This window comes from Carcharodon carcharias, chromosome 12, assembly GCF_017639515.1.
Source record: "Carcharodon carcharias isolate sCarCar2 chromosome 12, sCarCar2.pri, whole genome shotgun sequence".
Classification (NCBI taxonomy): domain Eukaryota; kingdom Metazoa; phylum Chordata; class Chondrichthyes; order Lamniformes; family Lamnidae; genus Carcharodon; species Carcharodon carcharias.
In genome coordinates, this window is record NC_054478.1 from 108,589,667 (window position 1) to 109,701,977 (window position 1,112,311).

Below are 1,112,311 nucleotides of genomic sequence, written 5' to 3' on the forward strand. Positions count from 1 at the left end.
CGATCCAGAGTTGTCAACAATTGTAACAGCGGACGCCTCATCTGCAGGCTTCGGCACAGTGCTGTTTCAAGTCCAAAAAGATGGACAAAGAAAATTAGTTTATAATGCCTCAAGGTATGGACACACAAAAGAGTTATGCAACCATTGAGCATTAGCTCAATTAGCAAGCATTAGCAGCTATGTGGACCTGCGAGAAGTTATCTGATTATGTCATGGGATTAAGGCTTAACATTGAAACCGACCACAAACCTTTAGATTCTCTTCTTAATCTAAAGAAAATTGAAAAAATGCCACCTAGAACGCAAAGCTTTAGATTGAGACTCGTGACATACAATTCAGTTACTGAGTACATTCAAGGGAATGACCCAATGACAGCAGATGCATTATCAAAAATACCAATAGAAGGAGTTAAGCTAGAAGATTTAAATTTTATTGAGAAAGTGAAAGCATATATAGCTCAATACAAACACATAACAACTACTGAGAAGAAATTACAAGAAATTAAGCAAGCAGAACAACAGATGACAAGTACATCAGAGTTAAAGGGTATTGCTAGAATGGATGGCTGGATTACACTCCTAAAGGCCCAGTACTTCGCCAATACTACGAACAAGAAAAAAATCTCTCAATCATCAATGGTTTAATTTTCAACGACAGGCTAGTTATCCCTAAATCACTTTGCCTTGGCTTTCTACAGAAAATCCGTCATGGTCACTTGGGAAAAGCAAAGTGCCAAGCAAGAGCCTGCAGTTAGTCTGGTGGCCAGGCATCAGCCACTTTACTGAAGAGTTAATCATGGAGTTGCCTTATGTGTGCAGTGAATAGCCAACAGTAGAGTGAGCAACTGGAACCCTTCGCTTTTCCTTTTGAGGCCATGGCAGTGCCTGGGGATAGATTTATTCGAGTTCAAGACAAAGTTTTTATCATTGTCATTGATTATTACTCCAGATGATTTGAAGGGAGTGGACTGCATGGTGGAGGCAGTCATTACATCAATGAGAAGAATCTCCATGAAGCATGCCATCCTGGACACTACGATGTCAGACAACTGACCTCAGTTTCTTAGAGAGCTGTTCTACAACTTTGTGCTAGAATATGGTTTCATGCATGTGACTAGTTCACCCAGATATTCTCAGTTGAACAGAGGAGCTGAAAGAGGAGTTCGCACAATCAAGGATTGATGAAAAGAAAAAAGATATTAACTTAGCCCTTCTCAACTACAGAACCTCACTGCTAAAACCCGGGCCCTCACCATCAGAACTATTGATGGGAAGATAACTGTGAACACAACTTCCAGCTCTACAATAAACACTACAACCTAACATTACATCAGATGATTGTGAGAAAGATAGGAAGTGTGAGGAGCAACAAAGAGACAATCAAGCTCATACTTTCAACTTCAGGCACAGAGCACAAGACTTGAAAGTGCTGCAGGCCGGGGAGAGAATGTGGATATGAGATTAACTGAGAGGAGGCATTGTAATAGAAAGAACTCCACAGCCCAGATCTTATAGAATTGAAAAGGACCAGAGAAGTATCAGGAGGAACCAAAGATCCTTGCTCTCATTGGGAAGGAAACCAATGGAACCTTAGACATACTATTTAAATCCGGATGGAGACAAGGAACCAGAAACAAGTAGAAACTCTGCAACCACCCAGGTAGAAGACACTCCTATTGAACAGCAAAAGAGTGCAGTTCATCCTCAACTTTGAAATTAAATCAGGACCAGATCAGGGAAGTTGATCAAGGTTTCACAGAAACTAACCCTGTGAAGTCTGACATGTTGGGGGAGATGTAGGAGTATCTATATAGTTGAGATAAAGACTGGGGCATGGGGATGTAGAATAAAGGGTTAACATCAAGAGCAACTGGTACTAATGTAACTGATGATGTAACGATGATGCAATGTCACATGACTAATTGAAATCTGGTGGGAAACAGAAGTACAGCCTTGTGTAGGGTACTGAGATGTATGGTGTAAGTAAACAAGAATGGATTTTACAATTAATAGTCCATGGTAGCACTCTTAGGGTAACAGGCAAAGAAACCCCATCTAGGCCCCGAACTCAAGACGAAACAAGAGGTTATGTCAAAGTCATTCTCCTTACCGCTTATAATACTTTTGCACATGCTCATTCTTCCTAGCTCATCCCAGGTAACAGCAGAGGTCCAATAAAATGTAAAGAAATGTAAAATTAAAGGTTTAAAGCTTTTTCATTCACTTAAAACCTTATTTAGGGCATTAGAAATTTCAATCACCGAGAAGAAAAAAGGCAGATGAGAAGGTTTCTGAAAATATTTCATGGGATTTGCAGGAACTTGGCGACCAGATTATAGGTTATGCTGTCAACTGCACAAATGTAGCTATTGTGAGCATGAAATTCAGATCTATAGTGCTGCTGGATATGGTGCTACTGCCTCACCAGCTGTTTCTGGCATGATTGAAGAACCCTGAATGCGCTGGAAGCAACTGAACTGGTCCTATCGTGACGTCATATGATCTTACTGGCTGATATGATGCTCACTTTCTAAATTTGGACCACTTGTTCATTGAATGAATTCACATTTCATTCACCAAAGAGCAAGTGTTTATCTGCAAGAGGAGCCTCACACTAGTGTTATTTAAAGGTCAAGCACCTAACTTGCAGGTAAGGAAAATTTGAACACTTCTCTTATTGCTAAGTTTCTGGAAGTGCTGCAGAGTGTTTTTGGAGTGTTATGAATTTGGAGACTCAAGACCACAATAATAGCATATCCAGAACAGGTATTACATTTCATCGACTATGTGCCTGCCTATTCCACCAATCTGTCTATGTCCTTCTGAAGTCTTCTGCTATACTTGCCATTTTTTAACTACTCTTTATAGACGTCTTTTTGATATGAAAAATTCAAAGTTAAATCAAAGCTTATATCTCAGACCATCTTGTCAGCATAATGAGGAAGAAAGTTTGCTCTACGAGAAAATAGAAGTGTGAAAATAATTATTAGTAATGGGTGAAATCAATCAACCAAATATTAAGAGGTAGAGGAACAGTCTGTTAGGGCACACAAAATGTTATTGGTTAAAAATATCCTCAGTAACGTTAAGTGTTAGTGATTGTAAATATAAGACAAATAAAGTGGAATTTCTATTACCTGCATTCCAGTTATTAATCTCCTGATTATTCATTGGAATGCTTGTGGGACAAAGCCTTCTGCCACTTTCTATTGCCCATCCATGGAGAGAGTGTCCATTTTTATGAGAAAATGGATGTTTTCTCTGTATGTAGCAAACACAGCTTTAAGACAGTATTGGTAAGGAGGATGACTATGCAGATGTCTTTCTTCTCCCATATTCCTCCCCATCTAAGCACTGGATACTTATATTTATAAGGTCTATCGAAAGATCAGTAGGTAAATATGCATGAGAAATATCAGTCAGTCTATCCAAATGCCAGAATTTTGCTTCCAATTTCCACCCCTCCATCATTTTCACATGGTCCATCTCTGACACTTCCCTTCCCTTTCTTGACCTCTCTGTCTCAATTTCTGGTGATAGACTGTCCACCAATATCCATTACAAGCCTACTGACTCCCACAGCTACCTCGACTACAGCTCCTCATACCCTGCTTCCTATAAGGACTCCATCCCATTCTCTCAGTTCCTTCACCTCCGTCGCATCTGTTCTGATGATGCCACTTTCAAAAACAGTTCCTCTGACATGTCCTCCTTCTTCCTTAACCGAGGTTTTCCACCCACGATGGTTGACAGGGCCCTTAACCAAGTCCGGCTAATCTCCCGTGCATCCGCCCTCACACCTTCTTCTCCCTCCCAGAAACATGATAGGGTCCCCCTTGTCTTCACTTATCACCCCACCAGCCTCCGCATTCAAAGGATCATCCTCCGCCATTTCCGCCAACTAAGGCATGATGCCACCACCAAACGCATCTTCCCTTCACCTCCCCGGTGGCATTCTACAGGGATCGTTCCCTCCTGGACACTCTGGTTCACTCCTCCATCACCCCCTCCACCTCAATCCCCTCCCACGGTACCTTCCCATGCAACTGCAGAAGGTGCAACACCTGCCCCTTTACTTCCTCTCTCCTCACCATCCAAGGGCCCAAACACTCCTTTCAAGTGAAGCAGCATTTCACTTGCACTTCCCTCAACTTAGTCTACAGCATTCGATGCTCCCAATGCAGTTTCCTTTACATTGGAGAGACCAAACGCAGATTGGGTGACCGCTTTACAGAACACCTTCGGTCTGTCTGCAAGCATTACCCAGATCTCCCTGTCGCTTGCCATTTCAACACTCCACCCTGCTCTCATGCCCACATGTCTGTCCTTGGCTTGTTACATTGTTCCAGTGAAGCTCAACACAAACTGGAGGAACAGCAACTCATCTTCCAACTAGGCACTTTACAGTCTTTCGGACTGAATATTGAGTTCAACAATTTTAGATCATGAACTCTCTCCTCCATCCCCTCCCCTTTCTGATTTCCCCCCTCCTTTATGTTTTTTCCAATAATTTATATAGATTTTTCTTTTCCCACCGATTTCCATTATTTTTAAATGTATTTCCATCCATTGTTTTATCTCTACCTTTTAGCCTTTTTAATTCCTTCACCCCCACCCCACCCCCACTAGGGCTATCTGTACCTTGCTCATCCTGCTTTGTACTCTTAATTAGCACATTCCTTTAGATAATATCAACACCTTCAACACCTCTTTGTCCTTTTGTCTATGACATCTTTTCGTTATCTCCACCTATCACTGGCCCTCTATCCAGCTCTTCTTGTCCCACCCCACCCCCACCAAACCAGCTTATATTTCATCTCTTTTATATTTTTCCTTAGTTCTGTTGAAGAGTCATTCAGACTCGAAACGTTAACTGTGTTCCTCTCCGCAGCTGCTGCCAGTCCTGCTGAGCTTTTCCAGGTATTTTTGTTTTTGTTTTGGATTTCCAGCATCCGCGGTTTTTTGCTTTCAACTTTCCTTCATACTCTCCACATCCCTTGATTTCCTGGTAGATCAAAAATAGCTCCATCTCAGCCTTAGATATACTCAACGATGGAGCGTCCAGAGCCCTCTGGTACAGACAATTCCAAATATTCAAGACCTTCTGAGTGAAGTAATTTCTCCTAATCACAGCCCTGAATGATTGACCCTTATTCTGAGACTGTGCCTCTAGGTGTTCTAGAATTCCAAAGCAGGAGATCAACCTCTCAGGTTCTGAAATAAGATCACTGCTCATTCTTCTAAACTCCAGAGGGTATAGCCCAGTTTACTCAGCCTCCTATCATAGGACAACTGTCTTATCCCGGAACTAATCTGATGTACCTGTCTCTATCTCTTTGCAGCCTCCATTGCAAGTAAACCTTTCCTTAAATATGGAGGTCAAAACTGTGCACAAGGCTTCCTTATTCTTGTACTTCAATCCCGTTGCAATAAAGGGCAACAGCCATTTGTCTTCCTAGTTGCTTGTTTTGCCTCCATGTTAACTTTCTGTGTCCAGTGTACAAGTACATCCAAATCTACCAGAGCATCAACATTTAAAAGATTCACACGTTTAAAATACTGCTTTTCTATTCTTACTACTGAGCGAATAACCTCACAATTCCCCACTTTATACTCCATCTGCTATCATATTGCCCACTCACTTAACAGCCGGGATTTTCTGGTCCGACCTGCAGCAGGACCCATCATGGGCGGGAACGGAAAATTTGGAGAGCCAGCCAAAGGTCCATTGACTTTCGGCGACACTAGAAAATCCCAGCCGCGGACGGGGCCACAAAATCCAGGCCAACCTGTCTATATCTCTTTGCAGCCTCCTTGTGGCCTCCTCACATCCTGCCTATCTTTGTATCATCAGCAAACATGGATACATTACTCTCGGTCTCTTCATCTAAGTCATTAATGTAGACTGGAAACAGCTGAAGCCCCAGCACTGATTTTTGTGGCACTACATTAGTTACAGCTTGCCAACTTAATGCCCAGTTTATCCCGACTTACGGCTTCCTGCCCATTAAGAAGTCCTCCATCTATGCTAATATGTTATTTCCAACTCCATGACCAAAATTTTTCCCTCATCGGGCAGGCTCGGTGGGAGTGGGTGGGGGCGGTCGGGAAGCTAACCATTGTCCGTGAGCAACTCCGCACCGCGATTTTACACAAACAGGCCAATTAAGGCCCACTCAGCGTAACTCTTGGCGGTGGAATAAGTGAGCAGGGATGGGCGGGGGCCAGTGCTCAATGTCCGCCAGGTCCAATGGCGTCCCGGCGGCCAATTGAAAAGCGGCCGCTGCAGCCTTTCAAAGCGGGTGGACATGGCAGGTGGGAGGGCAGATCGATGGGGCAGTTGGCCCCACGTTTCTCTGATGAATGTCTTGCGGTCCTCCTGGAGGAGGTGGCAGCACGGAGATCCTTGTCCCCAGGAATGGGACGAGGAGGCCCCTCTCTCCCCTCCGCACCTCACCAAAAATGCCTGGGAGGAGGTGACATCCAGGGTGAGCTCCCATGATGTGGTGAGGAGCACATGAGTGCAGTGCTGTAAGCGCTTCAATGATCTCCTGCGATCAGGAAGGGTGAGTACTGTGTTGGCTTCGGTCACTTAGCACAGTAGTTAAGAGCTGTCCACTGTCCCTTGGACCTCAGTGGTGTTAGAATGTGAGTGGCAAATGTCAATGAGGCAGCATCTGGGCAAGTGGGTGAGATCTGGCTGCTTGGACTGAGTGTCTTGTGGTTCCAGGGTCACAAATCAGTTGAGCCCTGCGAGATGTTCCTCAGGTGGGGTTGGCCAGGCTGCAATGGCACTGCAGGTACAAGGTGGACTAATGAATGCTCCTCTCTCCTGTCAGGAGAAGACATCCCATAATAATGCTGAAAGGTTGAAGACTGGCAGAGGATCGCCCCACCTACTCATCCTCACCCGATATGAGCAGTGGGCCCTGGAGCTGGAGAGGCACCACGTGCCTAAGTCAACCAGCCGCGGTGAGGTTGGGATGCCACAGGGAGGTAAGAGTGCAGTACATTGAGGTCAGAATGTCTGTAGGAGCAGACATTCCAGTGTAGTCTCTATACTGATGTGAGCCTCGAACATGGAATCCCCATGGAGAATGGAGAGACGAGGACACCCTGATGCGGGTGCCAAGCCTGCACGTTAACAGTGTAACGACTTCAACTAAAGACATTTCCTTGTTCTTCCTTTCAGGATCACCGGAAGCCCATCGAGGTGAGGAGCCTGAAGGCCCGTTGCTCACGCCAGAGGACAGCAATCATCACAACGCACCTGGGTCTTACCCTCTCAGTCAGGCAGCCGCCAGTGAAGATACCAGCACCTCGGTGGGCATTAGATCAGCGGCTAGTGTCTCAGTGCACAATAGAGAGGGCACTTCACATTCACTTGAGGTGCAGATGGAGGCACAGGGCACCGGCAGTCGGAGGACTGCTAGGGACCAGGAATGTGATCAGTTGGTGGTTGATGATGAGCCTCTGGAGTTGTCCCTGAGGCAGCAGGGTGTGTGGGAGGATCTGGCGGAGATACATGAGAGAATGCGTGCCATGGTCTCCGTTGTGGAGGAGTCCTTGTAGAGCATGAGCAATTCAATGACCCTCATGGCCGAACGCAATGCCTCCTCCATGGAGAGAGTGGTGATTCTCATGGAGAGGCTCCTCCAGGAGCAGAATCAGGGGTTCCTGGGGATGTGCTCGGACCTGCAAGCCCTCACACTGGCAATGTCTTCAGGTGGGCACTGTCAGTGTGGGAGATAGATTGGGCACCCAGTATCCCAGCTAGGTGCCCATCCATCAATGGTGTTTAGGGAGGTCCAAAATGATCTCACGTTGCTGCCTGTCATCTTTAGGAACTCCTCTCAGGACACTCTGGATGATGGTAGCAGCTCCTCTGCCCCTCTGCAAGCGACCGTGGCATCTGATGAGGCTGCAGCAACTGGGGAGATGCCAGCCATGGCACTAGCCGCTCCTTCCCAGGCGGGGCCAGCACAGGCTCCACGGGCCAGAAGACGCCCACTAAGGTCATCAAGGCCAACAGGACAGCAGAGTAAGCAGGCTGTCTCCAATGCCAGTCCCAGCAAGGAGGGAGCACCTAGACGTAGCACCCGCAAGCGAAAACGTAAAGCAACTTAAGCACAACACAGGCTTATCACTAGTGATATTTGTTTCCCCAACTTTTATGTTAAATGTTCATTGGTGTGATGGATAACACCTCTCAATTTCATTTGTATTATGTATGTCTGGCACCATATCATTAAATGTGATTTTGTACAACAAGCTTCTGGGTGCTTCATTAGTTCTGCAGGTGAAGGGTAATAACCCATGATGTTATGAGTGACTTGTTTCTCATTGAACTTTATTGAAATGGCACATAGTGCATGTTGTTCACCAAGCAAATGTTCCTGTCAGGTATCGAGTAAGGAGCCTGCAGCCCTGGCATGTGGTGGTGGTTGTTATTTGGTAGGCTAGCTGAAGGCACGTTGGATCAAAGCATCCCGGATGTCCCTGCCTCCCTGGAGATTGCCCAGGTCAGCGTCTATCCTCTTAGCGTTCTCCTGACCGTGCTCGCCCTCGGACTCAACAGATGACAAGTCCACTAGTCCAGAGCAGCTACATCGAACTCTTCTTTCTCTACTTTCCAGCGCCAGATTGTGGAGAGTACAACATGCATCCACTATCAGTGACACATGATCTGGGGGATATTGGAGTGCGCCTCCTGAACGGTCCAGGCATACATCCAGCCAGGCTAGAGCACTGAAGAGCCCCGGCACCTTGGGAGTGTCTGAGGATGTAGGCTTCATGGGAGCTGCCTGGGCACCTTGCACAGACTTGTAGAATCAGCATCCTGTGGTCTCACACTATCTGCACGTTCATGGAGTGGAAGCCCTTCCTGTTGGTGAATGCACCCGGCTCATCCGCTGGCGCCTTGATGGCCACAAGTGTGCAGTCTATAGCACCCTGGATAGGGGGGAACCCAGCAATTGCTGCAAAGCCTCTGGCTCGCTCTGCCTGGCTGGCCTCATCCGTACGGTAATGAATGAAAGTCAATGCACGCCTGAACAGAGCATCTGTCACCTGCTTGACACAAGTGTGGACAGCTGATTGGAGACTCCACAAAGATCACCCACTGAGCCCTGGAAAGAGCCAGAGGCATAGAAGTTGAGGACCACTGTGACATTCAGAGCCACTGCCGTGGGGTGTCCACTCAAACAGTCGGAGCTGATTTCAGAGCCGATCCTCTGACAGGTGGAGGTCGCTGTCTCCCTTGAGAGATGGAGCCTCCTTCTGCATTGCACCTCAGACATATTGAAGTAGCTGTACCGCTGCCTGTAAACTCTGGCAGCAGGATAATGGCATCTTCTGTGGCCCCTTCTACCTTGGACTTCCAGTTGGCCCTGCACCTCTTGTGACTGTGCCTGTCCTCCCATAGGTGGCTCCACTGGAGGCTGAATAGGGACACCTGGCCTCCTTTCCCTTTTGGCCCTCTCTTTGTTCACTGAGAAGCTGCCTCCAGCAGAAAGCACAATCCCCATTTCCAGTCCAAAGGAAGGCTGCCTGATACCTGGAAGGACCCAAGTGGTATGAATCCTCCAGAGTCCTGAACTGAAGTCTCTTATTTCTGTCAAAGCAGCTCTGAAGCAAAATGAAGATGTTCACACAAGCAAGCAGCAGCAAATTATAAGCTAAAGTACAAACTACTCGCATTAGCAAACCTGCTCACGCTTCTTATCCCACCCGTGGATGAGGTTTTTGAAAATGTGGCCTACCTGCCTGCCCATTACGCCCCTGCGATAGCCTAAAAATCACACGGGCTGCATTAAGTCACAGACAATTGGTGTCTCAAGGGCCTTAACTGGCCCGTTAATTAATGGCGGGCGTGCCTCCATTCTCATAGCGTGCCCGCCTAGTGAAATATCGCAAGGGTGCATGCTAATGTCGGCACACTTGGCCGACGTCAATACGCTTTATTTCTCGGTCAGATGCACACCTGCATGCTGACCTAAAAATTCTGCCCTATGAGCCCTTATCGTGCATATTAATCTTTGATGTGGCACTTTATCAAGTGCTTTTTGGAAATCTTGGTATACTACATCTGGCTTCCCTTGGTCTACCCTACTAGTTATATCCTCAAAAAAACTCTAATAAATTTGTCAAACAGACTCCTATTTCGTAAAAACATGTTGACTCTGTCCGATCCTGCTATGATTTTCTCAGCACATTATTATGACTTCATTAAGAGTAGATTCCAGCATTTTCCTGGCGACTGATGTCAAACTAACTGGCCCGTAGTTCCCTGTTTTCTCTCACCCTCCTTCCTTGAATAGTGGAGTTACATTTGCTAACTTCCAATCCATGGGACCATTATAGAATGTAGGGAATTTTGGAAAATAATAATCGATGCACCCACTATCTCTGCAGTTACCTCTTTTAAGAAGAGCCATCGGGTCTTGGGGATTTGTCATATTTTAGTCCCCTAAGTTTCTCCAATACCTTTTCTTTGCTGATATGACCTACCTTAAGTTTCTCTCTATTAGTCCCTTAGTTACCCTAAGTTACCCTCTATTTCTGGTATGTAATTTGTGTTTTCAACAGTGAAGATAGACACAAAATATTTGTTCAACATCTCTGCCATTTCCTCGTTCTCTATGATAATTTCTCCTGTCTCTGCTTCTAAGAGACCAATGTTTACTCTCCTTTTGCATACCTGTAAAAGCTCCTGCAATCTGTTTTATATTCCTTGCTAGTTTCTTCTCATGTTCTGTTTTTTTCCCCTTTATACTAATTATTGTTTCCCTTTGCTGGTTTCTAAAACCTTTCCAATACTTAGACTTACTACTATTCTTTGTAACATGATAAGTCTCTTCTTTTAAACTAATACTATTCTTAACTTCCCTAGTAAGCCACGGATGGATTTTTCTTGCTGAGTTTTTTTAATAGCTAATATATTTAATAATATTTTTGTTAAATATTTTGAATTGTTTCTTTAAATGCTTCCCATTGATTATTTACTGCCACACCTTTTACTCTATTTGCCCAATCAGCCTTAACCAATTCTCCCTACATACGAATGTAATTGACATTTTTTATGTTTAAGATTCGGACTGGAATATGTTGCCCTCAAACTTAAAATGGAATTCAATTTTATGAACACTTTCTCCCAAAGGGCCTTTTATTATACAATTACTAATTAAACCTACTTCAGTGCACAATTCTAGATTTGAAATAGCTTTATCCTTAGCTGGTTCATCAATGTATTGTTCCATGGAACTCACCAAAGCATTCTTTAAACTCATCTTCCAGACCATTTTTGCTAATCTAATTGGTCCAGTCCATATGAAAATTAAAGCCCCTAAGTTTTTTTTTACATTGCCTTTGTTACAAGCTCCAATTATTTTTTGCTTAATGCTTTGCCCAATGGTATAACTACTGTTGGAGGCCTATAAACCACTCCCACCAGCATTTTCTGACCTTTGTTGTTCCTAATCTCCATCCATACTGATCCGACTTCCTGATTTTCTGAGAAAAGATCTTTTCTTATGACTATCCTCATGCCATCCTTTACTCTCCATTCTGTCTGTCTCTTCAAAATGTTGTGTACCCTATAATATTTATTTCCCAACCTTGGTTACCTGGGCCTGATTTTCCTTCCAGATCAGGAAACCAACAATGGGACAGTTCCCGGTCTAGATCCCACCCCAGGGTGAAGCAGTTATAGCCCCTGCTTTTCATAAAGGTGGTCTGCAATTTGGCTAGAATGTAGACTGGCTGGCCAATTAGTAGTGGTGGAGTGAGAATGGAGGTGGGACTGAATGAGTGCAGCCATAAAGTTGACTGTTGTTTTACTGTGGGAATTGAGGCAGCATGATGTGAGATGCTGACCTTGAGGTCCTCCATGAGGTAATGTGGAAGAGGAACAAATGGTCCTCTTTCCAGAGGGTAGCAGGAGTAGGCCATGCTCCCGAAGCAAGGTGGCAGAGCTCAAGATTACTGAGAACGTTAGCAGACTAAATATGGTGAGGCAGACTGGGTCCGGGCTCAATGATTTATTTTCTCTGGCAAGGTAAGTTCAAACTAGACCTTCACAACAGGCCTCTGGGTATTCAACCTCCAGCAGACAAAACATCTGGAAGAGCCAGAGGCTGCATGCTGCTCGTGAAAATGGGAGGAATGTGTGCCCTGGCTACCTCTTAACCCCTCCTCAAGGCTCAGAGGTCTAGCACTATTGAAGACTTGCCAGCACTGGTTCATGCAGCTTCTTATGTCAGTGAGCTGATGGCATTGGCCGTAGATGCCAGTACAACAAGGGCTTCCTGCACCCACTTTCCTGGCAGCAGCCACGACTCCATCATTCTCCTTATGTCTCTCTCTATAGTCCTTACAGGAGAAAAAGGCTCATAACATCTGAGAAAGGGCATACACAGGAGGAGGAATGCCCACCTGCACATTGTTCCCGTCATGGAGGAGGAAGTTATGGAGGTTACCTGGGTGCCCCACCCCCCCACCCTCCACCACCAGAGCAAGTAGGGGAAGGCAAGATCAGCAACCCTGATGGAGGAGGTGAATAGAAACTGGAATGCATGGATTAAGGGGATGCATTCTAACCCATGAAACAGCATACCAAAGACTCAGCTGCAGAGGCTTCTGCTCTCAAAAGCTAGAGGGCCATGTTGTGCAGAGTGCAGGAGACCACCACAACACACGAGACCCTTGCAGGACTGCATTATAGGGCACCAATGGCCTGCTCAATGGTGGTCTTTGTGAGCAGATGACTTTGCTTGTAGCAACTCTGTGGCTCTATCTCGTACTCACGTAAAGGAATGAGTAGCCATTCCGTCAAGGGATATCCCGTGTTCCCTGGAATTCAACCATGTAATTTTGGTGGGTGGAATGAAGAGTTATAGCACCCTGGACTACCGGAAAATGAAAGAGCCATGGCAGCTGCTGAGAAAACAATTGCATGCTTGCAGGAAGCCCTTGTTGTGCTCACAAAACAGTTGAACGTTGAGGGAGTGGAACCACTTCCTTTTGATGAATCCAGTTGATGATGGCCAGTCACTTGGTGCCTTGATGGCCACATGGATCTAATCAATGATGGCCTGCAACAGGAGTCCACTGATGGAGGTGAAACTAGAGGTCTCTGTGCCTGTGAGTTGCCATCTGTCTGCAATTCAGCATACTGCCTAGCTTTCGCAAAGAGGGCATCAGTGACCTGCGAGATGCAGTGTTATGCACTCATTTGTACCACCAACATCTGTTGCTGATCCTTGGAAGGATGCAGAGGCGAAGAAGTTCAAAACCACAGTGATTTTAACAGCTACTGCCAGGGTAAGTTAAACAGTGCTGCCAAGTGTGAGCTCTTATGCCATGAGAGCACAAATCTCACTGGAGATGCACAATCTTCAGTGACACTGGTTTTCTGACAGCCCAAGGTAGCTCCGCTTTGCCTGTAGAGCCTAAGCTGGGGCGATGACCTCCATTGCCTTCCTGACATTTATCCCTCTCCAGTGCCCTCCTTATACCTGGCCCGTTGCCTCTCCCGTAGAGAATGCGGCTCCTCATCACCACTAGACCAAAAATCTGAAAGCCATGCTCCCATTATCAGCTGTTGCCTTCCTTGCATTCAACTAAATGCCCAATAACGCTTGGAAGCCTTATGCCCCCCGTGCTATGCCTCTGTGATGCAAGGAGAATGACAACCTCCTGCACTGCCCGAGTATGTAGTGACCACCCTCCCCACAACCTGTGCACATCTGATGGCATCTGTGTCCCAATGGCTGAATGCCCCTCAACTGTTCTCCCTTTTATCGGCCCACCTAATTTCAGGGGGCAGCCATGATTGGCTGCCCATATATTTCTGTCTCTATGCACCTGGTCTGCCCCAGACACAGCCTGCCCCCCTCCCCCACCAAAATCTCAATCTGGCCACCTACGAGCTTTCAAAGTGCAAAGTTGGCCTTCTTGCCAAATTGGGCAGGTTTTCTATGCCGGCCTTTCCCTGTCCTGATGAAACTTGGTGGCAGCAGAATGGTGACTGGAAACTGGGACACCTGTGGGCAGCATTATTTTCAGTGCCCACTGGCCTCTGTTCTTGTTCCTGGTGGGAACTGAAAATCATACCCATGTCTCCAATGATGATTAGGCCTAAACCATATCTCTCTATTTATGCATGTAGTTCATCTATCTTTTTATGAACACTTCACAGAGTAAAATAAAGAGCCTTCAGTTTTATTTCTACTACTATTCTTTGCATAGACCTTATTTGATGATGCACTATTCCTTCCATCTGTCTGTTCCTGTCCCACTCTACTTGGCTTCACCCAAATTGCTATGACTTTTCTCTTTAGATGTCTAAATCCTCTTCACCTGATTCACACTCACTTTTAGTTTAAAATCCTAGTTATACAATTTGCCAGGACATTGATTCCAGCCCAGTTTAAGTGAAGCCCATTCCACTTAGCAGCTCCCTCTTTCACCAGTACTGCTGTCAGTGGCCCATGAATTGAAATCCCTTCTGCCCGCCCCATTCTGAGCCACACATTTAATTCTCTAATCTGCTTAACTTGGCATAGGCTTAAATATATTTTATGCACATAACCTATCATCCTTTTACAATCTATCTCTTTTTACCTTGCAAAAAAGCCATATGTTTTCTTGTGAGTATTTCTGATCACATTTATGAAAAGATCCAGGCATGCACTTCATCTGCATTCTGAGCTTTTGTTAGTTGCGAGTCTCAATGGTTGACATCAGCAGCAGTACAATTATCTATAAGAATTATAACATGAATTATCTATAAACTATTGCATCAGCAACCAGCAATTACACAGCAAAATCAATGTAAAACTTTTAAAAGAGAAGGGCTTGGAGCAACCTAATGTCAAATCATTCTATTCAGGTATTTTAAGGTATCAAAAACTGTCCTTGCAATAAATTATCACTGAAAAGTCTAACCACCTGAGAGAATCTGTTTTATAACAATTGCTATATTTACTTCACTTTTGAGAATATTCATGCCGTTTACTGTATCCATGATCCAAGCATTGAATTCCAATGTATCAGAATACTTCCCATTCAATTCCATAACAAAATGGTTAACATTTTAGAGAAATAATAAGAATGCTCTTTATAATCAGCAAGGGTGGCACAGACTGCCTGTACAAGTTCAAAACATGAAGCTGATGTTTGCCTCTTGAGTGCAAAAATGAAACTAGGTCACGTTTTTGAACTAAAATGAATGCCTGTCAGTCCTAATGGAAAAGACTTGGTAAGTCTGCAGTGATGAAGAATGTCTGGAACATCTATAATATTTCAATACCGTATCCTCACTCACAAATAAGATGTTCCACTGTTTTATTAATGTACAGCAGGCCTAACTGCACCATGAATCTGATGAATCTGTCCATTTGAAGCAAAAAAGTGTGACTACTGGGCTTTTATGGTTTGCTAAATGATTAAAGTTGTAATAACCGGATTTGGTCAAAGATTGATCATTTTTATCTGCACTTTATGGATGGCTTGATCCAAGTGTTTCATTACTAGGTGACTCAGTTATGCCTTCATTGGGACTTGACTATATAATTCTAGGTGGAAGCCCATTTATGTATGGCCTTGACTAAACTGACAAGATAACAGCAGGAGAATAAAAGAGCAACTCAAAATGAGTAACTTTTAAAATATAAAATGTACGCAATTATGTGTTGTTTCGATCTGCCACTATGTGCTAGCAACACTTATTGCACCTTTCTTAAACATTTGCACATTTGGCGATTCCACCTGTGTATTGAGTAGCAAAATTGTAAACCAGCTTACAAAGGACAGAATTTAGCTCATCTAGCGTGCAATGCACAGGTGGAAATTAATGCCTACCCTGTGGGGGTGTTTGGTGGCAGGAGTCATTTAATGCCAACTTAAGGGGCTTATCCCAACACCACTGGTAATAACCCAATGGTGGGCGGGGTTTGCCATGCTAGGACGGTGACAAACCGATTCATGTGGGCTTGCTTGCGGCCTCAAAACGAGAGCTCCCCCGTTCATGGACAATCAGCGCCTGGCCGAGGGAGCCAGCATTGGGAAGCAGGGGCCTGCTGAGAGCCAACTCCTTGCCCTTACTGCTGACCCCACTCCCCCGCATCCCCAATCCTGCCACCACCCCTGCCACCACCACTCACCTGTAGCCTAGCGATGATACTAGGCTTCAGGTTGGTGTCGTAGCCACCACCTCCCCAGGGGCATTGCTGTTCAATACAGCTGCAGGTGGTTCTCGGCTAGCAGGGCTTCCGCCCCGAGGTCCTTGATCCCAGGGTAGGGCCGCCACTGTCCAGTTGAGTGCTGAAGTAGGACTTGATTCAATGAGCCTTCCCTAAAAGAGGTGGCGTGGGTTTCCCGTCAGCTCTCCAGCTGGTGGGCAAGACCCCCGTCGCCTCCATTAGATCCAGCACGATATCATTCCCTCTCTTCTCCTACACCCAGCTAGAATTAGGTAAATAACCAGGGGTGGGGGGAGAATAAATAGTTTTGCAGAACTCATTTAACAGGAGGAAGCAGAGTGAATGTGCTGCAAAATAGCTTTCAACATTGTGATGCTGATAAAAAGCAGTGCTCGCTGAGAGATAATTAATTATGAAGAGTTTTGAAAAGCTTTTGTACACTACATTCTGCCATTGATAATCATGCACTTCTGTGAGGTTTTATGTAAATATTCGGAAAAGCATTGCAAAGCCTTCAAGGTTGTATGATCAATTTTTGATCATATGAGAAAAGATTCAGTATGAGAGGCAAAATGGGTGGAATTAAATAAGGCACCCCTACCTCAGGAGTGGCTGGGAGGAGGGGTGGGGGTGCCTTATAATCTGGGGCTGGTAGGCTCTGGGTGCCTTCCCAACTCTCTCCAATAAAGTTGGGGGCAGGGTCCATTGATGATAGCCTTCCTGCCCAGAAGCCAATTGAGGCCCTTATGTTGCCCCTTAATGGTATTCTACCAGGGTGGGTGGGTCAAGCCTCCAGGAATAGCCTGACGGGTATGCCTGTGGCTTTGTGTGGTGGTCCCTCTTGCTCAGGCACCCTGTGTCCAATGGAGGGACCTGTTGGTGGAAAAGGCCCCACCCCAACCGCCACAGGAATACCTCCCATGCCCTTTAAACCGACCTTCTTTTCCCCTTCGCTGAGGCCCACATGACTGGCCTCAGTCTGCCCGCCCCGCTTACCTGTGTTCCAGGACTCCAATGATCCTTCTCCTGGGGCCTACTGTAGTATTGGCAGTGGCCACCACTCCTTGTGATGCTACTGGTATGCCTCTGATTGGTTGGCAGCTCTCTGAGGTGGGACATCAGCCCGACAGAATTTTCTGCCTGTCAGGTGGGCGGTATGGGAGCAGGAACGGGCGCAGGTGGTCGCGGACCTGATCACCGCCCACGATCGGGTCCACGCCGCCATTTTATGCGGGCGGGCCAATTAAAGCCCACCCAGCGTGAATCGCGGCTTCTGAGACAGCGGGAGTGGGTGGGTGGCGGCAGGACTGCAATGACTGACAGGTCCAATGGTGACCTGGTGGCCTGTTTTAAAAATTTGCTGCAGCCTTTCAAAGGCTGTGAATCATGGCCAGTTGAAGGTTCCCCAGAGCGCTGCTGGTGAGCAGGCCAGGCGGGAAGGTAGGGCAGGGGGGCACTGTACCCCTCATTTTTCTGATATTTGCCTTGCTGCCCTCCTCGAGGAGGTGGCAGCACCGTGGGAGGTCCTCGTACCCCAGGACAGGAGGAGGAGGCCCCCCCACATGACCAAACTTTCCTGGGAGGAGGTGGCGGAGGCGGTGAGCTCCCTCGATGTGGTGCGGCGCACCTGGGTCCATTCTCACAAGCGCTTCAACAACCTGTTGCGCTCAGGAAGATGAGTACCATGTTGGCGTTGGTCACTTAACCCAGCAGGTAGGCTTTCCACCCGGCCCCTCCCCCCACCAAGTCTGAGTGTAGTGACTGCACTGACTCATTGACAGCATGTGTACTTCGCTGGGTGGGCCAGAAGATATTACCCATGCCAAGGTCACCCTGAGAGGGTGGTGAAGGGATGGGTTCTGCCCTCTCAGCACGTAGTACACTGAGACCCACATTACTCTTCTGGGGGCAACCTGGAGGGGCTGCACTTAGGCGCAGTGCTGGAACTCCAGGACATGTCAAAGTCAGGGTGATGACATACTGGGAGGGGAGCTTCAAGGTCGCGTGGCACCGATCGATCTGCTGTCCTCGGTGCTCCACACGCTTGCGCCTTCTTGCAGTGGTGGTTAAGCTGTGTGGTGCCTAATGTGATGTAGGCAGCATTTGGCCAAGGGCAGGGTGGGGGGTGCGAACAGGCCTAACATCTTTGTGTGTGTTCGGCAGCAGCGGGGTGAAAAGACATTGGAGCCCTGCAATGTTCCACTCTGGTTGGGGTGGGCTGTCTGTGAAGAGAGTCCAGGTACAATTAGCACCAATCAATGCTCTTCTCTCCTTTTCAGGAGAAGAATGCACATAATGCAGCCGAGTGGGTGAGGACTGGCGGCGGGCCAGCACAATTAGCGATTCTCAGACGCTTTGAGCAGGGGGCCCTAGATTTGGAGAGGCACCATGTGCCCAGGTCCATCAGTGTCAGTGAGGCTGGGGTGCCACAGGCAGGTATGTTTGCCCAGCAGTGAGGTCCCCATTGTTCTCCCAACAGTCATGACAGCGCTGAATGTTCAGTGCTTGAAGTTTGCAACATGGCTTGACCATGGTTTATGGAAGGATATGCGCATAATGATCCACGGCACAGGGATGCACATTGACATTGTCTCCACGTTAACTAATCAAATGTCCTTGTTCTTCCTTTCAGCATCAGCGGAACAGGGCCGGCAGGAGGAGGCACAGGGGGCCTCTGTCACACCTGAGGTCCCTAAAGTCACGGACTCACCAGTGTCACACCATCTCTGCCAGGCAGGCAGCAGCGCAGATGCTAGCACCTCGGTGTCCCAGGGCACAGCGATGAGGGCACTTCACAGTCACTGGAGGAGTTAGCAGAGACAGAGTGCCCATTGTGTCAGCAGTTGGAGGACTGCAGGGGACCAGGCACATGCTGATTCGGTGCATGATGATGTGCCTCTGCAGTCGTCAGTCACGCAGCAGCTGCAGGAAATGCGGCAGGATGTGCGGAAGCATCTGGGAGTGATACATGAGGCTTTGCTTGGCTTGATGGTGGAGTCTACGTGGACTATCGTCGAAGCAATGAGCCTCATGTCTGAGTGCCATGGGACTTCCATGGAAAGAGTGGCGACTCTCGTGGAGAGATTCTGCCAGGAGACCCATCAGGGCTTCCTGGGGATGCGCCCGGACCAGCAAGCCCTCACATTGGCATTGACCTCAGCTGGTCAGTGCCAGTGTGGGAGATGGTCTGGGCACCAAGTTTCCCAGCTGGTGAGCAGGGAGGTCAGAAGTGACCTCATGTTGGCGCAGCAGCTGCCTGTCTTCTCTGCAGGCTTCTCACAGGGTGAGGGTGGCAGCTCTTCCACCCGTCTGCCAGTGACCGTTGCATCCAGCGAGGCTGCAACAACTGGGGAGATGCCAGCTGTGGAACTGGCAGCTCCCTTCCAGGCGGGCCCAGCACAGGCTCCACGGGCCAGAGGACGACCGCCAAGGTCATCAAGAGAAACAGGACAGCAGAGTCAGCAGGCTGTCTCAGATGGCATTCTGAGTGATGGGGCAGCACCAAGACTTAGCAACGTAAGGTAAACATAAGGCACCTTAGGCACACCACAGGTTTATCACTGGTTCTTTTGTGTTGGCCCGCAATGAGGTCTTTATGAGTTAGTATGATTTTTACCACCCTTGTCATTTTGTTTTCTTAAGTTCCTTTGGTTGTAATATTAAATTCAGATACGCCACCGTGGCTGAGGGTGCCTCTTTTCTTCTGCAGATGGATGGTTTCCAAAAATGTTCTAAGTGATTTGTTGGACATTCAGCTTTATTAACAAGGCCCTTAGTTAATGTTCCTATCCAGGCAGATTTTACACTTAGGTATCGAGTATGGAGCCTGCAGCCCAGGCTTGTGCTGGAGGTCTACATGTGGTGTTCTAGCTGAAGGTTCACTGGATTAAAGCCTCCCGGGTGTCTCTGCCTCCCTGGAGTATGCCCGGGTCAACATCTACCCTGTCAGCGATTCCCTGTACGTGCTCACCCTCAAACTCACTGCTGGGCTCATCATGTGCAGCCTCAGCCACTGCGTCGACGTCTTCATCGTCCACTGCGTCTCCCCTTTCCAGCACAAGATTATGGAGAGTGCAGCATGCAACCACTATCAGCAACACACAATCTGGAGGGCACTGGAGTGCGCCGCCTGAGCAGTCCAGGCATCGGAAGCGCGTCATGAGAAGGCCGATGGCTCTCTCCACCACAGCCCTTGTGGTGCCCTGGCTCCTATTGTTTTGCTGCTCAGCCTCTGTTCTTGGATGGCGGAGAGGTGACATGAGCCACCTTCTGAGGGGATAGCCCTTGTCACCCAGCAGCCATCCATCCAGCCGGGCTGGAGCACTGAAGAGCCCCGGCACCTGGGAGTGTCAGAGGATGTAGGTGTCATGGGAGCTGCCTGGGTACCTTGCACAGACTTGTAGAATCAGCATCCTGTAGTCACACACTATCTGCATGTTCATGGAGTGGAAGCCCTTCCTGTTGACGAAGGCATCGGGCTCACCTGCTGGCACTTGATGGCCACATGTGTGCAGTCTAATGCACCCTGGACTTGGGGGAAGCCAGCAATGGCTGCGAAGCCTCTGGCTCGCTGTGTCTGGCTTGCCTGGTCTCAATAGTGGTGGATAAAGGTCAATGCATGCCTGAATAGGGTGCTTGTGACCTGCTTGACACAAGTGTGGACAGCTGATTGGGAGACACTGCAAAGATCACCCACCAAGCCCTGGAAGGCATAGAAGTTGAGGACAACTGTGATCTTCAGAGCTGCTGGATTGGGGTGGCCATCCACCCACACAGTTAGGGGCGATCTCTGGCCCAATCATCTGACAGATATAGTTGACTGTCTCCCTTGAGAGGCGGAGCCTCCTTCAGCACTGCACCTCAGACATATTGAGGTAGCTGCTTCACAACAGGATGGTGGCATCTTCTGCGGCCCCTTCCACCTTGGACTACTTTTTGGCCCTGCACCCCTTGTGCCTGCGCCTGTCCTTCCAAAGGTGGCTCCCCTGGAGGCTGAATGTGCACTCCTGGCAAAGTGCCTGATTGGGATTTAATCCCATTGGGGCTCCCAGAAATGTCCATGGTGGGGTTGCCACTGGCTTTCCACCTCAACCATTAAATTCCGCCCAATAAAACTGTTTCCATTTGTAACACTGACTTGAGGAGTCTATTGTTATCTCATTTATTTAAATGAACATTACTTAGAAATTTTCCAAGAAAGATAAAACTGTGTTCGGAATTGTTAACTACAGCTTCTGGAATTCTCAGAAACGTAACAAGTTAGTGCACCATCCATTGTATGGTGGACTGGAAGTAACTGGTCTCACACCATGACTTGTGTGTTTATGTCCAAAATATGTTAAGCAATGTTAATTCGCCATGCAGACAGGAGTGGACAAGTCACTGAAGGACATCCTTGTGACCTACTTGAAGCTGCCATCTACATTTTTGTTAGGCAAAATGATCTTGAGGTTAATCGTACTGCTTTTAATTGATTTACATTTAAGATGGATGCTGATATATTTAATGATATTTAATAATATTTACATAATTCTTTAAATATTTAAAAGTGTTAAATGGTGAGAGGATGACTCTAATGACAGTGATGCTAAAATTGATCAGTTTTAAAGGGTTTAATTTTTCTAATGTTTCCCTTTTATTGTACTGCATTTGATTTATTTTGCAGAATCTCAGGACACAATATAAAACATTTTGACCAGGAATTTCCTCTGAACTCTTCGCCCTGCACTACCTGTGCCATTCCACTTTATTGCAACAGAGCAGGAGCGGCTCAGAGGGAATTCCCAGCCATTACAAAATTTTTCATATAAACCAAATGTATCCATCCCACTGACACCAAAATAGAGTAAGATTCCCTCCCTCCACATGTTGGAGTTAGTGTGGTGAAATCACTTTGATAATGCAGCTTTTCCTCAACAAGCTTTAAATGTTGAGTTTCTATTGTGAATACTGCATCAACAACAGCCTACTTTTTATAAGTGCCATTGATATGGCAAGACCTCCAAAGGCACTTCAGAGGAGCATTATTAAACTAAATTCGACACAGAGCCAGTTAAGGAGATATTCGGCTTGGTGACCAAAAGCTTTGTAAAAGAGGTAGGTTTTGTGAGCATCTCAGGGGAGAAGAGAAAGAAAAAGAGGTGGAGAGATTTAGAGTGGGAATTCCAAAACTCAGGATCGAGGTGGCTGAAGACATAGCTACCAGTGGTGGGGCGATGAAAATTGGGGATGCATATGAGGCCAGAATTCGAAGAGCACAGAGAACTCAGAGGGTCATAGAACAAGTGGAGCTTAGTGATAGAGAGGGACAAGACCATCAAGGAGCTCGAAAACAAGAATGAGAATTTTAAAATCGATACATTACCAGACTGGGAGCTAACGTAGTTTAGTATCATCCTTCCTAGGCCTGTCCCATCATCACCTTCCCAACTGGGAAATCTACCTGTTCTTCGATATTCCATGTTTCCCCACTTCTGGCCTGGGATGTTTTATGGCCAATGTTCATCTATTGGGTTCACAAATCAATCTCATGAAATTAAGTTCATACATTTAATTAAATCCATTAGTGTTTTTGAAATTCTTATATTTCATAGCAAGTGGAATAAAAAAGAAATGCTCAATATAGCAATTGAAGACCAGTGACAAAACAAGGAGTCTTTGAGCTAGAGATTGTAGCACTTCCCCCTCTCCCATTCACTACTTTGCTTGTTTTGGACATTCATAATATGATGTAGGCAACAAATAAAAGAATGGGCAATCACATTAGGGACCGGTAATACAAAAATGAAAGATTTAGCTGGAGAGGATGCCCAAAGAGAATGAGCCAGAAACAAAGGAGGAGGATTCCAAGAATGAACAGAGAGACTCTAGCTATCCTTTTGGGATTAAAATGCAATTGTAAAAAAGCTAGGAGGCATTCTGAGGGAAACAAATATGCAAGAAAGAGAAATTAATTTTAATTTTGCCCAACTGGAATTAATATTGTCCACTTTCTTTCTACCATCCAGACTGAGAAAAGTAAATGGATGCCATTGCTAACTTTTCAGTGCACTATAGTCACAATTTCACCAAAAGCATTAAAAAAATCCAATTCTGATCATGTTTATTTTGGATATTATGCCATAGGTACACATATGTGCAGGATAGATTGCATCCTCCCCGTTCTGCTGTTAGCACAGTAAAAGGTGAGTATTGAATATAATTATATAGCATACAGAGATTTTAAGTCTCCTACCTGAAATGCAAATAAAGTGCCAAGAGACTAAACAGACATACAAAGATAGCCATTTTCAAATCTCCTCAGAAGTAGAAACAGATACGAGAGATTATTTGTTCTGAATGAATGTAGCAAGGAATGCCATTGGGTATTTTATTTCCCTTTGCTAATTCTCTCAGATGACACAATAGATTAGGGAACAATCTCCCGCCTATTTCAGACAATGGTACTTTACTGCTTAATATACAAGGGTTCTGGAAATAGATGAGACTAAACAGTATATGTATGAATAATATGGAAAGGTATTACTCCTGGTGAAGCTCTCATGTTTCATATTCCATATATTGAATTGTCACCTGCTGCTGCTATAGTGCATAAACTAGCATTTCCTCTGACAAGATTCCTCTTTCACTGCTAATGTACACAATGAATATGCAGTTAAGCGCTTTATTTGTAGTCAGCTTCTGGATTCATAGGCCAGGAACTGGCCTAGATTGGATCTTAGCATCAGCAACTATTCATCCATTAGTGACCAGGCCATTAAATAAAGCCCCTCATAGTAGCACTACATTTCGTCTCTGAGGATATCATACAATGACAGAAGGCCAAGATGGTACATTGACAATTGATGCACAACCCAGGATAATTGGGAGTTAAGTAATGACAGAATTATGTGAAGTAGGTTTTTTTAAATGCAACTCAAATATTTCATGATGGGCGCTGAAATAGCTAATGATGAACTAGAAGGAGAACTAGGTGCTTTAGTAGATTTGACACTCAAAATGCTAAATCAGTTGACAGAACAGGTAAAGTACTGAATTGCATAAGCAAAACAGTAGCAAAAGTTCAAAGCTGGCTTAAATGTTATAATGCTTTGGCCAAATCATTGCCTTGAGTAATGTGTCTAGTACTAGTCACTATGTCACAAAGGAAACATTCAAACATTGAAGACAGTACAGGGAAGAGTGTAGGATCAAAATCCCCTCAAACTGGGAAATTTATGGAATATAATTTCAAACCCACAGACATGTTTTGACTTCATGATTGGAAATATAAATTTCAAAAAGGTAGGCTGCAATCAGCAGTACAGGGCAGGGCAGCAAGGGGTTAATTTGGACATTTAGTGAAAACACAGTGACTCATCAAAAGGGTTTGGACATTGACTAGCATGATCAAGAAGTCTGATTACCCAATACAATGACACAAATGACATATCATCAATACAATATATTCAAGGAATTATTCAACCACCACAGACAATAGTACTGGAATTGGGGCATTCAAACCCTCATTAACTTTGGAGCCAGGTGCTGTTACTGTTCCACCTCAAACAGCAGGAGAATTGCTCTTAGATGACAGCTGATAATATTCGTCTGGATACGTCTTCTATGGAAAACCTTGTATTGTTTCAACCAGCAGGAGCTGATGACATTTATCTGGACTTTGCATGGAATCAACTAAATGGACACTGGAACAGCAGGAAATATGTTTTGACATGTCTGAGTTAAATTATCATAAAAGTAGAGCAAATCTGAGTATCTGGGCTGCAGTCGGAAGAAGGGTCGAGTTTGATCACCTTGACTCAGGCCTACAGTCAACACTGAACAGACCAGCCTTGTTGGGGATTGTAAGTTTCAGCCAAATTGTAGTGATACTGGTCTGAGGGTTTTGTGAAGGTTTGGTGAAAACTTGGTGTTTTTTGCCAGTTCCTTGTAACTTGTTTCAGCCATGTCTTGGTGATATTGGTCTAAGGGGTTTTTTTTCTTTAAGGCTTCAGGACAGAACGTGGTATTTTACCTATGTTTTTGTAAGTTTTAACTGAGTTGTGGTGACTTTGTGTCAGGAGCTGGGAATAGGTTGTTCTAAATTTTGGGGTTTTGTACTGTGGGGTTGTGGTTATTCAATAAAGCAATTTTAAATTATCAGAAGAAACTTGTCTCACTGGTCATTCTGTTCAAGCCATGCACTTGTGAATCTGTTGTCACAAACTTGAGTGTGGAGAGGGTCTCTGAGGGAAAAGAGGAACCCCAACAAGAGTCACAAGACTAATTGTTGATTTTAGAGATCTGAATAATGGGAAATAATTATAGAAATTTGAGTTTTGTAGCCATGAAAGAAAATGAGATGTTCTTACACAGTATATGATAGTAAACGGTATGGAAATTCTAAAGAGTTCTTACAAGAGTCACACTTTCAAATCAATAAAAAGCAAATTTAGGTCTGATAGCAGGAAGTTGTTCTTCAAGTAGGTGATTAATTATTGGAATTGACCTCTGGATAAAGCAGTCCTAGAGGCACTTAATAAAACAATTAGATGCCACAGTTGGGGGGACCAAAGGCTCTTTTTGGTGAGTAAATAAAGATGAACACAAAGGCCTTCCTCATCTTCTGATCATCTTCTCTACTTCTACCCTATCAAAATCCTACATAATTTTAAAGATCTCTATCAAGTTGCTTCTCAGTCTTCTCTTTTCTTGAGAAAAGAGTCCTGGCATGTTCCATCTTTCCTGATGACTGTACTTTCTCAATCCTCCTAAAAAGAAATTGTACTTTCTCCAGTGCTTAATTATCCTATTTGTAATATGAGCATAATACACTAAATGTGATCCAAGCAAAGTTATTTCATAAATTTAACATAACCTCTCTGCTTTTGAATTCTATTCCCCTACAAATGAACCTTGGTGCTTTGTTTGGACTTTCTATGGTTATATTAGAAGTGCAGTAGCATTTATATCGCTAGAACCTTAAGCGTCATTAAGTTTTAAATGTATGTTTATAGAAACTTTAATTCATATAAGCACATCCAGTGGATATTGTTTAAAGAAAATTAGCTGCAAAATTCTATATTATCCTATTGTTTTTACTTATGAAGATGTGACTGAACAGTTACATTTCAATTATATTATTAGTGCAGTCACTATTAAAAGGCATGAGAGAACATTATAACATAATACAAGGAAGCAAAGAAAACCAATTAATGCAATGGTGGCAATAATTTCATAATTCTGAATATATAACCTCTTCCAAATGCTTCTTCAATGAGAAGAAAGCTTTTTATGAGCCAGAATTATGCAAAGTTTACTAGCAAGTTACAGAAGCTAGTCTTAATGTAGTTTTACCCAGATTATGCTGCTAAATGAGGAACCTTTCTCATTACCAATATTTCATGTCTGTGGCTTAGTTAGTGCAAGGTTCTTGGAGTTCAACCTCCAATTACTAGCTTGTAGGATTGCCCTGTGTGCTATGTACATCAATTAATTGAAATACAAATAGTTTTGTTCCATTTTACAAATATGCTGTTGGAAATCATTCAGGAATGATCATTTGCACATATTTAGAACTGAATGATAGAGATATTTTCTTAGGAATGAAATATTTTATAAAAAGTGTAGAAGTTTACTAATATACAGAGATGGTGATGGGGTTGAAAAGGGAATGAGACCAGTTGTCTATCACACAACAAAGCAAGGTGATCTTGGAAAATTAGTTTTAGTTGACCATATATGGTGCCAGATTGTCAGATCTGCCTACAGACACTGAGACATTTATTATCATTAAACCTGGTGCTGGGGGTGAATCTAATAAAATATCTGCATTACTTCTTAACAAAATATGCTTGAAATATATTTGATATAGCTAAATGCAGCAAGTATATTTAATATCACAGTCCAGAGTTCAGCAGTTTTGAGATCTGTGGTTTGAATTTTTAGTATGATGTAATGATCATAAATAATATAATACTATTAATGTCTGAGCTCAGATCTCTAAAGTCAGTGATACCTCATGGCTAAATTTATATGCTAACCCCACATAATGAAATGATAATACAAATGCATAAATAAGGTTTACTCAAGACAGTCAAACACACAAAAAAAAAATCAGGGACAAATCTTAGAATCGTATCAGTTGTGTCATTCAAATTAATCGTCCACATTTTCCGTGGAGCAGAATGATCCAGTTAAAAAGATTAAAAGACTTACCCCGTCATTTACCCAGCACTGCTGTCATTTCAAATATATCTACACAATACATTATACCTTCACAATGGCTGGCTGGTTTTATTGCTTTGCTTACTAAGCAAACAGAACAAAAAGACATTGGAAGAGGGAGCAACTGATTAATTATTTAATATAAAAGGACCCTGCCCTTTGTGTGCAATGAGGGTGAGGATAGGATTGGGTTATATAGATTTCCATGAAATCTTCCAGCCCTGAAACTGCAGCAGGGATTACAGTAAAAGTAATGTTTACAGTCAGAGAATCAATTCTATTCAAAGATACGGTGTGCTCAGTCTGGGTTGCCTTCAGAATGTCACACTGAGGCTTTCTATTAGTATATCCTTTGCACTCATAATGGTAAAAAGCTACATTTTTGTGCTGATTGCTGCCAATTATGGTTGTCCTTCTGTAGACACCAATGCTAGAATTTTTACCAGGTATTTTGAATGCTTTTTTGTTTGCATTTTTATGCTAAGGTACTAATTTTTCTTTGTAACTTTGGTATAGATACTTTTTACACCAACTTTAATCATATCAAAGCTTTCTATTCTTGCGCAAATCATTTGTTTAAAAAGGACCAACAAGAGTCCAGTTTTTGAGATAAGGGGAGGCCAAGTTTAATTTTAGTTCTTCCATCGCATTGAAGGGATAAAATACTGAGGAGAGGACAGCGGTGTTGCTGGATGCTCTCCTCTAAGGTCAGGTATCACTCAGATGGTAAACCCAGCAGGTCTGGCAGCATCGGCGGAGAAGAAAAGAGTTGACGTTTCGAGTCCTCATGACCCTTCAACAGAACTAGGTGAATCCAAGGAAGGGGTGAAATATAAACTGGTTTAAGGTGTGTGTGGGTGGTGGGGGGGGTTTGGGTGGGGGGAGAGAAGTGGAGGGGGGTGGTGTGGTTGTAGGGACACATCTCTCACTTCTCTCATCCCTCCACTTCTCTCCCCCCACCCAAACCACCCCACACACACACACACACACACACACACACCTTAAACCAGCTTATATTTCACCCCTTCCTTGGATTCACCTAGTTCTGTTGAAGGGTCATGAGGACTCGAAACATCAACTCTTTTCTTCTCCGCCGATGCTGCCAGACCTGCTGAGTTTTTCCAGGTAACTCTGTTTTTGTTTTGGATTTCCAGCATCCGCAGTTTTTTTGTTTTTATCACTCAGGTGGTACCCGCAACATCAGACAATTTTAAAAGTATTCTATTATCCAGTAAGGTGCATTGCTAATATGCTTACATTTATGAAGAGAGTAATACAGAGCAAAATAACTCATACACCACAGTTTGTGATTGAGCTCCTCACTGTGTTCTCTTAAATTACATTCTTGCATTGACTTTTACAACTCTTCCAAGGTACTTAATGTTAGACTAGTCTGATTGTGTGTATCCAGTACTTTACCAGTCTGTATCTGTATACTTGAAGTTTTACCAGCCTACGCATGTGTATTCAATTCGTACTAGTCTGCTTGTGTGTACCCACTCTTATACCCATCTTCCAACGTGAATTGCATGTTATACCAGTCTACTTGTATGTACTTCATAGAGTTATAGCACTATACAGCACAGAAACAGGCTCTCCGGCCATCAAGCACCTATCATTTCTAATCCAATTTTCCAGCACTTGACCCGTAGCCCTCTAAACTATCGCGTTTCAAGTGCTCATCTAAATACTTCATAAATGTTGTGAGGGTTCCTGCCTCTACCACCCCCTCAGGCAGTGTGTTCCAGATTCCAACCACCCTCTGGGTGAAAAAGGTTTTCCTCAAATCCCCTCTCAACCTCCTGCCCCTTACCTTAAATTTATGTCCCCTGGTTATTGACACCTACACTAAGGGGAAATGTTTCTTCCTATCTACCCTATCTATGCCCCTCATAATTTTGTATACCTCTATCAGGTCCCCTCTCAGCCTTCTCTGCTCTAAGGAAAACAACCCTATCCTATCCAGTCTCTCTTCATAGCTGAAACGCTCCAACCCAGGCAACATCCTGGTGAATCTCCTCTACACCCTCTCCAGTGCAATCTCATCCTTCCTATAGTGTGGCGACCAGAACTGCACACAGTACTCCAGCTGTGGCCTAACTAGCATTTTATACAGCTCCAACATAACCTCCCTACTCTTATATTCTATGTCTCGGCGAATAAAGGCAAGTTTCCCATATGCCTTCTTAACCACCTTATCTACCTGTGCTGCTGCCTTCAGGGATCTATGGACATGTACACCAAGGTCCCTCTAATTCATCTGTACTTCCTAGGCTCCTACCATTCATTGTGCATTCCCTTGCCATGTTAGTCCTCCCAAAATGCATCACCTCACACTTCTCGGGATTAAATTCCATTTGCCACTGCCCTGCCCATCTTACCAGCCCATCTATATTGTCATGTAATTTAAGGCTTTCCTCCTCACTATTTGTGACACTACCAGTTTTCATGTCATCTACAAACTTATTGATCATACCTCCTATATTCACGTCTAAATCATTAATGTACATTACAAACAGCAGGGGTCCCAGCACCGATGTCTGCAGTACACCACAGGCTTCCAACCACAAAAACAACCTTTGACCATCACCCTCTGCCTCCTGCCACTAAGCCAATTTTGGATGCAATTTGCCAAATTGCCCTGGATCCCATGGTCTCTTACCTTCTTGACCATTTTCCCATGTGGGACCTTGTCAAAAGCCTTATTCAAGTCCATGTAGACCACATCAACTGCACTCCTCTCATCTGCACAACTAGTCACCACCTTGAAAAATTAAATCAAATTTGTTAGACATGATCCCCCCTGACAAAGCCACGCTGACTATCCCTGATTAATCCCTTCCTCTCCAAGTAGAGATTAATCCTGTTCCTCAGAATTTTTTCCAATAGTTTCCCTACCTCTGACATTTGACTCACTGGCCTGTAATTACCTGATTTATCCCTACTACCCTTCTTGAATAATGGTACCACATTCACTGTCCTCCAGTCCTCTGGCACCTCTCCTGTGGCCAGAGAGGATTTGAAAATTAGTGTCAGAGCTCCTGCAATCTCTTCCCATCCCTCACATAGCAGCCTGGGATACATCTCACCTGGGCCTGGGGATTTATCCACTGTTAAGCCACAAAAACCTCTTCCTTTGCAATGCTAATTTGTTCAAGTATATCACATTCCCCCTCCCTGATTTCTACACCTAGGTTGTCCTTCTCCACAATGAACACAGATGAAAAGTTATCATTTAAAACCTCACCTATGTCCTCTAGCTCCACACACAGATTGCCACTTTGGTCCCTAATGGGTCCTACTCTTTCCTTGGTTATCTTCTTGCCCTTAATATATTTACAAAATGCCTTGGTATTTTCCTTTATCTTGCCCACCAGTGTTGTTTCATGTTGCCTCTTCACTCTCCTAATTACTTTTTAAAGTACCCCCTACACTTTCTATACTCCTATAGGGCTTCCGCTGTTATCAGCCCTCTGTATCTGCCATAAGCCTCCTTTTTTTTTTCCTTATCTAATCTTCTATATCCCCTGACATCCAAGGTTTCCTGGGCTTGTTAGTCCCACCCTTCACCTTTTACTGCAACATGTTGGCCCTGAACTCTCACTGTTTCCTTTTTGAATGACTCCCACTGGTTTGATGTGGACTTCTCTACAAGTAGCTGCTCCCAGTCCACTTTGGCCAGATCCTGTCTTATCATATTGAAATTGGCCTTCCCCCAGTTCAGGACCTTTATTTCCAGTCCATCTTTGTCCTTTTCCATAACTCCTTAAATCTTACAGAGTTATGGTCACCAACCCCGAAATATTCCCCCACTGATGCTTCCTGCCTGGCTTCATTCCCTAAGATTAGGTCCAATACCACTGCTTTTCTATGTGCTAGCTCAAAAAGCCCTCCTGTATGTACTTTAAGAATCCTGCCCCCCTTTAAGCCTTTCATACTAAGATTGTCCCAGTTAATATTGGGGATGTTGAAATCGCCTAATTACCCCATTATTTTACACTTCACTGAGATTTGCCTGCATATCTGCCCTTCTATCTCCTCCTTACTGTTTGGAGGCTGATAGTACACTCCAGAAGAGTGATTGCCCCCTTTTTGTTTTTAAGTTCTATCCATACAGCCTTATTTGAGGGACCTTCTAAAATACCATCCTTCCTTACTGCAGTAATTGACTCTTTGATCAATGGTTCAATGCCACTTCCTCTCTTATACCCCCCTCCCCCATCATGCCTTAAGATTCCAAACCCTGGAATATTGAGCTGCCAGTCCTGCCCTGTCTCTGTGATAGCAACAATATCATATTCCCATGTGTTAATCTATGCCCTCAGTTCATCTGCCTTACTTGTAAGATTCTTTGCATTAAAATAGATGCAATTCAGCCTTGCATTATTCCCTTGTACCTTAACAAGTCTATATTTGCTCTGCCTTCCAGACTGATTTAGTTTATCTTCTATATTTGGCTGTGCATCACCCCCTACTGTACCTCCACTCTGTTTCCTACCCCCCTGCAAAATGAGTTTAACCCGCCCCCCACCCCCCACCCAACAGCACTAGCAAGACACCCCACAAGGATGTTGGCCCCGTTCCGGTTCAGCTGCAACCCGTCTGACTTGTACAGGTCCCACCTTCAGTGGTGGGACCAGTGATCCAGGAAACTAAAGCCCTCCCTCATGCACCATCTCTTCAATCACGCATTCACCCTCTCTATCCTCCTATTCCTATACTCACTAGCACATGGCACAAGGAGTACATCCAGAGATTACAACCCTTGAGGTCCCGCTTTTTAGTCAGCTACCTAGCTCACTAATTCTTTTTGTAGGACTTCATCCCTCTTTCTACCTATGTCATTGGTACCAATGCAAACCACAATCTTTGACAACTCGCTCTCCTTAATATTAGAATAGTCTGCCTGTGTGTGTGTGTATTGCATCCTATACCGGTCTGCCTGTGCTTGTGTGCACTACATTTATACTAGTCTGTCTGTGTACACTCAACGTAATGCCAGTTTGCCTCTGTGCACTCAATGTTGTACAAGTTTGCTTGTGTGCACTCAATATAACCAGTTTACCAGTACTTAATGCTAAACCAGTTTCCATGCGTGAATTACATGTTGTATCAGTCTCCCTGCCTGTGTGTGTCTGAGTAAATACTGGGATATATAAAATTGTGTTTTGGGAAATACCCAAATATTTTTGATTGCTTCCCTTTTTACCAATGAACGATATAATATGCAATTATAATTGCAATGAGGGCCCATGCGGTTGGCGCCGAGAAGGATGCCAAGTGGTGTTGCCTTGTATGCTATAAACAAAAAGAAAATAAAGTGAGATTACTAACAAAGAAAGTACATCAATAACTGAAAACAGCCTTAGAAAATCAATTCAATGACCATTCGCTTTGCATCTGTGCTTAAACGCTTTCACTTCGTACCCAACCCTTCCCGGTGAACAAAGTGAGCGAGTTTGGATGTGTTTTTGATGAATTCTTTGTGTGCTCTGTGCAGGTGCTGCGATGCAGTATGTTCCTGTGAAGAGGGCGCTGCTGCATTTTCATAAAACGCCTTTACTATTTCTAGATTTTACTTTGAATTTCAAGCTTTACATCTGCTCTTTCAACAATCGGTAATAAATGGCCCGGCGCGACTGGTCGGGTGAAACTACTGAACTGTGAACGCATGTGTGCTTCGGGGATTGTCACAAGGGACAAGTTCCGATCGGCGCATGATTTCCGTTCTTTGTTCCAGGGATGTTGAATTCTTTGCAAGTACACGCTCGGCAACTACAAAGAAGTCAACGAGATGAAGGGGAATGACTGGATCTCGACCCCTGTCTCAGCGCAGGCTCCTGGGAAATTCAAAATTGTAATCGTCCATGGTTATATATATTTGCATGAAATCATTGCATGAAATCCGGGGTACCTTTCTTGATGGTTCGTTTATTAAGTAACAAGTGCAAAAAAAAAGTTTAAAACTACGGTCACTAGCCAGAAATGCAGAACATCAGGGGTCTGTCGGCGTAGTCTGTCGATAAATTAATACTTAACAAGACGAAAGATATATTTGTTCGGATGTAAGTGATGTCACTAATGCAATAATGGCACAAAGCTGAACTTCAAGTCGTTCTCACTCCGTCAGAGGAAAGTTTTATTTGCATTCACTGGGGGAAGGTGCTGTCGATTGGGATTGGACTAGGCGCCAGTGGCTGCATCAGGCAATCCTTCACTTCTAGTTTTTGTAAATCAGTAAGACGGAAGATGGAAATAAGCATCTGAAATTGGCACGTTATTCTTTCTCAAATAAGGCGATGAAGTGTTAACCTTTGACATTTCGAAGCGGGACCATACAAGCATTAGCGAGACATTGCCCTCCTACTCAGCTTTGCGTAGTTATATAGAATCTGCAGCACAGAAACAAGCTAGATCTAGTCTCTCCTGCATATGGAAACAGGCTGGGAGTTTAATCAGCTTCCTTTAATTTCACCCTCTGTAAATATATGTGCAAAATTAGGCTGGGAAATGACATTTTTAAGATACACCATCTTCATGAAAAATGCTCGTCACGTGATTGTCGCTGGCCGAGGCTGAGGGGACGGAAGATGTGATGCTATTGCCTGGGACGCAGAGAAGTAACTAGAGAGGAGAAGATCTTTTTACCTTTTTCAGAGTTACATTATTGTAGATTTTTACATGCTGTATTTGCTATAATTACTATCAGTGCGAATGTGTTTTGTTAGCGGATGGTTCGTCAGCACAAGTTCAACTCTTCATTCTTTAGATGTTCCTAGGCCTGACGTAGGTCATGCTTCAATGTATATGGCATTAGTTTGTGATCCTGGAGGCAGGAACTACCTAGAATTATGTATGGGCACATGGATAGAAAGTAAATGTTATATCTCCACCCTGACAGTCCCTTGCTGGTTAACATGAACAGTGGAACACAACCTGTAAGATCGACCTTGGAACTTAATATTATGCACAATTTCAATAGAAAAATACAAGCCGATGGCCAATACTAGTCTCCTAACAATCTATTGTGCGTGGAGTATGTGCATGCTGGTCACTGGGGAATCATCTCACAATGTGTGAATCTAGTTAACGCCACTGAAGTGATAGAATGGAAAGTATAGATTAATTTGAAGTCGGCAAGCTGTTTAATTTGGAACTGGAGAACAGAGATGAAAGTTCACGAAAGAGCAAATTTAGAAATGGGAAGTAAGTATTTTTCTGTAGGACAGTGAAAATGTGAGGAAAAATGCCAGAGGAGGTCATTAATTCATTGACACTTTTCAAAATAGACCTTCGGCATATCTGTTGAGAAGAGGTCATTAAAATGATGTTCCTTTATTTAAGATATTATCATGATCTGAGAAACGCTCAAAACTTCACATCCAATGAATTACTTTTTGATGTGCCACACCCAATTGCTCCCATCAAGATCCCACAAACAACAAGCGAGACGAGTAGCCAGTCAATCTGTTTTTCTTTGTGCGGTAGGGTACTTCGAACTTTGGACAGAGTTGGCTTGATGGCTGGTATTCTCTTATCGGCCACGAAGCCAAGGATCGTACATTTGATTGAACCTCTCCTCCGTTCTCACTCTCACAAATAACTTTTTATAGCAGCGAAGGAGGCCGTTCGGCGTTTAACGACAATCATCAGAGCCCTCACATAAAACCATTTCGGAAATAATGGGTTGCCCCAAACCTCGAATTATTAGAATGTTAATGCGAAAAGTACACCCACTGATATATTAAAGTTATCTTTAGTGGCGCTGTATTGGATTCAAAAGTGAAGTGGTAGTTATTTTTGTAAGCCATTATTTCACTTATAACTGCACAATGTCATAATACTGGATGACGCTGTTGTCCACTATGAAGCAGCTTAGCCTGTATTGCTACATTTAAAGTGCTTTGCTTTGACTGATCTCTTCCCGTCAACAACGCTAGAGCTTGAAAACGGCGACAGTGGAAAAATAATTTCAGTCCACGATGTGTGTATAACTACCCCATGATGGAAGGGCAGATGTGGGAGGGTGGGTGGATATTCTGGTAGTATTGGGAGAGATGGAAAGCGGTCAATAGCACAGCAATGAAACGACTCCGTTCACACCCAAGTGGTACGGGTTTAGACCCTAAATGTGCCTACATTTAAACTAAGAGAATAAGAGGTTTGTGTGGGTGTCCTGTGCCACTTACAATAAAGGTTGACGCAGGCCGCAAATTGACATGAGGTGCTTCCTCCCAAAGGTAATAGCGCGAGGAACCACGCCCATGTCTAATATTCCTTTATTCATCCGGGATTAGAAATGCTAAGAATGTATTATTTGTTGAACACGAGTGGAACAAATAAAAGATTTAGTTCCAGAATAGCCGCTTCTTAATAGTGGCGCTAGTTATCATTACGTGTGACCACGAACATCTGAGGAGCCAGATCGGGCTAATGCATTTCAAGTGCTTTAATAAAAAGCTGTGGACAACTTGACTTGGCTTCCTTATTTTACAGGCTCAATTACATTACTAATGCCTACGAGTGGCAGTGGAGCCACAATAAAAAAAAAGAAACCTTTATAAGGAAAATTATTTCCTTTTTTTGGTGTGGTGTAAATGATCATGGATACCAACAGCATTGATGGTAATAGTGGAATTGCAGAACTTCAGCACTTACCGTAATACAATTTGTATTAAATAAGTTTGAGATGAATTGCATGTCAATGAATACTAGCTACTTTGCTGTTCTTTCATTTCATATTTATGATGGATGTTGGTCTCTTTTAGGCAAGATCGCCCGGAGGAAGCTTCCAAATATTTAATAAGAGACTTCTGCTTGTTAGTGAGATATTTGCCAAAGCGCCCGCCTTTAGTTAAGACATTATGAACGAACCTATTTTTCACATTCATTTACTTATGACAATGTTTTATTTTAAAACTGGTCTGAGTTAATATACAGGAACATAACTTCTGAAGCTAATGACACGTAGCATAAAGATATTAAAACCATATTAACGCGTAGTCATTTTGAGATGAAACAGGATCCTCACTCTTATTTCAAGTACGTTGTTATTGACTATTATTTCACAATCGTCCCTCTACTTATTTAGCAACTCTGTGTATTGAGTGCTTACACAATCATTTCGTGAGAATGAAGTAACAGGGAAAAGTGGAAGTAGAAATATAATTGAATAGAATATAAATCAGACACTGCTTTCCGATAGAGGTGCTCATTTGTCTCGCATTTCATTGGCTTCCAATGTCAAAACATCCACACAATCCAGCCAATAAATGGGTTTATAAATATTTAGTACATTCGAAAAATGAAATGTGTAATCTACACGTAAGACAAAGAAGCATAATGACAAATATTAAATGGTTAGCACTGATAACAGCATTTTAAAATGACATCTAGGGCTGGTACTGGTTGCCGTGAGATAAGGTACATTTGCAGCTTTAAGGTTCGTCCTGCTGGAGTGGCTGTCCCTGTGTATTGATGTTACCTGGGAACGGCTGCTGACCCGAGGATCCTCCCCATCATCCTGAACCCCTGCTACTCATGTGACACGGCATCTGCTTGGACAAAGCAGGCGCGTTGGAAGCAGTTTCTCTCTGCTCGGGCTAGCAGAAGAGAAGCGAAACAAGGCACGGACTGTAGCATCACACGGTCACACCTCGAATCCTCGACTCAACCGGCATTACAAAGAAGCTTGAGTGAGCCGCTGGCTTAACTTGTGTTCAACTTTTCGGCTTTGGTGGGTAAATTCGACCAAAGAAGCAATGATTACTTCTGCTTGGCCAAAGTGTGCAAGTCAACATAAGTGCTCGGGTGCCTGGGGCTGAATCCTTGATATAAAGGTTTATGTACTTACATATACATTATATTTCCCTACTGTTTAATCCCTTTTAATGGCTACGGCTGTTATTGTCAGCACAAGAAAAGATGCCTGTCATGAAAGGGTTGCTTGCGCCTCAGAACACCTTTTTGGATACAATTGCAACACGATTCGACGGAACTCGTAAGTGTTTGAACTGCATTGATGTGTGTCATGAGTAATGTTTTGTGCAGAAATTGGGGTGGTTTTTGGTGTGGGAGAAAGGAAGGGATGTTTCCAGTCTCAGTTTTAGAAGCTTAATATTTAATAGAGGACGTCTTGGGATTTTTATGTTAAAAGTAGAAACTTTGTCAACCCTGCGGCTTCTATATAAACAGACGGAGCAGACTCTAAAAGCACAAACAGTGTCTAGTTGTAGTAGCACACTTTCACTCCAACTTACTGAAAGCGTAGCCCGAATATAGACCTTCCCTGCAGCCAAAAGACACAGGGGGTGTCTGGCATCGTAATTACAATGTTCAGCCTATTACACCGCCTGCTACTGAAAAAGAAAATGTGTTGGTAACGGCTTTTTGTTATGTGGTAATTGACCAGCTGTGACATGACATCGTACAGTGCTGTAATACGACCCGTTTACAATTAAGGCAGGATTGGTACGTTGGAGTCTGCAGATCTCCAGAATCTCCCAGAGCGACGGAACCCGATTCCCTCCGACAGGCAACAATGCGTTGCTTGGCTGAGAACTGGGAACCGTTAGAAATCTCCCAGCCCATTTCCCTATCTCAGTCTGTTTAATAATGTAACAGTTACAACCGGAATGGTAGATTTTCTTTTGGGATCGCTGTTCCTCGTCCCCTGGTTTCAGCACCATGGTCAGAGACAATAGGGTGATTCCGAAACAAACAGCAGGAAAGCTGCTTTACTCTTAACGACCACGACAGAAGGAAAGGCAAATTTCCCCACTAATGCTGGTCCTTTCGTCCACTTCAGTTCTGAGAATAATTCAGCCGGATAAGTTCAAATAGTTTCAAAAAGAATAACTGCAGTTTAAATATTCCTTATGTTTATGTTCACCATACGTGAAACAGCTGTCCAATTATTTGAATTCTCTTTTAAGAGTAAAACATGCTCTCTCTTTTGGATTACTCTATTTGAATGTTATAAGAACTGGTACTTTAAACGTCGCTGCTCTGTGATTCTAACGATCAGAGTACCTGATACGGACTTCACATAGTTGTGAATATGTTAAATGACTAAAAGTCCCAAAATCAACAATCCTTAATGAAATATTTGCTAATCGCTCGTTCTTTGGCATCGTCTCTTTTAGACATTTGGTGCGCATTTCATTAATGAACCGGAGTAGTTGTAAATATGAGACACCATGCTTTTCTTAAGTGTACAGGAAGTCTGGCAGGGTCTACTCTCTCAGAGAGATAACTCGCATCTGCTACAATATAGTCAAAGACAGTAGGAAGTGAGTGCTCTCGGGTTGCTTGTATTACACTGTCTGCTGCAACAATTGCCGTGAATGATGGCTGCTTAATGTGGGAGAACGCTGGATATTACTGACATACAACACAGAAAGTCAATAGCACAGGACAACACCTGGAGTGGCTGATAGTAAATTGAAGGGGGGAGCACGGAGACCAATTGGGCTCGTTAGCACCAACAATATCTTGGATGGGATGCGTGGCCTTATGGCTCTAAAATGGCATCCATGGTGCACGTGCACACACATATACACACACACATACAGAGTTGGAGGCTAATCGTGTCTCAGGTTTTATGAGTTGAGGGTGTTAACACGCACGCGATGAATGCCCACTGGAACAAATATAAAAATACCTGGAAAAACTCAGCAGGTCTGACAGCATCTGCGGAGAGGAACACAGTTAACGTATCGAGTCCGTATGACTCTTCAACAGAACTGAAGAGTCATACGGACTCCAAACGTTAACTGTGTTCCTCTACGCAGATGCTGTCAGACCTGCTGAGTTTTTCCAGGTATTTTTATTTTTGTTTTGGATTTCCAGCAACCGCAGTTTTTTGCTTTTATCTTAATGCCCACTGGAAATGTGCAGAGCAGGCAGATCATGACACGGTTCAGTGTGCAACGCTGGTTTAACACCAGCAGTGCCACTTTGGAGCTGAGCACGCCAGGTAACGCCCTCTTATAGACTCGCACAGCTGAGTATATGAGAATATGCATACAATAGCAGGAAGGACCTCCCTCCCCCACCAGCGCTACATAAAATGATTATCAACTACTTGCAGATTAGTTGTTGATTGATTTCTTTTGGCTACTGTTACGATACTACACGCGTTTGCTGCTTTCTGTAATTGTTTAAAATTGCAGAAGTCTACACGGAGTGGTGCAGCAGGTGCTGAAGCCTCAGGTGACTTCAAGGTTCTGTACAAACCAGTTGGCCTCAAATACTAGTAGACATTACCCTTGAAATACAATGACTTGGAGAATGAACAGAGACCACAAAATGCAGAGCAGGCTGCTAGAAGAGGGAGAAGAAGATAGTTCTCAGCAGGAAGCCAAATGCTCCCAGGGTGTTCAGGGAGCAATTCTCCTTTCTGAACCTCAGTGAGGAACAACGTGTGTGACATCTGCACTTCAGTAAGGATATCCTCTCTGAAGTTGGCCACCTGCTACAGTTACAATTGCAAGTGTAGCCTCAGAGCAGGGCAAGGACTACATTGCCAATGGCTGTGAAGGTAACCGTGACAATGAATGTTTATGCTACCTGACACTGACCACAGGCTTTCAGGCATGCTTCGCTATGCACCAAATATTTTGGTGTGCATACCCATTAGCATTCTTCTACAGGCTGTCCCATTGAATTCCTCATCTGAGTTCTCTGAAGCAGAACCAGTGTGTAACCTTATTCTCAGTGAGCTGGCATCTGCTCAATCCTTATTCCTTGCCCTGATTGCAACCCACTTGTACTGTGTGCCTCACCACAAGCAGATCCCATTTCAATTCTATCCTCTAAGATACACGAAATGTCAATATCTGAGCTAGGAGGTGCAAGTGTGAAATCAATTGACAGTGCTGTGTCATTATCAATCTTCTCTTTCCTGCACTGCCTGACTAGATTACACATCTTGTGTATCTGAAAGGGAAAAAACACTGGGTAAGGTTCTGGTGCATGAAGCAGGGGAAATAACAGATGCTTGCTTACACCATTTTTGGATTCTAAATCAGAAGAGAGCGTATGATGAGGAGGTAGTATGGGGAGAAGGAGGATTAAGTATAAGGATATCATTCTTCGAATGTTTAGCCTCACTGTTGGCTATGGCCTCTGCAGTGGCCTTCCCACTAATGGCCAGCACCGTGTCCTCCATCAGGGTTAGAATATATATACAGTATGGGTGCACCTGTCCTCCTTTGGTTAGCTCCTGCTGCCTCTGGTTTTGCACCACCTTGATCTGAAAGTGAGAAGAAAGTGTGTCAACATGCATTGTATAGTCTGTTTGGGTGATGTGACTGTCATGGTAGAATAGCTGTCAGGGTCTGCAACCTGTGAGATGTGTGATATGAGTTTTGCAGCAGTGCTATGTGTGTGAGAGTAATGTGAAGCATATGAATGTCAGGTATGAGGCTTGATTGACAGATTTTTGATAGATAAATGATAGGGACATGGCAATGTGAACAGCACCTGAGGCTAGAATATGGCATGTGAAGATGCAGTCATTAACCTTGACCACTCATGTAAGCATACATACATATGAACATTTGAATTAGGAGGAGTAGGCCATTCGGTCCTTCAAGCCTGCACCGCTATTCAATAAAATCGTGGCTGATCTGACTGCGGTGTCAATCTCACATTCCTTCTACCACCCGATAACCTTTGACTCCCTTCTTAGTCAAGAATCTACCTCTGCCTTCAAAATATTCATTGACCTTGCCTCCACCACTCTCTGAGTGAGGTCACTGAATTTCTTGTTTCACTGCATCCAGGTTCTCAGGGCTTGGTTCCTGTCATTGACCTTCTTTGCGATCTGCTCCCACTACCTTTTGTCCATGTCTCACGAGGGCCTCCTTCTGCCCCCACCCCCCTTCAAGATACAAGACACCTTTTCTTTTCAACTCCTCCATGAAGCCCTCATGCATTTCTGAAAGCTGAAGAGCTTGCTCTCTCCCCAGTTGTCCCATTCTTCACTGTTTCCCAGTTCACATGGTCTTCAACCACCACTCCCAGCACTTGATCCAGCCACAATGCACCTTCCCTTTAAGAGGCTTGGTTGAAGTGGTGCTGTTGGCCCCCTGCTGATGTGTTCAGCCAATGAACAGCTCAGTTAGCACTTGCTGGATGCAGAGATCATTCAAATGTGCAGGCAGCAGGAAGTTGACATACTGCTTGCATTGCAATCAAAGGGCAGGGGTTAATCACATAAAGCGATCCTTGTGTCTGTTATTGGTGGCTATTCAACTTAGCCCCCACCTCACCATTAGCTTTATTGAGCATGGCAATGGAGATACTCAAGAACTTTTACCACATGTTAAAGGCTTCAGTGTCAACAGTTATTAATTTTATACCCCACTTACTCAATGACTTGATGCTTTCTTGCCTTCCCTTTAAGATTGTAAAGCAATGAAATCCAAAAAACTCAGACTGATTTAATAGATGTGTAGGATAAAAAGAATCAACACATTTGCTTTGCCTTTGTGTTGTAAATGAATGACTTTTCATTTGGGATCACAGGCAATGTCAAATTCAGTATCAGCAGAAAGCAAAATGAAATTTGAAATTTGAAATATTATGATGTGATACTTGGTCAAACCAATTTAAAATATGTTCAGAATAGCAGCAGGATTCTTGATATTGAATCAACAAGCACTTGCGTGAGCACAACTGGTGTCTGAAATTTTTTGTTAATCAAGTGAGAAAATAGATGGACTAAACATCTGTCAGTTTGTTGACAGAAATATAACTGCAGTGTGTGGCAATTGCCAAGTAATTAACATGTGGGAGTTGGCATCTTTTAGGTTGAGTGTGAATGGCAAAATGTAGATATGTTTTTGGTGGGATGTTAGGTTTCTCAGAAACATGAATATGAGGACTCCTGAAATATGGCTAAAAATTTCATTGTAGATCACATTAGATTCCATTAATTTTGAAGCTAACGCTGAATATAAAAGTCAATTCTAAATCCTAACCTGGGCTCATATCATTTTCATGGATGAGCATTTGCCACGGGGAGCCTGACATAATAACTGCGGATCATTCATCTCAGTCAGGAGCAGCTTAAGAACTAACAGCCACATGTCAAAGTATGAACCGGACAGTTGACATTGGGCCAGATTTTGTTGAAAAATAAAAGCATCAAAATGATGCATGCTTTTATTAATTCACAACTTGACCAGAAAATTGTGAAAAGGATGAGATATCCCACGAGTTGCAAATCGTCACAAGGTGCTAGCTGATTTTCACGACTCAGCCATTGGCTTTATGAAGAAGGTACCTCGTGCTTATTCAACTGATTATTTTCATAAATTCCTGCATTTTTACGAGTAACCCATTTAACACGCTACAGAAATAAGCTTTCTGTAGCGTGTTAAATGGGCTACTCGTGAAAAGCACTTGGCCATTAACAAAGAACAACAAAGAAAAGAACAAAGAAAAATACAGCACAGGAAAAACCCCTTCGACCCACCTAGCCTGCGCCGAACATATTGCCCGTCAACTAAAACATTTTGCACTTCCAGGGTCTGTATCCCTCTATTCCCATCCTATTCATGTATTTGTCAAGCTGCCTCTTAAACACCACTATTGTACCTGCTTCCACCACCTCCTCTGGCAGCGAATTCCAGACACTCACTACACTCTGTGTTAAAAACTTGTCCCGCACATCTCCTCTATAGTTTTCTCCTCTCACATTAAATCTATGTCCCCTGGTAATTGACTCTTCCACCCTAGGAAAAAGCTTCTGACTATCTACGCTGTCCATGCCACTCATAATTTTGTAAACTTCTATCAAGTCGCCCCTCAATCTCCGTCGCTCTAGTGAGAACAATCCGAGTTTCTCCAACCTTTCCTCATAGCTAATAACCTCCAGACCAGGCACGGTTCTGCCATTTACAGTACAATTCCTGCCTGTATTAGATCTTCCAAAATGCATTACCTCATATTTGTCCGGATTAAACTCCATCTGCCATTTCTCCGCCCAAGTCTCCAACCGATCTATATCCCGTTGTATCCTTTGACAATTCTCTTCACTATCTGCAACTCCTCCAACCTTAGTGTCATCTGCAAAGTTACTAATTAGCCCAGTTACATTTTACTCCAAATCATTTATGTATACTACAAACAGCAAAGGTCCCAGTACTGATCCCTGCGGAACTCCACTAGTCACAGCTCTCCATTCAGAAAAGCACCCTTCCACTGCTACCCTCTCTTCTATGACCAAACCAATTCTGTATCCATCTTGCCAGCTCACCTGTGATCCCATGCGACTTTACCTTCTGTACCAGCCTGCCATGAGAGACCTTGTCAAAGGCTTTACTGAAATCCATGTATATAACATCCACAGCCCTTCCATTGTCAATCATCTTTGTCATTTCCTCGAAAAACCCGATCAAGTTAGTGAGACACAACCTTCCCTTCACAAATCCATGCTGCCTCTCACTAAAACGCCCATTTGCTTCCAAATGGTAGTAAATCCTGTCACGAAGAACCTTCTCCAATAATTTCCCTACCACTGATGTAAGGCTCATTGGCCTGTAATTTCCTGGATTATCCCTACTACCCTTCTTAAACAATGGAACAACATTGGCCATTCTCCAGTCCTCTGGGACCTCACCCATAGCCAGTGAGGATACAAAGATTTCTGTCAAGGCCCCAGCAATCTCCTCCCTTGCCTCCCTCAGTACTCTGGGGTAGATCCCATCTGGCCCTGGGGACTTACCCACCTTAATATTCTTCAAGGCGCCTAACATTTCCTCTTTTTTGATCTCAACATGATCCAGGCAATCTACGCACTCTTCCCTAGACAAATCGACCGCTAAGTCCTTCTCTTTGGTGAATACTGATGAGAAGTATTCATTTAGTATCTCTCCCATTTCTTCTGGCTCCACACACAGATTCCCACCTCTGTCCCTGAGTGGGCCTATTCTTTCCCTGGCTACCCTCTTGCTTTTTACATATGTATAAAAGGCCTTGGGATTTTCCTTAATCCTGGTTGCCAGTGACTTTTCATGACCCCTTTTAGCCCTGCTGACTCCTTGATTAAGTTTCTTCCTACTTTCTTTATATTCTCCACGAGCTTCATCTGTTCCCAGCCTTCTAGCCCTTACGAATGCTTCCCTTTTCTTTTTGACTAATCTCACAATATCCTTCGTTATCCAAGGTTCCTGAAACTTGCCATGCTTATCCTTCATCCTAGCAGGAACATGCCGGCCTGAATTCTTAAAAACTGACGTTTGAAAGCCCCCCCCATGTCAGTTGCTGATTTGCCCTCAAACATCCACTTCCAGTCTAGGTTCCTCAGTTCCTGCCTAATATTGTTATAATTAGCCTTCCCCCAATTAAGCACCTTAACCCGAGGACTCCTGTTATCCTTATCCACCAGTACCTTGAAACTTACTGAATTATGGTCACTTTTCCCAAAATGCTCCCCTACTGAAACTTTGACCACCTGGCCGGGTTCATTCCCTAATATCAGGTCCAGTATTGCCCCTTCCCTAGTTGGACTATCTACATTTTGTCTCAGGAAGCTCTCCTGGATGCACCTTACAAATTCTGCACCATCCAAACCCTTAGCACTAAGTGATTCCCAGTCAATATAAGGAAAGTTAAAATCACCCAATACAACAACCCTATTGCTTTTACCTCTTTCCAAAATCTGCCTACATAACTGTTCCTCAATCTCCCGCCAGCAATTGGGAGGCCTATAGTAAACCCCCAACATTGTGACTGCACCCTTCCTATTCCGGAGCTCTACCATATTGCCTCGCTGCATGAACCCAATGAGGTGTCCTCCTGTAGTACAGCTGTGATATTCCCCTTAACCAGCAGTGCAAATCCCCCACCTCTTCTACATCCCTCTCTATCGTGCCTGAAACATCAAAATCCTGGAACGTTTATCTGCCAATCCTGTCCATCCTTCAACCAAGTCTCTGTAATAGCAATAACATCATAGTCCCAAGTGCTAATCCAAGCTCTAAACTCATCTGCCTTGCCTGTTATACTTCTCTCGCATTGAAACAAATGCATTTCAGACCCCCAGTCCCACTATATTTAGTAATTTCTCCCTGCCTGCCCTTCCTCTTAGTCCTACTTGCCATATTCACTGGTTCCCTTCCAAGTGACACCAGCAAATCTCGCAGCCAGGATGTTGGTACCCCTCCAGTTTAGATGCAACCCATCCTTGTACAGGTCCCACCTGCCCAGGAAGAGATCCCACTGATCCAGATATCGGAAACCCACCCTCCTACACCATCTGTTCAGTCGCGTATTCAGCTGCACTATCTTCCTATTTCTAGGCCTCACTGGCACGTGGAACAGGGAGTAATCCTGAGATTACCTAGAAGTCCTGTTTTTTAACTTTTTGCCTAACTCCCTGAACTCCCGCTGCAGGACTTCATCACTCTTCCTGCCTATGTCATTAATACCAATGTGTACCACGACCTCTGGCTGTTCTCCCTCCCCCTTCAGAATGTCCCATACCCGATCAGAGACATCCTGGACCCTGGCACCAGGGAGGCAACATACCATCCTGGTACCACCCAATAAATATAATTACCCTTTTAGACCATAAAACCATAAGACATAGGAGCAGAAGTTAGGCCATTTGGTCCATCGAGTATGCGCCGCCATTCAATCATGGCTGATAAGTTTCTCAGCCCCATTCTCCCACCTTCTCCCGGTAACCTTTTAATGATGAGACAACTGTAAATGACTGTCAATCAATCTCTCCTGTCTAAAAAGTGAGTAATTATAATTGTGGAGTGTCATTCCTTCAGGTTATGAATTATTTTAGATTTAAATGTCAATTTTTAAATTTTCTGTACTGTACCTTTCTGTTTCTTGTTTTTCTCTCTCCCTCATAATCCAATCTTTCCTCCCTCACTTTGGCCTGGATTTTTACTTACCTGACCCGTTGGGTGAGAGTGGGTCAGAAAGTCCCGGAGAATTCAAAAGGCAGAATTCCCACACACACAGTGGAGTAATAAGGACATATTAAGGCTATAATTAAGAATTAATCAAAAAATCAATTGCACCTTATAGTTTGTACATGACATCACGGATCAGTTCATGTCCAGGAGCCAGCTTGATTTGTTGGACTTGAGACTCCAGTAAGGTAGGGTGCCAGTTGATAAAGCCCAAGGACAAGGTAAGCCCATACCGGGTGGAGGAGGTCGGTTGATCCTGGGGGAGAGTATGGAGAGGGAGTCAACCTTGGAGAGGTGGGGTGGGGGTCAATCATGGGGAGAGGGATGAGGGATCAATCCCCAGGGAAAGGGGAGCCTGAGGTCCTGGAGAGGGGATTGGAGGCCTCGTGGGAAAGATCAGTTGGGTGCTTGATTGTGTAGGCTCCTCATGATCCAGGAGTTGTGTGTAAAGGCATTTACATTCTGCATCCGCAAGTTCCCACCTAGTTGTAGCTCCTGGGCCTCCAGGAAACCTGGCCAACAAAATTAAAGTTGAAAAACTGAATAATGGTGAGACTCACAGTTTCATCATCATATTTAAAGTACCAGCCTTCCTCTTTGGAGTGGATTGGTTAGCTGCCCACTGCCCGGCCACAATTAAAGCTGTAAGTGGATGGATTGGAGCCAGCTTTGGGTTGGGAATCTGATTTTTAAGATTTTAACCCCTGACCAAAACCTGCCTATTTCTTTTTTCCTTCTGTACATGATTAACCTCTAATCCACCCTTTTCTCAGTTCTTCCTATGTTTACTTATCAATAAATTTCATTGGTTAACTGTTTGCCCTGTTGTTTACCAAGATCCCAGATGTCCTGATGTCTTTGCTGTGTCATTATCAGCCATTTGGTCGGCAAGATATTTTTCAAACCTAAACATGCAGTTGTAAACCTAACTAATAGGGCATATTTTGAGCTCCCTCAGACCAGCAAAATCTGACCCAATGAAATTGTACTGTGGCTTACTTCCTGACAATACCACAAGTCTGTCACTCCAATAAGATGAATGATGGGACAGTATTAATACTTTTGCTACTAGGAACATGTATTAAAACTAAGATAATTAACATGAACTAGTTTCCCAACTGAATAGCACAGCTTTCTCACAACATAATAGCTAAGATTCGCACTTTTGTTTAAGCAGCCACTTGTTGTTGGTGAAATAAGATATTGGCATTTTAGTTAAAATAAATGGAGCATACACTTGGAATTTCAATGTTTTAAACTAGATTCCCAACAGAATTACTTGAACACTAGGATGTAGCACAGGAAGTGGTTTGGTTAGAAGGTAATGGGAAACCTGCAATTTGGGGTTCCCCCGTGTGCTATGCATTTTTATCTCCACAGCATGTCGCTGCTGTGAATGATCAGTTCCCCAGCCTGATTGACAGCTGGGCCTCCAGTCGGCCAGGGAGCCAGTCAGTGATGGCTACAGCAACAGATAAGGTATAACGGTGGAGTAGGGGGAGTGACTGTCCAGGGGTGTGTGGGGGTGGGGAGGGGGGGGGGTGGGGGGAGGGTGCGTGGTTTGATCAGAGGTTGGGAGGACGGTTTGATTGGAGGTCAGGTTGATTAGAGGAGTGGGCAGGTTGCGATTCCACAGGGGATGTTGGCAGCCTGATGGGTAGGTGGGGCGATTGCAGATGTTGGATAAATTGGAGGCCTTGTGGGGGCCTCATGATGGCTCGGGGCCTCAAAAGAGAAGGAATAGGGTGAGGGTGGTCATCCGATCACAGAGGCTCCTCGGGCAAGCACCTTGATTCAGGAGGTAGGTGTGAAGGAACTGACCTGGTGAGCCCACAAAGTCCCCAACTTGATGAAGCTACTGGGTTACCTGACACTCGAGTGAAATGGACAATTTAGAGGCTGGTTTGTGTTGGGAAACAGATTCTTGAGACTTCAATAACTCCCAACCCCCGCCCCAGCCCATCTCTTTTAGGTTTAAATTCATATGTGGAATTGCAAAGCAAATTTATTTTGGAGAAAGCCACTCTGAGGAATATTACTGAATTAATATAAAGCATATAAACTCATTTACAAAAGCAAAATACTGCTGATTTTGGAAATATGAAATAATAACAGAAAATGCTGGAAATACTCAGCAGAACTGACAGCATCTGCGAAGAGGGAAGCTACAAATGTTTCAGATAAATTGCCTTTCATCAGAATTCACACTTACCGAATGTTGTGCTTTCACATAACCTTGCACAAGTGACTGCAAGTAACCTCTGAAAGCGATAAGCCTGTAGTGACTCCTGGAAAGGAAAACCTTGATTTTAGTTCATTAGTTGCCGATAATTAGCTGGCCTTCTGAGTCCCACAGTTCATCATGTGGCTGAGTAACCAACCATCATTGTTACGTTTAACTGGCTATAGAGGTGCTTAGCAGTTGGGCTCATAACCCAAGGTTTAAACAGAAGTTCACAGTTCATAAAAAATAACAAATCACATTGAACATATATATAGTGACAGCAGGTATGGCTTAAACATTGAATAGAATTAATTCACTTTTACTATGCCTTGCAGTTTGTCTTTTTTATTCTGCAGAACGACAAAGTCAGCCAAGGCTCTGTGGGTAGCACTCTTGCTTCTGAATTAGAAGGTCATGGGTTCAAGTCCCAATCCAAAGAGCTGATTTATAATCTAGGCTGATGCTGTGGGTGCTGTCTTCTGTATGAGATGTTAAACTGAGGTTCCATCTGCCATTTCAGGTGATGTAAACAATCCAATGGCACTATTTTGAAGAAAAACAGTGGAGTTATCCCTGGTGTCTTGGCCAATATTTATCCCTCAAACAAGATGAATAAAAACAGATTATCTCGTCATCACATTTCTGTTTGGTGGACTCTGCTATAGGAAAATTATGGCATTTCTTTCATTGCAACAATGACTACACTTCATTAGCTGTAAAGCCTTTTGGGATGTTTTAGGGTCATGATATTTGCTTCAGATGTTCAGCACCCTTTTCTTTTAAAGCTAACAATGTGTGCTTTTTTTAAAGAGAAGACAACCTAAACCTAAAACAATAACAGCTCCGCAAGCATTTAGGCATGTCCTAGAATTGCTAGTAGGTGTATGAGTGCTACATGTGTAGTATGAACATCTTGGGGAAGGTACTGATCCGGGGAAAAAATACCTCCCTCTGCAGCTGATGAAGTGCACATAGACAAATTCAGAAAAATCTTTAATGATGCAGTGCATGGAAAAACAGCTTTCTATCTTGTGATAGCCCTGGTAGGTGGCTGAAGACACTGGTGGCGTGAAAATTGAGGGCAATGGTAACCTTCATCACTTCGATGAGCAGAACCCTTACTATGTACTGCTCTTCCAGTATGTCTTGCCAGCAGATGCTGTTGGGTTGAATCAGTGTATGGGTTATTAGCTCCATGGACAGCCAATTACATTCTTTTCCAGTCTTTTCCAGCTCTGAAGAAGGGTCCATGCCGACTCGAAACATTAACTCTGTTTCCCCCTCCACAGATGCTGCCACAACTGCTGAGTTTTTCCAGCATTTTCTATTTTTGATACGTTCTTCCCCTTTTTAAGAAATATAATTTGTGCTGCAACTTAATTCTGAAATCAGTCTTTCTGATTTTAGGTTCTAACATAAAACATTCGCTCCGCCCCCACCTGCTTCCTTGCGGTTAGTGAGTTCAATTATAAATAGCAAACAGGCTATGAAAAATGGTGTTACTGATTATGGGTAAATATCAGGCAATTAATACACAGTAGAAAAGGCATGATATTGGTGACTAGCGTGGGCCACTGTTTGATAATTCTGCCACCCTCCCTCTTATACAGAACTTGTTATTATTACTTTAGCTCTCCTCACTTTGAAAATCAAGAATTAGCAGAGGTTTTCTCTGCAGTTAACCAATCAATAGCTATGGCAGTTCACGAATATTTTACGTCAACGCTGGTGTGTGTTTGTATGGCCCTTGGTATGACCTTTCCTCCCATGGTTTATAACTAATTTTTAAAAATAAATTTAGAGCATTTCTGACCTCTTGGAGATGTTTCATTTCGCCCTGGTGTAGAACAGCTTTTTCCACGTAATTCAGCCGAAAATTGTCTGAATTACATTTAAGGACAAAAAAAATTGAAGATGAGCTCGAGCAGGCTGGGATCTTCCAGACTTAACAAAAAAAGTCAGGGGCGTGTGAGATTCGCTCCCGCCACGGGTTTATATCAGATGGGAGGCGGGCCAGCTCCGGGAGCCCTGTTCAATTAGGGATGGTGGCTGGGTCCCACCGTCAGGAGGTGCCTTCAGTGTGGTCTGCGGGTGCAGCTACAGACTGCCTTCGTGGCTTGGCCTAAATGGCCAAGTGGTTATGGTACTGGGCTTGTAACCCTAAGATCAAGAGTTCAAATTTCACAATGGCAAACTATGAAACAATGTAACTCCATCTGAAAACAGATGGAAACGTGTTTGTACTCAAAAGAGTTACAGACTGCCTTCGTGTGGATGCTGATGAGGGAACAGCAGCAGCGCAATGGAGGTGCTTTCAGTAGGAAGGCATTGGCGCCTGTTATTGTTTCAGGTAGAGCAATAACAGAGACAACAGTCTCCGTCAACTGGCTGCAGTGACATGCCTTCTGCTTGGGGGGACATGAACATGGAGAATTACTGCCCGCAAAAGATTGAAAAGTCTCAATTGTTACACAGCTTGGACATTTCTCCCCGTACATGTCCGGGCTCCTGACACAGTGGTGGCCCTTGCGACTCTGAGACACCTGACTCCCTCAATAAAGATGCCCATTAATTGAAGCCGATTCTACTCGGAGCCCACTTCGGGGAAAATCTCCCGGAGGCGGGAACAGGTTGGGGAGGAGACTTGCGTCTCTGCGTCTGATTTTCGACACCCGCCCACCTCCAAAACCGCCTTCATGGGGCTGGGAAAATTCTGCCCTATAACTGCAATTGGTGTGTAATGAAGTTTAAAAGCTAGGAGTTCATTATCATATTTAACTTCTAATATTTTTGGTATTAAGAGAATCTGCTAATGCTTTGGATTCTGGTTAGTGGAGCTCTGCAATATGCAGGCTAAACTTTATCTATCAGGGCAGAGAGTGAAGTGGAGAAGGCAGATAACTTGAGACAGTTGTTTCTGGCAATGATCTCGAGCCAACTCTAACTATGCTAATAGATGTTACTTGAAACAGAAGTACAAGAGCAGTATGCGTCATTTAACTGCATGGTTTTGAGACTCAAGGACATTAATGTAATTGACAGGTAATTTGATAAGAGAAGGGTTAATGAAACAAATATTAGGTGAGTTTAACTGTAGCAGACTGACATTACATTGGAGAAATATGCCCTTAAACAGGGGCTATGGAAATTAGGCATGAGTTGGCTTGGAGAGAGTTGGCTTGATGGGGCCATGGGGAATGTTTGGGTACAGTGGGACATGAGTAAGATCTTTTGAACTTATCCTTCAAAAGTTTCCCAATCCAAACTGTGGGAAAAATTTCACCCCATGGCGGGGGGTGGGAGTGCAGGAGCAGGCGCGCTGCCATTTTACGTTGGGGGGGCAATTAAGGGCCACCCAGCATGACGTCAGCCAGGACGCTATGCGCTTCCTGTGCAGGGAGGGGGGATTCCCTCAGATGAGAGTGCGCTCTTTCAGACATGTGCACGAAAGAGTGCACTCATCTCCCTGAGGCTAAGGGCTGCCTCAGGGAGATCACCTCCGATTTAAAATTTTTAATAAACATGTTTAAAATTTTTCCCTGCCATGTCCCCTCATGTGACACTGTTACATAAGTTGGGACATGTCCATAAGTTTTATTGAAACCTTTCTAAAAAATTTAAATACCCTCATGAAACCTCATCTCGCCCATGGATGAGGTTTCATGCTTTTTCTGATGCCCGCCAGGGCTCCCGGCCTGCCCGCCAACCTTAAGGTCCATTAATTAGTTTAATTACTCTGTCAATGGCCTCAGTTGGCTGTTGACAGGTCAGCGGCTGCACAGCTGATTTTGCTGAGCCCCCGCCTACCTGAAAATTTAAATGGGGCGCGGTAATGTTGGGAGTTCTGCCCGAAGTCACTGCGCATCATTTTATGCGTTGGTGAGCGGGCCCCGCCCCCAGCTCGCCAACAGGAAAATCCTGCCCGTAGTTTCTATTTTCCCAGCCAGAGTCTCTTACCCTTCAGGCTGTCTGCATTCAAACTTCCTGCCAGTCCGAGACACTAAAACACTAATGGTGGGCAAGGAGGCATCTGTGGCCTATGTTCCTCAATTTGGGGTGACATTCACCTCTTAATTTTCAGTGTGTTTGGACACTCAAACACAAGGCATGATATTCCATTTTTATGCACTGCCTCCTGGCCCTGTTCATCCTGCATATTAGGAGGTTTATTCCTTGAAATATTTTAACAGGTTACAATATTTTTCTGCTTTAGTATAATATAGAGGAGCATTATGACCTCAAAATAAAGTGTTAGTGAAAGATTATATACTAGACATACTTTGTGAGAAACAAAACAAACACAGGGATAAAGGCCAGAAGATTGCCTTTTGACCAAATCTTCTGTTTGGAGTCGCAACCCTTATTTCTGACCCTGATCAAATAACAAAATTACACACTTAGCTTCCTCAGATTTTTCTGGGAAATCTTCCAACAGAGGATCCTACAGAACTCACATTTAGCACAGGAAACCTTGGAGGGAGCAGTGGAGAGAATCCGCTCAGAAGCTACGGGCCCTTTTTTGTGGCACTAGCTACCGTGTTCTGGTATGTAAAAAGTTAAATGTCCCAAAGCTATGGAGAGAATGTAAGGTGATAGAGTGGGGAAGGTAAATAGGTATGGTGGGGGTAGGGTGAGTCAGGGGTAGGGTAGACAAGACAAATGGGTGAAGGGGTAGGGTGGGTAATGGGGTAGGATGGGGAAGGTAAATGGGTACAGGGTAGGATGGGTAAGGTAAGTGGGTGAGGGGGTAGGGTGGCAGCTGGTTAGGGTGCTGAGATCAGGTCGGAGGGCAATTGGATGGGTCAGATGGAGTCGGGTGGTGGAGGCCAGTCGGAATGGAGTATGCGGGTGGGTCAGGGGTGGGTTGGGTGGTGGGGGATGGTTGGGCTGGGGATGGGGACGAGCCCAAGGGTTTAGAGGGTAGTCGGTGGGGTGTTGCGAGTCAGATAGTGGGGCTAGTCAGTTCAGGTTGCAGGGGTGGTGGGGGGCGGAGGGTAAATGGGTGAGCCAGTGAATTGAGGGGGTAGTTGGATGGTGGAGGTGAGTCAGGTTGGGCTGGGAAGGTCAAGGGGGAGCTGGGGGTTCAGTGCGAGTGTGTGGGGGTTCAGTTGTATATTTACCCACGTAGTAGACCAGGTTTGAATTTGTCTAACATTTCCTGGGTGACTAGATCAGTAAGTCAGAACCATCCAAAGTCTCTGCCTCTAACTCCAAATTGGAGATCTTTGTGGAGAATCCTGGGGAGCAGAGGAATCACCCATTCGAAGTTCAAACTTCCTAGGCAATTCCCACAGCATCATTGCATTGGGAATTTCGAAGGGCCCTATAGCGCACCTTGGGGTGGGTGAGGTACGTCCAGTCTCCAACTATCTGGAGAGTGGAAGATCTGGGCCAAGGTGTTCATTTTCCCTCAGTTATCCTCCAGTCACTAAATGTGTACCTTTAGGATGAGTTGAAGGGATAGCCTAGGATTGTAAGTGATTTTACCGCTTTCTTATGTTCAGAGACCAGGAATTACGATTGACACAATTCCACACTAAGTCCAATATCTTTTATTGAGAATTTCATATAGAATAGTTTCAATTGAATAATACAGTTAGCCCTCAGTTGATCGACCTTAGAAGAATCATTTAGGAGTGATTTTGGACCAAGATCTTCCTGCTTAGTTTGCTGGGACTCTCCCTGTCGATACGGCTCTTCTTCCTTCTTGAGTGCTCCTGTCTGGGACTTTTTCAGGGGCTTACACTTTGTGAAAGGGCTCATGTATAATCCTTCTCTGGATGCAGATTGTTAGTTGGGTGCATGATCGGCTGTTGGTTGGTTACCGTATTCCCAAATTGTATAAAGACTTCTCCCTGTCCCGATGTGATTACCTGTCTGGTTTCAGTCATTCTCCCTGATTTCAACCAGTTTGCTGTGATTAACAGTGCGATTCAATTCAGCAGTGTCACTGCAATTAATAAGTATCGATGTAATTAACAAGTATTGCACCTAGCCGGATTCCACATAACAAACACTGCTCTGAACTTGTAGCCAGTTTGTTAACCTTTCCCTTACCGGATTGAATAAATAACTGTTCCATTGTCAGTGTAATTGATGCTGCCTGATTATCTATCAGGTAGTTGGCACAGTTCTGCAAGGTGAGTCAGTCAATTGCAGTTTTTCTTTCTAACCCAAAGGGCATAATTTTTACCCAATATGGGGAAGAGAATGGGAGCAGGTGGGTGCATAATATTGTGCTGCTGGCCAACATGTTGTTTTGCCAGCACCATCCAGTCCCAAGCCATTTTGCTGGAGGCCAGTTTGGGGTGGAACAGCTACATGCCCACAGGTGGTGTTGGGACTTGCAAATCCCAGTTGCATGCTTGTTCTGGGATAGCCGTGTTGTTATTATAGATAGAGTTGATCAGCAGACACATCTTAGGTGGAAAACATTATGTTTATTTAAAAAGGTACTCAGCAGCTACTCATGTGTGCTTTCACATCAAACCCTATCTCCATACTACTGGCTACTATCTACAGACTACTGAGCACAGAGGTAGACTGTGCTACACTTCTATTGGTTACACAAGCTCATGTGATCTTTCTTTATAACTTTCTTCTTAAAGGTATACTACACATTTAGATAGAACTATAATTACCACATTCCTCCCCCTTTAATCGGGAATACATTTTATATTTACAATTACAATTTCCTTAAAATAGCAAATTATTTATACAGATAAGTAATTTACAAATTCAGTCTTCCTGGGGGTTTCCTCAAACGTAGAACGTCTCAGCTCTACAACATCAGATACTTTGTCAGGAACCTCCTCTGGAGCTGTCTGAACATCAGGTTCTTCGGCAGGTATCTACAAATCTGTTTCCTCCACTCTTGCAGGTACACCAGACACATCAGACATGTCTGTACTAGGTTGAGTTCTCTCAACAGGAAACGCTGACCTGGTCATGAACACTGGTGGAATCATTTCTAGGTGATTTGTTTCTCTCTTCCTTAGATGATCCACATGTCTCCATATGACTCGGCCCTCCAGCTCCATGTGGTAAGATAGAGGTCCAGCCACTGCACTTATTTCACCTGGTAACCACTTTGGCTCATCTCCAAAGTTCTTCACATATACTGTCTCTCCCATGGTAAATTTCCTCTCATGACTATGCCAGTCATGCCTAGTTTTCTGACTTCCCTGTCTCCTTTCCACCTTCCCCCTGAATTTGGCATTATTAAGCTGAATCTCATCCTGAGACGGCGTTTCATCAAAAACTTCACAGGTGTGACACATGTTGCTGTGTGAGGGGTGATCCTATAATGAAAAAGAAAGTGTGCTAGCTTGGCTGCTAAGGAATCTCCAGTTAATTTTGTCACGACTCACTGGGGATAGTGCGCTGAAGTATCAAGCCCTATTGATCCCCGATCCATGACAAGTATGAAAAGTTAGACCAAACCACCAGATTTCCCCAATTCTACCTAACTGTTTAATTTAGGTTAACAGAATATGAGAACCAGGTTTGTAAACTTAATAAATAAATAACTGTTTGTTGAACAAACTGGTGTTAACCAGTGGCAAAAGAAAGAAATATGGACTGCTAATTTCTAACTCCATAATCTAAACTCTACCCCTTCTTAAATCCCTATACACACACACACAAGACATGTAAGACACCCAAAAACATGGATTTTTAGGGGTGGGATAAAACAGTTCAGTAGCACTATTTCCAGAGTACAGAATTCGATGGGTTGATTTTGATCGAAGTCTTCCAAATTCTTGTAGTTCTTGTTGATGACACGAGGTCGTCTTCCAGCACTCTCAGTATTTAGTTCAGTGGTTGAGTCCTTGTCTTTCAATGTCTCTGACAGTGGTTTTCCCCTTTGCCTCTTGATGGGGGTTTTCAGAAAGAGAGCAGGCTATAGAGATATGAGAAGAAAAAGCTAGCTAGCTATTATTGTGGAATTACTGGAATCCTCCACATACAGGACAAAGAGGTTTTAGGTCTTTTCCCTTTCAAGCTAGGAGCTATTCTGCTGCACTGCTCTCACACAAAACCTGGTCACCTGGTCAGGAGCAAATTAAAATGCTGTTGTCAGGCAGCTATCTTGGTCCAGGAGTCCTTTCTGGCACCATCCTGTCTTTCATGGCACATTCTGTTCCAGGACTGCAACATCTCTCATTCTGTCCCAGTCGACGTGTCTTTCAAACTGCAACCATTGTAGTTTTAAATCCATGGTCCAACAGAAATAAAAAGATATGTTCTTTACAACAATCCAACAGAAATAGAAAAATATGTCCCTTACAACTTTTTAATGCCTGGCTTGAACATTTGACCTGCCCAATCGGCCAGCCCATTTGAGGAAGGGTGGTACAGTGAAGCTTTTACATGCGTGATACCATTAAGGCTGATAAACCATTGAAACTCTGTACTTGTAAATGCCATGCCATTATCAGAAATGACCACTTCTGGCAGCGCATTAATGGAAAAACTTTGATGTAGCTTCTCAATTGGAGCAGAAGACGTTGTTGACTTCACCTCATATATGTCCATCCATTTTGAATGGGCATCAACAATGAGCAGAAACATTGTTCCATGAAAGGTCCCACATAGTCAATGTGTAATCGTACCCGAGGGTGTAAGGCTGTTGAAGGCCACTTTTGCAATTGTTGATATTGCACACCATTCTTCACTAAACTCTCTATTTCACCATCCATTCCAGGCCACCATAGGTAGTTGCATGCTATGGTCTTCATTCGGGATATTCCTGGATGTGCACTGTCTAGTTCAATTAATAATGGCTTTCTTCCATATGGAGGAACTATCACTCTTGCACCCCACAATATGATACCCTCCTAGCTGGTTACTTCATGAATTCTGTTGAAATATGGTTTCATTTTGTCAGATACAGGCTCTTGTGACCAACGATGAAGCACTTGTTCTCATACTTGTGATAGGACTAGGTCCTGACTTGTCCAGTCTCTGATCTGTCGAGCACAAACCAGCAAGGAATCTTAAGAAATTTAACAATAAAACAAGTTCTTGTGGAACTGGAACATCCTCATCATTTTCTTGTAAAGGCAAACGACTAAGTGCATTGGCACTTGCTATTTGATTGCCAGGCCTACGTACAAAAATTTACTCGTTTGCTGCCAGGATTGAAGCCTTATTTGTGCTTCTATGTCTTCTTTCTACTTGTCTTCTTCTTTCTAGCACTTACTTTAATCTCGGCCCTCTTTTCAACTTCAATATTTGCCAAACTAACCTGAGATGCAAATTCCATTCGAGTGAACTCAGTGGTTGAGTCTCCCAGAATTCCATCATCTGTCTGCTTCTTAGAAAACTCAGCGACTTTTGCCTCCAAAGCCTCTTTGGCTTCATGCAGCTGATTCTTCAGATCTTCCATCTCTTTTTTGTATTTGTTTGCTGCCTCTTGGAAAATTGAGTACTGTTGTGTCCTGTCTGCCAATTCATCCTTCAGTTTATTCAGAGAGGTGTTGAATTCTTTCTGTTTCTTTTCATATTTTTCCAGAGGTACAAACTTTGTCCTGAAGGAATCTTGTAGTGTGTGAAGGTCTTTCAGCAGGCTTTCTTCTTCCTTTTGAAGGTTGCTCGCTTCGTCTGGAACTCTGTCGTCAAGCTGGGTGCCTTCGAGTTCCTTCTGCTGTTCTGCCAGGTTTTGATTTAAGACAGCCTGCGGTTCTTCAGGTTGTTGAGTCCTTACACACTCCTTTTCCAAAACAGGAATGCTTCCAGCTTCCTTTTGGAATCTCAGTGGCCACTCTAGGCTGATTTCCCTTAGCCAGTTTCACCCAAGGAGGCTTGATGATCTGCCTCTCAATACCAACACTGGTAGCTTTGTTGATTGGCTTCCGTAATGGACAGTAACTCTGCTTATGCCTTTGACTTGGATGTCTTCACCTGTATATGTTTTTAATTTGCCATCAGTTTCTTCCAAATTTAAATAATGTTCACCATAATTCAGATATATTGAAGGTGTGTTCACCAATTACTGTTATGGAAGTTCCTGTGTCCACTTGCATTCTAACAGATTTACCATTCACTTTAACTGTTACATATATTGGTTCTGTCTTTCCAACCTTCAAATTAAATAATGAATAAATATCTGAATTTGCAGCTTCAGGGTCTTCTACATTGTAGACATCACAGGGTTTTTTTCTTTTGTTTGAAAGCCTGCCTGATTCTCTCCTTACTCTGTCCATTTCGATGACAATAAAAATATTCCATTTTTTTAAACTGTCAATCCTTATAAGATTGCTTGTTTCTGGACTCAGCATTGAAGTTAACAATTTCCTTTTCATTGCATGTTTTGGTCTCAGCCTTGTTTTTCTTTTGTTATGCTTTTGGATGGCAGATGTTCATCATTCTGCCGTTCACACTGGCTCCCGCATACCTTTTTTTCTCTCTGTTTCTTTTCTTGCCCCATCACCATCCCTTTGGCCCTGCACAAGTGATTCTTTTGTCACTTAATCTCTCCTGTCTTCCACCCTTTCAGATCTTCTCATCTTTTTTCCCTGCCCTGCCCATTTCACCTGCTTAAAACCTATTAAATTTCTAATTTCTCTAACTTTTTGATGAAACTGAAACAGGCCAGAACCTTAGTTGTGTTGGGTGGGAGCGGGAGGGGGCGGGCGTGGAGCCAATTGCTGCCCACGATCAGCTGCGCACCACCATTTAACGTGGGTGGGCCAATTAAGACGAGTCGGTATGTTGGGCCCACCCCCGCATACTGACGGCAATATTCTGGCCATTACCACTGTTCCTCTCTCCACAGATGCTGCCAGATGTGCTACTTATTTCCAGCATTTTCTGTCTTTATTTCAGATTTCCAGCATTTGCAGTGTTTTGCTACTGTAACTTCTGAACCCTCTTCTATTTTCTGGATGTTCACATTCATTCAGTGGCACCTTGTCTTTTTGTGTTCCTAAGATGTGGGCAATGTTGGCATGGTTGTATTTATTTCCTACCTTTTGTTGCCCAGAAAGGTGGAAGCACGCCATCTCCCTGAATTGCTGTGCTTCCAGTCTGAGAAAATTCCAGAATATTGTTGCAGCAATAATGAAGAAACACTGTTATATGTTTCAATTTGGAGGGGAATTTGGAGGTGATGATGATTCCCATGTCATTGCTGTGTAGTCCTTACAATCAAGAAAGTAGTTATCAGGTTTCACAAATTGAAGGAGCATATACAATGATAGATGAGCCTATCCTATGTGTTTGGTATTGGACAAGACCATTCATCATGTGGCTGGGTTGTGTTGCAGCTCTTTGAACATATGAGTGTGTCAAGACTTTCGTTTGTAAGTTATGGATTTACTGTGTGCTAGATTGCTAGCAATGAAAAATCTGCAGGGTTGCATAAGCACTCGATGCAGACCAACGGTAAATGGACAAGAAGTTGCCTGACAGTACTTTCTATTGTCTGGGACTCTTACCTGGTAAATAATACTGTTTGGTATCTGACATTGGCAGCATTACTAAGGGTTTTCCACCATCTATTGCATCAGTCCACGTGCTGTGCTGAACCTGCCCATCATTCCCTGTCAGATATATTGCATTGCTTTCCGCTAGGGTGAGTTTCTCAGCATACTAAAGACAGCAACTCTCCTCACACCGATCTCCTGCACAGTTCTTCCACTCCTCCATCTATCAGGGGAGGGGCTCGGGTACCATACAGTTCAATCAATTGCCAACAATCCCCATTTCCTCCCTTCGTTTTTATTTTCACCATCACTTTTTTTTGTCGATAACTTTATTTGCCCGACACAACCTTTGGAACAGTTGCAAAATATATTGAAATATTTTTATCTTTATATAGACCGTGACTGTTTGTTTTTCTGACATATATGCGGGCAGTTATTTCTAATTGCCTTTGCCTCTTTGAGATTTTAATGTCCTTCAAAAACAGCTGATGAACAATTTCATAATTCTTCTCCTTTGATGGGTCTGGAGCTCACCAAGCATAATGAAATAGAGCTGATCATGAACTCGGCCTGGCAGGAGCATTAACCTTGCTACACTCTAGTCCCTTCAGAAAATATACACTGTTAATAGTGATAAACAGGCATATCATCTTTCTGACCTGATGGTCAAGCTGTAGCTCTGTTGTGGGCAGGTGAGTGACACCCATATTATAACCACCTTTAGACAAAAGGTAAGAGAGAATTAAACCACAGCCTGACTGAAGGTCGTTACCATAGTAAACATCACAAAATAAAGGTTCTTGTTATTAATGCATCATATAGATTTTAAAAAAACTAAACATCCTTTTGTTTTATCATGAGAGCAAAGATATCACTGACTGTGGAACAAGGCAGTTCCTTCATTTACCTTAAGTGCAGTTACAGTACTTGAAAACAACATAATAAGAAATTGTTAATAATCTTAGTGTGCTTAGTTTTAACTCAGAGCCAGGCTATTACAAATAGCAACAGTGGCAGCTGGTAGCAGATCTGATTCACAGTATTGTGACACACTGAGTATCTGTAAGGTCCCGAGGTGGTATAGCCGTCAACCGGTACAGTGGTTACTGTCTTATTAGTCTGCTGGTGTCATCCGCAAGCTTTTGATTGAAGTGGTATGTGTTGCCAGCAATAAATGGGCAAAACAAAGCTGTTTGTCAATTCTGTGAGAATAAGCAACATTTCTGTAGTTCACTGGAAAACACTATAGGTTAAAAGATCTTTATGCCGAGGACAATTAATCTCACTGCTCTGCTGCCCAGGAATTCGTTCTTCAACCCGACACTAACTCCCCCCATTCTGCTATCTCAGTCCTTCATAAACTCATCAGATTGTATCGCCCCTAACTCTTCTCTTTCTATTTGTTAGCATAGTTATTTTCACCTCTTTGAAATGCGTAGGGCATTTTAATGTAAAAATGTGCCACATAAAAGCAAGTTGGTCTTCGTGCATTGGTGGTAAATTTGGATTAAATGAAGATACAGCTGATTAGTTAATATTTAAAGTTCTTTTTATTTGCATTAAGAAGCAACAAAAGAAGCTTCACACCTCAAAATATCTCAAGGTGCTCACAGAAGGATCAGTGGGCACCACATAAAAAAAAAGGGATACATGAGAAAAATGACCAAAGTGTGATCAGATAGATAGGTTTGGAGAAGTGTTGGGAGATGGGAGTTAGGAAGGGAATTGCTGAAGGGTGAGAACTGAAAGCGCTGCTTCTGCTGACTGTTCAGAGGGGGAAGGGCATGTGGGAAAGGGCAGAGCTGGAAGTGAAGCATGCAAATTGGAACCAGAGCTGAATAAAATTGCAGAGGTGGTTTGAATCAAGATCATGAAAGAATTTGAGAATGTGGATTTTGAAATTGATACACTGGGAGCCAGGAGTCACTGGAGGTAGGTGAGGATAGAAGCAGTGGGGTTGCAAATCTTCATTCAATGTAAACTATGGCCTGCATATCTCACAATCAAAGCCACTAAAAATCTAATTACTTATCACTTTTCTCATTGCCATTTGTGAGTCCATGTGGTGCACAAATTAGTTCCCTTATTTCTCTGCATTGTAACAGTATCCAGACTTCAGAAATGCTTTGTTGGCTGTGAAATGCTTTAAGGAGTATTAAGATCATGAAAAGTATGCTATAAATGTAAATTCTCTCATTCTTTTGTGAAGTTTTTAAGCTGTAAGATAACTGTGTACAGAGGGAGGGTTTGCTCTCCGTGGAGCATCTTAGCCACCAAATATCTTTAGGAAGTATCTCGCCTACCTCCATCTCAGCCAGGAGCAACATCTGAGAGCACCTGCATTTCAGAAAGAAGCAGTCACTGAATCGTACCTCCTACAACCCACCTGGAGTTTCTCAACAGGGTGAAAATGGTACTGCCAGTGGTCATCAAAGTCACCATCATCCTCAATTTCTATACCAGCAGCTCCTTCCCGATGGGATCAGGTGGCAGCATTGTCCATCATTTCATTAGGGAGGTGATAGAGGCCCCGAATAGAAGGAGTGGGAATTTCATCATCATCCCACTGACCGAAGAGAAGCAGGGGGATAGAATGTGTGGATTTGCCAAGCTGGTAGGATTGCCAATGGTGCTGGATGCCATTGACTGCACACACATGGCGCAGCAGACCCCACAGGCTTAATGGGGAGATGTACCAGAACCAAAAGTGCTACCACTCTGTTAGTTGGTGAACAACCATGCCCAGATGATCCCCTCAATGAATTCCTGCTATCCTCGCGGCAGCCATAGCACATTCATCCTGCACCAGTCAGGGGTACCCACCATCTATCGCCTATCACAATAAACCAAAGGCTGATTGCTGGGTGACAAGGTTACCCGCTCTACACCTGGCTCTTGACTCCCCTCTGGCACCCTACTCTGTGAGAACAGCACGTCTATAATAGGGATAAGCATCCACCTGGAATATCTTGGAGCAATCCATCAGCACGCTGAAGCAATGGTTCTGCTGTCTGGACAGCTCAAGTGGAGTCTTCCAGCACTCTCAGGAGTGTTTCTCCAATTTCATGTTGGTCTGCTGCCTCCTCCATGGCCTTGCTATCATGACTCCTTACCAATTGGAGGACGGAGGCCATCTCAGGAGGCAGAGGAGCAAGGGCAAAGGGTCCCTTCACTTAGGTCGAGCTGTGCCTGGACCGATACTCAGATTCTGGTTCTCCTGCGATGTCATCCCAACGTCAGAGCTGATCCACAATTGCCAACCTTTCAATCCATCTGCTTCGGATCATCAACCAAACTTCAGAAATAAAAACCACCAACATAAAACCATTCCATAAGAACTTTATCCAAAAACACTTCTAATAATACATTTAAAATTGAACTATTCATCCTAGTACTTTCGCTTAGTTTTTTTTTATTCATTCAAGGGATGTGGGCTTCATTGGCTGGGCCAACGTTCATTGCACATTCCTAATTGCCCTTGAGAAGGTGGTGGTGAGCTGTCTTCTTGAACCACTGCAGTCCATGTGGTGTTGGTACACCCACAGTGCTGTTAGGGAGGGAGTTCCAGGATTTTGTCCTAGCAACAGTGAAGGAACGGCGATATATTTCCAAGTCAGGATAGTGTGTGGCTTGGAGGGGAACTTCCAGATGGTGGTGTTCCCATCTACCTGCTGCTCTTGTTCTTCAAAATGGTAGTGGTCATGGGTTTGGAAGGAGCTGTCTAAGGAGGCTTGGTAAGTTTCTGTAGTGCATCTTGTAGATGGTGCACACTGCTGCCACTGTGCATCGGTGGTGGAGGGAGTGAATGTTTGTGGATAGGGTGCCAATCAAGCAGGTTGTTTTGTTCTGGGTGGTGTCAAGCTTCTTGAGTGGTGTTGGAAAGGCACTTATCCAGGCAAGTGGGGAGTATCCCATCACACTCTTGACTTGTGTCTAGTAGATTCAGTACAGGCTTTGGGGAGACAGTAGGTGAGTTACTGGCTGCAGGATTCCTAGACTCTGACCTGCTCTTATAGCCACAGTATTTATATGGCTGGTCCAGTTCAGTTTCTGGTCAATGGTAACCCCAGGATGTTAATAGTGGGAGATTCAGTGATGGTAATGCCATTGAATTTCAAGGGGCGATGGTTAGATTCTCTCTTGTTGGAGATGGTCATTGCCTGGCACTTGTGTGGCGCAAATGTTACTTGCCACTTGTCAGCCCAAGTCTGGATGTTGTCCAGGTCTTGCTGCATTTGCACATGGACTGCTTCAGTATCTGAGGAGTCGCAAAGGTGCTGAACATTGTGCAATCATCAGCGAACATCTCCACTTCTGACCTTATGAAGGAAGGAAGGTCATTGATGAAGCAGCTGAAGATGGTTGGGCCAAGGACACTACCCTGAGGAACTTCTGCAGTGATGTCCTGGAGCTGGGATGACTGACCTCCAACAACCACAACCATCTTCCTTTGTGCTAGGTATGACTCCAACCAGTAGCGATTTTCTCCCATTTTTCCCATTGACTGCAGTTTTGCTAGAGCTCCTTGATGCCACACTCGGTCAAATGCTATCTTGATGTCACTTCACCTCATTTAGTACCTGTCTTATGGGTGCCTTTGCCTTGTGCTCTTACCCAGTGGTATCCCAATGGTTGTAGTATGGTGGAAGGCTCATGACTTCCACTGGCAGAGCACTGCAAATGGCATTGCAGGATTACCTCAACCAACTCTGGACCTAGAGAACCCGAATTCAGCATGCACCACCTTGGCATGGGAGGCAGGAGCCCGAGCTGGCTAGGTGACAACAGCAAGTGCACTGGAAGTGGTGGAATCATGAATGCTGCCATCCTAAGAGTGGACAGCAAGCTTGTGCTCCACGGAGTCACTTGCTGATCCCTGGTGGGCCCTCAGCAATCCTAGCAATCTGCTGGAGTACAAATTGCATGACTGCTGTGGGAGCCTGCATGTTCCTTTGAGCACTGGTATCAGCAGTCATGATGGCAACAGTCTGAGCCGGATGGAACCAAGCTGGACCTCACAGCCTCACTCTGAGTTTCCACTGTAGCACTGAGATGTTGGGTGTCTTCTGCTTGTGCTGCAGTGGAAGCTGAGATTTCGGCCACTGGATGTTGCATCATGGGTGGGTTTGCAAATGCTGTAACTATTTCCACGCAGGAAGGGATGGGCTCTGAACTCTGGATGAAGCCATGTGCCAAGTTGCAGCCAAATTCCTTCAAACTTCTTGACTGTGACAAGCGGCTCTGTGGCTCAGGGTGTGCCTTGTGGGCCTCCTGGTCCCCTTTGGGATCATTGCATCTTTCCTCCCTTCCACCTCTGTTATTAATACCTTGAGCACTCCATTATCAGAAAACCTGGGAGCCCTCTTGCTTCTGTATTATGCCATCTGCTTTCTTTACCTTCCAGCTAAGCATTACCGGAGTTCCTGTTGCATGAGTGGTGCTTGCCTTTAAGCAGGGCAGGCAGTCTTTAAGAGCTCTAGGCTAGTTGCGCTTCTGGAGTGTGCAGCCAGTCAGCAGTGCATACTGTGTTGGTCTACACACTGAAATCATTTAGCTGAGGAGGCAGCATGAAGTTTGAATGCTGTCTGCCTCCTCAGTGAGACTGAACACAGGGATGGTGAAGCACAAAAATGGGCCTTGCCCAATTTTTCCCCTTTGTATTTTTCAAGGTAGGGAATGTTAACCCTGTGAACTGCAGCACTTTCCCAATCGATACCTTCAGCACTAACATCAGCAGCAATGGATATTATGTGCACTTTATGCATGTTTCATGTGAAGGAGCATGCCCAGATTGTCTATAACATAATTTATCCTATGCCATGTTTTAAATCCAGATTAATGGCATGAATAACTTCAAGAAAGCTTAAAGAATCATAGAACAGAACAGCACAGAAGGAGGCCATTTGGCCCATCGAGTTTGCGACGGCTGTATCATAGACCAATCTCAGTTAGTCCCACTCTCCTGCTTGTTCCCTATATTCCTGCAATTTTTTACTCCTATTTGTTCATTCCCTTTTGAAGGTTACTATTCAATCTGTATCCATCGCCCTATCAGACAGTGTATTCTAAATCCTAACCATTAGTTACATAAAACAATTTTTCCTCATGTTGCCTCTGGTTCCAATTACCAATCACGTTTACCATGTGCCCTCTCTCATTTTTGACCTTATAGATAGAGTAAGTTAGAAGAAACTGTTTCAGTTTTTGGAAACAGTTTCATTTTATTTACTCTAAACCTTTCATCAGTTTAAATGTCTCTATCAAATTTCTTGTTGGCCTTCCCCGCTCTAAGGTAAACAACACTGGCTTTCCCATTCTGTCCACGTAACTCTCCCTTATTCCTGGAACTATATTAATAAAATGTCTTTTCCACCCTCTCCAAGTCTTTACTGCAGTGCTCAGAATTGGACACTGGACTCCAGCTGGGTCCGAGCTAGTATTTTACACAGATTTACTGTAACTTTCTTGGTTTTGTACAATGTGCCTCTATTTATTAAGCCCAGGATCACATTTGCTTTATTAACTGCTTTGTAACTTGTCCTGCCACATGCAAAGATTTGTGCACACACATCCTCAGGACTCCCTCTTTTTGTATCCCTTTTAATATTATATCAAATAGCTGGTATTGTCTCTCCTCATTCTTCAATCTAAAAATGTCTCACCCTCACTTTTCTGCATTGAATCTCATCTACTATATGTCTGTCTATTCATGGAGTGATGCAATAAATTATTTGTGTCATCAGCTGATTTCAAAATTGTGACCTGTTATCCCAAGTCCAAGTCTTGAATATATATCAAAAACAGCAGTGGTCCTGATACTGAACTCTGGGGAACAGCACCATATGTCTTCCGCCAATTAAAAAAAAACATTCACCACAGCTCTGTTTTCTATCCATTAAACAATTTTGTATCCATGCAGCTTGGATGGATCCATCCATTAACTAATGTTGTATCCATCCATCCATCCAATTCACAAAGTGAATAAGTCACCCAGTCTGGATGGGGGAATATCCTAAGTTGCTGAGTAAAGAGGTAGAAATTGCAAAAGGTGCTGTCTACAATCTTCCAATCTGCCTTAGATATGGATGTGCTGCCAGAGGACTAGAGGATTGCATATGTTACACCCCTGTAAAAAATAGGGGAGAAGGTTAGACCTGGCAATTACAAGCCAGTCAGTTTAACACTGGTGGGGAAGCTTTTAGAAACCAAATGGCAGCCACTTGGATGGATCCATGCCCCTTTTGTCCTATGGGCTCCAATTTTGCTAGCAAGCCTGATATGGTGCTTTGTCAAATAAGTTTTTACAAAGCCCATATACACAACATCAACTGCACTGCCCTCATCCACCCTCTTTGATACCTCTTCATAAAACTGAATCAAGTTAATCAAATACAATTTTCCCTTAAAAATCCAGGCTGTGTCTCCTTTAGAAGTCCATGCTTGTCCAAGTGGCTGCCATTTGGTTTCTAAAAGCTTCCCCACCAGTGTTAAACTGACTGGCTTGTAATTGTCAGGTCTAGCCTTCTCCCCTATTTTAAACAGGGGTGTAACATCTGCAATCCTCTAGTCCTCTGACAGCACATCCATATCTAAGGCAGATTGGAAGATTGTGGACAGCAGCTTTTGCAATTTCTACCCCCTTTCTTAGCAACTTAGGATATTCCCCCACCCAGACTGGGTGACTTATCCACTTTGTGTTCTGCCAGCCTCTCTAGTATCTATTTTATCTGTTTTTATCTCATTCAGTATCCTGTTAACCTCCTCACTTGCTGTAACATTTGCAACATCTTCTCCCTTGGGAAAAACAATAAAACTACTCACAAAAGAATCCCAATATTTACGGACAGACAGGGAGGGAGCAGTGGCACTTCTAAAACCCAGAAAACTCAAGGATATGGAAGTACTGCCAATACTCACGGCTGAATCTCATTATTGTTTTCTTCTTTACAGAGTGGCTGGTTATCGGGAGGGAAAGCTAATGGCAGGAGGCTATAGCGAGATTCCTTCGGAATGATTCCTGGCAATTGGGAGAGATCAGGGTTAGGGATTAGGTCTTGGTGGGGTAAATTTAGAGCCCAGAAGGATGCTTGAGATAAAAACCTGTTAGGGGCTGGGGGAAATCAGAGCTTGCAGGAGGCATGAGATTGGTGCTTAGTGGAGGGATGGGATGGAAGTGGTAGGTCAGTGCCAGCAGGAGGCTCAGATCTAGTTCTGTTGAAGGGTCATGAGGACTCGAAACGTCAACTCTTTTCTTCTCCGCCGATGCTGCCAGACCTGTTGAGTTTTTCCAGGTAATTCTGTTTTTGTTTTGGATTTCCAGCATCCGCAGTTTTTTGTTTTTATCAGATTGAAGCTTGTTGGGGTTTGTTGGCGGGCGGAGGGGGGGATTGGTTGGGGGGGGGGGTGCGGAATGGGGGTCACTGATCGTGGCACTAAGGAGAGGCTGTAATTGGAAGAAGGGAGGATGCATGCTTCCTTGAGGGATCAGGGATGGATCGGGTGGGTAGAGTGCAGGCACTACTGCTCCTCCTGGGCTCTAAAAAAGGCATTAGTCTGCTGGAGCTGGCAGCTCCTGCCTCCATTTTGCTGCTGGATTTCCTGAGCTCTAAGAAACCTGTCCAGCAGCTGATAAATTTAAATCAGGCTCCAAATTGCTGTGGGGAGTTTCATTTAAATATGATCATAAAGTGTCCCACCTTTCAGAGAGAATATGTGCATGGTATGCAACTCACGCCATACAACGGTGGCAGGCTGAGGACACATTCCCCAGTTTTAATCTGTCTCCCAACCATCTCCCACCAGCCGTGAGGACTGATGGAGGCCCAAGGTATTATTTTGCCATTGGGATTAATTGCACGAGTTCTGCTATGTGATAAGGGTAATAAGCACCTTGTAATCATTCCTGGATGTCCATTATTCTCTTTGTTATTTCAAGTGGAATAATATTCCGTCCACCCAGTTATAATTGTGCAGCGTGTCACTATATCCTAGCAGTTTGAATCGGCTCTGACTAGAGGTCGATAGCAGCGGAACATTCCTGCCTGCTGACAAACTGTCAGCTTGTGGTATGCTAGCAGTCTCCTTAGTATATCTGTTCGGCCAGCCATTCGAGATAAAAAAAGGCAAGATAGCCAAGGTGATGACCATGATCAATAAATAGTACAGAAGTTAGTGGAAGGGAATTCCTCCATAAATGAGTTTACATTCGACTCTCATTTACAAAATACTAAAATCAAATTCTAAAGAGCATCATTTAGTAGTATTTTTTATACTTGTTCTTGTGATGTGAACATCACTGGCAAAGCCAGCATTTATTGTCCATCCCTAATCCCCCCTGAGAAGGTGATAGTGAGCCACCTTTTTGAACCGTTACTGTCCATGTGGTGTCGGTACACCCACAGTACTGTTGGGGAAGGAGTTCCATGATTTTAACCAGTGACTGCAAAGGAACAGCAATATAGTTCCAAGTCAGGATGGTGTGAGGCGTGGAGGGGGCAGTATTCCTAAGTACCTGCTGCCTGTGTCCTTCTAAATGGTAAAGGTCACAGGTTTGGAAGGTGCTGTCGAAGGAACATTGGTGAGTTGCTGCATTGCATCTTGTAGGCGCTACACACTGCGGCCATGGTATTACTGTGGTGGAGGGAGTGGATATTTAAGGTGGTGGATCAAGTGAGTTGCTTTGTTCTAGACCATGTTGAACTTTTTGACTGTTGTTGAGGCTGCACTCATTCAGGCAAGTGGGGAGTATTCCAACACATTGCTGACTTGTGCCCTGTGGATGATGGATAAGTTTTGGTGAGTCAGGGGTTGAGCTATTCACTGAAGAATGCCCAGCCTCTGACCTCTTCTCAGAGTCATAGTATTTATATGGCTTCTCAAATTAAGGGTCTGGTTAATGGTGACCCCCCAGGATGTTGATGATAAAGGAATTAGTGATGGTAATGCTGTTGGATGACAAGGGAGTATGGTTAAACTCTACCAGGTTGGAGATGGTCATTGCCTGGCACTTGTGTGGTGCCTATTTTACAAGCTATTATCATCCCAAATCTAAATGTTGTCCTGGTCTTGCTGCATGTGAGCACAGACTGCCTCGGAATCTGAGGTGTTGTGAATGAAACTGAACAATTATACAATCATCAGCAAACAGCCCCACTTCTGGAGCTAAATTCTGTCAAGGCAGCAGTGTCCTGTTGACTGGTTGGAAAGCCACCAGCAACCTTGCGTCAGTTGTTTGGGGACCCATGGCCACATTGTGCAGTTAATGGGCTTCCTTCAGGGCTTCCATCCCTTTAGGAGCCTGCCTCCAACAGCTGTTGACCAATTGGATTACCACTGGGACAAGGTGAGTGGGGTCGAGGGTTGCTAGGGCCAATTGGGCAGGCCCAGGCAAATGTGTGGCTTGTTTGGTGATGGCAGGAGTTGTGTTGCCATGGTGGCAGCCAATGCTGCTACGGGCCTCCCTGTGGGACAGAGTGCCAGATTAGGAGGCCCCACTCCCTCGCTGAACCCACAGGGAGGCCACCAAGGTTTACCAGGCAGACTCCTCACTTAAATGGCTCAATTGGTCTCTGGGTGAATGGGTCGTCTTCCGCTTTCGCTGCTGTTGACAGAATACATTGGGGGTGGGACAGCAATGGTCACTCCACTCCCCCCCCCACCACCACCACCATCTTCGCCATTTATTGTGCCCTGAACCTCCCAAGCCCATCCCTAGAGAGAGCTGGTAAAATTCAACCCCTGATGTAATGCTGGAGGGAAGATTATCAATGAAGCAGCTGAAGATGGTTAGGCTAGGACAGCTCCCTGAGGAACTCTTGTAACAGTCTCCTGGGGCTGAGATGATTGGCTTCTGACAACAACAACCAACTTCCTTTGTGTCAGGAGATTGTCTCCATGATTCCCATTGACGTCAATTTTACTAGGGGTCCTTAATGCCACAATTGATCAAATGCTCTCTTAGTCCTTAGCTCCTGCAGTCACTCGCCTTACCCCTGGAATTCAGCTCTTTTGGTCATGTTCAGATCAAGTTGGTAATGAGGTCAGGAGCCAAGTGTTCCTGGCAGAATCCAAACTGAGCATTGCTGAGCAGATTATTGCTGAGTAAGTGCCACTTGACAGCTCTGATGACACCTTCTTTCACTTGCCGATGATCAAGAGCAGACTGATAGGATGGTAATTGGCTGGATCGGATTTGTCATGCTTTATGCAGACAAAACTTATCTTTTTTATTCTTTTCAAGGGATGTGGGCATTGCTGGCTAGGTCAGCACTTATTGCCCATCCCTAATTGACCTTGAGAACATGGTGGTGAGCTGCCTTCTTGAACTGCTGCAGTTCATGTGGTGTAGGTGCATCTATAGTTAAGAAGGGAGTTCCAGGATTTTGACCCAGTGGCTGTGGAGGAATGGTGATATAGTTCCAAGTCAGTGTGGTTTGGAGGGGAAATTGCAGTTTTCCACTTTGGGTAGATGCCTGTGTTTTATCTGTATCGGAACATCTTGGTCATAGGCAGAACTAATTCTGGAGCACAAGATCTTCAGTGCTAAAGCTGGTATTTTGGCAGGGCACATAGCCTTTCCTGTATCCATTCTGCTTAGGCTTTTCATGGTATCATGAGGAGTGAACTAAATTGACTGAAGACTGGCATGTGTGATGGTGGATGTGGTAGTACTGCCCATTCCTTCATTGTGTGAATAATGGAGCTCTAATTACAAACTCTTTGCCAGAAAATTTCAAGGATGAACCCTGCAACTATGGTTTCTTTGTAGCTCAGACCAGGAACTGATCAGAGTGTGGCTCATCTTCTGCTATGTAGCTTGAGTGCTAGTGTTTGGTGCTGCTGTTGAAAAAATTCCAGTTGTACAGGAAGGATTAATAATGCACCATACTTTTATGGGATAAGTTGTAAATGTAATCATTCAAGTTTAAAAGGTTATTTGCTTTGGTATTAATCGCATAAAACAGTCAGGCAGACAAGACAAGAACATTTTAAAGGTTAATTATGAAACACTTCGCCATTGCATAAATTGCACTTTTTCTTTGCTAACAGTGATGCATTCCTCAATCCTTAGTACACGCAGTGACATTAAATGGGTTTATGTAAGAAGATGATCCATTTAACAGAACTACAATTATAATCTCGTGCATCCATTCACAGTCATTTCTTGTTATCAGCACATCCATTCCTTCACAAAATCAGCTGTATTCATAAATCAGACAAAGAAAGGACATGCTGTTTATAGTTCCTTTCATGACCTTAAGATGTTCCAAAGTGCTTTACTGCCAGTGAGGTACTTTTTGAAGTGTAATCATTTGTAATATAGGAAACTTAACAGCTAATTTGCAAACAGTAAACTCCCACGTACAGCAAATTTAAAATGTCCAGATAACCTGTTTTAGTGATGTTGGTTGAGGGATAAATATTGATGTTCTTCAAAATAATGCTATGGAATCTTTTACGTACACCTGTGAGGGTGAATGTCACATCTGAAAGATAGCACCTCACAATGCAGCACCAAAGCACTATCTCAGATTACTTTACATTATATGGTCAAGTTTCTGGAGGGAGACTCCAACCCACAACCTTCTGACTCGGAGGTGAGAGCAATACTGAGCCATGGCTGGCAGGGTTAAATTTAAAAAATGCTTTGGGTAACTCTTCCAAGTAGTCAGTGGCTGAATGCACTACCCAGTGTGATACTGAACCATACAGATTTGGAAGCCCTAAATTTCAATCTCTGCTCCGCACTGAGTTGGTGATTCTCAGACAGAGCTGAAACAGGAGCACCATAAGTGGCCTCATTGTCTACGGGGCAAGATTTGCTCATGTTTTTTTGACTACTCACTATCCAGTGATATATTGCAAAGTATGTTGAGTGCAGGTGTATGTGCATGCGCATGAGAATTTCAGTGAATTAGTTGCTTGGCTGAGGAACTTGAAAGCTGTTGATGCCAAATGAACAGTACCTTTGCCTGATACCTTGAGAAGAAAAAGGGAGAGAATGAAACAAGCCTTTGCCTACGATTTATGCAGTATAATATGGAATTTGACATTTAAGTTGATATTTAAAATTGCGGTTCACTATTTGTAGGTTGATCATTTCAGAATAATATTTTCAATCAATTAACATACAAGGATAAAGTTTGTGAGGAACCAAATCTATAACAAGGCAAAACTCACAGGCAAGCTCCAGCGGCATCATGAGTCCTCACAATATTTGCCCTACAAGCCCAAAGTACTGGCCCATGCATTGTATAATTTCAAAACTGTTGAAGTGTCCATAGTTTATTAAATTTCTCATCTTTCTGTAAACCCCTTTCCAGCTTGAGAGATGGGGTCCTATCAGTCAGGCTCATGAGCTGATCATTAGCAAAGAGTTTGTGCACCTTGGTGTTTCACCTGCCTTTCTGATTTTCTAGGGGCAGAATCTTCGGCTAGGCGAGCGGAGGCAGGACCCGCTTGTTGAGGCGTAAAATGACATGGGGCGATGTCGGGCATGCATCCCAACGTCATCGTGTGTCACTTAGATTTTCAGTTCGGCGGGCAACTCAGCTGCGTGCCCACTGAACTGTCAAAGGCCTATTAAGGCCTGTTAAAAAGCAATTAAGGCAATCAGCTGGGCTGCCCGTCCAACCTTAAGCAGCCTTCGCATTTTGCATGGAACCTCATCCACGGGCGGGATGAGGTTTCAAGAATGATTTAAAACTTTGAGAAAAATGTTTGTTACAGTTAATGCACATGTCCCAGCTCATGTGACAGTTTCACACTTTATAAAACTGTTTAAACTTAAAACTAATCTCCCTGAGGTACCTCTGTGCCTCAGGCAGATTTCTGTGCTCCTTTCCGCACACACAAGGCAACCGCCACCCCCCACCCCACCCCTGTCTGCACAGGCAGCGCTCAGCGATTTCGGGCGCACGTCACACTAGGTGGGCCTTAATTGGCCCACCCACGTAAACTAGCAGTGCCCAACCGATCGCCTGCGCCCACCCCCGCACAGCCCCACCCCCGACAGGGAGAAAATTCTCCCCTAGGTTTCAAGATCTGGCCCCTGCTCTTTGTTGGCCTCAATAAATTGTCAGATAGGAAATGAGAAGTTGCAAATCTACATACCAATACTCAGTGGTGCAAGATGTCTATACATATAGAAACTTAGAAAATAGGAGCAGGAGTAGGCCATTCGGCCCTTCAAGCCTGCTCTGCCATTCATTATGATCATGGCTGATCATCCAACTCAATAGCCTGCTCCCGCTTTCTCCCCATATCCTTTGATCCCTTTCAGCCCAAGTGCTATATCTAACTCCTTCTTGAAAATATACAATGTTTTAGCTTCAACTATTTTCTGTGGTATCGAATTCTACAGGCTCACCACTCTCTGGGTGAAGAAATTTCTCCTCATCTCAGTCCTAAATGGTCTACCCTGCATCCTCAAACTGTGACCCCTGGTTCTGGACTCCCCCGCCACCGGGAGCATCCTTCTCGCATCCACCCTGTCTAGTCCTGTTAGAATTTTATAGATTTCTACAAAATTCCCCCTCATTCTTATGTACTCCAGCCAATATAATCCTAACCGATTCAATCTCTCCTCATATGTCAGTCCCACCATCCCAGGAATCAGTCTGGTAAACCTTCACTGCACTCCCTCTATAGCAAGAACATCCTTCCTCAGATAAGGAAACCAAAACTGCACACAATATTCCAGATGTGGTCTCACCAAGGCCCTGTACAATTGCAGTAAGGCATCCCTGCTCTTGTACTCGAATTGTCTGGCTGTGAAGGCCAACATACCATTTGCCTTCTTTGCCGCCTGCTGCTTCTGCATGCTTACCTTCAGCGACTGGTGTACGAGGACACCCAGGTCTCATGGCACATTCCCCTCTCTCAATTTATAGCCATTCAGATGATAATCTACCTTCCTGTTTTTGCTACCAAAGTGGATAACCTCACATTTATTCACATTATACTGCATCTGCCATGCATTTGCCCACTCGCTCAGCTTGTCCAAATCACACTGAAGCATCTCTGCATCCTCCTCACAGCTCACCCTCCCACCCAGCTTTGTGTCATCTGCAAATTTGGAGATATTACATTTAGTTCCCTCATCTAAATCATTAATATATATTGTGAATAGCTGGGGTCCCAGCACCAATCCCTGCAGTACCCCACTAGTCACTGCCTGCCATTCGGAAAAAGACCCGTTTATTCCTATTCTTTGTTTCCTTGTCTGCCAACCAGTTTTCTATCCATCTCAATACACTACCCCCAATCCCATGTGCTTTAATTTTACACGCTAATCTCTTATTGTGATTTTGTCGAAAGCCTTCTGAAAGTCCAAATAAACCACATCCACCAGATCCCCCTCATCAACTCTACTAGTTACATCCTCAAAAAATTCCAGTAGATTTGTCAAGCATGATTTCCCTTTCGTAATTCATGCTGACTCTGTCTGATTCTGCCACTGTTTTCCAAGTGCTCAGCTATTAAATCTTTTATAATGGATCCTAGAATTTTCCCCACTACTGACGTCAGGCTGACTGGTCTATAATTCCCTGTTTTCTCTCTACCTCCCTTTTTAAATAGTGGGGTTACATTAGCTACCCTCCAATCTGTAGGAACTGTTCCAGAATCTATAGAATCTTGGAAGATGACTACCAATGCATCCACTATTTCTAGGGCTACTTCCTTGAGTACTCTGGGATGTAGATTATCAGGCCCTGGGGATTTATCGGCCTTTAATCCCATCAATTTCTCCAACACCATTTCCCTACTAATACTGATTTCTTCCAGTTCCTCCATCCTACTAACTCCTGTGTTCCCCAACATTTCTAGTGTGTTATTTGTGCCCTCCTTTGTGAAGACAGAACCAAAGTATGTATTTACTTGGTCAGCCATTTCTTTGCTCCCCATTATAAATTCCCCTGTTTCTGACTGTAAGGGACTTACATTTGTCTTCACCAATCTTTTTCTCTTCACATACACCATCTTGTTCAACTGTGCGTCCTGAATCCTATGTAACTTTAGAATATGTAAATAGAATATGTTAACAGAATAGCGGGAAACCATTTTTTAAATAAATGTTGAAAATTGAGTTTGTAGAAGGGATAGATTTTACCTCTTGGAAAGCAGCAGCAGGGAGTATAAGCTGATTTATAACAGCCTTGTTAGAATGCCACTAACCAAGGTCCTGACCAAAAGGTATTCATAATTTGGCCATGATTTTAATAGTGGAGTTTAGCCATGCGAATATCTGACATCTCAAGATACAAAATGGAAAAAGTTCAAACATGTGCCTGAAAAATCAGGAAACCTGCAGTAATATCAACTAATGAAAATAACAGATACGAAAGTGGAGCAAGAGGACCATGGGTGGAATTTTACAGTCTCTTGCCAGCTGGTTTACAGGTGGGGAGCGTGGAGAAGTGGGGAAGCCATGCAGGTTATCCTTCTCGAGTGTTGGAGGGGAAGGGATGGGCTGGCTCCCTAAGTGGCTCCTTTTCCAGATTGGGTGCCCAACCACCTACCCCGTCCTTCCCCCCGCCCCTACTGTCAAGAATTCCCTGCCCACCAGGCCTTGCTATCACCACCCCCACCCCACTCTTCCCACCACCCCCGGGCCTAGCCTCCCATCCCCATTGCAAGACCCCACAGTTGACTGGTCCTGCGATCTCCAGCACTTACACTGGTCAACTGCTTGTAGTCCTAACAGTAGCCAGTGCCCCTGCTGGTGCTGCTGGGACTAGAGAGAGGCGGGGCTTCCACCCAAGTGAGGGAGGAAGCCCTGCCTCCAGACAATTAATGTTGCATGGGGTGATACATGGCTACAGTGGGGTTGAGTTCCTCGCTGACTCTTTAGATGGCATGGCAAGAAACCCCGCCACCTGCCCTATGTTTCAGTGGGAGAGATCTTGGAGAACAGTGATCATTGTATCATCAGGTTTAGGGTAGTTTTAGAAAGAACAAGGAACAATCGAACATAAAAAATACTTAACTAGAGAAGGGCTAACTTTGTTGAGTTAAATAGGAATCTGGCCCGGTTGATTGGAATCAAAAATTAGAAGGCGAAACAGAAATTGAACAATTGGGAGCATTCAAAGATAATATTATTCAAGTAGAGAATATATACATTTCTCTGAGGGGAAAAGGAAGGTCATCCAAAGCTAGAGCTTCCTGGATGATCAAAGATATAGAGATTAAAATGAGGCAGTAGATAGGCTTATGATAATTGTAAGGTGCATAATGTAGTAGGAAACCAAGCTAAATATACAAGTATAGAGGAGATCTAAGAAAAGGGAATAAAAGAGGCAAAGAGAGTGTTGGAGAATAGATTACTGGCTGGGATTAAAGGGAACCCAAAAGTCTGTTATAAAGATATAAGTAGTAAAAGAATAGTCAAAGGAAGGGTGGAACTGATTAGTGACCAATAAACAGTTCTTGTTGTGAAGGCAGAGGGCAGTCTCCACTGGAGAAGAGGAAGCCACCAGTATAGTACTTAAAGTGAGGCAATAGCAATAAAATAGATAGGACGTACTTTAAATGTTGGTTGTCCTCAAAGTAGAAGAGTCACCCAGTCCAGATGGGTGTCCATTCTACGCTACTGACCAAAGTAAAGGATGAAGTTATAGAGGCTATGGCCATAATCTTTCAAACCTTCTTAGATATGTTGGTTGGGAGGAGGGGCTAGTTAGGGGTGAAAGAAGACTGGAGGATTGCAAATATTACAAGCTGCTGTTTAAAAAAGGGGAGAGGAATAAACCAGGCAACCACAGGCAAGTCAGCTTAATATTGATGGAGAAACTTTGAGACAATAACTTGGGACAAAGTAATTGACATTTGGAAAAATATGGGCTAATAAGTGAAAGCTGGTAGTAATTTGTTAAAGGCAAATTATGAATGGAACTTTAAGCCCTCTCCCACCGGCAGCATTTTCCATTTCCGCTGAAATCAATTTTCCAGCCCTGCCTGGTAAAATTCCGCCCTATATTTTACTAACTTAATTGAGTTCTTTGACGTAACAGAGAGGGTTGATGGGGGTAATGTGGTTGATGTTATGTATATGGACTTTCAAAAGGCATTTGACGAAGTACTACACAATGGACTTGTTAGCAAAACTGAAATCCATAGGATTAAAGGGACAGCGATAGCATTGACCGAAGATTGACAAAGAAAGAAAGCAGATAATAATGGTGAACCTTTGCTTTTCGGATAAGGGAAGTAAACGGTGGGGTTCTCGGGTTGGAACTAAGACCACTGTTCTTGTACATTAATAATCTGGACTTGGGTATTCAGGGCAAAATTTCAAAGATTGCAGATAATACAAAATTTGGAAATGTGGTAAACATTCAGGAGGATACAGACAGACTGGTGGAATCGCCAGATGCATGGCAGGTGAAATTTAATGCAGTTATGCATCAAAAAATGCATTTTTAAGGAAAATTGGGAGAGGCAATATCAAATGAATGCTATAGTTTTAAAGGGGGTGCAGGAACAGCAGGCCCTTGGGTGTATGCACACAATTCTTTAAAGGTCAAAGGACAAGTTGACAAGGCTGTGACCTAAGAACATAGAACTTAGGAGCAGGAGTAGGCCATTTTGGGCCTGCTCTCTCATTCAATAAGATCATGGCTGATCTGATTGTAGCCTCAACTCCACTTTCCTGTCAGCCCCCATAGCCCTTGACTCCCTTGCCTATTAAGAACCTACTTAACTTAGCCTTGAATAAATTCAATTTTCCCCCACTGCTTTCTGGGAAAGAGAATGCCATATACTAACAATCCTAAAAGAAAAAATTATCTTTATTTCCATCTTAAATGGGAGACCTCTTATTTTTAAGCTGTGTCCTCTAGCTCTAGTTCCATAAACTATCCCACCGACATCCACCCTAAAAATTCCCCCAGGATTTAATGTTTCAATAAGATCACCTCTCATTCTTCCAATGGGTATAGGACGAATCTGTTGAACCTTTCTTCATAAGCTAAGCCCTTCATCACAGGGAATGAGTCAGCTGAATCTTCTCTGAACTGTTTCTAATGTAGTTATATCCTTTTTCAAATAAGGAGACCACATCTGTACACAGTCTTCCAGATGTGGTCTCACCAAGGCCCATACAGCTGCAGCAAAACTTTGCTACTTTTATATTCCATTCCCTTTGCAATAAATGCCAACATTCTATTTGCCATCCTAATCACGTGCTATACCTGCATGATGACCTCCCATGATTCATGCACTAGGACACCCAGATCCCTATGAACCACAGAGTTCTGCAATCTCTCTCCATTTAAGTAGCATATTGCTTTTCTATTCTTCCTGCCAAAGTGGACAAGTTCACACTTTCCCATATTATACTCCATCTGCCAAATTTTTGCCCACTCACTTAACCTGTCTTTATCCCTTTGCAGACTCTCTACTTCCTTGACAACTTACTTTCCTACCTAAAATAAAAACAAAAAAACTGCGGATGCTGGAAATCCAAAACAAAAACAGAATTACCTGGAAAAACTCAGCAGGTCATTAGGATGGCAAATAGAATGTTGGCATTTATTGCAAAGGGAATGGAATATAAAAGTAGCAAAGTTTTGCTGCAGCTGTATGGGCCTTGGTGAGACCACATCTGGAAGACTGTGTACAGATGTGGTCTCCTTATTTGAAAAAGGATACAACTACATTAGAAACAGTTCAGAGAAGATTCAGCTGACTCATTCCCTGTGATGAAGGGCTTAGCTTATGAAGAAAGGTTCAACAGATTCGTCCTATACCCATTGGAAGAACGAGAGGTGATCTTATTGAAACATATTTTTTTTACTTTCCTACCTATCTTGGTGTCATCGGAAAATTTAGCTACCATACATTCAGTCCCTTCACTTAAGTCAATGATATAGATTGTTAATAGTTGAGGCCTCAGCACTGATCCCTTTGGCACTAGTTACAGCTTGCCAACCAAAGAATGACCCATTTATCCCTACTCTCTACTTCCTGTTAGCTAACCATTCCTCTATCCATGCTAATATGTTACCTCCTACACTATGAGCTCTTATTTTGTATATCTCCTAGTTTCCCTTCATCCAGCTTGCTTGCTATTTCCTCAAAGAATTCTTATAAATTAGTTAAATATGATTTTTCTATCACAAACTCATACTGAGTCTGCCTGATTGCATTATGATTTTCTAAGTATCCTGCTATAACCTCCTTAATAATCAGTTCCAGCAATTTCCCTATGACAGATGTTAGGCTAACTGGCCTATAGTTTCCTGCTTTCTGTCTCCATCCTTTCTTGAATAAAGGTATTACATTTGCTATTTTCCAGTCTGCTGGGACCCTTTTAGAATCTTAATGAATTTTGGAAGATTAAACCAATGCATCTACTTTCTCAGCAGCCACTTATTTTAACAGCCGAGGATGCAGGCCATCAGGTCTTGGGGACTTGTCATCCTTTAGTTCTAATAGTTTTCCTAGTACCTCTTCCTTGGTAATGGTGATTGTTTTAAGTTCCTCCCTTTCATCTCTTGGTTTGCAAGTACTTTGTGAAGTTTTCTAAATTTTCTACAGTGAATCACATATAAAATACCCATTCAACACTTCTGCCATTTCCTTGTTTCCTATTATTAGTTTCCCAGACTCTCACTCTGGAGGACCAACACTCACTTTAGTTACTCTTTTCCTTTTTAAATACTCATTGAAACACTTATTATTTATTTTTATATTTCTAGCTTGCTTTCTCTCATATCTAATTTTTCCCTTTTTTTAAGTCATTCTTTGCTGGTGCTTAAAATCTGTCTGATCTGATCTACCACTAATCTTTGCAGATTTGTATAGTGTTTCTTTCAGTTTGATACTATCCTTAACTTCCTTATTCAGGCATGGACAATGCATCCTTCTCATAGATTCTTTCTTTTTCACTGGGATATATCTTTGCTGAGAATGGTTAAATATCCCCTTAAAAGTCTGCTACTGCTTCTCTACTGTCCTACATTTTAACATAGTTTCCCAGTTCACTTTAACCAACTCTGCCTTGATGCCTTATCATTACCTTTAACTACATTAGAACACTAATCTTAGACTCACATTTCTTACCTTCAAACTGTATGTCAAATTTTATAATGTTATGATTGTTGTCACATAGAGGCTCCTTTATTATGAGGCTATTGATTATTGTCTCATTGCACGTTACTAGCTCTAGAATAGCCTGCCCTCTGATTGTTGCTAGAATGTTCTGCTCTAAGAAATTGTCCTGAATGCATTCTGAACTCATTTTTCAGGCCATGCTTGCCAATCTAATTCTCCCAATCTATACATGCTGGAGATTAAAATTACTGTTGATTATTGCAGTACCTTTCTCATACAACCCATTTATTTCTTCCTGTATACTCTGTCCTGCCGTGTAGCTACTGTTGGGGGCCTATAAACTACTCCCACAAGTAACCTCTTACCTTTCCTATTTCTCATCTCTATCCAAAGTAATTCTACATCTTGATCTTTCAAGCTAAGTTCATCTCTCACTAATGTACTAATTTCATCCTTAATTAACAGAGCTACCCCACCTAGCTTTTCCAAGCTTCTTGTCTTTCTGAAATGTCAAATAGCCCTGAATGTTCAGGTCCCAGCCTTGATCAATCATATCTCCGTAATGGATGTCGGGTCATACATATTTATTTCTGTTGCGCTAACAATTCATCCATTTTGTTACACATGGTGTGTGCATTCGGATCCAGAGCCTTCAATTCTGACTGTTTATCAATCTTGCAGTCTCTGGCCTTATCTGCTGGTGAAGTCATAAATTTGAAAGCTCTGCCACACTCTGGTTATCATTACTCAAATTGTTACCTTGCTCTATTGCCTTGTCATTTCCCTTTAACTTACCACATCTCCCCTCACCATTTAGTTTAAAGTCCTCTCTACCACTCTATTTATATGACTTGCCAGAACACTGGCACCAGCATGGTTAGGTGAAAATTGTCTCAACAGTACAGCTTCCACTTTCCCTACTATTGGTGCCAGTGCCCCATGAGTCAAAACTCATTTCTCCTATCCTAGTCCTTGAGTCATACATTTATCTCTATAGTCTTATTTACCCTATGCTAATTTACTTGTGCTCAGGTAGTAATCCACAGATTAATACCTTTGTGGTTCTGCTTTTTAATTTAACTCCCTAGCTGCTCATAATCCCTAAGCAGAACCTCTTTCCTAATTCTATCTATCTTGTTGTTACCCACATGGCCCACGACAACTAGATCCTCTCCCACCCATTCCAGGTTCCTCTTCAGCCCTGAATAGATATCCCAAACCTTGGCCCCAGGCAGGCAACACAACCTTGTGGACTCTCATTCTCAGTTGCAGAGAACTATCCTTCTGAATATTATCTGACTGTCCCCTATCACCACAACATTCCTAATTACTCCCTGCCTCCACCCCCACCGAATGGTTTCCTGTAGTATGGTGACATGGTCAGTTTGCTCATCCACCCTGTAGCCCCACTCTCATCCATACAAGCTGCAAGAACCTCAAACCTGTTGCACAATTGCAAGCGCAGAAGCTCCTCCATACTCGGTCAAACGCTGCCCTGATGTCAAGGGCAGTCACTCTCACCTCAGCTTGGGAGTTCAGCTCTTTTGTCCATATTTGAACCAAGGCGGTAATGAGGTCAGGAGCTGAGGGGCCCTGGCAGAACCCAAACTGGGCATCAGTGAGCAGGTTATTGCTTAGCAAGTGCCACTTGATAGCACTGTTGTTGACCCCTTCCATTGCTTTACTGATGATCGAGAGTAGACTGATGGGGTGGTAATTGGTCGGGTTGGATTTGTCCTGTTTTTGTGTACAGGACAAACTTGGGCAATTTCCCACGTAGCTGGATAGATGCCAATGTTGTAGCTGTACTGGTGTCAAGCTTCTTGAGTGTTTTGGGAGCTGCACTCATCCAGGCAAGTGGGGAGTATTCCATCACACTCCTGACTTGTGCCTTGTATATGGTGGACAGGCTTTGGGGAGTCAGGAGGTGAGTTACTCATCATATGATTCCTAGCCTCTGAACTGCTTTTGTAGACACAGTATTTATATGGTCCAGTCCATTTCAGTTTCTGTTGAATAGTAACCCCCAGGATGTTGATAGTAGGGGATTCAGTAACGCTAATGCCATTGACCATCAAGGGGTGATGGTTGAATTCTCTCTTGTTGGAGATGGTCATTGCCTGGCAATTGTGTGGCATGAATGTTACTTGCCACTTGTTAGCCCAAGCTAGGATATAGCCCAGGTTTTGCTGCTTTCGGACATGGACTGCTTCAGTGTTTGAGGAGTCATGAATGTGCTGAACATTGTGCAATCATCAGCGAACATCCCCACTTCTGACCTTATGATGGAAGGAAGGTCATGGATGAAGCAGCTGAAGATGGTTGGACGTGGCAAGTTCTGGAGCACAAGTCTTCAGTACTATTGCCGGAATATTTTCAGGGCCCATAGCCTTTGCAGTATCCAGTGCCTTTAGCCATTTCTTGATATCATGTGGAGTGAATCAAATTGGCTGAAGACTGGCATCTGTGATGCTGGGGACCTCCGGAGGAGGCCGAGATGGATCATACACTCAGCACTTCTCCCTGAAGATTGTAGCAAATGCTTCAGCCTTATCCTTTGTACTGATATGCTGGGCTCCTTCATCTTTGGGGATGGGGATATTTGTGCAGCCTCCTCCTCCAGTGAGTTGTTCAATTGTCCACCACCATTCACAACTCGATGTGGCAGGACTGCAGAGCTTAGATCTAGTCCATTGGTTGTGGGATCGCTTAGCTCTGTCTATCACTTGCTGCTTATGTTATTTGGCATGTGAGTGGTCCTCTGTTATAGCTTCACCAGATTGGCACCTCATTTTTAGGTATGTCTGGTGTTGCTCCTGGCATGCTTTCCTGCACCCTTCATTGAACCAGGGTTGATCCCCTGGCTTGGTGGTAATGGTAGAATTGGGGATATGCTGGGCCATGAGGTTACAGATTGTGTTTAAGTACAATTCTGCTCCTGCTGATGGCCCACAGACCCTCAGCTGGAGTGATATGGTCAATCTGGGTACAGCACTTTAGGAACAATGTTAAGTTCTTACAGAGGGTTTGGAATTTACTAGAATGGTACCAGGAATGAGGGATTTCAATGTGGAGAGACTGGAGAAGCTGCGATTGTCTCCTGCTTAAAGCAAAGGAAGTTAAGAGAAGATTTGATAGAGGTCATGAATGGTATGGCTAGAATATATAAGGCAAAACTGTTTCCAATGACAGAAGGGCCCAGAGCCAGAGTACACAGGTTTAAGGTGATTGATAAAAGAACCAGAGGCAAAGTAAGGAAACATAATGTCCACAAGTTGGTATGATCTGGAGTGTACTGGCTGAAAGTGTGGCGAAAACATATTGAATTATAACCTTTATAAAGGAATTGGATAAATACTCATGGCGGAAAAATCGCAGGGCAGTGGATTGGGACTAACTAGATAGTTAAACCAAAGAACTATCATAGGTACAATGGGCTGAATGGCCTCCTGAGCTGTATCGTTCTATAATTCTATAATTGAATGCGATGCCAGTTCTGCTTGATTCTGTCTGCACGGAGTTGCAACTAAATTAAATGCAAAAATGTTGCCACGATGCCCCTGTGAGTGAAATAAAAAATGATTCTAATGTTAGTGGGGAGCAAAATGTCAGGTTGTAAGTGAGCATCAGCAGAAAGCCTGAGTAATTGGGTTTCAATATAATTACCAGAAAATAATTTGCATCCTTGTAGCATCTTTACTTCAAGGGATAATAAAGTGCTTCACAGCCAATGAATTACTTTTGAAATGTAGTCACATTTTTGTGGCCAATTTGCACATGATAAGATCCCATGAACATCAATAGATAAATAACCAGATAATTTTTTTTGGTGCTGTTGGTTGAGGGATAAATGCCAGCCAGGACACTGAGAGAACTCACTTGTTGTTCCTCAAGTACACCAAGGAATCTTTTATGTCTAGCTAACAGAGCAGCTGCAATGCAACAGTCCCTCAGTTTGCCACTACAGTGTCAGCCTGGATTTTTGGGGGTGATTTTGGCCAAATACATTTGGCACTAAAGAAGTGGTCAAGCTGGGTCTTAAACTGCAATGCCAGATTAGCTCTCATTTAATGCATGGTGCCATCTTGATAAAGATTTTGAAGCCAGCGCTAATAATGACCATTCAGAGGCTTGTTAAGGGGTTGATTGACAATGAAATTACCTGTTAGCTCTCATTAAAGAGGCTAGACGCCATCTCGTGAGTAATGCTTTATTTAACAACCTCTATAACAATGACCAGCTGAACAGGAGTAAACAAGTCATTGCTGACAATTAATCACTCTTTAAGATTTATCACCTTTTACTGTCCACTTACTGCTGTAGCTTTGAAGAGGACTTCTGAAACACATCGGTAGACTTTCTGGCTCACTTTGTCAAGACTTCAACACTCTATTGACGTTTATTCTGGAAATTCTCCAAGGACTTCAAACTAAAAAGAATTAATGCTTGGCACTTTACCTTATGGAAGTCACCAGGAGAAAGAGAATACGTAGTCACTTTGTCAGGGATCTCCCTTTGTCTGCAGGAGGAATGAGGGGAAGAAATAAAGCCAAGGAGAACAGCACTGCTTGCTGCAGGATAGAGGAGGGTGAGGTGGACTCCTTCCTCGCATTGGGTATAAGACATCCCTCCTCCTCTGGACTCCCTGCATCCAAGTACTGTCCCATAGACTCTAGGATATCCTGAAACTAGTTGCTGAGGCACATCTTTAGTGGAAGTGTGTGCGCGGAATTCAAATTGACTACTCCACAAAAATTGTGCCTAATTGCATCTTGATTGCTAAATCTGAATGTGTCTGATTTAGTGTCTCCAGGAAAGTTCATATTATGGTAATAAGCAATTAGGGCCAAAATTACACATTAAGATCAGTCTTTCAAGCCTTATTAGCACAGCACACATTTAGCATCTGTTTTCACCTTTTTGTCAAAAATAATCCCAAGTCTTGGACTATTGCTTAAACCCATGACTTTCTGATTTAGATGCAAGAGCCAAGGAAATAAAAGCTGACCATCAATGCCACATAAGAAGTAACAGACCTCATTCAGATGCAGCATGATTGCTTCATTAGCATTGTGGATAGGGAAATGGGAGGCTGCCACTCTGAGAAACAGGAATAGTGTAAATTATGGCACAGCACTGTGGGTGATTTATATTGTTATTATAAACACAAGATAGTGTGACCTAAGAATATCTTGAATACCGATATGTAAAATACTGTTCTTTGTTGACCCTACTAAAAATTTCAGAAATCTGTAAAAATCAATTTGGGGCTACCTTTGTTAATTGTAGTAAAGATGTAAATATGAGTAAGAGGTTGCCACTTTTTATTCATGTGACTTTCACCAAAGTTATTGGTGAATGTAGATGCAAACCAGTTGACTCGAGTAACCCTATGTGGAAAACAGCAGCGAACATGGACCTCTTGTCTCACCTCAATGATGTGCGGATAAGCAGATTTTGAAGATAACAGCTGGCAGTGGAGGCGGTGCCAGGTTTGTATGGAAATAGTCCAGAGGTTTGAAAATGTCATTTGCAATGCTGAAACTGCATACCTTTGAAAGTCTATTACAAATGCAAGTATATTACACCTTAGAGAAGTATCAGAAATGTACTGGCAAAACTTGTGCCTTTCTTTTGTTACTTTTCCTTAGCCCAATTTTAAGAAATACTAGAAAAGGTTGACTGGATTGCCTTACCACCCAAAAGGTACTTCATCCTAAAACTGGCATCTCTGCAAATTACATTGTCGTAAATCAGATGTGCAGGTATTTTTGTATTGAAATCTGATAGGTATTGTTCTCTTGTGACACTTTTGGCTGCTTTTTTTGAGCTTCATTCTGAAATCCTAACGACCTGCACATTTCCTTCTGACTTCATTTCTCATTATTGAAAATAAGGACATTGTTTGCTACCTCAGTAATCTTCAGTTTGCCCCAAACCAACTGAGGTCCATATTCACTGCTGTTAGTCAGTCTGAATCAACATAAAGCAGGTGAAGCCATACAAATCACAATTGTTGAGATATTTTCTGCTTGGTGTGAAGCCAAGTTTTAGAAGTCTGCAAGTAGTCCATTGGACTGACTTAAGGAATTTTTAAACCAGTTAAAATTTTGTTACTGACTGGACCAATACTTCTCTGCTTGCATTATAATTTAATGGGATTTCAGATTCTGGCAGAATTGCTTTTCTTGACTGTTATTAAACAGTTATGAAGAAGTAATTTAGTGAATTTATATCTTGACTTTCATGACCTCAGGATGCCCAAAATGCCTTGCCTCCAAGCGTAGTCACTGTTGAAATGCTTTTATAACCACCTGAGAAGGAAGACTTTTCGTCCATAGGATAGTGCATCTGACAATGCAGCACTCCCTAAGTACTGCACTGCAGTGTTAGTGCAGATTGTGTGCTCAAGTTTCTGGAGTAGGACTTGAACTCTCAAAATTCTAACTGAGAGGTGAGACTGTCACCAAGGAACCACTCTCAGGCCTCCGACCTTCTCGACATTCCATCCAAATCCTTCAATTCCCCCACCCTCTCCTCAGGCCTCTGACCTCTATCCCAGATCTCTCTTCTCCTGGGATCATCAGCTTCCTGGGGATAGCCCCCTCTCCCAAATCAAATCCCCTCCCCCTCCACAATCAATCTGATCCAAAATCACTCCCAACCTCTAGCCCCCAACGTGAACCTACTTTGGCCTCCAGCCTTCACAAACTGGCTTCCTGCCCAATTGGAAGCCAAGCTTATCTGTTAGGCTGACGTCCGAGCAGAGAATCAACTAGTGATGTCACAGCACATGGTGGAATCCTGACTTCTTGGTTCCCTGTGCTTTTCTGACCCCTCCTCAAACAATGTGATACTGGTTAATGGCTGCCAAACAACCTCCCAGGCCCAGAAAATGAATAATTAAAAGTGTGGAATCTCATTCTTTCTGGTTCTGAATTGTTGTTGGAGACTTTAAAAATGTCAAATCATAATTTTAAAAAATGCTTTCTTACCATTCTATCTCTTTATTTCCCTCTTTCTTGGTCCAATTTTTATTTATTCCTCTGATTTCTAATTACGTATATAACAATTCTCTAATTCACTCTTCTTCTCCATCCTTCATCTTTTTCTTTCTCAACCCTTAAATCCCATTAAGTAGATACATTGTTGGTCCCATTATGCATTAAAGTCCCAGATGCCCCACTGCCCTCATTGCCTTAGCAGCTTGCACTTGGAATAATTTTCTATGTTAAAGCCACAATATAAATGTAAGCTGTTGGTATTTGGGGAATATTAATCTTTGATTCTATTGATCTTTCCATGAAAACTGAAATCTTGTAGTGTTGCCTGGGATATGTGAAAATAAGCTGTAGAAGTGCAATGAGAATTTTAACTAGTGGTGCCCAACATTTCATCATTTGTATTATGGGAAACAGTCTTAACATGGACCAAAATACCCCCGAATGTAACATGAGGTTAAATGTAACAAATATAGGGCAAGTGGTAAGGAGACACTTTTCTACATAGGGGATTGTGTGGCTGAGGATTACACTACTAGAGTTGGTGATTCAGGCAACATTTAGGCTAGAAAGAAGGTGGAAAGAAAATGGGATGAGGAGATATGAGAGCAGAATGTGTGTATGAATTTAGTCATACTGCTTGTGAGGAGGATAAAAATCAAAATGGCCTGGTTGGGCTGAATGGCCTGTTTCTACGTGGCAATTGTTGTATAATGCTAATTAGAATGTGGACCATATCAGAATCTTGGAATGAACAACCAAGTTCCCATCTTTCTAGTGTGTACCCTTTATCAAAACTCAGTTTTTGTTTCAGATTTTCAGCATTTGCACTGTTCCATTCAATATCTAGGGGGCGACATGAGGAAGAACTTTTTTATGCTGCAAGTGGCAATGACCTGGAACTCGCTGCCTAAGAGGGTGGTGGAGGTGGAGGCAATCAATGATTTTTTTTAAATTAAAAGGACTAAGTAATAAAAGCAATTGAGTACAAACGTATTTTGAAGCTGGGCCACAGTCCCACATTGCTGTAAAAGAACCACATTGCTTTGACTTTTCCTGATGCTAAAGTTTAGTTGGAAAATCTAGTTTAAGGTGCAGTTATGTCTCATTGATTTGTCATGATCTCTTTGTAGAGAGAAAGATCTAAGAACACAACAACAGAAGGAAGCCATTTGAACCTGTTCTGCCATTCAATGAGATCGTGGCTGAGCTGTGATCTAACTACCTGTTTTTGGCCCTTACCCCTCAAGACATTTGTCTAACAAAAATCTATTGATCTCCGTTTTAAAATTAACAATTGATCAGGCATCAATTGCTGTTTGCAGAAGAGAGTTCCAAACTTGGTGTGAGGAAGTATTTCCTAGCTTCACCCCTAAAGGGTATGGCTCTAATTTTTAGACTATCTGAAAAATAAACCAAATAAAAACATTGCATCATTTATTAAAGAACAATTATTGCTCACTATGTCAAGGAGTGATTCCAAAAATGAAACCAGAAAGCTTTCAAAATCAATTTATATTTTATTATACCTGCACATTATAGCCATCATAAGTCATTTTCCCTCTGTATTAGACAATGGGCATTTATTTTACATTTGTTTCTGAATGTGATTTAAGGTTGACAATTGGTCTTTAATTTCAGATTTTATATATCCTTATGTTTACTCAACAGCCCTGTGTACTGTCATTTATAATGTGCTGTGTAAATGTATTAGCTGTGATAAGTTTTTTTTTGTTTAACATCTGTCAGTTTAGACCGTGCAATTAACTTTTGACTATTTATTTTGCCATGGTTGTGGCAATAGAAAATTAATGTGAGTAAAGTTTTTGACTGGACTCTGCATGGGCGATGATGGTGATTTTGGCTGAGGTCCTGTTTAATTGTGCCACTGCATGTCCAAGGAGCGGGGTGGTTGCCTCGCAGGTGAGAGTCTTTTAACTCTCACTTGAGATTTGGGGGATTTTTAATTTGACGACACGCCAGGAGTGGATTGGTGGGGTTGGTGATGTTGTGGGGGAGCACACACTAGTGTGCAGGAAACCCAGAAGCTGTTGCAGCCACTGTGTTTGCATCAGATTTCTGGGTTTCCTAACGAATTGGTTGAGCAAGTGTGATGACAACCATCCGTGAATTAATTTGAACTCCAGTACGAGAGCACAGCAAAGATGATAGTTGATGGATTCTGGAGGTGGGAGAACAAAAGAAGGAATTAATCAGAATGGAGCCCAACATTCTAATTCTGTGCCTTGCTCTATTGATGCCTCCTTGGATAAGAGGCTGAGGACTATAAGGGCTCATTGGGAAGTACTATTCCCACCTGATGGGAAGAAGAAAAATACCCGTGAATGTAGGGAAATGTGACTGCTCTGGAGCTGAGCAGCAGGTGTGTGGTATCATGCTCCAAGATTCAGTCCTTAAAGCAGTTTAATAACCTAATCAAGGTAGGAAAGGTGACTACAATGGCACACTTAACTACATTCTGATCAAGCCAACTCATACACCATATCTTCTGAAGCCTACAACTCCAACAAATCACTCCCCACACAAAACGCCTTGCAGATACACCCATTATCCTCTGTCAATGCACATCCCCATCTGTCTGACCATCATTACTCATTGTCATCTTAATCTGCTGCTATACTTCTCTTTCAATAAATGTTGCCCATTCATCCATTCAGCATATTCTGTTACGCTAACTCTTAGACCTCTTCTTTCTCTCCTTGCTGGAGAAAATAACAGAACATCAATGAGAGACAGAACTGGACGTGATCCTCCATTAATCACAATTAACATCTGCAGAGGAGGAGATGCTGGAGGTCAGTGGAGTGTTGGTATCCCTGGCCACATGAGCTGGAGAGGCAGGAGCTGCCTCCCAGCTACATGACAGAATTAAGTATCAGGCAGCCACATGGCATCCAATACCACTCTTGTTGGCTTGATGTCAGCAGACAGTGAAATATGGTCATGTGCATAATGTTCATTCGTACAGTGACAGTTCTAATTCATGTCTTTAATCTCTGATAGGCCTTCAGGCATCCTGTAGGAGGTAATCCAAGGTGATTCCTCAGAGGAGGTCATTCACTTTAAGGGTGCGCCATCACAGGTTTCATGCAGGCCTGGCAATGGCTAAGAAACTCACACTTTAGTGAGAGGAGTAAGGAAGATGGTTGGATTATCATCTAGTGATTCTCACTTTACAAGTGAGAGCTGATATTGGAGACAGGGACAGAGTGCAGAGTCCATGTCAGAGGCTACAGGACACACCATGCCCTGCACAGCTGCATACAGATATGAACCCTGCAGGCCGTTGATGAAGTGGATACTTTTGGAGTCGCAGGTAAGAACGATTGATGTACCGGCAGGCTTTCAGGCTGCACTGTGCAAACTTGTAGAGAGATTGGAAGAGTTTTTCCCAAGCACAAGTACCTTGATCACAGGCATTTGTGATAATATCTTGGCCTGTGGAGGGTGGCTACTTGCATGATGTACCAAGCACAGCAATCAAACAAGCGAGTACAGGCCTGCACCAATGACTTGCTACCTTAAGTGGCTTTACCGAAACCCTAGTCTTGGCCACTCATTGCCATACTGATCTGCAGAAAAATGTTACGTTGTTCAGAGCACAACACACCACAGCCATACTGGAGACTTTGGCTGATGTGTATTGAAGTATGCCTCCAGGTCTGTCATGGTACTTGCTCTCTGAAATACCTGGTTGTCGTATGGCTTCACTGTAGTGCTTCTGGGCCTCATTGGTCATGTTCCTCATGGGTGTCAGGAGCCATGTTTTAAGTGGGGATCCCTTGTCCCTGAGCAGCCAATGGGTAATTCTGCTTCAAGGACAAAAATCAAGGAGGGTGGACTGCCACTGGGCATAAGTGTCACTACAAATGCCTGAGAACCATGTACATGTATGCATTAAGACCTGTTTGTGGTTGCATGCCAGCTACACACTGATGGCGTGGAAGCCCTTATGTTTCGCAAATGCTCCAGCGTGATCTGAGGGTGCCCTAATTGCCACAAGTGCGGCTGATTTCTCCTTGGATCTGTGGCAAGTCAGCCAGAGTCGCAAACCCAAGCACTCACTCAATCCGACGGGTCTCATAAGTGGCAATGTGTCTATAATTGCCTACCCTGGACAGCATGACATAAGTCACGTGTGTAATGCATTAGTGGATAGCTGCAAATACGGAAGGAGGCAGAGCAAAGAAATTGAGGGCAGTGGTGACCTTGACAGCCACTGGTAAAGCGCGGTCACCACATCCACTTGGCAACAGGAGGTTTTCCAGCTGGCTGCAAATGTCCACCACCACCTGACACACATCCTGGAGCCCCCTGAGATGCTGTGTTCTGACAGATCCTCTACCTATACATAACAAAAACAAAAACAGAATTACCCGGAAAAACTCAGCAGGTCTGGCAGCATCGGTGGAGAAGAAAAGAATTGACGTTTCGAGTCCTCATGACCCTTCGACAGAACTTGAGTTCGAGTCCAAGAAAGAGTTGAAATATAAGCTGGTTTAAGGTGTGTGTGTGGGGGGCGGAGAGAGAGAGAGAGAGAGAGAGGTGGAGTGGGGGTGTGGTTGTAGGGACAAACAAGCAGTGATAAAAGCAGATCATCAAAAGATGTCAACAACAATAGTACAAAAGAACACATAGGTGTTAGAGTTGAAGTTGGTGATATTATCTAAACGAATGTGCTAATTAAGAATGGATGGTAGGGCACTCAAGGTATAGCTCTAGTGGGGGTGGGGAGAGCATAAAAGATGTTTTTTTTTATATAATGGAAATAGGTGGGAAAAGGAAAATCTATATAATTTATTGGAAAAAAAAGAAAAGGAAGGGGGAAACAGAAAGGGGGTGGGGATGGGGGAGGGAGCTCACGACCCCCTTCCTTTTTATTTCCAATAAATTATATAGATTTTCCTTTTCCCACCTATTTCCATTATATAAAAAAAACATCTTTTATGCTCTCCCCACCCCCACTAGAGCTATACCTTGTGTGCCCTACCATCCATTCTTAATTAGCACATTCGTTTAGATAATATCACCAACTTTAACTCTAACACCTATGTGTTCTTTTGTACTATTGTTGTTGACATCTTTTGATGATCTGCTTCTATCACTGCTTGTTTGTCCCTACAACCACACCCCCACTCCACCTCTCTCTCTCTCTCTCTCTCTCCGCCCCCCACACACACACCTTAAACCAGCTTATATTTCAACTCTTTCTTGGACTCGAACTCAAGTTCTGTCGAAGGGTCATGAGGACTCGAAACGTCAACTCTTTTCTTCTCCGCCGATGCTGCCAGAACTGCTGAGTTTTTCCAGGTAATTCTGTTTTTGTTTTTGTTTTGGATTTCCAGCATCTGCAGTTTTTTTGTTTTTACCTCTACCTATACATCCTGTGTTGTGGCTATCCACTCCTGTGAGCTGCAGCTCTCTGGATATCCCCTCCCTCTCATGTAGAGCAGTAGGGATTGTGAGGAGGTTGGTGATGCTCCTGCTGGTATGCTGCCTGCTGCTGCTGCTGATCGTCATCTTGGGCCACATTTGAAATCCAAACTAATGCAGCATAAACACCACCCATGCTGACCTGATAGATCATAACTGCAAAGTGCAGGTCAGACATGAAAACCTCCAAGTTAGTGAAAGTAACCTCCATAGTGAAATTCATCCCCTAAGTAATGATATTTGTTTGGATTAGACTTAGCTGGACTCATGTGGCATCACTGTTCATAACTTTGAGGATCCACTATTCAAACAAGAGTACAGGCCCGGATTTTTCATTGGTCAGGCGGGTTTGGTGGGGGTGATCATGGAGCCAACTGCCACCCGCAATCGGCTCCGCAACATGATTTAACGCAGGCGGGCCAATTAAGGCCCACCCAATGTGGAACGTGAGTGGTAGCGCTGAGCGCTACATGTGCGGGGGGCGGGGGGGGGAGGGGATGAGGGAGAGTCGAGTCCAGCATAAAAGAGCGCTTCAACCTCCCTGAGGCATGGAGCTGCCTCGGGGAGATTGAAGCGATTGTTAAAAAATATAAATAAATACAGTAAAAATTTAATGAAACATGTCCCCTCATGTGCCTGCCTCACATGAGATGGGATATGTTTTCATTTTTCAAAGAAAGTTTTCATTCAAGTTGTATTAGCTTTAGGAAACCTCATCCCGCTTGTGGATGAGGTTTCCTAAAAAAAACGTAAAGGCCGCTTGGCCTTTTGGCCTGCCCACCAAACGTTTGGTTGGACGGGCTGTGTAAACTTGAAACTAATTAGTTCATAAAGACCTTAATAGGCCTTTGAATTACCGGCAGGTGCGCAGCCGACTCCAGCGCGCACCTGCCAAACGAAATATCGCGAGTCAGCGCAATGACATCGGGATGCACGCTCGACATCATCATTCATCATTTTACGTTCCGGCATGTCGGGCCCACCCCCGCACACCGAATGTAAAATTCTGCCCATAATGCTGTGTATCACTCACTACAACTTATTTTGCAACTGGGGTGTGTACATGGATCTGTCTCTTTAAAGTCACAACAGAGATGTATTTTTGTGGGGATTCTCTTGTGTAGTGTGTCAATTATGGCTCAGTTCTTGGAACTCTGTCCTCTGAGTCAGAAGCTTATGGGTTCAACTCTCACTCCAGGACAAAAATCAAAGCTCATACTTCAGTGTATTGCTGAGGGTGAGTGCTGCAATGTTGGAGGTGCCAACTTTTGGATGAAACAGTAAACAGAGGCCTTCATCTTCCCTCTCAGGTGGATGTAAAAGATCCCATGGCACTATTTCAAAGAAGAGTTGGTTTCCTGGCCAATATTTATCCCTCAATCAGTATCACAAAAAATGTATTATCTGGCCATTATCACAGTGCTGTATGTGAAAGCATGCTGTGCACAAACATGTCTCATATGTTACAACAGTGACAGGTATTTCGTTGGCTGTAATATGCTTTGGGGTGTCCAGTTGTGAAAGTTGATGTATAAATGTTAGTATTTTCTTACACATCTTCCATTTATGGTTTCTCTGACTGTACTGTTGATGTCAGTTTAACATTTGACACAATTCTATTCATAAAAATTCTTGAAAAATTGTGATAGTGTGTCTGATAGAAACCTTTTCCCATATTTGTCTTTGTATTCTGGGATGCATACCTACTGCTTTTAGTAGAGTGTCCTTTTGAATACTTAGCTGCAGTGATGTTTCTTCCATAAGGTCTTTGGGTAGCCATGCAGTCATACTTATAGCTTACTCTGTATAAACTTATATTGATTATCTACATTTTTTCACTCTCAAATCAAAGATTTGCTACGAACATACAAACCAGGAGCAGGAGTAGGCCACTTAGTCCTTCAAGCCTGCTCTGCCACTCAGTAAGTTCATGGCTGATCTGACTGTAACTCCCACCTAAACCCGATAACTCTTCACCCCTTTTTTATCAAGAACCTATCTACCTCTGCCTTGAAAACATTCAAAGACTCTGTTTCCACTGTCTTTTGAGGAAGGGAGTTCCAAAGACACTCTACCTCTTGAGAGAAAAAAAATTCTTCTCATTTCCGTTTTAAATGAGTGACTCCTAGTTCTAGATTCTCCCACAAGAGGAAACATCCCTCCATGCTGACCCTGTCAAGACCCCTCAGGATCTTGTATGTTTTGGTAAATTTGCCTCTTACTCTTCTAAACTCCAGCAGATAAAAGCTTAGCCGGTCCCATCTTTTCTCATAAGGCAACCTGCCGATTCCTGGTATTAGTCTAGTAAACCTTCTCTGAACTGTTTCTGATGCTGTTACATCCTTCCTTAAAAAGGAGACCGATACTGTACACAATACTCTAGATGTGGTCTCACCAGTGTCCTGTACAACCGAAGTATAACCTCCCTACTTATGTATTAAATTTCCCTCACAATAAGTGATACCATTCTATTAGCTTTCCTAATTACTTGCTGTACTGCATACTAGCCTTTTGTGATTCATGCATTGGGACACCCAGATCCCACTGCATCTCAGCTCTGCAATTTCTCACCATTTAGGTAATAAGCTTCTTTATTCTCCTGCCAAAATGGGTAATTTCACATTGGCCCACACTATACTCCATTTGCCAGATCTTTCCATATTCACTTAACCTATCTATGTCACTTTATAGCCTCCTTATATCCTCTTCACAACTTACCTTCCTACCAATCTTTGTGTCATCTGCAAATTTAGCAACCATACCTAAAATCCCTTCATCCAAGTCATTTATATAAATTGTAAAAAGTTGAAGGCCCAGCGCTGATCCCTGTGGCACACCACTTGTTACATCCCACCAACCAGAAAAAGACCCATTTATGGCTACCCTCTGTTTCCTGTTAGCTAGCCAATCTTCTTTTCCATGCCAATATGTTATCCCCTACCCTATGAGCTTTTATTTTCCACAATAACCTTTGATGTGACACCTCATCAAATGCCTTCTGGAAATTTAAGTACGGTACTGGTTTAAGTACTGGTTCCCCTTTATCCACAGCACATGTGACTCCTTCAAAGAACTCCAAATAAATTGGTTAGACATGATTTCCTTTTCACAAAAATAAATTGGCTCTGCCTGATTGCCTTGAATTTTTCTCGGTGCTCTGCCCTAACATCTCTTAAAGTGGTCCCACCTTTTTTTTTAAATCAATCCCTTTATTTATAAACTTAAAAAGCACTTGCTATTTTTCATACTGTTAGCCATCAGTCTCCTTTCAAGATAACATAAAAGCAAAACATTGCAGATTCTGGAAATCCGAAACAAAAACATAAAATGTTGGAAAACTCTGCAGGTCTGCAGCATCTGTGGAGAGAGAAACAGTTAACGTTTCTAGTCTTTATAGCCTTCCAATAGGGCTCTGAAGAAGAGTCATATGGACTCACAATATTGGCAAAAACTAATATCTTTCAACACTTCTAAATTCCTAAATTTCAACACAGATTCCCAACTTGTAGAAGCTGTAATGCAGAGGGAACACATCCATGTTACATTTTCTGCACACAGTCACTCCAGTTGTCCTAAAAAATTTAGCGGAATGGTATTGGAAAACTCTAACCATTATTTCTAAAAATTAAATGCTCATGACACTAAAGAAACTGGCTTCCTGGAGTGGGTTTGGCAAGATGAGGCAGCTCAACTGATACTGACAAAAATACTATCATTGATTCAGATTGCTTCAGTGAGCCCTATTTCAGATGCATGTTATCTCATGCTCCTCAGACTGTCAGGCTTTATGTTTAATTCCAGTCCATCCTGCAGTGATGTTTACAACGTGTTGCTTAACACTCAACAAGGACGCCGAAAAGGAAAGGTTGGTAAAGGCTAGCATCATTCTTTGAAGAAACAGCAAATGCGACAGTGCACTGGAGTTTGGGTAATAGTGTAAAATGGGTGATATATGATTCGATAGAAAAGAAAATGGGAGAGAGTTAGAGCAAACAGCTGATCTGATGTTGCCAGTGAAGAAGGGTTAACATTTTCACTGGAAACTCTTCAACTAAACTTACAAAGGGTCTTAGCCTGAAACATGAACCAATTTTTTTCTTTTTACAGATACTGACGGACCTGTTATCTATTTCCAGAACCTTGGGACTTTTCTAATTTCACAATTTCCAGTAGTCTCAGGCTTTCTCTTTGCCTCCAGCGTTCTTCTGGGCTGGCTTTGAAACACAGTCTCACTCTAAATATTCTAATCCCTGTGTAATTCAATTCTGATTGTATTTTTTAAAGGGTTAATTTAATTATTGGTTAAACAGCATCTGTATTAATTCCAGTCATTCATTTTAAAAGGGTTAATTTTATTAAATAGTCAATAGTATTTATAAAATCTGCAATAATTGCATAGTAATTATTTAGGAAAACAGGATTATTAATATTTTAGCATTTTTATAATTTAAAAATGTGAATCTTGTACATTTTTCATATTAAAAATTGCTAAAGGATAGGGAAGGAAAAAGAACAAAAATATTGTTGAATGAAGCCTGATGCCCCATTGCAATCTTGACATAGTAATGTACCATGTGAGCTGTCACACACAGCAGTTCAAGTGCTATCATTAGCTATGACATGCTGTTGGCTGACTTCAAACCCAAAGATCAAGCCTTGCATTAATTTCCATAATCCCTAATCCCTGAGGGATTTAAAATTAAAGACATTACAACAACAACCATCTTGTAACATTCCCTTGGGCATCATATGTACTTGTGTCTAATTTAATAAATGTTTAACTGTAAAGTAGTGCCTTTGAAAGCAATATTAACAAGGAATGTGGAGAAGCTCCAAAGACAGCTTGTGAGAGGTGCGGTCTTGCTTCTCTTTTCCCACCTCCACAGTTTTGGATTTCGACAGTTAAGCGTAGACTTTATTTTTATTTTGTTTTCAATAACTTGTTCTGCTGCTCCAGTGGGTCCATTTAATATTTCACATGACTAAATTGGTGCCCAATTCGCTTCATCATCAGGCTGATATAGGACTACTTTACAATCATCACCATTTCTGTGGTCTGTTGCAGAGGTCACATGGCAACACGCTTATAATGATAATTAAGATGCAGATCACAATACTAAAGACATTTTTATTTAAGAGTTTCAGAATGCAGGAGACAGTTCCCTTAAGTTGTACCTGACAGGTAATCTTCCTGTTGTACTTTAAATGCTTTATTGTTTTCAAGAAAGCTTTTCTAGGTTCAGTATTGTATTCACTGAAATGAAAAGGTAAGATAGATGGCCACCGGAGAAGTACAGCTTGAAAGCTTTCTGTTTTAGCCAATCCTTATGAGATCTTCTTTGTATGTCACCATTCTGTACCACATTCAAGCACATCCAAGGGCTATGGGGAGAAGGTGGAGGAGTGGCACTAGGTAAACTGCACCTTAGGGGAGCTGGCACAGGAACAACGGGATAAATGGCCTTTTTCTGTGCTTTAACGATTCTGTGATTCGTCCATTTTTCTATTGTATTTTTGCCATTGGATTGATGGGCAAAGGACACAACACTAATGCTAAAATTGCAGCAGAAAAAGGAAGAAGTGCACCTCTCTTTACTCCTGTTCCTATTTCTTTTCTTATGCTCTTAATAACATTTTGAATTAGATAATAATTAAGAAAAATACACTTTCATTGCAAAATTGAGCTCTATAACGCCCATAATTTTGTTGCTACAGGTGCCATTTTGGTAACAAAATGGCATCCACATTTTGCACGCACACCTCCAGTTCACCAGGCATTGGGTGGAATCTTGGAGTTGACATGGGTCTTGACCATCGGCTGGAGAACCATCCAGACTCCCGTGTCAACTCTTTTCAAGAAGACCACCCATGCACATATTGTGTCACTTAGGCACTTAACAGGTTAGCAGTGGGTCTTCCCAGGGTAAAATACGCCTTTTGAGAGCTGCCAACCAATCAGAGGCCAGCAGCTCTTTTGTACTCATCAATGTTGCCAGAGAGGTGGGGGCTACTATGAGTACTACACCTAGCCAAGCCTCAGATTGAGGAAGGACTCAGGCTCAGATGAATGATGGCGCAAGGGTTGCCATGGAATGGGGGTCACGGGAGGTGGGAATGCGGTGGTCAGCAACAAAGCAGGAGGATGGCTTTCAACAGCACCTCCCTCCCCCTAACCTTCCTGATGCCAGTTCCCTCGGTCAGGTATTGGGTGCCTTTGAGCGAAGGAACCCTCTGGAAGCCCGCAAGCAAACACGCTAGAATTTTGCTTGTCATACTCCCTACATGGTGAGCCAATGCCAGCAGCGGTGGGATGAGGCCCTTAGTTGGCATTAATTGCCCACTTAAGGGCTTGAATTGGCGGTGGGGTGGGAAGGCTGTCCGTGGGCCTTTCTACCATGGAGTTAATTGAGGTGGAGGCAGGACGATGGCATGGTCCCTCCCACCACCACCAACCCAATTTGGGTAGGGCACAAGATTCACCCCCTCATTTTGGTGAGGGTGCTGGCCTGGGCATTCAGATCACGCACAGAAAAGATGCAGAGCAAGCAGATCGTAAATTTGCAGCACAGATTTGATGTCACTGTCTTTTTTGACCTTGACAATCCAGCTAATGCCCTCTTAAACATGTGCAACCGAACATGTGGTCAGCAGCAGAAAAGACTTCTTGCAGCACTATTAAAGGAATCATCGCCTACTCTCTAGTTAGTTGCTAAGTAATTTCCAATGGCTCTACCTGAATTTGTAGCAGTGCTGTAAGTATTCTTCCACTTTTTAAAGTTGAAGCCAGTGAGTGGTGCTGCACCTGCCGAAGGCCTTGATCCTCAGTTCAAGGGTCTGCTCAGGCTAATAACACAAAAGCAAAATACTGCAGATGCTGAAAATCTGAAATTAGAGCAAAAAGTGCTGGAAATACTCAGCAGGTCAGGCAGCATCTGTGGAGAGAAACCGAGTTAACCGCTTGAATCTTCTGGGCCCACCAGCAGTGGGAGGCTTGGCAAGTGGGGGAAATTAATTTAGCAGGAGGCCAAAAATCAATTTTCCAGACGGCGGGATAAATTTTGCAATTGAATTCTTGGGACTTGAAAGGTGGTTTGAGATTGCCAATTAACAGTGTTAGGAAGCCCTTTTGTATGCATTTGCATGTCATGAATGCTCATTAAAAGACCAGCTTCCCAGAATTAAGTGTCCTTTCCAAATTAAGTTCTCTGTCAGCAAGAAATTCAAATATTCACATTTAGGACTACATATAATGGCTTGCACCTAGACCTCTTCCTGGACTTTGGATTGAGTAGCTGCAGCTTTGTCCTTCTTGGGGGCTGCTTGTAAATATCAGCCTCTTGATTGACATTGGGTGCCAGTAGTCCAAGCTACATGGAGGCTAGCCAAGGGAGGTAGGGTCAGTGGGGAAGGGTGGAGCAAAGGCTGAGCAAAGGAGGCAGGCTTGGTGGGGAAGTGGGGGAACAGTTTCCAGGGAAAGAAACCAGACTGGCTTAGTCTCAGACATTTGCCTGGTAGAGAAGATGGAATCGATAGCTAAGGAATGGAGTTCGGTGCAGGAATTGAAAACAATGCTTTCTTTCATCCCAGTATTTAATTGGAGGAAATTTTTGATCATCAAGCATTGGATGGCAGATGAGCAATCTGATAATTTAGCAACAGTGGAGAGTCAAGAGAGTTAGAGGTGAGATGGAACTGGGTGTCATCAGTGTACATGTAAAAATTAATACTGTGCTTTTAGATGATGTCACCGAGGGGCACTGTGTAAGATTTGAAATAGGAAGGGGCCAAAGATAGATCCTTTAGGGATATGACGATAAGTATTGGTGTGGGAGCAGGAAGAGAAACCATTGCATGTGATTCTCTGGTTACGATTAGATGGATAAAAATGGAATCAAAAGTGTGTAGTCCCATCTTGTTGGACTACAATGGAGAGAGTCTGGTGGAAAATGATGTGGTCAATCATGTCAAAGACTGCAGTTAGGTTGGGAAGGACAAGAAGGGGTAACTTACCTTTCCCACAGTCACATAGGATGTCGTTTGTGACTTGGATAAGAGCCGTTTCGGTACTGTGGTGGGGTGAAAACCTGATTGGAGGAATTCACATATTGAGTTTGAAGAACCCAGATTTGGGAGACAACATCAAATTTAACATATTTGAACATGTGTTGGCACAACTGTGGATATTCGAAGCAAACTTCAGCAATAAAACCAAACATCTTGCAAGAAAATAATGAGAAACATGAGATACATGTCCCAATTTTATTCAGAGGAATGATCAAATACTAAAAATGGGTGGTGGTAATATTGCATAGAGGACTTAGTATAGGAACTTTTGTTACTGTTGAACCATCTATCCTTAATTCCTTGGTGAATCCTACTCCAGTGCTCTCCCCGCCCATCAGTTTAACCTTAGTGGTATCAAAAGCTTTTAGAAATGATAATTGAGACAAAATTAACAGTCACTTGGACAAAGAACTATTAATTAAGGAAATCCAGTATAGGCTTATTAAAGGCCAATTGTGTTTCACTAGCTTCATTGATTTATTTGATAAGATGATAGAGAAGGTTGATGAGGGCAATGTAGTTGATGTGATATACATGACTTCAAAAGGCATTTAATAAAGTGCCACAATTATTATTAACAAATTTGTTAATAAGCAAAATTGAGGCCCATGAGATAAAAAGGACAGTGGCAGCATGAATGCGAAGTTGGCTTAGTGACAGCAAACAGAAAATAGCAGTGAACGATTGTTTTTCGTCCGAGGGAAGTTTACAGTGGTGTTCTCCAGGGGGCAACACTAAGGGGGCTTTCCTGATCTATATTAATGATTTAGATTTGCGTGTAGAAGGCAGAATTTCAAAATTTGCAGATGACACTGAACATGGAAATATTTTGGACTATAATGATAGATAATAACAGGACACAGGTTGTTGGATTGGGCAGACATGTGACAATAAAATATAATGCTGAGAAATGTGAAATGATAGATTATGATAGGAAGAACAAGGAGAGGCAATTTAAACTAAAGGGCACAATTCTTAAAGACGGTGTAGGACAGAGAACCTGGGGGTATATCTGCAAAAATTGTTGAAGTTGGCAGGGGAGGTTGAGAAAGTGGTTAAAATGACATATGAGATCCTGGACTTCATAAATCGAAGCATAATGTACAAAAGCAAGGAAATTATGGTGAATTTTTATTAAAACACTTGTTCATCCTCAACTATAGTACTGTGTCAAATTCTGGACACTGCAATTTAGGGAGAGGGTGCAGAAAAGATTTATGAGAACGGTTCCAGAGGGACTTCAGTTACATGGGCAGATTGAAGAAGCTGTGTTGTCCTACCTAGAGAAGAGAATATTGAGACGAAATTTGATAGAGATGTTCAAAATCATGAGGGGTCTAGACAGAGTAAAAAGGCAGAAACTGTTGCCATTAACAGAAGGGTTGAAAATACAGATTTAGGTGAATGACAAAAGAACCAAAGGCGAAATGAAGAAAAATATTTTTATGCAACAAATGTTTATTATCTGGATGCGGTACCTGGGAGGGTGGTGGAGACAATTCAGTCATTGCTTTCAAAAGGGAATTGAATATGCGATTGAAAGGAAAAGAGATTTCACAGTTATGGGGAAAAGATGGTGTTCTGGGACTAACTAAATTGCTCTTGTAGACAATTAGCACTGAGTTGATGAACCAAATAGCCTCTGTGGTGTAACCATTTTATGAATATATGATTCTATGTTTGGTAAATCGATTCAGCAGTAGTTGTCATTATTTTTTTCTTTTTGCAGAGTAATCTTCCTACAGTGTCCTATTCAGGACTTGGCACAATGAGCTGGCATCATTCCACTCTGTTGTGATGCAGCTGCATTTTCATATTATGCTTGGTATTGTTTGAAACCATGAAGCGGGCTTTTCTAACCCACTTAGTAATGTCATCACTTGTGAGTCACATTGCTTCTCTTACTTATGAATAAATTCCAGATTCCATTTTTGGACACTGCCAGCAGGGTTTCCCATTATAATGAAGAAACATTTGCAACGTTGAAACTATCCTTGAAAGGAATGATGTCATTGACATTGCCTGAGTAAGTTCATAAGAATAGCTGAAATATTTACTCCATTTTCTAGCAGCTTGAGCCTGTGTTTTGAAACAATTTTTGTAACTTTGTGAATAAAATGTGGGTTACTGTAATACTTACCAAAAAGGCAATGGTATAACTCAGCTGTTTGGAGTGCTGGAGCTAGATTTTCATTGCTAGAAGCAAACTGGAATGAACGCTGCCTTCTTTCTGGACACTGGTGATATTTGTGAGGGTGGGGAGAACACAAGCCAATGAATTTGCCTGCATCAATAAGCAGGCCAATTAAAATAGTTAAGGAACTCATTAGGAGCACATCTCCTGTACTGTTATAATATTCACAGAGGCTAGCGGCTTTCAACAGTTGTCTGTTTCAGACCACCTCAACAAAGGTAAGGACAGGGTTGGCTGCAAGCTTACGTGAGAGAATACAGTTTGGAGAGGCTGAGCAGGGCATAGAGGTCATACCCCATTATATAAAAATCAATAATTTAAAAGGACACATCAGCAGCTTTCTCTGTCCCACGTTCCAGGCCTTCCATTGTCCTCCAAAATTTTAACATTGTCAACTTTTGTCCTAAAACCTTAAAGTACAAACAGAAGCCACAGCAATGGCTACCAAATGAGTCACAATATGGCCTGTTTTTTGACAGACCCACCTCCGTTTCCATTCCACCTACCACAATTGGCGGTGTGTCCATCCCAAGCCCAACTGACAAGCTGCCCCCACAAAAATTATAAGAAGCTTGAGTTTCCTGTCGGAGGCAAGCTCATGACCTGGAACTGAACCCGCCTCCCAATTCCCATCTCCTCCGGAAAAACTTGGTCTCTGGCAGCACTACGAAAGGGTAGGTCCAGTAAAATAACTTGATAATAGAACTATATCCAAAAATAAACAAATTGCGGCCTTCTCTGAGCAATGTTCAAAAAGATTTGCAGGTGGAATTTAATGCTCAGGACAGTAGGCCCATCTGCTGTCTTGATAGCCAATGACATCTTCACTGCAACCATTTATTGCCAGTCAGGCACTACCTGGTTGGCAATGGGGTCCTCAGGAGCTTCATGGTGGATGTCCCACCTCTGAGTGTTATTTACCAATCAGAGGCCGGCAGATTTCTGCTACCAGAAGCACCACTGGGTAGTTGTCACTGCATTACTGCAGGAGGTCCAGGCTACAGGATCATCATGGAGCCTGGAGGGAAGGTAGTTAAGGTGGGATGCCCTGCCGAAGACAGGATGGAAGGGGTGCTGATGAGGTTTAGTTCTAAGGGCAAGCGGGAGCCCTCATCTGTGGGCAGCCCCTTACCTCCGGCCGGTCTCTCCATTGGGAATATTCTACCCAAGTAGAAAGGCCCTGCCTCCCCACTCCTTACCCCCCAACCCCCCACCCCCTTCCACCCTGCCCCCCAACCAAGCTACAACAATAATTGCCAGGGTTTACCTGGTCAGCTGCCCACATGGTGTGGTTCCCGACTGCTGCTGGATGAATACCTGTGGCGGCAGGATAAGGCCCTTGTGGCCTTTCAGTGCAGTACTGAGGGAATGCTGCATTTTTAAAGGTGCTTACTTTTGGATGAGATGTTAAACGAAGGCCTTGTGCGCACTCTCAGGTGGACATAATAGATCACACGGCATTTATTTGAAGATGAACAAGGGAGTTACTCCTGGTGGCCTGTCCAACATTTTGCCTTAATCTGTTTTTATGATGATGATTATCTGGTTATTATAGTTTGTAGGATCTTGCTGTACTCAAATTGGCTGCTGCAATTCCACATTAACAGTGAACACACTTCAAAAGTACTTTGCTGACTGTAAATTGCTTTGGGACATTCTGTGGTCATGAAAGGTGCTAAATAAATGAAAGACTTTCTTTCAAATTTGCACAAGCTGACAAAAGTGAAAGAAACAAACCTTAGTGTTCAGTTGATGATCTCACAGATTCCTCACCTTCACACTGTCGTGGGCTGGTTGTTGAAGGGGGAGAAGCTTAAGTAAACTACCTTTGAATTTTTTATGCAGATTGAGCCTAAATTTAAAGCCTGTTTGAAATGCACTAAATTGATGAAAAACTCCGAATTAAGGGTTACACTTAGTGCTGGGATTCCATCTCTGATTCTTCACACAGTAAGCTTTTGATCTCAACTGGGGTTCCTGAGGGGAACACAATGCAGAGATTAGGCCCTTTGCCTCATAGAGGGAAGACCTGGCACTAGGTAAGGTTCCCAAGCCCCCAGTTTTCCTTGGAGCCTCTAGGAATTAATGGCTAGCTACCAGAACACTGCTGTAAGCACCGTAGGAGAAGAATCATAGTGGCATTCAAAACTTTGTTATCAAATTAATTATTTGAACCCTTCAGTTTACTCAATATAAAAATATTGAAAATAGGACTGGCAGTCCAGAACCATCCAATCGGGCTATGAAGAGTCTATTTTACTTTTGATTAATGCAGGAAGGCTGTGAACCATGAGGAGGGATTTGTCCAGGGAACAATGACTGGAATCTCGGGAGTGGGACTGTTGGTGGCAGGAAATCATATGTTGAAATCTTCAGCAATATGTACAACCAGCATTGGCAGCCCTTGCAGGAGGGAATGTACTACCTAGCAGCTGGCAGAGCCCTGAAAACAAAATACCTATTCTTTCTCTTACCTAGAGAATGGAAGGGATAGAAGGTAAAACAAAACAAAAGAAGGGATTTTAATTTGAGATTGAGTTCATTTTGGCTGAGCAAGCTTAACCTCTGAGTAGCTGCATTATACAGACCAGGAGAGCCCCAGGTTCAATCCTCCAACTATGACTAAGAACATGATCTCAAATAGGGCAGTGATACTGGTGTTGCAATTGGTCTCAGCATTCCTAGACTAGGCAGGGGGAAATTGGCCATGGTTCATTCTCTTAAGTTGCTATTCAGTGATCCTTTCTGGAAATGTATATGGAATTTATTGGGATCAGCTCATGGGTGATTAACCTGCCAACATTCAATGGGTGGAATCTTCTCATGCTGAGGGTCCCGAATGCGGAACTGGAAGTGCGTGGCATAACTGCTAAGAGGCAGAGCAGCAGGCCACACAAAATCACATGGTGGCCAGCCAATTAAATCTGCAGAAGTGACCTCACGAGGTCAAAGGTCTTACATCCATATCTAAACAGCACCCGGACAGACATCCACTCTTAGCCATATAGTAGCAACAGTTTGGCCTTTGCGAAAGTTTGTAATTGCTAGATCTGCTGGCATCTACATAGTGATATTCATGAAGAGATCAAGAGATCTTGCAGACACCTTATTCTGGCTGGAATCTGGATGCAATAAGATGATGCGGGCCCGTCTCGTGCATCACTCCATCACCCTGGCATCTGCAGCTGGAGCTGGATCATCCATTCCCCTGTGAACATCTGTTTCTTCCCCTCCTTCCTCATCTGAGGAGACATCCAGCTCCTCCATCTCCCTGTATGCAAAGTTATCACGACTTTGCTGTGCCAGGTTGTGTAGAGCACACCAGGCCACAGTGATCCTGGAGACACTCTGTGGCAAGTACTGAAGTACTCCACCTGAGTGTGCAGGCAGCGGGATGGCACCCTCAGCAGTCTAATGGTCTGTTCTGTTGTTGCCCTTTTTGGTGCATGGGTGATATTATACTTCACATTTGCTCAGCTTTGTGGGTTCCGCATAGGCATCATGAGCCAGGGCTTCCGTGGATACCCCCTGGCCCACACAAGTCTTTGTAGGGCTGCCACCTCCCTCCTTGAGTCAGCCATGCCCCTTTTCCCTTTCACAGGCACTGCCTGACCTTAATCCATCAATACCTCCTCTCCCAGATTCAACAAAACTTCCCAAACAAGGAAAGCAGCTCCTACTCAGTCCACATCCACCAGGAAGATTACCTCCCCTGCTGCACTCCACTTTTAACCATTCGTTAATCTGAAGGCAAGTGTTTCACGTTTGCTGGATACTTAATTCTAAAGGTACAATTTAATCTGGCAAAATTGTGTTCTAATGAGCATGCATGACATGCCAATCTATGAAAAATAGGTTATCACTGCTTGCATGATCTGTCCTCAATTAGCCGCCAATTTAAAAACCAACTTCCATCCCGCCATTGGGAAGCTGGCATTTTGCCTCCCACTCAGCCAAGTCCGTCCGCCTTGTTTCCTGCTCCTGGGGGCTTCGCAAGAAGCCCAACTTGTTTTTTTTTAAAAAAGGTGTCTGGCATCTAATCCACATACTTATAAGGATCAGTGCTTTCAGAAGGAAAAGGGAAAAAAAAATAAAATTGAAATAAAATTGGGAGGATAAAATAAACTGGAAAGAAAACTGTTGTCAGGAGATTCAAATTGAGAATAAACATCATTGAGCCATGCAAAATGGCCAGTTATGATACAAACCAGCACACTGTTATTCTGTTAATCATGCTTCTGTTAATTGAGTTGGTCTTGATGATTTCCTAATTTTTGTTTAAATGTCATCTGTAATTCTATTGAAAATACAGCTTGTTTATCTAGCAGCACTTGCATATTATACAGTTAAACTGGAAGCATTAGGTAATGATTACCCTTTACTGTAAGCCATGAGCATGAGTCAGAGCACTTTCATCTAACAATGAAGAAAGTATTTGATGAGAAATGATCTCCAAGTTACTTTAGGTCACCAGAATTGAATTCTGGATTTGCTCTGTGTGGCAAGCAGACATGCAGTAGTATTAACTAGGTGACAGTTGTTTATGCAAACACTGTCCAATTGTTAATTGCTGGATGTTTGTGTCTTGAATATTTTAATTGGTTTCTCACAAATGGTACCCAGAGAATTAATAACTTCTGCTGCTGATGTAGCTGAAAACTCTGAGGACCACAGGAACATTTCTGTACCAGAAGACAACAATTTTTCTGCATGAGCCTGTTGGAGTAACAGTCTATAGTACCACAAGGTGTTGGTTATTCGCCCTCAGAGACTTGGCACCAGCTCAGCTTACAAAGGCAGGTAACCAAACAAAATCTATACAGGGAGAAAATGAAGCATTTCCATACCCTTGTTTATATACTGTATCAAACATAAACTTTAAACAAATGTTCTATACAGTGTGTCTCAATTTTTAAATTTTACGTTATACATTGTTTTGCATCTGCTTTATGATACCCAGCGAGATAGATTCCGACCTTGTGTGATAGCATGACGTTGTGGGTGGTGAGTTGGCGGCCTGTTTTGCTTCTCTCCCAGTTTTTATTTCCCTTGAAGTGAATGTTTTGTGTTATCACACAAAGCCAACGCCTATCCCAGTGTACAGGTATTGTTAACGCAGTACTAGATCTCAGTTCTCACAGTGATTCACATGTATCTCACCCTGCCATACTGCTGCTTATTCCAATACTGCCTGAGAACCGGTCACTACTGTGCATAATTAAACCTAAGATGATCAGCTTAAAAATCATTTGATGAAAATACATAGCGATCAGATTACAGCAATAATAGTGGACTGAATGGGGGCAGGGAATGCTCTTTGAATCAGAAAATAAGTCACACTTTATTTGTGCGTTTCGGTTGCTGAAATCCCCTGTATCTTTCTTTTCAACCTGAAAGTAAAGAAAGAACTTGTATTTATACAGCAAATAACCTTACGATGTTCCAAAGTACATTGCAGCTAGCCAATGTGCACACAGCAAGCTCCCACAAACAACAATGAGATAATGACCAGGTAATTTGTTTTAGTGATGTTGGTTGAAGGATAAATATTAGGATACCTTGAGAATAGGTTCAATTATACACAGTAATGACCAGTTCTCATACATACTGGGATAAACAGGGATAAGGAAGGGTGAGAAACATATGATTCATTGTGAGTACAGTGATCTAGTACTGCATTAACAATATGTGTACACAGGGATAAACATATTACCCCCACTTTACAGGTCCTATGATGTAATTGTCAGAGCATAGTTCTTGATGCTTTCATAAAACTCAACGTTGCAACTACAACTAAATTTCAATTTGCATTGTCATGAGGCTATGCCCCTTTATTTTTGAAAATATGACTTTTCAACTTTTAACTGACTGGAATGTCTGCAATTTGAAATGAGAAAGGACAAACTATTTAAAAATCCAAGGCCACCTTCCAAGGTGAAGGTGAAAAAACAAAGTCACCCTCCAGGCGATTATGAAGAGAGGGACATTTCCTATAATTCAGATACCCATCGAAACCGGTCACTGTCTAAGGAAGAGACATTAAAATGCAAAGTGCTGGATATTGAAACAATGGCTGCCACAGAGTGACCCACCAAAAACCCTTTGGAAATACACAATGGGTGAAGCATAACAGACCAAGCTGCAGCCACTGTAGAGAAATTGCAAGAAAGACTTCAGCAGAAGAGAGATGAAAGCGCTTTCTCTCTCTCTCTGTTTGTCTCTCTCTCTCTGTTTCTCTGTCTCTGTCTGTCTCTCTGTCTGTCTCTCTCTCTCTATCTTTCTTTGAAACAAGCATATTAACTGATTCGGAAGTCAACATTACTAGAAATCCACTGGAGAACTGAGATTGCATAATAATTGCAATCCAAATAAGCTGCAATGTTTAAAAACCTATGCCTCAGGGAGAATTGAAGGACAATTAACCATACATTCTTTTAACTTTTTATTGGATTCTAACTTCCCTTAGCTCTGATATCTGTGTGGGCCTGAATGACTGCATGAGCGCTGAATGCCTGACCTTGTGCTTTGATTATTTTTCCTTTGGTTTAGTGGTTCATAAATTTGCTCATTATTTAACTCAAAACCTTGTTTGATTGGCTCCTTATTGCTCACTGCATAAATAGTTAAATACATTCTGATTTGGAAAAGGAAAATCCTCCTGAAAAAGAAACTTAAACTTTTGCTGTGACCAACCAAAGAGGTTGAATAAAGGGGAGCTAGTTTACCCCTTCTCACCTGGTTATAACAGCGTGTTTGTGTGGCAAATATATTGCCTTGACTTTTAAATTCATTATGTTTTGTGGGCCAGACCAGGCGATTGTAAATCTAAGCATGCAAGTCTGCACCCATCCCATTATTCTACTTAGCATTTGCAGAAATTACTGAAGCTATTATGAATTGATGTTGCAAGGAAAAAAATTATATCTGAAAAACTGTCCATTTGCACAGTTTAACGGACAGTTTTATGATTATGCAAATAAGTTTGAATGAAAACTTGAACTATAAAATCAAATTGAAAAACTAGAGCAATTTACACTTGGATTGCTGATTATTTCCAAAGAGGAAACTCTACCTCATAACCTTTGAAAATAGAATTTCTGCTCCCTAGTTATTTGCATGGAGATCTTGTTAATAAGTGAACAATAATTCTGGATCATTTTTAGTTGAGTCCACAACTTTGTTGTTTTTATATAACACATTCAATGCAAACTTTAGCCGCAGGTTAATGAGTTCACTTATCTTTATTTATTTCTCTAAATGTGTTATTTTAATGCCTCATTAGCAGATAGTATCGACTCTTTAGACCAGAGTTAATAGCATTAAAGAACAGAGTAGAAGGGCACTTTCTAGAAACAGGGTCAAAATTGTCAGTTCAGTGGTCGCAATCTATTGGAAGTTGCTGAAACACATTTTGGAAGGGAGTAAGGTAATTGCAGTTAAAGAAGCCCAATTATGCTTTCTGCTTATCTGCTCTGTCTCCTCGCCCAGCATAAGATTTAATTACACTGCCAATTTTGATTTGAGTTTAAGCAGTTTCAGCTATTAATATAAAAAAAGTAGCAATGTAACTCAAATACATGAGGTTTTGAGCTGACACGCAAAAGCATGATAGCTAAGTATCTTGTAAAATCTCTTTCAAAGGCCATCTCACATTACTTTGTGTTAATACAGGCTGCAGTCTAACTTTAGCCTGGTTAAAGCTGCATCTCCACAGTGCTCAGAATGATTGTTCAGGAACTTTTAATGGAATCTTTTTAATAGTAAAGAAAAAGATGCTCCCTCCTGTTCTCTACTAACAGTTAGCTGGAGATGGGGGAGTTAGCAGGAAGAAGGGGTATAGGGTTGTTTTAAAGCACAGAGTTCTGCGGTGGTCACAGTTCAGGTGATTATGCATTTTAACAAGGGTAGGCTGATAGCCCATGTACCAACAGTTACCAGTTTCAGATCATTAGCTGCAATGTAGCTGTGGACAATTGTTAACTAGTAGAGTTTAATAGGCAATGAGCCAAATAGGCAGGATTCAAATTTATTCAAATTTAGATACCTGAACCTTGGAATAACCAGATTCATATAAAACAGCATTGCAAAATTGAATGGGTTTGGTCAGGGGGTGGGTAGGGAAGTGGAGGGGAGGGGTAGAGAAGTGGAGGGGAGGGGTAGGGAAGTGGAGGGGAGGGATAGGGAAGTGGGGACAGGGGGGAATAATGTGAAGCTACTGTAAAGGAGCCTAAAAGCATATTACTCAGATTTCCTGAAATATCTGCTAACTTATGTAAAATAAAACTGCCGCCAATCTAGTAAGAAAGAAACTTTCCCCATCTTCTCTGACTCTAGAGTAGAGAAAATAAATTTAGTCCCCAGACAATTCACTGCTAAAAATATGCGTATTCCAAATGTTGCATTGGCTGACATAAGTAATTGTTTGAAAAAATGAAGATTGAAATAGCATTATGAGCTTAAAATCAGACCGTGCAGGAGCAGATTGGAGGAATCCAATTCCATCTGAATTAAGGTTCTGGATTATTCTGAATCAGCCAGGTTTAGCTAGGCCTGGTTTTTTTGTACATGGAGCTATTAGTATTCAGTTACATATTGTCTCTGAGCCAGAATTCAGCAAACTACCCTTAGATGTTCTATCAGTCTGATAAATTGACATAACATTCTAAAAGTGTTTATTTTTAATTAAGAATAGAAGGGACATGATCTGTAGTGAATAACACCATTGAGGTTAGAAAGACAGAAAGATGTATGAAGTTGATGATCTCATGCCTTGGTTTTAGCAGTTTGAAGACTGTATAAGAAAGCAGGTAAGGAGCTCTGCAATTTTGAAGTCCCGGGGCTAGAATGATTTTGAGGAACAGTGAAATTAGTCTTGGATTTATTCAACATAACAAGGCTGAATTGAGGAGAAAAAGTGCCTACTAAGGTAGGAACAAGAGAGAGCTAATCAGAGGAGCACTAAATGTTATTGAAAAAACATGGAATAGAGAGAAAAGACACAGGGTGAGGGACGAATTAATGATCAGATGGCAGGTGTTTCCTTGTGTCCTGTGCAAGCCAGGTACTAACTGAGCTTCCTTTGAACGGAAACAGCCTTCAAGATTTGAACAGTTTGGGGCGTTACAGAGCGGAAATGAAGTATTTGGTGCAAAAGTGAAAAACATGGTTTTTAGGAGACAGCTGTTTTATTAATTGATATCTGAGTGATACTCAAAGCGTATACTTTGAGTAAAAGCACACTTAGCAGAAGTGCACTCCACTGCTACAATAATTTATTTTGGTTCTGGCAATTGGCTTCTATCAGGGAACCATTTCAAATGCTATGCAACCTCTAATGCCATCTCTGCCTCCTGAATGCAAAATAATAATCACTTTCTATTTAATGCCCTGAAGCACATTTAATGGAAATGTTAAAAATGTATTCAGATAAAATGTCTTTAAATATGAGACTTCTGACCTGTCTGCATACCGTTTTTTACTTTGATTGGAAGCATTCAAACAATTTGTTAAATCATGGTAGTGTTATTCACCTTTGATTTAAAGGGGCTGAGGAGACTGAAAATCCACTTTCAGGTGTCATCATGGGGTGTTCCCGAATGAACACAAGTTATTTTGTGCTTTAGAAATAGATTGGGTAAGTGGAGTACTAGATCTGAAATTGACTCTGGTTCATTTCCTTAAGGAAACAACAATTATGTATGGCAGGATTGATCAGCCTCTTTTTTAGACACATGTAGGCCAGAGTTTTAATAAAAACAGTCATGCTTTCCCTTCCAGCCATGTGATGTTCTCCCATATTGGAGAAAACAAACGGGCACAGCAGAACAGGGAGAGTGTTTACTTCAAAAGAATCAATTGATCACTGGTTTAGATGGTACAGTGCCTGCAATGACTGGGATCCACCATAATTTGGATAATAGCGCAGGCTGCAAGAAATAGGTTCAAGTGCCAAAAGCACCCAACGCTACATTTTTCTTTTATCAGATATGTAGCTTCTGTTCTCTGGCTTCTCATTTAGAAAGTAATTTTAACTCCAAAATTGGGCGAGTTGGGGTCAGGTGGGAAGTTAAAATGTTAAAAATCTGAAACAGGAACCTAACCTGCCTCAGGCCAATCGATTCCTGTATTGGAGTGAGGGGAGCAGGAAACTAATCCACTCTCAGGAAGTGGATCAGCCATTGAAACCTTTTAAATAAACTACATGATTCCATTTTACCAGTGAGTCTATTATTAACTACAGTCAGGCAGCTTCAAGGCCTCAGGAAACCTGTCAGGTAAAAGGAAATGAGGAGTGTTGGATACATTCATTAAAAGCCTTTGCAGTACTGCTTTTGGGGCAGGAGGAAGTGGTATGTTTCCTTGAGGCCCAACAAGCTAACCTGTAAAACCACTTCCACTTCTGCAATCTCCCCCTGAACTCCCAGATCATCGACCTCAGTCAGTAGTCACTGATCCTCTCCCGTGTGACCACTTACTCTCCCCCAACTCTCTGTTTCTCCCTCCTATATATCACCAGACTCCCTATCTCTGCTCCTGATCTCTCCCCAATAGCCCCACTCACAATCACCCACAATTCTCCAAATTACAATCTATCCACCCTCCTCTCATCACCCCATCCTATAGTGATCTCAACCCTGAACAGCACAAAGCCTACCTTTTTCTGGGTTGTGGCATTTTCTGAAGCATTCCCCACCTGACTCCACCAAACAGTTTACTGTTAGATATGATTCTGTAATTGGGCAGCACTTATTGATCAAACCTGGATGTGCTAATACCTACACTAACAATGATATTAAGATAATCAGCCAAGCTTGTAACGTGGCTTATTTACGCTCAGTAGAATCAACATAGATTGATACACAGGGACCTGTTCTCTGTAAACAAAAGGAATATGTTCAAGCCTTGAGAGTTTTTTGAATTACTTAGTAGCTTATGGAGCCTATTGCTCCCAGTTTCCATCTCCATGACAATGCCTCAGCCAATCAGAGTCGACTTTGCAACCAATCAGTACCCTTTCTCCTTTGTATAATTTATTGTGATTGTTTGAAATTTGGCATTCTTGCATTTGTCCTGATGAGTGCAAGATGAAAAGCTTCAGCAACATGTCGCTCTTTTCAGCAACATTCAAACTAGAACCCGTTTGATCAAAAATCAAGAAACTACAATCCAAGCCTTCGTGCAAGTGTGTAAACCACTTCCTTTCTTGATGCTATGAATTACATACTTCTTTATTTTTTTATTGTTAACATTCCTGAATATATTTTCATATACTGTATATTATATACTCATTGGGGTTTAGAAGATTGAGAGGTGCTCTTAGAATCTTAAATGGTTCAGTGAGGGAGCTTGACAGGATAACTGTTTCCCCTCACGGAGGAATCTAGAACAAGGGGGCATAGTTTCAGAATAGGTGGTTAACCATTTAAGATGGAAATGAGAAGGAATTTCTTCTCTCAGTGGGTTGTGAATCTTTGGAATTCTCTACCCAGAGAGTGGTGGAGGCTGAGTCAATAAATATATTCAAGGTGGAGTTAGTCAGATTTTTGAAATAGAGGGGAGTCAAGGGTTGTGGGGAACAGATGGGAAAGTGGAGCTGAAGCCATGATCAGGTCAGCTGTAACCTTATTGAATGGTGGAGCAGGCTCAGGACCATATGGCCTACTCCTGTTCCTATTTCTTATGTTCTTGCGTGTCCTTTTCTCTGTAACCTTTATTGGGCTTTTGCTGTCCAACCTATCTGGGGAATTGTCTGTCACTACTGTCAGTATGTCATATTCAGCACAAGACCTTGAACTTAAATCATCTGAGAAAAAATAGTTGTCAAAGGAAAATGCAATTTTAAAGGGTGTATTTATTTTTAATCAACAGGGCTATTGCCTGTATCTGCTTCCTCAACAACCAGACTCAACAGAATACAAGAAAAATCTCTAGGTCACGCATGGAACATATTACTTATCAGAGAGGGTTGTCCAACCTTTTCATGTGTTATAAGAGCATAAGAAATAGGAGAATAGGCCTTTCAATATGGCCTTGACTGATCTTCTTCATCAGAGTTGTCCAACCTTTCCGCATGAGAGGCCACATTTCTATTTTTTGGAAAGATAAGGTTTGGCAAACATTAACCATGAATTAAAAAAAAGAGTTGCAGTATTAAGAAAAAAAAAACAACTTGCTGTGCGAGAAACAATGTCAAAAGCAATATATTGATAATTTTTAAAAATGAGTAATTAATAAAGATGACTCTTAGAGTGAGAGTGTATGTGCCCAGCTCACTGAGTCACAGGGTGCTCGCTGTTTTGGTGTATGGGGTGGGGGTGAGTGAGAATCCAGAGACTGAGCCCAGGATTTTCCAGCCCTGATATGGCAGCATTGTCGCAGGCAGGACAGGAAAATTTGGAGAGCTGTTGACTCCCGCCCTGGAATACACATACCCACTCTCACACACTCTCACACAGGCACGCTCTCACACACACATACACTCTGGTCTGAATTTTTCCCACGTCGGGCAGGCTCGGCAGGAGTGGACGGGGTGGTCGTGGAGCTGACCGCCGCCCACGATCGGTTCCGTACCACCATTTTATGTGGGCAGCATTTTAAGGCCCGCCCAGCGTAAAACGCGAGCGGAAGCACTGAGCGCTACCTGCGCAGGTAGGGGGGGTTGCGGGGCTGGTGGAGGGAGAGTTGGGTCCAGTGCTAAAAAAATGTAAAGGCCACTTGGCCTTTATGCATATTTTTTTTATAGTTGGCCCCTAGTTTAGAGGGCATTTAAGAGTCAACCATATTCCTGTGAGTCTGGAGTCACATGTAAGGACCAGATTTCCTTTCCAAAAGGACATTAGTAAACTGGATGGGTTTTTACAACAATGGTTTCATGGCCATTAGACTTTTAATTCCAGATTTTTATTGAATCCAGGTCCCCAGAGCATTACCTTGGGTCTCCAGAGCATTACCTTGGGTCTCTGGATTACTAGTCTAGCGACAATACCTCTACGCCATCACCTCCCGCTATTGAGTCAAATTTAAAATCATTTAAGTATCTTTGCTGATATGGTACCATATTTTGATGCCAAGTTGCTCCAGCCTTCCAGAAACTGAAATTGCCAATTCATCTAAGCTGCCCCTCTACCCTCCAACCAGCACAGTATCTTCCACATCAGGTCAGAAATCATCGGATCACTCACAATCGTTGTTCTAAAAGCCGCTCCTATCTATTTTGGTTCCAGTATTATGTTTCCTTAGTGGAGTTGGGTTGATTTGTTCAGTAAAAATGAAAATTATGCCCTTCAGTGTTATTTACAGATGCAAAGCTTTATGAAAAATTATCTGAAAATAATTACTACGGATGTTTAGTGATCACCTATTATGGATTGCAGAGACTTTTTTGTGCAGAGTAGATAAAAGTATACAGGATTTACCAATAAATAGACCACAATAATAAGAGTGTGGAACTTAAAGGAATTAATATCAGTAAAGAAAAATTATTGGAGAAACTTAAGGGACTAAAATCTGACAAATTCCCAGGGCCTGATGGTCTATGCCCCAGGGATCTAAAAGAGGTAACTGCACTGATAGTGGATGCACTGGTTATGATTTTCCAAAATTCTCTAGATTCTAGAACAGACTGGAAGTTGGCAAAGGTAACACCGCTATTCAAGAAAGGAGGGCAAGACAAAACGGAACTACGGAACAGTTAGCAAGACAGCCATCATCAGAAAATTGCTTGAATCTATTATTAAGGAAGTCTTAACAACGTACTTAAAAAATAATAGTATAATCAGACAAAGTCAATGTGGTTTTACAAAAGGAAAGTTGTGTTTGACAAATTTATTAGTGTTTTTTGAGAATGTAATGAAAAGTGTAGATAAAGGGGAGCCTGTAGAATACTTGGATTTCTAAAAGGCATTTGATAAGGTGCCACAAAAGGTGAATACATGGATAAGGACTCATGGGGCTGGGGTAATATATTAGCATGGCTAAAAGACTTCCTAATGGACAGGAAGCAGACAGAAGGGATAAGCGGGGCATTTTCAAGGTGGCAGGCTGTCACTAGTGGACTGCCACAAGGATCATTGCTGGGGCCTTAGCCATTTACAGTCTCTATTAATGACTTAGACAAAGAGACCAAGGATATGCATCTAAGTTGCTGACAGTATAAAGCTAAGTGGGAATGTAAGCTATAAGAAGGACACAAAGAGACTGCAATGAAATGTAGACAGGTTAATTAAGTGAGCAACAAAGTGACAGATAGAGTACGATGTGGGGAAGTGTGTTGTTATTCACATTGGTAGAAAGAACAGAAAAGCAGAATATTTTTTAAAAGACGTGAAACTTGTAAATATTGATGTCCACAAGGACTCAGTGTACAAGGAACATCGAGAGTCAGTATGCAGTTACAGCAAACAATTCAGAAGGCAAATGACATGTTGGCCTTTATTGCAAGGGGAATGGAATATATGAATAAGGAAATCTCACTACAGTTGTACAGGGCTATGGTGAGACCACACCTGGGGCTGCATTTTATGACCAATGAACAGTTGGTATGGGCAGAAGCGGCGTAACATCCAGTCCAGCCCAGTCCTGTTGCCATGCAGCAATTTAATATTAAGCAGGGGCATTAATTGCCTCATGCTGAGACTTCTACCCCCATCCGGGAGGAAGTCCCACTTCTGAGAGCTGCCAGCCAATCAGATAGTCAACAGCACTCTGGTCCCTCAGTACCAGTGGGAGCGATGGCCAGGGCTGCAACAGTCTTCAACGAAGATTGTTGCTGGAACCACATGGAATGGTAAGCCTGGGTGGGGATCATTGGCACCAGGCTGGCAGGCCCTCGTGAGGGGGCTCCAGGGTCAGTTGGACAGGGGAAGGTGGAGGGCAGGGGAAACCTGACGGAGATAAAAGAATGGAGGGGGCCTTCTGCTGAAAGCAGGAGGCCATAAAGGAGGCATTGCCTCCCTTTCCCATCACATGACCGAGCAGTGTCACAGGTTTCCTCCCGTCACTAGCCTCAGTGCGCCATCCATGAAATAGCACCAGGGGCAGGAAATGCCTTAAGTAGCTATCAACTGGCCACTTAAGGGTCTCAACTGGCACAAGGGCAGGCTATCCGATGCCTCCCCCACTGCTTGTAAAATTGTGGGAGCAGGGGTGGGCAGGTAGGTGCCGGGAAAGACACCGATGACCTTCTACAGGCCTGCTTGCCTAGGGATTCCCACAGGGGATTGTAAAATTCTGCCATGGAGCATTGTGCACAGTTTTGGCCTCCATATCTAAGTTTGAATGTGACCATATAGCGAATGATCACCAGATTGGTGACTGAGGTGCGAAGCTTGTCCCATGATGAGAGGCTGGGTAAATTGGGCCTATATTCTCAGGGGTTTAGAAGAATGAGATGATTTCATTGAAAGATACAACGTTCTGAAGGGGCTTGATAGAATAGACTTAGAGCAGTTTTTTTTCCCTGGCTGCGGAACCAGAACATGAGGGCACAGCTTCAGAATAAGGGGCCAAACATTTAGAACTGAGATAAGAAGAAACTCTTATTTATTCACTCGCAGGGTTATGATTCTTTGGAATTCTGTGCACCAAAGGGTTGTGGATGCTCCATCATTGAATATATTTAAGGTTGAAATAGATATTTAGCCTCAGTGAATCAAGGGATGTGGGGAGTGAGTGGGAAAGTCGAGTTGGGGCAGAAGATCAGTCATGATTATATTAAATAGCAAAGCAGGCTCGAGGGGGCGTATGGTCCTCTCCTGCTCCTGCTTCTTATGTTCTGATGTTCATAGTACAATTAGTCTTGTTTGTTAACGAGCAATTAACAAGAGAAAATACAAAATCACTGATGTTTACTTAAAAGTGGACTCTAAGCAACAGAGAGGGTGGCAGAGGACAGGTGGTTGAGAGGGACTGAACTGTTTCAGCACATGTTGCAGCACCCATTGGAATAGGTAGGAAGAATGATCAAAAGGTCAGAAGGTTGCAGGATTGGTGCAGATAAGGAAGCTATCTTAATTCATGCATCTACAGATATCCTAAAGTTTCACCAATGCAACAAAAAAGAAGATGACCAGTTCCTGCTTGTAATTCTGCAGGCATTGAAGATTCCGATTACGCAGTAAATCAGAAATAGGTATCTTATTGTAGATTATTTACTTTCTGCCGATTCTTGAGAAATAGTTGCTGGCAAGAGACTTTTTTATTCGTTCACAGGGTGTGAGTGTTGCTGGCCAGGCCAGCATTTATTGCCCATTCCTAATTGCCCTTGAGAAGTTGATGGTGAGCTGCCTTCTTGAACTACTGCAGTCCATCTGATGTAGGTACACCCACAGTGCTGTTAGGGAGGGAGTTCCAAGATTTTGACCCAGCAACAGTGAAGGAATGGTGATAAAGTTCCATCACAGACTGCTGCTATTTTGAAAGCCTGTTTTTATACTCTGCATTCGTTCCATTTTTGAGGGTTGGATCCTGATGACAGAGATTATTGTGGTTTAATAAGCACATCAAAACCAAGCTTTCTCATGTCTTGGGCTGTATCCCTCAAAGGTTTTGCATCAGGAGTAGGGGTATACCTACAAGACACTCCAAGTGCCTGTGTGCTTGGGATCTTCCATGTTGTTGCAGTTGATGTTGCATGCAGCTCAGTGACAGTCAACAAAGTGGACAACTCTTGCTGCATGACATTGCATACTTAATGATTAGTTTGCAACATTTTCTGCAACAGAACAAGTGGCTAATATTTTTATTCATGTTTACAAGGTATCCTCCATTTAAAGGTTGGAATCATGAAGCAGCCCAATAGGAACTTTCTTTAGCAGCCAGCTCTGTCCATGCCACTTGGTAAGAAGCAGTGGACTCAATATATGGTTTTCTAATTCATTGCAAGTCTCCAGTGTCTATGTAAATCTGGATGGCAGCCAGTCTCAAGTTGTGATGATGTTGTTGAATATTGCCATGAAGTTCGTTTATCAGGAAGGCCTACTTGTTACTCTGGGGTTCAAACAGCTTTCTAAAAAGAAAAATATACATATAAGTACATGCACAAACTTAGCAAATTGTTTTTGTCTTTATATTTGAAGGCATATCACAGTCACTGTTTTACGCCTGTTCAAAAACATATGTGGTTAGGTTATGCATCTTTCAACTAAGAGCATACTCATATCCATCTTTTGTAATACCTGCATCATGGATGGTTTGCCACTGTATGTGCACTTTAACAGAGCTGCTCCCCCATTTGCAATAAAGCCATTAAGCAGTCAGATGTTGGGTTTTACTTTGAAGGGGCACTGTGGTAGATTTGGGCAGAGCAGATCTCCCAAATTGCAAAACACACCTAAGTGCTGAAGGTAGAAATGATTCACACTATTTTAAAAACATTCTTACTTGACTTCCTATCTGTGTCTGCAAAGATGGCCATTACTTACCCTACCTTACAACGTGCACTGCAATTCAGAAGTATTCATTGGCTGTAAAGCACTTGTGACGTCTGAGATTGTGAAGGGGAGTACAAAATGCAAGTACTTCTTTTGAAGTGCATCAATGGGCTGTAAAATAAAACACACATTTGCACTTGCACCATCATTTGGCGAGGAAGATTAGCTATCCCACATTGATGTGAAGAGAAGGGGGAATGATTTCTTCCATCTTCCAGCTTTTGCAAAATCATTGATGCATTCTTCATAAATATGTTGACAACTTTGGTACATTTAGTAAAGAATGGAAATTTCTGTCATCCCATACATCTTTAACAAAAGCTAAAGGAAACTCCTGATTAAAAAACATACAAACAGCTGCTAATTATGCAGTGAGGCCCTATCAGTTAATGAGTATTCACTGAGAAGGTTTTCTTCCCAGAACTCATACAGTAAACTTGCTCATCTGATGTTGGAACCGCTTTCTAAATGTTGTGTAACACAAACCATTAATATGGAACAGATTCTGGTCCATGGTACAATGAAACACACTCTGCCATGGCATGGGGCCCCCAAGCGACAGGGGAACCCCAAAATGATGAACGAGTGCTGAACCGTTCAAAAGTGCCGTCTTTCAGCTGAGATGTTAAATTGTCCGCTTGGCTGTATACAATAAAATCCCCTGGCAGTAGCCCCCCCACCTCCCCTGTGTTCACAGGAGACATGCGGGGGGAGGCTCCCTTCTCTCGCGATCTCAACACGTCCACAGCCCCACAGATTCACAGCAGCAGCAGCATCAGCACTGAACCAGCACTGGGAAAAGGCAGCACTCGGCAGATTGTGAGCGGCTGGGCAGCCCTTACACTCAGTGTTAATGCTGAGTCGGGAAAGTTTTGCACGCGTGCACACACACGCACACAGACACACACACAAACAAACTGTCTGTAGGGGCAGGAAGCTGTGATGCAGATAGTTTGTAGAACTGGAACCTGGAATAAATGAGCAGCCCCTCACTCACCTCCACTGTCTTCACTGTCATTGGAAGTCTCCTTCCTCAGGCTGGATCCCCTCAGTGTTACAGGGGAATGAGTGAGGGGTAGAGTCCTTGGTGTGGGAGCAAGGGAGGCAGCAATGGCATTTCCACCCACATACCCGTGTGTTTGTAAAAGGATAGGCACATACATGTCTTTGTGCAGGCACATTCTACTCTCGATATACATTGACCTTTTATATACACAAATTTACATTTCTAACCCTCTGCCTCTGCTTATTAAGCCCAGGAGACAGTAAGCTTTCTAACTGCTTTATACACTGGTTGGAGACAGAACTGGTTCCAGCTGTGATCCCTCCCCCCTACCTCCAAGATCAAATATCCAGCTTGGCCAATGAATAATGTTCAGTTGGGGATGCGATTCTATGGCAGAGGGAGCAGGGAGCAAAGCTGGTGTAACCCAGGACAATAAGGAGCCACTGGGAAGGAGAGGGAAGAGGAATAAATCCAATAGATGCAGGACCAAGAAACTGGGCTGAATGCAGAGTGAATGCTGAGACCCGGAGTGAGAGGAATTCCCGGAACCACTACATACTGAGGCTGGAATCGCGCCATATGATATTCTTCCCAATCCTTGAAATCCCAGCTCTGCTCATTTCCCTAGATTGACCCTCTGATGATGCAGCACTCCCTCAGTATTGAGCCTCTGACAGTGCAGCACTCCCTCAGTACTGTATCTCTGGCAGTGCAACATTCCTTCAGTACTGCCCTTCTGACAGCGCAGCACTCACTGTTCCTCTGACAGCACAGTACTCCCTGAGTACTGTATCTCTGACAGTGTAACACTCCCTCAGTACTGCCCTTCTGATAGTGCAGCACTGGCTGTCCCTCTGACAGTGCAGTACTCTCTCAGTGCTGTCCATCTGACAGTGCAGTACTCCCTCAGTGCTGCCCCTCTGACAGTGCAGTTCTTCCTCTCTGACAGTGCAGTACTCTCTCAGTGCTGTCCATCTGACAGTGCAGTACTCTCTCAGTGCTGTCCCTCTGACAGTGCAGTACTCCCTCAGTACTTCCTCTCTGCCAGTGCAGCACTCCCTCAGTGCTGTCCCTCTGGCAGTGCAGTACTCCCTCAGTATTTCCTCTCTGACAGTGCAGTAGTCCTCAGTATTTCCTCTCTGACAGTTCAGTACTCCCTCAGTACTTCCTCTCTGTCGGTGCAGCAGTCCCTCAGTGTTGTCCCTCTGACAGTGCAGTACTCCCTCAGTGCTGTCCCTCTGACAGTGCAGTACTCCCTCAGTATTTCCTCTCTGACAGTGCAGTACTCCCTCAGTGTTGTCCATCTGACAGTGTAGTACTCCCTCAGTGCTGTCCCTCTGACAGTGCAGTACTCCCTCAGTGCTGTCCCTCTGACAGTGCAGTACTCACTCAGTATTTCCTCTCTGACAGTGCAGTACTCCCTCTTTGGCAGTGCAGCACTCTCTCAGTGCTGTCCCTCTAACAGTGCAGTACTCCCTCAGTACTGTATCTTTGGCAGTGCAACATTCCTTCAGTACTGCCCTTCTGACAGTGCAGTACTCCCTGAGTACTGTATCTCTGACAGTGTAACACTCGCTCAGTACTGCCCTTCTGATAGTGCAGCACTGGCTGTCCCTCTGACAGTGCAGTACTCTTTCAGTGCTGTCCATCTGACAGTGCAGTACTCCCTCAGTGCTGCCCCTCTGACAGTGTAGTACTCCCTCAGTGTTATTCCTCTGACAGTGCAGTACTCCCTCAGTACTGCCTCTCTGCCAGTGCAGCACTCCCTCAGTGCTGTCCCTCTGGCAGTGCAGTACTCCCTCAGTATTTCCTCTCTGACAGTGCAGTACTCCCTCAGTGTTGTCCCTCTGGCAGTGTAGTACTCCCTCAGTACTGCCTCTTTGACAGTGCAGTACTCCCTCTCTGGCAGTGCAGCACTCTCTCAGTGCTGTCCCTCTAACAGTGCAGTACTCCCTCAGCACTTCCTCTCTGTCAGTGCAGCACTCCCTCAGTGCTGTCCCTCTGACAGTGCAGTACTCCCTCAGTGCTGTCCCTCTGGCAGTGCAGTACTCCCTCAGTGCTGTCCCTCTGACAGAGTAGGACTCCCTCAGTACTGTCCCTCTGACAGTGCAGTACTCCCTCAGTGCTGTCCCTCTGGCAGTGCAGTACTCCCTCAGTGCTGTCCCTCTGACAGTGCAGTACTCCCTCAGTACTTCCTCTCTGATAGTGCAGTACTCCCTCAGTACTTCCTCTCTGATAGTGCAGTACTCCCTCAGTACTTCCTCTCTGATAGTGCAGTACTCCCTCAGTACTTCCTCTCTGATAGTGCAGTACTCCCTCAGTGCTGTCCCTCTGACAGTGCAGCATTAATGTATCACGTGATAACCGATTGTGCCAGGAGAGCAAAGCAGCACTCATTTGCATACACATTTTAAATTGTATCATCTCATTACAGGCACTAAGTTTTATTGATTGGAGAGAAGTGAGGTTATATAATAGTGTGCAGAGTAGTTCTGTGGCTGTGAAAGAGCTGGTGAAATAACCAATGGCCTATAGTTTTGGATTGTGTCCGGGGATGAGCTGGGAGGGCCGCCAAAAATGAAGTTGAGCACAGGGCCCCACTAGCTGTAAATCCGCCACTGTTCTGGTCTCAAATATTTACAGGTACTCTATTACACTCGGCGCAATCATATTGGCCGGGATTTCCCCATCCCAACACCGGTGGCTGCAGTGGCCGAGTTGGGGGTGGGGGGACAATGCAGCTGGAGCTGAAAAATTGGTTTTCTGCCGGCCTGAAATGATGGTGGGAACATTTGCTCCTGCCTGTAATGGCAGGTTCCATTCCCGCTGGGCGCCGATGTGAAACCATTTTGCATCCTGTTAACAGGATGCAGTTGAAGCCCCGACAAGAATTGTCCCTCCCGTCCAATTATCCATGCTGCCAGGAGCTTCTGGGATGTGGATCATCAGCCGCCAGGAGCTTCCGGGATGTGGATCATCGGCTGCTGGAGGTTCCGGGATGTGGATCATCGGCTGCTGGAGCTTCCGGGATGTGGATCATCAGCTACTGGAGCTTCTGGGATGTGGATCATCGGCTGCTGCATCTTCCCAGATGTCGATGCTGGCACTGTAGGTGGCCGGCTGCATGAGGTACTGTTGGGCAGCAATGTGCTGGGGTGGTTGGGGCTGACAATTAGATGGGGAGGAGAGGAATGAAGAGGTGGGGTGGATGTGGAGGCCTAGGGAGGAGTTGTTGGAGATTGGGGGTGGTAGTACAAAGAGAGTATGATGCTGTAGGGGTCGTGGAATTGGTGAGGTGGTTTATGGGGAGGGAGAGTGGAAGGGAGGGAGAGGGTGGACTGTGCAGATGTGAATGGGCATGGGGGTGGGTGTGCAGGTGTGAACGGACATGGGGTGTGTGTGCAGGTTTAATGGGCTTGGGGATGGGTGTGCAGGTGTGAACGGGCAAGGAGGTGGGTGTGCAGGTGTGAATGGGCATGGGGTGTGTGTGCAGGTGTGAATGGGCATGGGGTGGGTGTGCAGGTGTGAATGGGCATTGGGTGGGTGTGCAGGTGTGAATGGGCATGGGGGTGGGTGTGCAGGTGTGAATGGGCATGGGGTGGGTGTGCAGGTGTGAATGGGCATGAGGATGGGTGTGCAGGTGTGAACGGGCATGGGGTGTGCAGGTGTGAATGTGCAAGGGTAGAGAAGGGAAAGGGGTTCTGAGGGAACGGAAGAGTCCTGGGGGCATACTGAGGGAACTGTTGGTAGGAAGGGATGGTGAGGGTTAAAGGAGGCAGTGGGAGTAGGCAGGCTAGGAGGATGGGGGTGCTGCGATGACAGGTGAAGGGACGCTGAGGGTTGTTGGAAGGAACATTGAAGTAAAACCGGATTCTGGGTGTTGGCAGGATGAGGGGAGGCCTATTGTCAAGGGGGTGGGCTCCTTGGGATGGTAAGGGATGTGGAGATTCACCTGCGGGTGATGGGGAGGGCTATAGGGTGATCTTGGGAAGGTCAAATGTCACACCAGGAAGGTCAGTGGTTATGGAAGGGGGGAGGATGTGAGTCACTGGGGTGGGGGCAGGGAAGGGTGGTGGGGGGGTTGGCGGGAGGGGTTGGCATTGGAAGATGTTGGACTGTACTTGAAAAGTCACTTGCAGCATGGCCGCTTGCAAATATCGAGAGCCACAAAGTGGAGGTCTCGAGATGCTGCCTGGGAGTTGAGTCATCAGGGGTCAGCGGAGCAGCAGATCATCTCAACTGGAGAACTGAAGGGGAGCCCCAACACATACCGACAATGTTAAGGTGTTTCAACAGATGAGCATGTGAAGGGAAAAGGCTCAGTGTGCACGGAAGGTTCCTTACACATGGCTCGCAAGGGCCCTGGCGAAGATCCTTGCCTCCCTGCGCATGTATGAATCCGGGGACATAGATCCAGCCTGGGGTGTCCCTTAAAGGTGGGGGTGAGGGGGCACGCACAGGCTTAACAACTATGAATCACAATTAAACCACATCAGTCCTTATTAAAGTGCAAGTGTAGTCTAGTTACAAAAGTGTAGGAACATTAGCATTTATTATGCACCTGTGCAATCACATGTGTGAAATCATAACTTCTTAATCTTTCGTTCCCTATCACTTCTTCTAGATGCTTCCCCAACATCTGCAGCAGGGGTGGAGGCAGCCTGCTGACCAGTTTTCCCTGTTGTCTTGGTTGACTTTGGAGATGACTTTGGAGACTTGAGGCCTGGAGGGCCCTGGCTTCCTTTGGCTGTCCTGCTGTGGGACTGCTGCTCCCTCTGCGGTCACATAGGATGAAGCAAAAGGGTCACAGCCAAGGGCAATTTTGAAGGACCGGAGACCCTCAGATACCTGAGTAGAGACCCTGGGGTGCCAAACTCCACTCCCCCTCACTTTGCATGCTGGAGGGCCCCTGCCTGACTCCTTGAGGGGAAGGGGCATCTGGAGAGAGGTCGAGGTGCCCCATCCCCTTCTTGCATAGCCACAACAAGATCTCACCATGGCTACAGCGATGGAATGCAGGTCTGCACGCATCTCCAACAGAAACTTGGCATTCTGCTGGACATGGCGTCCGCCCCCTCCCCATGGAGACCGCCATGCATGCACAGGTCGGAACCACTTCATCAGAGAGCAGGCGGACAGACTCCTCTGCCACATGTGCCAATCTGTTGAGGGGCTCCACCACCTCTGCCTGCATCTCGCTGCATTTCCAGCATCTCATGCAGGGCCAATCCCAGAGGCTTGTCATTCAACTTGGAAGTTGCAGATGCCTTTCCCCAGCAATCCTCCAAGTGCCGGTGAACTTTGCTGACCCTGCCTCCTCCTGCTGTGTGCACACCACCATGCAGTGCCCACCAGAATGTGAGACCCTGCCTGAACTAGATCAGTATCCACTGAGGTGTGTGTCTCTGGGCTGATGGAGGGTAAAGATGAGTGCTGTGATAGCTCCACAGGTGCACTGTGTACCTTCTCCCCAACGTCCTTGGTCCTCTGTGGGCTGGAGGTCCTGGTGGACAGGGCTGCTTCTTCTGGCCTTCTGCTCTTCCTGCTGGCACCTGTAAGTGAGAGGAGAGTGCCAATGATTGCATAAGCTGCCTCTAACATGGAGGAACGCCTGACCCTTAGTTTCTATGTGACTATATTATGCATGGGTTCTTATTGTCTGGAGGCCACCTGCAGACCTCTGCATTTGCAGAGGTTCAGTCCAGTTCAACCCTTGCCAGCTCAGCTGCCCGCCCCTCAAACTCTGTAATGTTCCTCAGTTGAGGCCGGCCCCCTCCCGCCTTCTCTCTGTCTCTCTCTTTCCTGTTGTGCTGTAACTTTTCCTGCACAAAGAGAGAAGATGGGGTTGAAAGCAATTCAGTTTCATGTATCTGGCTCATGCTTCCACTCTTACAAATAACCCACTGGATTGTGTGCCATCTGATTGATGCACTGTGGGTTTCCCACAGGGTTCTGGGGCAGCGCTCTCCAGAGTGGTGAGCCCATGCAGATAGAAGGATAAGGCTCATAGAGGCATGTCATTAGCAGTGCTTGCTGGTGCCCTTAACACCTAACCCCCTTCCACCCATGCCCCAGACAGCATCTGAGCTCTCTGTGTGGAAAGGTCAGGGATCCACAGTGGCTTCTCCACATTAGATTAGATGGCTAGCTAACAGGAAACAGAGTAGGCATAAGTGGGTCTTTTTCTGATTGGCAGGATGTAATGAGTGGAGTGCCACAGGGATCACTGCTGGGACCTCAACCTTTTACATTTTATATAAATGACTGGGATGAAGGGATTGAAGGAATGGTTGCTGAATTTGCAGATGACACAAAGATGGGTAGGAAAGTAAGTTGTGAAGAGGACATAAGCAGGCTACAAAGTGACATAGGTTAAGTGAGTGGGCAAATATCTCAATACAGTACCACACAACAAACTTTTGAGCAAAGTTATAGGTCATGGAATAAAAGGGACAATAGCAACATGGATACAAAATTTGCTGGGGGATAGGAAACATAGAGTAATGGTTAATGGGTATTTTTTGGGCTGGAAGAAAGTTTGTAGTGGAGTTTCCGTTGGGTCAGAATTGGGACCCTTGCTCTTCCTGATATATATATAAATGATCTAGATCTTGGTGTGCAAGGGACGATTTTAAAGTTTGCAGATGACATAAAACTTGGGAGAATTGTAAACTGTGAGGAGGACAGTTTAAACTTCAAAAGGACATTGATACATTTGTGGAGTGGGCAGATGGGTGGCAGATGAATATCAATGCAGAGAACTGTGAGGTGATACACTGTGGTACAAAGAATGTGGTGAGACAGTATAAAATAAAGGATACTATTCTAAAGGGTGTGCAGGAGCAGAGAGACCTGCCTGTATATGTACATAAGTCATTAGAACAGTTAGAGAGATCTGTTTCTAAAGCATATAGTTTTCTAGGCTTCATTAATGGGGGCATAGAGTACAAGAGCAGGGAGGTTATGATGAACTTATATAAGACACTGGTTAGACCTCAACTGGAGTATTGTGTACAGTTCTGGGTGCCACATTATGGGAAGGATGTGAACGCATTGGAAAGAGTGCAGAAGAGATTTACGAGAATGGTTCCAGGAATGAGACACTTCAGTTATGAGGAAATATTGGAGAAGTTGGGACTGTTTTCCTTGGAGAGGAGAAGGCTGAGAGGAGACTTGATAGAAGATTTCAAAATAATGAGGGGTTTGGACAGAGTAGATAGGGAGAAACTGTTCCTGCTCATAAATGGATCAAGAACCAGAGGGCATAGTTTTAAAGTGTTTTGAAAAATAAGCAAATACAAGGTGAGAAAAATCTTTTTCACATGAGTATTTAGGGTTTGGAATGCACTGGAAGTATGGTGGAGGCAGGTTTGATTGAGGCACTCAAGAGGGCATTGGATGATTACCTAAATAGAAACAATGTGCAGGGTTACAGGGAGAAGGCAGGAGATTGGCACTAAGTTAAAATGCTCAGAGAGCCGGTGCAGACATGATGGGCCAAGTGGCCTCCTCCTACACCATAAAAATTCCATAATTCTGTGATTCTGAGTATAATGTGGAAAAATTTGAAATTGTCCATTTTGGCAGGGAGAATAAAAAAGAAGCTTATTATCTAAATGGTGAGAGATTGCAGAGCTTTGAGATCCAGAGGGACCTGAGTGTCCTGGTGCATAGTGGTAATGTTGCTGGATTAGTAGTCCAGAGACTCAGGCTAATGCTCTGAGGACATGGGTTTAAATCCTACCATGGCAGCTGGTGGAATTTGAATTCAGTTAATATATCTGGAATGTAAAGCTAATCTCAGTAATGGTGACCTTGAAATTATCATCAATTGTTGTAAAAACCCATCTAGTTCACAATTGTCCTTTTGGGAAGGAAATCTGCCATCCTTACCCAGTCTGGCCTGCATGTGACTCCAGACACACGTCAATGTGGTTGACTCTTAACGGCCCTCTGAAATGACCAAGCAAGGTCAGTTCAAGGGCAATTAGGGATGGGCAACAAATGCTGGCCTTGCCAGTGACACCCACATCCTGTGAAACAATAAAGAAGAAAAAAAGAATCACAAAGGGTTAGTATGCGGGTACAGCAAGTAATTAGGAAAGTTAATAGAATGTTATCGTTTATTGTGAGGAGAATTGAATGCAAAAGTAGGGAGGTTATGTTTCAGTTCTTCACTGGTGAGACCACATCCGGAGTATTGTGTACAGTATTGGTCACCTTATTTAAGGAAGGATGTAAATGCATTAGAAGCAGTTCAGAGAAGGTTTACTAGACCAAAAACAGGAATAGGCAGGTTGTCTTTTGAGGAAAGGTTGGACAGGCTAGGCTTGTATCTACTGGAGTTTAGAAGAGTAAGAGGCTACTTGATCGAAACCTTTAAGATTCTGCGGATCTTGACAGGGTCGATGCAGAGAGGATGTTTCTTCTTGTGGAGAATCTAGAACTAGGAGTCTCTGTTTAAAAATAAGAGGTCACTCATTTAACACAGAAATGAGGAGAAATCTTTTCTCTCAGAGGATCATGAATCTTTGGAACTCTTTTTGTCAAAAGGCAGTGGAAGCAGAATCTTTGAATATTTTAAAGGCAGAGCTAGATAAGTTCTTGGTAAACAAGAGGGTGAAAGGTTATCAGAAGTAAACAGGAGATTACGACCAGATCAGCCATGATCTTACTGAATAGCAGAGCAGGCTTGAAGGGCCGAGTGGCCTACTTCTGCTCCTAATTCATATGTTCATATGACTGCAGTGGGGCTATGAGGCATCACCTTATCACATTGAGTAGCTCTCTTATGCATGGACCGCACAGATGGTGCCCTTGCCAATGAGGCCAGGTCCCCTCTACCATTCAGTGAGGTGAGTGTGAGCAGTTGAGGGTTTACTTACTCTGGTGGTGCAGAGGAAGTCATTCATCCATTTCCAGCACTGCAGGGCAGTCCTCTAGTGGAGGCCTTGGGCACTGACCACCCTGCCAACTTCCTTCCATGCAGGGTTGGTCACACAGCAAGGTGGTCCCCTTCCATCTTTAGGGTACAGGACACCCATCCTGATTTCCACTGCATTGAGCAGCACATCAAGGGAAGCGTTGTTGAATCTGGGGGACAGAGCTCCTTGGGATCACCGGGTCATCTCCTCCTTCCATGGTGGGTTTGCGACAAAGAAATTCATGCCCAGGCATCTTTTAAATATGGCACCTGGATATGACAGCGGGGCGCCATCATTCAGCCTGCTCCACTGCACAATATGTCAGGAAGCCCCTGACTGTATAATTAGTGAGCCCAGCATCATGTGATTCAGTAGGAATTCCCATTAAGCTCCACGACAGGAAACACTCACAGCACAGGACTTAGGCCTAAAATGGAAAATCCCAACCATTGTGTTTTTCCATTATTAGAAGTAATTTCTTAGATACTTTATATAGGTAGCTATATAGAACAGAGGTCTGTTGGCACAGTAGGTCGCATCCCTGCCTCTGAGCCAGAAGTTCCGGGTTCAAGTCACACTCCAGGACTTGATGGCCAAGGAAGGTGCGTTCATAATGTGACCAAACAGGTTGAGTATCGACATGTAAATCCTTCCAACAAACAGCAATGGTAAGAGTGGGGAAGATTCCTGGTCAGCCATGTGATGGAAAGAAAATTGGAGCCTCTGCCATCACTATCCATGGTGTCAGGAAGATAGAATAATTCTCATAATATTATTGGAATTTGTTATAAAATAGAGTTATAGTGGGATGTGTGTGTGTTTGAATTTGAATTAGTCTGGGTGTTTTGATGTAAGAAGATGTTTGGTTTAGGTTTGGAATGTTAATTAGGGAAACATGGGGAAGTTTAGAAACATTGGTTTCAAGGGAACATTTGCATTTTTAAATGAGCCAGACTAGATTGTTCTCAAAGGAGGGGTGAAATGTGTCACCTAGTCAGGTGAAGTTTAGAAACAGTGTGTTTATTTTTCTCAAAGATTACTGCTAAAACTTAGTACTATGAGAGATTTTTATTATCAGGAAGATAAAGTCCAAAGATATAGTGGGCAGAATCTTCGGCTCAGCGAGTGGGGTCGGGACCTGCTTGTTGAGGTGTAAAATGACACATGGTGACATCGGGCGTGTGTCCCGATGTCACAGCGTGTTATTTAGATTTTCAGGTTGGTGAGTGCGCAGCCGAGTCGGCTGTGCACCCGCCGAACTGTCAAAGGCCTATTAAGGCCATTTAAAAAGCAAATAAAGCAATTAGCTGAGCTGCCCATCCAACCTTAAGGTTGGTGGGCAGGCGAAGAGCCAAGGCGGCCTTCACATTTTTCATGGAACCTCATCCACAGGCGGGATGAGGTTTCATGAATGTTTTTAAAGTGTTCGAAAACTTTTTAATAAAATTAATGGACATGTCCCAGCTCATGTGACAGTTTCACATGAGTGGACATGTCCTTAATTTTTTTTTACCTTTATTCAATGTTTTATAAGTGAAAGTAATCTCCCTGAGGCACCTCTGTAAAATGGTGGCTCCCAGCCGATCGGCTGCGTGCCCACCCTTACTCAACCCGCCCCCTGATGGGGAGAAAATTCTCCCCCCCGGTGAAACAATAGATATTTACAATTAAAGGGGAAAATATATATAAAAGAGCAAAAGCTGTGTGTAAGGGAAGGCATTTTAAGATCCTACAAGTGTAAAAAAGCCATCAGCATCTATACCTCAAGTTGCCGTCTTCAAAAGATTGAAGTTAAGAAAACTCACTTTGAATTCGATTTGTTCAGGGTGTGATGTCTCTTTGCCTGATTCTTTTAAAATCTATGTGTCTTACTGTTGCCTCAACAAAAGTGTAACTGGGAGTTAGATTGATTAGGGGATTTCGAAGTTATCAGAGTAGTAATTTGTAGATCTATGTATATATTTAAAATCATTTCTCTTATTAATAAATGTTTAACCTAGTTTTGTAAAGTCCTATAAGACTTGGTGGTTTTATTACTACTGAATTCAAGGCACACATCTCAAAATTTATACAAATTGGAAATTAATTGTGAGAGTTGTTTCAAGTTTCCCTCAGGGATTTGAACAGCACAGCATTTACCATCTGCTGTGTCATAACAATATCTCTGGGCTACAACATGCATGTAAAAGTGCATGTTGCCACAGTAACTTAGATCCCTTGGGGGTCTCAATTGTCTGAATGACTGGTGTAGATCAGATTGCTGTCAACAGCACAGGGTTTGACCTCTGCTCTGGCTGGGGTGGATTTGGGACCTGTCTCCTTGCCCTCCCCATGGTGGAGGTCGCAGCATTATGGGTCAGACCTACCTTTGGCCAGAGAACTGAAGAGGAAGCTATATATGCTATTGATCATAGTAAATAGATCAGCAATTCAGTTGACTTGTAATCTAATCGATCCACTTGTTATTCAGAATAATAACCAAACTAAGCACTGTGCATAAGCAAAATACTGCGGGGATGTGAGAAATCTGAAAAAAAGACAGAAAACATTAGAAATGTTCTGCAAGTCTGGCTGCCTTTCTGGAGAAACAGAGTTAACTTTTCAGGCCTATGGCCTTTCATCAGGACTCTTTTAGAGTTGGGTTTGTAAAGGGTAAGTCATGCCGAATAAGACTAGTTGATTTTTTTTTGAGGAGTTAGCTAGCATGGTAGATAAAATAATGTCTACAGCTGTTATTTATATGGACTTCCAGAAGACATTTGATAAGGTGCCATGAATACGACCACAAGATATTGGAGACAACCTATTGACACGTGCTGGGAATTAGTTAGGAGCAGGAGATGGAGAGTAGAAATAATGGATATGTTCTTAAATTGGCAGAATTTGACTAGTGGTGTCCCCCAGGCATCTGTAATGGGGCTTCAGCTTTTCACTATATTTATAAATGATAACTAAAATCTAACAAATCCCCAGGACATGATGGCCTACATCCTAGGATTCTAAAAGAGGTAGCTATATCCTAGCTGCAGTGCTTACAATTTGTGCTCCAGAACTAGCTGCACATGTAACCAAGCTGTTCCAAGTACAGCTACAACACTGGCATCTACTCGACAATATGAAAAATTGTCCAGGTATACCTGGTCTACAAAAAATAGAAAAAACCCGAATTTGGTCAGTTTCCACTTCATCAGTCTCTTCTTGATCACCAACAAATTGATGGGAGGTGTTGTTGACAGTGCTATCTAGCAACATTTACCAATGATCTATTTACTGTTGCTCAGTTTGGGTTCCAGCAGGACCATTCAGCTCCAGGCCTCATTGTAGACTCGGTTTAAACATGGACAAAAGAGCTGAAATCAAGAGGAGAGTTGAAAGTGACTGCCCTCGACATCAAGGCAGTATTTGATTGAGTTCAGCACGAAGGAGTCCAAACAAAACTGAAGTCAGTGGGATTTTGGGTGAAAGGTTTCCATTGGCTGGAGTAATACCGAGCACAAAGAAAGTTTGTGGTTTTTGGAAGCCAGTCATAGCCCCAGGACATCACTGCAGGAGGTTGTCAGGGTGGTGTCCTTGGCCCAACCATCCTCAGCTGTTTCATCAATTACCTTTTTCCATCATAAAGTCAGAAATGCAAATATTTGCTGATGATTGCACAGTGTTTAGTGCCATTCACAATTCTTTAGATAATGAAGTAGTCTGTATGCACAAGCAGCAACATCTGGATAACATTCATATGTGGGCTGATAAGTGCCAAATAATATTCACACTTTGCAAGTGCCAGCCAATGATCATCTCCAATGTCACCTCCCCTGGGGTTACCATTGACCAGAAACTCCAGCCATATAAATACTGTGGCTACATGAGCAGGTCAGAGGTTAGGAATTCTGTGGCGAGTAACTCACCTCCTGACTCCCCAAAGCCTGTCCAGCATCTACAAGGCACAATTGAGGAGTGATGGAATAATCTCCAGTTGCCTGGATGAATGCGGCTCCAAAAACAGCCCAGAAGCTCAATACCACCTAAGACAAAGCAGCCCTCTCGATTAGGACCCCATCCACCACCTTAAAAAAATCCTTTCACGACCACTGCACTACCTCTGTTGTGTGTATCATCTGAAAGGTGCACTGAGCAACTCGCGAAGGCTTCTTCGACAGTACCTTACAAACCGGTGATCTCAAGTGCCTAGAAAGACCAGGGCAGTAGGCGTATGGGAACATCACCGACTGAAATTTCCTCTCCAAGTAATACAACATTCTGACCTGGACATATTCATCATCAATGAGCTAAAATCCTAGAACTTCCTAACATGAACATTGTAGTACCTTTACCACATAGAGTGCAGCAGTTCAAGAAAGTGGTTCACTGCCATCTTTTCAAGGGCAATTAGGGCAATAAATGTTGGCATTGCCAATGTCACTCACATCCCATATATGAATAAAAAAGTGACTCTACTTACAGATGGGCTATCCCATTTTATTGCTATTTTCTATTTTTAGCAACACTAATGGTGTAACGTCAAAAAGGTTAGCTTGTGAATACTTAGATGATATTTTGATTGCATAAATAACCACATTTCTATGCTGCCTAGTACTCCATCAACCCCAAGGGATGCTATGTCTGCAGGAGTTGCAGATCTCACAATCTGTGACATTTTTGCGAATATAATGCTTGTTAATATTTTGTGCCTCTATATGGCATCCAATCTATCAACTGCACAAAGTGATCCCTGGACAGGCATAAAGGAGTCCTAGCATATGGCAGGGTTATTCCAAACAGAAGGCATTTTGGCATCACTTTGTTGCATGATTGTAATGCATTTTTAGTCATTCTTTAGGAAAATGCTGCAACTCTGTTGGAAGTGGAGAATGTCCTGCCATGTAGATTTAGTTCATAATTTGTGACCATGTCTGCAAAGTGCACAAATAACATAGAACATTATGTTGCATAGGCTATGAATCCCAGGTAATACTGGTGGCTAAATTACAAGACATAGCTAGAATTTAATGGAAGCAATCAACTGGAAATAGAAAGAGTTGTTTGAACTATGGCAATCTGCTCTGAAGTGTTGCTAAGGCTACGACTGGTCAATGGCTTCAGTTAACCTCATGAGTACTGAATTTCCCTTCTAGCAATCAAATTTGTCTCTAAATATATAACCATGATGAATTGAAGAGACACTGTTGTATAAAAACAGTGGTGTTAAACTAACAAAGTGAAATAGGAAAATGCTACGAACAAGACTTTTAAGTTATTACAGATATTTATTAAAAAGACCCTTGATGGAAAACATGAGAAAGCAAAGTTGAAGAGATGACATTCTCTTAATAATCAGATCTAAATATTGTTTTCTATATTCACACATATTGATGAATAAACACACTAATTATAATTGGTGGATGATTTTGAGGTTGGTTTCAACTGTGTTGGAGTCCCTATTGAAATATAATTTTAGTCTGAATATCTACAATTGAAATCTATATTGTTTACTTTTCCTCCTATGTCTAGAGTATTCATCTCTTGCTACCTGTCTCCATTCTTCCTAAAGCCTTTTAAATATCTCGAACCACCTGCTATTATTATTAATATACCAGCTACAATCAGTATTAATTTCTCATTATTATCAGCTCTTGTAGTTACTAATGAAACATATATTCACAGTCAAAAGTTAATGTTCAATGCTTAACATGCATGTATGCTAATCTCTTGTGTGCTATTTTGTTGTTAACACAGCTCTTTAAAAAACAAACTAAGGAATTGTATATGAACATGTTAAGCATTTGTACATTGATATTTGCAGAGAGTGAGTTCAAGATCAAAGGGAATAAACCCTATTTTTTTTAACAGGCATGCAGAATTTGCCCAAAACTATCTTAGCTGTTTTTCCCTCGCATTAAGGTAATTGAGTAAAAGTCCAAAATATATATCCATTTACCTATCCATCCTTATTTATTCAACGTAGTTCCAAAGGAAAAAAACAACAAATACTCTAAATCTGAAATCAACCCCAAAATTGTAATTGATGTACCAGTACATAGAAAGTGGAAAAACATCTTAATATTTCCATTCTCGAAACTGAGAAAGGCAGAAACATAAAACTAACCCTTCCAGTGCAGATGGAAATGCTATTTATAGAGCACAGTGTGGCAAGCCATAGTTAAAATTTCCACTTGTGAAGTGATCTTAACCCACTTGTGGCTCCTTCATTCGTGATTAGCTAGTTTGCCTTATTTGTGGAGCTAGTTACTGAACATGGTGGGTTTCTGACTAGTTGTGACATGTCATGATATGTGATGTGTGAAGGCAGAATCATTAAAGCGGTAAGTACCTGTGAGAGCAGACACAAAAAGTTATAAATCCACCTTAAAATGTTTTAAAGTGCCACTGGAGAATAGTCTGTGGTTAATGATGCATTTTCCTAGCATTTGATCATCCTTTTAGAGTATCTCTTAAGGCTTAAAACAGTACCTCTCAATTTGTCCCAATTTATAATTTGCATTAATTGTATAGATTGAGCATCGCATTACTTGGTAATTCTACTTTAATACCCGGAAAGTGCAAGAGGAGGACCCTGGGTACAGGCAGTCAACTGCACCTAGAGGAGATTGTGAGAGGAGGACGTGGGACAGGTAGTCAGCAGTACCTAGAGGAGAGTGTGAGAGGAGGACGTGGGACAGGTAGTCAGTAATACCTAGAGGAGAGTGTGAGAGGAGGACCTGGGACAGGTAGTCAGCAGTACCTAGAGGAGAGTGTGAGAGGAGGACGTGGGACAGGTAGTCAGCAGCACCTAAAGGAGAGTGTGAGAGGAGGACGTGGGACTGGCAGTCAACAGTACCTAGAGGAGAATGTGAGAGGTGGACCTGGGACAGGTAGTAAGTAGTACCTAGAGGAGAGTGTGAGAGGAGGACCCTGGGACAGGCAGTCAGCAGCACCTAGATGAGAGTGCAGAAGGAGGACCTGTTTCTACCTGTCAGAGCCAAAGTGTAACGTCAAAGGAAAACAGGTAGGTGATTGGTGGGTATCTCTTCCATGTCTATTTTGATTGCCAAGCGTTTTAAAGCAAGGGAAGCTATTACAGCTGAAGAGTGCAGTTAAGAAATTCACTTTTAAGATATTTAACATCCAAATTAATTAATTAAATAGAATAGAGATGGCTGGGCAGGCGCTCTGTTGCAGCTGTAGCATGTGGGAGCTCGTGGACTCCGGTGCAATCCACGGTGACCACATCTACAGCACGTGTTGGCTACTCGAGGAACCTCAGCTCAGAGTTGATGAGCTGGAGTCCGAGCTGCAGACACTGGGACACATCAAGGAGGGGGAGAGTTACCTGGACAGTGTATTTCAGGAGACAGTCACACCCCTTAGATTAATTACATCAAATTTGGACCATGTTAGGGGACAGGAGGGTGTGACTGTGAGTGAGGCAGGTAAGGGAATTCAAAATTTAGCTTTGGAAGAGCCTCAGCCAGTGCTCTTGTCTAATAGGTATGAGGTTCTTTCTCCCAGTGTGTACGAGGGCACAGACTGCAGGGAGGATGTGTGAACTGACCACAGCACCGTGGTACAGAGCGCCATTCAAGTGGGGGGAGAAAAGAGAAATGTCGTAGTAATAGGGGATAGCATAGTTAGGAAAATATATACTGTTCTCTGCAGCAAAGACAGAGAATCCCAAAGGCTATGTTGCCTACCTGGAGCCAAAGTTAAGGACATCTCTTCTGGGCTGGAGAGTAACTTGGAATGGGATGGGAAGGATCCAATTGTCATGGTCTACATAGGTACTGACGACATACGCAGGACTAGGAAAGAGGTTCCACTGAGGGACTATGAGCAGCTCAGGGCTAAATTAAAAAGCAGAAGCACAAAGGTAATAATCTCCGAATTACTATCAAAGCCATGTGCAAATTGACACAGGATCAATAAGATTAGAGAGATAAATGCGACTGGTTGTGGGAGAAATGGGATCCAATTCATGGGACACTGGCACCAGTACTGTGGAAGGAGAGAGCTGCTCTGTTGGGACGGGCTTCATTTGAATCATATTTAGACCAGTGTCCTGGCAAATTATATAACTAGGGTTGTAGATAGGACTTTAAAATAATTAGTGGGGGAGAGGATTCAATTGAAGGGAAGTTTAAAAAATCAAAAAGAAATGAGAGAGCAGAGGTGCTGGGTAGTGAATAAGCGAACCGATAATCAAAGTGTGACAGCAAGGGGCAGAAAATATAAGCAGAAGAGTGCAGCAGAACAGAACCAGAATGAGCAATAATGGTAAAAAGACAAAGTATAAGGCTCTTTTTCTGAATACACACAACATTTGTAACAAGATAGAAGAGTTGATGACACAAATGATAGCTATTACAGGGACATGGTTGTGGGGTGACCAAGACTGGGACCTCAATATTCAAGGGTATTCGACATCCTGGAAAAATAGGCAAAAGGGAAAAGGAGGTGGGGTTGCTTTGTTAATAAAGGAAGGTATCAGTGCAATGGTGAGTAGAGATATGTGTGCAATAGATCATAATGTGGAATAGGTTTGGGTGGAAATAAGGAATAGTAAGGGGAATAAGTCATGGGTGGGAGTCACCTATAGGCCGAAGAGTTGCCTCGCTTTAAGATAAAGTATAAATTTGGAAATAATGGAGGAGTATAAGGAGGGCACTGCAATTGTCATGGGTGATTTTAATCTGCATATTGAGTGGACAGCTCATATTGGCAGGGGTAACGTGGAAGACAATTTTGTAGAGTGCATTAGGGATTGTTTCTTAGAGCAATACATTGCAGAACCTACCCGGGGACAGGCTAATTTAGATCTAGTAACGTGTAATGAGGTGGGATTAATAAGAAATATCATATTTAAGGATCCTCTAGGAGTAACGATCACAACATGGTAGAATTTCAAATTCAGTTTGAGGGTGAGCAACTCGGGCCTCAATCCACTGTCCTCAACATAAATAAGGGCAATTACAGAGGTATGAAGAAAGAGTTGTCTAAATTGGGCTGGGAAAATAGAATAAGGGAAGGTCAGTGGATGAGCAGTGGCAGACATTTATGCTGATATTTCATAATGCTCAGCAAAAGTTTATCCCAGTCAAAAAGAAGGATTCAATGAGAACGATGAACCACCCGTGGTTAACAAAGGTGGTCAAGGAGAGTATCCAATCAAAAACTAAGGCACACAAAGCAGCGAAAACTAATGATAGGCCAGAGGATTTGAATTTTTTAAGAACGAGCAGCAGATGACTGCTAAAGAAAGAGATAATTGATTATGAAAGTAGATTGGTAATAAATATAAAAACAAACAGCAAGCACTTCTATGGGTATATAAAAAGAGAGTGGCTGAGGTGAGCGTGGGACCCTGGGAGGATGCGACTGGAGAATTGATAACAGGGAACAGGGAAATGGCAGATAATTTAAGCCAATATTTTGCATCTGTCTTCATGGTGGAGGACACTATAAACATCCCAAAGATATCAGATAAGCAAGGGGCTAATGGGAGGAATGATCTTGTAACAGTCTCTATCACGAGGAACAAGGTATTTGACAAACTAATGGGACTAAAGGCAGACAAGTCACCAGGACCTGATGGCCTGCATCCAAGGGCTTTAAAGGAGGTGGCTGCAGAATAATGGAGGCATTGGTTGAAATATTCCAGAGTTCACTGTATTCCGGGAGGGTCCCAGTGGATTGGAAAACTGCTAATGTGACGCTCCTGTTCAAGAAGGGATGGAGACAAAAAGCAGGAAACTATAGGCCAGTCAGCCTAACATCTGTCGTTGAGAAAATGCTAGAGTCCATTAGTAAGGAAGAAAAAGCAGGACTTTTAGAAAAGCTTAATGCAATCAAACAGAGTCAACGTGGATTTGGGAAAGAGAATTCATGTTTGACAAATTTGTTATTTCTTTGAGGATATAAGAAGCAGAGTTGATAAAGGGGAACTGGTAGATGTAGTGTATTTGGATTTCCAGAAGGCATTCCGTGAGGTGCCACATAAAAGGTTACTGCATAAGATAGGAGCTCAGGGTATTGGGATAATGTATTAGCATGGATTGAGGATTGGTTAACACACAGAAGATAGAGAGTCAGGATTAATGGGTCTTTTTCAAGTTGGAAAGATGTAACTATTGGAGTGCGACAAGGGTCAGTCCTAGGGTCTCAATTATTTACTATCTATATTAATGACTTGGAGGAGGGGGCAGAATTTAATGTACCCAAATTTGCTGACAATACAAAAATAGGTGGGAGGGCATGTTGTGATGAGGACATAAAGAATCTGCAAGGGATATAGATAGGTTGAGTGGGCAAAAACTTGGCAGATGGAGTTTAATGTAGGCAAGTGTGAGGACATGAACTTTGATAGGAAGAATCAAAAGGCAGACTATTATTTAAATGGAGAGAGACTCCAAAAAAGTGCAGCACAGAGGGATCTGGGTGTTCTTGTGCATGAAACACAAAAAGTTAGCATAAAGGTGCAGCAAGTAATTGAGAAAGCAAATGGAATTTTGGCCTGTATTGCTAAGGGGTTGGAGTTTAAAAATACAACTGTACAGGGTGTTGGTGAGGCCGCACCTGGAGTACTGTGTACAGTTTTGGTCCCTGTATTTAAGAAAGGATATACTGGCATTGGAGGCAGTTCAAAAGAGATTCACTAGGCTGATTCCTGGGATGAAAGGGTTGACTTATCAAGAATGGCTAAACAGGTTAGGCCTTTATTCATTAGAGTTTAGAAGAATGAGGAATGATCTTATTGAAGCATACAAGATTCTAAGGGAGCTTGACAGAGTAGATGTTGAGAAGCTGTTTCCACTAGTGGGGGAATCTCAAACTGGGGACGTAGTTACAGAATAAAGGGGCTCTCATTTAAAACTGAAATATGAAGGAATTTCTTCTCTCAGAGGGTAGCGAATGTGTGGAATTCTCTACTCCAGAGAGTTGCGGCAGCTAGATTGCTGAAAATATTTAAAGGGGAGGTAGATAGATTTTCGAAATACCGGGGAGCTGAGGGCTATGAGAAGCTGGCACGAAAGAGGAGTTGAGGCCTGGGGCAGATCAGCCATGATCTTATTGAATGGTGGAGCAGGCTTGAGGGGCTGAATGGCCCACTATTGATCAATAGTTGGAGTTATTGTTTGGCAATGTGTATTGTGTGATTGTAATTCGCTGTTCATACTATCAGCAAGATCCCAATAATAGAGAGCCTGTCTGGTGCATTGGGCAAGCTGAAGGAACCTAAGAGAAAGAAAGACCAGTATTTATATAGCACCTTCCATGACCACAGGATATCACATAGCACTTTACAGCCAATGAAGTACTTTTGAAGTATGATCATTGTTGTAATGTAGGAAATGCATCAGCCAATTTGCACACAGCATGCTCCCACAAACATCATCTGTTTTTGTAATTTGCTTAAAAGATAAATATTGGCCAGGACAACCGGTTTAACTCACCCATTCTTCAAAATAATGCCACAAGATCTTTTAGGTTCATGTGAGATGGCAGACAGGGCTTTGGTTTAAAATCTTATGTGTAAGTGAGTACCTCCAACAGTGCACCACTGAACTGTCACCCTTGATTTATGGGTTCAGGTCCTGGAGTATGAGTTAAACCCATAACTTTCTGACTGAGACCAGCGTGCTAGCAACTGAGCCACAGACCAGTACAGTGAATCCCTGATAACAGCAATGCAGCCTTACTGGATCTGTCATCTGAGGTAGTTAGATGGGGATGAAGCAACTATGGATATTAGACATCAGGAGATGAAAATAGTTGACTGTACAGGTAAACAGATTAGCATATTGTACTCTCTGTGTGGTATTTTATCTGTGTCAGGATATCCTTGTGTCAGGAGCTGATTCCCATGCAATTTTAATTAAAATTTAGTGTCGGCAGCGTGCACAGGTGACACGTGCAATCACACGGAGGAGGTGGGTGTTTATTGGCGAATCCCACCATCAACCTGGACTGGGGCCTAAAAAAGCTCTGGCAGCTGCAAGATATGCAAATATATGTCATGAGAGCTCCCTAGGAAACAAGCACAGACATGCATGATTCATGCATTGTGTTTGGTCGCAGACCATTGCATGCTCAAAGAGTGAAAGCCCTTGTGATTCACAAATGTTGCTGGCTGGTCCCAGGGAATTCTAATGGCCACATGAGTACAGTCAATCAACCTTTACACACTAGTGAAATGAATGGTGGCCACAAAGCCCAATGGCCTGTCGTCATCTGTGGAGTAATTGATGAATTTATATGCACAATGGAAGAGGGCATTTGTCACCTCCTTTATGCACCTGCGTATGGCAGCCTGTGCTATGCATAGTCACCCGTGGAACCCAGGAAAGCACTGGTGGAGAAAAGATTTTGCGTCACAGTCACCTTGTAGGCCACTGGCGTGGAGTTCACACCAAACCCATGTGCCTGCAGGTCTTACAGCACAGTCCCACATATTTCAGTGACCACTTCCCAGGACAGCCCAGTCATCTCTGGCGTTGTCTCTTCAATATCTTCAGGTAGTTCTTGACCAGAGGATGCAATGAAACACCAGGGCCTGTCTTCTCCAATGTCTTCCCTGGATGGCTGCATCCTGACCAGTTTATCTGCTGCTGGCTTTGTGGCCTCTGTTTCTGACTGACAAGAGCGCTCCTTTGTTGCATCCTCCACTCCTGTTCCTGATTCAACCCCCTCCTTCCCTTGTATACCTCTTCTACTCCTCCATGGGCCCATCCCCACTCCAACCCTGCTCACCCCTAACTTGCTTTTGTCAGTCCTCAGCCTCTATGCAAGCTGCCATTCTCCTGCTCTCCTTCCATGTACCGCAGAGTTCAACAAAGAAAACCGCTGGCCTCAGACACAACAGCATAAAGCCGACTATTGCGTGTCACCTTTAAATGAACATGAACCAGGTGCAACCAGATTCCCATGCGCCCCGGATCTTGACGGCAGGACATAATACAAAATGCTTTAAGGTAATGAGTACTCATGGCATGCAAATGTATTACTAGTGGGAATCTGCCACAGAAAGGCGTGAGGCCCGGCCCGGCATTGCCATGCCACTGACTTAATCTCTGCATCTTAACCAGAGAAACTGAAATTTTGGCTTCCGCCAAATTAATCGCCACATTCATTACATTTCCAGCTCTTACAAGCCACATAAAATACAGCCCTTTATTTCAGGAGTCCAACTCCAAACGCTTGAGCACAAAATCCAGGCTGACACTCCAATGTAGTACTGAAGGAATCCTGCTCCGTAAGAGTTGCTGACTTTTGAATTATACTTTAAACTGAGCACTGGATGCACTCTCAAGTGAATGTAAAAGATCTGATGGCACTATTCCAAAAAGAGTACCCTGTCCAATATTTGTTTGTCATCCAACATCACTGGGAGAGATTACCTGATCGTGAACTTATCTCTGTTTGTGGGATCTTGCTGTGTCAAAATGGCTGACACATTTCCTACATTACAACTGTGATACATTTCAAAGGTGCTTCACTGATTATAAAGCACTTCGGAATATTCTGAGGATGTGAAAGGCACAACATAAATACAGTTTCCTTTCTTTCTCTCAAAACAGTATGGATCCTCTGGGTCTATCACAGCTCCTCAGAGATAATTTCATAATGAGTTCTGTTTAAAAGGGGTTTGCACCACTATTAGTCATCATTTTAGTAACATCAACATTAATCAAATGAAATTAAGGTCACTGGCTGCCTGCAGCTATGTTGTAATCTGCAGGAAGCTGCTCCATGTATCATTTTAATTGTCCTAATTCTTTAAGTCCTCCTTCAGTAAAAGAAGTTCCACACTGAGGTCACTATAAGTAAAACATACAGATATTTACATGTATTTATGACAGCAGTTGCTTGTCATTTATTTCTGTACTTGGAAAATGTTGTGAAAAAGGAACAGTCTTGCTGGGGATGAGTGTGAAATTTCCACCTATCAAGATGAAACATTCACTTGATTTAAGGGGACCCATCATCTGTTTGAAAGAAAAAAAGTTTGGAAGAGATAAGTATAATTTTGAGTCATGAATTAGCTTGATGGATTCATTGGATTAACGGGCACTATGTCACATTTAGCAGAAGAAAAGTCTTTCTCTAATAGACTGAACTAACAGTGCTCTTTTTACAACTAAGCAGTGTTCCATTCTCAAGCAGTGTTACTAGAGCTATAAATTAGTTTTTCTTGATGCATCATATCAAAGAAGTTCTATACAATTCATTATATTTCACCCATTTCTTCACTCTTGGGTGGCTGAAGCCTGGCAGGTTACAAAGGCTTCAGATGACAAGGTAAAGCAAGTGAACAAAGATCATGAGCCATTTTTACTTCCAAGAATAAATGATCAAGAATAAGGGATTGCCTGGTTCAAAAACAGAAGTCAGACATGAATGAAGAGCTTATGGAAACGACACAAAAGGAAGAACTTGAAGTAGACTTTGGAGGAGCGGAAGAGATGAGATGTTTAAATAAGAAAAGAAGCAAGATGAATAGGGGGAAAATTGGAGTGAGATTTTATTATGAGCATCACACTATCAGCGCAATGGGAAGACATAGTCTAACAGGTGAGGTAGCTTTAAGAGGTGAAGGTGTCATCAGTGGTGAGCTAACTTTTGGTTCAGGTCAGATTGTTAATATATTCTATCAGAAGAAAGATTACAGATAGAAATGTATTTTTTATCCATGAACAGAAATATTGCAGGTTGAGGTGGAACAGGGCGGGTGGGGGGGTGGGAGGTGGTGGCCAGAGAATCAGTGGACAGGAGGTTGACTGGAGACATTAAGGGAATCAGAAGAGTGTAGCAAAAAATAAGACAGGGAAGAGGTTGTTAGGATGCTTACTGGGATTGAACTAGTATCCAGTGCTGCAGCTAGCTTGGCAGAGGATGCCCAACTTGAGGAGTCTGAGTATTAATCCAAGAGGGGCAAGAACCTAAAATAAGGAAAAAGAGAAGCAAAAGGGAGCTAAGGACAGGTGGCAAGTAGTTGCCGAGAGTTGCAGTTGTGCAGGAAGTGATGAAGATAGTGAGGAAATGAAAGGTGATGAATTGGAGAAGGATGGAGCGAGAAAGAGTTGGCAGGGAAGCAAGAAGGATCAATTCTTATGTACACACAGTGGAGCAGGAGCATAATAATGCAGTAGCATTAGCTCAACTAGAGACAAGCTGAGGAGAAAGGGTCAGTACACTAAGGAGAAGCCTAGAGAGTAAGGCTGCATTGTTGTTGTCCCGAAAGTCTGGACCCACTTGCTGAAAAACCTTGCCATAATGCTTTGTTGAGATGGCTGCAGAAATAGGCCTTGGAATGCTGTAGGACTCTCGGCCATTAATATGACCATTAGAATGCAGGAAGATCTACATTTAAAGCTACATTTCTTCACAAATTACAGTCGAGGACAATTATCACAATCACTGCATACAGACAAGTTCATTAAACAAGAGAAATATTCTGTACTCATTCCAAGCTCAATAAAAACAGAATATTACGTTCAATCGACAACATCTTGCCCAGCTTCTATACTATATAGTCAAGATCATCTGCCACTGCTTAAGTGAGGTTTGCCAACAGTTTCTACTTCATTAAAAAGAAAGTCCCTGAGGTGATGAAGTTTGATCTTTATCTAGATATATTTCTCTGTTACTTTGAATTTCTCGTTTATAACAGTTTTATTTTCAGCCACAGTGCAACTCTGTTACATTAATCGTTGCTTGTAGTTATAGTTGTTTTGTTTTAAAAAGGTGAGAATAAACTGATGGGTCACCTTAAACAGTCATTATCTTGTTCTTTTACTGACCAGTGTAGGTGTGAATTGGCTAATGCAACTTACAATGTGTTTTATCGCAGTGATGTCTTCAAAAGGATGCTCTGCTGAAAATGGAAGCATTTTCTGTGTTTATAGTCCATCTCTATCTGTGGCATACCAAGAGTGTAAATATCTCTCTATGTAGTTTCAAACATCCCCTGCCTCCACATCACCAATGGCAAACAGATGCCAATAGTGTTGCTGGACACCGCCTGACACCAGTGTTTCTAGACTGCCTGACTGCTGAGCCCACCTTTGTTTATAGGAAAATGGTGCATGCCCAGAAAATAATCTGGAATTTGAAAAAAGGCACTATTTTGGTGGTGCTGCTGGATTTTTGCAAACAGAACTGCACTGAAAACAAAGCAGACTCAGAACTGAGAGCCAACATGCATCCACTTTGTATGCTCCTGGACAATATAAACCAATCATCAGGGGAATTGTTCACAGTCGACTGAAGTGTCTCACCAACTTTAATTCTTTTGTTATGTGGGTGATGTCATTGGTGCATAATGACACACAAATCATCAATCACAGACACAAAATTAATCACAGAACACATCCTCAATCAAAAACACACGTCATCAATCACAGACACACATCATCAATCAGACATACATCACCAATCATAGGCATACATCATTAATCACAGACACACTTCACCAATCACAGACGCACATCACCAATTACAGATACACATCACCAATCACAGACACACTTCACCAATCACAGACACACTTCACCAATCACAGACAGACATCAATCACAGACACACTTCACCAATCACAGACACACTTCACCAATCACAGACACCCAATCACAGGCACCCATCACCAATCACAGACAGACATCAATCACAGACACACTTCACCAATCACAGACACACTTCACCAATCACAGACACACTTCACCAATCACAGACACACTTCACCAATCACAGACACCCAATCACAGGCACCCATCACCAATCACAGACAGACATCAATCACAGACACACTTCACCAATCACAGACACACTTCACCAATCACAGACACACTTCACCAATCACAGACACAATTCACCAATCACAGACACAATTCACCAATCACACACACATCCTCAATCACAGACATACATCATCAATCACAGACACACATCAATCAGACATACATCATCAATCAGAGACACACTTCACCAATCACAGATAAATATCACCAATCACAGACACACATTACCAATCACAGACACACATCACCAATCACAGACACCCATCACCAATCACAGACAGACATTAATCACAGACACACATCACCAATCACAGACACACTTCACCAATCACAGACACTATTCACCAATCACAGACATAATTCACCAATCACACACACATCCTCAATCACAGACATACATCATCAATCACAGACACACATCATCAATCAGACATACATCATCAATCAGAGACACACTTCACCAATCACGGATATATATCACCAATCACAGACACACAATACCAATCACAGACACACATCACCAATCACAGACACACATCATCAATCAGACATACATCATTAATCACAGACACATCATCAATCACAGACACACTTCACCAATTACAGACACACATCACCAATCACAGACACACTTCACCAATCACAGACACACTTCACCAATCACAGACACACATCACCAATCACAGACACACATCACCAATCACAGACACAATTCACCAATCACACAGACATAATTCACCAATCACACACACATCCTCAATCAGAGACATACATCATCAATCACAGACACACTTCACCAATCACAGATATATATCACCAATCACAGACACACATTACCAATCACAGACATCGTCAATCACAGACACACCACCAATCACATACACACATCACCAATCACAGACACAGATCACCAATCACAGACATCACCAATCACAGACACAGATCATCAATCACAGAAACAGATCATCAATCACTTTCATCATCAATCACAGACACACAGCACCAATCACAGACACACAGCCCCAGTAAATATTTACATAGTAATGAGCTTGACTAATAATGACCTTGAGTAGTAATGAGATCTTGACTAACAATGTGGTCTACTGCAATCATTTGAATTGTAAAAGATACTGTCCTAGCTCCAGTTCAGTTCATTCTGTCATTTGCTTCAACCATGGTCTAATCAATGTATTACGGTGAGTGACAATGGTAGATACTGGAAACGTTTCTCATACTACATGCTGGGCAACTTGTTGATCAAGATAGGTCAAGGCTTTGCAGGAGAGAAATCTGATTTAAAAAATACTTCCTCAAATAACAACAATTTACTGGTAAAAGTAATGTGGAGTGGGAAGAGAAATTCCTTGACCAGTGCAGAATTAGAATATGATCAATCCTTGTCACCAGTATCAGTAAATGAAAAGGATACTAATTACTATTAGGTCAATAGAAGCACTTGATGACCGAGCTAAAAACTGATGCCAACTGAATACCCTGCTTAGCTATAATACCAGGTTTACACATTTATCAGTGATGATTTAAGTAATGAATTGCATGTGGCGGAGCAGGTAGCCTGTTTGGACTGCAGTCTGTGGGAGTTTGGACAGAGAGGCTGTGTCAAGTGAACAGACCTCAAGCAGACATCTATGTCTTGAATCTCTCTGACTTAGTCATTGAACTGGAGTGGGCATTGGAGACACTTCAACAGATAAGTGTGGGTGAAGCGTATCTGTATAGTTTGCTCCATGCTTTAGTCACACAACTTAGAGAGGTTGGTGTGAACGATAGTGTGTCCAACAGGTTGATGTGATGCATCTAGTGTGTGGGTAAAGAAAGTTAGCATGCTTCCCACTTTGCATGAGCTAGTTTGCTTCTCCTTTTCAATCTACATCACTGGGGAACAGCAATCTGAAGTGGAGAGCCAACTGCATAAGACTCTCCCTCTCAGTATACAGCCTCTCCATCCCCAAGTGCTCTGCTGTGCCATCTTGTGGCAACAGCCAAAAACTGGGTATCTCCTGACCCCAGGCTAAAGCTTCAGAAAAACTGGGAGGCAGTTTGTCCCCCAGACATGCAGTCTGCAGACCCACCAGCATATGAACATGCCCTGCCGCTCACAAACCAAGCTCCCAGCTATGGATGAATAGCTCCATGGCCTTGAGGATACCTCAGGAGAGTTGAACCCTAAGTAAGTAACCTTGAGAAAAAGCCTGGAGTGGAGCTCAATGGTGAACTGTTGTCTTCTTTCTGGCAACTGCTGCAACCAAGTCAGTGCCAAACATAATGTTTTGCATTCCTTTGGACTCAACTGAGGAATTCAAAAGAACTCCCTTACATTTGGGTAGCCCAATATCACCATACATTTTGCCAAGTGTTGCGTGCTGCAGGGAACACTCCAATTTTGCTGCAGAATGTTAACCTGAGAAACAGCAGTTACCGGTGGTGTGCCCAATTTGATTGGTTTAGAGAATGGGTGCTATGGGCTGTTGCTGATGGTGAGACGGGTCATTGTGTTCCACTGGTCAGCTACCACCGACCTCAAGTCAGGCTGAATATTGGCATTGCTTCCCTAGAAGAGACAAGGCTTGCTGAGAGCAGCTCAGTGAAAGAAAAACATTACAAGTTCATTTGCTACCTTCATTGAACTTCCTTTTTATCTCCTTAAAAAATCCATTCAAGTTAGGCAGAAACAACGTTGCTGTAACAAATTCATGCTGACTGTCCCTGATTAATCCGTGCCTTTTGATCCTTGAGGATGAATACTGTCACTCTGCATTTTTCCAATAATTTGCCCACCACTGAGGTTAGGTTGGCTGATCCATGGTTACTGAATCTATCCTTTTCTTCTTTCTTGATATTCAGAGGCCCCACTATTTGCATCTCTTAACAGACTGGCATGCATTTCATCCAGGTTTGGCAATTTATCTACTTCCAAAATTGCTAAACCTCTTAATATTAGTCATCCCCTTGCTCTTTATGGGGAGGATTTTTCATCGTCGGGCAGGCGGGGGGCAGTAGGTAAGCCGACCTCCGCCCGCGATCGGCGCTGGACCGTAATTTCACACTGGTGGGCCAATTAAGGACTACCCAGTGTGAAATGTGAGCGGCAGTGCGAATGCGAACTTTGCACAGGTGCACAGGTGCACACTGGAAAAGCTCCCTGAGGCACAGAGCTGCCTCAGGGAAATGAACATTTTTAAAAATAAAAACTAAGTGACTCTGTCACTTGACCATGGACATATTATAAATGAAATCTTTAAATTATTGTTTTATTTTTATTTGCTGTTGGAAGCCTCATCCCGTCTGTGGATCAGGTTTCCTAAAAACTGCAAAGGCCACTTAAACTTTTTGCCTGCCCACCAACCATAAGGTTGGACGGGCAGCAACAAAATTCATTCAATTACCTTTTTAATGGCTAGGCCTTTTAATTGTTGGCGGGTGCACTGCTGACTCTGGCGCACACCCGCCAACCAAAATATCGCGTGAGTGCGCGATGATGTTGGGTTACTCACCCAATGTCATCGCGCGTCATTTTACCCTCGGTCGGGTTGGGCGCATGCTTGCCCGTTGAGCTAAAAATTCTCCCCGATGTCTTTTTTAAAACACCTTTGGTTTTACTTACTGATATGTTTTCATGCCCTCTCTTTGATTTCCTAATTTCCTTCTTAATTTCACCCATCCTCTTTCTATATCAGAAGGCTGAATGTTCAAGGCCCCCTTTAAATACATAATCTTAGCTGACTCTCCAGTTCAGTAATGGCGTATTGAGCTAGATGTTCCTGTGGGCTTCGGGACACTAATGCCAAGGCCAAATAGGGGGCCCGAGCTCACACTTGACAGGAATGAGACTGGCGGAGCAATATTCCTGGAAGCAGCCTCTTGATTGGCCACCTCCAAGCTCGCTGACCTATTAAGGATAATGGGCAGGCTCCCAATGCTGCCAGCCCAATCAGAGGGCCAGCAGTTCTGGAGCTCCACAGATTCACCGGGAGAGGTGAGCACTGCTGAGACATGTCAATGACCCCAAGGGTGCCTCAACATAGAGGTGCTTTGAGAGATAAAAATTTAAAGGTAAGATATCAGAGGGGCTAAGCAGGCTGGGCCAAAGAGAAATCAGAGTGGAAGCATTTGAACAGCGAATGCAGCCTTTCCTGCCAGCAGCTACCTCTTTGGTGGACAGAGCCTCCAGCCTCGAAGGTTCCCCAGCCTGCCAGAGGGAGGCCACCTCCATGAAACTGGTAATCTCTGCATGCCAAGTGATGGCCCATTCTCAGCAAATTGCCTGCGAGACACAAAATTGCCCCACAAGGAAACTTTATGTAAGTTGATTGCCCAACACCAGTTAGCGAGCAGCTGATCTGTTTTGCAGGCTGCACCAGGAAACTTCCCTGCTGGCAGGAATGTGTCTTTCAGCCATCCTGATGCCGCTACCTAATATATTCCAGGCCAAGCCACTGGGCCAAGAAAATTCAGCCCATTGCCTATCAGATGAGGTGTTGAACCGAGGCCCTTGAGATGGATGTAAAAGATCCCTGGGCCCTTTCAAGATGAGCAGGGAATTTTCTTGGCATCCTAGTCAACATTCATCCTTCAACCAATACCACCAAAGCAAACCTCCAGTCATCAATTGCTATGCTGTTTCCTGTGCCGTGCTGTGTGAAAATTGTCTGCTCTTTACCTACATAACAATGGCTACATATCCAAATTCATAAACAAAATTTGGAAAGAAAAAAATTCAGCTCCTTGGGGAGAAGAAGCCAACAAAGAGCCTTTTGGAAGCTATTCAGAGGAAGGGCTGGTTTCACCAAGTTTCAATTCTGTTTCTTCCATCCCTGGAACTAGGGGTTCAAAGATAGCCCAGACACCCATAATCATGCTTATCTTCTTCCTTTTCATTCTATCAGGGATCTCAGATGTAGTTCCGCAAGTGTGGAAGTCAGGACATCAGGGTGAACCATTACCAGAAGGAGAGGATAAATTTGGGATTTTTTTTTTAAAGTAGAGAATCATCTAAAACATGCATCCAAAGATTTACACATCCAGGAATGTCCATTACAGATCCTGACAGTTTCTCTAGGATCAGGGAAAGTTCTTCCATTTCCCTCTCGGTGGTGAGCAATGGGCATGTCTGGTATGATGAACTTCCTGGGAAGTAGAGTGCAGCAGCATTCTTAGCAGTGTTGCTGAAGGGAGCATCAGAAGGTCCATGCATTTTTGATCCCAACATTTCTTGTAAATGATAGCAGGCATGCTAACAGAATAATTGGTATTCATTTCCCTAAGAACATACAGTGGAGAAGGGTTAATAGACTAGTTCAAGAGTATGTACTCTGACTATCACGACCTGAAGTATTGGCTGTAGCTGCCCTGTTTACTATAGCAACCAAAGTGAGCTAGTATAGGTGACCTTGCTGCACCATGACAACAAACTCCAAAAAATCTTTGACCTTATACACTAACAATAGATTTCAACGTGAGTGAGCAGACAGCATTAATTAATACCAGCTAACACAGACACTAATTACCATAAAGAAATCAATATAAATGACATTAACTGTACACCTTTAAAATACAGCAAAGTGGTTTCATCAGTCTGCTAAACCTTTTAAAATACAAATAGAAAATATTAGATAACTGTAAAGTAATGGGATCAGCAGTTCATTACATGTCTAGCAATATTTATTAAGATTATTTTTCCCTACAGGCTAGAAATTACTGTTGCCAATATTAGCAAATGAACAGTTAGCACATTCATACAGCATTCATCTGTTCTCTGTGGAGGCATTAATCCAGTGGGCAGAGGAATGTGCATTAAACATCTATCCACTTATGTCACCAACTAATTACTTCTACCCATATATGTGATTCATCTATCACTGTCCTAGTTTCTTTTTATGAATTGTGTTCTCTAGCTAAACTTGCATTGATAGAATCTGGTGCAATAGTAGAATTTTTAGAAGTGACTCTTGCTGCTAATGGGGAATCATGCATATACAACCCAGTTTTTTGTATATTTGTAATCTTCACCCTGTGGTTGTTAAATACTTTGTACAATTTTACCTAAATTGCCTTTGCACAAGTGAGGATACTTATTCAGTATAAATGAACTAATACGATCCAAAATCACAGATTGCCTTAGCTAATAGTTCAATTTTATTCTGTTTCTTGACTTAGGTTTTTACAGTTTAAACAAGTGTTTCCTTTTGGTAGTTGAGATATTCCACCCTATTGACGGTATCATTGGTACTTACATGGATTACGTAGACTCAAAAGCAGGAGCCCATCATTACATTGTCTGAAGATAATCTAAACTTCCCCTCCTTCTATCTCCTTGATTGATGCTCAATGAGCTCTACTTTCTTGTAACTCTAGGCTGTGGCATGTTTTTACCCAGAATAGTTAGTGAAATTATCATTACCACTTCCACAAGCCCTGCCTTTGTCTAATGGAAGAGAAACAGCTGTCAGAACCCTTTGGTGCTATTTGATTTATCTTTTTAACCCTACAGCAAGATTAACAATTAAAAAGAACTCAATGGATAGCTAGCTTGCCTTAGTGAATACAATCTAAATAACTCTGCAATCAGTCTGTCAACATATTTACTTAATATTCCTTCTTTTCTCATATTACAGTTCAGTTACAACTTTGTTAAAATCTGGTAGGTCAAGTTTCACATCTCTATTTTTTCTAATTAAGTTAGAACTGTTAATACAACAATTGTTGAATACTTCAAGCAGTCATTGTAGCTGCTGTTAGTTCCTCCTTTCTATTTTCTCCTATTTACAACCAGCTAAATAGTAAAATAATATTGTAAAGTGTTTCCTTGATGTCAATTAGTGAAGAGAGGCGCAATTTAACACTGGCAGAGAAGAAATTGATATGCACGATACAGCTGCACTTTAACTCATTTTTCCTCCTTTGCTTTTTAAAGATGTGCTATGGATACCAGCAGCCATCTGGGATCTTACCCTAATGACCATTCCTCATTTATGAGTTACATAGTGAGTGTTGGCAGATATTCAACACTGGAAGAGAATTACAATTAAAACACAAGCCTATCCTCATCTGGATAGGTGGACACTTTCCAACAGATGTTATTAGCTGTCCAGGAGCAGGGAACCTGACTGATGTGCCCCCTCCTGAGCAAGGGAGCAGAGAAGAAAATTGTGATGTTCCAATTGGCATCCTCCCTCAGGCCAGTTAACTAAGAAGACTGAAGATATAAAACAAAAAACTGCGGATGCTGGAAATCCAAAACAAAAACAGAATTACCTGGAAAAACTCAGCAGGTCTGGCAGCATCGGCAGAGAAGAAAAAAGTTGACGTTTCAAGTCCTCATGACCCTTCAACAGAACTGAGTGAAATTAGGAGAGGGGTGAAATATAAGCTGGTTTAAGGTGGGGGGTGTGGGGGGAGAGAAGTTGGGGGGGAGGGTGTGGTTGTAGGGACAAGCAAGCAGTGATAGGAGCAGATAATCAAAAGATGTCACAGACAAAAGAACAAAGAGGTGTTGAAGGTGGTGATATTATCTAAACGAATGTGCTAATTAAGAACGGATGGCAGGACACACAAGGTACAGCTCTAGTGGGGGTGGGGTGGAAAGACTAAAAGGGCATAAAAGGTTTAGATTTAAAAATAATGGAAATAGGTGGGAAAAGAAAAATCTATATAAATTATTGGAAAAAACAAAAGGAAAGGGGAAGAAACGGAAAGGGGCTGGGATGGAGGAGGGAGTTCAAGATCTAAAGTTGTTGCATTTAATATTCAGTCCAGAAGGCTGTAAAGTGCCTAGTTGGAAGATGAGGTGCTGTTCTTCCAGTTTGCGTTGGACTTCACTGGAGCAATGCAGCAAGCCAAGGGACAGACATGTGGGCAAAAGAGCAGGGTGGAGTGTTAAAATGGCAAGTGACAGGGAGGTTTGCGTCTTCCTTGTGGACAGACCGCAGGAGTTCTGCAAAGCGGTCGCCCAGTTTGCGTTTGGTCTCTCCAATGTAGAGGAGACCGCATTGGGAGCAACGAATGCAGTAGACTAAGTTGGGGGAAATGCAAGTGAAAGGCTGCTTCACTTGAAAGGAATGTTTGGGCCCTTGGACGGTGAGGAGAGAGGAAGTGAAGGGGCAGGTGTTGCATCTTTTGCGTTTGCATGGGGAGGTGCCACAGGTGGGGGTTGAGGAATGGACCGGGTGTCCCGGAGGGAATGATCCCTACAGAATGTCGCTGGGAAGGGTGAAAGGAAGATGTGTTTGGTGGTGGCATCATGCTGGAGTTGGCGGAAATGGTGGAGGATGATCCTGTGAATGCGGAGACTGGTGGGGTGATAAGTGAGGACAAGGGGGACCCTATCATGTTTCTGGGAGGGAGGAGAAGGCATGAGGGTGGATGCGCGGGAGATAGGCCGGACACGGTTGAGGACCCTGGGTGGAAAACCTCGGTTAAGGAAGAAGGAGGACATGTCAGAGGAACTGTTTTTGAAGGTAGCATCATCAGAACAGATGCAATGGAGGCGAAGGAACTGAGAGAATGGGATGGAGTCCTTACAGGAAGCGGGGTTTGAGGAGCTGTAGTCATGGTAGCTGTGGGAGTCGGTAGGCTTGTAATGGATATTGGTGGACAGTCTATCACCAGAAATTGAGACAGAGAGGTCAAGGAAGGGAAGGGAAGTGTCAGAGATGGACCATGTGAAAATGATGGAGGGGTGGAGATTGGAAGCAAAATTAATAAATTTTTCCAAGTCCCAACGAGAGCATGAAGCAACACTGAAGTAATCATCGATGTACTGGAGAAAGAGTTGTGGAAGGGGGCCGGAGTAGGACTGGAATAAAGAATGTTCCACATACCCCATAAAGAGACAGGCATAGCTGGGGTCCATGTGGGTACCCATAGCCACACCTTTTATTTGGAGGAAGTGAGAGGAGTTAAAGGAGAAATTGTTCAGTGTGAGAACAAGTTCAGCCAGACGGAGGAGAGTAGTGGTGGATGGGGATTGTTCGGCCCTCTGTTTGAGGAAGAATCTAAGGGCCCTCAGACCATCCTGGTGGGGGATGGAGGTGTAGAGGGATTGGACGTCCGTGATGAAGAGGAGGCGGTTGGGGCCAGGGAACTGGAAATTGTTGACGTGACAAACGGTGTCAGAGGAATCACGGATGTAGGTGGGAAGGGACTGGACAAGAGGAGAGAGAAGGGAGTCAAGATAACGAGAAATGAGTTCCGTGGGGCAGGAGCAAGCTGACACGATCAGTCTGCCGGGACAGTCCTGTTTGTGGATTTTGGGTAGGAGGTAGAAGCGGGCTGTCCGCGGTTGGGCAACTATTAGGTTGGAAGCTGTGGGAGGAAGATCTCCAGAGGAGGTGAGGTCAGTGACAATCCTGGAAACAATGGCTTGATGTTCAGTGGTGGAGTCAAGGTCCAGGGAGAGGTAGGAGGAAGTGTCTGTGAGTTGACGCTCAGCCTCCGCGAGGTAGAGGTCAGCGCGCCAGACATCAACAGCACCACCCTTGTCAGCGGGTTTGATGACAATATTGGGGTTGGACCTGAGAGAACGGAGTGCATTAAGTTCAGAGAGAGACAAATTAGAATGGGTACAAGGAGCAGAGAAATTGAGATGACTAATGTCACTACCTCGACTACAGCTCCTCAAACCCCGCTTCCTGTAAGGACTCCATCCCATTCTCTCAGTTCCTTAGCCTCCGTCGCATCTGTTCTGATGATGCTACCTTCAAAAACAATTCCTCTGACATGTCCTCCTTTTTCCTTAACCGAGGTTCTCCACCCACAGTCGTTGACAGGGCCCTCAACCGTGTCCGGCCCATCTCCCGCGCATCCACCCTCACGTCTTCTCCTCCCTCCCAGAAACATGATAGGGTCCCCCTTGTCCTCACTTATCACCCCATCAGCCTCTGCATTCAAAGGATCATCCTCCGCCACTTCTGCCAACTCCAGCATGATGCTACCACCAAACATATCTTCCCTTCACCCCCCGGCAGCATTCCATAAGGATCATTCCCTCCGGGACACCCTGATCCACTCCTCCATCACCCCCTACTCCTCAACCCCAACCTATGGCACCTCCCCATGTAAACGCAGAAGATGCAACACCTGCCCCTTCACTTCCTCTCTCCTCACCGTCCAAGGGCCCAAACATTTCTTTCAAGTGAAGCAGCCTTTCACTTGTATTTCCCCCAACTTAGTCTACTGCATTCGTTGCTCCCAATGCAGTCTCCTCTACATTGGAGAGACCAAACGCAAACTGGGCGACCACTTTGCAGAACACCTGCGCTCTGTCCGCAAGAAAGACGCAAACCTCCCTGTCGCTTGCCATTTTAACACTCCACCCTGCTCTCTTGCCCACATGTCTGTCCTTGGCTTGCTGTATTGCTCCAGTGAAGCCCAACGCAAGCTGGAGGAATAGTACCTCATCTTTTGACTAGGCACTTTACAGCCTTCCAGACTGAATATTGAATTCAACAACTTTCGATCTTGAACTCCCCGCCCCCATCCCCACCCCCTTTCTGTTTCTTCCCCCTTCCTTTTGTTTTTTCCAATAATTTATATAGATTTTTCTTTTCCCACCTATTTCCATTATTTTTAAATCTAAACCTTTTATGCCCTGTTCATCTTTCCACCCCACCCCCACTAGAGCTGTACCTTGTGTGTCCTGCCATCCGTTCTTAATTAGCACATTCGTTTAGATAATATCACCAACTTCAACACCTCTTTGTTCTTTTGTCTGTGACATCTTTTGATTATCTGCTCCTATCACTGCTTGCTTGTCCGAACAACCACACCCCCCTCCCCCCACTTCTCTCCTCACACCCCCCACCTTAAACCAGCTTATATTTCACCCCTCTCCTAATTTCACTCAGTTCTGTTGAAGGGTCATGAAGACTTGAAACGTCAACTTTTTTCTTCTCTGCCGATGCTGCCAGACCTGCTGAGTTTTTCCAAGATGAAGATATGCCTGGAACCTTTCTGGACGGAATGGCTCAAGTATACAGCACCCAAGCAAAAGCTGATCAGCGGCTTCAAAGATGCTGATGCAGACTGAGAAAGCCTGACATTAAAAATGGCCTTGAATACAGGGCTATGACAAATAATTACACTAAAACGTAGTGGCTAGTTGATTGTCAAAATTTACCCAGAATTCCATCATGTGTGTAATGGATGCAACTTCTTCCTTTCCTTCAGCTCTCATTTGGTGCTGGCGCTCCCCTTCACCCACCCACATCCCTGCCCCCTCCACATCTGATCTATTGCGCTCCAACAACAAAAGTGGAATTTCAGACAGTGAAGTACCACTGTCCTACTTGATCTAATACTCCAATCCATAACTTTTAGTACGTCCAATTATATTTTTATCTTTTATATTTTATATATTTTAAGATGAACATACTTAGAACAGTTATAGTGCAGAAGAGGCCACTTGGCCCCTCGAGACTGTGCCGGCTCTTTGCAAGAACAACTCAGCTAGTTCCACCCATGCCCTTTCTGCATAGCCCTGTAATTTTTTTCTCTTCAGGTGTTTATCCAAATCCCTTTTGAAAGCCACAATTAAATCTATCTTCACCCCACTTTCAGGCATCCCAGATCATAACTACTTGCTGCATAAGAAGGTTTTCCTCATGTTGCTTTTGATTATTTTGCCAATCACCTTAAGTTGGTGTCCTTCTGCCAAAGGGAACAGTTTCTCCCTATCTTCTCTGTCTAGACCTCTCATGAATTCGAACTCCTCTATCAAAACTCCTCTCAGCCTTCTCTTTTCGAACAAGAATAACCCCAGCTTCTCTAATCTAGTGTCTCATCCCTGGAACAATTCTCATAAATCTTTCATGCACCCTCTCTAAAGCCTTCATATCTTTCCTAAAAAGTGATGCCAAGAATTGGGCTCAATACTATGGTTGAGACCAAATTAGTGTTTTATAAATGTTCATCATAATTTTCTTTCTTTTGTACTCTATGTCCCTCCAAGGATTGTAGCCTTGTCATGGGTGGGGTGGGGGGAGCTTGTTGTGATCCATTGAACCTTGGAGCTATGTTGTCTGGAGGCTAGAACTCCTGGTAGGGTCTCCCTCAGCGAAAGGTCCAAGGTGAGGTTCCAGACAAAGAGCCATCCACCAAAGATCCCTGTGATGGTTCTAGAAATAACACAGAGAACTTCGCCTGGAATAGGGATACCGGGACCCACCCCTGGAGCCAGGCCTGGAGGTGGCGTTCGCTGGCAAGTGCCTGGTGACCAGACCACCCATGTAATCCGGCCTGGCTCAGTCCGAAATGGCTTCGTGGAGCCGCCTTGTGGGCCCACCAGCCTCAAGGTGAAGGGTGTGGGTCGGGTGCAATGGCAGTTTGGCAGTAAGCGAGAGCCGAACAGATCAAGACAATCTAGACCTCGGCAATGGAAACTGGCTTTTGGGATGTGGATTGTCACTTCACTGGTGGGGAAGTAGCCTGAGCTTGTGGAGTAGGTGGAGAGGTACCGACTAGATATAGTTGGTCTCATCTTCACACATAGCATTGGCTCTGGAACCAAGCTTCTTGATCGAGGGTGGTCTCTCTCCGACTCCAGAGTGGCCCCCCTGTGAGAGGCCCCAGGCTGGTGTGGAGATACCCACAAGCCCCCAGTGGGGTGCCACACAATAGGAGTTTGTCCCAGTGGACGAGAGAGTTGCCTCAATGAGGCTTCGGGTGTCAGAGAGGAAAACTTTGACTTTTGTTTGTGTTTATGCACCAAACAGCAGCACGGAATACTCGGCCTTCTTAGAGGCTGTGGGATTGGTACCCAATAGGTTGCCACTTATCGACTCTGTAGTCTTACTGGGGGATTTCAACGCTCACATGAGGAACGATGGGGATACCTGGAGAGCCTCCCCGATCTGTGCCCGAGTGGTGAGTTGTTATGGACTTCTGTGCAAGTCATGGATTGTCCATAATGAACAGCATGTTCCAACACAAGGATGCTCAAAGTGTACCTTGTACCACAGCACCTTGGGCCGAAGGCCGATGATCGACTTTACAGTTGTGTCACTGGACCTAAGACCGTATATTCTGAACACTCCAGTGAAGAGAATGGTGGAGCTGTCAACTGATCACCACTTGGCAGTGAGTTGGATTTACACGTGGGATGTGGGCTGGACAGTCACGGGAGCCCAAACGTGCTGTGAGAGTCACCTGGGAATGTCTGGCGGATGTTTCTGTGTGAAATGATTTCAACTCTCACCTGCGGAAGAATTTCTCTTGTAGCCCGGGTGAGATCAAGGACATTGAGTCTGAATGGACCATGTTCAAGGCCCCAATTGTTAAGACGGCTGTGAAAAGCTGTGGCTTGAAGGTCGTGGCAGCAACCCTAGGACCCACTGGTGGACACCAGAGGTGAGGGAGGCTGTCAAATCGAAGAAGGGCAATGCTCGCGGATAGGTCTCCTGATTCAGCTGAAAGGTACCAGCAGGCCAGGAGGGCTATATAAGCAGCAGGATGTCGTCCAAGCTGTCACTCAGCAAGGGTGGGGAAACACTGACCACAACTGTGGAGATCACCGAGAGGTGGAAGGAGTACTTTGAGGGCCTCCTCAACCTGGTGGACTTGTCCTCCTTACAGGAGGAAGCACCAGAACTCTCCAGTGTGATTGGATCTATCGTTACTGAGGTCGCTATGGTGATCAAGGGCCTCCATAGAGGTAAGACAGCAGTGGTGGATGACATTTGTTCGGAGATGTTGAAGACACTGGACAATGTTGGGATGCCATGGTTATACACTCCTTCAATGTTGTGTGGAAGGGGGGGACAGTACCGCTGGATTGGCAAACTGGGATGCTGGTCCCCATCTTTAAGAAAGGGGTCCAGAGGGTGTATTCCAGTTATAGAGGGATCACACTCCTTGACCTTCCCGGGAAAGCCTATGCCAGAGTGCTGGAGAGGAAACTTCGTCCAATAGTCAAACCTCAAATTCACTGAGTCAGGGGTTTGAGGGTGGCATTTCTGCTGTTTGCAGATGATGTTGCGCTTCTCGCCTCAGCCAGCTGTGATCTCCAGCCGGAACTTGAAAGTTTCACTGCCGAGTGTGATACGGCTGGGATGCAGATCAGCACCTCCAAATCTGAGGTCATGGTTCTCTCCCGGAACAGAGTGGGTTACTCTCCTGGTGAGGAGGGAACAGTTTCCTTTAGTGGAGGAGTTCAAGTAACTCAGGATCTTGTTCGCGAGTGATGGCGGAGGGAGTGTGAGATTGACCAGCGGAGCAGTGCAGCAGCTGCAGTTCTGTGGGCACTCTACAAACCGGCCCATGTTGGTGAAGTGGGAGCTGAGCTTTAGATCAAAGCTCTCGGTTTACTGGTCGATCAACGCCTCCATCCTCACCTGTGGTCATGAACTGTGGGTAATGACCAAAAGGATAAGATTGCAGGTACAAGCGGTGGAAATGAGCTTTCTCCACAGGGTTGCTGGGCGTACTCTCTGGGACAGGGTGAGGAGCTCAGCAATCTGGGAGAGCCTTGGAGTAGAGTCGCTGCTCCTCCGGATCGAGAGGGGCCAGTTGAGGTGGCTTGAGCATTTGAAAAGGATGCCCCCTGGGAGGCTCTCGCTGGAGCTGTACCAGGCACCACCCACTGGCTGGAGATCTCAAGTACCAGTACCTGCTGGAAGGATTATATCTCTCAGCTGGACTGAGAACACCTGGGAATCCCCCAGGGGGAGCTGGAATCTGTGGCTGTGGAAAGGGAAGACTGGTTGGCCCTGCTCATACAGAAGGAAAAAAACAGTTTGGACCAGTACTCTTATTTCCCAGTTTTTACTGTTTTTTCCTTCTGGGCAGCTTACTGCCATTGCCACCCTCACCAGGAGAAGCGGTGTGAAAATGGATGGATGGATGTATTCTATGCCTCTCTTTATAAAGTCCAGGATCATCTATGCCTTTTTAGTCACTTTCTCGATCTGCCCTTACACCTTCGATGATTTGTGCACATATACTCTGGGTATAAGCTACGCAGGGTGACCTATTGCCCCGGAACTATCTTGTAATTTGGCCTTTCATCCTGCATCCCGGATCAGGCTTTCCTGGGGTACATTTTGTCCCAGATCTCTTCCTTTGCAGGAGATTTTGTTTCTGTGCATGTGTTGGGCCTGGCATGTTCTGGTTGACCAGCTCTTGCAGTCCCAACAGTGCCAGAAGTAAGTAGTGGCCGCTGATGGGACCACAACCAGAAGCATTATCAAACTTTGCTCATTTAAGTGAGAGAAAAGTTGCACTGTTCCTATTCATTGTTGAATATTGTCTTTACTCGTTCAGTTTCAAAATTTGACCACGTTCCTTTGGGATGAATCATGCCTTACACAGAATGATATCCCACACCTACAAGCAACAGTTCCAAGAAGAAGAGAGGATATCTTGCAGACTAAGGTGAATCTAGACTTTTTGAGCAGGGAGGAATCAGGGAACCTAGGAAGGAGAGGGAGAGGGTGGAGAGTCAGGTTCTGTAGGCCCAAAGGGAGGCCCAAAGGAAGGGTACTCTCTATGAGGGAGGAGGGTGCCCCCGATGTGCACAGGGCACATCGACAAGGAGGTACATCCCCTTGCTTCCTGTTTTCCACCAGGGTTGGTGAAAAAGCGGCCTTCCTGCTATCGTCTGCCTTTCACCGCCCAGTGTATTATGGTGGTGGAGACGGCCTTTAATTGGCAACATAAAGGTGTCAGTGGGCTTAAGAACAGGTGGGCTAGAGCTTGCCTTACCCCCCCCCACCCCGTATTATGGAAACAGGTCAGGGGTGGGAAGGTGATGGGTGAGCCACCAGTCACATTTTACATGCTCCCATCCCCCCACCAAAAACATGCTCAGCAGGGGATGCCGTAAAATCCAGCCCAAGTTTTCAGTTCTTTCTTTATTTATAGCACCATCCCTGTCTATAAATCAGTATAAAACAAGAATTATGTGTACATGAGTTTTCACCAACAGGCACTATCTATACATCAGTAATGTCTACATAATTCTGCTGTGTTTGCAAGTTGATATTTTTCACTTGGACATGGATTCTATGATATTATATAGCCTAAGGTCCATAGCAAAAAGCTACAATTCTTTCACTAACAGGTCAGAAGCATTGAAGGCTGTCTTACTTTAGTACTTACCTTGCAGTAACATGGAATTATTGTTTAATTGGTAATAAACAAATTGTTATATCAGGAAATAATGAACTGCTTCTTTGAATTTATGGTTATCTCCTGGTCCCTTTGCTTTTAGGTGCTATAATTCAGTGTTTTCCATGCCACAATCTGTACACTTCATTTTACATCAGCAGGCCAGAAAAAATTGAGCTACATGCTTTTGGCCATTATCTGCATCGATGCAAAGCCATTCTACATCTTACATTGGAGAGTCATTCTTAAGAGTCTAGTCAAAGTGAGATCAATAAAATTTTGTACAGCATAAGTATGTAATTCAGTCAATGTATTATATTGTCTATATTTCAATTCTCTAGAGAGCCACCAGAGGCCATAGGCACTAAAAGAGTGAACTTAATTACAGACATGCATTACATTGGACTTTAGTTTTTGGGTTTATATCAATTTGCTTTGTGGCTCTGTTTCTTGCATTTGTTGCCTGTTAAAAGATTCAGACTGTTGCTACATTTTTAATATTTTCAACAGATTTGAGAGCCTGCCAGTTAGTTATGTTTTTAGAGAACATATAAAGCAATACATAATAACTTGGATTTTCCACTGTGCAGTTTTACCTTCAGAAGTGATCTGGAACTGAACCCCTCTCCAACAGTGAAACTGTGTGGTATTTTCCTGATTGAGCTTCATCATGATGCTTGAACAGATTTGTCCCCACTATTTAGAACTTGCCTTGGAAGGCTGTGGAACAGGGGTGCTGGAAGTTACATTACTCCAGCTTTGCACTGACTACCGCAGCACATGGCAGCCAAGAAACTTGTCTGAAAGTTGTCAGGGCACTGAACCCCCCCCCCCACCCCAGGTTTGCAGATTTCTGAATAGATGTTTTATTGCACTGTACAAATATGGGGAAGAAATTATTTGGCACCAAAGCATGAGGATCAACCTAAAATGTGATCTAAATATAGTGAAGGAAATAGCCTTTGCAATCAGTGCAAAGCCCATCTAGCCACTGACATGGTTACTCAGTGACCTCACCAGGGCAGCCAAGGTCAGAGGCAAATACAAATTGAACGAATGCATGTTTCTATATTTTTATCCATCTTGCCCTCATGTTGAACATTGCCTACTACTTGCCTGAAATGTACCCAAGATGCCATGATATATTTCATGCCCCATTCCTGTTTAACAACATACTTTGTAAACCTCATTCTCACTCCCATTAAAGAAAGATTACTTCTACCAAATGTTTGTTGTGCTTGGTGGTAAGGCCAGGGAATACCCTCTAGAAGGTTTTCTTTAATTACTTGTATATTGTGAAGGAGAGTGACAAATGTCTGAACCGGAATGAATTGCTATTTCTGTCATGGATAAACAAGCAGTGGGCACAGGTAGGAATAAAAAAGTCTTCCAGGACAGCTGGAAGATGTCTTAAAGTTGGCAAAAAGTTTTCCTCAGCTGCATTGGGCCCTTTTCTGCACAAACACCCTTCTAGGTTTGTAAACATTTATCTTCCTCCTCTGAGGAGTCGCCTTCTAAGTGCTCTTCAAAGTACAAAATTGTGAGAGGATAGTACCAGAGCTCCCCATTCATCATTTGTCGAGACACCTGAAATGTGGATTTATGATCCCAATTATCTGTTCTATAAAAGTTTTGGTGGCAGTATGAGCATCATCAAATTGGTGCTCTCTTCGAGCATGAGGGAAGCCAAAGTCGTCTGCCACAGCTCCAAATGACAACCTCTACCTCAAAGAAGCCATTGAGACACCTGCCTTTCAGCAGTGAAGTGTGGTGACACATTGGATTGCCTAATGAATGAAGGAATAGCTGCCTTTACACCAAATATTCATACAAGATGATCGTTAACCCGCCCAATATTTATTGACTGAAACACTTTCCTGTTCGGGTAGCTGTTAGCATTTTGAAAGTGATATTCAGTGACCTTTGCACCTATGGAAATCATATCACTCAATAAAATACAATTCTTCTTCTTCCTCGAACAAAGGCCCGAACAATCCCCATCCACCACTACTCTCCTCCGTCTGGCTGAACTTGTTCTCACACTGAACAATTTCTCCTTCAAATCCTCTCACTTCCTCCAAATAAAAGGTGTGGCTATGGGTACCCGCATGGGCCCCAGCTATGCCTGTCTGTTTATGGGGTATGTGGAACATTCCTTGCTCCAGTCCTACTCCGGCCCCCTTCCACAACTCTTTCTCTGGTACATCGATGATTACTTCGGTGCTGCTTCATGCTCTCGTCGGGACTTGGAAAAATTTATTAATTTTGCTTCCAAACTCCACCCCTCCATCATTTTTATGTGGTCCATCTCTGACACTTCCCTTCCCTTCCTTGACCTTTCTGTCTCAATCTCTGGTGATAGACTGTCCACCAAGATCCATTACAAGCCTTCCGACTCCCACAGCTACCTTGACTACAGCTCCTCACACCCCGCTTCCTATAAGGACTCCATCCCATTCTCTCAGTTCCTTTGCCTCCGTCGCATCTGTTCCGATGATGCTACCTTCAAAAACAGTTCCTCTGACATGTCCTCCTTCTTCCTTAACCGAGGTTTTCCACCCATGGTCGTTGACAGGGCCCTCAACCGTGTCCGGCCCATCTCCCGCGCATTTGCCCTCACGCCTTCTCCTCCCTCTCAGAAACATGATAGGGTCCCCCTTGTCCTCACTTATCACCCCACCAGCCTCCGCATTCAAAGGATCATCTTCTGCCATTTCCGCCAACTCCAGCATGATGCCACCACCAAACACATCTTCCCTTCAGCCCCCTGTCGGCATTCCGTAGAGATCGTTCCCCCCGGGACACCCTGGTCCACTCGTCCATCACCCCCTACTCCTCAACCCCTACCTATGGCACCACCCCATGCCCACGCAAAAGATGTAACACCTGCCCCTTCACTTCCTCTCTCCTCACCGTCCAAGGGCCCAAACACTCCTTTCAAGTGAAACAGCATTTCACTTGCATTTCCTCCAACTTAGTCTACTGCATTCGTTGCTCCCAATGTGGTCTCCTCTACATTGGAGAGACCAAACGCAAACTGGGCGACCGCTTTGCAGAACACCTGCGGTCTGTCTGCAAGAATGACCCAAACCTCCCTGTCGCTTGCCATTTTAACACTCCACCCTGCTCCCTTGCCCACATGTCTGTCCTTGGCTTGCTGCATTGTTCCAGTGAAGCCCAACGCAAACTGGAGGAACAACACCTCATCTTCCGACTAGGCACTTTACAGCCTTCCGGACTGAATATTGAATTCAACAACTTTAGGTCCTGAACTCCCTCCTCCATCCTCACCCCCTTTCTGTTTCTTCCCCCTTCCTTTTGTTTTTTCCAATAAATTATATAGATTTTTCTTTTCCTACCTATTTCCATTATTTTTAAATATTTTTAAATCTTTTATGCTCCCCCACCCCCACTAGAGTTATACCTTAATTCCCCAACCATCCATTCTTAATTAGCACATTCGTTTAGATATATATCACCAACTTCAACACCTCTGTGTTCTTTTGTCTGTGACATCTTTTGATGATCTGCTCCTATTACTGCTTGCTTGTCCCTACAACCACACCACCCCCTCCACTTCTCTCCACTGCCTCCCCCCACCCCACCAACACCCCCCCCCACCCCGCCCCCCCCCCCCCCCCCCCCACCACCACCACCACCACCACCACCACCCAACACACACCTTAAACCAGCTTATATTTCACTCCTTCCTTGGTTTCACCTAGTTCTGTTGAAGGGTCATGAGGACTCGAAACGTCAACTCTCTTCTTCTACGCCGATGCTGCCAGACCCGCTGAGTTTTTCCAGGTAATTCTGTTTTTGTTTTGGATTTCCAGCATCCGCAGTTTTTTGTTTTTATATTTTTAAAATACAATTCTATCTCACTGATGTTCAGTACCCATAGTGAATGTGATGAATTGGATGGGTTGAGAAAATGATGCCGCAGTAACTTGTTTGGAGTGATTTATAGTTGATCTACCAATATGAAAATAGCCCCTGATATGACCTGAATGACCCTTAGGTGTAAACGTTAAGCTAATTTTCTCATTATGCTCAGTGTGTGGATGTGGGCTCTGTATCTTGAGCAAACGTATGGGTTCACTCAGTCACCATTTCCTGAAGGAGGCAGAACCATCTCACACATCACTCATTGTTGGGGTTCAGATAGGAATACAATTGGGTGGGTAGATGTGGTGCATGAGATTTGTGGATTGACAGTGTGTATCCTCAGATGCCTGATAAGCCCCTATGCTTACAGAGTTCATCCTCCACCACTTCCTCATTGCAGGAGAGATAATAGTAAATGCCCAGGGGAACACTGAATATTAGTAGTATTTAAATTCCAAATAAGGAAACACAGCACCAGCTGTAATGCTGAGATAAGCCTCAAGCTGAACTTTGAAAAAGTGACAAGACCTCAGCAGGTAACCTTTAACAGTACTTCTGCCTGTCTGATGATCTGGCCATGATCCCAATGCTGTTTGTGGGAGTTTGCTGAGCACAAATTGGTTGCCGCATTTCCTGCACTACAGCAGTAAATGCACTTCGAAAAGGATTTCATTGGCTGTAAAGCACTTCGTGATGTCCAGTGGCCATGGAAAATGCCCTTTGTTAATTCTTTTGATGTCGGCTCTTTCATACAGGCTTGTTTTGAGGTGGGCAATAAGTGATCATGGTGGCAAATCCCAACAGGCTTCACCAAAATGTCATTTAAATCCAATTTTCATGCAAGGGCAGAATTATGGCAGGAGCTGTGCGCATTGGAGGAAAATTGAAACTTTGTTTATAACTGGGGATTCAGCAACAATACACCCATCCCATTTTCCTTCATCATCAACTCCAAATCTATCACAAAACAGGTGGCATTCAAAAGGAAAATCTAGGCCAATCTATTAATTGGATACAGATTAGGGTGGTATTGTGGTACAATGGGTTATTACAAAGCCCTGAACCAATGAATTCCCACTCTCCTCCACACCGCTGTGAGCAGGTGCTAAGCACAGGCCAGGTGGCAAGTTTGACAGGGAGTCAATTCGGACTATTATCACATTGCTCTTACCAGATGGTTGCATAGCTGCTTTGGCAGAGAGCCAGGATTAGGTTATCATTTGTGTAGGGTGACTTGAAGAACAAAATACAAAAAGGAAAAGGGGAAAAAATATCTTTTTCAACTCCTGGCAGGGTCATCCTTTGCACCCTGGTTCCTCTAAGTGCTTAGATTAGGAAAATATTTGTCAGCCATTCTTCTATTTAATTTAGATATGAAAGCTTGAATCAAGTTGCAGAATTGTCCTTTCTTTGCTAAATTTCTTTGAGAGTGCAAATGCCAGAAATGTACATACCAGAAATCAGCTTTTTGTCACATCATGCAAATACTTTCCACCCACATATTATTTGTCTATCCTAGCAACATACTATTTAAACAAGGCACCACTAGGTTTAACAGGAGTTGCTTGATGATGAGGGATAGCGAAACCTTCTTTAAATAATAGGGTGAATAAGAATGGGATGTAGAGTTAGGCAATATGGGAGGACTGATTATTTTTTAAAATTTCCATCTCCTTTCATTTCTTAAAAGATTTGCAGATCTGTGTAGTCATGAAAGAAGCGAAAAAAATGAACACACATTGGATTGCCTGTGGAATCGTAATTCTTACTAATGAGGCATATAGTCAGTCCACGATGCATTATTTGTAAGGAAACCCCAATCCATACAAATTTACTTAGGTTTTATTTTGATATCCATTGTAGCCCTTCCTGAAAGCCATCCTGTTGCATAGGTGGCCATTTTGTGCCACAGGAGAAGCTTAAATGAACAATAATCTAAGTTTCATGTTAATTCCAAAGATGCAAGTGTAAAAAAAAATTCTGCTTCTGTAGCAGCTTATCACTCAGAACACAAACAATTATTTTTGAAGTGCTTGACTGTTGTCATGTATGCAAAGATAACACAGCCAACCTGCATCAGCAACATCACACAAACAACAATTGGTTGAATGGTCAATTAATCTCTACACATCTCTCACAGCGAGAAGGAGAATGCAGATACTGTATGTTTGGACTTTAGATTCAATATTGAAAGCAAGCCAGAAAAAATGGGAAACCATCTTCCCAGCATACTAAAACCTATGTGAATATTAGAAGCATAGAGTCATGGAGTGATATACGAGACCATTTGTCCTATTGTGCTTGTGCCGGTTCTTTGGAAGGGCTATCTAATTATTCCCACTCCCATGCTCTTTTCCAATATGCAAACGTTCCACTTCAGATATCAATCCAAATCATTTTTAAAGGTTATTACTGAATCTGCTTCCACCACCCATTCATGTGACACATTGCAAATCGGAACTACTCACTGCTTAAAGAAAAGTTTCCTCATATTGCCACTAGTTCTTTCACCTTATATCTGTGTCTCTGGTTAACAACCTTTCTTCTGCTGGAAACTGCTTCTCCTTACTTACTGTGTGAAAACTCTCCATGGGTTTGAAAACCAATATCAATTCTCCACTTCTCCTCTGCTCAGGGGGGAACAATTCCAACTTCTCTAGTCTCTACAGATAAGTAAAGTCTTTCATCACTGGTACCAGTGAGAGTAAAGCTCCTCTGAACCCTCTCTACATTCTTGACATTTTTCATGAAATGTGTTGCCCAGAATTGGGCATAATACTTCAGTTGGGGCCTAGCCAATATTTTGCATAGATTTAGCAAAGCTTCCTTGCTTTTGAACTCCATGCTTCTATGTATAAGATCAAGTATTCCATATACTTTTTTAACTTGTTTACCAAGTTCAAACATTTGTTCATATACACCCTCAGGTCTCTCTGGTTCTGCACCTTTTTAAGATTGTACGCTTTACTTTATATTGCCTCTTATTCTTTCTCCTAAAATAAATTACTCCATACTTTTCTATGTTTAATTTCATCTGCCATGTGTCTGCCTATTTTGCCACTCTTTCTGTGTTCTTCTGAAGTCTATTACTATCTTCTTCACTGTTGCTACATTTCCAAGTTTTGTATCATCTGCAAACTTAGAAGCTTTGCCATGTCTACCCAAACCATTAATATTTTTAGAAAAAGCAGTGGTCCCAAAACTGACCCTTGGAGGACACCAGTGCATGCTTCCCTGCAGTCTGAAAACCAACTGCACACTGCTACTAATGGCTTTCTGTCCCTTAACTAATTTTGCACCCTTAAAACTATTACCCCTTTATTCCCATGGATTTTAATTTTGCTAAGAAGTCTATTATGTGGTACATTATCAAGGCCTTTTGAAAGTCCAAATACAGAATATCACCTGTACTCATTAATGCTCTCCTTTACTTCATCAAAGAACTCAGTCAAATACTTTACAAATTCATAATGGCTTTCATTTATTAATCCATATTTTTCCAAGTACAATTAATTTTGTCCCAGATTGATGTCTCTAAATTTCCTTTTCAACAACATTAGGCTAACTGGCCTGCATTTGCCAGGTTTATCACTTTTCCTTTTTTGGAACAGAGGTGTGACATCTGCAGTCCTCCAGTCCTCTTACATACCTAAGGAGGATTGAAAGACTGGCTAGAGCCACTGCAATTTCCATCCTCACTTTCCTCAGCAACTCTTGGGTGACTTTTGTACTTTCAGGACAGCTAACCTTTTCACTATTTCCTCTTTCTCTATTATTCTCCAAATTGTATTCTATGCTTCATCCTCCTTTACTGTGATTTTGACAGAATTCTCTTCTTACGTGAAGATAGATGCAAAGTGCATACTTAGTACCTCAGCCATGCCCTCTGCCTCTGCCGAAGATCTCCTTTTGGTCATTTATTGGCACTACCAATACTTTGTCTACCCTTTTGCTATTAATATGTTTATAAAAGACTTTTTGAGTACTCATTTATGCAACTCACTAATCTATTCTCATAAACTCCTTTTCCCCATTTTAGTTTCTTTTTCAGTTTTCCCCTATAGCTTTTGTATTCAATTTGGTTCGTGACTCAATTTATGAGCCCAAAGGTAATCAGAAGTCTCATTTATTTGTTTCATATTAATCTCTATATCTTTTGTCATCTGGGGAACACTAGCTTTGGAAGCCTTTCCTTTTCCCTTTGCTTTACTGGGCAGAATTTAGCCCTTGTCAGGCAGGCTCAGCGGGGGCAGGCGGGGGCTGCCAGGAAGCTGCTGCCCACAATTGGGGCCGGACCGCGATTTTACACTGGCTGAACAAGTAAGACCCACCCAGCATGAAACTGGAGTGGCGGCACTCAGTGCTGCCTGTGCAAGCGGGGGGAGGAGTGCGAGCGGGACAAGCACGAACTTTGCACATGCACCTGAGTGCGCACTTGAGAATCTCCCTGAGGCACACATCTGCCTCAGGGAGATGAAGAATTTTCCAAAAAAAAAATAAAGATATGAAAATTGTAATAAAACATGTCCCCTCATGTGACCCTGTCACACCAGCAGGGACATGTTATTAATTAAATTTTAATTTTCTAATTTTACTTTTATTTGGTTTAGGAAACCTCATCCTGCTCGTGGATGAGGTTCCTTAAAAAGTGCAAAGGCCGCTTGACCTTTTCACCTGCCTGCCAACCGTAAGGTTGGATGGGCAGTGAAAAATTTAATTCAATTAGCTTTTTAATGGCCTTAACAGGCCTCTTAATTGTCAGCGGGTGTGCTACCGACTCCGGCGCGTGACCGCCAAGCGAAATGTCGAGCGACTGCGCGTTGACGTTGGGACGCTTACTCGACATCAATGCACATCATTTTATGCTTGAGCAGGTCGGCGCGCACCCCCTGCTGAGGTAAAGATTCTGCCCATTATGTCTAGGTTATATCTGAACTACCTCTTCTTTGAATTGCTCATTTGTATTGCTCATTTAATGTTTTACTTCTCAATTGTTTATTCTAGCCCATCTGGCCCAATTTCCTTTTCAACTCACTGAAATTAGTCCTCCTCCAGTTGGGTATTTTCACATTTGATTTTTCCTTATTCTTTTGTAAAATTGCTCTAAAGCTAATAATATTGTGATCACTATTTCTTAACTGCTCTCCACCTGCCCACTTCATTTCCCAGAATGATAAAGATCCAGCACTGCTTCCTTCCTCGTTGGCTGCAAATATACTATTCAAGAAAGCTCTCTTGTGCACATTTCAGGAATTCCTCCCCATTCTTTGCCCTTTATACTTTAATTTTCCCAGTCTATATCTGAATAATTGAAGTCCCCTATTATCATTATGTTAAATTTCTTGCATCTTTCTGGAATTTGCCTACAAATATGCTCCTAAGTCTCTTTTCCACAATTTGGTGACTTATAGTATACACCCAGCAGTGAAGTAGATCCTCTACTGTTCCTTAATTTAAACCAAATAGATTGTATCTTGGACCCCTCATGTTCATCATCCCTTGATCAAACTGACCTCCCACCTTCCTACCCTTTATTTCCTTTTCTTTCGTTTCTGAATGCATTGTAACAAGGAATATTAAGTGACTATTCCTCTCCTTATTAGAGCCAGTTTATTGCCACTATATGAAAATCCCATCGTTTAGTGTCAAATTTTGCTTTACGACTCTCCTGTGAAGCACTTTGAGGCATATTATTACATTAAAGGTGCTATATAAGTACAGGTTGTTGTTGCCTGCAGTTCACCAACCTTATTTACTATGCTCTCTGCATTACATACATGTCCTCTAAACACATCTTAGTGCCTTGTGTTTCCAACCTATTTAATCATTGCTATTCCTGAACTACTCTTTGTTCACATGCTGTTTTCTTTCCCAGTCCTCTATGCATCTTGTATCTTCACTCTAATGCTTCATCATGGTGTTAGTCCTCATCCAAATTAGCTAAAACGTCTCCCACAGCACTAGTTAACCTACCAGTGAGGATTTTTGGTCATAATCATCGAGGTGTGACCTGCCCATTTTGTATAGGCCTCTTTTGCTCCGGAACTAGTCCAATGCCCCAGGAATCCAAAGCACTCCCTACTGCATCCTTTCTCCAGCCACACATTAATCCATCTTATTTTACTACTCAATAACATGTAACTCTTAGAGCAATCTAAATATTGCTACCTTTAAAGCCCTGCTCTTTGATATTCCCCCTAGCTCCTGAAATACTGTCTGTAGTGCTTCAGTCTCTCTGCTTCTTATGTTATTGGTTCCAACATGGGCCACAACTTCTGGCTGTTCATCTTCCTTATGTGCAAAATGTTCAGCTCCCATTTGCTGATATCCTATGCATCTCCTGCAAGTTACCATGCTAGCACTTGTCTTGTCAAGGGTGATTTTGTGTTTTATTAAATTGAGAAACTTAAGTAGGGTTGTCAATCCTCCAGCATTGCCCTCGAGTCTCCAGGAATTAAATATTAATCATCAAGACACTACTGCAAGCAACCAAAACAAAAAATAGGAACATTAAAAATTATGGATTTTTCCTTATAAATTTTTTTGTTTCATCAGTTATAAAAATATCAGAATGTGAGAAAAGACTGCTGACTGGCAGTGAAGAATCATCCAATTGGATAATAAAGAGTGTATTCCCTTTCCGCATGGTGCGGGAAGGCAGTATGGGAAGTGTGGGGAGACTGGCTCTTTCTAGCAGTTTATGCTGGCGATTCCACCAGTCTCCTTTGGAACTTATGGTGGGAGATCAGTAGCCCCCTTGCAAAATTTCAGAGCCACTTATTTTATGGCTGGTATTTTACCAGCATGACATGGGTCCCACCAATGGGACCAAATGTGCCATTGCCACTTGTAAGACATGGAGCCTCCAAAAAAGAAGGTCCACCCGCCCCCCGCCCCCAACCCCCCCCCCCCCGACCCTGCTCCCATCTCCTCCCCCGGGAAGCTGCTGGGAGGTAGACTTGCCATGCGGTGGGGGCCTTTTCAATGCTGGTAAAGTACCGACAACATGCTAAAATGGCTGTCGGTAGGAGAATTAATGATCTGAATTGAGCTACTGTTGTTCCAGCTGATGAAAACATCCCATGGTGGTGGGACCATATCAGGCTACCCTCCCAAATCCTTCCACACCCATTTCACCACATCTCCCATCACCAAAGGGCTGATAAAATTCCGGCTTATGTCTAGGAAGGGAGCAGTGAGGCAGCCATGTAACATTTTTCACAAGCAACAGGATGTGACATTCCCATGCAATTTGTCCCCTCACACTGCATTGTTTCTCAAAAGCATAAAATAGGTTGCAGAAGCCTTTCTTATAAAAAAAATAGTGCTCCTTTAAGCTATTTCTTCTTTTAATTGTGTTTCTTCCCCTCTCTTCTTCCTTGTTGGAATCACCTGACCCTTACTATTCCTTCGCTAATCAGTCTTGTTCTGTGGTCTTGCTGTAACTGTGACTGATTGCTCTCTTTCCTTCATATTTTTTGCTAACAATGACACTCATATTGTGATTGTCCTCTCTTTTCGCAGCTACCCCTAACCAGTGATTCTTAGATAATTTTGATATTGCAGCGATTGCTCCTGCCACATGATTTTTTGCAGTTGGTTTTGTCATCTTCCTGCAGTTTTTTCCTGTTAACCTATCATTTCTGCTCAACACTGATTCACTGATAATTTTCATCACTTAGATTCATTGTTAATAAGAAGCCATAGGCAAGAGCGAGAGCCTTTGTTGAGGAGCTCCAGGACAATCCTGAACCTTTAACTATAATTTGGAAATGACTACAGGAAGGCAGCACCCAGAAAAGTGGGGTTAGTGCAAAACTATGGAATAAAAAATGAGACCAATTGCAGAAATTGTGCAGTAAGAACAATGAGATAACCTGTTGTGATGGTTAAAGCGTAATTTTACAATCCCGTATGACTCTCTGATTTGGTATCAAACAGGTTGTTGAATAGAGTAAGATCTTGTTGCAGTCTTTTTTACATTGAAGGTAAAATTGTAAGGGTTGCTTGGTCAAAATATGTTGTTAAACATTGATAAGCCACTTTGTTACCTTTAAACCCTAACTTGAAGAACCTTCGTCTTTCTTTATCATGCTGACCACTGATATTTCACTAGCAACCATGGGAATTCTTTTTTAAATTCTTTTTTAGATCATCAGTCAAGCTCGTAACATGGTTCATTTACACTTGCTAGAAGCAACAACATCCATGTCTGCCGAGCATGCCGACATCAACATGCAGTCACATGATAGTTGGGTCGGCAGGCGCACACTGGAGCCGGCAGCATGCTCGCTGACAATTTAAAGGCCTATTAAGGCCATCAAGTTATCAATTGAGTTTAATTTTACATTGCCCTGGCGGGCAGCTGAAAAGGCCAAGCGGCCCTTACGTTTTTTTGGAAACCTCATCTATGGGCGGGATGAGGTTTCCTAAAGCAAATACAAATAAAATAAAAAAATTATTTTTTAATTAAAAACATGCTCGTGCTCATGTTACAGAGTCACATGAGGGGACATATTTTATTAAATTTTTCTGATGTTCAATAATTTGTTCAATATATTTTTCATCTCCCTGAGGCAGCTCCATGCCTCAGGGAGATTATGCAATGCTCTTTCGCGCACATGCGCGAGGTTCACGCTGGGCCTGCTTGCGCTCCCCCCCACTCGCACAGTCAGTGCTCAGCGCTGCCACTCATGTATCACGCTGGGTGGGCTTTAATTGCCTGCCGTGTAAAATTGTGGTGCGCTGCCGATCGCGGGCGGCGAGCAGCTTCCCGATCTACCCCGCCCACCCCCGCCGTTCCTGCACGCCAAGGGCAATACTCTGCCCATGGGGCTAAATTTTACATCCCACAGGTGTGCCCCCAATCTGATTGGGCGTAAAATTGGATAAGCAAGCATCAGGTGAGTGTCCCAATGTCATCGTGCACTCACAGGATATTTCGCTTAGCGAGTATGCTTCCGATTTTTGCACGCACCCGTCGACAATTAAGAGGGTAATTAAACCCATTAATGGCGCAATTTTCTCTGATTTTTCGTGGCCTGTCCAACCTTACAGTTGGTGGACAGGCGAATCAGCGAGACGGCCTTTGCATTTTTCATCAAACCTCATGCGAGGGCGGGATGAAATTTTCACTATGAGATAAAATAAAAGTAAATACCTGCATATTTATCAGCTATATTGTCAGTTAATTGATTTTGATGCATGAGCATTTTTTGCAGCTTTTTAAACCATTATTTTAGCATTTCCAGCTATTTGCCATCAGGGAGCTCTCTTACAAGGTTCACTCGTGCCCACGGAAATGTCTTCCCCCGCCCCCACCCCTGCAGTGCTAAGCTTTTCAGCGCATGTTTCACACTGGCTGGCCGTTAATTGGCATGAAATCGTGATTGGGGGCCGGTTTCCCGACTGCTCCCAGGCCTACCGATCTCGCACGCCCACCAAAGGTAAAATTCCAGCTAGGATACCACAGTGTCTCTCCGAAATGGCTGATCACAGAGTTCAAGCACTAATACATTTGGCTGCCATGCTGCTATAATGCAAAATATTTCTAGGTTGTAGTGAATGAACGAGTTTGATAGAACATAAGTAAAAGTGGATTCTTGTTGAGTTGGCTAAATTCTGCCTAGCTCACACCCTAAACTGACTCAGTATCAGTAATTTGTTTGTCTGTTTCCTCTTTGATTGAGGCCCTTCATTTACTGTTTTTGAGTGGAGCTGACATGGTGCCTGCAGATTGAAACAAATAGTCATTTTCAGTTTTTCTTTCCCTCAAAATGATTGTGCTCTTGTAGACAAGTCTAGAGGCAGCAAAGACATGAACAAGGGTTTCATGCAGCAGATACACTGAGGCAGGGACGCAGCCAGGTGAAGTTACAGAGGCAGAATTAGACAGTCTTATTGATAGGGTGGATATACGGTTGGGGGCTATCCTCAGAGTCAAATATGCCAAAGTTTCAAACAGTCTGGTTCAATTGCACAGGTTTGCCAGGAAGAGGTATAGAGTCAGTGTCTAGGAAATGGAGTTTGTGGCAGGGACCAAAGACAATGGCTTTGGTCTTCCCAATATTTAATTGGAGGAAATGTCTGCTCATAGAATACTGGATGTTGGAGAAAAAGTCTGACACTTGAGCATGAGCCAGTGCTTTGGTAGAGAGAGGTGGTTGAGATCAGGGATTCAAGGATAAGGCTGGCGACTACAGACCAGTCAGTTTGACTTCAGTGGTAGGGAAACTTCTGGAAACTATAGTACAGGATAAAATCAATAGTCACTTAGACAAATGCAGGATAATTAAGGAAAGCCAGCATGGATTCATTAAGGGAGAATCATGTTTACTAACTTGACGGAATTTTTTTGAGGAGTTAACAGAGAAGGTTGATAAGGGAAACTCTGTTGATGTGGTGTATATGGATTTTCAAAAGGCATTTAATACAGTGCCATACAACAGACTTGTGAGCAAAATTCGAGGTCATGAAATAAAAGGGAAAATAAGCCCTTGGATAAGCAATTGGCTGAGTGACAGGAAACACAGAGTAGCGATGAACCGTTGTTTTTCAGATTGGAGGAACCCTGTAGTGGAGTTCCCCAGGGGTCAGTGTTGGGACCCTTGATCTTCCTGATATACATTAATGACCTAGACTGTGGTGTGCAGGCCATGGTTTCAAAATTTGCAGGTGATATGAAGATTGGAAATGTTGTCAACTGTGATGGGGATAGTCTTAACCTTCAAAAAGACATAGATATGTTGGTGGATTGGGCAGACAAGTGGCAGATGAAGTTCAATGCAGAGAAGTGTGAAGTGATTCATTTTGGCAGGAAAAATATGGAGAGATAGTATAAAATAAAGGGAGAGCCTCTAAAGGAGGTGAAGGAACAGAGAGATCTCTGTGTATGTACACAGGTCATCGAAGATGGCAGGGCAGATTGAGAGAGTAGTTAATAAAGCATATGGTATCTGAGGCTTTATTAAAATGGACATTGAATAGAAGAGTAAGGAGGTCTTTTTGAACTTGTATAAGACACTAGTTAGGCCTCATCTGGAGTACTGTGTCCAGTTTTGGGTGCCATGAGGAACTATGTGAAGGCATTGGAGAGAGTACAGAGGCGATTCACAAAAATGATTCCTCGGATGAAGAACTGTAGCTATGAGGATAGATTGGAGAGTTTGGGACTCTTTTCCTTGAGAGGAGACTTGATAGAGTTATTCAAGATCCTGCGGGGTAGGGGCAGGGTAAATAGTGAGAAACTGTTTCCATTCAAGAGAACATCAAGAACAAAAGGGCACAGATTCAAAATAATTGGCAAAAGGAGTAAATGTGGATGTGAGGAAAAATTTTTTCACCCAGAGAATGGTTCGAATCTGGAACAAACTTCCTGAAAGGGTAGTGGAGGCAGGTTCAATCGATATATTCAAAAGGTAGTTGGATTGCTACCTGAAAAGAGAGAATGTGCAAGGTTACAGGGATAAGGCAGTGGAGTGGGACTAGGTGGGATGGTCTTTCAGAGAGTCAGTGCAGACTCGATGGACCAAATGACCTCCTTCTGCACTGTAAAGATACTGTGATATAAATTGGGTGTCATCAGTGAACATCTTAATGCTGGTTCAGTGTTTTTGGATGATATCGCTGGGGAACAACATGTAGGTGTGAAGGAGGCCAAGGATATATCCTTGAGGACACCAAAGGTAATGGTACAGTAGTAGGAAGAGAAGCCAATTCAGGCGATTCCCTGGCTATGATTAGATATTGTTACGACCACATGAAAGGCATTTCCTCAAAGTGACCTGTGAACTAAGAATTTGTGTTTGTGTGAGGGAGCCCCCTTTTAATTTGCAATGATGCAATTTAAAATAACCAGCACAAAGCTTTAGTCTTAAAACAGGATAAAGGTTAGTTTATTACAAAACAACTGCTGATAATTACTTAAGTCAAAGTGATAAAGTTATGAACTAGAATACAGATACAAAGATTAAAATACAGATAAAGGAAAAAAATATAATTAAGAATGAGATTTCTAATCAGTCTGTGTGAGGTACTGTTGTGGTCCCTTTGCTTGAATTCTTTCTTTCCAAACTGAAGACATTGAAACTTGAGGTTCAGTTTAACAGCTGTGATGGCTTCTGTAGTTGAGTGTTCAAAGGTTTGCCTTTTCAGGTGGACTCAGCAGGTCAGCAGGTTATTGAGAGAGAGAAAATGTTTCCTATTCCTCACTAATTCTGCGGTTACAGCACTTGCAGTTTGCCTGCAATATTTTGGTAGAACAGCAGTTGATTTCTTAATACCTTCCTTTTTGTCCTCCCTTGGCCAAGAACCCTCTCTGATGCTGTCTCTAAGAGTTCTTCCTGGGGTTCTGCAAGCATCCTCCCAAGGTGACGTTGTACATCCCTTTGTATGGTTCAAAAACACAAAAATGGATGTTGTGTTAATTTTCAAAGAGTCATTGTTTCACCAGACCAATAAGTTAATTATGCTGTGCTCCTTTGAGGTATCTTCCTGTCTCCTGTTCCCTCAGAAGTAAAAGGGTTTTCACACTTTTCAGAAGCTTCAGTGGACATCCCTGGAGGAATCTTTGCCTTTTAATGACTCTTAATGTCAGCCGTAGAGATATGAGTCTGACAAAGTTTGAGTAAATACAGAAAGGTGCCATATTGTCTGTCCATGCTTCCCTTTTGAAAAAGGCTTTTAAACTCAAAGTAAGTGCTTGAAAACAGAAACGTGGCCTTCAAACAGTTGCTCTTAAAATCTGTCAAACATAATTACACATTTGTGACATACCTTTCCCCTCACAAGAAAAAATAGAAATATATACATATATATTTTCTTATAGAATTACATTGAGGAAGCAAGAGATAAGAACAATTTTTTTAAAACACACAGACAACTGATGCAATACAGCTTCCCTCTTACATTTTCCAGTTAGGTTTTACCTGGGGATTCTTTTCCTTCTCTTTTCCTGGTTTTTTCCAACAGCTTGGACTGATTTTAAGTTTGGAGCTTCTCCAGATTTGCTATCTGTGGCCTTTTCATCATTGATCTCTACAAAGAATGTGCCAGAAAAATCTAAAGCTAAATCAATTGCTGCTTCTTCATCTGGATGTGATTCATGTTCAGTCCCCAGACTTAAACCTTTTAAATCCTCCCTTTGAGTGAGCATGGTAGCAATGGCCTCTTTCTGTGCCAGTAACCTTTGATCAGAGTCCCTTTTTGCTGCTACAAGAATGTCATTGGCTGTTTTTTATGTTCTAGCAAGAATGTTTGATATTCTTGTTTGGTTTGTTCTTTAAACATTTTTAAATTTTTCAGTTTTTCCTGAATTCAATCATATCAGACTTTATTTAATAAGATGAAAGGAAGTCGAGCAAGAAAGTCTTTGACTTACCTTCTAACACTTTAAGCCTGCTGCTCAATTCACAAGTCAGTTTATGCCAATCATGTTTTGAACTGAGCCCAGTGGCCTCCATGTCTCTATCTGAATTCTGAGATTCACCACTGACAAGTGTGGTCAGTTTCTGTGCTGTTTCAGCACAGGCAGGACCTTTTAATTCAGTATTAGCTGCCATTAATTGGAAATGTGGTAGATCTATTTTCTGCCTCTTCTAACTCATTTGGCGTGCTTCAGCCCTTTTGATACCTTCAAGGGTGACTTCTTTCAAGCTCTTCGACTAAGCGGAGCATCTCTCCCACTTGACCTATTTGATTATTTCCTAGGTTCCTGTTCCCTAGGTCCCTGAGCTCTGGCTCAGCCATTTCAACCTTCAGGGGCTGAATCACCCCCTGTAGGGCTTCTGAAATTTCTCGGCTGCCTGAAACTTTACAGATTCTGGCTGCTAAAATTGTTCAGTTTGCTCAGCCTCTCTGGACCATTTTTGTGTTTCATGGGGGTAACACCTTCCAGCCTGTAAGGTCATTTCCTAGCTGAAGGTCCACCCCTTGCATGGGCAAGCTAATGATTAGCCACCATTACCAACCTGGTAATAAGTCCACTCTTTAAGTGAATTTTCATCAATAGTATCTCAACACCTTCTCAAGTTAGGCCTGCTTCTCCAGTTCGAATTTTGACTATCACTTTGGAATATTTCCTGCTTCTTCAATTGTCCCTGCCAGCCGTGTCTCTAAACAACTAGTATCCCGGAGAATGTTAATCTCCTTTCCAGGTTCTCTGGAACCACTAGGGGCCATTTCCCCTTTACACATAAAATCCTGATAGGTTTCTGTGCCTTCCTTTGCATTTGCACAAAGGGTTAAGGTTTTAGAGACTACGGAAATGGGCTGCATTGCAATACCTCCTGTGGCTTTCTTTTTCCTCTTCTTTCAGCAGTATCCTTTTTACATGGGCTTGTTGTGTCACAATTAAAACAGACAGGGCATGGTCCCACAGCTCCATCCTCCTATATTTCTTCTTTTGAAGGCTGGGGAGGGGGTTTCCCATTTTCCCCCATTCCCTTTCCTCTTTGGATCTATTCCCTTTCCTTCTGTCTCCCCCGTCTCTTTTCCCTGCTGGTACGAACTATTTGACCCATGCCTGCTGTGATTCAGGGGTCCTCAAATCAAGTCATGACCCTTAACCTTCACGTCAGCTGCCCTTGGTGAGGTAACCTTTTGTTTCTCAAGGTGCATTTTAACATTGTAAGGGAGACACTTTATGAACTCCTCTAACAACACCAATTCTCTTATTTCAGCATAAGCATGCCCTATCTTTAAAGCACGCACCCATTGGTCAAAGGCAACCTGTTTGACTCTTCCAAATTCCAGAAACATTTGCAAGGCCTTTGATGGGAATTTCAGAATTGCTGACAATATGCCTCAGGCACAAGTTCATAGGCACTCAGTATTGCACACTTAGTCTGTGTACAATCAGCAGTCACTTCAGGGGCCAATGTGGAGAAGATCTCTTGGGCTTTTCCTCTTAACTGACCCTGAATCATCAGTATCCACACTTCCTGGGGTAGGTGTAGCTAATCTGCTACCTTTTTGAAACCAGTAAAGAAGGATTCTACATCTCCCTCTTCAAATTTGGGAATAAATTTGGAGAATTCTAGGGCTTCAAGACCTGTTTCAGGTTTGCAAGGAATTTGGCTGTCATTAGGCAGAGTGAGATTTCTCCTAGCAGATTCAAGCTGCCTTTGGTCATGATCTCTCTGCACTTGCAGCTCCAATTCCAACTTCTGTAGATGGAAATTACGTTCTTCCCTTTCTCTCTCTTTTTGAGCTCTCAACCCACCAACCCCTCCCCAACCATACCCCACCCTTGACACCCCCCGATCACCCAACCTCCAACTAGCTGACACCCTACCTCAACCACCCTGACCGCCCCTAGTGCTTACAGCTAGTGCTGAAAAAGAAAGGTACAGCTTCACTTCTCCTGACCCTGCTGCCCTGCACCGAAAGGACTCCGGAGATGCTGCTCTGCACATTTCTCACCAGGCGAGAAATGTACAGCTGTGCAAAGCTGGGGGGAGTGAAACGTCCAGGTGTTTGAAGTGGAGAGGTATGTCCGGGTGTGTGAAGTGGGGAGGTATGTCCAGGTGTGTGAATGAGGGAGTAATGTCCAGGGGAAGGGGTTCATAGGGAGGGGTTGGTGGAGTTAACCATTGATTCCTGGGGAGTGAACTCAGCATGAGCACGGTAGGAGGGAATGGTCAAGGTTACAGGGGCAGAGGAACCAGTAGGGTGGGAGGGTGAGGATCCATGAAGGGATGGTGAGGGTTGTTTGTGGGGACTCAGTGTTAGACAGAGACATGGAGGGGGGCAGTGGGCAGAAGGAGGTCGGGCAGGTCAGTGTGTAGGGGGATGGAATTTCCATGTAGGTAGGGAACATAAACATTTATCTGAACGTTCTCAAAGGAAAAGTGTTCGTGTTGGAGGGTAACAGTGGGGAGGGCAAAGGTAATGCCAGGTGTTGGAGGGGGGGCGGTGGGGGGGGGTGGGCAATGGGAATGGGCGAAAGGGCTTGGGTGACTGGGGGATGGGAAACAGTGTCGGAGCAAAGAGAAAAGCTAACAACCACTATGTTAGTCAAATGAAAAGTAAGCAGAGCCTCATGTTGGATGGGGCCAGATGCTGTTTGGGAGTTGGGTTAACGGGAGATGCAGATCATCTCAGCTGGACAATTGAAAGGGAACCCAGCAGGTAGTATTGAGCTTGACGGATGAAGTCTCATCAGGTGTGGGAGGCTGCTTGGACATGGCTCGCATAAGCCCTGCCACGTACCCTTCTCCCTGCAGACTTACTTGGGGGTCAAGTGCGCACAGGAGAGGTGGCGGGGGGGTGTGGCAGGAGTGGAGGTGTTCGCTAAGCCTTAAGGAGCACACTGAAAAAATACAGTGGACCTTATAGCAGTGGAAGTGATTATATTTACAGGGGTTAGAATTATGAGAATGATTTATTCACCTGTAAAACCAGTGTGATCAAAGTTCCTTTATTTTTCATGGCCTTCTAGTTCTTCTAGGTGCTCCCCCAACATCCGGAGCAGGGGTGAAGGCAGCCCGCTGACTCGTTTGCCCTGTTGCTTTTGATGACTTTGGCAGCCGTCCTTTGGAGGGCTGAAGCCTAGAAGGCCTTGTTACCTTTGGTTGTCCTCCTGTGGACCAACTGTTTCCTCTGTGGTCACAGAAGAGGAGGCTGAAGCGGTCACAGACAAAGGGGGTTCGGAAGGTCCAAACAACCGCTGAGATTCCTGAGTAGATGACCCAAGGGTGTCCAGCTGCTGCTCCTATCCCTTAGGGTGCCCGAGGGCCCCGGCCTGGCTCCTTGAGGGGAAGGGGCACCTGGAGGGAATTCAAGGTGCCCGTCCCCCACTTGCGTGCCAACTGCAACAGCCCCCCTCATGCTACAACAGTGGAGTGCAGGTCTGCGCGTATCTCCAGAAGGATCTGCTGGACTTGGAACTCCATGGAGTCTGCCAACCTCCCCTTGGAGACCTCGATGTGTGCATGGGTCGGCGCTACTTCATCAGAGAGCAGACAGTCAAACTTCTCCAACTTGCAAGCTACCCTGTTGAGGGCCTCCAGCACCTCTGAGTGATGTTTCTCTGCCTTTTGCTGGCTCGCCATCATTAGTTGAAAGCCAGATTCCAGAGGCCCATCATCAGACTTGGATCTTGCTATGCCGCTTCCCCAGCAGTCCTCTAACTGCTGTGAGTGTGGCTGATCCTGCCTCCTCTTGTCAGTATCCGTGTGGTGACCACCAGAGTGTGACCCCTTTCTAAGCTTGAACCGATACCCACCGAGGTGTGTGTTCCTGGGCTGGTGGAGGGTGCAGGTGTATGCTGTGATGCCTCTACAGGTGCACATCTCTCCTATTCCCCTCTCTCTCCTGGCTCCTCTCTGGGCTAAAGCTCCTGCTGAGGCCTAGCAGGGATTCTTCATCCTTAGCCCTTGGCCTTTTCCTGGGTGGCACCTGTAAGTGAGAGAGGAGACAGTAAATGATAGCATAAGCTGCCACCAACATGGGGGCACATTTGGCCCTCGCATTTCTGTACCATGATGGATTCTTACTGGGTCAACACCCAAGTCCAAGCTCCACAGCACCAACTGCCTGGTCCTGTTCCACGCCTGCCAGTTGACCTGCCCTCTCCTCGAACTCCATGAGGTGCCTTCGATGTGGGTGCCACCCCCCCCATCTCCTCCCATTCCCTACGGTTGTGCCTCATCCTGTCCTGCTCAAAGACAACAGAAAAGGTGTTTGAGAGGAGGTTGTATGTTACCTCCATTCGTACATTATATTTTGACATTCAGTTCTCATTCTTGCACTCCTAAGATAGGCCACTGTTGTGTGGCATGGCATTAGTGCACTGCAAATTGTCCTGAAGGGTTGTGGGCCAGCTCTCTCCAGACCAATGAGCCCATCCACATGCATGGAGAAGGGACATACAGGCATCTGATTTGCAGAGGTTGCTGGTGCTCTCTGCGCCGAAGCCCATTCCACCCCACCCCCTGCTTTTCCATACAGTGATCCCTGTGTGTGGAAGGGTAAAGGAGGCACAGTGTCACTTCACCGCAGAGTGGATGCACTGCAGTGGGGCTGTGAGGCACGACTATGCCATTGGCACTGAGACCCATGTACCTTACATATTGATCACATATTGGTCTCATTGTGGTTGGTGTGAGCAGCTGAAGCTTTAATTACCCTGGCGGAGTGAAAGAAACCATTGATCCTTTTGCAGCATTGTATTGCCGACCTCCTCTTGACATCCCAGGCACTGACAGCATCGGCGGCCTGCACCCATGTGAGGTTGGATTCCCTACTTGACCTCTTCCTCCCATCAGTGGGTACAGTATACTCCTCCAGACCTTGACATGGTCCAGGATGACGCACAGGGAGTCATTGCTGAACTTCAGCACTCGACCTTCATCTCCCCTTCCACACGTCTCCATGGTTTCTTTTGACAGTGAGGATGTCCGGGCACCTTTTAAATACGGTGCCCTGATATGATGACAGGGCATGCGCCATCCAGCCCAACCCGCTGCACAAAATGTCAGGAAACCCTCGGGTGCATAATTAATGATGCCAGGGCCGGAAGGTACCACGGGATTTCCCACCATCCTTCACAGCAAGAAACCCTCCCTGTCCCTGTCCTCGCTATGGGACTGAGTCCCCGATGGGAGAATTTTTCCCTTAGCTCTTATCAGTGGATATTTTCCTTATCCTCTTTGTTATCCTGTTATAATGGCCATTGTAATTTGCATACAGCAAATCATGTTTGTATGAATGCACTGAAAATGTTCAAGAAGGCCCACCCACCTAAACATAGTTAGGGATAGGTAATAAATTTGACCTTGTCAGAATACCCCCACATCATAAATTCATATAAAAAGAATGAGTGAAATCACCTTGTTAACTTCAGAACCATTATTGAGTTATGCATTTTAAACTTGGGTTGATGACCTCTGAGACTGCTGTTTTGTTCAGTGTAGAATTGTGGGTTGACCAATCCATGGACATGGCTAATAATTAGCAACTGCTAATCTAATTCAGTCTATACATCTGATGATACATAGACCACAAAGTGGAAATGGGATGAATTATTGTTGTACTGTTGGCAACCTTGTCATCATTAACAGGGGAATATGTTTTATACTCAAATTGGACTGGTTCCTCTTTTTTGAAAAAGAGCAAATCAATAAACATAACTTTACAAAAAAACTAATGTTCTTCACAATTCATCTTTTTTTTAGGAAAGAATATTGGTAATTTTTTTGTGCATTTCAACATGAGAGTTTTTGGCTCTGGGGAAAATGTTATGCTTTGGGCCAATGCCCATCACCTCAAATCATTTCATACTGGACTTTTATAGCTGTCAGGGAGAGAAGATTTTCATTCCACAAGTCTGGCCGGATTTGAATTCTTTGCGAGTAAATAAAAAAGAAATAAAAAGGGCCCGAAGCTTAATACTTCTCATAATTCAATGCCAACTATCTAATTCTTACTCGAAGGCCTCCAGCTCAAAGGCAGCTCCAACAACACTCAAGAAACTTGACACCATCCAGGACAAAGCAGCTCGCTTGATTGGCACCCCAACCACAAACATTCACTCCCTCCACCACTGATGCACAGTAGTTGCAGTGTGTACCATCAACAAGATGCACTGCAGTAACTCACCAAGGCTCCATAGACAGCACATGGAGTCATAGAGGTCTACAGCACAGAAAAAGGCCCTTCGGCCCATTGAGTCTGTGCTGGTCAAACAAGTACCTAACTATTCTAATCCCAATTTCCAACAATAAGTCCATAGCCTTGTATGCCATGGCATCGCAAGTGCACCTTCAAATATTTCTTAAATGTTATGAGGATTTCTGCCTCTATCACCCTTTCAGGCAGTGAGTTCCAGATTCCCACCACCCTCTGGGTAAAAAAATTCTTCCTCACATCCCCTCTAAACCTCTTGCCCCTTACTTTAAATCTATGCCCCGTGGTTACTGATCCCTCCACCAAGGGGAAGAGTTTCTTCCTGCCTACCTTATCTATGCCCCTCATAATTTTTATACACCTCAATCATGTACCCCCTCAATCTCCTCTGCTCCGGGAAGAATAACCCCAGTCTATCCAATCTCTCCTCATAACTAAAACTCTCCAGCCCAGGCAACACCCTGGTAAATCTCCTCTGCACTCTCTGTAGTGTAATCACATCCTTCCTATAATGCGGATTCCAGAACTGCACGCAATACTCTAGCTGTGACCTAACCAGCATTTTATACAGTTCCAGCATAACCTCCCTGCTCTTATATTCTATGCCTTGGTTAATAAAGGCAAGTATGCCTTCTTAACAACCGTATCTACCTGTCTTGCTACTTTAAGGGACCGGTGGTCATGCATACCAAGGTCCCTCTGACCCTCGGTACTACCCAGGGTCCTACCATTCATTATGTATTCCCGTGCCTTGTTTGTCTTGCCCAAGTGCATCACCTGACATTTATCTGGATTAAATTCCATTTGCCACTGATAGCCCATCTGACCAGTCCGTCTATATTCTCCTGTGATCTAAGACTATCGTCCTCACTATTTACCACCCCACCAATTTTCGTGTCATCTGCGAACTTACTGATCAATCCTCTTACATTCAAGTCTAAATCATTTATATATGCCACAAACAGCAAGGGACCCAACACCAATCCCTGTGGAACCCCACTGGACACAGACATCCATTCACAAAAACACCTCTCGGCCATCACCCTCTGCTTCCTGCCACTCAGCCAATTCTGGATCCAATTTGTCAAATTGCCTTGGATCCCATGGGCTCATCTTCATTATCAGCAGCCTCCCATGTGAGACTTTATCAAAAGCCTTGCATATGTCATATGCATTGTCCTCAATCGACACACCTGGTCACCTCTTCAAAAAATTCAATCAAATTGGTCAGGCATGACCTCCCCTTAAAAAAACCATGCTGACTGTCTGACTGCCCTTGATTAATCCCCGCCTCTCCAAGTGTAGATTAATTCTGTCCCTCAGAATTGTGTCCAATAGTTCCCCCACCACTGAGGTTAGACAGACTGTCGTGTAGTTCCCTGGTTTATCCCTTCCTCCCTTCTTGAATAACGGTACCACATTGGCTGTCCTTCAGTCCTCTAGCACCTCCCCTGTGGCCACAGAGGTATTGAAAATTATTGCCAGCACCCCTGCTATCTCCTCCCTTGCCTCACTCAACAAACTGGGATACAATTCATCCGGGCCTGGAGATTTATCTACTTTTAAGCCCACCAGACCACTTAGAACCTCCTCCCTTTCTATGCTAATTTCTTAATTTTATCACAGTCTTTCTGCCTGATTTCCATATCCACGTCATCCCTCTCACTTGTGAACACTGAAACAAAGCATTCATGTAGAACCCTACCTATGTCTTCCAGCTCCATACACAAATTACCACTTTGGTCCTTAATGGGCTCTACTCTTTCCCTAGTTATCCTTTTACTTTTAATGTACTATAAAATAACTTAGGCCTTTCCTTTATTTTACCTGCCAATGTTTTTTCATGCCCCTTTTTTGCTCTCCGAATTTCCTTTTTAAGTTCCCCCCTACACATTCTATATTCCTCCAGGACTTCTGTTGTTTTGAGCCCTCTGTATATGCCATAAGCCTCCATTTTTCTCTTTATCCAATCCTGTGTATCCCTCGACATCCAGGGTTCCATGTATTTGTTGGTCCTGCCCTTTGTCTTTACTGGAATATGTTGGCCCTGTACTCTCTCTATTTTCTTCTTGAATGAGTCCCACTGCTCTGACGCAGATTTACCTAAAAGTAGCTGCTCCCAGTCCACTCTGGCCAAATCATTCCTGGTCTTATTAAAATCAGCCTTGCCCCAATTTAGAACTCTGATTTCTGGCCCATCCTTGTCCTTTTCCATAACACTTTGAATCTAGCGGAGTTATGATCACTATCTGCAAAATGCTCCCCCACTGATACCTCTACCACTTGCCTGGCTTAATTCCCTAAAATTAATTCCAGGACCACCCCCTCTCTTGTAGGACCTTCTATGTAAAAAGCTCTCCTGGATGCATTTTAAGAATTCTGTTCCCTCTAAGCCTATCACATTACAAATAACCCAGTTAATTTTGGGGAAATTGAAATTCCCCACTATTACTACCCTATTATTTTAATGCCTCTCTGAACTTTGCCTACATATCTGCTCTTCTATTTCTTTCTGACTGTTTGGGGACCTATAGTACACTTCCAGCAATGTTATTGCTCCTTTTTTGTTTCTAAGTTCTACCCATATGGCTTCATTTGAGGAGCCTTCTAAGATGTCATCCCTCCTTACTGCTGTAATTGATTCCTTGATCAATATTACGATACCTCCTTCTCTTTTACCTCCTTCCATGTCTCGCCTGAAGACCCTATACCCTAGAATATTGAGCTACCAATCCTGCCCCTCTCTCAACCATGCCTCTGTGACAGCAATGACATCATACTTCCATGTGTTAATTTGTGCTCTCAACTCATCTGCCATATTCGTCAGACTCCTTGTATTAAAATAAGTACCATCCAACTTTGCCAAGCTCCCTTGTGCCTTAACTGGCCTATAATTTTTATGCCTTCCAGACTCACTTGTTCTCTTTTCTAATTTTGACTGTGCATCTCCCCCTGCTGAACCTCCTCTCAGGATCCCATCCCCCTGCTAAGTTAGTTTAAACCCTCCCCAACAGCACAAGCAAACCTCCCCGCAACAATGTTGGTCCCATTCCGGTTCAGGTCCAACCCATACGCCTAGTAGAGGTCCAACAGCCCCCAGAAATGGTCCCAATGTCCCAGAAATCACAAGTCCTCCCTCCTGCACCATCTCTCCAGCCACTCATTCATCTGGACTCGCCTCTTATTTCTATACTCGCTAGCACGTGGCACCGGAAGTAATCCAGAGATTACTATCTTTGAGGTCCTGTTTTTTAATTTGCTTCCTAGCTCCCTAAATTTTTCTTGCAGGACTTCATCCCTCTTTCTACCTATGTCATTGTTACCAATATGTACCACGATCTTTGTCTGTTTGCCCTCCCCCTTTAGAATGCCCTGTTCAGTGACTTCCTTGACCCTGGCACCAGGGAGGCAACATACCATCCTGGAATCATGTCTATGGCCGCAGGAATGCCTGCCTGTTTCCATTACTATTGAGCCTCCTACCACTATTGCTGTTCCCCTCTTTTCCCTTCTCCACTCTCAGTGTCATGAGCGTAGCTGCATTCCCCAGAGGAACTGTCACTCTCAACGGTTTCCAACACAGAAAAATTATTCTCAAGTGAGATGGCCCCTGGGGATTTCCTGACTACCTGCCTGACACCTTTCTTCTCACTGATTGTCACCCATTCCCTCTTTGTCTGCACTTCTGTAAACTGTGGGGTGACCACATCTAAACATGTGCTTTCCATGAAACTCAGCCTCGCGGAGGCACCTCAGTGCCTCCTGCTACCACTCAATCTCCAAAACTCGGAGCTCAAGTAGCTGCAGCTGGTGGCACTTCCTGCACACATGGTCAGTCTGAGTGCAAGGACTTCCCACATGTTGCAGGTAGTACATCATGGGACTGAGCTGCCCTGTCATGCTTCTAGTTGAAAAAAAACCCTTACTTTAAGTTAAATGCAGTAAGAAAAATGTTAAATTATTTATGTACTTTAAATAAAAACTAGAACTCTTACCTTTCCTTAGCTTAATCTATTTTAAACTGGAGAAAAACCTGAAGAAAAACACTTCCCCACTACTCACCAATCAGCTGTCACCTTTGTGCTGATGTCACTTCTTGAAGCTTCCCCACACTCATGCTGGTTCTGATCTCTCTACCACTCTCTTGCGCTGTCTTGTGATGTCACTCTTGTTATTTTGAACAAGAACTGACTGCAGGACACTTTTCCCAGACTGCTTCACTGCAATGCTGACTGCAGGACACTCTTCTCAGACTGCTTCACTGCGATGCTGACTGTTGGACACTCTTCCCAGACCACCCGTTCCAGCAACTTTCAAACCCATGACCGCTACCATCTAGAAGGGCAAGGCTAGCAGGCAGATGGGGACACCACCACCTGGACGTTCGCCTCCAAGCCACACACCATTCTGAGTTGAAAATATATCACCGTTCCTTCACTGTCGCTGGGCCAAAATCCTGGAACTCACTTCCTAACAGCACTGTAGGTGTACCTACAACACATGGACTAAAGTGGTTCAAGAAGGAAGCTCACCACCACCTTCTCAAGGGCAATTAGGGATGGCCAATAAATGCTGGCCCAGCCAGTGACACCCACATACCGCGAATGAATTAAAAAAAGGACCCAAACACTTTTCATAATTCAATACCAATTACCTAATTCTTATTCAAAGGCTCAATTCATGATTTGGAAAAATTACATTTTAAAATTAATGTTGTAACACCTGCTTTTCTTGAGGTTTGAGATGAAGGCACATTAATTGGCAAAGTAGAGGGAGCTATACTCAGCAATTATTGTTCTATGTCTGATCTTGGAGTAATTGGCACTGATTCTGGTACCCGGATGTAGAGTTGAATGGGTAGTGTTCCAGTTCACACTGCCACACAGTGTATAAATTAGCTGATCTCTACTGAAGCTGGAGTAGAGTACTGCAATAGCTTTGGCTATAGAGACAAAAAAAGCACTGCTTCTCCTTGAAATGCTTACCCATTAACTCCTGCTGGGATTGTGCTTGAGATGTCTGGTCAGGGCTTGACTGTAAGATCTTTTAAGGTTAAATAGCTAGCCCATGTTCGCTTGCCAAAGGTTCATGAGTGAAGAATTTATTTTATTCATTCAACCCTAATTGTCCTTGAGAACGTGATGGTGAGCTGCCTTCTTGAACCACTGCAGGCCATGAGGTGTAGGCAAACCCACAGGGAGGGAGTTCCAAGATTTTGACACAGCGATAGTGAAGGAATGGTGATATATTTCCAAGTCAGGATGGTGAGTGGCTTGGAGGGGAACTTCCAGGTGGTGGTGTTCCCATGTGTCTGCTGGCCTTGCATTCTAGATGGTAGCGGTCGTGGGCTTGGAAGGTGCTGTCCAAGGAGGCTTGGTGAGTTCCTGCAATGCATCTTATGGATGGGACATACTGCTGCCACTGCGCATCAGTGGTGGAGGGAGTGAATGTTTGTGGATGGGGTGCCAATCAAGCGGGCTGCTTTGTCCTGGATGGTGTCAAGTTTCTTGGGTGTTGTTGGAGCTGCACTCATCCAGGCAGGTGGTGAGTATTCCATCACATTCCTGACTTGTGCCTTGTAAATGGTGGACAGGCTTTGGGGAGCCAGGAGGTGAGTTATTCACCACAGGATTCCTAGCCTTGGATCGGCTTATGTAGCCACTGTATTTATATGGCTGGTCCAGTTTAGTTTCTGGTCAATGGTAACCCCCAGGATGTTGATAGTGTGCACTTCAGCGATGGTAAAGCCATTGAATGTCAAGGGCGATGGTTAGATTCTCACTTGTTGGAGATGGTCATTGCCTGGCACTTGTGTGGCACAAATATTACTTGTCACTTGTTGGTCCAAGCCTGGATATTCCAGGTCTTGCTGCATTTGGACATGGACTTCTTCAGTATCTGAGGAGTCTTGAATGGGTGCTGAATATTGTGCTTTCATCAGTGAACATCCTCACTTCTGACCATATGATGGAAGGAAGGCTATTGAATAAGCAGCTGAAGATGGTTGGGCCGAGGACACGACCCTGAGGAACTCCTGCAATGATGTCATGGAACTGAGATGACTGACCTCCAACAACCACAATCATCTTTCTTTGTACTAGCTATGATTCCAACCAGTGGAGAGCTTTCCCCCTGACTCCTATTGACTCCAGTTTTTCTAGGGCTCCTTGATGCCACAATTGGTCAAATGCTGCCTTGATGTCAAGGGCAGTCACTTTCACCTCACTTCTGGAGTTCAGCCCTTTTGTCCATGTTTGAACCAAGACTGTACTGAGGTCAGAAGCTGAGTGGCGCTGGTGGAACCCAAATTGTGTGTCAGTGAGAAGGTTATTGCTAATCCAGTGCCGCTTGATAGCACTGTTGATGACCGATCCATCACTTTGCTGACCATCGAGAGTAGACTGATGGGATGAGATAATTGGCTGAGCTGGTCTTGTCTTGTTTTTTTGTGTACAGGTCATACCTGGGCAATTTTCCACATAGCCAGGTAGATGCCAGTGTTGTAGCTGTACTGGAACAACTTGGCTAGGGGCGTGACAAGTTCTGGAGCACAAGTCTTCAGTACTATTGCTGGAATATTGTCAGGGCCAATAGCTTTTGCAATATCCAGTACTCTCAGCCATTTCTTGATATCATGTGGAGTGAATTGAATTGGCTGAAGACTGGCATCTGTGATTCTAGAGAGCCATGGAGGAGGCTGAGATGAATCATCCACTCAGCACTTCAGGCTGAAGATTGCTGCAAATGCTTCAGCCTTATCTTTTGCACTGATGTGCTGAGCTCCTCTATCATTGAGGATGGGGATATTTGTGGAGCCTCCTCCTCCAGTGAATTGCTTAATTGTCCACCACCATTCACAACTGGATGTGGCAGGTTAGCAGAGCTTAGATCTGATCCATTGGTTGTGGGATCGCTTAGCTCTGTCTATCACTTGCTGCTTATGCTGTTTGGTATGCAGGTAGTCCTGTGTTATAGCTTCACCAGGTTCGCACCTCATTTTTAGATATGCCTGCTGCTGCTCCTGGCCCACCCTCCTGTACTCTACATTGAACCAGGGTTCATCCCCTAGCTTGGTGGTAATCGTAGAGTGGGGGCTATGCTGGACCATGAGGCTACAGATTGTGGTTGAGTACAATTCGGCTGCTGCAGATGGCCCACAGTGCCTCATGGTTTCCCAGTCTTGAGTTGCTAGATCTATTTGAAATCTATCCCATTTAGTACAGTGGTAGTGCCACACAACACAATGGAGGGTATCCTCAATGTGAGGACAGGACTTCATGTCCACAAGGACACTCCAAGAACATATGGTCACTCCTCGATACTGTCATGGACAGATGCATCTGCGGCAGGCAGGTTGGTGAGGATGAGGTCAAGCATGTTTTTCCCTCTTGTTGGTTCACTCAGCACCTGCCACAGACCCAATCTAGCAGCTATGTCCTTTAGGACTCGGCCAGCTTGATCTGTACTGGTGCTACTGAGCCACTCTTTGAGATGGATATTGAAGTCCCCCACCCAGAGTACATTCTGTGCCCTAGCCACCCAAGGTATGTTCAACATGGAAGAGTACTGATCCATCAGCTGAAGGGGGGTCGGGGCGGTGGGACATATGTGGTAATCAGCAGGAGGTTTCCTTGCCCATGTTTGACCTGATGCCATGAGATGTCATGGGGTCCGGAGTCGATGTTGAGGACTCCCAGGGCAACTCCCTCCCAACTGTATACTACTGTGCCGCCACTTATGCTGGTGTCTGGGATATTTTCTGTAAGATGTGATTCCGTGAATGTGACAATGTCAGGCTGTTGCTTGACTAGTCGGTGAGACAGCTCTCCCAATTTAGGCACTAACCCCCAAATGTTAGTGAGGAAGACAGGGTCGGCAAGACTGTGTTTGCCATTGTTATTTCTGGTGCCTGGGTCGATGCCGGGTGGTCTGTCCAGTTTCATTCCTTTACTGAGTGGCTTGTTAGGCCATTTCAGAGGACATTTAAGAGTCAACCACATTGCTATGGGTCTGGAGTCACATGTAGGCCAGACCAGGTAAGAATGGAAGATTTCCTTCACTAAAGGACATTAGTGAACCAGATGGATTTTTACGACAATCGACAATGGTTTCATGGTCATCATTCTGGTCATTCATTTTTATCGAATTCAAATTGACCCTGTGTCCTCAGAGCATTACTCTAAGTCTTTGGATTTCTAGTCCAGTGACAATACCAATACACCACCTGGTATTAGAGCCAGGAAATGGCAGGATACTATTGCCTGGAACAGCATTGCAGCTTGAGCCCACTCCTTCAGGAGAGGTGGAAGAAAATTTAATCTAGTTAAAGCTAAATAAAATAATCAATTTGGCAAGCAACACAACTGAGGTAACAGACGGCAGTTATCATGATCCTCTAGGTTCCCATTCATGAAATGGTAATTCATGCAAACAATTCTTTTCCAAATGGAACCAGAGCCGTGAGATATAAGAGTATATTTTTAATTGCAAAAGGATTGAGAGTGTTAGGAGCTGAAGAAGAGAAAATAATATGATGAAAATAACTGTTGTTAAACTTGTTTTGCATACAGTTACTGTAGGGGAATCCAGGAATATGACTGATGTGTTGATCAGTAATATGAAAATTTCAAACATACGCCAGGAATTTGGGATATGAACAATGGTGAGGCCATCAGCATTCACCATTATTAAGGAGTAAATTGGCTGGTATCTTCTAGAGTGCAGATAGATGCAGAAATCAGGAAGTTGCCGTCTGACTTTCTCTGCTCCTCTACTTTCCGACATCATCAGTGCCTCATCAAGAGACTCAGCATTGACATGTATAAAAAACATGAAGCTGCAGTCCCCATTCACTAAATGTGGCAGAAAAGGTTGGGCATATCAATTCAAATGTGATAAATCTGGCCCCTGAGGACTACCATGCTCAACATGCACCTGCATCACACCCTCTCAGCCAGGCAGGCACCAGCACAGACACCAGCACCTCGGTGGGCAAAACATCAATGTCTAGAATCTTGATGCACATTGGTGAGGGCACTTCACACTCACTTGAGGTGCAGGCAGAGGCAGAGAGTGCCCAGGGCGCCGGCAGTCGGAGTACTGCTGGGGACCAGGAACATGCTCAGTCGATGGCTGATGATGGGCCTCTGGAGTCGTCCATGAGGCAGCAGATGCTGGATGTCCAGCAGGGTGTGCGGGAAGGTCTGGCGGAGATACAAGAGAGAGTGCGTGCCATGGTGTCCATTGTGGAGGAGTCCCTGTGGAGTAGAAGCACTGCAATGACACTCATGGCTGAGCGCACTGCATCCTCCGCGGAGAGAGTGGCGACTCTCATGGAGAGGGTCCTCCAGGGACTCAATCAGGGGTTCCTGGTGATGCACTTGGACCTGCAAGCCCTCACACCAGCAATGACCTCAGCTGGTCATTGCCAGTGTGGGAGACGAATTGGGCACCCAGTATCCCAGCTAGGTGCCCATCCATCAGTGGTAAGCAGGGAGGTCCAGGGCGACCTGACGTTGGCGCACAAGCTGCCTGTTGTCTCTGTGGGCTCCTCTCAGGGCACTCTGGATAAGGGCAGTAGCTCCTCTACCCTTCTGCCAGTAACCATGGTATCTGATGAGCTGCGGCGACTGGAGAGATGCCAGCCATGGCACTGGCCGCTCTCTCCCAGTCGGGGCCAGCACAGGCTCCACGGGCCAGAGGACGCTCACCAAGGTCATCAAAATCAACAGGATAACAGAGCCATCAGGCTGTCTCCAATGCTGGTGTCAGTGAGGGGGGAGCACCTAGACGTAGCACCCGCAAGTGAAAACTTAAAGCACCTTAAGCACAAGGGGGCCTTACCATGGGTGATATTTTGGTCCCCCGTTTTTCTTTACACCAGTTAATGTTAATTTCAGCTATGTTTCACATTCATAAATAAATGAGATGTTATTTTGTGCCTTTGGCCCCTACAAAACTTCATTTGCTCTGTAAGTGCTGGGTAGGCTATGATGTAATGATGGACGTGTGTCTCCTGAAACTTCATTGCAAAGGCACAGAGTGTATGTTGTTAACCAAGGAACTGGTCCTGTCAGGGATCGAGTAAGGTAGGCTATCTGAAGGAGCGTTGGATCAAAGCATCTGGGTGTCCCCACCTCCCTTGAGGTTACTCAGGTCAGTGTCCATGCCTTCAGTGTTCTCCTCACTGTGCTCCTCTTCGGACTCACTACTGGACTCATCATCTGTGACCTGTGCAGCTGCGTCAAGATCCTCTTCCTCCAGTGGGTCCCCCCTTGTCAGTGCCAGATTGTGGAGAGCACAGCATGCAACCACTATCAGTGACACTTGCTCTGGGGGGTATTGGGGTGTACCCCCTGAATGGTCCAGGCATTGGACGGGCATCTTGAGAAGACCTATGGCTCTCTCTATCACCGCCTCTGTGGAGGCGTGACTCGTATTGTAACACTGCTCTGCTCCTGTCCTTGGATAGTGGAGAGGCTTAATGAGCCACCTTGTGAGAGGATAGCCCTTGTCACCCAGCAGCCATCCATCCAGTCCAGCTGGAGCACTAAAGAGCCTCGGCACCTGGGAATGTCTCAGGATGTAAGCGTCATGGGAGCTGCCAGGATACCTTGCACACACTTGCAGGATCTGCAACTTGTGTCACACACTATCTGCAAATTCATGGAGTGGAAGCCCTTCCTGTTGACAAAGGCTCCCGGCTCACCCGCTGGTGTCTTGATGGCCACGTGTGTGCAGTCAAGAGCACCCTGGATATGGGGGAACCCAGCAATCGCTGCGAAGCCTCTGGCTCGCTCAGCCTGGCTGGCCTCATCCATACGGTAATGAATGAAAGCCAATACCCACCTGATCAGAGCTTCTGTCACTAGCTAGGCGCAACTATGGACAGCTGATTGGGAGACTCCACACAGATCCCCCATTGACTCCTGGAAAGAACAAGAGGCATAGAAGCTTAGGGCCACCGTGACCTTCAGAGCCACTGGCATAGGGTGTCCACCCACACAGTCAGAGCTGATCTCAGGGCCGATCCTCTGACAGATGGAGGTCATTGTCTCCCTTGAGAGACAGAGCATCCTTCGGCACTGTACCCCAGACATATTGAGGTAGCTGCATCACCGCCTGTAAACCCTGGCAGCAGGTGTCTTATGTGGCCCCTTCCGCCTTGGATTTCCTCTTTGCTATGTGCCCCTTGTGCCTGCACTTCTCCTCTCACAGGTCCCTGCCCTGGAGGCTGAATAGGGACACCTGGCCTCCTCCCCCTTCTGGCCTTCTCTTCCCCCTCAGAGCAGGCGTCTTTAGCGGAGAGCACAATCCCCATTCCCAGAGTAAAGAAAGGCTGTCTGATATCTGGAAGGCCCCATGTGGTGTGGATCCTCCGGGGGCCTGGAAAACAACACTGAGTCCTGAAGTGAAGCCTTGAAATTCTCTGAATACAGCTCTGAAGTGAAATGAAGCTGCCCTGTTCACACTTGCAAAGCAGCAAGTGATATCCTGTAGTCCTCACTAATCGCTTTGTCAAGGCCACTGACCTCTCTTTTCCCGCCTGTGGATGAGGTTTGGATAATTGTGGCCTGGTTGCCTGCCTGTTTTGCCCATGCGACGGCCTAATAATCGCACGGAATATGAAAAGTCTGAGACAATTGGTCTCAAGAGCCTTAACATCAGATTATATTTTGCCTTTGTATTACAATTAATCTCCATGAAACACAATTTTAAGTGTCTACAAGATGCCTTATTCTGGCTGGATATTCACTCCAGCAAAAAGCACCGACAGCTCTGAAGATTCATTATACTTAAAGAAGTTACAAGAAAAGGCATCATTTTCAGGGAGGTGCTAATCTATTTGAGAGTAAATAATGGCACATGAACATGGTCGCAGTTCAAAGTAGTTGTTTAACGTTGTTACATTAAGTTTTTCAATTGTTTCTTTGCCAATTTCTTGTGCTAAGGCACTCTTTTGAAGTTCATTCTGTGAGTGGTGATTCCCAAGTGATAATTGTTCATTTGTAAGGCTGAAATATTCAGAAGTATTACTGGGTGATCAGCAATGAGGGCTACCATGACCAAATATAATCTTGTTGTCTTTTGCAATCCACACACAAGATGCCACTTAAATCTCATTTGGGAGCAGCAGTTCTACCCAATTTCCCCTCCCTTGCCTGCGGTTGAACGAAGTGTTGCATGATAATGCTGTGAAGCTAACACTGTGTTAGTGATGCCAGCTCATGGAGCTTCTAGCAGACAGCAGCAGCTAGAAGATGATCAGCTTTTATAATTTGTGAGTGCCGTTGGCTCTTGATTAGTTGTCACACGGCTAGGGGCCAGCTATAAACATGCCAAATTCACCATGGCAATGGGCATGAAGATCTGTTCTTCACTGTTGGCCTCCAGCATCTCTAGCAAGTTTATTTGCGACATTGTTGCTGGCTGCAGGACTCCTGCAGCTCACAGTCTCTGTGGCACTAATACAATAGCTATTGGGAAAAGAAACCGCCAGCCTTTTGAGCTTGGCTAACTGTTCTCTACATGTGCTGAATTGGCTTCAGGATGCCTTCGGCTTGATGTCATGAAGTAATGACCTACAAATGCACAAAGCTGACTTGACATGCATGCCTTTTCACCCATGCCAGGTGGGCTATTGTTGATGTCATTGTGCCAGAACTTCACTCTTAAGCACTGGCCAAAGAGTCAAGTATGCACAGATTATTGGGATTATGATGAGAGCTAGTCTACTTGGAAACCTGCTGCACTCTTTACAAAAACGCAGGAGGGCAGCACAGTTGGGCTGCTCTTCCATTACCCAGACAATGGAGACCAAATTAAAAGCTGCTTGAGGTAGTTTAGTTAAGCACAAATTAGGAATTGTATCATGTACTTTTAGTATGTATAATCAAATTTAAACAGGTGCTTGTTCAGTTTGCATTGTGGGAGATGGGCGTTTACAGCTCTGTCAACAGACCAGGAGTTAGTTGTGTAAACACAAGGATTTGGTTCATAGATATTGTTTTCCAGAATCCAAAACCAGTACAAAAGTTGCTTATGCCTCAATGGCACATCATGTGGGAAATTTACTCTTTGAGCCATTGAAGGAACTAGATGTAAAGTCTGTTTGTGCTTATTGAAGTGTCATTTCTCCCATCCAAACACGGTACTATACAGTCCTAGCTATATATATCGCAGTTGTCAGCACCTTCAATCCTTAATGGATAGATGAGAAAAGAAGTACTGTAAAGTGAAAAAGTAAATATATTAATAGAACAAAATATAGTTGATCAAGTATATTTGACCATCCTTTGCTTACCAAAATGAAGAACATGCATCTCACAGTAAAACATCTCTCATTTGCTTAAAAATAGATCATTGTGCACATGGTTGATGACAGGTGCCTATTAATTGCCCTGGCCTGTAAAAATTGCTGGCAACACACAGCTTCTGAGAGCAAAAGAGAGGTTATCTTTGTGGGTCAATCTTCATAAAAAGCCCTACCTGAAATGTTAACCTCACTTTCTCTTTAAAATACTCATCAACCTGTTGTATATTCCCTGCATTCTTTTGCTTTTATTTCAAATTCCTAGCATTTATGTTTTTCCTTTTTTATGATGTAAAGGGCTCTTTGAAAGTGAAATGGGTGCATTAGAATCAGTGAAGTAATTTTATTTTGAACATTTTCAATCTCAAGTTCAGATAGTTGTTGACTATCCCACTTATTTTATGAAGCATTTCTTATAGAAGTTAAATAACATATTTGTGATGGTAGTATTATGATTGAGCTCAGATACACAAGGCAGAATTTTAAACATGGCGGGCCGTTCCCCACGGCGGCGGAAGAAGTGGGTGCCACTTCCACTCTCATGCATTTGCCTGGCTCCACGCGATTACAATTATAATTTAAAGTGCCAGTGTTGTGCACAGGAGACACATGCAATCACCTGCCATCAGCCAACAATGCAGGAAATACAGGCGGGCAATAAAAGAACGCCCTGGACAAACAGGGAAGCTCTTCATCTCGGCCACAAATTTCCTGCCCGACTCAATTAGCATTGATGTAAGACTTATTGAGAGCACAAAGGGGTGTTTTTCAAATTTAAATTTCACTTGTAAATACTTCACAATATATTGATTTCGCTTTATTCATGTGCATCATGGTTATTTGTTGAGACTAGCTTGGAGCGCTAAATGCACTGGCACTCGTCGTGGTTGTCATGCATTAATGGTTACAAGGGAGTTAGGGGCATTTCTTTATTGTGGAGAAAACAATGTTGTGTTTTTGGGTTCACTCTTTATCGAATTATCGTGTTAGTGCCCAGTGTTGTACTCGCCACTCTGTGGGACATGGACTTGGCTGAACTTGCAGACTCAGCTGGCCCTCCCTTCTATGCATTGTAAAGGACATTGTCAGAGTTCACTCTCAGTGGGGGAATTGAAATGTTGTAGGTTAAATCAAGGCCCTATAGGAACTCTACCAGCCAACACCCTGAGATGGACCCACATTTGGACAGTACTGACACCGCCCTTTACGTTCCTCATTTACTTACCTTGACTGACTGTTCCCACCACCCCCCCACTATATCCAGGACATCAGGCCTTTCCCATTCCATGCTCCATCCTCACCACTGACTCACCCGTGCCACGCAGTCCCGAGCATCCATGTAACTTGCCATTCCATGCTCCCCTCCAGAGTTTAACAAGGGAAACTGCTGACTTCAGAAATGGTGCACAACGCCAACTGTTGCACACTACCTTTAAACAAACGTGAACCAGGTGCCATGAGATTCTCATGTGACGCTGATTTTAGCATGAAGGTAGAATGTAATTACAAAAAGTTTTAATATAATGATATTTATGGTATGCAGAAGTATTACAAGTAGGAACCAGTCATGGGACAGTGTAAGGCCTGGCCTGCCACAAACACACCACTGAGGTCATCTCTAAAGTTGAACCCGCTATCGGGAAAGCAACATTTCTGCTGCCACTTAATTAAGTCACTTTGCCTGCCATGTGTCAGGTGGGAGGTTAAAGTGTTAAAAATCTGAACCCCAATCCCTAACTCACCTCTAATCCATCCTTTTCCAGTTTTAGTGGAGGCAATGCAGGAGTTGGGCTTCCAAACTAATCCCAGGAGTCTGATTGGCAATTGAAATATTATAATGAATTTTCATGTCTCATCTTTATCCACCAATTCATATTTAACTCTGGCTGGCTGTAAAAGGGCGGCTAAAGCAAGACAAGGGTTGCTGGATCCAGAAGGCAAAGGCCTTCCCACTTAACTACAAGATCCAGTCTGTCTGCCTCACCAACCACTCATGTTTGGACACTGCTACCCACCTTTCTAATCCCCTTCCAATTCCCACCCCACCAACCCACCTCCCTGAGGCCTCCGATCCCTCAGACCTCTAATCCCACAGCTTCTTCTCCATGACCTCCAATCCACTGGGCCTTTGATACTTGATTCCTGTCATACATACATATGAATTAGGAGCAGGAATAGACCATTTGGTCCCTTGAGCCTGCTCCGCCATTCAATAAGATCATGGCTGATCTGAATGTAACCTCAGCCCCAAATTCCTGCCTACCCCCAATAACCTTTCACCCTCTTGTTAATCAAGAATCTATCTCGCTCTGCCTTAAAAATACTCAAAGGCTCTGCTTCCGTCACATTTTGAGGAAGAGAGTTCCAAAGACTCACAACATTCAGAGAAAAAAAAAATTCTCCTCCTCTCTGTCTTAAATGAGTGGCCCCTTATTTTTAAACAGTGACCCCCTAGTTCTAGATTCTCCCACAAGAGGAAACATCCTCTCCACATCCACCCTGTCAAGACCCCTCAGGATCTCAAAGGTTTCAATTAAGTCACCTCTTACTCTTCTAAATTCCAATGGATACAAGCTTAACCTGTCCAGCATTTCCTCAGAAGACAACCCAGCCATTCCTGATATTAGTGTAGTAAACCTTCTCTGAACTGCTTCTAACGCATTTACATCTTTCTTTAAATGAGAAGACCAGTACCGTACTCAATAGTCCAGATGTGATCTCACCAATGCCCTGTACAATTGAAGTATAACCTCCCTACTTTTGTAGTCAGTTCCCCTCTTGTTTAATCCCAGTCACCGGTTTGTCGGATCCTGTTCGCATGCTTGTTGGGTGGCTGATTTGGTGCTAATGATAGAGTTGAGTAGGAGACATTTCATAGGTTGAAACTCTGTGTTTATTTACAAAGGTATTCAGCAGCTGCTAAACATGTGCTTACACTTCAAACTCTAGCTCTATACGATTGCTGCTACTAACTACAGACTATTAACTGCTGAGGTAGACCATGCTACTCTGCTTTTGGATACTAAAATCATGTGATCTTCCATTATAACATTCTTCTTAAAGGTATATTACATATCAGTTGACCACACCTCACAATAAAGATAACATTCCATTAGCTTTCCTAATTACCTGCTGTACCTGCATACTAACCTTTTGTGATTCATGCAATAGCACACACAGATCCCTCTAAATCTCAGAGCCCCCACCAGCCTCTGACTGCTCAAACCTCTCCCACAGGTCAGGGCGTGAGCCTGCGTGGTCCTGCAGCCAGTGTTCTCCACCCAACCAGAAGTCAAAGGCTGTTAATCAGGCTGATATTTGGATGGGCAACCTGTCAATAATGTCACACATATACAGTGGAATTAAAACTCCACAGCATGCGATGAAACTGTGACTTCCGATAAGATAAGTCAAAACGTTAAAGATCCCCCCTCCCCCTCACAGTGTATCTTCTGAGCAGCTCCTATGTCTGCTCTTTGCCAGGAATGGTATTTGATACAAGAAGAAATCATAAATAAATGACTGTGTACCAAGAACAGTGCTGTTTATTCTTTTCCAAGTTTAATGTTCTGCCAGTTGTTGTATCATTCCATTTCTAAAACGCCTATTAATGACATAGATATCAGTTGTCATTCATCCTGTTGGAGTTTGTTCGTTATATTATTAAGTAACTCAGAATGTATTAGTTTGAGTAGATAAGCAGAGAAGCATTAATTTGCACATATTACATGGGGCAGAATTTTTCGCTGAGCGGGCGGGTGCGCACCTGACCTGCTCAAGTGTAAAATGATGCGCGATGACGTTGGGCGAGCTAATGCCCTTCAGGGAAGGAAATCTGCTGCCCTTACCTCACCTGGCTCACATGTGTCTCCAGGCCCACAGCAATGTGGTTGACTCTTTAAAGTCTGAACTTACTGAACTTACAGAAGATCTGAACAAGGGCAATTAGGGATGGGTAATAAATGCTGCCCTAGCCAGTGATGCCCACACCCCATGAATGAATCTTAAAAAACAAACGTAGGAGCAGAAGTGGGCCATTCAGCCCATCGAGTCTACTCTGTAATTCCATGAGATCATGGCTGATCTGATAATCCTCAACTGCACTTTCTTGCCTTTTCCCCAAAACCCTTGATTCCCTTACTGATTAAAAATCTATCTCAGCCTTTACGACCCAGCCTCTACAGCCCTCTGTGGTAAAGAATTCCACAGATTGATTACCCCCTGAGAGAAGAAATTCCTCCTCATCTCTGTTTTAAATGGGCACCTCCTTAATCTGAGATTCTGCCCTCTGGTCCTAGACTCTCCTACAAGTGGAAACAACCTCTAAGCATTTACCCTCAAGCTCCCTACGTATCTTATATGTTTCAAAAAGGCACCTATCATTCTTCTAAACTCCAAAGAGTGCAGGGTCTACCTACACAACCTCTCCTCATAAGAAAATCCCTCCATATCCGGGATCAACCTGGTGAACCTTCTCTGGACTGCCTCCAATGCCAGTATACCGTTCCTTAGATAAGGGGACCAAAATTGTTCTAGGTGTGGTCTAACCAGTGCCTTGTATAGTTTTAGCAAGACTTCCCTATTTTTATACTCCATTCCCTTTGAAATAAAGGCCAACATTTCATTTGCCTTCCCTGTTACCTATTGAACTTGTATGTTAGCTTCTTGGGATTCATGATCCCAAATCCCTCTGTGCTGCAGCCTTCTGCAGTCTTTCTCCATTTAAATAATATTTAGCTCTTCTATTCTTCCTGCCAAAGTGCATAACCTCACATTTTCCAATATTATATTCCATCTGCCAAGTTTTTGCCCACTCACTTATCTGTCTTCATCCCTCTGTAGACTCTTTGTGTCATCCTCAACACTTGCCATCCCAGCTATTTTTGTGTCATCTGCAATCTTGGTAATAGTACATTTGCTTCCCTCATTGAAGTCATTAATATATAGTAAATAATTGAGGTCCCAGCACTGATCCCTGTGGCACTCCACAGTTTGCCATCCCGAAAATGCCCCCCTTATCCCAACTCTCTGTCTTCTATAAGTTTGCCAATCCTCTATTCATGCCAATATACTACCCCTAACACCATGGGCTCTTATCTTATTAAGCAGCCTTAAGTATGGTACCTTATCAAATGCCTTTTGGAAATCCAAATATATTACATCTACTGGTTCCCCTTTATCGATCCTGCTTGTTAGCTCCTCAAAGAATTATAATAAATGTGTTAGGCGTAATTTTCCCTTCATGAAGCCATACTGATTCTGCTTGATTAGATAATGTATTTCTAAATGCTCTGCTATTACATCCTTTATAATAGACTCCAACATTTTCCCAATGACAGATGTTAAGCTAACTGGCTTATAGTTACCTGTTTTTTGTCTCCCTCCCTTTTGAATAAGGGTGTTACATTGGCCGTTCTCCAATCCTCTGAGACTTTTCCAGAATCTAAGGATTCTTGGAAGATTACTACCAGTGCATCCATTATCTCTGTAGCTACTTCCTTTAATATCCTAGGATGCAACCCATCAGGTCCAGGGGACTTATCAGCCATTAGCCCCATTAGTTTCCCTAGAATTTATTCTCCAGTGATAGTTATTTTATTTATTTCCTCCCCCTCTTTTGCCCCTTGATTAGTTAGCATTTTGGAATGCTATTAGTGTATTTCACCGTGAAGACTGAAGCAAAGTATTTATTCAACTTCTCTGCCATTTCCTGGTTCCCCATTATTATTTCCCCAGCTTCATTCTCTAAGGAGCCTATGTTCACTTTGGCCTCTCTCTTCCTTTTCATATATTTAAAGAAGCTCTTACTGTCCATTTTTACATTATTGGCTAGTTTACCCTCAAAGTTTATTTTCTCCCTCTTTATTATTTTTTTGGTCACCTTTTGTTGGTTTTTAAAACTTTCCCAATCCTCTAGCTTACCAATAATCTTTGCCACATTGTATGTTTTTTCTTTCAATTTGATACTGTCCTTAACTTCCTTGGTTAACCATGGTTGGTTTATCCCCTTCCTTGAATCCTTCTTCCTCGCTGGTTATATCTTTGTTGAGAGTCATGAACTATTTCCTTAAATGTCTCCCATTATTCATCAACTGTCTTTTCTGCTAAACTGCTTTCCCAGTCCACTCCAGCCAACTTTGCTCTCATTCCATTGTAATTACCCTTATTTAAGTTTAGCACAGTTGTTTCCGACCCAAGTTTCTCACTCTCAAATTGAATACTAAATTCTACCATATTTATGTTCACTGTTTCCTAGAGGATCCTTTACTCTGAGATCATTTATTAAACTGAGATCATTCATTACACATTACCAGATACAAAATAGCCTGATCCCTGGTTGGATTCACAACATATTGTTCCAAGAAACTGTCCCAAGTACACTCTATGAATTTTTGCTTGTGTCTACCTCTGCTAGTTTTATTTTCCCAATCTCAATGAAGATTAAAATCACCCATGATTAATGTACTGCCTTTTATACACGCCCTCATTATCTTCTGATTTATTCTCTGTCCTAGAGTATAGTTAAGGTCAAGGGGGCCTATAGATTACTCCCACCTGTGTCTTCTTCCCCTTGTTATTTCTTACCTCTACCCATATGGATTCTATATCTTCCAATCCAAGATCCTTTCTTGCTATCGCATTTATTCCATCCTGTACTGACCAAGCTACCCCACCACCCTTTCCTTCCTTCCTGTCCTTTGAAAAGTCACAAATCCCTGAATATTTAGTTCCCAACTTTGATCTATTTGTAACCACGTCTCCGTAATGGCTATAAGTTCACACCCATTAACCTCCAATTTTGCCATTAATTCATTTATTTGTTTCCGAATACTACACACATTTTAGTAAAGAGACATTATTTTTGCCTTTTTACTGTTTTTCCCCTTTTGACCTTATTTGCTGCTGTTTTATTATGCTTGTACACTCTGTTCCTTCCTGTCACACTCTAGATATCATTAGCTAAATATCTGCCCTGCAAGGCTGCCATATCCTTTTGCTTTGTAAGCCTACATATCCCCTTTCCAGAACCCTCCCCCTCTCTATTTAATTTAAAGTCCTCTCTACAGCCCTAGTTATTTGGTTCACCAGGACACTGGTTCAAGTGAAAGTCGCCGCTGCCTCATCAGATGCCACGATCACTGGCAGAGAGGTGTAGGAGCTGTTGTCGTCATCCAGAGCACCCTGAGAGGAGCCCGCAGAGACGACAGGCAGTTTGTGCACCAATGTGATGTCGCTGGTGCCCAATCCATCTCACACTCGGAAACTGACCAGCTGAGGTCAGTGCCTGTGTGAGGGCTTGCAGGTCTGAATGTAACCCCAGGAACTCCTGATTCTTTTTCAGGAACAGCCTCTCCATGAGAGTCACCACTCTCTCCATGGAGGAGGCATTGTGCTTGGACATGAGGGTCAACGCAGTGCTCACGCTCCACAGGGACCCCTCCACAACAGAGACAATGGCATGCAGAACTTCATGGGTCTCCGCCAGATCCTCCCACACATCCCACTGGATGTCTAGCATCTGTCAACTAAAGGATGACTCCAGAGGCTCATCATCAGCCTGGTCCCCAGCAGTTCTCCAACCTCCGGCACCCTGGGCACTCTCTGCCTCCGCCTGCACCTCAAGCAAGTGTGAAGTGCCCTCACCAATGTGCATCGAGATATTGGCTGCCAAACTAATGTCCATTGAGGTGCTGGTATCTGGTTCAGACAGTGCGTGTGACACAGGTGTTTGGGGAGCATGGTGGTCCTCCAGTGTCAGGGGTTGCCCCTCCAGAGAGTGAATGCCTGCTGGCAAACCTAAAATGGAGAAGAAGGACATTTCATTGGTAAAGTCATCACACTGTCATTGTGCGTGCCAGGCACCCTAGTGAGGTGATCTGCATCATAGAAATCTGCATCATGCTGCCCTTGTCTTTCAATGATCAATGGGGACTCCAGGTTCGAGTCTCACATCAAGACTACACCGGGAATAGTTGCACAAGCTGAAATTCTCACCTCAGTGCACTCTACTCTTACCTTCGTCTGGCACCCCTGCCTCATCACGACCACTTGACCGAGGTGCATGGTGCCTCTCGAGCTCCAAGGCCTCCTGCTCGTATCTGGAGAGGTGTGGGGGTCCTCCACCAGTCCGCAACCTCTCAACATTGTTATGGGATGTCTTCTCCTGAAGGGACAGAGGGTCTTTGAGTAGTCCACTGTGTACCTGTTGCGCCATTGCAGCCTGGCCAACCCCAGCTGAGGAGCACTCTGCACGGCAGATCCCGGTCGTAGCCCTCGAGCCGCAAGGCACTCAGTCAAAGCAACCAGGGCTCAGTCCCTTGGCCAGCTCTGGTGTGATTGACAATTGGCACTCAGACTCTAACACCCCTGAGCTCCATGGCAGGAGGGGGTGGGGGGGTGGTGGTGGGGTGGGGGGATGGCCAGCCCAAAACATTTGAACACACTGACCCATGTCACCACGGTACTCACCCTTTTTTTTGCCAATTACCTTAAATCTGTGCCCTCTCGTTCTCGATTCTTCCAGCAATGGGAACAGTTTTTCCCTATCTACTCTGTCCAGATCTCTTATGATTTTGAATACCCCTATCAAATCTCCTCTCAACCCTAAAAATAAAGACGTCAAACCTGCTTAAATTAGTAGAGAACTAAATTTCACTGAAGCATATTGATAGTCCCGACATCATTGCACACTCGCATGATATTTCGGTCAGCAGGCACACGCCGAAGTCGGCAGAGTGCCCACTGACAATTAAAAAGCCTAATAAGGCTATTAAAAAGGTAATTAAATGAAATTTTTCGCTGCCCGTCCAACCCAGTGGCCCACCCAGTGTGACTCACGCCTGGAAGCGCTGAGCGCTCCCTGTTCGGGTGGGGGCGACTTCCCTGATTTGGGGCCGGCGATCTATATCACACATGTGTGCGAAAGAGCGCAGAAATCACCCTGAGGCACAGAGGTGCCTTAGGGAGATTAGTTTAAGTTTAAAAAATCTAAATAAAGGAAAGAAAAAATTTTAAGATATGTCCCCTCATGTGACAGTGTCACTGAGCTGGGACATATCAATGAATTTTTATAAAAATTTTTATTCAATTTTTAAACACTTCATGAAGCCTCATCCCGCCTGTGGATGAGGTTCCATGAAAAATGCGAAGGCCGCCTGGGCTCTTCGCCTGCCCACCAACCTTAAGTTTGGACGGGCCCTTCAGTTTGTTAGCTTAATTAGTTTTTAAACGGTTTAATCGGCCTTTGACAGTCCAGTGGGCGCACAGCCGACGTCACCGCGCATCATTCAGATCTTGAGTTCGGCAGGTGCGCATCAGAGTCGGCTGCGTGCCCACCAAACTGTCAAAGGCCTATTAAACCATTTAAATATCAATTCAAATAATTAACAGAGCTGCCCTTCTAAGCTTAAGGTTGGCAGGCAGGCAAAGAGCCCAAGAGGCCTTCGCATTTATCATGAAACCTCATCCATGGGTAGGATGAGGTTTCGTGAAGGTTTTTAAACTTTAATAAAATTTTTCAAAATAATTAATTGACATGTCCCAGCTCATGTGACACTGTCACATGAGGGGACATGTCTTAAATGTTTTTTCTTCCTTTATTTAAATTTTTACATATCAAACTGATCTCCGTGAGGCAGCTCTGTGCCTTAGGGAGATTTCTGTGCTCTTTCGCACGCATGCACAAAAGAGTGCAGGCCCCAACTCAGGGAATCCCCCCGCCCGCACAGGGAGGGCTCAGCGCTTCTGGGTGCACATCACTCTGGGCAGGCCTTAATTGGCCTGCCCATGAAAAATGGCAATGCGCAGCCCATCGAGGGTGACCCACATCCGTTCCTGCCCAATCCCCCCTCCCCACCCCGCCTCCACCGACAGGGAGAATGTTCTCCCCATAGAATCAATCAGAAAGTTAAAAGCACTTAATCTTTCACTTTTAATTTAAATTTACAGATAAAGCAAATAAATGATTATGATGGATCAAGATACAAACTCAAATAAAGATAAACAAAATTTTAAGTTCTTTATTTTAAGAATGTATGAATTTTTTTTATCATAATGGAGAAATTTAATATTCCATAGGTCTAAAATTAACTTTTCAAGGCCAGTCAGGCGTTTAGCTGTAATTACAAAGTTAGTACATTGTTAAAAGCCCAGTTAAATCTCATTCAACAAAGTGTAACTTTTTCAAAGGTTTTAACAACAGGACTAATAGTGTAAGAGTGAAAGTTCTTGTCCATTCATAGATTTTCCATGCATTGCAGTCTGGCAGGGCTGGAGGGTATGTGTCCTTACTCTGCACCCTCTGGAGAAATGTAGCTTCACTGACAGCAACTTCTTCATTTCTACATGTAACTGCGCATGTGAGGGCACCAAAGGCTTCTGTCGCTTTCTGTGTAGTAATGACAGCAAAAACTGACAGTTCTGTCCTCATATACATGTGCAAAATCCAGGCCATTGCCCATGACCTGGCAAGCAGGAGGGTCAATTAGCTACCCTCTAGAGTAACACTGTGATAGAAAACCACTGAGTCTATTTAGATGACGTTATGACTGGGATTTTCTGACCACTAATTAGGGCACATCTCTGGGAGGGCTACAGAGGCGAGACTTTGGCTGAGACTTTCTGGTCCTGTTGTGGTGGGACTTGCCATGAGAGATTCCATTGATTTTTGGCAGGACTGGCCAATCCCGGTGGCGGGCAGTGCTGGAAAATCCCGCCCATGGTCTGTCACAGAGACATGCCCTGATCCTGGCCAAACTAAGGGCCTCATGGCTATTAGCATTTAGGAGGCATGTCCCCTGGTCCCTATTTTTGAGTTGTGTGGTGGCCTCTTTCTATGCTGTACTAATCCATGATTCTGTGAAAGTCAATGGAAGTAGTATACTGGTTAATAAAAAGATAGTGCCTTACTGCTCAGCTTTTGTGTGAGGTTAATTTAGATGAATGTTTACATAGGCTCAAGTACAACAAAAAAAATGGGTCCTCATTGCTGTCTAGAGAGCTCAGACACCAGGCAACTTATATGAAATAAATTTTCTTATTTTTCTGATTTTTCTCTAATTTATTTGAAATGCCTCCTCACACCCTATCTCTTACACCATTTTGGCCACCTCCCTATGCCTCAACCTGCTTCTTTGCTGCTGAGTGTCTGACCCGTGAAGCTCCTTGAATTGTTTTACTAAATTAGAGGGACTACGTAAGTGTTGCTGTTCTTTCACTCCTTCATAAATTGTTATTGATAAATCATTATGAGTCACAAATATACTTTGAATACAAGGCTCAACAAAATGACTGTTTTGGTAAGAGTTAAGGTAGGGTATCTGCGCTTGCTTCAATTTTCTTATTTTTGTTCACGAATAAAGACAAAAACCTACTTTAGTAGATCTGAATTTGTCTATTTTATCATTTGGGTTATGCTATGCATTGGCACACTCTCCTTTCACTTGTGACAGTTGAGTTTCAACCAGCCAAAATTTATGGAGTCAACGTCCCTCTGCCAGTTGCATAGGTTGGACGGGGCAGGTCAATGGGATGGTAAGGGCGGGAAGCTCACCCAATGCCTCCCCCACCACCCCCTGTAAAATTTCAAACAAGGTCAGGGCAGGCGGGTAGGCAGTGGGAATTCTACTCGCTGGACCTTACCTGTCACCCAGCCTTGAAATCCACTGACGAGGGAGCATAAAATCCAGCCCATTATAAGCCAAAGGAATAATACTTCAGAGACTGGTTAAGGAGTCTTAAATTAAACTCATACTTGTTTTGATTAGAACAAGTATTTTCTTCCAAAGGTGATTTTTGCAAGCAGTTGCTACAAAATTCCTTCAAAGTTCTAGATTCTAAACTTCCAATTTTCTGTTTGAGATACAGTTGTTTAGCTCTTGCCTATTATTCTATTATTATTATTATTATTCTAGCTTGAGATCCAATTAAGTAGCTTGTCAATTTGCACAGAGGAAAGTGATGATACCACTGGATATAACAGCTATATCAATGAGACTCAGCATCTTATCATATTCCAAGTACCAAGTTTGTCACCCACCCATGTTCACACCTCAGTTAAAGCCTGAAGTGGGCAGGTTGGAGTGGGTTTGGGTTGCAATTCTGATCTTTAATCCCTCACCCAGCTCAAACTTGCATGTGTTTTGGTTAAAACTCCCCCCAGTGATTCAGGTAGTTGACCCTTTGTTAGTTCTGATGAAAGGTCATTGACATTGGGCAGGATTTTCTCCTCCTGTTGAAATTCCCGCCCAAAGTCAGTGGACCTTTTTCTGGTTCATCAAATCCTCCGTCCTGCCCACATCGATTCCCATGGTAGGCGGGAGGGGAAAATCCTGGCTATTCATTCTGTTTCTTTCTCCACAGCTGCTACCCGACTTGTATGTTTCCAGCATTTTCTGTTCTTTGTAAGTAGCACGTATAATGCCGGTGCTCAGTCACCATCTGGCACAATGAGATAAGCAGATCTAACACTGAGCAGTAAAATTATTCTCTGTTCTTTTAGCACAGATGATACATATTGATGGTGAAACCTAAGATGTGCATTACCTAGCTTTAGTCAGAATCACTGTACTTGGAACTGTAGCCATCAGTATCCAATAGCTCCACAATTGCTCAATTTTGCATAAATAGTCATTTATTTAATGCTGCTTGCTGTTAACTTTCATAGGGTTAGTAAAGTGAATCAAGGTTGGAGCCATAGTAGCTGCCAGCTTTATTTCTAAAATGAGCTGTGTGAACACTTTGTCAGTATTTGATTGCAGTACATTAATATGAGAAATCTACATCTCCCTGCAGTAATTTTAAGTTGCCCCATTTTAAGTGATTTGGCTTTTACGTTGGTTAGTTCATAGGGCCCGTCTTCATGTTTAGCATCAGCAGTTTCGTTTTAAAATCACTTCGTGCTATGTTTGATGTCGGGTTGCGTGACCCAATTGGCACCATTTTGGAGTGCCCTCTCCCATTCCCTGACCCTCTCGGTCACCTCTGACCTTCCCTCTTGCTGACCATCCCAATCGCTCTCGGTCACTGCCGACCTTCCCTCTCGCTGACTGTCTCAGTCGCTACTGACCTTCCCGGTTGCTGCTGACCTTCTCTCTCGTTGACCATCTAAGTCACTACTGACCCTCCCAGTCGCTGCCGACTCTACCGGTCATTGCTGACTTACCCTCTTTCTGATCTTCCATCTAGCCAATCTTCCCTCTCCCTGATTCTCCCTCACACCAACCATCCCTCACATGAACCATCCCTCTCACTGACCTTCTTGGTTGCTGCTGACCCTGTCTCTTGCCAAACCATCCTCTCGCCAACCTGCCCTTTCACTGTCCCTCCTGGTCGCTGCTGATCTTTCCTCTCAATGACGCTCATGCTTGCCAGCTCTCCAGCTTGTGGCTTACCTCTGCAACCCTGCAACTCGAAGCTGCCCTTCCTGTTTCTCACTGCTCATTTCATGAGCCCTCAATCATAACAAGGAAGAGGGAAGCAGCGAGCGGGAGGTTTAACAAGAGGGAGGTTTTTGAGCACAGTTGCTGGTGACCAGGAAGATCAGGCAGCAGGAGAGACAGTGAGCCAGAGGGTCAGGGAATGAATGGGTGAGGCAGCGAGCCAGAGGGTCAGGGAGAGGCAGCGAGCCGGAGGGCAGGGAACAGGGGAGGCAGCAAACCCGAAGGTCAGGGAATGGGAGAGGTGGTGAGCTGGAGGATCAAAGAATGGGGGGGGGTGCAGTGAGCTGGAGGGCCAAGGAACAGGAGAGGCAGCAAGCTGGAGGGTCAAGGAACTGGGAGGCAGTGAGCCAGAGGGCCGAGGAACAGGAGAGGCAGCGAGCTGGAGGGTCAAGGAACTGGGAGGCAGTGAGCCAGAGGGCCGAGGAATGGGAGAGGCAGTGAGCTTGAGGGTTGAGGAACGGGAGAGGCAGTGAGTCGGAAGGCCGAGGAACAGGAGAGGCAGTGAGCTGGAGGGTCGAGGAATGGGAGAGGTAGCGAGCTGGAGTGTCAGGGAACAGGTGAGGCAGTGAGCCTGAGGGTCAGGGAGAGGCAGTGAGCAGCAGCGTCAGGGAACAGGAAGGCAGTGAGCTGGAGGGTCAGGGAATGGGACAGGTAGCGAGCTGGAGGTAAGCAGAAAGAGTCAGCATACTTCTTTTATATTTTTTAATTTATTTTATTTTTAAAGTTATTTTGTTTTACAAGTATAGGAATTTAGCAATGTAAAATATTTCAACTTACAAGGTAGAATTTTTTAATGTTTTTTTTCCCAATGCGAAAGTTCTTACAGAACTTAACCACAGCTTGTACATTGCTTATAATGAGCAAATCTGATTTGCTTAATGTTGTTTCATTTCAAGCTGCGCTTTTCAGGAAGTGGTAAGCAAGGACTCACTAACTTTGGATGAGTTATTGACACTGTCAGTCATAATTCTTCAGCCATTGCCAGTTAGACTTTTAAAGACAAAGGGAGTATCTTTTTTTAATTCATTAACGTGATGTGGGTGTCACTGGCAAGGCCAGCATTTATTGCCCGTCCCTAGTTGCCGTTGAGAAGGTGGTGGTAAGCTGCCTTCTTGAACCACTGCAGTCCATACGGGCGGGATGAGGTTTCATGGAGGTTTCATTAATTAAATAAAAATTTTAATGAAAATTCATAAACATGTCCCAACTCATGTGACACTCAGGGAGATTTCTGTGCCCTTGCATGCGCGAAAAGCGCAGGTCCCGACTGTCCCTCCTAACCCCATCCACATAGGTAGCGCTGAGCGCTTCCGGGCATGTGTCATGCTGGGCGGGCCTTAACTGACCCACCCATGTAAAATAGCGGCGCACAGCCGATTGCGGGCAGTGATTGGCTCCGCGCCTGCTCCCAACTGGCCTGTCCAACAGGGAGAAAATTCTCCCCTATATTTCTGGCTTCTGAACTTGAAACAAATGAGTAGAGCTTGCTGACTAACTTTGTTTCCTCATTAATGATTCAGAAGGACAAATTCTTCTCCCATAAACATTGATACACACAATACAAAAGTAAAATACTGTGCACCTGGAAATTTGAAATAAAAGAAATGCTGGAAATACTCAATAGGTCAGGCAGCACCTGTGGAGACAGAAACAGAGTTAACATTTCAGGTAAATAACTTTTCATTAGAAGTGACATAAATACTTCCTTGATCACTATGTCCCATCCACAAACAACACACAAATCCAATCCGGCCATTGCTGCCCCATCAGTCTATATTCAGCACAGTGATGGAAGGGGGCATTGACCATACTACCAAGTAACACTTACAAATATCTTCCTCACTGATGCTCAGTTTGGGTTCTGCCACTTGGCTCCAAATCTTGGTCAAAACATGGATAAAAGAGCTGAATTCCATAATTGAGGTTACGGTGATTGCCCTTAACATCAAGGCAGTATTTGACTGCGCGTGGCATCAATGAGCCCTTGCAAAATTGATGACAATGGGAGTCAATGGGAAAACTCTCCAGTGGTTGTTGGAGTTAAAGCCTGCACAAAGCAAGGTTGTTGTGTTTAATGGGAGGACAATCCATGATAAGTGGCAAGTAATATTTGCACCACACAAGTGACAGAGAGTGACCACCTCCAACAAGAAGGGATCTAAAATCTCCCCCTGACATTTAACGGCATTACCATTGCTGAATCTGCCACTATCAACATCCTGGGGGTTACCATTGACCAGAAATAAAACTGGAACAGCTATATAAATACTGTGGCTACAAGCACAAGTCAGAGGCTGGGAATTCTGCAGTGAACCTGTCTACTAGCTACAAGGTACAAGTCAGGAGTATGATGGGATACTCTCCAGTTGCCTGGATGAGAGGGGCTCCAACAACACTCCAGAAGCTTAACACTATCCAGGATAAAGCAGTCCGCTTGATCGATATCCTATCCACCAACTTAAACATGCACTCCCTCCACCACCAATGCACAGTTGCAGCAGTGTGTACCATCTACAAGGTGCACTGCAGCAACTCACCAAGGCTCCTGCAACAACACCTTCCAAACCCGTGACTTCCACCACCTAGAAGGACAAGAGCAACAGATTCATGGGAACACTACAATGTGCAAGCTTCCCTCCAAGCCACACATCATCCTGACTTGGAACCATATTGCCATTCCTTCACTGTAACTGTATCAAAATCATGGAATTCCCTTCCTAACAGCACTATAGGTGTACCTTGTTATGACAAGGTCAGGAGGAGTGAACTGGCTCCCCTCTGTTCAACCTCCTCAGCTGGTCGTTACAAAAGGTTAGGTTTCTTTTTCAGAAGGATATGACTTTTCCAAATCCAAACATACTTAGATAAAAGCAAAATACTGCGGATGCTGGAAATCTGAAACAAAACTATAGAGACTAGGAAGATCCCAAGTGTAATTCTTGATCTGTACTGATTTTGCTCATGTCATCCAATATGATAGTCAACCAGTAAAACTGCCCTCGATGCCCACAAACAGAAATATCAACTGGGATTTCTACTTCTGATTAAGATCTAGTCACTCTTCCTAAAAAGAGCATGTTTATTAATGTCAGCTGAGGATAAGATCAAGCACTGGTAGGTGATATATCTTGGCGGAATAGCCTATAAATTTACAAAGACAGAGCCTACGATTGGTAACCTTTGTAATGCTTGTTATTTGTGTTTGCTGTACATTCCTTTATGTGCTATAAATAGGTTAACTCCTGTGTAAAAACACTGCACATTGGAAATGTAGGTCATCTGCATAAAAATATAATGGGCTGGGAGTGGGGCATCTTGTGGCATGCCCTGTTAGCTATTTTTTGCATCTTACATGGTTTTGCACCGTAACTTTCTGGATGTGTGAGCTGTGAAATGATGGGACCAAAAGCCTATCTCCTCCTTAACCAATTAGATTTAAGGGTTGACAAAGAAACAGGAATGATGAAGAAATTAGGACAGGTGAATTTAATGTCAAACCACCAAAAGAGGTGGAAGAAAGATTTGGTTGGGGTAGAAAGAAAAAGTACTTTTGACGTTTTTAAATCTCAAAATAATTTATCACCTGAAGAAATGGAACTCACTTTGAATTGTCCAATTTCTGGACCAGAATGTTGCACCAGCATTGTACTAACAACTGTAACAATCCTGAAAAGTAATTTTCACTGTTAATTACCAGACTTGACTTTCTATGGGTGAGTTTAAGAGGCAATCAGTGTACCAATTCCACAAATTGTTAAATATAATGGAGAGGCTAAGGGAAAGGTGCAGCATGTGTGAAGCAAATGAAGCATAAATCAGCCAGATTTTCAACTCATGGAGCAGAATTTTACGTCCCGCAGACAGGCGAGCACCCAACCCGATTGAGCATAAAATCACGCGAGCTGACGTCGGACGAGGGTCCCAAACTCATCATGAACTTGCGCGATATTTCACTCGGCGGGCACGCACAAAAGTCGGAAGCGCGCCCGCCGACAATTAAAAGGGCAATTAAGCCCATTAATGGCGCAATTGTCTGCGATTTTTTGTGGCCCATCCAATCTTACAGTTGGTGGATGGGCGATTCGGCCAGGCGGCCTTTAGATTTTTCATGACACCTCATCCAAGGGCGGGATGAAATCTCCATTAAGAAATAAAATAAAAAGAAATATTTGGGGACAGCATTTTTTTGTGGTATGCTTTCAGGTGCTTGATTGTGGCGCATGGACATTTTGTTGCAGCCTTTTCGGGCTTTATTTCATTATTTGCAGGTCTGCAGCTCCCTGAGGCAGCTGTCTGCCTTCAGGAAGCTCTCTCGAAGCTCTTACCCACACCCATGATGACGTCGTCACCCGCCATCTTCCCGCCCCACCTAGCAGGGCTGAGCTTTTTAGCACACGTTTCACGCTGGCTGCCCGCTAATTGGCCAGCCAGCATGAAATCGCAGTCAAGGGCCGATCGCGGTCAGAGGCCCGTTTCCTGGCCAATCCTGGGCCCGCTGATCATGCGCGGCTGACGAGGGAGAAATTCAGGCCATGGATAATCTCTTAATTCCCTGAGCTTCCTGGCCAATCAGCACATTAAGTGTCTGCATCACTAACACACTATAATTTTTCCAGCAAGATTGAGTCCAAAGTATTTGTACATATCTGAAAAAAATTTCTGCCCTCCACTGTTAAGCCTGATGATTGGTCTTTTTGGAAAGGTAACTTGGGGGACAGGGAGGTGCTTGGCAGCCTTTAGTACCATACCCAATACATCTCAAAAAATGTAGCCTCTCTTATATTTAACAATTTGTGGGATTGGTACACTAATTGCCCCTTAAACTCACCCATCGGAAGTCATGTCTGGTTTTGTAGCTTGGAATCCAAATACAGATCGGACAGCTGACTGGTCCTTCATTCCTTTGCTTGATTTTGGACCTTACTATGTGCAAATTGACTGGCCTGCTTGCCTATATAAGAGTGACTACACTTTAGATATAATTCTTTGATTTCCTCCTTCCCTCCTTTTATTAAAAAAGCTCCAGCAAGGTTTGTTGTCAATTGTACATTGAAGCCAATAACAGTCTGTTGTGTTGATACAAAAAAGAGCACAAATGAAAAAAAAATTGGAAAATATTTCTTATTTCCTATTATTTTCACAAACGAGTTAATACTGAGCGGTTCTTGGCAACCTTGCTAAGTGTATTCTTGTGCACATCAATACTCTTGAAATAATAGACTTATGTATTGAATTCTGTATATTCCTTCTGATGATGGAGGAATCTGTCAGAATCTGGAGAGTTATCCTGCAATGGGGTGTCATTTTCCAACAGTCTAGTTGAAAGAGGCTTGATATCTCTACTTCCTGACTGTTCTTCCTGCAGATGTTAGGGGAAAGAATGTGGTCAGTATTAATGTTGTGCTACTTATTCTATTTGTGGACATGTAACGGGGCAGATACATTTTCTAGTAATCTGATTTCCCACAAGATCACAAAGTTCAGTGAATACTGATTTGAAAGGAATGGGCTAATGAAATGGCAGGTAGAATTCACTGTTAGTAAGTCTGAAAGGACGCAATTTCATTAAAAAGAACAGCAGTAATTATACTCAATGGATGTAGGCTTGGTGCTGAGGGATTTGGGAATAGCAGTTCACAGCACTTCAGGTTGGTAATGCTATAAAAAGGTAATGGAATTCTATCACAAGGTATACAATATAAAAGCCAAGAGATGGTAATGAACCTATATAAGACTTTAATAAGGCATCCGTTTGAATACAACATGCAGTAATTGGCTAAACTCTATAGGGAGGATATTGAGGTAAATGAGGGTGGGAAATGTAGATTGACGGGTCATTGCTACCTGATATGAAGAAATTTAAACATGAAAATACTTGAAAAATTGTCTTTTTTTAAAAGAACAGTGTATATTATGGGGCAAAATGATGGAAGTATTTAAAATTATGAAAGGATAAGACTTGGTTGATACAGGCAGATTGTTTAAGGTTTTTGAGGGATCTAGATCAAAGCCAATGGAAATTATTAAATGTGAGAGATTTGGTACAGAGGGCAGGAGAACCTTACTCACACAGATTCACTTCAAGGGGTAGTGTTTGAGGCATAAACTAGGTTAACATTCAAGATTGCTCGGATGTAGGGCTTTGTCATACTGCACCCCCAATGCATTTTCATCTTCCCATTCCAAAATCTTTAAAGGGATTCAGGGATTTGGGAATAGGGCATGTAACGTGATCAGGACCATTTGCTCGCTGGATTTTAGCAGACTCAGGATGACTTAGGAGCCCTTTAAAAATGGCGGGAAGTTCCTGATTTCCAGACTCCCAACCCCATTCCTGGGTTTTGTGATTTTCAACAGGGCCTTTTGAGGGTGCAGACTAGTTAGGGTCATGGGCCCCCACCCTGCATTCCTGACCTGGTAGGCCCCATTGCGGGGATAGGAATGTCATAGTCCTCTGCAATTTTCATGGAGTCAAGCCAGTTTTTCAGAGTTGTGGTTCATGTCACCTCAAAGGTGTCGTAAACCAAAGTCTGCATAAGGGAAACTTTTGAAAGGTAAGCTCAAAAAGTCCTCCTCATGCCCCCCATGCCAAATTATGCCCACCACCTACCCTCATGACCCATTATGCCCCATGCCAAGGTATGCCCCCAGCCAACCCCTATGACCCCTCATGCCAAGGTATGCCCCCAGTCAACCCCTATGACCCCTCATGCCAAGGTATGCCACCTGCCTACCCCATAACCTCTCATGCCCCCATGCCAAGATATGCTCCTCAACCAACCCCTATATCCCTGGATATCCCCCTTGCCAAGCTATGGTACTTCCATGCCATTCACCCAGTATACACTGTATGGAACTAATGAATCCTATAGTGACAATAGGCTGTGTAAAAAAGTTTTTTTAAAATTCATTGATAACTTTATACTTTCTTAAAAAAACCTTTTACTACAGCCTAATTAGTGTGTCAATCATTCAGACCCTTTAAAGTATCATTAGCAGAAACTGTAAGTCCTTGAAACCTTTTCATCTTATGTATAAATATTGTGAAATTGACAGAATTGATCAGAAAGCCAGAAGTGTCAATCAAGCAAGGTTTTCCCTAAGGCTCAGGTGGTTAAACAGTATAATGGATTTCTGGGCTCAAGCCTCATTTTGCATTCTTGGCTAAGAACCCGGACATCCATTAGATTACTAAAACACCTGAGCCTCAGGAAAAACAATGCTTGATTGATAGCTCTGGATCTCAGTCCTGCCACTTTCAAGAATTTGTATACATATAATTCAAAGTCCATTTGATCCTGCAGCCCCTTTAAAATTGCACTATTTAGTTTATATTGCCTTTTCTCATTCTTTCTACCAAAATGGACCACATCACACAAGATTGCTTTAATCATCAGCCACGTCTATTTCACCTGTCTATCGTTGTACCCCTTAAGTCTGCTGCTATACACCTCATTATTTGCTCCATTTCCAAGCTGTGTCATATGCAAACTTTGAAATTATGGCCTGTATCACTAAGTCCAATATCTCTAAGCAATATACAGCTGCTTGCATTGATTGAACCTTGGCATCTGTGTCAAAGAAACAAATAGCATATATCTTGTAGCACAGTTTCTTTGACATAATGACTTAGTACAATATAAGTTGAAAAATCTAGTTAACTGAACTCCTAGGTTATTGCTACCCATGTTTTTATGGTTAGTTCTTACTGGAATCAGACAGATAGGTAGATGCACCTGGAACTTCCAATCAACTTGTTATATAGCTTGTTCTGAAAGTTTGCATCATTGATCAGTTGCCTTTGTGTTTGCTGACCTTTCTACTGAGTAGAGTTGTTCAGATATGTATCTTTGTAATCTAAAATTTCCCAACAATTCCATATGTGGCTTGTTGACATAATTCACATTAATCTTAATCGTCTGCTTTTACAAGTTCAGACAGATTTTATTGCAGCTCTTGCCACAGCCAGGAAATGTGTAACACCTTTGTTTTGTGTTTGGAACATCTGATGGTCATTTTCAATATTCACATCCACCCTGCGGATATTATTACATTCACTCCATAGCGTTGTCCACTGGAGCTTGTAAGGCCTTGCCACTGAAGCGTGCCTTCCTCGCTTGCTTTCTGTGCTCCAGTACGAAATGCCTGATGTATCTCATTAACAAATATTATTGTGCACTCCACAGCTGGAGTCACAAAATATTCCCATTTTAAACTATTTAAAAGGTGCATTTGATGCCTAATGAATGGCCTACTAGCTTTAATTAGTATGTCCTAATTGGCTCATCAGTGTTGTGTGCTTTCTAGCAGCACTGATCTCTCAAGAATTGTCCTGCTGAACATAGTTTACACCAATGATTTTATTACAAAGGTCTATGGGGGATAAAGGCTGTAACACTTGAGTGAACAATTCCACCTTGGGTATCAGTATTGTCAGAAGTTAAAAGGGAATTGTTAGTGGGATTTTGACCACTGTAAAATTACTAGTTCTTTTCAATTGTTCAGTTAAGACGATGTCGGCTGATTTATTTCGCTCTGCTCCAGTTACAGGGTTCTGTTAAAAACAAAAAAACTGCGGATGCTGGAAATCCAAAACAAAAACAGAATTACCTGGAAAAACTCAGCAGGTCTGGCAGCATCGGCGGAGAAGAAAAGAGTCATGAGGACTCGAAACGTCAACTCTTTTCTTCTCCGCCGATGCTGCCAGACCTGCTGAGTTTTTCCAGGTAATTCTGTTTTTGTACAGGGTTCTGTTGTTTTGTTCATTGTTGCTCTGATGTTTACTGAATGTGATGGTTCAAGCAACCTGGCCTCTTTTACATGATTTTCATGCACAGTAGAGATCGAATAAATAATAAAGCAAAATACTGCGGATGCTGGAAATCTGAAACAAAAACAAAAATTGCTGGAAAAACACAGCAGGTCTGACAGCAACTGTGCAGAGAAGAAAAAAGAGTTAATGTTTCGAGTCTGTATGACTCTTCTTCAGAACTAAAGAGAAGTAAAAATAGGGCTTAAGGGGGTTGGGAAAGGTGAAGCTGGATAGAGGGCCAGTGATAGGTGGAGGCAAAGGAGCGATTGCAAAAGATGTCATAAATAAAAAGTCGAAGGTGTGTTGATGATGGTGAAACTGGCTAAAGGAGGTACTAATGGTAACATTAAGAGTAGAAAGCAGGATGAACAAGTGACAGATGGCCCTAGTGGGGGTGGGGTGGGGGGAGGGGGGGCGTGGGAAGAAAGATTGAAATAGGCTAAAAGGTGGGAATAAAACAATAAATGGAAATAAATTTTAAAATTAATAATAAAAATAGGTGGGAAAAATATATATATAAAAATGTAAAAATAAATATTTGAAAAAGGGGATCACAAAGGGGTGAGGATGGGGGAGAGAGTTCATGGTCTGAAGTTGTTGAACTCAATATTCAGTCCGGAAGGCTGTAACGTACCTAGTCGGAAGATGAGGTGCTGTTCCTCCAGTTTGCGTTGAGTTTCACTGGAACATTGCAGCAGGCCAAGGACGGACATGTGGGCATGAAAGCAGGGTGGAGTGTTGAAATGGCAAGCGACAGGGAGGTGTGGGTAATGCTTGCAGACAGACCGAAGGTGTTCTGCAAAGCGGTCACCCAGTCTGCGTTTGGTCTCTCCAATGTAGAGGAAACCGCATTGGGAGCAACGAATGCAGTAGACCAAATTGAGGGAAGTGCAAGTGAAATGCTGCTTCACTTGAAAGGAATGTTTGGGCCCTTGGACTGTGCGGAGAAGGGAAGTAAAGGGGCAGATGTTGCACCTTCTACAGTTGCATGGGAAGGTGCCGTGGGTGGGGGTTGAGGTGTAGGTGGTGATGGAGGAGTGGACTAGGGTGTCCCGGAGGGAACGGTCCCTGCGGAATGCTAACAGGGGGGGTGAAAGGAAGATGTGTTTGGAGGTGGCATCATGCTGGCGTTGGCGGAAATGGCGGAGGATGATCCTTTGAATGCGGAGGCTGGTGGGGTGAAAAGTGAGGACAAGGACAAGGGGGACCCTATCATGGTTCTGGGAGGGAGAGGAAGTTGTGAGAGCCGAGGTGCGGGAGATGGGTTGGACATGGTTGAGGACCCTGTCAATCACCTGTCAAATAATATACATTGTTGTTTTCAAGCATTTCCTATCTTTTAATATCACTTAGCACACAATAGATACTTTGCTGAATGGAAATGATAGTATTCTGCAGTTTGTTTAAACACTTGAGCTATTGTTGAAGAAAAGTGGAAAAGTGTAGACTTTAGGATATGATTTTAATAGAGGGAAATCATATTTGGACTCTCCCTAACTGCCTGTCACTACTATCAGTTTCAAATATGCGAAATCTACTTCTGTGTAGTGGAGAAGAATGTGAACCTATCAAATGAATTCATTAAAAAGTAATTAAGTTAATTCACTGTTTTACTGGTAAATAGTCTAACCTAAATTATCACAGAATAAAGAATGATTCATTGGCTCTTCTGAGGGTAATTCCAAAGTCTGGAATTTGTACAATTATTTCACACTGCACTATTTTTCACAACAGGTTTGCATAATTTAGTATGTTATATGTAAGGTGCCATGGATTCAAGATTAAGGGAAACTAAAAATTTGCTTCCCTGCCCGGAAACCTGCACCATCTTGAGGCCAATTGCACAAGTCAACTTATGTCCCCACACACACAACCTGGGATACCCCCTTCCCCTGTACAGCCCTCGCCCTGCAGCCTCTTCACTTGCCTGAGGCCACTTCTCTCTCTTCCCTAAGCAAGCCCGAGCCCTGCAGCTGTTGAAAAGCCACCCCTGCCTTACACCTGGTCTGGTAGGTGGAGGCCTGCCCATGAGTCCCCCTAAAAGTGATGCCCACATGTCTGTCCTTGGCCTGCTGCAATGTTCCAGTGAAACTCAATGCAAACTGGAGGCCTGTGAAGCCTGGTGTTGATGACCACAAGTGCTGCCTGAAGCGAGGTAGACAAAACCTCCAAGACCCGAGTAAAGAGCAGCTCGCCAGGTGCACGTCGCTTATGTACAGTTATGACACATGGAATCACGCCGACATGCACGGATGATCCAGCTTTGGGGGGATGATTCCAGCAAACTGGGCTCATGTGTTAAAATCGTGTTCCCGACGTGCGGTGGTAGGAAACACGGCCCACCATTGACGGGTGGAGCGGACGATCGCAAACTGGTTTCACAATGGCGCAAAATGACTTTTGGCTTTCTTGCCACACTGTCCCCCTCCCTGCCCACCATGATGCCCGATGCTAACGAGGCCGGAAAATTCCCTCCTTGAACTGAGTTCATTAAACGCTTTGAGGTAGAAATTAGTATGTGGTCAGGTCCAATTTCTCGATACTCAAATCAGGATTAGGAGCACCAGTTTTGGGCAGCCAAATCTTTTTGGACAATTGCTCTTGGAAGTGCATAGACTGCCATATTGGCAGCCAGCAAATTAATAATGATGGGGCACCCACCGAAAACAGGCATCATTTTGTTATATTACCTTTTGTTATATTAGTCCATGTCAGGATACCTGTTTTGGGAACTCCAATGCCAATTTGGGTCTCTCTCTAGCAATCGCTTGTGAAGCGAGGTGGATGCTTGCCACAGAGCCCGTGGCAAGAGCTTGTGCGTGGTGTTTTTAAACATGGGGAGACGGTTGCGTTGCAACTACCGCATGATTCTGCCTGACCAGTAAACTGTCCCGCTCTTACTGCCTGCCACTGGCGTGTCAGAAAGAATTATAGGTTGACAGTCAACCTACTTGGTCACGCCACAAACACACCTTCTGCAGCCATCAAGTTCTGGGGTGGGTACCCAAACCCAGAGCTTCTGGCCAAGAGATAGGGACACTACTCACTGCGCCGCAAAACCTCCCTGCCAAAATGGTTACAAACTGGATGTATTATTTGTTGCACCATACTTACCTAAACATCGATCTCTCCTGCTGCTTCTCATTATTGCTGCTGGTCTGCGATCACCCCTAGCACTTCTCCCCAAAATCCCCTACACCCACTGACCTAATTTGAGGGACACTGCTGACTTCATAGCGAGCCTAAATTGGTGCCCTCCTAACTAGCAATCTATGTTGGGACACCTGATTGTTGGTTAAATGCAGACACCACAGCTTGTCGGTTAAATACAAATACCACCCAGTGTTGAATTTGCCACAGGCAAGGAGCAAACTCACTGCTGCCTTACCATCTGTTTCGGGCATGTGTCCAATTCCTAGCCATTTGTTTTTGGATGACATTACACTCTGCAGTACTAAACCTGTCTGCCAGCAGGGTTTTGAGCACCATTACATCAGATTTACATTGTAACCTGCGATGATGCTCTGTTTTGACAACTTAGATCTGCTCCTGGTCTGCCTCAGTTTCAAAAACACAATGGCACCATATCACTGTTGTGAGTTTTGGACCCTTTAAGTTATTTTTGAACGGATAAGCTGAGATGGGCTGAATGGCCATGCTCATCCATATCTGTCTTATGATCCTATATAAAAGAAATCATTCAATATCAGAGTCCAAACTTGTTTTGCCATTTTCAAATTGCGCTGGAATACCAATGGATTATATGTGCTCTTAAAGTGCCACCCCACACTTAACCCATTGCCCAGTGATATAAACCTGTATATTCACTGCTGCCAAACTAAAAATAAAAGTCTACTGGAATTTAACTGTGAAACTACATTATGTTGAAAATTTGTTTTAAAGTAAGGTCTTATCCCTTAAGGTTTATATTTGAAATAAAATATTTTAAGGAGATCGAAGTTGAGTTCATTAACTGAACACTTTGAGGTTGAAATTACTATCTTGGCGTTAAAAGGACCAATTTTGGACAGCTGGATAGCAGTTATAATTGATTAATGAACTCATCATACTGTGGTGTCCATATTTTTGGTGTTACAGATAAGCTTTTGGTTCCAAAACTGCATCCACACCATCCTTGTTCCATGCCACTTTGGTAAGGGTGTTAGCATGGATATGAAGAGCATGGTTTGCTGAATTGGCAGGTCAGGGTGGCAGTCAGTGTGTAATGGTGATTTGACGCCAATGCTGCCATTTTTGACCTCACCATTCCAGCTAATGTCCTCTCTGAAACTTTCACAGCTGAACATGCGCTCACCACCGGTGCTATTTGAAGGGTTCATCAATCACCTTCAGGTTAGTTGCTGATTGATTCCTATTGGCTCTGAGTTTGTGGAAATGCTGTGGCTTTTCTAGTGCTGTTTAAAGTCAGTGAAGTCAGTTGGGAGACGGGCTGTCAGCAGTAAGGCTTATCCGGGGTCTCCAGTGAGCATTTCTCTTTCTTCAGTCTTACTCAGGCACAGTGTGTGCGCGTGTCCATTTTATGAAGGAGATGCTCACTGAAATCTGCCACCTCTTGCAGGCAGACCTACAGCTTCAGAGTAGGACATACTTCCAGTGGCTGTAAAGATGTCATGACCATGACCATGAACTACTTTGCGTCGATATTCTTCCAGACTGGAGCAAGTGACGTCTCTAACATCTATTAGTTTTCCCACCACTGTTCTGTAAAGAGGGTGACCAATATTTTATATATCAGGAGAGGGGACTACATAGCTTTCTGTCTGACTGGAGAGAGGCAGATGGAGTATGTGCATGGCTTCATCAGGAAAACACACACATGGCTTTTCATGCTCTGCATCTAAATTTAAAGATGTACCTCAACCACAAAGGCCTCACTCACTGAATGTGCAGTTGGGGAGCAACCACGCACAGCACATCAAGCAGATGAATTCCCAGTGCTAGTCCACTGTACTATCAATATTTGAGCCACCAAGTCAAACAAGAGGCTGGCTGCTAGGCCACAAGAGCTATCTATTGACCACCTGGCTCATGACTGTAAGACCCTGAAATCCCCTTTGTGCAGTGGTATCCACAGTCTTGATGCCAGCAGTCTGAGCTTGTGTGGCAGTAAACTAAGGTTGCATGACTTCAGTCAGAGCTTCCAATGCAGCACATTGGGTGGCTTCTGCTTGTACTGCAATGGAATCTTAAACATCAGTTATCAGACGCTGCATCGTGGTTGTGTTTGCATTTGGCCGCCACTTCTACACCGGAAAGGATGGACCCTAAGCTCTGCAAAAAACCTTGTGCCCAATTGGAGCCAGTCTCCCCCGTGAGCATTGGCAGTGACAGCGGGCCTGCTAATGCACCAAGCATTTCTGTGTTAATAAAAACAGAAAATGCTGGAAAAACTCAGCATGTCTGGCAGCATCTGTTAAGAGTGAAACAGAGTTAGCATTTCCAGCCAGTATGGCTCTTCCTCAGAGCTGAAGAGAGGTGGAAACCTGATGGATTTTATACTGTTTAATACTTTCTACCCATCACATTTCCACCTCTTCAGCTCTGATGAAGAGTCATACAGACTCAGAATGTTAACTCTGTTTCTCTCTCCACAGATGCTGCCAGGCCTGCTGAGTTTTCTGGCTTTTTCTGGTTTTATTTCAGATTTCCAGCATCCACACTATTTCATTTTTATTTAAGCATTCCTGTGTGCATGCCCGTCAGCCTTTTTCTGTGTCATTAAAGTCCTCATGCTGCACTGTTGAAATCATGTTTGACATCACCTTCCAGGGTGATGACACCTGAGCTATGCTTTCCTCTTGTTCTGGCTGCAACCCACTTCTGCTCCATACCTTGCCATGTGCAGATTCCACCTCCATGCTACCCTATAAAGTACACACACTGTCAGTTGGTTGAGTTGGTTGCTGCGAGTTATGGTGTTTCTTCATCATCAATCTCTTGTTCCACTTGTACTTCATGCTCCTCCACTAATGCCTGGCTAGTTGGTATGTTTTTGGATATGTGATAGGAGAAAGGGGCAAGGGTAGGATTACAATGAGAGGAGGGGAGAAAACAAGAAGTACATGCCTACATCATCTGCAACTTGTGAATCAGAAGAGGTTGTGGGAGTGATGGGGAAGTGGGATGTGAGAAGGAGAATTAAGTAGGAACGTACTGTCATCCACAATGTTTCCAGCCCTGCCACTGGCCACGGCCTTAATAATGGTCGCCACAAGGAAGAACACAACCATACCCATTGAGGTGAGGACATGCAGCCATGCCTGACCCTCGTCAGTTTAATGCTGCTGCCGCGGTTGAGATTACGCACCACCTCACTAACCTTTTCTCATTGTCAGTGAGTGTGGTGCGATGTGTTTGGGTAGTGTGCCTGCCATTGTTGAAAATCTGACAATGTTGCAGGGTGTGAGATGTTGACGTGAGGCTTACAGCAGTGCTAAGTGTGTGAAGGTGAGGTGAAATTATTAATGAGTCATGGTATGACAGAGATTGTTGGTTTAGTTTTATCTACTTGTACATTCCTAATAATAATTGCTCCACAATTGGTGGGTATGCTTGCAAATGCTCTTGAATTCCCTCTCTACAGCTCTCCACCTCTATACCTTGCTTTCCTCCTTTAAGACACTTTGTAAAACCTAGCTCTTTGACCAAGCATTTTGTTATTTGACCTAATGTCTCCTTATATGTCTCTGTGGTAATCTGAGGAGCAATACACCTTTAACAGAATGTGAGCAGATTGACCATGTGACTATATTACCCAACTGCTGTGTAGCGCAGGCTACAATATTAATCAATACTTTAGAATAGGGTCTGGTTGGAGAAGCTCACATTGTGTTAGTTCTTTGTTACTCGTGTAAATAAACAGCATGTGCTTCATCTGACATTGATCTCTGTGTCTGCAGTATATAGTTTACCAACTCACCCACTGATAGATAGGCGTGTTCATGAGCAAAGCGACTCGACAGAGAAGGAACATAACAGTCTCGGAGTCATATTTTGTTTTATAATGCTTCTGTGAAGCGATGTGTGACATTTCATTCTGTTGTGGGTGACTGAAATGGGGTGGTGAATTAACTAGTGTCTGAAGCTAATGGTATGGCTGGTAGGTAACTGTACTTGAAAAGGCATTCACTGACTTTGATCACTTGTGTGAGGTCACTGGACAGCTTGCAGCAGTGCATCCAGGTCCTCATTGCTGGCAAAGACTGCACCCACTGCTATCTCAGTGCCTTTCTGGAGTGTCTCCTGGCCGTCTATGGATGGAGGACCTCTCTTTTCCTGTTCAACTCCTCCGCACTAAGTTTTTGTGATTTCTCCATCAGAAGGAACAGGTGTGTGTTAATTGTGCATTGTGACCTCACCCATTGGGAGGAGGATCAGCAGGTGCACACCTCAGGACCATTCACCCAGGTGACTCCAGGAGTGTCTGACACATCCGAATCCCCTCTTCCAATGACCTCAGCATCTCCAGCTCTGCAGGCCAAGGAGGGGGCCACTACTACACAGCAGGACCCCGAAAGCAGGCCGGGGCCTCCAGATCTTGGCCCTCCAGAGGACGCCCACCAAGGTCATCACAGACTGGGCATAGCAGTCAGCAGGCGGCCTTCACCTGCGCTGTGCAGCTCCAGGGAGCACCAAGATATAGTGGCAGGGTTGGGAGGTTAAGAAGATGTAGTTGCACAGCCTGGGCATGGGTGTTCATCACTTGTACATATTACCATTTGCTATTGTAAATAAATTCCCATGAACATCTCCCTGCATATGGCTCCTTGTTCCTGTCACTCAGATGTGAAACCTTTCTGCACAAGGTAAAGGCAGGTCTCCCAGTCCCTGTGCTTTATGCAGCCTTCAGACCAAAGTGATGGTCTGGCCTCACTCACTGAACACGTTACTGATACCTGCACCTCGATGGTGCTGGTCATTGCTGCCAGAATGTCTTGGGCAGGCGACACAGAGTTCTGTCATTCTCTCTGTGTATTCTCAGCTTTAAGGTGGGGCTGGGCCCCATCTCTTCAGCATCTGTGACCAGTGATGCTGTGTTGCTGAAGGGGTCAGGTGCTGAAAGCGGACATAGGCTATGATATGACCCTGATCACAGAGTGCAAGCGAGCTGCCCTCAGCCAGACAGGAGTCAGACATTCTCAGAGACTATGTGAAGATCTATAGAGTGTCCTCACTGCATGTCGTCATCATCCTCCTGGAATCAAGCAACTATTAGGGCCTCCACTGCATCTCCATGACCGGAGCTTTCTTACAGAGGGGACATACATTGCAATAAGCCAAACTGGAGTCAAATGCTCACAAATGCAATGTGAGGATCTATGGTGTCTCCTCACTGCATGTCATCATCATCCTCCACAAATCTAGCAGCTGTGAGGGCCTCCCAAGCGCACCTGCCTCATCTGGCCAGTGCAAGGACCTCATCCCCAACATCATCGCCTTTGATGATCTCCTCATCCTCAACCCGTCAACATCCTCCTCATCGGAGGAGACCTCCAGCTCCTCTAACTGCTCCTCAGCCAGCTCCTCTCTCCGTTGCAGGGCTAGGTTGTAAAGGGTGCATCAGGTGACGACGATGAGTGACACCCTCTGTGGACTATACTGCAGGGCTCCACCAGACTGATCCAGGCACCGGAACCTCATTTTCAGCATCCCAATGGTTTGCTCCACCAAGGTGCAAGTTGCAGCACGAGCCCCATTATAACTTCTCTCTGCTGCAGTCTGAGGCCCCCACACGAGTGTCATCAGCCATGGCCCTTATCCCCAAGGAGCCAATCCTGCAGCCCTGTGGACCATGGAAGACGTCAGGTATCTGTGACTGACTGAGGATGTAGGAGTTGTGCATAGTCCCTGGAAACCATGCGCTGATCTGCAGGATGTGTTTGTGGTGGTCGCACACCAGCTGCATATTCAGTGAATGGAATCCCTTGTCGTTGACATAGTTGACACCTTGTTGTGACAGAGATCTGAGCACCATGTGAGTGCAGTCGATGGCACCCTGCACCTGTGGGAAAGCCGGGATCTGGGAAAATCCAATCGGTCTTGCATTCAGGCTGTCCTGGTCCCGGGCGAAATGCACAAAGTTGTGTACCCTTGAGGTGATGATATCCATGATATCATGGATGCATTTGAGGGTGGAGGCTTCTGAGATCCCACAGAGGTCACCTGTGGATCCCTGAAAAGAGCCAATGGTGTAAAAATTGAGCGCCGCAGTCATTTTCACAGCCATTGGCAGTGGATGCCCTCCACGTCTCCATGGCACCAAATCCTGCAGTAAGTGGCAGGTGTGACCGACTAGTTCCTCAGACATGTGCAGTCTTCGGTGACACTGGGTCTTGGTCATCTGCAGGAATGAAAGGCAGAGCCTATAGACCCTGGGTCTAGCTGGTGCTGAACGGCAACGGCTCCCTGTGGGTCTAAGGCGTTGTGTGCGGGAGCCCCAGCTGCCCCTTCTTCCAGAGGGTGCTGCTCCTCCCTCTGCACAGCCAGGCACCTCAGTCACTCCGTTCTCCATATTCTTCATTCTCTGTAAACCACGAGGCATACAGCTAGTTCACTAGTCACCATGATCCTGATATACACCTTCTGCACAATGAAAGAGAGAGACGCGTGGGGTCTACTAAGAACCTGTCTTGGTTAAGTCTGAAGGCCCCTTAACTCATCCCAGAAAGTGTTGGCAACCATTTGGATGGCCAGAGTTTAGTGTGCTGCATGGCTGCCTGAAACTCCACCCTCCTCTGCCCCACTCCGCCTGGACAATTGGCGGCAGCTTTGCCCACTGCACTGCATGCTGTGCTCTCAGTTCAGGCGCAGGCATCCTCCTAACCCGTGCTGCAAACTGCACTGTTAGCTTGAACCATGGGAGAGACTGGTCCAAACCAGGATGCTGACATTGCAAGGGGCTGTGAGCGCCTCCAGCAGTGACTGCTCCATGGCCAGCTTTAGTAAGGAAATTGTATAACGTGCCCAGTCGTCCAACTGTTCTGCCGTCCACTAAAATGCTCTGTAATTTGTAGTCTGTGCCTGAGGGGTGTAAAACTTGGAATACTTGGTGGCACTTTGATGCCTCTGCATTACTTGAGTGGACAGATACGCTAGAGGCTTGACTCCACGCATGTCAATGTGGCTGCGCCTGAACTGTCTCAGCTGCAAAGAAATAGTCACTTTATACAAGGTTTCCCTAATATGTGGCAGATAGGATTTGGGGAGTGGGTGCATCGGAGTTTGGAGATGGTGATCAGAGGTCAGGGGAGGGTCAGACTGAGAGGTGGTTGGGGGGGGGTGGGGCCTCAAGGGAGGTCTGACTTTGGGGGGGATTTGCAGGTGGTCGGACCTTGCGGGGGGTGGGAATTGGTGTTGGACCACTGCAGGGAGGTGGAGGGAGTTGGAACTCGGGGTGGGATCAGAGCTTGCGAGGGGATCAGAGGTTGGGGGGCATTCGGGCCTCGAGGGGCATGGTCTCAGGGCGGTTTAAGGGTGGAGCAGGTCAGAGTTCGATGGGGCGAGACCTTGGTGGGGGGGGGGGGCAAATCGGACCTCAGGAGTAGGGGTGGGAGTGGGTTGGAACTCGGATGGGGTCAGACCTGCGGGAGCTGAGACTCCCATGGGGTGGGGGGGGGGAGGGATCAGGGTTTGGGAAATACCATGTGGGTATGTTTAGTTGGGGTGTGGGGTAGTGGGGAGTCCCTTGAGAGAAGAGTTGGGCGGGGGGTGGGTGGTGAGGGGAGCTCCCTGGGGTTGAATGTAACTTTTTTTTAAATTTACTCAAACTGATTACTATATGCCAGTGTAATTAGCAAATGACTTGGTCTATTTTTTTACAAGTCATTTTCAGTAATTTAAAATCAGCCTGCACCAAGTTACTACTAAATATAGAAAAAATATTTCTTAAATCAAATTTTCATTTAATAACTACAATGCTGCCAGATTGTGCTGGTTCATGTAGATTTTGCATTTGGCAGCATGTAAATGAGTTTGAGCCAAAATGTCGGTGAAAAAAACACTTCTGCAAAACGGGCAAGAAAATTACTGCTTGTTTCCAAAGTGGAAACTGACCTAAAGAGAGAAAAAAATGTGAATAGCCGAGGCAATGGGACACAAGTGATGCCAGTCTTGATTTGACAAATCAAGAGATGTCTGAGCACATTGGATGCTACAAAGCCTATGGACCCTGACAACACGCCATTTGCAATGCTGAAGACTTGTGCTCCAGAACTAGCCAGGCCCTTAGCCAAGCTGTTCCAGTACAGCTGCAACACTGGCATCTACCTGACAATTTGGAAACTTGCCCAGGTATGCTCTGTCCACAAAAAGCTGTACAAATCCAATCAGCCAATTGCCGTCCCATCAGCCTATTCTCAATCATCAGCAAAGTGATGGAAGGTGCCGTCAACAGTATTACCAAGCAGCATTTAAAGAATAATAACCTGCTCACTGATGCTCAGTTTGGGTTCTGCCAGGACCTCTTGGCTCCAGACCTCATTACAGCCTTGGTCAAAAGATAGACAAAAAAGGTGAACTCAAAAGGTGAGGTGAAAGTGACTGCCCTCGACATGAAGGCAGCATTTGACTGAATGTGGCACTAAGGAGCTGTTGTAAAATTGAAGTAAGTGGGAATCAGTGGAAAACTCTTCACTAACTGAAGTCATATAAACCAGGACCGTAAAATTCCACCCCATGGTGTGTGGTTTCATATCATAATAGAGGTGATCGATCAACATATTAATGTCTAAAACTAATCTAATCTACCTGCCTCTGAACCTTTTGAGTAATCCTTTATTCCATATGGTTCCATAACTGAACAACCCTTGGGTGGAATCATCCCAGATTTGCGCAAGGTGCTGTAGAGGGCAGGATAAAGAACATTTTACCCACAGTCCACAATGGCGGCTTTTTGCGCCATATCGTCCTGTTCCCATTAATAATGCATTCATGGGAAACATGCTTGGTTGCTAGCGGAGCAGCTGGTGATTCACTTGCCCCACCGTACCCTCAGGCCTTCAGTAATCCAGCACCATGTTTAAAGGGTGACTTTGCACAGAGTCAGCACTGTCTAAGGCATCGGAAGCCGCTGCAAAGTCATGGCTGCCAAAGGGAGGAAACATGCTACCCCCAAATTTAGTGACACCTGCCTTGGCATCTATTGGACCCAGTGGAGGCCTGCCAAGAAGTCCTGTATGCCCGCTCTGGACAAAGACCAGCAAGTAAGGTTGCCAATCCAGCATAGGAGGCAGTGGCAGCAGTGGTCAGCGCCAATGCCCTGCAAAAAAGGACAGCCTCCCCGTGCTGAAAGAGGATGAATGATCTCTTCTGTTCCATCACACTAAGTCACTCTTTCCATCACTCTCAACTCACATACTCACAAACCCACCACACATCCACATCCACTCACTGCCAGTTGAAGGGACATCACCATTCACACTCTCATACATAACTTGATCTGGCCTGCGGATGATAGCCTCACCTTATCCATGGCACCACTCAGCACCCACTCATGCCAGGCATCCTTCTCATCTGGCCAGGAAGGTGTCCTGCTTACACTCTCTCCATCTGTATTCATGCAGGACAAGTTGACACACAACAAGAGGGAGAGGTCACAGACTGGTGGAGGAATGCCTGACATCAAGGTCCTCAAAGACTTTGAAAACAGAGCCATCCAGCACGCCTGAGATTATCTGGACCGTTCCTGTGCTGACGGTGAGGTCAGCATTGCTCAAGCAAGGTGAGGATCCAGCAGTGCAACATCCATCAGACGACCATGCTGTGGGTCATTCCCCTCTTCCGCCGTCCCCTGCCATACACTAACTATCTCTCTTTGCTTTCTCAGGCACATCTGGGAAGCAGCCGAGGGGGTCCACGAGCTGAGTCCTCAACTCAAGCCCCAAAGAAACCTCAGAAGAAGAATCTGATGACACCTTAACTGAAGATCTGTCACAGCGCTCACCAATGCAGAGTCACACACCTCAATGGGACAGTTCTAGAGTAGCATCAGGGTCACAATCGGGTGAGCACATCGCACTGTCTGATCCACAGGAGACAGCAGCAGGGACCTCTCAGGTTTCTGGCACTTGGAGGCCTGCTGGAGGCCACGAATCTGCTGAGTCCAAGTCAGATGACGAGCCTCTGGGCTCGATCACACTTCAGTTGCTGGAGTTGCAAAGATAAGCTCAGGACATTGTGAAGGGATGTCTGCTGCGCTCCTCAGATTGCAAGGCACGATGGAGGAGTCTGTCTGCTTTCAGGCTGCGGTGATAGTGCCAGCATGCCAACGCACTGAGATCAACACTGGTAGGATGGCGGCTGCCATGGATGCCTTGGTCCAGTACATCGGTCCTGCACTGCTGCGTGGGCTGAACTCCATCATAGTTCACCTCCAAGGGTGTCACTGTGAGAGGGGTGCGAGGCAGCTCAACCTCACTCCAACTTCCCATTTTCCTTAAGGAGTCTGCCATGGGCCCTCGGGCACCCATAGGGAGGTCATCAGCAGGTGCACACCTCAGGGCCATCCACCCAGCAACTTCAGCTCCACAGGAGGGTGCCACTGCCACACAGCAGGACCCCAAAAGCAGGCAGGGGCCCTCCAGGTCTCGGCCCTCCAGAGGATGCCCGTCAAGGTCATCACAAACAGGGCGTAGCAGTCAGCAGGCTGCCTCCACATCTGCTGTGGATGTTGGGGGGCCACCAAGACATAACAGCAGGCTTAGGAAGGTTAAGAAGATGTATCAGCACAGCCTGGGGCACAGGTGTTAATCACTTGTCCTTAATGTTCATTATTGTCAATAAACTCCCAAGAATGTCTCCCTGCCCTATGGCTCCTTGTTCTGATGAGCAGTATTTGTGTCACTCAGATGTGAAACCTTGGTTTCTGCACAAGATGAAGGCAGGGGTCTCAGTCCAGGGGGTCTTCCCTGTGCTTTGTGCAGCCTTCAGACCAAAGTGATAATCCAGCTTCACACTCACTGGACACATTACTGGTGCCTGCACCTCGATGGTGCTTGTCATTGCTGCCAGAATGTCGTGGGCAGGTGTCACAGAGTTCCATCATTCTCTCTGTGTGCTCTCAGCATCTCTCTGGTGGAGTTCGCCCCCCATCTGTTCAGCATCTGTGACCAGTGGATGCTGTGCTCCTGAAGGGGACAGGTGATGAAGGCTGACAAAGGATCAGGTGCATTTAAAATTTCATGGCTGCGTCTGTGTGATGTGACTCTGATCACAGAGCGCAAACGAGCTGCCCTCAGCCAGACAGGAGTCAGACATTCCCAGAGGCTATGTGAAGATCTATGGGGTGTCCTCACTGCATGTCATCATCATCCTCCTGGAATCAAGCGATTATTAGGGCTCCCGCTGTGTCTCCATGACAGAAGCCTGAGCACTGAGGGTATGTGCCCTGCCATCAGTCACACAGGAGTCAAACGTTCACAGGTGCAAGGTGAAGATGTCGGGATTGTCCTTGGTGCATCTTGACATCATCCACCATGAATCTTGTGACAATGAGGGCCTCCCGAGCGCTCCTGCCTTATCTGGCCAGTGCATTAGCCTCATCGCCAGCATCCTCGCCTTCAAGGACCTCATCACCCTCATCCCCTTTGACATTCTCCTCATCAGAGGGTATGTGCAGTTCCTCCATCTCCTCCTCAGCCAGGTCCTTCAACTGTTGCAGCCCCAGGTTGTAGAGCATGAGGGGACATGTTTAAATACATTTTTAAACATTTTATTAATTATTTACAATAGCGATCCAATCTCCCTGAGGCAGCTCCATGCATGCACAAAAGAGCGCTGGCCCTGACTCTCTCTCCTCTCCCCACCCTCACAGATGGCACTGAGCGCTATGGCTCACATCTTACGCTCGGTGGGCCTAATTGGCACGCCCGCATAAAATGGCGCCATAGACCCGATTGTGGGCGGTGATTGGCTCTGCAACCGCCCCTGCCTGCTCCCACTGAGCCAGCCCACTGCCTGAAAAATTCAGGCCCTGGTCTCTGTAAGTCATAAGGCATACCGTTAAATCACCAGGCTTCATGATCCTGATGTTCTCCTCCTGCAGGATCAAGGAGAGAGATGCGTGGGTTAGTATGGGTGTACTAGCTTGAATCATGATGGAAACTGGTCCACATCTGAATAAAGACATTGCAAGGGGCTGTGAGTGCTTCCACCAGTGACTGCGCTATAGTCACCTTTCACAAGGGGATTCTACAACTTGCCCAGTCGGTCAATTGTTCTGTTGCCCCCTAAAACGCACATTAATTTGCAGTCTGCGCCCAAGGGGTGAAAAACTCTGGAGCGTTTGGTGGCACTTTCATGCTTTTGCGCTGCTTGAGTGGGCAGAAAAATTTCAGAGACCCAAATCCAAGCATCTCAATGGAGCTGCAGCTGGATGGTCTCAGCTGCGGAAGAATGCTGACTTTTGACAAGCTTTTCCAAGTGTGTGGCTGCTTCCTTCAACCCCACCTCTCCCCCACCCCCCAGCATATGCTTGAGTATTTCCTCCAGACAGTACCGCAATGAAAGCCAGCAGGGAAAAAGCGACTTGCCTGTGCACCCACGAATGCACAACACCTCTTCCTTGATGTCCTACAGCAATGCCCATGAGCGCTGTGCAAGGTGGTGTGCACGCACCTCCGAGTTCCCCTCGAAGTTCATGTCGCCAGGTGCACACCTTTTAAAGGCAATCGTGAAGCACACCGCTCTGAAGGCACACTGAATTGGGCAGTAAATTTAACATGGGGGGATGATTTGTCAAGCAGGGCTTCTATATAGATGCAAATGTATAAAAATGATGTTCCAGACCTGCAGCGGTGGGAAAAGCGACCTGTCATTGAAGGATGGAGCAGATAATTGCAAACTGGTTTCACAAGGCAAAAAACCGATTTTTGGCCTTCTTGTCATATTGTCCCCCCTCCCACCCACCATAAGTCTAACATCAATGGGGTTGGAACATTCTGGCCTTTGTCAGTGTCACTGTTATAGAAATGCAGAAGAGATGTATGGCACTGAACCATGGCCATTGTGCCTGTGCCAGCCAAAAAAAAATTAGGCATCCAGCCTAATACTACCTTCATTGGGCAATTGATCTGTAGCCCTTTATGACAGGGCACCTCAAGTGCATGTCTAAGTGTTTTATAAATGCAGTGAGGGTTTCCGCTTCTACCAGTTTATGGGGAGGCGATGGCATAGTGGTATTTTTGCTGGACTAGTATTCCAGAGACCCAGGGTAATGCTCTGGGGACCTGGGATCGAATCCCACCACAGCAGATGGTGAAATTTGAATTGAATAAAAATCTGGAATTTAAAGTCATGTTGAACACCACTTGGAGAAAGCACTGAGGGTGGCAAGGGTGCAGAATGTACTCTGGGTAGGGGGCATCAACGTCCATCACCAAGAATGGCTCAGTAGAACTGCTGACTGAGCTGGCCGAGCGCTAAATGACAGCTGCGGCAGGTGGTGAGGGAACCAACAAGAGGGAAAAACAGACTTGACCTCACCAACCTACCTGCCGCAGATGCATCTGTCCATGACAGTGACCACCACACAGTCATTGTGAAGGCGAAGTCCCTTCACATTGAGGATACCCTCCATCGTGTTGTGTGGCACTACCACCGTGCTAAATGGGATAGATTTCAAACAGATTTAGCAACTCAAGACTGGGCATCTATGAGGTGCTATTGGCCATCAGCAGCAGCAGAACTGTACTCAAATACAATCTGTAACCTCATGGCCTGGCATATCCCCCACTCTACCATTACCATCAAGCCAGGGGATCAACCGTGGTTCAATGAAGAGTGCAGAAAGGCATGCCAGGAGCATACCTAAAAATGAGGTTTCAACCTGGTGAAGCTATAATGCAGGACTACTTGCATGCTAAACAGCATAAATAGCAAGTGATAGAAAGAGCTAAGCGAGCCCACAACCAATGGATCAGGTATAAGGTCTGCAGTCTCATCACATCCAGTTGTAAATGGTGGTGGACAATTTAACAACTCACTGGAGGAGAGTCCACAAATATCCCCATCCTCAATGATGGAGGAGCCCAGCACATCAGTGCTACAGTCTTCAGCCAGAAGTGCCGAGTGGATGATCCATCTCAGCCTCCTCCAGAGGTCCCCAGCATCACAGATGCCAGTCTTCAACCATTTCAATTCACCCCATGTGATATCAAGAAATGGCTGAAGGCACTAGCCTGCAAAGTCTATGGGGCCTGACAATATTCCAGCAAAAGTACTGAAGACTCGTGCTCCAGAACTTGCCGCACCCCTAACCAAGCTGTTCCAGTACAGCTACAACATTGGCATCTACCCAGCTATGTGGAAAATTGCCCAGGTATGTGCTGTACTGCTGTACACAAAAAGCAGAACAAATCCAACCCGGCCAATTACTGCCCCATCAGTCTACTCTCCATCATCAGTAAAGTATTGGAAGGGGTCATTAACAGTGCTATCAAGCGGCACTTGCTTAGTAAAAACCTGCTCACTGATGCCCAGTTTGGGTTCCGCCAGGGCCACTCAGCTCCTGACCTCATTACAGCTTTGGTTCAAACATGGATAAAAGAGCTGAACTCCTGAGGTGAAGTGAGAGTGAGTGCCCCTGACATCAAGGCAGCATTTGACAGAGTGTAGCATCAAGGAGCCCTTGCAAAACTGGAGTCAAAGGGAATCAGGGGAAAACTCTCCACTAGTTAGAGACATACCTAGCACAAAGGAAGATGGTTGTGGTTGTCGGAGGTCAGTCATCTCAGCACCGGGACATCACCACAGGAGTTCCTCAGGGTAGTGTCCTCGGCCCAATCATGCTTCATCAATAGCCTTCTTTCCATCAGAAGGTCAGAAGTGGGGATGTTCGCTGATGATTGCATAATGTTCAGCACCATTCATTAAGCATGTTCAACAGCTGCTCTCAGTTTACATTCTAAGGGACTGTGCCCTCTAGGCTGGCTGTCAGCCTAGTGAGCAGTTTCACAAACTGCTTATTTTGAATTAAACCTTCATAATAATTAAACATGTTTATATTCAGTTATTTCTTGGAGTACAAAAGTCTCTTTTTTTCTAAGCACACAAATAATCTTTGAGATATCAAGGCCGCCTATGATTATGTCAAGGTTGACAAAGCCATGATAGTGGTTCAGCGCGATCATATTGATGAGGCAGATGATCAACATCGCAATCACTAATCAGTAAAGGAACTGTATCTTTATTTTCATGATTGTCAAAACCTCCAGGTCTGCTCATGATCAGCTTGGTGATGTCATCCAAGGGATAAGCATTGGTACCAATCATCCACTTGATCTGTTTGACTTGTGATAGAGACAATGTGAACAAGTAGTTGCAAGTTGGAAGACTGATACGAATCCAATCTCGAACTGCGAATCATGGTTTCCTTCAGCATGTTCTCTTATCAAATTACACTTTTGCTCTTCCTTGACACTTCTTGTTTTCTTCTGCGTTCATTCTGACATTCATGTTGGATGGCGATGCTGGCTGAAGAATGGTCAGTAGTGTGCGACTGTTATGACCAATCTTATGGTCACCCGGTAACTTTCCAGTCGGAGTGTATGGAATGGATTGATATGTGCAAAGTAGAATAGGAATGGATTGTTCAAATGTTTTCCCCTCCAATGTGCTATCTGTCAGGCTATCCTGAATCACCCTGTTGAATTGTTCAACATCCCCATTCAATTGCAGGTCATAACTTCATTGGATCACTGTTTCATCTTAATGACACCTGGAGGACTTCATGGCAAGATGCAATATGCATTGCTACAGCACTTTCGGGATAGATGCCAGAGTTCTGCATGTGATATAGCTGTCATCAAACATTACGAGCTCATTGTGTACTCTACAGTACAATTCTTTCTCTATTTCGCAAAGCCAGTCAGTTTTTAGGTACTGGCTTACTTTCTGAAATATGTTGTCTGCCGCTGACTCTACCTTCAACTCCTCTCATGCCATAAGATTTGTGGACATGTGTGAAATCACTGCGGTCACATAGCATTAACGATTGCAACATTGAATACTAAGCATGAACTTACCAAAATGCTCAATCTCAAAGTTGTCATGATGAAGATGATCAGACCATCTTTGGATGTGTAGAGGTCAATGACCGGATCCTGGCGTGGCCAACAATGTCATCAGACAATTGGTGCAGAAAGTGAAATTCCTACCACAAAGATACATTAGTCAATGTTCACACGTGTAGATGTGGGCTCCCGTTCTCCAGTGGAGTATTAGTTAATTTAGTTTCTGATTACACGTATGATGTGTTTAATTTCCTGACAAGTCTGTTTAGTGTACATTTCCATCATGGGTTGAAATGTGCATGGACTGGCAGAGATACTATTTTTGCCTCTAACTTGCCAAATGCTGTTTGCTATGTGATTGTCTCTTCCCAAGAGCTTCCAAAGAGGCACCATGATTTCTGTTGTAAAACTTTATATTTAGCACTCACAGCCAAAAAGGGGGTCAAGCTCATAAGTGATTTTAGAGTTGTTTATTAAAAAGCAACAGTTTAAATAGGATGCAAAAGCTGGAGACAGGAAAAATATACAACCTATGACAGGTGAGTTCTGGTTTACTGGTCCTGGAGAGTGACAAGCAGACAAAGCATATTCCTGCAGCTGGGGGCAGCAGTCCCTTACTGTTCTGTTTACAGCTTCTTCTCAAACTAACCAAGGTGCTTGGAAGATCTCTCTACTAGTCTTCATCCATTTGAAGAAGTCGGCCAGCATGGATCACTTCAAAAAAACTCCTTCCTGCCAAAAGTGATTTGTTTTCCTCTCTAGAGGCTGTTTTTAGCTATTTTCTCAGATGGTTGGTATACGTATGGGTCATGAGATTCAGCCTCATCAGGAATGCCTGTGCTAGAGACATGTCCTTGGCAGAAATAACAGGCCAGCCCTGTGTCTTTCAAACAGTAAGCTGCTTAAGAAGCTTTCTTTATGTGATTTCTATATTATTCAGTAAATTTCTTAAGATTTTATAAGGTACAGCAATATCTTATACTGCGTACTGAGGTACAAATTTGTGATAAGGGTTGGTAGTACTGAGGAACGATGCCAACTTTTTCACATTAGACACGGTCAGAAGCACATGAATGGCTTTTACCTTGTCATGCATAAGCTTTACTGCAGCTGCTGTCACTTTGTACCTGATGAAGTCAATCTTGAATGCCACAAATATGAATCTATTCTTATTAAGCATCAAATTGTCTTGTGCAGTTGAGTGAGCACTGTGGATAGCCACTTATTGTGTTCTGCTTGATCCTTTCCATGGACGACCACATTGTTGAGAAGGCTGAGCATCCCTTCAATGTCTGACAAGACTGAAGAAACAATCTTCTGGAGTGCACGAAGTACTCCACTTGGTTCATAGGGCATTCTGTAGTACTGAAACATGCTTTCATGTGTAACAAAGGCCATAAGAAGTCAGCTTCACTCCGCTGGCATTTGAAAATAGCTCCTTCGGATGTCAAGCTTCGTGAAGACTGTGGAGCCTTAAATGATGCTGATTGTCGTTAGATTATAGGGAGCAGATACTTGTCCAAAATGGTTGCTTTGTTAACCACTGAAGATCGACACATAGTCTTAGGTTCTCTATTTTTGCATTGTACAAGACTAGGTTCAATATCCATGGGGTTGAGTTGATTCACTCAATGATTATGGCTGATTCAAGCTCCTGTGACATTTCAGTGTAGATTACAAATGGCAAACATCTCAAATTTTGAAAAACTGGCGGCAATTGACGTGCCTACGTGAGGAGCATGACAGTACCCCTTAATGTACCAAACCCGGTGAATAAGGAAGTCATCGATCACATTAATGTGTACTCCAGTTGAGCCTGCAAGTTTGAAGCCAAGCTTATTGACAGATTTACCCCCAGGTTTACCTTTGGTCAAGTAGAATATGAACTTGTCTTGGTTGATATTTTTGTAGCTTTCTGGAGCTGTGATCATTCCCAAAACTGGAATAATTGAGTCATCATGAGCTTGAAGAATGTCTGTAGTAGGAATGAGATCAAGTTGTGAAAAATAATGAAGGTAAAATTTATTCCTTAATATGGATACTTTCACACCCATGTCAATGAGGGGAAACACTGAAATGTCTGTGATCTCATGCATGGGACTGGGCACTTTACTGTCCACAATAGTATATACATACCGTATTTTGTTATCAGGAATAGGTTCCTCCATTTATCAGTCTGGTGAGGTCCTCTTCTTTAACAATCCAGCATACCTTTACAAAGTGATTCATCTTTAAGCATGAGTTTGCACCTTTCTCCCACGCTGGGACATGGTGCTGTGAATCCATGGGTACCAGCGCAAGTTAGGCATATTTTTGAAGGTGCCTGACTGTGATGGGGCAAGAGTTAATGAGCCTGCTGCTGAGGTCTCTTTGTCCGTAACTCTCGCACTTGAGCTGATTGGACAAGTTGTGCCTGCAAGCCTGAGCCTAAGGGTGCATTTTTACGTAACATCTTTGAGTCTAACATGGAGGATTTGATTTGGATGGCAAAGATCATGCCTTTTCAAAAATCAAACCATCATTCTCCATGAGTAGACACTCCCTAATTCATGGGATTGAAGTTACTTCAATTAGTTGGTCATGGATTAATTCATTAGTTAGTGTGTCAAATTTGCATGTAGAAGTGAACTGACACATTGTTTGAAGGGCTCCCGGGCATCCCTGGCGTGTATTGTTGAGTCATCAGACTATTTTCGGACCAAAGTATTTATTGAAATCACTTACCGCCTTATCGAACATAATCGTGTCATGTGTTAGCTGTTTGAATATTCACTGGCTGTCTGCTCCGAGTTAGTGCCCGAGTATCGCCATCTTGCAGGTTGCTGCTACAATGTCCAGTCCATAATCGTAGTGAGCAGATAGGTTTCAAACTCAGAAATCCATCTGTCTCACAGAATGGGAGGATCCCTTGGCGAATACAAGAATGGCTCTGGGGCCACTAGATTTAAATTACTTTCCATCCTGGTCACCAGATGTTATGTTTCATACCTCAAAACTTGATGAAACCAGACTGCCAACTATGCTAGCCTTCATTCAAGATGGCTGTATGCAGACTGAGCAGGGGAAAAGTTCTCTCTATTTACATACTAGGGCACTGTGCCCTCTAGATTGTCTGTGAGCAGTTTCACAAACACAACACTGTCACCATCCTCTGGTTGAAAAGACTTACTCCTCAATTCCCCTCTAATCCTTCTACCAATCACTTTAAATCTATTTGCCCCGTGGTTATTGATGTCTCTCCTAACAGAAGTAGGGCCTTCTTCTCCACTCTGTCTAGACTCCTCACAATTCTGTACACCTCAATTAAGTCTCCTTTCAGCCTCCCCTGCTCCAAGGAAAACAATTCCTATCCAATCTTTCCTTATAACTAAAATTCTCCATTCCTATCAATATCTTTAGAGGTCAATTAGTTCAGTTGGCTAAATGGCTAGAGTGTGGTACAGAATAATGCCAATGGCATGGTTCAATCCTTGTACCAGCTGTGATGGTTCACAAATGCCTGACTTCTTGCCTTGCCTCACACATGATGTGGAGTATTGACCCTCAAGTTATATGACCAATTGTCTCTATCTAATGGGGAGAGATTTCTATGGTCCTTCATGGACTATGGCTAATTGTCCTCATAAATTTGCTCTGTACTCTCTCTGGTGTGATACCACCCTTCCTGTAATGCAGTTACCAGAAATGTACATATACTCTAGTTACAGTCTAATTAATGTTTTAAACAACTCTAGCATAACCTCCCCACTCTTATGCTCTCGGCTTTAGCCAATTAATGAAGTGGCTTTTTAACCACCTTCTCTATTGTTTCTGCTATTTTCAGGAATCCATGGACATACACTCCAAGGTGCGCCTCTGTTCTAACACTAGTGGGATAATTTTAACCTAACTCAGCTAAGGGAAAGCGCCAGGATCAGTTGGGTGCCCTTTTTATTGCTTGCCTGGTTTTTACTTGCCATTGACTTCAAAAGGAGTGCTTGATCCAATTTTTTTCAATTACCTGCCGGATGTGTTAGTTTAACATGAATTCTTAAATATCTGTTTAAGTATCTACTGTTCCTTGCACCTGTGAATCCTCTCTTGCTCCTAGCACATGGTCATCCGTTTCTCACTTACATTATCCTCCTGTCATGAAGTGCCCAGCATTACCCACAGTCTGGCTTGTACAATCCAGAAACCTCTCATCCCATCTAATTGTGTGGGATAAGGCCAGTTACTGCTCAATTTTCCAAGACTTTATGTATTTGGGGGGCCATTTTGATTTACTGAGGATTCCTGATATTTTCCACTCCAAGCACATCAAAACTGTTGCTCTGTCTTCCTGTTCTGTGGTTGTGATTTAACTTGAAAGAACGTTTGCTTTTCTATTCCATTTACTATCTTGCACATCTTTATAAAGTCCTCTTCCTCAGCAATTGTAATGACTGTATAAAATTGTTGTTTTTCTCCTTATGAGATTGTCCCCATGTAGCTTCAGCACCTTGATCAATCTAAATTCAGACAACCTGCAAACGGGACAGCCAAGGGTTTAAGTATAAAGTTGTTGAGTTTTTCTGATTGATTTAAACTGCTTTATTCATAGTTATAAGTATGTTCCCACCTCCAAAAAAAAGCCGAAAAGGTGAATGAAGCCGGAAGATTTAAGACATATGCTGTTCAGTAACCCTTCACTTTTCATAATGCTCTCAGTGTTCCTAACAAACCTATTAGCTTTAATGCTAATTGATTTTTAACTGATTTGAAAATTGACATCCATTTGTCAGAATAATATATTATCTGGTTAGAGATGTGATGACCTTAACTTGTTCAAACTCTGCCTGGATACTAATGCATCTCTGGCATGTTGCTAATTTGTTGATTTAAAAAGAAGAAAGACTTGCATTTTGTGGCACCTTTCACAACCACCAAGCATCACAAAGCACTTTACGGCCAATAAAGTTCTTCTGAAGTGTAGTCACTGTTGCAGGAAACACGGCAGCTAATTTGCACAATGCAAGCTCCCACAAACAGCGTGTGATAATAAAAGCAAACTACTGCGGATGCTGGAAATCTGAAATAAAAACAGAAAACACTGGAAAAACTCAGCAGGTCTGGCAGCATCTGAGGAGAGAGAAACAAAGCTAATGTTTTGAGTCCATATGAATCTTTTCTTAAGCAATGTGGTAATGACTAGATGATCTGTTGATTAAGGGATAAATATTGACCAGGACGCCAGCAATAACTCCGCTGCTCTTGTTTGAAATAGTGCCATGAGATCTTTTACGTTAAACTGAGAGTACTGACAGGATCTTGGTTGAGCATTTCATCTGAAAGACAGCAGCTCTGAGGGTGCAGTGCACTCAGTGCTGTACAGGGGTGTCAGCCTTGATTTTTGCACTCAAGGTCTTGAACCAGAACCTTCTGACTCAGAGGCAAGAGCACTCCCAATTGAACAACTGCTGACAGACAACTTATTGAACAATGATGACATTTACTGAAAAATATCTCTCAGTCCTAAATGAAATCCAAAAAAAAGGAAGCAGAGGAATCTGCGCATCCCTGATTTAGAAATGGTTTCAACCCCTCCCCTGCACCCAAGTGTTTACCTGATTTACAAGACATTTGGTCTGGATTTGGACTGTGTAATAAACTTGATGTATTGGACAGGTTTCTTAATTGAAACAGATGACTTCATTTACAGAGCTCATGTAGAAGCTACATGCTTGAGCCAGGTCCATGACTAGAAAAGCTCCACTCCTATGATTACCTGCGCATAGGGCTGACTTGTCAGTGCGATCACGTGATCCCTAAAAGCAGTAGGAAAGGTTTTACCCACAATCACTACATTCCTCCCCCTTTAGTGTTTTTACATTTCTTATTTACAAAAATATCTTAATCCACAATATATATATATATATATACACAGGTCATGCAATTATAGATTAAGGGAATTTAAGTCCCGCGGGTGGGCATGCGTCTGATCTGATCGGGTGTAAAATAGCACGTGATGATGTTGGCAAGCTTCCCAATGTCATGGTGCACTCGCGCGATATTTCGGTCGGCATGCGTGCGCAAGAGTTGGCAGCGTGCCCGCTGATAATTAAGAGGCCTGTAAAGGCCATTAATCAATTAATTTAAAGCTATTTTTCACTGCCCGGCCAACTTTACAGTTGGTGGGCAGGTGAATCGGCCAGGCAGTCTTTGAATTTTTTAGGAAACCTCATCCATGGGCGGGATGAGGTTTTCAACAGTAATTTAAAGAAAAATGTTTTGACAGAATTTTTACTTGTTCATGTGAGTGAGTCCTACGTGGGGATATGTTTTTCACATTTGCAAAAGCTTTATTTCTGATTTTAAAATTCTTTGGCTCCCTGAGGCAGCCCTTTGCCTTCAGGGAGTTTCAATGCGTGCTCCCCTGCGTGTGCACAAATTTTTGCGTTCACACACCTCCCACCCCCACCCCAGCAGTGCTGAGCTTCTCGGCCTCCCTTTCATGCTGACTGTCCATTAAGTGGCCAGCCAGCGTGAAATCACGGTTGGGGGCCGATAGCAGGCAGTGGACCGTTTCCCGGCCATTCCCAGGCCCGCCCACCGCGGCTGCCCGATGACCTGAAAATCCTGCCCTAAGTCTCTGAGGTGGTTTTCTAATTCAGTTAGAGTGACATAGCTCTATGATTTGACATTCTCCCACTGGATTGACATGATCAGGAACTGCAGCGTCAGGGACGTCCTTAGATAATGGCAGTTCAGAATTAGGTAATTCCACAGAGACATCAGGTATGTCTATTCGAGGTTGATCTGTCACCTCAGGGACTACAGGTTCGGCGTCAATTACAGGTGGAATAACTGGTTGTTGGAGTGTCTGTCTACTCCTTAGATGAGCCACATGTTTTCGAACAATCCAGTCTTGCACTTCCATTTGGTATGACAAAGGTCCAATTTCAGAGACACTTATACCAGGAACCCAACTAGGTCCATTTCCAAAATTTTGCACAAGAACTGTACCTCCCACAGTAAATCTTTGAGCTATGCTATGATTATCATGATTCACTTTCTGACTACTCTGGTTCTTCTCTACCTTCCCCTCTAATTTTGGAAACACCAGACTCAACCTTGCACGACTGTGATGTTTCATCAGTAATTCAGATGATGTTGAACCCATACTTGCATGAGGAATCATATGATAATTGAGAAGAAAATGTGAAATTCAGGTTTCTAAAGCTCCTTCAGATAACTTCTTCATTCCTGATTTGAACATTTGTACTGCTCTTTCTGCTAACCCATTGGATGAGGGGTGATGTGGTGCTGCTTTAATATTTTAATTCCATTTAAATTCAAGAATCTCTGGAATTCCATAAGTGAAGGCAGTACCATTATCCAAAACAATAACTTCTGGTAGGCCACGTACACTAAAACATTGGTGCAGCTTTTCAATAGTCACACACGCAGTTGGTGATCTAACTTCAAACACATCCATCCACTTAGAATATGCGCTGATGATCAGTAAAAACATGGTGCCTAAAAATGGGCCTACATAGTCTATATGCAGCCTAACCTAGAGTTGACCAGGCCATTCCCACGGATGCAGTGGAGCTGAAATGGGCAATTTCTGTTGTCGCTGACACTGGAGACAGTGTTTAACCATTTTTTCTATATCACTGTCAATGCCTGGCCACCAGACATAGCTTCATGCAAGAATCTTCATCTTCAAAATGCCTGGATGTGCACTGTGAAGCTCTGTCAAGAATGGTTCTCTTGTTTACGAAAGGATGATGACTCTTGATCCCCAGAACAAGATTCCACCTTGACAACTTAACTCAGTTTTACAGGCCTGAAATGGTCTCATCTCTCCAGACACTGGTGAATGTGACCATCCTTGCAATACCTGGTCCCAGACTTGTGACAAAATTGGATCCCGGTTTGTCCAATTCTTTATTTGCTTCGCACAGATTGGTGAACAGTCCAAGAAATTGAACACAAGCACAACTTCTTGTGACACTGGAGCATATACGATGCTATCTGGTAATGGAAGCTGACGGCGAGTGTGTCTACATTTGCAATATGCGCACCTGGATGGTGTATAAAGGTGTACTCATATGCTGATAAAATCAAAGCTCAACATTGAATTCTGGCTGAGGCTATTGGTGGAATTGCTTTATCTTCACTAAATAAACCCATTAGTGAGGTTTGTGATCTGACACAATGGTGAAATGTCGACCATACAGATATTGATTGAACCTTTGAACCTCTTTACTCCAAATATTATGGATAAACCTTCTTCTTTCAAGTTGTGAATAATCCTTCTCGGCTGCAGAGAGGGTTATGGAGACAAATTCTATTGGCCTTTTGGAACCATCTTCCATCTTGTGTGACAACAGGTTAATATTAATTCTTTTGATGGGTCATAATGTACTAGTAGACATGATGATTTTTATGAAGGCTTCTTCTTGTTGTGCATTCCATGACCAACAATGGCTTTTTTTCAATAACAAGTGTAAAGGTGCTAACTCTGTTGACAAGTTGGCAAGAAGCGACAGTAATAATTTATCATGCCCAAAAAAGACTTGAGCTCAGTGACACTTGTGGGAGAGGATGCGCCAAAGCGTTGACATGTGTATTGATACAGGCTATTGTGCGTGTTGATGGTTTCAAACCCTACAGATGTGCTGTCCAGCTCTAGCTGTTGGTATGCATGGCTCATGTCCAGTTTGGTGTAGGATTTTCCTCCAGCTAGCTTAGCATACAAATCTTCAATCCTTGGGATAAAATATTTATCTAATTTAACAGCCTTGTTCACAGTTAATTTGTAGTCTCCACAAATGCGAATAGTTTGATCTGGTTTCATCACTGAGACTATGGGCGCTGCCCTTTCTGAAAATTGAACAGGCTGGATTATGCCTGGTTTCTCTAAGCAGCACAATTCTGAATCCACTTTCTCCTTTAGGGCATAAGACACAGGCCAGGCCTTAAAGAACCGGGGTGTTGCATCTTAATCTACATATATTTTTGCTTGTAAGCCTTTTATCTTTCCAATTCATTATGAAGTACGCTGTTGTACTTCCTTAACAGCTCAGGAATTCCCCCTGTCCTCGCTAGAAATATTTCAGACTAGTTGAGCTTAATTTCTTTTAATCAATCGTAGCCCAGAAGACTAGGCCCTTCATCTGTTACAATGATCACTGGGAGCTGGGTTGTCTGTTGCCTACAGGACACAGGAACAGTGGCGATGCCTTTTACCTGTATTGACTCTCCAGTGTATGCCTTTAGCTGAGCCGTGGTTTGCTCCAGATTCAGTGGCTGGTTACCTTCACTTAGGTATTTAAACATGAGTTCTCCCACCACTGTGGTTGAGGCTCCCATGTCTACCTCTATGACTAGAAGCTTCCCATTCACTTGAAGGGTGACAGTTATTGGTTCAGTTTTTACTGTTTTGACATTGTAAGAGGAATGGATATCAGTATCAGCAGCTTCTGGTTCAGTTATATTGTGCACTTCAATCGTCTTGGTCTGCTGCCTGATTGGCTGTCTCGATTTCACCTTGCATTGCTTTATTACACACCCTTTTTGTGACAGTAATGGCATTCTGCATCCCTAAATCTGCAGGTTTCCGGTGCACGGTTATCCCCACTTGGTAAGAAATTAATTTCTGAATCGCTGGTGAGATGCTTCCACTAGGCCTTTTCATTTTTCGAGCAGCAGGGACTGTCTCCTGCTTCACGGCTGTCTCTGGTTTTTGTGCCCCACCCGGCTGTAGATTCCGGCCCCTACTGAAGAACAGCGCCATGTTGCACACTCTGTAAAGCCTGCAAGTCCCTCTCAGCACTCTCCATTGCTAGTGTTATTTCCTTGACGCCCTTCAAATCAAGATTCACTTCTGCAAGTAAACGGTACTGAATAGAATCGTCGTGTACGCCACAAACAAACCGGTCTTGCAACATGTCACTGAGTTTATCTCCAAAGTTGCAGTGCTCAGTCAACTATTTTAACTTTGCGTATAAATTGCGATTGACTCACCCGGGCCCTCACTCTGGAGTTGAACTGAAATCTCTTCAATAATTACCTATGGCTTCGGCTGAAAATGTGTCTTCACGAGATCTACCAGCTTGTTAAAAGATTTAGAATTGGGCACTTTCAGGGCCCTCAGGCTATGGATAAGGTTATATGTCTTGTTACCACAGACACTTAAAAGAATTGCTTTCTGCTTCTTCTCTGCTGTTATTTCATTCGCGACAAAACAAAAACCTAGGTGCTTTTTGTACTGGCTCCAGTCTTCCATGGACAAGTCATAAGGGTTGATTCTGCCGAAGAGTGGCATGACTGGTGAGTATACTTTTCTTTCTTCATTAAAAATCGATATACTCACATTCATGAGGGCGAGGTGCAGCGTCTGAGCTACTTATCCTCGTTGCCAATTGTAACAAACTTGATGTACCAGACAGGTTTCTTACTTGAAACATATAACTTTATTTACAGAGCTCATGTAGAAGTTACATGCTTGAACCAGGTCCGCAACTAGAAAAGCTCTGCCCCTAAGATTACCTGCGCTTAAGGCTGATTTATCAGTATGGTCACATGACCCCTAAAAGCAGCAAGAAATGTTTTACCCGTTAACCACTACAGAATAACAGTAAATGGTGGCACCCATGACTTCAAATGTCAGGTAATCACTAATGTCACACTCAGGTGAAAGGTAAATATGCCAAATATATACCTGAGCTATTGACTAAACATGTCATTAGTAATTATCTGCTGATGGACATCAAAGCCCTGGCACAAATCAGCACTGGGGTAGGCATTTGTGTATTAAAGTCAGTGCTTTATAAGCTTGTGTTAAGATTTGTTTTTGTGAAAACCAGATTGCTCAGGAAATGATTTCTAACCAAGGGCAACATTATTAGGACATTAGATTTTGCTTCTGGGATAAGTTTTTATTTATCCTTGAAATCCATAGATATGTCACATAATATGAAATATTGCCATTTCTTATTTAAACTGATTGTCATTGAAATGTGCAGGCTTCAAAGCTCAGTTCCATTTACTCATTGGGCCTTAAATTCCCTTAGGATCATGTTCATCAGTGCTAACCCTTTGTTTTGGGGGTCCATTGGGGGCCCCTTATTTACATGGGATGGGCAGGTACAAACATCAAAATGGGCCTGTTTCTTGGCCCCACCTGTCCACAGCTGCCCGAAACTCTGGAATCTGTCTACCCTGGGGAAGGTGGGGGCGTTTGCCCAGGCCTGTCACCCCCACCCCCAACTCCACCTCCCCTCCAAAAAGATACTGACCATGTCCTTCTTGTTCACCTGAGCAAGTGGGTCAATTCCGCATAAATTAAAAAAAAACATTTGCCCCTTTCTTCAGAGATAAAGGCCAGTCCCCTAGCCTGTTCCCCACAGGGATGGGATACACATATGCCCAAGTGGAGGCTGGGTCGATTAGCTTCCACTGATGTGTTGGGTCCTGAATGTGCAGGGAGTCCCTATTCTTGGATCCACCAACTTGTCATCATTTTCATTGTAAGGGGTAGATGGAGATTTCACTTCCTACAAGGCAAAAGAGGCGCTACCAACTCTCCATCCTCTTCTGAAGGGTTTTGCCCCCTCTCCTTCAGGACTCATGACTGGAGACAGTTGAAAAATTTCAGAACCCTCTTGCTTTACACTTTTTAAAACCCTGAATGGGTTCCTGTATACAAAAATGATTTAATAGTGCAGCTTCAGTTCTGACAGCTCTAATGGAGGTTTGTCGTCTCTCAGTTGGAAACAATAACTGGTGACAAACATAAATGGCCAGCATTTTGTCTGAGATATGGATTTTGTTCAATGCATTGCTGGCCTGTACATATATTCTCCTTACCTTGGGAAAGGATGATAGCAGTCAATGGGGGACATCTAAAACAGAGGTGTCAAAGCTTTACTTGTTTGTGAGCCATAAAGCTGCAAACTATGAATCCCCGGAAGCTACATATGCCTGAAGGTTCTGCAGGGTTCTCTGATGAGAAATCCCCAGAAAAGTGGTGCAAACAGCTGAGGTTTACAGCAAGAGATTAATGCAATCCTTCAGATCTTCAATATTACAAAGTTAAATGTATATTCCCATTCATCTGCACATCTTTCAAATTGCCAGTGCAAACTAGTCTTGAAGTTCTGATTTAGGATTAATCAAACAATGGGGCAACAGTGCTAAGAATAGCTTTTTCAAACTTCCAGGCCCATAAAATCCTAACAGACCAAGCCAGATAATAGGATTCAGTTGCCTTAGCTTCAGTGACTGGATTGCCAGGGCTTGAGGGCTGTGTCCATCGCTGGCACTAAATGAAGTTAGGGCAAGAGAAATAGAATGCTAAAGGCATAAGTTTCAGGCAACTAAATTGCCTTTTTGGACCTTGGCTTTTCTTTTGTTCTTGAATGTAAAGTTGTGATTGTGAATTTGAACACGTGCAAGGTCTTGCATTCTGCAATTCATTGTGTTGTTTGCTAATGCTCTGAAGTGCACCCTGACAAATGGGAGAGACTGGGAAGAAAGCAACAGCTTTGCACAGTGTGAAGCTCAGCACAGCACGTACAAACACCAGATAAAACACCGTCTTTTGACAATGAAGCGATGAAGGTGAGAGGTCCCACTGTCTATTGATAAAGCTCTATGTGATTTCCCAATATCACTATGTGATTTTCAATGTGACATTGGCTCAGTGAAACAGGATATCTAAAGCATGCCAGCATTGCCTGTAATATAAAGTAAACTCCATTCTGTGAAGGTCAAATATTCAGATAGTTTAGATATAAATGAATCGAGAGCTATGTTCAAATGTTGAAAGTAAAATTACAAATTGCAAAGGCTGAACTTGAGCTCTGCCTTATAGTCTGGTAGTCCTAAGCTACTATCACACTATGGAATATCTATGCCATTTAACATCCTACTGCTGCTTACATTTCAAAGCGCTCCAAGTACAATTTCAGTAACATTTGCTATTTTGCTCCAGATATTGTGCATCATGTAAAAATATTTATTTAGTGCCTGTCACATCTCACGACATCTCAACCTGCTTTACAACCAATGAAGGACTTTTAAAGTGTGACTACTTTTGTAATGTAGAAAATGTAGTTGTGACTTTACGCACAGAAAGTTCCTACCAACAGCAATGAAATAATGACCATATAACCTGTCTTAGTGATATAGGAGAGATAACTTCTGGTTAGGGCACCAGGGAGAAGTGGGATCTTTTATAGCCAGCTGAAAGGACAGATAGGGTCTTGGTTTAACATGTCATCTGAAAGACAGCACCTCTGACAATGCAGCACTCCTTGCGTACTGCACTGGAGTGTCAGCCTAGATTTTGTTCTTAAGTCTCTGAGTCCCAAATATCTAAGCATAAGTCTGATGGCCAGTGTTCTGCAAAAGCTTGACTTCTTAGTTACTTTATTTAGGGAATAGGAATTGGCCACTGATTACTTCACAAAACCATACCTACTGATTAATCTGTCCAAGATTCCCTCAGTCAAGTGTAAAAATCTTAACAATATTCATTGTAACCATTAGTAGATAGAATAAAATTATTGTGTGACATTAAGGGCAGGATTTTGTGTTTAAGTCAGGATACTGATGTCGGGGTTAAATGGGGGGCCCAATGGGTCCTCCTTCATTATGTTTATCCCACCTAGTATTTCACACTTTGCCTCCTTAACTACAATGCATGCTTTGTCCCCCTCTTTAGTGAAAACAGACACAAAGTATTCATTGAGAACCATGCTCACATCCTTCATCTCCACATAAGTTATCTTTTTAGTCTCTAATTAGCGCTACTCTTTCCTTAGTTATCCTGTTATTCTTTACATATTTGTAAACATCATTGGGTTTTTCTTGGTTTTACTTGCCAATACTTTTTCATGCCCTCTTGTTTTCATAATTTCCTTTTTTAATTTCTCCTCTAGGCTTTCTGCAGTATTTCTTACATTTGATAAGTGCTTTCTTTTTCGGTTTTTTCTACTCTGTAGGGCAAACCCTACACAATGACTCTTGCTGGAAAATGAACTTGTGTGAGTTAAGATAAGAGGAGGTCTGTTGTGGCTTAATAACTAGTTCATAGGAGCATAGAGTTATTAAATGGTTACAGCACAGGAGGAAGCCACCTAGCCCATTCAGTCTGCATCGGTTCTCTGCAAGAGGAATTCAGCTAGTCCTGTTCACTGCGCTTTCTCCACAGCTCTGTAAATCCTCTATCTCCAAGTACTTTTCGAATTTCCTTTTGAAAGCCACGGTTGAATCTGTCTCCACCACACTCTCAGGCAATGCATTCCTGATCCTAACCACTAGTTGTGTAAAAAGATTTTTCTTCATGTTGTCCTTATTCTCAATTTGCCAATTATTTTCAGTCTGTGTCCTCTGGTTATTGACCCCACCACTAAAAGGAATAGTTTCTCCCTACCTACTCTGCCTAGAGCCCTCATGATTTTGAACAACTCTATCAAATCTCCTCTCAACTTTCTCTTTTTTAATAAGATTCTTAGGTTTCACAATCTATTCATGTAGTTTAAGTCCCTCATCCCTGGACTCATTCTCACAAATCATTTCTGACCCTCTTAAAGTGCAATGCCAAACCTGGATACAATACTCCAGTTGAGGCTGAACGGGTGTTTTATAAAGCTTTATTGAAACATCCTTGCTTTTGTACTCTGTGCTTCTATTTATAGATACTGCATGCCCTTTTAACCATTCGCTCAACCTGCCCTGTCACCTTCAGCGATTTGTGTACATATAGGCCAAGGTTTCTCTGTTCCCCCATGCACTTTAGAATTGTATCCTTTATTTTATATTGCCTCTCCTTCTTCTTCCAAAAGAAAGACTTGCATTTATATAGCACTTTTCATGACCACCAGACATCTCAAAGCATTTTACAGCCATCTCGACCAAAAAACAGCATCTCCGACAATGCCAGCCTTGGTTTTTATGCTCAAGACCAGATCTTGAACACAGAAACTTGTCATTCGGAAACAAGTTGCTGCTAAGTTTGTATCCATGCTACCTCTGCCCCTTATGTTCCATGGGACTCAACTTTGCTGGGAAGCCCACTATCTAGCATTTTATCAAACACCTGAAGTCCATGTATACCACAGCAACTGCATTATCCTCATCAACCGTCTCTGATCCTCATCAACCATCTCTGTTTTTCATCAAAAAACTTAATCAAGTTGGTTAACCACAATTTGCCTTAAACATATCCATGCTGGCTTTCTTAATTAATCCAACCTTGTCCAAATGAATCTTGTCCCAGATTATCATTTCTAAAAGCTTTCCAGTCATTAAGGTTAACCTGAATGGCCTGTAGTTTCTGGCTCTGCAGCTCATTTGCAGTCCTCTGTCACCATCTATATCTAAGGAAGGTTGGAAGACTATAGTCCAAATTTTTCCGCCCTTACTTCCCTCAGTATCTTCTGGTCCTGGTGATTCATCAGTTTTAAGTACAGCCAGCCTTTCCAATGCCTTATCTTTATCAATTATTAACGTTTCCAGTGTCCCAAATGGACCCTCACAAGGGTCCAGTTGACATATGTAAATGATTTGGATGTTAGAATACAAAGTAAAATTTTGGAATTTGCCGTTGATACCAAACTTGAAAGTATTGCAAACACTAAGCACATTACTGATTGGCTGCAACAGGGCATAGACCGCAGAATGAGCTGGCAAGTGACTGATGGAATTTAGTACAGAGAAATGTGAGATGATGCATGTTGGCAGGAGGAATACAGAAAGGCAATATATACTTAATTACACAGTTCTAAAGAGTGGGCAGGGACCGAGGGACCTGGGATTTTTTTAATTCATTCATAGGATGTGGGTGTCACTGGCTAGGTCGGCATTTATTGCCCATCCCTAATTGCCCTTGAGTACCTGGTGCTGAGCTGCCTTCTTGAACCACTGCAGTCCGTGTGGTGTAGGTACATGTGCATAGAACTTGGAAGAAAGCAGAACATATTGAGAGAACAGTTAGCAAAGCATACAGGTTCTTGAGCTTCATAAATAGAGGATTTTAGTAAAAAAACAAAGCAGAGAAGTTATGCTAAACCATTAGAAAGCTCTAGCTGGGCCACAAATAGAGTATTTCATTCAGTTTTGGTCACTACGCTTTAAGAAGGATGTGGCAGCCCTTGAGAGAGTGCAGAGGATATTCATCAGATTGGTTCCAGGGATAAGAAAGTTTAGCTACAAGGTCAGGTTGGAGAAGCTGAGATTGTTTTCCTTGGAGCAAAGGAGGTTGAGGGAAGATGTGATGGAGAAGCACAAAATTATGACAGGCCCAGATAAGATAGACAAAGAAAAATTGTTCCCATTAGCTGATGGTACAAGGCTAGTGGAGTCCAGTATATTATTTGGATGGAGAGAGACTGCAGAACTCTACAGTAAAAATGTGGGTGTACTGATACATGAATCACAAAAAGTTAGTACGCAAATGACTAGGAAGGCAAATGGAAGCAGTTGGAGGCTGTGTCATTGAATATATTCAAGACTGAGTTGGGTAGATTTTTGGTCAACAAGGAAGTCAAGGGTTTTGTGGGATGGACAGGAAAGTGGAATTGAGGCCACAATCAGATCAGCGATGATCTTATTGAATGGCGGAGTTAAGCTCTGTTAATCCGGTGAACATCCATCTGACAAACGAAGAAGCTGGAGTCAGTCTGTCTTCAACACAAAACCCAGTACAACCTAAATGCAGACTATTTTTCCCATCTGCACAGTTTCCCTGCACTGATGGCAACTTGATTATACTCTTAATTGAACAAACAATGAACTAATTAACAAATTAATATCCCCTTAAAGGGGCACTGTAACAAATATAAAACTTTCAAAAGAAAACTTATCTAATTAAATTAACATAAGACTCCCCAGGGCTGATGATGCACTCCAGGCCCTGTGTAACTTGTTTCTATGTATGTGTTCTAACCTTTTCCCAATCAGTATCGACTGCTCTTAATCACAACTAGAGTATATACTCAACTGTCACTGTATTTACAACATTATCAGATTCTTGGGAATGAAGCCTTACTCCTGCTCCTGATTCTTGACCGTGTGGACAGATTTAAGGTTTTCGGCAAGAGATATGGGGAGGATGTGAGGAAGAACTTTTTTTACACAGTGAATGGTAATGAAACCCATTGCTTACAAGTGTAATGGAAGACAAGATAATCAATAATTTCAAAAGGAATTGGATGTGTGCTTGAGGGAAATAAACTTGTATGGCTATGGGGATAGAGCAGAGGAATGGGAGTGACTGGATTTCTCTACAAAGGCGTCATGGATTCGATGAGCCAGCTGGTCTCCTTCTGTGCCGTAATGGCTATAAATGTTCCCCAGCTGACACTTAATCCACTTGAATCACCTAATTCCCAGAACCAGATCAGCAGTGCCTCCTTCCTTGTTGGATAAGAAACTACCGATCAAGAATCAGCGACCATTTCCACTTCTGACTTTATGTTGGAGGGAAGGTCATTGATGAAGTAGCTGAAGATGTTTGAACTAGTTCTGGAGCACAAGTCTTCAGTATTGGAGCTGCAAGGTTTCAGGACATATAGCCTTTGGTGTATCTATTGCAGTGCCTTCAGCCATTTCTTGATATCATGTGGAATGAATCGAATTGTCTGAAGACTGCCATCCAAGATGGTGGGGACCTCGGAAGAGGTTGAGACAGACCCTCCATTTGGCACATCCGGCTAAAAATGGTTGCAAATGCTTCAAACTTGTTTTTTTGTACTTACTTGCTACATCATTGAGGATGGGATTTTTTGGACTCTCCTCCATGGAGGACTGAATGTCTTCAGTGTGAAGAAGGACTTTGTTTCTACAAGGACTGTCCGGTGGTCATTCCTACCAAAACTGTCATGGACGGATGCATCTGCAACATGTAGATTGGTGAGGATGATTTCAAATTAGTTTTTCCCTTTTGTTAATTCTCTCACTGCCTGTCCCCGGCCTATTGTGCTGAAAATGTCCTTCAGAACTCAGCCAGCTCAGTCAGTAGTGGTGCTACTGAGCAACTCTTAGCGATGGACGTTGAAGGCCTCTACCCAGGGTATATTCTGTGCCCTTGCCACCCTCAGTGCTTCTTTCAAGCGGTTCCAAATGGAGGAGCACTGATTCTTGAGCCGAGGTAAGGCGGCAGGTGGTAATTAGCATGAAGTTTCCTTGCCCATGTTTGAGCTGATCCAATAAGACTTCTTCCTCTCTCCCCATATCTAGGTGACGCATGAAGCAGACAAAGCACACAGGTTTATGTCTGTTTCCATAGCTAGATTTTCCTGGAACAGGTCGCTAGCCTGTCACTAAAGGCTACAGCTTGAGGGGCACCATGACTATGTTAGCCAGGCTGTTGCTTGACTAATCTGTGGGACATCTCTCTCAATTTTGCCACAGGTGTTAGTGGGAAAGACTTTGCAGGTTTTACTGGAGAAGGTTCCATTATTATTTCCAGTGCCTGGTGCAATGGAAGGTAGTCCATCTGCTTTTATTATTATTTAACTTTCCTGTAGCGGTTTGATACAACTGAGTGGCTTGCTAGGCCTTTAAGCAGTTAAGAGTCAATGATGTTGCTGTGGATCTGGAGTCACCTGTAGGCCAGACCAGGTAAAGACAGCAGATTTCTTCCCCTGAAGGACATGAGTGAACAATGTGCAGTTCTATAACAACTAGTTTCATGATCCTCATTAGCAAGCAGTAACTAAAATTTTATTCCAGATTTATTAATTAATTGTATTTAAATTCCTCAGCTAACCAACTCCCTAAAATCTGCCTGCAAGACCTGATCCCTCCTTCTACCATTGACATTGGTACGGATATGGACCTCCATTCTCCCCCTCAGAGTGCTCTGTAGCTGCTCACTGACATCCTTGATCATCCTTGAATCATATCTGCAGCTGCAGAAATACCTCTTTGTTCCTCCAACTATAGAATCCCCTCTATCAGTATTGTTTTCCCAATCTCCCTCCTGCAACAACCCCCCCACCTGCCCCATTTCTACAGCTGAGCTAACCATGATGCTCTGGCTGTCCTCCCCAGATGAACTATGAACTATTACACTCCCTGGTGTTCAGAGCTGAATACCAGTTGAAGAGCAAGATACACTCAGGGGACTCCTGCACTGCCTGGTCCTCCTTGACTGTCTGGTGGTCACCAATTCTTTCTCTGCTTGCATACTCCTAATCTGTGAGGTGACCACATCCAGAAACGTGCTATCCACATAGCTTTCAACCTCACGGATGCACTGCAGTGATGCTAATTGTTGTTCAAGCTCCAAAGCCAGGAACCTAAGCTCCTCCAGCTGATGAAACTCCCTGCATATGTTGGTGGTCCAGGAAATGAGAAGTATCCTGGAGTTTCCACATGGCTTAGGACGTGTCCCTTGCTTAAAGAGCAAAAATAAAATTGCATTACACATCAGCCAGTCGCCTACCTGTTATATCACCTCTTGATTTTTTTTGTTGATTTTGAAGTTCCAGCTCAACCTGTTTGGCCATACCTATAGGTCATGGGATCCTTTATCTCCTGCTGCTCCTCTCAGTCTCCCGCAGGTCTGCTCCAGGGCCTGGCTATATCTCCCGCAGGTCTGCTCCAGGGCCTGGCTATATCTCCCGCAGGTCTGCTCCAGGGCCTGGCTATATCTCCCGCAGGTCTGCTCCAGGGCCTGGCTATATCTCCCGCAGGTCTGCTCCAGGGCCTGGCCATATCTCCCACCACTCCTTTCGCTCTCCTGTAGGTCCGCTCCAATCACTTCCTCCCTGGGCTCATAATGGAAGAATTACCAGTTTAGCAAGATATTGGGGCAGTTTTGGCCAATGAAACTGTGCCTAACATCGGTCAATGTCTTCATAAGGAGGGAGAATTATTGAATGTAAAAACCACCAGCTTTTTTTTGAGCACGTTGCTCAAATTTGGATTGTTAAAAATAAGCCAGTTCATGTAAAAATTCAGGACAAATCAAATAAATTAATGTTGTTTATTTGGGAAAAGAAAATGTAACAGTATGTCAGTAAGGAGTATTACAATTAGTTCAATACAGTTAATCAAGTTCCTTCTCAGAAATTTATTTAATTAATCTCAATTCATCACAAATTCACTGGAGTACAAGGAGATTGATCTAATTGCCACTTTAACATTCTGGTGCATGCCAATCCAAAAAACTACAAACACTGCTAGTTTCAAAGAAAGGGCATCTCAAAAAACAGCCCTGAATTTAGACCTGAAGCCATGATTTCACAAGATGATTACGAATAAGAAAGGTTTTTTTTGATTCTTCTCAGTTCATCCATCCAGCAAGGTAATCCCTTCCTATTTAGAGCTTCTACTCATTTATTAACTAGTTGCAGGGGTTTGACTTCAGCTCTGAATTTTTAAAAATTAATTCATGGGATGTGGACTTTGCTGGCTGGGCCAGCATTTATTGCCCATCACTAGTTGCCCTTGAGAAGGTGGTGGTGAGCTGTCTTCTTGAACCACTGCAGTCCACGTGGTGTAGGTACACGAGTGCTGTTAGGAAGGAAGTCCCAGGATTTTGAACCAGCGATGGTGAATGAACAGTGGTATATTTCCAAATCAGGACGGTGAGTGACTTGGAGGGGAACTTCCAGGTGGTGGTGTCCCCATCTATCTGCTGCCCTTATCCTTCTAGATGGCAGTGGACATGGGTTTGGAAGGTGCTGTCGAAAGACCCTTGGTGAGTTCCTGCAGTGTGTTTTGTAGATGGTACACACTGCTGCTAATGTGGGTAGGTGGTGGAGGGAGTGAATGTTTGTAGATGTCGTGCCTATCAACCAGGCTGCTTTGTCCTGGACAGTGTCTTGCGTGTTGTGGGAGCTGCACTCATCCAGGCAAGTGGGGAGTATTCCATCACACTCCTGACTTGAGCCTTGTAGATAATGGACAGACTTTGGGGAGTCAGGAGGTGAGTTACTTGTCGCACAATTTCTAGCCTCTGACCTGCTCTTGTAGCCACAGTATTTATATGGCTCGTCCAGTTCAGTTTATGGTCAATGGTAACCCCCCAGGATGTTGATAGAGGGGAATTCAGTGACAGTAATGCCATTGAAGAGGCGATGGTTAGATTCTCTCTTGTTGGAGATGGCCATTGCCTGACACTTGTGACGTGAATGGTACTTGCCACTTGTCAGCCCAGGCCTGGATATTGTCCAGGTTTTGCTGCATTTGGACATGGACTGCTTCAGTATCTGAGGAGTCATGGTTGGTGTTGAACATTGTGCAATAATCAGTGAACATCCCCACATCTGATTTTATGATGGAAGGAAGGTCATTGATGAAGCAGCTGGGGATGGTTGGTCCAAGGACACTGCCCTGAGGAACTCCTCTGGTGATGTTCTGGAGCTGAGATAACTGACCTCCAACAACCACAACCATCTTCCTTTGTGCTAGGTATGACTCCAACCATTGGAGAGTTTTCCCCCGATTCTCATTGACTCCAATTTTGCTAGGGCTTCTTGATGCCACACTTGGTCAAATGCTACCTTGATGTCAGGGGCAGTCATACTCACCTCACCTCAGGAGTTCAGCTCTTTTGTCCATGTTTGAACCAAAGCTGTAACGAGGTCAGGAAATAAGTGACCCTGGCGGAACCCAAACTAGGCATCAGTGAACAGGTTATTGCTAAGCAAGTGCTGCTTGATAGCACTGTTGATGATCCCTTCCATTACTTTACTGATGATGGAGAGTAGACTGATGGGGCGATAATTGGGTGAGTTAATTTTGTCCTGCTTTTTATGTACAGGAAATATCTGGGCAATTTTCCCCACACAGCTGAGTAGCATTGTAGCTGTATGGGAACAGCTTGACTAGGGGTGCAGCAAGTAATGGAGCACGAAGTTTTCAGTACGATTGCTGGAATATTATCAGGGCCTATAGATTTGTGAAGAATTTACTGGTATCAGTCCAAAATGAATTTTCTAATACCTTTTTATATTATCACAAGTTAACTTAAAATACTATTCCAGATTTACTTTTTCCATACCCTTAACAATCTTGTATAGCTCCACAAAATCACCTCAGACATAAACCTTTCTACCTTCTAAGCCCACTCTGATTCCAAACTGTAGGAGCAGCCTGCAACTTCTCTGCACTACCTCCCACACTTGAGCTGAATGCAATTTTAAAGGTGTAATCTGTTCAGAGCACTGAACTGTTTGGTTACTATCACTTCTGATTTATATTCTATTGTTTTAAATGTAAATGAGGGCCCTAGTTCTTTTTTGCCCAATGTATTTTCTCTACTCATCTTCTGAAGACAATGAGCAACATTATGATAGAAGGATTGAATTATGCAATTGCCTTTTTTGTTCATTCATGAGATATGGGTGTCACTGGCTGGGCCAGCATTTATTGCCCATCTCCAATTGCCATTAAGAAGGTGGTGATGAGCTGCCTTCTTGAACCACTGCAGTCCATGTGGTGTAGGTACACCCACAGTGCTGTTAGGAAGGGATTTCCAAGATTTTGACCGAGTGACAGTGAGGGAACGGTGATATATTTCCACGTCAGGATGGTGTGTGGCTTGGAGGGGATCTTCCAGTTGGTGGCATTCTAATATGTCTGCTGTCCTTGTCCTTCTAGATGGTAGTGGTCATGGGTTTGGGAGGTGCTGTCTAAGGAGGTTTGGTGAGTTCCTGCAGTGCATGTTGTTGGTGCACACTGCTGCCACTGTGTGTCAGTGGTGGAGGGAGTGAATGTTTGTGGATCGGGTGCCAATCAAGCGGGTTGGCCCGGCCATGCTGCATGCAGGAATGGTCTGTTTCAATATGTGAGGAATTGTAAAATCATCAACAAACAGGCCCTCATGATAGAAACAATGTATCTAGTGTACATCTATATATACAAAGCAGATAATGTAAATGTGAATATATTTTGCAAACTATCATCATAAGGAAATGCAGTTATTACTCTTGAGTTTATTTTCTTTTAGTAAATTATTGGCATTGACTATAGAGGATGATGAATGGGGCTAGACTTATGCAGTGTATAATGCTGCCAATGTAGGGAAAATGTTGGGAGCAAACTTTAGATGAGTTATTATTGGCAGAATGATGCATGTATGATTTTACTGATGAGGTTTAACACAAGATGCTGCTAAATTTAATTGTGGCTTATTGATATATTTTAACACACTAGTCAGTGCCAATTTGTCGTAAAATGGTTTGTCTGTGTGCTTTGTTTGTTGCTGAAATCTGTTTATGGCGCAGTGAATGGTAAATGCTGAGCTGCTCAAATCCCAGAGGGAAACTTGAAACAGCTGCCACAACTGTTTTGCAATTTGTATTTTTATTTTGAGATGCATGCCTTGAATTCAGTAGTAATAAGACCACTGAGTCTTAGAGGTTTTTTACAAAACTAAATTAAACATTTCTTAATAAAAGAAATAGTTTTAAGCACACACATAGGCTATAGATTACTACTATGATAACTACCAGCTCCCCTAATTAATCTAGCTCCCAGTTACAGTTCCATTAAGGCAACAGTAAAACAGCATAGATTTCAATAGACCCTGGCAAAGCACACAATACCCTGGACAGTGATGTTTAAAATGAATTCTCTTAGTTTCGGTTCCTAGAGACAGCAGCTTGGTACTTAGAGGCTGGAGGCTTTTCGAACTTGTTGGATCTTAGCATGTCTTCTTCCTTACACATAATCCTATCTCCTTTATACATGTTTTTCCATTTTTAATGTGAATCCCATTGTTCCAATTTGTCTTTGCAACTTTACTTTTTCATAATATAAATCTTTCATAGTACTCATATTATCAGTAATCTTTGGGAAAAATAAACACTGTTTAGCTTAGCCTCTCTATGGCTAGGTGTAACACCTTACCATATCTTGGAAATTCACAACTCTGGTTTATCTAACCTCACATTCTAAAACTTAAGCCATATTTAAGTATTTAGCCTTTCAAACCTAGTTTCCCTAAAGCACCCAGACCAGCTGTCTGTAATTCAATTAAAACCCACACACAAGTACCTACACACAGAGAAACTAATCCCAGCCCCACTATTAACCTACCTTTACAATAAATTACAATAATATTATGAAAATTATTATATTTTCATGATAAATCATAGTATGGTGTAATTCATTATACACACTTGTATTCTCCTCTATTGCTGCCAAAATAGCTAATTATTTAATTTCTTTATATTTGAATCTATAATTGTATTTGTTAACATAGCGTATGATTCCAATACTTGAAGTTAATTGGAACCAGTTACACAATTGTTTAAGCAAGGAGAGTGATATGAAAGCTGAATGAGATTTGCTGAATGTGTTAAAGATGGTCTTTTCAGTGGCATATTAGTTACCACAGAACGATAGTAATGCCTTTCCTTGAGATGTACAGAATGTCCCAAGTTCCCTATACAATGATAATGAGTGAATGTGATTCTACTGTACATGCAGCGCCCAAATCAGTGAATTACAGCTTCAGAAAGGAACTTGCGCTGTTCGTTATATTAATGGGTTTCTCCCATAGTAAACCAGGTTTGAAGCAAGAATGAAAGAGAATATCAGAGGGTGTAATCAAAGTCAGTTTACCACCTGATGCTAATATTATCATACATACTGTAGCTGTTCCAAAACTATCAATAGGATATTTGAAAGAAAAAATGTTGTTTACAGCCAAATTTTAATATTGTTGCCACTCTCCAGAGATTTTCCTCGGTGAATAGCCTGTTCCCTGGTTGGTTCTAGAACATATTTTTCTAAGAAACTGTCAAAAGTACACTGAGTTCATTCTCCAGCCTACCTTTGCCAATTTGATTCAAAAAATCTAAAAGGTTATTGCAGTACCTTTCTTCTAAGCCCCGTTATTTCTTGATTTATACTCTGTCCTACAGGGCAGCATAAACTACTCCCACCAGTGATTTCTCTTCACTATTTTGCATCTCCACCCATTCACCTTGATCCTCCAAACCAAGATCATTTCTCACTAGTGTACTGATCTCATCCATTATTAACAGAACTAACTCACCTTTTCCTTTCTTCCTGTCCTTCCAAAATAACAAATATCCTTGAATATTCAGGTCCCAGCCATGATCACTTTGCAACCATGGGCTGAATTTTATGTGCCCCTGGCAGACATGTTTCCCGTGGGAGGTGGGAAGGGGCATGTAAAATGGGGTGGGCACCCATCCCAGCACCTTGCGCCCACCCCAAAGCTCACAAGAATAATATTCTTGAAGGGTGGGAGCTGAAATCTGCAGCCTGCCCACCACATTTAAATGAGCAAGTAAGGGTCAATTAGGCTTGTTAAAAAGTCAATTGACCCTGATAGTATGCTGCCCATGTTATAAAACCTTTGGTGTGGGCAGCAGAGTGGGAGCAGGAAGCCTGATTTTTGAACTTAAATGTTTAAAGGGCAGGAAGGAAAGGGAGGTGTTGCTCTTCGGGGGCTGCTCTTTGCCGATCGCAAGGTGGCCCCCCTTAGGTTGAACACCCTCTCTCCTTCCTACACCATCCCTCTCTTAAACCCACCATTCCCCTACCACAGCCCTCTCCCTAACCTACCCAAACCCTCCAGGCCCATGCCCTTGGACTCACCTGCTCTGGAGATCCAAGGCTTTGGGTTCCGCTCTTCCCCAGCAGTCCCGGCAGTGGCCACTGATGCCTTCCTGGTGCTCGGATTGGCCAGCAGCTCCAGAGGACAGGACTTCTACCTCAGTGAGGGGCAGAAGTCCCACCCAGCACTCGTTAATAAGCCCTGCAGCGCTTTATTACTGCAGGGCGGGTCAGCGTGGAGTGTGTCGGCTCCACACCAACGTGATTTCCGGGCAGGGGAGCATGCCATCCGAACCCCTGTATTATTCGGCCCCATGGGCAGAATTTTCAGGTTGGCGGACGGGCACGATCAGCGGGCCTGGGAGTGGCCAGGGAACAGACCACCGACTGTGATAGGCCCCTGACCGCAATTTCACACTGGCTGGCCATTAATTGGAATGCTCACGCTGTCGTGTTGGGGGTGAGAGGAGGGCAGGCGCTGGCATAAGCACAGGCACAGGGGAGCACGGAATGAAAGCTCCCTGAAGGCAAAGAGCTGCCTCGAGGAGCTGAAGACTTCAAAAGTATTAAATAAAGAATCTAAAACCAAAACAAAAGTGTCACCTGAACATATGCATGATAAAAATTCTGTCCAGAGGTTTTTATTTTTTCAATTTAATAACAGAAACCTCATCCCACTCTTGGATGAAGTTTCATGAAAAATGCAAAGGCTGCCTGGCTGATTCGCTATCCGTGAGGTTGCACCGACCACGGAAAGTTGTGGGCAATTACAACTTTAATGGGCATAATTGCCCTCTTAATTGTTCGGCAGGCGTGCTTCTGACTTCTGCACTTGGCCGCAAACCGAAATATCGCACGAGCGCGAGGTGACATCCAGACATTCGCTGGACGTCATCTCACACTATTTTATGCTTGAGCGAGTTGGGCGCACACCCGCATGCCGACCTGAAAATTCTATCCCATGGCCTGAATTTTTCAGTCGGTGTGCGGGGGCAGGCCCGACATGCCGGTGCGTAAAATGACGTGCGATGACGTTGGGTCTGGGTCCTGACATCATCACTCTGTCTTGCCATGTTTCGTTTGGCAGACACACGCCAGAGTCAGCTGCGCACACACCAATATTTAAACGGCCTATTAAGGCCATTAAGGAAGTAATTAAGGTCATTGTTTACGCTGCCCGTCCAACCTTACGTCCATAAGCGGGATGAGGTTTCCTAAAGCTTTTATGAATTAGATTAAAATTTGCTGAAATATAAAAACAAGCCCCATCTCATGTGACACAGTCACACGAGGGGACATGTTTCATTAAATTTTTGATCCATTTATTGATTTATTTCAAAAGCGCTTCAATCTCCCTGTGGCAGCTCCGTGGAGATTGAAGCACTCTTTCGCGCACAAGAGTGCTGGCCCCAACTCTCCCTCCTTCCCCCTGCCTGTACAGGTAGCACTGAGCGCTAACGCTTACATCTGACTTTAACTGACCCACCCGTGTAAAATGATGGCACGGAGCTGATTGTGGGCGGCAGTCGGCTCCGTGACCACCCCCACTCGCTCCTGCTGAGCCTGCCCGCTGACTGAAAAATTCAGGCCCATGTTTCCCCCTCCCTCTACAACTACTTAATTTAAAGCCCTCTCTGCAGCCCTAGTTATACAATTTGCCAGCGTTTGAAGGCCGTCTGAATGGTACAGCTCCCTCCTTCCCCAGTACTGGTGCCAGTATCCTATGAATCAAAATCCATTTCTCAACACCATCTTTGAGCTATGCATTCAACTCTCTCATGTAATTTACCCTAAACCAATTTTCACGGCTCATGCAGTAATCCAGAGATCTTAGTGGTTCTGCTTTTTATTTTAATCCCTAGATGTTCATGCTCCCATAGCAGGATCTCTTTCCTAGTTCTACCTATGTCATTGCTAGCCAGGTGAACCACAATTGAAGTGCTCTTTTGTGCACAAGAATGCTAGACCCAACTCTCCCTCCTTCCCCCCGCCCGCACAGGTAGCGGCTACAGAGCACTCTGAGGGAAAGGGTGGAGGTCCATATCAGTGCCAATGTCAATGGTAGAAGGAGGGATGAGGTCTTGCAGGCAGATTTTAAGGAGCTGGTTAGCTGAGGAATTTAAATACAATTAATTAATAAATCTGGAATAAAATGCTAGTTACTGCTTGCTAATAAGAACCTTTGATACTGTCTTTTTACCATTCTCACATAATTTACCCGATACCAATTGTCATTGGTAGCCAGGTGAACCACAACAACTGGATTCTTACACTCCCACTCCAAGTCCCTCTCCAATCCTGTAAAGATGTTCTTAATCCTGGTACCAGACAGGCAACACAGCATTCAGGACTCATGGTCTCAGCTATAGAGAACAGTGTCTATCCCCCTAATCGTACTGTCCCCTACTACAACTACATTCCTTTTTGTTACCCCGACTTGAATGGCCCTCTGCACCATGGTGGCCTGGTCAGTTTGGTCATTGTCTCTGCAGTCCCTGCTCTCCTCCACAAGCTACAAGAACTCTGAACCTGTTGGAGACAAATGCATGGGCTGAGACTCCTCCATTTTTACTTTCCAGATACCCATACCTGCCTTACTCACAGTTACACCCTCCTCTCTTTGATCACAAATCAAATCAGAAGGGCCTAGCCTAAGGGGTGTACCTGCCTCCTGGAACAAGGTGCCGAGATAACTTTCTGACTCCCTGATGCATTGCAGAATCCGAAGCTTGGACTCCAGCTCATCACTCTGAGCCGAAGTTCCTCGAGCTGCAGACACCTGCTGCCAACATGGTTGCCGTGGATGACACAGGTGTCCACCAGCTCCAATATGCTACAGTTGCAACACCGCACCTGTCCTACCATCATTATTTTGTTTTATTTAATGAATTAGGTTTCAAGTTTAGAAATATTACTCAATGGCCAGAAATTTCCCCCCGTTGGCGGGGGTTGTGCGGGGGCGTGCGGAGGCATGGGGGGGCAGGTCCACGCTGCCACTTTACGCAGGCAGGCCAATTAAGGCCGGCCCATCGTGACACGTGCCCAGAAGACTGTGCGCGCGGGGGAGGATTCCCTGAGTGGTTCCCTATGCTCTTTTGGGCATGCGTGTGAAACAGTGCAGAGATCTCCCTGAAGCACGGAGGAGCCTTAAGGAGATTTGTTTAAGTTATGGAAATTTGAATGAAGGTGGGAAAAAATTTTAAGGACATGTCCCCTCATGTGAAACTGTCACTTGAGCTGGGACATTTCCATTATTTATTTCAAAAATTTTTATTTGATTTATAAATCCTTCATGAAACCTCATCCTGCTTGTGAATGATGTTTCATGAAAAATGCAAAGGGTGCCTGGGCTCTTCGCCTGCCCACCAACCTTAAGTTTGGACGAGCAGCTCAGTTAATTAATTTAATTATTTTTTAACAGGCCTTAAGACAGTTTGGCTTGTGCGCAGCCGAGTCGGCTGTGCGCCTGCCGAACTGAATATATGAATGACGCACCATGACATCGGGACACCCGCCCGATGTCACCGCACATCATTTTACGTGTTGGCGAGCGGGCCCCGCCCCCTGCTTGCCAACGGGAAAATGCTGCCCAATGGTTTTCCATGGAGTTTAATCCAATTTAATGAACTACTTATATCTTCCTGGTAACAGTTAAAACTACTGCCCTAGGTTAGAGAGAGAAATAAAAACTTAAAACGCATCAATCACCTACCTGCTCACCTATTTAATGCTTCTGGGCTTCAGCTATCAGATCTCACTGGCCTCAGCTTCCTCTCTCAGACCATTCCTTTTTTGTAAAAGACCAAATTCTTTTATCTGCACCAAATTCCCAAAGTTAAACACTTGACCTCGCTTCGCTCAGACAAAGATGCATCTTCAAATTAATTGCGTTGTGAATCTGCTAAAGGTCCTGTATTTACACTGGCTCAGTTTCCAGTGACCTGAAACAGCTACTGCTGGCTAGGGAACCAGTTCTAACTAGCTACCTAATTAACTATGCAGCTGCCTCTCAGGAGGGGGGTTTGTTTTTCACTGACAAACACAGAAAGAAACTATAAGTTCTTATTACAGTTTAGTTAAATGCTAAATGCAAAGAAAAGCTGAACCTTTGTGCTACTTCGCCCTGCCAACATGTTGTTCCATTTAATAAATCTTCTGCCAGTGAATTTGGGTGACACTCCCTTTTCTTTTTCCGGAATTTTGCCTTTTCTAGTCCAATCATTTCCCTGTCTGTTTCCTCTTATCAGTTATTTGTCTCATTCATTTCCGATCACTAAATCAAGCAATACTTCTTCCTTTAATAAAAATGAAAATTTCTGGAAATATTCAGCAAATCAGGTGACATCTGTTTAGAGAGAAACAGAGTTAATATCTCAGATTGATGACCTTTCATCAATGACAATGACGGGCTTCCATTCAGCATAGTATATGATTTTGCTGGGAACTTGGAGGTGTTGGTGTTCCTGTGCACCTGTTGTCTTTGTCCTTCCAGGTGCCAGATATCTCAAGTTTGGAAGGTGCTGGCAAAGATGTAATGGCAGCTTGTTGCAGTGCATCTTGTCGATGGTACAGATTGCTGCTGCTTTGCGCCAGTGGTGGAGGGTGTGAATGTTGAACATGTTGTATGGGGTGTCAATCAAATGGGCGATTTGTCCTGGCTGATATTGAGATTCTTGAGTGTTGTTGAAGCTGAACACGTCAAGAGTATTCATCACACTTGAGAGGTGAGTTACACCTTGCAGAATAGACAGTCTCTGACAGTGTTCATGTGGCTGGTAAATTAAGTATGTGGTGAATGGTGATACCCAGGCGATAGATGGTAGAGGACTTGATAATGGTAATGCTGTTGAATATCAGAAGGAGATGGTTAGACTCTCCCTCTTGTTGGAGATGGTCACGGCCTAACACTTGTGTGGTACGAATACTCTGTCACATAGCAGCCCAAACCTGAACATTGTTCAGGTCTTGCTGTATTTGGGTGCGACTGATTCAGTATTTGAGAAATTGCAAATGGAACTGAACACTATGCAATCACCAATAAACTTCCCCGCATCTAACCTTATGATGGAAGGAAGGTCATTGTTGAAACAGCTGAAGATGGTTGGGCCTAGGACACTACCCTGAGGAATGCCTGCAGCAATGTCCTGGGGGTGATATGATTGGTCTCCAACAACCACAACCATCTCCCTTTGTGCTTGATATGGCTATCTAGTGGAGAGTTTTCTCCCTGATTCCCATTGACTTCAGTTATAATTGGGTTTCTTGATGCCACATGTGGTCAAATGCTGTCTTGATGTCAAGGGTAGTCACTCTCACCTCACTGTTGGAATTCAGCCCTTCGGCCATGTTTGGACCAGGGCTGTAATGAGCTTAAGAGCCAAGTGGCCTTGGCAGAACCCAAACTGATCATTGGTGAGCAGGCTGATGAGTAAGTGCACTTGATTGCACTGTTGATGACACCTTCCATCACTTTGCTGATGATCAAGTGTAGACTGAAGGAGCAGTAATTGACCGGGTTGGATTTGTCCTTTTTGTGACAGGACGTACCTTGGCAGTTGCATACTTTGTTGGGTACAACTTGGCTAGAGCTGTGGCCACTTCCGGTGGACAAGTCTGCGGCCTTTGCCACCACAGCTGGGATGTTGTCAAGACCCATTGCCTTTACTTAATCCAGTGCCCTCAGCCGTTCCATGATATCACATGGAATTGGAATTGGCTGAAAACTGGCTTCTGTGATGATGGGGACTGCAGGAGTGTGCCACAAGGTTACAGATTGTGATGAAGTAAATTCTGCTGCTATTGATGTCCCACAGTGCCTTGTGGATCACCAGTTTTGAACTACTGTATCTGTCCTGAATTATCATTCTCAATTATTTGGCACAGTGGTAGTGGAGGGCATCTTCAGTGTTAAGATGAGACTTTGTCTCCCCAAGGACTTGTGTGGTGATTACCCTTACCAATACTGTCATGGACAGGTGTGTCTGCGACATGTAGATTGGTAAGGATGATGTTAAGTATGTTCTTCCTTTATGTTGGTTCTCTCACCACCTGACGTGGGCCCAGCCTGGCACAAACTGGAGCCCTCTTGGTGATTAATACTGAAATACCCCAACTAGAGTACATTCTCAGTGGTTCTATTAAGTGGTGTTTGATATGGAGGAGTACCGAATCATCAGCGGAGGGAGGGCAGTAAGTGAAGTTCCCTTACCCATGTTTGACCTGATGCTTTGATACTTTATTGGATATGGAGACAATGTTGCAGATTCCCAGGGCCACTCTCTCCTGACTGATGGCAGGACAGGACATACACAGGCCTGGTGATGGAGGCATTTTGAAGATTGGCTGTAAAGTATGGTTCTTTGAATATGCCTATGTCAGATTGCTGCTTGACTAATCCTTGGGACAGCCCTCCCAATTTTGGCACAGCTGCCCAAATGTTAATGAAGAGGGTTTTGCAGGGTTGACTGGGCTGGGGGTGCCTTTGTTATATCCAAATCCAATGTTTAGGTCAATGTCAACAATCTATCTGGTTTTAATTTTATACATTTTTATAGCAGTCTAGTACAACTGAATGGCCTGCTAGGCCATTTCATCAGGCAGCTCAGAGTCAACCACAATGCTGGGTTCTGTTTTTATGATATTCTTCACATTTAATATTTCTGTGAGTTATTTTCCTTGAACATTTTAATTATCTTGAAAAAACAAGTCAAATCAATATATCTTTTTCAATTCAACAGACAGCAACTTTGTTCTGGGAAATGCTCAGGTATTGAACGTGTATCCAATAGTGTACTGCTCGGATGGATTCTGCGAACTGACTGGCTATGCCCGAGCTGAACTCATGCAGAAGAGCTGTGCTTGTAAGTTTCTCTATGGAGTAGAAACAAATGAAGCCATGAAACTCCAGATCCAAAAAGCACTGGATGAGAAGCGCGAGTTCAAGACTGAACTGATCTTCTATAAGAAGAGTGGTGAGTCAACTAAATTAAGTTCTTTTTCACAAAGCTTACTACTTTGTATTTTAAAATATACTTCTTTTCTTTCTCCCAGTTGCCTTTTTGCTCTTTACCCCTTCTCCACCCAGTTGTCACCTGTGCTACACGTCATTCCTCACTGACATAATGGCCCTGACATTAACAGGGGGATGCAGGGGAGACTGAAACTTCATAAAGAATTGACAAGGCCTGGGCATGGAGGCTCTGGTGATTTTAATATCAGGGCATTGTTAACCTATTTAACTTCACAATCCCCTGCTCCATCTGCCCTGATCCTCCATCGCCATTACAACCTGGAAGGAAAATAACAGTTTGGACCAGTGCTCTTATTCCCAATTTTTACAGGCATTCCATTTTAAGGTAAACAAGACCAGTTTGGACCACTATTCTTATTTCCCAACTTTTACTGTTGTTTTCCTTCTGGGAATGACCCTATTCTGGTTTCAATGCCTTTGTGGAATATCTAAAACCTGCCATATCCGACCCTCCTGCATTTTATCTGGAAACGTTAAGAATGAAATATTTAGCTCTTTGGATGAAAAATCCCAATAGGAAGTCAGAGTTCCCATTGGGTTATGCCAAAGCCTTCAAGCTGATTGTTCCGGTTTCATTTTTCTTAAGCTGTGCATTAATTCACTGATTTTTTTTGTTGTTGTTGTTGGTATCATATGTATCAACTGTCCAGAATTTCAACCAACGTGTCATCAACTTACATTTCTTTGGGGCAGTTTGTGTAACAGAATGGCTTCCCAGAGTGCTTTGCAATGGATTGGGAAAAAAGGATAAAAAAGAGAGAAAGGTTAGGTTATTGACAGCACTGTGGAAAGAGGTATCTTTAAGATGATTTTGAAAGTAGAAGAAGAGATGACAAAGCAGATGTGTTAAGGGAGGGAGTTGCAGAAGGTGGGGGTCATGGTATCTGAACAAACAGCTGCCAATGGTGGAGGGGGTAACTATAAACAAGGAGTCAACCAATACAGGAGAAGCAGGTCACAGAGGGAATATGGTTGCAGAAGACGGCTGAGATTGGGTAAGACAACACGAGGATGGATTTAAAGAAGCTTATTAGCTAGAGCCAGCTGAGTACAGAGGTGCTGAATGTACAGCTCAGAATGTAGGCTGCAGCATCCTTATATGAATCGAAGTCAAATCAAGAAAGCTGGCAAGAAGAGTGTGCAGAGAAATAGAATCTGGAGGGGACAACAGCATTGAACTGCAATGTAGCAATACAGAGCAAGAGATAAGGACAGGGTTGGAAAGTATTTGAGAGCTGGAAGAGGGTGATTTTGATACAGATCATATTGTGGGCTGAGGAGTGTGATGAGAAAGTGGAGCTCGGATAGAGCAGCATATCAGGGATTTGTACTTCTTTGGCTCAGCCTGAAGCGGCAGCCAGTGGGTGCACTAACCTGATTGGAGAGATGACAGTTGACAGCAGCAAAAGTCTGCGCTTCATACTTGTTCCTGCGTGCCATGTTTTAGTCAGCCGCCAGACAGAAAATTGTGCGTTTATTTCAAGGTGATATATTCAATCAGATGATTATTATTGATATGGTTACTTAATGGTAAAGAGGCCTGGTGTATTTGAAGGCTGTAAGTTGGTCACTGGCTTGAAGGATTAATCCTTTGGAGGTGGAAAAATCAAGAGGAGTGGTGACTGTTTTAAACAGAAGAGAAAGCTTCAATCATTAGTTATGCCCCCATGTCCCTTTGAACAGTTACTGAACAATCTCTGAGTAACTGTTATTTTGACAATCTCTGCCTTGTAGCCCTGTTTCAAAAGCACTCGAGCCACCTTCTCAGCAATGTCCACACCCATGTCTTCCGGAATGGGGAAGTGCAGGACACAGCGGGCTACAGTCAGCTGGATGGAGCATATTGCAGGGCAGTACACAAGACAGCAAAAATATCCCTTATATGATCTCAATTATCCTTTTGATTGATGGTCTGTTAAAGAGATTTTCCCTGGAGCAAACCTCTGCTGCTATTTGTCCATGGGAATAGGGGATGCATGTCGCCACCCACAAATCAACCATTGCTGTGACTTACTTCCTTGAGGAACTCTGCGAGCGAAGAATTCTGATGGATGAATGCATCATTTGTAATTCCAGCAAATCTCACCTAATGTATGTTGGCATTGATTTGTGTGTTTAGGGAGTGGAAGAAGCTCTTTCTACTGAGTGGGACAACTGGATGAGATCTGAAAACAACATAGGTGCTACCTATTGCATCTTGAATCTTGGGGAAAGTTTTCAAGATCGGAAACTGCTCACTTGGTCTGCAGTACCACTGGCTGTCATTTTCTGATATGAGACTATACACTTAGGGATCATTTCTATAGTTTTTTTCTTGAGAAGTGTGTTTCTAGAGTGTTTGGTCTCACAAACCATGAGGAGGATTTATAGTGTTCTCTTCTGAGCAGGAAGCAGACATTGGGTGTTGCTTTTAGCAGCTGCTCTTTGTCATTGATGAGTGTTCCTTCTCTCTCTTGCAGAGAGCTGGAGGAAGAGAACACAGTCTGTTAATTACCTAGATGGGAACACAGTAAATAAATGCAGAAACAGCTAAATTTATTAGAGGATTCCAGGGGTGGGGGAGATGATTTGTGGTGAAAACAATGACAGAAATGGCTTTTGCCACAATTAGCTATTTGGGAAAATTACTTGCTATACAAAAGGAAATGCTGAAACTAGCCTGGAATTTCAGGGTTGGCGAACTAGCTTGTGTTTATTTTAAAAGAAAATGCCTCTCATACTGATCCCAGATCAAATATGTGCCCATCAGTTAACCCCACTGAACACTGTGTTCTAATCCATTTTCCAGAAGGATTATGTTAACTATATCCAACTAACATGAGCTATCACTAAAATACCAGTTGAACATAGTGCTAACTACAGGCTACCAAATATACACAGGTAACTAACATTAAGCAAGCATATTAGCCCTCTCCAGAATATAGATCCCAGTATATGCTTCAAGCCAGGTGCCTTTCTTTTATACATTGATATATGAAAAGCTGTCAGGTAATGATTAGATCCATCTAAATGAACAATAATGTCAGTGTGACTCAATTCTTTTGTTGTGAGGTCCTTTAATTTTTTTTGTGTATCCTGTCTAATGGAAATACCAATTAAATAAGTTTCAAAGCATTGCATATTTTATTAGCCTTTGAACAGATTCCTTTACCTGGAGCTGAGTGACCTGTGATTTATTTCACTTTTGGTCGTAATCTGTGAGGCTCTTAGCTGCCACTCTTGCGTTGAAGTGTTGGAATTTCCAGTGAATTGAGGTCATGTGATCAAAGTGATTGGCTCCACATCAGAGTGACATAAACTCCTGTACCTTAGGTGGATATCTTAGGTTGCAACTCGATGGAACACTCTGTAAAAAATGAGGCTTCCATTTTGGATGGCAAAGGAAGAATCTTAAACTGCAGGTCCAGACAACTCTTGTACATCACCCACTTCCTCCAACATGGCACATGGGCAGCTTAACTTGATCCCATTTGACCAAACTTTTGGTCATCTGTCTGAGTGCTTCTTCTTTGACACAGTATCAAATTTTGTTTCACTAAGCCTTTATGAAGCATTTTGGGATATTTTACTTGCTTAAAACCATACAAATTTTTGCTGATGCTTGTGAGGATGGGAATTTCATGGTCTGGACTCATAAATTGTCTGTAAACGGAAAAACACCATTAGCACAAATACTTCAGCTCATTGTCACTGATCCATATTTGTACAGCACTTAAGCCTTTAATTCCTTAATATGACAGGGCTGAACATTTAGAAATTCATTCGCAGTCACAACAAATGACTGACCAAGGAGGCCGGGAGACGGCCTGAAATTTGGTCTCATCTAAATAATCTGGACAAGTTGCCTCCACAGACAGCTTATCATTCTGCAGCACCAAATTTCAGGTGCCCACTTTGCCAGCAGAAGCTTCAGGTAAATGCCAATGGGATGAAATAGCCAAAACTGCAAACAGTAGGAGTCCACATAAAAAGTTGTTTATTATGATTTTTTTAGCCACTTGAATGTACAAAACTTGAGTATTGCTGTAAAAAGGGACACTATATGTGGAAGCTTTTTGTCTTGCACTTACCAGGACAATTCGCAAGAATACCAAATGTAAGGGGAACAACAATTTATACTATATGTGAAGAGAACTCATTGGTTGGCAAGTGGATTGGTAGAGGCATTGCTATGGGGAATACACCAGTTGATGGTGACTGTCAGTTAACTGCCAAGCATTGTTTGACATTTAAACAGGCAGCTTAACTCTGATTGGTTAAGGCATTGTCCTGAGGAATGAACCAGCAAATGGCTGTCACTTATTTTGTTTAGCTGAAATAGGTACAATGTGTGTACATGTTCTTTCTGTCTGCAAAGGACAGGGCCCTATGTATTAATATATGTAGCATCTAATACACAAATGCACCACACTGCAAGCCCTACTAACAATCTTAAATTGATTGTCATCATAATTCTTCACACACTGAGAGTTATTTAGCAAATGTTGTCCAGTCGTGGAATCACATCTAATGTTGGACACTGGTTTTTGGGTTTTTCAAACACATGCTGGTTGGGTATGGTCTGTATATTGCCAGTTGCGAACACTGGAAGGGATGTGCAGTTTGGTACAATCTGCCCACCAGTCTTTGGGACATACACACCTAGCATCACACTGGCACTGAAATTCATATTCCACATTACTCATCTGTGTGATAGGTAGAACGTCTTTTAGGCTTGACAGCAGCATCCTGTTAGTGGCGAATACCACATGTGTTGCTACTGCATAGTGGCAGCGTGAAAAAGCTAGCTTCACTTGTTTCTCAAATTTTTTAGATACCTTTCCCTTCCAGGGTAATCTGAGGTAGAATGGGCACTTTTCAGGGCCAGAAGTGATGGCCTTAGGCCCATTCATGAATTTACGTGATATACAGCACAAAATGATCTGATCAGGGTAGACACAGGGTGTCTTTGATGCACACTATTTCAGCATCGAGTTTGCATGGTGAGCAAATGGCTTGGGTCCTACTTACCAGGTTGCCGATAAGACCAATCTTATAGTGCATGGAACTGTAAGAATCCCAATGCATATATTGACCACTGCAGGTTGGCTTGTAGCGAACCCCCCGGCAGATCATTTTGCACTCTGTGTCATAATATACAGATAATTAGTATTGCTAATTAGCAATTCTAATTCTAATTCTAGAAGCTACATATATTAATACACAGGGCCATGTCATTTGCAGACAGCAGGAACAGGTACACACATTGTTTCAGCTAAACAAAATAAGTGACAGCTATTTGCTGGTTCATTCCTCAGGGCAGTACCTTGACCAATCAAAATTAAGCTGCCTGGTTTAAATTTCAAGCAATGTTTGTCAGTTAATTGTCAGTCACCATCAACTGGTGTATTCTGCATAGCAATGCCTCTACCGGTCAAAGTCCACTTGCCAACCAATCAGCACTATCTCCACATATAGTATAAATTGTTGGTTCCCTTTACATTTGGTATTCTTGGGAATTGTCCTGAAGAGTGCAAAACAAAAAATCTCTTTTTTTCAGCAATATGATTTTTTACTGACCTTTTTGATGATGACCTCTTACTCAGACATATTCCTACTAGCAAGATCCTACCAACTTGCTTTTCTTGGCCAGTCTAATTTCCCAGAGGGTTCCCTAAAACAGGTGAAAGACCCCCTCACTAGCACATTTGAGAGCTATTTTAGATGGCCTGAGAAATGGTTCAACACAATTTCAGGTTTAAGTGTCCTTAGGGGACACTGTGCATTACTTGTGCTGGTACAATTTCTAAGCCTTACTGTTGCTGTAAAATCTGGTCAAGTTCAGCAGGAATATACAAATGTATAGTTTTCTATGCTTTTGAAATTAAACCAAAGACACTAGGCGTGGAATCGTCCCAGATTTGCACAAAGCGCAATAGTGGGTGGGAAAGATGTAATTTTACCCACTGGCCGCAATGGCGACTTTTCGCACCATATCATCCAGTTCCCACCTCATTAATTGTGCAGCCACAGGAAATACGCTGTTTTGCTGGCAGATGGCCTCCGATTTGCCCATCATGCAGTTACCTTGCCATTTCCTCACGCAGGGCACCACATTTCAACTGCAGCCACACGCACACCTCTCAATGCTTGCAGCCCAGGACTGCTCCAGTGAAGACATGGCCCCAAAAGGTAAGAAGGGTGCAGCCCCCCCAGTTCAGGGACACATTCCTGGGAAGCCTTCTGGATGCCGTGGAGGCCTGCCATGATATCCTCTACACCCGTCCTGACTGCAGAAGGCCCATCAATTTCACCACTCTGGCTTGGGAGGCGTTTGCAGAGGTGGTCAGTGCCAATGCTACACAGAATAGGTCAGTCATCCAGTGCAGAAAATGAATGGATGAGCTCATCCTTGGTGCCAGGGTAAGGCAACCATCTCATCACTCTAAATTCAGACACTCACAAGCGCATCACATATTCACCTGCATCTCACTCACTGCCAGCTCAAAGGACATCACCGCTCACTCTCACACATGCCCTCACATATTCATCTGACCTCATCTTCTCTGGAGACTGCCTCCTCAGCCCTCACCATCTTGAGGCCACTTGCACAGATTTACATGTGCCCCACACACACACACTCTGGGATACCCCCGTTCCCAGTACAGCCCTCGCCCTGCAGCCTCTTGCCTTGCCTGAGGCCACTTCTCCCCCTTCCCCAAGCATGTCCTAGCCCTGCAGCCACTGAAAAGCCCCATGGCTGATCTGGTAAGTAGAGACCTGCCCATGAGCCCCCTCTAAAAGTGATGTGATGCTGCCTGCAAAGCCTGGTGCTGATGACCACGAGTGCTGCCCAAAGCAAGATGGGCAAACAAACCTCGAAGTCCCGAGCGAATTGCAGCCTGCCAGGTGCACATTGTTTACGTAGTTCTGAAACAAATCAGTGTGATTGCATGCCGACATACCCTGATGATCCAGCATGGGGAATGATTCTGGCGAATGGGCTTATAATGACATGCTAAAGTATTGAAATTAGATTGCCAACATGTGGTGCAGGAAACACAGCACGCCATTGACGGGTGGAGCAGACGATCAAAGACTGGTTTCACAAGGGTGTGGAACTGATTTTTGGCCTTCGCACCATATTGTCCCTCTCCCCCCTGCCATGACGCCCGTGTTCAATGGGGCCGGGTAATTCTGGCCTTAGGTGTTGACTATTAGCAGAGAAAAAAAGACTTTTATCTCGTATGACCACATCGCTCGAGATGTTTTAAAGTTCTTCTCACCCAATTAATTGCCTTTTGAAGTATATTTGTTGCAATTTTATTACAGCCAACAAGGAATCTGTGCACTGTATTGGAAAATATTGTATTTTCCTGTGAGCTGCCATTATTGTCAACACTTCCAAGTGATTTATAGAAATATAGAGCTAGAAATGTACTTTAGCTTGTCTGTATCATGTGGAATTAAGCAGTAGTGAAAAAAATGCATTTAACGGTTGCTTGGTAGCTCAGGCCTTGAATAATGCTGAAAAGAGAGACATGTTGCTGAAGCTTTTTTTTTGCACTTAGCAGGACAAATGCAAGAATACCAAATTTCAAACAATCACAACAATTGATATAACAGGAGAAAAGGGTGTTGGTTGGTTGGAGTGTAACAAGTGTATGTATTTATTTATTTATTACACAACATATATTTACTTATTTATTACACAACTTATATTTATTTATTAAAGGATTGTTTAGTTAAATGAAATGACCAAGTTTACATTCCTCCAATTACACAAAATGCACCCAGCCCACCCCACCATAAGAAAATATTAGAAATGATTGTCCTGAAATTTTTTCTATATTGAGACCTTTTTTTAAATTCCACCCTGGGAGAACTCTGGAAGATGCTGGGCATAGATCCTGTAGTGTCACCTTTAATGTGACATTCTGAGGTTGAGGCCTATAGAGGAATACAAAAAGTACAATGCTGCTGATCTAATTATATGACTCTGCATCCAGCTGTACTGCATGGTGCTCACTCATTTGTCCTTCCTTCTTTATCAGCAATCTGGAGAAGCCTTCCGCTATTGCAAAGAGGCAGGGATGAATTGCTGTGTTTCTTTTTAATGTTAAGTAGCTCTGCACCTTTGTAAGAGCCCATCCAGGAGATCCCACCTACCACACTAATTTCATGAAATGTTCAGTGTTCCATTAAGTCCACACAAGATCCCCCAATTAAGGGCTACTCAATGGGAACACAGTTTCACCCAGCAGTTAGCCTGAGGCTTGGTTCAAATACGGGAACCACCAGTACCCACCCAGAAGAAAAAAACAATTTGGACCAGTCTTATTTCCCAGTTTTTACCGATGTTCCATCTCAAGATATACAAGACCAGTTTGGACCCATGTTCTTATTTCCCAGTTTTTACTGGTTTCTTCCTTCTGGGTGGTTGTGACATCACATACCCTATGTGCATAATACATGACACCAGATAATCTTCTAGTGTTAGACTGACAGGGGGGTGACACAAGCCCAGCAGCTTCCTTTCTATACTTCACATTACACATTTTCTGTTATTACTATCAGGTAAGCCATTGCATCAGGAATCTGGCTGAAAATATAGCCTAGCTTTCTTGGGTCAGGTTCACTTGTTCATTCTGAAGAATCTGTATTAAGGTAGCACATTTAAAAACGCAATATCCTCATGAGTAAAAATGTTTCCAATGAAAACACCTTTTTAAATTCTTTTCCCAAACAAATATGAAGGTGGGAATCACATCAATTCATCATGTGATTTGCATGTAAAGTTATGATACTTGTGCTGAAAATGGCATGTGGAATTTCTCTCTTCCTCCACAAAAAGCATTTGCTAAATATTTTTTCTCATTAAGCAGTGCTGCTTGGAGACCTGTTCACTTATTCTTTCAATCACTTTTTATTTAGTCATTCCACAAGCACAAATTCGGTTAACCTTGGTTACCCAGAGTGACTGAATGCTGTGTTTGTTTTTGAACACTCCCTAATATGCAGTGAGGAGTATTAATTATTGATGGTGTCCAGTTGTGACTAGACAACCATGCTGTGACTTACTATGATATGCCGATTAATGGGAAGCATTCCCTCTTCAAATCTTGCTTCTTTCTAAGAATAAGTATTGTCAATTGCCTCGACTAAAGAATGGCGCCCCAAGCATTAAAATCCAAATGACAAGTAGATTTAAGGACATTAAAGATGGCACTTATTTTGAAACTATTTATCTGGAAGTCAAGTGGTGACCTTTCTTAAATATTTTAATAACTCAACACGCTAGAGCAGAAGCAGGATCAAATACAGGATGATGTAATTGAGAAGTCCCTTGAAATCTAAAAGATTAGCCAGAACAATTTAGACCTTAAAATGCTTTCATAATTTACTCTGCACAATCTGTGCCTTCAGAGTACACTACAGAGCTCTGTCAATGAGCTAAAAGGGCTGCTGTTGCCACTACCGTGAAATTGTACTGCAAAAGCTCCAATTCGGATTGGAGGCTCGCAGTGGATTGTTAACATTGTTATGAGACAATAGCTCCTTCCCCAGCCATTCAGATAAAAAAAATGGGGCTCACTGAGAAATTTTGTCTGATAACACTATTGTAAAGCACCTTGAGAAATATCATTACATTGAAAGTGCTATATAATTGCAAATTGTTGTTTCTTTTACTCGTTCATAGGATATGGGCATTGCTGTCATGGCATATTTATGGCCCACCCCTAATTGCCTTTGAGAATTAGCCAGAGTGGATTTGTCCTGCTTTTTGTGGCAGGACATATCTGTGCAATTTCCCACATTTTTGGTTAGATGCTAGTGTTGCAGCTGCACTAGAACAGCTTCGTTAGGAATATAGTTAATCCTGGAGCACAAATCTTCAGTACTACAGGCGAGATGTTGTCAGGCCCTGACAACAAAGACTTTTCTGTATCCAGTGTGCTCAGCCATTTCTTGATATTATGTGGAGTGACTTAAATTGGCTGAACACTGGGATCTGTGATGAAAGGCACCTCGGGAGGAGGCCGTTATGGACCATCCACTCTGCACTTCTGATTGAAAATGGTTGTAAACACTTCAGCCTTATCTTTTGCACTGATGTTCTGGTGTTCCCCCATTATTGAGGATAACATTGCTATATTAATCTTGGAAGCCATGTACTTTATGACATCCACCCGCAATGCAGTCTCTTACTATAGGTAAATCAGACATGATTCCATTTCTAACTGAAATTGTTCTATGGATCATAAGTGATAACAGTACTGCTGGAATCCACGACAGGTTCAACCTTGTGCTGATCACTATAAACCCAATTAAATTGTAATCTCACAAAGGAGGAATTAGATTCAAGTCCCTGAACTCATTACAACACTTTTGTGCTATATGGCTTATTGTTTAATTTATCAAGGTTGGTACAATGAACCAACACATAGACAATCAACCAACAATATCATTCTATGAATTAATCGCGTACTCAGATGAAACATTCAGCTGAGGCCCTCTCTGTTCTGTCAGATGGATAAAAAGATTCCACGGCAATGTGCGAGGCAGAACAGGGGGGTTCTCCCCAGTGCCCTGACTAAAATTCATCCCTCAGTCAACACCTAAAATTAGATGATCTAGCCATTCATTTAATTCACTGCTGTTTGAGACCTTGTTCAGTTTACAACAGTCACTACAATTCAAAGGTACTTTATTGGCTTTAACTGCTTTGTAACATCCTGCAATCATGAATTACTATATAAATGCAAGTTCTTTCTTTTTCACCCAACCTTATTACAAAAAAATGAACTTTCTTCTGTATAATACCTGCAAAAATGCTCCCTCCTTCCAATATTTCTGGTGTTGACTGGTATAAAGCAGAATTAGGCGGGAAAAAGGGTGTAAGGATAAGCTATCAACTACAGGTCAGTTAGTTTAACCACGGTCATGGGAAAGCTTTTAGATAATCTGGGACAAAATTAACTGTTACTTGGAGATATATGGATTAATTAAGGAAATCCAGCATGGCATTGTTAAGGACAAATTGTGCTTAACTAACTTGATTGAGTTTTTAGATGAAGTAGCAGAGAGGGCTGATGAGGGTAATGTAGTTATTGTGATGCGCATAGGGCTTCCAAAAAGTGTTTGATAAGGTGCCACATAACAGGCTTGTCAGCAAAGTTAAAGCCCATGGAATAAAAGAGACAGAAACAGCAGTGTTATGAAGCTGGCCAAGTGATGGGCAACAGAGAATCATGATGAACTAAAAAGGAGAAAATGCTGGAAATATTCTGCAGATCAGGCAGCATCTATGGATAAAGAAACAGAGTTAGCATTTTAGGTCAATAACCAATCATCAGAACTGGGAAAATGTTAAAAATATCATAGATTTTTAAGTGGGTGAAATGGGAGAGGGTGGAAAAGAATTAAAAGAAGGTCTGTGATAGGGTGGAAGACAGGAGAAATTAAATGACAAAAAAGTAGGTGGTGCAAGACCAAAGGAAATGGTAATGGGACAAGTAAAGAAACAAAGATATGTCTCGAAAAGGTGTGAATCACAGGATGATGAACAGCTGACGTCTTAAAAACAAAAACAAGAGAAAAAGCAGGAGTAACACACAAAGCAATGGAAATGAAATGGAGCAAATTGGTGAATTCAATGTTGAGTCCGGAATGCTGTAAAGTATCTAATCGAAATGTGAGGTGCTGTCCCTCAACCTTCCATTTAGCTTCATTGGAACACTGCAGTAAGATGAGGAGAGAGAAGTCAGTGTGAGAGTAAGGTGAGGAATTAAAATGACAGTGCAACTTGCAAAATCTTGGTGAATGATTGTTTTTCAGGCCTGAGGAAGATATAGGGCAGAACCTTGCCCTTGTCAGGCGGGCTTGGTGGGGGCAGTCGGGAAGCCGACCACCGCCCACAATCGGAGCCTGAAGGAGATTTCACGTTGGTGGGCTCATTAAGGCCCACCCAATGTGAAATGAGAGTGGTCGTGCTCAGCTTTGCAGGTGGGGGGAGGAGGGCAAGTGGGGCGAGTGTGAACCTTGTGCATGCTTCAGAACCTCTGTGAAGCACAGAGCTGCCTCAGAGGGATGAAGAGTTATAAAATAGAAACAAAGAACTTAAAAATGTAATAAAACATGTCCCCTCATGTGACACTGTCACGTGAGCAGGGACATGTTATAAATTAAGTTTTAAAATTTTTAGTTTATTTATTATTTGCTTCAGGAAACCTCATCCCGCCCGTGGATGAGGTTTTCTAAGAAGTGCCAGACCACTTGGCCTTTTTGCCTGCCGCCAACCTTAAGGTTGACTGCACATTAAGATAAACTGAAACCCCCAATTCATTTACTTTACTATCTGTAATCCATGTAATTTTCTCTTGGAAAGGTAGATGTGTGTGTGTTTCCAATGCCCTATAGTGTGTGGTCAATTAAAAACCCAGCAGCAGACTTTCATGGGTTTAAATAAAGAAGATTACTTATTCATGCATTTTCCCTGAAAGTTTAATTGCTCCATCACTCACTCATACACATAATCGAAAAAGATAACATTAAAGAGAATGATGCACTTTTACATTGAGCCACGCACCTGAACTATTATTTTCTTTAACATTTGTAAGAGAACCATTATTATGGGTCTGGTAGAGAAAGGAGCCTTTTCCACTTTTGACTTATAGTTTAGCTGTGTTCAAATAGTTGGATCAGGATTATTGCAGGATTCCCTCAAAGAGATAAATGTTCAGCAGGTCATGAATCTAGACACTTGTGGTTTTCATACCAGGAGGTCAAATTTCTTTACAGCTAGACTAGGAGTTTTGGAATCAGGCTGAGAAACTGTTTTAAGATGTATGGCCTCTGGGTTCTTAAGGCAAAGATGACATAACATTTTGCAGCAGCTGCTGTCTCTTTTGGTGTTTTCTGCAGACTGCCCAGATATTTTTTGTTTTAGATAAAAGTTGTTATCTCAAGGCAGTTTTGGTCATATGACCAATACTGATATTGTCCAACTAGGATGGTTTGGAAGCCCAAGGTCGTCACTACACAATTGGAGATAGTTATCTACGATTAATTTGTGGATAACTGGTCTCATCAGCTCTCTTTTGTTACACATTCACTTGGAGACAGGGAATCTAGAGGTCTATTGATTTTGAGTTTGGGGTACTTATAAGTGACCAGCAGATGCAAATTCCACTTATGGGTTCCACCCGGGTGTTTCCATTCAAAGGGAAGGCCCAACCCATGGTTATTCAAGCAGGAACTTTCCAAAGGTTTTAAGGCAGAAACTGTAAAAGTCAGCTGACCTCAGCAGCCACTTTAAACAAAAACAGAATTACCTGGAAAAACTCAGCAGGTCTGGCAGCATCGGCGGAGAAGAAAAGAGTTGACGTTTCGAGTCCTCATGACCCTTCGACAGAACTTGAGTTCGAGTCCAAGAAAGAGTTGAAATATAAGCTGGTTTAAGGTGTGTGGGGGGGGCGGCGGGGGGGTGCGGAGACAGAGAGAGAGAGAGAGAGAAGTGGAGGGGGTTGGTGTGGTTGTAGGGACAAACAAGCAGTGATAGAAGCAGATCATCAAAAGATGTCACCAACAATAGAACAAAAGAACACATAGGTGTTAAAGTTGGTGATATTATCCAAACGAATGTACTAATTAAGAATGGATGGTAGGGCACTCAAGGTATAGCTCTAGTGGGGGTGGGGAGAGCATAAAAGATTTTAAAATATTTAAAAATAATGGAAATAGGTGGGAAAAGAAAAATCTATATAATTTATTGGAAAAAAACAAAAGGAAGGGGGAAGCAGAAAGGGGGTGGGGATGGGGGAGGGAGCTCAAGACCTAAAGTTGTTGAATTCAATATTCAGTCCGGAAGGCTGTAAAGTGCCTAGTCGGAAGATGAGGTGTTGTTCCTCCAGTTTGCGTTGGGCTTCACTGGAACAATGCAGCAAGCCAAAGACAGACATGTGGACAAGAGAGCAGGGTGGAGCGTTAAAATGGCAAGCGACAAGGAGGTTTGGGTCATTCTTGCGGGCAGACTGCAGGTGTTCTGCAAAGCGGTCGCCCGGTTTACGTTTGGTCTCTCCAATGTAGAGGAGACCACATTGGGAGCAACGAATGCAGTAGACTAAGTTGGGGGAAATGCAAGTGAAATGCTGCTTCACTTGAAAGGAGTGTTTGGGCTCTTGGACGGTGAGGAGAGAGGAAGTGAAGGGGCAGGTGTTGCATCTTTTGCGTGGGCATGGGGTGGTACCATAGGAGGGGGTTGAGGAGAAGGGGGTGATGGAGGAGTGGACCAGGGTGTCCCGGAGGGAGGGATCCTTACGGAATGCCGATGGGGGGGGTGAAGGGAAGATGTGTTTGGTGGTGGCATCATGCTGGAGTTGGCGGAAATGGCGGAGGATGATCCTTTGAATGCGGATGCTGGTGGGGTGATAAGTGAGGACAAGGGGGACCCTAACATGTTTCTGGGAGGGAGGAGAAGGCGTGAAGGCGGATGCGCGGGAGATGGGCCGGACACGGTTGAGGGCCCTGTCAACGACCGTGGGTGGAAAACCTCGGTTAAGGAAGAAGGAGGACATGTCAGAGGAACTGTTTTTGAAGGTAGCATCATCGGAACAGATGCGACAGTGGTGAAGGAACTGAGAGAATGGGATGGAGTCCTTACAGGAAGTGGGGTGTGAGGAGCTGTAGTCGAGGTAGCTGTGGGAGTCAGTGGGTTTGTAATGGATATTGGTGGACAGTCTATCACCAGAAATTGAGACAGACAGGTAAAGGAAGGGAAGGGAAGTGTCAAAGATGGACCATGTGAAAATGATGGAGGGGTGGAGATTGGAAGCAAAATTAATAAATTTTTCCAAGTCCCGACGAGAGCATGAAGCAACACCGAAGTAATCATCGATGTACCGGAGAAAGAGTTGTGGAAGGGGGTCGGAGTAGGACTGGAACAAGGAATGTTCCACATACCCCATAAAGAGACAGGCATAGCTGGGGCCCATGCGGGTACCCATAGCCACACCTTTTATTTGGAGGAAGTGAGAGGAGTTGAAGGAGAAATTGTTCAGCGTGAGAACAAGTTCAGCCAGATGGAGGAGAGTAGTGGTGGATGGGGATTGTTCGGGCCTCTGTTCGAGGAAGAAGCTAAGGGCCCTCAACTCGCAGACACTTCCTCCTACCTCTCCCTGGACCATGACCCCACCACTGAACATCAAGCCATTGTTTCCAGGACTGTCACTGACCTCATCTACTCTGGGGATCTTCCTCCCACAGCTTCCAACCTGATAATCGCCCAACCTCGGACGGCCTGCTTCTATCTCCTACCCAAAATCAACAAACAGAACTGCCCCGGTAGACCGATCGTCTCAGCTTGGTCCTGCCCCACAGAACTCATTTCTCATTATCTTGACTCCCTTCTCTCTCCCCTTGTCCAGTCCCTTCCCACCTACATCCGTGATTCCTCTGACACCTTACGTCACATCAACAATTTCCAGTTCCCTGGCCCCAACCGCTTCCTCTCCACCATGGATGTCCAATCCCTCTACACCTCCATCCCCCACCAGGATTGTCTGAGGGCCCTTAGCTTCTTCCTCGAACAGAGGCCCGAACAATCCCCATCCACCACTACTCTCCTCCGTCTGGCTGAACTTGTTCTCACGCTGAACAATTTCTCCTTCAACTCCTCTCACTTCCTCCAAATAAAAGGTATGGCTATGGGTACCCGCATGGGCCCCAGCTATGCCTGTCTCTTTATGGGGTATGTGGAACATTCCTTGTTCCAGTCCTACTCCGACCCCCTTCCACAACTCTTTCTCCGGTACATCGATGATTACTTCGGTGCTGCTTCATGCTCTCATCGGGACGTGGAAAAATTTATTAATTTTGCTTCCAATCTCCACCCCTCCATCATTTTCACATGGTCCATCTCTGACACTTCCCTTCCCTTCCTTGACCTGTCTGTCTCAATCTCTGGTGATAGACTGTCCACCAATATCCATTACAAACCCACTGACTCCCACAGCTACCTCGACTACAGCTCCTCACACCCCGCTTCCTGTAAGGACTCCATCTCATTCTCTCAGTTCCTTCGTCTCCGTCGCATCTGTTCCGATGATGCTACCTTCAAAAACAGTTCCTCTGACATGTCCTCCTTCTTCCTTAACCGAGGTTTTCCACCCACGGTCGTTGACAGGGCCCTCAACCGTGTCCGGCCCATCTCCCGCGCATCCGCCTTCACGCCTTCTCCTCCCTCCCAGAAACATGTTAGGGTCCCCCTTGTCCTCACTTATCACCCCACCAGCCTCCGCATTCAAAGGATCATCCTCCGCCATTTCCGCCAACTCCAGCATGATGCCACCACCAAACACATCTTCCCTTCACCCCCCCTATCGGCATTCCGTAGGGATCCCTCCCTCCGGGACACCCTGGTCCACTCCTCCATCACCCCCTTCTCCTCAACCCCCTCCTATGGCACCACCCCATGCCCACGCAAAAGATGCAACACCTGCCCCTTCACTTCCTCTCTCCTCACCATCCAAGGGCCCAAACACTCCTTTCAAGTGAAGCAGCATTTCACTTGCATTTCCCCCAACTTAGTCTACTGCATTCGTTGCTCCCAATGTGGTCTCCTCTACATTGGAGAGACCAAACGTAAACCGGGCGACCGCTTTGCAGAACACCTGCAGTCTGTCCGCAAGAATGACCCAAACCTCCCTGTCGCTTGCCATTTTAACACTCCACCCTGCTCTCTTGTCCACATGTCTGTCCTTGGCTTGCTGCATTGTTCCAGTGAAGCCCAACTCAAACTGGAGGAACCACACCTCATCTTCCGACTAGGCACTTTACAGCCTTCCGGACTGAATATTGAATTCAACAACTTTAGGTCTTGAGCTCCCTCCCCCATCCCCACCCCCTTTCTGCTTCCCCCTTCCTTTTGTTTTTTTCCAATAAATTATATAGATTTTTCTTTTCCCACCTATTTCCATTATTTTTAAATATTTTAAAATCTTTTATGCTCTCCCCACCCCCGCTAGAGCTATACCTTGAGTGCCCTACCATCCATTCTTAATTAGTACATTCGTTTAGATAATATCACCAACTTTAACACCTATGTGTTCTTTTGTTCTATTGTTGGTGACATCTTTTGATGATCTGCTTCTATCACTGCTTGTTTGTCCCTACAACCACACCAACCCCCTCCACTTCTCTCTCTCTCTCTCTCTGTCTCTGTCTCTGTCTCCGCCGCCCCCCCCCCCCCCCCCCCCACCCACACACACACACCTTAAACCAGCTTATATTTCAACTCTTTCTTGGACTCGAACTCAAGTTCTGTCGAAGGGTCATGAGGACTCGAAACGTCAACTCTTTTCTTCTCCGCCGATGCTGCCAGACCTGCTGAGTTTTTCCAGGTAATTCTGTTTTGTTTTGGATTTCCAGCATCCGCAGTTTTTTTGTTTTTAGCCACCTTAAACAGCCTTGTTAGTATCCATTTTTAAATGAAAGACAGTTCTGAGAAATTATGTATGAACTTAGTCCATGTTTGAAGTTATGAGTATAGGACATGCCTTCATTGGGCATCACAATACATTGGGCTTCACTTACATAAACAGCTAGGTGCTCTGAGTAAATATTAGAATTGAAATTCATGAACAAAGGTTGAGAATAATCACAAATCAATTTAAATACTTGGTGATTTAATCTTCTCTGGTAGGGCACCAGTTAAATACTTCACATAAAATTAAATTATGTTAAAATATGGTAGAAAATGAAGTAATTAAACACTATGCAAAAGTGTTTTTTTATTCATGCACAGGGTATGGGCTTCGCTGGCTGGGCCAGTATTTGGTGCCCATCGCTAGTTGCCCTTGTTTTTCAAATTAAGTAACATTAAAATAGGTTACACTTTTATACTAAAATAAATGAGTCTCCAGATGCAGTTTGAGGAAGAATTCTTTCAATCATATGCACACTACAGACTGAAAAGAATCTTGAACTTGATGCAGCCGATAGCCTAATTTCACCATTCTAACAACTTTTTGTATGAGTTTAGGCACAAGCTCATTTCAAGTTGTGACATCCTTCAAAAAATATTTTCTTGAGTTTATTTTTTGAATCATTGTTTTAATCAACTTGATTCTCCTCAGGGAATAGCTTCAATTATAATATTTCTCCCATTCCAGAAAATGATATCCTTGTATGCGCTAAAGGCTAGCCAGTGTAAATAGTGAGCTCAAGTATAAGTGGTAATGAAAACCTATTTCAGAGGAGTAAACTAATATCATTTTGTTTAGCTAATGTCTAGGATTCAAGATGGGGACATGATCTCCACCTTAGTGGTGACAGATTCTGGCCCTGATATTAACATTCCTCAAGATGGGCAGGAGAGTGTCAGGGGGTTAAAAAGTGAAATGCATGAAACTTAACCCCAACCACTGTACACACTGCTGCATAAGTTTCCCCAGGGGTTAGAAAGCTAGACTTCCCAAAGTAAGTGGCTGTATCAGTACTCCTTGTAGGCCAGGGGGAGCAGGAGCGCTCTCCTCTAGGCCCCTCAAGGAAGTCATCGGCTTCCCCAGCTACAATTTCCTGTCAACCTCTCCCATTAGCTAAACGAATTTCCCTCACCCATCCCTGGGCTATCCAGCTCAGGTTTTCCCCCTGAATTCCTGCAGCTGTGATCTCCTGCCACAGGCTTCTTCCCATCAACCAGGCTGTCCATTTAGCTGGCTACTGGGCAGGAGATGGTGCTACAAAATTTTAAAGGCAGGACCTCCACACTCCCTGCCTGGTCAGATTCTTCAGCAATTTTTGGCTTAATTTGCAAACTCCCCAGCTCCCCACAAACACCAGAGTCTCCATCTTTGGCTTTAATGTCTAACTTTTCAATTGTAATTATGAAATAGTCTTTACAACAATGTGAGGATTTAGGTGTGTTCAGCATGAACGAATTAAGAAGGACCCAAATGGCCTTCCTTATCCAGAAGTATCTTGTGAATAGATATTGCATTTTGGTCACTTAAATGAAAAATATTGGGGCCACCCTTTGTCAAAACATATGAAATAACATGTTGCCAATTGTGCTGACATAACACACATGTAATAATGTTAAGTCACCCAGGAGAATGGCTTGACAATTTTTTTCATCTAGTTGTGCCCCTTTTACAAGGGTACATGTTCTGTCTTTGGAGGAACAATTAAAATACCCCTACCCACAGGTTCAGGCTCCAGATATATTATAACCACTGGATGGAAAGGGATAGATACAAAATTGACTCAGTTGTAGTCCCGATTTATAACAGCTGGTTATGAATTCACCTCTCAAATTGGGAGAGATCTGTTATCAAGTGCTTATGTGTATGCTCAGACATTCTCCTTTGATCAGGAACTTTTACAAGCTTTGAAAGTATGGGTAAGGGCTTCCACTTTGACAAAACTTTGTAAACTTCGTCAATGGTTTTTATGCACCCAGGAACAGGGATCATGTGTGGGTGGGGATGGCAAGGTGATTCTTCAGCATGTTTAAAGCTCAATTTGATCCCCATTGGAGTTAAATTTCATGCGGTACCCAAGGCCAAGTAGTGTGAGGTGGCCTTCCCAGGAAGTCTAGTAACATTTCCCCATTGTCAGATCAAGACCTTCATTTGGAATCATACTATCTCATTTGGGTGCATTCCTAAACCACAGCATCACTATTGCATTTACTACACTCCTTATTAACTATGTGTTTTCAATATGAGCTGGTGGTAGTCTTCCACCTCCTAAGATGATGGTTTGTGCCTTGATGGTTAACTCTATGTTAAGCATTTGCCTGATATGGCTCAAGTGCCCTGCTCTGGCATGGCAGTCTCTGCTCCATTTGTTGCAGAGGAAGACACTTGTTGGGAAGGTGCAGGATACACTGGTCTCTCATTTCTCTGGTACCTTTTCTTGGCTAGCTGAGCTTTTTATTCCTGCTTGCCTCTTCCAGTGCTCTTCCAGTCAGCCTCCAGAGGTCATGGCCATCAGTGACTGTCTCCCTTGTCAGTGTCAATATCCACCATTTTCATATCTTGCTTGCAGGTGTCCTTGTGGTGAAGGTATTGAGACCCAACAAGTCATGACCCAGTGGCCAGTTCACCATATAGAAGGTCTTGGGCATACGGTTGTCATTCATCTGATGAATGTGGCTGAACCAGTGCAGACATCATTGGATTAGCAATGAATGTCAGCTGACTAGAGATGGGTAGGTACACTATTTTGAGTGTACTCTAGGGAGAACATTGTCATCGAGGAAGCTGTGGGCACCATAGAAAGCCTGCCTGTCATGGCAGAGCTGGGTGTTGAACACACAGAGGAGGAATTTAGCAAAGCTATTGACTCACATACAGTGGGCAAAGTTCCAGGTGCTGATGCTATACCACCTGAACTCCTCAAGCATAAGAGTGGCACTCCTGAAGCATCAGCATGAACAATTGCAGACATAGAGCAGGATGAAAATACTGTGGAGGACAACAAGCACAGGGAAAGAAGATTGTCCAGCATGGGCAAAGCAGTGTTTTAATTGCAAGCAGAATCATTTCGCACACAAATGTTTGACTAGAAAGTAGCAAAATAAGCCTATACACATGGCTATGGGAGAGATTATCAGTAGGTGAAGAACTATATGCCGTACAACAGGTTGGTTCAGTCAAGTCTATGGGTGACAAATATGACTGTTACCATGATGACCTCAAAGGGAGTATCAGGTGAATAAAAAGTGCCAAATAGACACTGGTGTTTCATGCAACATAATGACCTTCACAGATCTATGTGAAGCGGCTCAACGTGGCAATCCAAAAATTAAGCCCTCGAAAGTAAGATTGAGGCTATATGATGGCACGATATTCATACCGAGAGGACGTATTAGTCTGACAACCCAATGCAATGGCAAGAAGGAAGGTCTGGAATTCCAGATAATAGATGGGATGCAACGGCCACTCATCTCAGCTGAAGCAAGTCTATAGTTTGGACTGATAACCCTAAATGTGCCAACAGAGAAAAGAAACAAAAGATTCCAGAGTGATGGAGACAATATGTAAGACCACATCAGTGCAAGGAAACGTATTAGCAGAAGGTAAATGAAGCAGTTCTACAGAAAAATGTACACATCAAAGCTGAACTGGAAAATTTGAAGGGCAAGATTCAAGATGAGTATATACTCACAATAAACTGAAGTCTTCAATGAACCAAGCTGTGCGAGATCTGAACAAACATATTTCAGAGACAACACTAAGGCACCAGGAGGAAAGAATGACCCACAATTCCACAGTCAGCAACTCAAAGCAGGAGTTGAAAAAACTCAACCAGATGAACAGCCAGGCAAAACGGCAGGCAGAAAAAGGTACACAAAGAAATTGCGACCTTGAAAGACTCCTTGAAGAATCAGTATGTAGCCATGGAAAAACATGAGGGGCCAGTCAGGGTACAAATCCTCAATGCTCTCAACAGGAGTCAGTCCACATGTACACTTGGGAGTGAAGCTATTCCTTCACTGCAATTGGCTGGTCAGGAAGCAGGGATCTCATCGGATGTACTGAGTACAGAGCTACCATAAATACCAGAGGTCCACGTGTTCCCAACAACCCCAATGGAACAACAACAGTCACCAAGGCTACAAGGGCCACAGGAGCAACACTCTCTGGACAAAGAACATCACCCAGACAAACAGCCAATGTCAATGCACACCATTAAGAAACCTGCATAATTTGCAGACTATGGTGGGACTTTCTGGACCCACCCACTGCTGGGATCATCCTGTCCCGCCAAAAGCCAGTGGACGTTTGGCTGGCCCACTGCATCACCTGGAAAATCCTGGCCTATGTGTGCAATGCATGGGCAGTAACTGACTAATAGAACAAACAGTGATTAATTCATGAGAACAATGAGTGTATAGTAGGTAACTTGGGTAACTCACAGTCACACAGGATCGTGCATGCAAAGGTGCCTTTTGTTCACTAGGAAAGGAGAAGTGTTTGTATCTTTTGTTCAATATGAAAAGGAAGGTGTTTGTGTTTTGAAATGTAACCAGACTGATTGTCACATCTGGCTTTCCGTAGTCCTGCGACTATGCCAAGAGGCTGCCTCTGGAGGCAGACAACTTAAGTAAGTTCAATAAAGCCTCTCACAGAGACAGACACTGATGAAGACTGCTATCTGTATACATGAAATACTGGCTACCTAACCCTTTAAGCATCATTTGCCCTGCATGTGGCAGAGTCTGCAGATTTCACATTGTACTTATCAGCCATTTCAAAACTCATCAAACCGGAGTGGAAGCAAGTCATCCTCAATCCCAAGGGACTGCCTAAAAGAACAACAGTCACTCTCTCCACCAGCACACTGGTCCCTCCCACCATCAGAGACAACTTGTAATACCCGCTTTCTAAGTGTTGGGCTTACCACTCGTAACTGCTATCTCCCATGTTACTTTAATGCTCTCTGATCTTAACCACTGATGGGAGTGTGTTGGTTACAGAATGTATCTCTTAAAGAAGTCTTCATAATCTTCTATTGGGTTAACTGTAAGTCTTTAGTAACAAGTAGAACTTTTTACATGTGGACAGTAAAGGGTACAAGCTAGCAGCTATCTCAATGCTTAGGTCTTAATCCGTTTCCGCTCACCACCACTCTGACCCCTGTTGTTACATTATTGCTATTACTGTATTAGCATTATTAAAACATTCTCACTACCCCATCTCCCCAGTTCAAGTCCTTGATTTTACAGGTTCAGGTGGTCTGAAGGCCTTATATCCCATCCAAATCTTGTTCACTGTTTTGTTGGAGGAGTAGACTCTGTTGTTTCTGGTTCTTCCTGTTGGTTTGGAGGATGGACTGGCATTTGTTTATGCTTTCATTCTTTTCTTCCATTCCTTCGCATTGAACTGCACTTTTTCGGTTTGGCAGTTGCATTGACCAGTGGTTGCTGCTACTCTAAATTGTTCCTTGTGGGCTGGATAAACATTGTATTCATCTCCATGGTGCTCCTTTCTCTTCTTTCATCACGTGGGCTATCTTGATGTATATGCAGCTTCACATTTCAACAATGGAACCTTTATTCTCAACTGTTTCACAATTTTAGCCAAATTTTTGATTACTTTCTTCTTTTCCAGTTGTTTATCGAGCTTGTGAGTGATTTCATTCGGCTTAGCAATACTCTGGTAAGTTGAGTTGTCTTCATCTCCGAGCTATCTGAAGAATTCTTATAAATTTGACAACTTCACCTGGGCACTCAGTTCTGTTCAGAATGTATTTTGCCTGGTCACTGACTTCTGTTTAGACTCCTTCAGTTAATTCATTAGATCCTCACTGTGTTTCTTAGAATTCTCCTTATGTGCCTTTAAAGTCTGTATTTGCTGTTTGCCATTCTATGTATCTTGTACATCCTGTTGTTCAGTTTGGATTGGAGTTCACCATTTTCGTCAGTTTTGGTTATTAATTCTGCATTCAAGCAACTGCTTTGATTCTTCAGTAATTCCTTCTCCTGTTCCAGGCATTTTTTGCAACGAGAAATATCTGATGCTTGAAGTTCATCAAGGGCAGAATTTTATGTCCTGCGGGTGGGCGTGTGCCTGATCCAATCGGGAATAAAATAGTGCACAATGACGGTGGGCGAACATCCCCACATCATTGCGCACTCACACGATATTTCGGTCGGCAGGCGCAAGAGTTGGCAGTACACCCGTTGATAATTAAGAGGACTATTAAGGCCAATAAACTAGCAATTAGTTTGTAACTTTTGCTGCCTGTCCAATCTTACGGTTGGCGGGCAAGCAAATAGGCCAGGTGGCCTTTGCATTTTTTAGGAAACCTCATCCACGGGTGGGATGAGGTTTCCAACAATAATTTTTAAAGCAAATTAAAATTTTTAAACATAATTTTTTAAAATGTCCCGGTTTATGTGATTGAGTCCCATGTGGGGACATGATTATGTCATATGTAAAAAGTTTATTTTTCATTTTAAAATGTTTCAGCTCCCTGAGGCAGCTCTGTGCCTTCAGGGAGTTTTCAGTGCATGCTCCATAGTGCATGCACACATTTCAGTGCTCACAATACTCCTGCCCCCGCCCTGGTAGCTGAGGTTCTCAGTGCACATTTCACGTTGGCTGGCCATTTATTCACCATTTTAAGCATATCAAGTCCTCTTTCAACTGTTCTATTTCTTGTGAGTGACACTCCAGTGTTCTCACGGGTTTTCATTTTTCCTTAACAAACTCATAATTCATAAGGGAAAGTTGATCCTCGACACTGATCAGTTTTTCCTTAGCAGAGTATAATTCCTATGTGCTATCCTTCAAGCTCACGTTCTGTAATTGTACTTCTGCCAATTGTTTTGAGACCCTCTTTTGTGCAAACTTCTTTCTTCGCTTGCCATTCCTTGTCCTTGATTTTTGTCTCTTTGTATATCTCTTTGGTACATGTAGCTTTTCCAAGGTTTCTTCCAAATATGCAACTGTTTCCTTCAATGCTGCAGTCTCTTTCTTGGGTGTTTGGCTCCCTCTTGGAATATTGAACAATCCTGAGTCTTGCATGAAAGCTGGTTATCAGTTATTTCAAAGTAACATTAATTAATTTTTTTTCACTTCATAATGTTCCAGAGGAACAAACTCTGACCTGAGGGATCCTTGTAGCATGTGAAGATCTTTCAAGGGTCCTTTTCATTGCAAAGCTCAATTACTGTGCCTTGAGTAATTGAGAGTAACTTACTGAGTTTGTTCTGCTGTCCTGCCATTCTGCTGCTCAAGGTAGTGTTTATTCCATCAAGTTGCTGAAGGCTTAATGTTGTTTTTGGATCTGATCTTGAAGAACAATTAGCTGTACTTTCAAATGTTTATTTTGTTGTTCAGCTCTTGTCTTGCCACTCTAATTTTCAGTGTTTTGCCTTGTCATTACTGATAGCTCCAATACAGCTTTTCCTGAAATAGCATTCAACATCTTTTTTAGCTCCTCATGTTTTTCCAGAGGCACATATTGGTTCTTCAGAATCTTTCAAGGCCACAACTTCTTTGAGTACCTTTTCTGCCTGCTATTGTGTCTGGCTGTACAGCTAGTTAAGTTTTCCCAACTTGCCAACTGTGGAATTGAGGGTCTCTATTTCCTTCTGGTCCCCTCGTGACGGTTCTGAAACTTGTTTGTTCAGATCTCAGTTTGGTTCATTGAAGACTTTAGTTTATCAATCGTTTTCAAAGGTATATACTCAGCTTGTATCTTGCACTTTAAATCTTTCAGTTCAGCTTTGATATGAACATTTTCTGATTTTTCTTGCTCTGGCTGCCACCGGGCTGTTACCTTGTTGTTCACCATCAACTGCTGCTACAGTTCTGGAACCATGTTGGGGTCTTCAAAAAGATATTCCTTTGGGACTTCTGGAAAGTTTCCTGCCTCTCTAGCACCCTTGTGTCTTTCATCATGTTGATGTGGGTTTTCTATGACTCTCCCCAGCTTGAAGATTAAAATATTTGTCAAAGGCTGTTAATAGTTCCCTGAGACTGGTTGCAGATTCATCAATGCCTTGCATTAGGATAATGGATTCACACGATCACCAAACCAATATAAAAAGGCAGTAATCTGGGCTTCTACTGACTTTATTTTACTGAGGCCTGAGGTACTTCAGTAATGTGAAAAGTCGTTTCTCAAGGTAGTGACTTTTCCCATTGGGTTTGGCCCTTGGGTAAGTCCAAACTGATTTGGTAAATTGGATTTTTGAACTATGGTCATTTAATATATTTATGTAGTTACAGCTTTAAATGTCATTGCCCTTTTAAGAATGGTTGTGCAGTGGCCTTTTTTTTAAAACTTTTAACTCTGCATGAAAGCTTCAAAACAATAAGTTTGGGCCAGCTAGGAGGTTTTTAAATTGAAGAAGTGTGCTGGAAGGTGATCTTTCTTTCTCTGCCTTCAATTTTTTAAACATTTTCTCTGGAGCTTTTCTTGGGGCAGGATATTGAGGTTGGCGAGTGGGGGTGGGGGGTGGTGTGGGGGGCCGCTGGGCCCACTTGCTAGCACATAAAATGACACAGGATGACCTCGGGCGAAACTCCTGACATCATCCCAGGTCATTTCAATTTTCAGGTTGGCGGGGGCTCAGCCAAATCAGCTGTGCACCCACCGACCTGTCAACGGCCAATTGAGGCCATTTAAAAAGTAATTAGAATAGTTAATGGACCTGCCCATCCAACCTTAAGGTTGGCAGGCAGGCCAGGAGCCCTGGCGAGCTTTAGAAAAAGCATGAAACCTCATCCACGGGCGGGATGAGGTTTCAGGTAGGTTTTTAAAAATTGAATAAAAGTTTACTTAAAAGTGATGTCCCAACTCATATGACGGTGTCACATGAGGGGACATGTCAGGGAAATTTCATTTTTAAATTTGGCGCCGATCTTCCTGAGGCAGCACTTAGCCTCAGGGAGATGAGTGCGCTCTTTCATGCACGTGCATGATAGAGCACACTCCCGGCTGAGGGAATCCCCCCACCTGCCCGCACAGTGAGTTCATAGCATTGCCTGGCAGACATCACGCTGGATGGGCCTTAATTGGCCCACCCACATAAAATAGTGGAGCACCCCCAATTGGGGGCACCAATCGGAGGCACGCTCGCATGTGCCTGTTCCTGAGCTTCCCCCCCAACAGGGGGAAAATTCTTCCCTTGGATTTCAAGATAGCATTGCCATTAATTCCAGGACAAAGGGATTTCCTGCGCTTATCGGTTTTGGCAGATTCTGCAAAATGGCACTGGCACGTGCTTCTTGAAGACAACTCTTAATAATGGCTGCTTGGATCAGCTGTTTCATGGTTTGTTATTCAGACTAATGAGGCATTTGAATTTAAAGTTACGCTTGCTGTTTTCTGAGCTGTTTAGTCATGATGTACCTGAGAGCTTTAAGTAAATCATTCTTTTTTTTTTACCTTATGAACTTGGAGGCCACATGTTGGGGCTCTGACTGGAGAAATAGGGTTTTAGCAACAGGCTTTCCTTGAACTGAATTAGGGAAAGGGTTCTCAGGACTAGCAGTAGTCTAAAACTTTAAAAGATTTCGTTCACCCTTGCGGACTCTGTTGACTCTGCACTCTGAAGCTGCTGCAGTAAAAATCACTGCCTTCAGCTTCCAGGTTTTTTCTCTATAGCATTTTCTGGTGAATTTTCTCTGCACCTTTTGCTTCCATTGGGAGCTTCTCTCAGATCAGAATTTTCATTGACATTTTTTCTTAGTCAACCTTCCTCTATGAGGCCTAGAAAATTTAGCCCTTACTGTCAGTTGAAAAAGATAGTCATCTTTTTCAGATTATTAGCATGGCTCAGTCACACCTTTAATGGTTACATGCCCTCTCCTTGCATTAGGAAATGGGCAGGCGCAGGAGCACAGTTTCACAGGACTGGCCACCCACCTCTGTTCTACAGTTTGCCAAGAAACCCTGAAGGATTCCAGATCCAGAGCTGGAGATATATTGGGATGCTGCAAATGAAAGGGAGTGCTTACCTTTGCTGTCTCCCCTCATCTTGATGCTTATCCTTCCCCCAGTCCTCCAAATTCAGGGGGTCCCAGGCTGACATCCCATTGCCATTTTTTTAAGTCACTTCTATTCCACAGAGCTAGTTATTCAAGGAAGCTCCCAAAATCTCACAGGAACATAAAGGGGGCAAGTTCCAATGCAAAGAGGTCTGCCTCCTCTTCCTGTCAACAGAGTTGGAGAATTGATCATTCCTCAGGTGCTAAGAAGGTGTCTGTCTACATTTCTGTTATTCAAAAGAATTTAGTCCCAAACAACAAACTCTTCCACTTATCCTGTGATTTTAACAACATTGAACATTTTTCAATAAATTATTGCTTAAACCCCACCCCAAGGCTGATTTTAACTTTTATAAATACTCTCACTTTATAGCCACCCTATAGTATTGACTTTGGGCAACAGTCTAAAAAGAACTGATACTGAATTAGCTACCCATTATTCATTAATATATGAGAATCTGGAAAGATAGAATGTGTGACTGTGTTGCTACTGATTGTTTTACACTAGTGCCCAAAGACAAAATTACCCCAAAGAGTGGAAAGAGCATTAGAGAGCTTGCCTATGTAATGTATGCATTAGAATCTAAGGATTTAAAATGGACAATTTCATTGCTATATTCTAATACATCATCAAAAATAAAACAGATGATTGGTGCATGAGCTATTTGCATTGTCTGGGCCCTGCCAAAAATGTCCTAGGTCCTTTGCACAGAAAAATCTATCAAAAGCATTAAATAATGTGACTTCTAAAATCACCCCTTTAACTACATGAAGTGTAGTGGACTGTGCATGCAGGTTTCCTAAGGTTACAGCTGTACCCGGCAGATACAAAATATTCAGACTGCATTTTGCCTGAAGTAATACTCTTGGCTCCAATCACAGGAGACAGAGGATTTGAAAAACTATATGAGAGATATTTTGCCACTGTCACAGGACCAAGGTTATTAGACTTTTGCAGTCAAATTGTCTTCCACATAGTCCTCAGGCAGCCATTTAGAAGATCTCAATGACCTTTTAAATAATATGGTGGATATGTCACAAGACATATTCTCCCCAAGTGAACAGCTTTGCATTGAAACGATGAGGTGCATCTTCATAATATTTCTGAATTTTACTAAAACCTAAAAACACTCAGTTTTTCTGCCGTAGCAAATGTATTATCTGTCAATCTCCACCAACATGCTGATGCAGCAGCTCAGCTTTTAGCTGTGTCAGGAATTGAGGCTGCCTGAAATCTCCTCGTTGTGCAAAAACATTGATTTTAGTTCTGTTTCTTGTACTTTTAAGACCTTTCTTGCAAAAATCCTGGGCAATCCCTAGTTTGACTTTTCTTGCTAATTAACAAAAACTAACAAATATTTTGATTTCCTGTACACATCTTTAATTTCACTGTTATACTGAACAACAACACCCTGGGGCAGCTGACATAATGGGAAACTGCGGTTTGGGCCTTCATTGACCAAATGTTTATTGGCTCAAAAGGCATAAAAGAAGGCAATTGGTAAAAGAGCAAGCTCCAACAGTTATCCAGTAAAAACAGGCAGCTTGCTATGTAGGGACAAACACCTCAGATGCTGCTAGACCAAGACAAAATAACCTGAGTGCCAAGGCCACTATTTGGCCAGGCACTAACATTGGAATGTTTATGGTATAGGTCGTGGAGCATGGGAAGCCAAAAATCTTGAGAGTCTGACCTAACATGGGCAGGTACACGTGGTTCCATGACATCTTTTGGAATTGGACTGTTCAAAGGGCAGTGATTGGGTTTAAACAGTCTCCATGGGCTCTGCTGTGAAAAGAAAGTATAAAAAGGGATCTGCTGGGCAGGGAGAGAGAGATATTCGGCCAGAGGAGATTTGAGACCATCCGCAGATGGACCCTCACAGGAGAACTGGAATGGTGGAAGGACCATACGTGTACATGCAGCATTGACTGGTGCAACCAGAGAGTGATTACGTGGCGATTGCTCTTCGACCCAGTTCAGACATCAGCATATAACAAGTCTTACTTAAACTGAATAAAATATAACCACTGTCACCAATTATCATTCGAATAATTTTTTCATTCATTTCAGAGTTTGGGAAAGGGAGGTAAAGGGTTAATTGACATTCTATAAACTGAATTCCAACATTCTGTGTAGGCATTATTTTTGTGCCGAAAGATACATTTGGAGATCAGCTGGGTCATTTTCACCATCAATTCTTTGGTAAGCAGGTGGAGTGTACCACTGCTGTCCCATTGTATAACTTACTACTTATCAAAGCCAAAGTGGAGATGTGGGAGTCATGTGACATGACCCCCTAGCTGGAGGAACCTGTAATATTGACATGTAGGGCTGCAAAGCAGTCTGTCATTTTCCATCTAGCAGGCAGCAGCTCAGAAAAGGGGCTCTGTCCAGCTTTGAGTACCCCCCAACCTACACTGCCTTTACTGGAACTTGTGAATTCCTGTACCAGTGCCTAATTCTAATTCATCTCTACATACCTACCCCATCGTGGAAGTAATCACTACTGGAAAAGTGAATTATCCAGCATCAGTCTTCAACCTGCCAACTTCTGCGAAAGAGTACACCATTGGACTTTGATTCTAGACTCTGGACTCATGGGAAATTATAGTTCTTATTGGCTTTTGTAAATCTTTCTCTTTCTATCCCTCTTTTATTGTACGAATGAAAAGGAGACTATGTTTGAATGCATGCAAATAAACTACCCCTCTGAATTTGCCCTATCTTGAGTTTGCTGAGGGGTTATTAATAGAAATTAGATCACACCAAAACTGAGGAGTTGGGAAATATGCCACCGTTTATAAAGGGGGAAATCAAAATCAAAATACCTTTCTGTTTGTGGAGTAGTGAGAGGAAAAATCAGGGCTGTTTAAATTGAACCTCCTTCTGTCCATAACAATTGGAAAATTTTTATTTTGACACAGCACAATGACTGCAGTCATCGAGGTGTTAAGCAATTTTCTTTATCCTCTTTGAAACCAAATAATTAGTAACTGGACAAAAGGTTAAAATAATTAATTCTTAATTAACACAAAAGAAAAATGCTGTGGATACTGAAATAAAAACAGAAAATGCTGGAAATCTCAACGGGTATGGTAGTAGCTGTCAGAGAGAAACAGGGTTAACGTTTCAGGTCTGTGACCTTTCACCAGTTCCGTAACCACTGTTGTATGTTTAATGTAACAGACATTGAGTGTGTGGAGGGGTGGAGGTGGTTCTCTATTTGTGTTATATAGCATTAAAATGGGACATTATGCTACCACTGGGGGGGAAAGGAGGTCTGTGGCACTAGCCTGCCACTTGCGATTCCAACTGACTCATTCCTTAAAGCTTTTTATCAAAGAGAAACAAAAGTTCAAATAGTTTGTATTGGGACATAGATCCTACAATAATGGCAACCCCCTATATATTGACAAAAACACAAAATATTGCAAATGCTGGGAATCTGAAATAAAAAAAGTTGTTAAAGATGCACAACAGCCCACGTGGCATCAGGTGGCGAGAGGAAGGTGAGAGTATGGCCCTACATCAAATCTCATAGTGACACTTGAATGTCATTGCTGCCGACATGAGGTTAAACCATCTCCAGCAGCGAGGGGAAAATTTGAGGGGCAGCCAACCTTGGAATGTTTTTATGCAGCAAGAGCTTTAATTTGCTGCAATCATTGAGAATGATTAAATAGTCCTTTTCATGCATTGAATGTTGTTGCTAATACAAGTGTGAACACTTTTTTGGAGGTGTTCTTAATTTCAGCCCTACCTTAGATATTCTCTCAGGTTACTTGGTGGTGGCTGCTACCATAAACAGACTTTGCATCCTTGCATTCAGGGACTTTCCTGTACTAGATAATAACTGAAACTGTGTTACCTGGCGGGAATACAATAGTGGCCCAAACTGGGTGCCCTGTCCTTTACTCACACCCTTGTGCACTTCTCCAATTTTTCGGCAAGTGGACTGATCTCACTTTAGTGAAATGAGGCCAAATATAAATCATTAATCAACTTCACTTCACAGACAGTTAGTGAACATAGAGAGCAACAGTTGTAAGAAATCTCATTTATTCCAATTAACTTTCTCAATGGAAGGTTGACAACATGAAACATTAACTCTATTTTTTAATCGATAAGGAACATTAACTCTGTTTCTCTCTACAAAGATGCTGCTTGACCTGCTGAGTGTTTTGCAGTACTTTATGTTTATATTTCAGTTTTCTTTTGTCTTGGTTAGTGGGTTAAATTTACCTGCTTGTAATCATTCTTAATATTAAATCAGACCAAGATGTATGTTGGGCCTGGTAGCTCTACCTTATGCTTGTACCTCACTCTCTCTCAACAGACTTTATGGGCAGAATCTTCGGGAATCGACATGTAAAATGACACACGGTGATGTCGGGCATGTGTCCCGCTGTCAGCGCGCGTCATTCAGATATTCAGTTCAGTGGGCGCCCAGCGCAGTCGGCTGCATGCCCGCCGAACTGTCAAAGGCCCATTAAGGCCATTTAAATATCAATTAAAAGTACTTAACTGAGCTGCCTGTCCACTTAACTGTCACATGAGGGGACAACAGTGCTTCAGGGTGCCCGACACACTGGGCGGGCCTTAATTGGCCCGCCCATGCAAAATAGCAGTGCGCAGTCAATCGCGGGCGGCGATTGGCTGCATGCCTGCCCATGCCCGCTCCCGCCCAACACCCCTGACGGGGAGAAAATTCTCCCCAATAAAATGGCACTGAGCATATGGCAAACAAGAGGCATAGGAGAGAATTGTCTGCCCCTGTTTGCAGTTGGCGTCATAGTGGGTGGGAGCAGAAAATATCAGGAGATCGCAAAAAACGGTCTCAGGTCATTGTACAACCAGTTTGTGATCATCCGCTCCACCCGTCAATGGGGGGCCTAATTTCATTACTTTAACATCTCATTATAGGCCCTGCTCGCTGAAATCATCCTCCACACACTGGAACATCTGGGCATGTCGGTGTGATTGCACACAAATGTGTTTCACAGCTGTACATAAGTGATAAGCATCTGGCAAGCTGCACTTCGCTCGGGACTTCGAGGTTTGTTTGCCTAACTTGCTTCGGGTAGCACTTGCAGTCCTCAGCGCCAGGCTTCACAGGCAGCACCACATCACTTTTAGTGGGGCTCACGGGCAGGTCTCTACTGACCAGACCAACTGTGAGGCAGGAGTGGCTTCTCAATGGCCGTAGGGCTAGCTTGCTTGGGGAAGGGGGAGAAGTGACATCAGGCAAGGGAAGAGGCTGTAGGGCGAGGGCCGTACTGGGGAACGAGGGTATCCCAGGGTGTGTGTGGGGGCACATGTTGATCTGTGCAAGTGGTCTCAAGATGGTGAGGGCTGAGGAGGAGTTTCCAGAGGAGATGAGGCCAGATGGAGATGTGAGGGTGTGTGTCAGAGAGTGAGTGGCGATGTCCCTTGAGCTGGCAGTGAGTGAGATGCCAGTGAATGTGTGATGGATTTGTGAGTTTGAGAGTTTAGAGTGACGAGGTGGTTGCCACATGTTGGCATATGGATGAGATCATTCATCCTTTTTCTGCACTGGATAACCAACCAAGTGGTGAGATTGCTGGACCTCCTGCGGCCAGAGCGGGGTTAGAGGACATCCTGGAGGGCCTCCGAAAGGCATTCCAGTGACTGGTCACTGAATTCTTCTAGGCCTTCAGGGCCATGTCTTCACTGGAGCAGTCCTGGGCTGCAAGCACTGAGAACTATGTGAGCAGCTACAGTTTAGATAAGGCACTAAGGCACCCGGAGTGAGGAAACAGTGAGGTAATGGTGTGGCAGGCGATTCAGAGGCCTCCCGCCAGCGACACGGCTTGTTTCCTGTGACTGGATAATTAATGAGGTGGGAACCGGACGATACGGTGCGAAAATCCACCATTGCAGCTGGCAGGTAAAATGTTTTTCACACCCGCTACCGCACTTCATGCAATTCTGAGATGATTCTGCCCACGGAGTGCATCCAGTGTTGCTTTGGTACAAATGACAATGTTACATTACACAACATTTTTCTGTATCTGTATACTATCTGGGCACATGTATTTTATGCTTCCCCCTCAGTGACTACTGGCAGTTGTGAAAACATGCAGAGCTTCTGAAATGAGGAATTTTTTTGCTGTGTTCCACAATTTAAATCTATGGGGCTGCTCTGTTTAATCTTCATTCACAGTGGGACAAAAGGAAGAATTGCTAGGTTAATGAGCAATCATTAGAACTGTTGCTTATGATGCTCAAGGACAACTGTGGAGACATTACCTCATCTCAGACACTACCAGTAAACGTTCTCATCTTAGGGGCTGAAATGTTTTTTCCTGTTGAGCTATGTAATAAAACTAAAATAGATAATGCTGGAAATACTCAACAATTCAGGCTGTTCTGATATAGACAATGTCTGAAACATCATTACTATTCTTTACAATTACTGCCTGACTTGCTGAGTGTTTCCAGTGGTTTTTGGTTTTGTCAGTTTTCCAGCATCTGGAGTATTTAATGTTATTTTAAGCTTTGAAACCAGTTAGTTTAGTGGGGTGGAGGAGTGGTACTTAGCTTGATTGGTAGCTCTGCTGGCTAGCCCCAGGTCTGGGAGATGGACCCAGAGTTAAACTCCCAATCTCCTATGAGACAATCAGTTTTGAGGTTTCTTGACCATCGAAGGAGGAGATATTCCCAGCTCAAGGCATACATTGAGAGGATCTTCTTTCTTGGCATGATGGGGCAGCAGTGCTTCAGGAAGCTCAGGCTTTCATGGAAGATCATCATGCTGACATCTGCAGCCTCCTGGAACAAGATTTCCTTCCAAGAGGCCCAGGTGAGCATGACCATTAGGGTCACTACAACCCTGAATATTTCACCTCCTGCTTCTTCCAGGAATCTGCTGGTGATAGCTGCAGGATTTCACAATATGCTGCCCATAAGTGTATCTCCCACGTCATCAATGCCATGTCCACCAAAGCCACAACTTATATTTGCTTTGATACTGATGGGGCCAGTTGGACACTGAGGACTTTTGGATTTGGTGCAGTGGCTGCATTCCCACGGGCAGATGACTGCATACATGTGGTAATCAAGGCACCCTCAGAGCAGACTAGGGTATTTATCAATCGGAAGGGATTCCACTCCCTCAATGTTAAGCTGGTATGGAACGACTGAAAGTTATCTTGCATGTCTGTGCAAGATATCCTGGAAGCTGCCATGATTCCTTTATTCTGCAACGGTCACATCAGCCATAGATCAAAGCAGTGTCAGTGGGTGGTTCCTTGGAGACAAGGACTACCTTCTGAGAATGTGGCTGATGACAGCTATGAAGAACCCTATCACTGATGCAGAGGAAAAGTCCAGAGAGACGTACATAAACACAAGGGACAATCATTGAGCAAATTGTTGGGTTGCTGAAAATGAGATTCAAGTGCCTGGACAGTTCAGTATGTACCAGCTAGGGTTCCAGAATGATCGTGATCTGCTGTGCCTTACACAACATCAAGCTTCAGAGAGGAATGGAGCTACAGGAGAATGAAGGTGCAGACTACTCGACATCTGAGGAGGAGGATGAGGAAGAAGAGCAGGAGGTGGCGGCAGATGAGGAGAAGGAAGAGGATGAGGATGAGGAAGAGGGGGAGCCTGATGTGGGCAGGGTGCCACAGACACTCAACTCACTGTCAGAGAAACCCTTGACAGATTCATCCGCTTCTCAATTCCAGTCTTTTCCTTCCTGAAGCCAAAGAACAAATGCAGGATGCAAGAACAACAAAGGGTAAAATTTTACATTCAGCATGCAAGGGTGGGCCTGACACTCCGAAACGTAAAATGATGAATGATGATGTCGAGCGTGCATCCCGATGTCATCATGCTGTCTCGCAATATTTCATTCGGCAGGCGCGTGCTGGAGTTGGCTGTGTGCCTGTCGATTATTGAAAGGCCTATTAAGCCCATTAACATACTAATTAACTCTAAATTTATGCTGCATGTCCAACCTAATGGTTGGCGGGCAGGCGGAAAGGCCAAGCAGCCTTTACATATTTTAGGAAACCTCATCCAGGAACAGGATGAGGTTTCCTAAAGCTAATATTAATTATATAAAAACTTTTTTTTGAAAATAAAAACATGTCCCATCTCATGTGACACAGTCATATAAGGAGACATGTTTCATTAAATTAATAATGTTTTTAATAATGTCTTTAAAAAGCATGCACAAAAGAGCGCTGGACCTGACACACCCTCCTCTCCCCTCCTGCACAGGTACCACTTAGCGCTACCGCTCGCGATCCATACTGGGCAGGCCTTAATTGGCCCGCCTGCATGAAATCGCGGTATTGAGCCAATCACAGGCGGCAGTAGGCCCCATGATCGCCCACGCCCGTTCCCACCGAGCCCACCCAACCAATGCAAAATCCTGGCCAACTGTTATAAGAAGAATCTTAAAGGAGCAAAGCAAGGTAGAGAGGCAGAGAGGTTTAAGGAGGGAATTCCAGAGTTTAGGACCTTGTCAACTGAAAGCATTGCTGCCAATGGTGGAGCAAATATGATTAGGAATGCACAAGAGGCCAGAGTTAGAAGAGCACATACATCACGGAGCATTTTGGGGTAGGAAGAGTTTACAGAGATAGGATGGGGACGGCCATGGAGGGATTTGAAAACAAGGATGGGAATTTATTTAAAATAAAGACTTTGTCTGACAGGGAACCAATGTAGGTCAGCAAGCACAGGGATAATAGAGGTACAGGACTTCCTGTAGGTTAAGACACTGGCAACGGCATTTTGGATGACCTCAAGTTTACAGAGGGTAGTATGTGGGAGACCAGCCAGAAATACATTGGAATAGTCAAGTCTAAAGGTTACGAAGATATGGATGAGCTGAGACTGAGGCAAAGTCAAGTGATGTTACAAGATGGAAATAGATTCTCCTGGTGATGGCACGAATATGAGCAGCCCTTTAACTAGAAACCCTTCCATTGACTGGTCCTCATCCTGCCTCTGTGGTTGATCGGGAAACCTGGAAATGGAATACTCATCTCATAGTTGAGTTAAACAGCCACGCTAAAACCAACTCCGCAAAAAAAGTTTCACAACTCGCTGCCAGGGGCCCTGCTGCAAGCGAGTCTGTTTCTTTAAAATGCTACCCATCATTTCTGCTTCAACAGTAACTTAAGCATTCCATATTTAAATAACCGTCTACTTTCTAACTTCCCCTTTTATTGATAACCTTCCCCTTAGTGATAACCTTGAGTTTATGCCTTGGTTATAAATCCACTATTTATCCCTTCATAACTTTTCCAAATTTTGAAAGGGTATTTGTCCACCTTTAAGTTTCTCCATTTCAGTGAAAAAAAACTGGAATGTCGGTAAACAGGAATGGCTCACTTTAGAAAGAAAGGACACAGTTCAATAAAGCAGAAGGATGAAAAAAGAACTTAGTACTCAGAATATTCTTCAAAGTTGAAAAGAAACAGAAACAAATTCAAGGCACATATGAAAAAAACTTAAGGGACATTCTACAAGAATCTCAACAAAAGATTTATTGTCACCCAAATAATATGACAATAAACTACTAAGATTGAAAACAGACACACTTCCTTTCTGCTATATAACAATAAAATATACAAAGGACAAGTACTACATAGAACTAAACCCTTAGGACTGAGTATCTTAAATAATTTATTCTCATAGATTTAGTTCTGTACCATTATCTTCCCTTTCCTACTCTATGTCAGATCATAGCACACAAGTAACTTGAAGTATCCTGCTAAAACACATGTAATACACCCTACTCAAACATTGGACATGTTTCTGTTCGCGTACGTCATGCATGAAACTTAATATACAATCTTACTAAGCCATATGTGTTCTTGAACCACACATTTCCTGCTGCCTCTAAAGTTATATTGCAGGCCATAGTTTTATAATAGGTGTTGATTCCCTTGCTGATGAAACTGTCCCATTTATAGTGTATGGTAGATTTAGTAAATGTATCGTAATGAGTTAGTTCAGTGAACATTTGAGCATAACAAACCATGAAGAAGCCAGATGCAACTCCTGCTCTTGTGTTGAATTAGTTGATCACGGGGGTGGCAATAGGTTTGCTAAAATTAGTTTTATTAACCCTGATTTAGGGAGTAAAAATTTCCCTTTCCTGATTGCTCTCCAGTGTTTGTCACAGGAAATGTACCTTGGGGTGGTGGTGATGTGTTAGAACAAGATAAACCATAGCTGTCATAGCACGGGTGGATAAAAAACCTGCTGACACTTATTGACGAGGTTGCATAATAACGGTGGCTAGCTGTACGAGAGTATGACCGATAGATTACCGCATATAAAACTCTACTCTAGCAAGAGTTCATTCCAATGAGGCGGATGAGGGAATGTCAAAGATGTGTTAATACATTCAAATTCATCAGCCTTGTTTAAGACGACCTTTGTTTAGTTCAAATATCTTCTAGTATTGTTTTACTTTTCTTATGGCCTCTTCAGGTTACTGTAAAAGAGGCAGTTAAACTAGAAAGAAAGGCACAGCAGCTTCAATTAGAGGTCTTAACTTTCACCTTTCCTTCCCCATGAAAAGAGAACTGATTGGCACACAGGGGTCTTGTCCATATTTGAATGCTGACCACTTCTTAATGTCTCTCAATGTTGATTGATGCTGTTTTCTGTTTGGTATGATTACATCTTCACTGGCCTCTTACCTGCAATGGGATTATGAGCCCAGATCTTCCACTTTTATGGCTTTGGGGCACTTCTTTTGCATGGAGAGCCTTGTGTCCAGTACAAAGGTATGCTGGTTGTTCTTATTAGCCTGTGGGGTTACTTAAATATTTCTGGTGGACTACCAGTAGTAGAGGCCTTCAGTAGTGTGTCTTTTCCAGTGGTGTCCGAGCTGCTGGTAAACCTGCCACTTTTCTCATAACCTGGCACCAAAAGCACTTGCTTTAAAATTTAAACTTCCTTCGCCACCATAGTAACACTGGATACATGGGACAGAATTTTATGCCTTGCGGGCGGGCGCAGACCCGACCCGATTGGGCATAAAATCATGCAAGAAGACGTTGGACGAGTGTCCTGATGTCATTGCGCACTCATGCAATATTTCGCACGGCAGGCACATGTAAAAAGTCAGAAGCACACCCGCCGACAATTAAGAGAGCAATTAAGGCCATTAACAGCACAATTGACTCTGATGTTTCATTGCCCGTCCAACCTTATGGTTGGCAGACAGGGCAAATCAGCCAGGCAGCCTTTGCATTTTTCATCAAACCTCATCCAAGGACGGGATGAAATTTCCGTGAAGAAATAAAATAAAAATAAATTTTTTGAACAGCATCTTTAGCAGCTACATTTTAGGGTGATTGATTATGATGCATAAACACTTATTTTCAGCTTTTAACACCTTTATTTTAGCATTTTCAGACCACCAGCTCCCAGAGGCAGCTGTCTGCCTTCAGGGAGCTTTCCCTCAGTGCTCACCCCCACCCCCCTGAAATGCCATCGCCTGCCGTCTTCCTGTTCCCACCCCAGCACCGTTGAGCATTTCAGTGAGCGTTTCACATTAGTTAGCTCTTAATTGGCCAGCCAATGTGAAATCGCCATCAGGGGCCAATTGCGGGTGGCGGCCCATTTCCCAACCAGGCGCACACACCCCTGCCAAGGGTAAAATTCAGGCCATGGAATATACAGTATAGAGATAGGCTTTTTGACCCAACTGGTATTTATGCGCCATATGATTCTCCTCCTATTCTATCTAACAGTTGGCAGCATATTCTTTTATTCCTTTGTTCCTCATTTGTTTATATAGCTTCCCCCAAAATGTGTCTGCCCTATTAAGCTCAAGCAGTCCATGTGGTAAATAGAAGTAGTTGAGGCATGCATCGGGATACTAACAGGCATCCCTTGCATTCATTACTGTTATGGGCCAACTGACAGAAAACATGTGGCCATCACTTGTGCCAGTAAATCTGATGGATACAAAAATAGGCATGTCCCTATCAACATTTTCCCTACCCCAATCGGTTCTGGTCAAAAATTGGCAGGAAGAGGACATAATGTCCTGACCAATGAATCCCCTTAGTTATAATATTGGGATTATTTCAGCTGCAAAGTTTGCTGCTCTGCAGCACCGCAGGAGAAACATAGCAGAACAGGAACAAACGCTCCAGTGAAAACTTGTGATCACTTACTCTACCCCAGGCTTTAATGGCTATATGCTCTTATTGGAGCAACTGTGCTAGGATTGTCCAGGGTGATGACTATCATTGACCTGTTCTAAGGCAGAAATTGGAGTTGCACAGGTGGCTTATTCATTTATATATGTTGACATCAGTGATCTACACTTGCAATTCTGTTTCCCTCCCTTCCCTCCATCGCACTGTGCACACATGTGCACAATACTATTAAAGTCTTCACACCTAGTTTGAAATGGTGTTTCTCTATCAACATAAAATTGTGAGAAGTGACCTAACAGGCGCTGGGTGGGTTAAATATGCAACTGACAGAGCAGTTCCCCTATCCAGTGGTTACAAATAGGCTCTTCAAAGTATGCACAGCTACAAGGATATCTGTTCCAAAAGACCATTGCTTTTCACAATCACACAGGTTTCTTGATAAATGCATTGGAAGCAGCTGTTACATTGATAACTGTCTCTTAATCTTAATTTTCATATTACTCTTGGTGACAAATAAAAGGGTCCATAGGTGCACCCTTTTCTCATCACAGTGACATTCAAATATTTACTTTAGATTCCCACTGTGGGGAAATAAATTTGCACATGCATAAAAATCCTTTCCCCAATCTTGGTGTCATTGTGTGCCTATTTGAAGAAAGAGCTTGGTGCATAAAGTATTTATCGGGTAAATGATGAGCTGCAGGAACAGCCTTCAGTCAACACTGCTCTCAAGATAGTCAAGTTAGCAACAGTTTCTATGCCACTGATCATTTCCAAGTTGCAGCTAGGGACTTCATAACGATGGGTCAGAATTCAGTCCATAGGGTCATAGAATTGTTGACTGCCACTCTCTTTGGCTCTGCCCATTAGTACATCAAGTTTGGTATGGAGCAACATTGTTTTTATTATTCTTTCATGGGTTGTGAGCATCTCTGGCAAGGCCAGCATTTTGTTGCTGATCCCTAATTGCCCTGGTTGCATCTGCAATTCCAAAGGCAGTAAGGCTAACAGTGTTTTTCATGGTTCTTTAGGGTTTGGGAAGTGATTGATTACACTTCCACAAACACTCACGCCCTCCACCACCAACAAACAGTGGCAGCAGTGTGTACCATCTACAAGATGCACTGCAGATATTCACCAAGGCTCCTTAGGCAACACCTTCCAAAACCACGACCACTATACCTAGAAGGACAAGGGCAACAGATACACGGAAACACCACCACCTGGAAGTTCCCTTCCAAGCCATTCATCATCCTGACTTGGAAATATATCGCTGTTCCTTCACTGTCGCTGGGTCAAAATCCTGTAACTCCCTCCCTAACAGCACAGTGGATGTACCTGCACCACAGGGACTGCAGCAGTTCAAGTAGGCAGCTCACCACCACCTTCTCAAGGGCAGTTAGGGATGGGCAATAAATGCTGGTCTAGCCAGCGATGCCCACACCCCATAAATGAATAAAAAAAAACCCGTGTTGGTAGTCACACACCATTCGTAATACCATGATGTTCATGAATTGAAGAGCCTCCACTCTCTTAATATGCAAGTTCCTGCCTTCGGCTCCTACACACTCATGGGCAATACCCTGAAGTATCCATGAAACTTATATCCGGTGCTAATCTAACAATTGCCGAATGTTTTCAAAGTGACAGAGGCTAGATGCCTGTCTGAAATGAAATTTTGGCAATGCATTGTAACCATGGCCAGACACAGAGAGCCAGAGGCTTCGCACCATTGCTGGCTTCCCCCATGTCCAGGGTGCAATAGGCTGCACACGTGTGACCATCAAGGTGCCAGCAGGTGAGCTCGGTGCCTTCGTCAACAGGAAGGGCTTCCACAGCATGAACGTGCAGATAGTGTGTGATCACAGGATGCTGATTCTACAAGTCTGTGCAAGGTACCCAGGCAGCTCCCATGACACCTACATCCTCAGACACTCCCAGGTGCTGGGGCTCCATGAGTGACATAACCAGGGAGTGCCTAAGGTGCCTTATGATTTTGTTTCTGGGTGCTACATCTAGGTGCCACCCCATCGCTCAGAGTAGCTTGAGAGATAGCCTGCTGACTCTGCTGTCCTATTGGCCTAGATGAGCTTGGCAGGCGTTCTCTGGCCCGTGGAGCCTGTGATGGCCCCGCCTGGGAGGAGTGGCCAGTTCCAGAACTGGCACCTCTCCAGTTGTCGCAACCTCAACGGAAGCAATGTTGACTGGCAGAGAGGCGGAAGAGCTGCTGCCCTCATCTGGAACACCCTGAGAGGAGCTCACAGCAACGGCAGGCAGCTGCTGCGCCAACGTGAGGTCCAAATCTACCTCCCTGCTCACCGCAGATGCATGGGCACCGAGTGCCGGCACTTAGGGTCCACAACATCTCCCACAATAGAAAACACCACCTGTGGCCAGAACCGCTGTGAGAGCTTGCAGGTCAGAGTGTAACCCAATCATATTTTGATCCATTTGGTGGAAGCCCCTCTCTATGAGAGTCACCAAACTCTCATTGAAGGAATCCTGATGCTCTGCCCTGAGGACAGATTCTTCACGTTCACTCTGCCTGGACTCCTCCGTCACAGAGAGCAATTGAACCATTCCCTCATACAACCCTGCCAGATGCAAACACACTTCCTGCCGCCTGTTTGACCCAGATGTTAGAATGCCTCAGTAAGTGAATGAGCATTGTTGTAGCATTAACGATTACAGCAACCATCAGTGGTTTGGATGGTGGGCAGACAGAGTGGATAGGACTGTGGACCTCAAATACCCCAGCCTCGCCGTCCCCAGCCACCCTGGCCTTCTGTCTCCAGCCCAGCTCCATGGCCTGCTCCTCGAATGGGGTGAGGCTCTTGAGGAGGGCGCGCCCACCACCAGTCCTCTGGCGCTCCCGGACATTGTGGTTACTTTTTGTCTGCAAAACACATAAGAGGATTTATTGGGGCAGGTCACTCATGTACTCTGCACGCACATGCCACACCCCAACCACAGTGGCCCATCTGAGGCCTCCAGTGACTCCTGTCCGCACCACTTGTGATGAGTCCCTAGAAGATAGTATAGTGGGTCCCAGCCCCCTCCCCCAACTGTCCCCTTGGACACTTTCAGCATCCATCTCTTTGAATAGCACATGGGTCTTAGCGCCCATGGAAAGGAGGATCAAATAGATGTGGCGCCGATGCCAGCAGATGGGACTTGCCCAAAAGACCTTGAGGCACCCCTTGGACCATGTCATTACCATCAATATGACATGTGTTGGAGTTCTGAGTACCAGTCTCCCCTGCAGCTTGCCCCCAAACTACTCAAATGCCACAGGAACTAACATATGCTGCGCAGAAAGCCCTTCTTCCCCTCTACCACTAAGGTTGATGTAAGCATTGTCAGTACCCATTTGCCCACCCAGCATGCGACAGATGCCCTATGCAGTAACGGCAGCCATACATGGTGGGGGAGGGCAAAGGCTAAGGCTGCCTTCTGCCTCAAATAGCCCAGACAGACATGGTACTCACCCGTCCAGAGCGCAGCAAAATTCATTGAAGCGTTTTCTGCACTGTGCATCTGCCGTCATCATGGACACTTCCAGCCTCACCCACCTCCTCCCATGCCTGGCTGGTAACATGGGGGGCCCCTCCTCCTCCCATCCTCAGGATACAGAACATCACGTCGCTGGCCCACCTCTTCCAGGAGGACAGCAAGGCATGCGTCCGAGAATCTGGGTGCACAGTGGCCCCCTGCTGGCCTCTCCTGCAGCCTGCCCCCCTCCTCCTCCTCCTCCACCTCTTCCTCCTCGGAGCATTACTACCTCTCTGAGTGGCCACGGTGCACTGCTTCAAGCAGGCTGCCTGGCCACTCTTTAAACAGGCTGCCAGCTCCCCATTGAAACCAGCAGTCTGAGACTGCCCGTCCCTATGACTATTTTCCCGTTCTCCACGGGAGTTGCAAAGGCCGTGTTGCGGGCCTTAATTGGCCCGCCCGCGGAAAATGGTGGCACGGCCTGTTTCGCCAGTGGCAATCGGCCGCCCGCCTGCCACCAAGTCGGTCAGGCCCACCCGACCAACGAACGTAAAATTCTGCCCCATGACTAATGAAATCTCTGCAGGACTCAAGCACTGCGATTGAGCTGGAATACAACAAGGTTTATGATAAGGCCGTAATGCTGACTGAGAAGGCCTATAGTGGATTCAAACAGTTTGAATCATTCAAATGGATGCCTCAGGTATGCTACTGAAAAGATGGCCTGTGTTGTGTTTGCTAGCTGCAGGATACAAAATATTGCATCAATAGAGATATCAGCGTACAGTTCACTAATGGTTAACAGGCACCAAACAAGGAGACAGGCTGCAACATAAATATCTAATGGCTTGAGGACACTGGAGACAATTAATTCTTTAAATGGAATAATCTGAGAATTTGAACAAAGTGAAACGATAATTCAGAAAAAGGTTTTCCACAGGAAAAAATGGGACAGATTAAATTTGAATATTTAAAAGGGTGATACTTACTTGGTAAATAAGGGACATGAAGAAAAGGCAGGGAATTCAGATTAAAATGATAGAAATGATGGGAATCAATATGATGGATCAAATGGTCAACTTAGGTTTCTGCGTTCTTCCTTGACCTGTTTTACTGGAGCTTTGTGATGTCCATCTTATCTGCTTGGGTCACAGAAAAAACACTTTTTCTGATGTCTTTTTCTGAATTTCCTTTTAACTGACTTAATTTAAATTCTAAGATTATACCCTCCTAAAGAAACCATCATTTGTTCCCACACACATTCATGCCACCAATCCCTAAGGCCAGGATTTCCAAGTTGGCAAGCGGGGGAGTTGGGCCCGCTCACCAACACGTAAAATGAAGCAGGATGATGTCGGGCGGAACTCCCAACGTCACCACGTCCCATTTAAATTTTCAGGAAGGCAGGGACTCAGCAGAATCAGCTGTGCGTCCGCTAACCTGTCAATGGCCAATTGAGGCCATTGACAAAGTCATTAAAGTAATTAGTGGACCTGCCCGTCCAACCTTAAGGTTGGCCGGCAGGCCAGGAGCCCTGGCGGGCATTAGAAGAAGCATGAAACCTCATCCATGGGCAGGATGAGGTTTCATGTAGGTTTTTAAAAATGTAAAGAAGTGTATTTGAAAGTGATGGACATGTCCCAACTCATGTGACACTGTCACATGAGGGGACATGTCAGGGAATTTTTTATTTCTATTTTTAAGATTTTTTATTGTGGAGCCAATCTCCCTGAGGCAGCACTTAGCCTCAGGGAGATGAGTGTGTTCTTTCATACGCATGCGCGAAAGAGCACACTCTCGGCTTAGGGAATCACCTCCACCTGCACAGGGAGCACATAGCGTTTCCTGGCAGACATCACGTTGGGTGGGCCTTAATTGGTCTGCCCATGTAAAATGGTGGTGCGCCCCTGATCAGGGGAACTAATTGGAGGCATGCCTCCATGCACCCGCTCCTAAAATTCCCCGCCCCCCTCCCCCCCAAGGGGGGGGGGGGTGAAATTCTGCCCTAATAGTTCCTTAAAATCCTTATTCCCCAAGTAATTATCTCTCTTGCTCCTTTGGACATCTTAGTTCACCCTATCAGTACCATTAACTTAGCAACATAAGCATAAACTGGCATAATTTGGATTTACAGATGTGAGAAATTGATGTTTTTCACTAAATAGTTTTGGGAAATGTTGTGTTATTCTGTGAAGGTCTGTGTGTGTGTGTGTGTGTGTGTGTGTGTATGATTTAATTAAGCTGGGCAGAGATTAATAGGAGACAGGTTGTCTGTGGGGTTTAAAACATGAAAAAGATAGTGGTGTTAGGGTTGAGGTACAAGTAAATAGGCTGGATCTAATATTTTCATTTTTAGATAAGTTGAGAGTTTGTTTGAATGTCAAAGGGAAGTCAGAGGTAACAAGAAAAATGTTTGCATCTTGCAGGAGTTTCATAGGTAAATAGAACAGGGATATTATATTTTATTGACCTGAAAGCAAAGACAAAATACAGACATGAAAGATTTTATATTTGGAAGGATTTGAGTTTCAATGAGGTGTGAGAACAATGGAACCTGAGATAAAAGGGGAAAAATTATATCCTAGAATTACTGGAGCTGAGTTGTGGAGCTGCACTTGAGCTAGAGCTGTGAGGTATACCTATTGGCTCTGGGATGGGAGAAGATGCAGGTTTGAATCAGCCATTTAGCCAAGCCAGAAAAGTCTTGGGCTGCAAAAAAGCAGTTTTATTCTGAAGTTTGGATTTCCACAGCAGAGTGGAAGAGAGTTACAGGTCATGTGGTATGCCTTTAATAAAGTGTAAAGGAATTATCATTTTCCCCCTAATATTACTGTGGGATACTGAAGCAAGTTTATGGATGCTTGTATTTGTATGTTTGTGTGGGCGTGACTAATTTCATTAAATTAAAGATGGCCAGACTGCAATGTTTGAATTATCAAAGAGGTTAAGTATAATGCAGGCATTTTGAAATTGAAATGGACGAGCTAGCATTTGCATTTTTAGATAAGTTGAGAGGTTGTTTTAAATTGAAAGAAGTAGAAGGTAACAAGGAAAATGGTTGTATCTTGCAGGAGTTCATAGGCAAACAGGCAGTGGGAATATCATGTTTTATTGACCCAAAAGCAAATACAGGATGGAAACATGAAAGATCTTATATATGGAAGAGTTTAAGTTTCAAAGAAAGTTTGAAATAATGGATTTAAAGAATCAAAAAGGAGAAAATATATTTAAGGAAAGATTGAAAGCTATATGAGATGTGGCCATGTGAGATCTTGAAGAATGTACCATGAAGTAGCAGCTCCTAGCCACTCCAGGGAAGTGTTTGCCAGAGAGCAAGGTTTTGTTAAATGCCTTGGAATTCCACTGTCAGGTGAGAGGGAGAGAGAAGCTGTGAAACATCTTCCTTAAAGCTTGTGCTAATATTGCTGGATGTTTTATAGATTATGAATCTATTTGGACTGTTGTCTAAAAGGGGTGTTATAAGACTAAGTTTAACTGTGTAACTGTAAGTTTGCGTGTGTTTAATTTTTTCTTTTCTTTTATTAATAAATGCTTTAATTTAATCTTTAAAATCTCCAAAGGTGGTAGTGGACTCTTTACTTTTGACTTCAGTGTACATACCTTCTCATAATAGATACAAATTACAAAATCATTGTGATAGCTTGACCAAGTTTCCCTTTGGGATTTAGCCACCCTGACAATTACCGCCTGCCATATAATAGCAAAATGTACAGCAGTTTGCCTTGGGTAATATTATTGGATTTGTATAGTTAAACATCTGTAAGGGAGAGTTGCCTGGAACGTGTTTATATGTGGATTTTCCCAATGGGCAGAATTTTATGCCTATCGAGCTGGCGGGAGGGCCCGACCCAATCTCCGGTGGGCGGGGAGCCGATTCCCATCGAAGAAGCGGGCCCTGCCGCCATTTTAAGTGGGCGAGATGATTAAGGCTATGCGCTCCTTGTGCGGGCAGCGGGGGATTCCCCAAATGCGAGAATGTGCTCTGTCACGCATGCGCACAAAAGAGTGCACATCTCCCTGAGGCTAGGTGCTGCCTCAGGGCGATCGCTGACAGCTGTATAAACATTAGAAATAGAGAAAAAAAAGTCCTTACCATGTCCCCCTCATGTGACAATGTCACATGAGATGGGACATGTTAATACATTTCACTAAAACATTATTAAACTTTTTTAAACCCTACATGAAACTTCAACCCACCAGTGGATGAGGTTTCATGTTTTCTCTATTTGCCGCCAGGGTTCCTGGCCTGCCCGCCAACCTTAAGGTTGGACGGGCAGGACTTTTAATTGTTTTAATGATCCTGTCAATGGCCTCAATTGGCCATTGACAGGTGGGCAGGCCCACAGCTGATCTGGCTGTGCCCCCGCCTTCCTGAAAATTTAACTGGGGCGGGGTGGCGTCAGGGGTCCCCCCAACGTCATCCCGCGTCATTTGTGCGTCGGCAAGCAGGCCCCGCCCCCTGCTCACCGACGGCAAAATTCAGCCCATAGAGTCTTTTTGTGGGAATGTTTTGTAAGAATGAGTTTAACTATATAATTGTAATCTTGGGTGCTTAAGTTTTCTTTTATTCTTGTTAATAAAACTTTTACTTTTAATTCATGTTACTGGACTTCCTTGTTGCTGAGATCAGTATGTCATCTTCTCATTTTCAGAATACAAAAAATAAAGGTATGGCCCATAAGCCAAGGTTTCCCCTGGGATTTGATTTGCACAGCAATTAACATAGGCTGTGGTCATAACACAGAGCAAGTTTAAACAGCATTATGTTTTCATTTCAGTGTAATGTGCATGACTGTGCAGTATCATGTGTGTTAAAAGTGCCTTGGTGGTTTTAACTAATGTTGATAGAGAACTCTATTCAAGTGTCAAGATTTTTTTTTTATTTGTTCATGGGATGTGGGTGTCGCTGGCTAGGCCAGCAATTATTGCCCATTGCTAATTGCCTTTGAGAAGGTGGTATTGAACCACTGCAGTCTGAGTGGTGTAGGTACACCCACAGTGCTGTTAGGGAGGGAGTTCCAGGATTTTGACCCAGCGACAGTGAAAGAATGGTGATATATTTTCAAATCAGGATATATGTGACTTGGAGTGGAATTTGCAGGAGCTGGTAGGCCATCAACAGCTGCAGAATTTTAAACAGCCAAAATCAGTAACCTTATGGCCCAGCACATAATTTATTAGAATCATAAAATCATTTTTTTTATCTGTTCATAGGATGTGGCATCGCTGACAAGGCCATCAATTTTTGCTCCTCTAATTGCCCTTGAGTAGGTGGTAGCGAGCTTCAACAACAGCAGCTTGTATTAGGTAGTCCCTTTTATGTACCAAAACGTTCCAAGGCACTTCAAGGTGCGTTATCAAACAAAATTTGACCCCAAGATGTATAAGGAGGTCATACGACAGATACCTAAAAGCTTGGTCAAACAGGTAGGAGGAGGAGAGAAAAGTAGATAAACAAAGAGGTTAAAGAGAGGATTCAGAGCTAGGGCTTAGACAGCTAAAGGCACAGCTACCAATGGTGAAGTGATTAAAATCAGGGATGCACAAAAGCCTAGGTTTGGAGGAGCACAAAGACCTTAAAGGGTTGTAAGGCTAGAGGCTGGATGAGATGGAAAGGGCATGGAGAAGCACAGAAGGTGGCCATTCAGCCCTATACCAGCTTTTTGAAAAAGCTACCTAATTAGTCCAGCTCACCTGCTCTTTCCCTATAGCCCTCCAAATTTCTTCTTTTCAAGTATTTTTCCATTCCTTTTTGAAAGTTATTATTGAATCTGCTTCCACTACCTTTCCAGGCTGTGCACTCCAGACCATAACCAAGTGATGCATTAAGAAAAAGTATCCTAATTTTTGCTCTGACTTCTAGCCAATTACTTTAAATCTTTAACAAAAACAGAATTACCTGGAAAAACTCAGCAGGTCTGGCAGCATCGGCAGAGAAGAAAAGAGTTGACGTTTCAAGTCGTCATGACCCTTCGACCGAACAGTTCGGCCGATGCTGCCAGACCTGCTGAGTTTTTCCAGGTAATTCTGTTTTTGTTTTGGATTTCCAGCATCCGCAGTTTTTTTGTTTTTATTTTAAATCTTTGTCCTCTGGTGAACAGCCATCCAGACAATTGAAGCAGTTTCTCTCTACTTTATCCCATATAATTTCTTAATCACCATCAAGTTATGAACACTGATTCAGAATGAGAAAAGCTTGCCAGGTGCAGCACCAAGCGTGATTAGAAAGAGGCATCAACCAATTAAGCTACTAAACTGGGCTATTTCCATACTAAATACAAAAATAACAGGTTATTTACAAAATTAAACATTGCTAGACCCTTGGAAAACAGAAAAGCTCTGTAGCCCTACCACATTGAGTAGAAAATAATGAAAAATTAGGCAACTAACAGGAAGTGGAGATCATGAACATCCCATCACTAACCACAGTGAAGCCCAGTGGATGAATGCACTAAACAAGGATAGAGTTTCAGCAAACATCTCTAGCAAAACATGTATATGGATGATCCCACTCTGCCTATTATTGCGATTGTTGAAGTCCTTACCATCATAGACACTAGTGACCAACAAACTCCACATAACATTAAGAAAGAGCTGAGTGTGCTGGAGACAACAAAGGCTGTAGGTCCTAACAGTATCCCAGTTGTAATGCTGAAGATCTGTGCACCAGAGCTAACTGCTCCCCTAACTCAATTGTTCCATTAGTTAGGATGCTGGTACCTGCCTGACAGTGTGCAATATTTCCTTATCCAGGAAAACAGAATTAACCTTGCATGATTAATTCCTGCTTTATCAGTCAAAAGTAGAGATGGCAGGGGTTAATGACAGTTTATGAGGCAACACCTAGTCGACAATAGCCTGCTCACCGATACTCAGGATCACTCAACTTCAGACTTCAGAATATATTCAAGGCTGAGTTAGACAGATTATAGACAGAGATGGACACAGGAACTGAGTGCAAGTAACAGGTAAGAGCATTTGACCTCGTCAACAAGCCCGCATTTGATTAAGTGTGGTACCTCAGAGCCTGAGATAAACAAAGGTTATTAAGAATCAAAGGAGAATAACCTCCGGTGGCCATGCGCCATAGCTGACATGATGAAAGATGGTTGCCGTTGTAAGAAGTCAGGTGTCATAGCTCCAGGGCATCACTGCAGGAGGTCCTTGGAGAACCATCCTTGGTATAACTATATTCAGCTGCTTCATCAATGATATTCACTCTATTGTGAGCAGAGAATGGCCTTGTTTAGCTGCGTGATGTTCAGTTCTAGTCACAGCTTCTCTGATGAGGAGGCCCATGTCATGCCCAACATCCTGAATGACAAGTGGCAGGTAACCTTTATGCCATATAATTCCCCAGTAATGACTATCAAGAAAAAGGAAAAAAAAAAAACAATCAAAATTGTCCTCAAATCCTCCACAATGAACATCTTAAATAATAATATTATAAGAAATAGGAGCAGGAGTAGGCCATTCTGCCCAACAAGCCTGCTCCGCCATTCAATAAGATCATGGCTGAACTGATTGTAGCCTTAACTCCTCTTTCCTGCCTGTCCCCATAATCCCTGACTTCCTCGTAGATCAAAACTCTGTCTAACACAGCCTTGAATATATTCAATGACACAAATCTGTGAGCCGTGCATTCAGCTCTGATCTTATTTATCCTATGCCAATTTTCTCCCGGCTCAGGTAGTGATCCAGAGATTATTACCTTTGTTGATCTGCTTTTTAATTTAGCCCCTGGCTGCTTAAGCTCCCTCAGCAGAACTTGTTTCTTAGTCCTACCTATGTCCTTGGTACCCACATGGACCACAGCAAATGCATCCTTCCCCTCCCATTCCAAGTTCCTTTTCAGCACCCTGGCACAGGGCAGGCAATACAGCCTTCAAGACTCACGCTCTTGGTTTCAGAGAACAGTGCCTACCCCCAATCATACAGTGTTCTACTACAACTACATTCCCCATTTGACTGGCTACCGGCACATGTGGCTGTGGTCAGTTTGCTTATCCTCCTCGCAGTCCAAGCTCTCAACCACACAAGTTGCAAGAACATTGAACCTGTTGGACAATTGCAGGGGCTGAGACTCCTCCAAAGATACTTTCTGGGTCCCCATACTGTCTCACTGGCAGTCACAGCCTCCTGTCACTGACCATGGACCAAATCTGAAGTACTTAGCCTAAAGGTGTGACTACCTCCTGGAACGATGGGCAGGATTTTCCCTTCATCAGGCAGGTGCAGTGGGCAGGCCCGGGAGTGGCTGCAAAACAGACTGCCGCCCGCAATCGGGCCCTGACTGCGAATTAATGCTGGCTGGCCAATTAGCAGCCAGACAGTGTGAAAGGCGCGCTGAAACGCTCAGCGCTGCCAGGTGGGGGCGGGAGGAGGGCGAGTGCTGAGGTCTTGCGCAAGCATGAGGGAGCGCGCGCAGACAGATCCCTGAGGGCACCAAGCTGCCTCAGGAAGCTGAAGAATTGAACACTGACCAATGAAGACCTTAAGGATGAAATAAACATGTGACTCAGTGGTTGCCGTGGAGCACACAGGTGTCCACTAGACTCCACATGCTACAGCTGCAGCACATCCCCTGGCCTGCCTCTTTTAGGGATTGTGTCATTGGCCAGAACCTTAGTTGGTTCAGCAGTATGGTTAAAAAGCAGAAATGAGACTGAGGTATTTCCTGGGACCTCAAAAACTCCCTGCCATTTTTAAGGTTCAAGCTAGGAGTGTGATGGAAGGCTCACTTCGAGCATGCATGGACTCCCACAACATTTAAAAAGTTCAACACTAACAAGGACAGAACAGTTTGTCCCTCTTATTGTCCTCAATATCCATTCCGTCCATCATCAGTGCTCTGGGGCTACAGGCTGCATTGCGTTGCAGAAATTCATCAAGGTTACTTTGGCAGCACCTACAAGTCTGTAACCTCAATCATCGAGAAGGACAAGAGCATCAACATTACACATCACCACAAGATCCCCACCAAGTCACACATCATCCCCTCAATGTTCTTTCATTGTTGCAGTTTCAGTATCTTGGGATTTCCTACCTAACATCATTATAAGGGAACGATCACATCAGAGACTTCACCGATTTAAGCAGAAAGCCCACATTGGTCACCAGGGATGGACAATAATTGCAGACTAACCAGTGTTATCTACATTCCAAAGATAACTATTAAAGTATATGAACTTATAATAGCAAGCATGAATGAGAGTCTGCACTATATGTAACCCAAATGCTCTTTTATTTCAACTGTCCCCCCATTTTTTTTTTGATTCATTCATGGGATGTGGGCTTTGCTGGCTAGGCCAGCATTTACTGCCCACCCCTAATTGCCCTTGAGAAGGTGGCAGTGAGTCACCTTCTTGAACTGCTGAAGTCCATGTGGTTTAGGTGCCCCCACAGTGCTGTGAGGGAGGGAGTTCCAAGATTTTGACCCGGCGACAGAAAAGGAATGGTAATATATTTCCAAGTCAGGATGGTGTGTGTGGCTTGGAGGGGAACTTCCAGGTGGTGATGTTTACATGCGTCTGCTGCCCTTGTCCTTCTAGATGGTAGTGGTCATGGGTTTGGAAGATGCTGCCTAAGGAACCTTGGTGAGTTTCCGCAGTGCATCTTGTAGATGGTACACACTGCAGCCGTTGTGCACTGATGGTGGAGGGAGTGCATATTTGTGGATGGGTGCCGATCAACAGGGCTGATTTGTGCTGCATGGTGTCAAGTTTCTTGAGTGTTGTTGGAGCTGCACTCATCCAGGCATGTGGAGAGTATTCCATCACATTCCTGACTTGTGCTTTGTAGATGGTGGACAGGCTTTGGGGAGTCAGGAGGTGAATTACTCACCAAAGGATTCCTAGCCTCTGACCTGCTCTTGTAACCACAGTATTTATATGACTAGTCCAGTTCAGTTTCGGGTCCATGGTAACTCCCAGGATGTGGATAGTGGGGATTTAGCGATGGTAATGCCATTGAATGTCAAGGGGTGATGGTTACATTCTCTCTTGTTGGAGATGGTCATTGCCTGGCACTTATGTGGTGCAAATGTTACTTGCCACTTGTCACCCCAAGCCTGGATATTGTCTAGGTGTTGCTGTATTTGGACATGGACTGCTTCAGTAACTGAGGAGTTGCAAATATTGCTGAACATTGGGCAATCCCCAGTGGACATCCCCGCTTCTGACCTTATAATGGGAGGAAGGTCATTGATGAAGTAGCTGAAGATGGTTGGGCTGAAGAAACTACCCTGACGAACTCCTGCAGTGATGTCCTGGAAATGAGATGATTGACCTCCAACAGCCACAACCATCTTCCTCCAACCAGTGGAGAGTTTTCCCCCTGATCCCCATTGACTCCAGTTTTGCTAATGCTCCTTGATGCCACATTTGGTCAAATGCTGCCTTGATGTCAAGGGCAGTCACTCTCACCTTACCCATTGTGGGTAAAAGGACACTTTTGCTATGAATAGATGGCCATTGGTGACCTCACAAAACTTATCTGTCTTTAAAGTCTGTGTTTGCATACTAATATTAACTTACCTTATTCTTTTCCATCAATCATTGATCTTCCTGACCTCATTGATAATCTGGAGGATTCATGCATCCTGTGAGCAACATCCTGCTGGCACATTGCTTTCTTGTTTCCCTTGAGTCAAAAAGAGGTTTGCTTCTTTTCAGTATTATCTTCAAGTTTAGGCAGTGACCTGTTTGCAAACCTGGCTTTTTGTGTGCATTGCTGTGAAATAGCTGCCCCAGAGCTGCATTCATTGCCACTTAACATCACATCTTCTAGTTAGGTGGCTGTCATATATCTGAAATGGCTTTATTTCAAATTGGTTAGATTTCTGATATTAACACCAATGTCATGATATATTGCTCTCAGTGGGAATTCACATCAGCATTATTAAACCTGTAAAAAAGGAATTTTCAACACAAGCAGGTGAAATACTGGTGATTAGTAGAAATTGAGCCTGAGATAAGATGTCATCTGGCACATATTGGTTTCTATGCACACACTCCCCTAAATATTAACATGCACTTTTCTACAATCTCACCTGGGAATTACAAAAGGCAAGGAATTGAACATAATCAACGGGAACATAGAAAAGATGATGGCTGGTGGTTTAGGAAGGAAGGGAGTAAATAAATTGCTGGGGAGCTGCACACAAGGGTTCCCGATGCCTCGGGGCCATTTTTCCAACTGTGGGGTGGGCAGCGATTCGGCCACCGGTGAATGGTGACCAATTAAGCTAACTAAAAGGCCCAATTGAGGGCCATCTTCCTGGGTGATTCGCATTTTGCTGGCTCCTCCGCTTTGTGGGGAGGCGTTCAGCTGCATGGAGATGGATTCCCAGCATCTTCCTGGAGAGACTCATATCACATACAGAGACTCCATAGCTCAAGGAGGGAGCCTCCACCCTCGGCTGCAAAGGTGGCCTCTGTGGCCCTGATACCACTGCTGGAGGTGTTTTCTCTCCGATCGCCATAGCCTGCCTGCCTGGCCCTAGCGCAGTAACACATCCCTTGCAACGGCACCTCAAAATGGATGCATCCTCTCATTCTCCTTGCAGTCTCAGCAGCGGCCACCACTCTCTGTGGTATTGCCAAGGCTGCGGAGCTACTGGCCCTCTGATAATTTGATAAGGGGGCCCGGTGACAGCCTCCTAATTGGCTGTTGCTGGGAAGATTGTGGCCGCAGTCCTACTACCAGTCCAGATGGTTTAGGGCCCACATTTGGTCTCAATGTCAGGACTTATTGCGTGCAGGGCAAATCCCAGCCGTTGTCAATGAAGTAAGCAAGATGCTCTGCTTTTCTCATCAATCAAGATAGAAAGTAACTTTGCCAGGTCAGGTTGATGTTTCCTTTCCCAGTTATGACTGGATAACATAGGGCAGGATCTTTAGGTCGGTGAGCAGGGGGCGGGGCCCGCTCACTGACATGTAAAATGACGCAGGATGATGTCGGGTGGAACTTCCAACGTCACCCCACTCATTTCCATTTTCAGGCCAGTGGGGGTGTAGCCGAATCAGCTGTGTGCCCACCGACCTGTCAATGGCCAACTGAGGCTATTGACAAAGTGCTTAACGTAATTAATGGACCTGGCCGTGCAACCTTAAGGTTGGCGGGCAGGCTGGGAGCCCTGGCGGGCTTAAGAAAAAGCATGAAACCTCATCCACAGGTAGGATGAGGTTTCATGAGGGCTTTTAAATATTTAATAAAGGTTTCACTGAAAGTGATGGACATGTTCTAACTCATGTGACAGTGTCACATGAGGGGACATGTCAGGAAAATTTTGTGTTTGTTTCTTTAACACTTTTAAATTTAGAACCGATCTCCCTGAGGTAGCACTTAGCTTCAGGTAGATGAGTGCAGCACGCGAAAGAGCGCACTCTTGGATGAGGGAATCCACCCCCACCGTCTGCACATGGAGCGCATAGTGCTTCTTGGCGCACGTCACGGTGGGTGGGCCTTAATTGGCCCGCACACACAAAATGGCGGCGTGCCCCCAATTGAGGGCGCCGATTGGCGGCACGCCTGCTCGCGCCCGCTCCTGCACTTCTCCCCAGACGGGGGAGAAAATTCTTCCCATAAAACAGAATTTCTAGTTAAAATTAAAACCAGTAAAACATTGGTTCCAACTCATCTTCACAATCCAAGCCAGAACCTTGTGGAAGAAGAAAGACCACAAGGAGTATTTGTATAGATATCACGTGCCCTTTCCCAAGAGCTTTAAAGAGAAATGTAATTTTATTTTGATTTCAAAGTTAAATTCTCCCTGAAATATGTTCGTGAAAGATTAAGTATTGGCTATGTAATGAAAGCAGGTTAAATATATTAAATATGCAGGGGGTGAAATTGGTCTTTTCCAATAAGGCAAAAGATATGAGAATGAATTAGTAACTCATTTTCACTCCACCCTCTGATGTCAGTGGATAAGAAAATTGGACAGGACATAAAAAGACTGCCAATTCATTATCACCCATTTTGTGTTATCATCAAAGACTAACTTCACTCCAGTAATGTTTAATGTCCCGACTCTGTGTCTGTGTGAGGTCAGACCTTCCAGCCAAATAATTTTTTATCTCCTTTACGTTATTCATAATCAGTCACTAATTGAGTTCCATTATAAGTCACTTGAAGAGATAAAATTTGTCAGCACGCAGCCGCTACTTAGTTTCAGCACTCCGGGATCACACTGTTAACTCTCAGCTATGCTTTTGACAGAGAATTGTATTTTATTTTGTGCCTACCACGTTACAGATGAAGAAGGAAATAAATCAATATTTATTTTACATTTCTGTACCTGATGACTCTTGGGTGAAAAGCTCTAGTGCTGATGAATAGTTATTTAAAATCATCAGTGGTTGACATGCAGACTCCCATCCTCTATCAGCGAAGCTAGTTGTTCCAACATTAGTTCTATCAGCACTGGTAGTAATTGGACTTTCCTTGGGATATGGATTTAGAGGCCCAATCATTTGTAAAGACCAGATCCCAGCAGCTCCAGAATGGGACCTCCAGTTGAATTGGCACCAACTGATCCAGTTCTCAACTGGAAGATGAAGTCAGGTTCATCTTGGGTCACTCGGAAATATGGATAACCTCTCCCCTACATTATTGAGAACATGGATTTTTCTTTGCTATTACATTGCCAAGAACCAAATTTAGATTCTCTCCTATAATAAAACTAAAATACTGTGGATGCTGGAAATCTAAAATAAAAACAGAAAATGCTGGGAAAACTCAGCAGGTCTGGCAGCATCTGTGGAGAGAGAACAGAGCAAGATGGTGTGTTGAAATGGCAAGCGATAGGAAGGTCTGGCTCATGCTTGCAGACTGAGTCAAGGTGTTCTGCAAAGCGGTCACCTCTCTCCACAGATGCTGCCAGACCTGCTGAGTTTTTCCAGCATTTTCTGTCGATTCTCTCTTTCTGGCTTTTCATCTCACCAATGCCAGAACCTTTTGTTTGATAACACTCCTGTGAATCCTTGGGATGTTTTACTATGTTAAGAGCACTTTATAAATAAAAGTTGTTGTTGTACTTTTTGTGCAATTCCAGTCTGCCGCTCTGCTCACAGTTGGGAAAGGGCACGAATGAGTTTGGCTACAGATCAAGGTGACTCTTCTGATTCAATTATTAATACTCAGGTAAGCAGTTGGATCAGTGAAAGTTGTCATGCTCAAGGGAGAAGTAACTATGTACAATCTGTGATGGGACTGCATCCATTTACCACAGGAATGAAGATGCATTAGGCCATTAAGAGAAGTAGAGATCTTTGTGCTGCTCCAGCACAAACAGGCATCTATCAGCTCTCTGACAATCAGGAACTTCTAACTCAACTTTCTGATAGGTTTAATTATATGTTGAAACTTTTAATCTTCAGATGTCTTTATAGATTGTCCTCTGTAGTTCAGTCATTCATGGTCATCACTAATCCTTCATCTGCTGTGATGAGGAAACTCATCAGGGTCAAAAAATGGCAGATGTTTTATTTTTTTCCTTCCCAGAAGGAAAGAATAGTTCAAATTTTTCAAATTCCTGTAAAAATCAGTAATACTGGAGTTCCATTTTAAGCTTTACAAGATCAGTTCAGACAAGTTTTTTCTGTTACCCTTCATTTCCAAGTTTTACTGGTGTTTCTTTTTGGGAATTGGCATACACTTTATATTGGCATACATTTTATATTTTTAAGTGGGTGGAACTATGATTTTATCTCTATTTTATATCATTTAACATAGTTTGCTGTTTTCTCTTCAATAAATTAAGAAGTGGAAGACAGGCCCTGTGGAAAGCAGATGAAAGAATAATTTGTGTTGAAGGCTGGGAAACAGGTTTTGCAGTGCTAATGCAGTTTGGAGCTATTTCTATGGCACTGCAGAAGTTACGGAGTAACTGCTGGTGCAAATAGTTATTGCAATTGTCAATCTTTTTGTTCCTGTATATAAATTTGCCTGTGAGTAAATCAGGGCGAATAGATTTAGCCTACACACAGTGGCCTGTAAGCAGTACATTATTTTAGACTTTTGAGATGATAGGTGAGTCTCATTGATACCCTACATGGTTTTCTGTTGTCGGTGTTAATTGTTAAACCTGGATTATAGTAATCAATGCATAGCAGGGAGTTAAGATAAAGGTCTCAGTTCATAAAATGTTACAACAGGGGCAGTTTTTACATTGAGTTATGCTTTTGAAACAATTATGCCAAGTATCTTGTTAGTTATGCTGAAGTTGCAATTTAGGAAAATAGTCCATCCCCTTTTATTGAATCCATCTTATTACATAAATCATAGTACAAGAAATCAGGAATTGTATATGTGCAACAAAATAACACAGCATCAACGTATATATAATTTTACTGTCTGCACGTACACAAGATGCATCAATTTTAGATGTTGCATGTTACTTGTATACTCATTTCTTTCACACCCTGATGTAGCTGTTTAACTGCAGTCCCATCACAGATTGTACATAGTTACTTCTCCCTTGAGCATGACAACTTTCACTGATCCAACTGCTTACCTGAGTATTAATAATTGAATCAGAAGAATCACCTTGATCTGTAGCCAATCTCATTTGTGCCCTTTCCCAACTGTGAGCAGAGCGGCAGACTGGAATTGCTCAAAAAGTACAACAACAACTTTTATTTATGAAGTGCTCTTAACATAGTAAAACATCCCAAGGATTCACAGGAGTGTTATCAAACAAAATTCAACAATGAGCCACATAAAGAGATATTGGGGCCAACGACCTGAAGCTTGGTCAAAGAAATAGGTTTTAAGGAGGAAGGAGAGGGAGACAGGGGTAGAGTCTTAGGTTGGGAATTTCAGAGCTTAGAGTTTTGGCAGCTGAAGGTATGGTTATCAATGGTAGAGTGATTCAAATAAAAGTAGTAAGCTCAAAGACTATTTGATCCAGACTGTTTGATCTTCATACTTTATTATATTCAGACCTGCAACCTGCATGATACTGTTGAGAAGCCTGAAATCAACTCTTCATTCTTACTCTCAATTTCTAATCCTATACAATACTTAACTTCCTTTGTTAGCCATGGTTGACTGACTTTTCTTTTTGACATTTTGGCCTTGAAGGAATGTAAAATTGCTATAAACTGTGTAATAATTCATTAAAGACTATCCATTGCCTACATAACATCAGACCTCTTCATGTATTTTCCCAATCCATCTCAGCCAATTTGCTCCTCACATCTTCATAATTTCCTTTGTCCAAATTTAACACCCTGGCTTCAGATTGAACTATCTCACTTTCAAACATAACCATATTATGGTCACTCATCCCTAAAGGTTCTTTTACAAGATTATTTATTAGCCCTTTCTCATCACATAATTCTAGATCAAAAATAGCCTGTTCCCTAGTCAGCTTCTCAACATACTGTTCTAGAAAACCATCCCTAACACAATCCAGAAACTCATCTTCCACAACCTTAGCATTCATTAGGTTTATCCAGTCCATATACAGATTGAAGTCACCCATGACTACTATACTACCCATGCTACATGCTTCTCTAATCTCCTGATTAATACCATACACCACCCTAAAACTAGTGTGTGGTGGCCTATAAGTAACTCTTACTAATATTTGCAGTCCATTGTTGTTTCTTAGCTCCACCCAAACAGATTCTACATTTTGTTCTTTTCCAATCTTAGATCCTCCCTTACTAACGTACTCATCCCATTCCTTATTATCAGTGTAACACCATGTCCTTTTCCTTTTTGCAGGTCCTTTCTAAATGTTGAATATCCTTGAATGTTCAGTGCCCAGTCTTGGTTACCCTGTAGTCACATTTCCGTAATGGCACTTAGATCATACCCATTTACACCTATTTATGATTTTAAATCATCAACCTTCCTGTAAATACTGTGTGCATTCAGGTAGAGTGCCCTTAATTTTGTCTTTTTGACATTATTTCGCATTCTAAGCCTAGTTGATGCTAGCCTTTGTTTCACCTGCCTTTTAATTTCATTTGCAACTTTTCTACTCGCTGTTACCAGCTTTACTTCCTTACAATTTGAGCTATCCCTCAGGTTCCCATCCCCTGAAAAGCTAGTTTAAACCTTCCCCAACAGCACTAGCAAATCTCCTCTCGAGGATATTAGTCCCAGTCCTGTTAAGGTGGATACCATCCAGATTGTACAGGTCCCATCTGCCCCAGAACTGGTCCCGATGGCTCAAAAATCTAATGCCATCCATCCTCCATCAATTCTCCAGTCACATGTTTAATTGATCAATCCTCCTATTCATATGCTCACTAGCACGTGGCACAGGGAGCAATCCCAAGGTTACCGCTTTTGAGGCCTTGCTTTCTAATTTCCTTCCTAATTCCCTAAAATCTGCTTTCAGAACCTCATCCCTCTTCCTACCTATGTCATTGATACCAATGTGGACCATGACCTCTGGCTGTTCACCCTCTCCCAGAAGGATGTTCTGTAGCCGCACGTTGACATCCTTGACCCTGGCACCAGGAAGGCAACACACCATCATGGAATCATGTTTATTGCTGCAGAAATGCCTGCCTGATCCCCTGATTACCAAATCCCCTAACACTATTGCTCCTCCACCCTTCTTACTCACCTCCTGTGCAACTGAGCCATCCATGGTGCCATGGAATTGGTGCACTCCTCTGAGGAACCATCACCCTCACTAGTATACAAAATGGTGAACGGATTAGCAAGCAAGGCAGACTCGGGGCACTCCTGCACTACCTGCTTGGTGTTCTCAGATTGCCTGACAGTCACCCATTCCCTCTCTGCCTGTACGCTCCTAAGCTGCGGTGCAACTACATCCCTAATCGTGCTAACGAAAACATAGTTCTCAGCCTCACAGGTGCACAACAGTGACTCCAGCCGCTACTCAAGCTTCTGCAGCAATTGGGCCATGTATAAGGAGTGAAGATCTGATACAGAAGGCCTGCAAATCCTTTGTCTCTCCACAGTGCCTGAGAAGTAAGCATTCCCCAGATGCTGCCAGGAAGAACTTTAGAATCCTACATCTCCCGCATTGCTAAATTTGTGCCTAAGCAGCTATATTTCCCCATTCACATGAAACACTTCCACTCTCTTCAACATCTCTAAAAAGCCCAATAAGATCCAATACCTGAATACTGCGCTCATAGCTGGTGATGCTCCTCAAATATATCTTGTGCACTTCTGGATAGGAGACAAGAAAATGTTATTCTGATTGACAATCCACCTCTCTGCTCTAGTCTCCAATTTCACTCAATGAAACACTGCTGTGGTCAGTGATCTCCTAGATCTTTCTTTCTTGTTCCTCCAAATACACCATCCTCCAGGTCACCGTCCGCAATCTTACTATGTTGAATCTGAGACTCATCACACAGACTTCTGCTCTGATATACTTTCCCAGGATTTCAGAAATGCATAAATCCTTACCTTCCTTGGCATCTGTTTTATCCCACAATCTTTAGGTTTCTAAAACCCATACTTGGCAGCACCAAGTGACCATTTTCTGATTTAACTCACCTCCTTATACTCTTTTCAGCCTCGGTGGTAACTTTAGCCTTTTACCCTTTCCCTTGCATTCTCAATTTTTTTAAAAAGAGGATTGTGAAGAACAAGTAAGTTTTCACCATTAATGGGATTATTTCATTGTTAACCTAGTTCTTAAAGGCTACGTGCTACGTGCTTATCAATTGTTCATTAAGTATTCCCAGTATTAAGAGTGCACTCTCCCTTCTTAATAACAATCAGCATCTTGACTATTTCCTGACACTGAGAAACTTTCCTGCAGTCGAGCAACACTATATAAATGCAAGTTGTTCTCATATTATTAGTGTTCAACTCCTGTTAAGATATTGGGTTATACAGAAATAATGTCTGAAAGACGAATTGCAGACATAAGAATTTATCAACCTGCTTTGTCTTTCTGTTTGACTGTTGTCAGCTGTGACTGTTCTGCTACAATATTGGAATGACTTCCACAATGACTGACTGCTGAATCAAAGAAAATCAACCTACTGATGTAGACTGATAAGCACTTTGTAAAACATTTGTCAGTGTCAGCTTAGAGGATTCAGCTTTATTCTTTCCTCTTTCATAATGACAGGACAAATCCACTTTCTTGCTATGTTATTGACTCTAAAGAGCTGTTAGTAACCCAGAAGTTTTCCAACATTAGTCATGACTCAGTTAGGATCAACATCACCATGAAGCTGAGACTGTGTCTGTCTTCTCAAGTGGGATCAAAGCATCCCATGTCACAAATCAAAGAAGTTCTCCCTAATATTTATCTCTCAGACAAGATCACTGAAACAGATTGTCGTCATGAGCACATTGCTGCTTGTGGGAGCTTGCTGTGCACACATTGGCTGCCACATGTCTTACATTTGCACTGTGACTATAACTTCAAAAGAAATTTGTTGGCTGTAAACTGCTTTGAGAGACCCTAAGGTCATGAAAGGCATTATTTTATTTCCAATGTGACTGTCCAGATCCCAGAATTTGCAATGAACTTGGAGCATTACTTCAACCACTGTAATATCAGACATATTGAATAGTCCTGCTTTGAGCTTTGATGCATCAAAACACATCAGAAGTTAATATGGTCACATCTACAATACAATTGTGTCAATCCTTATAAACCTGAGTTCTCATTTGCTGAACAAAACAGCCTTTTGAGGTGGCTTCCTGGCATTGGAAACAAAATGTCTTAAAGTTTTCTTTTAAGAAAATACATTATTGAAAAGCTATTTTATTGTACCCCATTGTATTAACTTGTCAGTTGAGACAGTAGAATTTTTACACCTAATGTTTCTTAAAATTAAATGAATATAACTAGAGATCCAGTCTTAGCCTAACCTGTCTCATGGGGTGGGTTTGGGTCAGATGAGTCATTGAAGTCATCTTATGGTATGTAAGTAAGGCTGCAACTCAAATCGACTCCATTCTCATGAAGCGAGGTTAAAGTTGGAACTCTCTGGGAATAGGGGTAAGGAAAAAGTGATGGTGAGATAAGTAGAAGCCATTTTAATTTTCTGGGCCTCATTTAAATGATACAATTCTGACTTCTTCCCCCTACAAAGCTGGCAGAAATGATGAGGAGACCTGCAGGTGTGAGCAGGTTCTGTAACAATGGTCCTCAGCATAAGATAATTTGTAAGGAGGAATAGTGTTCCAGAGGTGTTTGGGATCAGCGGAGATCATGGGAAGGCTCAACTTTTGCTTGAGAGTCCTCAGAAGTACTCCTGTATCTCCAGGCCCACAAGTGAACCTAAGATAAATTCAGTACTGTTTTTCACTGAATTTCATTGGAGCCTGTACTGAAAGTCACAACCATCAGTGGCAGTTACAAATTGAGTCAGGTCCAAATTATTGATTCTGATATTTAAATATTAACGAGGCCCATGCCTGTTGCGGCCAGAAGCCTACAGGGTTAAATGACAGCAGGCTCAAACATCTGCTCGATTCTCACAAAGTTAAAATTGGGCCCAAATTGTGTTAATTACCAAATTCTGAATAAAACCTTCTGACCCAGAAGGAACATAGAGCTGCGGGTGGTCAATTAATTAAATAGGACAATTAAAAAGATCATTTGTTTAGTCCCAGAAATCTTTAAACCATTATCGACTGAATATAAAAATGCTTTATCTATTTTTTACATGGTTTTGTGCAACATGACTTAAATAGTGCATGGAATCTTTAGCAAGTAGCTCTCACAGTTTAGTAACCAATGTTCAATGCTTCACCAAGTCACCAAAAGACCAATTGAATTGTTATTCATCATATTAATGTCTGTAGACTGTTTTAGATGCAGAATGGGAGTTCAGTAGTTTACATGACAACTATCACTGCTGTCAAAAAAAATTCACTAGCTTTAACATTTTGAGACATTTTGACATGAAAAGTCGTATGTAAATCTAACTTTGATAGTGATTTTGCAATGGCTTTGAAATAAGGATGCATTTAGTCACTTAATCGATTTGAAGTAGAAAATGAGCCATGATCATATTGAATGGTGGAACAGCCTACTCCTGTTCCTATTTTTTATGTTCTTACATGCCAAGATGTGACTGTCCCTGGCTTCTAGCTGTAGACAGAAAGGTAATTTCTATTTTACAGCTTAATGTGATCACAGAAAATTCCTTCATATACTGTGTTACATAATCAGCAGGCGAGAGAGACTGGAAATGATCTGAGTGCATGTCTATGGAGGAAACTGTCAACAGAATTAACAAAGACAGTGGAGCACATCTTAACAGTATTTTATGCTGGCTGCAGTTATTTTCTTTACAGATTGGAGTTCTTTGTGCAAAATGACATATAATGAAGATAAATGTAATAATCACAGCTCTGCAGTAAGATACATAGAGAAGTTGCTGCTTTCTTGCCAGGCCCAAAAGATTTTAGAATATCTAAACTGAATTAGTACAAATTAATTTGAAGGAGGATTGAAACCATCAATCATGTTTCCAAATGTGCCTGTGCTTTCAATCATGCTTTGAGAAGGTTTATTTTTGGCTTGTATGACACCACTTTGGGGATCGCTGCAGTAAAGTTGTTTGTTGAGGTTTGTTTGCCTGGAATTTTTTACTCCATAGCAAATCCAGATTGAAGTAGCATAAATAGCAATTCATTGTTGTTGAAACTTCCCCATAAGCTTGTCTCTCCTGAAGGATTTGGAAAGTCCCTGAAACCTTTTGGAGCTATTCTTGGATTTCTTATCAGAGTGTGACATAGCTAATGAGTGATTAGGATTTGGAATGCATCCAAAAGGGCCAGGGATGATGGAATTGGACTCATTTCTATGGTTGCTATGGATTGGGAATTTTATAAATTTTTATGTACCTATCTATAATAATCAATCCATAAATCACATTCAGTAGTGGAAGTTTAGATATTTCCCTCTTTATTTACAAAATTATTTTCTGAAGAAATATTTAATCAAATTCAAATGAAGTAGAAACAGGCTGGCTCAAACTGTGGAAAATCTCAGGTCACAAAGGTAAATGCATGTGAAGGAGGCCATTTAGCCCAGCTAACCTTTCCTTTCATAGGAACCCAAGAAACCCACCCATCACAGCATCCAGTCTTTTGAATGAGTCCAGAAATTTGCTCCCCACTGTCACATTGGAACACCATTCCAGGTATTGATCACTCTGACATCTGTCCTGAACTTGTCGTTTAGTTGCTATCTATGCTGCTTTGTCTTGCAATTGTGATTTAACTTGAATTAGTCTTGTGGATTAATCTTTTATATTCCACTGAGCATCATACACCAAGTGCTGCAGTTATTTTGTAGCTTAACGTACTGGTTGCCCAACAGAATGAATGTCACTGTGACTCTGTGATACACGAGAGGTTAACTTTCAGGAGTGCCCATGGGCAGGTTGCAGGAAAGATTTGGTAAGGCCTGCATTTAGGTGTGGGGATCATGGTGCTTGATTACCCTGCACTCAGTCTAGGTAAGGCAAGCACCAAATTTCACAGCTAGCCTGAATCTCAAAAGGGGTGCTACATCCATGCAACAAGATTGGCTGGAACTGTCTCTGGAAGGCTTAAGTTTAAGGAAAAGCATAGCAAATGGAGCAATAGACAAGGGAGAGGGCTGCCAGGTTTTGTGCACTGGAAGCATTATCATGTAGGTGGAAAGGAGGAGAGATGCCACGTTTCTGCAGGTGACTAGGAGCCCCTCAAGGAACATCCTAAGAAGCAAATGGGAGCAGGTGACCACGGAGGTCAATTTCCAGAGTCTGGCCTTGAGTACCTGGTTACATTGTTGCAAAAAAGCTCAATGACCTCACATGGGTGGTCAAGGTCAATGAATCCATCTTCAAAGGACATCACATCACCGTACAACGAATCTTTCATGTTGCTCAATATACCAGAGACCCATCACTTAGTCATCAGAAATCAGGAATAATGCCCAAAATTATAGTGCCCAAAATTCAGTTGCTCCACCTCACTCTCACATACATATCAGTGCTGTCGGCCTCACACCCACTTCTTCCAGCTACCACATACCTCCCAAACACATTGCTACTCAATCACTGGCATTGTCCCCCCTCGCTTGCAGGAAAAAGTGCCCCATAACCACAGAGAACAGCAAAGGACTAGTGAAGGACTTACACACCTGTATTGACCAAGTCCACCAGAGGAGGCAGTACACCATATCATAGGCCAACAGTGACTGAAGCCATTGCATCTGGCATTGTTGAGAACATTAAGGATGATATGTCCCTTCTCAAATCTGACAAGTCCCCTAGACCTGATGGCCTGCAGCCTGGAGTCTTATAGGAAGTGGCTGAAGAGAAGTGGTTGTAACCTTCCAAAATTCTTTAGATTCTGGAAAGGTCCCAGTGGATTAGAAAGCCGCAAACATAACTCCATTATTCAAGGTGGCAGAGAAACAGAAAACAGGAAACGATAGACCAGTTAGTCTAATATCTGTCATTGGGAAAATGCTAGAATCAATTATTAAGGAGGTAGGAGCAGGATATTTACAAAATCATAATATAATCAGGCAGAATCAACATGGCTTTGTGAAAGGGAAATTGTGTTTGACAAATTGATTAGAGTTCTTTGAGGATGTAACTAGCAGGGTGGATACAGGGCAACTAGTAGATGTAGTGTATTTGGATTTCTAAAAGACATTTCATAAGGTGTTGCATAAAATGTTACTGCCCAAGAAAAGAGCTCATGGTATTGGGGGTGACATATTAGCATGGATAGAAAACAGAGTCGGGATAAATGGGTCATTTTCAAGTTAGCAAAATGTATAGTGGAGTGCCACAGGGATCAGTGCTGGGGCCTCAGCTATATTAATACCTTGGATGAAGGGACCAACTATAAAGTAATCAAATTTGTTGATGATGCAAAGATAAGTAGGAAAGCAAGTTGTGAAGAGGGTACAAAGTGCCTGCAGAGTAATATAGGTAGGTTGAGTGAGTGGGGAAAAAAGTTGGTAGATGGAGTATAATGTGGGGAAATATGAGGTTCTCCACTTTGGCAGGAAGAATAGAAAAGTAAAATATTATTTAAATGAGAGAGACTGCCGAATGCTGCAATACAGAGAGATTTGGTGTCCTTGTACATGAATTCCAAAAAGCTAGTATCAGGTACAGCAAGTAATTGGGAGGGCAAATGTAATGCTGGCCTTTATTGCAAGGGCAATGGAGTATAAAAGTAGGGAAGTCTTGTTCCAACTGTACATGGCGTGAGACCATGCTTAGCATGCTCTGTACAGTTTTGGTTTCCTTACTTAAGGAAGGATATTCTTACATTAGAAGCATTTCAGAGAAGATTCACTCAACTGATTCCTGGGATGAAAGGATTATCTTAAGGGGAAAGGTTAAACAGGTTGTACCTATATTCATTGGAGTTTAGAAGAGTGAGAGATGATCTTATTGAAACACATAAGATTCTGAGGGGGCTTAACAGGGTAGATGCTGAGAAGACGTTTCCTCTCATGGGGTAATCTAGAACTAGGGGGTTTAAAAATAAGAAGTCTCTCATTTAAGATGGAGCTGAGAACGAATTTCTTCCCTCAGAGGGTCATTAATCTTTGGAATTCCATTTGACGGGGAGCAGTGGAGGCTGCATCAGTGAATATATTCAAGACTGAGTTAGATAAATCTTTGAACCACAGTGAGTCAAGGTTTATGGGGGACAAACAGGAAAGTAGAGTTAAGCCCACAACCAGATCAGCCGTGATCTTATTGAATGGCAGAACAGGTTTGATGGACTAAATGGCCTACACCCACTCTTATTTCTTACATCCTTACGATCTTTGGGCTGCAGATGGCAGGTCCCTGCAGGGTAAGGTTGCAGACGACTCTGATGAGGATTTTGGTGGTGAAGGCAGGTTGTGCTGGAGAACACTTGGTGTATTAGTGGGCCTGTCAGAGAGTCCCTTGTCAATGTCACAGAGCAGGGAGGACTCGAACTATAACTTGGTATAAGGCTTCACGCAGAGTTTGAAGCCCATCCTTTCCAGTGTGAAACTGGTGGCCAATTCCATGATAGCACTTGTGAACCTAGTTATGATGCAATGAATGGTAGCTGCTGTCTCAGCTTTCATTACAGTATAGACAGAAGTCACACAACGTCTCACTGCTGCAGTGGAAGCTTAGATTGATAGCATAAGAACCATGTTTGCTGCCATGCAAGCCCAGTTTGGTGCCATGCAGGTTAAACTGCAGCCATTATGGCTGCGGGTACCAGAGTCAAAGGAGCTTGCAGGCTCTCACAGATGTTGAGCAACTGTCCTCTAAAAGATTACTAGGATTGCTGGTGTGTCACCCTGGGGAGGAGGTAGCGGCTCCATGTTGTACAAACCTACTGCCCTTTCTCAGGGTGGCAGTATTCATGCTTCCACCACTGCCACTCTTCCAACATCCTTGCTGTTGCTCTCAACCAGCCAGCCCATACTGCTGCCATCTATTCTGAAGTGGTACACTCCAAAGCTGGGTCCACAAGGCCAAGGGCTGCTCGAGGCTGCCTGCAGTCTTCCTCAGTGAAAGTCGGCAGCCTTCCACAGGTTTGCAGACAAAGGCACCTAAGACAGGCAAGGGAAAGCACAAAGCTGAACAGCTCAGCTTGGTGTGTATTATTGAAAGTGTTGGAAAGTGACTTTTTTGAGTTCAGGGCTTCTGGAGCGATGGCACCAGCAACACTATGGAACTAGAGTTTGCGGCTGACCTTTTGGTTTAATTAACTCAAAGTCTACACAGCATTGATCACTTGTCAATGGCAACCTCCAACCTATAGTGTTGTCAGATAGGCCCCAGCTGCCCAGTGCTGTCCACCTTCCTGTCTCAGATGGTTTTCAGATCATCAGTGGCAGGGTTCACTGCCGGGATTACTGGGCCAACATAACTAATGAACAAACGCAATCAACGTAATGCATAACAGCGAGTTAACAATTGACAAATAATCCAAATTCCCCTTTTTTAATGCTGCAGTCATGGTCATTTACTGCCCCTTGTATTATTTGTTAAATGCATTGGATTGATGCTCTTTTTGACCTTGTGTTACGTTATTAGAAAAATCTGCCAGCATTGTGCAGCTTTCCTCATCTTTCCACCTAGCATCTTGTTCTCTGGGAGGCAGAGGGGTTATGGGTTAACTACTGGCCTTGTGTCTTTTGCAGTGTGGAGTCGGGATGATTGTTGCTGTCGTCGCTGTAACCAATACACGGTCTCTTTGTTTGGTGAAGACTGGGTAGTTTTGTTCAGAAAGCCACCAGATGTTTCTATACATATAATTAAAGTTGACTGCACCTGTACACCCACCAATGGCTGGTGTTACTTTGATACTGTGTAGTGAATATGTGGTTCAGCATTCAGCAGTAACAACAACAACAACCAGTTAAAGCAAATCAAGACTAATTTATAGTTTTCTTTCGAGACACAATCACAAAATCAATTTTTTAAAAAGCAGCAAAATCTGGCCACGTACAGCCAGAGTAATTTAGACATTTAGAATGAAATTTTTTACAGCAGTTTTCCCTTTTCTTAAAGAAAATGAAGTATTGCAGTAGTTTATCTTATCATTAAGGTTTTCAATTCACCTAATTGAAGACATTAGTGGTCAGATTACCGCTCCACCTCTGCAGAAATACATCCCTTGTTTAATATGGTCTTGGTTGGACAACTGCACACATAGGCATAGGCCATTGAGCCCCTCGAGTCTGTTTGTTATTCAGTGAGTATTATGATACAGCATGTGGTATTTGCCAGGCTGACCAAATTCAGAAGGGAAACTTGGCCATGTTATCACAACAGTTTTACAATTGTATTTCTTATGAGTAGTTTTGTGCATTGAATTCAGGAGTAATGGGCAGGATCTTTAGGTCAGCGAGCAGGAGGGGACGGGGCCTGCTCACTAATGCGTAAAATGACACGGGATGATATCAGGCAGAACTCCCGACGTCACCCCGCGACATTTCCGTTTTCAGGTCAACGGGGTTGCAGCCGAATCAGCTGTGCGCCTGCCGACCTGTCAACGGCCTATTAAAGCCATTGAAAAAGTCATTAACCTCATTAATGGACCTGCCCACCCAACCTTAGGGTTGGCAGGCAAGCCGGGAGCCCAGGCGGGCTTCAGAAAAAGCATGAAACCTCATCCATGGGCAAGATGAGGTTTCATTATGTTTTTAAAATATTTAATAAAGGTTTAAGTTAAAGTGATGGACATGTCCCAACTCATGTGACAGTGTCACATGAAGGGATAAATCAGGAAAATTTTTTCAAGATTTACCTTCAAAGTTTTAATTCTGAGCTGATCTCACTGAGGCTGCACTCAGCCTCAGGGAGATCAGTGTGCTCTTTCGCGCACATGCAAATTCCATCCCCCACCACCCCCACTCCCCACCCCACCACCTGCACAGGGAATGCGTAGCGCTTCCTGGCAGACGTCACATTGGGTGGGCCTTCATTGGCCCGCCCACTTAAAATGGCGGCATGCCCCCAATCGGGGGCATCAATCAGAGGCGTGCCTGCCTGCACCTGCTCCTGCACTTCCCTCCCGGGGGAAAATTCTTCCGAATGAGTCCACTAACACATTTAGAGATTTTTAAAATTAAATTAAGACATTTACTAGCAAAAGAAAAGAATTAAAACATATACACAAGATTACAATCACACTGTTACTTAATATTATAACATCCCAAAATTCCCAATTAACCTAACTCCCAACTACAATTCCCTTTAAAGCAGCAGTCTAAAATAGATTTTAAATGTAGAGGGGTAATCCAGCAAGGTTACCACAACACCCACTCGACAGTGGAATTCCAAAGACTTTTTAACACAACTTTGGTTACTGGAACAGCAAACTTCTGCAAAGTGACTAGAGCCTTTTTCCCCCATTTCTGTTTCATACAGTGTATCCTTTAGATGTTACATTTACTCCATCACAGCCTTCCAACCTTCTTTAAATATATTCTCTCTCTCTTTAATCTGTAAATTCCATTATTTCCATATGTCTTTGGAATTTACTTTTCCTTTACTATAAAAATATTTCATGTTGTCAATATGGCCTTTTCCTTTTGGAAAAAATAAATGGAATAACTTTTTTAACTCCCCAAGCCGAGTAGTGCTGACTGATTCAAAAGAGGAGAACTGTCCGGGCACATGATCTCTGCTATAACTAATGTTTGGCTGTGAAACCCAGTTACAGAACAAGCACAAAAACCGCACTAGAAGCCAGAATCAAAGAGCAGGTTTGCTTTGTTATTTGCTATTAGGCATTAACAATGAGAGCATTTGCTTGCTCCATCATGTTTTGATACAAATAACAAATAGAAACCATTGCTACCATTCACACAGAATAAAAGGTATTGGATGACAGTTTATAGTTTGCAAGCATATGAACAGCAGGAGACCATTCAGCCCCTCAAGCTTCTTCTGCCATTTAATTAGATTATGGCTATTTTTATCTTAACTTCCTCAAATTGGTTCCATAGCCCTTAATACCCATGCTTCACTTTTGTCCAGCTGTGTGTGGATTGCTTTCACTTAGTTCCATTCTTACCTATCTAACCGTTGCCAGAGGACCACTAACAATGGCTTCTCTTGCTGCTCCCACACTGTTACCTCGAGGAGCTATCATTGGCTGTCTCCTAGCTCTCATCTACTTGCTGCCCGTCAGCATGCTAACAACACCCAAGTTGACCTCATTACCACCTGTCCCGACTTCTCCACTTCTGCTAAATTATCAGATGATCAAACAGCTTATCCAACATCCAGTGCTGGAAAACTAAATATTGGGAAGACTGAAGCCATTTTCATCAGTCTCCGCTCCAAATTCTATTCCCTAGCTACTGACTGTATCCCTCTCCATGACATTAAGTCAATCTGTTCGTAACCTTGATATAACTTTTGGTCTCAATATTAGTTTCTGACCTTATATTTGTTCCAATACTAAGACCGATTATTTTCATCTCAACGGACTTTGTCCCTGTCACAGCTCACCTGCTGCTGAAACCCTCATTCATGTTTCTGTTAGTTCAGGACTTGACTATTCCAACACACTCCTGGCTGGTCTGCGACATTCTACCCTCCATAAACTTGAGGTCATCCAAAACTCTGCTGCCTGTGTCTCAACCCACATCAAATCCCGTTCCTCTATCTATCTATATTGGTCAAGCAACGCCTTGATATTAGAATTCTCATTCTTGTTTCCAAATCTTTCTAAGGCCCTGACCCTATATATCTAAATCCTGCAGTCCCAGAACCCTCCAATGTGTCTGTGTTCTCTAATTCTCACCTATTCGGCATTCCTAATTTTAGTGGCTCCACCGTTGGCCATTGTGGCTTCAGTTGCCTTGGCCCAGAGCTCTGGAATACCCTTCCTACACTTCTCCACCTCTCTAACTCGCTTTCCTCCTTTAAAGCACTTACTAAAACCTATCCCTTTGACCAACCTTTTGGTCATCTGACCTGATATCCCCTTACCTGGCTCAGTGTCATATTTTGTTTTCTAATGCTCCTGTAAAGCACCTTGGAATTTATTACATTAAAGGCACTGTATAAATATGAGTTCTTGTTCTTTTAGGCTGTTGCTGTTGTCTAGCAAAAAAGTTTCATTCTCAGTTTTGAGATTTTCAATTGATCTAGCCTTAACAGTCTTTTGGGGCACAGAGATTTCCAGACAATGATTTTGACCTCTGCCCTTGCTCAGTGTCTACAAAAGGCTGAAACTAATCAGCATTAAACTTAGGAAGGAAGTTCTCACCAACTGGGCTGTGTTCTTCTTCAGGCTTGTTTGGGTGGGCATAGCACCTGCCATTTCTCTTTTCTTCTTAGTCAGTCCCTCAGGGTCGAGGGTGACCGCTGACCCCGCCCCCCACCTACCACACCATGGGCGGAATTTACTGGAACCTGCTGGAGTGGGCATGATGGCAAGGGGCCAGGAGAATCGGGTGGGCATATCCACATCGGACTTCTGGCATCAGATAAACTGTCCCCAGTTAAGCTGAGGATAGGAAAGGCCAACTCAGGATTCCCATCTAATGGCAGCAGGATGTCAATTAGGCTAATTAATGAGCCAATTGAGAGCAATTATCCCTGGGCTCACAGGAATTTACTGATGGCTCAGCAATTTAATGGGACTTGCACGAATTTCCTATGCCTCCTGAAGGCTGCCCAGCACACCCTATCAGGTTTGGCTGTGGCCTCTTGCGGGGTGTGTGGGGGAGAGGGAGGGGGGTGGGGCCATGGTGGTGCCCCATGTGGTCAGGCACTCAGTGCCTGATCAAGGAGCACAGCATCAGGAAGGAAGAGGTGAGCCGTGCCCTTGCCTCCGACTCCCCGGCCCTCCTCTTCGATGACTGGACGCCCATCCCACCAGTGTCTATGGACCCAACAAGGATCTTCGGGCAGCAGCCACCAGACCCAGTGACACATCAGGCAGTTGAGAGCTGTCGGCCTCTGATCCTGTCGGAGGCAGGATTTCCGCCTTTATATTTGTTTTATATGGTCAACTTTTAGGGACAACGATTACAAAAACACCTGCAATTTGTCTAGGATATCATTTTAAATAGCAAGCATGAAAATTCTCAATGTTTGTTTGAAATATTTGATCATTTCTTGAAATTGTCAAAAACAGTAACCTTTTTGGCAAAGATTGGAATGCAGAGCTCTTAAGACAAGTAGCTTTCAAACCATGTTCCCAGTGACTGGGCTATCCCAGCAGTGATGAAATGGACCTTCCATTTTTACCTTGACCAACTACATAAAACCATAGAATGGTTACAGCACTAAAGGAGGCCATGCAGCTGTTGTGTCCATGCTGGGTCTCTGAATAAGCAACTCAACTAGTCCTACCAGGCCATCCTTTCCCCATATCCCTGCAAATCTTCTCCCTTCGGCTGCTTGTCCATTCCTTTCTGAAAGTCACAAGTGAATCTGCCTCCACCACAATCTCAGGCACTGTATTCCAGATCCTAACCACTCACTGCATAAAAAATGTTTTTCCTCACATTGCCATTGGTGCTTTTGCCAATCACCTTAAATCGATATCCTCTGGTTGTCGGCCCTTATGCCAATGGGAACGATTTCTCTCACGATTTGGAACATCACCATCAAATGTCCTGTCCACCTTTTCTTGTCTAAGGAGAAGAACCTCTCCCATCTATCCCCGTAACTGAAGTCCCTCATCCTGGAACTATCTTTTCTGCACCCTTTATGCCCTTCCTAAATGACAATGCCCAGAATTGGACACAAAATTCCAATAGAGGCCGAACCAGTGTTTTATAGAGGTTCATCATAACTTCCAGGCTTTTGTACTCTATGCTTCTGTTCATAAAGCCCAGAATCCATATGCCTTTTTAACTACTTTCTCAACTTGCTCTGCCACCTTCAACAATTTCACAGAATCACAGAATTTTATCGGCACAGAAGGAGACCATTTGGCCTATTGTGTCTGTACCAGCTCTACAAATGAGCATTATGACCTAGTGCCAGTGCCCTGCCTTTTCCCCATACCCTTGCACATTGTCTCTACTCAAATAATCATCTAATGCCCTCTTGAATGCCTCGATTGAACTTGCCTCCACCACTCTTCCAGGCAGTGCATTCCAGACCCGAACACTTGCTGTGTGCAAATCACTTTAAATCTGTGCCCTTTTATTCTTGATCCTTTTACAAGTAGGAACAGTTTCTCCCTATCTACTCTATCAGGTCCTCTCGTGATTTTGAACATCTCTATCAAATCTCCTCTTAGCCTTCTTCTCTCCAAGGAGAACAGTCCCAACCTCTCCAATCTATCCTCATAGCTGCAGTTTCTTATCCCTGGAACCATTCTTGCAAACCTCTTCTGCACCCTCTCCATTGTGTTTACATCTTTCCTATAATGTGGCACCCAGAACTGTACACAATATTCCAGCTGAGGTCTAATGAGTGTCTTAAATAAATTCAGCATAACCTCCCTGTTCTTGTATTGTATGCCCCATTAATAAAGCCCAGGGCACTGTATGCTTTCTTACCTGCTCTTTCCATCTGTCCTTCCACCTTCAATGATCTATGCACATACACACCCAAGTCTTTCTGCTCCTGCACCCCCTTCAGAATTTCTCCCCTTATTTTATATTGTCTGTCCATGTTCTTCCTACCAAAATGCATCACCTCACACTTCTCCAAATTGAACTTTGTCTGCCAACTATCTGCCAACTCCACCAACTTGTCTATGTCCTCTTGAAGTTCCACACCATCCTCCTTGCAGTTCACAACACTCCTAAGCTTTGTATCATCTGCAAACTTTGAAATTGTCCCTTGCACACCAAGAGCTGGATCATTAATACATTTCAGTAAAAGCAAGGGTCCCAATACCAACCCCTGGGGAACTCCACTACAAACCTTCCTCCAGCCCAAGAAATATCCATTGACCATTACTTTCTGCTTCCTGTTTTTTAGCCAATTTTGTATCCACATCGCTGGCCCAGCTTCATTCTTGTCCCATCGAAGTAGGTCTCATCCAGTTAATTATTCTTTCTCTGGATTGCCTATCATCCTTTTCTATCATCATCCTAAAACATACAATACAATGTTCACTGTGTCCTAAATGTTCCCTCACTGACTCTTGATCTACTTGACCCACCTCATTTCTAAGAATCAGGTCGAACAATGCATCCTTTCTTGTGGATTAGACATATGCTGCTGTAGAAAATTTTCCTGAACACTACCTAGGAACTTTTCGCCTCTCCACCCCTTACACTACCCCCATTATAACTACTCTATAATGCTTGCATCTCTCTGTAATTTACCTGCAGATTTGCTCTTCTACGTCCTTCTCACTAGTTGGCAGACTATAGACTACACCGAGCAATGTAATTGCACCCTTTTTTTCCTTAGTTCTAGCCAAGTTGATTCTGTCCTTCAACCCTCTGAGACAGGCTCTTTCTCCAGCACTACAATGCTCTCCTTAACCAATCCCCCTACTCCTCCTCCTTTCCTATCTCTTCTGAACACCTTGTACCTGGGAATATTTAACATCCAGTTTTGCCCTTCCTTGAGCCAGATTTGTCCACATATGCACTCAATTCTCTCTGTTCCTGCACCCACTTTAGAATTGTACCCTTTATATTATATTGCCTCTCCTTGTTCTTCCTACCAAGAGGTATCACTTCACACTTCTTTACATTAAATTTCATCTGCCATGCATCTGCCTATTTCATCAGCCTGTTCATGTCCTCCTGAAGTTTATCACTAACATCCAAGTTTTATGTTATCTGTAAATTTCAAAATTATGCCCTGCATACCCAGGTCATTAATATATATTAAGAAAAGCAGTGATCATAGTATCAACCTCTGGGGTGTTTAACCCACTATTCATCTGTTGAGGAAAGAATGAGTCTGACGCCAACTTAAAACATAAGATAGATTAATTTCCAAACACCAACTCTTCCAATTCCCTCCAATACCTATTGTGTGAACATCTTTTTATACTCTTGTAATGAAGCCCAAATACTTCCCCAATTGAGGACAGCTGCTCTTGGATTAGCAACTTAAAGCATGTACTCGTTTGCAACACAATTCCAACATTGAAATGGGGAACACCACTACTTACCATCCTCCAGCTTGGCCTAAATAGCCAAGTGGTTATGGTACTGGGTTTGTAACCCCAAGATCTAGAGTTCAAATCTCACAATGGCAAACTATGAAACAATGTAACTTCATCTGAAACAGATGGAAGCAGGTTTACTCAAAAGAGTATCAAGAGTTCAAATCTCACAATGGCAAACTATGAAACAATGTAACTTCATCTGAAACAGATGGAAACAGGTTTACTCAAAAGAGTATCAAGAGTTCAAATCTTTAGCTTGGCCTAAATAGCCAAGTGGTTATGGTCCTGGGTTTGTAACCCCAAGGTCAAGTGTTCAAATCTCACAATGGCAAACTATGAAATAATGTAACCTCATCTGAATACAGATGGAAACGTGTTAACTCGAAAGAGTAGCAGGCATTGCCCGTCTGGGGCTTGGCCTAAATAGCCAAGTGGTTATGGTACTGGGTTTGTAATCCCAAAATCAAGAGTTCAAATCTCACACTGGCAAACAATGTAATTTCATCTGAAAAACAGATAGAAATGTGTTTGTACTCAAAAGAGTTACACAACATCTGTTACATCATCAAAATATCAATCAAGAGTTCAAATCTCACAATGGCAAACTATGAAACAATGTTACTTCATCATACAGCTGCCTAAATAGCCAAGTGGTTATGGTACTGGGTTTGTAACCCCAAAATCAAGAGTTCAAATCTCCCAATGGCAAACTATGAAACAATGTAACTTCATCTGAATAGGAACAGATGGAAATGGGTTTGTACTCGAAAGAGTTACATCTTTTATGTGGGCTTGGCCTAAATAGCCAAGTGGTTATGGTACTGGGTTTGTAACCCCAAGATTAAGAGTTCAAATCTCACAATGGCAAACTATGAAACAATGTAACTTCATCTGAAACAGATGGAAATGTGTTTACATCTTCTAGCTTGGCCTAAATAGCCAAGTGGTTATGGTACTGGGTTTGTAACCCCCAGATCAAGAGTTCAAATCTCACAATGGCAAACTATGAAACAATGTAACTTCATCTGAAACAGATGGAAACAGGTTTACTCAAAAGAGTATCAAGAGTTCATTTTTGCTTGGCCTAAATAGCCAAGTGGTTATGGTACTGGGTTTGTAATCCCAAGATCAAGAGTTCAAATCTCACAATGGCAAACTATGAAACAATGTAACTTCATATGGAAACGGGTTTGTACTCAAAAGAGTTACCCCACTTTTTCAAGCCTATTATTTTTTGTCTCGGATCCGGAGGGCATCAGGGCCATTGCCCGAGATTACTACACTGCCCTGTTCTCTCCGGATCCGTCCAGTGAGGAAGCTTGCAGAGTTTTGTGGGAGGACCTGCTGCAGGTCGGCCCGGAGTGCGCCGGAAAGCTCGACTCCCCTATAAGTCTGGGGGAGCTGACCGGCGCACTCGACGGTCTTTCTAGGGGCAAAACCCCGGGACTAGACGGGCTGACCGTGGAGTTCTTCAGGGCGTTCTGGGACGTCTTGGGGAGCGACTTCGCGGGGGTCCTGGGGGAGAGCATTGCTACCGGGGAGATGCCCCTTTCGTGGCGCAGGGCCGTGATTGCCCTGCTGCCGAAGAAGGGGGATCTCCGCCTTCTTAAAAACTGGCGCCCGGTCTCCCTCCTCAGCACGGACTACAAAATCTTCGCCCGAGCCATGTCTTCTCGGCTCGGCACCGTGCTGGACCACATGATCCACCCTGACCAGTCCTACACCGTCCCGGACCGAACCATTTATGATAACATCCATCTGGTCCGGGACATCATCCACCATTCCCAGAGGGCTGGTCTGTCGAGCGCCTTCCTGTCTCTCGATCAGGAGAAGGCGTTCGACAGGGTGGATCACGAATACTTACTCGGAACTCTGCGAGCTTTCGGGTTCGGGACGCATTTTGTCGCCCGGATCCGACTTCTGTACACCGCCGCGGAGTGTCTAGTGAAGGTTAACGGGTCCCTGACGGCGCCCCTTCGCTTTGGGAGAGGGGTACGTCAGGGCTGCCCCCTGTCTGGCCAGTTGTATTCTATCTGCGTGGAGCCTTTCCTGCGCCTCTTGCGGAGGAGGTTGTCGGGATTGGTTCTGCGCGGGCCGGGCATCGGGGTGGTCCTTTCGGCTTACGCCGATGACGTGCTCCTTATGTTTAGTGACCCGGCTGACCTGCGGAGGATGCGCGAGTGCCAGGAGGTCTACTCTGCCGCTTCTTCTGCCAGGATCAACTGGGGTAAATGTTCTGGACTCCTGGTCGGTCAGTGGCAGATGGATCCCCTACCCGAGGAGCTCAGGCCTTTCACCTGGAGCAGGACCAGCCTCCTCTACCTGGGGGTCCATCTCTGCCCCGCTGAGGAATCCTGGCCGGCAAACTGGCAGGAACTGGAGACGAAAGTCACCGCTCGCCTGCAGCGCTGGACAGGACTGCTCCGAGTGCTATCTTACCGAGGTCGAGTTCTGGTCATAAACCAGCTGATCGCCGCCATGTTGTGGTATCGGCTGGTCACTTTGACCCCTCCCCCGGACTTTGTCACAAGAATCCAGAGATTGTTAGTCGACTTCTTCTGGGACAAAAGATTGCACTGGGTCGCTGCCGAGGTTCTGAGTCTCCCGCTTAGGGAGGGTGGTCAGGCGCTAGTGTGCCTACGCACACAGGTGGCGACTTTCCGCCTTCAGACCCTGCAGCGATACCTCTACGTCGAGCCTCCTCCTAGATGGTGTGCCCTGATGACGTATTTCCTCCGTCAGGTGCACGGCCTGAATTATGACGTGCAGCTCCTGTTTATAGAACAGCTGGGCCTCGGTGGCTCCTTGCAGGCGTTGCCCGTCTTTTACCAGGACCTGATCAAAGTCTGGAAAGTGGTCGCCTCGCAACGCAGCTCTCCCCCGTCAGGAGTAGCGGCTATCGTCAGAGAGCCGCTGCTCAGGAATCCGCCCCTCCGTCCTTTTCAGTGGTTGGCGGAGAGGAGGGCTGTGGCCGCAGGGGTGACCAGAATCGGGGACGTGCTGGGTGGCGGAGGACTGGGCTGGATGCTCCCACAGGAGTTGGCGCGACGCGCGTCTGTGAGTGTCCAGGTCGCAGCCGATGCCATCCAAGACCTGAGAACGGTCGTGCTCGGACCCGACGTTATTTTGGGTCTTGAGGCGGCCCAGGTGCGCGGTGGTCTTCCGTCTGAGCGTTCCCCTGTTCGGACGGAATTCCACATTGGCCCCAAGCCCCGAACCCTCCCTCGGGTGCTGGTGCCCCGCAATATGAGCCGCCTCGGGGACATGCCCTCTGTGCCTTTTGGCACGGCAAAGAGGAGCTTTTTGTACGGACTGCTGCTGCACACCTTCCATTTTCTCGCCCTTGTCCGTCGACCGGACACGCCCTGGCGTGCCTTGTTGCCGTCCGGCGGCGGAAGCCCCCGATGGGAGGCCCTCTACGGAGGTGTCCTCCCCCTTTCTATCGGAGACCTGGGTTGGAGGGTGTTGCATGCAGCAGTCCCTTATAATAAGAGGATGCATTGGTTCGCGGACTCTCAGGACACGTGCCCTTTTTGCGGTCTTGTGGAGTCCGTGGACCATGTATACATAGGGTGTTGTAGGCTGCACTCCCTTTTTAGTTATTTGAAAAACCTTTTATTGATGTTTTGTTTGCACTTCAGCCCCACGCTCCTGATCTATGGGCACCCGGTGCGGAAGGGGGTCGGGAAGGAGGAGGACCTCCTCGTGAACCTGCTCCTGGGCCTGGCCAAGTTGGCCATTAACAGGTCCAGGCAGCGGGCGATCGACGGGGGAGTCCCGCCCGATTGTTTGTCCCTCTTCCGCGGCTACGTTCGCTGCCGGATGTCCCTGGAGAAGGAGCACGCGGTGTCTGCTGGCACTCTCGAGGCCTTCCGTGCTCGGTGGGCACCGCGGGGACTGGGGTGTTTTGTTGACCCCTTTAATCACATTTTGATTTAAAGTTTGTAAGTTTCCTTTAAAACTTTGTTCTTGGTTTTACAGCTGACCTGAATTAGGGGCTGTGCCTGATTTATCCCAATTTTGTTGATTTGGTTTTCATTTAAAAGATTATCAAGAGTTCAAATCTCACAATGGCAAACTATGGAACAATGTGACTTCATCTGAAACAGATGGAAACAGGTTTGTACTTGAAAGAGTATCAAGAGTTCAAATCTCACAATGGCAAACTATGAAACAATGTAACTTCATCTGAAACAGATGGAAACAGGTTTACTCAAAAAGAGTATCAACAATTCAAATCTCACAATGGCAAACTATGAAACAATGTAACTTCATCTGAAACAGATGGAAACGGGTTTGTACTCAAAAGAGTTACTTACCATCCTCTAGCCCAAAAAACAACTGTTCACCACAGTTCTCTGTTTCCTGTCGCTCAGCCAACTTGGTGTCATGTTGCTACTTTCCCTTTCATTCTATGGGCTTCAACTTTGCTGGTAAGCCTGTTATATAGTACTGTATCAAATGCCTTTTGGAAGTCCATGTATAAACTGCATTACCCTCTTCAACCAGCTCTGTCATCGCATCAAGAAACTCAATCAAGTTAATTAATCATGATTGGCCTTTAACAAATCAGTGCTGCTTTTCCTTAATTAATCCACACTTTTCCAATTGATTACTGGATTACTGTTTCTAAAAGCTTTCCCACCACTAAGGTGAAACTGACTGACCTATACTTGCTGGATTTAAGCTTACACACTTTTTTGAACAGAGTGTAACATTTGCAATTCTCCAGTCCTCTGCCACCATCCCCATATCTAAGGAGGTTTGAAAGATTATGAGCAGTGCCTCCACAATTCCCAAGCCTGCTTCCCTCAGTATCCTTGGATGCAACCCATCTGGTCCTGGTGACTTATTTATTTTAAGTACAGCCAGCTTTTCTATTACCTCCTCTTAATTATTTTTAGCCCATCCAGAATCTCAACTACCTCCTCTTTCACCAATACTTTGCTAGCATCTTCTTTTCTTCATTAGAACACATGAGAAATACTCATTTAAGTACCTCAGCCATACCCTCTGCCTCCAATCATAGATCCCTTTTTTGGCCCCTAGTCAGCGACACCCCTCATGTTACTACCCTTTGACTAGTTATATGCTGACAGAACAGTTTGGATTCCCTTTCCTGTTAGCTGCCATTCTCTTCTCTTACTGTTTCTTTGCCTCTCCTATTTCCTTTTTCACTTCCCCTATGAACTTTTTATATTCATCCTGGTTCTCACTTGTATTATCAATCTGACATCTGTCATATGCCTTCCCCATTTCTACTTCATCTAATTCTCTACCTCTTTTGTCACCCAGAGTGCTCTGGCTCAGTTGTCCTACCTTTCACCACTGTATCTGAACTATCTCCTCTTCAAAAGGCATCCATTTAATCTGTTATGCTTTTGCATGCCAATCTTTGATTCCAATTTACCTAGGTCAAATTTGTTCTCACCTCACTGAAATTGGACCTCCTCCACATCGGTATTTTTACTCTAAAGCAATAATTGCAATTTATACTCTGCACTGCAGTTGCTGCTTTGATCTTTTCAGCTTCATATTTATCCACTTCATTATTTGAAAGATTCACTGACTGAATAAAAAGTTCTGAAAACTGGATTGTGAAAGTGGGTCTGATCGGTCAACCACATTGCCATTTGTTTTGCACCTTTAGTGTTAAAAAGAAGTTCCAAAACATGTCACAGAATCGTAATCAGATAAAACAAATGCCAAAGAAAGAGACATCAGAAGCAGCACTCAAGAACTTGACAAGTCCCAGGCTCAAGAATTTTGCTCTGGTTTTGGACATTTTATTATATTATGATGCTTTATAAGTATAAGGGGACAGTTAGCTCAGTCAGCTACATACCTCACAGGGAACAACTGAATGCCAACAGCATGGGGTTTGATCCCTGTTCCACCTGAGATAGAATCAGGGCCAGCCTCTATGTCTGCTCATGGCAAAAAACCCAAGAACACAAGAAATAGGAGCAGGAGTAGACCATATGGCCCATCGAACTGCTCTGCAATTCAATATGATCATGGATAATCTTGGGCTTCAACACCACTTTTTTGCCCACTCCCCATATTCCTCGATTCCAAGAGACCAAAAACCTGTCTATCCCAGCCTTAAATGTATTCAACGATGGAGCATCCCCAGTCCTCTGGGATAGATAATTCAAAAGATTCACAAACCTTTGAGTGAAATAATTTCTCCTCATCTCGGTCCTAAGTGATCGCCCTCTTATCCTGAGACTGTGCCCCACTGTTTTAGATTCCCTGACCAGTGGAAACAATCTCCCACCCTGTCAAGCACCTTCAGAATCCCGTACGTTTTAATGAGAGCTCATTCTTCTAAACTCTGGAGAATATAGACCAATTTACTCAGCCTCTCATCATAGAACAACCCTCTCATCTTAGGGACCAGTTTAGTGAACCTTTGCTGTACCACCTCCAATGCATTTATCTATGGAGATAGATGAAGAATAAACATTTCTTCACCATTTAAATTCTATTAAGCTGTCTTATTTTTTCAATCCTATGAGCAAACTGCATTCAGGCTGACCAATTTTGGAGAGCTTGTAATGTAATAGCTGAAGTTTGCTGAAAAGTCAGACATATTGCAGAAGCTTTCAAATTGCACTCATCAGGACAAACATATGAATGCCAAATATCAAATGATCACAATTTATACTATTGGTGAAAAGGGTGGTGATTGGCAAGTCAACTTTGATTGGCAAAGGTGTTGCAGTGGAGACAGCAAACAGGAAGCTATAGTAAAAGCAAAATACTGCGGATGCTAGGAATCTGAAATAAAAACAGAAAACGCTGGAAAAACTCAGCAGGCCTGGCAGCGTCGGTAGAGAGGGAAACAGAATGTTTCAAGTCTGTATGACTCTTCTTCAGGCTCCCAAGCTCCTAAGTAAACCAAAAAAGGCACAAGGCTTGAACATCTTCCTTTTGTTTGCAGAGAATGGGTCCCTGCGTATGAGTGTATGTTATTTCTAGCAAGAGTAAATGAGTCATATTACAACCTTGACTGATTAACTTAAATTGGTTTGTGTAGCTAATATCACACTCAGGACGGTTGAGCAAGTGCTGTCCCTGCATTCATGCAACCACATTTAATAATAGGTGTTTTGTCTTGGGTTTTGCCTCAGCCAATCAGAGTTGACTTGCCAACCAATCATCACCCTTTTCTCCTGTAGTATAAATTGTTGTGATTGTTTGAAATTTGGCATTTTTGTGCTTTTCCTGGTGAGTGCAATTCAAAATGTTTCAGCAATATATCTCTCTTTTAAGCAATATTTAAGTTCTGCATTACCAAGTGACTATTTATATCTGAAGTTGTTCTTGAGGTGTTTGAAAGCAGTGTTGGGGAGTACTGTCTATAACATGTATAGAACTCTATCTAGTCGTTGCAAGTCACCACATCACTATTGTAATTTGGGCCAATTCATTTAATTACAGAGAGTTTTGGCAAGTTTAAATCATGGGATGGAAGCTTACTGCCTTTGGAGATTATCTGAGGTCAGGAAGAAAAGCTGGACTCGATCCCACCGATCATGCTTGGCTATTTGCCTGTGTGATCTTGCTGGAGGTAGCCAGTTAAGAGGCTATCTGCAGAAGTGCTCCCAATTAAGGACAGCGGGTCGGACATGCAACCAGCTAGGCCAGTGGCAGGGCCTGCAGAGCTGTTCTGCCATTAGCCCCACCAGGAGATGTGGGTGCTGCTGTGGCAAGCAGGAGAACACAAGGGTGTCTCAAGATGGAGGTACCCTCTGAAGACATAGAAAAAATTTTAAATTGTTTGTAACCACAGCTGCCAAGCCATCATTGTGGAGGAGGATAGCCTCCACAGGATGGCCTGTGGCACCATGACAAAAGCAACTCTGGGGTAAGTGGAATAAACAAAGGAAGCTTCCTTGACGCCAGACCTGCTGCCAGGACACTACCAGCAGGGCCACCAGGCCTCGCCTGCAGCATGGGGCACATCCATTGCTGGTAAGATCCTGGCGGCATCCCCAATCTGGTCCCACGTGGACAGTTAATTGGCACCACTCAGATACCCACTACTGCCAGCTAGGTAGCCACTAAGATTGGCCAGAAGCGGGAACACGTCAACCCCCAATTTAACCCTCCATTTTCCAAATTTCTGCCACTCTGCCCACCACCAAAGCCACCTCCAGGTGGCTGGTAGGATTCCGCCCATGGACTCACGAGGATGGAACACGACAAAGAGCTGATCATGTCTGGTGTTAGTTCTGTTTATTATCCTCTAACTCCCATCCCTAGAAGCCCAGCAGCTGTTGCCCTCTGGACCTTTATTTTTATTGGGATAAATTTCATTGTTTTGTCATTTTGAAGGTTGGCACCTCTAGGTTGGGGTTAAGATTTATCACTAGAATTCAATTTGAATTGGAATGAAGTTGCATTTTTATTTTTATGCTTTCACCAGGGGCAGAATCTTAATTTTGATTGCATAAATTTGAGCGCGTGGGTGTTCAAACCAGTGAAATTGATTGGGAAGCTGGCTCCAACATTTTGACTTCCACAACTGACTCCAGCACATTAGGCTGTGTGTGCATAACCCTTTGAGAGATGCAGTTGTCAATTTTCATATGCTAATTGTTCAATTAGAGTCATTTTTAAAATATATTTTCATGGGATGTGGGCGTCACTGGCTAGGCCAGCATTTAGTGCCCAAGCCTAATTGTCCTTGAGAAGGTGGTGAGCTACCTTCTTGAACAGCTGCAGTCCCTGTGGTACAGGCACACCCACAGTGCGTTAGAAACGGAGTTTCAAAATTTTGATCTGACAACAGTGAAGGAACGATGATATAGTTCCAGGACAAGATGGTGAGTGACTTGGAGGGGAACTGGCACGTGCTGGTGTTCCCATGCATCTTCTGCCCTTGTCCTTCTAGGTGCTAAAGATTGAGGGTTTAGAAGGTGTTGTCGAAGGAGCCTTGGTGAGTGTGTTATGTATGTAGTTCAGTAGGTCTCATGAAGAAGTTCAGAGACATGTATAGTTTAACAGTAAGTGTTTATTAACTAATTGTAACTATATAAATATATACAGTATACAATCTAAGTTAGGAGCTGTCTCCATGCTTGCCTCTACACACATCTCTGTCCAGTACAAGACTGCCCTCTGGACTCGGGTCATGTGTTCCTTTACATCACACTGTGGGCGGTACTGTACCAGTCCCACATTAACCCTTTCTATGCCAGACTGTTATACTACACCTCCTCCCAAGCCTTTATCCAATGTATTTAAAATGCATTCCTGTTTACCAAACATAGTTACTTTACTTGTACTACCCCTTCCCCCCACCTCAAGTCTCTGTGTTTACAGGTTCAGGCAGTCTGAATACTTCATAATTCTTCCAGATCTTGTCTTTATAACAGTTGAAAGTGTGGTAGACTCTGATGTACTGGGTAACCTAGATGAATAGGAAGTTGTTTTGGATATGACCCGTTCTGGCATTTGGTCGCATTCTTCAATTTCACTCCAATGTATAGTAGGAGGATCACCTCGAGGGATGACGGGAAGGCTCCTCCTGACCATACATTCCGGAGCACTGATAAGAACATAAGAAATAGGAACAGGATTAGACCATTTGCCCCCTCGAGCCTGCTCCACCATTCCATAAGATCATGGCTGATCTTCTTGTGTTTTGATTTCCACATTCCCATCTAACCCCGATAATCTTTGATTCCCTTGCCTAACAAGAATCTAATAAGAACATAAGACAAGGAGTGACTGTGGTTGGAAATCATCTCTCAGAACAATAATGGCCTGTCTATCGAGGTTTTTAATCCAGACTCTGTTTTACTTGTGTAGATGTGGCAGGTGTCTGGTGTTGTACCTTTTGTTGTAGCTGGAAGCCTGCTTCTGCCTATACGACTGCTCTCTGCCCTAGATGTTTTGGTAATCTTTAGCTGCCAACCCTGGTATTAGATTCTTTGGCAGGATTGGAATTGTGTGCAGAATTTTCTGCCCTTCAGGAGTTCAGATGGGGCTAAGTCACATTGTAATGGGGTGGACCTGTAGGTTAACCGTGCTGTCGAGAACTTATATGGTGCGTCCCTCTCTTTTTGCCCCTCCATTCAATTGTGGGTATCTTGGGCAGCAGGTACAGTGCTGGAAGCCGTAAGTGATGGCAAATTGGGTGAAGAATTAATTTGCAAAATTTGCAAAAATTGTGGATCATTATCTGACACTGTCTGGTCCAGGATGCCATGGCTCATGAACATCTCCTACAAAGCTCTCACCATTGCCTCTGTAGCTGTTATGTACAATTGCTTCATTTCAATCCATCAGGAGACTTAGTCCACTACAATGAGGAAGGATCTACTATTAAAGAGAATAAATCAATACCCAACTGCTCCCAAGGCCTGGCTGAGAACTGTATGGGGATAAGGGGCTCCATCTGGTCCTGTTTGTGTAGCACACACACCTGGCAGGTCACTACCATATCCTCAATTTCCCTTGAAATGCCTGGCTACCACACTACGGATTGGGCCCATTCCCTGTATTTCGTAAAGCCCAGGTGTCCCTGGTATTTTTTTTGGAGGATCTCCCAGCTGAAGGGAGGCTGGAATATTTCGCCACTTGTTGTACACCAGCAGATCGCCGATGATGACTGACATCGTGAGTTGAAAGATTTCTGGTGTGGAGGTGACTCTGAAGCAGTTGAAGCAGAATCTGCCAAAGCAGGTGATAATGTGGGCAGCAATCTGGACTTTTTGTCTATTGGGAGTTGCCAAAAGCCTTTGTTAGCATCAAGTTTTGAAAACATTGTGCACTTAGAGAGTTTAGTCAGGCCGTCGTCCACTGAGGACATCAGGTGGACTTCTCTCACCAGAGCTTTATTGAGCTGTCAAGTCATGCAGATACGGATGGACCCATTTGGATTTGGGACTGGAATCATTTAGGAACGCCATTCAGTTGGATAAGTGATGGGGGGAGATGGTACCCATTTTTGCCATCTCATCCAGCTCTTGCTGCATTTGCTTTAAGAGTGGATGGGGTATTTTTTGTTGGGTGAGCAGGCACAGCACTGCTTAGGGAGGCTTGGCATCTTCCCTCAGTGTGATCCTATATGCGGTCTCAGTTGCATCAATCCAGTAAAGAGTTTCAGGAACTCCTTTTTAAACTTGGAAGCAGGCCCCTGCTGGTTGACCTCGTGAATTTTATGTTGGAGGTTGAGGTCGACACAGGCTTTTCAGCTTAAAAAGGAATATTCGTGGTTGTAGACGATGAACAGGGACTCTCGTAGTCTTCTGTCTTTGTACCTGAGTTTTTTTTTATTCATTCATGGGATGTGGGCTTCTCTGGCTGGGCCAGCATTTATTGCCCATCCCTAGTTGCCCTTGAGAAGGTGTGATGAACTGCCTTCTTGAACTGTTGCAGTTCATTTGCAGTACACCCACAGTGCTGGTAGGAAGGGAGTTCCAGGATCTTGACCCAGCGATAGTGAAGGAATGGTGATATATTTCCAATTCAGGATGGTGAATGACTTGGAGGGGAACTTCCAGATGGCGGTGTTCCCATCTATCTGCTGTCCTTGTCCTTCTAGGTGGTAGCAGTCATGGGTTTGGAAGGTGCTGTCTAAGGAGCCTTTGTGAATTCCTGTAGTGCAAGTTGTAGATGGTAAACACTGTTGCCACTGTGTGTCAGTGCTGGAGGGAGTGAATGTTTGTGGATGTGGTGCCAATCAAGTGGGCTGCTTTGTCCTGGACAGTGTCAAGCTTCTTGAGTGTTGTGGGAGTTGCACTCATCCAGGCAAGTGGGGAGTATCCCATCACACTCCTGACTTGTGCCTTGTCAATGGTGGACAGGCTTTGGGGAGGCAGGAGGTGGGTCACTCGCCACTCAGTTCTTAGCCTCTGAGGTGCTCCTGTAGCCACAGTATTTATATGGCTAGTCCACTTCAGTTTCTGGTCAATGGTAACCTCCAGGATGTTGATAGTGGAGGATTCAGCGATGGTAATGCCATTGAATATCAAGGGGTGATAGTTGGATTCTCTCTTGTTGCAGATGGTCATTGCCTAACACTTGTGTGGCATGAATGTTACTTGCCACTTGTCAGCTCAAGCCTGGATATTGTCCAGGTCTTGCTGCATTTGGACATGGACTGCTTAAGTACCTCAGGAGTTGTGAATAGTGCTGAACATTGAACAATCATCAGCGAACATCCCCGCTTCTGACCTTATGATGGAAGGAAGGTCATTGATGAAGCAGTTAAAGATGGCTGGGCCGAGGACATTACCCTGAGGAACTCCTACGGTGATGTCCTGGAGCTGAGATGACTGACCTCCAACAATTACAACCATCTCCCTTTGTGCTGGGTATGGAGAGTTTTCCCCCGATTCCAGTGACTCCAGTTTTGCTAGGGCTCCTTGCTGCCACACTCACTCAAATTGCGGCCTTGATGTCAAGGGCAGTCACTTTCACCTCATCTCAAGTATTCAGCTCTTCTGTCCATGTTTGAACCAAGGCTGTAATGAGGTCAGGAGTTGAGTGTCCCTGGCGGAGCCCAAACTGGGCATCAATGAGCATGCTATTGCTAAGCAAATGCTGTTTGATAGCACTGTTGATGACCCCTTCCATTACTTTACTGATGATCGAGAGTAGACTGATGGGCAGTAATTGGTTGGATTGGATTTGTCCTGCTTTTTCGTGACAGGACATACCTGGGCAATTTTCCACACAGCCGGGTAGATGCCAGTGTTGTAGTTATACTGGAACAGCTTGGCTAGGGGCGCAGCAAGCTCTGGAGCACATGTCTTCAGTATTATTGCTGGAACATTGTCAAGGCCCATAGCCTTTGCACTATCCAGTGCCTTTAGCCATTTCTTGATATCACATGGAGTGAAGCGAATTCGTTGAAGACTGGTATCAGTGATGCTGGGGACCTCCGGAGGAGGCCGAGATGGATCATCCACACGATACTTCTGGCTGAAGATCGTAGCAAATGCTTCAGCCTGATCTTTTGCACTGCTGTGCTGGGCTCCTCCATCATTGAGGATGGGGATATTTGTGGAGTCTCCTCCTCCAGTGAGTTGTTTAACTGTCCACCACCATTCACGACTGGCTGTGACAGGACTGCAGAGTTTAGATCTAATCCGTTGGTTGTGAGATCGCTTAGCTCTTTCTATCATTTGCTGCTTATGCTGTTTGGCAGGCAAGTAGTATTATAGCTTCACCAGGTTGACACCTCATTTTTAGGTATGCCTGGTGCATGCCCTCCTGCACTATTCATTGAACCAGGGTTGATCCCCTGGCTTGATGGTAATGGTTGAGTGGGGGATGTGCTGGGTCATGAGGCTACAGATTGTGGTTGTATACAATTCTGCTGCTGCTGATGGCCCACAGCACCTCATGGATGCCCAGTCTTGAGTTGCTAGATGTGTTCGAAATCTATCTCATTTAGCCATGGAGGTAGTGCCACACAACATGATGGAGGGTATCCTCAATGTGAAGACAAGACTTTGTCTCCACAATGACTGTGCGGTGGTCACTCCTACCAATACTGTCATGGACAGTTGCATCTACGGCAGGCAGGTTGGTGAGGATGAGGTTAAGTATGTTTTTCCCTCTTGTTGGTTCCCTTAGCACCTGTAGCAGACCCGGTCTAGCAGCTATGCCATTTAGGACTCAGCCAGCTGGGTCAGTACTGGTGCTACTGAGCCGCTCAGTGATGGACATTGAAGTCCCCCACCCAGAGTACATTCTGCGCGCTTGCCACCCTCAGTGCTTCCTCCAAGTGGTGTTCAACATGGAGGAGCACTGATTCATCAGCTGAGGGAAAGCAGTACATGGTAATCAGCAGGAGGTCTCCTTGCCCATGTTTGACCCGATGCCATGAGACTTCATGGGATCCAGAGTTTGATGCTGCCTGCTCTGTACAGCTGTGTTGTGAGTGGCATCAGCTATTGTGTCACCAGCCATGGTTCCTTGTCCAAGATGACTGTAACCCATGTCCAATTTAAAGTGTGTGAGATGACCATTAACTGAGATGTCCATGTTCCAGAACTAAAATCCCTGATCTTTGATCACACCTAAGAAGCATGGTTGTTTTTCCTCTTAGTGTGGCATCTCAGCCTCATGAATCGTCTGTGCATCTGGTTACATTAGCCTTGATTAGCTTTCTGGTGTCCTTTGCAGTTGCAATAAAATCACTGTGCTGAGACTGCCAGACATTGATCACACCCGTGGGGTCGCATGGCTCCACAGCACTGGCATGTTCGCCTTCCCTCTAGTGGTCAGCTAGGATAATGCTCCCCTTGGCCTAGAGCATCCCTGCTTCTCTGCTGTTTTACTCGCTGGACAATGACGGGTTGCTCTATACCATGGATTGCTTTCACTTCTGAAGTTGGATCTGTGCTGTGAATGGATTTTGGATTACCTGACAATCTGAATCACTTTTTCAAGAGGTAAATTTTCCTTAGCTTGAACCATGTCTAAGAGTGCACCGTCCGCCACTCTTGACCACAATTCTGTCCCTGATCAACTTTGATTTCAGGTCACCATAGTCACAGCCTTCAGCCATTCTGTACAGCTCATTAATGAAGGAATCAGTAGGATCTCCTAGCTGTTTGACATATTTGTTAAACTTTGTTCTCTCAAGGATCTTGTTACTGATCAAATTATAAGATGTGTCAAATGATTTTAAAACTTGATCAATTTTTGCTGATGATTCATTGATTCCTTGTCTAGCTATTGTATCGTTGGCCAGTTGACCTGCCAAGTAAATCAGTGTGTTAACCTGTTCAGCTTCTGCCTTCTTGTCTAGACCTGAAGTTATCACATATCTAAGGAATCTTTTTCCCCAGTGTCCCCAATTTTGTGACTGGTCTGGGCCTTGGATGACTCCAAACTGGCCTGGTCAGGTAGATTATTGATCCATGGTCATTTAAAATTAAATGTGTGTATGGCTTTAAATGCTGTTAGGGGATCCAAGATGACACCGCAGTATGCTCCTTCTGAACATGGTTTCCCACAGTTATCGGTTTGGGTGGCTCCTGCAGTAATGGCGGTTACAATTTTTGTGTTTTAAATTTTCCTCTTTGAATTGACCTTTTTGAGTCTTCTCCGCAGTATCTCAGTATTTTTGGGTCGTGAAACGGTCAATTCTGGACTTATGCTGAATTTTTTAATTGCAGATTTTTTTTAAGTTATATATTTTTTCTTGAACAGAGCGAGCTCAGTGGAGTGTTCAGGTGCTGACTCAGGTCTTGGGCTGTTTGCGGTGCGTTTTAAAACAGCAATTCTGATTGCTGCTGGCTTAAACTCTTTTTAAACTGATTTTGGCCATGAAATTAAGTTTTTTAGTTCACCCCTGCTAGGTCTTCTGATTCTGCAGTCTTTGGGTATTGAAGCTGGACTTCCACAGGATTCAGTGGAGTCTTCTGTTGTAGTGTGGAGTTTCATTTCTGCCTTCTGCTTCCAATCCTGCTTTGGAGCTTTTATCTGGCGATCTCTTTCTGCAGCTTCGCTTCTGGTGATTTTCATCAGGTCAGAATGCTGCTTTTCCAATTTCTTCATCAGTCTCTATGAGGTTCTGGGTTGTTCCAATAACTGCCACAATGTTGTAAGATGTGTGTAGTTCGATAGGTCTCATGACGAGATTCAGAGTCTTATATAGTTTAACAGCTAGTGTTTATTAACTACTAGCAACTATATACATGTATACAGTAGAAGTCTAAGCTACGATCTGTCTCCTTGCCTCTCTCGACACACATCTCTGTTTGGTACAAGACTGCCCTCCAGACTCAGGTCATGCATTCCTTTACATCACACTGTGAGCGGTACTGTATCCTGTCCTACGTTAACCCTTTCTATGCCAGACACTTATACTGCAAGTTGCTGCAGCGCATCTTATATATAGTACACACTGCTGCCACTGTACTTCAATGCTGGAGGGAGTAAATGTTTAACTTGGTGAATGGGGCATTGATCAAGCAGGCTGCTTTGTCCTGGATGATGCTGAGCTTCTTGAGTGTTGTTGGAGCTGCACTTATCCAGGCAAGTGGAGAGTGTTCCATCACACTCCTGACTTGTGCCTTGTGGATGGTGTACAGACTGTGGGAAGCCATGAGATGAGTTACTCATCTCAGAATTCCTAGCCTCTGACCTGCTCTTGTAGCCACAGTATTTATATGGCTGGCCCAGTTCAGTTTCTGGTCAATGGTACCCCTCAGGATGTTGATAGCGGGGGATTCAGTGATGGCAATGTCATTGAACGTCATGGGGCAATGGTTAGATTCTCTCTTGTTGGAGATGGTCATTGTCTGGGACTTGAGTGGCACGAATATTGCTTGTCACTTACCAGCCCAAGCCTGAATGTTGTCCAGATCTTACTGCAAATGGACACAGACTGCTTCATATGTGAGGAATTGCGAATACTACTGAATATTATACAGTCATCAGCGAACATCCCCACTTCTGACTTTATGATGGAGGGAAAGTCATTGATGAAGCAGCTGAAGATAGTTGGGCCTAGGACACTACCCTGGGGACCCCCTGCAACAATGTCCTGGGACTGAGATGATTGACCTCCAACAACCACAACCATCTTCCTTCATGGCTAGCTATGATTCCAACCAGTAGATAATTTTTCCCCTAATTCCCATTGGCTTCGATTTTTTCAGACCTCTTTGATGCCATGCTCGGTCAAATGCTGCCTTGATGTCAGTGGTAATAAGTCTCATCTCATCTCTTGATTTCAGCCCTGTTGTCCAGGTTTGGGCCAAGGCTGTAATGAGGTCAGGAGCTGAGTTTCCCTGGCAGGACCCAAACTGAGTATCCTTGAGCAGGTTATTGCTGTGAAGTGCCACTTGATAGCACTCTCGATGACCCCTTCCATCATTTTGGTAGGGGCACAGTTAGTTCTGGAGCATAATACTTTAGTACTACTGCAGGATGTTGTCAGGGCCCATAGTCTTTGCATACCAGTGCCTTCAGCCATTTCTTGATATCACAAGGAGTGAATCGAATTGGCTAAAGACTGCCATTCATGATGCTGGGAACCTCAGGAGGAGACCGAGATGGATCATCCACTCCACACTTTTGGCTGAAGATGGCTTCAAATGCTTCAGCTCTGTCTTTTGCATACTCTTTTACGTTTAACCTTGAGTCCATTGCTTTCCTGGGCTTCCTGAGATGCACTAATGAAACCAAGATGAGTGTGTTATTTGTATATTAATTGTGTTTAATTATTTGCAGCTGGTATGCATTAATTGGGGATTCATTTGTGCTCCTACAACTAGGAAAATACTGAAATTGTGGTTGTTGGATTAGAAAGTGCATGCTTGTAGTGTGTACCTCTGTAAATAAATGCTTATTAAACTGTGTAAATATTGGCTCCAGTTCTATCCTTCACCAACAAGTTTTCTAGTGTATAGCATGGTAACAGAGGAAAGTTGCCTAAAGGTGTAGGTTGGAAATTAAAAACAAAATTCAGACAGAAAATTACAAAACTGAAGAAATCAAGTGTAAATTGCCAGGGTATGATTACCCTCTGATGTTCTTAAAGTTGGAATAATATGACCAGTGGAAGAATGAAGTGGATATGTAGATATAGGTAATTTCCATATCAAACAAAAAACAAGGTGTGGCCTTGGAGTTATTGCTTCCTATGAGAAGTAGAATCAGAAGTATTTTGTGAGATGGCTGCCCATTAATTTCTCTTATAGCCATATTATTTACATGTACTTTAATAGTATATGGGACAGATTAGTTAAGATACAGTCTTGACACAGTAATTGGTGAAGATCGACATAAGGTTAAGGAATATAAGAGTACAATTTGCTTTAGGTTTGGAGATGAAATGCTCCAATAAAGAGAGTTGTATTTTCATGTAAAGTAGCTAGAGTAAACCATCGTATAAGTGTTGATATAGCCACTTATGAGATACCAATGCTGTTGAGCAAACTTTCAATGATAAAGGTACAAATGAAACTTGACATGGAGCATGACAAGGCAATTATTTTCCTCCTGTTCCAATGCCTCTCCACTGTCATCTAGTTGGATGGGACTTCCCTCTCCTGGTTCCATCATTATCCAGCTAATTGTAGCCAAAGATTCATTTGTCATGGCTTTTCTTCCTGCTTCCATGTCAATATCTTTGGTGTTCTCCAAGGATCTATTCTTATATCCCATCTACATGCTGTCCCGCTGCGACATCATCCAAAGAATGGAAGTAGTTTTTACATGTAAGTTGATGACACCCAACTGTACCCCACCACCAGCTCTTGACTCCATCACTGTTGCTTATCCGGCATCCAGTACTGGATGAGCAGAAATTTTCTGTAAGTTAATATTGGGGAGACTGAAGACATTGTTTTCAGTCCCCACACCAAGCTCAGTTAGCTACCAACTCCATCCTTCTCACTGGCAACAGTCTGAGATTAAGCCAGTCTATTCACAACCTTGGCGTCACATTTGATCCCAAGATTATCTTTCAACCTCATAATTGGTGCCATCACTAAGACTCTGTAACGTTCCCCCATCTCAGCATATCTGCAGCTGAAACCTCGATTCATGCCTTTGTTTCCTCTAGACTTGATTATTTCAATGCGCTCTTACCTGGTTTCTAACATTGTACCCTCTGTAAACTTGAGGTCATCGAAAACTCATGTCTTAACTCACGGCGAGTCCTGTTCCCCTATCACTCCTGTGCTTTCTGATCTAGATTGGCTCCAGGTCAAGCAACACCTTTGTTTTAAAATTCTCATCCTTGTTTTTAATTCCCTCCATGGCCTCGCCCCTCCCTATCTCTGAAATCTCCTCCCGTCCCACAACACTTCTCAAATTCTGACCTTTTGAGCATCCTCAATTTTAATTGTTCCTTTGGTACTCGTGCCTTCAGTTGCCTAAGCCCTAAGTTCTGGAATACCCTCCCTACACCTCTCCACCTCTCTTCCTTGTTTTCCTCCTTTAGGACACTCCTTAAAATTGACCTTTTTGATCAAAGGTTTGGTCATTTGACCTAATATCTCTTTTTGTGGCTCAGTGTCATATTTTGTTTCATAGTGCTCCAGTAAAGTGCCTTGGGATGTTTTATTACATTAAAGGTGCTTTGTAAATATAAGGTATTGGTACTGGATTGAGAATTTGCTTACCTCACTTGTCAAAGTATATGAGGTTAAGAGAAGAGATTAGTGAGAATTGTGAAATCTTTAAAAAAAATACTTGAACATGCTGCCATTTTTTAAATTTATTCATTCATGGATTGAGGGCATCACTGGCTAGGCCAGCATTTATTTCCCTTGTTCAGAGGCATTTAAGAGCCAATCACATTGCTGTGAGTCTGGAGTCACATGTAGGCCAGACCAGACCAGGTAAGGACAGAAGATTTCCTTCCCTAAAGGGCATTAGTGAACCAGATGGGTTTTTATAACAATCGGCAATGGTTTCATGGTCATCATCAGACTTTTAACTCCAGATTTTTATTGAATTCAAATTTCACCATCTGTCATGTTGGGATTCAAACCCCAAGTCCCCAGAATATTACCCTGGGTCTCTGGATTACTAGTCCAGAGATAATACCACTATGTCACCACCACCTCTATTATGTCCTATTGTGACTTCAATGATGTAGTTTCCATTGATCTAAAGATATGGGATAAAGACAGAAATATATTCATTCTACATTTTATAGCCCAGGCAATCAGATTTAGGGGTGAACTTTACCTGTGGCGGGTGGGCTGTTCGGGAGTGGGCGCAGGCGGAAGCAGAGCCGATCACCGCCCACGATCAGCTGCATGCCGCCATTTTACACAGACGGGCCAATTAAGGCCCGCCCAGTGTAAAGTGCAGCTGGTAGCACTCAGCGCTACCTGTGCGGGCGGGGGAGGAGGGAGAGTCGGCACCTACGTTCTTTCACGCATGCGCGCAAAGAGCACAGCAATCTCCCTGAGGCATGGAGCTGTTGATAATAAAACTTTTTTGTAAATAAAGTAAAAAATTATTTAAACGTGTCCCCTCATGTGATAGTGTCACATGAGCTGGGACATGTTTGTAAATTTAGCAAATTCTATTTAATTATTTTATTAAACCTTTAGGAAACCTCATCCAGTCCGTGGATGAGGTTTTCTGAAAAATGCGAAGGCCGCTTGGGCTCTTTGCCTGCCCGCCAAACTTAAGGTTGGTTGGGCAGCGTTGTTAATAAGGTAAATTACTTTTTTAATGGCCTTCCAGTTCGGAAGGCTCGCAGCCGGCTCCAGGACACGCCCGCCGAACAAAATACTGAAATGATGCGTGATGATGTCGGGATGCACACCCGATGTCATCTTGCATCATTTTATGCTGAGACTTGGGACAACAGCAAAGTTTCTGATTGTTAATGGAGAGGAACTTGTCAATGTCGAGTTCCGCGATATGTGTAACTTGCAAGGCTACCGACCAGGTGCTGGAAAGTGGGAATTAAATGAGCAGCTAGTTTTTTTTTCTATTGTTTGGCTGGCACAGACACCGGTGGCTTAATGGCCCCTTTCTGTGCCATACCTTTTCTACGATTCTGTGGTTCCAAAATATGAGCATCATATTCATGAATACTGCAACTGAAAGTCCTTTCAGCAATGAACTCTGCAAAAGGAATTATGTGATGATCAGTGAAATGCTGCACAAAACATTATCTAATAACCAAAATGCAAGCTGACAACCATTCTGGAATGAGCAGTTCATGCAAAGAATTCACTCCAGATGGTTGGCGAATTTAGTCCTTGTCAATTAGTGCATGGGCAGAATCTCACATTGACGTATGTTCTGCTCTAGATATTTGTCCTCAAGAAGAAACTACAATTAGTTCCATTTTGTCTGCACATCTGAATGCCTTAAATGCAGGGAGACAAGCTTTCATCAATGTTGAAGTCTTGTAGAACATTCTCGGAGTGGATGCTCGGGTGACATAATTCCAGAAGGGTCCAGTGAATAGAGGGATGCAACAATTGAAGGAAAAGCTACTGCAAGTTTAAGTATTGATTTAATCTTCAGGAAAATGGCCAAGAAGCGAGGCCCGTGGACCAGCAAAATGGGCTGAAAGAATGGACAGTAGTAAGGGATAGTGCAAATACTGATAGTGAGTCCATAAGTGACTCTTGCATCAGAAAGTAATCACACCCTCCAATAGTGGAGATACACCCTCCAATAGTGCAAGAAGGTGATCATGCAGAAATAGTCCTTTCAGCGCAACTAGAGGCCATGTCTTGAATCAGTTAGACAATGAAGTAAAGGCAACAGAACAGTCTCATAACAGAAATAGAAGCAGAAGTCCTCATGACTGAAAAGTTTTGGTAGCTGCCAATAAACTTAACCAAACAAGAGAGGCAAAACAAAGGGAGTTAGATAGTTGGAGAGAATTTGGACTTTATTCTGTGGTACGAAATAGGGGGCAACCAGCTTTTTCACATACATGGATTTGTACTGGAAAAGTCCTTCTGATGGGACTTGCAAGGCTAAAGCAAGGCTTGTCACTAGGGATTTTGAAGAGTGACTGGGGAACACAAACGTTTGAGTGGACTATCCCTTAGCTGGAAAAATAGTCTTAAAAATCTTCTTTAGCTCTTTTGGTCACACATTCAAGGGAGTGTAAGTCAGTCAACATAGTACTGACAGCTTGTGCACCAGAACTTGCAGCATCCCTAGCCAAGTTGTTCCTGTACAACAATAACACTGGCATCTACCCAGCAATGTGGAAAGTTGCTCAGGTATGTTCCATCCACAAACAGAAGGACCAATTCAACCCAGCCAATAACCGCCCCATCAGTCTATTCACGATCATCAGTAAAGTAATGGAAGGGATCATCAACAGTGCTATCAAGCTGCACTTGCTTAGAAATAACCTGCTCACTGAAATTCAGTTTGGGTTCTGCCGGGGTCACTCAGCTCCTGACGTCATTACAGCCTTGGTTCAAACATGGACAAAAGCGCTGAACTCCAGAAGTGAGAGTGACTTCCCTTGAGGTCAAGGTAGCATTTGACCGAGTGTGGCATCAAAGAGCCCTAGCAAAACTGGAGTCAATGGGAATCGGGAAAAACTTTCTGCTAGTTGAAGTGATACCTAGCACAAAGGAAGATGGTTGTGGTTGTTGAAGGTCAATCATCTCACTTCCAGGACATCACTGCAGGAGTTCCTCAGGGTAGTGTCCTAATCCCAGCCATCTTTAGCTCCTTCATCAATGACCTTCCTTCCATCATAAGGTCAGAAGTGGGGATGTTCACTGATGATTGCACAATGTTCAGCACCATTCGTGACTCCTCAGATACTGAAACAATCCATGTCCAAATGCAGCAACACCTGGACAATATCCAGGCTTGGGCTGACAAGTGGCAAGTGATATTCACGCCAAATAAGTGCCAGGCAATGAACATCTCTGACAAAAGAGAATCTAACCATCACCCTTTGACATTCAGTAACATTACCATCACTGAATCCCACACTGTCAACATTCTGGGTGTTACCATTGACCAGAAACTGAACTGGACTAGTCATATAAATACTGTGACTACAAGAGCAGGTCAGAGGCCAGGAATCCGGTGGCCAGTAACTCACCTCCTGCCTCCCAAAGCCTGTCAATAATCTACAAAGTACAAGTCAGGAGTGTGATGTTATACTCCCCACTTGCCTGGATGAGTGCAGCTCCATAACACTGAAGAAGCTTGACACCATCCAGGATAAAGCAGCCCACCTGATTGGCACTTCATCCATAAACATTCACTCCCTCCACCACTGCATCGTGGCAGCAGTGTGTACCATCTACAAAATGCACTGCAGGGACTTACCACGGCTCCTTTAACAACACCTTCCAAATCCACAACCACTACCATCTAGAAAGACAAGGACACAAGCAGACACGTGGGAACACCACCACCTGGAAGTTCCCCTCAAAGCCACATACCACGCTGACTTGGAAATATATCACCGTTCCTTCACTGTCACTGCGTCAAAATCCTGGAACTCCCTTCTACTCCATATGGACTGCAGCGGTTCAAGAAGGCAGCTCACCACCGCCTTCTCAAGGGCAATTAGGAATGGGCAATAAATGCTGGCCTAGCCAGCGGCGCCCTCATTCCATGAATGAATTTTTTTAAAAGCCGCATTTCTGCAGGGCAATACTTTTCGGTGGGAAGTGTTTCTGAAGCTGCCTAAAGAGGCAGTAGATGCAGAAGAAAACCTATACAATGGCTGGAAGATGCTTCCATGGGGTATTTTTTGGTGAAATCTGTTTTTCTGAAAATAGGTGTTCTTGAAATAAAAGCAGATCCTGCAATGTTTTATTGGTACAATGAGGGAAAACTTTCAGGCATCTTCATAATGCACGTTGATGATTTTTTTATGGGGTGGTGCTGCAGAATTTGAGAAATGTGTTATTAATAAGATTAGAGTACAGGATAAAATTGAGAGTCAGTCTTGTGGGGCTTTTAAATATATTGGCTTAGATAATAAAGTAGGTTTGGAATAACTTTCAATCAGCAATCCTATTTAGAGAGCGTTATGCCCATCCTGTCTAATCATACTAGATTGTCACAGAAACGTTATGTCATATCTAGAAACATAAGCTGAGTCTGTGCATTCAGACTAGATCAGATGCTAGTTTTGCTTTGTTGAAGTTAAGTACTATGATGTAACACCCTAAAGTCGCAAATGTTTTAAGGACAGATATGAAACATTGAAAGAAAATAAATCCGGATAAATGTGTTTTAGAGAACATGAAACTTATTATTAGTGATGCTTCACATGATAATCTCTCTGTGAGTATTGTAGTGCAACTGATTTTATAGTATTTCTAATGGGTGAGAATGTGAAATGTTGTCCTTTAGTTTGGGAAGTTAAGTAAATAAGATGTTTGTTAAAGTATTTTGGCTGCAGAAATACTGGGACTCCAAAACTGGAGGCCAACACGATTTGTAAACACTTTGAGTGAGATTCTGTACAATGGACATACTGAAGATAGTGTACCTATTGAATGATATGTAGGTAATCATTCATTGTGGGATAATACACTATATGTAAAGTTTGCATGAGGAAAGGTTATGGATTGATCTTGCAACCTTGAAATAAATGCTGAAGTAAAAGGAAACCTTGAAATTACATGGGTGAATGCAAATCATCCACTGTTTGAGTGTTTTACAAATTGTTAGGGGTCCGAGAGGAGGATTGCCTCACAATGCAAAACTTTGTACAGAATATCAAGGCTATAATTTAATTTGTTTTGCCATTTTAGTTGTACTTATAAGCTTTAATTCACTTGTGCTAGTATACTAGGAAAATACTGAAATTGTGGTTGTTTGATTAGGAGGTGCATGCTTTATTATGTATCTCTGTAAATAAATGCTTATACAAGTGTATAAAGATTGGCTCCAGTTAAATCCTTCACCCCATAACTTTCTGGTGTGTACTAGAGTACAGAGCAGCAATTGAGAGGGTTGAAACAATCACACACAAAGATGTTAATAACTGCTTAATACTCACAGCTGCATTCTTAGTTGCTACAGTGTCAACTGTAGCTCAGTTGGTAGCATTCTCACCTGAGTCCAAAGTCCCACTCCAGAGACTTGAGCACAAAAGTCTAGGCTAATTCTCCAGTGCAGTACTGAGGGAGTGTTGGAGGTAATGTCTTTTGAATGAGAGGTTAAACCAAATTTCCATCTTGTCTCTCAGGTGGAGTTAAAGATCCCATAGCACTATTTCAAGGAAGAAAAGGAGCGTTATCCCCAGTGTCCTGGCCATTATTTATCCTGAATCAACATCACAAAAAACAGATTACCTGGTCATTCTCACACTGCTGTTTATTTGAGCCTGCAATGTTACCTTCATTAGAACAGTGAAAACATGTCAAATGTACTTCATTGACTGAAAAGCGCTGTGGAGCCTCCTGAGGTCATGAAAGGTGCCATATAAATACAAGTCTTTCATTTTTGCTAGAGGGTGAGGGTTTTAAACAGAACTTTTACTGAAAGGTTACTTTATGTAATTTAGAGCTACTTTCTACATTTTGGAGGTTTGCTCTATCATATCAGGATGGGTGCTGCTTAGACTGCCACAGATTGGACCTCAGATGAAGCCCAAGATGACTAGCAATAGTACATGCAGCAGCCTGCTTCTCACAGATCTGTAGTTGCACAGGAGAAATGGGATCAGCAGAGAGGTGCAGCTCACAGGAGGCACTATCTATGAAACATGGTCTATAGGCAGAGGCTTAGTTTCTTTGACATGTCTAAACACTAATATCTCAGGAGGTTCAGCATGTCACAGCAGGTGGAATCAGACATCTTCATCCTTCAAGAAGACCTGCTGCCTGAGGGACCTAGTGGCCCCACATTGCCAAAGTCACCAATGCCATCCACTTTTTTGCCTCTTGATCTTTTCAGTTCTCTACCACACTCACATGCAGGATTGCCTATACAAAGCAGCCTGCTTGATTGCTACCCGCACCCCCCCCACCCCGCCCCCCACCACCCCACCACATTCATAAACATTCACTCCCTCCACCACCAACCTGCAGTGGCAGCAGTGTGTACCATCTACAAGTTGCACTGCAGGAACTCACCAAGGCTCCCTACACAGCACCTTCCAAACCCATGACTGCTACCATCTAGTAAGACAAGGGCAGCAGATGCATGGAAGCACCACCACCTGGAAGTTCCTCAATAAATCACACACCATCCTGACTTGGAAATATGTTCCTTCACTGTCGCTGGGTCAAAATCCTGGAACTCCCTCCCCAACAGCACTGTGCATGTACCTAAACCAAATGGATTTCAGCAGTTCAAGAAGGCAGCTCATCACCATCTTCTCAAGGGTAATTAGGGATGGCCAATAAATGCTGGTCTATCCAGCGACGTCCACATCCCATGAATGAATAAAAAAATCTTACAGTTGCCCGTCCAGAAGTGCATGATACAGATGACTGATATGTTGTTTGCCAAGGCTGGCAATTATGCACATTTTGACAGTCAGAATGAGCAGGTGCTTGGCTTTACGGCTCTGGCTGGCTTCTCACACTGCAGGGCACCATTAACTGCACACATGACAATCTAGGCACCACCAAAACAATGAGAAGTGCCCGTCAATGCAAAGGCTTCTACTTTACAGGAACATAGGAACAGAAATTGGCCATTTAACCTATTGAGCCTGTTACGCCATTCAGTGAGATCACAGCTGATCTGCGATCCACCTCCATATATCTGCCTTTACCCCATTTGCCTTTGTTTAACACTCTCTTTGGTGAGAGTGACTATGAGGGCAAAGCATGACATTGCATGAGGATGAAGGTGAGTGCAATTGGTAGATGGATTGATGAGGAAGTGAGGAAGTGCATATAAAGACTTCATCCACGAGTTAAGTGGATATGAGGAATGATGTGCTGGAGTGAGCTATAGAAAGCAGAGTAATGGGGTTGGGGCAATGTGCAAAGCACGGTGTAGGTGAATGGGCCACTGCACTCACCTTTCCTGCCCTGCTTAAAATGATTGGCACTAAATCCAGAAGTGGATGGTGGACACCACTATCTTATTACTGATCTCCACTACTTGCAACCCTGCCTGCTTGGCGTCAGCTGCAGGCTTCTTCCACATGTTGCTAGGAAAAAATCTCTCTCTCTGGCTCTTCACAGTCTCGTAGCACTTCCGGGAAGGTGATACTGAATGAGATGCAGCCTTGGGTCCATGTGGAATCCAGATGGACCCTTGCTCCTCTTTTCTTCCCAAGCCCAAACTCTTCCAACTTGCATGTTTGGAATGTGCCTTTAAATACTGGAGTTGAAATTGTATCATGCAGGTCTACATCACACCCGTTGCCACTATTCGTAGGGGAAACCCAGAAGTAAAATGAGGCGGCTGAACTCAAAAGGCACTAACAGGTGTATTGAACTTACTAAAACAAAAACAGAATTACCTGGAAAAACTCAGCAGGTCTGGCAGCATCGGCGGAGAAGAAAAGAGTTGACGTTTCGAGTCCTCATGACCCTTCGACAGAACTTACTTCCTGGTTTCCCACGTGCTGTTGGCTCACCCCTCCCCTCAATTCCAACATGCCATGAAATCAAAATTGGGGCCTGCCTAGGTTTTTAAATTGGAAAATCTGTTTTTTTCCGACATCAACATCCCTTATCCAATGAATGGAATAATCCAAAGAAAAGTACAAATACAAACTGAGGATTTACTTTGAGAGAATAACATTTATTATTCAGAACTGTGGAATTTATTGACAAATAACTCGATTCATCACAAGATGGCAAACCACTTCTACCAATGGATCAAGTTACCAAGCCAGGATCTCGATTAATTGTGTCAGAGTATAAATTACGTGACTCCCTATGGGACAGTGTAGATATCTTAATCGTTTCTGCTTACTTTCTCAGAGAAGTGGAGCAAGATGACTTCATTTGAGGACATTAATGTTCCCCTCAAGCCCTTTTAATCAGCTAAATATTCTTTTAATTTTCTCAAATTGGTTTACCTTCCACTGTAGCTATAGTGCATTTCTACTGCTAGATTCATAATGGGTGCTAAATTTTTCTAACATGCTTTCTTACAACTTTCTCTATGCTCTGAAAGGCCATGCAGCCAGTGAAATGAAATACTGTTTTTTTAAAAAAAGGTTATGGCAGTTGCAGTTTTTGAGTTCTAAAATCCCCTTGGCAGTTCTGCATGATTACTGTCTTCCTCAATCTGCATTTTCACAAGGGTGAGCTACAGAAAATATGTCAAAGGGTATTCATGAGACAGTGTACCATGGAAACACATTTGGACTCTTTGGCCACTTAGGAGCAAAGGGTTGCACTTTGAGTACATAAAATCAGACACTGGGCTATATGTATATGGGAGCAGACACTGGACAATATATACAGAGCAGATACTGGACAGCCTACACTATATATAACCTGCCTGATTCACCTTTTTATTTAAGCTAAAATGGTCATGGGGTATAATGGCAGCCCATCTGCCACCACTCATTTTGCACCCTTACAGTATTGAAATATTACTCTCAGGACTGATTCTACAACCATTGTCACTGTGGACAGGTACTAGGAGCAAATTATTTGCATTGTGGAAGACAGAAACCTGATACTCATTTAGTGCCCTGGGCACATGGCACCGTGTAATTCATTCAACAGTTTCCTGTGGTGCTCAGAGCCAGCACACATGTTATGCAATGAGCTTGTTAAAGTCACAAGAAATTTACAATTGAGAACTAGGCCAATAATGTGTTCCGAGTGCCTGAACAGTGCTTGTAACAATTAGCATTCACTTAAAATAAGTGTCCTGCAGAGCAGTACTTCATTTTAGCTGGCTCCTTGTTGTTTAAGGTGTATTTCTGTTTTACTGATTTTTTTGTAGCTGTTTGGTGACAGGTAGGATCTGTGCAGCTGAGATTTAGTGCTCATATACACAAATCACTGTGCACTGATAAAATAAATAATCAAAAAGCTAATAGACCATTCAAAAGTGGAATCAGGGAGCATTTTTTTACACAAAGAGCAGTGGAAATCTGGAACATGCTCTGGTCTGTCAATGTTAGGACAATTGGAGACTGAGAGGTTTTGGAAGCCCATCAATGCATAAGCAGAAAATGTAAGTAAATGAAGTTGGGGCAGAGATCAGCCATTATCTGATTAAATAATTGACTGAATAGCCTACTCCTATTCCTGTATTTGTTAATCATTGTTTCTGCGCTATATTTTGATAATAGATGAAAGGAGGTTAGTGAAACTTGTTGGAGCTGTACTAAATGCTGCACTGCGTCACAGTGTGTCAGTTTGAAGTACTAAATGTTTAAAATTGTGCATCCAGTTCCCATGGTCTGCTCATTGTGTACTGCTTTAAGAAGACCGATAGTTACCTCTATCCACACCTGTCTATTTGCAGGTTTTGGGGGGGAATCACAAATCAGAAAGGTACCTTAGCTACTCAGTCCATTGTAATTGAGAATGCACAACATTTACACATATATACTGTATAGTGAAGCATGACTGTGTTGATATTACTGTATCTTCTATTTTTTGTGCATATTATACAATTACTCACCATGTTATATCAATTTGTTTTATCCTTTCATGGGATGTGAGTTTTGCTGGTGAGTGCAGCATTTGTTGCCCTTCCCTAATTGCCCATGAGAAGCTGGTGGTGAGTCACCTTCTTGAACCGTCAGCTGTAGGTACACCCTCACCAGCAGTGCTGTTTGGAAGGGAGTCCCAGGATTTTGACCCAGCGCCAGTGTTGGAACGGCAGTATAGTTCCAAGTCAGGATGTTACATGGTTTAGACGGTAACTTGCAGGTGGTGTTCTCATGTGTCTGCTGCCCTTGCCCTTCTTGATGGTAGAGGTCATAGGTTTGGAAGATGCTGTCAAAAGAACGTTAGTGAGTTGCTGCAGTGTATCTTATGGATCGTACACATTGCTTCCATTGCGTGTTAGTGGTGGAGGTAGTGAATGTTTAAGGTGGTGGATGGGATACTGATCAAGCGGATTGCTTTGTCCTGGATGGTGTTGAGTTTACTGAGTGTTGATGGCGCTGCACTCATCCAGGCATATTCCATCATACTCATGACTTGTACCTTGTACATAGTTGATAGATTTTGGGGAATCAGGAGGCAAGTTACTCGTCACGGAATTCCCAGCGTCCGACTTGCTTTTGTAGCCACGGATTTATATAACTAGACCAATTAAGTTCCTGGCAGTGGTAAACCCCAGGATGTTGGTGATTTTGTTGTTTAATCTGGACAATATTTAGCGATAGTGATTGTTAACCATTTTGGTCAGGAGTGCAGGTTATGACAAGTTAATTGCTGACAGGAGACAGATATGGTTGTTGAAAGCTATTAAACTTCATAGTCTGGTTAGACTAATGACAGTGTGTCAGTTTGAAGCACTAAATGTTTAAAATTGTGAAATCATTGCAGGCTGGCTAGGAATTGATGAACAAGAAGTTGCCTATTCAGCATACAGCAGAGCTTTAAACATTACATAATGTAATAATTGCTCTTTATTGCTGTATAATTGTAAAATATATCAACATTATTAAAAAATCTTTTTTCTCTCATGTTGTATGTCAGTGTGTCTAGTGCTGTGGCAAGCCTTTAACATCACTTATTGGTCCATACCGACCCTGCAATACCAGAGTCCAATCGGATTCACTCAAGCATATATAAGAAATGTTTTTTTAAAAACTTTCTGCTTATACTTATAGTGTTCTCTTTTGTCATTAATTGACTTCCCTCTGTGTATCCTTTACTTTCTTTGGAAAAATCTCTTCTTCATTTTATCCATGAGCAAAAATCGCAGGAAATCAGCTTCCTAATTAAATATAAAATAAAAAACCAGGAAATGCTGGAAAAACTCAGCAGGCCAGGCAGCATCTCTGTCGAGTGAAACAGAGTTCACAGGTGGAATATCCCCTTCCGGGGATTAAGTGTGGTGGCAGGCAGGTTTCGCGGCCCATTTCCCACTGAGTGGTGGGGTGGGAAATTGTGCCCGATCTCAGGCTCAGAAGCTCATTAATTATGTATCAGTGAGTAGCTCTCCGAATCACATGGTGGGGCGAGCAGTGAATCATCCAACCTGCCGTCATCTAATGCATCGAAGGACCTGGTGCCATATTTAAACCCTACTTGAACTCACACGTTACTCTCAGCAAGCCAGCTGTGGATAGAAAACGTCATGAAATGGCTCTGCCAAAGAAAAAGATCGCTCCCAGGTTCAGCAATGACTCCCTTGATGACCTCATCTGCAAAAAAGGTCAGTTCATCGGGCACCAACCCGAGAAATGCCATCCAGTGCAGGAAGAGGATGAACAATCTGATCCACTCCGCCAAGATAATTTAAGCTTCAGCTCACTCCAATCTCACACTCTTACAATGGCATCATGCACTCAAAGGGTTACAATGCTCAGGGATCTCACACAATATTAACAGGGAAACATCAGCACTGATTGACTCATGGACACTTTAACATCACCAGCATTTCATCTATCATGCTGCACAAACTCCATCCTTAGCCCTTCCTGGGGAGGGCTCAGCACACACAGCAGGCATGCATATTTCCCAACCTCTCCTCCATCTCCTCTCATCATACTCCATTCCATTTATCTTCATGCAGGCCTAGCTCGCCCACAACTGGAGGGTCATATCCCGGATGGGAAGAGGGACGGCAGACTTTAGGAGCTGCCCCACTTTGAGGAGGATGCCATCAAGCTGGCATTCGAAGACAAAGATTGTTCCTGTGGAGAAGGCGAGATTGGTCTCTCCCAGCAAGTCAGTATAGATGAGCCTGTATGAGCTGATCACATCCTGACAATCACAGTGAGTGACATGCAATGTTACATTCTGCCGGCTTATGACTTAAATCTATCTTCTCTCTCTTAAAGGCACCAGCAGACCCAGACAGACAACCAGTGCTACCATAAGCTCCAGCCCCCAGGCCACCTCATAGGAGGATAATGAGGATGCATCAGAGGAAGAACCATCACTGCTTTCACCTGTATCAGCACAAGGACACACACCACAGTGGGTCATGGATCTAGATTAGGCTTGGGGTCACATTCTGGAGAGTACCTCATTGACAGGTCTCCGCAACAGTCAGAGGCAGTGACAGCCCAGGTCTCTGGCACTCAATGGACTGCTGGAGATCAGATCGCTGAGTCTGAGTCAGATGATGAGCCTCTGGAAGTGACCTTAAAAGCATTATGCATATGCATCGATGTGCCCTCTTCTTGTGAGGGTGAGCCATGCTCCCTCTCAGTGATCACTTCCCTTTGTGAGTCTCACATTCATAATGTAATGGACATTCCGACCCTCCCCACTGAACCCATCACGTTTGAGGTCCCCATGCCCCACCTAGACCTCACGCCTCCCCATCTTGAGGCTATGTGTACAGTCACGTAGAGGAGAACCCTGCCGCACCACCTCCCCCCACCCCGCCCCCCCCCCCCCCCCCCCCCCCTCCGCCCCCAGGAAAGCATCAGTTCCCCCCTCTTTACTATGCTTTTGCCATTTACAGGCTGCAGATGCTTCCCCCTCCAAACATGACCATCCCATTTGCAGCCCAGTACCGAGCCAGACAATCCCATCATCACCGACTGTAAAACCATAACCACACCCTGCACACCAAGCTGTGCCTTATCCCAATTGTGCATACAGGCCTTGCCCCTCCTCGGAGCGAGACTATGACATGCGTACCATGCATAGTACTGTAGCATGGCCTGCAAAGCCCTAGGACTGCCTTTAATCTCTCACCCTGACTTCTTGGCCCCAGACCAGGGACTATGACTGGACAGAATTTTACACTTCGTGGGTGGGCACACGCCTGATCCGATCGGGTGCAAAATCGCGCGAGATCACGTTGGGCGAGCGTCCCGACATCATCCTGCACGTGAGCAATCTTCAAGTCGGCGGACATGCACATGTATTGGAGCTGTGCCCGCCATCAATTAAGACGCCACTTAAGGCCATTAAAAAGGCAATTGTTCCTGATTTTACATTGCCCATGTGATTTCCCGATCTTTGCACAGGCAAAACGGGCAGGCGGGCAGGTGGGCAGCCCACTTTTTGCAAAACTTCATCCAAGGGCAGGATAAAAAGGGTCAGCAGCATTGCCATTGTGAGTGGTGAGGAGTTTAGGAGATAGTTTGCTGCTGGTTGCTTATTTGAACTTGACAGCTTCATCTCTGTTCTGAGTTTCATTCTTAGCATTTCCAGGGTTCGTTTCAGGACTCATTGGTGTCTCCAAGGCCCCTGGAGAATTTTGACCATGTGGACCCTTCCAGGTATCAGACAATCTTCCATTACCCTAGTAATGGGGATTGTGGTCTCTGCTGGTGGCAGCTCCTCGTAGGGGGAAGAAAGGAGCAGAAGGGGGAGGAGGCCAGGTGTCCCAATGCAGCTTCCAGGGGAGAGACCTGTGGGAGGAGAGGTGCTGACACAAGGTGCACAGGGCCAGCAGGTAGTCCAAGGTGGAAGGGGCCGCAGTAGATGCCACTATCCTGCTCTAGGGTTTACAAGGCGACATAACTATCTCAATATGTCGGAGGTGCAATGCTGAAGGAGGCTCTGCCTCTCCAGGAAGACCATGACCTCTATTTGTCAGATGATTGGGCCTCAGATCAGCTCTGACTGTGCGGGTGGACACCCCATGCCAGTGGCTCTGAAGGTCACAGTAGCTCTGAACTTCTATGCATCCGGCTCTTTCCAGGGATCAGCGTGGGATCTGTGTGGAGTCTCCCAATCAGCTGGCCACAATTGCGTCAAGCTGGTGACAGAAGCTCTGTTCATGTGGGTAATGGCATTTATTTATTTCCATACATATGAGGCCAGCCAGACTGAGTGAGCCAGAGGGTTTGCAGTGATTGTTGGGTTCCCCCATGTCCAGGGTGCCATCAACTGCACACATGTGGCCATCAAGGCGCCAGCAGGTCAGCCGGGTTCCTTTGTTAACAGGAAGGGCTTCCACTCCATGAACGTGCAGATAGTGCGTGACCACAAGACGCAGGTTCTGCAAGTCTGTGCAAGGTACCCAGGCAGCTCCTATGACGTATATATCCTGAGATACTCCCAGGTGCCGATGCTTCAGTGCTCCAGCCCAACTGGATGGATGGCTGCTGGGTGACAAGGGCTACCTGTTGAAAATGTGGCTTCTGACGCCTCTCCACCACCCAAGAACAGAGGCAGAGCAGTGTTATAATAGGAGTCATACCTCCACAAGGGTGGTGATAGAGAGGACTATAGATCTTCTGAAGATGCGCTTCTGATGCCTGGACCATTCAGGGGGTGCATTACAACACCCCCCAGAGCTGGTGTCACTGATAGTGATTGCATGCTGCACTCTCCACAATCTGGTACTGGCAAGGGGGAACCCGCTGGAGGAAGAGGATCTTGAGGCAGCTCCACAGGCCACAGGGGATGAATCTAGTGGTGAGTGAGAAGAGGAGCACAGTGAGGAGAACACTGAGGGCATGGAGGGAGACCTCTGTATCCTTCAGGAGGTCAGGGACACCAGGGACACCTTGATCCAACGCTACTTCAGCTAGGCTGCCAAAGATCTGCTTCCACCCAGGTTTTGAAATGATCCTTTCATTTGAACCCAAAGTCCACTCAGTGCCTATGCAATAAAGTTTAGAACCTGTCACATCCAGCATTACATACTGATGTACCCTGCACCAAATAAAAAGGTAAAACATACTCAGGCCATTAGGACAAAAGCAAAATTTATATAATTTTAACACTCACAGCAAATGAACATTACCATCTCTGGTGTTAATAGACACACCAGTAAACTTATAAACAAAACATGACAGAGCAGAAGATCACCTGTGACCAGTCCCACTTGTGCTCAGGTGCCTTAAACCTACGGTTGTGAGTGCTGCGTCTCGGTGCCTCTCCCCCCGCCTCACTGGCACTGGCATTGGAGACAGCTGCTGACTCTGCTGTCCTGTTGGCCTTGATGACCTTGGTTGTCGTCCTCTAGCCCGTGGAGTCTGTGCTGGCCCCGCCTGGGAGGGAGCAGGTAGTGCCACAGCTGGCATCTCCCCAGATATCACAGCGTCATCAGATGTCATGGTCACTGGGAGAGGGTTGGAGGAGCTGCTGCCCTCATTCAGAGTGTCCTGAGAGGAGCCCGCAGAGATGACAAGTAGCTTGTGCACCAACGTGATGTCACTATGGACCTCCTTGCTCGTCATTGATGGACGGGTACCTAGCTGGGATACTGGGTGCCTCATCCATCTCCCACACTGAGGTTGATCACCTGAGGTCATTGCCTGTGCAATGGTTTGCAGGTCTGAGCACAACCCCAGGAACCCTTGATTCTGCCCCTGGAGCTACCTCTCCGTGCCATCCTCTCAATGGGGGAGGCAGTGCAGTCGGCCATGACGGTCAATGCAGTGCTCATGCTCTGCATGGATTCCTCCACAACAGAGACCATGGCATGCAGACCCTCATGGATCTCTGCCAGATCCTCCCGCACTCCCTGCTGGACATCCAGCATCTGCCACCTAATGGACAACTCCAGAAGCTTATCATCTGCCTTTGACTCAGCATGGTCATGGTCTCCAGCAGTCCTCCGACTGCCGGCACCCTGGGCGCTCTCTGCCTCCATCTATTCCTCAAATGAGTGTGAAGTGCCCTCACCAATATGCACTGCGATACCAGCCAATGACTTAACACCCACCGAGGTGCTGGTATCTGCAGTGGTGCCTGGTTCAGGGAGGGGGTGTGATCCTCTGGTGTCAAGGGTGGCTCTTCAGGGTCCTGCATCCCAGTGTGAGCTGGTGAATCGAAGGGAGAACAACAACGTGTCATTAGTTTAAGTTAACACACGGTCTCTGCGCATGCCACCCTGGTGACACAATGGAGATCTGCATCGTGGCGCCATCGTCTTTCAATGATCAGTGGGGACTCCAGGTTTGAGGCTCCCATTAATGAGATTACAGAAGAATGTTTGCACAATCTGGAGCTCTCCCTTCTGTGCACCGCACTCTTAGTCAGAGACCCCTGGCTCTCCAGGGCTGGCTGACTGAGGTGGGTGGCAGCTCTCCAGCCGTAATGAATCTATTTTGTACCTCGTCAAGATTAGGAGGTTTGGGGGGCCTCCGCCTCTCCTTAACCTCTCAATGTTGTTATGGGTCCTCTTCTCCTGAAAGGAGAGCGGAGCATTGATTAGTCCACTCTCCACCTGTAGCGCCATTGCAGCCTGGACAACCCCACCTGAGGGACACTTTGCAGGGCACATCTGAGTCGTGGCCCTCGAGCTGCAAGGCACTCAGTCCGAACAGCCAGGGCTTAGCCAGCTCCGGCATTATTGACAGTTGGCACTCAGACTCTAACATCCCTGAGCTCCATGGGGAGACGGCCAGACCTTAACATTTCAACACACTGATCCATGCCAACTCGGTACTCAATGTTGCTGAGCGCAGGTCATTGAACCTTTTGCAGCACTGCACCCATGTGCGCCTCACGACATTGTGGCTGCTGACCTCAACTGCCACCTTCTCCCAAGCTTTTTTGGTCTGATGCGGTGGCCTCCTCCTGCCATCCCTGGGAACCAGGGCATCCTGCCTGACACCCATGTCCTCCACAAGGACTGTGAGGCACTCGTCCAAAAAACAGGGGGCGAGTGCCCACCCAACCTGCCTTCTCGCATGATGTTTTCTGCCACTGATGAGGCCACTGCTCCAGTCTCCAGACCGAAGAAATATTCTCCCCTGGCAGACTTCAGGGAGCGGCCTCTGCCGATTTTAAACCACCTGCCAGTCACCATTGGACCAGGCGCCAGACAGTCCCCCGCCCCCGCCTGACCCTTCCCGATCATTGGGAAGACACATTTCATACTGGATGGGCCTTAATTGGGCAGCCAGAGTGAAATCGCGGGCGTGGTCCGATCGCTGTCGGGGGCCTGTTTCCCAACTGCTCCCCGGCCCATGATCGCTCGTGCCCAGCAAGGTAAAAATTCAGGCCACTGTCTTTTAGTGAGCTCTCCCGCACCTTCATGACTGATCACAACGTAGTCTCCCTTCCTCCCCCACCCCCCATGAGTCTCTGTGCAACCCACCCCTCTTGTGCCACACTAACACAACCACCTCCCCCCCAACCCACCCCATATTCTGGAGTATGGACCATCCTCTCTTATTCATACTGTTCTATTCCCATCCACCCCCCTATGTGTCTGGGTTCTAGCCTTCCATGTCAAGCTCCAGCTTCCCCACCCTCACTCTCCCATCAATCCTCCCCCTCCCCAACCCCACCATAGCCCTTTGTCCCCATGACTCCATCATCCCATCCCCCCAGCCACCACCACCATCCCCAGTTGCAATCCTGGTCTCTGATTTGTGTGCAGCCCTGCCTGAGACCCACAGAACACATCCTCCCAGAGTATGGAGGAACCCAGTGAACAGACTAACCCTACAGCCTCACCAGTGTGATGCCTCATAGGTATTGGTGAGTAACCGGAGCAGCACTGTTGCCAGTAGGCTTTGAATATTGCACTCACCTCAAAGTCACAAGCAAAGTGAGGGTGGACAGCTGCATGCCACATATATCTGGTTGTGATTTTAACCAGTCTAATTTCCTGCTACCATGGCATATAATTTGGAGGGGGAATGTGATTCCGGCGAGTAGCATTTTTATTGAGCATTCATGACATGGTAATGCATGCAACTGGTGTTCCCGGCATGGATCAGCAGGAAACCTGACTCAACCATCAGCCAACCATGAAAGTGGTGAGGAGAAAGTTTGGAACTGATTCCCTGTCTTCGGAATTCTGATTTTTGGCCTCTCTGAATTTTCCACTCCTGCCCACTGCAAAACCCATCACCAGCAGTACTGGAAAATTCCCCCAACATTCCTGATGAAAGGTCACATGTAAAGTTAACTCTATTTCTCTCTCCACAGATGCTGTCTGTCCTGCTCAGTATTTCCAGCATTTCCTGTTTTTATTTCAGATTTCCAGCATCTGCAGTATTTTGCTTTTGTATCAGAATCTGATTAAATACTTTAGTAGTAATAGGGGAAGATGAAAGAAGTAGGACCTTTAGGATTAATGTTTCTCATTGTATGTCTTGTCTTTCATCTGTCCTCAGTCCAAGGGTTGGCTGTGCTGTAAACAATCTTTCTTCACTGATTTCTATTCTCCCCTGCCCCCTATGCCTGTCCCATAGAGAGCCAGTTAATGATTTGATATTATTCATCCATGCCATCTTGGGTCTTCCTTGTTCATGTTTTCCATGTGTTTTGCTTTGCATTACCTCTTTTTCCAAACTCCCCTCCTGCTTGCATCTCATGTCCAAAATATATGAGTTTCTTTGATATCACTGCCTCAAACAAGTTCCTCGTAACGTCAGCTTTCTTGAGCACCCACTCATTTGTCCACTTGGCTGTCCATGACGCAAGTAATATCCGTCAGAGTCCCTTCATTTCAAATGCTTTTGTTTGAGCCTCGTCAGATTTCGTGATGGCCCAGCTTTCACAACCATACAAGGGCTTTCAGAAGACAAATGTTCGTTATAATCGAGATGCTGTGGCTACTCCTCTTTTTATTGAGTTCACAATGTCATGACCTTTGTTAAGTCTAGTCTGAATTTCTTTGGTAGACTCTGCATTTTCCATGATGAGTAACCCAAGATAGCAGAAGGTATCAACCTGAACTCCATTAATCAGAATCTTGCAGGTCTTTCCACCCATCCCCATCATTTTTGTCTTGTTGACATTGATCAGGAGGCTATTTCTGGTTAACATGATCAAGATGATCCACCAACTCCTGTAGTTCCTCCACTGAGTTAACAATAATATCATCAGCATATCGAAGATTCGAAATTTGCTGCCTGCCAATTCTATCTTTGTATCCATCAAGTGTCTTTTACATAACCATTTCTGCTAGGACGTTGAATAAATATGATAAGAGGACCATTACATAGGATGAAGCAATTTTGGTAATTGACACTCAATAATTTGTCACATTTAATTACAAAATATACGTTATGAATTAATGATTTAGAAATTACAAGTAAGAAAGCTTTGGATGCCCACAGTTATCTTTGAATTATGTACAAAGGTACCATGGTACTTTGGCAGCTGCTGGAACCTGACAGATTGAATGTAATTCTATGATGATTAGATACATATCCTTGACTTTTCTCATGGTGAGATGAATCTTACAAAGGTTTAATATTAACAATATTAAAGCTCCTTTCATGAAAAAGAATAGTGAGAGGCAATATATGAAAGGCAATATATGAAAGGCAATATAGACTCAATTGCATAGTTCTAAAGAGAGTACAGGGATAGAGGAACTTGGGGGTTCATGTATACAGAGCTTTGAATGTGACAGGACAGATTGAGAAAGTAGTTAGGAGTATACGAAGTCTTGGGGTTCACAATTAGAGGTCTTGAGTAAAAAAGCAAAGATGTTATGCTGAACCTTAATAAAGCTCTTGGTAGGCCACAGCTGGGGTATTGCATCCACTTCTGCTCACCATGATTTAGGAAGAATGTGAAGGGCTTTGATTGGGTGCAGAGGTGATTTAATAGAATGATTCCAAGGACGATGGAGTTTAGTTTCAAGGTTAAATTGGAGGACCTGGGATTCTTTGGAGCAAAGACAATTGAGAGGAGATTTGATAAGGGTATATGAGATTATGGCAGGTTTAGATAAGGTAGACAAAGATTTAAGAGGACACAGATTTAAGTCATTGGGCAAGAGGAGCAGGGGGGAATGTGAGGAAAATCTTTTTTTACACAAGTTGTAATGACCTGTAACTTGCTGCCTATGAGGATGGTGGAAGCAGAGACAATGAATGATTTCAAAAGGAAATTTGGTGGGCACTTGAGGGAAATAAACTTGCAGGACTATGGGAATAAAGCTGGGGAATGGGGCTGATTGGATTGTTCTGTAGAGAGCCAACATGGACTCAATCACCTCCTGTGTCAAAGAGGAGGAGGGGGTTTGTGAGGAAAATCTTTTTTACACAACAAATTGTAATGACCTGTAACTTGCTGCCTATGAGGATGATGGAAGCAGAGACGATGAATGATTTGAAAAGGAAATTGGGTGGGCACTTGAGGGAAATAAACTTGCAGGACTATGAGAATAAAGTTGGGGAATGGGGCTGATTGGATTGCTCCATAGAGAGCCAACATGGACTCAGTGACCTCCTGTGTCATTATGACTCTATGGCTCTAAGAGCAAAGACAGATGACTGCAGATTTTTTTGGTACTTTAATCATTGGGTTGCAGTGGGAGGATGGAATATTATTCTTTTGTTGAGTCTGACAACATCTGAAGTTTCTGATGCAATGGAAAAATGTGGGCTAGGATTGGATATCCAGAAACTGCACTTACCCAGATTGTGATTTTCCAACTATTCATATTAATCAACATAAAATCATAGGCTGGGCATATAGAGTTCCCCAACATATGTTCCTGGCATCACTAAACCAGAAAACCCTAGCTGTGGTACAGAACCAAAATAATTTGTACAGCTATTCATCTTTGACAGCACCTCGGGTGATTTGCTGTACAGCTACATGTGATTCTTTTAAATTATTCACTTCTTTAACATTGAGCTATCTTTTTATTAATCAGAAAACCTAAGTGAAGGATCATTATAAACCATTGAATACTGGAAATAATATGTCAAGTCCTTTGAGTGCACCTGTTTATCTAATAAAATGTTCAAAGCTTCAGTCTCGGGTATTAACACTAATATTCCAATACCACTTGGAAAAGTTTGAAAAGATTAAGAGAGAATAGATTAAATGAATGAATAAGTATTGGGTTAGGTGGTGCCAAGCTTGGCTTTTAAGGTAATGGAAAAGAATAAAGAGAGCAGCTAGTTTCACATAATCAAACATACACCGTTCCAACGTCAAGGAGATAAATGCATTCCAAACCCTCAGTCCCAGCCCCTGTAAAATGAAATGTGTGAGACGACTTGCAGTTGATTTTGGAATGAGATTTATTTGACATTTCTTCTTCCTCTATAGATAACACTGTGGCACATAGTAAGAGGAAGTCCCATTTACAGCTGACAGCTGTCAACTGTTAATCCTACACACACCCCCTTTAGAATCACCAGAAACATCAAGATTTGGCACATTGTTGTCCATAAGTATAATGATTTAAATGTACAACATCAAAGCAAAACAAGTAGACAAAAAACTGACAAGATACTGAGACTAATTTCATGCTGCTTGTGGATTTATATTAGGCACTAAGAAAGATACCTGAACTGGATGCATTTCTACAATATTACACCTGAGTGGGATTTACCCCACCAACCTTTCAAAACCTTCCAAGCAATATTGTTGATGAGGAAATTAATACATTACAGTGTTTATGAAAAATTTCTGGACAGCTTGCCTAAAAGTCTGAGGCCCAGGAACTAATTGTTACTGGTATTTGGAATGGGTAACTTGGTAAGGTAACTCTGCAGTGAAAATTCTGCTCTCCATCCTACATATATCATTATTAGCACAATGTCAATTGGTGCTTGATCTGTTCAGACACCAGAGGGAGCCTTTGATCACCACCAGATTACCAGTCCGTTGCTTCAACTATATGTCAATGTTGTTTTCCATACTTGCATGATTGTATTTAAAAAGGTTTCTTTGAAAGAGTACCTAAGTGTGCCTGTCATGATAAAGAACTCTTCGTTTTGTGATTTATTGCTGATTGCTTTATTACATGGGACAACCTACTCCCTCCCTACAGCTAGTCACTTTCTTCTTCTTAGGCAGTCTTCTGGGGTCGAGGATGACTTGCTTCTACTCTGGTTCAATGGGTTCTGAAATGGCTGATAAGACCAATGTGTGGTCTACAGACTGTGCCACATCTGAGGCAGGTGGTGCTTGGAGGGTTGAGGAGATGAGTTGCTGCGCAGTTTGTGGGCTCTCTCCGACGCCTTGACTTCACCTCTACGTGTTCTATAAGAAATCTCTCGATGTGTTCGGTGCCTTCCAAGTGAGCCTTCTCCATTTTGGTCAATCACATGCCAGGAACTCCCATGAGTTGGTGGGTATGTTTGATCTCTTCAGGGATGTTTTGAGAACATCCCTAAAGCATTTCTGTTGTCCTCCTGAGAATCTCCTGCCATGACCAAGTTCCATGTCGAGCAAGAATAGAGCCAAGTAGTCAATTCAGCACACACAATAGGTGCATTACTATTTAATTTATAATGTACTTCGAGACTATTAGTGTCTAGTTTGGAACCACTGTTTCCTAAAATTTGACCAGTGGATATGCTGCAGGTTATTAAGCAAACCAATTACAAGTGCAATTGCTCATGTTACAGTTACATGGTATGATGCTTGGCCTAAATAGCCAAGTGGTTATGGTACTGGGCTTGTAACCCCAAGATCAAGAGTTCAAATCTCATAATGGCAAACTATGAAACAATGTAACTTCATCTGAAACAGATGGAAACGGGTTTGTACTCGAAAGAATTACATGGTATGATGCTTGGCCTAAATAGCCAAGTGGTTATGGTAAAAACAAAAAAAGTGCGGATGCTGGAAATCCAAAACAAAAACAGAATTACCTGGAAAAACTCAGCAGGTCTGGCAGCATCGGCGGAGAAGAAAAGAGTTGATGTTTCGAGTCCTCATGACCCTTCGACAGAACTTGAGTTCGAGTCCAAGAAAGAGTTGAAATATAAGCTGGTTTAAGGTGTGTGGGGGTGGGGGGGGGGGGGCGGAGAAAGAGAGAGAGAAGTGGGGGGGGTGTGGTTGTAGGGACAAACAAGCAGTGATAGAAGCAGATCATCAAAAGATGTCAACAACAATAGAACAAAAGAACACATAGGTGTTAAAGTTGGTGATATTATCTAAACGAATGTGCTAATTAAGAATGGATGGTAGGGCACTCAAGGTATAGCTCTAGTGGGGGTGGAGGGAGCATAAAAGATCTTAAGATATTTAAAAATAATGGAACTAGGTGGATAAGTGGTTATGGTACTGGGCTTGTAACCCCAAGATCAAGAGTTCAAATTTCACAATGGCAAACTAGGAAACAATGTAATTTCATCTGAAAAACAGATGGAAACATGTTTGTACTCGAAAGAGTTACATGGTATGATAATCATTAGCAATGTAAAGCAGACCTGTCATCAATGTGCTAATGACCATTCACTCCATCACAGCATTACTGCAACTTTTCTCTGTTAATGACTTTAATGGTTTGCAGTGGTGTTCTTGTTACCTGTGATGAACAAGCGGGTAGTAATCAATCTACTCCTTCACTCCAGTTTCAATTAATAACTAAAGAACCTTATTCCTGCTCATTCGGAGTTGGATACATCCATGGAGATTTCACAAAATCATATCTTCCAAAGTCAAACCCAACATTATAACATGAATGCTAATAGAGAGAATGGATATGAATTACTATGACTTGGGGAAAAAAACTTTCTAACTTTTCCCCTCCTCTGACACTGGCCTGAAAATTCTCTCTACTGTTCTTTATTTAATATGGGCAAGTAATTATAATACTGCATCCTGCAATGTAATATTGAAATAATAGTGTTAATACACTATTCTACAGCTTTGAACATTGCATTTTTTAATTAGATAAATAGGTGTGCTTTAGGGCTGGACTTTACTTTTAGATATAAAGTGAGCTTTCATTAACTGCAACCCATTTATTTCTGAAAATATAGTCAAAGGTAATTTGGCTCATTGGAAGAATTCCTGGCCCTCAGTCTTTTAGCAAGCTGTCTAGACATTTCCGAATTATCAGCAATGGGATCGAGTTCAATGAGACAGCCTGCGTGAATTCTTTAATTGCTGCACTTTGTACTGAGTCACTGTAACTGTTCTTTTGACTTACTTTGGCTGATGAATTGGTTGTAAGTTTTCCTGATCTTTCAAGATTATATAAGGAGACAAACTCAAAGCAGTATCCTAAGTATAATGGTTGGAAAGACCCCTACAGTATACAGATTTAATGACCGGGATTTTCCGTGCTTGCTGGTGTTGGCTGTGCTTGGTGGCGTGAGCAGACAATATGGCGAGAAGGAAATCTGCTATCCTTACCTGGTCTGGCCTACATGTGATTCCAGACCCACAAGCAATGTGGTTGTCTTTTAAATGCCCTAGCAAGCCACTAAGTTCTCAAGGGCAATTAGGGAAGGACAATAAATGCTGGCCCAGCCAGCGATGCCCCCATCCAATGAACAAATAAAAAAAAACTCCATAAACATAATTCCTTTTCAAACATTTTGCCTGCTTTGTCTGAAGGCAGGTCCTTGGTTCATTGTTTGCTGATGCTTCATTCTGAGCCATTTTTTTGTTGTTTTTGTCAGTGGTGGCATTTCACAACTAATTACTTTTGAAGCATAGTCACTGTTGATGTGTGGCAAACTTTGCAGCCATTTACATGTAGGAAGATCCCACAAGCAGCAATGAAACAAACAAGCAATTCATCTGTTTTCTTGGACAATTGACTGATGCAGGGTTTTGTCCAAAGAATTCTCTTCTCTTTCTATACTACCAAGGGATCTTTTATGTCTTCCTAAGTAGCTGTAATTTAGCATTTCATTCAAAGGGCGGCACCTCCATTAATGCAACACTATCTCAGCTCTGTACTGAAGTGTCATTCTGGATGGTGTGCGCTAGTCCTGGCCTGGGGCTTACGCCCAGAACCTTCTAACTCAGAGGCAAGAGTGCTATCACTGATCAAAACGACTCTTAGACTGAACAATTGATACCCCTTATTCTAATATAGTAGAGGACAGAACAATTGGAGAAAGTATTTCTGTACCAGAAACATAAGAAACCCACTTTTTTAATTTGCAGTTAGTGTGCAAACATGTGCAAAGCATCAAGTCAGCGAATGGCTGCTATCCTTTGCAGCTCCCTCAATGATTTTATCCTGTGCAAGTCAACTGATGCTGCCATATTCAAGAAGCCAAGATGATCCAAAGGCTGGCTGCTTGCTCTACAGGTGGCTCAAGACTGCCCTTCATCACCTGACCACACTTGGATAGCACTCGTACAACAAGAGGTACAATGCCACCAGAAACATTGTGCAGCAAACCATTCTAAAACAACAATTCTGCCGCCAGGACAGCTTGGGACTATGAGACTAATTGGAGCATGTCTCTAAACTTGTGGTGGTTTTCTGCATTCTAACCCGGCTCTCATGAGGATGCAGCCCTTGCCAACAGGTCTTCAGCAAGAACTGAGAAAGGGGAGCAGGCATCCTGGGACATCATCGTTCCTGATAGCCTATCTGTGAGCGGATAATCAGACTCAGGTTAACCATAAAAATGCCCATACATTACTGTTGGTCCATAAGTCCCCACCTTTCCATTCCTCTGCTATGGACCATCACAGCACCTTCTTGTCCAAAGCCCTGAAACTACTGATACTGCAAAAAATATTCCATAAAAACTTTATCCAACAAGACTCCCAACAATAAATAATAATAATAATAATAGTAATAATTCTACATACATACAAAACTGAACTATTCACCTTGTGCTTTCCCTTAGTTCCTGTTTTATAAGTAGGTTTAACTAGCCTATTGCTACCCATAGTGGCCGTGGCTGGTTGAAGGCTGCTGACTTTCGCTGAGAGAGATTGGAGATGGCTTTACAGGATGATCTTGAGCAACTCTGGACCTTGAAGATCCGGTTTCCGACTGCAACACCTTGGCATGAGTGGCAGCACCCTGAACTAGCTGGCAACAGCAAGGGCAGTGGTGGAACAGGAGTGGTGGTAGCATGAAAGCTGTCATCCTGAGAGAGGATACCAGATTTGTGTCCCATAGAGCCACTGGCACTCTCCAGGACAGCACCTCAGCAGTTCTAATAATCTGTTGGTGCACAGGTTACTGGACTGCCATGAGAATCTTCATTGCCCTTTTGAGCACCGCAGCTTCAATAGCAGTACTGAATCTGCATGGCACCAAGTTGGGCTTGCACGGCAACAGGTATGGATCTCAAGACCTTAGTCTGAGCTCCCTCTGCTTGCTGCAATGGACGCTAATTCAGAGGCCATCAGACATTGCATCATAGTTGGGTCCACAATTGTTCTCATGAAGTTGGCAGCCACATCAATGCTGGAGAGGATGGTATCCAAGTTCTGCATGAAGCCCTGTGTCATGTTGGAACTGGACTCTTCCATGCTCCTTGACACTGACAACAGGCTCTGTTGGCAGGCCTGTCAATGCACCAAGCATCTCCGTGTGGATGTGCATCAGCCTTCTCCTGTATGCTGTCCCATTAAAGTCCTCATCTGAGCTCCCTGCAGAAGAACTCATTTGCAACCTTGCTCTCCAGGAAGCTTGCGCATTTGCTATACTTCCCCTCGACCTGGGTACAGCCCACTTGTGCCAGCAGCACATTTAGTGCTGGGCTGCACCCTATCATTATTGACACCAGTCCCAAAACCAGCACTATCCAAATTTTAGTCCTGTGTGTCTGAGTGGGGATTGTTAATTCAGCTTAATTAGTTGTGGAGCCTCGCTCTTACTTTCCTTGCTCACACATGCTACAGGACCACCGTAGAAGATGCTGCACTGAATTGGAAGCCTAATGACACTTGAAAGCCTGCAAAAAGTGTTTGGGTAGCTGTTAGTGTGATAAATGGTGCAAGTGGATATCTTAGTTGTTACCGTCACAACAAAAGCCTAGGATAGAATTTTCTGTCTGTCAGGAGGGCGGCCCGACCCAATGTTCAGTGGGCGGGGAGCCGATTCCCGCTGGAGAAATGGGCCCCACCACCATTTTACGAGGGCGGGCCAATTAAGGCCCGCCCGACATGATGTCCGGCGGGAAGTGCTATGCACTTCCTGTGTGGGTGCGGGGATTCCCTAAAAGCAAGAGTGTGCTCTTTCATGCATGGGCATGAAAAAGCACATATCTCCCTGAGGCTAAGTGCAGCCTCAGGGAGATCGCTTCCACTTTGAACAATATTAAAAATAGGAAAAAAATATTTCCCTAACATGTCCCTTTCATGTGACAATGTCATATGAGATGGGACATGTTCATAATTTACACAATAACTTGATTAAAATTTTTAAAACCCTGCATGAAACCTCATCCCATCACTGGATAAGCTTTCATGTTTTCTCTATTTGCCGCTGGGGCTCCTGGCCTGCCCTCCAACCTTAAAGTTGGACGGCAGATCCTTTAATTGTTCTGCCCGACATCATCCCGTGTCATTTTACGTGTCGGCGAGCAGGCCCCACCCCCTGCTCTCCGACGGCAAAATTCTGCCCCTGGTGACAATAACTCCAATTGTGATTCATGCCCAAGTTTTTTTTAAATAATAACAAACTTTATTTCTATCACTGATTTCATCTTCCATTTGTGTTAAATGACATGCAAATAACACAGCCTCTTACCCAGGCTCCAACTACATCCAAGAATACTCTCTGATGTGAGAGAACAGTTCATGGAGTGACCAGTTCTAGCCCTCTAGGCCCTCTGCACGGCTACATTGCTCCTGACCCTTGAAAGTGCTCTGAAGTTAAAGGGAGTCTGGCTCCATTTTTATGCTATCGTATAACCTTGATCTGCTCTTAAGTAAGACGTTAATACGCAAAACCAAGATTGCTGAGACCACATTTCTAGCTGTTTCTCACCTTATAATCTTTTATCAACATTGAAGTTTCAAATCAAGGTAGTGTTAAATCTTTAATCAGACTTATGTACCAGCTCTATGTGTATTGATGTATAATGGAATGAGTGTGCATATTTTGCATATAGAAAGGGAGATTCAATGTTAAAAGGACAAAACAAGAGAGTCATCAGCAATTCTGAGTACCACAATCCCTACAGTTAATGTTTTCACGAACCATTGCCTTATTTTTAGCGCTGCGCAGATATTACTAATTGCTGGGCATCTAATAGAAGAAAGAATTTGCATTCATGCTATGTAACATTTTTGAAATGTCTTCTTCTTGAAAAATATACACCTTATTTTCCACAAAGGTAAAGAGCAAGTTTCCCTCCAAGTTACACACCAACTTGACAGAACTATATCACCACTCCTTCACTGTCGCGGGATCAAAATCCTGGAATTCCTTTCCTAACAGCACAGGTGGACTGCAGCAGTTCAAGAAGGTGGCTCAGCACTACCTTCTCAAGGGCAATTAGGGATAGGCAATAAATACTGACCTTGCCAATGACGCACACATCACATGCAAGAATCTTGCCTTCCTGATACCACATATAGGTTTTTTTCATTCACACTCTTTATGTAGCAATGATCTACCTAAGGGCAGGTTATTTGTTTATTTCTCCACGCCTCACGCTCCTGCGCTTTCTTCTTGAGTTGCTTGTAAGAGCATCCCATTTTCAATTTCAATGAACAATGAATAATATGACAAGCGAAAAGAATACGAGGTGGTTTCCCTTGCCTCCCTTCATGTGTACTCAAAGGAAACACAAGTCCTCTGAAGGATCCTCTACCCATAATCATCCATCATCCCTTTTACTGCTACTGTGTAATTTCAGTTGTCACGCGTTGTAGTGAGTGCATGAATTCTCGCTGTACATTGCTGTTCATAATAAAATTCAACTGACTCACGATTTATTTGTCTGAATGTTTCTGGCTTTTCATCATGTTGACTCCCCAGGAATTCGGGAATGATGACCAGGCACATAGGGCAGAATTTTTCATCCGGCGGGCGAGCGCGCTCTTGACCCGAACGGGAGTGAAATAGTGTGTGATGAAGTCAGCCGAGCATTCCAATGTCATCACGCACTATCACAATCTTTCGGTCAGCAGGTGCGGGCGAGAGGTGCGTGCCCAGTGACAATTAAGAGGCTTATTAAGGCCCTTAAGTAATTAGTTAAGCTGCATTTTTCGCTGCCCGCTCAACTGTTTGGTTGGCAGGCAGGTGAATGGGCCAGGGGGCCTTTGTAGTTTTAACAAACCCTCATCCGCGGGTGGGGTGAGGTTTCCAACAGTAACCAGAAAAACAATAAAACATTTTTATCATCCTTTTTTACATGTCCCTCTTCATGTGACTGAGTCACATATGGGGATACGTTTATATGATATGTAAAAGTTTAATTTTTCATTTTTAAATCCTTTTAATCCTTTTAAGTTTAATTTTTCATTTTTAAATCCTTCAGCTCCCTGAGGCAGCTCTGTGCCTCCTGCCCTAACCCTGTCAGCGCTGAGGGTCTTTGCACGCCTTTCACGCTAGTTGGCCAGCCAGCGTGAAATCGTGGCCTGAACCTGATCACGGGCAGCAGTTCCTGGGCCCGCCTGCCCAACAAGGTGAAAATCCTACCCATAGGGTGGAATTTTCCATTCCGGGACTAAGTCCCATGGTGGGGTTGGGAACTAGGAATGTTTCTTGCCCTGGAGGCTGGCAGGAATTCGCACCATAGCACACGATGACGGCCTCATTAACTATGCAGTCGGATGTTCCCCGACATTTTTCGTGGCAGGGCGGGCTGGATGGCACGGTGCCTGGACATCAACTCACTCACCATTGAAGGCTAAGATGGGCCTGTCGATCACAGAGAGCTCCAGCCCCCAGATTCACTGACGCATCCTCAAAAGTCCTTCTCAATGCAATGGAGGCCAGGAGGGGCATCCTCTACCCAGAGGATGGAAGAGGGAGGTCGAGCCATCACACCAAGCACGCATTAGAGGAAGTCTCCAGGGAGGTCAGTGCCCAGGGCCTCCATCAGAGGGCTGCCCTGTAATTCCACAAATGGATGAATGACCTCATCTGCTCCACTAGAGTAAACGAAGCTTCAACTGCTCACACTAACCTCACTAAATGATACAGGGGACATGGGCCTCAATGGCAAGGAAACCCATCTGTGTGGCCCATGCATAAAGAGGTACTCAACTTGATAAAGTGATGCCTCATAGCCCATAGATGGCCTCTCCACCTACAGTCCATCTACTCTGCAGGTGGAGAGGCCACTGTGGGTCCCTGACCCTTCCACATAGATGCCTTCTGGGAATGGGGGAAGGACATTAGGCATTGAGGGCACCAGCAAGCACCACCAACGACATGCCTCTGTCAGCCTTGTCCTTCTATCTGCATGGGTTCACCGCTCTGGAGGATGCTGTCCCAGAACCCTTGTGGGAAACCCGCAGTGCATCAATCACATGGCATAAAATCCAGTGGACTATTTGTAAGAGTGGAAGCATGAGCCAGATACATGAAACCCAATTGCTCTCAACCCCATCTTCTCTCTTTGTGCAGGAAAAGTTACAGCACAACAGAAGAGACAGAGACAGAAGGCGGGATGGTGCCAGCCTGGCTATAAGAACCTCACTGAGTTTGAGGAACGGGCAGCCCAGCTGGCTGGAGAGGAACATGACCCAGCCTGTGGAGATGGAGAGGTCGGCGGGCGGCAAGTCACATAAAAACCTAAGGGTCATGCATTCCTCCATGTTGGAAGCAGGTCATGCTGTAACTCACTCTCTTCTCTCTCACTTATAGGTGCTAGCACTAAAAGGGCAAGGGGACAAGAGGAGATCCTGTCCAGCAGTTCATCCGGCCCACAGAGGACCAAGGACATTGGGGAGGAGGAAGAAAGTTCACCTGTAGAGGTATCACAGCAGTCCCCTGCACCCTCCACCATCCCTGAGACACACACCTTGATGGGTACTAGATGTAGTTCAGGCCGGGTATCAGGTTCTGGTGGTCACAGCACGGACACATGTCCGCAGCAGAAGGAGGCAGGGTCAGCCAAGCTCACTGGCACTCAGATGACTGCTGGGGAAAGACATCTGCAACGTCCGAGTTGGGTGAGAAGCCTTTGGAATGGGCCCTGCACTAGATGCTGGAGAAGCTGAAAGAGGCGGGGGACCCTCAGGCAGAGGCCTCGGAGGATGTCAGCAGAATGGCACATGAGACGGAGGAGTGTGTCCGCCTGCCCTCTGATGAAGTGGTGCCGACGTGCTCACATGGAGGTCTCCATGGGGAGAACCATGCAGAACACTCAGTTGCTGCCGGAGATGGGCACCATGGTTGAGCTTTTTTGTGGCCAAGCGAGGGTGAATGGGGCACCTCGTCCTCCCTCCAGGTGCCTCTTCCCCTCAAGGCATCAGGCTAGGGCCCTTTGGCATCCAAAGGGAGGAAGAGTGGTTGCCCCGGGACCTCCACTCAGGATCTCTCTAAGGGTGTCCGAGCCTTCGGAATCCCCCTTCCTTTTGACCCCTTTAGCTTTGTCCTCTGTGACTGCACAGGGAGCAGCTCCCCCACAGAAGGGCAGCCAAAGTAAGCCGGGGCCCTCCAGGCCTTAGGTCTCCAGAGGATGGCCGCCAAGGTCATCCAAGACTATACGGCTAACTGTTCGCAGGCTGCCTCCACCCCTGCTGCAGATGTCGGGGGTAGACCAAGAAGTTTTGATTTCACATGTGGTTGCACAGGTGCATTATGATTGTTAATCTTATGACACTTCTGTAAATTTAGTACACTTGCACTTTAATGATGTCTGATGTGATTTATTTGCAACATAGCCTTTAAGCCTGTGCACTGCCAGCCCCCCATCTCCACCACCATCTTCACAGGGATACCTGAGGCTGGGTCTATATCCCCCGAAATCAAGCGTATGCAGAGAGGAAAAGGTCTTTGCCAGGGCCCTTGTGAGCCATGTGCAAGAAACCTCCCGCGTATACACTGAGCCCTTGTCCTTCACACTCTCATCTGTCCCAACACACTAGCATGCTAAGTATTACATTCTGGGGTTCCCCTTCAGTCATCCAGTTAATCTGACCTGCATCTCCACCCACCCCCGATGACCCAACTCACATGTAACACCTTAACATCTCCACCATGAGGGTCTGCACAGTTGCTAGCAGCCATGGTTGTTGTGACCTTTGAAATGCAGTCCTTTACCGCTCCCCCCATGACCCACACCCCCTACAACCACCGACCCCCAGGTGTAACATGTGACAGTCTCACAATTACCCTTCAACTCTTGCCCCATCACCCCCTGTCCGGTGCAGGTGAATGTCGACGTTCCCTACCTTCCTGAGGAGCTCACCCCCGTGACAGTAGATCTGCCCCCCCCCACCCCCACCTCAACCTGCCTACCCCTAGAATCCACTTCTCCTTCTCCAACCCTCCAACTACCCTTAGCGCCACTTTACCAGTCATCGCCGAACCCTCACCCTCACCCCCACTCACCCACCCTACTGGCTCCCACTGCCCCCTTTCACCTTCACCATCCCTTATCACAATTCCCTAAGTACGCCCCCAAAATTCATCAGTTGACACCACAGATCCCTCCCTCTGAACCCCTTTCCCCTCTTCACCCCCATCCCCGTTCATACCTGCACAACTACCCCACTCCATTGCCTGCAATCCAGCATGGCCCTTCCCATCCACCCACTCCATGCCACCTCACCCATTCCACGACATCTCTTCAACCTCCCCCACCCCCCTGTAGACCTCCACACCCACCCCACCTCTTCATTCCTCTGCACCCCATCTAATTCCACCCGTCTGCCCACCAGCACAGGCCATCACCACCCAACAGTACCCCAAAGTGTGTCTGTCCTTGTAAAGACAATCTCCCGCTCCACTCCATTGTTTTACCACATAATATGCAAACATTTATAGCATCATTAGATAGAATATAAATTTAAATAGTGTCGCTGGTGTTACAGATTTTGGGTCTAGTCCAGGTATTATAAAAGGAAAGAAAGACTAACATTTATATAGTGCCTTTCATGACCACCTGGTATTTCAGCCAGTGAGGTACTTTTGATGTGTAGTCACTGCAGTTTCAACGTAGGAGACATGCAGCCAATGTGCACAGAGCAAACTCCCATGAGGTTGAGGATGACCAGATAATTTGTTTTTTGTGATGTTGGTTGAGGGATAAATATCGACCAAGACACCATTGACAACTCCCCAGCAAGATGGCGCCATGGGATTTTTTATATCCATGCAAGAGGGCAGACAGGGCCTTGGTTCAACATCTCATCTGAAAGATGATGCCTCTAACACTGCAGCACACCCTTAGTACTGAGGTGGAGTGCCTTGATTTTGTGCTCAAATCCTGGAATAAGATTTGAATCAAAAAACTTCTGACTCCAAGGCAACAGTGGTAGCAACTGAACCACAGCTTAATATCTGAAACTTAGCATCAGCAATCATGCTTCTAAGCAGATCCATAGCTCTTATGATCAGGATTTGCCTAGTAACTGGTTATATGATAGCGTACTAATGAGACTCCTCCTGTGTTATATGAACTGGATGTTCTGATCCTCATGTGTACCCTTGTGTACTTCTCAAACTTTCTGAAAGGTGGACTGTAAGATTAATCAATTTTATAGTCATATGAGGCAATTAAACTGATTTATTTTTCAGTCAGCAAGTGAATCTCTAAGGTTACCAGCACAACTAATTTAATCTTAAAACTTAATTCAGTCCTTCCTTATTATAAAGAAAAGAATAAATGTGCTGCATTATCCCTGTTCGTGGGCTGTACTGTTTTACTTTGGTCAACTCTTCCTCTGTACAGGGCTTGTTTTGAACCTAGCCAGCTTGCTTGTTAAGGTAAGCGTGCCATTTTCACCAGAGCTTATGATCTCAAACATTTACTTCTTTCTTTTCGCCTTGTAGCACAAGGCCAGGCCAGTCAGACCTCTGACACTCCAGTTGTCTGAGGGAATGTCCAACAAGTTGCTAATTAAACTGCCGACATCTTCTTCTCCATCCCACCGCTGCAACACAAGGATGAAGCCTCCTAGAAACTAACGGCTTTTTTAATAAAATGCTTAGGATTACACGACTTTCCACATCCAATGAGCCTGGATGGTGGACTATTTTCTAATCTGAAGACGGAAGAGTCCTCAGGCTGGTTTGCCTGCTTGGCGCAAATATACAACTTCCTTCCTTCTCCCGATCTCTGGCTCCAGAGGCACTTCTCATGTCCTGACTTTTAAGTTAAAACTTCAATATTAATTCTGCAGCACTACGCAATCAGGAGGCAGCTCTGCTTAGACAGCTTCCAAAAATCGAAATCTATTCTTTATTTGGTTCACAGAAGCCTGTAGTATAACAAAAGTAACATTTTCAAAATGTATAAAACCTCTGAACGCATTATTGCATGCATTAATTTGTTAGGAATTCAACTCTTTGCCGGAACGTAAACAGTATAGATCTACTATTTCAAGCAGGCCATTGTCTTAAATTCTTCCAGTAAAGTAAATAGAAACCCATTTTTAACATATTTTGTCAATCCTCTTAGGGAGAAACTTAAACAATAGAGCCTCTTTCCACTAAGTGACCACAAGGCCTTGATCAACAGGGAAGTCAAAAGTCATGGCAGGCAGGCAGGAACTTGGGGGAGAATTTTCATGTCGGCATGTGTGGGCAGGCCCAGGACACTGACACATCAAATGGCGTACAATGAAGTCGAGCGTGCGTCCCGACGTCACCACGTGTCATTCAGATCTTTCATTCAGCGGCTGAGCACCCGCCGAACTGTCAAAGGCCTGTTAAAGCCATTAAGAAACCAATTACGGTAATTATCAACGCTGCCAGTCCAACCTTAAGGTTGGCGGGCAGGCGAAGAGCCCAAGCCGCTTGCCGCACACCTAGCTAAGCTGTTCCAGTACGCTACAAGTCTGGCATCTACCCGGCTATGTGGAAAATTGCCCAAGTATGTCCAGTATGCAAAAAGCTGGACAAATCTAACCAGGCCAATTACTACCCCATAAGTCTACTCTCCATCATCAGTAAAATAATGGAAGGGGTCATCAACCGTGCTATCAAGTGGCATTTGCTTAACAATAATCTGCTCGCTGATGCCAAGCTTGGGTTCCGCCAGGGCCACTCAGCTCCTGCCCTCATTACAGCTTTGGCACAAATACAGACTAAAGAGCTGAACTCCCAAGGTGAAGTGAGAGTGACTGCCCTTGACATCAAGGCAGCATTTGACCGAGTGTGGCATCAAGGACCCTTAGCAAAACTGGAGTCAATGGGAATCGGGAAAACTCTCCGCTGGTTGGAGTCATACCTAGCTCAAAAGAAGATGGTTGTGGTTGTTGGAGGTCAGTCATCTCAGCTCCAGGACATCACTGCAGGTGTTCCTCAGGGTAGTGTCCTAGGCACAACCATCTTCGGCTGCTTCATCAATGACCTTCCTTCCATCATAAGGTCAGAAATGGGGACGCTCCCTGATGATTGTAACATCTACAAGATGCACTGCAGGAATTCACCAAGCCTCCTTAAACAGCACCTTCCAAATCCATGACCACTACCACCTAGAAGGACAAAGGCAGCAGATAAATGGGAATACCACCACCTGGAAGTTCCCCTCCAAGTCACTCACCATCCTGACTTGGAAATATATTGCCTTCACTTTCGCTGGGTCAATATCCAGGAACACCCTTCCTAACAGAACTTTGGGTGTACCTACACCACATAGACGGCAGTGGTTCAAGAAGGCAGCTCACCACCATCTTCTCAAGGACAATTAGGGATGGGCAATAAATGCTGGCCCAGCCAGCAAAGCCCACATCCCGTGAATGAATTAAAAAAAAAGGAAACCTCATCCACAGGCGGGATGAGGTTTCCTGAAGGCTTTACTAAATAAATAAATATTCTTTCCACAATTCATAAACATATCCCAGCTCATGTGACACTGTCACATGAGGGGACATGTCTAAATAATTTTACCTTTATTTGAAACCTTCAACTGGAACTTAACCAACCAGAGGCAGGTCTGTGCCTCAGGTAGATTTCTGCGCTCTTTCACACATAGCGTAGGCCCTGCAGACTCCCCCCCCCCCCCCCCCCCACCCCCCCCCCCCCCCCACCTCCCCCCACCACCCCCCGGCCTGCACATGTAGTGCTGAGCGCTACCAGCCATGCATCACACTGGGCGGGCCTTAATTGGCCCTGTCACGTAAAATGGCGGCCTGCAGCCGATCGTGGCCAGCGATCAGTTCCATGCCCACCTGCGCCCACTCCCAACCGGCCCACCCGACAGGGAGAAAATTTTGCCCATGGAGTTGAGACTATAATCAGATCAGCCATGATCTTATTGAATGACAGAACATGCTTGAGCGGCCAAATGGCCCACTCCTGCCCCTATTTCTTATGACCTTATCGTATGACCTGAGGCAGATATTAACATGGATATTGGTCTGATGGCTGGTTAGAGAGATTTGTTCAAATATTGAAATTCACTGCCAACAGGCAGGAGTTTTTGACTACAGGATCTCCCACCCTGTCATCAGAGATATCGGCGGAATGCACATTCTCACCGATCAGGCTTGCCCCACAGCTATTTAACGCTCCAAGGAGTGGTACTTTGTTGGAGGCGGGCTTTCTGCCCCTCACTTGTGTGGAAGTCCTGTCGCAGAGGGATGCTGGACAATTTGATTAGCCGGAGGCGCTGTAGTCCCAGCAGTGCCACTGGGAGAGGTGGCCATGCTGAACTACAAGCAGTCCTGAGAGTCCAAGTGCCAGGACATAGGGAAGTCTGGGATCTCGCATCAAGGATGGGTGGGGAGGCCTGAGCAGGAGAGGTGGGGGTGGTTCGGTTGAAGGAGAGGCCCGGGGGGGCTGGAGTTGAGAGGGTGGTTGTCATGATTGAAGGGCAGGAATGGAGGGACCACAGGGAGCCCTGCTTTGGGGAGGGGTACCTGGTCTCGAAAGGGGACCATTAATGAAAGTGCCTTGCCCCACCCACCCCACTCCAGTTCCCACCCCCGCCCCCGCCCCTGCCCCTGCCCCAGCCCCAGCTCCACACTCCCTCCCCCAAGGCTCAAGCAGGATAACCTAATTGGCTCCCCTTCCCCACATCTCTGGATCTTTATTGCCAGCCTCAAAGTTGAAGCCAGGGCAGGAAGCGGCCCTCACGTGGCCATTAATTGGCCACTTAAGGGCATCAATTGGAGCGAGGCCTTGGGCCTCACCCATCCCCTGTAAAACCAAACAGGTCAGAGGTGGGTGTGAGGGTGGAAATTTTACAGGCCCCTCCACCTGCAGGGGCTGGTAAAATTCTGCCCATGTGTTTCATGCCAGAAATGACACTTTCTCTGTTGGTGAAATTTAAACCACAGTCATCTCATCCAAGGTGGCAAGTAAACCATGGACCAGTTTGCAAAATCCATGATTGTAAGAAAAACAAAGTCTTGGATCTAGTTAGTTGAAAAACAAAATCCAGTTCTTTCTTTTTTAAAAACTTTATAATTTAAATTGTTTGCAGCATTGATAAGGGCTGATTCAATTTCTGTCAACACGGTTCACAAACTACATATAGAAAATTGTGATTGAGTGATCATTACTCTTGCTCTTTCCTGGATTTAAGTAAAATGGCTATTAACTATCATGGGCACCTGGAGCAAAAATAGGATCCAACAAGTGACTGCTGATTACCTGGTAATAATGAAAAGGGGATGGTAAGCTCAGCAATAACCTAAAGGTACACCCAAGTGAGCATTTATCAGATAAAGAACCCCTGTGAGACATTGCTTAAAAAGTAAAAGTATATTTTTTGTAATCAAAAAATATTCAAATATATGAACAACGAGAAGAATGGTTCATTGCTAAAACCAGAAGTGAAATCAATAATAATTGAGACATTTGAAATCTATTTTACATGTGTAAAATGGACATATAACATACCTATTTATCAGCGGAACAGTCTGTGCCCCATCGACACAAGCATTACTCCCACAGCTAATTTTTAGGCATCCAAGTGGATACCTAAATTAATTGGGTTTCTTGAATATGTAAATTGGAGGCCTAACTTCTGTTCAAGGATCCCTCTGACAACTTTGAGGCTGATGAGCGGAACGATCATTCCCTTCCTAGGTTTCTGCGTGGCCCTTTTGGTCACCAAGCGAAGCTATGTATTTAAAGTTAAGTTTCTAAAGAAACATCTTGCTGTGGAGACAGGAGATGCTGTAATTGCCCCCAGTGTAGTCAACTCCCAGTCCTCTCACCTGTGACTCACCTTAAGGCAGCAGCTTACACAATTATTCAACCTAGGCCAAAGGAACGGTTCCTATTGATCCTCATGCTTTTTGTTTCGGGTGTGCACCTTCTTTGCAACAGTTGAGCAGAGATGAATGCTTAGCCATTTCAGCGTTCCCCTGCAGTGCCTCTGGATGTTCCCGTTTTGTTGGAATTTCCATTATGTAAAGAGAGATGAAATTAAGATTAGACAAAATTTAGCAAAATAGTTTTATCTTTTAACAGACACAAACAGGGCACATCATGAAACTTAACCATTTAAAAAGCAACAGTTTTATTTTGTTGCAGTCTGACAAAGCTGAAGATGGGAATTTTTGGTCAATTCCAGCGTGTGGGGGTTTGTGGGGGTGTGGGGGGGGGGTGCGGTGGGGCGGCTGTAGGGGGAGAGGGAATGAGTTTTTAAAGGCTAAGAGAAAAATGTAATGGGATGCAACTTTAAAATTGGTGACCTGTGCATTTACCAATGATGTAGATGGTGCCATTAGCTAACATACAGAGCAACTGCAAAGTACAATCAATGTCGTTTAGAGGCAGTCAGCTATTAACTATCAGTAGAATAAAATGTCCCACTGTGGTTTAATATTTTCCAATGTAAATGTCATCTCATGTAAATTAGCGCAGAAAGACTGAAGTCGGACATGTTTATGATAATAGCAGTTTGTAGTCATTTGTGGCTGAGTGAAAATAACACAGGAAAGGTTTGAAAATGAAATGAAAGCAGTTTTACCTTGTTTAGAAAGTTTTCAGAGTTTTCTTAAATGCTATGCTCTTCTCTTAAATGCTTCATTTTTACGGTCCTTTTTATAGCCTCTTCTTCAGTACATACAAAGAGCACCTTCCGAAGCAAACAAAGATGTAATTTTAAGCTTCAAGGATTCACATGCATTATGTACCAGTACATCGTAGAGTTGTTTCTTCAAATAACTGTGTTCAATTGGTGCATTTGTTGACCCACAGATTGTTGCACGCTATTGCATATCTTAATGCAAAGGTAGCTTGTTGCTGGTGTCGCTGTTGGTTGTCCCTCGATTCGAGAATGACATTTACTCAGGGTTGGACAAACTACTTACAGACTTACAAATTCCACATTCCAGAGACTATGGGGGGCAGCTTGTTCACTTAGTCCCTGCTGGAATGACGGGACCATTTTTGGGTCGCGAAACCAATTTCCTCGTGGGCGGCCTTTGCTGGGGCTGTTTCCCAGTCACTGGGCTCCCAAACCAATCAGGGAGGGCGGATAGTTGCACATCCATCCTGCCAAAGGGAGGGTTTCGAAACAAATGGACAAGGGCATGGATTATAAAGGCTCATCAGCACCTGGATTTTTACATGCAGCAGCCACAGGAATGGAGAGGAGACCTAGGAAGACTGTTCCTGGGGACTCTGTCTCTGACCTGGAGGTCTCTGCAGTGAGCAGAGCTATCCCAAGGATGGAAAGAAGATGACAACATCTTCAATCAAGCAGGCATGAATGGAAGTGACAGTAGGATGAAAGTCAGCAACAGGAGTCCCTCTGAACTGGAGACAGTGTACCAAGAGGATCCACGACCTCAACATGGCATGACAGGTAAATGGCACAACACTTTGAGGTGCCAAGCTCGACATTCTCCTGCACAGCATTCCTCAAGTCAACACCATGCAGCTCCACTTATAACTCTCTGTGCAGGTGCCTCACATCCCCATCTGAGCAGCTGACACTCATCCTCAGCCTATTGCCCTCTCACACCCATGCCTCACAGTCACCTTGTACAAATGTTATCCTTCTCTCCTCTCCACACAAGCCATTACGAACACTCATACCTCTGTACTTTCTCTCCTTACAGGAGGAGAGAGCATACTTCTTGGCCGGAGGCTGAGAACCAAGGCAGGGGAGATAGTGGAGGGATGGCCTTCCAGAGATGGGTACCTCTCAAGCCATTGGCGATGTGTGCCCACCTGCTCCGCTAGGAAGGAGTTCTTGTTCCAGGAGGCTGCAGATGTCAGCAAGAACCTGCATATGAGCCTGAGCCTCTTGAGAGTTGATCCTTTGCCTGTAGACTCTGTGTTGGGGGCTTCTCAGCTCCCTCCAGCTGGAACTCTGTGTCTATCCCATCTGCCTTGTGGGGGGGCATGTGGCGAAGAAGAAGACACATCATGTTGCCGCTGCTGTTGCTCCTGCTACTGCTGGTGGTGTCAATGGTGGTGTAGTTTCTGTTCCTGCCCCTCAGCAGAGCTGGAAGTTGGAGCTGCATAAGTTGCTGCAATACTGTGCTGACAGCTGGCAGTAGGGAAGTGCAACTGAAGGTAAGTGAAGTACTGGACAGGTGAAGAGCCTTACAAAAAGTTGGCAATAACTTGTCAAACAGTGATCGCACTCTGAGAGAAGTAGTGCTTTGAACAGCAGCTTCTCAGTGACCAAGGCTGCAGCTCTTCATTGCAATCAAGTAAAGACTCCACAGCTTGTCAATTTCACTGGTGAAGCTCTTCCCACAGTACACTCGCCTTGGTGACTCTGGCGAGATGCAGACACAGTGCGTAACTCCTGCACTGTAGGTAAAGAAGGAAGCTATGGTTAGAAAGGCTCTTGATTCTCTTTGTAATCACATCAGTTAGTCTCCCAACAAACCCACAAGGCTTACTTGTAAGACTCAGACTCCGTCCCGGAAAAAGCTGGAAGATCCTGACCAGATGTCATTTTCTGGGACTTTCCCACCTCACATCCAGAATCTGCCTCCACCTAGAAGGGAAAATTCTGTCGAACACAACTTCAAATGCTATAGTCTTTATACTGAAGCCACCTCTCAGATAAAACATTATATTGAGTCCCTGTCTGTAGTTCAGAGGGCTATAAAAGATTTGAAGGTTATGTAAGATCTGTGATGAAGGGACCTGTCGTAATTATGGTTTTATTTAGTATGTAATGTACCTTTAAGAATGATATCTGTTGAGATCACATGATCTGCTGTAACCAATAGGAGAGTAGCACAGGCTAGCTCAGGCAGTCAGTGTAGAGATGCAGTTGAAGTTGAAAGCACACCTGTAGTTGCTGCTGAGTATTTTGTAAATAAACTTAATGTTTCCACCCAAGAAGTGTCAATAGATCAACTCTATCATTAATAGTAGCAACTTGGCCACCCTTTCAACAGGACCCCACCTGAAATATCAACTTGCCTGCTCTCTTCACAGATAGCAACATGGTAACGGGTTCGCCATTCACCTGACCTGTTTACTGGTTCCAGCAGTTTCAGGTATCCAAGACCTGCAGACTTTTTTCCCCTTTGTTTTATAATTGGATGCAGCACTAATCAGAGAAATGCAGAAAATTTGCCAGGTCCCATGGCCAACGTTCTTCCCTCTACCAACACTACATTTAGTCATGGATCCTTCTGTGCACTTACTTTGTGCAGATCTCAACCCGTTGGTTTCTGAGCGGAGGCTGTTGTTTCCTCTGCTTTCTTCAAACTTGCCAATCTCCTGCGCAGTATCTCTTGGTCCTTCACCTGGTTTCTTAAGCTAAAAACAGTGTAAAAAAATTGTGGGAAAATTGAAATTATAAAAAAAATACAAACTTGCTTTCAGATAGTGCCTTCCATGTCCTCAGGATGACCCAAAAGCGTTTATAGTCAATTAAATACTCATCACACCAATCTAACCCTACTACTTCCCACCAGCTAAAAAAAAAGAAATCATATGCTGATGAAGACATGGGGACTTACAGGATATCATAGCACCAATCCTAAAACCTGCTATTTTCAGAGTGGAAACTTCAGATCGTGAATTCTTAGCTAAATGTATAAACAAGTGCATTGTGCCAAACCTAACAATGCAAAAGAATTTCCTCTTCTGTTCTTTCAGTTTACACCAGTCTTTTCTTTGGAAGAAACAGACTGACATCTACTCCAAACATATCATGCTCTTTTAACTGCAAAATGCCAGCTTTTTTTGTACTCCGAAATATGGCTCCATTATTGGGAAAAAAAATCGGTTCCCATGCAGAAGGTATAATCACCAAGACTTCAAGGATTAATAATGACCATCCACCAAAACAAAAATCAATTAAGTATCACTTTATTATCTACTTCAATAATCAGTCAGTGACTGAAACATGCACAGCTCATTTTATCCAAATAATCAATTCCGTTTACTCTTCAACAATATCTGTTTATAGTGGCTCAGTCAGCCATAAGTATTACAGAGAAAAAAGGAAAATTGTGGACACTACAGATTCAAATAAAAAGCTGGAGATTCTGGAAGTGTGCTGTATCTGGAAGTGTGCTGTATTTGGAAGGGAAATAAAAATTACGCCTAAAAATTATTGTTGCTAAAATTAGCATACAAATGCATAGCACAATACTCTAAAATTACTCTATCCTTTCAACAGAGACCTTTATAAGAGAGATTAAAGCCTCTTTTGAAATACAGTCAAATGCATTCACAAAACACTATCACCGGTGGGCATGTTCAGACTGTAATGTTTCTGGTGGTATGTTTTATCAGAACAATTCATTAAAGGGTCCTACCTAACATATTAACTCAATTTTCCCTTTCAAATACTGACTGACTAGTGAATATCTAAGCATTTTCTATTTTTGTTTCAAAGCAATTATTCTGATCCTTGCCCACAGTAATCCTAGTATAACAATATCTGCCTATTGCTTCACTGCTTTGTGTATTTTCAGTGCACTGTGTGCTGACGTCAGCTTTTAAATTATTCCAAGCTGCATTATGAAGACAAGCCCACCCATACTTACAATTAACCTAAATGGTTGCTTACCACTCAACCACAATGAAGATTTTTAATGCCTAGACTTTAGATGTGGGGTCAGAACAAAAACTGAACACATTACATCTTGGACAGATTTACACATCCGAAATTAATGTTGCTGTAACTGAGATTCTACCCCAGCCTCATTGAGAAGTTTCATGTCTAAAATCTCAAGTCATCTGCCATAAAAATACATTTATTCACTTGGTTCTGGGAAATGAAATGAAGCAAATAATCGATATAAAAGTAAGAGAACAGTGACCAGAATGTAGTTGGGTTCAATGTAAGAGTAGAAAAGGATAATGCAGAATCAAAAATAAAGCAAAAGGTAAGGTTCATAAGATAAATGATTTGTGCCAAACTGACTGAGTAGAAAGGTTAGTAACTAGTATGTAGATCAGCAGTGAGGAGATGAAAAGACAGTTAGCTGAATAAATGGAACATGATCAAACAGCAAGCAAATCTTTAGCATATAAAAATAAAAGAATAAAGAGGAATGGACTGCTCAAGGAAGAGGGGGCAATCCAATTGTGGAGTATGAAGGTCTGTCAGGAATATTAAGTAAATATTTTATTTTTACAAATGATGGTGAAAGTGAGAATTTGGATAAACTAGAGGAGGATGCAAATCTTCCATGGGATGGAAATAACATAATGTATCTGTTAAAAAGGTACAGAAGGAATCGGGTAACTACAGCTCAGTTAGTCGAAGGTCTTTCAACAAAAATTTAGATTCCATATTGTTATGATCTCGGTCAAGACCAGTAACTTGTCTTTTAAAGAAGAAATCCAAAATCCCAGTTACTGATTGAAAGAATGAAGCCACAAGATTCCATGGTTTAAACCAAAAGAATTTTTACCATACAAGAGTCAAGCAAGGCATACAATATATACTATCTTGACTAACCATCTATACTCTCAAACTCAGAATTGACATAATTTAAATATGAATTAACAGGCATTTTGCGGTTGATTATAAACCATAAATCACACATTAAATAGCAGATACAACTAAGATAGATCTTGTGAATTGGTGCGACAGTCCACTCAGCATATATGTCATTAATCTCACTCACAAAGTCCTCACGATGAATTTCAGCTCCTCTTTTTCTACGAGTTAGCTTGATCCGCAGCCACAGCAGCACACAGCCGACCCGAGTTCCACAGGCACGGTTTTCTCCAAAAAATGGCACACGTTTGCAGAATCTCCTCAACTCTGCTTACAGCTGTCTGGATGACATGGATCCACCAATGTTATCTTCAAAGAACAGAAACAGGTTTTTTTAAAAATCATCTACCGGTTGTGGGCATCGTTGTCTAATCCAGCATTTATTACCCATCCCTAATTGCCCTTGAGAAGGTGGTGGTGAGCTGCTTTTTTGAACCACTGTAGTCCATGTGGTGTAGGTACACTGACAGTGTTGTTAGGAAGGGAGTTCCAGAATTTTGACCCAGTGACAGTGAAGGAACGGTGATATATTTCTGACTCAGGATGGTGAGTGACTTGGAGGGGAACATCCAGGGGGTGGTGTTCCTATGTGTCTGCTGTCCTTGCCCTTCTAGATGGTAGTGGTCATGGGTTTGGAAGGTGCTGCCTATGGAGCCTTGGTGAGTTTCTGCAGTGCATATTGTAGATGGTACACGCTGCTGTTCCTGTGCATCGGTGGTGGAGGGAGTGAATGTTTGTGGATGTGGTGCCAATCAAGCAGGTTGTTTTGTCATGAATGGTGCCAAGCTTCTTGCGTGTTGTGGAAGCTGCACTCATCCAGGCAAGTGGAGAGTATTCCATCACCCTCCTAACTTGTGACTGTGCACAGGCTTTGGGGAGTCAGGATGCGAGTTACTCATCGCATGATTCCTAGGCTCTGATCTGCTCTTGTAACCACTGTATTTATATGGCTGCATTTTTGCCTATTCTCAACTTCTGGACATAGCCTCTGTCTTCTTCAACCTGCCTGTACGGCACCACCAAGATCATCATCATCATCTGAGCTCTGATAGCTCTGTTTCCTTTTCACCCTGCCATCCTCAATGACCTATGTACATATAAATCGAGGTCCCTCTGCTCCTGCAACTCCTTTAGAGGCTCTCCCTTTATTTTATGCTGTCTCACCATAACTTTCCAGCCGAAATGAATCACTTCACACTTCTCTGCATTGAACTTCATCTGCCACTTGTCTGCCCAATCCACCAACATGTTTATGTCCTTTTGAAGTTTAAGACTATCCTCATCACAGCTGACAGCATTTCCAATCTTCATATCACCTGCAAATTTTGAACTCATGCCCTGCACACCACAGTCTAGCTCATTAATATATATCAGGAAAAGCAAGGGTCCCAACACTGACCCCTGAGGAATTCCACTACAAACCTTCCTCTAATCTGAAGAACAACCATTTATCACTATCCTCTGTTTCCTATCACTCAGCCAATTTCTTACCCAAGTGCCTACTTTCCCTTTTATTCCATGAGCTAGAATTTTGCTCACAAGTCTGTTGTGTGGCACTGAATCAAATGCCTTTTGAAAATCCACATACGCCACATCAACAGCATTTCACTTATCAACCTTCTCTGTTAACTTCTCAAAAAAACTCCAGCAAGTTAGTTAAACATAATTTTCCCTTGAGGAATCATGTGGCTATCCTTAATTATTCTGCACTTGTCTAAGTAATTATTGATTTTATCCCGTACTGTAGTTTCCAGAAGTTTCCCTACCACTGAGGTCAAACTGATAGGCCTGTATTGGAAGAAAAATAAAACATGGATTAGAAATGGCACTTAATGGAAATATATTAGGACGAAAGATCGAGGTGTTCAAGTATTTGCTGGAAGTGTGTGCAGCAAGATAAAGTTACAAAAGAGCTAGGAGAATTTGGGCTTTATAAATAAATGTAGAGCACTAGGGAAAAGAAGGAATGATAAGTTTATATAAGGCTTTGATTAGGCCACCATTGGAGTGTAGTGTGCTGTTTTGGGTCTTCCCATTATAGAAAGAATATGAAAACCAAAGAGAACATACAGAGGATATCTTCGACCTATTTCCATGTCAAAGGTGGAAAGGGAAGAATTGAGATACTCGAATGATTTCCACTAGAGCAGCAAAAGTGAAAAGGAGATTGAATAGAAGTGTTTAAGACAATCAAGGGTTTTATAGGCTGAAAAAAGAGAGACTATTTTCTCTATTTAGGGGCTAGAATTTTCCACCCCCTTTGGCATCGGGCATCATGGCGGATGTGAGGAAACAATATGGCAAGAAGGCCAAAAATCAGTTTTATGCCATCGTGAAACCAGTTTGCAATCGTCTGCTCTGCCCGTCAGTGGCCTTCCCCACCGCCACATGTCAGGAACCTAATTTCAATGCATTTGCATCTCATCACCTTGCCTGCTGGCTGGAATCATCCCTGACACTGGATCATCCAAGCACATTGGCATGATTGCACACTGATATGTTTCGCAACTGAACATAAACAGCGTGCACCTGGTGAGCTGCACTGGGTTTGGAAATTTGAGGTTTGTTTGCCTACCTTGCTTTGGGCAGCACTCGCAGTCATCAGCGCCAGTCTTTTCAGGCAGCACCACATCACTTTTAGGGGGACTCATGGGCAGATCTCTACCTACCAGATCAGCCGTAAGGCGGGGTTACATTTCAACAGCTGCAGGGCTAGGGCTTACTTGGGAAAGGGGGAGAAGTGGCCTCAGGCATGGGAAAAGGTCGCAGAGTGAGGGATGTACTGGGGAAGGGAGGTATCCCATGTGTGTGGGAGCACATGGTGATCTGTGCAAGTGGCCTCATGAGGGTGAACGCTGAGGAGGCGGTCTCCAGGGGAGATAAGGCCAGAAGGAGATATGATGGCATGTGTGAGAGAGTGAGTGGTGATGTCCCTTGAGCTGGCAGTGAGTGAGATGCCAGTGAATGTGTGATGGGCTTGAGTGTGTGAGTTTAGAGTGATGAAATGGTTGCCTTACCCTGGTGGCACGAATGAGATCATTCATCCTCTTTCTGCACTGAGTGGCTGACCTCTTCTGTGCAGCATTGGCACTGACAACCAGTGCCACCGCCTCCCAAGCCGGAGTGGTGACATTGATGGGCCTCCTGCAGCCAGAGCAGGGGTAGAGGACATTGTGACGGCCTTCCATGGCATCCAAAGGTGTTCCAAGGACGTGTTAGAAAAATGGTGGGCTGCATCTTCTTGCCTTTCAGGGCCATGTCTTCTGTGCAGCAGCCCTGGGCTGGAAGCAGTACTAAGAGCTGTGTGTGCGGCTGCAGTTCAAATACAGTGCCCAGCATGAGGAAGTGGTGAGGTGACAGCATGGTGGGCAAATTGGAGGGAGGCTGCCAATGAAATAGCGTGTTTCCTGTAACTGCATAAATAATGAGGTGGGAAGGGGATGATATGGCACAAAAACCCGCCATTGCAGCCAGCAGGTAAAACATTGTTTTACATGCCTGCTACCACACACACTGCAATTCTGGGACGATTCTGCTCAGGGAGTCAATAAGAAGAGGGTCATCAATTTAAAATTGGGAGAGGGAGCAGAGAGGTTTGAAATTTCTTCACTGAAAAGGTTGTTGGCATATGGAATGCTTTGTGTCAAAAATTATTTGCGACTATAGCTAAAACTACAGAATATTTAAAGGTGAAAATTGGATAAATGTGCGAAGCAGAGGATGATATAGGCCTATGGGAAGAGTACTCCAGGTCTCCTGTGCTGTGAGCATAATGATTTTACGTAAGGGTCACAATTATATTTCAGCGCTCCATCCAATCCATTTTCTTAACTTTGTTCATTTCAGTCTTCTAGTTCTGTCTCTGTGATCTTCCTGTTTTCTCCATCCCAGTCTTGCAGTTTTATAACAATGATCTTCCACTCTATCTATTGCAATCTCCAAACTCCAATCCCTTAATCCTCTAGTTTCTTCTTCTTCACTCCTCATTTCATGTCTGCAGTCTTCCTCTCTCTTCTTCTCTACCTCCTATTTCTATCCCTTTGTTCTGTTTTTCCCCATTTCTGGTTCTATTCCAGTTCTTCTATCACTGTCTCCCAATTTAATCCCTGTGCTTTTTTGTTCTGTCCTTCTCAATTTTCAGTTCTATACCTGTCCCCTTTTATTACATTGTTTTCCAGCTATGTCCTGTGACTCTGCTGTGATGTCCTTTCCCAGCTCAATTTCTCTGAGTTCACTGTGTTGTCCTCTGTTCTGAGCTGCATGCACACAATGTTGCAGATCTATCCTTTTCCATCTTACAAAAGGCACTCACAGAGATTGAACTCACTGTGGATGGGCACTGGAGTATTTTGATTTATATGACAATCCCACCAAACTTTACACATCTGAGCAGCAAAATAAGTTTATAATTGCTAGATATCTTTCTAGACCTCAGCTATACAATTAGTGTATTTGTTTTTTTTTATTCATTTATGGGATGCGGGCGTTACTGGCCAGGCCAGCATTTATTGCTTGTCCCTAATTGCCCTTGACAAGGTGATGGTGAGCTGCGCAGCAGTCCCTGTCGTGTAGGTACACCCACAGTGCTGTTGGGGAGGGAGTTCCAGGATTTTGCCCTAGCAGCAGTGAAAGAACGGTGATTATTTCCAAGTCAGAGTGGTGAGTGACTTGGAGGGGAACTTCCAGGTGGTGGTGTTCCCATGTGTCTGCTGTCCTTGTCCTTCTAGACAGTAACGGTTGTGGGTTTGGAAGGAGCAACCTAAGCAACCTTGTTGAGTTTCTGCAGTGCATCTTGTAGATGGTACAGACTGCTGCTACTGTGCTTCAGTGCTGGAGGGAGTGAATGTTTGTGGAAGGGTTGTCAATCAAGTGGGCTGCTTTGTCCTGGATGGTGTCAAGCTTTTTGAATGTTGGTGGAGCTACACTCATCCAAGCAAGTGGAGAATATTCCATCACACTTCTGGCTTGACATGTGCCTTGTAGATGGTGGACAGGCTTTGGGGAGTCAGGAAGTGAGTTATTCACCACAGGATTCCTAGCCTCTGACCTGCTCTTGTATCCACAGTACGTATATGGCTTGTCTAGTTCAGTTTCTGTTCAATGCTAACCCCAGAATGTTGATAGTGGGGGATTCAGGGATGTTAATGCCATTGAATGTTAAGGGACGATGGTTAGATTCTCCCTTGTTGGAGATGGTCATTGCCTGGCACTTGTGTAGCATGAATGTTACTTACTATTAGTTAGCCCAAGCCTGGATATTGTCCAGATTTTGCTGCATTTGGAATTGGACACGAGATCCACCGTTCAGTTAGGGAGAGGAAAGAGAAAATATGTAATAAATACATGTTATTAGTATTTTCCTAAATTGGGAGGAGGAAGTGAGGAATTTATTAGAATTGATTCACAAAGCTATCAAATTCAAATCGTATTTAATAATCTCCCCTATCTAGTTAGAAAGTCAATAAAAAACATTAAACAAAGCCTGCCCTACTTGTACGGAAGATCAAATAGGAACAAGGGATTCAATTGTTCATTCCTAAATATTAGCACCATTAGTGCATTCAGGACTTTTATTATCCACCTAATTTGCTTTTGTTCGTATCCCATGGAGCATAAAGATACTGTGTCATAAACTGTTGGAGGAGGAAATGAAAGCTAGTATAATTCCTTGGAAATATGAAACCCTGTTATTAAAGTGATTTTACAATTTTACATCTCAATTATTTAAATTATAAATATTTATCAATTTGTTTTCATGAACTGTCAAGTTTTCTGTTTACATCTTATTTTGGGCGAATAACATTATTTAAGAGAAACTAATACCTTTAGTGTATTATTGTTCGGAAACATAAGTAGATTGCTTGGTTCAACGACTAAGAGATTGAAATATTTTTATTGAAACAAAGTTCAGTAGGATAAGTAAATTAGAGCAGATCAGTGACTATGGTTGGATTTTTTATTAGGGACTCATAGTTTCAATCAAGTAGGAATTCCAGGTAGATGGCTAGTTAAATTCACCCAATTTACCTAACCTGAAGGCCACTAGGAATTCACTGTTCTGAATTTGACCCGACTCACCCAAGCAACCAGCAAGGATACCCACCCAAAGCTGCCAGGGTCCTCCATTGCACATGAATGTTGGATCCTGACAGCATCATGGGGACTTGACTGCGATTTTAACCAGTGCCTTGAACAGAGGAGTCACTAGAGCTTTCAGCCAGGGAAAGACAGCAAGAGGTGGAGCCAGGCCAGAAGAAGCCCAAACAGGTAAGCTTTTATTTATTTGCAGTGTGAGCTCAGGAGGGACAGGAGTGTTCCATGAAAGTAGCTTAGGCATCCTTTGCAACAGATTCCCCAATTTTTGAATCTCAGACCCAACAAAATGGCCCCCTAAACCAATCCTTTCACCTACTTGTTGTCTGGAGGTGGCCTCTAGGCCACCCAGTTTTCCAAAGCTTCCCTGACATTTGGTGCCTGGTCAGGTCCAAAATTGACTAGCAGACTCGAAAATTCAGAACCGGCCTCATTCTGCAATGGACACCCAGGAATTTAACTCATCTACATGGTTAAAATCTAAGTCATAGTTTCAACTGAGTCAGGAGGGCAACTTTGCTATAGAGCAGGAATATTAGAATCATATAGTATTATAGCACAGAAGAAGGCATTTTGACCCATCACACCTGTGCTACTTCTCACAGAACTTTTCATTTAGTTCCATTCCTCTTCCTATATTTCATACCTTTTAAAATTTTTCTTAGAAACTTACAGCACAGAAAGAGGCCATTCTGCTGGCTTTTTGAAAGAGGAATTCTCCATAGTCCAACATCCCCAAGTTTTATCCTGTAAATTCTTCACTCTAGGGCCCCTGTCACATAAGGAGGGACATGTTAGAAATTAGGATAAAATTTTTAATTTTTTCTAAATTGCTGTTGGAAACCTTATCCCGCCTGTGGATGAGGTTTCCTAAAAAGTGCAAAGGCCAATTTGCCTTTTCGCCTGCCCGCCAACCGTAAAGCAAAAAATAACATTTAATTGGGACTTTAATGGCCTTAATAGGCCTTTTAATTGTCGGCGGGCGCGCTGCCCACTCCAGCACATGGCCACTGACCGAAATATCGCGTGGCAACGTTTGCCCAACATCATCACGTGTCCTTTTATGCTCGTTCGGGTCGGGTACACGCCCATCCAACGAGCATAGTATTCTGGCCCATATCCTAATCACTTCCCAATGGAACAAGGTACCTCCCATCAACAATATTTTAAGGACTAGCCACCCAACATGCAGGTGAGGTGCTTTTGACTTACTGTTGCTCCATCAACATTTGTAGAAGTACTCTGGTGTGTTGTTGGAGTAGTTTTGGTGATGGTGCTGGTTTTGGAAGGGAGTGTTGCTGCGTCTTAAAAGGGAGGTCAAAAGGTTTTATGACCTGTCCACAGAAAGGTTGCTCCAGTTAAGGAGGCTGTATTTATACTCCTTCTGGATTTGCAACCATAACAGAGAAAAAGAGCTGAGATTACAATGAGGGCAGCTGAGTATATCAGGAGGTGAAGACTCTTCAGAGAAGATCCTACCCGCCTCAGGTTTTTAGAAAGCACTTCTACCACCATCTCTGCCAGGAACAATAGCTAAGGAATCTGCGATTAACCAAGATAGAGGTCACAGAACTGTATCACCATCTTCAGCTGGACTTTCAGCTTCACAGCAGGATAAGGGCAGAGCTGCCAGTGGCTCTCAAGGTCACAGTTCCTCTCAATTTCTGTGCCAGTGGATCCTTCCAGGCAGTAGCAGGTGACTTGCCAACATTTCCCAGCTCACCATCCAACACTGCACCCAAGAAATAGCCCTGTGCGACAGGAGAGCAGACTTCATCGTCTTGTCTCTAACCAGAGCAAAGCAGGAGGGGCAGGTATCTAGCTTTCCCAGGGTGTCGAGATTCCCAATGGTAATGGAGGCTACTGACTACGCGCATGAGGCTCAAGGGAGCAGGAACCACAAAGGCGTTCCACTCCATTAATATGTAGTTGGCATGCGACCATGCCCAGAGCACATTGGTGAATGTCCACTATCCTGGAGGCCTTCATCCTAACACATTAATTCTAATGAAATCTGCCATTCCTGAAATCTTGGGGCTACAGTGAAGTGCCAGAGGCAGGTTGCTTATAAACAAGAGATACCCAAGAGATGCATGGCTCATGTCTCGCCTCCACCACTCTGCCATTCAATCCCAACATGCCAACAAGAGCCATGCTGTCACAGATACATCATGGAGCAAACCATCAATGTTCTCAAGCAACAGATCCTCTACTGGATCACTCAGGGGAGCTCTGCAATACTTGTCAGAGCTTGCCTCCAAGTTTGTGGTCGTCTGCTATGGCATCTGCAACCATGCTATTAAGAGGGCACAGCCCTTGTCACCAGGCAGATGGATGGAGACCACCTTGAATAGAGGGGAAGGGGAAGAGGAGGAGGAAGATGAAGCACGAAGAAGGCATGCATGACCTTTTTGCTCCAAACTGGCTGTCTGTTGGGGCCTACTGAAAATCTAGCTCCCTTATGATGTAATCATATCACCACCATGGCCACACTTTTCAATCCATCCGGTTTGTCCCATCACAGCTCCCTCTTGGCCAAAACCATGAATAACCTTAACAGTACAACAAGTCATTCATACAAAAATGGAACTATTCCCTGAGGTGCAAACTCTTAGTGCCTGACTTGCAGAAACCTTTGCCTGGCCTAGTGCTTTTATGCAGTGTAATCCCAGTGGCCGCAGTGTGGCTGGTGGAAGGCTGCTGACTCGTACTGTGAGGAGACTGGAAGTTTTTGCAGGATGACCTTGAGCAGCTCCTGGCCTAGAGGGCCCAGATTCTGACTGCATCACCTCAGCATGGACGGTAGCAATCTGGGCTGGTTGGCTGAAAGGTAACAGCAAGGACCTGGTGGGAGCACGAATGCTGTCTTTCTGAGAGAGCATAGTGAATTTGTGCTCAAGGGAGCCACTGCCACTCCTTGGGGAAGTGCCTGAGGAATTCTAGTGTTTGCATGATGACAGATTACTGGACTGCTGTGAGGCTGTGCATGCCACTTTGAGCCCTGAGATATAATGGTAAGAGTTTGACCCTGCTTTGTACCAAGCATGAATTTCATGACCTTTGTCTGAGCTTCTGCCACAGCACTGTGATGTTGGATGGCTTTCGCTTCAAGAGAAGCTGAGATAGCGGCCACTAGATGTTGCAGCACATTTGGGTCTGCAAGTACTGCCATGGGAGTGGCCACCTCTACCATGCTATAAAGGGTGAACTCCAAGTTCTACACAATGCCCTGGGCTGACTTCTTCTGGCTTGACAGTGAAAAGACCAAGAAGCAGTTCTTGGGTATCTGAAAGCAGAAAATCAGAAGGTTGACATAAGGAAAGGGTTGAAGGAGAAAACAAATGGTCCATTGTTCACACGTTCTGCTGCTTGTACTTCATGCCAGATAGCAGGATGATGGCGAGGTGGGATTTGAGAAGGGGCATAAGCAGGATTACACCACTATCCTGAATGTTCTTAATAGTGCTGAATGCAATGCTCTCTGTCACAGCTGGCACCATGATGCTCAGCACAATCTCCTTCACCAGGCATAGATGATGCAAATGTGCCTTGTCCCTCTCAGTTCTGCTCTGTTCCTTATCATTATGGACCACCTCCTCCTGCAAGAAGAAAGGAAGAAGGTCAGTGTGTCTATTGCAATGTGTCTGTGGGATGCGCCTGCCATTGTGAATAGCAGAAATGTTTTGCAACCGCAAAAAGTGGAAGCACAGAATGGAGACAACGAGGACTGAATGTAGTGAGGAATGAGTGCTAATTTGGGAATTTGGTGTAGGTGGGAAATCTCTGGTAAATTGTTCTCAAGTTAGATTATAGTCTGACTTTGACTTAGAGCTTTAAAACTGCAAGCTAGTTAAAAAACCTAGTTTAACAGAAACTGGCCGGCAGTGGCAATTATCTGTCAATCAGTTGAAAGTGGTTGCCTGAATAGGTGTTAATTACTGTAGTAGGTTAGCAGTGGCAACTTGGGAGTGAGTCACCAGCCCTCTATAAAAGCAGACAGGTTTTGTGATCGAACAGAATGAAAGCACAGATTGGAAATGATGGGGAACTTGGGAATTTGGTGCAGAGGGGTAGGGGTGTGCAGCTTTTTCTACCTTTTTTCAGCGTCCAGTGTTCAAAGGCATTAATTAGGTGAGCAAGAAGGTGATTGGTTGGTAAGTTTTACGATTTTATCCATCTAAAAGGAGGCAATACCCTTGAATGGGTGGGCAATGAGATGGTAGGTGGAGTATTGGTGGGGAAGTGTGAGGTTATTCATTTTGGTAAAAAGAATAGAAAAGCTGAATATATTATAAAATGTATGAAATGTGTAAATGTTGATGTCAGAGAATCTTGGATATACTCATACAAGGGACATAAAACATTAGTTTGGGGGAGGTTGTGGTGTAGTGGTAATATCACTGGGCTAACAATCTAGAGGCTCAGGGGACATGGGTTTGAATCTCAGCTGGTGAAATTTAAATTCAATGAATAAATCTGGAATTCAAAGCTAGTCTTAGTAATGGTGACCATAAAACCATTGTCAATTTTTGTAAAATCACATCTGGTTCACTAAACCCCATTAGGGACGGAAATGTGCTGTCTTACATGCGACTTCAGGCCTTGACTGCCCTCTGAATTGGCCTAGTAAGCTATTCAGTTGTATCAAACAGTTACAGAAAATTCAAAAATTGAATTAAACCAGAGGGACCACTTAGCATTGACCTAGGCATTAACGATACCCAGCCCTGTCAACCCTGAAATGTCTTCCTTACTAACATCTGTGGGCTTATGCCAAAATTTGGAGAGACTAGTGAAGCAACAGCCTGACATAGGCATACACACCAAATCATACCTTACAGACAATGTCCACCAGGCACCACCATTACCATTTCAGGGAATGTCCTGCCCCACAGGCTGGAAGACCCCCAGAGACGGTGACACAGTGGTATACAGGTGGGATGCAGTTGCCCTGAGAGTTGTCAACATTAACACTGGACCGCAAGAAGTGGCACGCCATCAGATCAAACATAGGCAAGGAAACCTCCTGCTGATATCATCTACTGCTACCACCACCCTGCCGCCACCCTCAGCTGATGAATCAGTACTCCTCCATACTGAACACCACTTGGAAGAAGCTCAAAGGCACGGAATGTACTCTGGGCAGAAGACTTCAATGTTCATCACCAGCTCGGTACTGACCAAGGTGGCTGTGTCCTCATGGACATAGCTGGTAGATGGGGTCTACTGCAGCTGGTGAGGGACCCAACAAGAGGGAAAAACCTACTTGGCCTCACCAATCTATCTGTCACAGATGCATCTGTCCATGACAATACAGTAGGTCAGTAGGAGATGAAGTCCTGTCCTCACATTGAGGATACCCTCCATCATGTTGTGTGCACTATCACCGTGGTAAATTAGATAGATTTTGGACAGATCTAGCAGCTCAAAACTGGGCATCCATGAGGTGCTGTGGGCCATCAGCAGCAGTAGAACTGTGGTATTCAACCATAGTTTGTAATTCCTGGCCTGGCATATTCCCCACTGTACCATTGTTATCAAGCTTGGGATCAACCCTGGTTCAATGAAGGGTGCAGGAGGGAATGTTAGGAGCAGTAGCACATAAAAAAAAGTGGCAACCTGGTGAAACTGCTAGACAGGATGACATGCATGTCAAACAGCATAAGCAACATGTGCTAGGCAGAGGTAAGTGATTTTTATATTTGGAGAAGTTGCGTTTCATAAAGGCATTTGAGGACAATGGAACCTGAGGTGAAAGGGGAAAAAGATATTTAAGGAGAGGGTTGCTATGGGGAAGGGATGCCCAGCTTTGGTGAGCTGGAGTGCTGAAAAGCTGTGAAAGATTTAAATTGAAGAAAGCAACTCAGTGCTAAGCCAGGAAAATCTTTGTTTTAGGGAACAGTTTGTTTCTGAACCTCTTTTTGGAATTCCACGTCAGAGTGGAGGTGTCTTGAGAAGTCATGAGGTGTACTTTTATTAGAGTGACAACAATTCCTTGACTTGGGAAATAGTTACTGGATTTTTATGGTTAAAAAAATCTATAAGGGGTTATCAGAAAGATAGTTTAATTGTGTACTTTTAGCCAGGCATGTTTTTCAAATATTGTTCTGTAAGATTGTTTTAACTGTGTAACTTTTATCTTTTGTGCTTCAGTTTTTTTCTTTTTAATAAATCTTTTAATTTTTAAAATTCTAAAGATGTTACTGGAATTCTATGCTTTTGAGGTCAGTAGCTCTTCCTCCTCATTTTCACAATAAAAAAAAAGGCTTATGATCAACGAAACATCTTTACTGTGGGGCTGGCTTGTTCAGCAATAACATCAGCTGTGGTCATAACAGTAAAATTAGATTTAAATATTGTACAGAAATTAAAGTAAAGTTTGGGAAAGTCAGATGGGATTAAAAGAGACAGAGATAGAGACAGACAGAAAAAGTTTTTAAAAATCATTGTTCTTAATATCTCCAATACTAATTAATTGCTGAAAGAATGAGACTTCACACTTGTAAAATTAAATTTTCAGGGCAAGAGAGGTTATTTGACAGAAATTATTATTTCTTATGTCATTAAAAATTCACCAATCTGATTGCACCAGTTGTAACTCTGGCATCCTTAGGGGATAACTAGCAAGTACTATCCCAACTTCATGTCATTGCATTAATCTATCAATGAGGTTCTGTTATAATGCAGCCTGTGGAGGAGCAGGGTATCTCTGCCAGCAATATCTGAATTTCCATGTTTAATTGTGCTTGTACGTACTCATGAAGTTGCTGAGTGATTTACCTCATAATAATAACGGTGAGCACTGACAGCCTCATCATTATTAAAATAAAATCCAGGTCCTTGATGCTGAATATTAGCGGGTATCGTTGCACTTGCATTGTTAGGCCCCTCAGACACTTCTTTGCTTTAATTATTCAGCAAACTCAGAATCACCAAAGATATGCCCATCTTCACCTCTCTATTCAAAGCCACATTAAAGAAGCAATCAGAAACCAAAAATAATGCAGTTAAGAACTGGGATGTAGATAAGAAAAAATGGAGGCCTTCCCAACAAAACTAATAGATGGGGACAAATGCAAGCAAGGGCTCTTAAAAGACCAAGGCCAGAATTTTTAGTTTGTTGGGTGGGCACCCACCTGACCCAACCGAGCATAAAATAATACGCGATGATGTCAGGTAAGCGTCCCGACCTCATCACGCACTCGTGCAATATTTTAGTGGGCACCGCGCCCGCCAACAATTAAAAGGCCTATTGAGCCCATTAAAGTTGGTGGGCAGGCAAAATGGCCAAGCGGCTTTTGCTTCTTTTAGGAAACCTCATCCACGGGCAGGATGAAGTTTCCAACAGCAAGTAAAAAGAAAATAAAAAGTTTATCATTTCATTTATAACATGTCCCTACTCATGTGACAGAGTCATTTTTAAAATCTTTATTTTTAATGTTTTAAACTGCTCATCTCCCTCAGTCAGCTCTGTGCCTCAGAGAGTTTTTGCATCGCACACCCATGCGCATGTGTGAAGTTCACACTCGCCCTCCTCCCCCACCCCACACTGAGTACTGCCGCTCACGTTTCATGCTGGGTGGGCCTTAATTGGCCCACCAGTGTGAAATTGCAGTCTGGCCCCGATTGCGGGCGGCAGTCAGTTTCCCAACTGGCCCCGCCTGTCCCCACTGAGCCTACCCGACGAGGGAAAAATTCTCCCCCAAAACATCCTGAAGGAAACTTACCTTCTCCCTGTAAGAAGGCCGAGTAATCAGGTCTCGCCTGTGCACCTAAGGTCAGAGTTTGCACTGTAGTTGGAGTCTCAGCCAATGGTGAAAATACATTGTGAACTCATTATGTCCTCATTTAAATGAAAGACAGAGAATAAGAGCACAGTCACTTACAAGAACAGGACCCGAGGTCCTGTGCCCATTTTACAATGGTGAACGTAACATTTGAAGTTTTGTATATTCTCCCCTTACTCTCCCCCCCAAAAATGTGTCACCTCGCATTTCTCCATATTAAATTTCATCCAATATTTGTCCACCCAGTCATTTTATTTGTCTGTCCTCCTTGAAGTCACCACACTCCCTGTGTTGTGATGTTTGCATACTTTGATATTGTGTGCCCTATACCCAATTTTGGTTGGCTATTTATAACAAGGAGAATAATACTTCTAACACCGATCCCCATGGAATCCTAGTGTTTACTTCCCAGCACTGCAAAAAGCATCCATGAGTTATCAGCTGCTGTTTTTTCTCCTTCAGCCAACTTCCTAAACATGCTGCCACATACACATGAGTCCATGTGCCTTAACAAATCTCCTTTAGAGCACCTTTTCTAACACCTCTCAAAAATCCATATAAATAAATTCACTGCAGTTCCTTTGTTAATGCATTCTATTATTTTCTCCAAGTACTCAATTAAATTTGACAGATGTGAATTGCCTTTCCAAATCAGTGCTGACATTTTCAATTGGCCCATGTCTTTCTCTGTATTAATTTTACCCCATAATATAGTCCCAAGAAGCTTAGCCAATGTTAACATGACTGGTCAATATTTACCTGAACCCAAAATCCCATCATAAGAAAACAACATGGGCAGGATTTTATGTCCTGAGGGCAGGCGCACGCCTGACCCGATTGGGTGTAAAATCACGCACAATAACATCGGGCGAGCGTCCCGGCGTCATCGTGCACTCGCGCGATCTTTCAGTCGGTGGGGGTGTGTGAGAATCAGCAGTGTGCCCACCGACAATTAAGAGGCCTATTAAGGCCCTTATGCAGCTAATTAATTTGTATTTTTCACTGCCCATACAACCATTCGGTTGGCGGGTGGGTAAATTAGCCAAGCGGCCTTTGGATTTTTTATGAAACCTCATCCATGGGCAGGATGAGGTTTGCAGAGACCATTTAAAAAAAATAAAACTTTTTAAACATCATTTTAAACATGTCCCTCTTCAAATGATTGAGTCACATGGAGGGACATGTTTCTCTCATTTTTAAAAGGTTTATTTTTGTGTCTACAATTCTTCAGCTCCCTGAGGCAGCTCTGTGCCCTCAGGGAGAATTCAGCGCACGCTCCCCTGTGCATGCACAGACTTCAGCACTCGCACTCCTCCCGCCCCCAACCTGGCAGCGCTCAGCTCCTCAGCGCACGTTTCACACTGGCTGTTAATTGGCCAGCCGGCATGAAATTGCAGTCAGGGCCCGATCACGCGTGGCAGACCATTTCGCGGCCGCTCTCAGGCCCGTCCGCCAAACCCACCCAACAACCGGAAAATCCTGCCCCATAAGTGCATTTCCTCCTTTATGCTTTCATGTAAATTATTGAAGACATAAAATTGATGGTCTATTGAGAGAGGAAGGGTTGGAGCTCTGAGGTAAGCTTCCTTGGAAAGTGCCAAGCATTTGTATTAAAAGTGATTAAATTCAAACACTTATTTACTTCATAAGAGATTGTATTTTTTTATTTTTCAAATTAAACATCTAAGTAATATTGAGCTTTTCAGCAAGTTAGCCAGAAAGTCACCTCAGTAACCATTTTCCCAAATGCACCACTCTGTTCCTCTGCATTTTATTCTGTACCCAATCCACCTTCCCACTCTCTCACAGGTAGACACTCTCCTCCTCCAACTCTCCTAGTTCATGACACTCTTGGCTTTCTCTTTTCACTTCAATCTGCGACTCTTCTCCCCCTTCAGCTGGTGTTAGTACTTTCCTTCCACTCATCTTCCCAGTAAAGCTACCATTAGTCTTCCCTCCCATTTAAGTTTGTTGTCTTCTTAACCACCTAGCAATCCTCTCTTCCCCTTACAACTCCCTCAATTCATTTTGGAAATCCTCCCTCTGCTCCCTTCCTCTTTCCAATACCCCCGTACCAACCCCCACACCCCTGGCAGATGTGGAAATTCATTCCATCGCCGGCAGTGCTCCAAGAATGACTCAGAGGAGCCATGTCCAGTTAACAGATGCTGCCCGTAAACACCAAATGATTTCAGTAGCTGAAAACTAAGCATCTTCTCTTCTAAATTAAAAATGGATTGATGTATGTCTTGTAGAATTAGCAACCCTCTGGGGCTATCCTGGAGACTGCAGGAATTAAACTCCTGGACACTATTGCAAATAACTTGGGAGGAAAATCAGAGGAAGTAAAAGCAAGCTGAGAGTTCTGACTATAATCTTGGTTCTGTAGTTCAGTGGTTGTAAATGTGACCACAGATCTCTAATTCTCACACCTTTCATCGAGAAAACTTCACCAGCTTTCTGGTGGAAATCACTTACAAAAGCCAACCTTTTGACATCTGATCACAGAATAGCATTAATCAGACTCCTGAAGGGACCTGTGTGCAGACAGCTGGCACACCCCTCACCCCTCCCCATACTGGGGGCTTTTAAAGGAGTAAATTTTACATATAATAAATGTCATTTGAAAGCTTTCATCTACCTTGATTCACTAAATGCCCAATTGCAGTAAAAATTAAAAGAATGTTTATTAATTAGTAGAAGATCCCCCTTTTCCCATTGCATGTGAATTATTGACATCAAAACAGTTCAGCCCCTTGCAGCATTTTCCCCAAATTCTGCTGATTTCCACATTCTACAGGATTCTGTCTTATCTCTTGACGTGAACTGAAAACTGCTGCATGATCTACACTTTACCCAAAAGGATTCTCTAAGGGGTAAAATCAAGGGTACTTGTTGATATTTGTACTTGACAGGATATTGTGTTTGCCAAAAAGAAATGTCCATTACCTTTAATATGCATGCTGAATTCTTTGTTTGAAAAGTAAAAATGTCTCCCCTAGAAGCTTGCACTTTTAAGTGGGTTAACAATGATTGTTTCATTTTGGCGTAAATTTTGTCCTTCTATATCCTCATTTTTACTTAACGCATGTTTATCAGATATTTATCTGAACAGGTTAATTTTACACCTCATTAGTAACTATTAGTTTGTAGCCAACATTGTCATACGTCCCTAAAGCATCATGTCAATGTATACATGGGCAGGATTTTTCTGTCAGTGTGCGGGCGTCAGGCCCGACATGCTGGCACATAAAATGACGTGCAATGACTTCGGGCATGTGTCCCAACATTATCGTGCGCCATTGTGATATTTCGTTCAGCGGGCGCACGCCAGAATCGGCTGCGCACCTGCTGAAATATAAATGACCTATTAAGGCCATTAAGAAGTTAATTGCAACACTTGCGAACACTGCCCGTCCAACCTTAAGGTTGGCGGGCAAGCGAAAAGCCCAAGCGGCCTTCGCCCCAGGCAGGATGAGGTTTCCTGAAGCTTTTATCAAATAAATAAATAAAATTTCATAAATTTAAAAACATGTCCCAACTCATGTGACACAGTCACATAATGGGACATGTTTAAATAAATTTTCAAATAATTTATTTAATTGTTTTAATATCCATTCAACCTCCCTAAGGCAGCTCCGTGCCTCAGGGAGATTGCTGTGATGCACGCGAAAGAGCGGTGGCCACGGCTCTCCCTCCACCTGTGCGCTACTGGCCACATATTACGCTGGGTGGGCCTTAATTGGCCCGCCCGCGTAAAATGGCGGCACAGAGCCAATCGCTCCCACCTGCTCCCGCCCAGCCCGCCTACCGTAGGAAAAATCCTGGCCCATATAAACAGTACCTCATTGATTTTTGTATTTTAGCTTATCTTGCATACCTGTTTTAATAATTTGTGAGAAATTAATGGCATACATCAGAGATATTGATAAAGTTAGACTAATTTATCTTAGCCAGAAAACAGGAACATGGGCATTCACTACTTCAATCAAATACTGAATTATCTCTTCAAAGTAATACTTCTTATATTTCATTCTTTGAGATGATGTTATGACACAGCAGTTTTTAAAGGCTGTTATTTAAAATCCCAGAGGGAAACCTTAAACAACTGTCATAACCTATATTTTCAACTGGTGTGTTTGAGATGCAACTCTAAATTCAGGAAGACTACCAGTTCTCTAGAGGTTTTTATATCAAACTAAATGAGACATTTGTCAATTTACAACAAATTAAACATATACACGTGGCTACAAATTACTACTGTCATAACTTTTTAACGAATTCCCAAATTAATCTCCACTAAGGCAACAATAGACTTAACCAAACATCAGGCAAAGCATTTTCATCCTACAAACACAAAACGAGTTTCCTTTCAATTTGGTTCCTTTGCAGACAGTTGTGGGCTTACAGCTGCTTTGATGTAACACACCTCTGCTTTGCACACACACATACTCCTTTCTGTTATACCCAGCACTCCCCTTTGAATGTAAATTCTCATTGTATCACCAGGCCCTTTGAGCTCTTTCATAGTACCAGTTTTATTAGTAATATAAACATTGCTTGGTGTCTCCTAGCCAGGTGCAAGATTTCACTCCTTCTCTTGAATGCTTTATTCAACAAAATACAAATGTATCTCTACCTCTGTTTACATCTCAAAACTGCTATACATCAAAGCACCCAGACTAGCTGGCTTTAATCCAGTTAAGACAGACACAGATACATCCACAGACTAAACTTCTATTTAAAAAAAAATTCCAATAACATTATATACATTAATAGCTTCATGAAAATGTTGAAGCTCTTTGTTACGTTAAAAGTGTTGAATTTTGTATGGACACGCCCCATGAGACTCATCAAAATACTGCAGTATCATGCCCCCTAGGCTCATCTTTTATAATGTGTTCTGGAATTTTGTGCAAATGCTTAAATTGCACAGTTATCATACCTAGAAAAATTCAGAAAGATACATGGGGTGGAATATTATGGCCCCTCCCACCGGCAGGATTTTCTGGTCCCACCAAAGTCAATGGGCTTTTTAATTGCTGGTCGCATTTTATGGCCCTGCCCCCACCACAACTGGGCTGTAAAATTCTGCCCATAAGTGCTGATGCAGACACGTTACTTGCCTTCAGTGATCTGAATTTTAATTTTATAATGTACTGTTATATTTCTGTTTCTAATGCTCCTTAAATGAAGAGCCAGGAATGCAATTGAAGTCACTGCACAATATTAATACTAGATACATATAAACTTGCAATACAATGTGGTTGCTGCAAATCAGGAATAAAATCAAAAATTCCTGGAAATACTCAGCAGGTGAGACAGCATCTGTGGAGAGAGAAACAGAATTAATGAGCTGGATTTTACTCTCATCCCCCAGTGGGTTTGAAGGCGGGGCATGTAAAATCCAGCAGGTGGCTGGGTGAGAAGGCAAGCTTGGGGCAAGGTGACAGTGCTGGTGGGGGGATCGTGGTAGCATCAGCTGAAGTTTGAGCACAAACACATGCCAGGAGGTGGGGGGAAGTAAACAGCCAGGCTAATGGCAAAACATGTCAAAGGTGGGTCCTCCACCGCAGCTGAGAGCATTTAGCCTGAGCTCAATTGACATGCTTAGAGTCAGCCTAATAAATGTGACTACTCAAGCAGCACTAATTCCTCATAGCGCCAATGATTGCTCCTCTACTGTTAACCCCTCGTGAGCACGCTTCAAACTCGAATGAGTGCTATGGTGCTGCAGAACCATTGCGCGACTGGCCAAGCCTGAGGATCCTCTAGGGAAAGGTGGCTATCCAATATTGGTGGAGGGATGCACTCCTAGTCCCTTGCAGTTGACATTGAAAAGTCATCCTCATGGTACAAGCAAACTGTGAAGCCTGTAAGGGGCGTGAGAGTCCCTTATGGAATCTCACTTAGGTTCGGAGCCCTACTCTGGAAGTAACAGGAATGAGTGACAATGCCAAGCAATGTGTTCAAACAACAATTTTATTGAATAATAATAATTATAATAATTATATGCAATTAGAATTGATAATATAGAAAGAAATAAGTAAGAAGAAAGAAAGATAATTTTATTGAAAGGAGAAAGCACTTTATATAGTAAAAGAAAGGAAGAAAGACAACTCTACTTACATCCGATACTAGATTACAGATATGTACTGTATTACAAATGTTAACCCCAAATTGATCTGTTCACAACAGATCCCCAAAATGGATAACCCCAAATTAGGCTGTTCCATGACAGGAACCTAATTTGGTAAAATTCCCCTTGGTACATACGTTACCAAGTCTCTGAATAACCTCACAATGGGTGGACACTACAGTCAGTCACTTACATTCCTGGCCCTTCCACCCATAGTCTTCATATCTGACTATTCCAGTCAATAAGCTAGGAGACTGTGGGCAGAATCATCCCAGAGATTTGCACGAAGTGTGGTATCGGCCATCGAAAAAAATACATTTTAGCCCGCTGCCCGGAAATGGTGGGTTTTTATGCCATATCATCCCCTTCCCACCTCATAAGTTATGCAGTAATGGGGAACACAGAGGATCGCAGGCAGCCAGCCTACAATTGGCCCACCATGGCGTTACCTCGCCGCTTCCTCACACTAGGCGCCATATTTAAAATGCAGCTGTGTGCACTGTTCTCAATGCTTGCAACCCAGGACAGCCCCAGTGAAGACATGGTCCGGAAAGCCAAGAAGAGTACAGTTGCCTGATTCAGTGACACATTCCTGGGTTGCCTCCAGATGCTGTGGAGACCCGCCGCGATATCCTCTACCCTCCACTGGCCACTGGAGGTCCACACCTTGGAGGGAGCTAGACATAAAGTAACCTCAGAATTACAATCTGGTGAGCACAACACACAACCTGTTCCACAGCAGTCAGAGGCAGGACAATCCTTGGGTGCTGGCTCAGAGGACTGCTGGGAGCAAGAAATCTGCTGAATCTGAGTAAGATGATGAACCTCTGGACTTGGTCATACCTTAGCTGCTAGAGTTGCAAAGGCAAGCTCAGGAACATCAGGAAGGGATGTCCGCTGCACTCCTCACAATGTAAGCCACAATGGAGGAATCCGTCCACCTTCAGTCTGAGGTGATAGCACCGGCATGCCAACGCAACGAGGCCAACACTGGTAGGATGGCGGCCGCCATGGAAATGTTGGTGCAGGGCTTTGATCCTATATTGCTGTGCGGGCTGAACTCCATCACTGACGTCATAGTTGGCCTCCAACAGTGTCAACGCAATAGGGGTGAGCGGCAGCTCGATCTCACTCCAGCTTCCCCTTCTCCTCAAGGAGTCAGTCAGGGGCCATTGGACACCCATAGGGAGGACAAGCAACTTGACACTCCGGGGCCATCCACCCAAGTGATTTGGGAATGTCCGACTGATCCAAATACCCTATTCATGTGACCCCTGCAGCTCCAGCTCAACAGGCTGAGGAGGCTGCAGCTGGCCCACAGCAAGACGTCCAAATCAGGCTGGGGCCCTCCAGGTCTTGGCCCTCCAAAGGATGCCTGCCAAGGTCATTACAGACAGGGTGTAGCAGATAGCAAGCTGCCTCCACCTCCGCTGTGGATGTCGGGGGAGCACCAAGATGTAGCAGCAGGGTTAGGAAGGTTAGGCAGATATATTTGCATAGCCTGGACACAGGTGTTAATCACTTGTGCATAATGTTCACTATTGTTAATAAACTCCCAAGAATGTCTCTCTGCCTATGGCTCCTTGTTATGATAAGTAGTGTTTGTGTCACTCAGAATTGAAACCTTGGTTCCTGCACAAGATAAAGGCAGGTGTCTCAATTCAGGGCCTCTTCCCTGTGCAGTGTGTAACCTTCAGAACAAAATGATGGTCCGGCTTCACATTCACTCAACTCCAGAAGTGAGATGAGAGTGACTGCCCTTGAAATCAAGGCAGCATTTGACCGAATGTGGCATTAAGTGGCCCTAGCAAAACTGGAGTCAATGGGAATCAGGGGGGACGCTCTCTGCTGGTTGGAATGATGCCTAGCACAAAGGAAGATTGTTGTGTTTGTTGGCGATCAGTCATCTCAGCTCCAGGACATCACTGTAGGAGTTCCTCAGGGTAGTGTCCTAGGCCCAACCATCTTCAGCTGCTTCATCAATGACCTTCCATCCCTCATAAGGTCAGAAGTGGGGATGTTCATTGATGATTGCACAATGTTCAGCACCATGCACGACTCCTCAAAAACTGAAGCAGTTTGTGTCCAAATGCAGCAAGACCTAGACAACATCCAGACTTGGGCTGACAAGTGGCAAGTAACATTTGTGCCACACAAATGCCAGGCAATGACCATCTCCAACAAGAGAGAATCTAACCATTGCCCCTTGACATTCAATGATGTTACTATCACTGAATCCCCCAATATCAACATCCTGGGTTTGTCCATCGACCAGAAACTGAACTGTACTAGCCATATAAATACTGTGGCTACAAGAGCAGGACAGAGGCTAGGAATCGTGCAGTGAGTAATTCACCTCCTGACTCCCCAAAGCCTGTCCACCATCTACAAGGCACAAGTCAGGAGTGTGATAGAATACTCTCCACTTGCCTGGATGAGTTCAGCTCCAACAACATTCAAGAAGCTCGATACCTTCCAGGACAAAGCAGCCCGCTTGATTGGCACCCCATGCATAAACATTCACTCCCTCAACCACCGACGCACAGTGGCAGCAGTGTGTACCATCTACAAAATGCACTGCAGCTTCCAAACCCATGACCACGACCAACTAGAAGGACAAGTACAGCAGATACATGGGAACACCACCACCTGCAAGTTCCCCTCCAAGCCACTCACCTGACTTCACTGCTGCTGGGTCATCACCATCCCCTTTGACGTCCTCCACATCGGAGGAGACGTGCAGCTCTTCCATCTCCTCCTCAGCCAGGTCTTCCTCAGGTTGTGTAGCACGTAGCAAGCCACAATGATGCGCGACACCATCTGGGGACTCTATTGCAGTGCTCCACTGGACCTGTCGAGGCAGCAGAAACTTATTTTCAAAATGCTTATAGTTCACTCCACCAGAGTCCGGGTTGCACCACGGGTCTCGTTATACCATTGCTCTGCTGCAGCCTGAGGCCACCGCATGGGTGTCATCAACCACGCCATTTGTGGGTAGCACTTGTCCCCAAGGAGCCAAACCGGCAGCCCCTCTGGACCCTGGAAGATGTCAGGGATCTGAGACCTGCTTAGGATGTAGGAGTCATGGATGGTCCCTGGGAATCGTGCGCAGACCCATAGGATGCATTTGTGGTGGTCACAGACCAGCTGAACATTCAGTAAGTTGAAGCTTTCACGGTTTACAGAGTTGACTGTTTGTTGCCATGGAGACCTAAGTGCCACGTGAGTGCAATCGATGGCATTCTGCACCTGTGGAAAACCAGAGATCTGCACAAATCCCAGCGCTCTTACTTCCTGGTTTTCCTGATCCTGGGCAAAATGCACAAATTCCTGTGCCTTTGCGAAGATGGCGTCCGTGATAAGTGGATACACTGGAGGCTTGCGAGACCCTGCACACATCACCTGTGTAGTGCTGGAAGGAGCACTTAAATAAAAATTGAGCCAAGCAGTCACTTTCATGGCCACTGGTAGTGGATGCCTTCCATGGCACCAAATCCTGCAGCAGGTGGCATATGTGACCAACCAGTTCCCTAGACATGCTCAGTCTTGTTGACACTGGCTCTCAGTCATCTGCAGAAATGACAAGCGGTGTCTATAGACCTGGGTCTAGCAAGGCGCTTACGAGTGACGGCTCTCTGTAGATCTTCAGCTGTGTGCACAGCAGGCCCTGCAGAACCTTCATCCTGAGGGGCGTGCTCCTCCCTTTGCCGAGCCAAGTACCTCTGCTGCTTTCTTCTTCTTCTTCTCTGCTCCCTGTAAGCCACGAAGCAAACCATGAATCCCCATTGGCTACTACTGAAGGCTTCTTCATGCATGCCGGAGAGTGCTAGCTACCACCTGGAATGCCAAGGTGGAGTGCGCTTCATGGTGGCCCAAATCCCCACCCACCTCCTCCCCCCTCCACTTGAACGATTAGCAGCAGCTTCGGCCATTGGACTGCATGCTGTGCTCTCAGCTCAGGCATTCTCCTAACCCGCACTGCAAGGCTGCGCTGGTAGCTTGAACTGTAATGGGTACAGGTCCAAATCTGAATAATGACATGGCAAACTGGTTTCATGATGGTGTAAGGCCAATTTTTGGCCTTCTCGCCGTATTGCCCGCTCACACCCGCCATGACGCCCGCCACTAACGGGACCAGACGATTCCGCCCTGTAACTTTCTGCAAGTGCCAAAGTGGCAGCAGATACAGAAGATAAATGATGGAAATTAAACAATGTATTTATGGCCTGAATGGTGCTTCCAAGGCTGTAGTGTTCGTCAGTGAGGTTCTTTGTAATGAAAATAGATTGCGTTCAACTAAGAGCAGGTCCCACAATGATTTATTTGTATTAGGAAATAGAGATAGTTTAAGTACCTTATGTTGGTATTTGTGTGTATTTGTCGGAAGGAGAGTTGAAATCCTGGAAGGTAACCCTTGAGGAAGGCGTCTAAGAGAAAGCGTCGGTTTGGGAGAAGATTCCAAGACGAGTTCTTGGAGAGTGGAGATTGGAAACCCTCGTGTGGCGGAGTGCAGTGAGGCCAGTTGGCTCACAGTGTGACAAGCGTTTGCAGGGAGTTGAGGAGAGATCCATAGCATTTGTTTGAGGTGGCATCTTTCACTTGGTTTCAGAGTGTGGTGTGTCTGACCACAGGTCACCATAGGTTTACATGGACTGTGTACTTACTCTGAAGTACAAGATAGCTTTTGTAGCTCGTGTTATCTTGTAAATCTGTATACATCTGTAAAGGTATAGTTGTGGGTGAAGAAGTATTGTAATATAGTATATTAATATTATATTCATCTTTTCTTGTTTAATAAATGTTTTATTCTTTTGTTAAAAGTTCATTAGCTGATTCCGATGACTCTGTTCAGTAGTCCCTCTCCAGGTATCTAAACAAACAAAATAAAAGTTAGGATCTTCCACCCTGGGATCAGGCTTGTCCAGGGGTAATCTCAGCTGGGATCATAACAATTGGTATCATGAAGGAAAACTTTTAGGCATCTTTATTATTCAGGTTAATGATTTCTTATGGATGGTTCTGTGGAATTTGAGAAATGTGTTATTAAAAATATTAAATTTCAATTTAAAATTGGGAGTCAGGATTGTGGGGATTTTAAATATATTAGTCTGGACATTAAGCAGAATAGGTTTGGAATAACTGTAAATCAACAATCCTATTTACAGAATATTACCCCATCCCAATTAATCCTACTATGTGGTCAGAGAAAAATGATGGGCCTGAACTTCCACAGAGTGGCAATCAGAGTTGGAATGCCTCTCTGCTCCTACTTTTTTACTTTCAAATCTTTTTGACCCTGTCTCATTTGCCCTTCCAATTCAGGCCGGACAAGAATTATCAGGGCAGTGCGCTTCCAGGGTCTACTTTCGAAGATGGGTTTAATCGTCCAGCCACATCCAAATAAAAAAAAAGAAAATGCTGGGAAAACTCAGCAGGTCTGGCAGCATCTGTGGAGTAAGACACAGAGTTAACGTTTCGAGTCCATGGGCTGAATTTTACCTCCGACGGGGGAGATGTTGAATATCAGGTGCGCAACAGGTGCACTTCCGATCGGCACCCCCAATTGGGGACACGGCGCCATTTTACATGGGCGGGCCAATTAAGGCATGACGTCCGCATAGAAGCGCTATGGTCTCCCTGTGTGGGCAGAGGGGGAATCCCAAAATCGAGAGTGCACTTTTTTGCGCATGCGCAAGAAAGAGCGCACTCGTCTCCCTGAGGCTTAGTGCAGCCTCAGGGAGATTGGCTCTAAATGTCAAAAAGATAAAAATAGAAAAATAAAATTTCCCTAACATGTCCCCTCATGTGACAATGTCACATGAGTTGGGACATGTCCATAATTTTCACAAAAACTTTATTTAAATTTTTTAAAAGCTACATGACACCTCATCCTGCCCGTGGATGAGGTTTCATGTGTTTTTTCAATTCGCGTCAGGGCTCCTGGCCTGCCCGCCAACTTTAAGGTTGAACAGGCAGGTCCTTTAATTATTTAATTGCCTCTGTCAATGGTCACCGCGTGTCGTTTGGCTTGTCGGCGAGCAGGCCCGGCCCCCGCTCGCTGACGCATAAAATCCTGCCCCATGACTTGTTCAGAGCAGCTTTCAGGCCAGGGAGAAAGTAGGTTTTTCAGGTATGTGGTTAGAATTTGGGGTAGGTGGGTTTGGAGGTGGAGTTGGACAGTCAGGATGGGGGGGGCATTTGGACAGTCAGATGGGATTTATACAGTCGGGAGGGGATTTGGAGAGTCAGAGGGAGGAGGGTCGGGCAGTCGGTGGCGGGGATGTTGGGTTGAGCTAGGCCTGAGGACATAGTCAGGGGCTGGGGGGAGTCCTGATGAGAGTAGAGAGTTCTGGGGTGTGGGGGTGTCCCGTGGGTGGGGGGAGGCACATGGGGGGTCACATGGTGGGGAGTCCCATGGAGGGCATAGTTGGGGGTGGGGGGATTCCCCTGGGGTTTTGGGGTTTTGGGGGGAGTCCCATAGTCCCATGGGGGTCGGTGTGGATCTGTATACTAGTTACCCAGAAGCTAGAACTGATTTTAATTCTTCTAACTTTTTCTGGATAGCACTGTAAGACAGTTGGAACCATCTGAAGTTTGCGATTTTAATCGATTTTTCGGATGGTTCTCAGTGCAGGGCATGCCAATCGGAAGTTTGCCCTACCAGGCAATTGCTGTGCAAACCTTACCTGGGAACTCCAGAGAGGGTTCTCCAGTGAACCTTTGTGGTAGCCCCACAGTTACACTGCACTGGAGTTTAGAGGCTACGGCCCGATGTTATCGCTAAAGAAGATACAGAGCAATTGCGAAGCTTGATGGGTGAGTTGAACTGGCTAGGCACTCAGACTAGACCAGATGCTGGTTTTGATATATTGGAATTAAGTACTACGATGAAAGACCCTAAAGTAGAGAATGTTTCAAGGGCAAATAAAATATTAAAATTAAATCTGGAGAAATGCGCACTTAAGATCCCATCCTCAGGTGACTCTAAATACATGAAACTGGTTATTTTTAGTGATGCTTCATATGCTAATCTTCCTGATGGATATTCTAATACAGCTGGATTCATAGGGGAGAATTTTCTCCCCATTGGGCGGGACGGTCCAGAGCAGGCATGGGCAGGCACAGAGCCGATCGCCGCCTGCAATCGACTGCGCGCTGCCATTTTATGTGGGTGGGCCAATTAAGAAGTGCTCAGCGCTCCCTGTGCGGGCGGGGGGAGGAGGGAGGGTCGTGGCCTGCACTCTTTCGCGCATACGTATGAAAGAGCGCAGAAATCTGCCCTAGGCACGGAGCTGCCTCAGGGAGATTAATTTACCTATGAAACATTGAAAAAAAGAAAAAGGAAATTTATTCAGACATGTCCCCTAATGTGACAGTGTCACATGAGATGAGGCATGTTTATGAATTTTGATAAAACTTTTTATTTCATTAATAAATCCTTCATGAAACCTTATCCCACCCGTGGATGAGGTTTCATGAAAAATGCAAAGGCCGCCTGGACCCTTCGCCTGCCCACCAACCTTAAGGTTGGACAGGCAGCCCTGACAAGTAATTTAATTAGTTTATTAATGGCCTTAACCGTCTTTGACAGTTCGGCAGGCACGCAGCCGACTTCAATGCATGACTGTCAAGCTAAAGATAGGAATGATGCACGGTGACATCGGGACACACACCCGACATTACCGCACTTCATTTTCAGGCCCTGCACGCCGAACAGAAGATTCTGCCCATAATATTTCTTATGGGTAAAAATTGAAAACACTGTCCTTTAGCTTAGAAAAGTAAGGAAAAAAAAGGGTTATTAAATGTATTTTAGCTGCTAAAACATGGGCTCTTTTGGAGGCGGTGGTTATGGGATTCTATTTGGCAAATATTTTAAATGAGATTCTGTATTGTGAGCATACCAATGATAGTAAACCCATTGAATGTTATGTAGATAATCATTTATTGTTGGATAATGTTCATCCCACGAAGAGTGTGAGTAAGGATTGGCCTTGCTGGCTTAAATAAATGCTGGAGAGAAAGGACATTTCTAAAGTTAAATGGGTGGGTGCAAGTTATCAAGTATCTGATTGTTTTACAAATAGAAATGTAAGTACAAAGGAATTTGTTAGGGATCCTAGAGGAAGGGCATCTCCCTTTGTACAAAATATGGAGGTTTTTATTTTAACTTGTTTAGGAAGTGTAGTTGTACATATTAGCTCAAATTTTTATTTAAAGAGAGAGAAGGGAATTTGCTAATTTAATATTAATTATGTTTAATTGTATTCAGGTGGTGGGCAATTCATCAGAGTCCTATAAATAGATTGGTTGTTGGGTTAGGAGTTGTATTCTTGTAATATACTTTTCTGTAAATAAATGTAAAAGTATATAAAGATTGGCTCCAGTTCGATCCTTCAACAACTGGCTTTATGGAATGCTCTTCATGGGAAGGTTGCACTGCCTGGCCAGGCAGCAATTCTTTGACCAAGCTCTTGGTCACTTACCTAAAGTCCCTTTAAGCAGCTCAGTGTCATATTTTGTCTGATGATTCACTTGTGAAGCGCAGTGCGGTGTTCTACTACATTAAATTTGCTATATAAATGCAAGTTGTTGTTGTTTTTTCAATCAGGATCTTCCCCTTACAAATGCATTCTAGATTTTTTTTCATGTTTTTAATTAATTTTGCAAACAGCTACTAGACTAACTACTGGAGAAATCCATATCAATAGGAGAGGAAAGGCAAAAGGTTTAACTACTGCAACCATCCATAACCTGCATTCCAGCTAGAAAAATAAAAATCACTCATCCATGTGGCTAGTCGCTGGTGGAATGGAACACCAACCTCAGCTATAGCTCCTCCTTTGTCATTTGGGTTAATCTTGATTTGGACAAACTTGCCAATATCAGTTAGCTATCTAGGAAGAGAGGTGGCATTATTTAAGCACACCACTCAGAGATGAGTGCAGAGGCTAAGGTTATATGGATGACTATGTGATGTATTAAATAGGGTGCATAATATATGTCAAATATTTTGAACAGAAACAGCTCTTGGTCATAGATCAATGTGTACACATTAAAGATGGATCACAGGCCTGTTCTTTCTAAATGTTTCCACGGTTTTGTTACTATCAGCACTCAGAAGTATAAGCCTACTAATATCCTTTATTCATTATAGAGAGAAGAGGAATTAGGAACTTTTGGCACAGATTTTCTGATTGGTGTTATTTAATGTGTTACACCCAGTATTACAATAACTTAGGTGTATCATACTTCTCAATTAATGATACACTTCTCTCTTTCTTCATTTTCAGGTGCATCCTTTTGGTGTCTGCTAGATATTGTCCCGATTAAGAATGAAAAAGGAGAGGTTGTGCTGTTCCTGGCTTCACATAAGGACATCACTGATAGCAAGAACAAGCTGTCACCAGACAGCACAAAAGATCCAGGTAAATAATGATTTTGCTAAGGACGTATTTGCAAAGTACCAAATCTGTAATACAGTAAATACTTTACTGTCCCTGTGTACCAATTTAATATGCTTAAAGGATCTCTAGACTCTAACTATGGTAAGCACAGAATAATGAATACCAGTAAGAGTTTTAATGGAGGTTAAGTTATTACCATCTAAAGAATCAGGAAGTTAAATTGTCTGTACACCAATGCACACAGTGTCAACAATAAAACAGGGGAACTTAAGACAGTAATACATTGCAAGGAACCAGATAAAGTAGGGATTGCTGAGACATGGCCACAGAAAAATCAGGGCTAGAAATTAAACATTACAGAGTTTAGCATATCTAGAAAAGATAAAAAAGGGAGGTGGAGTAGCTGTACTTAGTAGAGATAACGTAATATCAGTGTAAAAAAGGGATGTAGTTATCAGTCAGACTGCAATAGAATGCATGAAGTAAAAGGTAACAGACAATAAAGACTCAGTCATGCTAATAGCGGCAATCTACATAAGAATGTAGGAGCAGGAGTAGGCCATTTAGCCCCAAGCCTGCTCCACCATTCAATAAGTTCATAGCTGATCTGATTGTGGTTTTAATTTCACTTTCCTGTCTGCTTCCATAATCCTTGATGCCCTTGTAGAGCAAAAATCTGTCTAACTCAGCCTTTAATATAATCAATGACCCACCCTCCAAAGACCCCTGGAGTAGAGAATTCCAAAAATTAATTACCCTCTGACAGAAGGAATTTGTCCTCACCCATGTCTTAAGTTGGACGCCTTTTATTTTGAAACTGTGGCCCCGAGTTCTGGATTCCTTCATAAGTGGAAACATTCTCCCAGCATCTTTCCTGTAAAGCCCCCTTAGAATCTGATATGTTTCAATAAGATCAGGTCTCATTTTTCTAAACTCCACTGAGTATAGGCGCGAACATCCCAGGAATTAACCGTGTGAATCTTCTCTGAACTACCTTCAATGCAAGTATATCTCTTCTTAAACAAGGAGATCAAAATGATATACAGAACTCTAGATGTGGTCTCACCAGTGCCCTGTATAGTTGTAACAAGACTTCCCCACTTTCACACTCCATCCCCATTGAAATAAAGGCCACCATTCCATGTGCCTTCCTAATCGTTTGCTGTACCTGCATGTTAACTTTTTGTAATTCATGTGCAAGGACACCCAGATCCCTCTATCCCACAGCATTCTGCAGTCTCTCTCCATTTAAATAATATTCTGCTTTTCTATTTTTCCCAGAAAAGTTGACAACCTCACATCTTCCCACATTACATTCCATCTGTCAAATTTTTTCCCACTCACTTAACCTATCTATATCCCTTTTCAAACTATTTGTATCCTCCTCACAACTTTTCTTTCAATTTGATACCATCCTTCATTTCCTTCGTTAGCCACAGATGGCACATCCCTCTTATAGAGTCTTTCCTTCTCAATGGAATATATTTTTGTTCAGAGTTATGTAATATCTCTTTAAATGTCTACCACTACTTACCTACTGTCTTACCTTTGAACCTATTTTCCCACCCCATGTAGCTATCTATGTCTTCATACCTTTGTAATTGTCTTTATTTCAGTTTAAGACATTAGTTTCAAACCCAAGCTTCTCACCCACAAACTGATCCTGCTTTGATCATTCTTACTTGGAGGATGCTTTACTATGTGGGTATTAATTAATCGTATCTCATTATACATTAACAGGTCTAAAATAGCCTATAATAAAAGCAAAATACTGCAGATGCAAATCTGAAACAAAAATAGAAAATGCTAGAAAAACTCAACAACTCTGACAGCATCTGTGGAGAGAGAGAAAAACAAGGTTAATGCTTTGAGTCTGTATGACCAGACTACAGAAGGGTCATACGGACACAAAATATTAACTTTGTTTTTCTCTCTCCACAGATGCTGTCAGACCTGCTGCGTTTTTCCAGCATTTTCTGTTTTGTGTCTAAAATAGCCTATTCCTTGGTTAGCTCCAGAACATATTGTTCTAAGAAACTATACTAATTACACTCTATGAACTCATCCTGAAGGCTATCTTTACCACTGTAATATGCTCACTCTATATGGAAATTAATATCACCCACAATAATTGTAGTTCCTTTCTTACAAGCCCCCATTATTCCTTGATTTCTATGCTGTCCAACAGTGTAGCTAGTGTCAGGGGGGCCTATAAACAACATTTACCAGTAGCTTCTATCCATTGTTATTTCTTATCTCCACCCAAACTGATTCTACATCTTGATCTTCAAAGTCAAGATCATTTTGCGCTCTCATCCTTTATTAACAGAACGAACCCATTTTCTTCTCCTTCCTCCCTATCCTTTCTAAATGTTAAATACCCTTGAATATTCTACAGAACACCTAATAGAGGATAGGAGGTGGGAAAGAAATATGCAGACATATTAGGGAAGTGAGTAACAATCATACAATAATAATCCCGGGGGATTTCCTAAAATTATTTGGCCACAAGAGGTAGGTAAAGGGGATAAAGGAAGAGAGTTCGTACTCTGAGTACAGGATTCCTTTCTAACTCAATACGTAAGAACCCTATCAAGGGAGAATTCACTACTCGGACTAGTAATAGGGAATGAAGCAGATCAGACAAGAGAAGTAAAAGTAGGGGAACATTTAGGCAATAGTGACCAAAACACAATACACTTTAAGATAATAATTGAGAAGGATGTAAGTCTGATGAGGACTAGGGTACCAGATTGGAGAAAAGCCAATTTGAGGGGCTGAGAATAGACTTGGGAAAATAAAATGGAAAAGTGTACTGCAAGACAATGACGTAGAACAGCTATAGGAAACATTTAAAATTGTGTTCAATAAAGTCTAGGAAAAATATATTATGCTAAAAAATCAAGAACAAACTAAATACTAATGAAACACCCTGGATAAATAAGGACATTAGGGGAAAAATTAGGATAAAGGAAGAAGAATACACTAAGTGCATGGACAGCGGAGGAGACAAGGGAGGATAAGAGACCAGCAGAGAAGAAAAAATAGGAAGGCAAAGAGGAACTATAGAATTAAATTATCAAGGAACATGAAATAAAACAGTAAAATATTCTACAGGCACATAAATGTTTGAAAAAAGTCAGGGTGGGAATAGTCCCATTAATAGATGGACAGGATGAAATCAGAGGCAGTGATAGTATAGTGACAGAAATATTAAATAACTACTTTGCTTCAGTGTTTGCCAAGACATGATATCAGAAGATAAGATTAGAAATAGTATAACAACATTTGAAATAAAAAAGGAGAATTGTTAAATAAGTTAATCAAACTCAAAGAGAATAAAATCCCTAGGTCTGGACAGATTACATTTTAAAGTGAATGGAGCATGATTACACGTATTTGATAATTCATTAGAAAAATGTATAGTGGCAGTGGACTGTACATGGACTCATGGACTCATAGACATCTACAGCACAGAAGGAGACCATTCAGCCCAACATATTCACGCCAGCCAACAAAGATCTGACTACACTAATCCCATTTTCCAGTGTTTGGCCCATAGCCCTGGAGACTATGGCAATGCAAGTGAATATCTAAATACTTCTTAAATGTTACGAGAGTTTTTGACTCAACCACCCTTTCAGGCAGTTCCAGACTCCCACCACCCTCTGGGTGAAAAAATTTCTCCTCAACTCCCCGCTTAGCCTTCTACCTCTTACCTTAAATCTATGTTATTGACCCCTCTACTAGTGGAAAAAGTGTCTTCCTATCTACCCTATTTATGCCCCTCATTATCTTATACACCTCTATCAGCCCCCTCTCAACATTTGTTGCTCCAAGGAAAACAATCCCAGCTTATCCAATCTTTCCTTATAGCTCAGACCCTCCAGCTCAGGCAGCATCCTGGTAAATCTCCTCTGCACCCTCTCCAGTGCAATCACTTCCTTCCTATAATGTGGTGACCAGAACTCCATGCAGTAATCCAGTTGTGGCCTAACCAGCGTTTTATATAGTTCCAGCATAACCTCCCTGCCCTTGTATTCTACGCCTTGGCTAATATAGGCAAGTATCCCATATGCCTTATTAACCACCTTATCCACCTGCCCTGCTACCTTCAGGGATCTATGGATATGCACACCAAGATCCTTCTGATCTTCAGTACTTTCCAGGGTCCTACCATTCATAGTGTAATCCCTTGCCTTGTTAACCCTCCCCAAGTGCATTACTTCACACTTCTCCTGGTTGAATTCCATTTGCCATTGCTCTGCCCACCTGACCAGTCCATTGATATCCTCCTGCAGTTTAAGGCTATCCTCTTCAATATTTGCCACGCTAGCAATTTTTGTGTCATCTGCAAACTTCTGGATCATACCCCCTACATTTAAGTCCAAATCATTTATGTACACCACAAACAGCAAGGGCCCATCACCGAGCCGTGTGGAACCCCAATGGAATCAGACTTCCAGTCACAGAAACATCCCTCTACCTTCGCCCTCTGCTTCCTGCCTCTCAGCCAATTTTGGATCCAATGTGCCACTTTGCCATGATCCCATGGGCTCTTACTTTCTTGACTAGTCTGCGATGAGGGACCTTATCAAAAGCCTTGCTAAAGTCCATGTAGGCCACATCAAATGCATTACCCTCATCAACACTCCTGGTTACCTCCTCAAAAAATTCAATCAAATTTGTCAAACACGACTTAATAAATCCATGCTGATTATCCCTGATTAATCTGTGCCTCTCCAAGTGCAGATATATTCGGTCTCTCAGAATTCCTTCTAGTAACTTCCACACCACCGATGTTAGACTGACTGGCCTGTAATTTCCTGGTCTATCCCTTCCTCCCTTTTTTAATAATGGGGCAACATTAGCAGTCGTTGAGTCGTCTGGCATCTCACCTGTGGCCAGAGAGGATTTGAAAATTACTGCCAGGGCCCCTGAAATCTCTTCCCTTGCCTCCTTCAACAGCCTTGAATACATCTCATCTGGCCTGTGGATCTATCCACTTTTAAGGCCACTAAACCTAATTGTGCCTCCTCTCTCGCTATGTTAATTTCCTCTAATATTTCACAGTCCTCCACCCTGACGCCTATACCTGCGTCGTCCTTTTCCATTGTGAAGAGCGATGCAAAGTATTCATTGAGGACTGTACCCACATCTTCCAGGTCCACACACACATTACCTCTATGGGGTAATGCTTTCTCATGCACTCTCTTGGCTTTCCTAATTTCCTTGTTAAGTTCCACTTTTCACTTTTTATATCCCTCTAGGGACTCTGCCATAAGCTTCTCTTTTTATCTTAATCCTAACCTTTATGCCCCTTGACATCCAGGATTCTCTGGACTTGGTCTTCCCACTCTGTCTTTACGGGAACATATTTGCCCTGTACTTTCGCTATTTCCTCCTTGAATGTCTCCCACTGCTCTGACATAGTTTTATCTGCAAGTAGCTGCTCCCAGTCCACTTGGGCCAAAACATATCTCATCTTTGTAAAATTAGCCTTTCCGCAGTTTAGAACTTTTATTCCCAGCCCAACCTTATCCTTTTCCATAACTATCCTAAATCTAACTGAGTTATGGCCTCTAGCTTAAGAATTTTGCTCCCTCCCTACCTTACCCATTAAAACTATCCCAGTTAATATTTGGGTGGTTAAAATCCCTTACTATTACTGCCTTATTATTCTTACACTTCTCTGAAACTTGATTGCACATTTGATCTTCTATCCCTCCCTCACTGCTTGGGGGTCTATAGTACACAGCCAACAGCATGTTTGCCCCTTTTGTGTTTACCTCTACCCATCTGGCTTCATTTGACAATCCTTCCAAGAGATCATCCCTCCTCACTGCTATAATTGATTCTTTGATTAATATTGCAACGACCCCCCCTCTCCTCTTCTATCCCCCTCTCTATCTCGTCTGAACACTCTATAACCAGGAATGTTGAGCTGCCAATCCTGCCTTCTTTTAGCCAAGTCTCGGTCATAGCTATGATATCATACTCCCACATGCCTATCTGTGCCCTCAGCTCGTCTGTCTTATTCCTCAGGCTCCTTGCATTAAAGTATATTCCATTTAGCCTTACTAAATGCACTTCTTTCTTAGCTAGCCTATATTTCCTCTGCCTTCCAGACTCACTTACTTTAGTTTTAACTTCTAATTCCATCTCAGTTTCTCTCCCCTCTGAACTACTTTTCAGGATCCCATCCCCCTGCCAAATTTAGTTTAAATCCACCCCAACAGCATTGGCAAACCTCCCTGCGAGGATGTTGGTCCCATTCCTGTCCAAATGTAATCCATCCAACTTGTACAGGTCCCACCTCCCCCAGAAATAGCCCCAATGCCCCAGGAATCTAAAGCCCTCCCTCCTGCATCATCTCTCCAGCCACTCATTAATCTGCTCTACCCTTCTATTCCTATACTCACCACTGCGTGGCAGTAGTAGATGTGACTCCAGGATGGTATTACTACCTTTGAAATCCTGCTTTTCAATTTCCTATCTAACTCCGTAAAGTCTGCTTGCAGGACTTCATTTCCCTTTCTTCCTATGTCATTGGTCCCAACATGGATCACAACCACTGCCTGTTTATCCTCCCCCTTCAGAATGCCCTGCAGCTGTTCCGTAACATCTTTGACCCTGGCACCCGGGAGGCAATACACCATCCTGGAGTCACGTCTACGGCTGCAGAAGCACCTGTTTGCTCCCCTCACTAAAGAATCCCCTACCACTATTGCCCTTCCATATGTCTTCCTTCCCCCCTGAGCAGCTGGACCACCCACAGTGACATGGGCTTGCCTCTGGTTGGCCTTCACAGAGGAACCGTCACTCTTACCATTTTCCAAGGCTGAAAAACGATTTGCGAGCGAGATGCACTAATGAGTGGTGGATAACTAACATAATACCTATATTTAAGAAGGGACGTTGAACTTGTCTGAAGAACCATAGACTGGTCAGCATAACACTGGTGAAAGGAAAAATAATGGAATCCCTACTAAAGAAGATAACAGGAAAATATCTAGAAACCAAAAATTCAATATTGAATAATCAAACTGGATTTCAAAAGGGAATGTCTTGTTTGACCAACTTCATTGAATTATTTGACAAGGTAACAAAGAGATTAAATAAGGATCATGGAGTAGATTTAATTCATCTAGATTGCCAATAGGTCGATGATAAAGTGCCACATAATGGACTAGTGAATAAGGTAAGGAGAATGATGGAAGAATGGATAGCTAGCTGATTGCAAGACAGAAAGTGGAGAGTAGAGGTAAAAGATAGCTGTTCAGAGTGGCAGAAGGTGAAAAGTGGGGTCACAGCTGGGTCTGCTATTGATCACAATTTACATTAATGACCTACACTTTGGAATCAAAACCAGAATTTCTGAATTTGCAAATGGCACCAAATTGGGTGGATAGTCAATACTGATGAGGATTGGAATGAAGTAAAATGAAACATTAATAAACTTGCAGATTGGGCATATGAATTTTAAGTGGGAGATATTACATTTTAGTAGGAAAAATGAGGAGATGACTTATTACTTGAGAAATAAGAATCTAACTGTTGCAGTGGCTAAAGAAGTGCAAACACACAAATCACAAAATGTAGCAACACAGGTTAATAAGGTGATTTAAAAAAAGCAAAGCATACACGAGGGTTTATTTCTGGAGGGTTAGTATTGAAAAGTAGAGAAATTATGCTAAACGTATATCGAACCTTGGTTAGAGAGCACCTGGAATACAATTCTGGTCACCATGTCATTAAAAGGATAGAGGAACATTGGAGAGAGTAAAATAAAGATTTACAAGGATGGCTTAAGAAATACGAGGTTGTACCTACCAGGATAGGATGAACAGGCTGGATCTCTTTTCCCTTGAAAAGCAAAAACTGAGGGGTGACCTAATAGAGGTTTAAATTTATGAAAGGTTTTGAATAGAATAAACACTGAGAGAGCGTTTACACATTTGAGAAACAACAAAACAATAAACTAGTCACCAAGGCCAGAATCTTCGGGTCAGCGTGTGGGGACAGGCCCCGCTCGCCGATGCGTAAAATGATGCACGATAACGTTGAGCATGCATCCCGACATCACCGCGCGTCATTCTGATCTTCAGTTAGGCGGGCGCGCATCAGAATCAGCTGTGTGCCCACCGAATTGTCAAAGGCCTATTAAGGCCATTTAAATATCAATTAAAATAACTAATAGAGCTGTCCGTCTAACCTTAAGGTTGGCGGGCAGGCAAACAGCCCAGGCGGCCTTCGCATTTATCATGAAACCTCATCCACGGGTGGGATGAGGTTTCATGAAGGTTTTTAAGCTTTAATAAAAATTTTTTTATAAAATTCATAGACATGTCCCAGCTCATGTGACACTGTCACATGAGGGGACATCTTAAAAATTGTTTTTTACTTTATTAAAATTTTTCAATATTAAACTAATCACCCTGAGGCAGCTCAGTGCCTCAAGGAGATTTCTGCAATCTTTCGCGCGCAAGCCCAGATTCAGCCTCCTCCCCCAACCCGCACAGGGAGCGCTCAGCACTTCCAGATGCAGGTCGCACTAGGTAGGCCTTAACTGGTCCATCCACATAAAATGGCGGCGTGCAGCCGATTGCGGGCGGCGATTGGCTGTGAGCCTGCCCACGCCCACGCCTGTGCCCACTCCTGATCAGCACCCCCCCTCCGAAAGGGAGAAAATTCTCCCTCAAGAAACCAAATAGGGAATTCAGAGGAAACCTCTTCATCAGAAAGTGGTGAGAATGTGGAACTCAATACCACAGGGAATAGTTGAGGTGATAAGTACAGATACATTTAAGGGAACACTACATTAGTATATGAGAAGGGAATAGAGGGTAATGCTGATGGAGTAAGATAACAAAAGATGTAAGGAGGTTTGAATAGAGCATAAATGCCAGCATGGACTGGTTGGACTGATTGGCCTCTTTCTATTCTGTACATTCAATGCAATCCTTCGTATTCTTACCCCGGCCTCATTTCCTAGGCTTTGCAAGGTGTCTCTGATAGCAACATGTTGGTCAAGGTTGTGGGTTTTCCAAAAGTTTCGAAAGTAACTTAATTTCAGATTGGCATGCACCCCAGAGAGTCAGTATCTTTGCTTTGAAAAGTTAGCTTAGATTCATTAAATAAAATAAGGTAACAGTCGTGTTCTCTTTCATTTCAACAAGAAAAGACAGCGTGAAATAATTGATAAGAGACTTTGTAAATCAGAGAAATTTACTTAAGTATAATTATTTATTGAAGTTGGGTCTACTGAAGACCAAGTCAACATTTTTAAGATCACTATATCTGGTGGACTTCTGTGTATCATAGACCTGCTGGTGGCATGTGTTTGGAACTCATTCTGTAATTTAACCTGGTTCTGCATCTGTACTGTTTATACAGAAAGTTCATACACAATGGATGTAGACAAATATGCAAAAATGTCAAAAAAGGAGTCCCGAGGACCATCAATCTCGCAGCATCTAGAAAGAGGGCATTCACGCATCCTTTTGACCCATCTTCAACCACATAATGGGAAAGGGAAAAAACACTGAAATATTTTTTCCTCTCTCCACAGATGCATAAGATCAATGGGAGCAGAAGACAGCCATTTGGCCCCTCATGCCTGCTCCACCATTCAATTAGATCATGCCTGATCCGATTGTGGCTTTAACTCCACTTTCTTGTTTGACCCCTGTAACCTTTGACTCCCTTATAGATCAAAAATCTGTCTAATTCAGCCTTGAACCTATTCAATGACCCAACCTTCACTACTCTTTGAGGAAGAGAATTCCAAATATTAACAACTCATGGTGAGAAGAAATTCCTCCTCTTCTCCATCTCAAATGGGAGACCCCTTATTTTGAAACTGTGGCCTCTCATTCTAGACTCCCCCATGAGGGGAAGCATCCCTTGTCAAGCCCCCTCAGAATCTTACAAGTTTCAATAAGGTCACCTCTCATTCTTCTAAACTTTAATGAATACTCATTCATTAGCTCAAGCTGTTCAACCTTTCCTCAGAAGACAACCCCTTCTTCCCAGGTATCATCCTAGTGACTATCTCTTAACTGCTCCCAATGTAAGTATATCCCTTCTTAAGTAAGGGTACCAAAACTGTGTACAGTACACTGCGTGCAAACTCACCTGTATAGCTATGACAAGTCTTCCTTCCTTTTATATTCCATCCCCCTTGTGCTGCCTCACCTTTTGAGTGTTTCCAGTATTTCTTTCTTCGTGTGTCAGATTTCCAGCAGTTGGAGCATTTTTTCCATTTTTCAGGAAATTTCTTCACAAGTTCCTAAAGCAGAATGAAGGCAAGTGGAGTGTCTCAAAATTCATGTTACTTGCAAAAACTAGCAACTTAAACAGCTTTTGGATGAGACGTTAAACCAAGGTCCAGTCTTCTCTCTTGAGTGAGGATAAAAGATCCGAGTAGCACTGTTTTTTGGAAGAGGAGCAGGGGTTCTCCCCAGTGTTCTGGGCTATGTTTGTCTCTCAATCAACATTACAAAAAAGTAGAAAATGCTGGAAATACTCAGCAGGTTTGGCAGCATCTGTGGAGAGACAAACAGAGTTAATAGGCCAGATTTTTGCCATGGAGGTGGCAATCTCAAGCCAGGAAATCTCCCGACTCAGCAGACCCGTCTCGATGGAAATACCCCCGCACGCATGATTTTCACTCTGGAGGGAGCGCGATGGAGTTCGGCATGCTGCCTCTAGAGGTAGTTCAGAGGTGGTCACAGAGGCAGACTGATTAGAAGGCCCACCTTGATTCTCTGAGACTTCAGCCCAGTTTTATAGGCCCTCTAGCCCTCACCCTTCACCGCTCCCGTGCCATGTCCATGATCCCCCCTCCTTTTGTTTCTTCTCTTCTTAGGCAGTTCCTTGGGATTGAGGGTGATTTGCTTCCACTCCAGTTTTATGGGTTCTGAAGTGATTGAAAATCCAATGCATGATCTGTAGATGCTGCCAATGGTGGGGGAGGTGATGCTTCAAAGACTGTGTTGTTTGGAGGCTTGTGCTCTCCCTCCAATGCCTTGATTTTGCCTCTACAAGTTCCTGACAAAGTCTCTCAATGTGTTCAGTGCCTTCCTGAATGAGCCTTTCCCATTTTGGCCATTCACAAGCCAGGGTTGCCCATGAATTGGCAAGTATTTTTGATCTTTTCAGGGATGCTTTACGGACATCCCTAAAGCATTTTTGCTATCCTCCTGAGCGTCTACTGCTGTGGCCGAGCTCTAAGTAGTGCAATTGCTTCAAGAGTCTGGTGTCAGAGAGATGAATGACATGTCCCGCCCATCAAAGCTGGTTTTGAGTGATCAGCTCCTCGATGCTGGGCAAGTTGGCTTGGAAATGATGATGCTGTTGGACTTCCTTTCTTGCCACTAGATTTGGAGGATCTTGTGAAGACATGGCTGGGTCCAGAAGGAAAAAATAGGAAAACTTGAAAATAGCTGGTACTGGTCTGAACTGGACTTGTATATGTTAAAATGGAACTACAGGTCAGACCAGTACCAATCATTTCCAAATTTTACTGCTATTTCTTTCTGGGGTGGTATTTCTCCAGTGTTTTGAGGTGCCTGCCTCGGGTTGTCCAATTCCCAATAACATACAGGAGCGCGGGGATCAAAGTCTCACGTTTGTTGTCCTGGTCCTCAAATATTCCTTTCCTGAGTCAGCTGAAGGCTGAGCTGGTACGTTGGGAGAGCAGATTAATTTTGTTGTCTTTGTCTGCCTTCGTCGAGAGGAGGCTGCAAAGATGTGGAAAATGATCTGCATTTTCCAGGATCTCACCATTGATCTTAATGGACAGGGGGAGGTGTTTTGCTGTGGGAGCAGGTTGGAAAAGGACCTTAGTTTTCTGGGTATTTAGTGAAAGCTCATTTTCTCTTATGCTTCAGAGAAGCACGCATACACACACACACACATATGCGTGCGCGCACACACATACACACAAACAAAAGCACCATACCCCCATGCCACCTCCATGCCACCTCATACCTTTCATGCCACTTCCCTAGCCAGTCACCCATTATCTATTATGGACAGACCTTGGATGTAATGATGAAAATAAATTAAACTTATAACAAGATAAGGGAGCTCTCACTCAAACACACTTGATACTGAAAAAAAAACTCTCATTCATGAAACCCATTCAAAGATTTCAAATCCCATCAAGTGGTCAATCTGTTATAAAAACAAACAAACTTCTATTCAGAAAACACATCAAAGACAGCTAATTCTTTATTAGCCTCTTAAAACTTTCAATGAAAACATGAGGTGTTGGTGTTGTCGTAATACCACTAGACTAATAATCCAGTGACTCAGACTAATGCTCTGGGGACATGGGTTCAAATGACTGCAATGGCAGCTGGTGGAATTATTTTTCAGTTGATAAAGCTAGTTTCAGCAATGGTGACCAAGAAACTATCATCAATTGTTGTATAAACTCTTCTGGTTCACTAATATTCTTTAGGGAAGGAAATCTGCTGTTCATGCGGCTTACATGTGACTCCTGACACACAGTAATGTGGCTGATCCTGAAACGCTCTGAAATGGCCTAGCAAGCCATTCAGTTCAAGGGTAATTAGGGATGGGCAATAAATGCTGGCCTTGCCACTGACACCCACATTCCATGGAAGAATATATATAATAAAATTATAATGTAATAACAGTCCTTGGGAAATGTCAACAATAAAATCCATTGAAACAACAGGAACAGATGATAATATTTTTTTCTAAGCTACACCAGATGGCCTGTCATCAATGTGCCCCAGCAGCCCATGTTTTTTTTTACTCTAACTAACAGCTGGAGCCTGTTTTTTTATTAGGTCATTTTCATATTGCTGTTTAGGGAGTTTTGCTGTAAGTAAATTATCTACTGTGTTTCCTACTTTACAAGAGTATGGGAGTAGCATTTAATTCACTGCAATTTTTAATGAAAGAAGCTATATAAATGCAAGTTATTTCTTCTTTAACTAAAAATATCTTCATCTTACCAAGCATCTTCAAAATTGTTCATACAAATTTTCCCCAGAGCTGTGAGTGTAACTTTAAGGCAATAGCCCATGTACATCGGATATTTACTGCATGGTTGTGTTTATACTTTATAGTATAATTTAGGAAGGATCTTCAGTGGGCGGTTGGGGGCCGGGTGATGCTGGGTGGGTCCTTGCAGACCAACCAAGCTCATAGCCGATTGCTAGGCTGTAGAGATTTAGCCAGTGGTAGTTAATTACATTTTAATTTGTTTACAAGCCATAGTTGGCACTGAAACTGTTTGGTACGCATTCAGAAAGCTCTGTCCTTCCCCGCGGAAAAAAACAGTTCTCCCAAATTTCCTGGGCTGGCATTGGTTTCCCTGTGGCCGTAGATTTAGGACAAGAAGTCCAGCCACAAAACAATGCCAAGGTCACCTAGAAACTGTGTAATTTATGACATTTGGGCAAGAAGAAACTGCCAGACTGTCCTGCTCCATCTCTGAAACACAATTCCTTCTCCATGACTTGGATGGTTTTTCCTGCTGGCATCTTCAATTTTTCACAGCAGAGTTGAATGAGTCTCTGAGGCCCCTATACCTAACAATATGTTCAGAAAGACAAGAGAACTGAAAATGCACCTCCCAATGCACCTCTTTTTAATGGAGGGACAAGTGGAGGATCAGAGGTATAGTAAATCAGGCACCTTGGTAGGAGACTGCACTTGCTTTATGAACAGTAAAGCTTTCCAATAAAAGTCTAGATTGTCAGCAAAGGATCCTTCGCACAACATCCAACATCAGGGAAGCTTTTGCCACCTCTGATTTGTCTAACGGGCAGGGCCAGAACAAGGGTGGATTCTGAGGAGCAAAGCACACCCGTGAAATCATGGCTTTTGATGACTTTTCACATCACCCACAACACAGCAGAGGAACCCTTCAACTAAGCAGATTCAATAATGTGGCCATTGTTGAAAAGGACCTACAATCATCAAAGACCACTTCAAGAGTCTGCACATGTTAGCAAGCCTCCTGGACCATGTGCTAGAGTGTGTGGTGAGAATTGTTGCAGTCTGCCATGAGCAGGAAGAAATTTGTTTTGCAGGAAGGGGTCACATTGGATGAGAAGTCCACAGAGGCAGGGGTTCCCAACTAGGACATCTCGGAAACAAGAGATGAAGGCCAGTCAAAGGAGTCAATCGTTCAAGCTGTCTAGGAAATTAGAGGCCAACTCATAGCACAACTTTTCAGCAACTGATTAGCCCTAACTTCAGAAATTATTCCCTCTCTTGCCACCACCACCACTGCCCCCCACCCCGTTCCCCCCCCAAGGGAAAGTAAGATGAGAGGACAATCAAAGTTAGAAATAATGGAGCTTTCATTGAAGTGACAAGTTCGATCACATGGTTTTCAATTTAACAAACCTCAAAAATGGGAACATTCAAACAAGAGAACGCGGATGGTGAGGTTCTGATCCTCCTACATCATCGAGCAGCAGTTGAACTGCCAGAGCTCTGACATTCAGGCAAGTTGTAATCATTTTCCAATTTAATTCTTTGTAATGCTTTTCAAAGATGGGGCCATTGAAAAAAGGCCAGCATCTGTCATGCAGCTGAAACATAATATTGTTCAAACTATTCAATGTATTGTTGCACTAGGAAGCAGTCCATGTCCATACGCAGCAAGAACTGGACAACATTCAGGTTTGGGCTGCAAATAACATTTGCACCACACAAATGCCAGGCAGTGGCCATCTCCAATAAGAGGGAATCTAACCACCTCTCCCCTTGACATTCGATGGCATAACCATCAATGAATCAACATCCAGTAGGTTACCTTGGACCAGAAGCTTAACAGGACCAGCCATATAAATACTGCAGTTACAAGAGCAGGTCAGAAGCTGGGAATTCTGAGGCTCGTAATTCATCTCCTGATTCCTCAAGGCCTGTCCACCATCTACAAGGCACAAGTCAATAGTGTATTAGAATACTCTCTACTTGCCTAGATGAATGTGGCTCCAACAATACTCAAGATGCTCGACACCATCCAGGACAGAGCAGCCCACTTAATCAGTACCTATCCACCAACTTAAATATTCACTTCCTCCACCACAGATGCACAGTGGCAGCAGTGTGTACCATCTACAAGATGCACTGCAACAACTCAGCAAGGCTGTGTCGACAGCAACTTCCAAACCTGCAACCTCTATCACCTAAAAGGACAAGGGCAGCAGACGCAAGGGAGCACCCCAACCTGCAAGTTCCCTTCCAAGCCATTCACCAACCTGACTCAGAAATATATCGCCATTCCTTCACTGTCGCTGGGTCATAACCCTGAAACTCCCTTCCTAACAGCACTGTGGGTGTACCTAGGCCAGATCAATTCAGCAGTTCAAGAAGGCGGCTCTCCATCACTTCTCATGGGCAATTAGGGATAGGCAACAAATGCTGTCCTTTGCCAGCGAAGCCCCCTGTGAAGGAATAAAAAAACTTTTTCCGCTCTAAAACTTTTTAATTTATGTGCTTAATTAATAAATGGTGGCCCAAGTTTTGTGAGCATGGTGGTGATGGCAAACTGCCAGTGTTCGTCATCATTGACCTCCTGAAGCTGACTGCAACTTAAGGATGTCAGGTCTGTGCAGCTTAGAGCAGAAACCCTGAACTTCCTGTTACTCACAGCTCTGACACAGACTGTGCTGTGGCCAACTTCACCCTTCGCCTGAGCCAGCAATCATGACAGCAAGGAGAAATTCAAATTTCCCACTCACTCATCACTGTTCAAAATCCCAGAAAAAGCTACACCACATTCAATCAGATATAATTGGGTTTTTGATGGCGATGTAATTAATAATATTTGATGACGTTTTTCAGAATATTTTAGCTATCACCCCATGGGTCTTTCTTTAATTTGCTCTATGTGAGAAAAATTAAAAGTGTTTTTATTTTAGTGCTTTTTGTTTCCTGTTTGGGTGTCTGCAAAAATCCTTTAATGTGATTGGTTGCTTGGATAGCCTGCTGACATCATTGCAGCTCCATGCAGTGAAGATTGCTGCAGTTAGTTACAGGACCACTGCAGGGTGAAATTCTCAGCGGAGAGATTGCTAAATCTCTCAGTGTGACTTAGTTCATGCTTAGCAGTGAGTGTCCTTGCTTTGCCAATGACTGCAAACACCAGGCCAACTCCCCTTAGACAAACTGAGCTGCCTTAATGACTCACAACAGACTAATCATCAATGGTTGGCAGTAATTGCAGGTTTCAGGTGCATAGTGCAACTATATTGAAGAAATATACAAAATTCAAAGAGTAAATGGAACCAACCTATAGCAATGGCCAAGAAGAAATGGACCAGAGGCAACTCACCAAAAAAAGAGTTAATAGCAATCTGGTCACTCAGTTACAGCACAGAGCAGACCCTCAGGGTCAAAATGAGTAGAAGGAGGTGAATTCAGTGAGCAGGCACTCACTCTAATCCTTTAAGACACCACACTTCCCCACGGGGCAAAGGCCAAATAACCATCTGACAGTCTGGTTAAAATCAGGGACTTGGGAGGGATGGGACACTGATGCTGCACTGAATGGTCATGTGCACTGGGGCAGCTGGATTTTGGCCTAAAGGCTGCCTGATCATATCTCTAGAGGGAGCCCATTAGAAACTCAGTGTCACCTGCCATGTGCCTCTGACACAGAACCCTGAATGGGGGGGGGGTCACGGAATAATCACATCCCTATAAAATTCTGCCATCTTGAGAGTGAATAGTATCTACCACTTGAACACAACCAACACCAGTCCATTCTATACTGAATCTGTGACCACTGATATCAGCTGAATAGCAGGTCCCACGGCTCTAGCCACATCCCATAGGCCCTGAGTGACCACAGGTTCGGCACTGGAAGGTCCCTTCCAATCTGTTGTCCCTCCACCCTCTGCCCTGATCCCGCCACCCCCAACTTTCCCTAATTCTATCATAAATTTCAGAAATCTCCTGCATGGTGACATCATCTGCCACAATTGATTAGCAATGGTTTTCCCAATGCACATGGGTCCCAGTGAAGTACTCCAATGCAAGTTATGCTCAGCATTACAGGTGTGGAGACTGGTGCAATTATCAGTATTTTATGCTGATCCAGGAAATGCATTTTTTTAAATACTTATCTCTACCTACAGTTGCAGCTTTCTTGTTTGAAGTGCTCTAGGTAATTCTGCATTTGAATTGGAATCACATAATTGTCAGAAGCACACCATACTAACATATATCTTCATATTTCCCAGCAGAGTAGTTCTCTGATTTTCCTTCCTCGCTACAGCATAAATCCACCTCCAGATACACAATGAATAATTCAGACTATTTTCCTTCAGGAAATAGAAATTTAAGAATCATAGTATGTCTCAGATATCCCAGTTAACACTAGTGGAAGCTCACCATGTTCAAGTGTGATATCAGTTCTTAAAAAATGCAATTCTGTTCAATCCTATCAATTCTTTTTCCATTTTACTCATATTTACCATTCTAGAAATGCCACCACAAGGCTGATGGGCACCTTTTGTCCAAGTGGAAATTATACACATGTAAATCCTCAGACATGGAGAGCAAGGCTCAGCTGAGGCATGTTAGATAGACTCAAATGTGAATTGAAGGATTTGGTCAATTTAACTCATGGTGCGCATTCTTGTGAGAATCCATTACGGCTTGGGGCCAAATGTAGCTTGGATTTTAATGACCATTTATCCCTCTCATAGGAAGGCGTAAAGGTCAAAAGAATCCAACTATAAAGAGGCCATGGCTAAAGTACATAAGCAAAATGCTCCAAAGACCTCTACACATTACAGCTGAGAGTTTCAGGCTATACACGGCTTAATGGAATCCAAACTGATACTTCAGTACAGTACCAAGGGAACGCTACAATTCTGGGAATGTCATCTTTCAGATGAGACATTGGGCGCAAATGAAAGATCCCATAAATATTTTCAAATAGAGAAGGGGTGTTCTCCTGGTGTCCTGGACTACATTTATTTCTCAACCAACATCACTAAAACAGATTATCTAATTGCTCCTTGTGGGGCTTTGCTATCGACAAATTGTCTAATGAGTTTCCTTACAATACAACATTGGCTACATGTCAAAAGCATTTGCTGCAAAGAGCTTGGGGAGCCCTGAGAGCTGGAAAGGCACTATATAAATGCATCTTCTTTTTCTTTTTTATTCATTCATGGGAATTCGTTTTTCTCCTGTTGGCTTGTCCCTGATTTTGCTTTCTTTTCTCCTTCTGTTGAAATGTTTCAATTTTGCATTTCCTTGCCAATGAGTCCTCCGCATCCTCTTCATCTGATTCAGAGATTTCAGGGTCTTCAGGGAGCAAGGCAAGGGGGGACAATATGGTGAGAAAGCCAAAAAGTTTCACGCTGTTTGGTGAGCTGCCTTCTTGAACCACTGCAGTCCCTATGGTATAGGTACACCTACAGTGCTGTCAGGGAGGGAGTTCCAGGATTTTGACCCAGCGACAGTGAAGGAACAGCAATAAATTTCCCAGTCAGGATGGTGAGTGGTTTGGAGGGGAACTTCTAGGTGATGGTGTTTCCATGTGTCTGCTGTTCTTGTCCTTCTAGATGGTAGTGGTTGTGGATTTGGAAGGTGCTGACTAAGGAGCCTTGGTGAGTACCTGCAGTGTATCTTGTAGATGGTACACACTGCTGCCACTGTGCGTCGATGGTGGAGTGAGTGAATGTTTGTGGAAGGGTTGCTCTGTCTGGGTAGGTGTCAACTCCTTGAGTGTTGCTGGAGCAACACATCCCAGCAAGTGGAGAGTATTCGTCACACTCCTGACTTGTGCCTTGTAGACGGTGGACAGGCTTTAGGATGTCAGGAGGTGAGTTACTAGGATTCCTAGCCTCTGACCTGCTCTTGCAGTCACAGTATTTATATGGCTAGTCCAGTTCATTTTCTGGTCAATGGTAACCACCAGGATGTTGTTAGCGGGAGATTCAGCAATGGTAATGCCATTGAATGTCAAGGAGAGGTGGTTAGATTCTCTTTTGTTGTAAATGGTCATTGCCTGGTACTTGTGTGGTGCGAATGTTACTTGCCACTTGTCAGCCCAAGCCTGGATATTATCCAGGTCTTTCTGCATTTGGATATGGACTGCTTCAGTATCTGAGGAGTCGCAAATGGTGCTGAACATTGTGCAATCATCAGCAAATATCCCCACTTCTGACTTTACTTTTTTTCCATACTAAAAAGTCAGCACCAGCAGACAGAATCCTCATGCCTTTCTTCTGGTATCCTGCAAAATGGTTTGACTCTTGTTTATTTGAAAGGAACGAGTAAACAATATACACAGCTTTATTTTTTACAGCCTCCAGCTACACGTTCCGCACAGCATTCACAAGCAGTTTTGTCTCTGCCACTGTGACTGAGAGTGTGATTTGAGTTCCTGAAGCTGTGGGAAACATGCCGCTCATCTTTCAATGGAGCAGGGCAAACCCAGCGAGGAAAGGGGTTATCCAGTTAACATTGTCTTCAATCTTTTAAGCAAAACTCCTATCTGAAAATTCGTTTTTCTCCTGTTGGCTTGTCCCTGATTTTGCTTTCTTTTCTCCTTCTGTTGAAACATTTCAATTTTGCGTTTCCTTGCCAATGAGTCCTCCGCATCCTCTTCATCTGATTCGGAGATTTCAGGGTCTTCAGGGAGCAAGGCAAGGGGGGACAATATGGTGAGAAGGCCAAAAAGTTTCACGCTGTTTTGTGATCGTTTGCTCCACCCGTCAATGCCAGGCCACATCTGCTACCACCGCACATCAGGGACTTAATTTCAAAGCTTTAGCATCTCATTATAAGCCCTGCTCGCCGGATTCATCCCCCCATATCAAACTTACCACCCGTGTCAGCGTGACTTCAGAACAGCATGCTTCACAACTGCCTTTAAAAGACATGTCCCCAGCGACTACTGCTTTGAGGGGAACTCGGAGGTGAGTGCATTCAACCTTGCGCAGCACTCAGGCGCATCGCCAGTAGGATATCAAGGAAGAGGCAGCATGCATTTGCGGGCAGCACAAGCAAGTCACTTTTTCCAGCTGGCTTTCAGTGCAGCGCCAGGGCAAGGACTCCTGTGTGTGTCAGGCTGGGGCAAGGCAGCACAGGCTGAAGGAAATACACAAGCACATGCCGGTGGTGTGGGAGTTGGGGGGAGGGGGTGTGAGGGAAGAGGCCAGGCGCTTGGAAGAGCTTGTTAAAAGTGAGCAGTTTTCCCCAATTGAGACTATTCAGCTGCAGATCCATTGACATGCTTGGAGTTGGGCCCCAAAAGCTTTTCTGCCCACTCATGCAACGCAAAAGCATGAGTGCCACTAAATGCTCCAGAACTTTTCACCCCTTGGGTGCAGACTGCAAATTAACGTATGCTTGAGGAGGCAGCAGAGCAACTGACCAACTGGACAAGTTGTGAAAGGTGGCCATGGTGCAGTCACTGGTGGAAGCGCACACAGGCCCTTGCAATGTCTTTATTAAGTTTTGGAGCAGTATCCATATGGTTCAAGCTAACAGCGCAGCCTTGTGGTGCAGGTTAGGAGAATGCCTGCGCTAGAGCTGACAGCACAGCATGCAGTCCAGTGGGCAAAGCTGCCATCAATCGGTCAAGTGCAGTGGGGCAGAGGTGGATGGAGCTTCAGACAGCCAAGAAGCGCACTACACACTGGCCACCCAGAAGGTAAAAACAGTTCAGACCAGTACTTTTATTTTCCAGTTTTTACCGGTGGTCCATTTTAAGATATACAAGACCTGTTCAGATCAGTATTTTTACTTCCCAGTTTTTACTGTTTTTTTCATTCTGGCCTTCCAAGTCTCTCTCTTTGGTTTACAGGAAGAGAACATCAGGATTTTGGAGCCTGGTGATTTAGCGATATACCTCACGGCTTTCAGGGAACTGAGAAGAAGAAGAAGAGAGCGACAGAGGCGTCTGGCTCGATAAAGGGAGGAGCTAGACCCAGCGTCAATATACGGCACTTGTGATTCTTGCAGATGACTGAGAACCAGTGTCACTGAAGACTACACATGTCTTGGAAACTGGTCAGTCACACATGCCACCTGCTGCAGGATTTGGCACCATGGAAGGCATCTATGGCCAGTGGCAGTGAAAGTGACCGCGGCACTCAATTTTTATGTCAGTGGCTCCTTCCAAGCCTCCATGCACAAGCGTATCCACGAGGTCATGGGCCCCATCTTCGCGAAGGCACAGAACTTTGTGCATTTCAGCCAGGATCAGGAAAACCAGGAAGCAAGAACACTGGGATTTGCACAGATCTCTGGTTTCCCACAGGCGCAGAGTGCCATTGACTGTACTCACGTGGCACTTAGATCTCAGTGGCAACAAGCAGTCCAGTATACATCAATCACAAGAGCTTCCACTTGCTGAATGTTCAGCTGGTGTGCAATCACCACAAACACATCCTGCAGCTTTCCGCATGATTCCCAGGGAACGTCCACAACTCCTACATTCTCAGCAGGTCTCAGATCCCTGGCATCTTCCAGGGTCCACAGAGGCTGCAGGGTTGGCTCCTCAGGGACAAGAGCTACCGCAGAGAACGTGGCTGATGTCACTCGTACGGCAGCCTCAGACTGCAGCAGAACAACGGTATAACAAGGCTCATCCTGCGACCCAGACTTTGGTGGAGCAAATGATAGACGTTTTGAAAATGAGGTTCCGGGGCCTCGACAGGTCCGGTGGAGCACTGCAATACAGACTCCAGAGGGTGTCGTGTATCATTGTTACTTGTTGCATGCTCCACAACCTGGCGCTACAACAGGGGGAGGAGATGGGAGAGCTGCATGTAACCTCCAATAGGAGGACATTGAAGGGGATGACAGTAATGACTTCCTCGAAGGTGAGGATGCCAGCGATGGGGGCATCGCACAGGCCAAGTGAGGCAGGCACACTCGGGAGGCCCTCATTACTACATGATTCATGGAGGATGATGACGAGATGCAGTGAGGACAGTCCTGACATCCTCACATTGTACCTATGAATGTTTGACTCCTGTGTGGCTGATGGCAGCGCAAATACCCTCAATGCTCAGGCTCATGTCATGGAGACGCAGCAGAGGCCTCAATAGGCACTTGATTCCAGGAGCGTGATGACAACATGCAATGAGGACACTCCATAGATCTTCACATAGCCTCTGAGAATGTCTGAATCCTGCCTGGCTGAGGGCAGCTCACTTGTGCTCTGTGATCAGGGTCATATCACAGACACGCGGCCATGAAACTTTAAATGCACCTGACCCTTTGTCTGCCTTCAGCACCTGACCTCTTCAGGAGCACAGTGTCACTGGACAAAGATGCTGAAGAGATGGAGCCCAGCCCCACCTTTAAAGGTGGTGAGAGCACACAAACAGAATGATGGAACTCTGTGATGCCTGCCCACGACATTCTGGCAGCAATGACAAATACCATCGAGGTACAGGCATCATTGTGTCCAGAGATTGTGAAGCAGGACCATCAGTTTGGCCTGAAGGTTACACACTGCACAGGGGAGAGGCCCTGGACTGAGATACCTGCCTTTATCTTGCGCAGAAAAGCTTCATATCTGAGTGACATAACACTGCTCATCAGAACAAGGAGCTATAGGCAGGGAGACATTCTTGGAAGTTTATTTATAATAGTGAAAATTATGTACGAGCAATTAACGCCCATGCCCAGGCTGAGCAACCAAATCTTCTTGACCTTCCTAACCCTGCCACTACATCTTGGTGCTCCCCCGACATCCACAGCGGAGGTGGAGGCAGCCTGCTGACTGCTACACCCTGTCTGTGATGACGTTGACAGGCATTCTCCAGAGGACCGAGACCTGGAGGGCCCCAGCCTGCTTGCAGGGTCATGCTGTGTGCCAGCTGCAACTTCCTCGGCCTGTTGAGCTGGAGCTGAGGGGGTCACAGGAAGAGGTTATTTGGATCGGCCGGACATTCCTGGAGTCACTTGCGTGGATGGCCCTGGGGTGTTGAGGTGCTGGTCCTCCTCCCTATGGGCGATCGATGACCCCTGACTGACTCCTTGAGGAGAAGGGGAAGCTACAGTGATATCAAACTGCCCTGCACCCCTCTTGCATTGAACTGGTTGAGGCCAATTACGGTGTCAGCGATGGAGTTCAGCCTGCACAGCAATGCAGGTCCGATGTCCTGGACCAAGGTGTACATGGCTGCTGCACATCCTACCTTGGTGTGTTGGCATGCTGGCACTATCACCTAGGACTGAAGGCGGATGGACTCCTCCATCGTGCCTTGCAATCTGATGAGGGTAGCGGACATCCCTTCCTTATGTTCCCGAGCTTGCCTTTGCTGCTGCAGCAACTGAGGTATGACCAAGTCCAAAGGCTCCTCACCTAACTTGGACTCAGCAGATTTCTGGCCTCCAGCAGTCCGCTGAGTGCCAGAGACCTGGGAAGTGCCTGCCACTGCCTGCTGTGTTTGAGACAGTGTGATGTGCTCACCAGATTGTGATCCCGAGGCTACTCAAGAACTAGGTCCCACTGAGGTTTGTATCTCTGCGCTGGTGGGGGTTGTGGGTGAACACTATGATGGATCTTCAATAAGGGTGTCATCAGATTCTTCTCTTGAGGTGTCTTTGGGGCTTGAGTCAAGGATCTGGCTAGTGGACCCACTCGGATATGCCTGGGAATGCAAGGAGAGATAATTAGAGCATTGTACGGGACAGCGGAACAGAGGAACTCCCTCACACCATGGTTGTCTGATGGATGTTGAACTGCTGTATCCTCACTTGGTTGAGCACTGCTGATTTCACTGTCAGCACAGGGACAGTCCAGATTGTCACCAGCCATCTGGATAACTCTATTTTCAAAGTCTGTGAGGACCTGGATGACAGGCATTTCTCCACCAGTCTGTGACTTCTCCCTTCTGTTGTGTGCCAGCTTGTCCTGCATGAAGGCAGATGGAAGAGTGTAAATGGGATGCCTGGAGGCCGGATGAGAAGAATGTCTGGCATGTGTGGATGGTGAGTGGTGCCATGGATGGAATGAGGACACGATCCTCAGGGCGGATGAACGTGTGCATGAGACAGTGAATGGTGATGTCCCTCGAACCGGCAGCGAGTGAGGATCCTGTGGATGTGTGATGGGTTTGTGAGTGTGTGAGTTGAGAGTGATGAGAAGAGTGACTTACCCTGGCGGAAGGGAGAAGTTCACTCATCCTCTTCAGCACCAGGTGGCTCTCCTCTTTTGCAGGGTGTTGGCACTGACCACTGGATTGGTGACCTTGTTTGCTGGTCTTCATCCAGAGCCAGGGTAGAGGACTTCATGGCAGGCCTCCACTGTGCCCAGTAGGTGCCTGAGGGAGGCTTCCCTAAATTCAGGGATGACATCTTTTCTTCCTTCGGCAGCCATGACTTTGCAGCAGATTCTGATCCCTTAGGGAGTGCAAGAGTATTAAGTATGGTGCCCGGATTATTGAAGGCCTGAGGTGACAGCAGGGCAGGCAAAGTAGAGGTTGCCCCGCCAGCGATTGGAGTGTTTCCCGTGGATGCATTATTAATGAGGCAGAATATGCCGGGAATGGGACGATGTGGCATGAAAACTCACCATTACAGCCTGCAGGTAAAACAACTTTCTTCATGCCCACTGCCACACTTTGTGCAAATCTGGGATGATTCCGCTGTAGGGAATTTTGGAAAATTAAAACCAACGCATCAACAATTTCATTAGCCACTTCTTTCAAGACCATAGGATGAAACCCATCAAGACCTGAGGATTTGTCAGCCCGCAGCTCCAACAATTTGCTCAATACCACTTTTCTGGTGATTGTAATTTTCCTGAGTTCCTCCCTCCCTTCCATTTCCTGTTTTACAGTTATTTCTGGGATGTTACTCGTATCCTCTATAGTGAAAACCGATGCAAAATGCCTGTTCAATTCATCTGCCATCTCCTTACTTTCCATTATTAATTACGATAAAACCAATGCTCACTTTATTAACTCTTTTCTTATTTAAATATCTAGAGAAACTCTTATATCCACCTTTATATTTTTAGCTAGCTTTCTCTCATACTCTAACTTTTCCCTCCTTATTAATCTTTTTGTCATTCTTTGCTGTTCTTTAAATCTACCCAATCTTCTGACTTGCCACCCATCTTTGCGCAATTAAATGCTTTTTCTTTAAGTTTGGTACTGGCTTCCACTTTTTTTGATTAACAACAGATGGTGGGTTCTCCCCTCGGAAGTTTTCTTTCTCATTGGAATGTATCTATTCTGTTTATTCTGAAATATCCCTTTAAAAGTCTGCCACTGCATCTCTATGGACCTATCCCTTAACCTCATTTGCTAATTCATTCTAGCTAGCTTTGCTTTCATGCCCTCATAATTGCCCCTATTTAAGTTTAAAATACTAGACCTGGAACCACTCTTCTCTCCCTCAAACTGAATGTAAAATTCAAGCATATTATGATCGCTGCTACCTGGGGTGCTTTTACTATGAGGCTATCAATTAATCCCATCTCATTGCATAGTACCAGGTCTAGTATAGCCTGCCCTGTGGTTGGCTCCTGAACATGCTATTCTAAGAAACTATCCTAAAAACATTCTAGTTACAACCAAGGGGCCAGTACACCACTCCCACAAGTGGCTTTTTGCCATTATTATTTGTCACCTCAACCAAATTGGTCTTTGCCTCCTGAGCAACATTGGTCACTAGGAATGCAATAGCAATGCTGAAGCTCAACATTATTAAGGTGTAAATGATGGAAAGTATGGTAAATGGCATATTCCCATATTTACCCTAAAATTAACATGCACCTGCCCAAATATGGTCATGCATGTTTGCGGCCACCACTCATCACCTCCCCCAACCCCGCCCAGAAACCAACCCTGTTGCTTTTAGTGGAAAATCCCAGAAGTGGCAATCGAGGTCAGAGAGTTTATGACTTCCTAACGCTTCACTCACAATCGTGTACCCAGAAAACAACGTAAAACAAATGCTAATTTAGTGGAAAATCCTGCCCTCTATTTCTAACTTGTGAATATTTGTAAAAGACTCTCATAAGAAAGTTGGTTTTACAAAAACGTAGAGACAGCAAACTGGAAAAGATCCTACTATGCAAGCTGTGAATCAAAGACATCGTTACAGGGAGATAATTTTCATTCATGCAAAACATTCCTATGCACTACAGCTGCAATTAGAACATAACAGAAAGGAAGAATCAAACCTGTAATCAGCTGTGCCCTTTGTCAGCTCTAACTGACAATGAAGAAGCAAGAAGTAGAGTTGGCTGTGGTTACTGTGGTTAGAGCACACAAACAGGCCATTCGGCCCATCTTGTCTATGCAAGTATTTATGCTCCAGTCGAGCCTCCTCCACCTCATGTAACCCTCTCAACATGCCCTTCCTTCCTTCCTCCCTTATGTACTTATCTAGCTTCCCATTAAACACATCTATTTGTCTCAACTACTCCCTCTGGTAACATTCCATACACTCATCACTCTTTCAGTAAAGAAGATTTTTCCTGAATTCTTCACAGATTTATCAGGAACTATTTTACATTTATGGCCCCTAATTTTGGGCTTCCTTGCATGTTCAAGGTGATGTTTGGATATCTTTAAATGTTCAGACTCACTACTGATTCTATTCTTAGCATGCCATGTACTACAATCAAGTTGCATTTATTGGAAATGAAATGGTCTTTACCTGATGATCAGCTAAACAGAAAAATTAATATATAAGGAACAAAGCTAACTGAGAGATGTGGGTGACAGCAAAGCCACAACAGTGAAGCTCAATCAGTTTGAGCACTCATGCCTAGCCAAGATATGATTGAAGTCACTCTAAGGTATATCTCCTCTTATAAAGTATATATACATCATGACATTTATAGGAGAGATGTTTCTGTTTCTCCTGCCATAATGGCAGACTTGGTCAGCTGATGGTGTCCACATCAAACTTAATAGATATAACTTTATTAATGTAAGTGTGTCAACAAATAATTACTATTGCTAATTAGCAGGTTCTAGAAGCTACATATATTAATACACAGGGCCCTGTCCTTTGCAGACAGAGAGAACAGGTGCACACATTGTGCCTTTTTCAACTAAACAGAACAGGCGACAGCCATTCTCTGGTTCATTCCCCTTGGCAATGCCTCTACTTGCCAACCAATCATCCCAATCAGCACGCTCTTCTCATGCAGCACAAATTGTTGTTACCTTTACATTTGGTATTCTTGTGAACTGTCCTGATGAGTCAAGGTGCAAAGCTTCGACAACGTGTATATTGTTTCTAAGTATTCATGTTCTGTACTGTTAAGATGATTATTAAATAAATAGTACTTGGCTAGAATATTTCTAGTATCAACTTTTCCACTTTACCAGGTCTAAATTATTGTGGCAGGCGCTGGTTAACGTGCTAAGACATAAGCTTCCTAAATGTGCTATCATAACACAGTCAGCAACTGTTCAAAATATCAAGTCAATGACAGTTAAAATATCACCTAAAAGACATTTGCACAAACGTATTAACAAGTGCTCTACCCGAGCAAGTCAAACCAGCTGTATGTATAAAACCTCCCTGTTGAAATAGTGAAATTGACTAACTGACAGAAAATGGCATGCCTATTTCCCAATATACTATACACTCCCATTACACAGAGGTCAGCACTGGCAGCGCAAATTCAAAAACATCGCCTAATAACTTGTAACATGTCTGGGATTGTGTCATTCATACTTGTGCTAAGTGGAAAATAAAATGTTTCTGGCTCATTAATTCTGCATTTGGCTTAACGAGCCTTGCTGCAAGTGAAATATAGTCTAATAAAACATGTCAATAATTTGTTAGCTAACTGCAGTAAAATAACTGCATCAAACAGTTGTAATTAAGGGATAGGCACTGATGTACAACTTCATATTAGAAAGCTGCAACTGTGATGACTCAGTGCTTTAGCTGCATCTCATCCAATCTTGTGAACATTTGCCAGCTTAAGTGATATTGTGGTGACTTAGGGAATTTGTAAACAAACGCAGTTCCTGGGACAGTTTTCCCACACCAGTCCTGTTCCAACAACACCACCCCCACAACCTACATATGGCTGAACATCATTTTGTCCATAAACATACAAACTATTAAGAGAAAATTGAATTGTTTTCCTTGTGCCATTCATTACAATACTTTTCCAGTTTTCACAGAGGCCAATTTGTAGTCTATGGTCTAGTACCATTAACCCCCACTATTAGATTCCAAGTAGCATAAAGCCAAAGCACTGTCATGCAAAGAGCAGAGTGCAGTGGTGTGTGTACCCAAAATTGATTTTGGCTACAGTCATATATCTTTATAATAAATGATCTTGGGGAGTAAATTAATCAATGTGTTGACTTCTAGTTATTGACCCTACAGTCAGACTACAATTGATCTGTAACTTTAATTACACAAAATGTATTAGTTTCAGTAACATGGGGAGGATTTTTCCCTGGTCGGGCAGGCTTGTCGGGGGTGGATGGGGGCAGTCAGGAAACCGATTACCACCCACGGTTGGGGCCAGACCGGAATTTCACACTAGCGGGCCAATTAAATCCCGCCTAGCATGAAACGTGAGTGGCCTGCATCGGGAGGGGACGAGGGTGAGTGCGAACTTCGCACATGCGTCACAGAGCTGCCTCAGGGAGAGGAACAGTTTAAAACATCAAAACTAAAAACTTTTAAATGTCACATGAGCAGGGACATGTTATTAATTTTGGTTGCTCACCCACCCGACGAGCTAAAAATTCTCCCCATAGACATTTTGTCTTGTATTTAACTCATTGGCCTGTGACATAAAATATGCTGCTTGGAATTATTTGTGATTTAATTCAAGCTGTGATCACAGTTATTGCTTGAAACTGGGAAGATCGTTCACTGCTGGTGAGGTCAATATAGAACTGAGAAAAATTAATGAAATGTAAATCTTAAGATGTATTTCCATTCTATTTTGTTGGGTCTTTTCCTTGTTGCTTCTCTGAGGGTAAGAGGTGCTATACTTTATTCACCAGTGCCATGGAGTACCTGCAGCCAAGGTGGAGGGGAGACAGAATGAAAGGGGAAGGCTTTGGAGGAGGAGGTTTGTATGACTGGAAGAAGCTACAGAAATACAGTCAAGGTCATAAAGAGACTTAAACACAAGAATGTGAATTTTAATTTGAAGACATTGTAGGACCTAGAGCCAATGTAGATTAGCAAGGACAGGAAAGATGGATAAGCAGGACAATGTCAGGATTTGAGCAGTGGAGTTTTGGATGAGCTGAAGTTTAGGGAGAGTGGAGAATGAGATAATAATAATACTGAGTCTGAAGATAACAAAGACATGCCTGAGGGTTTCAACAGAGGATGAGTTGAGGTGGATGATGTTGCAGAGATGGAAATAGGAGGGACCAGGTATGGAGGCCATTAGTTAACTTGAGGTCAAATAGAATGACAAGTTGTTTTTATTCACTCATGGGGTGTGAGTGTTGCTGGGTAGGCCAGCATTAACTGCCCATCCCTAATTGCCCTTGAGAAGATGGTGGTGAGCTGCTTTCTTGAACCACTGCAGTCCATGTGATGTAGGAACATGCACAGTGCTGAAAAGGAGGGAGTTCCAGGAATTTGACCCAGCGACAGTAAAGGAACAGCGATATATTTCCAAGTCAGGATGATGAGTGGCTTAGAGGGGAACTTGAGGGTGGTGGTGTTCTCATGTATCTGCTGCCCTTGTCCTTCTAGATGGTAGCGGTACTGGGTTTGGAAGGTGCTGTCTAAGGAGCTTTGGTGAATTCCTACAGTGCTTCTGTGAATGTTTGTGGATGGGGTGCCAGTCAAGTGGGCTGGATGGTGTTGAGATTCTTGAGTATTGTTGGAGCTGCACTCATCCAGGCAGTAGAGAGTATCCCATCACACTCCTGATTTTTCCTTGTAGATAGTGGACAGGCTTTGGGGAGTCAGGAATTGAGTTACTCACAGCAGGATTCCCAGCCTCTGACCTGCTCTTCTAGCCACAGTATTTATATGGCTAGTGCAGTTCAGTTTCTGGTCAATGGTAACCCCCAGAATGTTGCTAGTGGGGGATTTGCAATGGTAATGCAATTGAATGTCATGGTGCGATGGATAGATTTGTAGGAGTTCCCCTTTTCCCTCAGAGACCATCCCCACACTCAAGTTTGTGACACCAGATTCACAAGTGCATGGCTTGAACAGAATGACTAGTGAGACAAGTATCTTCTGATAATTCACAATTGCTTTATTGAATAACCCACAACCTCACAGTACAAAACCCAAAATTTAAAACAACCTATTCCCAGCACCTGACACAAAGTCACCACAACTCAGTTAAAACTTACAGAAACACAGGCAAAACACCACGTCTTGTCCTGAAACCTTAAGAAAAAGCCTTCAGACCAATATCACCAAGATATGGCTGAAAGAAGTTACAAGGTACCAGCAAAAAACACCAAGTTTTCACCCCAAACCTTCACAAAACCTTCAGACCTATGATTTCAGCATTATGATTTGGCTGAATCTTACAATCCCAACATGGCTGATCTGTCTGGTGTAGAATATAGGCCTGAGTCAAGGTGACCAGCCCTGACCCTCCTTCCAACTGCAGCCCAGATACTCAGATCTGTTCTTCTTTTATTATAACTTAACTCAGACATGTCAAAACATATTTCCTTTTGTTTCAATGTCCACTTAGTTGATTCCAGACAAAGCTCAGATAAATGTCATCAGCTCCTGCTGGCTGAAGCAATATGGGATTTTCCATAGAGGATGTATCCAGACGTATATTATCACTTCTCATTGTATGAGCAATTCTCCTGCTGTTTGAGGTGGCACAGTAACAGAACAGTAACAGCACCTGGCTCCAAAGTTAACGAGGGTTTCAATGACCCTATTCCAGCACTATTGTCTGTGGTGCAGACTTTAGATCCATAACTCCTTGAGTGTATTATATTGATGATATATCCTTTGTGCCATTGTATTGGGTAATCAGACTTCTTGATTGCATTAGTTGAAGGCAGGTAATGGCATTTCCCTGGTACCATTGTTCCCTGATATCAATCAGTCAATGTCCAAACCCTTTTGATGAGTCAGTTTTATTATTAATGTCCGAATTAACCCCTTTCTGCCCAGCCCTGTACTGCTGACTGTTCAGCTTATCTTTTTTGTAATTTATAGTTCCATCATGAGGTCAAGTACATGCCAGGCAAAACCATCTTCAGCTGTTTCATCAATGACCTTCCTTCCATCATAAGGTCAGAAGTGGGGATGTATGCTAATGGTTGCATAATGTTCAGCATCATTCATGACTCCTCACTCCTCAGATATTGAAGCACTCCGTGTCCAAATGCAGCAAGTCTTCTATGATATCTAGGCTTGGGCTGACATGTGGTAAGTAACATATGCGCCACACAAGTGCCAGGCAATGACCATCTCCAACAAGAGAGAATCTGTAGGATTGGAATCACCTCCAGCTGGGAAATTTATGGAACATAATTTCAATCCCATGGACAGAGTACATTCTGCATCCTTGCCATCCTCAGTGCTTCCTCCTAGTGGTTTTCAACATTGAGGAGCACTGATTCATCAGCTGAGGGAGGGCAGTATGTGGTAATCAGCAGGAGGTTTCCTTGCTCATGTTTGAGCTGATGCCATGAGGCCTCATGGGGTCTGGTGTCAATATTGAGGACTTCCAGGGCAACTCCCACCTGACTATATACCACTGTGCTGCCACCCCTACTGGGTCTGTCCTGCCGATGAGATGGTGATGGTGGTGTCAAGGGCATTGTCTGTAAGGTATGATTCTCTGAGTATGACTATGTCAGGCTGTTGCTTGACTAGTCTGTGAGACTGCTCTCCCAATTTTGGCAAAGGCCCCAAATGCTAGTGAGGAGGACTTTGCAGATCAACAGAGCTAAGTTTTCTGTTGTCGTTTCCAGTGCCTTGTCGACGCCAAGTGGTCCTTCCAGTTACATTCCTATTAGACTTTTTAATGGTTTGATACAACTGAGTGGCTTGCTAGGCCATTTAGGAGGGCAGTTAAGAGTCAACCACATTGCTGTGGGTCTGGAGTTACATGTAGGCCAGACCAGGTGAGGATGACAGATTTTCTTCCCTAAAGGACATTAGTGAACCAGATGGGTTTTTACGACAATTGACAATAGCTTCATGGTCATCATTAGACTTTTAATTCCAGATTGTTACTGAAGTCCAATTTCACCATCTGTCCTGGGTCTCTGGGTTACAAGTCCAGTGGCAATACCACTATACCACCACATCCCCCTATGTTTGCAAGAAGTCAAATTCAATCTGAGACACTGGCTGAGGTTGGGGTTGGTACTGGTGGTATTATGACACAGCCAATGGTAAAGGCTGAGGTGTTCAAATCCCAGAAGGAAACTTGAAACAACTTTCATAACCCATTTTTGCAATTTGTATGTTTCAAGATGCAAGCTTTGATTTCAATAGTAATAAGATCATCAAGTCTCAAAAGGGTTTTATAAAACTAAATTAAACACTTAGTAATACAAGAAAGATTGTAAACACATACATACATCTACAAAATTACTATAATAACAACAAAGATCCTTTAATTAATCTGAATGTCAGTTACATCCCCATTAAGGCAACAGTAAAACTCATAGATTTAACGACACCTGGCAAAGCACAACCTGGATAGTTTCTTGCAGCTCTGGATCCTTGCAGACATACTTGAGGCTTAAAGGCTGGAGGCTTCTCACACTTGTTGGACCTTAAAATTCCTCTACCTTACACACAATCTCCTTTCTCCTTGATACACATCTTTCTCGTTGAATGCAAATTTTTCATTGTATCACTAGGCTTTTAATTTTACCTCTTCTAACAATAACATCCTTTCATCCCACCAATTTTATTAGTAAGCTGGAAAAAGATAAATACATTGCTTGCCATCTTCTAGCTAGGTGCAAGGTTTCACCCAGTCTTGAATGGTTTCTTTTAACAAATGCAAATTTACACTTTACCTACTACTGTCCTTATGTTTACCTAATTAACATCTCAAAACTACTATACATCAAAGCACCCAATTAATTTTAATCCAATTAAGATACACACATGGACACAGACCCGCTAGAACTCTAATGTGAAAAATAATTTCCAATAACATTATAGACATTAATATCTCTTCTTGACAGTGGCAAGAGTACAGAGTTTGTGATGGGATCCAAAGACAATGGATTTAATCTTTCCAATATTAAACTGGAGAAAACTGCAACTGATCTAAGACTGGTGGCCATGTTTTCAACCTCTCGTGAGGATGAGATCAAGTGCAGGCGTGCTTTAAAAATACACTCCCAAATAGTGTGTCCATCTTCTAACACCTTCAGAAGGCACAATTTTCAAAGCGACAGAAGGGAGGTGGGAGCAGGTCCAACTTTGAAGAGCTTATTAATGGCCTTGGGAAAGTCACAATGAGATTTCCAAAGCAGCGAGTGTGAAGAGCAAATGGTCTGGTGCATGTTACTGAAACCCTATTGGGTACACTGCGGGAGCTATGATATGATGATGCTGCTAATGTTGAAATAAAAGGCTTATTGAAACTGAGGTGCTCAAGTGATGGTACCAAGTTGCTTTTGCTTGAGCAGAGTGTGTCAAGTACCATGTGATTGATAGTTTGGCCACTTGTGTGTACTGTGATGTTATTGGCCTTCTAGTCTCCTGCTTGCTCCTTAGCAGGCCCCGTCATGGCAACCGTCTACCTTTGAGCATTGCACTCCAGAGCCAGTTGCCATCTCAGGCAGTGCCCGATGCCTTTAATTGGGTGCTAAGTTTGCCTCTGACCCAAATATGGGCTTTGCACATTAAAATAGCATCACATCACCAATGCTAACATTGAACAGGGTCAAGACCTGGAAATGATCTGGCTGTCAGGCTCTCAACCATGAATAGAAAATCCAGCCCTGGGAGTTAGATGAGCAGTCTGATAGGTAGTGCACAATAATGTTCATTGTGAAAGCAGTGGAGGACCCATTGCAACTCAAAGCTGGATCATTTTGATGCTCAGGCTTTAATTTGTGCTCAACAAATTAAGGGCAGCATGACATTCAATCAGCAAAATAATTCAAGGGCATGACATTCTTATTATTCCAATTTGTTTGCATCCGAGTGATGGACATGTCAGAAATATGAAGGAAGCCAGCAGAGTTAGGTTGCTCAGCTGCAGGCGGGATTCCACAGCACTAAAGTATAACTTATTTTTATTCAAGAGTGATCTGCTGTAGTTTAAACTTTGGGGGTGCAAGAATGAAATCAATGATACAATAAGATCATCACATCACCAATCACATGATTGCAACTGTGCCCTCAAACCTGATTAAAATATCATACACAAATTGGCAGTTTACCATATTTCTTTAATAGGAAACTGAAGTCACTCCCAGTCCCTTGATGCAATATTTTCAGTTAACTTTCAAGGGTTTGTGGCAGAGCTAGACTTCCTTTGTTTCTGTTTAATAAAAATCATAAGAACATAGAAAATAGGAGCAGGTCCAGGCCAAACAACCTCTCAATGCTGCTCTGCCATTCAATATGATCTTGACTGATGCTCTGCCTCAACATTTTCCTGCCTGCTCCCCATCTTCCTTGATTCCCTGAGAGACCAAAAATCTGTCTATCTCAGCCTTGCACAACGATGAAGCATCCACAACCCTCTGGGGACAGAGAATTCCAAAGATTCATAAGCCTCTGAGAGGAAAAATCTCAGTCCTAAACAATCAACTCCTTATCCTGAGGTTGTGCCCATGTTGCAATGAGATCACCTCTCATTCTTCTAAAGTCTAGAGACTATAGACCCAATTTTCTCAGCCTCTCATTATGGGAAAATCCTCTCATCCCACAGACCAATTTAGTGAACCTTCACTGTTGGCCTTCAGTACAAGTATATCCTTCCTTAAATATGGAGACCAAAACTACACACACTATTCTGGGTGTGGTCTCTCCAAAGCCCTGTACAACTGTAGCAAGACTTCCTTGTTCTTGCACACCATCCCCCTTGCAATAAGCTCTTCCAGAGTCAATCAAATAAATTAAATTAACAACCCCTTACAATAAAGGCGAACATGTCATTTGCCTTCCTAATTACTTGCTATTATCTGCATGCTAACTTTTTGTGTTCCTTGTACAAGTACATCTAAGTGTCTCTGAACATCAACGTTTAAAAGTTTCATGCCGTTTAAAAATATTCTGCTTTTCTATTCTTATTACCAAAATGAATAACCTCACACTTCTGCACATTGTATTCCAGCTGCCACCTTGTTGCCCACTTAGATTGTAAATAGCTGAGGCCCCAGCACTGTTCCTTGTGGAACTCCACTAATTACAGACTGCCAACTTGAAAATGCCTGCTTTACTCCTATTCTCTGCTTCCTGTCCATTACTCAATCCTCCAACCATGCAAATATATTTCCCCCAACTCCGTGAACCCCTATCTCACATGGTAACTTTTTTATGTGGCACCTTACTGATTTTTGGAAATCCAAAATGAACTATATCGGCTGGATCCCCTTTATCTACGTTAATACCTTAATGGATACATCCTCAAAAAAGCCCCACTCACTTTATAATACAGATCTTGGATATTGCTGTAAAGAGATACATGTTGCCAAAGTGTTTCATCTTGCACTCATCAGGATAAAAGCAAGAATGCCAAGTTTCGACTGATTGGCCAAGGCGTTGCCATGGAGAAAGCAATGGGGAACAATATGTTCCCCAAGCTCCAAGATAATTCAAAAAAGACACAAGGCTTGACACAGGCACAAGGTCTTTTTGTTTGCAGAAAACAGGTCCCTTTGTATGAATGTATGTCACTTCTAGCAAGTGTGAATGAGCCACATTATGAGCTCAACTGATTAGCTTAAGTTGGTTGTTAGTGTAGCTATTAGCACACTCAGGATTGTTCAGTCTGTGCTACCTAATTGTGGAATCACTTCTAACAGCAAGTATTTTGTCAAACATTCATATTTTTTTGAATGATGAAAAGCTGGGATATGTGTGTTCAGGGGGACCTGGTTGTCTTTTTACATGAATCACAGAAACTTAACATGCAAGTACAGCAAGCAATGAGGAGGGCAAATGTTATGTTAGCTTGTGTTACAAAGGGATTAGAATATAAATGTGAATAATTACTATAATTGTACAGGGCATTAATGAGGCCAAATCTGGAGTATTGTGTGCAATTTTGGTTTCCTTATCTAAGGAAGGACATAATTGCCCTAGAGGGAGTGCAACAATTTCACTCAGCTGGTTCCTTGGATGAGAAAATTGTCCAATGAGGAGAAATTGAGTGGACTAGGCCTATATTCCCTGGAGTTTAGAAGAATGAGGTGATTTAATTGAAACATTTAAATAATCTTAAGGGTTTTGACAGAGTAGATGTGAAAAAAATATTTCTTCTGGCTGAGGAATCTAGAAAATGGGGGTCACAGTCACAGAATATGGGGTTAACTATTTAGGACTAAGATGAAGACACATTTCTTCACTCATAGGGTTCTGAATCTTTAGAATTCTCTACCGCAGAGAGCTGTGGATGCTCAGCTGTTGAGTATATTCGAGACAGCTCGATAGGTTTTTGGACACTAAGGGAGTTAAGGGACATGGGGATATCGAGAAGGGAGAGTTGAGTTAGAAGATCAGCCATGATCTACAGTATAGACTTGCAAGGGCAAATGGCCTTCTTCAACTCCTATTTGTGTTGTTATTTTTTAAGGACCCATTATAATGCAATTCTCTCAATAGGAAACCATTAAAGTAATTTGTTGTGTTTAAGAAATGCTTTTCAAAATTGGTGATTTCCAATTTGTTGCCATGTAAATGTCCTCAGGAGGGCTAAGGAAAAGTAATTCTTTATATGTGATCTTTTTCATTTGATTAACATATCTCTTTATGGCAGGATTGTTGTTATCACTGAATTTTTATATAGTAGCCCAAGATGACCACTTGAAGGTGTAATTAAGATTGAGTTGAATGACAAGCCTATCCCTCTGAAAAAAACACATGGGGCAGAATTTTACACATCGTAGGCGGGCATGTGCCCAACCCAATGGGGCATAAAATAGCACGTGAAGACGACAGGCAAGCGCCCTGACATCATCTTCAGGTCAGCGGGCATGCGCAGGTGTCAGAGCCACGCCCACCATTAATTAAGAGGCCAATTAAAGCCATTAAAAACCCAGTTAAATCCGATTTTACGTTTCCCATGTGTTATGACCCAGCAGTAGGTAAAGCTGAGTTATTTAAAAATGCCAGGGGGAAACTTTAAACAACTGTCATAACCTATATTTTATTTTTGTATGTTTGAGGAATCAGGAATCAGACCATCAGTTCTCAAGAGGTTTTATATTAAAATACATGAGACATTTATTAATTTACACAAGTTAAACATATACACATTGTTACAAATTACTACTATCATAACTTTCAACAAATTCCCAAACTAATCTCCATTAAGACAACAGCAATCCATAGACTTAACCAGACACCAGGCAAAGCATTTTCACCTTACAAATTCAAACTGAGATTCCTCTCACTTTGGTTCCTGTGGAGACAGTTGTAGGCTTACAGCTACTTTGATCTTACATTGCCTCTGCCCTGCACACATGAAACTGCCATCGGTTATACCCAGCACAACTCATTGAATGTAAATTCTTATTGTACCACCAGCCCCTTTGAACTCCACCTCTTCTAACAATAAAACCCCTTTCATAGTACCAATTTTATTAGTAATATAAACATATTGCTTCGTCTCTGCTAGATAGGTGCTGGGTTTCACCCCACTTCTTGAATGCTCTATTCAAAAAATGCGAATGCACTCTACCTCTCCTACATCTTAAAACTAGTATACATCAAACTACTCAGACTAGCTGGCTTTAATCCAATTAAGACACACCCAAAGACTAACCCTCTATTTAAAAAGAAATAGTTTTCAATAACGTTATATACATTAATAGCTTCATGACACTCATCGCATGTGCAAAATGGGCAGGCTGGCAGCCCACATTTTGCAAAACCTCATCTAAGGGCGGGATAAAAAGGGTCAGCATTGCCAGTGTGAGTAGTGAAGAGTTTAGGAGATAGTTTGCTGCTGGTTGCTTATTTGAACATGCCAGCTTCATCTCTGTTCTGAGCTGACTGGACGGATGGCTGTTGGGGGACAAGGACTATCGTTGAAAAGGTGGCTTATGATGCCTCTCTGCCACCCAAGAACAGAGGCCAAGCAGTGTTATTATAGGAGTCTTGCTTCCACAAGAGCAGTGACAGAGAGGACCAGATGTCTTCTGAAGATGTACTTCCGATGCCTGGACCATTCAATACCTCCCAGCACTATAATACCACCCAGGGCCTGTGTCACTGATAGTGGCTGCATGCTGCGCTTTCCATAATCTGGAACTGGCAAGGGGTCACACTGGAGGAAGAGGATCTTGAGGCATCTCCACAGGCCACAGATGATGAATCTGGTAGTGAGTCAGAAAGGGAGCATGGTGAGGAGAACGCTGAGGGCATGAGGGAGACCTTTGGATCCTTCAGGGAGGCAGGGACACCAGGGATGCCTTGATCTAATGCTCCTTCAGCTAGGCTGCCAAAGATCAGCTTCTACCTCATGCTAGGGCTGCCACCTCCTTCCCGGGTGTCTGAAATAAAACTTTCATTTGAACACAAAGTCTACTCAGTGCCTGTGCAAAAAGGTTTAGAGCCACTCACGTCCAGCATTACATACTGATGTACCATGCACCAAAAAAATAAAAAAGTGAAGCATACTCAGGCCATTACGACAAAAACAAAATGTATCTCATTTTGACAATCCAAACAAATTAACATAACATTCTCCAGTCTTCATTTTCAGACTAGTAAACATAAACAAAACATTACACAACAGAAGATCACCCGTGAACAGTCCCACTTGTGCTCATGGTGACTTAAACTTACGTTTGCAAGTGTTACATCTTGGTGCCTGCCCTTTGCTGGCAGCGGCATTGGAGACAGCCTGCTGACTCTGCTGTCTTGTTGATCTTGATGACCTTGGTGGTCGGACCCCAACCAGTGGAGCCTGTGCTGGCCCCGTCTGGGAGGGAGCAACCAGTGCCATGGCTGGCATCTCCCCAGTGGCCCCAGCCTCCTCAGATGCCACAGTCACTGGCAAATGGGCGGAGGAGTTGCTGCCATCATCCAGAGTGCTCTGAGAGGAGCTGCAGAGACAACAAGCAGCTCATGAGGTCATACTGGACCTCCCTGCTCGCTATAGATGGTCGGGCATCTAGCTGGGATACTGGGTGTGTCATCCATCTCCCACACTGGCATTAATCACCTGAGGTCATTGCTTGTGTGAGGGCTTGCAGGTCCGAGTACAACCTCAAGAGCCCCTGATTCTATACCTGGAGCTGCCTCTCTGTGAGAGATGTCACTCTCTCAATAGAGAGACAGAGCACTTGGCCATGAGGGTCCACGCAGTGCTGATGATCTGCATGAACTCCTCCACAGCAGAGACCATGGACGCAGATCCTCATGGATCTCCGCCAGATCCTCTCGCACCTTACGCATGACATCCAGCATCTTCCGCATAATGGACAACACCAGGGGTTTATCACCTGCCTTTGACTCAGCATCGTCCTGGTCCCCGGCAGTCCTCCGACTGCCGGCATCCTGGGCACTCTCCGCCTCCACCTGCCCCTCAAGCAATTGTTAAGTGCCCTCACCATTGTGCTCCAACATTCTTGCCAAAAATCTAACACCCACCAAGGTGCTGGTATCTGCACTGGTGTCTGGTTCAGAGAGCAGGTGTGATGCAGGTGCATGTGAAGCCTGGCGGTCCTCTGGTGGCACAGTTGGATCTTTGGGATCCTGCAATTGAGTGTGTGCTGGTGAATCTAAGGGAGAACAGCAACATGTCATTAGTTTAAGTCATCACACTGTAACTGTGCATGGCAGACACCCTGGTGAGACAATGGAGATCTGCATCATGGTGCCCACGTCCTTCAACAATCAATGGGGACTCCAGGTTTGAGGCTCCCATCAATGGCAATACTACATAAAAACATTTGCACCATCCAAAACTCTCACCTCTGTGCACTGACACCCCACCCTGGCCAACCCCAGCTGAAGAATACCTCACAGGGCACATCCGAGTCATGACCCTCGAACTGCAAGGCACTCAGTCCAAACAGTCAGGGCTCACCCCATTGGCCAGCTCCGGCATCATTGACAGTTGGCACTCAGACTCTAACATCCCTGAGCTCCATGGGGGGACAGCCACACCTTAACATTTCAACACACTGATCCATGCCAACACATTACTCATCCTTCCCAAGCACAGCAGGTCATTAAACCTTTTGCAGCACTGCACCCATGTGGACCGCACAATCTCGTGCCTGCTGACCTGCGCTGCCACCTCCTCCCAAGATCTTTTTGTCAGGTGCGGTGGCCTCCTACTTCCATCTCTGGGGACAAGGGTGTCCCTCCTGGCAACCACCTCCTCCAGGAGGACCATGAGGCACTTGTCTGAAAACCGGGGGGCTGAGTGTCCACACGACTTGCCCTCCCACCTGGTGCCTCCAGCCACACTTGGCACCAAACTTCAATCTTCAGAATGCTGCAAATATGTTCTTCTCTGGCAGCCTTCAAGGAGCTGCCTGTGCTGTTTTTAAATCGCCTGCCGGGTTGCCATTGGACCTGACGGCCAACAGGCTCTCACCCCTGCCTGGCCCCTCCCAACCATTGGGAAGACACGTTTCACGCTAGCCAGGTGTTAATTGGCTAGCCAGCCTGAAATCGGAGTCAGGGGCCAATCACAGGAGGTGGCTCATTTCCCAACCAGTCGCGGGCCTGCCGATCGCGTGTGCCCCTGCCAAGAGTAAAATTCAGGCCATGGAAAACCTTTCTTCAATTTCTTGCAAACACATAACACATTTACAACTTCCATTGAAATGTATAGTTGTGTCACTTCAACAAAATTAGAATTGACTTCTTGAAATTATTTTTTACAATAGTGGTCAACAGCCACACTGGGCTGCTCAGGGAATGTGAAGGAATACAGGAGTCATTTAAGAAATAGCTGAAATCCAAATAAAGGAATGGTGATGTTTAAGATAGAGACCTTCCAATAGAATTGGATCTCCATCTGAAACAGTAATCTGTTTACTTCATTTTCATGTGCTGACAAACCTGTTGTGTATTTGCAGGAGCTTCTGTTTTTTTCTCAGAATAAATGTCCCTTTCATGTTTTAATTGCTCCCCTTCCCTTGATGTGTCAACAATAATGAATGTAATAGTGCACAGTGGATTTCAATTCTATTTTTCAGAGCACAGGCACTTCAATTCCACTTTCCACCTATTAGTCACAGATGTTGAGCGATTTCTCATTTATTGGCTCCAAAGGAACTTGTATTCGATTAACCTGGGATTCGGCTTCTTAATACAAGTTACTAATTACTATACTAGTGTGGATGCTGCCATTGCCCCAATCAGGTTTCCTAATTCAGTTGTGTGTTAATTTAGTAAACAACCACAGCATTAGGTGGGAGCCATTAAGGGAAGTGGCAGCTGATACTTGGTAAACTGTTCAATCATTTAAAATGTTCAGATGCATATACTTAATGAGAATTTTAATATTTATTAACTCAAATCTTCTATGTGGGAAAAATGGAATAATTTCTTCAATGCAAAAGAATGTGAAATGATTACTAATGATCAAACCATTCTTTTTGAGATTTTAGTGTAACACTGTGATTGCAATTAATAATTTAAAGCAACTGAGTGGGTTAAATGCAATGCCAGTGTGACATAGACTGCTTACTACAGTCAGTCCAGAATTCAAAGCTTAGCTTCCTTTTTGGCTGGTAATTGAAAAGAGACTTTTCAGACTAGCTCAGCAAATACTTTCATCTCGGTCAAAGCATTTGCACAGTTTGCATTGCTGAATTTTTTAAAAATGCTTAACTGTAAAGAACCTGATCAGGTTTTACTGAAGCTTCATGTAGTGACCAGCACCTTAATGCCTGGTGTTTCAAAGCTATGAGTGGCTTTTGGCTCCACGTACGTCTTTAAAGTGCCAGCCAATGCTGACACCTTTTTGGTGGGGGTATGTGAGCAATAAGCATCCCTATAGAGCTGTAGACCAAGAGGGATGCAAACTTCAGCATCTGCCAGAAATATGCAGAGTATGCGATTTGTGGCTTCAACCAGCATCTAGAGCTGATTTGATGGCAACATTGCCATTTGGTCACATATGATCCTGATATCAGCTTCCAAACCTTATATTTGTGCCATCACCAAGACCGCCTATTTCCATTTCTGTAACATTGCTCGGCTTTGCCCATCTCAGCCAGCCCTGCCTCCGGCAAGTCAATCCCACCTACCCGGGCTCAGCAGCCTCCATGGCTGCTCCTCCTCTGGGGGATTACTGCAGTACTGGCAGTGACCACTGCACCTAGTGGCATTGCTGGTACTGATGAGCTGCCAGTCTCTGGCCCACAACTCTCAGATGCAAGATACCGGCTATGCAGGACTCGGGAGCCCCAAAGCTGACTAGGTATGTGCCTGATTGGCTTGTAATCGCGTTGGGTCACCCAGGATAGCTGTGGCTGGGTTGCCATCGTGTCTTCAGCCAGAGGACAGACCCACTGCTGCGAACATTAAATCCAACCCATGGTTTACCCCGGGGTAGAAACCAACAGATCTTACTGAAAGTAGCCTAGAATTGAAGGATATAGATACAAAAGCAAAATAGAGAGGATGCTGAGAATCTGAATTAAAAACAGAAAATGCTGCAAATGCCCATTACAGCTGGTAGCATCTGTGGAGACGGAAACAGAATTAATGTTTCAAGTTTGTGATCTTTCATCTGATGAAAGGTCACAGACCTGAAACTAAACATTCTCTCTGTGTTCACAAATGCTGCCAGAACTGCTGAGCAATTCTAGCATTTTCTGTCTTTATTTGCAGGACATGGTCCTGATTTAGAGGCAACTGTATAGTTATTATTTGAATAAGGCTGGCTTAGACCTTGGTCATATTTTTGTAGTTAAGGAATCCTCAGCTGAAATTTGAGTGAATAATTATTGGAAAAATTGAGAAAGGAGCATACATTGTGGTGTTAGCTGTGGTTCAGTTGGTAGCTCCCTTGCCTTTCTGTTAGAAGGTTCTGGTTCAATCCCCACTCTAGCATTTAAGCACAAAAAAATAGGCTGACACTGCAGTGCGGTATTGCATGAGTGCTGCACTGTCATATTTAACATCTTTCAGATGAGATATTAAACTGACACCCTGTCAGGTGGATGTAAAAGATCCCCGGGCACTATCTTGAAGAATTCTCCACTTGCCTGGATGAGTGCAGCTCCAACAACACTCAAGAAGCTTGACACCATCTTGGACAAAGCAGCCTGTTTGATTGGCACCCACCCCCCACCTTCAACATTCACTCCCTCCACCACCGAAACACAGTGGCAGCAGTGTGTTACCATCTAGAAGATGCACTGCAGCAACTTACCAATGTTTCTTTGACAACACCTTCCAAACCCACGACCTCTACCATCTAGAAGGACAAAGGCAGCCGATGCATGTGACCTGCAAGTTCGCCTCCAAGTCACACACCATCCTGACTTGGCACTGTATCGCCATTCCTTCACTGTTGCTGGATCAAAATCCTGGAACTCCCTTCCGAACAGCACTATGGATGTTTCTGCAACACATGGACTGCAACGGTTTAAGGCGGCAGCTCACCACCACCTTCTCGTCAGCAATTACGGATGAGCAATAATTGCTGGACTAGCCAGTGACACCCACATCCCATGAACAAATAAATTAAAAAAAGAGTTATTCCTGGTTTCCTGACCAATATTTATCCCTCAATCAACATCACAAAAACAGATTATCTGGTCATTACTGCATTGCATTTTTGAGATCCTGCTTTATGCAGATTCCTACATTACAACAGTGAGTGCACTTCAACACCATGTAGATATCAGAAGGATATCTATCTATAAATCTCCACATGTATGGTAGGGAACTAAAAACGGTTTGTGTACCAACTCTGACTAAAGCACAACAACGTGTGCTTTCAAGCCCCATTCCCAATCCTGAGTGTATAAATCAAAGTCGATTCTCCACTACAGTAAAGGGGAAATGCTACATTGTACTTGTCTCAGTAATAATAATTGTCACTCCCGTTCATCATCCCTGTTTCCATGCATTTCTGTAGGTATATCTCTGTATATTTCTACAATTCTCAACTAATGCAAATATGTGTATCTTGTTACTTGCAGATGATGTGGAAATCTACCAAAACACCAGGCCACCAGGGTTCAATGCTAACAGAAGGAGGAGCAGGGCTGTCTTGTACCACCTGTCAGGGCACTTACAGAAACAGGACAAGAGCAAGCTCAAGCTAAACAATGTATGTATAAGAACCCAGAGATTACTGGATATGCTGGTTCAGAGCCTTTTCTATTATATAGGTTGATTGTCTTTTTAATTTTGGTCTTTGGTGATCGGTATGTGAGGTAAGAGAGTAACACCAATTCATGCCCTGTAGTGGGTAAAACAAAAATAACAAGCAAAAATATCCTGCTGGGTAAAAAACACATTTGTCATTCTTGATGTTGATCAGCTGTTTGTGAGTCCTGACATGAGCTAATATTAAACATGGGATATATCTTTTCTGGTGCTGAAGCTGAAAGATTTCAATGCTGGAACATATTTCCCCATTATTGCCCTCTGCCATCATTGAGCATCATCACGTAAGAAACAACATTGGTCAAAGCTCCTCTGCTTTTCCCTTTTAACATTATTTAACCTCAGCTTCAGAAGCTTGCCTCACGCTGCGCTAATGTGTAATCCCATTCCATTTCCCGACCATCCTTGTATCCTTCCTGAGTTACATTGCCAATTTAGCACTGATTTATCATAAGAAAAATCAATTGAGTTAAAAAATCAATTGTATCCCAGGGTGCTTCACATAAGTGTACTCAAAAAACAAAATGAACAGTGAGCTACAGGAGATATTGGGGTAGAGGATGACCGCAAGGTTGGTCAAAGAGGTTGATTTTAAGGGGACGTGGGGAGATGGAGAGATAGACGGGTCAGAAGCATGGTAGTGTTTTCAGTGCATGCTCATTGGGAACTAGGTTCAGACTGCCCTAGCTCATTTCTCACTGTATTCAGTAAGGACTCTGACACTCAACAGAAAGAAATGTTCACACTTTCCGTCTGCCTTTGTTTCTATCCTAGGGCATGAAGTGTGCTAATCTACAGATACCCTCTTCCACAGGTCACATAAAACAGCAGTGCCTTTGACTAAACATACCACCATATCCTCATGAGAGGAATATTCCTAATTGCTTGATACCTATAATCAGAAGAAGTTAGACGAGGTCAGAACTTTATCAAAATAGGAGGGATAAAGAGTCTGGTTTGAGTCTCCTTTTGGTTTAAAATTGTGTTTTATAGTATATTGTAGTTCAGGAGGGTTAATATTACATTAATAAAAGTATTCCTTATTTTGGATGGGTTTTATTTATGTAACTTTTTTCAGTGTCAGTTGATGACCTGAAAACCGGTCAACCTGTCACCAGTCCCTGGGTTATTTTAAAGTTAATTTTTCACTTGCTAAGCAAAGAATGCATCCAATAAACTGTCAGAATTAATTAAAACTTCTACTCCTATTCCCGGTCAAACATTGTAAAAAAGATAGGGAGTAGAATTTTCAGGTCGGAGGGCAGCCGAGATTGGCGGGCCAGGGAGTGGCCAGGGAATGGGTCACTTCCCTGCAACTGCGATTTCACATTGGCTGAACAATTAATGGCTAATCAGCGTGAAGAGCGCACTGAAAGGCTCAGCGCTGCTGGGGTAGAGGCGGGAAGAGGGAAAGTGCTGAAGTCAGTGCAGGCATTGGGGGAGTACGGATGGAAAGCTCCCTGAAGGCAGACAGCTGCCTCAGGGAGCTGATAAATTTAAAATTAATAAAAACAGAATTTAAAATCCAGAAAAAACATCCACGCATCAGAAATGAGTCACCTGTGTGTGGACATTATAAAAATTTTGTGCATAGAGTCTTATTTTTTTATTTTAATTATAGAAACCTCAGCCTGCCCTTGGATGAGATTTGCTGAGAAATGCAAATGCCGCCTGGCCGATTCGCCCAACCGTAAGGTTGGACAAGCAATGAAAAATCCGTGTTAGTTGATACTTTAATGGCTTTAATTGGCCTCTTAATTGTCAACGAGCACACTGCCAACTTTTGTGTGCGCCCACCGACCGAAATATCGCGTGAGTGCACAATGACTCTAGGACGCTGGCCCGACATCATCGTGCGCTATTTCACGCTCGAGCGTGTCAGGTGCACGCCCACCGCTGAGCAGAAAATTGAGCCCAAGGTCATTGGCACAGAATTGTTGGCCTTCAGCAGCTTATACTTAGCAGCAGAGAGAAAGCAGCGGTGTATATGAGGACCTATTCTTGTCCTTGAGAAACCGCTGAATATCCGGATCTGGCCTGCAGAGAATTAGCTGCAATCACCAACTCCATCAATAAAATCAATGCAGTCTGTGAATGCTGCACAAATCTCGAAATTCATCCCAGCTTGTAACAATCTTGTTTGAATATTATGGGTAAATGTTTCCACTCGGCGGGCAGGCGCATGCCCAACCCAATCAAGTGTAAAATGACGCGCGATGACGTTGGGCAAGCGTCCCAACCTCATCATGCACTCACGCATTAGTTCAGTCGGCAGGCGCATGCCAGAGTTGGCAGTGCGCCACGGACAATTAAAAAGCCTATTAAGGCCGTGGAAAAGTTAATTTAAATAAATTTTTTACTGCCCATCCAGCCTCACGGTTAGTGGGCATGCAAAGACGCCAAGCGGCCTTTGCACTTTTTTGGAAACCTCATCCACAGGCGGGCTGAGGTTTCCAAAAGCAAATAAAAATAAAATAAAAGTTTAATTTTTCATTAATAACATGTCCCTGCTCATGTGACAGCGTCACATGAGCGGGGACATGTTTCATTACATTTTTATTTTTTAAATTATTTTTTTCATCTCCAAGCTCATCTCCCTGAGACAGAGAGCTGGCACGGGGAGATTATGGAGTGCACACTCGCCCGCATGCACGGAAGTCACACTCACCTAGCCAGCACTCCTCCCCCCGTCCGCACAGGCAGTGCTGAGCACTACCGTTCACATTTCACACTGAAATCACCTTCCGGGCCCGATCGCGGGCGGTGGACAGCTTCCCAACCACCCCCGCTTGCCCCCACTGAGCCCGCATGCCAAGGGAAAAGTTCTGCCCTATCTTTCATAAATAACTAGAGGAGATTCCAGTTGACTCAGGCACACATTTCATTAGTTTGTTTTAAAGTCTAGCGCTGTGATGCAGTCATGGAGGTAGGCAACACAGTAATTAAATAAAATATGATATTTTGGGAGCTGTACCTGCATTTGATTTGATTTTGTACTGAACGGTGATCCATAAGATGCACTGGTTGAAAAGAGAAGAGTTGAGTCCATAAAAATCCAGGTTTAAATCGTTAAATGTAAACGTCGCATCCTTGACTTTTACAACAACCAAATGAGTAGCAAATGTTCCATTCCACTGTTGCAGAAGCAATTGTCAGGTTCATGGCTCATAAAAACCTAGCTGAAGGTACATGTTATTCTTGCAGGCAATGGTCATTGCCTAAGTGGCCATTAGTCAAGTGTGATCCTGGACCATAAATGTCAGCAAGCTAGCTGATTGTGGAAGAAATCACAGCTAAACTTGATTGTGCCCTTATTCAGCATCCATACACGTAATGTCCAGTAGGATTTATTATACATCAAACCAGAGGTGAAAATCTGGACTATTTCCCCCTACCTCCCTCTCCCCATGAGTTGTCCTGGCTCAGATTGTTTAACTCAAAAGATCAGGAATCAAAGCTGGGATATGCCTGATCTGTATGGCTCATTAGTGGATATTTTGCCAGTGTTTCCTGCCTGTGCACTTGGCAATCCCCACAATCTTCCAACTGTTTGTATATTAATGGGTTAGAACTGTGGGCTAGTGATATGGTTGTCAAACCTTTCAGGCTGAATGACACTTTTTCAAATAGATATCTCACCTAAATTATAACACTATATAATACTCATAACATGAAAGTGCTGCATTGAAAAGTGGTTTAACAATGCTTATAAGAAAACAGGCATTCCTTTTCAAATATCAGTGAGATGGTCACTTCTCACTGCAAAGTTCCCATATTCTTGTAATGTTTGATAGTGTCAATCATAAATCATTCTGCATAAACGTCAATGTTCCTTGTTTCTCATGGAGAAGTGGATGGAATTGCAGAATGTGGTCCCCATGTATTTAAATAGAATTTGATTTACTGAGTCTGGTAGGCCAGTAGGCCTGCACAATGCTGGGAGACTGGTTGAAGGACAGTCTCAGACTAATTTTCCAGCTTTGTGCGTCATCTCCTTGAAGGACTGCACCAATACAAGAGGCTGCAGACTTGCTTAACATTTACCATATCATTTCATGCAGGGCTTTTAACTAAAATGCTCAGTGTCTTATGCCCTGACCATGGCACTCTGGGTATTTGCTTATCCCTGGCTGTCCCTGCTCAGTAAGCACTTTCACATTAATGCACAGACCCTCTGGAAAGTATCTATGCAACACCCCACCCCACCCCCCCCAACCCCACTGAGTCATCCTTAGGCCTCAGTTTGAGAACCACTGCGCTAGTAATCTTAAAAATAGAAAGCGTCAACCTTTGATTCTGAGTAACATCAAGGTAGCTGGCGGCAGAATTGTATTTCCCCTATACTATCCAGAGTTTAAGAATATAGATTCAAGGGTGCAATACATACCCATGTAATATTTATCATATTCAAAATCATAGATAATGGCCCGAGCTCTCCAGCTCGGAGGGTATTCCAAAGATGCACTGGGGAATCCCTCTGGGAAGTTCCCAGGTAAGGGTTTGCACAGCAATTGCCCAGAAGTGCACACTTCCTCTGGACAATTGCGCTGCATTGGGAACCATCCGAAAATGCAGTTTAAATCACAAAATTCAGAAAGTTCTGCCCGGATTATACTAATAGTTACTTAGAAAATGTTAGAACAATTAAAACCTCTTCAGAGTAGTTATTGTAAAAATCCAGACCGACCCCACAGGACTCCTCAGCATGCCTGAGCCCCCCCACCCCCCCGCCACAGGACTCCCACACACCCCACACCTCCGACCTCTGACACCCCCCCTTCCCCCAACCTCCAAACCCCAAACCCCAACCCCGGCAACCCCTACCCCTGATCTCCCACCACCGACCTCCAGTCCCCCACCCCTGACCTCCCATTCCCCAATCCCCTGACCTCCAACAACCCCACCCCCCCAATGGACTTCCAGTCCCCCATCACCCCTACACTCCCAGACCTTCGCATGACCTCCGCCCCCAACCTTGGACACCCCTACTCTCCACGGACATCCGACCTCCCCCATCCACTTCGGCCTCAGATCCCCCACGAACCCTGCCTCCCCACCAGACCTCACACCACCACCCCCCACCACCCCACAGACCTCCGACTCCCACCAACCCCCCCGAACCTTGGACCCTATCCCCCCCATACCTCGGAACCCCCCTACATGGACTTCCGCCCCTACCCCCCCCAACCAGGCCTCCGACCGCCCCAACCCACCCCCCCCTCGGACACCCCCACTCCCCAAATCCTATCCACTTACCTTAGTACCTTCCCCTGGCCCGTAAATTTCCCTGACTTTTTAAACTTACCTGCTTTTCGGCAGCAAGTGCCGTAAAAAAGGGAGCGTGGCCTCCTTGAACCCACTGGAGCTAGAGTTTGCTGGGGTCTGCGTGGAGCCTTTCGATGCAGGCCCCAAGCAGCTCTGGCAAACAGAAGTGTCAATATAATTTTCAAGACCAGGTAAGTAAGGATTTATTTCTTCTAATTCCTGCAGGCTCGCACTTTCCGACACTGGTCGGAAGTTACGGCTCAATAACTCTCATATAAATTGCATTATTACTCATGGCATTGAGCGCAGTTTTGATCTATTTCAATGAAGTTGCCAACTTTGTGTTAATAAATTCTAGTAGGAAGGGCTGGTACTGCACTGATAAGAATGATACACTGTTATAATGCTGCTTACAGTGTTACTGGTACATTTTTCAACACCGTAAATTGTTCTTTGAACATTTCTGATATCTGTCATTCCTCAGCATTCCAATCTAGTCTTGTAGAGTTTATCCTGAATATGTTTGTGATTCATTTGAAGATAAAATAGGATAGAATAAGCTGCATTCTTTGTGACTTCTTGTGACCACAGATTATCCTTCATTATATTATTGGGCACAATAACAAGCAGCAGACAACTAGCAGGAGAGTCATTGTTACGTCAACATGCTCTGAGATAGCCCTAGGTTTAAATTTGAATGTTATGCTTCCAAGGAATAGGAGTAGCCTATTTATTACCCTGAGCCTGTTTCACTATTCAGTAGATCACGGCTGATCTGTACCTGAGCACCATCGGTGCAAAAAGTGAAAACTTAAAAAATTACTTTGGTTTCCAACAATGTCAAGAAGCTTGGAAATTTATAACGTCATTGGATATCCACATTTTACACTAAGTATTTTAAATTTAACTGCATGATTTTCTTTTTAATTTCTCTTTAGTGATGCATGCTTTCAAAGTAAGGAAAAGGAACACAAAATCTGGCAAGAGATCCAGGCAAGAACAATCTCACAATTCCCAGTTTGTGAGCAAATATATTTGGTAATGTTACAATGCAAAGCTGTAGCCTGCCCAATATCATAATCCCATGAAAAATATAAGGAAATCCCTCATGTGGTATCATGTAGAAGTCCCCACACCAATCATCAGCTGACTTTCTTGTTTTCCAGAGGATTTTTTTTCTAATCTGCTGCACTATGGAGCTGCAGAAGGGATTAAGGTTTTCTTTAAATTGAAACAAGTGTTAGCTAACTTTGACAGAAATGGCAAGGCATATGTATAGTCCAGCTATCCTGCTAGCTTCTTTGAAAGCACTCAAAAAATCTCAATAACCTTCATAAATGGTAGTCTTTTTATTATTAATTTTACTATTTATGCAATTTTTTACTGCTTGTTTCACCTTTAAAATACAATATTCATATCAGATAAAGAGGTTTGCAATTAACACATAAGTTGGTTACAGAATTCAGCAGAAACAACATACATAGGTTTCAGGGTGGAAGATCATCAGTACAGCACTCATGTTTTTCCAAAATGCACTGGTAGCAAGATTTCTAATATTAACATTTTTTAAAATATATTCGTTCATGGGATGTGGGTGTCGCTGGCTAGGCCAACATTTATTACCCATTCCTAATTGTCCTTGAGAAGGTGGTGGTGAGCTGCTTTCTTGAACTGCTGCGGTCCACATGTTGTAGGTACATCCACAGTGCTGTTAGGGAAGGAGTTCCAGGGTTTTGACCCAGCGACAGTGAAGGAACGGCGATATATTTCCAAGTCAAGATGATTTGTGACTTGAAGGGGAACTTGCAGGTGGTGGTGTTCCCATATTTACGTATTCATAAATCTCTGTGACTCCAGCACAATGGGAAATGTTGACGGGCAGATGCTACACATAGCAATTTGTTTGTGGGGTTGGTTTAGAACATAGAATCTTTTATAATTATTTCTTAAATATTCAACAACAGCAAGATTGCGTTTAATGCCCATCACTAATTGCCCTTGAATTGCTGTTGTAGTTATGCTGATGGTTCTCCCACAAATTGTTAATTAGCAAATTCCAAGATTTTGACCCTGTGACAATGAAGAAATGACAATATATATCTAGTCAGAAGTGTGTGACTTGTAGGTGAGTTTGGAGATGATCGTGTTCCCATGATAGGCTTTTGTCCTTCTTCGTCATAGAGCTTGAGGGCTATGAGGTGCTGTTGAAAATTGTTACCAATCCACCAACCAGTTAGATCATGCGGATTTAATAAACTTTTTCTTTATTCATTCACAGGATGGGGGTGTCGTTGGCTAGGCCAGTATTTATTGCCCATCCCTAATTGCCCTTGAGAAGATGGCAATTAGGGATGGGCAATAAATGCTGGCCTAGTTAGCAATGCCCTCTTCCCATGAATGAATTTTTTAAAAGTTTATTAAATCAACTTGATCTAATCTGCCTAAAAATATATTTCTTTTTTAATATTTGACCTGTCTTCCTCTTGAGTTCACTGCCTGAAGGCAGGTCCTTAGTGATTCTTTGCTGAATCATGACTAAGTGGCTCATTACATAAGGAGAGGAGGCCTGAGAAAAGGGGTTGAACCCTGTGCTGCTGAGTTAATCTGATCCATGTTAGCCATCTAACCAACTGAGTTAACAGCCCCCCATTTGACCTGTGTTGAAAGAAATTAATTCGTTCTAATGCTAAATCTAACTTGCAAATTTCAAAATACATACATTGTAACAATGGCAAATTAATGAACAGAATTTGTGTGTGGTTTCACCAGGAAGATTTTCTGCATGTACTTTTGTAGTAGAATTATAAATTTATACAGAAAAGTGTTCTGATTTGGTGCAAAGAGCAAATAAAGGAAATATTCCCTATCAGTATCTTGCACTGTAAGTCAAATGGGAGAAAATGCATAGAACCTCAATGTTGAATTTCTTGTGCGCTGACGTGAAATCTTTTCCCATTTTCCAACAAGTCAAAAAAAATTTCTTCAGTAATTATGCCATCAAAAATATCTGGCTATGAAACAAAAAGTGATAGTATGTTGATCAATGGAACAGGAACAAACTGCTTACGCCAGTTTTACAAATCCCAATGCTAACTGCCTTTAATGTTCATAGCTTAAATGGCTGTAATTATTCTGATATACAAATAGTAACATTCTTGTAAACCTTAGTGCATATTTTCCAATTGGTGCCATTTTAATGTCAGTGTTAACTACTTATTTAAAGAGGCCAATGGCAACGCTAACATATCACCAATCAAAAAAAACCAAGACCACTGCCAGGATTTTCTGGCCCCAACGCCGGCGGGATCGTCGCAGCAGGCCAGGAAAATTTGGAGAGCCATTAGAAGTCCCGCCCACCAGTGTGGGGCTGGAAAATCTTGACCTACATTTTTGTAAAGAATATCTTTACACACTGTATGGGGAAGGCACATGGACTTTTTATGATGCACTCGAATGAGATTTTCTTATGTATAAGTAATGGATTTGGATGGTATGAGACGATTATATTTATAGTCATTTGGTAGCACAGAACTTGGGTATTGCTGAAAAAAGAGACATGTCAAAACTTTTTGCTTTGCATTCATCAGGACACTTCGCAAGAATATCAATGTAAAGGGAAACAATAATTTGTACAGTATATGAAGACAGTGATGATTGGTTGGCAAGTGGATTCTCACTAGTAGAAGTGTTGCCATGGAGCATTTAAAGCAGGCAGCTTGACCCTGATTGGTCAAGGTGTTGCCCTGAGGAATGAGTCAGCAAATGGCTGTCACTTATTTTGTTTAGCTGAAACAGGTGCAATGTGTGTATATTTTCTTTCTGTCTGCAAAGAACAGGGCCCTGTGTATTAATATATGTAGCAAATGTTGTGCAATCATGGAATCACATTGAATGTTGGACACTGTGTTTGAGTTTTGCAAGCATGGATAGTTTGGTACAGTCTGTATCTTGCCCATTGCAAACAGCGGCTGGGACATGCTGTTTGATGCAATCCACCCACCAGTCTTTGGGACATATGGCCTATGTACCCAGCATCACACTGGCACTGAAATTCATATGCCACATTACTCATTTGTGTGATAGGCAGAATGTCTTTTTGGCTTGACGGCAGCATCCTGTTAGTGGTGAACACCATGTGTGTTGCTATTGCCTAGTAGCAGTGTGAAATAGCTAGCTTCACCTGTTGCTCAAATTTTTGAGTTACCTTGCCCTTTCAGAATAATCTGAGGTTGAACGGGCACTTTTCAGGGCCAAAAGTGACAGCCCTAGGCTGTTCATGAATTAGCGTGATATACAACGCCAAATGATCTGATCAGGGTAGCCATTATCCTGCAGGATGACTTTGATGCAGCCTATTTCAGCATCAAGCTTGCATGGTGAGCAAATGGCTTGGGCCTGGTTTACAAGGTTGCCGATAAGACCAATCTTATAGCGTGTGGAACTGTAAGAGTCCCAATGCATGCATTGACCAGTGAGGGTAGGCTTGTGGTAGACCATGGTAGAGAACCCACAGGCAGATTTCTCAATTAGTATGTCAAGGAAAGGGAGTTAATTTAACTGCTCCATTTCAGAGGTGAATTTGAGCACAGGATGAAGCCCATTAAGACATGTAAGGAAATTGTTACATGTAGCTACAGATTTAAATATAGCAAACGTATCATCCACATATTCGAAATGTGCGAGGGGTAAAAGGTTAGATGTCATTCCATCGAAACATGTTTCTCATGGAACCCACCAAAGATGTTTGCGAGAGCTACGCCTAGAGGGATCTCATGGCAACACCATCTAAATGGGCATAAAGTCTCTTTTCTCAGTAATACTATTGTATATGTGGAAAAAAAGATTGCAATGTGCCTAACACTACTATGGAAGCACCATCACCACAAGGATTGCAGCAATTCTGGCAGCAGCCCAAAAGCATCTTTTCAGGGTAAATTGTAATGGTGTTGCAAATTTCATTCTGCCATAGATACCTACTCAAGCTCAGTGGCGCCATTTTCTTCAATAATGAATCAGAGCATCTTTCTTTCTTACTTTGGGGGATGACTGGCATTGCTTATCTACTTGTATAATAGTAGACTGGAGGGGGTGTAATGATAAGCAGAATCCACTTATTTACAACTATACCTGAAAGAGAGCTGAGTTAACACTAAACGTAATGAGGCTTGCTTCAAGATGTTAAGTTACATTATTCCATATAAAGACATGTGCACATAAGCATAGTTATGATCAGATTCATTTAAGTCTATTGTTACAACTTATCTCCTTCTACCAACTAAAAATAATGAATGCACCACATTATCCCATTTCAGTGTGTCATCTCACTTTACTTAAACAGATCAACTCGCCTGCAGTCTGACCTACAGCCCAAGGAGGAGCCTTTTTTTCCCTAAAGACTCCTGTCTTTCACTATCTGAGCAGCTTTCTCTTTCTAAAAGCCAGACTGCCTTTTCAGTCTGTCTTTCTTAACTCCCACTTCACAGACAGAGAGAAATCAATTGGGTTTCCAACAAGATGGTATGAGGCGTATTTACAAGTATACAGACAAACTAATGAATGATTTATCATTTACTTTACAGGAAAAAGAACTTCTGTTTAGCTTACCTACCACTTGGGTGCCTTTTTTAAACTTGCGAGAATAGACGCTGCTTTTAAAGGCCTGACATCAAAGTAACTCTTTTTACAAATTATTTATATAAAAAATGGTCAAAAGACTCCTGAACATGACAGGCAATTAATGTAGCCTTGATAGCATCGCTCACACCTCATTAGCGAAGAATAAAAATAATTATTCTATGATCCAGTTCAGATCTCTCCTGAATCCTTTTAACTGAAGAGTGATGTCCCTTTACTTTTGAATGCTATGCTGATTAAAAAAAATTTCAATTGCTGTTTGGAAAGATATAACTCCAATTGCCCCTTCCCCATTTGTACCTCTTCTGATTCCATCTGGTTGTGGTCCCCTGGGCTATGAATCGCGTATCATGATTGACTGACAGGAGGCGCATATATGCTGGGATCTCTAACACATGGTAGTAAGGGATGGGGGAGCAGGGAAAAGGATTCATGTAATCCCTAGCAGCAGCAATAGATTAGTTGGAGAGATACAATCATAGGAATATAGGAAGAAGAGTAGACCATGTAGCTCCTCAAGCCTGTTTTGCCATTCAGTGAGATCATGGCTGACCTGCAACCTATCTTCATATACCCATCTTTGCCTCATATGATAGAATGGGTACAGCACAGAAGGAAGACATTCAACCCATCATGTCCATTATATTCCTTAGTACCTTTGACTAACAAAAACCTATCAATCTGAGTTTTAAAATTAAGAATTGATTTAACATCAATTGACTTTTATGAAAGAGAACTCCAAACTTCTAGCACCTTGATAAATAGAGGCAGTAATGAATTATGCAATCGATGATGATGATAGTAGGTTGCTTTGTCATGGTCTATCTGTGAGGATTGAGGTAAGAGAGCTAGACACTGAAAAAGCTGTCTGGCTTTTGGATAAAGTATTAGTCTGTTTAAGTAAAATTATATGACACACTATAATGGGATAGTGTGGTATGTTCATTATTTTTATGCTGTTTAATGCCCAAAAAATAAATCTAGCACAACGTAAAGTGAGTAGATAAAAGCAAAATGCTGCGAATGCTGGAAATCTGGAATTAAAACAGAAAATGCTGGAAAAACTCAGCAGGTCTCACAGCATCTGTGGAGAGAGTTATACAGACTTGAGGCGTTGGCTCTGTTTCTGTCTCCACAGAGACATTTGGATCAATCAAAATCTAACACCTCAACCAGGCTGCATAACATCAGGAGATGGAGAATGAATCTGATTATTAGAATGAAATTAGCAAGTTATTAGCTGCTTCAATAAGAAGGGACAGATTTTTTACTATTCATTTATGAATTTGTAGTTTCTTTAAAAGGCAAAAATAAAGTTTTATTATATTTAAATATGTTTTAATCCAATAAATAATGTATGTGCACCTCAGGTCACATGATGCTTTCAACTCAAAATCTGAATAAGCAAACATAAGGGAAATCTATGATTTCTTATCACCTGCCATTCTAAAAGAGGAATTGAAAAATATGAGGTAAGACCAAGACTTTCTAGGACCACTTTCATAAATAAGAAACTTATGTTGTGTGATGGAATACTCTCTACTTGCCCAGATGAGTGCAGCTCCAACAACAATCAAGAAGTTCAACACCATCAAGGACAAAGCAGCCCACGTGATTGGCACCCCATCCACAAACATTCACTCCCTCCACCACCGAAACACAGTGGCAGCAGTGTGTACCCTCCACAAGGTGGCGCTGCAAGGACTCACCAAAGCTACTCAGATAGCATCTTCCAAATCCACAACTGCTACCATCTAGAAGGACGAGGGCAGCAGATACATGGGGACACCACCACCTGGAAGTTCCCCTCCAAGCCACATACCATCCTGACCGGGAAATACATTGCCGTTCTTTCACTGTCGCTGGGTCAAAATTCTGGAACTCCCTCCCTATATGGTGTACCTACGCCATATGGACTGCAGCAGTTCAATAAAACAGCTCACCATCACCTTCTCAAGGGAATTTAGGGATGGGCAATAAGTGCTGGCCTAGCCAGCAATGCCCACACCCCAAGAATGAATAATAAATAAATAAATGCCACAAATAATGTATTCATTTGTCATAACGTATCCATTATGTATACATAGCATTGTCATTGTAAAAACTGTATAGCTGTTCAACCTTCATATGTACTATGTTAACTTGCTTTCAGAGAGAATGTAGAAGCCAAAGAACAAGAGGGAGGAAATATTTACATAAATGTGTATTAAGTAGTCTTGGAGAAAAAACATTTGTTGTACATCCATGAAATTTGCATGTTTATTTATGCAAAATTGAGTTGCCTTTCTCTTGACAGAAAGTTCAGTTTAATGTTCCTTCCACTAAATCCCTAGGGTAGTTGTCAGTAGATTACCAGTGAGTATGCACATATTCTTAGGATTAGAATGTTGGAAAAAAGATAGATCATTCTTAAATAGATGAACACGATTCAAAAGAGTGCCTACCAATTTCCCTTTGACTGTGGGAAGAATAATTGCACAGTCCCTGAGCCTGTGAAATAAGAAAAGTTGCATTCAACCCATCAACCTCCTTCTGATTAAATAAACCGCAGCACTCACTAGACTCACTTGTAAGGGATAGTCCTATCATCCCAGTACCATAGAGCTGCTAGCAGCTATATGTATCTAAGTGTAGGTAACAACCTACAAGAAAAGAGACAAAGAACATTGTGCAAAGGTAAAGTGAATGTGAAGATCATAGAATATAAGGCCATCATTTCCTACAGCTTTATTATTGTCAATCAGATTTGCCTGGGGTTGTGTGGGGCTTTTAGGGCCACTATCTTTTTAAGATGGTCATCCTAATGGGTATGGTTTCACAGGAACAGCAAAACTCTGCAATCACCCTGAAGTGCTATTCTTCATGTGTCAGCCACATTGAACATCTGAGCAATTCAAGCATAGAAAGTATCTCACGCTTCATTCATATTCACTCATACACTCTTTTTCCAACAGCATAGGAACAGTAGACCATTCAGATCTACAAGCCTATTCCAATAATCTATTAGACCATGTCTGATTTGTACCTCAACTCAATTTATTTGCCCTTGTTCCATATCCTTTGATACCCTACCCTAACAAAAATATCTATCAATATCAGTCTTGAAAATTTCAATTTATTTTGTGTCCACAGGCTTTTAAAAATGGGAACTTCCGGTGCCTTCCACCTTTACTTCAAAAAGTGTTTTCTGATTACACTCCTAAACTGCTGCGTTAACACAGTGCTACTGTCATTGGGCTAGTAATCTAGAGACCCAGGGTAATGCATTGGGGATGGGTTTGAATCCCACCATGGCAGTATTTGAATTCAAGAAAAGTCTAATGAATACCATGAAACCATTGTCGATTGTTGTAAAATCCCATCTGGTTTCACCAGCTGGTGCACTAATGTCCTTTAGGGAAGGAAATCTACTGTCCTCACCTGCTCTGGCCTACATGTCACTCCAAACCCACAGCGATGTGGTTGACCCTTAAATGCCCTCTGACATGGCCTAGACAGCCACTCAGTTGCATCAAACTGCTACAAAGCCTCAAAAAAGGAACGGAATGGAATGGACCACCCGACATCAACCTAGGCACCGGAAACGACAATAGTAAGCTCAGCCCTGTTAACCCTGCCAAGTCCTCCATACTAACATCCGGGGGTTAGTGCCAAAATTGGGAGAGCTATCTCACAGATTAGTCAAGCAACAGCCTGACATAGTCACCTTCACGGAATCATATCTTACAGATAAGGTCCCAGGTTCTACCATCACCATCTCCGGGTATTGTCCTCACCCACCGGCAGAAAGGACCCAGCAGAGGTGGCAGAATTGTGATCTACAGTCAGGAGGGAGTTGCCCTGGGAGTCCTCAACTTCGACTCCAGACCTCATGAAGTCTCGTGGCATCAGGTTAAACATGGGCAAGGAAACCTCCTGCTGATTACCACGTACCACCCTGCCTTAGCTGATGAATGACTGCTCCTCCATGTTGAACACCATTTAGAGGAAGCACTGAGGGCGGCAAGGGCACAGAATGTACTCTGGGTAGGGGACTTCAAAGTCCATCACCAAGATGGCTCAGTAGCTCCACAGCTGGCCGAGTCCTAAAGGCCAGAGCTGCTAGAATGGGTCTGCAGCAGGTGGTGAGGGAACCAACAAGAGGGAAAAACAAACTTGACCTCATCCTCACCAACCTGCCTGCCACAGATGCATCTGTCCATGACAGTATCGGTAGGAGTAATCGCAGCACAGTTGTTGTGGAGACAAAGTCCTGCCTTCACATTGAGGATACACTCCATCGTGTTGTGTGGCACTACCACTGTGCGAAATGGGATAGATTTCGAACAAATCTAGCAACTCAAGACTGGGTATCCATGAGGCACTGTGGGCCATCAGCAGCAGCAGAATTGTACTTGAACACAACCTGTAACCTCATGGCCCAGCATATCCCCCACTCTACCATTACCATCAAGCCCGGGGATCAACCCTGATGCAATGAAGAGTACAGGAGGGTATGCCAGGAGCAGCTCTAGGCATGCCTAAAACTGAGGTGTCAACCCTGGTGAAGCTATAACACAGGACTACTTACGTGCCAAACAGCATTAGCAGCAAGTGATAGACAGAGCTAAGCGATCCCACAACCAACAGATCAGATCTACGCTCTTCAGTCCTACATTCATGAATGATGGTAGGCATCTAAATAACTCACTGGAGGAGGCAGTTCCACAAATGATGGGGGTGCCCAGCACATCAGTGCAAAAGATAAGGCTGAAACATTTGCTATAATCTTCAGCCAGAAATGCCGAGTGGATGATCCATCTTAGCAACCTCCGGAGGTCCCCAGCATCACAGATGCCAGTCTTCAGCCAATTTGAGTCACTCCAAGTGATATCATGAAACAGCTGAAGGCACTGGATAGTGCAAAGGCTATGGGCCCTGACAATATTCCAGCAACAGGACTAAAGACTTGTGCTCCAGAGCTTGCCATGCCCCTAGCCTAACTGTTATAGTGCAGCTACAACACTGGCATCTACCTGTCAATGTGGAAAATTGCCCAGGTATGTCCTGTACACAAAAAGCTGGACATATCCAACCCACCAATTATCTCTCCATCAGTCTACTCTCCATCATCAGTAAAGTAATGGAAGGGGTCATCAACAGTGCTATCAAGCAACACTTGCTTAGTGATAACCTGCTCACTGATGCCCAGTTTAGGTTCCGCCAGAGCCACTCAGCTCCTGACCTCATTACAGCCTTGGTTCAAACATGGACAAAACAGCTGAACTCCTGAGGTGAGGTTTGAGTGACTGCCCTTGACATTAAGGCCGCATTTGACCGAGTGTGGCATCAAGGAGCCCTAGCAAAACTGGAGTCAATGGGAATCAAGCGAAAACTCTCCACTGGTTAGAGTCATACCTAGCATAAAGGAAGATGGTTGTGGTTGTTGGAGGTCAGTCATCTCAGCTCCAGGACATCACTGCGGGAGTTCCTCAGGGTAGTGTCCTCTGCCCAACCATCTTTAGCTGCTTTGTCAATGACCTTCCTTCCATCATAAGGTCAGAAGTGGGGGTGTTTGCTGATGATTGCACAATGTTCAGCACCATTCCTAACCCCTCAGGTACTGAAGCAGTCCATGTCCAAATGCAACAAGGCCTGGGCAATATCCAGGTTTGGGCTGACAAGTGGCAAGCAACATTCGCATCACACAAGTACCAGGCAATGACCATCTCCAACAAGAGAGAATCTAACCATCGGCCCTTGATGTTCGATGGCATTACCATCACTGATTCCCCCACTATCAACATCCTGGGGGTTACTATTGACCAGAAACTGAACTGGACTAGCCATATAAACACTGTGGCTACAAAAGCAGGTCAGAGCTCAGGAGTCCTGTGACAAGTAACTCACCTCCTGACTCCCCAAAGCCTGTCCACCATCTACAAGGCCCAAGTCAGGAGTGTGATGGAATACTCCCCATTGTCTGAATGAGTGAACAACATTTCTGTAAGTCTGCAGTCACATGTAGGCTAGATCAGGTAATTGCTGTGGGTCTGGTGTCAGGCAAGGACAGCAGACTTCTTCTCTAAAGGAGATTAATAAACCAGATAGATTTTTACTACAATCCGATAGTTTCATGGTCACCATTATGATACTGGCCTTTTTTTAAAAACACTTCCAGAATTAACTGCATTTAAAAATTATGCAGCTGCTGTGATGGGATTTGAACTTACATCTCCTGATCATTCATCCAGCCCTCTGGTGCAGTGAGATAACCACTATGTTACCATATCCCTAATTCAGCTAAGTCCCTTGGTAACTTTCTGCTGCCACCTACACAACAAAAATCTATCATTCTGAGATTTAAAATTTACAATTGATCTAGCATCAACGAGCATTTATGGGAAAGTGTTCCAAATTTGTATCACCATTTGTGTATCGAAATGTTTCCAAATTTCACTCTTGAAAGGTCTGACTCTTATACCATGTGCCCTCATCCTAGGGTCTCCAACTACCGAAAATTGTTCTTCTCTATCCATTCCACAGCAAGCATGCTCACGCTGTGGAAATTACCAAGGTGTTTCCCTTTTGTCCATTGCCGGGAAAATCCTGACATGCATTCTGCTGAACAGCCTAATTCCTTTGGCTGAGGAAATCCCCCCAGAGACACAGCCTGGCTTTAGACCTTCCAGAAGAACCTCTGACATGGTCTTTGTTGCCAGACAAATCCAAGAAAAATGTGAAGAATGTGACCAGGAACTCTGCATTTCATTCATCGATTTGACCAAAGCATTTCAGAGCAAGGCTCTGTGGATTCTGCTCCAGGGAGTTGGGTGTCCTAAAACTTCATCAACCCTGCAATTGCTTCACGATGGCATGACTGTAACTGTCTCGAGTGGAAGATCGGAAACAGAAACTTTCAAAGTCCAAACCTGGTCAAGCAAGGCTGTATGATAGCCCCCATAATATTTACAATTTATCTGACAGTGGCTATTCATCTCATCAAAGATCAGTTGCCCTCTGATGTGAGTATTAACTACAACCTAGATGGAAAACTCTTTAACCTCAGTCGCTTCCGTGCCAAAGCTAAATTCACCACCATATGCATGGATGATCTACAGTTTGCGGATGACTGCAGAGTCATTGCCCATTCTGCACTAGACTTGGAAGCCATTCTTAGGACAGAATTTTGCCCTTGGCGTGTGGGCTCGGCATAGGGCAGGCAGGGGTGGTCAGATGGCCGCTGCCCGCAATTGGTCCCGGAAGGCAATTTCACGCTGGTGGGCCAATTAAGGCCCGCCCAGCGTGAAACACGAGTGGCAGTGCTTAGCGCTTCCTGTGCAGGAGGGTGGAGAAGGGCAAGCCGGGCGAGAGCTGCCTCAGGGAGTGAACTGATTTTTTAAAATATCAAAGATTTTATAAATGTTATGAAACGTGTCCTCTCGTGTGGCTCTGTCACATGAACAGGGACATGTTATTAATGAAAAAATAAAGTTTTACCTGATTCTCATTTGCTTTTGGAAACTCATCCCGCCCGTGGATGCAGTTTCCAAAAAAGTGCAAAGGCCACTTGGCCTTTCTTCTGCCCGCTAACCATAAGGTCGGATGGGCAGCAAAAAATTTACATTAATTACCTTTTTAATGGCCTTAATAGTCCTTTTAATTGTGGGTGGGTGCAATGCCGACTCCAGCACACACCCGCCGACTGAAATATCTAACGTCATTTTACACTAGCTCGGGTTGGGCCCATGCCCACCCACCGAGCTAAAAATTTTACCCTTGATTTCTTCAATTCTGCATACAAGATGCTTGATCTATCCTTTGATTTTGCCAAACAAAACTAATATAACCAACCATATCTAGTCAGCCAAATATTCCACCTCCCACATATGTTGAAGGAGAAACTCTGAAATATGTTGTGCACTTCCCATACCTCAGTAGCCATCTCTCTCAAAAGGCCACCATTGACAAGGAGATGCAACACCAGTTGCACCAGCTCAGCTTTCTACAAAATATGGCAGTGAGTATTTGGCAACAAAGACATCTGCAAGTAAACAAAAGTCGTAGCGTACAGAGCAGTTGTCATCGCCGCACTCATGTATTAAAGTGAGACATAGTTTGTGTATCAGTGACACATTAGAGAAATGCCACTGCCACATCCTCTGGATTCAATAGGAAGACTGTCAAATAAATGCTTGTGCCTTTCTTGAAGCCAGCTCCATAAATACTTGGACAAAATTTCTGCAACATCAACTTCAATGGACTGGACATTTTCCAGATGGATGGAAAGCATCTCCCTCGCCAACGTCCCAAGAGCTGACAAAGAAAATACCTCAAAGACACTTTGGAGCTCTCCCTGAAGTGCAGCAGCATTGACATTAGTGACTGGGAGGAGCTTGTTACCAATCATTCAAAATAGCATCAATTTGTCCTCATGTGCCCATAGGTCTACGGGTCAAGAATTGGCCTGTTCAGTCACATGAAGATCCATGGCAGAAATTCATGACCTTGAGTGGACATCATCCTCAAATCGACAGACAGCCAACAATGACGATTTCTCTTCATATCCTGAAAAACTTTGATCAGGCTTTGTGTAATCTCTCCTCATAATCTAACCCTCGGAGTCCTGGAGTCCAGGTATTATTCTGCACTATCTCCAAGGCTAGTATATCCTTCCTATGTATGGTGCCCAAAGCTGCTCATAGAATTCCAGGCGGGGTTTAACCAAGGTTTTGTATGGCCAAAGCATGAATTCTACCCCTTTGTATTCCAGTCCTCTAGATATAAAGGCCAACATTCCATTAGCCTTTTTGATTATTTTCAGTACTCTTTCATGACATTTTAATGAACTGTGTACCCGAATGCCCACGTTTCTTTGGACTGCCATTATTTCTAGCTTTCCACCATTTAGGAAGTTCCTTGTTCTTTCTATTTTAGGTCCAAAGTGGACGATCTCATATTCTCCTACACTGAAATCCATTTCTCACAGATTTGCTTATTCACTTAATCTATTAATATTTATTTGAAATGTATACTTCCATCTCCACTGCATACAGTGCCACCTATCTTTGTGACATCACTAAATTTGGACATGTGGCTTTCCATCATCATCTAAATCGATAATAAATATGGTGAATAATTGAACTCTCAACACAGACATTTGTGAAACATTGCTATTCACATTATCCCAATTAAAGTTCCGGCACATTATCCCTACTCTCTATCTTCTGCTGTTCAGCCAATTTCCTCACCATGTCAATAATTGCCTTTACTTCCACGAGCTTCAATGTCTCTGTGCCGAAAAGATTCAAGACAAGCACATCTACTGCAGACACATTCACTTCACTCTGGGCAGTCTCACTGTCCAAAACATTCTACATTCTGCAGTCCAGACACACAACCTTCTCTGCCGTATCTTAGTCCATATTATTTATATCTACTTTTTAGTTTGTTCTAATTTTTTTTGTTTTTCTACACACTAACTTTCAATGAAACAAAAGACAAAAATTTTAAATACTTAGGCCTCAATCTTAAAAAGAACCACTAAAAGTATTAGAGACAAAAAGCAACCCCTGTGCACTGAATTCCTATGCACACCAAATTTCCAACTTTTGTACTCTGCTTATGCTGAACTCTGTTCTGTGATCATTCTGTGCTGGCTATTATAGCTTTAAAACAATGTTTACAGGGCAAGAATTTGCTATTTCACTATTGAAGAAAATGCTTCTATAAAAGATACCTTTATTTATCAATAGTTAACACATGATTGGGATTACCCTTCATCTCAGTTCACTTTGAGGCAAAATTACTGCATTCTGAATGTTTGTTTTGTAAAGCGTTTTGGAGACAGTTCCAACAGTACACAGAAAATTATTTTTTTTACTTGTTTTAAACAGAATGTCTTTGGAGAGAAACCAGCACTTCCAGAATATAAAGTTGCAGCTATTCAGAAATCCAGGTTCATTCTGCTTCATTATGGCACTTTCAAAGCCGGATGGGATTGGTTGATCCTTTTGGCAACATTTTATGTTGCGGTCACTGTTCCATACAACGTCTGCTTCAGCATCAGCAGAGATGACCATTCTGCTGCTTCAAGAAACCCTCCTAGTGTGAGTGACATCTTTGTGGAGATCCTCTTCATGCTCGGTAAGACTTTAATCTCCTCAAATTAAAATGTAACCCAAAATGAGCAACCATGGATACAAGAAAAATAGTGGCCCTGATTTTCCTGGGGACTTGCAACATTGCACCATTGCTATGGACCCTCTATAGCACAGGCAAGGGGCACAAGGAAAAGGAAATTATGCAGTAAGGAACTCCATTAGTAGTAATATTACTCCATATTTTCCTGGGACTTATGTTCCACCATTGCCCTCACCGAAACTAATTAGAAAGATCATTATCATAGCTCTGGCCCCATTATGTTCATGATTTTCATACTTTTAAGCCAATTTTCAATTCACTTCCACTTAAACTGAAAAATAATGGCCCAGCTGACCAGACAGCAGCATGATTTGGTGCTCCAAAATTGGTTTCCTTTAAGCATGTCTGCATAGCTTACTGTATTTGTCACTTTTTCTTCCATCTGCGGGGCTTTAAAATACATCATAAAATTGTCCCAAAACCTCTTAGCTGGCTCAGGGAATCTCTAAATATTTTAATTGTAGAAAAACATAAACTGACACACCAGCTTCAAACCGAGTTCATACACATGGGGAAGAAATACTGATAGTGGTGGCAAAGGCTAGGGTAAAGAACAATTCATGTTTAAAACAAGAGGAATGAACTGAATAGGTTAAATGCACTGGACATGGGAATTATTCTCTATCTGTTCCTTTAAACATTGTTTAATTAATTCCGATACATGTATAGCAACCATGCGGAGTTTATGGTCAGCAGAGAAGGGACAGCACTCTCTGCTGATCTCGAAGAAAGCTGCATTTAAAGATCTAGCTATTCCCATGGTGTGGATTTCCCCTTTCCCAACGTTAATTTAAATCTGGTGCCAAGTCAAAGGGATTTCCAGGTGTCCAGCAAAAATTATGTCATCATACAGGGTAAGCAGCCAATCAGATTGAAGAATTCTCATAAACAGCAAACCACAAAGATTATCCCCCGCTTTTTAAATTATTTTTACAAAGAATGAATAAATGATTGGGACATATGCATGGAATTAAGATAGAAACTGAAATATTATTTTAAAGTGTTTTAAAAATTCATTAATTTAAAAAGTGATCATTGTTATCATACTGGGGTAATTGGCTAACAGGCAGAAAACAGACAGTAGGAATAAACAGGCCATTCTTGAGAAACTCCACAAATATAAAATTAGTTTTCAGAGCTAGAGAAGTTGTTCGACAATAATTATGAACTTGGTGTGCCATTAAAAACCCAGTTATATCATATTCAACAGAGTGTAACTTTTTCAAGGCTTTTCATAGTGAGATTAACAGCATAAAAGGGCATGTTCTTATAAGCTCAGTCACTGTCAAGGCAGCCACTCTCACCTCACCTCTAGAATTCAGCTCTTTTGCCCATGTTTGGACCAAGGTCGTAATGAGGTCTGGTGCGGAGTGGTCCTAGCAGAAACCAAACTGAACATCAGTGAGCAGGGTATTGCTGAGTAACTAAGAGAAGTGTCAATAGCTCCTTTCATTACTTTTCTGATGACTGAGAGTAGATCGATGGGGCAGTAACTGACCAGATTTGATTGGTCTTGCTTTTTGTGGCTAGGATACAGCTGGCAATTTTCCTATTTGTTGAATAGAATGTCAGTGTTGTAACTGCATTGGAATAGCTTGTCTACTGGGGCAGCTAGTTTTGGGCCACATATCTTAAGTATTGCAGCCAGGATGTTGTTGGGACCCATCGTCGCAGATTTGAACTAAGTGCGATAACAATCATGAGAAAAGGGGTTTTACCCGCTGGCTGCAATGGCAGGTTCTTACGCCGTATCATCTGCTTCCCACCTTGTTAATTATGCAGCCACAGAAAAGATGCTGTCTCACTGGCATCTTAGCACCTTACCATTTCCTCACACCGCATGCCAAATCTAAACTGCAGCCTTGTTTACAGTTCTCACTGCTTGCAGCCCAGAACGGCTCCAGTGAAGACATGGCCCTGAAAGCTAGGAAGAGTTCAGTAACCCGTCACTATAATGCCTTTCGGAGGCCCGCCAGGATGTCCTCTATCCCCGGTCTGGCCGCAGGAGGTCCAGCAATCTCACCATTCCAGCTTGGGAGGCGGTGGCATTGTTGAGATTGCTGGACCTCCTGCAGCTTGATATGAGGTGAAAGTACATGGTCCCAGAAGAGGTCGGCCATCCAGTGCAGAAATAGAATGAGTAATTTCATCCGTGCCACCAGGGTAAGGCAACCATTTCATCACTCTAATCTCACACACTCAAACCCATTACACATTCACTGGCATCTCACTCACTGCCAGCTCAAGGGACATCACCATTCACTCTCTCACACACACCCTCATATGTCCATCTGGCCTCATCTCCTCTGGAGACTGCCTCCTCAGCCCTCACCATGTTGAGGCCACTTGCACAGATCCACATGTGCCCCCACACACACCCTGGGATACCCTCGTTCCCCAGTACAGCTCTTGACTGCAGCCACATCCCTTGCTTGAGGCCACTTCTCCTTCCCTAAGCAAGCCCTAATCCTGCAGCCATTGCAAAGCCACCCCCACTTTACAATAGGTAGAGACCTGCCCTAAAAGTGATGTGGTGCTGTTTGCGAAGCCTGGCTCTGATGACCAAAGGTGTTGCCCAAAGCAAGGTAGGCAAACAAACTTTGAAGTCCCAAGTGAAGTGCAGTTTGCCAGATGCACGTCGCTTATGAACAGTTGTGAAACACACCGACGTGCCCAGATGATCTAGTGTAGGGGATGATTCCAGCAAGTAGGGCTTATAATGAGATGTTAAAATATTTAAATTAGGTTCCCGATATGCAGTGGCGTGAAACATGGCCTGGCCATTGATGGGCGGAGCAGACAATCACAAACTGGTTTCACAACGGCGTAAAACCAATTTTTGGCCTTCTCACCATATTGTCCGCTCACACTCGCCATGACACCCACCGCCAGCAGGAACAGAAAATTCCAGCCATAGTCTTTTCTATATCCAGTGCACTCAGTCATCCCTTGATATGAGGTGAAGTAAATCAAATTTACTGAATAACTTCTGTAATGCTAGAGACCACAGGAGGAGTCTAAGATGGATCATTATATTAGTGATGTCAGCATCTAAAAGTACATGGTTGTAAGTTGACTGAAAGTGGCTAGGTGGACAAGGGTACACAGTTACATTGTGGCCAGTAGCACCTGGCTAAGAGAATGTATTTGGGTCTCACGATCCTTCTACATGTTGGAAACTGCTAAGGTTTTTCAAACTCAATGCAGTGACTCGGCACTTCTGGCAGAAGATGGTTGTAAGTGCTTCAGCTTTGTTTTTTGCACTCAGTTGTTTCATTTCAATATCATTGAGGATGTGAATGTTCATGAAGCCACCTCCTCCTGTTAGTTGTTTAATTGTCCATTGCCATTCACAAGTGGATATGAAAGGGCTGCACAGCTTTGATCTGATCCGTTGGTTGTGGGATTGCTTAGCTCTGTCTGTAGCATGCCCCTTCAGCTGTTTAGCACCAAAGAAGTCCTTCTTGTAGCTCCTCCAAGGGTTGCCACCTCATTTTTTGGTATGCTTGGTGCTGCTCTTGGCACGCTCTTCTATACTCTTCATTGGAATAGAGTTAATCCCTGGCTCAATGGTAATGGTACAGCAAGAGATATGCTAGGTTACGTGATTACATATTGTGATTAAGTACAACTGTGCTATAGCACCTTTTGGAAAAGAGTCCATTAAAATAGCAACTAGATAGGGTATGTGGAAGAGATAGGATTGTTGGCCTTTTCTTATGCTTTGCTTAATTCTACCAAAATATGGTCTCCTGATACATTACTAAAGGCTCCAAAGTTTTCAGTTAAATTAAAATGTTTAATTTCGTGCTTTCTGTTTATTTGAACATTCTGTTAGCTACATTGAGTTATTCCAAAACTGTAATTCTATTGAATTACACTGTATTGTAATGTATATGAGTCATGGCATTGAGCCTGAAAAACCTTTGCCTCTCAGCAGCTTCCAACATGTGAGACCCAGATGTATTCTCTTAGCCAGGTGCCACTGGCCACAATGTAACTGTGTACCCTGGCCATTTTCAGTCAAACTACAACCATGTACTTTCAGATGCTGACATCACTAATATAATTAGCCCAACTAGTGATTTTGACTCACCGCTCAGTCACTATAGTGAAGTTTTCACTATTGAATTGGTATGATGAAAATAATTGGTCTTATCAGACTTTTTAAAAACGGACTTGCATGAAATAAAATGCATTTTAGATTCAATTGCAGCTGAGTGATTAAATAGGTTGAAGTAAGAAAAAAGTACAAATTTGCTTTTCCGGCATGTCTGTGCATCAATGATTGTCAGGTAAAAGTCATAATGTCTCATCTACATGAATTAAACTCAGTGATGTGTAATATTAATTGATTACTAGTCAATAAACTAACTTGAGTAAAGGACTTAACAACAACACGCAGTCCACCAAAAAGGTGAAATTCATGATGCGACCTGAAGTGTAAGATTAGTAGCTACAGAAAGCGGACCTTGCTGTGCCCATTTTATGGACATACAGTAGGTAAAATGAGACCCAACATCCTGTGTCCCAGTGATACCCAAAAAACATCCAATATGAATATGGACATCCCAAGTGGCCACCTCAAATAGACATTAAACTTTCATATGTAAATGCAGGGCTTAGTAGCTGTTTTAGGTCCCCTTGCAGAAATCTGAGATCATAATGGAGCAGCACCAGGTCTACTCCTCCCCAGGTCTTCAGATGCCAGCAAAAGGTAAGTTTAATTAAAAATCTAAAACCATTGCTGTGAAGCCAGATGGAGTCATATCCTGATCATTCCCCGTTTTGTTACTACTCTATCACCCACAACTCCCCAGGATGTGCCTTTGCTGACAAGGTTAAGTGGATCGATGTTCATTTCCTAAAATAGGAAAACTGCTTGTGGAGGCAGGACAGGCTCCAACAGGTTGCCTCAAATTATTGAACTGAGGCCCATAGTCCAATTGCATCCCTGTTGATGCACATCATCAGCGAGGTTGGTGATTAAAAAACAAATTTAAAAGTGCAAAAATCATCTTTAAACTGTGTACAGCAGCTTGAATGTTGTTTTTTCAGTCCAATTTCTCATTCATCAGCCTACCCTGAGCACACCATAGAGTTTATAGCAATGGAAAGCGCAATATTAAAAGTGTTTAAACATCAGGAGCTTCAAAACCTTTCCAGGTATTTCCATGATACAACCATCTAGTTCAAGTTTCAGATAATTTCAAGAACAATAAAATCACTGTTAGATTGTAGGAAACACAGCAGCCAATTTGCACACAACAACTTCCCAGAAACTGCAAGGACACAAATGACCAGATAATCTGTTTTCGAAGTTGGTTGAGGGCTAGCTGTTGACAGGTCACCAGGATAACTTCCCTGCTTTTGTCTGAATATTGCAATGGGCTCTTTCATGTCCACCTGAAGGGCAGACAGAGCCATTGTTTAATATCTTAACTGAAAGATGACACCGACAACAGTGCAGCTACCACACATGCTACCACAATGAAGTTTCAGCCCAGTTTTGTGCTTGAGTGACTCTGAAGTCTTCTGACTGAAATGTGTGAGTGCTACCCCTGAGCAAGGGCTGACACTTGGCATTCAATATTTGAGAGAATGTTACTGCTAAAGTTGCTTTGGCATCTGAGTTGGGCAATATTATTTATATTTCAAGCTGAATATAATGGCAATTACTGATCTAAATACTGCATCAGTTTTTTAAAATTCATTCATGGGATGTGGCACATCGCAGGCATTTATTACCCATCCTTAATTGCCCTTGAGATGGTGATGGTGAGCTGCCTTCTTGAACCACTACAGTCCATGTACTCTAGGGAGGGAGATCCAGGATTTTGTCCCAGCCAGTGAAGGAGCGGCAATATATTTCCAAATCAGGATGGTGAGTGGCTTGGAGGGGAGCTTCCAGGTGGTGGTATTCCCTGTGTCAGCTGCCCTTGTCCTTCTAGGTGGTAGTGGTTGTGGGTTTGGAAGGTGCTGTCTAAGGAGCCTTGTTGATTTCTTGCAGTGCATCTTGTAGATGGTACACACTGCTGCTACTGTGCATCAGTGGTGGGAAGAGTGAACGTTTGTGGATGGGGTTCCAGTCAAGCTTTATCCTGGAAGGTGCAGAGCTCCTTGAATGTTGTTGGACCTGCAGGTAAGTCCAGGCAAGTAGAGAGTATTCCATCACACTCCTGACTTGCACTTTGTAGATGGTGGACAGGCTTTGGGGAGTCAGGAGGTGAGTTACTCACCGCACGATTCCTAGCCTCTGACCTGCTCTTCTAGCCATACTATTCATACAGCTGGTCTAGTTCAGTTTATGGTCAATGGTAACCTCACAGGATGTTGGTAGTGGGGGATTCAGCAATGGTAATGCCATTGAATGTCAAGGGGAGATGGTTAGATTCTGTCTTGGAGATGGTCATTGCCTGGCACTTGTGTGGCATGAATGTTGCTTGCAATTTGTCAGCTTAAGCCTCAAGGATATTGTCAGGTCTTGCTGCATTTGGATATGGACTGATTCAGTATCTGAAGAGTGCTGAATATTGTTCAATCATCAGCGACCATCCTCACTTCTGACCTTCTGGTGGAAGGAAGGTCATTGATGAAGCAGCTGAAGATGGTTGGGCCTAGGACACAACCCTGAGGAACACCTGCGGTGATGTCCTGGTACTGAGATGACTAACCTCCAACAACCACAACCATCTTCCTTTGTGCTAGGTATGCCTCCAACCAACGGAGAGTTTTCCCCTGATTCCCATTGACTCCAGTTTGCTAGGGCTCCTTGATGCCACACTCATCAAATGCTGCCTTGATGTCGAGGGCAGTCAATCTCACCGTGCCTCTAGAGTTCAGCTCTTTTGTCCATGCTTGAACCTAGACTATAGTGAGGTCAGGAGCTCAGTGACTCTGCCAGAGCCCAAACTGTGAACAGGTTATTGCTAAGCAAGTGCTGCTTGATCACACTGTTGATGACTCCTTCCATCATTATATTGATGATGGAGAGTAGACTGATGGGGTGGTAATTGGCCTGGTTGGATTTGTCCTGCTTTTTTGTGTACAGGACATACCTGGGCAATTTTCCACATTGCCAGATAAATGCCAGTGTTGGAACTCTACTGGAACAACTTGGCTAGAGGCACGGCAAGTTCTAGAGCACAAGTCTTTAGTACTATTGCCGGAATATTGTCAGGGCCAATAGCCTTTGCACTATCCAGTGCCTTCAGCCATTTCTTGCTATCATGTGGAGTGAATCGAATTGGCTGAATTCTGGCATCTGTAATGTTGGAGACCTCTGGAGGAGGCTGAGACAGATCGTCCACTCAGCACATCTGGCTGAAGATTGTAGCAAATGCTTCAGACTTATCTTTTGCACTGATATGCTGAGCTCCCCATCATTGAGAAGGGGGATATTTGTGGAGCCTCCTCCTCCAGTGAGTTGTTTAATTGTCTGCCACCATTCATGACTGGATGTGGCAGGATTGCAGAGCTTAGACCTGATCTTTTGTTTGTGGGATCGCTTAGCTCTGTCTACCACTTGCAGCCTATGGCATGCAAGTAGTCCTGTGTTGTAGCTTGACCAGGTTGACACCTCACTTTTACATAAGCCTGGTGCTGCTTCTGGCATGCTCTCCTGCACTCTTCATGAACCAGGGTTGATCCCCTGGCTTGGTGATAATGGTAGAGTGGTGGATATGCCAGTCCATGAGGTTACAGATTGAGGTTGAGTACAATTCTGCCGCAGCTGATGTTACAGTAAAGCAAATGATTAGATCCAAAATGGAGAAGTCGGGCATTTTGTAAGATGAAATTCATAAAATGGCTGAATGTACCATTGCTTTCAACTATAGCCATTACTAGAAATTTTTTTTTTTAAATTAATTCATGGGATCTGGGTGTCACTGGCTAGGCCAGCATTTATTGCCCATCCCTAATTGCTCAGAGGGCATTTTAGAGTTAACCACATTGCTGCAGGTCTGGAGTGCACACATAGGCCAGACAAGGACATCAGATTTCCTTCCCTAAAGGGAATTAGTGAACCAAATGGGTTTTTACTGGCCATTGTTAGACTTTTAATTCTAGATTTTTATTGAATTGATGGTGGAATTTAAATTCCATCATCTGCTGTGGTGGGATTTGAACCTGTGTCCCCACAGCATTATCCTGGATTGCTGGATGATTAATCCAGAGGCAATACCACTACACCACCACCATCTCCTATCTTGGGCTGTTAGTAACAACACTTAGGAACAGGCCTTAAGCATTGTGTCCTGTTCTTCAAAGTACCATGTCAATAAAAGATAAGAGCAGCCGGAATTTTTTTTTCTTGGAGAAATTGGTCTCATGACAAAGTTATTTGTTTGTATTTTTCTTATAGATGAGCTCAGGAAACATATTTTCCAAACATATTCCAGAATTTGGCTCTTATTTTGCTGTTGTAACAATGGTTTCAGCATTGTAACTGTTTCTGATTTATATCATTGAGTTTCTTTACTTTTTCCAAAGTTCCAGTTGAAATGTTAATTTCATTTTCAAAGGGCAAATGGTTGTCGTGATTCTTGGCAGATTTGGTATGACTGTGGACCATTTAGAGGGAAGCAAGAAACTAAGGAAGTGCCTGGTGAACTGTATTTAACTGTGGGTAATTTTCAAACAGTCTATGTGAGGCCAACAAAAAGAGAAAGTGTCTGCAACTTCAAAGAGGATTGTTTTAACAGCTGTGCACAAATAAGATAAGATACTATGTTTCATTTATTTAAACTAAAATATCTTATTTCTTTCCCTTGCAATTGTTACAATTCACTAAATTGCTGTCATACCTCAAAGCTTTAATTTATCATGCTTTTGATTTCCCCTTCCAGACAATTTGTCCAGGGACCTAGAGACAAAGAAAAATATTAATTATTTTAAAAATATACCTTTCTTCTAATGTTTCAATTATGCCTTTTCCCCACAATTTACCCAATCTGTCTGCTGCGGGGCCTCGCTGCATTCTCTGTACATCCCCCTTCCTCACTGTTAACTAGCAGGGGCTACACAGCATGCTATGTTGGGTCTTTCCCTAAGGAGAGTGCCCAATACAGCTCAAATCAATACTGGGGACTCTCAATCTGCTGTCATCTTCACTGCCAGTTCAAAGGGACGGGAAGCTGAGAAAATAAACACTGGCAACGTCAGTTGGTGGTTTTCAATCTATTTTAAATTCTCCACTCTGACAAGATGGTTGATTAGCAATTAAAAACCTAAGGGCAGAATTTTGCCTTCATTGGGTGGGCTCGGCAGGGGGCAAGCAGGGGCGGTTGGGAAGCCAACCACCGCCCCCGATTAAGACTCGACTGTGATTTCACGCTGGCAGGCCTATTAAGGATCACCCAGCGTGAAACGTGCACTGCAGCGCTCAGCACTACCTGTGTGGGAGGGGAGGGGGAGGGTGTGTGTGGAAGTTCACGCATGCGCACGCAGGAAAAGCTCCCTGAGGCACAGAGTCGCCTCAGGGAGATGAAGATATTTGAAAATAAAAAAATAAAGATTCTAAAAATGTTAATAACATGTCCCCTCATATTACTCTGTCACATGAGCGGGGACATCGCGCATCATTTTACGCTCATTTGGGTCAAGTGTGCGCCCGCCCCATGAGCGGAAAATTCTGCCCCTAGTATTATTTTAATGCCCACAGCTTTTTCATGCCAATGAAGAGCTTGTTGATGGTTCTTAATATTAAGTTCTGTGCTCTACTATTGGGCACAAGTGCTCCAGTGGTATCCCACCTGCTTCAGATTTTTTGTGGTCCATTTTCATTTCCACAGCCTCAGCCTTGTTCCTTATTCTTGTGCTTATCACAAATATTCAACATGACTTCCACCAAACCCAGCCAATTATCCAGGTTAAGCTAACTTAAATGATCTAAAGGAATGCTGGGCAGGGCTAATGCTTCAGATTTGGGATTCACTCCAAGGGGTAAGAAGTTGTATGCCACTGCAGGCTTAACAAAATGCAGCAGCATAAATGGAAGCCCAAGTTTATGCCAAAAGAGCAGTAGAATCTGCCCCACTTACACAGTGCAGCCAAACTGAATTCTCACCAAACTACCTCAAAGTACTGCTGCCTTTCTGAAGATCCTCTGATTATGAGATAAATGTCTAATGTCAGGTTTCCGATGGTATTCTTCATTACAGATGCCCACCTAGCAGAATCGCCAGAAAATGACATGCATGGAACCTGAATGTTTCTGCACCCATCCATTCAGCTGCAGGAAGAGCATGTCATTCCCAAATGGGATTAGACCTGGCTCCTACTTTTTGTCCTTAATGTTTAGTGAACTGACACACATGAAATTTAAAAAGATAGGAAAATTGGCCCCATTATATCTCTGGGATAAGTAATGCTGGTGGGTGTGACAGCCTGTATTAGGTACCACCCTGCATTGTTGGAATAGACAGAGTCAGAGAAAGGACTTAATAAATCTTTCATGCACCAACTGCCCTGGGACCATGTGTATAAGGCAAAAAGAAGCTACCTGTAGACTAGGATGCTAAACTTCAGGGATAAATTTCAGGGAGAATTATGGAAGTTAATGTAATTATTCTACTTAATACCTATATTGTTGATTGCCCACAGGCTCTAACTAAGGACCTCACAGGTATGATCCACTATTTAGCCTACAGGCTATAAATCAGGAGATTGATGTTATGTTTGACAATGTTCATCGATACATCATCTTTTGTACAGAGATAGAATGTGAAATCCCACTGGTGGTATGAGTGACACCAATGTGTTGTTTCCTCAAGTTGAGGGAATACTTGATTGCAACTCCTTGACTAAGGACTTGAAAAGGCTTCTACTCCTTAAGGTGTGGGATGGATCCCCACTATACTGGGGATGGAGTTCAGCCTCAACCAGCCCCACTCCCCAATTCAGGGTTAGACACATTAATACCTATTCTCGTACATACCCATGAAGCATACATTATAGAGTAATCAATTACTGGCCTTTTCCAAAGGCAGAAAAGACTTGGAGGAGGGTATGCCTTCAGGATTACAGAGACACAAAACAATGCACTGTATGAGCTACTGCAGTCCCCTCCTGCAATGTGGCTGTCTCTTGCTATTATGAGTAAAGGCTGAACATCACCAATTTCTACACTCTATCACCCAATTTGAAAATCTATAGGATTCATTGCTTGTGGTTTTTCTTCAGGAGCCTGCTACAATACTTTCACAGCAACTGACCCTTGCTGCAATTCAGAACTAGTTTGGAGAAGCCTTCCTTGATCACCTTACCACTGTCATTCAGATTGCTCAAGATCTTTGTCACCAATTCTTTCAAAGCATCCAGACCTTGCCACAAAGTACTCTTCTTGGCACCAAATGAAAAAAATGCAGCACAAAATGATTCAATATCCTGTGCTTAAAGGTGCCCCCAGAGAAGTTGACTTTAGATGTGGCTGCAGTAAATTTGTAATGGCTGGGCCTCTACTCCTAACCTTTGAACCTCTGAAGATTGCCCTGGCAACACCATATCACTGATGGCTCTATCATAACTGAACAGTGATATACAGCCTTATCTTAGGTAACTTGTGCTGTTCAAATGAATGGAGGAGGAATTCTGCAGCTGCTGTTACTTTATTGCTTGTTCCAGGGAGTGTAAATGAATGGCTGTCTGGACTTTTCATCTGTGAGCAGCACACATGGGACAAAATTAAGTATTGTGCAGTCATGAATGTCTGCCTTTCCTGCTTGGATGCTGAGATATTTGCCCCAGACATATTATGCTCCAGCTATGACACACACATCAACTAATCTCTGTGAGTTTGTGAATTCCCGCACTTCAAATGATTATAATGGTCTCATGGCTGGTAAACTCAACCATGTATATCTCCCAGGAATCCTCCAGCTTCAGTTATTTCTCTAGCATTGTTGCTGTTATAATGACAACACTGTTGAGAATTGAGGTAAAGTCCCACCACTGTCAGGTGAAAGAAGAGTGTTAGATCCCAGCAGCCCCAGGAAAAGAGAGTGGCGATGTCCCAATATATCACCCTCTATAAAAGGACCACCTTCTTCTCCTACCCTTCTGTAAAAGTGCTATTTGTTTGGTTTGACCAGATTTAGTTCTTAGGAAAATAACCCGGTTTTTATGACATTATATTCCAAGGCAAACAGCATTATCTCGCAGGTAAATATTTTGAAATTTTGAAAGGTCACAAAAACACCTGGTGTTCAGTAATTAGCATAAATCAATATCTAAGCATGTGTTAACAAGTTATAATGTAAGCACAATTGATGTACCGGAGCTTTTTTTTATTCATTCATGGGATGTAGGTGTTGCTGGCTAGGCCAGCATTTATTGTCCATCCTTAACTGCCCTTGAGAAGGTGGTGGTGAGCTGCCTTCTTGAACCGCTGCAGTCCATGTGGTGTAGGTACACCCACAGTGCAGTTAAGGAGGGAGTTCCAGGATTTCAACCCAACAACAGTGAAGGAACGGTGACATATTTCCAAGTCAGGATGGTAATTAGCTTGGAGGGGAACTTGCAGGTGGTGGTATTCCCATGCATCTGCTGCCCTTGTCCTTCTATGTGGTAGAAGGCACGGGTTTGGAAGGTGATGGTCGAAGGCACTTGTTGAGCCTGCGGACTTTAGCTAACAATTCCTTTTTCATTGTATTACTGGAGCTTCTGTCTGCTGGCTCTCTGTTTGCATTACATCAATTTCAAGTAAGCAGTAAAGCAGAACTTCCAAAATTAGTTGAAATTCCATGCAAAAGAAAATCAGAAAGAAACAAACTAAAGTGACTAGATCAAAACTGATCTACAGAGCCCAATAAATATATTGCAATCCCAACTCTCATCTCATTTAACATGGCGTGAAATACAGGACATCAACAACAACTTCCATTTGTACTGTGTTGTTTACCCTACAAAATGGCACACAAGATGACTCACAAGAAACAAGGAAAGTCAGAAACTAAGCAATAATAAGGAGGAGAGCTATGGGAGGACACCAAGAGCGAAGTTGAAAAGATGAGCTTTGAGGAATCTTTTGAAGGGTGGAATGAGGTGAAACACAGAGTTTCAGGCTATGGTGTTGGAAGACTGTATCACCTTGAGTGGAGCAGAAGGAGGTGGGTTTGGGAGATGAGTCATTAGAAGAAGAAAGGTAGAAAAGAGTAATATTGAAAGAGGAGATATTTGAAGAGAGAAAGTGGACAAAATAAATATGAATTAACTTTGTGCCCAAGGCCAATATCCAAGGCTCTGCCTATGACCTGACCTTGTCTGCTTATGCAGCAGGCAAACTGTTGCAACTTTGATTTTCATACAGATTCTAGAGTTCTTGTTATCTTTCCAGGAAGCAAGAGGGAACTTTCTATTTTCCGGCCTGCAAATAAGTAATAACATTGTTGAAAATAAACTAGCTGACATGTAAGAGTGATTTGTAACGTTAGCTAGCACAAAAAGAGGCAGTCTGCCACACCTTGTGCTCACTGGAGTTCTTCCAGTCTGGTTCCCATTGATACTTTGTAGAACATGTTCCTCCTTAACAATTATATGGATAACAGTTAATGAATACAAGTAATCTCCAGAATCAGCGAAAAGCATAAACATTTACATGAATTTACTTCTCAGGTTTCTGGCCTGGGAACTGGCCTGGGAATTGTTTTCAGAGGGATGAAAACACCAAGAGCCCAACCTCTAGTTCATATTTCATCATAATTTACACCCTCTGCAAGCAAAAGAAATTAAATGAGCTAGAAGATCGGACTGATTAATTTTATCTAGATTATAGGTAAATAATTCAAGGCAGAATTTTCTACATTAGAGCTTCGGCTAAAAGATCTCCTCTATGGAGCATATATTTTGATTTGTGTGATTGTTACTTCAGCAAGTCCATGCACAAATATACAAAATAACTCTCACACAATAATAATACAGTAACTACACCTATGTCTCAGCGTGTTCTGTAATCTCTTGGTGAGAAAGGAGAATGATTAACTGCACCAAGAAACATCACACACCTTACTTAGCATCACCTAGCTCCATCCCCATTTGAATCAAGCACCAACACAAATACACGTGCTGCATGCAATGTTGTTACAGATGAGGATAATGAGGCACAGGGTAAGGCACTGAGTATTGATGTGGAAGGTTTCATGTGCTGATGCCTGACAATAGACCAGCTAATAGAAAACAAAAATTCATTTTGCTAAGTGCCTATCTTCATTTGTTATGGAGATGCAGGATGAAACATTGGATTTCTCCTCTTTCCAGGCATGCAGGCTCACCATTAAACTTTGTGCTGCCTCCTCATTTGAATGCAACCTGCACTGCTGGCTGTCTGAATGCTCAATAGTGAATCCATTAGCATGTGTGGCTAACAGATGTTCCAGCTAACCTTCATCTCTTAAAGGCAGCCTGCTCTTTCTAAAGGGGAGCTGCAGCTGCTGCTAACTACCTGTAATGCAAATGGCTGCAAGAAGGAGGAAACCAATGGAGCAAGAGCCAAGAAAGAAGAAACCCATATTCACAGATGGATGTCAACAGGAAGAGAGAGAGGCCCTCAAGAACACCATCAGAAGGGAACAGGAAAAAGTGATCAGGGAGGTCAATTCGCAGAGTTCAAGGACCTGGCAGCATTGCCACAAGAAGTTCAGTGACTTCACAATCGTAGGCAAGGTCAGTGAATACATCTCAGATGGAATTCATGAGATCCATGCTTGCTTTCATGCAGGCTTAGACTGCCGCCATCATGGCTGTGGATGTCAGTGGTCAAAGGGGCTTGCAGGCTTTCACAGCTATCCAGCATTCTGTCCTCCAATAAATTGCTAGGATTTCTGAGTCACCGCCCCAGGGGAGTGACAATGCCTCCGCGGAGCATGCATCTGCTGTTTTGTCTCAGGATGAAACATTTGTACTCCTACACTGTAACTCTACTAGCACTCTTGCTGTTGACTCTCAATGAGCCAGCCATCCCTGACTGTTACCAGCCATTCTGAGCTGGTAGTGCAGTCTGAATCGGACCCCAAGGCCCAGAGCTGCTCAATTGTGCCATGCAAGGTCATCTTCAGTCTCTCCCAGTCAAAGTCAGCAACCTTCCACCAGCTATGCTGCAGCCATTGGAGCAGCACTACTTAGGAGCACAAGGACTGGCAAAGACGCCTACAAGGGAGGCACTAAGGGGATGCACAAGGGTGAATAGTTCCAATTTGTGTGTATTATTGGAAGTATTGATGGATAAAGTTGTTTTGAAAAGGTTTTTTTGTTAGTGGATTTTGATGCAGGATTTTGGCCAAGTGGACACCTTGATTGGGCATCCCAGGTGGATTCAAAATTCAGAATTATGGAGCTGATAGGATGATATCCTAAGAAACCAGAGTCTGAATAGGTGCTCATGGACAGCCCATCCAGGTTCAGCAGGCTCTGGATGCCTCCCATCTCCCTCCTCTCTTTCCTCCTCTTCCTCCAGTTCCCGAGGTGGGCTCTTGTCTTGTCTTGTGACAAGGACTCACAATAGCGATGTTATGGTGGACACAGCAGACCACCACACATTTTGGTGAGTATTGCAACCAATTTATCCAAGCAGTGGGACCATTACTTGAGAATGCTATTGGTTAGTTGGCAGAGTGGAGTAATGAATCTTGTGTATTGGGGGACTCCATTGTTAGAAAGCAGCCAGTCTTTGGTTCTTTGTGGTAACCCAAAGATGGCAGGATCAGCAGTCTGGCTCAGGTTGAAGGTGCTGTGGCTGCTGCCAGGGTAGTGGGCATTCACTGACATGATGTCCAACACCAACTGTATATTTACATACTTGCCCAGCAGAGCCATGTGTGTGCAGTCAGTGGCTCCCTACGCCATTGGAAATCCCAGAAAAAGCCATAATGCCTGCCTGTATCTCATGCATCACTCTGGTTCAAGAGAAGATGAACACACCGCAATACTTCCTCAAACTTTGCAAGAGCAAAAATAAGTCAAAAGCATCTCACCTGCAATTTGGATGGCTGACCCTTCAGATAGCATGAGTGGGTGGCCCCTTGTGCCACTGAATACGTGTTCAGTTGGGAGTGTTTAGGACACGGTGTTCACTGGACTTGCCCATGTTGCAGAATGTGCAGTCAGCCTGAGAGACAGTTTTAGAGCACAATCTGCCCACAGTCAAAGCTTCCAAGTACACATGTGGCTCGCCCACACCAGTGCCCTCACCATCATAGGGGGACATGGAAGAGCTATGCCCACAATATTGAGTGCCTCCAGCTTTTGTAGCACTGGCTGTGGAGCCAAATTTTGTGGCCATCGACCTTGGTGGCCTAACTGAAAGCAGGAGCATAAATGGGACATAAAATTGTGGAAATTAGGCTGACACTGGAAAACTGACCACAATCAGTACCACAGCAGTCAGGTGGTGGCAAAGCTCATAAACCTGACCAAGGTCGTTTCTGCCCAAGTTGGAAATTCCAGCCACAGTGATCTCCCTTGCCCCTTCCCTATTTCAACACCCTCCCAAACACGCCCCCCTCCCCACCGTCACACCCTACCCCCAACTCTGGAATCAGGCATGCTTCGCAGATGTTCACTCTCAATTTAAAGTTAAGAAAACCAAATCCTAGAGGTACTGAATGAGTCTGAAGGTCTGGTCTAACTCTCCCCAAAGGAAAGGAACAAACCAAGAATATTACTGCTCTTCAGACAGCATTTTTAGCAAGTTCCAGCCCCAGATATTGTAAGGGTCTGCTGGTCTCTCCTCAGTGATGTACATCTTCACCAAAGAGGTGTGGAGATGTGGTTCATGAGTTAGTGTTATAGAAGACTATGAGAGACAAGATAAGTTCTAAATTATATAGAAGTTTATTAACAAACCACACGCACAATTTGAATGCAAATATTGTTACAGTAGAGTAGTCCTAAAAAAACTTAAGTAGAATATCCATGAATTATTAACGTAGCATTTACCAATAAATTGCCAAAAAGACTGCAGAGTTAGCGAGATGCCTCTTACCCAGTGAAAGGGCTTGCCCTGATAGTTAGACCTTTACTGAGAGATGCTCAAGTGAATCAAGGTTTTTCCCCTTAATTCCAAGTATGTTTGGTTTACCTTAATTCCAAGTGTGGTTGGTCTAACTTAATTCCAAGTATGCAAGCACTCTTGTTGGTCAGTTAGTCATAATTCAGCTGCCTGTGGTTTCAAGATATGTAAAGAATAGACTAGAAACTTTTGGGCTTTCAGCAGAAAACCACCCTATCAAGAGTTACCCTGTGGTCAGCACTTGTTTCTTTAGGAGGATATAGTTTTCATGCAATATCCCTGGGAAGACGAGATAAGCCATAGGTAATCCTTTATGTAGCAACATTTTATTTAGGAAGATGAGGTAAGCAGTATGAATCCTTTACTTCGGAAGATGGCTTCTTTTAACACTTTAAGCTCTTTGGACCAGATTCCTTTGCACCCAAACTACCTCCTACATCACTGTGAGGCAAAGGAGTATATTTTCCTCTTTTTTGGGCATCACATAATCTTAGGACAAAGCACAGAGATCTAATGGGCAGAGAAACTTTTATATCCAGTTAAATTAATGAACGGCAGATCTCTTGGACTTCATTACAGGCACTTGATTTTCCTGAGTGTGTTGCACCCAGATGATTATTTAACACTTCAGCAAAAAAAAAATGAAGAAACCTGCCACAAATTATTTTTCATTTTGGAAGTTCTTGGCTCCACAGAAATCTATAGTATTTAGAAAAGAACTTTAAAAATCAGCACGTTTATATCTGTGGTATTGCTTGCGATCCCAGGAATAGAACCCAAGCACCCCTCCCCACCCCCACCCCCAACAACTGGCCCAGAGGCTCAGTGAGTCAATACACAAAAGAGTAGCAGAGTCTTTCAGAGAGGGCTGAGATTCAGTCACTGGTTTGCACTGATATAACAGGCCTCAACTGGCACTAAAGTGGGTGCACTGCATTTAATCTCAGTGTTCCTTCATTTGGATGAGAAAGCCCATTCCTGACCACCTTCCAGTGACTCCTGCTTTGAAAATGTGTGAAGTGCATTTGCACTTAGCACCGATGTCTGGCCACGTAAAAGAAGGAAAGATTTGCATCTCTCTAGGCAAGATGCATAAGGCCTGCCAGTGCTCAGGTAACTGTAACACAACATGAGTCAGCCCATTTAGGGCAAGAAGGGAAAAAAATAACATGCGCACTTGCAAATAATCTCTGTGGTAAAACTCAAGAATGTGATATATTAACCGCAACATGTACTGCCAACCTTGTGGGAAACTGCATAATAAAAATACGCTTGCAAGGTTTTCCTTTCTTTGTAGAATAATTCAGCAGTTTGGGCATTGGAGGTTGGAGTTTGTTTTTTTTATATTTGACAGTTCTTGTAGAATTACAATGATTGCAGTCTTTCATGAAAACTAAGTTTTTCTTGGCTCTAATGTTAAGATATCTTTCTGAAGAACATGGCCACCTGAAAGTCATGTTCTCAGTTCAGCTGGCACTGAAACAATGCTGAGCGATAGTGTTCACAGTGTTCCAACCAATGAGGCAGGACACAGGATGGCATAAGAGAGACAAATATCTGCTTGACTCATTTGGCAGCACATTCACCTCTGAACCATAAATTGTTCAAGAGTTCAAGTCCCAATTCAGCATTTAAGTGCAAAATCTATGCTTACCTTCCAGATTAGTACAGGACTGAGATTACAGCATTGTTGAGAGAGTCATCTTTGCTAATCTGTCTATTTCAGTGGTTCAAAGTGATATTAAAGATCCAATTATTTTACTCAAAGTAAACCAGGAAGATGCCTGGTCAAAATGCCTCTGTCAATTAAATCAAAAGTAGATTTTAGGAAGCCTCACAGTCCTGTTTTGCTGATCCCACTGACACCCCAAGAATATAATTTGCTAGTTCCACAGAGGAGTAACGATAAAATTAAAAAGATTCTTTACAATTAACATGACAATAGAACTAGAAATGAGATTGGGGAATAATTAAATCATGCCTTGTTGGTATCAGTTATTTGGTTTGTAGCCATTCTTTTTATAGGGAACCTTTCCTTTGATAACAAGTTGTTTCCCACGGTAACCACGAAATATCAATGAGATTTTTCACAGTGGAAATTACATGGTCCATATCAAGAAGTCCCGCTTCATTACTCTTAGGTCTACATTTCTGATTCCTCTCGATCGTCTGAACAAGTACAGCTCGAGAGGCTCAACTCAATGCCATCCAAGTCAAAGCAGGCCATTTTATCAGTACACCATCCACCATCTTAAACGTATGCTCCCTCCACCATTAGTGCACAGTAGCAGCAAAGTGTACCATCAACAGCACCTTCCAACCCTATGACCTAGAAGGACAATGGCAGCAGACACCACCTCCTGCAAGTTCCTCTCCAAGCCATTCTACTTAAAACTTCATAGTTCTTTCACGTCATTGGGTCAAAGTCCTGGAACTCCCTCTCTCACAGCATTGTGGGTGAACCTACAGCACGGATTGCAGCAAATCAAGACGGGAGCATACCATCACCTTCTCAAGGGCAATTCGGGATAAACAACAAATACTGGCATTGCCAGTGATGAACAGATTAAAAAATACAAGACATGTAAGGTGGAATGCTCCAATGCCCCCGCCGGCGGGTGGGGTGGTGGGGGGGTGGGGGGGTGGGGGGGGGTGGTTCGGCGGGATGCCCAAAAATTGGTTTCATGCTGGTGTGAATTTTTAGCGGGATCTTCCAGTGTGCCCACCAGATCGGCAATCCCACTAGAGGCCACCGTGAAGCCAGTTTGCTTCCTGCTAATGGGATGCAAATTAAGGCTAACCAAAATCGCCACCCTTGCCCAATTCTCCGTTACATCGGCAGAAAACATGCCAGTCCAGAACACATCAGGACAGGTGTGACATGCAGAAGTCAGAGCTTACCTTTTGGGCCTTGTTTAGATCGTGGACATCCGAGAAGGCCTTACAGCTACCGGACCCTGAAGGAACACGTGGTATTGCATGGTGGGTGGATCCTCATGTATTTGGCTCCACCGCAAAGCAGCTCTCGGAAGGTAGGAGGTCTCCACGCAGCAGCTTTGACTTCGCTGATGCTTCAGATTTTCATGGACTTTGCTGATGCTTCGGACATGCTTTGGAAATTCACAGACAGCGCCACAGGCTCGCACCATCTTCCATGGTCTTGGTTGATGGCCTGGCCCTTCTTTGATACTTTATTGACTTCACCATGGGCTGGTAAGGATGGGGCAGAGGTGGGGAGTCGGGCAGGGCGACAGTGGAAGAGGAGGGTTTAGGTGTGATTGGGAAAGGACATTCTTAGGGACAAAGGGGTGAAGGTGTCAGGGGGGTGAAGCTGGGAGGGGAGGCGAAGGTGTCGGGGGTTTGAAGATGGTAAGCGGAGGGAGTTTGGAGGAGGAAAGAAGGGAGTATGGGGTAGGAGGGAGTTCAGAGGGGGGAAGGCGTAATGGGGGAGAATGGTGCAAGTGGGGAGGCAGATGTAAGGGGAGGTGAAAATGTAAGGGGGGAGTTTGGAAGGGGGAAGATGTCTGGTGGAGGAGGGAGTTTGGAGAAGGAAAGTTGTCTGGGGGTGGAAGGAACATGGGGAGAGGAGAGAGTTCAGAGGGGGTAAGGTGCCTAGGAGAAGGAGGGAGTACGGAGGTGAGGAGGGAGTTCGGAGTGGGGAGGGCATCCAGGGAGAGGAAGGAATATGGGGGGGCGAGGAAGGAGTGAGGATGGAGAAAGGAGTGAGGGTGTAGGAAGGAGTAAAGGGGGGAGGGAAGTGTAAGGGGGGGGTGGGGGCAGAATGTTTAGGTGAACATGTAAGAGAGGGATTTGTGGAGTCAAAGACTTGCGTCCTGGAGAGCGAACTCAGGGTGGGCATGGTAGGAGGGGATGGTTAGACTATCAGGGGCAGAGGGAACTGGTAGGGCGGGAGGGTAAGGATATTCTGTAGTGGTTGACGGGGCAGCGAGGGTGGTTGGTGGGGAGGTGAAGGCAAACATAGAACCTGTGGTGGGAAGGAAGAGGTCGAGGAGTTCAATGTCATTGAGAGTAGGGTTCGCCGGAAGGTAGGGAACTTGCATGTTCGCTTGCACATCCCAGAATGAGAAGGATTCGGGCTGGAAGGTGATGGTGGAGAAGTTGAAGATTATGCTGGGGAAAGGACATTGGTGACCTGAGGGGGTGGGGGGGGTGGGGTGGAATGGTCAGGGAGCTCATCAGAAATGTGACTACTGCTATTTTTGCAGTATCGAAAGTGAGCAGAGCCTAGTGATGGATGGGCACGGGTGCTGGTGGGAGTGTGGTCAGTGGGTGGGCAGAGATGCAGGTCAGCTCAGATGGACAACTAAAAGAGAACCCCAGCAGGACAGCATTGAAAATGCTCGGGCCTATGAGGTGAGTGTGGTGGTTGAAGACTCCGCATTTGCAGGAGAGTGTTTGCACGAGGTTCTGAAAGGCCCTGCTGCACACACACTTCTCACTCCAGAATCACTCATGGTCCAGCTGTGTGCAGCTGAACTGCTGGTGCTGGGGAGGAAATCAGTGGGGTGGGGTGGAGTGGGGTGGCGTGGCAGATCTTGCAAAGCCTATATAATGACGCTGAAAGACAACAGTAAATATTATTTAGTGAGAGTGAACATATTTGCAGCTAACACTGTAGCACTGTTCACCTGTGAAACCACTTGAGATCAAATTTTCTTTATTTTACATTGCCTACCCTTTCTTCTTGGTGCTGCCCTGACATCCGCAGCAGGGGTAGAAGCAACTTGTGGAGTTGTTTGCTCTGTTGCCTTTGATGACTTCGGCAAACATCCTCTGGAGAACTGAGGCCTGGAGGGCCCCAGTTTACTTTGGCTATCCCCCTGTGGGCCAGCTGCTCCAACTGCGGTAACAGAGAATGAGGTTGAAGAGGTCACAGGATTCGGAGGGAATGGGCAACTTCTGAGAGTCCTGAGTGGATGTCCCAGGGCTGTTCAGCTACCGCTCCTCCTTCCTTTGGTTGACCAAGGGCCTGGCCTGACTTCTTGAGTGGAAGGGGCACCTGGAGGGACATCAAGGTGCCCCGTTCCCCTCTCACATTGCTATTGCATGAACTCACCCATGGCAACGGTGATGGAGCGCAGGTCTGCGTGCACTTCCGGCAGAAACTGGGCACTCTGCTGGATGAGGGTCTCCATGGCATCCACCATCCTCCCAATGGAGACCTCCATGTGTGCACACTTCATCACAGAGCAGGCAGACAGACTCCTCCAACTCACATGCCACTCTGTTGAAGGCTTTCAACAGCTCTACCTGATGTTCACACACATCTTGCTGATTCTCCACAATGAGTTGGAAAGCCGAATCCAGAGCTCGTCATCTGACTCAGACCTCATAGATGCCTCTTCCCCAGCAGTCCTCTGAGAACTGGGGAGCCTAGCTGAAGCTGTCTCCTCCTGCTGTGGACACATTGTCCATGCTCTGACCACCATAATGTTGGACACTTCCTAAACTAGCATTAAAACCCATCAAGGTGTGTGTTCCTGAGATGGTGGAGGGTGCCAGTGACTGCTGTGATGCCTTTATAGGTATGGAGCTGTCCTCCTCCATTCCCTCCTGGCTCGGCTCTGGGATGGACGGGGGCTGATGCTTGATAGGAAATCCTCCCCCTCCTCCTCATCAGGCCTTGGTCTCTTCCTGGAGGCACTTGTAAGTGAGATAGAAGAGTGCAAATGACAGCATCAGCATGGAGGCACATTTGATCCTCAGGTTTGCATTGAATGGATGAATCCTGGTGAGGTGGCTCACCATCGCCAATGGCTGTGTCCTGTTCCACTCCTGGAGCTCAGATGCCCTCTTCTCAAATTCCATCAGAGAACTGAAAAATGGACCTTATCCTCACCAACCCTGCCTGTCACAGATGCAACTGTCCATAACAGTATTTGTAGGAATGGGTATGCCAGGAGCAACACAGTCCTTGTGGAGACAAAGTTCTGTCTTCACTTTGAGGATACCCTCCACCATCTTTTGTGGCACTGCAACCATGCTAATTGGAATAGATTTCAATCAAATCTAGCAACTAAAGGCTGAGCATCCATGAGTTGCTGTGGGCCATCAGCACCAGCAGAATCGTACTCAAACACAATCTGTAACCTCATGGCCCAGCATATCCCCCACTCTACCAATACCATCAAGCCAGGGGATCAACCCTGATTCAATGAAGAGTGCAGGAGGGTATGCCAGGAATTGCCAGGCATACGTAAAAATGAGGTGTCAACCTGGTCAAGCTACAAAACGGGACTACTTGCATGCCCAACAGCATAAGCAGCAAGTGATTGACAGAGCTAAGTGATTCCATAACGAACTGATCAGATCTAAGCTCTGCAATCCTGCCACATCCAGTTGTGAATGGTGGTGGACAATTTATCAACTCACTGGAGAAAGAGGCTTCACAAATTCCCATCCTCAATGATGGAGGAGCCCAGCACATCAGTGCAAAAGATAAGACTGAAACATTCCCAACAATTTTCAGCCAGAAGTGTGGACTGGATGATCCATCTCGGTCTCCTCTGGGATTCCCAGCATCACAGATGCCAGTCTTCAGCCAATTCGATTTACTCCAGGTGATATCAAGGAATGGCTGAAGGCACTGGATACTGCAAAGGCTATGGCCCTGACAATGTTCCGGCAATAGTACTGAAGATTTGTGTTCCGGAACTTGTCGTGCCCCTAGCCAAGCTGTTCCAGTACAGCTACAACGCTGGCATCTATACAGCTATGTGAAAATTGCCCAGAGATGTCCTGTACACAAAAAGCAGGACAAATCCAACCCAGCCAATTACCACCCCATCGGTCTACTCTCCATCATCAGTATAGTGATGGAAGGAGCCATCAACAGTGCCATCAAAGCAGCACTTGCTTAGCAATAACCTGCTCGCTGACGCTCAATTTAGGTTCAGCCAGGGTCACTCAGCTTTGACCTCATTACAGCCTTGGTTCAGACATGGACAAAAGAGCTGAAATTCCAGGGTGAAGTGGGAGTGACTGCCTTTGACATCAAGGCAGCATTTGACTAAGTGCAGCAAAGAGAAGCCCTAGCAAAACTGGAGTCAATGGGAATTCAGGGGGAAAATTCTCCGCTGGTTGGGGTCATACCTAGCACAAAGGAAGGCGGTTGTGATTGTTGGTCTGTCATCTCAGTTCCAGGACATCACTGCGGGAGTTCCTCAGCGTAGTGTCCTCAGCCCAACCATCATCAGCTGCTTCATCAATGACCTTTCTTCCACCAGAAGGTCAGGGAATGTTTGCTGATGATTGCACAATATTCAACACCATTCTCAACTCCATTCGCAGTCCATGTCCAAATGCAGCAAGACCTGGACAATATCCAGGCTTGGGCTGACAAGTGGCAAGTAACATTCATGCCACACAAGTGCCAGGCAATGACCATCTCCAACAAGAGAGAATCTAATTATCACCCTTGACATTCAATGGCATTACCAGCGCTGAATCCCCCACTACAAACATCCTGGAGGTTACCATTGACCAGAAACTGAACTAGACAGAGCCTTATAAATACTGTGGCTACAAGAGCAAGTCAGAGGCTAGGGATCCTCCAGCAAGTAACTAACCTCCTGACTCCCCAAAGCCTGTCCACCATCTACAAGGCACATGTTAGGAGTGTGATGGAATACTCTCCACTTGCCTGGATGAGTGCAGCTCCAACAACACTCAAGAAGTTTGCCACCATCCAGGACAAAGCAGTCCGCTTGACTGGCACCCCATCCACAAACATTCACTCCCTCCACCATTGACGAACAGTAGCAGCAGTGTGTACAATCTACAAGATGCATTGCAGAGACTCACTAAGGCTCCTTCGAAAGCACCTTCCAAGCCCACAACCACTACCATCTAGAAGAACAAGGAGAGCAGATAGATGGAAATACCACAACCTGGAGGTTCCCCTCCAAGCCACTCATCATCCTGACTTGGAAATATATCGCTGTTCCTTCACTGTTGCTGGGTCAAAATCCTGAAACTACCTTCCTAATAGCATTGTGGGCATACCTACACCACATGGAATGCAGCGATTCAAGAAGGCAGCTCACTACCACCTTCTCAAGGGCAATTAGGGATGGGCAATAGATGCTGGCCTAGACAGCGAAGCCCACATCCCGTAAGTTACTTTTTTTAGAAATTGTAACGTTGCTTCTCCTGCTCCAAGTAGAGAACATGTTTACGAAGAGTTGCATGTTGCATGGATTGGAGCAGTGGAAATTGTTTCATTTATCATACCTCCCCTCGTAAGATAGCCCACTTTTGTGGCACTTGTCTGAATTGGGCAGAAGGGTTGTGGACCAGCTCCCTCCAGAGCACTGAGCAAATCCGCATGCAAGGGGAAGACTCAGAAAGGCATATGATTTGCAGAGGTTGCTGGTTCCCTCTGTGCCTAAGCTGGTTCCCCCCATTCCCCCTTCCATGCAGTGTTCCATGTCAGCTGAAGCATGAGGGAGGCACAGTGGACACTTCACCGCAGCATGGATGCACTGAAGTGGGGCTGTGATGTCGGACATGCCGTTTTCACTGGGCCCTAGACCCTGACATATTGGAGTTCTTGTGTTTATGCAACCATCTCATGGCAGAGCAAATAAGGTCATTCATCCTCTTCCTTCACAATGTTGCCGACCTCTTGTGCACCCCCGGGCACTGACAACATCGGCCACCTGCACCTATGCTTGGCCTCCTCCTCCAATCAGGCAGGTACAGCACATTCCTGCACATCTTGACATGGTCCAGGATAACGGGCGGGGAGGCATCACTAAATCTCAGAGCTGGGCCGGCAGATGGCCTTGCAGACACTTCTCGGTTTTTGGTCTGACACTGAGTGTTTGGACGCCTTTTAAGTATGGTGCCCAGATATGACAGCAGGGCGTGAGCCTCAAGCCCACCCCACAACAGAAGAAGCTCGAGACCCCAGATGCATAATTAATTACGTCAGGGCCAAAAGACATGGTGTGGTTTCTGTCGGCCTCTGCAGTGGGAGACACTCCCTGCCCCTGCCACAGGACTTAGCCCCGGATGGGAGAATTCCACCTGTAGGATTCACTCCTGCAGCACGTTATGTTTAGCAGAAACACTGGACCAGATCTTGCTGGAGTTGGTCATTCCATGGTGTATGCTGTTAGCCCTTTTCCTGCACCTTTCAACTCAATTTGTTGTGCCTCATCTTGCTGGAACTGCAAGCTGATAGCAATATGTCGAGGTCAAAGGGGCATCTTGTGAACAATGGGACCAAAGTGTATCTCCTTAACCAGTAAGATTTAAGGATTGAGAAAGAAGCAGAGGAATAGCAAAGAACAGAACAGATTGATGAAAGTGGGCATATTCGAGTCAGATCAGGGGCAAAGAGAAATAAAATGGGATAAAGAAAGAGAACAATGACAAATAAGAAAAATAAGTCCTTTTTAAAGATTTGACTTCTCATCACAACTGGAAGAAATTAGAGATTTAATATTCTACAAATAAGTACAGAGCAGGGGGAAAAGAAGGGGTGGGATGTGGGGAAGTTGGTAGATGTTTCAGTTTTGATAAGAAGATCATCGACCTGAATCAATAACTCTTTCCCCAGATGTTGCCTCACCTGCTGAGTTTTCATATTCCATATTTATATTTCATATTTTCAGCATATGCAATATTTTGATAGTGTTTTCATAGATTGATGGGAGTTTGTTGATATAATCAATACAAATTACAAAAATAAAGAACATACAAGCACTAGCTCACTCCAGATCATTAAATGTAATTAGAAGTACAAACTCTCCATATCCTATCCTACCATCCAGGGACAGAAGTTCATTCCTTTCTGTTCCTCGACCCACTTCTTGGTATCTGTGTTCTCATTTTTTAAGAGATCCTCTCATTCTGAGATCAAAAAAGGATTTCTAACACCAAGGGTAGGATTTTCCAACCCCGCTGGCCACTGGGATCATTCAGTCCTGCCTGCTGGGCCGTCACATCTCCCTGGGCGGGTCCCTCCACGGCAGGGCCAGGCCGGAGAATCCCAGCCCAAAGTGCAGTGTCCTTCAGAATAACCAGGTGTGATCAATGAATTGTCCATTGTTTGGACCTACTTTTTGTTCTGTCATGGGATGTGGACATTATTGGCTGGGCCAGCATTTGTTGCCGATCCCTAATTGCCCTTGAGAAGGTGGCGGTGAACCACCTTCTTGAACCGCTGCAGTCCATGTGGTGTAGGTACACCCAGAGTGCTGTTAGGAAGGGATTTCCAGGATCTTACCCAGAGACAATGAAGGAACGGCGATATAGTTCCAGTCAGGATGGTGTGTGACTTGGAGAGGAACTTGCAGGTGGTGGTGTTCCTATACGTTGTCCTTGTTCTTCTAGGTGGTGGTGGGTTTGGAAGGTGCTGTTGATGGAGCCTTGGTGAGTTTCTGCAGTGCATCTTGTATATTATACACACTGCTGCTACTGTGTGTCGGTGGTAGAGGGAGTGAATGTTCCATCACACTCCTGATTTGTGCCTTGTAGATGGTGGACAGTCCTTGGGGAGTCAGGAGGTGAGTTAATCTCCACAGAATTACCAGCCTCTGACCTGCTCTTGTAGCCACAGTATTCATATGGCTAGTCCAGTTCAGTTTCTGATCAATAGTAATCCCCAGGATGTTGATAGAGGGGTTTCAGTAGTGCCATTGAATGTCAAGGGCGATGGTTAAATTCTCTCTTGTTGGAGATGGTCATTGCCTGGTACTTGTGTGGTGCGAATGTTATTTGCCACTTATCAGCCCAAGCCTGAACGTTGTCCAGGTCGTGCTGCATATGGACTTGGACTGCTTCCGTATCTGAGGAGTCATGAACGGTACTGAACATTGTGCAATCATCAGCGAGCATCCCCACTTCTGACCTTATGATGGAAGGAAGGTTATTAATGAAGCTGCTGAAGGTGGTTGGGCCTAGGACACTACCCTGAGGAACTCCTGCAGTGATGTCCTGAGACTGAGACGATTGACTTCCAACGACCACAACCATCTTCCTTTGTGCTAGGTATGACTCCAACCAGTGGAGAGTTTTCCCCATGATTCCCATTGATTTCAGGTTTGCTAGGGCTCCTTGATGCCACATTTGGTCAAATGCTATCTTGATGTCAAGGGCAGTCACTCTCACCTTACCTCTTGAGTTCAGCTCTTTTGCCCAAGCCTGTAATGAGGTCAGGAGCTGAGTAGCCCTGGTGGAACCCAAACTGAGTGTCAGTGAGCAGGTTATTGCTGAGTAAATGCCACTTGATAGCCCTTTGCAGCATCCAGTACGTTCACCAGTGGTACTTCAAAAGTCCTTGATTGGCTGTAAAGCATTTTGGAACCTGCTCTCATCGTGAGAGACTATATAAATGAAAATCTTACTTTTTCATAGCTCATATCAAAATATTTTCTGTGAATAAAATGGCTATAGAATCCTGAACCACCAGATTACTGTTAACCAATCATTTGTATATGCCTACCAAAGTCTGCCTAGATTCTCACATACATGGACAATATATACATGGACAAGGTAATGGGGACACAAAACACCCATGGAACTGCACACTAGCATAAGTCCTTGCTTTCAAAAGAGAAGTGATTAAAGTTTGATGTCATAGAAATTTATGATGTTTTTCAGGTTTCAAAACTGTTTAAGCAGGTTCAACAAGTGTACAAGTAGTTGAAGCACTTAGTATCAAACAACTTAAATCGTCAGTTCTTTTGCATATTTGGATTTTTTTCTGATTCTTTTCTGCTGCTCTTAGCAGAATGCATTGCAGAGAATGACATTACTATTCCACATTCAAGCATCACATGAGAAGTTCTTGTCCTCCTTACTAGGCTTTAGTGAATACATTGCTCAGAGAGGATTGGACTTTCTGCTTTTTCAGTCAATGGTAATTTATCATTCATCTAAACTTTCTAGGCAGTCCCAAAGTAAATGCGATGCTATGTTTCAGTAAGTTGGCAGGTTAAGTGGTGCCGCTTCTCACTAATCTATCACGCAGTGAACCATGATGTCAATAACCCTTTCATATCACCAGCTAATTTTTCTTATATAATCCCAAGGAAAGATAATTACAAACATTGCAATTTCTGCTTAATTGAACATTTGATAAATGAGTATTTAAAAATGAACAGAAATTTAAGAAATAAAATGTTCATTAGTTTTACTGTTATTAACTGAAGAAAGTCTCAGCCATGACCTCTGAGTCTTTGCAAACTACCAGACATCTCCACTCTCCCTTTCCGCGCCAAAGTCCTTGAACATGGTGCCACCTTCCAAAACCGTCCCCATCTTTCTCACACCTCCATGTTTGAATTTCTCCAGTCAAGTTTCCACTGCCGCCAAAGTGCTAAAACTCCCCTTATAAAAGTTATAAGTGACATCCTTTGTGCCTGCAACCCTGGTAAACTATCCGTCTTCATCCTTCTTGACCTTGTTCCAACCTTTGGCACACTTGACCACACCCATCTTTTGCCTGGTTATATTTCTGTCTTTTCTGTCATGACTAGAGAATCACTTGCAGCAGTTTTTTTTCCCACTCCCAAACTGTTATCTCCGGTGTCCCCCAGGAATCTATCCTTAGCCCTTCCTATTTCTTATCTACATGCTCACCCTCAGTGTCATTATTCGAGAACACGTCGTAAGGTTCCACATGTATGCTGAGAACACCCAGCGATACCTCACTACCACCTCTCTCAACCCCTCCATTACCTCTGATTTGCACATTGCTTATCTGATATTCAGTACTGGGTGAGCAGAAATTTTCTCCAACCAAATATTGGAAAGCCCAAAGCCATTGTCTTTGGTTCCCATCACAAATTTCGTTCCCTAGCCACTGACTCTGTTTCTCTCACCAGCTACTATCTCAGCCTGATTCTGAAAGTTCACAACCTTGGTGTCCTATTTGATCCTGAGTTGAACTTTCAGCCCCGTCCACATCATCACCAAGGTCTACTTCCATCTCCGTAACATAGCTCATCTCAGCTAATATGCTGCTGTAAACCTCATTCATGCTTTTATTACCTCTGATTCCACTATTCCAGTGCTCTTGTGGCCAGCCTCCCATCTTCACACAACTGTTTTTATTCGTTTATGGGATGTGGGCATTGCTGGCTAGGCCAGTATTCATCCCCATCCTTAATTGCCCTTGAGAAGGGCAATTAGAGATGTGTTCTTGAACTGCTGCAGTCCACCCACTGTGTTGTTAGGGAGGGAGTTCCAGGATTTTGACTCAGCAACAATGAGGAATTTCCAAGTCAGGATGGTGAGTGGCTTCGAGGGGAACTTCCAGGTGGTGATGCACCCAAGTGTCTGCTGCCCCCACCCTTCAAGATGGTAGTGATTGTGGTTATGGAAGGTGCTGTCTAAGGAGGCTTGGTGAGTTCCTGCAGTGCATCTTGTAGATGATACACACTGCTGTCACTGAGCGTCAGCAGTGGAAGGAGTGAATGCTTGTGGATGGGGTAGCAATCAAGGGGGCTGCTTTGCCCTGGATGGTGTTAAACTTCTTGAGTGTTGTTTGAGCTGCACTCATCCAGGGAAATGGAGAGTATTCTATCACACTCCTGACTTGTGCTTGTTAGATGGTGGACAGGATTTGGGGAGTCAGGAATCGAGTTACTCGCCCCAGGATTCTTAGACTCTGACCTGCTTTGGTACCCATAGCATTTATATGGCTAGTCCAGTTCAGTTTCTGGTCAACAGAAACCCCCAGGGTGTCGATAGTGGGGGATTCAACGATGGTAAAGCCACTGAATGTCAAGGGGTGATAATTAGATTCTCTCTTGTTGGAGATGGTAAATGATTGGTACCTGTGTGGTGGGAATGTTACTTGCCAGTTGTCAGCCCAACTGTGAATATTGTCCAGCTCCTGCTTCATTTGGACATGGACAGCTTCAGTATCTGATGGGTCGTGAATGGTGCTGAACATTGTGCAATGATCAGCGAACACCCCCACTTCTGACCTTACGATGGAAGGAAGGTCATTGATGAAGCAGCTGAAGATGGTTGGGCCTAGGTAGTACCCTGAGGAACTCCTGCAGTGATGTTTTGGAACTGAAATGATTGACCTCCAACAAACACAACCATCTTTCTTTGTACTAGGTATGACTCCAACCAGTGGAGAGTTTTCCCCGATTCCCTTTGATGCCAGTTTTGCTAGGGCGCGTAATGTCACATTCAGTCAAATGCTGCCTTGATGTCAAGGGCAGTCATTCTCACCTCACCTCTGGAGTTCAGTTCTTTTGTCCATGTTTGAACCAAGTCTGTAATGAGGTCAGGAACTGAGCAACCCAAGCGGAACCCAAACTGAGCATCAGCAAGCAAGTTATTGCTAAGCAAGTGCTGCTTGATAGCACTGTTGACCCCTTCCATCGCTTTAGTGATGATGCAGAGTATACTGACAGGGCAGTAATTGGTCAGGTTGGGTTTGTCCTGCTTTTTGTGTACAGCACGTACCTGGGCAATTTTCCACATTACAGGGGAGATGCCAGTGTTGTAGCTGTACTGAAACAGCTTGGATAGAGGGGGAGAATTGTTCTGGAGCACAGGTCTTCAGCACTATTACCGGAACATTGTCAGAGCCCATAGCCTTTGCAGTATCCAGTGCCTTCAGCCATTCCTTGATATCACGTGGAGTGAATCAAATTGGCTGAAGGCTGGCATCTGTGATGTTGGGGACCTCTGGAGGAGGCCGAGATGGATCATCCACTCGGAACTCCTAGCTGAAAGTTGTTGCGAATGCTTCAGCCATATCATTTGCGCTGATATGCTGGGCTCCCCCAACATTGAGGATGGGAATATTTGTGGCACCTCCTCCTCCAGTGAGTTGTTTAATTGTCCACCGCCATTCACGACTGATGTAGCAGGACTGCAGAGCTTAGGTCAGATCCGTTGGTTGTGGAATCATTTAGCTCTGTCTATCACTTGCTACTTATGCTGTTTCGCATGCAAGTAGTCCTGTGTTGTAGCTTCACCGAGTTGACACTTCATTTTTTTTAGGTATGCCTGGTGCTGCTCCTGGCATGCTCTCCTGCACTCTTCATTTAACCAGATCTGATTCCCTGGCTTGGCGGTGATGGTAGAGTAAGTGTCAGGAAAATATAGTAATCTTCATAATGTTATTGGGCTTTGTTGTAAAGTAGAAATAGTGCATGTGTGTGTGGGAGGGTGTGGGGCGATGGGAAGGGGGACTTAACTGAATTAGAGACAGCTGGTCTGAAGGCTTTGATGTATCAAGACGAAAAGTTAGGTTTGAAATATTAAATAGGTAAACATGGCTGGAATTTTAGAATGTGAGATTAAAAGAACATTTGCGTTTTTAGATAAATTAAAGTAGGGAATTTCAAAAAAGGTGGTAAGGTGATAAGGTATTACACATAGCCAACAAAGGCTAAGCCAAATAGTGTGTTTATTTTTCCCAAAGCCTTCTGATAAAATTGGTATGATAAAAGGTTTTTATTATTAGAAAAGTAGAGTTGAAAAGACATATCGAAACAATGGGATTTACATTGAAAAGGGAGAAATCAGAATACAGGAGATGAGGTTATGTGTAAGGGAAAAAGGCATTTTACAATCTAACACAAGTGGAAAAGCCTTCAGCATCTAAGCCTCAAGCTGCTGTCTACAAGGAACTGAAGCCGAGAACAACTCACTTTGAATTCGACTGTCCAGGGTGGGTTCTTTGCCCAGGTCTGTTTAAACCTATGTGTTTTACTGTTGCCTTAATGGAGGTGCAAGTGGGAGTCAGATTAACTAGGGATTTAGAGGTTATTAAAGTAGTAATTTATAAACCTTAAAACCATGTTTTTTTTATTTAATAAATGTTTAATTTAGTTTTGTAAGAAGCCTGTAAGACTTGGTGGTCTTGTTACTACTGAATTCAAGGCACGCATCTCGAGATAAATACAAATTGTAAAATAGTTGTGGCAGTTGTTTCAAGTTTCCCTCTGGGATTTGAACAGCTCAGCCTACCATCTGCTGTGCCATAACAAAACTGGGGGCTCTTTGCGGCATATATTTGATATTCCTGGAATGGTTTGGAGTTGGTGAATCTTAAGGTTACGAGTACGAGAAGCACTTTGACTTCAGGAGTTGGTGTCAGGTTCCTTTTTAAAAGTGATGAGACTGCAATATGGCTTGGCTGTTGCTAAGACTTGTTTGGGAGTTGAAGCTATAACTTTGCTTGGTTTACAAAAGGCAAATAAAGTTAAGTTAATGGAATTGGTAGGTCAGTTACAATTAGGGTTAACTGAAGGGTAAGGAAACCAGATATAATTGAAGGTATAGCACAGTATTTGAAATTGGAAGGAATACCTGAGAGACCAAGTTCTCCAAAGGGTGGTTCATTGGAATGGGCTCAAATTCAGTTGCAAACGAAAAAACTTGAACTAGAGGCAGCAGAAAAAGAAAAGGTAAGAGAAAGGGAATTTCAAAGGGAACAGGCAGAAAGGCAGGAAAGAGAAAAAGAGAGGGACAGGGAATTCCAGCTTAAAATGCTGGTAGTTAAAAAAGAGACACCAGGAGGTGAGGAAGGAATTATTTCCAAATCAGAGCCCAGTGGGGAGATGTTTAAATTTGTACAAGCTCTTCCAAAGTTTGAGGAAAGAGATGTGGAAGCATTCTTTATTTCATTTGAGAAGGTAGCTAAACTAGGCCCCAGGAAAACTGGACATTGTTGTTACAATCCAGGTTGGTGGGTACAGCACATGAATTTTTTGCTTCATTGTGAGAAGAGGCATCGGTGAACTAAGATGTGGTAAAATAAAAGGCTATTTTGAGTGCATATGAGTTGGTTCCTGAGGCATATAGGCAGAAATTTAGGAATATAAGAAAACAGCCTGGGCAAACTTATACTGAGTTTGAAAGAATAAAACAAATTAATTTTGACCAATGGATACAGGCGTTAAAGATGTGGACAACATATGCAGCTGTTAGAGAAGTAAATTTAAAGATTCAATTCCTTTGGTAGTGAGAACTCATGTGGAGAAATAGAGGGTTCAAATGGTAAGACAAGCAGCAGAGATTGCTGATGGTTATCAGTTAGTTCACAGAGCTAAACCTTTTTCTCGTCACCCTTTTAAATCAGAGAAGGATAGAAAGTGGGAAGGTGGAAGGAAGGTGGGTAGTCAGGGAAGAGAAGAAATAGGTGAAAACTTGCAGGAAGTGTTTTTCAGAATAAAAAGGAAGATGCTGAGGGTAGAGGCGACATTTGAAAATTGAGGTGTTCTCATTGTATAAAAGTTGGACGCACACAATCAGTGTGTTGGAAATTACAGGGAAAATCTGTTGGTGTGCAGAAAAGTTCTAAAAGTAAAAGTACTGTGGGTTCTGAGGTTCAGGCACAGGAAAAACCAGTGGCTTGAGTACAGGTAAAACAGGAAGAACCAGTAAAAAAGATATGCTGGACCATGAGGTTACAGATTGTGGTTGAGTACAATTCTACTGCTGCTGCTGGCCCACAGTGCCTCATGCTTGCCCAGTCTTGAGTTGCTAGATATGTTCGAAATTTATCCTATTTCGCAAAGTGGTAATGCCACACAACACAATGGAGGATATCCCCAGTGTGAAGATGTGACATTGCCTCCATAAGGACTGAGTAGTGGTCACTCCTACCAATCCTGTCATGGACAGGTGCATCTGTGGCAGGCAAGTTGGTGAGGATGAGGTCAAGTATGTTTTTCCTTCTTGTTGGTTCCCTCACCATCTGCCACAGACCCAGTCTAGCAGTTATGTCCTTTAGGACTTAACCAGCTCGGTCAGTAGTGGTGCTACTGAGCCACTCTTGGTGATGGACATTGAAAACCCCCACCCAGAGTGGCCCTTGTCACCCTTAGTGCTTCCTCCAAGTGGTGTTCAACATGGAGGGGGGTGCAATACGTGATAATTAGCAGGAGGTTTCCTTGCCTTTGCTTGACCTGATGCCTGAGGCTTCATGGAGTCTGCCGTCGATGTTGAGATTTCCCAGGGTAGCTCCCTCCTGACTGTATACCACCCTGCCACAATCTCTGCTGGGTCTGTCCAGCTGGTGGGGCAGGACATAGCCAGGGATGGTGATGGTGGTGTCTTGGACATGGTTTGTAAGGTATGATTCTGTGAGTATGACTATTCCAGGCTGTTGCTTGACTAGCCTGTGAGAGAACTCTCCCAATTTTGACACCAGCCCTATATGTTAGTATGGAGGTCGTTGCAGGGTTGACAGGGCTGAGATTGCAGTTGTCATTTCCGGTGCCTAGGTCAATGCCATGTGGTCCATTCAGTTCCATTCCTTTTAGACTTTTTAGCAATTTGATACAACTGAGTGGCTTACTAGACAATTTCAGAGGGCAGTTAAGAGTTAACCACATTGCTGGGCTCATTCAAAAACTCTTAATGCCTTTACCTTAATTCGCATCAAGTCCTGTTCGCTCATCACCCCTGTGCTCACTGATTATCATGGTCACAGTCTGGCAACACCTCAATTTTAAAATCCTTATCCCTGTTTTTAAAATCTCTTCATAGCCTCCTCCCATCCCTGTCTCTATACCCTCCTCTAGCTCCACAACCTCCAAGATCTCTGCCATCATCCAAGTGTAACCTTTTGTGCATCCCCAGTTTTAAATGCTCCTTAACAAAAACAGAAATACCTGGAAAAACTCAGCAGGTCTGGCAGCATCGGCGGAGAAGAACAAAGTTGACGTTTCGAGTCCTCATGACCCTTCAACAGAACTAAGTAAAAATAGGAGAGGGGTGAAATATAAGCTGGTTTAAGGTGGGGGGGCGGGGGTGGGGGGAGAGAAGTGTGTGGGGGTGGTTGTTGGGACAAGCAAGCAGTGATAGGAGCAGATAATCAAAAGATGTCACAGACAAAAGAACAAAGCGGTGTTGAAGGTGGTGAAATAATTTATATAGATTTTTCTTTTCCCACCTATTTCCATTATTTTTAAATCTACACCTTTTATGCCCTTTTAGTCTTATTTCACCCCACCCCCACTAGAGCTATCTGTACCATGCTATCTATTCTTAATTAGCACATTCTTTTAGATAATATCACGACCTTCAACAACTCTTTGTTCTTTTGTCTGTGACATCTTTTGATTATCTGCTCCTATCACTGCTTGCTTGTCCCAACAACAACCACCCCCAACTTCTCTCCCCCCCCCCACCCCCCACCTTATACCAGCTTATATTTTACCCCTCTCCTATTTTTACTTAGTTCTGTTGAAGGGTCATGAGAACTCAAAATGTCAACTTTGTTCTTCTCCACTGATGCTGCCAGACCTGCTGAGTTTTTCCAGGTATTTCTGTTTTTGTTTTGGATTTCCAGCATCCACAGTTTTTTTTGTTTTTAACTGCTCCTTCATTGACAGCTGTGCCTTCAGTAGCCTAGGACTTGAGCTCTAGACTTTCTTCCTGAAATGTTCCATCTTTCTTAAAACCTATCTCTTTGACCAAGCTTTTTGACAACCTGTCCTAACATCTTTTTATGTGCCTCAGTGTCGAAGGTTGTTAAGATAGTGCTTCTGTGAAGTACATTGGGATGCCTTTACCTTATTAAAGGTGCTATATAATTGCAAGTTGTTGCTGCAGTTGAACTGCAAATTCCGAAGAAACTAACACACCAGGAGTAATTTTCCAACTTGTGCTGCTTCACACGCTTGCTGCATGCCATTTTCTAACTATTTTAGGGTCAGGAAATAATGTAAAGCCCATGCTGAAATTAACAACATACTGCGCCAGTGGGGAAGGCTCATCTACCAATTTGAAGTTGGAAAATCACCCCTTCTGACTTCACAGTTCACATTAAACTCTTGTTATAAATTGAACCATTTCAATCCCTATTCTGTAAAGTTCAAAATTACCATTCCTGAACCACCCACACCAATTGCCTATAGTTCCAGTGTATCACACTACTCTCATTTGCACCTATCATATATAATTCCAATGAATCTCATTCACTCAAACATCAGTTAAGAACTGGATGTTAAACAAGGTATCTATCAACACAGAGGCAGTGAAGGTGTCAATAGAGGTAGTGGCAGGTGAGCTGGGTGTCATCTTTGTACAAAAGATGATCTAATGTCTCCTGATGAAGAAGCTGCATGAAGATGAGGAAAATCAGGGAGCCAAGAATAGGAAACTGTTGCTAGAGAATTCAATGAGAGATGAAACAGTCGGAAACAGAATAAAACATGTTTTGCACCAAATGATCACACTTCTCATGTAAAATTCTCTTTTGAAGGGAGTTACTAGTGGATACTTATTATGCTGTGTTTATAAACTGCACAATAAAAGAGGCAGCGCTGGTGCCTCTAGAGACAAAATCCTCATACATTAGGTTTTCAGCGAATTACTGGAGACAATTCACTGCCAGGGCAAAACATAAGTGGCTGCCTTTGATAGCCCTGGCTGTTACTGGTTACTACTCTTCCTGAATGTAGGAGGACTGAGCACTCAGTGCAACAAATGGGAGCTTCTGATCATTCTGTGGAGTAGATTATCTTAACCCTTGCTAATGGCAAAGTGCTTGACATACTACATATTGGAAAATTATGTTCAGGGACCTGGGATTTTTGGATACACTAGAGGCATCTGAGATACCTCACTAAGGGCAAGTACCCTGAAAATCTACTCTTGTGTTCACTGCTGACTGACTAAAGTGAAAAGATGACACAACCAGGACTCCATGTTGGTGCATTTTCTTTGGATATGTGCTCTCAGTCATACATGCAGGCTAAAGAATTTCTCATACCGCTGACTTTGGCTAAATGGATAGCTGATCCAAGCATTGAATTCCAATGTACCAAAACATTTCCCATTAAATCCAAAGTGTACAGTTACTGGTCCAAGAATAATATTTAAATACAGAGCCTAATCCCCACACACAAAGTATTTATTTCCCATTTCTTTGCCCTTTAAAATGATTTGTGTTCTGTCCTCTTCTACATAAAGAATGCTGTTTCCTTTTAAGTTATTATTTTGAAATTAATGCTTTCAATATTATTTCTATTTTCTAGACATCATGCTGAATTTTCGGACAACATATGTCAGTAAGTCTGGACAGGTTGTCTATGATCCTCGCTCAATCTGTGTGCACTATGCAACTACCTGGTTCTTCGTGGATCTTATAGCTGCACTTCCTTTTGACCTCCTCTACGCATTCAATATCAATGTGGTGAGTGTATCTGCTTAGGAAATATTGAAATGCAGAAAGTGACAAATCACAGCATATGCACATTAAGTAATAACACTGCCTGACGCTCCTGAACTGGCTGTACCTTATCTCTGTTTAAGGTTGTGAGGCCAATTTTAGGAGTCCAGAATGAGACAGGCTCTGCAATCAGCCTAAATTTTATTTCTAATTCTGACACATAAACAATTGGAATGTTTTAGTTAATGCATTTTTAAATTATTTATTTTTCCCATTTCTTTTCCCTTCCCCATGTTGGTACTGCCGCCTACTTGGGTGACTTCTCACATGACAACACAACTAAACATGCAGAAATGATTGGCAAGAAAAAACCAGTTGGCCTTGCAAGTCTAGCCCTCACTCATAGTGCCTGGAACATTGTAACAAGACACTTCCTACTGCTGTCACACCCACAAGACTTTACGGAGTGTCTGTCTAATACCAGCACAGCAATGCATAGATGCCAGAATAGAGCTAGAAACAGCCAATAAGAAAGCATTATCAGAAAGCCGTGAGCATGTAAATAAATTACCAGGAATAACAACTGGCATTCACTTGCTTTCCGTGAACCAGTTAAGACCGTACAGGGGGGACAGGAGGGACAGTCAAACATAAAGACAGAACATAAACACATTTTTTTAAATGTAAATAATAGTAAAATGCATCTTCATACCTTTAGAGTCTAGTGTTTAAATATATTTTATTTTCAATTAAGAGGCAACCTAGCTTGGTCTCATCTCTCTCTCGGCATTCTTAGATGACAAATGTGACATTTCATCCTGGAAAATTTGCCTTGGAGCAGAATTAGGCTACAATTGCAACTGCAGTCTGCTCATCCTCCCCTTTTCTTATTGTCTCGGGGTGTGAGGTGTTGATGGGGGTGGTGAGAAATTAAGTTGAATATTCAACAGATGAAGGAATTTGGAATTCAACCATCTCTAACCCAGGGCTGAGTTATCTATTGTTGCATCACTTTCCTTCCGTCTTGTGTTAAAATCAGCAGTCACTGCAGGTCATGTGTCCTGATTTGTCTGTCTCACTAACATACCACTCAGCCATTGGGGAGCTTGTGATGAATTTATATTATGATGGATCCTAGTGAGGAGGAACTAAGAAGAAGTTTCATTCTCAGGAGTTTCTTTTGTAATCTAGCAACAGACTAGTTACCAATTAATAGGTGAACAAGGATTCTTGGAGATTTGAATTGACATTAGCAATACCTCAGCTTCTTGATCAAATCTACTCTCAAGTTAGGCTTCACAAACTTGGATTTCATAGAATCACAGAATGGTTACAGCACAGAAGGAAACCATTTGGCCCATTGTGTTTGTGCTGGCTCTCTGCAAACGCAAATCCCCTAGTGCCACTCCCCCTCCTTTTTTCCTGTAGCCCTGCAAATTTTTCCTTTTCAGATAATGGTCCAACTCCCTTTTTGAATTTGATTCTGCCTCCACCACACTCTCAGGCAGTGCACTCCAGATCCTCACCACTTACTTCATAAAAAAATGATAATCCTCATGTCTATGTCTAAAACACATTGGCTCTGTTGCTAATTATCTTAAATCTGTGCCCTCAATTCTCTCAATGGGAACATTGTCGACAGTGTCCAGTTCCCTCACGATTTTGAATGTCTCTATCAGACTTGGATGAATCAATATATTCATGCTACAAAAAATGCCTGAATTTCCGGATGAATCTGGGCCATTGTTTTATTACTGTAAGTGTGGTGTTTAATAGTTTTTAAAATAATCTGCTCTAACACTATCTTCAAATCACACCTTGCAACTCCTGTTGATCCTTTCAAACTTCTTCTCAAGACGTTGCAGATTACTCTTCACTACAAATTATTTTTGTAGTTGCAAGCTTTTGTTTTAGTAGCACGCTGTCAGAAAGCTTCTTGCTCTGACTCATGTTTTGGAACCCATCCCTATCACCCACACCTATCCTTTATACACACAACTTTAATAAACACAATTTATTGTTTAATATTTGAATGTATATATATGCTTAAATAAAGTCTCCTCATTAAATACATGCCAACTAGGTCCAATTTAATGTTCCTTTTCAATACCAAAAATTTGTGATGCTACTTCATAGACTTATAAGAACCCACTAATTTTTCTTGAAAATACAGTATGCTACTGAAACTGTATTTATTTGCAAAATGACTTCACAATCGAGTGAGGCTGCTGGTGCCTTCAATTCAGCTGTCCATCAGGTGGATTTCAAACCAGTGAAGCAACTCCACATGCGAGATGGGAAGAAGTCACTTCTATGATGGGACTTCTGTTGTCTCAGGCATCAGCAGCATCTCACTGAAATTACAATAGTGTTCCCAGAAAAGAAATTATAATAATGCTCCCAGACCAGAAATTGCCTTTGTCTGTGCTGCAGTAATATAATTACAAAACCAACTTCCCTTGTCATTAATTCGTTGGCTAATCGACTTTAGATCAGGCTAATTTTCAAATTTAATTAATTATATAATTTGTGCAAGAGGATGAATCCAGCTCCAGGTCTTTTACTGAACTGTTCAAATATGTACAGATTTAATGTTCCAGACCAATCAAAGGGATGACAACAAATTTCATCACTTTGGTTCAAAGGGCATGATTTTACTGGTCCCAGGGAAAGGTGGGACCTGTAAAGTAGCAGGGAGCCAGTTTAGGACAACTCCCGATGCAGTCCTGCTGTCGTGTCAAGTTTCCCGGCAGCGGGACTGGACGCAGATGAGCTGCGTGTGGAAACCAGGCGGGAGACCAGTTTAAATGATTGAAGTCCCGAGTAGGAGCAATTTTCCCGGATGGCCGACTGCTTGGGGAGGCCTTTAGCGTCCGTGCCGCAGCCTGGAGGCTCCAGGGAAAGCCACCTGTGGCTCCATTAGGGTTTGATTGCTTGGTACCTCTGGATTTTACTTTAAAATGTACCGTTTTTGAGGGCAGCACCATGTTGAGGTGCCCTCCCGGTCTCTGATCTGCCTCAGCAGTGCCTACCTTTCAGAGAGCTGCTGGCCCTCTAATGAGGCCGACAGTATCACCGCCCTTAATTGGACAGTGATCCCGGAGGCAAATGCAGGCTTGGCTTCCCACCCCCAAAACATCGGTGTCCTAAAGTCTATGGTAGAATTCTGCCCACATATTGCTGTATCATAAAATGAAGTTTTTGACTGAAATAAATAGTTCAAAGTCATAAAGATCAAGTGACAAGATTATGGCACTACTTACTAAAGACAATGAGATGAGAAGAAGATAAGTTCAAAAGAAATAGTTAAATGGGTACTTTTTAAATTCTTTTCGTGGGCTGAGTACCGCTGACAAAGCCAGCATTTGCTGCTTATCCCTCATTGCTCTTGATGATTATTTTTTTAAAGCAAAGATTTACAAAGTCACAGCAGATTATTGGCAAGTAATGGAACAGCGTATTCTCGGTGCTTCTTACAATAAAAACATTTTACTTCGGAATTCTCTTGTTGTTGTTTGAATAGTTGCATGAGTTTTGAACAGGCAGTTAGGGTGGGTCTGACTTTAATGCCTGATTTCTAAATTGCACTTCCACAGTACAGCACCCGGTCAGTTCTGCACTGAAGCACGAGCCCAGATTTGTGCTCAAATGCAGTTCTTAAACAATGCTGCCCCATTTTCTCTTTTCTACAACAATAAGGCTTTAATTAGTATAAATCCTTCCATAAAAATTTGGTTGATAAAACTGAGCAAATTTCTATTATTTATAGGTGATGGTTTTCTGTAATATCCTACAGCAGCTTTATATCATTGGTTTTCAAACTGGGATCTCTGGATCCTGAGTCCACAAGGGATCCCAGAGGCCCTGTGAGGGATTCTTATCTCTGCCATTCTGTATAGGTTGATTTTCTGTGATAGTTTTTTTGTTGTTGGGCTACTTAAATAGAAGTGAAAGCCCGATTTTCTTTGGACAGCTGACAGTGTCTTCAGGATAGGGACCCATGAGAATGTGCGAGGATTTTCTCACAAAACAGTTGAAATCCACTGCTGTGATCTGCCTGGGATTCAATGACATTGGAGTATAATTGCTTGCAATCTTATGAGTCTAGATTTATTGGTGGCTAGTCTATGATTGATTGTCAGCAATTAATTGGAACTAGCCTTTCACTCTCAGCAGAAAAATAAACTTTCTCTAAGGCAAAATGACATTTTTGTGAATCTGATTGTTTAATTTCCACAGTATTTTGGTGTTCATCTGCTGAAAACTGTGCGCTTACTGCGCCTGCTACGGCTGCTTCAGAAACTGGACCGTTACTCTCAGTACAGTGCTGTGGTCCTTACATTGCTCATGTCCATGTTTGCCCTGATAGCACACTGGATGGCCTGTATTTGGTACTTCATTGGACAGAAGGAAATTGAAGCCAATGACCTTTCTACCTGGGAAATCGGTAAGTGATGCCACTTATACTGGTCAGCTCAGATTGCATTTGGCCAGTGACTTATCAAAGTGCAGTAAGTTGTCTGGATCTCCAGTAAAGAAAGGGTTGGTTTTTCATCTATAAAGTATCCTCTGGCAGGGATTGGGTGGGGGGGGTGGGGGAGGTGGTGGGTGCAGGGGTTGTGTTGATTTCCTCTTGTTCATTTGATTTGTATTTTATATTTGCTTATCCAGGTTTATTCAAGAAAAGTGAAAGAGAGCACTTAATTTCCACTCCATAAAAATTGTGCAATAATCCATCAACACACCATATGGCATTGTACTGCATATTTATTGGTATTACAAACATTTACAATATTCCTTCTTTAATGTCACTTGGCAGTGCACACAAGAAGCAATAAGTTCATGGGCTCTGAATTTAATTGACATAAAAACATTTGCTTGATGAAAATTCTGTAAAGACTCTGGTAGATGGGAAGGACAGTAATGATCCAGAAACTCCCGAGATGTTGCAGTTGTTCTAGATTTTTAAGAACCCCTTAGATGTGAATTGTTCTGTAGTAAAAACCTTAAAATAATTTTCCTCTAAATTAATGTCTGTTCTGTGAGTAAATAGCAGTATTTTTTCTCAGTTTTGCATCAAATTTGAAAGTTACAGAATCCTTTTTTTATTTCTGTGCTTTCTCGGGAATTTCTATTGCCACATGTCACCAAAATAACACGGACCATCTTTAAATTTCTATTTCCTTTCAACTGTGATTGTGAGTTTTAAGCACTAATGTCATTGGATTCTGTGTTCAATACATTTTGTGTTCACAATTTAAGATTGGACAGCTAAAAAGAAAAATAACATGCATTTATATTATGCCTTTCATAGCCTCAGGACACCCAAGGGGCTTGAATGTTTTAAAGTTTTAAAGCTTTTATAGTATTGGATAAACAGCAAGGTGTCTCAAACAGCAATGTTATAGTGATCAGATTTTTTTTTTAATGATGGTGGTTGAGAGATAAATGTTGGCCAGGACACTGGGGACAACTCTCCTGCTCTTTTTTTGGTACAATGCCATGGGATCTTTTACTTCCTTCCAAGAGGGAGGACATTTTAATGTCTGTTTAACATCTCAATCAAAAGATGGCACCCAACAGTGCAGTACTCCCTTAGTACTGCACTGGGAGTGCCAGTCTAGATTTTTGTGCTCAAGTCTCCGGAATGGCAAAGCCTTAACACTCAGCCTTCTGACTCAGGCAAGAATGCTACCAACTGAGCCATGGCTTTAACCTTGTCAATGCCAACTAGTCTCATGGTTTCAGGAAAACATGGCAATGTTTAATGACCTCTAAATGTTGAAAAACTATTTGGCAAAGCTTTCAGTTTGGGAAGGGGAAGGAGAAAGTCAGCAGGGTATCTTTTTCAACATAATGACATCACAGCATAGCAGTGCCATATTTCTTTTTTATTTATTTGTAAACTAATAAAACAGCTTTAAAAAATTTTGATAAGAAACAAGAGTTGTATTGGAGTGATTCTGGGTGAAGGTAATAATTTACTTGAAGTGACAGGCAAGGGTTTGTACATGTTGCAATGTTGCTGTAAAATGGGTGCAATTATTAATATGGGTGCAAAATTAGATGCAGAATGGCAGAAGGAAGAACAACTGTGTCATAGCTAGAAAAGTCCAACCAGTCTCATGGACCAGCCCAGAAGGAATACAAGCAACACCTCCCTGCTGCTGTGATGTCAGAGGACATAGGAAAGTGCATGTCTAGTCTCACATATCGGCCGGCACAGAAACAATGGACCAGGTAGTCTCTTTCTGTGCTGTAAACCTTCTATGATTCTATCACAAATGAGTAAGAGCAAGTGGTGGAGATGGGTACAGTAGTGGAGATTCTTGTCGGAGGGCATAGGATGCTGAGCCTTGCGGGCTGTTGACAAAGAGGGTACTCCTGAAGTTGTGGCAGAAAATCTGTGATGTTCTGGCAGTCTTTCTATCTGCACTGTGCACAGTTGAGAGTTTGGAAGAGTCTGTCTCTAACATGAATGCCTTCTGATGATGTCTACATTCATATAAAAGTGACCACCCACATAGAGCATAAGATGCTGAAGAATACAAATAAATGCTGGTACTTGGAATGCCACATTATAAAGGACTGATAAAAACTTTGCCTTGGTACATCAGCACCACACTGAAATGTAGAAAAGTTCTCTCCAGCTCAGTACAGCCAGGAAATACCAATGGGCCATGAGAGGGAAGATGAAGAAAGGAGACATGGAAGTGGATACCCTGTTCAAGGTGCTTCCACTTCTCACCTGTTGCTTCCCCTAACTCAGTGGCCTCCATCCCCTTCGAATGATGAGGATTCCAGCATGGTTTGGGGGCCCTGATTGCCGCAAGTATGCAGTCGATGATTCCCTGGACATGTGGGAAGCCAGCCAGAGCCACAGAACTAAAAGACTTCTTATTCTGAGTATCACCATCAGTTGCAAAGTGCAGATAATTCCTGCCCTGGTCATCATGGTATCAGACATGTGTGTAATACGTTTGTGGACAGCAGATTGCAAGATTCTAGAAAGACCTCCTCGAGATCCCTGGAGGAAGCCAGAGGCAAAAAAATTAGACTTTGACAACCAATGACAATATGTGCCCACTTGATCCACAAGGCAGGAAGTCTTCTCCAAAAGACTGCAGACGTCAGCCAACACTTGGCGCGATTCTCTGAGCCTCCTGAGACACTGTTCTTGGTTATATCCAGGAAGCTTATCCTCTACCTGAAAACCCTATGTTGACTCATAGGGAGGAATCATCAAGTCCTGTTGACAGTGGGCGTCATGGCAGGCGGAGGGGGGTGCATTTTGGCATGAGGGGCAGAAACCGGTTTCACACAGGCGTGAAATCACAGCGGGGTCATCTGATCGTATCCGTTTGAGACCTGCATGAACCCAAATTGCATCCCAGCTGGCCCAGAACACATCTGGACAAGTGTGACGTGCTGAAGTCAGGACTTAGCGTTAGGACCTTGCTCAGATCAGGGACATCCGAGGAGATGATGATGCTGGACCCCTACAGCTAGCAGACCCTGGAGGAAGGAATGTGTGGCACATGCTGGGTGGAAAGTCATGCAATTGCTCCACTGTAAAGCAGCTGTTAAAAGGTGGGAGGTCTCCGTCGTGCTTCAGGACTGATTTGAAACATCACGATCTTGGCCATGGGCTGCTACAGATGATCGGCAAAGTGGGAGGAGAGGAAGGCCTTGATGTGAATTGGAGATGAAGGTGTATCAGGAGGTGAGGCTGGGGAGGACGGCGGGAAACGAAGGTGTCGGAGCTGAGGTTTTGGGGGGGAACAAAGGTGTTGGGAGGGTGAAGGTGTCAGGGGAAGGGAAGGTTGGAAGGAGAATGCCTGGGGGGTAAGAGGGAGTATGGGGGGAGGAGGCTGCAATGGAGGAGAATGCTGTAAGGGTGGAGGTAGGTGTAAGGGAGGGAGTTCGGAGGGGGGAAGGCTTCCTGGGGGAGTTCAAAGAGGGTAAGGTGTCCAGGGGCAAGTGGGAGTTCAGAGAGGGGAAGGTGTCCGGAGGAGGGAGGGGACAGGGGTTGAGTCAGAGCAAAATTGGGAGGGGTAATAATGTCCAGGTGAACGTTCAAGGGAAGGTCTATGGCGTCGATGATGGCTTCCTTGGGAGCGAACAGAGGGTGGGCGAGTTAAGAGGGAATGGTGAGTGTGAGAGGGGGCAAACGGAGCTGGTAGGGTGCGGGTGTGTCAGTAATGGTAGAAAGGCGAGGATGGTTGGTGGAGGCTTGGAGGCAGACATGGACCCTGGAGCTAGGAGGGAGGAGGTCAGGGTGGTCAGTGTAGATGTAGGTTGGATTTTCAGGAAGGTAGAGAACATGCATGTTCACCTGGACAGCCTGGAATGACAAGGGTTCAGGTTGGTAGGTGACGGGGTGGTGGAAGGGGATGCCAGGGTGGTCCACAGTGATGGGGGAAAGGACATGGGTGATTGGGTGGGGGGAAAGGATGGGGGAGCTAACGATAAACTTGACAACTACCATTTCGCAGAAATTGAAAGCGAGTGAAGCCTCATGTTGGACAGGCACAGGTGCTGATGGGAGTGTGGTCAGTGGGTGGTCAGTGGGTGGTCAGTGGGTGGGCGGAGTTGCAGATCAGCTCAGATGGACAACTGAGAAAGAACCCCAGCAGGCAGTATTGAAAATGGTCAGTACTGTAAGATGAGTTTGATGGGTGAAGGGTCCATGTGCATGGGAAAGTGCTTGCACGAGGCTCCAAAAGGCCCTGTCACACACACACTTCTCCCTCCAGAATCACTCATGGTTCAGTTGCTTGCAGCTGAACTGCTAGTGATGGGGGGGGGCTTCATTTGTGAAGTCTGTCAATGAAGGTGCAAGACAACATTACACTTTATTCAGTGAAAATGAATATATTTTAAAGTGACAAAATATGTTCACTTGTGCAACCACTTGTTATCAGAATTTATCAAATAAGCTTCTCTCCAACTTCCCTGTGGTCCAAATATGATCATGGTTAATGCATTCCAGTTACCTTGATTAGATCATGGCTGGGAATTGCTCTCTCAGCATCGGTCCCATTATCCAAGTGATTATGTATAATACTTTGTCTCCACCCAGTTGAGTACCAAGGTGATTTTCTGGACGTTCTGCTAATGGGATAGGAGATGGCCCCCATACATCATCTTTTAAGGCCATTGCTCCTGGTGCAGCTTTGCAGACAAGATGTCTCTATTTCAATAATTTTGGAGTGCGTAAGGCACAGTAAAAATATGCAGCCATCTTTGACTGATCTCAAGTCACTGGAATGTGGTTCTAGTCTTTTTTATTAAAATCAATTAGGGGTTTCCAAACAATAAATTCAAAAATCATTTTGATATAAAGCATGGTTTCACAACAACACTAATAATAGGGTTTTTGTGCCTGTGCTACCCAAGGGCAAGTAGGTCAGTGCTTTTGCAATGATGGGAAAAAGCCAATCAAATGTGAGGATATACTGAAATAATGTCAGCTGAGGAATCCTCTGCTGTGCACCTGCTCCCAGCATTTTGCATCGCATTCTCCCCTATGAAAAAAAATTAAAATGATTAACTCTGATGGTTTACATTCATAAACTATGATAAATTGGTTTAAATCCCAATAATATACAAATGGCGATGTAATTACTCAAACCTACAATTTGAATATTATTGAGATTTAAATCAACGTATTACAGTTTGTGTATTATTGAGCATTATCTTTGTACTACTCTAGGCCACAAATAAACAGGATTGAAAACTGCTTTATTTTTATGATCCTTCTAATTATAAATATCATCTGTGTTTTGAGGTTGTTTTTAATTCTCTTTGCCATTGATAAACATTAACTTATAAAATATGGGCAAAACAAATTGTGGAACTTGAGCAAGAATTACATTATGTGTGAAGGAGTAAAATAAAAGGAGTGGTGTAGGGTTACTCTTAAGAGGTTGTTTGTCCTCCATTTGTGTGACAGAAATGAGTACTGTAAGTGTACTACATACAGTTTCACTGGAACCCAGAAGGTAATTCACCATGATTGAAGTGGATGATGAATTCTAGTTTGATAATTGGTTATTGAATTTACCAGTGTCGTCAGTTCAAAGCTCAATTGACACTGCTTAATCAGACTATTGGCATAGTCGTTCAGAGCAACAAGAGGCTATCAACAAAATGCCATGAAAAAGATTTTTGTCTTTCCAGCCTGGGTGATAACATCACCTGGGCAGACGGTAGAGAGGAAATTTGGGGAAGGTCGGGGGATCACATGCTGGCGATAGAGTCTGGTTGGTGTCTTTCCACTGATGGAAGGGAAATAAGGCAACTGCTGTCACCTAGCTGCCTTTTACCCTGCCCCACTCAGGCAGTAAGATGGCAATCTACTATCATTTTGTTTTCTCATTAAATTCTTAACCTTATGCCAGAGTATGGTTTTCTGGTTTGTCAGATTTAGTCACTAGCCAGACCAATTTGTTTGGTAACTGATGCTTGGTAGAACTGGAACTTCAACAAAAAAGAGAATGTTCTCAATCATAGAGTATTCATTGTTAGAATATATTGCATTTGCCCAACATCCAGCGTTGGATGAGCAGAATTTTCCACCAATTAAATATTAAATAAATCATTGCCTTTGGTCCCCACCATTAACTCTATCGGCTTCATATTGTGAAACCGCTATTTCTGGCCAGAATCAAGATGATTGGGTATTTCCCAAGTTTATCACACCTGCAGTCCACATTGCTGTAAAAGAGTGTGTTTTGCTTTATCCACATATATCTTTAGGTAAATATCCTCCACTTCATTTTTCTGTCACCTTTCATTGGGAGATATTACTGTTGTTTCGGTCATGAATTCTGTTTACTGTATTTCGTAAGTACCCTATTTAGATGAACTCTGTAGGCTGCTGGAGTGCATTGTTTATATAAGACTCCATTTGACAAGTAAGTAGACTTTGCTTGCTGTAAAATAGACTTTTTCCTGTTAGTCTCCATTTCCTTGCCACTGACTCCATCGCTATCCTTGGCCATTGTTTGAGGCTGAACCAGACCATTCACAACCTTGGTGTCATATTTAAACTGAACTTCTGTCCCTGGACCCTCTTGATTACTATGACCACCTACATGCACCTCTGTAGCATCACCCAGTTCCACCCCTGCCTCAACTCGCATGCTGATGAAACCTTCATTCTTTGTTACCTCTAGACTCAAATATTCCAATGTTCTCAAGGCCACCTTGCTCCCTCTGTAAACTTGAGGTCATCCAAAATGTTGCTGCCCATATCCTAACTTAGCCCCATTCACCCATCACTCCTGTGCTTGATGACCTACATTGGCTCCCAAGCCAGCAATGCCTTGATTTAAAATTCTTCATCTTTGCTTGAAATCTCTCCATGACTTTGCTTTCCATATTTCTAACATTGTCCAGCATAACAACCCCAAAACATCTGTGTTCCTCCGATTCTGGCCCCTTGTGAGTCCCCAATTTTAATCACTGCACCATTGGTGGCCATGCCTTTGTTTTGGCTCTCAGCACTGGAATTTCCTCCTTGAACCTCTTATCTCTCTACTTCTCTCTCCCCTTTAAGATGCTTCTTAAAGCCAACCTCTTGGACCAAGATTTTGGTTATGTGTTCTATTATCTCCAATGAGGCTTTGTGTCAAATTGTGTTTGATACTGCTTCTTGTGATATGTCTTGGGATGTTTTACTATGTTAGTGGTGCTGGTGATGCCTTTTTTCAAAGGAAACAAGCTTTATAAATACAGAGCAGATTTTCCTCGTTAGAGGATATAAAACAACACCTGGATGTAGTAGAGAGAACAATCAAGCCTCTGATTTCCATGTACAGGCAATATTATGAAATTTTACATTCCCTTGGCCCTCTGACATTCCCTTGGAAGTTCAATTTTTAGCACGGTCATACTAACCTACTTTGAGAACTCGAGTATTTTTGCTGAATTGGCTACTTGGATTGCTTGCACTACAGCAAGTGCAATATCTGTCCCAGAGTGAAATTTCAGAATGCAGTTCAAGGCAGTCATCCTAATTTTGTTTTGTTCTTTCAAGAGTTACTTTTTCCTTGTGGTGTGATTCCACAAGTGCTAGCCAGTCTCTTGAACATCTGTTATGTACGTGGCCATTCTTAAAATGTGACCCTTGAGAAGGCACGTCAACAGGTTATCCAATTGTGATTGTGTCGCAAAATAAGTCCAGTCCACCCCTCACTCAATACCTACAAATGTAGAATATCATGAGGCAGGGTGGGGGTACTGTGATTTTGTTTCTAGCTTAGTCATTTTCAATTGTGGTGCCCCAACAGCCACCCCAGCTAAGATTAGAAGGCCCAAAGATTGAATCAGGGACCTATGATGCTCTGCATTGCTCAGTGAAGCATCACTCACCCATAAAACCATCCCTCACTTGGTTTAATTAGATAATTTAGATTCTTTACTTTAAAAGCATTATTTCAATTTTAAAGACACCAGTGTAAAACTAGAAATTATAAGAGACATTATTATTTGCATTTCCTTTTAAACAAGTGAAAAGGATAAAGGGAAAGAGAGCATGAATTTCCAACACATGCTTGTAATTAATTTTCTCAATTGAATGTCAGTGAAAAGATTAAACTTGTTGAATTATTTGATGATATTGCGATTTTTAATTTGGAAAGAGGCCTGACTGATGCTTCAATATCTGTGGGTTTACTGTTGCTGTTTTATTTTTAAATTCGCTTGACTAAGTATTTATGCCCACAAGGCATTAGAATGATCAATGAAACCTCAAAGCATGTGTACTGTATTAGCTTCTTAGCTGATGTAACTTGGTTCATCACAAAGAGTAAGAATTTCTCTGGTTACTATGTGCAATAATATCATAAATATATTTGTGAAGATTTCAGGGGAAGATTGGATCTAGGCCAGATCAAAGTGCGGGCTAACTTTGAGCCTTATCTGCAGACTGAGAATGAGCTGCTGCTACTGGCCACATCTCCACAGACCATCCACCCAATAGGTTAAGCCAATTTAGGGCTGGGCTGCTTGCCTCACCAGCAGCGGCCCTCAAGTAAGTTCCAGGTTGGCAAAAGTGGCACCTGTGGAAATGTAGATTACATTTTAGTGAGACGAGGCCAGATACAAATTGTTTTATTTTACAGACACCAAGGGAATATGCAGGATAGTGATTATAATCAAATCTCACCTTCTTCCAATGACTTCTAATCCTTATGAATGAGAAAAATAATAAAAATGCATCACAGTGGTCTTTACAGCACATTAAAGAAAATTCAGTTTTCCAGGACAGCCTTTTTTTCTGGCACCTGGCTAGCCATTCACCAAAGCAGCTTTCTTCTTAAAGAATAACATGTTATAGCTTACTGGCCTCCTTCCCAACAAAACTCACCAACAGCTGTTGGGTCCTTTTTCTCTTGGTTCTTGACCCAGACGAAGGTAGGGCTGGGTTCCTGATCCCCTCCCTCTATCTGGGGTTAGCCAGTGAAGTGATCAGTCAAACCTTCTACCATCCCCTCTCCCAACTGTGGGTCCCTACAAATGATGCCCTATTCTTAAAATGAATGGAATACCTTGGAAAATTAATCTAGGATGAGTCCATTTTCCCAGTTCAAAGTTGTACACTAGTCGCAGCATTGCACAAGCAGGTCTGCCTAGCTTTAATATGCATAACCCCATCGATCCCCTTGCTGTGACAGTTTTAATCGTTTGAGAATTTAGAAGTAATATTTTTAACATTTACCACATAAAGATGTTTTTCTTTAAAAAGAAATAGATCAAAATCTTTTACGTAATGACAGACTTAACAGTTTGAACTAAAGACAAAATATGCTTATGAAGAAACACAATATATGGAAACAAGATGTAGCGGGGAAATCGTGTTGGGCTCCAGCTCCCGCCGTCCAACTTCAGCGGCTTTTGGTGGGGCACTCTTTGCCGTGGCTACTGGGAAATTCTGTCAGCTGGGCCTCTACCAGCAGGTGGTGATGGTTGTGGAGAGTGGCAGGCAGGGGAATTGGTTGGTCTCTGTGGGCTCCTCTCTTGCAGAGAGTGGTGTCTGTGGCAGGCTGGGTGGAGGTGTTGGTGCGGAGCCAGGGGCCATGAGGAACGGGCTAATGGTAGAGCTGGAGCAGGAGCCAGAGAAATCAACCTGAGGCCTGTTTGGGGCCTGGAGACCAGGTGAGAAGAACTGGAGTGGGCATTGAGCTGATAGGGATCCAGGAGGACAGCAAAGAATCCCCCTGAGTCTAAGGAGTCCCAAGAAGCTGAAGATATCATTTTTGGCCTGGATGGTAAGCTAATGTGGCTCACATGGTTGAGGGGAACTCGTGAAAGGATGGCTATGAACGCATTGGCTCTCAACTTTGTTTCCCTGCTGTGCTCCAAGCCTAGTTTACGAAGATTGGGGATAAGGAATAACAGAAAAAGCTTCGGGACCACAACCCGGAATTCCTGCTGAACTCAAGGCACATTGGTTCCCATTGTTTGACAGGCAAGTCTGCAACACTACTGATTTGAGACAAGAATTGAGCTCCCAATGATTTTTTTGTGTTTTGTAATGTCAAGCAATGGTTATCCATTATTTAAAAAAACAAGCTCATTTATTTAGGATAAGCTTTTACATAAATGTATTTATAGGTTTGATGCCAGTGGAATATAAGATCACTGTGCTGGAACTTCATGCATTCTGTGTGCTCAAATCTTGTGTTACATTTTGGCCTCGTTAGCAGAATTCCACAACGCAGGCATCAAACCCAAGAAATTTTCTTTGTGTGGCCGACAAGGGCCAGGGTGATGTCGGCATTGCTCCACCTCTTATGTAACACTCAGTGTTTTGAATCATGGCAGACGAGATGGAAAGGCACATGGCAAAGATTGTGGAAGAGCTGATACTGGCTATGTCCATGAGGGAGGCCAAAGCAGTCTCATCAGGAGTCTCACAGGCTTCGGAGGAGAATGTTGAGCATTTAAGCCAAGACCAGGAGGAGACTTCCAATGTGTCTTCCCTTAAACCAGCAGAGGAAGGAATGGGTATCCCTTCACGGATATTCTACCTACTCAACTGGATAGGTTTGGAGGGAGACTGAAAACTTCAAACCACACTTCTGCCGAAGACTGGATCAAGATGGTCTTGGCATCCAGGGGCCTCAATGAGATGAAGCAGACAGTGTTCTTAATGGAGTATCTGTTCGGAAAAGCCCACAGGGAAATACTGGGGTGAGGTGTTGATGTTGAAAGGAGCTGACAACTAAACTTTGTAGTCCTGATGGGGGCATTTTGGGAGAGCAATAGTCTGCCGCAGCTGCAGCAGAAATTCTACAGGTATAAACAGTCCAAAGGTGAGAATATTGTCTGTGTCCCTTGAGTTGGTGGGCTTGTTCAGTTGAATCATCCTCCTGGATCCCTCCTTCATATCAGCAAGGGACACGCAGTTCAAAAATCACCTAGCTGAAGGAGTGAGAGAAGAAAACATCCAGATAGAGTTGAAGAGACTTAACGGTGACAAGCCCCAACTGTCCTCCTTTGATAGGCGTGATCACATCGTCAGGATCATGGGGAAAGACAAGACTACGACAACCGAAGGGAGGCCACCAACAGGGAGGTGATTGTCGGTGCTGAGGGGAATGCAAGCACCATGCTGAAGAGGTAAACAAGCAGAGCAGGTCACTACGCAGCAAGCACAGATCCAGTCTTTGCTGTCCTACCTGTGAAGCAAACTGATTATGTCCAAGGGATACTTCCAAGAGGTGCTGGAATTGCCACGGTGTTGGACACTTTAAGCAAGATTACCCCCAGCAATCACAGATCCTACAACCAGCAGGAATGAGAACTGATCTAGCAGAGCTGCATTCCCCCTCCAACACCTAGACAACTAAACTAGGCAAGCCCACTACCGAGAGCCAGGCCAGGGGTGGAAGACACAAGATCAGCCCTACGGAAAGCAATAACAACTTGTCCAACAGTTGATGTGAGATTTGGTGTGATCATGGCACGTTTCTAATTGACACAAGGGCAAAAGTGTTGACCATAATAAGCAATTCTTGAGAGAAACCTAGCTAGTCTGAGTGTGAGCTGGTAGATGTCTCTTCATTTGTCTGAATCTCCACTCCAGAAGGGTCAGACATCACATCACAGTTATGTCAAACTCTCCATATCTGTCCTCAGCCACCCTTCCCAGAACCTTGGAATTCTGGTGCTTTGTGACGCAATAGATACTCCTGCAGAGGCAAGGCCGAATGTGCTAAGGGACATTCGGGCGTCTCTGGAAAGCATGTATGCTGACAAATACATGCAGCACATTCGGAGCTTGGCTGGAGGAGGCCAAGCATTCTCAACGTCACTTCATGTACTCAATGTATTGGCAATACCTGATCTGAGAACTGTCCAAGTAGCCAGGAATTGAGCTATTCCTTATCTGGCTGCACCATTACCAGCCCTAAAGATGTCGCCAACTGGGTAACATCATACCCTGTTATACTGTCACACTTTTCACTGGTGTACTCTTGGAGCAGCTCAAGTCACCATGACAGAGAATGGTAGAATACCCAGACAGAACGCCAGTGTTAGTGATAAAGGTGGCCACATCCAACCAAAAACTCCCCTAGGTGTCCTTAAGCCTGCAAATGGTGTTGAGAATGAGCCTAACTGGGGCACACAGCTCCAACCTGATCATAAATGAGGATCTCAAGTAGCTTCCACTCATGGATGAATACATCAGTAGATTTCACTTCTACTGGGAGACTAAACATCTGTTGTCCTACTGCTACCTCATGAAAAACTCAAAATGGGCGCATAACCTGTTGAGTTGCTGGAAGAGAATCAGAGAGGAAGATAGTGTTTTCTTTCAACTTGTCCATGACAAGGGAGGGGGTGAAGCACTCATCCTTCCCAGCCTTCTCAAGCTTCAACTGTAAAAATCAGTTCATGATTAGGCAGAGCACCAAGCATCAGGAAAGACAACTCTGCTGACAAAAGTGGTGTTACTGGCCAGGGATAGCTGCCAATATTGCCAACTACCATCAGAATTAATAATCACTTGGAAACTACTGGTTAATTAAGGAAAGCCAGCATGGATTTGTTTGGGGAAAATTGTGTTTAACTAACTTGCTGGAGTTTTTTGATGAGGTAAGAGAGAGGATTGATGACAGTAATGCTGTTGATGATGTGTATATGGGCTTCCAAAAGGCCTTTGATACAGTGCCACACAACCGACTTGTGAGCAAAGTTATAGCTCATGGAATAAAAGGGACAGTAGCAACATGGATACAAAATGGGCTGAGTGATAGGAAACAGTTGTAGTTAATGAATGTTTTTTGAACAGGAGGAAAGCTTGTAGTGGAGTTCACCAGGGGTCAGTGTTGGAACCCTGCCTCTTCCTGATATGTATTAATGACCTAGACCTTGGTGTACAGGGCATAGTTTCAAAATCATGGATGATATGAAACGTAGAATTTCAAAAGGACATAGAAAGTTTGGTGGAATGGGTGGACAAGTGGCTGGTGAAGTTCAATGCCAAGAAGTGTGAAATGATTCATTTTGGTAGGATGAAGACAGAGAGATAAAATATAATAAAGGATACGACTCTAGTGGGGGTGCAGGAGCAGATGGACCTTAGGCTACATTTTGCGGCTCCCCCCGCCCCAGAAGGAAAGTTGGCCGGAAGCTGACTTGCTCCATGCAAGCCGGCCCCTCGGGCATAATGCACTGCAGGCGGGCTTAACTAGCTAACAGAAGGACTCCCACCTCTCAATCTGATTGGCCAGCAGCTCCAGCAGTCCTGGCAACACTAAGAGCTCAGTAGTGGGTACTGCTAGGACTGCAACCAGTCCCAAGAAGAAGGCCCAATGAATCCCAGAGTGACTTCAGGATATTGGGCAGGGAGGGTTTGGCCAGCTTAGGGAGTGCGGTGGCGTGGGTTTTGGGGAGCAGGTGGGTGGAAAGGAATGGACAGAGGTTTACTATCTTTGGGGAGGTGACTCCAGCGCACAAAGGGTAACCCCCCTTCCTTGCTTTTTTAAAAAAGCTTTTTTTAAAAATACAGCCTGCCCATTCCCACCCGCCTGCCCATGCCAATTGTATTTTAGCATGGGCCTCATATTATTGGAGTCAATTGGTTGGTTAACAAGCTCAGTTGAACCTTTTTGAACATAGCAGGCTGCTGATTTCGGTGTCTGCCCGCCTACCGTGTAATGGGGGTGAGCTCGGGGGTAGGTGGGAAGGTGGTAGACTAGGCACCCACCTTATTTTACGGGCCCTCCCACCAAAAACACGCTTGGAGGGGCATGTAAAATTCAAACCTTGTGTGTATATGTGCATAAGTCATTGAAAGTGACAGGACAGGTTGAAAGCGTGGTTAATAAAACATACATTAGCTCAGGCTTTATTAATAGGGGCATGAAATACAAGGACAAGGAGACTATGTTAAACATATATAAGACACGGGTTTGGCCTCAGCTCGAGTATTGTGTCCAGTTCTAGATGCTACGCGTATGGAAGGATGTGAAGACAAGCGAGTGCAGAAAAGATTTATGAGAATGGTTCCTGAAATGAGGAACTTTAGTTTCAGAGATAAATTGGAGAAATTGTGGCTGCTGTCCTTGGAAAAAAGAAAGCTGAGAGGAGATTTGATAGAGGTATTTAAAATCATCAGGGGTCTGCGGGGTAAACAGGGAAAAGCTATTCCCACTTTTGAAAGGATCAAGAACAAGGTACAGGTTTAAAATAATTGGCAAAAGAAGCAAAGGTGACACTGCTGATCTGAGACAAGAGCTGAGCTGCTGAGCTCTTAGTGGTTTTTCTGTGTTTTGTAGTGTCGAGCAACAACTGTCTGTTGTAAAAAAAAATCATTTAAGATAAACTTTTGCATGAATGTATTTATAGGTTTGATGTCGGTGAAATAAGATACCACTGTATTGGAATTTTTATGCATTCCAAAGGACCATAGGAGCAGAAGTAGGCCATTCGGCCCATCGAGTTTGCTCTGCCATTCAATGAGGTCATGGCTGATCTGATAATCCTCAACTCCACTTTTCTGCCTTTTAGCCATAACCCTCAATTCCCGTAATGATTAACAATCTATCTCAGCCTTGAATATACTTAACTCAGGGAGGCGGTGGTATAGTGGTTTTGTCAGTGGACGAGTGTTCCAGAGACCCAGCGTAATGCTATGGGGACCTGGGTTCAAATCCCACCACAGCAGATGGTGGAATTTAAGTTCAATGAATATCTGGAATTAAAAGTCTAATGAATGACCATGATTGTTGTAAAAACCCATCTGGTTCACGGAGGGGAAGGAAGGAAATTTGCCATCCTTGCCTGGTCTGGCCTACATGTGACTCCAGACCCACTGCAATTAGGGATGGGCAACAAATGCTGGGCTAGCCAGCAACGGCTACATCCCATGAACGAATTAAAAAAAACCTCAGCCCCTACAACCCTCTGCAGTAAAAAATTTCACAGATTCACTACCCTCTGAGAAAAGAAATACCTCCTCATCTCTGTCTTAAATGGGCACCTGAGATCATGCCCTCTGGTCTTAGACTGTCCCACAACTTCTCAGCGTCTGCCCTGTCAAGCCCCCTAAGAATCTTATATGTTTCAATAAGATCTCTCATTTTTCTAAACTCCAATGAGTACAGGCCCAACCTACTCAACCTCTCCTCATATGAAAATCCCTCCTTATCCAGGATTAACCTAATTAACTTTCTCTGGGCTATGTCCAATGCTAGTATCTCTTTCCTTAGATAAGGAGGCCAAAACTGTTCACAGTATTCTAGGTATGGTCTAACTAGTGCCTTGTATAGTTTTAGCAAGACTTCCTTATTTTTGAAATAAAGAGATAGTGGATGCATTGGTAGTAATCTTCCAAGAATCTTCAGACTCTGGAAAAGTACCAGAGGATTGGAAAACTATCATTGTAACACCCTTATTCAAAAAGGGAGGGACAAAAAGCAGCTAACAATAGGCCAGTCATTGGGAAAATGTTGGAGTCTATTATAAAGGATGTAATAGCCTTCCCTGTTACCTACTGAACTTGTATGTTAGCTTTTTGTGATTCATGCACGAGGACCTCCAAATACCTCTGTGCTGCAGCTTTCTGCAGTCTTTCTCTGTTTAAATAATATTCCCCTCCTCTATTCTTCTTGCCAAACTGCATAACCTTTCCCACATTATATTCCATCTGCCAAGTTCTTGCCCACTCACTTAACTTGCCTATGTCCCTCTGCAGACCCTGTGTCATCCTCACCACTTGCCTTCCCACCTATTTTTTGTCATCTGCAAACTTGGCATTAGTACATACACTTTCTTCATCTAAGTCATTAATATATATTGTAAATAATCGTGGCCCCAGCACTGATCCCTATGGCACTCCACTAGTAACAGGTTGCCATCCTGAAAATGCCCCCCTTATCTCAACTCTCTGTCTTCTGTTAGTTATCCAATCCTCTGCCCATGCTAATATACTACCCCTAACACCAAGGGCTCTTATTAAGTAGCCTTATGTTCAGTACCTAATCAAATGCCTTTTGGAAATCCAAATATATTATATCTACCAGTTTCCCTTTATCTATCCTCCTCAAAGAATTCTAATTTTTTTTCAGGCATGATTTCCCCTTCATGAAACCATTCTGACTCTGCTTGATTATATTATGTATTTCTAAATGCTCTGCTTTTACATCCTTTATAATAGACTCCAACATTTTCCCAATGACTGGCCTATTGTTACCTGTTTTTTGTCCCTCCCTTTTTAAATAAGGGTGTTTCATTGGTAGTTTTCCAATCCTGCGGGACTTTTCCAAAGTCTAAGGATTCTTGGAAGATTACTACCAGTGCATCCACTTTCTCTGTAGCTACTTTCTTTAATATCCTAGGATGCAACTTATCAGGTCCAGGGGACTTATTGATCTTTAGCTCCATTAGTTTCCCTAGTACTTTATCTTTAGTGATTCCATACGCTTGAATCCTGTGTTACAAAGAGCAAAAAAAAGCTGAAAATAATAAAAGAAGCGAACTAACTTACACCGCACTCTCAAGGTATTTTAGGTTCCTTGGCTTCCTGTTCAAAAATAGATGTTAAGCATAGGCAATAGATTTGATTGCCATTGGCTGAAATAGAAAACAGAGAATACCGCATTCTTGATTGGTTGTAAAGTGATTTGGGATGTCCTGAGGTCATGAAGGGTGCTATAAAAATGCAAGTCTTTTTTTTCCTTTGTTAGCAAAACCTTGTTCAGATAAATTGCTTTACAGCCAATAAAGTATTTTTGAAGTGTCGGCATGGTTTTAATGGAAGCACAGCAAGCTCCCACAAACAGCAATATGGCAATGAGCAGATAATTTTTTTCGTGATGTTGATTAAGGGATAAATATTGACCAGGATACCTGTGATAACTCCTCTGACAGTATTGCCCTTCCTCAGTACTATACTAGAGTGTCAACCTAAATATTTGAATTCAGTGTCTGGTGTGGCACTTGAACCCACAACCTTCTGACTCAGAGGTTTTTTTTATTCTTTCAAGGAATGTGAATGTTGCTGGCAAGGTCAGCATTTGTTGCCTATCCATAACTGTCCTTGAGAAGGTGACGGTGAACCATCTTCTTGAACTGCTGCTGTTCATCTAGTGTATAAGTACACCCACAGTGCCTTTATGAAGAGAGTTCCAGGATTTTGATCCAGCAACAGTGAAGGAATGGCGATACAGCTCCAAGTCAGGATGGTGCGTGACTTGGTGGGGAACTACCAACTGAGCCAAGGTCGACCCATAGCATCTGCCTGAGTGCTTGTTGGTCTGTGTGCTGCAAAGGGTGTTAATTCAGCGGTACAATGTAGATTAATGGATCCATAAATTATGGGCTGATCTTTCTGATCTTTGACCTGAGGGATTCCCTGTTGCAGTTCTTCACATCTTGACGACCATAGAGCGCTTGGATATGTTGCTGCTGTCTGTCATCAGAGGCAGGGAAATGGACCTCATTTATTCCTACATACTACCACATTGCATTGTATATCCCACATAATTAAAGGAACTGCAAATTAAGCGTATCCAGTTAGCAAACAGTAAAATAAACATTCTGCCTAAAGGTCTGTTCTGGGTCTTTTCCAAGCTAGGAACAGGATATAATATTATAATATTTGCATGATGTTCATGGGAGAATATTCAAATTTCTTTTTGAAATAAATTTACCATCCCTCTATTGCCACAGTAATACCAATTATCTGCAAAGAAATCTTCTCCAGTATGTGCAACACCTGTTACCAATAGCAATATACTACATACAAGCTAATGTAGAAATCATAAATACCCTGGAGGCAATGAGTCCTCAATCACATGGGCTGGGCTCATTAGAAAAAGCGAGAATGCTGAAACTTTAATCAATAGGGTATTATTTTAATAATCAGGTAAAAATTGCTGAACTAAACATATTTTTGTTCAATTGGATACCCTTTGAGCGCAAAAAGCAGTTTTTTTCACCAATTAAGTTCAACCTTTACAATTTGCTGCGGTTGTGTTCTGCAGAATGAACACAGTGTTAAATCAATCCAGAATGTACTGTTTCTTTAATTACGTTGTTTGCTGCAGGCACTTAGCAGATTTTAAGTCAAAGTAGAAAGCTCTAGCAGATGTAGCAATACCCATTTAGGTTTTTGACATCCTCTGGGTATCCTAATTACATGTTGTTTGCATGTAATACTCTGCTGGTCCATAGAGTTTCACAATACTCCTTTAATTTCCAGTAATGTCTTGCGTCATGCCCAGTGAAGTCATGCCCTATTCATAACTTTAAACATGGACTGCATTCTGGAACTGCCCCTTCTTTAAAAATGGACACTAACAAGGCGGTTAAGGTGGCTCTCAAGGGTCAGGTGACTTCTGTAATTTCTACACAGACTAGTACAAGTTTCCAGAAAGCTCCACTTGAATGCCAATGGGTAGAGTGCTCCCCCTTGAATGGACATACCGAGACAAAAACTATCTGGAATTTACACTTGCTATTTTTTGTGGACTTAATGAAAACACAAGTCCAGACTCCATGCCTCAGAATTTGAACTTTAACAATAAGAGTTGGGCAGAAACCAATTCATCCTAAATAAGCATGTAGAACCCATCCATTACACCATTGTGCAGCCATAGTTTCAGACTTCCAAATCATTCTAGATGGACAAAAGAAGTTCATCATGTGATTGAAACTAGCTTCTGATACCAATTCCTTTTGATTATTCTAAGAACAAGAGAGAAACTAATCAGTCTACACAGCACCAGCTGCAAGACATGAGCAGCAGAAATAGCAGACCCATTCCTTTTAAACCTGAAGACTATGCATATAAAATGTCTCCCAGCCTGATTCCTATTCCAAGCCCACCTGTAAAGAAACTTGATCTCCTGGTGAGAAGAAACTACAAGTGACTAACTTTGCAACCTGCAGAACATTGTCTCTATGAAGGAATCCTACAATATTCCCAGATATACGACTCCAGCTGTTGAACCCACTTAAACCACACTTTTAGAGTGAAAATGCCACCTTTGGTGTGCTTGCAATGACTGTTTTTCCGACAATGAGCCAAACGTATGAACTATTGTAAAAGTGCACTATTCTCACAAACGGTTTCATTCCTGTGTGTGCATGAATGACAGCATTTAGACTTTGAGGATGAATGCATGAATAAATAATCATCTTTATTTAAACACACAGATGCTTGCTGTTAAATTGACCATAGGGCAAAGAAATGCACACATCTTCCTCTCTAAAACCACACTGATTAATGACAGTAAGGTATAGGGTACAAGGGTTTCAGTTTTCTCCCAACTCTGCATCTGTAACTCTTGTTAAAAGTGGTGGCACTGGCATTTTTCTGCTTACCCATCTGTCATACAGTCTCTCAAATGACTCCAATTATATGCTTCAGTTATTTTCCTTCAAGTTCTGTGCAAGTTGTGTTGCTGGAATTTGACATGAAATAAGAACAGAAAAAGCTGAAATTGTGCATCAGCATCTGAAAAGGCAAGTTTATAGCTGATCACTTCAAACCAGCAGCTGAATGGCCAGTGACTATTAGCTATATGTGAATGACACTTCATGCAGATTTAAAAAGGCTTACTGCTATTTCAGCAATACCAATGGGGATATACTTTTATCGCCACCACCTAGCCCCAATCTGGAAGAGTGGACTGTAACCAATGGAAGGAAAACCCCACTGGTCCTACAAAGTGGAAAAACTACTCGATGGTGGCATCAGACATGGACATGCACAGTACAATTTCTGTTATTACAGTGGTATCAGCAGCAATACCCGATGCATGTACAATCAGATTTCAGCAAAGCAAGTTATATTTGTAAAGATTAAGAACCCACCCTGGTATCTTCCTGGTTTGTATGATTCATTGCAGATAGACATAATTGAGAATGCCCGTGACACCTCTGCAGTCAAATATGCCGCTAACATTCACCATTTCGGTTCACACATGAAGTCCATCTTCACAAGGCTCCTTGCTAGATTGGGAAGCTGACTTGCCAGATGCAAAATAATCATCTGAGAATTGTGAGAGAAACTGATCCCTGTGTCCTAGCCTCTGATTCTTACTCCCACAACCTAAGCTGTTTGGCAAGGCACAAGCAAGTTGTCAATGTGAATGGAAGTTTGCAGGAATGAGAGATCTGGGTAACAAAGAGGAAGAATTAAATAAGCTGTTACTGCTAATGAATTGTTATTAATGGTGGTTTGGTAATTCATCAGTGAAATGTTTGCCTAACATCTCTATATATTAGTTAGGATTTACATAATGAGAGGAGAATTATGATAAGCACATTTGTACAACACCTTGTATTTTTATAACTCCTGAAATAAGAGAAAAATGTCAGTACAGATCTGCTATCTGCATGATACCTCTGACCTACTTTCCCAGGGCTTAGTTTGGGACAGTGTAAAACATCAAGTAAATTGATGTTTCTGGAGAATCATACTGGGCCAGCATGGATGGATCTATTCCTATTCCCTAAGTGCTTTATAAAGATCTTTGTGCAGACTTACTTACAAAGACTAGAAATTATGGAGTATTTTCCAGGTTTCCACAGGTACTTTGTCACAGTATCTTAGCAATACTTTCTGATGGACATTATTTTGTTTAAAAGTAAAAATAGAAAATGCTGGAACTGCTCAGCAGATCTGGCAGCATCTGTGGCGAGAGCAACAGAGTTAATATCCAGGTCAAAGATCACTTATTAGAACTTATTAGTACTTACTGTACTTATGGAGGCATATAGCATTAAGCCTGGATGTAAGGAAGCAGCAAGTAGTTTGAGGAACACTGAATATCATGGCGATATCTGTGGTCATGGATGGATTTAAAATATGAATTGTGGGACTTAAGCTGGAACCCATGTCAGATCCAAAGACAGTTGCTGAGAAAAGAGATGCAGCTGGGATAATGGGTTTTAGCAAACATGCTCAAAAATGAGAAGGTAAACAGATAGCAATGAAGATGAAGAAGATTGGCTTTGTAGGTCACATAGTTGTGGCATTCTGCATTGGAGACCGGTGTGATCTATACCTTGTTCAACTTTCAAGAATCCAGTCACTCGAGAAAATTGCACAGCCTTATTATCCTGCTGTCATTTGTCCAATGGGAAGGAGGTGAAATTACTTGCTTAAGCAGAAACGGTATCCATCACTTTTATTATATAACATTATAAGTACAGGTTAACCAATAAGGGTGAAGTCAGGAATGATCCAAAGGCATGGACAGCTAAGAGGTATTGTGGCTTTTATAGCCACTGGCAGTGCTGTGTCTCTAGATGAATTGGCTGCAGGTCACCTTGCAGCATGCAACAGAACTCAGTCAGCCTCCAAAACCCCATCCTGGTCAACTAGTGCGCCCCTGGAAGTTACAGGCCATTGCACCTCAGTCTATAGTTGTGGATGCAAGGGTACAGGTGAGTGGGGCTAGAGTGTTTAAAGTGCAGCTGGACCAGACTTGCATACCTCCCTTGGTTATGCTCTTCTGCATCCAAAGGCATGAAAACCAGAAGAAACAAAGCAAAAAGACAAACGTAAGTTCTGCTTGCAGTCTCCAGGCAATGACTTTATTTTTAAGAATTCCTGGCAAAACTTTAGGTCCTAGCAACTATGGACAAACATTTTATACAGGTGGGAAGATGAAACAGGAATATTCTGAGGACAGAGTTGAGAAATTGCATGAAGCAATGTCATTAGAGCTGCAGTAACATATAAAAACAATCAAAGTGATGGGTAACAATAGTAGCAGATAAACATACTGCTGGAAACTTACATGAGGTAGTGAATTGGTTCTCCATCCTGATTTCCAGTTTATTCTTCCCAATTTTTTCCCCTTTGTTTGGCAAAACTTCTGACAATCGAGGCTTTGGTGACAAAAATAGAAGAATTATGCCACTTGTGAGCAATGAGATTGTTCACTTTGATAACTGTTTCATCAGCCTTTCTTGCCATTTCTATTCTTACAGTTATTTTCCTTTCTCTCTTTAACCCTTCCCCCTCACCATGCGAGACATCAGTCACCAGGCAGGTGACCTATTGGGCCAAATGCTGTAACTATCAGTCAAGAATCATGCGGCTTGCCAGTGATATTTTAGGCCGAGTTTTCCAGGCATTCTCTGCCAATGGGGGACCTTGCCCACCAGCTGTCCCCATGCTAAGAACTCAAGGGTATGTTGCCTACTTTTGCCAAACACATGGCTGGCAGGAAAAGCTGTCTGACAGTTGCTGTGTGCTCGGAAAATTGACTCCTCTCTCTGGGTATGTACTTGCACACAATGCCTGTTCATGATGGCATGGCTTAGATCATGAGTTCATTGTTAGTGATGAATCACAGGTTCAAACCCCAATTCATTGCTAGGAAGCCATTCTTGACTTATTATTCCACGATGTTGATATGTTTAGATAGACTGATGTATGATTACGGTACCTTCCCATTGAGAATGATTACAAGTAACGTTCCCTCTTAGCTGTGTGGATGCGCACTCATACGGTCATTGGAAATGTGCTACTGCACAGGGAATAAACAGGCCACTCATAAGCCAAAGTCCCTTTCAGAACATTAATTTTTTTTTATTCGTTCATGGGATATGTTTGTTGCTAGCTAGGCCAGTATTTACTGCCCACCCCTAATTACCCTTGAGAAAGTGGTGGTGTCCTGCCTTCTTGAACTGCTGCAGTCCATGTGTTGTAGGAACACCCACAGAGCTGAAATTCCTTTCCACAACCCTCCATCTGCCCCTGCAATGCACTTGCTAAGCTGTACTTGAATTTGATGGACTAGGCCATACTCCACCACAGGCCCTCTCTGCAGTACTTTGGCTCTATGAAAACAGTGGCAAACCAAAGTAAGCATTCTTGCCAGCCTCATAAATTTGTGGGGAACAGGATCTATAAGGTTACTAGGCACAATAATCGACCCAAAACATCAAAGCAAAATGGGTACCTATCTTTGGGCCTGACTTCAGGTTACTGCAAAGCCCCTTTATACCCTCCAATCTGAGCAGGACCTCTTTTCCCCACCATCTTTATGGGGCATCCCTGCATCTGGTTGCTCCTGGGCCACTTAAGACATCCCCTCAATCCCTCCCTCGCCTTTATTGCAGCTGCAAATGTTTCCTGGGACAAAGGGCAAGAAAATATTTATAAATCACTGGCTAGGCCTTAGCTGGAGAACTGTGTCCAATTCAGGACACTATACTTCAAATTGTATGTCAAGGCTTTGGAAAGGGTACGAGAAGGATTTCCAGAATTTGGTACCAGGGATGAGGGTATTCAGTTATGTGGAAAGACTGGAAAAGATGGGATTGTTCGCCTTGGAGCAAAGAAAATTAAGGCATGATTTAATAGAGGTGATCGAATATTATAAAAAGTTATACACATAGAGAGAAAAGGGGAGAAACAGTTTCTGCTGGTAGAGGACGGCAGATTTAAGTTAATTGGCAAAAGAATGAGGGGGCAGGGGAAGGTGACATTTTTTTTCCCATGATCTGGAATGTTGGCAGAAGCAAATTCAATAGTAACCTTCAAAAGGGAATTGGATAAATATTTGAAAAAAAAACACATGGTTGTGGGGAAATTGGAAAGCGCTTTCAAAGATCTGACATAGGCTCAATGAACCACATATCCTCCTCCTGTGCTCCATGATTCTATGAAACTCAAATCATTTTTAAAAACATTACTTAAAATCATCTGGCTGCATCTGAACTTCTTCTGTAAACTCATTGAATTACTCCGAAAAGCTGACCTAGTGTTAGATGGAAATCTTAGACTATTTCTACACAGAACATTGTGTTTCAGCCGATGGATTTGATCTGGCTACAAAGAAAGCAATCAGTACAGTTATCTAGTTTCTCCGAAATTTAGTTACAGAAGGAGACATCAACTAAAGCAATTCAGGGCTGACAATACCATAAGTTTGGTTGTTATCTGACACCGTATCAAAGACTTATTGTAGTCAGACTGATTTCTTCAAAATATGGCTCCCGCACCACTGTAACAGTGCCAGAAGTAGATTTGGTCTCTAGATCATTTTCAAAGACCAACTGCTGTCAAGACTTCAATTTCAAATCATGTTACTTTAATATGTCGATCAGGCTCTTTCATGCTGTTTTTGGCAGAGATGTGTAAAACCCATATTAAGGTAACACCTGCTTGTTCAAATTAGATAATTCAACATTGTCTCAAAAGGGGTAATTTCACCAGCCAGCACTTCCAACAGAGAGCTTTTCTCATGGAAAGGTTCTCGCAGGAAATCATGGTCATGCGGCCTGTAATATTTGCAACTATTAAAATCAATGGACAAAAAATGGAGCATGCCAGTGCTTTCCCACAATTTGCTTCCTCTGCAAGCCCTGCTCCCCAGTGAGGGTATTATTACGTGGGATTCCCTCTCGCATGTAAACATATGTTTTTTCATGATAAGAGCATATGTTAATTGTTAAAATCCCCATGGAGACAGATAACTTTTAGTAAAAAATGATTAATTTCCCAGTGAGCAAAGCAAGTAAATCAAAGGACAATATTTCATGTTTAAGTTTTTACTGCAACAAGCAAACTAAAATCAGCATAAATCAAACATTACTTAACAGGCAATTAACACTTTGAACTAAAGAAAACGTGGTTTTGCATTAGCTAAGTAACACAATAGAGTTAAGTCTTAGAACTCCTTTCACTGTACACCACATGTCTGGCAGATACATAACATTACAGGAATGAGTACCATGTTACTCCCAGCTTTCCAGCAGACTCACTTCTTTCTCCCATGCCATGTTTCAATTCCCAGGGTCTAAATTGTCCGACTCAGCCTGAGTATTCCAGAACCGACCTACACCAGCAATGCCTACCTTGCTGATTCCTTGGTCTTTCAATAGTCCCATCTGTTCTATCTTCGTTTTGAACAGAGAACCAATTCTCACCAGCGTCCTGCTTGTGTGTTAATATTGTGTGTTTGTGCTTTTCACAGCAGCAACAGTGTCTTTCTCAGTCTTTGTCTCTCCAAAATGCAGTCCCTTTTCTGTGTCAAGGTGTGGAAACTGTCACTTAATTTTCAAAAAGTTTCTGTATGGGTTTCTTTTCCATGACAACCAGATCACTTGGGCCTGTCTCCGGGCAGAGGTTTAGTACAACCATTATTCCCCCCATCCAGAACATTCTGTTTCACCATAATTTAAAGGAGACACTTTAAACATAGCTGTCTTGTAAAGTCCTGCATTCATAACATAATGCATCATCACGTTGTATCGCAGTATATCAATAAGGGTTATTCTATAAAATAGTCACATAACATGCTGCGTCTCTCGTTCCTCTCTTTTTCCAATGTTTCATGTTCTTAAAACTGTTAGTTATAAATAGCCTGATAGCAATGCTTTTCAGTGGACGTTCCTCGAGCAACAAAAATTCTAATAGAGGGCTGTGTGCAGCACACCTAATTCATTATCTCACTGAAATTCTACACAAAGTATCCGTTTCAGCATAATTTAATTGTTGTTCAGTCATTGTGTTGTATTATAACATTGTTGTATTCAATTAACAGCAGAAAGTGAGAGTTTCTATTAATACTACAAAAATGTGGTTAATGTATGAATAATGCTTTGGCGCTTAGTGCACAATGGACAGTAGTAACATTGTCCTGGGCAATGTAGCTCCACCCATAGATACCAAATTTTTTCTGTTTGGGAAATGCTCAGTTTTTCATCTGGCGCTAACTTTTGTCTCCAGAGCAGAGTATAATCTTTGTGATCATGTCTTTTAACTAAGTGTCAACGAGCACTGGGAATAACATCATTACCAAATCGAGAAAAATTCAAGACATGATTTTAAGCAATAGAGTAAAAGAAGCAACATCAGATCAGCTGCCACTTTTGCAGGTCTCCCTATTTTCATTTCTGTTAATATGGATAAAAGTTGGGACAGTTGAACAGTGTTTAATTTTCAGAGGTTTTTGGCAGCTTTTGTGATATTTGAAACAAACTCATAAGCCTGGATTTTCTGCTCCCTCCTGCGGCAGGTGGCATGGTGAGCAGGAGCGTGGAATATTGCAAGACGGCAAAAATCGGTTTTACGTCATTGTAAAACCAGTTTGCGATGGTGTGCTGCAGCCTTCAATGGTGAGCCACGTTTCCCACCACAGCACATCAGGAATGTCATTTTAATGTTTGCTCCTCATTATAAGGACTGCTCATTGGGATCATCAGGACACATCGACTTGCAATTAGACCGACGTGTTTCTCAACAGCGATGGTTCACATGGGACCTGCACTTCACTCATAACTTAGGGGTACGTTCACCTACCTTGCATCACACAGTGCTTGCAGTAATCAGTGCCTGTCTTCACAGGCAGCACCACATCGCTTTCAAGGAGGTGACACAGGCAAGTCTCTACCTACCAGACCAGCGGTAAAGCGGGGTGGCTTTTATTGTACTGCAAGGTGAGGGCTCCACTGGGGAAGGGGGGAAACTGGTCTGAGGCATGGCAAGGGGCTGCAGGGCTAGGGTTCCACTGTGGTTATAGGAGTGGGGAAGTTTGCACTCAGGCACATATTTGGAGGGGGGGTGGTGTTTGTGGTGGATTAGCATCCTCAGTGCCAGGATGGGGAGAGAATATGTTACAGAATGACATAAGCCACTTTGGGCCAGAATGGGAAAGAGTGCTGTGTGTGTTTCAGTTTACACTGCTGACCTGGAAAAGATTGTCCTTGTTCTAGTCCAGGGAGAGGGAGGGGGAGGGTATGTCAGTCCAGTCTCAGTCATACCCAGCATGTTGTGCACAGGGCGTCGTTGTAACATCATGCGTCTCGGTCCATAGGGTTTCTGGCATCATACTGGGCTGCAGATGGCACACTTGGTCAGGGGAGGCATCTGCAACCTACAGATGGGGAAACAGTTTTGTAGGGACATCTGAAGGCATTGAGGGGTGTGGTATATGTTTAACTGTGCAAGTGGCTTCAAGATGGGGAGAGGTGAGTTCCATAGGCACATCCAGATCAAAATATTTGGATCAAAGGATTGTCCACCACAATTACGATGGGATCAGGGAATGCAGGGGGAGGATTGAAAGGTTCTTGAAGGGAAGGAAACCTGAACATTAAGCTCCTGGGATATAGGGAGGGTCCTTGGATGGAAGGAAACCTGAACGTCAAGTTCCTGGGACATAGGGAGGGTCCAAGCTGATCTTGCAGTGAGGCCTCAGCACCACCATCTTCTAAACTGCAACGATGGCACAGTACAAAATTAAAATAAGGAGAGACTTTGCTGGTGAGATCTCTGAGGGCCAATTAGAGGGAAGGTGCATGCATTGGGGGGCTGATTAAAGGGGCACCCAACTGAACCTTGCATTCGCAAATGAGGAGACCGGCATGTCTGAGGGATGTTAGGATCATTTCAATGACAATGCAGGGGATCAGGGAAAGTAAAGCAATAATGCACATTCATGTGAGACTAATCCCGCAAAGTGGCACTAATCGATCTCTTTGTTTTAACCCCTTGTTTCCAGCCTGGAAATTTCCCAGAGCTTTAACGAACTCCAGAGCAATTGGGCAACTGGACAAGCTTCAGATGTGTGTTAGAATTGGGGCCCTGGTAGGTTCACAGAAGAGAAGGCAGAGGCCCCCCTCAAATAATCGAATTTCCCGACTAAACATTTTTCCTCATGCTTATTCCAAAGAACATAGTGTTAGAGTGTAGTGAAAGAGGATCCTAGTGCCTTGGCCAAAAGAAGCACATCCAAGCGCCTGGTCAAAGCAATCTCAATTAGTCAGTCATGTAAAGGGCAGGGGGTGTGGGGTGATGGTGGAAGGAGCACCTTGAAACACTAACTGCGCTAGTCAGGATTTCAGTGACAAATAGTTGCCAACACTGGAACTAAGCCCTTGAACTCACAATTACTGATGAGACTGACAAAAATAGGACCTTTGGAGGCTAATGCTGACACATGTCTATTTCTCATTGAAACTGCAAAGAGGAGACCACCAGGAAGGCGAAGCCTGGATTTATTGCTGCCTGCATAATTCCGTACAGGCAGGAGAGAAGGAGAAGATTGCGACAGAGGAACCTGGCTCGCCAAAGGGAGTAGAGAAATCCTCAAGACCAACAGGCAGCAGGGACCCCTCCAGATGCAGAGGATGAAGCTCACAGAGGCGTGTGTAGGCACCTTGCAAGACCAAGGTGTACAAGTCTCATATCTACGGATGAGCGAGAGACAGTGTTGCTGATCCCTTTGCATGTCCGGGGATCTGGTGACTCACATTCTTCAGGAATTGGCACCACGAGACTGGGAGGGCATCTATTGCCAGTGACTCTGAAAGTAACAGCTGCACACAACTTCTACACCACTGGCTCCTTCCAGGTCTCCACTGGGGACCTCTGTGGGATCTCTCAGGCATTCATGCACAAATGCATTCATGAGGTAACAGATATCTTTTTTGCAAGGCCCAAAATTACGTCAACTTCGACAGAGATCAAGCAGCCAGGACACCAGAGCAGTGAGCTTTGCAGCAATTTACGGATTCCCACAGGTGCAGGGTGTCATCGACTGCATTCATGGCTATAAAAGCTCCCTATCAACAGGCACTCCTATACTTAAACAGGAAAGGCTACCACACGCTCAATGTACATCTGGTCTGCGATCATAAGAAACTTATGCAGGTCTGTGCCAGATACCCAGGAAGCATCCATAATTCATACATCTTGAGTAGATCACAGATTCCAGACAACTTCACGAGACCACACAGGATTCAGGGCTGGCTCTTCCATGACAAAGGGTAGCCACAAAGGATGTGCCTGATGACGCTCGTGCAGCAGCCACAGAATACTGCAGCGAGAAGGTACAACAAATCCGCTAGCCAAACATAGGTGGAGCACAGCATAGGCATTTTAAAGATGCTATTCCGATGCCTGGACAGAGCTGGTGGAGCACTTCAGTAGTCCCCAGAGGGTCCAATGGATCATCGTGTCTTGCTGCGCGCTGCACAATTGAGTAGTGCAAAGGAGGGAAGACTTACCAGATGCCGACATAGATGAGCTGCACGTCTCCTACGATGAAGAGGGGATGATGGCGTTGGGTTCGAGGAAGCCAAGGCTGCAGGGAAAGAGGCAGTGAAACTGATAGGTGGCACATGGGCCAAGACAGCCAAGGATGCTCCACAGGTGTGCATCTATTCTGAGATGACTCAATCCTCTGTGTCATCATCTTCTCTGTCACACTGACATCTGACACTCTCAGGAATGCTGGCCTGCTTTAATCCTCATCTTACCATGCAAGTGGACTACCTGAGGATGAGGACATCAACCACTTGCGTGCCAGACATTACAATGCCTCCTCATTAAGGCACACATTGTAACCTCATGGCCAGCCTGGTCCTTGTGAACTCCAAAATTCTCAAACCCTATGAAGCCCTCAAGGAGATGAGTTGTTGCTAATTAAGAGCATCCTTGAGCTTTAGTACATCCTCACTCCTATCCCCTTGCTCCCCTCAACATTGTCTAAAGCTTCGATGTGTGCTTCAAGAGCACGCACAAAGGCTCTACTGACTGCCAAATATCACCATTTGCCTTTAGTATCACTGACCTCAGCAAGTGTTCAGGTGAGGGGACGCACAGTGCTGCATCCCAACAATGTGACAAGAGCCCTGTGGCCACAATACAGAGAATTACATGGTGAGAAGCGCTCAAGATTGTAGATTTCAGCGCCAGGGCAATAATGTGGCTGAGAGGGGCAGAGCTTTGGCACCTTGAGGTAGCAAGGTGCTCCCACTTATTGGTGAGCTTAGCAGATGTACACTCAAAGTTGGAAATGTGGTTGGCAGACAGGAGCTCACATGAGCTCTGAGTCTGGGCTCATAGCATGAAAATTCTGCTGGATGACAGAGATGGATTTTCAGGATATATGACCCTTCTCCATGCAGAAACTCACATCTCCTTCTACGCTCCACCTTCACCTTTCAAGAATCCAGATGAGATAGAAGGACACCTCTGCCGCAATCTTACACAGCCAAGAATAAACATGACATGACTCTGCAAAGCATGTGAACAAGATTCCTTCCACACGCACACTTCACATTAAGATCGAGGCATCACTGATGTCGGAAATGATCAGAAAACGGGACGCACACTCTGGTGATATGGAAGCACACTACATAGACGAGAAGTCCAACATAGTGACATCTGTGATAAGTGGGGGACGGACCATGGCGTCAAACCTGATTGACGAGCTGTGTTGCTGTCATAAAAAGATGTGATTTGGGTGTGATTCTATTTACATTTGTGAACATTATATATATGTTGTGAACACCTGTGCCACAGTTGTGCTCCTATTTTTTTTTAAACTTTCCTAACCCTATTGCTATAGCTGGGTGCATCCTTGACATCCACAGCAGAGATGGAGAGAGCCTGCTGACTGCTACACCCTGTTGTCTGGAATAACTTTGGAGGTGTCCTCTGGAGGACTCAGACCTGGAGGGCCCTAGCCTGCTTTGGGTGTTCTGCTGTTGGGCAGGTGGGCCTTCCTTGGCCTGTGGAGCTGGAAGTAATGGGGCCATAGGAAGAAAGGATTGGCTGGGTAGTCCAGAAGTCACCTGGGTGGATGGCCCCGGGCTGTCCAGTTGCTGGTCCTCCTCCCTACGGATGCTGGCAGGCCCCTGGCTGCCTCCTTGAGCAGAAGGGGCAGCTAGAGTGAGATCTAGGTGCCCCTCTCCCTCTCATATGAACACTGATGGATTGCACCAATGGTTGCAGCAACAGAGTGCTGCCCCTGCAGAATGCAGGACCGATGTCCTGGACCAAGATCTCCACGGTGGCCGCCATCCAGTGTTGACCTCGGTGCGTTGGCTTACTGGCGCTATCATCTCAGACTGAAGGCAGACGGAATCCTCCATCATACGTTTTAGTCTGAGGAATGCAGCTGACCCCCTTTTCCTGATTTTCCCGTGATTATAGCTGTAGCTTCACCAACTGAGTTAGGGCTGAGTCCGGACACTCATCATCTGACTCGGACTCCACAAATTCCTGGCCTCCTGCAGTCCTCCAAGTGCTGGCAACCACGGATGTCCCTGCCTCTGCCTGCTGTGGACCAGATTGTGTGCTGTGCTCACCAGATTGTGACCCCGAGGCTGCTCTAGAACTAGAGGTGTGTATCTCTGCGCTGGTGGAGGGTGTGGGTGAGCACTGTGACAGGTCTTCTATGGTGCTCTGTTTTCATTCCTCATCAGAGGTGTTGCTGGGGCTAGAGCTGAGGTCCTGGCTTGTGGATGCCCTCGGGTGCTTTCCAAAGATACCTTTGAAAGAAAGGAGGGATAATTGGTGCATGGCAGACAACTCTAAAACAGGACAATGCACTACAATATGGTTATTGTAGGGAGTGAGGACCTTGATTTCCGCCACCCAGCCCTAGTCTGAGACCTCTCCCCGTGATGTGTGCAAGCTTGTCCAGCATAAAGACAGATGGAGGCTGTGAGCAGGACGCATGCCAGGGCTGATGATAAGGATGCCTGCCATGTGTGGGTGTTGGGTGGGGCCATGGATGGGATGAAGACGCAAACTGAAGAAGATATGCGCCCAGATGGAGATATGCAGCTGTGTGTGAGACAGTGAGTGATGATGTCCCTTGAGCTGGCATCGTGTGAGGTCCCAGTGAATGTGTGATGGGCTGGTGAGTGTGAGAGTTCAGAGTGATGAGATAGTTGACTTATCCTGGTGGCACGGTTGAGATTATTCATCCTCTTTCTGCATTGGATGACTGACCTCTTCTGTGCTACAGGTGCACTGACCACCCCTGCCAAATCAGAGGGGTGAGGTTGCTGGACCTCCTCCAGCCATCATGGGGGTATAAGACATCGTGACGGGCCCCCAGCAGGTGTTCCCGGGAGACATCACTGAATTAGGGCGCAGCTGTCTTCTCCCCTTTTGGGGCCATCTCTCTCATCTGTGGCAGTCCTGAGCTACAGACATTGACAAAGCTCTGCACGGGTGCCCAGAGTGAGGAAGCAGTGAGCTCATGGTGGGGCGGGCAAATCAGAGGCCGCCTACCCACAATCCGGCGTGTTTTCCATTCGTGCATGATTAATGAGGTGGGAAGCGGACGATATGGCGCAAAAATCTGCCATTGCAGCTGGTGAGTAAAATGCCAATTTTCACACCCGCCGCCACATTTAGTGTATGAAGGGGAAAATCCCACCCATAGTTCTTCAGTCTTTCTCAAAAACGCAACCAAATCTAAACGTGATTTCTGTGCACAATACCAAATTGAATCAAATACCAAATTATTGATCTATGACACATTTGAGATATCTTTTAAAGCAAATTGAGAAAGATGCAATTATAAATGCATTCTATGGGGCCAAAATATCTGTTGTTGTCCACATGCCAGAGCATCCATGGGAAGGACAGAAGTTCAATGATTCATATCACAAAATGTTCTCTGTTCTATTTATGACATTATACAGAGGTACTACTGAACTATCTGTTGAGTACTTTGTACAATACATTATCTGACATGTTCTGCAAATGGGGAGGACTACACTGAATTACTATGATGTGGCAGTGTAAATCTTTCCAGAAATCATTCTGCAAATGCAGTCACAAATTGTGAAAAAAATCTTGGCTGTGCCTTGGTCACTGAACAGTTGGGTCTGACAGTTGCCAAGGAAATAGAATATCATCTGCAATACAAATGACCATTCCAGTCATAGTGTTACCTAATGAAATGGTCTTTATGAATCTGCACTTCTAGTTGGCCAGGAGCATCATGACCATTTAAATGCCTTTCTGAATGCACATGGTGGATAGGCTTCGATTTTACTTCTCTTACACAATACTTCTCAGGATTATGTCGAATACCATACCAAGCTGGCAACCTATTTTTTTTTTTGGTTTTGTGCAATTGAATTAATCTCTCCAATGTTCAGCTTTCCCTTGACACGATACCAGAACATGTGATTTTTATTATTTTAATTTATTTTGAGAAGAAGGAGCTAGTGCCCATATTATTTATTCTAGGCTAATGCCACTTATGCATTATTGGTACTTTTATGTAGGGCCATTTGCTTTAGATATATTGAGAAGCAATCTGGAAATAAAACTGAGGAGACTTCACCTTTTCATTGGAGTTGTGATTCAGTCTCATAAATGAATATTTACATGGTTCAGTGATTCCAAAATCAAACACATCCTTCTCTCTTTCAATAGAGTTCAGTTTTTTCATGCATTATAGGAATTAAAACCTTCAGAAATATAATTACATATTTCATGCTGTCATATTCATTTCACTATGCAAATTATCAAGATGATAGATTTTCTTTATAAAGCACTCCTATTTTTAGACAGATTAAGGCCATTATGATTGACTAATAAGAAAATATTAAGAGATTGTTTCAACAGATAATACAGCAGCTGCAAAAGAAACAAAGGGCTTTCCATTACCATTAGCAATATATTATAGGTCAGTAAATAAACCTGTGAAGAATGCTGCTTTTTGTCATCTTTCCAGCTATCTACCCTTATTACATGCCACTCATTCTTCAAATTTTTTATCTCTCCAATTTCTACCCTCCCCCACCCTGTGCTTCCTTTCTGAGAGTGTTAGTTCATTCTGGGCTATGATCCCTTTGGGCCTTCAGTACCTCATCCAAAACACAATAAATATTATTGAACCTCACATCACAGAGGGAGGTCATTCAGCCCATTCAACTGCTTGAAAAATTAATCCCTGAATTCTCCCCCTAGCTATGCAAGTTTTTCCCCTTTAAGTATTTATCCAATTCTCTTTTGAAATGTGCGATTGATTCTGCTTTTGACCACTCTAGTGTATACCTGCCCAGCCTTTCTTCTTCCACACCCTATAAACCTGAGGCTATCCAAAAGTCTGCCTGCCATTTCCTAACTTGCACCAAGTCCTATTCACCTGTGCTTGCTGAGCTATGAAGTGAAAGTTGCCATAGGCCCAAAGGACCATAGGCTCTCTCTCATTAGAGAGAGACGACCAGTGATAAGTTTAACCTGAGGGTTACCACATCTCAGGCAAGGTTGAGAAGGCAGGGCCTTCATGGATGCCCTTAGCTGGTACAGGAATTTAACCCATGCTGTTGGTGTCACTTTGCATCACAAACCAGCCATTCAGCCAGCTGAGCTAACCGACCCCCTTGCTGAACTATATTAGATCCTGGTTAAGCAATGATTTTAAAATTCTTATCCTTATTTTCAAATTCCACCTCTCTCTTCCTTATTTCTGTAATCTCCTCCAGTCCTGCAACCCAACCCGCCGAAAGTAACTACAGCCTTCCAAATCTAGCATCTTGAACATCCCTAATTTTAATCACTCTAACATTGCCAACTGTGTCTTCAGCTGCTGAAGCCCTAAACTCTGATATTCTCTTCCTAAACTCCTCTGCCTCTTTACCTCCTTTCATCCTTTAAAACACTCTTTAAAACCTACCTGTTTGACTCATCTGTCCTAATATCTCTTTGTGATTCAGTGTCAAATTTTGTTTCACAACGTTCCTGTGAAGTGTCTCGGGATGTTAAATGTGCTATATAAATGCAAATTTATGTTATTGTTCCTTCCAACATTCTTTCAGGTCATGCATTTCAAATCTTAACAAATTGATGCATTAGAAAATCTTCCTGACCCTACCTCTGTTTCTTTTGCCAATTACCTTAAATCTGCACCCTCTAGTTAACTGACCATCCTGCTGGGGGAAATGGTAATATAATATAACTGACAGGTTCACACAGAAAGCAGATGAACAAGCTGACTCACCATCTTTGTGAAAACAAGTTTCAGCTGTCTTGAACTTTACAGCCATGTTGATTTACTTGAGAAGAATTGCGTGGTATCGATTAGATCAGCACAAGTTGGACATTTACAGTGAACACCCCATCATCCTAGAAATAAACTGTCATCTGTTCAGTCTGAGAATTATTTTTGTTTTAAAGAAATGATTTGTGTCATTGGTGATTGCCGTTACAACTGGTGATTATTTTTTCTTGGTGGGAACATGAGGATTATTTGTGGCTGCAGTTTAAGCACTGGAATGCAATCAAACTGTATCCTGTTTTTTTTTTCTTTTTCTATTGGTTCTGAAATAAAGATCAGGCAAATAGATCTTTTCCCTCTTTCAATGGTCCTTTTTTTTCAAACTTTATATTTCTTTCTTCCCAGAAAGACTTGAAGCCCATACACACAGTTCGTTAACATAATTCCTGATGTGTGAATGATGTTATTTGTTACTAATTGAAACCATTTGGTGGAAACACTACATGCAGTTATACAGTCAGTTTTACACTATTTCCAAACCAGGAAAATCACTGAACTGCATGCACAGGAACTGGAGTAGGCCATTCAGCCTCTTGAGCCTGATTCCCCCAATTAATTAAAGCATGGCTGATCTGAACCTTAACTCCAGCTGCCCCCTTGGTCCTTTAACCCTCTATACCCTTACCTAGCAAAAGTCAATTAATCTCAGTTTTGAAATTTTTCACTGGCTTCAATAGCTTTTTGGAGGAAAGAGTTCCATATTTCCACTACCCTTTGTGTGAAGAAGTACTTTCTGCCATAACCCTCGAACAACATAGCCTGATGAGCATTGGGGTTTAAGTGTAGACTTCCACGTAGATGTTTAAAAACAATTTTGAGAACTAGTGCTGGTGACATTTTTAACATCAGTAAAAAGCTGCAAATGAATGAAAAATAAGCTGACATATAGCATGCAGTGGCTCATAGCTAAATCATTTTGCAAGACAATGTTTGATAATTACAATGGTACACTTCATGACTATTTGACCAAACCCTATGAGACGCCATGGGATTTGAGTCTCTGTTAAGACCTCTCATGGCCTCTCCAACCTAACTGTATACAATTGATATGTCCATCCTGTCAATGTGACGGGACATAGCCAGGAATTGAGATGAAGGAGTCTCAGATGTTGGATGATAGATAAGTTTTGGATGAGTACAACAGTGTCATGCTATTCTTTGATTAGTCTGTGGGACAGTTTAATTTGGTCCTCATTCCCTAAATGTTAGTTATGGAGTTATCACTACTTTCAGGCAGTACTTACTCACCAATAATTTTTATTTGAGAACCTGGACAATGTTGTGGGATCGCGTTAAGAGATTGTAAGTGGTGAGTCACTGCAGAGAGTGATGTCACATCTCACATGACACAGGAGTTGTGGATGTAAACCGACAGAGTATGAGGTGTGTTAACATGCTCCTGTACTCATGGTGCATATATGCGTTCCAGTTTAAGTTACAATGAAGAACCCATGTATTTCTTGTAAATTGTTTTGTTCCTATGACTCCTATATCAGTCCCACACGAAAGGAGCTAATAATATAACATGGTGGCAGCAGTTGAGAAATTTTGAAGAACACCAAATACAACAGTATGACAGTGTTGGATGAATTCTGATCACTATGTCTGATAAGCTGACAGTGGGTGCCTACCTGGACTGTTTGAAAATACCTCAAGAGTTCAACAGTGCAGAACATCCTGCTACAGACAGAACACTGCAAGGTTAAGAACTCTGAGTACAAGAACCACACGGCAGCTGGATCAGTGATCCGGAGGGTGACTTAATAACCATGGGATTTGCGCCCTTGACTGTTCTGATTGTGGGCTCAAAATCGGAAGCAACATTGCACTGCCATTGTGTCCATGGATTCCCACGCTGAATCACTTTCATGGGCAGGGCTTACTCCGAAATGTGGGAGTGGCCCCACAACGACATCAGAGAAGATATGGCTGCAGCACTTTTTTTTAAAATGATGCCTGAAAAAAAACGGAGCCTGAAGAGAAAAAAAACTGAGCTTGTGAAGAAGACAACTTAAGATATATAAAAAAAGGAGGCAATCTTTTAGAAATACTGTGTTATTTTTATTCGCTCATGTTAGCATCTCTGGCTATGCCATTCCTAATTGCCCTTCAGAAGGTGGCGTTGAGTTGCCGTCTTGAACCACTGCAGCCCATGTGTTGTAGGAACACTGACAGTGCTTTTAGGGAGGGAAATGTAAAATCTGTGATAAAAGGAAAACCAGTGGACAATGCCAGTATTTTAAAGCAGCCAGGACATCAAGAAATGGCACTTAAGTACTCACTCATGAATTGGTAGTTATTCAATATAGTTCATGAATTCAAATTTTTTCACCAATGGATAGGACTGTTTCCTGGACCAAGGAATAAGTTATTTTAAAATTTATTCTGCCATGGGATGTGGGTGTCGCTGGCAAAGCCAGCATTTTTTAGCCATCCCTGATTGCCCTTGAACTAAGAGACTTGCTAGGCCAATTCAGAGGGCAGTTAAGGGTCAACCACATTGCTGTTGGTCTGGAGTCACATGTATGGCAGACCAGGTAAGGATAGCAGATTTCCTTCCCTGAAAGGCATTGGTGAGTGAACCAGATGGATTTTTACAACTATTGATGATAGTTTCATGGTTACCATTACTGAGAATAGTGAACCAGAGAAACAGACTGTAAAACTCAAGATCACGCCACGCAATGAGGGACTTCAACAGATCAATATGTCAGGATTGACATGGAAAAGATGTTTTTAGCAGGTACAAGGGAAGCAAATCAGCAGAGGCATTAACGGAATACAGACAGTGCAGGGTGGAGCTTAAGAAAGCAATTAGGAGAGCAAAGAGGGGATATGAGAAAGCTCTGGCTGGTAAAAGTAGGGAAAATCCCAAGATATTCTGTAAGTATATCAGTGAGAAAAGGATAACCAGGGAAAGAGTAGGGCCCATTAGGGACCAAGAGAGCAATCTATGGGTGGAGCCAGAGGACATTGCTAGAGTGTTGAACGAATACTTCACATCTGTCTTCACCCAAGAGAATGAGGATGAAGGTATCAAACTCAGGGAGAGAGACTGCGAGGTTCTTGAGCAAATTGATATAGGGGGTGACAAGGTGTTGGAGGTGTTGGCAGGCTTAAAAGTGGACAAATCTCCAGGTCCGGATGATTTGTGTCCCAGATTGCTGAAGGAGGCAAGGGAGGAGGTCGCAGGGGCTCTGACCCAAATTTTTAATTCCTCTCTGGCCATGGGGGAGGTGTCAGAGGACTGGAGAACGGCTAATGTGGTTCCACTATTTAAGAAGGGTTGTAGATATAAGCCAGGGAACTATAGGCCAGTGAGTCTCACGTCAGTGGTAGGGAAACTATTGGAGAAAATTCTGAAGGAGAGAATCTATCTCCACTTGGAGAGGCAAGGTTTGATCAGGGATGGTCAGCATGGCTTTGTAAGAGGGAGGTCATGCCTAACAAATTTGAATATTTTGAGGAGGTGACCACGTGTGTAGATGACAGTAGTGCAGTTAATATAGTTTATATGGATTTCAGCAAAGCCTTTGACAAGGTCCCACATGGGAGACTTATAAAGAAGGCAAATGCACATGGGATACAGGGTAATTTGATAAGGTAGATTCAAAATTGGCTTACTTGTAGGAAGCAGACGGTGATGACAGAAGGATGCTTTAGTGACTGGAAGCCAGTGTCCAGTGGCGTATCACAGGGATCTGTGCTGGGTCCTCTATTATTCGTCCTTTATATAAACGACATAGATGACTATGTGGGGGGTAGGATTAGTAAGTTTGTGAATGACACAAGGATTGGTCGGGTGGTTAACAGTGAGGTTGAGTGTCCTGGGCTACAGGAAGATATAGAAGATGGTCAAATGGGCAGGTAAGTGTCAGGTGGAATTTAACCCTGAAAAGTGTGAGGTGATCCACTTTGGAATGAGTAATTTGATAAGGAAATATTCAATGAATGGCATGACACCAGGAAGTTCTGAGGAACAAAGGGACCTTGGCATGTGTGTCCATAGATCTCTGAAGGCAGAGGGGCATGTTAGTGGGGTGGTGAAAAAGGCATATGGGGCACTTGCCTTTATCAATTGAGGCATAGATTACAAAAGTAGGGAGGTCATGTTGGAGTTGTATAGAACCTTGGTGAGGCCACAGCTGGAGTACTGTGTGCAGTTCTGGTCGCCACATTATAGGAAGGAAGCAATTGCACTGGAGGGGGTGCAGAGGAGAGTCACCAGGATGTTGCCTGGGATGAAACATTTAAGTTATGAAGAGAGGTTGGATAGACTTGGGTTGTTTTTGTTGGAGCAGAGAAGACTGAGGAGCGACCTGATCGAGGTGTATCAGGTTATGAGAGGCATGGACAGGGTGGATAGGGAGCACCTGTTCCCCTTAGTTGAAGGGTCAGTCACGAGGGAACATACGTTCAAGGTGAGGGGCAGGAGGTTTAGGGGGGATGTGAGGAAAACTTTTTTACCCAGAGGGTGGTGATGGTCTGGAATACACTGCCTGGGAGGGTGGTGGAGTCGCCTCACATCCTGTAAAAAGTACCTGGATGAGCACTTGGCACGTCATAACATTCAAGTGCTGATAAATGGGATTAGGTAGGTAGGTCAGGTGTTTCTCACATATCGCTGCAGATTCGATGGGCTAAAAGGCCTCTTCTGCACTCTGTGATTCTGTGATTTTCGGCTGAGGATCAAAAAAACCCTAACAAAATATGGACACTCCTGGAAGATCAGCTTAAAGTAAAGGTCAACCTCCAGATCCATAGGTTGGAGCTGATGACATACCGGCAGTGACATGATGAGTCCATCAACCATTTTGTTGCAAGGTGCCAAGACAAACCCGAAGAGTGTGACTTTTTAGATTTTGAATTGTGGGAATGGATTTTGGAACTTGTCATCATGACTACCCCAATGCATGCCTTTCAAAAATATCCACTGGAGATTAAGAAAGAGTACAGCATTGATGCATTACTCAATAATGGAAGGAAATTTGAAGCCATCATGGTTGGATATCAACAATTACAAGCATTGGGGGTGGTTACAACAATTGGTATGGTAACTAAATGTCACAAGTATACCAAGCCTTGTGGTAAATGTGGCCTGACTGATACAATTTGCAATTTCCAGTACACCAGAGCCTGCGCAAAGTGTGTGGAGTGCATAGACATTGGACAAGGCAATGCAGGAAGCCAAGCTCACAGCATACATTGAAAAGTGGTGACAAGTCACATGCAGAGGAAAAGCATACAAGGCACAATGGGTAACCGCAGTCAAGGATAGGCTAACACGCAGCAAAAGTCTAAGAAGGTACACCAGGTTGGCGAGGAAATGAAGAGGATTTGAACACGCATTCTGTATTGTCAATGTGGATCAACATGTTGATGCTATTACTAAATCTGAGGCATTCTCCCTGATTGTCCACAGAAGAGTGGTAAGCATTCACTTGAGATTAAAATCGATACAGGAGCAAGTGCTAATATTGTGCCTCTCTGTATGTTGAAGGCTATGTTTGTAGAGAATTGGGAATCTATAGTACAACCCACCATGGCAAGGCTGTCTGCTTACAATGGCTCGCCAGTCAAGTACATTGGAATGATAAGCTTGAAGTGCAGCTATGGGAAGTGGGAATGGGTATCACAACAGTTTCACATTGTAGACACAGTTGGCCCAGCTGTTGCAGGTCTTCAGTTTGTCAAGATTTACAGATCATCATATACAATGAGGTATATGTACAGAAGGTTGCAGCACGGAATGCATTGAGTTGCTTAGAGACCTGAAATTGCTCAACCTGGATAGGTTTGATGCAATTGGTTACTTCAAGAGAATTGGCATATTGCATGTAAGGGAGGGTGCAGTTCCGACTATCGATATACCAAAGAAGTGCAGCATACACATTCAAGAGAAGCTTAAAGTGGAGCTCGATGAGATGGGGCGCAATGGAGTCATCCTACCAGTGTACCAGCATATTCATTGATGTAGCTCCATCACCTGTGTGCTTAAAAAAAAGATGGTAATCTCAGGGTTTACTTAGACGCATGACAGCTGAACTTAACCTTCAGTCAAAGTCCACAGAAGATCCTTATCCTTGAAGTGTTGAATCCTAAGTTCGCTGATGCAAAGTATTTTTCAAAGTAGAGATATTGGTCTGTCCACTTGACCAAAGAGTCTCAGATGTTTACAACATTTAAAATGCCATTCAGGAGATACTATTTCAGATGGTTACCCTTTGGACTGTGTGTCAGTCAAGAGGTGTTCCAACAATACAAGGACAGGATAACAGCAAGTGTCCTGGTCTATATCTGTATACCCAATAACATTGCAGCAATGGGAAGGACCACAGCTGAACACAACTGAAACTTGCATTTGCTAATGCTAGTTGCTCACCATGAGGGCCTCATATGTAATAGCAAGAAGTCAACATTGGGCACATTACCTTCTCTAGGTTGATATATTCCGCCAAAGGAATATGCCCAGACTCAGAAAAATTGGGGTTGTCAAAGCCATGCTAACTCACCAGGACCAGGAGGTCTTATAACGGTGCCTCAGGCTGTTTAAATTTTTGGCCCCATATATTCCTAATTTTACTGAGTGAGCAGCTCCACTTGGAGAATTGTTGTGCAAAGAAACACCTACTTGTGACAGGAAGACCTCCAGCAAGTGTGTGAGTCAGTAAAACCAGCATTATCGAACCATGAAAGCATACTGCAATACAACAATCCTACCAAAGAGATCATTTTGGAAGCCAACGCATCCCAGAGGGGATTGAGCGCATGCATCCTGCAGGATGTGAAGCCAATCACCTTGGCATCAAAGAGTTTGTCAAAGACCAAGGGTAACTATTCCAATATTGAGTGTAAGACATAAGCCCTGATCTTTGGCTTAACCATGTTTCACACCTACCTCTTCAGAAAACACTTCACCATGGAGACTGGCCACGAGCCTCTGGAAACCATACAGTACAAACCACTTACGAATGCTCACTGCAGTTGCAAAGACTTCTGGTAAAGCTTCAGGGGTACGATTGTTATGTCTAATATAAACTGTGCAGCAAAATGGTCATAACACCCTGAGCGGGTTGCCTAACCCACATCAAGATGCAGATGTCTTGCTAGATTTGCATGACTATGGTAGAGATACAGAGATTGAAGATATCTTGAAGATCAATCTCATGAGCTTTTGATTCCACAAATGCACGCAATTAAGAGATGAGATGTTACATGACCCTTCCCCATCACTGTCATAGAACGTGATTCCGGAAGGATGGCCTGACACTATACAGGAAGTAACCGAACTTCTACACTGTTTTTTGGCTTATCCTGAGAGGTGATTTTTATAGGGTAACAAGTCCTGATACCCAAAACTCTGTATTCTGATATTCTAACCCAATTATATCAAGGACCTTTAGGGTCTGAACGTATCAGACATCCTGCCAGAAAGATGGTTTACTGGCTAGGAAGCAATAGCGATGTTGAAAAGGTGGAGAAATCCTGTGAGGTATGTCAAAGATATCAACCAGATCAACAGAAGAAGTCTTTGATTCCATATGAAGCCCCTCCACATACATGAGAGAAGATTGGCACACACTTATTTCACGTTCAAGGTAATAACTTTTTCCTTGTACAGGTTAGGTCACAAAATTTCTGATCATCAGGCAGCTACACAATACATCAAGTGCAGTGGTTGTGGATACAATCAGTGCTCTTTTCAGTTTATTTGACATGCCAGAAGAACTTATCTCTGATAACGGTCACAATATACAGGCAGATCATTTCACAACATATGTGTCATGAGGCATCATTGCTACGATATCTAAAGTCTAACAATATGGTTGAATGCATGGTTCGTACCATCAAATTGTTAATTTTAAAGTGCATGCAGACAGGACAAGATATTAAATTTGCAATGCTATACCTCTGAACAACTACTTCAGACATGGGTGTACCATTGCCTAGAGAGGTGATATTTGAACTACTCTGTCCAGTCATCATCTTTCTAAGTTTTCAACAGTACAAGATGTATTTCCTTCCAAACAAGGGTAGATGAGGTGTTTTCCTTCCAAACAAGGGAAGATGAGGTGTTGTATGATAGGGAAGAAGTATCAGAATTGGCTCAATTGCAAGTAGGACAGAAGGCCAAAGTTCTCAATCATTCGTTGGGAACTTGGTATCCTGCAGAGGTTGCTAGGGTGTGCAACTAGCCCATGAACTAGCCCATATTAAATTAAGACACACAGTGGTGCAATTCTCAGAATGAACTGAAGAAAACTCGAGAGTTACACGATGTTACCACATCTGATACTCCTGTCACATCACAGAAAAGATCAAAGACAAGGGTCAACAATGAGGACATGGAAGCTACATGCACAGATGAAGAACAGGTTGTCAAAAGTTCTGAGTTGTCAGTGAATCAGAAGGTTCATGAAGTGATCACATTTCAGAACAGATGTTTAGATATGGTCAAATAACTAGACCTCAAAGTTTCCAAAGTGCTTAGTTTTGTGTACTTGTAAATTAAATTTTGTTTTATTCCTGTATAATAACTCTGAGCCACAACACAATTGTACATCATACATATGTTTTCTGATTAATGGGATGTGCTACCTTTGGAAAAAAAAGGAGGATGTTGTGGATGACTTTAAGAGACTGTAAGTGGAGAATCACTGAAGGAAGTGATGCCATGCCTCACATGACCCAGGAGATATGGATGTAAACCGACAGAGTAAGAGATATGTTAATATGCTCCTGTACTCATCATGTGTACATATGTTCCAGTTCAAGTTGCAATAAAGAACCCACATATTTGTTGTATATTGTTTGTATTCCTAGCTATGACTCCTACATCAGTCACACACTAAAGGAGCAAATAATATAATGGACGGTATGATTTGATGGGTTCTTCAACTGTGGAGGATCCCCAGCAGTCACCTGGGAACAGAAGTGTGAATGTTATGTTAATTATTTTCCCACCCTAACTCAGAGGCATTAAGGCTAATTGTTGTTCCCTTTTCTTCAGACTGGTTGAATTCAGTGAACTCAGCACAGACAAATCTATTTCTGTTCCGTATGGTTCTCTTTCGCACTGGGCAATGCATTCACTGAAAAAGACTTCAGTTTAGTATGTAGAACAAGTAAGACAATAAAGCTGAACACTACATTCAAATTCTATGTGATAATTTTAAGCTAACACTCCAAATGGGAGTGTAACAAATTCTATCAGTGGAAAGTCAGATCAGGCGACATGTAGAAAGGGTGGCTGATCTGATTCTCCCCAGCCAAATTAAGAATAAATGATGATGTTTTAGTATTGCAGAAAAAAGGCATTTTATCGAAGCTTTTAGTCTTGCACTCATCACGACAATTGCAAGAATACCAATGCCAAGGGAAGCAACAACTTTATACTGTTTGAGAAGAGTGTGCTGCTTGTTTGGCAATGAGTGGTATTCACCACTAATAGGATGCCACCTCACTGGTAGAGGTGGTGCAATGGAGAATATGCCAGTTAATGGTAACTGACAGTTAACTGCCAAGCATTGTTTGAAATTTTAAACCAGGCAGCTTAACTCTGATTGGTTAGGTATTACCCCGAGGAATGAAGCAGCGATTGGCTATCACTTATTTTGTTTAGCTGAAACATGCACACTGTGTGTACATATTCTTTCTGTCTGCAAAGAACAGGGCCTTGTGTATTAATATATGTAGCTTCCAGTGCATGAAAAAGTGCCACACTGCAAGTGTGGCTATCAGCGTAATTTTTAGCACACTGAGGATTATTTAGCCAATGTTGTCCAATTGCGAAATCACATCTAATATTGGACACTGTGTTTTGAGTTTTGCAAGCACAGGCTCATTGTGTATGGTCTGTACCTTGCCCATTGCGAACAATGGAAGGGACATGTTTGATATGATCCATCAGTCTTTGGGACTTATGTTGTCTGATAGGCAGAAAGTCTTTTTGGCTTGACAGCAGCATCCTATTAGTGGTGAATACCATTCATTGCTACTGCACAGTAGCAGCGTGAAACAACTAGCTTCACCTAAAGGGAAAGAGTTTGTGCGATATACAGTGAAAAATGATCTGACTAGAGTAGCCATTATCCCACAGGATGTCTTTAATGCACCTTATTTCAGCTTCAAGATTGCATGGTGAGAAAATGGCTTGGGCCCTATTTACAAGGTTGCCGATAAGGCCAATCTTATGGCATGTAGAACAGTAAGAATCCCAACATGTGTATTGACCAGTGAAGGTAGGCTTGCGGTAGACCGCGGTAGAGAACTCCCTGGCAGATTTCTCAACTAGTATGTCAAGGGAGGTGAGTTCATTTGACTGCTCTATTTCAAAGGTGAATTTTAACACAGGATGGAGCACTTTAAGACATGCAAGGAAATTATTACATGCAGCTACAGATTTAAATGTAGCAAACGTATCATCCAGATATCAGAAATATGTGCGGGGTAGGAGGCCAGGTGTCATTCCATCGAAGAGATATTTCTCATGGAACTCAACAAAGATGTTTGCAAGAGCAGGGCCTAGAGGGGATCCTATGGCAACACCATCTATTTGGGCATACATGGTGCCTTTAAAACTGAGCTCAATTGCACAAGTTGGTATTCTTGCGATTGTCCTTATGAGTGCAAGATGAAAAGCTCCAACAAAATGTCTTTTTTCAGCAATACTCAAGTTCTGTACTACCAAATGACTAGTTGTTGTTTTAATTTTAGAAAGCTAATTCTCATGCCATGTGTATGTGAGAGGGAAATAGAAAGCGAAAGAGGTACCTATATGCTTAATATCAAAAGGTACTAACATAGCAGCAAACACACAGCACTCAGTTTTTGTGTGGACATAGCAAACATTTGGTGGAAAATGAAAGTGCCTGCCCTTCGCTATGAAATTAGTTGATTGATGATACATAATTGATCTCAAACGCTTCATTGGGGAGGGGAAAATAATCAGAAAAAGTGCCCAATCTCAGAGGCTCTATGTTCCAGATTTCTGCTCTGCTGCTAGAAATGTCGTGGGACAAGATTTATGACCCTATAGGACATAAACCATGTCCCAAATTGGGTGGACGGTGTCATTTAAATAGCTGTCCTATGCCTGTAGAGGTGCAGCAGAGGGGCCCACCATGAAGAAATGTTGGGAGGTCAGATCAGAGTGACAGGCTCCCACCCCAGTCAGAGTTTCATGGTTTTGATCTTTATCCAGTGATCATTGTTGTAAGTTATGCAAGTTTGCACCTGTAATCTCTTTCCTTGAATGAATAGCTTGCCGACCCTCATTCCTTAGGCCTATACATGAAGGATGCATAATGAGTTAGGTACCGAAGGGCTGAGAGGACTCAGAACTGTAGCACTGCATGCCTCAGACTTTCAGTAGAGGATTGGAGGTATTAGGGGTTGAAAATACAATTCAAAATCTAGAAAACTTGTCCAAACTTTCAAAACAAAATAACTGATTTTTTAAAAAAAGCTCACTGCTTTTGAAAATCATGACTAATGCCATTGATTAGTACTGAGGAGATTTGTGACAAGAGATCATTCCTCTTTTCTAGATTTACCATTGGAGTAATTAAAATATAATTAATTACAGACTTACAACAAAGCCCCATTTTGTCCTTCTTGTTGTGGCTCTAGTTATAGGTGACAGGCATTCATCCAGCATGATAAAACCCATAATGGGACATAAATATCTGAAAACTGAAAAAAAGCAGTAGACCGTTTCTTAATGAGCATAATAACAACAGCAATTTGCATTTATCTAGCACTATTAATGTAGAAATATGCCCCAAAGCATTTTACAGAGGGGTAATCAAGAAAATTACACGGAAGTGTAAGTACTTCATGTATCCATCGGTTCAGTTGATAAAACATGTGTCAGTAAGCAAGTGTTTCCTTTAGCTGAACAGTCCCACTTACACTGAAAATGCTACCAGAAAATACCTAACATTTCATCATTATGTTGTTGTAGGATTAGAAGTGTTTGCACCAAAACAATTACTAGGGCCAAAATCTTCCATTTGGCGGGTGAAGCAGAAGCGGATGTGGGCCCAATTAAGGCCCGCCCAGCGCATTTCCGACTCCCGTGGATAGCGGGAGTGTGTGGGCTGCGGCGAGCGTGCACAGACTGCCAGGTCCAATGGTGACCCAGCAGTCTGTTTAAAAGAAGGCCTGGCAGCCTCCTGTAGGCTGCTTGCAATGACCACCTGGAGATCCAACCGCAAGGGGTCTGCTCAGCAGAGAACTCTGGAGGGAAGGGCAGAGGAGCAGGGCAGGCTGCAGGGTCTGCCATGGAGCAGGGCAGGCTGCAGGGTCTGCCACAGGAGCAAGGCAGGCTGCAGGGTCTGCCACAGGAGCAGGGCAGGCTGCAGGGTAGGCCAGCGGGGCGGACAATGTGCCCCTTGCTTTTCTGATTGTCTTGCTGCCCTCCTCAAGGAGGTGGCAGCGCATTAGGAGGTGTTGGTCTCCCAGGATGGGAGGAGGAGGCCCCCCCACATGACCAAACGTGCCTGGGAGGAGGTGGCGGAGGTGGTGAGCTCCCATAATGTGGTGCAGTGCATCTGGATCCAGCACCGTAAGCCCTTCAATGATTTCTTACGCTCTGGATGGGTGAGTACCATGTTGGCATTGGGCATTTAACCCAGCAGGTAGCCTTAGCCTTTGAGGGCACCACCCAAGTCTTACTGTCATGACTGCATTGAGTCATGTTGGGCATTTCTCATACGCTGGGTGGGCAAGCAAGCAGATAGTACTCATGCTTACATCAGCCTCAGTAGTTCATGAGGAGATGGGTTCTCCCCCGCACCATGTGTTACCCTTAGTCGCACATGACTAGTCTGGGGGCAACCTGCAGGAGATGCAGCTCGGCGCATAATCAGAACTCCAACACATGTCCTATTCACGGAGATGAGGTTGTGGAAGGGGAGCTTCAAGGTCTCGTGGCCAAGAGCCATCTGCTGCCCTCGACGCTGCACCTAGTTGCACCTCCTTGCTATGGGAGCTAAGACAGTGTGTTTCTTAAAATGATGGATGCAGAATGTGTCCATGGTGGCCGCTGTGGGGGGATTGGAGCAGGTGTGACTGATCAGCAGTAGCGGGGGGAGGAGGCACTGGAGGCCTGATATGGGCCACTGTGGTTGGGGTGCAGCGTGCGCATGCAGAGACCATGTGAGATTAGCCGCAATGAATGGTCTCTGTTTTTCAGGAGAAAAATGCTCACAATACCTGTGAGTGTTTGCTCACTGGAGGCGGCCAGGCCCAGCTGGTGATTTTGAGCCAATTCGAGCAGGAGGCCCTGGAGCTTGAGAGGCACCATGCACCCAGGTCCACAGGTGTCAGTGAGGCTGGGGTGGAACGGCCAGGTATTTGAGGTCCAAAGTGACATCCGCTCTGTCTTCCCACCATCCAAAGCACTAATACTTGTTTGAATTGTTAATGAAGCAACATTGCTCATTCACAGACTGATGGAGTCAGAGGTGTGGGTCATAGACAAAGGTCCCTCAGCCCTTCAAAGATGCGCGTGTCAACCACCTTCCAAGGTCACCTCATCCCATTTCTGACCACTATCCCCATGGCCTTGTATGCCATGGCATCGCAACTGCACATCCAAATACTTATTACATGTTAGGAGGGTTTCTGTATCCATCACCCTTTCAGGCAGTGCGTCCCACATTACTGTGTGCAAGAGTTCCTCATCACCTCACCTGTCAACCTCATGCCCCTCACCTTAAATCAGTGACACTAGGTTACTCATCCCTCCACCAAGGAGAAAAGTTCCTTTCTGTCCACCCTTTCTATGCCCCTCATAATGTTATAAAGCTCAATCATATCCCCCCTCAATCTCCTCTGCTCCGGGGGAAATATCCCCAGTCTATGCCATGTGTCTTCATAACCCCAACTCTCCAGCCCAGCATGCATCCTGGTCAATGACCTCTGCACTCTCTCCACTCCAATCACATCCCTCCCGTGAAGCGCATTTCACAACTGCACACAGGACTATAGCTGTGTCCTAGGCAGCATTTCTGCACTTGTAACATGACCTCCCTGTTCCGATACTCTATTCCTCAGCTAATAAAGGGATGTATGGTATTTACCTTCTTAAACGCCTTATGTACCTGTCCTGCTACCTTAAGGGGCCTGTCGACATGCCCAGCAAGGTCCCTCTGATCCTCCTTACTTTCCACGGTCCCACAATTCCTTGTGTATTCCCGTACCTTGTTTCTCCTGCCCAAGTGCATCACCTCACACTTATCCACATAACATTCCATTTGGCATTCCTTAGGCAATCTGACCAGCCTGTCTGTATCCGCCTGTAATATTTGGGTCCCCTCCTATTTGCCACCCCACCAATATTCATCTCCATACCTTCTGGAAAGTTGAGCACATAATGAGCCAGGGGGAAAGGGATGAAGAGTGTCACTGTATGCATGCTAACTGATCCACTGTCCTTATTGTTAATTTCAGTATCATCAGAGCCTGTCTACCAGGAGCAATTGCAGAAACCCCCTCTCACACCTGAGGGCCCTGAACTGTCACCTGCGTCACACCATTTGTGCCAGGCAGGCACCAGCGCAGATACTAGCACATCGGTGAGATTTGCAACATCGGCTAGTGTCCCGGGGCACAGTGGAGAGGGCACTTCACAATTGCTGGAGGAGCTGGCAAAGACAGAGAGTGCCAATGGTGTCAGCAGCCGGAGGACTGCAGGTGACCAGGTACATGCTGAGTTAGGGCGTGATAATGAGCCTCTGGAGTCATCCGCGATGCAGCAGCTGCAGGAAATGCAGCTGGGTGTGCGGGAGCATTTGGGAGTGTTGCAAGAGACTATGCTTTGCTTGGTGTCCATGATGGAGGAGTCCACATGGAGCATCAGTGATGCAATGAGCCTCATGTCAGAGCGTCATGCTTCCTCCATGGAGAGAGGTGACTCTCATGGAGAGGGGCTTCTAGGAGAACATGCAGCTTTTCCTGGGATTACGCTCGGACCTGCAAGCCATCACAGCACCAGTGGCCACAGCTGGTCATTGCCAATGTGGGAGATGGTGTGGGCTTCAAGCTTCCCAGCTCATTGCCCATCTATTGGTGAGCAGGGGGGTCCAGGACAATCTTCCCACCGGTGGAGCAGCTTCCTGTTGTATCTGTGGGCTCCTCTCATGGCGCCCCGGATGAGGGCAGCAGCTGCTCCGTCCCTCTCCCAGTGACCGCTTCATTAGGTGAGGCTGCGAAGACTGGGGAATTGCCAGCTGTGGACCTGGCAGCTCCCTCTCAGGCGGGGCCAGCACAGGCTCCACGGCCACAGGACGACCACCAAGGTCATTGAGGCCAACAGGACAGCAGAATCAGCAGGCTGTCTCAGAAGCCACTCCAAACGATAGGGCGGCACCAAGACATAGCACCCATAAACGTAAGCATAAAGCACCTTAGGCATACCATGGGTTTCTCACTGGTGCTTTGTGTTGGCCCTGGATTAGGGAATTATCACAGAATTACCTGGAAAAACTCAGCAGGTCTGGCAGCATCGACGGAGAAGAAAAGAGTTGACGTTTCGAGTTCTCATGACCTTTCGACAGAACTTGAGTTCGAGTCCAAGAAAGAGTTGAAATATAAGCTGGTTTAAGGTGTGTGAGTGTGTGGGGGGGGTGGGGGAAGAGCCCCCCCACACACACACACACACACCTTAAACCAGCTTATATTTCAACTCTTTCTTGGACTCGAACTCAAGTTCTGTCGAAGGGTCATGAGGACTCGAAACGTCAACTCTTTTCTTCTCCGCCGATGCTGCCAGACCTGCTGAGTTTTTCCAGGTAATTCTGTTTTTGTTTTGGATTTCCAGCATCCGCAGTTTTTTTGTTTTTATTATTATATTAGGGAATTATCATTTGTTTATGGTTGAAAAACATTTTGCTTCATTTTGTGTGACTTTATGATCGATAAAATAAAATCGAGATGTGTTACCATGGTTGAGGGTGGCTCCTTTGTTCTGCATTTGTATGTTTTAAAGACATGTCTTGAGTCTTTGAGTGGACATGGAGCTTTATGTCCAAAGTCTTTCGTTGCAGCTGATGAAGTGGCAGATGTAGCGCTTAAATGCCGAGTAGTGAAGCGCCAGGCAAGGCTGGTCCTCCTGATCCATTTGTGTGGAGCTAGTTGAAGGTTCGTTGGATTAAAGTGTCCCAGGTGTCCCTGCCTCCTTGGTGTAGTCCCGGGTCAGCGTTTAGCCCCTCATCATTCCCCTGTGCTTCCTCATCCTCAGAATCAGTGCTGGACTCATCGTGTGCAGCCACATCCACTGCATCAACATCTTCATCATTCACTGCGTCTCCCTTTTCCAGCGCAAGATTGTGGCAAACGCAGAATGCAACCACTATCACCAAGACACAATCTGGGGCGTACTGGAGTGTGCCCCCCGAGCGGTCCAGGCATCGGAAGTGCATCTTGAGAAGACCGATGGTTCTCTCCACCACAGCCCTTGTGGAGGCGTGGCTCCTATTGTAGCGCTGCTCAGCTTCTGTTCTTGGATGGCGGAGAGGCATCATCAGCCACTTTCTGAGGGGATAGCCCTTGTCACCCAGCAGCCATCCATCCAGCCGGGCTGGAGTACTGAAGAGCCCCAGCACCTGGGAGTGTCTGAGGATGTAGGTGTCGTGGGTGCTGCCTGGGTACCTTGCACAGACTTGTAGAATCAGCATCCTGTGATCACACACTATCTGCACATTCATGGAGTGGAAGCCCTTCCTGTTGGTGAAGGCACCGGGCTCACCTGCTGGCGCCTTGATGGCCACATGTGTGCAGTCAATGGCACCCTGGACGTGGGGGAAGCCAGCAATGGCTGCGAAGCCTCTGGCTCGCTGTGTCTGGCTTACCTGGTCCCAGCAGAAGTGGATTAAGGTCAATGCACATCTGAACAGAATGTCTGTGACTTGCTTGACACAAGTGTGGACAGCTGATGGGAGACACCACAAAGATCACCCACCGAGCCCTGGAAGGAGCCAGATGCATAGAAGCTGAGGGCAGCTGTGACCTTCAGAGCCACTGGTATGGGTGTCCACCCACACAGTTAGGAGAGATCTCAGGGCCAATCATCTGACAGATATAGTTGACTGTTTCCCTTGACAGTCGGAGCCTCCTTCGGCACTGCACCTCAGTCATATTGAGGTAGCTGCTTCTCTGCCTGTATACCCTGACAGCAGGATAGTGGCACCTTCTGCAGCCCCTTCCACCTTGGACTACCTCTTGGCCCTGTGCACCTTGTACCTGTTCCTGTACTCCCAAAGGTGACTCCTCTGGAGGCTGATTGTGTACTCCTGGCCTCCTCTTCATTCTAGCCCTCCCTTCCTCCTCAGAGGAGCTGCCTCCAGTGGACATGTCAGAACCCATACCCAGGCTAAAGAGAGGCCTTCGGAAAGCTGCAGGCCCAATAAGGATTACTGACTGAAGAGTGCTGAGCTGAAGGTTCAAAGTACACAGAAAGCTGCTGGAATTCATTCTGAACTGCTCCAGATCACACAGGCAAGTTTAAAAACTTTCTGCTGTAAATACTCACAGACCAGATTGACAACCTTACTGAGCCCTCTTATGCCGCTTGTGCATGAATTTTATTAAAAAAGTCTCTCACCTGCCTGCCCATTGCGCCCGTGCGCCGAGCCGAAGATCGCATGGGCACCTGATTATCGGCATCAATTGCCGATTTAAGGGCTTTAACTAGCCTATCAATTAATGGCGGGCGTGCGAAGAACTTCATCGCTCGCCCAACATCACCATCCGTCATTTTATGTGCTGACTGGCGGGGCACACCCCCAGTACGTCAAGCACAAAATTCTGCTCTAGGAATCAGGGTGGCAGTGCTCTTTTGCCTTGCAGACTGACACCATATCTCGATTGGCTAAAAGAGATGAGTGTTAAGAATTTGGGTGATATCCCTTTAAAGGATTGGATATTATGCATATTTCTTAAAGGATGGACTTTATACATTGTAGTGAAGGGTAGGATTTGCTGTTGGTGTTACCACTTATTATTAAGTAAAAAAACTGTTTAATTTTTCATCCTGTCGCCCGTCATTGTAGCAGACACATGGAAATGTGCTGTTTTGTGAACACTGATTTTAACTAATTAATTTACAGCAAATGGCTGTTCTTCAACTCCATTACTTTGAAAACAGAACAAATGTTAATAGATAATGGGTGGAATTTAATGGTCGTGGCAGGGGTGTCGGGGGGAGTGGGAGGGGCATCCTCCAGCTGGAAAACTGGTGGCAGCTCTGCCACGTCCATTTCCAGGAGGCCCAATGGGATTTAATCCCACCCAGGCACCTATTTGATCCGCATTGGGATTCCCAGCACCTGTGAGGGGAATTTCCCCCCAGAAATCTCAGTGTGGGGCAGATGTACCACCTGCATGAACTGCCAGCCAATCAGAGGCAGGTAGGTCACCAGAACTGGCAGCACCACTTGGAATGGTGGCTATTGCAGGTACTGCATTGCGGCCCACAACATGGATCGTCACTGGAGCCTCAGGAAGAAGGTGAGCGGGGCAGGTTTGCCAGGGCTGGACATGGAGGCCAGCGATTGGGTGGGGCGGATGTTGATTTAAAGAGCAGAGGTGTGTCTTACTCCAGGTCCCACCATTTCCACCTTAGAAAGCCCAGCAAGGCAGGACCTCCTTTACCAAGCCCCAGGCCTGACTGTCAAGGTTTAAATACTGGTGATGGTGTAATGAGGCCCTTAAGTGGTTACAAGGGCCTCAATTGGCTTCTAGACGGGAAGGCCATCCTCGATCTTTCCTGCCCTGGACTAAGTCGGAGGCAGGTGGGAACACAGTTGGATCTTCACTCCACACCTTCCTGTCCGATCACATGGGCCCCCAAGCCTTCAAACCCGTCTCTGGGGGAGCACCTTAAATTCCACCCAATGTGTCCAGTGAAATGGAGTGAGCTCTAAGTTATACACAGCCTTCCTCATTTGAATGAATTTGATTGAATGTGTTCTACCATCTAGCTAGTGGCAATTGTCTATTTGTGGGTTAATTAAAGTTGGATGAAAATAACAGTCATCAATTTTTACTGACAGCTGTCAAATACCCCTCTAGTATCATAGTTACTGTGTAATTGATTGAAGCATTTGATTTGCCATAAGCTGTTTTTAAGCTTCTTGTATTGAAATGCCAGTCTTGCTCAGCAGTAGGGCTTAAGCAACTGTGTCAGAAAATCACTTGTTCAAGCCCTACTTTGACATGTCAGGCTCAATGTTAACAGCCGCCAGGGGATGTAACAAAGCCAGCAACCTGTTTGTCCAATTGGAGTAGCAGGGAGGCTCAGCCAATTTTAACTGGCCAGGCCATTAACGCGCTAGTTCCTAAATTCCCATAGGATTTGTCTAAAAACCATTTAAGAATCCAATAGTCTTTTGAGATTTTTAGCAGCTAGAAAGTTGTGGTAATTTAGTTTTCTAAAGTTGCAAAATGTGTAAGTCTGATGAGCACCTCGTTCACAAAAAAGAGAGAATATACCTGAGAGTATTTTCTCCCCTGTCCTCTTCATCAGAGCTCATGAAGGTGGCTCAAGTCATGCATTTATTTTCTCAGCTGGAAAACTATGGCAAAGTAGCATTGAACAAAGTGATTCAAGGTGGGCTGGTGGCTAGCATTAGGTGACCCTACCTTACTCCTTAGAAAATAGGTCACAGAGCCAAGCTGATGACATGATGTTGAATAATTAATCAGAATCCAACAGGATTGGAACAATCTGCACAACATTGATGCATTAGTTGGAATTTTCCCTGAATTGCACTAAGTGCAGTGGCAGGCGTGAAAAACGATGTTTTACCTGGGGTTTTTGTACCGTATTGTCCGCTTCCTGCCTCGTTAATTATGCAGCCACAGGAAACACACTGTCTTGCTGGCGGGCAGCCTCTGAATCGCCCGCCACACTGTTACCTCACCGTTATCTCACTCCAGGTGCCGTATCTAAACTGCAGCCACCACACAGTTCTCACTGCTTGCAGCCCAGAACTGCGCCAATGAAGACATGGCCCTGAAAGCCAAGAAGAGTTCAGTGACCCGTCACTATAATGCCTTTTGGAGGCCCGCCAGGATGTCCTCTACCCCCGTTCTGGCCGCAAGAGGTCCAGCAATCTCACCACCCTGGCTTGGGAAGCAGTGACAGTGGCGATCAGAAAGAGGTGAATGCTCTCATCCGTGCCACTAGGGTAAATCAACCAAGTCATCACTCTAAACTTTCACCCTCACAAGCCCATCACACATTCATTGTCATCTCATTCACTGCCAGATCAAAAAACATCACCACTCACTCTCTCACGCATACCCCACCGCATCTCCATCTGGCCTCATCTCCTCTGGAGACTGTCTCCTCAGTCCTCACTATCTTGAGATCGCTTGCACAGATCAACATGTGCCCCCACACACACCTTGGGATACCCCCCTTCCCCAGTACAGTCTTCGTCCTGCAGCCTCTTCCCTTGCCTGAGGCCACTTCTCCCCCTTCCCCAAGCAAGCACTAGTCCTGCAGCCATTGAAAAGTCACCCCCACCTTACCACTGGTCTGGTAGATGGAGCTGCTTGTGAGCCCTCCTAAAAGTGATGTGGTGCTTGCCCGCGAAGCCTGGTGCTGATGGCCACAAGTGCCCAAAGCAAGGTAGGCAAACAAACCTCGAAGTCCGGAGCTAAGTGCAAGGTCACCAGGGTGCACGTCGCTTAGGTACAGTCGTGAAACACTTCGGCATGCGATCATGCTGCGTGACCTCATGATCCGGCATGGGGGGGATGATTCCACGAGCAGGGCTTATAATGAGATTCTAATGTATTGAAATTAGCTTCCTGATGTGCGGCGGTGGGAAACGTGGCCCACCATTGACAGATGGAGTAGACGATTGCAAACTAGTTTTATAAAGATGTGAAACCTATTTTTGCGATCCCCCGATATTTTCTGCTCCCACCCACTATGACACCCGCCACAAAGGGTAGCGGAAAATCCCAGCTTGTGCTTCATTTTTAGATGGAGGGTTTGTTTTGTTTTCACAGCTGCCTTGCTTGAGAAGCAGGTGAGCACATACTAGTTTTTAAATTGTGTAATCAAACACTTGATGGATATTCTTTCAACTAAATTAAAGCCATAGATTACTAATGGCTTCAGAAGCTCAATTTAAAGCTTCAGAGAGTACTTCTCTCTGTCACTTTGTTGATTGTTTTTGTAGAAAACTCCTAAAAATAACATGGCAATCATCTAACATTGTGGAATGGTGACAATTTTGGGGCGCATGGTTCTAAAAGGTGGATTAAAAGGTATACAATAAGTTAAGAACATAAGTTATACGGAGAATAATGTGGGAAAATGAGACATCATTCATTTTGGCAGCAAGAAGAAAAAAGAAGCTTATTATCTAACAGGTGAGAGATTTCAAAGCTCTGAGACTCAGAGGGATCTGGGTGTCCTAGTGCATGAATCACAAAAGGTTACTATGGAGATACAGAAGGTAATTAGGACAGTTACTAGAAAGTTATCATTTATTGTAAGGGCAATTGATTACAAAAGTAAGGAGGTTATGCTTCAGATGTACAGGGCATTGGTGAGACCACATCTGGAGTATTGTGTACAGTACTGAATGAGAAGCAGTTCAGAGAAGGTTTACTAGACTAGCAGGAATGGTTGGGTTGTCTTATGGGGGACAGGTTAGGCTAGTATCCACTGGAATTTAGAAGGTGGCTTAATTGAAACCATTAAGATCCCAAGGTCTTGACAGGGTGGATGTGGAGAGGATGTTTCCTCTTTTGGGAGAATCCAGAACTATGGGGTCACTATTTAAAAATATGGGGTCACTCATTTAAGACAGAGATGAGGAGAAATCATTTCTCTCAGAGGGTTCTGAGTCTTTGGAACTCTCTTCCTCAAAAGGCAGAGAAAGCAGAGTCTTTGAATATTTTTAAGGCAGAGCTAGATAGATTCTTGATTAACAAGGGTGTGAAAGATTATCGGTTGTAGGCAGGAATGTGGGATTGAGGTTATATTCAGATCAGACATGATCTTATTGAATGGTGGAGCAGGCTCAAGGGGCCAAATGGCCTACTCCTTCTAATTTTTATGTTCATTAGTTCTTAAAATTAATAACTGATAAACTAGACTTTCACCAGGATTTTTATACAGAATGCCTTAATGGGTAGAGTATTGAACCATGTTGGCACATGCCTAACATTGTTTAAGGAATGTAGGAAATGTCCATAGGGGGCAAAGTATGCTGATTAATTAGACCAAATTTTCCATTTATTAACAAACAATCAAAAATGCATAACTTCTCAAAAATCATAATTATTTCTCAAAAAGTACCCATTCACAAATAGAATAACTCCCAAAACAAATGTGTAAAGTATAAGTTTTTCTGCAAACATTTTTCCAAATGCTATAGAAGTGTCACAGATGCACCAAATGCAAAACTTTTAAACAAGTCAAGATGTCATCCATTGAAACTCTCTTTGTAATAATCTTTGTGGTAATGCTGAAGGTGGTTGAAGTGGTTCAAAACTGGACATCCATTCAGAATCCAGCAGTAACAGCATTGTTTATCAGCATAAGAAAACCTTCATGGCCAGCCCATCCCTCACTCCTCAAACCTATCAAGCTAAGAGACCAAACCTGTTTTAATGTGGAGAGTACAAAATTGTTTCAGGAACAGCACCAGCTACATAGATAACATTGTATCAATATAGTGAAGCTACTACACAGAGCCTTCTAAACACGAGACACAACAGGTTACAAATAGACTTAAATGGTTGCATAACAAGTTGATCAGAGCAAACCTGACCAGCCAGACATCATCTAGTTGCGAATGCTGGTGAACAGGAGGAGGAGGTAACAAGGACATCTTCATTACTTTGAAGTAAACATTTAAATTGGTACGATAATGACTAACTTTTTGTTTCCAGACCCTCTGGAATGTGTATGTTAAAGAATAACAAAAGCACTACAAGAGAGATCTTGGAATGTTTGTAGAAATAGGAACATACAATTTGGGAGCAGGAGTAGACCATTTGACCCCTCGAGCTTGCTCTGCTATTCAATAAGATCATGGCCGATCTGAATGTGGCTTCAACTCTGCTTTCCTGCCTGTGTGCCAACACCCCCATCCCCAGCCACAACCCTTGACTCCCTTGTCCATCATGAATCCATGTAACTCTCTCTTGAATAAATGCAATGACTCAGCCTCCACTGCTTACTGGGAAAGAGAATTCCACAGACTAATGACCTCTGAGAGAAAGATTTTCTCCTCACCCCTGTCTTAAACTCTGTTGCCTAGTTCTCCAGGTATCCACTATTGCTTATTGTTATGAAGAGAATTATTATGATAGATAATATTTTGTTAGACCATATGGCCCCTCAAGCCTGCAGCACCATTCAATACGATCATCTTAACTCTACTTACTTGGACGCCTGCTCCCCATATTCTATGGCTCCCTGAGGGGCCAAAAATCTGTCTAGCTCATCCTTAAATAAAATCAATGATGGAGCATCCACAGCCCTCTGGGCTAGATAATTCCAAAGATTCACAACGTTTTGAGTGAATAAATTTCTCCTCATCTCTGTCCTAAATGATTGGTCCCTTATCCTGAAATTGTGCCTCTATGTTCTTGATCCCCCAGCCAGGGGAAACAATCTCTCAGTATCTACCCCATCAAGTCTCTTCAAAATGTTGTATATTTCAATGAGATGACCTTTCATTCTTCTAAACTCTGAAGAGTAAAGGCCCAATTTATTCAGCCTCTCATCAGAGACAACCCTCTCATCCCAGGAATTGATCTAGTGAAACTTCACTGCACAACCTCCAATGCAAGTATATCCTTCCTTAAATAGAGAGACCAGAATTGCACACCACTTCAGGTGTGGTCTCACCAGAGCCCTGTACAGCTATTGCAAGATGTTCTCCAAAGCCCTTGCAGTAAAGGCCAACATGCCATTTGCCTTCCTCTCTACTTGCTGTATCTGCATGCTAACCTTTTGTTTGTGTTTCTTGTGCGAGTACCCACAAGCCCCTCTGAACATAAACATTTGCAAGTTTTACACCTTTTAAAAATATTCTGCTTTTCTATTCTTACTACCAAAGTGAATAACCTCACACTTCTCCACATTACACTCCAACTGTCACCTTATTACCACCCACTTAAACTGTCTATAGTCTCTTTGTGACCCCCTCACAACTTACATTCCCACCTAGCTTTATAGCATCAGCAAATCTACATAATGTACTCTCTCTCTCTCTCTCTCTTTGTCTAAGTCATTAAAAAGAAAGAAAAAAAAGGTTTGTGCTTTTCAAGACCACATGTTATTGCAAAGCATTTTACAGCCAATTAACTACTTTTGAAGTGTTGGCACTGTTGTAATGTAGGAAGTGCAGCAGCCAATATGTGCACAGCAAGCTGCGACAAACAGCAATGTGATAATAAACAGATAACCTGTTCTTGTGATGTTGATTGAGGGATAAATATTGGCCAGATCACCAGCGATAACTCCTCGGACCCTCTCTGAAATAGTGCCATGGGATCTTGTACACCCACCTAAGTAGGCAGATCTCATCCAAAAGATAGGGGGCAGAATTTTCTGTCTGGCGGGCGGGCCCAACCCAATCTCCGGTGGGCGGGGAGTCGATCCCCACCGGAGAAGCGGCCCCGCTGCCATTTTACATGGGCAGGCCAATTAAGGCCCGCCATCGTGACGTCCAGCAGGAAGCGCTATGCACTATGCGTTACCTGTGTGGGCAGGGGGATTCCCCAAAAGCGAGAGTGCACTCTTTCGCGCATGTGCACAAAAGAGCACACATCTCCCTGAGGCTAAGTGCTGCCTCAGAGAGATCACTTCCACTTTGAAAAATATTAAAAATAGAAGAAAAAAGTTCCCTAACATGTCCCCCTCATGTGACAATGTCACAGTGAGATGGAACATGTTCATAATTTACATTATAACTTTATTAACATTTTTGCAACCCTGCATGAAACCTCATCCCACCGGTGGATGAGGTTTCATGTTTTCTCTATTAGCCGCCGGGGCTTCTGGTCGGCCCGCCAACCTTAAGGTTGGACGGGCAGGACCTTTAATTGTTTAAATGACCCTGTCAATGGCCTCAATTGACAGGTCGGTGGGCCCGTAGCTGATTTTACTGCGGGTCCACCTTCTTGAAAATTTAAATGGACCGGGATGATGTCGGGGGTTCCGCCCAATGATATCCCGCGTCATTTTATGTGTCGGTGAACGGGCCCCGCCCCCTGCTTGCCGATGGCAAAATTCTGCCCAGGATCTCTGACAGTGCAGCACTCCCTCAGGAATACATTGAAGTATCAGCCTTTATTTTTGTGCTTAAACCCTGGAGTAGGACTTGAACCCAGAGAGTTAGAGGCAAGAGTGCTATCTACTAAACTATGGCTAACACACAAACTAACACAGATTGTAAATGACTGTGGCCCCAGCGCTGATCATTGTGGCACTTCACCAGTCACAGCCTGACAACTTGAAAATGCCCCGTTTATCCCTACTCTGTACTTTCTGTCTGTTAACCAACCCTCTATCCATGCTAATATAGTACCCACAACTCCATGGGCCCTTATACTATGTCTTAACCTGTTTTGTTAACCCTTATCCTTTTGGAAATCCAGCTTCACTACATCTACTAGTTCTCTTTATTTACCCTACTAGTTACATCCTCAAAAAACTCTATAATAGATTTATCAAACACAATTTTCCTTTCATAAAACCATGTTGACTTTGACTGATTTTCTAAGTGAAATATTAAGACTTCGTTCATAAGAGATTCCAGCATTTTCCTGATGACTGATGTCAGGCTAACTAGACTATAGTTCCCTGTTTTTTCCCCTTCTTTCTTGAATAGTGAAATTGCATTTGTTAATTTTCAACCTGCTGTGACCGTTCTAGAATCTAAGGAATTTTGGAAATTTATAATTGTATTATTTGTGCAGCTACCTCTTTGAGAACTCTGTGGGCAGAATCTTCTGCCTGTCATTCAGGCTGGTCGGGAGCGGGTATGGGCGGGCGCGGAGCTGATTGCCGCCCGCATTCGGCTGCATACCACTATTTTACGTGGATGGGCCAAATAAGGCTCGGCCAGCATGACGCACGCCCAGTAGCGCTCAGCGCACGGAGCTGCCTCGGGGAGATTAAGTTTAAATTGAAAGTTTAAAATAAAGAAAGATAAAAATTATTTAGACATGTCCCCTCATGTGACAGTGTCACATGAGCTGGGACATGTTTATGAAATGTGTAAAAAATATTTATTAATTTAATAAAACCTTCATGAAAAACCTGCCAATGGATGAGGTTTCATGAAAAACGCGAAGGCCACTTGGGCTCATCACCTGCCCACCAATCTTAAGGTTGAAAGGGCAGCGTTGAGAATAAGTTTAATTATTTTATTAATGACCTTAACAGGCCTTTGATTGTTAGGCGGGCGTGCAGCTGCCTGTGGCACACGCCCGCCGAACGGAAGATCTGAATGACACATGGTGATGTCGGGATGCACGCTTGATGTCACTGTGTGTCATTTCATGCGTCGATGTGCAGGGCTGAAATCTCCCCCCTATGATTTAAGCCATCAGGTGCTGATGATTTGTCACATTTTAGCCCTGCAAGTTTCTCCAATACCTTTTCTCTGCTGATATTAATTTCCTTAAGTTCCTCACTCCTTTTAATTCCTTTGTTACCCTTTATTTCTGAAATGTACTTTGTGTCTTCTGCTGTGAAGAAAGGACAGTAAGTATTTGTTCAACGTCTCCACCATTTCCTCATTCCAGATGATAATTTCTCTTGTTGTCTCCCCCAAGGGCCTAACGTTTACTTTAGCAACTCTCCTCATTTTTATATATTCATAAAAGCCCTTACAATCTGCTTTTATGTTCCTGGCTAGTTTACTCTCCTGTTTGTTTTCCCTTTTTATCAATGTTTTGGTGGCCTTTGCCATTTCTTCATGTCAAACTTAAATATGTATGTAACATTAGCCTGAACTTCCACCAGTAGCAAACTCACAAAATTGCATTCTTATTACTCCCTTTACACAGGTTTCTAGAAAAAAAACTCCTGTCTGCTGCTCTCCCAATACTGAACTCCAGCTAAGGCTAAACACTCTTTTGTCTTTCGCAAGAGCACATCAAGTACTGGGATCACTGGGTACTTTTTTTTGCCCATGGAAACATTGCATTCGCATTATGATTTAATTTAATATTCCTGTCTTAAATGTTTGCATTTTAAAATTACATGTGACATTTTCCACAAAATGTTCAATGATTCATTCATTGAATTATCTATTTAGCTCTTTAAACATGGAGTGTTTAAGGAGCTATTCATAATTTTCAATGTCTGATTTCTGCATGAGTAATCTATTGCTTATTGCTACTTGAGATCTATTTCAAGAAATGGTGCAAATTGATTACTTTGCATATAAACTTTCTATATAAATTGGAGGTGACACTGAATTCGCTTGCAACAGTAACTCTGTGTATTCCATGTTTAGTGGTATGATTTCCACATTCATTAATGGCCTGAAAAGATGCTGTGAATTTTACAACTGCCAGTGTGCTAATGGGAAGCTGTGAATGTTAATTGAGTGTAAACCCACCCACACTTTTGAGAACCATCAAGGGCAATGTGATAATCTATTAATGTGACATTCTAATACAATTGATTCCAGTTAGTTTAATGAGCTTCCCAACTGAAGTTGCATTACATTAAAGGATTAATGCAAACAGTATCCAGCAGCAAGCAAAGCAGATCAGTTTTTATCTCAGTCTGGCAAAATGTAAATAATATGCCAAATTAGAATTTTATGGAGACATCACAGTGCAAAAAAAAAATCAATTCTGAAAAAAATCAGCAGCTTTCCTTCAAGGTCCAGTTATCTAGTTGTCCACTTCATTAGATGAGGTTTCACTTAAAGAAACAAGAAAAGGATGAAGCTTAAAGGTTTTGTCATGTTGCAAAAGCCATTTGACACCCGGAGGTGTATTAATAATGTACCATATAATCATGCTCTATTATGATAACAACAATTTGCATTTATATAAGCACATCTCGTGGTAGAAAAGGAGAACATGGAGCATGAAACACAAAGGTACCAGGGGTGGGGGTTTGAGGAGAACTGTAGGCACATTTGTCGAGTTGAAAGGACATTTTGAAGATGGTGGAATGATGTAAGACAAAGAGTTCCAAAGAGGCAGTGAAAAATCAGGCTTCAATGAAGCAGAGGATATATGGGCTGAGGAACATGGAATCAAGAGCAGAGGGTGTGGAGTGGGGGATGTGGCTGTAATCGTTATGATAAGATCAAAGATGCAATTAGGAGGCAGAGTATACGTTGAGCTAGGAAAGGATAAAGGTAATGGCTGTGAAGACTTGAATCTGAGAAAGGACACCACTTAAATCAACTGGCATTTGAAAAGGGTGGAGGAGAGGTCCTTGGTAAGGTAAGCATTCAAGGCATTGACCCATTTAGTATTCTAGGTTTGGATTTCACAAGAGGCCAGAATTGGAGGAGTACAGGGATCTTGGAGGGCTGTAGGACTGTAAGAGGTTACAGAGATAGGGCCACGGAGAAATTCCAAAACAAGGATAACATTTTAAAATTGAGATGTTGCCAGACCAGGAGCCAATGTAAGTCAACAAGCACAGGACTCAGTCGTAGGAGACCACCCTCCTTCAATGCCTCCCCACCATCATCCAGCTAAGTGGGACTGCTCTCATGTGGTTCAGTTTTTATCTATCCAATAAAAGCTAAAGAATCACTTGCAGTGGCTTCTCTTCCTGTTTCCCCACTGCTATCTCTGGTGTCCCCCAAGGATCTATCATTGGCCTCCTCCATTTCCTCATCTTCATTCTGCCCCTCGGCAACATCATCTCAGGGCACACAGTAGGTTTCCATATATATGCTGATGACACCCATCTCTACCTCACCACCATCTCTCTTGATTTCACCACTGTTGCTAAATTATCAGACGACTTGTCTGACATCTAGCACTGGGTGAACAGAATTTTTTTCCAATTAAATTATTGGGAAGACTGAAGCCACTGTTTTTGATCCCCACTGCCTAGCTACCGACTCCACTCCTTTTCCTGGTGGCAGTCTGAGATTAAGCTGGCTTGTTTACAATCTTGGTGTCACATTTGACCCCAAGATGAACTTCCAATCTCACATTTGTGTCATCACTAAGACTGCCTATTTCCACCTTCATAACGTCACCCAACTTCTCCCCTGTCTCAGCATCTGTTGCTGAAACCCTCTGTTATCTCTAGATTTGATTATTCCAATGCACTCCTGGCTGGTCTCCCACATACTATGCTCCCTACACCTGAAGTCATCCAAAGCTTTGCTGCCCATGTCTTAACTCACAGCAAGTCCCATTCCCCAATCATCCCTTTGCTTGCTGAGCTAAACTGACTCTCGATCAAGCAGCATCTTGACTTTAAAATTCTCATCCTTGGTTTCAAATCCCTCTATGACCTTGCCCCTCCATATCTCTGTAATCTCTTCCAGCCCCTCAACACTCCAAGATAACTATGTTCCTCTAATTCTGGCTTCTTGCATATCCCCGATTATAATTGCTCCACTATTGGTGGACACCTCTCCACCCCTCTACCTCACTTTACTCCTTTGAGACTCACCTTAAAACCTATCTCTTTAACCAGGTTTTTGGTCATTTGGCCTAATATCTCCTTATATGACATGATGTCATCTTTATTTTCTAATGCTCCTGTGATGCAACTTGGGATGGTTCATTTTGTAAAAGGGACTGTTATGATCCTTCTCCAGACCTTGGGACACAGGGGCAGGTCTGGTTAGGGACTAGTAATGTTTTGTTTATAGTAGTTAAAGGTTGAGACTAAAGACTCCTGCTTTTGGGCTTTGAACAAACACAATAGGCAGAATTTTGCCCTTGATAGGCAGGTGGGCCCCACCAGCTCGGTGGCGGGTGGGCAGCCTGTTGCTGCCGCCAAAACGAGCCTGCCGCCATTTTAAGTGGGCGGGCCAATTAAGGCCTGCACGAAAGAGCGCACATCTCCCTGACACTAGGTGCTGCCTCAGAGAAATCGCTGACAGTGTTTGAAACTCTAAAAATAGAAAAATAAAAAAATTATTAACATGCCCCCCTCATTGGACAATGTCACATGAGATGGGACATGTTAATAAGTATCACAAAACTTTATTAAACTTTTTTAAAAACAGACATGAAACCTCATCCCGCCAGTGGATGAGGTTTCTTGTTTTTGCAGAAGCCCGCTGGGGCTCCTGGCCTGCCCGCCAGCCTTAAAGTTGGACGGGCAGGGCCTTTAGTTGGTTTAACTACCCTGTCAATAGCCTCAATTGACCATTGACAGGTCGGCAGGCGGACAGCTGATTTCGCTGTCCCCCTCACCTTCCTGAATATTTAAATGGGGCAGGATGACCTCGGGGGTTCCCCCAACATCATCCTGCGTCATATTTGCGTCGGTGAGCGGGCCCCACCCCCAGCTCGCCAACGGAAAAATTCTGCCCAATTAACAGGCAAACTGGTCGAACGTACCACACTGCAGAGTAAAAGGCAGATGCAATCAATGAATATCACTAGAACTCACCCAGACATTAGTATTCACTGTTAGTTACACAAATCTCTTCAAACTTGGTCTTCTTCACAAGGGATTCCAATTCTGTACTTTTAAAGGTCCAGCCTCAGAACTCCCTCAAAGCCACCCTGATTCAGACATCCTTAACGACTACTCCCTTCCAGGGTTTGCTCCTCAGGACTTTTCCTTAATCTTGACTGCCTGGGGACTGCTCACTACAACACCTCTGCTGCTTGGAGCCTCTTCTCCCAGCTTCTGAACACACCCAGTCAGGTAGGATTTCTTGAGCCCCAACTCTTGGCTGCACTGAGCTATCAATGGCTCCCAAAGCGTCTTCTAAGCTGAACTGCCTGAGCAGCACAGAACAAGCAAATGGCTACTGGGGCTTCATCTGAGCCCAACTACACAGAATTGACAAATGGGTCCTAGGGTTAACAGCAGCATTTTAGCTGCATGGATCAAGTCACCTTCTTCTTCACCTGCTCCTGAATAACTGACTAAAATTGACTGACCCTTGAACTGATGTGAAGAACCTATCAACACACTCACAGCAGGTCCCACCCTTGTTACCAGACAAGCACCACTGTGGTAGCATTAGAACATCCTGTCCCTTAAAAGTTACTGCGAACTTACATAGCACACGTAGAATTGAATTCATAACAGCACTATATAAATGTAAGTTTTTGTTACTGGAAGTGTACTATGTATGTTGAAATCCTAAAAACATTTATGAAGAACAATTTATGTAATGAAGGCACTGAGAAAGTTGGGCGGGTATTGCAAATTTTATAGAAACCTGCTCCACTATCAGCTTGACATTGACATTGGGTAGTCCTATATCAACTTGAATAAAGGAAATTAATGAATGACTTCCATAAAAAGCCAGAGTAATGTGGTTACAGGAGACACATATGGGTAAGTAAAGATTGGCAGCAAATCTGTGAACGGATGATTGTGACATGTTAAATCCAACACGGTTGATTATCAAGAATGACAGCATTATGTAAGCTAAACGTGACATTTAATAGGTGCTCTGCTGGTCTGAAAGAAAATTGTCTCCAGTTGATGAATGTGGAGCAGCGTTTTCCAGATACTGTATTGTTATTGAATTCCATCTCCTTTAAAAGGTCCCCCACCTACTATATTTTTGTTCCAGGTTGGCAGGGGTGGGATGGAATTGGCCTGCCACCTCTGGAGGCAATTCAGAGGTGGCCATGGAGGCCGGTGAATGCCAAGATCAGCTGGTTAGAAGGCCTGCCTGCCATGTATTCTGGAACTTTGGCCCAATTGTATAGAAGGCTCTTAGGCCCTCTAGCCCTCACCCCTTCTTACCTCCTCACCCATTTCACCCATCCCCATACCCCATCATAACACCCATACCCACTTCATACTGCCTCCCCCCCCACCCCCATCCGTGTATCCTCCATTGCCATTTACTCAGTATCCACTATGGGCAGACCTCAGGAACTGTATGGAGAGTTTAAAAAATTAAAATACTAACAATCTAATAGAGGTCTCACTCAAACGCACTTGATACTGAAAACACTCTCATTCATGAAATTCAAAAATGTAAATTCCCTCAAGAGGTTACTCTGTTGTAAAAACAAACCAACATCTATTTCATAACCACATCAAAAACTGTTAATCCTTCAATAATCTCTTAAAACTATCAATCAAAATGTCTGCACAATCCCTGGCTGAGATAAGTGGTTCTGGACCTTTTGAAACTCAGTAAAGCATTCATAACGGGCTCAGCCATAATAGTAAACCTTGGGAAATCTAAACAATGGAGTCTATTGAAATTGCAAAAAAAAAAGGGCTCATGGTTTTTTCATAGCTACACCAAGATGGCATGTTAATAAATACATTCCAGCAGCAGATGTCTTTTTTTTTAAACTTTGTTACAATCTTGAAAGACTCCAGTAATTTTTAAGAAGAAATTCAGACTCCCAATTATAATTGAAAGAGTTATGCCAAAAGATTTCATGTTTTAAACAAATACTTCTATTGTAAAAGAGTTAAAGTGTACTAACTTAACACTGTGGCTGGAATTTTCCAGCCCCGTTGGTGTGCAGGGGGTAGCCAATTTGACGAGAAGGCCAAAAATCGGTTTACACCGTTGTGAAATCAGTTTGCAATTGTCTGCTCCACCTGTCAATGGCAGGCCATGTTTCCCACTGCCACACGTTGGGAATGTCATTTTAAAACATTTGCATCTGGATATAAGCTCTGCTCGCTGGAATCACCCTGCATATCAAATTTACAGCCCACATCAGAGTGACTTTGGAACAATGTGCTTCACGACTGCCTTTAAATGGTGTGCACCTGGCGACCTGAACATAAGGGGGGAACTCAGAGGTGAGTGACCATAAGAGCATAAGACGTAGGAGCAGAAGTTGGCTGTTCGGCCCATCGAGTCTGCTCTGCTATTCAATGAGATCATGGCTGATCTGATAATCCTCAACTCCACTTTCCTGCCTTTTCCCCATAACCCTCGATCTCCTTACTGATTAAAAATGTCAATCTCAGCCTTGAATATACTTAACAATCCAGCCTCTACAGCCCTCTGCAGTAAAGAATTCCACAGAATCACTACCCTCTGAGAATAGAAATTCCTCCTCATCTCTGTCTTAAATGGGTGACCCTATACTCTGATATTATGCCCTCTGGTCCTAGACCCTCCCACAAGGGGAAACAACTTCTCAGCATCTATCCTGTCAAGCCCCCTAAGAATCTTATATGTTTCAATAAGGTTGCCTCTCATTCTTCTAAATTGCAATGAGTACAGACCCAATCTACTCAACCTCTCCTCATAAGAAAATCCCTCCATACCCAGGATCAACCTAGTGAACCTTCTCTGGGCTGCCTCCAATTCCAGTATATCTTTCCTTAGATAAGGGGACCAAAACTTTTCACAGTATTCTAGGTCTAACTAGTGCCTTGTATAGTTTTAGCAAGACTTCCCTATTTTTATACTCCATTGCCTTTGAAATAAAGGCCAACATTTCATCTGCCTTCCCTATTACCTGCTGAACATGAGTATTAGCTTTTTGGGATTCATGCACGAGGACCCCCGAATCCCTCTGTGCTGCAGCTTTATGCAGACTTTCTCCATTTAAATAATATTCAACTCCTCTGTCCTTCCAGCCAAAGTGCATAACCTCACATTTTCCCACCTTATATTCCATCTGCCAAATTTTGGCATTCTCACTTAACCTGTCTATATCCCTCTATAGACTCTTTTTGCACACAACCTAACACAGCACTCACGAGCATCGCCCATAGGACATCAAGGATGGGGTGCTGTGCATTCATGGGGGGGGCACAGGCAAGCTGCTTTTTCCCGGCTGGCTTTCATTGCAGTGCCAGGGCAAGTCCAGTGTGGTCAGACTGGGGTGGGGAGTGGTGGGGCATGGTGCAAGGCAGCACAGACAGACTGAAGGAGATACTCAAGCACATTTATATTTAAAACCCTAAAATCCCATCAGGACACTCGCCATCCTACTTTTATTTCCACCCTATACTTTCCAGTATCTTGAGTGTTCCTTCTCTTCTCCCGGGACTAAATAAATAAACAAAGTGTGCTACAGCCACTTTAAGTCTCCTCAGTTTACCCGCTATTCTTTGAGGTATGAGTTTTCTTGGGATTTCTTTCACTAGCATCTGGCTAGGTGAACCCTCCAACTCTCCTTCAACACCTCATGCTTGTGGACTCCAGATCAAGCATAGGCTTCACTGCATTCTTGTTTAGTGACTCCAAATCAGAAACACCCTGGTTCCTTTAGCCATCTGCTACTGTTTCCATAAAAGCAAAATACTGCGGATGCTGGAAACCTGAAACAAAAACAGAAAATGCTGGAAAAAACTCAGCAGGTCTAGCAGTATCTGTGGAGAGAGAAACAGAGTTTACATTCTGAGTCCATATGACCCTTTGTTCTGGGAAATAATGTGAATAATTTAAACCCCTTATTGAAACAGCTGTAGACATCCTATCTGCACCAAGAAGCACAGAGAGGAAGTCCATTGTTTAGTTTCCAAACTTCCTACTATGCCGTTATAAAATAAACATAGGCTACCCTTTGATTTGCAAATACTTTAGACCTGTTTACCAGCTTCTCAAACCAGGTGTTTTCATTTATCTTACATTTAAAAATGTCAATTCCCCCAAAAAAGTATACCCCTAAAATATATGAATCATGAAATTAGATATTCATATCAACTCTAAGTGAAAGCTACTGACTTTTTTTCCAACTTTAAAGGCTGGGGATGTAAATCATAAGATCAGACCTTAAATCCACCCTTCAGAAGTGTTTATGCCTGCTCCATAAAATTGTGGTCCCCACACTGCAGGTTTAAGGCCCTTGGAACAGTGAAAATGGTGTCTGTTTCACCTCAGCACTGATTTCAAATGGCCCAGCAGATTAATATTCTGGGCCAATACAATTCACATCCCTCTCCCTTCCTCCCGCTGGCAAAAATGCTGGAAATGGAGGCTTCCGGGTCCCGTCCACCATTTTTAAAGATCTGCCAAGTGGGACGACTCGGCGCAAATCTGCCCTGATGTTTCATTTTGAAAATCAGATGTATGTTATTCAGTTCTCATTCTAGAAATTTCCAAATAGCCTATCCAAATATACAAATCACTAAAAGTTAGTGGAATTTTCTAGAGCCTTGGTCAGACCCTATCTAGAATGCTGTTTCCTATTTTAGGGACAGCACTTCAGGAACTAAATATTGGCCTTGGAAGGGATATAGTTCAGATTCAACAGAATAATACTGGGTCTCATAGAGTTACATTATGAGAACAGATTGCATAAAATTGATTTCTACTTCCTTCAGTAGGTTAAGGAGTATTCTAATCAAATCCTTTAAAATAATAAAGGGATTCAATAAGGTAGATATAGAGAAAGTATTTCCCTTGATGTAGAGTCCAGGGTAGGGGGTTCTACCTTAAATTTAGAATAAGCTGTTTAGGATTGAAATCAGGTAGCATTTTTTTTTACACAGAGAGTCGTGGAGGTCTGGAACTCCTTGAAAAAGGTGGGTCAATTGAAATATTCAAGACGGAGGTTATGTGCCTGAGACTTTGGTTAGGTAAGGGAGTTAAATTGAGTTGAGGTAGAGATCAGCTATAAGTAAGTTGAATAGTGTAACAGGTGTGAGTGGCTAAATGGCCGACTGTCATTTCTAAGGATCTTAGCAATGAGCTGTTATTATGACTATATAGTGTTTAAAAGGTTTTTGTACTTAAAACAACAGAAATAGCTTATATGTCAAAGGAGAACTGTAATGGCCAGCTAAGTGCTGGAAATTGTAAGTAATTGTACTTAGCCCTACATAAGTGGCAGCTAATTATTTTTTTTATAGTATTTTTTTTATCAAGAATGCTTGTTGGAGGGGAGGACTCTTCTAAATTCAAAGAATAAAATTTTTTTTTGTGGAGACACAACATAAGAGATTTCAATTGTTGCAGTTCTGTTCAAATGTAAGTGCTTTTGTAACATAAATGCAGTACTGGTTTTACGGGCCAGGCCTTTCACACCCACAGAAATACATGCTTCTGATCCTCTGAAATCTAGACTACTGTTGATTATATGCACGCCTTTAAATCTTAGCCAAGAAATGATTATTGCCAATACTGGCAGATGAACACTGGATGCACTCATTTGATATTCACCTGTCCAGTGTTTTAGCAAGGGAATGAACCCATTAAACAACTTATAGATTAACTCTTCCATTAAAAGAATTGACAGAGGAACAAAATCCTTAAACATTCATCCACTAATAGCAACAAGTCTAGGCTTGTATGTAGCCTGTCATATATATTCCAGTGGTGTCTCGAATGCCAGTGTGCATAGACAGTAGATCCTGACTAATTAAATGTTATACATCTGCTTAACACAGCACCCAACAGCCTAATGAATCAGGACCATACTTGGCAAGTAAATGTGAATGATGTATTGATGCCTCCTTGTCACTGTTCCATATTCTTAGCTGTGGAAGACTCAGAAGCTGTAACAAAATTGCTGTACCAATGCCTCCAAAAGTAGCTTTTCCCCACATATCCCTGGCGATGTTAGCAAATGCAAATGCTGGCTTTAACAGCCAAATTAAACCCTTTCTGTGCATTTACAGCAAATTACAGATCAGCGGGAGACAACACAAAACTGCGTCTCATTGAAGTAGTCCTGTCAAGTTTGTGCCTTAAGACAGTGCTATAAGCCAGCCTTCCTCAGCTTCACATGCACCAATGGAATCATGCTGAGCTTCAGAAGATAGTGACAAGCTAGTTCTACGTTACAATGCCACAAAGTCAGAGTCCTGGGAGAGTGATGCCAAAATGAACTCTCTGCATGACTCTGCTTTTTTTATTTGAGTGTTCTGTTTGTTTCCTGTTTGCCCACTAAAAACCGATTAGGTGCACATTTTCTTTTCTTTATGCCTAGAGTGTGCTGTGTGCGGAATGGTTTGTGAGTCTACTCCATTTAAAAAGATAATTACATAATCCAAACCAAGGGAACTTTGCCATTACGTAACCATTCTTCTCCTTTCCTATACTAACTCAGAGACCTTGTCCCTCCCCACCCCTGCTTTTCAGTATTTCTTTATAACAAACGACAAATTTTGACACCCTGTTCGTGTTCCCATTCAGACTGAGCCAGTGTCACACCCAAACATCCTGATGCAATAAACTCATCTAGAGACTCACCAGGCCAACTGCAATAACAACTTCAATTTATATGGTGCCTTTAATGCAGCAAACATCCTCTGGCGCATCACCTGACTGTTATAAAGCAAAATTTGACACTGAGCCACATAAGAAGGAATCAGTGGAGGTGATCAAAACCAGCGTTAAATATGTAGGTTATGAACAGCTTCTTCAAGAAGTGAGAAAAGGCTTGCATTTGTGTAATACGTTCCACAAGTACTGAACATCTCATAGCGTTTTAAAGCCAAAGAGGTACTTTTGAAGTGTAGTCACTGTTGTAATGTAGGAAATGCAGCAGCCGATTTGGGCACACCAACTCCCACAAACAGCAACGTGTTAATGGCCAGATAATCTCTTTTGTGATGATGATATTGGCCAGGACATCAGGGATAATTGTCCTGTTCTTCTTCTAAATAGTACCATGAGATCTTTTACATCCGCCGCAGCAGGCAGATGGAGTCACAGTATAATGTCTCATCCAGAAGGTGGCACCTCAGGCAGTGCAGCACTCCCTCAGTACTATATTGGAGCGTCAGCCATGATTTTGTGCTCAAGCACTGGAGTGGGACTTGAACCCAGAGCCGACCCACAATTGACACTGACAAAGAGGGAAGAGAGGTGAATTTGGTTGGTGAGCAACAAGCATAAATAGCCATGTGGGAATATGGTGGAGTAGCAATAACTGAAATGTGGCTTAAAAATGAAGAGTGCTAGGAGTTTAATATTCAAGGATACAAAGGTCCAAATTTCTACTCCCGATCCAGGTGTGCAGAGTCGGGAAAATTCGCGACTCCTCAAACCCAACTCGGGAGAAAATGCCCCAAATGGTCTGATTTTTGTTCCGCATTGGTGGGTGATAACCAGACTCAAGCCTGCTAAACCCGGAAAGAGATTGGAGGCAGCCATAGAGGTTGATGGATGCCAAGGCAGGCTGGTCAAGAGGCTTATTTTGGTACTCTGGGATTTGATCCTAGTTGCAAGAAAAAAACAATAAAACCAAAATCAGCCTACAAGCCCTCATCACTCAGATCCCCTCACCAACGCCCCCCCCCCATTCCCACCCCTCCATACACTCCCCAAGCCCCATCCATGTTAGCTCAAGCCACCTCATGCCCCGCCCCACCTGTGATGGCTCCTCATACCCTCCAAGTTACCTCATGCCCCTCACACACCTCCATGGCCCCTAAATGCCCCCATGCTTACAGTACCAACTCATGCCAATCATTGCTCTCCCACTCATCCCATGGTCCTTTATAAACCCTATGCCAACAGTGTCAACCCACATCCCCTCACACACCACTCTTTGCCCTTATACCTTCCATGCCAATTCATCCAGTTTGCACCATGGGCAGATCTCAAGAGCCATGGTGAGATTAAATAAAATAGAGTTCCAAGTGTATATTGTAGACAACTTCTTTTCAAGAACACTGTCATTCATAAAAAGACATTCAATACATTTAAATTACTTCAAGTACTTATTCCATTATAAAAACATTTTCTTCAAGTACTCAATTCTCTGTGAAAACTAAGATTTGTATTCATAGGGCAACATATTCCCCCCGTCGGGGTGGGAGGGTGAAAGTGCAGGAGCGGCCGTGGGCGGGCGGGCTTCCAATCAGTGCCCATGGTGGGGGCCGCGCCACCATTTTACGTGGGCAGGCCAATTAAGGCCCGCCCAGCCTGATGTCCACCAAGAAGCGCTCTGCACTCCCTGTGTGGGCAGGAGGGGATTCCCTAAGCCAGGACTGCGCTCTTTCACGCATGCACACGCAAGAGCGCACCGATCTCCCTAAGGCAAAGTGTTGCCTCAGGGAGTTTGGCCCACATTTTAAATTTTAAATAAAGCTGAGAAAAACATTTCCCTGCCATGTCCCCCCATGTGACACTGTGAGTTGGGACATGTCCATAACTTTTATTTTAAAATACTGTGAGATTTTTAAACCCTCATGAAACCTCATCCTGCCTTAATAGGCCATTGACAGGTCGGCAGGCACACAGCCGACTCGGGTGCTTGCCCGCCGAATTTAAAGTCTGAATAACACGCCATGACGTTGGGACGCAGGCCTGATGTCATCCCATGTCAATTTACACATCGGCGAACAGGCTCCGCCCCCGCTTGCCAACCGGAAGTTACAGCCCAGAGTCTCAAAACAACTCATCTCTTTATAAGCACTTGGAGCTGTCAATTAAACTGTGAATTTACATGCCCCTCCCTCAGTGTGATAATGAAAGCATGTGGATACTGTCCAGCAGCACAAATGATATAATGATGACCCTCAGGCTTATGTCAACAGACGGCTAGTGGAATTGTAAGCAGACTAACAGCAGGCTTTTTTGCCCCCAAAATTTAAAGGGTGTGGTGATTTAAATGACTTGTCAGCATGACAGTTGGACTGAGCTTACTCACTTTTTACACACATTCACGTCTATTCTTACCTCTCCCAAAGGGACACCTTACCTCACTCAAAGGGGTAACCTACCTCTCCAAAGCAGTATCTGGACCTCTCCAAAAAGGTAGCATACCTCTCCAAATAACTCCAGCAGCTTTAGACCTTTTCCTCACATGTCTAAAGCCATGAATCATGTTTTGGACATTCCAGTAATGAAAATTACATCTGTTTGAAGGCAGTAGCACTTGTACATGTGCAGCTGCCTCAATGAACCACAGATGTGCAAACTACAACACGCGGGATTCCTCCCCGTCAATAATGGTGAGTGCTCAGTTCAGCGGCAGGAATTCCAGAATTGGGGCTCCAGCACCATTTTGGCTAAGGGGGAGAGCCCTTCCAGCTTCACAAAAATTCAGGCCAAAAGTGTTCAGGAAAGATGGGGAAGGAAACAGTTGGGTGGGGTGGCAGTACTACTTAGGAAAGGCATTGTACTGTTGAAAAGAGATGTCCTTGAGGAGGCAAGGACAGAATCCATTTAGTTAAAAGTTAAAAAGCAAGTAAGGTTTGATCACACTTCTGATGTTAATCTATAGGCCTACAAATAGTAAGAGGGAGAGACGGAGGAGCAAATCTGCAGGGAAATCACATGGATGCGCAAAAAATATGGAGTGGTGTTATTGGAGGACTTTAATTGCCCAAATATTGATTGGGTAATGTTAGAGTAAAGGGAAAGGAGGGAAAGAAATTTCTGGAATGTAATTGACGAGCATGTTCGCGATCCAACTAGGAAAGAGGCTTGCAGAATCTGGTGCTGGGTAATGGGGTGGGCCAAATGGGCTAAGTGCCTGTAGGTAAAAGTGATTGTCATGTCATAAGGTTTAAATTAGTAAGGTTTTAGAAACAATAATCTGGGGAAAAAAATCAACAGACACTTGGAGAGGTTTGAGTTAATTAAGGAGAGATAGCACAATTTTGTAAAAGGCAGATGGTGTTTGACTAAGCTAATTGAAATTTTTGATGAAATATCAGAGGAGGTTGGTGACAAAATAAAATGGAAGTTGTCTATTTGGATTTTGAAAAAGCGTTTGACATAGAGCCACATAAAAAACAGGTAAACAAAATTGAAGCTCCTGGAATAGGAGGGTCAGTGTCTACTTGGGTAAAACATTGGCTTAAAGGACAGAAAAGAGAATAAATATTTGCTTTTCAGACCTGAGGATGGTGAACAGTGATATTACCAAGGGTCAGTGCTAGGAACTCTGCTTTTTCAGATATGGGAATACAGAGTAAAATTTCAAAATTTGCCAGTGTTATAAAATTTGGAGGTGTGGCAAATATGGAGGATGATATGAACCACTGCAACAGGACATAGATAGGCTTTTAGAATGGGCAGACAAATATCAGATGGAATTTAATACAAGAAATGTAAAAAAGATAGGGAGAGGCAATAGAGTCTTAGGACGGAATTTCACAGCCCTGTCGGGGTGGGAGCAGGGCTGTAAAATGCCCTGATCCATTGACTTTGGCGGGACCATAAAATCGCATTGGCATAAAATTCCGCCCTTAATTTTTTAAAATTTCTTTCTTGGAATGTGGGCATTGCTGGCAAGGCCAGCATTTGTTGCCCATTCCTAATTGCCCTTGAACTTTGTGGTTTGCTAGGCCATTTCAGAGGGCAGTTAAGAGTCAACCGCATTGCTGTGAGTCTGGAGTCATATGTAGGCCAGACCAGTGGCAGATTTTCTTCCCTAAAGGGTATTATTGAACCAGATGGGTTCTTGCGACAATTTATAATAGTTTCATGGTCACCATTACTAACTTTTTAATTCCAGATTTTGAAGTTGAATTTAAATTCCACCAGCTGCCATGGTGAGATTTGAACCCATGTCCCCAGAGCATTAGCCTGGGCCTCTAGATTACTAGTCCAGTGACATTTTCCCTATGACAGATGTTAAGCTAACTGGTCTGTAGTTTCCTGCTTTCTGTCTCCCCCCGCCCCCAAAACCCTTTTTGAAAGATGTTTGAAGCTTTTACTAAAGGCGTTCCAGCAGGGCACTTAGATAAATTCACAGTAATCAGGCAGAGTCAACATGGTTTTGTGAGAGATAAATCATGTTTAGCCAATTTATTGGAGTTCTTTGAAGGAATCACTGTGGATAAAGGAGAACTGGTGGATGTAATGCACTTAGATTTCCAGAAGGCATTTGGTAAGGCGCCACATCATAGGTTATTGCGGAAAATAAAAGCTCATGATGTAGGGGGTAACATATTGGCCTGAATAGAAGATTGGCTAGCTCACAGGAAGCAGAGAGCAGTCATAATTGGGCCATTTTCTGGTTTGCAAGATGTAACGAGTGGTGTGCCACAGGGGTGTGCTAGGGCCTCAACATTTTACAATTTATATAATAACTTCGATGAAGGGACTGAAGGTTGCTAAATTTGCTGATACAAAGATAGGTAGGAAAGTAAGTTGTGAAGAGGACATAAGGAGGCTACAAAGTGATATAAATAGATTAAGTTAGTGAGCGAAGATCTGGCAAACGGAGTATAATGTGGGCAAATGTGAAATTGTCCATTTTGGCAGGAAGAATGAAAAGGAATCATATTATCTAAATGGTGAGAGATTGCAGAGCTCTGAAATGCAGAGGGATCTAGGCGTCCTAGTGCATGAATCACAAAACGTTAGTATGCAGGTACACCAAGTAATTAGGAAAGCAAATAAAATGTTATCATTTATTGCCGGGGGAAATAATGACAAAAGTAGAGTGGTTATGCTTCAGTTATACAGGGCATTGGTGAGACCACATCTGGAGTATTAAGTACAGTCTTGGTCTCCTTATTTAAAGAAAGATATAAAATGCATTAGAAGAAGTTCAGACAGGTTTACTAGGCTAATACCAGGAATGGGCGGGTTGCCTTAGGGGAATTGTTGGACAGGCTAGGCTTGTATCAGCTGGTTTAGAAAAGTAAGAGGCAACTTGATTGAAACATATAAGATCCTGAGGGGTCTTGACAGGGTGAATGTGAAAAGGATGGTTCCTCTTTTGCGAGAATCTAGAACTAGGGTTCACTATTTAAAAATAAGGGGTCACCCATTTAAAATATAGATGAGAATTATTTTTCTCTCTGTGGGTTGAGAGTCTTTGGAACTCTCTTCCTTAAAAGTTGGTAGAAACTGAGTCGTTGAATATTTTTAAAGCAGAGCAAGATAGGTTCTTGATTAACAAGGGGGTGAAAGATTATTGGGGATAGGTAGGAATGTAGAGTTGAGGTCACAATCAGGTCAACCATGAACTTATTGAATGGCGGAGCAGGCTCGAGGGGGCAAGTGGCCTACTCCTGCTCCTAATTCATATGTTTGTATAAATAGATATAGTGAGTACAAAAACTGGGAAGTTATTTTTTATTTATTTATTCATGGGATGTGGGCTTCGCTGGCTGGGCCAGCATTTATTACCCATCCCTAATTGTCCTTAAGAAGATGGTGGTGAGCTGCCTTCTTAAACTGCTGCAGTCCATGTGCTGTTAGGGAGTGAGTTCCAGGATTTTGACCCAGCAACAGTGAAGGAACGGCGATACGTTTCCAAGTCAGAGTGGTGAGTGACTTTGAGGGGAACTTCCAGGTGGTGTTGTTCCCATCTATCTATGCTGAACCTTTATCAAACTCTGGTTATCACTCAACTATTGAGTCCAGTTCTGGTCACTGCCTTTTGGAAGAATGTGTGGGTGCAAAGGAGATTAAACGGAATGGTTTCAGAGATTAGGAAATTTAGCTACAAGATTAGGTTAGAGTAGCTGGGGTTTTTCTCCTTGGAGCAAAAGAGATTGAGGGGAGATTTGATAGAGGCATACAGGGTTATAGGTAGACAAAGAAAAGCTGTTGCCATCAGCTAATGGTACAAGTTCTAGGGGACACATTTAAAATTTTGGGCAATAGATGCAGGAGGATGTCAGGGCAAGTGGTAATGGCTTGGTGCCTACGAGGGCGTTGGAAGCGGAGGTGATTAATAATTTCAAAAGGAAATTGAGTGGCACTGAAGGGAAATAGACTTGCAGGGCCATCGGGTTAGACAAGGACTGACTATCTACAGAGAGCCAGCATGAACCCAATGGGCCAAGTGGCTTTCTTCTGTGCCATAATGACTCTAAAACTCTATATAAAAAAAAGCTTGACAGCTGAAGGCACAGCCACCAATGCTAGAGCAAAGAAAATTGGGGATGTGCTGGAGGTCAAATTGGAGGACCACAGAGAATTAGGAAGGTTATTCAGATCATTTGTAGCAACAGCATGGGACTAACACTACTGCAATAATCCTGCAATTTAATGGCATTTGCAACATTTGCCGAAAAGATTATCCCAAAAAATTTTATTTGATTATGTGTAAACTTAAGTACATATTTAGAGAAACTTCAATGAACAGGACATAAGGAGGTTGCAGACAGATATAGATTGGTTGAGTGAGTGGGCAAAATCCTGGCAGATGAAGTATAATGTAGCAAAATGTGAAGTTGTTCACTTTGGCAGGAAGAATAATAAAGCAGAGTATTACTTAAACAGAGAATGGCTGCGTAATTCTGAGGTGCAGAAGGATCTAAATGTTCCAGTGCATGAGTCACAATAGTATGCAGGTGCAGCAAGTAATTAAGAAGGCTAATGGAATACTATCCTTTATTACAAGAGGAATTGAACATTGAAGTGAGGATGTTATGCTTCAGTCATACAGGGCATTGGTGAGACCTCATCTTGAATATTGTATGCAGTTTTGATCTCCTTATTTAAGGAAGGATATAAATGCGTTGGAGGCAGTTCAGAGGAGGTTTACCAGATTGAAACCTGGAATGAGTGGGTTGTCTTATGAGGAAAGGTTAGACAAACTGGGCTTGTTTCCATTGGAGTTTAGAAGAGTGGGGGGTGAGTTGATTGAAATGTACAAGATCCTGAACGGTAATGACAAGGTGGACGTGAAAAGCATGTGGGTGAGTCCAGAGCTAGGAAGCACTGTTTTAAAATTAGGGGTTGCCCTTTTCAGACAGGGACAAGGAGAATTTTGTTAGGCAAGGGAATCAAAGGTTATTGGGGGATAGATGGGAACATGGGATTCAAAGCATAAACAGATCAGCCATGATCTTATTGAATGGTGGAACAGGCTTGAGGGGCCGAATGGCTCCCATTTCATATGTTTATATGAGATTGGTGGTTGATTTGCCAGCAATAAGTTCAAGCAATTGGTCAGAGATAATTGTTGAGGTAATGGCTAGAGTGTTTTCTTATAATCTGATTCACAAAGTTGCATTCCAGACACATGCACTGCAAGTTTAGCATTTGTGATAGAGAGGAGTTGATCTTTCTTTAACATTTGTATTTGATAAAAGTGGGGCATTTTCTGGAGAAAGAACATACTCATGAATGTAGGCTCATGAGAAATTCTGGAGAGCTGTTATTTTTATCAGGAGTTCTGATATGTTTTAGTTGCTGCTTATAATAATTGGATTGCTCCTTGAAGATAGTGCAGCACTTTGACAAGAACCAGCTGTCCCTTTCTAGCTGAATAAAGTGACTGAATGTTGAATGAGCTACGCAGCTCAGTATTTACCATCTTTTGAGGGGAAAATGTTCTGCCTCCTGTCATGCCCAGTGAAGGCATGTATTATTCATAACTTTAAATGTGGGCTACATTCAGTATCTACTTTTCTGGAACTGTCTCTTAATTTAAAAAGGGAACACTAACAAGACTCTTAAGATGGCTGCCAAGGGTCAGGTGATTTTTGCAATTTCTATACAGGCAAAGGATTGATTCATGCCTGAAAATGCCTCTCAAAAGGTCTTAATTGCAAATGGGTTTCTCAGGTGCAAAGCGATCATCCTTACGCGCTCAATGGAAGAGATCTAACTAACAACAACTGCCAGATGTGTCAGAGCCATGAGGATGGAACATCAAATAAGGTCATCCAGTGAGCTAAACATAGCTGGTAGGTTGATGGGTTACCAATCATTTCTCTACTGTGTATCAATCACCCTAGTTCCAACCCATATGGCAACAGTGCCAGTTGATCATGTCACTGAAACTGTGTTCAGAACACAAATCTACTTTTCAAAGAACCAGAGAGAAACCTTAGCAGTCTACACAAGAACATTGTCTACAGAGAACATCAGCAGGAGTTGAAGACAGTAAGATCCATGTATCTCTAAAACTCTGGAGGCTGTTGCATCGAAAAAGTATCCCAGCCTGATTCCTATTCCAAGTCTGCCTATAAAGAAACCTGGCCTCCTAGTAGGATAAACTACAAGTGGAAAACATTGCGACCTGCTGAACATCCATTTCTTTGAGGGAATCCTACAATAATCCCTGACATATGACTACAGTTATTGAAACCACCTGAACTACCCTTTTGGAGTAAAAACATCAACTAGGCCTGGCCTACTTTGAGTCAAATACATGAACTGAACAATTCTTTTGTTTATAAATTGTAACAGTGCACTACCCTCCTGAACTGTGTCTTTCGCGCGTGTGTGTGTGTGTGTGACAGACATAGCATTTAGACTTTTCGATTGAAGGCCTGAATAAATAACCATCTTTATTTAAACCCACAGCATTTAGACTTTTCGATTGAAGGCCTGAATAAATAACCATCTTTATTTAAACCCACAGCAGCTGTTATTTAAATTCTGCACATACTCCGGGGACTAAGAGACACACACATCTTCCTTTTCAAAAAACGCATTGATTACAAACAGTAAGAGAAAGGGTATAATGGTTTTAGTTCTCTCCAGAGCCTGTCCGTGACACTCCTCATATTGTGTAACAATTTGGACTACAGTTTGATCATTTACCTGTAACGTGGCGACAGCAAGTTAAAAGCGTTAGTGTTTTTCCTTCAAATATGTACATGTTTTAATGTGGGTTCTTCTGCCGCCTAAAGGTAACCTTAGCTTCTCATACAGGCTCTCTTATTGTTGAATTAGAGGAGAATATTATAGAAGTATTTTGAAAAACACATGACATATGTAGTATTACATACCAATCACAACTAAGGAATAGGCCATTTGGCCCAACAAGTTTATGTCAGTGTTTATCCACCACACAAGTTTCCTCCCACTTACTTCAACTCATCCTATCAACATATCCTTCTAACCCTTTCCCTTGCATGTATTTATCAGGTTTGCCATTAAATGCATTTTGCCTCAACCACTCCTCGAGGCAGCAAGTTCTACATTCTAACCAGTGATATAGAGTATGCTCAACATTTTTCATGGAATACTTTTATTCCAGGCAACATGTATAAAGATGTCCCTCATAATTAAATATATTACTTATTTTCAAATCTCCAATAGTGTTGTTGGATAATAGGAGCATTATACCTTTTTAATATTATTTGTTTGTGGGATGTCAGCAAAGCTGGCATTTATTGCCTATCCCTGATTGCCTTGAGATGTTGGTGGTGAGCTGCCTTCTTGAACCATGTGGTGGAGGTACACTCACAGTGCTGTTAGGTAGGGAGTTCCAGGATTTAGAATCAGAAAAGGTGAAGGCTGGGACAATTTGATGTCACATAGGATGTTACGTGTGACTTTGAAAAGAGCCGTTTTGGTATTGTGGCAGGGTGGAAGTGTGATTGAATGGATTTAAACATGCAGTTCCTGGAAAGATGAGCACAGATTTGGGAGGCAACATATTTGGAGAGGAAAGGAAGGTTGGAGGTGGGCAGATCATTTGCAAGAAAGTGGGGGCAAGGGTTGGGTTTTTTTGAGGAGAGGGTGATGATAGCAGTTTCAAAGGAGAGAACAGTACTTGTAGAGAACTATTCAGAATATAAGCCAACATGGACACAGAAAGGGAGGTTGGGTGGTCAGCAGGTTAGTTGGGAAAAGGGTCAAGGGAACAGGAGTTGGGTCTAATGGACAAACTAAGCTCAGAAAGTGCATGAAGGGAACTTTAGTGAACAAGCGGAATGGCTGGAGGAAAGCAGCAGAGAGTATCCATGTTCAAGCAGCCAACTGGCAATAACTATCTAAGACCCTATATGAAGAATGTCCAGTTGGCTGAGGTACCAAATTGTTGCTATTGCCCATGGAAACATATGCCACTCTTTAGGGGAGAGGAGAATATTAGAAAAAACAGGCATCATTATGCCCAGTTTAATTTTAGAAAAAAGTGGTAAATTCACCATTTAAAATGTAAGTAGGGTCTAATAAAATATCCATGGAATTATAATTATGGCTTATGTGGAGGATAAGCATTGACACTTGCTGGATGAACTATACAGCCTTTTCAACATTGTAATTCTACATAAATCTACACCAATGTAGACTAAGGCCAGGGCTAACTCCATATTAGCTTTTGTATCTAGCGTTAAAGAAAACAGTAGTTTGAAAGTGGTTTCATGTGAAATTTTTGCAATTGTACTGCTGCTGAGAATTTCCTGTGGTTGTTCTGACTTAATGGCAGATTTCTCACATATTATGTTCTGCACTAAAATTACACAGATATGTAACATAGAAACAGGCCATTCGGCCCTAACGGTCCCTGCCTGCGTTTATGCTTCGCATGAACCTCCAAATATCCCTCTTTATCTAATTTATTTAATTCTAAAATCTGTGATATATTTATCTAGCCTCACCTTCAATGAATCTATACCCCTTGTACTATTCTCCTCAACTTCTTCCTGTGGTAGTGAGTTCCAAATGTTCATTACTCTGTGGGTAAAGAAGTTTCTTTGAATTCCCTATTTGATTTCGTGGTGGCTATCTTATATTGATGTGTCTAATCCTGCTCTTCCCCACAAATGGAAACGTTCCCTTCATGTCTACTCTATCAAGACCTTCCATAATTTTAGAGACTTCTTTGGGGTCACTCCACAGGCTTCTCTTTTCAAGAGAAATGAGACCCAGCCTGTTCATCTTTTACTGATAAGTATAACTTCACAGTTCTGGTGTCATCCTCTTAAATTTTTTTTTGCACCCTGTCAAGTGCCTCTATATCCTTTCTTATAATATGACAACAGAGCTGTACACAGTACTCAAGTGTTGTCTAGCCAGCATGCTATACAAGCATAATTTCTCTATTTTCTTCAATTCGTTCCCTCAAGAAATAAACCTTGTGCTTGGTTTCTTTTGTTATAATTTGTGTATTTGTAATCCCAGACCCCTTTGTTTCTCTACCCCATTCAGCTTGTTAGAGACAGATATTGGTGGGGATTTTCCATGCCTGCCGGTGTCGGGTGTGTTTGGTGGCGAGTGGGCAATATGATGCAATCGGTTCCACAACAGCGTGAAACCAGTTTGCAATTGCCTGCTCAGCCAGCTGATGGTTTCCCGCCATCAGATGTTGGTAACCTCACTGTAATACACCTGCATATCATGATAAAGCCAGCCCGCCGGACTCATCCCCCCGCTGGATCGTCTGCCCACATTGGCGGGAAAACACACCGACGTGTTTCATAACAGCACATAAGCAACATACACCTGACAGGCTGCTCTTCGCTTGGGACTTCAAGGTTTGTTTGCTTATCTTGCTTCGGTCAGCACTTGCAATCATCAGCACCAGGCTTCACAGACAGCACCACACCACTTTTAAGGGGGCTCATGGGCAGGTCACTACCTAACAGATCAGCCATATATGGGTGGATTTTCAATAGCTGCAGGGCAAGGTCTTGCTTGGGGAAGAGGAGAAGTGGCCTCAGGCAAGGGAAAAGGCTGCAGGACGAGAGCTGTACTGGGGAAGGAGGGTATCCCAGGGTGTGTGTGTGGGGATGCATGTTGATCTGTGCAAGTGGCCTCAACATGGTGAGGGCTGAGGAGGCAGTCTCCAGAGGAGATGAGGCCGGATGGACATGTGAGAGTATGTGTGTGAGAATGGGTGGTGATGTCCGTTGAGATGGCAGTGAGTGAGATGCCAATGAATGTGAGATGGGCTTGAGTGTGTGTTTAGAGTGATGGGATGGTTGCCTTTTCCTGGCTGCATGGGATGAGATCATTCATCCTCTATCTGCATTGGATGACCAATCTCTTCTGTGCAACATTGGCAATGATCACTGCTGCCATTGCCTACCAAGCCAGAGTGGTAATGTAGCTGCCCCTCCTGCAACCAGAGCAGAGGTAGATGACATTACAGCAGGCCTCCACAGCGTCCACAAGATGCTTGAGGGCTGCAGTCGTCTTACTTTTCGGGGCCATGTCTTCTTTGCTGCGATGCTGAGCTGAAAGTACTGAGCGTGACTGTACTTTAAATGTGGTGCCTGGCACAATGAAGTGGCGAGATGATGGCATGATGGGCGAATGAGAGCTCCCCCACCATGAAAACAGCGTGTTTCCTGGGAATGCATAAGTAATGCGGCGGGTTTGGGATGATTCAGTGCGAAAACCCGTGATTGTGGCTCATGGGTAAAATGTCATTTTACCCACCTATCGCAGTTAGTGCAAATCTGGGACAATTCCGCCCATTAACTCTGTGTATACGAGTGAGTTTTGAGTGAGTTGAAAGCTTGTCCTTTATTTTCCAAATAATATGTAACCTCCTTGGTGGAGCCAATGGGGTGTCTGGCTGGAGAGCCAGTGAGAGCCCCATGTCGCCATTTTTAGGCAAGGCCCACTGCATTTTGTTGCACTTGGGCACTAGACAGACCAGTGGTGGGTCAAAGACCCTGGGGCAGAAGTCCCACCCACTGAGTGCTGTAGCTGGTACTATACCCACCCAAGGCCTCGGTTGATTGTTGGATCCCAGGCCACATGTGAGTGATGGCAGAGAGGTGGGTGGAATTTTGTGAAGCGGGGTGCAGTCGGCAGCAAGGGCAGGGTGAGCCTCAATGGGCATCTCCCCTTCCCGATGGTCAGGCATTTAGAGCCTTTGAATGAGAGACCATACCCCTCACCCCACCCCCCCCCCCCCCCCCCCCCCACCCCCCCCCCCCCCCCCCCCCCCCCCCAACCCCAACCTGGGAGCCTGCAAGCAATGCTGCTAGCAACCCTGCAGATGTTTGCTTGTCTCGCTTCCTGCCTGACATGCATGGGGCCCATGGCTGGGTTAATATCAGCAGCAGCAGGATGAGGCTCTTAATTAGGCATTAACTGTCCACTTAGGGCCTCAACTGGCAGCAAGGTGGGAAGGCCAGCCATGGGCTTAATCAGGGCAGAGGCAGGAAGATGGCAGCGTCCCCAAGCACCACACTCCTGTTTGGCTAAATGATACCCTGGCCACCAAACCTGGGGAGGGCACAAGATTCCAGCCCTTATTATTGTACCAAAATGTAATAGCTCACTCTCATCTTGTGTCAAAGTTCATTTGTCAGTTATATGCCCATTTTGCAAGTTTATTAACGTTTTCCTGTAATTTGGTGCAGTCCTCCTCAGTACTGAATATCCCTCCCAATTTGATGTCATCTGCAAATTTAGAAACTGTGGTTTTGATTCCAAAGTGATGCCAACACTGATCCTTTTGGGACCACACTTCCCACCATCTGCCACTCTGAATAGCTACCCTTTAACACTAGCCTCTGCTTTCTGTCTTTAATCGAATTAGCTATCCTTTCTGCTGACTTCCGCCTGACTCTGCATGCTCAGGCCTTATTCATTAGTCTATTATGGGGTACCTTATCAGAGTCCTTTTGGAAGTCTAGATACTGAATTACTCTTGTCTACTCTCTCATCTCTTCAAAGAATTCAATTTGTTTGGCAAGCAAGACTTCCCTTTTGAAAACCATGTTGACTATTCTGTATTATCTGTTTGATTTCTAGATGTATCTATTCCCTTCTTTAGTAGGGATTCCATTATTTTCCTACTACCAATGTTAAGCTGACTGTATAATTCTTTGGTTCCTTGGACACTTCTGTCTCCATAAATGTAGGTATAATGTTAGCTATCCACCAGTGCTCGGACACTAGAACATTTGCTAACAAATTATTAGATATGTAGAAAGTGTCTCTGATATCTCTTCCCTAGATCTTTTTAACATGTCAGATGCAATCAATCTGGACCAGGGATTTTATCTTTTTTAAGTTTGATTAATTGATTTAATATTTCTCCTCTTCATTTGAAATGTGGTCATACCTCTTCTAATCTCATCCTCTGATGTCATGTCCACCTGCTCTGTGCCCCGGTAAATACTAAAGCAAAGTCATTATTTATGTTACAATCAGGGGAGGAGGGGATCAAATGGCTCCCCTCTTTTCCCACTCATTGAAGACCACAAAAGTTTTTTTTTAAAAAAGGATATGCTTGCCAATTCAATCAAGATTTAAATGCTTATATGCTGTGATAATAAAAGACACAAACAAACAGATTTCCTTGAGTTTTTAAAAAGAAAAGAGAATAGCATTTATTGTACTTAACCCAGTCCAACAAAATAATAAAGCACTCTAAGGATAGATTAAGCAATTTAAAGTCCAGTAGAGCTAAAGGGTATACAACTCTGAAGGCTGGTGGCTTGGCTGGCTTCAGGCTGAACTTGGTGATCCTTCTGGATCAGCATTGAGGCAGATTAAAGATGTAAACGGATGATTTATCTGTTCTTCTAAAGATAGCAACTACAGAGTTGAGTTTTTTATATCTCCATGCATCACGTGGAGAGTCAAAAAACAGTAGACATGGTTCAAACTTGTAGAACTAGGTGGAGAGAAAGAGAGACTCACACAGGGGTTTTGCTTCATCAGAGAACTTCCCAACTACCAGACTTGTACTATGCAAATTTTTGTTACTGCATGGTTGCACTATAAAGTTCTTAACCCTTGCGCTTAATAGTTCTGTCTCTGGTACATTGATAAACTTTTGTTCTTGGGTAACAGTGGGTGCTAAATTGTCCTTGAATCCTTGTGAGACATTTGGGTTCTCCTCCTGCACTTTCGCTTTAGTGGGTTCTGAAGCTGAATTGCTAGGTTTAGTTAGATTTGAAATTAGAACATGACCATTTCATTCTCCAGTGGATAATTTCACGCTGATTTAATTTGTATTTCCCTTGTGGAATAAGTATTGCTCATTTTAGGGTGTATTGCCTTCCTTTTTTCCTTTACCTCAGGAATGGCTTTCTCCCTATCTGTCCCAAGTCCTCTAGGACACTGCTGCCTGTAAGAACCTCTACACATTTGCCACTAAGTCCCTTAACTAGCACACTGGCATTTACTCTGCTTTTGGGTGGAAAATCTCCCTCTCCCGCCATGAATAAAGTTTGCAAACAATCAATATCTCTAAGAATGCTGATCTCCTTTTCTGGTTCTTTAGAAAAAAAAGTCATTTTCCCTTTATACAAAATATCCTGATAGGTATTCTGGCCTTCAGCTACATTGGAATGTTGGTTTGTGATCTTCAAGGCTATACTGTCTTGACTGCAGTGTCCCCTGTTAGTCTTCTGGCATGCCAACAATTCTCTCTTCGCTGTCCAGACTTTACACACTGAAAACAGACTGGGTAGACCCCTACCTGTTTACCAACTTTATTCCTTCTTTTAAAAGTTGGGGACTGATCTGTTTTTCCTTCACTGCTCCCCTTTTCTCTTGAGCCTGTTTCTTCTTCAGCTATATCCCTCCTATCGCTCCCTGACCTGTTAGCACTACTAGATCCCAGTTTACTTTGGTTTAGGAGTCTGTGTGTAAATTCATAGTCATCTGCTATAATGGCTGTCTGTCTAGCTTTGGAGATGCCTTGTTGCTCCACATGGGTCTTTTTGGAAATGGGAGGTGAGCTTTTGAACTCATTGATGAGAAACACATCCCTGAGGTTCTCATAGTTGGGATCCATCTTAAGGGTGCACATCCATCCGTCAAAAGTAAATTGTTAAACCCTTTTGAACTCGATGTAAGTTTGCTTGGGCCGTTTACAGAAAGTTCAGAACTTTTGGCAGGTACCTGTCTCTGGGCCTCTGGTACCAGTTCATATGCATTCATGATAGCATTTTTGATCATTCCATAGTCTGACAAATCTCATCAGACAATAGGGAGTAAACCTCATTGGCTTTTCCTCTTAATCTGTTTTGCAGTAGAAGGGTCCAAACCTCCATTGGCCACTTCAACCTCTTTGAAAGCTTTTCAAATGAGACAGCAAATGCTTCTAAATCCTCTTCATTGAGTTGGGGTACTAACTGTGAGTACTTTAAGAGCTCAATGCTTGGTCCTGAACTTGGACTGGTTCCTAACTAGGGGTGTAATCAATGAATATAGTGGACCTTTCCCTATTCAGTTTGAGCTGCCTTAATTCCCTTTCTTCCTTTTCCCCCTGGAAGGCTCATTCTTTCTCCCTTTCCTGAATTCTCTCTCCTCCTTCTGTAACTGTCCTTTTTTCTCAAATTCTCTTTCCATTTCTTTTTCTTGTCTCTCTTTTTGCTCGTTTTACCTTGTTTCCTATGTTTCTCTTTCCTCTTGTTTTGCTTTGAATTCCAGCTCTAATCTTTGTTGCTCCAGCCATATCTTTGCTAATGCTAGTCTGTCCATTTCAGATTACATGCCAGTCTCCTGTTCTTCAGGTTCATTTGCAAAATGAGTGGTCACAAGTTTTAGGATTTTGGATTTCCTGGCTTTTGGACGGACATCTATTTCTAAATGCCTCACCACACTCCTTGACTCTTCAATGTATAGGGCTCTTAAACTGTCCCAAGTTACTTCACTCTGTCCTAGGAAGGTACTAGCCTCAAATGTGGACAATTTAAGAATTCTAGTACTGTAAACCACGAGAAAACCTATTTGGAAGTTTTGTAAAAGCTTCCAGAGTTCAATTATATTTCCAGTTCCAATTTCTCATGTGTCAATGGATTCACTCCAAAACAAGCCACCAAATTTCTGTTACGATCAGGTGAATGTAGTATAAAGGGTTAACAGATGGCATATGCTAATATTTGATAAAGATGGTGATGTACCACTGAGATCAGTCAGTAATGTGTTAGAATCTCTCTCGAGAGAGATTGGAATCATGCCTAGGAACAACATGACTACTCTGTATAAAAACAAAAAATTGCGGATGCGGGAAATCCAAAACAAAAACAGAATTACCTGGAAAAACTCAGCAGGTCTGGCAGTATTGGCGGAGAAGAAAAGAGTTGACGTTTTGAGTCCTCATGACCCTTCAACAGAACTGTAACCTCTTTAGATGTAATACTAATAAACAAGTGTTAAGCAGATACCAGAGTATGTCTACAGTCTGTCTATTAACCAGCTCCCACGCCTGGAGTCCAAGATAGAAGGACCATCCCAGAGCATGGTGGCAGTAGTGGAGACATCGTTGTTAAAAAAAACATATCAGTGTTATCAAAGGAACCACAGAGCAAAGAAAATTTTGAAAGTAACTCGTAAAACATCAGTGGAAGAAGGAGGCACACTGGGAGAGAGGTAACACCCGTATCTGGTGAGCAGGTCCTGCCATTTCCCTCCCTGTTTGACTGTCTCGCGGGCCGACAGAGAGCCAATAGTGGGAGTTATGGAAACTCCATTTTCTCCGATATAGAGCAGCATCAGGTCTTCATGAAAAGGAGCAAAAGCTTCAAGTTAGTTCCTTTCTTTATGGGGTTGGTCCAGTAGCAGATGAAGTTCTCCTAAGGCAGGGTTTGCAGGAGTCTACGAGACTTTGACTCCGTTTTTAAAACCTTTGACACTTATTTTAGCCCAAAACAAAACTTAGTATTTTACAGCCCCTCCCGCCCAGCGAGGGACTACGGTCCCACCAAACTGAATGGAGATTTAAATGGCTTTACACATCCACTGGGGGGGAGACACACCACAACGAGGGCCGTAAAACCCTGACATTAGTAATTGAACGAGTACGTTTTAACGAGTGCTCGCAACGACCTGGAGAAGCGATTGAATTATTTCTAACCAGTTTATATTGCCTAGCCAGCTCTTGGGGTTAAGGGCCGCTGAAGAATCAAGTGATTCACGATCGCATAGTCATGGAAACTCTCCGACTTTCTGCAGACCAAAGGTGATCTTACTTTGGATCAAGCGGTTCAGTATGTGAGGCAGGCTGAGCTTAGAGCATTTAATTGGGCTATAATTCAGCGCAACTATGAGGCTTATCATAACTTTGTTGACTGGGTAGGTCCATGGCCAGCAGCCCCACCCATAAGAAAGCCTGCAAAACCAGGCGAAAGGGTGAGAAATGCCACACTGGCAGCCATTTTGAGATGCTTACAATGTGGAAAACCTAGCCTAGAAGCCAGGACTGCCCAGCAAGGGGCATCCTGCTTCCAGTGTGGCAAAACTGGACATTTCAAGCATTTCTGCAAATTCAACAATTTTAATTGAAGTAAATGACAAGAAACCATTTTTGAAATACGTTTCATCCGAAAAATGGAAAGTCAAGAAAAAGACGAATTACAGAGTTCCTAGGGGAAGTTGATGATCTTAGTCCAGACTATTGGTCAGTTACAGTGCAAGTTCAAGGCTTAGATACCACTTTTAAAATTGATACTGGAGCTGCTGTTAACATAATAACAGATGACCCTGACTGGCTTCATCTAATGACTCTTTGTGCATTAGGCATCAAAATACAATGCCCAGGCAGCTTAGACCTTCCAATCAAGGCAGGATTATTGCTCCTCTCAGCTACAAGGGGTGGAGACATATTGTTGATTCTCTCTATGTTCTTCACAATAAATGTACATCCCTATTGGGTGGCGATATTGGCATACTTCTAGGAATCTTAGAAAAATCAGATGATGCTCATCGTTTGAATTACTCACTGTCTTCCACACAACAATCTTCAACCTTTTATTTAGAAGCCATGGAAATTCACTTTCAGAAGCTGAGGAAGTTTATAAACTCAGCAATTAGTTCCTTTCTTTCACAGAGACACCATCCAACAGACAGCGGGTGGAGATTGAAGTTATGAATCTCTCAGTCCTTCATGAAGTAAGACCAGAGGATACAGAAGGCACTGCAGCAGATGGTGACCATTCCTATGAAGACCTCCTTGACTTGAATTGGCTCTTCCTAGAGATTGATGAGGAAGAACCCCTTGCAGTCTGAGTGATCTCTTGAATGTTGAGGTCCTAGAGGAAGATTTGTCTTTCCAGTTGGTGGGCACACCATATCACATCTCTGTTGTCTTTTTGGAGGAGTCAGCTGCTTTCAGATCTTAGTTCCACTGAACCTATCAATGTATTGCCTAGTTTACCTCACATTATCCATGAAGAGTATTCCAGAAAGAATGCCTTGCCTAAGTGCATGTCAGAGTCCATAGAGGATCACACTGCCAAAGAGCTGGCACTTTCCAAGGGTGAAAATCAATTGCCACCCATACTTCATGCTGAAAGTCTTCTTCCCTCTAGAGCTGGAGGTCAGTACAGAAGCTGCAGCAGAATCTTTAGCACTTCTGAATCTTCTGAATCCTGTACTGCAATCTTACCCCTAAGTTAACTGTCTACATGAAATTCATCTCATTACAGAAAATGAAGCTGTTTTGTCTCCATATCCTCAGCAATTCTTCCCATTGCCCAGAATGGAGCAGCCTCACACAGACAGAAGTATGGCTGTCTTACCACTGACTACAGAGGGTAACTAGTCCTCCCGAAATATCATTGGGGAATCATCTCTTCTTTTTCTGACAGCCTTACAAGTATTTGGTGATATTTTCCTTCATCATTGAAATCTCGGGTCTTCAACGCTTTTTCAGTCTTCAATACAGAAGTGGATGGTACGGCTGTGACAGTCTTCCCTGAAGCATTTTCCCTGTCTGCTTCAAGGGAGCAACACATTCCTCAGTGTCCTGAGCTTATCTTCTATTTCCAAAGAGTCCAAAGGTTGATGCTTTTCAGTCTTCTATCTTAGATCAGTCTTTCTTTGAAAAGCCTTCATTGTCCTTGCAGTTCAGTCATCCTGAGCCTTACACTCTGCTTCCCAGCTATGCTGAAAGCAATGCTGTTAAATTGTTGACCTATTCTGCAGATGATGATGTCCTACCAGATGCTGAACAAAACCCTTGTTTTTCTAAGCCATCTTCCCTAAGGGCCGGGAATACTGTGAGAGATTGAATGCCCCAAGACTGTGACTTGAGGAGGGGGAGATTTGGAGTTGGGTGGAATCTGCAGTTGTAATAAGGGAGCTACAGAAATGCAAAGTGAATAGTTAAAGATATAGTTCCATGTTGTTGTTGAAAGTAGGATAGTATACTTGAGGGGAGTATAATACAAAGGGTTAACAGATGGGATATGCTAATGTATGACATAGATGATGATTTACCACTGGCATTATTCAGTCACATGTATTCAAGCTGTCTTCCACATACTCACTCTCATCAACTCAGCTGTCAACAGTATACCACTGCTTCACATGCCCGTAGCAAAGAGTTACAGATCTTCAGTTGCCTCTTTAGACCTTCTGGTTCCTCACAGGCCTTTGACTCTGCTTCCTGCAGCTTGGAGCTTTAAGCTTGAAGCTTGGACTCTTTCTCTGCCTCTCACTCTTAACTTCACTTGACAGGACCTTTTCCAGGTCCCTGTCCTTCCTTTGACTAGAAGGTCTGCTTGGGACTTTCTCCCTGGACTCTTGGGGACTTTCTTCTTTAGCTTGGGACTGGCTATTTGCCCCCTTGCTCCAGTCTCTCCCTGACAGCTACTTCCAACCAACTTTAGCTTGGAACTGGCTATCTGAGCCTTCTAGACTACTTCTTCCTGGCACCTGTGTTCAAAACTGAACTTAAAAACTGCTGTTCTAGTTTCTTCTGTATGTGTATGTGGGAGGGACCTGCCTCTCTGGACCCCTGTTGCTAGGCAACTGCCCAGTTTTTCTACTCTTTGTTTGCTTAACTTCTCTTAGTCATAAACTCTCATTAGAAATGCAGGCACATCTTAGTGTGAAAGTAAAACTCAACTTGATATTTTCTCAATACACATATACAGAAATACAAATCAAACTTAAACATTAAAACTAAAACTCATTCCTAACACCCACAAATACCAATGTAACTTACTTAAACTATCTCTATTTCCCAACACTTGATAATTTAATTTCACACATCCTCTTTAACTTCCTAATTGTTTATGTACTTCTCTCCTGGTCATTCATATTCTCCCTTGTCATGATCACCTCTCCTGTTATTCACCCATATTGCCTTATTAATGTTTACCTTTATCTTGTTTTTGACAAAATATTAATTCTCCTGGGCTCCGTTGAACACTGTTGTAAATGTTTGTCATCATTGTTTGCCAATATTGGTATCCATTTTATTTTCCCAAATTCTATTCTTAGCCCCTCAGTTTTTCTCCAATCTATTACCCTGGCCTTTGTCACACCTATGCCCTTCTCAATTATTATCATAAATCATATTATATTATTGTCTTATCTGCTCTGGGTTATTTCCGTTGCTAGATTCTCTCTTGTTTGAACTCTTACATAGTTGGTTAGAAAGGAGCCATGAACACACTGAAGGAACTGCATTCCTTTATCCTCTTTAGTTACCTCTTCTGGTTAGTTAATTTCAGGTAGCTGAAATCCCCAAAATTATTATTATTTACTGATTTCCCTAGTTGTTTGCATATTTTTCCTCCACCACCCTTGAATTGTTAAGTGGTCTGTCGATTACACCTGTTACTGTGATTGAACCTCTTTTTAATCGCTTAGCTCTAGCCACATGCATTCTATTTGCATCTTTACTGATGTACTAATGGCTGCATTACTCTTTTCTACTACTATCATGTTAACTCTAAAATCTGCATCTCCTGAACCTCCCCTTTTACTATCTTTTCTAAATATGTTATACCCTAAAATGCTTCATTCCCAGTGCTGATTTTTTGGGGCTGTCTCAGTAATCCCTACTATATCTGGTTCCCCACATCATTATTACTTCCTCCTGCTCCCCTGTTTTATTACAGACCTTGTGAACATTGCTGTACATTTTAACTAATATTTAATAGCAGTTCCATTCACTTTATTTTAATGATCTTTTTACATCCCTGTTCTATAACTCCATTTATAGAATAATTTGATGCAGCCAGAAAAATAATAAACCTGTTGATATGTCAAAGTGGGTTGGAGGGAAGGAGAAAGAAAAATGAGATATTTGTTACTTTTTCCACCAAATATTGCAGATGCGGCATTTCTTCTGAAAGAATTTTTTGCCAGCCAGCATGATGGCAAATGGAACAGATTGAGATTAATGGGATGAAAAGGAAATATGACATGATGAATTAATCATAGGGCTTCTGAGAATGTAGTGTAGTTATCAGTAAAAAGTTGTCGCTCTGTAGAAGCAGAACCTCCAGTTAAAGTCTCCGGCTTTCACCCCCGCATCATGGGTGGAATCGTCCAAGGTTTGCACTAAGTGCAGTAGCGGGCGGGTAAAACATGACAGCATTTCACAGCGTATCATCCCAAAACCACCACATTAATTATGCATTCCCAGGATACATGTTGTCTTGATGGCAGGTGGCTATGAATTCGCCTGCCACATGGTCACCTCACTGCTTCATCATGCCAGACACCACATTTACAGTACAGCCGTGCTCAGTGCTTCCAGCCCAGGACTGCAGCAAAGAAGACATGGCCCCAAAAGGCAAGAAGACTGCAGCCCTCGTGCACCTTATGGATGCCGTTGAGGCCCGCAGTGATGTCCTCTACCTGCTCTGGTCGCAGGAAGGGCAGCAACATTACTTCTCTGGCTTGGTAGGTGATGGCAGTGATGATCAATGCCAATGTTGCACAGAAGAGATTGGCCATCCAATGCAGATAGAGGATGAACAATCTCATCCATGCAGCTAGGGTATGGCAACCATCTCATCACTCTAAACTCACACACACAAGCCATTCTCAAATTCACTGGCATCTCACTCACTGCCAACCCCAGGGACATCACCACCCATTCTCTCACACATACACACCCTCACATGTCCATCTGGCCTCATCTCCTCTGGAGACTGCCTCCTCAGCCCTCACCATCCTGAGGCCACTTGCACAGATCAACATGTGCCCCCGCACGCACCCTGGGATACCCTCTTTCCCCAGTACAGCTCTAGTCTTGCAGCCTCTTCCCTTGCCTGAGGTTACTTCTCCCCTTCTCCAAGCAAGTCCTATCTCTGCAGCCATTGAAAAGCCACCCACATATGGTTGGTCTGGTAGGTAGAGACCTGCCCGTGAGCCCCCTTAAAAGTGATGTGTCTGTGAAGCCTGGCGCTGATGACTGCGAGTTCTGACCAAAGCATGGTAGGAAACAAACCTTGAAGTCCTGAGCAAAGTGCAGCCCACGAAGTGCATGCCTTATTAATGCCGTTGTGAAACACATCAGCATGTTTTCCCACTAATATGGGCGGGTGATCCAGTGTTGGGGGGGATGAGTCTGGCAGGCTGGCCTTATAATGATATGCTGATGTACGACAATGAGGTTCCCAATGCCTGATGGCGGGGAATGCGGCCTGCCATTGACGGGCAGAGTGGACGATCGCAAAAAAAACGTTGTGAAACTGATTATTGGCCTTCTCGCCATATTGTCCGCTCACATCACCAAACATGCCCAAAGCTGGCGGGCACAGAAAACCCCAGTCCATGTCTCATTGACAGTGGAGACACAAGTCCTGAAGGGAAGAAAGTACAGTATGATGAACTATCAGCATCTTTAATGGAAGAAAGCGGTGGGCTGATCAACCCTGCACTGAGGTTTGAGAACCCCATAACCTAGAAATCATGCTACATGACATTCAACACAAATGCATGGTATTGTCAAATGAAATGACTTATCCTCTGTTTCAGCAGAAGTGCTTACCCCTTAAATTAAACATATAGTGAGAGTGGAAATAATTTTATATGAACATTAAAAGTCAAATAAGCAATACACTTCCAGTCCTGATAAGTGATGAGTCAAAAATCAGCGAGAATCATCCTTCCCTTATTAATGATAGAAGAATTATCTGCTTGCTTTATGTCAGTGAGCCAGCTGCTGTATGAGAGCTACACTGGGCGATCCAGTGGCCAGATGCAATGTAAAAGCAGCTAGTATTTTAGGTTAATTTTTGGTAAAGCAGAAACTAAAGACACATTGAGCAATAAATACTCTACTGAATTTTCTGTGAATAGGGATGTCATTATAACCCCAAAGTGGCAATGATGCCTCAATAGGACAGGTCCAAAGCAATCATTCTGGCAGTGCTCCAAAATGGAGATGCAGCCAGCAATTGTATAGTGGCAGGTGCCTTCTCTCTTCATCTTTCAGTGTTTCTACAAAATTGTAACCTGATTCTCAAGGAAAATATAAAGGTATGCTCTCTGTGATTATTGTAGGCAGGCTCTTGGGATTGCAAAGCTTTTTGAAAAAACTTATTGCAGTGGAGTAATGTTCAAGCTGAGAAAAAGAAAAACATTGGAATTTCCACAGTAGCGATTGAATGTAATTTGAATGAAATTGAAGTACTAAATACCTTAGGAATAAAGGCCCAAATCTTCCAATGGGTGTCAGAGCCCCTGTTTCCAACCTTGATCAGATAAAAAAAAAAACTACCCACTTACCTTCCTCCAATTTTTCTGGCCAATCTTCCAAAGGAGAATCGTGTAAAACTTGCTCGGCGCAGGAAACCTCAGAGGGAGTAGCGGAGAGAATCTGTGCAGAAGCCCCTTTTTACAGTACTAGCTGGTGTATTCTGGTAAGAGTTTAAATGTCTCAGAACTTCTCAGTGTGTCAGTGATTGAATGTATGAGTGAATGGGTGAATGTGTAGATGTGTAAGAGGGTAAGGTGGGTGAGGTAAGTGGGTGAGTGGGTAGGGTAGGCAAGGTAAATGGGTAAGTGGGTAGGGTGGCAGCTGGGTGGGATGGTGAGGGCTAGTCAGGTTGAGCCAGGAGGAGCCGGAGGTTCAGGATGGTTACGGGCCTGTCAGGAGGGAGTCAAGGGGTGGGGAATAGTTAGGTGGGGTCAGGGGGGTCATGGAGGTGTCGGGGTGTCGGGGGAGTGACGGGGTCAGGCAGTGGTCGGGGGAGTCAAGTGATGGGGGGGCTAGTCAGGTTGGGTCAGTGGGGAGGCAGGTGTATTGGTGGGGAGAGGGGTGGTGGGGCTAGTAAAGTGGGGTCAGGTGGTTGAGGGTGAAGTCAGGTGGCTCTGTTATATAGTTACCAAGGAGTTAGACTAGGATTTTTTCTGTTTAACATTTCCTGGATAACTGTCCAGGTAAGTAAGTTGGAACTGTCCAAAGTCCCTGACACTAACTCAGAGTTAGAGACTTTTTTGGAGCATCCCAGGGAGTAGGGGAATTGCCCATCACAAGTCCAAAATTTCCTGGGCAATTCCCACGGAGTCAGCGTATCAGGATTTCTGATGGGTCCCCAAGTATATTTTCAGTCGTATGTCTAGTCTCTGACAAACTGGAGACCGGAAGATTAGGCCAAACATTTTTCTGTCGTTTAAAAAGTAGAGAGACATTAAGAGACTACAGGGCAATTACTTTTTCACCTATGGTATTATCCTGATTTTAAAAATCTGATCATCTCAGTCACCATATTGTACAGATATGTTTGTGTGTGTGAAGACCACAATACCAGGCACGTTAGAAACCTATTGGCTGCCTTGAACCTAGCTGGCCCAAAAATCGTCTTACTAACTCTTCATAACTTATAGTTCTAACTCTTTCAACCTACCTGCATACGAACATACGAATTAGGAGCAGGAGCAGGCCACTCAGCCACTCGAGCCTACTCCACCATTCAATAAGATCACGGCTGATCTGATTGTAACCTCCTGCCCACCGCTTCCTGCCTCTAGCTCACTACTGCTCCCAACTCTCCAACTCGCTGCTTCTCCCCCAACCTTCCCTGTCGCCAATCCTCCTAATTTGTCACTTCTCCCAATCGCCGCTTCCCTCCCAAATCCTCCTGTCCGCTGCCTTCTCTCCTAACTTACCACTTCCCTCATAACTCTCCTACTCGCCAACCCTCCTGTGTAGGATCCTGAGTGGCCTTGACGTGGAAACGATATTTCCTCTTGTGGGTGAGTACAGAACTAGGGGGCATCGTATTAAAATTAGGGGTCACACTTATAGGACAGAGATGGGGAGAAATGTTTTCTCCCAGAGGTTTGTGCAACTCTAGAACTCTGCCTCAGAAGAGGTGGATTCGGGGACACTGAATATATTCAAGGCAAATATAGATAGATTCTTGTTAGGCAAAGAAATCAAAGGTTATCAAGGGTAGATTGGACTGTGAAACTGGAATCACAAACAGATCAGCCATGATCTTATTGAATGGCGGAGCAGGCTAGAAGGGCCAAAGGCTTACTCCTGCTCCTATTTCTTTTTATTTATTCTATCACAGGTTAGGCCAGCATTTATTGCCCATTCCTAATTGCCCTGGAGAGGGTGGTGATGAGCCGTGAGTAGCACAAATGTTACTTGCCACCTATCAGTCCAAGCCTGAATATTGTTGAGTTCTTGCTGCATGTGTACATGGACTATTTCAGCATCTGAGGGGTTGCAAATGATATTGAACATTGTGCAGATATCAGACAATATCCCCACTTCTGAACTTATGGTGGAAGGAAGGTCATTAATGAAGCAGCTGTGGATGATTGGGCCTAGAACACTAACCTGAGGGACACCTGCAGTGATGTCCTGGGACTGAGATGATTGATCTCCAACAATCACAACAATCTTCCTTTGTGCTAATGATGACTCCAACCAGTGGAGAGCTCTCCCACCGATTCCCATTGACCTACATTTTGCTAGGGGTCCCTTGATGTACCACTTGGTCAAATTTGCCATGATGTCAAGAGCAGTTACTCTCACCTCACCTCAGCGTTTTTGTCCATGTTTGGACCAAGGCAGTAATGAGGTCAGGAGCCAAGTGGCCCTGGCCGAACCCAAACTGAGCAGGTTATTACGCTATAAGTGCTGCTTGATAGCTGTTGCAAGACTTTCATCATTTTGCTGATTATTGAGAGAAGGCTAGTGGAACAGTGACATATGTTCATATGCTCGCTGCCTTCTGTGCTCACCGCTTCTCTCCTCTATCCTCCACTCAATTACTCCTGGCCCAACTTGACGCCTCCATCTGATCCTCCAGCTCATAGCCTCTCCCACTTGCTACCCCCTCACAGCTCTCCCGACACGCTATCTCTTCCACTCGCTGCTTCCCTTCCCAACTCTCCTACTCGCTGACTCTCCGCAATCCTCACGCTCACAGCCTCTCCCCAACCCTTCTGCTCACAGCCCCTCCCCAACCTTCCCAGCTCCCCCCGACCCTCCCACTCACCACCTCCCCCCGACCCTCCCACTCACCACTGCTGTAACAAATACATGCTTTCAGAACATGTCTAAAATGGAGGACACCTGTAGACCATTCCTGAGCCATAGAATTACGTAGAATTTTACAGCACAGAAACAGGCTATTCAGCCCACAGGCCAATGGTAATGTTTATATAGAAACAGAATAGTTATAGTGCAGAAAGAGGCCATTTGGCCCATTGCATCTGAGCCAGCCACAAAAGAGCTGTATGGCTTAGTACCACTTTCAACCTAGCCCTGTAGGTAACAGCACTTAAAGTGCACATCAAAGTACTTTTTAAATGTAATGAGGGTTTCTACCTCTACCATCCTGTTAGGCACTGAGTTCCAGAATCCCATCAGCCTCTGGTTGGAAAAGTTTCTCCTCAACTCCCCTTTAATCTCTCTGTCAGTTACTTTAAATCCCTGCCCCTGGTTATTAACCTCTGCTCAGTGAAATAGTTCTGTCCTAACCACTCTAGCTAGGCCCTTATAATTTGTACTCCTCAATTCAATCTCCTTTCAGTCTCCTCTGTTCCTAAGAAAGTAACCCCAGCCTATCTAATCTGCCCTCAGCTAAAAATCTGTATTCCTGGCACCAACTTCGTAAACCCCACTGCACCTCTCTAGTGCAATCACATTCTTCCCGTAATACAGTGACATGACACTGTATGTTCCACACGAGCCTCTTCCATCTTCATCTCGCCCTATTAACATATCCCTGTATTCCTTTCTCCCTCATGTACTTAACTAGCTCTGTCTAAAATGCATCTATCCTATCTCAACTACTCCATGTCATAGTCCACATTCCACATTCTCACCACTCTCTGAGTAAAAAAGTTTCTTCAGAATTCCTGGTTGGATTTATTAGTGATTGGCTTATATTTATGATCCCTATTTTTAGAGTACCCAATGAGTGCAGCATTTACCTTATCAAACACCTTCATAGTTGTAAGAATCCTTTATCAGGTTGCATTTTAGTTCTCTCTTTTCTAGAGAAAAAACACCCAGTCTGTTCAGTCTTTCCTGACTGTAGCTCTCAGTATTTGGTTCCACTAGAGCCACTCAACTCCTGACCTCATTACAGCTTTGGGCCAAATATGTACAAAAGAGCAGAATTCCAGGGGTCAGGTAGAAGTGACTGCCCTTGACATCAAGACAGCGTTTGAACAAGTGTGGCACCAAGGATACCGAGTAAATTTGAAATCAATAGGAATAGGGGGGGAAACTCTCGACTGGTTGGAGTCATACCCAGCACAAAGGAAGATAGGCGTGGTTGTGGGAAACCAATCATCTCAGTCCCAGGACATCACTGCAGGAGTTCCTCAGGGTAGTATTCTTGGCACAACCTACAGCTATATCATCAATAACCTCCCCTCCATCATAAGGTATGTTCGTTGATGATTCCATAACATTCAGTTTGATTCGTAACTCCTCAGATAATGATAATGTACCTGCATGCAGTAAGAGCTGGACAACACTTGGGCTTGGACTGATAAATGGCAAGTAATATATATATCACCAAAGTGCCAGGCAATGACCATTGTCAACAAGAGAGAATCTAATCATCTCTCTTTGACATATAATGATATTACCATTGCTGAATCCTCTACCATTAATAACCTGGGGGTTATTATTATTGACCAGAAATTTAACTGGACTAGCCATATACATACTGTGGCTACAAAAGCACCTCAGAGGCTTGGAATTCTGCAATGAGTAACTCATCTCCTGACTCTCCAAAGCCCAACCATTATCTACAAAACACAAATCAGGAGTCTGATGGAATGCTCCCCACTTTCCCGGATGAGCGCAACTTCAACAACACTCAAGAAGCTCGAAAGCATTTAGGACAAAGCAATCCACTTGATTGGCATCCCATTTATCACCTTAATCCTTCACCCCTTCCAGCGTAGCAGCAGTGAATACCATCTACAAGATGCACTGCAGCAACTCATCAAAGTTATTTCAACAGCACCTTCTAAACCTATGATTGTTTATCACCTAGAAGAACAAGGGCAGTAGGCGTGAGGGAACACCACCACCTACAAGTTCTTCTCCAACTCACACAACATCCTGACTTGAAACTATATCGGTATTCCTTCATTGTTGCTGTCAAATTCCTGAAACTCCCTTTTTAACAGCACCTGTGGGTGTACCTACAGCACATAGACTGCAGTGGTTAAAGAAGGCAGCTCCTTCTCAAGGGCAATTAGGGTTGGGCAGTAAGTGTTGGCCTTGCCAGTGATGCCCACAACTTGTGAACAAATGAAAAAACAACCCTTTGTAAATCTTTTTTGCACTTTACCAATGCTTTTATTCTCTTTGTAATATGAAAACCAGAACTGTGCACAGCACTCCAAACGTGGTCTAACCAAGGTTCCATGAAAATTTAACATAATTTCTGTCTTACGTTTCTATTAAGTCTTGAATTATCTTTAACTGAAAATGGCCCTTTTTCTGCTTCTACTAAAATGAGCCTAAAGAAATGTGCTAATAATCTTGCTTTGTCTACTTTTTACTTCCCTTCGTCTAGAATTAGAAATGAACTCCAGTGCTTTGTTTGCACTTTTTCTTTGACCTCCACCATCACTCTAAATTTCTTTTGACAAACTGTTGCCTCCTACCTGATTCCCCTGAGCCTCTATCCTAGTGCATCCTTTATCCCACATCAGCAGAACATCACAACTGACTGAAAGGGTGAGATTAAATCGGAGGATAATTATCACATATTCGCTTAGTCACCTTCACTAGAGTAGTTGTGCCCAATTTAGATCTTTGCTATGTTGAAATCTCCCACTTCTGATTTATTCTTTATGAACAATTTACTTTCTTTGCTCTCAAATTGTGTTCAATGAGTATGTTGCATTAAAAACAGAACTTGGCTCCTATTGTATTTAACTTATTCCCTGTTAAACACTGCAGACATAATGAAAGGTAAATGCATAGCTGCCATCTGTTGCTGGACCAAGTAACAAAGATGAATGTTCATGTCTTTTTTCTTTTGGCATTGCTTCTGATCGCTGCTAATCAAGTCGACAACATATACTATATGTGTGCATATTGTACATTTCAGAGCCCAATTCCTGGAGACATATTGGAGAAGTATGTTTTCCTTGGTAATCTGCGGAAGAGGTGGGGAGGACTGTTGTTTATGTCCTGCCACCTCTGCAGCTTGGCCTAGTTTCCATGTTTACATATAGGTAGGAGTTTTAGCTCCCAGTGCCCAGCAGTTAAAATATCCCAGGTAATTTACCCCCTCCCATCCTCCTGCATATTAACTGTTTGTTTTTTTGCAAGGCAAACACGACACCTGCCAGAAGGCAGCAGGTTTTTGCCTTAAATATGCTAATGAAGTCATTTATGTCTGACTGCAATCTTAACCTCAGGCCTGAGTAGGAAAATGCATCTCGCACCAAGTCAAATTTATCAGGAAGAGTACTAAGGCCCAGATGAGCACCAAAATACTTTTTAAAACTGTTTTCTTATGTTTTCTGATGGACCAAGAGCAGAGGAAGAGAGAAAAATCATGAGACCTGGTGTTTCTCCTGTTGCAGAGTCCACCCTGCCCCTTACCCCCACCCCCACCCTTCTCAACACGCCCTGTCACATCCTTTGAGTGCCAGAATTGGGAACCATAGTCACAGTGGAGTTGAACTATTTTATAGGTTTAGCAAAACATCTTGACTTTCGAACTCCATGCCTCTATTTATATATTCCATCACAAACTCAGGCTTCAGTATGATACACTTTACAACCATGGCTGTGTCAGACAATTACATGCAATTTGGTCATTTATATTATGCAACCAACTCCACTTCTTTGAACCTGATCTTATGCAATATCTGGACAGCACATCCAAAAGACTTGATTCTCACAAGCACCACAAACAACAAACCTATGTACAAATGAGAATATTACATAATCACAGAATTGTTACAATGCAGAAGGAGACCATTCAACCATTGTGTCTGCACTGAATATCTTGAACTAACAGTGACATATTCTAATGGCGCATGACTCCTGGTTTCACTCCCAAGTTTAAAAATGGCAAAACCTTCGGTAAATTAGCATCAACCAATTCAGCCCCAATATTATCTATTTCTATCCACATAATTGGGCTTTGTTAGCAGAAAAATTACACTTTGCATTGAGTGATAAATATTTTCTCATTTTAAATTGAAACTAACCACACTAGCAAGTGCCCAGCATGGAGCATATAATAGGAGAGCAAAGTACTACAGATGCTGGAAATCTTAAATATAAACAGAAAATGCTGGAAATATGCAACAGCCCTGGCAGCATCTGTGGAGAGAGAAACAGAGTCAATGCTTCAGGTGCACTATCTGCAGAAGTTCTGACGAAGAGTCATTGACCTCTGTTTCTCTCTGCACAGATACTGCCAGACATGCTGAGCATTCCCAACACTTGTTTCTATTGGAGCAAAAATAACAGTCAAAATTTTCTGTGCCCATTGGCGGCAGACATGTTTGGCAGCATGAGCGGCCAATATGGTGAGAAGGCCAAAAATTTCACAACATCGTGAAACCAGTTTGCAATGGTCCGCTCTGCCCATCAATGGCAGGCACCTTTCCTACCATCAGATGTCAAGAACTTAATTGTAATACATCTGCATCTCATTATAAGTGCAGTCACCCACCCCCCCCACCAATGCTGGATCATCTAAGTATGTCAGCGTGATTGCATGCTGACATGTTTCACAACTGTACATAAGCGATGTGCATTTGGCGAGCTGCACTTCACTCAGGGCTTTGAGGTTTGTTTGCCTACCTTGCCTCAGGCAGCACTCATGGTCATCAGTGCCAGGCTTCACAGGCAGCACCACATCACTTTTCATGGGCAGGTCTCTACCAGACCAGCCATGAGGTGGGGGTGGCTTTTCAATAGCTGCAGGGCTAGGACTTGCTGGGGAAGGGAGTGAAGTGGCCTCAGGCAGGAGAAGAGGCTGCAAGGCGAGGGCTGTACTAGAGAAGAGGGGTATCCCAGATTGTGTGTGGCGACACAAGTTGATCTGTGCAAGTGGCCTTAAGACAGTGAGGGCTGAGAAGGCAATCTCTAGAAGAGAGGAAGCCAGATGGAGATGTGAGGGTGTGTGTGAGAGAATGAGTAGTAATATCCCTTGTGCTGGCAGTGAGTGAGACACCAGTGAATGTATCTTGGGCTTGTGAGTGTATGAGTTTAGAGTGATGAGATGGTTGCCCTACCCTGGCGGCATGAACAAGATCATTCATCCTCTTTCTGCACTGGATGGCCAACCGCTTCAGTGCAGCATTAGCACTGACTATCACTGCTGTCGCCTACCAAGTTGGAGTCTGAGATTACTGGACTTCCTGTGGCCAGAGCGGGGTTAGAGGACCTCATGGCAGACCTCCACAGAATCGAAAAGACATTCCAGGACCGCATCACCGAATCGGGGGTTGCAGTCTTCTTGCCTTTTGGGGCTGTGCCCTCTGTGCAGCAGTCCTGGGCTGGAAGCATTGAGAGGTGTGCTCACAGCTGCACATTAAATATGGTACTCGGCATGAGGAAACGGCAACGTGTTGCATGGCGGGCAAATGAGAGCCCACCCACCATCAAAATGGTGTGTTTCCTGGGAATGCATGATTAATGAGGCAGGACTGGGACAATATGACGTGAAAAGCCGCTATTGCAGCCAGCAGGTAAAACGTTCCTTTTCCTGCCCACTACCGCACTTGGTGCAAATGTGGGATGATTTGCCAGCCCTCCAAACAGCAGTCAGACTTCTTGTAAGCCTGTCATTCCCCTTCGACAAGAAATGCAACAGCCATTGCCTGAGGCTGGTTTGGCACAACCTTAAACATGAATTTCAAGAAAAAAGTGTTAAGATATAAAGGAAACATAAACAAACTTGCTGAGTAAAAAAAAAGTCAATGTCAAAGCAATAAATTGGTAAATTTTTAAAATGAGCCATTAATAAAAATGACCATTAAAAAGTGCCAAGCAGCAGAACCAATTAATTAAACCTTTTTTGCCTGTTTGCTTAAGAAGCAGAGCTAGAGAGAGAGAGACAGACTAGGCCCCAAGTCATGGTCACCGGGGAAAGGGAGGGGACCAGGACAGAGTTAAAGACTTGGGTTTAACTAATACCAACTTTGTGTTCGCCCCTGGTGTGGCACACTCTGAGCTGGTCTCAGCGGAATTCATACAAAAGCAGGAGTTGGAAGTGGGTTGCCTTTCAGCCTGGATTTTCCTCCTCTCCCAACATGGAGTGTGAATGGTTTTTGGGGAAGGAGAAGGAGAAGGAGGGTTTGTGTCCCTGCACTAAGCAGTCTCTGTCTGAAAGTGTGTGTGTGTCCAACCGTCCGGCTCACTCACGCACTCTCACACTCTTGCACTGTCTCACTCTCTGACGCTTTCACATTTGCACTCCTTCACTCTCATTCTCACACTCACACTCTCTCACCTCACTCGTTCACTCTCCCGCACACTTTTTCACACTCACCCTCATACACATTTACAATCTCTCTCTCTAACTCACTCTTTCGCACTCTCTCTCACTCACTTTCTTTCACACACTCTCACTCTCCCTCTCTCAATGTCACTCTCTCACTCACACTCATTCACTAACTCACTCTCAGATTCCCACACTCACCCTCACCATCGTTGAAGCACAAAGGAGAGGTCGGGAAAGGCCAGGGGCCACAGACCCCAAAGACTGAGGGAGTGATCAGAAGAGAAGTTGGGAAGGAAAGGCCCAGGGCAGATACACACACACACACACACACCACAACCCCCCCCCCCCAAACCCCCAACCCCCCCCCAAGGTGATACCATTATCAAGGGACTAAGGAGATGTCAGGAAGGGACCACCCAAGGCTACAAACACCATTGACTCATAGGGAACTCAGAAGACTCCGAGGAAAGGTCAAGAAGCCAACAGCCTTCTGAGTTAAACTAAACAAAAAGGCACTGGGCACTTTCCCTTACCTTGCACTCTGACAACACCCAAACAGAACAGTCCATGAGGTAAGCAAGAAGGAGGAACTGGGGAATCTGTTCAAAACAGCAGTAATCATTGGCCAAGTAGCCTGTCAATTGTGATTGATACACACCAGATTGGCTGCTTTGGACACTGACCACCCTGAATGATAGGCTACTCAGACATGAGCCCGGGCCCTCTTCAGCATGGGCCCCAGTGTTTTGCACCTTGTGCACCTCTTCTCCCAGGGCTTCCCTCTGCCTCCCCTCTTACTGTCCAACAAACCCCTCCCAATCACTTGTCTTGGTGCTGAGGATCTTTCCTCAGGTCCCCAGGAGTGGCCTCTTGCCATCCAAAGTCCTGCTCCTACTGGCCAGCAAGGTAATGCTTCCTATGTCAGAGTCACAGGGGCTGAAAATTCTTGGCCTTTCACCATATTCCTGTTATAAATCCAGTGTGATTATCACCAAATGGCTAGGAATTATGCCAAGCCCCAAAATGCCACTTCCCGTCCTCCCACACTAATTTCCAGGGGGACCATTAGCACCCTTTGTAAGCAGGATTGAAAGTCCTGAATGGTTTGTTGCCCACCTGGTGCAAGGACGAGTGGCATCTTGAAGCAGCTTGAAAGGATATTGGAGAAGGAGGGAGAGGATCCAGTCATTCAGGTCCATGTTGGGGCTAACAACTTAGGAACGAGTAAACAAGGGTCCTGTTAGGGGAGCACCAAGAACCAGGGGCTAAATTAAAGGAAAAGGTCTCAAGGTTATTAGCTGAGCCATGGGAAAATTGGTGTAAGGATAAGATTAGGGAGATGAACAAATGACTAAAGGAGTGGTGTGGAAAAAAAGGTTCTATTTCATTGGACACTGGCACCAATACTGTGACAGGAAGGAACTGTACCATTGTGACAGGCTTCATATGATCCAAGGTCCCAGAAGAAAGGATAAGTAGACAGTTACAAGAACTTTAAACCAGTAAGTGGAGGGGAAGCCTCCGCTGGAAGGGGTAGTATAGATAATAGTTTGAAAACAAACAAAAGGGAAGAAAGTAGAATAGCAGTCACAGATTGTGATTTACTACAGGTAAAGGAAAACTAAAAGATATAAGGCATAATATATAAACCAGGTGAGAGAAGTATGAAACATATGAGTAAAGACATTACACAGAAGGGCAGGTTAAGATGCCTTGCCCAAATAAACATTTTTTATATAAACACATGGAGTATAAGGAACAAATTGAATGAATTGCAGGTGAAAATTCAAGTTGAACCATTTTGGGGCCATGTTTGCAAGACAGTGAGGACTGGGAACTAAATAGAATATTAATATAAGGTCTACAGGAAAGATAAGGCAAAATTTTTAGCTTGGCAGGTGGGCATAAAATGGCACGCGTTGACATCGGGCGAGTGTCCTAACATCAACACTCAGTCGCGTGATATTTCAGTAGGTGGGCACACGCCGGAGTCGGCAGCACGCTCGCTGACAATTAAAAGGCCTGATAAGGCCATTAAATTATCAACTAAGTTGATTTTTTTGCTGCCCATCCAACCTTATGGCTGGCAGACAGGTGAAAAGGCCAAGCGGCCTTTGCACTTTTTAGGAATCCTCATTCACAGGCAGAATGAGGTTTCCTAAAGCAAATAAAATAAAATAAAAATTTTAAAACTTCATTAATAACATGTCCCTGCTCATGTGACAGAGTCATATTCAGGGACATGTTTCATTACATTCCTATTTTCTTTATTTTTTTTATACAACTCTTCATCTCCCTGAGGCAGCTCTGTGCTTCAGGGAGATTATGAAGTTTGCACTCGCTCCACTCACCCTCCTCCCCCCCACCTGCACAGGCAGCACTGAGCGCTGTCACTTGTGTTTCACGCTGGGCGGGCCTTAATTGGCCCGCAATGTGCAATCACCTTCTGGCCCTGATCGCGGGCGGCGGTCAGCTTTCCACCCGCCCCCACAGAGCCCATCCGACACGGGTGAAATTGAAAATTGACAGCGGAGGAGAAGTAGCCTTAGAGATGGAGAATGAAATTACTTCAACGATAAGAGGATATAATGGAGGCAAGCAGGCAATGGAGATTTTATGAGGGGAATTAAGAAATCCAAGAAAAAGTAGCCCACTTGGCTGGCACCCCTTCCACCATCTTAAAAATTCATTCCCTTCACCATTGCCACAGAGTGGCAGCAGTGTATACCATCTATAAGATGCACTGCAGCAACTCACCAAGGCTCTTTCCACACCCACGACCACTACCACCTAGAAGGACAAGAACAGCAGACACGTGGAAGCACCACCACCTGGAAGTTCCCCTCCAAGCCACTCACCATCTTAACCTGGAAATATATTGCCGTATCTTCACTATCACTGGGTCAAGTATCCTGGAATTCCCTCTCTAACAGCACTGTGGGTGTACCTACAGCACGTGGACTGCAGCAGTTCAAGAAGGTGACTCACCATCACCTTCTCAAGGGCAATTAGAGATGGGCAATAAACGTTAGTTTAGCCAGCAACGACCGCATCCCGTGATCAAATGAAAAAAAAAAACAAGGGCAGGCCATATTCAATTTAGTAATGAGCCAGATTTAGTTAACAGCCTGACAATGCAATAAGATTTATTTAGTAACATTCATTATATGCTTGAGTTCAACATAGTGTTTGAAAGAAACATAAATCTGTTCACTTGTAAAATGACTGATAATCAGTAGGAGGTGTTCAAAGAAAATTAACGGTGAATTAGAGTCAGTCTACACCCTAAGGGACAAGAGCTCAACCTGCCAAAAAAAAAAGCCATGGACAAAAAAAAAGGTAAAAGACAACAAAATTAGTCAACAAATCATACAGAAATGCAAACATTGTACAAATCCTAGTGAATGGAAAAGATACAAAGAACAGTGAAGATGACAAAGCAGCTAGTGAGAAGTTAAAAAAAGGGAATTCGAAAAGAAACCTAAAAGGGATATTAAATCATCACAAAAAATTTTTTACATGAAGGAAAAAAGGAAGGTCAGAAGCAATGTGGGTTCCTTGCAAACTGATAATGGTGATATTGTCAATGAAAATAGGGACATGGCAAACTTGCAGAATAATTACTTTGTGTCAGTATTTGCAATAGAGGAAGATGTCGGCTTGCCAAACATCCCAAGGAAACTATTATTGAATCAACTATATGGACTCATCCAAATTAAAGTAAATGAAATAACAGTAATAGAGAAATGAATGGCATGAACAGCAGCAAATCCCAATGATCAGATCATTTCCATCTGAGGGTTTTGAAAGAAGTAGATGGGAGGATTGTAGATGCCATAACTATAATCTTTCAAAGTCCCCATGATTCAGGGACTGTTCCTTCAGATTGGAAAATTACTCCTGTTGCTCCATATTTTAAGAAAGGTGACAGAAGGAGGCAAGGGAATGATAGACCATTTCGACTAACATCTGTTGTCAGGAAATTTCTAAAGCTTATAGTTAAGGAAAAGGAGACTGAACACCTTGGAAATCTTTAACTGATCAGAGAGAACCAGCATAGATTTGTAAAGGAATTGGTCACAACTGCTGAACCTGATTGAATTTTTTGAAGAGGTGGCTAAAGTGGTGGACAGGGGAAAGTCCATAGTGTTATTTATATAGGCTTACAGGAAATATTTGATAAAGTTCCTCATAACAGACTATTAAACTGTTAATTAAAGCTGAAACTCATGGAAAATTGAAGGAAAATTTTTGACTTAGTAGGAAATTAGCTGAGCATAAGGAGACAGAGGGTAGGGACATTGGGCAGGAAAGTTAATTGGCAGAATGTGACTCGTGATGTCCTGCAAGGTTCTGTGTTGGTGTTTCAAATACTCACTGTATTCATTAACAATGCGGATGGTGGGATAGAAAGCCATATATCTAAATTTGCCAATAGCCATGGATATTGACAGATTAAATGAATGGGCAAATGGATTTCAATGTAAGCAAATGTGAAATAGTCAGAGCTCTTGTGGCGCAATGGGTAGCATCACTGCCTCTGAGCCAGAGGCTCCAGGACTTGATGGCCAAGGAAGGTGCGCTCATAACATGGCCAAACAGGTTGAGCATCAACTTGTAAATCTTTCCAACATAGGCCAATGGCAGGCAGTAAGAGTGGGAGAAATTCGTGATCAGCCATGTGATGGAAAGAAATTGGAGCCTCTGCCATCCATAGCTCCAGGCTACAACACTCAAGTAAAAATGTAAGTTGCCACAGCAACATGCACTCACTCTACCCGTGGTGGAGGTTGTGACGCTATGGGTCGGACCTGCCTCCAGGCAGAGAATTCAAGAAGAAGACGAAGCAATATGGAGTCATTGACTTTGGACTTAAAAAGGATGAATCAGGGTACTTTCTAAATGGGGAAAATCCAGAAACAGCGGCAGTCCGAGGAGACCTGGGGGTCCAGGTACACAAAGCACTAAAATGAACTGGTGCAGGAAATAATCAAAAAAGCTAATGAAATGTTGGCCTTTATATCTAGAGGATTAGAATACAAGGGGATAGAAGTCATGCTTCAGATATACAAGGCCCTTAGGACGGATACATTGACCTTGCTGTATTCACTGAAATTTTAAAAATTAAGGGATAATTTGATTGAGGTTTCCAAGATATTACAAGGAACACAGGTGTAGATGGAGAGAAATTATTTCCACTAGTTGGAGAGCCTAGGACTAAGAAAAATAATCTAAAAATTAAAGCCAAGAGGAGTGAAATTAGGAAACACTTCTTCACGTAAGGGTGGCAGAAGTACAGAACTTTCTTCCCCAAATGGCAGTTGAGGCTATAATAAAAGAGAAATACTGCGGATTCTGGAAATCTGAAATAAAAATGGAAAACGCTGGAAAAGTTCAGCAGGTCTGTGTAGAGAGAAACAGAGTTAACACTTTGAGTCCATTATGTCTCTTCAGAATTCTAGATCAGTTGTTAATTTTAAAACTGAGATTGATAGATTTTTGTTATCCTAAGGTATTAAGGGATATCAAGCAAAGGCGGGTGTATGAGGTTAAGTCATAAATCAGCCTCATTAAATGATCTCATTAAATGGCGAAAAGGCTTGAGGAGCTAAATGGCTTACTCCTGTTCCAATCTTCCGAATTTCCATGGAAACTTGTTTGGATCGGAGCTTCTGCCCATTACAAACATGGACCCGTGCGGACAGGGCACATTTGGTATACCTAGTGAAAGGGGTGTACCAACCCATTGGTCATCACAAGTCAGACCCATCTTGGGATCCAGTTCTGAGTTGTTCCTGGGCCATTTGAAAGTGCGAAAAACATTCACTGAATTTTCTGGACTGATGAAATGGTGGTCCATGGAGAGGACATTTTGGAACCAGGATTAGGGACAGAGGGCAGCAACAACCTCCCCCACTTGAGGAGTACCTGAATTTCTGAATCAAACAGGTATGAGAATGCTCCCCAGGGTGCCATAAGTGCCTTCCAGCCATATTTAAAAGAGATGGCCCCATGTATTTTGATGGAGTCCACACACAGGGGACAAGTGGATTCATCCTGGCCCTTAGTTGATTCTGTAAATTTTCAGCTCCTCGTTATCTAGGCAAGGAGGGGCCATAAGTTCGAAATATTGCTGTATGTGGTCATTGTTTTCATCCACTTTGGCCAGAGGACTCTCACTTCATGTGGCTGTCCAATGTGTTGCCGTTATACTTTACAAAATAATATTTAGAACATGTATAAGTTTTAAGTTGATTTTCCAAGTACCACAGCAGGCGACCTTGCAGATTTTGTGCAGTAGTTGATGAAGAAGTTGAATATCCAATTCCTTCTCCACAGTACCAATGCTGCTAAGGTGTAGTAAATCTGAATGCAAGAAAGATAACAAAGGCCAACAGTAACACAGACTTGTGACAGACCGTAGGTTGCCGTGGTATTCTTAAGTAATTCTAACTGTATTGTTAAAGTACTCAAGTCTCAAAATATGGCTTGTAAAATAAAAACTGAGCAGGACAAATTTCCTTCATAAATTTCTAAATATGTTCATCTAGGGCCAAAACAGAAATAAGTTTAGTAAATACACATTCCCATTATTTCTTCCAGGTTGGCTTCATGAGTTGGCAAAGCGGTTGGGAACTCCATATGTATCCATTTCTTCATTGAGTGCCTCCAGCTCCGTGAACTCTACAATCCAGACCACCTCCATTAACACCAGCTCTGGAGATAACAGTTCCAGTTTTGAGCTGCTTGGTGGTCCCTCAATCCGAAGCTCCTACATCACTTCACTCTACTTTGCACTCAGCAGCCTAACCAGCGTAGGCTTTGGGAACGTGTCGGCTAACACTGATGCTGAAAAGATCTTTTCCATTTGCACCATGTTAATAGGAGGTAGGTTCACATATTTTTTTAACATAAGCACTGCATCTTTTTTCTTCCAATTAAAAGTTTACAGTCTAGTTGGAAATGCCTGCACTCATTTGGGATAGAACATTCACCAAAACCAATTACAAACTCACTGAGGTTTGAATTGAGCCTTGGCTAATATAATTTTAGCAAATATCAAAATTTTCCTGCTTTAGATTCAATTCAAGTGCAGAGGAGCACAGAGAGAGACTGCAAGGGGAAGAAGCTGCTATCGGGTGTACCATTCAAGAGTCAGCAACCTGCAAATGATAGAGCACCAGAGACATATGAGGCTGTGCCTATCCAGGCAGTTAATCTCAGACATTTGTGCTGAGGTCCACAATGACCTGATGCCTCATGGCCGTCACTTACCTACAACCATCAAGGTCACCTGCATTTTTTATGCTTGTAGGTCATTCCAGGGATCAGCTACAGACTTGGGTGGTATCTCACAGTTTGCAGCTCATCATGCCATCAGGCAGGTCAAGGATACCCTCTTCCACACTGCAAGGAACTACATCCATTTTGAAATGAAAAGACCTCAGGTCCAGGGATCACTGATTATGCACATGTAGCCATCAAAGCATTGACAGGCCAGCCAGCCAGTTTCCTGAACAGTAAAAAGCTTCCACTTACTCAATGTCCAGCTGGCCTCTGACCACAGGAAGTGCACCCTGTAGATGTACACTTGGTTTCCGGGCAGCTCTCATGATGTCTTTATCCTCAGGGAGTCCTAAGTAAAGCACATTTTCAGATTGACATCCAGATTTGGTGTTGGCGCTTAACACCCACCCAGTAGCCAGGCACGGCTGGAGAGTGGCGCTACAACCAAAGTCTGTATGAACCTGCACTGAATAAACTATTGCATCTTGAAGATGTGCCTCCATTGGTGGTGCCCTCCAATATGATCCAGCCGACTGTCTCGTATTGTCATCATTTGCTGCGCATTACACAACATGATTATAGAAAGAGGACTGAAGCTGGATAAAGAGGAGGACCTGCAATGCCACTCTTCCTCAAAGGAGGATGAAGAGGAGGAAGAGGAGTTTGAAGATGGCACTCCAGAAGACCCAGGGGTTCAGGCGTTGGAGGAAGACCGCCAAGGCTGTCACAAGCCTTATGGCGATCAGCAGGCTGGCATGGCTGCAAGGGCCACGCTAATTCAGTGCCATTTCACTTGAATGCCTCTCATCCCTTATGATAGATCACTCTGCAACTCACCTTCCACCAAAGAGAGAAATCAGCCTGCAAATACACAAAGCTAAAGAATCCCATTTTCACCCAAAAACATTGAGATTGGGATCTCCAGCGCCAACGTTGTCCCACATCACAGACCATGGAGCCGCACCAAACCCAAGCTCGCTGGCAGCCCCCATCCCACCTCCTGATCCTCCATTTCCCTTTTGACATCAAGTAATAACAGCACACATCAAGAACATAAGTAATTATTATTACTGCAAAAATAAATGAACAAAAAAATTATGAAATCTTACCTAGGTAGCCATAAAGTGCACCTAATACATGGTGCCATCCACTTCCAAGCAATGCCCTTCCACGAGGGTGAAGTGGAGAAGCCTGCTCTATTGTTTCTGCATCTGGCTGAGATGCATGTCTTGGAGGTGCTGACGGGGGTCCTCCACAGGCTGTTGAGCCTGTGTCATTGCAGGGATAGTCTCTGCCACAGGGCCTTGCAGAAGGGATGGGTCTTGAGTCAGAGAGGCCAAGGAGACAAGGGAGTGGGCTCTAATGCCCCTCAGGGGTGGCTCCCTCATCAGCCTTTTTGACTGCTTCAGCCCTTTTATGGTACCCTTTCATATTGGATGAAGCCACCGGCTGCGGCACATGTATTTCTGCACTATCAGCAACAGGGTGGTCCATGCTACAGGGTGTGCCACTCTTTCTGTACATGTCAACGTGCTGCTTCTGGATCCACTCAGGGTGGTGCTGCATATGGCTCTCCATGAGGGTGGCCACTCTCTCAATGGAGGAGCTTACATGCTCAAATCCCTTAACATGATGGAGCACAGGCAGTGCATAGACTCCATGCCTGCCCATGGCTCCACAATATCTCAGGCATCTCCGCTATTTGGGGACTCATCTGCCTCTGAAGAGCAGCAGCAAATCTCTTTGTTTGTGACACCCAAGATGCCGCATCTTTGCCCAGCAGAGCATGGCTGTGTCTGTCCTCCACTCTCCAAGAGGGACTGCCCACACCTGACTCCACCTCACTCTTCTCCCCCTGCTCACTGGTGATGTGAAGCTCACCTAGTGCTCCCTGTTCTAATCTTGAATGTCATCCAAATAGCCTGCACTTCGTGATGGTGTTCTGTGGAGGGTCCCCCGCCGAGGAAGCTCATTATGATTGTGTAGGACCACTCTTCTCTTCCTCCGCTAATGGCCCAGTGGAAACACAAGGTGGTGATGAGAACTCAGGCTACTCAGCAGGTACCTCAGCACAACCAACCCAATAGAAGACCATGATCGAATAGCCACAATGTACATTGGGCAAGAGTCTCCTCCATGCCTTTCATCTGAAGATCAAGCAATCAAATATCCCTGCTCTTCATGACTTCCTGTCTTGCCATTACCAGTGGCCTATAGCAATGGCACCCTCACGATATCTAGTACCACCACCAATATCGAGGTCAGATTGTGCCAGTCTGCCACACCATCACCTGTTCGAGATATCTGATGCCTGTTGTGAGCTTGCTTTTCCTGCAGGATGCGGAGAGAATAATATAATAGTAGCCTGGCCTCCCTCAACAATTCCAGTTTGACACTGATATGATCTTCTGTGCTCCTCAGTGATGCCTCCTTCTCAAGTGCGCCACATATATAAGGGTGGCTTACTTTTCCATGATACAACTGGTCGTTTGACCTGACAATGTAAGGGAGAACTATAGGCACTCAGTCTGCTGAGCTCTTGTGCATGCTGCTGCATACAGAATTAGACTCCTGTCATCCAGATGTTGCTTGCCACTTACCTTCCCAGATGTTATCAGATTATTGAATCTTTTCTGACACTGGACCCATGTCTGTCTGTCTACCGCTGACCTCTGTCACTACCACCACCACCCAGGTCCGTTTGGTGTCTTTGGGTGGATTTCTTCGGCTAGACACTGGGAGTATTATCTCTTGCCTATCAGGAACTGCCTTGGTTAATGCCTCAAGAACATTGGTGCCACCCATGGACACCAGCCTGTGCCAGCACTGGCCTTTTGAGAACCTTGCTGTGCCATCTCATCAGCAAATGGCAAGCCCAATCATGGCTGCTTCTTATCTTTTCAAAGGCCTCGGTTACCGGGTCCCATCTCCAGACCATTCCCAATGCCGCTAATTGGACACCAAACTTATCCAGGGCCATTTTGCACTTTACAATTGTGTCACATCATTGATGCTGATGCAAGATAGTCGGGATCCAGAAATAACCTAGGGGTTGGCTTCCCAATCCCCGATTGACAACCCAGCTTGACATTTCAGGTCGATGAACTATTGTTAGAACCAGAGGGTCTTAAAGATCAGGTTTTTAAGCAAGTACAGAACCAGAGAAAAGGGAGCAGGTAAATAACAAAGGGGAGAGGTCTGTGGGTGGAGGGCAAGAATGGTAAAATGGCAAATGAGTTTATGATGCAAGGCAAAAGAGAGTGACGATAAAACAAGTAACTAAAAAATGAATGCGCAAGTATAAATATTTAAAAGGAGAACAACCAAGGTGATGGAAGCATTATGAAAATCTAGTGAAGAGAAAAAGGCTCCCTTAGCCCAGGAATATGGCAGAGAAAGATGAGTAGACCCCAGGGATACAGACCACCCAACTGGCTGCGTACCGAGAGGGAATCCCCATCCCAACAACCAGTTCACATCTCCTCCATTCCCAGTGGCTCTGGTGCAGCCACCCTTCCTTAACAACACCTGCTTCCCAAGAGAAGATAGGGGTCATGGTTTAAAGCTTAAACCATCATTAAAACTGGAAGACTGTAAAATACCTAATTAAAAGGCAAGATGCTGTTGCTCAAACTTTTACTATTTTCCCAGTTCATCACAAGTTTTTCCTGCCATCACAATATTTTTTATTCATTCGTGGGACGTGAATGTTACTGGCAAGGCCAGCACTTACAGCCCATCCCAAAATTCCCTCAGTCCATCTGGTGTAAGGGAGTTCCAGGTATTTGATCCAGAGACTCTGAAGGAAAGGCGATGCAGTTCCAAATCAGGATGTTGTGTGGCTTGGCAGGATTTTTGTAAGTGGGGGTGTTCCCATGTTTTTGCTGCCCTTGTCCTTCTAGGTGGCAGAGGTCACAGGTTTGGAAGGTGCTGTCAAGCTTCTTGTGTGTTACTGGAACTGCATTAATCCAGACAAGTGGCGAAAATCCATCACACTCCTGACTTATGCATTGTAGAAGGTGAACAGGCTCTGGGGAGACAAGAGTTGAATTACACATATTGCAGAATTCCCAGCATCTGACCTGCTCTTGTAGACTGGTCCAGTTAAGTTTCTGGTCAATGGTAACCCCCAGGATGTTGATGGTGGAGGATTCATCAATGGTAATCCTGTTGAATGCCATGGGAGATGGTTAAATTATCTCTTGTTCGGGATGGTCATTGCCGGGCACTTGTGTGGCATGAATGTTACTTGCCACTTATCAGCCCAAGCCTGAATGTTGTCCAGGTCTTGTTGCATGTGGGCACAAACGGCTTCAGTATCTGAAGAGTTGTGAGTGGTACTGAACATCATATGATCATAGTTGAACATGCCCATTTTTGACCTTATAATGGAGGGAAAGACGTTGATGAAGCAACTGAAAATGGTTGCATCTAGAAGTGAGGAATTCCTGCAGCAACGTCCTGGGGCTGAGATGATTAACCTCCAACAACCACAACCATCTCCATTTGCACTAGGTATGACTCTAACCAGTAGAGAATTTTTCCCCTGATTCCCATTTACTTCAACTTTGTTGGATTCCTTGATACCACACTCAGTCAAATGCTGCCTTGGTGTCAAGGGCAGTCACTTTCACCTCCCCTCTTGAGTTCAGCTCTTTTGCCCATATTTGGACCAAGGCTGTAATGAGGTCTGGAGCCAAGTGGCTCTGACGGAACCCAGTGGAAGATGAGAGAAATCTGGCTGAAGTTCCAAAAATAAAAAAATGCTTTTTTGATCTTGTTTTTCTTCAAGCTTGCTTTAGTAGAAGGTAAAAAATGTAGGTGGTGATTTAAAACAGGCCAGAAGAGTTTGGAATCATATTTGAGACCTTTAGCCAAAATTCTTTGTAAACTTTGGGAAAGAGAATTGCATTCCAGTTTAGTAATGAAAGGTAAGAGTCAGTGTGCCCTGAGGCTGAAAAATTAAACTTACCCAAACTCATAAAACTTAATTGGGTTCCCCTACTTTTGATCTTTCACTGGCTTGATTCAGACTGGATTCATATTTCTTATTCAAAGGCAGACTTCTCTTCTTCAAGTGATGCCAACCTGGAATTATAAACATTGAGCTGAGTCAGGTTCTAAGTGTTGGCTTTGAATTTATTGGCCTTGGGCTGAGAGAAGAGTAGAATCAGCTCAGGTCAAACTGAGGACCAATTCTCTCATGCATTGTGAATATATGTCAGTTTGGGACATGAATGCAAAAACCTTGAAATTATGCTGTGGGGTAATAGTCTATGAATGTTCAACATGTTGACTTAAAATTCTACTCTTAGCAAAGGTGTTTATTTATTTTAAACATGTTTGCAAGGAGCAGAACAACATAAATAGCAGAGTAATAATGAAGAGAGGAATTTTAAAAGAATTATCCATTTGTATGCTATTATTTCACAGTAAAATCTGAAGATCATAGGCTTTCTGGGTGCAGGAGAGCCTTTATACAGTTCTCAAACAATTTGTGTTTGACTAGCTATATTTTGCAAAGCTAACTTAATTTACTGAGCAAGCCTGGGTGGTAGTGATTACTTTTCACATGTCATCCAAGTTTGTAATCTATTGACAGTGATGGTTTACACCCAACACAGAAATTGTTTATGAAAACCTATGTAAGTTGTTTCAACTTCTGGTTTATGCTTTTTTCCTGAACATTGCAGCACCTTTTGAATTTTGAATGATTTGACCTCAGCTGGACTATCAGCCTAAGGCCCTTGGCCTTCCTGGGTTGAAAGGATCACTTTTCTGAGGGCTATACACATAATTACTTATCGGAGCTCAAGTATCAGAACTAGAGAACCATGTGTAGAAATATATTATTCTTACAACTATTGTAAAAATGTCAGCAATGAAATAATATTGGTTGGGTTTATTTTCTCTTCAATGAACTGCTGGAGTATTTAGTTGCAGTTTGATTTGTCGATTAGTATTATTGCAGCCATGTGATAAGATCCCAAATCAAGCTTGTTAATTGCTGAGGCTATTAAGCACTCCATGGAATCAGAGATTCTCTTTTAATCTATACTTGAACTATTGAAGATTCCTGGCTGAACAGGTCTTCAGGAGCTCTTACTCAGTGTTTGATGTTTCTGGAACCAGCTAGTGTTTACCTATTATCCGATTGGAGCCTTGTAGCAATATGATGGGGGTCCATTGTATTATTGAAAACAGTTATATTTAAACCTTGTTGTGTTTTTTTATGGAAACAGCATTAAGAGGTGCAAACAATTACAGCATTAGAAAGTTATCATTGTACAAAGAACATCCTTTAGTATTGTGATCTACATCATCCTTAATTCTGTGCAATAATAGCTCTTACTATAATAAGATAGATCCCAACTGTCAATTTTATACAGGATATTCTGCATTGGTTTTAGCTAAACTCCTACATGAACAAAGATCATAGCGCTGGCTAGATGATAGGCATCTGTGTGCTACTGAATGAAGTAAGGGTATGGACAAGAGAAGCAGAGGTTGGGTTTAGATATGAACAGCAAATAGAGACTGTGAATTCCTGCTACCCTCTATACACATATAGCAAGGGTAGCTCTGTGCTGGGAATGCAACATTTGCAAAACTATCTCAAAAGTGCCAACATTTTCAATAACTCCACTGACATTAAAATGGCCTTTGATTGCTGAGATAGATTACATTCTAGCCAACCTAGCACCATTATGGATTTCAGAAGAAGATAGATATCATCAAGGGACACTATGATAGAACTTGTGTTAAAGTGGAAAATGGAACAATGGAGTGATTTAAAGATCATTGTGTGGCATGGATGTGTCTCATCACCCTTATTGTTTGGATTTTTACTATAAACCTGATGATGCACATTGACAAAGAGATCAATGGACCCAAGGGAAAGAGACAGCAACATTCTAGATCTTGCAGGAAGAGAAAGAAAAGTGCAAAGAAAAATAGGCATAATCACCACAGCTGGGCAATAAGTCAGGTTACCCCGTCAGCTGAAAGCAAAGATCATAGCAGTTGAAATGGAAGACACCAGAAAGCATCAAATTCAGAGGAGATGCCAATCTTGGAAATGCAGTTTGTAACATTGGTTCAAAGTTAATGCTTTTACAACACTAACATCTCAAGGAATAATAAACAAAGAGTGAGACTATGTGATAGAAACATTTTATTGCAATATATGGCAGTGAAACCTGGTTCAAGACAAAGTCTATAGAGAAGAAAGTTAACCCTTTCAACATTCATTATCATTAAAAGATATTCAAGATTAACTGCACAGTTAAAGTACTGAATACAATATTTAGAGATTCTAAGAAGCTGCCCATTAAGCTGCTTTGATACTGGCTGCGTGGAGATAATGTCGCTGTTTCCCAGTTAGCAGTTCATGTGCAGCCAGCAGCAAAGCCTGGTAGACAAGAAGCATACTGTGGTTATGAGCCAGAAATGCACTGCCTAATTAAATGGTATAGGCAAAAAATAGGTCTTATGGTCCCACGCCTGAAACAGGTATTAGGCACTTTGTATATGTAAACATGGGGCCTAACAGCTGTTTGAGGCCCCCTGTGCAAAATTGGGTTGCCCTGAACATAGGTGTCAGGCCAGCTATGTTCAGGAAAAGTGGGCCTACATTTGGCTTAATCAACAATTGATAAGTGGGTCCCTGCAGGCCAGTACCAAAAAAGTAAAAGTTTAGAACTACCTACCTGAATGTGGAGATAGGAGGTGCAGGAGAGCTTCTTCTGGATCCACTTCACTCTAACAGACCATTGCCTACACCTGGTCCCATTCAGGATTCATTCCATTCACCTTCATTTCCAGTTATTCCCTCACCATTGCCATTCCTTCCTAATTATCTACCCTCCAATCACTTTCCTTTCCAATTGCCCACCCTTCTTATTAGCATCCTACTAATCATCAGTCCTTCCTCTTTAAGCACTTATCTGAGGCTGCTTCCAGTGATACTGTGGCCTGTATTTCCAAGCCTCTTTGCTGGCAAGGTGTCGATGTCAACTTCCTCAAACACACCTACAAATAATAAGGCAGCTTGTCATTGTAATAATGAGATTAGAATTTTGATTTCACAAGTACAGAAAAGAAAAAATAAATGTTATTCCTAACTGACATGCTTCAAACTTGTGTCTACATTAAGCTGGTAAAGATGTAAGAACATAGAAAATGGTTATGTAAATCCCAGTACAGTATCTGTGTACTTACTGCACAGAAGGAAACATGTTTTACATTTAACTTTGTCTTGTCTTTTCCTTCAACAGCTCTCATGCATGCTGTGGTATTTGGAAATGTGACTGCTATAATCCAGAGAATGTACTCCCGACGGTCCTTGTACCACACCAGGACAAAAGACTTGAAGGACTTCATCCGTGTTCATCGAATTCCCAAGCAGCTGAAACAGCGAATGCTTGAATGTTTCCAGACTACGTGGTCTGTGAATAATGGCATTGATGCAAATGAGGTATGCAGCACAAACACCATCTCCTGGCCTCTTAGCACTGCACTCATTCCTACAGTCCAGGAATTGAAGAGCTGATTACTCTGTGGGGTATAATAACCTGTCAAGAAAGATCGGGCCACCTATCTTTTTCCCACTTTGTTGGTAGAAAGACCCCTTACCTATACAGCCAAACCAGTCCATTTGAATCAGCAACAATCTGTTTTAAGCAGTTTTAACCAGTATTAATCACTCACCACCTACTAATATGCTCGCGAACACAGATAAAAACCAGTGGGCAAGAAAGGGAATCCGAAAAACTCAATCCACAGGTGAGCTTATCCACCACTCTTTCCATATCCTGGTTACTCCTCTTCTGAAAATGCTGACTCCACCTCACCATAGAAGTTGGCAGCACAGGCGGGAGGCATTTGTTTCTGTGCCAGTTCCTTGCAAGAGCAAGATTAAACTATCCTGCTCTCTCCCCATAGTCTTGTTATCGTCTGCTTCAAATGTTTATCTACTCTTCCCTTAAAGATGCAATGGCTTCTGCCTCAACTACTCCTGTGGTACAGCAATTCACACTTTAATAACTGTGTAAAGCAATTACTCCCATCCCCTCTCCTCACTCCCTTGGAGACAATTTTTAATTGATGATCCTACCCTCGTCCCAATTCTAATCAGAGGAAATAGATATTCCTCCTTCATTCTGTCAACAACCTTCATAATCTTAAAATTCTCTAGTAAAAGCCATTTTAGCCTGTGGAAATAGTTGCCAAACTCAAGTCTCTCCTTGGCAAAGCAGTCACTGATGTTCCTTCCCCAGCAGCTGCAAACTCATTCTTCTGGGAACATGACCTCCAAACTAGGATCCTTGGTTGGAGATCACTGGGTTAGAGCAACATGCAGAGGCTTTGCCTAGACTCTTTCTCCTATGGGATAAGAGAAGTCTGTTCCTGAGTGTCAACCTGCTCTTCAACCATGGAATGCCAAAAGCTGAGCCTAATGTTAGTTCACACACTTTCTTCTGGGAGTCAATAGACAGGAACGAGGCCCTAAAAATAAAACAGAAAATGCTGGAAAAATTCAGCAGGTCTGACAGCATCTGTGGAGAGAGAAACAGAGTTAACATTTTGAGTCAATGTGACCCTTCTTCAGCGCTCTTTTAGCATTTATTTCAGATTTCCAGCATCCGCAGTGTTTTGTTTTTAACTAGGTCCTAAAGCCCTAGTTACCTCCTTCACCCTGGAACTCTGCCTCTTACTGCTATGACAGAACAGTGTTTGTAATTGGATCCTCACTGATTTGTATGATACAGTACCACAGCATTTATTAAATTTACCTAATGAGCCACACAGAGAAAGTATATCCATAATTCTTAAACATCAATCAATATCATATTTTGAAAATACATTGCTTTGGAGTTAAGGCCTTCATGTTTTCTCAGGTTTAGATGCTTGAATTCAGCTGACTCTTACCATAATTGATTTAGTGGACTTAATCCCAAAGTTGACAGCTTTAGTACATATGGCAGACTGTTCTCATCTACATTTTTAATTATTAAAGTTTCTGTCTCAGCTACTTTTGTACTTGCAAGTAGAGACCAGAAACCTATTGGTGAATATAAGCTAGCAATGACTATAGCTGTAATGGAATGATATTAACAGCCTAACAGGTGATGCAGGGCACTTTAATGCAGCAGAGATGAACATTTTTTTTGTAAAACATTCCTCCTTCTAAGCAAAAGTATTATAGAAGGATTCTGATGTGGTGTGTTACAGATATTTGGGCGGCAGATGAAGTCGGAATGATTCATTTACAGTTGAAAGGAGCAGATTAGTGTGAGGTGATTCAATATTAATCCTCAAATTTGGGTAGCACCTTTATTACATATTAATACATATTTCTGAACTTTCTTTAATTTTCCGTACTATGTTTTTGTAACCACCTTCAACCATGAATGGCAAATGGATTTTGGTTTTCTCCTAACACCCCCACCATGAGAGAAACCAGCCTTCAGCCAATTCAGTTCACTCCACATGGTCTCAAGAGATAGCAGAGTGCATTAGACAAAGGCTGTTGGCCCTGACAACAGCCCAGCTGTAGTGCCGAAGACTTGTGCTCCAGAACTAGCCGTGCCATTAGCCAAGCTGTTCCACTGCGGCTACAGCATTGTCAAAGTGGAAAATTATACAGGTACATCCTGACCACAAAAAGCAGGACAAATCCATTCCTTCCACTTACTGCCCTGTCAATCCACTCTCAGTCATCAGCAAAGTGATGGAAGATGTCATCAACAGTACTATTGAGCAATACTTGCTCACCATAACTTGCTCCCTGATGCTCAATTTGAGCACTGCCAGGACCAGTCAGCTCTAGACCTCATTACAACCTTAGACCAAACATGAACAAAAGAACTGCATTCTGGAGATGAGATAGAGTAAGTGTTTTTGACATCATGGCAGCATTTGACTGAGTAAAGCACCAAAGAGCCTTAAAATTGAAGCCAATAGAATCATGGGAAAAACTCTCCATTAGCTGAAGCCATACCTAGTGCAAAGGAAAATGGTGTGATTCTAGGAGGGCAATCATCTCAGCACCATGATATCACTGTAAGAGTTCCTCAAGACAGTGTCCTAGACCCAATCATCTTTAGCCGTTTCATTAATGACTTTCCTTCTATCAGATTATATACACAACTAGTTGTTAATGATTGCATTGTGTTCAGTTCAATTTGCAACTCCTCAGATAATGAAGCAGTCCGTGCCCACATGCCCAATCAAGGCCCAAACAACATTAATGCTTGGTGTATTAAGTGGCAAGTAACATTTGCAGCACACAAGTACCAGGTAATGACCTTCTCCAACAAAAGAAAATCTAACCATCTGCCGTTGATATTCGATGACATTGCCATCATTGAACCCCCACCATCAACATCCTGGGGGATCACCATTGACCAGAAAACTTACTGGACCAGCCATGTAAACACAGCAACTATAGAAGCCAGCTAGAGGCTGGAAATTCTGCTTCAAGTGGCTCACTTCCTGATTCCCCAAAGTCTTTTCACCATCTACAAGCCATAAGTCAGGAATATGATGGAATAATTTCCACTAACCTGGATGAGTGCAGTTCCAACCACACTCAAGAAGCTTGACACTATCCAGGATAAAACAGCCCACTTGATTGGCACCCTATCCACAAGATTAACATTTGCTCCCTCCATCATTACCGCCCTGTATCTGCAATTTATACCTTCAACAGGATGTACTGCAGCAACTCACAAAGGCTTCTTTGACAGCACCTCCCAAACCTACTACATTGAAGGACAAAGAATACCCTCATCTTCAAGTCCTCCTTCAGGTCACACTGCATCCTGACTTGGAAACATATCACCATTCCTTCATCATTGCTGCTTCAAAATCCTGCAGCACTCTGGGAGTATCTTCACCACAAAGATTGCAGTGCTTCAAGATGGTGTCCTTCTCAAATAGAAATGGATAATAAATGGTGGCTTTGCCAACAATGGCAGCATCCCATGAATGAATAAGAAAAGAATATGAATATTTTCAGTTTTAATTGCTTCTCGTCACAGCTCTGGGTCCAGTCTCTTAACCAACTCCTTTGTGCTGTGTGCTGGTTCTGTACTCACAGGTTTATATTCTGGCTTTGTGCTAAACTCTTTCTCTTTGACCCAACCCTGTGCTAACCCTTTTATTCCACTCTTTTTTCTGTGATCTGGCCCTCTGCAAACATTTGCTCAATTTTCTATCTCTGCTGCAGCCCTCTGCTAACACCTGCCTCAATTTTATAGTTCTGTTAACTGTACTTGAAATTTGAACACAGGCGTGAACAACATATATCATTTACAGGTGTTGTAGTTTCAAATTGTTCATCATGCACTTCCTTCTTATGCATTATATTTGCCTGGTTTCTGTATACATTATTGTGAGAATAGATCCTTTTATTTAAACTTTGACACTATAGAATACTTGTGTCACAGTGCAGGAATATACTACAGTTTCTTTAGCAAAATTCATGCAATGTTCTACCACGTAACTGTACATTGATATTGAAAAGTTTCAACAACTCAATGCTGTATCTAATACTTGCATTTCTGGCTTGTTTTTCCAATGCCAAAATACATCAGGGATAAAGAAAACCAATGCGAGTCTCATGAAGCCGTCAATTTAAACAAGACTTGGGCATGACCTCTGCCATGGATGAAATGTGATTTAACAAGTGCAGCATAATGGCACTTAAGTTTCAGAAACTGCAGAGTTAACTGTCAGTAAATTGGTTCAACTGAGGAGCAGAGATGAGTAAATCTAACTACACTGCACACTGTTTGATGAAGTGCCAGGAATTTGCAATCAATGTCTGTTGTGAAGTGTGACAGTAGTTTCAACATGAAGTCAGTGTTGATTTGTCAAAAATCCATATGGCTTTCTCATGTGGAGGTTGATTACCAATGTGCTTAATGAGATCATGAGCTCTGACTGATGAGAGAAAGATACTTTGTGGGCTCACTCCACCACCTCCTCCATATCCCCTAATTCCCTCCACTCCCATACCCACTCACCCAGTAGCCACAATATATGGAACTCTAATGCTGAACTTTGAGATGTTCAAAAAGCTGTCAAAATAAACAGGCAGTCATTCAAAAACCGTGCAGCCCCTGGGCATTTCTAGAGAGAGGTCAAAGGGCAATATCTGCAGCTTTCCTGCCAAATTCAAATAAGGCCAGAGCCTCAAAATCATGGCAGGATAAGTAGACAGACAGCGCATTCCACTGGCCAAAATCGAACGCAAATGTTCTTGTGAATTCAAATGTCAAAAAATAAACAAGTTGTTTACCTCTTAATAGTTGTTTTGAAAGAAGAAACACCCTACTGCGCATGAACTGTTAAAAAGGTTGGAGGATTTTAAAAACATCATGTTGAAATTAGAATTTCTCATTGGTCATGCTGGGTGAATCACCTAAAACTCCGTCCTCTAACCTAGATCTGTATCCAATTCAGACTGAAAGATGAAGATCGGCTCTTTCCAATTGCTCCTAAATGGAATGTGTTTGGAAAGATTCAACCCAGTTCCCAAAATACAAAGCTCTCCAATTTTATCAATAATTATCACTAAATTGTGGATTCTATTCAAATAGTTGGCGCGTAAAACGGAAAAAAAAATCACACTAGAGTGATGGGAGAGGTTATATTTTGGGCTTTCTATCGAGGTACATCCATTGTATTAGTTCCAAGATATTTCCTCAAAAAGAGCTCCCGATGAATCATAGTTTGGGATTTAACATGGAGGCAGTGGCCCCACCTACCGGACGGAAAGTTGAGATCCAGCTTGCTTCCACCGGCCACGGAAGTCAAAACTGTATTTTTCATGATTCAGGCAATTAGTTGCCTAAGGTTGTGGCTTCTGCACCCTTTGAGGCAAGATGCCCTGCTCCTCTGGCCAGCAGCTCTTTAGTGCCACTGGGAGTGGTGATCATTGCTGGGACTGCAGCAGGAACCAGATCAGAAGCATCACTGCAGGTCAGGAAGAGAAGTGAGTGGGGCTTGCCAGGATCAGTCAGGAAGGCTCTGGCGAAGGAAGCAGGGGTGTGGAGGGTTAGTTGTTCACGAGGGCTAGTGGGTCTTCTTCTAGAGGGGATGATCCTTGCCACTGGTGCGAGTCCTCATTGGGGTACAGGGTGCCTGATCAAGAGGAAGCACCACCCAAGCCCCCAGGCAGTCTCACTTTGTGGCAGAGGCACCCCAGCTCTCCACATTAATTGGCCACTTAAGGGCTTCAGTTGACCTAAGGATGGGCAGGCTGCCAACCACCTATCCCGCTGTTGGGTAAAATACCAGATGTGGGAAGATGCAGGCATGGCACCCCACCATCCCAACTGATTTTACAACCCTTTACCACCACTGCCCCCCACCCCCCAAAACCTGGCAGCTTTCCCCTGGGACAGCCAGCCATAATGTGCCTTTATAAGCTCAATAACCAAGATGGTAGGCTCTGCATTTGGCTTATATGTGTCAATTTTTTGGTTTGATTATTGTCTTGTGTTATGACACAGCAGTTGGTAAAGGCAGAGTTGTTTAAATCCCAGAGGGAAACTTGAACAACTGTCATAACCTATATTCTCAATTGGTATGTTTGAGATGCAGCTCTGAATTCAGGAAAACGACCACAGAGCCTAGGAAGGTTTTTTATATAAAACTAAATTAAACATTTATTAATTAAACACATACACATGTCTACAGATTACTAACATAATAATGTTTAAACAAATCCCCAAATTAATCACTCCCAGGTAAATCTTCACCAAGGCAACAATAACCCATTGACTTTAAACAGACACCAGGCAAAGAACCTATGACCTTATTAATTCAAAATGAGGTTCCTTGCACTTTGGTCATTTGCAGACACAGTGGTAGGCTTACAGACAGGTTCGATCTTAAATGCCTCTGACTTACACAAACTCCTTTCTGTTTATACCTAGCTTCCCCTTTGAATGTAAATTTTCCATTATATCCTAGGCTTTTAATGTCACATCTTCTAACAATAATTTTTTCATCCCACTAATTTTATTAGTAATATAAACATATTGCTTGGCATCTCCAGCTAGGCGCAAGATTTTACTCTTCATTTGAATGCTTTATTTAAAAATATAAATTGCCCCCTTGAAACCTATGTTTCTAAACTTCCCCATGGTTATCTAATTAACATCTCAAAACTACTATACATCAAAGTACCCAAACTAGCTGGTTTTAATCAAATTAAGACACACATAGACACAGACACGACTACAATTCCAATTTAAAAATAATTTCCAATAACATTAGAGACATTAATATCTCTTCAAGTCACTTGTGGAACATGTTAATCTCTCTACATAAATGCAAGTTATTGTTCCAGGTGATTAAGACACATGTTTTGTTAGGGGCAAAACACTCATTCTCTAAACCCTGAAAGACAGTTATTGCTACAGAGAAAATACAGAGATCTCATCTGTCAGAAATCTTAGAACAAAGATACGCAACACAGCCATCTGTTTGTTATTCAAAATGGTGATAGCAGACCTGATCTCCAAATCCTAAAAATGTGAAATCGAGGTCAGGTTGGATCTGAAGTCACCCAAGCATTGAACAGTTCAAAAATTAACTGAATAAATGCATAATTTTGAGGCAGCTTTCTCCAAATCCATGATTGCTCAGCCAGGAACATCGGATCGATGCATTGTGAATAATTTATTGAAACGTAAAATTATTTCAACAGAGTTGAATTTCCCATTACTCCTAGCCTGCTTTTTGGAAAAGACCATACGAAGGTAGATTGTATCACTAATTAAAAATATGCAGTCCACATTTAAATAGAGATCAGTGTATCTCCCTCAGTGTTGCTGGCAGGCTGAGCAGTGAAGTCACAAAAAGCGGCTCAAAGACCAAGCTGAAGGCAAGACAAGGAGTGAGCAACAAACAAGGTTATATAGTCAAGGAAGCCGGAGGTTCAGCAGCAGATTACGGCAGGTTTGTAACAAGGCCAAGAAGTGGAAAGTTATAAGGGGAAGAGAGATTGGCGTGAACTTAAATGTTCTGTCTGGATCACAGCAGGGGAGGCTGGCTGGCCAGGAAAATGGAAGTTTCAGCTGTGCCTTTGTCTATGGCTTTTTAATTCAGCCACAGCATTTGCATGTGACTTCCAGGTTTCCCAATCAATTAGAGTGGGTGAGCACATGGATGACCTGCTGCAGCCTGTTTCAGCTGCATTATTTAAAGGAACCCTACAAGGGTTTGAATGCTCCCATTGCAGAAGTGTCAGATCTGAGACAACAACTGGACAAATGGAAGGCCAATGTGCACTATGGTTCTCAACTGTGTCCCTGGACATCTTACGGCTGTAAGAGCCCTCAGGGAGATTCTGTCCTCTACTGACAAGAGGAAGAATGGAACCACAGAGAACATAATGGTGTGGTTGGAAGTAGCAGACAATGTTAGCAACAGGAGTGTGGAGCACGCTCTGGGATACAGTGCCGGAGGAGTATTGATTAACTGGTCAGGGGAAGAAAGATGATGGCATAGCACATTCAAGTGCAAAACGCCTCTCTCTGCCTTCCAAACCTTTCCTTGCATATCACTCCTCATACCAGCACAGTTTGCAGGTGCACCCATCCCCCTCAGTCTAGGTACCTTCTCACATCACCAAATGACCAGCCACCACTTACATTTGCTCTCATCTTATTGCAATGTTGCACCTGTCCCTCACAGTGACCCTCCACAAGTGTTGTCCTTCCATTCTGTCAAAACATTCCACAGCATACACTCTTCTTTCTCTCCTTACAACAGAAGAGGGCACAGAACAGCAGAGAAAAACAGATAACCAAAGAAGTGGCCTTCCAGTGATAGCCACCCTGGCAGCATCAGAGCAGGAATCACTGGAGATAAGCCAAGTCTCTGCATATCTGACCAGTGGAGATGAAAAAATGGGGGTCTCTCTTGCTACCTGAAGACAGAATTAAATATCACACAGCCGTAGTAAGATGTCCAGGGACACACTTGAGAACCATAGTGCACATTGGCCCTCCATTTGTCCAGTTGTTGTCTCAGATCTGACACTTCTGCAATGGGAGCATCCAAACCCTTGTAGGGTTCCTTTAAATAATGCAGCTGAAACAGGCTGCAGCAAGTTATCATCACGCTCACCCAATCTAATTGATTGGGAAACCTGGAAGTCACATGCAAATGCTGTGGCTAACTATAGTTAGTATAATACTCACTAATATTGAATTAATGTTGCCAATGAAATATGACAATCTGCACAATGATAACTTTGAACCCTTTACTTGTCAGTTCTAATACCTCTCCCAGAGGTTCCAGAAGTGTTTGTGAGTGGCTGCTGCTGGAGGAGGAAGAAGACTGCTGAGATGTTGTCACTCACTCTGAGGAAGCACCATCTCATGACTAATGTACACCCTCCACCAGTTCAGATACATGCAACTCAGTGGACAAGTGTGAATCAAAACAGGCACATGATGAGCCACACATACAAGTGAGCAACAGCAGATATTGGAGACAGCAAAAGCAGTGGAGAGTACCTGTTGGATGGTGCAGGATCCTACTGTCATGTTATTATAATGATATAATACCTTGAGCTTATTTACTGTACAAGGCACAAGGCGCCAATCACACAAAAGGCATTGGATAAATACGTTGTGGATTCGCTTATTAAAACTAGGCACATGAGAACAGTTACATGAAAGCATTAGAGATATGTGTGTAATCTGCTCAAAGCAAAATTGAAACTAAGACTGGATCACCTGACACATTTCCCTTCTATTGATGTCATGCTGATATCCCTTAAAGGCATATTTCAACACCTACAAACTCTGCTCAGCTAGACACAGATGCTGAGTCTCAGGATCATCAAAGAGGACATTTCTGGAGCAGCAGCAGAAAATATATGAGGTTCTATCAGCACTTCCCAAGGCACTTGCACATCTGCGGTAAGAGTTTGGAGGAATCCATTTTTAGCATGAAATCTCAGGTCTTCACACTGATATCTATGTCCATGGAATTGAGGCCATCTGAATGGACCATCTGGTGTGGCAGGCAACCTTTCCTTTGCATCAGTTGTAGGACTCCTCACAAGTGTTATTAGCCATGCCCTTAAAGGTAGTTCTTGTCTCCAAGAAGCTATCGCTGACTCTGCTTAGGGTTATCAAATCTGTGGGAGACTTGACTGATGCAAGATGAAAGCATCATGGCAGCTCCCTGGGTATCTTGACTAATAATCTTGCGGTGATTACATACTAGCTGCTCGTTAATAAAGTAGAAGCCCTTTTGGTTAGTGAATGATGCTGGGTGATCTGGGGGTGCCTTGAGACTGTCACATGGGTGCAATCTATGATTCCCTGTACCTGTGGGAACCCAACTAGAGCAGCAAATCCAAGGGCCATCTTATTCTGACTGGCCTCATCATTAGCAAAGTGGACATAAGTGGCTTTCCTGGCAAACATGACACTGTTCACTTGGGAGATGACTTTATGGTCAACACATTGTGAAATCCTGCAGATGTTACCCGCATACTTCTGAAAGAGACAAAGAAATCCAGTACTGTGGTGCTTTGACCATCAGGGTCCACTTGGAAGGAGCTCTTCTCCCAGGAGGCTGAAAATGTCAGAAATGATCTGTCATGAATGTCTGAGCCTCCTGAGTTACTGGTGCTCAGTTGCGTCCAGAAATCTTATCCTCTACCTATATAACCAATATTGGGGGTATCACTTCCTGTGAGCTGGAGCTCCATGCTCATCCCCTCTATCCTGTTGAGAAGCATACTGCTGCTACTCCTATTCCTGTTGATGTTCCTGGGGTTTGTCCTTCTGTTCCTTATCAGAGGTCCAAGATAAGCAGCAAAAGCTAACAGCAGGGAAGTGAAAATCAAAGGCAAAAAAGATCAAGGTAGGTTCCAAAGTGTTGAAAATCACCCCCAAAGTACAGAGAGCACAGGACAAGCCCTGTGAGCAAAACTCTTCCACTTAGGGAAGGAAGCAGATGATGTATCTCAGTATTCAAAGGCTTTCTTGCCTGTCAGTCGTTCAGCCCCATCAATTCCCGCTGTCTTCTCAGGAACAGACAGGTGTTCCTGCGGCCGTAGGTGTGACTCCAGGGAGGCATGCTGCCTCCCTGGTGCCAGGGTCAAGGATGTCACTGAACAGCTGCAGGGCATACAAAAGGGGGAGGACAAACAGACAGAGATCATGGTACATATTGGTACCAACAACATAGGTAGAAAGAGGGATGAGGTCCTGTAAGCAGAATTCAGGGAGTTAGGAAGCAGATTAAAAAACAGGACCTCAAAGGTAGTAATCTCTGGATTACTTCCGGTACCACACACTAGTGAATATAGAAATAGGAGGTTAGTTCAGATGAATGTGTGGCTGGAGAGATGGTGCAGGAAGGAGGGCTTTAGATTTCTGGGACATTGGGACCTTTTCTGGGGCCGGTGGGACCTGAACCAGAATGGGACCAGCATCCTTGGGGGTAAGTTTGATAGTGCTGTTGGGGAGGGCTTAAACTAACTTGGCAGGGGAATGGGATCCTGAGAGGAGGTTTAGCAGGGGGAGAAGCACAGCCAAAATTAGAAGAGAGAGCAAGAGAGTCTGTAAAGCATTGAAGTCATAGGTTAGTTAAGGCACAAGCGAGTTTGGCAAGGTTGGATGGTATTTATTTTAATGCAAGGAGTCTGACGTATAAGGCAGATGAGTTGAGGCCACAAATTAACACATGGAAGTATGATGTCATTGCTGTCACAGAGACATGGTTGAGAGAGGGGCAGGATTGGCAGCTCAGTATTCCAAGATATAGAGTCTTCAGACGAGATAAGGAAGGAGATAAAATAGGAGGGTGTATCACAATATTGATCAAGGAATTAATTACAGCAGGAAGGAGGGATGATATCTTAGAAGGCTCCTCAAATGAAGCCATATGGGTAGAACTTAAAATCAAAAAAGGAGCAATTACATTGCTGGAAGTGTATTGTTGGCCCCCAAACAGTTAGAGAGAAATAGAAGAGCAGATATGTAGGCAAATTTCAGAGAAGTGTAAAAATAGTAGGGTAGTAATAGTGGGAGATTTCAACTTCCCCAACATTAACTGGGTTAGTCATAGTATAATAAGTTAGTGGGAGCGTAGTTCTTAAAATGCATCCAGGTGAGCTTTTTAAGCCAGTACGTAGAAGGTCCTACAAGAGAGGGGGCGGTCCTGGACTTAATTTTAGGGAATGAAGCCAAGCAAGCGGTGGAGGTATCAGTGGGGGAGCATTTTGCAGATAGTGATCATAATTCCGTTAGATTCAAGGTTGTTATGGAAAAGGACAAGGATGGGCTATAAATCAGAGTTCTAAATTGGGGGAAGGCCAATTTTAATAAGATCAGATATGATTTGGCTAGAGCGGATTGGGAGCAGCTACTTTGAGGTAAATCTGCGTCAGAGCAATGGGACTGATTCAAGAAGGAAATAGGCAGAGTACAGGGCCAACATATTCCAGCAAAGATAAAGGCTGGGACCAACAAATCCAGAGAACCCTGGATGTCGAGGGATATACAGGATTGGATAAAGAGAAAAAGGGAGGCTTATGGCAGATACCGAAGGCTCAAAACAGCGGAAGCCTAAGAGGAGTATAGAATGTGTAGGGGGGAACTTAAAAAGGAACTTAGAAGAGCAAAAAGGGGGCAATGAGAAAACATTGGCAGGTAAAATAAAGGAAAGTCCAAAGTTATTTTTCAAGTACATTAGGAGTAAGAGAATGACTAGGGAAAGAGTAGGGCCCATTAAGGACCATAGTGGTAACTTGTGTGGAGCCAGAAGACGTTGGTAGGATTCTAAATGAATACTTTGTGTTGGTGTTCACAAGTGAGAGGGACGACATGGATATGGAAATTAGGCAGAAGGACTGTGATATAGTTAAAGAAATTAGCATAGTTTGGGAGGAGGTTCTAAGTGGTCGGGCAGGCTTAAAAGTAGATAAACCTCCAAGCCCGGATGAAATGTATCCCAGGCTGTTGAGTGAGGCAAGGGAGGGGATAGCAGCGGCACTGGCAATAATTTTCAATACCTCTCTGGCCACAGAAGAGGTGCCAGGGACTGGAGGACAGCCAATGTGGTACTGTTATTCAAGAAGGGAGGAAGAGATAAACCAGGGAACTACAGGCCAGTCAGTCTAACCTCAGTGGTGGGGAAACTATTAGAAGCAATTCTAAGGGACAGAATTAATCAAGGACAGTCGGCATGGTTTTGTTAAGGGGAGGTCATGTCTGACCAATTTGATTGAATTTTTCAAAGAGGTGACCAGGTGTGTAGATGAGGGCAATGCATTTGATGTAGTCTACTTGGACTTCAGCAAGACCTTTGATAATGTCCCACATGGGAGATTGCTAACAAAGGTAAGAGTCCATGGGATCCAAGGCAAATTGGATCCAAAATTGGCTGAGTGGCAGGAAGCAGAGGGTGATGGTCAAGGGGTGTTTTTGTGACTGGACGCCTGTGTCCAGTGGGGTTCCACAGGGATTGGCTTTGAATGTAAGGGAGTTGATCAGTAATTTCGCGGATGACATGAAAATTGGTGAGGTGGTAAATAGTGAGGAGGATAGCCTTAGATTACAGGAGGATATGGATGAGCTGGTCAGATGGGCTGATCAGTGGCAAATAGAATTATATCCGGATAAGTGTGAGGTGATGCACTTGGGCAGGACAAACATGGTAGGACCCTGGAAAATACCAAGGATCAGAAGGACCTTGGTGTGCATGTCCACCTGTACCTTAAGGTAGCGGGACAGGTAGATAAGGTGATTAAGAAGGCATATGGGATACTTGCCTTTATTAGCCAAGGCATAGAATATAAGAGCAGGGAGGTTATGCTGGAACTGTATAAAATGCTGGTTAGGCCACAGCTAGAGTATTGCGTGCAGTTCTGGAGTCTGCATTATAGGAAGGATGTGATTGCACTAGAGAGAGTGCAGAGGAGATTTACCAGGATGTTGCCTGGGCTGGAGAGCTATAGTTATGAGAAGAGATTGGATTGATTGGGGTTATTTTCCCTGGAGCAGAGGAGATTGAGGGGGGACATGATTGAGGTACATAAAATTATGAGGGGCATTGATAGGGTAGACAGGAAGGAACTTCTCCCCTTGGTGGAGGGATCAATAACCAGGGGGCATGGATATAAGGTAAGGGCAGGAGGTTTAGAGGGGACGTGAGGAAGAATTTTTTCACCCAGAGGGTGGTGGGAATCTGGAACTCACTGCCTGAAAGGGTGGTAGAGGCAGAAACCCTCATAACATTTAAGGAGTATTTGGATGTGCACTTGTGATGCCATGGCATACAAGGCTATGGGAGTTGGAAGTCTGCTGGGTGACATTTTTTGCTTTTTTAACCTACCACTTGCACAGCCACCTGCCCACCCTGACAGGTTAAAATTCTCTCTAATAAATCAGATACTAATGTAAATGAGAACTTTTCTCTCATCTTTTAATGCTCCTTTGTCTGAACTGGGGATCCCAAAGTGAGAAAGCGTAAAGGTGGCTTAAAGCAATTTAGCATTTTTTCTGACAATCTCGTTGGCTGTCAAGTATAAATACTGATTCAATGAGAAAACAGGGGATACCAATCTGCTGTGGAATGAACCTAAAATCAAGCATGCATAAAAGGTAATTTAGTTGATGAACACTAAAGTAGTGTGTTTTATGAACCTCGAGGTTTATCCTAACTTTTGGAATTCTTAAGCTTGATTCTGTAGTGTCTCATCCTTGTGTTCAAATCTCTCTATGGCCCAGCACCTCCCCGCCCCCCCCTATTCCTGTAACCTCCTCCAGCCCTACACACCTCTGACAACACTTTATTCCTCTAATCCTGACTTCTTGTGTATCCCCAACTTCTTTCCCCCCAACAGTGGCAGCTGTCCAGGTACTAAGCTCCACAACTCCTTTCCTAAACCTCTTGGCCTCTCCACAACTCTCTTGACTCCTTAAAACCTAATTCTTTGATCAAGAACCTGCTGTGATCACACCTTCCTGGGCTTAGTGTCAATTTTTAAAATCTCATTATGCTCTGGTGAAGTGCCTTGGTTCATTTTACCTCATTAAATGCACAAAATTAATTCAAGATGCAGTTGTTAGTGCAACTGGTACTATGGTTCACTCACTTTGACAACTAATGTCAGACTGCTAAACTTCTCCCAGCACCAAAGTCATGCTGTGGCTGGCATTAACTTCTGCTGCTATTTGTTCCCACTACATTCTGACCATATGAAAGGGAGAAAAATGGGTCAAAGATGAATATTTTAAACTTAAATAGGGGCAACTATATGGGCATGAAAACTGAGGCAGCTGAAGTTAACTGGGATAATAGGCTAGGGGATAGATCAATAGAGAAGCCATGGCATACATTTAAGGGGATTTTTCAGAAAACTCTGAATATGTATATTCCTAGTATAAAGAAAAATTCTAAAGTGAGGACCCAGCATCCATGGTTAACTAAAGAAGTTAGGGAAAGCATCAAACTTAAGGAAAAAGCATATAACTGCGCAAAGATGAGTGGCAGGTCAGATGATTAGTCAGAATATAAAATATGGCACAGAATGACTAAAATGTTAATCAAGAGAAAGAAATTAGAGTGTGAGAGGAAGCTAGCTAGATGTGGCTGGCAGAAAATAGAGTATATGCATAAATAGGCAAAGGTAGATAGATTCTTGTCAGGCAAGGAAATCAAAGATTAACCGGGGTAGATGGGAAATGTGGAATTCGAAACACAAACAGATCAGCCATGATTGTATTGAATGGTGGAGCAGGCCTGAGGGGCCGAATGGTCTACATATCCCCCTATTTTGTATGTTTGTATGTATGGAAGGCTTCCTGCCCCTTTGCAGATACAGGATGCCTCTGAGTCCAGTGCATTGTCAGAAAACCTTGGTGCATGCTAACTTGCATGGTGAGCCATTCCTCAGGTTATCACAGCACAGTTTCACTTTTCAAAAAACTGCCAAGATTTTTTGCAGCCACAGTGCAGCACCCCTTTAAAATATGCAGTAACCCTAGCCACTCGTGATATCGAGTGCCCTGTTGGTGCTTGCAGCCAATAAACAGCATTGGCTGCACACAACAATCATTTAAAACAACAGGCTGTCTAGATTTAACATGTTGACTGCAACACAATGAATTGGCATGGATTAATCAGGTACTTTGATCCCCTGTTTTGGGGGGTTAGCTAACTTAACCCTCAGAACATTTTAAAAGTATGAATTTGAGGGTTTCTAAAGCAAACACTCTTGTTATGTACTCATTGAGGTAATGGATAATCCTACCAGAGAGCAGAATGCCTTTCCATCATCACCTTCAGTCTAGCTGAAGATACTGTATAAGAAATTACAAAAATTCCCCAACAAACATCCTACAGCAGCAATCTTAGAAAGAAAACCTCACTAACTCTGTCACCCTGGATCCCACACTCCACTTTGAATTCATCTGTTCTATTGGTCCAACATGTCTCAGTGGGATCAGTTAAAATATAATTAGAAAACTGATGGGGAGTTCTGGACATATTTTTAAAATTATATATTTTTTTCAATTTGAGCACGTTCACCGAATGAAATCAGCCAAACAGAATTTATTTCCCCAGAATTATCGGCAAACATACAGAATAACGAGATTTTCATTAATTTGTTGAATTCCTACTCCAGGTGCCAATTGCTATTCCTTGAAAACAGTGTGCTCCATAAACTGTTTATGCAAGGGATTTATTGCAAGGGATTTGAACCTGACACCAACTGGATGTGATAAATCTCTTGTATTGTCATACAGCAGAGATTCGCACATTACAGTGTTTAGGCAGAAATTTACAGTTCCAAACAGATCATATATCACCATTTTAATGCTGGTCAGGGTAGCATGCATTGTCTTGTTCTTTAGCTAGTCAAGTGTTAGCCTCCTGTTGGCATTACACCCACCCACACAAGCTACACATCTTCTACTTGTCTCCTAAATCTGTACCTGACTGTTAAAATCCCTCTTATTTTGTGCCCAAAAGTGCTATCATTTGACTCAGTGGACTGGATTTTGTCAGGCTGGTCATGATCCTGATGTTTGCCTCATTTTCAGATCAGGAACCCAGGTGGTGGGACATCAGACGCAATCTTCCCAGAGGCAACCAATGAAGACGCCCCACACAATTAGGAACAGTGAGTGGGTTTCAGAGTTGGGATGGTCTATTCAGACCAGCCCATAGACAGGGCCTCCAGCTGCAGTCTGGCTGCTGCTCAGTGGTCAGCAGTGGAGCAACAGTGGCACCACGGCAGCAGTTGCCATTACAGCAGGTACAACATTAACGGAGAATGACGTCAGTCTCGTTGCAGTGGCTGCAATGGCATGCCTTCTGCTTGGGGCAGCATGAGCCCTGTGATTTAACATTGGCAGCTTAATAAAAGGTTTCAAACGTTTTGCACCTCAGACCTCCTGCTGTGAGGCCACCTACGTAAAATTTCCAGCCATTGCCAGAATAGGGACTGATTTCCCTATTAAGTACTTAATTGGCTACCCACCGCAACTGGTGGATAGCTTCCATCATTGGAAACACACCCCTGGGAAAAGCACACAGAGGTGGGAACATATTACAGAGCCAACCTGATGCAATCCATTGAGATTACCACCCCCCACCTCCACTCCTAAAACCCATCTCAGTGACACTGGGAAATTTTAAACCAATAAAGTCCAATCATTTTTGTCCTCACCAGCTCAAACCCTGATTTCCTGTTCACCCAGCAAATTTATACATCCTGAGTTAATTATACATATACATTTCCTGCCCCTATACATCTTGCAGAGATCCTCTTAAATTTGGACCAATAGTCATGCATTGTTCCACTTATTTGCTTTCTTCAATGATCTTCTAAAGACAGTAGTAACTGCCGATGTGACTCACAAGTTTCAGTTACTCATTAATGACAAGGACTTTCCTATGACCACAAACCAGAGAGGTCTGTTCAAACATGCAGTTTACAGATTATAATTATTCAAGATAGAGCCCTATCCTTACAACAGCATATCAGTAACTGAATCAGTAAAACAATTATTAGTAGATTCATTCATGATAACCTTACTGCTTCCAAAAGTTTTGTGTTTCAGAAAATATTCATTTGGAATAGAATTTGCAGTGCATTGTATGAGAACTAATTTCAAAAAAAGTACAAAAATTCTTCTAAAATTAATAAGCGCAATAATTTATTTTGTTGATATACAGTGGGCAATAGAAATCACATGTTAGCACCACTTTATATTACACTTCCTGTAAGGTGCCTAAAAATAGCAACCAACTGTATACTTATGTTAACGAAAATAACAAGTTAACATTTAACATGCTATCATCATTCCATGCTGCAATATTACTTCAACAAAAAAAGGAGTTGGTTTTCAATCTGTCTGCAGACTTTCTGATGTGTTAATGAATTTAGGGGTATGAATACAGCCCCTGTGGCATGTGATTATAATTCCATAGTTGTAGATTCAGAAATAATTGAGATATCTTTCCTTAGATCTCCATTATAATTAAACGTAACGCCACTGCTTTTGAAATACAACAGCGTTGCTCAGAGCAGGCTTGTTCCATGTAGATTTTCAAAGGAATCTTCTGGAACTTTATCATCATTTATGAATCCTGAGGAGATTACAAAGCAGAAGGTGACTCATTGGGGAAAGCACCGAACACATTGAGAGTCTTTGTCAGGAATAGTCAGAGGCAAAGTCAAAGCATCAGAGGGAGCACACAAACCTCCAACCAATCCTTCAATCAACACTTGCCCTGCATTTGGCAGAGTCTGCAGATTATGCATTGCATTTGCCAGCCATCTCAGATCTCATCAAACTGGAGTGGAAGCAGGTCATCCTCAATCCCCCCGAGAGACTGCCCAAGAAGAAGGCAAAATACTTATTCTGCTAAATGTACCCCTTAAGGCCACAAGATGTGATTGCTGAAACTCCCCCAGATTACTCCACAGATCTTCAGGTCAATGAGAAAGCAGCCTGGCATTCTTTCTTTATATAATATACATTTACTATTAGGTCAAATAAATATATTTATAAGAGCAGTTAGAGGTTAATTGATCTTAATAGATCTTCACACCAATTAGAGTCCTGACATCTCTTTCTTTAAGAGCACTTATATGACTACATATCTATGCCTTCACTAAGACCACATATATAACCTCATCGAGGCAGCTCATGGCTACTGAAACACTTGCCCTTGCCTTTGTTACCTCTAGGCTTGGTTATTCCAATAGACTATCAGCCAGCTTCCCACATTCTACCATCTGTAAACTTGTGACTCTATTGCCTGTGTCCTTACTCACACCAAGTCCCATTCACCTAACACCCCTGTGTTTGCTGATCTACATTATCTTACAGTCAAATAACACCTCCATTTTAAAATTCTCACCTTTGTTTCCAAGTACCTGTATGGTTTAGCCCCTCCCTATCTTTGTAATCTCCTCCAACCCTACAACAACCTGAGGTATCTGTGTTCACCTAATTCTGCCTCTTGAATATCCTTGATTTTAATTGCTCCACCATTGGTGACTGTGCCTTCAGCTGCCTGGGCCCTAAAGACCCAGCAGCAGAGACTGAGGAAGAGGGAGAGGAGAAGGGGTAGGGACAGGGGAGGAGTGGTGGGGGGGGTGGGGGGGGAAGAGGTGGAGGAGAGAGGCGGAGGAGAGAGGTGGAGGAAAGAGGAAGAGGGAAGAGAGAGAAAGGGGAGGAGTAGGGAAGAGAGGGAGGAGAGGGGGACCAGAGTGGAAAGAGGGAGGAGGAGAATGGGAGGAGGGAGGGGGGGGAAATGGGGGAAGAAAACTGCTGCAATCCAGGGATGGTGGGTTGGGGCAGATAGTGGGTACGCTGCATTAGTTATGGGTTATGAAGAAAAACATAAAATTAGCTTGTCAAAACATATGTTAAAACAGAATCTGCTTTATCTAAAGTTAGCGTAGTTTTAGGATATTTGAATCTATAGAAATTCAGAAATATGGAAAAAAAGCTCTGTGATCATTCTTGGTGTCAGAATGCTTAAGGTAAATCATTTTGCTAATCGCAAATGTTTGAGCGCTGTGATTTGATAGCAGTTGTTGCCAATGGTGTCAGTTGATTGCTCTTGAAAACTCAAATGATAGCTAAATGGTTACTTGTGAGCATAAATATCAAATGATAGCTAAAAATTGCTTTTGATTGTAAATGATATCAAATGATGGCTAAATTATTGCTTTTAAGCACAATTGACATCAAATGATGGTTAAATGATTGCTTTTGAGTGCAATTGATGTTAAGTGAGCGCAAATGAATGCCGTTGACCACAGATGATGTTGAATGATGAATTAACTCTCTGTTAGGGATATTTTCCTTTTTTCCCACCCTCTGTATGAGTCAATTCAGTTAATTTTAGGCAGGCTGAGTGGCCATCAATTAAAATGGTGATGTGCTCCCAACTTTACTTCTGATTTCGTCCATTATTAATAGCATGCACGGCATTAATGCCAGAAAAACAGTCATGCAGTGCATGCTATTAATAATGTTCTTGTCACATTTCTCAAGTAGCTAATAAGCCATTTAACTAGCGAATATGCAGCTAGTTCAACTGCACAGAATATGAAGCCCATAGTGATTTGGGCGTCGCTGGCTAGGCCAGCATTTATTGCCCATCCCTAACTGCCCTTGAGAAGGTAGTGGTGAGCTGCCTTCTTGAACCGCTGCAGTCCATGTAGTATAGGTACACCTGCAGTGCTTTTAGGGAGGGAGTTCCAGGAATTTGACCTAGTGACAGTGAAAGAATGGCGATATATTTCCAAGTCAGGATGGTGTTTGGCTTGGAGGGGAACTTGAGGTGATGGTGTTCCCATGCATCTGCTGGCCTTGTCCTTCTAGGATCCTGGGTGGTAGCATGTTTAAAAGGTGCTGTTGAAGGAGCCTTGGTGAGTTTCTACAGTGCATCTTGTAGATGGTACACACTGCTTCTACTGTGCATTGCTGGTGGAGGGAATGAATGTTAAAGGTGGCAGATGGGGTGCCAATCAGTGGGCTGCTTTGTCCTGGATGGTGTCGAGCATCTTGAGTGCTGTTGGAACTGCACTCATCCAGGCAAGTGGAGAGTATTCCATCATATTCCTGACTTGTACCTTGTAGATGGTGGACAGGCTTTGAGGAGTCAGGAGGTGAGTTACCCTCTGCAGGCTTCCTAGCCTCTGATCTGCCCTTGTAGCCACGGTATTTATATAGCTGGTGCAGTTCAGTTTCTGGTCAATGGTAACTCCCGGGATGTTAGTATAAGAACTGCACAGATTATGAAACTCATAGGGTGGAATTGTCCATGCCCGTTGGGATCAGACATGTTTGGTGGCATGAGTGGACAAGAACTATGGCAAGAAGGCCAAAAATCGGTTTCACGACATAGTGAAACCAGTTTGTGATCGCATGTTCAGCCCGTCGATGGCAGGCCGTGTTTCCCATCATCGGATATCGGGAACCTTATTGCAACACAACTGACTATCATTATAAGGCCACCCCGCCGGGGTTATCACCCACCTCCCCCCCACTTCCCCCCCCACCTGCACCCCACTGGATCATCCACCCACATCGGCGTGATTGCACGCCAACATGTTTCACAACAGCGTATATAAGGTGTGCACGTGGTGGGCTGCACTTTGAGGGGTACTTGGAGGTGAGCATGCAATAAGGTTGTGCAGCGTTCGCCTATTGGACTTCAAAGAGTGATAGAGGCATGAGGGCAAGTACTGCCCTGCGATTGAGGTGATTTGGGGGTGGGGGCAAGGGCTGTCCTGTGGTTGAAGGTAGTGCACAAGCACGTGTGCCGTGGCGGGGAGGGAAGCAGCCAGGCATTAGGGAAACCTTGTATAAAGTGACCTTTCCTCTGCAGCTGAGACAGTTCAGGCACATCCACATTGACATGCATGGAGTCAGGCCTCTAGCTTATCTGTCCACTCAAGCAATGCAGAGGCATTTAAAGTGCCACCAAGTGCTCCAGAGCTTTTCACCCCTCAGGCACAGACTGCAAACTAATGAGCATTTTAGTTGACTGCAAAACAGTTGGGTGACTGCGCACATTGTACAATCTCCTTGCTAAAACTGGCCATGGAGCAGTCACTGTTGGAGGTGCTCACAGCCCCTTCCAATGTCATCATCCCGGTTTGGATCAGTCTCCCCATGATTCAAGCTAACAGTGCAGTTTGCAGTGTGGGTTAGGAGAATGCCTGCACCTGAGCTGAGAGCACAGCATGCAGTCCAATGGGCAAAGCTGCCGCCAATCGGTTGGGTGGAGTGGGGCGGAGATAGGTGGGGTTTTGGGCAGCCATGGAGACCACTAAACTCTGGCCATCCAAATGGGTGGCCAGCACTCTCCAGGATGTGCTAAGGGGCCTTCAGACTTAACCAAGACAGGTTCTTTGTACCGAACCTCACCTACGCATCTCTCTCTTTCATCCTGCAGGTGGAGTACATCAGGAGCACGGAGCCTGGTAAATTAATTGTATACCTTGTGGTGAACAGAGAGCAGAGATGATGGAGAAGAGCATGACAGGATGCCAGGCTGCACAGAGGGAGAAGCAGCATCCTCAGGAAGAAGGAACGGCTGGGGCTCCTGCACCTCTGTGGGATATCACAAGTCTTCACCCATAAATTCATCCATGAGGTCACAGATGCCATCTTCTCGAGGGCAAACAACTTTGTGCATTTTGGCCGGCACCAAGAGAGCCAGGATGCAAGAGCGATTGAATTCACCCAGATCCCGGGTTTCTCCCAGATGCAGGGTGTGACCGACTGCACTCACGTGGCGCTTAGATCTCCATTGCAACAAGGGGTCAACTATGTCAACTGCAAGGGATTCCAATCGCTGAACATTCAGCTGGTGTGCGACCACCACAAATGCATCCTGCAGGTCTGCGCATAGTTTCCAGAGTGTGTCCACAACTCCTACATTCTTAGTCAGTCACAGACGTCTAAGGTTTCCAGGGTCCACAGAAGCACCAGGGTTGGCTCCTCAGGGACAAGGGCTGCCCACAGAGGATGTGGCTGATGACACCCGTGCAGCGGCCTCAGACTGCAGCAGAGTGAAGGGATAATGAGGTTCATGCAGTAGCTCACAAATTGGTGGAGCAAATCATTGGTTGCTGAAAATGAAGCTCAGGTGCCTTGAACGGTCTGGTGGAGCCCTGCAATATAGTCCACAGAGGGTGTCATGCATTGTCGTCACCTGCTGAGCCCTTTACAACCTGGTGCTGCAACAGGGAGAGGAGCTGGCTGAGGAGGAGATGCAGGAGCTGGAGATCTCCTCGGATGAGGAGGACATCGATGGTGATGAGGGTGAGGATATCCTCAAGTGCGATGACTGCGATGAGGCCCTCGCACGGGTCAGACGAGGCACGTGCTCAGGAGGCCCTCATAACTGCTAGATTTGTGGAGGATGATGACGACATGCAGTGAGGAGACACCATAGATCCTCACATTGCATTTGTGAATGTTTGACTCCAGTCTGCCTTATGGCAGCATGAATATCCTGTGTAATAATGCTCCTGTTATGGATACTCAGTGGAGGCCTTCCTAGTCGCTCGATTCCAGGAGGATGATGACAACATGCAGTGAGGACACTCCTTAGGTCTTCACATAGCCTCTGAGAATGTCTGACTCCTGTCTGGACAAGGGCAGCTCACTTGCGCTCTATGATCAGCGTCATATCAGAGAGAGGCAGCCATGAAACTTTAAAATCATCTGATCCTTTGTCCACCTTCAGCACCAGCCCACTTCAGGAGCACAGTGTCACTGGTCATTGATGCTGAAGAAGTGGGGGCCAGCCCCATCTCAAAGGTGCTAAGAGCACACAGAGAGAATGACAGAACTCTGTAACTCCTTCCCACGACATTCTGGCAGCAATGACAAGCACCATCGAGGTGCAGACATCACTGATGTGTCCAGGGAGTGTGAGGCCGGTCCATCACTTTGATCTGAAGGCTGCACAAAGCACGGGGAAGAGGCCCTGGACTGAGACACCTGTCTTCATCTCGTGCAGAAAAGTTTCACATCTGAGTGACATGAACACTGCTCATCAGAGCAAGGAGCCATGGGCAGGGAGACATTCTTGGGAGTTTACTAGTAATAGTGAACATTATGTACAAGTGATTAACAGCCATGCCCAGGCTGTGCAACTAATTCTTCTTAACTTTCCTAACCCTACTGCTACATTTGTTGCTCCCTGGACATCCATAATGGAGGTGGAGGCAGCCTGCTGACTGCTGATGACTTGGCAGGCATCCTCTAGAAGGCTGACACCTGGAGGGCCCCAGCCTGCTTTAGGGGTCCTGCTGTATAGCAGTGGCACCTTCCTTGGCCTGTGGAGCTGGAGCTGCTGAGGTCACAAGAAAAGGGAATTCAGATAGGCCGATCACTCCCGGAGTCACCTGGATGGATGGCACCATGGAGTACAGCTGCTGATCCTCCTCCCTATGAGTGCCCAAGGGCTTCTGAAGGGTAGCTGGAGTGAGATTGGGCAGCCCCGCACCCCCTCACGTATACACTGTTGGAGGCCAACTACGTCGTCAGCAATGGAGTACAGCCTGCGCGGTAGTGCAGGAATAATGTCCTGGACCGAGGTCTCCATGGCAGCCGCCATCCTACCAGTGTTGGCCTCAGTGTGTTGGCATGCCGGTGCTATCATCTCAGCCTGAAAGTGGACGGACTCTTCCATCACGCCTTGCAATCTGAGGAGTGCAGCGAACATCCCTTCCTGATGTCCCCAAGCTTGCCTTTGCATCTCCAGCAACTGTGACATGACCCGAGTCCAAAACCTCATTATTTGACACGGACTCAGCAAACTTCAGGCCTCCAGCAGTCCTCCGAGTGCCAGGTACCTGGAAAGTTCCTGCCTCTGCCTGATGTGGATCAGAAAGTGCAATGTTCCCACCAGATTGTGATCACAAGGCTACTCTAAAGTTAGGTCCTACTGAGGTGTGTGTCTGCGCTGGTGGAGGGTGGGGCGCTGTGATGGGTCTTCAGAGAGGATTTCAGCAGATTCCTCTTCTGAGCTTCCCTCAGGGCTTGATTGGAGGCCCTGGGTCATGGACTCTGTCGGCTGTTTGGCAGATGTACCTGCGAAAGCAGGGAGAGATAATTAGTGGATGGCTGTGGCTTGTGAAACAGGACACATCACTCACAGCATGGTTGTCTGATGAATATTGCACAGCTGGATCCTCACTTGGTAGAGCACCGCCGACCTCACGGCCAGCACAGGAATAGTCCAGATCCTCGCCAGCCAGCTGGATGGCTCTGTTTTCAAAGTCCGTGAGGACCTTGATTTCAGGCATTCCTCCACCAGTCTGTGACCTCTCCCTGTTGTTGTGTGCCAGCCTGTCCTGGATGAATAGAGATAGAGGGAGTGTAAGCAGGATGTCTGCCAGGCTACATGATAAGGATACCTGGCATGTGTGGGTGGTGAGTGGTCCCTTGGACAGGATGAGGACAATGAAGGTGTGTGTGAGAGAGTGAATGGTGATGTCCCTTGAACTGGCAGTGAGTGAGGTCCCTGTGGATGTGTGATGGCTTTGTGAGTGTGTGAGTTAGGAGTGATAAGAAGAGTGATTTACCCTGGCGGAACAGAGATCATTCATCCTCTTGCGGCATTGGGTGGCTGTCCTCTTTTGCAGGGCCTTGGCGCTGACCACTGCTGCCACTACCTCCCAAGCCAGATTAGTGAGGTTGCAGCCACAGCAGGGGTTGAGGACATCATGGCAAGCTTCCACTGCACCTAAAAGGTGCTCAAGGGATGCATTGTTGAACCTGGGGGCTGCAGTCTTATTGCCTTTCAGGGCCTTGTCTTCTTTGCAGCAGCTGTGGTCTGGAAGCACTGAGATGTGAGCACCCTGCTGGACTTTAAATGTGGCGCCCGGCGTGTTGAAGTGATAATGTGATGGCGTGACCGGCAAATGAGAGAGCCCCCCCCCCACCCCCCTCCTCCCCACCCCCCCAAACCTCCCCCAACCCACCCCGTGAAAAAGGCGTGTTGCCCAGGAATGCATAATTAATGCGGCAGGTTTCGGATGATACAGCGTGAAAAGCCACCATTGCGGCCCATGGGTAAAACATCGTTTTACCCACCCACTACTGCACTTAGTGCAAAATCTGGGACGTTTCCACCGAGAGTGTTTGATATTGCTGGTTGAAGTTAATTTTTAGGAGTTGACTGACAGGTGCCCTGATGGACTCCCTTATTAAAAACAGGAGTTTTTTGAGCAGGGGAAGCAGCCCAAAAGCATTTCTAGGAGTCAGACATATGAGAAGATGAGGACTACAACCACCCGCAAGTTCCCCTCCAAGCCACACACCATCCTGACTTGGAACTATATCGACATTCCTTCACTGTCGCTGGGTCAAATGCCTCTACTAAAAAAGTAATGTTCACTCTTTGGAAGGATCTCAAATATTTCATTTCTGAAGATGGCAAGTTATGGATTAATAGGGATAATCTTCATTGACACCTCCACAAGTTATGTAAAAGCATTGCCCTGAGCTGAGAATAATGACCAACAATATATTAATCATTCAAACACTGAATTCTATGTTGCAGCAAGTTCCAGCTACCAATTAATTTCCTTACCATGCTATTTGACAAGGACTGTTGGATGAATATTTTTACATGAATCCCATTTTTACTCAAACAGCCAAGACCAGTGCTAACAATTTGTTGTTACTTGCCTTATGTTATTACATGTGTTTTGAAATTACAGTGGCAATTGTATTCATAAATCTACCAAAATATAATACTTGCAGGACCACTGATATTCATGGCTTCTCAGGAATGAAGAGCCAGAAATCCTGCCTATGCACGGTCAATGATTAGGAAATCTAGCCAACATATAAACATCACTTTATAGTGTACCTTTCAACCTAGTTTAATTGGTGCATGGCTATGCAGAACAATGCAATAATAATTCAGTTTAAGAAGTGAACATAGCCTATTAATGTGGAAAGGTCATGAGGACTCGAAACGTCAATTCTTTTCTTCTCCGCCAATGCTGCCAGACCTGCTGAGTTTTTCCAGGTAATTCTGTTTTTGTTATTAATATAATGTAAGCTACAGTATTCATTCGGCAAGCCAGGAAAAGAAGAAAAGGGTTGCATGTACTTACTGCTTTGGCACATCATCAGGCTGTCCCAAAGTGCTTTACAAACAATTAATCACTATCTTGAAGTCCAGTTATTGTTATATATGTAGTGTTCAATTGTTTGGTGTTTGATTATATGTGTCTGTTGACTGTTCACTGTGTATGATTAGTTAAGCTTGGGTGTGGTCACTTAGAGAGAGAGAATGGCTGAACTAAGGCTAGCTGCTGTAAGCATGGGTGCAGACATTTTAAAGCATTGTAAATAGAGCTCCTCCACACACAAAAACTGTTGTATCATCTCTGCATATCTCCAAGGCATAAAACACAAACACTGGCAATGAGGATGATGGAGATTAGTTTAAATTTACCGACTCCTGCACCTTTCGTTTCTTTGCCAAGAGATCCACTGATAGGATCAATGGATTTCAGGGTTCAAGATCTATTTTTTCACTACGGGGATGGACGGTCTGGGTGTAGCAGCAAGAAGGCGATACTCGTATATTGTCTCAGAGCAGAAAGCCAACAAGTATTCGAGTAGCTCACAGAAGACAGGTCTACATTTGATACAGCGGTAAGTGCTCTTGGAAAATACTATGATATACATTTCACCAGAGAAGCCAGGAAAATGGTGAGCCCATAAAACAAAACATGGCAGCGTTGCAGCAATTGGCTTCTACATTTAAATTTGGCAACCTAACAAACTAATTTGTGACCAATTCATTGAAAAGACTTCAATTCCATGGATTAGGGAACGCCGCCTCGTGGACGATGATGATTTAACCTTGGAAAACACCACAATCTTGGCAGCCGAATCGAATATGCCATGTTAGTTTCAAAGAGCTTACACAGAAATGCATCCTCAGACTCTGAATTGCGTACACAGGTTGCCCAACCAGCTCAAGTGCAACAGTTACAGACAAAGAGACTTTACCAGTTTCATCAACATGTGTCCCATCATGGTCAGACTCCATCAAACATGTACCCAAATTATGGAAGTGCTCATTGATTCAAGACACCATGTCCAGCTTGAGGGAAAAGTCTCACTCATGCTTAAAGTGAAACCATTTTGCAAAGATCTGCAGGTCATAAAAGAAAACTTCATCTGTTCAACACATGGAGGAGTCTCTTCCTCTGAGTGAGATATGGCATGTGTACACCATTGTGCACGGTAAAATATCAAGTCATTTTAAGGAATGCTCAGTCGAAATCGTATGCATCTCAATGTCATTTTTCTTTGATGATAGTGCAAAAGTATCTATATTGAGCGACAAAGTCGATCATTGGTATTTTTCGCAACTTACTGTCACTTCTGCATCAGACACTCTTCGAGTTTATGATGACTCGATTATTCTGATTTTGGGAATGATCACAGTTCCCATATGCCACAAAAACATCACTCTAGACAAGTACGAAACCAAAGACAGAAGTGGGTAAACCTTTTCGATAGGCTTGGCTTCGGAGCACACATTAACCAGAACGATGACAAGGATTATGGACAACGGTCTACTTCCTTATTTACCAGATTTACAGAGATTAGGGGTACTGTCATGCTGCTTGTGTTCACATTTCAACACTGTCAGTTTCACAAAATTTGAGGTGGTTGCCACTTGCAATCCATGCTAAATTGTCACAGGAGATGTAATGACTTGAAGCAGGTGGTATCACTAAGCTAATCATTGCCATGGATATCAAACCCCAGTCATTTCATGACGCAAAAATGGCTATGCGTTGACATTAAGGGTGTCAATAAAGCTAGACAAGTATCTACTTCCTATGATCCACAAACTATCAGCATCATTTCATGACTCCAAAGTTTACAAGGGAGAAAATATGTAGCATTCAGTTGTTCAGTGTTTGATTATGTGTGTCTATTGACTGTGTTTGATTAGTTAAGACTGGGTGTGGTCACTTAGAAAGAGAGAGAAAGAGAGACAGAACTGAGGTTTATTCACTCCTGAAACACCAAGCATTAACAAGTAAGATGGGTTTTGTTCTGGGGCTATTTAAAGGCCCAATTAACAAGTTACAGTTGAGGTGCTTTTGACTTACTTGTGCTAAAGAAAAGTTGGTAGATGCACTGTGTTGGGAGGAGTTTGAAGGTATCTGCTGACCACAGAAAGGCTGAGAGAATTACATAGTCTTTGATATGTATGGCAGCAGTAGTTGCAGTGCCACTTGCTCTGCAGAACACAGGCTGTGGAGGAGGAAGAGAGGGCAATCTCTGTTAGGAAGGAGGTGAAGTAGGGCTTGTCATGTTTTTATAATGATAGAATACCTTGAACTTATTTACTATACAAGACACAAGGTACCAATTGCTCATAAGGGATTTGGTAAACACATCCTGGGCTCATGAGAACAGTTATACATAGGTCTAAAGCTTGAAGACATCAGAGCTGTGTGTGTGACCTGCGCAAAGCAAAAGTGAAACTAAGATTAGACCACATTTCCCTTCTAGTAATGTCATGCTAATGTCCCCTAAAGGCATATTACAACAGGGCTCACCTTAGAAAGCCCAACCCCAAGATAGTCTTCTCAGAGCACCATTCATAACTTGCAGTGAGCCAGGTGTGGTGTTTCAGCAGATTTTACTTCACTAAGGAGGTAGTGATGGAGTTGTACCCACTCCTTCACCTTGGAGCCTCAAACCAGGGTGAGAGTGGCTTTCCCATTGCAAGTGAAAATCATCATTGCCCTTTTTCTGTCCTTACAAGTATCCAGGAAGTGACAGAGGCGCTTTACAGGCAAAGAGGAATTCACCCTCAGCCAGCTCCCTAGGATCTCATGACATCTGCCACAGCTTCCGCTGCAGCACTGATTTATCAGCAAGACTCTGCCTGTGCTGCAGTGGAAGTTGAGACAGTGATCAGCAGACAAACCCATCGTGTGTCTGTCTGGTAGTGTTGCCCTGGAGGTGCCCATCCCTTCCGCTGTGGAAAGCATAGGCTCCAAGCTTTGCACCATGCCCAGTGCCATGATGGAACCAGACTCCTCCATGCTTCATGACAGTATCTGAAGAATGTCTGGCAGACCTGCCAAAGAAGGTGTTTCAGTGTGCATGTCATCAGCGTTCCCCTGTAGTTCACCCCAACGAGATCATCATTGAGTGCCCTACAACAGAACTGATGGGGGATCTCACCCTCTGGGGAGCATGCACACGAGCTGACCTATCCCCCTGTCCTGGCTGCAGCCCATTCATGCGCGATGACTCCACATGCAAAGCCTGACTCTAAACTAGCCTCTAATATATGCACAGTGCCAGTTTCTGAGCCGGAGATGGTGAGTGTTAGACCAAGTGATGGTGATTCTTCTTCCCAGCTTTCTTCCTTCTCTTGCCCCTCAACGTGCTTCTGGAAAGGCTGAGCAGCTGGCAGTTCCTGGCTATCTGAAAACACAAAAGCATAAAGGGTGGGTAAAGGTAAAGGGTTTGAGGAGGAAATCAGAAGTTCTATAGTCAATTCATGTGAATTTCCATCTCATTTCCATCTCCCCAGAGGGTGAGATCCCCCATCAGTTCTGTTGCAGGGCACTCAATGATGATCTCGTTGGGGTGAACTACAGGGGAACGCTGATGACATGCACACTGAAATACCTTCTTTGGCAGGTCTGCCAGACAGTCTTCAGATACTGTCATGAAGCATGGAGGAGTCCGGTTCCATCATGGCACTGGGCATGGTGCAAAGCTTGGAACCTATGCTTTCCACCGCGGAAGGGATGGGCACCTCCAGGGCAACACTACCAGACAGACACACGATGGGTTTGTCCGCTGATCACTGTCTCAACTGCCACTGCGGCACAGGCAGAGTCTTGCTGATGTATCAGTGCTGCAGTGGAAGCTGAGACAGATGTCAGAGATGTCATTTCAGGATGAGGAGTTAGTGGAAAAGGTGCATAAAGCAGCAACTTGCCATCATCAGGATGTCCTCTACTACACCGGATGTCACTGGATCTGTGGTACTGCTGCCCATGATCCTGAAGACCATCTCCTCCATGGGGCTGTGAGGATACATTTGTCATGGGCCTCTGCTAATCCTTTGACTTCCCCTCCTGTTGTGGGTGACCATCTCTTGCAAGAGAGAGGAAAAAATGTCATTGAATATGAATCACAGTGTTTGGGTGATGCTGACAATGGCTGAATAGCTGGAGATAGGGGAAGCAGTGTGAGGTGTGTGCATAGATGGTATGCTTCAAAGGTGTGTGTGAGTGAGGTGTAGTGTCAGTAAGTTAGGCGTGAGTTCTGGGAATTAGGGTGCGGTACTGGGTTAGTAATAGGAGTGTGGTGCATTGAGCAATGTGAGATATGGGTGTGTGATGTGGGCCTCCATGTCAGCAAATTGGGGTGATTGAATTTCGCACCCTTGATCATTTTTGCAGTGGTATTAATGGAAGCAAGTGAATTAACCTTGATCACGTGTACTTGTGTGAATGGGGCATTCATTAAAAGATCTCGACCTGAAGGGTTGTGAAGGAAGGAGAGGAAGATTAAAAATAAAAAGCTAAGCAAAAGCTGATGGCACCAATTTAGTACTGACAACAAAGTAAAGAATAAAAGTCAATTCACTGCCCTAAATTTAAAGTAAGGTGATGAGTAAGAGTGCAATAAGGTCAAAGGAAGGATTTACTTTGAATTTATGGCCAGCATCTTCCAGTCACGCCCGCTCACCAACGCGTAAAATGACAGGGGGTGAAGTCGGGCCTGCGTCCTGATGTCACCCCGCATCATTTAGATTGTCAGTTCTACAGGCATGCTTCCGCTGATGCGCGCCCGCTGACCTGTGAATGGCCTCTTAAGGCCATTAAAAAACCAATTGAACTCATTAGTGGACCTGCCCATCCAACCTTAAGGTTGGCAGGCAGGCCGGGAACCCAGGCAGGCTTGTGAAAAAAACATGAAACCTCATCCATGGGCGGGATGAGCTTTCATGAGTGATTTAAAAAATGCAAAATATTTTACAATAAGAGTTATGGACATGTCCTAGCTCATGTGACAGTGTCACATGAGGGGACATAGCAGGGAAATTTTTTTCTAATCGTTATTCAAAGTTTTAAATTGGAGCTGATCTCCCTGAGGCAGCGCTTAGCCTCAGGGAAATCTGTGCGCTCTTTCGTGCACATGCGCAAAAGAACACACAACCAGCTGAGAGAATCCTCCCTCCCCAAGCCTGCATAGCGCTTCCTGGCAGACATCATGCTGGGCGGACCTTAATTGGCCCGCCCACGTAAAATGGTGGCTTGCCCCCCAACCAGGGACGCCGATCAGAAGCCTGCCCACTGGCGCCCGCTCCCGCACTTCCCCCCAACAGGGGGAAAATGTTGCCCTGTGTTCCAGAATTCAAACCAAGACACTTAGGCAGAGAAAATGGAGATCTGTAACAGCATGGATTATCTTTGGTGTTGAGGGACATATGGAGCGAACAGTCTATCAGTTTTCACTATGAATTGCTGTAAGTCTATATTTTTTGATTACTATGACCTTGGTTTGGCATTAGCTTCCTACAATCTTGTAAAAATCTTTTATTTACCTCCAATACGAAAATTTGTTTTGTTCATCAGAGTAAAATCAGGCAAAGATTTTAGAACACATTGTGCTGTGAATGCGGCTCACTTCAAATAATGAATTCTGAGGTGCTTCAGATTTTTTTTTATTGCAACAACAGTGTATTTATCATAAAAAGTGATTCTCACCAGTTTTAGTGTAAGACGTATAGAAAGGTACCCTTATTCCACGGGGTCAAAGCAGTGCCACTCTTCCTGGAGTTTTATATTTATATTAAACTGTGCTATTATACATGTGGATACATGTTTTTGTACCTTCATTTCTTCGACTCAACTGAAGTTGCAGTAGCTTTTGCAGTGAAGAAAGACTTTTATAGTCAGGAATAATGCCATTTTGGTAAGCAAAGGCAAACCAGCATAGGCAATACATTTTCAACGTGAAGGATTTTTATTATGCATTTATACGATAATTTCAAGCCACACATTAAAATTGATGATTGAATGAATTAAGTGTCTAGCTTATAGTAACATAAAAAATTTTCAGTCACAGTTGTTATTTAGACAGTGAGACCCAGAAGTAAATATATTTCCTGTGGTCGGGACCCCAATATTGGGTGAATTTCCGGGTCCCCACCTCAAATTGTAATTTTTGAAAAGCAAGCCAATTATATTCCAGAGCGTGTGCTCACCATCTATTTAACAGTGGAGAGCAGTCCCATGAGGTCGGGAGGGCCAATAGGAGAGCAGACCCTCCAAATGCGGCATTGTGGCAGCCCCCACCATCAGGAGTGGGAGCTGGCAATGTGGAGGCAAGAACGAAAAGGCACCTCAAAATGGTCCTCTGAAGAGATTTTAAAAATTTTGATAATTGAAAAGCCAGAACTACTAGCACAGCACAGGTCAGATTGAGGAGGAGCAACCCTTCCACTGAACAGCCAGGGGCCACAATTTGGCCCAACAGATATGTGGATGGGGGCACCGGATGGGGGGGATGCGGAGAGGATTTCCCCTAGGTAGGTGGAAATGTATTTCCCACCTCCCTCCTGTTCTGCTGTCGGGACACCACCTCCATCCCTGTTTTGGCTTCAGTGGGGGACCCATACGCTGACTGGGAAATTCCAGTCTGCTTCCGCTGAGCAGCCCTACTGACCATTGAATTGGCCTAATAGGCCACCCCTCACTTGTGGGCAGGTAACAGTTCCCCCCCACCCCCCACCTCACCTCCAAACCTCTTCCAAGGAAAATGACCTGGAGGTGGGCAACCGGCCTCCAGTCCCGCCTCTGTAGTTTGAAAATTCTGACAAGACATGAGATTTACAACAAAGACCTAGGGGAGTGGGCTCCAGCGTTGCACTGCCATTTTATGTGGGCGGGCCAATTAAGGCTCACCCAGCATGAAGCATTCCCGGAAGCGCTGTGCACTCCCTGAGTAGGCTGAGTCGGGTTCTGCGCTCTTTTGTGCATGCGCGCGAAAGAGCGCAGAAATCTCCCTGAGGCACAGAGCTGCCTCAGGGAAATTAGTTTGAATTTGAAAATTTTAATTTAAAAAAATTTTACGACATGTCCCCTCATGTGACAATGTCACATGAGCTGGGACATGTCTATGACTTTTATTAAACATTTTTATTAAACTTTAAAAACCTTCATGAAACCTCATCCCGCCCGTGGATGAGGTTTCATGTTAAATGTGAAGGCTGAACCCTTATTTGCCACTTGTTTATAAGAAAATATAACTCCATCACATTTTTGAGAGCCAGGTTATTTCTGTAATAAAGTGCAGTAGAAGCAAGTTAATTAACCTCTATACAATGTAATTTAGTAAATGTAATATTCATCGTAGCTGCCATGTGAGCCATTGTACTCTTTTTTAGTTTCTTGTTCAGTAATACCTGTATCAACATGCTGTGTTCCAGAGTGATAGGGCATAGACGTATGACACACTGTGTTCTCAATCCTTGGTATTCAAAACATTGAACCCTGAAGCTATTATAAAAACAAAAAACTGCGGACGCTGGAAATCCAAAACAAAAACAGAATTACCTGGAAAAACTCAGCAGGTCTGGCAGCATCGGCGGAGAAGAAAAGAGTTGACGTTTCGAATCCTCATGACCCTTCAACAGAACTGTTGAAGGATCATGAGGACTCGAAAGGTCAACTCTTTTCTCCTCCGCCGATGCTGCCAGACCTGCTGAGTTTTTCCTGGAGCTATTATGCCTGGCTTCAGCAAGTGGTCTGCAAATGTGTCACCTCATTTTTCACACTTAGTCTACTTTTCACTGTAGACAGATGTTAAGGTAAGTGTTGTAGACACAGAAGGTACCAATGCATATGTAACTTAACCATGTGCAGTGAATGTGTTGAACATATCCTGTAGGGATGCAGGAAGTTAGGTTATGAATTGCAGAAATATTGAATGAATTCTGCTGCATTATCTTTAGCCTATCATCATATTTCTCTCCCACACTCAACTTTTGACCTTATGTTTTGCTGCACTTTGCAAGGGAGAAAATAAACATTCTGGTGGCTTATTCCATCCATCACATTAGATAAGCATTTTTATCTGCATGTTGTCTTCTACTTGAGCCAAAAATTTGCACAGTTGGCAGAATGTATAGATGAAGAATAAAAGATAGTTTACCATCCTGCAGAAATACCTGACAGTACCATATAGAGCAAAACTGGTATATTTAGTGAATATTTAGTGAAGCTTTGCATCAACTTGCAACCTATAAAAATGTTATACAATATTGATTAACATCACCAGTTAAGTTTATACATCCTGTGTCTGTTTCCTTCATGTTTCTATCTTCTGGCCATTTGGTAATACAAAACATGAGTATTGTTGAAAAAAGAGACATGCTGCAAAGCTAATCAAGACAGATTTGCAAGAATACCAATTGTAAAGAGGACAACAATTTATACTGCATGAAAAAAGAGTTCACAAGTGGAGTTTGATTGGTAGAGGCATTGCAATGGAGAGTGCACCAGGGAACAGATAACTGCCAAGCATTTGTTTAAATTCCAAGCAGGCAGGTTGACTCCGATTGGTCAAGGCATTGCCATGGGGAACCAGGCTGCCCTCCAAGTTTTTGTTTAGTTGAAAAAGACATAATGTGTGGACATGCATCTTCTGTCTTCAAAGGACATGGCCTTGTGTGTGAATATGTGTAGTTTCTAGCATAGGTAAATGAACCACTCTGTGAGCCCAGCTGGTAATCTTAAATTAGTCTCTTTTTTCAGCAACGCTCATGTTTCTGCCTTCCAGTCACCACCCCCCCACCCGCCCCCACCGCTTTGCTCTGCTGAGGCCTTTCTACAATTTTATTCTAGTTTTATGGGATGAGGAAGGATATAAAGGGAAGTACAAGTGGTGACAATGTCTGCATGCTGAGAAAGGACAATTTTATTGAAAAAACAATGCGTATTGTTTTACCAGGAAGTATGCTTTTATACTTTACCAATATTTATCATGTACTTTGCTGATTCCATTCCAGCTCCTGAAAGATTTCCCTGATGAACTGCGAGCAGACATTGCAATGCATCTGAACAAAGAAATCCTTCAGCTGCCTATATTTGAATCTGCCAGCCGTGGGTGCCTTCGATCCCTCTCATTAAGCATCAAGACCTCTTTCTGTGCTCCTGGGGAATACCTCATCCGTCAGGGCGATGCCCTGCAGGCTATCTACTTCGTCTGCTCAGGCTCCATGGAGGTGCTGAAGGACAACACTGTGCTGGCTATTCTAGGTGAGTGAGCAGTGTTGACTGAAATGCTAACTTCAAACTTCATAGCTTACTTGGTGGTCACTGTTAAATCTGCTCTATGTGTCGTCACTGGAACTAAAAAGAAAAGAAGGAAAGACTTAGAGCAGAATTTTCCGTTCCTGCCAGCAGCGAGAATCCTGGCGGGCGGGGGCATTAAATTTGGCATGGTGGAAAAAGTCTGCTCCAGCCGGCAGGAAATTCGTTTTGAATTTTGTTCTCCCAACTTTGATGGCAGGCTAAAGGTTTCCTGCTAACCTGTGCCTGGAGCCATATTTGCATTCATTTGCATCTCATGAATGCACATTAAAAAGTCAAATCACCGGAATTACGTTCCCCACTCCAAATTAAGTGCGCCGCCAAGGGATGATTAGAATGGTCCGTTTCTTGACTGTTTATAAGTGGCATGCACCTGGCAAGCTTCATTGCACTTCACCTTGAGGTACGTAGGCACTGCTTTCGCCTACCTTTAAGTGAGGTGCTGCGGGATTTCGGGTGCTTGAATCACAAGCTGTGCCGCAGCTGGACAGCGGTGGAAGGCTTATGGGGGAAGAGGGGGAGAGTGTCTGGAGAGGGAGGGGGGTGGGTGTCCGAGGAAGGTGGAGATTTCCAGGGAAGAGGGGGGAGTGTTTTAGAAGGCAGGGTTGGTGGTGTCTACAGTGGGGACCTGGGGGGAGAACTCAGGATACTGGTGGTAGGAGGGAAGAGTCACAGTCAGAGGGTGAAGTGGGATGCGTGATGGCGGCAGGTCCAGGTTGAGAGTCTGGTAGGTGCAGGTCTTATTGGATGGATCATGGAGGGGAACAAGACAGGTAGCTCAGATAATGGGCGGAGCAGAGTCAGGGTAGGCATGAGGACCGTAACAGGTATCGGCTCAGAGGGGAGGAAAGACATGTGGAGGGTCCAGGAAAATGGAAGGCTGTTCAAAAGTGACAGAAGGGAAAGGAATGGTGATATTGGATGGGTCTATGTTGATGGGTGGAAGCTGGTGGATAATGAGGGGGGAGCGGCAGAAGTTGGCAGAGTGTGTCTGTAAAGTTATGCAAGCCAATTTCTCAAGGCTGTTCCTAACAACACAGTTGCTCTAGTGTGTCAATCTCTAAAGTGCATGTGGACTTTAAGGTCAGCACAAGTGGCCGAATGTCTGGAATTCTCTACCCAAGAGAGTTGTAGAGGCTAGATCACTGAAAGTATTTAAAGAGGAGGTAAACAGATTTTTGAAATATCGGGGAGTTGAGGGCAATGAGGAGCTGGCATGAAAGAGGAGTTGAGGCCTGGGGCAGATCAGCCATGATCTTATTGAATGGCAGGGCAGGCTTGAGAGGCAGAATGGCCTACTCCTGCTTCTATTTCTTATGTTCTTATGTTCTTAATTCATTCACACATCCACTGAGGCATCGATGTTATAGGCTGCAGGCAGCCCTGCCTTGGTAATGGTTCTCAACTAGACGAGGAGAAGGAGGGCTGGTCACCAGTTGGCATAGGGCCCTGAGGAGCAAGAGGCAACAGGGCCTTAATAAGGTCAAGAGGTTAGCAAACATGGACCACTGCAATGGCAAATATTGGCTCGGCCATGTGTGTATTGCTGGTGGTGCTCTTATCTAGAGATGAGTGAGAGGCAATCCCAGAGGCACCTTCGTATGTCCCGGGATGTGATTGCTCACATCTGTCAGCTTTTCCAGTACAGGCTGGTGCTGCAGGTACTTTGGCAGAGTAATACGGAGCTCCTGGTCTGCAATGAACGAATGTTGTCCGGGTGCCCTTTAAATATGGTGCCAGGGCCTTCGACCCCATGAGGTAACCGCTGGGTGGGCAACCTGCCCGTGCCGCCATGAGATTTGCCAAGCTCCTCACTGATGCATAATTAATGAACTGAAAAGCAGAAGATCATGAATGTTCACCCGCCCCGTTGCCCAGCGGGAATCACACAGACTTGGAAAAACTCAACAGGTCTGGCAGCATCAGCAGAGAAGAAAAGAGTTGACGTTTCGAGTCCTCATGACCCTTCACTCGAAACGTCAACTCTTTCCTTCTCCGTCGATGCTGCCAGACCTGCTGAGTTTTTCCAGGTAATTCTGTTTTTGTTTTGGATTTCCAGCATCCGCAGTTTTTTGTTTTTATCACACTGACTTGCCCAGCCATCAGCACCCTTAATCTCCAGAGTGGAAAATTCCGCCTTTACATTTTATACAGTGTCTTACCTGACCTCAGGACTTCACAGCCAGTGAAACATTTTTGATCTGCAATCTCGATTGTAATGCAGTGCAGATAAGAGGAAACTAGCGGATGTAGTGTATTTGGATTTTCAAAAAGAACTCGATAAGATGTCACCCAAGAGTTTGCAACCTAAATTTAGGGCTTGTGGAACTGCGGTGTAGTGTATTAGCATGGGTTTGAGGATTGGTTAACAAGCAAAAAACAGAGAGTAGGAGAAAGAGGTCATTTTCAGGTTGGCAGACTATAACCAATGGGGCACTGCAAGGATTATTCTTAGGCCTCAGCTATTTATAAGCTAAATCCATGGGTGGAATTGCACTGGCGGGTTTTTGCGCCGTTTAATCTGTTCCCCTCCTTATTATTTATGCAGCCACAGGAAACACACCATCTCACTGGCAGGCAACCTGTGAATCACACGCCACGCTGTTACCCCACCATTTCCTCACTCTGGGTGCCATATCTAAACTGTAGCCGTGCACACAGTTCTCAATGTTTGCAGCCTAGGACTGCACCAGTGAAAGTCAAGATGAGTTCAGTGACCCGTCACTGGAATGCCTTTTGGAGGCCCGCTGTGATGCCCTCTACCCTCACTTTGGCTGCAGGAGGTCCAGCAATCTCACCACTCTGGTTTGGGAGGCAGTGGCAATGGTGGTCAGTGCCAACACTGCACAGAAGAGATTGGCCATCCAGTGCAGAAAGAGGATGAATAATCTCATCTGTACCACCAGGGTATGGCAACCATCTCATAATTCTAAACTCACACACTCACAAGCCCATCACACATTCTCTGGCATCTGTTATGACACAGCAGTTGGTAAAGGCAGAGTTGTTTAAACCCCAGAGGCAAATTGAACAACTGTCATAGCCTATATTTTCAACTGATACGTTTTGAGATGCAGCTCTGAATTCAGAAAAAAAAAAGCCTCGAGGTTTTTTATATAAAACTAAATTATACATTTATTAATTTAACAACAAATTTAGACACATACACATCTACAGATTACTACCATAATAACTTTTAAACAAATCCCCAAATTAATCACACCCAGGTAAATCTTCACCAAGGCAACAACAACTCATAGACTTTAAACAGACAACAGGCAAAGCACAGTTAACCATAAATATTCAAAATGAGGTTCCTTTCACTTTGGTCCTTTGCAGACATGGTTGTAGGCTTACAGGCTGGTTAGATCTTAAATGCCTCTGACTCACACACACAAACTTCTTCTGGTTTAAACCTAACTTCCCCTTTGAATATAAATTTTCCATTGTATTAATTTTTAATTTTAACTCTCCTAACAATAATCCTTTCATTCCGCCAATTTTATTAGTAATATAAACACGTTGCTTGGCATCTCCCACCGAGGTGCAAGATTTTACCCAACCTTTTGAATGGTTTATTCAACAAATGCAAATTTACATTTTACCTTTTATTCCTTACATTTATCTAATTAACATCTTAAACTACTAAAGCACCCAGACTAGCTGGCTTTAATTCAATTAAGACACACACAAAGGGTAGAATCTTCCAGTTAGCGTGCGAGGGCAGGCCTGACATGCTGACACGTGACACACGATGACATCGGGCGTGAGTCCCAACATCATCGCGATATTTTGTTCGGAGGGCGCATGCCGGAGTCATCTGCGCACCCACCAAAATGTCAGTGGCCCTACTAAGGCCATTAAGAAAGTAATTAAAGTAGTTAAGAAAGCTGCCCATCCAACCTTATGGTTGGCGGGCAGGTAAAAAGCCCAAGTGGCCTTTGCATTTTTCAGGAAACCTCATCCACGGGCAGGATAAGGTTTCCTGAAGCTTTTATAGAATAAATAAATTTATTTCCCCACCTTTACAAACATGTTTCAACACATGTGACAGTGTCACATGAGGGGACATGTTTAAATACATTTTTAAATCCATTCTTTAATTATTTTCATAACCATTCAATCTCCCTGAGGCAGCTCCGTGCCTCAGGGAGATTGCTGCACTGTGCTGGCCCCGATTCTCCCTCCTCCCCCCACCCACACAGGTAGCGCTGAGCGCTACCGGCCACATATTATGCTGGGCGGGCCTTAATTGGCCCCCCCCACGTAAAATGGCAGCGAGCAGCCAATCACAGGCAGCGATCGGCTCCGCGCCCGCCCCGCCCCGCTCTCGCTCAGCCCACCTGCCATAGGAAACATCCAGGCCATAGACACAGACCCTAATACAATTCCAATTTAACAATAATTTCCAATAACATGGTAGACATTAATCTCTTCGTGAGACATCGCACTCACAGCCAGCTCAAGATGGTCTGTTAACAATGCAAGGATATACTAGCACTGGAAGGAGGGCGATGAAGATACATTAGACTGATTTTTGGGATGAGGGGATTGTTCTGTGAGGAACAATCAAGTAGATTAGGCCTACATTCCTTAGAGTTAGAAGAATGAAGTATACAATTCTTAATGAGCTTGACAGGATATATGCTGGAAGGATGTTTTCTCTGGCTGGACAGTCGGGAACTATAGGTTTTGGAATAAATGGTTGGTCATTTAGGACTGAAATAAAGTGATATTTCATTTTCTTCTATTCTTTCAAGGGGTGTGAGCATCGCTGGCAATAACAGCCCATCCCAAACTTGCCCATGAGAAGGTAGTGGTGAGTTGCCTTCTTGAACCACTGCAGTGGATCTAGTGTAGGGACACCCACTGTGCTATTAGGAATGGAGTTCCAGGATTTTGACCCTTCGGCAGTGAAGGAACAGCAATAACAAGACAGGATAGTTTGTTATTTTGAGGGGAACCTGCAGGTAGTGGTGTTCCTATGTGTCTGCTGTCTGCTGCTCTTGTCCTTCTAGGCGATAGAGGTCATATGCTTGGAAGGTGCTGTTGACGGAGACTTGACAAGTTTTGCTGCAGTGGATCTTTAAGATGGTACACACTGCTGCCACTTTGCATCAGTAGTGGAGGGAGTGAATGTTTAAGGTGGTGGATGGGGTGCAGATCATGCGGGCTGCTTTGTCCCGGGTGGCTTCGAGCTTCTTCAGTGTTGTTGGAGCTGCAGGCAAATGGAGAGTATTCCATCACACTTCTGACTTTTGCCTTGCAGATGGTGGACAGGCTTTGGGGAGTCAGGAGGTGAGTTACTCAATGCAGAATTCCCAGCCTCTGATCTAATCTTGTAGCCAAAATATTTACATGGCTGGTCCAGTTAAGTTTTTGGTCAATGGTAACGCCTCATGGTATTGTTGGTGGGGGATTCAGTGCTGGTAATGCCGTTGAATGTCAAGGGGAGATAGTTAGATTCTCTCTTCTTGTAGAACATAAGAACATAATAAATAGGATCTGAAGCAGACTATTGGGCCCCTCAAGCATGCTCTGCCAGTCAATAAAATCATGGCTGATCTGATGTGGCCTTAACTCCACTTTCTTACTTGTCCCCCATAACCCTTGACTCCCTTGTCAACCAAAATCTGTCTAACTGAGCCTCGAAAATACTATTTATTTCTGCCTTTATGGGATATGGGTGTCACTGATAAGGCCAGCATTTGTTGCCTTGAACTGAGTGGCTTGCTAAGCTATTTCAGAATTAACCACATTACTGTGGGTCTGGAATCACATGTAGGCTAGATCATGTGAGGATGCTAGATTTCCTTCCCTAAAGTACACTAGTGAACAGAGTTGGGTTTTTATGACAATTGATGATAATTTCATGGTCCCCGTTATGAGTCCAGCTTTATATCCCTGGTTTATTCATCAAATTTAAATTCCACCAGCTGCCATGGGGGTCTTGAACCCATGTCCCTAGACCATTAATCTGGGTCTCTGGATTATTAGCCCCAGTGACATTACCACGATGCCATCTTCTCCGCTGTATATTCAATGAGCCTCCACTGCTCACTGGGGGATACAATTCCAAACACTAACAACCCTCTAAGAGAAGAATTTCCTCTCCATCTCCATCTTAATGGGAGACCCCTTATTTTGAAACTATGTCCCCTATGATTCTGCCATGAGAGATGGCCATTGCCTAGTACTTGTGTAGTGTGAATGTTAGTTGGGGTATGAATGTTACTCTAGGTATTGTGAATCTTTGGAATTCACCAGAGAACTGTGGATGTTCAGTGTTTGAGCCTATTCAAGACAGAGTTTGATAGATTTTTGAATACTAATAGAATCAAGGGAATAGAGTGGAAACATAGGCTGGAATTTTCAGGCCCTGTTGGCGTCATGCGGCATGGTGGGCGATGGGGGCACAATATGTTGAGTAGGCCAAAAATTGGTTTCATGCCATCTTGAAAGCACAGCAGAATCAGCTGATGGTGTCCGCCATGGTGGCACATCAATCTCACAGGAGGCCGGCGTGAACCTGATTTGCATCCCATTATTGGGAGGCAAAGTAAGGCCTGACCTGAATCGCACACCCACCCCCTCCACCCACTCCCCCAGTGCCAGATTTACCATTATGCTGGCGGGACAACATACCGGCCCAAAACACATCTGGACAAGAGTGCAGAAGTCGGGTCTTAACATTAGGGCCTTGCTCAGATTGTGGACATCTGAGGAGCAGAAGATGCTGGAGACCCATAGATACCGGACCCTGGAGGAATACGTACATTGCATGCCAGTGGATTCTCATGCACATGACTCTGCCATGAAGCAGCTCACGGAAAGTGGGAGGTCTCTGTTGATGTCTTGGGTCTGCTGATGATCGGCACAGGGTAGGGGAGATAAAGGTCCAGCTCTGGGTGGGAGAGGAAGGTGCGCCGGTGGGGAGGGTGGTGAGAGAGGAAGGTCGAGGTTTGGCTAGAAGAGGGAGATGTACCAGGGGTAGTGGGGTGAGTTTGGGAGTGCAGGGGACAAAGGTGTTGGGTGGGTGAGGTTGGGAGGGGTGGGTGAAGGTGTCGTGTGGGTGAGATTGTGGTGGGTGGGGAGGGAGTACCGGGGGGGTGCGGGGGGGGGGGGGGGGTTGTAATGGGGAAGAATGTGACAAGAGGGGAGGTAGGTATAGAGAAAGGAGGTTGGGGGGAAAGGAGTAGGAGGGGGAAGGAGTCTTGGAAGATGACCAGGGGGAGGGAAGAATTCAGAGAGGGGAAGGAGTCCCGGGGTAAGAGTGAGTAAGGGTAGAAGAGATTCTAAGGGTGGAGGAGGGAGTAATGGTGGGGGGAGGGGGGTGTCCAGGTGAACATGCAAGGGAGGGGGGTCAGTGGAGTCAATGACTTTCTCCTGGGGAGCAAACTAAGGGCGGGCGTGGTAGGAGGCAATGGTGAGTATGAGACGGGGCAGAGGGAGCCAGAAGGGTGGGAGAGTGAGGGTGCGACAGTAGCGGTACAATGGACAGTGAGGGTGGTGGGTGGGGACGTGGAGGCAGAGACAAACCCTCGGGTTGGGAAAGAGGTCGGGGAGGTCAATGTGGATGGGGGTCAGATTCTCAGGAAGGTAGGGAACGTGCACGTTTACCTGGACATCCGGGAAAGAAAAGGGTTCAGGTTGGTAAGTGATGGTGGGAAGGTGATGCCAGGGGGGGTCAGCAGTGATGGGGGAAAGAACATGGGTGACCGGGGGAGGGGAAAGGATGGGGGGACTGAGCAGAAACGTGATGACTACCATTTTTCCCAAATGGAAAGTGAGTGGAGCCTCATGTTGGACGGGCACAGGTGCTGATGGGCGTGTGGTCAGTGGGTGGGTGGAAATGAGGTCAGCTCAGATGGACAACTGAAAGAGAACCCCAGCAGCCAGCATTGAAAATGTTCGGGACATTGAGATGAGTGTGATGGGTGAAGGCTCTGCATGCATGGCAAGCCTGAGGCTCCAAAAGGCCCTGCCACACACACATTTCTCCCTCCAGAATCACTCATGGTCCGGCTGCATGCAGCTGAACTGCTGGACCAGGGTCTCCATGGAGTCCGCTATCGGCCGGTTTACTCAAATGATTAGAGCGTGGTGTAAATAATGGCAAGGTCGCATGTTTAATTCCCGTACTGGCCTTGAGACTTACCTGTGTTGAAGCATGCTTGTTGCTGACTTCAATCAGTCGTAATCCAAAAATGATTACTGTCACATTGTGAGAGCATTTAAAATAGGGGCACCTACTCTTGTAGCAGCACATGGCTTCTTGCAAAACTACTGTCTCCTGTTGTGACAAATCTGTACTGAACATTGGTGAAGATTTTCAGCAGGGGCAACAACAAGATGGCTGGTCACGGTAAAATCAGAGACAAAGGGCAAGCCAAGGCCAGGACTTGTTCCCCCAGAGCCCCTTTCCAGCTCCCCATCATCTGGATCCGCCAGCTGCTGTGCAAGGGTCGCTATGCTGAGCACATGGGGTCAGAGCCCCCATCCACTTGGCCGCCATCCTCAAGTACCTGATGGCCAAGATCCTCGAGCTGGCCGGCAATGCGGCTGGGGACAACAAACAGATCCTTCCCATGGAGATGCTCAAAGAACAGGCTCTGACTCGCAAGCTACTATGTTGAGGGCTTCTGACAGCTCTGTGTGATCTTCCCCTGTCTTCTGCTGACTCTCCAAGATGAGTTGGAAGGCCGAATCCAGTGACTTGTCATCTAACTCAGACGTCACAGATACCTCTTCCCCAGCAGTCATCCGAGTGCCGAGGAGCTAGGCTGAACCTGCCTCCTCCTGCTGTGGATACGTGTCCATGCGGTGACTGTGGACTCGGGCCTACTCTGGATCTAGGTCTCACTGAGGTGTGTGTCTCTGCGCTGGTGGAGGGTGTGGTTAAGCGCTGTGATGGGTCTTCCAGGTTGCTTATTTCCAGCTCTTCAATGGAGCTAAGATCCTCTTGGCTGGAGGTGATGACATGGATAGAGCTGAGGGACTAGCTGGCTGAGGCTGTCAGCCGCTTAGCAGAGCTCCCTGTGAACCGAAGTAGAGCTGTTTCGTGCATGGCAGCAGAGTCAAAAACAGGACAGAGAGCACTCACAGTTTCGTTGACAGAGGGATGATGTGGTGCAGGGTCCTCACGTGGGTGTTCACCGCTGACCTCACCATCACCGCACAGTCCACATCCTCATCAGTCAATGGAGTGTCACACTCCTCAAAGTGAGTGAGGGGGATAATGTGGGCTACTCCACCACCAATCTGGGACCTCTATCTGCTGTTGTGGGTAGGCTTCTTCTGCACGAAAATTGATGGAGAGAGTGTGAGCAGGACGCATGACACTGCGTGGAATGTTTGTGTGGTGAGCAGAGCCCTAGACAAGATGAGGACGTGAGCTCCAGAGGAAAAGAGCCTGATAGAGATGTGAGGGTATGTGTGAGAGTTAGTGGTGTTGTCCCTTGAGGTGTGAAATCCCTATGGATGTGTGATGGGCTTGTGAGTGTGTGAGTTGAGAGTGATGAGGCGGTTGACCTACCCTGGCAGAACGGAAAGGATTAATTCCTTTTCTGCATTCGATTACTGACCATCACTGTTACCGACTTCCAGGCTGGATTGGTAACTCAGGTGGACCTCCTGCAGCCAGAGCGGGGATGGAGGACATCTTGGCAGCCTTCTACTGTGTACATCAGGTATTCCAGAGAGGCATCACTAAATTTTGGCGCTGCCATCTTCTTTGCTTTCAGGGCCATCTGTCGTCTGGAGCAGTCCTGGTCTGTAGCTATGAATTAGGCATGCAATCTGGTGCGTTTTAAGTATGGCGCCCGGAGCGAGGAAGCACCGAGGTCGCAGCATGGTGGCCAAATCCAAGCCCATCTGGCATGTTTCCCATGAATGCATTATTAATGAGGTGGGATGTGTCAAGAATGGGGCAATACGACACGTAAACCCGCTCTTGCGGCCAGTGGGTAAAATGTCCTTTTTCCTGCCTGCTACTGAACTAAGTGCAAATCTGGGACGATTCTACCCCTAGAGTTAAGGTAAAAAAATCAGCCATGATTTTATTGAATGACAGAGCTGGCACAAAAGGCTGGATGGCCTACTCATGCTCCAGTTCCATTTATTCTGAAACGTGGCAGTCAATCTGTGCAAAGCAAGGTCACACAAACAGCAACATGATAAATGATCAGACAATCTGTCTTAGTGATGCTGACCAAAGGACAGATATTCGCCAAAACTCCCTTGCTCCTGTCCAGAATAACGCCATGGGATCTTTTGCACTCACCTGGGAAGAAAGGCAGGGCTTCAGTTCAATGTTACATCCAAGAATGCTGTTGACAGTTCCATAGAAAAAAAACTCTGTCTCACTGAAGCAATACCAGCTTGTAATTGAATCACACAGAACAGAGCTTATGAAAGAAATATTTTATTCAGCCTACTCAACTAATTGATCTCAGCCAACCTGGCATGTTGGCTACTGTGAATTACTTGGAGGGGAAAATAAGGATTGACCACAATCCAGTGGCCTGGATCATGCAGAAAAGCATAGGTGTGCACGTCGATTGAGGACAGGATTTAGCTAAGGTGATGACAGTGTGCATGTCAGTGAACATCAGCTGGAAGTATGCAGAGCAAGCAATGCTGATTGACTAGAACTAGGAGACACAGTTTAAAAATAAGGATTCTCTTATTCAAGTCAGAGGTGAGAAGAATTTTTTTTTCTCTCCGAGAGTTGTGAATCTTTAGAACTCCCTTCCCCAGAGAGCAGTGAAGGCAAGGTCATTGAGTATTTTTTAAGGCTGAGGTAGATTGATTCTTGACCAACAAGGGAGCCAAAGGTTATCAGGAGTAGGTGGAACATGGAGTTGAGGCCACAATAAGATCAGCCATAACCTTGTTGAATGGCAGAGCAGGCTAGAGGGGCCAAATGGCCTACTCCTGCTCCTAATTTCTATGTTCAGAGCTTATTGCTTTAGCTGACACCTGCTGTTAATCTAGTGCAGCTGAACATGGATCTAGCAGCAAGAAGGAATCCCCTGCCCCTCTCCACCAGCATTATTTAAAGGGATCATCGATCACTAGGTTAGTTTTTTTTATGCATTCATGGAATGGGCATCGCTGGCTGGGCCAGCATTTATTGCCCATCCCTAATTACCCTTGAGAAAGTGGTGATAAGCTGCCTTCTTGAACTGCTGCAGTCCATGTGATGTAGGTACACCCTCAGTGTTGTTAGGGTGGGAGTTCCAGGATTTTGAATCAGCAACAGTGAAGGAACAGCAATATATTTCCAAGTCCTTCCAGATGGCCGTGGTCGTGGGTTTGGGAAGTGCTACCTAAGGAAGATGCTGGTTGATTTATTCTGGCTTTTGCCACAGTTCAGCAAGTGTTTGACACTTTCTATACTGTTTCCACAATGACAACAGCAGCTTGTGCTTATATAGCGCCTTTAACATATTAAAACCTTCCAAGGGACTTAATAATATAAAAATTATATGACACCGAGCCAGATAAGGAGATATTAGAACAGATAACCAGAAGATTGGCCAAAGAATTGTGTTTTAAGGAATGTCGTAAAGAGGAAATAGAAGTAGAGAGTTGGAGAGGTTAAAAAGGAATTCAAGAGCTTAGGTCCCAGGTTGTTGAATGCACAACTGCCATTGGTGGAACGATTAAAGTGAGGAATGCTGAAGAGGCCAGAATTAGAGGAGCTCAGATATCTCAGAGGGCTGTGGGGCTGGATGTGATTACAGAGTTAGGAAAGGACAGGCCATGGAGGGATTTGAAAAAAGAATGAGGATTTTTAAATCAAGCGTTGCTTAACTGGGATCCAATGTAGGTCAGCAAACACAGGGACGTTGGGTGGACGGGACTTGGTGCAAGTTAGGAGAATGAGCAATCGAGTTTTGGATGACCTCCATTTTATAGTGGTTTCAAATTTCAGAAGTCCACAGGGAGTAGTGGGGCACATGTTGAAGGACTTCTTGCTGACCTGAAGGCTTCTAAACAGAGCAGATTACATTAATAAGCATTCCCCTTTGAATACAGTTTGACTGTAAGAATAAGCTGAAGGCATGGACAGCAGAACCACATGCTGGAAGCGGGTGGAGGAGGAAGAGGAGCTTGTGGAGGAGGGATCTCAACAGGAGGCCATAGCTGCCCAGGGTTTCAGGGAGCAAGTGTCCTTCCTGAACCTCAGTGAGGAACAATGTGCAAGACAGCTGCTTTTTAATAATGATGTCCTCACTGAAACCTGCCACCTGCATTAGCCACAACTGCAGCCTCAGAGCAGGGCAAGGTAAGCATTGGTCAGTGGCTGTGAAGCTGACCATGACAATTCTTTTGTGCATCTGGCTCCTTCCAGACTAGAGCTGGAGACAATTGCAACATATCTCCCAGTTTGCTGTCCATGGTTGCACAAGGGAGGTCACTGCCACTTTCTACTCAAACAGAGCGAACAAAATTTCATTCTCTGCCGCCAGACACTAGCAGGAGAGAGAGAATGTGGCTTTCCCATGGAGCAGAGTGCCATTGACTGCTCAAAGGTCTATACAAAGCCCTGTGTAAATTTGGTGTCCTCTATGCCCCTTGGCATTGACCACAGGCTGTCTGGCAGGCTTCCCAGTGCACCAAGCATTTCATTGTGCATGACCATCAACAATCTTCCGTAGACTATCCCAGTGAAAGCCTCATTGAGTTCTGTGCAGCAGAAGTTGTGTGCGCTCTCACCCTCTGGCAAGGTCCCTCCCTAGCTGTCTCTGCACCTGGATTCTCACCATATGCAGATCCTACCTCTATGCTATCTTCTAAATTATTGCAGTGTCAGTATTTGAGCTGGTGGTTGTGAGTGTGAGGTCAATTGATGATGATATTTCATCATCACTGTCTTCTTGCTTTTCCTCCACTGCTGGATAGCTTACACTTCTTGAGTATCTGAGAGAAGAAAGGCACAAGGCTTGTGTTGAAGGGAGGCGGGGAAAGTATTAGGTGCATGCTTACACCATCTGCAGTTTATAAATCAGAAAAGAGTATGGGATAAGAGTGAGGTGGCTGTCTCAGTATTAGCCAGCCCCATCTCCTTCATGTGGATTAAAACATGCAGGCGTGCCTGACTTCCTCCATTTAGCTCCCGCTTCCCCTGCAAGAGAGGTCAGTGTGTCAATGAGTATCATGCAATCTGTTCGGGTGAGGTAGTAGTCACGGTTGAATAGTTGGCAGTGTGTGCAACCTGTGAGGTGTTAGTGTGAGGCTTGTAGCAGTGTTAAGTTTGTGAGGATGAGGTGAAGCATATGAATGTTAGGTATGAGTCCTGATTCTTAAAGATTAATGGTAGGTGAGTGACAGGGTGTAGTAAATAGAGCTGTAGTTGAGGCTAGTGATGTAGTTGGAGGGAAATGACATTTTAAGGGGCCTGACTCCTGGCATTGACCTCCAGAAATATCTACTCCCATTGCCTTCTGAGCGTGTATCTGGAGGGCCTCCTGGCCCCATGCAAATACCGAACAACTCCCCACCTTTCCACCTCCTCCACCAAGACAGTAAAACCTTGGAGTCTGCTCAATCCCATGTTAACAGGACCAGGATTAACGTCCTCACACAGAAATTTGCTAGTGCTATTGGGGAGGGTTTAAACTAGATTGGCAGGGGGAAGGGAACCTAAGGGGAAATTCAGAGTGGAGAGGAGAAAAACTGGCAGTGAGAAGTAGAGAGGTATTACCTAATAAGGAGTATATATCAGAGAGTAGTATCAAGGTTATTAGAATACTTGGAGAGTTTGATAGAATTAGAGTAAGCAATAGTAAGTCATTAAATGGAGTCAAAGTAAGAGGTAAAGTATATCAGGCTTAATGTGCATGTATGTGATTGCACAGAGAGTGGCTAATAAGACTGGTGAACTACAGGCACAGGTTGACAAATGGGATTATGATATTATTGTTAAAACAGAGACCTGGCTCAAAAGGGCAGGAGTGGATGTTAAATATTCCTGGGTACAAGACTTTTAGGAGAGACGAGAAAGGAAGAAAAGGGGAGGGAGTAGCAGTGTTGGTTAAAGATGGCATTACAGTACTGGAGAGAGAGGATGTTCCAGAGGGGTCAAGGACGAAATCCCTCTGGCTAGGGGTAAGGGATGAAGAACATGCAATAACATTAATCAGTAGTATATACTCCACCAACTAGCGGAAGGGATGTGGGAAAACAAATTTGCAAACAAGTTACAGAGAGGTGCAAGAGTTGAAGAGTAATTATAATGGGGTACTTCAATTATCTAAATATCACTGGGATAAGAACGGTACAAAGAGACAAGAGGGACGAGAGTTCCTCGAATGTGTTCAAGATAATTTTCTGCATCAGTATGTTTCCATCCAACAAGAGGGCAGGCACTGTTGGACCTGGTTCTGGGAATGAGTTTGCACAAGTGGATCAAGTATCAGTGGGAGACCATTTAGAAGACAGTGACCATTGTATCATAAGGTTTAGGTTAGCCATGGAAAAGGACAAGGAACAATCCAGAGCAGGGATAATTAATTGGAGGAAAGCCAACTTGGATGGGATGAGAATGCATCTCAGTCACATGGGTTGGAATCAAATGTCGGCAGAAAAGACAGTGGCTGAACAATGGGGCACCTTCAAAGAAAAGTATAGTAGGCAATGTCCATTTCCTTGAAGGGGGAAGGTAGGACAAATAAATCCAGAGCACCTGGATGACAACAGAGATAGAGGTAAAGATGAAAGGAAAGAAGTAAGTGTACGGCAAATGTCAGGTAGAAAATACAATGGAGCATCAGGCTGAATACAGAAGGACTAGAGGGGAAGTGCAAAAAATTAATAAGATAAACAAGAAGAGAGCATAGAAACAGATTGGCAGCAAAAGGGAATCCCAAGGTCTTCTATAAGCATGTAAATATTAAAAGGGTGGTAAAATAAAGAGTAGGGCCAATTAGGGATAAAAAAGGGGACTTGCACCTGGAGGTAGGAGAAATAGCAGCAGTATTAAATGAGTACTTTGCATCTATCTTTACAAAGGAAGAAGATGCTACCCAGGCCAGGGTGAGCAAGAAAATAACTGGTACAAAAGAAGAATTTACAATTGAGAAAGAGGTGTTTTGAGAAAGGCTATCCTTACGTAAAAGGTACCAGGAGCAAATGAGATGCACCCAAGGGTACTGAGGGAAGTGAGAGTGAAAATTGCAGAGGCAGTAGTGATAACCTTTCAGTCTTCCTTAGACACAGGGGTGGTGCTGGAGGACTGGAGAATTGTGAATGCTACACCCTTGCTCAAAAAGGGGTGCAAGGATAAAGCTGGCAACTACAGGCCAGTCAGTCTGACTTCAGTGGTAGGGAAACTTCTGGAAACTATAGTTTGGGACAACACCAATAATTACTTAGACAAGTGCAGGATAATTAAGGACATCTAGCATGGATTCATTAAGGGAAAATCAGGTTTAACTAACTGCTAGAGTTTTTTTAAGGAGGTAACGGAGAAGGTAGATAAGGGAAACACTGTTGATGTGATGTATATGGATTTTCAAAAGGCATTTGATAAAGTGCCACGTAACAGACTTGTGAGCAAAATTCTAATTCATGAAATAAAAGGGCAAGTAGGCACTTGGATTAGAAATTGGCTGAGTGACAGGAAACAGTAGTAATAAATGGTTGCTTTTCAGATTGGCGGAAGGTCTGTAGTGGAGTTCCCCAGGGATCAATGTTGGGACCATTGCTTCTTCTGATATATATTAGACTATGGTGTGCAGGGCATGATTTCAACATTTGCATATGATATGAAGATTGGAAACATTGTCAACTGTGATGAGGATAGTCTTGAACTTCAAAAGGACATAGACATGTTGGTGGATTGGGCAGACAAGTAGCAAATGAAGTTCAATGCAGAGAAGTATGACTTAATTTATTTTGGCAGGAAGAATATGGAGAGACAGTATAAAATAGAGGGAGAAAATCTAAAGGAGGTGCAGGAACAGAGGGATCTCAGTATATATGTACGTAAGTCATTGAAGATGGCAGGGCATGTTGAGCTGGCGGTTAATAAAGTTAACAAGTATCTTAGGCTTTATTAATAGGGGCATTGAGTACATGAGTAAGGAGGTCATATTGAATTTATATACTAGTTAGGCCTCATCTAGAGTATTGCATCCAGTTCAGTCGCCATACTTGAGGAAGGATACAAAGGCATTGGAGAGAGTACAGAGGAGATTCACAAGAATGTTTCCAAGGATAAGGAACTGTAGCTAAGAGGATAGGTTGGAGAGGTTGGCACTGTTTTCCTTGGAGAAAAGAAGGCTGAGAGGAGATATGATAGAGGTATTCAAGATCCTGAGGGGTATGGACAGGGTAAATAGTGAGTAACTGATCCCACTCAAGAGAACATCTAGACCTCGAGGGCATAGATTCAAAATAATTGGCAGAAGGAGTAAAAGTGATGTGAGGAAAACTTCTTTCACCCAGAGGGTGGTTGGAGTGTGGAACAAACTTCCTGAGAGGGTGGTGGAGGTGAGGTTTGATCGAGGTATTTAAAAGGGAATTGGATTGCTATCTGAAAGTAACGAATGTGCAAGGTTATGGGGATAAGGCAGGGGAGTGGGACTATGTGGAAGGCTCTTTCAGTGTGCCAGTGCAGACTCAATGGGCTGAATGGCCTCCTTCTGTACTGTAAAGATTCTGTGATTCTTCACTGTTTCCCAGGTCAAAGTCACGCAAAGTGAGCATGTGTTTCAGTTACAATGCACCTCCCTTTAAACAGTGCAGGCTAACTTTAGGCAATGCGATATAGTTGTTAATGGTGCTAGCTACTAATGAAAAAGGCCTCTGCTGATATGTACAGCCAATCAAAAGCACATTTCATTCTGTCTGGGCACTGAAATCATTATAACAAGCAGATAGCATGAAGTTACCATGTTGCCTGCATTGCGATGAACAAGAAATGGCATAATATTGCACCACCGTCCACCCATTTTCAGGCTTATTCAGTTTAGCTCCCTTTATGTCTTCACTGAGGTTATCTCTTATTATGGATTCTAGCAGTTTGCTCACATTGAGCTAAGATTGATTGGTCTATCATTTCCTGGCTTATTGGTTTCTCCCTTTCTTAACTGAGGTGTAACATTTGTCATATTCCAGTCCTTTAGAATGCCTTATTCCCGAGATTTTTGGAAAATCATGGTTAAGGTCGCCGATATCTCTTCCCCCAACATTAGGTTGGGAATACCCTCCTCAGATATTTCTGTTCTGTTCACTCTATTCACCTTCCTTAATTAAAAACTGATGCAAAATATGTATCTCCGCTATTGCCCCGCTCTCAAGTTGGCTCCCTTCAACCCTACTAAGCCTGTGGTCTCTCACTTAAGTTGTACATTCAGAGTTGTTTCTGAAAACATGGCAAGGGCTGGTAATAACAATGCGTAGGTTTGGTTCTTGGTGGATTTGGAAGGTGAATTCAATGACAATTATATGAGGCAAGGTGGAAGGAAAATTAGGGCTTTCGATGACCTCACAGCACATCTGTGTAACTCTGTAATATTTCACTGTCAGTTTCTGTCATCATTGTCATTTCATTTATGATAAATATTGCCTGGGTCAAAGATGACAAGTATTCAAACAAATATGTAATTAAGTTAGTGAGCACTAAATCAGTCAATTCCTTTAAAAACATGTTGAATGATTATCGGACAAATGGGATTGCAAGTTGTAAAGGTTAACTTAATCGTATGATAGTCAGTGATATGTTATTTAGGATGTGTAAATATTGTCTGGAACAAATTTAATTTTTTTGGTAGTTTTACTATGTTCAACTGAAATAAACTTCAATAGGTTTATATAAATTAAGAGAGTCACAGGAAGGGACAGATCATACCAAACATAGGAGTGCACTAGCAAATAAGGTCAGAGTAGGCAAAAACAACAAGAAGACAAAATTAAAGGGTCTTTACTTGAATGTTTGCAGCATCCATAACAAGATGGGGCAGGATCTTTAGGTTGGCGAGTGGGAGGGCGGGGCCCGTTCACTGATGTGTAAAATGACGCAGGATGACATTGGGTGGAACTCCCAACGTCACCCCACTCATTTCCATTTTCAGGTTGACGGGGGCGCAGCTGAATCAGCTGTGCACCCGCCAACCTGTCAACTGCCTATTGAGGCCGTTTAACAAGTCATTAACATAAAGGTTAACACAAACCTTAAGGTTGACGGACAAGCTGGGAGCCCTGGCAGGCTTAAGAGAATGCATGAAACCTCATCCACTGGCGGGATGAAGTTTCATGAGGGTTTTTAAATATTTAACAAAGGTTTGAGTTAAAGTGATGGACATGTCCCAACTCATGTGACAGTGTTACATGAGGGGACATGTCAGGGGAATTTTTTACCTAATTCTGATGAAGAGTCATACGGACTTGAAACGTTAACTCTGTATTCTTTTCCACAGATACTGTCAGACCTGCTGAGTTTTTCCAGCAATTTTTGTTTCTGTTTCAGATTTCCAGCATCCGCAGTATTTTGCTTTTATCTTAGAATTTTTTACATATTTGCCTGAAAAGTTTTAATTCGGAGATGATCTCCCTGAGGCAGCACTTAGCCTCAGGGAGATCTGTGCGCTCTTTCGGGTGCATGCACAAAAGAGCGCACTCCTGGCTGAGGGAATTCCACCCCCCCTCCCGCCCGCACAGGGAGCGCATAGCGCTTCCTGGTGGATATCACGCTGGGTGGGCCTTAATTGGTCTGCCCACGTAAAATGGCGACACACCCCCAATAGGAGGAGCCGATCGGAGGCGCGCCTGGTCCTGCACTTTTTCCCATGGATGAATTGATAGAACAAATAGAAATTAGTGAGTATAATATGATAGCCATTACAAAAACATGGTTGCAAAGTGACCATGCCTGGGACCTGAATAGTTAAGGGTATTTGGCATTTCAGAAGGAAAGGAAGAAAGGAAATGGTGGTGAAGTAGCTCTCATTAAAGGATGAGATGCTTGGTTCGTAGGATCAATACGTGGAATCTGTATGGGTGGAATAAGAAATAGCAAGTATAAGAAGTCGCTGGTGGCAGCAATTTATAGGCCCCCTGACAATAACTACACTCTAGGACAGAGTATAGGACAGACTTTGAACAAGTGTTTTATATCTGTCTTCACAGTAGAAGACACAAAGCATCCCAAGAATAGTAGAAAAGCAGGGGGATGAAGGCCGAGGGGAACTTAAGACAATTGCGATCACTAGAGAAAATGTACCACGTAACTTAATGGGAATAAAGGCTGAGGGGTCCTCTAGACCTGATGGCCTGACTGCTAGGGCTTAAAAGAACTGGCTGCAGAGATAGCGGGTGCATTGGTTGTAATTCCCTGGGTCCTGGAAAGTTCCCAGCAGATTGGAAAACCACAGATGTAACACCACCATTCAAGAAAGGAGGGAGACAGAAAGCAGGAAATTATAGCCCAGATAGCCTAACATCTGTCATTGGGAAAATGTTAGAATCCATTATTAAAGAGATAGTACCAGGACATTTAGAAAATCATAATGCAATCAGGCAGAGCCAGCATGGTTTTGTGAAAGGGAAATCATGGTGACAAATTTATTAGAGCTCTTTAAGGATGCAACAAATAGGGTGGATAAAGAGGAACAAGATGTAGTGTACTTGGATTTCCAAAAGGTATTACATAAGGTGTCGTATAAACGATTTTACATTAGATAAGAGATCATGGTGAAGGATGTGATATATCAAGCGCATGACAAAGAGGATTGGGTAACTAACAGGAAACAATGGCGGGATTTTACAGTCAATGGACTTTTGAACGGCTCGCCACATTTTACAGCCCAGCCCCTGTCATGACGGGACAGTAAAAATCCGCCCTGAAAGTTGGGATAAATGGATCTTTTGCAGGTTGACAAATTGAAACTAATGGACTGCCACAGGGATCAATACTATTTACCACAACTATTTACAATCCAGATTAATGACTGAGATGAAGAAACTGTCTATTGTAGCCAAATTTGCTGACAATATGAAGAAAGCAAGTTGTGAGGAGAATACAAAGGATGGAATTGTCCAAGATTTGCACTAAGTGCGGTAGCGGGAGGGTAAAACGATATCTGTGATGACTGATTTTCATGCCATATCGCCCCAAACACGCTGCATTACTTGTGCATTCCTGGGAAACACGCCGTTTCCATGGCAGGCGGGCTCTCATTTGCCCACCACGCCATCATCTCACTGCTTCAGCACGCAGGGCACCATATTTAAAGTCCAGCCTCACGCACACTTCTCAGTGCTTCCAGCCCAGGATTACTGCAGGGAAGATGTCCGCAAAAGGCAAAAAGACTGCAGCCCCCAGGTTTGATAACATGTCACTGGAATGCCATTTGGAGGCTGTAGAGGCCCACCATGATGTCCTGTACCCTTGCTCAGACTGCAGGATGGGCAGCAGCATCACCAACCCAGCATGGAAGGCGGTGGCAGCGGTGGTCAGCGCCAATGCCTTGCAAAAGAGGACAGCCACACAGTGCCGAAAAAGGATGAATGGTCTCATCCGTTTCGCCAGGGAAACTCACTCTTCTCATCATTCTCAACTCAGATACTCAGAAACCCATCACACATCCATAGGAATCTCACACCTCAAGGGACAACACCACTAACTCTCACACACACCCTCACATCTCCATCAGGCTCATAACCACTGGAACTCGCATCCTTATTCCTGTCCATGGCACCGCTCATTACACAAAGATTCCACACAGTGCCATGTGTCCTGCTCACACTCTCTCCATCAGTTTTCATGCAGGAGAGGTCTGCTCACATCAGCAGGGAGAGGTTCCAGATTGGGGGTGGAGTGGCCAACATTAGGCCCCTCACTCACTTTGAGGAGTGTGCCATCATGCTGATTGGTGAGGATGTGAACCCTGCCTGCGGGGACAGCGAGGTCAGCGGCTGACACCCACCTGTGCATCCTACACCACACCATCTATCTCTCAACACAATTGTGAGTGCTCTCTCTCCTGTTTTTGACTCTGCTGTCATGCACTAATGGTCTACATTGGTTCACATGGAGCTCTGCAAGGGACTAACACCCTCAGCCAGCAGTCCCTCAGCTCCAACCACGTCCTCATCTGCAACCAAGCGGACACTTCCTCCAATGAAGAGCTGGAAATAAGCAGCCTGGAAGACCCATCACAGCCTCCACCAGCACAGAGACACATCTCAGTGGGACCTAGATCTACAGCAGGCTTGGGTTCACAATCTGGTGGTCACCACATGGACACATGCCCACAGCAGGAGGTAGCAGGCTGAGCTGAGCTCCCTGGCACTCAGACGACTGCTGGGGAAGAGACATCTGTGAAGTCCAAGTCAGATGATGAACCTTTGGATTTGGCCTTCCAACCCATCCAGCAGAGTGAGCAGAAGGCAGGGGAACATCATGCAGAGCTGTTGGAAGCCCTCAACGAGTAGCATGTGAGTCGAAGGAGTGCGTCCACCTGCTCTCTGATGAAATAGTGCCCACATGTGCATGTATGGAGGTCTCCATGGGGAGGATGGCAGACACCGTGGAGACCCTGGTCCAGCTAAATGTGGAGATGCGCACAGACCTGCACTCCATCGCGATAGCCATGGGTGAGTTCCTGCAGTCGTAACGCGAGAAGGAAACAGGGCACCTCGACATCCCTCCAGGTGCTTCTTCCCCTCAAGGAGTCAGGCTGGGGTCCTCAGGCATCCTAAGGGAGGAGGAGCGGCAGCTGGACACCTGTGGGTCATCCACTCAGGAATCTCAGGGGCTGACCTCTCTCTCCGAATCCCCTTTGCCTGATAGCCCCTCAACCTCATCTTCAGTTACCACAGAGGGAGCAGCCAGCCTAAAGTGATTCTGAAGGGAGAACTGTATGTGTAGCAGGGCCTTTCAGAGCCTCGTGCAAGTACTGTCACACGCACACGGATCCTTCATGTTTCACACTCATCTCAACATCCTGAGCATTTTTAATGCTGCCTGCTGGGGTTCAATTTCAGTTGTCCTTCTGAGCTGAGCTGCTCTATGCCCATCCAATGATCATACTCCCATGCAACACCTAATCTCGCCCACCACGACTCTCATTCCACTTTCGACTTAGCAAGCATGATCTGGCTTAAACGCATTGTGCACTCCCCTGCCTTTTCCCCTTCCGCAGTCACCCATTTCCTCTCTCTCCCATCACAGTTGAAGACGCCCCCACCCTACCTCCCAGCATTACCTTCCACCTCCCCTCCGTTACCTACCAACCACAACCCTTTTCCTTCGGGGATGTCCAGGTGAACATGCACGTTCCCTTCCTTCCTGAAAATCCCACCCCATCCATATTGACCTCCCCAACCTCCTTCGCAACCCCAGGGTCCGTGTCTGCATCTGGGTCCCCAACCACCATTTCTATTGCTACCGTCAAACCCTCACTCTCCCAACCTACTGCCTCTGCCCTCGGTCATTCTCACCCATCCTCCATACCATGCCCACCCTCAGTTCGCCCCCAAGGAGGCAGACATCGACCTATCCAACCTCTCTCGTGCATGTTCACCTGCATATCTCCCCATCAGCACCCCTTCCCCCATTTGCACTTCACCCTCCTCACACCCCTTCCTCCATTTGCACCCCTTCTCCCCCCAAAATCCCTATCCCACCCAGTCTTCCCACCTCCCTAGAATACCTCCCCCACCCAGCTTAGTCCCTCCCTGCTTCCGACTCCTTCCTCCAGCCTCACTCCTTCCTCCAGCCTCACTTCTTCCGCCACCTCACTCCTTCCTCCAGCCTCACTCCTTCCTCCAGCCTCACTTCTTCCTCCAGCCTCACTCCTTCCTCCAGCCTCACTTCTTCCTCCAGCCTCACTCCTTCCTCCAGCCTCACTCCTTCCTCCAGCCTCACTTCTTCCTCCAGCCTCACTCCTTCCTCCAGCCTCACTCCTTCCTCCAGCCTCACTCCTTCCTCCAGCCTCACTTCTTCCTCCAGCCTCACTCCTTCCTCCAGCCTCACTCCTTCCTCCAGCCTCACTCCTTCCTCCAGCCTCACTCCTTCCTCCAGCCTCAGTTCTTCCTCCAGCCTCACTCCTTCCTCCAGCCTCAGTTCTTCCTCCAGCCTCACTTCTTCCTCCAGCCTCACTCCTTCCTCCAGCCTCAGTTCTTCCTCCAACCTCACTTCTTCCTCCAACCTTACTCCTACCCCCTTCCTGACTCCTTCCTCCACTCTTCCTTTTTCCTCCATCCTTACTCCCCCCCCACTCTCTGCACCGCTACCTTCCCCTAGACACCCTCCCCTCTCCGCACCCCTTCCCCTTTCCACACTCCTTCCATTACACCTTCCACACCCCCCACACCTAACACCTCAGTTGCTGTCTACACCCCCATAACTCCCTCCTCCCCCTGTTCTCCCTCCCCTCAACCTCCCTACTGACACCGTCATTTCCCCCTCCCAACCTCAGCCCCTGACACTTTCATTCCCCCCCTCGCAACCTCAGCCCCCGACATCTTCATTCCACCCCCCCCAACCTCACCTCCTGACACCTTAATTCCCCCCTCCCAACCTCACCCCCATCATCTTTGTTTCCCCTCCCCAACCTCAACCCCCTGACACCTTCATTCCCTCTCACACCTCTGACACCTCTCCCTCTCCCAGCCAATCCTGGACCTTCCTCTCCCACCCCCTCAACCATCATCTGTTGTGAGCATCAACAGTGACTTTCCAACTTCCGTGAGCTGCTTCACAACAGAGCCATGTCCATGAGAATTCACCCGGCATGCCATGGGCGTTCCTCCAGGATCCCGTTGCTGTCGGGCTCTGGCATCCTCTGCTCCTCAGATGTCTGCGATGTGAATTAAGCCCTGGTGGTAAGTTTGATGTTTGATCCACAAGGGAGTCGAGGGTTATGGAAGACAGACAGGTAAGCGGAGTGAAGGCCACAATCAGAATAGCCAAGACCTTAATGAAAGGCACAGCAGGCTCGATGGGCCAAATGGCCTACTCCTGTTTCTATTTCTTATAATCTTATGAACTCTGGTATTCTTAGCTATGATGGCAGCAGTCTGAGCTGACATAAGAGCCATCTGAGTTTTGATGGCAGCAAACTGACAAGTGTGCTATTGGCATTGGTCACCATGCTGGAAAGGATGGGCTCCAAGCTCTGCACGGAGCCTTATGCCATCTTGGTGTCAACTCTTCCATGTTCCTCCATATTAACCACAGACTTTCTGGAAGGCCTGCCAATGCACAAAGCATTTCATTGTGCATATCCATCAGCATTCTTCTGTAAGCCACTCCAGCAAAGTCCATATCTTAGTCTTCTGCAGTGGAACTCGCATGCAACCTCTCTCTTTGGCAAGCTGGCACCTGTGCTCCCCTTTTCCTCTGCCCTGGTTCCAGGTAACTCAGTGCTCAGAGTCCCACCATGTGCAGATCCTGTCTCTGTGCTACCCTCTACCCACACAGTGTTAGTATCTGAGCTGGAGGATGAAATCGTGAAAGCTAGTAACAGTATTTCTTCTTCCTGCTCTTGCAGTTTTTCCCCCTCCACCACTGTTTGTCCTGGTTGCAATTCTTGGATATCTGAAAGGAGAAAGGCACAAGAGTAGAGTTAGACCATAAGACCATAAGACATAGGAGCAGAAATTAGGCCATTTGGCCCATCAAGTCTGCTCCGCCATTCAATCATGGCTAATAAGTTTCTCAACCCCATTCTCCCGTCTTCTCCCCGTAACCTTTGATCCCCTTACCAATCAAGAACCTATCTATCTCGGTCTTAAATACACTCAATGACCTGGCCTTCACAGCCTTCTGTGGCAATGAATTCCATAGATTCATCACTCTCTGTTCTAAAAGGTCTTCCCTTTACTCTGAGGCTGTGGCCTCAGGTCCTAGTCTTTCCTACTAATGGAAACATCTTCCCCACGTCCACTCTATCCAGGCTTTTCAGTATTCTGTAAGTTTCAATCAGATCCCCCCTCATCCTTCTAAACTCCATTGAGTATAGACCTGGAGTCCTCAAACGTTCCTCATATGTTAAGCCTTTCATTCCTGGGATTGTTCTCGTGAACCTCCTCTGGACTGTCTCCAGGGCCAGAACATCCTTCCTGAGATACGGTGCCCAAAATTGCTCACAATATTCTAAATGTGGTCTGACCAGAGCCTTATAAAGCCTCAGCAGCACATCCCTGCTTTTATATTCTAGTCCTCTCGAAATAAATGCCAACATTGCATTTGCCTTCCTAACTACCAACTCAACCTGCAAGTTAACCTTAAGAGAATCCTGGACTACCAAATCCCTTTGCACTCCAGATTTCTGAATTCTCTCCCCATTTAGAAAACAGTCTATGCCTCTATTCTATCTACCAAAGCGCATGACCTCACACTTCCCCATGTTGTATTCCATCTGCCACTTCTTTGCCCGTTCTCCTAACCTGTCCAAATCCTTCTGCAGCCTCCCTGCTTCCTCAATACTACCTGTCCCTCCACCTACTTTTGTGTTGTGGTGCGTAGAGACAAAGAAAGCCAAAGGTGCATTCTTGCACCATCTACAGCTTGTACATCAAAAAAGAATGTGGGGTAGGGGGCATGTGGCTTGGAGCATTGCTCAGTTTGTGAGGGGAAGGTGAAGATGTCAATGCCAGGCATGAGGCATGATTGATAGAAATTGTTGGTAGGTGAGTGATGAGGGTGTGGTGCATTGAGCAGTACGTGAGGCTGGTGTTGCAGTTGGTGGGTTATAGCACTTGAAAATATATTCACTAATCTTGACCACTTGGGTGAGGTTACTGAACTGTACGGCGCCGCACTCAGGTCTTCGAGACTCGACTCCTGACATAGGGCCTGCATAAATCTGGCTGTTATTCCACTGTTCCAAAGTTTGAAGGATTGTGGTGTTTAAAATCATAAATGAATTTGTCCGGGTAGATATAGTTAAATTATTTCCTTTGGTAGGGGAATCAAGAAAAAGGGGGCATCATCTTAGAACTTGTGTCAGGTCATCCAGGAGTGAAATCATTAAGCATTTTTTTACCTGAAAGGGTAATAAAAACTTGGAAGTGTCTCCCCCAAAATGATGTGTATGCTCTGTAAATCCAAACTTTCGATACAGAGATTGATAGATTTTTGTTAGATAAATGTATTGAGGGATAGGGAGCAAAGGTGAGTAGATAGTGTTGAGGTGCAGATCAAACTGCTGGCCGCACAGATGGTAGACTGTTTTCCCTATGTTGTTAAAAAAAAAGAGAGCGAGTGTACAAATAAGCCATGATCTAGCTAGAAAGCAGAACGGGATTAATGGGCTGAATGGCCCAGTCTTGTGCTTCGATTCCAATCCTCTCCCATGTTATACCTCAGAATAGAAAAATAGGTCATCTTAGCTCATAATTAACTGATATTTGGAACAGCAAACTTTCATTACAGAAATTATTTTCAAAATGGCAACTTGATTACATTTCAGTTTAATAAATTACGTAGAAGAGATGCTTGAAATGTAAGTGCTTGATCACTGGAAAGGCACTTATTAGGATTCAATCCTGTTTAGTTTCAATGGAAAATGTTGTGTACAAAATGAAAACAGATATAAAGCATCAAACTCTTTGATGTTTTATTTGCAGTTCATTCTTTTTAAAAAGTCTCATGAGTGACAACAAAGTTAAATCCACTATTTTAACTACAACAATTTGAACTTATGTAATTTATTGAACATAGTATAATGTCTCAAGCTGCTTCACAGGAGCATTATAAATCAAAGCCCAGAAGGCAAAAACCAATGTTCTTATTTCCCAGTTTTTACTGGTGTTCCATTTTAAGATATACAAGACCAGTTCAGACCAGTATTCTTATTTCCCAGTTTTTACTGTTCTTTCAATCTGGGAATGGAATTTAAGAACAAAGATGAAAATTTTAAAACCAACGCGTTGCTTAACCTAAAGCTAATTTAGGTCAATGAGCACCAGGTGATGGTTGAAAGGAGATTTGATGTGACAGGCAGCAGTGTATGATGGCTGCAAGTTTATGGAGGGTAGAACATAGGAGGCTGACCAGGAGTGTGTTGGAATAGTAAAGCCTAACAAAAAAAAGATAAGGATTTCAGCAGCAGATGAGAGCAGAGGCAGGGGTAGAGTTGGGCAGCGTTACGGAGATGGAAATAGTTGGGCTGAATTATGATGCAAGTTTGTGGTTGGAAGCTCATCTTGGCATCAGCTATGGTACCAAGGGTGCTTTGCCCTTAGGTGGGCTGTAAGGTAAACCCCACCCCACCCCACCCCCCACTGTACAAGCCAGAAAGGCACTTTCAGAATTGCTGGCATGTTTGAACCTTCCTGTCACATAGAGGAAAATCCCAACTCGACTGACAAAAGTCACATACCTGTCTTGGTGTTAACTGTGCCTGCACCAGATTCATACACATGCAATTCAATTTGAGTCTTATTTATACTTTCAGAGTAATAGCAGTTATCTCTGGTTAATCCAGTCTGTAGTTTAAATGGGCAGATGCATCAGCAGAATACCGGCCACCCACTGGCTTTAATTAGAAGCAATGCGGGAAAAGAGGTTAATAAGAGAGAGCAGAGCATGTCAGTAACAGATGTATGTTTGAGCCTCACTTTTCCAGGACCCCAACTTAAATATAAACCTGCCTTTGGATTTGGACTTGAAATCTCCATGGGAATTCTGCACTGAGCAACTGGCAATTCATGCCACACAATCATTGTACTAAAATAGTCCTGAGGGCCACATATAAATGGTTATGGTGTTAATATTGTAGTATATGAGAACATTTTTGCCTCGTGTCCAGAGAAAGGCTGGAGAAGATTTAATGAGATCATTTCCGTTCAATTCGTTCTAGTTTGAACAGGAACACTATTTCTCTAAAACAGAATCAGTTGAATTTACGTCAATTTATAATGCAATACCAATTCTGCCAATAATGCACTTTGAATCTTGCTTTCTAATTTAGATAATCAAATCGTTCATTCAGTAATATGAAATGGCCCCAAAATAAAATAATCAAATAAGTATTAAACATGAAGTAAGTATGCATTAATTCATATCGTGAGCCATAATTAACTAGGCACATTTCTCCCTGTGGTCAGATTGTTTTTTCTTGCCTTTTTAATGAAATGGCACTGAGCCAATTGAAAACCCTGCTCCTTAGGATATGTAGATAAATTACATTGCACTTCATGTACACTCATTATTGAAATTACATTTGCAATTGAACTTTTTCTTCAAAACACCCCTTGCTTCTAACTAAGCCAAGTACCCAGTTTTCTACCCCTACATGGCATCAGATAATAATGAGTGAAAGAAGACCATTCGGCGCATCTTATTTCAACACTGCAGAGAGATCCAAACTCCCCCCACCCACTCCCATTGTAAGATGCACTTGTTCCTTTGCCAGCTCCTAGTTTTTTGCTTCCATGACTCTTGTCAGAAAGCTTACTCCACAAGTCAATCTCAATTTTTATGGACAGGAGTTTCCTAATCAGTGCCCAACCAAATAATTAACATGGTAATTACAGGTAACAGACATTATTAGTTCAGGTTCAGGATTGAGATTAGCAGCACCTCTGGTTACATCACATCACATGCTACTAGCAGTGGAGGGGTATTATAGACAATAGGCTTGAACTGAGTTTGCAGTCCAAAACTTAGCATCAATATGTTTGAACACTGGTGCACATGAAACTGAATCTTTTTCAGCTGAAGACTATTTGGCCTGGTGTCACTGCCATATGTTATTTCATTTCTTGAGACATGAAATAAAGAAGTAACACTAAACTCTGCATAATAGTAATGAGGAGCAACAGATGCAACAAATACTATTGAAAAGAAGCCTTGTAACATAGTCCCAGTCAATGCTTATACCTCAATTATTTTACCATGGAATAAACAAAACCAAGGGAGGTTATGTTAGAACTGTATAAAATGCTGGTTAGGCCACAACTGGAATACTACTTGCAATTCTGGTATAGGAAGGATGTGATTGCACTGGAGAGGGTGCAGAGCAGATTTCCCAGGATGCTGCCTGGGCCGGAAGGTCTAAGCTATGAGGAAAGATTGGATAGTCTTGATTTGCTTTCCTTGGAGCGATGAAGGTTAAGAGGGGACCTGATAAAGGTGTAAAAGATTATGAGGGGCATGGATAGGATGGATAGAAAGGCACTTTTTCCATTAGTAGAGGGCTCAATAATCAAGAGGCATAGATTTAAGGTAAGAGGTAGAAGGCTAAGAGGGGAGTTGAGGAGAAATTTTTTCATCCAGAGGGCTGTGGGAGTCTGGAACTTTCTGCCTGACAGGGTGGTTGAGTCAGAAACTCTCTTAACATTTAACAAATATTTAGATATTCACCTGTGTTGCCATTGTTATGACACACTGTTGGTAAAAGCAGAGTTGTTTAAATCCCAGACGGAAACTTGAACAACTATTGTAACCTACATTTTCAATTGGTATGTTTGAGATGCAGCTCTGAATTCAGGAATAAGACCAACAAGCCTCAAGAGAGTTTTTATATAAAAGTAAATTAAACATTTATTAATTTAACAACAAATTAAAAACATACACGTGTCTACAAATTACTACCGTAATAACTTTGAACAAATCCCCAAATTAATCACTCCCAGGTAAACCTTCACCAAGGCAACAATAACCCATAGACTTTAAACAGACACCAGACAAAGCACATTTGACCTTACAAATTCAAAATGAGATTCCTTGCAGTTTGTTTCCTTTGCTGACACAGTTGTGGACTTACAGGCTGGTTAGATCTTAAATGCCTCTGACTTACACGCACAAACTCCTTTCTGTTTATGCCTAGCTTTTCCTTTGAATGTAAATTTTCCATTGTATTACTAGGTTTTTAATTTTACTTCTCCTAACAATAATATCCTTCCATTCCACCAATTTTATTAGTAATATAAACACATTGCTGGTTGTCTCCCAGTTAGGCGCAATATTTTACCCATTCTTCTGAATGATTTATTCAACAAATGCAAATTTACATTTTACATTCTCCTCCTTACGTTTATCTAATTAACTTCTCAAATTACTATACATCAAAGCACCCAGACTAGCTGGCTTTAATCTAATTAAGACACATACAGACACACACATAGGCACAGAGCCTACTACAATTCCAATTGAACAATAATTTCCAATAACTTTATAGACATTAATACCTTTTCTTGACATCCCCCTCCCTATTGAAGAGTGAACCGTCACAATTTTAAAAGATGGCTTCATTTTTTAATAATCCACTCACACTATCCTTATTTATTACACTATTACATTACCAGATGCTTGAATTATATAACAGTATATACACGCATGTCCTTGGTATCAACAGAAATCACTCCAATCCAATGTCCAAGTTTTTTTTAATGTCCAATTATCCCTTTAAGCTTCAAACACTTGATAACGTATCTGCGAATAGATTTTCTCCACCAGCAACATGTACAATCCATAGATTAAATAGTTGTAATAATAGACTCTACCTAAAAAGTCTTGCACTTTTGTCTCAAAATTTATCCAAAAACTTCAAAGAATTGTGGTCTGTATAAACAATTGTTTCTGATGAATTGTTTGCAACATAAATTTCAAATGCTGCAATGCTAACACCAAACCCAAGGTCTTTTTCTCGATCATTGAATACGCTCTGTTGTGCATTTAATTTCTGTGAAAAATACCCTATCGTTTTTTTAATTCCAGAGTCATCTTCCTGTAACAGTACGGTCCCAATGCCTATATCACTCGCGTCAACAGCCAACTTAAATTGCTTGGCATAACTGGGTACTGCCAAAACTGGTGTCATAGTTAAACAATTTTCAAACTATCAAAGGACTTCTGACACTCCAGTGTCCATTGAAACTTCTTGTTCTTTTTTAATAGTTCAGTCAGTGAAGCAACCACACTGCAAACATTTGGTACAAATTTCTGGTAAAGCCCACTCATGCCCATAAACCTGAGAACTTCTCATTTTGTCTTAGGCACTGGGTAATCCATGATAGCCTTGACTTTTGCATCTCTCAGAGCCACCTTACCATATCCGGTGCTATGGCCTAGATACATAACTTGCACTTGTGCAAATTCACTTTTAGCCAAGTTCATCACCAAATTAGCTTCTTGTAATCAAGAAAATAATTCTTCCAAATGCTATAAATGCTCCTCCCACATCTGACTGAAAACTATCAGATCATCAACATAAACAGTACAATTGCTTAGACCTCAATTACTTTGTCAGTCTTTGAAATGTCACAGGTACATTCTTCATACCAAATGGCATGACTTAAAACTGATATAGTCCATTTGGCATCACAAAAGCCAATATTTCCTTTGCCCTTTCCGATAACGGTACCTGCCAATATCCTTTTAGCAAGTCAATCTTTGTGATAAATTTTGATTGTCCCACTTTCTCAATACAATCATTCAACCATGGTTTAGCATATGAATCTGCTTTTGACATCACATTCACCTTTTGATAGTCCACACACAGTCTTTGTGTTCCATCCAGTTTCAGTATCAGCATGATAGGTGAACTCCAGTTACTACAACTAGACTAATATCATTTTGAAGCATGAAATCAATTTCTTTCTCTACTTGTGATAACTTTGCCAGATTAATCTATAAGAAAGTTGCCTTATTGAAGATGAAACCTGTACAGACACAACATGTATAGCTAAATCTGTCTTCCCCAACTTATTCCCACAAATAGGTTTATGTGACTATTTTTTATTCGTTCATGGGATGTGACATCACTGGCTAGGCCAGCATTTATTTCCCATCACTAATTGCCCTTGTTCAGAGGGCATTTTAAGAGTCAACCACATTGCTGTGGGCCTGGAGTCACATGTAGACCAAGCTAGGTAAGCACAGCAGATTTCCTCCCCTAAAGAACATTGGTGAACCAGATGGGTTTTTATAACAATCGACATGATTTTATGGTCATTATCAAGCTTTTAATTACAAATTTTTATTGAATTCAAATTTTATTATCTGCTCTGCAATAGCTTTTCCAAATCACTTTGACACTTGTTTGGAAGGTAACTCAATATTTTATTTAAGTGTTCAAGCACCCCCTTATTATCCAATTTGATTAGAGGAAAATCAATTTCAGAGTCCTGCACTCCAACTCTTTCTCATCATTCACCATCACTAATACCTTTTTTTGTTCCTCTTCCCTGTCAAAGTACTTTTTAAGCATATTTACTTGACACACCCTTTGCTTCTTTCTTCTTTCTGAAGTATTTATTAAATAATTACTTCACTCAATTTCTTTTTAACCCTGTAAGGTCCACCAAATCTTGTCTTTAATGAATCACCTGGTACCGGTAACAGAACTAGCACTTTCTCTCCAGAAACAAAACTGTGAGCTGTCACTTTCTTGCCTGTCTTCATTTTAATTATTTGCTGTGACATCTATAAATGTTCCTAAGCCAACTCACATGCTCTGTTCAATCTTTCCTTGAAATTTGATTTGTAATCCAGGAGAATAGTTTCTGAATTTTGACCTACCAATTTCCCATGAATCAATTTAAGTGGCCCCCTTACCTCATGGCCACAAACTAGTTCAAAAGGGCTAAAACCAGTCAATGCATTATGAGCATCTCTACTAGCAAATAACCCTATCCCAATCCTGTGGATAATCTTGACAGTACACACATAATTTTTAAAGTTTGATGCCATCTTTCCAAAGCTGCTTGTGACTCCGGACGTTAAGCTGTTGACTTAAATTGTTTTATCCCCAAACTGTTCATTATGTCCTTAAGCACCTATGACATAAAATTTGAATCCTGATCTGATTGTATTTCTTTAGGTAAGCTGTATCTTGTAAAAAAAATTTAGTAAACTCCTCCACAATCTTCTTGGTTGTAATATTTCTTAAATATATTGCTTCAGGAAACCTGGTAGATGCATCCATTATTGTCAGTACGTACTGATTTCCACTTTTAGTCTTAGGGAGGAGTCCCATACAATCACTCATGACCTGAGTAAAAGATTTTTCAAATGCTGGTATTGGAATTAAAGGCGCCAGTTTGATCACTGCTCGTGGTTTCCCTGTTACCTGACATGTGTGACACGTTCTTCAGAATTTGACTACATTCCTATGGCCAATAAAAACGTTTCCATACTTTTGCCTGTGTCTTTGTACCTCCTAAATGTCCCCCCATTGGAATTTCATGAGCAATTCTCAGAATCTTATTTCTATACCATAATGGGATAACAATCTGATGCACCTCCCTCCAGTTTTCATTTGCTGAAACATGATCCGGTCTCCATTTTCTCATTAAAATGTCACCCTTAAGGTAATAACTTACTGGAATACATTTTGCTTATGTTTCTGAGTAAGCTGTCTGATATAACTGTTTTAATTGCAAATCATTTCTCTGTAACTCCACTAATCCCCTTGAGTTAAACACTTCAGCTGAATTGTCCTGTAGCCTTTCCTCCTGAACAATGTTGTCAAACACAATGACAGCTAATTGGATTTTGACACCTTCTTCTTGCCTTTGGACTGCCTGCCCTTCTTGTTTTTCTTCAACCTGTGTGCCTGTGACCTCGTTACCACACAATCTGGAAACAATCCAGGATCTTCTCTCTGTAACACCCCTGTTGAAAACATTTCTACAGATTGCTCAACTACCATAGGCATCACCCAAATCTGTGCCCCAGCCATACCATTACCCAGAATAAATTGAACCCCTGCAATGGACAATTTTTCCACTACTCCAACAATCACCTCACCTGACTTTCATTTGTTCTTTAAATTTATCTTCCACAATGGAATAGGTTTAGCATCTCCATGAACCCCACTTATTATCACCTGTTCCTGCAATACTCCCTTGGAATAACAAATGTCATTATCCCACAACATTAAGGATTGACTAGCCCCTGTGTCTCTTATAATTTTAACATTTTTACCTGCTCCACCCTGTACACGTGAAAAGACTTTCCCTTCACACACAAAATCTTTAAACATTTCTGTAACTTTCCCCTCAGAATTCTCTTGGGTAAACTATGAACACGTTCCCATTTCTTTACCTATCACTGATTCTCACTGTTTTACATGTACACAAACCATTGGTTTCTCCTGTGCCTGAACTACAGAACCCACAGTAATTTTACTTCCAGAACTTCTCTGCACCCCAATAATTCCAACAGACTTTTCCAGTAATGTCCAACTGACTTTGTATGCCCCACTTTATTACAATGAAAACACCTCAATTTTCAAATGTCACTCCTATCATCAGCACCTTCCTTTATATTCTGAAAAAAAACTTCCTGGGAATTTCCAGCTACTTCTCTTCACTGACTACCCACCTTCCTTTCACCTTCCCACCTTCTATCCTTTTCAGATTTAAAAGAGTGACAAAAAAAGTTTAGCTCTATGAACTAACTCATGATCATCAGCTATCTCTGCTGTTTGCTTTACAGAATCAACCCTCTGCTCCTCCACATGAGTTCTCACTATCGAAGGGATTGAATTTTTAAATTCTTCCAAAAGAATTACCTCTCTAGGAGCTGTATATGTTGTCTCTATTTTTAATGGTCAAAATTACTTCATTTTGCTCTCTCAAATTCAATATAAGTTTGCCCAGGCTGTTTTCTCATATTCCTAAATTTCTGCCTGTATGCTTCAGGAACCAACTCATATATACTCAAAATTGCCTTTTCACCACATCATAATTCACTGATACTTCTTCAGACAGTGAAACATATACCTTATCTGCTCTACCCACCAACTTAGACTGTAACAAAAATGTCCAGTTTTCCTGTGGCCATTTCATCTTTTAGCTATCTTCTCAAATGAAATTAAGAATGCTTCAATATATTTTCCTCAAACTTTGGAAGGACTTGTACATATCGAAACATCTCCCCACTGGGTTTTAGGTTAAAGGTTTTATCATCATCAGAACCCTCCTTAGAATTCAAGATTTTTTTTAACTTCCAATCTTTTAAGCAATCTTTTTTCCCTTGCCTCTCTTTCTTCATCCTTTTCTCTTGCCTGAAGTTCCAATTCCAACTTCCTTTCTTTTTCCTGCCTTTCTGCTCACTCCCTTTTGAATGCTCTGTCTCTTTCCTTTGCTTCTGATTCAAGTTTTTTTCAGTTCCTTTGCTTGTTCAAGTTCAATCATCTTCATTTGTAACTGAAGTCTCACTCCAGCTGTGACTCACTAGTGTCAGGTAGCATTTCCAACTTTAGATGCTGTGCTATAACTTTAATTATATTTGATTTCCTAGTCCTACTTTTAACTTACCTGTCAACTCTGTTAACTTATTCTTGAATACGTTTTGTAACCCAATCAGAGTTATATCTCCTTCTCCCAGACAAGTCTTAGCAATTGTGAAAGCCACCTTGTAGTCTCACCACTTATAAAAAACCTCACTGACTCCTGACTTCAAAGTGCTTATCGTACTCATAACCTTACGATTCACCAATTCCAAACCAATCAAGGAATTACAAATAATTTCTCGCCAAGACCCCCCATTTGTTATGACTCAGCTGTTGGTAAAGGCTGAGTTGTTTAAATCCCAGAGGAAAACTTGAACATAAGAACTAGGAGCAGGAGTAGGCAGAAGCCTGCACTACCATTCATTACGATCATGGCTGATCTCATTTCGGCCTCAACTCCAATTTCCCACTCTCTCCCCATAACCTTTCAACCCATTACTAATCAAAAATCTGTCTATCTGCTCCTTAAATTTATTCAGCATCCCGGCATCCACTGCACTCTGAGGTAGTGAATTCCACAGATTCACGAGCCTTTGAGAAAAGTAATTCCTCCTCATCTCTGATTTAAATCTACCACCCCATAGCCTAAAACTATGGCCTCTCGTTCTTGAATGCCCCACAAGGGGAAACATCCGCTCCACATCTACTTTGTCTATCCCATTTAGCATCTTATATATCTCAATTAGATCTCCTCTCATCCTTCTAAACTCTAGCGAGTATAGGCCTAAACTGCTCAATCTCTTCTCATAAGACAAGCCCTGCATCTCTGGAATCAATCTAGTGAATGGGATTAGAGTAGTCAGATCTTTGGTTGACTGGTGTGGACATGATGGGCCAAATGGCCTTCTTCTGTGCTGTAAATGTCTACAAGTCTAGGTCTATGAGAAATCTCAGAGAAAAATCCATTTGATATTATCTTCGCATTTCTCTCAGTGTATCACTTTAGCATATAAAACCGTTGCAGAATCTTTTCTGTTAAAAGTAAGAGAAACAACCAGGTAAAGTAATTCTTTCGCCAGCAAATATTAAAAACATAATGAAGCTTGCAGGTGTAAAATTCAGTATCTAGTGTTATTGTTTTGCCCTCTGATCAAATTCCTGACTGACCATTCTGAATCACTTCAGAAAACATAAGATACATCACTTCAGCCTCAATGATTTTTCCAAGTTTATTTTTGTAGTGAGAAATCTTAGTATAATGTGGTAATTAACTAAGATTGCAGCAGAGTGAGTGACACAGTGTAAACACTTTCAGATCAATTGAGAGTTTAGGACTGAGTGACACACTACCTGTACTGTGGAATCAATCAAAAGGGCAGGAGAGTGAGTGACAAAATATTCACATAATGAGATCAATCGAGAGAGCAGGAGATTGAGTGACACATTGTGTCACTGACATAATTGAGAGCAGGAAAGTGTGTGACAAAATATTCACATAATGAGATCATTATAGAGGGCAGGAGACCTTATTCACACTGGAATCAATCAACAATTCAGGAGTGACTGACCCACTGTTCACATTGGAATCAATCACTAGGGCAGGAGAATGTGTGACAAACTATTCACACAATGAGATCAATTGAGAGAGCAGGAGATTGAGTTACTCATGATTCACACTGGAATCAATGGAAAGAGAAGAAAGTGAGTGACACATCATTCACTCAGATTGATCGAGAGAGCGGGAGAGTAAATGACACATCATTCACGCTGAGATCAATCAAGAGAGCAGGGGAGTGAGTGACACACTATTCACGGTGTGTTCACAATATAAGATCAAACTGGCAGTCGAGTAGACTGAGAAAGAGCAGTAAATTATTTGAAATTAGCAGTAAGTGTTGTTTTAGTGCACTTTAATGTAAATGATCAATCATGAACGTCAAAAACAAAGCTGGCGTAACCAAATGAAAGAGTATTTGTTTTCATAGCACAGCATCATTTTAAGTTTTAATGCAGGGCATCCCTTGTCATTTGGAGAACTTAAAGCCCTTAGAGCTTGAAATAAGGAATCTGAACTTTCTGCTCAGCCTGGTGGAACTGGACAAGTTGAAAGAGGAAGATACCTAGACTAGCAGCCCAGCAGTGCATTACCACTGTTTCCAATATCAGCATTACTCAGTCCTTTCCTACAAAGAAATAAGAGCAGAAAAGTACCTGCTATGCTATATTGACCACCCCCACACCCACATTCTTACCATATTTATCATACACTCCTCTCTGAAAATGTATCCAGATTGGGGAGTTCTATTAGTATTGATTGTAGACATGAAATAGGGCTTATTTGCAGAGGAATATATGAGGTTAGGAGCAGGATTAGGTCATTTGGCCTGTCGAGCCTGCTTTGCCATTCGATAAGATCATAGCTGATCTGATTTTGGTCTCTACTCCACTTTCCTGCCTGCCCCCATAACCCTTGACTCCCTTGTTTAACAAAAATCTATCTAACTCAGCCTTGGATAAATTCAGCAACCCATCCATTGCTTTCTGGGGAGCAGAATTCCGCAAACTAATGACACTGTGAGAGAAAAAATGCTTCCTGAGCTCCACTTTAAAAGGAGACCTCTTATTTTTAAACTATATCCTCAAACTATCTGAGTCTGCCCCACAAGAGGAAAATTCCTCCTGGTATCCACTCTTTCAAGTCCCCTCAGGATATTTATGCCTCAGTAAGATCACCTCTCTTTCTTTCAAACTCCAATGAGTATAGACACAACCTATTCAACCTTTCTTCAAAGGATCAGCCCTTCATCCCAGGATTGCATCGAATTAACCTTCTCTGGACTGCTTTTCACACAATTATATCCTTTTTCAAATAAGACAACCAAAACTATGCGCAGTACGCTAGGGGCGACATGTCCCCCCCCCACCGTTGGAGGGGATGTGTGGGAGCAGGCGGGCTCCCGATCAGCGCCCCCAGTTGGGGGCTTGCCGCCATTTTACGTGAGCAGGCCAATAAGGCCCGCCCAGCGTGATGTCTGCCAGGAAGTGCTATGCGTTCCCTGTGCGGTTGCGGGGGGGTGGGGGGGGGATTCCCTGAGCTGGCAAAGTGCTGCCTCAGAGACATCAGCTCAGATTTGAAACTTCAAATAAACATGATAAGAAAATGTTGCTACCATGTCCCCTCATGTGACACTGTCACATGAGTTGGGAAATGTCCATAACTTTTATTTTGAAATATTCTGAGATTTTTAAATCACTCATGAAACCTCATCCTGCCCGTGGATGAGGTTTCATGTTTTTTCAGAAGCCTGTCAGGGCTCCCAGCCTGCCCACCAACCTTAAGGTTGGACGGGCAGGTTCATTAATGATATCAATTAGTTTTTTAATGGCCTTAATAGGCTGTTGACAGGTCGGCGGGCGCGCAGCTGACTCGGCTGCGCACTCACCGATCTGAAAATCTAAAAGATGCATGGTGATGTCAGGCTGCACACCCTACGTCATCCCACGTCATTTTACGCATTGGTGAGCAGGCTGCGTTCCCGCTTGCCGAACAGAAGATTCTGCCCTAGACGTGGGGTGGAATTTTGTTGAGGCATCAGGTCTGCTAACTGGAGAGCCAGCGAGAGACCCATGCTACCTCTTTTCGTGAAGATCTGCCAAAACACAAGCCAATCAGACAGTGAGAAGGACACTGGATGACCTTTGGCTGGAATCAAGAACCTGGGGATGGAAGTCTCACCTATTGAGAGCTGCTGGCCAATCAGAGGCTGGCAGGTCTTGTGCTCAGCTGCGCCACACCGGAGACGGTGGCTGCTGCAGGGAAAACTTCTGCCCGAGTCCTAGGATCACGGAGAAACCCAGGCCACAGGTAAGTAATGTGGGGAAGGGGTTTTGTGGGGTGTGGGTCACAGCGAGAGTGGCGTAGGGGATTGGCAGCAAGGGAAGGGTGTGGCTTTCAGTGCACCTCCCCCCCTCCCCAGAGGTGACAAGCTGGCTGCATGGCTTTAGTTGCTCTGCATGCTGCATGGTGACAGGCCCACCTGCAGCTGCTTTAATTCTATTTTTGAAGTAACTTGTAACTCTTTCGAGTACAAACACGTTTCCATCTGTTCCTATTCAGATGAAGTTACATTGTTTCATAGTTTGCCATTGTGAGATTTGAACTCTTGATAATCTTTTAAATGAAAACCAAATCAACAAAACTGGGATAAATCAGGCACAGCCCCTAATTCAGGTCAGCTGTAAAACCAAGAACAAAGTTTAAAGGAAACTTACAAACTTTAAATCAAAATGTGATTAAAGGGGTCAACAAAACACCCCTGTCCCCGCGGTGCCCACCGAGCACGGAAGGCCTCGAGAGTGCCAGCAGACACCGCGTGCTCCTTCTCCAGGGACATCTGGCAGCGAACGTAGCCACGGATAAGAAGATGTAACTCTTTCAAGTACAATCCCGTTTCCATCTGTTTCAAATGAAGTTACATTGTTTCATTGTTTGCCATTGTGAGATTTGAACTCTTGAGTCTTGGGGTTACAAACCCAGTACCATAACCACTTGGCTATTTAGGCCAAACTCTAAACAGTAACTCTTTTGAGTACAAACCCATTTCCATCTATTTCAGATGAAGTTACATGTTTCATAGTTTGCCATTGTGAGATTTGAACTCTTGATTTTGGGGTTACAAACCCAGTACCATAACCACTTGGCTATTTAGGCCAAGCTAAACATGTTTCCATCTGTCATTTCAGATGAAGTTACATTGTTTCATAGTTTGCCATTGTGAGATTTGAACTCTTGATACTCTTTTGAGTAAACCTGTTTCCATCTGTTTCAGATGAAGTTACATTGTTTCATAGTTTGCCATTGTGAGATTTGAACTCTTGATACTCTTTTGAGTAAACCTGTTTCCATCTGTTTCAGATGAAGTTACATTGTTTCATAGTTTGCCATTGTGAGATTTGAACTCTTGATCTTAGGGTTACAAACCCAGTACCATAACCACTTGGCTATTTAGGCCAAACTCTAAACAGTAACTCTTTTGAGTACAAACCCATTTCCATCTATTTCAGATGAAGTTACATGTTTCATAGTTTGCCATTGTGAGATTTGAACTCTTGATTTTGGGGTTACAAACCCAGTACCATAACCACTTGGCTATTTAGGCCAAGCTAAACATGTTTCCATCTGTCATTTCAGATGAAGTTACATTGTTTCATAGTTTGCCATTGTGAGATTTGAACTCTTGATACTCTTTTGAGTAAACCTGTTTCCATCTGTTTCAGATGAAGTTACAATGTTTCATAGTTTGCCATTGTGAGATTTGAACTCTTGATCTTGGGGTTATAAACCCAGTACCATAACCACTTGGCTATTTAGGCCAAGCCCGCAGTTGCTTTAATATAGCAGTGATGGAATGAGGCCCTTAAGTAGTATTAATTGGTCACTTAAGTGCCTCAATAGGCAGCAGCACCACAATGAGACTTTGTAGGCTTGGCCTAAATAGCCAAGTGGTTATGGTACTGGGTTTGTAATCCCAAGATCAAGAGTTCAAATCTCACAATGGCAAACTATAAAACAATGTAACTTCATCTGAAACAGATGGGAACGGGTTTGTACTCGAAAGAGTTACAAAAAAAAAAAAGAGCTTGGCCTAAATAGCCAAGTGGTTATGGTACTGGGTTTGTAACCCCAAGATCAAGAGTTCAAATCTCACAATGGCAAACTATGAAACAATGTAACTTCATCTGAATAGGAACAGATGGAAACATGTTTGTACTCGAAAGAGTTACAATGAGACTTTGTAGGCTTGGCCTGAATAGCCAAGTGGTTATGGTACTGGGTTTGTAACCCCAAGATCAAGAGTTCAAATCTCACAACGGCAAACTATGAAACAATCTAACTTCATCTGAAACAAATGGAAACGGGTTTGTACTCGAAAGAGTTACTGATTCCTCAAGTGAAGCTCAGCGCAAAACTGGAGGAACAACACTTCATCAAGGTTTCAGTGAACAGAGATCAAGAGTTCAAATCTCACAATGGCAAACTATGTAACTTCATCTGAAACAGATGGAAACGGGTTTGTACTCGAAAGAGTTACAATGAGACTTTGTGCCCATAACTTAATTCTAGTGGAGGCAAGAAGGCGGCAGAGTTCCAGTATCTCAGCATCCCGCCTAATTACATGATTTTCCCGCCTCCAAGTTCACCACCAAAGGGAACAGAAGATTCTACCTATGGTCTCACCAAGACACTGACAGCTGCAGTAAAACTTCCCTACTTTTATATTCCATTCCCCTTGCAATAAACAGGAACATTCCATTTGCCTTCTTAACCACTTGCTGTACTTGCATACTAACTTTTTGTGATTCATGTACTGGGACCACCAGATCCCTCTGTAGCACCGAGTCCTGCAATCTCGCCCCATTTAAAAAGTATACTGCCTTTCTGTGCTTCCTGCCAAAGTGAAAAGTTCACATTTTCCCACAGCAAAACTCCATCAGTCAATTCTTTTCTCATTTAACCTATCCATATCCAAATAGTCATTTGGTATTACAGAACTTGAGTATTGCTGAAAAAAGAGACTAGCGTAAGCTTTTCGTCTTGCACTCATCAGGACATTCACAAGAATACCAATATAAGGGGGGGGAAGCTTAGTCATGTCTCTTTTTTCAGCAATACTATCTATATCCCTTTACAGACCCTCTCCCTCCTCTTCACAGCTTAATTTCCTATCTATCTTGGTGTCATAGGTCCCTTCATCTAAATTATTGATATAGATTGTAAATTGTTGAGGCCCCAGCACAGATCCCTGTAGCACCCCACTAGCCACAAGCTTGCCAACCTGAAAATTATCAATATATCTGTGCTCGTTGCTTCCGGTTAGGCAACCAATCCTCTCTCCATGCTAATATATTACCCCCTACACCATGAGCTCTTATTTTGTGTAGTAACTTTTGATGTGGCACCTTATCAAATGCCTTTTGCAATCCCAGTACGCATTGCCTACAGGTTCTACTTCATTCACCTTGCTTGTTACTTCTTCAAAGAACTCTAAGAAATTAGTTAAACGCATAAAACCATGTTGACTCTGCCTAATCCCATTATGATTTTTTAAGTATCCTGCTGTAGCCTCCTTAATAATAGATTCTAAGAATTTCCCTATGACAGATGTTAGGCTAACTGCCCTATAGTTTCCTGCTTTTTGTCTCCCTCCTTTCTTGAATAATGCTGTTACATTTGCTATTTTCCAATAAGCTGGGACCCTTCCAGAATCAAAGAAATTTTGGAAGATTATAACCAATGCCTTTACTATCTCTGCTGCAACTTCTTTTAAGATTCTAAGATGTAGGCCATCAGGTCCTGTAGACTTTTGAGCCTTTAGGTCTCATAGTTTTCCCAGCTCCCCTGGTGATGATGATTGTTTTAAGTTCCTCCCTCCCTTTCGCCTCTTGATTTTCAAGTATCTTTTAGAAGTTTTCTAAGTCTTCTACATTGAAGACAGACACAAAATACCTGTTCAATACTTCTGCCTGCCATTTCCTTGTTTTCCATTATTGATTGCCCAGAATCGCTCTCTAGAGGACCAACGTGGAATTCAATTACTGTTTTCCTATTTAAATGCTTGGTGAAAGTCTTACTATCTGTTTTTATATTTCTAGCTAGTTTTCTCTCATGCTCTATGTTGTCCTTCTTTATTTTGTTTTACTCATTCTTTGCTGGCTCTTAAAAATCTGTCCAATCTCCTGACCTTCCACTAATCTTCACAGATTTGTACAGCGATTCTTTACTATCCTTATTCAGCCATGGATGATGCATCCTTCTCAAAGAGTCTTTCTTTCTCACGGGGATAGATCTTTGCTGAGAGTTACTAAATATCTCCTTAAAAGATTACACTGCACCTCTACTGTCTTACCATTTAACCTAGTTTACGAGTTCACTTTAGCCAACTCTGCCTTCATTTCCTCTGCAACTTTGAATAAAAGACAGAAAGAATATTTATATAGCACCTTCTTGACCTCTGTACATCCCAAAATGGTGTTCTCAGTAAAATACTTTCAAAATGTAGTCATTCTTATAGGAAACTCGGCATCCAGTTTGTACGCTGCAAGGTCCACAAACAGCAATGTGAGAATAACCAGAAAAGTTAGCTTAGATGTTGTTTGGGGGATAAATATTGATTAAGATGTGGACCCACTTCGGGCACCATCCTTCGCAATCTTAAAACATCATCACAATTCTAGAGGCATTGCTGTAGATCATGAAGTTTTCTTTTGCTGGAGGGGTTCTGATATGAATGCTTCTCTTTCACATCAGATCCACGAAGCAGCCTGGCAGGAAGCTGTAGCGTTTTCTGCCACTAAATTGACGATTGTGCTTTTCAGTCATCTCCTTCTAACAGTGGCTCTTCCCCACTGCTTTAATTTGATCTTGCAATTCCCAAAAAAAATCAAGCTATTGAAGCCAGATGAACATCACACTGAGAATGTTGATCTTCCCTATTGGATGCCTGAGTTTGAATAAAAGGGAGAAGATGGTGGGAAAATAGAATCAGTTTTTCTGCTGGTTGAAGTTTGTGGCAAACTCTTCCCCATTGGTGAAATGCCTTTTGAAATGGACTGTCACTGGTATATCTCCAATATATTTAGCACTGGAAACTTGCACAATCATTAGTTGTACATTGGAAATGTTGTTTCTCAGAAGTAGTACAAACCTGTCATTGTTCAAGGGCAGAACTGTCCCAGATTTGCACTAAGTGCGGTAGCAGGCGAGGAAAAGAACATTTTACCCACCAGCCACAATGGTGTATTTTCATCGTATCATCGTAATCCCAGGAAACATGCTGTTTCAATGACGGGCAGGCTCTCATTCACCCGCCAAACCGTCACCTTGCCGCTTCCACACACTGGGCGCCATATGTGAAGCGCAACCGCACACACACCTCTCAGCGCTTCCAGCCCAGGACTGCTGCACAGAAGACATGGCCCTGAAAGACAAAAAGACTGCAGACCCTGATCCAGTGATGCATTCCTGGGTTGCCTTCTGGACACTGTTGGAGCCCACCACGATGTCCTCTACACTCACTCTGGCTTCAGGAAGCCCATCAGTATCACCACCCCGGCCTGGGAGGCAGTGGCAGAGGTTGTCAGTGCCAACACTGCACCGAAGAGGTTGGCCACCCAGTGCAGAAAATGGATGAATGATCTCATCCGTGCTCCCAGGGTAAAGCAACCATCTTATCACTCTAAACTCACACGCTCAAAAGGCCATCATACATTCACTGGCATCTCACTCACTACCTGCTCAAGGGACATCACCACTCAGTCTCTTACACACACACTCACATCTCCATCCGGACTCATCTCCTCTGGAGACTGCCTCCTCAGCCCTCACCATATTGAGGCCACTTGCATAGATCAACATGTGCCTCCACACACAACTTGGGATATCCCTTTCCCTTGCCTGAGGCCACTTTTCCCCCTTCCCTAAGCAAGCCCTAACCCTAAAGCCATTGAAAAGCCACCCCCACCTTACCGTTGGTCTGATTGGTAGAGACCTGTCCGTGAACCCCCTTAAAAGTGATGTCGTGCTGCCTGCAAGGCATGTCGCAATGACAAGTGGTGCCTGAAGCAAAGTAGACAAACAAACCTCGTAGTCCTGAGCGAATTGCAGCTCTCCAAGTACACATCGCTTCACGCTGACATGCTCGGATGAGGGGGATGATGATTCTGGCGAGCTGGACTAATAATGAGATGAAGATGTATTACAATGAAGTTCCCAACATCTGACGGCGGGAAATGGGGCCCCACTATTGATGGGCGGAGCAGACGATGGAAACTGATTTCTCGACGTCATAAAACTGATTCTTAGCTGCCATATTGTCTGCTCATGCCACCAAACATGCCTGATACCAATGGACACAGAAAATTCCGCTCTAGGTGTTAACTATATTGATTAAAAAGACTAATAAATTAATACTGAAACAGTAGTTGTAAATAAGAAGACTGTCTCTAATTCATCCAGGAACATTAGGATCAGGTGTAGATGCTTCAGCCCCTCAAGCCTGATCTGAAATTCAGTTAGACCATGGCCGATCTACTTTCAAGCTGTTTACATTTTTAATATGTATTATTATTACAAACACTTTTGTACTTGGCCAATTGGGAACTAATCTAACATTCAGTGCCTGGAGGTGCTGAGGAGATAAGAAATCAGCCAGCTGATTGGATGAGGATCAAACAAGTGGAGGTAATCAGCTGGGAGGCATAGCATCAATAGAGCAGAATGGAATCAAATACATAAGAACTGCAGAAATGGGAGAATTCTTGTGGCTGTTGAGTGTCTATAGATGCTGAACAAATGCACCAAAAACGTTTCTATTGTATTTTTTTGAGAAGAAGAAGATTATTCCAAGTGCTTCTTTGTATGCAGTTTTAATTCATTAATGATTTGGGTGACATTTAATCAGGCATTCTACAGGTTCTTCCAAAGCAGAGTCTTGGTTAAATCTTTAACGTGTCCATTTTGGATACTGAACAATTTGTTGCAAATTCTGGAGTGGATTCGCTTGGGAGTATCTGGCTGTGTTAACAATACCAAATACAGTTCAGGCAGTCTCCAATAACATCTGTGGGGAATGGGTTTATTTAGCCTCTAACATCACAAAAAAAAAGTTAATCACAGAAAGTTTTCAAAAATATCCATTAGACAATATATATCCCAAACCCTTATCTAAACAGAATAAATAAAATTGGAGATTTGTGATAATTAGAACATCTCCCACTTTCTCTGATATCTGGTGAAGCTTATGTAATTATTTGATTTGTTGGATAAGCTTTGTATCGTGTGTCTATGCTTTGAGAAAGGATCAATCAATCCAAGCAAAATGTAAATTGAATCATTGTCAGGCTTTATCTTAACAAGCAAATTAGAAACAAATAGCTTTGTAAGGTATATAATAATTATCACCATTTCATATGATTTCACCTGTGGATGGGCATGCCAATATTTAATGCCCATTTCTTTAAATTATTCATTTTCACAATTTATAGTTGTAAAGGGACATACAAACAAGTACTACTACAAAAACATTTAACACCCTTTTATTTTTATTTTATCTTCATTTCTTAAATATTTTAATTTAAATAGTGAAGGGAGAACCATGTCTCTAGGCAGAACCACAATCAACAACTCATGCTATCCAGTGCATTCGCTAGATCGCAAGATAATTACCGACGTAGGAGGCTACTGAGCTCATCTGAATTCATCCATACAGAATGACCCTTAAGTCTGCTCCATTGCAGCCCAAATTGATATTAAATTATTCCAATTTTTTATTTCCGCTGCTCTATCTGAGAATCCATTTCATGTATTTGTGTGGAGTTCCTGACATAAACCCTAACTTTGCCATTTGTTAGTTTAAACCTGTGACCACTGCCCCTCCCACCACCCCTCCTTTGTTCTGCTCCCATAATTAAAATCATTTTCTGGATTTACCTTATGTACAATTTATAATCTTGTATACTATTAAAAAAGTAACTTGGTTTCTCCTTTCAAAGCTGAAGAGCCCAAGCCTCTCAGGTCTCTTCTAATAACTGAGAGCACTGAAGCTAGGGGTCAACATCATGGTTCTTCTCTCTGACACTTGAATGTCTCCCATATGTCTCAGTGACCAGAACTGAACACAATACAGTCGGACCCGAACACACATGAGTGTGACTTCCTCTGACTCATAATCAACTGTTTTGAGTTTGTAGTTCAACATTCTATTGGCTTTGATGATTGCTGTTACGCAATGGTTAGGCATTTTGGGCGTTGCGTTTCCTAGATCTTTTTCAACTTCATTCTTAGCTATTTCAGCACCATTTACAGGGACATGTGTTGCCTATTTTTCCTTCCAAGATATAATACTTTACGTTTATCTGTCACTGCACAGCTGCAAGCTATCAATATAGCGTTAATTGACAGAACTGGTATTTTCATCAACTGGCTCAGCCATGCTGATCACCTCCAATTCATGTTTCCTTAGCCGTTCCATGCAAGCGGAATTGGTTACTTGATCTTGGATTCACCAGTTATGTAATTAAGTCTTTCATGCATTTTAAACCGTTTAATAAAAAACAAATATACATAAAAGGAGAGTAGAGCTACTTGTAGGTACAAATATTTGGAACTTGGGACTGGTTTCATTGGTTTGTTGCTCTCTTTGGGTGAATCAGGTGAAACTAAGACAAGCTTTCATTTTGGATTTGTTTATAATCTGTAGCACTTTAAACACTTAAATCATTTTCTGAATTTTGTGAGAAAAACATTAAACTTTATGATCATTTCTGTAATGTCTACCAAAACCTGCAGTGGCACAATTTATATATCCAACTTGAAATCCTCAATTGCCTTGAAATGGTGCAGTAGTAACAAAAATGATAATGTATCCAGAAAATTATTTCAGTTGTCCATTAAAGGCACTTATGTCTGACAATTAACATCATAATGTAGAGATTTTAATCAAATGCTGGACCAGGACAATTTGGTTTTCTGTGAACGTGCTTTTCTTGCTGTTGCAAATGTTAAAAATGAACTAATTTCATGTGTCGATGTGACATCCAATTTTTTGAATCATTCTGGTTTTCAATCAATCAATGCATTTCTTTAATGAGTATTTGAACATAATGATAAAAATGAGATGTAATCTGCGGGAATTGGGCAGAGATTTTTGATCTACAAAGGAGTTGAGGGTTATGGGGAACAGGCAAGAAAGTGAAATTAAGAATGCAGTTGGAGCAACCATGATCTTATTGAATGGCTGTGCAGGCTCAAGGGACCAAATGGCCTACTCCTGCTTCTATTTTTTATGATCTTATGATTTTGTGCTGGTAATAAAGCACAGCATTTGGACTTCCTTTGAACTATTGGAAACATTTGAGAGCATCATCAGTTTACAATTTTGATCTAGGCACATGAGTTCAGAAAAACAGAGAGGAAATTGCTGTGAACTTTAGAAGCTATTCTATAATCCCACACTCCTGGTGGCGAAGCCAAGGTCCAGGAAATGCAGGTCAAAGAATTGAGGCAGCAATGTCATAACCTTATCTCTGATTTTGTGAGTATAGCTTCCCTGCAAGGAACACAGAGTCACTCTTATGTAGAATGGTTTGATTTTGCCTAATTGTCTAAACATTTTTGATTCAAAATAGTGAATATGATCATTACAAAACATTCATTTTCATCGAATGATATAAATAGGCATTTGGTAGTAAAGAACTTGAACTAGGCAAGGTATTGACCATACCCAACCAGCCTGTGCTTGCAGGCTGCAAATACAGTGTCCAACATGAGATGTGATTCCGCAATTGGACAATATTAGTTAAACAATCATGAGTGTGTTAAGAATTACGCTGACAATCAATTCAAAATTATCAGTCTGGCTCACAGTGTGGTGCACTTGTGCATGCTAGAAGCTACGTATATTAATACTCAGAGCCCTGTTGTTTGCAGACAGAAGGAACACATTGCCCGTTTCAACTAAACAAAATAGGTGTCAGCCATTCTCTGGTTCATTCCTCAGGGCAATGACTTGACTAATCAGAGTCAACCTACCTGGTTTGAATTTAAACAAAACTTGGCTGTTAATTGTCAGTCATTAGTTAACTGGTGTATTCTCCATGACAATGCCTCTACCAATCAGAGTCCACTTGCCAACCAATCAGCACTCTTCTCATTAAGCATAAATTGTTGATCCCTTTACATGTGGTATTCTTGTGAATTATCCTGATGAGTGCAAGATGAAAAGCTCCGACAACATGTCTTTTTTCAGCAATACTCAAGAATGATATAACTCAAAGGAGGCCATTTGGCCTAGCATACCTGTGCAGGCTCTTTGAAAGAACTATCCAATTAGTCACACTCCTCTGCTTGTTCACCATATTTTAGCTTTCAAGTATTTATCCAATTCTCTTTTGAAAATTACTATTGAATTTACTTCCACCATGTGTCAGGTAGTGAATTCCAAACCAAAATTCACTGTGTAAAAAAACGTTCTCCTCATCTCCTTTCTGGCCCTTTGCCAGTTACCTTCTGGTTAACAAACCTCCTTCCACTGAAAACAATTTCTCCTATTTACTCTGTCAAAATCATTCATAATTTTGGTCACCACTATTAAAATATTCCCGTAAATATCTTTTGTTCTAAAGAAGACAATCCCAGATTCTCTTCCATAATTAGTCAGGATATGGGGTGCAGAGGAACCTTAGCCATCCAATTAATGCCCAAGGTTAAAATGAAGCAGTTTTCAGGTTGGCCTGTAAACATGCGAACATTCAGTGGGTAATCAATCAGCGATGTCACTAATACACTGTGCAGTAACTCCAAATTGCAGGTTCCCCACGACTTTCTAACGGACCAGTGACATGCAGGTCATGGCAGTAAAAATTCTTCCCCCCACTGCCCCTCCATTGTCCTTCCTTCATATTATTAACTCACAGGTCTAAATGTAAGTTAAGAACTCCATTTTTGTTATTAACGCTTCCCAGCACCATCTCTCTGCCCATGCAATTCACTTCAAAATTTCTCATGAATGGACTCCAGCAAGGCCTTAAAAGCCCAAAAAGCAAATGCTGTTCCTGTTAATTGCTATAAACACAATGTTGCAAGGCTCAAAGTAGCATTAAAAACCCAGTTGTCATGAGCACATAAGAGGCTTTTCCTCAAACTGGTCCATGAGCTAAGAATTTGTGTGTTTTTGTATGTAGCCAGCTTTTAATTTCTGAGTGATTCAGTTAGAAATAACCAGCAGCAAAGCTTTAGTTTTAAGATAAAGGTTCCTTTATTACAAAGCTACTACTGTAAGTTACTTAAGTAAAAGTAATAAAGTTACTAACTGATTAAATTAAAATAAAGGTAAAAAATACTTAAAAGGATGAAATTCAGTTCAGTCCTTTAAGATATCGTTGCAGGCCCGTAGCTTGCAGTTGAAGTGTTGGTTATCTGGATTGAAGGCTTGAAGTTGAAGAGTTGTGGTCAGCGGCCGTGATGGCTTCTGTAGTCGATTAGTCAGTGTTTGCCTTTTCAGGTGGACTCCGCAGGTACAGCAGCTTCAGGGACTGAGTGAAGGTCCCTTTTCTTTACTGGTTCTGCCAGCACACTTAAAGACTGCCTGAATTCCTTTATCAACAGAACAGTGAGGATTTCTGAACAACTTCCTCTATGACTTCTGGTGGCAGAGAGAAATCCAGCTCTTAGATGCTGTTCACAGTTAGCTCAGCTAAGAGCTGTGAGCTGGAACTGACCTCTGGAGGTCTCCTCGGTTCTCTGCACAAAATGGCTGTTCTTAGCCAGGCATTATACAGTTCAAAACTCAAAATAGCTGCTATCTCAAACTATCGAATCATGCTTCCATTTTACGTATTGGGTTGGCCCAGGCCTGGGGACATAGTCCCACCCATTGTCTTTTAGTCAAGGTAATTAACCTTGTGGAAATAGTACATTGAATTTCAAATGTCTTCACATGATTGGATATGTGTATGTGCAGTCCGCTTGAAGCCTTCTAGAAGCTTAACAAGCATTGCAGTTGCAAAAGTCAACCAGGTGACTTTTGGCAATGTTTAAAGTTCCTTGTGTCCATTTAAAAGAAAGATTAGTTTTTTTTTTACAAAATCTGAAATGTCGCAACTACATGCTCGGTACACCAATACTGCTTTCCACCACATCTGTTTGCTCCTGTCAGCTGCTATATGAAAGTGGGCACACAGGACAATTTGTCCCTAAAATCTATTCCTCCCAAGAACAAGAAGAACTTGTACTTATATAGCACCCTTAACATAATAAAAGTCCCACAAGTAACTCTTCTGTGAATAATCAAATGGATTCTAAACAATTGGAATGTTATTGTTGTTGTACAAAAGTTCAAATTTATTTTTCAACGACCGGGGCCTAGCAATAATTTAGAAGTTCTTTGATACCCTTTTGAATGCTTTGATTGAACCTGCCTCCAGCACACTCTCAGGCAATGCATTCTAGACCTTAACCACTCACTGCATGAATTTCTTTTTTCTGATATCACTTTGGCTTCATTTGCTAATTGCTTTAAATCTGTGCCCTCTCATTCGCAATACTTTCATGAGTGGGAACAGTTTCTCCCTATCTACTCTGTCCGGACCCCTCATGATTTTGAATACCTCTATCAAATCTCTTCTCAGCCTTCTTTTCTCCAAGGAAAACAGTCCTCACTTCTCGAACCTATCTTCAGATCTGAAGTTTCTCATCCCTGGAACCATTCTCATGAACTTTTTCTGCAATCTCCGTAATGCCTTCACATCCTCCTGAAAGTGCTGCGCCCAGAACGGGACACAATACTCCAGCTGAGGCCAAACTGGTACCTTATACAAGTTCAACATAGCTTCTTTGCTCTTGTACTCTATGCCCTTACTAGTAAAGCCTAGGATACTGTATGCTTTATCAATGCGCTCTCAACCTGACCTGCCACCTTCAATGACTTATGCACGTATTCACCAGGTCATTCTGCTCCTGCATCCCCTTTAGAATCATACCCTTTATTTTATATTGTTTCATCGTGATCTTCCTACCAAAATAAATCACTTTACATTTCTCTGCATTGAACTTCATCTGCTATCTGTCCGCCCATTCCATATCCATTTGAAGTTTTACACTATCATCCTCACCGTTCACAATACTTCCAAGTTTCATATCATCTGCAAACTTTGTACACCAAGGTCTAGCTCATTAAAGCAAGTGTCCCAACACTGACACATGGGGAAATCCATTACAAACCTTCCTCCAGCCTGAAAAACATCCTGTCACTCAGCCAATTCCATATCCATGGTGCTACTGTCCCTTGTATTCCATAAGCTTTGCTCACAAGTCTGTTGTGCGGCACTATATCAAATGCCTTTTGGAAGTCTATGTACACCACATTAGCAGTATTGCCCTCATCAACGCTCTCTGTTACTTCTTCAAAAAACTCCAGCAAGTTAAATGATTTTCCCTTAAGAAATCCACGGTGGATTTCCTTACTTAACCCTCATTTGTCCATGTGACTATTAATTTTGTCCCAAATTATTATTTCTAGAAATTTCCTCACCACCAAAGTTAAACTAACTGACCTGAAGTTGCTGGTCTTATCTTTACATGCTTTTTTGTCCAAGTTTGTAGTGTTTGCAATTCTCCAGTCTTCTGACACCAGTCCTGAGTCGAAGGAAGTCTGAAAAATTATGGCCAGTGCCTCCGCAATTTCCATTCTCACTTTCCTCAGTATGCCTGGATGCATCTCATCCTGTCCTGGGCCAGATTATTACGCTCGTCAGGTGGCACACGCTCAACCTGAACAAGTGATGACGTTGGGCAAGTGTCCCGATGTCATCGCTCATTTGTGCGATATTTCAGCTGGCAAGCGCGTGCCGGAATCAATAGCACGCCCACTGACAATTAAAAGGTCTACTAAGACCATTAAAGTCCCAATTAAATGTTATTTTTTTTTGTGCCCGTCCAAACTTATGGTTGGCAGGTTGGCGAAAGGCCAAGCAGCGTTGCACTTTTTAGGAAACCTCATCCACGGATGGGATGAGGTTTCCAACAGCAATTAACAATAAAATAAAAATTTTAACATTTCATTAAGAACATGTCCCTGCTCATGTGACAGAGCCATATGAGTGGGGACTTTTTTTTTACCATTTTGTTTTAATTCATTCATGGGATGTGGGCTTCGCTGGCTGAGCCAGCATTTTTGCCCATCCCTAATTACCCTTGAGAAGGTGGTGGTGAGCTGCCTTCTTGAACTGCTGTAGTCCATGTAGTATAGGTACACCCACATTGCTGTTAGGAAGGGAGGTTCAGGATTTTGACCCAGCGAAGTCAAGGAATGGCAATATATTTCCAAGTTAGGATGGTGAGTGATTTGGAGGGGAACTTCCACGTTTTCCCAACTATCTGCTGCCCTTGTCCTTCTAGATGGTAGTGGTCGTGGATTTGGAAGATGCTAAGGAGCCTTGGTGAATTCCTGCAGTGCATCTTGTGGACGGCACACACTGCTGCTACTGTGCTGGTAGAGAGAGTGAATGTTTGTGGAGATGGTGCCAATCAAGGGGGCTGCTTTGTCCTGGATGGTGTCAAGCCTCTTGAGTGTTGTGGGAACTGCACTAATCCAGGCAAATGGGGAGTATTCCATCACACTCCCGACTTGTAGATGGTGGATAGGCTTTGGGGAGTCAGGAGGTGAGTTACTTGTCGCACTATTCCTAGCCTCTGACTTGCTCTTGTAGCCACAGTATTTATCTGGCTAGTCCAGTTCAGTTTCTGGTCAATGGTCACCTCCAGGATGTTGATAGTAGGGGATGCAGTGATGGTAATGCCATTGAACATCAAGGTGCGATGGCTGGATTCTCTCTTGTTGGAGATGGTCATTGCCTGACACTTGTGAGGCACGAATGTTACTTGTCAGCCAAAGCCTGGATATTGTCCAGGTCTTGCTGCATTTGGACATGGACTGCTCCAGTATCTGAGAAGTCGCAAATGGTGCTGAACATTGTGCAATCATCAGCAAACATCCCCACTTCCAACCTTATGATGGAAGGAAGGTCATTAACGAAGCAGCTGAAGATGGTTGGGCCGAGAACACTACCCTGAGGAACTCCTGCAGCAATGTCCTGGAACTGAGATGACTGACCTCCAATAACCACAACCAACTTCCTTTGTGCTAGGTATGACTCCAACCAGCAAGGGGTTTTCCCCTGATTCCCTTTGACTCCAGTTTTGCTAGGGCTCCTTGGCCTCATTCAAATGCTGTCAAGGGCAGTTACTCTCACCTCACCTCAGGAGTTCAGCTCTTTTGTCCATGTTTGAACCAAGGCTGTAATGAGGTCAGGAGCTGAGTGACCCTGGCGGAACCCAACCTGGGCATCAGTGAGCAGGTTATTGCTAAGCAAGTGCCACTTGATAGCACTGTTGATGACCCCTTCCAATACTTTACTGATGATCGAGAGTAGACTGATCGGCTAGCAATTGGCCGGGTTGGATTTGCCCTGCTTTTTGTGTATAATTTTATCATTCTCTATTTTTCATTTTTTATATCTTCATCTCCCTGAGTCAGCTCTGTGCCTCAGGGAGCTTTCCCTGTGCACAAATGCGAGAACTTGCGCGCCTGTCCTCCTCCTCCTCCCCATGAGGACCCCCTCCCCCCCCAACCTCAACAACACAGGCAGTGCTGAGCGCTGCCGCATGTTTTTCACACTGGGCAAGCCTTAAATGGCCTGCCAGTGTGAAATCACGGTCCAGTCCCGATCATGGGCAGTGGTCGGCTTCCCGCCTGCCCTGCCGAGCCCACCCGATAAGGGCAAAATTCTGTCCCTGGTATCTTATCAACTTTAAGTACAGAAAGCCTATCCAATATCTCCTCCTTATCAATTTTAAACCCTCTTAGGGATGGATTTTCGTCCAAGGGACGGGTAGCAGGAGTCAGGAAAATTCCCGCCTCGGGAAAAAGTGCCCACAAAGGCATGATTTTCATTGTGGTGGACGGATGCAGGCTGTAGTCGGGCCAGCTGACCCAGGAAATAATTTGGAGACAGTGACAGGGGCTGCCGGGTGTGGAGGCAGGCTATTTAAAAGGCCCACTTCAGTGCTGTGGGACTTTGTCCCAATTATAATAAAAACAGAAAGGCCCTCACCTCTCACACCCCCTCACCCCCACACACTCCCCATGGCCCATCCATGCCATCTTATATCCCCAACCACTCTCAATTGTCCTCTCATGCAGTCTATGCCAAGCTATGGTACTTCCATGCCCATTCATCCACTATACACTGTATAGAACCAATGAACCCTATAGTGACAGTAGGATGTGTGAGAAAAAGCTTTTTAAAAAAGTCATTCGTCGATAATTTTCCAACTTCTTAACAGAAGTGTCAATCATCCTGACCCTTTGAAGTATTAATAACTAAAAGTGCAAGCACTTGAAACCGCTTTATCTCATGTAAACCAACATTGTGAATTTGACAGCGTAGAACAGAGAGCTAGAGCTGTTTATCAAGTAATATTTTCCTTGTGGCTCAGCTGTTTCAACAGGCTAATGAATTGCTGGGCTCTCAGCCAAGCCTCATTCGAGTACTAAAACACCAAATGTTTACTCCCGAGTCAGATGTGCAGAGTTATGAAATTCCCTGACTCCCCAAACCTGATTAAGGAGAAATTTCCCTGAATGGACAGATTTTCATTCTGGGACGGTGGGTGCTAACTGGAGCCAGGCCCGCTGCCCTGGAAACAATGTGGAGGCAGCCCGGGGCTGCTGAGTGCTGACACAGATTGGTTAAAAGGCCCGCCTTGGTACTCTGAGACTTTGTCCCAGTTATAATAAAAATGGTAAGGTCCACTTGCCCTCGCCCCTCACACTCCCTCACCCCCACACATTCCCTATGACCCATCCATGCCAATTCACACTAATTCATGTCCCCGCCCATCCCCATGACCTCTCATACCCTCCATGCTAATCTATTTCCTCCATCTATCCCAATGAGTCCTCATATCCTCCGTGCCAACCTATGTTCCTCTATCCACGCCCCATGGCCCTCATACCCTCCATGCCAACCTATGCCCCCACTCATCCCCATGGCCCTTTATATCCTCTATGCCACTGAGTGCCAACTTGCCAACCCATGACCCCCCACCCATCACACTTTGCCCTTACACCTTCCATATCAGCTGACCTCAGGACTCCTGCTGTGATGAAATAGAATAAAGTTCTAAGTGTCTATTGCAGACTTCACTATATTCAAAAAACACTGTCATTGATAAAAGCCATTCAAAACATTTAAGTCCCATCAACCACTTAATTCCTTCTAAAAAGAAACATTTGTATTCAAAGCCACACATCAAAGACAGCTAATCCCTGTATAAATACTTGAAGCTGTCAATTAAACTGTGATTTTACAGGCCCTGCACTGTGATACTGATAGATTATGGAATCAGTCAAGTCTCTGTCAAGTAGTCAAGCAACCTAACCTCTCCAAAGAACTCTGGTAGGATTCAGCCTTTTCCTCAAATGCATAAAGCCCATGAGTCGTGTTTCAGAAACCTGGGTGACGAAAATTGCTTCTGAGAGAAGGCTACTGCCTCCATGAACCACGAATGTGTAAAATACGTCTCGCCCTGTTCAACCCCCCCCAACCCCAGCAAAAATAGTGGGTGCCAAATACAGGGTACAGGACTTCCAGATTTGGTGCTCCAGTGCCACTCTGGCTAAGGCATGGAGCCCTTGCTTCTCCGAGAAAATTCAGGCTTTGGTGTCACATTTGACCCTGAGATGAACTTCTGACCTCATATTCATGCCACATCACTAAGACCACCTATTTCCACCTCCCTAAGAAATCGCTTGAGTTCGCTCCTGTGTCAGGTCCTCTGCTGCTGAAACCCTCATGCGTGCTTTAATTACCTCTAGACTTGACTATTCCAAAGCACACCTGGCTAGTCTCCCACATTCCACCCATTTTCACTCTTCAAATGCAACAAATAAAACAGATTAAAGTCACACATTCCGAAACACAGCAATAGATCTGCACGATTTGTACTGCCCTTCAATGATGACTTAAAACATCTTCTGGTCTGTGGAATCTACTTTTTGGAAATCTCCAGAGTTTTGTATGTTGGTACAACCATGAATGTCAGCTCACCCCCTGTTTCTAGCTGTATGTCTTCCAACACTCTATATTTGCAAGATCACCAATAAATACAGGTGAGGAAGACCATTCAGTCCGCCATAGCCTATCCATGCAGATAGACCCTACAACATGGCATCCAACTGTTGCTGAAATAATTTCAGGGTGTTTGCTTCCATTACTCAAACCAAAAGTTAATTACATGTATTGGCCACTCTTTGCATGAAGAAAACTTTCCTGACATCAGCTCTAAATTTGCCTCTCTACTTTGAACTTGTATCCTCTTGCTATTCTGTCATGGGAGAGAATTTTCTCCCCGTCGGGGGGTTGTCCGCGGGAGGGCACGGACCCAATTAGCGCCCCTGATTGGGTCCATGCCACCATTTTACGTGGGTGGGCCAATTGAGACCCACCCAGCGTGATGTGCGCCCAGAAGCGCTGTGCACTCCCTGTGCCTCAGGGAGATAAGTTTTAAGTTATAAAAATTTTAATAAAGAAAAAAAAATTTAAGACATATCCCCTCATGTGACAGTATCACATGAGCTGGGACATGTCAATGGACTTTAATGAAAAAATTTATTTAATTTATAAATCCATCATGAAACCTCAAACCGCCTGTGGATGGTTTCATGAAAAATGTGAAGGTCGCCTGGGCTCTTTGCCTGCCCGCCAACCTTAAGATTAGATGGGCAGCTTTCTCAATAGCCTTAATTAGTTAATTAATGGTATCAAGGACCTTTGTCAGTTCAGTGAGCGCGCAGCCGAGTCAGCTGTGTGCTTGCCAAACTGAAAATCTAAATAACGCGCAGTGACGTCGGGATATACGCCCGACATTACCGCGCATCATTTCATGCCTCAGCGAGCAGGCCTTGCCCCAGCTCATCGAGCTGAAAATTCTCCCCATGGTTTTAGGAAGAAAGAACTTGCATTTATTTAGCACCTTTCATGACCTCAGGACATCCCATGTCATTTTACAGCCAATGAAGATTTTTTTTTGAAATGTAATCACTGTTGTAAAGTGGTGTTTAGTTTGAAGTAGTGTTCAGGGTATCTATCTTTTCCATACTATTTAATATCTTTTTTTCACCTCAGTAACATCTGCCAGCTGCCTCCTTTCAAATCTGAAAAGTCAATTTTCCCTCATAACTCAGTCATCTGGCAATTGGGATCAGTCTCATGGCCATTGTCTAAACTTCCTCCAACATACGTTGAGAATCTCTCAGCCATTTTAACTTTTCATCACTCAGGGCAAAGTTGATAATCCTGGAGTTTTCAAACCTATTGAACTGAGACAGTAAAGTCTTTGAAAGAAATTATTGGTCTGCACAGATTTCTTTATGAAATTGGTTTTAACATTTTATAACCAGTGTGCCCAAGGATTTGTTACATTTCCAACTTGTTAGTCATGAAACAACTTGGTGAGCTGTTTTACAATTGAAAACATTTTACTAACAAAATAAAAAATTTTTCTCCAGAGGGCATCCATGCTTTCTGACAGTAATCAAATGACTCTGGATGGGATGGGTTGCTCGAGAAGGGCCAGGGCCATCATGGAGGGAGGAGGTCAGGAAGGGCGACACCATGGAGGGAGGAGGTCAGGAAGGGCGACACCATGGAGGGAGGAGGTCAGGAAGGGCGACACCATGGAGGGAGGAGGTGGGGAAGGGCCACACCATGGGGGGCTTAGGTTGGGAAGGGCCACACCATGGAGGGAGGAGGTCAGGAAGGGCCACACCATGGAGGGAGGGGGTCAAGAAGGGCCACACCATGGAGGGAGGGGATCAGGAAGGGCCACACCATGGAGGGAGGGGGTCAGGAAGGGCCACACCATGGAGGGAGGAGGTCAAGAAGGGTGACACCATGGAGGGAGGGGGTCAGGAAGGGCCACACCATGGAGGGAGAAGGTCGGGAAGGGACACACCATGGAGGGAGAAGGTTGGGAAGGGACACACCATGGAGATTAGAGGTTGGGAAAGGCCACGCCATCAAGGGAGGAGTTCAGAATGGGCCATACCATTGAGGGAGTACATCAGGAAGGAGGGCTGGGGAGCACGAATTGCGGACACTTGTGTGGCAGGAATGCCTTATGGAGGAACACCCCCATACCTGGCATAAACTTAACGCAGAGGCAGGTGCTTTACCTGGTCTACCTCATGCTCCAGCCAGGCTTGAAGAAAGCGCCCACCGTCACAACACTAAACAGAAACAGCAAAACCTTCACACGAGGCAAACAAGAAAGAAGGGACTAAGGAATATGGCCTACCGGGCCAATGCTTGCTGCTCTTCTGGAAGTGAGCCCGGGCCCCCCTAGAGCACGGCTCCCAGTGTTTTACACCTTGCGCAGCTCCCCCTCTCCATGGCCCTAGCGTGGATGTCACTGCAGTCTAAAAGAATAGGCATTCCTCCAATTTGAAATCAATGTTTCATTGGGCACACAAGGCTAGTTTACACCATGAGATTGATATTAATTGGCTGATGGATGAATGATCACAGAGAATTATTTATTGTTTCATTTACTTGTTTTGGATGGTTGTGCAGGCATAAGGTGCTGGATGTATTAATTAAAGAATACCTTCAAAGGCAAGTAATTTCTCATCTGGCTTCCTGACAGCTGTTGGGAGAGAAGGGTATGAAGTTAATAGGATTAATCTGTCAAGTTGGTAGTTTCTATTATATTTCAGTGGCGACATTTAGTGAAGAATGTTCATGCTGATGCAAGAAAGGAACTGGAACCCAGTTATGTCTCATTTTCACATTGCTTTCAGTCTCTTCCTCTAACTTTCTCAACTTATTTGGTAATGCTATGCAAGCTGTCTAGCCACCCTAAGAATTTCAAAATAGTAAATTAGAAAAGAAGGGAAACAGTTTCCTAAGGCCACCAAGATTAGTGACACCATAAACATATTGGGATGATTTCCCCTTTTCCCTATTCCTATCAGAAATAACAAAATCCTTTTTAAAATGGTAGACTGTGGTGTTGCCCAAGGGTCATTGCACAGTCTATTGCTTTTTTAGTCGATGATGCCAAACTTGGAGGAGTGGCAAACAATGAGGATGATACTAATTGACTACAACAGCACGTAGGCTAACAGAATGGGCAGACAATTAGCACATGGAATTTACTACAGAGAAGTGTGTGGTGATGCATTCTGGCGGAAGTGACAGGGAGAAGCCATATAGACTTAATGGCACAATTCTAAAGAGTGTACAGAAACAGAGGGACCTGGGAGTGCATGTGCATAGATCTTTGAAGGTGGCAGGACATGTTGAGAGAATGGTTAGCAAAGCATATGGTATTTTCGGATTCATAAAGAGAGGTATTGAGTACAAAATCAGGGAAGTTATGTTGAACCTTTTTAAAGCTCTGGGAGGCTTCAATTAGAGTAATTGTGTCCACACTTTAGGGATGATGTGTGGGCCCTGGTGAGGGTGCAGAGGAGATTTACCAGAATGGTGCCAAGGATGCGGGATTTTAGCTACTAAGTTAATTTGGAGAAGCTGGGGTTGTTCTCTTTGGTGCAAAGGAATTGAGGGGAGATTTGATAGAGGTGTATATGATTACGGTAAGTTTGGATAAGGTGGACAAGGATAAACTGTTTCAATTAGCTGATGGTACAAGAACTAAGGGATGCAGATTTAAGGTTTCAAGCAAGAGATGCAGAGGGAATGTGAGGAAGAACTTTTTACACAGCATGTGGTAATGACCTGGAACTTGCTGCCCACAGGGCTGGTAGAAACAGAGATGATCAATGATTTCACAAGAAATTTGGATAGGCGCCTGAAGGAAATAAAGTTGCAGGGCTATAAGGATAGAGTGGGAGTGACTGGGTTGCTCCATGGAGTGCCAGCATGGACTCAATGAGCCAAATGGTCTCCTTCTTATGTCATAAATGACCCAATAAGCAGAATTTTATGCTTGCCATTCAGACAACTGTCCCTCCCTTAAAAATCCAATTTTTCTCAAACTCGAATTTTTCACTGCCTGTACAACAGTTTGGTTGGCGGGCAGGCAAAAAGGCGGGTCCGATTGTGGGCAGCAGTCAGTTTTGCGACCACTCCCAGGCCCGCCTGCCAAGCCGCCCATCGAGGGCAAAATTCTGCCCATGGAGAAGCACTTTCAGGGAGGTTTGACAGGAAGGAGTCACAGGGAGCGGCAGCCTTCAGGATAGCGCACTCCAGTGGAGGCTCCTCAAGTGAGGAGGGAAGAAGGAGGTGGTTTATTACAATGTTTTTAAAATGCCTGCAGCCTCAAGCTTACTACTTGTTTCAGTTTCTCTGTAACCACACCCATAGGCCTGACTAACAGCACACAGCACAATGAGCAGTCAACAAACACAAGCAATCAAACACTGAACAATACAACATGCACGTATACTCAGCATCCCCTCTCTGTGCTGCTGTTCTGGCTTTTCTTAAGAGTCAACAGCCTCTCAATAGAGGAAGCCACGCGAAGACCAGAGTGTGATCGCAGTGCTCATGGCCTGGAGAAACTTCTCCACTGAGTGCGCATACCTTCTGGAAGCTCCACCAGATCTTCACAAACTTCCTGTTGCACATTGAACCTCTGTCACCTCATGGATGATTCCAGAGGCTCACTGTCTGCCTCGAGCTCAGCATCTGCCTGGTCTCCCATTCCTCTCCGATTGTCAGAGGCCTGGACTATTACAGCCTCCGACAGCTGGTCGGGCACTTGTGTGGTACTCATATCATTTGGTGCTACTGTGCCAGCTGATGTGCACATACCCACTGAGCTGCAATTATCTGAGCTGGTGGAAGGTGCAGAGCAAGGGTGGGATGGTGCACCCTCTGAGGTCAATTTCTCTTCCTCAGAGGTCAGTGCCAGAACCTCAGGGCTGGTGGCTGCTGGGGCGAATGGCTGACCTGTTGAAGACAGCACAGGGATGAGTAGCGCTCAACACTGCAGATGAATATTTTGCAGATATCATTGCATCTCTGATGGATCAATTCCACCATTGACACCTCTCACAAAGATGTTCATTTCTAGTCATTACCACACACATACACACACACCCCTTCCGCTGTTCCAGACATAGTCCTTTGCCCTCCCAGGGCTGATAATTATTCCCTCACCAACCTGGACCTAGCTCTGGTTTCTCCTCGTCCAACAGATTTGCTCCCCTCCAGGATTTCCACCTCCATCTTTTTCAGCACTGCCACATGTGGTCCTCGTCCTCCCTTGCACATTGTAGGCCATCTTCTCCTGTGAAGACAATAGGATAATTCTGAGTTCTATTTCCTGAGGAATGAAAAACTCAGGTTGGTTCCCACAAGTTCTGATGCTTCTTTCCTCTGGGTCACATTGCACATCCCTTACCACTTAACCTTTCCCACCGACACATCCCAGACCTTGAAAGCCTGGCAGCATACGAATGTTCTTTGAATTGTCATTGTGGGTGTGTGGTGACCACTCATCCATTCTCCTGGCTCACACCTCACACACAAACACATGCATCCCTCCCATAGGTGTGCACCCACTTTGAGAGTTTAGGATGCTCACTCCTAAGTGAGGAAAAGGGTTGTTTAGACTTTTGCAGCACTGCAGCTAGTTCCTACAGATGACCTCATGGCTGCTGACTTCCTCTGCGACCTCTGTCTAGGCTGGCTTGGTCATGTGGCTATATCTCTTCCCATCCAGCAATGCAAAAAGCCTCCTGCCATTCAGTCACAGCCTGGAGGAGGGCAGGCAGGGAGTCATCACTGAACTATGGAGTCGCTGTTGCCCATGCCTCTATCGTTGCTACAGGGAAGTGGACATATGGACTTTTCACTAGCTGTACCAATGGCTGAGGAAGGTGGGTGAACAACAGTCATAGTTAGTACCTCAGGAGGACTCGGGCTGTCAAGGATGGCAGTGACCCCTCTGTCCTCCTGATGATAGCTGGTCCCTGGTCACTATACACTGCCTTCACTGCCTTATTCCCCAGCCTGGGCCTCTGGTTTTCTGGCCATTTAACAACAATTTAGTGGTTAATTGGCCACCCTGTGTATAATTGCATTGGGACCACAGGACTGGGTGGAAATCCTCCTGCTTCCCCTGCAATGTCACCACCCTGCCTAGCATAAAATTCCCCCCATTACTCTAAAATAAAGCATTTTGAATTCACTAAAAATAGCATGTAGAGGAATCTTCCTACTGTGGTTGTTAATACACTGTGACCAGAGGAAAGCTTTTCCTGAAAGCCCGCTTTTCTAAACACTAAAAGGTCATTTTTTTCACTTATTTTGTGTCCTATTACATGAAGCTGTTAGTTATTGAGGTAACTTGGGTTTCCAATGAAGGAACCCTCAGGCAAAGCTATAATCCCACTCTTTATAATAAAAGCAAAATACTGCAGCTGCTGGAAATCTAGAACAAAAACAAAAATACCTGGAGAAACTCAGCAGATCTGACAGCATCTGTGGAGAGGAACACAGTTAACGTTTCAAGTCTGTATGTCATAACATCAACTTATTCCTCTCCGCAGATGCTGCCAATCCCACTCTCTCCCTGGCTTTGGACTTGGCTAATTATGGCAACACTGCCTCTAACTAATGACTTACATGAAGGAGAGTAACATCTCCTCTGGCTGATAGGGTGAGAAGAAATAGAATGGGAGGAGGCTTGCGTGGAGCACAGACCAGTTGGGCTGGTGGCGGTTTCTGTGCAATAAGTTCTGCATAAAACACTAAGAAGTAAACTATAGAAGAGCAAATGGCAAATAGTCTGGCAGTAGTCTTGTTTTTTTGAACCAGTGTATCTACATTACTTTTTCCTTCAACTGATAATCCCAATGTACCTGATAAGCGGGATTATCTCATACAAGATTGAATGGTCAGGATCTTCCTCAGTTTTGTTGCTCAATTTTGGGTGGGACATGTGTGGAAGGTCAATACGGAACCATTACACCAGCTCACCACCATTGGCACTACTCCCTGGACTTGCCACTGGAAGTGACGACAGACATTGTATCCATCCAACAAAGTAAGGACACAACCATTCAAGGTAGGCGGTAGTGATAGTAGCATCTTATCTCTAATTCTGCCATCATTATCACTATTAATACTGGATGCAGGTAACTCCAGCATGTTAGGACTTTTGTGCATTGCTGAAGACAGAAGGTAATTTAAGTATGGAATCGGTCATGGCATGATCCATTTACCTCATGCCCCATACTTTCCCCTCTGCCCCAAAAATGGGCAGAAAGGCTACCACTGAAGAAAATCAGGGCTACCATCTCTGGGTGCAGTGAAAACACCTGCACAAGATATAAATGCTGAATGTTTCAGTAAAATCCTCTGAGTTGCAATACACTTTTAAGAAGCAGTGTAAGCTTCACCCACTCAGGTATTTTAGTACGTTAATTGTTCAGACATTAGTAAGTAATAGGCGTTTGCAGTATTGAATAGATAATGAGTTGGATTGATTTTATTACAGTTGCAAGAACATCAAGCACCTAGGGATGATTCTGTTTATTCCCATTTAATTCATGCAAATTAGGGTTTAGTCAGAATATTTCACAGAATTTTTAGTTTAATGTGAATTGTATGGAGTCAACTGTTAAGCTGCATCTTATAACTCTGATAGTGCATTGGGGTGAGATAATAAAATATTTGTAACTGTAAACCAACAGTGTGCCCCTTCTGTACATTGCCATCTTGCGATTACAAAAATGTAACAACCGAGAAGCAGGAGTCGATCATTCAGCCCATCAAGCCTGCTTCACTATTCAATAAAATCATGGCTGGTCTGATCGTGGCCTTAACTCCATTTACCTGCTATCCTCCATAATCCTTAAGACTCCCTTGTGGATAAAAAATTTGTTTGTCTAAATCAGCCTTGAATATATTCAATGACCTAGCCTCCACTGCTCTCTGGGGAAGAGTATTCCAAGGACTAACGACCCTTTGAGACTAGAAATTCCTCCTCATCACCGTCTTAAATGGGAGACTCCTTATTTTTAAACTTTGCTCCCTTGTTCAAGATTTCCCCACATGAAAGAAATCATCGTCTCAGCATCTACCCTGGCAAGCCCCCTTAGAATCTTATATGTTTCAATAAGATCCCCCCTCATTCTTCTAAACTCCAGTGAGTATAGGTTCAAACTGCTCAACCTTTCTTCATAAAACAATGCCTTCATCCCAGGAGTCAGCCTAGTAGCGAATCTTCTCTGAACTGCCTCCAATGCAAGTATATCCCTCCTTAAGTAAGGATACTAAAACTGCTTTAGGTGCGGTCTCACCAATGCCCTATACAGTTGTAGCAAGTCTACCCCACTTTTATACTCTATCCTTGTTGCAATGAGGCTAACATTACATTTACCTTCCTAATCACTTTCTGTATCTACATGCTAACTTTTTGTGATTCATGTAAAGACACCCAGATCCCTCTGTACTGCAGCATTCTGCCAAAGGGCCAGACATTGACATGGTTTATTCAAAGCCACATCTGTAACTGAATAGTAACTGAAAGCTTACAAATTTTTATTGAACTTAGGTGCTTAGTACAGAATCAAGGACAACTTTACAGTACGTTGTGTTGTTCAGTAATAATTTGTATTTTCACAGGAACAGCGTAATGATAAATAAATAATAAGGTATCAATGCCTACTAGTACAGAATTTGAGCAGATTGGATTCAGCCAGTGAACACTACCCACCACCACCACCAACCCCCCACACCACCCCCCCCAACCCTCCCATGTGTCTAGCACCTCTATCTTTGCACACGTTCCACCAGCTGGCCCAGAGAGATGCAGAAAACTACTGACTTGGGGTTTCTCTTCACCTATCCAGGAAAAGGCGACTTGATTGGCTCTGACTTTTTGGCAAAGGACCAGGTGATTAAGACCAATGCAAATGTGAAGGCTCTGACCTACTGTGACCTGCAATATATCATCCTGAAGGGTCTGAGGGAAGTACTGGAACTGTATCCTGAATATGCGCAGAAATTCATTGACGATATTCAGCACGACTTGACCTACAACCTGCGAGAAGGGAATGACACTGATGTAAGTTCATGCCTTCAAATAATCGAAAGTAAACTATTGAATGTGTTTCTAACTTATAAGTCCACAACTGATAAAATATATCTAGTACAAACTCCTAAGCTTCCCCATGGCTTAGTGGTAAATGCAATTTGTGCGGTACACACTCCAGTTTGTGGAAAGATAGTTGATGACAGCTGAGATAAGTTTTGGGGTGATACAATTGACCTCAACACATTTGGGCTAAGGGGAAAGAAAATAGAAAAACTTGGACTTAAAATGCACCTTTCATGAGCTCAAGACATCCCAAAGCACTTTGTAGCCAACGACATACTTTTGAAGTATAACTACTTTGTAATGTAGGGAACGTTAGGAGGGGAAGACATCAGCCAGAGAGAGTATTCCTGATTACTAACTAAAAAACCCTGCTGCAAATGAACACATGGGGCTGAATTTACTGTTGGCGACAGAGGTCTCAACTGCTGGCAGGAGAACCTTCAGGAATATGCATCGCCTCCACTGGGGAAGGTCTGCAGGAATTAAGTGCTCATCAGCCATTTAACTGGCTAGTGTCGGGCCTTCCCCAAGATTTAGGATGCCAGAGGAAAGGCTCCTGACTCCCCGAGAGCTGCTGGCCAATCAGAGGCCATGGCTTGCTTGATGTGGGTGCGCCAGCAGGAGCAGTGACTGCTGCCAGGAATACACTCACTAGAGGCCAAGGATCAATGAGGGACCCAGGCCACAGGGTAGTATGGGTGAGCTGGGGGTCACAGGGAAGGGGTCACTGGCTGGGTGGAGTGGGAGGGGTCAGAAGAAAGGGCAGGGGTTTTGGCTCTCAGCAGCACCCCCTTCCCGATGCTGGGCCCCTTGATCAGGCTTTGAGTGCCTTTGAAGTTGGGACCCCCCTCAGGAGCCCATAACGAAATGCGACAGGGTTTGCTTATCATGCTCCCTGCAATGGCAATTTCCCCTTTCAACCAGAGGTGGCGGGATGAGGCCCTTAAGTGTGGATTAGTTTTCCACTTAATGGCCTCAGGTAGCATCCAGGCAGGAAGGCCATCCACATGCCTTCCTGCCTTGGATTTAATCAGGCAGAGGCACAAAGACAGTGGGTGCCCCACCCCGCACCCTCCTGCCCAATTAAATGCTCCCAGCCTCCCAGCCCGCCAGCTGGTGGTGGCGGTGGTAGTGGCGGTGGCGTGGATACTGATTGAGGACTGGAACAAGCTCAGCAGTAGTGCCCCCTGCAATTATATAGCCTGTCATGACTCTGTCCATTTACCTGCAAAAGTGGATCTGTTGCTTGTTGAATCACACCTGGTGTTATCCTGTGCTCTGGGACTCCCATCCTAAATCACGTTTCCTCTCCACCTCTCTTTCCACTTTACAAACCTGGTCAAAACCTCTCTCTTCAGCCATACTTTCAATCACCAGGTCTAATCTCTCTCTTCCTGCATCAGCATCCATTTCCTTACACCCATCTGAGGAATACCTTGGGTTGCTTCTTTATGTCAAAACAAATCAAGGTGCTGTTGAGTCGGTGCCTGCAAGAGAGGAGGGAAGAAGATTGGAGGGATGAAAATTAAAGATAGAAATCATTTAGTGCAGGCGTAGAAAGCATGAGGACCACAACATGAGGCTAGCCCTATTCATTATTGACAGTGCAGCATGAAATGTATAATAGGGGTGATATTTTATAATCGTGGTAAAACCAGCCAGGACATTTATGAAGGATTTAATTGTGATTGGTCTGGGAGATTGAAGGAAACTGAATTTAGAAACATATGATTGTGCAGTGCTAGGGCTTTTACTGTTGGGAGTTGAAAGGTATTTCTGCTTCAAATGAGATCTGACAGACTGTTTCTAATAATAACCAGCACAGCCTAAAATAACACCAGCTTGTCCTGGAGCTTTGCAAGTCTCTCAGGGACTTTGGCTGTGAGACTAGAACTAAAAATAGCAGCATGCACTCTCCCTCCTCCCTAGACTCATCAATAATACAGACAGGGCAGGCTTCTCTGCACATGCTGATACAATTGTTTCAAGAGCGTGGAAGGGGAAAAAATTGATTTGCAGATTTCTGTAATTACCTCCCAGATGATATGTTGCAGCAGAAAAATGAGAAAGACAGTTTCAATAATTCAACAAAATCCTCCTTTTTGCAGACTGCCGGAAAGAGTCAAGGCTGCACATACATTGAAGACTGCTCATTTGTGCATGCAAGCTTTTTAAAAAAAATTTGTTTCTGGCTAGCTTTTCTGAGTTCCCGAAGGGATTGCTACCCTTGCTAAAAATAGCAACTGGAAGACTGAATGAGTCCACGTTTATGAATTATGGAGAGCGAGATTTAAAAATATTTGGCAGGTTGATAGTGAGAAGCCTCCATATTACTCTCGTGACACAGCATTCACCTCCACCAGAAATTTCTGAAAGAGGAAACATGTATTTCCCAAAAATATGATTGGGAGATGCCCATTTGTATTTTATTCTTGTGGTTAAAACGTAATTTTGTTAACCTCTTGAAATGATTGTATCTTTCCATTGCACACAAAGATTGGCTAACATCACAAAAAAGACTGGATTGTCTTACACATGTCCCAGCTTAAAGCTGCTTTGCTTTTTATTTATTTATATCTCTTGGGTGATTTTTTTGTGTTCATCAGCGTAAGACATATCATTGCTGAGGGAAGGGACCATATTCTTCCTTCTTAAATCCAAGGAATTAGCATCAAATTTTCTCATCAGGTAAGGTATAGCACACATCAAATTTGCAATCTATTCTGGCACAAGAGTATGTCTGAACCTCAAGTTTTTCAGTCAGGTGGATTATTTTGGCCTAGAAATTTGTTCACAATGTAAAAATCTTATTGGCATAAGGTGGGTGCTTAAGTATCCAATTTGGCAGATGGTCTGCATGCAATGATTCTCTCACTGGGAATGCACTGCCCACCTTACTGGATTGGGCTTCTCTGTAGGCATCCAAGTCATGCGCCAGAAACATTTAAAATGTTCATTCTAAAATTCGTACCCTCTTCTAAAATTGATCTGCTTCAGTGCCTGGCTGACCATGTGATAAAGTCATCCAGAAAATAGTGCCAACAGGCAACAAGGACCCGATTGGAGTTCTATTTAAATTGCTAATCCTCAACACACAAAGGGGAGCAGCAGAGAAGACATGAGCAGTTGGGAGAAGTTGGAAAAGGAGGGCATTGATCAAGCAGAGGCCATTCTCACAGTGGGATTGCTCCTCATATCTCAGTTTTATTGAGGAGCAATTTCCCCTGTGCCATTTTTTTATTCATTCATGGGATGTGGGTGTCACTGGCTAAGCCAGCCTTTACTGTCCATCCCTAATTACCCTTGAGAAGGTGGTGGTGAGCTGCCTTCCTGAACCGCTGCAGCCCATGTGGTTTAGATACAATGCAGTTAGGGAGGGAGTTCCAAGATTTTGACCCAGCAACAGTGAACCAGGATTTTGACCCAGCGACAGTGAAGGAATGGCGATATATTTCCAAGTCTGGATGGTGTGTGACTTGGGGGAGAAAATTCCATGTGGCAGTGAATCCATGTATCTGCTGCCTTTGTCCTTCTAGATGGTAGCATTCATGGGTTTGGAAGGTGCTGTCTAAGGAGGCTTGGTGAGTTCCTGCAGTGCATCTTGAGATGGTGCAAGCTGCTGCTGCTATGCGTCGATGGTGGAGGGAGTGAATGTTTGTGGATGGGTTGCCAATTAAGCGGGCTGCTTTGTGCTGGATGGTGTCAAGTTTCTAGAGTGTTGTTGGAGCTGCATTCATCCAGGCAAGTGGAGAGTATTCCATCACACTCCTGACTTGTGTCTTGTAGATGGTGGACAGGCTTTGGGGAGTCAGGATGTGAGTTACTCACAGCAGGATTCCTAGCCTCTGACCTGCTCTTGTAGCCACAGTATTTATATGACTAGTCCAGTTCAGTTTCTGGTCAATGGTAATCCTGAGGATGTTGATAGTGGGGGATTCAGCCATGGTAATGCAATTGAAGGCAAGGTTTGATTCTCTCTTGTTGGAAATGGTCATTGCCTGGCACTTGTGTGGCACAAATGTTGCTTGCTACTTGTCAGCCCAAGCCTGGATATTGCCCAGGTCTTGTTACATATGGACATTGACTGCCTCAGTATCTGAGGAGTCGCAAATGGTGCTGAACATTGTGCAAGCATCAGCGAACATCCCCACTTCTGACCTTATGAAGCAGCTGACGATGGTTGGGCCTAGGACACTACCTTGAGGAACTCCTGCTGTGATGTCCTAGAACTGAGATGATTGACCTCCAACAACCACAACTATCTTTCTTGGTGCTAGGTATGATTCCAACCAGCAGAGAATTTTCCCCCGATTCCCATTGAGTCCAGTTTTGCAAGAGCACCTTGATGCCACACTCGGTTAAATGCTGCCTTAATGTCAAGGGCAGTCACTCTCACTTCACCTCTGGAGTTCAGCTCTATCGTCCATGTTTGAACCAAGATTGTAAAGAGATCAGGAGCTGAGTGGCCCTTGCGGAATCCAAACTGAGCATCAGTGAGCAGGTTATTGCTAAGCAAGTGCTGCTTGATAGCAGTCGTGTTGATGACCCCTTCCATCACTTTACTGATGATGGAGAGTGGACTGATGGGGGTGGTAATTGGCCAGGTTGGATTTGCCCTGCTTTTTGCGGACAGGACATACCTGGGCATTTTTCAACATCGCTGGGTAGATGCCAATGTTGTAACTATACTGGAACAGCTTGGCTTGGGGCACGGCAAGTTCTGAATCACAAGTCTTCAGTACTATTGCTGGAATATTTTCATGGCCCATAGCCTTTGCAGTATCCAGTGCCTTCAGCCATTTCTTAATATCATGTGGAATGGATCGAATTGGCTGAAGAGTGTTGCAAATGCCTTAGCCTTCCCTTTTGCACTGATGTGCTGGGCTCCCCCATCATGGGGATATTTGTGAAGCCTCCTCCCTTAAGTTGTTTAATGGTCCACCATCATTCATGACAGGATGTGGCAGGACTGCAGAGCTTAGACCTGATCGGTTAGTTGTTGAATCACTTAGCTCTGTCTATCACTTGCTGCTTTTGCTGTTTGTCATGCAAGTAGTCATGTGTTGTAGCTTGAGCAAGTTGACACCTAATTTTTAGGTATGCATGGTGCTGCTCCTGGAATGCCCTCCTACACTCTTCATTGAACTAGGGTTGATCTCCTGGCTTGGTGATAATAGTAGAGTTGGGGGATATGCAAGGCCATGAGGTTACAGAGTGGTTGAGTATAATTCTGCTGCTACTGATGACCCACAGCACCTCATGGTTGCCCAATCTTGAGTGGCTAGATCTGTTCAAAATCTATCCCATAGCACGGTGGTAGTGCCCCACAGCACGATGGGTGGGGGGGGTGGGGGGTATCCTCAATCTGAAGACGGGACTTCGTCTCCACCGTCCAAAAGGACTGTGCTGAATTCACTCCTGCCGATACAGTCATGGACAGATGCATCTGCGGCAGGCAGGTTGGTAAGGATGACCAGCTATTTCCTTTAGCCTCAGCCAGCTTGGTCAATAGTAGTGCTACTGAGCCACTCTTGATGATGGACATTTGAGTTCCCCACCTAGAGTATATTCTTGCCATCCTCAGCACTTCCTCCGAATGGTGTTCAACATGGAAGAGTACTGATTCATCAGCTGAGTGGGTGCAGGATGTGGTGATCAGCAGGGGGTTTCCTTGCTCGTGTTTGACCTGATGCCATGAGACTTCATGGGGTCCAGAGTCGATGTTGATGATTCCCAGAGCAACTCACTCCTTACTGTATACCACTGTGCTGCCACTGTCCTCCATTGGGTCAGGACATTGTCTGAAAGGTATGTTTCCATAAGTATGTGAGCCCCCAGATATTGGGGAGGAGGACTTTGCAGGGTCAACAGGGCTGAGTTTGCTGTTGCCAATGCCAGGTGGTTTGTCCAGTTCCATTCCTTTTAGACAGAGGCAGTTAAGAGTCAACCTTGCTGTGGGTCTGGAGTCACACGTAGGCCAGACCAGGTAAGCATTAGTGAACAAGGTGGGTTTTTACAACAATCGACTCATGGTCATCATTTTTTCAATTATTATTGAATTCAAATTCCACAATCTGCCATGGCAGAATTTGAACTCCAGTCCCAGAGCATTACCCTGGGTTTCTGGATTACTAGTCCAGCAACAATACCACCATGCCACCAGCTCCCCAATCAATTTTTTTTGCCAAAAGAGGCTGTCACTAAGCTACTTCACCTGTTGCATCTGCAGCCACAGCTGGAGCCTCAAACATGGACAGCACTGGGATCCTTCCAAGCTGCAGTTAGTGATACGAGTGACATCTCTAAGATTGCTGCACAGGATTATATCAGGAACACTTCTGAGGGTATAAGAAGAGCACAGGCATCACTTTCCCAATGAACAGAGAACAGGAGATGAGAATACTAGGCCTTACCCACATTGCATTCTTCTCCAGGGTGTAAGCTACCATTGACTACCCCACGTTGCTTCATATACTACCGCTCTTCATGCCGGTATTTTTCTTAATGGAAAGAGATTTCACTCCCTGAAAGTACAGTTTATAGATAGTGCATCATCCTAGTCTCTGCCCATTAACCAGGCAGCTTTATTAGCTCATTTATTCTGTGCTGGTCTTCTGTACCACCTTTCTTCAATCAAAGCAGTCAAGTTACAATCTAGCTCATTGCAACAAGGAATGTCCTCTCCCCAGATGGCACATGACATCAAAGAGCTCTTCATATGAACCATCCTTAACTCAAAATCATCAACAGTTAACACATTCCTTATCACCATCATCCTTTATACCATCATCTGATTGTTTTCTTTCAGTCCAACCTTATGGGTCTTGCTTCAATCAATAACAAATCCAGAAAAAATGCACCAACAATTCTATTCCATATGTGTACAGCACTTAACAGGAAGAATTGAAGATCGCCATAGAGCCAATCCTTTAGTGCCTGCCTTTTGTACTCATTTATCTACTTTAGTGCTCCTCCAAGGTGTATTCTCAGATAATCATGTTCATGTTAAAGCCCAACACAAGTTGAAGCTGGACTCCTCCATGCTTTGAGCCATCACACACAAGCTCACTGACAGCCTTCCGCATCTTGCAGTTCCTGTTGTGTGTCCATCAGCCTGTTCAGTAGACTGGACACAAAGTCAGCATTTGAATCCTCATCAACAGTGCTAGTATGTGATCTCACCTTCCAGTAGGATAGCACCCTAGTTTCTACACATTTTTGCCAGTGATTTACCACATGAAGATCCTTCCTCCAGCCTACCTATAAAGTGCACGGTAAGATTCTTACCTTTACAACTCTGATGAGGTCATTGAATCATTGAAGCCATGTTCTGGGAGCTGTGTTTCTTGCATTGAGCTCCTCAGCAACCTCTCCCCACTAGCAGTGGGGACGTTGCCTGGTGACTACCACCCCGCCACACACCCCCCCCCCACCCCCACCTCCACCCCTCCCAGAGAGGGAATATGAACCCTTCACCCTGCCCACTGTCCAGATCTGACCCTCCAATGCTGGAGGGCCTGGATATCCTTTCTGTAACTCTTGCGGATATTTCTCCACTTGTGATGTTTGCCTAGTGTTTGCAACCAGTGTGCACATCCCCTTTCAGAGGTGCTGGCTGCCTTTAGTTGGCTTCAAAAAATCCCAATTTTCCACTCCTCCTAACAAGTATGCAGCCAATAAGCAGTGTGTGTAATGCTGCCTGTATGCCTGCCCAGCTGCCAAATGACTTTCACATTGACCTTGTACCTACATGAACAGGTCTATGCAGTGGCCAATCAGAATTCTAAGCCATGTTTTGTGCTGTTGTATCTGCTCCCACTAGACTCTTTGTTGAGACTGCCCAAACTCATTTTGCATTGCCTTTACAACTCGAGGAAAGAGGCAACTTTTGCCCATCAGTCTGTAATGAATTCAGGCATAGATCCCAATAGTGAAATGTTGTTCTAACCTAATGCGCAGTTTTCATTGACCCATGGTGCTGAATCAAAAGACCAGTCTGAAAGTAATGCCTGTAGCAAATCTATGCACCAAAATAGAAGAAAAACTTTGTTGTTCATAATACACAAAAATATGTTTTGATCCATTTTAAAATAGTTCTCCTCCTCATGGTCTTTCCATGATGCCACAGCCTATCCTGACCAAGAAGCCATGAAAACTGTCTGCTCGCAACTTGTCTGTTAGGTCATTTAAGACATGCACAAGAGCTGTGTGGAGAGACTCACTCCCCAGTCTCCATTCCATCCCTGCAATTAAGAACAAACTCCTGATTATTCAAATCAAATACTATTCTTATTCAATTATTGCGAGGCAAAAATTGTTTTATGTCCTAATTCTAATGAATAGGTTGATGCATTTGGGTGTATTTTCACTTTTAACACATTTGTACAATTGAAATTGGAAAGTGTTGCCTTGATACAGTGGAGACTAAGAATGAGCCACATTTTTGGGATACAGTACAGCTGGCTCTATTCTGTATCTAGCCATGCTATACCTGACCTGAGAGTGCTTGATGTGAATGCTCAGAATGGGAAGTGTTTTATTTTCCCAGCATTTACTTCTATCACTTTGTTGTGCAGGAAAAACATTAATTTAAAAAAACACTGGCTGCATTATGAGTAGGGCTTTGATGAGAAGCTCACCTAAACACCTTTGCTTCTTTAAAAATGTTTCTGAACTTTAACCTGAGGCAATAGATTGGAAATAGGGATATAGTCTTTCATGCAGGATGATGGGAAGTTTGTAGGAATGGAGTGAGTATTGGGACAGATGTTTTGTTAGCTGCCCAAGTCTAAGGCGTGCATGGTGCATTGGCTGACCATTGTAACAACCGGTCGATTCAGTTTCTGTTGTTTATAGGGTTGTCGCTATAATGCTTAGCCAATTTGCAAAGCCAACACAGCAAGTCCAAAACCTACCCTTACTCCAAAGTAGGCAAGGAACACTGGTGTCCCAATTAATTAGCTAAATACCACACTAGAATGTCTTGCCCTGCTGTAGTAAGCACTTGGTTATTCCACCCAACCAACTAAAAGTTTTTCTCATGATGGTTAAATTTGAAATTTCTTTTTTCCAGAAAGGGATGAGAAACCTGTTTTCCTTAAGTTTGACATAACTGTTAAAATACCAGTTTAACTTTATCTGTACGCTGCAGCAAAACAAAATTATAACATTTTACACAAAGATGCTGTCCTGTGTACATTGCCAGCTATACTGAAGGAGATTCGTTTCAGGTATGTTAATATCAGAAATGATTCATTGTTTAATCTGCTGAGCTGCTGAACCAGTGAGTTAGGAGAAAAATATCAAACTGAAGCTTGCAGACTCAGAATTAGAGTTTTTGCACCCTGGTCGGAAATCTCAAAAATTCAGTGTGCATACTTACCACACTTGATCAGAAAATGTTAAGGATAGCTGAGTAAGTTCGTATGAGATGTGGCTCAGCGGCAGCACTCTTGTTTCCAAGTCCGAAGGTTATGGGTTTAAGTCTAACTTCAAAGACTTGAGCACATCGTCAGCAAGTACTTCAGCACTGAGGAATTATCAGAGGTGCTGTATTTGGATGTAAGAGATCCTGTTGCACTATTTCAAGGAAGAGCTGGTCTCCTCTGTGTCCAACATCTATCCATCAACCAACATGACTAAAACAGATTATTTGGTCAGTATTTAACTGTTGCACTAAAATTGGCTGCTGCACTTTGAAACATCTAGAGGGCTTTAAACTAAATAGTGGGGGAGGGTTCTGGAATGGGGATGCATAGGCTAACAAAGCAATGGTAGTATTACAGGACAGCTATTTAGGTATTGATACCCTGAGTGTGACAGGAAAGGACGGAGGGTACAAACATAAAAAAAAAACAGCAAATAGGGTCAAATGGGGAAAAAATGGTAAAAAGGCAAAATTAATGGCTCTTTACTTAAATGCACATAGTATCCAGAACAAAATAAATGAATTAATGGCACAAATACAGGTTAATGGGTATGATCTTATAGCCATTACGGAGACGTAGTTACAAGGAGATCAAAGCTGGGAACTAAATATTTAGTGGTACGTGACTTTTCGAAAGGACAGGCAGGAAGGAAAGGGTGCTGGGGTAGCTTTGTTAGTACAAGATGGAATAAGTACAATAGCAAGAAATTATCTTGGATCAGAAGATGTAGAATCCATATGGGTGGAGGTAGGAAATAACAATGGAAGAAGACACTGGTGGGAGTAGTCTATGGACCCTCTAACAGTAGCTATACTGTAAGACAGAGGATAAATCAGAAGATAATGAGGGCATGTAAAAAAGGCAGTACATTAATCACGGGTGACTTTAATCTTCATGGGAAAATCAAATTGGCAAAGGTAGCCACGAGCAAGAATTCATAGAGTGTATTCGGGGCAGTTTCCATGAACAATGTGTTGTGGATTCAACCAGGAATCAGGCTATTTTGGATCTAGCAATGTGTAATGAGGCAGAGGAAAAGACCCCCTAGGAAACAGTGACCATAACATGGTAGAATTTAGCATTCAGTTTAAGATTGAGAAAATTGGGTTAGAAACAACTGTGCTAAACTTAAATAAGGGTAATTACAAAGGCAGAGGGCAGAGTTGCTGGAGTGGAGCTGGGAAAGGAGTTTAGCAGAAAAGCCAGTTGATGAACAATGGCAGACATTTAAAAAAATAATTCATGACTCACAACAAAGAATTATCCCAGTGAGAAAGAAGGACTCTAGAAGGGGATAAACCAACCATGGTTAACCAAGGAAGTTAAGGATAGTATCAGATTGAAAGAAAAAACATACAATGTGGCAAAGATTAGTGATAAGCCAGAGGATTGGGAAAGTTTTAAAAAACAACGAAAGATGACCAAAAAAAAGGGAGAAAATAAACTTTGAGGGTAAACTAGCAAGTAATATAAAAATGGACAGTAAGAGCTTCTTTAAATATATGAAAAGGAAGAGAGAGGCCAAAGTGAACATAGGCCCCTTAGAGAATGAGGCTGGGGAAATAATAATGTGGAACCAGGAAATGGTAGAGGAGTTGAATAAATACTTTGCATCAGTCTTCACGGTAGAAGACACTAATAGCATTCCAAATATACTAAATAATCAAGGGGCAAAAGGAAATAAATACAATAACTATCACTGGAGAAAAAGTACTAGGGAAACTAATGGGGCTAAAGGCTGATAAGTCCCCTGGTCCTGATGGGTTGCATCCTAGGATATTTAAAGGAAGTAGCTACACAAATAGTGGATGCACTGGTAGTAATCTTCCAAGAATCCTTAGATTCAGGATAAGTCCCAGAAGTTTTGAAAACTGCCAATGTCACACCCTTATTCAAAAAGGAAGGGGGACAAAAAACAGGTAACTATCGGCCAGTTAGCTTAACATCGCCATTGGGAAAATGATAGAATCTATTATGAAGGATGTAATAGCAGAGCATTTAGAAATGCTTAATCTAATCAAGCAGAGTCGGCACGGCTTTATGAAGGGACAATCATGCCTGACAATTTATTAGAATTCTTTGAGGAGGTAACAAGCAGGAAAGATAAAGGGGAACCAGTAGATGTAATATATTTAAATTTCCAAAAGGCGTTCGATAAGGTACCACACAAAAGGCTACTTAATAAGACAACAGCCCATGGCGTTGGGAGTAGTCTATTAGCATGGATAGAGGATTGGATAACTAATAGAAGACATACAGTTGGGATAAGGGGGTCATTTTCAGGATGGCAACCTGTAACCAGGGGAGTGCCACACGGATCAGTGCTGGGGCCACAATTATTTACAATATATATTAATGACTTAGATGAGGGAAGTGAATGTACTATTGCCAAGTTCGTGGATGACACAAAAATAGGTGGGAAGGCATGTGGTGAGGATGACACAAAGAGTCTACAGAGGGATATAGACAGGTTAATTGAGTGGGCAAAAACTTGGCAGATGGAATATAATGTGGGAAAATGTAAGGTTATTCATTTTGGCAGGAAGAATAGAGGAGCTGAATATTATTTACATGCAGAAAGACTGAAGAAGGCTGCAGCACAGAGGGATTTAGGGACCCTCATGCATGAATCCCAAAAAGCTAGCATAGAAGTTCAGCAGATAATAGGGAAGGCAAATAGAATGTTGATCTTTATTTAAAAGGGAATGGAGTATAAAAATAGGGAAGTCTTGCTAAAACTATACAAGGCAATAACTAGACCACACCTAGAATACTGTGAGCAGTTTTGGTCTTCTTATCTAAGGAAAGATATACTGTTATTGGAGGCAGTTCAGAGAAGGTTCACTCGGTTGATCCCAGGTGTGGAGGGATTTTCTTATGAGGAGAGGTTGAGTAGGTTGGTCCTGTACTTATTGAAGTTTAGAAGAATGAGAAGCGACCTTATTGAAACATATAAGATTCTTAGGGGGCTTGACAAAGTAGATGCTGAGAGGCTGATTCACCTTGTGGGAGAGACTAGGACCAGAGGGCATAATCTCAGAGTAAGGGGTCGCCCAATTTAAGACAGAGATGAGGAGGAATTTTTCCTCTCAGAGGGAAATCAATCTGTGGAATTCTTCACCACAGAGGGTAGCGGCTGGGTTGTTAAATATATTCAAGGCTGAGATAGACAGATTTTTAATCATTAAGGGAATCAAGGGTTATGGGGAAAAGGCAGGAAAGTGGAGCTGAGGATTATCAGATCACCTATGATCTCATTGAATGGCAGAGCAGACTCGATAGGCCAAATAGCCAACTTCTGCTCCTATGTCTTATGCTGAGGTCTTATCCTCAGGTCATGAAAGGCGCTATACAATTGCAGGTCTTTCTTTAACTTCCAAAGCTACTTTTATATTGGTTTCATGGTGATGCCAGTTCGTGACCCAAAGACCTCAGTGCAATACCAAAGTAACTAACTGCATTCAGTCAGGCTAGCAGGCGGAAGCTGTTTGGGAGATGGTGTTTAGCTGTTGTTGTTGCCAGCTGTGGGCGCCTGCCAGCTGCACTGGACCCACTTGTTTGAGTTGACATCGCTCGCATTTCAAAAAAACTGTAAAATCAGCATTAAGTGCAGCTAAGTATTTGATGCAACCTTAAGTAAATTTCAAATTTATGGTCTCATCCTCAAACTTGTACACCCTCAAACGGTATGTCACAAGAAAGTGAAAAGTTCTGAGTCAGGCAGGTATAATGGTCACCTAAACAAAAAGGCCCAGTTAAGGTACCGGCAAGTTGGAATGAGGCAGTAAGTTTACAGGGGTAATTTTAACCATGCAGTGAGTCACCCCATTCCTGCAAGAAGGTTGGGTTAAAATCACCCCAAGTGTCTCTCTAATTCTTTCTTTATGGGCTTCAAAATAACGACTTTCTTTTATAAATACTAATGAATGTATTATTGCAATGCTCTTAACACAAAGGACATCATGTGTAAGGTCCAATTACATTAATTTATCATTCTCTCAGCACTGGTCATTTGAAAGGTCTTGTTTTGTTTTGTGCACTTTTGTAGTTGGAATATGAGCACAACGGGGGCCTTATCCAAAAGCTGCCCTCTATCCAGGAGGACGAAGAGCTCGAAGACGATGAGAACACACCCCTGGCTCCTAATGCAAATAGTACAACAGGAATAACGTCACCCATCAAAGTGTTTCACTCGCCTAAGGTTAGCAGGTGTTCACTGCCAGCAAAACACTTGGCCCAGCCAGCTGCTCCACCCACAGGAACCCTGCAGAACAGCAATAAGGATATTGGCAAAGGCAGACTTTTGAACAGCAATGGAAGCAAGCCATCCAAATTACAAATCCCTACTATAAACTGTACTGCAATCCCTGATCTCAGCCCAAGGTAAGTGACTTTTTGTGCCATTAAATAGAGACTCTAAGATAGAATCTATTTGTTATTTTTTGACTAGCAGTGAAGGTTTCATTCAGTTCATCATCCCAATGCAGCCAATTCAAATTGCACAAATCACATTCAACAGGTCACAGTCAAGGTCTTGCGTTTAATGTAAGACTTAATTGTAGCCCAAATTGAAAAGGATGTTGGGATATTTGGGAATGGTAGCTTTTTACCAAAATCACTGTGCTCTGACTATTACTTATTGTATATTTATGTAATACAGTGAATGAGCTGTCTTTTGTATAATTACAGAAAGGAGAGAATTGTAAATATTAGTGTATTTACCAGAACTCAATGAATGAGCTGCTTATTGGTCTTTTATAGTGTTTAGTGAATGGTCTATTTATTGGCATATTTACATATTCTACTGATATCTACAGAATCTGGTGAATGAGCTATTTGTAACTATGTTCACATAGTTTAGTGAATGTTGGTATTTTTGCAGACCCTTGTGAATGGTATGTCTGTTAACATATTTACCCAGGTATAACAAATGACCTATCCATTGATTTTTACAGGGTTTAATGAATGGACTAACCATAGGTAAAGTTAATGCTTCCTGTGAGTGGAACTGTACTCCAGTGAATGCTGCAGGAATCAGTGAATGCTGCAGGAATCAGGGTGTCTGCCAGTTTAATTATACCCTCTTATTCGGAGAGTTATGTGGGGATTGTCCAGTGAACTGTCACTTGGGCATGAATCTTCTGGTCACCGCAGCATTGCTGCTGCCTACGAAGATTTCCCTTATCTGATGCTGCTGCGCATTTCTTCAGCTGTTCGAAATGCACAGCGAAATGTCTCCCTGGGAACTCCAGCAAGCAGATTAGCACTGGGGGAAGAGAGGACACACCCCTGTTTTATGGCACTATCTGCCTTATTCTGGTAAATAGTTATAGTGACAGACTTTTAATGTCACAGGGTAGATGAGTGGATGGGTGACTATATGAGTGAGTGGGAGGATGGGTGAATGGGTGGGTGATTGGATGGGTTAATGGATGAATAGGTGAGTGGATGTGAAGTGGATAGTTGGGCGAATGTGTGGGTGGATGAGGTGGGTTGGTGGATAGGTGGGAGAGTGAGTAGTCAGGTCTGGTTGGGGGAGCAGTAGTCGGGTCAGGGTGGGTAGTTGGATGCTCGGGGGTAGTTGCGTTGGAGGTAGTCAGTTGGAGGATAGTCAGGTGGTCAGGGTAGTCGGGGGAGGAATCAGGTTGGGTTGGAGGGATAGTCGGGTGGTCGGAAGTGGTAGTCAGGTCTGGCCAGGGGCGGGGGTAGCCTGATCCGGCTGGGTGATAGTCTGATTTGGTCAGGTGGGTAGTCTGGTCCGGTCATGTGTAATCGGGTTGGAGGGTAGTCAAGGGTGGGTGGGTACTGCGTCAGGGGATTGTCTGAGGGTCAAGAGGAGATTGGGTGATCAGGGGAAGCCGGGTTATCGAGGGCGGGTGGTCAGGGGGTAGTCGGTTGGGGGCTAGTCTGATCCAGCTGGCAGCTAGTCTGGTCCGGTTGTGGGGGTTAGTCTGGTCCAGTCGGGGGGTTAGTCTGGTCCAGTCAGGGGGTTAGTCTGGTCCAGTCAGAGTTGGTCGAGCCAAAGGGTAGTCAAGGGTAGCCGGGGGCTGGGTCTGGGTCTGGTGTTGTCAGATGGTTGAGGGGGGTAGTTGTGGTTGAGGGTAGTGATCGCGGTGGTCCTGACGCACGTCTTCTGTTATATGCCTGATCTCCAACAATCTGGAGACCAGAAGATTTTAGCCAATATGTTTAACATCAACAACTCAGCAATGATAAAACTCAATATACAAAGACTGACTTTTGAGAAACACTATTAATTTTTCCTGATTTTGCCTCAGATGATGACTCTCAATATTGTGGTTCTGAACAAAAAAAAGGGAATAAATAACGTTGGTTTTAAAATTATATAAACGATGGGAAGGACTTAGGAAAAATATATTTCAAGTAATGCTTAGCAAGCTGACGTGATGGAGTTAGCTTGAGTATATTTGTGGAAACAGAAATCCTTTCCAGTATATGTAGAGTATACAGGGAAGGGGAAGAAAGTTCTGGGCAAAGTTGGACTTTCATCTCTGTCTCTGAGTTCAAACCTAGTCCAGACTAGTCCTATGAAAGCTTGGTCTCCCTGTCAGTTGTAAGGTTTCTACATGAAAGTTTTTTTTCTTTATTCTTTCATGGGATGTGGGCGTTTTAACTTCCCATTAGTGATTCATACAGCTGGACCTGGAATAAGTGGTCACCTTGAGAGCAAAGTGAAATAGCTGCGAGTGGAATCCATTGACTTACGATTTTCCATTATTTTTAGTGGGAATTTAAAACTGCTTTGGGCCCCTTTCATGGGAGCGGCTGATGTGTTTTCTTAGTCTGTGGAGGTTAGCCCACAAAGTGGTCAAAAGTAGCAGCAAATTTCTATTGAACTAAATGAAATCTCCTGAAGGGGAAAATGTCTGGCCTCAGGTATTTCTTCACTAATAGATTTTGTTCTTGTTGCTAACCTGTCAATTGTGGCCATGCTTGTAAGTGCCCTATTTCATGAAATTTGGTCTTGGAAAGGCTACTTGCAGGGAACAACAATGTACAATCAAGATATTAATCAAAAGTCACCCTTCAATATCTATTTTATTTAAGTACAGCTTATCCAGGCACAAAAGTTTTAATGTTTGGACACTTTTTGTGAAGTCAGTACATTTTATGGTAGGGTCTTTCAATGATATTGTTCACATTTTTACATAGAAACAACATTTAATATCCAGTATTGAGAACTCATTGGGTGTATATATAGATTTTCGGAAGTGGTTTGATCACATGTCACAAAAGAGTAATTTTAAAGATAGCGCACCAGGTCCCAAAGAGAATGCAGCCGCAATGGAGAAAGGAAAGGCTGGGCAGAGATAGTTGGGTAAATGGATGTTTTTCAGAATGGGCCATGGTCCAAGAATGTGTCCTGGGCTCTCTTTTGAGGCAGATTCTCTGATCGAAATGATGGAACTACAGACCTTGATTGCCCAAATATTTAAATCAATGGGTAGAAAATTATGGGATGTGGACTCCTGATTTCCTGTCCTGCATTGCTTGGCACCCAGTTGGAGAATCGACCCTTTGTTTTATATTTCCATAAATAACTTGCACACTGTGAGGGACAGTTCAGAAGGACAGATAATATGACAGACCTTGGGAAATGGGAAGTACATTATTGGAAACAGTACCAGTGAAAGCGGATGTTCCCTAGTTGGTAAGATTCCCAGGGCGAATGAACAGAAAGATATGATTGGACAGAAATATCCAAAATAACCCTCATTCATTTTAAGATTCAAGCCTAATTGGGGCTGATTTCCCTTTGATTATTTTACCGAATGCAAAATGAAGGAAATAGACGCAGAGGCCGAAGACCTTTCCCCAATTAGCATTGCTCCAGGATCTTTAGAGCTTCCTCCAATATGGAGCAAAGTGCTTGAAATATGTAGAGGCAATTCATTCCCATTTAAGTTTGGTTAGAGGGAGTGTTCCCAGTTCTTCATTCATCAGAAGGGTGCTCAGAGGCAGAGATGCCTCTAGGTACTGGCTTTGGGCTTTGCACCTGGATCCTGCCTGGTCTTATCCTTTAGCTGTATCCTGTATACCCACCCCCATTTCTTAGCCCAACGTCCATCATTGTATAGGCCTGTGCCAGGGTACAATTGAGACAGGCTAAGAACCAAGTTCAAGCATAACTCCATCAGCCAGGCTGCATCGTACTTAGAGCGTGTGGTTCCTTTCCAGCTTAAAGCACAGGGAGGGAAGAGAATTGGTGTCACCTCTAATTCAGCACTTGAATTTCTAGAACAGAGCACCTTCCTGTTGTTTCACATGCAGATTTGCAACCAAGTTAAAAGAATTGAAAATGGCACATTTCCACACAAATTAAGTTTTACTTTGTGCTCGACTAATGATCTAATCCATGTTCATTTAATGGAATTTATGCTTTAAGTGATAATCTCCTGTGAGCTTTTGAGAGCAATTGTACACTCAGAGAATTTAATATTTAGGTGTTTTCTGATGAGACTAACCACCTGCTATTTAGGTCAGGGTTGGATAAAGTAGGATGCTGGTGAAATGAATGGGCTTGGTAGAGGTCAGTGATGCGATCGGGTCAAATTTAGATAGGTTGCCAAAAATGTGATCAGATCAGGATTAGATTAGGTAGCATGTCAGTGTATGAATGGATTGAAGTTAGGTTAGGTAAAATAGAAATTACGTGCTTGGGAAAGGGTTAGGTTAGATAGAAAGCCAGTGATGTGATTGGGTTAGGATTTAATTAAATGGTATCAGTAATATGATTGGAGCATGATTAGAAAATTGTCCATTCTGCAACTGAAAGTGAAGGTAAATTATAGCAACACAAAGAAATGCACTACTTAAAATACACTATAAGTTTGGACAGAACTTTATTAATGTAATATTTGCTTATTAACGAATGGCAGAGTTTCTATCTATAATTTTCTATTTGGTGACCCCATTATCAGTACAGTCCTCTATGCATTTTTATTTGTTTGCCATTGGGAAAGGTGCAAGTAGCCAGAAAGTCATGAATTGCAACCCAGTTTATTTTCATGTTGTTTTATTTATTTGTGAATAGGTAGTTGCTTTTCTCTTGTTGTGGAATTTTGTCCCACAATCTGAACACTCTTGAGTAGGGGCTTTGTAATATAATGCAATATTGAGCAGGACAATCAGCAAATAATTTTCCGCAATATTATTGTAAAATTAGCCTACTCTCACCTAATTCTAGTTACAAAATAACTAAAACCCATTTTCTAAACTCATAATTTATTGATTCCCATTCAGTTTTGATGTGAAACTTTGTTTTTAACCATCACTTCCTGCCTCTTGTTAGTATGTTAAATATAGTTTCATTCGTGCATAAAACTGTCATTTTACTGTCACTTCAGGTTAACTACATGTCAAAGGACTAAGGAAATTTACTTCACTGGGAGTTTTTGGACTCATTAATTCTGGTCATTAGTTTGGGCTTGTCATACTGATGGATTGTTTTTAGCCCCAGGGGCTTGTGAAAAGTTTCAATTTACAACCAGAAATTGGTGATGTAAAATCTCCCAAGTACACCTGATTGGAGAGTGCTAGTTGATTTATTATCTATCCTTTTTCCCTGGTTTCATCTCAGTTATTCTTCTGGAAGTGTCTAACTGTTTTCCTGAACAGATTTCCTGCAACAAATTTAGTAATTGGACATATTGACAGTTCTCACGGAAGTGGTCACTGGGGTCAAAGGGGGAAAAATTGTACTCTGTAATGCCCAATAATCCAGCAAAATGTGGTTCAGTATGCCAGAAAGTGTACCTGATGCCATATTTATGCACAAACACTCAACGACCATTGGCAGAATACAGAGCAGGCAGGTACATGCTGACTTGATGTCAGCACTCCATTGTGGAGCTTTACACTGCAACCTAAGCCTTCTCTTAAACCCGCACTACCAAACTGGTGTCCAGAGGCATGAAGGACTCCCCACCATCAGTATTTAGAAGGATCATCAATTACTTGCAGGTTAGTTACTATTTTATTTCTTCTGGTTGTTGCTGCAATTCTATGTGTTTTGCGTGCATTTTCATACTTGGTTTAAAGTTTCAGTAGCCTACAGGGAATGGACTAGCTGGTGCTAAAGCACATGTTGGTGACTTAAAGGCTGTGTACAAACCAGTTGCTTCCAGATATGGGTGGGCTAGTAGATGTTCCTCTTGGCATTGACCATGATGGAGAGAATAAGTGAGTACACACAGGGCAACTGCTAGAAGAAAGTGGGCAGGGCAAAAGGGTTCTCAGCAACAACTTTCCTATAATGGCCAGCTCTGTCTCCTAATAGGAGTTAAAACATGTAGGCATGCCTCTTCCCTCCCATTAATTCCTGCTGCTTCTGGTTATGCACCAATCTTCTCCATGAAAGAGGGATGTTTGTTAGTCAGTGTCATGCAATATACTTGGGTGATGTGGCTGTCATGATTGAGTAACTGCCAGTGTGTGAGCTGCAAGTGTGTGAGACTTGCAGCAGTACTGAGTGCATGGGGATGAAGTGAAGCATCTGAATCCCAGGTGTGAGTGCTGATTGATGGAGATTGTTGGTAGGTGAATGATTTGGTTGTAGTGAATTAAGCAATGGATGAAGCTAGTGATGTAGCTGGTTGTATATAGCACTTAAAGAAGTACTCATGACCTTGACACCTCTTGTGAGATCATTAAACTTATTCCTACATTGCATCCAGCTTCTAGCATCGACCTTCACTGCTAACTTCTGAGCATGTGTCTGGAGGGTATCCGCACTCCCTGAGGATTCAGGACATCTCTCCTTATTTCCATCTCATTCACTCTTTTCCAGTGCAGTCTCCAAAAACCTTGGTGCATGTGCCCTCCCATGGGAACCATTGTTGAAACTTCCATAGCACAATATTCAGAATCATTTCAGCACCAGCAGCAGCCACAATATACCTCACTTTAAGCAGTGTAGACTAGTTTTTAAGTAGTGCAAGGCACTCCAGATGTTTGTCCCTTTGCAGTCAATTGCCTGGAAACATAAGAAGTAGGAGCAGAGTAGACAGTCTGGCCCATCAGGATTGCTCTACCATTCAATGCAATCATGGCTGATCTTCTGGCTTACCTTCCCTTTCTGCCCATTCCTCATATCCCTTGATTTCCTGAGAGACCAAATATCTGCTTATCTCAGCTATACATAACCATCAACAATGGAGTGAATCTTTTTTATATTTCTTAATCCTCCCCATAAAGTCTCCATTGTCTGCTTACCTCTTATTTTACCCTCTCTTATCATTGAAGTGATTTCATCCTTAATCACTAAGAATACTCCTCCACCTCCAAATGTTTTCCCTATCTTTCCCATAGACCTTGTTACCTGGTATATTTAGTTCCCAGTCTGACTGCCATGGAACCATGTCTCATATTATCCACCATGGCTACCTTCCACGTTGAATTTATTTCTGCAATTTATTAAAATTTTTCCTATACTTCATGGCATTTGTAGAAAAACTGCTTGGTTGGGGCGCACACCCTAACTTGCCCTACTGTTCTAATGCTTGATTCATATGTTTCTTACGTTACTTCCCTGGTTTAATCACTTTACATAGTTTCATTTTCCCTTTATCTGTGGTGTCTATGGCACAATTTCTGACTGTTACTCTACTCTCCATCGCTGGTTTGCTTGCCAGGTCACCGGAGGGTGAGGTGGAAGACAAATGCTGTTGAAGAGGACCCGGATGAGGACCTCAGTAGGATGGCACGCAGGAGAATGGTGAATGAGAATGCATGCCAAGATGCTGGGTGCACTGGCTGGTCTGATGGCAGACTCCTGTCACTGTCAAGGAGTGCAGAGGAAGCGCAGCTGCTTACAGCAATCATGGAAATGAGCAGGTAACATGAGGTTGGGATCGTGCTGCCCAATCAATAGGTGCAGGTTAATCGCGCCTCACAATTTCTGTGCCCATTTTCAGGGGTTATTGAATTCAACCCCCATAATCTCCAGAAAGAAGTAGTAGCTGTTCCTTTAAGTAGTTACTGACTTCATTGCTACTTGCTGGTTCATCTCCTAGCAAGATAGACTAAACAAGGTAGAGTTACAATCTCTGGAGAGTCTGAGACCCACCAAAAGACTTTAACTTTTCATGGATACCTCTAAAGCCAGCACCACCCCCCGACCACAGGACAAACACTGGGTCAGGGCCTGGGGAGGCTATGTTTTCTTGTGGAACAAAGTACGTAGCTCCCACTAGTAACTTTACGATCTGGTTGTCAGTATTTCAAAGTTACTCCAGTTGCACTGAAGTTTGAGACACAAAGCAATGCTGAAACTCAGAAACATTTCCTGGTCACTACCATTAATGATGCAGGGGTGGAATAGGTGCTGGGGTAAACAGAAAATCTAGCTCATGTCCATATTGTCATATCTGCTCCATTTGTGTGATCTTCTGGTGACCCTTTTAGATTCATTTAAAATGGTCTTGCAAAAAAAAATAAGCCATAGCTTTATTTAACTATTGCAAAGCATTTAAATAAAGTCTACAGTGATATTCTGTCTGTTTGGAATGGAATGGCATTAGAATGGGCCTTGAGGTAGCTCCTTGGGTGATGGAGTTCTTAAATGGGCCAAGGCATTTTAACCATTATTCTATTTTAAACTTTTATAGCTTTTCTTTAAAAAGTAGGCCAACTCATTGATGTTCATTGCTAATTTTTCAAAAAGAGTTTTAACTCTCAGCTAGAGCAGTGTTTATGGGGAATATAAATTAACTTGAATTGTCTGACAGTTCACTGGAAAACTGCTAATCATTGAAGCAGTTACAAGACTTCAGCAACAACATGAGTGGTAAAAACATAGGGAAGATGAAATTTCATGGAAATGAGGGAATGACCAGGGAGGTTTTGAAGTTTCCGAACATATTATATCATGGTTAAAGTGACACAAGAAGGAACCATGAATGTCCATGAGATCAGCAGACACTAGAACCAGATTTTCTACACCTGCTGTTCTGCTGCCAACTTTATCTGTAAGCCCTGGCTTAACATCACGGACTTTATCCTAGGGTCTTAAAAGAAGTGGATGCTGAGATAGTATTTGCATTGGTTTTAATTTTCCAAAATTCCCTAGATTCTGGAAAGGTACTATCAGATTGGAAAGTAGCAAATGTAACTCCTCTGTTCAAGAAAGGAGGGAGACAGAAAACAGGAAACTATCAGTCTAACATCTGATATAGGGAAAATGTCAGAATCTATTACTAAGGAGGATATAGCAGGGCACTTAGAAAATCTGGATGCAGCAGGTAGAGTCAACATGGGCTTGAATTTTTAGGAAGGCGGGGGCTCAAAGAGTCGATGGGCAATGCATCCCTGCCAGATCCAACAGCTCGACTGCCATTTTACACTCTAACGAGCGTTGATTGGCATAAGGCGGGACTACTGCCCCTCACTCGGGAGGAAGTCTTACCTTGGAGAGCTGCCAGCCAATCAAATTGGCCAGCAGTTCTTCAATCCCTCCAGCAACAACGCTGCAGTGGCTGGAAGAGGCACTGCACAGAGCTGCCAGAGACTAAGCCCTGAAGGCAAAAGGCAACTGTTAGGTGTCCCAGGGCAGGGAGGGAAGGCCTGAGGGGTCTCAGGGGATAGGCTGGGGGCGGAAGGAGGTCTGGAAGTCACTGAGCCTTAAGGGAAGGGTATCCCCAGTCGGAAGGAGGCTTCTGATGGAGGCGCCCCACCTTCTTGCCCAGGATCACATTTTATTTATTTCTGGGTTCCCCCCTGAGCTTCATATGCCTGCCAGCCTAAAAAGTGAACCAGGGTGGGAAATGGCCCTTAAGTGGACATTAAATGGCCATTAATTGGCCAGTTAAGGGCCTCAATTGGGGCAAGAGTGGACTTCCTATCCAAGGCCCTGCCTGTCCCAGCATAAAATCGTTGCAAAGTCAGGGTAGGGTAGAACCGAAGGGAATCCCTGTGTAATTTCATGCCCCTCCCTAGCACACCTGGAGCGTAAAATTCTGGCCATGGTCTTGTGAAAGAGAAATCATGTTTGATTAATTTATTAGCATTCTTTCAGGAAGTAACATCCAACATGGATAAAGGGGAACCTGTAGATGTGGTGTACTTGGATTTCCAAAATGCATTTGAGAAGGTGTCATATCAAAGGTTACTACACAAAATAAAAGCTCATGATGTAGGGGTTAATGTATTACCATGAGTAGAGGATTGGTTAGTTAACAGGAAGCCAAGAGTATGGATAAATGGGCCACTTTCGGGTTGGCAAGATGTAACCAGTAGAGTGTCACAGGGATCAGTGCTGGGGCCTCAACTATTTACAATCTATGTCAATGACTCAGATAAAGGGACCAAATGTCAAGTTGCTAAATTTGCTGATGACACAAAGATATGTAGGAAAAGTGGACATAAGGAGTCTACAAAGGGATATAGTTAGGGTAGTGAGTAGGCAAAAATTTGGCATATGGAGTCTAGTATAGGGAAATGTGAACATGTCCACTTTAGCAGGAAGAATAGAAAAGCACCATATTATTTAAATGGAGAGAGTTTGCAGAACTCTGGGGTATAAAGAGATCTGGGTGTGCTGGTACATGAATCGCAATAAGTTAGTATGCAAGTACAGCAAGTGATTAAGAAAGCAAATGGAATGTTGTCATTTATTGCAAATGGAGTGCTGTTTAAAAGTAGGGAAGTTTTGCTATCATTGTACAGGGCATTGGTGAGACCACATCTGGAGCACTGTGTACACTTTTGGTCTCCTTATTTAAGAAACGATATCATTGTATTAGAAGCAGTGCAGAGAAGGTTCACTGGACTGATTCCTGGGATGAAGGAGTTGTCTTTTGAGGAAAGGTTGGACAGGTTGGGCCTGCACCCATTGGAGTTTAGAATAATGCGAGATGAATCGTTTGAAACATTTAAGGTCGCAAGGGGACTTGATAGGGTGGATGCTAAAAGAATGCTTCCTCTCATGAGAAAGACTAGAACTAGGGGACAGGTTTAAAAATAAAGGGTCCCCTATTTAAGATGAAGATGGGGAGAATTTGTTCTCGCAGAGGGTCATTAGTCTGTGGAATTTTCTTCCCCAGAGAGCAGTGGAGGCAGGGTCATTGAATACTTTTAAGACTAAGTTAGAAGGATTCTTGATTGACAAGGGAGTGAAAGGATATAGAGGGTAGACAGGAAAGTCGAGTTGAGGCCACAATCAAATCCACCATGATCTTATCAAATGGCAAAGTCAGCTCAAGGAGCTCAATAGCCTACTCCTGCTCCAAATTCATGGGTGGAATTTTACGGCAGCAGGATTTTACATTCCCGCTGAAGTCAATGGAGTTTAGAGTGGCTCCCTGCTGCGATGCGGCCATAAAATTCCAGCCAAAATGTTTGTATGTTCGTATGTATCTTGACAATGGCAATGGGGAACTGATTTCTGTGCTAGGGAGGGAAAATAAAATCAATTAGAATTCCTGCTCCTGATTGCAAAGGACTTCGGCTGGAACGTATATTTATATAGCACCTTTCAAAACCTCAGTATGCCCCAAAGCATCTACAACAAATGAAGTACTTGGGAAATAAAGTCCCTGCTGTAATGTAGGGAAATTTAGCAGATAATTTGTGCATAGCAAGGCTCCACAAACTTAAATGGGATCCTTTAATGTCCCCCAAAAGGGCAGACAGGGCCTTGGTTTAACGTCACATCCGAAAGTCACCACCTCCAAAAGTGCAGCATTCCCTCTGTATAGCAGACTGGGAGCAGTGTGAAACAGGCCATCCTTACCTGGTAGGGTGCGTTCATGATCCAGAAGGTGGCTCACCCAGGAAATGTGCGAGTTACAATTCTTCGTTGGCTTTTTACTTTTGGGGGGGTTTCAGCATAGCTTCAGCCCTTCACCCTCTGGTGTTGGAGCTCTCCCGCAGTTGTTTTCTTTCTGTTTTGGGCTTTTGTGCCTGTCCAATGAAAACTTTGAAGTGATGGCTGAAACCAGCACCCGAGCACCAAACCAGAGGGTGTGTAACACTGTTAGGGTGGCAGTGAAAAGTAGTGAAGGAGGTGTACCAATTGACCCTTTCTTCTTCATTAAGTGTGTCCTTTTTGAATGCTGTGGATTTGAAGCTGCGGACATCTAATGCCTGTAGGACATCCCCAACACTGGAAACTTCAACATGACTTTTAAAAACATTGAAGAATGTGTGAAGTTCCTCAAGAACTTCAAGGATAGAGTAAACCAGGCACCACTGTCAATTCTCAGGATGGAGCTGCTGTTTACACTGCCATCACAACTGCAGCAACGGACTGCATTGTGTCATCCATCTCGACAACCCCCATATTCCTGTCATGGATGTGCTCACGTTACTCACCAGGTACATTGAAGTGGCTGGGAACAGCACTGAGGCCAAAGACCCCTTTAGAATTTGGACCAGTAAACAGCAGGTAAAGATGGCCTTGAAGGTGGACAGCAAGGAAGCTTGGAAGCCATCCTCCATCCTCCCTCCAGATATGCCAATGGGGGAAGTCGCAGCTACTTAGTATACACCCAGAGTTTGTCAGTGTGCAATGCAAATAAACCTGTTCCAGGCCAGACAGGTCCATCTTTCCAGGATAGACTTCCTGTTTGTGTCACGAGTGTTCACTGTCAGAATTACCAACATCAAGCTGCTGTTCTTCTCTGACCAGTGCCGCCTACTAGGCAACTACCACCTACAGGAAGACCAGAGGGCTGTCAGAGGGATATGGGAGCTAAACGTTAAATTGTTGACCCCTGAAAAGATTGAGGAACTCAAAAGAGATTATAAAGGCTGGAGAACCATGAAACCCGTCTTTGAATCTCCCTCACACTAATGGGAAGCGATCAAGGCAAAAATCAAGTGGTTCTTCATCCTCAAAGGTGCTTAGAAAGCCAGAGAGAGACATAAGGAAATGCCCCAACTCCAGAAAAGCAGACTGAATCTGCTCCTGCTGCCTTCGATGGAGTTAATGTCGTGGAGGAGCTCCAAGATGTACAGAACCAGCAGGCCTCGCTTCTTGCTGCAGAGGCCTCCAACATCATCTTCTGGTCCAAAACCTGCTCCGTGGAGCAAGGTAAGGCATGCTCGCATTTATACTTCCAAAAGGTGCACAAAAAGAGATCTGTGATCAGCAGCCTGAAGGGAGAATTCAGCTCGATAATGCCATTGCAGCCTAACATGCGAGGGATCAGCAAATGCTTTTATGCTGAGCTGTATGGCATGAAGCCCTATCCTTCCTGTCCTCTGTCACAGTTGTCTTAAACGACAATATGCAGGAAGCTCTGGACAAACCACTAACTCTGGACAAGTTGATAAAACCATCAGGGTGAGACTCCTCGAGATGAATAAAACTCCCAGAAGCAACAGTTTACCGGCCGAGTTGTATTCACCTCTGGGACTGGATTGACCCAGACCTGCTGGAAGTGTATGAGAGTATGCTCCTGGCTGGCAACATGTCGGAATCCATGAGGAAAGGTTTCATCACCCTTATCTTCAAGTGAATGGAGGGGAAGCAGGAAATCAGAAATTGGCACAACATCTCACTGCTTTACACTACAAAATTCTGCCCAAGGCTATCACCAATTGAGTCAAGTCTGCCCTGGAGTTGGTGATCCAGATCAGACCTGCACTGTACCCAGCAGGAAGATGGCTGATAGCCTTGCGCTATTCAAGAATACAATCGCCCATGTGTGGAGTAGGGGGTGGGCACCTGCTTCATCAGTTTGGACCAGGAGAAGGCCTTTGACAGAATGCTGTTCACCTCCATGCTCTCCAAAATAGGGTTTGGGGATGGAATCCACAATTGGATATAACTGCCTACACAAACATCAGTAGTGCACTTTGAATCAATGGATGGGAATCAGAAAGTTCTCTAATTCAAATCTCTCTCCCCTATCCTGTTTGTGTGTTATATCACACCTTTTACTGTGTCCATCCGGAAGGATGCAGGCATAAAAGGGGTGACAATCCCAGGCAGTGGAGGCACTCAGGTCAAAGCCTCCCTGTACAAGGACAACATTGCCATCTTCTGCTTGGATCTGCAGTCCATTCACAGACCTACGAGAAGCTGTGACTAGTCGAACTGGCCTCAAGTGCCAAAGTAAATCATGACAAGAGCAAGGCCATGTTCTTTGGGAACTGAGCTGACTGATAACTTTGTCGCCTTCAACATCAGGTCAGACTTCTGAGGACGCTGGGGATTTGGTTCAGAGGAGTGGGGTATGCACTGAAAACTGGAAGGAGCATATAACCATGGTAAAATAAAAACTGGGCATGTAGGAACCATGTTCCCTCTCCATTGCAGGTAAGAAACTGGTCGTCAGGTATGAGGCATTCTCGGTGTTGCCCTGCATGGCACAGGTCTGGCTCATATCTGCTCTTGCATCATGGAGCAAGGCATCTTCCACTTTATCTGGGGATTGAAAATGGACAATATTTGCAGGGACACAATGTACAAGTCTGTAGATATTGAGAAGGAAAATCGTACCTAACGTCACCCTCATCCTGATGGCTACCTTTGTGTGTACTGTATCGAGCGCTGCGTAGACCCTCAGTACGCAAACATCAAGTGTCAACACATACTGAGATTCTATCTGTGCTCAATGTGTGAAGGATGGGTCTGACCATGATGCTGTGGAATGTTCCATTCAGTTGGACTGTGCCATACCACCTGTCCCTCATGGAGACGTTTATGCAGGAAAACACCTTTCACCACAAGTCCTACAGGCAGGGATCTGCACCTAACATCCTAAAGGCCCTGCGGGAAAAGAAAATGGTGAATCCTGTCGAATGGTCCCCTAAGCATACTGTCAAAGTCATTTGGCAAAACGCCCCAGCACCAGAACTTTCAAACAAGCACCAAGAAGTAGCTTGGCTGGTGGTGGAAAGGACCCTCTCCATCAGATCCTTCCTAAATGGCTGGAATCTCACCACCTCCACATGTTTCCCTCACAGCAGTGGTGACGAAGAGACCATTGCCCACTTCCTTCTGGAATGTACCTTTGCAAAGTGGCTCTGGAAAGAGATGCAGTGGTTTATGTCATGGTTCATCCTGAGCAGGACTCCATGCTCTTCAAGCTGTTTCTAGGGATGTACATCAGGATAAACATCAGCCTACTCGAGGACCATCAACTCGGTGAAAGATGCACTTTGTTCTTCCCAAAACCTGCTGGCCTTCCAGTACAAGGAGCTGTTCATGACCAAGCGTTGCAGACTGGCACATTCCAAGGACCAGAACTATGTGCTGAGGGACATACTAAAGCTTGGGCAGCTGCTACAGAGCCTCAAGGGGAAAGACTAATGTCTAAGGCCCTCCTGCCATCATACACCGAAGGGCTGAAACCGCGTAAAACCCCTCGGTTTGTATGTTTGACATGAAATGCATATTGTAAGTATAAGCTGCAAATGTGAGTGTAGTGAGGCATCTCAGAGTGCCACATCGTGCATTGAAAGAAACTGAGCTGTTTTACAATTTAAGTAATGCCAATTTGGAACTGTTCTGAAATGTACCTTAATAAATTTTATGGATAATGTAAGTTTTTGGGGAAAAAACACTCCCTCTATACTGCAATGGATTGGATTGCCTAGATTACGGGCTCGAGTTTCTAGAGCGGGACTTGAACCCACAACCTCGGACTAAGAGGTGAGAGTGCTACCTTTGAGCCACGGGTGACACTAAGATAAGATTGGACTTTACTATGATTGCCTTCATGGGAGACATTCACTGTCTGAGTTCAGATCTGAGGGCAGAATATTGCCGTCAGCCTGCGGGGGCGGGCCCAACACATCAACACGTAAAATGACGCGAGATGACAACGGGCGTGCCTCCCAACGTCATCGCTTGTCATTCCAATATTTCGTTCAGTGGGCACGCGCCAGAGGCAGCTGTGAGCCCGCCAAACTGTCATCAGCCTATTAAGACCATTAAAAAAGTAATTTACCTTATTAAGAACACTGCCCATCTAATCTTAAAGTTGGTGGGCAGGCAAAAAGCCCAAGCGGCCTTCGAGTTTTTCAGGAAACCTCATTAATAAAATAATTAAATAAATTTTGTGAACTTAACAAACATGTCCCAGACTCATGTGACACTGTCACGTGAGGGGACATGTTTAAATAATTTTTTACTTTATTTTAAAAATAACTTAATCTCCCTGAGGCAGCTCCGTCCACGCCTGCTGTCAAACGCCCGCCATAGGAAAAATTCACCCCATGGCCTTTGGAACATAATATCATGAAGCACCCAGCACCAGTGGAACTTGCACCCCAGCAGAAGTCGAAAGAGCAGTGGCAAGAACAAAAAGATGGAAAAAATACTTCTTCTAAAATTGAAAAGCATTCTGTAGATTTGCTAAAACTCAGCCACAAGTGGAATAAAAGAATTCCAGCAAGCCATCGAAAAGCTGATTCTTATTGTAGTAAAAATAGATGTTTCACTGATTACCTGGAGTGCCGTAGATGTACTGAACATCATTTATTTCAGAAATCTCACCAGCTGTAGAAAGAAAAAGGGCTTTTGAAACTTCAGTGAAATGTCAGTAAGTACCAGATGTACCAGAAGGCTCTTTGTGCAAGTTTCATTTTCTCAATTAGTAATTGCTCTTGTCTGTTCCCTATGATTTTTCTGATCCCTCCTTTGTGATGGTTTGTGTGATTTGGCTGCTTTTGGCTCACAATCTTGATAAAACTCTCAGCTGGGAAAACAGGTCATGGTGGCCTCCTGCATTTTCTCCTTGCTTGGTATTGATTTCTTACATAACCTCTCTTTATTCAGGGTAGTCTATTAGATTAATAGAAGTGCAATTTTATACTTTGTTGATCTTGCCGTGATGCTGTATGCACTCTGTGCCCTCATTACATGCCATTTCCACTGGTAATCCTGCTAGTTCCATTAAGTAAAATTCAGATTCTTTGTGTGATACCTATGTAAACTTGTTAAATGCAACCATTGAAAATGGCCTTCTTTCCCTTCAGATATGATTCATTTTTAATGAATTTCCTCCTTCATGCCAGTTCCCCATCCTCCATTTAAAACAACATTTTTATTGGACATCAATAAAGCCAGTCACCTCGCTTGCCCTTCCTGACTGCTTACTGTCACCACCACCGGTTTTCCCCTAAACCACCCCCCCCCCCCGCCTCCATTGGCAACAGACCCTTATCCCCGGTACAATCCCCGGTTTGTGCTGAGTTGAATGGTCTCAGCCAGGACACATATCAGGCAACTTATAGTTGGCACAGTGCCCCTAGCTAAGATTGAAAGGAAATCATCCAGCCCTTGATTGCTTTACCATGGCCCCTACTGAAAATCGCAGGTGTCTGAATGTCAGGTGAAAACAGAATCAGGTTGGAATCTTAACCGACCTTCATTGAAATGTAGGGAGAGGCAGAATGGGAAAGTGGCAAAACAAAGAATCAAGTCAACCAGGACTTTCTTATTGTGCAACTTCACTGTTGGATGAACGGCGGCAAGGAAAAGCGGATTGCTCTTTTACTGTCCAAATGGACCCTGCTGGATCAAGATCTATTACAAATCAAGGGGATTCGAAAACATTGACTGATGGGCTTTTCACCTCAAACGACGGGACCCATGAACCTGCAGGAGAATGGGTGCTAAAACCTGAACTTTGATCTTTGTCTCGTGAAGTAATTTAGAATGAAATGATAGAATAAAATGGAAAATAAAAATATAAACAAGTAAAAAAAAGACATGAAATGGAGGAGGAGGACTGGCATAAAAGGATAAAATTCATTTAAAAACAAATCATTTAATAGGTGGTTAACAATTATGCAATTCAATGACTCTATTTACCTAATAGTCTTAGGAATCACGCAGAATATCTTGGTTATTGCAAAATTTTGCAATATTAAGATTCATTTCAATTTATCAGACAGAAATCCAATCTTAAGAGATATACTTAAAATGCATTATACATGTCTAATATTTAGAGTTTAATTAAGTTGTGACATTAGTTATAAAAATGAATAATTGTTTAATAATCCCGTATAATAACCTTTCTATAAATAATTAGCACATTCTTATTTAACAATCCGCATTATACATTTAAAATTAAACTTTCACACAGTTTTCAAAATATCTTTGACATTCAAAGAAGGTTCTTAATGATCTATTTACCATTCACACAACTATAAGATAAATCCAAATGAGAAAAAGTGCTCAGCCCATCCTAGCTCATCCATCAATCTCCCACTCCCAACAACCAGCTCTTTTTTATATACTTGCAGGGTTTTTGGCTACGTAACTCCAGCTGGATGTTGAACACTCTTTGTATGAAAAACTTCCGCTTGCTGGTTTAAACTTCTAACCTCTACACCATGATTGAATCTCAAGTTTATGCCATTTATTTCATTGTTTCTCTATTAAGTCTTTTCTCGGTCACCTCTTTGCAAGGCCAAAAAACCCAAGTTTTCCAGGCTTTCCTCATAACTCAGTCCTCTGACATTTATGGTTCTTCTGTGAACTGTGTTCATGGACTGGATTGTCTGTCTTGTCTCTGTGATCAGAACCAGACACGCTACTCATGTCAGGATAGGACTGCCAATTTTAGTTATGTAAATGCGGAAGCATCCCCACACCTTAATCTTTTTGATCTCCATTAGGTAAACCCACAGAGATTGGCTGCTGACTCTTGAGGTTAAAAGCAAGATAAAGATTACTGTCACAAAACAGAATGTAGTATTTAAAAGTGCAACATAAATGTGTTTAAGTTACATTCTGACTGTACAGTTAAAGTATAGCTTTTCCAAGCTCATACTTCTCTGATTTATCTATATCATTCTACTCTCGGTCTATCTTATTGATTGTTGCTCTGTCGCAACTGGGTTTGGTTAGCCCCATATCTACCAAAACCTGAGAGCTTCCAGCTTCACCCTTCGCTATTTCAACATGATTCATTGAATATTCTGGTGATTTAAAAACAAATCATAAGCTCAATTCATCATGTCCCTTTCACAGTGATTAATGCAGCATTTTTAAAATTCTACTCCAGTAAAGATACTTCTGTGAATGCCTCTCCCAGAATTGAACGCTGATGCAAACTGTTGGCTTCTTGTTAGTTATGAAAGTTAGTAAACTTTGGAACCAGAAAGCAATATGAATGAGAAAACCAATACATCTCCAGAAATGAGATCAATTTTCCTCTACCTTTGAGGGCAAATCACCAGTGACAGAATTAACAGGCTGCCGCCAGTGGGGAGTTGATATAATTTTGCTGAGCTCTCAGCAAGCTGGTATATGTATACGGCACCTGTAGCATGGTATAAAGTCCCAAAGCAATTCACAGGAGCGTAATCAGACAAACATTGACACTGAGCTAAAGGAGACATTATCTTGGTCAAAGCTATACATTTTAAGTAGGGTCTTTAAAAAAGGTGAGAAAGATAGAGAGGCAAAGAGGTTTAGGAAGGGAATTTCAGACCTTAGGAATTATGCAGTTGAAGGTCCACTAATGGAGCAATTAACATTAGGGATGTGCAAGAGAGCAGGATTGGAGGAACGCAGATATCTCAGAGTTATAGGAATGAAGGGGGTTACAAAGATGGTGAGGGTAGTGGCCATGGTAGGATTTAAACCCAAGGTTGAATATTTTAAATTGGAGGTATAGGGCCAGGAGCCAGTATATGTGAGCGGGCACAGGAGTGATGGGCAAACAAGATATGGTGCCAATTAGGATACATGCAGATACTTTTGGGTGAGCTCAAGTTTATGCAGAGTGGATACTTGGAGGCTGACGAAGCAAGCATTGGACTAATGTAGCTTAGCAATTCATTTTTTAACATTGCTGTCCTATATGGACTTTCCCCTAAATTCTGGAGGAATGTTTTGCAGCCTGAATTATAGCTTCAGAATTATGGTTTCAAAAACATGCAGCCTCCAAAACACCCAAAAAAATGTTGATTCACTTCTCCAAACACTTCCTGCATCACATTGCAGAAGCAATTCCGAGAGTGTAAGGTATTAGCAAAGCTTTTCCACTTTACAGATTCTGCAGCTGCTCTTTTTTCCTAATATTATTAGACTGAGATTCCATACAACTACTGGAAAATGGGAAAGCTGGTACTCGACAGAAAAAGAGAGGGAGGAAGAAAGAAGATACCCCATTAACAAATTGTGCTGTTTTAGAACATGGGAATAGCCAGGATACAGGTTGGGCAAAAAAACCTAGAATGGAATTTTTTTTCAGTGGCATGGAACAAGAAGTTTGCACCACTCCCGCTATCTTGCTTTTCCCATTTCCCATGCAATTACAATTAATATTTAAAGCGCTGGCGGTGTGCACGGGAGACACATGCAATCATGAGGCGAGGAAGCTTCTCAATGATGAAACCTGCCGTCAGCTGACAATCCAGCAACTACAGGCAGGCTTAAAAAGAGCCTCCTGGTCAAACAGAGAGGCTCTGCATCACGGCCATAACTTTGCTGCCCAACCCCATTGCCATTAACATGACTTATTGAGAGCACAAGGGTGACACAGGTGCTCCTTCAAATTTAAATTTCACTTGTAAACATTTCACATTACATTGTTTTCCCTTTATTCATGTGTCCATCATTATCATTTGTTGAGACTAGCTTAGTTAAAAAGCCAAAAGTACTGGCACACCTCATGGTTGGCATGCATTGCTGGTTACATAGGGAGTTAGGGACATTTCCTTTATTGTGGAAGAAACGATGTTGTGTTTTTTATTTATTCTTTATTGAATGTTCATGATAGTATCCAGTGTTTTACTCGCCACTCTGTGGGACGTAGCTGAACTTGCAGGCTCAGCTGGCCCTCTCTATGCACTGTAAAGGACATTGTCCAAGATCACTCTCAGTGAGGATTATTGAAATTGTTGTAGATGAAATCAAAACCCTGTAGGAATCTGCCTGCCAACACCCTGAGATGAACCCACATGTGGACAGTACTGACAGTATCCCTTAGGCCTCTCATTTTCTTACCTTGACTGACTGGCCTCACCACCACCCCTCCGTACAGAGGACAGAAGGCCTTTTCCCACTTCACTCTGCTGTAATAGCACCCTCTTGTGGTGAGTTGTGTATTTATGTATATATAGTCAAACCAAAATAAACTAGTTTTCAGTTAGTACTTTGAACTCCATGTGCTGCACATAATCACTTTTCTTTCCTGCAAAGATATCACGGTCTGGCAATGAGGTAGGATCATAGATGTCCCTTGCTGAACTAATGTGAGTTGGAGAAGCTTTCAACAAACCAGTATAGGAACTATGAGTTTTTTTTGCTGAGAAATAGTTTTAAAAATCTAGTATGATTGAAAAGGCTATTTGTACATGCAAGCGGACTAGCCTTTGAAGATGGATTCATCAACAGGTATTATTTGAATTTGGGAGAGTATAGCCGTGCCGGAGAGTCTTTCAGTGCGGATGTGGAGCAGCTCGAGATGTATTTCACTGCTAATAATATCCTTGATGTTCCTGAAAATCCAGCTGTTTGTCAGGCAGTGGGAGAATGGAAAAAGGCAATATTTCTGACTGAAGCAGGCCCAGAAATGTATGGAACACTGAAGAATTTGTTCACCCCTGCTAAGCCAAGAGACATAACGCTATTGGGTATTTTGTACAAACTTGAGCAGCACTGCAGTCCCAAGCCATTAGAGATTGCAGAAAACTATTGGTTTGGAACCAGGAAGCAGTTACTTACTGAGGACATTGGAGATGATATCATGGCTTTGAAAAAACTGTCCATTCATTGTAATTATGGAAAATTTCAAGAGAGAGCATTGTGGGCTGAATGCATTCGTAGTAAGTTGCTGACATTGCCAAAGTTAACTTTCAAATTAGCTAGCTAAACAGCATTATCCATGGACATGGAGGAACGTGACTCAAGAGAAGTCAGAGTTAACAATTGCCAGTTGTTTGCTGAAGTAAATATGCTGCAGCTGAGTAAGCAGAAGGCCCTAACAACAGCAGTTAGTCATAGCAGAGGTACAACAAAATACTGTTACCGGTACTTAGACCAACGTTAGGCACAGAATTATCCATTTGTGAAAGCAGGCCGCTATAGGTGCAAGAAGAAGGGCCATATTGCCAAGACGTGCCGAAAGAATGTAAACGGAGAAAACACTGACTGGAGGAAGTGGCACTGCATTCATATGTCAAACAGCACCAGGTCGATGAGGGATCAGTTGAGACCTGTATGATCCAAAGCACAAGGATGTCCAGTGGAAATTCGCAAGGCATTGCAGTCCAAGTAGTGTTGGATGGAGCTTTGGTAAACACGGAGGTCAACAGTGGTGCATCAGTCAACGTGATTCTTGAATTGCTATAATGTCAAACATTGAGTCAGCATCATCTGGAGAAATCACACATAGAATTACAAAGTTATGGAAGCAAAATTGCCCCCATCATTGTAATGAAGGGTGAAAAACCAGCCCTGTTAAGAAGAAACTGGTTAACAGCAGTTAACCAGTTAACAACTGGTTCAGCTGGAACAAGCTTTTTCCTGTAGAAGCAATGCAAGATGACATGATCGCAAGGTACCCTCAGGTGTTAGTGAAACCAGCAAACCGATTCAATGGGTATAAGGTGAACGTATGAGTTCAGAAGAATGCAAGACCAGTTTACTGCAGGCCTCATCCTCTGTACTATGCTCTAAGAGAGGGAAAGTAAATCAACAACTGAAAATAATTAAGACTGAGAACATTATGTCTAAAGTGAACAGAGTAATTGGGCTACTCCCATAGAGTTCCAAAGTCAGATGGTAGCATAAGAATATGTGGGGATTATAAAGTAAACGTAAATCAGGTACTGGAATGTAATCCAACTGATAGTTTGCTAATTAGAGAATCTGTTCACAATGTTGTCAGGAGGCCAGATTTTTTGAAAGCTAAATCTGACAAAAGCCATCTGCAACTTGAGTTAGATGATGAATCTAAGTCATATTTGACTATTAATACACACATGGGTCTATTTCAGTTTCATCGGCTGCCATTTGGTGTTTGTTCACCACCCCCCCAGAATTTTTCAAGGGATAATGAACCAAATTTTGCAAGGAATTCAGGACATAGTGTGCTAATTGTATGACATGTTTATTTTAGCTCCAAACAGGCAGACCAGGATGACAGGCTAAATAAAGGGCTCCAAAATTTGGAAAAGCATGGGGCTTGAGCAAGAGTACACAAACGTGAAATGTTCTAAAACTCTGTAGAGTATTTGGGTCACAGGGTAGAAGAAGATGGGTTGCATTTTACCAAGTAAGGTTCAAGCAACAACAAGTGTGCCTCAGAAAGTCTCTGAGCTCAAATCTTTTTTGGGCCTAGTGATTTACAATACATCCGTACCAAATTTGGCAATCTGATTGCATCCATTGAATGAACTCTTGAGGAAAGGTGTTCTGTGTAATTGGGCAAGGGAGTGTGACAACATTCCTGATGTGTAAAAGTATATTGGTAGATGTACAATGCTTGTACATTATGATATGTCCAAAAAGATTAAGTTAGCATGTGATGCCTCTCCATATTGAGTAGGTGCTATGATCTATCGTATTGGACAATGGTCAGGAGAGACCAATTGTATTTGCCTCAAACACCCTCAGTGCCAGTGAGTGGAATTATGCTCAGATAGAGCCTGAAGCATTGTCATTGATCTTTGGATTAAGAAGATTTCATAAATACTTGTGTGGTCATAGTTTCACGATTGAAACTAAAAATAAGCCACTGACGGGTATTTTAAATCCAAAGTCTCCAATACCCACTTTAGCTGCAGCCTGAATACAGAGATAGGCTTTGATTTTGTCTGTTTATCAGTACAACATTAAATACGGACCATCAGAAGATCATCATAATGCCGATGCGATGTCCAGATTACCATTCCCAACAGAGGCAGAGCCCAACAGGGAGGATGTATTTTTCTTTTCACACATGGATAAGTCACAGGAGGTCATCATCATGATGGTATAACAAGTCGCAGGGACCCTATATTGACAAGGGTATATGACTATATCGCAAATGGGTGGTCAACACAGATACTGAATTTAGAAACCAGGCCATTTTTCATGCATAGGAATGAATTGTCCATTGATAAAGGTTTTGTTATGTGGGGAGCAGAGCTGTAATTCCTGAATGGTACACAATGCATTTGCTATCTGATCTTCATGATCAACACATAGGGATGAGCTTGTCAAAGAGTCTAGCGAGAAGCTGCCTTTGGGCAGGGCTAAATAAGGACAGAGAAGACAAAGTGAAACAGTCGTGTCAAGCTGTACAAAAGAAGGCACCATTGGTACCTTTGCAACAATAGAAATGGCCAGCTAGAGTCTGGCAGAGGCTGCACATAGATTTTGCAGAATTTGAAGGATGATAGATAACCATTCAAAGTGGGTTGGGGGGTTCCCAATAAATCAAACAACAACTAGCAAAACTCTAGATATTTTCTGTAGTTTGTTTGCTGCTTGTGGGTTCCCAGAGTAAATTGTGGCCAACAACAGACTTCAGTTTTGTTTGGAAGAGTCTTCAAATTTCATGAGAATGAGCAGAGTAAAACACAGGAGAGCTCTACTTTATTACCCTGCTTGAAATGAGCAGCAGAGTGCACAATATAAATTGTAAAGCATATTCTTGTTAAACAAATGCTAGATATAAATTGGATGAAATGTCAGATGTCATTGGATCACAAACTGGTGATTTTTTTTTGTTTATTTATCATAACATACCTCACACTAGTACTGGCAGAATGCCAGCTGAATTGTTTCTTAAAAGACAGCCTAGAACAAGGTTTTCATTGCTGAAGCCACATTTAGCACCGTCAGTAGAACAGAAACAATCAAGGCAGGAATATAGAGGTAGAGTTAGAGAAAGAAGTCTGAAGTTGAACCAGTAGGTTAAGGTGAAAAATGATCGTCATAAGTGATTGAAGTGGTTACCAGGAAGAATCATGAAAATATTAATTCGCACACATATTTGGTGTCAAGATGCTGTTAGTGGAAATGTTAGGTTTGTACATATAGATCGTGTTTTACCTTCAGAGGTTCACAAAGAAGAAGGGAGTTGGGAAGAACCAAATGAGTCTGATGAATTAGTTAGTTGGGATATGAGTAGAGTACCAATAGCTACTACAACACAAGTTGTGCCTGAAACCAGTTCAGATCTGAGTAAGAGTCAAATAGACATGCCTGATGAAGTGGAGATTTCAATTGCAGGTCAAGGGAAAAATCAATTCTTGTTGGAGAAAACTTCTGCTCAGACACGGGCCCAGATGGCTCCAGGTCCTTTCCAAATTTTTGTAAGTTTGGGTCAAGAAAGGAGGTATCTTTTTAGTAAAAGGAATCAAGTTGGTTAAGTTGGATTTGTACATAAATGAAAAACAAGAAATGTATATGAGTTGTGTGGAATTTGAACTTTAGTGTAACTTATTCATTAAGGAGGGAGGAGTGTAATAGCACCCCCTTGTGGTTATTTATATTCATATATATGGTCAAACCAGAGTAAACTAGTTTTCAAAAAATAAAAACAAAAAAACTGCGGATGCTGGAAATCCAAAACAAAAACAGAATTACCTAGAAAAACTCAGCAGGTCTGGCAGCATCGGCGGAGAAGAAAAGAGTTGACGTTTCGAGTCCTTATGACCCTTTGACAGAATTTGAGTTCGAGTCCAAGAAAGAACAGAACTTCTTCAAGGAGGTAGGCATTTCTTGAAGAGCAGTGGCAGTCAATTAAACACAGAGATAAAAACAAAAAAACTGCGGATGCTGGAAATCCAAAACAAAAACAGAATTACCTGGAAAAACTCAACAGGTCTGGCAGCATCGGCGGAGAAGAAAAGAGTTGACGTTTCAAGTCCTCATGACCCTTCGACAGAACTTGAGTTCGAGTCCAAGAAAGAACAGAACTTCTTCAAGGAGGTAGGCATTTCTTGAAGAGCAGTGGCAGTCAATTAAACACAGAGATAAAAACAAAAAAACTGCGGATGCTGGAAATCCAAAACAAAAACAGAATTACCTGGAAAAACTCAACAGGTCTGGCAGCATCGGCGGAGAAGAAAAGAGTTGACGTTTCGAGTCCTCATGACCCTTCGACAGAACTTGAGTTCGAGTCCAAGAAAGAACAGAACTTCTTCAAGGAGGTAGGCATTTCTTGGAGAGCAGTGGCAGTCAATTAAACACAGAGATAAAAACAAAAAAACTGCGGATGCTGGAAATCCAAAACAAAAACAGAATTACCTGGAAAAACTCAGCAGGTCTGGCAGCATCGGCGGAGAAGAAAAGAGTTGACGTTTCGAGTCCTCATGACCCTTCGACAGAACTTGAGTTCGAGTCCAAGAAAGAACAGAACTTCTTCAAGGAGGTAGGCATTTCTTGAAGAGCAGTGGCAGTCAATTAAACACAGAGATAAAAACAAAAAAACTGCGGATGCTGGAAATCCAAAACAAAAACAGAATTACCTGGAAAAACTCAACAGGTCTGGCAGCATCGGCGGAGAAGAAAAGAGTTGACGTTTCGAGTCCTCATGACCCTTCGACAGAACTTGAGTTCGAGTCCAAGAAAGAACAGAACTTCTTCAAGGAGGTAGGCATTTCTTGGAGAGCAGTGGCAGTCAATTAAACACAGAGATAAAAACAAAAAAACTGCGGATGCTGGAAATCCAAAACAAAAACAGAATTACCTGGAAAAACTCAGCAGGTCTGGCAGCATCGGCGGAGAAGAAAAGAGTTGACGTTTCGAGTCCTCATGACCCTTCGACAGAACTTGAGGTCAAGTCCAAGAAAGAACAGAACTTCTTCAAGGAGGTAGGCATTTCTTGAAGAGCAGTTTTCAGTTAGGCACGTTGAACTCCATATGCTGCACACAATCTCTTTCTGTCCTGCAAAGATACCACATCCTCCATGTCCCTGTACTCCATCCTCCTGGATCCTTGTTCCACTTCTCCATGCCCTAGACCCCACTCAACACATCCCGTCACCACTGACTCACCCTTAGCATCCCGAACCTCCATGCGGTATGAACCCGCAACAGGCCTGTGTGAGGCCCCACATGCTGCACACTGCTGACTTTATCTCTGCACCTCCATCCACTGTCAGGAAATCGAAATTTCGCATCCTGCCTAATTCAGTCACCTTGCTTGCAATGTTTCCTGCTCTTGTGGACTCCATAAAGTCCCAACCATATCACCCAACAAGCCAGTAATTGGTTTTGTGGAAATTGCACTTGTGCATTCATGTGACAGATTGCTGTTAACCGGTTGAACCTACTGGCTCCAGTATTAACTCAGACATGGGGAGGAAGCAATGGTGGGGGAGAGTTCAGTTATCTGGAAACCAGAAACATGGGTTTTTCTCCAGACCAGCCAAATTTAACTAAATCAGTACCTGATTCACATTTTTGGAATCCATTTCTCAGCCGCAGCCAGCCAAACTGAGGCTGTCAGGCTGCGCAGCAGTTAAACTTTCTGAAGAGGTTTGGGAAGTAGTGGAAATATTCACTGGGTGCTGGGAGAAATGGGGAGATGGGGTGAAGATTGCAGAGGCTGGAGAGATTGGGGAAGAAGATCATATGGGCATGAGAGGTTGAGGGAAGAGGAGAGATCATCACGGCGGCTAGAGAGATTAGGGAGGGGGGAGTAGATGATGGAGGCTTGATACATTGATGGAGAGGATCGCAGTGGCTGCAGAAATTCTGGGAGGAGGGAAAAGATTGCAGCGAGCTGGAGAAATTGGAGGAGAAGGGGAAAAGATTGGGGGGAAGTCAGAGAGATGGAGGAGAAGAATATGGGGGTGCTGGTGAGATTGGAGAGAAGAGAGGAGATCATGGAAGGTGTTGGTGGAGGACCTTGGGGAGGAGAAGATCGCAGGGCATTGGATCATTTGGGGTGGATGGGGATTTCCGATTGCTGGGGACATTAATGTTTGCTTGGTGGGCTAGGGGGAAGCACTCCTGTTTCTAGAGGCCCCCAAGCAGTGCTGGAAAAGCATTTACCTGTTACATGCGGCAACGCTTACCTCCCTTTAGCTGCTGGGTGAAAATTTGAACAGAGAAAACTATCTAAGTCTTGTAGCCTCATTAACATATTAAATGAGCATGCTGGGAGTGATTTCTCACTGGCCCCTCAAACCCTCTCCATTCCAATTGGAAGTGGGTAGCTTCAAGGCTGGTTAAGCTTGGGTTTGAGATTTTTTATTCTTACTTGCCACACAACCAAGTCCACTCACTTTTGAGGGTTTAAGTTCAGCCCCCCACCTCCATTTTTTTGATCACATCAACTCCCTACTGTTACCCTACATCTCACGGGGCTGAATAACTGTGGCATGCTGTTCCTGATGGTGGAACCCGACATGTGCACCACGAATGCTCCCTTGCTTTTTCCCGGTCCCCATGCGATTACACATAAAATTTAAAATGCGTGGAAGACGTGTGCAGTCACGCAGCGGGAGAAGCATTTCAGTGGTGAAACCCGCTGTCAGCTGACAATGCAGCAGGTGCAGGGGCTATAAATGATCCTCCTGATCAAACAGAGAGGTTTCTTCATCACAGCCACAACTTTCCTGCCCAACTGCATTGCCATTAATGTAAGACTTATTGGGCAGAATTTTTCTCTTGTTGGTTGGGCATGCCCTGGACCGAAACGAGCATAAAATGACGCGTGGTGATGTTGGGCGAGCGTCCCAACGTCATCGCACAATATTTCGGACAACTAAGTGGCCTATTAAGGCCCTTAATCAATTAATTGAATGGAATTTTTCACTGCCCATCCAACCGTTCAGTTGGCAGGTGGACATACAGCCTTTGCATTTTTGGCGAATCTTCATCCACGGGCAAGATGTGGTTTCGACCAGTGATTGGAAAAAAAACTTTTAACACTCCTATTTAACATGTCTCTGCTCATGTGACAGAGTCACATGAGGGACATGTTTTCATTAGTTTAGCTATCTTTATGTTGTTTGTTAAAAATCTTCTCTTACTGCTTTCACTGCGTGCACCCGTGTACATGCACAAACGTCTGCCCTCACCGTCCTCCTGTGCCCACCCTGGCACCGCTGAGTTTTGCAGCACGCTTTTCACGCTAGATGGCCGTTAATTGGCCAGCCAGCGTGAAATCGCGGTTGGGAACCGATTGCAGGTGGTGGTCGGCCTCCCGGCCGCACCCATGCCTGCCTGCCACGCCCATCCGACGAGGACTAAATTCTGCTCATTGAAACATAAAAGTGGCATGGGTGCTTTTCAAATTCAAATTTCATTTGTAAATATTTCACATTACATTGGTTTCACGTTATCCATGAGTGCATCACCGTTATTTATTGAGACTAGCTTAGTCAGAGATCTAAAGGTACTGGCACGCCTCATGGGTTTGCCTGCACAGAGAAGTTAGGGACATTTCTTTATTGTAGAAGAAACAGTGTTGTGTTTTTAGGTTTATTCTTTATTGAATGTTCATGTTAGAGTCCAGTGCTGTACTTGCCACTCTGTGGGACACGACTGAACTTGCAGACTCAGCTGCTGCCCACACCCCCCCATACCTTCCATGCATTGTACAGGACATTATCCAGGGTCACTCTCAGTGGAGATCATTGAAGTGTTGTAGCTGAAATCAAAGCCCTGTAAGGACACTGTCTGCCAACACCCCAGGTTAGACCCACATTTGGACAATACTGACACCGCCCTTTAATGCCCTCATGTTCCATTTTCTTACCTCGACTGAACGTCCCCAGCAGCCCCCCACCACATCCAGGACACCAGTCCCTTCCCACTTCACTCCTCCATGCCCCCAAACCCACTCCACAACTATCCTTCCCCCTCCACCACCACTGACTCACCCTTGTCAGTCCCGAGCCTCCACTGCAAGCTGCCAATCCCCTGCTCCCCTCCCTTATGCCACAGAGCACAGTGTTCAACAAGGGAAACCACTAATCTCAGGCACAACTGCACAAAGCCAACTGTTGCAAACCACCTTTAAATGAACGTGAACCGGGTGCCATGAGATTCTCGTGTGCCGCTGACTTTATCATGAAGAAAAGATATAATTACAAAAGTTTTAATATAATGAGTATTCATGGCATGCAAATGCATTACAAGTAGGAAACTGCCATGGGACGGTGTGAAGTCTGACCTGCCACAAACAAGCTGCTGAGTTAATCTCTAAATTTAAACCCACTGTCAGAAAAGCAACATTTCAGCTGCCACCGAATTACCGTGCCCACCATATTTCCTGATCTTGCAGGCCCTGCAAAATCCCCCCCACTGACTTAATGAAAAGTACCAGCTTCCCACAAGGGCAGTGTGGTAAAGTGGAGTGCTATGTACCTTTAAGAGAATGTAATTAGTTGACCATGTGACTGTATTGACCAATTGCTACACAGCGCGGGCTTGTTGGGTAACTGTAAGTCTAGAGCTGGAGGTGATTGAAGAAGCACACATGATGTTAGTGCTCTGTTCTTAGTTCCAATAAACTAATAGTGTTTGTTCAGTTAATCTGTCTCTCTGCCTATATTGTTTCAAGCACCAACTAATGTATTAATATGAAGGGCGCAGCTAGCGTTCGCCGGACTAAGCGAACCTGATAACCAAAAACTTAAAATTGGTGACGAGGATGGGTGCAAGTCCTGGTGCAGTTTGGCGATCAGCCTGCAAATTTACCCCTTATAGTAGTGGTTAGAGCTCCAGTTTAATTGGTCACAACTGACGCCAAAAGATTAAATTGCAATGGGCTGATATTTTGCAAATCAGAACAAGAAACTTACAGAATTGTTACAAAAGTATGCTTCCATTTTCAGTGACGAGCTAGGAAGGATTCATGGGCTACAAGCCAAAATTCACATAGACCCTGATGCAACCCCCAGATTTATCAGAGCCAGACCAGTTCCTTATGTTTTGGACTGAGATAAACAAGCTAAAAAAGTTGTACCTTACAACCTGTGCAGTTTTCCGAATGGGCGGCACCCACAGTACCTGTACTGAAGCCAGACCAAAGTGTTTGTTTATGCGGTGACTATAAGTTAACTGTAAACAGAGTGGACAAACTTGATAGACACCTGATACTGAAGATTGACGAATTATATTAGAAATTGGCAGGGGGCATCACATATTCAAAACTCGATATGAGCCACGCCTGCCAGCAGGTAGAGTTGGAAGGTAGCTCTAGGGAATTCGTGACCATCAATGCACATCGAGGATTGTATCAATACAGTCGACTATGCTTTGGGGTCTCATCGGCGTGTGCTATTTTCCAGCGTATCATGGAAAATCTGCTTAGAGACTGCCCATGTTGTTGTTTATCTGAATGATATCTTAGTCACTGGATGAATTGATGAAGAACGCTTAGATAATTTGAAGGAGGTGCTGAAACGCTTCTCACAAATAGGGGTGCACTTGAAGCAAGAAAAATGTCTTTTCCAAACCAAAGAGGTAGTTTACTTGCGCCATAAGATCGACGTGCAGGGCCTGCACCCCGTGGAAGAAAATGTCAAGGCTATTTGCGGGACACCTGCACCAAGAAACACTACAGAACTAAAGACCTTCTTAGGCATGATAAACTACTGTGGGCAATTTCTCCCAAATCTAACAACTGTACTGGCTCCGTTATACACATTGCTTAAGAATAACCACAAATGGATTTGGCAAGCTCTGCACCAGGATGCGTTTCTGAAGGTAAAGCAATTGTTCAGATCATCAGCCCTACTGATCCACTTTGACCCAAAGAAAGAATTGATTTTAATTTGCAACACGTCCCTTATGGAGTAGGGGCTGTACTTTCACATTGGATGGCAGATGGCTCTGAAGGACCATTGGTTATACATGTCGCACGTTCAGTGCTGCAGAGCAATGATATTCTCAAATTGAGAAGGAGGGCTTGTCTGTTGTGTCTGGTGTTCGAAAATTCCATCAATACCTTCATGGTCGCCATTTTCAAATTATATCCGACCACAAGCCCCTGCTGGGATTATTTGGAGAGGATAAGGCGATATCCCCCATCGCATCTGCTCGCATCCAGAGGTGGGCACTAATATTGGCCGCTTACGAATACACTTCTATTCACCAATCGGGAAGTCAGATCGCACGTGCTGATGCGCTGAGCCACCTCTCCCTGCCAGATAACAACATGAAGGTTCTAATTCTCCAGGGACTTGTCTTAGTGCTAGATTTTCTGGATTCCCCTCTTGTTCAAGCCAAACAAATCCGTGGATAGACAAGCCAAGACCCACTTTTATCTCATGCCTGGAAGCAGGTCTTGAATGGATGGTCAGGAGAGCCACAATCTGATGACATGAAGCCCTATTACAATCGCAGAGTTGAGCTCACCTGCCAGGACGGTATATTGCTCTGGGGGGTAAGGGTTATTGTGCACCCAAGAGGGCGAAGGCCATTACTGGTCGAATTACATAGCATTCATCCTGGCATTAGTAGAATGAAGATGCTTGCGCGCAGTTATTTGTGGTGTTCAGGAATGGATGCGGACATCAAAACCCTAGTCAAAAGTTGTCTTCAATGCCAGCAGCTACAAAAGGGTACCCCCCTTAGCTCCATTGCACTCTTGGGAATGGCCAGGGTGGCCTCCACATCGACTATGTGGGGCATTTCTTGGGCACAATGTTCCTTTTACTAATAGATTCCCACTCCAAGTGGATGGATGTCTACGAAGTCCGGTCACCCACATTTGCTGCCACCATAGACCGTTTGCGACAGAGTTTTGCAGTGCACGGGTTACCAGAGGTGCTCATGTCAGATAACAGGACTGCACTTACCAGCCTCAATGGAATAACTCATATCAAAACCTCGCCTTACCATCCCACTTCTAATGGTTTGGCAGAGCAGGCGGTCCAAACTTTTAAGCTCGGAATGAAAAAGCTGGACGGGGATTCCATCTGCACCAAATTGTCATGGTTCCTGTTCACATACCAGATGGCACCACACACGACAATCAGTATTGCCCCCGCTGAATTACTAATGAAGAGACCTCTCCGCACCCGTCTAACTCTTATCAGGCCAAATTTAGGGGGGAGGGTGGAGAGAAGCCAAGAGGCCTAGATGGCTAGACACCGATGGGCATAATCATGAAAGAAATTTCAAGGTGGGAGGCACAGTTCTCACGAAGAACTTTGGAGATGGGCCCAATTGGCTATTAGGCGAAGTGAGTGCCGTGACAGGACCTCTCTCCTATAATGTATCGGTAAACAGCCGAGTAATTAGACGACACGTAGATCATCTCTGGAGAAGAGAGAGAGTCCCACAAGAAGGAATGCCGTCATCATTTATGTTTGAGTCTGCACAGCATGTGGAAGAATTGTCACATGATTTAGAAGTATCGGTGGGGCCTGTTGGACCCGAGAGGGTCGAAGCCACAAACTTGCCCACTTCCACCAAAGAGCCTGGTGGACAGTTGGCCCTTGAGAAGGGGGTCTCGGAAAAACCAGCCAAGGCCGTTGAGCTACGACGCTTAACAAGTCCAAGGAAGCCTCCTGAGAGACTTCACTTGTAAATAGTTATTCATGTAAATAATCAGGATGTTGTGATGCTTGTCAATTGTACTTTCAAGTAAAGGGGGAGGGATGTGGTAAAGTGGCAAGCTATGTACCTTTAAGAGAATGTAGTTAGTTGACCATGTGATTATATTTACCAATCGCTGCACAGCACGGGCTTGTTGGGTAACAGGGAGCCTAGAGCTGGAGGTGACTGGAGAAGCACGCATGGTGTTAGTGCTCTGTTCTTAATTCCAATAAACCACCAGTGTTTGTTCAGTTAATTGGTCTCTCTGCTTATATTGTTTCAAGCACCAACTAATGTGTCAATATCAAGGGCGCAGCTAGCATTCGCTGGGCTAAGTGAACCTGATAACCGAAAACTTAAAAGGCAGAGATAGGCTCTGCAGATTAGTGGAGGGAAATGATGATGGTGGAGGGTCCATGCCTGAAGATGAGAAAATTTTAGCAATTTTGGAATGGGCCCTTTTACAGAGGAAGTTGAAGGGGATATTAAATAAGGGCGCCATCTTTAAGCTAACCTGCCTGTAGGAAGTCAATGAGATTTGATCAACTGACCCTCCCCTGCACTACTGCAACCCACCACCAAATTTACTAATCATTGTGGTACAGAGAAAGTAAAATCAGGCAAAGCTGTAAAATAAGTGGCCTGCCCTTTCAGGCCGCTTCAGTTTCCCACCAGCCAGGTTAGGATCAAATTACTCCAAGGTCATGTGGGGGCCTGCACTTCCTATGTCAGAGAGCTAACCAGCACCAGAACTGCGACACATTGAGCAGTGGGAGTCTGAGGACATGACCATACTGGCATGGGCATTCACTGGCCCAGGCTAATACCATGGCCTCCTGCCAACACCATGAGAGGTCAATGGTGGAGGGCACCAGAACATTGCTGTAGAATAGGATAGGATTCTGAGGTCCAAACATCTCTCTTTTTTGATTTGACCTTGGGCTCAACATCAAGTGGTGGTGTGTCCAACTGTAAGTAGTCTGGAAGAACAAAGTAGCGAATGTTGTTTCCTCGGATACTCAGTGTCTCCAGCTGTACAGGTTCCCTGTTCTTTAATGTCATCTTCACAGCTTTCAGGTGAGTATTCATACTGACCTCCACCAGTGATAGCTCCATGTATCTGCGTTCCAATCTTCAGCTCAATGGTCGCAGTCTCATGGCTCAACTTCATCAAAAATCAGACCAGCTGCATTATGGTGGCGGATTGTTCCCGGGAGGCCACGGAATAGAGATGGCCTCAGCCCACCCAGCTCCTCCGTTGGTAGCCTTCCCTCCAACATAAGACCAGAAATGAGGATGGTCACTGGAATATTTAGACTTGAGTCAATAAGTGGCAAGTAACATTTGCGCCACCCAGCATTTATCATCTCTAACAAGCGAGAATCTAACCATTTCCCCTTGACATTCAATGACGTTATCCTCACTGAGTCCCCCACTATCAATGTCCTGGGGGATCATCAATGGTCAGAACGGAACTGGACCAGCCATATAAATACTGTGGCTACAAAAGCAGGACAGGGGCTGTGAACTCCATGGTAAGTAACTCCTGACACCCCAAAGCTGTCCAACAACACTCAAGAAGCTCAACACCATCCAGGACAAAGCGGTCTGCTTGATCGGCACCCCATGCACCAACTTAATATTCACTCCCTCTACCACTGACACACACAGTGGCAGCAGTGTGTACTATATACAAGATGCACTGCATCAACTCACCATGGCTGCTTCAACATCACTTTGCAAAGTCATGACCTGTACCACCGAGATGGACAAAGGCAGCAGAGGTTTGGGAACACCACCACCTGTAAATTCCCCTCCAAGCCACACACTGTCCCGACCTCAAACTCTTTTATCTCCATTCCTTAACTGTTGCTGGGTCAAAATCCTGGAGCTCCCTAATGGCACTGTGTGTGTTCTTGCTGCGCATAGACCACAGCAGTTCAAGAAGGTGACTCACCACCGCAATAGAAATAGGCAACAAATGCTGGCCTTGCCAGCAACACTCACATCCCAGGAACAAATAAAAAAAGGAATTTTTAAAATCTGCCAGGATTGAGGCCATTGGATTTTTGGCTTAACTTTTGGACCATATCAAAAACTCTTCTAGTTTTACAAAGCCTAGTTCAAATCATTTTGTATACTATTCATCATTTTAAAAAGTTTGACCATTTCCATTTCAGGTTATTCCATTACTTCATTTAGTAAATGCAGCACAGGGCGTGGTGGATAACCAAGTGGATCAAGTAGGCCACAGGCTTCTTCTCTGGTGTGTGATAAGTTTGCTCAACTCAGCAATACAATTAGCCTCAGGTGTCACTTGGTTAGTGACAGAAAAATCAAAGTTCTTCTTATTCGTGGTTACTTTTCCATAACCCTCACTGTTGTGTGCATGCAGCATCAATAGGGGGTATGAATGGTTTTGTTTCTCATGTACTCCATGGGGAGGTCGCATAGTAGTACTTGTTTGTGTTACATCTTGGGGAAGGTATCAGGAGTTAGCAGCAAGCTTTGAACCATAACCCAGCAAAGGTCACTGCCCACAGGAACGGAGAGGAGAGCCAAAAGAAAGAAAAAAGCTGACAAAAAAATGATATGTTTGAAGATTTCCTGACATTTGTCAAAGAAAAAATTGAAAATGAGTCTGAATGGTTAGCTGACAGGTATTATAGGTAGCAAATTAAAACTTGTCGGATTGTTTGACTGACAGATCTGGTAAATGGAGTAAAACTTGAAACTGCCTGATGGTTTGACTGATAGCTCTTGCAATTGCATTGTTAAATTTACATTTTAAACAAAGAAACTGTGAGAAATATTTAAGAACTATGAGCCATAATCTTTCCACATGTATGCTTCAATGTGTTTGAAAGAAAGCCATGTCTTATTAGACCCTGAGCTGGGTTTCAAAACATGCTTTCTAACCACCACCATGACTGCCTATATCCACCTGTACAGCATGACCTTCTTCCTTGTCTACCTCACCTCACTGCATGGGAAAAGCTTATCCACATTCTTATCACCTGCTCATTCCATTACCCTGAGACTATCTATGCCAGCTTTCTATTCAACTCTTCACAAGTTGTGACTCATTCAAAGTTCTCCTACACTAACTCCTGCTCCCTCACTATTATGCTTGTATTCAGCTCCCTTCACTGGCTGTCTATCCCCTGCTCACAGATTTCAAAGTTCCCACCCCCTTTTATAAATCCCTCCATGGCCTTAGGCTGTCGCAAACTTTCCCTCCGATCCTTCCCTTCATCCACCTCATCAAACTCTTTCAGCTTTATGTTCCTGCATGTCTTCTCTACTCCACTGAATTGAATCTCCTTTTACATCCCACCTTCTGAGTGAGTCACATAAGGACATATTAAGTCAGATGACCAGAAGCTTAGTCAAGAGGAAGGTTTCAAGCAGTGTTTTAAAAGAGGAAAGTGAGGTAGAGAGGTGGAGAGGTGTAGATAGGGAATTCTAGTGTTTGGCACTGGGCAAATGAAGGCCCAGACACCAATGGTGAAACGGTTATAATTGGGAATGCACAAGAGGCCAGAATTAGAGGAGCACCGATATCTCGGAGGGTTGTGGGGTTGGAGGAGATTACTGAGATAGGTTGGGGAAAGGCCATGGAGAGATTTGAAAGCAAGGATGAGAACTTTAAAATCAAAACGTTGCTTGACCAGGAGCCAATGTAAGTCAGTGAGCACAGAGTTGATAGGTGAAGAGGACTGACAGCAAGTTAAGATACGGGCCACAGGATATACTTTCATAAGCGGTATTAAATACTGTCCAGATGGAAAACTCTTTAATCACAGTTGCCTCCATGCCAAAACTAAACTAAACCATAGATATACATGATCCACAGTTTGCCAATGACTGGAGTGTCTTTGCTCACTCTGCACCGGATTGGCAAGCCATTCTCGATCTCTCCAATTCTACAAAACGGAGACACAGCCTGATTTTCAAAATTGTCAAAACAAAACAAATACATCAACCCACACCTGGTCAGCTAAACACTCAACCACCCATATATATTGAAGGAGAGACTCTGGAATATATTGAGCACTTCCCATATCTTGGTACCCACCTCTCTCAAAAGGTCACTATTGACTAGGAGAACTGTAAAAACAGAGAAAATTCAGGAGAGAGGGTTTAAAGCAGTGAGACTTTGGGTCAGAGAGGTAAAAACAGTGAGATTGTGGGACAGAGGGGTTAAAAGTGAGACCTTGGGAGAGAGAGGTTAAAACAGCAAGCCTTTGGGAAAGAGAGATTAAAAGAGTGAGCCTTTGGGACAGACAGGCTAAGCAGTGAGACTTTGGGACAGAGAGGCTAAAACAACGGGACCTCAGGACAGAAAAGTCAAAACAGCGAGATTTTGAGACAGAGCAGTTAAAAGAGTGAGATTTTGGAAAAAGAGAGGTTCAAACAGCGAGACTTTGGGATGGTGCGGTTAAAAGTGTGAGATTTTGGGGCTGAAAAGCTAAAACAGCGAGACTTTAGGCGAGGAGATTAAAACAGTGAGACCTTGGGACAGAGAAGTTAAAACAGCCAGACTTCAGGAGAGTGAAGTTAAAACTGTGTGACTTCATAGCAGAGAGGTTAAAACACAGACTTCAAACTAAAATTAAAACAGTGAGACTTTGGTTGAGAGGCCAAAACACTGAGATTTTAGGAGAGAGAAGGTAAAACAGTGAGACATTGGGACAGAGAGGTTAAAACAGCGAGACATCAGGAGGGAGAGGTTAAACAGAGTGGCCGGGAGATAGAAGTTAAAACAGGGAGACTTAGGGACGGAGAGTTTTAAACAGCATGACTTCAGGGGAGAGAGAGGTTAAAACAGCGCGACTTCATAACAGAGAAGTTAAAACACAGATTTAAAACTGAGATTAAAACAGCGAGAGCTCAGGAGAGAGAGGTTAAAACAGTTAGACTTCGGGGTAGAAAGGTTAAAACAGTGAGAGTTCGCGACAAGAGGTTAAAATAGTGAGTCTTTGGGACAGAGAGGTTAAAACATTGAGACTTCAGGAGAAATATTAAAACAGTGAGACTGTGGGACAGAGGTAAAATCAGCGAGAGTTTGGGAGAGAGAGGTTAAAACAATAAGACTTCGGGAGAGAGAAGTTAAAACAGCGAGACTTTGAGATAGAGAGGTTACAAAAGTGAATAATTGGGACAGAAAGGTTTAAACAGCAAGACTTCAGCAGAGAGAGGTTAAAACAGCCTGACTTTGGGACAGAGATTAAAACAGCTTGACTTCATAACAGAAAGGTTACAACACAGACTGCAAACTGAAGTTAAAACAATGAGACTTTGGGACAGGGAGTTTAAAACACTGAGTTTGAGACAGAGAGGTCAAAACAGTAAGACTTCAGGAGAGAGAGAGAGACTTCATAACAGGGATGTTAAAACACAGACTTCAAACTGAAGTTAAAACGATGAGACTTTGGGACAGTGAGATTAAAACAGTGAGACTTTGGTTCAGAGGCTAAAACACTGAGACTTTGAGACAGAGAGGTTAAAACAGCGAGACTTTAGGAGAGTGATTAAAACAGCGAGACTTTGAGACAGAGAGGGTAAAACAGAGAGACTTCAGGAGAGGGAGGTTAAACCAGCAAGACTGAGACAGAGGTTAAAAAAAGTGAGTCTGGGACAGAGTGGGTAAAACAGAGAGACTGCAGAAGACAGAGGTTAAAACAGTGAGACTTTAGAGACAGAGAGGTTTAGACAGAGCGACTTCATAACAGAGAGGTTAAAACATTGAGACTTCGGGACAGAGAGTTTAAAACAGTGAGACCTTGGGACAGGGAGTTTAAAACACTGAGTTTGAGACAGAGAGGTTAAAACAGTGACACTTGGGACTGAGGGGTTAAAACACTGAGACTTCAGGAGAGAAGTTAAAACAGCAAGACTTCTGGAGAGAGAGGTTAAAACAGAGAGACTTCAGGAGAGAGTGATTAAAACAGTGAGACTTTGAGACAGAGGTTAAAATAGCAAGACTGTAGGACAGAGAGCTCAAAACAGTAAGACTTCAGGAGAGAGGGAGAGACTTCATTACAGGGAAGTTAAAACACAGACTTCAAACTGAGGTTCAAACAGTGAGACTTCAGGAGAAAGAGGTTAAAACAGTTAGACTGCGGGGCAGAGAGGTGAAAACAGCAAGACATAGGGACAGAGCGGTTTAAACAGCAAGACATAGGGACAGAGAGATTAAAACAGCAAGGCTTTGGGAAAGAGAGGTTAAAACAGCAAGATCTTGGGTCAGAGAGGTGAAAACAGCGAGACATCAGGAGAGAGAGATTAAACAGCAAGACATTAGGAGTGAGAGGTTAATACAGAGTGGGCGGGAGATAGAAGTTAAAAGGAGATTTTGGGACGGAGAGGTTAAAACAGCGAGGGTTTAGAGATGGAGAGGTTAAAACAAAGAGACTTTGGGAGAGAGTGATTAAAACAGTGAGATCTTGAAACAGAGAGGTTAAAACAGCAAGACTTTGGGACAGAGAGGTTAAAACAGCGAGACCTTGGGACAGAGAGATTAAAGCAGCGAGACCTTGGGACAGAGAGGTTACAACAGCAAGACTTAGGGACAGAGAGGTTAAAACAGCAAGACTTTGGGAAAGAGAGGTTAAAACAGCAAGACCTTGGGTCAGAGAGGTGAAAACAGTGAGACATCAGGAGAGAGAGATTCACCAGCAAGACATTAGGAGGGAGAGGTTAAAACAGAATGGCCGGGAGATAGAAGTTAAAACAGGGAGATTTTGGGACGGAGAGTTTTAAACTGCAGGACTTCAGGGAGAGAGAGGTTAAAACAGCACGACTTCAGAACAGAGAAGTTAAAACACAGACTTCAAACTGTGGTTAAAACAGTGAAATTTTGGGACAGAGAGTTTAAAACAGGGAGATTTTAGCGACGGAGAGGTTAAAACAACGAGGGTTTAGAGATGGAGAGGTTAAAACAGAGAGACTTCGGGACAGAGAGGTTAAAACAGCAAGACATAGGGACAGAGAGGTTAAAACAGCATGACTTTGGGAAAGAGAGGTTAAAACAGCGAGAGCTTGGGACAGAGTGGTTAAAACACAGACTTTAGCACAGAGAGATTAAAAGAGGTTAAAGCAGCAAGACTTATGGAGAGAGAAGGTAAAACAGAGAGACTTTGGGTGAGAGTGATTAAAACAGTGAGACTTTGAGACAGAGGTTAAGACAGCGAGACTGTGGGACAGAGAGGTCAAAACAGTAAGACTTCAGGAGAGAGAGAGAGACTTCATAACAGGGAAGTTAAAACACAGACTTCAAACTGAGGTTCAAACAGTGAGACTTCAGGAGAAAGAGATTAAAACAGTTAGACTGCGGGGCAGAGAGGTTAAAACAGCGAGGGTTTAGAGACAGAGAGGTTAAAACAGTGAGACTTCAGGAGAGAATGATTAAAATAGTGAGATCTTGAAACAGAGAGGTTAAAACAGCGAGAGTTTGGGACAGAGAGGTTGAAACATGAGACTTTAGGACAGAGATTAAAAGAGTGAGTCTTTGCTTGAGAGGCTAAAACACTGAGACTTTAGGAGAGAGAAGGTAGAACAGTGAGACTTCAGGACAGAGAGGTGAAAACAGTGATACCTCGAAACAGAGAAGTTAAAACAGCGAGACCTCGAAACAGAGAGGTTAAAACAGCGAGACCTTGGGAGAGAGAGGTTAAAACAGCGAGACCTTAGGACAGAGAGGTTAAAACAACGAGACCTTGAGACAGAGAGGTTAAAACAGGGAGACCTTAGGACAGAGAGGTTAAAACAGCGAGACCTTGGGAGAGAGAGGTTAAAACAGCGAGACCTTAGGACAGAGAGGTTAAAACAACGAGACCTTGAGACAGAGAGGTTAAAACAGGGAGACCTTAGGACAGAGAGGTTAAAACAGCGAGACCTTGGGTCAGAGAGGTTAAAACAGCGAGACCTTTGGTCAGAGAGTTAAAACAGCAAGTCCTTGGGTCAGAGAGGTGAAAACAGCGAGACATCAGGACAGAGAGATTAAAAAGCAAGACATTAGGAGAGAGAGGTTAGTACAGAGTGGCCGGGAGATAGAAGTTAAAACAGGGAAACTTTGGGACGGAGAGTTTTAAACAGCAGGACTTCAGGGAAGAGAGAGGTTAGAACAGTGAGACCTTGGGACAAAGAGGTTAAAACAGCAGGACCTTGGGTCAGAGAGGTGAAAACAGGGAGACATCAGGAGAGAGAGATTAAAAGATGTTAAAGCAGCAAGACTTCTGGAGAGAGAGGTTAAAACAGCGTGACTTCATAACAGAGAAATTAAAACACAGACTTCAAACTGTGGTTAAAACAGTGAAACTTTGGGACAGAGAGTTTAAAACAGGGAGATTTTAGAGACAGAACGTTTAAAACAGCGAGGTCTTGGGACAGAGTGGTTAAAACACAGACGTTAGGACAGAGAGGTTAAAAGAGGTTAAAGCAGCAAGATTTCTGGAGAGAGAGGTTAAAACAGAGAGACTTTGGGTGAGAGTGAGTAAAACAGTGAGACTTTGAGACAGAGGTTAAGACAGCGAGATTGTGGGACAGAGAGACCAGAACAGTAAGACTTCAGGAGGGAGAGAGACTTCATAACAGGGAAGTTAAAACACAGACTTCCAACAGAGGTTAAAACAGTGAGACTTCAGGAGAAAGAGGTTAAAACAGTTAGACTGCGGGGCAGAGAGGTTAAAACAGCAAGGGTTTAGAGATGGAGAGGTTAAAAGAGAGAGACTTCGGGAGAGAGTGATTAAAACAGTGAGATCTTGAAACAGAGAGGTTAAAACAGCAAGAGTTTGGGACAGAGAGGTTAAAACAGCGAGACCTTGAGACAGAGAGGTTAAAGCAGCAAGACCTTGGACAGAGAGGTTAAAACAGCAAGACCTTTGGACAGAGAGGTTAAAACATTGAGACCTTTGGTCAGAGAGGTTAAAACAGTGAGACATCAGGAGAGAGAGATTAAACAGCAAGACATTAGGAGGGAGAGGTTAAAACAGAGTGGCTGGGAGATAGAAGTTAAAACAGGGAGACTTTGGGACAGAGAGTTTTAAACTGCAGGACTTCAGGGAGAGAGAGGTTAAAACAGCACGACTTCAGAACAGAGAAGTTAAAACACAGACTACAAACTGTGGTTAAAACAGTGAAACTTTGGGACAGAGAGTTTAAAACAGTGAGATTTTAGCGACAGAGAGGTTAAAACGGCAAGAGTTTGAGACACAGTGGTTAAAACACAGACTTTAGGACAGAGAGATGAAAAGAGGTTAAAGCAGCAAGACTTATGGAGAGAGAGGGTAAAACAGAGAGACTTTGGATGAGAGTGATTAAAACAGTGAGACTTTGAGACAGAGTTAAAATAGCGAGACTGTAGGACAGAAAGCTCAAAACAGTAAGACTTCAGGAGAGTGGGAGAGACTTCATAACAGGGAAGTTAAAACACAGACTTCAAACTGAAGTTAAAACAGTGAGACTTCAGGAGAAAGAGGTTAAAACAGTTAGACTGCAGGGCAGAGAGGTGAAAACAGCAAGACATAGGGACAGAGCGGTTTAAACAGCAAGACATAGGGACAGAGAGGTTAAAACAGCAAGGCTTTGAGAAAGAGAGGTTAAAACAGCAAGACCTTGGGTCAGAGAGGTGAAAACAGCGAGACATTAGGAGAGAGAGATTAAACAGCAAGACATTAGGAGTGAGAGGTTAATACAGAGTGGGCGGGAGATAGAAGTTAAAAGGAGATTTTGGGATGGAGAGGTTAAAACAGCGAGGGTTTAGAGATGGAGAGGTTAAAACAGAGAGACTTCAGGAGAGAGTGAATAAAACAGTGAGATCTTGAAACAGAGAGGTTAAAACAGCGAGACTTTGGGACAGAGAGGTTAAAACAGCGAGACCTTGGGACAGAGAGATTAAAGCAGCGAGACCTTGGGACAGAGAGGTTACAACAGCAAGACTTAGGGACAGAGAGGTTAAAACAGCAAGACTTTGGGAAAGAGAGGTTAAAACAGCAAAACCTTGGGTCAGAGAGGTGAAAACAGTGAGACATCAGGAGAGAGAGATTCAACAGCAAGACATTAGGAGGGAGAGGTTAAAACAGAGTGGCCGGGAGATAGAAGTTAAAACAGGGAGATTTTGGGACGGAGAGTTTTAAACTGCAGGACTTCAGGGAGAGAGAGGTTAAAACAGCACGACTTCAGAACCGAGAAGTTAAAACACAGACCTCAAACTGTGGTTAAAACAGTGAAACTTTGGGACAGAGTTTAAAACAGGGAGATTTTAGCGACGGAGAGGTTAAAACAACGAGGGTTTAGAGTTGGAGAGGTTAAAACAGAGAGACTTCGGGAGAGAGTGATTAAAACAGTGAGATCTTGAAACAGAGAGGTTAAAACAGCGAGACTTTGTGACAGAGAGGTTAAAACAGCAAGACATAGGGACAGAGAGGTTAAACAGCAAGACTTTGGGAAAGAGAGGTTAAAACAGCGAGAGCTTGGGACAGAGTGGTTAAAACACAGACTTTAGCACAGAGAGATTAAAAGAGGTTAATGCAGCAAGACTTATGGAGAGAGAAGGTAAAACAGAGAGACTTTGGGTGAGAGTGATTAAAACAATGAGACTTTGAGACAGAGGTTAAGACAGCGAGACTGTGGGACAGAGAGGTCAAAACAGTAAGACTTCAGGAGAGAGAGAGAGACTTCATAACAGGGAAGTTAAAACACAGACTTCAAACTGAAGTTCAAACAGTGAGACTTCAGGAGAAAGAGGTTAAAACAGTTAGACTGCGGGAAAGAGAGGTTAAAACAGTGAGGGTTTAGAGATGGCGAGGTTAAAACAGCGTGACTTTATAACAGTGAAGTTAAAACATAGACTTCAAACTTTGGTTAAAACAGTATAACTTTGGGACAGAGAGTTTAAAACATGGAGATTTTAGCGACGGAGAGGTTAAAACAGCGAGGGTTTAGAGATGGAGAGGTTAAAACAGAGAGACTTCGGGAGAGAGTGATTAAAACAGTGAGATCTTGAAACAGAGAGGTTAAAACAGCGAGACTTTGTGACAGAGAGGTTAAAACAGCAAGACATAGGGACAGAGAGGTTAAACAGCAAGACTTTGGGAAAGAGAGGTTAAAACAGCGAGAGCTTGGGACAGAGTGGTTAAAACACAGACTTTAGCACAGAGAGATTAAAAGAGGTTAATGCAGCAAGACTTATGGAGAGAGAAGGTAAAACAGAGAGACTTTGGGTGAGAGTGATTAAAACAATGAGACTTTGAGACAGAGGTTAAGACAGCGAGACTGTGGGACAGAGAGGTCAAAACAGTAAGATTTCAGGAGAGAGAGAGAGACTTCATAACAGGGAAGTTAAAACACAGACTTCAAACTGAAGTTCAAACAGTGAGACTTCAGGAGAAAGAGGTTAAAACAGTTAGACTGCGGGAAAGAGAGGTTAAAACAGTGAGGGTTTAGAGATGGCGAGGTTAAAACAGCGTGACTTTATAACAGTGAAGTTAAAACATAGACTTCAAACTTTGGTTAAAACAGTATAACTTTGGGACAGAGAGTTTAAAACATGGAGATTTTAGCGACGGAGAGGTTAAAACAGCGAGGGTTTAGAGATGGAGAGGTTAAAACAGAGAGACTTCAGGAGAGAGTGATTAAAACAGTGAGATCTTGAAACAGAGAGGTTAAAACAGCGAGACTTTGGGACAGAGAGGTTAAAACAGCGAGACCTTGGGACAGAGAGATTAAAGCAGCGAGACCTTGGGACAGAGAGGTTGTAACAGCAAGACTTAGGGACAGAGAGGTTAAAACAGCAAGACTCAGGAGAGAGAGATTAAACAGCAAGACATTAGGAGGGAGACGTTAAAACAGAGTGGCTGGGAGATAGAAGTTAAAACAGGGAGACTTCGGGAAGAAGAGTTTTAAACTGCAGAACTTCAGGGGAGAGAGAGGTTAAAACAGCATGACTTCAGAACAGAGAAGTTAAAACACAGACTTCAAACTGAGGTTAAAACAGCGCGACTTCAGAACAGAGAAGTTAAAACACAGACTTCAAACTGTGGTTAAAACAGTGAAACTTTGGGACAGAATGTTTAAAACAGGGAGATTTTAGAGATGGAGATATTAAAACAGTGAGACTTTGGGACAGAGAGCTTAAAACAGTGTGACTTTGGGACAGAAAGGTTAAAACAGTGAGTCTTTGGGATGAGAGAGGTTAAAACAGCGAGACCTTGGGACAGAGGATAAAACAGCGAGACATCAGGAGAGAGAGTTTAAAACAGCAAGGCATTAGGAGGGAGAGTTTAAAACCGAGTGGCTGGGAGATAAATGTTAAAACACGGAGACTATGGTTGAGAGGCTAAAAGACTCAGTCTTTTAACCTCTCTGTCCCAAGGTCTTGCTGTTTTAAGCTCTCTGACTGAGGGTCTTGCTGTTTCAATCTCCCTGTCCTGAAGTTTCAGTGTTTTAACCTCTCAACCAAAGTCTCACTGTTTTAACCTCTCTCTCCCGAAGTCTCACTGTTTTAACTTCAGTTTGAAGTCTGTGTTTAAATCTCTCTGTTATGCAGTCATGCTGCTTTAGCCTCCCTATCTGTGATACTTTGGGACAAAGAGATTAAAACAGTGAGACTTTTGCACAGAAAGGTTAAAACAGCGAGCCTTTGTGTCAGAGAGAGTAAAACAGCGAGACATTAGGAAAGAGAGGTTCAAACAGCAAGACTTAAGGAGAGAGAGATTAAAACAGCTAGACTATGGGATAGACAGGTTAAAGCAGCATGACTGCATAACAGAGAGGTTAAAACAGAGTGGCCGGGAGATAGAAGTTAAAAAAGGGAGACTTTGGGACGGAGAGTTTTAAACTGCGGGACTTCAGGGAAGAGAGAGGTTAAAACAGCGCGACCTCAGAACAGAGAAGTTAAAACACAGACTTCAAACTGAGGTTAAAACAGTGAAGCTTTGGGACAGAGAGTTTAAAACAGGGAGATTTTAGAGACAGAGAGGTTAAAACAGCGAGAGCTTGGGACAGAGTGGTTAAAACACAGACGTTAGGACAGAGAGATTAAAAGAGGTTAAAGCAGCAAGATTTCTGGAGAGAGAGGTTAAAACAGAGAGACTTTGGGTGAGAGTGATTAAAACAGTGAGACTTTGAGACAGAGGTTAAGACAGCGAGATTGTGGGACAGTGAGGCCAAAACAGTAAGACTTCAGGAGAGAGAGACTTCATAACAGGGAAGTTAAAACACAGACTTCCAACAGAGGTTAAAACTGTGAGACTTCAGGAGAAAGAGATTAAAACAGTTAGACTGAGGGGCAGAGAGGTTAAAACAATGAGGGTTTAGAGATGGAGAGGTTAAAAGAGAGAGACTTTGGGAGAGAGTGATTAAAACAGTGAGATCTTGAAACAGAGAGGTTAAAACAGCGAGACTTTGGGACAGAGAGGTTAAAACAGTGAGACCTTGGGACAGAGAGATTAAAGCAGCGAGACCTTGGGACAGAGAGTTTATAACAGCAAGACTTAGGGACAGAGTAGTTAAAACAGCAAGACTTTGGGAAAGAGAGGTTAAAACATCAAGACCTTGGGTCAGAGTGATGAAAACAGTGAGACATCAGGAGAGAGAGATTAAACAGCAAGACATTAGGAGGGAGAGGTTAAAACAGAGTGGCCGGGAGATAGAAGTTAAAACAGGGAGACTTTGGGACAGAGAGTTTTAAACAGCAGGACTTCAGGGAAGAGAGAGGTTAAAACAGTGAGACCTTGGGACAAAGAGGTTAAAACAGCAAGACCTTGGGTCAGAGAGGTGAAAACAGGGAGACATCAGGAGAGAGAGATTAAAAGACGTTAAAGCAGCAAGACTTCTGGAGAGAGAGGTTAAAACAGCGTGACTTCATAACAGAGAAATTAAAACACAGACTTCAAACTGTGGTTAAAACAGTGAAACTTTGGGACAGAGAGTTTAAAACAGGGAGATTTTAGAGACAGAAAGTTTAAAACAGCGAGATCTTGGGACAGAGTGGTTAAATCACAGACGTTAGGACAGAGAGATTATAAGAGGTTAAAGCAGCAAGATTTCTGGAGAGAGAGGTTAAAACAGAGAGACTTTGGGTGAGAGTGAGTAAAACAGTGAGACTTTGAGACAGAGGTTAAGACAGCGAGATTGTGGGACAGAGAGGCCAGAACAGTAAGACTTCAGGAGGGAGAGAGACTTCATAACAGGGAAGTTAAAACACAGACTTCCAACAGAGGTTAAAACAGTGAGACGTCAGGAGAAAGAGGTTAAAACAGTTAGACTGCGGGGCAGAGAGGTTAAAACAGCAAGGGTTTAGAGATGGAGAGGTTAAAAGAGAGAGACTTCGGGAGAGAGTGATTAAAACAGTGAGATCTTGAAACAGAGAGGTTAAAACAGCAAGAGTTTGGGACAGAGAGGTTAAAACAGCGAGACCTTGAGACAGAGAGGTTAAAGCAGCAAGACCTTGGACAGAGAGGTTAAAACAGCGAGATCTTTGGACAGAGAGGTTAAAACATTGAGACCTTTGGTCAGAGAGGTTAAAACAGTGAGACATCAGGAGAGAGAGATTAAACAGCAAGACATTAGGAGGGAGAGGTTAAAACAGAGTGGCTGGGAGATAGAAGTTAAAACAGGGAGACTTTGGGACAGAGAGTTTTAAACTGCAGGACTTCAGGGAGAGAGAGGTTAAAACAGCACGACTTCAGAACAGAGAAGTTAAAACACAGACTACAAACTGTGGTTAAAACAGTGAAACTTTGGGACAGAGAGTTTAAAACAGTGAGATTTTAGCGACAGAGAGGTTAAAACGGCAAGAGTTTGAGACACAGTGGTTAAAACACAGACTTTAGGACAGAGAGATGAAAAGAGGTTAAAGCAGCAAGACTTATGGAGAGAGAGGGTAAAACAGAGAGACTTTGGATGAGAGTGATTAAAACAGTGAGACTTTGAGACAGAGTTAAAATAGCGAGACTGTAGGACAGAGAGCTCAAAACAGTAAGACTTCAGGAGAGTGGGAGAGACTTCATAACAGGGAAGTTAAAACACAGACTTCAAACTGAAGTTAAAACAGTGAGACTTCAGGAGAAAGAGGTTAAAACAGTTAGACTGCGGGGCAGAGAGGTGAAAACAGCAAGACATAGGGACAGAGCGGTTTAAACAGCAAGACATAGGGACAGAGAGGTTAAAACAGCAAGGCTTTGAGAAAGAGAGGTTAAAACAGCAAGACCTTGGGTCAGAGAGGTGAAAACAGCGAGACATTAGGAGAGAGAGATTAAACAGCAAGACATTAGGAGTGAGAGGTTAATACAGAGTGGGCGGGAGATAGAAGTTAAAAGGAGATTTTGGGATGGAGAGGTTAAAACAGCGAGGGTTTAGAGATGGAGAGGTTAAAACAGAGAGACTTCAGGAGAGAGTGATTAAAACAGTGAGATCTTGAAACAGAGAGGTTAAAACAGCGAGACTTTGGGACAGAGAGGTTAAAACAGCGAGACCTTGGGACAGAGAGATTAAAGCAGCGAGACCTTGGGACAGAGAGGTTACAACAGCAAGACTTAGGGACAGAGAGGTTAAAACAGCAAGACTTTGGGAAAGAGAGGTTAAAACAGCAAGACCTTGGGTCAGAGAGGTGAAAACAGTGAGACATCAGGAGAGAGAGATTCAACAGCAAGACATTAGGAGGGAGAGGTTAAAACAGAATGGCCGGGAGATAGAAGTTAAAACAGGGAGATTTTGGGACGGAGAGTTTTAAACTGCAGGACTTCAGGGAGAGAGAGGTTAAAACAGCACGACTTCAGAACCGAGAAGTTAAAACACAGACCTCAAACTGTGGTTAAAACAGTGAAACTTTGGGACAGAGTTTAAAACAGGGAGATTTTAGCGACGGAGAGGTTAAAACAACGAGGGTTTAGAGTTGGAGAGGTTAAAACAGAGAGACTTCGGGAGAGAGTGATTAAAACAGTGAGATCTTGAAACAGAGAGGTTAAAACAGCGAGACTTTGTGACAGAGAGGTTAAAACAGCAAGACATAGGGACAGAGAGGTTAAACAGCAAGACTTTGGGAAAGAGAGGTTAAAACAGCGAGAGCTTGGGACAGAGTGGTTAAAACACAGACTTTAGCACAGAGAGATTAAAAGAGGTTAATGCAGCAAGACTTATGGAGAGAGAAGGTAAAACAGAGAGACTTTGGGTGAGAGTGATTAAAACAATGAGACTTTGAGACAGAGGTTAAGACAGCGAGACTGTGGGACAGAGAGGTCAAAACAGTAAGACTTCAGGAGAGAGAGAGAGACTTCATAACAGGGAAGTTAAAACACAGACTTCAAACTGAAGTTCAAACAGTGAGACTTCAGGAGAAAGAGGTTAAAACAGTTAGACTGCGGGAAAGAGAGGTTAAAACAGTGAGGGTTTAGAGATGGCGAGGTTAAAACAGCTTGACTTTATAACAGTGAAGTTAAAACATAGACTTCAAACTTTGGTTAAAACAGTATAACTTTGGGACAGAGAGTTTAAAACATGGAGATTTTAGCGACGGAGAGGTTAAAACAGCGAGGGTTTAGAGATGGAGAGGTTAAAACAGAGAGACTTCAGGAGAGAGTGATTAAAACAGTGAGATCTTGAAACAGAGAGGTTAAAACAGCGAGACTTTGGGACAGAGAGGTTAAAACAGCGAGACCTTGGGACAGAGAGATTAAAGCAGCGAGACCTTGGGACAGAGAGGTTGCAACAGCAAGACTTAGGGACAGAGAGGTTAAAACAGCAAGACTCAGGAGAGAGAGATTAAACAGCAAGACATTAGGAGGGAGACGTTAAAACAGAGTGGCTGGGAGATAGAAGTTAAAACAGGGAGACTTCGGGAAGAAGAGTTTTAAACTGCAGAACTTCAGGGGAGAGAGAGGTTAAAACAGCACGACTTCAGAACAGAGAAGTTAAAACACAGACTTCAAACTGAGGTTAAAACAGCGCGACTTCAGAACAGAGAAGTTAAAACACAGACTTCAAACTGTGGTTAAAACAGTGAAACTTTGGGACAGAATGTTTAAAACAGGGAGATTTTAGAGATGGAGATATTAAAACAGTGAGACTTTGGGACAGAGAGCTTAAAACAGTGTGACTTTGGGACAGAAAGGTTAAAACAGTGAGTCTTTGGGATGAGAGAGGTTAAAACAGCGAGACCTTGGGACAGAGGATAAAACAGCGAGACATCAGGAGAGAGAGTTTAAAACAGCAAGGCATTAGGAGGGAGAGTTTAAAACCGAGTGGCTGGGAGATAAATGTTAAAACACGGAGACTATGGTTGAGAGGCTAAAAGACTCAGTCTTTTAACCTCTCTGTCCCAAGGTCTTGCTGTTTTAAGCTCTCTGACTGAGGGTCTTGCTGTTTCAATCTCCCTGTCCTGAAGTTTCAGTGTTTTAACCTCTCAACCAAAGTCTCACTGTTTTAACCTCTCTCTCCCGAAGTCTCACTGTTTTAATTTCAGTTTGAAGTCTGTGTTTAAATCTCTCTGTTATGCAGTCATGCTGCTTTAGCCTCCCTATCTGTGATACTTTGGGACAAAGAGATTAAAACAGTGAGACTTTTGCACAGAAAGGTTAAAACAGCGAGACTTTTGCACAGAAAGGTTAAAACAGCGAGCCTTTGTGTCAGAGAGAGTAAAACAGCGAGACATTAGGAAAGAGAGGTTCAAACAGCAAGAATTAAGGAGAGAGAGATTAAAACAGCTAGACTATGGGATAGACAGGTTAAAGCAGCATGACTGCATAACAGAGAGGTTAAAACAGAGTGGCCGGGAGATAGAAGTTAAAAAAGGGAGACTTTGGGACGGAGAGTTTTAAACTGCGGGACTTCAGGGAAGAGAGAGGTGAAAACAGCGCGACCTCAGAACAGAGAAGTTAAAACACAGACTTCAAACTGAGGTTAAAACAGTGAAGATTTGGGACAGAGAGTTTAAAACAGGGAGATTTTAGAGACAGAGAGGTTAAAACAGCGAGAGCTTGGGACAGAGTGGTTAAAACACAGACATTAGGACAGAGAGAGTAAAAGAGGTTAAAACAGCAAGACTTTGGGAAAGAGAGGTTAAAACAGCAAGACCTTGGGTCAGAGAGGTGAAAACAGTGAGACATCAGGAGAGAGAGATTCAACAGCAAGACATTAGGAGGGAGAGGTTAAAACAGAATGGCCGGGAGATAGAAGTTAAAACAGGGAGATTTTGGGACGGAGAGTTTTAAACTGCAGGACTTCAGGGAGAGAGAGGTTAAAACAGCACGACTTCAGAACAGAGAAGTTAAAACACAGACTTCAAACTGTGGTTAAAACAGTGAAACTTTGGGACAGAGTTTAAAACAGGGAGATTTTAGCGACGGAGAGGTTAAAACAGTGAGGGTTTAGAGATGGAGAGGTTAAAACAGAGAGACTTCGGGAGAGAGTGATTAAAACAGTGAGATCTTGAAACAGAGAGGTTAAAACAGCGAGACCTCAAAACAGAGAGCTTAAAACAGCGAGACCTTGGGAGAGAGAGGTTAAAACAGCGAGACCTTGGGACAGAGAGGTTAAAACAATGAGACCTTGAGACAGAGAGGTTAAAACAGCGAGACCTTAGGACAGAGAGGTTAAAACAGCGAGACCTTGGGTCAGAGAGGTTAAAACAGCGAGACCTTGGGACAGAGAGATTAAAGCAGCAAGACCTTGGGACAGAGAGGTTAAAGCAGCAAGACATAGGGATAGAGAGGTTAAAATAGCAAGACTTTGGGAAAGAGAGGTTAAAACAGCGAGACCTTGGGACAGAGTGGTTAAAACACAGACTTTAGAACAGAGAGATTAAAAGAGGTTAAAGCAGCAAGACTTATGGAGAGAGAGGGTAAAACAGAGAGACTTTGGGTGAGAGTGATTAAAACAGTGAGACTTTGAGACAGAGGTTAAAATAGCGAGACTGTAGGACAGAGAGCTCAAAACAGTAAGACTTCAGGAGAGAGGGAGAGACTTCATTACAGGGAAGTTAAAACACAGACTTCAAACTGAAGTTAAAACAGTGAGACTTCAGGAGAAAGAGGTTAAAACAGTTAGACTGCGGGGCAGAGAGGTGAAAACAGCAAGACATAGGGTCAGAGCGGTTTAAACAGCAAGACATAGGGACAGAGAGATTAAAACAGCAAGGCTTTGAGAAAGAGAGGTTAAAACAGCAAGACCTTGGGTCAGAGAGGTGAAAACAGCGAGACATTAGGAGAGAGAGATTAAACAGCAAGACATTAGGAGTGAAAGGTTAATACAGAGTGGGCGGGAGATAGAAGTTAAAAGGAGATTTTGGGACAGAGAGGTTAAAACAGCGAGGGTTTAGAGATGGAGAGGTTAAAACAGAGAGACTTCGGGAGAGAGTGATTAAAACAGTGAGATCTTGAAACAGAGAGGTTAAAACAGCGAGACTTTGGGACAGAGAGGTTAAAACAGTGAGACCTTGGGACAGAGAGATTAAAGCAGCGAGACCTTGGGACAGAGAGGTTACAACAGCAAGACTTAGGGACAGAGAGGTTAAAACAGCAAGACTTTGGGAAAGAGAGGTTAAAACAGCAAGACCTTGGGTCAGAGAGGTGAAAACAGTGAGACATCAGGAGAGAGAGATTCAACAGCAAGACATTAGGAGGGAGAGGTTAAAACAGAATGGCCGGGAGATAGAAGTTAAAACAGGGAGATTTTGGGACGGAGAGTTTTAAACTGCAGGACTTCAGGGAGAGAGAGGTTAAAACAGCACGACTTCAGAACAGAGAAGTTAAAACACAGACTTCAAACTGTGGTTAAAACAGTGAAATTTTGGGACAGAGAGTTTAAAACAGGGAGATTTTAGCGACGGAGAAGTTAAAACAGTGAGGGTTTAGAGATGGAGAGGTTAAAACAGAGAGACTTCGAGAGAGAGTGATTAAAACAGTGAGATCTTGAAACAGAGAGGTTAAAACAGCGAGACTTTGGGACAGATAGGTTAAAACAGCGAGATCTTGGGACAGAGAGATTAAAGCAGCAAAACCTTGGAACAGAGAGGTTAAAACAGCAAGACATAGGGACAGAGAGGTTAAAACAGCAAGACTTTGGGAAAGCAAGGTTAAAACAGCGAGAGCTTGGGACAGAGTGGTTAAAACACAGACTTTAGCACAGAGAGATTAAAAGAGGTTAAAGCAGCAAGACTTATGGAGAGAGAAGGTAAAACAGAGAGACTTTGGGTGAGAGTGATTAAAACAGTGAGACTTTGAGACAGAGGTTAAGACAGCGAGATTGTGGGACAGAGAGGTCAAAACAGTAAGACTTCAGGAGAGAGAGAGAGACTTCATAACAGGGAAGTTAAAACACAGACTTCAAACTGAGGTTCAAACAGTGAGACTTCAGGAGAAAGAGATTAAAAGAGTTAGACTGCGGGGCAGAGAGGTTAAAACAGCGAGGGTTTAGAGACAGAGAGGTTAAAACAGTGAGACTTCAGGAGAGAGTGATTAAAACAGTGAGATCTTGAAACAGAGAGGTTAAAACAGCGAGAGTTTGGGACAGAGAGGTTGAAACATGAGACTTTAGGACAGAGAGATTAAAAGAGTGAGAATTTGCTTGAGAGGCTAAAACACTGAGACTTTAGGAGAGAGAGGTTAAAACAGCGAGAACTTGGGACAGAGAGGTTAAAACAACGAGACCTTGGGACAGAGAGGTTAAAACAACGAGACCTTAGGACAGAGAGGTTAAAACAGCGAGACTTTGGGACAGAGAGGTTAAAACAGCAAGACATAGGGACAGAGAGGTTAAACAGCAAGACTTTGGGAAAGAGAGGTTAAAACAGCGAGAGCTTGGGACAGAGTGGTTAAAACACAGACTTTAGCACAGAGAGATTAAAAGAGGTTAATGCAGCAAGACTTATGGAGAGAGAAGGTAAAACAGAGAGACTTTGGGTGAGAGTGATTAAAACAATGAGACTTTGAGACAGAGGTTAAGACAGCGAGACTGTGGGACAGAGAGGTCAAAACAGTAAGACTTCAGGAGAGAGAGAGAGACTTCATAACAGGGAAGTTAAAACACAGACTTCAAACTGAAGTTCAAACAGTGAGACTTCAGGAGAAAGAGGTTAAAACAGTTAGACTGCGGGAAAGAGAGGTTAAAACAGTGAGGGTTTAGAGATGGCGAGGTTAAAACAGCTTGACTTTATAACAGTGAAGTTAAAACATAGACTTCAAACTTTGGTTAAAACAGTATAACTTTGGGACAGAGAGTTTAAAACATGGAGATTTTAGCGACGGAGAGGTTAAAACAGCGAGGGTTTAGAGATGGAGAGGTTAAAACAGAGAGACTTCAGGAGAGAGTGATTAAAACAGTGAGATCTTGAAACAGAGAGGTTAAAACAGCGAGACTTTGGGACAGAGAGGTTAAAACAGCGAGACCTTGGGACAGAGAGATTAAAGCAGCGAGACCTTGGGACAGAGAGGTTGCAACAGCAAGACTTAGGGACAGAGAGGTTAAAACAGCAAGACTCAGGAGAGAGAGATTAAACAGCAAGACATTAGGAGGGAGACGTTAAAACAGAGTGGCTGGGAGATAGAAGTTAAAACAGGGAGACTTCGGGAAGAAGAGTTTTAAACTGCAGAACTTCAGGGGAGAGAGAGGTTAAAACAGCACGACTTCAGAACAGAGAAGTTAAAACACAGACTTCAAACTGAGGTTAAAACAGCGCGACTTCAGAACAGAGAAGTTAAAACACAGACTTCAAACTGTGGTTAAAACAGTGAAACTTTGGGACAGAATGTTTAAAACAGGGAGATTTTAGAGATGGAGATATTAAAACAGTGAGACTTTGGGACAGAGAGCTTAAAACAGTGTGACTTTGGGACAGAAAGGTTAAAACAGTGAGTCTTTGGGATGAGAGAGGTTAAAACAGCGAGACCTTGGGACAGAGGATAAAACAGCGAGACATCAGGAGAGAGAGTTTAAAACAGCAAGGCATTAGGAGGGAGAGTTTAAAACCGAGTGGCTGGGAGATAAATGTTAAAACACGGAGACTATGGTTGAGAGGCTAAAAGACTCAGTCTTTTAACCTCTCTGTCCCAAGGTCTTGCTGTTTTAAGCTCTCTGACTGAGGGTCTTGCTGTTTCAATCTCCCTGTCCTGAAGTTTCAGTGTTTTAACCTCTCAACCAAAGTCTCACTGTTTTAACCTCTCTCTCCCGAAGTCTCACTGTTTTAATTTCAGTTTGAAGTCTGTGTTTAAATCTCTCTGTTATGCAGTCATGCTGCTTTAGCCTCCCTATCTGTGATACTTTGGGACAAAGAGATTAAAACAGTGAGACTTTTGCACAGAAAGGTTAAAACAGCGAGACTTTTGCACAGAAAGGTTAAAACAGCGAGCCTTTGTGTCAGAGAGAGTAAAACAGCGAGACATTAGGAAAGAGAGGTTCAAACAGCAAGAATTAAGGAGAGAGAGATTAAAACAGCTAGACTATGGGATAGACAGGTTAAAGCAGCATGACTGCATAACAGAGAGGTTAAAACAGAGTGGCCGGGAGATAGAAGTTAAAAAAGGGAGACTTTGGGACGGAGAGTTTTAAACTGCGGGACTTCAGGGAAGAGAGAGGTGAAAACAGCGCGACCTCAGAACAGAGAAGTTAAAACACAGACTTCAAACTGAGGTTAAAACAGTGAAGATTTGGGACAGAGAGTTTAAAACAGGGAGATTTTAGAGACAGAGAGGTTAAAACAGCGAGAGCTTGGGACAGAGTGGTTAAAACACAGACATTAGGACAGAGAGAGTAAAAGAGGTTAAAACAGCAAGACTTTGGGAAAGAGAGGTTAAAACAGCAAGACCTTGGGTCAGAGAGGTGAAAACAGTGAGACATCAGGAGAGAGAGATTCAACAGCAAGACATTAGGAGGGAGAGGTTAAAACAGAATGGCCGGGAGATAGAAGTTAAAACAGGGAGATTTTGGGACGGAGAGTTTTAAACTGCAGGACTTCAGGGAGAGAGAGGTTAAAACAGCACGACTTCAGAACAGAGAAGTTAAAACACAGACTTCAAACTGTGGTTAAAACAGTGAAACTTTGGGACAGAGTTTAAAACAGGGAGATTTTAGCGACGGAGAGGTTAAAACAGTGAGGGTTTAGAGATGGAGAGGTTAAAACAGAGAGACTTCGGGAGAGAGTGATTAAAACAGTGAGATCTTGAAACAGAGAGGTTAAAACAGCGAGACCTCAAAACAGAGAGCTTAAAACAGCGAGACCTTGGGAGAGAGAGGTTAAAACAGCGAGACCTTGGGACAGAGAGGTTAAAACAATGAGACCTTGAGACAGAGAGGTTAAAACAGCGAGACCTTAGGACAGAGAGGTTAAAACAGCGAGACCTTGGGTCAGAGAGGTTAAAACAGCGAGACCTTGGGACAGAGAGATTAAAGCAGCAAGACCTTGGGACAGAGAGGTTAAAGCAGCAAGACATAGGGATAGAGAGGTTAAAATAGCAAGACTTTGGGAAAGAGAGGTTAAAACAGCGAGACCTTGGGACAGAGTGGTTAAAACACAGACTTTAGAACAGAGAGATTAAAAGAGGTTAAAGCAGCAAGACCTATGGAGAGAGAGGGTAAAACAGAGAGACTTTGGGTGAGAGTGATTAAAACAGTGAGACTTTGAGACAGAGGTTAAAATAGCGAGACTGTAGGACAGAGAGCTCAAAACAGTAAGACTTCAGGAGAGAGGGAGAGACTTCATTACAGGGAAGTTAAAACACAGACTTCAAACTGAAGTTAAAACAGTGAGACTTCAGGAGAAAGAGGTTAAAACAGTTAGACTGCGGGGCAGAGAGGTGAAAACAGCAAGACATAGGGTCAGAGCGGTTTAAACAGCAAGACATAGGGACAGAGAGATTAAAACAGCAAGGCTTTGAGAAAGAGAGGTTAAAACAGCAAGACCTTGGGTCAGAGAGGTGAAAACAGCGAGACATTAGGAGAGAGAGATTAAACAGCAAGACATTAGGAGTGAAAGGTTAATACAGAGTGGGCGGGAGATAGAAGTTAAAAGGAGATTTTGGGACAGAGAGGTTAAAACAGCGAGGGTTTAGAGATGGAGAGGTTAAAACAGAGAGACTTCGGGAGAGAGTGATTAAAACAGTGAGATCTTGAAACAGAGAGGTTAAAACAGCGAGACTTTGGGACAGAGAGGTTAAAACAGTGAGACCTTGGGACAGAGAGATTAAAGCAGCGAGACCTTGGGACAGAGAGGTTACAACAGCAAGACTTAGGGACAGAGAGGTTAAAACAGCAAGACTTTGGGAAAGAGAGGTTAAAACAGCAAGACCTTGGGTCAGAGAGGTGAAAACAGTGAGACATCAGGAGAGAGAGATTCAACAGCAAGACATTAGGAGGGAGAGGTTAAAACAGAATGGCCGGGAGATAGAAGTTAAAACAGGGAGATTTTGGGACGGAGAGTTTTAAACTGCAGGACTTCAGGGAGAGAGAGGTTAAAACAGCACGACTTCAGAACAGAGAAGTTAAAACACAGACTTCAAACTGTGGTTAAAACAGTGAAATTTTGGGACAGAGAGTTTAAAACAGGGAGATTTTAGCGACGGAGAAGTTAAAACAGTGAGGGTTTAGAGATGGAGAGGTTAAAACAGAGAGACTTCGAGAGAGAGTGATTAAAACAGTGAGATCTTGAAACAGAGAGGTTAAAACAGCGAGACTTTGGGACAGATAGGTTAAAACAGCGAGATCTTGGGACAGAGAGATTAAAGCAGCAAAACCTTGGAACAGAGAGGTTAAAACAGCAAGACATAGGGACAGAGAGGTTAAAACAGCAAGACTTTGGGAAAGCAAGGTTAAAACAGCGAGAGCTTGGGACAGAGTGGTTAAAACACAGACTTTAGCACAGAGAGATTAAAAGAGGTTAAAGCAGCAAGACTTATGGAGAGAGAAGGTAAAACAGAGAGACTTTGGGTGAGAGTGATTAAAACAGTGAGACTTTGAGACAGAGGTTAAGACAGCGAGATTGTGGGACAGAGAGGTCAAAACAGTAAGACTTCAGGAGAGAGAGAGAGACTTCATAACAGGGAAGTTAAAACACAGACTTCAAACTGAGGTTCAAACAGTGAGACTTCAGGAGAAAGAGATTAAAAGAGTTATACTGCGGGGCAGAGAGGTTAAAACAGCGAGGGTTTAGAGACAGAGAGGTTAAAACAGTGAGACTTCAGGAGAGAGTGATTAAAACAGTGAGATCTTGAAACAGAGAGGTTAAAACAGCGAGAGTTTGGGACAGAGAGGTTGAAACATGAGACTTTAGGACAGAGAGATTAAAAGAGTGAGAATTTGCTTGAGAGGCTAAAACACTGAGACTTTAGGAGAGAGAGGTTAAAACAGCGAGACCTTGGGACAGAGAGGTTAAAACAACGAGACCTTGGGACAGAGAGGTTAAAACAGCGAGACCTTAGGACAGAGAGGTTAAAACAGCGAGACCTTGGGTCAGAGAGGTTAAAACAGCGAGACCTTGGGTCAGAGAGGTTAAAACAGCGAGACCTTTGGTCAGAGAGGTTAAAACAGCAAGTCCTTGGGTCAGAGAGGTGAAAACAGCGAGACATCAGGACAGAGAGATTAAAAAGCAAGACATTAGGAGAGAGAGGTTAGTACAGAGTGACCGGGAGATAGAAGTTAAAACAGGGAGATTTTGGGACGGAGAGTTTTAAACAGCAGGACTTCAGGGAAGAGAGAGGTTAAAACAGTGAGACCTTGGGACAAAGAGGTTAAAACAGCAAGACCTTGGGTCAGAGAGGTGAAAACAGGGAGACATCAGGAGAGAGAGATTAAAAGATGTTAAAGCAGCCAGACTTCTGGAGAGAGAGGTTAAAACAGCGTGACTTCATAACAGAGAAATTAAAACACAGACTTCAAACTGTGGTTAAAACAGTGAAACTTTGGGACAGAGAGTTTAAAACAGGGAGATTTTAGAGACAGAAAGTTTAAAACAGCGAGATCTTGGGACAGAGTGGTTAAAACACAGACGTTAGGACAGAGAGATTAAAAGAGGTTAAAGCGGCAAGATTTCTGGAGAGAGAGGTTTAAACAGAGAGACTTTGGGTGAGTGTGATTAAAACAGTGAGACTTTGAGACAGAGGTTAAGACAGCGAGATTGTGGGACAGAGAGGCCAAAACAGTAAGACTTCAGGAGGGAGAGAGACTTCATAACAGGGAAGTTAAAACACAGACTTCCAACAGAGGTTAAAACAGTGAGACTGCGGGACAGAGAGGTTAAAACAGCGAGGGTTTAGAGATGGAGAGGTTAAAAGAGAGAGACTTCGGGAGAGAGTGATTAAAACAGTGAGATCTTGAAACAGAGAGGTTAAAACAGCGAGGGTTTAGAGATGGAGAGGTTAAAAGAGAGAGACTTCAGGAGAGAGTGATTAAAACAGTGAGATCTTGAAACAGAGAGGTTAAAACAGCGAGACTTTGGGACAGAGAGGTTAAAACAGTGAGACCTTGGGACAGAGAGATTAAACCAGCGAGACCTTGGGACAGAGAGTTTATAACAGCAAGACTTAGGGACAGAGTAGTTAAAACAGCAAGACTTTGGGAAAGAGAGGTTAAAACATCAAGACCTTGGGTCAGAGTGATGAAAACAGTGAGACATCAGGAGAGAGAGATTAAACAGCAAGACATTAGGAGGGAGAGGTTAAAACAGAGTGGCCGGGAGATAGAAGTTAAAACAGGGAGACTTTGGGATGGAGTGTTTTAAACTGCAGGACTTCAGGGGAGAGAGAGGTTAAAACAGCACAACTTCAGAACAGAGAGGTTAAAACAGCAAGACCTTGGGAAAGAGAGGTTAAAACAACGAGACCTTGAGACAGAGAGGTTAAAACAGCGTGACCTTAGGACAGAGAGGTTAAAACAGCGAGACCTTGGGTCAGAGGGGTTAAAATAGCGAGACCTTTGGTCAGAGAGGTTAAAACAGCAAGTCCTTGGGTCAGAGAGGTGAAAACAGAGAGACATCAGGACAGAGAGATTAAAAAGCAAGACATTAGGAGAGAGAGGTTAGTACAGAGTGACCGGGAGATAGAAGTTAAAACAGGGAGATTTTGGGACGGAGAGTTTTAAACAGCAGGACTTCAGGGAAGAGAGAGGTTAAAACAGTGAGACCTTGGGACAAAGAGGTTAAAACAGCAAGACCTTGGGTCAGAGAGGTGAAAACAGGGAGACATCAGGAGAGAGAGATTAAAAGATGTTAAAGCAGCCAGACTTCTGGAGAGAGAGGTTAAAACAGCGTGACTTCATAACAGAGAAATTAAAACACAGACTTCAAACTGTGGTTAAAACAGTGAAACTTTGGGACAGAGAGTTTAAAACAGGGAGATTTTAGAGACAGAAAGTTTAAAACAGCGAGATCTTGGGACAGAGTGGTTAAAACACAGACGTTAGGACAGAGAGATTAAAAGAGGTTAAAGCGGCAAGATTTCTGGAGAGAGAGGTTTAAACAGAGAGACTTTGGGTGAGTGTGATTAAAACAGTGAGACTTTGAGACAGAGGTTAAGACAGCGAGATTGTGGGACAGAGAGGCCAAAACAGTAAGACTTCAGGAGGGAGAGAGACTTCATAACAGGGAAGTTAAAACACAGACTTCCAACAGAGGTTAAAACAGTGAGACTGCGGGACAGAGAGGTTAAAACAGCGAGGGTTTAGAGATGGAGAGGTTAAAAGAGAGAGACTTCGGGAGAGAGTGATTAAAACAGTGAGATCTTGAAACAGAGAGGTTAAAACAGCGAGGGTTTAGAGATGGAGAGGTTAAAAGAGAGAGACTTCAGGAGAGAGTGATTAAAACAGTGAGATCTTGAAACAGAGAGGTTAAAACAGCGAGACTTTGGGACAGAGAGGTTAAAACAGTGAGACCTTGGGACAGAGAGATTAAACCAGCGAGACCTTGGGACAGAGAGTTTATAACAGCAAGACTTAGGGACAGAGTAGTTAAAACAGCAAGACTTTGGGAAAGAGAGGTTAAAACATCAAGACCTTGGGTCAGAGTGATGAAAACAGTGAGACATCAGGAGAGAGAGATTAAACAGCAAGACATTAGGAGGGAGAGGTTAAAACAGAGTGGCCGGGAGATAGAAGTTAAAACAGGGAGACTTTGGGATGGAGTGTTTTAAACTGCAGGACTTCAGGGGAGAGAGAGGTTAAAACAGCACAACTTCAGAACAGAGAGGTTAAAACAGCAAGACCTTGGGAAAGAGAGGTTAAAACAACGAGACCTTGAGACAGAGAGGTTAAAACAGCGTGACCTTAGGACAGAGAGGTTAAAACAGCGAGACCTTGGGTCAGAGGGGTTAAAATAGCGAGACCTTTGGTCAGAGAGGTTAAAACAGCAAGTCCTTGGGTCAGAGAGGTGAAAACAGAGAGACATCAGGACAGAGAGATTAAAAAGCAAGACATTAGGAGAGAGAGGTTAGTACAGATGACCGGGAGATAGAAGTTAAAACAGGGAGACTTTGGGACGGAGAGTTTTAAACAGCAGGACTTCAGGGAAGAGAGAGGCTAAAACAGTGAGACCTTGGGAGAGAGAGGTTAAAATAGCGAGACCTTGGGACAGAGTGGTTAAAACAACGAGACCTTGAGACAGAGAGGTTAAAACATCAAGACCTTAGGACAGAGAGGTTAAAACAGCGAGACCATGGGTCAGAGAGGTTAAAACAGCGAGACCTTTGGTCAGAGAGGTTAAAACAGCAAGTCCTTGGGTCAGAGAGGTGAAAACAGCGAGGCATCAGGACAGAGAGATTAAAAAGCAAGACATTAGGAGAGAGAGGTTAGTACAGAGTGGCCGGGAGATAGAAGTTAAAACAGGGAGACTTTGGGACGGAGAGTTTTAAACAGCAGGACTTCAGGGAAGAGAGAGGTTAAAACAGTGAGACCTTGGGACAAAGAGGTTAAAACAGCAAGACCTTGGGTCAGAGAGGTGAAAACAGGGAGACATCAGGAGAGAGAGATTAAAAGACGTTAAAGCAGCAAGACTTCTGGAGAGAGAGGTTAAAACAGCGTGACTTCATAACAGAGAAATTAAAACACAGACTTCAAACTGTGGTTAAAACAGTGAAACTTTGGGACAGAGAGTTTAAAACAGGGAGATTTTAGAGACAGAAAGTTTAAAACAGCGAGAGCTTGGGACAGAGTGGTTAAAACACAAACGTTAGGACAGAGAGATTAAAAGAGGTTAAAGCGGCAAGATTTCTGGAGAGAGAGGTTAAAACAGAGAGACTTTGGGTGAGTGTGATTAAAACACTGAGACTTTGAGACAAAGGTTAAGACAGCGAGATTGTGGGACAGAGAGGCCAAAACAGTAAGACTTCAGGAGGGAGAGAGACTTCATAACAGGGAAGTTAAAACACAGACTGCCAACAGAGGTTAAAACAGTGAGACTTCAGGAGAAAGAGGTTAAAACAGTTAGACTGCGGGGCAGAGAGGTTAAAACAGCGAGGGTTTAGAGTTGGAGAGGTTAAAAGAGAGAGACTTCGGGAGAGAGTGATTAAAACAGTGAGATCTTGAAACAGAGAGGTTAAGACAGCGAGAGTTTGGGACAGAGAGGTTAAAACAGCGAGACCTTGGGACAGAGAGGTTACAACAGCGAGACTTAGGGAGAGTGAGGTTAAAACAGCGCGACTTCAGAACAGAGAAGTTAAAACACAGACTACAAACTGTGGTTAAAACAGTGAAACTTTGGGACAGAGAGTTTAAAACAGTGAGATTTTAGCGACAGAGAGGTTAAAACAGCAAGAGTTTGAGACACAGTGGTTAAAACACAGACATTAGGACAGAGAGAGTAAAAGAGGTTAAAACAGCAAGACTTTGGGAAAGAGAGGTTAAAACAGCAAGACCTTGGGTCAGAGAGGTGAAAACAGTGAGACATCAGGAGAGAGAGATTCAACAGCAAGACATTAGGAGGGAGAGGTTAAAACAGAATGGCCGGGAGATAGAAGTTAAAACAGGGAGATTTTGGGACGGAGAGTTTTAAACTGCATGACTTCAGGGAGAGAGAGGTTAAAACAGCACGACTTCAGAACAGAGAAGTTAAAACACAGACTTCAAACTGTGGTTAAAACAGTGAAACTTTGGGACAGAGTTTAAAACAGGGAGATTTTAGCGACGGAGAGGTTAAAACAGTGAGGGTTTAGAGATGGAGAGGTTAAAACAGAGAGACTTCGGGAGAGAGTGATTAAAACAGTGAGATCTTGAAACAGAGAGGTTAAAACAGCGAGACCTCAAAACAGAGAGCTTAAAACAGCGAGACCTTGGGAGAGAGAGGTTAAAACAGCGAGACCTTGGGACAGAGAGGTTAAAACAATGAGACCTTGAGACAGAGAGGTTAAAACAGCGAGACCTTAGGACAGAGAGGTTAAAACAGCGAGACCTTGGGTCAGAGAGGTTAAAACAGCGAGACCTTGGGACAGAGAGATTAAAGCAGCAAGACCTTGGGACAGAGAGGTTAAAGCAGCAAGACATAGGGACAGAGAGGTTAAAACAGCAAGACTTTGGGAAAGAGAGGTTAAAACAGCGAGACCTTGGGACAGAGTGGTTAAAACACAGACTTTAGAACAGAGAGATTAAAAGAGGTTATAGCAGCAAGACTCATGGAGAGAGAGGGTAAAACAGAGAGACTTTGGGTGAGAGTGATTAAAACAGTGAGACTTTGAGACAGAGGTTAAAATAGCGAGACTGTAGGACAGAGAGCTCAAAACAGTAAGACTTCAGGAGAGAGGGAGAGACTTCATAACAGGGAAGTTAAAACACAGACTTCAAACTGAAGTTAAAACAGTGAGACTTCAGGAGAAAGAGGTTAAAACAGTTAGACTGCGGGGCAGAGAGGTGAAAACAGCAAGACATAGGGACAGAGCGGTTTAAACAGCAAGACATAGGGACAGAGAGATTAAAACAGCAAGGCTTTGAGAAAGAGAGGTTAAAACAGCGAGACCTTAGGACAGAGAGGTTAAAACAGCGAGAGCTTGGGTCAGAGAGGTTAAAACAGCGAGACCTTTGGTCAGAGAGGTTAAAACAGCAAGTCCTTGGGTCAGAGAGGTGAAAACAGCGAGACATCAGGACAGAGAGATTAAAAAGCAAGACATTAGGAGAGAGAGGTTAGTACAGATGGCCGGGAGATAGAAGTTAAAACAGGGAGACTTTGGGACGGAGAGTTTTAAACAGCAGGACTTCAGGGAAGAGAGAGGCTAAAACAGTGAGACCTTGGGAGAGAGAGGTTAAAATAGCGAGACCTTGGGACAGAGTGGTTAAAACAACGAGACCTTGAGACAGAGAGGTTAAAACATCAAGACCTTAGGACAGAGAGGTTAAAACAGCGAGACCTTGGGTCAGAGAGGTTAAAACAGCGAGACCTTTGGTCAGAGAGGTTAAAACAGCAAGACCTTGGGTCAGAGAGGTGAAAACAGCGAGACATCAGGACAGAGAGATTAAAAAGCAAGACATTAGGAGAGAGAGGTTAGTACAGAGTGGCCGGGAGATAGAAGTTAAAACAGGGAGACTTTGGGACGTAGAGTTTTAAACAGCAGGACTTCAGGGAAGAGAGAGGTTAAAACAGTGAGACCTTGGGACAAAGAGGTTAAAACAGCAAGACCTTGGGTCAGAGAGGTGAAAACAGGGAGACATCAGGAGAGAGAGATTAAAAGACGTTAAAGCAGCAAGACTTCTGGAGAGAGAGGTTAAAACAGCGTGACTTCATAACAGAGAAATTAAAACACAGACTTCAAACTGTGGTTAAAACAGTGAAACTTTGGGACAGAGAGTTTAAAACAGGGAGATTTTAGAGACAGAAAGTTTAAAACAGCGAGAGCTTGGGACAGAGTGGTTAAAACACAGACGTTAGGACAGAGAGATTAAAAGAGGTTAAAGCGGCAAGATTTCTGGAGAGAGAGGTTAAAACAGAGAGACTTTGGGTGAGTGTGATTAAAACACTGAGACTTTGAGACAAAGGTTAAGACAGCGAGATTGTGGGACAGAGAGGCCAAAACAGTAAGACTTCAGGAGGGAGAGAGACTTCATAACAGGGAAGTTAAAACACAGACTTCCAACAGAGGTTAAAACAGTGAGACTTCAGGAGAAAGAGGTTAAAACAGTTAGACTGCGGGGCAGAGAGGTTAAAACAGCAAGGGTTTAGAGTTGGAGAGGTTAAAAGAGAGAGACTTCGGGAGAGAGTGATTAAAACAGTGAGATCTTGAAACAGAGAGGTTAAGACAGCGAGAGTTTGGGACAGAGAGGTTAAAACAGCGAGACCTTGGGACAGAGAGGTTAAAACAGCGAGACCTTGGGACAGAGAGGTTACAACAGCGAGACTTAGGGACAGAGAGGTTAAAACAGCAAGACTTTGGGAAAGAGAAGTTAAAACAGCAAGACCTTGGGTCAGAGAGATGAAAACAGTGAGACATCAGGAGAGAGAGATTCAACAGCAAGACATTAGGAGAGAGAGGTTAAAACAGAGTGGCCGGGAGATAGAAGTTAAAACAGGGAGACTTTGGGACAGAGAGTTTTAAACTGCAGGACTTCAGGGGAGAGAGAGGTTAAAACAGCACGACTTCAGAACAGAGAAGTTAAAACACAGACTTCAAACTGAGGTTAAAACAGCAAGACCTTGGACAGAGAGGTTAAAACAGCGAGACCATTGGACAGAGAGGTTAAAACATTGAGTCCTCTGGTCAGAGAGTTTAAAACAGTGAGACATCAGGAGAGAGAGATTAAACAGCAAGACATTAGGAGGGAGAGGTTAAAACAGAGTAGCTGGGAGATAGAAGTTAAAACAGGGAGACTTTGGGACAGAGAGTTTTAAACTGCAGGACTTCAGGGAGAGAGAGGTTAAAACAGCGCGACTTCAGAACAGAGAAGTTAAAACACAGACTACAAACTGTGGTTAAAACAGTGAAACTTTGGGACAGAGAGTTTAAAACAGTTGGATTTTAGCGACAGAGAGGTTAAAACAGCAAGAGTTTGAGACACAGTGGTTAAAACACAGACATTAGGACAGAGAGAGTAAAAGAGGTTAAAACAGCAAGACTTTGGGAAAGAGAGGTTAAAACAGCAAGACCTTGGGTCAGAGAGGTGAAAACAGTGAGACATCAGGAGAGAGAGATTCAACAGCAAGACATTAGGAGGGAGAGGTTAAAACAGAATGGCCGGGAGATAGAAGTTAAAACAGGGAGATTTTGGGACGGAGAGTTTTAAACTGCATGACTTCAGGGAGAGAGAGGTTAAAACAGCACGACTTCAGAACAGAGAAGGTAAAACACAGACTTCAAACTGTGGTTAAAACAGTGAAACTTTGGGACAGAGTTTAAAACGGAGATTTTAGCGACGGAGAGGTTAAAACAGTGAGGGTTTAGAGATGGAGAGGTTAAAACAGAGAGACTTCGGGAGAGAGTGATTAAAACAGTGAGATCTTGAAACAGAGAGGTTCATACAGCGAGACCTCAAAACAGAGAGCTTAAAACAGCGAGACCTTGGGAGAGAGAGGTTAAAACAGCGAGACCTTGGGACAGAGAGGTTAAAACAATGAGACCTTGAGACAGAGAGGTTAAAACAGCGAGACCTTAGGACAGAGAGGTTAAAACAGCGAGACCTTGGGTCAGAGAGGTTAAAACAGCGAGACCTTGGGACAGAGAGATTAAAGCAGCAAGACTTGGGACAGAGAGATTAAAGCAGCAAGACTTGGGACAGAGAGGTTAAAGCAGCAAGACATAGGGACAGAGAGGTTAAAACAGCAAGACTTTGGGAAAGAGAGGCTAAAACAGCGAGACCTTGGGACAGAGTGGTTAAAACACAGACTTTAGAACAGAGAGATTAAAAGAGGTTAAAGCAGCAAGACTTATGGAGAGAGAGAGTAAAACAGAGAGACTTTGGGTGAGAGTGATTAAAACAGTGAGACTTTGAGACAGAGGTTAAGACAGCGAGACTGTGGGACAGAGAGGTCAAAACAGCGTGACTTCATAACAGAGAAATTAAAACACAGACTTCAAACTGTGGTTAAAACAGTGTAACTTTGGGAGATTTTAGAGACAGAGGTTAAAACAGCAAGAGCTTGGGACAGAGTGGTTAAAACACAGACTTTAGGACAGAGTGAGTAAAAGAGACTAAAACAGCAAGACTTCTGGAGCGAGAGGTTTAAACAGAGAGACTTTGGGTGAGAGTGTTTAAAACAGTGAGACTTTGAGACAGAGGTTAAGTTAATGAGACTGTGGGACAGTGAGGTCAAAACAGTAAGACTTCAGGAGAGAGAGCGTCTTCATAACAGGGAAGTTAAAACACAGACTTCAAACTGGTTAAAACAGTGAGACTTCAGGAGAAAAAGGTTAAAACAGTTAGACTGCGGGGCAGAGAGGTTAAAACAGCGAGGGTTTAGAGATGGAGAGGTTAAAAGAGAGAGACTTCAGGAGAGAGTGATTAAAACAGTGAGATCTTGAAACAGAGAGGTTAAAACAGCGAGAGTTTGGGGCAGAGCAATTAAAACACAAACTTCAGGACAGAGAGATTAAAACAGTTAGACTGCAGGGCAGAGAGGTTAAAACTGCACAAGTTTAGAGACAGAGAGGTTTAAACAGTGAGATTTTGGGACAGAGTGTTTAAAACACTGAGAAGTTAGGACAGAGAGATTAAAAGAGGTTAAAACAGCGAGACTTTGGGAGAGAGAGGTTAAAACAGAGAGACTTTGGGAGAGTGTCATTAAAACAGTGAGACATTGAAACAGAGAGGTTAAAACAGGGTTTTAAAAAAAGTGGCTGTGGAGATAGTAGTCAGAAATTGGTTATAATTTGCCAAAATTCCCTAGATCCTAGAAAGGTCCCCTTAGATTGGAAAATAGGGGATATAACTCCTCTAGGCAAGAAATGAGGGGGACAGAAGGCAGAAAACTACAGGCCAATTAACCTAACATCTATCATAGGGAAAATGCTAGAATATTATTAAGGAGGTTATATCAGGGCACTTAGGAAATCTGAATACAATCAGGCAGAGTCAATATAATTTAGTGAAAACAAAATCATATTTGACTAATTTATGAGAGTTCTTTGAGGAAGTAACAGGCAACGTAGATAAAGGGGAACCTGTAGATGTGGTGTACTTGGATTTCCATAAAGCATTTGATAAAGTACCACATCAAAAGTCACTGCACAAATAAGAGCTATGGTTGTAAAGGTAACATATTAGCATGATCAGAGGATTGGTTACCTAACAGTAAGCAGAGAGTAGGGATAATGGGTCATTTTTTGGGTTGGCAAGCTGTAACTAATGGAGTGCCCCAATGATTAGTGCTGCGACCTTAACTATTTACAATCTGCATCAATGACTTGGATGGAGAGACCAAATGTAAGGTTGCAAAATTTGCTGATGACACAAAGGTAGGTAGGAGAGTAAGTTACAAAAAGGACACAAGGAGTCTGTAAAGGGACATAGATAGGCTAAGTGGGCAAAAATTTGGCAGATGGAGTATAATGTGGGAAAATGTGAACTTGTACGCTTTGGTAGAAAGAATAGAAAAGCACTATGTTATTTAAATGGGAAGAGGTTGCAGAACTCTGTGATACAGAGGGATCTGAATGTCTAGGTACATGTTTCTCATTTAAGATGGAGATGAGGAGAGGGCCTCTTAGAGGGCCGTTAATCTTGGAATTCCCTTCCCCAGAGAGCAGTGGAGGCAGGGTCATTGAATATTTTTAAGGCTGAGGTAGGTAGATTCTTGATGACAAGGGAGTCAAAGGGTATAGAGGGCAGATAGGAAAGTAGAGTTGGGACCACAAGCAGATCATCAATGATCTTATCAAATGGTGCAACAGACTCAAGCAGCTGATAGGCCTACTCCTGCTCCTAATTCATATGTTTGTATGCATGTATCTAACACCAGTTCAGCTGTGCTAGTTTAGCCTTCTACAAATCATGGCAGCATGTGTTTGACAACAAAAATCCTAGTGTACAGAGCAGTTGTCATCACCACACTCCTGTACTGCAGTGAGACCTGGACTGTGTATCAGAGACACGGAAGAGTACAAGAGAAATTCCATCAGCAATACCTCCACTGCATGCTCCAGATTCAATGGGAGAACCATCGAACAAACTGGTGTCCTTTTTGGAGCCAACTCTACAAGCATTCAGCAAAATTCCTGCAAAATCAACCTTGATGGACTGGACACTGTAGTCCAGATGGTCGAAAACCATCTACCCCACCAGGTCCTGTTTTCTCAACTCTCAAATGGCCAACGGTCCGAGGAGGACAGAGGAAAGGCTTCAAAGAGACTCGGAAGCTCTCCTTGAAATGCAGCAGCATTAATGACTGGGAGGAGCTTGCTGCCAATCATTCAGAATGGTGACAGCTTGTCACCAAGCTGCATCACGTTTTGAGTCACCCTCTTAATGGTGAGACAGAACGGTGGCGGAGAAGGAAAGAAAAGGGAGCAAATCCTGCACTCTGGATCCCGTGACCTCACGGGACGTCCTGCCCAATGTGTCCAAAGATCTGTGGGTCGAGAATTGGCCTATTTAGTCACATGAAGACCCATTGCAGAAACTCGCAACCCTGAGTAGACATCATCCTCAAATTGAGGGACAGCACCAATACTTCTGTTAAGATTATATTTGGTTATATATGGCTGATGATGCCATGTTTGCCTGTAATTGCAAGAAAGCAAATAAAAACAGCACCTGAGCTCAGGAGGTAGAAATGTTTGTGTGATGGATGAGGTCTCGGCTTCCAGCTGAGACTTGCATACTCCATTCAAGGGCGCAGGACACTGGGGCCACTGTACTTGCTGTTGCCCTTTCACAAGACCAACAAAAATTCTCAAAAAAGCAGCCTATCTATGCACCAATGACATCAGCAGCATAATTGAAAATATACAGAGCGACCAAAAAAATCCTCGACAGGCCAGACTGTAGTCCCATCAGATAATTATAAAATTCTTCATATTTGTGACTGATTGAATATAAGCTCTTGTTTTATATAGTTTCTGAATCAGCGTTTTAATAGCTCAAAGGGGAATTGTTGCCTCAATTTTATAAATGCATCAGTAACTTTTCAAATCAACATTGCAGTCCAATTAACCATTAAAGCGGGCTTTTAATTCAATTTAATGGATCATCTGCTTCTAATAAAACGGGTTCAGGACAACCTGTTATTTCTTTGTTAGCCCTTTCACCAATCATACATTGCCTAGTGCTCGAGATTGGAAGGTACTAAAAATGAGCAGAAGCAATGTTTCATCTTCACTTTGCATCTGTCAGAACTAAGGATTTCTCTAGTAGCCCAGAACTGAGAAAGATGTTTGTGATACCTCAATAACAGCCTGGAATTGAGAAAGATATTTTTGATACCTCAATAACCTGAAGCTTTACAAAACCAGTCTTAAGTGAAATCAGTGCTTGCACCAAACTGCTGTTTGCACTCACGGTGTTCATTGTCACATTAATTAATTACACTCTGTGGCACTGGGCATACTTAGCTAATCAAATATTATGAGGTAATCCAGAAAAGACTGAAGCCAGTTTGCATCATGAATAGTTCACAGGTTGTTGATTTGAATCCAGTTTTCAGAAAACTAAATGTAGGTTCTAAATTGTGTTGGTTCTCTATGTCAGTACATTGCTATCCAACTGTGGCTCTAAAAAGAGAAAGAAGTAATAAACACACTGGCTATGAAAACTAAGAAGAGGGAGGTGACTTTGAGGGGGTGGAGGGATGGTGGGGGGTGCTACTGTTCTGAGGTGGAGAAGAGGAGATCTGGACCATTTGAGATAGACTGAAGCTGATCTGCATAATTTCATACAAGTACATTGGTATGTGATGTATCCAAATTGCTAAGTTTTACTTGATATGTTGAGCTGAATCTTAACTTCCAAAAATGGGCAGGTTGGTGTCAGGTCATAGGTTACAATTTTAGAAGTCTGAAATGGGAACCGAATTCACCCACTTCAGATTTTAACAGAGGTGGGACAAGGAGCAGACAACCGATTTGCTGATAGAAAGTGGGTTGGTCAATATCATAAGGCTGTCTGCCTTTGTTTTAATAGTCATTCTACCGTTAACTTAAATCAGGCTGGGTTTCTTAGATGTCAGGCAACCTGGCAGCTGAAAAAAGGTGAGAAGGGCTGAATCCATGTGGTAAGTGTCTTTCAGTACTACTTGTGGAGCAGGAGCAGCAGATGTATTTCCTCCAGACCCAACAACCTACCCAGTAAATCAAACTGAACTCCACACAATCTTGCTACTCCCTGCACTGATAACCATTGGACACACCCCAACAGACCACTTCAGATCCCAATAAACATCTGCTCCGCCCAACCATCATCAGAAGCCGCAGCCACGATCTGTTCCGCCCAATCACTATTGGGCCTACACATGATTGAGACCCCCATACCCACAATCGGGCACCTTCCTTCCTCCCCCCACTGTCCCCCCATCCCCCCCAACCCCCACTGGTCATTTTAATCATCCCTGCAATCAGGACTCCCCCATGATCAAAACCAAGTCCCCACCACCTCTATCTGGCAATTGAGACTGCCCCCCCACCCCCCTCAGTCCCATAGTCCAAAATCCCACCACTAGATCTACCTGGTCTCCTCAGCTGCGACCTTGTGAAGCAGGCTTTGTCACCTGACAAGTCTCTAGCCTGCCAATTAGGCTTTCTTTGGGCAAGAAACCGACAAAAAGGAACCCAACAGTTAAAAGGAACAGGACATTCTGGAAACCCACTTCATAACAGCAACTCACCCCCCACCCTCCACCCCCCACACCCCTGCCTCCACCACCCCCCACCCCTACTACATAGTCACCTATGGACTAAAATCCTGACTTGCAAAGCATCTGACTTGATATGTCAACTCTGCCTTGAAAGGCTGAATTTTCCTGACTCATCTCCACTGGACCAGGAGGCGGGATGGGTTGCAGTATTACATGGGAAGACCAAAGTCACACCAGATCCAGATATTGTGAAAGGCTGCTGGCCAGGTGGGAGGATGTCGCACCTCAACAAGGCAGGCAGGTACCTCAGCTTATTGAGAAGGTAGTTTCTTTATATTTGAGGAGATTTTTTGAATTTTTCCAGGTCCACTCGTAAACTACAGCGCTTCAGAGCTATACCAGGTATAAGGAGGCTGTGAGTTTAGTTCTGGCTGCAAACAGCAGCTATCATGAGCAGTGGCGACTCTTCAGGGAAGGTGGAACAGCGTGGGCATTGGTATAGGCAGTGGGAGCAAGGGAAAAAGGTGCCAGAGTGTGGTGACATACTGCCAGAGTGGTACCTGCACTGGCACTTGTGTGGATGGAGGAAGGGGTGGTAAAAGCCTGGATAGTGACTGAATTGACAGGCCCCCAGTGAGGCAGACAAACAGAGAGGGAGAGAGATACAACAATGGGTGGGGGGATGGTGGTGATGGGGGGGGGGGGGGGGGTGGGGGGGTGGCGGTGGTGCAGTAGCAACCAGAGGGGCAGCAGGAGTACCAAGTCTGAGGGTGGGGGATAGACGGGAAGGACACAGAGGGGCACATGACCAGCCACCCGCACAGAGAAGAAGTTATTCACCAGAGAGGGTCAACAGGCCATGACTCAGCTACCTACAGATGTCAAAGTGGCAGTGTCGTCAAAGACTGCAGCTCTCCAGGGAGGCCCTCACTGATCTGTGTGTAATGATGGAGGACAAGAACTCCATGGGAAGTAGTAGCCTTCAGTGCCAGTGGCATGGAAGGGTACTGTGGGGCTAAACTTATATGCCTCTGGATCCACAGCAGAAGTGTGTGATCTCAGTCTGTGGCCAGTTGCTATATCCAGATGGTAACCAACGCTATGTTCAAGGGAGCCAACCAGTACGTATGCTTTCGGACCAATCCAGACATTCAGGCTGAGAGATCTATTGGGTTCGGGGCCATAACTGGATGTCCCCAGGTGCCGAGTGTCAGGCAGGCCACTGACCTGCCTGCAGTCTTTATCAGCAGAAAGGGCTTCCATTCAATCAATGTACAACTGGTTTGCAACACCATTAACAGTTGCTTCATGTGTGTGCACAGTTTCTGGGAAGCAGCCACCACATCTACACACTAAGGCAGTCCAGTTGCCAGTACTCTTCATGCCCATATGTGTCTTCAGGCTGGATACTGGTTGACAGGGGATACTCATTGAATATGTGGCTACTGACGCCTGGAAGATGCAGAGGAGAGGTCCAACACCTGCCATGGCACAACTCAGGCAAACATCGAGCAGTACACAGCACTTCTGAAGATGCAGTTCAGATGCCTTAATAGACCTGATGGAGCCCTATGGTATACCCCAGCAAGGGGTATATTGTTGTGGATGTGCTGTGATCTGCACAACATGGCAGTTCAGAGGGGAGAACGTTTGAACACTGAGAATATCATTAAGCGTGATGCCTCCTCCGACAGTGAGGAAATGGAGGAAGATGGTGACCAGGCGCAGGGTGCTGCAGTGCCCCAGGGTCCACAGTCAGGGCGCCATGCTTTATATACACAGGATACTTTGGACATGTTAACACAAACACAGTTCACATGATCCTTAGTGACAGATCCGTGCAACCCTGGTGCTCATAGCCTCTGGAAGCTCCGCCAGCTGTTCCCTCACTTCACTCTGCAGCTCCAGCATCTGCTGCCTTGATGTCGACTGCAGAGGCATGTCATCAATCTGAGGCTCAGCATCGCCTGGTCCTCCCATAGTCATCTGATTCTCAGTGACTTTGACTGTCACAGCTTCTGTCAGCTGCTCAGGTACATCTATGATGTGCTTATCAGATAGTGATCCCAGAACTATTCACAAGCATATACCCACCAATGTGGAAGTATCTGCGCTGGTGGAAGGTGCAGGAGAAATGAGGGGATGTCACATCCTCTGAGGATCCCTCCTTCTCCTCAGAGGTGGACGATCTCTGCAGCTGGCTGCTCTTGTCTGTGACCTGTGTGTGAGAGAGAAGAGTAATATCCAAGTATAGAGCTCCTTCTGACCAGCAGTGACTCCTGAGCACTACACTTTGTATTCATCAGAGGCTTTCTTGTGCCCATCTGTAAGCCCCTCATTCTCTCATCTCTCCACTCCCATCCTGATTTGTATGTATGGGACATCACCACTGGTCTTCACCCTTTCCTGGTGTTTTTTTGCTGTCTTTTCCTGCAAGCAGATAGATGACCATTGTTATTCTTTTGACAAAGACAATTTATGATGCAGGTCCCCTAACTGTCCATGATGGTCCCATGGGTATACCTTCTGTATGCAGCCATACAAACGTACAAAATAGAAGAAGAAGTAGGCCATTCGGCCCCTTGAGCCTGTTCCGCCATTCAATATGATCATGGCTGATTATGGCCTCTTAGTAGCAATAGTATAGGAGTCACCTGAGAGGACCAGAGCAATGCACCAATATGCTGCCATGCCTGTGAAATCCAATGCTGCTGCCTGGGCTCATTACCATGAACTGAGTTGACATCCCTTCTTTAACTCACCCTCACATCTCAGCACAATTAAGCCCTTAAGGTGAGCACATTGTGGTGGACCTACCTTGGCAGATCTCGAAGGTCATTCGCCTTCTTGCGATTCTACAAGAAGGGTCAAGGACCACCCTACAGCTGCTGAACTCCTCTGTGTTCTCCTACTAGGCTTCCTTTGTTTTGCGGACAGGTCTTCTCCTCCTGTCCCAGGGGAAGAGGACCCTCCTGCATTGCCTGAGCAGCCTGGAGGAAATCCTGCAGGCTGGCATCGCTAAACTGTGGGGCCACCTGGGATCCTGCCTCTGCCATTGTTGCACCAGTCCCCTCCCTGCTACTGTTCCACCCAGTCTAGAACAATGCAGCAGCCCTTTAAAGATGGGTGCCAGCACTCCCAGCAGCATGACCTCACGCTGCCTCTGGCACCCTAGTGGATGTCCCCTCTGCCTACCAACAGTTAATTAACCGGCAGCCACAATATCACGCTTCTCAGGCTGACCCCATGCAAATGGCAATACCACCTTTATCTGGCCCTGCCAGCAGGATCACAGGCAGGGTCATACATTTCAACCTGATATGTTAACTCTGACTCGACATATGCTCAGACATGTCTGCATTGCCTTGCTTGACTTTGTTCATATTGGGAAAATAGTGAAACTACTCAAAAATGCGGAATGAACTGACAATGCAGCAGACCTTAACAGATAGTTCTAGTTGCCTGTGGCCACTTGACATATGGACTTGACTTATGGTTGTTATTTATTGCTATTGATTTATTTTTCAGTGTTGTTATCACTCGGAGGCCATCACTGCAAGTCAATCCAACTCTTTCAGACATTTTGATGCCCAGTCTAAACACTGAGTCCAGAGCCATCTCTGCTCAGAAAAGCAGCCTGAATAAACAACTGATGTGCAAAGCATGGAAGCAAAATACTGCGAATGCTGGAAATCTGAAACAAAAATAAAAATACCTGGAAAAACTCAGCAGGTCTGGCAGCATCTGCGGAGAGGAATAGTTAACGTTTCGAGTCCGTACGACTCTTCATCAGAACAGATGAAGAGTCATGCGGACTCAAAACGTTAACTGTATTCCTCTCCGCAGATGCTGTCAGACCTGCTGAGTTTTTCCAGCTATTTTTGTTGATGTGCAAAGGAATCTGGTTGAATCTCATGTTCCTGGAATATGTGCATTATAATAGAGTATGACACAGTGATTGCTCACAGATCCAAGAGCTGCAGCACAGTGGGGCTCCTCAAGCGTAATGTCTTTCAGTTAGGGACTCCAGATCCTAAGGTATCCTTGGACTGGATTTATGTCCATCTCACCAAATTTCTTGATTTGTTGCCTCACAACAACTTATATAGTGTCTTTAACATAATGAAATGTCCCAAAGCACTTCCCAGGACCTATTTAATAAGTATGACAGCAAGCCACATAAGGAGATATTAGCTCAGATGACAAAAGCTTCGTCAACGATGTAGGTTTTAAGGACTGTCTTAAAGGAGGAAAGTGAGGTGGAGAGATGGAGGCCAGAATCTTGTGGAGCCAATGAAGGTCTCGGCCTCACCGCCTCTTTTAGGGAAGGTCTTCCGCATTTTGTTCCACTCAGGCGCTTGAAAGGCCAGCAGCAGGCCTTTCCCCAGGATCAGAAGTCTGGGGACAGAAGTCCCACCCTCAGAGAGCTGCCAGCCAATCAAAACCCACTGGGAAAGTGGTGGTTGCTGCCTGTATGACACACACCCAAGGAGTGGGATCACCACTAGATACCAGATCAGAGAGAGTCACATGGTGGTGTGATGTGGGGGTGAGGCAAGGACAGGGGGTTACCAATAGCTGGCCCCTCAATCAGGCACTGAGTCCCTTTGAGCAATGGATCCCTGCCTGGGAGCCCACAAGCAACCCTGACAGGGTTTGCTTGTTGTGTTCCCCACATGGTGGCCAGAATTTTTAACTTGTTGGGTGGGCGTGCACCCGATTCAAATGAGCGTAAAATGGCGCGCGATGACGTCAGGCGAGCGTCCTGAGGTCATTGTGCACTCACGCAATACATCGGTCAGTGGGTGCACGCAGGAGTCGGCAGCACACCCAACAATTAAACAATTGACCATTAAGAGGCCTATTAAGGCCATTAACAATGTAATTGAATTTAACTTTTCACTGCCCATCCAACTTATGGTTGGTGGGCAGGCAAAAAGGTCAAGTGGCCTTTGCATTTTTTGCGAAACCTCATCCATGGGCAGGATGAGGTTTTGATCCATGATTTTTTTAAAAATTTTATTTCCGTACTAATTTCTAACATGCCTCTGCTCATGTGACAGATGAGGGGACATGTTTTTTAACACCTTAAAATTCTTCATTTTGTTTTTTTTATATATCTTCATCTCCCTGAGACAGCTGTGTGCCTCAGGGAGCTTTTCCAGCGCACACACCTATGAACTTGCGCTCTCTCCCTCCTCCTCCCCTCCCCCCACCCAGGCAGCGCTGAAGCATGCGTTTCACACTGGGCAGGCCTTAATTAACCCACCAGCATGAAAACACAGTCTGTCCCCAATCACAGGCAGCGGTCGGCTTCCCGACAAGGGCTAAATTCTGCCCGGGGTGCCTCCTGCTTGTCACTGGGTGAATACCAATTTTGGTGGGATGATGCCTTTATGTGGACATTAATTGGCCACGTAAGGGCCTCAATTGTTGGTGGGGCAGGAAAGCCATCTACGAGCCTTTGTGCCACAGACTTAATTGGGGTGAAGATGGGAAAGTGGCCAGTCCCCACCTGCCACAGTCCTGTCTGATTAAATGACCCCCCACCACCAAATTTACCACAGTGTAGGTCACAAGATTCTGCCCAGAGAGGTGTAGGGAGGGAATTCCAGAGCTTGGGGCCCAGGCAACTGAAGGAATGGCCACCAGTGATGAAGCAATTATTATCGAGATGCACAGAAGTGCAGCATTAGAGGAATGCAGATAACTCGGGACTGGAGTAGATTACAGAGATAGGGAGGGGTGAGTCCATGTTGGAGGGATTTGGAAACAACAATGAGGATTTTAAAGTCTAGACATTGCTTGGCTGGGAGCCAATTTAGGTCAGCGTGCACAGGGGTGATAGGGAAGGGGGCCTATGAATTAAATCACAGGTAGCAGAGTTTTGGGTGACCTCAAGTTTATAGAGGGTAGGATGTGGGAGACCAGCCAGGAGTGTGTTGGAATAGCTGAGTCCAGAGGTAACAAAGGTATGAATGATGATTCAGCAGCAGATGAGCTGAGACAGGAGCAAAATTGAGCGATGTTATGGAGTTCGAAATAGGTAGTGAAGACATGGATATGAAGTTGGAAACTCATCTTGGGATAAAATGTGACACCAAGGTTGCGAACAGACTGGCTTCTTCTCAGGGAGAGAGATTGAGCCAGTAACTAGTGAACGGAGTTTGAAGCAAGCATTTTGGGGTCAATTCCAGCTGAAAGTGAAATGGGCAGTAGTTGGTCATTTTACATCCCACCCACTTGTCATTTCTGTTGACTGCAATGATTATCAGTGACAGCGGGAAGCTGAGGAGCAGTTTAGAGCATTTTGTGAAATAATATCATCGGTCGGCAGATCATAAAATAGTGCTAGAGCTGACACTGAAGCTGAACATGGCTCTGACATTGTCAATAGCACCAAAGTGGCTATTTTACAACTTTAACTAGATTCTGGCTGGAATTGCATGGCTCAGGTGTGAAAGGTTAGTAATTTGCTATTATGGATACATAGTGATTGATCAGTTAGTAAACTCGATTTTGTTCTTTCAGCTGCCTGCATTGTAAAAAAAATCTGTTTCCTTAGCAACCAGCAAAGCCAGGATCAAAAATGCTTCATTACTTTTAGTTAGTATAAGCTTCTGAGGGATCACAGGGAATGAGCATTTCATTTAGGGCATTGGTATTCACTACATGGTCCATGAGGCCACACGTGGCCCCCATGCTGCAGCTCTTGTTATCAAAGGTGGGATTTTCCTCATCCATCCACCGATAAGATCTTCCGGTCCCTCCGCAGTCATTGGACTTCTGGCTGGGGCACCGCAGCAGGTCCCAGCCGCAATGGGGCTGGAAAATCCCAGCCCAAGTCTCCCCAGGCATTTTCTGTTTTGTATTATAATGATGAACTGACTGCTTTAGTCAGGGGTTCCCAAACTGTGGCCGCGTGCCCACAAATATTGGGGTCGTGAGTTCCTCCTCCTCGGAGGCAGCAGTGCCTACTGTGAAATGGAGACTCTGGCGGGACAACCCTGGGGTCGGGTCCTAGCCCCCATGACATGTGGTTCGGAGGGTGTGGCCAAAGGGAAAGAGCTCTGAGGCCCAATACTGCCTCCACCCACAAGGAAAAACCAGCAAAAACTGGGAATTTAGAATACTGGTCCCAACTGGTCTTGTATACCTTAAAATGGAACACCAGTAAAAACTGGGAATTTAGAATACTGGTCTGAACTTTTTTTTCCCTATGGGCATCTGAGCCTGCAAATGATTTTGGGGAAACCGTCGCTCTCCTCTCTCACAACCAATCCCCCCAGCGCCCTCACATCTCTCTGCTCCAATCTCACAACCATCCGCCCTTCTTTCTCACAACTTTCCCACCCACTGCTCTCACAACTCCCTCCATCCCCCTCTCTCAGCTCCTCCCCTACCCTCTCCCTCACAACTTCTCTCCCCTCCTCCCCCCGCTCCCAAGCAGCCTGATTAAAAATTCTCAATATCACAATTGATTCTTATTATTTTTGTAGTGAATACCACTGATTTAGGAAGACAGAGCATTGGAATATTTCTAGAAATGTTCAATTACATTTCTGATTTAATGGAACTTTGCAAATGTTTGAGTTAGCTTGTGCCACTTTAGATGAATTACAGCTGTTCAAATATTGAAGCCATTGTAAAGTTGGTGTGCTGATGTAAATCACGAATGATTGTTTTATTGTTAATAACCATATTTCCTATCTTGATCAAAATAATAGATTATCCATAGTGTTTGGTAATATGTAAATAAATTTGAACTTGTGGACAAAAGTGTCTGTTAGCTTCAGACTGGGTTTAATTATTGTAGAAGATCAGTGGCAAGATACTGGAATCAATTATTGTAAGAAGATTACTGCTAATCATTGGTGTCCATGTTCCTGGGTGTGAACTTGTCAGGTTTTGTCTGACCATTCAACTTCACATTTAATTGTACTTTAATGCAGTTTGTCTTACATCAAATTAAACTATAAGTAAGAAAAGCATTTTGCTTTGTCTCCCAGTTTATCTCTGAATTCTAAGAATGAGGACAAACATAGTGCTTTTGTTGTTTATGCATGCTTCCACATTTGAAAGCATATAGAACATCACAGGCACTATATTTGACTTCATTCTTAAAATGGGGACAACTATGGGACAAAAGTGCTGGGAGAGTGAGTGAGTGGGGAAGAAAGGAAACATTTATTGAAGTAAGCAGTTAGGGACTTCTTGAAGACAAAGGACTTTGCAGTAAGTTATTTTAAAGGATAAGTTAACCCCTAGTCCTCTTTGCGCATTGGATTTCTGTGCTGTATTAATATAGTAAAATCCACTTAATATATGGAATTTTTGGTAGCTAAAGAGGTGCATTGAATTGAGTTGTGTGTCTGATTTCCATTGAATAAAGATGTCTGAAACATTTGAAATCATTGGAATGGTGAATGGAGCCACTGAACAGAAAGTAGTTCAAAAGAGCCCAAAATGGCACCCTCGCATACTCCTGATGTAATTTATTCCCTACTATTCTATCTGTAGCATACTTGGTTCTGTTGTTCTGTGTTCTCAATGTTATCTATCGCCTGCTATATAATCCACTGCCTGGTAAATATTGTTTTGTATGCAGCTGTTAATCTCTGCTAACTCACACCTTTACCTATTCGCCCAGATCTTCCGGTCTCCAGATCGTCAGAGACCAGTCGTACCCCCGACAAAATGCACTTCAGAACCCCGCAGAAGCCTTGATGCACTGACTCCATGAGAATTGCCCATCCAAAAAAGTTTCCGATTCTGAGTTAGAATTAGAGACTTCAGACAGTTCAGACTTAACCTGGATAGTTACCCAGGAAATGTTAGACAGAAATATCCTAGTCTAATGCCTGGGTAACAATATGACTAACACCCCCAATTACTCACATTGACCCGCCCAACTCCCCCCACCGACCCGTCTCCCCTGACCCAACTTGTATAGCCCCCACTACCTGACTCCCCCTACCCCAGTTACCACTCTACCAGCTGCTACCCTATCCACATACCACTCTAGCCACATATCACTATATCCACCTAGCACTCCACCCACATACCATTCTACCCAGCTGCTACCCTACTATCTATCAACCTATCAGCCTACCCAGCTGCTGCCCTACCAAGCTACCACCCTTCCTGCTTACACAGCTACGCATTCACTCATACATTCATTCACTAACACACTGCAAAGCAATTTAAATGTCCCAAAGCTTTTCCATGTGTCAGTGAACACTTACCAGGATATGGCAGCTAATGCCATAAAAAGGGTGCGTGGTTTGTCTCCACCCCCGGATTGCTGATCCAGCACTACAAGGAGCAGTTCAATGGAAGACCACTCTGCATTTCGTAAGAAGCCAGTATCAAAAGACCCAGCTGGAAATGCAGAACAGAGTCATGGCATAGAAAAGTAGGAGTAGAGCAACAATCCAACAGTGATTGTCGTTCCTCAGAAGATTCGGGCCGTTGTTCTCTGTGCAACATGCTTCATGGCCTGAACTTTTACGATCCACCATTTTGCTGGATGGGGCAAATGGTGGAAGGTTGCACTTTGTGCATCATAGTTCACAGAGGCAATTGCGCATGTTAAAGTGCAACTGCCTTCAGTCAGGTCCACTTTTCACAATTGGAATGTCCAAAACACAATGGCCTGCATTTTACCTTTGACGGGCAGGCACGATTGGCAGGCCCAGGATCGGCTGGGAAACAGACCACTGACCAGGATCGGCCCTAATCGCTATTTCACGCTGGTTGGCAAATTAACGGCCAGTGAGCGTGAAACATGTCCTAAAAAGCTCAGCGTTGCCAGGGTGGGGATGGGTGATGACGTCACCATGGGCACGGAAGAGCTCTGTGAGAGAAAATCGAGAAATCGAGAAACAGTTGCTGAAGACTCAGTCCTTGTGAAAGGATAGGTCCAGGATTGAAGGGAGGAAAGATTAACACAAGGCAAATGATTTTACTTGCAGACCTTCAAATGATTGAATAAAAGTTTCAAAAGCTGCAAAAAAATGTCCTTGCACTTAGAATTATATTTTATTTCCTCTCAGCATGGGTCCTGAGATATGTCCATGGTGATACTGGGTGATTTGACATAGGGAGTATAAGGGAAAAGGGTAGTGGGTGGGGCCATGTTTTGGCAAGAGATTGGCAATAAGTTGGCACAGGGGCTATAAAGGGCCATGGGGATGGGTAGGGGGCATAGTTTGGCATAAGGTCTATACAGGGTCATGGGGTAGGTCGAGAGGTATAGGTTGGCATGGATATGAGAGGCTATGGGTGGGAGGCATGGTTTGGCATGGTTTGCATGGATGGGGCATGAGGAGTGTGTGGGGAGATGAGGGCCGGAGGGCTGTTTTTTGTTTTATTCTTTTTGCAGCTGGGACATGCTGGATTAGCAAGACCAGCCTTTCTCCCAGCCCACCTTTGCACCGGCAGCCCCCGTGCCACCTCCGAACTGTTTCTGTGGTCAGCGGGCCCAAATCCCATTACAAACCCCCCCACCCCAGCCAACTCCCCTCAACCTCCCTCCCCGGAATGAAAATCAGAACTTCCAGGGCTGTTGTTCAGAAGTCGGAATCACATTGCCAGAAATTCTCCTGACTCTGTGCTCCCGACCCGGTTGAAAATTCAGACCCATGTCTTTTCAAACAGCAGCTATAGATAATAGAGTCATAGAGGTCTACAGCTTCGGCCTGTCAAGTCTGCACCAGTCAAACAAGTACCTAACTATTCTAATCCCATTTTCCAGCACTAAGCCCATAGCCTGATATGCCATGGCATTGCAAGTGCACATCCAAATACTTCTTAAATGTTATGAGGGTTTCTGCCTCTACCATCCTTTCAGACAGTGAGTTCCAGATTCCCACCATTCTCCAGGTGAAAAATTTCTTCCTCACATCCCCTCTAAACCTCCTGCCCCTTACCTTAAATCTATGCCCCCTGGATATTGATCCCTCCACCAAGGGGAAGAAGTTCATTCCTGTCTACCCTATCTATGCCCCTCATAATTTTTTATACCTCAATCATGTTCCCCTTCAATCTCCTCTGCTCCAAGGAAAATAACCCCAGTCTATCCAATCTCTCCTTATAACTAAAACTTTCCAGCCCAGGCAATATCCTGGTAAATCTCCTCTGCACTCTCTCTAGTGCAATTTCATCCTTCCTATAATGCAGATTCCAGAACTGTACACAACACTCTAGCTGTGGCCTAACCAACATAACCTCCCTGCTCTTATATACTATGCCTCGGCTAATAAAGGCAAGTATCCTATATGCCTTCTTAATCACCTTATCTACCTGTATCACTACCTTAAGGGACTGGTGGACATGCACACCAAGGTCCCTCTGATCCTCGGTACTTCCCAGGGTCCTACCATTCATCGTGTATTCCCGTGCCTTGTTTGTTTTGTCCAAGTGCATCACCTCACACTTATCCAGATTAAATTCCATTTGCCACCGATCAGCCCATCTGACCAGCCCGTCTATATCCTCCTGTAATCTAAGCCTATCCTCCCCACTATTTACCACGCCACCCATTTTCGTTCATTCGCAAACTTACTGATCAACCCTCCTACATTCAAGTCTAAATCATTTATATATATCACAAACAGCAAGGGACCCAACACCGATCCCTGTGGAATCCCACTGGACATTGGCATCCAGTCACAAAAACACGCCATGACCATCACCCTCTGCTTCCTGCCACTAAGCCAATTCTGGATCCAGTTTGCCAAATTGCCTTGGATCCCATGGGCATTTACCTTCATTATCAGTCTCCCATATGGGACCTTATCAAAAGCCTTGCTGCAGTCCAAGTAGATTACATCAAATGCATTGCCCTCATCTACATACCTTCGAAAAATTCAATCAAATTGGTCAGACGTGACCTCCCCTTAACAAAACCATGCTGACTGTCCTTGATTAATCCTTGCCTCTCCAAGACTAATTCTGTCCCTCAGAAATGCTTCCAATAGTTTCCCCACCACTGAGGTTAGACTGACTGACCTGTAGGTCCCTGGTTTGTCCCTTCCTCAATAATAGTACACATTGGCTGTCCTCCAGTCCCCGGCACCTCTCCTGTGACCAGAAAGGCATTGAAAATTATTGCCAGTGCCGCTGCTATCTCCTCCCCTGCCTCACTCAACAGCCTGGGATACATTTCATCTGGGCCTGGAGATTTATCTACTTTTAAGCCTGCCAGACCACTTAGAACCTCCTCCCTTTCTATAATAATTTCTTTAACTATATCACAGTCCTTCTACCTGATTTCCATACCCACATCGTCCCTCTCACTTGTGAACACTGACACAAAGTATTCAATTAGAATCCTACCTAGTCTTCCAGCTCCACACACAAATTACTGCTTTGGCCCTTAATGGGCCCTACTCTTTCCCTAGTTATCCTCTTACTCTTAACGTACTTGTAAAGTAACTTTGGATTTTCTTTTATTTTACCTGCCAATGTTTTTTCATGCCCTCTTTTTGCTCTCCTAATTTCCTTTTTAAGTTCCCCTCTAAACATTCTATATTCCTCTAGGGCTTCCGCTCTTTTGAGCACTCGGTATCTGCCATAAGCCTCCCTTTTTCTCTTTATCCAATCCTGTATATTCCTCGACATCCAGGGTTCCCCGGATTTACTGGTCCCACCCTTTGTCTTTACTGGAATATGTTGGCCCTGTACACTCCCTATTTCCTTCTTGAATGAGTCCAACTGCTCTGACGCAGGTTTACCTAAAAGTGGCTGCTCCCAGTCCACTCTGGCCAAATCATATCTGATCTTATTAAAATCAGTCTTCCCCCAATTTAAAACTCTGATTTATGGCCCATCCTTGTCCTTTTCCATTACAACCTTGAATCTAACTGAGTTATGATCACTATCTGCAAAATGCTCCCCCACTGATACCTCTATTACTTGCCCGGCTTCATTCCCTAAAATTAAGTCCAGAACCACCCCCTCTCTTGTAGGACCTTCTACATACTGGCTTAAAAAGCTCTCCTGGATGCATTTTAAGAATTCCACTCCCTCTAAACCTATCACACTATGACTAACCCAGTTAATGTTGGGGAAGTTGAAATCCCCCACTATTACTGCCCTATTATTTTTACACTTCTCTGAAATTTGCCTAAATATCTGCTCTTCTGTTTCTCTCTGACTGTTTGGGGGCCTATAGTACACTCCCAGCAATGTTATTGCTCCTTTTTTGTTTTTAAGTTCTACCCATATGGCTTCATTTGAAGCACCTTCTGAGATGTCATCCCTCCTTACTGCTATAATTGATTCCTTGATCAATATTGCGATACCCCCTCCTCTTTTACCTCCTTCCCTGTGTTGCCTGAAGACACTATATCCTGGAATATTGAGCTGCCTTTCCTGCCCCTCTCTCAACCATGTCTCTGTAACAGCAATGACTTCATACTTCCATGTGTTAATTTGTGCCCTCAACTCATCTGCCTTATTTGTCAGACTCCTTGCATTAAAATAAATACCATCCAACCTTGCCAAACTCCCTTGTGCCTTAACTGGCCTATAATTTCTATGCCTCCCAGACTCACTTGCTCTCTCTTCTAATTTTGGCTGTGCATCTCCCCCTGCTGAACCTCCTCTCAGGATCCCATCCCTCTGCCAAGTTAGTTTAAGCCCTCCCTAACAGCACTAGCAAACCTCCCCATTCTTATATTGCTATTTAGAGCTCCTCTGGACCCATCTTTTGTCCTTTACTTGCCCCATTACCACCACCTTTTGTCTTGCACTAACATCTCTTTGTCGTTTAATCCTCCCTAGCCTCCTTCCCATTTGGCCCTTCCTGCTCTTCCCCCTGTTCTTGTCCCTGTACTTGCTTAAAACCTATTACATCTCTAATATTTCCCAGTTCTGGTGAAAGCCATCAACTTGTCAAGCTCACTCTGTTCTCCTCTCTATTGATGCTGGCTGATCCTGCTAAATATTTCCAGCATTTTCTGTTTTTACTCCATGTTACCTGTTGGTCTCTAATACACTTCCTGCTATTTGTCTCTAACATTTCTCCCTACTTGTGTCTCCCTGTTACCTGTTGTTCAATGTGCAATATACTCTCTACCTGGTGTTGTTAGTGTAAGTGCCACATTCAGGGTTTCCACTTTAAGGGTTTTTTAAAGAAGTTATATTCAACATTGAATTTTATGCAAAATATATTCATACAAGTTTTTAAAAAGGCACTCTGGTTCGTAAATGAAAGAGAGGTTCATTATTTTGTCAAGATAATTAAAAAATCGCTTCACAATCATTGCGCTGGCAAGTTCTTTGCTTCTTGAACGACTGAGCGAGATTTTTTGAAATGAGAAGACTGAAGGTAATGTTGGCAAATAAGTAAGTGCTTAGGGTCTTTTGCAGAGTCAAAGACGTTAAAAATTTACACTTGTTAATGATTTCACTCTCTGAAAGGCACTCATTCTGCGGTTTCTTTCAAAACAGCTATAGTGGCTGATGCTCTTTTAATCATTATTTTTTTCTGAAGGTAAGTCAAAACACATTAATCTAATCTCACATAGGTTGCTGATGGAAATACATTTTAACACTTATATTGGAATGAGCTCAGGGAGAGTGATAAAAATAATGGTTTCAGGACACAAGGCACATGGGATTCAAGGAACTGAACATGTTTACAATGAAAAAAAGATTGAGAAGTGGCATAATCCAGGCCTCTGAAATGTTGCAAGGTTTGGATTGGATAGAGACCACCACTCTTGGATTACGAACAAAGGACCAGAACTCTTGAATTCAAAACTGACATAATGTCAAGAGGTTAAAGATTAGAAATAATATTTTGTCCCTCCACAGAAAACTAGCAAGAAGGACAGCACTGTTGTACTATGCCTTTAAGGGATTGCCGCATGACATCACTAGAATGAAGTGTGTCATGCAATTCAGTTTACTTTTGCTTTTGTTTTTAAGTAGAGCATATACAGATAGCTCTGCTGCTGATGTCTTTAAGCTTTATACCTATGTCCATCTGTTCACTTGTGCCTAGAATTAATAAATGTACCCACAACATGTTTACCCAATCCCTTAGGAGTGTTTGCTGCTTTTATATCACTATAAAAAACATGACATGGTGTGCACCAGTGGTTCCCTCTAAAAGGCATGGTGCTCAGCCTGGTGGCAAGATTAAGTACAGGACTGAAATGGTGAATAGATCTTAGATTGTGCCAAGTGGCATGAGACAGCCCTCGACGTTCCGGTCAGACCGCAGTGGAGTTGCAGCATCAGAGAGTGTTGAAATTACAGCTTGGTGACTGCACAGAAAGGTTTCGAAGACATGGTGCAGAGATGGTGCTCACGTAAAAAGCTGCTAAGCAGATGGATCCCCCATGGTGAGATTGCAGTGCAAAGCCTGTCAGTTCGGTGAGTGGGACAGCACGTTGACAGGACTAGCATTGGGTTAGTTCAGTGGGGAAAGGTGTGGGACCAGGGTGTTGGCCAGATCGATAGCAAGTGAGGGAGAGTCAAACATAAAAATCAGGCTAGAGAAAGTTGCGATTATAACTGGTGGAGCTCCAGAAAAGCGCGTGAAAGCAGCTACAGTGACAGTTATCCCAGGTACAATAGGAGAAGGAAGGTCAAAGAGATGTTGTCAGAAAGTCCACAAAATTTCCCAGTTTGAATTAGAATGCAAATGACCAGCGTACAGAGTTATGGTTTCTTGATTCAGGTGTATCCAAACCAGTCAAGGAAGCCATAAAAATGTGGCTAGCAATTGGGAAAGAATGTCTGCATACGATGAATATGTTAGGATTAACAGCAGAAGAGCTAAAGGATCCCCAAATGATATGGACTACTTTGGAAGACCAGTTCAGAATAAGGTTAAACTTACATTTTCATCGACTTAGAGTTCATGTCATTTCAACAACTGCCTACAGGATCCATAGATCACTTCATCAGCAGATGCAGAGAAATGTACTGTGATTTTTCAAACACAGATAGAATTGTTGAGTTGGTAATTGCAAACACTCCCATGGATGCATTCCAGAAAGTTCTGCTAGACAAGTCCAAAATGTATAGATTCGAAGGATGAATGTAAGTATGGAGTCATCCTCGCAGGTCAACGATGCTTACAGGACCTAAGCACAACCTCAGTTGTTGATGCACTTATTAAAAACTGCAAACCTAGCAAGACTTTTTTTTATTCATTTATGAGATGTGGGATTCGCTGGCTGGGCCAGCATTTATTGCCCATCCCTAATCACCCTTGAGAAAGTGGTGGTGAGCTGCCTTCTTGAACTGCTGAAGTCCATGTGGTATAAATACATCCACAGCACTGTTAAGGAGGGAGTTCCAGGATGCTGACCCATCAACAGTGCAGGAACAGTGATATATTTCCAAATCTGGAAGGGGAACTTACAGGTAGTGTGTTCCCATGTGTCTGCTGCCCTTTTCCTTCTAGATGGTAATGGTCATGTGTTTGGAAGGTGCTATCCAAGGAACTTTCCTGTGGAAAGTGTGGCCTTCTGCAAGCACTGAGGAAATGCCCAGCTTTCAATCAATTCTGCAAGGCATTTGGCAGAAAAGGCCATTGTGCACTAGAGCAAAGGCTGATGCAGCTACAAAGAGCCACATACTGACCCAAACAGACCATTTATAATGGGTACCTTCAAGCAATAAGAATGACCATCCTGTATCCCGTCAGAAAATAAGACGACCTGCAAGACAGTCTATTGGCCAGATATGAACAATGTAATTGAAGTCATTGTGAAGAAGTGTGTAGCATGTTAAGAGCATATCTCAGGTCAGCACAAAGAACCACTCATTCCACGTGAAGTTCTGACCCATTCTTGGTCCAAAATTGCATCCAACCTCTTTCATGTCACTGACTTCATTATCATTGTTGACTACTTTACCAAATACCACATTGATCGACAATTGGATAATATGTCCAGCACAACTGCCGCACACACTCTAAGTGCTGGTTTCAGTTTATTTGGTGTGGCTAGAGGGATCATTACAGATAACGGTCCGCAATTTATTTATAAGCCATTTCAGGATCTGTGCAGCAAGTGGAATATCGATCATACTACTTCTTCTCTTCATTAATCTAGATCTAACAGCCTAGCTGAACAATTCCATCACCAGCAGAGCTCATATTTGGCAGACCGATCTGTACCAATTTACCAACACTTACCCATTCTACTCTCTCTGAAACTAGAGAGCAACTTTTAAAACTGCAAGAGAAAGTGACCAAATGCATGGTTAAAATGTGGGTACAGAATTGCCAAATCTACAGTTAGGACAACAAGTTCCCATCCAAGATCCCACAGAAGGTACGTGGTTATCAGCCAAGGTGACAGGGACTTGTGCAGAACCAAAGTCCTATGAAGTCATTACACACAAGGGTGTAACCGATGTGTAAGCAAGAACAAATCAAATCCATTCCACATCCTCAACTACCATGTTGTCCTATTGCATTGAGGACAATGGGGGATGGAGGTGTAGAGGGATTGGATGTCCATGGTGAAGAGGAAGCGGTTGGGGCCAGGGAACTGGAAATTGTTGATGTGACGTAAGGTGTCAGAGGAATCACAGATGTAAGTGGGAAGGGACTGGACAAGGGGAGAGAGAAGGGAGTCAAGATAACAAGAAATGAGTTCTGTAGGGCAGGAGCAAGCTGAGACGATCGGTCTACCGGGGCAGTTCTGTTTGTGGATTTTGGGTAGGAGATAGAAGCGGGCCGTCCGAGGTTGGGTGACTATCAGGTTGGAAGCTGTGGGAGGGAGATCCCCAGAGGAGATGAGGTCAGTGACAGTCCTGGAAACAATGGCTTGATGTTCAGTGGTGGGGTCATGGTCCAGGGAGAGGTAGGAGGAAGTGTCTGCGAGTTGACGCTCAGCCTCCGCGAGGTAGAGGTCAGTGCACCAGACAACAACAGCACCACCCTTGTCAGCGAGTTTGATGACAATGTCAGGGTTGGACCTGAGAGAATGGAGTGCAGTAAGTTCAGAGAGAGACAGGTTAGAATGGGTGAGAGGAGCAGAGAAATTGAGACGACTAATGTCGCGCCGACAGTTCTCAATGAAAAGATCAAGAGAAGGTAAGAATCCAGAGGGAGGGGTCCAAGTGGAGGGAGAATATTAGAGATGGGTAAAAGGATCCGTTGAACTAGGAGAGGACTCCTGCCCAAAGAAGTGAGCCCAGAGACGAAGACGGCGGAAGAAGAGTTCAGCATCATGCCGAGCCCGAAATTCATTGAGGTGAGGGCGTAAGGGTATGAAACTAAGTCCTTTGCTGAGCACTGAACGTTCAGCATCGGAGAGGGGAAGGTCAGGGGGTATAGTGAATACACGGCTGGGGCTGGGATTGGAAGATGGGGTCGGGACGGAGGGACAGGCAGGGGTGGAGGGTCCTAGATGGGTGTTGGTGTCGATGAGTTGTTGGAGCTTGCGTTCCTTAGCACTTGAGAGAAAGAGAAAAAGTTTCTTGTTGAGGCGTCGGATGAGCCGAAGGATAAAATGAAACTGGGGGCACGCGCAGCTTTGAAAAAGGGTACGGCAGTGCTGCTGGAGGGAGAGGTCGAGTGTGTTCATATGGCGGCGCATGGCACTGAGTGTGGATTTCAGAATGTGACGGGAACAGCAGTCCGAGAAACGTTTTATGTCCCGGAGATACCTGTAATCCTGGGTGGGTTCGAAACATGAGGGGTGAAAATTTCAGCTGAAATCCACGTGGAGTAAGTCGGAGATGGAGACAGTCACTGAGAAAGGAGATATGGCTGTGAAAGCGGGTTTTAGTAAACACCTTGTCAAACACCAGGAGGGAAATGGAAAGCAAGGAAGGTGAGCAGGGCAAAAGAGAGGAACAGAAATCTTGTCGCAGAAAAGAACAGAACTTCTTCAAGGAGGTAGGCATTTCTTGAAGAGCAGTGGCAGTCAATTAAACACAGAGATAAAAACAAAAAAACTGCGGATGCTGGAAATCCAAAACAAAAACAAAAACAGAATTACCTGGAAAAACTCAGCAGGTCTGGCAGCATCGGCGGAGAAGAAAAGAGTTGACGTTTCGAGTCCTCATGACCCTTCGACAGAACTTGAGTTTGAGTCCAAGAAAGAGTTGAAAAAAGCTGGTTTAAGGTGTGTGTGTGGGGGGCGGAGAGAGAGAGAGAGAGAGAGAGGTGGGGGGGTGTGGTTGTAGGGACAAACAAGCAGTGATAGAAGCAATGTAACTTCATCTGAATAGGAACAGATGGAAATGAGTTTGTACTCGAAAGAGTTACATCTTCTTAACCTGCTTGGCCTAAATTGCCAAGTGGTTATACTACTGGGTTTGTAACCCCAAGATCAAGAGTTCAAATCTCACAATGGCAAACTATGAAACAATGTAACATCATCTGAAACAGATGGAAATGGGTTTGTACTCGAAAGAGTTACATCTTCTTAACCTGCTTGGCCTAAATTGCCAAGTGGTTATACTACTGGGTTTGTAACCCCAAGATCAAGAGTTCAAATCTCACAATGGCAAACTATGAAACAATGTAACTTCATCTGAAACAGATGGAAACGGGTTTGTACTCGAAAGAGTTACAACTTCTTAACCTGCTTGGCCTAAATAGCCAAGTGGTTATGGTACTGGGTTTGTAACCCCAAGATCAAGAGTTCCAATCTCACAATGGCAAAACTATGAAACAATGTAACTTCATCTATACTTGGCCTAAATAGCCAAGTGGTTATGGTACTGGGTTTGTAACCCCAAGATCAAGAGTTCAAATCTCATAATGGCAAACTATGAAACAATGTAACTTCATCTGAAAAAACAGATGGAAATGGGTTTGTACTCGAAAGAGTTACATCTTCTTAACCTGCTTGGCCTAAATAGCCAAGTGTTTATACTACTGGGTTTGTAACCCCAAGATCAGGAGTTCAAATCTCACAATGGCAAACTATGAAACAATGTAACTTGCTTGGCCTAAATAGCCAAGTGGTTATGGTACTGGGTTTGTAACCCCAAGATCAAGAGTTCTAGGCTGCACTCCTTTTTTAGTTATTTGAAAAACCTTTTATTGATGTTTTACCCTGGAGGCATGGATGAGTTCATTCAAGCTTTTTCTGCACTGGATGGCCAACCTCTTGTGTGAAGCTTTGGCACTGATCACCTCTGCTACTGCCTCCCAAGCCGCAGTGGTGAGACTGATGGGCCTCCTCCAGCCAAAACTGGGGTAGAGGACATCGTGGTGGGCCTCCATAGCATCCAAAAGTAATTCCAGGGATGTGTCACTGAATCAGGGGGCTGCACTATTCTTGACTTTTGGGGCCATGTCTTCACAGGAGCAGTCGTGGGCTGCAAGCACTGAGAACTGTGCACATGTCAAAAGTTTAAATACGGCGCCCGGAGTGAGGAAGCGATGAGGTAACTGCGTGGCAGGCAAACTGGAGGCTTCCCACCAGCGAGAAGGCATGTTTCCCATGACTGCATCATTTATGAGGCAGGAAGGGGACGATACGGTGCAAAAATGCACCATTGCAGCCAGAGGGTAAAATGTCATTTTTTTATACCTGCCTTCACATTTAGTACAAACCTGGGACAATTCCACCCTATGGCTGGGATTTTCCGGTCCTGTTGCGGGCGGGACCTGCTGCGGGGGAGGGGATGCCCCAGCCAGAAGTCCACTGACTTGCGGCGGGACCGGAAGATCGTGGCAGTGGGTGGGTGCGAAAAATCCCGTCCTATGTTTCTGATATTACCTTTCCTGTCATTTCTCTGCAGTATTTCTCAGTATTTTCTTGGGATATCCATTTGAAGGAAAGAGGACCTCCTTTCTACTTTTTGCTTAGTCCACAAGGACCGCTATGACAGTATCTGAAAATCGATAGGGCCCCAGCCATTGCCATTCTGCTTACTGCCTCAGTAATGCATGCTTCCCTCCCCGGCACTGGACCTTCTTTATAAGACCCGATGGTAGATCCACCAGATCATGCCCCCCAAAATGGTGTGCTAAGCAGGGTGATTAGCTCTGGGTGCTTTCCTCCTACACTTAAATGAGGCTGGACCAGGTGAATCTATTGGACCTCTCACCAGGCTGGCAGATTGGAAGCCCTGCCCGCTGCCAATCTGAAGTGCACTACAAATTAACTGTCTCCAAGGAGACCAAAAAATGTAGCCTTCAAAATAATGCTGGTAGTGTAATCTAGGACCCTCATCTCTCCAAGTCAAGTTGATAAGTTGTTCTTTGTCCTTAGGGAAAAACACCCTTCAAACGTTGTGGAAATCTAAGTAATCTTTTCCACAGTAGAAAGTACAGCTCTGCACACAGATTATCTTGTAGACTTTGGGATTTGTTTCATTTCCTCCTATATGCATGCCAAGTCAGGGCAGATTGAATTGTAAAATGAGCTCGGAGGGGAGAGAAAGCCTTTCCATGACATGTGTGCAAAGGGACTGATTAAGCTGTAATGGAAAACAAATGGAAGGCTTGGCTTTCTTGTGAACAGCTTGAGCTTGTTTCATGGCCCTTTGTTACTCATGTGGGACTATCAGCAAGAACCTTGCTTCCAACACTAATTAAGCATTGCTGCTAAAAGTAGAAGCCCTTACACCAGCTAATGAACCAATTGCTTTTGATATAGACTTGTTGCTTTTTTACTAAGCTGATTTTAGTTGGTAAACAGGAACTGTACAGGTATCCACTTAAGAATTGCAATGTACCAGTAATGATTCAGCAGTTTCTGTTCATACACTGTGCTGAATTCCCCCCACTTAATTGACGGATAGTATCCTACAGTTTTTTTTTGTAGTTGAAATTTGTTTGGCAAAAGTAGACCATAATTTTTCAGCAAACATTCAGCCTCTGATGATTATATCAATGTTAATAATTTAACCTTGTTTCCTGCTTGCTCTGTAACCTCATGCCTGATATATGTCTTGACCAGGATTGTGGACGGAATTGAAACTGACAACAGTGCACCAGCCAGCCAGAAATTTGAATTCAGCACAAAGCGACTAAATGAAGACAACAGCCTTTATCAGTTAAGCTCAGGTAAATGTAATTTCTTTTTATAGAAATACTTAGTAACAAGTGACGTGTGCCAAATGTTTTTCCTCTGTAACCTGCAAAGCCCTGCCTGGTTGACATCTTTTTCTGTGACCTCTCCTTTTCCTCTCTGTGACTCATAAAATTCACTTCATCTTCTGTTTTGCTCTTTATGACCCTGATGTACCCTTGCTTTACAGTTCCTAACCTTTCATCGTGGCTTTTAAATAATAAAACACAATCAATAATATAGGTCAGCCAATTTAACCTTGGTGGTAGGAAAACTTTTAGAAATGATAATCCTGGACAAAATTAGCAGTCACTTGGACAGGTGCGGATTAATTAGGGAAAGTCAGCACAAATTTGTTAAAGGCAAAAACCACAGTTAACCAACTTGATTGAGGTTTTTTAAATTTGATTGTGGGATGTGAGCATCACTGACAAAGCCAGCATTGGTTGCCCATCCCTAATCGCCCTTGAGAAAGTGGTGGTGAACTGCTGCATTGGACCACTGCAGCGATGTAGTAACACCCACAGTGCTGTTGAGATGGGAATTGCAGGATTTTAACCCAGCAACAGTGAAAGAATGGTAATATAGTTCCAAGTCAGGATGGTGTGTGGCTCGGAGGGGAAATTGCAGGTGGTGGTGTTCCCATGCATTTGTTGCCCTTGTCCTTCTAGGTGGTAGAGGTCACAGGTTTAGAAGGTGCTGTCAAAGGACGCTTGGCATGTTGTTGTAATACACCTTGCAGGTGGTACACACTGCTCTGTGCACTGGTGCTGGATGGAGTGAATGTTTAAGATGATGGGTGGGGTGCCAGTCAAGTGGGCTACTTTGGACTGGATGGTGTCGAACTGCTAGAGTGTTGTTGGAGCTGCACTCATGCAGGCAGGTGGAGAGTATTCCATCACACTCCTGACTTGTGCCTTGTAGACAGCGAACAGGCTTTGGGAAGTCAGGAGGCGAGTTACTTGCTGCAAAATTCTGACCTGCTCTTGTAGCCATAGTATTGATATGCCTGGTCCAGTTCAGTTTCTGGTCAACGGTAACTTCCAGGATGTTGATGATCTGTTATCATCATTGTGGGTCTTAGCTTAGGTTGCCCTTGGTTAGAATCAATAGAGACTGCTAGAGGGAAGGCTGCAGGTAAACTTTAACTTGTATTAAACATTCTTCTAACTATGTACAGGATAAGGCTTAGCATGCGACTTCATATAGAAGTAGCTCTGTCATATGATCTTACATCACTGATGATGTCTATTTACATTAACCTTCACATTACATCTCCCCGCAGTCTCTGACGCTATTCAGTGCACTATTTACCTTATACTACATCTCCCCCTGAAGTCTCTGCCTTTATCCCTGGTTCACAGAGATAGCTATTGTAATGGTTTTACCAGTCTCCCTGACCTTGTTCTCAGTTCTCTCTGAGGACGTATAGGATTCAAGTTCTCCATGTTCTCTCCCAAACTCGGTAAAATAGTATGTGAATCATCAGAGGCTACCAACTCTCTGTTTAGATTGCCTTCCTGACCTTGTGTGTAACTGGTCCATTCTATTGTAGGCCTTCTTCTTGTAGATATGAGTGTGCTCCTGTTTCTTTCCATTATTCTATTTTCAGTCTCCACAAGATAAGATCGCAGATATAGTGTTTTTTTCCAAAACCTGGCATTCATGATTTTGGTCACAAATCCATACGGTCTCCCCTGCCTGGAGTTCTGGTAAGTTTATGTACACTTATGGCATTGATTATAGTTTCTGGTTTGACTGAACAATACTCACCCACCTCCTCCCTTACTCTCTATATCTGTTGCTTTGAGGAATGGCGTAGGCGTGTGCAGAGGAACAGAAAGTTGAGTCCACAGTCTTCTTCCCATTAGGAGTTTGGACAGGGAGAGACCATTCTGGAGCAGTGTGGATGGTAGCTCAATGGTGCCAAGTTGATATCGTCAGTTTTCTTCAACATAGCTTTCACCGTCCTTACTCTTCATTTGGCATCCCCATTAGCTTGTAGGTCTCTTGTTGAGCTAGTCATGTGGACAAACCCATAGGCTTCTGGCAAACTGTGGGTCATTGTCAAAAATGACTAGGTCTGAATGTCATATGTGGTAAACATTTCTTATAGTAATGCAATGACAGCTTCTGAGGTGGGGCGACGAAGACGATTAGCCTCAATCCATCTGGAATTTATAGTCAACAACTATAAGAAATGAGAAATGTCTTCCCTTTGAGCTCAAAAAGAGCCATTCCAAGATGTCCCCATGGTCTGGATGGAAATGAAGATACTATCAGTGGATCTCTTTGTTCTTGGCATTGGATTGCATAGGTAATGCAGTTTGAAATCATTTCTTCTAATTTTGAGATCTCTGGCCATCAAACAGAATTTCACGCTCTGGTGCAACACTTTGTAACGCCCAGGTGTCTCTGGTGTATTTCCTGAAGGATCTCAAGTCTGAGGGTTCTCAGAATGACCAATCTTATTTTAAATCAGCAAGTAATCTGCGACACTGAGACGTCTTCATTGCTAGAAATATTACTTCAAAATGGGATTATTTAAGATGTATCCTGGCCATCCTTTTATGTTGTAATCCCAAAATAGAGCACATTTCTGATCTGCTTTTTGCATTTCACTTAGCTTCTGTGTTGTTACCAGCAGAAATGTTGTGGTCAATGATGTATAGGACTCCACACCTTCGACAAAATTTATGTCCTCTCATTCAGGCTTGTCTCTTTTGTTCCTGTGTTCAAGTTTATCCATCTGCTTCTTGCTTGATGCAAGTTGTCCTTCCTGATCGTTAACTGGTGATTCCTCACCTACAGTTCATGAGAAATCTTCTGCCTGGTTTTCTCAAGGTTTTCACTTGATTCTATTCCCACATCAGAGCATTTGTTTCAGTCTTCTCAAGATCTTGAAACAAGTTTGGAAATTTTGTCCTGAATTCTTTTGGTTTGTCTTGGCTTCCCAATTCATTTACTTTATTGATGAGTTGTCGATCTGTGCAAGCTTTTCAGCTTAATAGTGAACACTCTCGGTTTTGGATGACGTACGAAGTTTCTGTGATTTCTCTTCCTTTATGCTGGAATGTGCCAGTTGACCTTCAGTTGAATGTAATGCCCCTTGACCTTCAGTTCAATGCCTCCTGGACCATGGAGTTGTATGATCAATGCCCAGGGTAAATCTTGCATTAGCCACTGTTCTGTGTCTGAAAGAATTGAAACTCCCGTCCCAGTATCTAACTTGAAATTTGTTTTTTGTCTTACGTTGACCATAATGTCTGCTCTCCAATAGTTCCCATTAGATGCTGTAATTTCTCCCAAGAAAGGCACTTCATTGTCTTTTGCATCTTCAATTTCTTGAACCCCACATGCTTCAGTTAGTTTCTCCCTAAATTTCTGAGGTAAGAGCTTTTTTGCTGTGGCAGAAAATGTCCTCTCTTCTTACAGGAATGGCACTCTGCGTTTTTGGCAGGACACTCTTTGTGCCAATGCAGCCTTTTCTACCATAGCAAGAACACTGAGTAATGGCAGCTACCATTTTGAGTAGGCGTACTGCTACTCCTTGTTCTACAAACTGCACTGTGTCAGTCGTTTTTCTCAACAAAATCTCTGTCACCTCAATTAAATATATGATTTTGCTTTCTCACTTCTGCCTGCCTTGTTAACTGCAGTATTTGATAGTATTAAATCCTCCCTGGACTGGAGAAAATCTGATAAAGTCTGCTCTAAGAATCCTACAAGAATGAGATCCCAAATTAATTCATCTTTCAGGGCTCCATATTTGCAATTCTCAACTAGTCAACATAAGAAGTTAATGTGCAAAATTAAAGCACATGGGATTGGGGGTAATATATTGGCATGGATTGAGAATTGATTAGCAGACAGGAAACAGAGAGTGGGAATAATTGGGTTTTTATCAGGGTGGCAGATGGTGACTAGTGGGGTACCACAGGGGTCAGTGCTTGGGTCCCAGCTATTCACAATATATATCAATGATTTGGATGAGGGAAACAAATTTTATATTTCCAAGTTTGCTTATGACACAACTCTAGGTAGGAATGTGAGTGCTCAGAAGGATTTAAAAAGGCTTCAAGGTGATTTAGACAAGTTGAGTGAGTGGGCAAATACATATATGGCAGATACAGTATAACGTGGATAAGTGTGAAGTTTCCCACTTCGGTACGAAAAACAGAATGGCAGAGTATTATTCAAATGGTGATAGATTCGGAAATGTTGATGTACAAAGAGACCTGGGTGTCCTTTTACACCAGTCACTGAAAGCAAGCATGCAGGTGCAGCAAGCAGTTAGGAAAGCAAATTGTATGTTGGCCGTCATTGCAAGAGGATTTGAGTACAGGAGCTAGGATGCCTTACTGCAGCTGTACAGGGCCTTGGTGAGACCACACCTGGAGTATTGTGTGCAGTTTTGATCCCCTTACCTAAGAAAGGATATACTTGCTATAGAGGGAGTGTGGCAAAAGTTCACTGGTCTGATTACTGAGATGGCAGGATTGTCCTATGAGGAGAGATTGGGCCGATTAGGCCTGTATTCACTGGAGTTTAAAAGAATGAGAGGGGATCTCATTGAACTGTATAAAATTCTGACAGGACTGTACAGACTGGATGCAGGGATAATGTTTCCCCTGGCTGGATGGTCTAGAACAAGGGTCATAGTCTCAAGATATGGGGTAGTCCATTTAGGACTGAGATGAGGAGAAATTTCTTCACTCAGAGGAATTCTCTACCACAGAAGGCCGTGGAGGCCAAGTCACTAAATATATTTAAGAAGGAAATAGATTTCTAGATACTGAAGGAGTCAAGGGGCATGGAGAGAGAGAGTGGGAGTATGGCATTGAGATAGAAGATCAGCCATGATCATATTGAATAGTGGAGCAGGCTCAAAGGGCCAAATGGCCTACTCCTGCTCCTATGTCTCTATGTTTCTAACTGTTAATGAAGGAACCTGTGCTCTCTCCTGGTCTTTTGATACATCTATTGAACTTCACTCTTTCTATAATCCAAGGCTAAAATAGCTGTCAAAGGCTTTTATAACCTTTTCATATGTCACTGTTTCTTCATTTGTGCGCTGTCTAACTATTATGTCATCTGCACTATTGCCAATGACATAGAGAAGGGTACTGACCTGTCCTTTGCTAGTCTTCTCTGCTATTCCTGAAGTGGTTCTGTACTTGGTAAACCTACAATGCCTGATCTTTCGCTTCCTGGTTTGATCTGGGCCTTCCATATGCTTGAAGCACTCTGGTAAGGGTAAGATTTACACTATAGATGATGGGAAGTTCAATGATTGTAATACCATTAAATGCCAAGGGGAGATGGTTAGATTCTCTCTTGTCAGAGATGGTCATTGCCTGGCACTTGTGTGGCGCAAATGTTACTTGCCACTTATCAACCTAAGCCTGAATGTAGACTAGGTTTTGTTTTATTTGGGCATGGACTGCTTCTGTATCTGAGGAGTATGGAATGGTACTGAAAGTTGTGCAAGAATCAATGAACAACCCCACTTCTGACCTTATGCTGAAGAGAAGCTAGTTGATGAAGCAGCTAAAGATGGTTAAGCCTAGGACACCATCCTGATGAACTCCTGCCTCAATGTCCTAGGGCTGAATGATTGGCCTCCAACAACCAGAACCATCTTCCTTTGTATTAGGTATGACTCCAGTTCCTAGAGAGCTTTATCCCTGATTTACATTGACTTCAGTTTTGTAAGGGCTCTTTGATGCCATTCAATCAAATGCTGCCTTCAAGTCAAGGCAATCACTCTCACCTCAACTCTGGAATTCAGCCCTTTTGTCCATGTTTGGACCAAGGTTACAATGAGGTCTAGAGCTGAGTACCCTGGCAGAACCCAAATTGAGCATTGGTGAGCTGGTGGTTGCTGAGTTATTGTCACTTGATAACATTCTCAATGACAACTTTCATTGTTTTGCTGATGATTGAAACTAAACTGATGGGTTGGGATTGGATTTGCCCTGCTTCTTAGCTGAGAAATTTTCCACATTGTAGCTGTACTGGAACAACTTGGCTCAGGCCACAACTAATTCTGAAGCCCTACTGCTTGGATGTTGTTAGGACCTCTAGCCTTTGCTGTAACCAGTGCCTTCAGCCATTTGTTTATATCATGTAGTGTGAATTTAATTGACTGAAGACTGTCATCTGTGATGATGGGGGACCCCACGAGTTACATTGATTTGTAACTCTTCTCTGTACAGTTGATTATGTTTTCAATAATACCTTTGCCTGGAATAAAATTTCTTTCATGTTTCTAATGGATTTAATTTCTAATGAATCATCTATTTGACACTTTCGGCTGAAGATGGTTGTAAATGCTCCAGCCTTATCTTTTGAATTGCTGTGCTGAGCTTTGCCAGCTTTGGAAATGGGGATGTTTTTGGAGCCTCGTCCCCTGGTTCATTGTGTAATTGTCCACCACCATTCAGGACTGGATGTGGCAGTACTGCAGAGTTTTGGTTGTAAGATAACTTAGCTCTATCTAAGAATATTGATTCCACTATGCTTCACCAAGTTGGCACCTCATTTTCAGGTATGCCTGGTGCTCTCCCATACTGCTCATTGAATGAGGATTGATCACTTGACTTGATGGCAGTTGTAGAGTGGGGAATATGCCAGGCCATGAAGTGCTTGAGGTTGTATATAATTTATAGTTGAATATAATTGTAGTTGAATATATTTCTCCTGTTGCTGATGGCCCACAGCGCCAGATGTTATTGAAGAGCCCTTTACATGGTTGACTGGGCTGGGTATATTGTTGTTGTTTCTGGTACTTAGGTTGATATAGACCTGTTTTATTCTTATTCAACTCTTTTTTTGCTGTGGTTTAATGCAACTGAGTTGCTTGCTTGGCCATTTCAGCCACATTGCTGTGACTCTGGAGTCACATGTAGGGCACATCAAGGACATGAAGGACAAAGCCCTGAAGGGCATTAGTGAACCAGATGGGTTTTTACAACAGTAAGATAAAAGCAAAATCCTGTGGATGCTGGAAATCTGAAACAAGAACAAAAATTGCTAGAAACTCAGCAGGTCTGACAGCATCTGTGGGGAGAAAGACAGAGTTAACGTTTCGAGTCCATTTTTACAACAGTGAAGTTGTAGTTTGATGATCGCCATTACTGAGATTAGCTATTTCTTCCAGCTTAATTAACTAATTGAATTTAAATTGTCCCATCAGCCTTGGTAAGATTTTGAGCTCATGCCTCCATTGCATTAGTCTGAGTATCTGGATTACTAGTCCATTAACAGTACCACTATGCTACTGTTCCTATTATTATTAGGGTTAATAAAGAAAACCTTTTTCCCACTTGCTTTGAACACTTTAGGTTATTAGTGTTATGGCACAGCAGTTGGTAAAGGCTAAGTGGTTTAATTCACAGAGGGAAACTTGAAACAAACTGTCATAACCTATATTTTCAATTGGTATGTTTAGGATGCAGCTCTGAATTCAGGAATTACACCAAGGAGCCTCAAGAGGTTTCTATATAAAACTAGATTAAATATTTATTAATTTGCAACAAACTAAACACATACACATGTCTACAAATTAATACCATAATAACTTTTAAACAAATCCCCAAACTAATCACTCCCAGCTAAATCTCCACCAAGGCAACAGTAATCCACAGACTTTAAACAGACACCAGGCAAAGCACATATGACCTTACAAATTCAAAATGAGTTTCCTTGCAATTTGGTTCCTTTGCAGACACAGTTGGAGGCTTACAGGCTGGTTAGATCTTAAATGCCTCTGACTCACACACAATCTCCTTTCCATCTTTATACCCAGCTCCCCCTTTGAATGTAAATTCCATGGTATCACTAGGCTTTTAACTTCACATCTTCTGACAATAACATTTTCATCCTACTAATTTTATTAGTAAAATAAACACATTGCTTGGCATCTCCCAGCTGGGTGCAAGATTTTACCCCCACTCTTGAATGCTTTATTCAACAAATGCAAATGTACACTTTACCTTTTAACTTCCTTACTGTTTACCCAGTTAACATCTCAAACTACTATACATCAAAACACCCAGACTAGCTGGCTTTAATCCAATTAAGACACACACTGTCAAACTCATAGACACAGACCCCACTACAACTCTGTTGTAAACATAACTTCCAATAACATTATAGACATTAATATCTCTCCATGACATTAGTTATGAAAACATTGAAAATAGGAAGCAGTTGTTTTGACAGTCAAAATCATCCAATTGGTTTGGGAAGACAATGTGCTTTGAGGATGGATGTGTTGGGTGACCAGTTATGTGGGGGCATGTGAGCACAGTCTTTGAAGGCAGGAGATATATGATAGAAACCATTAGGAATGAATGTAACAAAAGTTGGCAACCTTGGCAGTGCAGCTTGCAGACCAATGTGGTCCAGCATCCAATTGCAAAAAGAATCCTTCAACATGCATAATAATGATGAGAAACTATTAGTCTGCAGAAATAAATTAATAGAAAGGCAATTTTAAGGTGCAATTATGCTGAATTATTTATTTACCGTAGATCTCACAAAAGGCTGCCTGGGAGTGGGAAGCAGCCAAGTCCCACACATTCTGTTATCTTTATTCAATTGTAGGTTTATTACTTTTTAAAAGGAAATATTATTTTGCGTTCTAGGAATTTGATCACTTGTAATATTTGTACTGGGATCTTAGCTTGGTTTATACCCAATCTCAACATCTTTATCTGTGGCTATTGCTCTGGTTCTCATGACACAATTGACTGAATTGCTGTTTGCTTTGTTTCCAGGGGAGGCTGAAGAGACCAAACAAAATATCTCCAAACTTAATCAGGAGGTGAGTCACAACACTTCCTACATCTTCAAGATCTTCCACACTAAGAGGTGACAAACTTTCTTCCCCATATCACCACCCTCCAACCCCCTTACAGGATTACGAGATTATAGGATTAAGGAATGTGTGATCCAAGGCTGGTTGGGGTAACAACCATCTTTCATATAGGGAAATAAATTTTACCCTATACAGGAGAAATAAAATTAACACTTAACTAAACCAACTACTCACCAATCAGCACCTTCTCTTGTGCTGCTGTCACTTTATTTTATAGGTAGGTTAACTTAAATGTTTTATTTAACTCTTATTTGTTATGTCTCAGATTTTAATTTACTTTAAATTAAATTTAAATGAAAAATTTACATAAATTGGACCACTGTGTTCCCTAATTCTCCAATGGCAAAATCATGCCACAAATTGTTGGAAAAATAATTAGAACCTGTCACAGCAAGCATTACGGGGCAGGGGGGAATCGCGAGTGGAGTGGTCAATGTTTGATACAGACCCTAGACAGAATGGAACAATGGGTTATTTAACAGGGGCATAGTTAGGAGCAATGGTTCCGTTCTGATAATATAGAGATAAATCACATGATGTACGGGCAGAATGCCCAGGTCAGGTTTTATTGCTGACTTTGTAAATATATAAGTCAGTGTTAAGAAAGGAACTATATGTCTAAGATTGTCTCCTGAACTCCGTGTGATCCCTCGCCGGTTGCTTGTTGAATTCATGCTTAGGGCAAGTCGGGTAAATCAATACAAGCCTAGTTTTCAAGACACTTTTTGCTTAATTGAGCTTTTGATGTTCCTAGAACAAGTCAGTAAAAATGATATTCTTGGACAATCTGTTAAATGGTTGGATACTTTACTTATTATGAGCCCTCCAGTGCCATTGCGTAAGGTCTAAATGGTTGTGGTGATCACAGTGCCATTAATTTAGCAAAATGGGTGGGAGGCAGAGATATGATAATTAGCAGTTAAATATTTTGGTAATGGTCTCTGTGGAGCAACACAAAAGTCCCAACAATTTATGGCATGGAGTACAGAATCTACTCATGGCATCATTTCCTAGAATTACTGCACCATATGATACACTGGTGCAAGTTTTCAGCAAACACAGGCCCATTACTTACAGAAGTTATGATAATTTTCAGTGATTTTTTGTTAGCCAACTACAGGTGATGACTTTAAGCCCAGTGCAGATGTAGTCTTTCATTTTACCTCCCTGGGCAAATTTTAAAATGGATACTATGTGGTTTAAGTTTAGTGAATTCATCATATTAGACCATTTCCTTGCACTCAAAGTGTTCTAATGTGCAATTTAATTACTAATAATCTGCTTCAGTGGTGGGATTCTTTTATCTTCTAGATGTCGTACCTCTCACAGCAAGTCACCCAGCTGAGTAAAGACCTGCAAGATATGATGCAGCTTCTGAAACCTTTGTCGACATCCCACAAGTATATCCCTCCCTCTCCAGACCTCGCACTGAACCCCAGTCTTGCAGGCATCTACAGCAACAGCAGCGGATTCAGCAGCGTATTCCGGTCACAGGCTCCCCCCACAGCTCAGACTTTCCCTACTTTGTTGAGACCTGACTTTCAGCAGAGAGGCTCATGGCCGGATAGCAACCCATATCCCCCAAGGTTATCAATATCAAATTTGAACAGCCCATCAGGAAAGGTACAGACTGTTCACGCCTCATTATCTCTGGACTCCTTTTTGGTGGATTCACTCCAGCATGCAGATGATAGAGGTAGTGAGCCCCAGGTTCTGAATCAGTCCATGACTCCAGACACTAACCAATTAAGTCATGAACAATTTCTTCACGAAGACATAATGCCCTATTTCTCTTCACCCTGCATTGCATCGGACAATTTACAGCAGGCTGGACGGCTAGATGAACATAATGCCAAACAAAGCAAGGCACCGCTGGCAAAACTCTCCCTACCAGCAGATGCTGACTGTGTACCAGATAAAATGGCTGAACTCCTAAGCCCCTCCAGCATAAGGTTAACAAGGGAGCCGCAAAGGTCAGAAACATGTTCCTTTGAATTGATAAGGACATCAGCTGAGGACTCTAGCAGCGATTCAATTCAGTTCATTGATGATGAAGGGACAAATGTATAAAGGCCTAAGACTGAAGAAATGTATAAAATTTGCCATATCCGTAACACCAATACTTTTTAAAGAAAAGCTTTTTGCTTTGATCTTGAATCTAACAAAAAAAACTTTTTTTGCTCTGGGAGACTAAAAACAAGTGGACACTGTTTACTTGTTAGAAATGTCTGACATTTGAAGACAACTTGAAAACTATGAAACATATGAACTGACGCAAGACTTTTTTTATTCATTCATGAGATGGGGGTCATCACTGGCTAGGGCAACATTTATTGCCCATCCCTAACTGCCCTTGAGAAGGTGGTGGTGAGCTGCCGCCTTGAATCACTGCAGTCCATGTTCAGTCTGACAGAGTGACTTCAATAAGTGAATGCACCACACTGTTAAGGGATGCCTTTCAAGGAACAAAGTTAGTGTAAAATACAGAATGGAATGCAAGCATGATCTTTTAGCGATTTGTTTCTACGCATGTATTCTTTCGAATGAGCCAATGTGTATAAATAGAGTACAAACCCGCTACAAAGTGTTGGAACTGGCTGATTATACATAGCAGAAAAAAAGGACTTATTTTTCTACCTTTGTTACATGAAAGAAAATCTTTATACAGATTAATGTTTCCTTTCTTTGTGTAATGGGACAAGCATGTTGATTAACCAGGTTTTAAAAGATCAAATTAATTGCATGTAATATATACATATATATATTTATGCATGATGCATATGGGTCCAAGGTGGCATTAGCAGGGAACCTTGCGACTGAATGTGTATTTATTAAAGGTGAAAAGAATCAAACCCTAGTTCATGTGATTCAGACTTTAATTTTAATGCTAAAGTAACAGCAATAATAGGAAAAAAACATACTGAAAAGAGAAACATATGCCATGTTGGATATTTCAACTATGCATATTACTGGTCTTGTTATAGGCCAAGGCTAACACATGTGATTTGCCATTTCATTTGCAGTCTGCTATTTATATGTTTATAAATAGCATAATTTATATTATGCTATTTATAATACAAGGGAAATTAAATTAGATAACTTTACACTGAAAATATTCTCATTACTTTGATGGATATTGCAAGTACCAAATTAAATTGGCATTGTAAACCAAAAATAAACCCAACACAACATCTATCCTTAATGTTTTAATAAAAGTAAAATTAAAAAGTGGGGGGTGGGATGGCAGCTAATTCTGCCAGCTGCAGAGCACTGTATCCCCGTTCTGAGGCAGCAACAACTCTGGAGCTAGTGAGTTGGCTTCCTATTCAGGAGGCACATGTTCAGATCTCACTGTATTTGAATTTACTTAACTCATTGATGGGTCCATCTCCTGGTTTATTCTCCCAGTTGTGCAGCAGCAATGTATTGCACTACTCAAAAATTAGAATAAATCAGCTGAGAATTTTATGAACCATGTCTAATTGTTCAGTTAGGCACCTTACAACCTTCCAGACTCAACATTGAGTTCAACAATTTCCAATCATAACCCCTGCTCCCAATTGTTTTTAATTTTGTTTGTCTTTGGACAGTAATTTTGGCATTTGTTGGTAATGATTCTGCTTTTGCCGTTTACATCTCTTCTAGATCCACTTTTTGTTTCTTTACTTACCCTATTACCATCCCCTTTTGCCCTGCACCACCATCCTTTTTGTCATTTAATCTCTCCTGACTTCTACCCTATCACAGATCTTCCATTTTGTTGTTTTCCTCCCACTCCAACCGTTCTCTGCCTCTGTGATAGTTAAAACTTGTTACATCTCTAACTTTTTCCAGTTCTGAAGAAAGGCCATCAATCTGAAACATTGACTCTGTTTCTCTCTCCACAGATGCTGTCTGACATGCTGAGTATTTCCAGCACTCTCACCCTTTTGGCAGCATAAAAGCAGCAAAATAGGTTAATGATAGAGAATAGTTACAAATAAAGCACACAGTCTGAGGCTTACTCCATAACTCAGACTTTCTCACATTGCTAGGTCTGCCGTCTGTAGGTTTGTTCAGATATATGTATTAAATTAAACAATGCAGTTCAAGGGGAGGAATCTATTACTGATTTCAGCCAAAGATCCCATAACCGAAAATGTAGTACTTTCTAATTGTAATGTAATTTTACTTAGTATAAGGGAGGCATTATGTTTAAGTACAGCAATTGTTGTGTGACAATAGTAAGGTTATTTTTGCTTAATTAAGCTGCATTTCCAAACAAGCAAAAATCAATACAGTAAAGTTCCCTCCCTCTTTCACGAATTTGCTTATCCACGCAAAAGTCTTTGTACACCAGTTCACCCATCGTGGGCCCAAATTCACTTATCCGTGGTTTTAAAAATAAAAAAATAGAAGCCAACTTTAGAAAATGCTGAAAAAATTGCATAAAGTCTAAAAAAAGGAAGCTGTCCATGACGTATTTCCTGCAGTAGAAAGTGCGCAATGCATATGCTCTAGGAATAATTTATTAACACCTTGCACCCCTATTTTTTGTTATTCATTCATGGATGTGAGCATCACGGGAAAGGTCAGCATTTGATGCCATCCCTAATTGCCCTTGAGAAGGTAATGGTGACCCACTTTTTGAATGCTGACCATGTGGCCTAAGTACACCCATAGCGCTGCCAGGATGGGAGTTCCAAGAGTTTGATGCAGTGACAGTGAAGGAACGATAGTATAGTTCCAAGTCAGGAATGTGTGTGCCTCAGAGGGGAACTTACAGAAGGTGATTTCCACATGCACCTGCTACCTTTGTCCTTCTAAGTGATAGAGGTCATGTGTTTGGAAGATGCTGTCGAAGGAGGTAGTGAGTCTTCCAAACGGTACACAATGCTACTACTGTGCGCTGGTGGTGAAAGGAGTGAATGTGTGAGGTGATAGTTAGGATGCCGTTCAAGCGGCTACTTTGTCCTGGATACTGTCAAGCTTCTTGAGTGTTGTTGGAGCTATTGGATCGAAGTAAGTGGAGTGTATTCCATCACATTCCTGCCTTGTGCCTTGTACATGGGGGCTTTGGGCAGTCAGGAGATGAGTTGCTCGCCACAGCATTTCCAGCTTCTGACCTGCTCTTGTAGCTGCAGTATTTATATGGCTGGTCTAGTTAAGTTTCTGGTCAATGGTAACTCCCAGGATGTTGATAGTGGGGGGTTCAGCAATGGTAATGCCATTGAATGTCAAAGGGAGATGGTTAGATTCTCTCTAGTTGGAGATGGTCATTGCCTGGCACTTGTTTGGCACAAATATTACTTACCACTTCTCCCAACTCCGAATGTTACCGTACCCTTGCTGCATTTGGGCATGGACTGCTTCAGTATCTGACGGGTTACAAATAACACTTAACATTGTGTAATCATCAACAATCATCCCCGTTCTGGCCTTATGATGGATGGAAAGTTATTGTTGGAGCAACTGAAGATGGTTAGCCAAGGACACTACATTCTAAGGAACTCCTGCAGTGATGTCCTGGGGCTAAGATGTTTGGCCTCCAACATTCACAACCATCTCCCTTTGTGCTATGACTCCAATCAGTGGTGAGTTGTATATATATTATATATTCATCAACAGGCTATTCAATCATAGGGGATTCACAATTTCATCCACAATTCGTTTAACATCATAGATACTTTGCAGCAAAAGCCACGACAGATCAAAAATGAGAATCCTGACTAATATTTGTTTTCCCTCCCCTAGAGACTCCCAGTCCAATGGTAACACCCCAGCTGCTGATGTTGTGGCTGGGATCAAATATCCCAGCATAGATCAGCAACTGAATCTTTAGTCTTCTTGATCTGCACATTCAGTAGCACATCAAGCTGTGCGTTTACTTACTGAGTCAATGGAGCAGTCCACATCTAATGTGAAACATCAGCAGCTCTCACACAGCATCACAGAATAAAATTATAGAATTTCACAAAACAGAAGGAGGCCATTCAGCCCATCATGCCTGTGCAGGCTCCTTGAAAACTTAGTCCCAATCCCCCAGCTCTTTCCCAAAACCATGCAAATTTTCCGCTTCAAGTAGTTACCCAGTTCCCTTTTTAAAGTTACCATTAAATCTGTTTTTCAATGAACGTAAGAAATAGGAACAGGAATAGACCATTCGACCCCTTGAGCCTGCTCTGCCATTCAATAAGATCATGGCTGATGATCTTGTGTTTCGATTTCCACATCCCCATCTAACCCCGATAACCTTTGATTCCCTTGCCTAACAAGAATCTATCTACCTCTCTTAAAAATATTCAATGACCCCCATCTCCACTGCCTTCTGAGACAGAGCGTTCCAAAGTCACACAATCCTCTGTGAGAAAAAAATTCTCCTCATCTCTGTCCTAAAAGGGCCGCCCCTAATTTTAAAACAGCGCCCCCTAGTCCTGGACTCACCCACAAGAGGAAACATCCTTTCGATGTCCACCTTGTCAAGGCCGTTCAGGATCTTGTATGCTTCAACCAAATCACCCTCGATCTTCTAATCTCCAATGGAAACAAGCCCAATCTGTCCAATCTTTCTTCATAAGACTCATGCATTCACTCATTCCAGGTATCAACTTAGTAAACCTCCTTTGAACCGCCTCCAATGCATTTACAACCTTCCTTAAATAAGGAGACCAAAACTGCACACAGTATTTGAGGTGCAGTCTCACCAATGCCCTGTATAACCGAAGCATAACATCTTTACTTTTATGTTCAATCCCTCTTGTAATAAGGAATAGCATTCCATTAGCCTTCTTAATTACTGCTATGCCTGCATACTAACTTTTTATGACTCATATACTGGAACAGCTAAATCCATCTGCACCTCAGAATTATGCAGCAATGTTTACTTGTCCAGCCTTCCATCTTCCACCTTCCATGAACTTAAGGTCATCCAAACTCTGCATGCCATATCCTAACTCACAACAAGTCCCTTTGACCTATCACCCTCATGTTCACTGAATTACATTGGCTCCAGGTTATGCAACACCTCAATTTTAAAATTATAATCACTGTTTTCAAGTCCCTCCGTTACAGCACACCTCCTTGTCTCTGTCATCTCTTCCAGTCCCACAGCCTCTGAGATAACTATATACTTCCAATTCTGGCCTCTTTAACATCCCCATTTTAAATCACTCCACCATTGTCAACTGTGCCTTCAGCTGTTGAGAAACCTAAACTTGGAAATTTCCTTCCTAAATCTCAAGGCCTCTCTTCCTTTAGAAAACTCCTTAAAACCTGGTTCTTTGACAAAGCTTTTGGTCATCTGCCCTAATAGTTCTTTATGTGGCTCAGTGTCAAATTTTGTTTTATAATACTGCTTGGGGCATTTTATTAGGGGTGATAGACATAACATTGGAGGAATCAAAAACAGATCTAATAGTAACTACCAAAAGGGAATTGGATCAATACTCGAAGGGGAAAATTTTGCACGGCTGTAGGGAAGAGTTGGGGAGTGGGTCTAAGTTTTCAAAAATCCTGCACAGGCATGATGGGCTGAAATGTCCTGTGTTGTGAAACGCTATAATTTTATTCTATGGCTCTATCACAAGCTTAGAGATATGTCACCCATTGTTTAGATTTTCCCACTCCTACCTTTGACTATATCGAATGAACACAGGTTACCCTTTAACAGTAATTGACCCAGGCTTTTTTTGGTTTGCATTTACAATAGGGGTGTTTTCCTGTTTCTTAATCAGGTTTTTCCCATTTAACTTACATTTAACAGTTTAATCTCCAACCTAAAAGTTGTATTCCTAACTAAAGGTTATACCTCTGAAATACATGAATTATGGAATCAGATATTCACAACAAAGTGGACACCCATTGTCCTAGAAATAAACAATCATCTCAGTCTGAGGGTTATTTCTGTTTTTAAAGAAATGATTTGTGTCATTGGTGATTGCCGTTACAACTGGTGATTTTTTTTTTGGTGGGAACATGAGGATTATTTGTGACTGCAATTTAAGCACTGGAATGCAATCAAACTGTATCCTGCTTTCTCTTTTCTATTGGTTTTGAAATAAAGATCAGCCAAATGGATCTTTTCCCTCTTTCAGTAGTCAATTTTTTCAATTTTTATATTTCTCCCTCCCCAGCTTGAGAAAGACTTGAAGCCCCCACGCTGAGCTCATCACCATAATTCCTGATCTATGAATGTTATTGGTTACTATTTGAAACCATTTGGTGGAAACACTACATGCAGTTATACAGTTAGCTTTACAGCATTTCCAAACCACTGAACTGCGCACACAGAAACAGGAGTAGGTCTTTGAGTCTGATCCATCATTCAGTTAGACCATGGCTGACCTTAACACCAGCTACCCACCTTGGTTCTGTGATCCTCAAAACTCTTACTTAACAAAAATCAAATAATCTCAGTTTTGAAATTTTCCAGTGACTGACCATCAATAGCTTTGTGGAGGAGAGAGTTCCATATTTCCACTATCCTTTGTGTGAAGAAGTGCTTTTTCTCATCACCCTTGGATGACCTTGTTCTAGCGTGCACACATTTAAGTGTACTCCTGTATGTATATGCTTGAAGATGACATAATGAACTAGTGTTGGTGATATTTTTAATGTTAGTAAAAAGCTATATAATACATCTATAACAGTGAGCTCACATTTAGTGTGCAGTGGCACAAAGCTAAATCATTTGGGGAGACAACATCTGATAATTACAATAGTACACTGGAAGATTATTTGACCAAAACATATTAGACATCATGGGTAAAAATAAAAAACTGTGGATGCTGGAAATCCAAACAAAAACAAAAACAGATTTACCTGGAAAAACTCAGCAGGTCTGGCAGCATCGGCGGAGATCAACTCTTTCTTGGACTCAACCTCAAGTTCTGTCGAAGGGTCATGAGGACTTGAAACGTCAACTCTTTTCTTCTCCGCCGATGCTGCCAGACCTGCTGAGTTTTTCCAGGTAATTCTGTTTTTGTTTTTGTTTTAGACATCATGGGGTCTGGAGTCACTGTTGAAGATTTCCACGGCCTTTCCCACTGAACTGTGTACATCTAGTGTTTCCATCCTGCTGATTTGATAGAGATTGAGATGAAGGAATCGCAGATGTTGGTTGAAAGACTTGATTTGGTGAGTTTAACAAAGTCATGCTACTGCATGATTAGTCTGTGATTCTGTTCAACTTGGGCCACATGCCCTGGATGTTATTTGTAGAAGGAGCCATCACTAGTGCTTTCATGCAATACTTATTCACCAATAATCATCTCAACAGGATTCCACCAGAACCATTTAGATTCAAACCTCATCACATCATTAAGTTCTGGGGAAGTGGGAGTAGCTACATTGAGCTGAGTATGAAACCAAGCGCCCGAGCAAAACTGAGTTCATGGCGGTGAAAGAGAAAACCTCCGGTTGTTTAAGTCATTTCTGAAGCATAGGAAAATGGGTGCAACTGTCAAAGATTAATTATCACAGCCCCAGGACATCGCTCCAATCATCCTTGGCTGCATCATCAATCACCTTCCCTCCATTATAAGCTCAAGATTGGAACTGTTCACTGATGATTCCACAGCACTGAGTTCCAGTCCTCTGACAATGAGATAGTCCATGCTATCCTTTTATGCTATCTTCTACGCTCTGGGCAACATCCAGGCTTGGCCTGACAAGTGGCAAGTAAGATTCATGCCACCATCTCCAACAAGAGATAAAGCCTCAATATTTCAACTTTCTGTTTCCTTTCTGTTAACCAATCCTCCATTCGTGATATCTTACCTTTAAGTCCATAAGCCCTCATCTTGCACATTGATCTTTTGTATGGCACTTTATCAAATGCCTTTTGGGAATCCAAGTATCCTGCAACTATTGGTTCTCCTTATCTATCCTACTAGTTACAATCTAAAAAAATGCAAATAAATTTGTCAAACATGATTTCCTTTCCATAAAACCATGTTGAATCTGTCTGCTTATACTATGATTTTCTAAGTACATTGTTAAGACTTCCTTAATAAAAACCAGCCCCATCAAGCTACTCTCTGCAAAGTGATGGAAGGTATTGCTGACAGTGCTATCAAGCAGCAGCTACATAGCAATAACATGCTCACCGATGCTCACTTTGGATTCTGCCAGGGTCACTCAGCTCCAAATGTCATTACAGCTTCATCCAAACATGGGCAAAAGAGCTGAATTCCAGAGATGAGGTGAGCGTGACTGCCCTTGATATCAAGGCAACAATTGCCCAAGTATTGCATCAAGGAGCCCTAGCAAAATTGGAGTCAGTAGAAATCAGGGAAAACTCTCCTCTGGTTGGGGTCATACCTAGCACAAAGGAAGATGGTTGTGGTTATTGGAGGTAAGTCATCTCAGCTCCAGAACATCATCACAGGAGTTCTTCAGGGCAATGTCCTCGGCCCAACCATCTTCAGCTGCTTCATCTGTGACCTTCCCTCCATCATAAGGTCTGAAGTGGGGATGTTCGCTGATGATTGCACAATGTTCAGCACCATTCACAACTCCTCAGATATTGAAGCAGTCCATGTTCAAATGCAGCAAGAACTGGACAATATCCAGGCTTTCGTTGACAAGTGGCAAGTAACATTCGTGCCACACAAGTGTCAGGCAATGACCATCTGCAACAAGAGTGAATCCAACCATCACCCCTTGATGTTCGATGGCATTACCATCACTGAATCCCCCACTAGCAACATCCTGGGGGTTGCCATTGACCAGAAACTGAACTGGACTAGCCATATAAATACTGTGGCTACAAGAGCAGGTCAGAGGCTAGGAATCTTGCGGCAAGTAACCCAACTCCTGACTCCTCAAAGCCTGTCCACCATCTACAAGGCACAAGTCAGGACTGTGATGGAATACTCTCCACTTGCCTGGATGAGTGCAGCTCCCACAACACTCAAGAAGCTTGACACCATCCAGGACAAAGCAGCCCACTTGATTGGCACCACATCCATAAACGTTTACTCCCCCCACCACCAACGCACAGTAGCAGCAGTGTGTACCATCTACAAGATGCCCTGCAGTAATTCACCAAAGCTCCTTCAACAGCACCTTCCAAACACATGACCACTGCTATCTAGAAGGACAAGAGCAGCAGGTAGATGGGGACACCACCACCTGCAAGTTCCCCTCCAAGTCTCTCACCATCCTGACTTGGAAATATATCACCATTCCTTTATTATTGCTGGGTCAAAATCCTGAAACTCCTTTCCTAGCAGCACTGTGGGTGTACCTACACCATGTTGACTGCAGCAGTTCAAGAAGACAGCTCACCACCACCTTCTCAAGGGAAATTAGGTATGGGCAATAAATGCTGGTCCAGCCAGCGAAGCCCACATCCTGTGAATAAATAAAAAAAATTGGAGTCACACCTTGCGCAAAGGAAGATGGTTGTAGTTGTTGGAGATCAATCTTCTCAGTCCCAGACATTGCTGCAGTTGTTCCTCAGAGCCCTAGGTCCAAACATCTTCAGCTGCTTCATCATTGGCTTTTCCTCCATCATAAGGTCAGAAGTGGGAATGTTCGCTGATGATTGCTTAATGTCCAGCACCATTTGCAAACCCTCAGATACTGAAGCCGTCCTTGTACATATGCAGCAAGAACTGGACAACACCCAGAGTTGTGCTGAAAAGCGGCAAGTAATATTTGCACCATTCAAGTGCCAGGCAATGACCATCTCGAACAAAAGAGAATCTAATTATCACCCCTTGGCATTCAGTGGCATTAATGGTGTGGAATTCTCTTCATCAGAAAGCAGTGGACGTTGGGTCATTGAATTTATTTAAGGCTGAATTAGATTAATTTTTGGTAGACAAGGGAGTCAAGGGCTGTGGGAAGCAGACAGGAAAGTGGAATTGAGATTACAATCAGATCAGGCATGATCTTATCGAATGGCAGAGCAGGCTCGAAAAGCCAAATGGCCTACTCCTGCTCCTAAGTCCTATGTTCCTATGTCCTATATTTTTACTACCATCATTGAGTTCCCTGCTATCAACAACCTAGGGGTTACCGTTAACCAGAAACTGAACTGGACCAGCCCTATAAATACAGTGGCTACAAGAGCAGGTCAGAGGCTGGGAATTCTGTGGTGAATAACTCAAGACTCCCCAAAGCCTGTCCACCATCTACATGACACAAGTCAGGAATATGATGGAATACTCTTCACTTGCTTGGGTGAGTTCGCCCCAGCAACACCTAAGAAGCTCAACATCACCCAAAACAATGCAGCCAGCTTAACATTCACTCCATCCACCTCCAATGCACAGTGGCAGTAGTGTGTACAATATACAAGATGCACTGCAGCAACTCTGAATGAGCCTTTGACAGCACCTTCCAAACCTGTAACCTCTATCACTGAAAGGGAAAGGGCTACAGATGCCATGGGAACACCACCACCTACGGATTCTCATCCAAGTCACTCACCATCCTGGCTTTGAACTATATCACTGTTCCTTCACTGTCGCAAGACCAAATTCCTGGAACTACCTTCCTAACAGCACAGAAGCTACACCAGATAGACCACAGTGGTTCTAGGCATTGGCTCACCACCACTTTCTCGAGGACAATTAGGGATGAGCAACAAATGCTGGCCTTTCCAGCAACACTCACATCTCATGAAACAATAAAAAAATGTATTGCTGAGAAAAGAGACATGTCTAAGCTTTTCATCTTGCACTCATCAAGACAAGAATACCAATATAAGGGGAAGACAACAATTTATACTGTATGTGAAAACAGTGCTGATTGGTTGGCAAGTGGCTTTGCTATGGAGAATGCACCATGGATGGTGACCGACAGTTAACTGCCAAGCATTGTTTGAAATGTAAACCAGGCAGCTTGACCCTGATTAGTCAATGCATTGCCCTGAGCGAATGGCTGTCATTGATTTTGTTTAGCTGAAACAGGCGCAATATATGTACATGTTCTTTCTGTCTGTTTGCTGGGCTTGTGTAAGAGCGATGAGCTGCCATGTGATATATATGACAGGGTTTGTCCTCACAGTTCACTAGGACCATCTGCATATGTATGGGCTGCACAAGACACTCAAAAGTGATGCCCCACTATCGATGGCTGGTTCCGCAAAATATGAATTGGACAAATGGTTGGGCAAATTGTTACAACTGGTTTTGAGCAAGCTTTCCACATACATGGTGAAGGATTCCTTCATATTTGCCAGGCCATACAGGACTTGTATATCAATATCAATGCTGTGTCCATGTGCTCATTTGATATTACTAGTCTATTCACCAATGTTCCACTTAAGGAAGTCATCTGATATTTGTGCTGCAGCACGATATCATGGCGATCCAGACCCGCCACCATTGTGTGAATCAGTATTCAATGAGCTTATGAACTCAGCAACTCCCTCAGTTGAGTTCAGTTTTAATGGCATCATGCATGCCCAGATAGATGGTGTTGCCAAGGGATCTCCTCTAGGCCCAGCTCTCACAAACATCTTTGTTGGGTTCCAGAAGAAATGTGTCTTCGATAGAATGATACCTAACCTCCTACCCCTCACTTATTTCTGGTTATGTGGATGATAAGTTTGCTATATTTAAATTGGCAGCTACATGTAATAATTTCCTTACATGTCTTAATAGGCGCCATTCTGTGCTCAAATTCGCCTTTGAAATGGAGCAGTCAAATGAACATGCCTTCCTTGATGTACTAGTTGAGAAATCTGCCAGGAGATTCTCTACCACCGTCTACCACAAGCCTACCTTCACTGGTCAATATATGTGTTGGGATTCTTACAGTTCCATGTGCTATAAGATTGGTCTTATTGGCAACCTCATAAATAGGGCTGGAACCATTTGCTCACCATGCAAGCTTGATGCTGAAGTAGGGTGCATCAAAGGCATCCTGCAGGATAATGGCTACCCTGATCAGGTCACTTTGCGCTGTGTATCATGCAAGCTCAGGAACAGGCCTAAGATCTTCATTTTCGGCCCTGAAAAGTGGCCCTCTTTTCCTGAATAGCGGTGTTGCCAACTTCCAATCTGCTGGATCCATTTTAGAATCTCAGGAATTCTGGAAAATCATAACCAGTGCATCCACTATCTCTGTAGCTACTTCTTTTAGAACTCTAGGATGTAGGCCAATCAGTCCTGGGGATTTTGTCAGCTTTTATTCCCTTAAATTTCTCATAATTTTGTCCGCTGATATTAATTACCTTAAGTTCCTCACTGTTATTAGCCCCTTGGTTACCTCCATTTCTGGTACGTACTTTGTGTCTTCTTATATGAAGAAGGCAACACAATAGCTTCCTTTTTCCATAGCATTTGTGCCAATGTCCCATGAATTGAAATCCCTTCTTCTCACACTACTCTGTGAACCTAGCCTGCAATTCCCTAATCTGCTTAATCCTATGCCAATTGGCACATGGTTCAGGTAACAGTACAGAGATCCTGGAAATAGCTGTTAATCAGGAAATGGAAGGGAGGGAGGAACTCAGGAAAATTACCATCAAAGGTAAGTGGTATTAAGCAAATTGTTGGGGCTGCAGGCTGCCAAATCCCCAAGTCGGGATGGCCTTCACCCTAAGGTCCTGAAAGAAGTGGCTAGTGAGATAGTTGATGCATTGGTTTTAATTTCCCAAAATTCCATAGATTCAGAGAAGATTCCATGAGAGTTGAAAATAGCGAATATAACTCCTTTTTTTAAAAAGGGAGAGAGACAGAAAGCAGGAAACTACAGGCCACTTAGCCTAGCATCTGTCATAGGAAAAATGTTAGAAGCTATTATTAGAGAAATTATAACAGGGCACTTAGAAAAATTCAAGGTATTCAGGCTGAGTCAACATGGTTTGTCAACCAATTGGAGTTCTTTGAAGGAGTCACATGTGCTGTGGATAAAGGGGAACCGGTGGATGTGCTGTACTTAGATTTCCAGAAGGTATTTGATAAAGTGCCACGTCAAAGGTTATTGCAGAAAGTAAAAGTTCATGGTGTAGGGGGTAACATATTACAATGGATAGAAGATTAGTTAGCTAACAGGAAGTGGAGAGTTGGCATAAATGAGTCTTTTTCTGGTTGGCAGGATGTGATGAGCGGTGTGCCACAGAGTTCAGTGCTGGGGCCTCAACTTTTTACAAATTATGTAAATGACTTGGATGAAGGGACTGAAGGAATAGTTGCTAAATTTTCTGATGACACAAAGAAAGGTAGGAAAGTAAATTGTGAAGAGGATGTTAGGAGGCTACAAAGTGGCAAAGATTGGCTAAGTGACTGGGCAAAGATCTGGCAAATGGAACATAATGTGCGCAAATGTGAAATTACTCATTTTGACAAGAAGAATAAAAAAGAAGCTTATTATCTAAATAGTGAGAGCTGTCAGAGCTCTTAGATTCAGAGGGATCTGGGTGCCCTCGTGCATGAATCACAAAAGGTTAGTATGCAGGTACAGCAGGTAATTAGGAAAGTTAATAGAATGTATTCATTTATTGTGGGGAATTGAGTACAAAAGTAGCAAGTTATGCTTCAGTTGTACAAGGCATTGGTGAGACCACATCTGGACTATTGAGTACAGTACTGGTCTCCTTATTTAAAGAAAGATGTAAATGTGTTAGAAGCAGTTCAGAGAAGGTATACTGGACTAATACCAGGAATGGGCAGGTTGTCTTATGAGGGAAGTCTGGACAGGTATCCACTGGAATTTAGAAGAGTAAGAGGAGACTTAATTGAAACCTTTAAGATCTTGAGGGTCTTGACAGGGTGGATGTGGAGAGGATGTTTCCTCTTGTGAAAGAATCTAGAACTAGGAGTAACTCTTTAAAAATAAGGGGTCAACCATTTAAGACAGAGATGAGGAGAATTTTTTTCTCTCAGAGGATTGTGAGTCTTTGGAACTCTCTTCCTCAATAGGCAGTGGAAGCAGAGTCTTTGAATATTTTTAAGGCGGAGCTAGATACGTTCTTGATTAACAAGGAGGTGAAAGGTTATCAGGAGTAGGCAGGAATGTGAGCTTGAGGTTACATTCAGGTCAGCCATGATCTTATTGAATGGGGGAAGCAGGCTTGAGGGGCTGAGTGGCCTATTCCTGCTCCTAATTCATATATTCATAGATCATTACCTTTGAGGTTCTGTGTTTTAATTTAGACCCTAAACTCTCAAAGTCTCTCAGCAGAACATCATTGCTAACTCTACCTATATTGTTGGTTCACACGTGGACCATAACAATTGGATCCTCCCCCTCCCACTCCAAGTTCTGCTTCAACCTCAAGGAGATGACAACATAGCCTTCAGGAATCCCAGATAAAAGCAAAATACCGCAGATGCTGGCCATATGGACCAGTCATATGGACTGGAAACGTTAACTCTGTTTCTCTCTCCACAGGTGCTGTCAGACCTGCTGAGCATTTTCTGTTTTTACTTCAGTTGTGTCTGCAGAGAATAGTAACTATCACCTGACTTATTCTGTCCTCTCTTACGGTCATGTTCCTTTTCACTCCCCTGACCTGAATAGTTTCCTGCACCGTGGTGCTATGGTCAGTTTGTCCGTCTACCCTACAGTCCTTGTGCTCATCCAGGCAGATAATGTGTCACAAACCTGCTGGTCAAAGTGAAGGGCCAAGGCTCATCCTAGATCTCCAGAAGTGCCTAACTTGCCAGGACACACAATGGTCCCTGACCATTAACCAACTCTAAAGTTTTATATAACTCAAGGGATGTGACTTCTTCCTGGAATAGGGAGAAGAATTGTCCATGCCGCTGGTATCAGGCATGTTGGTGGCCTGAGTGGACAATATGGTGAGAAGACCAAAAATCGATTTCACAACATCTTGAAACCAGCTTGCAATCATCCACTCAGTCTATTGATAGTGGGCCGCATTCCCTGCCATTGGACATCGGGAACCTCATTGTAATACATCAGTATAAGGCCAGCTCACCGGACTTAACTACCCACCCTGCCCCAGCTGGATCGTCCGCCCATGTCGGTGGGAAAACACGCTGACGCAGAACACGTCTTGACAACTGCGACGTGCAGAAGTTGGGACTTATCACCAGAGCCTTACTCACATCACAGACATCCGAGGAGCAGAAGATATTAGAGCCCGACAGCAATGGCACACCATGGAGGAACATCCATGACATGCCGGGTGGATTCTCATGGACAAGGCTCTGGTGCAAAGCACCCATGGAAGTTGGAAAGTCACCATTGATGCTCACAACGGATGATGGTCAAGGGGGTGGAGAGGAAAATCTACAACAACTGGGAGAGGAAGAGGTGTCAGGAGCATGAGGTTGGGAGGAGGAATGAAGGTATCGGACAGTGAGGTTGGAGGGAGGTTATGGGGAGGGAGAACGGGGGAGAAGGGGTAAAGAGAGAGAAGATAGTAACTGGGGAGGTAGGTGTAAGCAGGGAGTGGAAGGTGTAAGGGAAGGAGTTTGGAGGGGGGAAGGAGTGCAGAGAAGGGAAGTAATCCAGGGGAAGGAAAGAGTGCAGAGAGGGAAGGGAGTAAGGGTTGAGGAAGAAGTAAAGATGGAGGAAGCAATCGGGAAGGGAGAAGTACTAAGGGTGGCAGAAGAAGTAAGGGTGTCTGAGGGATTTAGGAAGGGGGAAGGGCTAAGCCAGGGGGTAGACCAGGGGTGGGAGAATTAAGGGGGGTAGAAGGGGTTCGGGGTTCCAGCGGGAAGGGATCCAGAGGAGGGGAGGAATTCGGGGTTAGGGGTCCGGGAGGGGGGCCACAAAGCAGTTGTCCAGGTGAATGCGCAAGGGAGGGGTCTGATCGATCCATGACTGCCTCCCGCAGAGCAAACTGAGGGTGGGAGTGGTATAAGAGAGTGGTAAAGTCGACCAAGGGCAGAGTGAAATGGTAGGGTGGGAGGGTGAGAGTTTGACAGTAGCGGTATATTAGACAGTGAGGGTGGTTGGTTGGGACTCGGAGACAGACACGGGCCCTGGGGTGGGAAGGGGGAGGTTGGGGGGGGGGGGGGGGGGGGGGGGGGGGGGGGGGGGGGTGGTTAATGTGGATAGGGGTGGGATTTTCAGGAAGGAAGGGAAAGTGCACTTTCACCTGAACATCCATAAAGGAAAAGGATTGTGGCTGGTAGGTCACGGAGCAGAGGTGGAAGGTAATGCCAAAGAGGTCAATTGTGATGGGGGAAAGGAAATGGGTGACTGGGGGAGGGTAAAGGACGGGGGAGTGAAAGTAAAGCCAAATTAGCACCATGCTGTCCAAATCAAAAGTGAAATGACAGTTGTGGTGGGCAAGATCAGGTGCTGCATGGGAGTGTGAACAGTGGGTGGGTGGAGACACAGGTCAGCTCAGATGGACAACTGAAAGCGAACCACAGCTGGCAGCATTGAAAATGCTCAGGGCAGTGAGGTGAGCATGATATGGGAAGGATCCGCATGTGTGGGAGCGTGCTTGCACGAGGCTCCAAAAGGCCCAGCGACACACATATTCCTCCCTCCAGAATCACTCGGTCAGCTGCTCACTCTGCAGTGACAGAGGATGAGGTTGAGGGACTCACAGGCAAAGGGGACTTGGAGGGAGAGGACAGCTTCCAGAGTTACTGAGTGGATGGTCGAGGGGTGTCCAGCTGCTGGTCCTCCTCCCTTCGGGTGCCCAGGGGCCCCAGCCTGACTCCTTTGAGGGGAAGGAACACCAGGAAGGACATCGAAGTGCCCCATTTCCCTCTCATGCTGCCACTGCAGGAACTCACCCATGGGTCCCGTGATGGAGTGCAGGTTTGTACACATCTCCATGTTCTGCTGGACTAGCGTCTCCATGGTGTCCGCCATCCTCCCCAAGGTGACCTCCATATGCGCATGTGGGCATTGCTTCATCAGAGAGCAGGCGGACACACTCCTCTGACTCATGTGCCATTCTGTTGAGGGCTTCCAACAGCTCTGCGTGATGATCCCCTGCCTTTTGCTGTCTCTCCACAATGAGTTGGAAGGCCGAATCCAGAGACTCATGTTCTGACTCAGTTACCCCACAGATGCCTCTTCTCCAGCAGTCCTCTGAGTAGTGGGGAACTCAGCTGACCCTGCCTCCTCCTGCTACTGACATGTGTCCATGCAGTGACCACCAGATTGTGAACCCGAGTCTATTCTAGATCTAGGTCCGACCGAGGTGTGTTTGTCTGCGCTGATGGAGGGTGTGGGTAAGCACTGTGACGGGTCTTCCAGGCTATTTATTTCCAGCTCTTCAATGGAGGAGGTGTCCTCTTGGCTGGAGGGGAGGATCTGGATGGAGCTGAGGGACTGGCTGGCTGAGGGTATTAGTCACTTGGCAGAGCTCCCTGTGAACCAAAGTAGAGATAATTAGTGCATGGCAGCAGCGTTAAAAACAGGAGAGAGAGCACTCACAGTTATGTTGAGAGAGGGATGATATGGTGCAGGATCCTCACGTGGGTTTTCGCTGCTGACCCCACTGTCACCACAGGCACGGTCCACGTCCTTACCATTCAGCGCGATGGCCACTCCTCAAAGCGAGTAGGGGACCTAATGTGGACGACTCCCCTTCCCGGTCTGGAACCTCTCCCTGCTGTTGTGAGCAGGCTTCTCCTGCATGAAACATGAAAACAGTTGGAGAGAGCGTGAGCAGGACACATGGCACTGTGCAGAATGTTTGTGTGGTGAGTGGAGACATGGACAGGATGAGGTTATGAACTTGAGAGGATATGAGCCTGATGGAGATGTGAAGGTGTGTGTGAGAGTTAGTGGTGTTGTCCCTTAAGGTGTGAGATCCCTATGGATGTGTGATGGGCTTGTGAGTGTGTGAGTTGAGAGCGATAAGAAGAGTGAGTTACCCTGGCGGAACGGATGAGACCATTCAACCTGTAGTGGACCTGGATGTCTGTCCACTTTTGCAGGGCATTGGCACTGACCACAGCAGCCACTGCCTCCCATGCTGGATTGATGATGCTGCTGCCCCTCCTGCAGCCAGAGTAGGGGTAGAGGACATCACGGCGGCCTTCATAGCATCCAAAAGGCGCTCGAGGGATGCATCACTAAACCTTTTTGCCTTTTGGGGCCATCCTGTCTACCATGCAGCAGTCCTGGGCTAGAAGCACTGAAATGTGCGCACGGCTGCACTTTAAATATGGCGCCTGACGTGATGAAGCAGCAAGGTAATGGCATGTTGGTCGAATAAGAGCCCACCCACCATGGAAACAGTGTGTTTCCCAGGAATGCAGCATAATTAATGCAGCGGGTTTGGGATGATATAATGTAAAAAGCTGCCATTGTGGCCAATGGGTAAAAGCTGCCCAATTAGGGGAAATGGGATGATTCCACCCAGAAGGTCCAAGCAACTCTCCCCTCCCTGATGGCCCACATCAAACTCCAGCTCAACAATACTGAACTGAAGTTGCTTCAGCTGTAGACACTGACTGCAGATATGGTTGTCTGGGATCGCAATGCTCTCCACAAACCCCCACATGTTGTAGTTATGGCACAGCAGCTGCCCTGCCATTTATGTCTATTCATTTATTTGATTAGTTTACTAAATTAGTAACAAGTTAAGTAATAGCAAGTTACAGTTTAATGCACTGCCACTTCTCTTCCAGGCAAGTTACAGTCTCCTTGCTTGGAGACAAAAGAACACTCAGCTGCTGATGATAATACAAAAAGAATAAAGAGCAGCAGCTCCTTCCTCCTCATCTCCAAATACATTTTGCATCAAGTTTCCAACTTTAGCACTCGATTTATGAAGCACTCTTCCCCAATCGCTACATGCAATAGTTTATGACCCAGATCCCAGTTACAACCTTCAAATCAGCTTCCTGCTCCAGTAATTAACACCTATTCAAGCAATCACTTTTAGCTGATCGACAGTTAACCTCCACTGTCAGGTAGTTTCTTTGAGCTAGGTATCTTAGTGTGCAATTGCTGTAGATTATAACCTTAACCCCTATTTGGGACTATTCCAGATCAGGCATACTCCTCAGGTGATCACTCTCACTTAAGGTTGAGAAAGAGAGGCCTCACAGAATTCAAATGGGCCTGAGGAACTGATCCAACTCTCCATGAAGGGAAGGAGCTACCTTTTAACAAGTTTTAGCCAGATTATAACAACCTGGACTGGCCATCTCTCCTCAACAATGTACCTCTCCACTGAAGAGAGTACAGAGATGGGTTTTTGAATTTAGATATAGAAGACTATATGAGACAATATATTTTCTAAATTATATAAAAGTTTATTAAGAACCGAATATGAAATTCAATTTTGATGGTAACTGCAATATTGATTGTCCTGGGAAAAGTAAATATAATATTGTTTCTAATCCAAGTCTTATTAATGTTACAGAGAGATATTTAAGATATCCATCAATATGTAAAGTAATATTTGCCTTAAATCCCTGAATAGAAAGCTACTGAATCTAGCAATATACTTCCATCCCAATTAAGGCGAGAACTAACATTACCCCACTACAGCAGCTATGCCTTTATCCTGAAAGGTGCTAGAGTGAATCCAAAGTATCTAAAAATCCTACTGTGTGATTCAATATTTATACCATAAAAGAACTGAACCAGCAGGAAATATGTTGAGCACACTTTTGTTTTTGTAATTATTTTAGTCAACACCCTTTAAGCACACAGAATACTGAGAGGTGCAGATAGTGGTCAGTACACTCAGTTTCCAGGATTTGGTTGACAATTTATTTAGGCTCATCCTTGAAGTTATCCATTGTTAGATTGTAGTATTTTACAATTTATCATAGCCTTGCTGAGGTGATGCAGAGGCCAGTTCCTGTTTTTCAGGACTGCCTTGTGCTCGAGGATATACCATATCCTATACTGCAAGATGTTGGTATCCTTGAGCACACAATTTTGTCCAGGCATGTTTATAAACTTTTAAACTTTTGTCCAGCAGATGAATTCTGCTTTTAATTTTTAATCCCTATTTATAGGAGAATCACTATTTTAGCTTATAACTCAATATTTATAGCTGGATTCTTTTATACTCCATATTCATAGATGCGTTTCTTCACACATTTTCTTTTGCAGTTTTAAAGTTCTAAGTCAAATTGTAAATGTTAATATAAATTACAACCTGGGAAATACTTACCAGAGGAATCCCACTTGCACCAAATTCCCAACTGTAGCACTCAGTTTACAAAGCACTCTGCTCCTCGATCACTGTATTTTACATTCTCCTCAACTCCCCTCTAATCCTTTTGCCTCTGACTTTAATGCCCTCTAGTTATTGACCGTGAAGGAATATGTTCTTCCTGTCCATTTTATCTAGGCCCCTCATAATTTTGTACAACTCAATACAATCTCCTGTCAGTTTCTCTGTTCTGAAGAAAGCAATCTCAGCTTATCTTGCCTGACAACTAAAATTCTCCATTCTTAGCAACATCCTTGTAAAGAAAATAGGAACATAGGAAATAGGAGCAGGAGTAGGCCATTAGACCCATCAAGCCTGCTCCACCATTCAAACAGATCATGGCTAATCATCGACCTCAATGTTATTTTTCTCCACTATCCCCATATCCCTTGATGTCATTAATATCCAGATATCTGTCAATTTCTGTCTTGAACATGCTCAATGACTGATCTTCCGCAGTCCTCTGGGGTAAAGCATTCCAAAGATTCACCACCCTCTGAATGAAGAACATCCTCTTCATCGCAGTCTTAAATGGCCTGCCTCTTATTCTGAGACTATGTCCCTTGGTTCTAGACTCACGAGCCAGGGGAAACATCCTATATACATCAGTCCTGTCACATCCTGTAAGAATTTTGCATGTTTCAATGAGATCACCTCTCATTCTTCAAAACTCTAGAGAATACAGGCCAGTTTCTTCATTCTCTATTAATAAAACAATCCTATCATCCCAGGGATTAGTCTGGTGAACCTCCGTTGCACTCCCTATATGGCAAGGACATCCTTCTTTAGCTAAGGAAACCAAAACTGTATACTATGATCCAGGTGCGGTCTCACCAAGGCTCAATACAATTGCAGCAAGACATCTTTACTCCTGTACTCAAACCCCCTTGCAATGAAGGCCACCATACCATTTGCCTTCCTAACTGCTTGCTGCACCTGTGTGCTAGCTTTTAGTGACTCATGAACAAGGACACCCTTGGACATCAACGCTTCCCAACCTCTTACCATTTAAGAAATACGCTGCCTTTCTGTTTTTTCTACCAAAGTGGATAACTTCACACTTATTCACAATATAATTCATCTGCCACATTCTTGCCCATTCACTTAGCCTGTCCAAATTCCACTGAAGCCTCTTTGCAGCCTCCTCACAACTCACATCCCAGCCTAGTTTTGTGTCATCACCAAATTTTGAAATATTACATTTGGTCTCCACATCCAAATCATTTACATGGATTGTAAACAGCTGTGGCCCAAGCACTGATTCTTGCAGTACCCCTCTAGTAACAGCCTGCCATCTTGAGAATCTCCCATTTACCCCTTCTCTCTGTTTTCTGTCTGTTAGCCAATTCTCAATCCGAACACCCATCCCATGTGCTCTAATTTTATTTACTAACTTCCTGTGTCAGACCTTATCAAAGCCCTTCTGAAAATCCAAAGACACCTCAACAACTGTTCTTTGTTCTGACCAGTCCCTGGGTGAGATTCCCCCAATTTGTTATGATCCTGGACGAGGTACTCCAAATTGTTGTGCTCCAGGGTGAAGAGGGATTAACTGGCTCCCCTTCTTTAATCAACCCCCTCAGTTAGTCGCAACAAGATTAATTTAAAAAGGATCCTTTCTCTCGTGGATACCTTTTCACAGTTCAAAGGTATTTATGTTTTAAAATGAGCCAATTAAACCAGACTTTCTTGCATCAAAGAAAGTGAGTTTATCAGTTACCAAAACATGAGAAAGAATAATAAAAATGCAGCACACATACACACAGATTAAAAATGAGAAGTGAGTCCAGAAATAAAGGTTAAAAAAAGATATGGGGCAGAATTTTTAGCTTGGCGGGCAGGCACATGCCTGACCTGACCGAGTGTGAAATGACACACGTTAACGTCGGCCAAGCCTGCCGACATCGACACATAGTCGCACGTTAGTTCGGTTGGCGAGCACGCGCTGAAGTCGACGGCATGCCCGCCAACAATTTAAAGGCCTATTAAGGCCATTAAGTTGTCAATTGTCCTGAATTTTTAATTGGGCGGGGTGAGGTTTTCAGAAGCAAATAAAAATTAAATAAAAGTTTAATTTTTAATTAAAAACATGTCAATGCTCATGTGAAAAAGTTACATGAGAACATGTTTTATTAATTTTTCTGCTGTTTAATATTTTTTTAAATATATTTTTCATCTCCCAGAGGCAGCTCCGTGCTTCAGGGGGATTGAAGAGCTTTTTCGCGCGCACGTGTGAAGTATGCACTAGGCCTGCTCGCCCTTCTCCCCCCGCCTGCACAGGCAGCACTCAGCACTGCTACTCGTGTATCACGCTGGATTGGTAATTGGCCGACTAGCATGAAATTGCGGTGTGCTGTCGACCACAAGTGGCGGTGGGCTTCCCAACAGCCCCGCCGATCCCGCACGCCAAGGGCAAAATTCTGCCCATGGACTTCACCCTAAAGTCTTGAAAGAAGTGGCTCATGAGATAGTTGATGCACTGGTTTTAATTTTCCAAAATTCCCTAGATTCAGGGAAGGTTCCATTAGATTGGAAAATAGCAAATATCACTCCTTCATTCAAGAAGGGAGGGAGACAGAAATCAGGAAACTATCAGCCAGTTAACCCAACATTGTCATAAGGAAAATGTTAAATGCTATTATTAAAGATGTTAAAGCAGGGCACTTAGAAAAAAATCAAGGCAATGAGGCAGAGTTGACATGGTTTTGTAAAAGGGAAATCATGTTTAACCACTTTATTGGTTCTTTGAAAGAGTCACATGTGCTGTGAATAAAGGGGAACTGGTAGATATAGTGTACTTAGATTTCCAGAAGGCATTTGATAAAGTGCCACATCAAAGGTTATTGCAGAAAATAAACCCCATGTTTTCGGGGGTAACATATTGGCACGGATAGAAGATTGGCTAGCTACCAGGAAGCAGAGAGTTGGCATAAATGGGTCTTTTTCTGGTTGGCAGGATGTGATGAGTGATGTGCTACAGGGATCAGTGCTGAGGCCTCAACTCTTTACAATTTATATAATGACTTGGATGAAGGGACCGAAGGAATGGTTGCTAAATTTGCTGCTGACACAAAGTTAGGTAGGAAAGTAAATTGTGAAGAGGATGTAAGGAGGCTACAAAGTGGCAAAGATTGGCTAAGTGAATGGGCAAAGATCTGGCAAATGGAGCATAATGTGGGCAAATTTTGGCAGGAAGCATAAAAAAGAAGCTTCTTATCTAAATAGTGAGAGATCTCAGTGGGGGATTCAGAGGGATCTGGGTGTCCTGGTGCATGAATCACAAAAGGTTAGTATGCAGGTACAGTAGGTAAATAGGAAAGCTAATAGAATGTTATCATTTATTGTGAGGGGAAAAGTAGGGAGGTTATGCGTCAGTTGTACAGGGCATTGGTGAGACCACATCTGGACTATCGTGTACAGTACAGGCCTCCTTATTTAAAGAAAGCTGTAATTGCATTAGAAGCAGTTCAGAGAAGGTTTACTAAACTAATACCTGGAATGGATGTGTTATCGTATGAGGGAAGGCTGCAGAGATTAGGCTTATATCCACTGGAGGTTAGAAGAGTAATTGATGACTTAATTGAAACCTTTAAGATCCTGAGGGGTCTTGACAAGGTGGATGTGGAGAGGATATTTCCTCTTGTGGAAGAATCTAGAACTAGAGGTCACTGTTTAAAAATAAGGTGTTGCTCATTTAAGGCAGAGATGAGGACAAACTTTTTCTCTCATAGGGTTGTGAGTCTTTGGAACTCTCTTCCTCAAAAGGCGGTGGAAGCAGAGCCTTTTAATATTTTTAAGGTAGAGATAGATAGATTCTTGATTAACAAGAGGTTGGAGGGATAGAGAGGAATATGAGGTTAAGGACCAGCCATGATCTTATTGAATGGCAAAGTGGGCTCGAGGAGCTGAGTGGCTTACTCCTGCTCCTAATTCATATGTACACAATTCAGTCCTTGGCTTGTCTGTGAGGAGTAGATGGCGAAACGTAGCTGTTAAGTTGGGGTGATTCCGGTAGAGCTGATTTTGGTCAGTTGAGTAGTGGGTTTGGAGATTCTTGGTTCTGCAGGTTAGCTGAAAGGAGTTGACCTGTTTCCTTTTCGGCTGTGGCTTTGCTGATTTGTGACTTGCTTCCAGTAATCAGAGAGAGAGGACTTTTTTTACCTGGAAGTGCAGGATGTCTAGTTGATGTTTTTCAGCTGTGACCTTCACAGCACACCCTCACACACCAGGCCTGGAACACCAAAACTAGCACACAGAGACCAGGTTGCACTTGGCTTTTAACCCCATTTCTTATGTATTCCTGGAGGGGAAAAACAAAGAATGTCTTTCGCCCAGAATTTGCTTTCTTTCAACTCACACATCGTGTCCACAGTCTGGGATATAACTCACAGGAGATGGTTTCTTCTGATATGGTAATCAGCCTTCATTATATATGCAACCAAGGAGATTACAGTTCAGTTTTTGCTGTGCATCTTTTCCTTTCATGTGTTTCTGTCTGAAGTTGGCCTTGGCACCTTTTTAGGTGTGACATTCCTTCTCTGAACTAGTTGGTCAAGTGTAATCCACTTAGAATTTTCCAGCAAGTGGTTACTTTGCAGTCTCTGCCAGCTTTTGCTTGTATGTCCTTTTTGAAAAAAAAGTCTTACTTAAAAGTTCAATATGTCCGTAAGTAATTCAGGGTTAGGATCCATGGTTATGACACTTAACCCACATGATGAATGAAATAGAATTCATTACAAATGGAGAAAAAAAATTAAATATAAAACAATAAACACACTCACACACATAGTCATTCTCCCAGCCTTAGTCAATATTATCCCTTCAGTTCTAATTGGGTCTCTTTAAGTTCTGGAGAGGGCAGCTGCAATCACAGTTAATTTCCTGGCAATGTGGGTGCTTTTTAGGTGGTACAGTTGGAGAAACGAACTCCAACGGAATAACCTGACATTCCATGTCTTAAACTTTTCCACAAAGGTTAATGGGTTGTGGTCAATATAGGCTGTGGTCTCTCTGTATCCATTTCGGACATATATCTCAAAGTGTTTGAGACCCAGTAATAAATTGAGGGTTTCCTTCTCTGCTGTGGAGTACTGTTTCTGATGCTTGTTTAGTTTTTTGGAGACATACCCAATTGGTCTCTCTATCCCTGATTCGTCTTCCTGGAGGAGGATAGACCCTACCCCGAAGTCACTCGCATTGATGGCTACTTTAAATGCTTGATTAAAGGCTGGGCTGCAAGCATAGACTTGCCTATTAAAACGGCCTTCAGCCTTTCGAAAGCTGTCTGGCATTTCTCATTCCACACTGCCTTTGCTTTTTCTGTAGTAGGTCTGTCAGCAGGGCGGCTACTGTGCTGAAGTTTGGGATGAACTTGCAGTCGAACCCACACACCCCCAAGAACCTCATGATTTCCTGTTTCGTTGTGGGAATGGGGGAATATTGCTTGTACCTTGGCAGTCCTGGGCAGTACTTGTCCTTGACCCACTATGTGTCCTGGATAGGTCACTTGGGCCTTAGCAAACTCGGTCTTTGTGTGATTGACCACTAGGTCAGCTGACTGTACTTTCTAGAAGAGGACTTCCCATTGCTCTATGTGGTTTTCCTAGGTATCGCTGTACAGTAGGAGTTTGTTTAGATACATGACGCAATTGGACAAGCCTGCCACTACCTGGTTCATCATCCTTTGGAAGGTAGCCGGGGCATTTCGGAGTCCGAAGGGCATAACCCAACACCAGTACAACCTCTCTGGATTTACGAAAGTGGAGATTTCCGTCAGTATCCCTTGAGTAAATCTATCTTTGTGATATCGGCTGCTACACCTACCCCATCTATGCAGTCTTCCAGCTGGGGTATCCAGCTGGGGTAGGAGTTGGCTCACGTCACTGCATTAACTCTTCAGTCGTCAATGCAGAACCTTGTGGAGCCGTCTGGCTTGGGCATGAGCACAACTGGGGAACTCCAGCTACTGTTGCTAGGCTCTATTAGTTGGTCCTCCTCCTGGACTTGGGCCAGATTCACAGGGCCTAGATGGTAGGAATATTTCCTTATGGGAGGGGCCTCTCCAATTCCACATCATGTAGGGCTAGGTTGGTGCAGTCTGGCTTGTCTCTGCACAAGCTTTCAAATGCAGTGAGCAGCTGGGAGAATAAGGAGTCTAAGTTGACTAGTATTTCTGTATTGGTTAGCCGGGTAGTAGGGGGTTAATTTGGGCCTCACCCAAGTCTCCCTCCAGTTCATTCCCACTGCTACCCTCATCCTCTAGCTCGGTGGCAATGGGACTGACCATTACCTGCCTGTCCCCTTCTCGGCTGTGATATCACTTTATCATGTTGACATGACACAGCCTTTCTTTCCCCCACCGCCCCCCACCTTGATCTGGGGTCTCAGTTAGATGGTTCAGTCCCCCAAGTTGCTTTGTATACTGAATGGGCCACTGAACTGGGCCTGTAAGGGTTCACCTGGTATTTGAAGGAATACTAACACATCGTCTCCTGGCTGAAAGGTTCGGGCCCTGGCATGTTTGTCTGCCTGTTTTTTCATAGCTGTCTGGGAGATTTTCAAGCATTTTTGGGCCACATCAAAGGCTTTCATGAGTTGCTCCAGGGGCACTGTTACATAGTCTAACATGGAGACTTCCTCCTTCTGCTCTAAAAACCTCTCCTTCATTAGTTTCAGAGATCCTCGCACTTGGTGCCCGTGAACTGATTCAAGTGGAGTAAACCCAGTGAACTCATTGGGTGAGTCCTTGGTAGCGAACAGAAGAAAACCCAGCCCTTCATCCCAGTCATGAGGGTACCCACAGCAGTTTGTTCTGATCATTGTTTTTAGGGGCTGGTGGAACCATTCTAGCACCTGCTGTGACTCTGAGTGATACACTGAAGAATTCAGTTGGGTTACGCCCAAGTTATCCACAACTTCCTGGAATATTTGGACACTTTGAGCTCTGATCCGACTGGATCTCTGTGGGCAGACCACACCTGGTAAAGAATTGGATCAATTCCCTCACCACTGTTTTGGCAAATATGGTCCTCAGGGGAATTGCCTCTGGGAAATGTGTAGCCAAGTCCATGATGGTGAGGATATACTGGTAGCTCCCTATTGTTTGGGCAGGGCCCCCACACAGTCCACCAGCACCTTACTGAAAAGTTCCCCAAAAGCCAGCACGGGGACCATAGGTGCAGGTTGTATTGCAGGCTGGGATTTTCCCACAACCTGGCAAGTGTAGCAGGTTCTGCAAAACCTTACCACACCCCTGTAGCGGTGTGGCCAGTAACAATGCTGACTGATGTAGGCTTGGGTTTTGCATATATCGACATGTCCAGCCATCGGGATTTCGTGAGCTAGCCGCAATATTTCCCTCCTCAGTGGCACCACTACCTGGTGAATCACTGTCCACTCCTCATTTCCAGGTCTGTGAGGGAGTCTCCATTTCCTCATCACCAGCTCATTTTCAGGGACTGCTTCTGCCTCAGCTTCAGTGTGTGCAGTCTGAGCTAATGTTTTTAACTGTGGATCAGCTTGCTGGGCTGCTACCAAGGAATATTCTTTAATCACCTCCTTAGGGTTTCTAGACTCCCAAAAAAGGTTTCAGATAACCAGACCGGGGGTCTTCTGTCTGCAATGCCACTTCAGCCCCCACTATCAGAGCTTGTCTGGCCATAGACTATGTTACCACACAGTCAGGGAAAATGTCAGGCAACTTTCTACTGCTGTTCTGTCTCCTTGACCTCAATAGATTTCTCTGAGACCACTGGAGATGCTATTAACTTTTATCCTGCCTGGTCATTGCCAAGGAGCAGGTCGACCCCATCCACAGGCAAACTGGGGACGACTCCCACGGCCCTGATATAAGGTCACACTCCAGATGTACCTGGCAATGGGCATGTACCCTCCTTGAACCCCCTTTACCAGCATTTTGGCGCTTATGGCACTCTCGGATGGGAAGGTCATGCCTTTTCCCAGCTGTACTGGCCTCTATATCCCTCATTATTACTACAGGCTTACTTGCCCCACCCTGGGAAATGTGGCCACCCTTCCTGTGGATAAAAATTCCTTGTAACTCTTAGGGATTTGGTTAACCTCATCTGCACTCTCACGAGTGCCCCTACAGGGAGTCGCAGCTGCAGTCAGAGCCATTCCCTGGTCTGCCGTGTTCTCTGACTGACTCCCATTCTCTGCACAGGGTGTGGGGTATACGCCCTGATAAATCCCATTGGTTTTTCCCATAGCCTCCAGCAGTTGGCCCAGATGTGCCCTACTTTCCGGCAGTTAAAACACATGGCCTTCTTGGCTTCACTTTACATTTCAGCACCACCCTTCCTGTCCTGAGGAGGACCCCAGCATTTCCCTCTCTCCCATGGGTGCTCAGTTTCCTGTCACTCTTTCCACCTCTGTCTTTTCCAGTTAGTTGGGGGTGACTGGGGGAAGGTCTCTGCTGGATCAAGGGTTTGTGGATATGATTGACTTTCCCATGTGCATAGAACTTGGGAGCATTTAAATGATTAATAAAAACAGAAAGTGTTGGAAATACTCCACCATCTGCAGCATCTATGGAGAAACAGAGTTAATGTTTCGAGTCAAATATGGGCAACACCTCAAATATGGGACATTGCTGGGAAATCTGGGGTGGTTGATCACCCTGTTTCTGTTGTGTATCACACTGTTAAAAGACTAACACATGTTCAACTGCAGGCAGCCATTATTGAACTAACTTTAGTTACACCACCAAGCATTGAGTGCAATGTAACAAAATGCTCTGAACTTGCAATATACCACCTTAACCATGTCATTCTGCCTGTCCTTCACTCCAGGGATCTGTGGATCTGTCTATTCCTCTACACTTCTTAGATTCCTACTAATTCTTGTGTATTCTCTTGCCTTGTTTGCACTCCTCAAATACATTAATTCACATTTCTTCAGTTTAAGTTCTGAGTGCCACTTTCTGCCCTTTGAGATTTTCTTCGGTCTGCAGCTTTCTTCCTCACTAAGAACCACGCAGCCAATTTTTGGACCATCATTTGGAATGGGGAGGTATATTAAAAAGAAAGAAACTTGAATTTCTATATGGGCTTTCATGAGCTCAGGACATCCCAATGTATTCTATAACCAATTAATTACTTTTGAAGTGTAGTCTCTGGTACCATGTAGGAAACACAGCAAGGTCCCATAAGCTACAATGAGATAATGATCAGTACGCCGGGGAGTATGCCCCTGCTCTTCTTTGAAAAAGTGCCATTGTAAGGACCACTGGGGGCCAAAGTTTTACCAGCACATCCTGGATACCGCAGCTAGGACATAAGATCATAAGAAATAGGAGCAGAAGTAGGCCATTTGGCCCATCGAGCCTGTTCCACCATTAGAAAAGCTGATTCATGGCTGATCTGATTGTGGCCTTAACTCCACTTTCCTGCCTGTCCCCCATAACCCCTGATTCCCTTGTCAATCAAAAATCTGTCTAACTCAGTCTTGTGTATATTCAATGACCCAGCTTCTCTTGCTCTCTGTGAATTCCAAAGACTAACAACCCCTGAGAAAATAAATTTCTAATTATCACAGTCTTAAGGGGAGACCACTTATTTTTAAAATGTGTCCCTATAGTTCTAGATTCCCCCACAAGAGGAAACATACTCCTCACATCTACTCTGTCAATGTTTCAATAAAATGCAAGTCCCTAGTCCACATGTTTGAACAGCCAGACCATGGAGGGGTTTTTAACCAGCGGAGGCCAATTAGGAGGTGACTGCCAGGACCAACATTGTAACTCCGAGCTGACTCTCCAATCAAAGTTTTGGCAAATCTGCAGCTTCAACTGAGCCATCAATAGAAATGGCTGCTGCTGAGGGTGCAGGGAGAAGGAGAAGCATGTTGAGGCACCCTGATGGGTCACTAAAAATTTTTTTTTAAATGTGCCAGGGCCAGCCAGGCAGGCTCTGGCAATTGGAGGGATGAACCCTATAATGGTGGCATCAGAGCCATGGGAGTGGCCATTGCTGCTGGGGACTTCCTGCATGTGGCATGGAGCCTCTGGGAAGGAAGACCCTTCCCCCCAGCAAGCCATTGGGAGATCATCTCAATGTGCCCGGTGTTCTCCCCACACAGTGAAAACCTGGTGTCATTATAAAATAGCTGTTAACAGGCCAATAAATGGAAAGAAACAACAATGACATCACAAGAAACTAGTAAGTTGATTGGCCCGTAAGTGCTTGGTATAAGGGACAGTGTATTAATTACTGATAGTGTAACTAATAGTGTAAGACAGCACAGTTAAGGTAGATCTACAAATAAGAACTAAAACTTTAAAATAAAGTAAATTAAAATAAAATAATTAAAATAAATACCTGTGTAATTAAGAAATGTGTAACTTTTAGTAGTAAGTGGTACTAGTATTTAACAAGCACAGTAAATTGTACTATACACAGGAATTATTTTGAGTTAATTAAGAAAGTAATTAAATTAACTAAATAGCATAAGTAACAATGGCAGAACAGGTGCTATGTTGCAGCTGTGGAACATGGGAACTTTTGGCACCAAGGTGATCCAGAACAAACATGTCTGCTCACTCGCATCTGGTGAGTGAAAAATTGCTTCCAGTTCGTGGGGCACTAGTACCAGTGCTGGGGAAAGTGGGGGATGTACCTTTGGGACGGTCTACACCTGAACCATGCTGGGACCAGTGTCCTTGCAAACTGCCTAACTGGGGATGTACAGAGGGTTTTAAACTAAATAGTAGAGACAAGGAATAAAATGTGGGAAAATGTGGTTTATCAACGAGTAGAGACAAGGTAAAAGAGGAAGGTATTAATTTGGGAAATGATAAACAGACCATGACAGGAAGGGATAGAGTGCAAATTTAAGAGTAAAGCAACAGATAAGACCTGGAGGGAGTGGACAGTGGGACAGAGAACTACAGAGAGAGCAGATTTCCCAAAAGAAACTAAAGGTCCCAAGGCTAAAGGAGTGGGACAGAAACAAGAGAAAGTCCCAAGCAGACCTTTTAGTCAAAGGAAGGACAGGAACTTGGAAAATGTCCTGTTAAGTGAAGTTAAGAGTGAGGGGCAGAGAAAGGCTCCTAGCTTCAAGCTTAAAGAGATAAAGGCTTTTGGGAAGTCAGAAGGTCCAAAAAGGCAACTAAAGGTCTGTAACCCTTTGGTATGGGCATGAGAAAACAGTGGTGTACTGTTGACAGCTGAGTCGGTGAGAGTGAGTGCGTGGAAAAAAGTTTGGATGTATGTGATGACCCAGGGGAGAGGAACATCGGAAGGAACGTTTGAAACCCTGGAGGTGAACACTTGTGGAAGACATCTGAAAGAAAGCATTGGTTAGGGAGAAGATTCCAAGGTGAGTTCTTGGAGAATGGAGAATGGAAACCCTCATGTGGAAGATGGAGTTCAGTGAGACTGGTTAGCTCACAGTGTAACAAGAGTCTGGTGGGGAGTGGGGGGGTCAGTTGAGGAGAGATCTATATCATCTGTCTGGGGTGGCATCTGTCGCTTGGTTTCAGAGTGTTGTGTGTCTGACCATAGGTTGCCTATTGGTTTACATGGACTTTGTACTTACTGTGAACATTAGAGTATAAGATAACTTTTGTAACATATATTATCCTTACAAATCTGTACATACCTGTAAAGGAATAGTTGTGGCCAAAGGAGTATTTTAATATAATTCATCTTTTCTTGTTTAATAAATGTTTTATGCTTTCGTTAAAAGTTCATTAGCTGACTCTGGTGACTCTGTTCAGTAGCCACTCTCCACATATCTAAAGAAACAAATAGATTTTGAATCTATCAAGCTGGATTCCACCCTTGTGGTTGTCCAGTGGTAACCTCAACTGGGGATCATAACAAAAAGAATGTAAGTAACATCCCAGAAATAGCTGTAAGTCAGGAATTTGAAGGGGGGAAGGAACTCAAGAAAATTACAATCACCAGTGAAATGGTACTTAGCAAATTGTTAGAACTGCAGGTTGACAAGTCCCCAGGTCCTGATGAATTTCATCCTCGGGTCTTAAAAGAAGTGGCTAGTGAGATAGTTGATACATTGGTTTTAATTTTCCAAAATTCACTAGATTGGGGCAAGGTTCCATTTGATTGGAAAATAGCTAATTTAACTCCTTTAGTCATAAAAGGAGGGAGACAGAATGCAAGAAACTATAGGCCAGATGGCTTAACATCTGTCACCGGGAAAGAATTGGCACAGCGTAGATCTGTTCCCACAAAGAAAAAGCATGGTACTGTCAAATCTAGAGCCCCCTGGTTATCCAGAAGCATACAGGCCAAGATAAAGCAGAAAAAGAAAGCTTATGACAGTCACAAAAGACTTAATACTGTAGAAGCCTAAAGGAGTATAGAAAGTACAGGGGTGAAGTAAAAATGGAAATTAGGAAAGCAAAGAGAGGATATGAAAAGATATCGGCAGGTAAAATCAAAGAAAATTCTAAGATGTTTTACCAATACATTAAGAGCATAAGAATAACTAAGGAAAGGGTAGGGCCTATCAGAGATGTACATGGTGACTTGTGGATTGATGCAGAAGATGTGGGCAGCACTTTGTCTCTGTCTTCACTAAGGAGGGGAATGGTGTGGACATTCTACTTAAATAGAAGGAGTGTGAAATATTAGGTACAATAAGAATAGTGAGAGAGGAAATACTGGAGGGACTGGAATCCTTGAAGGTGGATAAATGACCAGGGCCAGATGGATTGGATCCCAGGCTGTTGAAGGAAGCCAAGGAGGAAATAGTGGATGCTCCTGAGGATCATTTTTCCAATCCTCACTAGATACAGGAAAGGTCCCAGAGGAACAGAGGTCTGCAAACATTGTGCCATCAATAAATGGGGAGTTATTGAGAGGGGTTGAGGAAGTGAAAGACTTTGGCGTGCATGTCCACAGGTCCTTGAAGGGGGCAGGACAGGTGGACAAGTTGGTCGAGAAAGCATATGGAATATTTTCCTTTATTGGGTGAGGTATTGAATACAAAAGCAGGAATGTAATGATAGAACTGTATAGAATGCTACTTAGGCCACAGCTGGAATTTTGTGTACAGTTCTGTTCACCACATTATAGGAAGGACATAATTGCTCTGAAGAGAGTGCAGAAGAGTTCTACAAGAATGTTGCCAGTACTTGAGAATTGCAGCTATGAGGAGAGATTGGATAGGCTAAGGCTGTTTTCCTTAAAACAGAGGGGGCTAAGGGGTGACCTAACTGAGGTGTACAAGTTATGAAGGGCCTAGATAGTGTAGACAGGAAAGACTTGTTTCCCCTAGCTGGAAGGTCAATTACCAGGGGGAATAGATTTAAGGTGATTGGTAGAAGGATTAGAGGGGGCATGAGGAAAAGCTTTTTCACCCAGAGGGTGGTGGGCATCTGGAATTCACTACCTAAGCTGGTGGTTGAGGCTGAAACGTTTAACTCATTCAAAAGGTACCTGGATCTGCATCTGAAGTGCTGTAACCCACAAGGCTATGGACCAGATGCTGGAAAGTGGGATTAAAATGAGCAGCTAGTTTCTTTTTCCTTTTTTTTGGCTGGTGCATTGGGCTGAATGGCCTCTTTCTGCACCATAACTTTTCTATGGTTCTATTATTAAAGACGTTATAACAGGCACTTAGATAAAATCAAGGTAATCAAGTCAAGTCAACATGGTTTTGTGAAAGGAAAATTATGTTTAACCAATTTTTGGAGTTCTTTGAAGAAGTAGCATGTGTTGTGGATAAAGCAGAACCGGTGAATGTATTGTACTTAGATTTCCAAAAGGCGTTTGATAAGTTGCCACATCATAGGTTATTGCGGAAAATAAAAACTTATGGTGTAGGGGGTAACATATTGGCATGGATAGGAGATTAGCTAGCTAATAGGAAACAGAGAGTAGGCATAAATGGGTTATTCTCTGGTTGGCAGGATGTGGCGAGTGGTGTGCCACAGGGATCAATGCTGGGGCCTCAACTTTTTATAATTTATATAAATGATTTGGACAAAGGCACCAATAGTATGGTTACTAAATTTTCTGATGTCACAAATGTAGGTCAGAAAGTAAGTTGTGAAGAGGACATAAGGAGGCTGCAAAACGATACAGATAGGTTAGGTGAGTTGGCAAAGATCAAATGGAGTATAGGGGGAAAATGTGAGGTTGTCCATTTTGGCTGGATGAATAAAAAAGATGCATATCATCTAAATGGTGAGACATTGTAGTGCTCTGGATGTCCTAAAGCATGAATTGCAAAAAGTTAGTATGCAGGTACAGCAAGTAATTAGCAAAGTTAATAGAAAGTTATAATGTATTGCAAGGTGAATTGAAGACAAGAGTATGGAGATTATGCTTCAGTTGTACAGGGCATTGTGAGACCACACCTGGAGCACTGTGTACATTATTGGTCTCCTTATTTAAGGGAAGATGTAAACGCATTGGAAGCAGTTCTGAGAAGATTTACAGGACTAATACCAGGAATGGGCAGGTTGTCTTATGAAGAAAGGCTGGACAGGTTAGGCTTGTATCCACTGGAATATAGAAGAGCAAGACACGACTTGATTAAAATATGTAAGATCCTGCGAGGACTTGACAGGGTGGATGTGGAAAATTTGTTTCCTCTTGTGGGAGAAGCTAGAACTGGGGTCACTGTTTAAAAATAAAGGGTTGCCCATTTAAGACAGAGATGAGGAAATTTATTTCTGTCAGAGGGTTGTGAGCCTTTGGAACTCTATTCCTCAAAAGATGGTTGAGGCAGAGTCTCAGAATATTTTTAAGGCAGAGGTAGATAGATTCTTGATAAGTGAGGGTGTGAAAGGTTATCAGGGGTAGGCAGGAATGTGAAGTTGAGATTAAAATTAGATCAGCCGAGTGGCCTATTCCTAATTCATATGTTCATATGTTAATTGCCTGCCCACTTCCTGGTGGCTTGTAGCCAAGCTGCTGCCCTTCCTGCCTTTGAAAATATCCCATGGTGGTGGATTTCCCTCCAGATGTCTTCTGCTGCCATTTGACCAGCCTACCACTTATCCACTCGTCCCCAATGGGCTGGTCAAAACCCAGCCAGAGCTTCAGTTTAATGTTTTGTGGACACGAGTTAACCTATTTAATATCTGAGAGAATATTCAAACAAAATACATTGTAATTGTGTTCCTGTAAAGTGTGACTTTAAGCGAAACAATGTTAAGCAAATCAGATTCTCCCATTGCAACTAATATAAAAATTTTAATTAGGTACTTTTGGGCATTTTTCTAAATAGTGAGAATAGAATGATTGAACCCAGGGCTGGTGAACAGAATGCAGGAACAAGATGTTAGGATAAAATCAGATGAGGAAAGGATCATCAGGGAAGAGATTGCAGAGAGTGAGTATCTGAGACATAGAGAGATGACTGAGAAGGTCGAAAGGAACAGGGAGGATGACAAAGAGAGAGAGGGAGAAAAAGAGAGGGAGAATGAGAAGGATTGCAGAAAATGAGTATTTGAGATCAAGAAAGACGGGCAACTGTGAGAGGGATGGAAGGAACAGGGATAGTTACAGAGGGAGAAAGAGAGGGAGAGAGCGAATGAGAGAAAGAGAAAGATAAAAATAAAGAGAGAGAGAGGAGCAGCTGTGTGAATAATTTACGATGAAAAACTGAAGTACCCAGAACAATCAGAGAGAGAAACTATGATTTGATGTTGTTATTAGGTTGTTGTCACTTTGGGTGAGTTTTTTTTTGTTGGGCTTACTGCCTGTGTGTTGACTCCTGTAAGATCTTCATTCTGTTTTGGAGAATGTTTTGTTTCCAAACTTACAGACTGGGTAAATAAACATAGTCGAATCAGTTATCCACTGATGGTAATTCACTATTTAAATACTGCCCTTTAAAATCCCTGTGACTGCTGAATTCAATAAAGAGTGAGGCTGATTTCATCAATACATTTAATCCCTCCTTGTTGTGGCCCCTGGCAAATGACATGATTGCAAATGTCATGACGTTAAAGGGATATACGTTCCCTATTGTATTAGTGATATTGTAACAAAAAAACCTTGATTGAATCCACATTTGTTGAGGAATCCCTACGTTAAGTCACCTCCTCTTTAATCCTCGGTTGTCTTTCCACAAATGAAATTGCCAAGGCCCCAGCAGCGTAGCGCTTATTGTGCCCTATGAAATATTTGATTACACCTGTCTTTACTGATTCCTATAACCTTCATCTGTCATTCTTAAAGTACTTTTAGACTTGGTGCTTCTGCAGTTTGGGTCACGGAAGAATTATAGCATAACGCAGCTGCTCATCCTTTTCCATCATTAAAACTGTCATCTTTGTCCTGGCAGCAGGAATTATAGACTTGGATTTTCACTCTTTGAGATAAAGGAAATGGTTTTAGTGTTACAACTGCAAAGAGTGTCCCACAGATATCACTCTCCCCTGATTTAACCTAAAGTACCACCAAATATAAAAGCACCCTTTGACATTTTTATCCAGGATATTTTTTAAAGGAGTTAATAGTTATGATATTTTCCAAAATGGCGAAGAACAATTCATCTCCCTATGGATGATGCACATGTCCTACTGGCTTCACACATCTTATAAGGCCCTCATTTTACGATCATTATAAACCTGCTGTTGGGCTTTCAAAGCATCACAATTATCCTCACATTTTTGAATTATTCAGCAAGTGTTAATACAATCCTATGATTATACACCCAGAGGGTACTCATTTACAGATAATCATTGCACCTTAGCCTGTATATGAGTCATGTACAAGTGTCATGTTTGAGTCAAAAAGATTCAGCTCCAGATTCAGGAAATTGTGTATTATTTATATTTCATAAAATCACAGCTGCTGTGATAAGTATCATCTTACGTAGGTGCAGAGACTTACAACTGGTTTAATAAGCAGCATAACAATGTGATAAAGAGAAAAAGCTATCTCTCAACTTCCTAAAAGCTGCTGCGAATCAAATTTCAACCACAGGTAGCATGGAGATTAAAATATTGACCCAAATCTTCCGAAAGGAGCAGTGGCAAACATCTGGATGATTGCCACTGTTGAACATTGGGAGCAAGAGGAAGTTCAAACTCCTGGAAGGTAGATAGACTACCCGAACCCCTCCGTGGATTCCTCTGACACTAATGTCTTTAATGGAATTGACCCTGCCATTAGAGATTAGAGCTATGTGCTCTGAACTTACCCAGAAATTTATACCAGAATGTCTGGAATTTTTAATCACAGGTATAGGACCTGGGTTGCAAATGATTTACAGCGTAAGCTGCTTCAGGAGGTCTTTTTCTTACACAAAATGTATGTTAAAGGAAATTTATTAAACAATCCCCACCACCCCACCCCCACCACACCTCTTTACCATTTATTTCATTTTAAGTATTTTTAAAATTTATTTCAAGACTTTTACACATTTACTTATATTACATTAAAGACTATACAAACTCATAAAAGCAATTAAAAGTCTTTGAAATATTAAAAATTGTTTCAAAATTACTTAAGAACTTAAAACAAAACACTACAGCACTGTAGTGCAACTAGACCTCAAGGGGTGTTCCTTCATCTGCTGACATTAAAAGGGGCATGGACTCAGTGCCTCTGCTACTCACCACTACCCATTGTGGGTCTCTCTGATGATGGCTGCATCCACCAGCCAGGACAGGAAGTCCCTAAGGCTTCAGTGCAAAAGAGTAAGACTGCACTTTAAATTGTGGTCAGCAGTTTATGCCGTGGCCTCACTGCTGATCGGAAGATCTGGACCATTTACATTGCTTTAGGAAAGGTCACAATGTCAAGAACCTAGAGCAATATTGAGAAATTGAAGACTCCAGACAAAGAGCGTGGGCCAATATTTGCTGTTGAAATAGCAGTGAGGCTATTGGTGGGCACTGCTATTTATGCACAAGTGGCACAGCAAGTTCAGACTAAGAGCAGACATGTGGTTAAATGCCAATATCCAAAAGTTGCTGCCTGAGCTGCACAGTTCTGTTGTAAGCTTCCAAAAATGCCACTTCGCCGTCTGTCTCACCATTAATATTCATGTCATGTATGTTACTGTGTTTGTAAGATGGGTGCAAATTAATCCTGCCACAGATGTTTAGAGTTTGTAGTCAGTACCATAATGTTAGATCCTAGTCACCAGTTTGTTGGATCCTGTTCACATGCTTGTTGTAAGGGGTGGCCGATTTGATACTAATGATAGAGTTGGGTAGCATAAATTTCACAGGTTTATTCACTCTGTTTATTTACAAAGGTGCTCAGCAGCAGCTAAACATGTGCTTACACTTCAAACTCTATCTCTACACCACCGCAACTACTAACTACTGACTACAGACCACTAACTACAGAGGTAGCCCAAGGTGCTCTGCTATTGGATACTAAGACCTTGTGATCTTCCATTATAACATTCTTCTTAAAGGTATATTACACACCAGATTACCACACATAAGTACATTTTTAACAATTTGATATTGTTAGTGACTGATAATTAATCTCCTTGGCACTGAAAGTTAACTTTTTTACTTTTCTTTTATCTTTCTTTCTCTGTCAGAATTCAATCTTTCTTTCCCTTTCTTCAGTTCTCTTTCTGTACCTGAACTGACATTGAATTCACCCACTCTGATTTGCACATCATTCACAGTGCCCCAATCCAATTGGTTAAGGAAGTACTCTGTAGATGCTCAGTTCACCCAAGTCCCAGTTAACCTCATTTCTATTGCTGCACCATTATCATTTTGCACTTTCAGCAACCTTGTGCACACAAATCGTTTTGTGCAGAAGGGTTCAGGGAAATTTTAGCTAATGGCAGCCCATGTTAGATGCCCTGCTACAGCAGATTCTGGCCAATGTCATTGAGGATGGCAGAAAGGATAATTGTGCAGCAGAATATCACGGGAAGAAAAAAATATCATGTTTGCATATTGTAATAACAAAGTGACACATCACAAAGCAACTTAAAAGTATTTGAAAAACATTTGCTTTAATCAAAAAGTGACTGCTGGACCTTTATTTTAGCCAAGCAAGAATGGTGTATTGAAGGAGTTTAAATCAGGCCAAATATCTCTCGGGGTATTCGGTTCAGATGGACAGCTAGCCAATGGGAGACCTGGCTGTTAAAATGCACCAGGTCTTCTGCTATACCTCCGGACAAGTGGATCAAATGTCCTGTTGGTTTCCCAGCCACGGGTTAAAATTTTTCCTGAAGAGCCCAGGTTTGATCCATGATCTGTGTTGAATCAACATCTCAGGATTAGGTTGGGGATGATCAAGCAGGATTGGAAGAGAAGAAGAATGAGCTTTCTCATGCACCACAACAACAGGTAGGTCACTCTCCCCTCACCACCCCCAGCTGCTGCCACTCACAGACAGGCCAGATGGACTGCAGCAGTTCAAGAAGGTGGCTCACCACCACCTTCTCAAGGACAATTAGGAATGGATAACAAATACGGGTCTTGCCACCGACATCCACATCCCATGAAAGAATAAAAAGGCAGCCACCTGGGCAAGTTTACTAAAAACATTTTAGTAGAAAAGGGAGAAAAATGAGGGGAGCGAGAAAAAACCGTAAATGTAAACACAGGAAGAAAATTGGAGAACAAGAACATCGGAAGCAAAAATATTTTCAAGAGTTAAGAAAAATCAGATGAAGTAAAGATGGAGACAGAATGATAACCAGAAAGCCCTGTCAAAAAACTAAGTGAACGTAATAAGAATATATAAAGACAGACAATGCAGAGAAAAATAGCCTAATAAAGAAAAGCAAGGTTGATGAAAACTAAGATTTGCAAATCCTGTTGTGGTTGTAGCTGAAACAACATCTTGTTGACATGCAGTAACCAGTGCTACTGGGCCAGAACAACACAACTTACCAGCAGAGGGAATTCATGGTACTTTAATTACGTTAAAGCCTTTTGTTCAGCAAAGCAAAGGGACCTGCAACAAAAACAGATAATCCAGTGCCCTTGCTATCTGATTTAATGCTTTTGCTAATGTGCCCCAAACTTGTACAGTTTGGATGGGTGCATTCAAATCTTTTTTGCCGTTATGAAGGGCAATGGGAACTGTATAGAAAATTCCATACATTACCTGATCTTCTTGAGTGATGGACAAATAGCACCATAAGGAACCATATATCTCAGCTGTAAACTAAAAATTAATATTAATAAAGAATTATAAAAGCAAGATTTTAAAAAACAAATTTCATCAACCTAGCCTAGTGATGTCATAAGTTGAATCATGTCTGTGAGGGAAATTGAAGTCTATGGAATTGTCCAACAGCTGCTAAAGCATTTGACAACATAGCCAAGTAAGAAACAACTGTAAGAATTAGCATTACCGGTCTTAGTTATATTTTTCAATTGCTTTGAAGTCTGATCTGAGGTAACAGTGCCCAAAAAGTACATATACCAAACTATTCAAGTTGTCAGCAGAGCCCCTACAGAAACCTGCCTCAATCTACAACCCACTTTAAAGGCAAAACAAAATTGCAAGTCAGTTAACCATAAGCTGTAGTCATTCTAAAATACAAAGCAAGTCAGTCAATCAGCATCTGTGAACAGAAAAGGCAGGTTTACTTTTCAGGAATGAAAATTGAAAATCTGAACAAAACATTTTAGTAGAAAAGGGAGAAAAATGAGGGGAGCGAGAAAAAACCGTAAATGTAAACACAGGAAGAAAATGGGCTGAACGAACTGCATGTTACTTGGTCAACAGAAAGGCTTTTTGAAAAGGCGATGCAAGATCATTTTGGTGGGACAGTGAAAAAAATGTTAACGAGGAAAGGTAAAAAAAAGTCAAAATGGTAAGAAGTCCACCTGAGAAGAAGGTGAGGAAATGGGGGAAATTGAAAGAAGAGACAAAGCTGGTAGTTGCAGGTCTAAATGAAAATGTCACAAACATATGTTGATAGAATCATAGAACAGTACAGCACAGCAGGAGGTCATTCGGCCCAGCTCTTTCAAAGAACAATGTAATTAGTTCCACTCCTGTGCACTTTCCCCATATTTCTGCATTTTTTTCCCTTCAAGTATTTAACCAATTCCCTTTTAAAGGCTACAGTTGAATCCGTACCTACCATCAGGCAGTGAATTCCAAATTCATCATGTAAGTTTTTCCTCATGCCACTTTAGCTTCTTTTCCCAATTACCTTTGATCATGTGCCTTTCGGTTAACGATCCTTCCACCATTGGAAAGAGGTTTTCTTTATTTACTCTGTCTAAACCCTTCATGATTTCAAGAACTCCTGTGAAATCTTCTCTTAATCTTCCCTGCTCCTAAGAGAACAAACCCAGCTTCACCAGTCTATCCAAGTGACTGTAATCCCTCATCCCTGAAACCATTCTTGCAAATCTCTTCTGCAACCTCTCTGAAGCCTCTACATCCTTCCTAAAGTGTGGTGCCAGAATTAGACACAATACTCTAGTTGGAGTTGATAGCATTTTGTACAAGATTTAGCATAGCTAGATTTTTCTGCTATATGCCTCTATATATAAAGCCCAGATTCCCATATACCAGTACATTATTAAATGCTTTGTGAATCTGTAGAGCCACCTTCAAAAAGTTGTGCACAAACGTGCCCAAGGTCTCTTTTTATCTTGTAATCCCTGTAAAATTGTACCTTTTAGATTGTTCTATCTGTTCATTTAAGAATGCCCCCCCGATTGCCACCCCCCCCCCCCCCCCCCCCCCCCCCCCGCGCCAACTGACTTCAGGAATGCAACAATTGAACTAAATAAGATGGAAATAAGTCATGCCGTGGAAACTATCAAGCTATTTCCCTCTTGCCCATTGCAGGGAAAATCCTGACACACACTCTCTTGAATCACCTACTTCCTGTGACTGAGGAAATCCTCCCAGAGACACAGCCCGGCTTCAGTACTTCCAGGGGAACCTCTGACATAGTCTTTGTTGCCAGGCAAACCCTGAGAACAACACCAGGAACTCTTCAATAAAAGCAAATCACTGTAGATGCTGGAAATCTGAAATAAAAACAGAAAATGCTGGAAAAGCTCAGCAGGTTTGACATCATCAGTGGAGAGAGAAACAGAGTTAACGTTTCGAGTCTGGATGACTCTTCTTCAGAGCTGAAGAGAAGTAGAAATGTGATTAAATTTATACTGTTTAAGGCGGGTGGAGCAGGTGCAGCTGGATAGAGGGCCAGTGATAGGTGGGTCTAAGGAGAGGTTGACAAAGATGTCATGGATGAAATGAAAAGGGAGTGTTAATGCTAGTGGTAAGGGCTAAAGAAGGTGCTGATAGTGGCATAAAGGTCAGAAAGCAGAATGTTTTAATAACAGAACAAGGGTCAATGTTCTGTGAAAAAACAACATGGAACAGATGGCCCTTTTGGGAGTTGGGTGTGGGGAGGGAGTAGTGGTTGGGGAAAAAGGATGGAAAAAGGGATAAAAAGGGAATAAAACAATGAATAAAAATGAAAAAAGTGGATAAAAAATTAAAAAATAAATTAAAAATAAAGAGGATTTAAAATGTGGTGAAAATAGAGGAGAGAGTTCATGATCTGAAGTTGTTGAACTCAATGTTAAGTCCAGAAGGCTGTAAAGTGCCTAATCGGAAGATGAGGTGCTGTTCCTCCAGTTTGCATTGAGCTTCACTGGGCCACTGAAGCAGGCCAAGGACGGACATGTGGGCATGAGAGCAGGATAGGGTGTTGAAATGGCAAGCGACAGGGAGGTCTGGGTCATGCTTGTGGACAGACTGAAGGTGTTCCGCAAAGCGGTCACCCAGTCTGTGTTTGGTCTCCCCATTGTAGAGGAGACTGCATTGGGAGCAGTGAATGCAGTAGACCAAATCAATTACAAAGGACTGGACATTGTGTCCAGAAGGCCGAAAAGCATCTGCCCTGCCAAGGCCTGTTTTCTCAACTCTCAAATGCCCAACATTCAAGGGGAGAACAAAGCAAATGTTAAAAAGATACTCTGAAGCTCTCCTTGAAGTGCAGAAGCATTGACACTTATGACTGAGAGGGGCTTTCTACCAATCATTCAAAATGGCATCAACATATCCATCAAGCTGGATCACATTTTGAGTCACCTTCTTAATGATGAGGCAGAGCAGCAGCAGAGAAGGAAGGAAAAGGAAGCAAATCCTACAATCTGGATCCCATAACCTCGTGAGACATCCTGCCGCATGTGACCAAAGATCTGCTGGCCGAGGATCGGCCTGTTCAGTCACATGGGGATCCAAGGCACAAACGCAAAATTCTGAGTAGACATCATCCTCGAATCTAGGAACAGCTGCTGTCTCTTCGCTCCACCTAACAAAATGTATCACCTCATACTTTTCTACATTGCATTCCATCAGCCTACTTATGTCTCTTGAAATCCATTACTATTTCCCTCACTGTTTACTACACTTCTAAGTTTTGTATCATCTGAAAATTTCGAAGTTGTACTCTGTACCTGAGTCCAAGTCATGAACGTATTTCAAAAACAGCAGCAGTCCTGGTACTGAATCCTGGGAAACACTACTGTATACTTCACATCAGTTTGAGAAACAGCCATTCACCACAACTCTCTGTTTTCTATCCCTTAACTAATTTTGTAAGCATGCTGCTACTGCCTTTTTATCCCATGGGCTTTGATTTTACTAACAAGCCTAATATGTGGTGCTTCTTCAAATGTCTTATGAAAACCATCATATACACACTAACTGCACTGCCCTGCTCCACCCTCTCTGTTACCTCATCAAAAGAGATTTAATCAAGTTAATCAAACACTATTTGCCCTTAACAGGTCCATGCTGGCTCTCCCTTATTGTTGGGCAAGGCAATTCTGCAAGGGGGAATGCAAAAACCAGCCCAACACCCAATGGGGTGCAGACCCACCCTGTCAGAACTGTGGGATGACACAGGGCACAAACCAGAACATCACATTGTTTATTGCAAAGAAAAAGGAGGGTAAAAATAAAGTTAGTAAGATAGTGTCCAGATCAGAGGGCTGCAATGGTCCAACTGAAAATGAAATATATTGGAAGACTTTACCATCTGGATATAAAGCCACATTGAGTATTTGGAGGCACCTGCCCAGGAGCTGCACTGAAATGTTTAGTCCATTTTTAAGGTCCAGCTTCATTAACATTCTGTTAGGTTGATATGGATGTCCAGAAACAGCATGCCATCTTTGAACCCTCAGAGATGAAGTGCCCTGGGTGCTGCCAGGCTGGCATTCAGGGAAGTTGTAGTGGAGGCTGAGGAGGAATTTTAGGTCTATAGAGGAGGCCACAGCATAAGCACCAAATATATATGTGAGGAATTATGTGTTGGCGGCCCTTGAAAAATGAGGTGTGAGTTGGTGAATGAACACAGGTCGTACCTGCTATAGTTGCACAGGAAAATGCTAGGGCAGGGAAGATGGGAGTCCAGGTGGTGAAAGAGTGAACCAGGACTAGCAGGAGATAATGCTCTCTCTGGAAAGCAGGGACGAGAAGGAATGGGAAGATGTGCTCAGTGGAGGTCTTAGATTGTGGGAGGGGCAGGGGGGGTTGGGTGGCGGGAAGGGACAAAGAAGCTTTGGTGATGTTATCAGGGCAAACACAAGAGGCCAAGAAACCTAGGAGAAAGGGATGGAGGCTTTACAGATTGGGAAAAAGCATAGACCATAGCTGTGGAAAGTCAGTAACACATATCCTTGAAAAGACAATTATTAAAGATAGGTAGTAGAAATCCAAAGAGAAATCTGAAAAAAATGTGAAGGCGAGGTATGGATGGAAATTAGAAGCACAGTTAACACAAATGTCTTTTGAGACAGATGTCATAGCCAGGGCTGGTACAATCGCATATGAAACAGGCTAAATACAGAAAGATTACTGTCCAGTAGTCAATATTAATTACCCAGGAAGGCTGAGTTTTCTTTCATATTGATCCGGAGTGCAGGAAAATAGTTGATTCTAACCTTACATATTTCCTCAGATTTAATTAAAGGCCATGAGAGAAGAGAAAGAATCCAAAGTCACATTAATTAAATAGCTGAGATCTACTGATATTGGAGCCCTGGTTCAAAGCACAGATGCAATTGATCCAGCCAGGCTGCTCACAGCAAGAAGCAGCTAATTTAAAGGAGCCACAACACTGGCACAGCTACAACCACCTCCCCTTAAAAATGTAATTAAATTCCTATTAAATAGCCTGTCTCACACATACCTCATTAATTGAGTCTCTTACTGTGAAGTTCACGAGAAAGTTCATCTGAAATGATTACAGTTTTAGCAAAGCTGCAGCTCAAATAACTGCTAGTGAAACAGAATGAGCCACGAAGATAAAACCAGAAGTCTTGAATATTGATGTGCATAGAAACATACAAAAAGAATTCACCGAATATATCTAATTTTGATGAAACAGCTCTTCATTTGCAGAGGAGGCTACACCATGAGCACCAAATATAGGTGAGAGGAAATACTTCTATCCATTGTCCTGGTTCTATATTTAAGGTTACTGCTTTTTTTAAAAATGTATTTGTTCACAGAATGTGGGTATCGCTGGCTAGGACAGCATTTATTGCCCATCACTAATTGCCCTTGAGAAGGTAATGGTGAACTACCTTCTCAAACCACTGCAGTCCATGTGGTGTGGGTACACCCACAGTGCTGTTAGGAAGGGATTTTGACCCAGTGACAGTGAAGGAACACTGAAGTGAAGTTCCAAGTCAGGATGGTGTGTGGCTTGGAGGGGAACTTGCAGGTGGTGGTGTTCCCATGCGTCTGCTGCCCTTGTCCTTCTAGCTGGTAGAGGGCTCAGTTTGGGACGTGCTGTCAAAAGAAGCCCTGGTGAGTTGCTGCAGTGCAACTTGCAGATGGCACACACTGCTGCCACTGTGCATTGGTGGTGGAGGGATTGAATGGAGGTTGATGGATGGGGTGCCAATAAAGTGGGCTGCTTTGTCCTGGCTGATTGACATCCCATCCACCATCTTAAACATTCACTAAACCTTACAAAGATCTTCCCATGTTAGAGATAATCTAGATCTCCTCATCCACTTAATCCAAAAATTAACTACAAACTAGATTTATTTTTGTAATCCTAACTCTGTTTCACCTCACTCTCTGGGCTCAGGATATGGTCTGGTTCTAGGCCACTGCTTGCCAATTGTTAGAAAGCAAATACCTTTGCTTCAATAAGAACTCTGATTTTACTTTTCTTCATCGTGCAGGGAAAGATTTGAAATCCACTCTGCTTTTCCTCCCATATCATTGTTGGGATCATCCCTTCACTCCATGGGGTAACATCCTGGTACATCTGAAGAAATTCCTCCTTAATTAATAATTTAATTGCCAAGACTATTCAAGCTCCAATATATTACCCACTAGAGTCCCAACATCATTAAAGCCCTGATCCACATCTTCATCACCTCTATGTTTGACTTCTTGAGTGCCCACCTTATCAGTCCCTCCTCCTCTGTCATTTCTAAGGATCCAGTTAATCTACACTAGAAAAAAAAAAATCACTTAACTAAACACATAGGAACAGGAGTAGGCCATTCAACCTACTCCCAACACTCTCAAAGTCTGTTGCCATTCAGGACAAAGCAGTGCACTTGATCAGCACCTCAGCTATTCCCTCCACCAGTGCATACCATTGACAAGATGCATTGCAACAACACATCAAAGCTTCTTTGGAAGCATGTCACAAATCCATGACTTTTGTCACATAGAAGGGCAGCTGGTGCACTGGACACTGTCATCTCCACGCTCTTTACCACACACCATCTTGACTTGAGGACATATCACCATTCTTTCATCATTACTGGTCAAAGTACTGGAATCCTCTATCCAACAAGATTGTGGGAACATTCCCCTTACAGATTGCAGCAATTCAAGAAGATCCAGCTCCATCTCAGAGCAACCAAAGATGGACGATAAAAGCAAAATACTGCAGATGCTGGAGATCTGAAACAAAAACAAAAGTAGCTGGAAAAATTCAGCAGGTCTGACAGCATCTGACAGTTAATGTTTCGAGTCTGCATGTCTCTTCATCAGAAGAGACATTGTGTTCTGATGAAGAGTCATACGGACTCGAAATGTTAACTGTGTTCCTCTCCGCAGATGCTATCAAAGATGGACGATAAATGCCTGCAACAATTACATTCAGAGAATTAATTATACTTAAAAATCAAATCCCTTGTTTGGTTCCACTTTTACTTATCCAATCATAGCCAGAGCAGCTCCAGCAACAGCTTCTCTTTGCAATGCTACCATCAGAATCATCCAAGGATCTATCCTTCCTCATCTACATCCTGGCCCTTGGCACAATGATCCATAAACATCGGGTTACCTTCCACACATACCTTAATGACCTCCCAGCACTTGTGTTATTACACTATTGCTCTGACCTCAGTTTTGGATGAGCCATGATCTCCTCCAGTTAAATTTTGCAACAATAAAGCAATTACCTTCGGACCCAGCCACAAACTGCTATTGATGTCATCCCCCACCCAGCCATGATCTCAGGCTGAACCAGGATGTTTGAACCTCAGCATCTTAATCACTCCCCAAAACTAATCTTTCAAGTCCATGTTGGTGGCACTCTCACCTCTGAGCCAGAGGTTGCGAGTTCAAGTCCCACTCCAGAACTTGTGCACAAAAATTAAAAGTTGACACTCCAGTGCATTAGTAAGGGAGTGCAGCACTACCAGAAGTGCCATCTATCAGATGAGAAGTTAAGCCGATAATGCTTGCCCTCTAAGATGGATGCAAAAGATCTCACCATGGTATTTTGAAGTGGTGCAGGAGAGATATCCATGGTTTGATCAATATTTATCTATCAACATTACAAAAACAGCTTATCTGATTATTATTACATTCCTGCTTGTGGGAGCCTGCTATGTGCAAATGGCTGCTGTGTTTCTCACATCGCAATAGAGACTTGACTTCACAAGGTCCAAAATTTAAGTCACTTTGAAGTCGCGGATCTTGTGAAATGCAGCATATGGCCTGCCCACTGCCTACCCATCTGACCCAACCTGCCTCCCATTTTATGAAAGGCATTGGAGGCGACAGGTGTCCTGCTCGCCCTTGGGCCTATTGAGGTCCTTGTGTGGCCAATTAATGGCCACTTAAGTAGCTTAGCCTGTCCCTGGCATTATATAACCCAGGGCAAGGTGGGTAGCCCAGCGGCCTTAACTGTGCAGGCTGATGTTGGGCAAGAGGGTGGGAAACACCTTTGGGGTCTCCTGTGCCCACTAGAGGCACCCCAAGCTCATACTCCCTTTAACCGCCCCCAATCTCTCAAACCCAGTCTTCCACCTCCACCTCAGCTCCCTGTTGGAGCCAGGCAACCAGGCTCTGGCAATGGCCCAGACTTACCTAAGTCCAGCATCCATCAACTCCTCTTCCTTGGGACAGCCTGTAGTCCCAGCAGTGGCCACTGCTCGAATCTGGTACTGCTGGGATTACAGGTCTGCCAGCCAAACTGATTGGCCGGCAGCTCTCTAAGGCGGGATTTCCTCACCAAATGGGGGTGGGGTGGGGTGGGGAAATCTCCACCTTAGGCAGGTAATGCCTCATGGAGCGTTAAATCTTTTAAATATTCTTTCATTTATATGGCTGGTCCAGTTCAGTTTCTGCACAATGGTAATCCCCAGAATGTTGACAGTGGGGGATTCAGCAATGGTAATGCCATTGAACGTTAAGGGGTTGGATTCTCTATTTTTGGAGATGGTCGTTACCTGGCACTTATGTGGCATGAATGTTATTTGCCATAGAAGCCTGAATGTTGTTCAGGTCTTGTTGTATATGGACACTGACTGCTACAGCACCTGAGGAGTTGCAAATGTTACTGAACACTGTAACCAGCGAACATCCCAACTTCTGACCTTATAATGGAAGGAAGGTCATTGATGAAGTAGCTGAAGATAGTTTGGCCTAGGACACTAACCTGAGGAACTCCTGCAGTGATATCCTAGGACTGAGATGATTGACCTCCAATAATCACAACAATCTTCTTTTGTGGTAGGTATGACTCCAACCAGGGGAGAGTTCCCCCCACCCTGATTCCCATTGACTCCAGTTTTGCTAGGGCTCCTTAATGCCACACTCAGTCAAATGCTGCCTTGATGTCAAGGGCAGACACTCTCACCTCACCTCTTGAGTTCAGCTCTTTTGCCCATGTTTGGACTTAGGCTGTCATGAGGTCAGGCGCTGAGTGACCCTGGCAGAACCCAAACTGAGTGTCAGTGAGCAGGTTACTGCTTAGTTAGTGCCACTTGATAGCACTGTCAATGATCCCTTTCATCACTTTACTGATGATCAAGAGTAGACTGATTGGGCAGTAATTGGCTGGGTTGGATTTGTCCTACTTTTTGTGGACAAGACATACCTGTGCAGGTTTCCACTTTGCCTGGTAGATTCCAGTGTTGTAGTTGCACTGGAACAGCTTGGTTAGGGGCAGGGTAGGGGTCAACAGGGGTGCGTTCCCCATCATCTCATTGACAGAATCATCATCTCAGGACAGAAACCCCAAACCCCACCATCCGAAAAATCCTGCCTTAGTACTTCATTGGCTTTAAAGCACTTTGGAAAGTCCTGTGATCATGAACGGTGCAGTATAAATGCTTTTTCTAGATTGTCTATTTCCATCTCCGCAAGCCTCTGCACTATTGAAGCCCTCATTAATGCCTTTACCACATCCAGAATTGACTTTTTCAATGCTCCAAGTCAGCCTAACCACCCTCCAGTAACCTCAGCTCATCTAAACCTCTGCCACACATATTCTGCAAAGTCCCTCACACCCATCAATCCTGTCATTACTAATCTATGTTAACTGCTACTTCAATGCCTCCAAATTAAAATGCTCATTCTCGTATAATCCTTACCCTTCTGTATCTCTGAAACTTGTTCTATTCCGACATCCCTCCCCTTCACCCCATCATTGTTGGTGGTGTCTTTAGCCACTTACGCACGACATTCTTCAATTCCACTAATAGACTAAGCTGTCTCTCCTCATCCCTCACCTTTTAAGAAACTACTTAATGCCCACCTCTTTGATCATGTTTATGGTCATCTCTCTTAATAGCTCTTTGATTCAGCATCCACTTATTTATGATTATTTCCCGAAGCACCTTGGGACCCTTTTCGAAGTTAGAATGCTGTATAAATACAAGTTATTGCTGCAAACTTCACAAGCAGCAGTGAGATTACAACAAGTGTCTCCAAAAGGAAAAAGGCACCTTTCATTGCTAGATATGAATCATCCTCTATTTATATCAGGTGTTTAAAACATAATTTAGTAAATAAAGACTTGCATTTATATAGCACATTTCATGATCACCAGTTTTATTCTATCTCTTTAAAGCCAATGAGGTACTTTTGGAATGTACTCACTGTTGCAGGAAACACAACAGCCAATTCCCACTAACAGCAATGTAATAATGATCAAATAATCTGTTCTATGTGAAGTTGTTTGAGGAATACATATTGGCCTGGGCACCAGGGATAACTTCCCTACTCTTCTTCAAAGTAGTGCTATGGGTCATTTAGGTCTATTTGTTATTTCTAATTTAATGAACTGTCATGTTTTAATGGAGATAGGGTAAGAATGTCATGTGCGCATAGGCTTATTAACTCTGGATGGATGTCTCCTTAGAATCTGTTCATATGACATTATTATAAATGCAATGAATATTCACAAATATTTATTTTTCCACATTCACCACTGCATCCCCATTATTATCATTTTTTAGACTCTTCTCCCTTAATAGTCTTGTCTGGTCTTTCATGCATCCTCGTTTCAAGGGTTGGCTGCACTATGAACAATCTTTCTTCATTGATTTCTATTCTCCAGTGCCCTCTATGCCTGCCCCATAGAGAGGCCAGTCCACATTTTGGTATTATCCATCCATGCCATCTAGGGTCTTCCTTGTGCATGTTTACCAGTTGTTTTGCCTTGCATTACCTTTTTCCAAACGCTCCCCTCATGTTCACATCACAAGTCCAAAATATGTGAGCTTCTTTGATATCACCACCTCAAAGAAGTTCCTCTTAACACTAGCTTTCTCAAGCATCCACTCGTATGTCAACTTGGCCATCCATACACACATAATACCCATCTGAGTCCTTTCATTTCAAATGCTCTTGTTCGAACCTCGTCAGTCTTCATGATGGTCCAGCTTTCACAGCCACACATGGTCACTGACCACACAAGAGATGCTGTGGCTACTCCATCCTCTTTTAAGTGAGTTCACTACACCACGACCCTTGTTAACTCCAGCTCAAATTTCTTTGGTAGACTCTGCATCTCCCATGATGAGTAATCCAAGATAGCAAAAGGTATCAACTTGTTCAAGCTGAACTCCTTTAATCAGAATCTTGCCGGGCTTTCCATTCATTCCTATCAAAATTGCCTGTCGACATTGATCATGAGACTGTATTTCTGGTTAGCTTGAGCAGAGGGTTTAATCTACTAACCAATTATCCATCCTTCTACTTAGGCCCCGCCCCTGAGCATGCATATTGATACATGAGGATTCAAGTACAGGAGCAGGGATGTCTTGCTGCCATTATACAGGGCCTTGATGAGACCACACCTGAAATATTTTGTGCAGTTTTGATCTCCTTATCTGAGGAAGGATGCTCTTGCCATAGAGGGAGTGCAGCTAAGGTTTACCAGACTGATTCCTGGGATGGTCGGACTGACATATGAGGAGAGATTGAATCAGTTAGGATTATGTTCGCTGGAGAATGAGGAAGAAGAATCGGGGGGATCTCATAGAAACCTATAAAATTCTAACAGGACTAGACAGGGTAGACGCAGGAAGGATGTTCCCGATGTTGGGGGAGTCCAGAACCAGGGTCACAGTCTGAGGATACGGGGTCGACCATTTAGGACTGAGATGAGACGAAATTTCTTCACCCAGAGAGCGGTGAGCCTGTGGAATTCGCTACCACAGAAAGTAGTTGAGGCCAAAACATTGTATGTTTTCAAGAAAGAGTTAGATATACCTCTTGGGATGAAAGGGCTCAAAGGGTATGAGGAGAAAGCAGGAGAGGGCTAGAGTTCATGGCCATGATCATAATGAATGGTGGAGCAGCTTTGAAGGGCCAAATGGCCTACTCCTGCTCCTTTTTTTTGTTTCTATATGATGACCAAGTTGATCACAATGAAAGCATCATAACAGCACCCTTACCCCCACAGCATGGTGCTAGTTCATTTATAGAACATGCAGACAATTTGCACATTGAGAGAATGATAGCTTTTTCTGTGCAGGTGACATTGTGGGTTCTGAAAGACAACCTTTGTAAGACACGTGTTCCATTGGTCAGCCCTGGCATTTGGAAGGTCACCAAACCTATAGAAATTTCATGCACGGATGCCAGAAAGGATGAGAGGAGCAAGTCACACTGCGCTGATGGCCTTTGTAAAGCGTAGCCATCACACATCAAGCTCTTCCGACATCTGCTGGAATGTCATTCAAAGCCAATACATTGTGTGTGCCATGTTCTTAGGTGTGAAGTATGTCTCTACTAGTGATGCTTCACCCTCCAAGCTTCCTGCTTCTCTTCCTCCTCCATCATTATAGTAGCAAGTAGGGGCAGCAAAGTAGTCTTCTAAAGGGAAGTTTTGCATCTTAGTTTTGAACTCCTCTGTTCCACGTAAAGCACTTTGCTAAAGTATCAGGTCAAGCCACAAAATGGCTTTTGGATCATTGGTTGAGCAGCTAATGTAGGAACTGAGTTGTGCAGAGCTCTTTCCACGTACAAATAGCTGGCAAAGGTCTCTGTGTAATAGAAGTTCATGTTGGGAATTCAGACCAAAGTCCGCCTGCCTGACTTCCAACACACGATTGTCCATATTGATTTTAAATAAACAGAAAATTGTACAGCGTTCATCTCAATACTTGAATACTCAAAATAGGCAAAGAATGGTTAAAACATGATAAAGGGCATGGGGTTGAGGCACAGAAATGGTTCATAACCATTCATCGCATTGCAGGCAGCACTGTAACTTTGTGCTGCCTGCTGCTTTACATGACCAATATGTGCAGCCAACTCTACCTGTGCTATTCATTGGCTGCATGCATCACAGCGAGCCCCAGAATTGCAAAAGAATAGTGATACTTAACACAGTATGCACCTCTTAAAGGGGATGAGCATTGTGTCTGCAGGAAGTGCTGGGAATCCCTTATAAAGTGAATCTATGGTGTGAAATTGGCAGGGTTGAGTGACTGATGAAGTTTATCGGTTACCTACTCTTCCTTCACTCATCCTATTTTTCTTTCACCCCTCAATCTCTTTTGACCTGGAAGCTGCAGATGGTATAAGCTCACACCTCTTACTTTCTTTTCTCCCCTCACCAGAACCCAGCCTATTGTCCCTATTTTATTTCAAATAAAGAAGAACTGGAACCTTCCCAGTCAGTGGGGGAGGAGAAAGAGAGTGAGTCAGGGAAGGAGAAAAGGATAGCGCAGCTGCCGGCTGACTGGAGGGAGAGGTTGCACAATATTTCTGCTGCAGAGGACTCAAGTTTGACGGATTAGGTTACTAAAGAAAGCTGATGGATGCACATAATCAAATGCTTGGCGAATGGAAAGCTTGCACGCAATGTCAAGGAGAATGGAGAAGTGCAGCACCAACTTAGTATATGCTTTGCGTGCACAGCCTGGAGACTGTCCTTCCCAACATAGAACAAGTAGTCACCATCATCAGCACACCTATGGAATGTACAGCATTGGATAAGATGTTAAACTGAGGCCCTGTCTACTCCCTCAGGTGGATAAAGGTCCAATGGCACGATTTTGAAGAGGAGCAGGGATGTTATTCCTGGTGTCTGGATCAATATTTATCCCTTAATCAACATCAGAAAAGGAGATTATCTGGTTATTCTCACATATCTGTTTGGGAAGCTTGCTGTGCATATGCTGACTGCCATGTTTCCTACATTACTTCCTTCTAAACTATCCTTCTAAAGTACTTCATTTGTTGGCTGCAAAGCACTTTGAGACAAAAACAAAAAATGCTGGAAAAACTCAGCAGGTCTGACAGCATCTGTGGAAGGAAAGACAGAGTTAACATTTCAAGTCTGTATGACTCTTCTTTAGAACTCATTTCAGATTTCCAGCATCCGCAGTATTTTGCCCTTTATCCAAGCACTTTGAGACATCTGGCTGTTGTGTAAATGCAAGTCTTCCATTTTTATCTTTTAAATCTTAATACCTGTTCAACTGACTATTGCAGGACTCCTCGAGAGCAGTCCAGGAAGCTTTGCTCAAGGATGCTGATAGTGTGCTATATAATGTTTGTTGTGGCAATACTGCACTCATTGCAGGCCTGTTAAGCACATGTGCTTAGATCCTGGACCACAGTCATGAACTATGTCTTCAGTAGATAACTCTTTTTGCCCAGTAGCCAAACCTTTAACTTCCTGCAGTGGATCAAATGCAGGTGGCAGAGAGGGCTGCCACAGAATGGGAGTAGCATGTCTGCTGCCAGGATAACTTGCATGATGAGCTACCTGCGATCACATACCAGCTACACATTAATCCCTTGCAGAACCAGATAATCTCCTTTTGTGATGTTGATTAAGAGATAAATATTGACCTGGACACCAGGAATAACATCCCTGCTCCTCTTCAAAATCGTGCCATTGGACCTTTATCCACCTGAGGGAGTAGACAGGGCCTCAGTTTAATATCTTATCCAATGCTGTACATTCCACAGGTGTGCTGATGAAAATGGCAGAGTTCATATAAAAGTTTATGCAAGACAATCATGCAATGGCACGCTGCAATCTGTGCAAACCTTTATGCTCCCTCTGACTGCTTTTCAGAGGTGGTGCTCTTGACTTGAACCCTCAACCTTTTTGACTCAGTTGAGAGTGTTACCCACAGACATCATGAAGACTGAGAATAGAAGTTGAATACTGTGAATGTGTTCCACTTTGTATAGAGAGATTCAGTGACCTCCCTTATGCAACAATGTAACTCAAACAGCTGGACGTTATCAACATCTCCAGCAGCAGCTTGAAAGGAGCACAGTTCATAAAGGTTCAGACCCATGGTCACATTGACAGCCACAGGCAATGCTGTTCCTTGGCCTGCTTTGAGGTTGCAGTTGGAATATTTCATTTCTAACTCTTTAGTGAGCAAAAATATCTAGAGCACTGAGCCTGCTGAAGTTGAGGTAAGAGAACTGCTCCCTAAAGGCTGTCAGCAGATGTGGCCTCCTGCTGATAGCCCTTCTCCGCCCTCTTCTATTAGCTTGTCCTGCTTTGCATGGCTCTTTTCACTCTCCTAGTCATGCTCAGTTCTTGGATGAAGGCCTACCAGGCCACCCATGCCTGGAGCAACTTGTTTCAACACAAGCTTTTAAATCAACATATACGTCAGCATCAGCCAGACCACTCCCTGGATGCTAAATACAGGAAAGCTCCAAAAATATGTACCACTGCATCAGTAGCCAGAAGGGATAATCCAGCAACTAACTCATAAGTGGTTCATGATCCCTTCAAACAGCACTGCTGGAGGAGGAAGGGGTTCTTCATGCCACTTAACATTGTGCGAGGTTAAGATAGGAATAGGATGAGGTTAAGGTAGGGATGAAGGGTGATGTTCAAGATGGCAGCATGTTATGATGTGCTTGCTCTGCATGCTGCCAGCATACAGATTGCACATGTTAATCTGTTTACCCAGATGGCACCATTTCCACACATTAGGATGTCACAAAATGTCTTTAAAAATGCTACAGAGACTAATTTCTCTCCTAAAATGTGTGCAACTTTTCAGGAGTAATAAGCTGCAAAATCTACTCAATCATCTGACCCAATATATCACAGCATAGCTTTAAGGACAGATTGAAGCATCGACATGCAGATGGGACTTAATGAACAAGCAGTAATGCATTAGCATGTTTCTCCCCTTCTGTTTCTCTTTGTACTTCACTACTAGAGGCTGCTTTCCCACACCCTCTCCCCGCTCCAATGTTTTCTATCCTACTCTCATAAAAATTAGCATTCTTCTTATATAAGGCCAGATGACAAGTTTTAGTAAACTATTCAAACATGAGAAAAATCCTGTTCTCACTAGGCACTCACCTCTGCATTTTTAGCAAATCACAATCAGAAGCAGGAACCTCAAATGATTTCCCTTACCCTTGCTCAAGGACAGAGGTCAAATTAAACATTCCTATTATAGTCCCTGGCAAACAGGCAAATCTGTGAGGACTGAGAACTGAGCTGAGGACTTCCTTGGTTTGTATGACTCCGTACAATAGGAAATACATTTATTAACAGAGTCCTCGGGTATTCCCAGAAGCTCTTCTAATTTGTGTCACTAGGCAAGTCACATCCCCTGCAAGAACAGCCAAGGCATGCCGAAGGCAAATATTCTGAGTTCATTTTTTCTTTAAAGGCTTATGAGCAGAAGGAATTCTTGATTGATGTACAATAGGTTAACTGAAAATCATTTTTAATAAGAAAATATAAATTTCCTGCACAGACACCATGAATGTGAGTACATTATACTGTTATCACAATAGACCCTTGTTAATTATAGGACATAACTAAAATTTCATAACCAGTGTTATATAAAAAGACTAAGAAGCCACATTTTATTTAATTGACTTCTGTCAGCAGAGCTTAAAATGACATCAGAAAAATGTGATAGTCTCTTCGCAATATATTACAGACAGTGCTGCTAAAATACCTGTGTATAAAAGCAGAAACCTATTCAAATCAGCTGCAGGTATGTACAAAAACTGAGTGAGATCAGTTTAAAATGCAATGTAATCAAAACAATCCATTGGGAGGAGTGTACTTAAAATGTAGTGGTCACAACTTTTTTTTTTTTAAAAGTGTTCTTCAGATTATTTTTTTAAAAATTGTTTCATGTTCAAACCCTTCATGCTTAAATTATTTCAACCTTTGATTACTTTGTTTACATTTTTCCATCCATATTTCTGTACAGACCATCTGCCACAAAAATTACACCTGCTCAGATAATGATAACAGCTTCATGCAGCCAGGCACTGACACATGCAGCAACCAAGACAACACAAATATGAACACTGGAAATTTCAATGCAAATGCTTACAAAACTTGCTTCTATTTTTATTTGTCAAGAACCAGAATGAAAACCCCTCTTTGTATTGCTGCGCTAACCCTAGTATACAAACACTAACAAACCTTATGCGGCAGCATAAGAACTAGGGCAAGTGCTAAAAATTCAAATGCCAACATTTGGAGAAAGTTGTAAGGGTCAAAAGCAAAAGCAACAAAACAACCAGAGCTAACACACAGAAGCTAATTGTGCGAACTGGGAAATTCCAATTAAGATGGAAACACTACAAAAATAAAAAGAACTGCATTCTTTTCAATTGACCTACACAAGTTTTATTTGAGTATCATATTAAGATAACATACTTCTAAGTGTAATGTTAATCTAAAATCTGTAGTGTAGTTTTTATTTTTAATTGGAGAAGAGAACATTTGAATGGATGCCAATACCGGTTATCTTTTGTTCTGCATTCATGAAGTCAAGGGACGACAGTGCAAGGTAAAAGTTTCACTCTACAAGCAGTGGCGTTATTAGTGCCAGCCATGGCACACTGAACAATGTGCAAAAGCCAGGCTTGGTATTTGTGGATTTACAAGTCATTTATGTAGCAACAGCCATTTTTATGGAAGATGTGTGATCTCTATACAGCTGCAATACCAGGAATATCATTATTGCTGTTCAAGTGTCATGTGTGTCAACATAGTTTACCTTGCTCTAAGATATCAGACTCATCACTATAGTGCCTCAGATATGGCATGGAGCTTCCTTAAACTGATCTATCAATATTGCTTAATTTCTGAACAGCCCTATGCATTATCTCTCATGCACTAGGTGCCAAGTATATCTTGTCTGTGCAATTAGGTGTCCAGGTAGCAGCAGTAATATTAGGTCTCTGTGCATCTGACAAAACCACCAACACTCAATCCATTGGAACTCAGCCTTCATGTTATAATTCTGTTGCTGAGGAACAGAATTGTAACTTGTTCAGAAAGTGCTACTAAAAATAGTCAGAGAATGATGAGTGAGAGAATTCCTTCATTACCTGTCCCTGAGTTGGATTTACACCTGTATCTTTATGTGAAGGTTAGTGACCACTGCATCCATGTTCCCCTCCCCCTAGGAATATCTTTTGGGGGTTATGGAAGGTTGCAATATATAACATAGATTTCTAACACCAACTGTGTAGGCCTATAAACAGATGCAGTTCCAAAGTAAACACAAATAATTGTGGTTCATCAAATACATACAATATTTTACATACTCCATAGAGCTTCCAACCAAAATTATATTTTTTCCACACTTTTGTTTAAATATTACATTCTCTTTAGGATGTTGTGTGCAAGTAAATTCTTTACACCAAGTATAGCCTTAATTCAGCAAGCAATACTCCACCCTGGAAAATCTGTAGAAAACACTTTTTAAAAAAAAATTCAAAAAGTAACCAATCACACACTAAATAGCTGCAGCAAGAGTAGATTATTTTGTTGGACTCGAGGGGGAAAATCGATTGTTCTCTTAGTAGTTGTGGAAGCAGTCACATTGAGACTGAACCTCTTTCTCCACTGCATTGTTTGTTTTTTCTTCCTGAATGACTAACATTTCTTCATGAATCACTGCACACAAAAATTGCAGTCCAAGGTGACTTGTGCAAAAAAGGGTCAGGGGTGAGCTTTCCACTGAACCTCCCGCCTGCTGTCCATTCAGAGCTTCAGATGGGGCCCCACCAGGTTGGTTACTCATGATAGAAATTGCTGCAGTGCTGTTTTTGCCCTGTAACAGATTCAGAAATAATTCTTGTTATGCTCTTTTTACAGTTGACTTCCAAAATTCTAATAAAGCATTTATCTAAATTCATGGTTATTTTTGAGGTCAGCTTATAAAAATAAGGATTGCACTTCCTACCCTGATGCACTGCAACCCCCATATAGGTTTTACAGAAGAAAATTATAGCAATGCTATACTGAAGAAACAACAATTAGTATTTAAAGGGATAACAAATATGGAAGTTTCAGCATGAATTTATTACCATTAAACACTTGGTCCTAAGAAATTTATCAATTTAGTTATACTTAAAAAGCAAAGGAAATAGAATTATCTTCATGCAAAGTAATCACCACCTCTGTTGTCTAAGGTTCATGTTAATTATTTCAAAGCCAATAACAATGCAGATCATTTGTAGAAATGAATACTTCAAAACAAAGCTGAGAGCTTCAGCGCTGTGTTTTAGACAGAACTTAAAAAAAAAATTGAAAACTAGCTCGGAAGGGTTGAACATAGACGGCAGCACAAGAGAATTCACCCAAATGTGCTGGTCCAAAGCTTAAAGGTCATATCTCTCTTTGCAAGATGACTAAGGTTTAATATCTGTCCAGGAAATATTTTTCTTAATTGCAGCCTTAATCTGTTTACTTCTGACTGATTCCACTACTGAAGTCTCTATTGTAACATACATAAAATGACAAACATTGTATTGTTTCTATATTTCACAAATTATTAACTGACTTTTCACCTTAATTTATGCCACATACTACTTGACAACATTTATTATTATTAGTAAAGGGACAGAAAGTATTCCAACAAGGACAAGATTCATGCATGTCTGCACAACACTTACTTGTCACAAAGGTTGGGGTCCGTAGATTGAACCAACTTATGTAAAATATCCACTATTCCCAGCTCTCTGAGTTTATCTTGACGCTCATGGGAACCTAACAAATAAAGTACAAGTTAATTCTTCATAATTATTGCTTATTAGTCATAGGTTGGCACAAATGTAGCGTTCCGTATGAAACTAATCTCTATGATATATTTTACATCCTTCAATTAGAAGGTGTTTTATTACTAGATGTTCCTTTTGCATGTTTAATTGGGTGCAAAGACCGATGTACAATAAACCCCTTTAGCATTTCAAAAGCTCTTTATTCAGAATTATGAGTGCTTGTAGCCCACAAAAAACATCACTGAGATATGAAAGTTTTCACAGATAAAACATCTTTATCTGCCAGTTCTTTCTAAGAAGCTTCTAACTCAATGTTAAAAGCCCAATAGGCTGCACTGGGGAATTTTTATGCAGATTCTGCTTTTGGAACAGTCATCACTTGCTCCAATACACAGTTCAATGTATGCCATAATGACCATTTTACTTTAATTACTTTTTGGGAGTATGGTTCAATGGAGGCTGGACAACCTCTGGTGCATCTCACCTAAGGAAGGATTATTCAGGTGTGAGCTGAGACAGTGTGGCTGCTGATCAAGGAGATATCAGAGACTCTAATACTGTCCTCATCTGATATCCACAGACAGAATTCCAGCAGAGAATGCTAGCTAACAACCAGGAGTGAGAATTTCTAACTTTCTTTTCCATCTCAAACCTAAGAGATTTGGCCAGTTATAGCACCCCTTATTTCCATTCTGTTTGAGATCAGCTAAATCAGCACACACCGGTGATTAAACCTGTCATCTTCCTTGTCTCTATACTCAGCCACTCATTGCTCAAGCCTGGTGAGTGATCAGGGGAATACAACAATATCCCTTTAAAAGAAATCTACAAATTAGGAAATCTGTTATAGATTTTCACACAGAAAACTAGCAATTCTGGCCACCAGGCAGTATACTGAAATATTCTGACAAAGTTAAATATTCAAAAATTTGTAAAACAAAGAAAACTGGCAGGTTAAATAATTAGCAAAGTTTTATCATTTTAAAGCTTTAAGAAAAAAAAAAGAAACATCCGAACTAGTATCTGAATTGCAAGAAAATAATTACATATGCTCAAAGGTAATTTTGATGCCCTTACCTTCCTCTTCACTCCATATGAGATTAGATATACAAAATGTAGCAGCTAACTGAAGTTTTACATTTGAATGACCCTAGAAAATAATTAGTTGTATTAGTGGATATAAAGATTAAAATAATACAAAACGTATTTAATGTTAGCAAGTTCCCCAGCCAATGATACATAGCACTGAACATTCAAGTTCCCCTGCTCCTGAAGTAAAATATTATTAATGCCATTTGTTTAGAAATGCTTACTAAAGTAACAAATGGTGAAGGATCATGACTGTTGATTTTAATCCAGAACTGCAATTCAATTCTGTGATATAATCAGGATATTGTGGACTTTTGTGTCAGTGCTTCCAGCAGACAAGCTAAACCCATTGAATGAAAATAGCCAGAGACTTGATTCATTTTCATGGCCAGGCCTCACTGCTGCACAAGCAAACTATGCACACATTTGGAGCACCTTGTGAATCGCGGTGGATTTTTGTGTGACTGCTTCCATGAGATGGATGCCTGCTCAATGGAAGCAACCGAGGTTGCGCCTCAGTAGTATTCCATCAACTGAAGCAGTTGGTCGATCAAAGGTGACCAGAAATCTGGCAGCTCTACCGAGGGAGTGCAGCCAGTCCTAGGTAAGTTAAGGAAAAGGCAATTCTGAAGGACGGCCATGGAAGGTCAGCAGGATTAATGGACGAGTGGGATGTGGTGTGGGATCAATTTGGGCGCATCATTGATGAAAGCATTTTTTTAACCAATGAAGTAGATTCAATGAGTCCAGCTTATTTATATGGATTTTGAAGCGAGAGTACATTTCTCAGCTAAAAAAGAGTTTTGTTGACTTACACCAAACAGGCACCTCCAACGTGAGTCTCTGTCTCAATCTCTGGTGATAGACTGTCCACCAATATCCATTACAAACCCACCGACTCCCACAGCTATCTCGACTACAGCTCCTCACACCCCGCTTCCTGTAAGGACTCCATCCCATTCTCTCAGTTCCTTCGCCTCCGTCGCATCTGTTCCGATGATGCTACATTCAAAAACAGTTCCTCTGACATGTCCTCCTTCTTCCTTAACCGAGGTTTTCCACCCACGGTCGTTGACAGGGCCCTCAACCGCGTCCGGCCCATCTCCCGCGCATCCGCCCTCACGCCTTCTCCTCCCTCCCAGAAACATGATAGGGTCCCCCTTGTCCTCACTTATCACCCCACCAGCCTCCGCATTCAAAGGATCATCCTCCGCCATTTCCGCCAACTCCAGCATGATGCCACCACCAAACACATCTTCCCTTCACCCCCCTTATCGGCATTCCGTAGGGATCGCTCCCTCCGGGACACCCTGGTCCACTCCTCCATCACCCCCTACTCCTCAACCCCCTCCTATGGCACAACCCCATGCCCACGCAAAAGATGCAACACCTGCCCCTTCACTTCCTCTCTCCTCACCGTCCAAGGACCCAAACACTCCTTTCAAGTGAAGCAGCATTTCACTTGCATTTCCCACAACTTAGTCTACTGCATTCGTTGCTCCCAATGTGGTCTCCTCTACATTGGAGAGACCAAACGTAAACTGGGCGACCGCTTTGCAGAACACCTGCGGTCTGTCCGCAAGAATGACCCAAACCTCCCTGTCGCTTGCCATTTTAACACTGCACCCTGCTCTCTTGCCCACATGTCTGTCCTTGGCTTGCTGCATTGTTCCAGTGAAGCCCAACGCAAACGGGAGGAACAACACCTCATCTTCCAACTAGGGACTTTACAGCCTTCCGGACTGAATATTGAATTCAACAACTTTAGGTCGTGAGCTCCCTCCCCCATCCCCACCCCCTTTCTGTTTCCCCCTTCCTTTTTTTTCCAATAAATTATAAAGATTATCCTTTTCCCACCTATTTCCATTAAAAAAAACCCCACTAGAGCTATACCTTGAGTGCCCTACCATCCATTCTTAATTAGCACATTTGTTTAGATAATATCACCAAATTTAACTTTAACACCTATGTGTTCTATTGTACTATTGTCGTTGACATCTTTTGATGATCTGCTTCTATCACTGCTTGTTTGTCCCTACAACCACACCCCCCCCTCCACCTCTCTGTCTCTCTATCTCTCCGCCCCCCACACACACACCTTAAACCAGCTTATATTTCAGCTCTTTCCTGGACTCGGACTCAAGTTCTGTCGAAGGGTCATGAGGACTCGAAACGTCAACTCTTTTCTTCTCCGCCGATGCTGCCAGACCTGCTGAGTTTTTCCAGGTAATTCTGTTTTTGTTTTGGATTTCCAGCATCCGCAGTTTTTTTGTTTTTATCTCTGTGAGTTGGTGGTTCCTGATACTATTGGTTAAGACCACTAATTCTCAAACTCCACCCTTGCCCCTGCCTTCAACACCTTTTAGAAATTTGGCATGAATAGATTCACTGCTGCCTATGTGACACTATACAAATTCTCATTAAATTATTCTACGGAACCTGAGCTTAGAAAGTAGTAGCATTGTATATAAACCAATGCTTAGATGTATCTGTTCTGAATAGCCTGGCACCTACAAACAATAACAATTAGGGTTCTTTTCTAAGAGCAAACTAATTAAATTCCTAGGGACTTCCAATTCTATCCCCCACAAGTTCTTGGAGAGTATGTCACTGAACAACATTTAAGCATTTGAACAGATGTGTTCCTGCAGGAGCAGGAGCACAAAGGGCATCAGGTAATTTCCTCCTCCTAAAGAGTAGGGATTAGAAAGAGGTACGGGGGATGAAATGTGAAATGATAAAGGTTAAGTTAACAAGACTTTACAAGGCATTTATGTTTTCAACTGTCTCCTTCAATTTAAGTTAAAACATAATGCCCTGGAATTGGGGATGGTGCAAGCATACTGAACCCATGTGATTTGGCCGCCATGAGGACAGAGGCCTAAGTCAAAACCCACAGAAATACAAGTGTCAGTTTTCACCTTGACACAAAAGAAAGGCAGCTGGTTTTGCTGGACATAGACTCTTAGACAGACAGAGAGACTTGGAGAGGAAGAGGAACAGCTGCTGCTGTGCCAAGCAGGGGAAGAGACTGTTTTTGTGTTAACCACCAAGCAGATTGCTAGTGAGAATAGATTCCCTGTTTGTTGAGATAGGATGGGTAGAGATTGAAGGACCAAGGAATCACCAGAAGGTGCCTTGCTGCTGGAAATCAGTTCAATGATACTCAGAAAACTGAGTGAATGAACTTTCAAAGGGATACTGGAAGACTAGCCCTGGTATGTCAAGAAGAAGGGATTCTCTTGGAGAACCAGGAGTGTGGGACTTAGTCTACAAGAACACAGCCACTGAGAACGTAGCATAATGTTTAACTGTGGCATAAAACATTTTTACTTGTGTCAATTATTTAATGGGGAAGTGCCTTTTCTGTAGTTTGGTATATTAGTTGGATATTAAATAATGTTTAGCCTTTTATTGATTTTAATTTGTTAGTTACAGTAAAAGTCTTAAAATTCTGTCGTGATTCTTTCCATTAGTTGCCGAGAAACTCATATCTAGTTTTAAAAGTCATCAGCCTCTATGGGGATCGTAACAGTTGCGATGAATATCATTAATTTCTATTTCCAGGGCTTGGGGGTCCGCTATGGTGCCTGCAGCTTTAATTCATGATACAAATATGACAGCTGATACTAGGTTACTTATTTGCAGAACTAATCAAATCTCCACTGAAGTGAGCTTCACTTTGAACGGCTTCAAAGTACAATCTGTTGTAAATGAAATTTTGCAAAAACAAGTGTACCTCAAGTGCTTAACACACCACCTTTAAAATAAATTAATAAATAATAAACAATTTAGCTTAACTAGCTTTTCAAATTTTAACAGGAAAGTATGTGATCTTCGTGTAAAATTTCTCTGGCATATTCTGATAATTAAGCATGCACAAAGGATTTATCTTTATCTAAAGAATGGTCCTACAAGTCTAGCTGCAAGAAAGATAAGATAAAACCCTTAATACTATGATAGGGATAGCAATCAATTGATGAAAAATCATGTCTCACTAGTTCTGCCATATTGGAAAAGATGAAAAGCTAAATACTGCAGATGCTGGAAATCTGAAATAAAAACAGAAAATGCTGGAAAAACTCAGCTGGTTTGGCAATATCTGTGGAGAGAGAAACAGTTAACATTTCGAGTCCGCATTACTCTTCTTCAGAGCTAAAGAGAAGCAGAAACGTGATGGATTTTATACTGTTTAAGAGGGGGTGGAGCAGGTGGAGCAAAATAGAAGGTCAGGGACAAGTGGGAGCTCAGGAGACATTGACAAAGGTGTCATGGACGCAAGACAGAGGGTGTGGCAATGGTAGTGTTAAAGACCAAAGAAGATGCTGAGAGCGACATAAAGGTAAGACAGCAGAATGTATTAATAGCTGAACAAGGGTCAGCAATCTGTGAAAGCACAACATAGAAACAAGCGACAGATAGCCCTGTCACTTTTATTTTAAAAAATTTTTATTTATTCATTTTTATAAATTACTACTTTTATATTCTTCTTATTTAATCAAAATGTTAACTCTGTTTCTCCACAGATGCTGCCAGACCTGCTGAGTTTTTCCAGCATTTTCTGTTTTCATATCATATTGGAAAAGATTACCTCAAATCATAGTAAAATATGCAGAAGCAGCATTGATATGAAATATAATTGAGGAATGCAAGATTATTTCAAATAAATTTATTTTATTTGGATTTTTTATTGGTGTGTAAATTAAATCCTAACTAGGTTAAGGCATCTAGTTATGCAACTTTAAAGCCCATATACCCAGTAATAAAAGCACACAATCCAGCTGCTGGCTGCAGCAGATAAGATTTTCCACAAACTGCAGCTCCTCTAAAACAAGGCTATTGTGTAGAGCACTTGCAACCTGGTTTCACAAAAGACTGAAGCAATCAGTCTCAGGATAGCAATTGCGTTCATGTACTGCTGTTAACTATTTTCCAAAATGAAAATCAATAATGTGGAAAAATGAAATTGATAATTGACAAATTTCATAAAAACTTACTTACCATGTAGTATTTAATTTTTTGTAATATGTCATCATTAGTCATGATGAGGTCCTTTGCTGTTGTTCCATCTGCTATATTAGCAAGTATACATAATGTCTGGATGGCATTTAAAAAAAAACACGTTAGTAAATTGACAGATACAGAACATTCTGTAAGAAATTTCAGGGTCATGGATTAATGCTAAAAAGGTAAACTCACTAAAATAAAAACAAACAATTTCTAATAAACACGTCAATTTTTGGTTATGAGAGCTCTCAGTATAATTTTGAATTGGGAGCAATCAAGGTTCAGATAGAATGAGTACAACATCATGAATAAAAGTATAACAAGAAAACTGCATTTCCAAATGGTACAGATATACAGGAATGAGTTAACAATTTTGTAAAATGAAGCATTTTTCTGTAAACACTTTCCCACGTCAACATCTGGCATCAACACGAAGCAGTTCCAAGTGAAGCATTACACAATTAGATTCCTACAACACACATTTATACACCAGCTTTAACATAGAAAACCGCCCTACAGCAATGACAGGTATTAAGAGGGATGAACTAAAAGGTTGGTTTAAAGAGATGGGTTACTGTGCAAACACTTCCATGTACAAATTATTCTTTACATTAACTATAATGCCATCAATATGGCATGATGAAATTTTAGCACTACTGCTAGTACTTTTATATACATATAATTTTTCTTCTCCCTGAGTTCTCTGCTTGAAGACAAGTCCAACACACAGCGCAATGATCTCCACCAGGGGTAGGGGCAAGGAGCCAGGTCCTAAATCTAATCCAGCTGGAACAAGATTGAAGTCTGTACCGTTGACACCAATCTGATCCACATCGGCCGTCCAGCCAATTAAGCCAACAGCCACCTGTGCCCAAGGAGGTCGAGTTGCTGAGGCAACATGAACTTTTACATGCACGAAGCTATGGATAGTGATGGTAAAGGCTCCAATTTCTTTCCACTATGTGCTGACCAGGACCCTCTCATCACCTGCCACTGCCGTATGTTGGAAGAAATTGCAGTTGATACTCAACCGTTTGGCCTGTTATAAACACATTTGCCTTGGCCACCAAATCCTGGAGTGGAAATTGATACATATACACACATAATCAAACCATTAGAATTTAACGCCTGAAGTGTCAATAATGCAATCACAATGTACAAAGTGGAGGTACAATCCTCCATTCCAAAAAGTTTGACTAAGTGGGGGCAGAGGTTGGAACACACGAAAGAAGGGGGTTGGTCAGGAGGCGAAGTCCGGGGTTGGGGTCCGAGTGAGGACAATTCTGCAAGGGGAGGGGATGCCTGCGGCAGGGGAACTCTCAATGGGGGGACAGCAGGGAGGGCAACTTCCTGCCTGACCCACAAGATTCCATTCGAAACTCGTATCTGCATAATTAATGAGCTGAAGATTATGCAATTCAGTGAGAGTCCTCTGACTTCCTGCCCCACCATGGGATCTAGGCACCTAGGCCCAGAGCAGAAGATTCAGCCCCAAATACCTACTAGATGGATATTGCAATAATGATGGAATCACTTTGATATTCGAGATAGAAGTGCTCAAAATATTGGAATAGAAAATTACAAAGTCCACCTAAATTATATAACCTATATAATCACATCATTATTAATTATTTGCAGTACATAATTTTTTCTTTAAGGAAGTAACACAGCTTTAAATGGATAATTTTATGCTTCTTCGCCTTTAGGTTTTGATAAGCTAATAGCTACATGAACAATCTGAATTTAACAGACCCTATTTATACTACCTGGCCGCAAACAATACTCTCCAGACCAGAGTCGAGATTTCAGATTCCCAAAATTCTTTTGCACAATTGCTATGCAAGAAGCATTTTGCAGCAATGCAAAGGCAAAAGTAAGGAAAATACATTTAGGGCATTTGTTCATAAATATCAAAACTTAAACAGTTGGGGCATTGATCCCACAACCCTAATTTTCTCTACTCACTCTGAGGCTGTGGGGAGTGAGACACATGTAACTCTATAGGATGGTCCAGGCATTTTGTTGTACTAATATAACTAGGTAGTGTGCAGTGGATGGGAACATCCAACGACAGATCCCACATCCCACACCATTCAAAATGGCAACCCTGATAAAGTGGGAATCAAAAGCTTCCAAGCTGTTCGTATCAAAATCACTTGGCTTGATTCAGCTGGACACGTTATCTCTGAATCACAGGGTATGGGTTTGAGCCCCGCACTGGCATTAAAGTCAAATTAAAATGATAGCTAGGTGTAGTACTTAAGGGGGTACTGAGTAGCTGAGACGCTGGGCAGAATCTTCTGGACTCACCAGCAGTTGAAAGCATGAATCCAAAAACCAGTTTCCCAACAGCGGGATGAACTGTTGGAATTCTGTTCTCTGGACTTAAAGGCAGGTTGAGCTTCCCGACAAATAATATTGGGAAGCCCTTTTGCATGTATTAACATTTCATGCATACTTATTAAAACATCACCTGGTTGGAATTAAGTTCCTCCGCCAAATTAAGTTCCCCACTCAGTGGCAAGTTAGAACATTCAGTTTTACAACTGTATATAAATGGCAGGCACCTGGGTAGCTTTACTTTGTGGTTAGTTGAGGCTGCTATCGCCTTCTTGGGGGCCGCTCATAACTTCACTGATATCAGGAGCTGGTAGCAAAAGCTGCACCAAGGTTGGAAAGGGTGTAGTGTGGAAAGGTGGAAGGGTGGAGCGGAGGCTGGACCTGGGAGGCAGGTGAAGAGGGGGAAGAGAGAGATGCTGTTTAGGTGCCCTTTAAATATGGCACCCAGGCCTTCTTGAGGTAATGGTGGGGAGTGCGACTTCCAGCCCGCCCCCACCACAAGATTCACCGTGCTCAGCACAGAGCATAAATAACGAGACAAATAGCATTAAGATCACAAATGCTCAGCTGTTCTGCCCTCAGTGCAGGAATCACTTGCACTTCTGTGCTCACCACACTCCAGAGTGGAATATTTTGCCCACTGTTCTTAAGGTGAAACATTAAACCTAGTTTGGATGCCTACCTCAGCAATTCAGGGGAGACTGTGGCATAGTTGTGATGTCACTGGACTAGCAAATCAGAGACCCAGGTGAACGCTCTGGGTACATGTGTTCAAATCCCACCATGGTGATATTTAAATTTAATTAATAAATCTGGAAATTAAAGCTAGTCTCAGTAATGGTGACCATGACAACTATAATTGATTGTTTTAAAAACCCATCTGGTTCACTAATGTCCATTAAAGAAGGAAATCTGCCAACCTTACCTGGTTTGGCCTACATGTGACTCCACTCCTGACTCTTAAGTGCCCTCTGAAATGGCCTTGCAAGTAGTTCAAGGGCAATCAGGGATGGGCAACAAATGCTGGCCTTGCCAGCGACACCCACCCCATGAAAGAATAAATTTAAAACAGATTGAAAACAGCGCGAGAGGAGAGGTGATTGGGAGATTGTAAATAAAAGGAGGGGAAGCTGAAGAGGAGCGGCCAGTGTGTGCGTGGCCCAGTGAATGAGTGGAGCTTTGAGGCTTTGGCTCGAAGGGCTTTGGTGAGCAGAGGCTGAGGACGAGCTTGCTCCCAGTGAGGTAAGGCCGGGTAAGGTCCTTTAATTAAATTAGGAGTAGGTAATGGAGGCAGCAGTTAGGGCAGGCGAGAGCTCCGAATGCAGCATGTGGGAAGTCTGGGACAGCACAATTGTCCCTGATGACTACACCTGCAAAAGTTGCATCCAGCTACAGCTGGATCATACGGGAGGCAGAGGTAGTAATAGACAGGGAGACAGTCACCCCTAAAAGTCAGGAGGCAGGTAGTTGGGTGACTGTCAGAGAGGGAAGGGGAATAGACAGAAAGAGCAGAGCACCCTGTGGCCATTCCCATCAACGATGGGTATACCGTTTTGGATACTGTTGGTAGGGACGACCTACCAGGGACAAGGTGTAGTGGTCGCGTCTCTGGCACCGAGGCTGGACCCTCAGCTCAGAAAGGAGGGAGGGAAAAGAGGACAGCAGTAGTGATAGGGGATTCGATAGTCAGGGGGACAGATAAGAGGTTCTGTGGGAGAGATCGAGAATCCCGGATGGTCTGTTGCCTCCCTGGTGCCAGGGTCCGCGATATCTTGGATCGAGTTCTCAATATTCTCAGGAGGGAGGGTGAGTAGCCAGATGTCGTGGTCCATGTAGGGACCAATGATGTGGATAGGAAGGAGGAAGAGGTCCTGCAAAGAGAGTTTAGGGAGTTAGGTGCAAAGTTGAAGGACAGGACCTCCAGGGTTGCGATCTCAGGAGTGCTACCCGTGTCATGTGCTAGTGAGGCTAGAAATAGGAGGATAATGCAGCTAAATACGTGGCTAAGGAGATGGTGCAAGATGGAGGGCTTCATGTTTCTGGATAATTGGGCTCTGTTCCAGCGAAGGTGGGACCTGTTCCGACAGGACGGTTTGCACCTGAACTAAAGGGGGACTAACATCCTTGCGAGTAGGTTTGCTAGTGCTGCTCTGGGGGGTTTAAACTAGATTTGCAGGGGGAGGGGAACCAAAGTGTTAGAGCAGATAATGAGGTGGAGGAGGATAAAGGTCAAGCAAGGAATGCATGTATAGACAGAAATCAAAGGTCTGTATGTGATAGAAATGTTCCCAGGTGCATCTATTTCAATGCAAGGAGTATTGTTGGAAAGGCAGATGAGCTTAGGGCATGGATTGGCAGGTGGGATTACGACACTATTGCTATTAGTGAGACTTGGTTGCAGGAGGGGCAGGACTGGCAGCTCAATGTTCCGGGGTTCCGTTGTTTCAGATGTGATGGGGGAGGGATGAAAGGGGGAGGAGTGGCATTACTAGTCAGGGAAAATGTCACAGATGTGCATAAGCAGGACAGCCCGGAGAGCTCGTCTACAGAGGCCATATGGGTGGAGCTGAGGAACAGGAAATTGTGACCACACCTATAGGGTTGTATTATAGACCGCCCTATAGTCAAAGAGAATTGGAGGAGCAAATCTGTACAGAGATAGCAGACCGATGTAAGAAACAGAAAGTTGTGATAGTAGGAGATTTTAACTTTCCACATATTGACTGGGACTCCCGTACTGTAAAAGGGCCGGATGGCTTGGAGTTTGCCAAATGTGTTCAGGAAAGTTTTCTAAATCAATATATAGAGGTACCAACGAGAGAGGATGCAATACTTGATCTCCTATTAGGGAACCAGACAGGTCGGGTGACAGAAGTATGTGTAGGCGAACATTTTGGGTCCAGTGACCACAATGTCATTAGTTTTAAGTTAATTATGGATAAGGGTAGGTCTGGTCCTCGAGTTGAGGTTCTAAATTGGAGAAAGGCCAATTTTGTGGAAATGAGAAAGGATCTAGGAAGAGTGGATTGGGATAAGTTGTTTTCTGGCAAGAATGTGTTCAGTAAGTGGAAGGCATTCAAAGGCGAAATTTTGAGAGTACAGAGTTTGCATGTTCCTGTCAGGATTAAAGGCAAAGTTAACAGGCATAGGGAACCTTGGTTTTCAAGGGATATTGGTGATCTGGTTAAGAAGAAGAGAGAGGCGTATAGCAGGTATAGGCAACAAGGAACAAATAAGGTACTTGTAGAGAATAGAAAATGTAAGAAAATACTAAAGAAGGAAATCAGGAAGGCAAAAAGAAGACATGAGGTTGTTTTGGCAGATAATGTGAAGGTAAACCCAAAGGGTTTCTGTAAGTATATTAAGAGTAAAAGGATAGTAAGGGACACAATTGGTCCCCTTGAAGATCAGAGTGGTCGTCTATGTGTGGAGCCTCATGAGATGGGGGAGATCTTAAAAGTTTCAGGAAACTGGCATAGTGTATAAGGAAGGAAGGGAAACAAGCAGTAGTGTCATGGAACATATAGAGATTAAAGAGGAGGAGATGCTTGCTGTCTTACAGCGAATAAAGGTAGATAAATCCCCTGGGCCTGACATGATATTCCCTCGGACCTTGAGGGAGACTAGTGTAGGAATTGCAGGGGCCCTGGCAGAAATATTTTAAATGTCCTTAGCCACGGGTGAGGTGCCGGAGGATTGGAGGGTAGCTCATGTTGTTCCATTGTTTAAAATAGGCTCCAAAAGTAAACCAGGTAATTACAGGCCAGTGAGCCTGACGTCAGTAGTAGGTAAATTATTGGAAGATGTTCTGAGAGATCGGATATACAATTATTTGGACAGCCAAGGGCTGATTAAGGATAGTCAGCATGGCTTTGTGCGTGGTAGGTAGTGTTTAACGAACCTTGTAGAGTTTTTCGAGGAGGTTACCAAGAAAGTAGATGAAGGAAAGGCTGTGGATGTTGTCCATATGGACTTTAGTAAGGCCTTTGACAAGGTCCCACATGGGAGGTTAGTTCAGAAGGTTCAGACACTTGATATCCATGGAGAGGTTGTAAACTGGATTCGAAATTGGCTGTGTGGGAGAAGACAAAGAGTGGTAGTGGATGATTGCTTCTCAGACTGGAGGCCTGTGACTAGTGGTGTGCCTCAGGGATCTGTGTTGGGACAATTGTTGTTTGTTGTCTATATCAATGATCTGGATGATAATGTGGTAAATTGGATCAGCAAGTTTGCTGATGACACTAAGATTGGAGGCATTGTGGACAGCGAGGAAGGCTTTCAAAGCTTGCAGAGGGACCTGGACCAACTGAAAAAATGGGCCAGAAAATGGCAGATGGAATTTAATGCAGAAAAGTGTGAGGTGTTGCATTTTGGAAGGACAAACCAAGGTAGGACATACACAGTAAATGGTAGGGCACTGAGGAGTGCGGAGGAACAAAGGGATCTGGGAGTTCAGATACATAATTCCTGGAAAGTGGCGTCACAGGTAGAAAGGGGTGTAAAGAAAACTTTTGGCATTCTGGCCTTCATAAATCAAAGTATTGAGTATAGGAGTTGGGATGTTATGGTGAGGTTGTATAAGACATTGGTGAGGCCAACTTTGGAGTATTGTGTGCAGTTCTGGTCGCCTAACTACAGGAAGGATATCAGTAAGATTGAAAAGAGTGCAGAGAAGATTTACTAGGATGTTGCCGGGTCTTCAGGTGTTGAGTTACAGGGAAAGATAAAACAGGTTAGGACCTTATTCCTTAGAGTGTAGAAGAATGAGGAGAGATTTGATAGAAGTTTACAAAATTATGAGGGGTATAGACAGAGTAAATGCGAGTAGGCTCATTCCACTTAGATTAGGAGAGATAAACACGAGAGGACATGGCTTTAGGGTGAAAGGGGAAAGGTTTAGGGGGAACATTAAGGGGAACTTCTTCACTCAGAGTGGTGGGAGTGTGGAACGAGCTGCCATCTGACTTGGTAAATGCGGACTCACTCTTAAGTTTTAAGAATAAATTGGATAGATACATGGATGGGAGAGGTCTGGAGGGCTAAGGACTGGGTGCAGGTCAATGGGACTAGTGAAATAATATTTCGGCACAGACTAGAAGGGCCAAATAGCCTGTTTTTCTGTGTTGTCGTGTTCTATGGTTCTAAAAAGGGGTGAACATTGAAAACCCTATAGCAATATCTGAAGAATACTGGAAAATTCTCCAGTGAGTCGCTATACATTCTTCCCTTAATTAAATACTACCAAAAGAATTAACTGATTATTCACCTTCCTGGTGTTTGAAAATTTCTACTGCAGAATGCCTGCTTTGTTTGCCTTTGTGGCAACCTAACTTCAAACTGTGTCACACAATCATTGAGACTTTTTAATGTGATATGGCTCTGTATAAACGTTTTCTGTAAGTATAAGCTAATTATGTTAGCAATTCTATGACTAGTGGCAAATTAAAGTTCTTTAGCAACAAAATTAAATTAATCTTAATTACAAAGCAAGCACTATACAGTCCATGTAACCATGCACGTGTCTACAATCAAATCGGTGAAGAAAAAATTAATTTTTCTGGGCCAGAACCTAATTTGTACGAGGAGTGTCGTTCCCCAAAAAGAAAATTAATGTTGCAGAATTTTTTTTAATATATATATATTTTATTATTAAGCTTCTGGCTTCATCCCATGTGTATGCTCCAATCTTTATTTCACTTTGTGAAATGAATCAAATGGTAATAGATATTTCCTGCTTTTGTCTGTGAAGATTTTCAATCTGACAGGGGGAACAGGCAGAGGCTGATCAGCCAGTTCACAAACACCACAGAGCCACAATAGAGGGTGTTGAATTCAAACTGATGTCAGAAAAGAGCAAGTCTGCATTGTAGAGCCTACTGAAACTTTGTGGACAGCTTCTTGTTCCCCGCTGGCTGTTAATTCTGAGACATTTGGAAAATAGCAATATCATTCTGAGTTGTTGTAAATGTGCAATTTCATAAAGGTGGCTCAATAAATAACGTTTGCATGTTATGAACTGATGGCATCATCCCAATAAGGCTATTAATCTCTGATGTGTTAAAGGGAGGATGAGTAAGTGCAAAATACCCATGCAATATGAACTGCATAATAATCATTAGAGAACATAGTCATTCTTTAGCCTGCAAGGCAAAAACTAATTTTAGAAAAACATATTGAAATTTTTGTATGTGATTCTGAGAGAGAAATACAGGCACACATAGCCACAGAATGTTTCCACAACAAAAATCCCAAACATATCACTGTGTGGGACTAACAACTGACATAAGTAATATCTCTAAATTTGCTCATCAGTAATCTTACATTAGACACTTGGAAGAAAGGTTTTATCAAGCTGTTAATTTTTATTTTGTTAGGATTATGTCTGCTTATTTCAAAACTATGCAAAGTAGTAAAAGAAGAAAATCAATGATAACTAGATCAATTCATCACATTAGTCAAAAAACATCTGGGGGTCAGCAACCTCTGTTTTTCTCAGTAACACACCAATGGGATGGGATAAGAAATACTCCAAGCATTTGTACAGAAGCATCCAACCTGATCTCTAAACCATTGCAATCCTAGGCTACTCAGGTCTATTTACACCTACATTTTTTCTTTGCTAATTTAGCCTATTTGAACTTTAGTGGATCTGGAGGTTTGGAAAGGGCTGTATGTTGTCTCTCTGACATATGAAGTCCAATACCAAGAGCTGTTTCAATTACAGGTCTGCAAATTAATAGAAAATAAACCAACACTTTCTGTGTAATCCTCTTCCTACACTCTCCCAATCTCAATAAATTCTCCTCTATTGAGGCGAATGAGACAATGATAACTTGCAACTTTTTCCCCCCAAGACGGCTCCTGGGCAGTCCAGCTCCCCAACTGTGCATCAATAGCCTTGGCCACCCACTCCATTCCTTTACCATTTCTTCCTCAGACTCCTCCCCTCCACTGTTTAAGTTCCATTGGCTCTAAGAGTGATGCATTTTAGCCCTAACTACAAGTTAACTGCTAGTTTAAACCACCACTGTCAATCCGCAACCATGCTTGGTCTTTGCTTTCCTTCATGAGCAATGGATCTTCTCAACTTTGACTTCCAAATTCCTGGACTTCTCTGGACACCAAGGCTTCTCTTCTGCATTTGATTACACTGTGAAACCCAGCTGCGGTGTCCCTTAGTACGATTCCCATAGAGACCGATGACTTTTAAAAGAGATATAAATTTCCCAGTGATCAAAAAGGATTGCATGACAAATCAACATATGCTAAACATTATTTAGGAGGCAACTAATACCTAACTACCGAAAAGGTATTCCCTAATAACTTAACACAAGCAAAAACCCCACATCACATTTATATATCAAGCTGCACTCTCAGCAGGAATGTAGTCTTATGTTTAAAGTCCCAAGCTCCTCCTGGATTTAACAGGATCTCTTCCATTTGCTCCACCAGGGTGAATCTTCCCATGCTACTTTTAAACAAGGTCCCATTCATTCAACCCTTTCACCATTATCAAATGGACTTCCAGTAGCAAGGTGTCCTCTGGTGATCCCGTGGTCTTTACCTCTTCACAAGCCTTGTTGGTATAGCAGTAACTGTTGTAGGTCTTCTTCCTTCTTCCAGCACCTGTTGTATGGCTTCTTCCCCCAAATCTCTTAGACTGACTGACTCAGAGTCCAGGCAGCTGGAAAGCCAACTGCTTCCTGCTTTGTGTCCGCGTGTTAAACATTGCACCTGATTTTGAATAAGTTTCAGTTTGAATTTCTGTCTTCATATCAAGAAGGGCACATGGATTTGTCTCTGGACAGATTTAGTATAATGTCACACGGGCTTGTCTCCCAGCAGATTTAATAAGAGTTCACATTCCCCTTTTCAAGCTACTCCATTTTACCTGGACTTAAAGGAGGCAGTTTAAAACAACCATCCAGTAGTCACAACACAGTGATCTGCTGCTCTGTTGTTTAAGTTTTAAAGTAACTTCAATTAGCTCGCAGCCCTTCCACCACTGATTCAGTTTCCTGCTGAGTCTGTGACAGGCCTATTGGATTTTCAGTTTCAGTTTTCAGTCCTGGTAAGAGAGGGGAATGTACTTTACCTGGGCCTAAGTACGTTCCACCATGCTCCTGGATCCTTTAGTGTCCTTCAACATTTTCACTTTTTTTTTTCTCTGCACGCCTCCTGAATCTTCATTTCCACAGATATACCTCCAGCACTGCGTCCTCAGATAATCTAACTTTCAAATAGTTTCTGGACTTCAACTGATCACCAAAGCTGCCTCCAAATTGAGATAACAGTTCATCTATGCTCCATGCTTACTTCACCTGCTTCAACTTTATCCCACCACAGGACCTCTGAGTTTTAAGTTGGACTCCCTCCTATATATTGTCTCCTCTCTATTCCCTATTTCTTACCAAGAAATATGCAACCTAATAATTGCAAGTAACCAGGCCTATGTAAATTGGGTTTTCTATGTTCACTTCCAAAAATGTTTCAACTGCTGCTCTGGACCAGATCACTTCTAGTTCCATTTTAGCTTCTATTCCTTTTTTACTTTCTCTTTACTGTTCTTAGATTATTCTCTGCTGCCAATATGCCTCCTTACATTTCTTCCCCTCGAGTACCCTGTCTCCAAAATCCTTACTTCCAACCCTTCAGCGTTACTCAACCTTCCATGGTCCCCAGCTTGAAACCCCTTGGATAAGCCTACAGCTTCTTTCTGTCTCACCTAGAATCCTCCTAAGGGTCCATCGAGGCATTTGGTGCTGTCTCCTTACATGCAGTAACCCCAACTGACCCCTTCTAATCTCTCACCAGCTTTCCCATTCAGCAAAACTCCCAGAGGCCTAATCTTGCTAATCTCCCCTGGTCCAATTCAATCTTCTTAGTACGACCCTGTCATTGGCCTTCTCCACCTTGCCCTCCAGCATGACCATTCACTTGCCATTCAAGAGCTCATTGTGGATGACTGCATCAGCATTATGGAACTGATGGTAAATTGGCTAAAAGACAACGACATCTTCCCACCAAATGAAACCTCTACACCTCATTGCACTTTTCACCAACTGTCCTGCCCAGACCTCTGATGGCAGTCTAGCTCTTATCACCAAATCACATCTTGGTCTGTCCTCCTACTCCTTTTGCCTTCTTTGAGCAGTTCACCTTGTTCTATCCCTCTCATCCCCTCATTTAAAGTCCTCATTCTCCACCACCCATCCAGATGCTATAAAACTTTTCTGACCAAGTTATCTTCAACTGCTTTCCTCCCTCAGTCTCTGCAGAACAACTTCTCGTCCTTGATGATTTCAACCTCCGTCTTTTTGCTCTCTTTCTTGATTTTACTGTCGGCTTATCCTCCCTTAACCTATCCATATAGACACGCAACCAAAATTCACAGCTGATTCCCGATCACTTCCTTGTATTTCTCGCCAACTAAACCCAACCACCTATCAACATTCCTTCCTTCTGTGTCCACCCCTGGAAAAATGCTTACAGCTGCGCTTTCCAAATCCCAAATAGCCCTTTAGTTATTATATTTTTGCAGGTATTAATCTGTTTAACTGCACCCCACAAACCACATTTGACGTCTAGGCCCCATTTAAAACCATTAACCTCTTTCTCGCCCTATTCCCCTGGCACAGCTCTCAGCTCCACTTCTTGAAATCCAAGGGATGCAGATATGAATGGATACGGCAAACAACTGATTCAGCCATTCACCACCATCTTATTGAATGGTGGGGGGTAGAATTCAGGTGAAGGGAGGTTTAGAAATCTAAAGAGAAAAGTCAAGGCATCAGCACAGCATAGCAATGTGGGAAAGACAAGCAGGGTGGGACAGGAAGGGGCAGAGATTTTAAACAAAAACTGTACATTGGTGAAGGTTGACAGTGCAGGGAGAAGTTAAAAAAAAATTAAAGGTTCTTTATCAGAATGCACAAAGCAGCTGCAAAAGATAGATGAATCAGTGGCACAAATAGAGGTAAATGATTTAGATCTAATCGCAACTACAGAGGCTTGGTTACAAGGTGATCAAGGTTGAGAAATAAATATTCCAGAATACACAATGTTTCAGAATGACAGACAGAATGGCAAAGGAGGAGGGGTAACCCTGATAGTAAAGGGTGACCTAAGGACATTAGATCTGGCCTCAGAAGATCATGAAGTAGAATCAGTATGGGTGGAAATTAGGAATAACAAGTCAAAAAACACTGGTGTGAGTAACTTACAGGCCCCCAAACAGTAGTTATACAGTTGGGCAGAGCATTAAACAAGAAATTATTGGAGCTTATAACAAAGGAAATATAATAATTATGGAAGACTTTAATCTTCATGTGGACCGGGACAATCAAACTGGCAAGAGTGGTCTACAAGATGAGTTTGCAAAATATTTTTGTGACAATTTCTTGGAGCAAAACTTTGTTGAACCAACTAGGGATAAAGTTATCTTAGATCTAGTATTGTATAATGAAGCAGGGTTAATTAGTAATGTCGTAGGACAATTAGCCTAATAGCAATTGTTGGGAAAAATGCTGGAACGTATGAAGGGAATCTTAACAAGACACTTAGAAAAGCATAGTATGATTAGAACAAGTCAACATGGTTTTACTAAAAGGAAATCCTGCTTGACAAATAATTAAGAGTTTTTTGAGGATGGAAAAAGAGCAGATAAAGGGGAACCAATAGGTGCAATATACCCGGGTTTCCAAAAGGCATTCGATAAGGTCCCACTCAAAAGGTTAATAGGAAAGATAAGGGCTCATGGAGTCCGGGGTAATATATTAGCAAGGTTAAAGAATTGGTTAATGGATAAAAAGCAGAGGTTCAGCATAAACAAGGTTTTTCAAGTTGGCAGACAGTGAATAGCAGAGTACCATAAGGATCAGTGCTGGGGCCTCAGCAATTTACAATCTATATTAATGACTTAGATGAAGAGACAGAAAGTAATGTATAAAAATTTGCCGATGGTACCAAGCTAGGCAGAAATAAGCTGTGGGAAGGACACAGAGGTTGCAAAGTGATATAGACAGGTTAAGTGATTGGGCAATAAAATGGCAGATGCAGTACAATGTTGGGAAGTGCAAAGTTATTCATTTTGGTTGTGAAAATAGAGAAGCAGATGTTTTTTTTATAAAGGTATGAAACTTGTAAGTGGCGATGTTCAAAGAGACTTATGTGTGGTTGTACAAGGAATGCAGAAAGTTAGCATGCTGGTGCAGCAAGCAATTAGAAAGGTAAATGGCATATTGGCCTTCATTGCAAGGGGATTGGAGTACAAGAATGAAGAAGTCTTGCTACAATTGTACAGGCTTTTGATGACTGCACCTGGAATACTATGCGCAGTTTTGGTCTCCACATTTAAGAAAGGATATACTTGCATTGGAGGTGGTAATATGAAGGCTCATTAAATTGGTCCCTGGGGTGACGGGGTTGTCCTATGATGAGAGGCTGAGTAAATTGGGCTCATATTCACTGGGGTTCAGATGAAAAAGAGACAATCGTATTGGAACCTACAAAACTTGAAGGTGCATGATAGGGTAGACACTGAAAGGCTGTTTCCACTCATCTAAAACACAGGGGCACAGTCTCAGGGTAAAGTATATGATCATATTGAATGGCGGAGCAGGCTTGATGGGTCAAATGGTCTTCTAAAGCTCCTATTTCTTCTGTTGTATTAAAACTGATTTTTCCAGGATCATCCTGGAACGCAAAGATAACCCTCGGCTTCTTCTGTCTACTGTAAACCATTTTCTTAAATGGCACTTCCGTCTCTTCCTTTCTCACCTTCCAACAATGTGTGAAGCGTTCATTAACTTCTTTGTCACTAAGATTGAGAGCATCCAATCAGCTGCCACTTCCTCCCTTCCCAAAGCTCAATGGGCCTACCTTCCTCTAAGCTTCCCCACTCCCCTAGCCCTGAATTTACATCTTTCCCAAGTTTCTCTCCTATCTTTGTTCATGCACTCCAAGCTCACTTCGTCCACAAGATTCACCTCTTACTCTCCAGGCCCTTCTCCCACTAAACTGACAACCCAACTTTCCTTTCTGGCTCCTCCATGTTAGCTGATATGATCAATGACTCTCACCCCTCAGGTACCACATCACTTTCCTTCAAATCTGCCATCATCACTCTTCTCCTCAAAAAAACATTTGACCGCTCTTGTCCTTGCAAACTACCGCCCAATCTCCAACCTCCCTTTCCTCTCCAAAGTCCTTGAACATGTCACCTCCCAAATCTGTGCTGATCTTTCTTGGAACTCCACGTTTGGATCCCTATGATCAGGTTTTTGCCCCCGTCATGGTATCAATATAGTTCTCAAAATCACAAAAGACAACCTGCAGCTGTGACGAAGGTAAACTATCCCCCCCCTCACCATTCTTGATCTGCTTGCAGTCTCTCACACAGATGACCACATCATCCTCCTCCAATGCCTCTCCACCATCATTCAGCTGGGTGGAATTATACTCACCTGGTTAGATTCTTATCTAGAGAATCACCTGCATTAGTTTCTCTTTGCACTATTACCTATCATGTCTCCCAAGGATCTATCCTGGACCCTTCCTATTTCTCATTCGTTTTGTTCCTGGGTAACATCATCTGAAGACATGTTAGGTTCCACATGTACCCTAATAACAGCCAGTTCCGCCTCACCACAACCACCACCTCGCTCAACACGTCCACTGTCTCTAAATTGTCAGGCTGTTTGTCCAATATCCAATACTGGTTAAGCAAAAACTTCTTCCAACTAAATATTGGCAAGACTGAAGACATTGTCTTCAGTCCCCACCGCAAATTCTGCTCCCTAGCCAAAGACTCCATTTCTCTCCCTGACAACTGTCTATGGCTAAATCAGACTGGTCGCAACCTTAGTGGCATATTTGACTCAGATGAGCTTCCAACCATATATCCACACCATCACTAATACTGCTTATTTCCACCTCTGTATCATCACTTGACTCCATCCCTGCCTCAGCTCATTTGCTGCTAAAACTCTCATTCAACTCTCATTCATGCCTTTATTTCTCTCTGGATTTGACCAATCCAGCATACTCCTCCCATGCTCTACCCTCTGTAAACTTGGTGTCATCCAAAACTCTGCTGCTTGTGTGCTAACTCACACCGAGTCCTGCTCACCCATCACCCCTGTGCTCGCTGGCCTACACTGGTTCCTGGTTAAGCAATGCCTTGCTTTCCCTATCTTTGTAATCTCCTCCAGTTGTGCAACCCTCCAAGATATTTGCTCTCATCTAATGCTGGTCTCTTGAGCATCCAAGAATTTAATTGCTCCACCTTTGATTGCCATGCCTTCACCTTCCAAGTCCCTAAGCTCCTTAAAATCGATTTTTGCTCAAGATTTTGTTTAAATACCCTAATATCATAATAGCTGCAGTTTAGCGTCAAATTTTGTTTGGTAATGTTCCTGTGAAGCACCTTGGGATGTTTTCCCATATTGACCGTGCTATATAAATGCTAGTTGTTGTTACTTCAGTTTTCCCTCTCATTCGCCTCCTGAAGTCAAGGCACAAGGTCGTGGCTGAGATTGGCAACTCAACCCAGTCTAAAATTCCTGCTATACAGCCAAGTCTCACACCATTATGATACTATTTGATCAACATAGACTGACATTTTAGTTAATCTGTAGACTGCTCAGAACTCTATTACTACATCACTTATTTACAACAGCGCTCTAATTCTTTTCTAAAATTGCATCAAAACAACACATTCACTGGTGATAATTTTATCTGAACATATAATTCCATTTTGCCACAAAGCATAAAAGTTAGATAACTAGCACCATCTGGTGGACTTTGAAGTAAGATCTTCTGAAGTAAGACCTGGTATTATTGCATACTGTCAGCATCAAACTTACACAAACTATTGGCTGGGGCCAATGAGAAGTGATTCTACCAGTTTGCCTATCCAGTGATTATCTAAATAAAATCAAAACGCAAGCAACAGAACAAGTTCTGAACAGTCCACAGATTAACCAAAATGTCAGTCCATGTTGATCAAATTACATCACAACAATGTGGGACATGGCTCTATGGTAGGAGTTATATACTCAGTGAGTTGCCATCTCCTGTCATCCAAGTCATATGGTGCAAGATTACAGCAAGATAATCACATCATCATGAATGAGGCAACAGTATGTTTCACTGAACAAGAGAGTTTAGGAAGAACAACAAAGCCATTATATTTTCTAAACCAATAAAAGACAAATTTAAGACTGATATCAGGATGTTCTTCACACAAATAGTGACCGTGACCTGGAAGAGGCCAGTGGGTAGCACAGTGGAGGTCAACGTTTAATGGGTAAATGCACCTTTCAGTGAGGTACTGAGTCAACAAAACATGAATGTTCATATTTGAAACCTCAGTCTCTGTTTCTCAACCGAAGCAGATGTGGGAACAGCGCAAATGGCAGAGAAAATGGCCATGTTTCTTGTTCAACACTTTCTGCAGGATCATGCATGTGGTTGATCGATAAGGCCGGAATTTTCCTTCACTGTTGAATTACCTGTTAGTACTCACTAACCAGGCTCACAGGTGAAGACTGACTAATTGGGTGAGACAGTGAAGGATTGTGAACGTAAAAGAAAAAAAAGATCTTCTGCACATCAATAGTACATTGAACCTCCAGCACAAAATCCAAATGAATGACCAAAGTTCTGTGCTTGGTCTGATAACAGGACTATACCAGTCTTCTCTGAATTGTGCCTTTGCATCATTAGCATCCACCTGAGAAGTTAGTCATGGCCTCGATTTAATGTCCCATTCGAGAGACAGGACCCCCAACACTGCAACATGCCTTCAGTACTGCAGTGAAGTGCCAGCCTAGATTATGTGCTCAAGTCTTGAGTGGGGCTTAAACTCTTGACCTTTACATTCAAAGCTGAGCCTGCAACTACTGAGTTAAAGTCTGACAAAGTTAATTCTAACCATCTCCCCATGACATTCAATACCATTACCAATGCTGAATCCCCTACTATCAACATCCTGGGGATTACCATTGACCAGAAACTGAACTGGACTAGCTGTATAAGTACTGTGGGTACAAGAGCAGGTCAGAGGCTGGGAATCCTGCAGCGAGTAACTCATCTCCTGAGTCAAAGCCTGTCCACCATCTACAAGGCATAAGTCAGGAGTGTGATGGAATACTCTCCACTTGCGTGGATGAGCACAGCTCCAATAACACTCAAGAAGCTCAGCACCATCCATGACAAAGCAGCCCGCTTGACTGGTACTTCTTCCACAAATGTTCATTCCCTCCACCACCGACGAACAGTGACAGCAGTGTGTACCATCTACAAGATGCACTGCTGAAACTCACCAAGACTCCTTAGACAGCACCTTCCAAACCCATGGCCACTACCATCTAGAAGCTCAAGGGCAACAGATGCATGGGAACACCAACACTTAGAAGTTCCCCTCCAAGCCTCTCACCATCCTTTGAAATATATTGCCATTCCTCCACTGTCACTGCATCAAAACCCTGGAGCACTCTTCCTAACAGCACTGTGGGTGTACCTACACCACATGGACTGCAGCGGTTCAAGAAGGCAGCTCACCACCACCTTCTCAAGGGCAAATAGGGATGGACAATAAACGCTGGCCTAGCCAGCGACGCCCACATCCCATGAATGAATAAAAAAAATATAAGATCCTCTCTCTAGGAGAGCAACTCACACCTATGGGCTTCATACCAGGTAGTATATAACTCCATTTCGCTGTAAGTCAAATTTAAAGAAAGAATGTACATTTGTATATTACCTTATTCTATCTGCAGTATGTCTCAAAACAGTTGACTAGCAAAGGATTAATTCTGATGTGCTTACAGCAAGAGTCCACAAACAATAAATGAGATGAATGAGCAGTTAATCTGCTTTTGTGTAAATTGATTGAGGGGAGAATGTTGGGCCAGTAACAGGGAGAATAAAAATAAAAAAGTCCTAGTAACCAAGTCAGGCTTTTCATTAGAACCCTGAATGGCTGAGTTTAAAACATTAACTGTCTTCCTTTCTTTACAGATGTTGCCTGACTTGCCCAACATTTCCAGCATTTTGTGCTTTTGTTTTAGATTTCAAGCATTTGCAGTATTTCAGGTAACTTGGAGAACTAATTTGCTTTCATTCAAATAGTATCTTTATATATATATTAGCGGAATTAATCTCATGGCATTTCATTACTTAATGACTTTTTTTAATGTTACAAGAAATTGAATATTAATACTTGCACTTTTGACCTTAAACATCTTGATCTTTAATCTGTTCTTGAGGGAGGAGCGTTTAAATATGCAAACAGACAGCTCTTTTCTAGGAGACAAGTTGTAGTCCGCAATATAATTCCAGCAATGTGGTCTTTGCTTCACGCTGTACATATATCAGTCACAAGCTTGAATTGCAACTTAAATTACTCAAGGGTTTCCATGGCCTATTATTCCAAAAACACACAAACACTGTATCATCCCCAATGGGTTTTGTAATTCTCAATAGCATCCTCTACTTGTCTAGCCCAATTAGGTTCATAACCAACCTCTTAAGACTGGGACAGCATTTGCTAGACAGCAATGCACACCCTATTTTTTTTGTAGTTGTGTGGCTGATTTTTTTGCAAAGTAACTTAAAAGGGCAAACTTGTGCACAGCCTGTGCAAGAACTTTCACGGCCCTGCAGCTTAGTGGGAACATTGCTAGGCAGGTCAGGCACAACATTTCTTGTTAGGGAACTCTTTTGTTGTGTTGTCATTACTACAGGTAAATTTCCAAAATCTGCCTGTCCAAAAGCTGGACATTTTCGATAAGTCAATTAAATTGGTGATGACTTGACTCTTTTGCAGGTGTCCAACAAGGCAGGCAGTGCACACATTCTGAGGCAGGCGTCAGCACACAATTTTGACATAGGCATCAAAAGAGGCACCAGGGCCTGTGCCTCAAACAGGCATTAGCGTCTTTGTATCCACCAATAAGAGGCTTGATGCCTACTTTATGCTACCTTTATGCAATTGGTTTGCTCTGATTGCAGTCCTTAAAGAAAGCACTGCCAACCTCTACCAAAAAAGGTAAAGACATTGTCTGAACACAAAGCCAGGAGGTGAAGGATTGCATTAAAAACACAGGCTGTTGACCAAAAGTTGCCCCCATTTCTGATTGTTACTTCCTCCTCCTTACTGGTCACTGATCCCCATTTCTAGGCCAGCTCTGTCTTCCAATGCCTACCAGAGTGGCCTGTAATTAAAATAATATTTGCCAAGCTGCCTGGGGATACCCAACAGGCACATTTAGTTTGCCAGTCTGACGTCCGGCCTGATTAAAGGTCACATGTCCAAAATCCAGGAAAATACAAAATCTGGCATAGTCTCGGGCCCCAGGTTGCCAGATTTTGGACATCAGACCAGCAAGATTTCATCTTTCGAGTACAAGCGCTTTGTAGTTACTGATTTTAAGTTTGACCTTAACATGATTCTGACCTGTTTGGAGGTTACAGATTTCTATAGCAAATGAGCAACTGTATGATCTCTTCACAATATTCACCATTGAAAACATACTAAATTAATTTTACACACCAGATTTCCTAATCTTGCATAATATTTTTAGCTAAGTTATTCTTTAAGCAGGTTATGTACCCTTCAATATTCTTCATACACAAAGCTAAAAAAAATTCTTATTGCTATCTACCATTGGTCTTTCCAATTCAATGTAAATCAGCCTTCAGTTACCGGTTTCCACTACTGCTTTTCTTGTATGTTTTTAAAATCTGTTTAGTCATTAAGCTGCTTTTGCCCTTATTATTCGGCTGCTGAGATTTTGGCCTTGATATCATTCACCATAAGGGAATATGCTACTTTCAACATCTCAAGCCACTTTAGAAACAATTTTCTTCTGCTACTTTACCTTCTAATTCTCCCCCTCTCACTCAATTGTCCCTGGAATTCATGTAGTCCAATTTTTTGCTACTCTAAAGTTAATTACATCTGCATTGTTACTTTAAGTTTAATATGTTAAATTAAAGTCATAAAGTTATAATAAAAAGTCTAACTGCATAACTATCACTAGTATCCACAAGTTCACACTTGCAAATTTATCAAATCCAATGGTTTACTAAATACTGAATTTAATGTAGGATTGACTACTTCTGTGAAATTAGTAATACTTTGGCTTTTTCCTTCTGATTGCCCCCAGTCTGTCTACATCACTGTAATACTGAAATCCCCATATTGTTGCAACCACCTGCAGCCCTCTTCCTTGCATTAAAACTTACTCTTTGCATTCTCTAAGTATTCTTCAGTCTCTTGGCTCCAGTTCATTTATTCTTTTACTGACAACCACCTGCCTATATTCCAAGGGCAATATTTACATTACATGTCTTTTTCTCTAGTTCTCAGTTTATTCCTAATGCCCTTTCATATGTGCAAAAGGATTTAATTTTCTCCCTTGCCATCTTTGTATCCTTATTTGAGCCTTTTACTGCATTTGCAGTCTTTGTCTTTCTCTGTTACCTCTTGGTCAGTGAAAATAAGTTAATAATTAACATTTAACAAAATAATTCCAAGTGAATGGAGAGTATTGGATCATTTTTCTTTTTAATACCAAATTTTGCTTATTGGCCACCTCTTTAAAAAAATGAGATTAACAAATCAGAGCTTCATTAAAACAGCTGCTCTTTCCAACATCTATCTTTCTCTCAAACTATTAATGTTTTTCAGTCCAAAAATCTGTATAGCTTCGGAAAATAAATTCTTGTTCATCAACCTCAGGATACATGGATTTTCATTTAAGCAGGGCTAGAACTGGAAAAACTGCTTTTATAATTCTTAAAATAGATATCTAGACTTAAGTTCAACAAAACACTTTGTAGGGAATATGGAAATTATATATTGTCTATTAACAAACGGCAAAAAAAAATCCATTCTAAATTTTTCCAATTAATTTACAGCTATTTTGTTGAATGATCGCATTCTTACAAGCACTGGTAAAATGTACTTGGATGTAATAGCTTTGACCTGATCAACCAAAGGCCTTCTGACATAAAATTCAGTTTAGCTTTTTCAGGTAACCTTTTCCAAGACACATTTCAATAAACTGCTTCATTTCAAAATTACATTGTTTTGAAAACACTTATGGGTTAAATAAATCTATACTTTGAAACATCATATCATGTCATTAAGACTACTGACTGGAAAATAATATTCAAGTGGACAGTTAAAAGGGCTTATCATAGCTAGGATTATTGTCCATGGCACAATATAGCTACCTATGACACACAGTACACGACTTAAAGTAGATGTGGCTTGTTTGAACAGCTGGGTAAACTATAGGTTTGGAGGAAAGCACCAGCTGGTTATGTGCAACAATGTAGGCTTCATTAACTCAGTGATGCGCAGAGGTCTTTTTATGTCTTGGGTAAATGAGTTTGTTGGTCAACCAAACTTTAACTGCACACCTTCCTATGTTCTCATCAATTGCTACTTGCAATCAACAACAGCAAGAGACCGATGTAAGAATAAAGTGATGGCTTATTGAGACGTAGGGCAGAACACCAGATCATACATGCTCACTCAGAATCCTCCAGAGCTAGACTTACAGTTCCCAGTTGCTCATGCTGTACAGTGATTCATCAGTGCTGTCACATGATCAGTACTCATGCATTCTCTTAAAGGAAAGATACCTCACTTTACCACATCCCTCCCCCTTCGCTTAAAAGTACAGCTAACAAGCTTAAAACACATTAACTATTTACAGGTCAAGTCTCTCAGGGGGCCTTCTTTGACAGGTTGAGCGTCATAGCCCAACAACCTCAGCTGGTTTTTCTGAGACCTCCTTTTCAAGGGCAGTTGCCCACTATGTCCCTCAGCAGATAATTTCACCATCATCCGGGTGCAGTTACGTTCACTCCTGCTGCCCCTCCCCTCCAAGCTGAAACAGATAAAAGGGCAACAAGCACAAAGCAATACAGCAATGAGCTACAAGATGTGTGAGGAGAAAGAGGAAAAGGGGAAAAAAATTATTTGTTTTTCCTTCCGAGGACTGTCAATAATTTCTCTTTTTCTTCCTGTGTATCCTTATATCGGTAGCACTGACTCGTTTCTCTTTCTTCTTTAATTTCACTGCTGGCTGGACTAGACTCAGGCACGAGCTGAACATGAATGAGCTCAGTGGTTGGGTTTTCTGACAGCTCTTCCGAGAATTCAGGGCCTCCTAGCTTTAAAACTTCAGGGCTTTTACACAGCTGCTGCTTCAGCTCTTCCAATTCTTTCCTATTCTCACTAATAGTTTCCTGGAGAATCGCATATCATTTCCCTTTCTCAGCTAATTCGTTCCCTAACTCGGCCAGGGGTTTAACTCTTTTTCTTCTTCATATCTTTGTCGTGGAACAAACTGGCAGCTGATCGAATTTTGTAGCGCACACACATGCGCGCGCAAGTCCTTTAATAGATTTTCCATTTCCTTTCAAAGGGTGCTGACTTCAGCTTGAACTCTGTCCCGCTTCTATGGGCTTCTTCCACTGGGTCTTTGCATACATGTTTTTTTTTTTGCAGCAATACTTCTAGTTTCAAACTGGGAACTTAGCAAGCCCTCAAGATTAATCTCTCCCAGCCAGTTCATTCCGAGGAGACTCAGTCCCCTGCCTGACATTACAAAGAGGGGTAATTTTGGAATCTGTTCCTCATACTGCACCTTGACGTACCCCTTTCACATTTATTTCCTCGTCCAAGTATGTTCTCAGCTTTGTGTCTGAAACTTATAACTTCAAAGGATGGGTTACTTTATTCAGCTATCTAAATGCAGGCTCTCCAATGATGGACATCAACTCTCCCGTATCAACTTCCATCTTAATAGGTTGTCTGTTGATCATTATGGCTACTTGGGTTGGCTCGGTTCTGCCCACTTTGAGGTTATATAATGAATGAATGGTTGATTCTAATTCTTCCGACTCTTCCATGAGACATATTTCATGATTTTTCCTTCTGCCTTTATAGTGTTGTTTTAGCCTTTCACTGCAGTGCCGCCTTATGTGGCCATAAGGAGGCAGACAAAGCACTCAACTTGTTTGAGCTGTCATTCACTCACTGGAGGCCTGGATGTATTTCTCTCATTCATTTTGTGGATTTTTACTGCAACACTGTTGTTTTTCAATGATCTGGAACTAGAGAATGTTTCCTGTCTTTCCAGAGTCTGAAGTTTTCGCGCTTTTTGTTGCCGGATTGTCCCGCTCGACCAGATGGATGGCGCCATTTTGTGTATCTTTTATAACTTCAGAATTTCTAACAGCACTATCCATCGCGGTAGCTAATTCTAATGCCTTACTGAAGTCTAGACTAAGCTCAGCTAGCAAATACCTTTAGATAGTATCATCTCCAATCCCGCATATCAGCCGGTCTCTCAATATGTCACAATAATGGACATTCCAAACTCACAATGCTCAGTTAATGCCTTTAAAACGGCCACATTGTCAGCTATCGTCTCCTCAGGAAGCCAGTTCCTTGAATTAACTTGAAGCGTTGCATAATAACTGAGGGCTTTAGTCTCAGGTGGCTCTATACAATTTTCATTAACTCATCAAAAGTCTTCGAATCTGGAGCGCTAGGTGATATAAGGTACTATACAAGACCAGCTCGTACATTTTGCTCCAGCAGGAGGACAAAAAAACCGCCCTCCTCTTCTTCCCTGAGATGTCATTAGGTGGTAAAAAAGAACGCTAGGCGTTCTACATACTGAGACCAGTCATCTGAAATGGGGTCAAATGGACTGACACGCCTGAACTGCGGCATCATGAACGATTGCAAAGGGACTGCACTTCCGATAGGCTTTCCAGGTAATGACAAATTTAGGTGTTTAGCTTACCACGAAGTCGTGCTCTCTCTGGGGTCTCTTATAATTTTCTGCCCATAGCCGTTTTAAATGTATTTCCATTTTAAGAGCAGTAACTTTTTTTTAAACTCTGTCTCTGCAGCTGTCGGGTTTCGCGATCTGAGTTTTGGCGGGATCTGCATGATCATGATTCTGCAGGGTTTTGTTTTAATTTTAAACTGCAGCCCTGCTTTCTGTTCTGATTGCTGGCTGTCACCTATTTTACAAGGTAAGATACAGATGCTCTTTCCAATGCTTTGCTCACCCATCTTGAAATTTATTTTCTTTTGTTCTTAATCCTCTTTGCCTCTTCTATGTCTTGGGTAAATGAGCTTGTTGGCCAACCGAACTCTAACCGCACGCCTATGTTCTCACCAATTGCTGCTTGCAATCAATAACAGGGAGAGACTGATATAGGAATAAACAGTGATGGCTTGGGACATAGGGCAGAACACCAGATCATATGTGCTCACTCAGAAACCTCTGGAACTAGACTTACAGTTCCCAGTTGCCCGGGCTGTAGTGATTCGTCAGTGTTGTCACATGATCAGTACACTTGTCCTCTTAAAAGGGACAGGGTACCTCACTTTACCACAGGTCTGTTCCCACACTGATCACTGGACATGGTGGTAATGCCCTAAAACATAATCATGGCTGAAGCTGGCACTTTTGAGACACCAGTTTGTCAACATAATGCCTCACTTATATCATTTAATCCACTTTGCTATCTGCTTTTTTGCCCACATGCTGTGACAGAAAGCAGTCAGGACTAAGAGGTGATCACAGACATGGCTGTTAAAGAGTAAACTATAGTGCCATCTCATGACTTTGCACAAGGATATGCAAGGCCACCTGAATGCAAAGCAATTTGAAGTCAGACCCTGTAGTGGGTTAGTTATTCGTTTCACTGGGAACATAAAGGGCAAGCCACAGTTTAGGAATTAGAAATCGCACACTAGACACCTGTAATAAAGGAGAGCACTATGAGAAAATATGACAGGCAAATAAATTAACAGCACTTTGTCTGACCTTTGCCCAAAGAATTTCTCTCCAAAGAAGCATAAAAGGGTGGAAATTGACGCCTGGCAAAGAAAACATGGAATAAGATGCCTTCCTACACTTAATAGAGGTTTTATTTAAGAATGAACTCAGACACTTAGCTGTATGCGTCTTGTACATGAAGCAGGGTGCAAGTTCCTTCCTAGTTGCGCTAGTGGTTCTGCATCTTTTTGATAAGCATCAGTGTCCTGCTTTGGTATTGATCATATGAACATACAAATTAGGAGTAGGCCACTTGGCCCCTTGAGCCTGCTCTGCTATTCAATAAGATCAAATTTTAACCTTGACTTAACATTCCTGCCAACTCTGATAACCTTTCACCCCCTTGCTTATTAAGAATCTATCAACTTCTGCCTTAAAGATATTCAAAGACTCTGCCTCAACCACCTTTTGAGGAAGAGAATTCCAAAGGCTCTCAACCTTCAGAGAAAAGTTTGTTCCAAATGAAAATGGTGAGTTTTACTTTCTTCCCGCAGTTTTAACTGCATATCTGTGTAGTGTCAGCATTTAAGTGTTATAACTTGTAACCATACATTAATAATCACCAGGCCCCAGCTCTTAAATACAATCACCAAGACAACTGCGTATTTGCTTTTAGAATAGAGCCCAAGCAGGTCTCAATGCTTTGCCGAAGCTGTACCAATAAATACTGCTGATTATTGATCAGGAGTGATAGACTCGTCACCTGTTTCACATTCCATTTCCACATCAGGTTGACAGACTAGAGTTTATGATCCCTATTTCAACAATTGCTTTGAGTATTTCCTTTGAATCAGCGACATCCAAAAGGAATTAGTGCTGACAAAGGGAGTCTAGAGAATAAAAAATGGCTAAGAATGTAGTTATTGACATCCACCAATAACTGTAATAAAAGTATGAAGCAAATTTTGTAATGCAACATTTACTTATTTTTCTGCTATAAGAGATCTCATTAATTAGGTCCAGAAATAAGCTGAGCAATGAAGGTTGCATTGCATGTCCTGTCATTGCTTCCATAGTAACTGTAGAATCATTGACTAGAAAATGGAAAAACAACCTATTATTTCTACAAGAGTATCTCATTTTACAAGATTATCTCAATTATTAAAGAGAACTTGAAATCTGATATGTATAGTTAAGCCTTTAATGAATGCAAAAGCATTTGAACACTATTCTGACAATTGAAAAATAATCAGGCTATGCCATCCAAATTGGATGCAATTTTTTTTTGAGCAATGAACATAGATAAATCCGGCCAGCATTTAAAATATCTGCACCCCGCAAAATTACTAGTAATAGGTTTTTTTTGGTTCCAGGTCTCCTATCTCATTTAAAACATGAATATATTTTAAATGCTTTAGCAGGCAAGGAAACAGAACAAAAATACTACCAGTAAATTATATTTACACTGAGTCCTAAAACAAGACAATTTTTATACTCTTATTCCCAGAATCAAATTTTGGAAAAGACAGCAAAAATAAGAATGCAAACATTCAAAATGCTATAGGCCATTTCAAAGTAACCAGAGGAAGTGACATGTACAATGCCTAGGTTTTCAATAATTTCAGTTTTTCTTCTGAAAACCTATCTTGAAATATTATTGACAAACCCTGAAGATCCAGTTTGTTTTTCTACAGATTCAAATGCATAATCAATAATTTATGTTGCAATACTAGATTATATAATGGCTAGTCAAAGGAACAATCGTATTCAATCTGTCTCCTTTAATGCGAACATACAACTTGCATTTACCTAATGCCTTTAGCATAATACAAGTCCAAAGGCATTTAGAGGCAACAAATGGATGCCAAGCAATGCAGAATTTGTGGGTATAACCATAGGAATGTTAAAGAAACAGGTTTTGAGGAAGCTTTTGAAAGCAGAGATGGAAGTAGAAAGGCAGTAAGTGATCTTTAGGGAAGGAGTACCAGAGTGTGAGGTCAAGATGCTTGAACGCCCTGCCACCGATGGTAAACTGAAGATAAAGGGAGGAGATAAAAGAAGTGTTGAAACTACCATTTCATCTATTCTTAAAAGAACATGGAATCTATATTCAACTATTAACAAGTACACTGCATTGATAATACGTCAAACCCCTGCAAAGTTAGGTTTAATATCCAGAACGTTGCTGAAAGGATAAGTGCGGGTTGTTTGCGTTGACAATATACACGGCACATATTCAAATAAAAATGCCTTAGCATGTAGCATAAACGTCTTCAAGAAAAATGAAACTTACTTGCTCTTTAACTTCAATATTGTGCTCTCCCTCAAGGATGAGGGTCACAGCTTGCATTATTTGTTTTCCATGTGTGCTCATTATCTGGTCTATGTGCTAGCAATAAAACAGAGTCACATTATATATTTTCAAAGTTAAGCCAAGCAGACTTTTCTTCAACGTTTAATTATTTCACATAACATCGCAAAATATATAGGATACAAATTGATGGGTGTGCATGACACTGATGAAATTAAAACTACAAAAGTCAACAGAACCTGCTGTAGACTTTAGGAGATAGCCTTTAACCAAAATTACTCCTTGCACAAACTTTTACACTTGTAAGTAAAGTAGAGATTGAACTTTATCATTCTACAACAGATGTTAGAGAATTTCATTCCAAATAGTGGGGGGAAAAATGAACAATGATAAAACACGAAGTAAAAAGGGGAGATAAGGTCTTTTGGTCATTTTTTTCTCACTCAATTCTATTTGTTTACATTAATGGAGTTAATAAATGTTACATTGATTTTTCTTTTTAAATTGATTGATAGGCAACAAACAGGATTGAGTTTTTATTTGTTGCACTGAACTTAAAAGCATGTGATGCTGGAATGGCACAAGACATTGGTTGGGCCACAGTCAGGCAACTGCAGACAATTTTGCGCATTCTAAAATTAGAAGCATTAGAGATACGAATTTAGCAAAAGGACACAGATCAGCATTATCACAAGAATGGCTCTGCTCCAGACAGAGTCACGGCTAAATCGAGCATTGTGCTCCAAAAATGTGGATGTCCAAGAAACTTCACCACAATCCTGCAACTGCTTCATGATATGATTCCAACTGTTTTAATTGAGAGATCTGAAACAAACATCTTCAAAATTCAGACCGGGGTCAAGCAAGGTTGTGAGATAGGCCTCATACCATTTACAATCTACCTGACAGTTGCTATCCATCTCATCAAAGGTCAACTGTCCATTGATATCAGTATTAAATACTGTCTAGATGGAAACCTTTAACCCCAGTCACTTCTGTACCAAAATAAAACTGACCACATTACATGACCTACAAGTTTGCAGGTGACTGCAGTGTTGTTGCTTACTCTGCACCAGGTTTGAAACCACTCGATTTCTTCAATTTTGCATACAAGAAACTCAGTTGTCCTTGAATGCTGTTAAAACAAAACTCATTTCAACCCACAAGCAGGTTCAGTTTCCATACATGCTGAAGGAGACACTTTGGAATAGGTTGAGCACTTCCCATACGTCGGAAGCTACCTTCCTCAAAAGGCCACCATTGATGAGGAGATAAAGCCGGATCAGGGCACCAGTTCAGCCTTCTACAACGGCAAGCATTTGACAACGAAGACTTCTGCAAGTCAACAAAAGCCCTAATGTACAGGGCAGTTATCGCACCATTTTCCAACACTGTAAAGAGACTTAAACTGTGCATCAACAACACATGAGAGCACCACAGGGATTCTATTAGCAACGTCTCTGCTACATCCTCCAGATTCAATGACAGGGCCTTCAAACAAACACTAGAGTCCTTCTTAAAGCCAGCTCCGTGAGCATGCAGGCAAAACTCCTGCAAATCGACTTCAGGCACAGTGTGCAGCAAATTGAATAGACAAGAAACACCTCTCCGGCCAGATCCTGTTCTCTCAACTCACAAATAGCCAAAGTTCCAGGGGAGGACAAAGAAAACACTTCAAAGACATTCTGAAGCTCTCCTTGAAGCACATGAGCATCAATCTTAATGACTGGGAAGAGTTTGTTACCAATCGCTCAGAATGTCGACAACTTGTCCATCAAGCTTTTAAGTCTCAATTTACGTATATACAAACATATGAATAAGGAGGAGTAGCCACTAAGCCCCTCTAGCCTTCTCTGCCATTCAATAAGATCATGGCTGATCTGACTGTAACCTTAACCCCACACTCCTGCCTACCCCCAATAACCTTTCACCCCCTTGTTAATCAAGAATCTATCTAGCTGTGCCTTAAAAACATTCAAAGACTCTGCTTCCATTGCCTTTTGAGGAAGAGTTCAAATACCCTCAGAAAAAATATTTCATTGCTGTCTTAAATAAGCGACCCCTTATTTTTAAACAGTGAACCCTAGATCTAGATTTCTTAATGATGAGGTAGAGCAGCAGCAGAGAAGGAAAGGAAAGGCAGCAAATACTACTCTCTGGATCCTACCACCTCATGGGACAGCCTGCCCCTTATGCCTAAAGATCTGTGGGTTGGGAATCGGCCTTTTAACCCAAGACAGAAACTCTCAACCCGAGTAGACGTCATCCTCGAATCGAGGGACAGCTGATGACGACAATCACAAGATCGAAGCTGGAAGTTAGCAAAATATTTTCACAGGGATTGATAGGAAACAAATTTTTTTAATTGACAAAGCAGAAATTATAAACAAAGGGAATTGGATAAATACTTGAAGTAGAATATACCGTAGATCAAGGCTTATAAGTTGACCTTTGAAGCTTTGAAAAATCTTTCAAAAAATGGACTTGTACATGGAGTATAAAATGTCAAGCCAAGCAGCAACAAGGAATGTAAATGCTCGGACTCCTCTCCATTGGGAAGAACTGAAAAACTGTACACCACCTACATGAGGAGATGGTGAAACAGAACTCTACTCTTTTCGGGGACGAAGAATATTTTCAATATTTTATTTGAAAAATCCAGTTTGTTCTGGCGCCTTCTAATTGACATTTGTGCCGAAAGAAAAGAAAAATAAATCACTTTACATTGTCTAACTGCATCCAGCACAGGAGAGATGTGATGAATATATATTAAACTCTATTGCAAAATTTTAAACTTTTTCCTCCCTAACATAGGGGACCATCAATCTGTATTTGACAAATTGATGCAAACGTAACTCCATGTTCCTGCTTTCAAACCAATCGAAATTGTGCATGTTAGGTTAACATAAAAGCTATTCCTTTACTAATATTACTCAAGGACTCTTTCTAGATTTACACCTAACTCCATTAAGGTGCTTTTACTATCCACCAGTGTCCTACCTAGAGTTTTAGCAAATAACAAGAACACCACAAAAATACTGCAGGTTATAGCAAACCCCAGAGCCACAGTGATAATATGTACACTTGCCATCAACAGAGCTTTGTCCACTAGATAGTTTTAAAGTTCACATAAAATGATTAGTAAAATGCTAATAACCTGGCCAAAAAAAATTAACATAACATTTTATTGTAAATTCTCGACATGGTTTCAATAAATGATTTATTTTAAGGGTGTAAATCATCTTTCTCATCTAACTATTAAGTTCAGTGATGTTTCACCAAGGTACGATTGAATTCATCCAGTCATAATGAATTTCAACAGTTGAAAAATTGATTTTTTTGAAATTGGTATAATTCAGGAAGACTGAGGAATTTTATTAGCAGGAGAGGGGTCAACTTACACATTGAGTAGAGGCTAAACATGCATTTGACACCGAAAACATGGGTCATCTTATATGCTAGGTTGACATATATGCCACAATCTACAGTAAAAAATATACAAGGAAAGGGTACAGAAATGGGATTGGAGTAGGAAGCTCCAGTTGAAAAGTTAACACCAGTACAGGATTGATAGGATGCCCCCATCTTCCTTTACTCAATTTCTATGCTTCTATAAAGTCCTAAATTATTAGGTCCTACCAATAATATTTCAGTAGGTATTATGATCTCCGAATAATGCAAATGCCATTATACAAAGAGGTCCAGAATTATAATTAAGCATTGTAATGTGCTGAAAATCAGATTGCACATGAGTACTTACCAGCTACTGTTGCAATACTCTTTTCTGCATAACACTGGAATCCTAATCACTTGCAGTATGAATTTCTAGGTTGTGAGAACGCCCCTCTTTGAGGCCTCATCAATTTCAACTGCACTCCAGGTGGTGAGCAGAGGGTGAAAGAATAAATGTTCCCCAGTCATTTCCTTCTAAGCTCAAGGAGCTTCATAACAGTACTGGTGAAAGTCAGGGAAATAAATTAGAGGCTTGACCTCTTAGCTGGGATAATGTGCGACACAAGGTGGCTCAAATGAGAAAGGAGTAGAGAAAGACAACGATGAAATTAAATATTTTTCTCATGCATTAAGTCAAGTGGGAAATGGTTACTTGTGAAATTCAAGAGAGTATCAATCCATGTTTATACATCGAGTAAATAATAGATCTAATATTTTTCACACACAAGTCCAAAACTCTCCAGAACCAAAGAATGGGGCTTCTGGAAATACTGCTAGCAGCTATGTATGATTTCTGTACACACCTATGTACATATGGCTATCTGCATTTAAAAAAAATGTCTTGGGGTCTTGTTTAATGTTCCATTTAATGTTGTGCTTCAGGAAAGCAAAGGTTTGTACTCTTTAAAACTGAAAAGGAAACCAGATGATGTTTGCAAAGAACAATTTTGGAAGTTCTGTAAAATGCTATGGACATGTACACTTTTTAGAAGTGCAAATCTTTAAAACATCACTGACCACGAGCCTGAAATTTATAACCAATTACAATTATCCTCTGATTGATTTCAGCACTTTATAATTATCTATAATTACCTGGATTTGGCCATTTGAAGCTGTGGTCTTCAAGACCAAAACCATTTTAGCAGCTCAACATCACAATGCTCAGGACCAGAGAGAAATTGGTTAGAATAAAAAACTGCTGAGATTCAAATTACAAATACGTACAGGCCTAGTGGAAAGGAGGTTCCTGAGGAGCCCCAGGGTCTTCATTAGTACATTCACGTCTGAATCAGAGAGCAATCTGAAGAGTTGTTCTGTACTCAGTCCTCGCAAAATGTCTGTCTTTATCTTCTGATCAGCTTGAAAAGCCATATTCTAAAAAGAAAAACATTAGATGCTTTAGACTGCATTTTGCTTGTCATCTTTGGAGAAATGATGTGTAGTATATCTTATATGGCATGTTTCTTAAACCTTAAAGACTTTCCTTCGATATACCTATTGTGTGCGTGAGAGAGCACAATAAGAAAACAAAAAAAAAACAATGGGGTAGGTACAATAAATTCCTTCACCAGTTTCGAAAATAAAGTCCAAACTGTTCTTTTTTAAAACAGATATGATTAGTGTCAACTCGTATGTCAGACAGTATTGTGTAAGATATTGGTTTCATTTCACAACCTTTACAATATACAGTAAGAGCATTATTAAACACAGTGATTAAGTGTCATAAAAGGAATTGTTCTGCAAAATGTGACATTAATAAATTTTAAACATTTATTATATAAGTTCCAATAAAATGATTGCTTCGTTGAAAGATTTGACATTACAAAAAGATTTCAGTATTTCTTTACTTACAGTAGGAAATGGGAGCAAAAGAGAAAAAAAATTGATTGGGCCCTCATCTGCCACTACAAATCTGGTGCCCAAACAGGGCTGCAAAACCTGTGCCATGTATCCTGCCTCAATGCTGCTATAAAATCATGACAAAGTGAAAAGGAAGATTTACCTACCCAGGACTGTTATGACATAGCAGTTGGTATAGCTGAGCTATTTAAAAAATCCCAGAGGGAAATTTTGAACAACTGTCATAACCTATAATTTTAAGTTTGAAATGCAGCTCTATATTCAGGAATCAGACCATCAGTTCCTGAGAGGTTTTTATACAAACTACATGAGACATTTATTAATTTACACAAGTTAAATATATACACATGGCTACAAATTACTATCATAACTTTTTAACAAATTCCCAACCTAATCTCCATTAAGGCAACAACAACCCATAGACTTCAAGCAGACACCAGACAAAGCATTTTCACCGTAAAAGTTAAAATGAGGTTTCCTTTCACTTTGGTTCCTTTACAGACACAGTGGTAGGCTTACAGGCTTGGATCTTACATTGTCTCTGCCCAGCACACATGAAACTGCTATCGGGTATACCCAGCACATCTCATTGAATGTAAATTCTCATTGTATTACCAGCCCCTTTGAACTTCACCTCTTCTAACAATAAAACCCCTTTCATAGTACCAATTTTGTTAATAATATAAACATTGCTTGGTCTCTGCAAGCTAGGTGCCAGATTTCAGTCCCCTTCTTGAATGCTCTATTCAACAAAATGCAAATAACGCTCTACCTCTCTTACACCTCAAAACTAGTATACATCAAAGCACCCAGACTAGCTGGCTTTAATCAAATTAAGACACACCCACAGACTAACCCTCTATTTAAATAAAAACTTCCATAACGTTATATAGATTAACAGCTTCATGGCAAAGACCCATGGCACCTGCTCATCTTTTGCACTTCTATAGTTGTCAAATTCAAACATTTACTGCCCTTAATTCTCAATTATCTGACCAATTCATCATTGAATTCTTAACTTTCTACCTTTATCCCATAAATTTTACTTAGCCTCATCTCTTACATGGAATTCTACCCAAAATTTCTCAAAATTGAAATGCACAACATCTACAATATTACTCTCATCACCAACTTGATTAAGATCACAAGGGTTTGAAATGAGTTAGGTAGCCATGACTTGACTTTCGTAAGTCCACAGTTAATAGGTTACAGCCAAAAATGTCCTACTGGAGAGAAGAGGGGGGGGAACTGGACACTTCCTAAGATAGGCTGAGATAGTTACGATACAGTAGATGCAACCTACACTCAGAATGTTCAATGGCAACAAATGCAATATCAAAACATTAAATTTCTCAATACTGTCATTCCATGCCTAAATAAGTCAGTATAATGAGGAAACAGCACTCCAACCAGGTGCATACGGTCATAGCTGGTTGTAATGACAAGCAGTACAGCTTTGAACAAGGTCACCTCATCAGTGAAAAGTTGCAAGGTTTATAATTATCTCCAACTCAGCAAAGTCTGAAAGTTAAATCACCCACCATCTTATTTTGAAGGCTTTTTTTTTTAAAAGAAATGACAATGCTCAGCATGGCATGAAATAGAACATTGCAAGTCAGGCTTGTTTTTGAACTGCAATTGAATTCTCATCAGTAGGATCAATCTCCATATTCTATATTCCATTATCGAACACAAGCCAAATTCTGATGTTCCAACTTAAAACGGACAAGATCATCCACAAGTTGATATATAAGTCCAATCAAGGTCTCCAATTCACTCACTTTATGGTATAAAAAGCTATGCTACTCTTATTGGACAAATTTGTCTACAAATGTATTCTAGTTTAGATTTCTGATCAGGGCATTTATGTTTGAATCCAGTCTCAACCAACATACCCATTCATACTCTCCTCTTGTCCAAAAAGCTTTTCATATCAACTGGGATATCTGACAGAAAAATAATGTATGGTTTAACAGGTTGCAATGCTACCTGCATTCATAGAAAAGCATGTGTACTGAATTATTTCATGCAAAACACCAAAAAAATTTGTGCAGATGAAGTGAAAGCAGAAAAATAAAGTGAATTTGACTTTCTGATGTATTCAATATTGTTATTTTGCCTATTTCTATAGATAGATTATGATCATTGTCCACATCTGACTTATCTCCTACTAATATTTCAACTAGGCTCCTTTGAAGGAGTGCAGGGAGAAAGAGCTGGAATTTATGTAGCCAAATCTTCAAGGCAAGTTGATAAAGCTGATAAAATGCATAAAGATAGAGTACAACAGTGAAAAAGCTAGTCCAAGTCTTTATAAAGTACCACTTAGGTCTAAACTGGAGTACACAGTATGTCCAATGCTGGGCACCACAATTTAGGAAAGATGTCAAAGCTCGAAGAGAATGTACAGAAAATTTACCAGAATTTGAGGGCCTTCAGTTATGTGAAAAGATTGGAAAAACTGAGATTGTTCTTCTCACAGCAGAGAAGGTTAAGGGGAGGTTTAACAGATTTGTTCAAAATTGTGTGTTGGTGGGGGGGTGGTGATAAAGGAAAAACTGTTCCCGGTGGCAGAAGAAACAGAGGTGGAAAATGTGTAAACCTTCAGCTTTCAGCAATGCAGGATTTTAACAAAGCTTGAATTCAAATCACGATGAAAAGAGGGCAAGAACTTTATATGTATAGGATAATCTACAATGAATGGATGAACAATGGAATAGCTCAAAGCCAGGTGATCTGACTTAATTTCTCTCTCATTAACTGTTTGTATACATTTGGGGTACACCATGGCACTAATAATTAAGCTTGCATCAGAATTTTCATACTTACTTTTGAACTGAAAAGCCAACAAACGTTTCAATAAAAGAGCAATGCCAGCCATGGCTCAGTTGGTAGCACTCTCTCCCTGAAGCAAAAGATTATGGGTTGAAATCCCACTCGAGATTTCAGCACAAAAACCTAGGTTGACCCTCCAGGGGGAGATGGTGGCATAGTGCTAAGATCCTGGATTAGTGATCGAGAGGCCCTGGCTAAAGCTCTGGAACAAGGGTTCAGATCACACCACAGCAGCTAGTGGAATTTAAATTCAGTTAATAAAGCTGGAATAAAAAGCTAGTCTTAGTAATAGTGACCATGACAACTATTAATTGTTGTAAAAAACCCATCCAGTTCACTACTTAGGGAAGGAAATCTGCCATCCTTACTCGATCTGGCCAACATGTGGCTCCAGACCCACAGCAATGTGGTTGACTCTGAAATGGCCTATTAAGCCACTCATGAGGGCAATTTGGGATGGTCTGGCCTTGCCAGCAATGCCCACATCCCATAAAAGAATAAGGGAAAAGTGCTGAAGGAATGCTGCACAGTTGGAGCTGCTGTCTTTCAGAAGGACATAAAGGATCCCAAAGCACTATAACCGAAGAAGAGCAGGTAAATTATCCCTGGCCAATATCTACCCCTCTATATCAACATCACAAAAACAGATTATCAGGACATTATTATATTGCTGTTTGTGAAAGGCTACAATCTGCAAATGGCTGTATTTCCTACAATTGAATAGTGACTATTCTTCAAAAGTAAATTGGCAGTAAAAGGCTTTGGGGCAAGGTGAGGTTGTGACACATACTAACCCACTTTGAGGTACAACTTTTTCCCTTCTCCATAGATGCAAGCAAGATTTCACACTGCAAAACTGTTCTTCATTGAACATTATAGATATCTGGGAAATACTTCATGAAAACATCTAGTTCTGGTCAGATTAAAACAACATGGGTACAGACGCTACAGTGCAAAGAAACATCAGCAGTAACGGATATGACCAAGGGATGTCACATATTAAAGATCAGCACCAAATTAGCAGTTAGCTAGTAGCAATTAGGAGAAATTTCTTTAACAGAGGTTTGCTCTGATATAGACAGTCCAACGGAAACAGAATCATAATAGACTCAATCATAAAAAAGCATATGGGAAAATGAACTAAGTAGATGGGCTTTTTTTTTTAAAAAGAGGGTTGGCACAGGCACATTGGTGCAAATGCCATCTTCTATGCGTTAATATCCAATGATTGTGTATGACTTGATGCAAATTGGAGTTATACATGTTAAATTACCCTGAGGGACTGTTTCTAAGTAAAACACTGTTGAGAATAGAAGGATGTGAGAAAGGTATCAGTATCAAGACTTACAGTTAGCAGAAGAGTTCAAGAACTCAGTAATAATCTAGAGCTATATAGACTAATGAACAATATAGGGTCCAAGCTTAAACTTACATAATTGGCATGAAGTACAAAAATGTCTTAAATTAATCCAAACAATACATGAAAACATACATGCTGGTTTAACTGTAGTCTAATCAAATTAGTTTTTGCTTGAAAGCTTCAAATTATCCCATAGTTCAAACTATGCCATTTAAATAAAACAGTATATGAGCTTTTTTAATCAAAACAATTTTAATTTCAGTTGCATTATTCTAATTAAAATGTAATTAAATTAATTAAAATTAATTAAATGTCCTCACAAACATCACTCCCCCACACATCAGCCGACTGACAAAAACTCAAGCTGGTTGAAAACATCTGTGATGCACCTCACTTACCACTCCACAATGAATTATTCCATCCACCTATGCCCGCCTACCATCTCAGCACTCCATATGGAGTAATCTCCCTGAGCAAGTCCTACCAGCAGACATTCTTTGGACCAAGGAATGGGAAACACGGGAAATCACTAATGAGGTGCTGGTGACAAACCCCACGTTGAATCTACCATGATTGGTGTTTGATCTACCATGGAGAGAGTGGTCCTTGTTAAACAGGCTCAGGACAAGTCAAGGTCCCCATGCAGCTAACCTCCACCGCTGGGGCCTCAGAATGTTGAAGAGTCATACGGACTCGAAACGTTAACTGTGTTTCTCTCCGCAGATGCTGCCAGACCTGGAGCTTTTCCAGGTATTTTTATTTTTATTTACCCATTTATTTTTCCTGCCTGGTGTACACAATCATAATAAAGATGAAGGGGCTGTGCATTCTTCCAAAATTTCAATCCTTATAAACTCAGTAAATTTGGCTTCCTAGATGGTTCATTAGTTGGCCACCTTTGTGTGTGGCTGCATCAAGCTGTGCATGGACCTTTGGTACGCAAACACCAAGTGTCACTGTGTGCTGAGGTTTACCTGTCCCTGGTGTTGCAAAGGATTGGTCTGGCCATGCTGCTGCAAAATGCTCCAAGTATTTGGACCGTGCCGTACCACCTGGCCCTCGTGGAAAAATCTGAGAGAGAAACACCTTTGACCACAAGTCCATCGGGCAGTGGTCTGCACGTAACATCCTAGAGGCCCTGCAGAAAAGGAAATGGTGATTCCTGTCGGATGGTTCCCCGAGCAGACTGTCAAAGACATTTGGCAGAATGCTTCATCACCAGAACTTTCCAACAAGTGCCAAGGTGTAGCTTGGCTGATGGAGAGAAAGGCCCTCCCCTTCAGATCCTTCCAACGTGCCAGGAGTCTCACCCCCTCTGCATGTTGCCCGCAAGGTAGCTGTGGTGGGGAAGAGATAGTTGTTCACCTCCTTGTGGAATGTGCCTTTGCAAAGAAGATTTGGAGAAAGATACAGTGGTTTTTGCTGAGGTTCATCCCGAGCAGTTCTGTGACACAGGACCCTGTGCTCTATGGGCTGTTCCCAGAGACCCACACCAAGACAAACATCAACTGCAGCTGAAAGATCATCAACTCGGTTAAAGACGCTCTTTGGTCTGCCCAAAATATGCTGGTCTTTCAGTACAAAGAATTGTCCCCGACCGAGTGTTGCAGACTGAAACATTCCAAGGTGCAGGACTACGTACTGAGGGACGCACTGAAGCTTGGGGCAGCAGCCGCAAAGGTGCAATGGGGAAAGGTCACTGTTTAAGACCATTCTGCCATAGCACACCAAGGGGCTGGGAACTGTATAGAACCCTCAGGCTGTATGACTCACAAGGAACGTATGCAGTGAATACTAAATGTCTCATAATTGTATTGAAGCATCTCAGACTGCAACACGATCTATGTCGATAACTTGAACACCGTTGCACTGTCTGACCATCTGTAATGACCATATTGAAATGTCTGTAATGTGCATTGATTGTACTGAAGCACCTGTTGATCTATGTGGAAAAGTTGAATATGATAGCACTTTTTTTGATGGCCATTGAAATGTTTTATAATGTTCTTTCAGATATTTTATGAATAAAGTATATTTTTCCAAAAAAAAAAATGCAATATTGAACAGCATACACCAGCAGCACCAGTCCTGAATTTGCTGGTCTAAAACAGTCACTGAAGGATACCAAAGTTGGTTCCAGCAGCCTTGTACTAAGAAGGTGGAGAAAACAAAATCAGCCCATTCCCACCAGTGACCACATCCTCTGTTGGCAATTGAGCACATGTGGACATTGAGCGAGAAGAGGCAAAGGCATGTTTGTGCTTCCTCCATCCTACGTTTGAATCATCTATCAACGTTCACTGTCTGGAGTCACACATGTGAATGGCCACTTGAATGGAGTACTGGAGAGCTATCAGCACAGATGAAAACGTATTATCACCAATACCTGCTCACCGATGCTCCTGGCAGAAGCCAAACTGAGCACTCAGCTCCAGGCTTGGTCCAAACATGGACAAAACAGCTAGATTCCATAGATGAGGTGAGTGTGACCACCCATGACGTCGAAGAAGTATTTACTGAGTGTGGCATCAAGGTGCCCTAGCATGATTAAAGACAATGAAAATCAGTGGGATAGCTCTCCACTGGCCAGGGTCATTACTAGCCCAAGGCAAAATGGCTGCGTTGGAGGCTAGTCACCTCAGCCCCAAGGAAATCACTGCAGAAGCTTGTCAGGGCAGGGTTCGAGGCCCAACCATCTTCAATTACTTCATTAATGACCTATCCTCTACCAAAAGGTCAGAAGTGAGGATGTTCGCTGATGACAGCATTGTATTCAGCTCCACATGTGGCTCCTCAAATAATGACGAAGTCTGTGCTAACATGCAGCAAGATCTGGATGTAGGAGTTAAACAGGGATTTCTATGTTTTTAGTAAAACCAAAGCTCAGCAGAATTCTCCAGGCGAACCTCATACACCATAAGGGCTGATATCAGCAGAACTCTCCAAGAGACCTAGAGGATCATACGGGATTAACTGGTTAAGAGACAGAAGGGGCGGATGAGGATAAACAGATAAGGGTAAAGACACAGTGTCAGGGGCGGAGCCAGGTTAAAACAAGATAAGGAGGCCCTGCTTGGGTGAGTAAAGATATGTACCTGGGACTGGAGGCCTCTGCTTATCATGTGATTATGTACTGACAAGATTAGAATTTGAATAATGCAATGTGTACATGACTAGTTGTGTATAAAAAAAGATGGTTTTCCTATAATCAGTGGAGTTCTGTTTTAGCCAGTCTAAGACAGACTCTCCCTGTGTTTGCCTGAATAAAACGATCGTTAACCTGTATCTGAGTCTCCTGTGGTCGATCCTTAAAAGGCACCACAACACTTGGCACTGTGGGTTGCGTACACATCTCAAACCATCGGAGCAGCACTGCAAAACAGGTGTATGGTTTATTTACCACCCAAGGTTAGTACAGTAAGCTGGCAAGAGGGCAGGCCAGTTGAGTATCAAAGAATCAAAAGCAGAACTCAGTACAGGAAGCCTTCCTGAAAATTTAAATGGGGCGGGATGACGTCGGGGGTTTCCCCCGACATCATCCCGTGTCATTTTGCGTGTCGGCAAGTGGGCCCTGCCTCCTGCTCGCTGACCGCAAAATTCTGCTCCCTACCTCTATCTCCTACCTTTAATCATTCCCTTATATCGTTTTACGCATTCAAGCTACCATCTTACCTCGTTCAAGTTGTCCGAAGAGATTTTATAATCCAATAAAGTAGTCTCATTACCTTTTTAAATTTTTTAATTGACCCACCCACTTAAAATGGCGGCAGGGATCGGCTCCCCACCCGCCGGAGATTGGGTTGGGCCCGTCTGCCCAGTAGGCAGAAAATTCTGCCCAGGGAGAGAGGACACAATATGCAACTGTTTTAAGAGAACTAAATTTGATAATCTGGTCATCACTTGAGATATTGGAACCGCACAGGGGGAAGTAAGCAAAGATCTAGAGACATAGATCCCCATTGACATGGAATGGTTAATATGGCCTAAAGAGTAAGAAAACATTTTAAACAATCAAGGCAATACAGAACCTGACTCAAGAGAATTTTAGATGATCATGGTCAGTGGGAGTAAAAAAAACTTAAAGGTAAAAGTATAAGGAATCTAGTTGAGGCAATTGAAGGGTAAGGAGAAATAATACCTAACAACAACTTATTACAAGATGGATACAGGTAAAGGGAAAGCTGGGAAAAGGCTAAATAGATGTATTACTGACTATATTAATGTACCTGTAAGCTACAAAAAGTAAGACCACAGGATTAACACCCTGATGACAGGCAGAGTTAAGCGGCTCCCAGAGAGAGCCACCACTGGACCATTGAAAGATAGGATAAAAAGGTGCATTGTAGAGTTGTGTAGACAGCTTAAGGAATGAGGTCCGAGGTGAGACACTAGCAGGAGATAGATCCTGGGACTGGAGACAACTGTTTATAAGTGATTATGACAACATTAGAATTTGAATAATGCAATGTGTACGTGACTAGGTATGTATAAAAAAAGATGGTTTTCCTGTAATCGGTAGAGTTCTGTTTAGCCAATCTAAGGTAGACTCTCTCTGGGTTCATTTGAATAAAATGATAGTTAACCTGTATCTGAGTCTCCTGTGGTCTATCCTTAAAAGGCACAACAACACTGACAACATTTTGGCTTGGGCTGATAAATGGCAAATAACATTCACGCCACACCATGTGCCAGGGAATGAACATTTTCAACAAGAGAGAATCTAACCATCTCACTCTTACATTCAAATGCATAATCATTACTGAATTCCTCACAATCAACATTTTGCAGAGTTACCATTGTCCAGAAACTTAACTGGACGACCCACATAAGTGCTGTGGCTACAAGAGCAGATCAGAAGCTGGGTATTCTGTGGTGAGTAACTCAACTCCTGACTCCCCAAAGCCTATCCAACATCTACAAGGCACAATTCAAGAGTATGATAGAGTATGACAGAATACTCTGCATCTGACTGGATGAGTGCAGCCAGCACTCAAGAAGCTCAACATCCTCCAGGACAAAGCAGCCCACTTGATTCGCATTCCATTCACCATCTTAAACACTCTCCCCCTCCACTATCAGTTCACCGTGGATACGTACATACCATATACAAGATGCACAGCAGCAATTCATCAAAGTTTCTTCAGCAGCACCTTCCGAACCTACCATCCCTACTGTCTAATACAATGAGGGGAACCAGAGCATGGGATCACCAACAAGTCACACACCATCATGACTTTGAAATACATCATAGTTTCTTCGTCATTGTGAGGTCAAAATCCTGGGACTCGCTACCTAACAGCATTGTGGGTTTACTTACACCACATGGACTGCAGAAAGTCAGGGCAGCTGCTCATCACCAGCTACTCATGGGAAATTAGGGATGCGATATAAAGGCTGGCCTCACTACTGATGCCCACAAAACGCTTAAAAATACTTCAGTGCAAGTCTTTGTTTAGTCACCCCCTTCTAATCTCTGGCCTGACATCTTGTTTTCTTCATGTGTCCATCTAGCATCCTTTCATTTTTCCACATTAAAAGGTGCTATATAAATGCAATATGGTGTTGTTAATTCATTCCCTTTAGAAAAGGGATGGGGAAGAATACTGGAAAAACAATAAATTCAATGGACTGATTGGTGAGAGAGTGCATTAAGCATTTTAGTTTAATAATCACTTAACTGCTTTTGATATTATTCCTATACCTAACTGTTAAATGTTGATCTTGTTTTAGAGAGACAAAGAAAAAGACAATTTCTACCACATCTCAAAAAAATCTTCAATATTGCCCAATGGATGCTCATCACATATCCAGAAAAAAAACTTGAAACTCTACTCAGAGGAACATTAATGCTCAAATAATTCTACTAGTGCAGAAAGTAAACTTGGCAACAAATACATTGCAAAAAACAACTAAGTAACAAAACTAAGTGCATCCAGACAGTTCTACAACTAGTGAGTGGAGTGGTAGACATTTAAAAGGCTTTTGAACTAATGTTTAAATAGCCTGATATTGTAAGAACTAAATAATTTAAACAGCACAATATGAATAGCCTTATTATAACAAGTTCTTACCATCAAAGCCCATATCCCATTAACTCTGAGGGCTGGATTTTCACTCTGAGTCAAGTTGCACAATAGCTCTACAGCTCCTGACTCCAAGATAGGCTGTAACATATTAAGATTATATCACATTTTTAAAAATTATTTTATTATTTCTAGCTCCTCCCTAAAGTTGATGCTGATAATGGATACAAAAAAGGAGAAACATTTCCATTCTGACCAAAAATATGCATCACCTTGACACTCACCATTTCAGTAACCACCCCACTAACAACTTCAGTTTACCGATCACCTTGGAGTAATTTTGTGTTGCTTTGTTTCAGCGGTATTTTTAAAAAATGAACAACCTGAGAATGTAATTCAGTTGGACGTTGTAATAGAACATAATTTTAAATCTTATAATGGCCTGCTTAATATATCAAACAAATTACCGACAACTTATTTTGACAGTTACCAGTCAACATTTGGATGCATTTAATAATTAATAACCACAGCAGCGGCAGTTATATGTCCATTCATTTGATAAAGACGAACCTCTTTGCTTGGGGAGAATTCAAGGAGAAGATTGCAGAGTGTTGAAGACGCCACTACAAGGACCTCATCAGGAGCATTTTGTAATAACTGAAAAATAAAAAGATAAGAAACAAGATAAGTCTTCAACTGCTTTGGATTCTCCAACATGCTTTAGCAAACAAAACATTCCTGTGCAAATTGGGGCAGTGTTTTCTACATTACACTTCAAAAGCACTCCATCAGCTGTGAAGCACTCCTGTGCATTAAATTTCATCTGTCACGTGTCCACTAGCTTGTCCTCTTGAATTCTATAACTATCCTTGTCAGTTGTCAGTTCACAATTCTTCCAAGTTTTTTGTCCACAAATTTTAAAGTTATGCCCTGCGCTCAAGTCTAGGGCATTAATCTATATCAAGAAAAGCTGTGGTCCTAGTACTGGCCCCTGGGGAACACAACTGTATGCCTTCCTCCTGTCTGAAAACAAACATTTACCATGACTGTTTCTTGCCACTCAACCAGCTCTGTATCTAGCTGCCACTGTCCCTTTTATTCCATGGGCTTCAACTTTTCTGGAAAGCCCGAATGCAACTTTATCAAATGACTCTTGGAAAGTCACGTCCCCATCAGCTGCATTAACTTCATCAATCTCTTTGTTACCTCACCAAAAAATTCAATCAAGTTTTAGTTAAACACAATTTGCCTTTAACAAATCCATTCTGGCTTTCCTTATTTAATTCACACCCGTCCAAATAATTGTTAATTTTTGTCTAGGATCATTATTTCTAAAAGTGTTCCCAACCACCAAGTTTAAATTGAATGGCCTGTAGCTGCTGGGTTTATCCTTGTACTTTTTTTTTGGGAAAAAAAGGTATAACAACTGCAGTTTGCCAGTTCTCTGGCACCAACCCCGTATCGGAAGAGGATTGGAAGATTATGGCCAGTACCTCAGCAATTTCTCCCCTTCATTCCCTCAGCATCATTGGATGTATTCAATCTGGTCCTGGTGACTTATCAACTTTAAGTACAGCCAGCCTTCTTAAGATCTCCTGTTTTTCAATTTCCAGTATCTCAACTATGCCCTCTTTCATTATTATCTCGGCAGATCTTTTTCCTTGGTAAAGAAAGATGCAAAATCTACTTGTTAAATGCCTCATCAAGCCCTCTGCCGCCTCGTGTAGATCCCCTTTTTGGTCCCTAATTTCCGCACCCTTCCTCTAACCACTCTTTTACCATTTATACGCCTATAATTGTGAAAGTTTCTATTATAAATGGAAGTTCTCTCTTTGTCAAATGATTTGTTTAAAATATAAAAAATACAAAATCTTCTATACCAAGGCATAAGATATTGAATTGTGAATTAGAACACAAAAATGGCTCACCCAATAGCCAAACTGAAATATTGCTGGCTCCTCTCTTGGGATTCAACCACCCATTTAATGATCACTATGCAGTAATGATAATTGTTACAGACCACCACAAGCCATGTATTCCACAAGATTGACAACATTCAGCCTGATAATTAGGGAGTACAAAAATAACCATTGTGTTTTCTACTCAGACCTCTGAAGAACCCTTACTATGAGATAGGGAAGAAAGATGCACAAAAACTTTCCATATTAGGTGATAACTGGCCCTGCTCTCCTACCTCCTCCAGCAAAGTCTTGGTAACTCAATGTTCATAAAGCGCAACAAAAATCCATCTGAGTAGCTTCATTTCTCAAAAATAAGATGAACCACACAACAATTAGAGGCAGAAATGTATCTCTGCTAGGGATGTCCATTGATACACTCCGCATTCTAATGAAGTGTTAAACAGGAATTTCAATGGCACCAGTACCAAATTTACATGACAGGAAGACAGTGGGTATTACTGCTCCTTATTCACAATATACCTATAGGCCCAGGTTGTGCTCAGCAGTGAAGCAAGAGTGCTCACCACTGACCTCGAAAAAAGCTACCCGGAAAGGTCTACCGATTGCTGGGGTGGGAACTTCTCCTTTCCCCACAATAGTTTCAGTCCAGCAATAAGTCAAAAAGATGTTTCAGCATGCAGCAATAATGATCTCAGCAAACAAGCAGGCAGGCAACCAATCAAGTAAGTATTCACACACAGCAAAGTAGTAAGATAAAAGCATGTAAAATCCTTCACTTTTAATTTAAATTTTCAGAAAGCTAAATAAATGTTGGACTGTATTAAGCTAGAGTCTAAAGTACCTGGTAAAAAAAACATTTAAAAAAAATCCGTTTTTTCAAACTGTATAGAATTTTTAATCACCATTGTGGAGAAATTCAGCATTCCACAAATATAAAACTACCTTGAGGCCAGTAAGCATGTATAACAATAATTAGGAAGTTAGTACAATTTTAATATCCAGTTACACCTCTTTCAACAAGGTGCAACTTTTTCAAGGATTTTTACAGCGAAACTAGAATGGAAATTTTTGTCAATTCATAGATGAGAAAGGAGATAATCTGTGGGGGAATTTGGGGTGGGGACCTCCACAGTGCACCCTATGGAGAAGCATAGACTCACTGACAGCAACTTCTGAATTTTTGCATTACTCTGTGCAGCCTGACTCCCAAAGTTACTGTCAGTTTCAATGGCTTAATGATATTCAACACTGTTACACCGTCATTCCCATTGCAAAATACAGGTATTTCATAACTTCTAACACTTCTGAACAAAAAGAAGTCCTTCTAGACTTTCTGCCCCTTTAAGGCCACAGGATGTTAACCATGTTGAGCTCAAATGTCTTCTTTTTATGACATAAAGACATAAATTTTACTTTGTTGGTGAAGTCAACATAAGATACTGTGCTTGTTATACATTTGAGGATATTTACAAATATTATGAAAGTTGCAGCAGCAAGGCTACATTGCTACTGCAACATTCAAAAACAGGTTCCTAAATGCAATTATGTGGTGAAGAATAATTAACCATTTCCTAACTACAGGCCCTTTTTCTTCCCTACATTGCTCACTTATTTCAAATACTTAATAGCTTGAATTAATGACCAGAGTTTGCTAGTTCAATGAACCATTTTGAGAAAGTAGCTTTAAAATTCAGTCTTTGTATTTTCTGCACTGTAAAGTTTATCCAAAGTCGGCAAGACCGAACTATAATCTAATCACAGCCATAATGCCAAAAACTATCCCAACTAATTCTGATTCACGAAATGAGATGGTCTCACCATTTACAATTAAATATTAGCAATTCAGAAAACAGTAGAAGTGTTGCATAGCTGACATTGTATAGGTACCACAGCAGTAGCACGGGCCAGCATTCTGCTGAGTCATGAGTATCAATCTGTGGCATTAGTGAAGACCTAGTAATGTACTTTAAAGTAAAGGACCAATCCAAATAGCTATGATAGTTGCTCACAGTCGCTGCAGACCACTTCTCAAGTCAGCTAAATTATTAATGACCCAGATTTTATAGTCAGCAAAGCAATGGCATTCGAAGAAAGCTGCACATAAAAATTGGCTGATTTCTGTGGATTTCACTTTCCCTAATGCTAATTTGAATCTGGCATCAGGACAAAGAGACCTGCAAACATCCAAGTGATGTTATCAAACAAGGTAAGCAGTCTATGAGAAAGTCTTTCCCAAATGAGCAAAATGCCCATTTAGTACCTAATCCAAGCCTTCTGCCTCCACCAATAGGTCTCCATTTTGTTTCCAAATCAGCCCCACTGCTCCTCTGTCAATCCGTTTACTGTTAACATGCCTACAGAAGACCTTTGGATTTCCTTTTTATGTTAGCCACTAAACTATTCTTAAGGTTTTTTTGTCCACCTTATTCCCTTTCTTACTTTTCTGTACCTTTCATATTCAGCTTGATTCTCCCTTGTGTTATCATGTTGACGTCTATCATGTGCCCTCTTTTTCTGCAGCATCTGCAACTCCTTCATCCAGAGAGCTTTGGCTTTGTTTGCCCTCCCTATCTCCCATGTGGGAATGTACCTGGAATATATCCAATCTTATTTACTGCTTTTATTGTTCCCAACAATGTGAGATGGTGACATAATGGTAATGTCACTAGGCTAGTAATCCCATGCTGATGCTCTGGGGACATGGGTTCAAACTCCATTCTCTCAGCTAGCAAAGGAGGAGGTAAAATGCATTGATCATCCCTCAATTTTTCTATAAATTATACAGCAAGGAAAATAAATGATTGGGACATACATATTAGAAGCTGAAATTCAAACCAAGAAAAAAGTTCTCGTCAGTCAGTGATTTGTAATTATTACAGTCTGCTGGAATTACAATTGTGCACCCTATGGAGAAGCGTAGAATCACTGACAGCAACTTCTGGGTTTCCACATTTAATTGCACATGTGCAGATTTCAGAAGTTGCTATCAGTTTCAAGGGGGCAATGATGACAAATGCTAACAGTTTCCTCGCCATCACCAGCTGCCATGGTGGGATTTGAACCCATGTCCCCAGAGCATCAGCATGGGATTACTAGTCTAGTGACATTACCATTATGGCACCATCTCACCTTATTGTTCGGAACAATAAAAGCAATAAATAAGATTGGATATATTCCAGGTACATTCCCACATGGGAGATAGGGATGGCAAACAAAGCCAAAGTTCTCTGGATGAAGGAGTTGGGAGAGCAGGATGAAGCAGAAAAAGAGGGCACATTATAGACGTCAACATGATAACACAAGGGAGAATCAAGCTGAATATGAAAGGTACAGAAAAGTAAGAAAGGAAATAAGGTGGACAAAGAAACGTTACAAGAATAGTTTAGTGGCTAACATAAAAAGGAAATCCAAAGGTCTTCTGTAGGCATGTTAACAGTAAACGGGTTGACAGTAGTGGGGCTGATTTGGGGCCAAAATGGAGATCTATTGGTGGAGGCAGAAGGCATGGTTGAGGTACTAAATGGGCATTTTGCTCATTTGAGAAAGACTTTCCTAAAACTGTGGCAAATGGGGACATTGCTGAGATACTGGATTAGATAAAAATAGATGGGCAGTACTTAAAAGTGGACGAGTCGCCCTTTTAGATAGGGCACATCCTCAGGGAATTAAGGGTAAAAATTCTGATGGTCTGGACCACAATCCCCCAATCTTCCTTAGATACTTGGGTGTGCCAAGGGACTGAAGATTTTAAATGTTACATTTTTTTTTCCAATAAAGGCAGGAGCCTGACAGTTACAGGCTAGTTAGTTTAATATGGGTGATGAGGGAGCTTTTAGGAACAATAATCTGGGTGAAAACGGCCCCTTAGACAAGCATGGCGTTATAAAGGAGAGGCAGTACAGATTTATTGAAGGCAAATCCTGTTTGAATAATTTGACTGAGGTTTTGATGAGGTAACAAAAGGTGCATAAGCACAATGCAGTTGAATGTTATGTACATGAACTTTAAAATAGGTGATTGATAAAGTACCAAATATTAGGCTTGTTAGCAAAATTGAAACCCATGGAATAAAAGAGGCATTAACAGAATGGACAGAAAATTAGTTAAAGATTGTTAAAAGAGCTGTGGCAAATAGGGTTTTCAGACTGGAGGGAGGTATATAACAGAGTTCCCCAGGGTTCAGTATTAGGATCACTGCTATTTTTGGTCTATGTTAATAACCCCCTTCAGGGGTACAGGGCACAATTTCAAAATTTTCAGATGGCATGAAGCCAGTTGTGCAGTGAACAATGAGGAAGATAGTAATAGATTTCAAGAGAATGTAGATAGGCTGGTCGAATGGGTGGACGCATGGAAGATTAAATTTAACAGAGTTAACTGTGAGGTGATATATTTGTTGTAGGAAAAATGAAGAGACAATAAAGCTAAATGGTACGATTTTAAAGAGGTGCAAGGGGAGAGACACCTTCAGATGCTTGTGCACAAATCTTTGAAGATAGCAGAGCTGATTCACAAAGCAGTTAATAGGATTATAAATGCCTTCATAGAGGCACAAGGTACAAAAGTTATGCTAAACATATATAAAACACTAGTTTGGAGCCAGCTGGAGTAGTGTGCCCAATTCTGGGCACCACGCTTTAGGAAGGACATGAAGGTTTTGGGGAGGGTACAAAAGAGGTTTACTAAGATGGTTCCAAAGATAAGGCATTACAGCTACATGGACTGGAGAAGCTGGGGTTGTTCTTGTTAAAGCAGCAAAGGTTAAGAGCAGATTTGATCAGATATTTAAAATTTTGAAGGGTTTAGATGTAATTGAGAGAAACTGTTTCCAACAGCGTGAAGGAAAACTTTTTTTTAAAAAAATACAAGGCGTGATTAGGGTTTAGAATGAACTGCCTGATAAGAGTGGTGAATGCAGATTCCATAATGGCCTTCAAAAGAGACTGGATAAACATTAATGCAGGAAAATATTGCAGGAATATGGGGAAGCAGGGGAGTAGGACTAAATGGATTGCTCTTCACGCGAGCAGGTGTCAAATGGCTTCCTTAATGCAATGGACCAAATGGCTTCCTTAATGCGATACCACCTCTATATTTTATATGATAGTTATGAAATTTAGTGATAGTTATACAGCAACAGGAGTAGGCCATCAGCCCTGAGTCTTTTCCATCATTCAATCAGATCATAGCTGATCTGTATGTCTTATACTAGAGCAGGGGTGGCAGCAGAGTGGTAATGTCACTCAACTTGTAATCCAGAGGTCCAGATTAATGCTCTGGAGCAGCTGGTGCAATTTAAATTCAATTAATAAATCTGGAGTTGTCTCAGTAATGGTGACCATGACAACTATCATTGACTGCTCTAAAAATGTGGTTCACCAATGTCCTTTAGGGAAGGGAATCTGCCATCCTTACCTGATCTGGCCTACATGTGACTCCAGACCCACAGCAATGTAGTTAACTCCCAAATGGCCTAGCAAGCCACTTAGTTCAAGGGCAATTAGGGATGGGCAACAAATGCTGGCCTTGCTGGTGATGCCCACATCCGTGAAAAAATAAAAGAAAAAAAAATACTAATTTTGCTTACAATTTGCTAGTCCAAAATTTTGCATTTTAAAGTATGCAACTTTAGAATTTTCAACTTGCTACACCAAACTTGCTGCCTTTTTGATCTAAACATGTCTTTTTCATATAGAAAAGTTGATTTGAGTATGATCGTTATACTTTTAGATAAGAAGTATTTACTGCTGGATTGCAAGTTAATAGAGATGCTTTTAATCAGATCCATCATTTATATACCAATATTTATTCACAAGTACAAACCTGTTAAAACTATCAGTTGTCAGTAGTGCACTTGGCAGGTCCTCGATTGAATTCTGTAGGTGATTTACTCAGTGCACCAGTGACCTTTATTGGCAGATAAATAACTTATTTAATTTCCATGTCTACATCATACTTTTCAAATTAGTGACAACAACCAAATTAATTTCCTAACAGCTTGAGCTCTATTGAGATACAAAATATTTAAAGTTTATTCTGAAATTTCAATATAATTAATGGTCCTTAAAATGCATGCCACTACCTACCTTCATTAGTGGTTTCCACACTGTGTGATCCTGAAAACTTGTCCGGAGCTGCTGCACTGATCTGGACAGACTATGCAAACATCTATGAATGTAAATCAGAAAAAGATGCATATCTTTAAAAAAACATATAAAATTAAATGAATGTGGATGGAGTGTTTGATCATCCCCTATTAATGCAAGGATGAGTAGTGATCAAGCATTCAAGACCAGTGATTGAGCAGATTAAATAAGACAAACCCCTATCAATATATGTAGTAGTAAATTAGAGTAATAATCTATGACCTGCATCAAACAAACCTGATGATATGTTCAAAACAGTAGCAGAGGGTGAGGGCTTGGCAGAAGAACTGAACAGCTATTTTCAACCTTCACATTGCAGAAGGAAGATATAATGCAAGAGGGTTTGGAGAAAACTAAAGATTAATGCAGGGAAGTACTGTGAAATTAATTGAAAACAGAAAAACTGTAATGGGATGAAATCATACAAATCGCTAGACCTTGATAGTTTCTATGTATATTAGGAGGCAAATAAACTGGGAATGCATTCATTATAACCTCCGAAAGCTCACTGGATTTAGGGAAAGTGCAATGACACTGGAAGGCAGCAAATGTTACACCTTTATTTAAAAAGGTGAGAAACCTAGCAACTACAGACCAGTAAGATTAACGTTTGTAGTAGGAAGATTTTAAGAAAACATTAAGGACAAAGTAAAAGCACTCTTCAAAAGGTGCTTTTGCGAAAGGTGCATCGTGTCAATCAACCTATTAGAGCCCCTCGTCACAGATATTGAAGTGGTGCATAGAAGAGGATTAGGTGGTATATTCACAGATTTAAGATTCCACACATGTTCCTAGCTAAAATTGAGACACATGGAATTGGATGGGAAATTGGTTGAAATGTAGGAGGTAGACAATTAGGATAAAAGGGATAGCAATAACGATTGCTATAACTCCCACTCCAAGAATTCATGTTAATTCTCAGCTTTTCATCGTAGGCATTATCTGGATTTGGGAACAGAAGGAAATAAATCCAAGCCTACAGATGATCCTAATATAGCAAATACTGTAAATTGTGAAGACAGTAGAAAATTATGAAAGGGTGTAAATAAACTAAGTGAACATGCAGGTGCAATTCAGCAAAGAGTGAGTTGGTACACTTTGGGCTAAGAATGGCAGATAGTCTTGTTCAAATGGGAAATACTGGAGGAGGTAGATAAAAGTTTTAGAGGTCCATGTATATAAATTGCTAATAGTTTGCCTTCAAGTGGAAATTATTAAAATACGAATGTGACACGGGCTTTATCACAAGAGATACAGAATATAAAAGTATTACTTCAATGATACAGAATGCCTATGAAACATCATTTGGACAGTTTGACCTTAGGAATGTTGTTTACTCCAAGAAAATCCAACAACTATTCACCAGGAAAATAACTGGGAGGCAGTGCTATGAAAGATTTTGTAAACATTTTTTTTTCATCCAATAGATAAGTAGTTTAAATGATGAAGGCAATTAATGGGATCTAGAACAAGGTAATATATACCTAGTATTCCAGTTAAATGCAAATCTAGGAATGATTTCTCCTCAGATCGCAATAAAGACAAAGTCAACTGACATACTTAAAAAAGAAATAGACTGTTACTTGGGAATTACACTTTAAGGGAAATGGAGAAAAGACAATAATTAGAGTGAGTTGCTATGGCTAACAGAAATGGCAGAGCAGAAATAATGGGCTGAATGGCCTACATCTGTGTCCCATCTGTTCCTACATTTCAAAAATAAGATTAGCCATTAAAAACTAAACTGCCCAAATGATTATTGCCAAAAGATCAGAAGATCAAGAAAAATGAAGCCAGCTGTTCAGTCCTTCCTACCGAAAAACCACCTTTAGTGCCCAATAGTTTCTTAAATAAACTTGATCCAGTTGGTTGGTTTTGCAAAAACAACTTCCTGACATGAATATAAAATTAGTCTTTCACGAAATTGACACTTTGTCTCCTTGTCCCACTATCAAAATTTCACTTGAGAATTTATTATTTCTATTCCATTAAATAGCTTGGCATAACTTTGAGGTCTCCTAACTGTCTCCTAAGGTTGAACAGCTGCATTTTTTTCTGGTCTTTTTTCGTAACTCAGTCCTCTATGCCTGGGAACAGCCACTACCATCTTTGATCTGTCTCTTTTACGAGGGTTTCTCCAGTCAAGCTGACATATATCCACTTAATGCAAGACAACCCAAAGACAACTCAAAACAACCTTGTAGACAAAATCAAAGTACACTCCACCTACATAATGAGGGTTTCTCCAGTCAAGCTGACATATATCCATTTACATAGCTGCATCTTACACAAAAATCAATAGTAAATTGGAATTTGCCTAACTAGTTATACGTATTAAAATGCATCTTGGAATAATTTACTAATTCAATTATCCAAAGATCAATAGGGTTGTTGGATTTAATTCCTAGAAAAAATGATGTTTCAACCATGAAAGCTAAAAGATTCCCCCCAGGCACTTGAGAAGCTGAAAGCATAACCACAAAACTATCAAACCAACTTTTATTTTAATTAGTTATTTGATGCGGTCATTCTTTCACCGAATTAGAATTTGCTTGTTAATCTACCATACAACTAATAATTTAAAATTGATAGCATACTTGCATTATAGTGCAGTAGAATTTTACCAGAGGTGGTTAAGTGCTAGGCCCTCAAAGAATACTTCGAGTTCTTTAAAGGAAGTGCTTAAACTTCAAGTTCATGGCTTATCCCACCCTAGCCAGCTAATTAAAAAGCAAATCTGGACTTGCTGTCATTCTATATTTTATTATCCATGCAAAGTGCTACAGGAGTATTTACTAAGCTGATTAAAGATTCAGTGTCTGCTGAGTCAATACAATACTAATCACTACATTTGTTTTACAACTATCAAATTTTATTTCAGACAGGAAAGTTCAGGAGTCCATCCATACCTGACAGCAGCTAACCGCACCTTGATACTAGACTCAGCTAAGCCAGTCACAATTCGATCCATCATATTTTCAGTCTCAATAATCTATAACAAAAAGTTAACAGTGGCATAAGTAACTAACAGGGTTTGTGATGTCACAAATTCAGAGGCATAATTAAATCTAGCCTTTGCACTTTATAAGATATTATTTTAGCTGGGGCTCAGTAAGAGGCAGACAAAATGATTCAAATAGTTTTCATAAACTTCACAAATTTAACATATTCATTACAATATGAAGGTAGAATAATTTCATAGTAGAAACTCATATGGGCTTGAAAGAATAGTAGATGATAAGCAATCAGTACCAACCCATTAATCACAAGTTGGGGGTCAATTGGTCTATAGTTTCTATTACCTGGCACCATCAATCTAAATTTTACCCTCCACAAACGGAATCTCAACACAGTAAAAAAGCTTGCTAGCAAACAAAAGACCATCAAAGACCATCCATGCAGCAATCGTCCCTGAAATGAACTGTGCTTGTAGGAAGCTCCCATGCAGAGGTAATTGTTCATCTCCTGGATTTGGTAACTCAGCCAATCTAGGAAATGGAGATCATCTTCATTGGCATTGTCCCTATTCTAAATCCTTCCAAACACAATAAAGGATTAAGTTTATCTGTCTTAAAAGTGATGCTAAAGAATGGCCACTAAGTGGCAAATTAGAAATCAATAACTCTTAGATTTGGTTATTCTGATTTCTCTGCATCAACAAATTTATTCACAGGATAAAAACAAAACAACATAATTGTTTAACCAATCTCATCTGTTCTAATATCTCTCCCTGTGACTCAATGCCAAATTCTGTTTGAGAATTCCCTTGTAAAGCATCTTGCCGCATTTTACAACATTAAAGGTGCTTTTTAAATGTTGGTAGCAGTTGCAAAGGCAAAGTTCAATCTCAAGTTGCAGTTGATTGTTAAAATCAACCCCTCAAAATCAGGCCATTTACTCAATCAATCCTTCTTAAAATGCACTGCTCTTCAAGAGAAATTTATGTTTAGAAGTTTTACCTGGCAACGTGCAGCCTCCCAATCAGGGATGCCATTTCCAAGGCAGGCCATCACCTGAGAGTATGAGACACTTGCATCCAGTCTCAGCCTCACAACACCCTTCTTATAGAAATGAGTAGGACACCAGCTTTCAATAGCATTTTTTCTAAAACATCTCTTTTTCTCTATCCCCCCTCGCTTCCCATCGACCCCAAATCAACACATGCATCAGATGTAGAATTTTATTTCTTATTAGTTATTGGAACGCAGGAAACAGGATTAGGACAGTATTTATTGTCCCTTGTGGGCTTTAAGGGACAACTATGAAATGTGGGGCTGGGGTTACTTTTAGACTAGGTCAGGCAGAGTTAAGAAGCCCCTTCCCTGAAAGACATGAGTGATCCACTGGGCTTTTACAACAACCTGGCGGCTTCCACTGTCATTTTTTCCCGGTGCTAGCCCAGCAATCGATTGAATTCAGTTTCACAATTTACTATTATGTCACTTAACTTCACAACCTTCGGGTAGAACCACAACGCTACTGTACCCTCTTAAGGAAGCCCAAAGACAGCAATGTCCTCTTTCATCCGATTTACTTTCTTAAATTGGCACTCAATGTTCAAGCAATTTTAAAAAGAAAACTAAACGTGCTAAGTTGCATTCTGCTGTTTTCATTCCATAGCTTTACTTATAGGTCAAGCAGTGTATTAATTTCTAATCTTGGTGGTTGGGGGGGGTGGGGGGGGTTACTGAAAAGTTTACAGCCTGCTCTTAGATGGAAAAGACTTCATTTTAAACCTGATCCACTTGAGGGAAATTTTATCAAAATTGTTGTTATATATTGATACATGCAAAATAGATAAAGTAGCTGCAGCACAATCACTGAATAGACATTACTGAACCTCTATTATTCAATTAACATCTTTTTTTAAATCCCAGAGGGAAAGCAGCATTTTAACAAACCAGAACATCACCTGTTCTCACAAATTTCCCTGACATCAAATTTTTACCACTGTACTTAACTTATGACTTCGAATAGGTGTTATCAGTTTAAATCAAATTCTGTACAACAATAAAATTGCAAATTCAACTTTCCACTATATTGCAAATTGATTAAAATCTTGCAATAGAAATTTGGATTTTGGTAAGGAAGCAGCAATTATACTTTTTTCCAAGAACTTAGCTGATCCTAAAGAACCCTTCACAATAATAAACTGAAACTTTCAGAAAATCATGATGAAATAATTAGTCTCGACTCAACTAGCATCATCTATTGAAAATTGATTTTCTTTAAATAAAAACACCCATGTACAGTTGTGTAAACTCTTATATCCCCAAGTTTCTCTCTGGAAATGTATATCCGTACTTACTGCAGAATTCAAATTTGTTAGAAAATAAACAAATCCCATTTCAATTTGTATTCTTAATTCTTAGTAAACCTATCTACCTAAAGGGCTCCTTGGTTGAAGATTACTTATTTAAAATTGCTAACTGCATAAATAGTGTTGTGACATTGTGGAGTCATAGAAACCAGCACCACATATCAATACTGTTATTATGACAAGGTTCTTTCAGCCACTATTACTACACAATACTCTGAATTCTAGTTGGAATGAAGAGTTATTATTCAGGTAATCAGCTTAGATAAATCTCAAGTGCAAAACTTTTGACTGCAGTGAACTTTGTCTGAATACTACAAACAGAAATACAGTGAATACATAGCAGGTCTGTCAGTGACCATAAGGAGAAAAGATATGTCAACGTTTCCAGTCTATATCTGAAAAAGTTAAACCATCTTTTCAATTCAAATTTAATTCAATTTCACTTTATTATCCATAAGGAAGTTCATACAGAAATTAATTTCTGGTACATTGCTCGTTCATTAACAAAATTACATATGAATAACAAGAAAAAAATTCCTATCACAGAGACCTAACTTTAATTAAATATGTATTAAAAACTATTCCAATGCATTAAAATAATCAGAGAGTCCCATTCTAAGTGCATATCCTCATTCATACAAACTCCTGTTAAAAGTTCTTAGGGAAGGGCACAAATGGGTTTAGGAACCGATTTGTCCTGCATCTGATGGATTGTAACCGTTTCCCCGCACGCATCCAATAGCAATAATGAGACAAAGGGTGATTCTCATTATTCATGACACTCTTTACTTACATCAAAATTCTTCGAGAGCAGATTTCATCAAGAAAGATCTGCTCACCAAATACACAGTCTTTCAAATGCCACACACCTGTGTATTTATAGCTTCTTGTGTTTTTAGTTCAGATTTCCAGCAGTTACAGATTTCTATTTTTATCTCAACATTAAAGAATTGATTGAAGAGTGTAATTTAATCACAAAATGCAAGTTCAATGAAATGAAAACAATGATAACAGAGACTAACCCATGCACTAGAAGACTGTTGAAATAGTCACAGAATATATAAACATTACACTTCTTCCCAATTTTCTAGCCAAGCAAACTGGCAAGAAATCTCTGCTTCTTCAAGTCAACCCCAACAAAATAAGACTTACACTGTGGAGAAACACCTCAGTTAAGAACTGAAACTTGGGAGGCAGGGGAGGAGGAGAGGTGGGTGTAAAGAGAAAGGTAGTAGTAATCCACATCCAAATACTCGTGCCTCATAGCAAAACGATCTAAATGTAAGCAACTTAGGTGGGCACATCTTATACACACACACAGACAGAATTACATCTCTAACTGAAAATGCATCTTGCGTGCATGTTATTTAAAATCTTCTCAAAACTTTTTGCAATGGGACAGAACATACAGTTCCCACAGCTTATGGCTGGATGCTTGTGCAAATATTATTTACAGGTTTACCTGTTATGCACAATACACGATAGAGCTACAAGAATGTTGGATTCACTGAGAATATAAATCTTGCCTTCCTTAGGTTGCACTTATACTATACAACCTTTTAGCAATTGCTGTGATGTATCAATAACCAGGGACGGACCCAACTCCAGAGCAAAGTTTCCTCCAAAAGATTTCACTCTGATTTGCTCCCAAATCAGGGTACACCCCTACTGGGTTTGTTTGTAAATTTAGCATTGATGGTCTCACACTGATCCCATAGTTGCAAAAGACTGTATTTAATAAAAATAAAATTGGAAGAAAGTTCCTTCTATTTCGCTCAAAAGCACTGGCAGAACCAGGACCTTTGAGGTATCCTGTGAGTTAATACCCCAACAACTTTAGCCAAATCCTTCTGCTCCTGATAAAGACTTGCTTTTATATTGCACTTAATAATATGCCAGAATGAACTTCCTTGAAGTGTAGTTACCATTATATTGGCAAACACAAAAGTCATTCTGCACAGAGGACAGTACAATAAAAAGAAGTTGTTTATTGACAAAAATAGCTGGAAAAAACTAAGATGAAAGCAAAATGCTGTTTAATGACGTTATCTGAGGAAGGCATGGCCTGAAAATTGGTAGAACTCTATGCTTTTTTGAAGGAAAACTGATCTTTAACATCCACAGAAACAGGCATCTTGGTTCAATGCCTCACCCCCAAAGGAATCACCACCATCAAGCATTAAACTTCATTCAGGTGTCATCTTACATTATGAACTCAAACCCTAGTAATGGGGCTGGAACACACAGCCTTCTAAGCCACAGGTGAAATGACTAGCAAATCCGACAAAGTTGCAACCATCAAATTAATGAGACGTTACTACCATATTTCCACTAATCAAATCAGCAATTAGACATGGTAATGCTACATTACAATGGTCCACTATGAACCAGCCATTCTATTATAGACATTAAAAACTATTGGAATGACTCTAGTAGAATGGCTAGTTCATAGCAGACCATTGTAACACGTATAATTATAATGACTGTAAACATATGCACATTATAGCTTTCAGATATTCAATGACTTTTTTAAAGTTTTAATATAGGTTTAATATGCCTTGATGTTTCATCACCATCAGCAGTGCTTGACTAAAATGATCAAATGGTTAAAAAGAATCTCAATGGAATGTTTTATATATTTTTTTAAACAACATCTATTGATGACATCAAGGCTTTTGGCCAGATGCTATTACTGACAACGGTATGAGGGTGGTGGATTATCAATGGAAATATCAACTAGCACATCCGTTCTTCTCCTTCACACTGCTGGGCTAACTCCAACTCATTTTCATCAGGGTTTGTTAAAGAAACTAAAGATACCAAAACAAAAACAGATACGTAGGTTGGTGATAATTCTTCGTAATAATTTAATTATGTGCAAAAACATTAGATAATTTTTAATATTAAGAAGCACTAGTAGCTAGGGGTGCCTGACGAGTGCAATTGTCTCAATTAGTTGGTTACGAGTACAGCAGACTGTGACAATTGGGCTGCCACATCAACAGGAAAGTCACAGATTTACCATAACTTGACAGATGCTTCTTCAAGCAATGGCTAACTTTGCATAGAGAGAGCAACATTCCAACCTGCATTTTATATATGCAACATATAAAATTTATGGTTCATGAATACTTTAACAACATTATTGGAAATAATGAACACCTTAAGTTGTGAATCATTATAATCAATATTTCAATAACCCTGCCGACATGGTGCTCTATAACCAGTTTATAGATGCTTGATATCATACAACATGCATTATAGGTTTCGTTTTTAAATCCAAATGCTCCAAATAAGCCGTGCTGACTTTGCTCTTATATTACTTTATGACAGGATTGATCTTAAAGTCTCATGACAAAGTCAAGCCTAACTTTTAGTCAAATATGGTAAAAGGAATTTTCCTATAATGTGCAGTTTCTCAATGTAGTAATGGCAACTTCCAAAAGGGATGCAATGCCATTTTACAGTCATTTGTCAATTCATTCTAAAATTAACAACTCAAAATGCACAGAAGGAATTTGAAAGTTGTTATCCAATCTTAGGATTGCTCAGGATATAACTTACAGATCACTTACATGCAAAAGTATTTGCTAAAAAGTCTTGAAATATGTTGCTACAATAGATCAATTATGATTCATGCCTTCATCACAAAACAATTAGGTTATTAAAAATAAAAAAAAAAATCTACTGCAGTCATTTAAAAAAACAAGTATCCACCCAGTCAATGGCAGAAAATCTATTACAATCCACCCAATCTACAATGTGCCAAAGGTACTTATTCCTTAAATTGAAAATGTAATTTACAATATTTGGTTAGATCCCATGAGAGAAAAGTAGATTGACATTTTAAACCTTTAAAATCATAACACTAAACAGCAGCAATTTTTAGGTACTGGTAATAGTTCCGCAGCTTTATCAAATCACTCATTAAACAGCAGTTAAAATCAGGATTTTGCAACAATACTGCTAACTTTCATAGTTAAGATATCAATTTTGTTAAGGGAATTTGCATTTTTCTGTTTCTGTTGCTTTGGTTTATATTGAGCACAGGAAACAACAGGAGAATATAATTTTGAAAACTAAGCTGGAAACTGAGTTGACATGGTAGTCATTAACAGAGCATTAACAACTTCATCATTTTCAACTCATTATCTCCAAGTCAGGTTTTCCATACAAGGGCATCAACATTAAAAGTAAAAAGGCATTGGAAGATATTCTGAATTCTCAATCTGTTTTTGAAAGGAGTTACTGATGATGAGTAATCCATTTTTGTGGGGCATCTTTTTGTGCTAAAGATGAGGGCTGTCAGTGGTGGAGAATAGAACGTTTTTTTAGTTCTGGCAGTATTTAGCATGATGCACTCAGCCACGTGCAGCATAGGGAGGTACACAGCACAGCTTTCAACTACTCTGCTCCAACAATGCACCTTAACCACAACCTTAGAAAAGACCTTTGAACCACAAGAGATTATTTCATATATATGCTTTCCTTCAGGTACTGAGAATAAGATTAATAACCCACTATGACATCTCAAAGAGGTAAAACACTTTAAAATTATTGTTGAATTGAAATTGCTTTTTGCTAAAGCAGCCAATAAGGAGAAGCACATTAATAAACAATGATTAATCTGAATAGCAGTGATAAGAAATAGAGTGGGTAAAATATCCTGCGATGGTATCACATACTCAAGAAAATCATAAAATTACCAAAAAAAGGGAAAATTCTCACAAGTAGGAGGCCTTTTTACAGCAAAACAATGAACAAAGGAGTCCCAAAGTTTTTTTGGTTGCTACCATTATGCATGATATGCCATATGACAGTCCAACCTGGAGCTGTTAAAAGGCTCTCTGCAGCAGCGCTTGCAAACATAAAAGAAATCTGAACAAGGGGCTCCCTTAGAATTTACAGCGCAGCAAAAATTGTTAATGATCTACTTTGAATGATTAAAAGTAATGACTATGATAGCACAAAAGAACATAGAACCAATTGGGAATTGATCAAAAACACCTAAAACCTCTTTCAAAACCAAAAAGCAGCTTTGGAGTGGGCAGGAAAGGCTTTATAGAAGTGCAAACAAAAATGTCAGGCCACAGCAGGTTTTCCCCACCAAGCTAAAAATATTCCCTTTTGCTCGTACTGCAATTGATTTAATTCAGACATTACGTCGTGTCTGATATTTGGCCTAGGTTTCGATGAAAATATTTACTAAGTACTTTGACTAAGGGTAGGGAAGAACTTAAAACAATTCGATGTAAAGGGTGACTTCATGCAGAAAGTAAGTATCTGATCGATGTCCTGGAACAGAATATCCATCTATTTTCTGCGAAGGCAAATCAAAAATGTTGGCAGCAACTCTGAACAGGCCCAAGGTAAAGGATCCTACAGCTCTTATTAGTTAAAACTAATAAGATTTGGAAACAAATAACTTAGAGCAGAGAGAATTTACATCCACCTTAGCAATAAGCCTTAGTTCAATAGCCAAAAATTCTGGGCATTGTAAACCAGAGTTCATTCTTTTAACATTCTAGAATTATAGCCTCAACCTGCTGTGGACCAACTTTGTATGTCAAATAACGCAATTGATAGTTATACATGAATTACAGACATGCAAGAAGTCCCACATTGATGATTCATGCATAAATATATTCAAAGCCAAAGGATAAACCTCATTTTAGAGCAGTGTAACTGCAAAGGCCATATTTAGGAGAGGGCAGATATCCTGGAGCATAGAGGCGCACAAGAACATGTGGTGTACTAGGGTCTATTTTTTTCAGGTATTTGGAGATGCATCAAAATTCCACATAGTGGGAATACCCTTGTTTCCAAGGTTCTTTATGTGTTATACACATGTACTGTTCAATGATTATGCCGAATATCATTCGCTCTGGATGGTAAGTAAATATATCGCACACATTAAGTGACTGACAGACCTTCATAAAATGCAGAATGCAATATGAATTCCTACTGTCCATTTTGTTGAAAAACTTCAGGCAAACACTTTTTAAATGAATATTCTTTCAGTGGCCTTACAGACAATGCTCAACACTTGGACAGCAAGACTGAGAGAGCCAGAGTCATTGTGTTCGGCAACAGTGGTGCTTTCTAATTGGACAGCAGAATGCAAGTAGGTGAAAGCAGAATGGGTAAATTCTAATGAAATTGTCCAGTGAGGGAGGTGGACTTGAATAAACAGGCAACCACCATGAAACTACAACTTAACTTCCCAGTCAATAACATAAGCAGTGGAGCACCTGCCTACTGTTTACAAATGAATAATGAATGGATCGAGATAGGACAGCGTAAAATAATGAGTGAATTTTGAATCGATTTGGTTCCTTTTCATGGAGATACAAGTCAGTGCCCATATACAAACATAATTCAGTTATTTTTCTTCTGTTGCATTAATAATGTGCAAAAGGCAATTTTATTCACTGTCCTGCTATAATAAAAAGGATGTTAGTATGAACTATAGAGGTCAATAACATAGTTGCTAATTAACTGTACATGCACAAGGGACAGAAAAGAATAAACATATAAGTAAAAAATGTCTCTAAAAATATTTACTTGTGGAGGTATAAAAAATGGCCCAATTCAATGGATATCCTCAGAAATCATATGGGAATGAGGTACTTTTTGTCTCTAATTCATATATTTTTGAAAAACCACCTTGAGCACTATGACAGTGCAGTGTTTGAACACTATTTCAGTGCGATTACACTGAAAAGTACTTGCACATTAAGAAGTTGAACAAATTCACCTCACAAATTGTAAATATTAATTTATTTTTTTATCATGACAAGATTTTCCTGGGATAACAACATACTAAAACTTACTTGGTAAATTGGGCCAGCAAAAATTATTTCCCAAAGTTTAACCAACAATTTATGAATATTTAGGGTAAGTCACAGATGGACACCACACTTTAGGAAGGAGGTCAAGTGCCTTGGAGTAGGTACAGAGATTTACCAAAACGATACCGAGGTGAGCGACTTCATTTATGTAGAAAGATGAGAGAAGGTGGGACTGTTTCCCTTCAAGCAGAAGGTTAAGGAGAAATTTAATAGAGGTGGTCAGTGTTTTGATAGAGTTGATTAGGGGGAAACAGTATTATGGTTAGTGTTTTTAAGAAAAAGATCAAACAAAAAATAAAATCAATCGTGAAAATAACCAACTGAAGGAAGGGCAACTACAATCGGTTAAAAAGGGACCAAACCAGGTGGATGGAATCAAAGACTGGCGAATAAAACAGTAAGTGACAATGGGAGGCCTTCAAAAGAGGGCATAGTTCAGGTACAGACTAGACACATTCCCACAAGGGAGGGGAAAGGCAGCAATTCAAAACTGGAATCCCTGGATGACTCTAGATGGAGGTAAAAACAAAACTGGAAAAGGAGGGTTAAGATAAATGTCACATTAATAATTCAGTAGAGAAGCAAGCTGAACACAAAATGTACAGGGAAGAAATAAAAAAGGAATTAAGGGGGCAAAACATACGTGAGAGATTAGATTAGCAGGTGACATAAAAGGAAACCCAAATGTCTTTCCTAAGCATAAGAGGGTAGCCGAAGGAAGGGTGGGCCAATTAGGGATCAAAAAGGTCTTCTTGCAGAGGCAGAGGGCATGGCTGAATTAATAAGTACTGTGCACTTTCCTTCACCAAAGAATAGATGCTGTCAATGTCACAGCAAGAGATAGTAGAGAAATTGCATGGATAAGAGTAGATAAGGATAAAAAGATTACTTTTCAAAAAGTACAAAAGTCACCTGGTCCTGAGAGACTGCATCCTAGGTTGCTGAGGGAAGTAAAGGTAGTGGGTTCTGGCCACAATCTTCCAATCCTCTGTGGATATGGAAGAGGTGTCAGAGAACTATGGATTCTCAAATGTAAAACCCTTGTTGAAAAAAAAGGGAGAGAGAGGGGAGGAGAGGAGAGGAATCCAACCATTACCAAGCCAGTCAGTTGAACATTGGTGATACTTTGAGACACATTAATTCAGGACAAAGTTAATTGGCATTTGGAAAAATACAAGTTAACCAATGAAAGCCAGCATGGATGTTAATTGCAAATTATGTTTGACTAACTTGAGTTCTTTGATGAAGGTCGTGCAATAGACTTGTTAGCAAAGGTTTGTGTGATTGCATACACAGTGTGGATACAAAATTGGCTAAGGGACAGAAAACCAAGAGTAGTGCTGAACAGTTGTTTTCTCAGACTGGAGGAGAAATGTGCAGTGGTGTCGCCCAACAGTTAGTATTGAGATCTCTGCTCTTTTTGATATACAGTAATGACCTGACCTTGGGATCCATACAGGGCATAATTTCAAAGTTTGCAGATGACACAGAACTCAAGTGTATTAAACAGTGCGGATGATAGTAACAAATGTCAGGAGGACACAGACTGGTGAAATGGACAAATGTAACTCACCTCGACTTCCCAAAGCCTGTCCACCATCTACAAGACATGAGTCAGGAGCATGATGGAATACTTTCTACTTGCCTGGATAAATGCAGCTCCAACAACATTCAAGAAGCTTCACACCACCGAGGACAAAGCAACCCACTCGTCTGGCACCCAAGCTACCGCCTTAAACATTCACTACTAGCACCACTAGTGCAGTGGCAGGAGTGTGTACCATATACAAGATACACTGCAACGACTCACCAAGGTTCCTCTGACCACACCTTCCAAACTTGCAACCTCTACCACCAAGGACAAGGGTAGCAGATGCATAGAAACACTACCACTTGTGAGTTCCCTTCCTAGCCACACATCATTCTGACTTGGAACTATATCAATGTTCCTTCACTATAACTGGGTCAAAAACTTTTGAGCTCCCTTCCTAACAGCATGGTAGGTGTATCTGCACAAGGACTGCAGCATTCAAGAAGGCAGCTCACCACCAGTTTCTCAAGGGCAATTAGGGATGGCCAAATGCTGGCTTAGCCAGCGGCACTTGCATCCCATGAACGAATATGTATATAAAAAAAAACACAGAACTGTGAAATAATTCATTCTGGCAGGGTGAATGAAGTGATACAATATATACTAATGGTACAATTTGAAAGTGGGTGCAAGAACAGCAAGACCTAGAGCCAGCACAAGTACAACGGATCAAACAGCCTTTTTCTGTGCTTTGATTATATAATTTGGGTTAATGAAGTTACCTTAAATGTTTTTACACCATTTGCACAAAAATCAATATAACAACTACTTTGATTTACCCTCAAAAAATGATTTCACCACAACTGTGCAAAAGCCTCTAAAGCAGAAGTTGTTTTCTAATCCCAAAATTATTTAAAGGGGTGTTCTTCTTCACTTCCTCCCACCTACCTCTCAGTTAACATTATTGCCCTCAACATTCTGCCCAGTGGTGCAAAAAAAAAGGCACTTGTAGCACCTGCTCCCTCTGAAACCTACGTTATAATATTAAAATAAGGCATTTCAGGTACCCTGACAAATACCTAATTACTTATTCTGTAACAAACATCACTAACACAGAAAAATCAAAATGCAGACCCACAGAATACCACATTGGGGATCTGCACATATGCAGTATTAGGTCTGTTCACCTTAAAGTTCAGCTTCTGACATAGCTACAATTTGCTCATCCTAATTTCTCAATCCTGCAGTCAACTCAATTTTGTTAGAAGCTGATGATTGCAGAGTTGTAACTCGCAGACAAACAAAAAAGGTCAAATGCCATTTTTCTTGTATATCAAACCTGAAAATGCAAAAAAACTGAAATGATTTTAACAATTAGTAAGATACCAGGTTCCCCACTCTAAGTTAGAGGTGACAACTGCTTAAGGAGGAAATTAATGTGAGCAGACTCTTTTCAAAGTCCACAGCATAACTTTGTCAAATTTGACAATCTTGCTCATGAAGAGCACAGGGAGTACATGAAACTGAAAATGCCACATTGTTGCAGGAAAAGGACACTTTAAGGTTGAGATTTCAGTCACATTGCCAGAGCAATATGGAAGCATGCATGTTTTCCAGCATTGGTGGCTCAGTCTTGATGGGCACACTTGCATGCACAACACAGTCCTCCTTTTTTGAGATAAGCCAAAGGCAAGAAGATGCCATTCTGGGTGGCTTATCACTTACTGTGTACGGATTAAAAATTAAACTACATTTTAAATGCCATTATTCTGTAACCTGAAGTTACCTGAAAAAAGTGTTTTGCTTTACTGTAGATTCAGAAAACAAGCTACCAGCAATGTCATTGCACAAAGCTTTATTTACAATTAAACTTGCACATCAGCAACACAAATGAACACATCAGCAGGCCACAAATTAAAAGTGATACAGAAACAGAAGCTGAGTACTTCCGGTTTGCAGCAGGTAGGTAGGCAAGCATTTATATAACTGGCATTACAGTACTACTGGAATATGTGAGTCAGTACTATACACTACACTTCACAGTGCTTATTTTGTTACTATTGTTACGAACTCATGCAAAGAATGTAATTTAAGGATCCGGTGCAGGTTCAACACAGGAAACACCAGTACTTGTCATTCCAACATGAACACGTCACAACTCATTTCTCTAGACAAATGAGTCTCAATCCCATTCATTCTTCAGATCTGATTATGCTCTTTCGTAAAGTCACTGTTAATTCTCTTCACCTTGTTCTCAGGTTGACGTCACTCCCTGCCTGTTGGTTGCCAGGACCGGGGGACGCCCCTCTCCCAGACTCACCTTCTTCCGGATGTCTTCGTCATTCGCTCCAAGGGAGGCATACAACTTGAATGCAGCTTGGCGAAGCTCATGAGCATGTTTGAGGTCATGGTCAAGCTGAAGAATATTAGGAAAGAAGAAAAAAATGAAGCACTTTTACATTTTTGAAGCAGTTGCAATTAATCCATTAATTATCAATAAAGTTAATACAGTGGCATACCAAATAGAATTATTTAAATAGTATCCATTCATTAAAGATGATTGTTAAAATATCAAACAATTCTTCAGCAGTTATCCATTTTCAATTACTGCCTTACATGTTGCAGGGGACCGTCATTATAGAAAAAATGGTTTCCAATTTAAATTTGGAAATCACAGCTACAAAGACAAATCAATACAGGCAAAATCAGATTGCCTTTTGCTGACAACATTACGTAGCAAATAAATAGTGCACTACTGCTATAAATAAATGCCAGTTTTGTAACGTAACAGTACAATATTATGCTCCATCACAGCAAGGCACAAATAATTCAAACAGTTATATTTGCTGAAGATTTACTGAAGGTTATCAGTAATAATTAAGGAATGGATTTTTTTTTGAAATGGAGGGCTCCATCTCCTGGCGATAGTGGGGGAAAAATCAAAACAATCTCCATCCTGCAGACTATATTCCACTGATGTGAAGTTACCTCAAAAGCAGCAGTGGAACAATTAATTCACAGGTTGCAGCTCTCTGGCTGACCTATGTCAGCATGAGTAGTATAAGAGGAATAGAAATGTGAAATGTTAGGGGACAGTAAATTACTACTGTGCAATTATTTAGATTAAAACCATGAACATAGCTGGTTTTATAATGGATCATCTTATCAAGATTAATACTGCAATGTATTCATCTACTTCATTATAACCAATATTACCTTTCCTCAAAATTAAAAGAAGTGTTTGTAAATTTACAAGTTAGGAAACTTACCCTTTTGATATCCGTGATTGCACTGACTGAACTCGGATACTTGAAGTAATCAGCGAGCATTGCAATAAGATGATCTGTGATGCTGGCAATCCTCTGTAACTCGACATCAGGTTCTATCAGATATGCCAAGGTTTCAGCACCTTCCACACGCTCCTCCAGCAGCCTCTCTTTACTGCACATCCTAACCAGGCATGGGAGTGTCTAAACAGACAAGGAATTTGGTGAGTTTAATTGAGATATTTGCAATACATACAATAGATTACATTTCTTTAAGTATGGGTGGGAGACCCATCTGAACATCACCTGAGGGTTTTTCAGGATTAGAGTTTCTAGTGTGCTGCCTTGTCATCACCAATGATCACCAAAAAGACAGTGGACTCAATTGTGTTTCACAAGCCACTGTCCTAAAAATAGGTCACCTTCAAGCCGTATTTTGCTTTCTCTCAGTTGAACCCACATAACTGTGTAACATAACCAACTGAACAGGTGCATATTTTGGAGGAGAATAAAACGATATTACAAAGGATGTCATGTAGTACATCTTGGCTTCCGTGGACAACTTGACCTCAGATTCAGAATTGGTCAAGTCTTGCTGAAGCACGACATCTCACTGTGTAAACCCTTCTGTAACCTTCTATTAGAAGAACTTTTGCACTGCAACTTGCTGGAAATGTGAGCTGGTAACAGTGTGGCAAGGAGTATCCAGGATCCCAGTTAACAGTGGGGCCAACAGTCTATCTTGCAAACCAAAGATTTAATGATTGAGAAAGAAAGCGGTTCAGTAGAGAAGAAGGGTGACTTAGAATCAAAACCAGATAGATAGAGAAAGATAAACTGAGGTCACAAAAGAAAGATCGAAAAAAAAGGAGTCAAAGGAAAACAGAGAAAAAAAATCCTACTAACTGGACATTTTTTAAATCTTTAACAGTTGACGACATGTAAGAATGAGATTGAACAGCTTAAATTGTTCCAAATCTAGGCCAGTGAGTTTGGAATTGCAACAACAATTATCATGCCCTTGTAAAAGGTGTTTTGTGTTCTAAACTTTCTGCACGAGTTTAACAAGATGGTGGCGCAGTGGTAATGTCACTGGACTCATAATCCCACCATGGCAGCTGGTGAAATTTGAATTCCGTTAATAAACCTGGAATATAAAGCTAGTCACAATAATGGTGACTATGAAACTATCATAGGTTTTTTTATGACAATCAATCTGGTTCACTAATGTCACTTAACGAAGGAAATCTGCCATCCTCACCTGGTCTGGCCTACATGTGATTCCAGACCCACAGCAATGTGGTGCAGTTTTAACATGTGAAGTTCAAGTACAGATCAACTCTGACTGAGTTCCCCAAAACAATGCATTCACCTTTACACAGAAGTTCAAGTCCAACCAGAGTGCAAAGTGACAGAGATGCAGTGACATTTGCAGATGTCACCAGGTCAGGTATCATTTTGGTGGCAATATCACATGACCAAACTTTTTTAAAAAAGTACAATGGAAAAACTTGGTGTCCATATTCCTCAGTTGTATTTAAACTACATAAGTTGTTCTATATCCAACATCTGCAACCACCTTTCCAGACTAAGTATATGGTTCTAGAACCAATAGTCTTGCTTCATATGCTCCCTATGAAGCGGCTGAATGTAACCTAGAGGTAGCTTCCTTAGACACCTGACAGATGTGTGAGAATGGTTCCCCAATGCCTAGAGAATTGACAAAAGCAAGCACAGGGATAAGATCCCATACATTATTGCTGAACAGAGAATTCATAAACACGGAATCCTCCAAACCATCTTCTCTGGGCAAACTCTACATGCCAGTGGGTTTCGAGTGATAGAATAGGGATATATCATTTAAAGACAGACAATCACCCCTCCATAATGGACACTATTTTCGAGCCTGTTGGGGGTGTACACCCACATCATAATTGAAAAATGCATACCAGCAAAAATAGTTTTTAAAATGCAGACACAAATTTATAAAAGGAAAGAAAAATCAACAGGAACTGCATGCTGATGCATTATGTTTCTTAAGCAGGTATAGGAGAATGTTCTCCAATACATTAGGCTCAAAGACACATGGGCTAATTGAGAATCCAGAAATGGCCAACTGTATTTCTGATTAGTAAATAAAAATGATTAATATAGTAACTGCACTGGGCATGTGCTCTCAATATTCATTCACATGATACATATGTGCAAACTTCACAACCTTTGACAATTTTAATTGTCGATTAAAATTGAAATGTGAAAGGCTGTGCACAATTGCTTTACTTCCTTGGTTACTGAATGGTAGCATGTTTATGAAGTAAACATACACTAGAGTATATTTACTTGTACTTATGGGTGCATGCTGCTGAAACCCTCATGCAACTGCAATCCCTAGGTTAGACCACTCCAATGCTCTCCTCCCTCTCATCATCCGCAATCTTCAGCTCCACCAAAACCCCGTTACCATATCATATCCCCCAACAAGTGCCACTTACTTGATTGTTCTGTCCTTACTTAAGCTACATTGGTCTCCATCTCCCAATACCCCAAATGTAAAATTTGGATTCTTGTGTTTAAAGGCCTCAATTGTGTCACCCTTCCTCTGTAACTTTCTTTGGAGCAACAAGATCCTGCTTCCCATGCTCAGTGTTGCTATTGGTTTGGACACCTGCATATCCTACCCCGTAATACAAATGTGGCCAGGCTGTCAGCTAGCTAAGCATGAGCTGGAATTTCCTCACTAAGTCCTTGTCTCTTCACTTCTCTCTCCTCCTTTAAGAGCTTCTTTGACCTAGGTTTTGGTCACTTCTCTTAAAATATCGAATTGGATTCCTTTTTTCTCCTTTGCCTCCATGAAGCACCATGGGTTACATCTTCACATTAAGATAGTTATACATTTCAAATTGTTGAATTAATAATTAATTGCATGTTAGAATAACAGATGATATATTGAAATTAAACACAGGTATAATAGCCCAATGCTTGCTTCAGACCTAAACTGCTAAGCAAGAAGAGGAAGAACTGACTCAGGAGTACAACCCTACTTGAATAATGTTTACTGTGAAGGGGATAAAAAAGTTTTAGATCTGGAGCAAAAAAACACAGAAAAATAGCATTCTGGTTTCTGAAACAAGATGAAGCAGCCTTACTTTAACAGAATTTTCACAATAGGAATCAATTGATCCCTACTGATTTCTTCTTTCCCCAATGTGGATGTTAGAATTGTTTTATCAAGCTGGAGGTGAAGTTTTTCTTGTACAATATAGCTCAGACTCCAAAACAAGATTCAGTCACTGCACAATTATAAGACGTGGAGCTTTACACTCTCACTAGGCTTGCCCCTTATTGTCTTTTATCAAACTGTTACCTCGAATTTGCAGTCTTGAAGTTAAAATCTTTTTAGCCAGAAACTTCTAATATTACAAGACTGAGCTGCCTTGCATACTATTATGGCCATCACTAAAATAACAGGGTGGACACACATCACAAAAAACTTTTACCCTTCAATCAGACAGGTCGAATGTATTGTTGAAATCTCATACCAACCTTTAAAACGATACTGTTATCATCTGTCCGGATTGCACCAGCCCTGCACATGTAAGTCAAACTGTAAAATGATAAAATTGGAACGTAAGTTACAGAAATAACGAGGATATTTAAAATTTGCGTGTTTTGTTAGTTATATGAGACAGACAATAAACGCAGCTGACTTATTAAGAACAAGCAAATATCCTCAAATGGTTATGCTATAAGCCATGATGTTTTGAACAGCTGTGATCCAAAGTTGTGGGAAGTTTATCTGTATATTTAATTTAAGTGGCAAGCCATGTATCTTTGACAAAATGTCACTAGTGAAAAAATTGAATAGGTACCATTTTGCAGATGTCAGCTGCATTTCAATAGGTTTATCCCTCTGCATCATCTTCACAAATACTTGGGGTAATAATTCACCATCCACCAACACTAAAATAGGAGAATATGAGCCATTAGACATGTTGCAACCAAAATATTTGAAAAAGAATGTCTGCATTGGCTTGGCAGTAGCTTTTACAAGAATGAGCTCATACTTCACTGATAGAAACAGCAAATGGTGGATTAATTATACTAGAATATAAACAAATATAAGCTACACAAAACTCTATAAAATACTAATATGAAAACCACCCATGGCTTTGAATCCTAAAAAGAGTAGCATCAATGTATTCACAGGCCTAAGACACCAGAGGGTGCCTCTGATCACTAAACATTACTTCAGACAAAAAGTCTATGTAGACAGAAAGCACACAATTGATTTTTAAATTGCTTCTGTAAAATTGGTTTCTAAAAATTTGTAAGAGCAAAACTACTTCAGACATCAAGTTAGTACTTAGATTAAACCTATCACAATGATGCCGAAAAGCCCCATAAAAATTATTTTACTAAAATGCTATGTACAGTGGCTATAGGTTTGTAAAAATGCATTAAGGTTCAACTCACACACTGGATTTCATACTAGATTGTAGCTATTTGAAAAGCAGCATTTCACGCTTCTAGAAATGATACAGAAGAGAGAAAATAAGTAGACGAAGAAATTCATCAAAATACAATACTCACCATTTACAAGAGTCAAAGAAACTTGGGGGTTTTCATAAGCCAAGACTGAAAAGCATTTTAATGCTTGCATCTGAACCTATTGAGAAACAATAAAATTGAATAAATTATCAATATATTTACATTTAAGCCAGTTTAAGATTAAGCTATAAAAGGTTTTGACATTCAGCTTCCACACTTATGTTGATAACATCCAGCTTTGCTCCTCCAACTACTTCAACTCCTCCACAACATCTCTGCTGCCAAACATCCAGTCTTGTAGAGGGCAACTTCTTCTAGCTGAATATTGAGAAGCTCAGTCATCACCAACTCCATCCCTCTCCTTGGTCACTCAAAGATTAGACCACGCTGTCTGCAGTCTCAACATCTATTCGACCTTATACCAAACGTCAGACCCCAATATCTTCTGCATCAGAAGGGCTGACTATTTCCATCTCCTGTTATAGTTGGATGATCAGCCATGATCATAATGAATGGCAGAGCAGGCTTGAAGAGCCAATTGGCCTACTCCTGCCCCTATTTTCTATGTTACTTCATTTGCTGCGATAGCTTTTATTCATAACTTTGGGATAATCAAGTCTGGCGGTCGTGATGCTCTCTTGGTGGGCCTCCCAAACTCTGCCTCAATAAACTTCAGGGCATCTAAAACTATGCTTCTTGTCTCCAATTCTATAAATACCTGTCACCTATTACAACCTAGCAGAGCATTATAGGTTCCCAACACTTCAACTGCCCAAAATTAAAATTCACAATGTTGTGCTTAAACCCCTGGCTTTTTTTATATCTGTAGCTTCTTCAATCCCTACAACTTCTCCCTGAAACCTCTGTTTCTCTGGCCCTTGGTTTTTTTTTAATATAAAAAAGGAAGCTTGATGGAGACACTCCTTCAACATCAGCTAAAGGAAGTGGGAGAAGGTTGGTTTTGGTAAGCAGCTTACATCTGATGATCAGCTCATGAAAACACCTGCAACACAAGCTATGAATGCTAACCATTTTCCTGCATACCAAAGAACATCAGTTCTTCAATGGTATATTGGGAACATTATGAAGATTCACTAGCATCATTCAAAAAAACAGCTTGACGTTCTCCCAGTTGAACAACTTTAGATCGTTAAGCGATAATTCAAAATGAACAAACTTGTTCTTTTGTGTTTAGAAATTAAATGGACGTTTCTAGTACAAACAGGATGCGGTGCCTGCATTTTTAATTTAGGGGCCTTAGTTTTAGGGACCTTAGCTACACTTGAAATATCTTTCAGAATCACAGAGTGCAGAAGAGGCCCTTTGGCCCATCGAATCTGCACCAACACATGAGAAACACCTGACCTACCTACCTAATCCCATTTAACAGCACTTGGTCCATTGGCTTGAATGTTATGACGTACCAAGTGCTTATCCAGGTACTTTTTAAAGAATGTGAGGCTACCCACCTCCACCACCCTCCCAGGCAGTGCATTCCAGACCGTCACCACCCTCTGGGTAAAAGAAATTTTCCTCACATTCCCTCCTAAACCTCCTGCCCCTCACCTTGAACTTATGCCCCTTGTGGCTGACCCTAGCCACCCTGTCCATGCCCCTCATAATCTTGTACACCTCAATCCAGGTTGCCCCTCAGTCTTCTCTGTTCCAACGAAAACAACCCAAGTCTATCCAAACTTACTTCATAATTTAAAAATGTTTCATCCTGGGCAACATCCTGGTGAATCTCCTCTGCAACCCCTCCAGTGCAATCACATCCTTCCTATAATGTGGCGACCAGAACTGCGCACACTACTCCAGCTGTGGTGTCACCAAGATTCTATACAACTCCAACATGACCTCCCTACTTTTGTAATCTATGCCTCAATTGATAAAGGCAAGTGTCCCATATGCCTTTTTCACCACCCCACTAAAGTGTCCCTCCACCTTCAGAGATCAATGGACATATTCTAGTGAATATTTCTTCTCTACGTAATTTTCAAGCACTTACTTTGTACGAAGGCGAAGTCAGTAGATGGGCAATGTTCTGAACGGCACCATGGGTGAACAACACAGCCTGGTGTTCCGGAGTCTAACAAAAACAAGAGGCATTTAATATTTCTGTCCCATTTCACTAACCCAAAGGCAAGTTTGAAAAAGAGGGGAAAAAATCATCCACGTATTAAATACTACTATATGGCTCAGACTTAAAAGGCAGGATTAGCTCATTTTTTAGTTTGGTTTGAAAGGGTAAAATTCTATCCACGCAGAAAAGGATTGATTTAAAAGCTGGTATTTTGAAAAAAAATTGACAAAAAAAGGGTAATTTTATTTCAAATGTGAAATTTCACATTATGTCCACAGTACACTTAAAATAGCTGAACTATATTTCTAAAATGAGGATCCTATAGCAAAGTACCACAATCAATAACAAATATCAAAAATAATGCATTTATATACAGCAATTTATCACATCTCAGCAACTTCGCCAAGTACTTCATATTAACTTGATTTACTCAGAAATGCAGACAAAGTAACTCAGGGAGTGACAAATAAATAGCACTAAGGTTGAATTTTAAAATGTCTAATGATTGGGAGATGGAAAAAGACAGGAGTCCATCTCTTCCCCATGAGAATTATTGTTGAGTCAGGATATGCAACTTTCTAATATTTTAGATTTAATCAGTAATAACATGCAAATAAAAGTAAAATATTCAGAGATAGCCAGTGTTAACACTGTATAATTTTTAAATTTTAAGATTAGATGCTCAGTGTCCAAGTGAGGAGCTACAACTCAGACTCAAAAATGCCATTAACTGAGCCACACTGGTAGAAAACAAAAACAATTGCACACAACTAAGTACAAACTAATTTCCAAACTAATTTCCAGTTAACATATCTGAACATGAAGCTTCTTTGGACAGTCAGTAGATAAAACTGGCAAGACATATTTTTCCATCAGAATAAGATGGTTGAACTAGTTTCCCTTGTTTGATAATATTTCCTATATTTGCAAATTAGTTTCATTACAGGACTATACAATGGCCAGTTCAACCCCTTTTCAGGTGCTAACTCAAATTGTAGACGAGGAGAAGTAGTCACACTCAAGATCTTAAAATCTAATTCATCAGGAAACCTCTATTACAGAATGGTAACAATGGTTAATAATTTGATGCCTTATTGTGGAAAATCCATCTGATTTTCAAACATATCTTATTCGGATTTCAAAGAGAGGAATACAACTTCATGTGAGCTAAATCACTGGATCACATTTATTTCATCCAAGATGTTTGACTATATCTTATTTAACTATATATGTCTCTATCATATTAATCAAGTATTGCACTACTGATATATTGCTGTATCCTCTACGTTTATGCAATTATCTTCCTTGCAAATAAATCAGGCATTATTTTTAGCCTTGATATAACACAGATAATTACCATCTTTTGAACTGTACAAATGAGCTGCTCAACTAACCTCTGGTGTGTAATTTCATGGTAAAAAGGGCAGATTTTAGTCTATTTACAACACAAAGGATTATAAGGGGTTCAGTCCACTCACAGAAACTGCCTTTGTTTTGTGGTCACAAGTTAAAAACGTTGGGAGAATGTCAAAATTGTAACATGGAATATGCAGCAGAGACGGTTGATACTTATGGAGGCTGCCTCAAGGCACCAAAGGAAAGTGCCAAAAACAGATCTTACCTAAGTGGAGTCAAAACAGATCAGCAGAATATTAAATTCCACTTCCTCTACTGCTATATTCAACTGAAAGCAACCACATTATCATGTTTAACATTTGGTTGAACTTCAGGAGCAAGATCCTATCCAATACAATGTTTACTTACTTCAATCACTGCAACATTACCTCCCCACCTCCATCACATCCAAATTCAGCTTGTCGGTTCTCTAGCTTACCATGCTCCAGTCCTACATAAATTTCAGTTCTCTTGTGTTGGCTACATCCTATCTTAGACAAAGGCCCAATCCCTTCACCCCGATGTGTTTTCCTCAATTGTTTTTCAGTCTTGATGCATTAATTTCTAAATCCTTGTCACTATTTAGAAATCCTTCCATGGCTTGTCCTCTCCAAATTATATAGCCTGAGCCCTATGTGTCAGCTTTTTTGACTTATGTTTTGCATTACCCCTCCCTCCCTCACATTATTTGCAACAGAGTTTTCAAGTTTTTGGGCCCTCAGCTTAAACCTTCTCCTTAAACCCCTCTGGCTAGCTTTACTGTTCTCCGCACTTTCAAAACTTCCTCAAACTCTACGTTTTCTACGATGTCCATGATGTCTTTGTCTCCTCGGACACAATCTTTGCACTTCTGAAATGCCTGAAGACGTTTACTATGTTAAAGTCACTTTACATTGGCTGCCATTAATATCAACTTCAAAGCAAATAAGGAAGGGTTTCCATTGGGTAGTGGAAGTTTGAGAGGAAGGAAAGGCTACCTTGTCCAAGGGCTTCTCAGGTTCAAGTTAACATAGTTCATGAACTTCAATTCAGAGACCTCCATAAACCTGAAGATCTGTGAGAGCCTGAATTGGTCTCTTTGCCCAAAATAAGCCAATGAGAGTAAAGACAATTGTTTGATACCATAAATTTTGGCAATTATTGTCCCAAACAGTAGGAAGTTCCTGTGTAAGCAACTAATCAGAAAGTTGCAGCAAATGCCTTAGCACCACATCAGAATGGGCCTTCCTGGACTTCTTCAGATGCCAAGAGTTTATGGAGGTGGAGGAAGAATGCCAATTCTTGCTTTCTTCCCGAATCATGTAGCATGATGAAAAATTTACGTAATTTTCTTTATGATGATTTATTTATTGGATTCTTTCTTGCTGGCCACAAGCCTCAGGATTAAAGCCAGTTACTGTTAATAAATTTTCCAAGCTGAAAGGAATATCTGAGTAGAGACAAAGCCACCAAAAATACACAGATAAACAAAGGTTTGTACCAAATACCGTTCATTAGCTTTAAAATTAAATGTTTTATTTATTGAATGCGTTATAAATTTTGGTGTATTACCCAATCCTTGATCTGAAACACATTTTATCTTCTAAAGTCAGGAGTACCAGGCATGTGATATATCCTAATTAGCCTGAGTACAGTGACAAGAGTTCTTTGCCCAGGTGCTAGGTCAAGCTACGTTTACTTTTGTCTTTGTCAGGTAATAGCATATTCCAGTGAGTAGGGAATGCAAGGTCAGCTTACAGGAGTGGTCAAGGAGAATAGCTAGCATCAAAATCCAAAAATGTGAAAGTGGGGCTCAACTACACCTCAAAATGAATTAGTTCAGAACAAAGGTGAAGAGTGAAATATTGTCCTACTTTTGGCACTCAATATAAGCAAATACTCCAAAATTAGTACAAAATAGGCCACATGAAGAATAAAGTTACTTCTCCCCAATATATCTTACTCTTAAATGGTTTTCCTCCACTACGCCAGTGTTTTCCCCCCTAATTTCCCAGTCACCCTAAAGTTCTGACTAAGGAAGGCTCCCATTTTGTTGAATTACACAAACTTATGTTGCTATTCTGTGGTCAGTTGAAAGTGGTCTAATTAAGTTTCATCCCATCAGTGTGAATCGGTCCCCGATGAGAAGCAAACTCATGTAAAATCCTTTGACTAGTTCCTGCATTACTCCTTCATGATTTCAGTGAAATACAACACAATGAAAAAAGATTCATCAGATTTCTGTAAAATACATTCAATTTACAAGTCACTGCACGTGCTTTCCCAATAACAAATGCTCGCACTGATTTTGCCCAATGTGTTATAGGTTTATTATATATGGTTTAACACAATAACTAATACAATTTAGGACAGACGTCTTTTTGAAATTACAATTAAAAAGTCTGCAGTAATGCTTGAAGATTTTTCAGTTTTGTATCTCTACAAACAAAATGTTCTATTTCCATTTAAAGTCTCTTACCTTGCAACAATGGGAGAAAATCTGACAGATATACTCCTGTGTATATCGAGATCTACTGAGCAAGGACATGAGATGTGGAACCACAGTAACATCCTAGGGACAGTGTCAAAACAAAGTTAAAATACAGTATATTTTTAGGAAATAACTGGGTCCCCTGAAACTTCCAATACATCAATAAATTATGAAGCTACGTATCTTCCATCACTCCCTCCACAACAGTTTCTCATTCCTTGCTGATCTCCCCTGAGGAGCCATGCATCACTTATGGCTAAAAGGCAGGCAGCAATTTTGCTGCATGTCAGCCAACAAGAGGCAATTCAGGAGAAGCCCTCTGGAGAGTTCCATGATGGCCTTATGCCCTAAGGGTAGGCACTCCTGATTATATGAACAGAGCCAAGCAGAAGCTAACTAAAAACAGCAAGAGTGGAGAAAATAAAATTTGCATATTGCCACTCAATGGTTTCTTTAAACAAGACATCAAAAAACTGACTACTCAGGTGTCAGACTTTGTACTTACTGTAAAAAGCACCTCCACTGGTGTCACAGGGCTTGTCAATATTGTGCGAAGACATCGAAGGCACGCCTCTATAAATTTCAGGTCAGGAAGGAGGAGACCTATTTCAGTGGTGGGGAATGGAAAAAGGATTTATTACACTCAGTTATTTATCTCAACCCAACAACAATCTCTAATTAATTATTTGCTATAAGATCTGAAGATTTATGGCCTAAATTATGTCAGTGTGTGTGTATGCAAATGTGCCATGTGTGGTAAATAGATTAGGTGAGCTGCAGGTGCAGACAACCACGTGGGAATATGATATCATAGTGATAACAGATACCTGGCTCAAAAAAGGGCTGGACTGAATGCTAAATATTCCTGAATACCAGGTGTTCTGGAAATATAGCAACGTAAAGAAAGGAGGTGGGGCAGCAATAATGATTAAGAACATTACAGTGCTGGAAAAAGAAGATGTCCCAGAGGGTTCAGGACAGAATTTATTTGGTTAGAACTAAGAAACAATAGAGGTACCATTACACTGCTGGATATATTCTATAGGCCATCTAGTGGGAAAAATATAGAGGAACAAATTTGCAAGGAAATTAAGGAGGTGTAAGAGCTATATAGTTATAATGGGAACTTTAATTACCCTAATAGAAGCTGGAATAGTAGTTGTGTAAAGGGCAGAAAGGGGGAAGGGTTTATGAAGTGTGTTCAGGAGAATTTTCTAAATTAGTATGTTTCTGGCCCAACGAGGAAGGAGGCACTGCTGGATATGGTTCTGGGGAATGAGGTGAATCAAGTATCAATAGGGGAACATTTAGAGGACAGTGATCATAAGGTTTAGGTCAGCAATGGAAAAGGACAAGGCGCAATCCAGAGTAAGAAGGATTAATTGGAGGAGGGCCAACTTCAATGGGGACAGAACAAATCCAGTCCAGGTTAACTGGAATCAAAGATTGGCTGGCAAAACAGTAACGGAACAAAAAGAGGAGATAGTTTGTGTACATCAAGGGGGAAAGGTAAGGCAAACAAATTCAAAGCCCCTTGGATGATGACATTGATAGAGAGCAGATAAAGCAGAAAAGGCATGCATTAGACAGACACCAGGTGGACATTACAGTCAAGAGTCAGGCTGAATACAAAAAGTTTAGAGCGGAAGTGAAGAAAGAAATAAGAGAAGCAAAGAGAGGTTATGAGCAGAAACTGACAGCTAATTTAAAAGGGAATCCGAAAGTCTTCATACGAATAGTAAAAGGGTGGTAAAAAGGAATGGGGCCAATTAGGGACCTGAAAGGGGTGTTATGCATGGGGGTAGGCAGCATGGCCAAGATACTAAATAAATGCTATGCATTTGTCTTTAATAAGGAAGAAGTTGCCCAAGTCATAATGAAAGAGGAGGTAACTGAAACACTGGATGAGCTAAAAATTGACAAAGTTTTCATAGGCTGGTTGTCCTTAAAGTTGCCAAGTAACCCAAGTTGGAGGAGATGTATCCATGTACTGAGGGAAGATGGGTGGAATTTGTGGAGGCACTTGCCATAATCTTCTAATCCTCTTTAGATACAGGGCCAGAGGATTGGAGAATTGCGAATATTACACCCCTGTTCAAAAAAAAGGATGCAAGAATAAGTCCAGCAATTACAGTCCACTCAGTTTAACCCAGGTGATGGGAAAGCTTTTAGAAACGATAATTCAGGACAAAATTAAAAGTCACTTGGGTAAATGTGGATTAACTAAAGAAAGCCAGCCCAGATTTATTAAGGACAAATTGTGTCTAAACAACTTGCTAGAGATTTTTGATGAGGTAATAGAGGGGTTAATGAAAGTAATGTAATTGATGTAGTGAACATGAACTTCCAAAAGGTATTTGACAAAGCACTACAAAAGAAGCTAGTCAGCAAAGTTGAAGTCCATGGAATAAAAAGACAGCGGCAGCATAGATATAAATTTGGCTGAGTGAGCAGAAATAAATTAGTGGTGAACAGTTGTTTTTCACAATTTCAGAATACAGGAAGATTTGGGGATGGATTTTCATCTTCGAGGTGGGTGGCAAGAATTGGGAAGTTTCCTGGCTTGGCACACCCACTTCCAGAGAAAGTGCTTGCAAAGGCAAGATTTTCGTTCTGGATGTTGGAGGCAGTGGAAACAGAAGTCAGGCCCCCACAAAGGAGTTCGGAAGCAACCACATGGGCTGCCGGGTGCTAAAGTGGACTTTTTAAAAGGCCTGCCTCGGTGCTCTTTACCATAAAATCAACAAAAGGAAAAAAAATTCCTGTAGGCCACAGCCCCTCCCCATGCCCCATTCATACCACCCAAATGGTATGCCACCCAAACACCCCCTATAGCTCCTCATATGCTCCATGCCAACCTATGGCCCCTCCATACCATTCACCCAGTACAGAACCACTGAACCCTAGTAGTAACAACAGCTATTTGTGAAAAAGCTTTAAAGCATTCAATCATAAAATTACTTTTACTACAGCCCTATGAAAGTGTCAATCATCCAGGACTTTTAAAGTATCAGGAGCAGAAACTGCAAGCACAAACCTCATCTTATGTAAATAAACACTGCGTAATTGACAGAATAGATCAGTGTGAAAGAACTGTCAATGAAGCAATGTTTTCCCTTGGGTGCAGCAATTTCAGAGTAATGGATGTCTGGGCTGTCAGCTAAGAATGTATAATGAAGCTTGGCTCCATTATGAGGGGTCTGGATGAAAAAGATAGGGAGGAACTATTCCCATTAGCAGGAGTGTCGAGAACCAGAGGATACCAACTTGAAGCGACTGGCAATAGAAGCAACAATGACATAAGGAAAATCTTTTTACATGGCACGTGGACAGGATCTAGAATGCTCTACCCAAGAGTGTAGTGGAGATAGATTGAATTGAGGCCTTCACAAGAGAACTGGATAATTGTCTGAAGCAAAAAGATTTTCAGGGCTATGAGGAAAGGCAAGGGAGTGGGACTAGGTGAGTTGCTCTTCCAGAGAACCAGCAGGGACACAACAGGCCAAATGGCCTCCTTCTGTGCTGTAACCATTCTATGATTCTACAATAATTTCCAAAAAGATCCAGGTTAAACCCTGCATTAAAATTATTAGAAGCTAACCATCACCTGCTCAAGGGCAATGAGAAATGGGCAATAAATCCTGGCCTAAGTAACGCTCACATCCCATAAATGAATAAAAAAAACCATCTGATATTCAATATCTTCTACAGTCCAGTTACGTGTCAGGAACATATGCAGCAACTTTCCATTAACTTAATTAAATGGCCATTCATCATGTTGTTCAACCTCATTAAGCGTTCACCAGATTATGACATCTGCAAATTTATCCAAATAGGAGTCACTGAATAGTAATCAAAAACAAGAATCCTGGCTGCTCACATCCCCAAACTAGCCTAGGATGCTGAAGCAAGCTTACAGTGACTAACAGTACATGTCAGGGATGAAACTTGGGATTGTTCTGGTCTAGGTAACTCAGTACTATACCATGAAAGCTGACAGGGCAGCTTCATGCCAAACAAACTGGCATGATGGTCACTTAAAATTTAATGCACATGCGTTCAAAACAACAGTACCTTGTAGTAATGCTGGAATTATGTGGCAATCTAACAAAGACTTGACATTATTTTCTGTGCCCATTGCAAGACTTCCTAACACTACTGCACATTCGGTTTTAAGTTCTACTGTTGAAGTCTCTTGTTGTAGTAGGTAAAGTAATCTGCAAATAAAAAAGGAAATTAAATATATATTTAAACTCAAAACTCAAGTAGAAGTCAGAAAGAAATATACAACCAATTTTTATTTCTAAAATTTACCTGTAAAGTTACTCAAGCATATTGTACCAACTGGCCAGGCATGTGGCTTTTTAGTTTAAATTTGATCATTTCCCCATTTGATAATATGGGGGAGCCCAGCACATCAGTGCAAAAGACAAGGATGAAGCATTGACAACTATCTTCAGCCAGAAGTGCCAAGTTGATGATCCATCTCAGTCTCCTCCTGGAGGTCCCCAGCATTCCAGATGCCAGTCTGCAGCCAATTCAATTCACTCCACGTGATAAAGAAATGACTGAAGGCACTGGATACTGCAACGACACCATTCCAATAATATTGAAGACTTGTACTCCTAGCCAAGCTGTTCCAGGATAGTTACAGCACTAGCATCTACTTGATAATGTGGCAAATTGCCCAGGTATGTCCTGCCCAGAAAAAGCAGGACAAGACCAACCTGGTCAATCAGGCTACTCTTGATCATGAACAAAGTGATGAAAGGTGTCATTGACAGTGCTATCAGGCAGCACCTTCACAGCAATAACCTGCTCAATGACACTCAGTTTGGGTTTTGCCAGAGCCACTGAGCTCCTGACCTCATGACAACATTGGGCCAAACATGTACAAAAAGAGATGATCTCAAAAGGTGAAGTGACATCAAGACAGCATTTGACCGAGTGTGGCATTAAGGAGCACTGGCAAAACTGAAGTCAATGGGAATCGGGGGGGGGGGGGGGGGGAAAGAGAGAGAGGAGGAGAGACTCTCCACTGCTTAGACTCATACCTCGCATAAAGGAAGATGGTTCTGGCTGTTGGAGGTCAATCATTTCAGTTCCAGGACATTGCTGCAGGAGTTTCTCAAGTTTCCGAGGCCCAACCAAATCAGCTGCTTCATCAATTACCTATCATAAGGTCAGAAGTGGGGATATTCGCTGGCGACTGCATAATGCTCAGTACCATTTGCGACTTCACAGATACAGAAGCAGTCCGAGTCCATATGCAGGTCTGGGCAATGTTCAGACTTGGGCAGCTAAGTGGCAGGCAATGACCATCTCCAACAAGAGAGAATTTAACCATTGCCCCTTGACATTCAATGGCATCACCATCTCTGAATCCCCCAATATCAACAGCCTGCGGGTTACCATTGACTCACCCCGACTCCCCAAAGCCTGCCCACTATCTACAAGGCACTAGTCAGGAGTGTGATAGAATACTCTCCACTTGCCTGGATGAGTGCAGTTCCAGCAACACAAGAAGCTCGACACCATCCAGGACAAAGCAGGCCACTTGATTGACACCCCATCCACCATCTTCAACATTCAATCCTACCACCACCGAGACACAGTGGCAGCAGTGTATACCATCTACAAGATGCACTATAGCAAGTCACCAAGGCTCCTTCGACAGCATCTTTCAAACCCGTGACCTCTACCACCTAGAAGGACAAGGGCTGCAAATGCATGGGAACACCAACACCTCAAGACCCCCTCCAAGCCACACGCTATTCTGTCTTGGAACTATGTTGCCATGCCTTCACAGTCACTGGGTCAAAATCCTGGAACTCCCTTCCTAACAGCACTGTGGGTGTACCTACACCTCATGGACTGCAGCGGTTCAAAAATATTAGGGATGTGCAGCAAATGCTGGCCTAGCCAGCGATGCCCACATCCTGTGAAAGGATAAACAAAGTTAAATTTTGCTTATCTTAGTACTGATGCATTTTGGAAGGTTAAGGGGTAATTTATTTGAAGTTTAAGATTTGAGGGGGGAACGGATAGTGGAGGTCAATAGAAACTACTCCTGCTGGTAGGGGGACCCAAGGACACACAGCCGAAAAATTAGAGCCGGGACTTTCAGAAGTGAAGTCAGGAAACGCCTCTACATTTATTATTTTATTTATTTACCATTTTTCATATCCACCAGGTGTCCTAAAACACTTTACAACCAATGAAGTACTTTTGAAGCCAATCGCTGTTATAACATTAGAAAGATGGCAGCTAATTTGCACAGCAAACTCCCATAAATAGAAATGTGTTAAAGACCAGATAATTGGTTTTTGTGATGATGATTGACAAATAAATATTGGTCAGGACTCCAAAGATAACTCCCCTGCTCTTCTTCAAGGTAATGCCATGGGATCTTTTAAATCCACCTAACAGAACAGCCAGGGACTCTGTTTAACATCTCATCCAAAAGACTCTGATATCCCCTCACTCCCTCAGTACTGCACTGAAGTGTCAGTTGAGTTTGTTGTGCTCAAGTCCTGGAATAGGACTTGGAAATTACAAGTTTCTGACTCAGAGGCAAGAATCTTACCAACTGAGCCATGGCTGACACAGGCTGGTAGATGTGTGTAACTCTCGCCTGCAAACAGCATTATGCTGGGTCAATTGCTAACTTTAAATCTGAGAATGATAGATTTCTGTTAATCAAAGGTATTACTGTATAATGGGGCAAAGGTGGGAATATGGAGTTAGGTCCCAGGTCAGCCATCTCTCATGAATGGCAGAACACGCTCAAAAGGCTAAAGGGCCTACTCCTGTCCTATGACCCAAACATAGAAAAGGATTAAACTATTACAATACCTTGGTACTGCTCCCAGGACAATCAGATTAGCTTTTTGTTTGTTATTTCCAATTACAGCATTCTTCATGTCACTGCACAAAAGTTAAGCACAAAATGATTTAAAAACTAATCACCAAAAACAAAATGGTATGATACTTCAATACTTAATTTGAAAGTAAAAGATTTTGTTTCCAAAATTTATGCTCCTGGATATTCTATCCCCACAATTTCAATAGAATCCATTTTAAACCAGCAAACTGGCTGTTGGCTACATAAGGCCACCATCAGTCTTCCACTTCAGTGTAATTTTTGGCCAGTTGCTGCATCTTTTTCCAGGTGACATCAGCTTCTAGGATGCCCTTCTCTACAGTGCTTGGCCAGATCATTCTTGGCTTGTTACTGAAACACTGTTTGTGTTGTTAACATTTTAAAATCACAGCTCATCTTGTGTTTTAGGAAAGTAACTTATTTCACTCTAGGTTGATAAGGCAAGCCAAACAAATTCACGCACTAAGTTTCTTCTTTTGAAGTGAGATCTGCAGCCATCATTTACAAGACTAATTAAAATAAAAGTTTCATTTTTATTGATGATGACTAATCATCAAAATCATTTAAACGTGGTTCTCATCAGTGCTTTAAATCACAAGCAGAGTGTATGTTAAAAAAAGCTACCACACAATTATGGTTTTCAACTAAAGGTTCTGAATATTCCTCCTGTAGCCGTTTCCAGCTTTATATAAATATTTATATATTTTTATATGAGGTGTATACATTCATTCCTAGAATTTAAAATATAGGGACAGACTTGTTTATAATCATTGAATTAACTAACTGTAGTCTGTGACTGATTAGTTTATGCACAGGTGAGGCACAAACCTTGTAGTTTTCAAATTGTGATAAATTTTACAAAAGGATCCAGAAGAGATGGATTACATACCCTCATACAATACTTACATTACACCTTGCAACACCTTCTGGGGGTCGGGATCGAAGAGCCGGTCAACATAATGACGACTGCTGGCTGTAACTTCCTAAAAAGAATGAAGTGTTTGGATTAATGTTTGCATTTTTTATGAACAGGATTCTTGCTGTTAGTAACTAGACAAAAATAAAGTTTAACCTCATGATTAATAGAATAATCTACCACCCAAATTGCATGAGGTTGTGAGTTATTCACAAAATAAATGCACTTCATTGAGCAAGAAAAGCTATAAAGATGATGTGCATCATTTTACAAATAAAACTATCGCTCCTCTAGACCAATGTTGTCCAATAAAAGTTGCTGATGGCTGTGGCTAACGTAATGTTTATTGCCACATGCACTAAATTTAAATGGAAAACGCCTTACACAAATGTAGGTAAGTGTTCTTCTTGTGTATGCTTACTTAACAAATATCTACCATTCAGTGCGAAACTCTGCAGTCTTCCTCCTTCACCACAGTTGAGAATTCTGGCATGATTTTTTCTCACACATATTTATTACAGCTTCTAAGTTTTTGTCCTGTAGCTGCTGGAGGAATCTAACTTAATCAAAATCATTCTTGAGAAAGTTGACTCGCATACCAAATATCAGACCCACAATAAGCTCTCAAGAACATGTGGTTTTCTGTTTGCCATATTGTGCCTTGTTGCACCATTGGCTGGGCTTATTTCTTGTTCTGGCATGCAGAAGTTATTCCGATCAGTCAAACTGACTATGTACAGAGGAAAGCTACCACTGATGTTGCTGGTGTTTCCAGGATGCCTATTACCTTGGCTAAACAACATTTTAGCAGATAACTAATAAGCCCATTGAACAATCAAAACTTATTACTACTTTGCTAAGAAAGGCACAATGATTAAAGAGCACACGCATTGTGAATACAAATATTGAGCTTATGTACCCAACAAGAGTCAATTACTCATTTACTGAATAAAACTACAGTTAGCTGCATCTGGCTTCCCAATTTGCCAGGTGGTGGTTAGTGGCTCATGTATTGAACAACACTGTACAAGACTTTAATCCAGCATTAGACAAATACATTAATACTATCAAAACTATGGTCTCTGATATTCAATATTAAATATATTCAACTTCAATTTCAATGGAACTTGCTATAGCAATACAGTACTTCTGAAAACTCTTGCATCAGGCAGTGATGTACTGCCTGGCACAGACGTTTAAGGCAAGAATTATATTTTGAATAAGCATATTAGTGCTAGAACAATTGCAATAAACATTATTAAAGCAGGATTCTTACACATACTGTATCAGTAGACTTATAACAGCATAAAATATGCACAACAGTATCTCACAAGCTAGTTTATTACAACAAGCAATAACTTATATTTATATAGCACCTTCAACATCATAAAGTGTCCCAAGGCACTTCACTGGAGCATTATAAAATAAAATATGGCACTGAGCCATTTAAGGAGATATTAGGGTAAATGAACAAAAGCTAGGTCAAAAAATGTACTTCAGGTTTTTAGGACTGCCTGAGAGGAAAGCAAGGTAGGAAGGCAGAATGGTGTAGGGAGAGAATTTCAGAGCTTAGGGCCTAGGCAGCTAAAGGCACAGAAACCAATGATGGAACGGTTAAAACTGAGGATGCTCAAGAGGCCAGAATTAGATGAGCTCAGATATCTCAGAGGATTATGGGGCTGATGGAGTTGTTGGGCTGGAGCAGATGGCAGAGATAGGAAGCACAAGGCCACTGAATAAGAAAGAGCTGTGTACAAGCAACATTATAAATTTCATTAGTATGGTGTCCAGCAGGATTGTTTTTTTTTAAAATAGCGTGTGTTATATCAGTGTTGCAGAGGCTAGGCTCTGTAGACAATAGTAAAAAGTAAAATGACACTCCAGTGCATTTGAAAAAAGAAGTATCACAAATATGGTGGAACAGAGTAATTAATGATAAACTGGGCTAGTGAGTCAAGAGAAGCAGCAGGTCCACCAGCCATTTATATTAGTTTTGTAATCACATAAATCCAATTATTATGCAGGGAGTATAGCAACCTAAACCATAGTCATAATCATCTCTATAATCCATGAATTTCTCCTGGCTTCTTAGGTTTCGCCAACATCTCTTGAAAGCACAGAAATACCAAAGACAAACACTGTCCAATGCCCCTTGCAATCAAAATTAGATGTCCAGAACGACATACCCTCCATTCAATACTAATTTGACCAATAGACCAATGCTACAATGGTGCATCATAAAGGCATCACTTATTTAAAAAGTTTACAACAAGTTCAGTCATGTAAACTGGACAGTACAGTGACTTGAGAAAGTATTCCTCCACTTCAGGGCTGAATTTAATCTTGAGCAACTGACAGAAACCTCTTCAAGGAGTATGATCACCATCAAGTGAGATCAAAGTAGATGAAAATCCACAACACAATTGTCCATAATGCTGCAGAACTATCACTTAATTGAATCTCATTCAGAAGCCATCAAAATCTGTGACTGATGTCACTGGTTCAAAACCAATGACAGGCAATAAATTAATAAGATTAGATACTATAGTAAGGAGAAAGGAACATGCACAGGAAGCTTTGCCCTCATCCGACCACTGCCATACTTGATATGAAAATGTGAAATGAGAATTGGATAAATAGATGGAAAAATATCACATTCTGGGCAAACAAATCAATTTGTTGAGTACAAACTGCCCAAGAAAATTGCTAAAAAAAATTCCTGATCACATCCTTCACGGCCATGGTTGAAATCTTCAAGTTAGTTTATTTTGACAATGTTTATTCTGCAATTTTAAGCATGACTGCAAAATTAGTTGGGTGAAGAAGAAGTCGCAGCATAAATCCTTATTCCAGATCCAACCCAATGCCAGACGGAAAGGAAAGATTAACAGGAGGATGCAATCTCAGACTGCTTGGCTATGAAACCACATGGATGATGAGAGATTTAAAAGGCCTTGTGAACTCCCCAAAATTCCTGGGCAATTTTAAACATACCCTGCCTCATTTAAATGTTTGGAAACTTGTCACTGTATTCTGCAAACATTTAAAGTTTAACTGCTGGGGAAGCATTAATTACAGACACAAAGCCCTCATCCTGGCAGGTTAACCTGGATAAGAAAAAGTATGGAAGGACGCCATCAGACAGCTATCCTTCAAACAGGAGTACTTCCCATTTCCCATCTTCTTCCACTTTCCCTATTTACCCAAACACGCACATACAAAACACAAAGCCAATGAAAAAAATTAAAATTTAAAAAAAATTACACTACATCCACAGATACAGCCTAGCCTGAGTGTTTCTCACATTGTGTTTTTAATATCAGGTTTTCAGAATCCACATTACTTTGCTTTAGATTTACTATTTGATTTCTTCCACTTCCAGGAATGTCCACCTCGAGGAGGTTCCGCGCTTCACTCCAACTAGGTTTCCATTTGTCTCTTACATGGTTCACCTTCATTATTTTCTGCTTTCCTTCTTGTGTTTGATCAGGTAACTAGTGAAACTCACTTTCACAGGCACATCACTTTCCTCAGCATCTTCTCTGAAGCACTACATATGAACTCCAAATTAAATTCTACTTTTATGTTTCAGGTCCATACAATTACATGTATTCCATATTTAGTACTCCTCAAACCAAAGTTCGCACCCATTTCCTGCGATCGACAATATTCATTTTCTCAAAGTAGGTGCTGGTAATGTTTCTGCTGTATCCATTTACACCTCATCCGGATTCAATTTGTTTCTTTATTGCATCTTTGCTTTCCAGCACCATCTCTTCCATCATTTAATCACTCCTGTCTTCAACTCTTTCACATACCTTCCCCCTTATTTCCTTTCCCCCAACCACCAAACTCTCTCCTCTGCTCCTATACTTGCTAATAAACTTAAATCTTTTAACATCTTCCAGTTCTGGTGAAAGGATATCAACCTAAAACATCAACTCTGTCTCTCCCTCCACAGACATTGCCAGACCTGATAATTTCCAGCATCTTCTGTTTGTATTATGGAATTAAGCATGCGCATTCAGATTATATAAATTATTGCAATACTATAAACAATCATTACCACAATAGTAAGTCAGTGGAAGGAGTCCAACTGTAGCCGAGTTGAGTATCACAATGAAAAGTTAAGATAAGAATGAGTAAACAACCAAAAAAAAAAATAGAAAGCTTTCACAGCCTCGGGACATTCCAAAGTACTTCACAACCAATTAAGTACTTTTGAACCACACTGTTGTAAAAGAGGAAAGTGTGGCAAGTCAATTTGTATGTAGCAAAGTTCCACAATTAGCAATGGAGGTAATCAAGCTGTTTTAGTGATGTTGGTTAAGGGTGTCTGACCAAATAAAAATCTAAAGGACACTTCAGGTATGCATGAACAAAGCTCAGGAGCTCAACATACAAACTCCTTGGAGGTATAAGAAGGTTAAAAAAAAAGGCTAATATAAAAGCAAAGAACTATGGATGCTGGAAATTCAAAACAAAAACAGAAACAGAAATACCTGGAAAAACTCAGCAGGTCTGGCAGCATCAGCAGAGAAGAGCACAGCTGATGTTTTGAATCCTCATAAATCCTCAACAGAACTAAGTAAAAATAGGAAAGGGGTGAGATATAAGCTGGTTTGGGGGGCAGGCGGGGGGGGGGGGGGGGGGGGGGGGGGGGGGTTGTTGTTGTTGGGACAAGAAGCTAGTAACAGATGGAGATAACCAAAACATGTCACAGACAAAAGGACAAAGAGGTGTTGAAGGTGGTGATATTATCTAAAGGAATGTGCTAATTAAGAGTAGAGAGCAGGACAAACAAGGTACAGATAGACCTAGTGGGGGTGAGGTGAAGGAATACTAAAATGGCTAAAAGGTAGAGATAAACAATCGGTTAAATAACGGAAATAGGTGGGACAAGAAAAATCTATATAAATTATTGGAAAAAACAAAAAGGAGGGGGAAGAAACGGAAAAGGGGTGGGGATGGAGGAGAGAGTTCATGATCTAAAATTGTTGATCTCAATATTCAGTCCAGAAGGCTGTAAAGTGCCTAGTCGGAAGATGAGGTGCTGCTCCTCCAGTTTGTGTTGAGCTTCACTGGAACAATGCAGCAAGCCAAGGACAAACATGTGGGCATGACAGCAGGGTGGAGTGTTGAAATGGCAAGCGACAGGGAGGTCTGGGTAATGCTTGCGGACAGACCAAAGGTGTTCTGCAAAGCGGTCACCCAGTCTGCGTTTGGTCTCTCCACTGCAGAGGAAACCGCATTGGGAGCAAAAAATGCAGTAGACTAAGTTGAGGGAAGTGCAAGTGAAATGCTGCTTCACTTGAAAGGAGTGTTTGGGCCCTTGGACGGTGAGGAGAGAGGAAGTGAAGGGGCAGGTGTTGCACCTTCTGTGGTTCCATGGGAAGGGGATTGAGGAGTAGGGGGTGATGGAGGAGTGGACCAGGGTGTCACAGAGGGAACGATCCCTACGGAATGCCACCAAGGAGGGGTGAAGGGAAGATGTGTTTGGTGGTGGCATCATGCTGGAGTTGGCGGAAATGGCGGAGGATGATCCTTTGAATGCGGAGGCTGGTGGGGTGATAAGTGAGGACAAGGGGGACCCTATCATGTTTCTGGGAGGGAGGAGAAGGCGTGAGGGTACATGCGCGGGAGATGGGCCGGACACGGTTGAGGGCCCTGTCAACCACCGTGGGTGGAAATCCTCGGTTAAGGAAGAAGGAAAACATGTCAGAGGAACTATTTTTGAAAGTGGCATCATCAAAACAGATGCGACAGAGGCGAAGGAACTGAGAGAATGGGATGGAATCCTTACAGGAAGCAGGGTATGAGGAGCTGTAGTCGAGGTAGCTGAGGGAGTTGGTAGGCTTGTTATGGATATTGGTGGACAGTCTATCACCAGAAATTGAGACAGAGAGGTCAAGGAAGGGAAGGGAAGTGTCAGAGATGGACCATGTGAAAATGATGGAGGGGTGGAGATTGGAAGCAAAATTAATAAATTTTTCCAGGTCCCAACGAGACCTTGAAGCAGCACCGATGTAATCATCGATGTACTGGAGAAAGAGTTGTGGGAGGGGGCTGGAGTAGGGTTAGGGTTTTAAAAATAGGGGCTAAGAGTGCAAAAGTAAATAAGTAATGATGAACTTATACAAAATAAAGATTCAGTCACAGTTAAGATTTCTGTGCGATTTTGGGTACCCAGTATAGAAAGAACATCAAGGTCAGTGCAGCATATTTCACCAGGATGACACCAAGAATGGGAAACTATGGTTGAGGAGAAGTTTGAGAAGCAGGAGCTTACTAAGGAGAGTTGTCCAATATAAATCGCTGGTGTGACTACACGAATTTAGCCACTTTGGATCTATGAAGGATAGAACAGGATACTTTCTGAAAGGCGAGAAGCTAAAAACACTGGAGATCCAAACAGACTTTTGGGGCCAAGTGCGGAGATTATTAAAATGTCACGAACAGGTACAGAAAATAATCAAAAAGGCTACTGGAATGCTGGCCTTTATATCTGGAGGAATAGGATATGAGAGTCATGCATCAGCTATACAAAGGCCTGCAGTATTTCTAGCAGTTTCTGGGCACCACACCTTCAGAAGGATATACTGGCCATGGAGAGAGTGCAGTGTAGATTTACTAGGATGACACCCGGATTCCAAAGATGACACTAGAAGAGACACTAAACAAACTAAGCTTGTATTCCTGAAATTTATAAGGTTATGGGGTGATTTGATGGAAGTATTCAAGATATTACAGGGAACAGATAGGGTAGATTGGGAGAATGATTTCTACTTCCTAGGGAGTCTAGGACTAGGGCACATAGTCTAAAAGTCAGACATTGCAGGAGTGAAATTAAGAAACACTTCTAGGCACAAAGGGTGATAGAAGTTGTAAACAGCAACTGATGCTAGATCAAATTTTAAATTTAAAAGTGAGATGGGTAGAATTTTCCATGAAAGGTCACAGACCTGAAACATTAACTCTGTTCCCCTCCCGACAGAAACTACGTCTGCAATTTCCAGCCTTTTCTGTTTTTATTTCAGATTTCCAGAATCTGCAGTAGTTTGCTTTTGAATTGATCAATTGATACAAAAGATCTAAGAGATATGAGGCAAAGACAGATATAATGTTCAGTTGCAGATCAGCCATATTCTCATTGAATGGTGTCAGAACAGGCTTGAGGATCTAAATGACTCTACACCTGTTCCTATGTTTCTATATGCACAAATGCAGATAGAAAGCAACATACACACAATACAGGTAACTCTGTTTCACAATCAGCAACAATGTGGCTAACATATTGCATAACACTCGGTTAAGAGAAATATTTCCACATGGACGATTATTGGAGCATGAAATGCTTCGTCACAGAATAGTTGAGGCAGAGGCCATTTTATATTTTAATGGAAAACTGTATAAAGACTTGATGCAGAGTAGGTTATGGGGCAAGAGTAGGGCAATGTGGATAGTCTTGGAGCTCTTCAGTAAAAAAGCAGACATTTTGTACTATAAAAGAACAGTGGATATAATCTCATCAAAGGGTTTAGATGTCAACCTACAGTGAGAAACTTGAGTATCTTATAATATTAATCAGATCCAGAGATAAGTTATAATAAGTCACTTGGGTATCCACTTTCTGGGATACCAGGAGCTTTACTTTAACCAAGGTGGCTTTTGGAGATGGAATGCTGCAAGTGGGTACTTTTATTGTGTCTTCAAAATCCCATTGGTGTTCATTGCAGACATAGAATGACACAGAACAGGTGAAGGCCATTTGGTCCATTGTAGCTGTGCCGGCTCTTTGAAAGAGCTTTTCATTTTGTCTAATTCCTCCGCATTTACCTCAGAGCCCAGCAAGTTGATTGAATGTACATCAACAATTTGTGCACTTTATGCAGTCAGTCCACGAAGGCACTCATTAAATGATATAACCGCTCTATGTTTAATTTGCAACTGGTTACCATAAAGGATCAGCATATATGTTTTGTAAAACATCTACAATTTTTGACAAGTTTGGCTCAAAGATTATTAAAATTATAAAAATTATGTTAAGCTTAGCAAAAAGAGACATTTTAATCTGACTCAAAAGTAACACCTTCCTAGACTGAATACTACATTGCCTTCTGGCTCATGTTCCGATCTTTTTTCAGCTATCAAACTATGCCATTTCCTGCTTTAAAAAAAATAGTCAAGAACCAGACAACATTTCAGTATCTGTTTCAACATAAATGCCTAAAAAATAGTAATTAGGCATAAGTTTTAATACATTATTGATTTGAAATGTATATGAAGTATCAAAATTTCAATTCTACTTCATGTGAGTATTTCTTCCCTTCTACATTAAATAGCAGACACTAATTGGTTTAATTTGCTGTTTTATGTTGATAAAAATTTTTGCCAATACTATTCTAAAATAAATGTATTGGCAGTGTTAAAATAACACCAAAATTAACTAACATGCTAACCAGTTTGCTAAAAGTTACATTAAACCCAGTGGAGTTGTAATTATTTAATCTGATTTACAAACTATAAAAGCAACGATTAAAGTACTAATTTACAAATATCTGATGATCAGATTAATGTCATTAGTTCCATTGGGATCAACTATGCCTTACATTTTCAGAGAAATTAAAATTTTCAATGCTGAGCTAAATAAAAAGCATGGAACAAGGTAAGGCAATTCAACCAATCAAGCACAATTCTTTAACAAACCAGTTCCATTACCAACTGCCCAACACACAATGGCTGAACAATAATCCTTTCTCAAAAAACAATACAAAGAAACTCTAACCTGACTTCCTTAGTCTGACAATCTTCACCATCCCAGCAGCTAGCATGTTCCTAGCCCAAGCTAACAAAACTGTTTTTCCCAGTGTGATCCCACTTTAATACTCAAACTGTGTGTGAACCCCCACCCCCGGTGAAAATTTTGGGGGCTGGGAGGGGGGCATAGAGAACAAGAGTTCGTGAGCAGGGGGGGGCCTTCACTTGCTGAGCGGCACAGAGGGCGACAAGGGGGAAGAGGGTAAGGCATTGAGCATGCTCCACATGCCCCTCCTGCAACTCCTCCATCTCCCTCTCCTGCATCCACCCCACTATCTCCCCCAACTCCATCTGTGGAGGAAGTTGATGAAAATGCAAAAGCTTTCTCCACACAAAAAAACTAATACCTACCTGTACAATTTCACAGGCTTTTTCCGAAGCAGCAATTGGCCTCAGAGGGCATCAATTGGGTCCTGCCCACCAACAGAAAAAAAAGCAAGGATTTAAAGGAGCCTTGCAGCTGTTAAGACTCAGTCCAAGCGCCACAGCAGCATTTGCTGCTTCAGAGCTCACAACCTCAAAATCTGCCCTAGCCTTTGATGATTTGCACTTGCATAACCCAAGCCCAATCATTGACTTTTTTTTAAAAAAGCGTTAACTTATATTGAACTGTGAGCATGATGGAGAAGAAAAGGTTGAAAGATTTGATAAATGCGAACAAAATCATGAAGGGTTTAGGCAAAATAAAGAGTAACTGTTCAATTGGTAGAAGGGTTGAAAATAAGACACCGATTTAAGGTAATTGTCAAAAAGCACCAATGATGACATGGCAAAAAACATTTTTATGCAGCAAATGGTTAGGTTCTGCACTGCCTGAATGTGGTGGAAGCAGATTCAATCATAACTTTCTAAAGGGAAATGGAAATGCACCTGAAGAGAGAAACTTGTAGGGCCGGGGACAGGGCAGGAGAGTGCATCTATCAGAATTGCTCTTTCAGAAAGTTAGCATGAACACGACAGGTCAAATGGCTTCCTTCAGTGCTATGACCATTTTATGATTCTATGACAATCTATGAGATTTAGATGGGAGTTTATTACGTGTTTACAGATGGTATTACCTTCCTCTTTCGCGTTACTGTATTGTAAATTTAGTAGAAAATAGATTACATTAGACCACATTACACAATACCATTTGCTGTTTTACATTTGTCATCCTGCTTTCCACTTTAGTACAAACACAACAGCTATGCAAATATTGTGCTACACTTCTTATGTACTCACACATCGGTCTCATATAATAATTTAATTAGCCCAGGAACAAATGCAATGTGATTTATCTATTTGAAGGTCTTTTCCATCTATATTATACACAGGTACTGCTAATGCTATTTGGAAAGAAATGCATTGCCCTGATACTTCCAATTGTCAAGTCAATGCGGCTGAACAGTAAAGTGATGTCTTACCCCTTCTAATACTTAATCTCTCGTTCTAGATCATATCTAATATCCCAGCAGTACTTATATCTAACTTCTCATTGTATTGCAGCTGGGGTTGACCATAAAAAGTTGGAGCAATTTGGGAAATAGTCATCTTGCCACTTGGGTCACAATAAATAAAAAAGTGGGCTTTTTATTAATTTCAGTGAATTATCACATTTTGTCACACCTAGGGTCTTTCTTGCGCTCTCTGAAGAAACCCAAACATAAACTGGCATGCCCCTACCAATATATAATGCAACAATCTACAGTAATTTTATTTGCTATTTTACTGCCCCTTTTTCTTACCTTCATTGTTACACTCGTTCCACTGTATTGCTGTTCTGTAGTGAGAAAATCAAGAAACTGTAGAATTAAGTGACAATGACCGCCAAAAAAGAGATCCTTAAAATCTGCACTGGAAAGCAGCATGCTCCTTATTTTTAGAAATAGCGCCTCGAGGATTAAGCAAGAAACAGTAAATTGCAATCGCATAAACACATCTAATGAGAGCATCCAAGATGTAAACATCAGGTTTTTCAGCATACTTTCTAATGAAGAATTACAACGTTGGAATTAATTTCTTTTGCATTATTAACACAACTGAAAATACTGAAAATCTTGCATAGTTCAGCAACATTTATCCTGCAACGAAAACTTATAATCATTCCAACTTAGAATTCAAAACAAGCCTATTAATAGTCAGTATTTGGATGGCTTAAGTTAGATTGTGAATCCTTTTGAAAGTGAATGATACATGGCACAACAGGGATAGCTGAGCAAGCAGATTGGAATCAGGTTCCTGAGCTGTAATCAGCAATTTCATGCAGAACTTTGACTAAACAATGGCTAATTGGAAGATTATTTAACAAATGTTACTATCCTTTCTTCCCTACATAAAATAGTGCATGCCCCTAGTGTCAGAATTGCGATGCATAAATCACTGTTTCAGGAGGAAACGTGTGAACTCCAACAATGTTGTAACAATATCAAATTTCTCTCAATAATCAAAATTACATTTGTACCATTTTAATCAATATTCTATTAGAAATCACAAACAGGTGTTTTACTAGTGAAGTTCAGTAACAAAAATGCATTAACCAGTGGTTTATCTCATATTGACCCATTAGCAATTTCCAGTGATCGAGGAGGAATCATTCATACTTTCCTTTACTGTGAATATACTGTGGCATAAAGTAGCTTTATATCAAAGATAACCTTGTGGCAGGAACATTTCAAAAGCAGTTATATAGCTGAACTAAATGTGTAAATAAATTAATCCTGTCTGGTCATATGGCAGTACCTTAGCAGCAACGTGCCATTGTAATATTGCACATTAAGTTTGAATATTACAGTAGGTTTAGATTAAAGAGCTAGGGATCAACATAGCCAAGATATAATTTGCTTTTCTCAACAATTGCTCCCTTCCTTTACTGAAGAAATTGATCCTTTGCTAGCACACATGTTCCAATGCCACCTTCCCCAAGTGGCCATTATTTAGGAGTGCCTTGATCACAGAATCATTACAGCACAGAGTGAGGCCATTGGCCAGTCATGTCTGCGCCAGCTCTCCGAATTAGCAATTTGGAAATATTGGCCATTCAACTGCTAAGCTTCAGGGTAAGATTGCAATCAACTTTCCTTTTTCTAACTTGAGGCACCGAGGCTAATTAAAGCTTATTAAATACAAGACAGCTATCTCTTTGCTGCATAATTTAGATAATTTATAACAGTCCAAGCTGAATTTGTTCCCAATCTTCAAGGACAAGGACAAGCATCAGAAAAATAAGTTGTCACAGTTAAAGTTTCAGAAATCTTGAGCAGGGAAATGGGGGCCTACAAGATTCTGAAACAGAACAGGCTGCAATCATGCAAGCCTCGTTTCCACTACACAGTATGCAAACACACTAATGAGTATATTTTACCACCAGCAAACAACTGACTGGGTGAATCTCAAAATGCTAACTTTATGTTATGTTATTTATTTTTGCAGACATAGCAATCCACAAACTGAAATGTTTGCAAAAACTTAAATCTAATTGCTTATTTTCTCCACTGAAATGACTGAGACGTGGAATAATTTAAATGTAGTCCATCATTATTACTAAAATGTCATTGTAATGTAGGCTGGTAAATCAGGTACTAGAAATAATTTTAACTCTCCTCAAAGATTGCAGAAACACAAGTATATTTAACCACAAAAAGAACTTTCATTTATATCACACCTTTCACAATCTCAGGACGTCGCACAGCTCTTCACAGCCAATAATGTACTTTTGAACTGTTGTAATGTAGAAACATGGCAGCCAATTTGCACAGAGCAACGTCCCACAAACAGATAACATATTCATATAGAACCTTTAACATAACAGATGTCTAAGGTGCTTCAGAGGCATTATAAAGCAAAAATATGACAAGCTACATGAGGAGATATTAGGGCAGATGACCAAAAGTTTGGTCAAAGAGGTAGATTTTAAGCAATGTCATAAAGGAAGAAAACATGTTATAGAGGCAGAGGGGTTTAGAACCATTGAATGGTTACAAGCACAGAAGGGAATGCATTCCAGAGCTAAGGGCCTAGGCAGCTGAAGGCTTGGCCATCAATGTTGGTGCAAATAAAATTGGGGGTGCTCAAGAGGCTGAAGTTAGAGAAATGCAAATATCTTGGAGGGTGAGAGGAGACTGCAGAGAAAGGAGGGGTCAAGCCATCGAGGGATATGAAAACACAGATGAGAATTTTAAAATCCAGACATTTCTGAAGGAATCGGAGGTAACAAACACACGGACGAGGGCAATAGCAGCAGAAGAGCTGAGGCAGGGGTAGATTTGGGCAATGCTATGGAGATGGGAATAGGCAGTCTTAGTGATGGTGCAATTATGTGAAAAGATCATCTTTGGGCCAAATATGACAAAGTTGCAGTCTGAGTCTTGGTTCAGCCTCAGACAATTGCCAGGGAATCAGTGGGAGGAGAGTTTATGGTGGGGCCCAAAGACAATGGATGGTTTAATTATTTCCAATATTTAATTGAGGGAATTTCTGCTCATCCAATACTCTGTGTTGGATAAGCAGACTGACTATTTTGGAACAGTGAAGGGGTCAAGAGGAGTGATGGCAAGATAGAGCTGGGAGCTGTCACCATACATTTGGAATTATTTAATTAATACATTCTTACACAGCGAAAATTATGTTTATGAAACAAAACTATGGTTTTTCAGGAATGTGAGGATTTATTTTTTTACATTCAGCGAGTGGTAATGACCTGGAATTCGCTGCCCACAAGGATGGTCGAAGCAGAGAAATGGATCATTGTGTAATGAAATTGGATGGACATTTGAGGGAGAAAAACTTACAGGGGTACTGGAACAAATCCAGGGAACAGGGATTTACTGGACTGTTCTAGAGTGGTGGCAGGGGCTCGACGGGCCGAATGGCCCCCCTGTGCCGTCAATGACTCTAAATGAGTTTCAAAGTCACACTGGACTCGAAATGTTAACTGTTTCTCTACCCACATATGTTACAAGACCTGCCGAGTTTTTTTTAACCAACACTTTGTTTCTATTTCTACGCCATCAGTTACTCGTTTCTGAATTAAAGGAATTGCGATTACGAATTAAAGAGTGACCGCTGTAGAATAACAAGTGTGAACATTGATACGAGTAAATAGGTTTCCTCCTCCAATTAAAAATACACAGACAAAAAACACATACCAAAATATTTAAATACATATAAACCTTCACAAAGAGATTTGTTAGTGTTAAACAGTGAGTGAAATGTAGGAAGGTTGGCGATTTGTACTTTAAAAAGAGGAAGGTTTACAATAAATATCAGGCCCAAGCCGACAGCTAAAGCATGCCGAAATTCCGGAGACTCTGACATTAAATACAAGGAGCTGCAGCCAGGACACGGAAACTCCAGACATGTCAACCCTTCCCTTCGGGCTCACAGCCACGGCCTGAGGACGAGTCAATGCGAGCGGGGTTACATACTCACCGAGAGCACGCTCATCCGCATTGGGGCCTCCAGCAGACACGCCATCTTCAGCAGCAGCAGCGAAGCCGCCCCGAGCCCCTCCCCCACCTCAGCCTAACCAGGCCCGGCAAGGCTGCACTGCGCAGCCGCAACACCGCCACAGCACTTTCCACACCCGTACAATAAAAACGCGCGCGGGCCTTCACGAGGTAGACTTTACAGCGCTCCCGGCCGGCGGCGAATGGTTGTTCATTTATTTGTTTTGTTCTCGTAAATAAACTGTCGCATCAAATTCATCGAAAGTGAGGCTTTGAATTATTTATATTTACCTTATCCATCGCCCGCAGATTCGGATAAATTGTAAGTTATTGCTTTGGAATTTTTTAACAATTATATTTTCTTGTTATAGTATATATCTGTTCCACTGGAGTAATTTTCGGAGTTTTCTTTGATTTGGTTATTTTTCTCTCTGTCCTTTCTCCTCTCACTCCTCAAAGTATTGAATGTTGTGGCGCGCGTTGCACTGAGTTTACTTGAATGAGTGGGCGGCGCGGACGGCGCATGCGCGCTGGCACCGAGCTGGCCTTAGTTGGTGAGGTGCCCCGAGTGCAGCGACGGCGGCAGAACCCTGGAGAGCAGGTAGGAAGCAGCAGATAGAGGCTTTGGTTATGGTGCGGGGATGTCAGTTCACTTACTGTTTGGTGGCCTCGGGCCCTGGCTGAGGAGGAACAAGCTCTTCAGTTTCGGTCGCCCGATATAATCCGAGCCCCTCCCCCACCATTTCGGATGGGGGAGAAGCGCATGTGTAAACTCAGGCTCTAAGGTAATGCCCCCTGTAGTCAAATAGCCTACTTCCAGGCTCACACTCATAATTTACTGGAGCGGGACCAGTGATTGCCTGAACACTCTTTGTAAGTCCCCTAACATCTCCCTGATATTAGCACTAAGATAAAAGCAAAATACGGCACATGCTGGAAATCTGAAACAAAAACAAAATGCTGGAAAAACTCAGCATCTGTGGCGAGAGTAACAGTTAATGTCTCGAGTCCATATGGCCCTTCAGAGCTGAAGAGAAGTGGAAATGTGATGAAATTCATACTGTTTAAGGGGGGTGGAGCAGATGAAGCTGGATAGAAGACCAGCGATAGGTGGGGACAAAGGAGAGATTGACAAAGATGTCATGAACTAAAAGACAGAGAGTGTTAATGGTAGTGGTAAGGGCTAAAAGAGATGCTGACAGCGGTGTAAAGGTAAGAAAGCAGAATGTGGTAATAGCGGAACAGGGGTAGCATTGTGTGAAAGGACAACATGGAACCAGAAACGGATGGGGTGGTGGTGGTAAGGAAAAAAGGATAGAAAATGGGATAGAAGGGGGGATAATACCATGGATAAACGAATAAAAATAAGTGGGGAGAAAAAATACAAAATGAATGAAAAAAGGGGATTAAAAGAGGGGTGAGGATAGAGGAGAGAGTTCATGGTCTGAAGTTGTCGAACTCAGTGTTAAGTCCGGTAGGCTGTAAAGTGCTTAATCGGAAGTCTCTTCCCAACTACATCTGCGATTCCTCCGATGCCCTACGTCACAGCAACAATTTCCAGTTCCCTGGCCCTAACTGCCACCTCTTCACCATGGACGACCAATCCCTCTACATCTCCCATCAGGATGGCCTAAGGGCTCTCCGCTTCTTCCTTGAACAGAAGCCTGAACAATCACTATCCACCACCACTCTCCTGCACCTGGCTGAGCTTGTTCTCTCACTGAACAATATCTCTTTAAACTTGTCTCACTTCCTCCAAATAAAAGTTGTGGCTATGGGTACCCGCATGGGTCCCAGTTATACCTGTCTCTTTATGGGGTATGTGGAATATCCTTTGTTCCTACTCAGGCCCCCTCCCACAACTCTCTTTTCGGCACCTCGATGACTGTTTTGGTGCCACTTCATGCTCTCGTCCTGACCTGGAAAAATTTATCAAACTTGCTTCCAATTTCCACCCCCCAACCACCTTCCCATGAACCATCTCCGACACTTCCCGTCCCTTGACCTCTCTGTCTCCATTTCCGGTGATAGACTGTCTACCAATATTCATTACAAGCCCACCAATTCCCACAGCTACCTCGACTGCAGCTCTTCACACCCCGCTTCCTATAAGGACTCCATCCCTTTCTCTCAGTTCCTTTGCCTCTGTTGCATCTGGTCCGATGATGCCACTTTCCAAAACGGCATTCCTGACATGTCTTCCTTCTTTCATTAACCGACGTTTCCCACCCACTGTGGTTGACAGGGCCCGCAACCATGTCCAACCCATCCCCTGCGCCTCTGCCCTCACACCTTCCCCTCCCTCCCAGAACCATGATGGGGCCCAGCCTTGTCCTCACTTTTCACCCCACCAGCCTCCGCATTCAAAGGATCATCCTTCACCACTTCCGCCAATTCCAACATGATGCCAGCACCAAACACATCTTCCCCTCACCCACCTGTCAGCATTCTGCAGGGACCGTTCCCTCTGGGACACCCTGGTCCATTCCTCCATCACGCCCAACACCTCATTCCCTTCCCACAGCACTTTCGTATGCAATCACAGAGGGTGCTACACCTGCCCCTTTACCTCTTATCCTCCTCACCGTTCAAAGACCCAAACCACTCCTTTCAGGTGAAGCAGTTCTTCACATGCACCTACTTCAAGTTAGTCTACTGCGTTCGCTGCTCCCAATGTGGTGGTCTACAATAGGGAGACCAAACGCAGACAGGGTAACCACTTTGTGGAATACCTCCTGTCTGTCCGCAAGCATGACCCAGACCTTCCTGTCACTTGCCATTTCACACACCATCCTGCTCTCATACCCACAAGTCCGTCCTTGGCCTGCTGCAACATGCTAGTAAAGTCCAACGCAAACTGGAGGAACAGCACCTCATCTTCCAGTTAGGCACTTTACAGCCTTCCGGGCTTAACATTGAGTTCGACGACTTCAGACCATGAACTCTCTCCTCTATCCTCGCCCCTTTTTTAATCCCCTTTTTTCTACTTTCATTTTTATTTATTTTTTTTACTTTTATTTTTATTAATTTATCCATGGTTTTATCCCCCTTCTATCCCATTTTCCCTAAAAGGGCCATCTGTTACTTGTTCCATGTGTTCTTTCGCACAATGCTACCCTTGTTCTGCTATTATCACATTCTGCTTTCTGACCTTTACACTACTATCAGCACCTTTTTTAGCCTTTACTACTACCATTAACACTCCCTTTGTCCTTTAGTTCATGACATCTTTGTCAATCCCTCCTTTGTCCCCACCTATTGCTAGTCTTCTATCCAGCTTCACCTAAACAGCATAAATTTCATCACATTTCCACTTCTCTTCAGCTCTGAAGAAGAGTCATACAGACATGAAACGTTAACTGTTTCTCTCTCCACAGATGCTGTTAGACCTGCTGAGTTTTTCCAGCATTTTCTGTTTTTATCTCTGAAAAATAAATGCACACCTACTGTTTAAATTTGTCATCTGTCTTATTGATTCTGATTATAAATCTGCGGTTTTGTTCATTTAATATGACTTGTATAATTTTCCCATGTTAATTGGCCTTGTACAAATATTGTCATCTCATTGTGGTATGCTTGTGCTATTGGTCATGAAGCTGTTTCAGTAAAGTTACCCTGAGAATGATAAACTTCAGTAACTGTTTAGTTTTGAGTGAAATGTTGTCAGATTAAGAAGTGAAATTGCTTCTGGTCTTTTAACAGGATTAAAACTTTATACTGATTGCTGCATTTTGTGTTACTTTTTATTTGGAAAGTCAGGAAAGATAAATTTAATTTCACTGGAAGTTATCTCACTCCGTTTACTCTAATAATAAGCACATACAATTTTACACCCTGTCCCTAGAATTTTTCCACTTACATTCTTTGTTTGTAATAGTCAATCACTCTTTATAAATGTTTTCTCATTTTTTTTTAAATCCAGCTAATGATGATTCATCCAACACGTAGCTGAACCAGGCATGTAAGAAAGTTGCTGTTCCATTCTCATCTTTATGCTGTTAGCTGAACTCTGCTAGGTTATGCATTGCAATTGGCTTAAGTTTCTGTGGGTTAGGGGGAAGACAATTGGCCAAGATTACCTGATTCTAATTACTGGAAATGTGCATGTATGGGTGCTAAGTAATAACAATTTGGCTCAGTTGTGAACCCCATTTTGTTCATATTGCTCACGTTCCCTGGCAAGGTTCACACAAATAATTGCTATTTTGGCAAAGTACTGAAGAGTGATAATTCCCCAATGAACTGTTTCTAACAATGCTGTTAATTGAGGACAGATGAGATTTTGCATATTTTTTTAAAAAAGCTGTTCAAATATTTGTTTATTTTGTCTAGACCTCAATTTTCAGAAACAAAAATAGAAAATGCTGGAAAAACTCAGCAGGTTTGGAAGGATCTGTGGAGAGAGAAACAGTTAATGTTTTGAGTCCATATGACTCTTCTTCAAGGCCTCAGGATCCTCAATTTTAGGCTGTTTTACTGCATTAGGCTGCATTTAGGCTGTTACTGCATTAACAATTTTTTTATTTATGTATTTTGGACACAAACAAAGTTTTTGGACATAATTCCCCTATGGTTTATTGGGTATAATTCTAATTTCTCCTCTTCGCACCTTTTTACATCTACTGCATTAATTATTTCAGGTTTGAGTTATCTATCTAAATTTGACCTGTTCCCTTACTTGTGATAATTCTTTGTTATTGTTGGTCAGTCGTGTTCAGCATGTGACTAGCAACATAAAATGTAGCCCTTTTTTTGAATACTGTAACTGGCTTTCTATAGTATGTGATGATCAGATGAGGAGAGGTTGAATGGCTCCCCTCTTTTCCCTCTCCTCCTTTGGCCACAACAGGTTTATTTTGAAGAGGATATACTTGCCAAGTCAGAGAGTGTTTAACTGTTTATGCACTGATCTTAAAAGAACCAATTGGACAGGTTTTGTGGAGTTTAACAAAGAAAGAGATCAACTTTATTATACTTAAACCGATTGAAGTAAAATGGTAAAATACACGCCAACTTTTATACACATGCACAACAATTGATTAGGGTGGAGTTGATTTGTCAACTTGGAATCCAGAGAAATAAAAGGTGTAGACAGTCTGCAGTTTGGTTACTTAGATGGCTTTAGGCTGATTTTGGTAGTCTTGCGACTTTCCGAATAAGATTAGGTGGCTGATTTGACTGTTCACCTGGAAACAGTAGTGTTGGTCAAATTTTTTTAAGAGGGCTGTATCTGCAGCAGGGGCTTCCCTCTGGATGTCATGGTCAGCAAACAGGGTTCGAAGCTTGCAAGTTGGGTTGGAGAAAGGAGGGACCCCGCTCAGGTCTTCTCTCATCAGCATCTCAGTTGCTTGCCCTGCTTCCTGCAGAGAAAGCAGAAGCTTAAACACACAAGGGTGGGCCAGTCACGTGACCAGCACCGTGATTCAAACATGGTTAATCAGTTCATGGCTGGAATCCCTTGTTGAATATCACAGGTGATTGTACTGATGCCTTGCTAACGGAGACAGGATGTGTCACTCACTCATTCTTCTGAAGTCATTGTCCTTGATGGGTCTTTGCAGACATGGTGTCTCCATCTCAGTGGATTGGAAGGCAGGTAGTAGAAGCGTTGCAAATTTGGTAGCCATCTTTGTTGCGAGCTCAAGTCACAATTTTAGTCTGTTCTTAAAAAGTTTCTTATTAAATATTCAGTTCGGTTTTCTAGCTGATGGATTATTAAAAATCATTGTTTAGCATAAAGCACATTTTCATAACACTATCAAACGTATGCACAGGTATGGATTAACCAATTCAGCAGAGAAATTGATATGTTAGCTACCTGGATTTGAATCTCAAACCTGGACAATTGAAGTATTGGTTTTAAACCAACTGAAATGTTACCATTTAGAGATACGGTTTGGGTATCAATGAGATTGTTTGCTATGCTTTGAAATATAGCTAACCGAATAAAAATTTTAACTTTTTCCTCTTAAACTTACAGAGCTATAAATTGTATTCCTGGTTGTTAGGTCTTTTTGTTTTAGCATTTTCTGTCATTAATGTACGATTGTGTTATTTTACACAACTTTATAATAATAGAAGGGAGCAATGTACATATTATTTATGATCTGTTGAACTAGGCATGTTTTGCTGTTTTGTAATTCTGATCAGTTATTAAGCTATCAGTCAAGATTGAATTAGGAATACTTTGTTTTATTAGTTTGATTCAGAATCCAGGCCGAATGGACACTGATAGTTGTACATATTTCACTGTCAAAGTTTAAGCAGTCATATCTTAACTGTCAATTCTATTGTTAAATAGTCTTTTAAGATTCAATTTATAACTGCATTCTATTTTTGAGTCTCTTAATTAACTATTTATTCAACAGCCTGCAAGAAAATCTTAAAGCTGTATTTGTATATACATATATATATACACCTGTTAAGTTTTTCAGTAATTAATGAATATTGCCCTTTCTTTAATTTCAGAGTCTATGATAGTTTAATTGGGTCAGTACACTGAGACATGAGCGTGCTTAAATAGGGCCCAGGAAGGGAGATTGCTCCTAAAGACACCCAGCTCATTGGAACTTGTAGTGCAAGCTGTTGCACACTGTTACAATGAAGGTAGCAGTAGAAGGTTGCTGCCATGGTGAACTGGACAAAATCTATGAGAGTATTCAGTTTTTGGAGAAAAAGGACAATGTTAAGGTGGACCTCTTGTTGTGCTGTGGAGATTTTCAAGCAGTCAGGAATGAAGCTGACATGATTTGCATGGCTGTACCCATTAAATACAGACAAATGCAAACTTTTTACAAGTAAGTAGGTGTTCAAGGTTGTTCTTTCATATCACCTCTTTTATTTGTCCTTTTCTAAACTAAACACTCATCTGTTGTTTATAAATTAAGATTGAATCTCACCTCTAAGCTGCTGTGTTCCAATGCTTGCTGTAGTGAGCATTTGTTTATTTGTAATGTAAAACGTTTAAAAATTTCCATGTAGAATTTTTATCCCTGATGAAAATTGTACCTAGCCAGCAAATTATATATTTTTTTAATAACAACTTCTGTTGTATAAAATGAACTATTCGTGAAGTTAATTGGTGTTTGTTGAATTGTTAAATGTAGATATTACTCTGGAGAAAAAAAAGCCTCGGTTCTCACCATCTTCATAGGAGGCAATCACGAAGCCTCTAACCACTTACAGGAGTTGCCATACGGAGGATGGGTGGCACCAAACATTTACTACCTAGGTATTAAACTAAAGTTTTTATACAGTATATCAATATATCTTACAACAATTCTAGGCTTTAAACCCAATGTGTTGCCTGAAATAGAATTAATGGTTTACTAACTTTGGCTAAGAAATGATCATGTACTTTCTTTGAGAAGATAGTAGGAAGTTTTTTAAGGATCGGTAAATCGCTGCGAAGTTGTCTTCGATTTAAAATTGTCAGTTTATTATCTAATTAACTATTCATGCTGAAAACTTTGTAGTCTCTTGAAAAATGACTTTCTTTTTGAAATTGTTATATATTTTTAAAAAGCAGCTTTAAATTTGACTGTACGATGTTGACAATGCTAAGTCATTGTGCTTTTGGTTGGATGGTTAGGAATAATTACAACATGGTTTGCATCATTTAAGACTTGACAACAAGCCATGCAGAGCCAACGTGAATATAGTTTATCTCGTTTAATATTTGTAAACTATTCTGCCTAAAATGACATAGAATTTGAATGGCAGTCCAGCAATGATTTCAGACAACTGGCTGATATTAATCTTTCTTGTAACAAGGTATCAGTATTCAGGCTGCAGGTTTATGGGCCTCATCTTCAAGGCATGTTTCTCAGAAAAAATACAGATTTGTCATTTGTTTCTAGGATATGCTGGTGTGGTGAAGTACCGAGGTGTACGTATAGGAGGACTATCTGGTATTTTTAAGCCACATGACTACAGGAAAGGTAAATTGATGTAACTTAGCAACATTCAATTTCCCAGACAGTGACGCCCAACTAAAAATTGCCACAATCCTATAATTTTTGTTCAAAACAAATATCTGGAGGCTTAACTACAGAAAGTTGTTTTGTACTGAATAATACAGATTCAAACATGATGCATGTTCTTTTGTCTTTATAAATTTGGGATTGTTACTCCAATGAATAGAACCAAGTTTAATATAAAATTGATATGAAGTCAAAAATATAGTTAGATTGATGTGAGACAAAGAACCAGTGATGATCACATGGCTTCACTTATGAAGTTTCTTGGAAATGTATCCCTATTTTGTTTTTGGTTTGGTGAGCAGTTGTTTTGGGTTTTGTGGAGTATAATAAGGAAAGCTTTATAATATTGCAAAAGATCGCAATTTTTATTGCATTAAAATTTGTTGATTTTTTTAATGATTTCCAGGCCATTTTGAATATCCACCATATAATCAGCAAACAATGCGGAGTGCCTATCACGTCAGAAATATTGAAGTCTTCAAATTGAAGCAGGTTAGAAAAATGAATGCTGTCCATATTATTCGTATTGCCATGTATTTGGAGATTTGATCTGTTAGTCTGTTGCAATGTTTCTCACTTATTCCTTGTTTTCTACATCTAACTTGTTTTACACCAAACTAAGCGTAAACATTTCCTCTAATACACTTAAATTGCTATAGCAGTGTTTGTGTTTGATAGATGTGGTTCAATTGTAATACAAAACAGGAAATACTTGCAAAGGTAAGTCTGCAGTTGCCCAACTAATTCTCCCAGATTATAGGATATTTTTTCCTGACAAGAGATGTGTCTAGAATTTACCTTGTGTCTGTCTAGACATGTCTGCTCCTAAGCTTCCATCAATGCTGCTTTTGGATAGTTACCTGGGAAGGATGAGGTGCCAATTTAGCAGAAAATCCCTCTCCAATTTATTTTTTTGCTTAGAGTAGAATCTGGGTTGAACCAGTAACCTCCTCACTTAGTGCCCAAAAGACAGTTAATTGCCCAAAATTACAGACATTCTTTATGCTAATCAAGGCCAGAGAACAAAGCTCATGAATAAAGAAGGAATTATTTTAACATACTGTATCTATCTAACTCAAACACTTTGTAGTCAATAGTTTTCTTTTCAGTACTTTATCACTCCATTTTTTTCTATTTTCAGATAAAACAACACATGGACATCTTCCTGTCACATGATTGGCCACGGGGTATCTATCACTATGGTAACAAAAAGCAGCTGCTTAAGCATAAGGCTTTTCTCCGACCAGAAGTTGAGGCCAATACCTTGGGCAGTCCTGCAGCCACAGAGCTTCTGCAGCACCTCAAGCCTTCTTATTGGTTTGCAGCACATCTACATGTGAAGTTTGCAGCTTTAATGCAGCATCCGGTAAGAATAGAAGGGAAATAAATTATATTTGTTGTTTGTGGTGTGAAACTGGAGAAGTGACACTGCATTTGGTGAAATGCAAGCACGCCTGCTAATGCAATGGGACGTTGTCAGAAGTCCCAATGCAATGACTTCATGGGAATTGCTTGAGAAGTTTGGACTTGTGATGGGCAATTACCCTGCTCTCTAGGCCCTCCAAAACTCTCCAAATCTTAAGTTAGAGTCAAAGACTTCCGACAGTTCCAACTTACTTGAATAAATTAAAACCTAGTATAACACCTCAGTAACAACAGAACTGATGCATCAATCACTCACGCTGACACACCACACCCCCACCACCAGACTGTCTCCCTCAACCCATCTCATCACTCTACTCACTTCCCTACCCCCTACCATGTATCTTACCCACCCCACTTACTCCCTTTCCCTTCTTACTCACTTACCTTCTCCCCTACCTTTTCAAAGAAGCTTTGAGACATGTGAACTTTTTACTTACAGAATAAAGCAGCCAGTGCCATAAAAAGGGGTGTAGTTTCTCCATGGATCCTCTCCACTGCTCCCTCTGAGGTTTCCTGCGTTGATCAAGTTCTGCAGGATCCTCCATTGGAAGATTGCCCTGAAAATCGGAGGAAGGCAAATGTGCATATTTTTGTCTGATCAGGGTCAAAAATAGGGGTTCCAATCCTGAACAGATTTGGGGCAATATGTTTCTTCAGCTTTCTGAAGAGAAACTGACAATATGTAAAAAGAGGTATAGCAATGATACCTCTTCTGATTTGTGTGATCAAAGGATCACTCTCATATTTTCCAGGAAACAGAGCAGGGAGGCAGTGGCAGAATGGTCTGGTCACTGGAATACTATTCCAGAAACCCAGGGTAATACTCTGGTGACCAGGGTTCAAATCCCACCATGGCAGATGGTTTAATTTGAATTCAATAAAAATCTGGAATTAAAAGTCTGATGATGACTATGAAACCATTGCCATTAAAAACCCATTTGATTCTCCTTTTTCCTTCCTTTAACAAAGGAAATCTACCGTCCTTACCTGGTCTGGCCTACATGTGACTCCAGTCCCACAGCAATGTGGATGACTCTTAAATGCCCTGCGAACAAGGGCAGTTAGGAATGAGCAACAAATGCCGGCCTAGCCAGTGACATCCACATGCCATGATGAATTTTAAAAAGTAGGTAGTGTGCCTTGGATAATTAAGATCAGATGTTGATTGCGCACTTTGGTACGAATCCTGCAGGATTTGCTGAATTTCTCTTCTCAGCCTTAGGACCTACATGCTTGTTGATCCACAATAATGATTCTCCTAACACCAATGATTAGTGATGAGATGTTACCTCATTCACATATTGTGACGTGTAATGCCTCTGACCTTTGGATAATCTCTGGCAGGTGTTCAGTGACTACCAAGAATTGGAGGCAGGTGGAAGAAAGTGGGTGTTCCTTTTTCAGTAGTATGATGATATTTTCCAAGAAGACCTTGAGAAGCCCGCGAGTTTCCTTGTAAATGAGGCCGGAGATGCGTTTAACGCCTCCACGTTGAGCAAGGCGGAGAATGGCGGGTTTAGTGATTCCCTGGATTTTATCTCGGAGGACTTTCCGGTGCCATTTGGCACCCTCTTTACCACCTTTGTCTCTACCGGACATCAGACCCGGAGATAAAGTCTTGTAATCTTTCAGTGGTATGACAGTGAAGTGGTTCTGTTATAGGATTAGTAATTCTGAGGTCTAGCCTACAAAGGTGTGAGAATATGACTTCATACCCCACCTTGGCAATTTAAAAATTGTGTACTTTTTTCATACGTACAAAATTAAAGCTGGTGGATTGTTATAAACAAAACCATCTAGTTCAATAATGTCCTATGAACATGCATGTAAATTAGGAGGAGGAGTAGGCCACTCAGCCCTTCAAGCCTGCTCCACCATTTAATGAGATCATGGCTGATCTGATTGTAACCTCAACTCCACCCTCCCACCTACCCCCGATAATCTTTCAGCCCCTTTCTTCTCAAGGATCTATCTACCTCTGCCTGATAAATAATCAAAGACTCTGCTTCCACCTCCTATTGAGGAAGAGAGTTCCAAAGACTCAAGACCCTCAGAAAACATTTCTTCTCATCTCTGTCCTAAATGGGCAACCCCTAGTACTAGATTCCTCTCACAAAGGAAACATCCTCTCTACATCGATCCTTTCAGGACCCCTCAGGATCTTATATATTTCAGTCATCACCTCTTATTCTTTAAACACCAGCAGATATATGTCCAGCCTGTCCTCATAAGACAACCTGCCCAAACCTTCTCTGAACTGCTTCCAACACATTTACATCCTTAAATAAGGATACCAATACTGTAAACAGTACTCCAGATGTGGTATCACCAAGCCCTGCATAACTGAAGCATAACCTCCCTATTTTTATATTCAATTCCCCTCATAATGAATGATGACATTCTATTAGCTTCCTTAATTACTTGCTGTACCTGTATACCAGCCTTTTGTGATTCATGCACTAGAACACCCAGATCCTACTAAATCTGAGCTCTGAAATCTCTCACATTTAGATAATAAGCTTCTTTTTATTTTTCCTGCCAAAATGGACAATTTCCCACATTATACTCTATTTAGTCGGTCTTTGCCCACTCACTTAACCTATGTCCCTTTGTAGCTTCCTTCTGTTCTCTTCACATCTTACTATCCTACCTATCTTTGTGTCGTCAGTAAATGTAGCAACCATACCTTCAGCCCCTTTGTCCAAATCATTACAATTTATATAAGAGTTGAGTCCCCAGCACACTACTCGTTACATCTTGCCAACCAGAAAAAGACTCATTTATGCCTACCCTCTGTTTCCTGTGAGCTAACCAATCTTCTATCCAATGCAATATGTTACCCCCTACACCATGAGCTTTTATTTTTCACAATAACCTTTGATGTGGCACCTTATCAAATGCCTTCTGGAAATCCAAGTACAGTACATCCACTGGTTCCCCTTTATCCATAACATATGTTACTTCTTCAAAGAACTCCAATAAGTTGATTAAACACTATTTCCCTTTCACAAAACCATGCTGACTCTACCTGATTACCCTGAATTTTTCCAAGTGTCCTGCTATAACGTCTTTAACAATAGCCTCTAACATTTTCCTTATGACAGATGTTAAGCTAATTGGTCCTTAGGGAAAAACTTGCTGTTCTTATATGGTCTAGCCTTTGTGATTCTAGGTAACACCAGTGTGGTTGACACTTAATTTCCCTCTGAGGTAGCCTACCAAGCCACTCCATTGTAACAATCCACTATTCAAGAAAGCAGCTCACCACTACATCTGGGCAACCAGGAATGGACACCATGCCAATGCCGTTCGCAATCAGAGGATTAATTTTTAATCATTGTGTTTACCAAGGGCTTGATGAGTAAAGATATGCTGTAAGTTTGTTAACCCACAGCAGGTTTATTCTAATTTTTTTTTTGTTCCCTTACAGAAGAGTAGTGGTGAGCAGCTGCCAAAAGCAACAAAATTTTTGGCTCTAGATAAATGTCTCCCTCGCAGAGATTTTCTACAGGTATTATACAACACTGACATTGTTTTGATTAAAAGCAAATCTACCAGCACAAAGACTTATTTCTACCATATAAATTGTGGTTAAATTCATATGTTCATTTAGTGTTATTGAACGAGAAGCCAGATAGAAAATACAAAATGGTTGTTGTAATGATAAATTAGGCTTGTAGGATAATTGAATAAAACCCATTTATTTCTACATATTGGAATAAAAATGTCAGTTGAAGAGATTTTCTTAGGTTGTTTTGCCTTTTGACGTTCTACATAACTGTCTGGCTGCAGCATAGTTTACAATTTTGCTAAATATAATTTGAACTTTCAATGCTATTTCTTTTCTTGACTTTAGATTGTGGAAATAGAGCATGACCCAAATGCTTCTGACCACCTAGAGTATGATTCTGAATGGCTGGCCATTCTAAAAGCAACAAATGATTTAATTAACGTCACCTCTAAAACATGGAACATGCCAGAAAATAACAGTCTGCACGCAAAGTAAGTCAGGCCTACTTGCAGTTTTAAAATGTGCCTATTTTACAGTAAGATGAATATTTCTGAAAAATCAGGTTATTTATGAAATCAACACATTTTTAAAGCTTAAAATGCACATTTATTTTCAAAATTAGAATAAAGTCCTATTATTTTCATATTAAGCAAAAGCAATTAAGTTATGTTGAACCTGCATAAAACATTGGTTTGGCCTCAACTAAAATATTGTGGGCACCGCACTTTAGGAAGTTCTAGAGAAGGTTTTAGAGAGGGTGCAGAAAAGATTTAAGAGAAAGGTTTCGGGAATGAAAGACTACAGTTACAGGGATAGATTGGAGAAGCTGGGGCTGTTCTTAGAGTAGCGAAGGTGAGGAGTAGATTTGATACAGGTGTTCAAAATCATGAGGGGTATAGACAGAGTGGATAGAAACTGCCATTGGCAGAAGGGTCACGAAACAGGACCATAACCATTGGCGACACAAGGAAAATTTTTACGCAGCGCATCGTTAGGATCTGGAATACACTGCTTAAGAAGGTGGTGGAGGCAGATACAATTGCATTTTTCAGAAGGAGAGCGGATAAACACCAGGAAGAAAAAGAAATTGCAATGGGGAAAGATCAGAAGAGTGAGACTAGCTGAGCTGTTCTTTCAGAAAGCTGACATGGACACGATGGGCCAAACAGCCTCCCCCAGTGCTGTAACCATTCTATGATTCTATAACCCAAACTGTTAGCTAAATACATATTAAGTATACTGTTAAGTAAATAGTTTTGGATTTAACCCTTTCAATCCTGTTTGTATTATTCTGATATATCTTGTTGTGTTGCCTATAAGCAATTGTATTGATCACTTCTATTTTGATGCAGGTGGGACTACAGTGTGGCTGGAGAAGACATTGAAGAACTATTGGAAGAGCAAGGCCATAACCTCCACGTCCCCAGTAACTTTAGCCAGACAGTGCCTATTTATGACCCAGCACATCCACAGAGATCAAGAGAACCTGTCCATGTGATTAACCCCCAGACAACTGAGTTCTGTGCCACCTTTGGACTCACTGATCTGAATGCCAAAATGAAACAAATGGAAAATGAGGGTCTGATGGAGGGAGAGGAGGAGGATGATATGGACAGTGCTGATAATCCAGAGGAGCCCAGTGATTATACCACGGACACTTCTGGACTTTCTTCATCCATAAATCCAGATGAAATAACACTGGAAGATGATGATGATGATGATGATAATGGAGAGCTCAGCACACATTCCATAGAACCATCACCAGACCACCCCTTTACAGACTCATCAGCAAATTTCTCTGATGTCAGAGATCTCCCTGATTCTATGATCGTATCATCTGATGAGACACAGGACTCTGCAAATGAGGAACTAGACAAGTCTGGAGACAGCAGCATGACTGAGGGAGAAGGAAAAAGCACACGCACAAAGGCTGTGAAACGAATTAGCAATGAGCATGAGAATGGAAGCAGTGGAATAAAACTAATTAAGAGACGCAATCAGAGTATATATCACACGAAGAATAATGAGAATGAAGATAATGAATGATTACACACGTTGAAGGGACACAACTTCAGGAGCATCAGCTTCTGTGCACAATTGAGTTTTTAAGATTGACAGGCATGACTAGGTTCTTTGTTTTAAAATCTGGACTGCTCAGCAAACTACATAACGAAACATGCCTGATTGGGGTAGAAATAGTGTAGAAATATACCAAATGTATTTTTACTGTCAAAAATAAATTTGTGTACATTGGTTCTCTAATGAGTTGGTCCAGGTAGTGATGGAGTAGTCAAATCATTTTATGTTGTGACACATGCTATCCTTTTAAACATAAGCCATACATATGCATACACATGAAATAAGCTAAATAAAATTATTGTTTTTGTAAATGTAGGTATTAAAGTGCAACATTTTCAAAAAAGTTTCCCTTCATTCCAGACGTTTATCTATTATCCTCGATTACTCATAATAAGCAGTGATGGGCTATTTTTTTTTTTTAAATGTAGTCAAGGAATTCCAAAACCCCTGACACCACTACTGCAGTAAGCTGAGATCAGCCTATTCAGGAGAGACCAGAGATTAAATGCAGCACCTGACTACTACATGCAACTCAGTACCACACCATAGTTATCCATAATCTAACTTTATCACAGCTGCTACTTTGTAATGAGGCCTTGCTACAGAATGTTCATGATGTACTTTTAAGAAAATGAAAAATAAATTACTCACGAGGGGAAAGTTAGAATAAATTGACTATACCACTCATCTCAGAATAATTCAATGGGGCACGATTATTGCTTAAGATTTTGGTTTGTTGATTAACAAATTAGACATTTAAATTCTTTGAATACTGTACTGATAATCACTTCATGCTTAATCAGTTAATTTACTGGTCCATTCATCAAGGAACCTGATTGATTTGTGTCTGTTGATCGGCATACCAACCAAGGAGTTAATTTCCAACTTTGAGCTATGGCCAGGAGCGTCACTTGCAAGGGGATAATATCCAAACTTAAGGTGCACACTGCACGTAACTTGCTAACTATAAAGAAGGGATGATTGTATATAGAACATCAAAGTTTCTGATATGCATTCAATGGATGAAATTCCACACACATTCTGGCCTCTACACATGTGGGTTGTATTAGGCCTGACTGCTAACCTGCCTATTTCAGCACAAGTTGTGTTTGGATTTCCTCTCTGTCACCCCTCAACAATTTTTCGCAAATGAACAATCACAAATTTCCTTGAATCCAAAATAGGGTGCCACCTCTTTCATGATAATTAGTATTCTCACTTCAAATTTCATTTGCTAATTCAAAAAGCATCTAATTCACTTTTTTCCTCCAACTTCAAACACATTTAAAGTACTACAGGAATCGTTGAAGTTTAAAATCACAGAACTAATTGGGTGAAATACTGTAATATATTGCATTGGAACAAATTTGTGATTGGTCATCGACCTGAAGGTTAACTCTGCTTCTCTCTCCATAGATGCTTTCAGACCTGCTGAGTATTTCCAATATTTTCTGTTTTTATTTCAAATTTCCAGGATCTGCAATATTTTGCTTTTGACTCAGGTATTTGGTGTTGTATTTTTCCTAGGTGTCTCGCACTAAATATAGACTGTCTTAAAATGATTTTCATATATCAAATTACATACCATGATAAGATATGCAATATTCTCTCTCCAGCGGTTCCTCAAAGCGGGTAGGACTTGCCAGTGAGCCATGGCAAGAACTTACACATGGAGTCTTCTATCATGGGAGGCTGTTGCACTGCAGCTACCACACAGCTCTGGCTGACCAAGAAACTCACCCGCCCTTACCATCTGCTGTTGGCTTATCAGAACGGTTTACAAATTGGCAATCAACCTGCTCAGCCACACCACAAACACCTTCCATGGCCATCAAGTCCTGGGGTGGGACTCAAACCTGGAGCCTTCTTTAACAGCTACAGTCCATGTGGTGTAAGTAAACCACTGTGCTGTTAGGAAGGGAATTCATGGATTTTGACCCAATGACAGTGAAATAATGGCAATATAGTTCTATGGTTGGTTTGGAGAGGAACTTGAAGGTGGTGAGTGTTCCTATGCATCTACTGCCCTCGGGTGATGGTCATGGATTTGGAAGATGCTGTCAAAGGAGGTTTGGTGAGTTGCTGCAATGCATCTTGTAGATGGTACACACTACTGCCACTCTATATCAGTGGTGGAGGGAGCGACTGTTTAAGATGGTGGGTGGTATGCCAGTCAAGCAGACTGCTTTTTCCTGGATGGTAGGTATGACTCCAACCAGTGGACAGCTTTCCTTCTGATTCCCTAGGGCTCCTTGATGCCACCCTCAGTCAACTGCTGCCTTGATGGCAAGGGTAGTTGTTCTCATTTCATCCCTGGAGTTCAGCTCTTTTGACCAAGGCTGCACTGAGTTCAGGAACCAAGTGGTTATGGCGGAGCCAAAATTGAGCATCAGTGACTAGCTCACTTCTGAGTAAGTGCCGCTTGATAGCACTTTGCTAATGATCGAGAATAGACTGAGAGTGGTAATTGGCCAGGCTGTATTTGTGTTGCTTCTTTTGGACAAGATATAGTTGAGCAATTTTCCACATTACCAGGTAGATGCCAGTGTTGTAACTTCACTGGAATAGTTTGGCTAAGGGTGTGACTAGTTCTGGAGCACATCTTCAGTACTATTGCCAGAATGTTGTTAGGACCTGTAACCTTTGCAGTATCCAGTGCCTTCAGCCATTTCTTGATGTTGCGTGGAGTGAACTGAATTGGCTGAAGACTGGGAGGAAACCAAGATGGATCATCCACTTGGCACTTCTGTCTGAAGATTGTTGCAAATGCTTTAGCCTTATCTTTTGTCCTGATGTGTTGGGCTCCCCCATCATTGAGGATGGGGATGTGTGAGGCCTCCTCCTCCAGTGAGTTCATTAATTGTCCACTGCCACTGGACGTGGCAGGCTGCAGAGCTTAGATTGATCTGTTGGTTCTGGGATTGCTTATCTCTGTCTATTACATGCTGCTTCAGCTGCTTGGCATGTAAGTAGTCCTGTGTTGTAGCTTCACCTGTTTTGATGCCTCATTTTAGGTATGCCTGGTGCTGCTCTGGGCATCCCCTCCTGCACTCTTCATTGAACCAGAGTTGATACCCCAGCTTGATGGTAATGGTAGAGTGGTGGATTTGTTTGGCAATAGGTTTGCAGATAGTGGTTGAATATAATTCTGCTTTTGCTGATGGCCCACAGCACTTCATGGATACCCAATTTTGAGTTGCTAGATCTGTTCAAAATCTATCCCATTTAGTACAGCAATAGTACCACAATGCGAAGACTGGTCTTCGTCTCCACAAGAACTGACGCAGTCACTCCTATCAACACCGTCATGGACTGATGCATCTAAGTAGATTGGCGAGGGCAAGTTCAAGTAGGTTTTTCCCTCTTGTTGGTTTTCTCACCGCCTGCCACAGCATAGTCTAGCAGCTATGTCCTTGACAATTTGGCCAGCTCGGTCAGTAGTGGTGCTTCTGAGTCATGCTTGGTAATGGACATTGACGTCAGAGTACATTCTGTGCCCTTGCCACTCTCCTTGCTTTTTCCAATTGATGTTCAACATGAAGGATCATAAGATCACAAGAAAAGTACCAATTCATCAGCTGAGGGGAGGGGGTTGTGGTAGGTGGTAACCATGAGACTGCATGGTATCTGGAGTCAATGTTGAGGACAATCCCCAGGGCAACCCCCTCCTGCCTGTACACCACTGTGCTGCCACCTCTGGTGGGTCTGTCCTGTCAGTAGGACAGGACATACCCAGGGATGGTGATGGTGGTGTCTGGGACAAAGTCTCGGTCACCGAATACCACCTACAAAAAATGTCAGGCTGTTTGCTTGACTAGTCTGTGGAACAGTTCTTCTAATTTTGGCACAAGCCCCCAGCTGTTAGTAAGGAGGACTTTGCAAGGTCGACTGGGCTGTGTCACTGTCGTTTCCAGTGCCTAGGTCAATGTCAGGTGGTAGGTCTGGTTTCATTCCTTTTCGTCTTTGTAGCGGTTTGAGTCAACTGAGTAGCTTGTTAGGAATTTTGGAGGGCAGTTAAGAATCAACAGCCTTGTTGTGGGTCTGGAGTCACGTGTAGATCAGACCAGGTAAGGACAACAGATTTCCTCCCCTAAAGGACATTACTGAACTAGATGGTCACCATTGCTGAGACTAACTTTATATTTCAGATTTTAATTTATTGAATTTAAATTCCACAAACTGCCATGATCAGACATTAACCCATGTCCCCAGAGTGTTAGACTGGGCCTCTGGATTACTATCCCAGTGACATTGCCACTCTGCCAGTGCCTTCTGAAGTCATGAATGACATCATATAAGTATAAACAATTCTTTTCACTTTAAATAACCAAATTTTTTAATTGTCATGCTTTCACTGCCATTTCATTTTGGACCCGTAACCTTTAAAATTAAAGGGAATATAAACTTTTTAAAAGTTCTAACATACAGATCAACAAATGTAAGATTAACTTTGCTCTTGTGACCTTGTCACTGGCAAAGAAAAATGGAGGGTTATCATTGTTATAATTTGCACTCTGCTGAAAAATGGGATTAAATTTGGAATTGACTGAAATGTTTCTGAAAGATTAAATTAAATAAATGAAATGTTTACCTCAGAGCCTTACTTTAAAGTCTAAAAGTAAACCTGTCACAGATTTGTCTTCCTATATTTGATAAATTCAATATCAGTGTTTCTCTGAACTATTTTCGTTTTAAGCTATCCTACACCATCCCCCAACACACATCTTTACTGTATTTAAATCAAAGCCTATTGTACAATCTTATTCAAACTCATTCTTTCCAAGAACTCCTTACCCCCCAAGTCTCACACAGAGGTCAGAGCTGGACTGTCCACATCTGCTATCTTGGTATAAATCAGTGGGTATAATGGCCTATAAATATTTAATACAAAGATTAAAAATGCAGACATACAGAAAGACAAAAGGATGTGCAAGAAAATGTTGCAAGCAGCATCTGTAGAGACAGAAACAGTTAACGTTTTGGGTTGATGACCTTTCTTCAGAATTGGAAGAAGTTTGAAATTGAACCGTTTTTAATGTAAGTACAGGGGGCAGGAGAAAAGTAGTGAAGGAACTGACACAAGGGAAGGTCTGTGATAGGGTGGAGGGCAGGAGCTATTAAGTGACAAAATGGATAATGATATAAAACAAGAAAATGCTGGAAAGACTCAGTAGGTCAGGGGCACCTGGTGAAAGGAGAAACAAGTAACATTTCAGATCAATAGGATGAATGTGTGAGGAAAAATGGGGTGTTAATGGAATAAGAATATAAACAAAATACGGCTCTAGAGCAGCTGCAAATGGCAACAGCAGAGCTATTACCAGTAGTTACTGTCCAAGAAAATGGGGACAGTGGTTATGATCCTCTTCAGTGTGAAATGTGCCAGCTCAGCTTCAGCCGTCTGAGGGAAAACAGTATTTGAGGACCAGGATGTCAAATCCAACATTTAGGTCATGGTTTACTGGGCAGCAGTGATCCCAGTGTTCCAAATGCTATTGAGGCTTGAGCGGCCTATGGCACAGGAGAAGTACCATCAGCAGTGCCTCCTCAAGATTCTCCAAATCTGGTGGCAAGAAAAGAAATCCAACAGCTACATCCTCTCCCAAGATGACTTGCCCAGCACAGATGCTAATCATTTAAAATCAGCTCCACTGGACAGGAATGTCATTTATTTGCCTGATACCTGACTGCCGAAACAATTGCTCTATTCAGAAATCAGTCGCAGCAGGAGGACAGTGGAAACGATTAAGAGATGTCCTCAAAGCATCTCTGAAGAGGTCAAACACACCCATTGACTCATGGGAGTCACTGGCTTCTGACTGGCCAAAAAGTAGAAGGCTCATTCCAGAAGGCACCAAAAATATTGAGACACTTTGTCGGGAACATGCATAGGCAAGGTCGAGGCATTGAAGGGAGTGCACAAATCTCCAAATGACCTATCTAACTAACCTATTGAGCATCACATGCCCCAGGTGACAGAGTCTGCAGATCACGCATTGGACTAACAGCCACCTCAGAACCCAACAAACCAGAATGGGAGCAAGTCATCCTCAATCCTGAGAGACTGTCTAAGAAGTATGAAAAACAGGAGAGAATCATATATAGAAAAGTGAGGGAAATAAAATTTTTAAAATGGCTGTGCAGGAGACTGCAGTATAAGGGTATCTGGCATAGCAAGGGTTATTGTGAGACTGGGAAACAGTACCACTCACAGTATGATGTAAAGAAATACATGATCTGAAAGTGGAATCACATGTGGAAGGGTCAGAGACCTGTGTAGAAGCAAGCATGGAGTTAACTCATAGCTTGGGTGATAAACTATGTACATATGTGCAGGTGTAAGGAACATACCTTTTTATTTCTGTTGGACTGAGGTAAAGAATATATCTTTTTATTTCCTGTTGGATTGTGAATTTAAATTACAATGGCTACAGTTGAAGAACATGTCCACTGGAACAGGATGAGAGATATATACAATGTTGCAGACCTGGAACAGAGTGTGCCATGAAAGACAGGATGGTGCCAGAAAGGAGTCCTGGACCAAGGGAGCTGAGTGGCAACAATGTTTTAATTGGCTCCTGACCGGGTGACCAGGTTTTGTGTGACAGCAGTGCTGAATAGCTCCTAGCCTGAATGGAACAGGACTTAAAACCTCTTTCTCCTGTGAGTGGAAGATTCCAGTAATTCCACAATAATAGCTAGCTGGTTTTTCTCCTCATATCTCTATAACCTGCTCTCTCTGAAAACCCCTGTCAAGAGGCAAAAGGGGAAAATCACTGTTAGATACATTGAAAGTCAAGTGTTCAACCAGTGAACTAAATATAGAAAGTGCTGGAAGGCCACTTATGTCATCAACAAGAACTGAAAGGAACTTGGAAGACATCGATCAAAATCAACCCATGGAATCCTGTACTCTGGAATTGGTGCTAATGAACTGTTTTATCTCACCCTTAAATGCCATGTTTTGATTCAGAAGAGTCAGCATGGATTTGTTAAAGGAAAACCATGTCTAACTAATTTGCTGGAGTTTTTTTGAAGAGGTAACAGAGATGGCTGATGAGGGCAAGGCTGTTGCTGCGGTGTATATGGACTTCCAAAAGGCATTTGATACAGTGCCACACAACAGATTTGTGAGGAAAGTTATAGGTCATGGAATAAAAGGGACAGTAGCAATGTGGTTACAAAAGTGGCTAAGGGATAGGAAGCATGGGAGTAGTGGTTAATGGCTATTTTTTGGGCTGGAAGAAGGTTTGTAGTAGAGTCCCCAGGGGTCAGTATTAGCACTATATATAATTTCAAAGTTTGCTGATGACACAAAACTTGGGAGAATTGTAAACTGTGAGGAGGACAGTTTAGAAATTCAAAAGGACATTGACACAGTGGGCAGATAGATGGCAGATGAAGTTCGATGTGGAGAAGTGTGAGGTGATAAACTTTGGTAAAAAGAACATGGAGAGATAGTATAAAATAAAGGATACTATTCTAAAGGGTGTGAAGGAGCAGAGACACCTGGATGGATATATACACAAGTCATTAAAGGTGGCAGGACAGGCAGAGAGAGCTGTTTCTAAAGAATACAGTATTCTAGGCTTCATTAATAGGGACATAGAGTACAAGAGCGGGGAGATTATTATGAACTTATATGAGACACTGGTTAGACCTCAGCTGGAGTATTGTGTACACACTATAGGATGGATGTGAACACATTGGAGAGAGTGCAGAAGAGGTTTATGAGAATGGTTCCAGGGATGAGACACCTCAGTTATGAGGAAAGATTGGAGAAGTTGGGACTGTTTTCCTTGGAGAGAAGAAGGCTAAGAGGAGACTTGATAGAAGTTTTCAAAATCATGAGGGATGTGGACAGAGTAGATAGGGAGGAACTGTTACCGCTCGTAAATGGATCGAGAACCAGAGAGCTCAATTTTAAAGTGTTTTGCAAAAGAAGCAAATGCGAGACGAGAAAGAACTTTTTCGCACAGTGAGTGGTTAGGGTTTGGAATGCACTGCCTGGAAGTTTGGTGGAGGCAGGTTCAATTGAAGCATTCAAGAGGGCATTGTTTCTATTTAAATAACCATCCAATGTGCAGGGTTATGGGGAAAAAGTAGGAGATTGGCACTTAGTTAATATGATCAGAGAGCTGGTGCAGACATGATGGACCAAATGGCCTTCGTCTACAACTCTGTGATATTGTGCGTGTGTGTGTCATGTGTCGGTGCGTGTGCGTGTGCGCGTGTCAGTGCATGTGTGCATGCATGTGGATTTAAGAAGGGGGTAGAGCTTAAGTTATAGTGTTAGAAGTTAGCTGTTTGTATTTCTTTCTTTAGCCGCTAGATAAAAACAATGTTCAATAAACATTTATTTACTTATTAAGTTTACAAACCTGGTGCTCATATTCTGTTAACCTAAATTAAACAGTTAGGTAGAATTGGGGCAATCTGGTGGTTTGATCAAATTTTTTCACATTTGTCGTGGCTTGGGGATATTCCCAGTGAGTCACAACAAAATTTGGGGGCTCAGGTCCGGGACATTTTGGAATAAAAGAAAATGATGATTTGGGTAGATTTAGTAAGTAAAAAGCTAAAAGAAAACACCAGGTTTGTACTGTCAAAAATAAGATGACACTGGAAATTGCTAAAGCTTTCCTGCAAGTGGAACAGATGTCCTTGATGATTTTACAAGGGATCCCAAAAGCCAGGTTAATCAAATTGGCAAGTAAATTAACAGTAGGATTGCCTGCCAAAGCTAGGGAGGCAGAGATAATCAAAGAGATGGCACAGAATTTGTAATTGGAAGGGATATCCAAGAGACCGAGTTCTTCAAAGGGTGGTTCACTGGAATGGGCTAAAATTCAGTTGCAAATAAAAAAAATTGGAACTAGAGGCAGCAGAGAGAGAAAGGGCATTCCAAAGGGAACAGGCAGAAATGCCGGAGAGAGAAAGAAAACAAGAAAAGGAATTGAAAAAGGAGGAAAGAGAAAAAGAGAGAAAATTCCAGCTTAGAATGTTGGCAGTTAAAAAAGAGGCAGGACTTATTTCCAGATCAGAACCCAGTGGGCAAATGTTTAAATTTGTACAAGCTCTTCCAAAATTTGAGGAAAGGGATGTTGAAGCATTCTTTATTTCATTTGAGAAGATAGCTAAACAGATGAACTGGCCAAAGGAAAACTGGACATTGCTCATGCAGAGCAAATTGACAGGTAGAGCACAGGAAATCTATCCTTCACTGTCAGAGTAAGTTTCTAGGGATTATGATGTGGTGAAAAAGGCCATTTTGAGTGCATGTGAGTTGGTCCCTGAAGCATACAGACAACATTTAAGGAAACAGCCTGGGCAAACTTACATTGAATTCGAAAGGATTAAGCAAAGTAGTTTTGACAGGCAGATACGAGCATTAAGAGTTGAAACTACCTATGACGTTCTCAGAGAGACCATTCTTCTGGAAGAATTAAAAAACTCCCTACCTCTGTAGTAAGAACCCATGTTGAAGACCAAAGGGTTGCAACTGCTAGACAGACAGGCAGCAGTAATGGCTGACGATTATGAGCTGATCCATAAAACTAAGCCTATTTCCCATCACCCCCATAAATTTGAAATGGATAGAAAGTGGGAGAGTGAAAGGAAGGCAAGTAGCCAGGGTAAAGAATGGATAGCTGGGAATACTTTGAGATCTTCTTCCAAGATCAGGAAGGAAGGTACTGAGGGTGGAGGTGAAACTCGAAGACCTAAGTGTTTCCATTGTAACAAAGTGGGACACAACGTTCAGAATGCTGGAAGTTGCAAGGGAAGCCCATGGGACTTATTGGAGTTTATAAGAATGAGTACAAAAACGGAACACAGAAAGAAAATACCACGGATCAAATTGTAGCTTTAACTACAAGTATGGGTCTGGAGGAAAACACTGCTGTGAATGCAGGTGAAATGAATAAGGTAGATGAGAGATATAAAGGGCTTTTGTCTAAAGGAAAGATAATTCCTTTTTTATCAAATGATGCAGCTAATATAACTATAACCATAACTATATTAAGGGACACAGGAGCTACTCAAACTTTTTTGCTGGAGAAGGATCTAGTTTTCCCTCTAGAGAGTTCAATGAAAGCTAAAGTATTGGTAAACTGGAAAAGTGGAAAGTATCTCCTGGTTCCATTGTACAAAGTGCAATTGGAGTGTACTTGTTGTCTGGATCGATGGATGTAGGAGTGGTTAAGAAATTACCCGTGGACGGAGTTGATTTACTCCTGGGGAATGATTTGGCAACAGTGAAGGTTATAGCTTCACCCATTATTATTCTGGACAATCAATTGATTGAACCTAGCCAAAGTGGCTGGAGCTCACTGGTAGTATTGGTTCCAAAGCCAGATGGATCCACTAGATTTTGTATGGACTACATGAAAGTGAATGTAGTAACGAGGACAGATTTGTACCCAATTCCTCGGTTAAAAGATTGCATCGATAGGGATAGCAGTGCCTCATTGCTTTCTAAAATTGATCTATTGAAGGGATACTGGCACCATTAACATCAAGGGCTAAAGAAATATCCGCCTTTGTTACACTAAGTGGATTGTATCAATGTCTAGTCATGCCGTTTGGGTTTAAAAACGCCCCAGCTACATTTCAAAGACTAATGAATTAAGTCATAGATGAAGTACCTAACTCTGTGGTTTATTTAAACAATATTGTAATATATAGTAACACATGGGAGGAACAAGTAAAGCAATTAGAGGACTTGTTTAAGCAATTGCAATTGGCTGGCTTAGTCATAAATCTGGCTAAAGGCGAATTTGCAAAAGCAAGGGTAACTTACCCAGGTCACATCATAGGACAAGGGCAAGTGTCGCCAAGAACAGCAAAAGTGAACACTTTAATAGAATTCCCATTCCTAAAACTAAACAAGAAATCCTGAGATTTTTGGGAATGTGTGGGTTTTATTGGAAGTTTGTGCCTAACTTCAGCACAATATCTGTACCCCTCACCAATTTGTTCAGAAAACAGGCTAAAGTGATATGGTCAGCAGAATGCCAAGCAGCCTTTGAAAAACTGAAGGCAATCTTAATAAATGAACGAGTTTTAGCCACCCCCGACTTTACCAAACCTTTTAAAATGGCAATTGATGCTAGCGACTTGGGGGTAGGTGCAGTCCTATTACAAGGTGATCAATTAGGAGTAGAGAGGCCAGCGGAGTACTTTTCCAAGTAACTAAATCAATATCAGAGGAAGTACTCTTTCATAGAAAAAGAAACTCTAGCATTGTTGTTGTCTCTTCAACACTTTGAAGTTTATGTCCAACATGATAACAAAGAAACACTAATCCACACTGACTATAATCCGCTGGCATTCATTGAAAAGTTTAAAACTCAAAATGAGAGTTTAGATAGAGTCTATTGTTTCACTCATTGAATATAAAGATTGTTCATATTGCCAGTAGAGATAACGTGATCACGGATGCATTGTTCCAGGTGCGAAATACTAAAATAAATTAAAAGGGTAAGTAATGCTGAAGATTGTATAAGGAGGGAGAAGGACGAATGAAAGTAGGTCTCGTGTGTTGTTGTTCATGAGTCACATACCTTGTGATGAAGCGCATTTTTGAAAGGGCGTTTCATCTTTTTTAAGGGTGGAGGCATGTAAGGAACATATCTTTGTATTTCTGTTGGACTGGTGTAAAGAACATATCTTTGTATTTTCAATGAAAACAAAAATTGCTGGTAAAACTCAGCAGGTCTGACAGCATCTGTAGGGGGAGAGAGAGAGAGAGAGACAGAGATAACATTTCGAGTCTGTATGACTCTTCTTCAGATCTAAAGGGAGGTAGAGATCTGGTGAAATGTATACTGATTAAGGGAGGTGGAACCGGTGAAGCTGGATTGAAGGCCAGCAATAGGTGGAAGCAAAGGAGAGATGGCAAAAGATGTCATAAACAAAAGGTCAAAGAGATGTTAATGGTGGTGGTACTAGCTAAAGGAGGTGCTAATGGTGACATTAAGAAAGCAAAATGTGATAATGGCCGGACCAGGGTAAGCACTCTGGAAAGTGACAGATGGCCCTAGTGGGGTTGGGGTGGGGAAGAAAGATCGAAGATAGGCTAAAAGCTGGGGATAAAACAATGAATCAGTTTTTCCAGCATTTTTTTGTTTTCGTTTCAGATTTCCAGCATCCGCAGTATTTTGCTTTTATTCTTTTTATTTTCAGTTGGACTGTGAATTAAAATTACAATGGCTGCAGTTGAAGGACATGTCCACTGGAACTGGATGAGAAATACATAGAATGTTGCAGTCCTGGAACAGAGTGTGCCATGAAAGACAGGATACTGTCGGAAAGGAGTCTTGGACAAAGGGAGCTGTCTGGCAGCAATGTTTTAATTGGCTCCTGACCGGGTGACCAGGTTTTGTGTGAGAGCAATGCTGAATAGCTCCTAGCCTGCACGGAACAAGACCTAAAACCTCTTTCTCCTGTGTGTGGAAGATTCCAGTAATTCCACAATCAGCTGGTTTTTCTCCTCATATCTCTATAACCTGCTCTCTCTGAAAACCCCTGTCAAGAGGCAAAGGAGGAAACCACTGTTAGAGGCATTGAAAGGCAAGTGCTCAACCATAAACTAAATACAGAAAGTACTGGAAGACCACCTCGTGTCATCAACAAGAACTGAAAGGAATTTGGAAGACATCAATCAAAATCAACCCTTGGAATCCTGTACTGCAGAATTGATGCTATTGAACTGTTTTATCTCACCCTTAAAGTCCATGTTTTGTGTGTGTGTGTATATAGGGATTTAAGAAGGGATAGAGTTTAAGTTATAGTTCAAAATTAGCAATTCATATTTCTTTCTTTTGCTACTGGTTAACGAGTTTGTTCAATAAACAGTTATTTACTTATTAAGTTTACAAACCTGGTGCTCATACTCTGTTAACCTAAATTAAACAGTTAAGTAGAATTAGGGCAATCTGATGGTTTGATCAAATTTTTTCACATTTGTCACAGCTCAGGGAACAGTGAGGCTTAATATTACAGCGCACTGTGCCCAGTGAGTCATGACACAGGGTATGTGTTATCAATGAGCAGTTGATGTTCAACCATAAAAGACTCAGAACCTCTTTGTGAGACCCACTGAACTGAACACTCAGCATGGTGGCAATTAATGGAAAATCCCAGGACCTCAGAGAAACTGCAGCAGAAATCCAAATGCAGGAAAATTAAATGAGCAGCATTCTGACCTGACTGAAAGCACCTGAAGTGAAGACAGAGGGATGTCACCTGAAAGAAGCTCCATTGTAGAACTGGAAGCAAAAAGGCAGAAGAAAAGGCTCCACTGTGCATCTGAGGACTCCACACGAACTTATGGAGGTCCATTGTGAATGCCCACAGAATGCAGAGTCAAAGGACCTAGCAGGGGCTGAGCAAAAAGTTTAAAAAGCTTCGGTGCTGTAAACAAAGTAAGAGGCACAGCAGAAGACAGGCAACTACACCAGAGTGAGACAGAGAGCGAGTGAGTAGTGAATTAGGTTCATGTGGTAAGTTCTGGTAAGTCCTTCTCAGGTTTTAACTATGGATTAAGATTCAACACCTGACATAGCATTAACCTTGATTTAAGTTAGGTTAGCTTGTTAGACAGAGAACTGCTTGGAGTAGCAGTTATCTGTTAATCACCTGAAAGCAGTGGTTCAAATAGTATCAATGACTGTATCAGGAAGCTAAACTAGGTAGTGACTCATCAGAGGGTCTGTAAAAGAGACAAGCTTTTCAAACCGCATGGTCAGTAAGGGGCACATGAGGAGACAGTTGACCATGCTGGAGTGAGAAGTGAATTAGGGTCACATCAGAATTCAGTGCATGGGGGAAAGAGGTGTGTGGTATTCATAGGAATTATTTTAAGTTAATTCAGTGAGTAATTAAATTAAGCTATCTAAATAACATAAGTAACAATGGCAGGTCAGGTGTTTTGTTGCAGCTATGGAATGTGGGGACTTTTGGACGCCAAGGCGATCCATGACAAACAGGTCTGCAGAAAGTGTAAGCAGCTGGAGGAATTCAGAATCAGGATTATTGGTCTGGAAGCCAAACTGCAGACATTGCGCAATTTAAGGGAGGGGGACAAATACCTGGACACTTTGTTCCAGAAGGCAGTCACGCCTCTTAGAATAGAGTTGTCTGCTTTGTTCAGCAGTATGGGATAAAAGGATGTGACCATGATTGAGGCAGGTAATGGGACCAAGCAGACAGTAGGGGAGGAGCCTCAGGCTTTGCAACTGTCAAACAGGTTTAAGGTGTTCACAACCTGTCTGGGTGAAAACAAGGCCCGCAAGGTGGATGAGCAGGCTGGCCATGGCACCATGGTAGAGGAAGCTGTAAAATGGGGGGAGCAAACAGGAATGTAGTGGTAGTAGGGGACAGTATAGTGAGGAGGAGCAAAGAACGAATCCAGATGGCTGTGTTGCCTGTGCGGGGCCAGGGTTCAGGATATTTTTTCCTTCTTTATTCATTTATGGGATGTGGGCATCACTGGCTAGGCCAGCATTTATTGCCTATCCCTAATTGCCCTTGAGAAGGTTGTGGTGAGCTGCCTTCTTGAACTGCTGCAGTCTATGTGGTGCATGTACACCCACAGTGCTGTTAAGAAGGGAGTTCCAGGATTTTGACCCAGTGATAGTGAAGGAATGGTAATATATTTCCAAGTCAGGATGGTAAGTGGCTTGGAGGGAACTTCCAGGTGATGGTGTTCCCATGCATCTGCTGGCCCTGTCCTTTCATATGGTAGTGGTTGTGGGTTTGGAAGGTGCTGCCTAAGAAGCCTTGGTGAGTTTCTGCAGTGCAACTTGTAGATGGTACACACTGCTGCTACTGTTCGTCGGTGATAGAGTGAGTGAATGTTTGTGGAAGGGATGCCAATCAAGTGGGCTGCTTTGTCTTGGATGGTGTTAAGCTTCTTGAGTGTTGTTGGAGCTGCACTCATCCAGGCAAGTGGAGAGTATTCCATCACACTCCTGACTTGTGCCTTGTGGATGGTGGACAGGCTTTGGGGAATCAGGTGGTGAATTAATCATCACAGGTTCCCAGGCTCTGACCTGCTCTTGTAGCCATAGTATTTATACGGCTAGTCTAGTTCAGTTTCTTCCCAATGGTAACCGTCAGGATGTTGATAGTGGGGGATTCAGCAAAGGTAATGTCATTGAATGTCAAGCAGTGATGGTTAGATTCTCTCTTGTTGGAGATAGTCATTGCTTGGCACTTGTGTGGTATGAATGTTACTTGCCACTTGTCAGCCAAAGCCTGTATATTGTCCAGGTATTGCTGCATTTGGACATGGACTGCTTCAGGATTTGAGGAGTCGCAAATGGTGCTGAACATTGTACAATCAGCAGCGAACATCTCCACTTCTGACCTTATGATGGAAAGAAGGTCATTGATGAAGCAGCTGAAGATGTAGGGCCTAGGAAACTACCCTGAGGAAATCCTGCAGTGATGTCCTAGAGTTGAGATAATTGACCTCCAATAACCACAATCATCTTCCTTTGAGCTAGGTATGACTCCAACCAGCAGGCAGTTTTCAACCTGCGTCCATTGACTCCAGTTTTGCTCGGGCTCCTTGATGCCACACTCGGTCAGATGTGGCCTTGATGTCAAGGGCAGTCACTCTCACCTTGCCTCTGGAGTTAAGCTCTTTTGTCCATGTTTGAAACAAGGCTGTAATGAGGTCAAAAGCTGAGTGACCCTGGCGGAATCCAAACTGGGCATCAGTGAGCAGGTTATTGTGAGCACGTGACTTGGTAGCACTGTTGGTTACCCCTTCTATTACTTTACTGATGATTGAGAATAGGTTGATGAGGTGGTAATTGGCTGCATTGGATTTATCCTGCTGTGTGTGTACGGGACACACATAGCCGGGTAAATGCCAGTGTTGTAGCTGTAATGCAACTGCTTGGCTATGGGCACGGGAAATTCTGGAGTACAAGTCTTCAGTACTATTGCTAGAATATTGCCAGGGCCTATAGCCTTTGCAGTAGCTAGTGTCTTCAGCCATTTCTTGATATCATGTGAAGTGAATCAAATTGGCTGAAGACTGGCATCTGTGATGCAGGGGACCTCCGGTGGAGGCTGATATAGATCATCCACTCAGCACTTCTGGTTGAAGATTGTTGTGAATGCTTCAGCCTCATCTTTCACAGATGTGCTTGGCACCCCCATCATTGAGGATGGGGATTTTTGTGGAGCCTCCTCCTCCAGTGAGTTGTTTAATTCTCCACTGCCATTCATCACTGGATGTGGCAGGACTGCAGGGCTTAGATCAGGTCTGTCGGTTGTGGACTTTCTTAGCCCTATCACCTGCTGCTTATCTTGTTTGGCATGCAAGTCCTGTGTTGTAGCTTCACCAGGTTGACACCTCATTTTTAGGTATGCCTGGTGCTGAACCTGCATTCTTCATTGAACCAGGGTTGATTCCCTGGCTTGATGGCAATGGTAGAGTGCTGGGCAATGAGGTTACAAATTGTAGTTGAGTGCAATTCTGTTGCAGCTGTTGGCCCATAGCCTCATGGATGCCCAGTCTTGAGGTGTTTGATCGAGTTGAAATCTATCCCATTTAGCACAGTGGTAGTGCCATACAACACAATGGAGGTTATCTTCAATGTGAACACGAGGCTTCGGCTCCACAAGGACCATGTGGTTGTCATTCCTATTGATACTGTGATGGACAGATGCATCTGCTCAGGGCTGGAGAGGAACTTCTAGGAAGAGGGGAGGATCCAGTCATCATGGTTCATGTAGTTACCAACGACATAGCAGGCCAACGAAGGAGGTTCTGCATAGTCAGTATGAGAAGCTAGGTACCAAATTAAGCAGAACCTCAAAGGTAATCATCTCTGGATTATTACCTGAGCCACATAAAAAATAGCATAGGGCAAATAAGATTAGAGAGAAGAATGCATGGCTCAAAGACTGGTGTGGTAGAAGTGGGTTCCAGTTCGTGGGGCACTGGCACTGACACCAGCACTAGGGAAAGTGGGGGCTGTACCGTTGGAACAGTCTACACCTGAACTGCGCTGGGATGAGTGTTCTTGCGAATTGCATAACTAGGCAAGTAGAGAGGGCTTTGAACTAAACAAAGGGGGTGAGGGACCAAGCTTGGGCAGATGTGGCTAATCAAGGCAGGAGACCATAATAGTAATATGGGAAATGAGAGTCATAGAATAGCAGGAAGGGATAGAGAGATAAGATCTAGGAATACACCAATAATCAAGACTAGATGTTACAAAGATAACAAAAAGATAAAACTAAAGACTTTGTATCTGAATGCATGTAACATTCATAATTAAGTAAATGAATTGAATGCACACATTGAAGGAAATAAATTTGATCTAATAGCCATTGTGGAGATGTGGCTGCAAGATGACAAGGATTGGGTCCTGAATATTGAGAGGTATATGATAGTCATGAAGAATAGAAAGCTAGATAATGGTGGAGGGTAATGGTAGCACTATTGATCAAGGATAGCATTGGTGCAATAGTTAGAGCTGACTTTGGTTCAGGAAGACGTAGAATCGGTTTGGTTGGAGATGAGGGACAGTAGGGGAAAGAAGTCACTAGTGGGAGTGGTCTACAGGCTCTCTAACAATAACTACTATGTAGGACAAAGTATACAAGAAGAAATATTGGGTGCTTGTGATAAAGAGATGGCAATAATCATGGGTGACTTTAATCTACGTATAAACTGAAAAAAATCAGATTGGCAGTAGTAGCCTGGATGAGGAGTTCATAGAACACTTTTGAGATAGTTTTTTTACAGCAGCACATTCTGGAATCAACCACAGAGCGGGGTACATTGTATAATGTGATAGGATTAATTAATGATCTCAGAGTGAAGGCACCCCTAGCAAACACAAAATGATTGAATTTTACATCCAGTTTGAAAGGGAGAAGAGTGGGACTAAGACTAGTATTTTAAACTTGAATAAGGGCAACTATGTGGGGATGAAAGCTGAGCTAGCTGAAGTGAACTGGGCTACTAGAATAGGGGATTGATCAATAGAGGAGCAGTGGCAGACATTTAAGCGTATATTTCAGAATAAGTATATTCCTACTATAAAGGAAAATTCTAAGGGGAGGACCCCCCCCCCCCCCCCCCCCGACCCACCCCCCCACCACCCCGACCCACCCCCCCACCAACCCCCCCCAACTCACCCCACCCCCCCCACCCCCACCCACCCACCCCGACCCAACCCCCCACCCCCACCCACCACCCCCACCCACCCCTCCGTGGTTAACTAAAGCTGTTAAGGAAAGCATCAAACTTATGGAAAAAGCACATGGCTGTATAAAGATGAGTGACAGGTCAGATGATTGGTCAGGATATAAAGAATGGCAGAGAATGACTAGAAGGTTAATCAAGAGAAAGAAATTAAAAGTATAAGAGGAAGTTAGCTAGAAATGTAAAAACAGATAGCAAGAATTTCTACAAGTATTTACAAAGGTAAAAAGTAAAGTGAATGTTGGTCCTCTAGAGAGTGAGAATGGGAAGTTAATAGAAGATAATAAGGAAATGGTGGATGAAATGAACAAATATTTCGCTTCTGCCTTCACTATATAGGATACAAAAAACATTCCAGTAAGGGAGAGAGGAACTTCGTGAAATTGAAATCATTAGGGATGCAGTACTGAGCAAGCTGATGGAGCTGCGGGCCAGAAAGTCTCTGGGTCCAGATGGACCTCATCCTAAGGTCTTAAAAGAGGTGGCTAATGAGGTAGCAGATGCGTTAGTGTTAATTTTCCAAAATTTGCTAGATTCTGGAAAGGTTCCATCAGACTGGGAAGTAGCAAATATAACCCTTCTATTCAAGCAGGGAGGGAGGCAGAAAACAGGAAACCATAAGCCAGTTAGCTTGATGTCCGTTGTGGGGAAGGTGTTAGAATCGATCATCAAGGAAGTTATAGCTGGCACTTAGAGAAACTCAAGGTAATCAGGAAGAGTCAGCATGGTTTTGTGAAAAGGAAATCATGTTTAACCAATTTATTGGAGTTCTTTGAAGGAGTGTCAAGCACTGTATATAAAGGGGATCCTGTAGACGTGCTGTATTAGATTTCCAGAAGGCATTTGATGAGGTGCCACATTAAAGGTTATTGTGGAAAATAAAAGCTTATGGTGTAGGGGGTAACATATTAGCATGGGTAAAAGATCTAGCAGAAAAGAAAAGAGTATGCATAACTGGGTCTTTGTCTGATTGGCAGGATGTGATGAGTGGAGTCCCGCAGGGGTCTGTGTTAGGGCCTCAACATTTTATAATATATATCAATGATGAGGGGAGTGAAGGCATTGTAGTTAAACTTGCAGATGACACAAAGATAGGTAGGGAAGTATGTTGTGAACAGGACACTAGGAGGTTGCACACAGATGTAGATAGGTTGAGTGAATGGGCAAAAATCTGGCAGATGGAGTATAATGTGGGAAAATGTGAAGTTGTTGACTTTGGCAGGAGGTATAGAAAAACCAGAGTACTACTTAAATGGAGAATGGCTGCAGAATTCTGGGGTGCAGAGGGATCTAAGTGTTCTAGTGCATAAGTCACAAAATGTTAGTATGCAGGTACAGTTAGTATTTAAGCAGGCTAATGGAAAGCTATCCTTTATTACTAGGGGAAATGAACTTAAAAGTAAGGATGTCATGCTTTAGTTACACAGGGCATTGGTGAGACCACATCTCGAATAGTGTGCGCTGTTTTGGTCTCCTTATTTAAGGAAGGATGTAAATGCATTGGAGATGGTTCAAAGGAGGTTTATTAGATTGATACCTGAAATGAGCGGGTTGCCTTTTCAGAAAACATTACACAGAGTGGACTCAGTTCCACTGGAGTTTAGAAGAGTGAGGGGTGACTTAATTGAAATATACAAGATCCTGAATGGTGTTGACAAGGTGGATGTGGAAAGGATGTTTTCTCTCATGGGGGATTCCAGAATTAGGCAGCACATTTTTAAAATTAGGGGTCACCCTTTTAGGACAGAGATGAGGAGAAATTTTTTCTCTCAGGGGGTTGTGCGCCTTTGGAACTCTCTGCCTTAGAAGATGGTGGATGCGGGGTCATTGAATATTTTTAAGGCAGAGATAGATAAATTCTTGTTAGGTAAGGGAATCAAAGGTTATCAGGGGTAGATTAGAATGTGAAATTCAAAACACAAAGAGATCAACCATGATCTTATTGAATGGCAGAGCAGGCTCAAGGGGCCAAAAGGCCTATTACTACTCCTACTTCATATGTTCGTAAAGTCAGAGCAGCCCATTTCTGAAAACAGCGTGGCCAGCCCAGGTTCAGAATCAGTGCCATACCATGTGGCAGCCAAGCTTGTTGTAAGAAAAAAAGGAGACACTTTAAGAATCTCAGCCAAAGCCTGGAATTAATTGTAAAATGTCCAAAAATCCTCCCAAATCACAGGGAAGGTCCAGAATAGTTTTCACAAATTGCTGTGAAAAACTAAACCCCAAAGAAGTCAAGACCACCATTGCCACAGGAGCCTGCCAAAATACAATAAGCTTGGCAAGTCTTTGAAAAAATGGTTACTATGGCACCATCTTTAAAACCTGCCCAACATTTGAAGCTGTACCTACCTGAACTTTAAAGCAACCATGGACAACAAACCAACATTACCAGGTCAATTTGGACTGATCCAAGGGCCAGACCAAATACAACATTGGGGACTTTGGTGGAAAATATTCTTAAGATACATGATAGCTTCAGGATTAGAAAATAAAAAACAAGTGAATATTCTACTTTATTGATTAGGTCTGGTAGTCAATGATATCACTGTGAGGAAAAGAATAAACGGGTCTTCAGCTAAATTTAATGAAGTTCTAAAATCGTTTGATACATATTTTCACCTAAGAGGAAACAAAACTTGAGAGAGAACAAAATTCAACAAATATGTCCAAAAGCCTGGAGATCTGGTTGACTCTTTTATAAACAAACTATACAGATTGGCTGAAGGCTGTGACTACGGTGACTTTAAGTCAGAGCTCATAAGAGACAGAATTGTCGTCAGAGTGGCTGGTGATGCCCTTTCAGACATACTACAGGCCAAGGAAGAACTGACTGTAGAGAAGTCCATCCAAATAGTTAGACAGTCTGAAATCCGCCAACAGCACCAAGCCATTTTACATGGTGAAAACAAGCTGTGGTACAGAGCAACCCAAACTGTCCCAACTAGTAAAGCAAAGAGAGACTCCAGGCCAAGGAAGGCAATACCCAAACTGACCACAAGAGGGTGGGTGACCATATCAGCACTGTGGCGCCAAATGACGTCATAGGCGAGTTCATTATCCAGCAATCTCAGTGCAGTGTTTCAACTGCAATCACCTGGGACACTTCGAAAGCTACGCGAAGCTAAGACACTCAAACAGGTGGAGGATCCCAAGACAATCCATGACATGAGGTACCACACCAGGAAGAGACCCACCTGTGCTTCTTGGGTGAAGTCAAGGAGCTTGGATTCTCTCTTTGGAACGCGGACATCTCAATAAATGGTCACCTCACCAACTCCAAATTGAACATGGGACACAATGTTACGGTTTTCTTGGACAAGGAACCATGGCTGGTGACAATGTCTGATGCCACCCACGACATAGCTGTATGGAGCAGGCAGCATCAAGCTCCCAGTTAAGGTGCATTATATTGGAGTGTAGACCGCAAAAGAAAAACAAATACAGGAGACATTATTTGTAGCCCACAATCAAGAATTTCCCTTTTAAGCAGAAAGGTCTGTGTCGACCTCAACCTACTTCAGAAAATTGATGAGGTCAACCAGCAAAGGTCTGGTTCCAAATTTAAAAAGTTTCCCAAAATCTTCACTGGCTGGGGCGACTGAGGACTGCATACCTTATTACATTAAGGGAGGATGCCAAGCTCATGTGCCCATTCCCACCACAGAAAATACCACAGCCACTCATGAGGCAAGTGCAGCAATAACTGGACGAGATGACCAATATGGAGGTCATCTCCCCCGTCACTCAGCCAACCAAATGGTGTTCCAGGATAGAACCAGTTCCGAAGACAAATGGGTCCATCCGTATCTGTGTTGACCTGACACAACTCAACAAAACTGTGGAGAGAGAAGTCCACCCAATGTCCTTGGTGGACGACAGCCTGATCAAGCTCTCCAAAAGCAGTGTTTTCAAAACCCAATGCTGCAGCTTCTGGCAATTTCCACTAGACGTGAAATCCAGGTTACTGATGTTTGTCACCCCTTTTGGCAGATTCTGTTTCAACCACTTGCCATTCTGCATTAGCTTGACCCGAGATTTTTCAACGCACGATGTCGGCCGTTTTGCAAGGCCTGGAGGGTGCCATCTGCCATACGGATGATGTTTTGGTCCATGGCATGACTGTGGAGGAACATGACAGAAAGCTCACTGCTGTCCTGGGAAGCTTGCAGGAAGCAGGGTTGACACAGAACGAGAACTGCAAGTTCGCCAAGGCCTCTATTTGGTTCTTAGGACACATTGTCAGCAGCAAAAGCATCATGGCAGACCCACAAAAAGCTACAGTTGTCAGCGAGTTCCCAATCTCATTATCTATTCCAGACCTCTAGAGATTCCTGAGCATGGTGAACCAGTTGGTGAAATTTCTACCCAACCTGGCACAGGTCACAGAACCCCCACCACATCTTCTCAAAAAGGGCCAGGCAAGGGGCTGGGGTATACAGTAGGGACAAGCGTTTGGGCACATCAAACTACTGCTGCTCTCACCCAACATCCTGGTTCAATATGACCCATCCCTGCCCACTACTATAGCAGCAGATGCCTCGTCCATAGGTCTAGGGGATGTTTTATTTCAGGCACAACTGGATGGATGTCACTGACCAGTGTATTACACATCTAGAGGACAGTCAGACACAGGGATATAGTATGCTATTATTGAGAAAGAAGCTCTTGCAGTCCTGTGGGCTTGCAAGAAGCTCTCTGACTACATTATTGGCCTGAAAGTCACCATTAGAATGGATCATAAACCACTGGTCTCACTGTTAGATGAGAAGGAACTTGCAAAGATGCCCCCCGCAGAATTCCAAGATTCCATTTGCGTCTCATTAAATTTGCATATGAGATGGTGAATCTTCAAGGGAAATATCAAATGACTGCAGACACACTATTCAGGGCCACGGCTGACCTTCCTGTAACACATGATGTCAACTTGGTTGAGGAGCTCGAGTCATACACCCAACAGGCGAAGAGGCAACTGCCGGATACCTCATGAAAACTTCTGTAAATCCGCCAGGAGCAGATGTGAGATGAGGAATGTGTCCACATTCACCATTACTGTCAACAAGGGTGCCAAAGCAGAGGCCAGACGGCAGTGTCAGGAAATTTTGTTTTGAACAGCAGATGGCCTGCTAGTATACAACGAGTGGTTGGTCTCCCTTCAACTGGAGAGTCTCCAAAAAATTTCACCAAGGCCACCGGGGCATTACAAAGTGCAGAGCGCATGCCCAATCTGCAGCACGGTGGTCGGCATATCAAGGGCCATTGAAGAAATGGCAAGTCCTTCTTCATCATGGTTGGTTACTTCTTGTGATAGATCAAGGTGAAGTAATCATACACGATGACCACTGAGGCAGTCGTGAGGTCCTTGAAGGAAGTGTTTGTGCTCCACAGCATCCTAGACCAGGTGGTTTCCAATAATGGCCCCGAATTTGCAAATGAATACCGCAGCCAATTTGTCATCAGTTATGGCTTTCAACACTGTATCAGCTCCCCAAGATATCCAACAATCGAACAGTGAGGCGGAAAGGGGCATCCGCACCATTAAAGCTCTTCTGAGAAAGTTCAACAACTTCCCTAAGGCACTTTTAACTTATAGATCCATCCTGCTGCCATGTGGTTTAGCTCCAGAGCTCCTCAAGGGCAGAAAACTCTGCACCCAACTCCCAATGCTGCCAAAGAAACTGATCCCTAGGTTAGCAATCAGGGACTACTGAAACATTCAGGATGGAGAACTGTCCTACAGGCAGTGGCAGGTGTCCACCTACAATAACAGGTACTGCACTAGAAAGCTACCCCAGTTACACAAAGGGGACAGGGTGTGGATCAAGGACCTTGAAAAAGAGAGGGCGTCATTATCTGGAGAGTGGATGACCAGTCAAGATCACACCTCAGCCATGCACCGGAAGGTGCGATCAAGGAGGAACAGGAGAAGCCTCTGCTGCAAACCTCAAGGCAAACCTCCTATAATTCACTTGAATGAATTAAAAGAAGACACCCAAGTGCCAGAAACACAGGCTACAACTCAAAGTCAGAATCAACAAAGGTTTCCCAAATCAGCAGAACCCATCACTCCTCCAAATGTGACCAGAACGAGATCTGGATGAATTGTCAAGCCTCCAGGCTGTCAGGATTTATAAAGTCAGAGACGGGGACTTGGGGGGGGGGGGGGGGGTGCGGAAGAAGAGGTAGCATGATTGTTAGGTAACCATGTTTGGTAAAAACTTGGGTGCAGGTGCAGCATAAGGGTATTTGGCATGGCAAGAGTTAATGTGGTACTGGGAAACAGTACCACCCACAACGTGATGTAAAGTGACACAGAGAGGCAGTTGCGGATGGGACAGAGGCCTCTGTAGAAGCAAGCATGGAGGCAGCTCACAGCTTGGGCTATACCCTGTATATATGTACATAGTTATGTGTGATCAATAAACAGTTAACGTTGAACCACACAAGACCCTGAACCTCTTTGTGAGACCTAGTGAACAAACAGAGATCGTCAAACACAAAATGCAAACAAATCCCATTCAGTAATGAGACATCAAAAAGAACAGGCCCACATCATTGGCTCATACCTCCACCAGCACTGTGCCCTAAGGGAGAGTCTCCAAATTCAAATGTCAACCTCCCTTCCCCCAGACAGTGACAGAACCACCTTTTTTAACAAACACCTATTGTTGTGAAGAAATGGAGGCTGTTGTTATGATTTGAAATGATTAAGGTCTGTGTTTAGACCAGAGATCTTCAACTGGCCAAACAGGCCACATACTTTTCTTGAAGCTTGTATTACCCTGGAATAGTGTCAAAAATTCATGATTGAGAGGTCAAGTGGGAAAAGAAAGGAGGAGCGAAAGTGGTGAGACACAGGAAGGTCAGTGATACACTTCTGAACCAAATGGCGATGTTCAGTGAAGCAGTCACGTGAGCTGTATTTGATCTCCCCAGTGAAGAGACCACACCATGAGCAGCAAAAACAGTACACTGGACTGCAGGAAGTGCATTTTAATTGCTGTTTCTGATTTATCTTGTATTGTTTAAATAAAGTTTGACACACTGATGATTACTTTCCTTTGCTGATTATATTTCTCCTGGTTGCCCATACCCAGTGGAGGCCAAACGGATTATCAGAAAATTTGTTAGTTACTGTTCAAAGTATCAGGCAACCCAATTTGAGAATAAACGTATTGAATTGGAGCTGACAGCTAAATTTATTCTTTATTTTTGGATTTGCAGAGTCAGAGATGTTAACGCATCTAAAAAAAATTGAAAATGCAGATCTGCATTTACTCAATGGTTCAGAGTGAATATATCCACTGAGCTATTTAGACAAAAGATAATCCCCAGTTTATGTTAGTTTGTTAATTTCAGGATTATAGTAGGAATGCTATAATTCACTTCAGGACCCCTGGATTAGGGGAGGGAATAGTAACCAAGGTTTTAACTCTTGATCCCAGTATTCCTAGCATTTATATGTTGGACTCTGCTGTCCTGCTAATATTCACCATCTAGGCTCACTCATGAGTAGTGGTCGCCTAAACAGGGAGTTAAGTGACTGATCTCCATTAAATCGTAGCCCAGCATGAAGTCAAGGCTTACAGCACAGGGACAGAAAAAAATATAGTGAGAATCAAAAAGATAGAACTGTCTTCGTTATGTTTCAGTTATTTAGACCCCAAGCCCTCGAATTCTCTTTCTCAACCACTCCAACTGCCCATTACTCTTTTAAGATGTTCATTAAAACCTTCCTTTTTGACCAAGTTTTTGGTCACTATCCCAATCTCTCCTTTGGCTGACAATTTTTGTTTGGTTACGCTCCAGTAAAGCAGCTTTGGATGTCTCATGTTAAAGGCGTAATAGGTTGTTGTTCTTTTTACTGTCACGTGACCGGCCATCATGGCAACAAAAAGCAAAAGGACATGAAAAATAGAAGTAGATCCATATCCCATCATTGTGAGCCCAAAATTCTATCACAATCACGAATATATTCAATGATGGAGCAGCCACAATCCCCTGGTGTACACAATTCCAAAGATTCACAACATTCTGAGTGAAGAAATTTCTCCTTCTCTCAGTCTTAAATGATTGACTACTTATCCTGAGACTCTGTCCGCGTGCTAGATTCCCCAGCAGTGAAGCAATCTCCGTCTACCCTGTCAAGCCCCCTCAGAATCTTAAAAGTTTCAAAGATTTCAACTCAAATTTGTCTAAGTCCAGAAAGAAACAGCATAAGTAGCAAGTGATAGACAGAGCTAAGCAATCCCACAACCATAGAATCAGATCTAAACTCTGCAGTCCTGCCACATCCAGTCGTGAATGGTGGTGGCAAGTAAACAACTCACTGGAGGAGGCGGCTCCACAAATATCCCCATCCTCAATGATGGGGGAGCCCAGCACATCAGTGCAAAAGATAAGGCTGAAACATTTGCTAGAATCTTCAGCCAGAAGTGCCGATTGGATGATCCACCTCGGTCTCCTCCGGAGGTCCCCAGCATCACAGATGCCAGTCTTCAACCAATTCAATTCACTCCACGTGATATCAAGAAACGGCTGAAGGCACTGGATAGTGCAAAGGCTATGGGCCCTGACAATAATCTGGCAATAGTACTGAAGACTTATGCTCCAGAACTTGCCACACCCCTAGCCAAGCTGCTCCAATACCTCTACAACACTGGCATCTACCCAGCTATGTGGAAAATTGCCCAGGTTGGTCCTGTACACAAAAACCAGGACAAATCCAACCTGACCAATTACTGCCCCATCAGTCTACTCTCCATCATCAGTAAAGTAATGAAAGAAGTCATCAACAGTGCTATCAAGCAACACTTGTTTAGCAATAACCTGCTCACTGATGCCCGGTTTGGGTCCCACCAAAGCCACTCAGCTCCTGACCTTATTACAGCCTTGGTTCAAACATGGACAAAAGAGTTGATCTCCTGAGGTGAGGTGAGAGTGACTGCCCTTGACATCAAGGCAGCATTTGACCGAGTGTGGCATCAAGGAACCCTAGCAAAACTGGAGTCAATGGGAATTGGGGGCAAACTCTCCACTGGTTGGAGTCAGACCTAGCATAAAGGAAGATGATTGTGGTTGTTGGAGATCAGTCATCTCAGTTCCAGGACATCAATGCAGGAGTTTCCCAGGGCAGTGTCCTAGGCCCTACCATCTTCAGCTGCTTCATCAATGACTTTCCTTCCATCATAGGGTTAGAAGTGGGGATGTTCACTGATGATTGCACAATGTCCAGCACCATTCACGGCTCCTCAGATACTGAAGCTGACCATGTCCAAATGCAGCAAGATCTGGACAATATACAGGCTTGGTTTGACAAGTGTCAAGTAACATTCACGCCACACAAGTGTCAAGAAATCACTACCTCCAACAAGAGAGAATCTAACCATCACCCCATGACATTCAATGGCATTACCATCACTGAATCTCCCACTAGCTACATCCTGGGGGATGCCATTGACCTCAACTAGACTAGCCATACTGTGGCTACAAGGGCAGGTCAGAGGCACGGAATTCTGCAACGAGTAACTAATCTCCTGACTCCCAAAGCCTGTCCACCATCTACAAGACACAAGCTAGGAGTGTGATGGAATACTCTCCACTTGCCTGGGTGAGTGCAGCTCCCACAACAGTCAAGAAGCTTGACATCATTCAAGAGAAAGCAGCCTGCTTGTTTGGCACCACATACAAACATTCACTCCCTCCACCACTGACGCACAGTAGCAGCAGTGTGTGTCATCTACAAGATAGAACCATAGAAAAGTTACAGCACAGGAGGAGGCCATTCGGCCCATCTTGTCCATGCCAGCCTTTAGGTGCAGATCCAGTTACTTTTTAAAAGTTTCTGCCTCTACCACCAACTTGGGCAGTGAATTCCAGACACCCACTACCCTCTGTGTAAAAAAGTTCTTCCTCATGTCCCCCCTACACCTTCTGCCACATCTTGAATCTATGTCCCCTGGTTCTAGAATTCTCCATCAAGGGAAGCAATTTTATCCTGTCCATTCTATCTATTCCCCTCAATTTTGTACACCTCAATCAAGTCACCTCTCAGCCTTCCTTGTTCTAAGGAGAATAACCCCAACCTATCCAATCTCTCCCCTCATAGCTACACTTTTCTAACCCTGGCAACATTCTTGTAAACCTCCTCTGCACTCTCTCTAGAGCTATTACGTCCTTCCTGTAATGTGGTGACCAGAACTGCACACAATGCTCCAGTTGTGGCCTCACAAGTGTTTTATACAATTCCAACATTGTATCCTTACTTTTATATTCTATACCTCTGCCAATGAAGGAGAGCATTCCACATGCCTTCTTTACAACCATGTCTACTTGAACTGCTGCCTTCAGGGACCTGTGTACTTGTACACCAAGATCTTTCACTTCATCTACCCCTCTTAGTATATTCCTATTTATTTTGTAATCCCTGTAACTGTTTGACCTCCCTAAATGTATGACCTCAACTTCTCTACGTTAAAATCCATCTGCCACTTTACCACCCACACCACCAACCCATCTATATCGTTTTGGAGATTATGGCTATCCTCTACACTATCCACTACTCGGCCAATCTTTGTGTCATCTGCAAATTTCCCAATCATGCCCCCACGTTCACATCTAAATCGTTAATATATAACACAAAGAGCAAGGGTCCCAACACCGAGCCCTGTGGAACACCACTTGAGACAAATTTCCATTCGCAAGGGCATCCATCGACTATTACCCTTTGTTTCCTGTTACAAAGCCAACCTTTTATCCAGTTTGCCACATTACCCTGAATCCCATGGGCTTTTACTTTCCTGACCAAGCTGCCATGTGGGACCTTGTCAAACGCCTTGCTAAATTTCATGTACACAACATCCACTGCACTACCTTCATCAACCCTTCTTGTCACTTCCTCAAAGAATTCAACCAAATTTGTGAGGCAAGACCTTCCTTTAACAAATCCATGCTGACCATCCCTGACTAGTCCATGCCTTTCCACATGACAGTTAATCCTATCTCTCAGGATTGATTCTACTAATTTGCTCACCACTGATGTAAGACTAACTGGCCTATAATTGTTTGGCATTTCCTTTGATCCCTTTTTAAACAGTGGAACTAAGATACATTGCAGGAATTCACCAAAGCTCCTTAGACAGCACCTTCCAACTCCACAACCAGTACCACCTAGAAGGTCAAGGACAGCAGATAGATGGGAACACCACCACCTGGAAGTTCCCCTCCAAGTCACTCACCATCCTGACTTGGAAATATTTCGCTGTTCCTTAACAGTCACTGGGTCAAAATCCTGGATCTCCCTTCCTAACAGCACTGTGGGTGTACCTACACCACTTAGACTGCAATGGTTCAAGGCAGCAGCTCACCACCACCTTCTCAAATAAACTAGGGATGGGCAATAAATGCTGGCCCAGCCAGCGAAACACACATCCCATGAATGAATAAAAAAAATTATTCAGCTTCTCGTCATAGGACAAACCTCTCATCCCAGGAACAAATCTGGTGAACCGTCACTGTACCGCCAAGGCAAATAAAATTCCTTAGATATGGAGCCCAACACTGGAACACAATATTCCAGGTGTGGTCTCACCAAAGATCTATACAATTTTAGCAAGACTTCCATATTCTTGAACTCCAATCCCTTGCCATGAAGGCCAAAATGCAACTTGCATTCTCAGTTGCTTGCTGTACACCCAAGTCTCTCTGAACATCAACATTTGGAAGTATCATGCTTTTTTAAAAATATTCTGCTTTTCCATTTATCAAAGCGAATAATCTCACACTTTCCCACATTATACTTCATCTGCTACCTTGCTGCCCCTCACTTAACCTGTCTACATCTCTTTATGGTCCCCTTTATTGCTTACATTCCCACCTAGCTTTTTATCACTGCAAACCTCTCAGTACTCTTGTTCTCTTCATCTAAGTTATTAATCTAAATTGCAAATTCAGGGGAGATGGTGGTGTAGTGGTAATGTCACTGGTATGGTAATCCAGAGGCCCAAGTTAATGCCCTGGAGGCATGGGTTCAAATCTCACTGCAGTAGCTGGTGGAATTTAAAGTAATAACTCTGGAATTGAAAACTAGTCTCTGTAATGGTGACCATGGAACTATCAATTGTCATAAAAATTCATCTGGTTCACCAATGTCTGCCATTCTTACCTGGTTTGGCCTACAGCTGACTCCAGGCCCATAGCAATATGGTTGACTCTGAAATGGCCAAGCAAGCCACTCAGTTTAGGATGTGCAGCAAATGCTGGCCTTGCCAGTGATGCCCACATCCCATGAAAGAATGAAAAAAAGATGGGATCCCAGCACTGACCCTTGTGTCTCTGCACTTGTCACAACCTGCCAACTTGAAAATGCTCCTGTTTATCACTACTCTTTGCTTCCTGTCCATTAACCAATTCCTCCAACCATCTTAATATATTACCATCAACTCCATGATCCCTGATCAAGAGCGCAGAGGAGAGTGTGAAAGGAGGACCCTGGGACAGGCAGTTAGCAGCACCTAGAAGAGAGCAGAGGAGTTATAAAAATAACGTGAGAAGTGGTGAGAGTTCAAGATCAGAGGTGACTGAGGGAGTTCGGTGAGGAGGGGCTCCTTTTCTTTTCTACCTTTCCTCAAAAAGAGTGGCAGCCTTGGTAAGAAGGACCTGGTGAGTAAATTAGAAAAATGTAGTATTTTTAAACAAGTTGCTGTACTTGGACTTAACTGAGAGGTGCCAGGATTAAGGGAAATTTAGGGCCAATATAATAAAGTAATATAAATAATCCAAAGTAGAATAAAGTTAATGTAAGGGAAGTAGAGTTAAGACATGGCAGGGCAGCTCAGTCGAGTGTAATGCATATCCTGTAATATGTGCAAAGTCATGGACGCTGCCGGTGTCCTAGGTGACCACACATACAAGGAGTGCTGTCAGCTGCAGAAACTTGAGCTCTGGGTTTCAGAGCTTGAGCGGCGGCTGAAGTCATTATGGCGCATCCGCAAGGCTGAGAACTACGTGGATAACACGTTTGGGGAGGTGGTCACAACGCAGCGTAAGGGCCTGCATACAGAGAGGGAATGGGTGACCAAAAGAGGCAATTCAAAAGAGATTCACTGGACTGATTCCTGGGATGAAAGGGTTAACTTATCAAGAATAGCTAAACAGGTTATTCATTAGAGTTTAGGAGAATGAGAATGATCTTATTGAAACATACAAGATTCTAAGGGGGCTTTACAGCATAGATGTTGAGAAGATGTTTCCACTCGTGGGGGAATCTCGAGTTAGGAGACATAGTTACAGTATAAGGGGACATTCATTTAAAATTAACATGTGAAGGAATTTCTTCTCTCGGAGGCTAGTGAGTGTCTGGAATTCTCTACCCCAGAGAGTTGTAGAGGCTAGATCACAAATTTAGAGGAGGTAGACAGATTTTTGAAATATCAAGGAGTTAAGGGCTATGAGAAGCTGGCACGTAAGCGGAGTTGAAGCCTGGGGCAGATCAGCCTTGATCTTATTGAATGGCGAGACAGGCTTGAGGAGCCGAATGATCTACTCCTGCTCCTATTTCTTATGTTTTTATGTACCAAGCAAAAGAAGTAGGCAGGTAGTGCAGGAGTCTCCTGCGGTCCCACTCACAAATTGGTTTTCCGTTTTGGAAGCTGGTGAGGACGCTGTTTGGTCAGAGCCAAGTTTGTGGCACCATAAGCAGCTTAGCCATACAGAAAGGGAAGAAGAAAGAGCAGTAGTGATAGGGGATTCTTTGGTTAGGGAAGCAGCGTTTCTGTGGCTGTAAACATGGCTCCAGGATGGTATGTTGCCTCCCTGGTGCCAGGGTCAAGGGTATCACAGACGGCTACAGGACATTCTTCTGGGGGAGGGTGAACAGCCAGAGGTCATGGTCCACATTGGTACTAATTACTTAGGTAGGAAGTGGGGTGTGGTCCTGCAATCAGAATTTAGAGAGCTAGATAGAAAATTAGCAAGCAGGACCTGAAATGTAGTAATCTCCAGATTACTCCCAATGCCACATGCCAGTGAGCACAGGAATAGGAGGATAAGGCATATGAATGTGTGGCTGGAAAGATGATGCAGGAAGGAGGGCTTTAGATTCCTGGGACACTGGGACTGGCTATGGAGGAGATGGCACCTGTACAAGCCAGGCGGGTTGCATCTGAACAGAACTGGGACTGAGTTCCTTGCAAGGCATTTTGCTAATGCTGTTGGGAGGGACTTAAACTAAATCAGCAGGGGTGTGGGAACCAATATTAGAAAATATTAGAGAGGAATACCAGGGTGCACAAAACACTAGGAGGGACAGATAACATTTGTACAGAGAATATTAAGTTAATAGGTGAAGTCAGGGTGAGGGAGAAAGTAACAAAATCTAAATCAGGGTTACTATGCATGTATGTGAATGCACGGAGTGTAGTAAATAAGATTGGGGAGTTACAGGCGCAGATTGCCATGTGGAAATATGATGTTGTGGCGATAACAGAGACTTGGTTCAAGGAAGGGCAGAACTGGGTGTTAAATATTCCTGGGTATAAGGTGTTCAGGAAAGATAGGGAGGAAAGAAAAAGAGGAGGGGTGGCGGTATTTGTTGAGAGCATTGCAGTGCTGGAGAAAGAGCATGTCCCAGAGGGTTCAAGGACAGAATCAATTTGGCTAGATCTAAGGAAGAAAAAGGGTGCAATTATATTGCTCTGTGTAGTCTATAGACCACCAAATAATGAGAAGTATGTAGAAGAAAAATCTGCAGGGAAATTACAAAGATGCAAGCATTATGGAGTAGCTATAATGGGTGACTTTAGTCACCCAAATGTGGACTGGGGCAGTGGTAGTGTAAAGGGTGGAGAAGGGCAAAAGTTCCTAGATTGTGTTCAGGAAAATTTTCTACAGCAGTATGTGTCCAATCCAACAGGAAAAGATCTGGTTCTTGGAAATGAGGTGGGCCAAGTAGATCAAGTGTCAATGGGGGAACATTTAGGAGAGAATGATCATTGTACTGTACATTTTGGGATGATGATAGGAAAGGACGATAGGCAATCCAGAGTAAGAATAATTAAGTGGACGAGAACTGACTTTGTTGGGGAAAGAATGATGCTGAGCCAGGTAGACTGGAATGAAAAATTGGCAGGAAAAGCTGTAACTGAACAAAGGGCTATACTTTCAAAAAAGAATTGGTTTGGGCACAGTCAAGGTATATTCCAGCAAAAGGGAAAGGTGGGGCAAACAAATGCAGAGTTCCTTGGATGAAAAAGGAGATAGAAATTAAGACAAAAAAGAAAAGGTATGCTTATGACAGATGCCAGGTAGAAAATACAGTTGAGAACCAAGAGGAATACAGAATGTTTAGATGGGAGGTGAAAAAGCATATTGCAGAAGCGAAGAGGGATTATGAGAAAAGACCGGCAGCCAACATAAAAAGAGAATCCCAAAGTCTTCTAAAGGCATATAAATAAAGGGTGGTAAAAAGAGTAGGGCCAATTTGGGACCTAAAAGAGAATTTACACATGGGTGAAGGGGCCATGGTTGGAGTATTAGATGAACACTTTGCATCCATCTTTACCAAGAAGGTAGATGCTACCCAGGCCATGGTGACTGATAAGGAAACTTTGTCACTACAGGGGTTCAAAATTGATAAGGAGGAGTATTGAATAGACTGTTGGTACTTAAAGTTGACAAGGAACTGGGACTAGACGAGATGCATCCGAAGGTATTGAACGAAGTGAGAGTAGTGATTGTAGGGTCACCGGCCATAAGTTTTCTGTCTTCCCTAGACTCAGAGGAGGTACCAGAAGACTGGAAAATTACACGCTTGCTCAAAAAAGGTTGCAAGGATAAGCCCAGCAATTATAGATCAGTCAGTTTAACTTCAGTAGTGGGCAGGCTACTAGAAACAATCATTCGGGATAGAATTAGTAGCCATATGGAAAAATATGGGTTGATAAGGAAGAGCCAGCATGGATTTGCAATGGGGAAATTGTGTTTAACTAACTTGCTGGAGTTTTCTGAAGAGACACATGGGCTTTCAAAAGGCATTTGATAGAGTGCCACACAATAGACTTGTGAAAAAAGTTATTGCTCATGGAATAAAAGGGACAGCAGCAATGTGAATACAAAATTGGCTGAAAAATGGTAAGCAGAGAACAATGGTCAATGGATATTTTTTAGGCTCAAGGAAGGCTTGTAGTGGAGTTACCCAGGGGTCGGTATAGGGACCTTTGCTTTTCCTGATGTATATTAATGATCTAGATCTTGGTGTGCGGGGGACAATTTCAAAGGTTGCAGATGATACGAAGCTTGGGAGTGCTATAAACTGCAAGGTGGGCAGTGTAGAACTTCAAAAGGACATAGACAAGTTGGAGGAGTGGGAAAATATGTGGCAGATGAAGTTCAATGTGGAGAAGTGTGAGGAAATGCACTTTGGTTGGAAGAACATGGACAGACAATATAAAATAAGGGGTGAAATTTTGAAGGGGGTGCAGGAGAGAAAGACCTGGGTGTATTTGTCCATAGATCATTGAAGGTGGCAGGGCAGACGGAGAGAGCAGTTAATAAAGCATATAGTATCCTGGGTTTTATTAATAGGGGCAGAGAGTATAAGAGCAAGGATGTTATGCTGAATTTATATAAGACACTCATTAGACTTCAGCTGGAGTACTGTGTACAATTCTGGATGCCACATTATAGGAAGGACATGAACACATTGGAGAGGGTGCAGAAGAGGTTTACAAGAATGATTCCAGGGATTAGAAACTACAGTTACGAAGATAGATTGGAGAGGTTGGGATTGTTTTCCTTGGAGAGAAGACGACTAAGAGGAGATTTGATAGAGATGTTCAAAATTAAGAGCTGCTGGACAGAGTAGGTAGGGAGAAGCCGTTCTCGTTCACAAAAGGATCAAGAACGACTTAGTGATTTGCAAAATATGACGGGAGAAAAAAAATTTTCACGAGTGGTTCGGGTTTGGAGTGCGCTGCCTGGAAATGTGGTAGAGGCAGGTTCAATCGAGGCATTCAAGAGACCATTAGATAATTATTTGAATAGAAACAACGTGAAGGGGCATGGGGGAAAGGCATGGCAATGGCACTAGGTCATAATGCTCATTTGGAGAGCAGGTGCAGACACGAACCAAATGGCCTCCTTCCACGCCATTAAGTCTGTGATTCTGTGGTCTTGCGTATTAACCTTTTTTTGGCAGCTTCTTGAATATCTTTTGGAAATCCAAGTATACTACATCCACTGGCTCCCAAGTGTACCACACCTACTACATCAAACATTCCCCTCTGTTTACCCCACTGGTTACATTCTTAAAAAAAAATTTAAATATTATTCCCCTTTTCATAAACCCACAATAATTCTGTCTCACAAATTATTTTCAAAGTGTATTTTCCTGACGACTGATGTCAGGTTAAGTGGCCTGTAGTTCTGTTTTCTCTCCCTCTCCTTTCTTGGACAGTTGTTTTAAATTTCCAATCTGCTGGAATCTAGGAATTTTGGAAAAACAAAGCTCCTGCATCTGCTATCTCTGCAACTCCATTTTTAGAATGGAGAATGTAGTTATTAATTCTGTGTTGCAATTGTTGCATCGTAGTTCGTAGAAATATTTCTCGCTTGGAAAGAAACCAAAGCTGGCTAATAGAACCTCAGCTTCTGCTAAATTGACATTCAGGCCATTTTTTAAGTTCAAGTCGCACACCAGAGACTTAAGTACAAAAATCAAAAAGTTGGCCCTCCAGTGCAGTAAAAGTGAATGCTGCACCATATCAGAGGTGACATTAAATTGAGGCCCTGTCTACCTTCTCAGGTGGACATGTAAGATCTCACGGCACTATATCAAAGAGCATGAGAGTTGCCCAGTATCTTTGGAACACTCTTCCTGAAAAAGCGGTGGAAGCAGAGTCTTTGAATATTTTTAAGGCAGAGGTAGATAGATTCTTGGTGAGCAAGGGGGTGTAGGTTATCAGGGGTAGGCAAGATGCAGATTTGAGGTTACTATCAGGTCAGCCATGATCTTATTAAATGATGGAGCAGGCTCAAGGGGCCAAATGGCCTACTCCTGCTCCTTGTTGTCCGTATATTAATTCCTCAATAGACATCACAAAAAAAAGAATGAGAGATGATCTTATTGAAACATAAGATTCTAAGGGGATTTCATAAAGTGGATGCTGAAAGGACAAGTCGCCTTGTAGGGAATCAAGAACTATGGGCAATTTAAAAACTAGGGGTCCCCAATTAAAGAACGAGATGTAGAGAATATTTTTCCTTCAGAGGGTTGTTAGTCTGCAGAATTCTCTACCTCAGAGAGCAGTGGAGATTGGGTCACTGAATATATTCAAGGATTAGTTAGATAGATTTTTGATCAACAAAAGAGTTGAGGATTAGTGGTGGCAGAAGGAAACAGACAGGAAAGTAGAATTGAGGCAATCAGATCAGTCACAATCTTATTGAACAGCAAAGCAGGCTCAAGTGGCCTACTTGTGCTCCTAATTCTTATGTTATTGTATTACTTGGTCATTATCACATTGCTATTTGTGAGCGCTTGCTGTCCACAAATTGACTGCCATGTTTCCGACATTACAGCAGTGACTACTA

General features: G+C 43.1%; 3 protein-coding genes and 1 non-coding gene across 12 annotated transcripts; 3 read left to right on the forward strand and 1 right to left on the reverse strand.

The window, feature by feature from the left end:
* Positions 1 to 37,330: 37,330 nt before the first annotated feature.
* kcnh3 (potassium voltage-gated channel, subfamily H (eag-related), member 3) lies at positions 37,331 to 894,167 on the forward strand. The gene is made up of 16 exons (XM_041200258.1): positions 37,331 to 37,406; positions 274,393 to 274,626; positions 443,786 to 443,920; positions 473,379 to 473,384; positions 488,143 to 488,273; positions 509,107 to 509,356; positions 547,412 to 547,569; positions 551,785 to 551,992; positions 664,726 to 665,010; positions 673,686 to 673,885; positions 709,537 to 709,786; positions 775,428 to 775,642; positions 789,152 to 789,486; positions 883,103 to 883,209; positions 891,997 to 892,043; positions 893,409 to 894,167. The coding sequence occupies exons 1-16, from the start codon at positions 37,331 to 37,333 to the stop codon at positions 894,165 to 894,167; spliced, it is 3,396 nt and encodes a 1,131-aa protein (XP_041056192.1).
* Positions 276,961 to 277,172, forward strand: LOC121285398. The gene has a single exon (XR_005944675.1). It is a non-coding gene; the product is annotated as a small nucleolar RNA U3 (small nucleolar RNA).
* A 56,331-nt stretch (positions 894,168 to 950,498) lies between the features above and the next one.
* On the reverse strand, positions 950,499 to 1,060,961 carry armc8 (armadillo repeat containing 8). 6 transcript variants are annotated; one of them, XM_041200333.1, is made up of 24 exons: positions 1,060,478 to 1,060,549; positions 1,056,796 to 1,056,830; positions 1,055,423 to 1,055,484; positions 1,046,245 to 1,046,321; positions 1,045,311 to 1,045,382; positions 1,042,530 to 1,042,672; positions 1,038,961 to 1,039,058; positions 1,038,444 to 1,038,536; positions 1,034,516 to 1,034,596; positions 1,032,550 to 1,032,625; positions 1,031,829 to 1,031,919; positions 1,031,503 to 1,031,563; positions 1,027,963 to 1,028,163; positions 1,027,014 to 1,027,109; positions 1,013,901 to 1,013,983; positions 1,010,932 to 1,011,013; positions 1,003,494 to 1,003,580; positions 1,002,972 to 1,003,064; positions 992,070 to 992,219; positions 987,375 to 987,470; positions 959,913 to 960,008; positions 954,900 to 954,972; positions 953,718 to 953,811; positions 950,499 to 952,873 (listed from the first exon to the last, which is right to left on the reverse strand). In XM_041200333.1, exons 5-24 carry the CDS (start codon positions 1,045,376 to 1,045,378, stop codon positions 952,840 to 952,842), a joined length of 1,896 nt encoding a protein of 631 aa, XP_041056267.1. In that variant the 5' UTR covers positions 1,045,379 to 1,045,382; positions 1,046,245 to 1,046,321; positions 1,055,423 to 1,055,484; positions 1,056,796 to 1,056,830; positions 1,060,478 to 1,060,549; the 3' UTR covers positions 950,499 to 952,839. The 6 variants fall into 6 exon arrangements, with proteins under 6 accessions (XP_041056267.1, XP_041056266.1, XP_041056265.1 ...); XM_041200332.1 differs by lacking the exons at positions 1,055,423 to 1,055,484; positions 1,060,478 to 1,060,549 and adding an exon at positions 1,060,786 to 1,060,961; XM_041200331.1 differs by lacking the exon at positions 1,055,423 to 1,055,484 and having other exon boundaries at positions 1,060,478 to 1,060,591.
* dbr1 (debranching RNA lariats 1) lies at positions 1,060,800 to 1,075,834 on the forward strand. Of its 4 annotated transcripts, none has more exons than XM_041200336.1 (10): positions 1,060,802 to 1,060,816; positions 1,064,417 to 1,064,455; positions 1,066,963 to 1,067,291; positions 1,067,601 to 1,067,725; positions 1,068,354 to 1,068,434; positions 1,068,883 to 1,068,968; positions 1,069,618 to 1,069,842; positions 1,073,332 to 1,073,412; positions 1,073,758 to 1,073,903; positions 1,074,765 to 1,075,834. In XM_041200336.1, the coding sequence occupies exons 3-10, from the start codon at positions 1,067,095 to 1,067,097 to the stop codon at positions 1,075,456 to 1,075,458; spliced, it is 1,635 nt and encodes a 544-aa protein (XP_041056270.1). In that variant the 5' UTR covers positions 1,060,802 to 1,060,816; positions 1,064,417 to 1,064,455; positions 1,066,963 to 1,067,094; the 3' UTR covers positions 1,075,459 to 1,075,834. The 4 variants fall into 4 exon arrangements, with proteins under 4 accessions (XP_041056272.1, XP_041056270.1, XP_041056271.1 ...); XM_041200335.1 differs by lacking the exon at positions 1,060,802 to 1,060,816 and adding an exon at positions 1,060,992 to 1,061,095; XM_041200338.1 differs by lacking the exon at positions 1,064,417 to 1,064,455 and having other exon boundaries at positions 1,060,800 to 1,060,816.
* Positions 1,075,835 to 1,112,311: the final 36,477 nt, after the last annotated feature.

What these genes read in the sequence shown, in the direction of transcription:
- kcnh3 (XM_041200258.1), top strand. Translation starts at nt 37,331, where the DNA reads ATGCCTGTCATGAAAGGGTTGCTTGCGCCTCAGAACACCTTTTTGGAT. An exon ending in GCAAGCTCAAGCTAAACAAT is followed by an intron (nt 488,274 to 509,106) that starts GTATGTATAAGA and finishes TGTTTTAAACAG; the next exon opens with AATGTCTTTGGAGAGAAACC. An exon ending in CCTTTCTACCTGGGAAATCG is followed by an intron (nt 551,993 to 664,725) that starts GTAAGTGATGCC and finishes TATTTCTTCCAG; the next exon opens with GTTGGCTTCATGAGTTGGCA.
- armc8 (XM_041200328.1), bottom strand. Translation starts at nt 1,060,522, where the DNA reads ATGGCGTGTCTGCTGGAGGCCCCAATGCGGATGAGCGTGCTCTCG. An exon ending in TGCGGATGAGCGTGCTCTCG is followed by an intron (nt 1,046,322 to 1,060,477) that starts GTGAGTATGTAA and finishes CATTCTTTTTAG; the next exon opens with GAAGTTACAGCCAGCAGTCG. An exon ending in ATGGGATATGGGCTTTGATG is followed by an intron (nt 992,220 to 1,002,971) that starts GTAAGAACTTGT and finishes TTTTCTTTTTAG; the next exon opens with AATATGGCTTTTCAAGCTGA.
- dbr1 (XM_041200338.1), top strand. Translation starts at nt 1,067,095, where the DNA reads ATGAAGGTAGCAGTAGAAGGTTGCTGCCATGGTGAACTGGACAAAATC. An exon ending in ACCAAACATTTACTACCTAG is followed by an intron (nt 1,067,726 to 1,068,353) that starts GTATTAAACTAA and finishes ATTTGTTTCTAG; the next exon opens with GATATGCTGGTGTGGTGAAG. An exon ending in AATAACAGTCTGCACGCAAA is followed by an intron (nt 1,073,904 to 1,074,764) that starts GTAAGTCAGGCC and finishes ATTTTGATGCAG; the next exon opens with GTGGGACTACAGTGTGGCTG.